The 1,019,361-nt window shown below is 44.2% G+C and overlaps 6 protein-coding genes, 2 non-coding genes and 2 pseudogenes across 23 annotated transcripts; 8 read left to right on the top strand and 2 right to left on the bottom strand.

Moving 5' to 3' along the window:
• Positions 1-46,787: 46,787 nt before the first annotated feature.
• Positions 46,788-601,241, top strand: AFF3 (ALF transcription elongation factor 3). Of its 4 annotated transcripts, XM_059658990.1 has the most exons (24): positions 46,788-46,904; positions 96,643-96,753; positions 189,947-190,021; positions 192,342-192,462; positions 193,423-193,735; positions 193,862-194,247; positions 347,867-347,914; positions 420,652-420,732; positions 427,836-427,872; positions 437,612-437,663; positions 479,782-479,833; positions 504,568-504,605; positions 540,308-540,494; positions 549,363-550,460; positions 556,448-556,572; positions 560,321-560,522; positions 563,066-563,187; positions 575,632-575,695; positions 578,666-578,802; positions 588,898-588,969; positions 591,324-591,417; positions 594,192-594,241; positions 594,488-594,711; positions 597,613-601,241. In XM_059658990.1, exons 2-24 carry the CDS (start codon positions 96,701-96,703, stop codon positions 597,732-597,734), a joined length of 3,753 nt encoding a protein of 1,250 aa, XP_059514973.1. In that variant the 5' UTR covers positions 46,788-46,904; positions 96,643-96,700; the 3' UTR covers positions 597,735-601,241. The 4 variants fall into 4 exon arrangements, with proteins under 4 accessions (XP_059514973.1, XP_059514969.1, XP_059514970.1 ...); XM_059658986.1 differs by having other exon boundaries at positions 193,423-194,247; XM_059658987.1 differs by lacking the exon at positions 46,788-46,904 and adding an exon at positions 96,415-96,505 and having other exon boundaries at positions 193,423-194,247.
• Positions 601,242-635,135: 33,894 nt separating this feature from the next.
• Positions 635,136-744,105, top strand: REV1 (REV1 DNA directed polymerase). Of its 11 annotated transcripts, XM_059658971.1 has the most exons (23): positions 635,137-635,342; positions 665,753-665,816; positions 667,270-667,396; positions 690,172-690,340; positions 699,488-699,640; positions 702,734-703,440; positions 706,003-706,110; positions 707,910-708,026; positions 712,499-712,607; positions 717,748-717,876; positions 720,946-721,100; positions 723,501-723,620; positions 732,184-732,404; positions 732,648-732,820; positions 738,282-738,384; positions 739,388-739,547; positions 739,750-739,952; positions 741,018-741,251; positions 741,869-741,986; positions 742,545-742,765; positions 742,863-743,001; positions 743,247-743,349; positions 743,706-744,105. In XM_059658971.1, exons 2-23 carry the CDS (start codon positions 665,763-665,765, stop codon positions 743,815-743,817), a joined length of 3,735 nt encoding a protein of 1,244 aa, XP_059514954.1. In that variant the 5' UTR covers positions 635,137-635,342; positions 665,753-665,762; the 3' UTR covers positions 743,818-744,105. The 11 variants fall into 11 exon arrangements, 10 of the variants coding, with proteins under 10 accessions (XP_059514956.1, XP_059514954.1, XP_059514959.1 ...); XM_059658972.1 differs by lacking the exon at positions 635,137-635,342 and having other exon boundaries at positions 665,756-665,856; XM_059658973.1 differs by lacking the exons at positions 665,753-665,816; positions 667,270-667,396 and having other exon boundaries at positions 635,136-635,342.
• Positions 650,232-654,061, top strand: LOC132213016 (lipoyl synthase, mitochondrial-like; annotated as a pseudogene).
• Positions 744,106-745,188: 1,083 nt separating the features above from the next.
• Positions 745,189-803,951, bottom strand: EIF5B (eukaryotic translation initiation factor 5B). Of its 2 annotated transcripts, none has more exons than XM_059658983.1 (24): positions 803,633-803,951; positions 794,589-794,714; positions 794,405-794,489; positions 793,037-793,721; positions 791,494-791,711; positions 790,726-790,876; positions 786,016-786,114; positions 782,067-782,156; positions 779,964-780,038; positions 775,937-776,211; positions 761,735-761,842; positions 761,442-761,552; positions 756,539-756,606; positions 755,558-755,699; positions 752,855-752,986; positions 752,267-752,449; positions 751,963-752,124; positions 750,546-750,677; positions 749,510-749,641; positions 749,342-749,418; positions 749,078-749,242; positions 747,405-747,543; positions 745,877-746,038; positions 745,189-745,631 (listed from the first exon to the last, which is right to left on the bottom strand). In XM_059658983.1, the coding sequence occupies exons 1-24, from the start codon at positions 803,665-803,667 to the stop codon at positions 745,524-745,526; spliced, it is 3,660 nt and encodes a 1,219-aa protein (XP_059514966.1). In that variant the 5' UTR covers positions 803,668-803,951; the 3' UTR covers positions 745,189-745,523. The 2 variants fall into 2 exon arrangements, with proteins under 2 accessions (XP_059514966.1, XP_059514965.1); XM_059658982.1 differs by having other exon boundaries at positions 775,937-776,214; positions 803,633-803,944.
• LOC132213860 (lysine-rich coiled-coil protein 1-like) lies at positions 788,139-790,585 on the bottom strand (annotated as a pseudogene).
• A 580-nt stretch (positions 803,952-804,531) lies between the features above and the next one.
• On the top strand, positions 804,532-825,870 carry TXNDC9 (thioredoxin domain containing 9). Of its 2 annotated transcripts, none has more exons than XM_059658985.1 (5): positions 804,532-804,912; positions 808,448-808,655; positions 812,345-812,463; positions 820,194-820,448; positions 825,272-825,870. In XM_059658985.1, the coding sequence occupies exons 2-5, from the start codon at positions 808,467-808,469 to the stop codon at positions 825,387-825,389; spliced, it is 681 nt and encodes a 226-aa protein (XP_059514968.1). In that variant the 5' UTR covers positions 804,532-804,912; positions 808,448-808,466; the 3' UTR covers positions 825,390-825,870. The 2 variants fall into 2 exon arrangements, with proteins under 2 accessions (XP_059514968.1, XP_059514967.1); XM_059658984.1 differs by having other exon boundaries at positions 804,538-804,912; positions 808,445-808,655.
• Positions 825,871-862,052: 36,182 nt separating this feature from the next.
• LYG1 (lysozyme g1) lies at positions 862,053-867,924 on the top strand. The gene is made up of 5 exons (XM_059660690.1): positions 862,053-862,191; positions 864,098-864,202; positions 865,135-865,328; positions 867,343-867,475; positions 867,663-867,924. The coding sequence occupies exons 1-5, from the start codon at positions 862,149-862,151 to the stop codon at positions 867,779-867,781; spliced, it is 594 nt and encodes a 197-aa protein (XP_059516673.1). The 5' UTR covers positions 862,053-862,148; the 3' UTR covers positions 867,782-867,924.
• Positions 867,925-876,521: 8,597 nt separating this feature from the next.
• On the top strand, positions 876,522-892,939 carry LYG2 (lysozyme g2). The gene is made up of 6 exons (XM_059660689.1): positions 876,522-876,568; positions 879,803-879,870; positions 888,686-888,826; positions 890,206-890,402; positions 891,396-891,534; positions 892,821-892,939. The coding sequence occupies exons 2-6, from the start codon at positions 879,828-879,830 to the stop codon at positions 892,937-892,939; spliced, it is 639 nt and encodes a 212-aa protein (XP_059516672.1). The 5' UTR covers positions 876,522-876,568; positions 879,803-879,827.
• Positions 892,940-938,215: 45,276 nt separating this feature from the next.
• Positions 938,216-938,418, top strand: LOC132214061 (small nucleolar RNA SNORA74). Its single transcript, XR_009448159.1, has one exon. It is a non-coding gene; the product is annotated as a small nucleolar RNA SNORA74 (small nucleolar RNA).
• Positions 938,419-941,191: 2,773 nt separating this feature from the next.
• Positions 941,192-941,295, top strand: LOC132214017 (U6 spliceosomal RNA). Its single transcript, XR_009448122.1, has one exon. It is a non-coding gene; the product is annotated as a U6 spliceosomal RNA (small nuclear RNA).
• The last annotated feature ends 78,066 nt before the right edge of the window (positions 941,296-1,019,361 follow it).

The following is a 1,019,361-nucleotide window of genomic DNA, read 5'->3' as shown; positions in this document are numbered from 1 at the left end:
GATGCCAGGTCCCTAATTTTAACCAAGTCCCACAACTCCAGCTGGCACTGCTCCGAGGGCACCCACCGTTTCCTCTGCTTGCCCCTCTGCCCCCAAGAGGTAATGGCTTCCCACTGTTCCAACAACAGCCCCTGCTGTTTCCTTAACTTGCCTGCAGCCCTGTGTCTGACCCTTCACCAAACTCTTTGCTTGAACCATCAGGCATGCATTCCTTTTCCTGCTGGGACCCAGACGCAGATTCTCTTCACGACTCAAGATAAATTAATCAACTGCCCATCAGTGACCCTCCACATTTTTCTCAGATGCCGCTGATTACCTCTGCCATAATCATTCTATTTTTATTGGTCTCCCCATTAGCCTATGGCAGCCATGGGCAAACTACGGCCTGCAGGCCGAATCCGGCCCATTTGAAATGAATAAAACTATTGAAAAAAAAGACCGTACCCTTTTATGTAATGATGTTTACTTTGAATTTATATTAGTTCACACAAACACTCCATCCATGCTTTTGTTCTGGCCCTCCGGTCCAGTTTAAGAACCCATTGTGGCCCTCAAGTCAAAAAGTTTGCCCACCCCTGGCCTATGGGCTCCCTGAGGGCTCCGACTGACCTAGTACACTATCTGTTAACTGATGCTGCTTGAATGAACACGTAATTGTAGGGCAAACAAATTGGGTCTAAATGCTCTTCTGAGACAAACAACATACACTTTACTTCTTACTTTCGTTAAGCACCCACTACATGCGGCCCTGTGCTAGGTGATCGCGACAAAAACCTTGAACAAGACAGACACACTCGCGAACCTGGAGGAATTCATAACCTAAGGGCGTGCTGAGGGAGCTGACAAGAAGCGGACTGGCACAGCAGTGTGTGTGTGACAAGTGCCGTGACTAGGGGCGGGAAGGGTGCTTGGTCAACTCCCAAGAAGAACCCAATCCACGTTGGGAGTGGGCAGTAAGGGCCATCAAGCCAGGGTTGGCAACCTCAAATGCCCACAGGGCGAAATGGGCCATATCATGAGTTAATCCATCCAGGTGAAAACTGAATGGGCTGGACAGAGCAAGCCTTGTCTAAAGTGGCTACTGTCTTCAGCTTGAGCAAATGGAGTCCTGTGGCCAGGCGGGGCAGATACCCCAACCAAAGTCAGAGTCTGGCAGGCTGACACATTTAGTGTAACTGAAGAACAGAATGTGAGAGAGACGTGGCCGAGAGGAGGCTGGGAAGGCAAACAGGGCCGGATGCTGAAGGGTCTCACAGGCCTGGTGTGGGGCAGCACTGATTGCCATGCCACCCGCCTTCCTTCGGTGCTCCTGGAAACTCTATGCTGTTCAGCTACTAGGCAGCATGTGACTGAGAGGAGGGAAAGCCCCTCCCAGACCAGGATCTGAGCCAATCACAGCAATCTCAGTCCTTTTCCAGAACGAAATACTTGCCAGTGAGACAGGGAGGAGAGAGGGTTGTACACAGGTTTTCTTGGTCATTGAAAGAGTCACATAGAAACAAACACACCCTTCCCCTTTTCATGGTATTTTCCCTGTGGCTATACCCTGGCTGCCACCTGGGGATCCAAAGTAAAACCAACCCTGGAAGACAAACCAGTGAGCTGGGAGGACAGAGCAGCCCAATGGGAGACCTACACCCAGGATGAGGTCACTGAGCCCATGCAGGCACCAGGCTGGGACTTGGTATTATGTGAGCTATTCTGATTGTTGGCCCCTGGGACTGCGGTGTCTCTCGTCATTACCGCGGGAAGTGCATGACTGCGTCACCACCTCAGGGGGTGGGAGCCTGATTCTGAGGGTACTGGGAAGCCACTGGAGGGCTTGGAGGACAGTAGTGTCGCGGGAAGATCTCAGTTTTGGCGGGATCACTCTGGCTGCAATCAAGATAAATGATTGGTGACCGGGAGGAAACTGTGTTCTCATTTTGCCCAGGAAACTCTAGGATCCTTGAGACGAGGAATCATGTTTCATCTGTCACAGTGCTTTTCGTATGGTGGACACTCAGTGTTCGCTCAGTGAATGAGGTCAACTGCTGCTCAGCCCCCAGCTGGGTCGCATAGAAAACACCTACAGGTTGTTGCTAAGAGTGGCCAGTGAACTTTACCATTGTTGTTGTAAGGCATGCATATTCCTGCAGTCACACCAGCTGCGTCAGTTACAGGGCAGACTGCAAACTGAACACGTAGAGCCCTTTGTCCCAAAACAAAGGGACCGGTGGTTAACAGCACTACACTTTAAAGGTTTATCCTTTCCCACATGCATCTCCTCTGCTCACGCATATGCTCCATTGGACTTCACTTATAAAACACAAGTTCTAAGAACTGTTAAGACTGGAAAGATGGTGAGACCGGAGCATTAAATCTCAAGCAGGGGACCCCTCTGAGCGTGGGTCTCTGAGAGGCACAGGCCTCAGCCCATGAAGCCAGTGTTGCCTGGAGCTGAGAGTCCAGGCTGTGGGGTACACAGTGTGATAAGGGGGGGCTAGTGCAGAGGGACACTCAGGGGAGGGTCTCTAGAGCTCTAACTACATTCCAGTTATGATTTTAGTGGCTTTATAATTAAAAGTCACTGCAAATGTATGTTTTTATGCACTCTATTTATATGTATTACTAGAAGCCCGTTGCACGAAGATTCCCGCAATAGGCCTGCCTTCCCCTGGCTGGCGGTACCAGTTTTCCTCTGGCACCGGGGACCCAGGCCTTTGGTCCGGCTGCAGCGGAGAAGCCAAGCCTGAGGCTGTTCCAGGAGCGGGATTAGAGACCTAGTTCTTGACCTCGCTGAAAATATAGGTTCTTGGTCAGGTAAAAAATGCAAAAGCTTAGGGAGAACGGTGACAGCAGAATCTGAGCAGCAGCATCTGATCTAAACTCTACCGGCAAGTCACTGTGCCCCGCTGGGCATCACCTGTAAAGGCGAGAGGTTTGAATTAAACCTCTGAGGCCCTTATTCCTTTTCTGCATCCATGGAAATAAACAAAATATAATAAAAGCGAGGCATCAAAGGATGTAGCAGAGACGGTGCACATGTGCCCCTCAAATGGTCCTGAACTGCATTTCCCAGTGTCCCCAGCGGATAAGTGGGGCCAGGTGACTGACGTGTTCAAGCCACCATGGTCACTCAGTATTCCCCGTGGGGCCTCAAAAAATGCTCCCCGAAACAAAAACCTTTGTGCGGTCAGAAATTAGGCTGTGCCCCCTCAGGGCTGGCCCCTGAAACCTCCCCCTCTCTGCGCATCCACGGCCCTCGGAGGCCAGGGTTGAAGACGGCTGTGCCAGGAACGGCCGTGTTTCGTTCCTGGAGGCCGTCTGGAGAGGCTGCTCAGCCCCCGTGACTGTGATGTGACAAGAACTGCATCGTCAGGGTTAAGCTGCTCAGATTTTGTTTATTTGAGTAATTAGCCTACCTCGAAAAACACAAAAAGCAAAGTATGAATTCAGTAACAATTCTTTAGACCTAAAAAGATCAGAGGAGAGATCACTGACATGGGCCTGAGGTGCAGACAAAAGAAAAGACAGGCCTTCCAGCCGGCCTCTGGATTCGGCATTTGGAGATGTGGATGGGGTTTGTTTCGAGAGCTGAGATGAGTGTTTGAGTAACCCACCTCCAGGTCCCCTGGGGCACACACATCCAAAGTTCTCCATCATCCGTAGCGTCACCAGAAAACATGCAGGCACTCTGCGGGGACCCGGTACCCTGGAAATCAGATGCGCAGCGCTGCAAGGAGCTGAGGCACGTACCGCGGGCGCATTACCTGTGCAGGGGCTGGGTTAGCGCCCACCTGAGAGCCATCTGCAATCAGAGGCCAGCAAGCCCGAGGATGGGCGGATGGAATGGCCATGGTGCCTCTGGAGAGTGTTGTGTTGCGTGGCTCCTCCCAGGAAGGAGGGGAGGGTGAATTCCTAGGCCCCCACCTCCAGGGGGACAGGCAGTTTCGGGCTGAGGAGCAGACACCATGCTCACCAGCCGCTGGGAAGACCCCCACCCCAAAGCTGGGTCACTGCATTCATCCCAGGGTGTGGGGTAGGGTGAGGGAGGGGAGACCAACTGGGAGGGAGGGAGGAGAGTTAGTCAAGAGGAGGGGACTTAACTTGGTAGAGGGAAGCTCCTTAAAAATTCTAAAGAATGCGCAAAACCTCCCTAAAAGGCTCAGGAGAAAATGTCCAACAGGTCAGCTATCCCTTCTTCGTGATCCCCTTACTTTAGGAAGAAGGGTCAACATTTGGGTGGAAAGCAAACAAGAGGCTGTTTTCTGAATCCATACAGCTTCTAGGAGGGATGGCCGCCATCTCAACCACACACTCCCAGCCCTGCTGGGACCCTGGGCCCAGAGACACGGGAGAAGGAAGGGCGCTTTTGCAGGTGAGCAATGACTGTGCAAGGAGTGGCCTTGGCCCAGAGTGGGAAGTGGGATGGGCCGCAGATTGGAGGCAGGCAGGGGGCGAGGACAGCAAACAGCCAGGCGCCCACCCCAGGGCCTTTGCACTTGCTAGTCCCGCTGCCTAGAAGAATCCTCCCCGCTGCCGACTGCTGGGCTGGCTGCCTCGCGTTTCTCGGCTGTCTTCTCTGACCACCACCAGCAGAATGACTCCCTCCGGATGCGCCATCTTCTTGCGTTGCTTTAATTTTCCTTGGTTACGTTATTTTCCGGGTCAGAGTTACATGGTATATCGATGTGCCGGTCATGGCCTCTGCTGTGTCCCCAGGGCCCTGGAGCATAACAGGAGCCACAGGCACTCGCTGAGCCATCTTGCTGGCTCGTGTGCGATTGGAGGGCTGTGTTGATTTGGAGCATCAGAGAATGGTCGTCACTGACTGACATTGTGCCCAGCCTCAGGGAACAGAGCCGGACGGTAGGGTGGCAACACTGCTGCCTGGTATTGGGGTTGAAAATGGTGCTGAGTTTGGACTGGCCTCAGGTACTAGCCAGTAAGTCAACCTTCCGGGTTCAGGGTGGGAGAAGCGTGGTCATGAATGTGTGTCAGGAAGAGACTTCTCCCGGCAAGCACTCAGGTCAGGGCAGAGGGGCTGTTGTGGGAGTTAGATGGACCTGGACCGAGGAGGCTGTGGGAGCAAACCAGGTCTGGGGGGTGAGGCCCTTTGCAGAGGCAGTGCTCAGAGGCCACTTGGGGAGGCGGGTTTGTTTGAGATCTTGCCCAGCTGAGGGAGGGATGGTTGAGACAGGAGGGACCCCAGCCATGGCCACCCTCCGGCCTCCGCAGCCTCCTTCAGGTCACCCAGTGCTATCCTCCACCTGCCGGTTCAGAGCAGAGCTGCAAAGAGTTCATGCGAGAGATGGAAGCAGGGACTAGATAAGCCCACAGGTTAATATGTCATTAGGCGATGTCCTTTAAACACGCCTTAAACCTGACCCGTGGCATGATTTCTCTTGGTCCATTAAGCAAAACTGGACAGAAAGGGAACGTCCCTCTCCTTTTCAGATTATAGAGTCTGCCAGACCAGGCCACCCAGGCGTCTTTCCCAGGATGTTTTAAATTGTAAATTAATTGTAAGCTCTTAGGCAATTGTCTGGGCGCCAGGTGCCCTGCCAGGGAGCAGCAGAGTGCTGGCTTCTCAGGACAGAGCCCCGCCCCCTCCCTCCATTTCTCTCTTTCCACAGTCAGTAAATGAGCATCACTGAGCACCTGGGAACGATACCGCCTGATTTCTGGGCTAGGACGCAGCACTGAAGGGCCCGTCTTTATTTCTCCCGCAATATGGATTCCTGTGTAATCATCTCCTCACTTCCCAGCCTCTCTACCAGCCAGACGCTGACAAACACAAGACAAACACCACGTGCAGAGAGGATGGTCTTGTATTTGTCCTGAGAAAGGCCCTCATTTCCTGCCAGGCTCATCTTTGTAACTGGGAAGCAGCTGATGGTCGTGAGTGAGACAAACAGATCAGAAGAGTGAACAGCAGGTTTTGGAAACACGGTTCTGCTTCTCACGGTAAAGCAATCATACGCAGGGACCTTAGTGCAGGCTTTAGTTTGCCCCCAGGAAGAACTGTGCTCTTACAGTTTTATGCTGGGTCAGGAGTGGAGTTCTAAATGATTTCATTGTGTCTCTCTTGAAGTAGTGCCACTTTATCTCTAGAGATAGAAAGAAAATAATACTTAGTTGCACACATATAGGTTTTTTGGTTTTTTTGGTTTTTGTTTGTTTGTTTTTTCCTGAAGAGCTGTTTGGATTCGAGAACCGATTTCTCAAGCAGAAGAGACGGGAAAACCTCAGGAAGTTATGCAGGGTTCCGATTTGGTGATCAACGCGGGACAACTGAGCTGAGACCAGAGTTCCTGGTTCTGGTACACAGGTTCTTTTTATGCAAATAGAATCGTACACAAACGATCCCAAATCCCAGGTTATTTGTTTCTCCATAGTTTATCGCTCAGTTAAGCAGGAATTGAGTTCGAAAGCATCCTAGTTATAGATTGCACATATCTTCGGTGCCACCCGCACGCCTCCTTTCTGCCCTACTGACTTCGTTGATCCCACTCGAGATGAGCAGCCATTAGGGTTTATTTCTGCAACTCTACACGCCTCAGCCCAGAAACTGCAGATCATTAGCGGGCGCCCACCGAGGCTTCGGGAACGAGCACACTCCACGCTTGTCACTTCTCTTTGACTGTTGCCTGGTCTGGTAAAATGGAACGAGCCAGCCGGTGGGCCTTTTCTCCCAGCCGGGACGTTGAAGTTACATAAAATGAGAGCATGTGCTGGGCTGAGCAGCAAGATCTCGCCAGAGACTGGCAGGCTTTGCGTCTCCCCAGTCACTCAAGGAAAAGATTCCAGCAGATGGCAGGCGGCCAAGTGACAAAGAAAGCGAAAGGCACAATGAGAGGACCTGCGAGGCTGCACCACGGCGACGCAGAGGCACCGAGGCAGAGGCGCCGACAGTGGGCCAATTACTACCAAGACGTCAAAGGTGCCCGCTGTGCAGCAGGCACTTAGTTTTCGAGGGCTTTGAGGACAGAAAGGCTAGCCCGGTGCGCATTGTCGAACGAGTGCAAGAGGTGTTTGAGCCATTTGGGCCTTACCGATCTGTCCTGACCCACCCTGCCCTGAGAGAGCCACAGGAGTTCCTGCGGGCCAGAGAGGCAGAGCCTGGAAGGCTTCCATGGGGAGCGGGGAGTGCTGGTCTACCCAGCTGTTCGACATTCCTGCACCTGCAGTGGGTTAGAGAGCCGCCCACTCCCCTCCGCTCCACAGCACAGCAGACCCATCCCAGGATGCCTGGGAAGAAAGCCACTGCGTAATGAAAAACAAATGAGGCCGTTACACCTAAATGACAGCTATGAATGGATGCCAGAGACCAAGTGTAGAAACTACCCTGGTGACGTTTTTGTTGCCAAAACAAAGTAAACTGGTGGAAGTCCATGGAGGCAAGTATTCCTTTTAAGTAGCAGACCTTTGAGGATGACCCACTGGTTTTCCTGGGCTGTTTCCAGGGTCAGCTCCTGGGCAAACCAGGGTGGTTGGTCACCCTTCTGTTAGTGAATATCAGAGAAGCTGGTTTGGGGCAGTCTGATACACATGATCAAGTTTTTCAGACATGATGACAAAAATCACACAGATTCACTCCCTTAGCTTTATCTACAGAAATAACTGTAAGCGACTTAGCAGGTAGACAGACCCCAGTGACTCTGTGTCAGGCTCCAACACCTACCAGCCTGTGAACTCTGGCAAGTTATCCTTCAATCTCTCTGTGCCTCAGTTTCTTTACCTGTAAAGTGGGGACAATAGCAAAGCACATGTCAGAGGGTTCTTCTTAGAATTAAATGAGCTAATACATATAAGAGGCTTGTAACAGCACTGGGCACACAGTGCTCAATAGGTCTTACCATCATCATTATTTCTCTTTTCTTAAGTCCCAAGTTACCGCCCAGGACAGCAAGGGTTAAAACACAGAACTACAGTAAGCCTTCGTGTCAGTACATAACTGTTGTAATCCCTAGGTCCCTAAACAGTGTCTCCTTTGAGACCTAAGAATGTGAATTTTTTCTTCTTGACTCTGCCCTGGCCCGGAACCTTCCCATATCCTCTGGCCGCGTCTGCTTCATTCTGCTCAGAGAAAGGCATCCGTCAGCTGCCTGCCAGCCCCTCTGCCCAAGCTCTCTCCTTAGCCTGGAGTTCAAACACATTTTGCCTGCTGCCTTCCATCTCTGCTCTAGGCTCTGACTGCCTCTCCTACACACATCCATAGTTATTCACACATACCTACAGCCACACACCTGCATGCAACACACATGTGCACATACCTCACACAAATACACACGCGTACACATATATACATGCACATAGAGGCACACATCACACACATACCTATGTATACATATACACACATACACATATACACATACATGCACAAAGATGCACACAATGACCATGGCCGGTTTTGCTCAGTGGATAGAGCGTTGGCCCATGGACTGAAGGGTCGGGGTTCGATGCCTGTTAAGGGCACGTACTTTGGTTGCAGGCTCAATCCCTGGCCCTGGTTGGTGCTTCTGTGGGAGGCAACTGATCGATGTGTCTCTCTTACATCAGTGCTTATCTCTCTGTTTCTCCCACTCCCTTCCACACTCTCTACAAATCAATGAAAAAATATCCTCATGTGAGGATTAACAGAAAACCCTGATGCAGCAATGTTGTGCACCACTATCCTAGTGAGCTGTGGGCTCCAGCTCATTCCCAGAGAGCAGGGAGGGATGTTCCTAACATTTCCACATGGGCTTACAGGTGGGTCTTTTCCTAATGAACGTTAGGCAGGAAAAAATATGCTTATAAAAGGAAATTACATGTGGATTTCTCCACTGTCATGTTACAAATATCAACTGTGGAAAAGACTCTATCAAATAGAAAACTTTGGTGTAATGCTGATCATTTAATTTCTTCAACAAAAATTACATTGTCTCTGAGACTTTACAGTCTATAAAATGCTTTCTGACAGCTCGTTTCTTCTCCTGAGGAACGTCTATGCAAGGCATGGCATTCGATGCTGTGAGGTTGTCTAGTCTTGGCGTCTGCTGGGGGGGGGGGCCAAGGTGGGGAGGGGGGCGAGAAGAGGCAGCTCAAATGTGAAATATTTGGAGCTGTGCAGAGGCCAAGAAATATTGACTAGGAGCGGGAGGAAGAAGCTGACCTGGCTCAGAAAGTGCAGTTGGTGGGCAAGCATCTTGTTGTTCTGATTTTGGAAATGAGTAGATCCAAGTGACCAATTGGGCAGCCAAGGAAAATATGAATTTGTTTCTGGGCTCTTTATTCCATTGATCTATGTGTCTGTATTTTGTGCCATTATTATTCTGTTTTGATGACTATAGTCTTATAGTTTGAAATCAGGGAGTGCAATACCTCCAATTTTGTTCTTCTTTCTCAACATTGCTTTGGCTATTTGGGGTCTTTTGGGGATCCATATATGTTTTATGCTTATTTTTCTAGATCTATAAAAATGCCATTGGTATTTTGATAGGGATTGCATTGAATTGGTAGATTGCTTTGGGGGATATGGGCATTTTAATGATATTAATTCTTCCAATTCATGAGCATGGTACCAGTAGTCTTCCATTTAATCATCTTTAATTTTTTTTCACCAATGTCCTTGGTTTTCAGAGTACAGGTCTTTAACCACCATGGCTAAATTTATTCATGGGTATTTTATTTTTTTTTATGCAATTATAAATGGGATTATTTTCTTAATTTCTCTTTCGATAGTTCATTATTTGTATATAGAAATGCAACTAATTTATGAGTATTAATTTTGATCCTGCAACCTTACTGAATTTATTAGTTCTAATAGTTTTTTGTGGAATATTTAGGGTTTTTTTTATTGGGTAATTATTTTCTAACTTTATTTTTATTGTTGACATTATTACAGATGTCCCCATTTCCCCCCTAGGGTTTTCTATATATAGCATCATGTCATCTGTAAATAGCAACAATTTTACTTTTTCCTTTTCAACTTGGATACATTTTTTTGTCTGATTGCTGTGGCTATGACTTGCAATACCAGCAGGCATCCTTTCTTGTTCCTGATCATAGAGAAAAAGCTTTCAGCTTTTCACTGCTGAATATGATGTTAGCTGTGGATTTATTATCTATGGTCTTTATTATGTTGAGGTATGTTCCTGACCCAGATATTTATTTTGGAAAAATCTCAATCCTCAGCCGTCTTGCCTGGGTTGGTCACCAGTGTTTTATTTGCCCAAGAGGCACTTCAGGGAATATCCTGGATTGCAAACATAATTTTTCTTGCCTCCAATCAATATCCCCTTTGGTTATCAGAACACCATCTAACACCTTCTGTGGTTATTAGAACCCCAGACAATATATTGGTCCCTTTCTTCCTACCTGGTTTAATGGTGGGAGGAGGCCGAAATGACCAGAAGGCTTTCCCATGCAGCAGAACCATGACTGTGGCCCCAGGTAAAGCATCCTTTTCTTAAATGCTATTAACTCTAAATTGTTGGCAACCAAGATTGTGGGGACAGAAAGTACAAATTACTTCAGTGTTATTTGATGTGTGAGTAAGAGAAGCCATGCCCACCTCCAATCTTTGGCTGCCAACATTCTGGAGAAGATGGTACCAGGTTACAGTAGCTGGTTTAAAGCTTGGTGTTGCTTCCTGAAAGACAACATGCCAACCTGTCAGGGCAGCTATAACTAAGTAATGGGACTTATGGGAGGGCCAGTGAATTCTGTGTCATGAGCTCATTGACCCAATTCCTTCGCTATAAAATGTATACTCTACCCATAGGAGATCTTGTGTGGGATACCGTGATGATAGATAAAATAGTCTTAAAGGCCATGAGTGGTGGTATTGTCAGAAGTGCTTCAGGTAAGAAAGGTAAATTTTATCTTAGGACTACAAACACTTATCCCTCATGATAGAAGTGGTTTAATGTAATCAATTTTCTACCAAGTGGATGAATGATCCACCAAGAGAATGGTGCCATATCAAGGCCTTAGCTCTGGGCCTGTAATCGGCAGGTTTGGCACTCAGCAATGAGAGTAGCCAGCTCCACCTTGGTAACGGGAAGCACCTGCTGTTGTTGCAGCTCTGCACAGCCTCCATCCCTGATGCTGTGGCCACTTTGTAAATGGGCCCCTTGAGCAAGGACCAAGAGGTCTGGGGAAAGAAGCTGAATTGCATCTCCAGATGGGTCTTGTCCACTCGATTATTGAGAGCCTCCTCTGCAATGGGTACTTACAGGGACCTGGATATCTTCCAAAGATTCATTAATTCTCCCTCAGAGCTTCTTGCCACTAATCTTTCAGTCTTGTGTTTTCCACAACCCTAACCAACCAGCCAAACCTATAGCCACTGCACTTAAATAAATGTAGACTTATTTTTCAGCCCATGTGTCTTTCCATAGGAAGTGGACAACCAGATGTACTGCCTGAAGGTTTGCCCACTTGGAGGATTCACTTCACCATTGTCTTTCAGTGCTACTCTAAGTGGGACTGTACTGCAGCACCCGTCTACTTCCCTCTTTCCCAGCCATCCCCATTGTAATGATCACAAGGAACTCCCATGTGCCCATAGGTTGAGGGAGAAGAGAGAAAGAAAAGGAACACGAGTAGATACCATAGAACTATCATCTATTGACTTGGACAGTGTATTAATGACCTTTCAGACCTACTCTGGTTCAATTTTATATTTATCATTTTGCATTTTACAATGGAATGCTTGTTATGTATGTCCTCTTTTATGAGTTGATAGATCAAATAACATATTTATGGTAGCCAGATAAGATTGCATAGTTACTTGGTATCTGTAATGGATTACAAAATGCCTGCAAAGTCTTTGTCACTCTCTCTCTCAACAAAAGGTAGTTTATTTAATTTCCTCTTGAAACTAGACTGATAAGCCAAGATAATGTGGTAGAGTGCCACTGTGCCACTGTGTGATAGGCCTGGACATTAAAAGGACTGGGAGCATTCATTTCTTCTCTTCCTTCCTCTCTGGAAGTCAACTATCAATCTGTCAAAAGCCCAAGTATCACAGAGAGGTTACATATAGGTACTCTGATCAACAGCCCCAAACTCTTTAGTCAACAGGCAACATCAATCACTAGCCATGTTGGACTTGGTGAGCAATCTTCAACTTTCCAGGTCAAATGAGTTCCCAGATGACATAGCCCAAGCTCATGTGGATTACAAAAAATAGCTCAGCTAAGTCCAGTCTACCCAAAGAATCATGAGAGATAATGAATGGTCGTTTTAAGCTACTAAACTAACTTATGTAGCAATAGATAACTGAGACAGTGTTCCATGGGGAGGTGTTTAGTCTCCAGCAGGACTCATCAGCATGCCAGGAGCTGCTTCTCAAGTAGAGATTTATCAGCAGATGAGAACATTGCTTTTCAAATTACCATATCATCAATGTAATGGATCAGCATGATTTCATGTGAGATAGCAAGAAGATCAAGTTCCCTCTGGACTATATTTCGGTGGGAAGTGGGAGACATGACATAGCCCTAAGGCAGGACAGGAATGTGCCTTTCCTGTATATGCAAATTGATTCAGACTATCTTTGCTGATGTTGAAAGGGAAAAAAGGATGTACTAGGACTGCAGCTACATATCAGATACCAGGAACCATGTTGATTTGCTTCTGATTATCCCACACCAGTGAGATCATCATTACCATCTGGTTGAGTCTGTGATCATTGTTATTCTCCAGGAGCTATTGGGATGTTTCAACAGGTTATTTAAATAGAGATATGGCTGGAGTCTGAACCCTTGCATATGTCAAGTCTTTGCTGGCAGCATTCATCTTTGCATTTAGGTTACTTTCTTAATGATGGGCTTGCAAGAAATTTCAGGGACTTCTGTTTGTCTCTTTCTATCATAATAGTCTTTGCTCCATAGATCAGGGAACCAGTGTAAAACTTTTGGTAGTTACTGGTATATCTAGTCCCATTCTAATCTGATAATGGGGAAATTAACCACAAATGGGTTCATAATCTCCCTAGACCTACTGTGAAACAAACTGGAGGAAGACTTCGTCTATTACTTACCTCAAAATGCCCTCTGCCCTCGTGGTTTTTTGTTTCTCTAGGAATTAGCACCAGTTCGGAGCCAATATCTAATAACTCCTGGAAAGTCGCGTTATCTCAGGGCACAGTCCTGAAACTGGCCTCAGAGGGACCACTGGAAGAATATTCACAGAAGGCTGTACCTCTGTGTACAATATTGTTAGATCCTTCTTCACAGGAACCCAGTCACCCCCTCAATTTAGAAGATTTTGATCTGTGAACTGGCTGATGTCTGAGAACTGCATAAGTGACCTTGAATTCCCTCCATGGCAACTTGTTTAGGTTTCCACCCACAGACCTAGATTTTTTTTCACCTATGTATGTCAAGCAGCACTCTAGAAAGCTTCCCATCTATTTTATTCCAAGGGACATTAGAGACTCACCTCTCATCTTATGCAGGTCAAAATATTGATAGCAATTCTATCTTTGTTGCTTTGTATTGTACAAAGGTATTGTACCTACCTTGTCTCTGAATTTTAAACACCACTACCTGGCTTATAAAACCTCAAGTCAGCATGGAGATCTGAAAACCCAATATACAGGGTGTCCCAAAAAATGTATACACACTTTAATAGCTGATACCTGTTAAGTGAAAATGAAATGTTTAATAAACACTGCCTTTATAATTATTCAAAGTGTTTATATACGTTTTGGGGGAGACCCTGTATTGCTACACCTACCAGTATCTTTGGCCTTCAGAGGACATCCACCTTAGAACTTTTAAAGAATTCTCACCAATGCACCTCTTATGGCCGCAAGGAAGGAAAGATCCATTCATGATTTTGATCCTCCCATGATATCTGAACAGGTTGCACTTAGTAAACTCATCACAACACTCCTATACCATTAATCTTCAGACACCTTTCTCTTCAGGTACTTTTGAATGCTACAGTGCTAATCTAAGTGTACATTTAGCACAGGCATTGCCTGGAAGCTTGTTAGGTTATCAGGTCCTAGCCCAGACCTAATTCTTCAAAATCTTGGGGTGAGACCCAGGAACCTGCATATTAATAAGCTCACCCAACTTTGCACAGCATTACCAGCAGAATTCAGCCTAATTGACCATAGGCCACCGCTTGAGTCAAGGCTTCAGCGAATCCTAACAATTGTGTCACTTTCAGGACTGCATTTGGATGGAACTCTCGTTAGGGTCAAGGCAATGAGGGGTGGTGGCAGTGGGTCTTGCGATAAAGTGGCCGAGCCGCAGTTATTGAAAGGCTGTGTGGAAGGTGTCTGGGGAAGGAACAAGGGTCTGCTTTCCACCAGCAAAGGATTCAGGGGGATTTGGTAGTTCAAAGCTCTCGGCTCCTTCATGTCTGCCCAAACGTCCCTAACCCATTTCTAAGGGTTCATCTCGTTCTTTACAGTGTCCTAGCACAGTGACATAAGAAATCTTAGCATAAGGGACCTGGTGGACTGGGCTTAATGGAAGCAGCAGTAATACAGTTGCTACTCCAAGACCTTAGCCTTGGTCCTCAGCTATGCCTGCCCTACAGCTACAGGAAATGAGGGACCCTTTTCAATGCTGCCAGAGAGATTTTCTGACTTTTGAATGTTCTGATTTTCTTTTCATTTTGTCTTTTCCATACACATGCTCCTTAGAGCTTCCTGAGGCAGTCATCTGAACCCAGGTCATTTATAATCACTATTATTGCCTGCACTGTACTTGATAGTGTCTCCCAAAAAGTCCTGTCCACCTGGAACCTGTGAATGTAAACTATTTTGGGAATAGAGTCTTTATAGATATAATCAGGTTAAGAAGGCAGGCATGCTAGATTGGAGTGGGCCTTAATCCAATGTGACTGGTGTCCTCATCGGAGGAGGGGACTCGGCACATGGACACACAGGGTAGAAGGCCATGTGAGGATGAAAACAGAGATTAGAGTGATGCACTATAAGCCAAGGAATGACAAGGGTTTCTGGAAACCACCAAAAGTTAGAAGAAGCAAGGAAGGCTCCTTCTTAGAGCCTTTGGAGGGAGCACGGCTTGCCAACACCTTGATTTGGGACTTCTAGCTTCCAGAACTCTAGAAGTCCAAATAAATTTCTGTCATTTTAGGCTGTCTATTTTATGACACTTTGTTATGACAACCCTAAGAAGCTAATACATTGCATGGGAACTGAGAAACAGAGCCTCCCATCTCCTAATACTTGACCCCCACCCCCACTTCAACCCATGCTGCCACTGGAAACCAGTCAGCTGGGCTGCCCCTTGGCCCCCTCCCTGGACTTGGTCCTAGTCAGTGACTGAAATCTGCTGTTATTGCCCCCCACCCATCTGACTTTTGTGCACATTGAAGTTTGAGAACCATTGGCTTAAACCATAAGGTGCTTGGGTAGGAGTCTCACTGGAATGAATTAGTTGGAATGGCAGTCAGAATGGAGTATGTTTTGGAAAGATCTCTTAAGAATCTCATCCATTTGGGTGATTTAGAAAAGATAATTAATTTTGGAATCTGAAGATCTAAAATCCCATCAATACCAGTATTGGGTGAGTAGCCACAGGTAGGTTATGTAATATCCCTATGCCTCACTTTCTTTGGGACCCACGCATGTTATTATACAACTTATTTCTTCCCTCTACCTCCCGGGTTCTTCCATGTACACGCATGGTGTAACCAAGGGTAGGGATGGGCTCAGATCATGCGGCCAAGGAGGGGCAGTTCTTTCCTTGGGAGGCTGGTGCGAAGTTATCCTCACCTCTTGCTGATTTGCAGACAAGGAGGCTAATGCAGGCCAAGGTGTCCTGGCCCTAGGATCATTCCTGGACTCACTTTCACCCTTCTGCCCTTTCATTTCTCTGTTTCACTTTCTGTTTCTCTCTCCCCATATCCATCTTTTTTCTCTTCTCCCTAGTCTTGTCTATCCACACACTTTTGACATTCTGACACTTCTCTCTGTTCTGATCATTTTAAACATTGTTTTGTCCTTCTCAGGGTCACAAGTCCCCTGATGCTATGCTCCCATTAAATACCCCACAGTTACTTTCTTCTGTTAAAGCCTCATTTCCCCCAAGAAATCAATAAGCCTAACTAGCTCATGAGGAAAGGAAAGTCAGTACATGCTACTTTTCAACGTAGATTTGAGACACAGCAGCATTACCCAGCAGTGGGAGCCATGTTTTCTGCTCTTGTATTTCCGCTCATGTCTAGACCCTGGGGTTTGACCTCCGATCCCCACTCTGCTGGAATTCTGGACCAGGTACAAGAACACCCCGTGCGGAGGAACCGCCTCCTTGTCTGTCCTGTGGGTCCCGATCTCAAGGCTTCCCAGGCCACCGAAGACAATGAGGTAACCTGGCTCCGTGGAAGCCTGGGATGAAAACGTCCTTGAGAAGCCTTCACGAAAACGCCATTACTGGAATGTGGATTGAAAAGGCCTGCTGGGGCGAGCTGCTAAGTCTTTACAAATGTTTAGGATGAAGCACAGATGAGAAAAACATGTTCAACGAGGCTTTTCGTTGGGGCTAACTTGCGTTCTCAAGCCTCTTCTACAGAGTCGTGTTATGATCAGGAAGAAATGTGTTATGATCGGGAAGACTGAGCGCAGGCCAGATGCAAGCCACCGTCCTGTGCGCTCTGCTGCTGTCCACCGCGTTCTCCCTGCCTCAGGGACACACACGCAGGACAAGGAAAGCCAATATTTTGAAAACCTTTACTTAACATCTTTACACGGACTATGGCTCTGAGCCACAGGCACACTTTTTAGATGAAGGCAGAAGCTAGGTGGGCTAAGGTTTTTACTAATTAGAAAGCTGAAGAGAAACTGGTATAAAATGGCAGTGAGAGGGAAGGAATTAAATTGTGGGAGAAAAGAAACGGCACTTTTAGAATTTTTTAGAATTTTTAAGTAAAATTATTTTTCAAGTATAATACACAGACAGAAAATTGTACAAATCATAAGTGTATAAGTCAATGAATTTGCACCAAATGATTCATGTGTAACCACCACCCAGATCAAGAAACAATATTGCTGGCCCCTCAGAAGCCTGGTTTGTGTCCTGTTTCATCACTACTGTTACCCCCAAAGGTAACCACTATCAAGACTTCTATCCTCATCAATTAGTTCTGCCTCAAATGATAAGTATGCACTTTTTTGTGTTCTCTCATGCAAAATGATGTTTGTGAAGTCCATGTGTGTTATTGTATGTAGTAGTAACATATTCATTGCTATTGCTCTGGAGCAGGGACTGGCAACCCGCAGCCCATCACAGCCTGTTCTTGTATAGCCCACCAGTGAAGACTGGCTTTTACATCTGTAAAGGGTTGTAAAAAATAAAAAAGAATATGCAACAGAGACAATATGTGGTCTAAAACATAAAATATTTACTCTCTAAATCTTGACAGAAGAAGTTTGCTAACCATACCTTGCAGTATTGTGTTGTATGAATATACCACAATTTCTTCATTTGGGCTGTTTTAACATTTTTGCTGTCATGAAGGGTGTGGTTATAAACATTCTTGCCCTTGCACTTTGGTGTACCTGTGTATACATTTCTGTTGGGGGTATACCCAGAGGTAGAATTATTGTGGTATAAGGTATGGAGTAATTCACTGTTAGTAGATACTGCCAAACAGGTATCCAAATTTACACACTCATGAGTGGTGCTTGAGAATTCTAATTGTTCCACATTCTTGTCACCACTTGGTATTATCTGTCTTTTTAATTTTAATCATTTTGGTGTATATATAGTGGTATCTCCTTGTAGCTTTGGTTTGGTTTCACCTGATGCCTCATGAAACATGCACTTTTTTATATCTTTATTGAACATTTGCATATTCCTTTATGACATTGCTGCTCACATGGTTTTTTCCATCATTTGTATTTTACTTATTGATTGTTAAGAGTATCAAATTTTGTTAGATAGGAATTGCAAATTCCTTGTTCTACTTGGTAGTATCTTAACTCCCTAATGGAATCCTTCGGTAAATAATAAGTCTTAATTTTAACATAGTCTAATTTTCCAGTTTTCCTTTGGGGTTAGTGCTTTTTGTATCATACATAAGAAATCCTTGCCTACCCTTGTCTCATAAAGCTATTCTCCAATATTTTCTTCTAGAAGTGTCAGTGTTTACCTGTCACATTTAGATCTATAGCTCATCTAGAAAAGGTTCTTTGCATGGTGTGAGGTAGATGTCAAGATTCATTTTTGTCTTGTATGGTGTCCAATTGGCCCAACACTGCTCTTAGAAAACAATGATTATTTCTCCAATACATTTCAGTGACACCTTTGTCATAAATCAGTTATAGTGTATGTGCAGCTCTGGTTCTGGATTCAGGGATGTGTTTCATAAGAATTTGTCTGTGGTTGAGGAAGATCTTCAGCTTTCTCCTTCAACATTGTATTGCCTCTTCTTGACTCCTTCCATTCCCACATAAATTCATCGACTCAAAGAGGATACAGGAGATTTTTATGGTGTAAAAATGAATATGATATATTCCTTCATTTATTTAGGTCTTCTTTAACTTGCCCATATGCTACCTTGTAATTTTCAATTCAGAGGAATTACATAACGTTTTTTACATTCATTTTTAGTTATATGATGTCTGCTGATGCTACTTTAAGGGATTGCTTCTTAAAATTTTATTTTGTGACTGTTCCTGATTATAGAAATATAACTTATTGTTATATGTTGACCCTGTATTCAGTGGTCTTGCTAAATTGATTGTTAATTTTAAGAATTTGCAGAGTCTTTTGGCTTATCTACAAAGTTTTATTTTTCCTTTTCCAATACTTGTAACTTTTTTCCTTACCTTGTTGTATTGACCATATTATATATTACAATATCAAATAGAAATAGTAATATTGAGTATCTTTGTTTCATTCCTCATCACAAGGGAAAGTTTTCACTATTTCACCATTAAACGTGTTTGTTATAGACTTTTTGTAAATACTATCATATTAAGGAACATCCCTTTTATTTCTAGTTTACTAACTTTCTAAAAATAAATAAATAGATGTTAAACTTGGTCAAATCTATTTTATAAATCTATTTAAATAATATGATTTTTCACATCTATTCTGATAATTAGTAAATTACATTGAATGATATTTCAAAATCATTACTGGCATAAACCCAATTTCTTTTTAAAAGTTTCAGGATACAATTTGCTTAGCTTGTTTTTTGGGGTTTTGCATCATAAGGGAGATCGGGTGGCAATTTTTCTGTTTTTTGTATTGTTTTATTTGAACTGACTTGGTATCAAGGATATGCTGGCCTCATGAAATAAGTTAGGAAATATTTTCTTTTCTATTTGTTTTCTAGAAGAAATTGGTGTTATTTCTTCCTTAAATTTTATAGATATTCATCAGTAAATCCATTTGGGCCTGAAGATTTCTTTGCAGGAAAACTTTTTATTTAAATTTAAAACATGTTTTTTGAAGAATAATTAAGAAACAAAAAGACTGCATGTACTTAATGTGAATAATTTTTAAAGTTTGGATATATGTGCACACCTGTGAAGCCATCACTAATCACCACAATCAAGATATTAGAAATATCTTCTACCATAATTGTGTATTTGTCTATTTCTCCTTGTAGTCTTTCAATATTTGCTTCATGTATCTTAAAGTTCTATTTTACAAACAAATGTTATAATTGTATGTCCTCTCCATGAATTGATCTTTTTATCATTATAAATGGCCTTTTGTTGTTGGTAATCTTTTGGTTCTGATATTAGACTTCGCCTGGTAATCAAAATTCAAGCTTTCTTTTGGTTAATTATAATATCTTTTTCCATTCTTTTATTTTTAAACCATTTGAGTCTTTATGTCTTAATTATATTTCTCATGGGTAGCATATACCTGGATCTTTTTTAAAAATCTCATTTGACCTGTATCTTTAAATTGAGGTGTTAGACCATTGAATGTGATTACTGATATGACTGGGTTTCACTCTATCATCTCACTATTTATTTTCTATTTGTCCATCTGTGTTTTGTTCCCTTTTCTTTTTTCCTGCCTTATTTTAGATTAATTGAGTGCATTTTATGCTTTAATTTTATCTTTTTCATTGTTTATTAGCTACAACTCTTTGTAGTTTTATTTTAATGGGTGCTTTAGGGCTTATAGTATACAACTTTTAATTATCATAATCTGCCTTCAAATAATATTATGTAGCATTTTACATACAGCTTAAGAGCCCTTCCACAGATTGTTTTCATTTCTTTCCTCCTGGCTTTTGTGTTGTTGTCATACATTTTTTTCTTCTACATGTTAAAGGCCCCATAATACATTGTTACTATTTTACTTTTATAGAAATTTCAATACTAAGAAACATCCGCTGTTCACTTATTGTTGCTTTTCCTGGTGCTCTTTATTCCTTTGTGTAGATCTAGATTTCCAACGAGTATAATTTTCCTTCTGCCTAAAGAATCTCCCCTAACATTTACTGTAGTGAAAATCTGATCATGATGAATTCTTTCAACATTTGTATGTCTGCACATATCTTCATTTTTGCTGAGTAAAGAATTCTACATTGCCCTAGCTCAGTGGTCGGCAAACTCATTAGTCAACAGAGCCAAATATCAACCGTACAACGATTGAAATTTCTTTTGAGAGCCAAATTTTTTAAACTTAAACTATATAGGTAGGTACATTGTTATTAACTTAATTAGGGTACTCCTAAGCTGGCCTTTGCTAAAAACGTCCTCAATCTGATTGAGGTACATTCGCTGAGGTCGACCCCTTCCAACTCTCCTATCCACACTCGTCTTGTATACTTGTTTCAGATAGACGAGTGTGGATGGGAGAGTTGGAAGGGGTCGACCTCAGCGAACATACCTCAAAACAATGTACCTCCCCCTCGCTGAGTATCCCGCGGCCCGCCTGCGCTGTGTCTCCGGTCGCCCGACCGACCAACTGACACCCCCCACTTCTTCTAAGGCCACTTCTTCAAAATAGACTCGCCCAGGCCGAAAACCGACTTCTGCGCATGGGCCACAAAGTTTCAGTCGCACTGTACATGCGCGGCCGCAGGTGGTATTTTGTGGAAGAGCCACACTCAAGGGGCCAAAGAGCCGCGTGTGGCTTGTGAGCCGCGGTTTGCCGACCACTGACCCAGCTGGTCTGGCTCAGTGGATAGAGTGTCGGTCTGCGGATTGAAGGTTCCCGGGTTCAATTCCGGTCAAGGCATATACCTTGGTTGCAGGCTCCATCCTAGCCCTGGTCAGTGCTCATGTGGGAGGCAACGAATTGACGTGTTCCTCTCACATTGATGTTTCTCTCTATCTCTACCTCTCCCTTCCACTGTCTCTAAAAACCAATGGAAAATATCCTCTGGTGAGGATTAACAAAAAAACAAAACAAAACAAAACAAAAAACAACCAGAAAAGAATCCTACATTGACAATTTTTTTCAGCACTTAAAAAACTTGTTCCAGTGTCTTTGAATTTTCATTGTTTCCTCTAAGAAATATATTGTCAGCTTCATCTCATTTCCTCTGTACATAAGTGTGTTTTTTTTAATCTGGAAGCTTTTGATTTTTTTTCTTTTCACTCGTTTTAAGCAATTTCATTGTGATATGGCAAATTTACAAATTGTCATTTGTTTAAGTTGCTGTTATTGCCTAGAGGTTGTTAGTATTTTGCCCAGAATTTACAATTTTTATTTGTTAAAGGGTTAATCTAATACAGGTTACTCCACCATCACTAGAAACCAAAACTCTTATCATTCACTTCAAAATATTTACTAGTTTCCATTCTGATTTCTTCTTTAACCCATAAGTTATTTAGAAATTTTAAAAATTTCCAAACTTTTAGCAATTTTTTACTTATCTTTTGTTACTATTTATGGCTTAATTTCACTGACAGATAACATGCTCTGAATGATTTCACTGCTTGCTTTCTGAACCACAGTATGTTCAATTTAGGTAATTATTCAATGTGCATCTCAAAAGAATAGAGAGTCGATCATTTTGGAGTGCAGTGTTCTATATAGAACAATCAGGTCAAATGTATTAATCAGTTATTCAAGTCCTTTTTGTCCTTACTGAATTTTTTGACAGCTTGTTCTTTTTGTTAATGAGAAATGCATGTTTAAATGTCCCAATAGGATTGTGACTTTATTTCTGCTTTTAGTTCTATCAAGTTTTGTTTTATATATTTTGTAACTATGTGCGTACAAATTTATAATCCTATATAATAAAAGAGAAACATACAAATTGACCATCCCTCCGCTATGCTCAAGCCACGCCCACCATCCAATCAGGAACAAGTATGCAAATTAACCCAACTAAAATAGAGGCGGCGACGGAGCTGGAGCGAGCAGGAGGCTTGGGTTTCCCCCAGCAATGGAGGAAGCCAAACTTCCCACCTGTCCTGGCTGGCCTTGGGCTCTGCTCAAGGCTACAAAGTTTCAATTATAGAAGCTAAATAAATCCCAGAAAATAAAGAAGAAGAATAAAAGGAGAGGCTGGGAGCTTGGGTCGACGGGGATGGGGGGGAGGTGGGGGGGGGATGGCCAGCCTGAAAATGGCCATCAGCTCCTCACCCAGGCTGGCTAGGCACCCCAGTGGGACTCCTCCACCCTGAAGGGGCTGTGGGCAGCCTGCAAACGGCCCTCAGCCCCTCACCCAGGCTGGCCACACCCCCATGGGGTGAGGGTCCCTGCTGGGGGGCTTGGCCAGCCTGAAAACAGCCCTCAGCCTCTCACCCAGGCTGTCCAGGCAACCCAGTGGGACCCCACCCTGATCCAAGACACCCTTCAGGGCAAACCAGCTGGCTCCCACCAGTGCACCAGGCCTCTATCCTATATAATAAAAGGGTAATATGCAAATTTACCCTAACAGCACAACAACTAGGAATGACTGGTCACTTTGACACACACTGACCACCAGGGGGCAGACGCTCAATGCAGGTGCTGCCTCCTGGTGGTCAGTGCGCTCCCACAGGGGGAGCTCTGCTTAGCCACAAGCCAGGCTTATGGCTGCCAGCATAGCGGTGGTGGTGGGAGCCTCTCCCGCCTCCTCAGCAGCACTAAGGATGTCCGACTACAGCTTAGGCCTGCTCCCCGCTAGCAAGTGGACATCCCCCGAGGGCTCCCGGGCTGCCGGAGGGATGTCTGACTGCCAGCTTAGGCCCGCTCCCCGGGCCTAAGCCAGCAGGTGGACATCCCCCGAGGGATCCCGGGCTGCCGGAGGGATGTCTGACTGCCAGCTTAGGCCCAGTCCCCGGGCCTAAGCCAGCAGGTGGACATCCCCCGAGGGATCCCAGACTGTGAGAGGGCACAGGCCGGCTGAAGGACCCTCCCAAGTGCACAAATTTTTGTGCACCAGGCCTCTAGTATTTGTATAATTCTTGACGCTTGACCGTTTTATTATTATGAAAGTCTCTCCTTATTTCTGGTGATGTTCCTTACCTTAAAGTCTGCCTTGCCAGTTGTCTAGTAGTTGATTGATTAATACAGCTATACCAGCTTTCTTCTACTTTGTATTTTCATGGTACATATTTGTTTATCCTTTAATTCTTAATCTTTTCATTTTATATTATATTTAAATGTGTATCTTGTTAACAGCATAAAGTTGGGGTTTATTTTTGTGAAATCTAGTTTATTATTAATGTCTTACCATTCTACCTGTTTTAGAGACCTTTTATTTATCCTTTCTTTACTTCTTTTATATAATTAAAGTATTATTCCTTTTTATTTTTATTTTTTAAAAATTCTTTATTTTTTAAAGTTTTACATAAGTCTCCTTTTCCTCCCATTGACCTCTCCCTGCCCGCTCCTGTCCCCCAGCACCCGCCCCCTATTGTCTGTGTCGATTGGTCATGTTCATATGCATGGATATAAGTCCTTTGGTTTACCTCTTACCCCTCCCCGCGCTGCCACCCTCTCCTGCCTTCCCTCTGAGGTTTGATGGTCTGTTCAATGCTTATATGTCTCTGGATCTATTTTTGTTCATCAGTTCGTGTTGTTCATTATATTCCACAAATGAGTGAGATCATGTGATATTTATCTTTCTCCGACTGGCTTATTTCACTTAGCATAATGCTCTCCAGGTCCATCCATGCTGTTGCAAATGCTAAGAGTTCTTTCTTTTTTACAGCAGCATAGTATTCCATTGTGTAGATGTACCACAGTTTTTTAATCCACTCATCTGCTGATGGGCACTTGGGTTGTTTTCAAATCTTAGCTATGGTGAATTGTGCTGCTATGAACATAGGGGTGCATATATCCTTTCTGATTGGTGTTTCTGATTTCTTGGGATATAGTCCTAAAAGTGGGATTACTGAATCAAATGGGAGTTCCATTTTTAACTTTTTGGAGAAACTCCATACTGTTTTCCACAGTGGCTGCACCAGTCTGTATTCCCACCAGCAGTGCATGAGGGTTCCTTTTTCTTCGCATCCTCGCCAGTACTTGTCGTTTGTTGATGATAGCCATTCTGACAGGTGTGAGATGGTACCTCATTGTCATTTTAACTTGCATCTCTGAGATGATTAGTGACTTTGAGCATGTTTCCATATGTCTCTTGGACTTCTATTTGTCCTCTTTCGAAAAGTGTCTATTTAGGTTCTTTGCCCATTTTTTTTCATTGGATTGTTTATCTTCCTTTTATTAAGTTGTATTAGTTCCCTATAAATTATGGAGATTAAACCCTTATCAGACGTAATATTGACAAATATGTTCTCCCATGCCGTGGTCTCTCTTGTTATTTTGTTGATGATTTCTTTTGCTGTGCAGAAGCTTTTTATTTTGATGTCGTCCCATTTGTTTATTTTCTCCTTAGTTTCCATTGTCCTAGGAGATGTATCGGTAAAGATATTGCTATAACATGCCTGGTATTTTGCTGCCTATGGATTCTTCTAAGATTTTTATAGTTTACCACCTTACATTTAACTCTTTTATCCATTTTGAGATTTTTTTTGTGTATGGTGTAATTTGGTGATCTAGTTTCTTTTCTTATTGCATGTATCTTCCACAATTTTATTATTTTCGTCTTGCTTTTAGTTAGTTATATATTCATGTACTACTCTTTAAATGACTATCCTAGAGACTACTATCTGTGCTTTTTACTTATGAAGGTTCAATATAAATCAGTTTTGTGGGTTTTGTTTTGTTTTTTACCACTTTTATGCTAGGACTTTTTCTTTACTAAGTTCCTGCTTTTTTGATATGGTTGGCATGAACTTTAACTGTACATACATTTTAAATCATGAGTTGTTCTCATTCTTTTATTCATATGTGTGTATCTCTTTTCATCTTCATGCCTTTCTATATATCAATCCGGGATTATATTCCTTCTGCTGGAAAATCCAAATTTAGTGTTCCTTGCATAGGGACTGCAGGAAATAATTTCTTTGTTTGTCCAAAAGTATTTTTTCTTTAGATTTTAAAGAGTATTTTCTGATTACAGCAGTTTCTTTGATTTGGGGTGGTTGTGATCTGGTTGCAGAACAGGAGGAGGAGGTGGCATGGAACTTTCAAGATGGTGACAGAGTAGGTGGATCTTGCACTCACCCCCTCACAGGACCAAACTGGAAATACAACTAAATTGGGAAACAATAACCCTAAATAATCACCTGAAGACTAGCCAAAGAGGAGTCTTAAAACTAAGGAATTGTAGAAGAAGCCATATTGAGATTGCACCTGCACAGCAGCTCACATCCTGTGATCAGGGTTGAGCCTTACCGTCAGCCAGCCTGAGGATCAATCCCATGCACAAATAGACCAACAGCCATCAAGACTCACTTAAAACAGGAGGGTCTACATAACCCACACAAGGGACATACCTAGAGCACCCAGCTCAGGTGATCAAGGAGACTGCATCACTGGGTCCCATAGGACATCTACTGCATAAGGCCACCACATAACGACAGAAAGTCAAAGCGTATCTATCTAATACATAGAAACAAACACAAAAATACAGCCATAATGGGGAGACAAAGAAACAGCTCCCCATGGAAGAACAAGAGGAATCTCCAGAAAAAGAGAGCTAAATAAAACGGAGGCTAACAATCTATCAGATGCAGAGTTCAAACTAATAGCTATTGGGATGCTCAGGGAACTTAATAAGAACTACAACAACATGAAAAAGGACAAAAAAGTACTAGTCAGAGATGAAGAATACCATATCTGACATCAAGAATCCATTGGGAGGAATAAAATGTAGGTAGGATGAAGCAGAGGATCAAATCAGCGATTTGGAAAACAACATAGAGAAAAACATCCAATCAGAACAGCAAAAAGAAAAAAAGAAATAAGAAGAATGAGGATAGTTTAAGGGAACTATGCAGCATAACAACATCCTCATCATAGGAGTACCAGAAAGAAAAGAGATCAAGGGATCAATAATCCATTTGAGGAAATAATGACTGAAAACTTCCCTAACATGGTGAAGTAAAAAGACACACAAGTCTAGGAAGTGCAGAGAGTAGCAAATAAGATGAATCAAAGGAGGCTCACAGTAAGACACATCATAATTAAAATGTGAAGGTTAAAAACAAAGAAAGAATCTTAAAGGAAGCAAGAAAAAAAGTATTAATTACCTACAAGTGAGCTCCCATAAGACTGTCAGCTGATCTCTCAACAGAAACATTTCAGGTTAGAAGTTATTGGCATGAAATATTAAAAGTGATGAAAAGGAGGACCTACAACCAAGACTACTTTGCCCAGCCAGGCTGTCATTTAGAATTGAAGGAGAAATAAAGAGCTTCCCAGACAAGGAAAAGCTAAAGGAGTTTGTTACCACCAAATCAGTATTCCAAGAAATGTTCAAGGGCCTGCTTTAAGAAGTAAAGGAAGAAGAAGAAAACAAAACAAAAGAAACAAAGTTAAAAAGAACAAAATGGCACCTCGTTGGTGTGGTTCAGTGGTTGAGTATTGACCCAAGAACCAAGATGTCAATGGTTTGATTCCCAGTCAGGGCACATACCTGGGTTTCAGAGTCTATCCACAGTGCGGGGCATGCAGGAGGCAGCCAATTGATAATGTATTTCTCTCATCGGTGTTTCTATCTCTCTATCCCTCTTCCTTTCTCTCTCTAAAAACTAATAAAAACATAGTTTTTAAAAAAGAATAAAATGGCCATACATACCTACCTATCAATAATCACTGTAAAGGTAAATGGTTTAAATGCTCTAGTCAAAAGACATAGGGTAGCTAAGTAGATAAGAAAGCAAGACCCATATATATGCTGTCTATAAGAGACCCACATCAGACTGAAAGATACACACAAACTAAAAGTAAAGGGATGGGGGAAAAGTGTTTCATGCAAATGGACATGAAAGAAAGCTGGGGTAGCAATAGTTATATCTGACAAAATAGACTTTAAATCAAAGCTATTGTTAAGAGATAAAGAAGGACAATACATAATGATAAAAGGAGCAATCCAACAAGAGGATATAACTCTGATAAACATTTATGCACCCAACACTGGAGCACCTAAATGTATAAAGCAAATTTTGATGGACATAAAGAGAGAGATTGACAGCAATACAGTCAGAGAGGATTTTAACATCCCATTGACATCAATGGATAGATCTTCCAGACAGAAAATCAACAAGGAAATGAGGGCCTTAAATGACATACTAGATTAGATGGACTTAATTGATATCATCCGAGTATTTCACCTTAAAGCAGCAGAATATGCATTCTTTTCAAGTGCATATGGAACATTTTCTAGGATAGACCACATGTTAGGACACAAAACAAGTCTCAATAAATTTAAGATTGAAATCATATCAAGCATCTTCTCTGACCATAATGAATGGTATAAAACTAGAAATCAACCAAAGGAAAAAAACTGAAAAACACACAGTCATGGTGGTTAATTAACATGTTACTAAATGAATGGTTTAACAATGAAATCAAGGAAGAACCCAAAAGTTATCTTAAGACAAGTGAAAATGAGAACACAACCCCAAATCTATGGGACACAGCAAAAACAGTGCTAAGAGGGAAATTTTAAGATTACAGGCCTACTTCAGAAAATAAGAAAAAACTCAAATAAAGCATCTAGCTTTACACTGAAAGGAACTGGAAAAAAACAACAACAAACAATGCCCAAAGTGAGTAGAAGGAAGGTAATAATAAAGATCAGAGCAGAAATAAACAAAATAGAGTACAAAAGATCAATGAAACCAAGAGCTGGTTCTTGGAAAAAATAAACAAGATTGATGAACCTTAACCAGACTTATCAAGAAAAAAAAACAGAGGACTCAAATAAATAAAATCAGAAATAAAAGAGGAGTAACAACTGACACCAAAGAATTGTAAGAAAATATGAATAACTATATGCCAACAAATTGGACAACCTGGGCAAAATGGACAAATTCCTAGAAGCACAAAATCTTCCAAAACTGAATCAGGAAGAATCAGAGAACCTGAATGGACTATTTACAATTAGTTAAATTGAAGCAGGAATAAAAAACAAACAAACAAACAAACCACACCTCCCAACAAGTAAAAGTCCTGGACCAGATGGTTTCACAGATGAATTTTACCACCAAACAGTCAAGAAGAACTAACATCTTTCCTCCTCAAACTATTTCAAAAAATTCAAGAGGAAGGAAAACTTAAACGCTTTTTAAAAATATATATATATTTTTATTGATTTCAGAGAGGAAGGGAGAAGATATAGATAGAAACATCAATGATGAGGGAGAATCATTGAATGGCTGCCCCCTGCACGCCCCCTACTGGGGATCTAGCCTGCAATCCAGGCGTGTGCCCTTGACTGGAATCAAACCTGGGATCCTTCAGTTGGCAGGCTGACACTATCCATTGAGCCAAACCAGCTAGGATGAACTTAAAAGCCTTTTTTTACGAGGCCAACATTATCTTAACTCCAAACCAGATAAAGACACTACAAGGAAAGAGAATTACAGGACAATATCCCTGATGAATATATCAACAAAATATTAGCAAAATGGATCCAGCAATACATTAAAAAGATTATACAACAGGATCAAGTGGGATTTATTCCAAGGATGCAGGACTGATACAATACCCACAAATCAATAAATGTGATACAACACATAAACAAAATAAAGGATAAAAACCACCTGATCGTATCATTAGATGCAGAAAAAGCATTTGATAAAACTCAGCACTGATTTGTGATACAATCTCTTAGCAAAGTGGTAATAGAGGGAACATACCTCAATGTAATAAAGGCCAAATATGACAAACTCATAGCCAACATCATACTGGAAGTCATAGCCACAGCAATCAGAAAAGAAGAAATAAAAGACATCCAAACTGGAAAGAAGGAAGTACAGCTATTATTATTCTCAGGTGACATGATATTGTACATAGAAAACCCTAAGTACTCCATCAGAAAGCTACTAAACCCAATAAATGAATTCAGCAAAGTATAGGATACAAAATTAATATTCAGAAATCATTGGCATTTCACTACACCACTAGTGAACTGTCAGAAAGAGACACTAAGAAAATAATCCCAATTAGTATTGAAAAAAAGGGGGAAAAGACTTGCACTCGGAAAACTTAGGACATTGAAAAAAGAAATTGAGGAAGATACAAATAAGTAGAAGCATATACCATGCTCATGGATTAGAAGAATTAACATCATTAAATGTCCATACTACCCTGAGTAATCTATCTATCTATCATCTTCAATGCAATTCCTATTAAAAGACCATAGAACAAATATTCCAAACATTCAAATGGATCAAGAAAAGACCCAGAATAGCCTCAGAAATCTTGAGAAAGACAAACAAAGTTGGAGGTATCACAGTACCTCATATCAAACTATACTACAAGGCTATTGTAAGCAAAACAGCTTGTATTGGCATGAGAACAGGCATATACTAGTAGATGAATAGAACAGAAAAAAGAGCCCAGAGGCAACCCGAGGCTCTATAGTCAAATAACATTTGACAAAGGAGGGAAGAGCATGCAATGGAGTAAAGACAGTCTCTTTAATAAATGGTGTTGGAAAAATTGGACAGGTACACACAAAAAATGAAACTAGACCACCAACTTACATTATCTTATCTAATAAAAGAGAAACATGCAAATTGACCATACCTCCCCTACACCCACAAGCCATGCCCACAAGCCACACCCACCAGCCAATCAGGAGCACAGTATGCAAATAAACCCAACCAAGATGGTGGCAGCCACGGAGCTGGAGCGAGCAGAAGGCTTGGGTTGCCCCTGGCGATGGAGGAAGCCAAGCTTCCCGCCTGCCCTGGCGGCTGTGGGCTCCGCTCAAGGCTACAAAGTTTCAATTATAGAAGATAAATAAATCCCAGATACCTGCTTCCAGCCACTGTGGCCTCCTCTCAAGGAGGGTCTGGGACCCTGGGTTGCCCGGGGCCATGGCCAGCTGGCAAACAGCCCTCAGCCCCTCACCCAGGCTGGCCACACCCTCATGGGGTGAGGGTCACCACTGGGGGCTTGGCCAGCCTGCAAACAGCCCACAGCCCCTCACCAAGGCTGTCCAGGCACCCCAGTGGGATCCCCCATCCTGAAGAGGGTGTGGCCAGCCTGAACATGGCCCTCAGCCCCTCACCTAGGCTGGCCAGACACCCCAGTGAAGACCCTCACCCTGAAGGGGGTGTGGACAGCCTGCATATAGCCATCAGCCCCTCACTCAGGCTGGCCAGGCACCCCAGTGGGGACCCCCACCCTGAAGGGGGTGTGGACAGCCTGCATATAGCCATCAGCCCCTCACCCAGGCTGGCCAGACACCCCAGTGGGGACCCTCACCCTGAAGGGGGTGTGGCCAGCTTGAAAACAGCCCTCAGCCCCTCACCCAGGCTGGCCACACACCCCCCCCCCAGCAGGGACCCTCACCCCATGGGGTCGTGGCTGGCCTGCAAACCACCACAGGCCCCTCACCCAGGCCGCCCCATGCCCCAAGGGAACCCCCACCCTGATCCGGGACACCCTTCAGGGCAAACCAGCTGGCCCCCATCCATGCACCAGGCCTGTATCTAAACTAATAAAAGGGTAATATGCTAATTAGACTGGGAGACCTTCCAGGAGACCTTCCGGATGTTGGTTCTTCTGGACAAAGCCATGGTGGCGGGGCCGAGGTAGAGGTGGTTAGAGGCCAAGAGGGGAGGGCAGTTGTGGGTGATCAGGCTGGTGAGGGTTGGGGCCGTTGGGGGTAAGCAGACCAGCAGGGGGGCCAGTTGGGGGCAAGCAGGCCATCAGTGGGGGTCAGTTGGAGGTGATCAGGACAGTGGGGGGGTAGTTTGGAGTGAGCAGGCCAGCAGGAGGGGTAGTTGGGGGTGATCAGGCTGGCCAGGGGGCATTTGGGGGCAAGCAGGCCAGCAGTGGGGGGCAGTTGGGGGCAAGCAGGCCGGCATTCAGAGTGGTTAGGGGCAATCAGGCAGGCAGGTGAGTGGTTAGGAGCCAGCAGTCCTGGATTGCTAGAGGGATGTCCAACTGCTGGTTTAGGCCCAATCCCTGTAAACCAGCAGTAGGACATTCTTTGAGGGGTCCCAGGTTGGAGAGGGTGCAGGCTGGGCTGAGGAATACCCCCTCCCCCTGCACAAATTTTGTGCACCAGGCCACTAGTATATAATAATAAACTCAAAATGATTAAAAGACTTAAAAGTAAGTTGCAAAACCATAAAAGTCCTAGAAGAAACCATAGGCAGTAAAATCTCAGACATGTCTCATAGCAATATTTTTGCCTATGTGTCTCCTAGGGCAAGAGTACTAAAGGAAAAAATAAATAAATGGGGCTATATTAAACTGAAAAGCTTCTGCAAAGCAAAAGAAACCATTGACAAAATGAAAAGGGAACCTACTATATAGGAGAACACATTTGCCAATGACACATCTGATCAGGGGTTAATTTTTTTAAAATAAGAACTTAAACAATTTAACACCAAGAAGACAAGCACTCCAATTAAAAAATGGGCAGCCCAGCCGACATGGCTCAGTGGTTGAGCATTGACCTTTGAACCAGGAGGTCATGGTTTGATTCCTGGTCAGGGCACAATTCCCAGAGTGGGGCATGCAGGAAGCAACTGATCAATGATTCTCTCTCATCACTGATGTGTTTTTTTTTCTCTCTCCTTCTCCTTTCCTCTCTGAAATAAATAAATATTTTAAAAAATAAATGGCAACGGACCTAAACAGACACTTGTCCATAAAGGACATTCAGATGGCCAATAGACATGAAAAAATGCTCAATGTCACTCTTCAGGAAGATGCAAATTAAAACCACAATGAGCCCTGGCTGGTATAGCTAAGTGGTTAGAGCTCAGTGGTCAGCCTGCAGATCAAAGAGTCATGGGTTTGGTTCCCGTCAAGGGTAAGTACCTGGGTTGCATGTTAGATCTCTCTCCCCGCTTCTCCCTCCCTCCCTTCCACTCTCTCTAAAAATCAATTGGAAAAATATCCTCAGGTGAGGATTAACAAAACAGACAAACAAGAATCCTGAGACACCAATTCGAAAGAATATATGCACCCCTATGTCCACAGCAGCGTTATTTACAATAGCCAAGATCTGAAAATAGATGAAAAAGGTGAGGGGATTAACCACAGAACATATATGCATAACCCATAGGCACAGACCACAGTGTGGTAATTGCCTGGGGGAGGGGGGAGGGGGGTAGGAGAGGTGGAGGAGGAGATAGGGGGGATAAATGGAGAGAGACTTGACTTGGGGTGATGAACACACAATATAGCGTACAGATGAAGTGTCCTAGAATTGTGCACCTGAAACCTGTATAGTTTTGTTAACCAGTGTCACCCAATCCTATCTAATAAAAGAGAAAAATGGTAATTGGCGTACGACGATACCCTTTTCATTGGCTAATCAGGGCTATATGCAAATTAACTGCCAACTAAGATTGACAGTTAACTGCCAACAAGATGGCGGTTAATTTGCATATGTAGGCACAATGCAGGGAGGCGAAAGGGAAAGCAGGAAGAAGCCCCCTGCCACTGACAGTGATCGGAAACCCAGGGGGGAGCTAAGAGCTGGGGGGCAGGGCAAAGGCGGCCCTGGGGCCGCCTTTGCCCTGCCCCCCAGCCATGATCGGAGAATCAGGTGCCTTTTCCCCCCTGGCCAGTGATAGCAGGAAGTAGGGGTGGAGCCAGCGATGGGAGCTGGGCACGGTCGAAGCTGGCAATCCCAGGAGCTAGGGGTCCCTTGCCTGGGCTTAAAGCGGAGCCCACGATCGCGGGGCTGCTGCAGCTGCGGGTCCCCGCTGCCCGAGCTGGACGCCTAGGCCAGAGGTGTTAGGCCTGGTCAAGGGGCCGATCCAGTGATTGGTGATCAGAGGGTGATGAGGGTCAACTCCTCTGGCCGAGGCATCAGGCCTGGGTGGGGGTGGAGCCGGGGATTGGGGGGATATGATGGTTCCCTTGCCCAGGCCTGAAGCCTGGGTCAGAGGCATCAGGCTTGGGCGGGGGGTGGAGCAAGCGATCAGAGGGAGATGGGGGTCCCCTGCCCAGGCATGATTCCTGGGCCAGAGGCCTCAGGCCTGGGCGGGGGCCAGAGCCAGTGATCAGGGGGAGATGGGGGTCCCCTGTCCAAGCCTGACACCTCTGGCGGAGGCGTCAGGCCTGGGCAAGGGGCCGATCCTGCGATTGGAGGGTGATGGGGGTCAACGCCTGAGGGCTCCCAGTATGTGAGAGGGGGCAGGCTGGACTGAGGGACACTCCCCTCCCCACACACACCCAGTGCACGAATTTCGTGCACCGGGCCCCTAGTGAATTTAATAAAACAAAACAAAACACTCACATTTTCTGAGTATAAATTTGGAAATTACTAGTTTGTTTTCTGGCTTTGGAAGTTTCTATTGAGAAATCAGGTATTAGCCTTATTGCCCATTGCCCATCTAGAAGTGCTGTGTCTTTTGGGGGGGGGGGGCTGCTTTTAGTGTTTTCTCTTTGTCTTTAAGTTTCTTCATTTTTGCTCTGATGTATATGGGTTTGTGGGCTTTGATTTCTTTTAGTTTATTTATACTGCTTGAGAGTCAGAAGGATCCCTGAATCTGACAATGTGTTTTATAAGTTTTGGGAAACTGTCAGACATTATCTCTTTAAATATTACTTCTCCCCCAATCTCTTCATCTTCTTCTGAAATTCCAGGTACACATATTTTGGACATTTTCATTATAATTCTTATGTTCTTAACATGTTTTTTTGTATTTTATCTCCTTGTCTTAATGTGTATATTTTTCTACTGACTGATCTTCAAATATACTTATCCTCTCCTCAGCTGTTTCAGTCTGCTGCTAAGCCTATGTATTCTTTTTAAACTTCAGTTATATTTTTAACTTTTAGAACTTCCCTTTAGTATATTAGAGCTTTATGTTGAAATTCTCCATTTTATCATCTACTTTCACAAAAATATTAATCAAATATGTGAATGTGTGTAACTGATTTGTCTTGATCACCTTTGTGTCTATTTTTATTGGCTCTTTTAATCTCTACCCTGTTTCATAAGTACTTGATATTTTTAATTAAATGTCAAACATTATGCATGAAAACTTGAATAGACTGAGGGTAATTTTTTCTTCCTTCAGAGAGGATTAATGTTGTCCTCTGCCAGGCAGTTCAAATGTAGGCAGTTTACCTTAAGCCATGGTTCATGCTAGAGCCTTTGTGAGATTGAGCCTACTTCTGATTCAGATCTGCATTTAGACTATCTTCCAGACTCACTGAGAGCTGGGGTGTTCAATACAGCTTGCGGGGGACTGGCTCTAATTTTTGTCTCCCTACATATACATGATCACAAAAAACCTCTGCTCTATTTTCCAGCTGTTTTTTTTCTGAGGTTTTGGGGCCTTTTGTATCGCACAAATTAAGAATCAACAAATGCTTCGAGGCTCACATTTTTGAAATTTTCCCTTTGCCTACTTGACCCTTGAAGTCTTAACTGCCTTGGCAACCCCCAGCTCCTATGTTGCCTCTTCATCCCTCTGATCATCTAAAGGTCTTCTATTCATCTGAACCTTGGTAGCTTTCTTCTGCCCAGTTCAACCTCACACTCTCTGTGTCAAAAACCAGCAAATGTCCTCAGAGGAAGAGTGGAATGAAATGGTTGAGTTCTCCTCAGTGAGCTTCCCTTTGGCCCCACAAGTCCTGGCCATTTGTCCCAGCTTCTCTCCAATGTCCTGTGATAAATCCTTTATGTTTACATTTCTATGTGTTTGGAGTTTTAGCTACAAATCATTCCATCATACCCTATAGAGAAATACTCTATAGGATTTTAATAAAAACAAGTTTGAATTGTGAGAACACAAATGCCAAAGATTACATGTTAATACTAGAGGCCCGGTGCACATATTTGTGTACTGGTGGGGTCCAGCTGGCCTGTCCCAACAGGGGCCATGGGGGATGGGCCAGCCCCCAGTGAGGGGCCAGGACAGTTTGCCAGCCAGCTCCACCCCCACTTGGGGGGGGGGGCGTTCGGGGGTGGGGCCAGTGGGGTGAGGGACCAGGGTGTTCTGCCGTTGGGTTGATTTGCTTATTACCCTTTTATTATATAGGATCATTTGACAATGGTTGCTCACACTTATTCTTGTGTTCATGAATGTTCTCATGATAATATCTTTTGTGGTGTTCACAGTGGTAATTAACTAATGGTGTGTTGGTATAACAGAGGTAAATTCTATGGAAACGTGAAGTTTGGAGATATTAAACTCCCCAGAAGTCCCCTTTTGCTTTTATCCACTGACACGGAGACTTTGCTCAGTGTCCATCGTCCCATGTGATGATGATAGAGTACAGAGCCACAGAGGTCTGTGGTTCTCTGGCTTGGGTGTTCTAGAAGCTTAGGCCTCTAGGACAACTTAGAGAATGTGAGGCCTCAGCAAAATTATTGACAGAGACAGAGTGGAGAGAGTAGAGCTTTCTCCACTCCAGGACAAGAAATTAATCCCCCTGAGTTGGTGGGATAGGAAAAGGAAGAGTGATAGAGGAAATTGCCATAGTGCCCCGGATGCCATTCGTGCCCTGCCTCTGTGCCCTGGCCAAAACCAACTGCCTTAGAATATGCCCATCTGACTTCTAACTGCCAATACTTGCACTTCTTTGACTGAGGGTTTCCTCTGGCCTCCAAATCCTCCTTTGCTTTCATCTGTGGCAGACGGGAAGTGCTGATGAGCTCTAGTGTCTCCAGCAAGTAGTTTTCCACCAATGACAGATAGCAGTTGGTATATAAACACTCCAGCCCACCAGCCCTTGGGTTGTGTGTTTTACACCGGTTCCCAGGTTATTTTCCCAGGAGTTAAGTTGCAGTTGGCCTTGGTGGCTTGCTAATGCCCCCTTTTGACCATTTTCTCTTCCCTGTCTCTCTCTTCAACTCCTCAGCTGGTGTTTTCTGCACCTCCCAAAGAAATGACTTGCACTATAATTTTGTCTCAGAGTCTACTTCTTTTTTAAAATTTATCTTTATTGTTGAAAGTATGGCAGATGTCCCCTTTCTTCTCTCCATTGACCCCCTTCCACCCCACACCTGCCTCCCCCTAGGCCTACTGCACTATTGTCTGTGTCCATGGGTTATGTATATATGCATATAAATTCTTTGGTTAATCTCTTCCTGCCCCCCTCCCCTTCTCTCTGAGATTAATGAACAAAATAAACTGATGAAAAAAATAGATTCAGAGACGTGGAAGCATGGAACTCAGAGTCTACTTCTAACCCAACTAAGACATGGCTTAGGCCTGTGCAGATGCCATGGACCTACTCCCAGGCAGCAACCAGAGGAGATAACAGGACCCCAGAGATGAAAGGCTCAGGGTGCGTGAAGGCTTGGGCCATGGACCATGGTCAGCCTGGCAGGATGTTTGTTGAAGTGTTGGATTAAAAAGAATCTTTTACACTAGTGAGTGGTCTGTTTCCAAGTTGGATGGGTAGTGAGAAACTATAGCTTGAAAACAAATGAATGACTCACCAGCTAAAAATACATGCTTTCCTTTGCAAGTGTAGCCTGGACTAAGCTTTGTATCAGGATGATGTATTCTGCTCCTTTTGCCCTTATTTGTTCTGTTTTTATTATCAGAATGTTCAAAAACAAGAAAATTATCCTGAATGTTTAGAAGCAAGTAGATTTCTAATAATTATCCTAGCTGACATCCATTTCAGATCTTCTGAAAGACTTGAAAAGGAAGTAACTTTGTTATTTTTAAGCTTCCTTAAGCCATTGAAAGTATAACACAAAATGAAATTATTTCCACCTTAATTCCTTTCTGAAAATTACATTTTGCTCATTAGACCTTATAAATCAGGTGAGATTATGAAAGTGGTGGTTAAGACTTGAAAGCTTAAACATGGCCTCCTGTGCACTGGTGGGGTCCAGCTTGCCTGCCCCAAATGCTAGAAAGCATCTCAGCAGTTGAAATGTCCATTATTGCCAGATGACTCATTCGGTTCACTCATGCTACATAAGTGACATCTTTTGGTGTGTGTATATGTGTGGTAGGCAGTTAGACAGACGTGAGCGGAGCAAGGACCATGGGCCAGGTACAGCAAGTCACCAGGGTGGAAAGCTCCAGGTACCTAGCCAAGGACAGTTGTATCGTGGGACCTCACTCACCCCAGGGTGACCTTCCTCCCCTGGCACATCACTGGTCTTGCAGTTGGGACGCCCTGACCTTGTCCTCCCCAGAGGAAACATCTGGGCCTCAGTTGTATTTCAGCTCCAGGTCCAGGAAAGCAGCAAAACCAGACAAGTGATGTGCCACCATTGACATCAGGACCAGCTGCATGGAATAATGACCCCCTGCCTTGGTGCCGGCCAGTCAATCAGTGGAGACCACAACCCTGAAGGGGCACCCCTGGAAAGCTGCTGAATATTTTACCGAGATCTTCCCTGGGACCTCCCCTAAAATCTTCACCCTTAAAACCCTTAGGACGGAGGGCCCAGTGCACTCTCCCTCCTGGGAGCACGCCCTGCAGTTCCCTCCCCTCCCCCTCCCACCTCCCCAGGGCAGTCACCTTTACCTTCCTCCTTTCTAAGCTCCAGGGGCCCTTCCTTTACCTCTATAACTTGTTTTCCAAGCCCATTTCTTCTACGAATTACTTCTTCTACCTCTGTCATTTTCCAAATAAATGTTCCCTTATAGTTGAGTCTTGGCTCTGAATTCTTTCCTAGCCAGAACTCCAGCACCGAGGTTGCTGAACCCAGGTCCGGTCTGACCCTATGGTCTGGCACCTGGTGCCGTTCCCACTGCCACCAACATGTACATATAAATATGTTCCCAACACACACACACACACACACACACACACACACACACACACACAATTTACCTTTTATTCCATGTCTTCTCTTTTCAAAGTCGAAGGGAAACTTTCACATTCCTTCAGAAGGGAAACTACAGGAGATCATACAAACCCAGCATCGTCATCCCAGTCACTCCAGTCATGATGTGATATAGCAAAGACAAGTTACAAAACCGGAAGAGCCATGATGAATTGCGCACTTATTTTTTGTTCTCATTCAAACATCCCTCTCCACTTACCACCAGAATCTACTGAGTCAGCACATCAACACGTTTTGGGTCAGTTTAACAGGTAGTTTTATTTGTCCCTCTAGATCCAATTTCTCCCTTCAACCCCGTGGCCCGAGAAGCTGAGCTCTACCCATGTAATCAGTGGGCTCCCTTGCTCTCTGGATTCTATTGGGATTTGGCCAATGGGTGTCACTGGCAGGAGACCAGGTGACAATAAAAGTGATGTCGGGATAATTATGCTCCCAGTTGTTACTGCAAATGGCCTGTGTCCTTTTACTTCTCACAGCTCCTTTGTGGCCTCTGCTCCCTTCAGCTAGGGCTGTGCTCTTTGGGCCACAGGTTGAGGGTTAGGGCTTGGAGGTGGCCAGTAATGGCTTCCCGCTGTTGCTCACCCAGCTATCCTTCAGCATCTTCACTGGCTTCCCATAGCCCTGCCCAACAACGTTTTTTAAGCTTTTTTTTTTTTTTTTAAAAATATATTTGTAATTGATTTTTTACAGAGAGGAAGGGAGAGGAATAGAGAGTTGGAAACATTGATCAGAGAGAAACATCAATCAGCTGCCTCCTGCACACCCCGTACTGGGGATGTGCCTGCAACCAAGGTACATGCCCTTGACCGGAATTGAACCTGGGACCCTGCAGTCCACAGGCTGACGCTCTATCCACTGAGCCAAACTGGTTAGTGCTAAGCTTTCTTTCTTTCTTTTTTAAATTAAGCCCTCCTCAGTTACACAGTCTGAGTGAGTAAGCCATCTGTTTCTTGCCAGGACCAAGGCTGGTGCAGTGTGGCCCTCCCCATGTGTCTGCCATAAACAGGACAAGACAATGCACTACAATAGATATGCAATGTAAGTCAACTGCAAAGTGAAACTAAACATTTTGCAAAAGATGGTGGGATTTCATGAGGCAAATGAAAGTGGTGATGGAGAACTGTCTGAAGCACATGTAAAATTATTATCTAATGCAATTTAGCAGAGCTTCTCCAGTTAAAAATTGAAAAGAAAACCAACATGGAGCCACTTCGAAAGGGAGTGATTTTAATGTCAAGAGAGTAAGAGAGGCATTAGGCAAATAGAGGAATCCTTTGCTTCTGTATTTTTTTTTTTAATAAAGAAGATACTTTATGTTGGTGTCATAAAGCTGTGTGACGTGAAGGACGTCTTCATGTGCTACCTACTCTGTTGCACCCAAAGCCACCCAGATAGGACTCAGTCTATTTCATGTTTTTCTTAAGAATAAGCACATTATAATCTACATCTAATAAATGTAAGATAAGCTTACTTTCATAATTTTTTCTTTTTAAAGATGAAGTCACAATCAAACTTCTCATTTGTCTATTGAGTATCTAACTTTGGTCCCCACTTGAGTGGGTTCGCTCTAAGTAGCTGTTTTTCGGGACCCATGTAATCTGTGCCCGGAGGACCTCTGAGCAGCCTCGTGGGCTGCAGAAAGCCACAGGGGACAGGGGGCTCCTTACAGGATCCCTGCGGCGTCGCTTTGGATTTGGGGCTGGCGCTGTACACGCAGCCTGCGGTTCAGAGTGCAGCCGCCTCCTCGCGGCCGTGGCCAGACCTTAGCCTTGGGAGCCCCTTCGCTGAGTCATGCCTTCGAAGCATTTAGCCCAGGTTCCTGGGACGTGACAAATAGTTAATGTCGGGTCCTCCCAGAATTGCTAAGCTTATTGTGCCATTAGTAGTTCTGTTTAATATGCTGCTCTGTTTAACATTGTATCAGTCTTGCTAAAATTAAAACAGTAAATTTTGCTTATGTTTTTGCCAGTTTAAAACTGACTACACTTAAAGAATAAAAGACCGGTGGAATGAACACAGGATATCTACCTTTCAAAGAAAGTAATACATAATGCATATAGAAAAATTAAAACAAGAAGTCACAAGAAATATAAAAAAGGAGAAGCCTTAAAAATAATAGAAGTCAAGTAATTACTTAAGTCAATTAGAGTAAAGGGGGGGATCCTTTTCTAAAGGGCAAATATCAGGTGAAACATAAACTCTAACTGAGCTACTAGGCTCCTAATAGATCAACAAAAATGGCAAAGAAATATTAAAATTAAAAGGATAACCCACTCGGCGTAGCTCAGAGGTTGAGCGTCAACCTATGAACCAGGAAGTCACGTTTCGATTCCCGTTCAGGGCACATGCCCAGGTTGTGGGTTCGATCCCCAGTGTGGGACTTGCAGGAGGCAGCCAATCAGTGATTCTCTCTCATCATTGATGTTTCTATCTCTTCTTCTCCCTTCCTCTTTGAAATCAATACAAATAAAATTTTAAAAATAATAAAAATAAATAAAAGGATAAATACTCTCAGGAAAATGTAAACATAACGGAGGCAGGGGTATGGTATTTATATTTATACAAAGTCAAATTCAATGTAAAATATAATTATAATGAGAAATGAGATTATAAATTGATATAAGTTATAATCAATGACAAAATTAAAACAGACAGGAACATTTATAGATAAAAATATAGAAAGAAAAAAATTTAAGGCAATCCAGTTCGTTTTTTCTTTCTCAAAAAGACATTATTAAATTTAACCTGTAGGACACCTAAGAATTTAATATTTATTTTAAAATATTGTTTCCAAAAATAATACTTCAAGGCCAGACAATAAAACTAATGAGACAGACATACACAAAATATCAGCTAACATTCTGAATTGAGAACCACGCACCTTGTTTTAAAGCTCAGGACTCTATTTAAAATTTACTTGGTAATAGAATGGAGTTAAAGCTACATGGCATCAGTTTACTGATTCCCCCCACACTGACATGCTTTACTAACATGTACGAGGTCTTATCACTATCCTGTTCCTGTGCTTTCAGCATCTCATTTGTATGCAAATTCTCTCCCAGGCAACTTATTCTCTGGTAAGTGCTCACCGTCGCACGGAGTGTCTGTCATTACGTCCCATCCCTGTCTGCCCTGTTTGCTTCTTATTATGTCATTGCAGGCATCCTGCTTCAGGCTCCAGTCTGGATTACACCGTGGCTCTGGCAGCAGTTTTTCTTATGGATGCTGAGCTGCTCTACCCCACACCCCCCTTTAATTTGTTACCTACTCACTTACCCACTTTCTAAACCAGCCGTGGGCAAACTACGGCCCGCGGGCCGGATCCGGCCCGTTTGAAATGAATAAAACTAAAAAAAAAAAAGACCGTACCCTTTTATGTAATGATGTTTACTTTGAATTTATATTAGTTCACACAAACACTCCATCCATGCTTTTGTTCCGGCCCTCCGGTCCAGTTTAAGAACCCATTGTGGCCCTCAAGTCAAAAAGTTTGCCCACCCCTGTCTAAACCAAGCATGTGAGACGTGTTCCTCTTCCTTCTGTGCATTTCCTTCGGTTATTTATCTTAACAGAGATAAGTTCTTCAACTAACTAGCTTAGCCCCTTCCCACTCCCTCCCTCCGTCTGATTTATGTGATCCTGAGATAGGAGCTAAAATGACTTTGTTCACGTGTGTATGTTTGGGTTGCTCAGTGAGGCTGGGAAATCTAATGAACATTTCATGTGGCATGGCCATGGCAGGAACAAATATTATGCATAGAGATTTACATCGAAATACAAACACGATGTGTATGCCTGCCTTTACACATATGTACAAGTGTCTGAGAATGAGTGTGTGTGTGTGGAGAGAGAGAGAGAGAGAGGTGCTCTGGAACAGCAATCCTGTGTTGAACTCCAGATCTATCATTAATTTGGGCCACCTTGTAAAGTCCTGTACTGCATTTTCCTCTTTGGAAACATAAGGATAGGAGTGGCATCTATCTCATAGGGCTCTGGTGAGGTTTGAATAAATTAATACATACAAAGTGCTCCTCAGTGCATGTAGGCATTCGGTAACTACCAGCTATTTCAGTCATCACATAGAATGAACTACAGATAGAGGTATCTATGTCACTCGGCTAAAATCATTCGCAGCACCTGCTGCGTGCTGGCGCCGGCTTAGGTGTGAGACGGAGAGTCCCCTCTCGGTGTGCACCATGGTCCTGCGCGGTGGGCCTCCTCCCTCGTTCCTATCCTCCGTACCAGCCCGCACTTCACAGAGTAGGCTGCCAGCACCCACTCGGCCTGGGAATCACGATGAAGGCCCCGGGCAGCAGTCCTTCCTCGCCCACGACCCCCTTAGCTGGTCTATTTGCCAACAGAGAACTGCTGGATCCCCAAAAGCATTTCTCTTGGCCACATGGAGAGACTCACTCACACGGCCCCATGGTGTCCAGGGAGGACAGCCAAGGTGGCACAGGCCCGGGTCCTGGCAGGCAGGACCAGCCTGGTTCCTGGCAGTATCCCACTCGGTAAGGGCTTTGCAGGGCACGACCTGCTGTGGCTATTGCCCTGTTCCTATGGGAGAATATGTATTGTGCTTCCCGTGTCATGGAGGAGGAAACCAACTCTGAGATATTACAACTTGCTGAAGGTCACACGGCATGACAAGGGCAATACATGACCAACGTTGGGCTCAAAATTGGTTTTACAGTGTAATAACATTTTCATTCATCTACTCACTCAACAAATCTTTATTGAGGGCCTACTATGTTCCAGGTCACGTGGAGACAGGCATGGAGGGGCTGGTACCCACTCTACTTCACCAGGAAGGTGCCAGGTGACTGAATGTAATTATGTGTGGCAGGTGCCACGGCGGAGGAAGTACATTGATTAAATACTTTGCCAGAGGCTGGGAATAAATTCAAATGAACACATCTGTGCCCAGCCCTGCCTTCGGGGACCTGTTGCTGCTCACATTCCACGTCTACCTTCTCATCTGCCCACTGTCCCCAGGGCAGGGCCTCTGTGTGGGGCACAGGGGGCGCTCACTGGCAGGAGCACTGGCAGGCGCCTCTGAGTGCCCGTCAGGCCGGGACAGCCAAGCGCTCATGCAAAAACACAGGGCCAGGCACACCCCAGTGTGTTCAGAGACCCGCCAGTGGTGGGTCAGGCGGGGCGAGCAGTGGGAGAGGAGTGGAGGAGGGGAGTGGAGGTCGCGTGGCTGGGACATTGGCAAGGTCCACACATAGACAGCTGGCAGGAAATGCATGTTTTGAGCCTCTGTTACAAACGTACACTAAAGAATTAGCTTTAAAAAAAATGAAGGCATTCTGCCTGCTTGGGAGTAGTTCACCTTTGTATGGGATTTATGAATGTTAGGGGAGTTCTCCAAATAGTAAGGCAAACAAACAAGATAACTATAGTACTACTTCCCACCTCTTACTACTTCTTGTATCCTGTGCATACAGGATGCTGTTTAATTTCTACCATCGCTCTGTGAAGTGGATATCATCTGGAAGAAGCTGACAGATCCCAGGGATCACAGCTGGTAGGTGACAGAGGCAGAATTCAAACCCAGGTCTTTCTGACATCAGAGCCTCTTAACCACCAGTTGTGCCATCCTGCATGGAGGCAACGGCTTCCGGGGCGGTCGGCATGTGGAATGAATGCTGCCTAAGAGAGGAGGGACAAGGAGGGGCTTTTAGCGTCCATGGGGATTTGCTAGACAGTCAATGGAAGTTCAGGCACCCCTGTGCTGGGCCAGCACAGCCAAGGGTTCGGTGAGCCTTGGGGGTGGGGGTGGGGGGGCAGCGGTGAAGGATGTAGAAAAGACAGAGAGAAAGAATAAGCTGGGGCTCAGTGGATCATCCTATGCCTGGCTGAGGCCACAGAGAGAAACCCAGCCAGCAAGCTGAACCTTTATTTTATAGCCAGAGGTAAACAAGGTAGTGGTCACCATAGTTACAATGTTCTTGTGAGTTTTACTTGTTTTGGCAGCACTTGCTGCATCTCCCTCAGCCCATTAGCTTCCCAGATAAGATCTAGGGAGCCTCATAAGATCAAGCCTAATTATGCTAAGAGGGCTGTGCCCTCTAAACTGGCACTTGTTTGTGGCTTTGCCAACGGGTCAGTCCGAGGCTTAGCCCCATAGCCGCGCCCTACACACCCCCGAGGAGGAAATAGCATGGGACGACAAGGCAGAGTGGCCTACAGTAGCCTGGCGTTCAGGAAATCACCAGCGGTGTGGTGTTGTTGGGTGCTGCGGAGGGAAGTGGTGAGCGTGACAGGAGATTGTGTCAGAGGGACAGAGCTCCAGCATCAGGCATACCATCTACCCGGCGATTGCAGTTTGGGATTTTGGACTAAGGGCCTGTGATGTGATCGCTTTTGCAGTCTCTTATAAAGAAAATTTAGAGGCATTTTGGAAAATGCTCTGGATGTTGTCACCTGAAAGATGAGTTTGGAGATCAAACATGTCCATATTTCCTGTTGTGCAACCCCCTCAGTAAAGAAGTCTTCACAACATATTCCAATAGGTGTGTGATTACTCACAAATGATCACAATGCAATTACATTCATACACTGCGTGCGTTAAGATAGACACAAAACAAAAACACTAAAAATATGATATAAAGTCCTGGCCCGTGTGGCTCAGTTAGTCGGGTGTTGTTCTGCGCACCGAGAGGTTGCTGGTTTGATTCCTGGTCAGGGCACATGCCTCGGTTGCGGGTTCAATCCCCAGTAGAGAGGGGTGCAGGAGGTAGCCAGTTGATGTTTTGCTCTCACATTGATGTTTCTCTCCCTCTCTCTTCTTCTCTCTCTCTAAAAAATCAATAAAAATATTTTTTTCCAAAAAGCTATCCTAAAAATAAATAAAATTAAAATATGGCCTAAAAATACCAGTAAATGTGAATCTTGGGACTAGATGGAGGTGGTGGTTGCACAATATTGTGAGTATATTTAATACCCCTGGATTATACATTTTAAATGATTAATGGTTAATTTTATGTTGGGTAAATATTATCGTCAGTAAAAATAAACAAGTCAGCATACGTATATGTCCCAGTCTCCTTCCCATACCTCGGTGCACTTTTTGCAGCCTTGGGTGCTCACGCCCCTTGGTGGACTAGGCAGTGACGGGGCCTGGTCTCGGGGCCTGGCTGTGGGAAGGGAGAGAGAAAGGCTTGGCACCTGGGGTACGAGGTAGAATCCGCAGGGCTCGGTTGAGAAGTGTGCTCGCCAGGGAAGAAGGCAGGACAGAGGAGAGAGAAAGGTTTTCCTCTTGCCTCGGACCTGAGGCGGCCACGCCTGGGGTAACTTCTCCGTGGGTGGCAGGGGACTGGGTGGGGTTGTTCCTAGGGTGTCGGATGCGAGTCAGCCTGAGGATACAGATGGTTGGCCCTGCTTGGATGAGGGTCACTGAGGGTCAAACCTGAAGAAGGCGTACCAGCCGAGAGCAAAGCGAGAGGTCAGAAGGACTCAAACTCAGAGGGAGGAACAGGAGCAAGTTAGAAAGAGGCAAGAAGGACCTCACAGGCCACCTGGAACGGCAGTGCAAGGGGAGGACAGCTGGGCTCCGTTTCGGCCTGTTAACCTTAGAGCCGGGGGACAGCCGGGGAGCAGCAGAGACGTGTAAAAATGTAGACGTGGGCTTGGGAAGCAGCTGCGCAGAGCAGAGAAGACCCCGGGGGAGCAGGAGCCACTGGACTGAGCAGGGAGCCCGGGGCCAAGACAGGACACAGACATTGCAGAGGAACAGAGGCCTGGCAGTGAGAGGGGTCACCTGACCACACCCAGGGGAGCGTGGATCCATGGGGCCGAAGGGGAAGTTCCCGAAGGAAAGGAGGGGTCACTGGTGTGAGACACTGCAGGGGGTCAGAGGAGACGGGCGCGGGAAAAGCGTCCACTGGTGAGCTCCCTGGTGACATCAGCAAAAGCAGTTCCAGGGGTGATGGGTTAGAGGGAGAGGATGCGGGGTCAGAAACCGGGCTGCTGAGAATGGACTAGTGAATGGAGATGAGGAGGCAGAAACCCCCCCCCCCCCCCAGTAGCACATCCTGGGTTCCTGGGGTTCCTCATTAGTGCTTTGTTTCCTCTCCTGGTGCATCTTTGTTCTAGAAAGTTCTAGAAGACGTGACCTTACAGAGGAGAATACGGCTTTGGTTCTGGTCTTTTGGATGTCTGGGCAGTTTAGGGAACCAGCAGGGTTTTGGACAAGTTCACTGTGCGTGTAAGTCAGCAAACCTGGCGATAAGGCTCTCTGGAAGGGGTTCCGTTAAGGAGTCTGCAGAGAGTGAGGGAGCGGCACAGCACAGAGAACAACCCGGGCTTCCCTGGGCTCCCCAGGCCACATTCTTCTGGTTTGTGTCAGGAGGTCCCCAGCGTGGGGCCCTGGCCCCTGCTTCTAGCCTCCTGGTAGACCTCGCCCTGCAGTGGGTGAGAGGAGGCCGGCTGGTGTCTGCTGGGGAAATGCCATTGGCTGGCTCAGTCACTCGCCTCCACACTTTCACATCCTCTACCAACACCTGCACCCTGGAGTCCTGACCACACACACTCTTCCTGTTTATGCAGAGAGTGCCATTCAGAAGGCTGCCAGGGAGCAGGGAGCACCACACTCAGCCTCAGAAGAAAGAAGTTGAATTACTTACTTGGCAGAGAAAGAAAACGAGCGTGTGAGCTGAGAGGTAAGATCGAGCCAGAGAGCACCGGGTCCTCTGGGCTGCCTGGGGTGGAAAAGAGGTCACCCTTACTGTGCACCCTTCAGGAGGGCTGTGGGGCAGCCTGGCCCAGGTCCTCAGGGCTGGGCCGCCAGGAGCACGCCAGTCTGCTTCCCAGAGATAATTCAGCCTCTGGTGAATGGCTGGGCAGACTCGGGAGGCAGACTTGGAATGTGATAAAAAAAAAAAAAATACCAGACTGCATGGGGTGTAGCATGGAATGAATATGCATGTGATGAATATGTAGATACGAACACGTTCACCCACATTTAGGATGGTAGCTGGGCCTGTGGGTCTTGGGAGGATATGTGTGTCTGACACTCATTTGGGCCACTAATTACACCTCATAAAGCACCCAGGACATGGCCAGAGACTAGACCCCAGTGCATGGTCCCCCGTAGGCCTGGGCACAGGGATGAGAGTATGTGGTTCACCTGAAGGCTACCACCACTCCTGCAGGAATAACTCAGGACATGTGACCTTCTTACCGTCAGGGCTACCAGCGCTATCTCCATCTTTCTTAGATGGCATGTATGCGTGCATGTGGGCACACACATATATGCACATAAGCACGACATGTAATACCAAATAGCAATAGTCACCACATTTGTGAAACCAGGGGACTAATGGTGTGATGAAGAATTTTTTCCTACCGTGATTCCTTGCTATTCAAGTCTTATGTATGTAAAGGCGAAAGCGTGTGCAAGCGTACGTCCCACAATCCCTTCCACTCCCAGGGTTGAAAGCCCTGAGATGAAATCTGCTCAGTTAGTCTGGGACCTGATCTGGCACCAAGAACAGCTAAAGGCCAGATGTTAACTAGCACCCACAACGACAAAGGGGAGTACGCTGACTTGTGAGTCTTGGGTGTACACACCAAACGATTAATATTTTTTTAAAAAAATCATGGTGTTTGCTTTTATCAAAAGCATTTGCCCTTGGTGCGAAGTTGAGGAAGGACGCCTTTCCTTAACCAGGGCCGTCAAGGTCTCCCAGCTCACTGGTGAAGTGAGATTATCACAGTGAAAGTAACAGAAACACTCGCCTCTTATCCTAAGACCACAAGGTTTTGGTTTTGTTCTGTCTACTGCTCCTCCCTTGCTCTGGATGTTGTCTGTACTCAGTGTTTAGTTGTGTCGGACACACTTTTATTTATTTTGCATCTTCAAAATGGGGGGAAAAAATGTTGCTCCTCTGCTTGACTTTTGTGTTCAAGTCCCAGCTGCCACACTCACCGGGGTTTCGGGCCAGGGTCTGCATTGGGGGCATGGTGCAGTAATGGTCTCTGCCTCTGAAGTAGGGGTTAAAGGCGCTATACGGAAGCGCTTCATCTGGGACATTGAAAGGCTCAGTAGGGTTAGGGGCTATTCTTTTTTTAAAATTTTTTAAATTGATTTCAGATAGGAAGGGAGAGGGAGATAGAAACATCAGTGATGAGAGAGCATCATTGATTTGCTGCCTCCTGCACGCCCCCTAGTGGGGATTGAGCCCCCAACCCAGCCATGTAACTTTGACAAGAATCGAACCCACAGCCCTTTAGTCCACAGGCCGATGCTTTATCCACTGAGCCAAACCAGCGAGGGTGTTAGGGGCAATTATTGCTATTATTGTTATCAGCACCTTTTGTGCAATTGAGCTGCCAGATCCGAAGAGAAATGGTGGGAGGCTGGGCGGTGGGGTTTGCCTCCTGCCTCCCGAGGCTGACAGAGGCAGAAACCCTTCCAAAAACCACTTTATCTTCCACGCTTCAGTTTCTTTTTCTGTGAAGTGGGTGTAATAACCCGTCCTATATTGTTCCCAGGGTTTTATGAGATTCCAGTGAGGCTACATGTGTAAAATACTATTATGTATCTTCAATTCATGTGAGAAGAAATGGTGAAAGTGACTTTTAACGGCAAGTTAAAAGTACAAATACTCTTGGTTCTTAATGACCCATCATTAAATATGATTTCACCTACTCTTTAAATGGCTGCTTACTCTCCGGTAATGGTATTCCATAATTTGTTTAACCTGTCTCATCTCTGGAAAATTCTTTTATTTCCATTTTTCAATATTCCAGGTCAAACGACAGTGACTGTTCTACAAACCCTTTAGTGCAGCCATTCTATCCATTCTTTTAATCTGCAAACCTGATAAGGGTATGGTGTCATCTCTTTTTTTTCATTTCTTTTTCATTTTCTTCTCTTTGATTATTAGTGAATTGACTCCAGTGTTTTATAACACAGCTTTGTAAAAGCTAGGAACATTATGCCTGTTCCGGAAACAGCCCAAGTTCACGTTCCCTTTAAAGTGAAGCAGCAACATTTTTCTCACGATTAAAATACAGGCAGGTATTTGCATACAAGTATAAACCTATTAAAGAGCACCTTGCACACACATTCCTCTGTATAGCTTTTATTGGTGCTAAAAACTGGGTTATAATGAATACAAGACAAGGAGCCTCCTGCAATAACTAATAAACATGACAATTTGATTTATTGCTGGTCCTCTGCTGGAGCCTGTTGACAGATTTTTTTTTTAATGGAAAAATTACCAGGGTTTAAATCTCCATCATATGGCACTTAGTTCAATTGACAATATGTTACCAATTAGATCTTGGTTAAACTAGCATCCGCCAACAGACCAGGGAGCATGTTAAATAGGATGACAATCAGATAACTAGTAAAATGCTTGGTGGCAGCTTTCTGAGGAACAAGGGGCAGTGCTGAGGTCATGGGGAGTGAAGAGAGAAAGGGCCAACAGAGCGTTTACTTTTCCCCACCCTGAAAAAAGAAATGGTCTCAAGTTCTCCTAAAAGCATACGAAGAGTTTGTGTATGAGTTGATGGTTATGTACGGTGATTGCTACCCTTTTTTACTCCTCCATGCTCTTGACACCTTTGATGATAAATCTGCGAACTGAAAGGCATTCTGTTCCCAAGTCCTGAGCTGATGCATGACTGTGAGCCTGTGCTTTAAGATTGCACTGGATATTGACCACTCTAACAAAAGTGGGGTGAACCTCTCTTACTTTTCCTCTTAGCATCTGGCTGTACCAGAGAGTACTCCTGTTGCAAGAGAGCAAACCCAAATTCAGTTGCGCTGAACCAAAAGGCAATCTTTTGGAACGATTTTGGGTGCTGAGCAAGCGAGGGGATCTGAATATCAGGCAGCCAGAACCAGTAAGAACACCATTACAAACCACAGTGATGGGAACATGGGCACAGTCTGGGCTGCCTCATGTGGCCACCGCTGTAAAGACATGATCTCAATGATCCCACTTTGGGCATCCCTCGTATAATATATAGAGTCCCAGAAGAAAGGAGAGAGATGAGCGCATCTAGGTCACGTTTCTGTCACCAGAGGATTGTCAGACCCATCCATTTAACTACAGGCCCTACCTCCCAAAGCTATGCACACAGGCATCCCCCCAAAAGAGATGGGAGTGGAAATAGGAAGGAGTGGCTGATTGGAAGGTGACAGCAAAAATGACCAATGCCTTCCCCGCGGTTACTGCACGGCAGTCTGGGGTGGTGGCTGGGTAGTGAGAAATGTGAGAAATCAGCCACTGGTTGATTAGGTGTACCCCAGGGGGAATCAGGGGATGGACACCACTGCTTCCTGCAGTCTCATCTGACCACTTGGCTTCTACAGCTGAAAGTGGAATGTGAGACCAAGGACTTCTCTTAAGAACCTTAGCAGTGATATGGGACTCCCTTCCAAATCCAAGTAATTGATGCTGTTTGCCAGCTCCTACTATGTCCAGCATTTTACAGTAGTTTTCTGAGTCCCCGCAACAGCCCACACTGTCAATGTCAGACATTCCTTTTACATATAGAGAACAGAGACTCAGGATGGTTAGTGACCTGGCCAAGTGCATACGTTAGATGTGGGTTCAAACCCAAGCTATCCAACCCCGTAGCCTTCCACGTGGACCTGCCTCAGGGGACCCAGAGTCCAGGCTGCACAGTGGCAGCCCACGTTGCATTGTTTGAGTGAAATCCCTTCCCTCCAGGATGCCAGTGTGTGTGTGTGTCTGTGTGTGTGTGTCTGTGTACATGTGTGAATGCATGTGTGTGCGCAGGCACACATAACCAGGAAGAATGCTAAGAGGAAAGATAGGGGCTCAGAGGAAAAATATCCCATATGTTCTAACTTTATTTGGGCTGTCCCTGTTTCTAAATACCGTAACAATATTTTTGAAGCAAAGATCAAAGGACATATGGTCTGACTCATGGGTTAACAAAGGGAAAAATATTTGAAATAGGAAATTTCTGGGACAATTTGAGCTGTGTGACTACAATCATTCCCAGAGCACCTGGAAACCATGGACTTCTCGGGGGAACACTTTGAAATACTGCCATATTCAATTCCATTCTCCACACTAGGATTTTATCAGCAGAAATTAGGACAGCCTTATACACAGACTATATGATTCCAAAGCTGTGCAAAGGTGTTGAAATCTGTTTGCATCACCTGTAAAACCATCAGAAATAACAAGATAATTCTTTATAGAAAAATAGATTTCTTATAGCAAAAAATAGCCAGTAAGAAAAAGGGGATATAATTCACAAAAGCCACTAAAATTTAAATACCTAGAATAGAATTTAAGAGAAAACACATGAGACCCATATATTTAAAAAATCTACTTGGAGATGTGAAACATAAATGGAAACACATACCATGTGGAGAGTAGATAAGCACACTCAATATTAACTTTTACAAAACCAATTCATATGCAAAAATATACATATATAATAAATTTTCCAATATATTCAGGGAGGAAGGGGGCTTGTTAAAAGTTTAATGCTGAATTCTGGTGAATTTTAGGTTAGATTAACCAGCATTTTTTTTGTAAAAAAGAAGAAAAGGTGACAGCAGTCCATGGAGCTTGCCTTGTCAAGTATGAAAGTTTCAGTTGTCATATAGTTCCAGATGGATAAGCAGATCAATGGGAGAGAAGAGAAAGTACTCATGCACACGCTCACACACACACACGCAAATTTACTATATGATCAAAGCACCTTTCTGAATCAGTAACATCAAGAATAAGGGCTGTAATGTCAAGAATGAAGACAGAAATATCAAGAATGGTCAGTCCTCATCTGACTGAGTTCTTCAGAAGATTTGACCCAGTTCTCCACTCTGTCCTCATTGGAACAGCTTACTTCTCTCCCTCCAGAACACTATCCCCTTATTTCTCTTCCTATCTCACTGGCTGTGCCTTCAGTCTCCTTCTCAGGTTCCTTCTCCACCTCTCCGACATCCCTGCATGGTAGAGTGCCCAGGGCTCAGTCCTCCTATTTCTCTGCTCTGTCCACATTTACTCCCCGGGTGATCTGGGCCAATACGGCCATGGAAACACCAGTGATGCTCAAACTTACATCTCCCAGTCCTGGCCTCTTTGCTGGCCAGGCACTCAACTGCCCAACAACACTTTGTGTCTTCACTTGAATGCGTGTTCCGCCTCATGACCTTGACCTGTCCAAAACAGAATTCCCGACTTCCCTACTCCAACCCTGCTCCTCCTGCAACTCTCTCACGTGTCAGGAAAGGTCCCCTTCGTGTTTCCAGAGTCAGGCCAGCACCTGAAGCCATCCTTTACTCCTTTCTCTGACATCCCACATCTGATCCATCGGCAAATCCCAGCCACATGACTTCTAAAATATATCCAGAATTGAATCTCTTCCCCCAACTTCTGCCTCTACTTCATGTCTCTTACCTGCTCTGCAAATTGGCCTCCTTTCCACACTCTCCCTTCTTCATTCGCATTCTGTTCCCAGCACAGGCCCAGATGAGTTCTTGTCAGACTGAAGTCAGATCATATGATTGCTCAGAACCCTCCAAGAGCCTCCGACCTCACTGTTTCAACTCTCTATTGCTACCTAACCAACTACCCCAGAGCGCGGTGGCTTCGGTCTTTCCATTTTACTCAAGAGGTCGTGGGTCAGGAGTCAGTGCAGTTTGGAATTGGCTGGGCTGGAGGACCCCTGACAAGATGGCTTCTTCACTCACGTGCCGGGTGCCTGCGGCTCCGTGGCTTCTCGCTCCTTCATGTGGCATCTTACCCTCCAGAGCTCTCGCTGTGACTTCGACTTCTCAAAAAGTGGCAGTCCCGTGGTATCTGTTCTCTCTGTCTTTCTCGCTCTCTTTTTAAAGCCTCACCCGAGGATATTTTTTTTCCATTGATTTTTAGAGAGAATGGAAGGGAGGAGGGAGAGAAAGAAACACCAATGTGAGAGAGACACATCAATTGTTTGCTTCCACATGCACCCCAACCGCGGGCGGAGACTGAACCTGCAACCCAGGTACATGCCTTTGACCAGGAATCGAACCCACAGCCTTCCAGTGTGCAGGCCAACACTCTAACCACTGAGCATACCAGCCAGGACGTATTTGCACTCTTTCCACTATGATTGTCTTCTAATAGGCAGGAAGGAGAAGCTGCCAGACTGGTTAAGGGCTAGTCCCAAAACTGGCAGAGTACCCACTCTGCCAAAGCTTATTGCCCAAAGCAGTCAGCAGGCCTGCGCACATTCAAATAGGCCAAGAGGTAGACTCTGTCTTCTGAGGGAGCACGGCGATACCACACTGCAAAGAGCACATGGGGTGTTACTATGGCCATCTTTGGGAAATGCCATCCACTCCACTCACCCAGGACCTATCAGGCCCTACCTGATCTGACTCCTGCCGCCCTCTGACTCCTCCTGGTGCTCTCTCCCCCAGTAGTAGAGGCTCGGGTACAGCCTCTCTGTCATTCTTGAAGCACACCGAGTGTAACCCCTCCCGGCTCAGCGCTGCTGCCCTCTGGCTGGATGCCCAGGCCAGGTGCAAGGTTGCCTCTCACTTCCTTCAGGCCTCCACCCAAATGTCCCCATTTCAGAGAGACCATCCCTGACCATCTTGCCTTTGGCACCACCTAATATATGACAAGTTTAGTTGTCATGATCTGCCTTTTCCCGTTTGAATGTAAGCTGCCTGCTGTGGTCCCAGGACCTACAAAAATGCCTGCTCATGTAGGTTCTAGATAAATACTTGTCGAATAAGTGAACGATGGGATGAGTAGCTTTGCAGTAAATGATATTGACATACTTTCTAACTATTGGGGTGGTGGGGAGGAGAATAAAATTAGATGTACCCTCAGTGCTTTAAACCAAAATAAGTTCTAGAAGGATTTTAGTGTAGTATAATAAAGTGTGACATTTACTCAAGAAAATTCAGGTGAAGATGAAATAATCTTGGGATCAGGAAGGTTTTTGTGAGACTGGTACTAAATAATTGAAGTATAAATGAAAATAAAGGCAGATTTGACTTCGTCAAAAACACCACATGAAAAATAAAAAGATGAACAGCATACTTAGAAAGATACTTCAATATATATGGGCCGGTAGCTATGACGTGCAATGACCACCAGCGGGCAGATGCTCAACACAGGAGCTGCCAAGCGACAGCAACTTTGCAGAGTGCCTTCTCACACCCGGGATCCCTTGGGCGTTGTTGGACTGCCAGTTTCAGCCAGATCCCTGCAGGCCAGGCCAAGGGACCCCACCTGCCAGAGTGACCCCGCTCACTCCACAAATGCCCTTTGAGCCCCAGCACTGCCCCAGGTGTGGCCGGCCAGGGAGGGACCATGGGAGGTTGGCTCCAGGGCGTGTCCAGCCCATCTCGCCCAGTCCCACCCCACCAGCCACCGTCTAATTAATTTCCTTTCAATGTGCATGAATTCATGCACCGGGCATCTAGTCCTTACTATATAAAGAGCTCTGTCAAATAAATTGAAAAGAAAAAAATACAAATGCTTCATAAGCATTTGGGAAGGAAAATTCCACCAGGTGTGTGGTGGTAGGCAAGCTACTCAGTTCTGTAATAGGGATACCGTGTGGATTCAATGATGGGATATATATACCTCTCTAAGAACAGTGTCTGGCATGTAGTGGATGCTTAATGACCATTGACTTTCAACATTGTTATTATCTTCTAATGCCATGCATGACACACAGATGGAACTTTTAGATGTTTAATCATCATTTCATTCGTTCATTCATTCATTCCCTGAGGTGCTCATGTTACCCGTCTTCAGAAGCATCACCTAGCTTCTCCTCCTATCTATATATATAAAAAGCCAACAACCAGAACGCCGTAACGACCCGAATGACCAGTCACTATGATGCCCACTGCGGCCAGTGAACCGGCCCGATCCGGGGGTGGGGCCGGCTGGCCAACCACCCACGGCCCCTCCACCCAACCAGCCCCACCCCTGATCGCCCCCCCCACCCCAATATGGGGCAGGGCGGGCCAGCCAACCTCCTGCAGCCCTTCCCCCAGTCAGCTCTTCTCCTGATTGCCGCCCCCCCTGCCTCCGATCAGGGGCAGGGCCAGCAGGCTGACCTCCCATGGTGCTTCACCCAGGCTTCTGGCCCCTGCTCGGCACCCCCCACCCCATTTGGGGGTGGGGCTGGCTGGCCAACCTCCCACGGCCCCTCCCCTGGCCACTGACCCTCAATTGGCCCCCCTCACCCCACTCAGGGGTAGGGCCGGCCGGCCCACTGCCCACAACCCCTCCCCACAGCTGGCCCCATCCTGATCGGGCTCAGATTAGGGTGGTCCAGCTGGCTAACCTCCCACCGTCTCCTCCTCCTGACAGGCCCGGCCCGATCTGCCCTGATTGGGCCTGGGCCAGCCAGACACGAATTCGTGCACTGGGCCTTTAGTTCATTTATAAATATAATAAAGGTGCTGCAGAAGCTCTTAATTCTTGAGAAGCATGTTTTAAAAGGTAGCTTCTCCCAGGAACACTCCATTTATATCCTATGAATAATACTAACTTGAAAAATCTTGCTCATCAAGGAGTTTCAGGGCTGAGAAAGCACCCAACCAGCACTTCCTCAGCTGCTGAAAATAATAGAGGGTGGCCCGGGGGCTGCATTTCCAGGGGCAGGAGCTGCCCTGCTCTTGAACAAATAGGGATGTTGGAATGCTGAGTCCATCTTTTTGTGTTTCAATAGCATACTTACAATCAGGGGTCCAGAGAAATGCTTGGGCCGAAAATGTTGCTGTGGAATTTCTGGCCATTCATTTTATGAGTTTACTAGGGGCCCAGTGCACGAAATTCGTGCACTGGGTGTGTGTGTGGGGGGGGGGGGAGTGTCCCTCAGCCCAGCCTGCCCCCTCTCACATACTGGGAGCCCTCAGGCGTTGACCCCCATCACCCTCCAATTGCAGGATCGGCCCCTTGCCCAGGCCTGACGCCTCCGCCAGAGGTGTCAGGCTTGGACAGGGGATCCCCATCTCCCCCCAATCACTGGCTCTGGCCCCTGCCCAGGCCTGAGGCCTCTGGCCCAGGAATCATGCCTGGGCAGGGGACCCCCATCTCCCTCTGATCGCTTGCTCCACCCCCCGCCCAAGCCTGACGCCTCTGACCCAGGCTTCAGGCCTGGGCAAGGGGACCATCATATCCCCCCAATCCCCGGCTCAGCCCCCCACCCAGGCCTGATGCCTCGGCCAGAGGAGTTGACCCTCATCACCCTCCGATCACCAATCACCGGATCGGCCCCTTGACCAGGCCTGAGGCCTCCGGCAGAGGTGTCAGGCCTGGGCAGGGGACCCCCAGCTCCCCGCGGTTGCAGGCTCCGCCCCTGCCCAGGCCTAACGCCTCTGGCTGAGGCATCCGGCTCGGGCAGCGGGGACCCGCAGCTGCAGCGGCCCCGCGATCGTGGGCTCCGCTTTAGGCCCAGGCAAGGGACCCCTAGCTCCAGGGACTGCCAGCTTCGACCGTGCCAAGCTCCCATCGCTGGCTCCACCCCTACTTCCTGCTATCACTGGCCAGGGCGGAAAAGGCACCTGATTCTCTGATCATGGCTGGGGGCCGCCTTTGCCCTGCCCCCCAGCTCTTAGCTCCCCCCTGGGTTTCCGATCACTGTCAGTGGCAGGGGGCTTCTTCCTGCTTTCCCTTTCGCCTCCCTGCATTGTGCCTACATATGCAAATTAACCGCCATCTTGTTGGCAGTTAACTGCCAATCTTAGTTGGCAGTTAATTTGCATATAGCCCTGATTAGCCAATGAAAAGGGTATCGTCATACGCCAATTACCATTTTTCTCTTTTATTAGTGTAGATTATTCAGTGTTTATTGTTGGCTGGCCTGAAATTTTCTTTTTGTAGTTTAAATCTTTGTTTAGAAATAAAGAGTGAGTGGTTGACCATCTCAGCTGGCAAATGCTCCTCTGTCGTTTCAATGAGACTTGAAGCTGCCTCTTGGTATCTTTCCTGTCTGGGCAGTGACTTGCACAGGGGCACACAGCCGAGTGCATGGGAAGCAACTAAAACCCAGCCCACACTCCACCACCAAGAGGAAGGACACCTCTTCTCTAATTCTCACAAAGGCACCACCGTCTCACCAAGCCCTGTGCCCACAGCAGGCGGGGGTCTTATGCATGTACACAGGCCAGGCCTGGGTGACGCAGTGTCTGCCGTGGCAGAACCTATGGTGAGGGGAGGCGGGAATGGGATGCTGGCAGGAGCCTGGCCTACACGGCAGTCTTGGCACATCGTTTTAGAAATAATGACACCTGCACACTGAATGTATCGATGAACTTCTCGAAACTTCTGGAAACTTCTTTGTGCCCCCTACCCAAGTTTGGAGGTTACTCTCTTAATCATGCTACATGCTCTTACTAATAGGGATGCTCAACACGGCTCCCTCAAGACGAGGATCTTGCCAGTGACAGCTGGCCATGACACCTCCTTCTTGTGGACAATGTACATCATTTGAGATAGAACAGCATGGAGGCAAGAGTGAGTGCTTTGAGGAGTGTCAGACCCGAACTCCTAGACCTGCGCCTCTGAATATAAAATAATATTAATGCTCATGCATCCAGCACTTCCTGTGAACAGGCATCAGGGCTATTGGACTGTGGGCAAATTACTTTTCTCTCCAAGTCTCCGTTTACTCCTCAGTTAATATAGGGGTAGTAATACATCTGGCTTGTTGCGTGGACTTTGTGAGGTTGCATGGAATGTATGCAGAGTGCCTGGATCATACTCAGCTTTCAGTCAAAAGCAGCTATTCTCTATTATTTAGACACTGGGCCTGCATCAACTTTAATATGTCAGTTACTTGAAGGATGAGCAAATTAGATATTTTGGGAAGAGGGTTGGTTGAGTCCTCAGATTGGTGGAGCATTTTGTGAACCATAGCAGTAATTTTCTAAATGGCTCTGAGTTACCTGGAAAAGAGTGTGCGTGTCAGACAGGTCCTGGCAGTCTCCTGGGGAGTCAATTGGCCATTGGATTGGCCCAACCATTACTTGCTCATAATGTGGACTGTATAGGTGTGTGTGTGTGTGTGAGTATACATACAGGGTGTCCCCCCGAAAATGTGTACACACAATGTCTGTAGGTTCTATTACATTTTAATAAACAATGCCTGTAGGTTCTATTACATTTTAATAAACAGTGCCTTTATCATTATTCAAAGTGTGTATACATTTTTTAGGGACACCCTGTATATTTAGTTATAGCGCATTGTGAGGAAAACTACTAGGCTGATGTTGTCTAAATAGCCAATCTTTGTCCCGACTAAGGTGTCAAATATATGATTTATAGTTTACGTTCAGCTGTTTTTTACATCAGGAAGCATCAATCCAGAGTAATTGGCAAGTGAGTACACATTCGAATGATAGGATGATACCCCTGCCGCACTTTCCTGTGATTCTGGAGGGGAAAATCATTAGGGATTCTTGTTTCAGAATCTCATCAAAATAGACCCTTTGGCTTAGTTAAGTGGCTGCTGCTGTTAAGTTTGTCGATGGTGACAACGTAGCCGAAATCAGGGAGCCTCTTTCCCATTAGCCGTGGCCCTGCATGCTGCCAGCTGCTGCCCTGGGAACGGCAGCCTACGCATGTCTGGCTGGACTTAGCGGACGAGCAGCGCGGCTCAGCAGAGGCGACAGATGGGCTGGACGTGCCTGACCATTGCCCTGACCCCCGACCCAGCTCCCTCTCTGTACTGCGGAAACGTGCCCATCGGAGGAATAAACAAATTAGCAATCTCAGCGTTGAGACCTTAGAGGTCATCTATTCCAGCCCTTCTCTCCTTCTCCAGCACATTTGTTACATAGTCACGGGTTCTGTTTAACCATCTCTAGCAACAGAAACCTCCCGGCCCCTGATATGGCCAGTCCTTTTGCAAAGCGTCCTAATTACCGGGGAGTGCTTCATTTCGAACCAAAATCAGCCTCTTTGTCATTTTGACCCTTGTTTCCCATTTTGCCTCTGGTGTCACAATGAATAAGAATATAAGATTGACTTAAGTAAACAGAGTATAATTCTCAGTACTCCTAGCATCTTCCAGGCCAAATAACAATAACCAACGTTTTTATTAATCTCCAGTGGTCTGGGGTTGGAAAAGGCAGACTCGGGATACTCATTGCTTGAACTCAGAAATTAACCTTTTTTGAGTGGGTCACTCTGGCCATCTTTAGCCAACCACAAGAAAACACCAGCAGTCTCCTGTGAGCGATCCCTGTGAGAGTGGGCGAGGGAGGGGAGGGAAGGGGGAGAGGGAGTGAGGGGAGAGAGAGAGAATGAGAACTAGGGGTGGCATTGTTCATACCTGTTACAAAGGAGCCCCCAGCTGAGAAGGGATGCTAGCAAGCCTGGGTCAGAGATCCACCTGCCCCATAGTTACCTGTGTGCTGACTAACGCCTTAGGTGCATGCCATCCTAAGGGTTCGAGGGTTCCCCATGACCCTGGGTAGCTCAGCTGGGAGCAGGAATCTCCTTGGAGCCGCATTTCTCAGGCTTTGCTGACTCAGGCGTCCAAGCAGTGCGTAGCCCGTAGCCGGGGTGGGGAGGAAAGGTGGGAGCTCCCAGGCCAGGCAAAGCAGGGCCTGAGCTCAGGGAGTTAGCAAGCAGGACCCTCCAGGAATCAAAGCTCCTAGTCTGGGCGGGTTCTGCCGCTGAGCAGCCCTGTGGCCCTGGACAAGCATCCTCAACCTTCCCGAGCCTGGTGTTCCTCACGTATCAAAGGGAAATAACCGCCCGCAACACCCCACCCATGTCACAGCAGTGACGTCAGAATGGGATGAGACGATGGAAGGCAGTGACATGAGCGCCCAGCTGAAGTGGCAGACAGAGGGAGTAGCACTGAGCATTCCCACTGACACAACACGCGCGGGGCAGCAGTGTTGGGTTTTCTAAAGAGCTGCTCCCAGCCACTACACGCCTGGGTGCATCACTTGCTTTTCCTCCGACTGGAGGGACTAACTGTGACTGCAGACTTACCTCCTAGAGACCCGGGGGTGACACACCGCTGGGCCACCTCCCAGGATTGCCAACTGTTCCTGCAACCTCACAGAGCAGCCTGACCGCTCACTGCAGCAAATTTATGTGCATCAGCACTGTTTTCACCTTAGACTTTAAACAACATTAATTAATAACCCCCTCCTTCCTCCGTGTGTCGACACAACTCCACCTTTTCATTCTGAAAGAACTTAAATAAATACAGAAATAAAATATTCAATAATTGGAACCAGAAATGAGAAAATATAATTGATTTGAGAGGCTTTTGCTACAAAAATTCCCCGGGGCCGCTGACTACATTTTATTAAAGAATATCACACACTTCTATTTCTGCATTTTCCTTACGTAATAATTTTGAGTTTCTCAGGGGGGAAAAGAGTATTATTGAAGGAAAAATAATTATGACAAGTGTTAAAGATTAGTGAGCCGGAGTCCCCTGGTGTGCAACCAGCATCCTGGGAGGCAGCCAAGTGCCTTGGAAAGCGGCACGAGCTCTCCGCGTTGAGTAAAGGACTGTGTCAATGCACTAACAAGGACCCGAGTGGATTGGAAGGGCTCATTCCACTTCCCAGAGCACCAGGCCTAGTCCCCGGGCAGCCTCTGTGCTCCGTGAGAACGGATCTGGGTTCATCCACATCTATTTCCCTCGGCTGGGAACAGGCGCCTCTTCAGGGTAGAGCCCGCATCTTTCCAATTACCATTGGCACCTGGCCCGCCCCTGCTCCTCAGAGCCCCGCAAACACTTCTCTGGCTCTTTGATTAGAGCAAGCTTTGCCACCGATCAATGCCTAACCTGCCCTGATAATGTCTTTCTGCATCCATGCCAATCAGCAGCACGACTTCCCGACAAGCGCCAATACGTTGGTGCTAAGGAAACCCAGCCACTTCCACCAACGTTCTCAGCACAACTCGTGCAACTTGTGCCGTAAGTGGACAGTGTGTGCCCTCTGTTGACCATATTCTACCCCGTTATCTGATCGGGAGTGTTTTCTTTTCCTGTGGTAGCTCAGAGTTATTGGAACTGAAAATCAAATCCAAAAGCCCAGCACATGCCCGATTTGCCAAGAGCAGAGCGATTTGGGGGCTCCGGCCCCAAGTGGCTGCACAAAGCAGGAGCGCCCAGCCGCACTGGCGGGAGGTTATGGGATGCAGACACCTACGGGCCTCACGTCGCATTTCTTGAGAAATTCATCAGCATCCTTAACGTGGCCCGCCAAGCCTCTCAGCCTTGTCTGGCCCTCTTTGCCCGGCTCTCACCGAGCCTCCTCCCACGCCCCTCTGCCCTGCCTTCTGGATCTCCTTCCTTCCTAATGTCCGCGCATGTGCTCCCTCTGCCCGGAACGCTCCTCCCTCCCCTGGCTGATTCCTCACTCAGGTTTCATCTCCCTTGTCATGGCCCCAAGGAAGTCACTGCTCTCGGAGGCGTGCTGCATTTTCCTGTGTACTGTCACAATGACAACTTTTTCATCAAAATGGTACCTTCATCCAGTAACTGTTCAATGTGGGCAAGAGAGAGCCTCTGGCCCCTCCTCTCTCACTCCCATTTCTCAGCCAGCTCTTCCTGCTCAGCATGTGTCAGCAGGTGTAGCAGGTGTGCCAGGCACCACTCCAGGCACCGGGGTACACTGTCCAACAAATGAGGCAGGCAGGGCCCCGTTCTAAAAGGCTTTTTCCCATTTTCAATTCTGCTCTTACATCCCTATAGGCAATATGCCTATAACTCTATTTTTTTAATTTATCAATAAAAGATATTATGTATAGTGTCCTTAGTAGCAAACTTGGGGACTTAGCTCAATACTACCACCCTCTCCTCCCAGAATCCTGGACATTCAAAAGTCTGACATCCATTATTATCTTTGATTGTCCTGTAATTTAAAGTATACTAAATATACATTTCTCATTTCATTAACTTTTGATAATATTCTATCTCTGGTTCTTCACCTTAAAAGATAAAAGTTATTGCCTTGGCCGGCATTTCTCAGTGGTTAAAGCATCAGCCTGAGCACTGAGGGGTCTCAGGTTCGATTCCTGGTCAAGGGCATGTATCTGGATTGCAGGTTCGATCCCTCCCTCCTCCCCCAACCAAGGGAAGCAACCAATGGATGTGTCTCTCTCACATAGATGTTTCTCTCTCTTCTCTCTCTTTTTCTCTCCCCCTGCCCCCTCCCTTCCACTCTCTCTAAAAATCAATGGAAAAAATATCCTCAGGTGAGGATTAACGACAACAACAAAAAGATAAAGTTACCGGTGCCCCTGCCCTGTTCTCCACCTTCCATGTCCCGCTTTGTCAGATAAACATTTACTTCACATTTGGTTCTGTAATTGCAACCAAGTCTCCGTGATTCATCCATAGACTGATCAAGTCATATGTTAGGAGTCTGTTCTTTTTACTACGTCTAACGTCATAAACTCTGGGACAATCAAGAAAGGATGTTACCAGCATCAGGATTCAATAGAATTTTTCTTTGCTTTTATCCTCCAATACTGCCACATTTCAGTTTGCTTTGTACATGAATTATAGTTTCATTATACATTATTTCACCTTACCACCAATCCCTGGAGTTTCCAATGGGTGCTGTTGTGTTTTCTTGCATTATTTCTGTGTTTAATTTTCTCCAAGACTATCTTCTTATTAAGCCCCCATTTTCCTGGAGACCCCCAACCCCTGATTTCTGCCCAGCGTTCTCCAGCTCCAATCTGTCCTGGCTGCCCTCGAAGCCTGATATGCAGTTGTCATGTTGTAGACGTTTCCCACTCCGTCAGGATTCTGGGTTGGAACCACACACTGCTAGACCCCACAAACTCCTTATTCGACTCTTTTATTCTTCTGGAGTACATCATCAAATGCCTTCAAAGGAAAGGATATGTGGGAGACAAACATTCTGAGAGCTTCCTGTCTGAAAAGATCATTATTCTGCCCTCCTACATGATTGATATCTGTATGGGATGAAAACCTCCGGAAGTTTCTTCCTTTCCTTGGTACTCTGTATTCAGATATTAATCTCTTAGCATTAATTGTGCTGGGCACTCAGGAAGCTCTTTTAATTCTGAAGAATTTTTGTCCTTTGATTTTGGACATTTTTTCTTTGAGTATTTTATTTATTTACAATTTTTGCATTTCCAACCCTGTATGTCAAACCTCCTAGACTGATCTTCTGTCTCATAGTTTTCCATTTCTTTATTTTTTCCCTACATTCTGAGAATGTTGAGAGAATATTTTTTTCTAATCCTTCTTTAATTATAATGTTTTTCAACCAGTCTTATTTTTTAAAAAAGATTTTTGAATTGATTTTTAGAGAGAGAGAAAGGGAGAGGGAGAGAGAGAAACATCAATGTGAGAGCGGAACATCAATTGGCTGCCTTTCGCGTGCCCCCTACGGGGGATCAAGCCCGAACCTGGGCCTGTGCCCTGACTGGGAATCGAATCAGCAACCCTTCAGTGCGGAGGATGATGCCCAACCGACTGAGCCACACTGGCCAGAGCTAGTCTTATTTTTCTTAACCTTCAAGCATTCATTCTCTTTTATTCTCTAATGGTTTCTTTTTCTTAGCATTTTGTTCTAATTTTTAGGATATAATATTTTTTTCCAAACCTCCCCTGGCATATTAATTAGAGTGCTTTTAATGTTGTCTTCTGTTCCCTAGTTGTGTTTCTCTCCCTCTCATCCCCGCCCTGGTCAGTTTTTGCTTCTTTTGGGTTTTCTTTTCAATGCTGCAGTTCTTCCTGTGTACCTGGTGATCCTTAGTTTGACATTTCTGGTTATGGCAGAAGGATTAGTGACTGTATGCATTTTATGTGTTTATTGTTTTTTTTCTTTAGTGATTAAGGTAGTACATATGTGACCTTATCCCCCTATTGTTAGTAGGTTATTTTCTCACTGGGTCTCTGTTCTTTAGAGCCGTGAGTGGGATGTAGGGGGCGTCTGCTAGGTAGCTTTGCTTTAGGGTAGAAATCCTGAAGATTTCTAAATGCTAAAGTGAGGAAGGCTTTATTCTAGTATTCCAATATGACTACTGCCATTTTACAAGGAGGAAACTAAAACTCACAGACTTGTTTATCATTAAACTAGGGGCCCAGTGCATGAATTCATGCATCTTGAAAGAAACTGTGGGCCGCGAGGCTGCGGTGGGCACAGGGGTGGGTCTCGGCCCATCATCCACACCCCTGCCCAGCCCCATGTCTGCGGACAGCCCTGCTCCCGCCACCACCATTCCCAAGCGCTGATGGCGGTGGCTCCACCAGCACCCACTGATGGCACAGAGCAATTGGGGCTGTCACCAGCAGTGGGTGCAAGCGGGGCTGTCATGGCAATGGGTGTGAGTGGCGGCTGCCAGCCTCAATCGCCCCTCAGGAGCAAGGGGGAGGTGGAGAAGTTCTGAGGGGTGATCGGGGCCAGCAGCTGCCACTCGCACCCGCTGATGGTGCTGAGCGATCTGGACCAGCACCGGGTGCCGGCAGCCGGTATGAGCACCGGGAGGGGCCGCAGTGTGCGGGAGCAAAGAATTTTCAGTAACCACAGGCTCGCCCTGATGACAGCGACTGGCGCCCCGCTTTGGTCTGGTGCCCCCGCACACCTGCTCCACCATACCGCAGTGACCGATGCCCACCATGTTCTGCATGCACCCCCTGGTGGTCAGCGCATGTCATAGCGACTGGTTGTTCAGTTTTTCTGCTGTTCGGACTATTTCAGTGATGGCAAACCTATGACACACGTGTCAGAGGTAACACGTGAACTCATTTTTTTTGGTTGATTTTTCTTTGTTAAATGGCATTTAAATATATAAAATAAATATCAAAAATATAAGTCCTTGTTTTACTATGGTTGCAAATATCAAAAAATTTCTATATGTGACACAGCACCAGAGTTAAGTTAGGGTTTTTCAAAATGCTGACACGCCGAGCTCAAAAGGTTCGCCATCACTGGTCTATTTGCATATTAGCCTTTTATTATATAGGATAGCTAGTAAGTCATGAAGCCAAAATTTGACCCACAATTTGCCTGATAAACACAGTCTCATTCCACAAAACCAAATAAACTGCAAAACAAATTGAAAAATAGGATTATGTGGAAAATTAACCCTCTTTTTACTTTTGGTAAATGTACAAGACACATAGTCCAAGCTTCCACCTGTCATGTCTTGAGCAGTAAACCAGGGAGGGAGGGTCTGTGTGCCTCGCCACCCATGTCACAGTCCCTCTTTTTATTTTTATTTTAAGCAATTAATCTATTTTCGCCAATAAAGAAAGTGAGATAATTAAATCTTACTCACACTAAGAAGGCATCTAAGCAGAATGAACAGTTTCAGAGAATAATTTTTCTCAAAATTGGGCAGGCCATGAGATGGTAGACTTTTTAAAAATTATTTTTAGATCTATTCATGCTGTCGCAAATGGTGATCTCACTAATATGTGGAATCTGAAAAGTAAAATAAACAAACAAACAAAATAGAAATAGGCTCATAGATACTGAGACAGACTGATGATGGTTGCCAGAGGGGAAGGCGTTTAGGAACCGGGTGAAAATAGAAGGGATTAAGGTCCACAGGTTGGTAACCACAAAATAGTCCTGGGATGTATAGTATAGGATAGGGAATAAATAAAAATAAAATAAAAAGTATTGTTAGTAGATGTCAAGAAAGCCAGATTATTTCAAATTCTAAGGTATTTGTCCTCATTCTAAGGTTTTTAACGTGGATTTTTAAAAAAAAGTAAAGTAGTGGCTATTTCACTTTTTAAAAATCCATGTTAAAAAAATGTTGACAACAAATAAAAATTTTCTTATTAGAAAATTACTTCCACAAATTCAAAAATAAGCATTTATTGATCACATAGCATATAACAAACACTATGAAATTAAACACTGGTTTCTGAAACCAACATTTTCCACGCCTTCCTGGAAAACAAGATTAGCTGTCTGTTGGGGGAAGGCCTGAAAAGTCTAAATTCAGGATTGATTCTGAAGAACTGTCACGTAGCCTTATTCAAATTCTTAAGAGCTTTGGTAGGAGAAGGTCACAAACAGGGGCAAAGGAGCTGGGCTCCCAGTGGTGGCCGGCTGGGAGTTATCTACCCCGTTGTCCCAGACAAGGTCTCTTTGTTTATTGGGCGTTAATGGTAAAGGCATAGGGTGGGTAGTCATGTAGATCACCAGAAAAAACAATGCATTCCGAAGTTAACAGATTTAGGCAGTTATCACACTCTATACATTCATTAACCTCTTTCCTGGGGCATGGCATTGATCTCTGGGTGGCATTCCGGCTTTCTGGGTAGTCAGCCAAACCTGAGGCTACAGAGAGTTAAACAGTCACAGAAGGTTAAACAGAGTCCAACATTTCCCAGATGCCTTTGCTGCTGGAGTCATATTGCATCTCCTAAGTGAGTTCCCTTACAACATCCCATGAAAAATGTATTCCAACATCAAATGAGTTTGATCAAATCTGAGTTAAATGAAGTTAGTTTTCCTTTGCTGCTGGTCTTCTCAGACCCGTTCACTGCTGATATGCATGGTGAATATCTAACAGGTTTACAACTGGGGAAATGCACATTTTGAGAAATACTCAATTTGGAAAAACTCACATTTTTGAGAGACGCTGAGTTAACAAAGAGCCATTTGCTCTCCTCTCCTCCCCGGAGACATGATCTCAACCACGCATGCTCGAGCCATGTGTCCCAGCCGTGTAGCATCTCATTCCAAAGTCATATTCAGTTTATACTACTTTGGGTTGGGAAACTTTAATTTTGCAACCACCCAGCCCACGTCCTTGAATAATGCTGTATTGTAATGCCTCGATTTCCTCATTTACAAAATGTTGACACAAAAATACAGGCTTTAGTAAGAAATGAAAAAAGGAAAATGACAGCCTACTTATTACATGTAGATGATAATAAAATATTTGAACTAAATGTTTGGAGCATTCTCTTATGATCATCTCAGCCTTTAGTAAGCAATATCCCACTGTGGTAAACAAGAACATTGAAAATATATAGAGACTAGAGCTGCAGGACAGTGACAAGTATACCAACAAAAAGGTTATAAAAGGCCCTGGCTGGGTTGGCTCAATGAATAGAGCGTCAGCCTGCGGACTGAAGGGCCCCAGGTTCAATTCCGGTCAAGGGCACCTATCTTGGCTGCAGGCTCGAGCCCCAGCCCTGGTCAGGGTGTGTGCAGGAGGCAACCAAATTGATGTACCTCTCTCATATCGATGTTTCTTTCTCTCTGACTCTCCCCCACCCTTCCGCTCTCTCTAAAAATCAATGGAAAAATATCCTTGGGTGAGGATTAGTAATAACGACAACAACCAAAAAATTATAGGGGTTGATGGAAAAAGGCAACTTAGGCAGTAATTTTGATCAAGATGCACCAGTCTCTTGAACACGAATTTCCAATTTGTTGCAAAATATCACGTGTGTGCTGCTAATTTGACTTGACACCTCCTCCTCCATCTGCCAGTGTTTAGTTTATGGCACCCGAGCCCATGCATCTGCCTGAGCGAGAACTTCCAAGTCACCCTCATCCCTCTGCATGTGCGTCCCTGTCCGACTTGAACTAATTCCTTCTCCATTGGTCAGAGTCATCCCTTAAGATCCAACTCCAAGCCTTGGCCAGCTCAGGCCCTTTCTAAATAAATTCCTTCACCCCACAAGCATTTGCTGAGCATTTAGACTGCCGGGCAGTACCCAGCATGGCTGGCAGCATACAGAGCAAGTATATGGGGTCCCCATCCATGTAGCGCCACTGTGGGAAGCCTCCACTATAGACGGTATGACCCGTTCCTCCTGTATCCTCACCATCCTTGAAGCAGTATTTTAGACCATTTCACTTTCAATCCTAAATCTTGACATTAACAGTCCCTGAATCCATTTCTTTCCATACTCACACTGGTCGGATGAGTTTAAAAGGCTGAAATGAAGCGAAAGACTCCCCAATTTTGTGATAATCTCCTGAGGCTACATTTTAATTGTCTAGAAAAGTGAATAGGAGATTTCTTTTCTCTCCTCAGATAAACAAGTGTGCCCGGAACCATTTGTGTAAATGTGGACAGTTTTCACAGGAAAGAAAAACAAAACCTTGTGTAAGTAGGCAAGGCAGCTGGACTACTAAGTAATTTACCAAATTTTATCCCCACGACGAGTTCATTTCACCCCCACAAAAGATCCCCACGTGAAATGGTTTCTGTGGAAGGCCTTGGGTTGGACTGTTAGAATCCTTAGTGGGGGTGAACTCTGTAACATGATTACGCACCAAGCGTGTCTAGTCAGAGATCACGGGGAAACACAGACTCCAGCTGGGCCTAGAAACGCAGGCGTGCAGGAGGGTTACCTTTACTGTTGACCATTTAGTACAGCTTCTCCAGGCAGCTTCTTCTCAAGACCTGCCCATGCCTCCTGCTATGGACTGTTTATTAAACAGCGTCACTTACATGACCAAGTGACAGCCCTTTCTTCCGGACTCCTCTCGCCTGTTCCGACAGGCTGTCTTGATATTTGCTAGCCTATTTGTTTTCATTAGGTCCTCAGGCTCTATTCTCATCAGGGAAGTTTTTAAAAAGAGCAAATCTGTAGGATAACCGCAGACCTATTAATTTGCTGGACATTCTTTCAAAACTTCACACCAGCTTCCTCCATGATAAGCGGAAAGTTCCAGCTTCTCAATCTAATATTCTACACGGAGCGCACACAGACCCTGGAAAGGGCTGACATGGCCCCTGGAGCGGGTGTGTGGCCTCCGGTTAAACACTTTGCCGCTATAAACCACAGCTCCCCCCTGTAAAACTGGGGTAATGATCGAGCCTACCTCGCTTGGTTGTTATGCGAAACCAATGGGAGCATGTGTGTGCATTGCTTGCCACATTGTAAACACTCAAGACTTGTTAGCAACTATTAAACCATAATTAACTATTGTTAAACCCTCTCATTGTTTGGAAAAGCCTCCCAAGAATAACATAGCATTGTTTGCTACTTTTATTGACTTTTCACCGGGTTTGGAGCTGGGGGTCAAGACTGGGTTAGGAATTAAGCAGCATGAGGTCAAGGAAGACTCCTAGTTATTGAGGTTTAAATGAGCCTGCTTTCAAGTGCCCAACAGGCAGCACCCGCAGGCACGGGCTCCTGAAGAGTGGGTAATGTCTAGACTGTGAAACAGGGCAAAGGGGTTTAGAGCAGGGCTGGGGCAGGGGGGCCCCTGAGGGTGCCCATAGAGGCTTTTCCCTAGGGCCTCACCTGTGGGTCAAGAGGGAGCTAATAAAAACGTTAAAAGAATTGGGGCAATTGTAGAAACGTAGGCACATACGGGAGTCTCACACACCTCTGTGTGGACAAGTGCTTTAAGGCCACATGTAGGCAAAGCCAGAATGTTTCTTAATTGGAGTTTGAAATTGACCCCAGAATGCCAGGGAAGTATTCCACCGGGTCCCCGAGTTCTACAGTGCGAACACGGCAAAGCTTTGGGTATGGAAACATTACAAAGCAAGCAGTGCCAGAACCCCAGAGTCATGACCTAAGACTGCCTGCTTGAAATAAAACACCAGAAAAAAAAATCTCACCATTACAATTATTTTAAATGTGAAATAGTACTTTTTGCAGATGTTATTAAATATTTAAGTAGTTTATAGTGAGTAAAAATAGTTAGGTTCTTACAGTATATGCCAACCCTCTGTTATATCTTTGCTATATTAGTCCATTTATTTGTCATCAATAAAAGCTATAATCATCACATTTTACCAGTGAGAGAAGTGGGAATCAGAAAGTTTAAGTTGCCAAAAAAAAATCACACTGCTAATGGAAGCAAAGCAAGGATTTAAACCAGATTTGCTGTCTCCAAACGCTGTGCTCTTAACCGATACACAGAATACTTTACAGCCATCCTATGGAGGTCACTGGAAGAGAAAATTACCCAAATCCAAATAAAACTTTTTTCCCCCCACAGCACACATGCATGTATTCAGTCCATCTACAGACCTTCTGAATAATTAGAATACAAAGGAGTTGGCGATTAAAAGTTGAGTGGAGAATTTTATAGCCAACCTCCAGAAGATGGAGACTAAAGGAAGAGAATTTAGCATTTAGGATCACTATTCCCTGGAGGCCTATCCTGATTTTGGAGGCAGTGGACGAGGGGCTAATGCAAGCTGTGGGCAGCCTTCTGGGGCGCAGGTGATAACAAGGGAGTTGTGGTCCACCTAGGAAAACAGAGCAGAGCGAATCCCCATCATTTGGATTGGAAGGCTGAAGCTGTGATCAGCTAGTTGTTAGTAAAGGAAAGGAGCAAAAGGGAGACCAGACATTACAGCATGTCATTTGGGCAGCTTCACCAGGAAGCTGCCACTTTCCACTCCCGGGGGAACCGCCGGTCCATTTCCCACAGGCCTCTGGGGGAAGGGGTCCCACCAAGGGGAGATGGGTGTGTGTGCAGTAAAGTCCGAGTGACATGGGGAAGGTGCCTGTCAGTCAAACCTGGGAACAGAGATCACTGACCAGGGAGGGCAGGGACACTGAAGCCCATGGAAATTCAGGGATACACAACCCCAAACAAAAGAGTTCGCTCTTTTGCCTCTCTTGGCTGTTGGTGCTCGTGGCTGTGGCTCTCTGGTTCTTCTCTTGTCCAGGAGTGTTTCCTCCATAGCCGTGCAGCCACGCAGACCCCACACATAATGGACTGTTGGGCTGCAACTGGGAACACAAACTAAGCTGGCTTGACGCTGGATTGGACTGTGCCCAAACGCAGAGCAGGAATTCTGGGCAGGGGCTGTAATTCTGGCCCTACTGAAGACACAGGTGGACATTCTCCTTGGCGGGACGAAGGGAAACGGGACTTTGGAAAGTCAGGGGTTTACTTCCACAGAAATACAGCTCTCCACAATATCTCATCCTCCCATGCAAGTCTCAGAAAATTCCTTTTCTTATGACATCGCAAGAAACCCACTTCTGCCGGGAAGGGGTGGGTAAATGGAGTGCTCCTCACCGATAACAACTGTACCCTAAATGAGTTGGGGCCTTGAAAGTAGACATGGATCCAAACTATACTGAAGTTTCTAGTTCAAAATCCTCTCAATTTTTTATACACAGACTAGAGGCCCAGTGCATGAAATTCAAGCACTGCGGGGGGGGGGGGGTGATATGTCTCTTAGCCCAGCCTGCACCCTCTCACAGGACCCCTTGTTCCTACCACGCGCCTGCCACGGAGGCAGGAGAGGCTCCCACCGCCACCACCGGACTCACCAGCCATGAACCCGGCTTCTGGCTGAGCGGGGGAGGGGAAGAGGAGGGAGAGGGACTGCTGCTCAACCAGAAGCCAGGCTCGCTGTGGGCCCTGCCCGACCACTGGTGTGTGTGGGGGGTGATCTGATCTGGGGCCAGGCCAGCTGGGGGAGGGGCCATGGAGGTTGAGGCACTGCAGTCATGCCCCATCCTGCCTCTGCAGAGGCTCTGGGACCATGCAGTCCCCTCTCCCGCTGCCTCTGCAGAAGGGGCAGCACCGGGACCAGGACCAGGCTGTACCGGGACCAGGACCAGGCTGTACCGTGGCCTCCCGCCACCTCTGTGGAAGGTGGGGGGGGGGGCACCAGGATCACCATGGCTGGCCTGGTAGTGTGGCTTGCTGTCCCCCCACCCCCACCCACTGGTCATTCTGGAAGGTTGTTCTGCCTCTGCCATCTGGTCTAATTAGCATATTAGCTCTTTATTATATAGGATAACCATGAGTTGCTATTGCTCCTAAGAATATTACTTCCCTGGAGAAAGATAACATCACTTTATCTTAATAGGCATCAAATTATTTCTGCAAATTATTTTGCAAATACCATGTCATCTATACTAATAAAAGGGTAATATGCAAATTAGCTTCCACTCCCATAGACACAAAAATGGTGGTGCCCATAGTCACAAAGATGGCAGCGCTGGCTGGAGCCATGGAGCTGGCTGGAGCGGGTGGGATGCTTGGCTCCCTTCCTTGCCCCAATGATGAAGGAAGCCAAGCCTCCCGCAAGCCCCGGCCGGCCGCCAAGGGCCGGCCTCTGGGCGGTGGCCATGGAGCCGGCCAGAGCGGGCGGAAGGCAGCTCCAGCCTGGAGCAAAGGTGGGAGGCAGCTCTGGCCAAGAGTGAAGGTGGGAGGTGGAGGCCATAGCAAAGGCCTGGGTCCCGAATGCCGGAGGGAAGCCAGTGCCGGCAGCCATGAGAAGGAAGGCCTATTGCACAAATCTTCATGCATTGGGCCTCTAGTAATATAATAAAAAAATAACTGAATATAGGATGTAACATAATATGAATGACATATTATCAGTAGAAATATACTCCTTTTTTTAAAATTAAATCTTTATTGTTCAGATTATTACATTTGTTCCTCTTTTTTCCCCTCATAACTCCCCTCCTCCCAGTCTCCCAGTTCCCACCCCACCCGCCACCCTCACTCCCCACCCACTGTCCTCATCCATAGGTGCACGATTTTTGTCCAGTCTCTTCCCGCATCTCCCATACCCCTTTATCCCCTTAGAATAGTCAGTCCATTCCCTTTCTATGCCCCTGATTCTATTATAATCACCAGTTCATTCTGTTCATCAGATTATTTATTCACTTGATTCTTAGATTCACTTGTTGATAGATGCGTATTTGTTGTTCATAATTTGTATCTTTACCTTTTTCTTCTTCTTCCTCTTCTTAAAGGACACCTTTCAGCATTTCATATAATACTGGTTTGGTGGTGATGAACTCCTTTAGCTTTTCCTTATCTGTGAAGCTCTTTATCTGACCTTCAATTCTGGATGATAGCTTTGCTGGATAAAGTAATCTTGGTTGTAGGTTCTTGGCATTCATCACTTTGAATATTTCTTGCCACTCCCTTCTGGCCTGTAAAGTTTCTGTTGAGAAATCAGCTGACAGTCATATGGGTATTCCCTTGTAGGTAACTGAGTTTCTTTCTCTTGCTGCTTTTAGGATTCTCTCTTTGTCTTTTGCTCTTGGCATTTTAATTATGATGTGTCTTGGTGTGGTCCCCTTTGGATTCCGTTTGTTTGGGGTTCTCTGCGCTTCCTGGACTTGTAAGTCTATTTCTTTCACCAGGTAGGGGAAGTTTTCTGTCAGTATTTCTTCAAATAGGTTTTCAATATCTTGCTCTCTCTCTTCTTCTGGCACCCCTATAAATCGGATGTTGGTGCGCTTGAAGCTGTCCCAGAGGGTCCTTACACAATCTTCATATTTTTGGATTCTTTTTTCATTTTGCTTTTCCGGTTGGGTGTTTTTTGCTTCTTCGCATTTCAAATCTTTGACTTGATTCTTCACTCCTCTGGTCTGCTGTTGGGTGTCTGTATAATATTCTTTATTTCAGTCAGTGTATGCTTAATTTCTAGTTGGTTCTTTATCACAACATCGAGGGTCTCATTAGATTTCTTGAGGATCTCACTATTTTTATCAACGGTCTCACCAGTCTTTTCGAGGGCCTTACTAAATTTATTGGCGGCTTCTAGACAGTTCTTGAGAGACCTTAAAAGTGTGGTTTTGAACTCTATATCCAGCATTTTGCTTTCCTCCATTTCTGTCATTTATGTCCTGTTTCTTCGTCTCTGCATTTTTTATGCTTTCTTGGTGCACTCCCTAGTGGTCTTTGTGCGCAGTCTTGTTGTAGTTAAGTCTTGATTGTTGTAGGTAACACTGGGGGGGATTTGACCTCCAGGCCAATTGGCTGTGAGAATCAGCTGTGTCTGCAGTGGGAGAACTTCTGTCTTGATCTCTAGGGAGGTGCTAATCTAGCCTTTGCCTGAGGCTATCCAGCAAATGCCTCTGTGCAAGGCTTGGGCAGGGCCGGTCCCAGGGGATCAACAGGGCGGGTGGAGCGAGCAGTTATGGCTGCTCTCAGTCCTGTCCCCAGAGGCTCTGCCTCTCCGTGTCCCAGCAACTGCAGCAAGTACCTCGGAGAGAAAGCTGCCCTCGAGTTCTGACCGATGCCAGAGAGTCCCACTTCTCCCATATGAGTCTGGATCCCCAGAGACTCTCCCGGAACTGGAGCTCAGAGCCTGAGACTCCCTCCTGATTGAAACAGACAACCGCACCCTCAGCCGCCAGCCCGCTCCGCACGCGCCTCCACACCTTTGTATTTTACTTTCGCACCGTGCCTCCTCTGAGTCTCGGTATGCTTTTCTCTTTCCTTCTAGTTGTAGAAATTCCCCTCAGCCAGCCTTCCTGTGGTTCTCAGTGATGTCCGTTCCGTCTTTTAGTTGTATTTTTGAAGTGGTTGTGGGAGGCAGCAATCTCCGGTGTTTACCTATACCGCCATCTTGGTTTCTCCTCGACAGTGATTCTTTTAAAATACCAGAAATATACTCCTGAGGGCTCCAGATAAAGGAGTCAGATATCAACTTAAAATAACTATGCTTACAAATTGAAGAAAGATACAATTGAGAATTTTAGCAAAAGATGAAAAACTACAAAATGGACTCAAATGAAAATTCTATCACCAAAAAGCATGATACCCCATATTAAGAACTTAGTGAATGGGTTTAACAGCAGATTACATTTAGCTCATTAAAGAATTAATTAATTGGAAGATGTACTAGAAGAAAATATACAGTTTAGAATGACAAAGGAATTAAAATTTAAAAGACAGTAAAAGATAGAGAAGATGGTAAAAAATTCTAACATGCAAAAATTGGAGTCTCAGAATGATGAAAGAATGAGTCAAAATTAACACTAAAGAGATAATGGCTAAAAGGTTGCCAAAACGAATGGAAGCTGTCAAACACAGATAAGAAGCCCTATGAACCTTAAGTAGGATAAAGACAAGTAAATCTACATCTAGGCACATATAGCAATCTGCCAAAAGCCAAAAACAAAAAAGAAAATCTTAACGCAATCAAAGGTAAAGAAGGATTTACCTTCATAGAAACAACAATATAATTGGCATCCAACTTTTTAACAGACATAATAGAAGCCAGAAGACAAGACATAATATCTTTTTTAAAAAAATTCTTTATTGTTTAAAGTATTACATATGTCTCCTTTTCCCCCATTGATCTCCCCCCACCTAGCACATGCCCTCACAGCCCTAGTGTCTGTGTCCATTGGTTATGCTTATATGCATGCATACAAGTCTTTTGGTTGATCTCTTACCCCGCCCACTTCCCCTGCCTTTCCTCTGAGGTTTGACAGTCTGTTCAATACTTCTCCATCCCTGGATCTATTTTTGTTCATCTGTTTATGTTGTTCATTATATTCCACAAATGAGTGAGATAATGTGATACTTATTTTCTCCAACTGCCTTATTTGCTTAGCATAATGCTCTCCATGTCCATCCATGCTGTTGTGAATGGTAAGAGTTCTTTCTTTTTTACAGCAGCATAGTATTCCATTGTGTAAATGTACTATGAACATAGGGTACATATGTCCTTTCTGATTGGTGTTTCTGGTGTCTTGGGATATATTACTAAAAGTGGTATCACTGGGTCAAATGAGAGTTCCATTTTTATTTTTTTTTGAGGAAACTCTATACTGTCTTCCACAGTGGCTGCACCAGTCTGCATTCCCATCAGCAGTGCATGAGGGCTCCTTTTTCTCCACATCCTTGCAAGCACTTGTCATTTGTGGGTTTGTTGATGATAGCCATTCTGACAGGTGTGAGATGGTACCTTGTTGTCATTTTGATTTGCATCTATTGGTGATTAGTGACTTTGATCATATTTTCATATGTCTCTTGGCCTTCTGAATGTCCACTTTCAAAGTGTCTATTTAAGTCCTTTGCCCATTTTTGATTGGATTATTTATCTTCCTTTTGTTGGCAAATATGTTCTCCCATGCAGTGGGCTTTTTTTTGTTTTGTTGATGGTTTCTTTTGCTGTGCAGAAGCCTTTTATTTTGATGTAGTCCCATTTGTCTATTTCCTCCTCTGTTTCCATTGCCCTAGGAGCTGTATCGGTAAAGCTGTATTGCTACGAGATATGTCTGATATTTTGCTGCCTGTGGATTCTTCTAAGATTTTTATGGTTTTCCCGTCTTACATTTAAGTCCTTTATCCATTTTGAGTTTATTTTTGTGCATAGTGTAAGTTGGTGGTCTAGTTTCATTTTTTTGAATGTATGTGTCCAATTTTTTCCAACACCATTTATTGAAGAGACCGTCTTGACTCCATTGTATGCTCTTGCCTCCTTCGTCAAATATTAATTTAGCATAATGGCTTGGGTCAATTTCTGGGTTCTCTGTTCTGTTCCATTGGTATCTATGTCTGTTATTGTGTCAGTACCAGACAGTTTTGAGAACAGTGGCTTTGTAATACAGCTTGATATCTGGTATCGTGATCCCTCCAACTTTGTTTTTCTTTCTCATGATTGCTGTGGCTATTTGGGATCCTTTTTTATTCCACATGAATTTTTGAAGAGTTTTTCTAGGTTTGTGAAATATGCCGTTAGTATTTTAATGGGGATTGCATTGAATCTATAGATTGCTTTGGGTGGTATGGACATTTTAATGATGTTGATTCTACTAATCCATGAACACGGTATATTCTTTCATTTGTTTATGTCTTCCTCTATCTCTTTTTTTAATGTCCTGTAGTTTTCTGAGTACAGGTCTTTTACCTCCTTAGTTAAGTTTATTCCTGGGTATCTTGATTTTTTTTTTTTGGTGCAGTGATAAATTGAATTTTTTTTTTTTTAACTAGCGCAGCCGTGGGCAAACTATGGCCCGCGGGCCGGATCCGGCCCGTTCGGCTGTTCTATCAGGCCCGCGGAGCCAAAAGAGCGGAAGGTTCTCTTGCTCTCCCCTCCGCTCCTTCACCAGCAGCAGTGTTAACATGGCAACGTCGGGAAACATGGCTGCAGCTCCTTCTTCTGAGTCCAGTTTAAGAACCCATTGTGTCAAAAAGTTTGCCCACCCCTGAGCTAGCGGTCCAGTGCACAGGATTCATGCACTGGTGGTGGGGCATGGCCTGTGTGGGATCAGCCCGCTGTGGTAGCACCACTCATTCAGGTCAGCCTAGTGGTGCTCCCACTGTTGGTGCGCACTGATCACCAGGGGGCAGCTTCTGCATTGAGCGTCTGCCCCTTAGTGGTTAGTGCGGGTCATAGCGACTGGTTGACTGGTTGTTCTGGCTGTTCTGCCATTCAGTTGCTGAGCTTTTATTATATAGGATTTCTCTTTCTGAGAGTTCATTATTGGTGTATAAAAAAGCCATAGATTTCTGGGCATTAATTTTGTATCCTGCTACATTTGAATTAGTTTATTAAATCTGGTAGTTTTTTGCTGGAGTCTTTAGGGTTTTCTATGTACAATATCATTTCATCTGTGAACAATGACAGTTTTACTTCTTCTTTTCAATTTGGATGCCTTTTATTTCTTCTTGTTGTTTGATCACTATGGCTAGCACTTCCAGTACTATTTCAAATAGGAGTGGTGAGATTGGGCATCCCTGTCTTGTTTCTGTTTGTAGGGGAAATGGTTTTAGCTTTTGCCCATTGAGTATGATGTTGACTGTAGGTTTGTCATATAAGGCTTTTATTATGTTGAGGTTTGATCCCTCTATTCTCACTTTGCTGAGAGTTTTTATCAGGAAAGGATGTTGGATTTTATCAAATGCTTTTTCTGTATCAATTGATATGATTATGTGGTTTTATCTCTCAATTTATTTATGTGATGTATCATGTTTATTGATTTGCAGATATTGTACCATCCTTATATCTCCAGAATAAATCCCACTTGGTCATGGTATATGATCTTTCTAATGTAATGCTGGATTCAATTTCCTAGAATTTTGTTGAGGATTTTAGCATCTATATTCATCAGAGATATTGGCCTGTAATTCTTTCTTTGTAGTGTCTTTACCTGGTTTTGGGATTAGGGTGATGCTGGCTTCATAGAAAGAGCTTGGAAATGTTCCTTCCTCTTGAATTTTTTGGAACTTGAGGAGGATAGGTTTTAATTCTTCTTTGAATGTTTGGCAAAACTTTCCTGTGAATCCATCTGGTCCAGGGCTTTTGTTTGCTGGGAGTGTTTTGATTACTGCTTCAATTTCTTTCATAGTTATCGGCCTATTGAGATTTTTCATTTTTCCTGATTGAGTTTTGGAAGGTGGTATTTTTCTAGGAATATGTCCATTTCTTCTATGTTGATCAGTTTGTTGGAGTAGAGTTGTTCATAGTATTTTTTTTTACAATCCTTTGAATTTCTGTGGGGTCTATTGTTATTTCATCACTTTCATTTCTGATTTTGTTTATTTGGATACTTTTTCTTTGCTTCTTGGTGAGCCGGGCTAGAGGTTCATCAATCTTGCTTATCCTTTCAAAAAACCAGCTCTTGGTTTTATTGATTTTTGTATTTTTTTTTTTGGGTCTCTATGTCATTTATTTATGCTCTGATCTTTATTATGACCTTCCTTCTGCTCACTCTGGACTTTTCATGTTGCTCTCTTTCTAATTCTTTAAATTGTAGAGTTAGATAATTTATTTCCAATTTTTCTTGTTTTTTGAGGTAGGCCTGTAAAGCTATGCACTTCTATCTCAGGACTGCTTTCACCAAGTCCCATAGATTTTGGATTGTTGTGTTTTCATTGTCATTTGTTTACAAGATGTTTTTTTATTTCTTCTTTGATCTCTTTGGTAACCCAATCATTGTGTACTAGCATGCTATTTAGCCTCCTAGTATTTGAATTTTTAAAATTGTTTTTATTGTAGTTTATTTCTAATATTATGCCTTTGTGATCTAAGAAGATGCTTGATATGATTTCAATCTTCTTGAATTTGAAGAGACTTTGCCTGTGTCCCAATATGTGATCTATCCTTGAAAATATCCCATATGCACTTGAGAAGAATGCATGTTGTGTAGCTTTGGGGTGAAATGTTCTGAAGATGTCAATTAAGTCCATCTGATCTAGAGAGCCATTAGGATTGCTGTTTCTTTGCTAATATTTTTTGTCTAGGGGATTTATCCAGTGATGTCAATGAGGTATTAAAGGCCCCTACTGTGATTGTATTGCTGTCAATCTCTTCCTTGATATCTTCCAGAGTACATATATGTTTACCAGAGTTATATCCTTTTGTTGTATCAATCGTTGTAGTATTATGAAGTGGCCTTCCTTATCTCTTGTTATGGACTTCACTTTGAGGTCTATTTTTTCAGATATAAATATTGCTACCCCAGCTTTTTTTTTTCATTTCCATTTGCCTGAAAAATGTTTTTCCATTCCTTCACTTTCAGTCTGTGTGAGTCCCTTGTTCTGAGGTGGGTCTCTTGTAGACAGTATATATATGGGTCATGTTTTCTTATCCATTCAGCCACTCTATGTATTTTGATTGGAGCATTTAATCCATTTATGTTTAAGGTTATTATAGATAGGTACTTTTTTGTATCAATTTTTATTCTTTATGGCTGTGTCTTTCTTTTCTATTTCTTCTTTTTTACAACAATCCCTTTAGCATTTCTTGCATTGCAGGCTTGGTAATGATAAACTCCCTTAGCCCTTTTTTGTCTGTGAAGCTCCTGGTTTCCCCTTTAATTTTGAATGATAGCCTTGCTAGATAGACTATTCTTGGATTTAGTCCCTTGCTTTGCATCACTTTGTATACTTCATTCCATTCCCTTCTGGCCTGATGTGTTTCTGTTGAGAAATCATTTGATAATCTAATGGGAGATCCTTTGTAGGTGACTGTCCTTCTCTCTCTTGCAGCCTTTAAGATTCTCTCTTTGTTGTTAACATTTGCCATTGTAATTACCTCGCATCTTGGTGTTGCTCTTTTTGGGTTCATCTTGTCTGGGACTCTCTGTGCTTGTGTGACTTTTTTCTTCCCCAAATCTGGGAAGTTTTCTGTCATTATTTCTTCAGATAGGTTTGCTAAACAATGATCTTCTTCTTGTCCTTCTGGCCCTCCTATTATGTGTATGTTACTTCCTTTCCTGTCCCAAAGCTCCCTTAGTCTCGCCTCCTGATTTCTATTTTTTTTCTACAATTGCTGTTCAGATTGGGTGTGTTTTTCTCCCCTGTCTTCTAACTTACTAATTTGTTCCTCCGCTTCTTCTAGTCTACTGTTGAAACCTTCCATTGTGTTTTTCATTGTAGCTATATAATTTTTGATTTCCACTTGATTCTTACATAAGTTGTTGATTTTCTCATCCATTGTTTATGAACTTTATGACCCTTACTCTGAATTCTTTATCTGACATATTGTATGCATCCGTTTTATTTAGTTCCTTTTCTGGTGACTCTTCCTTTTCTTTCCTTTGGGGGTTGTTTTTTGTCTCCCCATTTTTGCTCTCACCAAAGAGTCCAGATGCTGGGAGGTTCAGGGTCCATGGCCACAGCGGCAGGTTGGCAGGAGGGTTATGCACTCTGGAACTCTCAGAAGCCTGCAGCTTGGGAGGCTGGAGTCCTGGTGTCTGTGGGTCTGCAGCTGAGGTAGCAGGTTTTTGGCCAGAGTTGCTGTAGGGTCCGGGGTGGTGTCTGAGTCCAGTCTGGGTGGTCGTGAGGCTGGGCTCCTAGTCATAGCTTCTCTCCCCTTCAAGGTGGTGTGTTTTCTGTGCCAGCGCTGGCTGCCTGGGAGTGCTTGTAGTGTTAGCAGGGGCTTCCCATATAGGAAAGCCTGGTCTTCAAGCCCCTGAGACTCCTGCAGGATCTAACTGGCCCTCATTCACACACATACACACACACAACCACTTCCACACACTCTCCTTTTGCTCCCTCCCTCACTCACGTTCTCTTCCTCACTGCCATCCTGCAGGCTGCCATCTTGACTTCCCAAGATATAATATTTTAAGTAAATTTAAATTGTTAAGCGTTGGTCTGTCAACTTAGAACCTTAAGCCTAGCAAAAATACTGTTTAATAATAAAGGTAAAATATAAAGGTCAACCAAGATAGTGACATAGGGGACGACCCCCTCCTACCCTGGGAACATCAAATGCACAGTTATGCACAGATCGATGACCTCTAAAAAAAATCCTACACATCAGGCAAATGAGAAAATACCCAGACTGAAATGGACAAGAAAGTCTGAGACACCCTTTTGCCATAAACCACACCCCTGGCACAGTGCCAAACAATCAGGATTTTCCCTGAAGAGTGAAAGGTATGAACCCCCACCTTTAGGTTCTCTTTTAAGACTCACATCTGAGGGACAGGTGCTTAAAACGATCAGTTCAGAAAGCTAGTGTGCTTGCAACCACAAGACCCACAGGCTATAGCAAACAAAGAAGCAGTTATTAATGGTACTCATCATCGGCTTCCCCTCAGGGATATCCCTTTAGGGCTCAACACAGAAGGAGAAAAGAAAAATTACACATCTCACAGTCTTTCCCTGAAGGTGGTCCGTATGCATACTTTGAAAGCTGATGCCTGGGATCAGTCTTTGCATTTAGCACATATCTAGAGGCTGGCTACCCTGGAGACCAGGGAAACCAGCAGACATCTCCTCCCTGTCTCTGCTGTCTTCCTCTAGACTACTCCAAGTTGCCAGAATCCCCTTGGAAAGACCTTGCATATATCTCTTCCCCCCACTATTTTCAATACCACCGAGATTTCCTGGCTGTGATAGCCAATGGGCTTCCATTCACAAATCCCACAGGATGCTCCCCTGAGGATATATACCCAGGTGCAGCACAGAGGGAATAGCAAAACAACCTCCTCCCAGTTTCTCTCTGGAAGGAGTTTAACTACATACTAGTACTTCCCCAGCTCCTACTTGAGGAGCTGAATGTGATCCTCCCTTTTGGGATACTAACAGGTCTTGGCATACCCTCAACTACTGGGAGCCAGTAATAGCAAAGAAGGTAGCTTGGACAACCACAAAGGTTTGAGAGACAATCAGGTGCTCAGGCTGGGCTGATTGGCAGAGTTCATCTCCTGCATGAGTTAACACTGTGAAACGAGGAGAGGTGCTGCTTTATCTAATATACAGAAACCAACTCAAAGAGTCAAGGGGAATGAAGAAATAGATGAAAATGTTTCAAACAAAAGAACAAAGTAAATCTCAGAAACAGATGTTAATGAAATGGAGATAATTAATTTACCTGATAGAATTAAAAATGATAGTCATAAAGTCCTCACTAAGGTCAGGAGAGCAATGCATGAACAGATTGAGAATTTTAAAAAGAGATAGACATTTTGAAAAAAGCACCAAACAGAAATCATAAAGCTGAAGAATAAAATAACAGAATTGAAAAATTTAATAGTAGAGTTCAACACCAAACTAGATCAAGTGGAGGAAAAGATCAGTGAACATGAAGACAGGGCAGTGCAGTTCATCCAGTCAGAGGAGCAAAAGGTAATAAGAATGAAAAACAGTGAAGAGAGCTTAAGGGACTTATGGGAAACCATCAAGAGACCCAATATACACATTATAGGGTCCCATAAAGAGAAAAGAGAGAAAAGAAAGGATCAAAAAGATTATTTAAAAAAAGACTGAAAACTTTCCTAACTTAGGGAAGGAAACAGATGGGAAAAAACCAAACAGTACCACAAGATGAATTTAAAAAGACTTACATCAAGATACATTGTAATTAAATTTTCTAAAGTTAAAGACAAAAAGAGAGTCCTAAAAGCATCAGGAGAAAAGCAAATTGTTACATGCAATGGAACCCACATGAGATTATAAGCAGATTTTCTTTCAGCAGAAACTTTGCAGTCCAGATTTGAGTGGGATGATATAGTCAAAGTTCTGAAAGAAAAACATTGCCAATCAAGACAACTCTACCCAGCAAACTTGTCTTTCAGAATTGAAGGAGAGATATAAAACATTTGCCAGACAAACAAGTTCAAGAGTTCATCACCACTAGACCAACCTTACAAGAAATGTTCAAGGGAGTTCTTCAAGCAGAAAAAAGGGCACTAATTAGTAATAGGAAAGCATGGAAGTATAAAGCTCACTGGCAAAAGTAAATTTATAGTTAAATTAATAATGTTGTAATGGTGGTGGGTAAATTCACTTATAATTCTATTATAATGATTAAAATGTAAAACTATTAAAAATATATATAACCACAATAATTTAATGAACACAATGGAAAAAATGTTCATTGTAATAGTGCAACAAAATGTAGAATAGAGAGTGTGAAAAATGTAGAGCTTTGGTATGCATTTGAAGTTAAACTGCTACCTGCTTTCAAAAGACTGCCATCAATTGGTTTATGTACACCTCTTGGTAGTCACAAAGCAAAAACTTATAGTAGATACACAAAAGTAAAGGGAAAAGAATCAGAGCATACCCCTACAGAAAATCATCAAATCACAAAGATCAGCAAGAAAGGAATAAAGGAATTATAAAACAATAAAAACAATTAATAACATGACAACAGGAAGTCCAAATTTGTTAATAACTAGTTTTAATGTAAATGGATTAAATTCTTCAGTCAAAAGACATAGAGTGGCTGAATGGAGTTGAAAGTAAGAACCAAACTGTATACTGTCTATAAGATACTCACTTTTGGTTTAAGGACACACATAGACTGAAAGTAAAAGGGAAAAAAATATTCCATGCAAATGGAAACAAAGAAAGAGAGAAAATAAAAAGTGGTAGCTATACTAATATCAGAAAATATAGACTTTACGCCAAAAAGTAATGAAACAAAGAATGTCATTATATAATGATAAAGGGGTCAGTTAATTAAGAGTATATAATGTTAGTAAAGATTTATGTAATTCCCAGCATAGGAGCACCAAAATATCTGAAGCAAATATTAACAGTTCTGAAGGGAGAAATAGACAGTAATACCATAGTAGTAGAGGACTTCAATATCCCACTTTTAACAATGGATGAAATCATTCAGATAGAAAATTAATATGAGAATTTTTATCATGAAAGGATGCTGCATTTTGTCAAATGCTTTTTCTGTATCTAATCATTAGGAAAATGCTAATCAAAACCACAATGAGATATCACCTCACATCTGTTAGGGTAGCTATTATAAAAAAAGATAAGAGATGAGAACTGCTGGCAAAGATGTAAAGAAAAGGGAACCCTTGTATACTGCTGATGGGAATATAAACTGGTGCAGCCACTACGGAAAACAGTATAGAGGTTCCTTAAGAAATTAAAAATAGGACTAGCTAACATATGACCCAGCAATCCCATTCTGGGTATATATCCAAAGGAAACAAAATTGTTGCCTTGAAGAGATATCTGTATTCGCATATTCATTGCAGAATTATTTACAATAACCAAGATATGGAAACAACCTGTGTCCATCAATGAATTAACAAAATGTTGCATTTTTCAATGGAACATTATTCAAACTTAAATAAGAAGGGAATCCCGTCATTTGCAATAATATGGATGAAACTGGAAGGTGTTATACTAAGTGAATAAGCCAGACAAAGGAAGATAAATACTGCCTGATATTACTTATATGTGGGATCCCAAACTAAGCATAGAAATGGTATTCAAGTGGTTGTCGGTTGTCAGGGGCTGGGGTGGGAAATAGGAAGAGTTTGGTAGAAGGGTACAAATTTTCAGTTTTAAGATGGATAAGGTCTGAGGATCCAATGTATAACATGGTGACTATAGTTGATAACACTGTATTGAATAACTGAAGTTTGCTAAAAGAGTAGAGTGCTAGCGAGATTGCTTTAAAAAGAGAAAGAGGGAGAGGAGCCATAACTAAGCACTATAAAGGTATGAAAAAGGGGATAACACCCTAACTGGTTTGACTCAGTGGATAGAGCGTCGGCCTGCGGACTGAAGAGTCCCAGGTTGGATTCCGGTCAAGGGCATGTACCTTGGTTGCGGGCACATCCCCAGTGGGGGGTGTGCAGGAGGCAGCTGGTTGATGTTTCTTTCTCTCTCATCGATATTTCTAACTCTATATCCCTTTCCCTTCTTCTCTGTAAAAAATCAATAAAATATATATTAAAAAAATAAAAATAAAGCTTCCTTTAACAAAGGAGGGAGATAACTGGGGATCTTATAGATATTAGGTAGATATTAAGTAAATATCATAACTTATGGCGATCTATTTAAAGTTTTTCATGACTCAGATACCTTTCTAGAAGAGCACAACTTACCAAAATTGACAGAAAATATACTTAAAAGTATTAAAAATTAAATCTGTAATTTAAAAGTTTCCTTCAAAGAAAACTGTAGGCTCAGATGACTTTACTGGTGAATGCCCCTAAATAATTAAAGAAAGAAACCCTGCCAATGTTACATAAACAAACCCAGAGAATAAAAAGAAAAAGAGGCAAATCTTCCCATTTCATTTTGAAGGGCTTTCTGAACAAAAGCTAACAAGGTCACTTCAAAATGGGAACATTTATTTATTCACGACCATTGGTGCAGAAATCTCCCCCCTAATAAAAGCACATTGACTCTAGCAATAAATATATAACAAGTATCAAATCGCCACTGAGCTGTGTTTACTCCATGAATACAAGGCTGGTTTGACTTTTGAAAATTAATTGATGTAATTCCTACATGTACAGAAAAAATACGTCAAACAGTAGAATCATCCCAGAAAACGTTTTATAAAATTCAGCATCAATTCATGATTTCATTAAACAAAATAATACATAGCTTTGATGTTAATAAAATAGGACTAGATTGGAAATTGCTTAATCTGATAGAGAGTCTACAAAAACACTCATTTTGAAATCAGGAACAAGACAAGGATGTCTCCCCTTACTGAGTCGAATCAAAACTGTATTTAAAGTTCTAGTTGGTAGGTGAAAACCCTATCTAATAACAGACAAAGATGGCAATTGACCATACCTTCGCTACGCCTCCCATTGGCTAATCAGCGAGATATGCAAATTAGCCTCTAACAAAGATGGTGGCTAATTTGCATACTGCAGGCAGGGTGGGACCGTGCGAGCCACCATCCGGGCCCTGTGTGCAGCCCCGGCCCCAGCCAGGACCCCATGGTGATCAGTGAGCAGGAAAGGGCGGCCTGTAGGCAGCACCCAGCAAGGCTTGCTCCTGGGTCTCCGTGGTGATCCCAGAGCAGGAAAGGGCGGCCTGCAGGCAGCCCCCGTGTGCACCTGCTGCTGGGTCGCCACAGCAATCAGGAAAGCGTGGCCTGCAGGCAGCACCCCACCCTGGCCACAGCTCAAGGGAGACTACAACACACAGTGGAGGCCAGGAGCCTGAGAGATCAACAGAGAGGGGCGCCTGCTCCAAGCCACCACAGTGTGGCTGGGGACAGGCCCCCAGAAGACACACACACACACACACACACGCGCGCGCACACACAACGTCTACTCTGAGCCTCCAATGTGGCTGGGGGCAGACCCCCAGCGGGGACACACACACACACACAGGACGCCTGCTCTGAGCCTCTGCTGCCAGGCTGTGGCCGTCATTAGGACATCCACTGAGGGCTCCCGGACTGAGGGGCAGGCTGGGCTGAGGGAACCCCAGCCCCCAGTGCACGAATTTCGTGCACCGGCCTCTAGTAAGAAAATAAATAAATGTGTAAGGATTGCAGAGGGGGAACAAAACCAGCTACCCTTCACCTGGTGAATTATTGCATTATTGTGTGCATAGGAAGTAAAACTATTGACAAATTATTAGAATGAATAGGAAACCAACCTATTCATTCTAATAATTAGATAAAACATCTGACAAATGATATGCAAGACCTTTATGCAGAAGAATCTGAAACATTATTGGTAAAGGTAAAGGGAAATCTAAATAAACAGAGGGCTATAGGATATTCAGGTATCAGAAGAGTCAATATTATTGACATATTAGTTCTCCCCAAACTGATCTATATATTTAAAGCAATTCCTATTAAGCTACTTTCAGATCTTTTTGTATGTGCATGTGTGTGTTTGTGTGTGTTTGCATGTGTGTGTTTGTGTGTGTATAACTTGACAAGCTGATTCTAAAATGATAAAAAAAAAAAAAATAAAGGGCTGGAAATAGAAGATTATCTTGAACAAGAAAAAGGTGGGAGTAAAGCTAGCTCTATCAGCCATAACTTTGTTATCAAGTTTTGTTATAAAAGTGTGGGACTGACCAGAGATAGACAAATAGGCCAATGGAAATGACAGTCACCAAAGAAAAGGACTTGGACCAGGGCCAGAAGAGACACCTAGTCCTAGCTACGCCTGGGATGGCTTCCCCTGAGTCTGGGGCTCCTCAGTTCATTCCATACCCATTAAGTCAGTATTTTGGGGTGGGAAAGGCCATTGGAATTTCCCCCCAGTTAATTCTAATCTGTAGCTAGGTTTGAAAACCACTGCCCCCAACACACACACACACACATGCATACACATGAACACACATAAACATACCTCTAGCTCTCTAAACTTTGATGAGCAATGCAGCATTTTTTAAAATTTAAGAATCATTAGGAGGATGGAGAATGTGATCATATCATACTGCAAAAACATTCAAAATCCCATTTAGACAGTTCTTTTTTAAAAAAATATATTTTTATTTATTTCAGAGAGGAAGAGAGAGAGAGAGAGAGAGAGAGAGAGAGAGAAATCAATGATGAGAGAGAATCATCGATCAGTTGCCTCCTGCACGCTCCACACAGGGGATTGAGCCCACAACCCAGCCATGTGCCCTTGACGGGAATCGAACCTGGGACTCTTTAGTCCGCAGGCTGGCTCTCTATCAACTGAGCCAAACCAGCTAGGGCCCATTTAGATATTTCTGACTTTCCCCAAAATTCTTCTCCCTTAAGCTACTGCCTCTTCCCTTCATTCTATGGCCAAACTCTTCATTTCTTCCTATAATCCTGTTTTTATATATTTTTCTATTTTGCGGAATAATTCCCCCCTTCCCTCAGTTTCCCTAACCTACATCTCCATTATCACCTTGCTTAGCAAACAGAAGTTTATTGAGGACTCACTCTTATAGAAAAAGAAGAGAAAGATTGAAAGTGCTATTTATAGTAATTTAAAATCCCCCCCGGCACATACAGCTGTGCATGGCTTGAATTGTTTTCCTCTGTGTGTGTTTTCAATACAATCAGGAAAAACAGAACATTTTCATTTTGGAACAAACTCAATTGCAGTGGGGGTTGCATGGTGCCGGCCATAAGCGTGCCGCACTGTGCAATGGACGTGCTGCTCAACCAGTCCTTAGACCCCAGGCTCCCAGGAGTTAATGTTTCACCGCACTCACCTCAGCAGGCCCAGCTTCATGGACGTGTGGCCTGTGTGGTCACCCAGGGCCCCACTTCGAAGGGTCCCGTGCTTGGTCTAATGCTCTGCCATCATCATTTTGAAATTCTTGATAATTGATGCACAAGGGGCTACACATTTTCATGTTGCTGTGGGCCATTCAAACGATAGTGGCCAGCCCTGCGCCTAGGGAGGTGGGGTTACGGTCTTGCTGGATTGTACAACCGAAAAAGAAAAACCTCGGAGCCTAGTGTTCTGTGAAGTACTTTCTCTGGTTTCTCAGAAACCATTTCCTCTTTCTGACTCTCAGTTGTGCCCCTGGGCTTGGCAGCTGGGTGTTCACTTGCTGCTCTACTAAATCTCTGGTGCTCATTTCCTGCTCACTTTGGATGTTTCACAACAGCCAACGGGGTTCTTCACACCTGGCCCAGCCTCTCGCCCTGGCCTTGGCTCCTTTTCCCTTACCCCGCATCCTGCTTCCGGTCCCACCCTGAACCCTGGCTGACTTCTGCCACCTCCCACCCGCCCTAACACAGCGCTTTGACCACAGAGAACCTTCTCTGTCACTGGAACACAACATGCTTCTCGCCTCTCCTTATTTCTTAACCCACTGATTGGCAAGTGCTAGGTGCTCAAGAATGTTTGTTCAGTAAATAAAATATCTGAAATGATCTCTGTGATTCTTGAGATTATTCTCTTGGGGTCTGACCCTAAGATTTTGTATTTGGTAGGTACCCCCAAGGACATCATCCCTGATTTGAGGTCGTGCTTTTCAAAGCAGGATGAGAGGGATGACAGCATGAGTATCTGGGCTGACAGTCACCCTAGAGGATGAATTTTTCTTTATGTTGTAATAAAGCTCATATTGTTATCTAGAGAAAGACAGAAAGTAATGCTAAACTCATAGAAATGTAACTGTATGGGCCAATTAGATGGAGTTATAATAAGCATCACAGGAGAGTGGGAGCTTTGGAAGAACACTGGGAACCACCCCTCAAAAGGGCCAGGGGTGAGGGTTGACCCTTAGACCAGAGCTCTAATCAGGCCTCCATCCCGTCCTCACGCTCCTCCTTTTCCCATGACCTGGGCTCCTATTTTCCGCCTCCCTCTGTGCAACTCCTTCCTTGAGAACCAGCAGGGAGGTGTCTTCTTTGGAGGGTTTCCCTGCCTCCCCGTCTTGTGGTGTGCCTGTCCCTGCTTGTGGCCAGCTCCAACTTCTTTGTGAAGCTCCCTTCCTCCAAGAAACCAGCTCCTCGTTGGCAGAAGGCAGGGTTTCTCTCATTCCCTTGTCCGTGGACTCCTTTGGAGACTGTCTCCTCTTCTCTATGTGGTATTCTCAACGGCAGAAGGAATTCCCTTTGTTGAAAGTAATGAGGAAAGTACTTGAGGCTATGAATCTCAATATATGGAGGACCAGAAGGTAGCACTACTGGAATGCTTGCTATAAGCTGGCGATATGTGAGGAAATTATAGGGAGATCAACTTGGGGTTCATAAATATAAGAAAAAACGTTGTTCCAGTCAGAGTGAGCTCCTTGAGAATGGAACAGGAAGCTTCTGGAGAGAGTGAGCTGCCTGTCATTAGACATGTTCATGTGTAGGCTGCACAAACCAGGGCTGGTAGTGAGGGTTAGTTAGAGAGAGTCTCTATGGCTTTTCTTGACTTTCAAGCTTCTCTGATTTCATTATAGGGTTCTAACCCTGTAAGGCAGTTTATATTTCAAAATACTGTACTTAATTAGTTGTTTTTCTAAACTCCCTCTGAAGCAAATCAGCTCCATACAGTGGTAATTAGTTTATTGGTAGAAACAATGACAGGGTCTGAAACATGCATAGTTAGGAAAGGCAGACTATTATTATTCCTGCCCTCTTTTCCAGAACACAGATCTTCTAGTATCCTGTGAGGATGTAACAGGAACTTAATCAGGTTAATAGCTACTATGAAAATAAATAAACAATTATTAATATGGAGTACTTAAAAATGCTGGGGCCACATTAATCAGTCTTCAATCAAACATGGGTTTCTTAATTGAAGCGAACCCAGAAGGCAAGATTTTGTTCCGAAAAAGCAAACACGGGCTTTTCCAAATCACAGCGGCTCCTCTTGCAGTGCTGCCTCTGCAGGGGCACAAGGCTGGGACAGCTGGTAGACCTGACTGCAGGGCACACTGGGGGACCATGATTCTCCATCAGTAATCAAAACAGGACTAGCATGGTTCAGCCAAATAAGGTCTTGTTTTGTCCTCAACAGTCCAGAGAAAATTGGTGGTTCAAAGATGGAACAATTGTGTGAAGAAAGCTTTAGCTTTAGATCTGCCAACTTGTCTGTGGTTTTTGGCCTCGAGATCCAAGATGGGTGCTCTATCTCAGACCTCCAGTGGCCTTCTGGACAAAAACAAGGGAGTGACCCAGAGGAAGGGATGGTGCCTATTCCAGAAAGGCAAAACTTTCCAGGAAATTCTTACATGTTCAGTTCTTGCTGAATTAAAGTTATATAATAGAAATTGGGAAATACAATTTCAGCTGGGCCTATTACTTCCCCAAACCAAACTTGGGTTTTGTTAGTAGAGAGGGTGGGTGAATATTGAGTAGGCAACCAGGTGTGACTGCCATCACTTGTTTGTCTCAGCTCCTGATATGGTAGATTCTGCTTCTGTTTCTTCGTTATCTGGCTGGAGGACCTCCACTATGGATCTTTGAGCTGTAGGAGATGCCTCTACCTGAAAGGCCTGGTGAGGATCTTACACTGCTGCCCTTGCCCCGCCAATGTTTAACTCATCAAGATGTAATTATGAAATGCGTTGTCTTCAGGCTGAGTCATAGTTGGTCCACTTTGAACTTCAGGGTCCTCCAGGGGCTCCATGCTCAAATCTCTCTAGAGCCATAGAGAAAAGTCTGGCACGCACAGTCACTGGACTTTCCCCCCAGACCTAAGCTAAGTGTCCTTCTCTTGGACACTATAGTCTTGTTTGCTGCTAACTCTTAACAGAATAGCAATCACTTTGAGATTTGCTTAAGTGGAGGAGGAACTCCTAGCTTTAAACAAGAGAAGACGGATGGCTCTTCTGACTTACTCCAGGGATTTCTGTTCAGCAGCACTGAGGAGGAAGGAGCAACTGAAAACAGAACTCGACAGAGACAAAGAATGTGCAGCCCAGCTGTCTCATGTTGCAAAGGAGGACACTGGGATTGCGAGAATGAGTGCCTCACTCCGGGTGTGGTATGGCAGAGGTCTGGGGTCAAAATTAGAGGAAGAAAGATTAGGAGAGCGAGGTAGAGGGCTCTCTCTTGCCTTCTGTTTAGGTTTGTATAAGCACCCACAGGCATGGGAATGAGCCAATGCTACAGATAAGGAGGGCAGGAGGTGGTGTGGTATTCTGGCTGCGAGATCCAGTCCCCCATCTGCCATGCTTTGATTGGTGACACTTATCTGTTCCTTAGTTTACTCGCCTGTAAGATAAGAGCAATGGTTACATATCTCATATGGTTTCAGGAAGAATAAATGGAGTTGATAGTTAGAACAGTACCCAGTACATCATAACAAAGAAATGTTTGCTATAGTTATAATTGGTAATCTCCAAATTTAACAAGCTCAGAGTCCTTGAGTCTTCCACAATGTCCCGTACACATCTTGAAGAAGCATAAGGAGCCGGTGGGGGTATTAAGTTTTAAATCAGATGTTTGGTTCTTATTACCAGCACCAAGGGATCTTCTATCACAAATAATGGGATTATCCTGCAAGTAAGTCAGCATGACACGAAATATATGATCTGGGAAATGCTTTTCTGATCCACTTTCATGAATAGCCTATATCTTTGCAGCCTGAACTTGCCTCTTCAGTTCATGTGCCTGCTTTGTTTTATGTACTTTAAAAAAAATGTGGTGAGCTTCACACACTAGTCTTTTGTATCAGCTATATAAGAAGCAACTACCACCAAAGACATATATGCATGGAATCATACCAGATCAACTTGAAAGAAAAACCTCTTTAATTAGACAATACTTTAATCCTCTCAACAATGTTAGGGTAGTTGACCACATTTTGAAATTATTTTTGTCTTGTCTGCACTTGAGTGGCATGGAAAATTTCCCTCCACTTTCTTACCCTCTCCCAAGGGTCATCTTCTTCGCTCTTTTCTCTGCCCTGCCTGGCCTCTGACCCTGCCCAGCTCTGCCGTTTCCATGGACTTCTGAATCTAATTAATGCCTTTGTGGCTATATAAGTGAATTATATAGGCAGGAGGATGTTAGAAACTTGGAGGAAGGTGCACTCCTTGAGAAAACCTGGTTTTGTACAAACAAACGAAAAGAAATGCACATGGAGGGGGTAGAATGTCAGTAAAGTGTAAAACGCTAGTAACACGCTTTGCTCATCAAGTATCTGCTGCCTGATGAGTTGATGCAATCTTAGGAGCATCTCTTTTGACATCTGAGCAGTAATCAGCCATTATGGAAGCTGGCTGAGGGGAAAATAGTCCAAATAAACCACCACTGCGAATCGGCCTCAGCCATGTGACAGGAGTACTGGCCCCCAACCCCTCGCCCTCCCTTTTCAGGCCAGTTAACAACCATGTGTGGGGAGTAGGTGCTTGGATGATCTCTGAAATGACCCTGGCTTCCAGGGCCGCAGAATGTGCTCAAACTCTCCAGACTGTGGGCAGACAGGGGGGAGGGGCCCAGAGTGCCGAAGTTCTCCGCCAGAGGATACTGTCAGAGAACCCAAGGCAGAGATGGTCCCTATGCCCCATGTTTCCATGGAAACATAGGAGGAGTGATGACAGCCTGCACAGCCACACCATCTGCTTGGGACCTGGTGAATGATGGAAAAAAATGGAAGCAGAAAAGCACCTCAGTCCCAGGCTAGAACCACTTGGAGACAGCAGTGGAGAGACAAAGGCCTGAAGACGCTAGAACGCCTAGGTGGATGAAAACCCAAGCTGTCCAGGCTCCACAAATTAGCATGTAATTTGCAAGCAGAAAGCCTCCAGGGCTTATTCTGCAATCCATAGATACAGTGAGGAACACCCAAGAAGCCCCTGGAAGGGGAAAGGCTGCCTGTGGGTCTGCAGCCTGGCTGAGCAGGAGAGAAGGTGCAATGAGGAGCCCTGCAGGGGAGGAAGACAGGGAGCAGAGGCTCCCTCACCTTCCAGCAAGACCACCTGCACAGCTGGCTGCCAGCCAAGCATTCTTTTCTAGGGGAACAGAGATTATAAAAGGAAAATCTCCTCCTAGTGACAAAGGCGACCTCCAAGGGGTAGCCACGTCTTCAGGATCGGGGATGAGTTAATAAAGCCATGCATGCTCAGCCAAAGGGAGGTCTGAGTTGGATGCCACAGATTTGCTTCTGGGCCCACTTAGGAGGCTCCCACTCCAGGCTCGGGGGATGGAAGTGGAGCCCTTGCTAAGGGCACTGGGGCGCTCGCCCCAGACTGAGAAGGATTCATTCCCGAGGCCTTTTCTTCATAGATTTTGCCGAAACAAACCTGCCCTGCCAAGCCCAGCAGCTCCCCTCCTTGAGCTGCTTCCCCCACGGCTCTCAGGAACTGCGCGGTGCCGTGCAGTGTCTGTGGAAACGCGGATCTGTCTCAGGAGAAAGGTCCCTCAAGCCTCAAGGTCATTAGTGCGCACAGATGCTACATCAACTTCATAGGAAATATCAGCTTTTTTTTATTTTTAATTTTTAATTTAGGTAGTCCCTCACTCCTGGATGAAAAATGTTTCCCTTTCAGTTCTGGCATTCTAATTCCAGGAAGTCCAAGCCCCTTTTTGCTTTGTATTAGGGATTTAAAATTTGACAACTAAATTAAATGCTTGTTTTGGAATAGGTATAAGGGCTGAAGAATAGTGGGGCCACCTTAATAAACCAGATAAATAATAATAACAACAAAGATCTCCCTACTAAGGCTCTTATCAATTGTTCTACATTGTACTTTTAAATACTATTCATTTAGACGTATTTCCACGACGCCTTAGTAAAAATGATATCTACAACTATTACTAGGGTTTCTTCAAAAGGTGCTGTTCCCCACCTGGACGTTCTATCCCCTGGAAATAAAAGTATTAATGCTGGCTAGAGGTCCAGGCTAGAGGCCCCACGCAGAAAATAGGAGCTGTTTCGGATGAAAAAAATTTAAATACCCAGTGCAACTGCTTGAGGTTCAAGTACACTCCTGTATGAACAGGAAGCACCGTGCCTAAATTCAAATATAAATCTTCCTTTGGAGATGTGGCTTTAGGGGACAGGCCTGTCATGGTAAACGGACCCAGAGCTTTCTCTTTCCCTCTCTGGGGCCATCTACTCATCTCCAGCCTCCACAGCGGCGAAGGCAAATCTGTATCTTGAGCTTCAAGCCCTGGATGGGACTCCCAACAAACATGCTCTGTTTGTCCTTCAGCAGCCCTCCTCTGTATAAGCAGATGTGCTGGGAGGGGAGGGAGGGCCAGGGCTCTGCGAGGCTGGGAGGTCCGCTTTCGGGAAGCTTCCCCGCTGCAGCCCCCAGCACAGGGACAGGATGCATTCCTTGTCCAGACTGTGGAACTTGCAGTTCTTCCAAAGGGGCTGTTCCCTCCTCTCCTCCACCCTCCACCCGCACCTTTTGTTCCTGGGAATGCTGTCTGGATGGCTCCAGCGGCTCACTTTTGCCAGAGCAAACATTTCCAGCAAAGGCGTCTGCTAAGGAGATATTAGGGAGACAGATTTCATTTTTCCTCTCCAAATACACTGCGGACTGGGCTTCCGGAAGACAGCTCTTCTCACCTGTGCTTGTTCAGTCTCTTTGTTCTCTGGTAGCCTTGGTACTACCTTCGCCTAAGGAGGGAGGCTTTTAGGGACCCGCGTTGTAAGCTTGTAAAATAACAATTCCGTTTTCTGGAACTATGTGGACAGTCACTCTGCCTTAATTTACTGTTTTACATTTTGCACATTAGTTACGGATGCTAATAAAGGAAGGACTACTTTCGAGCCGGGGGAAGGAAAGGGCGAGCATTTTGTAATCCAACTCCAAATAGGAAGGAATTCTCATTGGTCTTTTCTTCCCCTGCATGTTCACCAGACAGGGTTTGTTAATCCTCACGCACAGGTCAGGGAGGTGAGAGGGTGACACTCAGGCTTGACCCTGGAGGGATCTTGTGCCTTCTACCCAAGGGTCTAGATTTCCAGGGTCCCCAGTCAGTGGTTCTTCTCACTGAGGAAGAACAAAGGGGAAGAGTACCAGAAAGGCCTCCCCCAGCAGGAGTGGGGGTTTGGTGCAAGCGGTGGGACCTCACTACACTGCTCGGTACCGCTCTCTCCAGGAAACCTCGCGAATCCCCAGCGAGGCTCCCAGAGCTGTGCCCAAGGGCGGGAGGGTGGGGGCTCAGGAGGGTTCCCGGTTTGGGAGAAACAGATTTGGACATGGGCTTCTCAGCATGTCTCTAAGAGTCGGGAGGGGGAAAATGTCCTTTAAAACCAGGAAGGATAATAAGGACTTGATTTTTAGGAGCCACAATGACACTCTATCATCTTCCAGCTGACAGTGCGCCACTCTCCAGACTGGAATCGGGGCAGGAAGTTTGCAGTCTGCACCCAGAGGCCAGCCCCCTTCCCTGTAAGAAATACAAAGAGGGGGGCTTGGTTTCCAGGGACTGGCCAGCTGAAGGATGGTGGGACCCCCACTGCAGGCCGAGCTGCAGGTCCGGACAGGAGAACTAGCCTCCCGGGTCCCCTTTATTTCCTTTAACTTACTGACTCCAGATATTTTAAACGGTTTGTTTACGGCGCTGCTGGAGGCGGCACAGTTAACTCTCACGGGCCTGGGGCGTCGGGAATTTCCCGGCCGCGACTCCAGGTCTGCAGTCCCCGCCGCCCGGGCGCCCGGCGGGGTCACCGTGATTCTGGGCCCGAAAGAGCGGGCCGGCCGGCCGGGCGGCGGGGGTGCACCGGCGGTCTCTTAGCATCCCCCGCCCGCTCCCTGCCCCAGGCGCCCCGGAGCGGCCGCGGGGCGGGGGCGCGGGGGCGCGGGGGCCGGCGCGGCCTGCGGGCGCCGCGGGACCCCGAGGGGCGGCGCGGGGAGCGCAGGGGCGCGCGCGGGCGCGGCTCGGGGCTCCGGGTGCGCGCCTCGGCCTCGCTCGCGCACACGCGCCTCCCAGAGGAGAAAGAGGCGGCGGCGCGGAGCGGCGGGGGCAGCGGGCCGGGCGCGGGGCGGGGAGGAGGAGGGGCGCGGCGGCGGCGCGGCGAGCTCGCCGCTCTCCTGAGTGAGCCGGCCGCGAGCCGGGAGCGGGTGAGTGTGGCCGCTGCCGCCGCCGGCCCCGCGTTAGGGGCGGGGGCGCGGGGAGCCCGACCGGGGTGGGGGGTGCGGGGGGCGGCGGCGGCCCGGGCGCAGCTGGGATGCACCTTGAGCGCCGCTTTTCGTTGCAGCGCGCGGGCGGCCGGAACCTCGGCGGCGGCGGCGGCGCTGACACCGACACCTCCCACCATGGACAGCTTCGACTTAGCCCTGCTCCAGGAATGGGACCTCGAGTCGCTGTGGTGAGTCCCATGCCGGCGGGCGGCCGGGGCGGCGGGAGCGACGGGGGCCGCGGCCCGACCTCACCTGGGCCGGGGGCTGCGCGTGGGGGTGGGGTGGTCCGGCGCCCGCTCCCTCCCGCCTCCCCGGGCGGCCGCGCGGCCGCTTGCCGGTCTCCGTGCCCCCTTTCCAGTCTCCTCGCCCGGTGCCGCCCGCCCCAGCCCCGGGGCCGGGGATCTGGGGAGCTAGGGGCAGAGCGCAGCCATGGAGAGAAAAGACAGAACCGCTTTCTAGAACGTGTCACTAGTGCCGGATCCACCCTGCGACCCCCGAGCCCCGCTCTCTCCCTCCCTCTCTCCCCCGAGTCCCCTCGCCCCTCTCGGGTGCACACCGCGACCCCCTGGAGTTGGGCTGTGGGAAGCGCCGGTGGAGGATGCTCCCGCCAGGGCGCGCGGCGCCGGCGCCGGTCCCGGCGGCTCCGTCCTCTCTGCCCCTCCCACCCACTCCCACCCGCGATGGCAGTGCGCGCAGGGCAGGGCGAGTGTGTCTCCGTGCGGGAATTCCAGAGGCCTCGGCCCAGGGGACCCATTTCCTCGAGGTTCACCATTCCCGGGGGCCCTCTCTGCACACCTCGCACAGCGGTCCTCTGCCCCCCTCCACCCACCCGCGCCGCGTGCAGCTCTCGCGCCAGGCGCGGGCGGCCTGGGAGCCTCCGGGTGCGGTGCTCGGCTCTCAGGTTGGGGAGCTGCTGTGGGTAAATCGCCGCTAGAAGCAGTTTAATTCCGGTTGCTGGTGTTTTAAAAACCTCATTGGCTGTTTCAACATCCTTCTTACCGGTAACCCCCCTCCCTCGCCGCGCTCCCCCCCACCCCATTCGCCTAAAATATTTCCAACCAGCCCTATTCAGGTGGTAAAATTACTGCCTGCATATTATTCCTGGAGGAACTTGTGTTCTGTTTAATATTTACGGGAATGAACATCTGCTGAAACAAGCATATTAACTGCACCCTATTCTGCCCTGATTATTGTAGAGCTGAGGGTTTGTTTTTTTTTGTTTTTTTCTTTTTGGTTTAATTCCGTAAAGAGCTCACACGTGTCTACAACTCCAAGTGGTGTGCACATGAATATGCAATGTACAGTTTTAAAGCTCAACTGCTTTATGATTTGTAGATCGTCGAGATGATATATGGATGGATGGATGTTTTCAGTGATTTAGGTTTCTAGTGACTTTTATCTTTCTGAAGCCAGGTGTCACGCACTTGACACAAAGCTAGCGTGTTGTGGAACAGTTTCTTATAAAATACATGAGGATGGACCCTAATGTAATAAAACTTTTATATATTACACTGTGGGATATTGGGAACTTCAAAGAGCCAGTGTAAAATGAATATGAAACATGTTATTACCCTATAAAAGTTGCTAATTACTGTGTGGTTGCTCCAGGGTTATTTCAGCCTTTCATTTACAGATACCTATTATTTTACAGGTTTACATTTAGGAATGTTGGTTTCTGGCACAAATTCAATAGGTTTCTAGAAAGAAACTGTGCTTTAAAAGTGACTTTTGCAGTTTTCCAGTCGTAGGGAGAGACATTGTTTTGGCATATTTTTAATGCAGCTTGTCTGCTTGCTGATTCCATTCGAAGCCCCCTCATGATTTTTACAAGTAATATTTTGTGGGCTTTTCCAGCACAGGGCCTCAGCCTACTTCCCTTTGCAGCCTTAGTGCCCCCTGAGCTCCCTGGAACACACTCACACAATAAATATCTGTTGAGTTGACTTGAAATTTACATTAGCTACAGTATACTCACTATTTTTAAAAGTGGAAAAAAAATCATTTTTTAAAGTCGCTATACATTCAACCAGATTTAACCAATGCATTAATTTCTCTATGGAAGTGTACAGACTGTACACTTATGAAAGTGCGTGACTGGGAGTCTTTCTAGTTTGCAGATGTAGAAATTACATTTTACAAAAGCTTATATGTTTCTGATAAAGATAAACTCCGTGAGTATGCATTTTAACAGAGACGTTTTCTGAGTCATGGATACATTTTTGGATGGTATTTTCTAACTAAATTTTATGGTTTACTTTTAAGCTTATAAGTTTTTACGTTTATGACTTACTTTTAAGGTTATATATAGATATCCAAAATAACTAACATTTGTGTGTTTTCTGCATGTCAGACATTTTCATATGCATCGTTTGCTTATTTGAATCATAACAATCCTAGAGGTGACAGGCTGTAGTAGTCCCATTTTATAGGCAAAGAAATGGAGGTCTGAACCGTTAAGTGACTTACTGAGACTGTAAAACAAATGGACGTTTAGTGAACACTTACCACTTACCAAATACTGTTCTAAGTATATTCCATGTTTTAACTCTGTTCTAAATACATTACATGTTTTTATGTCATTTAATCCTCACAACAAACAACCTTAGGAAGCAAGTACTATTATTATTCCCATTTTATAGTTTGGGAAAATGAGGGTGGGGATGATCAGGTAATTTGCCCAGCATCACCTATCTACAACTAGAGGACCTATAGTCAGATGAGGCATTAATTTCAAAGCTCATTTTTCTAATTTAAAATCCAGTGCATTTTCTATCATACAGCTGATGTCTCCCAGTTTATGAGGCTCAAAAATTAATTAAATTAATTACACAACAAAATTTTGATGGACTTGAAATTAAGGTTTTGTTAAAATATGAAAGAAAGAGAAGGTCAGAGCCCTAAATGATTTTGATCTAAAACTAAAAATTTGAAAACGAAATACCAAGGTTTAGGAAATTATGCTTATTGTATCTGAATTAACTTATTACGTATATTTTAAATATATATAAATTTAATATGAATGTATATAACGTAAATATATAAATTTAAAATAAAGAGCATTAGAAACTTCTTCCTTTAGTTCATCTTAGAAAAACACTTTTCTTTGGAGAGGTACAGGTTGGTGGAAAAGAGAATTGTATTTTAATCCTTAATTATTTTTTTTTTCTAATTGGTGGGCATCATTTTCCAATAAAACAAATTGCAGTTTGTTAGTTAGGTCTGTAGTTTTGAACCTTCAATAGCTTAGTCTAGTGGTCACAGAAAGTGTCCCCAGATGTCTGTATAGACGTTATGAAGAGAAAAGCTCTGTGCGTAGAATATGATCAATATAGACAATTAGTTGATAATTCATGAACCATCTCCTCTGGCTCCTTAGCCCCCCCCACCCCCCACCAGGAACACCTATCCTTATTTTTCAAGAGAGGTCTTTTGACCTCCAGATAGCCATTTCAACGTTTCATTTCAGCTATACCTTAAAGTTGAGAAGAAATTTCCACTTCTGATTTGAAGCCCGAGTGGACAATGTGGAACAGGTTGAAGACTCTCACTCTCACCAGCTCCACATCTGTGGAGGTACATCCCCTGAAGAGTCTGGGCTTAAGTCATTCGGTTGCTCGCAGGGGCAGATATCCACAGGAGCAGGGTCCCAGCCTCCCACACCTCCCTCCCTCCCTCCCTTCCTTCTCCCTGCTCTTCACCAGCTTCTCATCAGCTGGGCATGTAAGCCATTCCTCAGGGCCTTTAAAATAACGTCCATCCCTATAACAGGCTAACGGTTGCTTTTACTCATTTAACAAATATTTATTGATCATCTCTTTAAGTACAAGACCTTGTGCTGATTGCTGTAGGGGATACAAAGATGAATAAACCGTGGGTTGATATGTTACCGTCTAATAGGGGAATGAGAAGGGTGAAAAGGGAAGTTCTGAACATTTTTTATTCAGAAGACAGAAAGACCACACTTGGGACTGGGGTGGGTGGTGGAGGAGGGAAAGAGGAAAAATTGAGTTAAAAAAAAAAAAAAAAAGGCTTCCATGGAAAAGGTGGCCTTTGAACTAAGCCTTGGAAGATGAATGGAATTTTTACAGACGGTGGGGGTGGGGGTATTGACAGGACATGGAGGCATCTTGGGCAAAGAAAGAGCGTGAACAAAGGCTGTCATGATGTATCCGAAAGATCCGTTCATGAATCATGGTGGAATTACCTATACCAAGTATTTTAAAGATGCAGAACTTTGTCATCATGAGTTACGTTCAGTGAATGAGAAAAGTTTTCCAAAGTGACCTTGGTCAAAATTGGATTTAATCTTCCTTAAATATAAACACAGTTTAGTTATTGGGGAGAAAGTCTGTCGGAGTTTAATAGTAAATATTCAGATTCCTCTGTACTGCACTACCATCCCCAGTAGCTTCACATAGGCCGGAATCTATTTACTTTTGTTCAGATAGGCATTATATTTTATATTCTTTCAAATTTGAATCTTTGAAGTTGTAATTAATGGATATTTTATACTCATAAATTTGTTCAATTTAATAAGCATTCATGGAGTATTAGGCATAGGATAGGTACTGTAGAGCAATGGCTTGCAAATGTTTCAGACCATCACTCACAGTAACAAGTACATTTAACATTGCAACCCACTATATTCCGGAACATACAAGCACATAACTGAAATAAACTGTCACGGTTACACTTATTGGTACTATGTATGATGCACTGACAATTTCTGTTCTATTCTTTTTCTTTTTTTAAAATTTCCCATTCATGGATTTCAAACAAAAGAAAAGAAACCTCACTGTAGGGCAGTGGTTCTCAGCCTTCTGGCCCTTTAAATAGAGTTCCTCATGTTGTGACCCAACCATAACATTTTCGTTGCTACTTCATAACTGTAATGTTGCTACTGTTATGAATCGTAATGTAAATATCTGATATGCAGGATGGTCTTAGGCGACCCCTGTGAAAGGGTGGTTCGACCGCCAAAGGGGTCGCAACCCACAGGTTGAGAACCGCTGCTGTAGGGGATGCAAAAGAAAGGTTTTCTGGGAGCCTGTAGGAGAGTAGCCATACATATAAATATCTGCAAAAGCTGACTTTGCCCGTTTCAAGGACATGAGGCCACATCCCCTTGAGAGAGCGAGACCTTCATGGTTACCTGGCGTTTGACATGGATCCTGGAGGTGTAGAAGTTCAGGACGAGAAAATTAAAGGGAGCAAGGTCCTTCGGAGGGAAGACCATGACGAGGAATGAGGGCCAGTGAAGGTGGAGGTGAAGTTATTCCCAGAAGCGGGGTGGGGATGCACTGCGCTCCTGCAGGGAGCGGGCGTAGCAGAGCACTAACAACGTAGTCTTCAAATGATGCCTCCCCGTGGTGCGTACTGTCACACTTGGTTCTCTCAAGTCAACTGGCAGCTGACGGATGTGCCCAGGCCCTGGCTTCTTCCTGGCTTCCTTAGCCAGGCTTCCCTGGCGCTTCTAGTGTCAGAAAACTGCCCCAGACCCTGCTCTTGACCCTCAGGTGCCTCAACTCCTCCAGCCCCAGAGAAACAAATATTTTGAGGCCTGCCCCATTCCCTTTGTCAGCCCTTAGAGGTCAAAGCAGCTCACCAGGCCACAAGGAGCAGAAGTGGCGGTGTCCGCCTGGTGGTGGGACCATCCCCTTCTCCTGGGTGAGCTGAGTCCGGCCTTGGTTCCACAGCGAGTGGTCTAGAGCAGTGATTTTCAACCTTTTTCAACTCATAGCACACAAAATACTAAAATTCCGCGGCACACCAAAATACGTATTTTTTGCTGATCTGACAAAAAATAGGTAGAATTTTGATTCATTCACCTCAGACGGCTGTATTGTGTTGGGTGTTGTCATTCTTTTATTTGACCATCTAAGGCAGTGGTTCTCAACCTTCTGGCCCTTTAAATACAGTTCCTCATGTTGTGACCCAACCATAAAATTATTTTCGTTGCTACTTCATAACTGTAATGTTGCTACTGTTATGAATCGTCATGTAAATATCTGATATGCAGGATGGTCTTAGGCGACCCCTGTGAAAGGGTGGTTCGACTGCCAAAGGGGTCTCGACCCACAGGTTGAGAACCGCTGATCTAAGGGGAAAGAGGTCAGTGCCCCTGACTAAATAGTCAGGTATTGCGTGTTTTAAACACTCTTATGGCACACAAGTGAAAAATCACTGATCTAGACCCCTGCAGTGGGCGGCACTCTCATTGGCTAGAAGTGGTGGTGTGATTGATTGGCTGCGGTACTCTAATTGGCTGAGGAATCCCCCCCCCCCCCCCCCAGAGGCCCAGGGCGCAGGAAAGGATTTCAGTATGTGTGGCCTGAATACAGGAAGTGGGCAGAAGTTGTTCATTTGGGAAATACATAATACAAGAATAAACACTGTGTTTCATGGACTCACAACTGTAAACCTACTTTTGCCCATCCCTGTGTATATCCAAGAAGAGTGGCTTCCAGGCTTTGGGCCTGTGGGCTGCAGCCTTGAAGGGGCAGGTGGCCAGCATGGAGGAGGCAGGGATATGTGGATGGGAAGCAGTGAAGTGAGGGGGTCAAGGAGCTGAGTGCTGTATCCACCCAGCGCCAAAGGTGGTGTGGTTTGGAACAAGCCAGGTTCGTGTCTGTGTGTGTGTGTGTGTGTGTGTGTGTGTGTGTGTGTGTGGGGGGAGTGGCACGCAGGGCTGCCAGGATAACGGAGACTGCCTGTTGGATATACAGATGGGTTTTAACCAAATGCCTTTTGATGACGCTAAGGATGAGTCCTGCGTGGGGAGATGATGACTCTTTCCTGTGTTCCAGATTCTCTTGTGAAAATGTAGGAGGGTTATAAAATGCTAGGACTCTATTTTGGGAGAATGTCCCTCTGAACTAGAGAAGGTCGAATCAATGACACTTTAGGTTTAGCAACTTGAACCAAAGGCCCTTTGGCATAATCTTGATTATAGTAACGGTCAAATTAGGAAAAAAAATTAATCTCTTAAAATAGAATGCAAAATTTTGTGTGTGTGTAAATGGAGTTTGTAATCTAAAATTTGCCTGTTTAAATTCTCTTTATTTGTGAATAAAGCCTAAATGGCAAAATCAAAGCCATAAAAGGCAATTTTAATATCACTTAAGGCTAACATCATGTTTCCTTGTTTTATTTCAAAGTGAAATCCATACAACTTATATTCAGTGTTGCCTGTTCCCTTTTGTTTGGGAATTTAATTGAGGTTTCTGAATTCAACTGGCTCCAGCCTTGCTTTCTTTTTGGCCCTGGGCAGCTCATGATTTTTCTCATTTCCTATTCTCAGTCGTGGTTTAATCACTTTTAAAATGACAGCACTTATGCTGGCCTACCTCATAGGGTTGTGATGTTAAGTAATAAAAGCGTCAATTGCTTCGTGAAGGCCAAATGTAGTTCTGTTATGCCCTTTGCTTCACTAAAAAACACCTCTTTATCATAAACAAAGGAAGATACAGAAAGGCCACATTGGGTCCGGTCACCATGCGGTGGAGTTCTTTCTCTCCCTGGCAGTGGGACCCAGGAATGTTTTTAAGGAGAGATGGGTGGTTCTCCTTCATTGTATGTCATAGTCTAGCAGACAAATATGCCCTTGCTTATGGCTGTACTACTAACATATGTAGATATATTAACCATTACATAATCTTTGATGTTTCACTGAGAATGTATTGAATTACTACCCATTACATCAAATGACTTCATCCGGCACTGTGGGTCTCATTAAATTATGTCAGGCTAATCATAATTCAGTTTCAATAGAAACAAAATACAGTTCTACCAGGATAGGAGGATACCACACCACCCAAGATACTAAATGGGGTGAGCCTATGGAAACTTAACACCTGGGGGGGCCTCAGACTGATTGAAGGAGTTGGGTTGCTCAAGGGCACAAGGAAGATCAGTGGGTGTGACAGTACCTAAAAGGGAGGTGACACCTCGGTTTTAGAGGTCACAGTTGGCTGTCTCTAGGAGACTGTGGACCCCCTGCCAGGAACTTTTGGAAAGAGATTCCTGGGTAAGTGGACCAGCAGTAATGAGTTATCTCCGAGAGTCTTCCCGCTTTCAAAATTCTACAGAAGTCATTCATTGTGTGCACTTGTGTCTTTTCCCCTTTGTAATTTCTCCACGTACGCGTGGAGAAAGGCAGAGGGTACTCAAAACTTCTTCACGGAATTTCTGCCCAGCAGGTTCACTGTTGGCTGAGGTAAACACAATGTCTGTAATTTGGCAACCACACTAACATAGCAACTCAGTTTCGAGTTATGCGCTTACCTTGATGCTGAAAAATTGTTTTCCTTTTTATGGACAGGAAATTGGTTTTCAAAAATCCTCTAGAGTGCCATAATGTGAGTCTGTCTTACTTAAGTTTTTCTTGTCACACCTGTGCTGTTTACCTGAGTTATGAAGTGACAGAACAGATTTTCTGTCAATGTTCATTGAAATGTTAATTAGTTACCTGGCGGTTTAGCTAGAAAAGGGCTTTACTCTAGAACAGCGGTTCTCAACCTGTGGGTCGCGACCCCTTTGGGGGTCGAACGACCCTTTCACAGGGGTCGCCTAAGACCATCGGAAAACGCATATATAATCACATATTGTTTTTGTGATGAATCACTATGCTTTAATTATGTTCAATTTGTAACAATGAAAATACACCCTGCATATCAGATGTTTACATTACGATTCATAACAGTAGCAAAATTACAGTTATGAAGTAGCAACGAAAATAATTTTATGGTTGGGGGTCACCACAACATGAGGAGCTGTATTAAAGGGTCGCGGCATTAGGAAGGTTGAGAACCACTGCTCTAGTGGATCATCATCAGTTCTGGGTAAGAACCTGTTTTTGTTTTCAAATTTCAAAATATATTTGTTTTTCTATAAAGTATATTCTGAGGAAGAAGAGACCCAGGGTTTAGAAAACTGGTTTGAGTAAGTAGGTCAGTATACTCACTAGGCCAGTGTCTCCCAAACATGGCTGTGCATCCAGGTAGCGTAGGGATCTCGGTAACATACTGGCTCTGATTCTGCATTTCTGATCAGCTCCCAGGTAATACCTCTGGTCCACAGACCTAACTTTGAGTAGCAAGAACTAAAGGGATATAAATGCCTTTGCAAAGAAGATCTTTCAAAATACTTTATTTTTTCCTCTTTATTGTGGGGCGGCTTTGTATAATAACATTATCATTCCATAATGCCAGGAGGTTACATTTAGATGCAGCATTTATTTTTGGGAGTCTTTCTGATATTTCTGATGAGTGAGGGGGTGGTTAATTGTATCCTAGTGGGGATATAGCAGGAAATAAAAACCTAAATGAACCAAGTTTGTGATAAATAGGCCAATCACTTTTACAGCGTGGCAGTTCTTGTCAGTCCTTCAAAGGCTGCTTCCTTCTGCGTCAGGAGGGAATGCTGAGTAACGGATAGCCTTACAGACACTTCTCGATTTGTCAGGAGTCTCACCATAGCTCCTGTAGGTGCCCAGGACTCAGGCCAAATGTCTGCGTTCTCTCCCAGCCATTCTCTCTTTGGGAGGGACTGGAGGGTGGGGAAGGAGGGGGCGGTGGGGGACCTGACATTGGTGTATGTGTGGGGGCAGCTACTTGCAGAATTACTGCACTACCCTGTGGCCGTAGCAGCAAATTGCAACTTTCCCCCTGTCCTAGGGAAAATCACAACTCAGCGCCAAGTGGGACCAATGGCAAGGGTCAGGCACCTCAGATGGGACCTTCCATCCCCAGCCTGCCAGGCACCCTCTCCTCAGCCCTACCACAGTGCCTTAAGTCCACCAGATGGTCAGACTGAGCTGCAGTTTCGCGTTTAATTTTCAATCTTATTCCATTAGAAAAATATGTGCAGACAGGACTGATTATGTGAGCAAATATAGCACAATTGACTTTGAATGTGCTGTGAGATTGGCAGGAAGTTTATTTACTTTATCTTCTTAATGAGGGTTTGTATGTGTGCATGGGTGTGCGCACACACGCACATCACATCATACACACACTTCCATGCTCTGAGATGGGCAGAGAAGACCGTTGCTAATAAGAGAAAGCCAGACTTGGTTTAAACAACTGTGGCTCTTTCAGGTTTGAAGACAGCTGACTTTTCAGGAACACTGGTGACCGATTCAAAGCTTGCAGCCGTGGGGCACAGGTGACCCACAGAGGAAGTACCGGCAGTAGTTTTCAGCCCATTGTTTGGGGCAGTACTTCTCATTTGTGCTTCCGGTGGCCATAATATTGCCTTATACATCATAATCCAATATGTTATCTGCCGGGGTCCAACCCCAGCAGGTCCAGGGGTTCCCCAAAGGTGTGGACGGAGTCGGCGAAGAAGGAACGATACAGAGATAGCGTTCAGTTGATCATCATAGCCGGGTTCGCTTGTCAGGGTCTCCAGCCAGGTTCTGTACAGGTACTCCAGTCAGGTTCAGTCACCAGGCTCCGAGGCCAGTCCCTCTCCAGGATCCTCTGGCATGCTCTCTCCAGCGAAGTTCTTCTGTCTCTAGGATCCGTGTAGGTTCTGTCTTCTTGATTCTCTTCTAAGTTCAGAGTCTTTCTGTCTTGTTACAACTGTATTTATACCAGTTGATTCAATCCTATCAATCTCTATTACAAAGGTTAGGGCGTTTCTTATCTCCATTCCAGGGAGAAAAGATTATGTAGTTTAAGCATGATTGTTCGTAGTTAAAGGGATTAATTACCCGCCTGGCACTTAGTTGAGGGGTTTTATTCCCTCCCTAACTTCAGGGGAAAATCCCTACCTGGGGATTCAACCTTTCTCGGAGAGGTGACCTTGGTTAAAACACAGCCCCAAGAAGGTGAGCAAACATATTAAGAACCGTACGCCATATATGCCAGGTCCCTTGAAACAGCAAGGATGGACCGGCTCCCGGCAAATTCCCCCTTTTTTATTTTTTAAAAGCAAGCATTAAAAAGAAAAACCTGAAACGCTCTCTTGTATCCATTTTAAGAGTAGGATTGGCGCTTTCTGCTATTACCTGAGTCCTGATCTATCACCCCAGGGAGAGCTTGCCAATCCTGCACTTTCCCGGGGTGGAAAGGCTGCAGTGGGGTTAAGGATAAGGCTCCTTGGGCCTACCTTCTCCCATGCCTCTACATTTACCTTTCCGGCACCTTTCCTTCCTCAGAAAAGCATGGACGTATTTCTTGTATAAAATGTTCTGTCTGACTGGGAGTAACCTTAATTCCTCTGCTAACAAGCATATATGTTAAAAGATCAATACGGAGTCTTTTTTCTTTAGACTCAGTATGGCACATCTTCTTAATCTAAAGATCAATACAGAGTCTTCTTTCTTTGGACTCAGTATGGCACATCTTCTCAATCTAAGTTCTGTACTATCCACCTTCTTACCCTATTTATCCTCTATAGGGGGGTCTGTAGCACCCTGGTGGAGTCCTATCCGTCCCGAGTGTGGGGTTCTCAATGGGGCGGCTTACCTATGGGAATCCTGTTCCAGGGGTTCCCAAAGGTGTGGACGGAGTCGGCGAAGACTATCCACCCTCTTCCTACGGTGGAGTCTGATCCGTCCCGAGTGTGGAGGTTCTCAATGGGGCGGCTTACCTAAGGGAATCCTGTTCCAGGGGTTCCCAAAGGTGTGAACGGAGTCGGCGAAGACTATCCACCCTCTTCCTACGGTGGAGTCTGATCCGTCCCGAGTGTGGGGCGCTTACCTAGGGGTCCCTATTCGGGCGCCAGATGCCGGGGTCCGACCCCAGCAGGTCCAGGGGTTCCCCAAAGGTGTGGACGGAGTCGGCGAAGAAGGAACGATACAGAGATAGCGTTCAGTTGATCATCATAGCCGGGTTCGCTTGTCAGGGTCTCCAGCCAGGTTCTGTACAGGTACTCCAGTCAGGTTCAGTCACCAGGTTGTAGTCAGGCTGTCCTGCCAATCTCCACAGTCAGGTTCAGTCCAGGATCCCCTGCCATGCTCTCTCGCCAGGCTCCGCCTCCAGGCTCCGAGGCCAGTCCCTCTCCAGGATCCTCTGGCATGCTCTCTCCAGCGAAGTTCTTCTGTCTCTAGGATCCGTGTAGGTTCTGTCTTCTTGATTCTCTTCTAAGTTCAGAGTCTTTCTGTCTTGTTACAACTGTATTTATACCAGTTGATTCAATCCTATCAATCTCTATTACAAAGGTTAGGGCGTTTCTTATCTCCATTCCAGGGAGAAAAGATTATGTAGTTTAAGCATGATTGTTCGTAGTTAAAGGGATTAATTACCCGCCTGGCACTTAGTTGAGGGGTTTTATTCCCTCCCTAACTTCAGGGGAAAATCCCTACCTGGGGATTCAACCTTTCTCGGAGAGGTGACCTTGGTTAAAACACAGCCCCAAGAAGGTGAGCAAACATATTAAGAACCGTACGCCATATATGCCAGGTCCCTTGAAACAGCAAGGATGGACCGGCTCCCGGCAGTTATCTAATTATATTTAGCCATTTCTTATGCTATGCAATGTTATGTTCCACCGATGTAACTTTTCTTCAGATTGGGAGGAGAGAGGGAGACTATTCCCCTAAGAATGGAGAAAGGTTGGGCTCACAGTGAAGAAAATAATGTGCGGCTGTTGCTTTGGTTTGTACTAATGTCATCAGATTCATGCATTTTCCTCACATTGGAGAAAACATTTTATTGGATATCAGTGTATGGTACAAAGATGAGTAGCCAGGTGATTTGGACAACTCTTGGGGGTGGGGGGGTGGGTAGAGGACTCACTCAGGGCAGCAGTTTGCTCAGGTGGGTCCTCAGGAAAATAAATCCCTTTTTGTTCCTTATGAAACAACAACTGATGATGGTCAGGTAAATGCTGCACTTGGGTTACGTTGCTCAGGCTTTCGGCCCTGGCTGAGAAGACAGCAGCCAGCATGGCCCTGCCTGCTCCCTGCTCCCTGCTCCCTGCTCCCTGCTCCCTGCTCCCTGCTCCCTGCTCCTTTTCATGCCAACTGTATTCCGTGGCAGGGAGCCCGTTGGTTCCTTCCTCGGAGCTGCTGAGGTGGAGCTGAGGACTGTACCTCAGGCTGAGAGGCAGGCGTCTTTACTGACCGTGGACTCTGCACTTTACCGAAGTAGTTGTAGCCATGGTGGATTCACCTGTTGGCACGGATAGCTCTAGAGACCCTCTGAGCAAAATATATGAGCCGTCTGTCATAGACCACAGCATCAGCAGAAAAGGGAAGACCACACAACTCCAGAGAGCCACCATATGAAATAGCCTTCTCTGTTTGATGCAAAATCAAATGATTTACTACTTTACGGTGGTATACCAGTTGAACTCTAGCTGGGTAACTGTCTAGGACGGTGGTCGACAAACCTCGGCTCACAAGCCACACGCGGCTCTTTGGCCCCTTGAGTGTGGCTCTTCCACAAAATACCCCGTGCGGGCGCCCGTACAGTGCAATTGAAACTTCGTGGCCCAGGCTCAGAAGTCGGTTTTCAGCCTGGGCGAGTCTATTTTGAAGAAGTGACGTTAGAAGAAGTGGGGGGTGTCGGTCGGTCGGGCGACAGGAGACGCTGGGCAGGCGGGCTGCGGGATATGCAGCGCGGGGGAGGCGCCAAATATCAACAGGACTTAAATTATATAGGTAGGTTAATAACAACGTACCTACCTCTATAGTTTAAGTTTAAAAAATTAGGCTCTCAAAAGAAATTTCAATCGTCGTACTGTTGATGTTTGGCTCTGTTGACTAATGAGTTTGCTGACCACTGGTCTAGGAGGACGGCTTTAGCCTGGCCTTTGTCGTCAGGGCTCAGGTTAGGCCAGCTGTGGGCAAGCTACGGCCCGCGGGCCGGATCCTGCCTGTTTGAAATGAATAAAACTAAAAAAAAAAAGACCGTACCCTTTTATGTAATGATGTTTACTTTGAATTTATATTAGTTCACACGAACACTCCATCCATGCTTTTGTTCCGGCCCTCTGGTCCAGTTTAAGAACCCATTGTGGCCCTCGAGTCAAAAAGTTTGCCCACCCCTGGGTTAGGCCCTGACCATTAGGGTGACATAGGTGAAATTCACGCTGTGCCTGAGCACCACTGATCATCTGCTTGGGTGCTTGGGGCTCAGCCAGGTGTGTGCAGAGCCTGCTGAGTCTTTCGGCTGCTCAGCTGGTGCCACATGGACTCTCCTACTTGTTTCTTTCATTGAAGATAGGTCCTTCCCCAGAACATGGCATGGCCTCTTCTGAGAACTACACCTTTTAGGGCTGTCCTTTAGAGCAGCGGTTCTCAGCCCGTGGGTCGCGACCCCTTTGGCGGTCGAACAACCCTTTCACAGGGGTCGCCTAAGACCATCCTGCATATCAGATATTTACATTACGATTCATAACAGTAGCAACATTACAGTTATGAAGTAGCAACGGAAATAATTTTATGGTTGGGTCACAACATGAGGAACTGTATTTAAAGGGCCAGAAGGTTGAGAACCACTGCTTTAGAGTGTTTGTCTTTTAATAACATAGAGTTTAATCTTTTAGGATGTGCAGAATACCTGAGAAAAGTCTTCTATGGGGAAGCCAGTGAATTTTACCTACTACCTAGCCACCCTTCCTTCCCCCGTCCTTCAACTTGAATGAAACTTCAAGGCTAAGTTAATAAGTTCTGAGTATGAAAATTAAATATTTAGTCTAAAAAAAGAAAGTATAATACTTTAGGTTCTAATATTTAGGTAGATAATAAGTTACATAAATTAAATTCTATTCTTTTCCTTACTCTTACCCTTCAGTAGGACAAAAGCAGTATTTAAAATCCTAAAATATTATATCTAATAATGTAAAATAGTACTGATGCTTTAAGCTGCTCTTTGTAATTTCCTTCCTCTAGATTTATAAGTTTCTAAGCTGAGATGAACAACTATTTTTTAAAAAAAAATAAGTTTTCATTGATTTCAGAGAGAGGAAGGGAGAGGGAGAAAGGGATAGAAACATCAATGATGAGAGAGAATCATTGATTGGCTGTCTCCTGCATGTGCCCTGACTGGGAATCAAATTGTGACCTCCTGGTTGATCGGTCAATGCTCAACCACTGAGCCATGCCAGTCGGATGAGATAAACAACTATTAATTGAGCCAGACAGAGGTGAATAGACCACCTTTCTAGTTCTTGATGTATTTATACTTTAGCCTGTAACAGATTATTTCAGATACTCCCTGTAGAGTTTTTACATGCTCTAATAGGGAGTCCTAATGAGTACATAAAAGGGTACTCTACCCAGTATGGAGTTTTAGGGAAGAGTTCTTGGAGGAAGTAACTTCTATTTGAGTTTTAAAGGATGGATTAGAATAAGGCAGAGAGCAGGGTGGGTGTGGTAGGTGAAATAATGTCAGCAAAGGCAAACTGGTGAAAAAATAAGCATGTTGTGAACAATAGCAGTGACACGGGTAAGTGCAGGTCTGGAGCATTAGCGGTAGGAAGGGACAGAAAATGAGTTAGGGAGATGGAGGCCAGGGGCTAGGCCTTAGAGAGCCCTGCATGGCATTCCAAGGAGCTTGCACATTTCCTAGTAGGTGATGGCCTGCTATTGAGGGCTCTGAGCAGATGGACACAATGGTCGCATTTGCATTTTATTATTTCTAGAAGGCGTTTTATATGAATGAATCTGGTGACTGGGGGATCAGAAGGTCAGTCAGGGATTGATGGTGCTTAGCCCAGGCCAGTGAGGATGGAGAGGAGGGGAAGGGTTAGAGAAGTGTTTAGGGGATGACATTTGCAGAACTTGCTGATTGACAGGGTGGGGGGAATGAGAGGTGATAATGGGGCAAAGATGCTTTTAGACTATTCAACTTGTGGGATGAGGTAGGGAGTATAGGAGGAGGAGGAGGAGGAGGAGGAGGAGGAGGAGGAGGAGGAGGAGGAGGAACAAGCTGAGTGGGGAAAGAAAGTGTTTGGATTTCAATATGTTACCTTTGAAGTGCCTGTGGGCCATCCAGGTGAAATTGCCTGCAGAAAGTTTGCTGCATGAAAATGGCATTTAGGAAGGAGGTTAGGACAGAAAGAAAGATTTGGGAGTTATCATCATACAGCTGCTGGTGACAGCCGTGAAATTGGACACAATTATCTAGGAAGAGTGAGGCGAGAACGAGAAGGAGGCTGAGGACACTGGGAGGGCAGTGAGGGGAAAGGAGTTGGAAAAGAAATCGTCAGGGAGGTGGAGACCATGAGAGAGAGGAGTCCATGGTCAGCGGCTTTAGAGCTGTCACCTGAGATGGAATGGTCGAGGTGGCCTGTGGGGTCAGCAGTGTCGGCAGTGGGGGTGCAAGAATGAATGGGAAGTCGGGGCCTGGAGACTGAATGTTCTCACGCTGGAGGGGAAAGGTGGGCAGACTGATGGAGGAAGGTCTCAGAGAAGGAAGTGAGCGGGCCAGGCCCAGAATTAGAGCATGTGGGTGGTTGTATGTAGATAGGCTGGGTAGTGGACACTTTTAAAAATCATCTGTGAGAGCCCTGGCCCGTGTGGCTTTGTTGGTTGGGCATTCTCTCATGCATGGAAAGGTTGCTGGTTTGATTCCCGGTCGGGGCACATGCCCAGGTTGCGGGCTCAATACCCCATAGGGGGCATGCAGGAGGCAGCTGATCCATGTTTCACATCAATGTCTCTTCCCCCCCCCCCTTCTTCTTTCTCTAAAATTCAATAAAAATATATTTTAAAAAATCTGTGAGGAATAGAAGTTTCAGAGAATGGAACCACAGAGAAGAGGATAGCCTCAAATATTAGCCTCTGAAATGTCGATGATTAGTGTTTCATAGATTTTTCTGAATCAGTGACTAATGAATGGAAAAAATCTGTGTAAATCACTTTAGCATAAATTTATATCATACCATCCATAATTTAATTAGCATCTTTATAGAAGTAGTTTTGATTCAGAAGTAACTGGATGAGGCTACAGAGCCAGGAAAAGTTAGTGGACTTTTCTAACTGTGGACTATTTAAATGGACTTTTTAAAATCGTTTTCAGACACACAAGACTGACACGTGCCCTGTCATTTAACGGCAGTAACTCCTTAGAAGGGCACTTAGCCCATCTGGCAGTAAACCAGTCCTCAGACTCACACTGTCGCTGTGAGCTACTACCATGACCATCCTGAGCATGGTTCCCTGTATTAAAGTGATTTATAGCCCTGGCTCATGTGACTGAGTTGGTTGAGCCTTGACCCATGCACTCAGAGGTGGAAGGTTCCATTCCTGGTCAGGTCACATGCCTGGGTTGTGGGCTGGATCCATAGAATGGGTTGTGCAGGCAGTAGGGTTTCTTCTATGAAAGGAAGTGTAGTGAGCCCTTTCCCGGTACCATGTCTCATTTAATCTGCATAACCTGTGAGGTAGGTCCTGTTAGTCCATAGTCTTTAGAGAAGGAAACAAAGGTGCCAGGTAACTTGCCCAAAGACCCACAGCTAGTTTGTGCCCAGGCAGTCCGGCTCTGGAGTCCTTACATGTGGTGGGAAGTCTGTCTCCTTGACAGGTGTGTGTGTGTGTGTGTGTGTGTGTGTGGTCTACAACAGGTACAGTGAGGTATGTATGGAAAAATATCTTGACATCTTGAGATTTACTTTGGGCTTTTAAAATATATTTTATTGATTTTTAGAGAGAGAGGGAGGGAGAGGGATAGAGAGTTAGAAACATGGCTGAGAGAAAGACATCATCTATTGGTTGCCTCCTGCATGCCCCCTACCGGGGATGGAGCAGGCAACCTGGGCAAGTGCCCTGACTGAGAATTGAACCAATGACCTCTTGGTTCCTGAGTAGTTGTGGGTCAACAATCAACTACTGAACCACACTAGCTGAACTACTTTGGGCTTTTTAACTTAAAATGAATAAATATAGAGTGTTAAAATTATTCTGTACTTTGGACTAATGGAATTTGTATTAAACAGGCTTTACTGTGCAAGGATTGTCTGTAATTCATTATAATTTAGGTACTGCTTTTTGTCAGTATTTAAAATGTATATATCTCCTCTTAATTATTTGTATACTCATGAAAACACTAATTTGGCAAGTATTGTGAAGAAAATGGTAACAACCTTATTACAGCTGGTCAGATCTACCGTAACACCTAAGTATAACTTTATTAATAACAATAATAATGGTACAGCAATAAAGCTAGGACAACTAATTTCACCTCTGAGAGTAATCTGACATTGTGATTCTTTTTCATGTAGATTTTTTTGCGTTTTTTTTGTTTTGTTTTGTTTTTCTACATAAAAACCAACTGTTTCTTCTAGCTCTATGACTGATTCTGTAAAAGATGTTTCTTTGCCCACCTGGTGTGGCTCAATGGTTGAGCATCGATTTATGAACCAGGAGTTCATGGTTTGATTCCCAGTCAGGGCACAAGCCCAGGTTGTGGGCTTGATCCCCAGCGGGGGGTGTGCAGGAGGCAGCCGGTCAATGATTCTTCCTCATCAATGTTATTTCTATCTCTCTCTCCCTTTGTCTCTGAAATCAATAAAAATATATTTTTTAAAAAGTGTTTCTTTGATGACAATGGAAAGAGTAAATGGGCTTAATTTATGTCATGAGATATTTGGGTGAGGTAAATTTAACAGATTATTGGCTTAAGGAATTGTGACATATTGAAACCTGTGGCAAGAATAACTTTAAATGTCGTCTTTAAAAATTCTTGAGAATAAGGAATCTTAAGGTAGGTTAAAAAGACACCATTGGATAATGGGAAGGGAAAGGGGCTGGGGGACAGCATACAGTGGGTTTAAATTCTGACTGAGATTTACTAGGTGTTACCTTAAACAGGTAACTTAACAACTCTCTGAGCCTCAGTTTCCTCAGGTGTAAAATGGAGGTGTAATGCCTATGGCACTGATTTGATATGAAGGCTAGATGAGATAATATTCACAAATAGCTTGGCCCATAGTAGGGCCTCAGTATATGGTACTTTATTATTAATTCTCCTTTCCCTTTGCATGGCTTCCTTCATGTAATTATATTCAGTGGTTATGTCCATTATGTTGCTTAAGGCATACTCAGAGGTAAATGTGAGTCACTTTTCCAGTTTGTATCTTTTTAAAAAATTGATACTTTTTTTTTTTTTTTTAGGTCTGGTCTTGCGTTTATTTAATGACTATGGCAGATGGGTATGGAGGATAGTCTAATACTTTCTTCTGTTGTGCACAAGGATTCATTCTTAATGACTTCACAAACCTCCTCAGTACTGATATAATGAGCCCTATGCATTGTAGGTGCTAAGAACTATTAAAAATTATTACATGTATTTTAATGAAAATAGTACTTGCAAATTGGTGAAGCCATTATATATATTTTATTTTTGTGAATCCTCACCTGAGGATATTTTTTTGTTCATTGCTTTTCAAGAGAGAGCGAAAGGGAGGGAGGGAGGAAGTGAGAGAGAACAAGAGAAACAAAGAAAGAGAAATGTCACTGTGAGAGAGACAACCCAGGTACTGTGCCCTCGACTGGGGATCGAACCCAAGACACTTAAAAAGTGTCTGGCCAACACTCTACCCACTGGCCAGAACAGCATTATATTATTAAATTTTTCAGTTTAGGTGAACTTAAGAGCAATGACTTTCAATAGCTCAAATGACAACATTCTAGTAACTCTTTTCTGGCAATAACCAACTGAGGTCTCTACTATCTCAGATGAATGGCTGTACCTTGACCTCATATCTACGCTTTGATCCATGTTCATATGCTAACTCCTCCATTCCTGCACTTAAGAATGAACTCAGATTTTCCAGTTGGGTGACAGCCCACTGTGGTCCTGGTACAGTGAACCTAAGTCACGGATTCATTCTTTCTGTAGACTTCAGATTTGGGTGCTTTCTGTTGTTTTGATTCCCTTCTCTTATCACTGTGTTAGTTGCTGATGCAGGACACAGGATATCTTTACATCCAATCACTTGATTCTGGCACACCTGGAGATGAGTCATTACATACGTGTTTCATACTGAATTGTGAGGTCAACATCCCCGGACGGTTATTTATGACATCTGTCAGATACATTCAAGCCACAAGGGGGTTAATGCTAGGATTGCAGTTTGTGTGAGTCGGCTTTGCTCAGGCGCTGCTGTGTAGTAACCCCCAGATGTCAGAGGCTTACCGTTTCAAAGTGTGGTTCTTGTCCTTGTTACATGGTAGTTGAAGTCAGCTGTGCTCCGGTGTCTTTTTTGTTCGAGGGCCCAGGCTGACAGAGTGCGCCTTTTTGGAATATGCCGTCCTGTTGGTGGAGGGGGAAAAGGAGCCAGATGTCTTATGGCTCCCATTTCATTGGCCTCATAAGTCACAGGGCCAAGCATGACCAGGGTAAGGTAGGGAAGTAGCCTCCTTTCACAAAACAGTACTGCAAGCCACTGGTGGCCAGCAGGATGCTTATCCTCCCAAACGGAGGGCAGTGAAAGATAATGGTGTACTGTGTACTGTGCAGCTAATCAGTATTTTTAAACTAAAGAAAAATAGCAAGATTTACGAAATAGCCTGTAGAACTGTCTGGTAGGATGCCCTTTTATATTATAGAATAGTTCTGCCATCGGCCAGTGGCTTTCTTTCTACTGAATTTATCATCTGCTTTGAATTTTCATTGCAAAAATGGGGGACTGATGAGAAGTTTCCATGGTATAAGCTTACAACATTAGGGAAATAGTTTTTAAAAGTATGTGTTTATTTAATATTTCATCTCTAAACAATTATTACATCCTGATTCTTAAATTAATAACTTGACTTTGCTTGTCACTGACTAAAGAGCAAAATCTATACATATATTCAAAGGGAATCATGCAGCAAATTATCTGCTTTACAGAAAAATAGCTTCTATTAAAGTTTTCTTTAACTAAACCTTTACTTATAACTTGAGCCCAGTTTCAGTTTTTGAAAGACTTTAAACAACAAAAGAAGATGTGGGAACCTGTAGGTACATAGGGAATGATAACTGACCGTTGATGTGAATGAATGAATATGTTAGTTTAGTTTGAGGTCCTGAGATAGAGAGTGTGGAAGGAGTTTCCTGGAACTTAGCAGGATTTGAGCGATTAGGTTTACCCTTAGCCTGCTTTATGCCTATAGATTTTAGAGTAGCAGGGTCTGTATTCAAGTCTTCAGAAAAGTATTAAAATAATCCTTTTCTGAAACATAGAACAATATTCACTTTTGTGAATGTTTGGTTTGTATTACCTATAAAGAAGCACGTCCAATATTGTTGGAATCAAATACCACTTTTTTGTTAATTCTAAAGAAATTGATAAAGGAAACAGTCCACAACAATACTGTGAAGTGCTTAATGTTGTTTCAAATCTCTAGGAGACTGGACCAAAGTAAAAGTGAACTAAGTAAGTGAAAATGTAGTCATTACTCTAGTTTGTATGAGCATCACCGTGCAATATTTTGAACTGGTGGCAACTGCTATAAAGTTGCAATCACTCCGAAGAAAAAACCCTTAGAGGAAAATGAAAACTTGAGAAGACAGTGTTCTTTAGTGGGTCTAACAGAAGATCTTTTGTGGTGGCTTCAAACTCTTTTCTAATTTGCATCACTTAACCTCTGGGCTATATTAACAAAAGTATCTTTTCCTCCACATTTTCTAGAATTGTGTGTATACCAGGAAACATTTTTCTTAACCAAATGTCATAGATAGTTTTAAAAATGCTAAAGGAAATTCTGAATTTTATATTCTCTTTAGTCAGGTTGAGATTAATGACATTAAAAGAGCAACATTTTTAGTTGCTGGTAATTATTGAGTGATGGAAGCATGATCATTGATATTTTTTACATTTTATTTTGTATATTGATCTTGCACTCTGCAACCTTGCTGGGTGTACTTGTTAGTCTGAATAGTTGTGAGAGAGTGTGTGTATGCGTTGCCTAAGATTTTATATATACAAAATCATGTCATCTCTGCATAGAGATAGTTCTGCTTTCTCCTTTCCAATCTGGATATCTTTTCTTTTTCTTGCCCAATTGGCCTGTTAGAACCCCCAGAATAATGTTGAATAGCAGTGGTAAGGGTGGATGAATATCCTTTGCTAGTTCGTGGTCTTGGAGGATAGCTTTCAGTTATGTACTTTAATAATGATATCTGTGGGTTTTCATAGGTATTATCAGGTTGATGAAGTTCCTTTCTATTTCTAGTTCGTTGAGTTTTGGTTTTGGTTTTATCATGAAAAGAGTTTTTGATTTTGTCAAAGGCTTTTTCTGCATCTATTAAGATGGTCATATGGATTTTTTCCTTTATTCTATTGATATGGCTTGTTACATTGATTGATTTTTGTATGTTGAACCAACCTTGCATTCCTTGAATATCTTCACCTAGTCATGGTGTATAATCCATTAGTACACTGCTAGATTCATTTTGCTAGGACTTTGTTGAATGTCTTCTTTTGAAAACTGACTTTTTCTAAATTTTTTCCTTTGCTATTGGAAGCTCAGGAACGCTGGAGAGAAAACAGAGGCACGTGACTTTCCCAGGACTTCCCCATGGAAATACAGAAGCTTCATTTCACATATTCTGAATAACTGACCTTTAAGTGATAATCAAATTTCAAAATTCCCACATAATGTTATTTATTATGTGACATTCAGATTTTAGGTCTTGGACTGTGCAAGTTACTCAGGGTTTATTTATTTATTTTATTTTTTACTAGAGGCCTGGTGCACAAATTCATGCACAGGTGGGGTCCCTCGGCCTGGCCAGCGATTGGGGCTGATATGAGCTGTCTCATCCAGTCCTGACAAGAGCCATCGGGGCGGCTGGCCAGGGGGAGGGACTGCGGGAGGTTGGCTGTGGGAACGCACTGACCACCAGGGGGCAGCTCCTGCGTTGAGCGTCTGCCCCCTGGTGGTCAGCACGTCAGAGTGACTGGTCGACTGGTCATTCAGTCGATCGGTTGAAATGGTTGCTTAGGCTTTTATATATATAGATTAGCTTCCTAGTTAGTAAACATGATTATAAGAAGCAAGTAAAATATGGAATGTGAATATACTCATATTACATGATGGTAAGATATAATTGTTTATATTTATATCATCATGCTAACATAATTATTTAGCACAGTGGTCACAATTCAAATATATTCTGGGCCAAGAAGGAGTAACACAAGTGGATATGATGGGGCTTGTAGCCAGTTGGAAGATCCGCAACCTTGCTTCACTGCATTCAAAATCAAAGTAAAAAAAAAGCACCAATATAGTGAACAAAATAACCCCCAATCTCTTCTGCCCTGGCCATACATCACACAACTGCTTCCTCTGTGGGAGGTCTGACTCAAAGGCCAGCTAGAAAAGTCCCCTTTTAATAGAATGGCCCATTAATATATTTCCTGGACTTGAATTGTTACCTGGATTATCCCATTGACATTATAACAGGAAGAACCACTGTCTTGTTTTTCTCACCATTACTTTCTATTAGGGGTGTGAATTCTTATGACAGTTCAGCAACATGCTTTATAATTCTCACATACCAGCTATGTTATAGATAGCGCTTTCTGGGATTTCCTTAACAAATAAATAGAAAGTCAGAACTTGTATTTTCTTGGTACCCTGGTATTTGAAAGAGTGATTTCTGCAGTTTTCTATCTATAGTAAGTCAAGGGCTGATATCTTGAAACCTGTGTAGAAGGTTCTTTGGGAGCAAGAGCTAACCCAGCATCTGCACAAGATTTGCTAAGTAGCCCATCCTCAACAGTATCCATAAAACAGCTCTTGAAGCTGGACTCTTTCCTCTGTTTGGAGGAGAACCTTGGAGATCATCTCTCCAGCCCAGGTCCCTCATTTTACAGTAGAGAAAACCAACATCTACAACTAAACGTTAGTCTAGTGGTCCTCAAATCTAGTTGTTTTCCAGAATCACCGGGGAATCCACAGTCTCTGGGATTCTATTGAGGTACACAAGACCCACAGTCCTCGGTGATTCTGACATCGCCAGTGTACTTAATGGAGTTGGGAATGGAAACAGGCTAGGAGTGGTTTTGGAGTTCAGGGTGTAGGGAACTGAGTGAAAGGGCCTGATGGAGGGCTTGCATGTTGTAATAAAGGGTAATAGGATTTAGGTGGCTTGGGAACTTTGGGATAGGGGAGTGATTGGCCAGGGCGTGGAGCTTGGAGAAAGATGTTTTATATCAGATGACTCTCTTGGATAATTGCAGGAGGCTGTAGGGGGGAATTCATATACTTGTGTTAAAAAAGAGCTAAAGACCTCCTGCTCGTCACTTTGACTTTTTTTTTTTTTTTTGATGTGTGGGAAGATATTAAGAAAGTGTTAGGTTGCATCACAAGTAATTCTGCAATCCCAGATTTACTGTACTTGACTTACTGTACTTGTGTTTTTTTGTAGTTAATCATTAGTGTCATGGTTAGTATCTTCATTGCTTTCCCCAGATTGCTTTAAGACAGACACTGATCATTTTGTATACTCAGTTATTGTATCTCCTGGTAATAAAGTAGCTGATATGCAGTATGCTAATAACCATGTGTAAGAAGTGCACAGTGAGAACCAGAGAAAACATCCACATTTGTAAATTATTCTTTGTTGACGATAACTTTATTTTCTCTAGAAAGTGAGTTATCTGTATGATATTTTAAATACTAAGATTATGAAATTGGACAATACCTTCATGATAAATTAGCGTATTTTAATCAGTTATGTAAGACACAAAACAGCATTTCATTTTTTGTTAAATATCTCCGCTTTATGTATATTTTATAGTTATGTTCATTTTACTGGGTTTTTTGTACTGTAATCGTACTCCTGATGTGACTCAGTAGAAGGCAGGAATCACACAGTAGTGATTAAGAGCATGGGCTCTGAACCATGTGTTCTGAGTTCTAATCCCCCTCTATTGCTCCATCGTACTGCATAATTATTTTGTCAACTGTGAACCCTGGAAAAGTGTAATACCTATCACAAAGGATTGGTGTCAGATTAAGTGAGTTCACACATGTGTAAAGTGCTTTAAAGTTACCTAGCTAATGCCCTTCATTGTACTCATTGAGGAATGTTTTCTACGAACTTGCTCAAGATAGAAGTTAGAACCTGGACCGGAACCCAGACTCCTGGTTCCCAGGCTCGAGAGAAGGGGAGGAAGCCACTTCTCCTCGAAACACTTTCTCCAGTGTCCTGTCACTTGTTTTGGTTCTCTGTGTGTCCCTCTCCCTCTTTCTGTATCCTCACCCCATCTCATCAACCCCATTCTTCCTCTCTCAGCCTTGTAAAGCTGAGATTCTTAACCTGGAGGTCAGGAAAACCCATCACATCATATGTGCATTTCTTTGTTTTTTAAAAAATAAATATTTTATTGATTTTAGAGAGGGAGTGAGAAGGAGAGAGAGAGAAGAAACATTGATGACTTGCCTCTGGAACGCACCCCATCCGGGGATCGAACCTGCAACCTGGGCATATGCCCTGACAGGGAATCAAACTGGAGATCTTTCGGTGTACAGAGGACACTCAACCAACTGAGCCACACAGACCAGCACCTGTCCTTCCTTCCTCTCTCCTCCCCTCCCTCCCTCCTCCTTCTCCTCCCTCCCTTTCTTTTATTATTTTTGTTGGCCTTTTCTGAGAAGAGAGCCTACAGCTTTCCTCAGACTCCCGAAGGCATCGGCGACCCCAATGTGTGAGGGAGGAAGCGGCTCTGGCAGCAGCCGCTTCTGTTATGAGCAGAAGCTGAGGTTGCGCTCGGAGAGGGTAGAACTGTATTTCTGTGTTAGTGTTTCCAGCTGCAGAGGAGAATGGGCGCTGACAGGGATGCTTGGCAAAGCCGTTGTGCCAGGCGAAGTGATTTTATCATGAAGACACTGCTGAGTCTCTCCTTGACTGCCTTGAACAAGCAGGAGGCTTGGAGTTACACCCAGAGCACGAAGACAGGTGACTGTTTGGAAACTAAGCCAGTAAGAACTCAGAGCCTATAGGATGCTCTCTTATGGCGTGGTGGAGTCAGGCGGCTTAGATGTGCCTTAATTACAAAGGAGCTGATTGATAGACTTTCTCATAATTGTTAAAAGAAAAGTGCTGTTTGGTGTTTAAAATAAAATTAAGGAGACCAATATTGTGTATAAGGGCTTAGGGATTCAAATATATTATTGCAAGATCCACTTTATAAGAATGCATGTCACACTCTATGCCAAGAGGTTTTCAAGTATTAATTGTAGCTTGAGTTATCTTGAAGGTCATGACTCAATGATAAAATCATGACCAGATAGCTTCACATGTCATTTTTATAGCTGTAATGTGGCCCTAGGTGTTTTTCCTCCATTCTGCAATAATCAGATTATTCACACAACAGCTTGGACACAACTGGTGCACTATGTGTGGCAGTGGTGGGATCAGGGACTTTTTAGTACAGACCGGCTGGAGGACTGAAGTGATCCCTCCCTCCCCTGGCAGTTACGTGTAAGACGGTACAAGTTGGGGGCATTTAAGTAAGCATGGCCAGACCGGAGAGCTTTATCAGAGTAACATTCTTTTGCCAAGGATGTGTGATAAAGCCAGGCTGAGATTTTGGGAATTTGGACCCAGTCTATATTTAGCATCCAGAAACCATTGTGGGGCTGTCACTGGTTAGTCACAGTTCTTGCTAAAATTAGATAACTTAGGCATATAGGACAGTGCACAGTCTATTCTCAAGTTTGTTACTTTGCTCATTCATTCATTAGTTCATATTTCAATATGTCCCGATTTTTCCTGACGTTATGTTTACCTAGGAAGGATATGAATTTTTGATGAAAAAAATTTATCTTGGAAAATTAAAGTTAAGAAAACATATATGCTCATATACTTTGGCAAAGCCCTCTTTAAAAGCTTTTCAAGGAACTAGATGTTAAAAAATTACTAAGTCAAGGAAAGAAATGTCAATAGGAATTTCTTTCTTTAAAAAATGTAAAAATACACGTGCATGCAAGAGCTGTAACGTCCTAGTAGAGGCTGAGCTGGGCGACTCGGGCTGCACGATGCCCTCCGTGGCAGCCAATCCAATGGTTCCACTTGACAGACGGGGCAGGTGGGACAGTGAGGGGTTAAGCACATGCCCCGGTGTGGCCAGTGAATGCTGCAGTCAGGGCACAGCCTTGTTCTGATTGGCAGAGGGCTCTTCTTCCCTTTGTCTAAAGAAGAGGGCATGCCCTCCTGCTCTGAAGTAGAAATTGGCCCCAGAAGCTTCCAAAATGCAACGATTCTTAATCTTTACCTATAATTTGTCACTTGGCCCAAACAATACAAATCATTTCCTTCTAGGAGAACATCTGAGGCAAACTGGTTAGTGCTTGGTGCTGACTGTGCTTTTTTTTCCTTCCTGAGTCTTACCTCTTGTTTTTCTCCTGTTGTACAGACTTTACCTTCTCTTTCGTCATGTAGCTGTGATGGCAGGCTTTGCTTCTGCCTCGTGTCCTCAGGCTCCCGGAAAACAGTTTATAGGAGGGGCAACACATCTGCACAGGGATTTGGTTTTTAGTTTCAGCCAAGGCCCCAGATAGAAATCTAAAGTGAAAAAGAAAAACCTTCAAGGTGAACTATATTAATGTGCTAATTAGAAGTAATATAATCTTTGACAGAGCCAGAGAAAATTGCAATAAACAGCATGTAATACTATACACATGGCAATAATGGTTAAGAGCTGCTAATAACTAATAGCATGTTACCGACATTCTCTCTAGTCATCAACAGCAGGCAGGTGAGGCAACCAGGACGCATTTGGGTTTAAGCTCAAGTAGGACACTGGCCATAGTACCAGTCGCTGTGGCATTCTGGTTTTCAAGCCAAGCAGGTGTTCTCTCTGACTCTCTCTCTTGGAGGCTGTTGCTGCTCTCTTAAACTGTTTCTGCAGATCGTGGCTCTCATTCTTGGTCAGTTTGTTGCGTCTGAGTCTAGATAGATGACAGCGGGTGCGATACCCTACTTAACTGATAGCGACAAGAGTAACGGGGAAGTGCATGGTTAGTCAAGAACCAGGGGAAATAAGGCTGATGTTCTGTCTTCATGGCCAGGAGCTCACGGACCACCAACTGACCTCCTAACCTTTTCTTGCAGTGAGTCTGGTAGCACCCCATTCACCCAGCACTCAGCACAGCATGGACAGCCATCAGAGATCAGCTTGGGCCCAGAGAACAATGAGCCTCAAATCAGGGAGCAAACGCTGGTTCCGGAACTGGACCACCAGGAAAAGTTTAGATTATATCTGCAAGTGTTTATGAAGCTGGGGAACTCCGAGTTCTGTTGCAGGGCTAGAGGAAGGTACAGTTCATTTTGTAAACGTGTTTCGGAGGCTCTCGCTGTTCCTGAGAGCTGTTCAGCAGGGTCTGTGCATTCCAGTTGAACTCAGCGCGTACTGATTGCTCACCGTTGTAAAAGAAGGGGCAACAGGCAAGAATGAGAAGTATGTTCACACAGTGTCTGCCCTTAGGAGTTTGTAGCTCAGTTGAGAAACTTTGAATTCTGCTAGTTTGCTAGTTTTTGTTTGGCACTCTTTTGTAGATTAAGGATGCTCTTCTGAATATCAAGCTGACTTCCATTTGGCATATTATTTTGAATTTGATATTTTAATTCTTTCATTGGGAGATGTTTCCAAGTTCACTCACTTAAAGCATAGCCTTCAGCTGAATGAGCCTGTTCTCTGTCATCATTTTGTGCCACTGATTAAAAGCCAGACTTGATGCCGGGGCCAGAAACAGGGCCCTCTGAGATATTGCTTTGTGCTTCTGGGTCAAGACCAAGTCATATTTACATGCTCTTGTAGAGGGACTTCTCAGACTAATGAAGGATTGAACTAATGATCGTGAAGTCTCTTGCAGCTCTAAATATACGCATGTGCCACACAGCGATGTTTTGGCTAATGATGGGCTGCATAAACAATGGTAGTCCCCTAAGATTACAAGGGAGCTGAACATTCCTATTGCCAAGTGATGTCGTAGCCATCCTAATGTCATAGCTCAACACATGACTCACGAGTTTGTGGTGGTGCTGTGTAAACAAGCCTGCTGCCAGGCGTGTGAAAGTGTAGCTGATACAATTATGTACAGTACGTGATGCTTGATAACGACAATAAATAACTGTGTTACTGGTTTATGTCTTTATTATACCTTCCATCATTATTTTAGATTGTACCCTTGCTACTTATAAAAAAGAATTTGCTGTAAGTGTGCTCTGTTATGCTGGCGGCAGCCTCCTGCCTCTCACGTTCCCCCGTCTCTTGATCGCATCCTTTTCTCTTGTGCTTGTGCTTATCTTGTGTTGCTCTGTGCAGTACCTGCTGTATAAGCTTGTGGCCCAGGAGTAGTGGCCAGCCCATGCAGTCTAACGGTAGGCTGTACCACCTAGGTTTGTGTCAGCACATTTACGGTGTTTGCGCAGTGAGGAAGCTGCCTAACAGCTCATTTCTCAGCAGGGATCCCGGTCATTAAGGGACCTATGACTGTGAGTGCTTTTGGTTCAAAATAATACAAATAAAAAAGCCTTATAAAGCTCTGAGTTTGAGGTGGCCAAAACTGTGCTCTGTATTTTGGATAGTATTCATAGAACCTGTAACCTGATAAACCTGTTCTGTATGTTCTGCATTTGGGAGAAGCTGGATTCACCTGGCTTCCGGATATCTGTCTGCGGCAGCCCAGTGCTCCATCTTAGCCCATGGGCTGACATTGTGATGCGAACTGAATTTCTTTGAGCCACTCTGTGCTACTTCCTAGTTGAAACATGCAACCTATGTACAATCTGCCAAGGGAATCAACTTAGAAGAGGAAGGAAGAATATTTCTGAGGGACAGCATTGTTCACAGTATAGCAGGAGACAGGAAATTTAGAGAATTGGGTTAGAATGTCAGCAGAAGTCACCGATTGGCTGGGTGTCTCTGGGCATTCTTTGACCCTCTCTGAGTTCTTATTTTCCTCTTGGCTAAAATTAGAGGTTTGGCTTAAATGGGCTCTCGTGTAGTAAGAATTCTGCATGCTGGGTCTTTAAATAAAGGGCACTTCACCTGGTTAAGGCACTTCACCTGTTAATGGAACAGGTCATCGAGAGTTGGAATAATAAGAGTAGACTTTGGGGACTAGCAGGGTGTTTCCCCAAACTCCTTGATTGTAATTTGCTACTGGAGCAAATTACCACAAATTTTGTGGCTTAAAACCATACACGTTTACTACCTTCCGGTTCTGAAGCTTAGAAGTCTGAAATGGGTGTCACTGGGCCAAAATTAGGGTGTCGGCAGGAAAGTGTTCCTCCTGGGGGACCCCAGGGAGGATCTGTTTCCTGGCTTTCTCCCACTTCGGGAGGCTTTCCATGTGCCTTGACTCGTGGTCTCTTCCCCGTCTTCAAAGCCAGCAGTCACCGGGCTCTGACCTCTGCTTCTCGGACTCCGCTGCCTCCCTCTTTGTGATTAGTTCGGGCCCACGGGGATAATCCAGGATAATCCCCCAGCTCAAGATCCTTAACTTACTCACATCTGCAAAGCCTCTTCTGCCTTGTAAGGCGACATCGTCACAGGTTCCGGGGATCCGGAGGCGGATGTCTTTGGGGGCCATCATTCTCCCTACCACACATAGATAATGTTGATAGCATTGCACTGGCCCAGGAGACCATGCTCCTCGCTCTTGAAAGAAAGATTGCCAGCAGATTAAATCACTTTTAGCATTCACGGGGGAACCTTCGCTTGCACTGCTCCAGCCTCTTGTGCCTCAGCAGGGGGTTTATTAAAAGGAAAAAGGGGAGAAAATGGGAAAAGAACTACGCAGTTGGGAAGCAGTTTTACCAACTCCAATGGAGTCAACAGCAAGGCCTTCAGAGGGAGAGTGTGCGGCCTCGTACTCAGTTGTGCAGAGAGAAAGGCAGATGGGCTCCGAAGGCCAGGACTGCTGTGTTGTGAGACGGGGCTGTAGCTCCAGGCACTCAGCTGTGTGCCGCCTCGCACGCGACGTTGAGGTGGCAGGTCTTCACTCTCCAATGGGGTGTATTCTGAAAGCACTGGAAGCGATGGAGCTCTCCACGGGAAGGGAACGCCTGGCTCGGGTCTGAGCGTGACACTGACAGTGTTTATAGTTCTCACAGCAGAAGCATTCTTGGTGTCTCAGGGGTGACATTTTAATTATCGCTGCATGAGATAAGAAGTTATCTCTGTTTGTAGTTGGAGACATAATTGATAGAGGACAAGGCAGAGTTCAGGGGAACAAATTAGTGACGGGAGCCACATCTTTTTATGCCGTAAACTCCAGCAACGTTGTGTTTCTGCTCTGATTTGACAGAGGCTTGTGTTATCGCAGGAAATCCACCTGGTTTGCGAAGAAATTTACATTTCTCTAGTCTGTTTTAACTTTCAGCTCTGCCTTGATTACGAGCATGCTACCCTGCCTCCGAACCAGACTTCACGCTACCTGGCGAGTGGCCGGTGCTTCAGGATGAATCTGGCTGCGTGAGGGTGTCGCTGCGCGCAGCTGGCCGGGTGGTGTGGGGCCCGGGAGCTGGACCTCAAGGCCCTGTGACAGCCCACAAGGCACAGAAGGCTTACTGAGCAGGGACCCGCAGAGAAACAAGCGCCAGGAACAACTGCAGTGGTTCCTGTGCGTGTGCGCCATCGTTCGAAACCTCATCAGATAAATGCACGCCAGGAGTTTGGCCAGGACCTATTTTAAAAAAGTGGGAACCTGGAAATATTGATAAAATACCAGAATTCGAGGTTTTCCTTAATTATAGTGAAGTTTCCTTGGTTATTCCCCTAATTGACAGGTTGTTTTGTGTTTTTTTTGCCACTGCTGTTGCCATGTCTAGAATCAGGATTGTTCTGGCCTGACAGTTTCTAGGGGACACCAGTGCTTAGGGCCAGCGCTCTCTGGCTGTGCTCGGGGAAGGGTGCTCAGGGAGGAACTGAGGCAGGATGCTCAGAGCAAGAGAAGCTAGCAGCCTTGGCAGTCATCCGTTGCTCTTACTGCGTGTTGTTTCCCTTCAGAGCTCAGGCTCTCAAATAAAGAAGAGCCCTTTGCTAGAAGGGCATGACCATTGCCCCAGCCTTGGCCGTACTGCCTAAGGACTTGTTTACTGAATGAAGGCATTGCGCCTGGCATGTCCACGAGGTTTTAGCAGAGGTGGATTGGGGTACGGGCATTTGCCACGCTTTACTTGGGAGCCTTGGCATTTAACTTGGCTCATGGCCAGCTGCCTTGGGCCTTCTGTCCCCTAACTGGGTTTTCTCTACACTTATCACCACCTGGGGTCCTGGGGCGTTAGCTCAGGCTGTTGTGCGGAAGGAAGGCTGCTCCCTGGAGCGCAGAGCTCTCTGCTGAGTTTCCATTCCAGAGGGGCTGAATTTATAGCTCATTGCCGTATAATTAAATGCTCTATTTACTGGCAGGAATTAAGATCCTATAATGGTCCTTTGAACATTTAAATCAGAATACTTTTACCTACCCAAGCTTCCTGCTGCCTCTCCTTACCTTTCTATCTGCTAGCACTCCAAGGTGGACTTTAATTTGCCTCTAAGTGGCAGTGACCGTTTGCAAATTATTGCTGAGTTCTCCAGGGTCAGAGTTTGTGCTGTCAGGATAAACACGGTCAGCCAGCACTCCTGGGGCCTCTGCCTTTCGTTCTTCCCAGTCATCCGGTCTCAGGAAGGACCTGGGTATCTTCATGTGGGACACTGTTGAAGCACCTTACCTGTTTTGTACCCTCTGATTCAGAATTCAGAGACAACTTGTGCTTTAACTTTTTACCAGGTAAAATGAGGTACAACCAAAAATATATTATAAGCAAGTGGCTGGAATGAGTTAACCTTCTTTAAGAGACTAATCTATTAACAGACCATTCTTCAGGTCATCTTATCTCTTCATGTTGTGTTGATCAACTGTGAAAATACTGTTTAGCCAAAGTATAAATCTAAGTATCTGTAAGTGCAAGGCATGTTATCATATTCACACGGCTGTTTTCCTAGAGACTGCTGCTTGGGAGTTGAGAGGTTAGGATGGAAATGCAGGCTTGGACGGTGGGCCAGCTCCCTGGGGAGACCACAGGGAGTGACCAGAATGAAAGCAAATTGAGGAGCGCCTTTCACAGGTGGGGAAGGACCAGAGAGGCAGGAGAGCCAGGAGGCAGAAAAGTCCAGAAGCCCAGAAAGTGGGAACTTTTCCAGGGTGAGAGATCGACAGAGTAAAATACAAGAGTCGTCCAGCTCAGTTAGAGCTGGACATTTGCATTGGATGGGGAGCTATGCCGGGGGCTTTGACATCACCACACGAGGACACCAGTGCTCAGGGTGATCAAGCGCCTGGTCCATGATGGGGACTTGACGGTGGTCTTCCTGCTGGAATTTTCTACTGAATCTCCTTCATACCTGTGAGAAACTGGCTCCTCTGACCTGACTTGTTTGTAGTACCCATCATATCGGCCACATGTTCTCATTTTCCATCCTATATAATAAAAGCATAGTATGCAAATTGTCTCCTCAGCTGGGAGTTCGACCAGGGGGTGGGGCAGCGGCTGCTGGGAGAAGGGAGGGAGGCCCCAGCCAGCGATGGCAGCAGGCAGCCAGGGGAAGGGAGGGAGGCCCCAGCCAGCGAAGGCAGCAGGCGGTGGGAAGGGAGGGAGGCCCCGGCTGGCAGCCAGCAGCCACTAGGGCCCCTACCAGTGCTTGAGTTTTGTGCACTGGGCCTCTAGCAGTTTAAGAATGTCTCATTTCTCTAGTCTCTTTATTAGGTATATATCATGGATGGAATAAAATGCTGCTTTGTGCACAGGGAGCTGCTTGTTTACAATTTTAAACTGTGGTGTAACACGTTAAAATTTAAACGTAAAAAATAAACCTGATTGCCATGAAGGCGGTCATCTGAAGGCTCCTGACATCAACATGTGACTCGTAGCCAGCAATTATTTTTCTAATTTTTAACTTCTGACCATGATCTATGAACTTGAGAAACATTAGGGTCTTAATTATCCGGCTCTATGCTGCACTTTATTTGACCAGATAGCACAGTTTGTTGAGCTGCTGGATAAACAGAGGAAATGCATGGTATGTGTATTAGTTTTCTAGAGCTGTTGTAACCAAGTACCGCGGACTGGAGGGCGTTAACAGCACATTTGCCTCATATTTCTGGAGACAAGGACTCCAACCATGGTCAAGGTGTGGGCAGGGTTGGTTCCTTCGGAGGGCAGGGCCGCAAGAGCCCATCTGCTCATCCCTTGGCATCGTCCTGGTCTCTCCTGCATGTGCTCATTGCCTTCTCCCTGCGTACCTGCTGAGTTCAGATTTCCCTCTTCTTTTACAAGGACACAAACTATATGGGATTAGGGCCACCCTATTCCAGTGTGACCTCATCTGAATTAATTACATCTAGTACAATGACATTATTTCCCAATAAGGTCACATTGTGAAGTAGTGGGAGTTAGAGCTTCACTATATGAATTTTGGAGGCCATAGTTCAACCCATCACAGACTAGAGCAGTGGTCGGCAAACTCATTAGTCAACAGAGCCAAATATCAACAGTACAATGAATGAAATTTCTTTTGAGAGCCAAATTTTTTAAACTTAAACTATATAGGTAGGTACACTGTTACTAACTTAATTAGGGTACTCCTAAAGCTTAGGAAGAGCCACACTCAAGGGGCCAAAGAGCCGCATGTGGCTCGCGAGCCGCCGTTTGCCGACCAGGGGACTAGAGCATAGCATGATGCTCCAAGGCGGAGGTTTGGGAATCGCTCCTCAACACCCGGAAGGAAAGCGCTGGCCTTCATTTTGCAATTCATTGAAAAATGACATTTGAGTCATTTAAAATGAAATCTGTACATTAAGTAGCCAAGGACTCAGGTAAAGTAAGAGGGGCAGCAGGAGGAAGGTAAATGAAGATAAAATGGCAAGAATAAAGAACACAAATCGAGGAAACAGCCACGGTAGTTACTTTGGGAGCATGTTTCAAATGGAATTTCTGGGTGCAGAAAATCTGTGAGGTGTCCCAAACACTGCATTGTAACAAGACCAAACAGGTCAATATTTATGATGTGGTGGATTCTCAGCATTCATGGCGTCAATCCCACACTCAATAAACCAGAAAAACGAAGGGGCACCAGCAGTTGTCACACTTGGCACGTTCCTGGGGTTGCAGCCTTTGCCAGCAGGACAGGCCCCTCAACAGTGTGGCCAGCCAGCAGGCCGGCCCCAGCCCCCTGAGGATTCAGCGCTCCAGGGGCCTGCTCTCTAGGAGTCCACAGCGTGTTCCCTTAAAGACCAGGGGGTCAGTTAGAGCAGCGGTCGCCAACCAGTGGTCTGCGGACCACTGGTGGTCCGTGAGGTCCGAAAGGTTGGCGACCGCTGACTTAGAGGACAGCCTGAGCTACTTAATGTACAGATTTAATTTTAAGTGACTCAGTTTACATGAGGCCAAAATAACTCATCCTGTGGTTAAAATAGAGGTGATTTTCCCAGCCATCCCATCTCATTGGCTAGGAGTCTCCCGTTGTCAGTGATTCTTTCCTTGTTTATATTTAGTTGCAGACATCACAAGGCCTAAAAATACATGATGAATGGTGTTCAGTTGAGCAGGCTGGATTTACAGACTGTACTACCTGCCGACAACCACATCTGCTGTGCGGTGTGCGCCTTGAGTATGTACTCGCCGAGACTGGGAAATGGGGAGAATGGCTTCACGGGGAAAAGGCAGCTGACTCGCAGACAAAAAAAGGAAAGACCACGGTTCTGTTTCTTAACGAAAGTGACAGCCCATTTAGTTCATCGTCTGGTATTTACCTATGGTTCTGCTCAAAGCATTTTTAGGGGTGCTCCTTCCAGTTTCTTCCAAGAGCCATTTGTCCGGCTTTAGAATGGAGCCAAAGCTTGGTGCCTTTACCGTCAGACCAGGGGCCTCACAGAACCACACTTCCTCTCTCCAGATATGTTTTGGGGGTACAAAAAGTGTATGTATGTGTGCTTTATTATCGCAGTGTGACTGTTCTTACAAACCTAAGTCCACAGCTGTAGAATGTGGTGTATGGAGATATCTCATTCTCAGACAGCGCATATTCCATAAGCCATGCTTTGTACACTAGTCACATAAAAACTCAGAATTTGGAGCCTTGAACTCCTGTATCCTTTACATTTTCATTTAAAAATACCTCAGACTTTTCTCTTGACAGCCATTTTTGTTTTTAAAAAGGTTCTCTACTTTATATGATGACAGTTCCAGAATTAAAATAAAAGGTCTGGCACGCATTGTGTCTTTTTAGGAACAGGTCATATACTATTAGACCATTGTGAATAAGAAGGTGTTTACATTATCAAATTACAGGAGGTTTCAAGTCAGATGTTTTAATGCTGTAACTTCTAAAATGTAGAGCCTTTTTAAACAAGTATTTGAGCATTTACATTGGGCTGAAGGAGACCATAACTGTAATTTTATTCTTTTATGTGCTTTCATATGTTGTAAAATATTCATTCCCATTAGTAACGATATAACTGAAAACCAGAAACAATATGTTCCATTTTAAGAAGAGCCTCATTTATTAAAATTTAAAAAAATCAAACAAGTTAATTAGAGATAGCGTCTTACAATACAAAAACAACTTTAATAAAAACTGTCTTTAGAGAGATCTTTCAAGTGTTAAAGATGATTATTTCATTCAACAGATCTCGACTGCGCATCTCTTATGAGCCAGACACTGCATGTGATGAGAGTGGGCATGGAGAAGGGGAGGGAAGAGAGAACCTGGGGTGGGCATGGAGAAGGGGAGGGAGGAGAGAACCTGGAGTGGGCACGGAGAAGCGGAGGGAGGAGAGAACCTGGAGTGGGCATGGAGAAGGGGAGGGAGGAGAGGACCTGGGGTGGGCATGGAGAAGGGGAGGGAGGAGAGGACCTGGGGTGGGCATGGAGAAGGGGAGGGAGGAGAGGACCTGGGGTGGGCATGGAGAAGGGGAGGGAGGAGAGGACCTGGGGTGGGCATGGAGAAGGGGAGGGAGGAGAGGACCTGGGGTGGGCACGGAGAAGCGGAGGGAGGAGAGGACCTGGGGTGGGCATGGAGAAGGGGAGGGAGGAGAGGACCTGGGGTGGGCACGGAGAAGGGGAGGGAGGAGAGGACCTGGGGTGGGCATGGAGAAGGGGAGGGAGGAGAGGACCTGGGGTGGGCATGGAGAAGGGGAGGGAGGAGATAACCTGGAGTGGGCATGGAGAAGCGGAGGGAGGAGAGAACCTGGAGTGGGCATGGAGAAGGGGAGGGAGGAGAGGACCTGGGGTGGGCATGGAGAAGGGAGGGAGGAGATAACCTGGAGTGGGCATGGAGAAGCGGAGGGAGGAGAGAACCTGGAGTGGGCATGGAGAAGGGGAGGGAGGAGAGGACCTGGGGTGGGCATGGAGAAGGGGAGGGAGGAGATAACCTGGAGTGGGCATGGAGAAGCGGAGGGAGGAGAGAACCTGGAGTGGGCATGGAGAAGGGGAGGGAGGAGAGGACCTGGGGTGGGCACAGAGAAGGGGAGGGAGGAGAGGACCTGGGGTGGGCATGGAGAAGGGTAGGGAGGAGAGGACCTGGGGTGGGCATGGAGAAGGGGAGGGAGGAGAGGACCTGGGGTGGGCATGGAGAAGGGGAGGGAGGAGAGGACCTGGGGTGGGCATGGAGAAGGGGAGGGAGGAGAGGACCTGCGGTGGGCACGGAGAAGGGAGGGAGGAGATAACCTGGGGTGGGCACGGAGAAGGGAGGGAGGAGGACCTGGGGTGGGCATGGAGAAGGGGAGGGAGGAGAGGACCTGGGGTGGGCACGGAGAAAGTGAGGGATGAGGACCTGGGGTGGGCATGGAGAAGGGGAGGGAGGAGAGGACCTGGGGTGGGCATGGAGAAGGGGAGGGAGGAGGACCTGGGGTGGGCATGCAGAAGGGGAGGGAGGAGGACCTGGGGTGGGCATGCAGAAGGGGAGGGAGGAGAGGACCTGGGGTGGGCATGGAGAAGGGGAGGGAGGAGAGGACCTGGGGTGGGCATGGAGAAGGGGAGGGAGGAGAGGACCTGGGGTGGGCACGGAGAAAGTGAGGGATGAGGACCTGGGGTGGGCATGGAGAAGGGGAGGGAGGAGAGGACCTGGGGTGGGCATGGAGAAGGGGAGGGAGGAGGACCTGGGGTGGGCATGCAGAAGGGGAGGGAGGAGGACCTGGGGTGGGCATGCAGAAGGGGAGGGAGGAGAGGACCTGGGGTGGGCATGGAGAAGGGGAGGGAGGAGAGGACCTGGGGTGGGCATGGAGAAGGGGAGGGAGGAGAGGACCTGGGGTGGGCATGGAGAAGGGGAGGGAGGAGGACCTGGGGTGGGCATGGAGAAGGGGAGGGAGGAGAGGACCTGGGGTGGGCATGGAGAAGGGGAGGGAGGAGAGGACCTGGGGTGGGCATGGAGAAGGGGAGGGAGGAGAGAACCTGGAGTGGGCATGAAGAAGGGGAGGGAGGAGAGGACCTGGGGTGGGCATGGAGAAGGGGAGGGAGGAGAGAACCTGGAGTGGGCATGGAGAAGGGGAGGGAGGAGAGGACCTGGGGTGGGCATGGAGAAGGGGAGGGAGGAGAGAACCTGGAGTGGGCATGAAGAAGGGGAGGGAGGAGAGGACCTGGGGTGGGCATGGAGAAGGGGAGGGAGGAGACAACCTGGAGTGGGCACGGAGAAGGGGAGGGAGGAGGACCTGGGGTGGGCATGGAGAAGGGGAGGGAGGAGAGGACCTGGGGTGGGCACGGAGAAGGGGAGGGAGGAGAGAACCGTAGAAGCTGTGGCCAGTTACAGTCAGTCAGAATTGAAGCTATTGCATTTCTAAAATTACCGTGTGTGGAACAATGTGAAAGTAGAGCTGATTAGAACTCGCTTCCAGCTTTCCAGGAACACATCTGAGAATAATGACGAATGCTGTGTAACAGGCCAAGGAATTAGAGCGTGTGCATAAATGAGACGCAGTGAGCCTGTGTCAGCCATGAACAGGAGAGTTGACCCAGAGGCCTTCAATGATGCATGCTTTAAAAATGCTTGGGTTTCCGCGTACAACAATTACAGTAACAAGGACTGCACATCTGTTAGTCGGCTTGTTTCAGTCTCAAAAGGTGAAGTGTTTGGCAGTTCCTTCTTCTCACATATAGGTGAGCTGCCTGGAATTTAACCTTTAGATGTGCTTAAGCAACCACGCTTTACAATTTATTTACTTATTTTTTTGTATAAAACCACCCAAACAGAAACAGTCTGATAAATTGTAACTGGGAATACAGAAATCTGGAGGCCTTTTTTCACTTGATATACATTGCTCCAGTTGCCTTCTTTCTGCCTTTCTGTCGGGGGTTTTTTAACACTCACCCTAGTGTCTAGAAGCAAATTTCCAATTAAAGACTGGAAGCCATTTGTGGTGGTCTGCATGTCAGGACAGGGTATTCGTCTGCTCAGTGCATTGCAGGGTTTCAAATGAGTGAGTACGACTGCTTGCTATAGGGAAAGGGAGAAATGGGGTCTTTTATCTTTACCTGAATATGTGGGAATAAATTTGAGTTTTAAACTCATTATTTGTAGAGAATTTACATCTTCAGCTTCTAACTGTTGCAGAGCAACCAGACTTCACAGACTTTCTACTGTACTACATTCAACTTTTAAATGCACCTCGGTGTTAAGTTAATCATAAGGTAATATGCACACAGATAAGGCATTTTATTCAAATTATATTGCATCAGATTTTGTCGGTGTTGCCTGAAGGAGATAGGATGAGAAAACAGGAAATGGCCAGGTATGAAGTTGACATAAGCCAGACTGTCCCCTTTTTTTGTTTGTTTGTTAATCCTCACCCAAGGATATTTTTCCCATTGATTTTTAGAGAGATTAGAAAGGAGGGAGGGAGAAAAGGAGGGAAGGAGAGCGAGTACGCGAACGAGAGATGAGAAACACATCCATTGGTTGCCTCCCGAACCCGCAACCCAGGTATGCGCTCTTGTCGGGATAGAACCCAAGACCCTTCGGTGCTCAGGCTGATGCTCTAACCACTTAGCAACACCAGCCAGGGCCAGACTGTCCACATTTTTAACCAATGAAGGCTCTCAAGCTTGATCACGTAGTGCAGAGAACACATTTTTAAGGTGTGTTTACTCAAAATAGGCACCATACTAAGTATTTTACATATGTTATCAAATTGTCTCTATATGATTCATTAAGGTAAAAACTACTATTAACTCAATTTTTCAAACGAAGATGTAGGCACAGAAGAGCTTACCAGTGGTTCCAAATTGGTCTGCCAGAAAGTCATGTGGAAGCTTTGTAAAAATACAGATTCTTAGGCCAACTTCTGGAGAGTAGGATTTTACAGGGGTGGGCAAACTTTTTGACTCGAGAGCCACAATGGGTTCTTAAACTGGACCGGAGGGCCGGAACAAAAGCATGGATGGAGTGTTTGTGTGAACTAATGTAAATTCAAAGTAAACATCATTACATAAAAGGGTATGGTCTTTTTTTTCAATAGTTTTATTCATTTCAAACGGGCCGGATCCGGCCCAGGGGCCGTAGTTTGCCCACGGCTGATTTAGAAGCTGTAGAATATGGGTCTGGGTATCTTTATGATTAAGTAGTTCCCCCAGCTGATTCTAATAAACACCTGGGTTTGGAGGCCACACTTGGGAAGCCCACCTGAGTCAGTGATGAAGCCGTAGCAGTGCCACCACGGAGGCCTGAGCAGAGACATTGAAAACCGCCGTGGAGTCCTAGCATGTCAAAAAATCCTAGCTTTTGTTTGCCTCACACCTTTCCCAGCGCTGGCTCCCCCCCCCCCCCCCCACATCCTTGCCGGTGGGCATCTGAGCCTCTGCTGGAGGCCAGAGGGAGACGAGGCTCCGGTTCCCCAGGCATCCCTGGCCATGGCTGAGCAGTTCTGATTATTAGCAAGCTCTGCTCTACTCTGGGCTGTGTATTCCTGCCTGTCACTCCCTAGGCTTACCCTCCGGCACTGTTCAGAGTAAATCCAGCCCTTCTTTTGCACGACAGCCTTTGGGATATTCGGAGAACCAGCTTTTCCCTACAGCTGCTTTCCTACTCTAGGCTAATTGTGTCAGGTGCCAAGTTCGAATCCCCTCGGTAAAGAAATACCACTGCAGCCTACACAGACCACGTGGTGTCCACCACAGAACCTCCCAGCCCACCAGGAAGCGTGTGCCATGGCTGTTTCTCTCGTGTCCTGTCACTTTGTAGCCTCCTAGATTCCCAGTTAGTTTTCTCTTTCTTCCTTGTTACTTAGCCCTGTACCAGAATTAGGATGCTTGGTCATTATTTATGACACAAATCTAAAGTTGCTTGTTGAAAAAGATCACTCACATTCCAGGTCAAAGATGGGCCCCTGGGGCGTTGGGAGAGGAGTTGACGATGCTCGGGTCCCCTCACCGGCCCTGTGTCCGCAGCCCACGGGCCCTCCTTCCCAGGGAGGCCCGGGCTGTTCCCGACCAGCTCCTCCGCTGCGGCAAAGGCAAACATATTTTCCTCCTCTATTGAACCCTTTGTGTTTAGACTATTTCCCATCTTGTTTGAACTGTTTTTTTTTTTTTTTTTTTTTGGTTTTTTCCTGGAACAAACATTTATTGTAGGCAGTGTAAATAACAGCGGACACTCTGTTTATGTTGACTTTTCTATGACTCTTCCGGGCTGTTATTTAGTTAGCAGGGAGTTTGGAGACCTGAATCCATGTCTCTACCTTGTCACCAGTTTATAGCTGAGACAAGTCTTTTAATTTTTCTGGGCCAAAGCTTTTTTGTGGCATAGAGATAATGAGTACCTTTCCCTTCCTTGTGGAGTAAAGGATGCTAAAACATAGGCTACCTGGAGTCTTGAGAGGTCCAGAGAGAAATGGGTTCCATAAGACAATGTAAGGCTATTTTGAATATTTAATTACTGTTATTATTAATGCCACCATTGGCTTACCAGCGGAATTTAGTCTCTTTTTTCTGGCATGCTGTTTCGTTTTTAATTTTGCTGTTACTGTTAGTTTAGACAGGATGGAGTTATCAAAAATATTTACTAGAAAATTCTGACCTCCAGGGAGCAGACCGATCACCCAGAAACAACTCTCTTAATCTCAGATGCGTGTGGAGAGGGCTGTGTGCGTGGCACGCGTGCGCCCCTTGCATTCGTGCGCTGGTTCCATTTGTTCTCAGAAGGAAACAGATAAGAGGCGCTTTCCCCTGCAGATTTCCCTGGGCTGCAGATGGGACTGGAAGAAGTACACTCCTTACATCTCCTTGTAGAGGGGTGTGGGGGGGTGCGGCTCGGGGTTGCCTGTCTGGCCTTTTGAACCACACCTTTTGTCAGCAAGTGCAAGTATGGACAGAACTTCAAGTTGAATGGTTGAGAGAAAAGTCATGATGGGTTAGATGGTTTAGGTGAAGATACAAGTGGATGAATTGTAGTTGCCCAGGGTCATGAGTAGTATTTCCTTCAGGGCATACCACTGGAGGTGAAGATGTGCATAAAAATGACATCCCCTCCAGGTTCCATTTGTGGGAGCTCTCAGACCATTGGCAAGTTTTCTAAACATTTGCCTCTGTTCTCTGGTAAAATGTTGGGGGATTGGACAGGGTTTCCTACAGCTTTCCTTGCAGGGATGCTTGGGGGCTAGTTAACTAGAACACTAGCAAATGCTTTGAGCGTCAGAGGTCCTTCAGAAATGGTCAACGTTGTTTGGTTCTCATTTGGAGGCAGGAGAAAGATACCTCATTTCTTCAGAGTAATGCAAAGGAGATGGGAGAGAACTTTCCCCTTCTTGTGAGGGCACCAACTTGGTGAGCACTCACTACTTTGGGATTACCATGCAGTCATTATCCGTGAGGAGGTAAGTGGGACCTCCCTGGGCCTGCCAGAACCATAACTCCCCAGACCTTTACAGACACATCACACTTCAATCGGTATCTAATAGCTGTATGTCTACAATGTGCCAGTTAGAATACTTAATTGGCAATAAAAGAGGAGTTAATAAAACACATCTAAGAAATGGAAAATCAGATTACAAGTGGCATTTTGGCCCTTATTCAAGGGTCATGGAGCAGGAGAGGGTGCGGAAACTTTCCTCAGCTCACTTCCTGTACCTTTCCTTGCTGCCGGCTCATTCATTACTCAATATCTGTAGATATTTGGGTACCACCCCTCCCCCCCAAATAGCCTGCCCTCAGTTTGAGTCAGTACCATTTTATTGTGTAATGACATGGAAGTTTTAGAATTCAACTTGAAAAAAAACAACAAAAATAAAAGAGTTAGAGCTAAAATTTATTGATCGTTTGCTGGCTTACTTGTTAGATGAATTGAGTAGATTTTCTACTTTCTTCCCCTCAAAAGTCACTACCCTTCAAAATATCTGTAGGTAGGTTTAAAAAAATTAATTTTTAAACCACAATTGAACGGCTGTTCAGCAACATTGACTACAATGCGCTTCTGGGGAATTTCACCACTACCTGATTGCCGTCTTCATTTCTCGTTTGACTGGTGTGTATAATCACTGATTTGTAAGTGTGCGCTGTAACAGTGTCAGCTGTCTGCTGGCATGATTGGAGAACTTATGAAATGAAGTTAATTTTCTATTTTCTTTTCTTGGAAACTCCTTTACACTTAATGTTAAGCAGACAAGTGACTTAAAAGTCCAAGCCACTTGAAGATAATGCATTTAGAAATGGCTGATTGATGAGCTTACACTTATCTCATTTTGTTTAAAAAGATACTAGTGTATCTTTTGAGAATAGATTTTTTGACCTGAAGAAAAGTATTGCTCTAGGATAGGTGGATAAGATTCCAGAAAAAAAGAAAATTGAAAGGCTCTGACTGCATCTTTTTCTCTCTTCAATAATTCATTTTAATATTAATCCTGGAATTCATGTGTAAGTCATGGTTGTCTGTTGTGGAAAATATTATTTAGCTTAATAGTTTTAATTAAAATAAATGTTTGTGTCTTAAGCAAAACAGTTTATGTTTTAATAGGATAGCAGCAACTTTTTATGCATCTCTTTCTTTGCAAGATTTCCTTTTAGAGATAATAATCTTTCAGGCTGTTTCCCATAAAATATGCATATCATATTCGTGTTTCTGTTTAATGTGTGCAGGAGTAAGAAGCACTGAATTTGATTAACTTTATTAACCATAAATAATGAAGTGTACTCTTTTATGTTAACCCTTATTTTATTGTGTATCAGCCTTTAGACATTTGGCTATCTGGACAAGCAATCATTTAATCCTTTTAAAAATTATTTATTGCTTCTTTGACTAATTGCTTCTTATATGACTTAAAGCCTTTTGCAGTGGTATCATTTGTTAAAACACAGCCAGAAGCAGGCAGAGCAGTGTCATTTTTCAAAAATTTAGTGTCATTTTTATAGACAAATAACACTTGTAAATGATGGATAATAGCTAGCAGGATGCTGCATGGTATAAAAAGTGCATGAATTATATTTGCTGGGAGTTAGAAGGTTAACTTGTCTATAAACTAATTGAAGGGCTTTATGGTAAATGCAAAATTCTGTGTGCACATTATCGGCAAGACTTAAACCAGCTGAAGAAGGGCTTTTCCTTCCCTGGGGTATTATTCATCCTTTCATCCTCTTCCCTGGCTAGCTGCTGGGTAAGGAGAGCATCTAATCATAATGCATCGGTAGGATTTATAAAAGAGCGGAGTGGAGGTGCTTTCAGGAGTCCGCAGACTAGCACTTGCACTTTGGGAAGGCAAGGGGGTGGGTGTCGGCATGGAAATTACCTCTGCATTCTGATACGCGTGGGCACTTACACAGACCACGCTTTCCAGGCCCTGCGGTTCCTGGCCGTGGGAAAGGAAGAGGTGGGAGAAAGTCTTGGTTTCTTCAGCAGCGTCGGGTGGATTTCCTGTTATTTACCCTGATTAGTAGATCCATGGCTCCATGTCTCACCACCTCTGGAAAAACCTCCGGTTATTATCTCCTTAAATATTTCCTTTCCTCAGTCCTTTGTATTTTTTCTAGGACTGCAATTATACTTCTTTTGGACCTTCTCGCTGTATTCTCCCTACGGGTTAACATCTTCTCTGTTTTTCACCTCCTTGCCTCTCTGGTATTGCCTTTTAGGTGACTTCCTCAGTTCTTCTTTCCAGCTTCTTAATTTTCTTTTCAGCTGTGACTAATATAATCTTGCTAGTGGATTCTTCATTTTAATGACTGTGGTTTTTAAAAAAGTGTTTTATCTGGTTCTTCTTAAATTGGCCGGTCATTTTAAAAAATTGTGGCAAAGTACACAACACAAGATTGACCACTTACCCGCTGCTGCGTGTGCAGCCGGCCCCCAGAGCTCTTCACCGGGCAACACGAAAGCTGCTGGTTGTTGTTGACAGCCACTCATCGCTCGCTTACTTTTTAATTCCATCTTTTGCTTCTTTGACATCACAGGTATGTAGTTATTGTATAGTTTGTGTCTGGTAGCTGAAACAGTTGAAATCCATGGCGATCTCAATCTGTTGTTTGTTGTTTCCTCGGTGGCTCACACGTGGTGCTTTGTTTCACGTGTATTTGGGCAGTCTTGATCGCTAGCTCATATCTGACTGATCTGAATTTGTAGGAAAAGCCTTGGGACCTCAATCAAGGATGCTTTTCTAGGAGAGCATGGGCTTTGTTTTATGGGGTAATCATGGGGTGCTGCTGTCCCGACACCCCCATGTCGAAGCCCCAGGGTAGCCCAGGGGTTTTAGTTTATTCTCCCACCTGACCACAGACCTCAGCCCCCCCCCCCCCCACACACACAGACCACACTGAAAGCAGCACTTTCCCATTTAACTATGTTTAAGATAATGAAATTGACTAAATTGCATTATTCTACAACAATATATGCCAACAAGTATTCAATATACATCACATTATTTTGCCATAATACATATTCAGTGTAAAAATATTCAACAAGATGCAAAAGTATAAACATATAATTTAAACCAAATTTACGGTTTGATCAAAAAGAAAAGGAAGCAGCTCTGTCTCATGGGACCCTCCCTGTTTGGGGCCTATTGCCCAGGGTCCTTTTGTAGGTTTGCCTTTTCTTTTGTGCCCCTTGGTGATTTTTCGCGCTTTCTCTAAGCCCAGCAAAATAATAGTAATTGTTTTCTTATTCAGGATCTGCTTGTTCTATTGGTAGACCCCTCACCTGGAAGCCTAGGCTGGCTTTACAGCAGCTTCACGTGCTGGGCCCTCCAAGGGCAGCTCCCACGCGAGGGCGGCTTCTCCCTCAGCTGCCTCCAGGCCTTTACTTTACGGAGCTCTGCTCTCTCCAGCCCCTGCTGGGGGCACCTCACTCCCTGGCCAGCATTCCCACCGTAAAGTCTACATCTGGCTCCAGATTGAGTTACACCTCCTTACACCTCCCTGGCCAGCCCGTGGCCCCCTCAGTGTGTGGCGGCCGCCAGTCCAGGATGCCTCCCCAATTCCAAGGAAACCATCGGAAGGGCTGCGCTTTCCTACCTCGGAGCCTGTCTCACTAGACTGGAAGTGAGCATAGGCACCCCAGGTTTGATTACCCAAACCTGTTGGGGGTAATCAAAACACAGCTCTTTTCCTTGAAGAAATACACAGTTCCCTCCCCTCCTCCTTTTCCCCGCTTAGAGGAATGAAGGTTATAAGGAGTCACAAAATCGTTTATGACACATTACTTTTGAAAACCTCCTGTAAAAGCCTGGCAGCTCGTTTGGGATTGTCTACCTGTTGTGGATTTCGTGGCTCACTCAGAACTTCCAATTTAATGTCTGTCCACGCAAGCCGACAGCATGTGCCACCGCCTCTGTCCGCAGGACCGTTTTTCTCCTTCCTCCGACCTGCTGTTGGTTACATATCTTCTAGAAAAGAACAGATTTCCGACTTTGGAAACCGCTGACTCACTTTTTTATTACCTTGCAGAAAGCGTATGTTACCGGCTGTGCTTCTGAGACATAAGGATGAGGGGCAGGGAGCCCTCAGAACCACCACAGGGGCCCTGTGGACTGGGCCGGGCAGTCGTACACACTCATTGGCATGTTTTATTTTTTAAAATGTCATGCACATTAACTCCATTAAAAATCAGATTGTTTCTATAGCTGCCACACCCCCCGGAAGTGGAGCTCAACTCCCCATTGGTAGAGTGTGGGCTGCATGCACTGTGCCTTCCCTCCACAGGGCAGAGTGTGGCCAGGGGAGCAAGTTATGTGGGAGAAGCCTGGCGGACACTTTCTCAGCCAGCTGGTCAGGGTTAGCACCAACAGGGGTGAGTCACACGCAGGCTGCGCCTTTGGTGAGATGGATGAGAATGGCGCCGCACCTCTCTGGTCTTCTAACAACCTGTGATCTCAGTCTCATGAGAAAAAAAACCCCCACAAACAGCAGTAAAACCCAAACTGAGAGATATTCTGCAAAATACCTGACTAGTAGTCCTCAAAACTGTCAAGGTCATCAAAATAAAGAAAGTGAGAAACTGTCACAGATGAGAGGAAGCCAAGGAGCCATTACCACAAACTGTAGTGGGGTAGGATCTTGGAAAAGAAAAAGGACAAAAAAAGGTGTAAAATGGAAAGAGAGTGTGGCCTTTGGTTAACAGTAGTGTACTAGTGTTGGTTCCTTAGTCATGACGGGGGTACTTATTCACGTAAGATGTTAACAATAGGACAGATTGGGTGATGAGATATATAGGGATTCTCTGCACCATCTTTGCAACTTTTCTGTACACCTAGATCTATGGTAAAATAAAAAGGTTATTTTAATAAAAAATTAAAATAAAGGTAATTAAATAGAATAGATAGTTAAATAATTTTCTTAATAGTGCTGAGAAACATATATGACCTGTTATCTGTATTTCAAAATGCCTTTGACTGTCTTCCAGAAGTGGGAAGAGAGTCTGGTGGACAGGTAGGTAGCACAGTTCAGTAGGCAGCGTTTAGCACAGTGGTTAAGGACATAGCCTTGGAGCCAAACTGACTGGGCCTAAAGTTGCTCCTCGCTCTGTGACCTTAGGCAAGTGAACATTCCTGTGCGTCAGTGTTCCCGTCTGCAAAATTACTATCGCCTGTTGGGTGGTTGTGAGGACTCACGAGATAGAACACACACAAAGCACACGTGGCACCTACCACATCCCTGTGCTAGAACCAGGCTGTTCCCTTGATTTCCCCAACGTCTTTACTACCTGTACACATGACCGTAAGGGTCAAGTTGGTGGATAACACCATGCAAGGCAGATTAATAGAAAATGATCTGTTCACAGAGGCCAACATTGAAGTGAACAAGGACATAGAGTGTGTTTCCCACGTTGTTCAGTAATAACATTGCCACTTGTGTATCCTAGACCCTTAGGATGCTCTCTAAAGGTTAATGATTGGATCAGATTCATGCATTCAGGCATGCATGTTTTGTGTTTGTGGTTTTATAGAACGTCATTTATTCATGATCTTAAAGAAATTCATCATCTGGCCGGGATCCTGCCGCTTGTTCTGTGGATGCTGCTGTTTTGTGCCCGATGAGCGTTCATTGTCCTCTTTCAAAGGCACTGGCAAGGCGTCAGTGCCAGGTCCTGGGTCGTTGTCTTCCAGTCCCGACATCTGGCCTCTTGGCTGACTCCTCAGCCAGATGGGAGCATTGGTGTGGCCTCAGGATCAAAACTAGCCCTCCTTCTCCTCATCATCCTTTTTGAAACTTGCTTTGGATTAGAAACGAGGACGTGCAATTTTCTTTTTAAAATAAATAGGTGTTTGAGGTATAATTCACATACCATACAATTCATCCATAATAAAGTGTACAGGGTATCACAGACTATGCAACCTTCACCTCAGTCAGTTTTGAAACATCTTCATGGCCCTCCAAAGAAACCCTGTACCCTTTAGCTATCATCCCCCAATTCCCCAATACCCCCAACCCTGGCAAACCACAAATCTACTTCCTGTCTCTCTAGATTTTCCTGTGTCTGAACCTTTCCTATAAATGGAATCACATGTGGCCTTTGGTGTCTGCCTTATTTTTCTCAGCATAACATATGTGCTGTTGTAGCACATATCAGTACTCCATTCCTTTTTATTGCTGAGTAGTAAGTATTCCATTGAATATATAGACCAACTTTGGGCCACTTCATATTTTTTCACTTTCTCTCTGGACAGTATGTATCAAAATGGTACCTTCATTGAATTTGCTGGCTGTATGCTTCACTATAGTCACCTGCTTCAAGCGACTAGCCTTGTGTGTATGATGTCTCTTGTGTTAAAAAAAAACAACCTTGGATATCTGGCTTTCATCATCCAAAATTACTACTTAAAGGTCAGCTATTCACTTAATCAAAAGTGTACATTTCTCTAAAAATGTATACATTTCTCTAAAAATCTCACTATCTTGCTTTTTTATGGAGGCCTTTTACTTTTCAACTGTGTCTAGAAACATCTTGTATGTTTTCAAAAGACATAGCATGGTGTATCTGAAGGCGCATGCACTGTGGGTGCAGGCCTGGGCGGCTGCTGTGCCTGCCATTACCAGTTTGCAACTGGGGGACTAAGGCCTCTGAGGCTCAATTTCCAGCAGGATGGTTGAGTTGAATAGCGAGCCGAGATAACATTTATAATATGCCTCGTATATCATTTCTTGGCATATAGTAGTCACTGAATAAGTAATGGTTGCTATTTTGTAGTTGATATTGGAACTCCAGCTATCACTCACTTTTTCTGTGTGATCCTTTTTCTAATGCACTATTTGAATATGCCGCAGGTCAGCCTTATTCTCAGAAAGTTAATGCAGTTATTATTTTATAGCTAGTGTGATTTACTCTAGCTATTTGAGAGTTGAAATCTCCCAAGTTTCAGGGTGTGTTCCCAAGGGATCCATGGCGGATAGTAGTTTATCTTGTTCAGGAAGCATAGACGCCGAGGGATTCATGGAGTATGAGTTTGCATTCCTGCCAGAGCAGCTCACAGATTACGTAGGTTGTAAATGCAGGTGGCTTCTTTGTGAGAGGAGAAGCCCCTCTGAGTAGTCCAGCTTCCTAGTGAAGACAGATTTCTTCAACAACATGGGAGAGGCTTTACAAACGATGCAGAGGTGCAGTTGAGTTTAAACTAGTAGGAAGGGATTGGCGTGAAGAACGTGACCAACAGAAAAGGCAGGACAAACCGCACCAGGAGAATAGAGAGTGACAAATGTTGTGACGCTGGGGAGAGGGCTGGGGGAATGAATAACATGGACACTAATACTAGTAGGGGTATTAGGTTTCATTTATTGAGCATGTGCTATGTAATGTGTGTACTGTGCCAAGTGCTCTGATCATCTGCTTATTCATTTAAGAGGTACAAGGGTTCAAAAGGGCGGAGTCAAGCATCAAAAAGGTTAAATAACTTACTCTAAGGCAGTGGTTCTCAACCTCCCAAATGCCGCGACCCTTTAATACAGTTCCTCGTGTTGTGGTGACCCCCAACCATAAAATTATTTTCGTTGCTACTTCATAACTGTAATTTTGCTACTGTTATGAATCGTAAATATCTGATATGCAGGATGTATTTTCATTGTTACAAATTGAACATAATGAAAGCATAGTGATTAATCACAAAAACAATATGTGATTATGTATGTGTTTTCCAATGGTCTTAGGTGACCCCTGTGAAAGGGTCGTTCAACCCCCAAAGAGGTCGCGACCCACAGGTTGAGAACCGCTGCTCTAAGGTCACACAGCTAGTAAATGGCAGAGCCAGGAAATGAATCCAGTGTAGCTAGAGACTTAGCAGAGATGGTTTTCTTTTTCTCTCAAGTGTGTGACAGACCTGGAAACACATCCAGTCTAGGAAATGCTGTCTACCCCCATGTCCTCAGCTTTTCCAGCTGTTCAGACGATACTTTTCAGAGTGAAGAGGATGCTATGAGCGCTTACTTCAGGACAAAAGACATATACCAGACTCTTCCAGGCAAACCAAAACATATGGTCACCTGTATGTAGGATTTTAAAGCATTTATATATGAAGCCAAGAAAATAAAGAAGACCGAGCCTTCTTTAGAACAGATGGTGCAGTGTAAACAGAGGACGTGGAGAACACAGACCTGCTTGGCTCCTATTGTGATTGTATCCTATTTATCAGGAAATACGATCTTAAAATTGGAAAGGGTAGAATAAACATGCTTAGGAAAAATTAAAACTCAAGATAGAAGAGATAATGAGAGCCGCTGAAAGTGCATTTAGGTCTCCTGGGCACTGAGAGAGCTTGCCGATGGGACCGTGAACCACTTTAGATAATATTTGAGAACCAAGGAGACCAGGATGCCAGAAGATTGTAAATGATTTCAGTGAACATGTCCCAGTTCTCCAGGGGGAGAAGCATAGTTTAGAAGCTGCAGATGGGTGAGCTTAAGTCAGTTTCTGATGAAATTCCAGAAGCAATTTTAAACAGATGTTTGTGAACATATAAAAAGGCAGCAGTGGTTACTGGGAGGCAGAAAGGATTCTCCTAGAACAGGGTTGTTCCTGTTTGGCTGGGATCATCAATATGACACAGGAAAGGAATGTCAGCTAGAGAGTGAATATTGATTTCAACATGCCATTTGAGAGTCTCTCGTGAATGGCAAGATGCAGAAATGTGAGCTGGGTGATCATGCAGTTCCATGAGATTCTATTTGATGCAGCAACCATTTTAAAACTGGGTAATGAATGGATTAATTGACCAACTGTGGCCTATGAGCCAAACATGGCCCGCTACTTGTTTTTGTAAATAAAGTTTTATTGGAACAGTCAAGCCATTCCTTTACATATCCCCTATGGCTGCTTTTATGCTACAATGAAAAAACAGCAGTTGTGACAGAGACCATATGGCCCACACGACCTAAAATATTTGCCAGTTGGCTCTTTTACAGAAAATGTTTGCTGACCCCTGGTCTAGAGAGAAGACTGGTTTTTAGACTTGCTATGTATTAGAATCACCAGAGAAGTTCTTATTAATGTCCTAGCTTCCCTTTCCCCGCTTCTCACCAGCTGCATAACAATCTGTGAGGTTGAGTCTGACATTTTTTTTACAAAAGATTCGCAGGTGACTGTACTGGGCAGTCAGGGCTGGAGACCACTGGCCTGGAGGGAGGTGACATGGGAGAGCTGCAGGGCAGCGGGAGGACCCACCTCCTGTTTCCTCTTAGAGATGGTGATTTATTAGCCAGTCTCAGGATGGGACAGGTGAGAGGGAGAAACGGTCCCCTAGGTGACAGGATAAAAATCACCACATTTCTGCCCCCAAGGTAACAAAATAATGTTGGTTTTGGTAACAAAGGCAAAGTCCTGCACTTATGTACTAAAGGTCTTGGCTTAAGTGCTGGGTGGTGATTTATTTCATGGTTATTCATGTGCAAATGAGCAGACTCAAGATTAGCCAATATTATAACATAACCAGGAAAACTGGAATGAAACAAAACTAACAACAGTGCTCAAGGCAGGCTCAGGCTCCTACATTAACATGATGATGAGGAGACCCAAAGAGAAGTTGCACTCTCCTCTGCCAGGGTGAGATCACTTCAGTTGGTTTAAGCTCCTGACTGCTGAGAAGATGGGTGGTGGGGCTTTGGATTCTCACCCAAGGTGGGACCTACCAAGTCCCACCCTCATTAAAGCCAGATGAGCTGCATGGGAGACGGGGAGGTGTTCAAGCACAGATTAGATGACCATTTGGCAGCACATAGAATTGAAAATTATCTTTGGCGCTTGTATCATCAGGTTTTCTAGAGAAACAGAACTAATTTGGTCTGTGTGCATGGTATTTATATGAAGAGATTTATTGTAAGGAATTGGTGCATGTGATACTGAGGCCAGAAAGTCCCAAGATCTGCAGGGTCAGTCGGCAAATGAGAAGCAGAAGAGCCAGTGACGGAAGTGCTAGTGTGAGCCCTAAGGCCTGTGAGCAAGGACACCCGCTGGTGAAAGCACCAGTCTGAAGGCCTGTAGGCTCAAGACCAGGGAGAGTCCATGTTTCAGTGCAAGTCCGAGGGCAGTTGAATGTCTTAGTTCATGTCCCAGTTGGAAGGCAGCTGGGCAGAAAGGGGGAAGTCAGCCTTTCTGTGCTGTTCAGGCCTTCTTAGGGTTGATGAGCCCACCCACCCTGAGGAGGGCACTGCCCTTTATTCAGGCTACTGGTTCATGTTCACCCAATCCAGAAACACCCTCACAGACACGCAGAATAACGTTTGTCCAGATAGCTGGACACCCTGAGGCCTAGTCAGGGTGTTGACATAAAATTAACCATTACTGTGACCATCGAATCCAGCGTCCTCACTTTATAGATGAGAAAATAGTCCTGAATTGCCCAGTGTGCCCCGTTGGCCAAGGTAGCTCTGGGACTCGGGTCTCCTAAACCTACAGTCTTGCGCTCTTCCTGCCAGACTGTTCAGTAGGTGCAGAGGGTGTGCGAATGGCCTGTGGGAGTCTCTCCAGCTCCCGGGATTGGAGGGGCTCTGCTAATGAAAGGGATGAAGTGATGCCTAGAAATGAGAAGCCTTAACTAGGACCAAGAACTACAGCCACTGGGAAGTATAGCGTCAGGTTTTGAGGAGCCGATCCCTCAACCAAAACATAGCGGGGGTCAGTGTCCATCCAGCTGGCAGCCGTAGGCTCATGTACTTGGATTTTCTACACAAACACTCTTCATGCCTCTTCAAGGAGCACCAAATGCTAGTTAATCCTTTAAAGCTGGCAAGAGAAGGAGGGAGAGGGATCCTCAGACAGGATTCATGCTGGCATGTGTAGCCAGGTGAGTGAAGGTCACCATCAGACGTTCCGCAGGGGGAGTTCCCTGTGTTCCCAGCATATGGCCTCCTTTTGTTGAGTCGGAAGATGATTTGGTCAAAAAGATGCAAGACACTCAAAGGGAAGCTCTTCCTCAGGGAAACTGCTCCTGACAGACATCATAGCAGGCTAAGCACCTACCCTGTGTCAGAGGCTATTTTGGGTGCTTCACATCCCATACGTTTCCTAGTCCAAACGGCCAGTGACGTCCAGCATTATTATCCCCACTCCACAGATGAGAAAACGGAGTCCCAGATGCATTTTCCTCATGGTGGAAGCACATGATTTGAAAATGGTACAGTTTCTAACGTAGTGCCTGCAGAGTCAACTCTCAGTTACTGTCAAACAGCAGAATTTGAAATTCCACGGTGGCTAGCGCGCTGACACCCAACCACACTTCAGGTGTTGTATAAATAAAGTCAACAGGCTGACTTTTGAGTACAACATAATTTTTCAGCTGCTGCCAAGAGGAAGGTAATTGATGTGAAAGGTAATATCAATGCCGTTTTGATTACCTGGTGTTTTAGATTACCTCAGCATCTCTTCATTACACAGAAACTTAAAAGCCATGCAGAAGAGCCTCTCAGTGTAAATTTCCTCCTTTCCACTTCCCCTCTCGCCACATTTCCTCACACTCTACCAGAAGCCTGGCTCTTGGGGAAGTCAGGAATTAGTTGTTTAACTTTCTAATTATTACAAGTGTGTTACACAAATCACTGAGGAGAGGCGTGTGTGTTGCAGGTGCCCATGCAAGAGCTGCTGGAGGAAGTCACAGGTGCGCCATTCCCGCTTTCCCCTCCAGGAGACTTAATTTAGGGTAATAGTGAGTGGACTTTGAGCACTGAGGATGATTGTTTTGTCTCGATTGATAAATACATTATCATTAAGCTCTAAGCTGTGTAACTTGGGAAATAGACCCACCAAGTTGAATGACAATCTCTAAACCTAGCTCCTACATTTGGAGTAGGGTGGAGACCCGGTGAGTAGGCAGTCAGAGAATTTGGTGTTAACCTAGGGCTCTTATGGATCTACTAGAGGCCCGGTGCACGAAAATTTGTGCACTGGCAGGGGTGTCCCTCAGCCCAGCCTGCCCCCTCTCAAAGTCCAGGAGCCCTCAGGGGATGTCCTACTGACAGATTTGGTCTGCTCCCTGTGGGAAGCAGGCCTAAGCCGCAGTCTGGCCTCCCTCTGTGGGAGGTGACCAGGCTGATCCGGGGAAGGCACCACCCCCATCACCCCGCTGCTGCTGCCACTGTCGGCTGCAGCGGCTGTGAGGCCTGAGCCCCGGGCCTCGCAGCTGCCTGAGCCCACAGCTGCCTGAGCCCTGGGCCTTGCTGCTGCTGTGGCTTTGTCCAGATGGATGTCAGGAAGACACCTGCCCTAATTAGCATATTACCCTTTTATTAGTATAGATTCTAAGCAAGAATAGTCCTGGAAAGCAGCTCTGGGTATCCACCCCACAAACTGGGCAGGACAACCCCATTGCCCATCCCTAAACTCACTCTTGGAGGAGAGGGGTGGCAGGAGTTAGCTGATTTGGAGCAACTTCTGCCACTTTTCTTCATAACATTACAATTTAAGTTTTGTCAATTTCTTAAAACATAAATAGAAATCTCAATTTTATTCTGTTCCCTATCAAATTAGTTTTAATACTGAAACTTTAAAAAGAAACAGAGTGATATGACTGCTTAGTCCTAGATTAAGGCTCTTTGATAAAAGAAATTTAATTTATATGTGAACAATCAAACATACATGGCAATAGCACACACAAGAGGGAAGGAAAGGAAGACTCGGACAGGAACTCAAAAGTCTGTTCTCTCTGCTGCCCCACTCCAATCCCTTCTGTGATGGAACATCCCAGAGCCCTTTGAAAATCCATTTGTGTTTTTTGTTAAATGAATCTCAGGTCTTGAGAACTCACAGCCTGGAGAAGTATTGATTGTATTTAAGGGTCCATTACTTAGGAAAACCAAATAATGTAACTGATCTTGGTTCTAATTGATCGAATCTCTCCCACAGTGTTGGAAAGATTGTAATCTAATTACTTTGGTTCCTGGTTTCTAAGGGGAAGGTTACATTTTGCTGAAACTTATCCTGCTTCAGCAACCTCTCCTTCTTGAAACACAGATACAGCGTGTGTTGTACAAGCATAAACACAGAGGTGCACACACACAGACACACACACACACACACACACACACCAATCCAATTACTCCTGTACAGCTCCCTGGATTTTCATTTCCACTCTCTATAAATAGCAGATAAGAAAGATGAGCCATGTTAATTTTTTCCTTTAAACTTTCTACAGCGTGGTGAAGGGTGGTACATCAGGTTCACTATTGGCCTCTCTTGTTTCTCCCAATAAGTTTTGCCTCGTCCTCATTCTTCCCTTTTCTGGAGATAGAAGATACATTTTCAGTTTCAGACATGTAGTCATTAGACATTATATAATTTACTAAGTTATCATTCCAATAAATCTAGTACCCATCTGACACCATACATAGTTATTACAATATTATTGACTATATTCCCTATGCTGTACTTTACATCTTTGTAACTATTCTGTAACTACCAATTTGTACTTCTTAATCCCTTAACTTTTCTTCTCCCATCCTCCCATGCCCCCCTCCCATCTTAAAGGATACCCTTTAACATTACTTGTAATACTGATTTGGTGGTGATGATTTCTTTTAGCTTTTTCTTGCCGGGGAAGCTCTTTATCTGTCCTTTGATTCTAAAGAGTAGCTTTGCTGGATAGAGTAATCTTGGTCGTAGGTCCTTGCTTTTCATAACTTTGAGTATTTCTTGCCAATCCCTTCTGGCCTGCAAAGTTTCTGTTGAGAAATCAGCTGACAGTCTTATGGGAGCTCTGTGTAAATAACTGTTTTTCTTTTGCTGCTTTTGAGGTTCTCTCTTTGCTTTTAAGCTTTTGCATTTCAATTATGATGTGTCTTGGTGTGGGCCTCTTTGGATTCATCTCTTTTGGGACTCTCTGTGCTTCCTGTACATTTCCTTCACCAGATTAGGGAGCTATTCTGTCATTTTTTCACATGAGTTTTTAATTCCTTGCTCTCTCTCTCTCTTCTCCTTCTGGAACCCTTATGATGCGAATGTTGGTATACTTAAAGTTGGTACCCAGAGGCTCCTTAAACTATCTGCATATTTTTTTTTCTGTTCTGATTGGGTGTTTTCTGCTTCCTTACTCTCCAAATCTCTTATTCGTTCCTCTGCTTCATCTGTTCCACTGTTGATTCCCTGTAATGTATTTTTTCATTTCAGTTAGAAAGTCTTCATTTCTAAATGGTTCGTTTTTATATTTTCTAATTCTGTTTTTATGTTCCTATCTTTTTGTTGACATTGGCACTGAGATAATTGAACATTCTTATAACCAGTGTTTTGACCTCTGCTTCTCATAGGTTGCTTGTCTCCATTTTGTTTAGTTCTTTTCCCGGAGTTTTGTTCATTTGAGACATGTTTCTTTGTCTCCTCATTGTGCTGGTTTCTATGTATTAGGTGGAGCTTGATAGAGTGGCCTTATATATTGGTGTCCTGTAAGGTTCAGTGGCACAGCCTCTGCAGTCACCTAAGCTGGTGCTCCAGGTGCCGTGAGGGTTGTGTAAACCCTTCTGTTATAGTTGAGCTTTGATTGTTGTTGGCACATCAGTGGGAGGGATTTACCTTCATGCTAATTAGCTTTAGATCTGGCTGTGACCATGACCACAGTGGAGGATCAGCTGTGTAGGGGCCCAACCCAGTGAGTAGGGCTTACTTCAGCAGGGTCCTGGGGCCCACTCAGTCTGCCCCTTGAGTGTGTTGCTTGTGGATATGACTCTGGGGCCACCTGGGAGGTACTGACCAATGTCAACCACCACCTGTGCCCTGCCTAGGGCCACCTGGCTTGGGCTACAAAGCAATCTGCAGATGGCTTCTACTTAAGCTGGCTTGGAGGTGCCCAGGAGAGGCCAAGCTGTTAACCAGGGCTGGTTGCCTCTAGTGCCGAGCTGGGGCCACTTAGCCAGAAGTATGGGCCACACTGAGGCCAGATGCTACTTGTTTGAGAAATTTTAGGAAAGTCTGAAACATGAGCCAAGACAGCCTGTTAGTATGGAAAAGGCACTGGAAACAGCTTTGGTGGGCCTGCAAGTTGGATGGGGCAGGGTCTCAGGGAATCAACAGGGTGGAGCCAACAGTGTTAGCCACGTTGATGGAGACTCAGATGTGGTGCTCACCTGCCAGCTCTGTTCGGGGAGGGCTCAGAATAGGAACAGTGGCCTCTACCAGCAGTTCTGTCTGGGAGAAAGCTGTGCCTCCAGCTCTTGCCTTGATGCCAGGCAATTCAATTCTTGCTGTATGCCCAGGTTCCTTTGGAGTTGCTGTTGCAGTGCCGGAGCTCAGAGGCAGTGAGTCCCAGTACTTCCATGCATGGGCCCTTCAAGAGGAATGTAGGGGACTCCAGCAGTCCTCTGTCTTAGCCACAATCCCCTCTTGTTTTTACAGCCAGAAGTCATGGGGACTTCTCTTCCAGGCACCAGACCCCGGGCTGGGGGACCTGGTGTGGGGTTGGGATCCCTCACTCCTCAGAGGGGAACCTCCACAGCTGAGGTCTCTCTCCCGATTTGTATCTACCACACATGGGTGTGGGACCAGCTCATTCTGCATCTCCTACAAGTCTTGTTGTGGCTGCTTCTTTTTTCCTTAGTTGTAGGATTTCTTTTCAGCTAGATTTCAGGCGTTTCTGAGTGATGTTTGTTCTGTAGTTTAGTTGTAATTTTGATGTAGTTGTGGGAGGAGGTGAGTACCACGTTTTCCTATGCCACCATCTTGACCTCCATTCGCCGTCATGAGTTTTACCAGCAGCCCTCTCCACCTTCCTGAGAGGCATTGCATTGGCTCAGTTTGAAATTTCCAGCTCTTTCCAGCAACATCTGTTTACTTCCTTAGGTAGGCCTGGTCTAACCCGCAGGTTAAAATGCAGGGCTGGGGTGAGAGTGGGCAGATGCTAACTAAACAAAGTGCTTGTTATCTATCTTAACCGGCAGGATAACCATATTTAAAGAGGACTACCAGAATGTCCATGAGCAGAAATCAGAAATTGAATGAAAAGATAACGTTCCAGCATTCCTGAAAATGCGATTGTTACTAGAAAGCTCGGTGGCAGTCTCAGGAGGTAGCAGAGAGCCTGTTGTGCACTTCTTATGTCTGGTAGAGAGGATTGGAGGCAGGGACCCTGGAAGGCCGCGCTCCTTTGGTGACACAGTCCCCTCACTGGTCGTTAGTCCACAGTAATTAAAGTGCAGCAGGCCTGTCCTCACTCCCCAGAAGAGATTGTCAGCATCACCTGCTCTGTGGGGGTTAGTGAGTGTCCTCCAGCCCGTCTGTGTTTGTAGGAGCAGCAGGGGGGTTGCCTTGAGATGAGTGGGGAACACTCTGCCCTTTGGGTTCTTGGGGATTTCTCTTGGTTGGGCAAAATCCTACAAGTACCAAGGTTTACTTTACTTTGTTAAGAAAGTGTGTTTGTAGAAGTGCACTGTAATGAGACTTATCGTAAGTAGTATCTTAAAATTAAAGCACACTGTAGATTGATCTTTTCTAACCAAACCAAGTCCTGGACCTCTCAGCCAGGCTGGTGGGGTGCATGTGTCTGTATGAGGCATGCCTTGGCTGCTGTGTGGATGGATTCTTTCTGGGGTCTAAAAACAGAAGGTGACTAGAACGTGCTTCTCAGGTATGTTGTGAGTCAATGTGCTGCCATTTTAATGGCCGTGCCAAAACGCTGAAATTCAGAGCAGTGTAGTGACATTTCTTGGACGTCTGTGTGTAAGAAATGTAAAGAGTATGCCTGACTTGGCCTCCCTACCGCTCTGCCCACTGGACTGCTTATATTTTCCCAGCCTTTGATTTCTAGCTTGTAGAAAAGTTGAAATGGGTGTAATGAACTGGAAAAATATTCGTTACCCCATTCATCAGCCATTTTGCTACACTTGCTTCTTAGCTCTCACTCTGTTCTCTGAATGTTCAAAGGGATGTTGCAGATCATGACAACTCGTTCCTGACCATTTCCGGTGTCTCTCCTGAGAATTAGTCTTTTCTCTTGTGTTGCATGCTGGTGAGTCGGCTCCAACTCCGCGACCCCATGAGTGAGTGATGCCTCATGCCCTGTCTCAGCCTCTGTAGACTCAGCCCATGGCTTCTTCCATGAGTCAGTCCCTCCTTATTGGGTCTTCCTCTGCCTGCTGCTTTCTGTTTCCCCAGTATTACTGTTTTCTCTTTTCCCACAGAACCCTGTGTTCTCATGATGCCCCCAGAGTAGGACAGCTTTGGTTTCATCATTTCTGCCTCCAGCTGTCTTTTAATCTGTTATTAAAATACCAGGGAAATGTAACCTTGATATAGTAATATTATGCAGTATACAGTCCTGACTCAGATTTCCCCAACCGTCTCAATTTTTCTTGTATTTTTTTTTTTTTTTTAAATCCAGGATCCAATCAAGGGATCACATAGGGCATTTAGTTGTCAGGTGTATTTAGCCTCTTTTTAATCTAGAATAGTCCCTTAGCTTTTTCAAAGTCTTTTGTGACATTGACCATTCTGAAAAGTCCAGACTGGTTACTGTGGAATGTACCACAGTCTGTCCCTGGTCAGTGTTTGATAAGATTAAAGAATGCGATCTAGGGAGAGGCGCCTTCCCAAGGCCGCACCTCAGGGCGCACAGGTAGTCTGTCCTGGTGGTGGTGGTGGCATTGATTTGCTCATGCCATTGAGGTTGTGTAAACCAGGCTTTTCTACTCTAAGGATGATTTTCTCCTTTGGAGACCAGGTGAATGTCCCATTCTCCAGCAATCTTTCCTAGGAGTTTTGTGGTCTTTTCCTGAATCAGTTACAGGCACATCTCCTTTTATTATGCCTCTCTATTGTGCTTCACAGGTGTTGTGTGTCCTACAAACTGGAGGCAAGACCCTCCACCAGCAAAAAGATTATGACTTGCTTTTTTGCAACACTTGCTTTACCACGGGGGTTGGACACACACTCCCATATCTCCCAAGTGTGCCTGTATTGCATTGGTGATTACTGTGCTCCGAATTTTAGGGGGGAAAAAGTCAGTTGTACTTTGGGTGCCAGAGTCATGACTCCAGGAAGGAATGTTAGCATGTTCTTTTTATTAAAAAAAGGAATTTTCTTTTTAAAAATTTTAAATGGAATTTGTCAGTGTAAATATCAATAAGTAACAGGCTGTTAATTTTGAGTGCAGATTTAAATATTTTGAGTTTATATATCTGTAAATTTTGTACACCATATTTTTTTAACCCTTACCCGAGGATCTGTTTTTTAAATTGATTTTTTTAGAAGGAGAGGAAGGGGAGCTGAAGGGAGAGGGGGCGGGGCGGGGGGGGGAGAGAGAGAGAGAGAGAGAGAGAGAGAGAGAGAGAGAAGAGAAGAGAGATTGATTGACATTGATGTGAGAGAGAAACATCTATTGGTTGCCTCCCTTACACGCCCTGACCAGGGATCAAACCTGCCACCTAGATATGTGCCCTAACTAAGAATCAAACCTGCAACCTTTTGGTGCACAGGACGATGCGCCAGCCGACCGCGCCGCCCCGACCCGCCAGGGCTGTACACCGTATTTTAAATTTTGCATTAAGAGCTGCAGAATTTAACTCTTACTATTGGTAAGCTGAGAGACTATTCTAATTTTTGCAAAATTTGGGAGAAAAAAGTGGGTAAATGCTCTCATTTCATGAGTGAAAGATCTCCATATAGTCTCACTCTGTAGAAATATCATCAAGGACTTTATGAAACACTGCACGAACCTGTTGTATTTTTAAAGCAGTGCTTATTTGAGAAATTGCTTGTGATAAATGAGTTTCACTAATTAAATCATACACTTCCATAATACATTACATATACAACTAGGCTAGGAAATAAACATAATTAAAGTAAACATGCCCTTCTAATTAGTAATTGTTTCTGCCATTTTAAGCAAATTTTAGAGTCACAGAGAGCTGCTCCACTAGAAACCTAATAATGACGCTTGTGATAACAGGTGTAAATTAACTCAATGGAAAACATTTACACCGTAACATGCTAAATTAAAAATGACATTAACAAGACTCATTTTCAAATTCTCTGTAATTAACATTTGTTCAACATGGAGATGAATAAGTGCAGTACAATGGAGATGTCTTTATTTATAGCTTGTGACATTCGTCATGGCTTTGTGTTTGTTACATTGTAAACAACAGAGATGCATTTGTTCTTAAAATCATTCATGTTGATGTAGTCTGAGGCAGTTCTGACAAGGGGCGAAACGTGATACTTTTACTGCTGGTGTTGCTGTGGGTCACGTGCAGGGGTGCCACAGAACGGCTGCGGTCGGAGGCCACGACAGACTGAAATACGAGGGTGGTGGAGTGTGGAAATATGCAGGTACCGTGGTAATAATATCCAGGACATGATAAAACGTTAGGATTCTCGCGAGTGTCTCCCCTCAGTGCGTGCATGTGCTTCTGAGTGCTATGAATCGACATTTGTTTCTGCAAATAAATACTATCTTTAAAGGCTTTCCTTTATGGCACTCATTAATATAAGTGGGAAACCAGAGAGCAGAGGAAACAGCTTTGCAACTTAATTTGTCACAGAGGACATGCTGCTCTCTCCTTACGGAGAATGTCATCGCACGCTGACGGTGGGATGGAGAACGTCAGCGTGTGGTACCGCTAAACACTGGCTGGCAGCTCAGAGTTGACTTCTTTTTTTTAACTCAAGATTTTAATCACTGTAACCGAATTTAAAAGGAAATTGTCAAGGACATGTGGTGTGGATTTTTTTCTATTTTTCAGTTTTCAGTTTATTGTATTCAGGTTGTTCGGGGGTTTATCCTGGAGGTAGAGGATGAAAAGGCTTTACAGGGCAGGGTCTGAGCTGGGCCCTTTTTAATAAGCCTGACTCAGTGAAGGTCCTCAGTGATATTTGGAGAAATCTAAGACCCAGCATCCACCAGGTTCTGGAGCTTGCAGTTTTGTTGGGGAGACCAAATACAGCATTATTTGCTCTGCCCTGTGGGCTCTCCGAGCCCCTCCAGCTTGCAGATCCTGGGATTTCTCAGCCTCCAGAATTGCATGAGCCAATTCCTTATAACAAATCTCTGCGCGCGCATGCACACGCACACACACACACACACACACACACACACACACACACACACACACCCCTCTGCTGGTTTTGTTTCTCCTGAGAAACCTGACTCATACACCAACATAGCAGGATTGTAGAGGAGATTAGAAATAATATTTATATATTTGCATTCCCTAGAAAAGTAAATATTTATTGGTCCCTTAAAGGGAAGATTTAAGGCAGTTCTTAGCAGAATGCCTGACACATCCTGAGAACTGACTGGTGGTAGCTGTTCTTCCTGAGGGGTGTGCAGTGGCCTGGCTATGTTCTGTGCGTCTCAGAGGCAGAAGGCGAACATGGTAGAGTGAGACCGCTGACATCAGCTGCTTCCTGGGCCACCCCTGGTTGCTGGCTGTTCTGAGGTGGTCTCACATCAACTCTGGCACTTGATTAAAGAGAAGAGCCATTTCCTCCGCCTCCTCCCATTCCTGCCCCGCACCCCACCGCTCTCCCCCCATTGCCATGACTTGTTCCTTACCCCTCCCCCTTCTCCTTTCAGACCAGGCCCTGAGTTTTATGGGGGTGGCTGGTTAGGCCGGGGAGGTGCTCAGGAGCCCCTGGGCTGAGGCTCATCTTGTACTCCGCCCCCCCTCCCCCCCACCCGCCCGCCCATGGCTCTGATCAGCCTTCACTGCCTCATGTGGTGGTCTGACCTGTCAGACAGCGAGACAGCAGTGGGACAGAGAGGGTCGGGGCCTCTGAATGGGCAACACTGTTTCAGCTTCCCTCCTTGGCACACCTGCAGAGCAGTTTTGAAGGGATGTAAACATATCAGCTTCCCTTGAACTCAGTCTCAGAGATCAGCTGAACGAAATGCCATGTTAAACATCCGCCGGCCAGTGAAACCAGCACATAGCAGGCCAACCCACAGAGGGAAAATGAGATAGTGTGTGTTTCTGTTCATTGCTCAGGGAATCTTACTCTTTTAGCTGCTGACTTCCACATCGGGTCAGAAAAGTGAACCTGGGTTGGGTGTTGAGAATGAAAAATACCTTGAAGAAAGGCCTTGGGACCCCTTGCACTCTATAAGTCATGCAGACTGATGCGGAGGAGGAGGGGGAAGGGGTAGCTCTGAATGAATTCAGTATTTTCATCTGAAGGTTTTTCTCTTTGTACCTCTATCCCCAGTCCTGTGTCTTAGAGACAAATGAAGTCAGAAAGGGCTCTTTCACGCAACATGTGGAATTGTCTAGGACTGTGTAGATATCGTTACTGCAGGAAATGAATGTTTATGAGCTGTATTCCACGAGAGTCGATCTGCGAGGTGTGGAGAGAGGGCAGAAATGGAGGATGTATCCTCCAGGCACTCACTGTGTCCTTGATCAGGTGGCGAGGAAGGCGAGCCAGCCAGGCAGCCTGCAGCCAGGGCTCCCAGGGTTCCCCACTGGCCCCTGGCGGGCCGGAAGGAAGGTGGGGCCGTGAGATCTAATTACCAGAGCCTAGGTGCTCAGGGGCCGCCTGCCTGCTAGGAAAGCCCGGGGCACAGGGTCTCGGGAGGCCGACCCATGTTAAAGACACTGAAAACATAATTTTGGCAGCGAATTTAAACTCAGGTGAACTCCACGAGGGGCTGCAAATGCAGAAATGCAGTCTAGGCGTTCTTAAAAAATAAAAACAAAAAATCTCCACAACTGCAAAAATCTTTTAATTCAGTATTTCAAGCCCGTCATAGTGCAGGGTGTTCAGGAGTGTGTGAACATGAATGTGCGTGAGTAGGGCCTTTTACAAGCTCAGAATTAAGGCGAAAGATCATACAGATACAGTTGATAGTTTGATAGATGGCAATAGTGAACAGAACGGCTCTTTGTTGTATGTATTGGTTCAAAAGTGTTTTATTTTTTCATATTCTGCATCATGAAACTTCTTTTTCAATATGGCTGTTTTTTCCCCTTTCATCTGTGTTCAAATTTTCTAAAAATAAAAATCTCAGGTGCAGTGAAGGTCCTTTGCATCTTTTCCAACACCACATTCTCCCCATGTAATTGTATGGAATTTATTTTCATGGCCTCAGACCAAGTCCGTCCGATTCCTGTCCTCGTGTGCTGCAGAGCCTGTGTTTTGCACATGCCACCTTGCCCGGTGGTCACACGGTGTTGCTGTTAGCAGATGCTTGCTGAGGGCCCTGAGGACACGCATCGCACACGTGTCAGCCCAGCCCGTTTGGGACTGAGCCCCAGGTCTTTTCAAAGCCAAGTTCATATTTTTTAAAAAGAAGCATCTGGCCCTTTGGCAGCTCCACAGAAGTTATCTCAGTCGTTTGAGACTTTCTCCTGCATTTATCACATGGTTTAAATATTGAAAGGGTTCCTGGCATTTTAATGTCCTAGTTTCTGGGCATGAGGAATGTGAAAAAGCTGAAGTCTGTTTGCACTTGCTGAAGTCTCTTTGAATTTTGTAAGGCTGAAAATAATGTTTTCCCTACTTAAAAAACGTTCTTCTGACTTGCGTTATACCTGCATTCATGGATGGTTTTTCTACTTCCTACTTTTAATACCCACATTGCTGCTATTTATGCTGGAGAGAAACATCAAAGATTAGAGAAAAGTGGTTGTGAAAACTATTCACTGAGAAAACAAAAATAACATTTTATATTTTTCTTAGTTTGAGTAGTTCGAAATTCAGTGATATTTATTGAGCAACTGTGATGTTCCAGGGAGTAGGTACCATACCAGACCCCACATGTGTGAGTTAGCCTCGGCTGCTATAGTAAGCCTACCCTTGTCTGGAAGGCTTAATGGTAGCCATTTAATTCTCCAAGCTCTGGAGGCTCCAAGCCCAAGATCAGGGTGCCAACAAATTCGGTTTCCAGGGAGATCCCTGTTCTTGACTTGTAGAAGGCCTTCTGCCTGGGCATTCACATGGGGGGGGGAGGGGGAAAGAGAGAGAGAGAGAGAGAGAGAGAGAGAGAGAGAGAGAGAGAGAGAGAGAGAAAAGAAGTTGGGTCTCCTTTTTCTTATAATTCCGATACCATTTTCATCACCTCATCTAAACCTAAATACCTTTCAAAGGCCCCAAACACCATCGCACTGATGGTTCGGACTTCAACATAGTAATTTGGGGGAGAGACAGACATTCAGTCCACACACCATGTTAGAAAGTTCAAGTTTTTCGTTCTCAAACCTCAGAAGCCTTCCCAGCCCAGGCCACACACATTTCATGTGACACTTCTTTATTTTATTAAATAATTTATTCATGTTGGGTAATTTCTGCTAACCTTGATTACTTAATCATAATTTAATATGCAACCGCTAAGTATGTTTTTGTTTGTTTCTTGGCCGCTATTTGCCCGTTTGTTTCCCAGCCATTAGATAGCTCCAGGAGTGTGGATGGCCATGTCTGTCGCTTGCTCTGTCCATCTTCTAGCACAGCTTTCATTTATGTCACAAACACCTACTGGGTGCCAGGCACAGTTCTGGATGCAGTGAGAGGGAACTGCTTTCCTATGGGAGCTTATGGTTTAGTGGGCCAGATAATCAACAGACAACCCATTTCAGACTGAAATATATTTGTGCTATGGAGAAAGTAAAAGGGGTATCAGGAAGCATGATAAAGAGTGATCGCAGGTCGAGCACAGCACTCGTTAGGGTGGCCAGGGAAGCCCCACTGATGAGGAGACGTTTGACCTGAGATCTAAGAAGTGAGCCACACAGAGGTCTTGGGGAAAAGCTTTTCAAACAAAGGAAACAGCAGGGACAAAGGCCTTTCTCCTGCCTCATTCATGGGACAAAGAACAAAGAAAGAAGGCCAGTGTGCAGGGACAGAATGAGCGATGGCAGGCAGGCCGGGGGTGGAGAGTGGTGGGATGAGGTTGGGGTTGTATGCGATGGGCTCAGACAGTGGGCGTGGCTGGAACATTGGAGGCGATGGAGAGGAGTTTGGAGTTTAGTCCAAATGCAGAGGGAAGCGGTGAGTTGATTTAAAGCAAGAGAAAAATCAGATTTTATTAGTACTGCAGGGTTATTCAGTAAATGCCATGATGATAGTAGTATTGAAATCTGTGTGTAATTATACATAATAATCGCCTCTGTACTTGCTATGATGTGAACACTCCTATATGTTGAATTAAAAGACAAAAGAAATATTTTATACATAATGAAATGAATCATTTGTGTCTCTATTTCTAACAGTTTAATATTCATCATTTGGAGAAGATACATTTTTATCTATGTGTGAGCATAAATTGTTCATTGGAGTGGGGCATGCCAGTTTTAGCTAAGGTCTCCTCTTAATTTTGATTGTACGTCCCTTGGGGCTACATGTCAAAATATGACATATCGGCATAGGCCAACCTGGATTTAATGAATAGAAAGCCGTGGCATTTATATGATTTGGGGGAACATGGAGGCTTTTCTAATGCCAATTCCAAGGATAAGTGGCATGGAGGTTATTTGATTAATTGGACAAGCCTAAACTCTAGCTTCAGCTGCCTGCCTGTCATCTGAACACAGGATATTGAAGATTAGTTGACTTAGCATTCCAGAGTTAAAATCATGACACTTCTGATACTACTAACAGGACATTTTGCTTTGCATTACACTCTTTTACATAAGCATTGAAAGTGCCCGGCAGATACTAGTATAACCCTTCCTTATGAGTCAGGTATTTTCCAGGATGTATTTCAAAACCACTCTGCTCCCGAAGTTCAAGTGCGGTTGAAGCCACGCCTTTGCAGCGAGGCCCGTTTCATAGTTCTCTAGGAACCTACCTGCTCCTTTTGTGGAGCTGACAAATGCTCACGCTCAGCAGGCTATTGCTGAGCTGCTCAGCAGACATGCTGTTGGCAGAGCCATCAATCACGCAGGACTTTGATCCTCATGAGATGACGCTTTCGCACATGGCGTTAGCTCTGCCGAGGCCTGGGCCCTGTTTCAGAAGACCCAGAGACCTGGACTGACTTAACTCTCAAGGTGATGAAGGGGGAGGCTTTGACCCTGATGAGGATGTGACTGGGCTGACTGCGAGCCCCAGTGCCCCTGACCCACCAGGACAGGCCCCTGCGCTGGAAGAGCTGGTGTTGAGTCTATCCACTCCTCACCTCCAGGGAGTCAAAGAACTGAAGATTCTGAGATGTTCACAACTTTCACCACAACTAAGAGGACCCACCACTAAAACACTCCTAGCACATTCAAATTTAAATAGTGTGTTTTTAAATTCTGGAAGTGAGTTACTTTACAAGATTCTCAATAATAAAATTTCGTAGTAGTTGAGCCAAAATATTCAGAGACTCTGACAGAACCTGTCCTGTAGATTTTAAGGTTTTGTTATTTATACCAGCTTTTCGTTCATTATATAACTATATCCTCCTGTGTTTGTACTTGAATAATGTCTTACAGTGCAGGAGTAATCTCTTACTTTGTTCAAAAATACTGAACAAATGTCTTACAGTGCACTGAGAGGTCCTTGGTTCAATTCCCTGTCAAGGCATATGTTCAGGTTATGGGCTTGATCCCCAGTGGAGGGGCATGCAGGAGGCAGCCGATCAATGTTTGTCTCTCATCAGTGTTTCTGCCTTTCTCTCCCTCTCTCTTCCTCTCTGTCTAAAATCAATAAAAACATATAAAAATACAAAAGTATGTGTAGTATCAGCATTTTTATGCCCACCTTGCAAATGAAGATACTGATGATTTTCCTGAAGTAGATATCTGGCAAGTTAAAGAACTGGATCCCGTTCTAGACACACAGGCATCAAGCCTGTGCTTCTACCACCACCCCACACTGCCTTTCAGTTTGCAAGAAGAAATTGCTAAACGCCAAAGTCTATCAAGTTGTGTGGGGAAGCACGGGACTTGGTGGGAAAGTCTGTCAGGAGGATTCTTGGAAAGGTCGGGGGCTTCTAGGGGAACCTTGCCAAAGCTGACAGCCCCTGCCTTGATTTTTCCAAACAAGTCCAAGCCCTTAGGTGTTTTACTGGAATATCTATGTTTAGTCTTTAGACCTGACCTTGTAGAAGCATGTGCTTTCTCAAGGATGCTTACCTTGCTAATTGTATCTAGAGATTAATTTTAGTTCAAACTGTTTTACAATAAAAGCCTAGGGAGGCAGGCGAATGGGGCTGTTTGGTCCCTATAGCCAAGCAGCCCCTTAGCCCTCTCTTTCACAGAAACGTGTGTCAGAGTAATCCATTCATCTGCTGCTCAGGATCTGCAGGTCAGTCCCGGCAAAGTTGAAGTCTTTCCAGTTTAGGAGGGAGACATAGAATAGTAGGTATTAATCTAGAGTGCTTCAAGATTTCTTTTACACTGATTAGGAAGTTCAAGGTGATCAAGAAGGATGCAGTCCTCTTTAGGATGGGAGCTGTTTTTGTTGAGCTGGAAGTGTATCTGTTTTAGAATTCTTAGACTAGAATTTGGTAAGATTTAGTTGTTGCCATATTCTGTTGAATTGAGCACACACCGAAAGATGGCTGGGTTGGACGCATGGTAATAGAAGGAAAAGGTGGAGAAAGATTTAAAGCTTTTATTCTCATACATCTGTATTTCTCAGGTTTAATGAAAACTCTCTCACTATGTTTTACTTTATAAACCCTAATAAAAGGGAAAACATGATGAGGTTAAGAAACTTGCTGCAGTATGTGATAGACGACAGTTACAACACAGGTCTGTCTGCCTCCAGTCAGCACGTTCCCAGCCAATTCAGGTCCCGCCCTTTAGTCCCACCTCCTGTTCTCCTCCGAGTGTGCAGCCCAGTGGGTCACCCCCTCTCAGGGGGTCTGTCTCATCACTGTGCAGGCGACTTCTCAGCCAGTCCAAGTAAACAATACTTGCCCACGCCCCGAAACCATGTTTCTAACTCTGCTTTCACTTGTAGGGCCCGTGAGAAAACGCTTTCTAGAAGGGGCAGCCCATGAGTGTCCCGTGAGTAAGCAGGTGCTTCAGAGTCCCAGGTCTGCGTTGCTCTTGCCGGCACGTGCCACAGACCTGGCCGTGCTGACACCAGGTTTAGCCACCGCCTCAACATCCTGCCGTTAACGGGTTTGTGGTGGTCGTCTGATGTGAGCAGTAGGATGTGAACCTAGAGCACCAGCTCTTACTGCTAATGACTAGAAAAGGGGTCCTTTATAGTGTTCTCACTCTGCTCCTTACTCACCAGGGGGAGGTCCGCAGGGCCATTTGGAATTGTTGAAACTCAGTGGTGTATGTTGGCTGAATTCGTACGGGGATGGCCTTTCGGCTGCATTGGACTCTTTCTTGGAGCAAAGGAAGGCTGTCGTCCCTGGGCGGGGAGCTCTCCGTGTGAAGGACTGTGCCAGGGACTCAGGGGAAGTGGGATTCCAAGTCATTGGCAACATTTTCTTTCTTTAAGGAGATTACAGTCTAATGGAGGAGGCTGTAAGCAATAATTAACATAGTACTTCATAGCGTTGGACAAACAGGGTCTTAATACCTACAGGTTTAGAAAGGTCCAGCAGAGAAAATAAGGAGAGAAGAGTATGTATTTGGAGGGGTGGGTCAGCAGAGTGTGGTCAAGGAGGGGAAGCTTCCCGTGAAGGAGTGAGAGGGTCGTGAGACAGGGTGATGGCTGAGAGTCATGAGATAGATGAAATTCCAGTTGGAAAGCATGGCACGCACTATCATTGGGTTTTAAATGGTCAGTAGTGTTGAGGCGGATGTTTGCTGGTCTGAACTGTTCTCATAAATCTTTGTATTGGAGATTCGTAAGGAATAGAATGATTAAGATGAAAACTCCACCCCAATAAACTCAGTAAAAAAAGAAATCAAAGATGAAAATGCAATTTAACATTGACAGAAATAGAAAAGTTAAGATACAAATGCAATTTAGCAAACATTTATTCAGTGCCCCTTTGATCTAGGTTCTGGGGAGAACAAAGATGAGTGCTTGCCCCAGAAAGTGCAGTCTCGCGCGAGAGATGTGAGAACGAATCTAATGCATGTGGATCCAATGTCCCTGGAACACAGAGGAGGCAGCAGTCTGCTTCCTAGAGGAGAGGAGAGACCTTCCAGTAGAGCACACAGTCAGTGGGGCCTGGAGAAAAAAGACAAAAGAGGAATTTCAAGCTGAGTAAGAAGGTTAACAAAGGCATGTGCACCAAAGCGAGCACGATACACTTGGGAGCCATCCTGCATGTCTGGAATATTGGGTCCATGTAACCGGGATAGAGCCACCGAGGGAGGCGAGTATGTCATGGGAGGAGGGGGAATGGTTTCTGTGCCATGCTAAAGGTTCTGGACATCATCACATCTGGTAGAACATACTTGAAAAATTGTGAATTTGATTGCATAGCTGTTAGCTACTAGGAAGCCATTATAGGTTTGTGAGCAGAAAAGTGACATAAAGAAGGTGGTATTTCATTTACCTAATTAAAAATGTAAGCACTGTTGTAATAGTTTTTTCTCATTATAAAAGCAAACTAGGTAAATTTCAAAAAATTCCTAAGTAGAAAAGCTAAAAAGAAGAAAATAAACATGTTGCATAGTCCCATGACCCATAGAAATTAAGTCTTTTGAATGCTTTGTGACATTGCAGTCTTTTCTCCTCATGTGTGTGTCACGGGTGAAGTCATGGGAAGGTTTTGGATTGGATCCCAGCCTCTTTCCCCCACTGCAAGCTGCGTGATGTCCCTCACTTGCTCTCTCCACTGTTATAAAGTACTGGAGAAATAAAATCAAAGCTCTCTTTGTCCTATTAGTCCACAAAGTGGTGGAGATGGTTTCCTCTTTTCTTGGCCTTTCTGTGAAAACACTTTTGCTCTGTACAACCCTCCTCTTTTTGCTGTGTACACACTTGGACATTGTTTTGGGGCGTCATTGATCTCTCCAGATTGTTTTCAGTTTGAGGAAACGTTAAGCCAACTTGACTGATACTGGAAGGCTGGAATCCCGGGGAGAATGAGATAAGGGGCCAGGTGATCTGTTTGGCTGAAATCTGAGTAAGACCATACATTAGCGTGGTAGGAAAGCAGCAGGCATAGACACACGTGCTCAACCTAGGTGTCTGTGGGTCCTCGCCTGTGCCTTGTGTCCTCTGGAGGACTCCATTGGGGGTGGGGTGGTGTTCCTTCTGTCCTTCTGTCTTGGATTTCATTACAGAAGAATGATTCCTGTGTTGTCTTTCCTTTTCCTCCTTTTTTTCTCTTTTCTTTAATGACTTGAGTATTTTTGGGGTGAGAAAAAATAAAGCCAAGAGTTTTAGAATTTGAAACATAATTTGACTTTGAAAGTCTTCCTTTTGCCCCTGCCATTTCAGGGTCTACAGCAGCGGTTCTCAACCTGTGGGTCGCGACCCCTTTGGCGGTCGAACCACCCTTTCACAGGGGTCGCCTAAGACCATCCTGCATATCAGATATTTACATTACGATTCATAACAGTAGCAACATTACAGTTATGAAGTAGCAACGAAAATAATTTTATGGTTAGGTCACAACATGAGGAACTGTATTTAAAGGGCCAGAAGATTGAGAACCACTGTTCTACAGGAACCAAAATCAAACAATTAAAAACAACTCGAGGTTGATGTTGAAAGTACCATCATTGACTTTCCCACAGAAATGTACATATAAATGTGTGGTTTTATATTTTCCCTTCTCCCCATGTTTGGATCATACCCCATATAGTTTTGAATCTTGCCTTTTCACTAATATTGTGAGCATTTATCACTAAATACCATTACATTTTCCTTGAAAACAGTTTTATAACACTCAGTTACATAAATGCACCATAGTGAACATTCTTGTATAGAATTCATTGCACACATCACTGATAATTCCCTTAGCAGAAATTCTTAAAAATGGAATTCCTGATTGGAGGATGTAAGCTTTATATAGTTTTAGCTATGTTGCCAAATTTCTCTTCAGAAAGATTTGACCTGTTTTGCTACCAGCAGGAGCATATGAGACCTCCTGCTGCCTTGTACCGTTGTCAGTATTGGGGATTATATTTTTTAACCTTTGCCTATTTGGTAGAGAAAAATGGTATTTTTTTAAAAAATTAGTGATGATATGAGCTTTTTCTCCTTCATATTTGGTTATTTTTATTTCTCTCCATCCCCTCTTTTATTTTTATTTTTGTGATTTACTGCATGTCCTAACTCACTTTAAAAAAATTTAAGTAGAGTTGGTATACAATATGATATTGGTTATATTACTTTCAGGTGCACACTATAGTGATTTGATATTTTTATATCTTGCAATGTAATCACTCCAATTCTGTAATCATCTGTTACCATGCAAACTTATCATAATATTATTGACTATATTCTCCTTCACCAGTTTTACTCCCCGACTTCTCCTTTCTAGTAACCATCCTTATGGTCTCTGTTTCTATGAGTCTGTTTTTGTTTTGCTTGTTTATTTTTTTTAGTTCCACATATAAATGAAACCTGACATGGAGTTCTCTACCTGACTTCCTAACTCAACTTTATCTGATTTTTAAAAACTATTTACTTCTCAAAACTCTCTATATCCAGTAAGACTATTCTCCCTTTTCTTACATGTTTTATATATTTCCCCTAGTTTAATCTTTTAACTTTGTGGGTATTTTATGATATATAGAAGTGTATAATTTTCCCATGCTTAAATATATAATTTTTTTTTATCTTTTTCATTGCATTAATGATTAGGAGTGTCAGTCCCTTCCATGATCACATATTTACCTATGTTTTCTTCTTGTTTTGTTGTTGCTCCATTCTAAAACAATTATCTTTAATCTGTTGGCATTTATTTCGAATATGTTCTGTGGTATGATAAAACATTTCCCCCAAATACTTTGTTATTTATCTCATAACCCCAAAGTGGATTTGTAATGATATGAAGTTAGCTTTTTAAAAAGTTGGTAAGGTAACAATGGCCTCAGGCAATTCCAGGGTTATTAAATAGAAGGAATTTACCTGACAGGCAAATGGCAGGCACTTTAGACGTAGGGCATTGCAAGGATGCTGGTGCTGCCCCTGTGAATGGCGAATTCATGAAGGGAGATCGTTGTCAGGAAAGACTTGAAAACTTTTCTTTAGCACTTTATTTCTCCAGAGCCTGGCACACACTTTCAGTTTTGATTAGAACCATATCAGTGATCTTTCTCAGAGGATTGAATATCTTTGCATACCAGGAGGTGGATCAAGTGGTTCAAGGGACAGAGGAGAGATCTGGGCTTTGAGGGCCATGTTCCTTGAAGTACCCTTGTTACCAACCCCATTGCAATAACGCTTCTTTACTTAGAACTTACCTTTGTAGCGTACTTTATAGTTAACAGGTAACTATTTATGTAGATACAACCAGTGCCTGTTAGTCCACCTGGTTGTCACGACAACCCAGTGTAGAAGGCGTGGATGCATTATGATGTCCTTGTTTTTGAAGGTCTGGAAACTTACACCAAAAGACATTAGGTGTCCAAAGTCACAAGAATATGTTCTCTTTCATTGAACAAATACTCATCGAGGGCCCATCGTGTGCTGAGCAGTGTTAGGTACTGAGCATACGTAGATGAAAAGGAAGGTTCCTGCCTTCCGTTGCTTAAGTAAAGTAAACGGCAGAGCCAGATCTAAAACCCAGACCCTGTGACCAGCAGTGCTCTGCCCACTGCACCGTACTTTCTGCTATATGTACCCACAAGCCCCTCAACTGAAACTGGTAAAAAATGATGAGGTTGCTTCACTTTCAGGAGCTCGACCATCTTTAGTGCACTGAAGAGTCACCGTTCTCTGAGGCCCTCACATTTTATTCATAATTGGTGTGTATGCCTGGTGACTCCAGTTGAATAAATAGGGTTCATTCACACAAGGAGCAGGGGCTCTTTGCTCACTAACAATATTCCTGGGAAGGGAAAAGGTCGGCTCATTCAGTAGGTTACTTGAGCATAGCTTGATGCAGGTGAAGAGTGCGTGGGTGAAATATGCTCCCTACGCACCCTTGTCTCGACAGAATTGGTGTAAAGGAAGATTGCCTCTTGGCCTGAGCATTCCTAGAGCCTATTCTACTTGTGCACACATGTAACTCCACAGTGTCTGAAGACTAAAATTTGAAGGAACGGAGTTGGCCAAAGCCATAGTGAAGAAAGCCATGGATGGCAAACAGGCGTGTATGGCTTATGGTGGCGTGGCACAGTGCACTGCCTGGCGGGTAGCCTGGGGATGCTCAGCTCGGGGGACACAGTGATCACCAGGGGAATGGACATTGGGGCAAGAATGAATCTGATTCCTTTCTTTGGTTAGACTTCACTTTTTAGAGCCCAGGACTTGATTCTTGACAGTACCCATCCATAAAAATAAAAGGAAACTCATGACGCAATGAATGTGGATGACATGTAATACTTCATGCGTGGTGACCTTGAGTGACCTTGATGGAATGAGGGAACTTGGGCAATAATTAGATCAATGTGTTAGGTTCCTTTCTGCCGTGGTTTCCACAGTATACTTTTTTTATTGGCATTAGATCAAAATCCAGACATCTGTATTTCTTGGTGGTTATGTAAAGTGAAATTTAGGGTCACTTAGTCTCTGTTTTAAAGAGGAATGTTTTCTTCACTGATACTCTGATATAAATGCGCCAGCATTATCCTCCGCTAGAAAATTTAGTGTTTGTGGATGAGAAAACCTCACAGAACCTTTCTGTGGACTTTCATTGTAATGGGAAAAGCTGGTTATAATGATTTTTTCTGAATTCTGAAAAAAAAAAAGATTGGTGTATTTGAACACTGAAGATAGACAAAATCTGATCGACTTTGTGTCAGTTTAGTTTTAATTTCTACATTCTTTGCATATAAGTTTATATTTATATGTATGTTAATTATATTATACATGTATGTTAATTCTATTATGTGTATATTTTCTATGTGATGCCATGTTATATTTCCATTTCATCTTATGTTATTTTACAATGTACTTATTTATATGTTCCAATAAAATAACTGTTTCTAAATGTGTTTTCTGATTGACAAGTTGAACAAAGAAATTGATTTTCTTTGACATAAAACTAAGCATAGAGTCACACAAGAAAGCCTTTGGAAACCCAATAGAGCAATCCTTCTGTCAGCGCTAATATTTCAGTTTTTCAAGCTGCTTCATGACTAGAGTGATACCTAATCTTCCAGGGAGCTTTGGGGTATTGATTTGCCAGTCTAAAGTATCAGGTTACCGATTCACTTCTTATCAAGAATTAAATCAAAATAATTCTGTGCTCTGTACAATAGATATCATGAGAATTCTCCTGTATAATTTACATGCTGCAGTATAGCAAGGCTAAATGTTGAAGAATCATGACTTTAGATAAAGATTGATGTTATTACTACATAATTTTATTATATAGTAAATCTTAATTTGATTTACACAAAAAGCGGTTGCAGAGGTTCTTAAAAAGTTTAGGGGCACATTGTATTATAACGATTTGCATTTCTTTTTATTAATCCTGATGAATTCTTGGGCCATATGGCTTTTATTGTCCAATAAAAATCATGAATGGGAAGTACTGACTGGCTTACAAAATGTAGATCTTTTCGCAAATCAGAATTGATAATCATTCAAACTGATATTAGAAATAAAAATTCTGTATTGTTTCCACTTCTCAAAATTAAGATAGGAAGTTATACTTAGTTATTCTGTGTTTCATATAAAAGTCAAACAGTGTTTTTACATATTTTAAATTTATTTTCAGAATTTGCCATCTGGTAAATGTCTTGAGTTAATTTCAGAGAGCTGTAAGTAACTCAGATGTTTCATACAGAAGTAACGATTCATATATCCCATATTTGTGTGGATGAGTATTTATGCAATAAGCTTGTTGTAGCTCAGATATTTAAAATAAATCCAGAGTTAATCTTTAATCTTTTTCTTCTAAACCCTCCTCCTACTCCAAGGCCATGACATTTTTAGGGCCATATAATTACTTTTAAATAATGAAGGTTTGTTTCTTGCTCATGCTACATTTTCACAATGTGTCAATGGGCATGGGAGCTCTTTGGAACATGGATTCCACTCAGGGACCCAGGTGAAGGCAAAGTCCATCTTCAGGCCTCCACATTTGGCTAGCGAAGAAATATGGTTATGACATATTCAAAGACATGCATGCTTGTCCCCAGAGTAGCTCCCAACAATTGTGTGTAGAATTCTGTGCAGATTGGCAAGCTGATTCGAAAATTATATATGAAAAATAGAGTCAAGAATACCAACACAATAATGAAAAAGAGTAAGGTTGTAGGACTTACTGCACTAGATATGAGGATTTTGTTGTAAGCTGTAGTAATTAAGACAGGCAGTGTTGGCACAGGGATAGGAAAATAGACAAATGGAATTGAAAAGAGAGTCCAGGAACAGAACCACACTGGGGAAAATAATGGGAAAACCACACTTTTTAACTAATAGTCCAGGTCATTTGGCTTACCATGTGGGAAAAAAGTAAACTGATTTCTATGTTACATCAACATTAATTTCTGGGTTTCTTTTTCTTTTTTTCAACTGAAATTGGTTTCATACTTAGTGTGAAGTAGTGGTGAAGTTTAATTTATTGGGTTGTTCAGATCATTGATGGAAGGAACATGGATTATTGGTCAGGTTTAACAGAATGTTGCCAGAATCTCAGAAATATCTTTGGGCATCCTTTCACACATGTTCCTTTCTCTTTTCATCAGAGAGAATCATCCTGAATTCCAGCGCTCTGGTTTTGTGTTTTCTTGATTTTTGTACCTTATACAGATAGAATTATGTAGTATTCTTCTCAATATTGCTTCTTTCATTCAATATTTGTGAGATTTACTTACGTTGCTGCAGAACCTGTAGTTCTCAAGGAGTGTAGAGTGATGCTGCATGTCCCTAAAGGTGGAGGACCCAGTGAATTACTTATTTGGAGTTATTCTGCCTGGGAGAGTTATCTGGTCTCCCCCACTTATTTATTTAATAATTTCTGTATATCAGTATGGACTCATTTGTATTTCTTTTATACTTTGGGTTATAATCCAGTACTACTTTATTTATTTTGTTGCTCAAAGATCTCCATTTTTGGCCATTGGAAGTTTTTTCAGTTGGCTCCTGTCTCCCTTTGACATACTACACCCATCATTGTGGCAGTGCTGTATTTGTTGTATTGAGCTTTGGGCAGATTCCTAGGATGAAATTAGCAAGGTAAAAGGAACCTTTTTAAAGGTTCCCAGTATGAATTATAAAATGCAACATTCTTCTGAGGAACTTTGTTCTGATCTGTGCTCTTTCCAGACATATCACCCAACTCTTACCAGAATTGAATAATATTTTTCCAACTCATTAAAAAAATATTTTCCAGTTGGGTAGATTACAATGGTTTCACATTTATTTGGTTTGCATTTCTTTAATTATTAGCAGGGTTGTGCAGTTTTCACATATTTATTATTATTTCTTTGGTGAACTTATATGCCTGATAAAATATTGACATGGATAGGAAATAGCACATCAGAGTTACAGAATACCAACATTTTCATAGTATGAGGAGATGCACCGCCTTTAATGATTAAGAAAATATAATATGCTTAATAATAAGAAATTATTTTTAATTTTATTTATTGATTTGAGAGAGAGAAAATGTGAGGGAGAAAGAGAAAAGGGGGGGGAGAGCGAGAGAGACATCAATCTGTTGTTCCACTTACTTATGTGTTCATTGGTTGATTCTTGTATTGGCCCTGACCAGGGATTGAACCCGAAACCTTGTTGTGTCAGGATGACGCTCTAACCAACTGAGCTACCCGGCCAGGGCTGGTTTTGAATTTACTAAGAATAATTTCCTTGCTCTGTAATACTTACAAATACTTGTCAGAGAGAACTGCTTAAAATATAAATATTTGAAACAAGGAAAATATTATAATCTAAAGGACAATTTTTTAATAAAAATTTCAATTTTAGTTACTAACTTGAAAAGAAATAATATACATAATCAATAGTATTCTCAAACAGCAACCGAAGTTTGCCTAGATGAGAGAAGAGAGTTTCACCCAAAATCCCGAAAGCATTCTGATGAAATTAGAAGGTAGGAGAGATCTGGGTGAGGGGGTGGACAAGGCAGTGGGATGGACAGTTAATAAACTGTAGCCAGGAGAGTAGAGTTCAGAGTTTCTGGAGGGCCTTGGGGGTTCAGTCAACCCTTCCTGTGATAAATTGCTATCCTGCTATAAATGGAAATTCCCAGATGCCTCTGTTCCCAGGTTCATAGTCTTAAGGTTCTCAATCTCTTGGAAGAAGCAGACAAGCTGAGTTCCTCAAGAGAAGTTCCCGGACCTGGTATCAGATGGCCTGGTGTCTTCTGAGTTACCCTTGGGAATCATGGAGAGGATTCGCCTGAAACCAGGATTATACCACAGTGGATGCAATTGGATGCTGTCAGGGTGAATGTGGTGATTCTTTTCCTGCCTAAAGACAGTGGAATCACTGAGATATTGAGAAGGTCCTTGCTCAGTGGAGTTTGGTTGGATTACAGTCTAAGGTTAGGTTTGTGGAGAGATTACTTTGTCCTTGGAGAGTGGAACTGAGGAGATCGGAGGGGGGAGGGGGGAAGTGGAGGAAATGGGCCTGGCTTGGCAGGAGAGCCAGGGTCCTGGATCAGTGCAGCACGTAATCCTGTGCCGTGTTTACTAATCATTGCCTTTCGTTTTGCATGCTCATAGGTGGCTCAGAAGGAGAAGAACAATTTAAGACTTTACACTGTCAATATTTTAAAAATCAATGCTTTCTATTTAAAAAAAAGTGCTTGTAAAAACATCCAAGCAAGACCGATAAGATAAATTTCTTACAAACCCTGCCACTCCATCATGTACCTCAGGGACAACTATTTTAAACTTTCATGTATCTATAACAGCATGTTCAACCGCTATGCCGCAAGAAATTTTAAAGCATGCAATACCTGACTATTTAGTCAGGGCACTAACCTCCTTTCCCTTAGATTGTCAAATAAACAAATGACTGCAGCCAACACAACGGTAGCTGTCCGTGTGAATGAATCAAAATTATACCTATTTTTTTTGTAAGTTTGGCAAAAAATATGTATTATTTTTTGTTGTGCCACAGAATTTTAGCAAATCGTTTATGTGTGCAGGAGATGAAAAAGGTTGAAAATCGCTGATCTATAAACATACGTGCTTTTACATAAAAGAGATGACATCACCCATGCTCTTCCATAGCTCCCACTTTTCACCTAATCTCCATGTGTTGGATAGTCTCTGTGCCCATAGACATAGCTCCCCTCCAGCCCAGGCTACGTGGTCTTGCATGTAAACTACTGTAATTTGTTAACCAGTCTTCTAAGTATGATATTTAATTGGTTTTACATTCGTTTGTGTTTTGCAATTAAATAATAATACAGTACTAGCAAAATCCTAAAGATGAATGGCATTTTCTCATATAAGAAATGCATGGGTCAGAGTCAGTTTTTAAGGACGGCTCACTCAGGCCACCTGTCTGAGATGTGGTAAGGATTGGTATTTCTTCCTGCGTTGTGAGTAGATACCTTTAATTTAGGTTATTAATAATGTTTTGCCTTGGCAGAGCACTTTGACATTTTCAGACTTCCATGTTCACGACATTACTTGCCTTGATCAGTGTTTGGATTGGTTTTATAACCCTGCTTGAGATGAGGGCCTGAGGCAAGGAGTGGCTTCTAATTTCTCTGTGGCTGGACCTTCCCTGGGTCTCCCTATTCCTGGCCTACTGTTAGCATTTGTGAAGGTCCTTGGAAGTTGTAGGCCCAGTGCTCGGACCTATTCTTCTTGTCCAGTGGTAGGATTTGCTCTGTCTTCCCTCTTTCGTAGTTCCAAGTTGACCCTGAATCATTTGCCTCGTATTCAGGAAAGCTTCAAATTCAGTAATTATCTAGTAGTTCCCCACTGAGATATGACAGTATCTTCTATTAACTTTTAATTGCAAAAGGACAGTGTGACCACTTTCATTTCTCTTTGTGCAAATCATTAAAAAATCATTTGGTAAAATAATTTATCAGCTCCTTGAGACTGCTTCTCCCAGAATGTACCTGGAAGGCTTTATGTATCATCAGAGTGTGGGCTTTTCTGTCCTGAAAACACCAGACACATCTGCTCACAGTATTGTTTATTCCTACGGACTCTTTTGTGAAAAGAGGGTTGGTGTTTTATGCATCCATCCACCCATCTATTCATTCAACAAATGGTAACTGAGTACCTACTGTGAGAGCCAGGCATTGTTCTCAGCTAATTCTGAGAGTGTGGACTCTAAAGTCCAATGGAGGGGAAGACACCTATGGGCCCAGAAAGCTGGGAAATCAAGATAGAAGCACACACAATGGAATCCTCCTGCTAACTCAGCAGAAGGCTAATTGATAAGAACCTGCAGAAATCCAAGACAAGGAGAGAAGCGAGATGTCACCCATCTCTGCCTATGTAATGTGACACTAACTGCTCAACCCGACCAAATCTACATTATCTAAGTGTTCGTTCTGTGCACAGCATTTTGAGAAGAAAGAGCTTTCTTCATAGGCTTTTTTCACATTAATAAACTTATCTTAATGTCCCAGAGCTGCCTATCTGGCCTGTGACATCGGATTTACTCTGTTGTAAATGAGTGTACATGGGAAACATAAAAGAGTAAGGGGTAGGGGACGAGAGGAAAGGAGAAGGGGAGGAGGTGGCAAAGACATTTTTAGGTAACATGAGGCAAGTATGTTGTCAGAGTGAACTTAAGGAGTGTCGTCTTGATAACATTGCTTAAAGAATTGTGGTAATTGTCATCATGTGTCGGTAACCTTATACGATATAATATAACATTTCTAATGTTCTGGGGATCAATGTTTTTATGATAGATTCCATGTCTAATTAAAATTGGGACTTGTGAGTGATTCATCAGCAATGGGAACACCTGTTGGTGTTCTGACACTGTGTTACATAGAGATTTAGAATCAATCATCTTCAGTGTCAGTAGCGCAGGATGAATTATAGAACTATAGAGTTCAAATAATTCATAATTCTTAACATCTACCTCCAAGTCAAGCTTCATTGACTACAGAGTTATCATCAGGGGTAGTCAGAGAAATGTCCTCAAGAGTCTCTGTTGATGCAGGGGCCGTGCATATCTTTTTTATGTCTAACTGCCACTTTATATATAGTGTTTGTTTAATAATTTTTATTTAAATGTGCTATTTTACGAGACCGACGCCTTACCACTTGGCCACCGCGCCTGCTAAATGTACTATTTTAATAGTGATTTTTTTTATTACTCAGAAATTCCTTGAAATTTAAAATTCTGATTCTAGTAGTTGTTGTTTAGTCAAGTCATTTACATTTCCTAAGAGTCACTTTTGCATTGATAAAAGAGCCTTTGTCTGTAAAAGGAGCATAAGAATATTTATGGCAGAGAGATTTTATTTCTTTTTTTAAATTTTCACCAGAGGATATGTTTTTATTGACTTTGAGAGAGATAGATAGATAGATAGAGAGAGAGAGAGTGAGAGAGGAACATTGATGTGAGAGAGAAACATTAATTGGTCGCTTCCCCTAAGGACCCCTACCAGGGACTGCACCTGCAACCTAGGTAGACCGGGAATCGAACGTGCAACTGAGCTGCCAAACTAGGGCTCATTTCATTTTTATATTTACATGTCCACTTATTAAAACTTCATGTTTTGCATAAATAAGGGCTGTATAACAGGTTTATTGAGAAGCATACTTAAGATAACAAATAAAATTTTCTTTAAAAACTCTCCAGCACCAGACAGTTACCCATTATTACTATTATCATGATTTTCATTGTCATTCTGAAAATCTTAACCATAAAAGACATAGTAAGATCCAGGATCAAATGGATTTTTTATTCTGTTTGCTCAGACTTTGGCAGTGTGTATTGGCTAATTTTGAAAAGGAAGGAGAAAACAATTAGACACGTAGTTAGCATGTATTATTTTTCAGTGCCCACTATGTGCCAGGCAGTATCTTAGGTGCTGGGAATATAGTTGTATAGAAAGTAGACCTAGGCCTCCTTCTTGTGGAACTAGGTGTTTAACAGAAGGTTCAGATAACTGGGATAAGAAATGTGATGATGGGAGAATGTAGGCTTCTGTGTGGTACATATGAAGGCCCCCCCTGTCAGGACCAGGTCTGTTGATTAAGTCAGGAACGTTTCTGACAGGGAAGCATCACAAGCTGAGACCTTCAGGCTCAGGACGGGTAGGCAGGTCGGAGAGAGGCCATGGCATGGACATCAGGCGGATGGCTGGCTGGCATTGGGGAGATAAGCAGGGGCTGGTTCCGCAGAGCCATGGTGCCAGCAGTGCCTTCTGCCCGGAGCCAGGGCGGAGCCAGGGCAGTGGCACAGCCAGGCCGCTGTTTTCGCACACGGCTTTGCTGAGAGGAGCGATGGCACGGGGGCAGGAACACCAGCCCGGAGGACCCCTGGGAGGCCCTGCAAGGGCCTGAGAGCCGGTGGCCTGGCCTGAGGAGGTAGCAGCGGAGGAGAGGGGGGAAGATTTGAGTGATTCTGACAGCACTGGGGGTTGATTGCCTATGAGGAGTAGAGTTATGGGCAGTGATGGAGTCAAGATGGTGCCCATGGTTCTGACCTCAGCAGGTAGGTGGGTAGTGGAGCCATCTGCCCACACAGGCTAAGGAAGGGGAGGCAGGGTCCGGGTCTGGGGGTGGTGATGAACTAAGTGTCAGTTTGCCGGGCTGTGTGTGTCTGTGGGAAACCTCCGTAGACAAGACCGAGTGGATAGATAGTGGGGTAGTTGGGTCTGGAGCTGACTGAGAAGAGAGATTTGGGTGGCATAAATCCCTCCATAAGGACGGCCCCGGAAGGCAAGGAAAGAATGATGTCACCCAGGAAGACTGTCACATGAGAAGAGACCAGGCATAGACATGAGGTCTTGCACAGAACCCCAAGTGACAACGACGTCTAAAGGAGCAGCCTAGGAGAGAAACGTAGGGCATGGGAGGCAGGAGACAAGCCCGGAGCATGCAGCCAGGAGCCTGGGGGAGGAAATCCTCTCAGACGGAAATGTCAGCCTTGTGAGAGGCTGGGCAGTGGGAGCATCCATCGATTGCCCAGCGAGGAAGTGTGGTGACCTTGCTCCGAACAGCAGGACCGGGAAAGCCTGGTTTAGGAAACCAGGAATAGAGAGAGACGGCAAGTGTAGATGCCGCGCAGAAATCTGTGACCGGGAGCCACAGTCAGAAAGACAGACTGTCAGGGGGGCGACTGTCATTCTCTCTCTCTCTTTTAAGATAGGAGGGCTTGGAAGGGTTTATTTGCTGATGAGGAGAAGCTAGGTGAGACCGAGATGGTGACTAAATAAGAGAAAGTGGCATCTGCAGGAGAGGGGGTCTGGGGAGAACAGAGGCAGGTGGGGAGGCGGCCTGGGAGGAGGGGTGGCCTCTAGTGGAGTGGGAACACAGGTGTGAAGGCCTGAGGTGGCATGCGGGAGGGAAAGGTCAGAGTAGGAGAAGTTGAGGGAGCATCTGCCCATTGGCTTCTGTTTCTCTGCCGCCGAGGAACTGAGCTCCTGGCCTCACGCCCCAGACACCCTGGTCCTGCCTCCTGGTGAGCGCAGAGGCTCCATCATCTTGGGGGGGTTCTGTGTGCTCTTTCAGAGAATGAGGACTTTTATTCTTATGTCCTTCCCTGCCCTCCTCACCCACCGAGATGTCCAGCTAAGCTGACCCACTGCCCTGTATTGAAACCTGTCATTCTCATCTTCAGATCAGGGTCTCTTCCTTCTCGGATAAAAGCATTTCTGTGATGGTCGTTTCCACTTTTGTGCTGCCTACATGGAAGACTTGAAAGCTTGGCCTGAGTAGACATCGGGAGGCATTTGAGGACATGCATATTCCTTTTAAAAAAACAATTTCATTATAGTTACATACAGTATTATATTAGTTTCAGGTGTACAGCAGAGTGGTTAGATATTCATATCTTATGATGAGATCATCCCAATAAGTCTAGTACCCATCTGACATCATACATAGTTATTGCAATATTATTTATTATATTCCCACTAATACTACCTTCCCATAAAGTTAGCTCTGTTTACATTCTAGCCTCTGGCTAGTTCTGTACCTCACAGGTAAGCTAGTTAGTAAACAGATGGCAGTAGCCCGGATGGGTTCTTACTCCTCTCAGAAATCCCATTACAGCCAGGTAGTGCATTTCTCCTGGGTGGTTCTGGGAAGAAAAGAAGTTGAGTTGGATGCAGGAAGAGCAGGAGCCATTCTTTTTTAAAGTTTATTTTTCAAAATATATTTTTATTGATTTCAGAGAGGAAGGGAGAGGAAGAGAGAGATAGAAACATCAATGATGAGAACCATTGATTGGTTGCTTCCTGCACGCCCCCTACTGAGGATTGAGCCCACAACCTGGGCCTCCTGGTTTATAGGCTGATGCTCAACCATTGAGCCACACCAGCTGGGCAGGAGCCATTCTTTAATGGCTAACATTCGGGGTCTTTCGGTGTCCAGGAGCCGGCCCCAACTGACTCAGCCTCCTTTGTGCCCTCTGACTTAAGGCACCACATGCAGGACTCTGGGCGTCCAGGGGGTCGCATGGAAGGGCATATGGTTAAAACAGAGGCTGCTATGAAAAATGGGACCCTTCCTGATATGGTTTTAAAATTCGTAGGAGCTGAAGTTTGGAAACCGATGCTGTAAAGTGAAAATGAAATTTAACTGAGCATTGGGTGGAGGAAAAGTAATGAATTGGCTCTCACATGAAAAGGCCTGTGATGGATGCCGCTCGGTGCCGAGGGGCGGTGCTCTCTGAAGCTGTGTGGTAGGGACTTTGAAGGCGGGGCTCACAGGGCCGAGTGGAGTGAGTGCTCTAGTCTGCCACGGAGGGGACGGTACATCAGGAGTTGCTCCATCCCAAGGAACTTTTATAGGGTAAAGGAAAAGGGTCCTGCTAAGAAACTCCAGTGCACTTCTGCTGTTTGTGCCATAGTATGCAAAGCCTGTTTGGAAGCTGCTTGTCATGTAGGCTGCGGCGTTCACTGACCTCGGAGCGCGGAGCAGTTCCATCGGAGCCTGACGCTGTTCTCATGGCACCCAGACTCCTGGTCCCTGAGGAGAAGTGGCTGACCCTCGGGTGTGCAAGGTGGTTGTTCACCTGGCCTCTCTCTCAAAACTCACCGGAGCATATTTATGAGAGAGATTTGGGAACAGCCATCATTTCCACTGAGTCAGAAAGGAAGTTGGGACTCAGTGCATGATCCGTAAAGCACTGACAAGTGTCCAGTACCGTATGGTAGCAGCGGCTCGTCCGTGCTAGCTCTCCTGTAAGATGTATTTACTATGGGTTCCATAGTCCTTAAGGAGCTCACAGGACAGAATTCAGGGACTGGGGCCTTAGTGAGCTGCTAGTGCTGACTCATTTGAATTGCTTATCCCAGTTATATGTTATAGGTTTTAGAAGAATCCTTGAAGTTAATTTCTATCCACCAAGGAGGCTTAGCAGATCTTAGAAGAATGAACTGAAATTGTCATGATCTGAAAATCACCACCCTCTGGCTGGTGTGCTAACAAAGGACGGGGTTCCCACGTGTCAAAGGCTGTCAGTAGGCAAGCTCCCTGCGGAGCCAGTGGAGCAGAGCCTCAGAATTAGTCTCTGGTGCCAGACTGCCTGACTTCAGACCCCCGGCGTGGCCGCCCCCTGGGCGTGGGCTTGGACAAGTTAGCTAACCACAGAGCCCCTTGCTTCTTTGCTGGTAGATGGGAATGAGGTGTCTTGGGGATTTGAAGACTAGTTAGTGAAATAACGCATGAAATAAAGTGCTTTGCACAGTGGTTGCATGTGGTTATAAAGGGGAGTTGTTGTAATTGGAAAAATTTAAATGGGCCTGGTAGGTCTGGGAAGATGGCATAGATCATCCAGAAAGGCTGTTTTCCTTCAGGATGTGTGTGGGCTAAAGTGACTTTGTGACTCCCTTTGTTTCCGAGTGTCACCGCGCTGTGGCGGGGGCGGGGGGGGGGGGATGATCGTGGCACAGCCACCTTCTGTCCCTTCCCGCTCTCAGACAGGGCGGCAGCCCCAAGGCGGAGCTGGACGGGCTCACAAACTGTATGAAGATCGAGTTGAGGTTGAGATAACCTTTGTGGTCAGAGGCAAACAGGTGAGGTCGGACTGACCTTTATGAGGAGTCCAATGTAGAGTACATGTTGGGGTCACAGAGTTGATGGTGAGCAGTCGCGTAGTGCTGTGGGGGGACGGAGTGGACAGACATGGAAGCTGGAATGACTTGACTCAAACGGAAAAGCCTCGTGTCAGCCAGCGGGGCAGAGTGATGCACGTCAGCATTTCAGTGTTGGTCAGTCACGGTGGCCCTGCCTGACTCCTCACAGGTCCTCAACCTGCTCCACGGCCCTCATCACCACTGCCCTCAGCACCCCACCCACCACCACAGCCACCCTCACCCTCACCCTCCTCACTGCCACCACCACCACCACAGCCACCCTCACCCTCACCCTCCTCACTGCCACCACCACCACCACAGTCACCCTCACCCTCACCCTCCTCACTGCCCTCAGCACCCCACCCACCACCACAGTCACCCTCACCCTCACCCTCCTCACTGCCACCACCACCACCACAGTCACCCTCACCCTCACCCTCCTCACTGCCCTCAGCACCCCACCCACCACCACAGTCACCCTCACCCTCACCCTCCTCACTGCCCTCAGCACCCCACCCACCACCACAGCCACCCTCACCCTCACCCTCCTCACTGCCCTCAGCACCCCACCCACCACCACAGCCACCCTCACCCTCACCCTCCTCACTGCCACCACCACCACCACAGCCACCCTCACCCTCACCCTCCTCACTGCCCTCAGCACCCCACCCACCACCACAGCCACCCTCACCCTCACCCTCCTCACTGCCACCACCACCACCACAGCCACCCTCACCCTCACCCTCCTCACTGCCACCACCACCACCACAGTCACCCTCACCCTCACCCTCCTCACTGCCACCACCACCACCACAGTCACCCTCACCCTCACCCTCCTCACTGCCACCACTACCACCACAGCCACCCTCACCCTCACCCTCCTCACTGCCCTCAGCACCCCACCCACCACCACAGTCACCCTCACCCTCACCCTCCTCACTGCCCTCAGCACCCCACCCACCACCACAGCCACCCTCACCCTCACCCTCCTCACTGCCCTCAGCACCCCACCCACCACCACAGTCACCCTCACCCTCACCCTCCTCACTGCTACCACCACCACTACCTATCACTACCCCACAGCCACCCTCACCCTCACCTTCCTCACTGCTCTCGTCACCATCATCAACCCCCCCGCCCCCCACCACCACAGTCATCCTCACCCTCACCTTCCTCACTGCCACCACCACCACCACCACCACCACCACCACCTTGGGAGGATCATCGCCTCTTTTCTGAGCTCTGATTCCAGCTCATCTCTCTGCCTGACTCGCTTCTCTTACCTACTCACTCCCTGGCCACCTTTCCGTCCACCAGCTCTGCCTGTAGACTGAGGAGAGGATTTGCAAGTAAGCTTCAAGAGCTTTGCTTTTCTCTGACTTAAGAAAGGATGACTGATCTGTTATCATTTGCTTTATAAATAACAAGAGATGTTAATTAGTTTGACTCATTCAATGTGAAGCAGTGGCTCTCCTTTCTCAGTGTCTGAGTCTCTGTAATTAACACCGTCTCTGCGGCTGCTGCTCTGAAGAGCAGAGTTTCTGGGAAGCCTCTCCCTTCTCCTCTCAGGCCCTTCTTCTCCCCGTTTGCCTGTGGCCGCCGGCCCACCGCAGGGACAGCTTCCCATGTTGTCTCGGGACCGTGACGGCTCCCTGGCTGAAAAAATGGTCTTCCCTGGGATCAAGCCGTTCGGGGCCAGGCCTGACGCAAACTGTAAAGGAAGTATTTTTCACTTGCTCGCCACCAAACCTGCTTTCAGAAAGGGATCAGATACACATGTAGGGCGAGGTGGCCAGGCCAGGCTAGGAGTGGAGCAGACCAGAGAAATGGAACTTCTGTTTAAAGAAACAGGATGGCATGGGGAGGGCAGGGCTCACCTCCGCTGAATACTCTCCACGGCCACTGGGAGTAATTTCCGTATCCGCATCCCAAGCCCTTCTTTTTCCTTCCCTCTCCCCACCTGCCCTTTTTTTGAGGCCCAGCTCAAAGGCCATCTCTCCCAGGAAGCAATCCTGACTCCCTGTGCCTGGCCACCTGGTGTCAACAGCCTCTGCTTAGCATGCACCCCGTCTCCCTGCTCCCCTCCCCCCACCCCTGGATGGTCAGCTTCTCAGCAGCAGCGAATACTGCTCACAGCCCTCCTTGTCTCCCTGGCATCTGGCACCATGGCATCAGGAAATGCTTTTGGATGAAAGTGAATTGTAGTTCTATTTGCTGTTTGAAGAGGGCAATGTTTTTAAACATGGAGAACATGCGAACTTCTTTCCAAAACAAGTGAGCGGTGGTTCATTCTCTTCTCCATGAGTTCCCTTGTTCCTGGATCCCAACCCTAGAGATATACCAGTAGGTAGGATAATTTTTTTAAAAGGAATAAAACACTTCGGTGATTCTTGTTAAGGGGTAGAGTTAGCTGTGTTTACCCTTGGCAGAAAGTCTCCTTCATGGCAAATGCCGTTTGCTTCAAGCAACAGTTCAGATTCAGACGGCGGCATATGGACCGCGCAGGAGGGACGACAGCCGTCTCTCCAGGCCAGCGGGGTCAGCTGGGTCAGTGCTGGGCTCAGCTGGAGGTGGGCCGCATGAGCCCAGAGCCTTTCCATCCAGCAGGGCAGCGCGGGCAAAGGTTGGAGCAGGCCTGGTGAATGGCTCGGATATGGTGAAAAAGGTGCTCCCATCTGCCTTGCGTTTGAATCTATAGTTCCTTCTCTATCTGTCCTCTAGTCCAGTCGTCTGTGTTGCATGTGTGCGCTGTGGAGAGAGACTGACTTTTGTCCTTTGTTTCGGGAGTATTAAAAATTACAACAGCCCAGGCTTTATTCCAGAATTCTCCTTTTAGTCCTTTCTGCATGAGGAAGAGCTTCTCTTTGCTTCGGGTGTCCTCTGTTGCTGCCATGGGGCTCATTAGCTCTGTTTGTGAACGTTGGGCTTGTCGACATCAGGGTGTAGCAAGTGTGGCCTCCCTTGGCTCATGGGCAGCTCCTCTTCCCTGGACAGACAGGAAGAAAGAACTGTAGATATTGTTGTTCCTTTTGCATAATATTATTTATTATTTATTTAATTTATCTTTATTATTGGAAGTATTACAGATGTGCTCTTTTATCCCCCATTGACCCCCTGCAACCTACTCCCACTTCACCCCTCGCCCCCAGGCCTTCACTGCACTATTGTGTGTCCATGGGTTATGCATATATGCATATAAGTTCTTAGGTTGATCTCCCCGCACCCCCTTCCCTCTGTGATTCATCAGTCTCTCCCATGTTTACACGTCTCTGGATCTATTTTATTCGTCAGGTTTTTTTGTGTGTGTTTTTTTTAGATTCTGCATATAAGTGAGATCATATGATTTTTTTTTCTCTGACTGGCTTATTTCACTTGGCATAATACTCTCCCTCCATGCTGTCTCAAAGGATATGAGATCCTTCTTTTTTCATAGCTGCATAGTATTCCATTGTGTAAATATACCAAGTATTTTTATCCACTCATCTGCTGATGGGCACTTGGGCTATTTCTAGGTCTTAACTATTGTAAATTGTGCTGCTATGAAGATAGGGGTGTGTACATTCTTTCTGATTGGTGTTTTGGGTTTCTTAGGATATATTCCTACAAGTGGGATCACTGGATCAAATGACAGTTCCACTTTTAATGTTTTGAGGAAACTCCATACTGTTCTCCACAGTGGCTGCACTAGTCTGCATTCCCACCAGCAGTGTACTAGGATTCCCTTTTCTCCACATCCTCGCCAGCACTTGTCATTTGATGATTTGTTGATGGTAGCCATTCTGGCAGGTGTGAGGTGGTACCTCATTGTGGTTTTGATTTGCATCTCGCTGATGATTAGTATTTTTGAGCATTTTTTCATATGTCTCTTGGTCTTCTGTATGTCCACTTGGGAGAAGTGTCTATTCAGGTTCGTTACCCTTTTTTAATTGGATTATTTGTCTTCCTTTTGTTAAGTTGTATGAGTTCTTTATGCATTTTGGAAAATAACCTCTTATCAGATGTATCACTGGCAAATAATGTCTTCTTTATGATATCATTTTAATGATCAAACTTTTTAAAAATATATATTTTATTGATTTTTTACAGAGAAGAAGGGTGAGGGATAGAGTTAGAAACATTGATGAGAGAGAAACATTGATCAGTTGCCTCCTGCACACTCCCTGCTGGGGATGTGCCCGCAACCAGGGTACATGCCCTTGACCGGAATCGAACTTGGGACCCTTCAGTCCGCAGGCCGATGCTCTATCCACTGAGCCAAACCGGTTAGGGCTAATGATCAAACTTTTATCCTAGTTTCTTGATCTTTAAAAAGTTAATCTAGCAATATCTACTGTCATTGTCTTTCTCCAAGGGACATTGTAAGGATAATTAGGGGACAGGTAAGTGAAGTGTTTTGAACTCAGTGGAAGGGAGAAGCCATCAGGCTCAAAGGTATTACCGTTATTTAGTTCCATACTGTTACCATACGGTCAAGACTACATTAATGTTGGAAATGACGATAAGATCACGTTTGAACATCTATTCCTACTTACCTGGCACAGTTGACTTTTGCCTGAGCCCTGCGGCATACTTCGATATGTAGATTAAAACAAATCAATTGAAATGACCAGGAAGTTCTTATTACATTTTTATTGTTCATTTTTTAATTCTAAAAATAAGTGTTCTTTTTAAAGGAGTTTATTAAAAAGCTTCGTTTTCTGGAATGTTATACATCTGCAATAAATAATAAATAACATTGTAGCAGTTGGCTGCCTCCACTTTCATGCAAAATGAATGAATACATTTGGTGACATACATTTGAAGAGTGTAGTTCTTCTAATTTTTATAGAAATCAGGAACAGCTTTACAGATGATGGAAATTTTACCATCTGCTAGTAACAAAGAAACACAGCTCGTAACATGAGGCTCTGCCTGAGTCTAGCGTGTATAGTGGCGTGCCAGGACTCAGAATTCTCCGTCGCTTCAGTCTGCAGTGAGGCTGGGCTGTCAGCCTGTCACGGGAAGGGTTCGCTAAGGGAAAGAAGCCCATCAGAGACAGACAAATGCTGTATGATCTCGCTTCTATGTGGAATCTAATGAACAAAATAAACTGCCGAACAACCACAAAAATAAAGCAAATGGCGTGGTCCTCACATTGCGTGAACCCAGAGGAGGGAAGAGGGCTGAGTGTTAATGGCAACAGATCAAAAGAAAGGCATCCTCTGGGACTACGGACGCCTGCACAGATGTCACCTGTAATCAGTGGGTCCGTGGACTTGCTGTCGAGAAGATACTGTCTTTATGAGTCAAAATGTTTAGTATTGGAAGAAGAGATCAGAGTGCGGATGCTGAGGGAGAGGTGGGGATGGCAAGTCCAGGCTTCCGTTTACAATGACATTTGCTGTAAGCAGGTGGCATTACAGCTGCCTAGGCTGACAGGGCACGTGGGGGTGTGGTTCTAGTGAAAGATAAGGGTGGGTGCTTGGGAAGAGCTGAATGCTCGGTGGAGACCACAGGGCTGCTTACCAAGGGAGGAGATGAGATACCACTGGAGGGGGAGGCGTTGAGGAAGAGTTGCCCCTCTTCTTGGGGGATGATTCTGGTCATTTGGTTTTCATCTGATGGTGTGGAGGGTACTGCAGGACACCACATTGGGGTGGTCCCATAAAAGATGGTCCGTGTAGCCCTGGCTGGGTGGCTCAGTTGGTTGGAGTGTCTTCCCATGCACCAAAAATATTGCAGGTTCAATCCCTGGTCAGGGTACATACAGGAAGACAGCCAATCGATGTTTCTCTTGTCGATATTTCTCTCCCTCTCTATCTCTTCCCTTCCCCCTCCGCTCCCCTCACCCCCCCCCAACACACACACACACTCTCACCTAAGAATCAGTAAAAACATGTCCTCGGGTGAGGATCTTTTAGAGATTAAGGAAAAAAAAAAGACGGCCAGTGCATTTCTGTTGGTATAGTATGTGCAGGTGGTCCTGAGGGTGTCCAGTCCTTTTTAGTATTAGAAGGCATAGGCTGGGGATACAGGCAGGACCCCATCAGAGGCTTTAGCTAGCAGTGATCTGCACCTTGGGGTGCTTTTGGTGACCCTCAAGCTTAAAGGGGTTGGGGAGTGAGGCAGATCTTGTTAAGGAGGAGCAGCGTCCTCTTCACCTCTCACTTCATTTTGGGAAGCAATCCTTTCCCCTGACCCTAGAGATGCAGTGAGTCTGGTATCTGCCTAATTGAGTTTGGCTTTTATCCTGATGTCTTCGTCTTGAGCATGTAAGCCAGGTTGCTAACAGGTGGGGTTAATCAATTTGTTTTCATTGCTACACTCCCTCCCTTTTCTTATAACGCCTCCTTTTTGGGCTCCCTTTGCACCCTGATGTCCTTGTGCCCTCTGCTTGGCCCTCGGGGGCAAAAAGCAGACCAGCTCACGCACGCTAAGGTACAAGGGCTGGTCAGGTTTAAATGTTTTCCCTTCTGTGGTGTCTGCGTTTCTTACAGGGGTGAAGACATCTTAAACCAGAGGAGTGACTCTCTAGTCGTGGAATTTCAGTCGTCAACCAGCCGATGCAGGAGGTATTATTTTGGGCATGGGGGCCTTCTCGGGAGCCCCAAATCATCCTAAATGACCACCTGCCTGCTCCATGTCACCTATGGTCATATCATACATCACACCAGTCTTACATGTTTGGTGGGCTTGACCTGGCTGAGGACAGCAAGCATGTTTGTGGGGGTCTGTGTGCATGGAGGTCAGCACAATAGGGGCCTCCCAGGTGTCTGTAGGCACTGGCCAGGGAGGAAGGTGATGCATGCCATGCAAGCTTTTTGTTTCTTACTGCAATTGCTGGTTTTGGTCCAAAAGGTAGTGAGTTCAGAGTGAAACTGAAATTCTCTTGGCTAAAGCCCACATTGTGTCCATCCATAGCATGAGTCATGTGTCCTTAGAGAAATCTCCATTTGAAATCGTGGAATGTTCATGAAAGCCGGGGTTTCACGTTGTGCCTATCCATGGCAGGGCATGACCGTGCTAGCCTCTCCTTTGAACGGGAAGCCTGGTTCTGTGAGAGTGTCATCGTCATCCCGTGCCTCCCTATGCCATTCAGTGCCACCAGGGCCACCCCAGAGAGTGCGTGGTGATGGATGTAGGCGCTGTGGGGCCCTCAGTTGGTCAGACTGTAGTCTCTCTTTGTATGAAGGTCACTGGTTGGACTCCCAAATCTAATAACTTCGGGTAAATTATTAAGGATGAATTTAAATGTGAATGGGCTACATGTTCTGTGTGCGTGTGCTGTTTTTTTTTGTAACGTCCCTCACTCTTAACATGTAAATGCAGGGCTCTAGGTGCTCTCACAGCCTTGCCCGGAGCATTTCTAGCATCACCATGGAGACAGCGAATTTAAAGTATATTCTGGCCACATGGGCAGAGCTAGGAGGATAGGCAGTATATATTTTATGATTATTTTATTTGTGCCCTCCACAGCTACATAACACAAATAGTCTCTCTTTTACTCAAGTTAACAGTTTAACTAAAGAATTGGTTATCCTTACTGTTTTCATAAGCTTCTTTGGACCCACAGATCCTTTCATTATTAATAGTTATTGACGGTATTTGCTGGCTATACATTGGACTGTGGCACTGAAAGCCATTGCGAAGCCCTCTTTATAGACCGTCTTCATGTTTAAACATGTACCCCACACCGTGAAACACCCCTGCTCTATAATGAAGATGGGCGTGGGGGTAGGGGGAGAGACGAAGCCTGTGTATTTTGTCATCACATTATTGATTAGGGGAGACTCACAGTCAGTAGGTAGTTGTCCTGCTCCAGCTTGAGCATCTGCCCGCACTGGACCAAGTGGGAGCTCTAAGCAAAACGATGGCAAGGTCACTTAAGCGAAATGCTTCTGCTAGGAAACGAAGACCGTGCTCATTTTGAGGGACACACAGGTTCTTTACAACCCATAGTGTGAGCTCTGTGCCCACGCTAGGCCGGATTTCTTTATCTGGTGAGCTGAAAAAAAACAAGCGTGTTGCCTCCTTTCACTACTCGGGTCCCTTCCTCATTATTAGTTACATTAGGCCCTTTCTTTTCTCCCCAATAGGGGGAAGGAACACTATTTCTTTTTCAGTCCTCCCAGTTAGCTGGTGTCTGGTCATTTCATAATTGCATTTTAGGAGAAGAGATATTAATTTTCTTCAACAAAAGGCCGGGTTCCTTGATGACACGCCATAATTCAATTTCCACTCTCTCCCTTCACTGCCCGTATCCCTTCCTCCTGGCACATTTTTCATAGTTAGGAGGAGTGATAGTGTCAAATATATCAAAAGGAAGAATTGATTCAGTCCTAGTTTGACGACTTGACTGATTAACAGAGATCAGAAGAAGGCTCGTAACTGTGAAAGCCACTGCAGCATGGAGTTTAACAGCTCTTTAGGGAGCCAGTTAATGAAAGAATCACTACAGAAACACAGCCATGCAAAAGAAAAAAAAAGAAAGGAAAATACAGGAGCATGCCCACATAACACGCGGGGACCATGTCATAGGAGGAAATGTGCTCGAGATTCCTATTTACACATTGCAGTAATTACCGTCTGCCTTGAGATTACTCTCAGCCTTCTCCTGTCAGCGTTGCTTAGACAGTTCCCCTCTCACAGGGCATGCAGAGAGGTCTGGCGCTGGCTGGGACTTGTCCTCAGGACTTTTCTCCTTCCGAAGACTGTAATTATCCGACACCTGAGCCCGCACTCCTTGGTTAGACTAGCTTTAACCGGATCCATGTTCTTGTCATCATCACCATTTGTCTGTGAACCAGTCTTCTGCACTTGGGTGAATGTCATGCTGGACGTTAGCCTTTAATGTTTGTGTGTGGTTACTCTCTTTTCTTTCTCCTGATGCAGTGTCTATGAACCAGATAGAAATGTGTTACGGAGGAAAGAACGAGAAAGGAGAAATCAGGAGACTCAACAGGACGATGGCACATTTAATTCCAGTTATTCCCTCTTCAGTGAACCCTACAAGGTAGATGGTTTTCCATTGTTTATCTCCACCCCCCGCACACTGGCACCTCTACCCCCGGGATGACAGTCTTGACCAGAAGGGTCACCTAATCAAATTCCAATTAGTTTTCTGCCTGTTCACCCGAGGGAAGGCAACCTTGACACTAAGAATGGGGGTCTCCCCCACAAATCTTGGTGTCAATATTGAGATCTGCTTGCTATAATTTTTATCGATAACATATATGTCATCTCTGCATTGATTTTCAAAGTCAGTGCTATTTGTTATATTCCCTAAGGTGTTAGGAAACAAACACCATTAAAAGAGGTTGGGTTACATATCTGTCACACGTGGATCATGCTGGTCCCAGGGTTACTTGATAGGGCTAATAAGAAAGAAACTGTTGGACTGGTTTTCCTTTATACCAAAGGCCAGAAATATAACCACTCTTCCGAAATGGAATGTCATCCCAGTGTCTCAGGCCGCATGGAGCTTGTGTAGTTTAGGCTCGTAGCTTCTTGCATATTTAGCCTATGTTCATTTAAACTTCATTCTAACTTCTTTCGCCTGCCACTCTGGGTTTCTGACAAGAATAATTATATAGTTAGAAACTGGAAAGAGACCAGTTTGAGCCAAATCTGAATTTGTAAGAAAAGCTTCCAGGGGGACTACAAAAAGGAAGAAGTCCCCTCCTGGAGAGCCTCAGTCGGACCACGGTGTGGAGGTGCAGGAGTGCAGTTTGCACGTCCTCAGCGGCTGCACAGGCCGCAGGACAGGCGCCTTTTTGTGCAGCCCCGGCCCCGGCCAGCTCTCTGGGCCTGGTGTGCAGCGAGTGCCGGCGGACTTCTTCGGAGATGGCGGTTTAGATTTCACCTCCCGCTCGCGTTCTGCATGTGGCAGCTCTGTGGTCGGTAACGGCACCTCGCCGTTGTTTGCCGTGTTCCCATGGTCTCTAACATCAGGGTGTGCTTTCTCTTTCTCCAGACTAACAAGGGGGATGAGCTCTCCAACCGGATCCAGAATACGTTAGGCAATTACGATGAAATGAAGGACTTTTTAACTGATAGATCTAATCAGAGTCATCTCGTTGGCGTTCCCAAACCTGGGGTTCCTCAGGCTGCTGTGAACAAGATCGAGGAACATTTTGTCGCAGATTCAAGAGCCCAGGCCCAGGCCTCCTCTGTATGCAGCACAGCATCTTCCACACCAGCGGCTGTGCCCGGGCAGCAGAGTAAGAGGGGCACCGTGGGCTGGCAGAAGGCTGGGCACCCACCTCCAGACGGCCCACAGAGAGCAAGTAAGCGCGGACACAGGTTGATCGATCTGACCAGATCTGCTCCTCCAAAGAACCCCAATCAAAAGACTAACCACTGTGTGTCCAGCCCCTCACCCTCACCCCCCTCTCCTTCTTCTTCCAACTCAGCACAACAGAGCTCTCTCAGGACCTTGCTTGGAGATGGCGCCGGCAGGCAGCAGCCACGGGCCAAACAGGTGTGCAATGTAGAGGTGGGTCTTCAGACCCAGGAAAGACCACCCACTATGGCAGCCAAGCACAGCGGCAGTGGACACTGTGTTCAGAACTTTCCTCCATCCCTGGCTTCCAAACCCAGCCTGGTCCAGCAGAAACCAACCGCATATGTGCGGCCGATGGATGGCCAAGATCAGGCTCCCGATGAGTCTCCGAAACTGAAGTCGTCCACAGAAACCAGCGTGCACTGCACGTCATACAGGGGCGTCCCGGCCGCCAAGCCAGAGTCCACCAGAGCCAAGGCCAAGCTTTCCAAGTTCAGCATCCCCAAGCCATCGGAGGTGAGTCTTTTCTCATGACTACTACGGGCATCTGCGTGGTTCTGTGTGTCCACCTGACCACTGATAATTCCTTTCCCAGGTTTCTTTATTTCAGTGTGTGACTGCCTTCACGTGGTAGGATTTGTAGCGGTCAGTAAGGGAGGATGTACGCATAAGTAACACTTTCTTACAATCAACTGATTACAGGCAGACTTTTTAAGTTCCAACAAATGTAGTTGTATGTGTGTCTCTGTTAGTTCAGGAAGGAATATCTCCTTGAATGCAGTTCAGGGGATAGCTTATAAACAAGCCAGTATTATGGAGATATTAAATACTAAAAGTGAAAGTACTTCAAAAACTATAATTTTTCATAGGTAAAGAAGTGAATTTTTATGTAAAATCGTTCAGATATTTAATATTTTGGTCAGTTTTGGAATGTTCCAGGACAAACTTTAGAAGGTAAACTTCTGAATGATTTTGAAAGTAATTGTTAAATGATTCAATGCTGATTATGGTAAATATTCAGATGTCCCATCTTTATTATAATATTTAAGACCCAGGTTCATTGGTGTTAATTAATAAAGTAAGGACTCTCTGTGTCCTGTAAAATTATCTTAGGCTACATGAAGAGAGCGAAATATCTTAGTTCAGATTCTCCTGGTTTGCATTGTGACTTTATTTAAATGTGTAGATGTATAGAACACTAGAATTTAAAACAAGCAAATCACATAGTCGCTGAGGTAGCAAAGAGGCCATGACTAGTAAGTTGGACAGAAATCTGGGTGGAAAAGGAAGTTTTGTTGTAGAGAAGCATATCTCATACTATATTTCTAGTTGATGACAGTTGTCAAGAGCACAGGAATAAGAAATATGACTGCACATGTTTTATTTTACTGTGATTAAGGTGTAATAATTGAAATAAATGTGAGTTCTGGAATGTTGTACTTAGAAACTGTTCAAGATTTTATTTTCTTTTTGACATATTCTTTTTTAAAGATGAGTAACACTGTGGCCAGACTAATCTTTGTGTCTTAATTTGATCTCATAACCAAATGAAGCAGATGATTTAACCTATCTCCTTGAATGCCCTACAATGCTGAGCTTAACCATTTCTGAGCTATCATCTCAGAAAGTGCCATGCACCAATTGGGAGGCCAATATATTACCTAATTAGACAAGACTTTTTTCTTTTACTTTGAGATGTTTACACAGGTTCTAATGAGGAAATTATACCAGGAGCCAGTAACATCTTTTGATAATTCATTTTATGATGGACCCCAGAAAATGTTCATTAGAAATTAATAGAAACAAAAATGTAACTTCTGCAAGCATTTATGGTTTTTTTCTTCGTTTTTGCATTTATGTTTTTAAAAGTTTGTAGGAAACACACATAGATCTCACCTTACAAAATTAAATTCAGTAAGCTTTTTGATTTTTGTTATTACTATCAAATGACCCTGTAATGGCAACAAAAAGCATGGTGTATCCTTGAACAGAGGTGACTGCAACCATCAGGAATTCCTTTATAATTTCAATCCCAATTGATTCTTTGTTAAAATTATTTTTATGTACCAAAGAAACTTCAGATTTATTCTGTAATAATTTATTTATTTTGGAACCCATTTGAGTTGACAAAGCTCTGGTTATAAGCCAGCGTTTGATCGCCAGTTCAGCCTTATGCAAGTAATTATTTAGTTTGCCTTAGGTTTTTGGGTATGTCATTAATAACGTGGACACTTTCAGGATGCCAGATTGAGAATGGCATACTGGACTGGTGCTCAGTAATCAGAGCAGGGGGGAAAGACCTGAGACAGAGTCAGCCCGACAGAAATTAGCGCTTTTATGCAGGAAGTGTTTCACTTCCCCCATGTATAATGTCATATGCAGTCAGCTTGCTTCTTCCTAACATTCTATGCTAAACGCTTCAAAGAGGGCAATCATGCATTGATAGAGAAGACGTAAGAAAAAGTGTTGTTGATAGGACAAAGTTGTAATCGGTGGATTTTTTGGTGGCAGTGGTGGGGGGGGGGGCGTGCAGTCTTTATTTTAGTAGAAAGCATTGCATGTTATGGAAAATGTGGTAATTTGAATCTTGTAATACTGCTATGTTTAATCAGCCCACTATCATACTACAAAATGGCTCTTTCCAGTTAGTAGCAGGGTGGTAGTTGTAAGTTACATTTCCCAACCTTTAAACTCAAAGGTGTTTTTTTTGTTTGTTTCTTTTTACATTACTCTAAGAAATTAAGAAATACCTTTTGGCAGGTATATCATTCATTATTTTTAGGGAATTCCATATAATCCACAATCTTAACATAGAAACTGAATAATTTTATCAAACCAATCAGATTTTACTTGTGATGGAATACTTGCTTTTATTTTTTGTAGAGAATAAAATAACTTAAAAAATAAAATATCCTCTATAAATAGTTGACTGATCTCCAGTGAAGCAGAGAATGTGTTTTTAGGAAAATTGACAGAAGAAATGATCTGAATGGAACTTGTATCTTGACTATACTTTTTCAGGATGTTAGCTGTTGAGCAAGACTTAGGGCAGTGTGAAGAATTTGGGGGCTAAAAGGAAGTGTTAGGTAAAAATGACAAAGACAGGGAAGGTGCAGGTATAGCTGTATGGTGTTGTATAGGCACATTCCTCCTGAGAAGAATCAGGTCAAGGACTAGGTATAATTGATGTGAAAAATATTTTTTAAAAAGCTAAGATGTGGTCTCTGCCTCCAAGAAATTTACAGCAATTGAATAAATTAGGTGCTAGCACTTAGCTTTTCCTTTGTAATTTCTGTCACTTAAAGTCCAAACCAGGGGTCCTCAAACTACGGCCCGCGGGCCACATGCAAATACAAATATTGTATTTGTTCCCGTTTTGTTTTTTTATTTCAAAATAAGATATGTGCAGTGTGCATAGGAATTTGTTCATAGTTTTTTTTTTTTTTAAACTATAGTCCGGCCCTCCAACGGTCTGAGGGACAGTGAACTGGCCCCCTGTTTAAAAAGTTTGAGGACCCCTGGTCCAAACTATATTTAACAGTGAACTGGCCCCCTGTTTAAAAAGTTTGAGGACCCCTGGTCCAAACTATATTTAAAATTGTCTGTCTTGCCCTAGGAAAATTCACTCACCTTCATAGTCCTTGTAGTAGAAAAACATTCTGTTATTTTTAACAATAGAGAATTGGTGACTCTATTTTCCCGATTTTACACTTGTAAATGCTTCATTCGTCCCTCACAACATCTGTACTCTGTCTGCTGCCATGGTGAGTTATTTCTTATAATTCTTTAGTCCTCAGTAAGAGGTAATTAGTGTAGAAAAATTTAGTGCAATTTGATGTGGAAGTTACAGACCTCAAGGGAATTCCTTAACTGACACACCTGCCTCCGGGCTGGTTTTTCCCAGCTCAGTTTTGTGTTTAATGAAAAACATGTTTTTGTTGTTATAGCCGCGTCTTTTACTCTTGATGCCACCCCTCATTAGGTGAGCCTTCCCTGGAGTATCACTTGGAAGGGTGACTACTGTTAGGTGAGAGTCAGAGAACCTCACGAATGACTGGAACATGCATGCTAGAATGTTCTAGGGTAGGGCACACGACATCTTACTTCCAATTAAAGTGAATGACTTTTTGTTTCACACACAAACACAAAATTAATGTTTTGCCCTTAACACGTAATTCAGGATTCAGATGATGGGGGACCGTTTATCTGGAGGGCCAGGCACAGGTTTTGTGGGACCTAAAGATGACACTGTCTTGGTGGTGGGGGTTCTCTTTAGGAAAAACAGAATAAAAAATACGTTTCTCCTGGAATTGTTACAAGAACATACATTAGCACATTCCTAGGGCCCTCCTGGGCCTTGGAGAAACCTCTGCCCTGAAGCTGATGTGTCACCAGCTTTTCAGTGTATCTGTCTTTGGCTCATGGAATAATAATAAATTATTATTTAACTGATAACTTCAGATGTGAAAAGAGTGCTTTATATTCGCTTCAAACTTTGTGGAATTTAAAAATAATGTCTAATGCCAGGTGAGATAGACAACACTGAAAAAGTCTAGTCTGCAGTGCTATTGAGACATCAGGTGGTCGCACAGGCTCTGAAACTGTTGGGCGAGATCAGTGCAGCAGGGGTGCTCCAAAACACACCGGTCAGGCCGTTCGCTGTTCATTTAATAGGTAGACGTGGGCCGAAACTGCTCTTGCAGAGGCTCCGGTGGCTGAAAATGGAAGCACTTGAAAAGGCAGGGAAGGAAGGAAACCAGGAGAGAAACACCTAAAGGTGAAAGTCAGTGAATCGGCTGTGTATTAGGAGTTTTAGAATTCACCCATAAGAACAGAGGAACCATTTTTGGTTGATCAGAATTTATTTGTTAACATAAGTAATAAATAGCTTAAAACGTATCGGTTAATCATCGCATTTTCACGATGGTCATTTTAAAATCACCATTTATACCACGAATAAGGGCAGAAAGATAAAGTACCATGATTCTACAAAATAGCTTCCTAGAAAAGCAATTAAGTGATTTTTTTTTTTTTAAGTTCACAGAAGATAAATGGTGTGGGCTTCCTATTTCCTGTCACTCTTGGCTACCTTTGTATGAAAATGGATTCTTCCACATTAAAGTCGGCAGCAGCCTGTCGGAGGAAAAAGGCATCTGCAGAGCAATGTGTGCGTTCCATATTCGTGCCGGTCTAAAGTTCTTCATCCCATTTGAGCTGCCTGGTGTTTTCACACCAGCCGGGGTGTGCTATTGCTCACGATGAAATGAGGGTGAGGGCCAGCCTGGAGACTCGGTTTCCCTGTCGGTTATGGACTCGTCCTCCCCACACCCCTGGTCGCCGTTCCCCTTCACTCACTGAGACAGAAGCCACGTCCTGCGGGACCGTGTGGCTTAGCAACAGCACCGATAGTTATGCTCTGCGCGCCTCCTGTCCCGTAATGCACGTCCTCCCTTCTCTTCCCGAGAGGACACTCCCTTCTCTTCCCGAGAGGACAACTTGTACCGTGTAGACTGAGAAGAGTGAAGACTCAACACTTTGATCTCAGGTGTAGAATGAAAGCATCTGTTTTCTGAATTGTAGAAGGGTCATTTTGAAGGTCATCGTGAAGGCTGGCAAGTGGAAATGTTGCCATATTTTTTGGTACTTCTATGTTTAGCCAGTGGGGCCCTAAAAGATAAAGCACTTAATCACTTAAAAATTTGAAAAATGCATATTAAAATGTGTCCTGTTCCATCCCCTTTCTCGGGCTTCTTTAGGGTGGCGTCCTAGCTGTAAGGTAGGAGATGGCTGCCCGTGCTGGAGGCTTTGAGGAGAGAACCGGCCCCCAGGGGAGGCTGTGAGCAAGCCCCACTCCATTTTTCCTGTGTATTTTCTCAGTTCTCATAAAGCTTTCTCTCTCAGAAAGCATCTGGACAGATTACAGCTGTTTTCCCTTAAACTGCAACCTTGTGTGTGGACTCCAGCCCTGGGGCTAATCAAGAGCCTGAGATCTCTGTGTTTGGAGCCACTTGCAAAGATGACGTTTGATTCAGCATCACTCCCACCCTGGACAGCCCAGTGAGAAAAGCCTCTTATTTTTTTTTTTTTTGTAGTTTGTCCTTTCTTGGTTGGAAATGGTGTGCGAGCACAGTGGGAGGACCGCTGCTATGCAGACCAGCCAGGACTAGGCTCACATCCTGGCTCTACCTATCACGTGGGTGGGAGCAAGTTGTTCAACAGCCAGGCCTCAGTTTTCTCAGGTGTGAAGGGGAGAAATTGATAATACGTGCTTGGCAGCGTTATTGGAGGGAGGAGTAGATGAGGCAAAGTGTGTAACTTGCTTCTAAGCACACTGATAATGTAGTAAGCATTTGGGAAATATTGGCTATGTTATTCTTACTAGTAACACCTCTGAAACAGCAACAGCAAACAAAATATGGAGATGGGGTATTGTTGGAAGTGGTTTTGTGTGCACGTGAGAGACAGAGAGGGGGTGGCCAGGGAAAGAAAAATGGAATTCCGAAAGCTCTTTTGTGTTTGTTAGACATAACTGAAGCCTTTGAAGACACAGGCGGTCCTGGATTCCTTAGCAAAGCCTGAGTGTCCTGCGGCTCCCTCACTGAATGCCTGGCCCCCTGCGACTTTATGACGAGGCTGAGATAGAATCGTCTCTGTGTAGCTGGCTTTTCTGAGCTATCCTCTCTATGGAACATGTCACACTTGAGCTGTATCTCCAGTTAAATGAAATACAGAATCAACAGGATGTGGGCTGAGGAAAAATGCTAAACATTTCAGATAGTAGGTACTTAGAATGACTCGCTGAGATAGAGCTCTGCGAAGCCACGGAGTATCGATAGCATGTGTAGCGGGGCTGAGCAGGGCCTTTCTGGGACATGAACGCGGACTCCCGCTGCCGCTCAGGACCGTCTCTCTGCGCAAATGGCCGCTTTTCCGGCAGAAGGAGGAGTGCGTCTGCTGCAGCTGGATTGTCTTGAGTTTGACTCTCGGTCCAGTTGCTCCCCGGGTGACCGGTGTCTCATTGGCTTTATGCGTGACGAGGAGTCCTGGTCGCACCTGGATCGGCTTGCTGCGCTGCTGTCAGGAAGTACCACACGCTGGTTGGTTTAGAGCAGCCGTGGGCAAACTACGGCCCACGGGCTGGATCCGGCCTGTTTGAAATGAATAAAACTAAAAAAAAAAAAAAAAAAAAAAGACCGCACCCTTTTATGTCATGATGTTTACTTTGAATTTATATTAGTTCACACAGACACTCCATCCATGCTTTTGTTCCGGCCCTCCGGTCCAGTTTAAGAAGCCACTGTGGCCCTCGAGTCAAAATGTTTGCCCACCCCGGGTTTAGAGCCACAGAAATGAATTGTCTGGCAGTTCTGGAGGCTGGAAGTCTGAAGTCAAGGTGTCGGCAGGCGTGGTTTCCCCTGAGGGCTGTGAGGGAGAGTCGGCTCCAGGCCTCTGTCCTAGGCCCGGAGAGCTGTCTTCTCCCTGTCTGTGCCTTGTCCTCCTGTTGTGTGTCTGTCCAAATTTCCCCTTTCGGGAAGGTGTTCTGTTAGATTGCATTAGGACCCGCCCTAATGACCTCATTTTAACGCGATTACCTTTGTAAACACTCTGTTTCCACGGCACAATTCAATGCGGCAGTACCCATCGGTGGCATTCTTATGACTACTTAATAACTTAATACGTTACACTGCTAAGACAGTGACTGACGCACAGTAAGCACTCAGTGAAATCCACAGTAATACCAACTCGTAATTGTTAGTATAATTATGTTAGTTAGCTCTGTTTGCTTCACTTTTACCTTCTATTGGGCTCAACTCTAGAGGCTTTGAGAGCTCGGAATCCAGAAATTGAGGTGAGGTGGATGAATTTCACTAAAATCTGAGTGTCTTAGAGGCAAGGATTTCCCTTTTGTTTTTGCTGCTTAGCTTACTGAAGCCTCCCTACCTGTGCCTGGCACAGAGTTGCTGCTCAGTACATATTCGTTGAGTTGCTCCATTAATTTAAGGATACGAGTGAAAGAACACACTCCCCTCCAGTCACTGACCCCGCTCCTTGGGGCCTCGGTAACTCCTGCCACACCTCTCTGGGAAGAGAGGAGCCTACCCTTCTCACCTGCAACTTACAGCGGCTGTCACAGAGAAACGGAACCACACTTACCGATGTGTGTAAACCCAGCCCCTGTGGGGTAAGCTGTGCTGCTCTGTGCCGAGCTCAGAAACACTGGCTACCGCGGGCAGCGGCCCTGCCGGCGATGCCGTGTGCTCTGCCTCGTTTTCCTGGTTCTCTGTTCTGTGTTCATGAGCAGCCGCCCTGGCTCGGGGGCAGCGTGTCCAGTGCTGCGTGTCTGTGCTGCCGCAGACGCTGTGTTCTCTGGCCACATGGCATGTGCTGTAGCCAAAGGGAGGTGGTGGGAACAGGGCGCTGCGGGAGGTGAACAGGAATGGGAGGGCTGGGCCCCGGCCTTCATAACTTTGTGCCCCGTGAATTACATTGCGATGGGCTTAAAAGAGCCTGGAGCACGTGGAGTTCTTAGGGCCTCCCCTCGATTCCAGCGGGTCCTGACTCCCAGAACGTCCCTGGGGCCTTTTTCTCGGCATGTCGTTATGGGCCTCATTGATCCCGTTTCTGTCGCGGTGTCTGTTTCACTCACTCATGGTAATGCATTGTTTCATAATTGATGCGAACATAACCCACATCTTTATCCAGAGCTCTGTTTACCTGTTGTCCTTCAGAAATATCGCTGGTTACATAGCCTTGGGGTCCACAAAGCCCTTGGCCTGACTTTAATACACAGTAAATGGTTGACCCCTTATCTCTGTGACAGAAAGGTGAACAGTGGAAAATAGATAAATGGATGCATTCAGCTATTTTTGCAAGCCCTGAAAACAAATAAAGGCCAGCCACTTCTCCCATCCCCACCTCCAACCCCCACCCCCGTTCTAAAATGCCTTGAAAGGTCTCATGGGGAGCATCAGTGCGGGATGCTTGGCTCTCTGTGGCATCTCTATCAGGTCTCTTCCTGTCTGTGTTCATCCACAGCGAGGAGGGAACCTAGACCCTCCTGGAGCACCTTCCCCTCTCAGGGTGGCTCTCACCCTTCCTCATGTCGACATGCAAGTCAACATTTCCATAACTTATATTTCTTAGCTTTAGTTGTACCCACTGGGATTTCAAAGTGTCTGAGAGTCCCTCACACACCCCAATTACAGTACATTTAAGCATGTGTTTTCAGAGTAGCCTTCCTTGCTTCATCACAGTCTATTTAAGTCGCTCCTTTACCATTTGATTTTTATCCTTTTTATAATCTGTGATAAGTATTCTGGAAAAAGTAAAAAGCAGGGCAGACTAAAGGGGGCTGGGCCAGTTGCAATATTGAAAAGGGAGGTTAGCATAATTCTCATTAGACAGTAAGATTTGAGCAAGAATAAAATGAGGCTAGGATATGAGGGAGTTAGCTGGGGCATCTGGCAAAAGGAAATGCCAGGTAGAGTGGAGGGAATGTTAGAGCAGAGGCCTAAACTCACCCTGGCGCAGCAGCAAGGTGTGTGCTGGCACGGGGGGCATGAGGAGGGGCACGGAGAGGCACCCACACCCTGAATGAACTTACATGTAAATTTTGTGCAGATATGATCTATTCCAAGGAAAAATTGTTAGACATCTAATTTATAATTCCAAAATGAACAAAAAGTTTTCTTGTATAATCTTTCGTGAATTTTGTTCATGTTCTTTACCCATTTATCTGTTGAAGTGTTTATATGTTTTCTTGCTGAGTTATGAGCTCTTAATTAAATATGAAGCAAATTGACCTTTCTTAACTATATTACAAGCAATTTTCCGTTTGTTAACTACCCTTTGTTTATAATAGAGAAATTAAATTTTGTATCTCTTTTGATCTCTTCCTTTGTAATTATGGTTACAAATATATATATATATATATATATATATATATATATATATATATATATATATATATATATATGTGTGTGTGTGTGTGTGTGTTTCCTATATAATAAAAGGCTAACATGCAAATCGACCCAACAACGGAACCACCGGTCACTGTGACGTGCACTGGCCACCGGGGGCAGATGCTCAATGCAGGAGCTGCCCCCTAGTGGTCAGCGTGCTTCCAAAGGTGGAGTGCTGCTTAGACAGAAGCCCTGAGCCAGGTTCACGGCTGGCGAGCATAGCGGCAGTGGCGGGAACCTTTCTGCTTCCGTGGCAGTGCTAAGGATGTCTGACTGTCAGCTTAGGTCCACTCACTGCCTAAGCCGTCTGTCAGATATCCCCTGAGGGCTCCTGGGCTGTGAGAGGGTGCAGGGGGGGCTGAGGGGCACCCCCTTCCCCCTGCCCCGAGTGCATGAATTTCATGCACTGGGCCTCTAATATATATGTTAAGTCTAACATATGAAACCATAAAGAATTAGATGAAAAGTTTTCTATCTGGAATTTATTTTGATATGTTGTCTTTACTTACTTGCTTATTTTTTCAAATAGTTGAATCTCAGCACAAATGATTAATTAGCCCATCTTTTCTTTCTAATTTTAGTAAGAAAGAAGATAAATACTTCTTCATGGAATTGTGGTGTAGCTATAGGTAGGGATCCTATCATTCAATTTCTTGTGAAACTAGAAATCTTAAATTGAAATGCTCCATCTTTTCTTCAAGGTCAAGTTCGGCACCTCTACAGTTGGCTCCAGCCATCGAAGAGCTTCTTTTCTCCTGCATTCCTATTGTGTAATGTTGGTTACATTATAATATGCCTTCTTTACTTTTCTTGGTGTGTGTCTGAGCTCACAAATGGATTGTAAGCACTTTGAGGACAGAGTCCCCTTTCTGTTCACGTTTACACCGTCTTCTAGAATAGGGTCCTATTAGGTCTGTACGGAATTCTTTTCCCCCTGAGGTCTACACACTGAATTTCTTCACCTGAAAAATAGAAAGACAAACCTACATCAGTGACAAAAATAAACAATAAGCCCTAGAATGAAGGACAGGCATAGCATATAATCTGACCTGGGCTGCTCTCCGTCTACTTCCGGACGTCCTGCCGCTTCCCAGGCATGCCATTTTCTTCCTTACTTTTCTCCCTTTGCTTGTGCCAGAGTTGCTTCCTTTTCTAGTTTGCCTGCCAGATTCTTCTTCCAAGGCTAGTTCCTCTTTTAATGAAAATAATAATGCTTGGAAGGTAGAAAGTCACCACTAGAGTTGCTCATTGTTAATATAGTGGCATACTTACTTTCCATCTTTATCCTTCATATTTTTCCATTTACTCATTGTTTCCCTGTTAACAGGTTACATGCTCACTTAAATAATTTAAATAATGAAGAAAAATAAAATTTAAAAATCAATTCAAATCCCACCATCCAGGGGGAAAAATAATCACAAATAACATTCTCTTTCTTTTTTCATCTCTTTCTCTTTCTTTATGTTTCTTTGGTTTCATCGGATTTGGAGCCTCACATGAGCTTTGATATATATTCTTCCAAAATGCCCATCATGTTACTTTTTATAGATGGTTTGCTCTTTCTGCTTGAATGCCTAAAGAATGATTTCTTTAAATTTTGCAGTTTAACAAAATACGTCTCAGTGTTGAGCATTTCCTAAGAAATTTCCTATTTGCTCTGTCTATCTTTCAGGCTCAGTTCATTCTTCTAGTACAGAGGAATTTTTGCGTTGTATTTGCACATGTTGTTTGCACATACTGTTTTCGATTTGCCTCTGAAAGGACTTGCCCTTACGTTGGGTCATCTTTTTCTGTTGTGTTGTTTAGTTCCTTTCTAATTGCTTTGATCTATATTTTTTTCACCTAGACTCACTGCAATTTTCCTAAGCCTTTCCTATATATCAGTGATTCTGTTTTTGGTGTCTATTCTGTTTCTTATTATCTGTAAATGTTTTTTTCATTATTTCAATCCCATGATCATACAGTTTTGTTTAAAAATTTGTACCCCCAATGATTACTTAAGTCATTCTCTTCTAAGAATTTACATTTTAATTCTCATTTCTATTTAATTAATTACAAGATTAATTTATTGTCATAATTGAGGGTTTTGTTTTTCATGAAGAAGTTAAAAATCAGACTTTACTCACACTATTAAATTTTTCCTTTTAATGGGCATTTTCCAGTACAAAACACCCAGAAAAAGAAGCATCACTATTAGCTCTTATTAGAGCATGGTGTTGCCTCATATGATGGATTCCAAAAAGTGGCTTAAAAACAAGGCAGAGGTTTATTTTTCTTTCCTTAAAATCTGAGGTGGCGGACTGTTTTTTTCATTGACATCCTATCATGGATCTGGGCTCCTCACACACACACACACACACACACACACACACACACACACACACACACAGTTGGCTCTGCCACTTATAGGAGTGTTATGCGTATCCACATGATCCAGGATGGTCCATGTTCCGTTCTAGTCTGCAGGAGAAGGGAAGGGCATATCTTGCCCTTTAAAGGTTCAATCTGGAAGGAAAACAAACCACATCCTCTCCTATCCTATTGGCCAGAAGAAGTCACCTGACTATCTTAGCTTCAGAGAAGGCTAAGATATGTGTCCATCCGTTATGTTGGGTCACTATGTGTCCAGATAAATTTTTTTATTATGATGAAAGAAGACATGAGTAGATATTGAGGCAAACCCAGCAGCTATAGCACCTATTACTTTGTATCATTGGGTATATGATTAAGGGTTTATGTCATGATTTTTGTGAGCCCTTCAAAGGAAGGAATTATCTTCCCCATCCTTATTCTCTCAGTACCTGAGTTCAACATATAGTGCTAATACTTTTTTTTGTTGAATTGTGGTTTTGAATAAAAATGACACAATGTGTGTAATTTTCTGAATTTCTGAAAGAATGGGGTGTATAAATTCATAAAGTGTTTTAGGACATTCTAGACATTTTTGACAAAAGGGAAAAGGCTCCCCTATTATATTACTCTAGTTTGAGAATTGTTCCTGAAATCAATGATAGCTACAAAGGATATGAATTTAGTGGAAATAAGTATAGTGCCTATAGCCATTATCACAGACGCTTCTTACTCAGTATGAAAATGTCTTAGGATAATAAGTGGATTCCTATCTAAATTCATGAGTTCTCTTATGACATTTGGGTGAAGCCCGAAATGGATTAATCATTTTCTGATAAAATTTCTTAAGCTGTGATTTCTCCAGTGACCACATTTAATTAGATATTTAAAAACTGCTTATCTTTATACCAACAGGTTTTATGACTGCATTTTTTCCCCTGAGCTGTATTTCACAGATTAAATTGCTAGCAGAAGTAAATAAATAAATAATTTAGTAAACCATAATGTCCTTATATTAGAAATTAAAAGCATGCCCACTTTTTAAATGAAAAATAAATATTTGAGCTTAAATTTAAAGGAGAGAGGTGGGTAAGACAGTATAAATATACACACATTCCAGTGAAAATAAATTCATTTTGTTCTTCCAAGTACTGTTCTCCCCCCCCCCACCCCAAGAAATTGCCTATACTTTTTTTTAGTGGAAACAGTTCAGTTTAATTTGCAAAGGCTGAAACATTTTGTGCTAAGCTTCTGAAGGTTTTAATTAAGACTTTGGGTTTCCTTTTTTTTAAAAAAAATTCTATACATTTCAGTAAGATTCTTCAACTCCCGTGTAATAACATCTGACTCAGCCCGCTCACCCCCAAGTGTTGGAACGCAGAGGAGAGACTTGCTGGCCTTGTAATGTTGAACTGTAGGGATTAATTTAATCTGTTCTTTTAACAAGTGGAAACCACAGAGATTGATCTGGAAACCCCAGATGACCTTTTGTGCAGACCAGAGCAAGAGCATTTCTGAGTTGCCTAAAGTACTAAAATCCAATATGGAAGGAAGATCAACAATTGTCAGATTGCCTAAAGGCGTAAAGTTTGTAAAGGGTTTAATTTTTCTCAGTTCTGTTCTATTTCCCTAGAGCACAGGAAGTTTTTAGAAGAGGTTCTTTTACCCTCCATAAGTTTCCTTAGTTCCATCAAATTGGAAGTGAAATGATTTTTACCTTCCTCTCTTAATCCCTTCTCCAAACATTTTATTGTGGAAAAATATATAGCATAAAATTGACCATCTTAACCATTTTTAAGTGCATAGCTCAGTAGTGTTAACGTATATTCACATTGTTGTGCAACAGTATTTCATAATTCTTGAGGGTTTTATTCCCTCCTAACTGAAGAGAATTGGAAATCCTGTTACATCTAATGCCGCTTTTTAAGTATTTTATACTAAAGTGTGTAAGAACTTCATACTGGTCTATTGAAGAAGCATTATGTGCAAGTAAGTGGCAGCTACTGGAATCTTTCTTGAGCTCAGTAATAACTGTGCTTCTCTGTCTTCCTTCCCCTGGTGTCTCTGGCATGAGGGAGACACTCAGGTTAGACACTGGGCACTACCTGTGACTGGCTCTGGTGGGTGATAAGATCACTGTTGGTGTAGGATATTGCTTTTCCTGACCACCCTTCCAAGAAATCAGGCTAATTGCATGATGTTCCAGTGAAACTCATTTCAGCTACATCAAGGGGTGGGGAGGGGGGAAGCAAATATTGTTAACACTCTTATATCAGAGCAATGAAAATTAAAAACAGAACATGTTAAGCAGTGAAATACTTTTCTAATATCTGTTAATGATCTTATTCAAGTGAATTATATTATTTTATTTGCATTTTCAAATGCCTTAGAAACAAGTAAAATGAAAGAGCATCATATTTTTTTTGAATAAATATTTTATTGATTTTTTACAGACAGGAAGGGAGAGGGATAGAGAGTTAGCAACATTGATGAGAGAAACATCGATCAGCTGCTTCCTGCACACTCCCTTATTGGGGATGTGCCCGCAACCAAGATACATGCCCTTGACCGGAATCGAACCTGGGACCTTTGAGTCCGCAGGCCGATGCTCTATCCACTGAGCCAAACCAGTCAGGGCAAGAGCATCATATTTTGAACTGATTTTCAACCTTCTAGTTTCATGTGATAAAAAATAATATAATATTGATTAAAATTCACAAATGGACTTCTCAGGCATCCTTTCAAACCACCGTCCCTGATTCTTTCTTTCCTTTTTAGTCTTTACATCATTATTGGGCTTGTGGCAAGCAAGACTGACTAGCGGTAAGACTGTCAATTCTCTTAATTGCTCTAGTCTTCAGGTGTATTTAGTCAGACCCTATTCTTTCCAAACATATTTTGATGAGTTGATGTACCAATGATCAAAGTAAAAATATAGAACATTGTCAGGCTCAGAACTACATTCTGTTTTGGATAATGTAAGAGAGAACCTTTTACAATAAACATTACAATAAAACCTTCACATTACAATGAAGTTACAATGAAAACACCTTAAGATTATAATATACAAGTGTCGTGTGTCCATGCAGCTGAGTAATTAATGTTATGCCTTATACGTTGAGGTGTTGGGATTCCGGATTCTGTGCTCTTTGGCTCTACACGTTTTCCTGGGGCCCTACTTTATCCATCTCAATGACTTCATATATTATTCTCTCTGATTACAATATGTGCCTGTAGTCCTGACCTTCTCCGAACCTGTAAAGCCACATTCTGTCTGTTTTCTTGATGTGCCCACCTGGATGTTTTAGCAGATCCCCCGCACTGAAAGCGAGCAGACTGATCTTGCTGATTTTCTGTAGAGCAGGCTTCTCCTCTGAAACTCTGTGTGTTGGCTAAAGGAGGGCTTTGCACTGGGGCTCGAAGCTAGAACCTTGGAGTCGTTCTCATTCTCTGTGCTCCCAACATTCCACCTCTGCTCTACCATTAATTCCTTTTAATCTTGTCTAAGAAAGTCGCTTAGTGGGATCCCTCTTCCCCATGTTTCGTCACCTCTTGGCTTCTTGCCATTAATTTCTTCCCAGTTTAGTTCAACAACCACATCACTGCCAGACATGCACAGCTAAAAACCTATTTTTTTTTTGAAAAGGAAGAACTAAATCTTGTCATTTTACATTCTTGCTCCAGCATTTCCCTCGTCCCTGGCTTTGCTAGAGCAGCTTTCAGTATTCCCCATGTGTAATCTGCAGGCCAGCAGTTTTGAGGATGTCAGTAGCTCTGTAAAGTGGTGTTCAAGTTAAACTGATTTTTACCAGATGTATGTTATGAAGAACCTAAAGGAGACTGCAGGATGTAATGTTTTCCAAACTTACTTGATCACAAAACTTTTTTTGCAAAGCAACTCATGGAATCAGTATTCTGAGAAACATATGCGAGAAAATACTAACCTAGAAGCTGACAAATCCAGATCCTTGGACCCAGCATACAGAACACTTCACAAATACACTGGCCTTTCTAGCTTTAACGTCGTGACACTGAGCCAGGCACTCGACACTTCAGCCTCCCGGAACTAGACTGCTGTCCCCCCAACGTGCTATGGACTTCCATGGCTCCATGCCCTACAGTCAGTTCCTCCAAACCAGAAAGCTTCTGTAGTTGTCTACTACCTCTGCAAGGAATCATCTGTGAGTGGAATCATCTCTGTGAAACATCTACTCCTCATGGAATGAGCCACTTTCTGTGTCCCTTCACAACACTTCTTGTCTCCTTATTTATTATCTGTCCGTCCACCCACCCACCCACCCACCCACCCCTCCCTCCCTCCCTCAATCCCTCAGGTGTGTTTCCATTGGCGCACAGCTGTCTCCCTGACTAGCCTGTGGGCCCCGCGGCAGGCCCGCGCCTTGTCTTGTTGACCTTCATGTCCTAGGCTCTGAGTACAGTGCTGAACATGCAGGTGCTTCACAAATTACTGCAGAATTAAATTGTAAAAGCTTTAAAAATCACTTATCAATTCTTTTCGCAAAGGACTCAATAGTGTTTTATAAGCATGCATTATCTTAGGCTAGAGCCTGAGGAAGTGATATACTTTATATCTTACACCCTGTCAGAATTCTGGCTGGACATGAAGTTCTTAAATACCAGACAATATATTTTTAAAAGATACCGATAGTACAAGAGTAAGCTCGTGGATGAAACCTTCGTTTGGAGCGGCAGATGGTCAGTAGAAAAGTGTCCATACTCTGAGTGAATAGGAATTTGAAATCATAACATTTCCTTGAATTCTGGCCACAAAAGAGTTGTTTAAAACAAATAAATGCCCATTGTCTGGTATAAGCAAAAGTCCCAGTAACATTGCTTATTCCAGCTCACATCAAGAGTAAATGACAACCGAGTGAGCCCTGCGCTGGCCTGGGTTCCCAGCTTGATGTCAGAAAGACATTAACGGAAGCGTCTGTGGATGGGTCTAAAGTAACATGCACCTCACACACCAGCCCTGCGTGTGCCCGTCTGTGAGTGGAAGCAGTGCATGTGAAAGCAAAACCGAACGTTAAGCAATTTCAGTTCACTCCAGCAGGCAGCAGTCTGTGGAGTGTTGCATTGTGGTAGGTATGCGTTCTCCAGGGCTTTCACTTATAAATGTGGACACCACATAGATTACAGCAACGACTATGGATAAAGTTTTCTACGTCCCTTTATTTAGGTTTAGCGGTTCAACATTAATTACTGCGTAGGATCAGGCTATCAGAAGAGAATTCAGCCTTTGCAACCACGTTGAAATAGGTGAACAGACATAAAGAGAGAGGTCAGAGAAACCCTCCTTTTAGGGAAAAGGAAGTCTCTTTATGCCTCTGACCCCGGCTCATGCATTGATGGTCGCCATTTGAGAAGTGCAGCTGCGAAGCCACTTAGGGTAAAGCGTGCGTGATTATGTTTGCAATGCTCAGCCTTTTTGTTTCCCAGAGAAACTAACCGGGAGGAAAGCGTGTGGAAAACACCACCCTGTCATCATTAGTAAGTTCACTTCTCCAGGTCCTCTGCTGGCTAATGCTTATTTACTGTGTAATTTCAGCTTCTGAAATGGTGACTCTAAATGAAAGCTCCCCCACTAGTTAACCTGCCAGTCCAGCATTCTCGAATTCCCGTGGGATATTTTGGTGGTGGTAGTGTTTTCAATCTAATTTTAGTATTCAGACTCTTAGACACTAGTAGGTCAACTTGAGTAGGCACTGCCTTGCATTTTTTTTACCTTTACAGAACCTATTTACATCTGTGGGTTTTCACGAGGATTATTTTTCCTTAGGTAAAACAGTGTAGTAATATCATTTTTAAAATGCACTTAGTAATTACTGAAAATTACATGCTTAGAACTGCTTCTTTGCTTTATAGTTGTGATAATGAACTACGCAATGAAAATTTATTTAACATTCACACCTTTTGGGAGGAGAGTTAATTTAATGTATTAGACAAGAGACTATCTTAGAACATTGTGCTGTTAATTTAAACTTAAACGTTGGGCCAACTTAGTCACTGAAAAAAATGCTAATGTTGGACATTGAAAACCATGAAGTTCTGTGCATGTCTTGTTTATTTTTTTTTAACTTATTTTACATTTTAAACTTTTTGTGGAAGTACAATTTATATAGAGAAAAGTAATCCTTGAAGAGTTTTTACAAAGTGAACACATCTCTGTAACCATCACCCAGATTAAGAAGTGGGGTATCACTAGACCCCAAGAAACACTATTCTGTCCCCTCCCAGCAACACCCCACCCACCCAGTAGTGACCACAAGCCTGACTTCTAAAAGCAAAATTACCTTTGCCAGTTTTTGTACTTTTTATTACTGGCTTCTCATTCAACATTGCATTCATGGGATTCATCAATGTTGAGTGAATTGTCAGTTGCACTTTCTCAGTGCAATGGACTGGCATTCCATTAATTTGTCCTTATTCGTTTTTATTATAATTTTACCATTTCATTAATTTTATTTCTCTGATTTAACTGCACACCAATTTGCCTTTTAAAAGGTCAGATGGTATTCTTTTTACTGCATGTGCATGCAATCTTTTTAAAACATAGATGAATGAGGCAGCAATAAATTTAGCAAATTTTATGAGTAAAAGAAACTGGTAGCACATTTTCATTATTTGAAAAGAGGTCATGTCCATGGCAGTCCATTGCAATTCTGAATACGTAAAAAGAAAGCGAATCTGGTAAAAGGCCAAAATAAATTTAGTTGCAAGATGATGACAGAAATACAGTTGTACTTAAGGTTTGGACGTTGCCTTATACTTTACCATTGATTGGATGACATTTTTAAGAGAATCTTTTAGAGCAAAAAAAAGGTAAATTTGGTTTGGTTACCCAGCACAGAATTTCCACCATGTAAATGCCTCACATCTGTGTATTTGTTTTGCTGCAGACATAACCAGCAAGAGTTTAGCGATGAAATCTGTTCTTAATTATGAGAGCAGCTGTTGGAGTGGTAGCCATTTTTCTCCCCCTCCTGATGTGAGGTTGCCTGGTTTACTTATTTTTGCCAGCATTTTTCAGGGTTATGAGTGCAAGAAAAGGGCCCCTTTGTGAGAGGTTGCAGTTGGTTTTCTGTCTGAGAGCCAGTGCAAACGGACTGAATCTGCACAGCAGGGTGGTTTTATCTGTCCTCCTGCACTGCAAGCTGCCCTGCCCCTGCTCGGCACCGGAGACCTACAAAACCATCCGACAAATGAGGGGGCTGTGAAGTGTTCTGGCAAGACTCTCAGACAGCAAGCGGCTCATGTGAATTAACTAGGTCTTTCTGATGGGGGCCAGAGCTGGACGTTCTGGAGCTGGGACAGAGGATATTAACATACTGTTTTGTTCTCAGTGTTGTAGATTTACTAAAACACCTCTTTCCATTTCTGTTCAGTTATTTTCACATCCATGCGCTCTAGCGTATTATTACTATGTAGGTTACCAACGCAAAAACAAAAACACACGTAGATGCTCAGCCCAGACCTTCACAAGAGGGCTCTATTTTAATTTCTGTGGATATTTCATAGCATCCTAAAATAAGGACTTTGGGTGGAATTGATCTGGAAGCTGGGTGAAGATCTTTCATCATTTAAATTTTTGACTCGAGACGGAATTAAAAAACTTCATAGATTTCTTTCAAATCAGAAATCAGTGAATTGTTTACTTGGAGATGATTGACACCCATATATCAATCTTAGATGCTTTGCGCATTAGTTTGAGCTCTGTGTCATTTCAGCTCTAACCACAGTCACCTGAACACTTGAAGCTTGACATCTTATTATTTATTTATTTATTTATAAAAGAATGTTTTATTGATTTTTAGAGAGAGAGGAAGGGAGAAGAGAAAGACATCAAATTGAAAGCATAACATTGATCGGCTGCCTCCTGCACGCCCCTGCTGGGGATGGAGCCTGCAACCCAGGCATGTGCCTTGACTGGGAATTGAACCAGCAACCTTCGGGGGTACTGGAGGACACCCAACCAACTGAGCCACACCATCCAGGGTGAAGCTTGACATTTTAAATGTTAAAGGCATCTTAAAAATAAAAGGCAAACCCAAAGTGCATAAAGCTTAGTCTTCACCAACTGGGAGGAGAAAACACTTTTACAGTATTTTGTTTTATGTTACATATTTTTCTTTCTCATGTTGGAAAAGCGGGGTTTTATAAGCGCTGTGAAGTGGATTTCTTCCCAAATTAGTGAAATTAAAACTAATTGTCCTGCTCTGCTGGCACTTTTTGGAGCCACGTGGTACTATTGCAAAACCTTTGCAGGGCTCCCGACTCCAGCCTTCCGAAGACGCCTGCCTGGCAGCACTTCCCTTTCTGATTTTAATTAAACGCAGACCAACCAGAACAGCTATATGAGTAATTCAGCCCTTTAAAGCCTCTTTTACACAACAAATTCAGGGAAAAGTGAGTTTTTCTCACTGGAATTGTCCAGATAATTTTATGTTTGGGCTTTCTGGCCCTTCCGAAGTCAACAGATTTAAGAGGCACTGGTCCTACCGCTTGCTCTTCAGCCTTCCCCCTCACAGGGTAAGCCACCCCAGGCCCTTGTCGAGTCGGCCTGGTTAGCAGAGATTTTGTCAAGTATTTGAAGCTGTTTCAGGATATATGTATTGAAAATATTATCAGTAGTAATAAAGAAGACATTTAAAAATAATTCACAAGTATTCGTTTTGGATGAGGGGAAAAAGAGAGACGATCATTATCCTTCATATGAATTATTGAGCAGCGTAAATATTCAAAGCAGATGTAGGGCATGGGCCACCGAAGAGTGGGCTGTATTCAGTCCTGCTCTTCTGCCGCTGGGATAGATGGCGACGGAAGGAAGACTGGATCAGCCTCTCTCTTGTGCCAGGCTCTTCTCACTAAGCAGGACTTCGGTTTTATCTAATATATATTTAACCTCTTATGGTTGAGCCCTGATCAGCCCAGACCCATGAGTAATGGTTTACCGGCTGAGACTTTTATCTTTATTAATGATCTGTGGATGATGCTATGGATGCCTGGTTTCATACTTGAAGTGTGAATTAAACTTGTACATTGTGACAAAGATTGTCCTATCTCTCAGGGAGAGTACCTGTGTGTGGCAATTACCTGAGCCAGGAATTTTTTCGGTTTTGTCCACTATTGAACTCTCCCCTGTCTTTAATTAGGAAGTGTTTTGTTTTTCTGTCCTTTCTGATTTCTGTATTATTTCTGATCCCAGCTCTCTTCTTGATTGCCTGGTTTTCAGTTTCATTTTGAGTTAAATGCTCCATGTTTCCTGCAAATTTCTGGTAAATTTAATATCCTGGGTCCACAGCGTGGAGGGAGTTGGACCACCAGACGCAGAGTCATTAGGAATATTTCCAGGAGCAGCATGCCAGCATGAGACCGGAACTTCAGGGAACTCGGGCCGGGTGCATTTTTCTGTTCTGTTTAGGCTACTCTGGTTTGGTCACCTTAGAACTTCAAACTGAATTCTGGGGGATCGTTTGGTCCCAGACTACCTCTGCTTGCTTGTGTGTGGCTCCTCTGGCTTGCAGAAGAGCCTAGTGTAATATCTATGGGGCCTTGCGGGGCCCTGACACCATTAACAGCAAAAAGCGATGGAAATGACTGGCATCTTTTTGTCTCTGGTACCTGTCAGTCAGAGGCTCTTTTTCAAAAGGTCCTAGTGGTTTTATATTTTAGGTGGTTAACAGTCAATGGACAAGTTCAGCGCATAAAATACATCTATCTATTGTAAATGGAGTAATTTCCAATGACAGCTTGAAGTTCATATGAGAAATGACACAGATATAAGTTCATGTTCATTTGCATTTTTAAAACATGATCCAAGACTTAAAGGCAAGTGATAAACTGGGGGAAAATTTGCAGTCTGTTAATATCCTAAACACAAAGGACTCTTTAAATATCAAATAGGGGGAAAAGGCACAATGCTCTAAAAGAAAAATGGGTAAAGGTCCCGAGTAAACAGTTCACAAAAGAAGATATCCAGCTATTTGACAAAAGAAAGGAAAAAATGGAAATAATAGACATGCAAATGAAAATATCAGTGTCATAGTATGTTACCTACCAAATATTTAAAAAACTGTGAAGATTGAAGAGTGGACAGTCTTATAGTATCCTTATAGAAGTTAAAATTGTTAACTTTCTGAAGAGCAATTTGGGATATGGGTGGAGAAATTTAAAACATTATTTACAGAAATGTGTCTCACGGTTGTACTTAACGTATCAAGGAATTGGAAAAAAAAATCCCTTTGCCCTATATGACATTAAACTATGATTTTGAAGAGGAACTTACTATCATGAAAAAATGTTCATGATATGTTGTTACCTGAAAAATATGTAAAACAGTATATAAAGGATAATCTCAATTTTATTAATCAGTCTATTACAAGACATTGTTTTGATTGGTGGCATTATGGATCATTAAAAGTTTTTTACTCTTTTCCAATATGTGCTTACAATAAACATGAATTGTATAGTCAGAAACAACTCATGTAATTGAAAAATAACTCTATGACTAAGTTGTTTTAAGTTGACTGCAAAAGAACGTGATGCCTATAAATATTTTGGTTAAAAAACATACAGTGGCTGAAAGACATATTTTTATATAGAGTTGATCTGGATAAGGGAAAATTGATACAGTTAATAGCCACCCAGGGAGTATTAAACAAGAGGAAAATACCTGGCCCCGTGCCTTAAAAGGTCAACAAACCTGGCATTAATGGAATCAGGGAAAGAGAGGCAATTGCCACAAATCAAAACCTTTCAGAGAGTGTGGCTGTCTATTCTTTTGAAATCTAAAAATTGCCACATGCTGGGAAAGAGAAATCATTGCCTTTCTTTGTGTCCTTCTTGCACATTGTCTCTGAGGATGTGCCCTGTCTCTAGCTGCCACCTCATGCACATTCGTGCCAGGGTGTCATTCTGTCCGCCGTGAGAGGAAAGAAAAGATCGACATGGTGTCTGTTCGGACTTAGCTTGTGTCTTCGTCCTGGCACAAGGGCCAGGTAGGCCGGACAGCCCTCCAGGCTGCAGTGAGGTTGGGGAACGGCCAGGAAAGGCAAACAGCACAATATTTATTTGCGTAAGGAGCATTACTGCCATGGGTATGAAACTCCCACTCTCTTATTAACTTCAGTGAAGCAATAGATGAGGTTGAATAGTGGTCTATAGCAAAAAGGGGGCTGTACCCAAGGCTCTATTGTCATGAGTTTTTACATTTAAAAGTTCGGCCAGAAACTTATATTTAATTAAGGGTACGTGATTATGGTAAGAAGTGTGGCTGAAAACCACAGGGAGTGAGCAGTGCAGACAGCGATACTCAGAGCAGTGTTTGCTTTTCTCCATTGCTTGTACTTTATGGAATTCAAGTTCTTGTGACTCTTGAATTCACAGAGTGGCTTTGCAATGGGAAAGAAAATGTTTGATATATAGGTAGTCGAATTAGGGAATTATTTATTTATTTTTTGGTAAAGGTAAAGAATAAAGAAACCTTAGCAAAGTGGATACCCCTTCCCGCCTCAAAAAGGAGCAGGCCTCCAGCGAAGAGGTGACGGTAGTGGCTGGTGGTGGCTGGTGGAGAGATGGTGGCCGCCCCTGTGAGAGAGATGACGCTGGACGTCTGGGCTAGTGTCCGCACTTCTGATATACCAGCTGTACCCTTAGATTGATAGGCCAGGAAGGACCACTGGGGGAAAAACTCATTTTTCTGACTTCAGGAAGGACCACGTCCAAAACAACTCAGACATTAAAAATCTGTCCTGTTTTTAAAAGCTCCAAAAATGGTCTCTCAGTCTCTCGGTTTAATGTCATGAACACTTCAATGTCAGGACATTTAGCTTAATAGCAAACTCTGATTCCTCATACTTTAGTTCAAAGCCCATTTCCTTTGGCTATCTTCCTCTCTTGGAGTTCTGTTCATGTGTTTGAAAACCAATATTAAATTGGCTTTCAGCTTTCTCTTCTCCAAGGTGGAATAATTTCAGTTCCAGTCACTTGAATTTAGAGGACAAAGCTTGCTGGGAAAATTTAAATCAAGTAAATATAAGCCTTTTAATATTTTTAGTAAGAGAGAGAGAGAGAGAGAGAGAGAGAGAGAGAGAGAGAGAGAGAGGAAGAGAAGAGAAGAGAAGAGAAGAGAAGAGAAGAGAAGAGAAGAGAAGAGAAGAGAAGAGAAGAGAAGAGAGAAAAGAATTGGTTCTCAGCTGACAGTGTCCCATCTGAAGTTCAGGTTACCTGGAATGAAGGAAAGTTTTATGTTAAATTTTCTTCACTGTGGAATTAATCAACTGCTGTCCATTCCGCCTCTAGTGAGAGCCAGAGTTTACTTTTCTTACAGGCAATTAGGGATTTTCTTTGTGAATTTGAAAGTGTTTTTGTGAATTGAAGGGATTTAGGAGCTATTGAGAGAAACAAGATTGTGGAGTAAGGATTTCTTACTTGGCCAGAGCCTCAGCTCTCTCTGGAACAGATGTTATTAATCTTTGGGAGAGTCATAGACCCATTTGAAAATCTGATAAGAGCTAAAAACCCTTTCCTAAAAAAATACGTATATGTACATACAGGAACTATTCCATACAACTCCATTTAGTCCCTGGACCGCAAATGCTAAACCCCAAACCTAAAATAAGCTGCATTTTTATCAGAGGTGGAAATGAGTCATTTTGCATCTAACTCTTAATTTATCACCAGAAAGAAAAAAGTGAATTTTTCTTTTTATGCGAAGGTAAAGTAAAACAGATTCCTATTGAGGTATAATTCTGTGTGACATAATTGGATATTTAATTTGATTTGAGTGGAAACTGCGTTTTCATTTCTGAAGTATTCCCACCAGAAATCCATCATGTCTGATAGAGTTTAATTTTGTACGAGTGCCGGTGTTAACCTCCTCCTTACAATGCAGTGGCTGCAGAGAAACCGGGACAGGCCCCAGGATGATGGGTTCTTCTCCTGTCCCTGCTGCTGCTGGTCGCATGGACCTGGGCACATCTGTCACCTTCTTGGGCCTTTTCTGCAAAATGCTGTTATCAGGCTCTGTTTCTTACAGTGGTTCTCAACCTTCTGGCCCTTTAAATACAGTTCCTCATGTTGTGACCCAACCATAAAATTATTTTCGTTGGTACTTCATAACTGTAATGTTGCTACTGTTATGAATCGTAATGTAAATCTCTGATATGCAGGACGGTCTTAGGCGACCCCTGTGAAAGGGTCATTCGACCGCCAAAGGGGTTACGACCCACAGGTTGAGAACCGCTGGTTTCTTAGCTTTGTTTTTCCGTTTTTTTAATTTTCCATCTCCATGGCTGCGCTCTTCCAGAATTTAGTGAAATGTTCCTCCGCACAACACTTTTATAATCTAGAAGGGCAGCTTGGCAAAAAATGAGTGGCGGAAAGGATGTAGTGAGATGTTGGTACAAAGGGTTGTGACCACAGTTGCTCACCAAAGCACGTGTCACTCATCCTATCTTAGCCAACTGGGTTCCAAACATTGTGCAATAAAAGGGAAATTCAAATGCCTCCTCTCTCCCAGCCCGCGTGCACACTTTAAAGATACAGGATGCATGAGAATCCAGATTTCCTAAACAATTTTCTTCATTTCAGTCCCACTGTATTAGCAAAATGCCATAGTAAATGACTTCCCTTACAGATATTGTTATATATATATTTCCATGATCAATGTTGGCATCCATAGATTTGAAATCAGACTTTTCTGCTCATTCTTAGTATTTCATAAACAGTTATATCTTATCCAGATAAAATTGTTCAGTACAGATAGTTGGGTAATTTAGATAGGTTGTTGAGTTTTGTTTGCTTTGTGTGATAGTTAAAAATACCCAATTCTACCCAAATTCATGGAGGTTAAAATGAGAGACCAATGACTCAGTGGGTCTGAGTGGATTCTAGCTTAAAATCAGACATGTATTGATTTCTCTTTATCTTAATGGCTGTCAAGAGAAAAGGCCTAAAGAGCATGGTGAAACGTAAAATCAAGTTTGCCTTAGAATAAGAGTAGATGAATGTGATTGCCAGGTTAAGAATAAGAATACCTTACGATTCAGCAGGTCTCTTGGGTGGGCTCACAAAGTCCTGGGCGTTTTTAGTTCCAAATCAAGTGATAGATCTTAACATTTACTTAGTGGTTGAAGCTATGTACTTCAGGAAGTATCTTGTTAATGGCCACTTCCTGGAATTGCACCTGATGGCATGTTTCCTTCCTGTCAGCACTCCACCTGCTCTGATGCTGTTTCCTGCTCTGCCCTTGGCTAACCTGTGTCACAATTAGAAAGACAATGTGTCTGTAGTCACCACTGGTACCAAAGGGCGGATTGGGGGCAAGGGGTTCAAGCACATCTCATTAACTAGCCTTTCATTTCCTCCGTGTGATGACAAATGTCAGCTTTTGCATTTATTTTATACTCAGCTGCTGCACTAAATCTCCACACATGGAAGAGACCTTCACTGTTGCAGGAGCCGCAGTGAAAAAATCACAGCCCTTCTTCATTGGTCAGAGGGACGGAGGGTGGTCAGATCGCGTGGAGGCAGGTTTAGCTAAGCGCTGGAGGGCCCTGGTGGCAGGAGAGAAGGTTCTGTTGGGATCACAGCAACGCTTACGCATGCCTCTCACAGTGTGCCTTTCATCACTGCAATTAGCTTCTTGTCTGCGAGTGTTTGGATACAGAATCTGCGGTTGTCACGCAGTCAGTGTCAAAATCGCTCAACACTGTGCTCACTTTTGTGCTTGAGTACACTTATTGATGAGCACACAGGTGTTAAATTAGATTGGGTTCCAGCCATTGTGCGAAGTCGCCAGGCACCAACTAATCCTCCTCTCGACAAGGTTTATGAAGTCTAGGTTATAGGAAAATGAGGAATAATTAGGTAATCCTAATCAAATAGGAATTATAAAGATTCACTTAATTAAAAAAAATTTCTGTCACATTTTACCCAAGGGAGAAAATAAAACAATTTTTGACAGAAAATAGACATTTCGGTAAGACATACATTTTACATAACAGTGCCTTTGACTTTCATTTACCTCTATTGTATTAACATAATGTGTACATATTCAACATCTAAACTCCCTTACTCCCCAGCACAGAACATCACAGGTGAAAATTGTTCTTCAGGAGCTATGTGTAGATGCAAATTAGGAAGACAGCCTCAGAAATTCATGAGCATTTCTGCTCCATGGGGCGTCTCGGGTGCTCTGGCTCCTGGCTCAGGGCAGGGCTCTTATTACTGAAATGGCTCATTAACGCCTGCATTTCAGAGGGGGAATCCTCTGTAGGCACCCCTGCCCCAGAGCAGGCCGCAGCAAAGGGGTCCGCTTACAAGCAGGCAAACTAATTAAAATAATAGCTGCAGAGAGAGAATGGAAATTGAAGACCTGTACCTGTAGCAATAATTTTCCATTAAAGGTCTCATTTAAAAAACAACAACAAAAACTCGAGGACACTACCTAGAAAGGGGAAAACATTGAGAATTAGAATTAGGCAATTAGGCAGTGCAGTTTTGTATCCCCAAGTCAAAATGTTCAGACTTGTTTCAGTGGACCTGAATGTGTGATTATAATTTGATGTAGCACACATTTTGGGGTATCGAACTTAGGAGAACTTTGGGTCTATTTTAAGTGATTTCCCCCTCTTGCATAAAATGGAATAAAATATAACCAACCACCTATCTTAGGTGTCTGTCTGTATCTATGGGTAAGACATTCAGGAAGTCTTCTGACTCAGTGTAGGTGGTGGGGCATGGAGCCAGGAGAACAGCTTGCTTATCTGCTCCCATTTTCCACATCCCTTAAAACAACAGCAACAGAATAGAAGTCCTGAGGAGCTGTGCTTTCCTCTTCCCACCAAATCTTAGCAAAGAAGTGTTTTTCTAGTGAGTGTGTGGGCTGCTTTTCAGCTGTATTTGTGCTATAATAAGGAAACAGAGGACCGGAGTTAGTGACAGGTAACTAACAAATGCTAAGAGCAGCTTTATCTGTAGTGAACACTCAGCACAGAGCAGCTAAGGGTCAGGTGAACCCAGGAGCTTGGAAGTTATATAAAGGATATCAGGGGGAAAAATGATCATGTGTTGTTTTAGATTCCCTTCTGATCAGATCAGTGTCAAAAAGTGTCTATTTCACTAAATAAAATCACCAGGGGAGAAGAGCTTGCAGGTTTATATATACTTAACCACTTTAGGTGTGGAGGCATTGCTTTGTCACTCTCCATCCCTTCTAGCTTGTTATAAATTCTTCATAGCACTGTCACCATCTGCAATCATTACCTGATTCATTTTCTGGTTTATTGCCTGCCTCCTCCACACATTAAGGGCTGTGTCTTGTTCGCTGCTATATCCTCGGTACCTACAGCAGGCCGAGCATGCAATAAAGAGCCAGTAACCTGAGTGAGTGAAAATAGCCTTCGGAATGAAAAGCAAGGTACTGTGGATCCATTATGTGGACAGTCCACGAAACTCTGTGCCTGTGGCCTCACTGTTTGCCTTTACCGGACACCTCTATTCCCACAGGTCCTAAAATGACAGGAAAGGACATTGCCCGAGCCTTAGACCTTCATCAAGAGTTAACCAGCGATGACAGCTCTGGAGTCAATAATTTTCTGGACTTGCTCCTGTCCAGATCCTCTTGTGAACAGGTCTTGTGGCCTCCCGGTGTCTCCTGAGCTGGGCACACTCCTTGTGGCATCTGCATGAGACCCTCATCGACCCTTCTCCAGGGTTTGGGATATATTCTGGGTGACACCCAATATCATAGTCCCCTGCTCTCAGTGCCTGATGGACTTGTTAGAGCCACTGGCCTCTGGCCAATGGTCAGCTGGCCCTGAGCCCAGAGATTTCTGTGCTGCAGGGGAGGACACGGCTTGATGTGGATCGAATTTGAGTTGTTTCACTTGTTAATGGATTTAGGCTTGTTCTGTCTTTACAATGAAACAGACATGTCAGATTCTTTTGGTTTCCTTCTCATGATTTAGACAGTGTAAATCAAATATTTTTTTAACCATAAAGTTTTGTTAGCTAGGCCTTAAGATATGTTTCCAGATCAATCATACGGAGCAGAAACCTCCAACTAGTACATTGACTTTTGTTGCTCATTTTTTTGGTTTGGCTGTGAGCCTGACTCCCCAATGCAGGGCTAGATGATGACTTATCATTATTTAAACCGAAATGGACTTTAAATTATATTTGTATGATCATATTACCCTGCTTAGAATTTTCAGTACAAGACGGATCAAATACCACATGCTCATTCAATAGTGGGCTACACAGCGTGGATTACACAAAGTAAATTTAAGACTTTTTTTTTTAAAATACATATATAGTTTTCCAAAGACCTTTCAGCCTTGAGGGGAGAAGTGACATTTCCATTTAGGAGTAGTAGTTTTGGTTTGGGGTTTGGGTTTGTTGGAGATAGTTTTGACTGGAGAGAAAAGATTGGATTTGGAAGGGATTGAAAGCCAGCCATAGAGTTTGGATCTTTTCCTAGTCAACCTGGGAACCATAATCAGTTTAGGAACTAAGGAGAGATTGTTGTGGAGGCTGTCTTGGGAAGAGTGTCCTGGGGTAGCAGAATGGGGTGAGGAGGGAGACCTGGGAAATGTCTGGATGAGGGAGCAAGCACTGGAGATGGCCGGCACTGCAGGAGTGGAGAAGAATGAGGACAGAAGGAAGGGACCTGGGAGACATTGGGAAGGAGAGCTCCAGCCCCTGGAGCTGCACCTGTGGGCACAAAGGGAGAGACAATTAGAGAAGCCATGGGTCCTGTGACTGAAAAGAAAGGGCTTCTTAGAGAGATAGAGGTGGTGGGCGAACTGCTATGATGATACTTTAGGGATTTACAGCACCTATAGATGTAAAAACCATTTGGTCATCACAACACCCCTCTGGACCAGGCGGGAAGTGTCTTTGATTCTTCTTTATTATTATTATTGATTTCAGAGAGAGGAAGGGAGAGGGAGAGAAAGATAGAAACATCCATGATGAGAGAGAATCATTGATCAGCTGCCTCCTGCATGCCCCTCCCCCCCAACTGGGGATTGAGCCCACAACCCAGGCATGTGCCCTGACCAGGAATCGAACCGTGACCTCCTGGTTCATGGTCGACGCTTAACCACTGAGCCACACCGGCTGGTCAAGGATATTTGATTCTTATGTTATAGATGTAGATGCTCAGAAATCTCAGACACATGACTAATAAAAGTGGAACAGCTGGCTTAGAGCGTAAATTGCCTGGGACCTGGTCTAGAAGGTGGTAACTTCTCATCGGGTATATTGAATTTGAGTTGATGTAAGGAAAACCAAGTGGAATGATGAGGAAGCATTTGAAACAGAAGGCTGAGGTGCTTGAAGCTGAAGTCCTCGATATGGTAATTACGCCAACGAAGCAGTAACTGAGGATCTTTGGGGAGGAGATTTGGAGAGAGAAGAGTAGAAGGCGGAGAGCCCTGCCGTGGAGCTCCTGTGCCATTGGGGCAGCAGAAGACGCCAACAGAGAGCAGCTGCAGGAGGAAGCGAAGGATGCATAGTGTCTTGGAAGTGAAGAGGGGAGGGTCAGCAGTGTCAGATGCCTTGCAGGGTTGGGTAGAAGGCTCATTTCTGTGACCCTTGTCGACTTGGTGAGCCTAGTAAAAACAGACAGATTGTTCGGTAACAACCCAAGGCAGGTGGTGAAGGACTGCCAAGTGAGTAAGTGGGTGGTGATGAAATAGAGATTTTGATGCTAAACCAGGTTTAGTACTGAAGAATGATGGGGAGGGCAGGTGGGAGATATATTTATAAATATGTATTTTATAGAGAGAGATAAGGAGAGAGGGAGGAGGGGGGAGGGAGATGGGTTCCTGCTGTGGGAGGGCGTGGCTGTTTGAAAGGGCCAGGCAGGAAGGGTTGGCCAGAGAGAGGAGGGCTGTGCTCTCAGGCCAGGTGCACGTGCTCTGGGCCCTGGCTTGCTCTGGGGAAGAGAGGGCACTTCTTGTGAGAAGGTGACTGCATTTAGTGTCAGCTGTAGAGCAAATGCCCCCAAGAAAAACCATCCAGCCCATTGTTTCATGTCCCTGCCTTTTGCTGTAAATTTTTCCTTTTTCACCTTCCATCAGAAAATGTCTTTACCTCTCACAGAGGAGACGCGCCGTTTGTATGCTATTAGGTGTCATTAGGTTTCATCTCAGTCCCACACGCAGTACAGCAGCTGAGCCCGAGGGAGATAACCTGTAGGTGTTTGCGCTTTTTTAGGAAGGAAACGTATAAATGTGCGGTGCTATTGCGGTAACTGTGTGAAACTTCAAAGGTCCTAATTATAAAAGATGATAGTAAATAGATAATCAGGCTTAGAAATACTAAAATTAGTTGATTTTGTAGGACTTTATTAATTTTTAATTGTGGATCTGGATGATCTGAAGGAAAAGTCAGGGATTTTCATGTTAATAACTTGCAGTTAATGAAGCACAACCTGTCTCCATAGACAGGGGGTTTAAGCCGCCTGTATATGCAGGTGGAGCTGTACACACATGGCTCTCTCAACCACCTAGTACATTTTGTTCAAGGTGGTGAGGCCACCAGTCACTGCAGAGAAAGAGAATGCCAGGGTTCTCTCTGAGGGATGAGAGGGAGGGGACACGGTGACACACCTGAGCAGCGCGGTCATCTCCTCACCTTCGTGCCCTGGCCAAGGAGAGCAGGGACCACCGAACGCCGCCCCTGCCCTCCTTCCTCCTGTGGGACTTGGGAAGTCAGCGGGGTGCAGCGGGGAGGCAGTGTGGGCCGGGTGACTCCGGGCCTGTGCTCTTTCTCCTGCCACCTCCCTTTTGCTTCATTTTCAGCTCGGCTCGGCTCTGACCTAGGTCTGGTTCTCTTCTGTTGCAGTGGCCCATTGCTGAGTGCTGGCACCTCCTTGAGAGGATGTGGCTTTGTCTGCCTGAGGAGTGGGAGCAAAGGGAGAGAGAGGGGAAGGCTCACAGAAAGGGCGGTGGGAAAATTGGGCAAATTGTAGCCAGAGTGGCCGAGGCTTCCGGAGGTATTTGATGGCAACCAGACCTCCTCTAGGTCACTTGTTTTCTTGCTCTCACTTCCTGTTTGCCCATTACTTGTAGATGTCGAGGGCATTCCTGCTCCTGGGGCCTCCACAGTTCTGCATGCTGATTTATCCCAGGGAGTGGGAGCCGTCTCAGCTCCAAGTTGTACCAAACCAGAAATGTCAACTAAATTATCTTGAATGAAATCATTTTCTTTTTTAATCATAGAGTCAACCAAAGGGGGAAAGAAGATTTGCGTTAATTGCAGGCACTTGGAACACCCAGCCTGGGGTTAAACATCCTTTCATCTCCCATGATTGTGACAGACAGAGTAGGCATTCCTGACTCTGTGAATGCTTATGGTTTGGGGATAATTAAATTGGGTTAGGGAAGCAACATGAAGGAAATGTATGGTTGAAAGAAAAATAGCATCTCCATCATGTAAGAGCAAGAGGAGGCTTTAAAAACGGATGGAAATGAAGTGGATTGTTGCCGAGTTTGGCACACGTGAGACGCAGAAGCAGAGAGCCCGAGGGGACAGTGGTGCAAGCGAAGGTGCTGCAGAGCTTAAGGAGAAATGGTTCCTTCTTAACGGGGGTCCAGAAAGGCGCCTCCCAGCTGAGTGGCCTTGAGAGGAGGGTGAGGGTGGGGACATTTGAGGTTAAGGGAATACAAAGGGAAACCACAGATGGGAATGTGTAGGCACTTACTATTGTGTTCAGGAAACACAGATGATCGACTGTGTTTTGGGCTTTGTTCCTTAGAAAATGGTGAGCTCCTGAGGCAGATTGAATGTGCCACGCTATTTTTAAGGAGTAGAATCCTGCGGCTGTGGGAGGGATAGATCATGTGATCTAAGGCAGAAGTCGAGGGGACCAGTTAGGGAACTGGCAGTGGTCTAGGCACACACTGGTGAGGCTTGAATGAAGCTCCGTGTGGGTGGAATGCCGAGAAATAACACAGGGAGGTCCTGCTTGCCAATTTCCGTGGTGCAGATGCTCCCAGCCATGCTGCGTTCAGCTCCTAGGCGGTGCCACTGAGTGTGGAGCTGAGAAAAGACACCAGTGCCCAAGCTGTTGGGAGCCAGCTCCTACTGTGTCCAGTAGGTTGTGGAGGAAGGTGCTTGGTGCAGTTTGGATGGATTGACTTGAATGCATCAGTGGAACGTCCAGTCGAAAGAGTGTAGCAGGCATTGGCGCTTATCGATAGCTGGCACTCAGGAGCCAGACGAGCTAGGGAGATGGAAGTCAGCAGCGTTACAGGGGGCGGGCGAGGAGAGGGACAGTGACTGGAGAGGGAAGGAGGGAGGGCGATTGAATTTACAAAGTGGGCTTAGAATGGAACCTTGGGGAATACCCATGTATAAGAGGTGAGCTGTGGAAAATAAAACTGAGTGAAGGACTGGGGAAGAGAAAGAATGGAAAGGTGGGGTGAGAATGGGGAGAAGGCAGGATGGCCGGATCTACAGGAGCAGAGTTCAAGCGGCAGAGTGACGTAATCAGCATAGGACGTTTTGATTCTCAATTTGTGAACATAACATTTTAATCAGAATTGGCCCAGCATAGATTAATTTTCATGGAGCTCCCGGGGGAACATCATTAAGCCTATTTAATTCCTTCCCGTAATCAATTTTCCATGGAGTGCAGTTAATCTGTTTCCAATTTTTCCCACTTTCATATTTATCTTAATGAAGATATTTAAATCAGGATCAAGTATTCTCTTTATAAATATCATGATAAAGCTTGAGTTTATCAATAACTTTAAAATCTCTATTGAATGACTGATTATTTTGGTACTGATTATATCCTGTGCCGTTCATTTTCTTTTGAGACCATCATCTCTAGGTCCAGTTTCCCTGAGTTATTTTTAAATTTTTTACCATTAACACTAGAGACCTTTTAGGCAGCATTTCATCTGTATAGATTCTGTGGCCACTATAGCCATGTTAGTTCTACTTTGTCTTTAAATACTAACTATTCAGTTAAGCCCGTCTGAGTTAGTCACTTTTTCTTGACGGCTCACCTGAGCACAGGGCTTTAAGAGGAGCTGGGAATCCTGATGGCAGAAGATGAAGTGGTTTGGAAAGGTCTTTCATATCATAAACTCAGTAGAGTAAGTTAATAAAAGTCTTAAAGTCTGGTATTGGGAGATCACTTAATTTCCTGTATTATAATAATACTTTTTAAATCTTGAATTTCCTTAGTGCTTTAAAGTAAGCAGAAACACCAAATACTTTTATTCGCTAGTCAAAATAATAAAACAATCTCATGTATATTTCTGTTGGTCATGTGGCAGTTGTGTGAAAATGGCCGAAGAGTTTGAAAGCACCATGTTTAAACTGGTACTGCTGGCAGAAGACTGACTAGTACAGTGATGGCAAACCTATTGAGCTCGGCATGTCAGCATTTTGAAAAACCCTAACTTAACTCTGGTGCCGTGTCACATATAGAAATTTTTTGATATTTGCAACCATAGTAAAACAAAGACTTATATTTTTGATATCCATTTTATATATTTAAATGCCATTTAACAAAGAAAAATCAACCAAAAAAATGAGTTCGCGTGTCACCTCTGACACGCGTGTCATAGGTTCGCCATCACTGGACTAGTAGATTCAGGAAGACAGCACTGGACCCCGAGATAAGCAGGGAGTAACCAGTGCCAGGAGAGTCAGCCCAGCCTCTAAGAGTCCACTTGTAGTTGGCGCCATTTCAGTGAGGAATTTGCCACAGCACGCAGGGTGGACCTGGGGCTCAGAAAGCTGGTTTTGCCACCAAACTCCTCAGACTAGACTCACATAATCTAAACTAACAAGCCTGATATGTGAAATTAGAATGTCCATTTATTAGTTTAAGCAGGAAACGAACTACAAGTTTGGTAAAGAATATAGGATTGAGATCTGGTTGGCTTAGAGCAGGGGTGGGGAGCGTCCAGCCCACAGGCCATAGAAGGCCTGTGAAATCATTTGGTCTGGCCCGGCCGAGCCAGTAGGGGTGAGTTAATTAAATGTTTGACCAAATATAGCAGGATAATTTTGTATGGCTCGTGAATGATGTTATAAATATCCAAATGGCCCTTGATAGAAAAAAGGTTGCACACCCCTGGCTCAGAGGATAAAAAGCAGAAGGCAGGCATGTATGCACCAACAGCTTTCAGCTAGTTGTCATGAGCTCCAGGTTTACTGTGGATTGCTGAATATTTTGTCTTATCTGCTATATGCCCCAGGAGAGAGAACAGGACTGGAATATTTAAGGTCCAATAAGTGCAATTCTGTGCTTCCACCTCAGTGGTGTGAGTCCTTACTAACAGGGCATTAGGAATAGATTTGTCTAAGACTTCCTGCTTCTTCCCTGGATAGACCTGGGATGGATGTCTTTCTCCCCCTGCCCCCCCTTCTGAGCCACATGGCCTTTCTTTAGGTAGGTAGTTTCATTGAGATTACATGTTTTCTTCTAGGTCTAGCTTTCACTGAAAATTTATTTTTATATTTTTGTGTCATTAAAGTTGAAATCTCAGGGAGCAGTCTAACATTGCTCAATTTGGGGGAGTCTACACCCTAAGAACCAACAACCATGACATGCTCAGTCTTCCGTAATATAAGATCCTAAAGATCAATGATTGAGTTCGGTTACATTTAGCACCCACAGGTGTTTTAATTATACTTTTTATTTAGAGATCATTGTAATCTACACATGCAGTTGTAAGAAATAATACAAAGAGATCTCGTGTACCCTCTACCCATTCCCCTCCAGTGGTAACGTCCTGCAGCACCAAGGTACAATATGACCACCAGGATACTGACACTGGCACAGTCAGGATGCAGAGAGTTCTATCACCAAGACCCCTCCGGCTGTCCTGGCATCCCCAAAATAAATTACACTTGTTCATGGTGCATAATTCTTTTTAAATGTTGCTAGATTTAATGTGCTAATATTTTATTAAATATTTTTGCATCTAATATTTGAGGCCTTTTCTCTTTTCTAATGCAGGCATTCAGTACTATAAATTTACCTCTCAGCACTGTTTCTTTTGCTTTTTCTTTCTTTGCTGCACGCCACATATTTTGATATGCTGTTTGTTATATTTTTCCCATTCTGTGGATTTTTAATTTCTTTTGCGATATCTTTTTTGAACCATGGGGTGTTAAGAAATGTGTTAATTTCCAAGGGTTTGTAGATTGTCCTATTGTTTTTATGTTATTTATTTCCAATATGATTCCAGTATGGTCTATGTATGACTTCAGTGCTTTCAAATCTGAAGTTTGTTTTATGGTACAGGATATGCTTAATCTTGATGAATGAAATGTTCCATGGGCACTTGAAAAAAATGTGTATTCTGCTGTTACTGAGTGGAGTTTTCTACACATGTCAGTTAGATCTTGGTAAATGTGATGTTCAGTTCTTCTATATCTTCCTTGATTTTCTGTCTAGTAATTTTAACTATTGCTGAATGTGGGGTGTTTAAGTCCCAAGTGATAATTATGGATTCATCTGTTCCTTATTTTAGCTCTATCAGTTTTTGTTTCATGCATTTAGAGGATTTAATGGTTGTTTAGTGCCTATAATTTTAGAATTGTTATGCCTTCTCAGTGGATTGGTTGTTTTATAATTATGTAATATCCCCATTATCTCTAGTATTTTTTTTTTATCTTGAGTCTGATATTAATATAGCCACTTTTACCCTTTTCCCTTTCTTGATGTTTCCCATCCTTTTATTTCAGTCTACCTATGGTATTGTATATGAAGTGAGATCATTGTGGACAGCATACTGTTGGATCATGGTATTTTATCTACTTTGACAATCTCTGACTTTTGATTGGTTTATATGGACAATTTACATTTAAGGTAATTATTGACATGCTTAGATCTCTTTCATTTTATTTGCCCTCTGATTTATTGTCACTGTTTCTCATTCTTCTGTTTCTCTCTTCTTACTTTTCTGGTGATTATGTGAGCATTTTAAATTATTCTGCGCTGTTTTATTTATAGTTTTTAAAAAAATACATTTTATTGATTTTTTACAGAGAGGAAGGTAGAGGGATAGAGAGTTAGAAACATCGATGAGAGAGAAACATCGATCAGCTGCCTCCTGCACACCCCCAACTGGGGATGTGCCTGCAACCAAGGTACATGCCCTTGACCAGAATCGAACCTGGGAGCCTCCAGTCCGCAGGCCGACGCTCTATCCACTGAGCCAAACTGGCCAGGGCTTATTTATAGTTTTTAAAAAGTATAACTCTGTATAGTTTTCTTAGTGCTGATTCTAGGCATTACACTACACATATGAACATATCTCTGGTATTAATTAATGTTTTGCCATTTTAAAGCAGAATGTAGAAACATTGCTGCCATTTGGGCATTTTCACCCTTCCCTCTCTTTAAGTCTAATGGCTTTGGGTGGTCCCTCTATGTACATTGTGCACCACATCAGAGGGTGTAATAATTTTTGCTTCAACCAGCCGTTTTACCTGCTCTGATTTTCCTTTCTTCGGAAGCTCCAAGGTTTTCTCTGTTGCTTTTGTCCCTGTTTACAGGCCTTCCGTTGGCCACGCTGGTATGTTTGTCAGCACAGGTCCTCTTTGTTTTCCCTCCCCTGAGGATGTTTTTGTTTCTCCCTTCGTTTTTGAATGATATTGTCACCAGACAGAGAATCATGGTTGGGCAGTTCTTTCCTCTCAGTATTTGAAAAATGATGTGCCATTTCCTTGTGGCCATCATGGTTTCAGATGAGAAATATAATTTTATATGAATTGTCATTCCCTTATAAACTATATATTTTTTTTTTCCCTCTGACCACTTTCAAGTTGTTCTGTGCCTTTAATTTTCAAAAGTTTCATTATGTTGTGTCATGATGTGTTTTTTATTTTAATTTTATCTTATTTGGCATTCATTCATTTTCTTGAATCTGTAACTTTATGTCTTTCACCACATTTAAGAAGTTTTCAGCTACTATTATTTTTTAATGCTCTTTCATCCATGCTCTTCTCTCACCTCTGGCCCTCTGATGATAAAATTTATTGGATTTCTGTTTATTGTTTCAGAGGGCTCTGAGGCTGTTTATTTTTCTTTTTTCAGTCTATTTTCTCTCTACTGTTCAGATTGGGTAAATTCTATTGATAAGTCTTCAATTTCATTGATTCTACCCTCTATCATCCATACTTTATTATTTAGGCTCTTCAGTGAGTTTATATTCATTAAAATACTTTTTATTATACAATTTCAATTTGTTGATTTTTATAACTTCTAATTTTTCCTGAGCTTTTCTGTTTTTTATTGGTTTCAAGAGATTTTATTGATTGTTTATAAGATTGTTGAAGCATTTTCATGGAAAGTGCTTTAAAGTCCTTTTTAGATGATTCTAATGTCTGATCACCTCAAGGTTGGCATCAGTTGACTGTCTTTTTTTCATTCAACTTGTGACTTTCCAGGTTCTTAGTATGACGGATGATTTCAAAATTTTATCGTGGACATCATGGCTATTATGTGGAGTCTCTCTTTTTTAGGTTTAGCACATAGGCTCCTTTTGTATGCGATAGTTGCAATGATGTTTACTATTCAGAGCCATTATAATGCTGTTTGGTCTGCTTGGCTTACCTTGTGTCCTGGTGCTGCTTGAGGAGAAGGAAGGAGTTTCTGCAGGCTGGGTCCCTGATGCCCCCAGGGCAGGGCAGGGAGCGCCTGGCCCATGGGAAGGACACAGATGAAGGGCGTCTGTGGCAGGATCCCCCTTGCATGTGTGTCTGGGTGGGGGAGGGCAGTCTCAGGCCTGCGATGGTAGAAGAACATCTCTCCTGGCCCAGTTTCGTCAGTGGGGCCTCTGGCTTCCCCCTCTTACCCGTTCTGCCTTACCCAGTGTTGTCTTACTCAGAAGGAAGGAGCCTGCCTGGGCTGCCTTCCGTTCCTATGAGCTGTGGGTTGGGAAGTGCCAGGACTGGGTCACCTTCTTCTATTGGATGGGGCAGTCCTCAGAAGCCTGTCACTCTGGGAGCCCCTGGACCCAGGTCCCTAGCCAATTTACCTTTGCCACCTCTCAGGCATCTCCTTCGTTTGCTACGTGTGTTATTTCCAGGGTTCATTGTTGTGGTTAGAGGGAGGAGCAGGGAGAAATGAGTCTACACCACCGTGTCTAGACCTGACTTCCGGTCAGTCCACACATACTTGAGACCCAGTGTGAGTAGTCTGTGGAAAATGCAGACACATGATCTACAGAATCTGTGTGGATTAAGTGGAATGGCCAGTTGGGAACAAAGAGCTATAGAAACAGCAAAAGTGAAACCGCAGATGTCTCCAGGCGAAACGTGATTAATTGCCAAGTGACTGACATGGGCAAGAAACACTGGGGACCCAGAGGAAGGAAAGATCAATGCGTTCCCTGGCCTGACCTGAGCAATTAATCACCACAGTTTTTCAATGGTTGCGACGCCCATAGGACATAATCTCCAGATGAAAGAGGCTTCTAGCTGGTAATCTGGAACAGACAGCTAGAAAGCAACTTCTGAAAACAGGTCACCTTCCCCCGAGTCAGCTCCCTCTGCTTTGCTGTATCCTGGGGCGGTGGGAAGCAGGGTGGTGGGATATCAGGGGAGACAGGTGATGGGCAAAACTTGGGGATAATGGCGTTCAGAAGGACTAAAACTCCGAAGCAGGGACTCCTGTGCTGAAACGTGGCTGGCTGGGTCTGTGTGATCTCTGGTTCTGAGAAAACAGGTAGCAAGCCCAAGCGTGGAGGGGCGTGTGACGGGGACAGCTGGGAGCTCAGTGCTGTGTGGAAGTGGGTCACAGGCTTGGCCGCTCCATCGTGACACTCGGAAGGAAACAGGGCAACGTCATGGTCACGGGAAAGGTGGGCCAAATCCCGAAGCAGCTGTCAGGCTCCCTCTTGGACATGGGCTGCTGCAGACGCCCACCCGCCGCAGCCCCTGCACCTGTCCCTTCCGCAGCCACCTCGAGCACCTGCCCCTCCGCGGAGGGTGCCTGTACGGGGTGGCAGGTGGTGTGTGGTGCACAGGAGGACAGATGCAGGGGAGGCGGAGGTGAAAAATAACGCAACATAGATGGCAAGGTTGATGTTTTAATTAGAGGTTTGTCATAGGCGCGGCACTTGATAGAAGGGACTATGTTTCATGGTTATCGTGAGGGTAATAGCATTTAGTGTGCTGCTGATGAAATGGGACATCCCGGCAGGATGTCTCTGAGTTAGTCCATATGGTGCTAGTGATTTTTTTGTGTTGTTTTTTTTTTAGTAAACATAAAAAAGAATTGTAAATAGTGATATTAAATGAATCATCAAAAAGACTACTTTCCTTTTAATAGTTAAGAAAGTGTGAAGTTATAATGACAGGTAATTTCTAGTTGTGTCTAAAAATCATAGTAGGGAAACCTGCATTGTTATTATCATTACAGTTATTGTTATTATTGAAATAGTTAAAAATTTAAAGATGAATAACCAATGGACATAAGACACTGGGGGATAGGGGAGGCCAGGGGATTGTCAAGGGCGGGGGGAAAAAAGGGACACATATGTAATACCCTTTGTAAGACTGTAAGCAATAAAATAAAAAAAAATAATAAAATAAAATAATAAAAAAAATTAAAAAAAATTAAAAAAAGATGAGCCCTGGAAGAGGGATTGCTTAGATGTTAACAACTCCAGTGCCCATCAAAGAGAGGAGATTTACTCTTTTTCACTGTGCCACTCCATTAAAATCATGGATAATCTGAGCAAACAAACACGCAACAAAACATATTATTTTATTACTTTTTAATCCTCACCCAAGGTTAAGTTTATTGATCTTTAGAGAGAGAAGAAGGGGGAGAGACATCAATGTGAGAGAGAAACATAGATTCGTTGCCTGCTGTACATGCCCCGCCCGGGATAGAACCCACAACCTTTTTGTTGTATGGGGCGACACCCCAGCCAACTGAGCCACCCACCCGGGGCACACATAATTTATTTTGGCTTATTTTGCATAAGTTAAAAATCTATTTATTCAACAACCAAATTTTCCCCCCCCACAAATTATGTGCCAGGTACTCTTCTAGGCTCCGGGAATGGAACAGTGAACAACAACCATTCAACCCCTGCCCTTGTCTGTCTGTCTGGACACTGTTGAAAGACCTATGGCTTACGCTTGGGGTTGGGTGTGCTGGGGTACAGTAGGGAGAAGCCTTCCATTGCCACGTGTCGAGAAGGGCACATACTGAAATTAGGGCACATATTGTAAGCATGCCTTGAACAAGAGTTTGCAAACTGATAGAAAGGAATAATATATGACTGTTCTTAGGAAGAAGAATGCTCATAATCTTATGTATTTATGCTAAACATTACTTTTAAATATAAATTAATTTTTTTGTTCAATTAAAAAAAAACACACCTTTTTTGAGTCTTCACAGGGTGCTGGAACCAAGGGTTGTGAGGGAGAATTCTGCGCTTCATTTCCCCAGCATAGAATGAGGGCATTATAGTCCTGTGATACAAATTCTCCCCCCAACACTAAAATGAGAGGGTTATAGGACTGTGATAAAATACTCTTTAAGTGCAAACGTGCCTTGGAAATATGCATTTGACATACCAGTCTTGCATTACTTTCCTCATCATACCATATTTATCAGGCAAACTAGAATTGTTTCTCCAACCTCAGGTATTTTATTCCCACTTCCAACTCTTTGTTCAAACCATTCCTATCCTTTTACTCTCTCCCCCAAAGTATCTCTGGCTTTCAAGACGTTATCCATCCCCAAGCACGTCCTGCGGTGAAATGGGGGCTTTGTTCCCCCTCGCCCCGCTGTGCTGCTGTTCTGCCTGCGTTAGATCGCACACTCCCCAAGGACAGGCCTGTCTACCAACCCCGAGTGTCCCTCCAGGGACGTCCATGGGAAGCTGTTCAGTAAATATTTATTGAAATGTATTTTATAACGAACCTTCGGATGTTTTGGGGATCACTTTCCCATTCCAGCAGTTTTTCCAGGGTTATACGTCTGCAGTTCCCCTAAGATTCAATGTGTCCAAAGCCTTTGTCTTCCTGTTTGCTCATGTTTGGACATTGTCTCCTCTTGCAATGTGTCCAGACTGAAAGCAGTGTCCTTAGGAGGGGGCGCGTACAGCACAACCACCCATTTCCTCGTTCTGGGAGGCAAAACTTCCACCAGGCTGAGAGTCGTCTTGTTTTAATTATCGCGGGAAAGTCAGGTCCGCAAGAATTCTCTGGGCACCGTGAGCCTGAGGCAGCCGCCAGGCCTCGTGGCTATGCCTGCTCCATCGTCCTGCTAACCTACCTCGGAGAGACTTCCTGCCGCCCTTGCTTTAGACGCTGGGGATACTCAAGACGCAACTCTGCTTCCACACACAGCTCCGACTTTCCCCTGAGCAAGATGGATGTGCTGACTTTCTCATCCACGGAGCTTGAGAGCTGGCTCCCTTTGTGCCTGCTACATGCCACTGTCTCCGAAAGGGCTTTCCCACCTGCACGGGCCCCTTCACCCCTCACACCGCTCTGGGCACAGCACTGCCTTCTGCACACCCTACGGAGGCCGCAGCCAGGAGGCTGGTGTTTGTGTGACTCCGTGCGGTGTGTTTCCACTCTGTGAAGAACTCCACCAGCTCACCGCTGTTTCCTCCTCTCTCTCTCCTTTCACATCCCACACACTCGCGAATGAATTTTCTGATTTGACAGGCTGTGGAGGTAAATGTAAGGGAAGTGTCACGCTGGGTTATTGTCTTTTGATTTTAGTCTGTTTCTGCCTGTCGTCCTGAAGTGTTGAGCGTTACTCCCCTTCCTGTAAAGGAGTGATGAAGTTTTAAAGATAACTCTGGAATGCCCTACCAAACTCTCTAGGGGTCAACATTTTAATTATAAGTAAAGGTACCTCACCTTTAATTAAGGTGGGTATCTACTTAATGGTTCAGGGACATTCCCCCCCACCCCCCCCACACACATACATACACATACATACACACACACAAACACAGCCTGTGTATATGGGGAGGGGGTGTGCATTACTTTAGAGCCAGTGGTCAGCAAACTCATTAGTCAACAGAGCCAAATATCAGCAGTGCAACGATTGAAATTTCTTTGGAGAGCCAAATTTTTTAAACTTAAACTATATAGGTAGGTACATTGTTATTAACTTAATTAGGGTGCTCCTAAGGCTTAGGAAGAGCCACACTCAAGGGGCCAAAGAGCCGCATGTGGCTCGAGAGCCGCAGTTTGCCGACCACGGCTTAGACCCCTTTTCAGGTCACAGGCAGCAGATGCGGATTGTCTGCACCGCACGGCCCTGGCGTGGGGCCTTGCATTTGCTGAACAGCGCGCGCAGCTGCGTCTGCTGATCGCTTCATAAATTGGAGCTTTCATAGGTAGGTGCTTATATTATTTTGCTTTATGCTTAACCTACTTTTACATTGCGATTCTTATGGCATGGAGCTCACATTTCCCCCTCAGTCAAAGACAACAGCGGTGAATTATCAGATGATATTGAGTTCCTTCTTTCCTATTCCATCTCCTGTTCCTCTCTCGGAAACTCCTTGCCAAAACTGCCTCGCACCACACTCCAGCAACAATATTGTTTATTGTTTAGTGACGTTGGGATGTTCTGTCATGAATAGAGATGGATGATGAGCAGAGTGCCTCTGAAATCTCTTTATTGGGATAATTTTGAATGGTCAAAATTAGACATATTTAAGGAATGTTGCCAAATCATTTGTTTCATTGAATATAAAAGCCAGGCATTGCAGGTGAAGAATAACTCATTTTGTGTGTATGTGTGTGTGTGTGGGGGGGGTTTTTTGGAGAGAGTGAGTTATTTTTAGAGAGAGAGTGAGTTACATCAATGTGAGAGAAACATCAATCAGTTACCTCTTCTACACACTCTGGGGATTGAACCCATAACTTAGGCACGTGCCCTGACTGGGAAATAGAACCCACAACCTTTGTGGTGTACAGGCCAGTGCTCAACCAACTGAGCCGCCCGGCCAGGCGGAGGGATCACTCTTGTGTTCCCTTAAAATCAGGTTCCCTAACCGTAACTTGCATATAAAAATGAGATATCAGTCAACTTAAAGAGAGTGATGCTGCCGTGACAAACAACCCTGATTTATTGGCTTCCAGGAGCGTGGTTTACAGACGTGGCTGCCACGGTGCCATTTCACTTCTGCTTCAGGAAACAGCCACTCGGAGACTCAGGCTGACGTCTCACATCAGGACAGGAGCCCTGTGCTTGCAGCGGTGTCGCCCCTTGTCCCCAGCTCTCGCTCTGAGCAGTTCTCTCAGCAGGCGCACATCATTCAATTCTTCCTTTATTTAATGTCCTTGTCATGCTGTTTTCACTTGTGCTGAGAGCGTCTTTGGACTAACAACATCTTTTTGGATGAAGAGCATCTTTTATAGACAGAGAAAGTATAAGAGGAGGAAAGATGAAATACAATTGGATTTCTGAAAGCTGTTCTGCACACTGAGACACATGCATGCAGCATTCTCACATTTACTGCTTTGACTTTTGCCTATCACTGCACCTAAACACACCTACTTTGACTAAAACCACTTCCTAGTGGGTAAAAATGTATCAGTGTAAAAACTGAAGTCCCAGCCTCCTCCCCCAACCCCACAGCAATGGAGGGAAGTTATGTTTATGGCTGCCTACACGTAGAGCATTCTCCGAACTCGCTGGATGTGCTGTAAAAGGGCCAAAAGGGGAGATTTTTATACCCACTTAAAAACGTAATGCTTCCCTTCAGGACATTGAGTGGCTTTATGAAAGGGTGTCCTGCTTCCTGAAGTAGGGAAACAAACTGGTGTAAGCAGTTTGGCATAACTATTAGTGAAAATATGTTCTGCCAGTCTTTCTGCAGAATATTACTCTTGCATTAAAATAAAATGTTTTTCTTCCTATTAAACTGTGCTTGGCCTTGGCTATGAGAGCATTAGACATTTCTAATGGGAGGAGAGCCTGTCCCGTGGGCACCAGGAGCACGCAGCAGGCCCAGCTGTGCTGAAATCCGTTCCTGTCTGTTTCTCTCAGACACCTTTGAGTTTATGGCACTTCGTGGTCTCCATGAAGATGTTAAACAATCACAGGGATTTTTTGGGAAGCGATTCTCAGTCAAAATGTCTTGAGTTCATAGTAGTAAAGCGTTACAGAAGAAACTTAACAGTTTTCTATAAATTTAATTGCTGCCTTGAAGTAATTAGGTCTAGAGGACAGAATACTGTATATATTTTATTATCCATCCATTTCTTTTTTAATAGGAGTGCTGTGCTTTGTACAGGTCGATTATTTTTGATAGTTTCTGTAATTAATGTTTAATTATATTTTATTATCCTCATTTTACTACATCACCTTGGTGATAACCAAGGCGTTTCTAAACACTGCACTTCCAAGGTATGTTTCATATGTGCACCCCATTACCTTCCTAACATTTCCACAGAGTGTCAGGAAATATATATATATATATATATATATATATGTATATATATATATATATATATATATATATATATATATATATATACACACATACATACCATTGTGTATTAGAAAATATCTGAAATCTGTCTTCTCTATTTTAAGGCAGAATAGCCTTAAAATGTGACTGAAGATAGGAAAAAACCTAAGCATCCTATACAATTATCAGAATGGCAAATTGTTAATTAAGTAATTTTTTAGTACCACAGCATTTTAATTTCCCTGCATTTGTATAATGCTAAGTGGACATGGAAATACATCACGGACACTCTGTCCATAGGACTTAATCTGTGAGGGTTTGGGTCTGTTTGTGTGCAGTACCGGGATGAATGTGTATCGCTCCGTCACACTTTGCCCGGCATTCATGAAAAGTCCCCTGAAACAGCACCCAAGGCAGATTAAGCCATGGCCGTGGCCAAGCACTCCGGCCCACAGGACGGACTTGATTCTCGAGAAACAGTTGTTACGTCTCCCCAGTGCCCCACTCAGGAGCGTGGGTGAGGGCTGGGTCGTGCTTCTGTGACCGTCATCGCAGCAAGAGGGGTCCTGGCAGGAGGCAGCCGCTCCTCTCTGGGGCCACCCACACCATTCTGCCTCTCTGTACCGTGATTGCACCCTGCTGTGCTGGTTCTGAATTGTTGCCATCTATCCGTTGGTCTCTCATTTTCACATAATTGTCCTGCCTATTTTTAACAACTGGCATTTCCCCTCCTGTTCTCTATAAAACAGAGCCCCAGAAAGGATATTACAGTATAATTTCCTCAGTTCATTGGTTAGCCACTTCGGTGCAGGATGAAATAATAAATTTTGATGAATTTGAGAAGTTACAGCTTTTACTGATGCTCAGCCTTCAAAGGACTGTCGTTGGATATAGAAGGATTTAAAATTAACCAGAGTGACTTTTGTTTAAAAGGCACGTTCTCGTCTAGGTATTTGCAATTTGAATTTATGGTCATTTTCATAAAGAAAAGAAGGGAAATGCACATTTGTGAGTATCTGTTTGAATCTGTTTTAGATGCTTTCTCAAATGTGTATGATATATATTCATCCAAGAACCTTGCGCGTTAGGAAGTCTTGTCTCCATTTTTTACAGCGGAGGACAGAAGCCTAAAGACATCAGATACTTAATCTAGACTTCAGCGGTTCTCAACCTGTGGGTCGCGACCCCTTTGGGGGTCAAACAACCCTTTCACAGGGGTCGCCTAAGACCATCGGAAAACACATACATAATTACATATTGTTTTTGTGATTAATCACTATGCTTTAATTATGTTCAATTTGTAACAATGAAATTGGGGGTCACCACAACATGAGGAACTGTATTCAAGGGTCGCAGCATTAGGAAGGTTGAGAACCACCACTGGTCTAGAGCCATATAGCTGCCAAGAGGCGCAAGCGGCTTTGGGTGTCTGTCCCTGCTTCCCCACCCCCAGATCACACAGCCGTGAATGTGACGGGCCATCGAAGCCCCTGCCATGCAGACCCCTATCCGATTTCAGGGCCCAGGAGATGGGTGTGATCCCTGGGTCCCACGGCTCTGGTACGGAGCCTGATGTGAGCACTACATGGTGCTTGAGGTCCTCAGTAAGGACGAACACTCAGTGCTTGCCGGTACCAGGCCCTGTTTGAAGCACGTTGCCGTGTATCATCTCAGTCCTCGGACTGACGCGACTCTATGGAGTGCAGCGCTGTTATCACCCCCATCTTACAGGTAAGGAAGCTAACACACCAAGAGTTAAAGAACTCACCAGAGGTTGCATCGTCAGTTAGAGAACCAGGCCCCCAGCTGCACATCCTGACATGAGGGCTGTGGGCCTGCACCTGTCGGTCCTTTGATAAGGAGGAGCACAGAGGCTCTGGTAACGGGAAATGTGTCACGTCAGAGGGCTTCTGCACACGCACCCCTTTTCAATCCCACATAGCAGAGTTAGGTGAGTTTTTTATCCTAAGGAGCTATTTTCCTAGCAAAGCTTAGAAACAATCGTAGGCAGGACTGGGAAATCATGGAAGGAAGAAGAGCGAGATGTTGGAGGGCAGGTCGAGGCGAGCATTTTCGTGGTGGGGGCATGGGATGGAGGGAACCAAGCAAGGGTTTACCGGGTGCTTGGAAAGCCAAGGACTGCTCTGAGGTGGAGCGAGAGAAACGGAGCTCAGCTGGCCCCTCTTGTTCTCTAAAGGAGGCAACCTGCCCCTCACTCAGCCTCCACATCCTTCGCAGGGAAGCCAGGCACTGCCAGGGCTGTAGAGAAAATCAAGTTGTTGTATTTACTAATGAACTGACCCTTTATAAAATTAACCTCTACTCAAACCTTCCTCTTTACCTAACCAGGCGTCTGTCTGTCTGTCCCTCACTACGACGCTGTACATTTCTGACACTAACTTGCAAATACACTGCAATTTAGAAATGTGACATGCAGTTTTTACCCAAATGAGGGATTTCATGATAGCAATGAAAATGATGTTGGAGAACTCAGTTCATAGGCAGGGCCATTGGCGCATGAACAACCAGGATGATAACGCGGTAGGTATTTTTTTGTGAAAGAGAAATCCTTGTAAGAATCACAGACACTCTCAGTCATCTTCGTAAAAGCAATCCTCTTTATGGATCAAAAAACCCACCAAGATGTTCATTCTCAAGGGTCGGAGAATTTATTTTGAAGAATAATTGTGGCTTGATTCATTCTTCGCTTAAGACTGAGTGCATGGTTGCAATTAGGACATAAAAGTGTTGTTATAAAAATAAATAAGTTTTATTTTTTAGCTTTTGGGTGAAATAGGAAGCTTATTTTACTATTTAGTGTAGGACTTCAGCCTCTGTTTTCAGTGGCTTCATTTTATCCTGCCCCCTTTTGGCACCAAATCAGATAAGGGACGTCTGTGTCCTCGGGCACATGTTTTTGGATGTGGGCATATGTATTCTCATTATTACCTAATTTCTAAAGCATTAATTTTCTATCTAAACATTAGATTTTATTTTCTGCCCAGACAGAGAGTATGTCAAAAACTTGTTAAGACTTTGACATAGGACAAGAAACATAAATAATACAGTTTTAAGTTAACAGATTTATATGTGAGTCTGATTTTCCTGTTGTAAATACATATAATAGATGCTTAAGAAATGCTTGCTAAGTGGATGGATATATTCTCCATCTGTGAATTATACAGTTAATATACTCTTCTAATCCTAAGAGTATAAAATAAAACGATTAATGGGTATGGCAGTTCATTGAAAACACACCAAAAAAAACACTAAATATTTATTTGGCCATATTATTTTCATCATTAATGGTAATGAATTACTATGATCATTCAAAGAACCAACATTTAATTATCTCCCATGCCCCAGGCACTGTGTACAGAATACAGTGACTTTTATCTCTCTTTTACCCAACAGAATATTCAGATCCAACACATATTTTCATTCTTTCTCTTCTGGAATCCTTGTTACATGTTCACCCCCACACCTCCTCTCCTTTAGCTTGTTTCCCCCTTATTTTTTGACAGGTTCAAAAATACAAACGAAAAACCTAGAAACCCAACCACAAATGCTGAAGTACTTGGCTACCGAAGGAGCAGAGAGATAACCCAAGTAGCCTTTGGTTGGTGATGCTGCATTCAGTGTCACTGCGGATTGACCATGTGCATTTGTCCAAACTGAATTGTTACGGTTGCACATGTAATTGAGATTCAGCTTATAAAGTTATTTTGTTAGAAATGCTTTGTTGTCTGTTTCTTATAATGCCAATTGCTCTTAGAAATTTGATTTTTAACATTTCTTGGTAATGGCTAGGAAAAATACAAGAAACTGTGTTTAAAAGTACTTGGGAAGAGTGAATGGAAAGATAGTTTATTCCATTATCTGATGTTTGAAACATTATTTTAAAATTATAGAAGACATACAGAGATGTCTATGCGTGTTTTAGAACATTCATACACTAAATGAAGTACACATGCTTCCCCAAAAGTTTACCTTTCTCTCTCATCTTTAAGGGAACTAAAAGAAAACAAATATTTTTTAAGAAAATGGAAACAGTTAAATAAATACAAATGTAGATCCATGAATGTTAGCAGCAATATGATCTCCTAAATGGATGGGTTAAGTACTTTTATATGCATCATTTCATTTAATTCTCGACAGGCCTGTTAGGCCGGTACTATTGTTTTTCCACTTTACAGATGAGGAACGTGCAGCCAGAATAGTTTGCTCAAGGTCACCTTGCAAGTGGCAGAGCCAGGATTGAAATCCAGAGTTGTTCTGACCCCCAGGCCTGGACTGGCTCCCAGCGTGCTGCTGTAGCCTGTTCTCCCAAGTGAAATGAAACTATGCAAGAGACCAAACCTATTTCCTGAAACTGGATCAAATAGGACTTACTTGAAAATATTGTTGGTCACTTTAACAACGGCCCTCTGCTTTCATCTTTCCAAGTAGAACTTTATTTGGAGGAATTAAACTTAGAATAAGTACATCCAGAGGTTTTCCACCCATTTCTTTAGCAGTGTGCACGCTGCTCTAGTTGGAGAGTTGGATGTTGTCATGAGCTCATGGCCGGGAAGACCAGGTTTTGGTTGCTGTGCGCGCGCGTTTGTCTGCGTGTTTTGACACCGTGGTTTTCTCAGGTGTTTTCCCGCATGGACTGCAGGTTTGGGGTGAGAGGAGGCGGCAGGTGTCGGTAGCTCTGCGTGGACTTCCTGGGGCAGTGCCGTTAGGACTTTGTTCTTTCTCAGCATCAGGCAGGGAGGTCCATTGGGGATAGCAGAAGAAGCTCATTTGGGGAAAAGGGATAATGTGTCCTTCAACGGGGCCCTCGTCCACCATTCATGTTCATCCACCTTCCTCTTTTGAGTTTTTCTGTTTCAACTGAAATATGATTGACATATTCTTTAAAATATAGTTTTATTGATTACAGAGAGGAAGGGAGAGGGAAAGAGAGATAGAAACATCAATGATGAAAGAGAATCACTGATCGGCTGCCTCCTGCATGCCACTTACTGGGATCGAGCCTGCAACCCAGACATGTGCTCTTGGCCAGAGTCGAACCAGGGACCTTTCAGTACACAGGCTGACGTTCTATCCACTGAGCCAAACAAGCTAGGGCTGATTGACATATTTTAATAAGGACCATTTTATTTAGAATGCAGTGCAAAGCCCTCTGGGTGATACAGAAATGAAAAGACGTGGTCACTGCCTTAAAGGTTTGTGATTAGTTTGCATGTTACTTATACATAATTGGGGAATTAAAAGTGCTTGAGATACAGGTTTTCCCCACTATCCGAAAGTAGGACATTCCTATGAAACCTTTCGTAAACCCAAGTAGCATAAATTAAAGAAACAATTACTATGAATTTACATGGGACAGATTTTGAGCCTTCCCAGACCCCCCAAAATAACCTACCAAGCCATACAAAATACTCTTAATTAGGTCCAGTTTTAGGCTAAGTGTAATAGCTTTACAAGCTTTCTTAGGCATTTCTGTGATCTTAGGACACAGCTTGCTACTGATGCACAAAATAAGTGAAGATAAAGCCCAGGTGCTCAGGGCTGGATGCCAAGAGGCATGGGGTGGCTCCTGGGTAAAGAGCTCGGTGGGGCCACCCTCGCTGCTGAGGTGCCTCTGCCTCTAATGGATGCTGCAAAGCAAATGATGTCGTTATTTTCACTTTTTTTTTAAGTAAAAGTGAAAGTCCTCTTCAGAGTCCTTTCACTTAGTGAAAACACGAGCTGATGTAGATCTTTTGTAAAGTGAAGTGGCATAATGCAAGCTGTGGAAAGTGGGGTACACCTGAACTTCAGTCTCCTCGGCAGGTCACCTGTGTTGCACCCACACACCAACCTCAGCACTGTTATTTCCTTCAGTCCAGGGTGGGGAACGTCTTGCCTGAGGGCCATATGAGACCCATGAAATCATTTGGTCTGGGGTTATAGGAGGCAGCTAATCAGTGATTCTCATCATTGATGTCTCTCTCTCTCTCCCTCTCCTTCCCTCTCTCTGAAATAAAACACACACACCCATATATGAAAAAACACACACAACTGTTCCCAACTCTTCCTTGTTCACTGCCTCATGACCTGTGGTGGGGACCAGGAGGTGCCTGGGTGGCAGGCGGACTTCCTAGTGAGGAAGGGTGATGGGAACGGAGAAGAGGTCTGTATCTGCCGTGAGTCTTCAAGGAAAGCATAAAAGCTACTCCTTTTCCATTAGATGCATGGTTTTCCTGTTCAAAGAGCTGGTTTTTTGCTGTTCGTTTTGTTTGAACTAGACACATAGACACTTACTTGTATTTTCTGTGATTATATATTAATTTGATCTGAGAGGGTCTGAACAGGCGGGATTAGGACTATTGTTTGGGAGAATTTCTGTTCCAAACGAATGCTTACTAATAGTACTCCAGTTCTTGGAAGCCACACTTGTCTCCTGAGGACCAGCTAATGGCCATTCTTCGATGGCTGGTTTCCCCGGGCTTGCTCACCCTCTGCACCACCCTTATTGCTCTGCATTGGGAGCTGTGCTGCGTGTTCACCTCCGAGGATGAGGTCCCCTGGTGATCCTGTCTCACCTTTGTCACTCCAGCGTTAACGGAGTACCAGGTGTGGTAGGTGTCTGATAACTATGGAATGCTTAAATGGTGAATCACATTCATGAATTTTTATTAGAGATTCACGTGAACTCCTCATGACTGCCATTTTCTCTAGGTCTGTTTTTAAAAATCCATCAGATAACCTCTTAAAGTCTATTTCTTAATTGAATGTAAAATAATACGTCATTTTGTTTTTTATTATTACACTTTAGCGTGGAACACAGTGTTCTTTGTGGCCACGGCCCTTGACCTACGTCCCTCCCACTAGAGAGTGGCTCCTTGAGGCCGTGTTGCTCACTGCCTCGTCTCATCCTGTGTACCTCCAGGGCCAAGCATGGGTTCACAGCGTATAACGGCTGAAAAATTTAAACAGCAAAAAGTAGTCGAGCATGTCGACCCTTAGAATATAAACTTCTTGACCCGCAAGGAAAGAAGGGCTGGCTCTTGCTCTCTGTGTTCAGTGCTGGTGACCCGGCGGCGGGGGGTGTGGGGGGGTTGTGGCCGTTGGGTGAAGATGGGGGGCTCTGGCCAACCTCTGCATTTCTGAGGAAGCAAGCATTCAGGTTCCCCACCGGCAGTCTCTCACATCTGCCTCGCCTTATGTTGAGTTTTTGTCTAATCAATCCCACTTTACTTATTAGGGCATTTCTAAATATAGAGGTTATTACTGATCGGGAATTAGGTAATACAGCTAAGTAGCTTTAATTTACATTGGGAAATAGTCACACCAAGACAACATGGAGAGAATATTGCCAACTCCAATGCAATGGTATCAACTCCAATCCCAGTTCCGGCCATTAGAACAATGAGGCTATATAAGTAGGCTTATTGTAAACACAGAGAGGTCATGGAAGACAGAAGTAGGTTAGGTTGAAAGCCCACCTTCCGTCTAATCTGACATCCAGACAAAAATTGCAGGTAGAGACTTCAGTGGGAAAAGGACGTGTTTTTCTCAGAACGACTGGGACCCCTGAACACTAACGGAGAGAAACATACAAGAGGGAAATCACCAGAAACCCCACAAACTGTCATTATTAGATGGGAGACTGTGCCAGTCAGCAGAGGGGTAATAGAAACCCGATGAGGAATTATTATTCCGCATTCAACTTCTTTTTCAGCCAAGTAGAACTCATTAGGAGCATGTCACCAGGTAATTTGACAATTATTTGAGCGCAGTAAGTCTGTGAAGGGAGAGAAAGGATGGATCTGTATTAAAATAAATGAAAACACTTCCACTTGATAAAAACTCCAGAGGAAAAAAAAGCTCTTTTGGGTTTGAGCAGAGAACAGTGTAGCATTTTCTTTAGTGATTAAAGAATCATTTTCTGTGTAATGTCATCATCATTCATTGAAAATTAGATATATCGCCACTAAAGTCAGTGGACTAGTGTGTTTCCTGATGTTTAAATAATGGTAACTAAAACAACAGACTGAGGATGCCATTGTCTTCTTGGCAGTGTTGAAGGTGCTGGGCCTGCAGACACTGACCCGCTGCTCACTGACAGGGTCTGGAGGAAGGAGGACAGTTGCATCAGGTTCCCTCACCGGGTGCTCCCGGCAGGCTGGAGGTCCCAGGGGTCATTTCTCTTTTGCACTGGCTTGGCCTGTGGCTGGTTAAGATGCAGTTGACCTTTTGAACTGAGGCACCTGGCGAACTTCGAATAGGGACCATGTTTTAGTGAGCTTTTGGTATGGGAACTGGCTGCATCTTAGTCATGACAACTGCTTTAAAAAAAAAAATTGATTTCATGGAGGAAGAGTAAGGGATCGAGAGATAGAAACATCAATGATGAGAGAGAGTCATTGATTGGCTGCCTCCTGCAAGCCCCCTACTGGGGATTGAGCCTGAAAACCTGGCATGTGCCCTGACGGGGATTGGAACCATGATCTCCTGGCACATAGGTCAGTGGTCAACCACTGAGCAGCACCGGCCGGGCAACAACTACTTACTAAGTGGAAGTGCTACTGAAAAGTATTTTTCTTCAATACAGAAGAAGGAGGTGTTTCCTCTGTTGTTGTTTTTTTCTCTAAGTGTCATGTGGTTGTGATGCAGGGAAGGAAAATCTGTTGAGAGTGAGGCACAGGGTGGTGTCACTGAGCCAGGTGTGAGGTGGGATGGGTGGAGAGAGGATTTCCTTGCTGTGCTCCTTCTCTGGTGGGAACCCCGTGCTCTAAAGAGGAGAGGACTTGGCTGCAGCCACGGCCAACTGGAAGCACTTTCCTGACTTACCCCTTCCCCTCAGTTAGAACCAAGTGCTCCTTTCTGAGTCAGCACCATCCTCCAACAGGCTCAGCTTATTCCTGCCCCAGGACCTTTGCCCTTGCTATGCCTTTAGCCAGGAATGTTTCTTTCCTAGCTCTCCACAAAGCTGTTTTCTCTCTTAATTCAGGATCTCAATTTAAATATTACCTTCATAGGAGACTTTTTCTGGCCACATATCTAAAGTAGCTCCCAGCAGTAACTCGCTCTCACATCACCTTTATTTTCTGAAATTGTCTTGTACACTAATTTTCTTCTTCCTTATCTTTGTTTTCCTCCCTTCAACTTGCTCTTCCCCATGCCATCTAGAATATAATCTCATCATCATATTCCTAGATCAGTGGGCCACAATGATATTTAAACACGCAATACCTGACTATTTAGTCAGGGGCACTGACCTCTTTCCCCTTAGATTGTCAAATTAAAAAATGACAACCACCAGTACAACAATAGCCTCTCGTATGAATTAATCAAAATCATACCAATTTTTTTTGTCAGATCAGCGAAACATATAATATATTTTTTGGTGTGCTGCAGAATTTTAGTAATTAGTTTATGTGTGCATGAGATGAAAAAGGTTGCCATTAACAGATAATGAAAGAAATAGATTGCACTTTCTGTACTTCAAGCGTTTCATTATTCTAGCAGAAGTAGTCAGAATATCAAATGTTTCAGGAAGCTTAGTTATAACAAACTAGAGGCCCAGTGCACGAAATTTGTGTACTTGGTGGTGGGAGGAGGGTTCCTCCGCTGGCCTGCTCCCTCTTACAGTCTGGGAGCCCTTGGGGGAGCAGGCCTAAGCTGTCAGTTGGACATCCTTAGCTCTGCTGTGGAGCTTGCCAGCCATGAGCCTGGCTTCTGGCTGGGCGGCGCTCCCCCTGTGGGAGCACACTGACCACCAGGGGGCAGCTCCTGTGTTGAGTGTCTGCCCCCTGGTGATCAGTGCGAATCATAGCGACTGGTTGTTCCACTGCTCAGTCGATTTGCATATTAGCCTTTTATTATATAGGATAGCTGTATTTATCTCTGTCTGGAGTGAAGAGATATTAAAGCAAATTGTTAGTTTCTAATTTAATATATTCTAGCCTTTCTAAAGCTGCATATAGTCCTTGAATGTTTCATCCTGGGTAATAAGTTCTAATTTTTTGCAAATACTTAAATGTTTCTTAGATACAGTGTCAGTCGCAATTGAAAGGGGCTGTTCTGTAGGAAAGGAGCTTAGTGTTCTTTAGCAAAGTGAGGAAAGGGGTAAGGAGATCCTTTTTTCTCCGCTAAAAGAACTTAGCCGTACGCTTCTGTGATTAGGTGGGTTAAATCTAAAAAATCTTTGCCTAATGGTGTCATCAGGAAGTTTAAATGTTACTTAAGTTTATCTTAATAAACATTCGTATTCATTTTCTAATAGAAAGGAAACACCCAGGTACGTTCTCCCACTATATCAGGCAGCCATGATCAAACAGATGGCGCTTGCCGAAGAAGTTAATGAAGATGGAATCTTCGTAATACTGATTTCTCCCTTTTCTTGTCTTTCTGGACCATAAAATAATAACATTTGTGTTAGGGTCTTCCAGAGAAACAAAACCAATGGTGTGTGTGTGTGTGTGTGTGTGTGTGTGTGTGTCCACCCTCTCAAAAACATTCATTTAGTACACCATGTGCCACTAGACTTATGATCTATCAAGAAAGTGTATCACTCTTCTGAAATTTATTCTATTAAAAACCCTTCGATTTACTGAAATTATATGTCCTTTGTCCCTGCATCTCCCCGTTATGCTCCTGCGAAATGATATCTTCGTGAATGACCTTTCCTTTCTCTTCTAGCCTTTCCGATTAGGACATCATTGGTTCCTATTCCTGTCCACCATGAAATGCATTGTACTTTTCTTCTGTGTTCTTCCTGAATGTAAACTATCATTTAGAATGTGATCTTTTGGAGGTTTTGGACCCACTGAATAGTCATGAGTGTCCTAGGATTCTGCCTGAGTCTCTGAGGGCCTCACTTGCCGAGGCTAAATCAACACTGATCATGGACAGGCCCCCGATAATCCAGCCCTGGCATTGGTCTGGACTGAGGGCAGCAGACACGTGCCAGTAATTATCCGAGGACAAAACCTTTCCTTGATGACGGCCATTAGTACTTTAAAGAGTGTTTGCCTTTTTAACAAGTGTGTTTACACTTCGGAAGTCCAGTAATTTCTCCCAGTGAGCCAGTACCTGCAAACAAAGTGAATGCCCTTAATTCCTTTTCCTTCCTGGGGACTTCTGAGTTTGAAGTCGGTCTCTGTGCCTTTAGTATTGTGTAACTTCTCCTTGATATTCTAAAACATCAGAACATGAAGTTACAGCCTGTAAACTGTGTACACACACGGCCCAAATGGCATTTCCTCCCGCCTGTGTAGGAATGTGTGTGGATTTGACAGATAACAGGAATGCCTTTATTCTCAGCGGCTTCCATGTCCCTGCAGTCCGGGTGGTCTGATTAGGGTAAAACCCATCATCACAGCAGGCCAGGTGCTGACACTCAGAATATGCAGCTGTCGGGAACGATCCTCCGATTTCCTGGAAACTCATGCCCGCACAGCACCCCAGGCCATAGCTGCTGCTGGTGCCCAGGTGAGGGATTAGCCAAGTGTCGTGTGGCTAGCTCTTGTGAATCCTTCCTACCAGCAGCTCAGATCATCTAGTTAATACCCAGCTAATACCCAAATCTGTTTGCCCAAAGGCTGTAGTCTTGGAAGGATAGAAAGGAAGAAGCAGAGCAGGAGGGAAAAAATAAATATAAAGACAAGAGTGTTGACGTTATATTTATGTTTCCTTCCAAGCATTTTGGAAATCCTCTCTCAGTGAATATCTCTCTATCTACCCATCACCTGTCTTCCAATATCAGCCGATCAGTTTGAGTGTTTTTGCTCTTCTGATTCTGGAGTGAAAACATGGAGGTATTTTCTTGTTTGTGTTTGCGTTCATATTCTTTCTTCCCGCTTCCTCCCATCGCTTCCTTTTGCTTTTAGTGAATGCTTCCTCTTGCAGCCCCTATGATGGAGGATAGGGAGCTGGGTTACTTACCAAGAAGACTGCTTATTTGAAGCTGCATTGTTGCAAGCAGATGTTCTTAATTCCTACCTCCATGTGTTGAGTACTCTGTGGTCAACACCCGAAAATGCAATGGAAAAGTTGAAGTGTATTTAGATTTTGAGTGCATTCAAAATAGAGAAATGGTGATAAGAGTTGTGGACAGACTCTAGGCCTTATGAGGTGGGGCCATTTGTAGGGTTTAGGAAAAACCCGTGGTGGGACTAAGGCCTCGGGAATTCTCAGCTGTCATTTGTAGCGTAAGATTGCCCCACTCATTCCTGGGGGAGGGCTGCCATCTCTGGGAATGCTGGAGTTTCTCAGTCCCTTGCCTTCTGATTTGCACCCTCTACTGTAGTGAGACCATGACTTCACAGTGAGGTTCATGGCACTTTATTATCCTCACTACTTTATTATCTTAAAGAAATTCTTTAAAGAAAATACCAGCCTCCTTCTCCTCCATTTGCATTATCAACTGCTCAATAAATATTTGTACAGTGAATGAATGAATGAATGAGAATAACGGCCACCGATAACCTGTCTGGCTAAGTATAGTTGAGAAGGCATTCTTCAGAAAGTGACTCAGCCATCGTCCAATATGCAGAAGTCCAGAATAACAAATGGGCTGTATTTGATGCTGCAGACGCAGCTCCTTGGTGGTGGCTGTCCCCATCAGCACCATGTTGAGAGGGACTCTGAGGTTCTTCATGATTCAGGAGGAAAGAATGTCACTCATGCTGGAGGCGACAGAGTCATATGCTGTCCCTGTGCTAATGCACACATTAGGTGACCTCCTCTTTTCAGACATAAAGCTGTCGGGGTGTTCGGAGGTGTGCAAACATCCTCCTTTCTTCCTCTCCTGAATTCAGAACCGATTGAGAAATAAGACATAAGTGACAGTCCAATGTAGGTTGAATTCTCAATTGATAAAGGGCAACAGAGAGGGTGGCCTTTGCTGTGTTTCTTCTCTTCAGAATTAAACGTGCCAGTCACTGTGGTCTTGGTCCTGAGGGGCATGTCCTGCCTGGCTCCGCTTCCTGCCTGGCAGGGGATCAGAGCAAAGTGTACTCTCTTCATAGAAAGATCCAGAAGGACCAGGTCACCAGGTGCGTTGAACCTTCTCCCTTAGGCAGTAACAGCATATGGCTCCCGCCCAAGGAGAGAGTAGTGAGTGGGGTGGAGTGGGGCCGGAAGTGCTCCTTCCCAGCTGGCCCTTCTCAGGAATGGAGGGCAAGCTTCTCCCCTCCGGGTCAAATGAGAAGAGGGAACACTAACCCACCAATCAGTTATCTGCAAGCATCTATTCTAATGCAAGCATCCAGGAAGTCCACCTGGTCTGCCTTCTTGCTCTGTCTGGGTCCCGCAGCCCTCCCTGCTGGGTGAAGCCCCAGGCATCTCTTGGCCCATCCCACAGGTAGAGGTTTTGCAGGACATTTCTCCACTGTTCTTACTTTCTACTCCCTCACAGGTGATTTGCTCTGATTATCTTTACCGCCCATGAGGCACTTCAGGGCCACACCTTTGAGGCCCTGTAGGCTTAAGGGACTTGCCTCTGGATTTCTGTATCTGTTGGGCCACAGAGGAGGACTCTCACAAAACTTTCTGACATCCAGAACTTTATGGAAACTCACATAACATGCTCACCTTCTAGACCTGAAAATGCCCTGTCGGTAGGTCAGCATAAATGTCAAACCATGGAACAAAAAGACACCACACACTTGACCTAGACATCACCCTCTCCATCATTGTCCCCGTCCCACCCCCCGGGGCTATGCTGAGAGGGGCATCAGGCATCCAGCCCACGCCCAGCTTCTGAGGAGAGACTCTGGGCATAGCTTTTGTCCCTCACTCGATGTGCTGTCTGTATATAAGGCCTCTTTCAATTCCTGTGTGTGGTTCTAAACCAGTCCCCAGGGATGACGGGCAGGCGGCCCAGAGGTGTGCTGCCCTGAGCCTGGGGTGCATGGTGGGCGCTGTGCAGAGGGAGTCGCAGGGCCCGAGGAAGGTCATGGTGCTCAGCTGGCGCGACAGCCTGGTCCCTCTTGGGACAGTCCTGTTCTTAAATACCTCCGGCCACCTTCAGTTCTCTTTTCCACCAGTTATCAAGTCTCGTGTTTAAGACCGTTTCAAATGCTTAACATAAATACCACCGCCTCCAGCTTAAGCTCCTTGCCTCCTTGATGGGTCTTCCAAGGAACTTGTTCCAAGTCATCCCTAAGCCTTTAATCTTCAGATGTTGGGTTTGTCTGAAAGAGATCTCAGGTGAAATAAGTCACCCGTGATACAGGACTCGGAATTCGGTTCCCTCTCTCCATTCCATTAGGCTCCTTCTTGGAAATGGAAATAGACATCTCTTTTAATTATGAATTTATACACTTATTATCTGACAAGCAAATCTAGTTTGCCTTTCCATGAAATTGATTGCAGTGTAGCTTTTAGGAGCATATTTAGCATCAGTAAAAACGCACATTGTTGAGACTGCATTGTGATCAGGAACAGAACAAGAAGATCTTTGTTGCACGGCGGAGAAGTTAACTGGGAAACAGGATTAACCGAGAAGGCCTCAGGGTCACATGGAAACTGTTTACCTTGCTGCCTCTCTGTGCTGCCTTTTAAACTCTTGAAAATGCATTCACTGTTTCTGAGAGTATGGGACTGACATCGAAGAGCATTTTGTACATTCCAGACACGGATGAATTTGAGAGGCAGTCCTCACTCCCCAGTTCGTCCAGCTTAGCTGGACAGGCAGATACATAACAGTGCAGTGGAGTTTGTAAGGTGACTTAAGTGTTTCAGGTATAGCGCTGACCCCAGCAAGGAGAGTCAGCAGCATCTGACCAGCCCCGGGCACCGTTGGCTGGTGGTCCTGTGGTGGATGTAGTGTGGGAAAGGCCATGAACACTGGGACACCTATGGAGAAGAACATTCTCTTGGCGGTAGCTGCTACCCACAATAGCTGGGGAATGCTCTGTCTCCAAATCTTGTTTTCTTTAATCGTCGTAAAATCTGAAATGAGGAGACATGTCTTCCGAAATGCTCTTTTTCAGAGGGGAAGATGAGTGAGCCACATCACCTGTACACTAATAGTAGTGCTGAATTAGGGAAGATAAATGCATCTAACCTTGATAGTTACGCAGACTGCACTATTTAACATCTTGGACTTCAGCCTCCCATGGACTGAAGAGGGTACATAGAAAATCTCACAATGCACGTTATTTATACTTGTAGTGTGTTTGTATAGAAGTGTCATGGTGATCTCTAAACAGTGCCCCATAAATAACTCCTTTCAAGTACTCAGTGAAACGAAAAAAGAAGACTCCACCAGTGACCTTCCAATACCTCACCGAGCCCTCACAGCTGGGCTCCTTCTGGGTTCATATCCAGGTCCAGTCCATTCTTGGCCATGTAGTATCTTTTTTTCTCCTTAAAAAAAGAACTGAATAATTTGGCTTTCCTTGGTGGCCGGGCAATGATTGCTCCACAAGGCAGAGTGTGTAGTTTTACATCCTAGCGAGTGGCATGAGCCCAATAACTGTTCAGTGAATAATGACTCTTAGGCCCTGAGTCATCATACCTGGGGCATAAGCCAACCCGAAGTAATGAGAAAGGGAGGACACCATTATACTTATTTCATCATTTTGTTACAAAACAAACGCGTCCTGGGGTCGTCATAATCCACGCTTATTCAGTGTCTTAAAACAATGAGTCACATGTGAGATTGTGATGCTGACAAAACAGAGTCGTTCTGTGACTTTAAACCCTCTTCTATAGGAACGTTATTCCAAATCTTAAGCTAGTGGTTGTTGGAACTCCAGCCTATAAAGCTGGTCAAGTTACTGAATCACACCGGGATGTACTGTGAGTGCCGTTATAAACACATGCTTTAAGAAAATGCACACCTGCCCTGGCCAGTGTGGTTCCGCTGATTGAGCATTATCACGTGCACCAAAAGGCCACTGGTTTGATTCCTGGTCAGGGCACATGCCCAGGTTGTGAGCTCAGTGCCTATGGGAGACAACCGATTGATGTTTCTCTCTCCCCCCCTCTCTCTTCCTCTCTCTCTCTCAAAATAAATAAAACATTTTTTAGAAAAATGAACATGTGTCCATTCTCACTTAAGTCTCATAGAAATGGAACATGTCCTTGAGAACCATACATTAGAGAAGACAGGTAGTTGAGCTTATATTTTGAGACTAACTTCCTGGATCCTGGTAGTTAACTTAGCACATTAATGGCTGATGCTTTGAAGAAATATAAAAGCCCTTAGGGTAGCCCCCCCCCCCCGCCCTTGGATCTGCAGGTATAGGCATTAATCAACACAGACTCAGATTTGAACCCCAGGCACAAATCGCTTGTTTCAGAAAGAAGCCTAGTTTGCCCCAGAGTACAGAAATGTAGTAGTTATGTGAAAAAGAGAGAAAAAAAAGAAGGAGGGAGGGAAGGAGGGGAGGGGAAGAGGAGGGAAGGGAGGGACTGGAGCCTACTCAGCTACCAAAGAATCTCCTTCTGAAAACAAGTTCCTGGCACATTCACATGACCACATGGTGGCTGGGTTGGGGCTCAGTCTGGACTCGAGACGGAGAAGACCAGCCTACAGGGGCCACGTTGAAGACACTGTGAACTTTGAACCCACATTTTAATGAGCTCAGCAGGACCCTTCCTGAGGACCAGCTGTTGGCTCAGTTCCGCTTGCATGAGAGTTGTCTCAGTCTTCAGGTATGACCCATCCTTTCATTGTTGCCTGGTGAGCAGGCCAGGGCTTTGGATAAACTGAACTCGCCCTGTAGCCCTCACCTGTGCGTGGATCACTCTCTTAGCCAGAGTCTGAGTTTCTTGAAGATTAAGGTGCAGGTTTGTGGCAATCTCTGTATAATCCGGGAAATGGTTTATTTTAATATCCTGGGATTTTCCTTTTTCCCGAATTTGAAACATATAATGTATTCAGGTGTTCATTTACAAAAACAGAAATTCTAAATGTGTGATAGTACATTCACTCCTGGTTCTCCTTCACTGGACATGTCAAATGCATGTAACATGGTCCTCACGCCCACATGTTCCGAATGCTAGGCGTTCGTTGGCATCCCAGCCTTTCTCATTGTTTTGGAATGCCGGTTTCAAGCTACTTTGGTTGTAAAATGTTATACTGAAACGTTTTATTTTAAAAACTTGAATTGCTTTTTGCTTTACTGCACCATGAACTTGAATCTACATCACGGGAGGGCCATGCAGCGTGATGTCCGACATGCTTTGCTTTCAGAGGGCATTTTTCCGTGAGATGTGCTTGAGTGATGTGGGCTTTTCAGATGGTTAATAGGAAAAGGCCTGGGGAACAAAGAAACTAAATTCATTAAAGAAAATAACTGAGGCCAACATAAAATGACTCGGAAGAAAGTGGGCAGGCGGCTTCATGATGAAAGGAAGGAATGTGTCCTTTCTTCTTGAACTGAGTTGATCTAGATAGAGACTTCCCTTCCTGTTATATAATTGATTGTGAGTTTTCTCACGGTTACTTCCGCTTACCCATGCCATTTCTTACAGAATGGCCTGAAATGAATTAAACTGGTCTAGAACGGTTTTTGTACTTCTTTGTACAGCATTTAATTCGACTCATGAAAGTTGGGTTCCCGCGGTGCTATGGGACGTGCGCGTGGCACGCTGCGATGCAGGGTGTCTGTGACCAGCGCTCTCAGTCCGCGGCGGTGCAACTCCAGGAGAGGAGCTCAGAGCTCCCTGTGGACGGATCCACTCCCTCCTCAGCCGGGAGGATGCCATTCTTTGTTTAAGTGAATTGAGGTTGGGGCCACCGCAAGCCACAGCAGTGGTATTACTTTACCCCGCAAGTCGCCAAGGTCTGCCTGAGCAGCTGTACCTTGCTTTCTGGCTTCTTTCTGTGTTTCCTACTGAAGAATGAGTAGGACTGGCCTTGTTTACCCCGTGATATGATAAAAAGAGTCATCTAACTTAGTTTATGCAGATTCAGTTACTGAGCTTTTGAAGGAAGATTCTCTTATCAGGAGTAGCTTTCAAGCTCCCCCTGAAACTACTGGCAAACAAAGTCCAGCTTGCTGTCCTCATCTCCATAAAACTAGGTGAGCACTTTCCTCCCAGATGACCTATAAATATCAGCCGCCACTTGACAAAGAGCTTTAGGAAACTTGTATTCAAGGGGAGGTTGCTGGCTTTATACCATGCGTATTAAAAATACATAATGCTATTTAGCTACCATTTTGAGGTTTTCATGAACTTATTTAGCTCTAAACTGTAATTTCCTTTTCCGTATTAGTACATCTACAGTAGCTTCACGGACTCTGAAGCTTGGACTCGCCCCCACGGGCCCGGGGGCTTCTCAGCGAATGCTTCTGGCTCTGATCAGGACGCTGAGATTTTAAGGTTTGGACCGCTGCTGTGGCTCTGCGGCCAAGTTGCTTCCGACTCATTTGGAAGCCTTTGGAAGATTGTCTAATTGTTCATCTCCTAGCTTTTGACTTCGAAGGAAGATTTGGCTTGCATAGCTGGGGGCATGTTGAGCCTTCGGGAGATGAAAGGAGGCGGGGGCCACTCCCTTAGGAGTTTCCGTGCCACCGTGTCCATGTCCACAGCAGCCGTGGGAGCCGCGGGAGACCTCAGGGGCCGGCGGGAGACTCAGAGGAGGTGGGCCAGGATTGAGTCCAGCTCAGTGGCCAGCTACAATCTTTTTGTTTAGGTTCTATTGAGATGTACATTTGTGGGAAAAATCCTGTCTGTGTTTGACCTTAGAAATTGTATTTTAGTGTTTAAAATTTTTTCTACAAGCAGAGGAAGGAAGCCAGGTTTCTGGAAGGAGGTCTTTGGAAGCATTATGTGTGTATGGTGTTTTAGAAGCACGATGTAGGATGATAAACATGTAGATCATTCCTAATTCTCCTGCAGCCTTACAGGGTCTAGGTGTCCAGTGGGCTGTCAGAGTTGATGTAGGAGATGAAAATTGCACTTAATCAAACTGCCCTTGAGAGGCCCTACATTTCTCATTAAAAACAGCTGATGCCATTTCTAACCTATTCTGTCCCCTATGGGTATGTATAATAATGTGTGAGATAGGTGGTGTGTGTGGGTTTAGGGGCTTTGTTGTATGAAAAGTATGTCTGTTTAAACAGTAGAGCACAGCTCAGGGTGGGGTGATGGGAAGCATGAGGGAGTTGTGTCCTGACCTGCTCTCGCTCTGCACAGCCACACTTACTGCGAGAACGGCAGGTGCAAGTGCCGTTGGGGAACTGACTAGAGAGAGGCGTGGAGATGACGGCATTTAGCCTTCGCACTTACCGTAGTTGACTGAAAGATACACTTAATAACTGAACCTTTCACTGCATGCAAATCATACCGCAACTTTAAAAAATGGTAAAATAGTTCCTAAGAATTAACAACCATTATAAATTATCAAGTTAACATGTTTTTTTCTTTTATGCCTAGACTCTTGCTTACTTATGGGGCTGAAATAAACCTTTCCACAGTTCCAGTCCTTTGGCCACTTCTCAGGAATGGTGGTGAATATTTTCTTTTTTAAAAAATTTATCTTTATTGTTAAAGGTAAATTAAAGCAGGAGCTCTGTTTTAATTATAGGCACACCTCGTTTTATTACACGTTGCTTTATTGTGCTTCACAGATGTTGCATTTTACAAATTGAAGGCAAGACCCTCCACCAGCAAAAAGATTATAACTCACTTTATTGCGGGACTTGTTTTATTGCGGCGGGGTCTAGAACCAAACCTCTCCATCTACCTAAGGTCTGCCTGCACGTTTGCGATTTTGCGCCCATGTGTTCGCACTTGGCCTTTCTTGTTCTCATCAGCTCACTCTGTCTCTTTCCAGGCATGTATTGGGGATTTTCGCATTGTACTTACTGGTTTATGTTTGACCCTGACCCCATGGCAGGGAGCCCCATGAGGAGCAGGGCCAAATTATTTATTTGTGTATCCTCTGCCCCTGACACAGTTGAATTGAGTAGAGCTCAATCACTGTTGACTAAATGGGCTCAATCACTTTCCTATAAGCAGCCAAGAAGCAGGATTTTCTCGGGTCATCTTCCTGAGAATGACAGTGCGCTTACAGGTTTCCTGTTTAGACGAAAAGGTCAGGAATTCAGCTGTTATTTAGTGATCACAGCTGCATGCAAGGTGCTGTGCTGAACATTGGGCAGAATTCACATAGGACTCGAGAGAATCTTCGCCTGCCTTAGATAGAAACTGTGGATCAGAGCAGGACAAATAAGAGCTATAGCAGAGATGCAAATTGTGACATGAGTAGAAAGGTCGATTCTTCAGGGGCTCTAAGAGAGCAACTCAAAGGAGGTGACATACAGGTAGAACCTTGAAGGGTTTATAAGATTTGTGTTAGCCAAAGTGGGAGGAAATGCATTGTGTGTGTGTGTGTGTGTGTGTGTGTGTGTGTGTGTTTTCTTCAACTCAGAATTTAATCCTCTGAGCTAAGGGGAAAGAAATTGCCTCAATTCTAGGCCCTCGTAGGGCACAAACATTTGTTAAGTGATACTGGGAGGAAGGACAGGGCAGCGCCATTCAAGGGGAGATGTTACAACAAACTCAAGATCTGATGCCCTTCTTGTGCAGTTCGTATCTGGCAGGCTGACTCATGGGCAAGCTCACTCCTTGCAGACCTGTACTAGGCCATGTGCTCTGACTCTCACCCACTATGGAGTCAGAAAGCAGAGATGGTTCTTCCTTTCCTTTCTGAGTAGCTGTTATTGATTTCATTTTGCACCTTAGTTTAATTGTAACTGTAAGAATTACAACATCAAAAGTAAATTCTATGGTGTGACTGAATAGAGGCAATAAACATGTTCCGTATGTTCAGTACATGCATACTGGGGTAGATCATAGCATGTTCTTTTTCCTTTTTTAAAAGCTGTATTGATGCCAGAAACCAAGGATGCAAAATTTTTCTATTTGGGGAATATTTTTTCCCAAAGCAAAATTGAGTTTTTATTGCAGAAGAACTATGGAACAAAGTCATTTAAAATATCTGTTTCAAATGACTTACACAGTCAGCACAATAGATATGTTCATATGCCGTTGAACAACTATTGCCAGTTTTTGAACAACTGCTATATCTTTCGAATGAATTCATTGGACCTTACTTTCTACCCAGCTAGAATTCAGAAGATCCTACTCATCTTTAATGGTTCCTTTTGCAAAAATACAAATTAGCTTCTAAGTTTATAGAACTTGTAATTGTGGCTCTTGAGAATACTTGGGTGGAATGTAAAATAAAGCATTTGCTTATTCTTAAGGCCCAAAGCGTATTTCTTTCCATCTATTCTGTATGCTTTTCAGCATTGAGAGCTCCTATCTGGAAATTGACAATCTGTGCTCTGGTGAGCATCACAAATGTGGTTCAGAGCAAAGTCCTCATCAACGCTTTGTGCATATTACCCAGTAACTCCCTAAGGAGCCATTTAATTTTGAGCAACTTGACATTTGGTTTGAAGAGATGGCAGCTGTGAGAACATCCTGGAGAATCGAGGTTAAACAGGACCCCAGCTCTGTCATCCTCAGACTTCCCCCATGTCATAGTACCTAGAATGAAGCAGGGTTACTGCCATGCTTCCTGTGGGGTGAGGAAAAGTGTTTGCTTAAAACACTGCATTTGTCATGGCTGCTTAAAATATTTGCAAAGGTGAGAGGCTAGTGGAAACCTCTGTTTTTTTTAAAAGCCTGTAAATTGTCCATGCTCTGGATGCGTTTGTTGGAAATGGCTGGTGCATGCATGAATGTAGCATACACAGTTGAGAAGTATTTCAGGGACACCTGAATGAGCAGTAGCCTGTTGTAGGCAAGAGCTCCAAAAAGGTGGATAAGAACATACTCACCATGGAGCAGATTGCAGAATCTCAGAGGGAAGGCAGGGGTGGGTGGGTGGGAAGAGATTAACCAAAGACCTCGTATGCATGTATGCAGAACCCATGGACCCAGATAATAGGGTGGTGACGGCCTGGGGCAGGGGATGGTTGCGGACTAGAAGGGGTCAATGGGGAGAAAAGGGGAACATATGTAATACTTTCAACAATAAAGATAAATATTTTTAAAAAGAAAATATTCACCACCATTCCTTGAGAAGTGGCCAAAGGACTGGAACTGTGGAAAGGTTTATTTCAGCCCCATAAGTAGGCAAGAGTCTAGGCATAAAAGAAAAATAATGTTAATTTGATCATTTATAATGGTTGTTAATTCTTAGGAACTGTTTTACCATTTTTTAAAGTTGCGGTATGATTTGCATGCAGTGAAAGGTTCAGTTATTAAGTGTATCTTTTAGTCAATTATGGTAAGTGTGAAGGCTAAATGCTGTCATCTCCACGCCTCTCTCTAGTTGGTGCCCCAGCCACCAGAAGCAAATCCTGATCTCATTTCTGTCACCATCATGACTCTACCTAGTCTAGAATTTTATAGAAATGGGATGATACCTATGTTCTTTCTATTTATGGATTTTTAAATTCAGCGTCATATTTTTGAGATTCATCTATGTTGGTCTGAATCAGTAGTTTCTTTTTTTTCTTTTTCATTGCTGAGTGGCAATCCTCTGTCTGAACGTGTCACTGTAGGTTGATCCTTCATGGAAATCTGGGCTATTTCTAATTGTGGGTTATCCTTTATAATAAAAGGGTAATATGCAAATCAACCGAATGGCAGAACAACCAGTCGCTATGACAGGCACTGACCAACAGGGGGCAGGCGCTCAATGCAGGAGCTGCCCCTGGTGGTCAGTGCGTTCCCGTAGGGGGAGCCTCACTTAGCCAGAAGCCGGGCTCACCGCTGGCCAGTGCAGCGAAGGTGGTGGGAGCCTCTCCCACCAGCACTAAGGATCTCCCATTGATGGCTTAGGCCCACTCCCTGTGGGGACATCCCCTGAGGGCTTCTGGACTGTGAGAGGGCACAGGCTGGGCTGAGGGCCCCCTCCGCCCCCCGAGTGCATGCATCTCGTGCACGAGGCCTCTAGTTAAGAATAAAACAGCAGTAGAGGGCTTTTTTTCAGACATGGTTTGAATTGGTGGATCGTAGAGTGGATGTGTGTTTAACTTTTTAAGAAACTGCCCAAAAGATTTCCAAAGTGATTTATCATCTTATACTTGATCAGCAATATTGATCAGCAGTATTGACGAGTTTTGTTTACCCCACATCTTCTTCAACATTTGGTACTCTTCGTCTTTTTCATATATTCATTCATTTCACTTACTTGTGGGTGAGTGTGGGTATCTCATTGTGGTTTTAATTTGCATTTCCTGAATGGAAATGAGGTTGAACACTTTTTCATGTGCTTCTTGACTGTTTGCTTATCTTCATTTGTGAAGTGTCTCTTCAGGCCTTTTGCCCATCTTTTACGGTGTTGTTGTTGTTTATTGGGTATTAGAGTGTTTTTATACACTACATGCAATTTGTATTTTAGAAATGGGCTTTTCAAATATTTTCTCCCATTCTTTGGCTTACCTGTTTATTCTCTAGGTGGTGCTTTTTGATGAACAGACATTTTAAATTGTGATATGATCCAAGTTATTTTTCCTCTTATGTTTATTCCTTTCTGTACTCTCTCTAAGATATCTTTGCCTACTTCAGCATCATGAATCTATTATTCTGTACTTTGTTCTAATAGATTTTAAAAACCTTTTTATTTTGAAATGTACATTTACAGAAGAGCTTCAAAGGTAGCACATTGAGTTCCTATAATCCCCTTCTTCCAGCTTCCCCTGACATGACCTTGGTCCAATGATCAAAAATAAGACATTTACATCCATACAGTGTATTCAGTAAACTAGAGACTCTGTTCAGATTCTGCCAGTTTTCCCTTTAAAGCCTTTGTTTTCCAGGATCTAATCCAGGATTCCACATTGCCCTTAGTTGTCATCAGTCATTAGTTTTCTCCAAAGGCGATAGTTCCTCAGTCTTTCCTTATCTTTTATGACCTTGATACTTTTGACGACGACTACAGGAATTTTGTAGAATAACCCTCAGTTTGGGTTTATCTGAAAATTTTTTCCTGATTAGACTGACGTTATGGATTATTGGGAAGAATGAATACTTAGAGAAATGATGTATTCTCATTGTTTCTAGTAGCTTTTTGTCTATGATTATCTCAGTTTTATTTGTGTGCATTTTCTGTTTTAAAAAGCTTGCTGGAATTTTGAGTGGGATTGTATTGAATCTTTATTTAGATCAATTTGGGTAGATTGACATCTTAACAGTATTGAGTTTTCAGTTTATGCATTCATACTATATCTCTCTATTTATTTGGGTCTTCTGTAATTTCCAGCAATGTATGAGAGATTTTAGTTTAAAGATTGTGTGTGTCTTTTATTACATTTCTCACCAAGTATTTGATATTTTCATAAATAGTATTTTTAGCAGTTGTTATTGCTGATGTATTGACGTTGTGTCCTGGGACATTGCTAAATTGATTTAGTAGTTTTCTTTTAGATTTATTCGGACTTTTTCGATACAAAATGTGTGAGCCTTGAATACGAAGAGTTTTACATCTTCCTTTCCAATCTGTATTCTTTTATTTCTCTCGCTTATCTGATTGCACTGGCTAGGACTTCCAGTAAAATGTTAAATAGTGGTGCTAAGAGCAGACATTTTTGTCTTCTTTTCAACCTTTGGTAGAAGCACTTAATATTTTACTATTAAGTGTTTTTGACTGTAGATTTTTTTTTATGCCTATTACGGGCTGAAGAAATTCTCTTCTATTCCTAGTTTACTGAAAGTGTTTCACATAAATGGATGTGTCAGATGCTTCCTCTACATCTACTAAAATTATATGAATTTCTCCCTTAATCTGTTTATATAGTGAACTACATTAATTGACTTCCAACCTTTAATTTTTGGAATAAACACTGCTTGATTGTGGTGTATTTATATAGTGCTAGGTGATTTGATAATGTTTTGTTTAATTTTTTTTAATATTGATGTTCATGAAGAATTTTGGTCCATAATTCTCTCTTCTTTGGTTTTGGTACCAGATTATAATGACTTTATAGGATGAGTTGGGAAATATTCTCTTCATTATTTTCTAAAAGGTTGTGTATGACTGGTTTTTCTCTTTTGTCAATTTTTAGAAGAATTTAACAGTGGAGACACTTAGTCCTAGAGTTTTCTTTTGGGAAATAGTTTAATTACAAATTCAATTTCTTAAACAGACATAGAGTTATTTAGATTTTTTATTTCTTTTTGTGTCAGTTTTAATACGTTGTATCTTTAAAGGAATTTGTTTCATCCAAGTTGTCAAATTTATTAGCATAAAGTTGTTTACAATATCCCTTTATTATGCTTTTAATTTTCGTACAATCTGTAGTCATAGTCACTGTTTTATTCTTAGTGTTGATAATTTCCATTTTCTTTCTCAGTCTTTATTAAAAATCTTGACTAGTATTTCTAGATGGTTATCAATTTTAGCAATCTTTAAAAAGAACCTACTTCTGGCTTTGTTGATTTGTTTTGTTTGTCAGTTTTCTATTTCATTAATTTCCTCTTATTTTTTATTATTTTTGTCTTCTACTTACTTTGCATTTAATTTGTGGAACTATATTACTTTTAACCTTTGCTGTAAAGGAATTGTTAGTCAGTAAGGAAAAAAGATTAATCAGTATGAAAATGTTAAAATAAGGGGAAAATGTTTATAAGCAATATCATAGGCACTTTGAACTAATATCAGTTTTCTAAATATAAGCAAAGTTCACCTATTAGACCCAAAATAATCCGAACAGTGTGGTTGCTCTGGTTTTGGTGGCAGCTGCCCAGAGGATTGGACTATTTCATAGAAGGAACCATCCCATATTACAAATCCTTTCTAGTCTTGGCAAAGTAATGCCTCCTACAAAATAGATACAAGAAGGCATACAACGGATCTTCTTCCCAGAATTAAATTCATTTGAAACATGAAAATTACACATTAGTTTTAATTGATGTGTTCAGCCATGGACATTGATGTGAGAAATATGATAATTATCCTTAATTATACATTAATAGTTTTATGCTCATGGATCATCCATAAAAGAATTTGGTGCCCCAAATGTTTTTTACCCACGTCCTTTATGAGGACAGTACAGTGGAGGGAAATGACTCTATGCTACTATGGGGAATTAATGATTATTGTCGATATTCATAAAAGCCATACAGTAACTGACATGTACCATAAAACAATAACAATAATGATTATTGGAGGATTAATATACCTCCTACTTTTCAAAGTGAAATAGGCAGGCATTTTAATGCCCAGATGAAAACCACCTTTACTGTGAGGCCAGTGGGAGGTGATAGTGGTTTTGTACAAAAGTGGTTTGGATGGCCAACAGGGGTAAGATATCCAGGTTTTAGTCTTCATACTCAACTTTTTCTACAGAATTTAGTATTTTTGTTCCTGCTGTTCTTTTTCATAATAATATCTGAAAACAAGATAAAAACATGTAAAGTTTGCCATTGGCACTGATTCAGTTAGGTTTGGTTTCAAGGAAGACTTATCCTTCATCCTGCACTTACATAAATACCTCGGTCGTAAGGTAACCTTCAGCTTAGCACTTCCTCTGGCAGTTATTTGATGCGGATTGGTGGTATGTCTGTCCATCTCACCTCGTAAGTATTTGTTGCCAGGATGAAAAAATGAATGAATGAAAGCAACATCTCAGTTGTTAATTAAATTTTGGAATGATTAACATTACAGACACTGACACCAGAACAGATGCTGTTCTGACAGTGGCACCGTCTTTGTGGAAGGCAGGAGGGGCCATTGTGTGCAGAGACTTGGTCAGTAATTTTGACCTCTGGAATCTCCAAGGAACTAGGAACTGGGAAATGAAGATGTTCAGTAGGTGTTCGGTAGTATTTTTAAAGAACGTAAGTGTGATGTATAAGTCACCTAATTTACAATTATTTTAAATAATCCAAAATATTCCCAGGATATTTCAGACTTTGATTGATTGCCTTTTCCTCATTGTCTCCAAAGAAAGATGATGGTGTTTTGCAAACTTCTTTATGACTTCTGAGTAATCATGCTCATGATCAAAAGATACACAGCCATGTAAAGGGCAAGCCAAGAAAACAAACAAACTGTGTTTTGTTTTGCAACTGCAACGAGGAAATATTTTTTAAATAATAGCAGAGAATTGCTTGGTTGAAAGAACAGTAAATTATTTATTCCCTTTGGAAAACTACACTGAGAGAGAAAAGCTGTTTTCCCTCCTTTTTGGATTAGAATTGATTGCACACTGGCATAATACTATTCAGTTCTATAAGGATTTGTTAGGATTTTTTCTCTTCGTAGGGTTTTTATTTCTGTAATATTTTCATGTAATGGCCAAGTAGTAAGTACCCCACAGAAATTTTTTCAGGCTTTTTGTGAAGCAGATAATGTAGTTTCCTTGTCAAATAGCAAACTACTTTCATCATTTACTTTTCTTACTAGCTGGTGTTGTATCTCCTGTGGAAATGTATGTTATTTGGTGCAGAATTTTGGCTACTGTTAACGAAATAGACACCCATTGCTGTCACGGATCATTAGAAAATTGCTGATACTCTCAGGTCATTTTTAGTATCAGGAAATCTTGACCACCTACTTAGTAACCTACCATATCATCACCAACTGATGGTGTCGCTATGCGATGGAGAACACAGGAAGAATACTACGAGGCCCTGCCCTGAAGAGCTTAGAGTCCAGCGGAAAGAAAGGCCAGCACACGGCAAACAGGGGCCAGACTCAAACAAGGGAGGACAGAGCTGGGCGCCCCTTGTTACAGGCCTTTAGAGCAGGAGAGCCATTGTATTTGGAGTTTCTTCCTTTTGCCTCCCCCAGGTCTGCTCTCACCTCTTCTTCTTCCTGCTTAGTGCCAGGAAAGCCCACCTTTAAGAGCCCATTAGGCTCTCCTGGCCTCTGGCTTCTTGTTGAGCTCAGCCAGTGAGGAGATCAGGACGGAGGAGCCTGAGGTCCCATCGCCTCCCCTCCCTGCTTGCCCTCTGTTAGCAGCCTCTGGGCTCTGGTCCTTCCGGCCAAGGGCGTTCAGACCCTCTCTGTTTCTAACCTCAGGCAGGGTGCTGCACTAGCCTGCAGTGGGGCAGGCAAGCAGTCCCTCTGTTAAACTCTTAAGCCAGGTCCTACCTTACCCGGTCTGCCAGGCCCCTAACTATCCAGTGGCTCCAATAGTTAGGGCCAGTTTTACAAAGGGAAGCTCATGTCAGTCCTACAGGTTGGGGAATTGAGAACCGGGAAACAGCATAAACAAGAGCAGACACACAAAAGTGCATCCCCTTTTAGTGATTCTGGCAGTTCTCCCCTTACCAAGGCGGCCTAGGAATCCTGGCCTAAGTGTCAGGCCTTTACCTGTGTAGGTCTCTTTGCCTGTGGCCTCTCAAAGGTGCGATTCCCACACAATTTCTTCAAGATGAAAATGTGAGGTGATCACCATTGATGACATTGGGAGGTTGCTGCTCCGGTAGTGGCAGCTCATAATTGTGTGCAGGAGTGTGGCCTGGAGCAGCGGTCGCCAACCTTTCGGACCTCACGGACCACCAGTGGCCCGTGGACCCCGGTTGGCGACCGCTGGCCTGGAGTGTTTACTGAGGACGTGAGTGGAGAATGTGATTTCCAAGCACCAAGTGTCCCTGCCACCTTCAAGTCTGTGCGACCTTCAGGCTCTTGGAAAACCTTGCTGTGGGCTTGTTCCAAAAGCATGGACTCTTTCAGGCTTCTCTCCGTCTCTGCAAATCTCTCTCCCTTCCTTCCTTCCTCTTGTTTTAAGTTCATTTTATCAGCAGACATGAGATGCCTCCGGAGTGCCAAGTCCTGTTTAGCTCCCTGGAATATGTAGCAGGGGTCAGGGATATAGAGCCCCTTACCTCCCAGGGCTTATGTTCTAATGAAGAGGATGTAATATGCATAACTGTGTGAACAATTGGTAGGATTTCAGAGAGTAAGTGCTGTGATAAAAACAAAATAAGGCGAGGGGTGATGGACTGCATGGGGGGCGGGGGCTAAAGAAAACTTCTGAAGAGGTCATGTTTCAGCAGAGAAGTGACTGCCACTGCTTCAGACAAGGGAACCACATGCTAAGCAGAGTTTTCTTTCTTTTTTTAAAAAAATAAATTATTTTATTTTTTTAAATATGTTTTTTATTGACTTTTAGAGAGAGTGGAATAGGTAGATGGAAGCATCAATGAGAGATAAACATCATCCATCGGCTGCCTCCTGCATGCCCCCTACTGGGGATCGAGCAGGAATTGAACTGGTGACCCCTTGGTTCATGGGTTGAAAGCTCAACCATTGAGCCACACTAGCCGGGTGCAGATAGGTTTTCTTTTAAATTGAACTCTAGTTTAGGGCAATTCAACTTTGAAATGCTGAATATTATTTGTGTTTTTTTTTTTGTTATATCACAGGCCAAATTAACATCTTAAGATGAACTTATGAAAAGGTCTTTTTTAATTTGAAAAAACACTGACACCCAGTGCAAAATGAAAATGTGTGGCCCCCTGTCAAAAATTAATAAGAATTTCCCTAAATAATTATAGTAATATTTCACATATGTATTTTAAATGACTTAAATATCACTTTAAGTGATATTGGACTATCCATGACATTGTGTAACTTGTCTTTTGTCAGTTAACATATTTTTACCATGTATTCCTATTGATACATATATCTCTGTATTTTTCATGTTAATTGCAGTTAGAAGCTAATATGTAATATTTTAATTAATCTATTTTACTATTGGGTGGATATTTTTAAATCTTTCCATATCTTTATAATGTTAACTATTTATTTTTAAATAATTTCATATTAAAAGTTGCAAGAAAAATAAAAATTCCCTTACACCTTTCACTCAGATTTGCCAAATGTTAACACTACCACAATGTTTTATTCTTATCTTTTTCATATTTTCTTCTCTTTGCTTTGTTTTCTGTATATGTTTACAGTGTAAAATATGTTAGCATATATGCATAAAATTTTTCTCTGAACCACTTGAGAGTAAGTTGCAGGCATGATGCTCACTTTTTCCTAAATACTTGAGTGTGTATTTCCCACAAAGCAAGAACATCCTCTTACACAACTGCAGGAGAGTAATCAGAATTAGGCAATGATCGTCACTTCAGGGCTACTTATAGGCCTTATTTTATTTCTCAAATTGTCTTCGTGATGTCTCCTTTTCTTTGCCCCGCCCAGGATTCTCTTCAGGACCCGTGAGTTGTCATGTCTCTTTAGGCTCCTGTAAATGCTTCAGTTCCTCCGGCTCTATTTTTTTTCTTTTGTTTTTCATGATCTGGACATTTTTGAAGACCAGAGGCCAGTATTTTATAGACTGTTTCTCAATGTAGGTTTGTTTCAAGCTTTGCATTTTTGACAGGAAAGCCACAGGAGAGGTGCTCATCCTTCTGAGAGCTCATGCCCAGAGGCCCATGATGAGATTTGTCCCAGGACTGATGTTGTGAATGTCATCACTTGGTTAAAGTGGTACCTGCCAGGTTCCTCCCCTGAGGTTAGTGTAAGGACTATCAGCAAGTGTCTTCGAGACCAGGTCAGCATTCTTTGATGTGTCCTGCCTGGTCCATTCTTATCGTGGTGCTGGCCAAATGGTGCTTTTCTAACTGCCACGACTGGTGCGTTTACTAATTGTCACTCCTCTGTAAGGAGGGGCCTTCCTTCCCCCTTATTCACTTAATCAGTGTGCACTCGTGGATTTCTGTTTCATCCAGTGGGTTATAATCGATTATTCACGTTATTTTAACACTCACGTTACCCTGGAATTGGTCTGCAGGAGTCCTTTCAAACTAGGTTCTTTCCACTTGACATTTTTCTATCATTCTTCATTATTCCCTTTTCTGGTGCACCAAGATGTTCTAGAATCATTTTGTAGTTCCCCAGCCCCAGACCTGGAATCTGGAATCAACCATTTCTCCACAACCAGAAATGGTATTTAGAAACCAAGATTTGGGTACTATGTGTGCTCACTGATACTTGGCTATCCTTGTTTTTAGGCCCTTTCATTAGATAGAGCTACTATATATTATTTCTCATAATAAAGGGGTAATATGCTAATTAGACTGAATGTCCTTCCGGACAGAGTCACAGTGGGTGGGGGCTGTGGCAGAGGTGGCAGAGGCCTGTGGCAGCGGCAGTGGTGGTGGTGGTGGGCAGAGGCCGCGGCAGAGGTCCCTGATGGTGGTGGCAGCGGGCGGGGGCCAGGGCCAAGGCCCTTGCATGAATTTTGTGCATCCGGCCTCTAGTATATAATATATACATATATCTATGTATACATATACATGTATATGTTTATATAGATATATACATATATATACACACATACATATATACACATATCTGTATCTACTTGAGTATCTACCTTGAGTATCTATCACCCATACACCTGTTTATCTACCTTTGTATCAACAGAAATCAGGGTTTATACTGATACCTCCAATTCCAGTTCCGTTCCACAGGGTTCATTCTAGTCTTCTCCCTTTCTGTATTTGTAACTCCCTTTTCTGATAGTGAGAAGCCCTGTTCCCATTATCCACAATATTTTTTATTATTATTTGAGTTTTTGAATGCACAAACAATAGGTCCAAAGTTTCTAACACTACCACTGTGAAAAACAAACATACTATCAAGAATCCAAATAATAAGGTGAAGAGAGTAGCCAAAGAACATATACACATAGCCCATGGACAGACAACAGAGTGGTGAAGGCCAGAGAAGGGGTGACGGGGGCTGGGTGGAGGTAGGCAAAGGTGGGGGGAAATGGGGGACATCTGCAATGGTGTCAACAATAAAAAAAGAGTTCACTGTCTGTTTAAAATGCTTAGATACGGTTCTTCCTACATTAGGGACAATAGTAGGTATAACTGAATAAGACATTGTCCTTGTTATTGAATTACTTCAACTCTTTCATTCTTCTCCTCTATGGATGAAAGGAGTGAGCTGGCATTGGTTTTGCCCAAGTGCTTTCAGAACCTAGGAAGGGCTTGGAGGGTTCAGGCTCAAATGGGGTGTGGGGTCAGCAGGGACAAGGGGCTGGGAGTGCAGGTGGGGCTGTCCTTTCTCCTCCCTGTTTTGGTACCACTTAGTATCTGTCTCCACAAAGAGGACAGCACCTCATGCATCTTTGTGCTCTCCCTGTAGGAGAGTGTGGGTACCCCCTTGCTGTGTGGCAATCCACTTTAGTAGTTTAAAACTTAGCAGCTTAAAATAACTAAAAGAATTTGTTTTGCTCGTGGATATGCAATTTTGGCAGAACACAATCAACCCCTAATACAGAAACTGCAAGCTAAGAATTTGTTTCCCTGTGTTATCATTTGGGGTTGTATGGCCCTGTGAGATTTTGACCCTCATTAAATTTGTGGTTTCCTGATCACAGATGTAGCCCCATGTTTCTTTCCATACACTAGTGATTCCTGATCTTGAGGGATCATATGGTGGGAAATACAACTACATTTATTCAGGTTAAAATATGACCTTTCGAAAGCTCGGTATGATTGGAAGATAGCCTAATGGAGAAAAATTTTTGCAATCAGTGTGCAGAGAAGTAATATATTGGGTTTTAATGGGGACATACAGCATAGTTATAACTATGAGGACAAGTTGTAACAAGTTATGTGGTATATGGAAGCACATATGCTCCAAGTGTGACTTTTGGCTAATAATTTTTACTAATGTAAATTACCAAGTGGCATTTATAGACTGTGTTTGTCATCAAGCATAAATGTAGAATGCTGACCATCAGTTTTCTGGACAAATATTTCTCCACGGGTCACAGTGGATTTTGCCCCAAGCCTCTAATAATGCTGGGTTCTTAGGCTGATATATAGCGTGGCCTTCCTTGTACTAGTATAGGCTGATCACTTGGAAATACCAGGATTCATCATCCCCAGTAATGAGAATGTGGCCTTGCTCTCCTTTGGGCTAAAGAGCAATCTCTTCTTCCCGTATCTCTGAATTATTTCCACGTCCCAAGGAACACTGTGTCTGAGGCTATGGGTGGATTCTGTTCCTTTCTTCCATTTGAGCACTTTCCTCTGCCAGCTGTGGTTTTGTGCTTATAAATTCTGCCCCTCTCAATAAGACAGTCCTGATGAATCATTAGAGCCGCTAACCTGTACCAGAGCCTTTAAAATGGTGAAATGATTTTCACATACCTGGTGGTTGTTGGAATTTCACATCACAGCTGTAGCAGCACGGGGTTCTTCACCACCGAGCACAGGTGTGCCCCAGATGCCCGTCTTCCCTTCCAGCCCCTGGGCTGCCAGGACTCAGTTCACCCCCTTCAGTTCCCACTCAGCATCCTTTCAGGTGGATGGCGGCAGCTGCTGGGCACAGCAGGGTATTCTTTCAAAGGAACAGTTTGCGATAAAACGTAACACATACATTTGTAATGTTTTTGTATGCAGTTCAAGTGTTGATCTGTAAAATTCTGTATGAATCCTGGGGCACAGAAAACCCTTGATGACTGTTCGGCCTTCCTACTTGGGGTTTTGCCATATCAGAGGTCAGTACTTGCCAGAGCAGCCAGCCCCACCTCCTGTGTGAGTGAACATCAAACGGGCAAATTTCAAATGGGCACACATGTCCAACAAAACCAGGCTTGATCTATTGAGGCTGCTAGTCTGTAATTTGCAGTTTCTACTGAGTTTTTGTGAGGAATCCTTTTCATATACATAATACTTTTGTACTAAGTCTTGGAACATTCTCAGTCTTATAAAAACGGACATACAGAAATCATAGGTCAAACCGTGATTAAAAGAGATTGGGATGTGATAGCCACACACAGAACCACAGGCCCTTGATGCCACACTTCTCGCAATCCAGCATCAAAGACAGAGCCTCCGCCAGCTGGCAGAGTAAACGGACTAATGCGCTCCACCCCAGGGAGCGCCTCCCGCAGCAGCTCCGACGCAGACGCCGTGCTGGGTTATTACTCTGTGCGCACAAATCAAAAGCACTGTTATGCCTTCCTTAGCATTTATGTAAAGGCGTTCTCTTAAGATTCTTCAGTTAAACACCAATTGTCAGAGTAGCCTTGATAAGGAGCAAGGAATTGTAGAGCCCTTAATTCAGTATTTGGAGAAATATGTGATGTTAGCCATACCGCAAAGCCAGTCAGAGCCTGAAATAATTAGATTTAACTTGGTCTGCCTAACTACAAGGTCTCTTCAGCAAAGGTTGTAAGGGAACTTACCCAAATTCATACAATTATTGCAGAGTAAGTAAACATAGCCTGTAAATGGACTCTGAGCTTTCTAGCAGCTAAAGTGAAAAGAGAAATTTGGGGGGCTTCAGTAGTCGCGTAGTCCTTAAATATAAACTTAGTCACCTGGGAGATGCAGACACTTGCCTTATATTGCGGTCCAAGAGATATTACTCCTATGTACCCTCCTAGACAGTGATACGGAAGACAAGATGTTTAAAACATTCTTGCAGTAACTGGAAACGTTCATCCAGATGTTTTTGTTGTTTCTCTTTGTGCGTATAGTGATCAAAATGCTCAGATGTGGTGCTTGGTGGGGACGAATGCATTGCTATTTTACCTCTCCCCTATCGAGGCCTTTCTTTAATGCTTTAATACAGTATCCAAATGCTACGACCATAAACGGTATTTTAAATTATTAATCAAGCCTAATTTTTTAATATATGCTTGGGAATGAAAACAAATGAACAATAAAAACGTTTGCTGACAATCCTTAGTGAGTAAGCAGTGGGAGGATAGTTTCGAGCCTTGCCTGAACAGAAGTACACCTGTTCCCAAATCAAGCACTCGCGGTGCTTTTTTCCTCCGTGGCCGTTTCAGCACAGTTGGCGTTTAGTGAGTAGTCTCTGCGGTGGAGCAGACATTGTATTTATGCTTCTTCAGACAGATCTGCACATTGTTACTTCAAAGATCATCTCAGAGTGAACATGTTGCTGCTGTACGTGAAAGGCAATTTGTGAACATCTTTTGATCAGAGACAGGAGCGAAGGGTTGGAAATTACGTTCAGTGGCTTATAGGTGACCAGTTGTTGGCTTTAGACCAATAGACGGGAGGAGATAAAATAGCCAACACGGATTGAAAAGTATTATGGGAAATGGGAGTCATAGGCAGGTATAAGCCACCTGAATAGAAACAAGCATCAGGTAGTTTTGTTGGAGACATAAGGTAAGCTGTAAGCAGCCTGTAGGTATAAGGTCTCAGGATGGAGAGTAAAGAATCAAGGTTCCCGCCGCTAGGAGAATGCCAGGGTGGACGGTGGTGGTGTAAGGATGGGTATAGTGAACCCAAGACTGAACGTGTTGGTATATACCTGCTTCATATTAAGAGCAGCGTTCCTCGGCACTTCAGAATCTCTTATGAGCAGACTGAATCCCATATTAAGTGATTTAGGATGAGGGGGAAAATGACATCAGAGCTCCACAGGTGAGCCAGTGAAGTGATTGCAAGCGAGGAGCTGATTCACAGGGAAGCATGAGGGAGCATTGGTTATTTAACACGGAGAGAAGAGCCGGCTTTTCCAAACCAACACCTGATGAATGATACTTTGGTAATACTGGAAATCCTTCACTTTAATCTTGCACTTGCAGTGACTGAGTTTTGCATGAACTTGTTAATTATGCAAAATAGTAAAACTTACACAGTGCAACAGAATTGGGCTAGAGTTAGGAAGCTTATGCAGATTTTACATTTTAACATCGTTTTTATCAAGGACAGCATGAGTATATGAGTGACTTTAACTATACGAGGAGGGCAGTTTGTTTTCTGCCTGCATTAAGGATAAAGGGAGTCCTAAATCACTAAAGGAGAAATAGTTGTACGGAATTTTAGAATGCAGTTGATTGCCATGAAGGGGTTGGGGGAGGTAGCCTGGCATGTAGTATATGTACAGGCTTGCTGTACATTAATAGGCCACAGTGCCTGACACAGTATTGGCTCATGATAGCTCCTTAATCACCAGTTCGCTTTTTAGGTGGTGCATCAGTCAGGGTTTCAAGAGAGAACCAGAAACAGTAGAAGATATGTGGATATCTATCTATCTATCTATCTATCTATCTATCTATATATATATATATATATATATAAGGCTAATATGCTAAGTGCCCTTCCCTCCATCCGGGTAATGACGTCACGTAGCAACACCCACTTCCTCTCCCTAGCAACGACTAGCCTCCTTGCAATTTCCTCAGCCCAGGTACATGACTTGCTTTATAGCCAGGTGGAAACACTTTACACTGTAACCAAATGTCTGTGAAACGTTTTCCCGTGCCTCATCTCATTTGGTCCTCACAGAAGTCCTGGAGTATAGGAGACTCAGTGGAATCCTATTTTCTTTTCATTAGCTGGAAAACGGAGATTTAGAAAGTTTAGAAACTTGACCCGACTGAAAAGAAGTAAGAAATGGTGGACCTTGAAAATGACTTCAGGTTTTCTCACTGCGCAGAATATAGTCAACCACTGCTGCCGTTAAATATTTTACCCTTTGTTCTCCCTGTGTGATCTACAATAATAATCTGCTTCGTGTTGATATTTACTGCTGTGTTGCTGACAATTACCTTAAAGAGAAGTTGGGGTGCTTCCATAGACTGGAAAAAGTTTAGCTAAATTAGAAAGCAGGTCTAATTAAGCAAGTTTGTTATATATATATATATATATATATATATATATATATATATATATATATATATATATATATGGCTAAATTGACTCACACATGTGCAATACATATAAATCTCTTGCACCAATCGCATGTGTGTGTTTCCATCTGTCATTGTCGATAGTGAATTCGGTTGACACTTCTATTATAGAGAAAGGGCGAATAGCGATATTAAAATATTTATTCTAATTAATTTCCTTTCAGTGTGCACGAATTCATGCACTGGGCCACTAGTATATAAATAAAAGGGAGGAAGGTAGGTAGATAGATGGATGGATGGATGGATGACAGGTTGATTGTATTAAGTTGGCCTATATGGTCATGAGGAATTGACAGGCAAATGCAGAATGCATGGGGCAGGCCATCAGGATGAGCAGGCTGGAAGTTCGGGCAGGAACTGATGTTTAGTTCGCCAGTGGAATTGGTGGAGTTGCTTCTTCAGGGAAACCTCAGTTCCGCAGTTAAGGCCTCTCAACGGATTGGATTAGGCCCACATCGATTAGCCGGGATAACCTCCTTTATGTGAAGTCACTGACTGTGGATGCTCACCACATCTGTGAAATAGCTGCACAGCAACACCTGGGTGCGGGTTCGATTAAGTGACTTTATCCTAGCCAAGTTGACATGCACAGCTGGCCATTCCAGGTGGGTAGGGGTAGGACTATGTTTGGAGGTGACAAATCAGTTCTAACACAACCACTTGGTAGCAGGGGAGCCTGGGTCTGAAGCCCAGTGCTCCGACGAGTCCTGGCTCTGCCTGCCCAGCACAGTGGGTAACCCCTTTGCTTCTATTTCCTCGAATACAAAATGGGTCATATGCCAAATTTCTGGCTTTCTTAGGATGATCAAGTGAATATCTGGCATGAAAAAAATACCGCTGGCGGTAGCAGTTGTGGTTTGGTGGGTTTTAAGGTTTACCGTGTGATTGAGAGTTGTGTCTTCACGTGGTTTGGGATGACATCCAGAAATGTAAGAAAGCCTGATTAGCTGGACACGGTAGCAGGAAGGGAGCTGGAGGACTGTATGTTGGTGTTGGGACTTTAAAAAGTTTCTTTCTTCGGTCTCCAGCCACACATCAGTCAGGCCTCGTTTTAATAGTCTTTTATTGTACAGAGCAAAGATTATCAGCTTATTTATCAAACACAGGGCATAAAAAACCATAAGTGAGCATGATTCTCTGAGGGCAGGCAAGGGCATGACACATACTATCGGTGTGAATTCCAAGTGGAGTCATTAGGATTGATGCTGCTGGTATGAGTACCAACTGAATCTGTAATGAGGGGATTCTTAGAATTCTGTGCCACTTAGGATGTGAGGAAGTGAAGCACTTAGTTTTCCAGTTGGTTTATTGCAGCCCTTAACAAGCGTGACTGTAGTAAGTAAACAGTTAAATTAAACTCATGAATATCTGTTATAGTTTTTTAAACATAAAATTGAAACAAACACCTTTTTGTACCAATGCACTGAAATGCGTGAAGCGAGGATAAATAAATACAGGAGATAAAAAGAGGCAACTAACCAGGGTGATTCCTCCTTGGTATCTATAGTAATAAAAGCGTAATATGCTAATTAGACTGGACAGCCGAACGACCTTCTGGACGAAGCTGGGGCTGCGAGGGCCGAGCCCCTTGCATCAGGCCTCTAGTTTTATAATAATCAGCATCCAAGATGATAAGAGAAGAAACTGTAACTGATGATAGAATCTTAATTTCTGAGAGAAAGGGAGGGAGTGTGGGAGGGCAGGCAAGAAGCATTTGGACTGAAAATGGGAGGCACGTCAGCAGATGACCATCCTTGCCCTCAGATGGGAAAGGTCACTAAGACCAAGAGGGCTATTACGTAAGTTCCATCAGAAGTTTTTCCCCAAACTAGCAGAGTTAGGCTGGCAGGAACTTGAACACGCGTCTTCAGAGCCACTCCTTGAAGACCTGGGTGCCACTCTGGAGAAAGAGCACAGAGCCGCCTGGATGGCTCGCCACGGTCAGATGTCCCACCCAGCACAGTTCCATCCTTGAATGCTTGCCATAGGGTAGCGTGGGAGAGAGTGGGAGGAGGAAATGAGTAGAGTGACAGCCCAGAGGAGGGAGGAGGAGCCCAGGAGGTACTGAGGTATGGAGGGGTGGGAGGAAGCCCCACGGTGACCACAGCAGAGGGGAGAATGGAGGAAAGGGAAGGCAGAATGGTGGGCCACCAGGCATCTGGTGCAGCTGGCGGGCATGGCCACAGGGGGATGCAGGCACCAGATGTGTGGGAAGGGCTGTAACTCCAGACCAACGGTTCTCAACCTGTGGGTCGCGACCCCTTTGGCGGTCAAAGGACCCTATCACAGGGGTCGCCTAAGACCATCCTGCATATCAGATATTTACATTACAATTCATAACAGTAGCAACATTATAGTTATGAAATAGCAAAGAAAATAATTTTATGGTTGGGTCACAACATGAGGAACTGTATTTAAAGGGCCAGAAGGTTGAGAACCACTAGACCCTAAAAGGCTTCTGAGGAAGAGAACCAAGTAGATGATGTTAGTGGCCCAGAGAGTCCTAGGAGAGACAGTTGTAGAACTGGCCATAGTCCTTTGGGACCTTCTTTTTCTCTCCAAGGAAAGAGGGCACCTGAGGACTCTAGGGAGAGAGGCAAAGGCAACGCTGATCATTGAAGACACAAAACAAAGCAATGAAATGTTGCCACCGATATTGTTTGCACTGAAAATGTATTATCAGTTAAAAAGAAGCCCTCTTTCAATTAAAAACTCTACAAGGCCGCTGAATCAGAGCATTCAAGTACATGCGTACCTTGGAGATACTGCAGGTTTAGTACCGGACCCCCGCAATAAAATGTCACAATAAAGTGAGTTGTAATTATTTTGCGGGTGGAGGGTCTTGCCTTTGATTTGTAAAAACTCAGTATCTGTGACGCACAGTAAAAGTTGGTATGCCTGTGTTCGGATTCCAGAGCCTAATCTGGGTGTTTGCGTCACAGATCCTGAGAGGAAGGGTGTAACATAAAATTCATTCAAAATCAAGTGAAAAGGGCCCCAAGCCAGAGTGTATTTTTGGATAGGACTTATTTCCTGCATTTTAAATTTAACCGAGTGGAATTCATTTGTGACCACTGTCTGTTCAACCTTTAGAAATGAAGGGATTGCCATTTAATGAGAGGTGTGCATTTCACTGTGCAGCCAGAACACAGTGTCCTTGCTTAATGATTCTCCAGTGCTGCTCTGAGCACAGAGGACACACACATTCACCCCAGAACCAATAGACCTGCGTTGATACATGCAGATCCAGGCTTGGGGCAGCCAAGCTTCTGTTCCCAATAGAGCGTCAGATGGCAGAAGTGACATAACCAGTGTCCAGTGTCATATTGATGAGCCCATGAAGGTAGAACAAGTGAGAGGGAAAAGTGGGAATTTTCAGGTAAAGATAGAATTTATAAAGAAGATGCATAAAGTGATTGACTAAAACTTAGCCAATACAAACAACAAATGAGAACTTTTTGAAGTCTTTCTTCGTTTACAGAAGTGGGAATATCTTAAAATGATGTCAGCTAGAGGAAGATCAATCTAATAAAGAAAGAATTGCCCATGACGTATAGTTAGGGGGAAGATTTGTAATTGGTGACATCAGCAAGTGGTCAGCAATTGTGAAGTAAGGCATGATTCACGATAAAGCCTAAGGGGTGTTTATTCAGTGACATGAAGATACCCCAGACCTTGGGGATAAGCCTGATGTAAGGAAAGCGCTTCAAGTAAAACTCAAGGGAAAATCTTTGCAAAGAATGTTAGAATGGGTGATCAATCGCTTTAAAATCTAGTTTAAAAATTCTCATCAAATTTATATATGATTTTATTTGCATGACTTAAACCTGACAGTTATCTATTTAGTAGAAGTTTGTAAAGAGGTAATTATCATTTATAGTCCAATTTCCTGAGCTGTAATTTAAAAGAGACAACTTGGCATATAAAACGACGACTACTGTTTAAAACTTTTGAGCAGTTCCTGCAATTTTCATAATTTCCCTATATGCAAGATATTTATTTCACTGTTTTAATTCACTTACTAGTTTTTCATTCACTTAGCAAATATTTATAGAGTGTTTACTGTTGTCAAGCACTGTTCCAAATGCTGGGGATAAAGCAGAAAAGAGTCTATACTGTGTATCATTGGTTTCAAGATGAATATTTTCTCACATTTTAACATCTCTGAATTGGAATGTGACTTAGGGTCTATTATGTGTCATAATTTTGTTGACAGAAGTTTTTCTTCCTAAATTGCACACAACATCATGGTACAGCTCACAACTGACAACATCTTAAAATTGTTGGAATAGAGTATAATGAAACAATTATAGTTACACACGCATACACACCTAAGCAACTATTTCATGTTTATTGATTGGGAAAATAGAGATTATTCTCCTGAGAAACTCATTTCTGTACTTCTAGGAAAAAATGGCCCCAATACAGAATGCTGTGTCTGTTCTTGAGAGTTGTAAATTGAGAGTAAAAATTTTTTAATTAGCAAGAGAAGATGGAATACAGAAGAATGTAAATGCTAAACTTCCCTGTGTCTCTGCCCTCATTATGCATGAGAGGTTTAAGTGACAGCTTAATCATTTCAGCCCCTGTGTTATGTAGGAACTTGGCAATGTGCATGTATGTATCTTATGTTACTGTTTGTTCTCTGTGCTTTATTCTGTGACTAAAATCAATTTAATTACTTTATAATATTGCTATAAGTAAATCCAATTATGAAAGTCTGAATCATTCAAGAAAGTTAAATTAGGAGGTGATTCTTTCCTTTGAACATGGAGAATTTGCTCAAATGAGACATTGAAAATCAACTTTGAATCACAAATTCAGTTTGCATGCAGTATCAAAAGCATGCTGTCATGAAAATGAGGTAAACCTGCATTGATTAGGTACACCTGCATGATGAGGTACACCTGCATATGAGGTACACCTGCATATGAGGTACACCTGCATGATGAGGTACACCTGCATATGAGGTACACCTGCATGATGAGGTACGCCTGCATGATGAGGTACGCCTGCATTGATTAGGTACACCTGCATGGTGAGGTACACCTGCATATGAGGTACACCTGCATGATGAGGTACACCTGCATGATGAGGTACACCTGCATGATGAGGTACGCCTGCATGATGAGGTACGCCTGCATTGATTAGGTACGCCTGCATGGTGAGGTACACCTGCATGATGAGGTACACCTGCATGGTGAGGTACACCTGCATGGTGAGGTACACCTGCATGATGAGGTACACCTGCATGATGAGGTACACCTGCATGGTGAGGTACACCTGCATATGAGGTACACCTGCATGATGAGGTACACCTGCATATGAGGTACACCTGCATGGTGAGGTACACCTGCATATGAGGTACACCTGCATGGTGAGGTACACCTGCATGATGAGGTACGCCTGCATTGATTAGGTACACCTGCATGGTGAGGTACACCTGCATGATGAGGTACACCTGCATGATGAGGTACACCTGCATGATGAGGTACACCTGCATGATTAGGTACACCTGCATGGTGAGGTACACCTGCATTGATTAGGTACACCTGCATGATGAGGTACACCTGCATATGAGGTACACCTGCATATGAGGTACACCTGCATATGAGGTACACCTGCATTGTTGAGTTGAATAAACAATTGAATTCAGCTGAATATACTGAAAAACACATAGTATACTGTACATTTATCTTTATTTAAACATTATCCAGAAGTCACCCACTGGGAATTAGAATTTATCACTCATTGATTTTAAACAAATGCTCAATTTTTCTGATCATAAAAAAGAAATATTTCCTCCATTGTATATTTATAAGCCAGTACTAATTGTAGCATGTGGCTCCCAGATTTTAAGACTTTATATGGCTATAAATTATTTATACTGTTTATTAAAGTTTATAATTTTTAGTGCATGAGCTTACAGTTTCAGCAGTCATGAGCAAACATACTTCCTAATAGATCTGAAATCTGTATTTCATGAGCAGTGTTAGTGACCACACATGGAGTTCTGTAGGCGCACGCAGAAGGGATCTCACTTTCAGATTTGAGGAGCAAATTACATCCAAGCAGAGACTTAAATGATGCACAGGGGCAGAGGGATAAACATTTGCAAAACCTAGACGTGTAGGAGAGAACTGGAAGAGACTGGGACTGGGAAGTGTGCAGGGAATTAAGAAATACATCTATGCCAGACCCTGAAATGCCTTCTTAGCTGCGACAAGCATTTGGCCTTTCCTTCTAAGGGCACAGCCATTAAAGTGTCTCACGCGGCGGGGGGGCTGGGTGTGTGATGTGATGAGACTGGTGTTTTGGAAAGACCACTGTGGCTGCAGTGAGTTCAGCTGCCTGTGGGGAGGTGAAGGGACTGCAGCAACTAGAGAAGAAGGAAGGGCGGTGGGAGCTAGACTAGCTTCTGCAGGAGCAGAGTGTGCAGAGTAGAGCTCCTCAGGGAAACGGGGTGGTGTGCAGGTTGAAAGGAGCCCTGGAGCCATGGAGGCTGATTCCCACAATGTCAGCGTGGGTAGCTGGAGGGACGGTGGGTGGTGCCATTCTCAGAAATAGTGATCACGGGAAGAAAAGCCGGGTGGGGGCAGGGCGTCAAGATAATGAGTTCACTCCTGCTGGCCGTGGAGAAAGGCAGGGAGGGCCAGGGCTTAGAGCCCCCAGGGTTTAGCAGAACCTGTTGGAACCTGGGAGAGGCCTAGTGGAGTCACTCAGATTGCCCGTAGCCCAAGCACCCAAATGAAGCCCCAGGCTGCCTGGTTATGTTCAGCTTTTTCCAGCTGTGCTCTGTAACCCACATGTAGGTGACATCCTGGCAGGGAATGGAAGCCTCAAATAATCTGCACTGGAAAGGCAGGGTACCTCAGGAGTTTGGGCAGGAAACTGAAAAGCATTCCCATCAAACAAAACCTCGCTTCTCTCTATAGTGCCATATATCAGGGGGACTTTCTGCAATAAATTCTTAGCTGGAGGACACGCATGCACACACGTGGGTATGCACATTCTGTTTCCTCAAATGACAAGAAGGGCCATTGCCGTTAGAGTGGGGCGTGCAGTTCTGGACTGCTGTGCCTAATCCTGTACCCACAGCTCTGCAGGAGGAGGAAAGTGACTAGCATTGTGCCCTCCACGGATGCTTTCTAGGGTCCTGCCATCAGGGGAATGTGCCAGACCTATTTCTGAGGCCGCCCAAGCCTGCCAGACAGCTTTTCATCATGGGCATTTCCCCCTGTGACTGTACCCATGGTTACCGCTCCATTCCTGCCCAGGGTAGTGTTAGCAGCTGTTGGAACCACATTGCCAACATCCTGTGACCCTCAGAGAATCCCAGGCCTGGTCTGGCCACCCAGACACTCTCAGTCAGTAAATCCCATTGTATCCGGTGCCCACTGTGTCCTTTTGGGCATTGCACCAGCTCCCGGGAGATGTACTCCTTTCAGTGGCCTCACCAAATGCTGAGCAGGCTTTCCTCCAACAGGACCCTGGAAAGTGCCCCTGGGGTGTGTGTGTGGGGGGGGGGGGCGGGGATGGAGGGTAGAGAGGGGTGGTATTTGAAGGCAGCAGTGGTCCCTGTGAAGAAACAAGGAAAAACCAGGAGCTTCTGAATGGGCCCTGGTAGTTAATGAGGAGAGAACCAGGGCCGGGCTTGAATGGAAGAGCTGCATACTAGGGACATGTTTTGTTTGAGAGCCCTTTCCGAGGTCTCCTAAACTTGACTTACAATCTTTAGCAGTCCTTGCGTCCTGAACACTGTGCGACTCCCTGGGGAGTCATTTAACTGGTCATTCCTGGGCCGGAAGTACAGCACCAACTTGCGTCCTTGCAGCGTTAGTGCTGTCTTCACACAACTGCACACAACTGCAGGCAAACCTTCTTGCCAGTATCATTTCTCCTGCTAAGTTACAGCCTCCGCACAGGGCCCACTCTTCCTGCACTTGAATGAAGATTCTTCTGGACTCGTAATTCCTATGACGGCCGCGATGCTGTGTGTTCTCATGGCCTCACGTCGAAATCTTTATGGGATCATTGTGGTGCCGGTAAGTGGTTATTAGTACCACGTCACTTAACAATAAAGCCCTAAGAAGCCACTTCAGAGCGTGGCCCATTATGACTCTTTAAAGTCTAAATAGCTGGGCTATTTCCAAACATACTTTGGGAATGCGTGATGAGGTACAAATAGCCAAAGACATTTGTCTACCTTAGGGACTCCAGCATTTCTTTCTGATTAAACAGAACACAAAACAAAACTCTGTTTCTCTTGCATTTCTATTTCACAGGGGCTTGATTTGTGACCCCTATTTTTCTTGGCCATTGGGGCTTAAAATTTTATTTGGGCCCACATGGCTTACGTAGAAAGGGTGAAAAAGATGTTCGTGTGTGGGTAGCTCCCATAAAAACTGCTCAAACGTTAGGTCAATTGCGCGTCGTTCCGATAGCAGACTTGTCGGTTCTTTTTCCCTCAAATCCTTATGTCAGCAATATTTCTTTCATGATAACATTTATTTATCAAAGTTTATGCTACTTTGACTTTTTATAAAATGCCAGTGAAGATAAATGGATCGATTGACCCCAAGAGCAGTTTATTTATCCCTTTAGTCACACTTCAGTGGCAAAATCAATACCCCTGTGAAATATCTTGATATTACAGCGGTTCCAGTAAACAGTGACATTCCTGAGATATGTGCAAGGGGAACTAAAATTTATTATCAACTTAGATTTTTTAGTACCTGTATTGATTTTCCTAGAGAAGCTTGTGAATTTTTATTTATCTGTGGCTGAGCAAGTGACCTTTGTTTCACAAAACTGCAGCGTAAACTTGCCAAGATTAGGGGAGTTGGGAGGACTGGCGTATATTGGTGAATGTGCGGTGAAAACAGAAAAGTAAATAAGAAGGTTTTTGGTTTTGTCCAGAAGTGGGCTTTTTTTTTCTTTCTTTCTCAAATATTTAGCATTCTTTAGTGTTGCCAAATCCAAATCCACACATTTGAAATGCACAGTACTTATTAAAGACATCCTGGGCCTAGACACCTGAGAAGCGTTTTAGGGTAACTGGCATTAGCACTGGGCTTGGTTTAGAAAATGAGGTTAGCGTAAGCAGAAGCAGGAGAGAAGAGGACAGAGTTCAGGAAGGAGGCTGGTGTGGAGGGAGGAGAAAGGGAGACGAGGGGGAGGTGTGCCCCATTGGGAGCAGGGGCAGTCATAGGAGATAAGGTTGGTCAACATGAGGATACCAGTCAGCAGGGCCTTGAGGCAGTGGGAGCTGTTTTAGTATTTAAGCTGAAATGGAAATGTCTTACTGAAAAATTGGTCTGGTGGCAGGAGGTGTGCGGAGTGGGCAGCTGGAAGAGGCTGCGTAAGGCAGTGGAGCTGGGTCCGGCGCTGGGTGCAGCCATGAGAGCTAGAAGCAACACGTGGTCGGAGTGTTGGTACGAGCAACTACAGGACTAAGAACGATGCGGGGAGAAAAGGAGCTGGTGAAAGAGAAGGCACGCCTAAGATGTGGTTGCTTATGGAAGGGCTCTTCCTGACCACGACCTTGTTCTGAGATTTGAGATGTGGGGGTCATGGTCAGTATAAGGGTTAGGGCTTTGGGATCCCATGCTGATGTGAGAATGCTGGCTGGGAGCTGCCTGGCCCTCTGTGTGCCTTGGCGTCCTCATACAAGTTGTGTCCCTTAGGGCTGGAGTGACAGTTGAATTCAGTAACAGCACTGGGCATCACTTTGGGCGTGGGGTAGGTGCTCAATGCAGGTGAGTAGCTGTTATTTTGAGGATTACATAGAGGAAAATGTTAAGACTTAAGAAGGCCAAAACAAAAAGCAAAAGCCATGCGAGCTCAGATTTCTCTCACTCTGCAAGCATATTTCTGAATTAGTGGGGTGGGGGGAGGAGGGGGGGTCCACTTCTGTCTGTGTTCTGTCTATAAGGCTGTGGGGTGCTCAGTGGACATTGCAGAAAGGGTTGGAAGTAGGAAATTTTTAAGGCTTATTGACCCAGCTTATCAGATAAACTCTCTGGTATGTTTCCAAGGTTAATCATTTGTTTCTTTCTTATCAATTCACAATTTATGTTATTTATTAAACTGGCAGTTCATAATTCTGTCTGTGGGCCAGGGCTCTTAAATGTGTAATATTCACTTGTAGTGCCTATGTCATGTATGCCCAACTAAACACTTCAATTCAGTATTTACTGCACTTGCCAACTGTATCTTCATCACAATTCTGGACAAATAAAAAGGTATAAAATGTATATTTTGCTCCTAAAGGGTATCTCATTAGAAAGAAAGACTATAAAATTATGATATAAAAAAGTAAATAAGCCCTAACTGGTTTGGCTCAGTGGATAGAGTGTCAGCCTGCAGACTGAAGGGTCCCGGGTTCAATCTGGTCAAGGGCATATGCTGGGGTTGTGGGCTTAATCCCCAGTAGGGGGCATACAGGAGGCAGCCAGTCAATAATTCTCATCCTTGATGTTTATATATCTTTCTCCCTCTCCCTTCCTCTCTGTCACATCTTTGTCACATCAATTTGCATATTCCCTCCTTATTGGCTGTTGGCGCCACCATCTTTATCGTGAAGTGATGGTCAATTTGCATATTACTCTTTTATCAGATAGGATGTCTTTCATTTAATTTGGCAAATAAAGTAACCATTATTTGAATAAATCTTCACAATACTATTGAAGACATAAAATAATAATAAAATAAAAGTAAATCTCTTCTTTAGAATGTATTAGGTGTGTTTGCAAAAACAGTTCATTTACATCTAGGGTAAATAACTGTTAAAAAAGACTATATTTTTGACAGGGAATAGAATGACCACAGGAAACACCTTACTAGCCCTTTAAAGTCCTTTGATTTGCCGGGAGCCGGTCCATCCCTGCTGTTTCAAGGGACCTGGCATATATGGCATACGGTTCTTAATATGTTTGCTCACCTTCTTGGCGCTGTGTTTTAACCAAGGTCACCTCTCCGAGAAAGGTTGAATCCCCAGGTAGGGATTTTCCCCTGAAGTTAGGGAGGGGATGAACTCCTTAACTAAGTGCCAGGCGGGTAGTTAATCAATTTAACTACAAACAATCATGCTTAAGCTACATAATCTTTACTCCCTGGAATGGAGATAAGAAACGCCCTAACCTTTGTAATAGAAATTGACAGGATTAGAATCAACTGGTATAAATACAGATGCAACAAGACAACAAAAGACAGAACTGAGAACACAGGGCTTGGAAGACAGGACCAAGAGAGACAGAGCCTAGGCACAGAACCTACACAGAACTTTCTCTAGAGACAGAAGAACTTCGCTGGCGAGAGCATGCCGGAGGATCCTGGACAGGGACTGGCCTCGGAGCTTGGAGGCAAAGCCTGGCGAGAGAGCATGGCAGGGGATCCTGGACTGAACCTGACTGCGGAGATTGGCAGGAGAGCCTGACTAGAACCTGGTGACTGAACCTGACTGGAGAACCTGGACAGAACCTCTCTGGAGAACCAGCAGAACCTCTCTGGAGATCCAGACCAGAACTTGGCTGGAGATCCGGGCTAGAGATCCTGGCTAGGCTGCTGATCAACTGAACGCTGTCTCCGTGTCATTCCTTCTTCGCCGACTCCGTCCTCACCTTTGGGGACCCCTGGACCCGCTGGGGTTGGACCCCGGCATTGATTGAACTCTGCTCACTTCAGATGGGAGCTTCTGACAGGTTCTTGAGTAGAGCTTTATGCAAAAAAGCGTCAGGTACTGATGGGGAAGTACTTCTGGAACCAGATATGCCTGCAGATGCAGCAGGAGTGAGTGGCATGGCGGGTAGGGGCTGCAGCATGGAAGCAGGTCAGCTGGACGTCTCTGTATTTCTGGAGTTTGGGGAGAATAGGAGAGTATTTTAGGTGGTATTGGTGGGAAGTTCCTTGACACTGAGTGTTGGGGTCATCCCATAGTACACAGTTCCATACAAATTTAAAATCGCATATAAATGCTGTATTCCTTATACTAGTACACCTCACTTAGTCCTCCCTGGTTGTTTATTCAGAAACATAAAGTGAACAGAATATTCTTGAGTTTTCTGTGGCCAGGTGATTCCTCAATAGAAATTTAGTTTTTTAAAAAATGGAGGGACAACAACAAAAAGAACGGGAATAGACTTACAGGTACAAAGAACAAACTGACAGTTGCCAGGGGAGAGGTGAGTTGGGGGACGGGGTGAAAAAGGACAAGGGATTAAGAAGTACACATTGCCAGTTACAAAACAGTCACAGGGAATGTGGTCAGTAATACTGTGATAGCTGTGTTGGTGTCTGATGGGCACTAGAATTATCGGAGTGACCACATCGTAAGTTATGTAAATGGCTAACCACTGTGCACACCTGAAACTAATCTAACATTGTAAGTCAACTGTAATTGAAAAAAGAAAGTGGAGCAGGAGAGAGAGAGCCCGAGGGGAGGGCCAAGTGGGAGAGAAGACAGAAAGGAGGCTTTGATATTGTAGAAGCAGCTACTAGGGGTGCACAAGTACGGTTTCTTACTTGACGCAGTTCACCTTAAATCACTGCCACCAAGTCCCAGATGTGCTGTTCTTTCTGTTTCACTGGCCTGTGTAGAATGTACAGCCTAGGCCTTTATTGCAGTCGGCACCATGGCCAGGAGGTTCTGCAGACAGGGTCAAAGGTCAGGCTTTACCAAGGGTGAGGGTTTCTCTGCAGTGAGCTCGGTGGCCTCTCAAAACCTGACTTCAAAACCTCGGTGAATAGGTGCAGTTACATAATGTGTAAGTGAAGGCTCTGACCCTCCTTCCACACAACCTCTTCTCTTTAGAGAATTTCATCATGTCATCTTATTAAAATCAAAGGCATGTTTCTACACTGTGTTATTGAAATACAGATCAACTTCAAACATTTAAATTTTTAAAATCAGTTTTCATATTATTATCCTTCTGATGTAGAGGGAAATGCCTGGTGGTGCGGTTGTCAGCTGGTGCAGTGGGGCAAGACCTGTGAGCAGTCCAAAGTGTGAGCCCTTCGGGCTGGCAGGTCCACTTCTGAGAGCGTTTCCAGCAGAAATGCCCACACACGTGCCCAAAGAATTTGTAATAGTAACAAACTGCCAGCAGTCCGCATGCCTTCCCACAGGGAAGAAGTGAAATTGTGGCATACAAACATTGTGGATTGTATGTCAGTTACATGAACATCGAGAAATATTAAATAAAAAGGAGTTGCAAAACCAACATATAGGATGATCCCACTTTTATCTTTAAATAATGACACAAAAACTATTAGTAATTGATTATTTTTGAAGAGAGATATAGACTGGTGCAGAAATAAAGGGGGATTTAAAATTTTTAAATCTATGTCCTTTTGCATTGTGTGACGTTTTTAAAAGCAATGCTTTTGTGATTAAGCTTTTATAAAGTATTTTCTGACATTCATGAGAAAAAATGTCAAACAACTGAAATGCTTACAAGTACCAATGCTTCCTAAGTCCTTCCTTCCTACCTACTTGACTTCCTTCTTGAATAAATAATTTTTCAAATTTAAATAATATAAAAAAATTTTACAGTCACATTGTACTCCCCTTGTCCCATCTATCCTGTTTTGCTGCACTCTGTCCTCCCAACACTCAGCGTACACAGATCCCTGTATTTACTGTTGTCTTGTGAATCCTTCTAGAGTTTTCTTTAAGTCGATAAAATCACATAGGAACAAATATTTTTCTTCCTCCTTTTTTTTTTTTTTTTTTTTTTTTTTTTTTTTTTTTACAAAAGGGAGCCATATCTGTGTGTATTATTCTCTTCTTTGTTTTTCTTTTCTTCCACCCACAATTTACCTTGGCTGTCACTCTCTAGAAGCTATCTCATTGTCTTATGCAGCTGTATAATATTTCATTGTATGAGTGAGCCACAACTTTTCTAAGCACTTTATATGAAACTTCTCATTTAATCCTGTTATTAGCCTGATTTTCTAGATGAGGAGCCTTTATAGGTCAGAGAGACAGAGCCTTAAAAAAATGAGAAAGTGACAAAACAGGATTCCTAGTTTTGAGTCCCTTAAATACTGAAAGATAAAAATCTCAAGTCCAAAGCTGAGGCTAATGATACAGATATTTAGTGACTTCTTTCTTCCTAGTCCCTCTGTCTAAAGTAATAAAATCAAATAGAGTTAATATCTTTAAACTATCTGGGTTAGTCTTTATGGGTTGCCATGACAAAATATCATAAACTAGGTGGCTTAAACAGCAGGAATTTAGATTCTGTAGTTTCTAGAGGCTGGAAGACAGAGATCGGGGTGCATGCAAAGTTGGGATTTAGAGAGGGCCCTCCTCCTGGCTTGCAGACAGACACCTTCATGCTGTGTCCTCACATGGTGGAGAGGGGGCAGTCAGGCTCCCTGATATCCCCCTTTTTTAAAGCAAGTTGAGTTTGTTTGTTTGTGTGTGTGATTTTTATTGATTTCAGAGAGAGGAAGGGAGAGGGAGAGAGAGATAGAAGAAACATCAGCGATGAGAGAGAATCATTAATCGGCTGCCTCCTGCACACCCACTACTGGGAATTGAGCCTGCAACAGAAGCATGTGCCCTGAGCAGGAATTGAACAATGACCTCCTGGTTCATGCATCGACCCTCAACCACTGAGCCACACCAGCTGGGCTATGGTATTTCTTCTTTTAAGGGCACTGATCCTGTGATGAGGGCCCCACCCTTAAGACCTCATCTAACCCTCATTATGTTCCAAACACTCTACCTTCAAATCCTGTCACACTGGGGGACAGGGCTTCCACACGTAAACTTATGAGGGCACACAGACATTCAGTCCATACTACCGTCTATGTAGATTGCTTAACTTCCAACATTTATTAAATACCTGCTTTGTGTAGCACACTATGAAGTGCTTCAGGGAGGTTGCTCCTGCCCTGGGAGGTTTTGAGAAGGTGTGAACATTATCATCCTGAGCAAAAAGCTTGACTGTCCAGGGGCCAGGCAGGCCCAGCCAAAGGATACAAAGATGGTTTATTTGGATTTTTAGAAATATTCGTTTGTGGGAAAAAGCCTATCATGTCTATCTAGGTGGTAAGACCAGCATTTTTCTTTTTTTCGTCTTTCTTTTCTTCCTTCTTTTCTTTTTTCTTTCCTTTCCTTTCCTTTCCTTTCCTTTCCTTTCCTTTCCTTTCCTTTCCTTTCCTTTCCTTTTCCCTTCCTTCCTTCTTTTCTTCCTTCCTTCCTTCCTTCCTTCTTTCCTTCTTTCTTCCTTTTTCTTGCTTTGAATTTTTTAAATTTTTATATTACAGTTGACATACATATTATATTAGTTTCAGGTATACAGCATAGTAGTTAGACATTTATGTCACTTATGAAATGATCACTCCATAAGTGCCAATACCCATGTGACACCATACACAGTTATCACAATATTATTGATTATACTTCCTGTGCTCTGCTTTATATGCCCATGACTGTTTTTATAACTTGCAATTAGTACTTCTTAATCCCTTCACGTTTTTACGCAGCCTCTCAACCCTCCTCCAGTCTGGCAACCATCATTATGTCTCTGTATCTATGAGTTTGTTTCTGTTTTGTTTGTCCATTTATTTTGTTGTGGTTTTTTTTGATTCCACATTTAAATAAAATTATGCTATGTGTCTTTCTCTGTCTGACTTATTTCACTTAGCATAATACCCTCTCGGTCCATCATGTTGTCACAAATGGTAATGTCTCATTCTTTTTTATGGCTGAGTAATATTTCTTTGCATATATGTACTACAGCCGCTGGTAATGAACACTCAGATTGCTTCCGTATCTTAGCTGTTGGAAATGATGCTGAAATGCACATAGAGGTGCATATGTCTTTCCACATTAGTGTTTTAGATTTCCTTGGATAGATACCTAGAAGTGGAATTGCTGGATCATACAGTAGTCATATTTTGAATTTTTTTTGGAAACCACCATCCTGTTTTTCATAATGGCTTCACCAATTTGCATTCTGACCAACAGTATACAATGGTTCCCCTTTCTCTACATCAGCGATTCTCAACCTGTGGGTCGCGACCCCTTTGGCAGTTGAACGACCCTTTCATAGGGGTCGCCTAAGACCATCCTGCATATCAGATATTTACATTACGATTCATAACAGTAGCAACATTACAGTTATGAAGTAGCAATGAAAATAATTTTATGGTTGGGTCACAACATGAGGAACTGTATTTATTTATTTTTTATTTTATTTTTTTAATATATTTTATTGATTTTTACAGAGAAGAAGGGAGAGGGATAGAGAATTATAAACATCGATGAGAGAGAAACATCGATCAGCTGCCTCCTGCACACTTCCTACTGGGGATGTGCCTGCAATCAAGGTACATGCCCTTGACCGGAATCGAACCTGGGACCCTTGAGTCCGCAGGCCAACGCTCTATCCACTGAGCCAAACTAGTTAGGGCAGGAACTGTATTTAAAGGGCCAGAAGGTTGAGAACCACTGCTCTACATCCTTGCCAACACGTGTTTTGTCGATATATTGATGATAGCTATTCTGACAAGTGTGAGGTGATATCTCATTGTGATTTTAAGTTGCAATTTCCTGGTAATTAGTGATGTTGAGCATCTTTTCATACGTCTATTGGACATCTGTCTGTCCTCTTTGCAGAATTGTCTGTTCAGGTCCTGTGCCCACTCTTAAATCAGATTGTTTGGTATGTTTGTTTTGTGTGTGTTAAGTTATAGGAGTTTCTTTCATATTTTGGATATAAACCCCTCATTGGAGGTATCATTGATGAATATCTTCTCCCATTCACTAGGTTGTCTTTTCACTTGGTTGATGCTTTCCTTCACTGTACAAAACTTTTTAGTTTGATGTAGTCTCATTTATTTATTTTTTCTTTTGTTTCCTTTGTCTGAGGAGGCATATCAGGAAAAGGGAACCAAGAGCAATGTCAGAGAGTTTACCACCTATGTTTTCTTCTAGGAGTTTTATGGTTTTGGATCTTATATTTAAGTATTTAATTTGAGTTTATTCTTGTATATAGTGTAAGAAAGTGATTCAATATATATATATATATGTATATATATGTATATATATGCTTCTGTTCAGTTTTCCCATCACCATTTATTGAAGAGACTGGCTTTACACTGTATATTCTTGCCTCCTTTGTCATATATTAATTGGTCATATAGGTGTGAGTTTATTTCTGGGTTCTCTGTTCTGTTCCATTGATTGATGTATCTGTTTTTATACTAGTACCATGCTGTTTTTATTACTCGCACCTTGTAGCATAGTTTGATGTCAGGTAGTATGATACCTCTAACTGTGTTCTTCTTTCTCATGATTGATTTGGCTATTCAGGGTCTTATATAAACTTTAGGAGTATTTGTTCTATGAAAAATGTCATTGATATTTTAATAGGGATTGCATTGAATCTGTAGATTGATTGGGGTAGTATGGACATTTTAGCAATGTTAATTCTTCCAATCCATGAGCACAGTATATGCTTCCCTTTTTTGTTGTTGCTAATCCTTACCCAAAGATATTTCCCATTGATTTTTAGAGAGTGGAAGGAAGGGGAAGAGGCAGAGAAAGAGAGAGAGAAACATTGCTGTAAAAGATACACATAGATTGGTTGCCTCCTGCACGCACCCTGACCAGGGCTGGGGATTGAGCCAACAACCGAGGTATGTGCCTTGACCAGAATTGAACCCAGGACCCTTCAGTCCGCAGGCCGATGCTCTAATCACTGAGCCAAATCGGCTAGGGCTATGCTTCCATTTTTTTTTTTGTCTTCAATTTTTTTCTTCAGTGTCTTGTAGTTCTCTGAGCACAGGTCTTTTACCTCCTTGATTAAATTTACTCCTAGGTATTTTTTAATGCAATTGTAAATGGGATTGTTTTCTTAATTTTTCCTGATTCATTATTGGTGTATAAAAATGCAACCGATTTCTGAATACTAATTTTACATTCTGCTGCTTTTAAGTTTTTAATTTCTTATTCTCCTGAGTATTTAAAATTAAGCTGGATATCATAATCTATACAGTTGAGTGACATTTTTTCCATAGCTGTACATTTAATTTGCTGATTCTTGTAGGTGGTGTGACATTGTCCTGAAACTCAGAAGAATATGAGTTCATTTTGGAGGCACCTAGTTAGTGCCAGCCCTGACCAGGGAGTTGTAATGTATAGTCATTTGAAATCTAGGAACCGGTGCAAATACAAAACCTGCAGGTTCCAAGCGTCTCTGGGTTTAAACTTTTTTTTTTTTCCAGTGACTTTTCCAGGTACAATCGTTATTGTTGGTGAATTTACTTTATGAAAATTAAAAACAGATTCTAAAAGTTAAGAACAACATCAAGATTTACTGAGAGTTTACGGTGTGCCAAGTATTACTGTAAACATTTAAATTTAATTACAGCAGCAGCAACCCTGTGTGGTAGGAGCCTTTATCCTCATTTTGCATATGAGGAAGCTGAGGTTAAGTAAATTATCCAAAAGTCTCCGTTGCTAAGATTCAGATCTGGCTGTCTGGCTCTGGAGCCTGGTCTCCATGGCTGCCCTGTAGGCCCTCTGTTTAAATTAAGCCTGTAAATACTATTATCATCAGCGTATTAATGTGTGCCGTTCCATTCTGACAATCAAGCCCTTTTGCAGAGCTGTGTGGGTTTTCATAATAAAATTAAAGACTTTAAAGATCAGGGATGCTGTGGTCTGATATCATTCAAGTCCTAAAATGCATAGCTAAGGAAAATCAGGGCCCGCCCAGGATTGAGACCGGCCCAGGCAGTCACAGGGCGGTGGCACTCAAAGGAGAACTCGGCTCTTCGGACTCCCAGACCTCACTGGTGCTCTTGACAGACATTCCAGAAACTCCATTTGGAATTTCTGTGTATTTGAATATTCTCACCTCCTTTGTAATAGTGGATGTTATATGCTACAGTGTTGAAGGTATAACATGCGTAGTAAGCAGTGAGCAGAGCCCGTAAGCCACTCTCTGCAGCAGGCCCTTCCTGCAGGGACCTCTGAAACGCCTTCCAGGCCCGGGGTGGTGGGGCAGGAATATGAGTGGAAAGCGCTCACTTGTGGAGCGGGCTGACTCAGGCCGAGCTCTTCTCAGACCTCCAGGCCATCAGGCCTGCTTCCTTTGGTGGCTCTGATTGAACATATGAAAAGATGCCCATATCCCACATTGAGCACAGCATCTCATTGTTTTATTTTAATGCTATATAACTTTTGAAAGGGCTTTTGTAATTTTGCTTTTGAAATTATTTGACTGTAACTAATTCATTTAATTTACAGTTGATTTTTCTGCGATCATCAGGTAAACTCAGGAATTCTTGGGAAGTGAAAAAAAAAAAAGTCTAAGCAACACATTATTGTCTAGTGTAATTGAGTTTTGTGAAGTATAATGGATTTTTAAGTGAATATTAAGTGGAACAATAAAAATTACTTCATATGATTTTTGCACATTTAATTATAAGCTTGTATTACTTTTGACATTATAGCTTTCTCTTTTTGTTTTGGAGCTGATATATTTTCCTTCTTCAGGTCTCATGTATTTGTTTAGGACCTTAAAAAGCTGGTAGACTTTAAACCCAGTGCCTAAGAGATAGGATGATCCTGAGCCCAGATACAAACCCTGACTCGCCCGCCTGCTAGCTATGTGACATGGGAAAAGCACCTTCAAACTCTGAACTCGGTGTCTTCATCTTTAACATGGGGGGGATCTCATGTGTACTGCCTTGGTGCTGAGTGAGACAGCCACCTGCACCTGTCTTCCATCCGTTACAGGGACACGGTGGGAGGTTCAGTAGCCTGCCGGGCCCACACCTGAAATAGGGTCAAGGAAGTCTCTCTTCCAGTCTCAGCATCCCCAAAGCCGCCCACTGCTGCTCCCTCCTGTATTAATCATGTGTTTTTATTGTGTGTTTTTGGTGCTTTGATATCTCTGGGCCAACTGACCCTGGGGGGACTGCCCCTCCCAAAGCCAGCTGATTCCTAGAGATAGTACATGACTCCCAGCTGGGAGTGCACCTTTCAGATGCAAGCCAACTAACCCAGATCCTCCTTCCCCAGCCACCTCTTTTATCTGCCCACCATCTCCCTGCCCCACTCACTCCAGGACCTGGTACTAGGGAACTATGGACATCGCCTGACCTAGAGCTCTAAAATCATTCAAACTAGCCAAGCCTGAATCTGCTTACCCGTCCGGGCTTGCTCCTTCCCTAGAAACTACAATAAAGGCTCTTGGTCACTTCCCCCCAATCCCTCTGCCTCCTGACTGACCCTGGTGCGCCCCCAGGTGGCCCCACCGTGCGGTGTGCTCCTTTCTCTCGGGATCTGTGACTGACCATCTGTTTCTTGGCAGTCTCCCAATCTTCTGCCTCGTATCCCCATACCTGAATAACGGTAAAACCTACATGTAAAAGACACAGGCCCAAGGCAGGCCCCAGTGAGCCAGGGAACTAACTCTCAGCCCCCTGGCTCCCATGATAGAGGTGGGGACGATCAGTGCCAGGCCTTGATCCTGCACCTGGTGGGCCAGGGGCACACGGAGGTCACGGCTACCCAGACAGAGTAGGAACACCAAAGCCTGTCTCAGAGGCCCCTGCTGTTTGAAGGCCGGGGAGGGGCTGCTGGTGAGCGTGTGTGAGAACACAGAGGCTGTGAGAAAGCATGGAGTCAGAGGCGGCGTGCCTCCTCCCGCCCGGGCCTCCGCCTGCTCTGGCCCGTGACCCGGTTTGCCTGGTCAGGCTCCTGGTGCCCTAGGCAGGCCGTGCTCCCTTTGTGTCTCAGTTAAAAACCAGGCGCCGGCACATGTACTTTAATCAAGTGTGAAAAGCCGGTGATTTCTTCTGACTTCCTCTCCATTCCTTGTTGCATTTCTGATGAATTTTCCATTGAAAATTAATACCAGAAACAAATGATGAGAAGCAAAACACGTAAACGTGTAAAGCTAGTTCTGAAAACCCTGAACCTATGCCTAATGACAAGACTGTCAGTCCCCTAAATCGTGTGAACAGCAGAAGGCACTCCTTCACCGCTGTGCCCTTCCCCTGGCCTCTTTCCAGGGCGCCTGCAGTTTTCCAGGGTGTCCACGGAACACCGTGGGCTGAGTGGGTCCCCCCGCTGCTCTCACCAGGCCCACTCTGGCGATGGCACAGTGTATGGGGGGCAGGGGAGGCTGCTGGTCTTGAGACCAACGGAAAAGCCCAGCCCATTCGGAACTCGCCCCTGGACAAGCAGAAGGACACTGGTGTTTTCCAGCGGATGAGGCAGGGCAGCTTTCCTATTAAATTAAGCTTAAATCTCAGGCTCCTGGGTTGCATGGTCCTCTTACAAGGCCCATACCTAGTTTTTCCATTTTTAAAAGCCGGCTCGATAGCCTTTCAGACCCACACAACCTGTGTCTGCCCCTAGGAAGGGGTTATGTGGTTATGTATGTGTTAAGATGACACGTGTCAACATGGTTAAGAAACAACTGCACCGGTATTACTGCTGATAAACGATTTCAAATATATTATTCATAGTATCTTAAAGGACTCGAAACCTCTTGCTCTTCTTTACAAGATTCAGATCCGTTAGGGCTGTGAGAAAGAGAATTGATACACAAGTGCTTTTCGTTCTCAGCTATATCTGTCCTGGGCTTTAAATCTAAAAATGATTTTTTAAAGCCTTCAAGCACACAGTTGGATCATTACTTCTGTGACAGTCAAATTAATTCTTCCATCCTCCACTGAAACCAATGGAGACTGAAGGCCCTGTTTTCTTACTTTAATGATATAAACCTCATTGAAAATGAAGATTCTGGGGGATAAGGAAAGGTGCCCTGACTGCTATTGATTAACCGTCCCGTTGGCTTCTTGGTTGGGCCCTCATTGGCCTCGGCAGCAGAGGGAGGCCCCAAAATAACAGTGCTGGCATTTCCTTGCGAAGATGCAGTGTGTTGACAAAGACCCTGCATGCTTTAAGGTACAGTGTTGATGCACATGCCTTAGTCTTTTCAGAAGTAGTGATTGATTACAGTGCATCAAGGAGAAGTCTTCAAGTTAGGTTGGTTAAATGTCCTTCCTTCTGAAATACTTAAGTATAAAAGTCATTGTCAATGGTGACTGTTAAACAGCAAACTGCAAAGTAGGAAGAAATAAGGGAAAGATAATGAACTTACCTAGAGGTACTAGGGTAGTTATAGCATTAATTTAAATAAAAATTTCTAGTCTCATAGCTGTGAAATTCTGGATGTAGTTTTCAATATGATACAGAAAAGGAAATGTATTTTTAAAAATTCTTTATTGCTTAAAATGTTACATATAGTGTTACATATGTTTCCTTTTTCCCCATTGACCTCTCCCTGGCCACTCCCACCCCCCAGCACATGCCCTCACCACCCCCCCAACCCCCCAGTGTCCGTGTCCATTGGTTATGCTTATATGCATGCACATAAGTCCTTCGGTTGATCTCTTACTCTGCCCCACCCCCGACTTCCCTCTGAAGTTTGATGGTCTGTTTGATGCTTCTCTGTCTCTGGAACAAAAATAGATCCAGAAATGCCATTTTTTAACGGCAAGTTCAAATATGGTACGTATGTTAAAGCTTCTATTTAATTAACAGTTTCTATTCACTTGAAATTACATATAATGTCATCGATGCCTGTGCTTTATAGGGGAGATTCCTTTCACGTAGGCCAATACTTCCATCATTTCCTCTTATCATTTGTTCTTAAGTTACAGTGAAGTTTCACTATATTTCATTTTTAGAGTTATGCTTTCCCATCCATGTTTTATTGGGAATATACATTTTCATCCCTTGTTTTGGAATTATATCTAAAGCAGCGGTTGCCAACCAGTGGTCCACGGGCCACTGGTGGTCCGCGAGGTCCAAAAGGTTGGTGACCGCTAATCTAAAGTATTCACATTAGGTTCATTACCAAAACATGAGAAGCAAAGTTTTGACTGTACATGACAGTGTTTGTCAAGTTACTGATCTAGTACTGGCTGAACTTGGTTACCAGTATCAGCGCAGGCCGTGGCTCTTGGAGTCATATGTGCTCACGGATGTTTAGTGCGGCTCAGTAACCTGTCTGCCTGGAGTTGATGCCTGTCTCCTCCCCTTCCATCTGTGAATGGAGAGAAGGAATACCCATCTCATAGGGATGTGATGAAGGATTAAATCAGATGAAATATAGAAAGAGTTTAACATAGTGCCTTTTACAATAAGTATTCAATGCTTGATAACTGTTAAAATAGCTTAATAATTATCAGTACACTAATAAAAATATATGTGTACTGAATGATAATTGTGTTCCAGGTACTGTATTATGAATTGGAATGGAGAAACACACACACACACACACACACACACACACACAGAATAACTCCTACCATTGAAGAGCTTATATTTTCTAGTAAAAGTACATATATGTAGGTAATAATTATAGCAGGTTGTGATAATCACATTACTGTTAATACACACTGTGGTGCTCTGTGAGCAGGATAATGCATTGCTTTAAAAAACAGCTTCATAAAACCGAGCAGATGCTGAATGAACAAGCACGGTGCTGACACCGGGGCCCTGAACACCAACTGTAAAGAGGACTCGCAGTCCAGGAAGCACCCGTCGTCCTTCTTACAGATGGTCTTAGGAACAAGGGTGGGTTTTCGCCTCTAATTTTGTGTTTCTAAAAGTGAATTGTCAGGAAACTGTATTTTAACCTCTTCTGGATTCAGAGACAGGCTCTCTGACTTGGGGCTGAGTCTTGCTCATTGCTCTTTCCCTTAGACCTCTGACATTCCGGAGACTGAGGCCAAATGTAGCATGATGGGGAGGCACAGGTGCGTGGATCAGCTCAGCCGGCCTCCATCCGCACACCTGTAGCGCTGAGATGCCCTGCCCACCAGAGCAGGGAGGCGCTGCCACCTGTGAGGGCAAACACGGAGTTCCACCATTTCTGTTTCAAACACTGACTGGTCATACAGCCTTAGGTGCATGAGCTAGCTCAGCCACCCGCAAAGGGAAGTGGGAGAATTTCACTGATGTGATTTTTAAAGTGAGGCGTCACTGGAAATTTAGTTAAGAGAAATTTGCTACTTCCTATAGCATTGGGTATAAAAGTGGAAATGAATCGATGTTTTAAAATAATTTATTTTTCATTTATAGTTTACATACGCAGTCTTGGCGTAGCTTCTCCTATGTATTCTTAGAGCTCTTCTGTTCAGCTAGACTTTGGTGTTTCTTCATGATGGCCAATCACAGTTCAGCTGTAATTTTGATGTGGTTGAGGGAGGTGCGAGCACAGTGTTCACTCCGCCATCTTGACGGGCAGTCTCTGGAAGTCAGTAGATTTTAAAGATGGTTTTTCTAAGTTGAAGTCTTTTTAAAAATAGAATCTTTAAGAAAATATCCCAGATTAATACAGTGAAACCTTTTCATGAGTACTGTCATTCTTTCGCCATTCAGGAAGTCTACAAATCTGATGTTACCCTGGGATGTCTTCTGCAGCAGTCACTTTGATGACATGCAGGGTGGCGCAAAAGTAGGTTTACAGTGGTTCCTGTAGAAAACAATACAGTAATTAATAATAATACAAGAATAAACTCTGTGCTTCCCATACTCACAACTGTAAACCTACCTGTATATGTCTGCCTTATTGTCATTAATTTTTTTTCCAATTTGGCTAATAAGATTTCTTCCATGGAGCATGGTATACAGAACCGTTTTAAAAGACTTTAATCCAATGGACTTGAAGTTAAAATAGTCCAAAAGCAATTAAAGATTTTCCTGATAGCAAACTTGCATCCTTTCCTTTTTTCTAGTCGGGGGAAGGACACAGGGGACTCCCCCCAGACCCAACATCAAGGGAATGTGTCCATCCTGCTTAATTAAGGCGGCTTCTCTGACCATGTATGTCCCTCCTGTGTTCTTGGCAAAAAATGTTGGTGTCATGACTCCAGTGTATTAGCTTTAATTTAGCCATGGGCATCGTGGGGCATGCATGTGTTCGTGTAGCTGAGACCGATCTGAGGAAAAGGTTCCCCCGCAAGAGCTGCCGAGGGGTAAGACGAGTGTGCTCCCAGTTTGGGATGTGTGGGTGGAAAGGAGTGGTAAGATGTCACTAGTGTGAGGCTGAGCTCCCTCTCAGTGTCTTGTTACCTTTTCGAAGTAGCAAGAGGTAGCAAATCCGAAAGGCCCCACATCATTGAACAAAAAGTGACCAAAGACTGGCTCTCCGGCAGAGGGTGCAGAAGAGGTATGTTTAGGGGAGATTTTTACATGTATTTTCAAAACCTAAGAAATAACTGCACTTCTGGTTAAGGCCTTGTTCCCCCTTCTTCAGATCAATCACTAGGAGTAAACTGGATCGATAAACTTGTACTGCCTACATGTCCACTCTTCCGGTGTCTACTGGAACTTCTCTGGACAGTTGGAGACGAAATAGAACTAGTCAGTAACAGGTTCTGATAATGTCTCTGGGCAGGGTCGGAGGAGAAGCCCGTCACCTGATCGATTCCAAAGCTGGTCCTGTAGGTTACATCTGCTCAAAAAGTGAGGTCTTCCCGCCAAATGAGCTTGTTCAAATGGCCCAAGCAAGTGATTGCATTTCTCGCCCAGATTCACTACAGAAAAATTGGTGATCACTGCAAAGGACCCCAAAGGGCTCCGCATCTTTACTCTCCTCTAAAACTTACAAGGGGCCAAGGATGGAATTTTTAGGGTTTAAAAGGCCTCTGCACCTTCACTCCTGAGACCAGCAGCTACTGACCACAAACACCCGCTTAGAGGTCTGGAGTATCTCTGTGAGATTCATGTTTCCTCCAGTTAAAGGTAGAAGCAGGAAAAGAGTTTTTAAAAGATGATTTATTTTATTTAGTCTTTACCATGGGTAGGCTACATGCCTGGCAATATCGGACATACTTCCTACTCAGAGATGTTGGTAACACTTAAGCAGGTGGGACATTAAATAGCTCAGAAAGATAGGAAGGAATGAGTATCAAGCAAGAGAGGTGTAGACATAGGGTTTGGGGAGGAAGATGTGAGAAAGACTTCATAGATGAAGTAGGGTTTGAGCAGACCTTCAGAGGAAGAATTTGAATGGGGGGAGGAGGAAGGAGGAGCTCCCAGCAGGAAGGGACACTGTTCAGAAGGAAATGCCCAAATGAGCCACACAGGAAGGCTTGGTGTGGGGCTGCACTGGGCTCTGTGGACTGTAGATTTATCCTCTAGGACAGTGGTTCTCAACCTTCCTAATGCCGCGACCCTTTAATACAGTTCCTCATGTTGTGGTGACTCCCAATTTCGTTGTTACAAATTGAGCATAATTAAAGCATAGTGATTAATCACAAAAACAATATGTAATTATATATGTGTTTTCCGATGGTCTTAGGCAACCCCTATGAAAGGGTCGCGACCCACAGGTTGAGAACCGCTGCTCTAGATGATGGGGAGCCACTAGTGGTGGGTAAACATGAGAACTAAATGGTGAGAGCTCTATTTTAAGATTAACCTACAAGTACAGGATAGAGTTCTTTAGCGGTGGGTAGCAGACTAACTTTATAGGAGTGATTTCTGGCTGAAGAAAACCAAAAATGCAGGAATACACATGGATTGTTCCAGTGAATACCCTTGAAGCACTGGGGTTGGAGAGAGTAGGAGAAGAAATACAGTGAACCCAACAATCCCTAACCCAGAATAGGTCTCCTCTAGGACTTGGCTTATGTGCTCTTCACAGTGAAAGTTGGGGATAGTCTAGTCATATTCTGCTTTAAGTAAACATCCAACTTTGAAAAATCTGGAATAATAAGCAAATAAAGGAATGGTTTTCTGCTTATGAAGGCATTACAGTAGAATTATTTCATAGACCAAGCTCTCCTAATGTGTTTAAAACATTATGTCTGTAATATCATACACATCTGGTGAAATGAGGCAGCATTTATCCTGACTATACACAGACTTCATCCCTTCATTTGGCCTGTTAAATAAATAAACATTATTAATCTTTGGTGGTGACACTGAAATAATCAACTGAGTTTGGTTAATTGGATAAACAAGGCCCCTGCAATCCTATATAATAAAAGGGTAATATGCAAATAGACTGAATGGCAGAACAACCAACCAAACCAATCAAAGTGTAATATGCTAATGATATACTAAAGCTGCTCCACCGCTCGCTATGACATGCCCTGATCACCAGGGGGCAGACAGTCAACTGGTCAACCAGCCGCTGTGACGTGCACTGACCACCAGGGGTCAGATACTCTGACCATTAGGTTAGCTTGCTGCTGAGGTCCGGCCAATCAGGACTGACCGAGATGGGCCAGACATGCCCTGGAGCCCCCCTGCAGTCCCTCCCCAGCCCGATTGTGCACCAGTGGAGTCCCTCGGCCTGGCCTGTGCCCTCTCACAATCTGGGACCCCTTGGGGGATTTTGGAGAGCCAGTTTCAGCCCGGTCCCTACAGGCCACTGCCCTTGGGAGGGTGCCAGACCAAGGGCTCGAGAGTGCTGCTGCGGCAGTGCAAGCCACTCCCAATTGGGACTGATTGGGCGTGAGCTCGCAGCAGGCCCAGTAGGGCCGGGATGATCGGGAGCGGCAGGTAGGAGTTGCAGGTGGTGTTGGACTGTGGGTTTTGGCCTGATCCCTGCAGGCCACCCAGAGGGACCCCACCGTACAGGAATTCATGCAACAGGCCTCTAGTAGAGAATAAAATCCCAACTCTGGCCAGTGTTGCCCAGTTGTTAGAGCATCGGCCTGCACACCAGTTCCCGCTCAAGGACCTATATCTGGGTTGCAGGTTTGATCCCCAGCCCCATTCAGTGTGCATGAGGGAGACGTGTGTGTCTCCCTCACATCAATGTTTCTCTCTCTTTCTCCCCATATTTCCCTTCTACTCTTTCAAAAAAAAAAAAAAAATCAGCCCTAACTGGTTTGGCTCTGTGCTTAGAGTGTCGGCCTGCGGACTGAAGGGTCCCGGGTTCGATTCCGGTCAAGGGCATGTACCTTGGTTGCGGGCACATCTCTAGTAGGGGGTGTGCAGGAGACAGCTGATTGATGTTTCTCTCTCATTGATGTTTCTAACTCTATCTCTCTCCCTTCCTCTCTGTAAAAAATCAATAAAATACATTTTTTTTAAAAATCAGTGGAAACATATCCTCAGGAGAAGATTAACAACAAAAACAAAAAAGAAGAAAATCCCGACCACTTTTTTAATCCTCACCTGAGGATATGTTTTCATTGATTTTTGAGAGAGAGAGAAAGTGGGGTGAGAAAGGAACATTGATGTGAGAGAGAAGCAACAATTGATTACCTTCCACATGTGCCCTGACTGGGCATTGAACCCGTAACCCTTTGAAGTACAGGGTTGTGCGTTCAATGAGCCACCCATCCTGGGCCCCGACCATTTTCAGTGTGGCAAAATTTTATTAACTATAATGCGTCCTTCTTCCGAAATTGTTAATAATTCCATCTAGCTTTTTTTTCCCACATATACCTAAAACTAAATTTTAGTCTCTTTCTAGATGTCTTTTGATTTTCGATCTAGGATGTTTCAGTTGAGAAGGGAAAAGAAGTCACTTAGGGGTGAAAATGGGGAAATGATATCAGGAAGAGCATGTTTTGTGCCTTCTCTCCATGAAATCCTGGTTTGCCCACAGAAAATAGACCTTTGTGAGATGCAGTTCTCTTCCCAAGGAAACTGAAGGGTCACGCCAAAGAGTAATGATCTTGGGCTGTTAATTCAGAAGGGGATTTATTTTTGAAGGCAGTGATGTGTTCTGAGCCAGAGGATCCCGAGTTCAGCTGGGGGACTAATGAAGCATGTGTTTTACTTTGTGGAGCTCCTAGCGGTGCTGTCAGCCATTTAACATGAGGCCCATTTACAGGAATTTTAAGATCTGGCCAGAAGTGTGCATTCAAACTGTGAGATCCTTCCTCATTGGGAGTTTTCTCAGGAAACATTCAGGGAGTCGCTTATTTCCTTTATACTTGAAAGGTTTTATGTGTGAGAATTTATATTATTGGTGTGAATTTATATTATTAACGTACTGCCAAGGTTAAAAAGCATGCTCACCACAGTAGGGCACTTTCCAGTTCCTGTATTGTATGTTGTGTTTACCGCCTGCGGGTGGAAAATAAAACAGTTTATTACTCCAGATGAGGCTTAAATTCCACTTTAATATATGTCTCTCGGTGTACAGTGCTTTTTCAGAGTTAATATCTGTATAGAATAATACCTTGTGTTGCTTTGTCAGGATTAACATTGACTTTATCACTCAAACTGCTTTCCTTCCCTGTTCCTTGTCCCCAGTACTTCTCAAGGCCAATGGATACATAGCATTAGCTTCTCTCTTACTAATTAGTGCTGTTCTTAGATCATAACCCAATCAACGTGCCCATCAGAATGTGCGTTATTAGGAAACGGAGAGGCAGAAATGAAACAGCCCCAGCTTGGGCTGAGACCGCAGTTTCTTTATGTGGCCAGCTGTCATGTTGACAGTCCTGAGCCTTGTATTGAATCAGCTCGATCATGCTGAAAAGAAAATTCTCCATCAAATTACCTGGAACAGTATGTTCAGTGGAATATGTAGGCTTAACGTGAGCTACCATTAGTCATGATGCGCTCTTTCATTAGCCAAACCTTCAAAGAGAGATGCCGCTCGCTGAGAGGTGGGCCGTCGCTGGGCACTGTGACAGGGCAGGGGTGCTTCCCACAATCAGCCATCCCAATGATTCAGACAGGGTTTGGGGGTTGACCTCAAGCCGGACCAGCAGTTGATCCATCGCCACTAAGAACCCAGGCTTTCTTGTAATGCTGTTCGCCGGCTTGCTTCTTTCCCAGCTGGATGGTTTCAGCTCTCCCTCTGGGTTACTTCCCCAACATTTTGACCCCATAAAATATAATGTCTCTAGAATACCTAGACTGGTTAATGATAATTTATTCTGCAGATTGGGGCTGGAGGAACCCCCTTGGGCAGATTAATGGCTGTTCCCTGGACAGGAGGTAAACCTCAATAGGGCAATTATTTGTATCTTCATTTTATATACATTCACTCACACACAGAGCTAAGAGCTGGGGAAGACACATGGGTAAGCTGAGCTCTCGCATGCACAGGGACAGCCAGAGAATGCAAAGAATGATTTATATGTTGCAATAAGAGAGGATGGGGTGGGGGTGGGAGAAAGAGAGACAGAGAGAGGCAAATGAGAACCAATCAGGCCAAAATGAGACATGATTTGTTGCTATTTTCCTTTCTCTGTATTTTTCCTGGATCCCTCCCTAGCTGCTGCTCAGTCCCTCCTGTTGTGTGTGCTCATGCATAAATTCAGGTCAAGTACAAAACCCTGATTTCTCTATTCACCCCAGGAATGGGTAATGTTCTTATCAATACATAACAAGAAATCACAACTCATTTGTCTCATGACCTTAATCTTTTATCATTAATGGCTGAAATGGTGTTTGCCCAGCCATTACAGCATTGGGCTCAGTAAACTAAAGCTGTTTGAAATTTTCACTAATCCTTTCTCATTGAGGGCCTCCCTTAGACCAAATCACTTCTGAATAAAACAAGAAAGCAAATGCATGCCCAGGATCCTAAGATTTTCCAGATCAAACATAATTTACAGGGCACAGCATTTTAAAATGAGATTCTGTTTCTTTGAAATTGCAGATCCCAAAGTATTGAAGAGTGAATGAACGGTTTACTGAAAATGTGAATTGCATGAACTTGCCCCATAAAGTGTTCGAGTATCGAGGGCCCTTTTTTCCCCCCAGTGCAAAAATGAAGCCCTGTCTAAGAATAAAAGTAGAAAAATGGTTTCACACCTCGCACAAAGATGCTTCTCGAACGAATCCGTCTTTGCTGTTTAATTTACATTTTGAGGGCTCATTAGGATGATGAATGGCACGCCTGGAGAATGAGGCACACTTCCTGAACAAAGGACGGTGTCTGTAGCCTAATAACATTTTATGCCCGCACTTACATTTGTCAGAAGTGGATGCTATTTATCCCTATGATTATTTAAAAATCATTTTTATTGTCCTTTGTGCTGTGTCCTCTTCTGGGAATTTTAATTCAGAGTTTGACACCTACTTATTAACTTCGGTGAAGTATGGAGTACAAAGGCGGATGCTCTATAAAGAATTCTCAACAGCCATGTTGATGTTGCCTGCAGCTGCACACAGGAGCTCACTTCGGACTTGTCTCCATCAGAAAGGGAAGGCCCCTGGGAGAGCACGCAGCCAACCTGGGCTTCCTCGCGAGGCCGGTGCTCTCTCCCTCTGAACCAAGCAGGACTTAGGAGTCGACAGAAGGGGATGTTTCCTAATTATGCTCCTGCCCTTGCATTCCCCTTGCCTCCTCCAACTGCTCCTCCCAAACAACACTCTGTCATCTGTCACCGCTGCTGTCCTTCCTCTCCTCTCTGATCATCGCCCAGCCTACACCTCCGACTCCCACACCCTCACTATTATTCCACATTGCTGCTTCCTGAGCCATCTGTTTGCCTGCCTGTGTTTTTTCACAGCTCCTCAGTGGGCTAATGTGGGGTTTTTTTTCCAGGGTGGGTAGCACCCTTTGAAATTGAGTAGGAGTCCTGTATATATGATGAGATCCACAGGGATTCTCCCTGTGGCACAGCCGTGAAAACCAGCCTACGCTGCCAGGGCAGCAGCCACAGGACCACATGGTCTCCTTTCAGGCCTCATTTCTACCCGCCACCTCCCAGTGCCAGCTAGTTTTGCTCATGACTCATCCTAGAGGTTTTTATAAAGGGCAAGTGTCTGGTCCTTCCCCAGAGGAAAAACAGCCCTGGTGCTGTGAGTCAGAGCCTCAGAGGGCGCCCTGTCCCTGGAGGCCTCAGCAGACCCGCGGAGCTCTCCCAGGGCTCCTGTCGACTGCATCTGAGGCACACGTTTCATCAGACTTTCACTCCTCCACCCTAGACTCACGCCTGCTTGCTTCAGGTGATCTTACTTTTCTTTTTAGCAAGCTGGAGATGAAACAGCCAGCAACATAAATTCAAAGGTGAATTTTTGGAAAGTAAAATTCTGATACTAATTTTAAATCTCTATTATCAAATGATGGTACTTTGCTGATGGTCCTTCAGATCGATATTCTACGGGGAACTCAACTTTGAATGATTGGTTTGGCTTCATTAGCAATTAAATGAACATATAACCATCTTGCCACTTTCATTGTTATTTTAAGTGCTATTAAAAAGGGAAACTATTTCTATTGGGTCCTTAACTGCTTTAATATTTTAATTGAAGTTACAATGGTAATTGATGGTAGCTCATACTTGTTAAAAGAGTAGCTACTTTATCTGTTTCCATGGACATTAATAAAATCAAAGAGGACGTGAAAACTCCAGAAGAGGTGAAGACATTAACCTCAGGGTTTCCCTACTTAGGGCAAGAACATATGTGGCCCTGAGACACATTGGCAAGACCCAATGCCGTGTGAACCTGGCCATGTCTGAAATGTTGACCAACTTCTTTTGCAGAATATAAGCGATGATAAAGACCAGTTGTTTTAGCCCAGTTGACTGAGTAAATTGTCCAGAATTCCAAATTACCTTCACAGAGAACCTCTGACTGTTCTCCTCCTGTGAAGTAATAGAGAAATTTTATGAGGGTAGCTTGCTGTATCTCAAGGAAATGGAAGAAAAACTGATGTACACTCTGTAGTTTTTATGCAATGCTTCATTAATATTTTTAATATTGTTATATGGACATTTATGGAGCTACTAGAAGTTGATGAGCACGACTAGAAGATATAAAAATAGTCCCTGCTCACAGTCTGAATGTAAATAAGCTTGGGGATGGATAGTATAAACAGAATTCAGCTAAAGGGAATGACTTCAAGAAAGGAATTCCATGAATCTGCAGAACTCATTATGGACTGCGTGGGGAAGTCACTGATTTTTTTTTAAAGCATAAATAATAGGTATCTTTAGTTAAAGAACACAGTCTGGAAAACAGCTTTGGAACTGCACACTCTGCGTTTCCACCACAGTGACCCGCCCTGCAGGTTGCCCAGCCCCAGCCCCGTGTTACTGCCTCACTGCTTCTGTCCAGCAGACTCCTGGGCTCCCCTGAGTGCAGACGTCCCCTCACAAAGAAAGCCTGGCGTCTCGAAGGGACCTAGTTTCATGGCCTGGAGTTGTCTAGTTTTCTTTACCTCTGCCCACGTTTCATTCAGACATTTGAAAGATTTTCCAAACACTTAAAGAATCAAGTTGTGTAAAAGAGGATTACAGCTTAAATCCAGATGAAGTGTATTGACCAGGATGCTATTAAATCGGAGTGAAGAGACAACGCTTGCTGGCAGACTCGGGGAATCACCCACCCACCTACTCTTTACTTGAAAGGCTTCTAAACCAAGAGTTCAGGGATAGCTTCTTAAGTAATTAGTTAGGATATCTTGCATGTTCTTAAATTTATACTTATCATGGATTATTTTTAGATTGTATCTGTTTTCATGGAAGTGTAGCCCCAGAGAGCCTGAGAATTGGAAGAAGTATAAGTCAGTGCCTACTGACAGAACAGAATTGTTTGCCTTTGTTTTTTATTAAAATCTACTTACTGTAAAATAACATATTAAAGAAAGAAGCCATGATATGTGGAAGGCTATGAGTGTTCAAAAAGCCATAATTAATGAGTAAAAACACGTAGTGTATCCAAATAAATAGGTGATTATAGCATGGAATTTTCCTGACTCTGAAGTACCTAAAAACAAAAATTGAGAGTAAGACTAATTACACAGGAAAGAATGTCCCATGGCAGAAACTATTGCTCCCAAAAGTTGTAATTTAGCCACTTAGAATTCAACCAAAATAATTTTGTTCCAGGATCAAATTGCCCAGCTTTGATTTTTTCTTCTCAACTCAAACAAAGTTCACTGTTGACCTGGAGAATATTGCCATAGAGGTTATGCAAACTTCCTCTTCCTGTTTTCTCCTACATCTATACTAATAACAGGATAATATGCTAATTAGACTGGGAGACCTTCCAGGAGTCCTTCCAGACATTCTTCTGGACAAAGCCATGATGGCATGGCTGAGATGGAGGAGGTAAGAGGCCAAGAGAGGAGGGCAGTTGTGGGTGATCAGGCTGATGAGGCATGGGGCCGTTGGGGGTAAGCAGACCAGTAGTGGGGCCATTTGGGGGTGAGCAGGCCATCAGTGGAGGTCAGTTGGAGGTGTTCAGGACAGCTGGGGTGGGGCAATTTGGAGTGAGAAGGCCAGCAGGAGGGCAGTTGGGGGCAAGCAGGCCAGTGGGGAGGGGAGGTGGGGGCAAGCAGGCCAGCAGGGGGGAAAGTTGGGGGCGAGCAGGCCGGCAGGGGGGGGAAGTTGGGGCCAAGAAGGCTGGAAGTCAGAGTGGTTAGGGGCAATCAGGCAGGCAGGAAGGCAGTAAAGTGAGTGGTTAGGAGCCAGCAGTCCCAGATTGTGAGAGGGAGGTCCGGCTGCCGGTTTAGGCCCAATCCCTGTAAACCGGCAGTAGTACATCCTTCGAGGGGTCCCAGATTGGAGAGGGTGCAGGCTGGGCTGAGGGACACCACCCCCATGCACGAATTTCGTGCAGCGGGCCACTAGTATTACTATAAAATTGCATCTCTTTGGATGTTTCTTTTAACTATTAGATATTTTTGCAACATTTAATGCTAACTGACCAAGGTAAGCTGACTTATAGTATCATGTATGTGTAATTGGGAAATGCTACACACAACACTGTTCTACAAATAGTGTTGAGGGTTCTGATATATAATAGTGTGATTTGATTTGATCCATTCATTCAGCACCCAATTTGTGCCTCCTATATGTCTTTCTTACCACTTTATCTCTAGCACCTAGAATACTGTCTGACACACAGAGGGACCCAGTGAATATTTGTTGAATAAAGAGTTCAGTCTTTTTTGAATTACATTGTTTGGAAGAAAATAAATGTCTACTATCCTATATAATAAAAGAGAAACATGTAAATTGACCATCCCTCCGCTACGCTCACCAGCCAATCAGGAGTGAGTATGCAAATTAACCCAGCAAAGATAGCAGGTTAATTTGCATACACAGGCGCAGAGTGGGAGAGCAAGTGGAGAGTGGAGCGGCTTGGGAAAATTGGCTCTCCAAGCCACCAGACAGAGAGCAGAGAGGGAGAGCTGGCAGCTTGGAGGACTTGGCAGAGTGGGAGGCCATGGGAGGGAGACAGAGCAGAAAGGGAAAACCAAGATTGCGGGAGCACCAGGAATTCTGGGAATAGTAGTTTTGGTGGCAGCCCCAGAACCGGAAGCGGGAGTCCAGAGCGCGGGGAGCACCAGGAATGCTGGGAATCGTACTTCTGGTGGCAGGCGGATCTCCTAGACACAAGGCAGCAGTTCTCAACCTGTGGGTTGCGACCCCTTTCGCGGTCAAACAACCCTTTCACAGGGGTTGCCTAAGACCATCCTGCATATCAGATATTTACATTACGATTCATAACAGTAGCAACATTACAGTTATGAAGTAGCAACGAAAATAATTTTATGGTTGGGTCACAGCATGAGGAACTGTATTTAAAGGGCCAGAAGGTTGAGAACCACTGCACTAGAGCAAAGTGAGCCTGGAGCAAGTTCCTGTTGCGGTGGGGGATGGAGGGAAAGCAAAGATGAGAGACAGAAGTAAAATCAGAGTGTCTAGGAAAAATTAAAGGGAAGATATCCTAAAACTTCCAGGAAATCTCCACCCATGAAGCAAAGAAAAAAAAAATGCCTCTGTAATTCTGTGAGCAACAAACCAAACTGGGTTGGGGTCTCAGACAATTCGCTCATATGATTGCAACGACAGACAGAAACTCCTGGATTGGAGAGGGCTCCCCTGAGGGCTCCCAGATTGGAGAGGGTGCAGGTCGGGCTGAGGGACCCCCACACCCCCCAGTGCACGAATGTCATGCACCGGGCCTCTAGTTTAGAGGATAACGTCCAGTCACTGTTCAGCAATGTTTATGCTAGTGGCAAGCAGAAGTTATAGTTTTCTTCTAAACAAAGTAGGATATTGCGTTTATAAAATAGTTTAATATTTCACTTAATATTTTTGTAACATTGCAAAAGTAATGCTGACTTCATGTGTTCTGTGTGGCTACAGAGTAATGATCTTTAATAAAGTGCCAATGATCACGTCAACATCCTTATCTGGGTGCCAACAGTTGTAATGGCTCTGCCACCCATGGGCTCTCAGTCTCTCTTTCTCCACGTTCCTAGCGAGCTCCCTTTCTGATGTCTCACAGTGGCAGTACCAACCTGCTGGTACCCTCCATGGCCCCCACCCATCATGGCAGGTGATGGACATTTCTACCTGATGTCCCAAATTCATACCCCAAATAGTTCATTATCTTCCCCCCACCCAATATACCAATGACACCTCCTCCTGCACACCCCATCTCAATGGTATCACTGCTTTATCCTCACCACTCCAGTTCCTCTTCCCGCCTTTTGCCTTTATAAATTACAAATTGGATTTAAAGCACTTTTCTTGCTTAAAGTCTTCCAATAAATGCTTACTAAAACCAAGGTTGTTGTGGATCATTCAGATAGCAGAAAAGTTAGAAAAGAAGTATTCCAGGCTAAGGGAACAGCATGGGCAAGGGCCTTAGGATAGGAAATATCTTTATACTTTGGGGACACTAAAGGAAAACCAGTGCACCCAGATCTTAGTGAGCCAAGCGGGGAGTATTTTGGAATGATGGTGAAGGGGGTGGGATGAACGAGACCACACAGGATCGATTAGGCTATGTTCAGGATTTTGGTTTTTATCAATGTCTATCACAGATGGTTTTAAGCATGGAATTGGCATGATGTGACTCCTCTTTTATAAAGAAGACTCTGGCTGCTATATGAAGAATAGAACTGGGCAAGGAGAGAAGCAAGGAAACAGGTTAAAAGATGAGAGGTGATGATACCTTAGGGCAGGTGGTGAATTGGAGGTACCTCAGAGTACGTGAATGTGATTATCTTTTGAATCACATGAATTGACCTGACTTTTTGATGAAGTGGATGTATAGGAAGACAGCAGGTGGGTTTCATGGGTGCACATTCCTGAGGTGAGAAGGATGGAAGCAATTTAGGAGAAGATTATGTTCAATTTTAGAAATTTTGATATTTCTGTTAGATATTCAAGTAGATGTGCTAGCCAGGCAGCTGGAAAATGAGCCTGGAATTTAACAAAAGATCCAGGCTGGAGATACACATTTGGGGTTTAACATACAGATGCTATCGAAAGGCACAGGAGAGCATGGCATGGTCTCAGGAATAGTGTGGCATGAGCAGTGAAGAACTGAGTCTTTTGTAACCACCAGGAATAGTAAATGATTTAGGGCGGAGCTGGCCAAGGAGAGTGAGAGTCAGAGAGCAACCAGAAGTCACCAAAGTCACGGGAGCAGTGAAGGGGGGGCCGCTCTGTCTCGCTGCTTAGAACAGCAAGAAAGATGAAGATTGAAGAAAGCCTGTTTGATTTGGCAGCGGGGACATCCTGTGTGCCTCCACCATGAGCATCTTCTGTGGAATGATGGGGTGGACACCAGACTGGGGTTATCCAAAGCATAACTGTCAGAGTGGGTGCCTGGCAGACTCTCCAGCCAAACTGCATGTGAGCTTCTCTGTGGAATTTGTGTGGTCACTAGCCTTCCACAGTATAGTCCTTTTAGAGTCAGAAACTCTGTGATTTATTCACTCATTAACATATTATCACTCAGTCAAAACAAATATATATTGAGTACTACACATGGCCAGGGTCCCTGATGGTGAAGACTGATGCCTACTGCCAAGTCTTCAACTCAGCTGACAAGTGTTCAGTCAGTGCCTGCAGCACTCCATGCCCTGCCCAAGGGAACTGAGCATTGGTCTTTCTTTTGAAGCATCAGGCAGACAAACCTTATAACATCAGTGACCAAAAATACCAGGTCTCTACCCTCAATGGGGAATAATTTTCTTGGAGGAAGATACGTAACTATAGTAAATAAAGCAATTTCAGATACTGGTGATTTTACTTAAAAACAGACAAACCTCGAATGGATAGAGAGAGAGTGACTTGGGGTGGGAGTGAGGGAGCCCTTGTAAATAGGGTGGTCAGACAAGGCCTCTGAGGAGGTGATTCCTGCTTTAAGACCTGCCTGTAGGAGGAGCAGCCCTGGGAAGAGCAGAGTGGGGCGTGCTCCAGGCCGGGAGACCCCAGGGCACGGCCGCAGGCGGAGCAGGTCTGTCCTGTGGAGGCCGAGAGGAGCGCTGGTTGCGGTGCTCTGAGCCAGGCAGGAAGCTGGCTCTGGACGCGGCCCAACAGGTCAGCATGGAACACATGGCCAGTGAGCAGCATCATTCATAAGTGTCTTAACAAAAGCAAAAAGTGCGTTGTCTAAAACATTCATACAAGTTTATATTTTGCTCCACTATACATCTGTGTCGGCCTTAATTTTTCAAAAAGTCATATTAGTGTCATCAGGAAAAAATAACCTCCAAAATCAGTTGCCTGTCTTGTGGGTTAGAGGGACAGATGTGTGTGCCCTGAACCTGGCGTTTTTGGAAACGACACTGACCTGCAGAGCTGACATGGAACATCAGGTTCAGGGTGCAAGCAGTTTCTCCTCTCACCTGGTGTCACCTCCCTTTGAGGACCCAGGTACACACAGAGGCGTGGATGTGAATGTCAGCTCTTTCTCCAGGGCCGTGCGTGATTTCCAGGCAACTCCTCAGAAGAGAGGCGCAGAGCCATCTGCAGGAGTGGGGAGGTCGTATTCTCAGGCCACAGAGGGGGAATTCAGCAATTAGAGCTTTTTAAAGGGAGGCGTTTGAAGGAGTCTCTGACCACTTTTAATGACGTCAGGGAAATAACCAAGAATTTTCAATGGAAATGACGGACAGATGTTCTCCTTTTCGTTAAACACTGAGATGGTTATTTTATCACACCCAAATGAACCAAGGGTCTCGAGTGATCCCTGATCTCCTTTCAGCTGATTTTTTATGGCACTCACTATAGGCCAGCTTTGTTCTTCTGTCTTTACATGCTTTATTCCATTGAGTCCTCACGATACCCTATGGGATATGTCCTACGAGTTTTCCCCATTTTACTGATAGGAAAATTGAGGCCTGGAGAGGTGAAGGAATCTGTCGAAAGCAGTTGGCAAAGTGTACTTCTCTGAAGGCTCCAAGACCCTTACAGTGGGTACCTCAGATCAAAGCTGTCTTCACAATAATACAAAAATGGTATTTGTCTTTTCTCACTGTGTTGACATTACACTAGGTATAGAAACAATGGAAGGTAAGACTGCAGGCAGGCACCGTAGCATGAATGGCAGCAGTGCCCCTAACTGCCATGCACACACAGTTTAAAAGGAATTCCAGTTCCACTTAAGAATGTCCCTGATAAGGAAGCAAAAATTATTCATGTTGTTAGATCTCATTAGCTGAGTCCATGCCTTTCTAATGCTGTGTCTGAGGCCCGTCTACCGCTGACCCGAGAATGGCATAAGAGTAAAATGGAATAGGAGTTTACTTTAAAGAATGGCTGAGAGACACACTGATCCTCAAACTTGGGTGTTTGGCAGACATGCTCTCAAAAGTGAATGAAGTAAATTGTCACTTCAAGGAAAACATCTGACAGTGTTTGTTGCTACTGATAAGACTTGAGCTGTCAAGCAAAAATCGGAATTTTAGCGAATCCCACATCTGCCACTAGGAGTCTGACAGTGACTCTAACTTGAGCTTAAAGACTTTTGATGACACCAGTGGTGATATAAACAAATATGATTTTTGATGTTCCATAATGAAATGTGTTAACTAATATGGAAGATACATATAAGTCAGTTGAACCAATATTTGCCAGTGACCAATGCATAGCATTACATAATTATGCTTCTGTGAGAGATGCGTGTGCAAAGTGCGGGGGAGACCAGTGGATTTTAATGTCATGGGGTTTGAAAAGTTCACTGCTGTGATTTCAGAGTTCACATTTACTTACTTTTATTTTTAATTTCTCAGTAATATTTACAATACTACCTTCAGTTGTTGCTTGAGAATCAGCTTTGAAGAAACATCTGTAAAATAAGCCATTTTTAAGAGCATTTCTTATCATTAAGACAAACATTAACTGTATTCAGCTTATCCAGGTTTTTAATCTGTTTCATGATGGGTCATAGGACATCACTGAGGTGAGAAATAGAACAAAACATAGTGCTGTGAAATCAACATTTAATAATATTATTAATAGCTTATATTTATTGAGATTGTGTGCCTAGTATGTGCCAAGCTCTTGGCTGTGCATCTAACACTCACAAGCTCCCTGTGAAGCAGTTGATCTTATATTCCTCACTGTGTAGGTCAGGGGTCCTCGAATGACGGCCCGTGGGCCACATGCAGATACAAATATTGTATTTGTTCCCGTTTTGTCTTTTTACTTCAAAATAAGATATGTGCAGTGTGCATAGGAATTTGTTCATAGTTTTTTTTAAACTATAGTCCGGCCCTCCAACGGTCTGAGGGACAGTGAACTGGCCCCTGTTTAAACAGTTTGAGGACCCCTGGTGTAGGTGAAGAAACTATAAGGGTTAGTCGCTATTACGTGACAGAGTCAGCATGCAGACTCAGGCTATTTACTCCCAGAATCCCACGTTTTTAATTCTACTTTATGGAATTTAAATCAGTGTGAGGGACAAAGTGGTTTCTTTGTATAATTTATTATTTTTCAAATACTAGTTGCTAATTCTTTTTTTTTTTTTCCTGTAAAAGCTTTATGGTTTCGTTCATCCCACAGCTTGGGAGGGAAGGCTCCAGGGTGGGTAAAGAGCTCCCTCAAAGGCCCAGGAGGCTCCTGGTCACTGAGGTTGTTGCCTGGCCCAGCCTGTGAAGGATGGTCAGGTGACCACCCAGAAGTTCTCCAGGAAGTCACTGGGCTGCCATCTGTGTGGCCAGATCCCCAGGGCTGGCACAGGTGCTTCACAGCACCAGGATGCCCCTGGTGCCCCCCCCCCCACTCATCTTGGCCAGCTTCCTGCACCATGGGAGAGGGCAGGCGTGTCCTCCCGCTACCTCCCACCAGCTATGGAGAGTGGAGTCTAGATCCAGAGGAAGCAGGTGTAGGAGGCTGATGCAGGCAGCCAGGCAGCCGCTGTGGTTTCCCCTGGGGAGAAGTGATGCTGTTGGATCTGGAGTTCCTGTCTGGTCGGTGATAGGCTGCCACCCACAGCAGTGGTGTTTGCTGCTCCCAGAGGCAGAGGGCGGCAGGGAAGATGGCCCAGAGGCCCGCACATCTCCCTGAACATAAAGATGCCTACTCCTGCTGCGTTTGCAGGACCTGTATGAAGTGAGCTACAGAAGAACAGAATTTCCACTAGTGAAGAGTAGAAGAGTGTATCCACTAGTGACAACATTTTTAAGAACATATGCCCGGCCCCTAACCCCCATCACCCTGTAAAAGTGGCCCTCTGGTCAAGGTTCTGTCACTGGGCTTTGACGTCACTGCTGTCTGGCACATCACTGCGCTCCGGGGCGCTGTTGGGGTGACCCGGGGCAGGCTGTGTTACCGATGTCCTTTGAAACGGCACACAGTGGTGACTGCTACGCTGGAGATAAACGAACGCAGTTGAATACTTCTTGTTCAGCATTTCTTATTAATCAAGTTTGTGTCCGTCCCAACCCTTCCTCGGGACAGCTGTCATCATTTCCAAAGTTAGATTGGTGACCTTTGGAACTGTGGAAGTCTATGCAGTAAGTACTCTCTCTCAGTCATATTGCATTCCCTCCCCCACCCACCCCACCCTCTGACCCTACACCTGACCCAGGGGCAGAGTGGCTGCTGGGTACATTTATGGAATGAGTACCTTCTTTTATGGAAGACCCTTGCTGAGATGTAAGAAGCACTATAATTTTATCACGTCATTACAAACCAATTCTGTTGGCTCTTTTCTGGGAAAATCATTCATCTCATCTATTCCAAATCCTGAGCATATGTTAAAGTTATAGGCGACAGCCCTCTTTGTACAGGATACCGGAGGCCCCACTGTGCGTGGGGTCAGTTTGGTGAGCGCCTGAGCGGCCGGGGTCAGGCGGGTGTGGCAGGGGCCACCTAGAAGTCCAGAAGTAGGAACTTGTATTAAAAATAGGACTGTTGGATCTTGGCGTAGCTCCCTTTCTTCATACAAGGAGAACACACTGTCCACCCAGAGAACGGTAACTTCATCCTCTTTGCCTCTTTGATAGTGTTCAGGGGGTCACAGATGAAACTGATTAAAATGCTCAAGAAGCCAGGGGTCATCCAAGACAGACTCATGTTCTCAGTACTCGTCCCCCGCTCCTCATTATCTTGCTGTTTCTGTACAAAACTCCCAACCCCTTTTCTAGAACTTTCATAGCAAGATAAAAGCCCCTCCCCCAAGTCCCTCCCCCTTCAGGACACATCTCCCCTCAGGGCACCACCTGTCAGCCGCCCTGCTGTCTCCCCTTCTGGCTGACATTGAATTTCAGTTGGTTGCAGCTAATGTTGAATATATTTCAGATGCTGTGCCCTCTCTGTGAACTATGAAGACAAGATTAGCAGACACAATTAGCTGCTTTAGGATTAAAAGAAAACAACAAAAGAACTGGATTTTAATTATTGCCCTATTGGTTATTACTGCTTGGAACATTGGCTTCTGTAATCATCTATTTCTGAAACAGAAAGAGAGTGGAAAATGGGTAGAAATTAGAATACAGGGTTTTTTTCTTCATAAGGAAAGGAGCCCAGCACACTTTCCGGAGCTGTGAAAGTGTTCTCATGATCTCGCAGGTCCCATCTGTGCATGTTTTCAGCTACATACTTCAAGTACACGAGCTGCAGTCAAAGGACCTGAGACAGAAAAAAAAGAAAGGAAGGGAGAGAAACGTGGGTGTTAATGAGAGGGCCCCAGCTTGACAGCTGGGGGAAAGCTAATCTCTCTTCAGTGCCCACCCGTCCCAGGGGCACAATTAGCATGCTCTCACTTCCTGCAGAAAGTCTGGCATTCTAAGGAGTCACCCAGAGTCCACGATGCCCCCGGGGACGCATGCTGAGGTGGGAGGTCACTCAGCTCTGACCCAGCACTGTCCCATGGAAGCCACAGTGAAATTGGTGGAAGAGATGGTGAGCCCCTCCTCTCTGTTTTCACTACTCGGGTGGGGAGGATGTGGATGGAATGAACAAGACATCATTGAAGAACATTCTGACCATGAGCTGTATGACATCTGCAATTCCTGATTACCTCGGGACGTCATCAAATGCCCTTCCCGAGAGGCTTTTAGAGAGAGGGGGCTGCCAGCCATCATTTTGGAAATGCGGGCCCTGGGGACGCATTGTGATGGATCTCCTGACTGCTACAGGGTTCTTCCAGTCCTGTGATCCTAGTGGGTTATTCTTGGTCACCGCTGTGGCAACTAGTTCTTCACAAGGCTGACTTAGCACACACCTCTGCCATAAGACAGCCCGAAACTCCCCAGTTTCTCCTGGTTTCCTCCTGTTACCAGTTTTATTTCAATTTCCGACTGGTGTTGAGCATGTTTGTGAAAGACCGTAACTGTCATAATTCTTCCTAAAAGGGGATTTGGAGAAGCAAACACTCTCTGTGATTTTAAGGAAGTCATGTTGCCAACTTTCATTTTTTTCACCTTTTGGGCTTCTGTTTCCATTATTTGGCTTTGTTAAAGTGTCACTGGGAGAAGAACCGCTATCACTTCCATTGAGTGTTTTTAAACCTTTACTACATTTTGGGGACTCTCAGCATCTGAGCATCCTGATAGGACACCCCACCCTGCAGTGAGGCTGAGCCCACCTGTCAAGGCTGAAAATGCTAGATACTTGATCTCCCAGCTTCCCTTAAAGCCAAGACTTGGGCCCATGATCCAGGCTCTGCCAGTTCAACTCATCCCTCCAGTTATTAAATTAGAGACTAATGCTGTGAGGGTACAGGAATGCATGAAACCCATCCCAGTGAGAATAGGAGCAATGGTGTCATGTATGTTTCCTAGATAGTGTTCTTATAGCACCATTGGCAGTCAATGCAGAGGTGTTCTGGCCATGCACACTGGGGACCTTCTCTAAGATCTAGCTTTGCAGGTTTCCTGGAGACTCTCTGAGAAATCCTATCTTCTTTAACAAATGCCATTTCTATTTAAAATAATCAGTGTTGGTTTTTGTTGCTTTCTACTGGAAACCATATTGAGACAGCCTCTTTCTTAGAATGTAGAAGACTGACAAAGAGATGCATGGTGGAACTCATCAGAGAATCATAAACTACTCTGAGGTTGGGAGCTTCAAATTCATAGATTACCATTTCCAACCAGTCTAAGACTAAAATGTAGCTTCCAACTTTTTTGTCTCAGTGTCTTCAGAGACTATGGGCTCACTATCTCCATAAGGCAGTCAGTTTTTTCTAGAAACCTCTGAGTATTGGGACAATTTCCCTTACCTTATAATTCTGCCTAGCACAATGCCTGACATAGTAGGAGCTCCACAAATAGTATTTGTTGAATGAATGATTGAACTGTAATGTCCAACTGTGGCTCTAATTTTTCCCATAATAGCCTCATAGAATAATGCCTATCTCTTGTCTGCATAGCCCTTCAAAAATGTTAAGGCTTTTTGATATCCTTGTGTTCTCATATCCCCTGAGTGAGCATTTTCAGTGACTTGATGCAGCCTCTTCTTTGGACATGTTCTGAAGGGATGCACCCAGAACCCAGCACATTTGATCCATGAATAGGATTGTCCTCTTCTTTTTCCTACATAATTAATCGAATTAATTTATTGGTCAATGTTGCTTCATTGTTGACTCCCAGAAGTAACTCCTAAGTCTTATACACATGAAGCTCCTAAGCTACAAGTCATAGGTTCTTTGAGTTGTATCTTTGGGCCTAAATATAATTCTCATGGATCTCTAATAAATTCTATGTTGTTGGTATGGCTGATCCATCTTAATGAGATCTTTCTAAATCGAATTCTGTCATCAAACATATGAACTATGCAAGGCTAAAATAATCAGTTTGACAGCCAGAACCTTCAGTGCTCATATAAATACTTCTTTGGTTTACTCTATTTCCATAGTCCATTGCTCATGGGCCATAGTTGCCTGCTTTTTGTCCTTGAATCTTTCAGAGTTTGTTCCAAGAAGCTCTCCCCTTTCCACTGGTTATGATTGTCTCCTGATGTTTCCCCCAGCACATGAGGACTGGGCTACAGCTATTGAAGGTATGCTGTTGTGCCCTGAGAGCATTTTATCCACTCATACAGCTTCTGTTCACTTCCGTTCAGCATTTCATGCAGCTATTGCTTAACTGTCTGGTTCTATCCAACCTCCACATATCCTCAGCAGTGTGGGCTCAGCAAATCGATTCTGTTTAAGAATCTGTTTTCTTTCTATTTAATGCTTAAGAAGGTACTTAGGGGATGCTAATTAAAATGCCTAAGAAGCATTATGTGTCATCTCTGTCACCTCTAAGTCTCCAGCTGCAGAGAATGCACGACTCTTTGCCCTTTTGTTTGATTTGGAGTTTCAGGGGGCCTTAATGGTGTTGAACTCTATCACCCTCCCAAAGACCATATCAGCTCTTACTTAATATTTCATGTTCAATGAACACATTTGGTTGTGCAAGAGGATTCCGACAAGGCTTCCAGCTCTCTTTCTGTGATGAAGCTCTTTGGTTGCTTACAGGATTGCCTGACTTGGCTCACATGTTAACTTCAGACTTCTCATTGCTAATGATAGGGACCTTCACAGCAGAGTGGTCATCGGATCTGGAAGGTGGGCTTTATTCAGAGCCGTCACGAGCAGGCCGCCTTTGAATAGTGGGTTATATGGCTGGTTGAATGGCTGGTCATAACTTTTTGTAGCCTATTAACTTAAGAGACTCTCCCGAAGGGCAGATACATAGTTATACCAGTCTAGAGATCTGTGTTTGTGCTTTTAAAAATAACTGCATAGGCTGGCCAGCATGGCTCAGTGGTTGAGCATCAACCTATGAACCAGGAAGTCACAGTTCGATTTCCAATCAGGGCACATGCCTGGGTCATGGGCTTGATCCCCAGCGTGGGGCATGCAGGAAGCAGCCAATCAGTGATTTTCTCTCATCATTGATGTTTCTATCTCTCTCTCTCTCTCTCCCTTCCTCTCTGAAATCAATAAAAATATATTTTTAAAAATGCATTTTTAAAAAAAGAGATTGAACAAAATGGAAGCCATTATGGAACTCTGCTTTACTTAAGGCCCAGTTAGGAGGCAGTATTGGTTCAGACATGTTTGCCACTCCTGGCCTCATCATCATGCAAAAGACTAGGTGGACTTTTAAAGGCATTTGGACTTTTATTAGCAGACAAACGTATCCAGACCCCAGAATCCAAGTCCAGCAGTGATATCAGACATCCTTTATCATATCCTCTGTTTTTTGTCTGTGTTATGCAGCCATCATCAAGTTCCTTACATCAGAAAGCTACATAGACCAAGGCCATGGTGGGTGAGATTAGGAAGTAGATAATCTAGTCAGACATTTCCAGTTGTAGTGAACTGTCCGTCAGGACCACAGCAACAACCAGCCTTTTTGGCTTCCCTCTGGGAGGTGATTCTATGGAATTGAAGAAGCAAATACATAGTTTATATCTACTTCACTTTCCTGTAACTCTGATGGCTTAGAAGGGCCTCATAATATCTCTTTCTTGTTCTTCCTTGTCATCTCCAACATGGAGAGTTTGCTCTACCATTATGGAAGAAATAACATCTTTGTGGCATGTGGACTTCAAATGAAAACTGATCATGAACCTGTCATGTTCTTTCAGCTGAGGCTTCCATCCTAATCTGCCTCAGAGCTGCTCAGTTAAGGTGCTGCCAGCTGACTCACACACGCTTGCCACACTCGTCCCAGTAACTTCTGGATATAGCCTTGATGAAAAGGGTCTGTTGTGTGGATAAGTTTGGTCTCCATTAAATAATATTATTGCATCTTCAGATCAAAGCATAACATATATATGAAATAATTGATTTTTCAGTGTTCCCTGTAACATTAAATATAAAAAAACAACAACGTAATTCAGTAGAGGAATCCAAATATTTTTCAGTATCTCTAAGTCATTCTTATATCTATTTAAGATATTTTATTTGGTGATTAAAGGATTAGGGTTGAGGTTATGTGAACTCTTTTCTGAATTTCTTTTAAAAGAGGAGACAAAATAAATAGAAGAGTCCGACTTTGATGTTTGTATAGTTTAAATCAGTCATCATCTGACTTCATGGCCCATGAGAAAGTAGTGTATTTAAACTGGAATAGTTATCTTCCCAGCACCACAGTCTGACTTTTACTCTGAGATGGTTACCCTTTTAACACAAGATAAATTTTTACCTTTTGTGGGATCTGGAATAGGCAATGCAGAGCTCCTTGGTGAGTGACAAATACAGCTACCTTTTACAAAGCTTACTTCTTCTCAACTTCTGTTATTAACTGCAAAAATCAATGCCCATAGGAAGTGAACAGTGGAGTGTTTATTGAGCAAGGTGGATGGATTAGTTTTGAATTTCTGTGGTTCCATTTCCTTTGTAGGAAAAACATCTATTGAGATATTTTATTGAGTGTTTCCATTTAAAACTACATTTATTTTAATAAAAAACCTTTGTAATATTAGTTTACCAAAACAGCATCGTTAGATGATTGGAAGTGGTTGGAATGCAGAGTAGTGAAGAGTGCTATCGTAACTGTTTAAAAAAAGAAGGACCGAAGGAAGAAACCTTTGATATCTGGCACTAGATTTTAACTTAGAAAACTGAATAAGTTTAATTGCAGCCTCATTCAGTGTCATTTGTGATGTCTTCGCATCTTAACACATCATGTAGGTTTCAGAGACCCCTTTTATGTTTGTAAAACAGTGCTTGTTTTTACTGAGCTCTTACACAGGGTAAAGAGCATAAGGAATGAGGTGAGACTGTGGGAATTCCCTGCTGAATAATTCAGCCAGTGTCGGGACCACACAGTGGGCATTGGGACAGACAAATGATGCTGGGTGTTATCTGTAAACATGACTGGAGAAGCTGGAAAATTGGGTGAGGGTGTCTTGGGGAGGAAACCTTCCAAAACTAAGCACTGTCGAAAAAATTGACCATTGCGGGGAGCAGGACATCTTTCAAAATCTGTGACAGTGCCGCAGTTGAGGGAAACGGAGAGCCTAAAAACATGTGGCAGATAGAGAGTGTTAAGAAAATAGGTCATAAAAAAATTTATGGGCAACTTACAGAGTTTCCTAGAAATACTAATAAACAAATAGGTAGTAAAACCATAAAGAAAAGCAAGGGAATAACAAGCACACCATTTGGATAGTGAAGGCAAGGTGATGACATAAGTAAGAAGCCCAGTGGATCCAAAAATTTATTGTTACAAATCTGCCTCTTAAGCTATTTGGGAACACATTATGGATACTCTTTTGTATGTCTCCTATATTTTGAAATGAAACATTTAAGAAAACACAAAGGGGTTGTGGTTAAATACAAAGGAACCTAACTAAAGATTTATAACAATGCCAAGAACACACTCAAGGATTTCAAAATAATAATCACAACAACTTACACATCTTAACTTCTGATGAAGCAAGTACTGTGCAAGCACTGTTAAATGTAACCAGTGTGTAATGCACTGGCTGGTGTGGTATGCTATTGTCATCCCAATTTATACAGTGGGGGAAACTGAGGCAGAGTAAAAGCAGGGCCCCAGTGCAGGCACTTTGGCTTCAAAGCCCATGCTCTTTATATACCATCCTCATGGTAATAAAGAGACTAAATAAAATTTTGCATTCATTCTTACATAGAATAGAAGCCACAGAAGAAACAGAGTTACTGGCAATTTTTGAACTATTGACTAAAACCTGTCATGTAACTGGCAAACTGCTAAAAACCTGACCAACTACCAATTCTACTTCTTTCCATAAGAAACTGAATGAGTTAAGACTTGTAAGTCAGTTCCATGTGAGACCAGCCAGTGAATTCCATTAAAGAGGAAGATCATTGAGTGTAAAATGTAAGGGCAATTCTTTGGAGGGGAGGAATTATGACTTCTATGGAGCAAATATGTAACTCCAAGTGCCACATTTTTTTTAAGAGAAGATATAAAATATAAATTTGTTAATAGAGAAAAGCCATTGAAATAATTTACTGAAATTATCCAAAGGTTTTTAAATAGTATGTACCAAGGTTACTAAAACAAAATTTGAACTTTGATGTAATTAAAAGTGGAGGTAAGAAAAAAGTCATGGCTTAAAGTAGTCGATAATGAACATAAAGAAAATAAAAATAAAGAATAAACAGATATATTTCTGGATAAAGATATAGAATCATTTAAATCCTCTAGGACTAGGATTGGCTTCAGATCTGGTTAGTTCACATTTATACTGTTCGAGTGTTTCACACACTTGGCTGTAACATAAGAATTTCCTAGGGAGCTTGTTAAAAAATGTAAATTCCTGGATGGTGCCCGGAGACTCTGACTCAGTAGACCAGGAGCTGGCCCAGTAATTGCTAATTTTAACAAGAGGTCTGGGTGCCTGGGCTGCAGGTGGTTCCTGGCCACTCCAAAAACACTCCATCCCCAAACAATGGGATTCCAGAAGACAGGGTGGCACAGTGACGTGTTTGCAAATAACTCCAACTCTGATGCAGAACAGTGTACCAAAGTGGTCAGGACAAATCACAGGAAAACCCTCAGCAACTAAGTGGACAGGAAAGGGAGACATTAGTGTTAATGCAAACAAGTGTAAGATAAGGCCATTGGTGGAAAGCAATGTGGACGCAATTTAGCACTGTACTTAGGGCATAGGAAAGCAGAGTTACTTCATTTGGGGGATTATTCCAAATGTATTTTAACCCGGACATATTCCTAGTGGCTAAAACCCCCACATTAATGTGGGCATCATTATCGAGGAACATCCCACCCCAAACTCAGTGGCTGAGAACAACAGTCATTTATTCTTGCTCTGTAGCCAGGCCTGCCAGCTCCATATTGAAGGTTGGGTTCAGATCTGTTCTAAGAGTTAATCCTCCTTCAACCACATGTCCTTTTCATGGAGATAGCAGGAGTTTAGAAGGGCAATCCGTGCTGAACAAGTGCTTTTTAAGCCTTGGCTTGTATCATGTCTACTATGTACCATTGGCCTAAGCAAGTAATTTGACCCACCAAGATGGAGGCGGGGGGCGGTTGCAGGGAGGGGAGAGAATATTCCACTCACAGTGGGAGGGAATATTTTTTGAACAATAATTCAGAGTAATACAATAGAGATATTTTCCTTTAGTTTATGTCAGGGGAAAAAGCTATTAATGAAATCCCCATGAGTACAAGGTCAAGTTGAGGAGGTAGACTTACCCAAATAAAGATAGGCTGGGAGAAAGGTGACAGTGGAGACATAGGCAAGGTACTTTGGGAGAACATAAAAGATAACGATTCATGATTTGGAGGGCCATCTGGGAAGGTTGAATTAAGTAGGCTTCATAAGGTACATGGGCTCTTTCACCATCATGAAGAGAAAGTAAGTCTGACCCCAAGCTTGGGATTTATGTGGACATGTGCTCCAGGGTTATATTTCTATATCTTCATGCCTATTGCAAATAAAATCCACAGCATATATTCCCCTTAGTTTATTTTTCTAATGAGCTATTGACAGAGTGACTTGGCAAAACTTCTAAATTCTTGGAACTGAAGCAAACAATGAAATAAAAAGCTCTGTAGTTCGGGATCTATGCATGCAATCATTACATAAAACATTTTCTAAATGTTAAAGAAAAAAGCTAAATAATACAGAATCATTTGATAATCAGCCTATTTATTTTAGGATTAAAAGTTATTCAGTGCTATAAACAAACTGCAACAATTTATCACAATCAGTGCAAATAAGTGGGGTTCAGTATTCTGTTCTGATTCATTCCATTGTGCCTGTAAATGAGTGGTTCAATTACAGGAACAGTTTGCTAATGAGCTCCCAAACAAGGATACCAATTATGATTAGTCATTTATTTAGAGTGAAAGATGATCAGTTCTACAGATTTTTCCCTTTGAGAAAATAAATATTCATTTAGACAGTCTTCTTGAAACCTATATGTATGTCTCTCTCCAAATAATTTAGTAATCAGTAGAAATAAAAACTGGAATGCTATTTGTCTTTGTGGTTCTTGCTAGGAAAAGACTGAAGATTTTTTTTTTAATCCTCACTGGAGGATATTTTCCCATTGATTTTTAGAGAGAGTGGAAGAGAGAGGGACAGACAGAGAGAAACATCCATGTGAGAGAAACATATCGATTGGTTGCCTCCTGCATGCGCCCCGACCAGACCCCAGGTCGGGGAGGAGCCTGCAAGCAAGTTGCAGAATGGAACCCGGGACCCTTCAGTCCGCAGGCCGATGCTCTATCCACTGAGCCAAACCGGCTAGGGGCAAGACTGAGGATTTTAATGAGAGATACTCTATAAAAGAAGGACTTATTAATTCCCAACAGAATTTCAATGCCAGAGGAATGGAGGGGGTTTAATAGTTCTCTCCTACATCCCCCATGCCAGCACACCGGTTGAGTCATCATTTGAGACTAGTTGACAAAAGATATTTTTTAAATGTATTGTTTGAAACTTAAACCATAACTTCTCAAAGAACAATGCTTTGAATAATGGTTTAGTTTCAGAATAGTCCATAAGAATCAACTTATCTCAGACTATAATCAAGCTAATAATATATTTCAACTGTATCAGTCCTTTTAAAACGTATTCTCATTCTGTTCATTTTTGAGGCATCATATCTATATAATAAAAGCCTTAAGCAACCCTTACAGCGGAATGACCAGAACAGCCGGTCACTGTGATGCACACTGACCACCAGGGGGGAGATGCTCAACACAAGAGCTGCCCCCTGCTGATCAGTGCGCTCCCAAAGTGGGAGGTCTGCTCAGCCAGAAGCCGGGTTCATGGCTGGTGAGAACAGCAGCAGTGGTGGGAGCCTCTCCTGCCTCCATGGCAGCGCTAAGGAGCAGCAGCCCTAGAGGTAAGGCGCAGCGAGCAGGCGGACATACCCCGAGGGGTCCTGGACTGCAGGAGGGTGCAGGCTGGGCTGAGGGACTCCCCCCCCCCCCCCCAGTGCACGAATCTTGTGCACTGGGCCTCTAATATATATAATAAGTCACCAATTTTAAATAGACAATTCAACAAATTTTGATCATTTTAACATCTATGTAACCTCATTATTGGCATCTCTTGTCTTTTCCCATGTGAGTTGAGATTTTCCTGGTTCTCTATGCTCAGTAACTTTGGATTGCATTTGGACATTTTGAATATCACCCAAGAAGTCTCTGGTTCTTGTTTAAGTCTTACGGAGAATGTTGATACTTTTGTTTTAGCAGGCACTCAGCCTAGTGGAATTCAGGCTTTCAGTTCTGATGTGCCTTCTGTGGGTTTTAGTTTCAATGTCAATTTTATTTTCAGCTCATTTGCATGCCATTCAGAATAGTTCTGGTTGCATGCCATTCAGTGTCTTGTCTGCGACCAGCCTATCCCAGAGTTCAGATCTATGGTTTGCTGTTTAGAGTTATATCTAAGCACGTTTAGCTCAGTGGTGAGCCCAGGAAATTATAAAAAACTATAAAGTTGCTGTCGCTCGGCAGCTCCTGCATTGAGCATTTGCCCCCTGGTGGTCAGTGTGCGTCATACCTACTGGTTGGCCGATCTGCCAGTCAGCTGATCAGCTGTTCACTTAGCCTTTTGTATATATATAGATAGTACATTCACTACAACTAATGAACCAACATAAACACATTATTATGAACTAAAGTCAATATTTTATTCAGATTTACTTGGTTGTTACCTACTGTCCTTTTCTATTCTAGGATCCCATCTAGGATGCCACACATTGAGTTGTCATATCTCCCTAATCTTCTCTATAATGTGACGGTTTCTCAGACTTTTTTTTTATGACCTCGACAGTGTTGTGGAATACCGGCCCAGCATTTGAAGAAAACCCTTCAATTTGGTTTTGTCTGATCTTTTTCTCATGATTTAGACTGAGTTCTGGGTTTGTGGGAGGAAGACCACAGAGGTCAAGTGCTAGTTGCATCACATCATATCAATGGTACAAGCTGTCGCCGAACCAGTTTGGCTCAGTGGATAGAGTGTCGGCCTGCGGACTGAAGGGTCCCAGGTTCAATTCCGGTCAAGGGCATGTACCTTGGTTGTGGGCGCATCCCCGGTGGGGGGCGTGCAGAAGGCAGCTGATGGATCTTTCTCTCTCATCAATGTTTCTAACTCTCTATCCCTCTCCCTGTCTGTGGAAAACCAATAAAATTTTTTTTTTTAAAGGGTACAAGCTGTCAGCAAGACTTATCACCGTTGGTGTTGACCTTGATCATTTAGTTGGAGTAGTGTTTGCCAGGCTTCTTCCCTGTAAAGTTAGACTCTTTTCCTTTTCATGCTGTAGTTTTCGGAAAGAAGTCACCATGTGCAGCCGGCATTTAAGGGGGGCACGGCTGTGCTTCATTTCCTTGAGGGAAGATTAGCTACAATTCGTTTAATTCTTGTCCACAGGGGATTTATCTATTTTTCTCCCATTTACTTGCTCAGTCATTTGTTTATATCAGTATGGAATCATGCATATTTATTTTATACTTTGAGTTATAATCCAATATGACTTAATTGTGTTGTTTCAGCTTTGCCATTAGGAACTCTTTCAGTTGGTCCCTGAGTCCCTTTCACAATACCTCATCACTGTGTTTTTGCACATGTTATATTGAGCTGTTTGTCCCCTTCTTACTGATTTGTAAGAGTTCTTTATTCTGGCTCTAGTCAGTTAGCTCAGTGGATAGAGCGTCAGCCTGTGAACTGAAAGGTCCCAGGTTCGATTCTGGTCAAGGGTACATACCTGGGTTGTGGGCTCGATCCCCAATAGGGGGCGTGCAGGAGGCAGCTGATAAGATCAATGATTCCTTCTCATCATTGATGTTTCTGTCTCTCTCTCCCTCTCCCTTCTTCACTGAAATATATATATATATATACATACATACACATACAGTGGGTCCTTGACTTACGAGTTTAATTCGTTCCGTGACGGAGCTCATAACTCAAATTACTCGTATATCAAATCTTAAAGTGAACGAGTGAGACACGTGATGCTGGGCTGATGTTGTGGCGTTCACTGTGACGTTTGCTGCGCCAACTAGCGGTGGGGTATCTGAAGCTGGCTCGTAACCCGAATTTTAGCTTGCAACTCAAAGCAAAAAATCGGCCGAGAGACGGCTGGTATCTCGAAAAACTCGTTAGTCGGAACACTTGTAAGTCAAGGCCCCACTGTATGTGTGTGTGTGTGTGTGTGTATGTATTTTTTTTAAGAGTTCTTTATTCTGGTTGCAAGTCTTTCTTCAAATACATGTTTGCAAATATTTTCTCCTAGAGACCGTGGATTACCTCCTCCCCCTCCTCCTCCTGCACCACCTCTTCCTCCTCCTCTTTCTTCTTTTGGATAACAACTTTATTGAGATAAACATACACTATACAATTCACTCATTAAAAATGTACAATTCAATCATTTTTCATATATTCATAGTTATACCACCATCACAACAGCCACTTTTTGAACATTTCTTTTTCTTTTCTAAGATTTCCACTCACTTTATTGTTAAATTAAATTTTGGGGGGTGGCATTGGCTAATAAGCTTATATTGGTTTCAATTGTACATTTCTGAGATGCATGATCTGTATGTTGCACTGTGTGTTCACCACCCAAAGTACCTCTGTGCAGAATTTAAGGCACTTCTCCAAGAGTCCCTTCTTGATGAGATAAGGGAGGTCTCTACCCTTAACACATATTGCTTATTCTTAATCTTAAAAAGCCAACTTAGGTTTGTGCACACAAACATCTGAACACTGATGTGTTGCAGGTAACACTAGCCGAGAGCACAGACTTGGCCCACAAAGTTGGGCCCGGACTATGGCCTTGCCACTTGCTAGCTGTGTGACCTTGAGGAAGTTCCTCTTTTGCAAAATGTGGATAATAACGTTACCTACTTTGTAAAGCTGTGACGACCGAATGGTACAATGAATGCACAGCACTTAGCACGGTGCCTAGAAAAGTATGATTGTCAATGAAGCCAGCTGTTATTACTGAGAATGTGAGGTCACTAGACCTAAAGCAAGATGTGTTCAAGAAGTTATATATAGTCACCCACGTGCCTCTTCTTCTGGAACACTTGACTTTAATTTTCCCCACTGTATTATCTCCTCCTTCAGAAAGGGTGAAATGAATATTATGAATCTAGCTAAAATTCAAGGAGCTGTAAATACCAAGGAAATCAACAGAAAAAAGGTACTCAAATGAGGAAAAGAAACATGTTTTAAAAAACCATTGGGATGAAGTAGAAAATGCAAGCAGGGCGAATTTTTTTTTAAACCTGCTGTAGGGCCATATGGTTGATGAATGTGTTGATGCTGGTTTTAAGATTCTTGAGTATTTTAAACTTGACATGTTATTTTTTTAATGACTTCAAACATCATTTCTTTCAGAGCCTTTTCCCAATGTTGCCGTAATACTGGACAGATGGCTCAGCAGCATTTGCATTTGCATTTTGCAATACTGCCATGTTATTTGCAAAATTTCTTATAAAAAAACCTGTGGTTCTTTCCCTACCTTTTCAGTATGGCTGCTTATGGAACTGTAAATAGTTTTTTCCCAGAGTCGTGAGGATGTGATGGAAATTGGGACCACATATTGCTGCAGCTTTTCAATTTTATGTTGTTATATTTTGGGGTTTTGCACCGGCTGTTTTTAATCACTGTCTCATCTTAAACAGGCCCCTTTCATCCAAGGGACAGTAAGCTCCATTGTACCTTTGCGTTGTGAGTAAAGTGAGGTGATATTCGTGCGGAAGGCAGTCTTGATGACGGTTCCACCCCCTTCAGGTCGCCGTGTTGGATGGACTTTCCGGTATCCACTCGTCACCCTCTGAAACTGGCCTGTGTATTTGTTTTCCGGCTCCGCCATAAAGTGTAATGAGCTGAGCTGGGCCCTATCTGTCTTGCTTCCCACCTGCCCCCAGGACTGGCACAGTGTCCGTGCCCAGTGACCAGCTGTGAGCGAAGGAATGAGCACGTGAAGTGACTGATAAGTGGCCTTCTAGGTACGGGGGTTCTTTCCCAAGCAGAATCTGAGCTCCCTGAACATGATTGCTTTCTCTCATCTTCTAGTTCATTCCGCTCAGCTGTGTTTTCAAGAGGTTTTCTGAGGAGCGTTTTCTTGTTTTTTTAAGTGTGTTTTTTTTTTAAGAAAAGACTGCATGCTTATAAATAGACAGTCCCTTCAGAGGTTTTCTTCCCTTTGGGGGCACAGTGGGTTAGTGCCAACAGAAAGGCATTTTCTTGCTTGACAGATGGAAGAGACACAGGAAGCAGGAGAGGTTGTATTGATCAGAGCGGACTCGGTCTTTCCCTTAAAAGGCATGGGGTGAAAAAGAAGCCCACCAGTACTCTATTAAGATTATTTGGTTTTCTCTTTTTAAATGAGGGCCGGTAGGATGCCTGCTTGGCTTGGAATTGGCACACAGTGGCCACGCTGTGATGACTGGTTCCTGGCGCACATTGATCTGGCTTTGTCCTGGGTCGTTGCTGGTCCCAGACTGTGACCTACATTAAATGTCTCCGTGACTCCAAGCTGGAAACCAGTCTAAGATTCTCTCACTCTTAGCCTTGCACATAGAACAAATAGAGGAAAATTTAATATTGAAGTTTCTACTCTGCGATATTAGAAAAGGACCTTTTGCTCTAATTATTGCGAAGTGTTGGCAGGTTATTTGTTGGCAGAGTAACGGCTTCTGTCTGGCAGCTCAGAGGTACAGCCAGAGGTGAAGAAACACGTTTACCGCCACAATCATGCGCCTAGAAAGCATTGAGGCTTCCCAGCGCGGGTCTTTATAGATGCTCCTGTTTCTGTGAAAGGGGCAGGAGCTGCATCTCTCCTGAATGAACACTTTGATTTTTCTAAAGCCAGAATTACAAGAGGATCAGAAATGGGGGGTCTTTGTCCTATGGGTTTGTTTCCCACCTCTGAGCCCAGATTCGCACTGGCAAGCCCATGCGCAGCCTGGCTGTGCTCAGGAATGGAGTGCCGCAGGAGGCAAGCTCCAGCCCAAATGCAGAATGACAACCATTTTTAATTTCCTGGCCTTCACAACACACACAGTATTTCTGTAAAACATTTATGCAGGTAGGATTTGAGGAATCAGGGAGACCACGTGAAAGTTAACAGCTGGAGTTAAGTCATTGTCAGCATGGTAGGATTCATTCAATCCAGGGAAAGTATGGAATTTCATGGACGCCTGGCTTGCCCGCGCCCTCACCTCCTCACCTTGGGAAATCACCTGCCTCAGCAGGAAGCTTCAGCTGTGATGTAGTATTTTCTAGGACAGGGCCCTGCATTGTGAGGTTAAATGTATAATAAAGGCTACCTCCCTGCAGCATTTTCCTCAGTGATGAGTTTAACCCTTTGTTTGCTGCAACCTGTATCCCTGTAACCTTCCTCTCTGTGAAAATGAATATCAATTATTATTATAAACAGTTCTTCTCATTATATTGCCATGGATGGCATATTTTATAGCTTGCTAATTAGAAGCACACAGAACTGAAGTGCTTGAAGTTAAATAATGTAAACAGGTTGTAATAGATTTTCATATTGGATTCTTTTATTGCTTAATTATTCATTAAAATTTCTCAAATCTCTACTCAATTAGTCTATTTAATTTACTGGATACTGTAATAGGTCTTATTCCATACCTGTAGATTGGTACTTTTAGAATATTCTTTTTATTCTTTTTAGGGTGTGTGTTTTTTTCATAAATAACTCATATAGACTATACTAAACCAGAAGATACAGAAATTTACCATTCAACATTTTATTAGTCAAAAATTGGTTGGAAAGGACCAGAATTATAGATTGAAAGCGAGAAAGAGTTTCACACTTAGACGTGAGGTAATAACTAACTTCTACTCAAATAGTCATTTCCCTTCTGGTTGGACATTTCATCAGTATACCCATTCTCTCTGTGGATGGTTTTAATTCTGAAAAGAGCTTTCAGGAAGCTAATATGATCCCTGTACTTTCCCCCGTTAGTCTACACGCCCATGTCTGGAAGGAATGACCCAGGATAAGCTTAAACCCTTTTCTGCATCAAGGCCCTTTAATGTGTGAAGACACCTCGTTGGGCCTTTCTACCTCTTCACCTGCCCTGGACACGCTATCTCGCTCTCTTCAGCTGCTCCTCCAATGGCAGACCCTCCTTTAATCGTGCCATCTTTTTCTAGAATCAAGGAGCTTTAATTCAGCCACAAAGGTAAACATTAAACACATCATTGTCACTAAGAATGATGAAATTCTCATCGTGGAAGGAAAAAACATTATAGCTTTATAGGTAGGGAAAGAGGTAGGAGAGGGAGCTAACCTAGCCCAGGTCTTATCTCTGAGATAACTTGCTCATCAGATGAAGAGATGACTAACAATACCCCATCGCAATTCCCAGACCCCTGGTCTGCTTTTCTTCCTAACATTTAATTTCCATTGTACTGTAATCTGTTTATTATTTTACTGTCTCCTTTCATTTGAATCGAAATTCCACGAGGGCAGGACTTGTTGCATGTTATATTCAGTTATGAATCCCTAGTATGGAACATGCTGGACACATAGTAAGCACGCTATAAGTACTAACTTACTGAGGTGTGGCTAGTCCATTAGCTCCATCTACCTGTATTAACAACCAAAACATGTTTCCCTCTCACCCACTGGGAGGTCTTACAAGATCTTCACAGAGGCCTTGCAGAAAATGCAGATGCGTTACATTTTACACCAGGGGAACGGTAGAGATAACATCCCTGATCTTTGTGAACTCACGCTGACTTCTAATAATCACTGCTTCTTTTCTAAGTACTAAAGTACTCTCTATGTAATTCTAAAATAAAATAATTGTTCATATGTAGTGATCAGCTGTCATATGGAAGGCACCCCACCAAATGCCTTGTATGCACTTATGTGTTCCCTTATTTAGTCCTCCCATTCCTGGGTGCTAGTATTATTCCTACTTTACAAGTGAGAAGGATGAGGTCTAGAGGAGTTAGGTGACTTCCCTGGGGGACATGTGTGACAAAGGGCAGGGCTGTATTTGTGGAAGCCCAAGCTTCTCTGCTGTGACTGTGGGGCCCTAAGGAGCAAACTCAAGTGTGGAGTTTGGGGACCCTCCCTTAGGAGGAGCTAGCGCGTTTGTTTTTTTGAGGGGCTGTGGTTTCTCCAAGGTGGTGGGCCTGTGGCCACAGCAGCAAGTCCCTTCAGTGCCGTGAGTGCACTTTTCCTGGGGCGGCCATGTGAAGTGGTTAAAGCTCTCTCTTAGTATTGCCACCTAACTGGGGTGTGAACGCCTTCTTAATTTGTTCTACTCTTTATAACCCGGAAGGTGGTTCTGAGTGTGAAAGCAGAAGTACACTGGAAGTTGAATCATGCTCTTTTCTGTCATCATACTACACCATCTACCTAAGCAGTGGCCAGCCTTTTATTCTTCCATTTTATACCAGCTTACAGGTTTTTCGGGTCCACTCTCTGGTTGCATGTCTCACTAATGAATGTGTATCATTTATTCCATCACGATTGCTAAGGTTCTGGGTGTCCATGTTCTTTAGCCTTTGGGAAGGAGCCTCTAAAACTCACCACCTTCCCCAGTGCTGGAAATTGAGTCCATAATCAAACATTGCCTCTTAGTCCATTGGCATCAGGTCGGAGAGGAAGGTTGATAGATGACTGAGTGATTCTTTTCTTGCTTTTTCTATAGGCCTTTAAGCCGTAGTGTTAGATAGAAAATAGCCTTGGCTAATTTTTATTCATACTTTCTGATTTAACTTGACTGCTCTTGTTGGTATTTATCACAAAATGACCATTTTTCATTAAATTATTCCAACGTAATCTTGGGTGTGTCTTCATTAGATTTCCAGGCTTCTTTTTTTTTTTTTTTTTTTTTTTTTAATAAACTCAGTTAAGGTTGACTGTATTCAGAAGAGAGATTCCTGGTGCAGAAAATAGCCTGATGATCAGTTCCATCCTGTAATATCTACCGAGAAAAGCTGGAGAAGACAAAGGTTGTGAAACCAGAAAGTGGCCCAAACAAATGGCTTTCTCTCCAGCTGTTCCCTGTAGGTGGAGGACCCCCCCACCCGGTGTTACATATCGTTGAAAAGGGAATGCCTGCGTCCTGTCCAAATGAGGTCTCGCCATAATAACCTCAGCATAGTTCAGACGTTGCATTTATTTCGTACCAAACTTTTGTAAAACCTTTGTTTCTCTCCCTCTGGATTGCAATCCAAGGGATGAATGACAGTAGTGAGGGTATGAAGATAAGAGCGAGTGTGTTCCCCTGGGATCCAGAAGCTTTGGATTGGGATGGAAGACAGTCTGCCCTCTTTCTGGTAGGGGCCTAGGAGCAGGCGCGTCTCTTCTCTGCCTGAATTGCCCCCAAGGACCACAATAAAGGATGACTTTACCTGGTGATGTTTTACATAGCAGTTCTTCTAGGGGCCTCTGAGGCCTGCCTTGATAGAGGAAAGGGCGCATGTGTGGACCAATATCCAGGTTCAGCCCCAGGTACCCCAGCACCCCAAGTTCCACAAGCCACTGAGCTCACTGGGCCTTACACTGGGGGACAGTTTGAAGGAACTGAGCATTTTATAGGAGTAGCCATTGCCATGGTGACAGCTCTTCTCCAACAGCCTGCAAATATGTCCCAAGAGTCATAGTGAGTCAAGAATGAGAATGTTCTAAATATACACGAAGTTTTTAAAAAGTGAAAAAGAAGAAAATATTTAAGTGTGGCATTGTAGATAGATTTATTTAAAAATATGAAATGTGGAATACTTAGAAATTTTCATCAGCCAGTAAAAATACGTACCAGTTTCTCACTCCTGTTTTCCATGTTCCCCACTCCCACCTCTCAGGTAAGCCTTCTCCCCTGCTCCCCAGCTGATTGCAGTTGTCTTTCTTTACCCAGCATTAACTTACAGCCCATTTCCTCAGAGAGCATTCATAAAACAGTCCATGTCAGGCACACCCAGAATGAATGCTATTTTGGAGGTCAGACAGACCTGAGAGCTCTCTGGAAAGGTGATATGATGATGAAGAAAAAAGAGTCATAATAACATCACATTTTAAGGGTTATTTGTGAATCTGTCCTTTATTTCTTCTGGCAAAATGCTGAAGTAAAATTAATAGCACATGCCAACTAGAATATTGTCAAATGCATAGCACCACTTTTGGCATTTATAATAGTGATTTCAGTTCCTGGCTGAAGAGAATTGATTACCTGTCTTCCGTTGGGACACAAATTAGAGCAGTCCTTAGTATCTGTAATTGGCTAATTTCTTCAGCCACACTGGGCTGGACTCTCCATCACACAAGCCTTTGTGTTCAGAATTTCATGATTATAAAAGAAAACTGTGTTGCCACCTCTAAATGATAATCAAATGTGTTTTTCCTGAAAATTTTCCTCCATCATTTAAGAAAACAAAAGAACTGTATTATAACAAGCCTTCTGCTACCTAAAACATATTATTTTTTAGACTAGAGGCCTGGTACATGAAAATTTTGCACTGGGTGGAGGGGTATCGTCCCTCAGCCCAGCCTGCACCCTCTCGCAGTCTGGGAGCCCTCAGGGGATGTCCGACTGCCGGCTTAGGCCCTCTCCCCATGGACATCCTTAGTGCTGCCACGGAGGTGGGAGAGGCTCCCACCACCACTGCTGCACTCACCAGCTGTGAGCCTGGCTTCTGGCTGAGCAGCGCTCCCCCTGTGGGAGTACACTGACCACCAGGGGGCAGCTCCTGCATTGAGCGTCTGTCCCCCGGTGGTCAGTGCCCATCATAGCGACCAGTCATTCTGCCATTCAGTCAGTTTGCATTTTAACCTTCTATTATTACACTAGAGGCCCGGTGCACAAAAATTTGTGCACTCAGGGTGGGGGGGAAGGGGAGGTCCCTCAGCCCGGCCTGTGCCCTCTCGCAGTCTGGGACCCCTCTGGAGATAACGACCTGCGGCTTAGGCCTGCTCCTGGGTGGTAGAGGGCAGGCCCAATCCCTAGGTGCCACCCCTGGTCGGGCTTAGAGCAAGGCCAATTGGGGAGTTGGGGCGCCGGCCCGTCATGTACAGAGCAGGGCGGATCGGGAGGTTGCGATGCCACCCTCAGTCACGTTCAGGGTAGGGCCGATTGGGGAGTTGGGGCACCGCCCCCTGTCATGCACAGAGCAGGGCAGATCGGGAGGTTGCGATGCCACCGCCTGTCACGCACAGAGCAGGGCCAATCAGGGGGTTGGGGCGCTGCCCCCTGTCACGCACAGAGCAGGGCCCATCAGGGCAGTTGGGGCTCCGTACCCTGTCACACACAGAGCAGGGTCAATCGGGGTTGAGGAGCTCACCCCTGTCACTCACAGAGTAGGGCCGATAGGGGAGTTGGGGCACCGCCCCCTGTCACACACAGAGCAGGGCGGATCAAGGGGTTGGGGCACCGCCACTGTCACACTCAGGGGAGGGCCGATGGAGAGGTTATGGCTCTACCCTGTCACATATAGAGCAGGGCCTGTAGGGGGGAGGGGGGGTTGGGATGCCGCACCCTGTCACACACAGAGCAGGGCCGATCAGGGGGTTGGGGCGCCACACCCTGTCACACACAGAGCCTCAGGGCGATCAGGGGGTTGGGGAGCTCCCCCCTATCAGGCACAGAGCAGGGCTGATCAGGGGGTTGGGGCACCTTCCCCTGTCACCTGGTGCATGGGTGGGGGCCGGCTGGTTTGCCCTGAAGGGTGTTCTGGATCAGGGTGGGGGTCCCGCTTGGGTGCCTGGCCAGTCTGGGTGAGGGGCTGAGAGCTGTTTTCAGGCTGGTGGGTGACTAAAGCCCCCAACCACTCCTTTTTTCTTTTCTTTTTTATTCTGGGCCAGCTTTAGCTCTGAGGCTTGGCTCCAGCTCTGAGGCCTTCGCTGCTGAAAGCAGGTATCTGGTTTGTTTGGGTTCTATAATCAAAACACTGTTTCAACTCCAGCTCTGAGATCCTGGCTGGCTGAAAGCAGGTTTCTGGAGTTTGTTTAGTTTCTGTATTTGTAACAATGTTTCGAACTGCAAGCCCAGAGGCCGACAGCAGTAGGCGGGGAACGTTGGCTTCCTCCGTCACTGAAGCAAGCAAGCCTCATGTTAGTTTCAAGTTGCCTGGCTGCCGGCCGCCATCTTGGCTGGCAGTTAATTTGCATATCTCCCTGATTAGCCAATGGGAAGGGTAGCGGAGGCACGGCTAATTACCATATTTCTCTTTTATTAGATAGGATAAACTGGGCGCAGGATGGGATTCAGGAAAATGTTAAAAAGGAATGGACTGTTTTAGAAATCTCACCAGAGTCTGCCTGTCACGTGAGGATGTGGTAACATCAGCATCGTCACTCCTGCCTGAACCTGCATGGTCTTCCTCCTGCTGAAAGCAATGGCCGCACCGTTTTAGTTGACAGAACACAGATCTCTCGAAGTACTCTTGTCAGTGTCAGAGTGCAAGTGGGAAGCATGTGTTCATTATCCCTGTTCTGTGGTTTCTTCCCAGCGTTGACAGGACAGTGTGGAAGACGTCCCCAGTACACAGTACTCGGGCTCTTTATTAAGTGGGAAAGCACTCGATGCCAATTAGTGATCAGGATGTAAGACCACTGTCTCTGTTCTGATGTCTTTATGTCATCAATGACTTTTGACAAGGTCATCGCACTGACAGACCACTTAACTTTCCAGAAACCAGTACACTTTTAACCACAGCCTCTGATTGAGGTCACTAATTTTCATTATGAAAATAATCACATAATTGAAAGACCTTGTCCAATGGCTAAGAATCTGATAGAAAATTGATCATTAACTCTTTAGCACTATTGCCTGTTGCTAGAAGGCTCATACTTGTTCTCTGATTTACAGACACCAACGTGCTAATAGTTTCTGTACTCATCAGAATAAGCTTAACTTATTAAAGTAAATAAATGTTGATGTTCTGAGAATTTGTCTTTAGGATAACTCTAGTGATAATTTATTTTGTTTGTGGGTAGAGCAGACCTCCCTTGTAATGTGGATGACCAGCCCTATTACTTTTTAAATAGTCTTTTTTTTTCTGTTAGTATATGACCACTGACTTACTTATCCATTCAACAAACACCATAGAGAGCTTACTATGAGGTAACAAGTACTCTGCCAGGAGCTGGTCATAAACACATAAATGAGAGCTGTATCAATCATAAAATCCACTAATACAAGTAAATGTACTCATCAACATTTTTCTGATTTTGTTCTTTGAGTTCAGCATAGTGTTTGGTAATACAAAAAAAGTCATATTTAAAAAGTTAACGTGAAGGGGAGCGTGGAGAAACTACTTGAGGGGCCAGAGGTTTTGTTTGGAGTGACAGAAACGTTTTGGGACAAGAGAGAAGTGATTGTGATTCCCAACACTGAATGCATAAATGCCACTGAGTTGTATGCACACTTTTAAATGGTTGAATTTCTGTTACATGGTTTTCACCTCATTTTATTTTAAGTTAATGCAGTTTTGAGATATTATTATATGTTAGAGTTGGGAAGGTTGGGAAGTATTTGAGAAGTCTAACTTGGTCCCTTTCAGGGATGGATTTATTTATATATTTGTTTGTTTATTTATTTATTTATTGTATTCTTTAGTAGAATTTTGTAGATTTCTCGTAAAGGTTTTCAACATTTCTTGTTAAGGTTATTCCTCATTCGTTTTTCTTGATATTACAGGTGGGATTTTTTTTCATATTTTTAAATTGTTTATTGCTGCTACACAAAAGAGCTATTGAGCTTTGAGTATTTGGTTTCCACATTTTAAACTCCTTTTTAAATAAGAGTAACAGTGGAGTCTTTTGGATTTTTCCAGGTATGTGATCAAAAATTTGTAAGCTGAGATGATCACAGTTTTACATATTCCCTCTATGATGCACTACCTTCAAAGGGCATCAATATTAAACCATTTTTCTATTCCCAGGACAAAATCCACTAAATTTCTAGTAATTTTTATAATGTTTTATTGAATTATATTTATAATATTCTAAAAAAAGGAGACATATGTACTACTATTAGTAATACTTTAAACAATAAAAAATATTCTGTTGAGGATTTTATATTTAACTTCATAAGGGATAATTATTTATTTTCTTTACATGAGGTTTTTATACTAATTTGTAAGTGACAGAGCTTTCTAGTACTTTCTACTCTGAAAGAGAAAGAATATGGGAATTAGTTATTCCTTAAAAGTTTGAAATACTTCACTCTAAAACTGTCCTGCTGAACACCTTATTAGGAGATAAGTTTCCATTAATTTAGTCTGCATTCTCAAGTTTGTAGGTCTAATATCATTTTTCTTTATTTCTTATGTCAGATGTTTTTCAAAAAGTTGCCAACTTCATAAAAACTTTTACTTACTAGTATTATATTCTATTTTAATATTAATATTAAGATTCTCTTATAATTATCTTTTCCATATATTTTATTATCCCCTTATATCAAATTATGTTTATTTGGGCTTACTTTTTATTGAACAGATTTTTAAGTCCCTTTCTATTATTTTGGGTAGTGTATTCTATTTTGGTTTTTAAGAAATTGTATTTTGGTTTTATAAATGCTACTGATTTTTTGTCTTGTAAATATTTCTTTGGTTTTCTCTATTTATTTTATTCCTTTTGTATGTTTCTTTTCATTTAAAATTTTAAATATATTACTTAGTACATAAATTTCCTTTTAAAAATAATTAAAGCTTTTAGTATATGAATTTGCCTCAAAGAATATCTTTGGGGGCATCCCATTGTTTTGTTTTGCAGCATTTTAATTTTATTTTTCTGTAAATATAAAGAATTATTGATAAGTGTGTGGTCTCCATTTTATTCCAAGAATTCTAGGAGATTTTATGCCTTCACAATGTTTAATTCATCACTTATTATTTTGATAACTTGTGGTTAAGGAATCTGGGCTATAAAACAGCTACTTTTGGGAATTTTTTTGAAGCTGTTTTGTAGCTGTGTGCACGACCACTTCAGTAAGCACCATTCAGTAACTATCTCAGGCGTGCTTGAAAAGTCGGGGTTTCCTCTTAGCATTCCAAGTTCATTTTATCTGTTAATTTAGCCTTATTTAATTTTATTTTTTGAATTATCTCCCTATGTAGCTTTTGGAGGAGTGTCCTTTGTCTATTTGGAAAATAGGGGTGGATTAATATATATTTAATATCCATAATATTTCTGTTTCCCCTCCTTTTCCATAGCATTCCTATTAATGCCCTATTTTTACTCTTTCTGTATTGTGCTCTCTAATTCTTTTTTTCTATGACCTGTCTTTTAGTTAATATTGTCTGCTGTCCTTTTTTGGCATTTTTATTTTATGCCTTTATACATCTTTTACGATTTTGTTTGCTTATTTTTTCTCTCATTGTATAAATGTCTAGAGATATGGTGACAGTAGGATCATGGAGGAAGAGATGGATGTGAATGGCGGGTAAAGCAAGATTCAGGAGATAAGGAGGAGAGTGATGAGGGATGAAGCCGGGCCTGTGGCTTGGGTGATAGGGAACAGAATGTAGGCCTTGGAAGGGGAGGTGTTAGGTTGGTGTAAGACAGGCGGAATTTGGAAGAGAACTGGCTGACTGCCTTCTCGTCCACCGGTAACCCTAGCTTCAGGTGAGGCTGGGGGCATAGTCATCGATTGGACGGCCTTCATACAGAGTTACGATGATCCCCGAATTTGAGTTCAGACCCTCACCCACTGTTTTGGGGGCATTGATGGCACACTTGATTTCTTTGTACCTGAGGTGTTCTGTAAATCCAGAATAGTAAGACTTATTTTAAAATACTTCTGGTGAAGTATTTAAGAGTGTGCACGTGATAAAATAATTTCTAAATGCTTAAGGGCCTTTTGAGAGCTTGCAGACACAGGCACTGTGACTTTAAAGTAGTATTATTTTAGAACAAAAGTTCTGCGTTAAATGTGTCCGATGAAGAGTTAAGCTATTTTTTTAAAATAGGCTTCATCGCCTCTGCAGTGAAATGCCATTTCCCACTGATTTGATCAAGTATTTTCTCCTTAAGCCTTGCTTGCTTCTTCCAGGGCTCTGTGCTTGGCATGGGAATGAGGGACTTCTGCTCTCACTGATAGAAAGCTCCTGGCTGTTTCTTGAGCTATACAGTAAGTCCCCACTTAGTGGTCAGTAGGTTGTGTGACTTTAAGAGGAGCTGATGTATAGTGGAATTTCACCGTAGACTAATTGATGTAAACAAGAGCTAAGTTTCTATGGCATCTCATCGATTGTGTAACAAGTTGACGGGTGAAACAACATTATTAGAGGACCTGCTGTACTTAGCTCCTTGCATTTCCCTGGCACGGTGTGTGGAGTGCACTCTTAAGTGGTAGGATTTGGGGAAAGCAGTTCTGTGAAAAAGGGACGTGACAAACAAGGCTGTGGAGGAGAATCAGCTGGGGTTGCTCGCTTTTAATTGAAGTTTACTTGGAGATTCAATGAGGTGAGACTGTTATGACAGATTTCAAAATGTAATGATAGCGAAATGGAGTGGGTTCATCAAAATCGGAGTAAATAAGAACAACAGCTCAGCAACTCAGCAGGAAGCAACAGCTTCAAACCCTCAAAAACTCCAGAGTAATTAAAATTTGCATTGTGCAGCCCTCCTTCTCAGTGGGTACCTTTCCAAGGAAAGCAGTAACTTCACTGTGAAAAAAAACAAACTCAGATTTAGAGATGTAAATTACATGCATGCCTGAATCTTGTTTATAAACACTGGAAGTTTTTAAATGTAATTATAATCAGAGTACACAACTGCAACTGAAACCAGGTTTGAGAAAGAGCTCAAGTAGGTGAAAGGCCCTCAGGTCTCCCCTCACCCCTATGCCCTGCCAACACAGCCCTCCCCACCAACCCCCTTTTGTGTATTTGGGAGAGAAGAGGCGGAATTCTGTCCTCCAGTTTCAGAGCACACAAGTCCTGTCTCTCATTTGTTAATGTCAGAGAAGGGATAGTAGTTTTAACCGTTTCTCTCCACTTCCTCTCCTGTCACTTCCTGCTTTGGCCTATGCATGTGATGTCAGAAGTTAGTGAGGAAGAGACAGAGTGACCAAGTGTTGGGGAATTTGCAGCGTGGAAAGGAAGGGGGAAATGTACCCCAACACTGTCCGGGTCCTTTTAGTTTCATACTTTAAACATGACAGTGACCTCAAGTTGAGGCAGTTCTAAGGTTGAACTGGCGTTGAAGAAATGTGTGTGGATTCTACCTTGCCTGCCCCTTGCTACCAGAATGATTTTAAACAAAGTCCTCCACTTCTCTGGGCCACAGTTTCTCCATCTGCTAAAGTCACTGAGTGGCCTAAAATGAGTTCTAGGTTTCCTTTTAATTGAAACTTTCTTTCATACCATGCCTCATGCATTCACTCCATTCCAGACAGGGTCCTAGAGATCCAAACCCAATGTACTACCCGTCTTAGGTTCCCCCTGTTGTAACACCAGGTGTCCCAGGAGTCAGAAATGCTTCAGAGAAGGCCCACGAGTTTCCCCTGCTGAGGACTTTCCACACTGGAATGTAAGACCAGGATGTCCTGAGACTGTTCTTAGAAGTCCTTGGGTCTGGTCTCACTTCCTCAACTCTGCAAGGGGCCCTTTTAGTACAGAAGACCTGTTGTCATTCTAGAGACCATCAGAGCTCACGGTTGGAGCTCACTGAGATGACGCAATGTATTAATCCTACATACCCTATCTCTGGGGCATCTATACTGCATTTCCCTCCCTTTTCAGAGTAGGGTCATGGAAACTTATAGGACTATAGGGAGAGCTACTTGTAAGAGCAATCTGTCATGTATATAAATCTACTTTCAGAAGAAGCTTAGCTTTAAGCGATCAAACCCAGAGTTTAATTTGATGAGTCTTTTCTGTGTATTGGGTGTCTGGGTGAGTCCACCAGGAGAACATGAAATCAAGTTTTCCTTGATTAATTGTTTTAGGGTGGAGAATAGTACAGTGAGAATTTAGCATTTGCTCTACCCGTATGTTACATGGTAGGAAAGGGTTGAGACTTGGAAGTAGAGTAAGAGAAATGGTTATGGGTTTGAAGAAACATTTTTTAATTGAGACCTTCATTCCCACCACTAAATTCCAAATGTCGTTTCAAAGGGCCATCAAGCTTTGTCTGAGTGAGAATTTACCAGCAGCATTTGTGATGGTTTCCTCGGGCTGCCTTGGAAAGGAAGCAGGTTTGGGGCAGGTTCCAAAAAGAGCTCTCTGAGCCAATGTGATCAGAGTGTCAGAATAGTGACATTTCCAGAGAAGTCCTGGAATAAGTCTTGGGGGTGGAGTGGGGACTCATTAGAAGTATGTCACCAAACTGTAACCTTTAGAAGAACAGAAGAAAGGGTGAATGTAGGAGAGGGTAATGAAGTATTATTGCTAATTCTGTCATGATATTTAACATAGTTTTTCTTGATTTATAAGGATAGACATGTAGTGTTCATGCACCATTAGCAACAATGGCTGTGCCTTACACATTTTGTTATTGATCTTTTAATAAGGAGACTAAAATGGAATAATCTATACAAAGATAATGTTTCTGTTTTAACTAAAACTTATCAAATGTCCATAAGGAAATAAATTTTACCTAAAGTTCTCAAACTATTGGGTTAAGTATAAAAACTAAAACTATAAAACTCTTCAAAGAAAATGGGTAAACCTGTATAACCTTGGATTTAGCCAGTTTCTTAAATATGACACCAAAAATAAAACAATGAAGAAAAAAACAGATAAATTGGACTTCCATCAAAGTTAAAAATTTTGTACATGGATGAACACTATCAAGAAAGTACAGCCACAGAATGGAAGAAAATATATACAAATCATATATCTGATAAAGGGTCTAATATCCAGAATATATCAAGAACTCTTAAAACAAGTAAAAGACAACCCAATTAAAAAATTGAAAAGGACATTTTTCCAAAGAAGATGCAAATGGCCAACATGTACATGAAGAGATGCTCAACATCATTAACACATTGTTTGCGTGTAGTTTTTATCGCGCGCTAACAGGTGGCGCGGGTCATTTTTGCTAATTTTTTGCACAAATGGCAACGTTCAGTAAAATTACGATAACTTTAGTTTACATATTTATACGTTACCCGCATTCTACCACTAGTCTATGAAAAACATATTAATATGTGTCCCACGCTGTACTACACTGGTAGAACGTATAAATACGTAAAGTGTATAAATACGTTTCCCGCATACAATGTGTTAATCATTAGGAAAAGCAGATTGAAACCTCAACGTGATACCATTTCATACCCACTAGGTTAGCTACTACCAAGAACAAAACTGGAAAATAGCAAGTGTTGATGAGGACATGGAGAAATCAGAACCTGCTGGTGGGAATGTGAAATGGGACAGCCCCTGGGGAAGGCGGTTTGACAGTTCCTCAAAAAGCTAAGTATAGGACTGCCATATGGCCCACCAAGTCAACTGCTAGTTACACACCCAAACAAAAACTGTACACAAAAGTTCAGAGAAGTGCTATCACAATAGCCAAAGTGGAAACAACAGTGTCCATCAGCTGGTGAATGGATGAACAAAATGTGGTCTATCCATACAGTGGAGTACGATTCGGCCACAAAAAGGAGTGACGTACTGATACGTGGCACAACATGGATGAGCCTTGAAAGCATAATCCTAAGAAACAATGGCTCGTCCACATATTTTATGATTGCATTTATATGAAATGCCCAGAATTTATAAATTCATAGTGACAGGAAGTAAATTAGTGGTTGCCTGAGACTGGGGAGAGGAAGGAATGGGGAGTTCCTGGTTACTGGGCATGGGTCTCCATTCAGGGTGAGGAGAGCTTAGGATGTCATGCTGAGTTGTGGTCAGTATCATTGAATTAAAAGGCAAGAGAACTCTCTCCCTGACACCACAGTACCACTTCTACCTGCTGTGTCTGCTGCTGCTTTCATGTCCCCACACAGCCACCTCCTGCATTCCAGGCTGTGTCACCAGTAGTCACCGCACAGCATCTCTGGAGCTTAAAATGCTCCACAGAGTCAGCTGTGACCGGCAGCTGCCATTCCCAGAGCCCTTAACATCTCCATGACACAGGGCAGCGCGGGTCCTGGAGCAAGCGGCTCTGGAATATGACACCCAGAATGCCGTGTGAATGTCGAGAGGATGTCTCCTTTGGTCTTTTGGGTTTCGGCCCATCAAACTAGTAACTCAAGGCTTTGAGGGCAGCGGAACTGCCACACTTTTACTTCGGCCGCAGCAACCTTGTATTTGGCGGGGCCACTGTATGTATTTGGAGGTGAACTGGATCCGCTGGGCAGTAGATGCCATGTTTCTACATCTGGATGAGCCCAAGGCAAAGAGAGCTCAGCCCTGCAGGTTGTGTACTCTTACTCTGAGGAGCCTGCCGTTCCGTGTCCTTGTGGCTAAGGGACCAGCCTGACCTCCCCGCGTGTGCCGTGTTCCCGGCGGAGCTGTCCAGCACAGTGCACAGTGGGGGAGGGAGAGCAGTCATAGCTATGATGGGAGCTGTCCCGCTAAGGAAAGGAGCTTATGGGTAGGTCCCCGTTTAGGCATTTCCCTGAGTCCAAACTCTATTAAATGTAGGAGCTAACGTGTCATCTTTTCTTTGTAACCATAAATCTAGTCTATCAGGCTAATTAATTTGTGTGTTTTTTTCCTTTGCTTCCAGGAGAGTCGATCTGGAGAAACCAACAGCTGTGTGGAAGAAATAATCCGGGTAAGGATCTTCCTTTACGAATCTTACCAGCTGGCTGGACAGTCTCCAGATAGAAAGCAGTCATGTGGCTGCGTCGTCAGAGGGAGCTGGTCGTTTCGTGTCCGGCACTTTACCTTTTCTGCGGGGAATCACGCAAGTTGCCTAAATGCCTCTTGATGAAACCGCACTTCTTTTCGAGATCTGGGAGCTGCTCCTCAGTTGGGTGCCTTTGCCGGGGCTGAGGGGGCACTGTACTCACAGGACTAGCTGGGAGGCAGGAGAACAGAGTTAAGGTGGCATACGTGGCTGTGCTCACCTTTGGAGGCCTTTTTGTTAGGAGGCGTTTAGAAGCAGCTGTCATGGTCTGTACGTTAAGTCGGGCGGGGTTGCCTTGTTGTTTTCCCCCTAAATTTAACTGGAATCGGAAGCACTCTGATGAAGCGGCATCTCGGATTCTGGAAATGCACTTCGGTATTGCTTTGCATGTTACTGCTTTGCGTGTTACTCTCGTAAACCTGTCCTTTTCGTCATGGTCATACGGAGTGGATGCCCTCCAGGAGCCATTTCCTACCCAGAGGCACTTGGGCTGGGCTGTTGTCCCATATTAGTGTTTTCCTGCGTGTCCAAACTTATAGTCAGTGTCCTCTTCATCCATTTTTCTCTTCACTCATATTTTTAGGGGTGTAACCTAATAATTTACAGTTCTCAGCAAGCTGACACTGCATTCGGCAGAACACCAAGATAACTTAGATCAGATGGTGTGGAAGTTCTTTCCTTATAAAGGAAGAAAAAAACACTTCATTTTAATATGTTTCTAAATTTTGGACACCCTACACACTTTTTCTTGAATTTCTAGTGAATTACAGTAACGTGATTATTTGGTTAAAACTTTACATTAACCATCAGATTGTTTTCTGGGACAGGATATTTTTTTTTCTTCCTGGAAAGCATTATGTCATAAGTAAATCTTGGAACTCAAGTTGACCAAAATAATGAATTAAAGTTCGATTTGTTGAATTAATACTGACTTCTGTTTTTCTGGTAGAGATTTATATAGAAAACATTTTCAAAGCGGGTAGCTTCTTTTCTGGCATTTAAGGATATGTTAAAAGAAATACAGATTTTATTTTATATCTATGTTTTCTCTGTCCTGGAGTTTTGTTTCAGATTAAAGAACAGATAGTGTAAAATGCTGATATACTTTTCCTGTTTTTCTCTTTCAACGTACTTTCCTCTTTGAGTCCAAATATTCAATGTTTAGGCCATCTTCCTTTGGTTGGTTATGGTGTTTGCATCTACGGAATAACAATAGCAGAACACACCGGGCCCCTCTTGGGTGCTGCTCTTTAAAACACTACCCCCCTACCCTTTCCTATCTTCTCTGAGGATATAGAAGAAACCTGTCATGTGACCCTTCTTCTCCATACTCCAAGCAGAGCTCGAAGTTTGAGTAGGAGCTTGAGTAATTCACAGACCAAAAGGATATAGTGTAGCTCTGGCCGGCTTGGCTCAGTGGATAGAGCGTCAGCCTGCGGACTGAAGGGTCCCAGGTTCGATTCCAGCCCAGGGCACATGCCTGGGTTGCGGGCTCAGTCCCCAGTAGGGGGTGTGCAGGAGGCAGCCGATCAATGATTCTCTCTCATCATTGATGTTTCTCTCTCTCTTTCCTTCTCCCTTCCTCTCTTAAATCAATAAAGAAATATATTTTTAAAAAAGGATATAGTGTAAGTAATGTAAAGTGTACCTAGAATAAACTGAATGCTGCAGCCAAGAGTTTAAAGCCTTAGTTTTTTTCCTTAAGAGAACTGAGGAGAGCCTCAGTCTGCCTTACCCCACTGCTGCGTTCCCAGGACACTGACCCCTAGTGCATCTACCACTGCCACAGCCCACCTCGAATCGGGTGTGGATAAAAGGGAAGGCCTGGACCAACCAGATCATTGATTCATATGCATATGCAAGGTTTAGGGTAGTGGAGGCGGTGCCTTCATTAGCAGACAGCGAGCTCTCTGTAAGCTCCCCTCTTCCTAGAGCCCATGTGGAGTGATCCAGGATGAGAGGAGCTGCAGAGTCGGAGGAAACAGGGCTGCACAGGGCGACTGCCTCTCTCCTTACCTGTCAGCCTGAGGTATTGGTCTTTGGTGTTTAGGTAGTCGTTGGTATTTAGGCAGCTCCTCGAAGACCCTGTCAGTGTTCTCATTTTGCCTGGACTGTTTTCTGGCTGTCCCTTGCCCCACGCACACCATTCACTCTCCAGGATCACCTTCCCCTCTTACCGTAAGCATGTCCTCTCCTGCAAACAAGCACGGGCTCTCTCAGCTGCAGCCTACTGTATGTGTATCTGTATTTGATGGGCATCAGTATTGCCCCTACACTGTGGCCCCCGTGTCTGGAATTTAGAATTCACGATTTTGTTGTGTGGATACATTAATGAGTGAGTGAGTGAAAGAACCCTCCAAAAGAGAAGGGTGAGTATCATTTTGGCAGCTCACAAACATTCTGTTGGCCGTAAATCATGGAAACGGTGCCCTGGCCCTTTCAATGCTGGGTTCCCATGGCTGGTCTTTGTGGAGCCCGGTTGTCCTGGTGAGTTTCTCTCTCCTTGTGGTCCAAGGTCACCAAAGTTACTTGTTACTCACGGCCATCACGTTTAAGTGAAGGTTCCCTTTTGTTGTGGAGTAAGAGCAGGGGCATCAACAAATGCCTTAAAATGATGGAAACTGGGATATTCATTTAACATGTGTGAGCGTGCCCTTTTCACATGGGAGGTCCTGGGGGAACAACGGTGGGCCAAACAGACATGCCCCCTCTTCCACTCTACAGAAAATAGAGCTAAGTTTTCATTTTACAAGTAAATGTAGAATGTCAATTGTGATAAACACTTACGGTTTTATGACAGCCTCCTTATCATAGGGCACGTGACCTAGTTTTGGGTCAAGAACAGCTTCCCCGAGGAAGCACCATTTGAACTGATAGTTGGAGGATGAATAGGAAATCAGCCTCAGGGATGCAATGGTGAGGGTTCCAAGCAGAGGACATGCAAGGGCTTGGCTTGCAGAGACGCAGAAAGGCCAGGGAAGGCCAGAGTGGCTGGAGTGCAAGCGGACAAAGTTCAGTCGGAGAAGCCAGATGTGCTGTGTATCAGTATTGCTCCTACACTGTGGCCCCGGTGTCTGGAATTTAGGATTCCTTCTCGGCCATGTTCAAGTTCCCATAAGCACAGGGAGCCAGTGAAGGATTCAGACGGGAGCAGTGTGGTCACATTGGCAATGTAGATGCACCACTAGCTGCTTCGGAGAATGGATTGAGGGCAGAAGGGATGAAGAAAAGGAGTGGAGGGTATTGCCAATGTCCAGAGGGGAGATGCTTTGTGGGACACTCACAGACAAGGGAGCAGTGAGGGAGATGCTGGCTTTGAGGCAGAGAGGAAGTCATAAATTGTTTTTAGTCATGTTGAGTTTAAAGTACCTTTTGAGACATTTCAGTAACATGGAGAGCGTAAATGAACATACATGGGTCTGGAGCTCAGAACAGAGGTCTGAGCTGTAGACCAACATTTTTGGATTAATTAGCATGTTGGCAATAAAACCACAGAGATGGGTGAATTTGCCTGGGGAGACACTAGAGGCTGAAGAGCAATGAGAGTCTAAATTCCAACATTTAAAGGTCAGGAGAAGGAAGGTCCAGTGGCCAGGGGAGACGAGGGGGAGTGGTTGGAGACACCGGGGGAAAACTGTGACAGTGAAAAGTCCTACAACCCATGGAGAGAGCGTGTCAAGCTCAGTGGTGCTCAGACTTTCCAAGGGGACAAGAGAGACAAGGATCGAAAACCACCCGATGGATTGGGCAAACGACAGAAAAGTCACTGGTGACTCACCTGGAGTGCTGGTTCTGTGGGGAGGCTGGCTGAATCCAGTCTGGAGAGATGGAGTCAGTGAGTTCTCTGAACAGTGAAAAGTCATAGAAAGGCCACAGTTCGTGAGGAAAGGCCATAGCTTCCATTCGGATCCCTTTTCGTTTGCAGTAAATGTGACATACTGTGACAACTACCAGACGATGGAGAGCTAGCATTTATGATGAGTGAGACACTAACTTCCTTGCATGTGCTAACTCATTGAAGCATCACAGCTGCCCACAGGGAGGCACTGTTAACATCCCCACTTCACAGATGAAGAAACTGAGGCGAGAAGTTAAATACAACTTGCCCAAGGTCACAGAGTGAGTAAGTGGGAGAGTTGGGATTTTAACAAGCATCATCTGGCTTCAGTACCCTCTCTCTGTCTTAACAATTATGGTGTTTTACTAAATTAAGAAGCAACACCCCCCGCCCCCCCCCCATCCACCCACCCACACAACTCACTGGTTCATTAATGAAACCACTTGTGTATTTTACTGTGAATGGGAGGTTTTCCATTTTTACATGTTTATGAATCAGAAGTGCCAGATCACACGTTTGTGCACTTGAACTCATAGAGGTTTTGTGGACAGTGTTACAAACTTTATTTTTTTAAATCCTCACCCAAAGGTATGTTTTGCTTTGTTTGTTTGTTTGTTTAGGAGAGAGAGGAAGGGGGAGAAGGAAAGAGAGAAACATCCATGTGAGAAACATCGATCTGTTGCCTCTCGTACACACCCCAACCGAGAACCAAACCAGCAACCTTTTTGGTGTGTGAGACAACGCTCCAACCAGCTGAACCACCCAGCCGGGGCTCCAACTTCATTTTTAAACTTCTTTCTCTCTCCCCTGTCTTATTTTTGCAGAGGTGACTGTTTTCAAGTCATTTAAATATTACATTATGTTCTAAAAGGTAATTATTTTTTTATTTTTACTCAGAGAATTTTAATCCTAGGACTTAATAAATCTGTGTACTATTGAAAAATTCACTTAACCAAGGGAGACCTTATAACTGACTTCTGTGAAGATGGGCAATAAGGGCTGGAAGCCCTCGTGACTGACATCTGTTTATAACAGACAGCTTCCTAAGTTGCACAGTATTTCACCATAAAGGCTCCGGTGCTGTAGTACTTAGGTGCTTTTCATAGCATTACCCATTAGCGTAGAATGACGTTAACATTTGTTCAGCAAATAAAATCCATTTACAACTTAATGGGGCTGTGCAGGGCTGGAACCTGGGATGCACACATTTCACGCAGACAGGCTTAGCTGGCACTGGCTGAGGGGCAGCCTGCATCACAGAGCAAGCCTCTCAGCGGGAGACCCGAGTTGAGATTCTGGCTTGGACTTAAGGGATGAACTCAGAGTCGATTTCAGTGCAGCATCTGGGCAGATGACCTTCTTGGCTTTCATCTGAAGACGCTCATTCAGTGCCCGTGTCCTGTGAGACATTCATAGTGAGTACCTACCTAGAGTGGCAGTTCCGTTTATCGGAAGCAGGTCACTGGTGGTGGCTTAAATTCTGGAGACCCAGGGCAGTGTTCTGACGCAGTAATTGAACAGACTGCCGACAAGTAAAGGGAACTCCTTCTCCCTGGTTTTCTGGAAACGAAGGCACCTCCTGGGAGACCGTGCGTGAGGAGAGAGCTGAGAGTGGTGTCACACGAAATGTACCTCACTGAGCCCCCTCCCCCACCATGTATTCAGACGCTGGGTGGTGGGCTGAGAGGAACCTTGGCTTGAATGTCCACATGCTCCTTAACCCAGTGAACATGTTGGCCACCCGAGAGAAGCCAGAGAAGGAAGAGGCGGCTTGTTTGAGTGACTGTTTGGGCCATTTGCAGAGCTGGACCCAGGTCGGACTCCCCTGCTTCAGACCAGACCAGCTCTTCCTTATAACTTACTTCATTTGTCTCAAACAGTAAAGACTTTACCAGTGACTAAAAGAAGCCCACAAATGGCAAAGTCAATGCCATTTTGTAGCTATAACTTTAAGGGAGCCCCGTTGGCATATCCCATTACTCGTTGTAGTGAAATCAAATCAAAGTCAACGGGAAGTAGGTTAGAGAAATTCACTGAGAAAAACCTACTCTCCTTGCCCAAGAGAAATTAGCTTCACTTGGCAGGGTTTTATTTTGAATTTTTCTTTAAAAATTTTTTTTTTATCATTTTTAGAGAGAGAGCAAGGAAGAGAGAGAGAGAAGCATTGATGCATTGTTCCACTTACCGAGGCATTCATTGGTTGATTCTTGTATGTGCCCCGACCAGGGATTGAACCTACAACCTTGGCGTATCCCTCTACCAACTGAGCTAACCAGCCAGGCCGCTTTTTGCATTTTCAATAGATGTTATTATATTTGTCCTTTGGGCTGAAACCAAAAACTCTACTTAAATGGCTCCACCCCTGCTAAGGGCGCCCAGTGTCTGTGAGGGTGTCCCACGGCCTGCTCCTACTGGCTACACTCTGCAGGTGGTCAGTTTCCGTGGAGCTGGGGCAGGAGACCACTCTACAGGATCTGTTCTGAGCCCAGACATTTTGGGGGGATGGCCAATAGAACCCTGGAAGTGCTGAAGTCCTCATTATGAAGGACTGCCTCTTGCCTTGCTACATTCCCCTCTCTCCTTCTAATCTGCACCATGAGAAGTCACAGAGGCATTTACAGGACCTTGGGGATAGAGACCAAGGGAATGTTAGCAGCCAAAGTAGCTGGAAGTCTGTGGAATATATTTTCTGCCCTAAAGGGCAGGTTCTGGTATCGTAGTCAGTGTCTTTGCATGGGTGTCTGTCAGTATGTTACTGGAGGAAAGGAAGAGGCACGCAAATCGTGTTAACCAGGACCAGCTGCCACCGGCTACGATGGAAGCCAGTGGAGCTGACGCCTCCCACTGACCCAGGCTGGCAGTCAGGAGAGGGCCAAGGGGGCATGTTGCACAGAGCGCATGACGGGCCGGGTTTCTGGTAACGTCCTTTTTTAAATTTTATCTTTACTGTCGAAAGTATTACATATGTCCCCTTCCCCCCCTCCCATTGACTTCTAACCTACCCCCCACCCCCAGGCCTTCACCACCCTATAGACTGTGTCCATGGGTTATTCTTCAATGTCTTGGACCCTTAATCTGAGTTTCTCTTAAGTGCTGTTCTGAAAATGACTTGTGCATTATTATATGTGGGGTCTTTTAATAAAGAGTATTTGGGGATACTAATTAAGAAACATAAAATATTAAAATAATAGCTGAAGTGATATTAATACTAAAATACAAAGGCAAATATAGTTCCACGTGTTGCAGAAGTATTTTGGAGTGTGTGTTTGTGTGAGAACGTTTTTAGCATGCAGGGCCCTGTGACCTGCTTCACCTCACCCTGCACCTTTTGGTTCTCTCGCTGACCTGGAAACGGTCAGGCAGCTGGTCCTCGCACACAGGTCCTAGGATACAGGTCACCGAGGCCTCAGTGCCATCACTGCCCCGTCAGCTTCCCTCAGGTCACTGCGTCCTCCTCCCAGTTTCCGCCTGTGGGTGGCACAGCCACGCGCGAGGCATTGCCCTCTGAGCCCGGGCCCTCTGTGGGCAGCTCCTCTGGTCTCTCTTAGCAGGGCACCGTCGTGCTTGGGCCCTTGTTCTGTCCCCGAGTCTCACCACCTGAATTCCTCCAGGATTTCTGGGATGGAGCCGTGAAACCTCCTCTACCAGCCAGCGCTGGGGGCTGGATTCTGGACCCCTGAGGTCAGCCAGGCAGAGTGCCCCCTCATTTATGCTGAATCACGGTGGCTGGACTAGCCCATCTCCCTCCAGTGTGGCTTCTGCTCTCGGGAGCTCCCTGTTGACTTGGCTCACCTGGCACCACTGCCTGCAGGTGTTTTACCTCGGTCACCCCACCTCCAGCCACTGTTTACCTTCCAAGCCCCACTAAGACGTCCGTTCCTCCAGGGATCCTTCCTGGCTCCCCGAGTCTGACTTTAATGCTCCGATTCCCTATTTCCCAGGAACCCCCTTCTCTTATTCTTGTTGAGTCGCCAAGGTCTTTCTTACCCCATTAGGCCCGTCTCCAGGGGCTGGCACAATGACTGGCGCATAGTAGATGTCTAATAAATACCACCTAAGTGGGTGAAAACCAATAACTTTGACCGTTTGCTCAGTGTCTGCCCCTGCTCCCCACCTGTCTTCCTCCCAGTCCTGCAACAAAAAGGTTGAGGTGTTCATTTAAAACATCAGATCTCCACGGGCTGCCCTGCGAGGCTGCGTGTTACCCGGGGTGTGAGAACACAGCAGTAGCACAGATGCGCAGTCTGTGCCCTGCTCACGGCGGTGGGGAGCAAGGGAGCCTGGCCCTCTGCTTGCGGTTCCCGCAGCAACGCCAGCGCCTCCGCACCCACCACTTGTACTCCCATGATCTTCCATGAGCCTGAGTTTTCCATTTTGAGAGATAATGAGTGCGATGTACAAGTTGAAGAATCAGGATAATAACTTCGCAGGGATAATTTGGCTAATTACTTTGTTGCTGCTCCTAGAATCAAGGGCTGGAAGTCAAAGCTATTTCCAAGCTATTGCCACTGTTAATATGTTCTGTGTAAAGCAATTCTTGGAACAAGAACACATTAAAACACATCCATCCAAAGTGATCAACCCAAGACATTCATTTTAAAATTGTGTTTATTATCATTAAACCACACACAGTCTTTTCTGTTATTTTTTTGGAATTGAGGGTTGTGAAATTATACCAGTTTTCTGCAGATGACTATTGTACACTCACAGGAAAGCTTAAAACAATTTCTAAGATATAAAATGATGGGTAACCGGGCGTCGCCATTCTTGGACCTCCCAGATCAACTACCTCCTGAGCGTGAGGTGTTTCCCTCGTGCCTCGCTCCAGTCCTGGCCCGCGTGGGCCTCACTGCCCTGGCACAGTGCTGCCTGGCACGGCGGGCGCTGCGGAGCCTCCCGCCCAGCACCGCTTCCCCACGCCTCCAGGGTCCGATCGAAATCAGGAGCGGTGCATCTGCTGTCTCCAGACACTAACCTCGAATTGTCATATGGTAACACTAGGTGACTTACTTATTGTAGTTTCCCTTCTTCCGCTGCTTGTCCACCCCCGGGGCCGGGGAGAGGGGGAGGAAGGAGGGGAGCCTATTGTGCAAAAGGATGTCTTTCTCTCTCTGAATTTCCTAGAAAGTTATAGAAGTTGTAATCTATGGACAATTGACTGTTATTACAACTTTTTCATTACAATGTTTTTATTTTAGTGCCTAATTTTTAAAATTGTAACTCTAAATTAGAGGCCTGTGATTCTGTGGAATTAAACATAATAAGGTTTTTATATTCTTCTCTTTTTTTTAAGTATTTCTCTGTGAGCATTGATTGGGCTTCTGAACCTGATTTTAAAATCCTGAGATCAGCATGCTTATTATCGATTTATTGTACATTAATTTAAATCCTCAGCTACTGCTAAATACCTTCTAATAGTCTCACATGTAGAGGTATTTCTCTATATAAAGTACATTTTTAAAAAATCATTCCAGAATTTCATATTAATTAATGGGATATTGTCAAAATAGTTGCATCTGCATATTTACTTTATGAGCCATTTTAGCTCTCCCTTCTCTGGCAATAACGGTGACCTAACAGCATGTTGGTTCAGCTTTTTAAAAATATGTTTGAATTCAGTTAACAGAGCATATCTGTGGTGGGAGTGGTGGAGAATAGGCCCTTTAACCTAGAACCTTAAGAATTAACTAAACAAGTTAGTAACAGCTTCTAAAAAATGAGCAGCCCCCCAAAGCCCGCCTGGGCTGCCTCACAGGACACCAAATCACATTGTAAGGCCCTGCTGAGCCAAAGACTCGCTTCAAACCCGAACGCCTTTCCCAGGCTCCACCGCAGAGAACCCGGGGAAGGGGAAGCGGGAGAGAAACCAGCCACGTGCAGTAAGGATGATCCTGCACAGGCACGTGGAATAAAATAGAGCCACAGGCCCTCTCCAGGCAGCAGGGCAGAAACCTCTCCTCTGCTCTGCCGCATAAGCACTTCTCTTCCTGACTTTTTAACTTTCCTTGTTTCTTTCCCTGATCGTCTCTCACTACCCCTCCACACACACCCCTCCACACACACCCCACCCCAGACTCTGGAAAAGGCAGGAAATGGACCTGAGCTCCTTGGGAGGTTCCCCAGTTATTTTATGAAGCGAGGAGCCCACTGTGATGCGAATAAAAACCCAAGCGCAGATTCCTAACATGTTTCCAGCCGTGTGGAGCGGGGGAGGAGGGCCGTGGTAACTGGAGTCATCCACAGATCAGCAGCAGCCCTTGGATGGTTGAAATGATTAATCACTCCGGCACAAAAGAACACAAAAGGAGATTTGTTAAGAGGGCCAGCTCCAGGGGGCACATGCTTGTCTGCTTAATGATGTATTTTTAAAGTGTGGCCACATCAAAAGCCAAGCGCATGCAAAAGGAGGGGAAATGAAAAGGCCGTGAGCACCATCTTTGGTGAATTAGAACAAATGTTTAGGAAATCAGATCAGCGATAATTTTGGTTTGAGCTTTTTAAAAACGTGTTCCTTCGCCCTACTCTACCCAGGCCCCAGTGTCTTAGCGGCACGGGAACACTTCGAGTCCCTCGCAGAATGGGTGCTGGACCTGTCAGCACTAAAAATCATCCAGAGCTGATGAATCAATAGTGCATGTTAGCCTCCCTTTCTTGGAAGTTAAAGGATGGGGACTGGAGCAGACCCCATGACTTCACGCAACAGAAACAACAGTGACGGCATTGCTTAACCTGTGGTGGTGGCTTACTGTGCCCTTAACATCCCGTATCTCTTTCAGTCCTCACCGTGACCCCTGTGATGTCATTTTCATCTTATGGAAGAGGAACTTCACATGTGGGCAGGTTCACAGACAGCACTGACGAGACTTGGTTAGGGTTTAAACTCGGGTCTCACAGACAACAGAGCCCGTTTATAAACACAGTACAGTGTGATTTTTTTAAAATCTGAATATTTTTTAAATGGAAGACTAAGCAAATTCTTCCTGTGGGGCTGTATGAGGACCGTAGTGTTTGTACGGCCTGTTTCTCACAGGCCCGAGGAAGCTAAGTGATCCGCCGGATGCTGCCTGCATTGCTTCTGGGATGAGAAGCTGCCCCGGGTCGCCTGAGGCTCCAGGCCGCAGTCTAGCGCGAGGGGTGCACACGCAGCGAGCACAGAAATACCTCTGAGAGCCCCTTACACGTTGCTCTCCACTGTGCACTCACGCTGTCCTGGTTACTGAGTTCTGCATCTTGAAAACTGGGCTCCTTTTCGTCAGCCTGTTTCCTGCTGCCCCCTGAGGAGCTCTGTTACTCACCCCTCCTAGGACTCCCCTGCCCTTATTGGCCCCAGGAAGGGCCACAGTAGTCCACACTGCCCTTATCCCAGGAGAGGGGCTGGAAGGATGGAGAATCCAGAGACACCAAGAGTTGGTTCCCAGGGGCGAAGCCGTAGCACCTCTCCCTGTAAGGACAGGAGTTTTCCCTCCTGCTCAACCACAGCTCTTCCACAGACTGGCTGGGGGGCGCGGAGCCAACAGAGATCTCAATATAGTGGACATTTTGCAAAAACAAAAAGAAAAGCTGTCGTTTTCCCTCATTATCTGATACGGTTGTAACATCTTTTGCTGGATAAATTTGTGAACACGCACGTCTTGGTGAGTCAGCGTGCCTCCTCACTCTCTCTAATAAAGTGTTTTCGTTCGACAAGTAGGGTTCTGGAAGCAAACAAGTTTGTAAGTGCGGGATTGGAAAAAGCATTTTAATTTGGAACTGGCTACTATTAGCAGCTATATATTGTTAGGATAATCAAGTGTTTTCAAATTCCTTAGAGATGAGGTCTACTTAAAGAAATCTTAGTCTGTAAACTCTAATTGTAGGATGTTTGTAAGATTATCTTTATCACTAAGAAACAATTCCTTTGCTAAAGGATTCTTGGCTATGTATAGGAAAAGATTAACCTAGGATTAATAGCAAACTTCCCTAAAGATTCTAGGTACTTGCTTTACAATTTCTTAAAAACTTAGCATTAATAGAAAAACAAAAGTGATAGAAATCACTTTGAGTTTGATTGAAAGGCAGTAATAAAATATAAAGACAAAGCTTCCTTGGAATAAAAATGAAAGCCAATAGGACTTCATAAATCATTTTACAAAAATACAGGATTTTTTTTTATACAACTGTTCCTTAGGTAGGTGCACTAAGGTGCTGCAAAGGGAATAAAAGCAGACTACACCCCCTGGTGGAACATATGTTTGCTAGGCAGTACATAGCTTTTCATCACTGTAAGTACAGTTAAAGTGCTTATTTAAATCTCTGTGCCGTCTTAGCTGATTGTAAAACCATGTTCATTTATGTCAGCTTATGCCTATACATTGCTTTTATAAGTATATGGTTATACTAAGTATGCCTAATTATGAATCAGATTACCCAGGCAAAGTAATTTTTATAATATATGTCTTAGTCTACTGTGTTTCTCAAGACTCCTTTAGAGAGCTCAGAAAGGATTAAAACTCAGGCATAACTTCTAACTTACAGCAGTATTTTCACATCGAAATACACTTGGTAGATTGCTTGGACCAGCCCTCTTGCTTATTGGCACATTACATGAAACCCTCCTACTTCAATATAAATTCTTTCTACATAAAGACTTAGCAACTGAGGAGAGCAATGTAAAACTCAGAAGTCTACTGGGAGTTGAAAGGACAGTGAATGGAAATAGTGGAAGTCTGTAAAGAGGTAATTCACAACACCGCAGCCTTCACACGGGCCCTTAAAAGAAGACACAGGAAGGGACGTGGGATGACATATGAAAGGTTGTGTGTTTCTTTTCAATATTGTATTTTTCATTTATACACATATTTAATTTCAGTTAGAATGAGAAGACCTTCATTTCTGTATGGTTTGGCAGCACCCAGCAATAATCTCAGTAAGTAAATGATTTATTGGAAATTTAACTTCATGAGAAAACTGACTCATTCCATATTTAAAGACATCATACAGCCTGGCTGGTGAGGCTCAGCGGTTGAGCTTCAACCTAGGAACCAAGAGGTCACCAGTTCATTTCCTGACCTGGGCACATGTGTGGGTTTCGGGCTCAACCCCCAGTAGGCCTGTGCAGGAGGCAGCCAGTCGATGATGTTCCTTTCTCATCTATGTTTCTGTTTTTCTACCCTCTCCCTTCCTCTCTTTCTCAAAATCAATAAAGACACATTTCATTAAAAAAAAGACATAATATATGCTTTCAAGTATGGGACATAATACTTGTTAAATTGTATTCAATGCCTTGAGCTATTTTTTAAGTGATTTCTAGGGTCCATCAATGAGTAAAAGCTTACATTGCACATATGCTAAATTCATGTCTTCATGGTAATGCAAAGGCATCTAAACTTATAAACTTTATTTTTGCCTCAGGTAGGAATCTACTTGAGTGAACTAGGAGTTCATAATGATACCTATGATTACTTGAAAATGAAGAATAATCAGTAGTAAGTTTTCTAAATTATTTCTTCTCTGCCGGGGCACCCATCGTGTGCCTCACGGGCTGGTTGTGTAGCTCAAAGGAGACTGAGGCTGGCACACAACTTGGTAACATGCTGATAAAAACAGTCCCTCAGCTCAGAGCTACAGAAGGCGGAGCCAGAGGAGCATGGCTTCCTCTTCTCCATCAGCACAAAAGCTGGAGAAACAGAAAATTAACTACTGCTGTTAAACCCACGAAAGAACTGAAGTTCAGAGCAACCAATTAACTTGCAAGGTGAAGAGAGACGGCACCTTCAGAAAGGCAAGACCTGAGCACTTTCTTATATGGGAGGCCACGCAGAGCACATGGACCTGTGAGTTGCTAAAGGCAAATGTTGGGCTCCCAGGAAGGAGGGCGCCACCAACACAGGGCGGTTTGCAGATCTTTCAGGTTCTTCCTGCACCAGGTGCTCATGGGGAGACCGGGGCAGGCAGCGGAGCCTCTCCTGGTGTTGGCTGGGAGATGAACAGCAGCCTCTGCCAAACCTCCCAGACCCACTCCCGTCTCTCCCTCTGACTTGACATCTTCCTCTGCGGGCAGAAGGGCACGGAACTGCAGCCTGGGGGCCTGCTGACCCCTGTAGCTCGGGGAGAGGAATGGCACCCACCACCAAAACTCCACTCTGTCTCCTCTCTGTCATTTCTAAGAAACAGAAGCTTTCGTCTTCACGGAGAAGGGCAGTTCAAGCGCGTCTTGAGGTCCCTGGGGGAAACCCATCATCCCTGGGGAGGAGAACAAGAGAAAACTGAAAGTTCTGCCCCTGGGAAAGGGCAGGAGTGCCTGCTGCCTAACATTCCATGAGGCCTGGAGGAAGGCCACTCCACCAACACTCATGGTCACAGTGCCAGCTAAAACCAGGCGTAAGCCGAACGCTAGCGACCCTCTTCCCAACTCTCCAGCCACCGCACGAACGAGCCCTGAGTAGAAATAGCAGCGGGATACAACCGGGGGAGCTGTGCGAAGAGAAGACTCACTCAGAGCCAAGCAGAGAGCAGACTTTATGTCCAGCCCAACTCCTGACCTAGGTTAACAAACCTCCACTCTGAAGACCTAACAGGAAGAAGTTGTTCTCCTCTCCAGCATGGAGCATAGTTCCCTCAGAATCTACTGTTGCATACAACACGTCTGGCTTTCAACAAAGACTTAGGAGACATGTTTTAAAAATTAAGGGGAAACACACAGTCTGAAGGGACAGAGCAATTATTAGAACCAGAATCAGATGCAACCCAACTGTTAGAACTATCAGACAGGGAACTTAAATGGCTACGATTAGTATGTTAATGGCTCTTCAGGAAAAGACAGAGAGCATGCAAAATCATGTAGGTAACTTCTCTAGGGACATACAAACTACAAAGAGAGGCACATGAAAACCTTTGAGAAAAGGAAAGCAGAGAGGCCAAGAACGCCTGTAATGGGTTTACCAGTAGACTGGGCACAGCTGAGGAAAGAACCCATGAATAAAATAAATAAGTCAGTAGAAGTTACTCAAACTGAAAACAAAGAGATAAAAATGTGAGGGGAGAAAAAAATGAACAGAGCATCCCAAGACCTGTAGGACAATTATAAGTGGTCAGACATTCATGTAATTGGAATCCCCTGAGGAGAAAAGAAAAACAGGGCAGAGGAAATCATGGCCAAGAATTTTCCAAAACTAAACAGCCTAAGTGCCCATCAGCAGATAAGTGAATAAAAAAAAAAAACACTATGGTACATTTACACAATGGAATACTATGCAGCAATAAAAAAGAGAGGACTTTTACCATTTGCAACAGCATGGATGGACCTGGGGAGTATTATGCTGAGCAAAATAGCCTGTCAGAGAAAGATAAGTATCAGATGATCTCACGTATATGTGGAATCTAATGAACCAACTAAACTAATGATCAAAAATAGACCCCAAGTCGTAGAACAGTGAACAGACTGTTGAACCTCAGAGGGAAGGCAGGGGAGGGGGTTGGGAAGAATTCAACCAATGAACTGTTATGCATATATGCATAACCTGTGGACACAAACAATGGGGTGGTGAGGGCCTGGGGGGGATGGGAGCAGGCTGAAAGAGGTTAATGGGTGGGGGGGGGGGAGGACCTACCTATGTAATACTTTCAACAATAAAGATTTTTTTAAAGAAAATAAATAATAAAATTAATAATAATAAATTTTCCAAAACTTGTGACAGACACCAAACCACATATTCCAGAAGCTCAGGCTCTGGGATGCCCAACATGATAAATACAAACACACATACACAAGCGCACACACACACACACTCCACAGTCTATACCAGTGATGGTGAATCTATGACACACGTGTCAGAGGTGACACGTAAACTCATTTTTTTGGTTGATTTTTCTTTGTTAAATGGCATTTTAATATATAAAATAAATATCAAAAATATAAATCTTTGTTTTACTATGGTTGCAAATATCAAAAAATTTCTATATGTGACACGGTACCAGAGTTAAGTTAGGGTTTTTCAAAACGCTGACACGCTGAGCTCAGAAGGTTCGCCATCACTGGTCTATACTATTCTAACTGCTGAAAACCAAAGACAGAAGATCTTGAAGTTAGCCAGAAAAAGAAAAGACACATTACCAACAGTGGACCATGGATGGGGATTTCAGCAGACTTCTCATTAGTAACCAAGCAAGCAGTAGACAAGTCACATCTATAAAGTGCTGAAAGGAAAAACTGTCAGCTCAGATTTGTTTCAGCAAAAAACATTATCCACAAGTTAAAGAGAAATAGAGCTTTACACGAACAAAAACGGAGAGAACTTATTACCTGCAGACCCACTTCACAAAGAATGCTAAAGGAAGTTCTTGAGGCAGACGGAATATGATGTAGTCAGAAACTCAGCTCTACACATGCAGAAATAAAAAGTGTCAGACGTGAAATAAACAAAGAGTGAAAGAGCCACGACAGCATAGTAGATGCGGGAGCCGGGAGCCAGGCCTTATGCTGAGTTCTTGTATTTACTCCTGAAAATGCAGCCATTACACATTACTGAGTGGAAATGGAGTTTCCATTTGGAAAGATGAAAAACTGGTGTGGATGTGTGGTGGTGATGGTTGCAAAACAATGTGAAGTACCTATGCCACTGAAGCACACAGTTAAACATGCTTAATTAACATGGTGAGTTTTATGGTTTTATGTGTCTTTTACCACAATAAGAAAAGGCCGCTGCTACGTCTGAGGAGCACTCAGGAGGATATAAAGCAGCCCTCCTTTTGCTCCAGTTGTCTCCTGAGACCCCGTCTTGGTGGCTCCTTCTCCCCTTGGCCCTGAAAGGAGTCTCAACAGTTCCCGTGACTTTTCTAGACATTCTGAGCCACAAGAATGCCTCATTTCAATAATTAAAATGCCCAGGCACAGGCCATCGTCAAATCTCTGCACTTCATTTAAAGACGCTCTTCCCCCGTTGTGGGCTTCCTTCAGGCGGGATCCCCGGAGGACGGAGGAGGGGCATGGTGGCTCCGTCTGTTTCACTGGTCTGCATGTTTCTTTTTCTCCGCTGGGTTTCCTGGCTCCTCCAGGGCTAGAGCGAGGGCCACAAAGGAGTGGCGAGGGGCCAAAGAGTTGTCCTTGGCCAGCCCTGCGAGCAGGCGTCAGCTCTCTCACAGGTTAGTGGGTCTCTTTCTCTCCTGGGATGCTTTAATGGTCCCAGAAAGATCCCCCTCCCCCCCCCCCCCCGTGGACATCACCTGTAGCTCCTCTGACGAGGGCGGCGCCTCTCTTTCCGTCTTCCCAGTACCCACTCCTCTCTCCCTGTCTTGCCCAACCGTTGGCATCTTTGGTCTCTCTGCAGGAGGAAGTGCAGTCCACCTATGCCATTCAGTCAGCCACTTCCCTGTTGATGTTTTCAGGCTTACATGAGGCATCCCCCAAGCTCCCAGAGAAAATAAAAGTCCTCGGGGGCGTGTGTGTGTGCACGTGTGTTTATTAACCTTTGGCTTAGGCTGGAGGTGAGAAGGAACTGTCTCCCTTCCCCTCACACACTTCAAATGGGGGAGGGAAAATGTCAAAGTATTTCAGCAACTTTCTCCAAAGACCTTCTCTTTCTGGGGCTCAGACGAGTATTGAGCAGACAGTCATAAACACTTCCCTGTGTTGCAAGCTTTGCCTTGCCTTGGTGCAAGTCCTTTTGATTATTTGGTATCAATTGGTTCATTCAAAATAAAAAAGAACAAAACAAGCCAGCCCTGGCTGGTGTTGCTCAGTGGTTAGAGTGTGGGCCTGCACTGAGGAATCGCTGGTTCGATTCCCGGTCAAGGGCATATACTTGGATTGCAGGTTCACTCCCCGCCCTCAGTTGGGCTGTGTCAGGAGGCAACCAATCGATGTGTCTCTCACATCAATGTCTCTCTCTCTCTCTCTCTCTCTCTCTCTCTCTCTCTCTCTCTCTCTCTCCCTCCCCCCCCCCTCGCTTCTGCCCTCCCTTCTACTCTCTCTCTGAAAAGCAATGGAAAAAATATCCTGGGGTGAGGATTAACAAAAAACCAAACCAGACCAAGTCCCATTGGCATACCCTGTTCAGCAGACTCAACTTCAGCACAACCAGGAGATGCATGCTGAGCTGGAAGCTACGCTCAGTGAAAGGTTTACCATTTTGTTCTGTTACTGTAGCATGTCCATCCAGGTTATAAGTAAAGTGCGAATGATGAGAAGTGTGGGGGTGCTCTTCCCTAGCCCCCTCACACCTCAGAGACAAGGCATGACCAGGTAGAAAAGCATGTCTGTTCTCCTTTTCATTTCCTCAGTCTCAGCCTGTCCTGTTTTCTCTGCCTTGTTTCACCTTTGCGATGGATGTGGTCGCAGACAAGGTGCACGGACCTCCCTGAAATCGTGAGCCTCCATCTGCCTGAGGGTCGTGATGCGTGGGCCCTACTAAATGGTCCAGGTCGGGCTCGGTTTTCTGACGTCACAGAATCCGCCGGAGGACCAGCAGCGTCCTTATTGAGAGCTGGTTCTCTTTTAACTTAGGAAACCTTTCTCACCCGGCCTTTCCTGGAACCACTGAAAGAGCTGTTCTTAAAAAGATCATTTAAGCTTTTGAATAAAACTAGTACAACGGTCAACATTCCCAAATAGTAACTTTGTTTAAGATGAGAGCTTCACAGGGTGATTGAGCTGTGGTTGGAACTGGTGTGTGCTCGTCATTAGCCAGGTCTCAGGCGAGCCGCTCACAGCCTCCCCTCCCCGACTCCTCTCCAACCCCTGCCAACTGCGGCCGTCACCATGCTCCCATCTGCACCCCCTCCGCGCGAGACTTGTGTAGAGCGTGTTACCACATCTCATGAAGTGTTAAAGGAGGGGCACACAGGCTTTTAAAAATATGTCAGTATTTCCTGATTATCTTTTTTTATGAGGTCAGACCCTTCCTTTTGACACTTAATGAATAAAATGCCCATGTTGCAAGAAATGAGATAATGAATTGTAAAAAGACATAATCAGCAATGACTAAGTAATTAAGGAAATTGAAATGCCGAGTCATTTGGGACTACATTAATAATAACACAATTTGTTCCATATGCTAAAGAATTCTGTTTTTAGAAAATCAGTTGTCACACATGTTTCATGGCAAAAAAAAGAAAAAAAAATTAATGTTGACTAATAGGAACTGTAATTAGATGTTCTGCTTTTAAACAGCTGAATAAAAGATGAAATCATATAGAAAGTATATTTAGATACAAGTCGGAAAGTAAACTGATTATTATTCATATGCTGTTAATAGGCACTGTAATTTATGCATCCAGTGAGAATTGTGTTAGGCAATTAAGAAAGGGAGTCACACTTGACTTTCCTGTATGCGTTCACATTTATAGTATGTATTGTACTGCATTGTTCCAGTGGCTATCTTCTATCTCAGCCTTCAGCGTAGCCCTGGGAGTCAGGTCGTGAGTGATGCACAGAGACAGAGACGTGGTGCCTCTGGGGCTCGGAAGGTCCCCTCCGGAGGAGGCTGGGCAGGGTACTGCCGCCACAGGTCCCGCGTGCCTTTGTGGGGTGTTACCTGCAAGGGGTGGGGACTTCTCAGCTTCTCTCCTCCAGAGGTTCCTGGGAGGAAAACAGTGATACAGTGGGGCCTTGACTTAGAGTTTAATCCGTTCCGAGATCGAGCTCGTTAAGGAGCTCGTTAACTCAAATTACTCTGTCAACTCAATGCAAAAAATCGGTGGAGAGACAGCTGGTATCTCAAAAAACTCGTTAGTCGGGACACTCGTAAGTCAAGGCCCCACTGTATCTGACTTCCGGAGGCCACTGTGGGAAGCCGCTAAAAGGAGAGGATGGGCAGTAGTGACTGAACTCAGTCACTGGGACGGGCCCTAGCTGTCGAACCCAGTCGTCAGCAGTGGCCACGTCTCACTAATTGTCGGCACACCTCTTTGGGTGGGACACAGCTACCATCCGCTGCTTTTTAAAGGTAAGGCGTCAGAACAGATGTGTGAGACCATGGCTTGAATGAACAAGTTTCTGATCTTGGATTCGCTATGAAAATGATGTAGCTTTTTGGAGAACAAAATAGCTAGTGTGAACAGGAGTGCAGGATTCTAACACTCTGCTGACCTCTGTGGTTACGTGTGCATGTGCACCGTGCCAACGTGCACACAGGATAAAGCCGTCCTGTAACTGTACTCATTTATTCATAGGAGGAACTGAATGTGGAGCAGGCAGCTCCCCTTCACTGTGGGTGTGAGGTGCGTGGTGCTCTGCCCCGGGGGCTCAAGACCCTGCCTGTGCCCCGTTCTCCCTGTCCTCTCGCTCTGCGATGTGTCACAGGGAAGGTGCTGAGTTCGTGGGGTGAGAGTCCCCTCAGCTCCATGAGACGCCTACTTTGTGTTCTTTGTTAGGTTTCTGAACAGCCTCACACCTGCCCTTTCTTCCACAGAGAAGAAACCAGATCTCTTACCGATTCTCTGGGCTTTGTATGGTGACATGACACACGCAGTACGGTTTTGTGCAGAGAGCGCTGGACCAGAACTCTGAATACAGGGGTTTGAACCTGCTACTTCTGTGGCCTTAAGAAAATCCCTCTGTGCCTCAGTTTGCTCATCCATAAATCCAAGATAATAACACGTCTTACCTGTCTTATAAAGTAGTTTTGAAGGTCAATAAGAAATATACAGTTGACCCCTGAACAATTTGGGAGTCAGGTGCACCAAACCCCCCCCCACACACACACCATCCACGCAGTTAAAAATCCATTTATAACTTTTGACTCCTACAAAACTTAACTACTACTGGCCTGCCATTGACAGGATGCCTTACTGATAACATAAACAGTTGTTTAACATGCATTTTAACATGTTAAACATGTTAAAACATGCATTTTGCATGTTAAATGCATTATACACTGTATTCTTATAAGCGAGTAAGCCAGAGAAAAGAAAATGACATTAAGAAATTCATAAAGAAAACTAAGATGGCGGCATAGATAAACACCGGGAAATTGCTGACTCCCAAAACAATTGAAAATTACATCAAAAACACAAAACGGACATCATCCAGAACTTCAGGAAGGCTGGCTGAGTATAAATTCTACAACTAGAAGGAAAGAAAAGCACACTGAGAGCCAGAGGAGCTGTGGAGGTGGAGTGCAGAGGTACGGGGGCCCACGCGCAAGGAAAGGGTCTGGCACCTGAGGACGCAGCTGTCTTTTTGAATTCCGAGGGAGACACAAGCTCCCGACGGCTCTGAAATCCGGTTCCGGGAAGTCTCTGGGGACCCAGAACTCATACGGGGAGAAACTGGTCTGTCTGGTAGCAGGCAATCTTGAGGGCGGCTTTCCCTCAGAGGTGCTTGCAGCCATTGCCAGGACACTGGGACTCTCGACTCCTTAGGGCAGGGCTGAGGCTCCGCCATAGCTGCTTGTTCCGCCCCCCTTTTTTTTTTTTTAAATATATTTTATTGATTTTTTACAGAGAGGAAGGGAGAGAGATAGAGAGTTAGAAACATCGATGAGAGAAACATCGATCAGCTGCCTCCTGCACATCTCCTACTGGGGATATGCCCGCAACCCAGGTACATGCCCTTGACCGGAATCGAACCTGGGACCTTTCAGTCCGCAGGTCGACGCTCTATCCACTGAGCCAAACTGGTTTCGGCATTGTTCCGCCCTTTGATTCCTTGAGACCCCGCCCCGCCCAGGCTGCAGCAGAGGCTTTTGCATATGAATGCCCCGGCCATTTGCAACCTGTAATTACCTAACTGCAGCAGGGCCAGATAGACCCAGAGCTTCCAAGAGAAGGCCCAAGGCCCCACAGTGGCTTGCATTGCTACACAGCTGAGCCTCATCAGGGCACTTCCAAACTCCAAAAAAAGGAAGGGGAATCTGCAGTTCTCTTTGTAGTTCCTGCCGTGTAACCTCAGGCAGAGGCTAAATTAGCACCTCCTTAGATCCAAGAGCCACTGTACCCAGTGGTCAGAGGGGGACCATCCAGATCACAACTCCTCAGATCCATAAGGGACACACTCAGGGTGCAGTCTCAGTGAGCACCAAAGCCCCACTGAAGCAAGTCTTGCCCCAGAAGGGTGTCTCCAGCACAGAAGTTCTCCCACTGCAGACCCAGCTGATTCTCACTGCCAATTGTCCTGGAGGTCAATTCCTCCCAGTGATCCTACAACAATCAAGGCATAGCTACAACAAGACTGTGCACAAAGCCCACAAGGGGGTGCACCAAGAGTGTCCACCTCAGGTAACTGGGGAGGCTGAGCCACTGGGCCCTAAAGGACACCTAGCACACAAAGCCACTCTATCAACACAGGGAAGCAGCCAAAATGCGGAGACAAAGAAACAGGTCACAAATGGCAGAAACGGAGGAAAGCAAACAACTGGATATAGAGTTCAAAACCACGTTTATAAGGTTTTTCAAGAATTTTATGGAAACCGCCGATAAATTTAATGAGTCCCTCAATAAGTATAGTGAGACCATGGAGGACATGAAAAAGGACCAACTAGAAATTAAGCATACACTGACTGAAATAAAGAATAATTTACAGAGATCCAACAGCAGACAAGAGGATCCCAAGAATCAAGTCAAAGATTTGAAATACAAAGAAACAAAAAATACCCAACTGAAAAGGAAAAAAGAAAAAAGATTCCAAAAATATGAAGATAGTGTAAGGAGCCTCTGGGACAACTTCAAGCGTACCAACATCAGAATTATAGGGGTACCAGAAGAAGAGAGAGGGCAAGATATTGAAAACCTATTTGAAGAAATAATGACAGAAAACTTCCCCTACCTGGTGAAAGAAATAGACTTACAAGTCCAGGAAGCACAGAGAACCCCAAACAAAAGGAATCCAAAGAGGACCACACCAAGACACATCATCATTAAAATGCCAAGAGCAAAAGACAGAGAATCTTAAAAGCAGCAAGAGAAAGACAGTCAGTTACCTACAAGGGAGTACCCATACAACTGTCAGCTGATTTCTCAACAGAAACCATGCAGGCCAGAAGAGAGTGGCAAGAAATATTCAAAGTGATGAATAGCAAGAACCTGCAACCAAGATTACTTTATCCAGCAAAGCTATCATTCAGAATAGAAGGACAGATAAAGAGCTTCACGGATAAGAAAAAGCTAAAGGAGTTCATCACCACCAAACCAGCATTATATGACATGCTGAAAGGGATTCTTTAAGAAGAGGAAGACGAAAAAGGAACTCTTACCATTTGCCACAGCATGGATGGAACTGGAGAGCAGATAAATACCACATGATCTCACTCATTTGTGGAATATAATGAACAACATAAACTGATGAACAAGGACTGATCCAGAGACGGAGAGGCATTGATTGGACTGTCGGGCTTTGGAGGGAGGGTAGGGGAGGGTGGGGGTAAGGGGGAAAGATCAACCAAAGGAATTACATGCAGGCCTATAGGCCTAACCAATGGACACGGACAACGGGGGGGGGGTGAGGGCATGAGCGGGTGGGGGGTAGAGGGTAACGTGGGGACAAGGACACATATGTAATATCTTAATCAATAAAAAATATATTAATAAAAACAACAACAACAACAAAAAAGAAATTCATAAAGGCCCTAAATGGTTTGGCTCAGTGGATAGAGCATTGGACTGTGGACGGGAAGATCCCAGGTTCGATTCCGATTAAGACAGTGGTTCTCAACCTTCTGGCCCTTTAAATACAGTTCCTCATGTTGTGACCCAACCATAACATTATTTTCGTTGCTACTTCATAACTGTAATGTTGCTACTGTTATGAATCATAATGTAAATATCTGATATGCAGGATGGTCTTAGGCGACCCCTGTGAAAGGGTCGTTCGACCGCCAAAGGGGTCGCGACCCACAGGTTGAGAACCGCTGGGTTAAGGGCACATGCTCAGGCTGTGGGCTCCATTCCCACTGCAGGAGGCAGCCAATAATGATACTCTCTCATCATTGATGTTTCTGTCTCTCTCCCTCTCCCTTCCTCTCTGAAATCAATAAAAATATATTTTTTTTAAAAAAAAAGAAATTCATAAGGAAGAAAATACATTTACAGTGTTTATTGAAAAAAAACTGCATCTAAGCTGACCTGCATAGTTCAAATCTGTGTTGTTCAAGGTCAAAGTGTATTTCAGAGTGCTTTGCAAACTATAAATCACGCTATAAATGTCAGGGTTGTTTTTATTGTAGTTAATATTTTATGTATTTATCACCTTCCTTAGACCACAAGTCCTCAAGGCAGTAGTAGACGTCTTACAGGTCCCTGGCTGCACCCATGTAAATCATAACCCATCGTTGCTCTCAGTGGACAAGTAATTCCTCAAATGCAGACCCGCACTGCGGGAGGTGGAATGAAGTGCTCCTACTCCCCCCAAAAGATGCTCGCATCCTCAGCCCCAGACATGTGAAGATGCCAGGTTACAAGGCAGGGAAGTCAGGTTATAAATGGGGTTCAGGTTACTCATCAGATGACCTTGAGATGGGGCGATTGTCCAGATGATCTGGTTTGGTCCAGTGTAATCACCGTCTTCATCAGTGGGAGAGCGAGAACCAGAGGCTGGGAGTATGAGGAGGCTTTGAGGACGGAGGAAGGGGCCGTGGGGAATGGGGCCTCCAGGAGCCGGCAGGGTCCAGGAGCGGATTCTCTGCTAGAGCTTCCAGAACAGAGCACAGCCCTGCCGCACCATGGCGTTCGCCCGTCTAGACTGTAAGATCTTGAGTTTGTGTTATTTTAAGCCACTAAGTTTGATGTGATTTGTTATCGTAGCAACAGAACCCAAGATACAAACATGTTGGCTGAAGTAAGTAGACAAGATTTTTTAGAAACTAAGTTTAAAATACCCCAAAGCCAGGACTGCATGTGGCCACACTCACCTGGAAAGTTTCAGGGCCTCATGCCTCTACTCGTTTCTGGTTTGCCCCGGTTTCTGGACTAATCCTCCACTTTGCCTTCGCCTCATTTCCTGGCTTACATAAGCAGTAAGTCTATTGCTCTGTCCCCTGTGGGTATGCCATCAATATCTGTTGACTCCCTGACAGTGTAAGTGTTGTCATCATTTCCTCGATGAGGAAACAGGTGAGGTGAGAGAGGCTGGGTAAGACAGGGACGTCTGGAGTTGCATAGCAACCAGAAGGATGCTCAGCTGCCATGAGGAGTCTTCAACTATAAGCACCTGCTCTTCCCATTAAATAACACATTCCACTTCAGATTAGCATCCAGCGATGACAGATCTGTCTTTTTGCCCATCTCAGGCTATTTCATAGATAGCAGTATTGATTCAAGCCCCAAAGGGTCCTGAGTCAAAATCACTGGTCAGTCATCTGTTAGGGAAACCTGGAAATTAACGAGTGCGTGAAGTTGGCCTTATACATGTTACAGAGCAGAGCACGCGCGGTGTTCCAGCACAGGTGTTAAAAGATAGCACTGTGGATAAGATAGATCCCTGCCCCCCCAAAAAAATTTTTGTAAAACTAACTATCCTTTGACCCACAGGTTGTCCATCTTTATTACTGGAAGTCTCCTGAATAAAATGCTCTATTCAGCAGAGACTAGTTTTCAAAATACAACACGTGTCCCTAAACTAAGGAGTTAATGATCTCACATAACAGTGAATAAGAAACTTGCAAAATTGTCAGCGTGCAAGTTGAAGTGAGCATCAGTGTAGTGCACTGTGATGTGGGCTCATTGGGGAAGTTGTTGGGTTTTTTGTTTATTTGTTTGTTTCTTTCTTTCTTTTGAGGGGCTAGGTTTTCTCCTTAGATCCTTGGATAGGAGAACATCCCCCCCCAGCCGGAAATCAGTAATAGCCAACTGAGGCAAAGGTGGGTGGTGGCATTGAAGACAGACCCCGTTTTGAATCCAGCTTTCCCACTTGCCAGACGAGTGGTTCTGGGTAAATCACGTAATCTCATTGAGCCCACTAATGGACTCAGTGCCCTAGGAGGGTGGTGTGAGAGGATACCTGTAAAGCCCAAGCTGAGTGGACCTGCTCCCCTTCCCACCTGCCAGAGCCACTAGGTTGGGAGTGAGCTGCCCTCACTGAGAGCTTCCCCACGTGGCCAGCAGGGGCGCAGCAGCTCAACGGCTTCCCCTTCTCTGCCGCCCTCCATGGAAGTGGCTCCTACATTCCCATATCCAAGGACGAACCTCGGAACCTCAAAGGCTTTCTGCCTTCCAGAAGCGTCTTTTATATTCCAAAGAAAACTGGAAACACTAATAATGCACTTTAACTTCCTTGTCTACTTTCCCTTTAAAAAACACTGGTACGTAAGACCACCTCTTGTCCTCTCACCTTGTGTATGTGAATTCCCGTGTCCTGATTCATTCGCTTTGTAGCTGTTGAATTCTCCTGCCCAGGGGATGAACCTGTGAGCCTAAAATGGAAACAGAAAAAACGCCTCCCGCTGCTTCACTGACTAGTCATTAAGTAAATTCAGTGTTTCAATGCACTAGCAAAAACACATGATTGTTTAACAGAGTGTATTATGGAAAATGGTAGTGTTAATAGTCTCCGTGGAGTTCTCGTTGGGGGAAAGTACGTGGCAGCATTGCGAAGGCAGGGAGCTGGTTTTGTACGTGAAAATAAGTTCCTGATACAGTGCATCATTTTTATATCTTGTTGCTAGGCAACATATACGAATGTAGTTATTGCAAATGTGTCTACTTTCTTGTTTTTTTTTTTAAAAAAAGCCACTTCTTAATTCTGCGAAATTAGCCCTGTTATTGATTCTGTGGTCTTTCCTGAGTGTATTGATTGAGGCTCAGCCATTAGCCTGGGCAGGAGGGAGGAGGAGGAGACTGGCTGGCGTTTGTCAGGCGAACACACACTCAGTACTAATCATTCGTTCTCTTGCTCATCATGCTTTGTTTCCACACAGAGACAGGTAGAATTCCGGTACCCTGGGATGTGATATTCAGAGAACTAGCGTAAGATGCAGACAGAATCTGCTGATGAATTAAATGCAAGATTACACGTGTTTTCTAGAATAAGCTTCCTGTCACCGTGGTCCTGAAACCCCAGAACATTTCTGTTTTCTTTTTCCTGAAGTGTGACTCCTTGGTTTCTGCCTCTGTTCACTTTTCCTTGTTGCTGCCTTTGCACTGTGTCAGCAGCTGTATCCACAGAAGTCAGGGTGGGATTCAGAGGAGGCAGGAAGTGTGAGGAAACGCGATTTCTAAATTCTCAAATTCCCATGGAGTGGAGCTCTTCGGGCCTCTCTTTTACCCCCTCTTCCCAGGTTCCCAAGTCCACCACGCACGAGCAGCTGTTTTTATTGTCTCCTCTCTGCCCTGTTGCTGAAGGAGGGGTTTCTGCCCTGGATTAGTGGAGATGGCCACACATGCAACACCTGACCTAGACAGACATGATCCACACCTGTTCATTGCTCACATATATTCCCAGCCTTGGAGGTGGGGGGCCATGCCAGGCCCCAGGGGCTGCACTCTGGACAGTGAACCAACAGAGCTGAGAGGCAGGCTGTATAGGAACAAGAAGGTCTGGTGCCCTCTGGCCCCCACAGGGCTGAGATTGGCCTGTTCGAGTAACTGCTGGCTGGCAGGGGAATACACCCCCTGTGGGAATAAGCGGGAACTACGCCTGGTCCCCTTCATGAGGAGGGCTGTTTGGCTAGGAGACCCCATCTCCCGGGGCAGAGCGGGTGGGGGCCCTGTGGTGAGGCCACGGGAGGCCTGGTTTCACCAGATGTCCAGCAGCACGTAGGAGTGAATCGTAATTGCAGGCGGCCTTGCACCACAGCAGCAGGTGATTAGGTTGGTTCTTCTGACCTCAGGGGGGGGGGGGGGGGAGAAACAGAACCAAGGAGCAGAATTTGCAGTTTGTGGCTTTTATCAGGAAGACCTTTCTACCAGCTGAGATGTCAGAGGGGCTTTGGGGGCGTGACAGTTCCCCATCTTAGGAAGAACAGAAACGGGGGGTGTTGGTACAGATGCCTGCATTCGTTTTTGTGGCTCGGCCAACATCCTTCCAAGACCTGGGGTTCTGTGATCTTACAGGACTTTTCAACCTTTATACGAAGCCATTTTCTCTCTCATCCCATCTCTCTCCCATTCTACCCAGGACTCCATTTCTCATGTCTGAGATGGCCGACGTGTCTGCCCTGTTTCTGATACTCAAACTCCATGCCGACAGGGACTGTGTCCTGCTCTCTGTTGCATTGTCCGTGCCCGGCACCGCGTGGCACATATACTAGGCAGCAGCTCAATGAGTGTTGACGGGGGAGTAATTAACGAGCGAATGTACAGGAACCTATTGCAGACGAATGAGCAAGATGGCCCGTGCTGGGGCAGTCTGCAGAACGAGGCTGCTCCTGAAACCAGGCTGGCGGTTCTGGCAGACGCAGACCTCACTTCTCATGGCCAGTGTAATGCATAATACAGAGGTCAGCCTGCAGTTTCCTACTCTCATCACTTTTTCTACCATCCCTGGGAGCCGTATTCTTTTACTTTGTGCATGTGCTTCCTTCTTCTTCCCAAGAATAAGTCATCATTTGAGAAGGATCTTTATGAATACTTGCAGGTTAAACTTAAGTTTCGGAAGATGTGCTGGTTACATATGTTGTCAAGAGACATGGACTCCACTCCCATGAGAAGGGCAGGCGACGTTCCTTCAGTGCGTGTGTGTGTGTGTGTGTGTGTGTGTGTGTGTGTGTAGGACTCCTGTTTCCCGCACTGAGTAGCTGCCCTCCCCAAACGCACATTCTGAAGCAGCAGCAGACAGATCCACAGTTAGGAGGTGCTGGGGAGAAGTGTTGTATTAAGTATGAACAAAGCATGGGCCTGTACAGAAACTAATCAACTGTTGTGCTGGTTTGGATCAGGAAAATCAATACTTGATTGCTGGTTTAGAGTGAGTATTATTTCCTCAGGCACCAAATTATGACATTAGGATTTTTGAAGTTTTCAAAAGCTATTACTGCTCATCTTCTCTCCAGGTCTTATTTATTGGCTTATGTGTCTGTCTGAACGACATAGGCCAGAGAACACATCTGCTTCCTGTTTCTATCCCCGGCATCTGGCATAGTGGACTTGTCATGATTCCACTGATAAAATACACATCACTTTTAAAAACTTGTATTCTTTAAGTTGAAATTAAATGAAATCAGGTAGGTTTTCTTATTATGAAACTGATATTTAATCAACATTTAAAGTAACACTATACCTTTGAGACCAAGTATAGACTTTCGGGGGTTCAGAATCAGATACACTGTTTCCTGGATTCACCAAAACACCAGCTGGGTAATGACTTTCATGCTAATAATCAGTCAGCGACATTAAGGAAACTTCTGCTGCATCTGTGGGGGGAGGTCAGGAATGCAGGCAGCCTCAGGGACACTTCATGAGCGCTGCCTTTCTGTCACCCTCCTGTATCCAGGATAGGTAATATTTTAATAAAATAAAAAAATCATTGAAATGTTTGAAAGCACTCAAGACATCAAGTGAAATAATTGGTTACTGGTTACACATTGTTTTCAGTTGAAGTAATTTTTAGAAGGCCCAAATCATGAATTTCAGTACTTCCTCCTCGTACATGCATTATTCATTTAAAAAAATAATTTCCATAAATTTTTAAACTTAGTAATTATATGTCTTAATTATGTAATTATACATTCTAATTATGCAGTTAAATTATATTACAGTAATTATGTAATTATAGATTTGATACATAATACACATGTAAAAACCTGTGGAAGCATATATTTAACAAAGGAAATTTTGAGGGAGATACTTATGGGAAGAGCCACAAGAGCATTGACTCACAGAGAGGAAAGGAAGTTGGCTAATGAATGACTTGAAATGAAGCAGGAACTCCCCGTAAGTAGTCTTGCTGCAGCGTCTGTGTTCACCTTTTCTCCTTCTGTGGTCAGAGGTGAATGCATGAAGTGAAGAGCTGCGACGGGGGCGTAAGATGAGAGCTCCTGTCACTAGACATCAAGACGGGGACTTAGTTGGTGAAACTTCTTTAACAGAGGAGGCTCCTCCATCTGGTTTCCCGAAGGAAAGAAGGATGGGTCTTGCCTGTGGCAGGAACTTGCTGCTCCTACTACACGAGTCTCCTGCGGAGGCAGCGACTGCCTTACTTAGCGGCCCACCTTTCCAAGTGGCAGTGCCAGTGGTTCGCTCCTGTGACTGTGAGTAGCTAATCAATAAAGAAAAAAAAAGAAAAAATATATATAAATAAAATCTTACAAAAAATAAATAAAATAATGCTTTAAAACATAAACAAAAAAGGCCTGTGACGGTGAAGACCAGGTTACGGACACATGAGAAAACACCTCACAGCACACTGGGATGAAGGCTAGAGAGGGAAGTTCACCTCTAAAATTACAAGAAGTTGACATACTTTGAAATTTCTGAGAATTTCCTCAAAATTATTGAGCTGGTGTTAATAAAAGATACACTGCTAGAAACTTACAGAAAGGATTACATGTATAAAATCTGAACTGGGTAGAATTGGGAGGAAAGGGGAAGTAGCATTGCATTTCTCCATTGAGGAATAGTTGACATACAGTAAACTGCACATAATTAGAAAGACAGCTCGATGGGTTTCCTCATGGGTATATACCTGTGAAAACAGCCTCATAATCAAGGTGAACATACCCATCACTCCCAGGATGTGTCTCAGAACCCCTTGTCATTCCTCCCTCCTACCCTTCTCCACATGCTGCCCCATCCTAGGCCACCAGTGATCTGCTTCCTGTCATTATAGCTGAGTTTGAAGGTTTTTTTAGAGTTTTATATAAATGGACTCATGTAGTATGTCCTCTTTCTTGTTTGGATTCTTCCACTCTGCATAATTGAGGTTCATCCATGTTTTTGCTTGTATGACTAATTTATTCCTTTTCATTATTGAGCAGTATGACATGGTATGGATATACCAAAATTTGTTTATCCATTCGTTTTCAAAGGACATTTGCTTTTCCATTTTTTGGCTCCTACAAAGAAATAAGTTCTAAACATTTGTGCACATGTTTGTTACATATAAAAAGTCCATGTGGAATTATGTTCTCTTTTCTCTGAAGTACACACCCAGTGGTAGATGTTTGGAGCAAATGATAGAAGTGGAATGTTTAACTTTTCAAAAATAACCTATCAAAGTATTCTCTACGTGCTTATTCCCACCAGCGGTACATGAGAGTTTCAGTTCCTCTAGATTCTTGCTAACACTTGGTCATTTTAATTCTAAACATTTTAATGGGAATAGTATCATGTGGTTTTAGTTTGTGTTGCCTTAATGACTAATTATGTTGAGCATATTTTCATGTATTTAATTTCTATCCATATATCTCTTCTTTGGTGGAGTATATAAAACTTTGGACCTTTTGGAGGTTTGGAATTTAGTGATTTTGGTTTTCTTTTTAAATTACTTATACATATTTGATATATGAGTCTTTCATATACTTTGTAGATATGTGCTTTGCAAATATTTTTGTCAGTATGGGGCTTGTCTTTACATTCCTTGGTAGCTTTCAAAGATGATAGTTTTTTAAAACTTAATTTCAATGAAGTCCAGTTTATCATTTGTTTTCTGTATGGATTATATGTTTGTTGGTGTCATGGCTACAAGATCTTTTCCTAATCCAAAGTCACAAAGATTTTTTTCCCTATTTTTTATTTACTTTTTTAAAATATTTTTATTGATTTCAGAGAGGAAGAGCGAGGGAGAGAGAAATAGAAACATCGACGATGAGAGAGAATCATTGGTCGGCTGCCTCCTGCAGGCCCCTACTGGGGATCAAGCCGACATCCAGGCATGTGCCCTTGACCGCAATTGAACCCAGGACCCTGCAGTCCGCAGGATGACGGTCTGTTTACTGAGACAAACTGGCTAGGGCTTCTCCAATTTTTTAAAGTTTTACATTTGCATTTAAGATTCACTTTAAAGTATGGATGAAAGTTCAGTTTTCACACATAGATATCTAATTGTTCCAGCAATAACTGTTAAAAATATTTTGCTTTCTCAATTCAATTATCTTTGCATTTTTATTGAAAATAAGTTGTCCATATTTATATGGTCTATTTCTTGGTTCTCTATTTTGTTCCTGTCTATCAATTTTAACATCAATATTACACTCACTTGGTCACTGTAGCTCTATAATGTTTTCTATGAAGTGGTGTTAGTTCTCCAATTCTGTTCTTGTTTTTCAGAGTTGTTTTGGTTATTTTAACACCTTTGTGTTTCCATGTGAATTTTAGAATCAGGTTGTCAATTTTTACAAAATAAAATTTCCATTGGCTTTTTATTAGGATTGTATTGAATGAACCTACAGATAAATTTGAAGAGAATTGAAATCTTAACAATTTTGATTCTTCCAAACCATGAACACAGTGTGTGTGTGTATATCAACACTAATAAAAGAGAAAAATGGTAATTGGCGTACGACGATACCCTTTTCATTGGCTAATCAGGGCTATATGCAAATTAACTGCCAAGATTGGCAGTTAACTGTCAACAAGATGGCGGTTAATTTGCATATGTAGGCACAATGCAGGGAGGTGAAAGGGAAAGCAGGAAGAAGCCCCCTGCCACTGACAGTGATCGAAAACCCAGGGGGGAGCTAAGAGCTGGGGGGCAGGGCAAAGGCGGCCCTGGGGCCGCCTTTGCCCTGCCCCCCAGCCAGGGCCGCCTTTGCCCTGCCCCCCAGCCATGATCGGAGAATCAGGTGCCTTTGCCGCCCTGGCCAGTGATAGCAGGAAGTAGGGGTGGAGCCAGCGATGGGAGCTGGGCACGGTCGAAGCTGGCAGTCCCAGGAGCTAGGGGCCCCTTGCCTGGGCCTAAAGCGGAGCCCATGATCGCGGGGCTGCTGCAGCTGCGGGTCCCTGCTGGCCGGGCCGGACGCCTCAGCCAGAAGCGTCCTGCAGGGGCAGGGGCGAGCCCGCGCGATCGCGGCGCCCCCCGCTGCCACTGAAGGTCCCCGCTGCCCGGGCCGGACGCCTAGGCCAGAGGCGTCAGGCCTGGGCAAGGGGCCAATCCTGCGATTGGAGGGTGATGGGGGTCAACGCCTGAGGGCTCCCAGTATGTGAGAGGGGGCAGGCTCGGCTGAGGGACACTCCCCGCCCCCCCCCCCACACCCAGTGCATGAATTTCGTGCACCGGGCCCCTAGTATATATATATATATATATATATATATGTGTGTGTGTGTGTGTGTGTGTGTGTGTGTGTGTGTGTGTGTGTGTGTGTGTATATATATATATATATATATATATATATATATATATCCATTTTATCTAAATTTCCTTTAATTTCTCCTTGCAATGTTTTGAAGTTTTTAGTGTATAGGACTTGAACATCTTTTGTCAGATTTATCCCTAAGTCATATTTTTATACTATTGTATATGGGCTATGTTGTATATATTGTGTTCTAATTTTAATTTCTATGTATTAGTTGCTAGCATATAGGCATACAATTGATCTTTGTTTATTGATCTTCTGTCCTCCAACATTGTGGCACTACCATTAATTTTAGTAGCTTTTTTATAGATTTCACTGATTTTTCTACATAGACCATCAAGACTGCATTCTGGCTGATTTTCTTCCTAGTTATTCTGTCATTCACTAAGGGAGGATTAGTAAAACCCGGTTATAATTATGGGTTTGTCTATTTCTCCTTGTTGTTATATCAGAGTTTGCCTCATACCTTTTGAAACTCTGTTATTAGGTGCATAAGCATTTAGTTTGTAATATCATATTAATGGATTGGCTCCTTGAACATTAGACCAATTTTAAACTGTAAGGTTTTGTAATAGTGTGATTGTAGACACAATGTGTTCATATATGCCAGTTGCAATGGGCACTACAGTAAGATATTAAATATAGTTCACTGAGAAAATTGCAGATACTTTTCCAACTTTAAAACTCACCAAAATTTGGCAGATTTGCCTAAATCATAAGCTGTGGAGAATAAAATACGGAACATGAGATCTCTATACTGAGGTTTTTACATTTTAAAATTCTGAATTTCTAAACAGGTTATAACTGGTAGAGAGTCGAAGAAGAAGTAGTAAGATGATTTGGTATTCAGAGGGTTTAGGGTTTCTTTAGCTTTGAATGTTGGAATTAAGAGACTATAGATATTGAACAATCTTCTAAATCGTCTCCATCACTCATCCTTTATCCCATTGTTCACAAATATTGCTTTTGGATTAATTTTTCTTAAACATATTTCTTGATTTTTGAACTCACTCCCTCATCAACCTAGTTAATAAGAGGAGACATTATGCAAACAAATGAATACAGTTCTATGAGGTGCCTGCCAAATGAGGTACAAATAATTATATAGATGTAGAGGAACATACTAGTAGTATTTCAGCCACCTGAAGGGAAGAAGAATTTACTTAGACAATAGGGAGGTGCCACAAGCAAAAGAAAGAGCACTATAGAAATATTAAAGCTTAAGGAATGAGAGGAAATTGAGGTGGGGATAATGTAATGAGAGCCTAGAAGCTAAGCCTAGATGATTGACAATGGTAGAGGTCCCAGTTTTCTGCGATTATCCTGCTCTATGCTGTTAGCACCGTCCCCCTTCTGATTAGCGTTTTAGTACTTCAAAAATATCCCAACAGAGACAATAAATTATAGAGTCAGCTTTGAAATATTTTAAGCTAGAGTGACATCATCAGGTTTGTATTTTTGAATGATTACTCTGGTTCCTCTGATGAAGTAATTAATGGCTTAGGATTTGTCCTTCTGCCACAAACAGATAGAAAACTGCACAGAATAAGTGAAATAACTGTTGTTAGACATTTGAAAACAGTCAATGCAGAATTGTGATCCTATAAGAAGGAAAATAAACGAGGTGACAACTGCAGTTCCTTGGATTTACACTCAGAGGTGCCTCCAGACTGCAGTGCAGCGAGGCAGCTTCCGGCAGGACCTAGAAGTCGCCCTGGGACGAGGGGCAGGAGAATTGGGCTCAGAGGAGCCTAGAGAGCTGGGATTTGCGAGGCAGAATACGAAAATGGAGGCATTCCGAGAAAGTTCTAGAAATCTGCACAGGGAGTCCCTTGAGTCTTCTCTGAGTACCAGTCCTTGCATACGTAATGTGAAACTCCACAGGCCATGCAAATAAAAATTTCCAAGGAGCTATAAACGGAACAATTCCCAGAGCTCATGTAGGGCAGAGGTGCATTTGAATCCTCACAGCTATGGTGGAGAAATTTCATTTAAAAGAGCAGAACATTAAGTAGAGAACACCAGAAGAGCCATGCCTTAGTAAGAAGTCTGAAATGTCCCCAGAGTAAAGGCTCCTTTGGACCCACCCTAACACACTTTAAATTTAAGCCTTATACAGATAAATAAGATCCACGGGTAGCAAATTTTATTTATCTTTGAAGAAAGAAAAAAGTTGAAACAATTACCAATGCACACCTGTTAGAATGGCTGTTATCAAGAAGATAAGAAATAACAAGTGTTGGGCCCTAGCCGGTTTGGCTCAGGGGATAGAGCGTCGGCCTGTGGACTGAAGGGTCCCGGTTTCGATTCCAGCCAAGGGCACATACCCGGGTTGCGGGTTCGATCCCCATAGGGCTCGATTCTCCACAGATGTTTCTGTCTCTCTCTCATTCTCCCTTCCTCTCTGAAATCAATAAAGAAATATATTTTAAAAAAAGAAATAATAAGTGTTGCAAGAATGTGGCGAAAAGGGAACACTCCACCGTTGGAATAAATGTATATTGGTGCAGTTATTATGAAAAGCAGTTTGGACATTTCTCAAATAATTAAAAATACAACTACCATATGATCCATTAATATATACTTCTAGATATTTATATGAAGAAAAAAAACCTCTAATTTAAAAAAATGTATGCACCCTCATGTTTACTGTAGCATTATTTACAATAGCCAAGATTTATAAACAATCTAAATGTCCATCTATGGTTGAACAGATAAAGAATATGTGGTATATATATAGTGTGTGTGTGTCTGTAAATATATATATATATATATATATATATATATATATATATATATATTGCAATATATGTATATATTGACTAATATTCAGCCTTAAAAAAAGAATAAAAATCTTGACCTTTGTGACAATAGGGATGGACCTTGAGGGTATTATGCTAAGTGAAATAAGTCAGATAGAGAAAGACAAGTACCTTACGAACTCATTTATATATAGTCTAAAAAAGCCGAGGAGAGATGGGAGTGAGCAAAATGGACTGCAGGGAGTAAGAAGATACAAACTTTGATTATAAATTTTGGTTATAAAATAATTAAGTCATGAGGATATAATGAATAGAATGGTGACTATAATTAATAATATTATATTGCATATTTGAAAGTTGCTAAGAAAATAAATCTTAAAAGTTCTCATCACACAAAAAAATTGTAACGATATATGGTGACTAGACTTCTTGTGGTGATTATTTTGCAATATATACAAATATTAAAGCATTATGTTTTACACCTAAAAGTAATAAGGTGTTGTATTTCAATTATCTATACTAATAAAAGGGTACTATGCTAATTAGACTGGACGCATTCCGGACGACTATCCAGACGTATTCCAGACGACCATCTGGACGTCCTCCCGGACAAAGCCGCAGGCAAGCCACGGATGGCGACTGCCGCTGCCCAGGGCCAACCCATGGCTCAGGCAAGCCAGGGATGGCAGCTGCCCAGCCACTCAGGGCCAGCCCGAGGCTCAGGCAATCCGCCAATGGCAGCTGCCCAGTTACCCAAGGCTCAGTTAGGGGGCGATGAGTCTGGCAGGGGAGCAGTTAGGGGGTGATCAGGCCGGCAGGGGAGCCGTTAGGGGCATCAGACTGGCAGGCAGAGGCAGTTAGCGATCAGGCAGGCAGGTAGGCTTTCCAAAATGATTGAGGGGAAGAAACAGCACCTCAAGTGATATCTAGGTGTTTATCATAATGTGCACTTGGCATCCCAGAAGGAGAGGAGAAAAAGAGGCAGAAAGAAATAATGTTGATGAAATACTGGCCAATAGTCTTCCATATTTAATGAAAACTACAAACCTACAGATCCAGGTAGTTCAACAAATTCAAAGTTGGGTAAACACAAAGAACATTACATCAGAGCAGATGATACTTAAAAAGCTAAAACTGAGTAAGAAAGAAAAATTTTAAATAGCTAGGCTAGGGGAAAATAAAAAGAACCCTATACATAGGGGAACAAACAAAAACATGGCAACCACCTTATTGTGAGAAACAATACAAACAGCAACACAGTGGATTGGAATCTTTAAAATGTTGAAAGAAAAAAAAAATCTGTCAATGTAGAAATCAATATTCCGTGAAAATATCTTTCATAAATGAAAGCCAAAAGGAATTTTTCATATAAATAAAAGGTGGGAGAATTCATTGCAAAGTGGACTAAAGAAATATTAAAGAAAGTTCTTCAGGCTTAAGAAAAACAATGTCAGATGGAAACTTGGAGCTACTTATGAGAATAAAGAGTTCCAGGAATGGTAAATATATTAGTGAATATAAATATTTTTCTAATTTAATTTGATTTTAAAGATAACTGGAATCTAAAACAAAATGATAACAATTTATTGAAATGTTTATAATATATGTAAAAGTAGAATGAATGACAAACAATAGTACAAAGGACTGGAGGGAGAAAATAAAGATCACTGTTGTAAAGCTCTTACATTAGAAGCAGACTTACATATTCCTATATGGCAGATATGATAATAATGCATATTTTAAACGGGAGAGCAGCTACTTAAAAATTAAATAGAGATATAGCAAACTAGCCAAAAATATGGAAAATTCCAAGAAAGATTTAATTCATACAAAAAAAAAAGTCAGGGAAAAGAGAAAAAACAACAACAACAATAGAAGAATAGACAATGCACATAAAAAACAACTATCAAATGATAGATTTAAACCAAAGCCTAATGTAATATACACTTAACATTAAATTAATGTCACTTCATAATTACATTAAATGCAATAGCCTAAACACTGATTAAGAGACCAAGATTGTTAGAATAAAGATAATAAAAGCAGTAATCAACTATACTAGTTTGTTGTCTACATGCTTTAAATATAGAGATAGGCAAGGTAAAAGGATGGAAAATACATGTAGATATTAATCTAAAGAATGATAAAGGGCTACATTTATATCAGCCAAAGTAGAATACAGGATAAATACAATATTGCCAGGGATATAGTGGTATGTTTTAATGTGATAAAAATTGTATAGCAAGTCATCAAAAGCGTATAACAACCTCATATGTGCATATATTTAATAAAACAGCTTTGCATTACATGAAGCAAAAACTGGTAGAATTGCCAGGAAAAACTGACAGATTCACAATTTCCATTGGAAATTTCAACCTTCAATATTATTATTTGATAGAACAAGTAGACAGAAAATTAGTAGTATCATGGAAGACCTTAAAATATTAACAACCAACCTGACCTAATTGACACTGTGCCTAGTAGTACTAAACCCAATAATTTATTAGTTAACCTTTTAGAAAGAATACTATTCCCAGCAGTTCTGCACCCAGTATTCTTTATCAATCCACATGGGGCATTTGGTAAAACAGACCATATAGTAATCTATAAAACAAATCTCAATAAATTTAGAAGCATTGAAAAATATAGTTTGTTCTCCATCTAAGACAAAACTAATTTAGAAATCAAAAACAAAAAAATATCTGGAAAATTCCCCAAAGTTAAAATATTTAAGCAGCACATTTCTAGATTAAAGAAAAAAATCACAAGAGAAATTAGAATGTATATTAAATCTAATGAAGATGTATCAGATAAAAATCTGTGGGATTCAGCTAGAGCAACATTAGAGGAAATTGTATAGCTTTCATAGTTTGTATTAGAAAAGAAGGTTGAAAAGCAAGTATGTAAGTTTTCACCTTAAGAATTTAGAGTATAAAGAGCAAGTTAAGCCCTTAGGGGAGTAGAAGGAATTAATAAACATAAGAGAAGAATTTATTTAAAGAAAACATGAACAAAGAGAAGAGAAAAATTTATGAAATCTAAAGCTGACACATTGAAAATATCCATAAAATTAATAATCTTCTAAGTGAGCTAATAAGAAAAAAGAGCAAACACAAATTATCACTATCCTCAATGAAAGAGGGGACATTACCACAGATCTTACAGATATTAAAAATAATAAGGGGCTATTATGAGCCATCTTATGCTAATAGAGTCAATAATTCAGATACAAATTACCAAATCAGACACCAGGAAAAATAGATATCTGCATAGTTCTGCCTGTGTTAAAGAAATTGAATTTGTAATTCCCCAAAGAAAACTCCAGGCTTTTCTCATAAATTTTACCAAGAGTTAAGGAAGAAAGAATACTAATCATTTACAGAATTTTTCAGAAAATTAAAAAGTAGGAAATACTTCCCAAATACTTATTTGAAGATAGCATTGGCTTGACAAGAGAACCAGATTAAGAAAACTATAGACTAGCACTTTTCATTTTCATAGACTCAAAAGCTTTCATGAAATTATAGCAATTCAAATCCAGACATATATGAAAAAGGTCATACCATGACCAAGTAAGTTATCCCAAGAATGTAGGAAAAGTTTAACATACAAAATTAATCAATTTAATGTTTCATATTAACTTATAAAGGAGAAAACCATACTATTTCAATTGAGGCATTGGACAAAATTGAATATATAAATTAACTCAGCAAACTAGGAACATAAGAGAACTTCAGCTTGTTAAAAGGCAACCTCAAAAAGCCTATAGTAACAATATAATTAGTGAAATGCTTTCCTCTTAAGTTAATCAATAAGCCAAGGATATATACTCTTTTGCCAATTTTTATACACGAGTAATGACCGATATAAAAATTAAGTAAGATAGTCCATTCAAACAGCATCAAAATTGTGTATAAAGTACTGATAAATTTAGCAAACTGCATGCAAGAATTTTACTCTGAAAACTATAGAAAATTATTAAGGGAAATGAAAGCCTAAATAAATGGAGAGCTAAAGTGTGGTTCTTAGGGAAGCAGACACTGACACAGACTGAAATGCCGGTGTAATGAAATCTATAAAAGACCCATATATACCGTCAGTCCCCATTGTTTACAGTAGTTATGTTCTATAAAGTGCCATGAAGACTGAATTCACAAATACCAACCTGAAGGAAAATAGTGTTAGGTTCCTCCAAGCCTGTTTGGTCACAACGATTTCATCAACCCATCTATACACAAGGTTGTTTTATGTGTCTTTCTGTTGAAAGACACCTTATTTAATATGTATTGCTGGTTCATTAACATTGAACTGATGGCCAACACCAACTCAGGCCTGAGTGAAACTTACCGAACCCACGGGATTTCTCCGTAAGGTGCATTACGGCTTTCTTGCACTTAGGAGCAGTAGAAGCACTCCAGCACTGCACTTGAGGACCTTGTAAACAGGGAAATCACCAACAAACCCCACAGAAATGCAAAAAAAAAAAAAAAAAATGGCGTTGAATATACCAGAGAACGATGCTTGTTTATAGTATGAGAGCTGAGAAGAGGCACAGTGTCACCTGTTGGGCCTCAGCTGGGAGCATGCACATTGAGCAATTTAGATTGTTACCTTTCGGGCCACGTCCGTGAATGACCACTATGATACTGTGATTTATAATAAATATATATTTGGTCTTCCTCCCTCTTTCATGTACAAAAGCTCCTAAAACCCTTGGAATTTCCTAAGTGATAGAGAGAGAAAGGTTTCTTTTGTTACTAATAGATAGCAAAGCTCTTTCAACCACACCTGAGTTTCTGTTGATGAAGTGAGCTTTGGAAATCCCCTGAATAACTTAAGGATGGAGGCCAGCTGCCAGGAGAAACAGCCATGAAAGTGGAGAGGGCTGGAATTTTCAGCCCTACCTCCTGACCTCCAGGGAGCAGAGAGGGGGTTAAAGGTTGAATTCATCTCCAATGGCCAAGGATGTAACCAGTCATGCCTAGGTATGAAGGCTTCAGAAAAATCCAGAAGGCTGGTGCTCCCGGTTGGTGAACAGGAACTCATTCATGGGCCGAGAGAGTGGTACACCCCAAACTCCATGGGGACAGAAGCTCCCGTGTTCAAGGTCTTCTGGACCTCACCCTATGTACCTCCTCATCTGACTATTCATTCCTACCCATTCATTTGTGGCTGCCCATTCATGGACATTTATATTGAATAAATGCTTGGGAGCACAATTGCTGGGTTATATGTTGATCAGGGTTTCTCAGCCTTGGCACTATTGATATTTGGGGCCAGATATTCTTGTTTGTGGGAGACTGACCTGTGCGTTGTTGGATGGCTAGCAACACCCCTAGCCTCTACCCACTAGATGCCAGTAGCACCCCCTCAGTTGTGATTGCCAACAATTTCTCCAGATATCACCCCTGGTTGAGAACCACTGTAGAATTCGTTAGCCACTTAGTGGAGATTGATAATAATATTGTAAAAGCAAACAGTGCTCAATAAAGGAAATACTTTATTTTCACATGCGTGAATGTGTCTTACGAGTTTCTTTACCAGAGAGAAGCAAATCTTAGCTCTTTCATTCATTCATGGAAGGTTCTATTTAGTGCATTTCATTCAAAAACCCCAAAGCATTAGGCCCATTGTGTCTAGATGTCGGAAAGCATATGATAGTTTTATTAATAAAGTTTTAGCTGTTTTGTTTGGGTGCTACTGTTGGATACTATAGTTACCATATTTACCTGGTTGTTAGTCATGTTTCAGGAAGTTCTTACAGAACTTCATTTGCGAAATAGGCTTTTCAAACCGTTCAGGACTCTAATGTCGCTGTCACACTCCTTCTCTTATCTGTGCTGCTGTTTACTCATTTTTGGAAAAGAAGCATGAGCTTGCAGTATTTTCTAAAGCAGGTTGCTAAATGCTTGAGTCGTCATTTTTTGGAAGAATTTATCGCAGGCGAGAGCGATTCACATAGGAAAGTATGTATTTTCTGATGAGCAATCACTATTTTTGCAGAAGCTGCCACCGGGAATCTAATTTTAGGTGTCGCCAGCGTCCATGCATGTGTAATTTTGACTGGATCTACATTCCTCTCATTGTTGAAATTCATTGAGTGCTTCTGTAATTTGCTTTAAAAATGCAAAGAAGATCATTTTGTAGCTATATTTTAATTTGCAGAGCTTGTGCTTCTGCCACTGATGTTTATTTCTCCTGACAAGACTTTAAAAGTGTGGGAGGACTCTGCACTGTGACTCCCCGGGAAGGCCGCCCGGGTCCTTGGGCAGCCCTCCTGCGTGACCCGTTCTCAGTGCCGACCCTCCGCATTTCCAGGATGGAAGTCTGTGCTGTGCCGCACCCAGACGCCTCCCGCTGCCTGTGAACCCACCGGTGCCCAGGGGAGCCTGACGAAGAGCCTGGGAAGGGCAGCCGTGGTGTCGCTCTGGTCACATTTTCACGATCCCTGGGTCTCTAGAAAAGACAGTACCAGTGGCCCGGGTCCTGAACAATTATGAGAAGTCAGACCAACTCAGGGAGGCACTTTGCAGAGGAGAGAGCAGACTCAGAGGTGGGCCAGCCCTGGATCCCAGAGCTGGTGTGTAACTGAGCAAGCGCAGGCCTCTGAGTAAAACCCAGGATTTTCTTTTCTGCTCTGCCTGCCAAAACTGGTATCTGTCCAAACATGAAACCCAGCCTAATGGACTTTAATCAGAAATGCTTAGCCTTTCAGACCAGTAGCCCCCAATCAGAGCTCTCCAGACATAGGTCACGGGCACATTTTGAGAATTAGTTGGTTAAGTGATGTGTTTCCAAAACAGAAACAGATGACCTCGGGGCACAGAGTGAGGGGCAGGCAGGCGCTGGTGCGGGGCAGCAGGTGGCCTCAAAGCCCCAGGACCCAGCGCCGACCCAGGAGGCTTTCCTGGAAAGGCAGCACCCGCTCCGCGTTGCCCGGTGCAGGTGCGGCGCCGGGACTGAGGCTGAGACGTGGGCTTGCAGAGAAGGCAGCCTCCAGAGAAACCCGGGTCATGATTTTTGCTGTTTTCTACCCTCTGTGCCTCCGCCTGGCACTCACTGGCCTCTGATTTAAGGGATGGCATTTGCAGGCAGTTTGCTAATTACGACTGCACGAGGCACTTCTGGCTTAACGGTCCGAGTGAGTGGGTGGGAGCCAGCACACCGCCGTGGCCTCCCGTTGCCATCTGTGATTTAGAGCAAAATCTTTGCGAGAAGTCTAACTGCCTGAATTACTGCTCTTTTATATGTTTTTAAATGAGAATGTAAAGGCCAAGGGCATTTTTTTCCATTTAGTACTATTAAATCCATCGTTAAATCTCTCACTGAACACTGGCTGATTTTAATGATGCCCTCAAGTCTGGTCCTGGTGCTTGACTGTGTTAATATTGTTGTATAGATAGATAGATAGATACAATAAATAAAGCTTAGCTAAGATGCTACAAGGAGCATGGCTGTGTGTATCAATAAAAATAGTCGTGCTAATGAGACCGAGTGTCAGGAGCAGATGGTGTGGTGGGGATCCCGCCACCCGAGCCAGAGGTGCAGGACAGGCCCCGTGGCACAGAGTCTGTCCCAGGCAGGCCCAGTGCTGTCAGTGTGCTGAGGTGAAAGGATAAACTTGAAGTGATCTTTATATTTTTATTGTCTTACTGTATAGCACTGCGGCATCAAACCACAGTGCTTTCCAGTGTCAGCTCTGTTGACTGGCCCTTACGCCCCTGACTTCTGAGCAGAATCCAGGATGCTTACCTGCCTGATAACTTATTCTGCAGGACACCCACGCCTTTATCGTCCCGGACCAGGAAACAGGATGTGGGAAACCCTGCTTTGTAAACATTTGTCATTTTGAAGGCAAAACATTATTTTTATCTGAATAGCCAACATTCTGTCCTTCCCTTTCTGACCACTTTAATCTTTAGTCCTAAATTCAATAGCCACAACTAATACTTGGGACATTCAAGGAGCTGGTGTGTTGATCGTGGCTCTAGTGCTGTCTCGTTGGAGCCACCACTGGCCCAGGAGTCAGGTGCTATGATCAGTCCGTTTCCAAGGAGGGAGCTGAACTGAGAGCTAAGACCCTTTCCAGAGGGCATGGAGCAGAGCGACAGACCCACACCCTCTGTGCCTCCTGCCGCCCTGCAGACCCACCAGGCGTGAGCTGGGGCACAAGTCCCCACAGGAGGCCCCGCGCAGGAATGTGTGAGATGGACGGCGGGGAATATGTAGGAATCGCAGCAGGTGCACTCAAGTCCTTAACTAACTAACGCCAGGAATGAAAGTTTATGCTGACTCCAACTCCAAGGATTTCCTGAGTGACGGAAATGGAGAAAGTTTTCTGGAGTCCTGCAGGCTTCCACAAATTCTGTGGGAGGAGGGGCCGCACTGACATCTTCCCTCTACAGCGTTTTTTAGGAATTTCTAAGTACCTTCTAGAAACCTGGAGTGACATAAAATGTCTCCTTGTATTGCCCACACAGCGCTCCTGGTAAGATTCCGTTGTAAAGGGAGAAGAGGAATGAGAGAGGAACATTTTATTCTTTCTAGGCCAGTCTCCTCATCGGTAGTAGCTGTCGTGGCTGTAACCTTTACAGGTAATCGTTGGAGACGCGGAGATAATTTTGGGACTAGCACCGTCAGGTAGGTGGAACCCACCTTGGTGCTATTATTTTAGATTTAGAAATGGCCACTTAATGTCAGCGTGGCACGAAGGTCGTGAAGTATAACTTCATTCCTTATAGACTCCATTGTTGTAATTCCCTGCTCTCCACGTACCCTCTTTCTGTTATGGAGGTCTGCATAGATTTAGAACTTGGATTGGCTTAGCCAGATTTTTAATAGAAACAGACAAACCAGTTCAGGCTGATACAGAAACTCTAACCCGTTCTACTGCTTCTTGTCACCTTGGTGCCCTCTGGCCGCCAGGACACGAGCAGGGCTATGATGAGGACAAAGAGACTAAAATCTCTGAGGCCCCTGCTTCACCTCTGTGCATAAACACCACACCAGGTGCAAACAGGGCCAGAAACTGCAGCCAGATTCCCTCAATGGATATTTCAGAGCTAAAGTTAAGGGATGAAGAAACATACAAAAGAATCAAGAAGAGATTTGCAAAGAGGAAAACGAATACAACCTCCTTACCAGGTCATTATGAATTTTTAAACTCTAGTCACTCAGGATGTGCTCATGACAGAAATAGTCTCTAAAGGTAATTGAAAGGGTATGGACTAAACTTTAAGGCAGTACAATTGCATTTGTATATTCTTCCTTTGGAACCTGAAATTAAAAATGGCTGAAAGCATTGAGTTCACGTTATTCAATAAAAGAAAGTGGCTCCAGTGTTTAATGCCATATGGCGCTTGTTCCCCACATGCTGACAGGGAGCATTTTAAATCTGCTGGAAGACTGTTTATCCTGTACGAAGCTTTTATACGGCTTCAGTATCACACTAATGTGTGACGTGTACTAATACTTTCCTGGTATGTGCAGTTTTGTTTGCCAGCCCAATGGCCTTTGCGCAGGTCTGTTTGTAGGGATGTAAGTCCCAGGCCTGTGTCTGTCACCTCTGTGGGTTGCACCATGGGCCTTTTGTGGGCCCCCTTGCATCCTATCAGATCTGGAGCCTGCAGAGGTTTGACAGGGTCTGACTGCACTGAGACATGCACTCTGAGAACCCACAGAGTGCCCCTGGACCACCCACGAGGGTGCTGGGGTCAGCAGGCTGTTTGCTGGCAGGGACTTGTTCAAGATGACAGTCCTGAGAACTTGGGGCTTCATGGGCCTGTTCTGATCTACAGATACTGCCGCCAGGTTCTCTGGCCTAGACCAGACTCCCTTGCTGATCATTCGGGCCAGAGCAGCTGGTTAGGTACATCCCTGCTTCTCGGGAGGCATGCATGAAGTCACCTGAGTGCTTTCTTTGAGTGTTACTAGGGAAGGCCGAAGGCCTCAGTGCACCTCAAAAGTAAACTTTCGATCAGACTTTTGCAACCTGCAAGAGTATATGCAGTTAATGACTGCAGTTGACGACATGCAGTCTGTGCTTTGCACGCCGCAGGTGCTCAAACGAGAAAGTTGATTCACTGCTCTAGCCAAACACAGAACTTGGACCCCTTTGCCTGTCCACCAGAGCCCGTCTTCTACAACCACAGCAAGAAGAGTTTAGAAGATAAACTGCTTTTATATCTTCACGGTGGTCTCTTGACCATTCTTTCTTCTTCTAGATGTTTCTACAAATGACAGCCTCCACGTCACAAACTGTGCCTGGATTCTAGAAAGACAGTCGGGCTAAAGGCTTTACGACAGGCAGTTGAACAAGGAGGCTGTTTGGTTGGGAAAAGAACACATGTGTCAGTGACCAAGCTTGACTTAGTGCCTAGGACAGTGGAAGCTTGCAGTGGGTCCTCATTGTTATTTAACCCTCGCTGTCTGGTGGTGTCTTCCGTCAGTACACATCAAGCGCCCTCCTGGCAGACCTGAGTCAGACGCCCCAAAATAGGATGTTTCCCTCACACTTCAGGGCCTCAGTGGCTCCTGGACAAAACCGCAGGGGTTACATGTATCCCCCCTTTTGCACAGTCTACCCAGAGTCCCTGGCACCGGCGACACGCAAAGCCCCTCAGAGTGCACAGACCCCAGGAAGCACGGGGTCTGCGACCGCTTTTCAGAACTTCTAACGATGGAGGAATTCCAGTCCCTCAAGTGTAGAGGAGGGTATGAAGGAATATTGGGGCGAGGGGTTGGCAGTGCGTGGCAGTCATCAAACTTTGAGATAGAGCAAAGCCTTATTGCCATTTTGAAGTTGGAAAAATAGTCAGGTTTGCTCATTTAAATCTCTACACGTTGTCCGTCTTTCTTTTGTGAGGGATGTATTTTATCCAACACTGTTCTTTGCAAAAGAGATACCAAGAGACCAGGAGGCCACCTGGGCTCAAGTTACAACCAATGACATTGTACCATCCAGGCTCTCCCAAACTCTAGGACCTTATCTAAACAACTTAAGCCAGTGGTTCTCACCCTTGGCTGCACATTAGAATCACCTGGGAATCTTTTTAAAATCCTGATTTCCAGGCCTCATCCTCCGGAAATCCTGTTTCTTTGTTACTCATGTTGTGGCCCCACCCCATAACAAAGAAACAGAATTTCCAGAGGATGAGGCTCGGAAATCAGGATTTTAAAAAGATTCCCAGGTGATTCTAATGTGCAGCCAAGGTTGAGAACCACTGGCTTAAGCAAACAGATCCTCTACGCATTCACAGACTAAAAAATCATTTGTGTCTTTTTTGGTGCTGGACATCAAATTGTCATTAGTCTAAAATATTTTCAGTCTTGTTGGGGGGCTTTGGAACACTCATTTCTGTGGAGAGCGGCTACAGTGTTTGGACAGGTTCAAGCCTTGGACTAATGAGAGGGCACAGTCCTCTCAGGGCCACGTGCAAGCCCCAACTCCCAGCACAATTATAGCCAACAGCTATAGTTGTAAGCTTGAACCTATGGTCCAAACACGTGGCCCCACGTGCCGGAGTGATGTGGGCTTGATAGAGTTCAGGTGCATGTAATTGAGTAGGATCGAAACCCATGAGAATGTTGTTAAACATCTTGACCACGCCCTTACTTTGCCTCGTGGAATCTGGCTATAAAATAAAGACACGGCTTGTCCATCAGAGAGGACAGCATTCCACCAGACCCAGCTTTCTTCTCTTGTCTGTCTTTTCTCAATCCTTCACCGCCCCCTCTCAGGATCACCCTTGGCTATGCTGGCGCGTAGGTACCCAATGTGGGGCTAAGCATGCCATGGCCGTGCTGGCTCGCCACACATTTTACCTTCAGAAGTCTTATCTCAGAATTCACCACGAGTAGGGTGCGTGTGCGCATGTGCGCGGCTAGGACTATGTGTCCACAGACTGAACTAACAGTTTGAATGACCAAGTATCAGGTGAGGCCTGAGACTACATGTTACATTAAAACCAAAGGTCAGAAGGAATTGAACAAGTGCTTCTCAAGCCAGATCTCTTAAGAACCAGTGGTGCAGGTCAAGATTTTACAAGTCTCAGGAGAGTTACCCTGGAACACCTTAGGACCCTGTAGGCCCCTCGTCCTGCAGCGACAACAAAGGTCACAGGTCAGGCATTCTGTGCTCTGAGCATTCAGTGGGGACATTGTACCATATTACAAAATCCTAGTGCTGGCCTTTTCTTTGTTGGTTTCTGTTCCTTCCTTTGTCTCTCTCATGCTCGCAGAATTAGTGCCTTTAAAAGAAATCACATCATAAACCTGGAATCCTGTTTCTGTATTTTATAATGTTCCCTTGCATTCACAGATGTTTGAGTTACAAAGCTTTTGGTAATGTCTACATTAAGCCTTTTAAGTGCACTGTTTACAATTATTACAATGTGAGGGTTCTAAATTCAAAAGGCTGTCTTCCTGCCCACGTGGAAATGGAAACGCAAACGTTGGCCAGAATAATTTAAAGAAGCAAAAGGGGGAAAAAAACTTTCTTTTTAGTCTTCGGAAGCAATAGTTTTTGGTGTGTGCACGTTTGTTTATATGGACTGAAATCCCCCAGATAATAAAGTTCAATGTGAGCTTAAATGCCACATACGCTAGCAGTATTCCTCTCAGCATTACTTTCACGTCACGTCAAAGAAAACACATTGCAGCCCTGGCCAGCGGTGCTCAGTGGTTAGAGATGGGCCCTTGCACCAAAGGTTCTCAGGATGAGTTCTTGTCAGGGGCACACACCTTAGTTGTGGGCTCGATCGATCCCCAAGTCTGGTCGGGGTGCAAGGGAGGCAACCAATCAACGTTTCTCTCTCACATTGATGTTTCTCTCTCTCTTTCTCTTCCTCCCCCCCCCTTCCATCCACTCTCTCTGCAAAATCAATGGAAAAATATCCCCGGGTGAGAACCACCAAAAATAAAAAGAAAACACATTGTGTTCCCAATTTACAGAAAACAGCATTATAAAATGTTTTATATACATTTGGACTTTATTATATTGAAATCCCTATTTATGTTTTGCTATGGTTATGATTAACCTAGTAACAAATGCAGATGCCCTTTTGAGATGATATTTCTTAACCCTACTTCTTTGTTTCTTTCTTCTTCCCTTTTACTCACTCATTCATTGAACAGGTGTGTTCAGCACCTCTATCATATGCCAGCACGGAATGCCAGGCCTCAAAACAGGAATCAGCAGATGTTTTTCATAAAGAGCCAAGTGGTAAATATTTTAGGCTTTGTGGGTCGTGCAGTATCTTGCAGCTCTGCAGTCATGCCTTTGTAGGCACAAAAGCAGCCATAGACAACCATAGTGAATGAATGGGGATAGTCATGTCCAGTAAAACTGTGTTTACAAGAGTAAGTGACAGGCCACTTTGGTCTGGAGGCCATTGTTTACTGGCCCCTGCTCTGCGATAGAGCAGTAAACTAAACAGAGAAAGTTCTCTGTTCTCATGAAGTTTACATATTAGTGGCAGGAGACAAGAAATAAATATGTAACTGTCAGGATGGAGGCTATCCATGTTATGTTGGCACTCAGGACACGCCTCACATGTGAGTTTCCTTAATAAACTCTTGGCAATACTCCCGAAGTTGATCTACAGATTCAGTACAATCCTTATCAAAATTCCAGTTGCCTGTTTTGCAGAAATGGACTGGCTGATCTTAAAATTCATATAGGAATGTAAAAGACCTCCAAAGCAAAAACACACACCACAAAAATGTCTTCAAAAGAAGAGCAACGTTGAAGGACTCACATTTCCTGATTTCAAGTGTATGACAAAGCAACCATAACCAAGACTGTGGTACTGGCATAATAATAACATATAGATCAATGGACTAGAATTTAGAGTCCCAAAGTAAGCCCATGATTTTATGGCCAGCTGATCTTGAACAAGGATGCCAAGTCCACTCAATGGGGAAAGAATAATCTTTTCAACAAATGTGCTGGGACAACTGGGTAGCCACAGGTGAAAGAATGAAGTCAGACCCTTACCTCATATCATATACAAAAATTAACTCAAAATGGATTAAAGATCTAAATTTTAGAGGCAAAAACTATAAAAATCTTAGAAGAAAACATAGGTATAAATCTTTGTAATCTTAGAGTAGTCAGTTGGTTCTTAAAGATGACATGAAAAGTTCAAACAACCAAAGAAAAAATAGCTAAGTTAGACCTCATCAAAATTTAAAACTTTTGTACTTCAAAGGACACTATTAAGAAAGTGAAAATAGTCCTAGCTGGTTTTGCTCAGTGGATAGAGCATTGCCTGCAGACTGAAGGGTCGCTGATTCAATTCTGGTCAAGGGCACATGCCTGGGTTGCAGGCTCAATTCCCAGTAGGGGGCAGCTGATCAATGATTCTATCTCATCATTGATGCTTCTATCTCGCTCTCCCTCTCCTTTCCTCTCTAAAATCAATAAAAATATATTTTTTAAAAGAAGTGTAAAGATAATCAGAGACTGGAAGAAAATATTTCTAAATCACACATCTGATAAGGATCTCTTACCCAGAATATATATATAAAGAACTCTTACAACTCAACTAAAACATGGACAAAGGATTTGAATAGATATTTGTCCAAGTATACAAATATATACAAATGCCCAAGAAGCACATGAAAAGATGCTTGTCATTCATTAGTCATTGGGAAGATAGAGATCAACACCCACACCACTAGGATGGCTAAAATTAAAAAGTATTGGCAATGATGTGTGGAAATTGGAACCCACATACATTGCCAAGGAATGTAAAGTTGCAGGAGCTGTGGAAAACAGTTGGCAGTTTCTCAAAAAGTTAAACCATATGACCCAGCAGTTCCATTTTGAGGTATATACCTAAGGATACTAAAAACATCTCCATGTAAAAACTTGTAGGTGACTGTTCGTAGTGGCATTATCCATAATGACCAAAAAGTTGAAACAGCACAAATGCTTATCAACCGATATATTAATAAACAAATTGTGATACCATGAAGTATTATTTGGCCATAAATAGTAATGAAGTACTTACGTATGCTACCACAAGGATGAACCTTGAAAGCATTTTGCTAAGCAAAAGAAGCCAGACACACAGGCCATATATTGTATGCTTCCATTTACATGAAATGTCCAGAATAGGCAAATCCACTGAAACAGATGGTACATAGTGGTTGCGAAGGGATCGGGGGAGAGTAGAACCGAAAGGTACAAGGTTTTTTGGGGGGACGATGGCCATGGTCCAGATTAGATATGGATGATGGTTGCCCAACGTTGTAAATAACTAAAACCCACTATCTTGTGTATTTTAAAATGGTTAAATTTGTTAATTTTATATTATGTAAAATTTTGTCTCAAAGTTTTAAAGTTATTTTATAGTTCCTACTAAAAACACAATAGGAATTTGGGGCTCTGAGGTGCCAAAATAAATACAACTGTAGAATGCGCTTTATTGGGAAGAGACCAAGTTCTCCGGAATGGGCCTCTCCTAAACACAGACACATACGCGCAAGTCCCAAGTGTCTTCCTTTCCTACTGTTTTCTTTCTTTTAATTGTGTAGGTAGACAGTTCAGACAGAAAATAACAGAAAGAGCTTTACATAGAAAATGTGCTGTTTCTAAGTGCCTATTGTCTACATTTTAAGTCCTGAAGTCATGCATGAGCTGGTTTTTCTACAGCAATTAGAACTGAAAGCGACTTAAGGTTCTTAGCAGCATTGCTGGACACCTGAAGTTAGCCACCGTAGGGTCTCTAACTCATCCTCCTGTTTCATGAATATGAACCAACGAGAAGTTTTTAAATCCAAGATCATCCCTAAGGCGGGGCTATGCTTTTTTAAATGTCATTTTTCCTGATTATTAAATACTAGAGCCGTGGTTGGCAAACTGTGGCTCGCGAGCCACATGTGGCTCTTTGGCCCCTTGAGTGTGGCTCTTCCTAAGCCTTAGGAGTACCCTAATTAAGTTAATAACAATGTACCTACCTACATAGTTTAAGTTTTAAAAATTTGGCTCTCAAAAGAAATTTCAATCATTGTACTGTTGATATTTGGCTCGGTTGACTAATGAGTTTGCCGACCACTGTACTAGAGGCTCAATGCATGAAATTCATTCAAGAGTAGGCCTTCCTTCCTCTGGCTAATGGCACCGGCTTCCCTCTGGGACCTGGGATCTGGGCTTCCCTCACAGAGGGAGGCCCTGCCCACCTGCCACAGCCCGCCTCTGCGAGGGCAATCATGGGGCAATGGCCTGGCCCCCAACCAATCGCATTGCACCTGCCTTGGCTGGCCTGGCACCAGTGGGTGTTATAGCGTGGTCCCGGATGGTTGTCTGGATGGTTGTTCCACTGTTCGGCCTTTCAGTTGATTTGCATATTATGCTTTTATTATATAGGATGTGTTCAATTTAGAGGTGATGCTGAATTTAATATGTTTTAGTCATTTCCTTATCGTTAAATCCTAAAAACTACAAGTCCACAAAATTCTGATTTCAGAAAGGTACGCTTATACTGGAAAGTTTGAGGAGGAACTGCTTAGGTGGACATGGTTTTTCTAAGCTCTTTCTTTCTGTATTTGTGTGTGCGTGTGTGGGGGGGGGGCGGGAGAGGTGGCACACTCAGAGAACCTCGCAGACACTTGATAGATGGACACATATACACAGACAGACACATAGACCCAGACCCGTAGACAGGTGGGCGTCCATGAGGATCACACTGACATTCACATAGCAGGGAAGATGGCGTCCCAGCCGGTGTTGCTGAGAGCTGGGGAAGCAGGTGGAGAATGTGTCCTGAGCACTTCCCTTGCTTTCTACGTCTGCTGTTCATCCCCACTGTTTCCTTCTCTCCCATCCCGTCACTGCCTGGCCGAGACACCACTGCTCCATCCCTCACTGGGATCAATGGTACGTTCCCTATTCATTGAACAATATTTGTTGACTTTACTCAATGCTGGGTACCGTGCAAGGTGCGGGGAATAACCACGGGCCTGTAGGAGGTGAGAGCTGAGGGGGAGGAGGGGAGAGATCAGCCCACGGGGAAGGGGAGATGTGCGACAAGCAGAGGGAGCGCCCTCCGCAGCCTGACCCCGTGAGGCAGGTGCAGGGATCACTTTGGTTCTCAGACCTGGAACAAGCCAACTGAAACCTGTCTTTAATACACGCTCAGACCTGCAGGGCCAGGCCATATGGGAGTGCGGGCTGCCCATTTGAACTGGCAGGAACCCGCACCCGCCTGGGTAATGCTGTACGAGCTGCCCCTGTGCTCCAGGCCAGGCCCTTGGGCCTCTGACTGCAGGGCAGCCCATCTGTGCAGCCGAGGGGGTGGAAGTGGCCTCCTGGTCCGCTGCCTGAAGGCAGGGCTGCAGGGAGGTGGCCAGGCAGAGACCAGCTCCCGGGCATTTTCGTGGCTGCAGAAAGGCCGGAGGTGTTGCGCTAGCAATCCTGCCTGAGCTAATTTAGTGGTTAGAAATGAGGAACCTTGTACTTAAATCCGGTAGAGAAGTTTACACGGCAAGGCTGTGGGGATGTCTAACCCAACCATGGCGGAGCCAAGGCCACATCCAGGGCAGTGTCTTCCCTCTGTGGGGAGCAGCTGGGAGTCCCCTCCCTGGGCCCACCCGGCAGGGTCAGTCTGCAGATGCCTGTGACCTGGGGACCACTGCCCTGAACCGCCAGCCGTGGGGCACACCGGCCACTGTCTGGTGTCAGCCGGTGTAAGACCTGCCGAGAGAAGACCAGGTGTCGGCTTCTTACGTGAGAGAGAACTGGGGACTCCTGGGGCCCTTGGGCAGGACATCCGGGGAAGGAAGCAGGTGAACCAGGGCCTGCACAGGGTGAGCCCGGGGCCCCACGGCAGGAGGCTCTCCGTGAATGGCAGTTTAAAAACAGACGCACCGCAGCTACCACTTACTCAGAAGCCAGAGTGTTTATTCGGAAAATCGTAGGCCCCTTGCTCTGGGCTGAGTGTGACTGGATGCTCAGGACACCCCTTCGTGCCAATAGTCTGCGTCTAAAGTCACTAGTTCTCTAAGCACTAGCTCTGCTTAGTCGCACTAGTAGAAAGTAGGTTTTCCCTGAAAGTCACATTCTCCATGTCTCCAAGAATAAGTGACAAAATAGGGCTGTGTCGCCTCCGGAACGTTCACTGTGGAACTTGGAGGCCTCCCTTCCCCACTGCTCTGCCGCTGCGCCCAGGGCTTGGTCTGTGGCAGGAGGCATCTGCCCAGGGCAGGGGACGCCGTTTCAGCAGCCAGCCTCCCTGGGGGAGACCCGCACAGGCCCATTCCCACGGGGGGTGGCACAGAGATGGCGGCTCGGAGGCACCACCCCTCCGCCCCCTGGCTGGGTGGCCCTGGACAACTTGAAGCTCTCAGACCCTCAGTTTCCTCATCGTTAAAACGGGGCAGGAGTGCTTCCCTCACACTTGCTCTGAGGATTACAGGAGGACATGCGGAGGACGTGAGCGTTCAGCCCACGGTGCCTTTGAAATATCTTAGACGTTCTTGCTCTGAACAGCGGCAGCCCCAGGGGCTGAAGCAGCCAGTCTCACACCTGCACTGTGGTTTTAGATGGGAAACTTCCAGTTCAGGTGACTCGGTGATGGCGCTGGCCACTCCATGGTACCAGTTACTCTTCCTACCTCAATTCAGATGTCTTTCCCCTTCCTCGGAGCCCAGCACTTTCTCTGTGTGAAAGTCCTTCTTCGTCAGGGGAGAGCGGGCGCTCTGCAGGCAGGGCTGCGCTGCTCCTTTTCAGGCTCTTTTATGCCTTTAAAATACTTGATCATTGATTCTAATGTCCCCGAACCTGTAGCTGCTTTGATCTACAATACATGACGCTGCCCTAAGTGGCATGCCACGTGGGGCTGCTCGCTCACCGGCCTGCGTCCGTCGGGCTCCAGATGCCACACGTGAGCCTGCTGAGGGGGGAGGCCTGCGGTTTCTACGTCTTATGTGCGGCCAGAAGCCGGGCAAAGGCAGAGCTAAGCCCCTCAGTGCCGTTGAAGAAATCAGGCGGGTTGGTCTGCCTGTTTAACTCAAGTGCAGACGACCAGGCCCACTCCTGTCTGCAGTAAAGAAAAGATGAACCCTAGAGGTCGAAGGGGAGCTCGCCCCACCCTGGCCTTGCCTGGGCAGGGCTGGGGTCCACAAGTTGGGGGGAGGCCTGGTTGTGCCCTCATAGTCACCTGTCTGAGCCTAGGCCATGGTGCTCTCAAAGCTGCCCTCGAAGAAACCTATTCTGAGGTCGGATGTTGGCCCCACACTCTGTTCTCTAAAAGCAGTTCCTCACTCTGATGCTGAAACATCTGATTTTTCTGGAGCCCTCCACCTCCGCATTCCTAGCCTGTTGTAATTATATTCTCAACTTTTTACAAAGCTTTTCTTCCCAGAAGGCTGCCTTTCCCTCCACTGTCCCCTCTCCAAACTGTCTGGCACACCACTGCCAAGTTACTCTGCCTAAAGCAGCACCTGGCACAGGTGACCCTCCACGTCCAAGCCCTCGCTGACCTCCAGCTGCCGCCCCACACCCTCCGTGGTGCAGTCTGGCACTCAAAGCCCTTGCCCTGTAGACCCCGCTCCTCACCCTCCTCAGCTCTCCACTCCAGCTGACTTCCATTCGTCCCTTCAAATGCCGTGCCAGCCTGTTCCTGGAATTATCCAAGTCTCACTTTGCTTACTGGCTTGCACTCTTTCTGCCTCCTCCAGGCAGCCCCACCCCCCCCCCCCCCCACACACACACACACACTCCCATGGAGCCCTGAGCACGCTATCTCACAGTGAGCACACCCCTCCCTCAGCTCAGAGCATCACTGCCCGTTACTGTCTTTGGAGTTTGCCACACATGCTGAGGGACTGTATTGCTTCTGCACGTGTCTCTGTGGACTCCTCCCCCCAGCAGCACTGTCAGCCCCTCCAGCAGAGTCCGTGGCTCCTGTTTTCCATGCCCCTCCGCAAGCTCACCCAGTGCCCTGCGCCACGGCCGTGACACAGTGGTCTACCTTCTGCCTTTGGCAGAGCTGCTATCAGAGCTGAGCCCTCTTAGATGTTGGCTGAAGTCCACCATGAGCCCGGACAAAGCTATTTGTTGTGCAGACAGGAATAATAAAAGATGATTTGAGCAGTGTGTCGCGGTTGTGCCAGCAGCCCTTCATCTGCGAGCCTGGAGCCCTGCGGGAACGGTGGCAGGAGCAGGCTTCCTCACAGCAGTTCCCCTCCCTGTAACTAGGAGGCTGGCCTGTGGGAAACCTCGTGGCACAGATGCGGGATTCAAGGAGGACAGGTGATATGTTTCGATTTTTATCATCACCTCTGAAGCATAATGGAGAAAGAGATTTCAGACCATAAAGTGTATTCCACTGCAAATGAGATATTAGTGTTAAAAATTCGTCAGTGTTGCTAAATATTTACCCAATACAGGGTTTCTACCTTCTGCCAACCTGAAGCAGTTTCTTGGCAGATATGGTGTGTGGAACTATGAAAGTCTTTCGGCGTTACTCCTCTAACCACGTAAATACAGCCATCGGCTGCACTAGGTGAGCAGACTGGCCTCTGTTCTTTCTTTGTTAACCTTTGTTTTCGTTTCTTGAAATTTGCCCAAAATAACCCTGATTCTGCTGCTGGTCTTTGTTAGAAGCCAAAAAGACACAATTATAAGGAACTCCAGGCACATGGAGTGTGTTCCTTTTCGTCCCAGCGTCAGGTGAAACCCCTCTGCGAACTGTAATTTAAAAGTTCCCCGCACATCCCTCCCTCCTGAGAGGTGTCGTGCGCACCGTGTGTCTCTGGCCGCTGCATTGCCTTACTGGTCTACCTCGGAGCTTTGTGTTTATAAAGCATCAGATTTCTTTGAACCAAACTAGTGTTCTACCACAACTGTAAGTAGGTTAGGTCAGTGGGTGTCGAATTAGTTCCTACTGTGTGCTTAGTTGCTAGGTTCATTTTTAAAAGAAACAGTCACGTGTGGGGTGTTTTTAATGCGTTCAATGGGATCACTCATTGTCCTGCAGAAAGCCATCTTGAGAATAAGTACTCGTTCTAACGGTGTCACGGCCCACGCACTGCTATAGGACTGCTCTCTTCCTGAGAGCCAGGAGCAGTGAGGGACCAGCCTCCTCCTTCAGGTTTTGTTCCAAAACAGCTCCTTAGCGTCATCAGCCACTTTATCAGGTCTGCCTGAGTGACTTTTCAGCCTCTCTGAATTCATGTCCACTGTGAGCTTCCCCACCGCACACATCCCCTGGGAATTCAAAGGACTTCGATGTAGAGCAATTCCAAAGAAGAACTGCGGAGACATTTGAGCTATCATGGCGCTGTGGGGATAAAAGACTCGCTGCCTGGCAGAGACAAAGAATTGTATGAGTGTGTGTTACGCGTGGTAGCTGGACAGTCAGCCTCGTTCCCTGTCATACCTCACATGTGAAGTCACCACTCAGGGATCTTTGACGAGCCCGGCCATGGGCACTGCGCCACGCTGGACACGGGCTGGAGCCGTGAACAGAGGGAGAGCCCGTCTCGGTGGCTGACGAGTGCTGTGAACAGTTCGTGCTCTAGATGCTCAGAGAAAGGGGAGGTTCAGAAAAGGCGCCATACGCACATGTTTCCTGAACAATATGCGTCTGAATGAAGAAGTGGTGGAAGGGTTGGACAGGGAAGTGACGCAGAGGGGCTGACACCTGAGAAAGGCCTGTCAGTGGGATGCTCAGAGCCCCTTCCTGTGAGCGGCGGGGGGACCCAGCCACCTGAGTGAGGGGTCCTGGGAGGAGCACTGTGGAAGGTCAAGTGAGCAGGGCCTGAGACGAGGCTGAGAACCGGACCTAGTCTAATGTGTGATCTGGGGGCCTCTCAGATCAGCGGACTCTTAGGTGGGCAGGTGGCATAATAGGAAAGGTGTTCAGGGAAGGTTAATCTGGCATCAGGACCAATGGCCTTTCTCCTGGCTGCAGAGGCCCCAACTTCCTTGTGCTCAAGTCCATTTAACGAACGATGGTTCTAGAATTATACATCGGAGACTGGGACATGAACTTTCCTAAATTGGGAGGCAATTCGAGAATGAAAGCACGGTGGTTTAGTGCTGAAGTTACAATGATACTTGGCTTAAACACAGCTTTTGAATCTGGTCAAAATAAAGTATTTATAAAAATCGCCACCGTGTCTTCCTGAGGAGAAACAACGAAAGGGAAGAGGCAGATACAGAGGATGTAAAACTTTAAGACCTTGGCTGGATGTGGAGACCACGTTTCCGGAGTAAATACTTTCCGTTTCTGTTGCTCAGAAGGGCTGGACAGGGCCAGCCATCTCTGCAGACTTTGCAAGAAGCCTGCGCAGGCCCTTGGGGGAGAGCCCTCTACCGACTGCTTCTTTCGGTAAACTCCTGGCTATGGCATTTCTTCTCCGCTGCTCACAGAGAGGCGAGGCCCCAGAGTCCGGCCGTGCACCCTGTTCAAGGACAGAGCCAGGGTCCTGACTCCTGTGGTGCTTGCTCACCTGCCCCTCGTGGCCTGCCAGCTCGCCGAGTCTGGTCTCTGCAGTTTTCTTCCTCTTCTCGCTCCTCTTCTTTTGTCCTAGTTCTTGTTTCCAGAGTGGGAGGGGGGTGGGAAAGAGCGGGACCAGCGCTGAGGCCGACACAGGGCCATGCAGCAGCGGCCGGGAGAGGGTGAGTATGCCGTGCGCACTCAAGAAAGCCTGGCCGCGCTGCTTGTTCTCCATTAAGTAGCTTATCTAAGAAATACTTCCAAGTGCAGTGTCTTATTTCGCTCTCACCCAATCGTGTTCTTATCACTGTTTCACCAACTGAAGGGCACAGAGCCCGTTCCGCGTTCTGTCTGAGCCGCAGAGTAGCTTGTGGCCTTGGCCAGGTGACCTCTACAGGCCACGCGCTCTCGCTGGAGAAATCCCATTGCTCTCCAAGTAGCCTTCACCCCAGACCCCACGGTCTTCCCGCTGGGACCCGGGCCAGCCATGGTGTCTCCGCGTTCCCAGGGGGCGCCCTTGCTCTGCTTCTCTGCACAATGTCCTTCTCTCCGTCTCTGGGGCTCTGAAACGCTGGGAGAAGCATAAAGTCCTGGAATATAAATATTCTATAAGCAAGGGGACGTTTACAATTACTACTAGGAACTTTGCGTCTCTAGCAATTGGTTGGCGCATCCCACGTGTGCCAGCCTCCTTTCTTCTCAGAACCCCTCTTATCGTGACATCCGGGCCTCGGTATCTTCACTGGCTGGATGTCGGGTCTGAATTGCTGTGTTTCAGAGGCTTCCGTCACCTGGGCGCTCATTACTTACTCCAGCTCCGTCTCTGTCTGGGCCAGCACGCTCACGGCCCACCCACCACCGTCCTCCACGCCCGGGCAGGGCCACACCTCCTGGGTCAGACCCTTCATCACAAACCTGCTGCTCCCGCGCTGTGGCCCTTCCCCAGCCAGCGGTAGTTTGCCACCTTCGCACCACTGTTCTTCTCCTGACCTGCAGGGCATCAGGAGCCTATACCTCTCTCCTCTTTACAACTTTATCGAGGCAGAGTGTACGTATCAAAAACTAACCCATTTCAAGTGTGCAACTCAGTGACCTGGTAAATTTACAGAGTTGTGCATCACCCCAATATAGTTTTTAGAAGATTTCATCACCCCATAAGATTCCTCAAACTCATTGTATAGAAAATAACCACAACACACACACACACACACACACACACGCACACACACTTACTCAAACATCTAATGGTTCAACTGGAATATTACTGATATAATCTTATATTGCTAAGAGCCTATTTAGGCTTTATTACAACAAATATTTTTAGCAGTCACATTTCAAAATTTGGAAACGTTTGCTGCTGTACAATAACATTTCCTGCCACGTACTTTGACCATTATATTGAATACTTTCCAAAAACATTTTATTGCTCACCTTTTCTTCTCAAGAGCTGCTTTTCCTTCCAAGTTTTCTTTTCCATTTTTACTTTAGGAATTCTTTCCGTAAAGATGTGATATGGAAAATATATTTACACAAATAGCCGCAGAGCTGTAGATCGCAGCGTAGGGAGTAGAGCCAGTAATATCGAGACGAACAGGTGTGGGGCCCGGGGTGCACTTGAAGCAGCAGGAGGACCGCTCTGTAAGCACATGATTTTCTAACCACTTTGCTGTACAGTTGAAACTAATACAGAATAATATTGGCCGTATTTGAAAATAAAACAGAAACCTAGCAGGTAAGACAGAGTTAATTTTCTAAATACGCAAAACACTTTAAACAATAACATGAAAAATATATATTCCGATATCAAAGTGGGCAAAGATATAAGTAGGTATTTAGGAATAGGAAAGGAGTATGTCTAATACATATGCTATACTAAAAATTAGAGATGCAATTAAAGCAACAGTTCAGCATTTTTTTTTCTATAAAATTAACAGTGAGGTAAAAAATGACTGTATAGTAAGGTGTAATGGACAAATAAAATTGCAATGTATTTAAAGTGTGCATGTGATCATTTCTATATACGTCATACATTGTGAAAAGAGCCCCACCCACCATTGCCTCAGTTAACACATCATCACTTCACATATTTACCTTTTTATTTTTATTTTTTGGTGACAGCACTTAAGTTCTACTCTCTTGATAAATTTCTGTTGTATAGTATTTACAATGCATTATTATCACCATATATTAGATCATCAGACTTTATTGACATAACTGGAAGGTATACCCTTTTACAAACCTCTTTCTACTTCCCACACCTTCCAGCTCCAGGCAACCACCTTTCTGCTGTTTCTCCACATACAGTGATGCCATATGGTATTTGTCTTTCTCCGTCTGGCATATTTTACGTAGCATTGTGTCTTCAAGGTCCATCCATGTTATTGCAGATAGCAGGATCTTCTTTTTTAAGGCTGAATTTTATAATTTATAATAGAGATAGCTCACATTTTCTTTGTCCAGGTATCTGTCGGTGGACACTTAGGTTGTTTTCACACCCTGGATGTTGTAATTAATGCTGCGGTGAATGCAGGTATCTCTTTGAGATAATGATGTAGTTCCTTTTGGATGTATACCCGAAAGTGGGATTACTGTATCATACAGAGTTTCTTCTTTAAATTTCTTGAGGAACCTCCATACTGTTTTTAGTAGTTCCTTACCATCAGCAGTGTACAAGGGTTCCCTTTTCTCCACATCTTTGCCAGCATTTGTCATCTCTTGTGTGTGTTTTTTTTATATGGTAGCCACCTTAACAGGTGTGAGGTGCTATCTCATTGTGGTTTTTGTTTGCATTTCCCTAATGATGATTTTTCATATACCTGTTGGCCATCTATATGTCCTCTTTGGAAAAATGTCTATTTAGGCCCTGGCCCATTTTTAATTGGGTTATTTGGGGTTGGGGTTTTTTTTATTATTGCACTAGAGGCCCGGTGCATGAGGTCCCTCAGCCCGGCCTGCACCCTCCCGCAGAGAGGGAGCCCTCGGGGGATGTCTGACTGCTGCAGAGGCGAGAGAGGCTCCTGTGGGAGCACACTGACCACCAGGAGGCAGCTCCTGCATTGAGCGTCTGCCCCCTGGTGGTCAGTGCACATCAAAGCGACCAGTCGTTCCGCAGTTCAGTCGATTTGCATATTAGCCTTTTATTATATAGGATTTGTGAGTTATTTGTATATTTTGGATATTCTCACTTTACCAGATATGTGGTTGGCAAATCTCCTACCCCATAGGTTGCCTTGTCATTTTTTTATTGTTGTTTTGTTTTGTTATTTTTTGCTTTTTAGTTTAACATCCCACTTGCTTATTTTTGCTGCCTTTGTTTTGTCAAATCCAAAATATCACTACCAAGGCCACTGTCAAGGAACTTATTCCCTATGTTTTCTTCTAGGAGTTTTATAATATCAGATCTTACACATTTAAGTCTTTTTTTTTAACCTTTATTGTTGAAAGTATTACATATGTCCCCTATTTCCCCCCATTGACCCTTTCTAGCCCACCCCAACCCCCCACCCCAAGCCTTCACCACCCTATTGTCCATGACCATGGGTTATGCATATATGCATGTAAGTTCTTTGGTTCATCTCTTCCCACCCACCTACCCACCCCCACCTTCCCTCTAAGATTTGGCAGTCTATTCCATGCTTCTACATGTCTGGATCTATTTTGTTCATCAGTTTATTTTGTTTATTAGATTTCACATATGAGTAAGATCATGTGATACTTGTCTTTCTCTGACTGGCTTATTTCGGCTAGCATAATGTTCTCCAAGTCCCTCCATGCTGTCTCAAAGGGTAAGAGATCTTTTTTACTGCTGCATAGTATTCCTGGTGTAAATGTACCACAGATCTTTATCCACTCATCTGTTGATGGGCACTGGGCTGTTTCCAGATCTTAGCTATTGTAAATCATGTTGCTGTGAACATAGGAGTGCATATATCCTTTCTGATTGTTGTTTCAGTCAGTCTTCTTAGGCTATATTCCTGGAAGTGGGATCACTGGGTCAAATAGCAGTTCTATATTTAATTTTATGAGGAAACTCCATACTATTTTCCATAATGGCTGCACCAGTCTGCATTCCCACCAGCAGTGTACTAGGGTTCCCTTTTCTTCACATCCTAGCCAGCACTTGTCACTTATTGATTTGTTGATGATAGCCATTCTGACACGTGTGAGGTGATACCTCATTGTCGTTTTAATTTGCATCTCTCTGACGATCAGTGATTTTGAGCATTTTTTCTTATGTCTCTTGGCCATCTGTATGTTCACTTTGGAGAAGTGTCTATTCAAGTCCTTTGCCCTTTTTTTTTTTATCCTCACCTGAGTACATTTTTCCATTGATTTTCAGAGAGAGTGGAAGCGAGAGGGAAAGACAGAGAGAAATATCAATGTGAGAGAAACACAACAATTGGTTGCCTCCTGCACAAGCCCCGACCAGAGCCCGGGCCGGGGAGGAACCTGCCACCAAGATATGTGCCCTTGACTGGAATTGAACCTGGGACCCTTTGATCTGTGGGCCAATGCTCTATTCACTGAGCCAAACCAGCTAGGGCCCTTTGCCCATTGTTTAATTGGATTGTTTGTCTTCATTTTGGCAAGTGGTATGAGTTCCTTATATATGTTGGATATTAACCTTTTATCAGATGTATCGCTGCCAAATATGTTCTTCCATGCAGTGGGCTCCCTTTTCATTTTGTTGATGGTTTCTTTTGCTGTGCAGGAGCTTTTGTTTTGATGTAGCCCCATTTGCTTATTTTCTCCTGTAGCTTTACCATATTGGCGCTGACTGTGCTTCTTGTCTCCATAAGCCACACGGAATATGTTTTCCACAAGGCAGCTCCTCAGATGTCTGATACCGCAGCCATGCCCCTCTCAGGCTTCCTTTTTGCTAAAACACTAATTAGATTCATCAGATCAGTGTAGCAACCATGAAGAATATGGTACCTCAACCAGCACCCAGTAAGGCCAGGATGGGTGTTGGTGACTGGGGCAGCTTCATCACACACACACACCCCAAAAAGAAAAGGACACACAGCAACCATGAGGACTATGAACCTGTTGCCTTTACATTTCTTTGTCCATTGTGATTGCTTATATCCCCCACTGTTTCTCACGCTTCCTCCGAGCGGGACCATGGCTGCTGCATTCTGTGCTGTATCCACCTGGCACATAGTGGCTGCTCAGATATGTGTTCGCTTGAATGCCTGTCTGGATGCACTAGCAGAAATTGTGCTGATTGGCTTTACTAAGTCATAAGCTGTTCAGGGTGATTGCAGACCCCTTCTCAAGACCGGGAACCATGTCTGTGTTTTGGGCGAGGATCAAAGAATGTAGACATCTGCCTGAAATTTGTGGATTATCCATTTGCCCTTGTGTATGCAGACGCGTCCTTCTCACATTCTCCCCATGGAGACTTCGGCAAGATCGTCTTTGCTTCCTAATTTCCTGGAGTTCTTTTCTCCCTTTTCCAATTTAAAGACACACTTAGCAGCAGAGCTCAGGATCTTATCTGCAGACAGCATTAATGTTGTGTCTTCCTCTTTTATCTTTATTTCTTTGTTCTTACAGAACATCTTTTCCCAAAGGTTAATAATCTCTTTATCAAGCTCTCCTAACTCCGTCTTTTTAAATGCCTTTTCTTCTAATAAAAATAGTTGTCATTTTATTTTTATTTTGGTCCTAATTTTCCTTTTCTTGCAGGCCTATGAACTTTGGGGGGAAAAACACATTTATCTTTTGCTTCTACTTTTTAAGGATATTTTAACCTCATAGTTAAAAAAACATTGTTCCTTCTCCAAAGCTAACCAGCTTGCCTGCAGCCTCTGGGTCTGGCTGTCCAGACCTGGAGTCCTTCGGGAGATAGTCCCATCTCCTATACGTCATTCTGTCCTTCGTGAAAGTTCATCCTTGAGACTAGGAGCCATTCCTGCTGGACAAGGGCAAGGCGTTCAGTGATTTATAAATCACCTCGCACACCTCTTGTCCATCCTGGCCTGCCTTCCTCTGGGCCTGCCCAGGTGCTAAGTCCTATCACCATAGCATAGCTCTCCTCCTCCACATGCACATGTCCCCTTGGCCTCCTTCAGGTCACCTGAGAAGAGCTCACTCGCAGGCCAGCGAACTCACTAAACTGCCCTAACTGTTGCCCCGGGGTAGTCTATATGCTTAAAGGCAAAGCTTCTAAGCCCTTTTGAACCCCAGTGACCCGCTTACCAGTCAGCATCCCACTTAAGATGTGCCTCCAACGCTGAGATGGCCCCGCCACCCCCTGCGCCCTGGAGTTTCAGAGGCAGAGGGAGTTAGGGAAGCAAGTTACTGCCTAATAAGCACTCTTGCATGGTGCCTTCTATTGGACTATGAATAATTAACTAGTTAAATATTAAATAATTAACTGAGTGAAGTGGATTAAAAAACAAACTCGTAAATGTCTTTTCCTGTGTTCATGCGTCCCCTCCCTCCCAAGGCCCATGCCAGACGCTGCCAGCACTAATTACAAAGGTAGTCAGTCCGAGAGCAGTGATGACGCTCCATGAGCGCCTGCCTTGTGCCAGACGGATGCTGGGTCCCTGCATCGTTATCACCAATCCTGCCAGAGAGGGCTATTGACTCCAGGTTTCAGATGTGGACGCCAGCAATCAGAAAAGTGCAGTGGCCCAGGGCCATTCTGCAGGTCCGTGGCAGGGTCACCGTTGGACGAGGTTTCTCAGGCGCCAGCTCCAGGCCTGGTCTGTGCTACCACTCTGCTTCTCTGTCACTGAGACGTGGGTTTTGTCAGACGCACTTTTCCACATTATCTTCTGTGGGAAAGAGTTGGGGTTGTGGGGGGTGAGGATAAACATGGCCAAGAACGTAATTCTCTCCCTCCTCCCCTTCTGGCCTCCACAGCCTTCCTGTCTGCCCCAAATAAACCGTCTTCACCCTGCGGTGCCTATGAAAGAGAAGGCTGATCATTATGAACCAGAGCTCCCTCTAGAACGCGTTGTAATCTGCATGTCTGTTCGGAGGGCCAGTTTCTGGGGATTGTGCTCCCACTAAAAGGTGTCATGGAGATCACAAACAGGTGACAGTGGCACCATTAATAACATGACCTTTCTCATGAACTGGTCAGAAATTTAGCCTGCTTCCTATAAACCTAGACTTAACATGGTTTATCTCAGAAACGATCTGGCCCAGCCCAAGATTCAGAACTTGAGAGATCCTCTTCCTACCCCTCAGATGCCTTATTCTTTCTTTAAACCTCTTTTAAAATGAGACCCCTTCATGCTCCTCCCCAGGAGCCACACGGTTTGCAGGAAACTAGCGGTGTCCGCGTGTTGCCGGGGGAACCAGGGCTGGCGTGCCACCGGGGGAGCAGGAAGCGTCCAGTTCCTGCAGCTGTACGCTCAGTACCAACCTCCTCCTTTAAGTCCTGAGAGCCCCATGTAGACTTGACTATTTCTAGCATTTTGACACAATGTTCTGTTCTAGAAACAATACGCAAAGTAAAGAAGGGGAATTACAGTGTGTTTGAAACACAGAAATAAAATGAACCTGAAAGCCAGGTGATTCTAAAAATTAATAGGAGGGATGTATGGTTCTTATTGTTACAAAAGGTCCCCAGTGAATAGATGAGTCAGGGAATGCAGTGAACACAGAGCGGCAAGAGCTGAGACAAGTCCCGCCATCTTCCTGCCCAAAAGACACTGGGAAACAGCAACACTGTCTCTAGAACAAGACGTCTTCAGTGGAGTCTTTTAGGAGGGGCAGTGGAACCAACTTCAGCCAATGCTCTTACCCCTTTCCAAGGAGAGTGCAGAGTTCACGGGGGGCTGGAGTCAGCGAGGGGAGAGGCGACTCCAGTGCCAGAACTGATTCCCTTCCAGTGAATAACACTTCACTCCTCCTCCCCGCCCTTTCCTGCCTCAAGCCCGCGGGGGGCCATACTATCTATGCACACGCACACGCGCTTCTCGTCTTTCTCGGTCTGTGAAAGCCGACTTGAAAGCTGCTTCGTCAATTGATTCCATTAATCTTTACCTCTGAGGTGCCCCTTCCATTATATCCACTGGGGATCAACCTCATTGAGAGCAGGGGAGGGCGAGAAGTTTAAAAAGCTCCCGCTAGCGGTGAATTAGATTAGTTGGTGTTCCCATCTGAGATTCTCCATCCAGGGGTGTCCACGAGACCAGAAAATACTATTGAGCTGCTGGGATCTCCTTCTCGGGTCAATTTTGGTTCAGATTGTACATATTCCTGGGCTTTGCGTTTAAAGAAATGAGATTCTGCTGTGATTTTTGGTAATGGTGTTGTTACAGGTTTTTATTGGTTACTTGCTTATTTGTAATTTTAGCAGCCTAAATTATGCTATGAAAAATAGATTTTTTAAAAATCTTAGTAAGGAAGGCGATTTTTTCAACAGCTACTGTTTTTCCAAAATCTTTTGATAAATAATGTTTCCATCAAAATAATGGTCCCAAATACACTCTATTATAGACTATTACTTTTCAAACCATGGAACCTTCTCCCATAGTAACAGAATGAGATAATCTTGGACTTCTGTTGATTTAGGCACGGACATAGAGGTTTTGACTGTGATCCTATTCTGAGCCCAGATCTGCCCAGCCTTGACATGTGGCCTTGTTCCGGTGAAGGGCCAGGATGGGTTGACGATTTGAACGGGCGATCTCATCCCAATAGTGTTTCTCCCACTTCATCTGCTCCAGGGCTGGGCTTGGCCTCCCAGGAGCAGGCCCGCGGCGCTCTCCCCGTCACCAGACCCGCGGTCCTGTGCGCGGCGGCATTTAAGGGACAGGCCGTGTAATAAAACGCCCATGTTCTGTCATTGGCAGCACTTGTCTGATCAGAGTGTCATAACACGGATAACGGGCATGAGAGCTGAAATGCTGAGTGGTTCTCCGATACGGAAACTCAAAGCAAAAAGCGCCACTGCCACACAGGAAAATGGACTGGCACTTTATGTTTCCTTCCAGGCGACAGAATTAAGCCATGTTTTATTTAGAAAAAAAGTAAGTTTCTGAGACAGAATCCTGGGGTTAACTGGGCTCTTTTGCCAGGCCTGGGCCGCCTCTCTGGCAGACCCTGCGTGCACACTGAAGCATTGCTGCAAGAGCAAGAAGCAGCTTCATCTCCTTGACCCTGGCACCAGTCTTGTGTGTTTGGTGGAACGAGTGTAATGCCCTGTTGCCATCATTTTATAAGCAAAACAGAGAACCTAGAGAGATCCAATGAGTTCCTGTTCTTGAACCCATTGTGCTAAGCCTTCGGGAGCTACAGGAGATCCCTGCCCTCAAAGAGGTTATAATCCTGCGGGCGTTAAAGAGTGTATGATGTGACAGTGGAGACAGGCAGAAAGACAACTCACAGCGCAGGTAGCATGTAGATATTAAATACGTGGCACAAACCCTGTATAAAGGAGGGTGAAGTGTGTAACCCTGGCTGAGGATAGCACTGGTCACTGAGCTTCCTGAAGAGGTAAGTCAAGTTAGAAATACCAGGAAAAGAAGTGACAGATGTCGGGACAGGAAACCTAGGGCAGGACAGGAGGAATGGATGTTAACCCCGAGGCTCGGGGAGGACTGTGCAGGAGAGAAACAGGAGTGACACTGCACCCGAGGGGAACGGGCAGTGACGCTGCACCCGGAGGGGCACGGGCAGTGACGCTGCACCAGAAGGGGCACGGGCAGTGACGCTGCACCAGGAGGGGAACGGGCAGTGACACTCTGTGTTCCTTGATGACTCCCTTTAACAGAGCACCTTCCATGTTGGAGCAGGGTCACTGGGAGCTTCTGAGCAAGTGCATCGTAGGAATGATTTTTGAGAGAAAAGACTTCCATGGCCTTGGCTGGGTTTGGCAGCTATTGCTGAGCGAGGTGGCCGTGACTGGGACCCGTGGCCGAGATCTGTGGCCGTGGCTGATATCGGAGGCTGGGGTCGGTGGCTGTGGCTGAGATCCATGGCTATGGGGAAGCATAGATAGGAAAAGAGACCAGGGAAAGTGTTTTTCCATTTACTGTTTTTAGTAGGAAAATTAAAATATTTTTACATTTTTTCTTGTTTAACCTGTCTGCAAGCTAAATGTACTTTGCAGATCTTCTTAACTGTACACGTTGAACTCTAAGATTATATTTCAGGCTAACATTTAAATTTTGTTTCTCCTCTTTTTAAATAACAAAGAGCTACACTGCTTAGTGAACGGGTGTCCTAAGTGTCAACCATCTGTCCTAAGACAGGCTGATGCGGGAGACATCACGTAAGTGGGCAGCTGCGCGGAGGGAGAGGGCGTTGTGCAAGAGAAGCACTCTACTTCCCTGAAGCTATGGGTGTTGGGGACTCGCGGTTTGTGTTGCTATGCAGCAGGCATGAGCATGGAAGCCTCGTGCGTGCCCCACGGTGTTCTGGAAATCGGAAGACGGAGAAAAGCTGGACAGTTAATGCAATGCAGCGCTCTCTACTCTTATCATTTAACCATCTGTTCTTACATTTAGGAGAACAGGGAATGTGTTGGCTGTAAAGAGACTTGGCATTTTGCGTCTGTCTGAGAAATAGGAAGACGCCCTGAAATCTGTCCCTTGGGTAACAAGACATCTGCTGAGGGCTGGGGCTGGGACTGGGAGGCTGTGTGCACACAGATATGTTGGTTCTGAATCCCATCCATCGGCTCCAAACCGAGGACCTCTCCGTGCTCGGGAATGGGGCTGGCCTCATTCCTACGGGACAAGAAAATGAAAAGGAAGGAAGACAGACGGGCAGTAATAGAGGAGTTTGTGAGGTCAGAAGGACTTTGGCACACTTGGCTTTAAACATGCTAGTTCTCGTCCTGTCTTACCTGTGGTCCAGGATGTGACTGTGACGGAAGGGCACCTAGTGGAGGAAGTAGGAGTGAAGCAGTAAGGAAGGGATGGTTGAGGCTGGGAGGTCCAGAGCATGGCAGGGTGTGGAACGGCGCATGGGATTGGTGGCCTTGCAATGAAATAGCATTCTTACCCTGTGTAGTGAGGCAAACTAAGGGGAGTTTCAGCAGTTATGAAATTTCCCCTTTGCTTACAGATTAAGTCACTACCAGAAAATGATACAAACTAAACACCTTCTCCTCAAATCCTATCTCACTGACTGCTATTATTACGTCAGAATTCCATTCCCTTGAGAAAACTTAGGGACATTTTCTCCAATGGAAAATACATATCATACTTAAGAATCAACTCTTTAAATAATTTTATGTTTTAGCAATATGTAGTTTGAATTAACAATTGCTAGCTTAATTATAGACTACATTTGCATAATACCCTCATTCTTCAGTAAAAACACTTTTCCATATAGTCTTCTATCCCCAGATTCTCAACATCTAAAGCCCAGAGAGAAATTTGATTTCTTATTTTAGAGACAAGAATTCTGAAACTAAGCTTGATATTAATCAGTGCTGTCTTTTATTGAATGATTAAACATAAGAGAACCATGCTATGCTCTTTATATATATTATCTCATTTAAACCATGAGCTAGTTAGCAACTCTATTTTCTCTGGCTCTAAGATACCACAAATTGAGATCAGACTGATTCGAAAGTCTATGCTTTGAAATCACTACAAGTTACTGACAATGTGACTTACTCAAGCTCAGTGAGCTAGTAAGTGACAGAAGAGGACATAGAAATAGTCTATTTGCCCTTAATTTTTTCCATACAACCCTAATGGAGAATTTTAATATAGTGGATATTCAGTCTTAAAAAGTCATTGCACATTCATTAAAAACAAGTATTTAATTAGTTCATATAAATAAGTATGTATTGGGAATTCTAATAGATTTAAGTGTTTCAAGCAACCCTATTGTCTTTATTATTCCTTCATATATGATATGCTGGTTCCCATCTCATGCTCTAATTAGGTGGAAACGACATGGTATTTAATAACTAAGTAATAACTACGTTTTTAAAGGTTATGTTTAATAAGCATGAATATTCTTGAAAGAAATTATTAGGATTCCTTCTTGGGGTTGTGTTTAGTAAAACTGAATACTCTTGAGAGAGATTATTAGGATTCCCGAGAATTGTTTTATTCTGCATTGGGGGAAGGGCATTAGAAGAAAGCAGAATGGTTGCGCGCGGTAGAGGTGTATGCTTACAAAACTAAACACAGGAAAGGAACCTAAGAGTTACAACCAGAGGGGGAAGTAGCGCTTTGGAGGAGCATGAGAAGGGGACTGTCATATCACATTGGGTTAGAAGGGGAATCAGCTAAGGCCTGTGACATAAATGATGTTTCAGAGGAGCCCTAAAGGAGAGATAGAAATCCAAAAGGCATGTGGGGTAGGGCAGTCACACACACAGGGGGCAATGGAAGTCATAGCAGAGACTGTCGTTTTCTTACCTGTCGTGTGTGTGTAGATTAATAAAAGGCACCAGGCTGACACCTGCGACCTTATCGCAGAAGGTCTTGAATACCATTGTCCTTGGGGCAGATGCGGGAGAGTGAGAAGTGAACACTGGACTGGGCGGAAGGAGACGTGCGTGAACACTTCAGCGGTGGCGTTCGTGAACTGAGTGAACTTGGGCAAATCACTTAATCTTTTTGCGCCTTCCCTTCCTCACCTCCAGTGTGGATGTAATGATGATTACTAAAGGCTGGGTGTGAATGGGAAGGCTCGTGTGGAGGTGTTCTGAAACTGTAAGCACCGCAGGAGGCGTCGAGGCCATCGCAGTCGTCATCGTTGTACATGTGGTGGTAGATGAATGTCTTGTAGAAGTGGTGCTTTCCGTTGCCATCTGCACTTCAGGAAAAATAGATTGACAGACATGTGGAGGATGGCTTCATCACAAGTGAAGAAAGAGAACCAATCAGGAGGCTCCTAAAGTCATTCAGGTTAAAAGTAACAAAGGTGCGATTAGGGTGGCAGTTCGGGTAACCAGAAAGAAAGGCAGATACATTGCAGAGATACTGTCTAATTTTCTATTCATTGAAAAATGGACTGAGGACCCACTCTGTTCCTGGACACAGTCTTCACAAGAGACAACAGGGATAGAGACACAGAGTAGGGTGTGAGAGGTGAGAGGCAAGAAAGGGTCACTGCATCTTCCTATGCTTTCGGTTGACGAAACCTTGGTGCCAGCAAATGGAGAAGGGACACCTCAGAGGAGCCTAGCCCACCTACGGTACATGTGTCGCGTGGGCGGGAGATGACGGAGGGTCAGTGATCCTCCCAAGGAGGTGTGCGTGCACTCCCTCCCCCTCTGCTCCCTGGGTGGGTCTACACCACCTGACGTGCTGGGGGAGGAGACATACCCGGGGAAAAGAAGGCACAAGACCATCCTGAAGAAACTCTCACTCCAAACTCCTGACAGAACCACCCCCAACCAAGGGAACTGAGAACACGTCTTCGCCTAAAGCAGTGGTTCTCAACCTTCTGGCCGTTTAAACACAGTTCCTCATGTTGTGACCCAACCATAAAATTATTTTCATTGCTACCTCATAACTGTAATGTTGCTACTGCTATGAATCGTAATGTAAATATCTGTTATGCAGGATGGTCTTAGGCGACCCCTGTGAAAGGGTCGTTCGACCGCCAAAGGGGTCGCGACCCACAGGTTGAGAACCGCTGGCCTACAGAGCTTTGCTCACGTCTCTTAAACTGGACCGCCTACTCCTCTGCTTGCTTGGGTTTGGAAGTGGATGTAACTCAAGCAATCGGGTTCAGGGTCTCTGTCAACTCTAAGTCAGTTTCCTGGTCATCAGAAATCGATTCAGTTTAATCCAGTCACTGAGTGAACGCAGGTATCTTCCAGGAGACGGGCTGGCGAGGAATGCTGGGCGTGACCAGGGGACCCTGCCCCTCTCAGCTTCGTGAAAGTGCATGTCAGGAAGCATGTGGCAGACCACTGCCTGTGACCCAAAGCTGTCTTCTTAATGCTGTTATAAACATCACCACACGCTCTCTCTTGGTTTCATATGTGTGATTGTGTCTTCACGTCTCCATGAATGACATTTTTATGAAGAGGAAGGTGATGTGGGGGGTGGGGGGGATGCTTACTGGAAACTCATACTGATGTGAGTTTTAATAAAATAAACAACAACTGCAGTGCTGATTCCTAAAGCTGGAAGTGCGGTATGCAGTCCTGCAGAAACACCCTGTGAATTTTGTGGGATCAAGTCCCAGAGAAACAGCCCCCTGGGTGTGGGATTTTCCATAGAACTTTTACCACCGTGTTGTCCCTTTACTCAGGAGCTTAATTGAAGTGAAAATAGGACAACCTTGTAGCTCTACTTAAAGTATAAAGGGGACATGAGGCTAGCCACGGAACCACGAATTTGGTAAAATTGTGGGGAGAAATCGTAGAAGTGGGCTTCACTGTGTTGTTCTTTTAAATCCCTCTCATTCCCTTTCATCTCTTGCTCATTTCTTACCCCTCGGTGCTTTAGCGAGGCGGGCTTTGTGGCTGCTTCAGGTGCTCCCGACTTGAGCTGCGCTCTGTGTTAATGCTGTTTTGTTTTCTTCCCTTTAGGAGATGACCTGGCTTCCACCACTTTCTGCTATTCAGCCGCCTGGCAAGGTGGAACCCAGCAAATTTTCATTCCCAAATAAGGTGAGGTCTGGTGTCACTCAGGAGCAGCCTGCTGTCTCCACGCAGAATTTCCCAGGGACAGTGGGACCTCCCTTTATTGTCTTTTCCTTTGAAAATATTCCTGCCAGAGGCATATGGATCTGATTTTCAACATTTTTCAAACATACATTTATTCATCAAAGGGGAAAATGAAGATTGCAATTTTACACCTACACTTCCATACTTAATGCAAAATGTGATGCATATTATGTGTCATTTATTGAGAACATTTGTGAAGTTGCTTCTTACAATAGTGTTATACATTCAGTGTGATTGCTTATTTTTTCCTAAAAATTGCTTATTTTTTCCTAAATTAATAATGAATCTTAAAATCAATGTCTTAGAATTGAAGGCAGGTAGTATTTAATTCCTCTTAGATATCTTTTATAAAGCATAAAATATTATCTAGGAATTTAAAAGAGAAGATTTCCATATTTTCTAAAGACAAGTACACAAAAAGAATAACCACAAAATATATTTAAGTTATACATGAGTCTAATATGTTTTATTTGAATACAACATATAACTTCATACTCATTATAAAGGTGAAATTATGCAAATAGAAGGAGCAAAATATGAAAGTTTCCAGTACCCTCATCCAGATTTTATTTCCCTTACCCAAGGGACTACATTCAAATGAGAATTTGATGTGTAACGTCCCAGTCATTCTCTCTGTGCATTACATATACATGTATGTGCATATGCAGTTTTTAAAAATCATAAATGGTATTGTGCTAAAAGCATTTTTTCTAAGGGTTGAAATTTTTCCAGATACCCACAATACATAAATATCTTTGCTAAGTAGTCATATCAACTTCCTCTAGTGAATTATTGAAATAATTATTTATTATAATCATCACAATGATAAATTCCATTCTAAGAGTTTTTTCCTTTTCTTAACAACATGTATTTGGAGAGCTTTCCAAGTGAATCTATATTTTCTTCATTCTCCTAAACAGCAGCAAAGTATTTCCTAGTATGAATTTGCTGTAATTTATTGACTCAAACTCCTTTTGATCGACATTCAGGTTGTTTACGGTTGGTTATTATCACAAACGCTGTTTGAACAAACAGTGTTTGGCAGGTGCCTCTTTGAATGTCCCGAGTACTGATGCCGGAGCAGGAACGTGGTGCTGGAGGCATCCAAAGCCGTAATTCCTCTCGACTGCATTTCCAGAGAACTTTGTTGTGCATCTTTGCCAGCGTTTAATATTATTTGACTTTTTATCCTTGTTTCAGGGTGAAAATTTGCTGTCTCATTGTTTTCATTTGCATTTCTCCAATTTCTTCTGAGTTTAACAATGGGCTGTTTTTCCTTTGCAACTTACCCATTCATAGTCATTGCCCATTCATATCGCATTTTAAAAAATGATTTGTTAGGAACTCCTTATTGCTTATTCATGTGTCTATTATATATGATACAACTAGTTTCTTGTAACTTGATTTATGTACCTTTTATACGAGCAAAGTGTTTAATTTTTGTCAGATTTTTAAAAAAGCTTCCCTGCACCAATATTCTAACAATGTTCTCTATTTTATTCTAAGTCTTTTATAGTTTTGGTTTTAGGTTTAAAAAAAACATTGTGTCTGGTTTAACATAGAATTCTAGTTGTGTTCTTTAAATGGCTAGTAAATTATTATAACACTATTAATAAAATTAGCTCATATTCCTCCCCCCCCCCCGCTATTTTGAAATACCGTGTTTATCAGCAATTTAATTTCTCATAAATACATAGATTTGTTTCAGGAGTATCTATTCGTTTTTTTTCGGTGTATTTACTTCTTTCCCAATAACTCATTGTTTAAATCAAATGCTGACAAGCTTTTTCTGTCAGGGCTCAGGACATAAATAGTTTAGGCTTTGCAGACAATATATAAGTGAATGACTGTAGCTATGTTCAAATAAAATTTTATTTATAGAAACAGGTGACAGCATCTATAATAATAAAAGTGAAATATGCTAATTAGACCGGACATCTTTCCGGAAGACCTTCCAGACAAAGATGGGGCTGCGAGGGAAGCCTGGGTCCTGGTTGCCTGCCAGCGGCCGGGGGGAAGCCCGGGTCCTGAGTGCCAGAGGAAAGCCGGTGCCAGCAGTCGGGGGAAGGAAGGCCTACTCTTACACAAATTTCATGCATCAGGCCTTTAGTAATATACTAGTATAAAGAACTCATAATTCAACAATAAAAGAATAGCTCATTTTAAGAATGGGCAAAGGATTTACATAGACATTTCTCCAAAGATCTACAAGTGGCTAATAAGTATATGAAAAGATACTATCACTATTAGTAATCAAAATCACAGTGAGAAAATGAGTCATACCTACTTAAATAGCTAAACCAAAGACAGTAACCAGTGTGAGCAAGGGTGTAGAAAAATTGGAAACCTGCTCTCAGTTGCTGGTGGGATCATCAAATGTTACAGCCTCTTTGGAAAACATTTAGGCAGTTTCTCCAGCACTGCATTATCCTATGAACCAGCAATTCCACTCCTAGATATACACCCAAAGAATGAAAACACATCCATACAAAACTTATCCATGCACATTCGTAGCATCATTAATCATAGTAGCCAATAAGTGGAAACAACACAAATGTTGTTGATAGATACACACAAGTAACATATGGAATGCTTTTCAGGCATAAAAAGGAATGAAATGGTGATACCTAATACAATGTGGATGAACCTTAAAACATGTTATGCTAAGTGAAAGTCTCAAACAACCACATACTATGGTATATGATTTCATATATTTGAAATGTCCAGAGTAGGCAAATATAGCAAGACAGAGAATTAGGTTAGTGGTTTCTTGAAGCTCAGAGGTGGGGAGGTAGGGTTTAATGTTGGCTAAAGGGTAAAGGATATTTTTTTAATTGATGATAATATTCTAAATTTATTATGGTCATAAACTCTGAATACGCTAAAAAGCATTCAGTTGTTTAAGATAAAATAAATCAAAGGCTGGGCTATACTTGGCCTGTGGGCTATATTTGGCTGACTCCAAGTAAATTATTAATGATTTTTGGCCTATTTATACATACATGTGGTCAGGCCAGTATCCTTTTTTGTTATCCAAAAGTCCTGCCTATTGTACATTTTTCTCTTCCAGATCAATTTAAGATTCATCTTGATGATCTGTTGTTCCTTAAAAAATATCCTCTTGTAATTTTGTTTGATTTCTAACTTAATTTAAGAAAGTATATCCATTTGACAATATCATCTTCCTGTCCAAGAATTTGGAATATCTCTTCACTTTTCATATCTTCTTGCATGTTCTTTGGTAAACATTTTGTTCTTGTAGGTCTTTCACATTGATTCTGTGGTTTATTCTCAGATATTTAACGGTATTTTGTATTTAAATGAGCTTTTTAAAAAAGTTTTCATGTTTTAATTAGTCCTCAGTGGTGTGAAGGAAATTTACTGGATTTTACATATCTACTTACTGAATTCCTTCCGGCTCTGGTAGATTTTTGGTGAGCTTATAGTTTCCTAGTAGGGGACACTAGAATGCATAGCAGGGGGGAGGTGAATGCTGATGGTGACTAGAAGTGGATGACTTTTCAATAGAGAGCTTAAGAAAGACCTTTCTAAGGAGGTGGCATTTGAGCAACTCCCTGAAGCAGGTGAGGGAGCAGGTCGTGCAGAGGAGTGGCAGAGAGGTCCACAGAAATGGAAGAGAAGGGGAAAGGCAGGAGCCTACCTGGGTCTTGGAGGCACCGCAGGGCCAGCGGGGCCAGGGCAGAGCCAATGGGCACGGAACAGCCAATGACAGAGAGGTAACAACAGAGTGGGGCTGCCAGGACACGGGAGTATCCGATTGGGCCTACTTGGGTAATGCAGAATAATCTCCCACCCCACACTCATCATTAATCCCGGTTGCAAAGCCCCTTTTGCCATGAGAAGTAACATGTTCACAGGGTCGGGGAATGAGGATACAGACATCTTTGGGGGGCCCTTGTTCTGCCTACTGCAAGACTGTCATTAATTTTGACACGTACTGTACCTCTTCCAACCTGTATCTCAACTAATTAGTGTTCTGTCAGCTGGAGGCTTGCATTTCCTTAATTAGATAGATTATTAACATTTGAGATTATCACTATATTGCCAGCATGAAGGAGCTAGAATGATTCATAGAATTTGAGGGGCAAAGTCTCCTAAATGAGTAACAAATAATTAAATTAAGCCTAATCTTGTTAAGATTAAAGGGGCGACTTGACCTCACCAGGAAAGTTGATTTAACTGTGCATCTGAGTTGGCAGCGCCACTGAATTAATTAGCTAAATACTTCCGAGAATTTCCCCGATTTGTCCGGGTATGGAAGGACATAACGTATAGTAAGGTCAGTTGTGACCAAATGTGGGTATTTCTTCTATTCTCTGAACACTTCATCTGGAGTCACTGTTTCCTGGACAAATGCTACCAGGCATGTCTGCCTCTTTCTTCAGATCTCAAGAGTAATTGAATTGGGTAAAGGAAAGAATACGTGACTTCTTTAAATTGGCTGCCATTATCGGGTATTTCAACAAAGGTGGGGGAGAAGAATTTGCTTTACCCTTTTCCCTTCATTTCTGTAGCAGTCTCAAAAGTTGTGAAATGCAAATAAAGAACTGAAAATTGTAGGATTTCCCCATCCTCAGAAGGCATACGGGCACACCTAATGGCATTTCACAAACATGTCACAGAGCAATGGGTGCTGAGTCCGGGGATCAGCCCTGGCCTGAAACTGTCCTGGCTGACAGACTTGTGAAGCATTGTGCGGCGGAACGCCGGCATCCTGACAGAAATGCCCGTGCGCTGGCCTCCTCTGGGTGCCCAGAAGGAGAACGGAAGCCGGGGGTGAGGAAAGTGGCAAGTTCCATTTTATTAAGTAGCACTTAGTATTTAAACAAAGAAGAGTAATGCTAGGATGCCTCAAAAACTACCACAAAATGTTTGGACTAAAAACTCCATGGTTAGCATTACCTCAAATCAAATATTGAAATTCATTGTAAATTACATTATTTTAACTATTTGAGGCTTTATAGAGTAGTATTCAGAAGAACGTGATTAGTGGGGGTGGAAGGCGATGAAACCAAGTCAGATGGTTCTTTTCCTCTAGGAATTAGCTCACTGTGTATGGGGGGAGGGCATCAGAGAATAAGAGAAGATAGTTTTGCATTTCTTGCCTTCTGTAGTTCTAACAGTGGGCTCGTAGACAGACAAGGAGAGGTGTGAGTGGCCCAGTCATCAGGTGGTTCCAAAACACAGTTTTGAAGTAATGCTCGCTCGCACAGTAGGAGTATTGTCCTCCGTCAGCAACACGGCTTACGGATGACTGGACTTAGTGATGTAAGGTGCGTGGTTTTTCACATTGTAAGTTCCCTACAAATCAGGCTGTGTTTTACAGCTGGTGGCATCTGACAGTTAGTCGGCAGCCGTTTTCTTTGCTGGCGGTCCCTGAGATCGCGCGGCCTCCGGCACTTCCGATGGCACCTTACACTTGGTGGGACATAGTGGTTGCTGTGGCGCTCCGTGGAATGACTCCCTCAGACACTGGGAGCTTGGTGATTTCTGTCCTCAGCAAAAGGATTTGTACCAACTTGACTTCTCAGCTAAATAGAGCTCATATAAAGAAGCTTTAGGATTCCCACGTACCAGACAAGCGTTTAGGTTTTGGGAATTCAGGATTTAAAGATGGAGAAGGAGAAATGCCCATCGGGAACTATTCTTCTTAGAAGCCAAGAAGTGGGTGTCACTTTTGTGCATGTGACTGCCAGGTGACACACTTGAATCGCACTAGCGAACCAAAAGCAGCAGCTTAACCTCCAAAATGACCCGATTCGGGATTATGGACAACTTTTGTATACTTTCCTCTAAATTTTCTTTAATGAGTAGGTATTACTCTTCTTTGTTTAAGCTACTTAATAAAATGGAACAGTCCTTGAGTCAAGAAGATGATAATAGTAGCAGCCCTTTAATGCTATTTATCATTAAATTGCGTACTTTAAATATGTACAGCTTGTGTTAAATTGTTTATGCCTCAATAAAGCTGCTCTGTTGTTGTTGTTTCTAAAAACAAGTCATAGTTGAAAAGAGAGAAGAAACTCAACATCATTAGTCATTAGGAAAATATAAATCTGAACCACATGAGAAACCATTGCACATCCCCTAGGATGGCTATCATAAATTTTATAAAAATTAAAACCAGAAAATAACAAGTGCTGGTGAGGATGTGGAGAAATTGGAACCTCCAGACATTGCTAGTAGGAATGCAAAATGACTCAGCCACTGTGGAAACAGTTTGGCAGTGCCGCTTAACAGAATCGCCACATGAACCTGCAGTTCTCCTCTTAGGTGTATCCCCAAAAGGATTGAAAGCAGGGACTCAAACAAGTACACATGCATGTGTGTTTATGGCAGCACTACTCACAACAGCCAGAAGGTGGAAACAGTCCAAATGTGCATTAACAGATGAATGGGCCTGTTAATAAAAACTGTTGTGTATACACACAATGGCACATGATTCAGCCACAAAAAGGAATGAATTACTGATACAAGCTACCACGGGGATGAATCTCCACAACGGGCAACGTGAAAGAAGCCAGGCACCAAAGGTCACATGATGCATGATTCCAGGGCTACGAAATATCCAGAACAGATAAAGTCATGGAGCTGGGATGCTGACTGGGAGTTGCCAGGGGCTGAGGAGAGGGGCGATTGGGGGTTGCCAGGGCTGAGGAGGGGGGCGATTGGGGGGACACTGCTTAATGCTGTGGAGTTTTATTTTGAAACGATGGAAATATTTTGCAACTAAAGAGAGTTGGTGGCTGTACAACATTGTGAATGTACTAAATGCCACTGAATTATTCACTTTAAAGGGCTAATTTTGTGTTATGTGAACTTCACTCAATAAACAAAACAAAAAGTCTACAATACAAAAGAGAAGTGATTGTGAACTATTGTACCAGAACTTTTTAACGAGCACATTTATGCAAATGTTTTTCATTACAGTAGCTGGTAGAAATTGACCAGGAACATATCTCACATTCAACTTAGATTTTAAAAGTCAAAATGAGAAAGTTAATTGATATTTCTTGTTCTTTTAGGACTCTCAGCTGGTTTCCTCTGGACACAATAATCCAAGTAAGAAAGGCTTCTCTCTACAGCGTTATGAGTGTGTATGTGGTGGTGGTGGTGGTGGTGGTGGTGGAGGAGGGGCTGCTGAGGGGGTGAGTAGGGGAGATGTATGCGATAAACAGTAATTGTGAACGAATTTCACTATAAACAAAATCAAACGGGGAAAAAGAGAGCCATTTGTTCAAGTGTGTTTCAAATGCATGAGGTTCATGTGTGCTTGAGCGCCCCTCTGTCTTTTTTCAAGGGGAGGAGGCCAGAACATAAATTGGTGGTTATCAAAACAATCGAGGTTGAAGGAACATTATTCTTTGTTATAGCTGGTTTCTGGTATATGTGGAGGGGAAACATTTTTTAAAAACACTAATTAGTTATCTTAATTGAAAGAAAAAGAATGGGCAAAGAGAACCAATCAGAAGACCTCAAGATGAACGGTCTTAGAATCCATGAGGAAACCATGCCCTCTCTCAGAGACAGACAGACGGAAGTGTCTAGGAAGGAATTCCTTATTGAATCCAATGTCACGGCTTCGTTGTCAAAGAGAGGATGTTATCATCCCATGAAGTAGTGTTTTCATTCTCTTCTCTGGCACTACTAATTGTTGTTAATGTTTTCTTGAGCATTAAAAATGCACACGCCATCTCATTCGTGTCATGAACAGCATCCACAAAGACTGGGCTTTGTTCCATCGATGACCAGCCAGTCAGCGAGAGTACCCCTTGGCAATTACAAAGCCATGTTTGAACATGAAAATCACTCTGAGCAAGCAGATGTGTCTTTGGAGCTGAGGCTCACTCACTGAGCATCTGTGAGGGCAGAAGGGCTGTGCAGAAAAGACAGGCGGAGAGATGTGTTAGGACGCCCAGACTTCCCATGCACAGCAGGAGAAAGGTCAGGGTAGGGCGACGGTGGCATAATGATGCATAGGCAGTATCACTCAGTCATCTCACCCGCGGCTGGAATTTGCTGTGAGCACATACCAGCAAAGAGGAGAAATGCCAAGGGACTTGAACCCTAAAGAACATGCTAAATTCAGTAGTAAGAAAAGGAATCAGAAGATATGCACAGATAAGTCCATGAGCTGTGCAGGCGTCAGCACCATGTTTCAAAGACCAGAGTATACGGAAAAGTGCTGTTACTTTCCTCAGCATGTCTTTCCATTTGAATTTAAACAGTTCAGGGCAGAGGGAGGAGACAGTAGGTGAATAAAAGTACCTTCTCTCAGCTTGGAGTTTTTGACATAAAGAACAAAGGAAGGAAGGATTGAGTCTCTTCCATGTGCCCGCACCTGGACGCACGCTACTTCACTTAATCCTAACAGTGCCTGGATGAGGTAGGCCTGATGGTCCCCATTTTGCACATGATGAAATGAGATTCTGAAGTTAATAACCAACCTTGTTTTTAGTGAAAAAAAAATGACCACGAGGGTTTGAATGCAGGGATGTCTGCCCCAAAGACAACAGACTTTCCCTAACCTTGACCCCAGAAAGGTGGCTTCTGATGGTTCAGTGTGAAGTTGAATTCTTGTCCATAACTGTATACCGTGGGTTTTGTGTGCATCCGGCATGTTGTTACAGCATGCCCTGGCAGTGACCAGCTAAAGCTGTGTTTGGCTTATGAAAAAGCAGACCCTCGTCTATGGAATGTGAGGTGGCACCTGCCGCGTGTGGTATGAAACCCTCTGGCATTCCATCGCCCCGGGAAATCTCTGATTGGCTTTTCCTTTTCTGGGGGTAGGGAGGTTATTTTTTGTGTTTTTAAAGTAAATTGTCTCCTAAAGCCAAGCACATCTATATACAGATAATATCACTGTTTAAAAATCTGAGCATTCACCTGGATTCCAGCACATTAAAGCTTTAGGAGAGCTGGTCTCACCAGCGCGCCTCTGCTGCTTCTTGTATTTGGTTTGGAATCCTTACAGTTTGGGGAATGGTGACTTTCGTAAATATGTAGAAAATAAAAAGCACTCTGAGCTTTAGAGAAACCAAACACGAAATGTGTGTGTGTGGATTGATGAGCTAACCGTCACCACTTCAGGTCAATGCTGCTTTTTCTTTTTGAAGTTGGAGATGTTGTATGATATAGATACTAAGAGAAAAGAGTATGTTAATTGAACAGAAAATTATTTTTAAGCCAGATCTTTTAAAGGATCCTTTAGTCAGTTTGCTAAATTACTGGTTAATTTAATTTAATTTTAGAAAATAAAAGCTTATTAAGCATTGAGAAACTTAAATATTAAAAGAGGTGACCTATGTCTACATTTTATTAAAGTTTGGAGGTGCCCTGTTCAAGGGGCAGACTGAGCATGAGCGCTCCCCCTCCCTCCAGAATCTCTGTTTAAATAACCAGAACTTTGTCGCCATGGACATACATCTGTAATAGCGCTGAGGACAGAAAGGGGTGCATCAACAAACCAGAAATTCAGGTGAGTTTCTGGAAAACAGAGAGTAGACAGGACCCTCCTATTAAGTAATCCTGGGCAAGGAAGGTCATAATGAAACAAACAGGAACCAGCTCTAGTGGTGGTGGGAATGTCCTTGGGGCTCCAAGACAGACCCCAGATTTCTGCTCAGTCTCACAGGGAACAGGCCTGGCGCTCAGAGCGTGGTAGGGACCTGGGCCGTTCCTCCACCTATAGCCCCTCCACCCCCATCCTAGCTGGTTCCCATACAGAACTTTCCATCTGGATTCCCCCAAAAAACAAACAAACAAAACAAAACAACAAAATACCAAATAACACGGTAACGTTTGCTAAGAAAAGAACAGGTGGCCAGATGCCCTAGTTGGGAGCTGATACCTAAGAGAAGCAGTATAGATTCTGAGGTAATACCAGACTTTAAAAAAAGACATATGTGAGTGGGGGAAGAAGAGTTAACTTTTTTCAAGATGGAAATAAACAAAAATGCCGCACACCCGGAGTAAAGGGCTTCTCCCTTGGTGTGGAGCGTGATGAGAGGATCAGGGCTCCCAGCTTGTCCTGAGGTCTCTCTTCTCCCAACTCTGGATAAAGTCTGCAGTTAACATACCCTCCCACTTACAAAGAACTCAGAGTAGCATTTCCTACCAGGGAGGTGTGTGTTAGGGAAATGGATCAATGTACTACTACAGGAAACCCACATCAGTTACCTTTGTTAACCAGCCTGCTATCTCTCAAAACATGAATGTGTCACCAATAAGTACCAAAGAGGACTGACGCCAGTGGAAATCCTCTTAATTCAAGAAACAGAAGGAGAGAACAGAGTGGTATGAAAAAGAAGCAGTTACAGAACAAATGAGCACTTGAGAATGAAAAATATGTTTCACAAAAATTAATAGAAATGATTGGTAATAGTGGAGTCTATAATTTGTAATATAAAGTTGAAAACATTTGTTTTTGAACAGAAAGCAAACGACAGATGGAAAATTTGAAAGGAAGTTAAGATACATGGAAGATTAATTGGGGTGGAAAGGTCAAAATCCAGCTAATAGGAATACCAGAAAGAGAAAACAAAATGGAGAATAAGTAATAATAGAACCATAATTCCAAGAGAGATGAGTTACTCCATATCACAAACACTATATACAGTGAAGCAAGAGACCATGAACAAGAGTAAGGAGAATAGCAGACGCAGAGAATTAGACAGACCCGTAAGGACTTCAGACATCAGGATTACCCAACTCAAATATAAAATAAGAGTGCTTGCTTCAGTTTCTAGAATGAGACATTTGAGAATGTGGTTAAGAGCAAGAAGATTTGAAGAAGTACTAATGAGACCTCTAGAAATGAAAAAATAATAACAAATGAAAATTTCCTCATTCAGGTTGAACAGCAGATTAGATACAGCTAAAAACATTAATGTATTGGGAAATTGAATTTAAGTAATTATCTAGAATGCAGCCTAGAGAAAATGGAAAATATGAAATGGAAATTAAGAAACGTATGGGATATTCCCTGGCTAGTGTGACTCAGTTGGTTGAGTGTTATCCCATACACCACACTGGAAGGTCATTGGCTCGATTCCTGGTAAGGGCACGTGCCCAGTTTGTGGGTTCGATCCCTGGTTGGGATGCATATCGATGAATGTTCCTCTCTCTCTCTGTCTCCCTTCCTCTCTCTCTAAAAAATAAATAAATAAATAAAAGTATATTTAGAAAAAGGAAACGGATAAAGAAAAAAAGTCTAGCATATATTTAAGTAGGATTTCAGAAAGAGATGAGGGAACAGAGGAAATATTAAAGAAGATAATGGCTGAAAAAAAATTAGAATTGAATACACTAACCCACAAATTCTAGAAACCCAATGCATATTAAGCAGTAAAAATGAAAGGCCACACTAAACACATTATAGTTCATCTGCAAACCACATAGATAAGGAAACAATTCTTAAACTGCCCTTTAATATTTCAAAGAAGCAACAATTAAACTTCTAGTTGACTTCTTTCTCAACAGCTATAGGAAATAGTGCAATTATAACTTCATTTTTGTGTATCTGGAAATTGACAAGGTGATTCTCAAATTTCTTTGATAAAACAAAGGCCCAAAAATAGCTCAGACACTCCTAAAGAACAACAAGGTTGGAGCCTTGCCTTGCCCATATTAAAAATATATAAATGTTTTTAGCTAAGTAATACAGACAGTAATAGACAAATTGAGCAATGAAAGGTAATATGAGACCTAGAAACAGGCCCACAAATATATAAAAATTAGATTTATGACAGAGCTGATAATGTAGATCAATGGAGAAAGAATGAGCTTCTTAATAGATAGTACCAGAATAATTGGTTATCTACGAGAAAAATGAAATTACCTTATGTCATATAAAAAACTTCTCCTGGTATTTGTAGAAGATCTAAATGTGAACAGTTTAGTTATACACTTTCCAAAGACAAAATAGAACATATTTTGGTGTACTTCTTAAATACAAACACAACAAAAGTATAAAATATAGGAAAATATTGATATATTCAAGTAAATTAAAATTGAGAACTTATAATCATGCACAGATACCCGAAAAAGAGTAAAAGACTCACACTGGGAAAAGTTACTAGAGGGTGTGTGTGAGAGAGACAGAGAGACAGTAACAGAAGACTTGTATCAAGACAATGAAGTGCTTCTATGAGCTAAAAAATTACAAAAAAAATTTTTTAATAATTTTTTTATTGTCTAAAGTTTTACATATGTCTCCTTTCCCCCCAATTGACCCCCCCCCAAGCCGTTCCCACCCCGGGCAAGCCCCCACCGCCCCAGTGTCTGTGTCCATTGGTTATGCTAATATGCATGCATACAAGTCCTTTGGTTGCTCTCTAACTCCCCCTCCCCTACCATTTGTCTCTAGATCCATCTATTCTTGTTCATCCAATTATGTTGATCATTATATCCCACATATGAGTGAGACCATGTGATATTTATCTTACTCCGACTAACTTATTTCGCTTAGCATAATGCTCTCCAGTTCCATCCATGTTGTTGCAAATGGTAAAAGTTCCTTCTTTTTTATAGCGGCATAGTATTCCATTGTGTAGATGTATAACAGTTTTTTTTAATCCATTCATCTGCTGATGGGCACTTAGGCGGTTTTTTTTTTGAGAAATGAGAAGGAATGTCACAGAAGAGCAAGCACAAAATATCTCTTCCACATTGGTACTCAGAGAAATGCAAACACTACACTGAAATTTCACTTTATATTATTAAATGAGAAAAACCATTCTTTAATGTTTGACTGTAAGTTAACTTGGAACCAGTTCAGCATTCCCTGGTAAGGTTGGACATGTGAAAGCCCTGTGGCCCACACTCCCGATGTGCATGAGAAAGGGTGTTCATGAACATGTGTAACTGTGTCATTCATATGGAAAAACCTAAATGTCCACCAGTAGAATGAATGGAAAAACCCTGGTAGGTTTTTTTATAGGATACACAGCAGTGAACAAACCACAGCTCCGTGCACCATGGTGGCTGGGTCTAAACATCATGGTCGTGAGTGACAGAAGGAAGTCTCGGAGGAAGGCATACAGTATGATTCCATTCATGGAAATTTCAAAATCAGGAAAACTGAAGAATATTTTATTTACTAATAAACACATGGGTGGTAAAGACTATCAAGAAGGGAAGAGAATGACTAGCAGGAAATTCCGCTGGGAGGGGCAGGAACTTAGAGACTCTGGGGTTATTTCTTGGCAGTGTCTTCCTCACAGTTAACTCATTTTAATTTTTAAAAAACTGTATGTATGCACTTTATGGACGTTAAACGCACGTTCTGTTGAACATTTTCTAAGGAAAAGGGGAGACTTGAGACCAATTAAGCTGTGGCATGATGGAATTAAGAATGAGACTCCCTGGAGCCTCAGGGCAGGGAGTGCTGGCCTTCACTCAGGCTCAGTGGCTTTCCCTTCTCAACGGCCCAGTCCCCTTTCTTCACTGACTAATGTTTATATTGTTGCAGTATTTAAACTTCTGTTATGGGTTTATAATTTTTCTAATTGGCCTATAGGAAAGTCTAAAAGTTAAGTTATTAAGTTAAGATGAACGAGGATGCCTCATTAATAATCACTGAACAGAATATAAATATTTTAAATCTCGGCTATGCAGATGGAAAGGATAGCTGTGCAGTTGTAAGTGATGGAGGGCGGGAAGGCAGGTGAGAATGGGTGGGGGAATTTCCTCATTGTGCATAGTTTCAGAGGAAAGATACTGTCAGAAGTTGATTAATCAAGAAATGGATGATTAAATGTATTGAAAGTTATAAATACTCACTGGAGGCAGTAAAAGTAATGATAGGACTAATAAAATTGTAAGGAGAGGGGAGGTGGTAGTATATTAAGTACCTTATCTCGCATCCTTCATATCAGAGATCTTTAGGTGCCCTCTAACGTTGACACATCTAGAAATACGTGTGTTACTCAGAGTGAGGGCTGAAGGGCTCACAGAATAAAACCGGAAGCAAGCAAAGGTGCCAGCTTTTCTCTGCTGGTCCATTGTTTTACCATCCACGTGGATTACTTGTATTATAAAGAAGAGTTGTAGAATAGCAAACCTTACCTGTGCAGCAGAATCCAGCCTAGCGCAACCTATATTTGTCCCAGTTCAGACATCCTGAGTCCCTCTCTGGGCAGGGTGTTGGAGAGTGTGAGCCTCCAGCCGTGCACTCGCTTACGCGTCTGAAGGGCACCAATTCGGTATTTTTCCTTTTGTGACTTATTGGAGTCGTCAGATTGTTTAGTATTGGAACTGTACATTCATCTCTCCCCTGTAGTGCGGGGTTCTGTGCTCATGACAAGCATCAGACTTAAGACAGACGCTGAGCGTGCAGTGTGTCAGGGACTGTGCGAGGCACGGAGACCCTGCGAAGCATCAGGTTGAAAGTACACATATGTATCTACATGATTTACTTGTGTGTACATGTGTCTGTGTGTGTGAGTCCTTGCTGTGGCTCATTTTTCCCCTCTGCCTCTCTGTAATTGTATTTCCATGTGTACCCTGCACCCGGGCCAACCTCTCCTGTCCATTTCCTTAATGATCCATGCCGGTTCCCTCCCAGAGGAACCCGCGGGGTATCCATCATGAAAAGTTGACATAGCCAGGATGACCCCAGTCCTCCTTGGTAGCTGCACAGAAACATCTAGCTTTCGTGCATAATTTTCCCTTGGGTCATGAGAAAGAAATGATGGCTCTTAATGACGTAGGCACTTAAACATTTCAAGGGAACTTCAGATACTGCATCACCTACAATTGCAAGATGTTGGGAGAATCTTATTTCATTCTCTTTGAAAGACAAAACTAATTTGGTCCCTTTCTCCCTCCTGCACCTACTCTTCCCCAGAAGGTGCTATGCGCACTCCCTCCCAGGCTGTTCCTAAATGTCTCCTTTGGCCTGGGGTGTCCTAGCTGCTGGCCAGAACCTCCTCTCTTGTCCCTGTCGCCACAGCAGAAGTGCTGCTCGGGGCAGCTTTGTCCCTGCGCTGGTCCAGCCCGACTCCCAGCCCCCGGCCCCACGTGCAGAGGCCTGTGTCCTCTCCACCTGCGGGCTCTTTGGCAGAATTGTTGGCCAGGGAAAAACATTTACTCAAACATCCAGTGTCTTCATTGACAGTCCCGGTTTCCTGTTTTCTTGACATAAGTTGTTTGGAAATGTTGACTGTTTCCTGCTGCTGCCTGGCTATTTCACACTCTGTTGTGATTGTATTCGGTGTGGCTGCGGGCAGTGCGAGGCTGGGGAAAGCAACAGCTTCCTCCAGATTAAAGGGAGGGGGATCAGTCTGGTGACTGGAACCTCTGCCGTAGCTTTCTCTCACATAGCACGGGTATAACTATGCAGGGTTCTGGCAGGAATTGCCGCCTCTGCGTGGAAGAATGACTCTGGAAAGGACTGAGGAGGTTGTTCTCCAGCTCTCAAGCCCGTGATGAGGCCTCTCGTGTCTGAGGCACCACAGGCGTGGCCTGGAGGACGAACGCGACAGTACAAGCTCTAGAGCCACTTCATTGGTTTGCTGCCTCTACTTGCGCTTCTGCGTGGTTTCCTATGCACGGGGCGTTAATCAGCGTTTGTTACCCAGGCGGTGAAGTCCATGGTTGGCTTTCTGATGAAGTGGCTGTCCCTCGTAGCTGTCCCCACGTCCAGTTACCTCTGTTATATCTAAGGCAGATGTGTGAACCACATCTACCGGTCTTCTTTCTCTCACAACTTTAATTTCCTAAAAGAAAATAGAAGAAATGGTCAAGTTTGCTTTGGGGTTCCGTTTGGACAGTATCTTCAGAATGTGATCATCATGCAGTATAGGGAGACCGTGCTGACAAAAGGGGCCTGCACATGCGTAGGCCTGGGCCCCGCAGAGCACACCGGGGGCGCTGTGAGACCTCCAGGCCAGACTCAGATGGCAAAGCAAAGCAACTGCCACCATCAGGCCCATTGCCCACAGCCCACAGCCTGGCCTGGGGTTTATTAAACTGTTAGCACGGCACAGCCATGGTCACACAGCCGACCCACACTGGCAGTCACGACCCTTGCTCCTTCATCTCCCAAAAGAGAGCACCTTACAGCACCAGGACGCGTAATTCAAACGCCCAGTGTCCGAGGATCTAAGAATTACAGTGTCTTTGCAAGAGGAATTTGCCCTTTAAAACTACGAAAAGTGAACTGGTTCCAAGCCCCCGTAATTAAATCCTTGATGACCACCGTGAAACATTTCTCTACCTAACCTGTCAGATGGGAAGGATTTCTGGTTTACATCTTATTCTGCACTAACTGGGGAGGGAGGGGGCAAAACCTAAGCCAGGGCTCTTGGTAGGGGTATTTCTTGGGGACCTTGTAACCTAGGGTACAACCTCAGTAAAATTCTCTCCTCCGAGTTCTGACGCAGCCAGACCTGGTTCGGCTTATGTTAGCAAAAGGGATCGAAGTTCAGCACGCCTTGCATGTGGAATGCGAATGGGGTTTATTTCCTTAAATGTTCTGTAAAGTGAAGTGGAAGGAAACAGGTTCCAGCTGTCAGATATTCATCTCCTGGTGAGGTTTCCAGTCTGAGTCTCTGGTTGTTTACAAATAGCTCCTTAGTACCTGCTCACAGATCCGTGCCTGGGCAGTGGTATTTCAGAGAAGAAATTATTTTGCAAATCCGGTTCTCAGACATAAAAAGGTGTTTTAAAACCCTCCTGCTGCACATTTTGAAAAATTGTTAATAGGAAATAGGAATATTCAAATGTATTTAATCTCTCTTACATATTTAAGACTGTGATACTCACATGTTGGGGTTTTTTTTTCTGTTTCCTTTTTAAGAGAAAGGTGATGCTGAGCCTGAGAGTCCAGACAATGGCACCTCGAATACATCGTAAGTCTCTTTCCTCTTTCTGTTCGTGATGGCGGTTCTTTAATGTGCCTGTAATACGAAACAGTGCAAGTGTCACGTAGCAGTAATAATAATAATGGGAGGAGGGCCAGTTCTCCTTCTCCTGATGATGTCTTTTTAAATGCTCTGAGTGCACACGCATTTGGAGGTCTTTCTTGTGCTTTAACACAGAAAGAATAATATCGGAGACACAAGTGCTCTTCTTCGGAAAGTCCAGGTGTAATGAGATGGGAGGGCACACACTGGAGGCAGAGGAGCGGGCAGCCTTTTAGAATGTGTTTGCGACTTTCATCGTCACTGTTGTACATGAGGTAGACTTGGCTCACCTGTGGGAGGCATTGTCCCGCACACCTGGGAGGGACCGATGTCATTCAAAGCGCCTGCCATCTGCATCCTCCCCTCGGAACTTTGTGAAAAATACAGATATCTCAGGAATCTCACGAGTTTGCTGACGTTTTTGAAATAACAAAAGCATTTTTTAAAAGAGAAGAAAAGGCCCTTAGAAAGCACACGTTCCTTGCTTTGCATGTTGCTGTTTTCCTCTCGGTGCTCAAGGAATCCAAAAGTGTTAATGATTCAGTTGATACCAAATTTATACGCCAAAGTTTAAATGAAATAATTCAGGAGCTGACAAATTATTTTAGGAATCACATTTGCTCTTTGAAAATCTTTAACCCTGAAGGGCAACGCGGTTTCCTTATTCCTATATGGTTTGTGAGTTCATCTTTATGTGGGTCAGCACTCTGACTACTAAGCATTTAAAATGCTACTCAATAGAAATCACAGTTTGTGATATAATATTATTGAGTGTCTTAGTTTGTCTAAGATCTGTTTCTCAGTCTAGAAAAATCCTTCTGCTTCCCTTACGCACAGGATGGCTACATATTTCATAAAGTATGTGATTATATGTTGTGTTCCTGAAGATGTTACACTAAAAGTTCTAAACAGTTCCATTGCTATGATTTCTGATGATATATAGTACATTGATTAGTTTTAAATGGTTAAAATATCACTAGCTTTAAAATTTTTATGCTGCAAAATATAATGGGAAAAGGGTTTTAATGCCATCTGGAGGCATTCTAGAGAACTGAAAAGGGTAGAATTATTTAAAAATTTGGTTCTTTTAAATAACATTTAAGACTGGATGCGAATTTATACAACTAGAATGTAAGCTATTTGGGAGTAAGTTGTATTTTTATAAATAATTTTATAAAAGTGGTAATTATTGCAGAGACAATAACTTTTTAAATTTCTCATTTAAAAAACATCACTTACAAAACAAAATATATTGGAAAACTGCTAACATCCTGCATTTAATTGTACAAATTTTAAATCTCATTCAATAGACACCAATTTTGTTAATGCAGTTTGATGTACCATGAAAGTTCTTCTTTCCTTATGCATTCCTAAAAAAATTCTGTTCTCTAAGGGAATTGGTTTCCACACCTCAGTTCCTTGGGAAATGTGTTGTCTGAGTTGTTCTGTTAAATTCTGTTATCGCTGGCGATCTGAGGACGGGGAACGCTGGGAGCATCACCCCACACTCCTCTCTCCTCAAGCACAGCAGTTGCTTAGCCATCGGCCTCACCCGCCTCTTGAACTATAATAGCAGAACTAAGCTGAGGTTGCAAGGATCTCTGGTAAAAGTGGAGGATTCTGAACCTGGGCCCCTGGAGGAGCTCGCCACCCAGAGTTCTGTAGGAATTAGGCCAGAGGAGCAGTGTGTATGATCGTAGAGCCAGGACTTGGCACGTTACAGTCCCTGTCAGTACCTTGTCTGGGCTTTATTTAGGTGGGCAGGGACAATATCCTTACTTTGTCTAGAAAAAGCATGTCAAACTCGCAGCCTGTGGGCCGCATGTGGCCCACAACGAATATTTTTGCAGCCCAGCCAATATAATGGTATGTAAGAAACATTTTAGTAAAAATTTCATAACTTAATGTTAATAATATCCTGTTATACATAATTATTAATAACGAACTACAAGTTCGCTAATGACTAATTACTATAATTGTGTTGCATTCATTTCCCTTACGTACCTTACACACAGGCGCACCATTTCTCTCCACTAATATTAGCAGGGAATATTTTAGCAGCTGATGACCATGTCATTAGTCTTGGACTAACTTGTTTGGTGTGCACAACAGGAAATATTTCACTTTCGGAGAACAAAAAAATAGGTTTATTTGTGTTACAATTATTAATTTGTTCAGTTAATCGGTGTCTGGTAAGTTAATGTTCAAGAAAAAATATTAATTTTTATTAAAATGTTCTATTATTTTATGTTAACAATTACTCATTTATTTCAGCCCTTTGTATTCAGCATGTCTCTATCGAATTAAACCTACATTTCTTTGAAAATTGAGGCTTTAGTTTTTTTATGGCCCACATAAGCTTAAACCTTGTTTATTTGGCCCATGTTAGCCTTTGAGTTTGACATGCTTGGTCTAGAACAGTGGTTCTCAACCTTCTGGCCCTTTAAATACAGTTCCTCATGTTGTGACCCAACCATAAAATTATTTTTGTTGCTACTTCATAACTGTCATGTTGCTACTGTCAAGGGCGGGGGGGGGGGGGAAGGACACATATGTAATACCCTTTGTAATACTTTAAGCAATAAAAAAAAACATGAATTGTAATGTAAACATCTGATATACAGGATGGTCTTAGGCGACCCCTGTGAAAGGGTCGTTCAACCGCCAAAGAGGTCGCAACCCGCAGGTTGAGAACCGCTGGTCTAGAAGGATCAGAAAAGACATTCAACTTAAGTAAAAAATAATAGGTTACAAATTTTTGGATGTTTTGGATTTTGCCCATTAGCTCTAAGGAGTCAGTGGATCTTAGGAGACAAAGTAAAGCCATGAGTCAGAATCAAGTAGAAAAACTGGGGTCCGACTATTCGTTAAGTGGTTAGTGTGTTAGTTGCTGGGGCTGCTGAGGCACAAAGTACAACTGACTGGGTGCCGCAAGCAACAGAACGTATAACCCCATGGTTCCGGGGGCTGGACGCCCACGATTGGTTTTCTCTGGGAGGGAAGGACGTGCCCAGGCCTGCTGACTTGTCCTGCAGGTGGACTCTCCTCCCTGTGTCTCTTCTTCTTACCTTCCCGCTTGTGTCCCTTTCCCCTTTTTGTGACAATGCCCGGTATCTTGGATTAGGGCCCGCCCTACAGGCTTTGTTTAATCCGATTACCCCCTATAAAGCCCCTGTCTCCCAGTAGTCGCATTCTGAGAGGTTAGGACTTCAGCATGTGAATTGGGGGAGGGGGGAATTCAACTGATAACGTGAAGGGTCACAGTAATCAGAATGATTCCAGCGTCAGGTTGGCAGTAGCAGGTGTGCAGATGCCAGGAGATAGAACAAGGGGAGAGAATCTCAGTAAAACAGACCAGAAATGATGAGGTCATGGGAGCTGAGGGATGAAGCAGAGCAAAGAAAACTGCAGATAACACACACACGGGGCACTAGGAAAGACATCATTTTCACACCCGTGATCTGGTGAGAGAGACGTGGCTTTAGTAATGCCTGTATAACCCTCTGTCTGTGCAACTCCCTGACCCTGGGAGTCACTTAAAACCATCATGTGGATTTAAATTCAAGTGTAAAGTTGGGAGCCTCCAGACAGAGAGCTAATTTCCTAAAAAGGAATCTTTCCTCACTGGAGATGAAATCAGCAGAAAATGCATCATGTTAAGTTTTAGGCAGTCATTGCCTGATAGGACAAGTAGCTGGGTAACACCCAAAGATCCCTTCAGGAGCTATTATTCAATAATACTATGAGTATTCAGAAAGATGAAATGTGTAGTATATTCTTAACACACACAAAACACCAAAAGTTAGAATCTCTGTCACGTACCAATAATGTTAATGATGGGAGACCTTATATTGGATTAATACTCCTGCAGAGAATTAACTATTAAAAAAATCCTGGACAAAATATTTTTTAAACTGTTAGAAAGCAGAAACTGTTGGTAATTTGATCCTTGAAAGAAGAACATTGGACGGGTGAGATCTACGTTTATACAGCTTCTCCCCTAAGAGTACTCCCCAATCCACATAGGACAGTGGTTCTCAACCTTCTGGCCCTTTAAATACAGTTCCTCATGTTGTGACCCAACCATAAAATTATTTTCGTTGCTACTTCATAACTGTAATGTTGCTACTGTTATGAATCGTAATGTAAATATCTGATATGCAGGATGGTCTTAGGCGACCCCTGTGAAAGGGTCGTTCGACCGCCAAAGGGGTCGCGACCCACAGGTTGAGAACCGCTGATATAGGACAACAAGAACTCAAGGAGAAAGCCACAGTCGTATTGGCAGGTAGTGTCGGAGGATGGAGCTCAGGGCTGCCAGAGTGACAACACAACGTCAGGAGAATGAGAAGGCTGACAGAACATGTCTGCCAAGGACACGTCTGATAAAGGACTGACATCCAAAGCAAAGAATTCTTAAAACTCAGCAGTAAGAAAACAACCCAAAAGTGGGCCAAAGAAGGTACCCGACATTTCACCGAGGAAGAAATACAGATGGTGAATGAATAATCACATGAAAAGTTGCTCCACATCATATGTTATCAGAGAAATGCCAATTCAAACAGTGATGTGCCACTATTACAATCGCCAAAACACAGACAGCACCAAATGCTGGCGAGGATGTGGAGCAACAGGAACTCTCAAACATTGCTGGTGGGAACTCAGAATGTTAAGGCCACTTTGGAAAACAGTTTGATGGTGTCTTACAAAACTAAATATACTCTCGCCATATAATCCAGCCATTATGCTCCTTGGTACATACTCTTTGGGTAAAGCTGCTGAAAACTTACATACACACACAAAATTTGCCTCCCTTTAAAAAAATAAGAAATAAAAAACATTTACAGAAAGGATAAATATTTATGTGGCAGCTTTTCTTCCCTATAATGATAATAATTAACATGTTTTGAGCCATTACATTGTCCACATACTAGTCTTAACACTGGACATGTTTTATTGTTACCAAAAAAAATAATAATACCTTATTTTATAGGCAAAATAGGCTAATTAAGGTTGCTGCTCTATATACCTTCAAGTGGCAAAGTCAAGATTCGAACCCAAAATCCAAACCCTGCAAGTCAAGCTCTTAACCATTGTCCCATTCTGCTGGCATCTCAGAGTTCTTAGGTAGTTTCTCTGGAGATGGTAATCATTCCAGGAAAATCACTCCAGGTAAGGCCTGCAGAGGAAGGGTAGACGGAGATCCTGCTAGAAAGTCATCTGTACCAGAAAAGCTCTAGAGATAATTAGCAAAGGGAGATTTCCAAAATACTATGAAGGCCACAGTTTGGCAGGGTCCCCATGCTCGCTCAATCCAGATTTTCCTGCCGACAACAAATTCACTCTGAAGTCAGAGGTCTTCAGCACAGGCTAGTGGGAAAGTCCTGAGGAGGCTCCTTCTACATTTGTAGAGGACCCTCAGTGGAACCAAGTAACTGTAACCTTAAAGAGTAAATGAAGATTTGAAATGACCTTCATAAAGAAATGGGATTAAACAGAAAGTATTCAACTCCTAGGAAGAAAAATAAGCAAAATGAGGCAGAAGGGAAATGGTTCATCAGAGGTACACCTTGTACAAGTAAAAGACTTGGAAGTTATTATAAGCTCAAACTGAATCAGTGACCCATGAATTGTTTTTTCTCCAAAGTTAATACATTAGTTGGAATTAATCTATAGAAAGTGCCCATTATCTAGTAGGCACTCAGTAAATAGTTATTTTTACTATCATAACCAGATTCATGATTTATAAAAGATAGGAAACAATCCTGCCATGGCAGTTGGTAGTGACCAGAGCTTATGAGAATTTTAATCTCTTACTTAAAAAAAAAAAAGTGGAAAACATAGAAAGGGTTAAGGGTGATAAGAACAAAAGTGTATATAGGTCCTCTAGTGAAGAAGAAAGGCTGAGTGTCAGTCCACTCCAAAGATGTCAACTTAAATGGGCACTTCTCCAGGCCTCCTGACAATGGGCCCAGGCCAGGAGCGCCTGGTATTACCTCTCCCAGGGAAGAAGACGTGGCCTGGAGGCGGCTAAAGAATCCACCTCCACCGCTGACTCCTGTTTTAAAATATCTGGGAAGACTTGGGTATTGTCGAACGGTGAACAGACTGGGCCGAGATCGTGCCCAGAGCCCCTTTCCAGGTGTGTAATGTGCAACTCCGTGAGTCCTTCATAAAGATGAAAGGTGAAATGTGTTCATATCAATGAAAAGTAGTTGTCTTCATTTCCTCTATCCGGTCTCTTCTTATTAGAGTATTAATCCCATCCATGAGGGTTCCTCCCTCATTACCTAGTCACCTCGCAAAGGGTCACCTCCTAATACTATCACATGGGGGTTTCGAGTTTCAATTTATGAATTTTGGAGGAAGATAACAGTATTCATAGTTTATAATAGTGTTCATTAAAAACATGCCCATCGTGGAGCTATCTTAGAAAATGTTAAGTAAGAAGGAGAATATACAGAGGAACAATTATGTGCTAAACATATAAAGAAATGTACTATTTATGCATGTGCATTTAATAATCAGGTTACACAAACTGATCCGGAAGTTGAGAGATCTCCGTTGATTTGAGAACTGTTACCAAAACAAGTTCTTTTTTTCAGAGAAACTGGAAACCCTCCTGATACTTATTTTGGCCATAACAGCCCGTGTTTAAAATGATGAACTGCGGCTGTTCCTTTATTTATGAGGGCTCCATCCCCAGAGGCTTCCCTCCCATATCTGTTTAAGTGATTTGCCAGGATCCTGTCTGCTACGGAAGTGAGAAGCCTAGTGTACAGCCTTTGCCTAGAAAACATCAGCCAGGTCCTGTGTCTGCAATCTCAGACACCAAGAATAAAAAGTGACGTTGCGTTAGATGAGCAAACTCGACTAAAGGCCTTGGGAAGGAAGGAAGCCCTGCGCCCAGCATTCAGGTGCCATACGTGCAGGTGTGGCTGGGCAGAGCTGGGAGGAGGTTTTTGTCAGTCTCACCTGAGAGGGGAATTAGACACCGTGATATTGCTTTACTCTCAGATCCAAACACTAAGCGAGCCCAAGAATGTGTAGAAATTGTGCCATCACAGAACAAGGCTGCACATCTTATCTCCCAAGTTCTTACATCAGGCTGGAAGGCCCATGGTCTCTGGGGAAGTCTGCCCCCTGGCCCCTCTCTGTTCCCAGAGAGTCACTCCTTGTCTTTGCTCTGTGCATGCGGCTCCATCACACCAAACCTCCCCTCAGGATGTTTCTAGATCAGGGTTTCTCAAACTTTTTGTTTTGTAACTTAATGTTTTGAAATTTAATTGTGATAAATACACATAACATGTACCATCTTAACCATTTTAAGTATACAGTAGCCCCCTATCCCAAACCCAGCCTCTGTTGCCTAAGACTGCAGACGGTACCGAACCCTCTATGTTCCACGGCTTGCCTATGCACACATAACTTTCCACTTATAGTAAGCACTTTACGGCTTCTCTATGGCATATCCAGATTGTCAGCTTCACCACTCTTGCATTTGGGGGCCATTATTAAGTAAAGTAGGGTGCGACACCATGACAGATGATCTGATCACCCAGACGGCTCCTAAGTGACAAACCGGTGGGGAGCGTCTACACCCACAGCGCAGAGACACTGGACAGGGATGGTTCACGTCCTGGGCAGGATGGGCAGGATGGGCAGGATGGTGCAAGGTTTCCCCATGCTGCTCAGAACAGCACACAATTGGAATTTTCTATTTAATACACTTGGACCCCGGTTGACCACTGGTAACTGAAACGCCGGAAAGCAAAACTGCGGGTAGGGGGGCCACGGGACAGTTTCAGCCCAGGAACACAACTTGCTTTATAGCCAGGTGCAAACATTTCACACTTTAATCAAATGTCTGTGAAGTGTCTTCCCATGCCTCATCTCATTTGATCCTCACAGAAGTCCTGGAGTAGGTAGATAGGAGACTCGGGGGAATCCTATTTTCTTTTCATTAGCTGGAAAACAGATTTAGAAAGTTTAGAAACTTGACCCAACTGAAGAGAAGTAAGAAATGGTGGACCTTGAAAATGACTTCAGGTTTTCTCACTGCGTACAATATAGTCAAACACTGCTGCAGTCAAATAGCTTACCCTTTGTTCTCCCTGTGTGATCTACAATAATAATCTGCTTCATGTTGATATTTACTGCTGTGTTGTTGACAATTACCTGAAAGAGAATTTGGGGTGCTTCCATAGGCTGGAAAAAGTTAAGCTAACTCAGAATGCAGGTCTAATTTAGCAAGTTTATTCTATATATACTAGGGGCCCGGTGCACAAAATTTGTGCCCAGGGGTTGGGGGGGGGTCCCTCAGCCCAGCCTGCACCCTCTCCAATCTGGGACCCCTCGAGGTATGTCCGACTGCCCATTTAGGCTGGTTGCCCCCATCTGCCCTCCCCTGCAGGCCTGGTCCCCCCAACTGCCTTTTTCTGTCGGCCCAGTCACCCCCAACTGCCCTCTCCTACTGGCCATCTTGTGGCGGTCATCGTGTGTCCACATGGGGACGGCCATATTGTGTGTTGGAGTGATGACAATTTGCATATTACCTCTTTATTATATAGGATAAAAGGCTAAGTTGACTCGCACATGTACGATACATATAAAGTTCTCGCTGGTGCCAATCGCACACGTGTGTTTCAATCTGTCATTGTCAATCGTGACTTTGGTTGACATTTCTATTATAAAGAAAGGGCGAATAGCGATATTAAAATATTTCTTCTAATTAATGTCCTTTCAATGTGCATGAATTTATGCACCAGGCCACTAGTTCTTATATAATATGTTTAAACATAGGTCAAACCACACAAACTGTCCGCCCATGTTCACAAAATACAATAGGTACTGACTAACTGACAAGAGAGTTTGTGCCCAAAGCGGGGAGGAAAAGGCAGTGACAGTGCTGAGCGCTGCCCTGCACTAGCCCTGGCTGCATCACTATGGAAATGACCTCTTCAGTTCACCCAATGGCCTAGTTCTTTCCCCATTTTACAGATGAGGAAACCAAGGCTGAAAGGATATAAGAATTTGGTCCAAAGACCTGTATCCAGTGACTCTGTTTTCACTCAGATCTGCCAGCTGCAGGACATGACTGGCTTAGGTGGCACCCTGCAGTCCTCCCCTCAGAACCCACACGCATCCCCCCAGGACTGACAATTCAGGAAAGTTTAGGAACCCATCAGAGCTCAAGAAGCTGGTACCTGGGGGTGTATATCCTAAGAGGAAGTAAAGTCGTTCAGTGACCCCTCATTAGATCACATAGCAACTGCCTCGTTCACGTATGATTAAGGCAGACGGAGTCTCGACAGGGGAGTTTGCACCTTTGCAGTGACTTCCAGTGCGCAGAGATGTTAATGAGCACATGGGACCAGTCTGTACTCTGTAGCTTTGGCAGATGGCAGCGTTTTTCTGGGGAGCCACTGTGGCTGTGGGAAAGTGTGGGAAATCAACAAATGTTACCATATTTATTGATTGCAGTGGGTAATCAATAAATATTGCCTGATATTAACAGACTGAGTATACATACTTGCTTCATATGTTTGTTTTCATATAGCTTCTTCATGACATTGTGTTGAAGCCGGGCCCAGCATTTAGAACATAACACTTAATTCAACACGGAATTATTAGCATGAATAAATGAATGAGTGCACAGTAACACAGGATGGTTGGAGTACAGTTGTGCATTTTATGTATCTTTTTCCAGAAATGCCATTAGCTAGAATTGTCCTTTCTCATCTGCAGATTTCAGTGAAGATGTAAACTTCCAAACTGCAGAGTTCATGAGTGCAGACTGAGTTCTGTCCCTTCCCTGCGCTGTCCCCAGATCAGCTTCCCTTTGGCCCCACGCCCTAATGCTCATCCGCCCCTGGCAGCCGCACTGAGAAGATGCTCCCATGTACTCAGTGCCTGTTCTGTGCCAGGCGCTCTAGTGAACACGGTGTCTTATTTAATTCTCGTGACAATCCAATGAGGTGTATTATTACATTATTACGTCTCATCTTACTGAATGGAAAGTCGAGATCTCAGAGAAATGTGCTGGCTCGTGGAGGTCGCACAGTTGGCAGAGCCGAGATTCCGACCAGGTTGGCTGCAGAGCCGCTTGGTGACGCCCGTTAGGTCTGTGGTCCAGTGCAGAGGGCACAGGAAGTGGGAGAGATGTTGAGGAAGAAATCCTGTTTCTCCACAAAGGGCCGGTATGGCCCGAAAGCCCTGGGTACCTGACTCCCTCCACATTTCTCAGAGATTCCGTCCCAAAGAGCCTGGAAGGCAGCTTGGAGAAGGAGGTGGGAGGATGCCTGGTGACAGGTGATGGTAAAGGGGAGGTTTCTGCACAGTGATGGAGGTCATGGCAATAGCAGGGAATGGAGTCTGGAGTTCATCTGGCAGAAATGAAAGGATGGCTGCACAGCCCTGGCCCACCTGCTCACCTCTGAGCGCCTCCTGCTGTTGGCCCAGGATATTTCGGCGAACAGTGGTCACATGATCCCACCAAAGCATGTCAAGTACTTAAGCCTCTGCCCACACACTTCTACCACAAAGTTCCACCTCCACTTTCAGCTTCTTAAATGGCTGACATGTTCAAAGACACAGGGCATGAAGGGATAGTGGGCGCTGACCAAACTTCCACACCCATGCACACACTCACGTTTCTACATTTAAAAGGCATTCCTGTTTAACAATAGATGGAAAGCCTTTCTTTAGAACAGTACCAGTGCCGATATAAATGATTAGGAGATAGCAAATGCTGAGCACTCACTGTGTGCCCGGCTGTGCACGAAATGCTTTGTGAACACAGGGTACCTGTATAAGATGCGGTAGCAGCTGCGCAGGAACCACAGGGGTAAACGACAAACCCTGCATGGAGGAGTCCGGTCTTTGAATCCGCATAGCCACTCGAAAAGTAGGCAGCATGGGAACCTCCCTTTTTACAGATAAAGAAACCGGGGCTCACAGGTAGAGTGGCCGAGCCAGCGTCGCCCAGAGGGGTCTGACTTGAACGCACTTTCTGCAGTGCCGCCTGGCACTCAGACTCCTGAACAGGGGCCCTGTGGGTCCAGCTCTGCTGGTCGCCAAGGCTGGTTCCGAACACAAACAAAGGAAGGTCAGAGTGCCCGATGGCAGCAAGCCCAGCGCCAGGGCGCTCTTGCACTTGAAAGCCTGTTTCACACGAAAGCTAGAGGATTGGATTAATCAGTGGCCTTTTGGGGATGGGGAGAAAGTGTTCTTGCTTTGCTTTTGGAGTTTTGGAGGGCAGAGCGAGTAATCAGCAGGTGAGACAAGAAAAACACCCGTTGTTGGGTGGTGTGTCAGCCACACGGCTTCACTTCTTGAAGCAGTATGCTGCCAACTTCAATAACCCCAGAAGTTGTAGACTCTGAAAACAAAAAGATTTTTAATGGATCAATACATAAAATACTGTTATTCACGATTTTGGAAAAAAATGTACTTTGCATTTGAACCCAAGAAAAAAATCTTTTTCTCATGAGCCAATTGTAAAAATAGACAGTCTCTGATTTTGCGTTTCACTTTCCTTTTGACAGTTTGGGCTAGGTCATGTGACCTTCATCCTCCCCCCCTCCCTCCAAAAAAAAAAATGTACTGAGCATTTACGTGTGTTAGGCAATCTTCTCGGCATTTACTTATCTCGTTCTCACTGCTCTCTGGGTGGTTATCCCCATTTACAGATAAGGGAAATGATGCACAGAGAGGGTAAGTGATTTGCCCAGAGTCACTCAGCTCGTGTGACAACTGGGAATTGAGCTCAGTTTGACTCCTGAGCCTGTGCTTTTTAATCACAGGTCCATACAGCCTTGATTTCAACTGTTAGACCTCAAAATCTTTTCAAAATGCTGAATATTACATGCCTCTGAATAAGAGAACAGCATTTCCGAATTATGTGTCACTCCTGAGTATACATGGACAATGGAAAATACACTTGAATGCATAATTAACATAATTAAGATTTTTCTTAACTTTCAGAATGTCCAAGAGGTCATCATTTTAGTACAGCTCAAAGTACATTTGAATTCTATTTTTTTAAATAACTACTGTTACTAATCATGCTAAATCACCTCAGAGTGAGAACTGTGGAGAGAAAACTCAGTGCCTTTGAAAATACGAAATTCGATGTTCAGATTTTAAAGAAAAACAATGAATTAAAATGAGTATTTGTATGGTTTTTGTTGCTGGCCTAAGATCCCATGTTGCCTGGGCAATGATGTTGCATGTTCTGGACTCAGGTGACGCTTGGTGAGACCTGAAACCCTGCTGAACTTCTTCAGTATCAGAGTGTGGTATGCTCTGTGGAGCTGTTAGCGAAGCTCGATGGGTCAAAAATAAACGAAAGGAATGCCAGGGGAAGGTTGTGCCTGGACAAAAAGCATTCAGAAGGATGGAAACTTCTCTTCTTCCAGGAGTTGTAAATGGATGTCTTTGTTGTTTTTTTGTCCCTTCTGTTTAACTTTCAAACTAGGATTGCCAGATAAAATACAAAACACCCAATTAAATTTGAATTTCAGATTAAGAAGGAATAATTTTTTAGTGTAGTTCTGCCCATGTAATATCTGGGAATAATTATTTAGTATAAGTATGTCTTATGCAATATTTGGGAAATACTTACACTAAATAACATTAGTGGGGTTTTTTTAACCTGAAATTTAAATTTAACCGGGCATTCTATACTTTTTATCTGCTAATTCTAGCAACCCTACCAAACACCACACATAAAGCTTAGGTCCAGCTAACTTAAATCCATAATTTATTGAAGAATAGAAGACAGACAAGGTAAAGAAGTGAGGAAGGGAGAAAAAAGAGAAGGGAAAAGAGAAAAAAATAATACAAGGAGAGAGAGAGAGAGAGAGAGAGAGAGAGAGAGAGAGAGAGAGAATGAATTCTGGCAATCTGCCAAGTAAAACAACTAACATTTTGCAAGAAAGAAATCCTAAAACTGAGGTCATGGGGTGGAAAAAGTTTGTTTCCCAGACTCCAGCCTGAACATCAGCCAGAAGGAGAAAGGCATCCTATTCACATCTGAAGAGCAAAGCTCACCCAGGAATGGAAAGATTTGGAATTTAAAGGCTCTCAGCTCCCAGCCTTGTCAGAATACCACCATTCTTTATTAATTGCAAGGAGGATTTAGGGTTTTCAATAAGATGCTTCAGTAATTCGATACCAAAGAAGCTTCCTAACTTCAGTTTACCTTACTAAGATGCGCTTGAAACGTTCTGGGTAACCTTTTGCCTGTTTGCTTTGCACTGAAACGCAAAAACCTATCAGATACCTGATATGGAGAAGAACTTTACCTCTTTAAAAATCACACAGTTCTGCTGGGAAACGTGAAGATGGCTGCTTCTTTTTTTATTTTTTTTATTAGAAAGTATTAAATGATAGCTTCAAAACAGATTGTTTTTCTTTAATCTCTAACCAGACAAATTACTCTAAGGAAGCAACTCTTGCCTTCATCTGGACACGTCACAGATGTGACACTTCTGTAGGAGATGGCTTTTTAACTGTGGATGGGAGAAAATAACCTTTGGAAATTTTAGGATGTTATTACAAGCGAGTTTACTAGTTTTTGACTTCCTGAGCCACCGCTGGAGCCAGCCTTCACCGGGGTAAGAGTACCTCCACATTACTGTTACATCTTTCAATTATAGGATTTGTACGTGTTGGGGAATATGGCCTTTGAACTTGTACTGTCTGTTGAGTATGCAAATGGGATGCCCTATAAAACGGGAGAGAAGCTGACAGTTTCCATCTCAGGTGATCCTTGGGGCTGTGGGAGCAGAATTGCTTCGTCCCATCATTTGAAATATAAGAAAATTTTGTATTTTTTTTAATTGAGAGGCATTTAAAGGGTTGGGCTTACATCTCAGCTGAGAGCCAACAATTAGGTGCTAGGCTCTCAGTTCTGTAGTTTTGTATTATTGTTGATAGTTTTTAAAAATTTTTGATTTAACAGTGCAAGGACTTTTCTGATCAAACTAATTATGAATCTGCCTGAAAATATTTTTTTCATATTTGTGAAATATGAACCATCATTGCATTTTCTATCATCTTTCCTCCATCCTGCACCTTATTGTTGTTGTGGTTGTTTTATAAAGTACATTGGAGGTTAGTTCAGAGAAAGAACAGTGTTATTCTGTATGCTTCCCTTAAAGAGGATTCAAAAAGTTCTAAAGCCAGTCTCTCCCCAAAGAGCCGGCGATGGCACCCGCCCAGGCCTGGCTGCCGGTGGACCTGCACTGGGAGCCGCCGGGAACCACACTGTCAGCCTGTGATAGCAGGTTAGAAGCAGGTGCGGTCTTGATAGGAGAACTCTCCACAGGAAATTGTCAGGTGGCATAAATAACAGAGAACCAATCGGTTTAGTGAATTTAAGTATCCCATCCAACTAATTTATTTTTAATCCAATCTCCTCACCATGGTTCTTAGCCGGGTGCACATCGGATCGCCTGGGGAACTTTCTAAAATATTAACCCGGTGTTCTGCAGAGTCGCGGTCAGTCGGGGCTGCCCCTGCGATTCTAACATACGGCCTTGGTTGAGAACCATAGTCAGGAGGTCCCAGAACCAGCCAACCATCGGAATCACCGAAGAGGCCTTAAAACGCAGCTTCCTGGGCCCTGCCACAGGAATTCTGAATCACCGTGGCTGGGTTAGGGCCTAGGAATCTGTATTTTAGGGAAATTTCCAATTACTTTTGTTGATTAGTCAGAATTGGAAACCTCCTTTGCCCTAACTGAACCACATTCATTTCAGTAAAAAGGGGTGCAGGTTATTTCAAAGGAAAATAATCTAGTCAGGTGTGCAGGGGCCATGGAGCATTCTCCATTTCCGTCGTTTTCACCTTAAACTGTCTCCTAGTCCATCCCAGCTGTCTACTAGGGTTTCTGACATCAGTACTCGGAGGTCACCGTGACCTATCTGCCACCGGGCCAAACCGATGAATGGCCCTTTCCCAGTCCTTAACTTCCTGATGTCTTTGCAGCCCATGACCTGTTGATCATGCCTTCTTTGAACCATTGATTCCTTGCCTGTCTCCCTACTGCATCCTCTTGGTTTTCTTACCGGGCTTCAGTCTTTGGACCCTTTCTTTTTCTCTACAACCTTCTCATGGCGATCTCATCCATTCCTATTTCTCCGACCAGATGCCTCCCAGATGGAGATCTCGAATTCATGATTTCCTTGAGCTCCTAAGGAGTCTTTCCAGCCATTCACTGAAACCTCAAACCCTACATGTTCAGAATCTCAAATTCCTCTCCATCTTCCCACAAACCCTTCCCGCCCCTGCTCTTTCTCTTATGTAACCTACTTTTGCTAATGATGCTACCCAGACTCAAAATGATGGATTCTCTTCCCTTCCTTGGCCTCCAGATTCAATCACTTGCTGTATCCTATCAGGTTCTATTTCCATGGCTTCTCCTATATTCAGCTTCTCCAAAGTCCCCAGGGCCACGCCTTTAGGCCTCTGTTGCTTCATTCCCTGTCCTCTGTAGGAGCCTGACTGCCCTGCCACCAGTTTCTTCATCCAGTGATGCTGTCAGATTAATTCATTCAAAGTACAGTCTGCTCATGCCACTTCTCTACTTTAACATGTGTGATAACTTTGTACTACCAAAAATGAAGTTCAAATTCCAAGTCTGGACCTAAGACTCTTTTGTGATCTGCCCCACTTATTTTTCTAACTTCCTCTCCCACTACCTTCCCCCACCCCCCCCACCCCCCACCCCCCCACACACACACCCGAAGCACCATTCAAGCTGGTAAGCTTGCTATTCCACGATGATGCCCGGGATTTTCTTCCTTATGCCTTTGTTCATGCCATTCTCTCTGCTCAGAATGCTTTCTCCTACTTCTCCTATGGGTTTCTCTTGACTCTCATATGAGATCCTCCCCTATTGTACCCACTTCTCCTACGAGAATGATACTCAGGTTTCAAGGTCTAGCTTAGTGTCTACATCTACCATTATACCAGATATTTTGGGTGTCTGATTTTGCCCCTAATATACTTTCTTGGAATATATTAGTAATAAATATGGCAGGCATAGAAAATCACTAAAAAAGTGGAAAATCACCTTAGTTATTTCCTGAACATTTTGAAATGTGTGTCAGCCACACAATACATCCCATGATCCAGAACTCTGTACTTTAATCCACTAAGCAGATGATCCAGGGGCTAGGAAAGCAAATAAAGGGCAAGAAACATAATTAGTTGCTTGTTGATTTTAATTTCCAGAATTCAGAGATAGTATAGGATCTACATTCTGAAAGTGGAGTGGCTCTCTGTGGTGGAATCCATTCCTTCCAATGCCCAGACTTCATCTTACCTAATTACAGCCACAGAAAAGATACTGTATACTGATGCTGAGCTTCTGCCTTGGGTCTCTGTCTTACATGTGAAGTCTGAGACATAGTGGATGGTTATAATCTTATGTTTCTTTAAGACACACCATGGCCGTAATAGAGAGTATGCTACATTGGACACCTGCGCACCTGATGTCTATACCAGGAAGGCATCACTAAATGCAGGAAGGGCTGAGACCTCAAGGTGACCCCAGAAGTTCAGGGGCCACAGTCTTGCATATTTCAGATCTGAATTTCCAAAACTCTTTTCTTGCCCCAGGTTGAAGATAGTTTTCACAGCAGAGAGGACAAAGGGACTTAAGTGGAGGGGAAGTTTCTGCACTTCACTCAAAGTGGTTACCAATAGGCTGTGATAAGTGATCTATGTGTATGGCAATACTTAGAACAACGCCTAAGGAAACTAAACAGAGCAATGCACTAAAAAGACAAATACAGCCTGGCCCACCAGTTGAGCTTCAACCCAGGAACCAAGAGGTCACCAGTTTGATTCCCTGCCAGGACACATGCCCAGGTTTCGGGCTCCATTCCCACCCAGTAGGGGAAAGGGGAATCGTGCAGGAGGCAGCCAATCGATGTTTCTATCTCTTTATCCTCCCTCTCTCTCTAAAAATCAATAAAAACATATTTTTTTAAAAATACATCAAAGCGAAATTCAAAAATGTTTAATCCACATGAAGGCAATAAAAAATAAATGAGAAAAAGGGGTTAAAAAATAGCAACGAATAATATGGCAGACTTAAACCCTATCAATAGTTATATTCAACATAAGTGGTCTAAATACACCAATTAAAAGAGAGAGGTTGGTAGAGAAAATTTAATTGTTAAATTTTTATTTTCTCTATTTTATATTTTTGATCACCATTTATAAACTCCCTATGCCCTCTTCCACCTCTCTCCCAACCCAAATCAGCACAAGACAATTTTTATAATTGTCTATAAAATCTCACTTCAAACATAATGACATAAGTCAGTTAAAAGTAAAAGTACTGAAAAGGTACAGGATGCAAAAATAATTTAAAAATCAGGAGTCAATATAATATATTAATATTAAAAAGTAGACCAGAGTAAGAAGAAAATTACTAGGGACAAAGAGGGAAATTGCATAATGATAAAAGGATCAATCCACCAAGAAAGTATACTAATCTGACACGTGTATGTAGAAAAAACAGTACTTCAAAGTACATAAAGCAAAACTGGCAGAGCTGAAAAGATAAATAGACACATTCACAACTCTGGTTAGGGACATCAGAACCCACCCTCAGCAATTAATAGACTACTAGAGGGGAAATCAAGGATATGGAGGACTGAGCAATACCATGAAAGAACGGGACCTAATTGGCATTAACAGAACACTTTGCCCAGCAGCAGTAGAATCCGCATTCTTTTCATGCACCCATGGAATGTTCATCAAGGTAAGCCTTATCCTGGGTCATAAAACAATCCTTAACAAATTTAAAAGAATTGAAATTGTATAAAGTATATTCTTTGACCATAACAGAATCATAGAAAGAAAACAGGAAAATCTCTAAACTTAGAAATTAAACAGCACACTTCTAAATAACCCATGGGTCAAGGAGGAAATTTACAATATACATAGAAATGAATGAAAATGAAAATAAACATATCAAAATGTGTGGGGTAAAGCAGTGTTGGGATGAAAATTTACAGCACCGAATACTTACATTACAATGGAAAGAGATCTCAGATCAGTTATCTCAGCACTGCCTCAAGAAACCAGGAAAAAGAAAAGCAAAATAAACCCAGCAAGCAGGAAAAAGCATGAAATAATAAAGATAGAAGTAGAAATTAATGAAATTTAAAACAATCGAGGAAATGAACAGTAACTGGTTTTTTAAGAAATTCATAAGATTCTAGCAAAATTGAAGATAACCAGAGAGAAAGCAATATCAGGAATGAAACGGAATATTGCTATGGACCCTGCAGATGTCAAAAGCCTAATGTAATCCTATGAACAATTCTACACACATAAATTTGACAGCTTGTCTGAAATGGACCAGTTCCCTGAAAACTACAATTATCAAAACTCATTCAAGTTGGAATTGTTAACCTGAATAGCCCTATATCTATTGCTGGGTCTGAGCCCAACAGGACCGAGACGCTAGGGATGGGACCCCTTGGGCGCGGGGCACTGGAAGAAGACATGAGCGGCCACAGGAAGAGGAGAGAGACTTTATTGCAAACACAGCAGCCACTGCACACATTGCTAACAAAGCAGTCAAAGCAGCCCCACAAAGCAGCCGGTCATCGGTGCACCTGCGCTGTGCATACAGTAAAACTGCTGTGTCATTGCCATTGCACATGCGGATGATACATGGGCCTTTAACAACATCCAGGTACTCTGGTCAGGGTCCCCCAACTATTTAAAAATGTACTTCATAATTTCAAAGTTCCCTCCAAAAAAAGAAATCTCCAGGTACAGGTGGTTTCACTGGAGAATTTTATCATAGATATATACTTTTATTTTTAGTGAACAATTTCTTTAATTTTCACCCAAGGATATGTGTGTGTTTTTATTGATTTTAAGAGAGAGAGAAGCATCAATGTGAGAGAAAAACATCGATCAGTTGCCTCCCGTATGCTCCCAAACTGGGGATCTAACCAAGAACCTAGGTATGTGCTCTGACCAGGAATCTCACCCACAACCTTTTGTTGTAGAAGATGATGCTCCAACAACTGAGCTACCTGGCCAGGGCCATCATATATTTAAAGAAAGTTTAACATTAATTTTATATAATCTCTTCCAGAAAAAGTAGGGGAGGGGCTTGGCAGACATGACACTTCCCAAATCATATGAGGACAGTATTACCTTGGTACCTAAGACATACTAATACAAAGACAGGAAGGAGGAAAGTTAATTGAGGCTAATAGCTCCTACTACTTTAGACATTAAAATTTTTTCCAGATAATGTATTACAGAGTTGTTACACCTGAGCCCTATATAATTTTATTAACCAATGTCACCCCAATAAATTCAGTAAAAATATTTTTAAAAACAAAAATATTTACAAAATAAAAAAATACACTTTTTCAATTATATTCTAGCAAGTTGAATCTAACCATACAGAGAGGGGCAAATGTAGGTTTATAGTTGTGAGTACACAAGTACAGAGTTTATTCTTTTATTAAATACTAGAGGCCCGGTGCACAACATTGGGCACTGGAGGGGGGAAGAGGGGTCCTTCAGCCTGGCCTGTGCCTTCTCACAGTCGGGGACCCCTCAGGGGATGTCCGCCTGTGGTTCTTAGCACTGCTGCAGAGGCGGAAGAGGCTCCCGCCACCACCGCTGCGGTCACCAGCTGCAAGCCTAGCCTCTGGCTAAGCAGCGCTCCCCCTGTGGGATCACACTGACCACCAGGGGGCAGCTCCTGCGTTGAGTGTCTGCCCCTAGTGGCCAGTGCATATCATAGCAATTGGTCATTCTGCGGTTTGGTCAATTTGCATATTAACCTTTTAATATATAGGATTAATAATTGTATTATTTTCCATTTGAACAACTGTAAACCTACTTTTGCCCTACCTGTATATAAAAAGAACACTATACATGAGTAAGTGGGATTTATTCCAGGTATGCAAGGCTGGTTCAATATTTAAAAGTCAACCAATGTAATCTACATAAACAGGCTAAAGAAGAAAGACATTTGAGCATATCAACTGATGCAGTGAAAACATTTAACCAATTTCCACACCAATTCATTGCAGAAGCTCTCAGTGCACTAGAAATAGAGGGGACCTTCCTCAGCCTCATAAAGAACATCTACAGAGTACTTACAGCTAACAGCTGACATCATACTTAATAGTGGAAGAGGGGATGCTTTCCCTCAAAGATGGAGAGCAAGGTAAGGGTGTTCACTGTCACCCCTCCTACTCAATGTAGTGCTGGAAGTCCTAGCCGCTGCAATATGGCAAGAGGAGGAAATGGAAGGTGTACATATTGGGAAAGAACTAAAACTGTTTCTATTTGGAGACAGCATGCTTGTCTATATAGAAAATCCCAAAGAACCTACAAAATAGAATAAATGAGGACTGTAGTATTACAGGATACAAGATCAACACACAAAAATCAATTGTATTTCTATATATTGACAAGTAGACACCAAAATTTTTTTAAATACCACTTCAATTGCTTCAAAGAAAATTAAATACTTAGTTGTGAATGTGACACAATGTGTACAGTGTCTGTGATGAAGATTACAAAATACTGATGCCTAAACTGTTCTCACGTGGTGCTGGGGTCCAGCCCCAGCGGGTCCAGGGGTCCCCAAAGGTGTGGACGGAGTCGGCGAAGAAGGAAGGACACGGAGACAGCGTTCAGTTGATCAGCAGCCTAGCCAGGATCTCTAGCCAGGATCTCCAGCCAAGTTCTGGTCTGGATCTCCAGAGAGGTTCTGCTTAGGATCTCCAGCCAGGTTCTGTGTCCATGTTCCCTCGCTAGGTTCTCCAGCCAGGTTCTGTCCAGGTTCTCCAGCCAGGTTCAGTCACCAGGTTCTAGTCAGGTTCTCTTGCCAATTTCTGTAGTCAGGTTCAGTCCAGGATCTTTTGCCATGTTCTCTTCCAGCGAAGTTCTTCTGTCTCTAGGTTCTGTGTAGGTTCTGTCATCTCAGTTCTGTCTTGTTACATCTGTATTTATACCAGTTGATTCCAATCCTATCAATCTCTATTCCAAAGATTAGGGCGTTTCTTATCTCCATTCCAGGGAGTAAGGATTATGTAGCTTAAGCATGATTGTTTGTAGTTAAATTGATTAACTACCCGCCTGGAACTTAGTTAAGGAGTTTCATACCCTCCCTAACTTCAGGGAAAAATCCCTACCTGGGGAAACAACCTTTCTCGGAGAGGTGACCTTGGTTAAAACACAGTGCTAAGGGGAGCAAACATATTAAGAACAGTATGCTATATACGCCAGGTCCCTTGAAACATATGCTGTGCAGATGTTTCTATCCTGCAGCGACTGTGTCAAGCAGCAAGGATGGACCGGCTTCTGGCAACGTGGTGCCTACTAATGTGTGGAGCGGTGTGGTGCCGTCTCTCCTTGCAGAGAGTACTAGCTCTGGTCAGTGATGAGCCTTGGAAATTGCTGGGTAAATATGTAAGAGGTCAAGTCCTTAAATGGATAAAAATTATTGGCAGCACCTATACTGATATAAAAGTTTTCCACTGTCTCAATATCTAAAGCCCAGGAATGCCAGACCCCTAAAGTGAGTCAGAGTGTTTGGATTCTGTTGCATGAATGTAGTCAGCCAGGATTAACACCCTTAGGGTTGAGATTGAGGTGGAATTTCCAAATGCTGCAAATATTATGTGACAGCCACCCAGCCCCGATGCTGGGTAGTTCAAGACATGAGTCACAAGTGGGCTCTTGAAGAGATGCCCAGTTTGGCTCCAGCACTCCTTCCTTAGTGGTGTTGGAAAACACATGGGGCCTGGGGGCAGGGCATGAGCTTTAGAAAACACAACTAAGCTGCTGAAACAGAAGTCCAAAGGCAAGGACAAGAGATGCCTAGCTAGAGGCTGTGGCATAGCTTACATGAGGGTTTTTAGCTGGGAAGACATTCAGAGATGGTCTGGTTCTTGGACCTCGGGGTGAGGTCCAGGAATAACAGCACTCGGCCGTTGCCCAATCCCGCGGATGATGCACACTTGGAATTCTATTTTGAACAGACAGGGATATACAGAGACGTTCTAGAGAAGAAAAAGCAGATGCAGATATCACAGAGCATCATAGACGAGCCATTGTGATGCAGGCAGTAGATAGCTGGGAAGCGTGCAAATTCACAAGGTTAGGGGTTTGTTCACTGCCTTATTTATGTTCATAAAACAATGTTCTCAAAGCACTTTCTATTCTGTTAGATCATGTTTTCTTCAGCAACCTGTGAAGAAGGCAGAGTTGGTTTTATTATCCCATTATAAAGAAATCACAAAGAAGTTTGTGGTTAACTGTGCCACGCTCAGCACGGCCATGGGTGAACCTGAGGCGGGGCAGTGAAGGATTAGAAAAGACAGACAAGAGAATAAAGCTGGGGCTAGGTGGGATGCTGCCCTCTCTGATGGAGAGACAGCCCACAGCCTGCAAGCCAAGTCTTTATTTTATAGCCAGTTCCACGAGGCAAAGTAAGAGCATGGTCAAGATGTTTACAATGTTCTCACGGGTTTCCAGTCTACTCAGTTACATGCACCTGATCAAGCTTTGTTTACTTGCTGCACCTCCCACAGCCCATATCATTCAGCCACGTGGGACCACAGGTTCCAACCATAAGGTCAAGCTTACAACCACAGCCTTTGGCTATAACTGCGCTGGGAGGGCTTTGCCCTCCAAGCTAGGACTTGCACGTGGCTTTGCCACGAGAGGACCATGCCCTCTCATTAGTCTGAGGCTTGAACCTGTCCAAACATTGTAGCCTCTCTCTCTAATTAACATCAGAACCAGGAGGAGAATTCAGATCCTTGGACCTACTGATTCTCAGCTCTGAACCCTTGGCAGAGCTGGCACACCCTGAAAGGAGTTTTCATGACCTGGGTCTTCAGTAGGACTTATTTTTCTCTTGTCCTGATCCCAGAGACCTTGCTGCAAGAGCAGGATGTCTTGCTCATTTAAAATAAGATTAGCCTTTCCAATGGTAGTACGCACAGAAACCTAACTCATCGTCTTACTAATGCTCTTCCTACTACATTTGTTCTATAGAGCTGGACCTTACATATTTTTTCTGTCTCTGAAAAAACTTGGGGCCCTTCACAGTTGGTCTTTGGATTGGAAAGTCTTTTTCAAGGTATGATATCCACAACCTGAAAAAGACACATGCATCTACCACTCCTCACACTTAAAGCAGGGATGGGCAGAAAGCCATCTCATTCCACCTCAGTGCCACCCAGCTGAGGGTAGCAGGACACCTCATGGCATTGAGAATTCTCAAATCTGCAGAAACCTCATCCGAACTCACGTGAAACACCCCCTCACCAGCTTTCTCCTACTTCTCATCTCTTCTTATGAAGAGCCAGCTGACCTTTTTTTCCTTGGGGTGGGAAGAAGAGTTGGGTTAAGAGTCCTGATGTCTTCACAGCATGAATGTGTTGCAAGGGCTTCACCCTCTCAGGTGAAATAGATGGCAGAGGATGAGCGCGAAGGGAACAGCAGGGCTGGCCAGCTCCTCCTTCATAGCCCTCAAGAGTTCCACCAGTGCCTAGGAGCCACACACTGCTCTGAGATGGGTAGAACTCTCCTTGGTCAAGATCTGGGCTTTCAGAAATCACATGTCTCGAGGAGAAAGAGGAAAAAGCAACAGAGTGTAATAATAAGTATAAATTGATTCTCTTCCTTGAGTGGGTGCTGACCTATCTGTATAGTTGCTAATGCACACCTCGGATTAGACCTTTTGCATTAAATTTAATGCAGAATTTAAATAATAGAAGCATAGGATTATCTGGCTTGAAATTTCATACTATGCAGCTAAGATGCCATGGCTTTAGCTTCCTGTGTTATAAACCACCTGTCTTGATGCTGTGACGTGGGGATGTCGGCGTGAGATGGGAGAGAATGAAGCTATGTCAATGGAACGTTTTACCATTCTTCCAAGCAGCCAAGATTTTATGTCAAATTGGTTTCTCAGGCAATTTATTTTGTCTGCACCCCTCACCAAAAAAAAATAATCAATTTTGTTGGAATGGGTTTGGACAGCTTACTGTTGTGTGAGGGGTCAGGCTGAGAAGGTCCTCTGTGGGGAGCTGGTGGCAAATGTTTCGCACGTGCCCTGTTGGAGTGGTGTGGGGGCCCCCACACATGTAAGCTTGCCACATGTTCTGGAGAGTTCTTTGGCTATGGAAAAGGACTGGTTAATCTTTCTTTTTAGAGATGCTTTATTTCAGTCTCTTACCAGTTCCCTTACTATATTGTATGGCATCAAGTGCAATAAGTGCCCACAAATTCTCAGAATTACACATTACAATTGAAATCCCATTTCTTACCAGTGAAAGGGGATGCATTGCTGTGCTGTTCATTGGAGAAATCTTATTGTATTGCTGGAACTAAACATGTCCACTTACAGTGGGGAAAAAGTGAGGCAGAAACAGACCTCCTCCATCCTGTGTAGCTGTGGGCATGCAAGGAACATCAGAGTTTTCATAGGAAAATACATTTCCCAGATTTATTTGTTGTGGCTTAAGGGCATACTTCTAGCCTATCTCAAGAGATCTGACTAAAAAGAATGTTTTTGCTCATAGATATAAGTACCTAGAACCCAGTCCTCTGGTTAGAAAACTAAATGAATTAAGCGAGCCAAACTTCACACAAGTGAAAATACTGAGGGAACTGGGGACCGCCGTGGAGACCCACCCAGTGAAGAGCTAAGGGTGGGCTGAGCCACCAGGCACAGGTGACCCGAGATGGGCTGGACGTGTGGAAGACCCTGGATTTCAAACACTTCATGCAGAAAAGAAAGTGTCACTAGTCATTCTTACTGATCCCATGTTGAAATGATAATGTTTGGGGTAGATTGGCTTAAGTAAATGCATTATTAAAGTGAATTTCACCATTTTTAAACTTTTTTAACGTAGCTACTGGACATTTTTAAATTACATAGGGGGCTCACATTATATTTCTATTAGGCAACACTGTTCTACATAATTGACCAGCATGTGGGGTGGGAAAAGCAATGCACTCTTTCAGAGTGATTTTTAGGCATCCCTGTTCTTAAAAGCCCGCAGGTCTCTCCCTGCTTCCTCTGGTGGCTTCAGCACAGCCAGTGCTGCCAGCCCCTCTCCGCCGCTGCCAGCCCCTTTCCGCTGCTGCCCAACTCACCTCCTCAGCCTCTCCCTCCTTCCAGGGTGGCCTCGCGCTCCCAAACCCCTCCTTCTGTTGGGCTGAGCAGCCCCTCAGTCTGACCTCTCCACTGACTTCCCTCAAGGTGCTCAGCAGAACACAGGAGTCTTTAGTTAACAAGACTCATTCTCCTTGGAGGGCTTTCCTATAAAATATTGACCCACAGTCTCTCTCCCTCAGTTCAGAAATGTTAAATGCTCCGAACGCCTGCAGTCCTTAAAACCCCGTTTGGAAGACCTGACTCAAAGCCAGGTGTAGCTTTGACCACACTTCCTGCGACTGCTCAGTAGACACCCAGGCCTGCCCAGGGCGTTGTGGAATGTGCAGGGTGGGCATCCGTTGGCCTTTCTAAATTACAGAAGAACTTCTGAATCCTGAAGCAAACACACCCAGACTGGGCGGTTTCATGGAAGGATTGTGGACCTGAAGCAATTTTTCCCTCTTAAAATCCGGCCTCCCTCACTCAGGCCTCCATCTGGGCTGCCTTAAAGATCGCCTTTCTGAAGGGCAGGTCTAATCGGGGCCGTCCTCCTTTGGGTCCCTTGAAGGATTCACAGCCTGTGGGACCAGGTTCCAGCTTCTTAACAGGTGTCCAGGCTCCGTATCAATAGGTGTTTATCACCTGCCAAGGGCCCAGCCCTCTGACAAGGACTGATGGCCCTCAAAAGACACTTGAAATATGGTCTCCGGCCTCAGAGAGGGGAGATGAAGTACCAGGAACCACAGCAAACAATAGAAGGACTGAGGGCAAAGTGAATGAAACTGGCTACCAGTGCAAACAGAATGAGAGAAGCAAGACAGCAGAGCAGCATGGGGTCCTGTCCCAGGTGTGCTGAGGGGCAGGCGGGGCAGGTAGGGCTGGACAGGTGACAGGATGGGGTGGGGGAAGAGAAGGAAGGAAAGGGGCGTGTAGCTTCCTGCTTCCTCACCTGGACATCTGTCTTCTCCAGGTAGTTAACGAGGGTTGTTGCCTGCCTTTCCAGTGGGCCCAGGGACACCCAAAGGATGCAGCCTGCTAGAATAAAAGGTCTCCCCAGTGTTTTGTCATTTGAACTGATTCTTTAGAAACATGACCAGATGATGAAGTTCATTGTTCTCATCCTTCTGTCAATTAGGGAAGCTGCTTGGAGCCTGCTGAGCCCAAATATAGTCTGCCGGCTCTTCCTCCTCCCCCTCGCCTCTGGACTGCATGTCAAGTTGCCAGGAACTGGTGGTGATTTGGTGGCCCTTCCATTCAGTTCCCATCTAGAGCAGTCCTCCTGGATACCAGGCTCTGAGCCAACACCCTCATAATCCTCACATTTGTTCTGTGCTTTAAAATTTGCAGAACACTTTTGTCTACATTATCTATTCAATTCCCCAAGAATCCTTTAAAGTTGAGGGGGTGAGTGTTACTCAGTTTCCACTCAGAAGTGGAGGCCTAACAAGGCTAATTCACTCAGGCCATGGAGCGGGAAGTGACAGAAGTCTCAGAGCAGCTGCTAAGCCAGCACTTTTCCAGTGCAGGTGTCAGCGACTTCCTGTATCTCCCTGCACCTTGAGCTTTATTTTAAGTAGACATGTTGGACATTTGAAGGTCGTTGAGGAGGGATGGATGCGTGCCCACTCCTGGCCCAGAAATATAACTTCTTACTAGTTGCCAAAGTGGCCAAAACATTCAGACACTTCCAGGATAGATCTTATGAGTGAGACCGGTTAATAATGAGGATTTTTTTCAATTCATGGAGTTACACATATGTTGGTATGTATGCAATTTGATATGTATGCTATTTTTGTTGTATTGACAACAACTTCAAAACTTCATGTCAAATTTTCTGAAGGTGTTAACATCATAGATATTTTTACGTTTAAAAATGTCGAATTTTGTGCCCCAAAAAAAGAGCATTTGCGGGAAGTTTTAATTCATTATTTTGAAAAAAAAGTTATCGTATACTTTGGGAAGCTTATGGTGAACATGCTTCATCTCAAGATACTTGTGAACACTGGTTTAAACTCTTTAAAAGTGATGGTTTCGATGTGAAAGACAACGTCCAGGTCAACCGAAAAAGTTTGAAGACCAACAATTATAAGCATTAGTGGATGAAGATGGTGTCAAACTCAAAAAAAACTTGCAGAAGGATTAAATGTTGCCCAGGAAACAATTTCTGATTGTTTACAAGCAATGGGAAACATTGTAAAGGAGGGAAAATGGGTGCCACATCAACTGAACAAAAGACAAATGGGAAACCGAAAAGTCATCAGTAAAATGTTGCTTCAGTGGCACAAAAGAAATTCTTTTCTGCATCAGATTGTGACTGGCGATGAAAAGTGGATTTATTTTGAGAATCCCAAACACACAAAATCATGGGTTGATCCAGGTCAACCATCAACATCGGCTGCAAGGCCAAATAGCTTCGGAAAGAAGACAATGCTCTGCGTTTGGTGGGATCAGGAAGGTGTGGTGTATTATGAGCTTCTAAAACCAGGTGAAACCGTTAATACTGATCACTACTGACAACAAATAATCAATTTGAACCACACTTTGGTCGTGAAACGACCAGAATGTGCCAGAAGACATGGCAAAGTAATTTTGCTTCATGATGATGCACCATCACAGACTTCAAAACCAGTTAAAGACACGTTAAAAGATCTTGCCTGGGAAGTATTAACCCACCTGCCGAATTCACCAGACCTTGCTCCTGCAGATTCCCACTTGTTCTGATCAATGGCACACGCACTTTCTGAGCAGCACTTCAAAACGTATGAAGAAGTGGAGAATTGGGTCTCTGAATGGTTTGCCTCAAAACAAGAAAAATTCTATTGGGACGGTATCCACAAGTTACCTGAAAGATGGGGGAATGTGTAGCTAGCGATGGACATTACTTTGAATAAAGCACTTTTGATGTTTCTCTTGAAATTATCGTGTTTTCTTTGATTACAAAATCCGCCATTATTAACCGGGACACCTAGTAAATGCTACTCCAAACCCGCCCTGTGAAATGGCTGGATGGAGCAGAGGCAGCAGCAAATACCTCAGGAGCATCTGCAGCAGAAATGTCCAGGTGCTGCATCGGTGAGAAGAGCTGCCCTTTGGGGATGTATGAGAGGGAGGGGCGAGGCTTTAGAAAACAAATGCCAAGGGTGTCACCAAATGACAACTTTGATAACGTTTTATTCCTGGGAGTATGAAGGCCTTTGTCCACATATTGTGTTTCAAAAGAACAGCCCCAACAGTTTCCTTTGCTCCTTTAGAGAGAAGGAAATGGACAGCGACTGTTGCCATAGGTCACCAAGCAAGTGAAGAAGGCTGGGCACTAGAGCCGGGCCATCACTCACGCACACCCGGAGCACCCCGCTCCCCTGGGCTGCCAGTGTGCCCACCTGCTCGCGTTAGCGGCGCCCATCCTGATCCCTGCTGCATGGTTAGTGGGGCAGGGACAGCCAAACGGGTCTTCCTTCATCTGAACGTGACCCTGAGTCCAAACGCTTTGAAAGTCTGAAGCAGCCATCCCCAGTTTCTTGGCTAGAGCGTTCTGAAAAGCATTGAGGAGTGAGGAATAAGTATTTACACAGTGAAAAGGCTGGGCTTCAGATGAGATACCTCAGCATTGGAAATAATGGTGCAGTGGGAAATGAAACAGGGGCTTTTCTTATTTGCCAAGTTAGAGTATAAATAAGGTACCAGACTCACTGGCTGTCATGGTCATTCTTAAAAAAAAAAAAAATGAGTTTATTTTCCAGTGATAAGAGAAAGGTAGAATTACTTGTTATCACAGGACAAAAGGGCCATGCAGTAGTGTCTCCTGTTACCCAGCAAGCAGCCATGAACCAGAGGGACATGTCCCAGGATCCAGGAGGCAATGCCATTTCTGTAATCCTCACCAACTCTTTCATTTTCTTTGGCTGAAATCACCTTGATTTCTAAAAAGGTATACATTTTTCCTTTAATAAATGATGACAACAGATAAGTCCTAGTGCTATGTAAAATATGCCCATATGAAATTAGATGTGAGCACATCCAGCTTTTACAGTATCTGCCACTAGAAAGAACGTTGGTTTCCAAGAATCTGGCTTGTCCTGCCGGCCGGCGCCCTTGCTGATGGCAAGGTGGCCACTCACAGTGCTGCTGCCTGGTGGGAGGGGTAAGTGGCAGGGAGGCCCCTGCCTTCCCACAGGCTTTCCTGTGAAGAAAGGGTTGGGGTGTGCCAACAACAGCAGAAGTTTATAAACCACTCGCCTCGATTGTCACCAGAGCCTCATTGCTTCTAAAATCCCCACAAGCTCATTGTGGTCTGAGTCCTTTCCCCGGCTCCCAGAGAAGGGTTCCTTTGGGGAAGGCAGCTGAGTGAAAGCAGAGAAATAACCGTCTTTGCGGTGGAGCCAACGGCACAACAGCTTCGGCAACACCGGGTGCTACATTTTTGGCTGAGTTTTTGGACCGTATTTTTCATGAAAATAATGTGGACACAGGTATATGGAAGGATCTTATGTGGAGCTCCCGGTGACAAATGAGATTCTAAGTTTCCCCCTTCACCCCTGACTCTGCTGGGCAGATGCGCCAGCTGGGCATGGCCTGGCCTGGACCTGCCTGGTAATCTGAGAGCCTGAGGTCTTTCTGGAGCAGGAGTGCATGGCAGGATGGGAAGTGAGGAAATTCCGGTTAAGATTCATTTGATGAAGAAGAAGAAGGACAGGGAGGGAGCCTCTGACACAGCTAGGCCTCCTCTGGGCCTCGGCTCCCCGAAGGGGTTGGTTTTCTAAGCTCCAAACAACATCATTGTGCACTCGGGAGAGTCCCTCAGCTCGGCCTGTACCCTCTCACAGTCTGGGACCCCTCGGGGGATGACCACCTGCTGGCTTAGGCCCGCTCCCCGGGGAATTGGGCCTAAGCTGGCAGTCAGACATCCCTCTGGCAGCCCGGCAGCCCTCGGGGGATGTCCACTTGCCAGCAGGGAGCAGGCCTAAGCTGCAGTCGGACATCCTTAGAGCTGCTGAGGAGGCAGGAGAGGCTCCCACCACCACCGCTGTACTGGCAGCCATCAGCCTGGCTTGTGGCTGAGCAGAGCTCCCCCTGTGGGAGCACACTGACCACCAGGGGGCAGCTCCTGCATTGAGCATCTGCCCCCATTGGTCAGTGTGTGTCATAGTGACCAGTGATTCCCAGTCGCTCTGCTGTTAGGGTCAATTTGCATATTACCCTTTTATTATATAGGAGGATAGAGGCCTGGGTGCATGGGTGGGGGCTGGCTGGTTTGCCCTGAAGGTGTCCCAGATCAGGGTGGGGGTCCCGCTGGGGTGCCTGGCCAGCCTGGGTGAGGGGCTGAGGGCCGTTTGCAGGCTGGCCACAGCCCCTTCAGGGTGGGGGTCCCCGCTGGGGTGCCTGGCCAGCCTGGGTGAGGAGCTGATGGCTGTTTTCAGGCTGGCCAAGCCCCCCAGAAGGGACCCTTACCCCATGAGGGTATGGCCAGCCTGGGTGAGGGGCTGATGGCTGTTTGCAGGCTGGCCACAGCCCCCAGCCACCCAAGCTCCCAGTGGAGGCTGGCTAGAAGCAGGTATTTGGGATTTATTTAGCTTCAATAATTGAAACTTTGTTGCCTTTTGCAGAGGCCACAGCTGGCCAGGGCAGGCGGGAAGCTTGGCTTCCTCCATCGCCGGGGCAACCAAGCCTCCTGCTTGCTCCAGCTCTGTGGCTGCCAGTCGCCATCTTGGTTGGATTAATTTGCATATAGTCACTTTGATTGGCTGGTGGGCATGGCTTGGGTGTAGCGAAGGTACGGTCAATTAGCATCTTTGTCTTTTATTAGTGTAGATACCATTAGCCAAAATATATTTTCAAAAGTCAAATTTTTACTGAGAAAAATCTGGATAAAAAGTATCTACAATATCCAGGCTCCTGTAGGAACTCCTGGAGCAGCGTGTGCCGGTCAGTGTTCCCATTCACATTTCAGCAGCCACTCCACCCTGGGGGCCCCAGGTCCCCTGGGGTCTGTCTGCGCCCTTCCCGTGTTGGCCTGACTCTAGACTGGACAAATGTGCCTGACTGCTTTTTGTTTTTGAAGTTAATAGACAATGAACTTTCAAGTGTGTTATTAAAAAGTTATTTTTTAAATAAGTTTTTATATAACTTATTTGAGCTCATTATTTCTCAGTTAATTGAAGGTATATTTTAAGTCTATTCCATTCCATTTGGAGTCATGGATCAAGTTTTTTTCTGTGAAATTATAGGTCTTGGCTCCTATTTTGAGGAGTGTGTGCTTATGTTTTTTCAATTAAATAAATACCTATGTCCCCCAGGCCCTGGGACACAGAGAAGAATGAGACCAGACACTTCTCATGAGTCAGTAGATAAAACAGACTTGAAGGCAAGCAGTTATAACACAGGGTGGCAAGTGCACTAATGGACCCGTACAGAAGAGGGAAATTAATGAAGGTCACTGAGCATCAAGGAGGTGTGCCCTTTGGGTGGCATTTGAAGGGTGAGTCATAGGTGAGCAGAAAGGGGGGCACTCAGGCAGGAGGAGAGGCCAGGCCAAGATGCAGAGAAGAGGAACTGTGTGTAGTTTTGTATTGTTCCAGGAAGGAGTTCAAGGGCCAGGCCAGGGGAGCAGCTGCAGTGAACTGAGGTCCGGCTATGGAGAGCCCGTGCGCCTTAGGAAGCAGCAGAGACTGGATTTAGGTTGTAGGTGGACAGCAGCAAGATGCGGAACAGAACAGAGGAAGGATTGCAGGGTGGGATGTGCTGTTATACTGAGAACCGGAGGCATGGACTAAAGCGGTATGATAAGGGATGGAGGGGGCGGGCAGTGTTCCAAAAGAGAGCTCAAGAAATAGGGCAGACACATCTGAGAGTTTTATTGTCTGTACGGAGGACCGAGAGGAAGTCAAAAGCCGTGTGCAGTTGACCAGCTGAGTGGCAGTGCCACAGACCTGGATATAGAATTCAGCAGTGAATGTTGGATTTTAGGGAGGTAATGGGTTCTGGTTTTGGACAAATCAAGGTGGAGGCACATCCAAGTAGAGATTAATTTATTTGCTCGACAAACAGTTATTGTGTGTTATTTTGTGCTCGGCATTTTACTAGATACTGAAGATGCCCAGTGAGATCAACTGTGAGGGCTCCATGGTGCAGAGATCCCCAAGGTGCGGTTGACCCTGTGGAGATGGCACTTAGAGGACAAGGTCATAGATCATCTTTGGGAGAAGGTAGAGAGAAGGTGCTGAAGAGAAAGGAACTGAGGGCCAGGGCCTGGGGTGACATTGACTAGTTCGAGTGGCTGGAAGGCGTAAATGCTTGAAGGAAAGGGAGGTCAAAGGTAAAGAGAACTTGGAGAGTTAGAGGAGCTGTGCAGGGAGCATTCCAAGAAAGGAGTGTCACATACTAATGTCACATAAATCAGAGCGATCAAAGAAGACAAAGAAACAAATGTTCCTATTTGATTTGGCAATCGAGTGTCCCTGAGAGAATTCCTTAACTTACCAGTAAGGATGGGTTTGTGCCTTATCTTTGGCGCTGGGGAAACTCACCCCTCCCCTGGAAGCAATCTCATTCAAATGGCGGGGGCGGGGGGGGGGGGGGCAGGGGAGCAGATGTGTTGATAGGCAGTCCTAGCACAATGCACTAGGCCTGTGCAGTTAGAGAAGAGAGGATTCTGTCCTGTGGATTGGAGGTGGCTTTAAGGAGAAGATGATCGTCCACTTGGCATTACTGCTGGTTCTCAACCCTGGCTGAAGGTAGATTCATCTGGGAAGCATGTCAAAAAGACTGATGCCTGTTCCAGTCCGAGGCCAGTAAAATCAGAATCTCGGGGGTTGAAGCCATGAGTCCGTGTTTGAGCACCCCAGGAAATGCTAGCCCCATCACTGAGGAACACCACCCCCCCCCCGCCCCCTCCAATGCGGCTCAACAGTTTGCATCTGCTTTCACCTTTATTGTCTTGTTTGAGACTTGACTGTCATCCTGTTTTGTTCACGGACAAACTGTAACTCAGAATGAAGCTTTATGCAAGGTCCAGAGCTACTCAAGGCCTGGACCTGTGGAGACGCTCTCTCTAGTTCTGTGTTAGGCAGTGGTTCCCACACCCAAACCTATGGCATCGGAGTATGGGGTGGGGTGGGAGCCAGGCAGCAACACCTTTGAAAGATCCCCAGTGATTGCAGTGCCCAGTCAGGTTCTGAGACCACTGTGTCCTATGGTGCTCAGGCAACATGTGAGGCCCGTGTAGCTTACATGCATTTGCTAATTAGGAGGCTAAGCTTGGTTCTCTTTTCCAGTCCTAACAGCTTATCTGTTCAAATAAGTCTCTTAATTAGGAACTGTCTTAGCAATTAACTTGTCAATAACAATAGCCAAAAAAATCAAAAACATGTATTGTGAACAAACGACAAATCTGAGCCTGCTGTACAAGTGGCCCTTCTTGGGTCAATGCTTTCTCACTCTCAGTGCTATCAGTTAAGTCCCGGCCCATGGCTCAGTTGAAGCGTCACCTCATACACCCAAAAAGTTGTGGGTTCGATTCCTGATCAGGGTGCATACCTAGGTTGCAGGTTCAATCTCTGGTTGGGTCTCTCTCACATCAATGTTTCTTTATCTCTCTCTCTGTCTTCCCCACCCTCTACCCTCCCCCACTTCCTCTTTCTCTAAAAAAAATCAATAAAAACATATCCTCAGGTGAGGATTTAAAAAAAGTTATCAATTAAATATGCAAGTCATTTGTTAGCAAACAGAATAGGCAACCAGCTTACTGATTAACTGACAAGCAGTTCATATCCGACATCACACACTTGAGCCAAATCCGAAAGCATCTCAGTTCCCTTCCGCTTAGGGACAGAGTCCCCAGCAGAGAGGGTGAGGGGAAGAAACGCCCGCTGTTGGATCTGTGCCCTTGACAGAGTCCTGCCACCTCTCACTGGTATCTGCTCGGAAAAGGGCCCTGTTTTGCACACACTGTACTTGCCTTTGCGACACTTTCCCAACCTCATCCTCTAATACCGAGAACAGCAAGTTCAGCAAGTAATTTTCTAGAAGTCCTTGTAAGGAACAAGGACAGGGATTATAAAACCATCGTTGAGGAGAAAGTGTTCCCTATCAAAGCACTCTTGCTAGAGCCTCGGTTGTTTGTTGATAGAAATCATCGAGTACCCACGGCCCAGTTTCCCTGAAATTCTTTCAGGAGGAAGCAATTTCCAGGTCTAATATGTACGGAGAATGCTACTTTATACCGTGGTCCACATTGCCCTAAATCAGCGGTTCTCAACCTGTGGGTCGCGACCCCTTTGGGGGTCGAATAACCCTTTCACAGGGGTCGCCTAAGACCATCGGAAAACACATATATAATTACACATTGGTTTTGTGATTAATCACTATGCTTTAATCATGTTCAATCTGTAACAATGAAATTGGAGGAACTGTATTAAAGGGTCGCGGCATTAGGAAGGTTGAGAACCACTTCCCTAAATGGAAAAGACGGAGCATTTTCCTGTTTTTATAATCACTAGAACTGTGTGTGGCGTTTTACATCTTTCTGGGTGGAAGGAGTCCTGGGATGTTCAAGGGGTGTGGGCCCAGCGTTCCATGTCCCCCAGACCGAGAGTTCCCTCAGGGCAGCCTGGCACCTGCTACAACTGCAATTCCAAGTGAGAGGAACAACCAGCCGAGTTTTAAAATTACACAACTAAAACCCAGAACACCTGGGACATTTCAAACAACTTCAGGGAGAGGTGTCTGTACTACATCCAGGAGAAGTGGGGGCCGGCAACCCGGGGGAACGGGTGGACAGACCTCCCCTGCCGCGGTCAGCCTTGCCCAGGTGCAGCATTTGCGAGGCCGCCCCCTCTTCCTGGGCCGGGACTCAGAGCATCCCCTTCCTGTGGTCACTGCAGCTGTGTGACCAGCTCCCTCCTCATCCTCCAGCAGTCTTCCCAGGCTCCCACCCATCCCTAAAGGCACAGACCCATGGGATTCAGGCTGCAGAGTCACTTTATCCAAGCTTCATTTCAGAGAGGTGGGAATGATGTCTAGAGAGATGGAACAGTCTTCCCAAGTTCGCAGAGCTAGCTAGGGACAGAACTCAGACTCACACGTAGGCTACGGCTGCCATTTCAGGACTCATCCCCCCTCCCCACACTCAGTACCACTGACTGTGTCCTTCTATTAGTGTTGAGCTTCGTTTCCCTCTGATTTCCCTTTGTCCTGTGTTAATATACCAGATGTGGGTCTAGTATATTGGGAAAGCCGTTGCTCACTTGAGATTTGTTTTTTAATATATTTTTATTGATTTCAGAGAGGGGGGGGGAGAGAGATAGAAACATTAATAATGAGAGAGAATCATTGGTTGGCTGCCTCCTGCATGCTCCCTACTGGGGATCGAGCCCACAACCCAGGCATATGCCCTTGACCGGATTCAAACCCACAACCCTTCAGTCTGCAGGCCGGCGCTCTATCCACTGAGCCACACCAGCTAGGGCTCACTTGAGATTTTGAAGGCACGCGTTCATCCCATGTCTCACCAGGGTTTGGCAGGTTTCCTAAGGGAGTTGCTTTTCCCGAGGTTTTTAGATGGTAGGAAATGAGATTCTGTCCCCAGGTAGGTGGGCCTGTGGAGAAGGTGGCAGGTGGACTCCGTCGCTTATACGTCCGCGAAAAGGACCATTGGGACTTACTGTCCTGAAGAAAAAATAAGATCATAAGCAGGAGAGATACCGTGCACCTTTGCCCGGGATCGACCTGGCAGAACCAGGCCTTTTGTGTTGTCATTGACAACCAGAGCACACCCTGGAAAGAGAAGTCCAGGAAGGCAGTGTGTGTGAGCGAACGCCCGTCTATCTCCCTTGGAATCACCGTGGCTTCAAAAGATGTAGCACCCTCTAACCGGTTTGGCTCAGTCGATAGAGCGTCAGCCTGCGGACTCAAGGGTCCCAGGTTCAATTCCGGTCAAGGGCATGTACCTTGGTTGCGGGCACATCCCCAGTAGGGAGTGCGCAGGAGGCAGCTGATTGATGTTTCTCTCTCATCGATGTTTCTGACTCTCTGTCCCTCTCCCTTCCTCTCTGTGAAGAATCAATAATATATATATATATATATATATATATATATATATATATATATATATATATATTAAAAAAAGATGTAGCACTGACACCCAGATGGGAAAACACCAGAGTAGGGAACTCTTAGGTCACCGAGACCACCCCTTTGTCTTGTTCTGATTCTCCATTTGATACCAGACTCAGTTACTTCATGTGCCTCGGACCCACTGCATCCCAGTGTGAGCCGACCCTAGACTTCCTGGTTCCCAGTTCACTGGAGTGGCACGAGCTAAATTCTCCTAAACAGATGCAGAGAGGAGGTGGCCACCAGTGATGAAAATAAGCCAGGGAGGTGGCAGCACTGACCCGGACCTCAGAATAAAATGAGTTTTACAACTTTCCCTCCCGTGTTCCAAGCAGTAGAGATGATGGCTCGGGGAATGCCTTCAGAGGGGTGTACTTGCATAACGCATAGGCTATCATGCATTGCTAATTGCTAGAGGAGATATTTGCATATATGAATATGCTTAATGGGGAGTCATAAACATTTGTCTTTGGTTTTAAATCTCAAATAGGGGGAGACAGTAGTAGCACCAGCTATAGAAACAAATCTGAAAATCAAACAGCCCAATTAAACTCAGATTTTTAAAAAGCCATTAAGATATACCTAAATGAAATTAACTTTAAAGGACTAGAGGCATCATCTGTTAAGAGCCCTAAATGACAAGTAATTCCAGGGAAATCCTGTTAATTAAAAACCACTGCTCTGTGAAATGACCGCCGTTACATGTGCAGGTGAAGTGCCCCTGCGCAGCACCTGTAAGATACAGATGAGCCTGAGACGCAGTTGGCCATCTGTTAAGGGCAGGCGGCTACTTCTGCTTCCTGAGAGTGCTGGGCCTGAAAACATAAGCACCAGCTACAACGTACATTTATTTGCCTGTGGGTCCATTAAGAGTAGTGCACACGTGGAAGTTACCATAATCAGATATGAAGTTGCTGGGTTGCCTTGAACCCACCTTCCTGAGCCGAAGGGAAGATCTCTGCAGGTGAAGCGATCGGCTCTGTTAGAATCACGTGCATCTGCGCGTCACGGTTATCCGCTCTGAGAAGCGGCTGGGGAGGCAGTGCTGGTTTGAGCGCAGTGTGTGAGGGGAACCGGCCCTGGCAGTCGGGCGCTTCCTTGGAGAGCGGTCCCACCCAGTGAACACGCGTGTGACTTAAGTCAACGGTTGGAGTTTGGACTCCAATGCTGCCACCGGTGGTGAGACCCAGTTTCCACTCGCCTCCTAACAGAGAGCCCCCCCACCCCCGAGGGGTGCCTGGCAGAGCAGGCCCCGTCGCATCCTTTCTTCCACGCAGTCTGGTCCATACAAGAAAGCAAGACCATTCAGCCCACGGCTCAAAACATGCTGATCCTCCGCACCAGGTGCAGACTCGCAGGGCGGCCTCAACAGACACCGACTTGTGCTCTGACAGCAGTTGGGCAGCTCCCGGGTGCTCAGGGCCAAATCCAGGGTCTCTGCCCTGCTGGCTGCACCTCTGCTGTCTGGCATTCACTTGCAAAGTGTGACCTTATTGTCTTTTATTTCAGTGTCCCTGTTGTCATCAGGCTGTGGGTCCTGCTAGGGACTCCTGGCCCCGAGGCCGACCACGGGCTCCCAGGTCATGTCTCCTTGTGCACTCAGACTGACGGACATGCTGTCTGTCTTCTGTAGACGTAGAGTCACCTCAGATCAATCAACCACAGCAGCAGTTGCAACCCCTCCACAGCTTCCAGAGAACATATTTTCTTTGCAAAATGGCCTGAAGCAGAGCAAATGGTTTAGTTTGAAGGCTTTGTTGCAGAAACATCTTTGCCTCCTAAATTGTTTACCCATCAAGTTCCTTAAATGCTCCGCAGCTTTAGTCACCCCCAGAGGTAAAGGAATGTTAATGACTGAGCATCTATAGATGCTCCTCCTGCACCGGGTTCTGTGCTGAGCGCTTCCCAGGGATCCTGCACTGACTTCTCTGGAAAAGCCTTGAGGCAGGTGTCCAGTCACTCGGCTGGTTGAGTCGCAGAGCTGGACTCACTCAGCCTGGGCAGTCGCTCTGACCTCCGGGCCTGCTGCCCAGCATGCCCACCTCAGAGGACTTGCTGTGGGGATTGACTGAGGGGGTCTAGACAGTGCTCAGCAGGCCCGGCCAGAATCATTCAAACTTGAGAGCTGCTTCCCTTTATCAGGAGCTCAGACACCAAGAAGGCTCTGGGATGTGAGGGGCGGAGCTCTGGGTGGTTGGCAGCATTGGCCGGGGGGTGCTCCAGTGAGGGGTGGAGTGATGTGGCGGGGTGCCAGGAGGGGTCCCCGCACACCCCTGCACTATGTGCAGGTGACCCATCCTAAGCTGTCCTCAGCCTTCTGAGCATCAGAATTGCCTTTTTTCGAAAACGTCATTAGAGGTCCCCACCCCTACCCCATGGCCTAACCGACACTTAGTTTGCACTTTCTTTTACTCTTGGTTTAAAACTTTCGTTTGTGTGGTTCTTGTCTATTGCACCTAGCCCAGTCTTTCCTTTTGCAAATGGACAGACAATAGCCATGTTGTCTCCTGGGCGGGGCAGGGGTGGGGCAGGGCTGCAGGAGCCATGGACCCGTTTCAGCGGAGGCACAGGCCGGGGCTCTTTGCCACACCACCCGACAGAGCTTAGGGTGCCGCGGCTGTCACAGCTCTCTTCTCTGGCCATGGTTTCTTGTTCTGCTGTAACCTCAAATAGACTTCGCACCCCCCCCCCCGGGGCCACTCTGATATTTCCAGCATTAAAAGTGGGCACTCGATGAACGTTACGCCAGAATGAAGTGCGTGAAGGGAACAAGCACTGTGCCCTGGAAGTTGAGTCACAGGGCCCTGCTGTGACCCTCAGAGCCCAGCAGAAGGCTGGTCAGGCTCTAGGATGGGCTGAGTCCCAGCGGCTCCGGGGTGTCTGCTGGGGCTCAGGCTCCAGGCGGCAGGGACTGGGTCTGCGTCTCCGGTTGAGAACAGCAGCCAGAATTGCCCTGAGTTGTGTCTGTTTCACTCAGTGTTTCCGTTGCCCTTTCCTCAGATTCAAGATATTCTGACGTTCCATTGGATTCTGACTTCTCTTGAAGTCTCTCTTGAATGCAGAGTATTCTTACATTTGATCCTCAGGTTTTAGATATGAGCCAGGAGATATTTTGTAATAACGAGCGAGAGCTTCGGTGGGAGGATGATCACTGCCCCCAAAGCTAGCTGGGTCTCCTGCTTTTCCTCGGTGGGTCTCACTGCAGACCCGACCCCGAGGCCAGCGGTGCCCCTGCCTGGGACCAGGGGTGTGAGAGGCTCGTCCACACATTTAGCACATGCTTAAAACAGACAAAACTGAGCTGTTCTCTGTACCTTAGAAGAGACCCTGACGCACCGTTTTCACGGCTGTGGTTACTGTCAGCAGCGCCTGCTTCATGTGGTGGCCGAGTCACTCGGCTGGTGTGCAGCCCAGCTAAGATCCCTTGCTTTGAAGGGTCTTGGGGTTTCCTGCTCCGGTTGACAGTGGCCTCAAATCCGTGCACACGATTGCCTGGATAAAGATGAAACTTCTCAGTCACCCCTGACAGGACTTCCATGTAACGACAAGGGGGTTGTTAGCAACGGTTGTGTGTGTTCTCCCCTCCCTTCCCCTACCCCCTGACAGGACCACCCACACGTAGAACACCCAGTGCTCAAAGGGCAGTCTGTGAGATTAAACCAAATTGCAGTTGGCAGTTTGCCCCAGAAGAGGGAGGAAGGGCTAGAGGCAAGAAACTGGCTGCTTCTCTGGTATTTTTCATCAGAAAGGCATGTGTACCTTTTGGTAGGAAAATAGTCTTGGGGAAGGTGCCCTTAGCCCAGCCAGCAAGCTGGCACTGTACTCTGTCGTCACTGTGCTAGTCACCAGGGACTCAAGGACAAAGAGAACATCATCCCCTCCTTAGCGTCTTCCCAAACAATCCTATATAATAAAGATGTAATATGCAAATGGTCATTATACCGTAAAGCGTAACAACCGACCTCCTAAGGACCAGATCACAGATCAGCAGGAGGGTGGGGCAGCGAGCTACACGCGGGCAGTGGAGAGCTACAGGAGGGGGCGGGGCAGCAAGCTATGAGGGTGGGGCAGGGGGTGGGGCGGAGGGAGCTATAGGAGGTCGGAGCAGCCAGCAGAGAGCTACTGGAGGGCGGCAGCAAGCTACTGGCGCACGGATTCGTGCGCAGGGCTACTAGTGCTCTAATAAATCTCTACCATGTCTCCTCTTGGAAGCCGGGGGTACGGTACGAGTTCCTGAGGTCAAGGGAAATGAATGGCATGCCAGACGGACATTAAGAGCAGTTGGGGGCACAGTCTTTGCTCTACAGTCTTTGCTGCTGTTTTGTTTGTTTGCTTGAGGTTTAAATAATGAGCGAATGAGACTTCTCACTACTGGCAGGCAGCATAGCCACAGCCTGTGAGGATGTGGACGTGGCATCCCAGCGGCTGTGGCTTCAATGGTACGCCACAGTTGCTTAGCAACTCCTCAGTGGTGATCTCAAGGACAATACAAGAGTTTTCCTACTTTTCAAAAGAGGGGCAGATTTATTTCCTAGACTTATGGAATCCAGAGCAGATTGGACCTTAGAGATTGCCAGGAATCACCTCGTTTTATAAACAGGGGAGTTGTGACCTGCCCTAAGCATGAAGCGTTGGGCCAGAACTCTGCCCATGACCCATCCTGGCAGGTCTTTCTCCCAGGTTCACCCCAAAAGTCACCGAGATGACTTATTAAAGTATTCAGAGAAATATATTGATGATGGGCTTTTAAAGGGATCGAGGCACACTCTAAGGGACCGTCTTTGGAAGGGGCCTGAGGAGGAGAGTGAGGCCTTTGGAGTGCAGGGGCCCAGGGCCTTCAGACCCACCCCTGGTGCCCCAGCCTGCGTGCATTTCTGCTGTGGAGCACACTCCTAAGTGAGATTTCTTTTGAAATGACTTAATCCGAAAACTAATATTCTGTAAAGAAACAATTCAGTGGTGCTGATAAGAATAGCATTTTATCATCATCAGAAATCACAGGGCTTGAAGTGTTTTTTGTCTTTTGTTTTACCCTTAACTTTTATGGACCCCAGAGTGTGCTGTCATACAGATCTGCGGGCGCGGGGAGTGGCCTTCGGAGTCTTTCCGGAAGGTCCCCTCTGATTCTCCTCGTCCGGCAGGGTCTGCGAAGGTGTGTCCAGGTCTCTGCGGGTGGGAGCCCGAGCGGCGTGGCTCACCCTCTAGCACAGTGGTTCTCAACCTTCTGGCCCTTTAAGACAGTTCCTCATGTTGTGACCCCCAGCCATAAAATTATTTTCGTTGCTACTTCATAACTGTAGTTTTGCTACTGTTATGAATTGTAATGTAAATATCTGATATGCAGGATGGTCTTAGGCAACCCCTGTGAAAGGGCCGTTCGACCGCCAAAGGGGTCGCGACCCACAGGTTGAGAACTGCTGCTCTAGCGTGTTGTTTTCTAGCCTCCGCAGCGTTCCCCTTGGCCCTCTGGTCCTGTTCCCGTGAGTGGCGGTGGACACGGAGCACAGCCGCTGCCACGCGGAAAACCTTCGCAGGAAACGCAGCTCACGTTCTGGAAGCACCCCACCTCACGCTGTGACTGCTGTGAGGGGTAATTTTCATGACGTGGCCGTGTGTTGCTTCTCGGTGCATCCCAGGAAAAGGGCTTCAAACGAACACTTTTCCAAATCAGTACATCAAACGGGCTTATGACTGAAACGTTGCTCGAATTCATATATTTTGTTGAGAATTATTTGAATTTGCTAAGCATCGGTACCTCTCTGTTCCCTCTTCCAGAATGCTAGAAGATGACCTCAAGCTGAGCAGTGATGAAGAGGAGGGTGAACAGGTAAGCTCCCCTCGGGCTCTGTGCTGTTTGGGCGTGGCACCGTGACGCCGACCTGGCAGACCGTCCCGGACATTAGCTGAGTCGTACAAATGCTGAAACATGGGTGTCCTTTGCTAATGACAATGTTTGGTGCCGTTGGGAAAGTCTGTTAAAATATCTTGACCTTAATTTCCCTTAAAACAGTACTTTTGTGCTTTTTATGGCATTGAAACCAACAGCAGCTATTTATAAGGAAGCTAGCTTCAGAGGGGAAGCCTCTTTTTCTGGAAAGCTGACTGGCCTGCTGGCGATCAGGCGTGATCCTAACCTCATCGGCATGCAACAGGCAAGCTGTCCACATTAAATATTGAGGAGTCCTATGCAGATGTTATTAACATTGAGAAGACGCGAGCGTAGAGGTGAGCTACAATGATGAATAAGAAAGCTTCATGCTCAGAATAGCCGTTTGTCTTAAATGATAAATGTGCTCGAAATGTTCTCCTTTGGTGTAGATTTATCAGCTCCAGACATTAGTCAGGGCTTTGTAAATACTCTTCTGATCAGTCAGTTAAAGTGAAAAAATACCCACTCAACATTCATCACTTTCACCTCTGCGCTCCAGGCAATGCCTGCGTTTTTAGGCACGTTTGGAAACACTAAAGACAGATTTCCCTACACGGTTTCCTTTTTCTTGTTACCTGTGCCGCATTTTGTCAGTGTGGATAAATGTGGGAGGTCTAAGAACCACTCGGAGAGGTTTTTCTAAGTCATTTTTACGTGCACTACAAGCCACGTGAGCCGTTCGGTCGCTCTTGGGGGCGGGAATTTTACATAAAGGTACCGCAGTCCAGGCGCAGGCGCTGTCTAGACCTGCGGATGGGAATAGTGCACAGAGAGTGGGCAGAGGTGAGAGGAAAGTGAAAGGAAACTCCCAGGAAGAGCGTCTGAGCAGTGTGGCTAGGAGAGCAGCGAGTGAGAGGTGGTGAGGCACCAAAGAAGCAACTTGGCCTGAGATTAAACTTGGTGCATCTTGAAACTGGATTGGCAAGCGGAGGGAACCCCAAGTGAGGGAGGTTAACTGAACCCGGAGGACCACTCGGGGTTCTGGGAGACTGCTCACTGGTCCCAGGTGGAGACACCAGGGCAGTCAGCTGCCCATAACACAGCCACTGTGCTAGACCTAGAGAACAGTTCTTGTCTTGGTCCTCGTCTGGGTGACCATAAGCAAATGATTTCACCTGTGTGTGTTTTCCCAGGGAGAAGTTCCCATAGGTGTGTTGGGGATAAGTCACATCAGACGTAGAGATGGTGTAAACTTCATATTGGCAAAGGGATTTACTGGCTATTTCATTCCACAAGCCTTTTTTAATTAGGAAAGAATTTCCTGAGTTATTTCCAGGAAATATTTCCACTGCAAACTCAATTCTAAAAAACTAGTTATCAAAGATGTTCTCTAAGGCAGCAAGAACTTTGAGTTGACTCGTCTTGCTTTATTAGTGCCTTCTTTTCCATTTGTAGACACTGATATTATTATATTGTGATTATAGTGTCAGATCCTTTATTCTTGCATTTAGTCCCTATGTGTGGGCACCTTCCCACCTTTTGCAATGAAAGCAGCTGACAGAATGAATGACTTTTATACAGTAATCTCCTCTTTTTAATTAAGGCTTCACACCGTGGTTGTGTGTGGTAGCTTCAGGGATTGCTCTAACACTAATTATATTATCTGACTGTAGCCTATAATGATACCCTGGCCTAATTACAAAATCGTCATTTCCATGCTTCTCAAAAACTCTAATGATATGGTGAGTTTTTTTCTCTCCAAGACCAAAATACGGTTGTGCCGGAATGAGTGGATGGAGCCTGGGCACACGTGCGCGCGTTCTGCGTCGCTCTGGCATTGGGAGATGATTAGACAATTAACACAATTGACTTTCAGACATACTCAGAGTTTGTCCCTTAACTCAAATATTTCAAAAATATGTTGTACATTTCCCGGTCTTGGTAAACATAGTATACGAAAATGCTTCATCTTTTCTTCCATGATGCCTGGTTGTCCTGTGAATATTGGTCAACAGCCTGGACATCACAATAAAGCGACATCTACAGAAGCATCAAGCTGTAGTGCCTGCTGGCCCTTCCGGGAGGGGCCTCAGGCTCTAGTGCCTGTGAGTGCTCCTGTCTAGTGTTCCCTTTGTCCTCACTGCCTCGGTGCCCTCAAGGACAAGTAGACAGGCAGTGTGGTGGGTAAGCACGGGCTCAGCATCCCTGCTCCCTGGGTTCCAACCCTTGCCCTCCGACTCAGTAATTCTGCAGCCTTGGCCCACTGCCTGAACTGCTCTTTGCTCCAGTCACACTATTTGTGAAATTGGAATTAACTTGAGGTCCCCGAAGCCCGCCACTCCCTCAGAACTGTGCTTCCCTGCTGTCTTCATGTCACCAGATCCAATAGGCTTTTTATTGTTTTCTAGTTAACTTGTAATTGAGTGAAGCACACATGGAGAAAAGGACATCTAACCTAAGAGTACAACTTGATGACTATTCATAAACCACACATCACATCTAAACTACCCATGTACAGGTCTCTTGGAGAGCAGTTGGGCCATAGAGTGTGTGCACGTTCAACTCCAGTAGGTTGTCCCAAACCATTTTCCAAAGCAGTTGCACCGCTGACACTCCCACTGGCAATGGAAGAGAATTCCAGTGGCTCCACATCCTCACATCTGTCTGTTATGTTCATGAGGGATATTGTTCTTTTTTTTTTTCTTTTTTTCTTTTTTTTTTTTTATTGCTTAAAGTATTACAAAGGGTATTACATATGTATCCATTTTATCCCCCCACCCTAGACAGTCCCCTAGCCTCCCCTATCACCCAGTGTCTTATGTCCATTGGTTATGCTTATATGCATGCATACATGTCCTTTAGTTGATCTCTTACCCCCCTACCTCCTGCCCCCCAACCCTCCCCGGCCTTCCCGCTGCAGTTTGACAATCTGTTTGAGGCAGCTCTGCCTCTGTATCTATTATTGTTCAAAAGTTTAGAATGGTCTCTATTGTCCATGAATGAGTGAGATCATGTGGTATTTTTCCTTTATTGACTGGCTTATTTCACTTAGCATAATGCTCTCCAGTTCCATCCATGACGTTGCAAATGGTAAGAGTTCCTTCCTTTTTACAGCAGCATAGTATTCCATCGTGTAGATGTACCACAGTTTTCTAATCCATTCATCTACTGATGGGCACTTAGGCTGTTTCCAGATCTTAGCTATGGTGAATTGTGCTGCTATGAACATAGGGGTGCATATATCCTTTCTGATTGGTGTTTCTGGTTTCTTGGGATATATTCCTAGAAGTGGGATCACAGGGTCAAATGGGAGTTCCATTTTCAGTTTTTTAAGGAAACTCCATACTGTCTTCTATAGTGGCTGCACCAGTCTGCATTCCCACCAGCAGTGCACAAGTGTTCCTTTTTCTCCACATCCTCTCCAGCACTTGTCGTTTGTTGATTTGTTGATGATAGCCAGTCTGACCGGTGTGAGATGGTACCTCATTGCTGTTTTGATTTGCATCTCTCGGATGATTAGTGACTTTGAGCATGTTTTCATATGTCTCTTGGCTTTCTGAATGTCCTCTTTTGAAAGGTGTCTATTTAGGTCCTTTGCCCATTTTTTGATTGGATTGTTTATCTTCCTTTTGTTAAGTTGTATGAGTTCCCTATAAATTTTGGAGATTAGGCCCTTATCAGATATGTCATTGGCAAATATGTTTTCCCACACAGTGGGTTTTCTCATTGTTTTGTTGATGGTTTCTTTTGCTGTGCAGAAGCTTTTTATTTTGATGTAGTCCCATTTGTTCATTTTTTCTTTAGTTTCAAGTGCCCTAGGAGCTGTATCAGTGAAGAAATTGCTTCGGCATATGTCTGAGATTTTCTTGCCTTTGGATTCTTCTAGAATTTTTATGGTATCCTGTCGTACATTTAAGTCCTTTATCCATTTTGAGTTTATTTTTGTGTATGGTGTAAGTTGGTGGTCTAGCTACCTAGGAATAAACCTAACTGAAGAGGTAAAAGACCTCTACTCAGAAAACTACAGGACGTTGAAAAAAGACATAGAGGAAGACATAAACAGATGGAAGAACATACCGTGTTCATGGATTGGTAGAATCAACATCATTACAATGTCCATACTACCCAAAGCAATCTATAAATTCAACGCACTTCCCATTAAAATACCAACAGCATACTTCAGAGATCTAGAACGAACTTTCCAAAAATTCATCTGGAATAAAAAAAGACCCCGAATAGCTGCAGCAATCCTGAAAAAGAACAAAGTAGGTGGGATCTCAATACCAGATATCAAGTTGTATTACAAAGCCACTGTTCTCAAAACTGCCTGGTACTGGCACAAGAATAGGCATATAGATCAATGGAATAGAATAGAGAGCCCAGAAATCGGCCCGAACCAATATGCTCAATTAATATTTGACAAAGGAGGCAAGAACATACAATGGAGCCAAGATAGTCTCTTCAATAAATGGTGTTGGGAAAATTGGACAGATATATGCAAGGATATTGTTCTTAAGGCTTCTTTCTTTGTATCGTCTTTGTCAAGTCTTGGCAGAAGGCCAACAATGGCTTGTAAAATGAACTGACATGTGTCCCCAGCTCTTCCCCATTTTTGAAGAGATTGTATAAAATTGATGTTAATTCCTCTTTAAAAGTTTGTCAGAATTCTTCAGTGAAACTTTGTGGGCCTGGAGATTTTAAAAACTTATGAATTCTATTTTCTTTCTAGTTAAAGGGTTATTCAGATTTTTTCACATTGGGTAGGTTATGTGCTCTCCAGATAATCACTTCATCGTTTCATTAAGTTGTCATGTGTGTACAATTGTATCCCTTTATTGTCCTGTTGATATCTGAGCTATCGTGATACCACGTTTTATTCTTGATACTGACCTTTATTTTTGTCTTTGTCAGTCTTGTTGGATGTCTCTCAATTTTATTGATCTTTTCAAACGTTTGTTTCATTGATGCTCTCTATCAGTTTTTTCTGTTTTCAATCTCATCGATTTCTTACCTGTATTATTGTTCTACTGCTTGCTTTGGGTTCATTTTGCTCTTTTTTTTCTAGTTCCCTGAGAAAGCTGAGATTATTGATTTGAGATTTGTCCTCTTTCCTAATATAAGCATTTAGTGCTGTATATGCACTCTTATCACTGCTGTGGGAACCCTAATCAGAGTACGCCGATGGTCAAGGCCAGTTTGCCTTGTGCATGTGCAAAGGCAATGACACAGCAGTTTTACTGTACACAATGCACAGGTGTACCCTTCTATGACCCAAATATTGATGTCCCTTTTTGGCAAGAAGCCTCTTTTGTCTAAGTCAGTATAAAGATACTAGAGGCCCAGTGCGCAAAAATTTGTCCATTCTGGAGTCCCTCAGCCTGGCCTGTGCCCTCTCACAGTCCAGGACCCCTCAGGGGATGTCCACCTGACGGCTTAGGCCCGCTCTCCAGGGGATCGGGCCTCAGCTGGCAGTCAGACATCCCTCTGGCAACCTGGGAGCCCTCAGGGAATGTCCAACTGTGGCCTTAGCCTCAGACCTAAGCCGCAGTCAGACATCCTTAGCACTGTTGAGGAGGTGGGAGAGACTCCCGCCACCGCCGCTGCACTCACAGCCATCAGCCCAGCTTGTGGCTGAGCAGAGCTCCCCCTGTGGGAGCACACTGACCACCAGGGGGTAGCTCCTGCATTGAGCATCTGTCCCCTGGTGGTCAGTGCGCATCATAGTGACCAGTCACTCCCATTTGTTCTGCTATTAGGGTCAATTTGCATATTACCCTCTTATTATATAGGATATTGTTGACCAGCCAGTATGTAGCTGCTTTGTAGGGCTGCTTTAAAGAACTGTTTTATCAGATGGCTCCTTATTAGCAATGGCAACTTGGTCTGCAAGAAAGTCTCTCCTGTATGCCTAGGACTGCTCACATCTTCTTCCAGTGCCTACTGACTGTGGGGGTACTTTTGTGGCATCCAGCTAGGGCACAGCTCCTAGCAGAGGAGGAGCTGTGAAGGAGCTGTGCCCTAGCTGGATGCCACAATGTTGAGATGTAGTTTCATTGTCATTCAGTTCAGTGAGACTTCCTCTTGGGCGCGGGGATTATTTAGAACCATATTGTTTCATTTCCCAAGTGTTTAGAGATTTCCTGTCATCTTACTTGTACTGATTTCTAGTTTGGTTCCATTGTGGTCAAAGAACACATGCTGTGTCATTTCAGTTCTTGTGAATTTATGGAGTAATTTTTATGCCCAAGATCTGGTCTGTGTTGGTATCTGTTTCGTGGGCACCTGAAAGAATACCTAATCTGCTGATGTTAGGTGGAGTGTTCTGTAAATATCCATTATATCCTGCTGTTGATGTTGCTGAGTTATTCTATATCCTTGCTGACTTTCTGTCTAGTCACTGTTGATTGTTGGAAGAGGAGTGTTGAAATCTCCGATGTTAATTGTGGATTTGTCCGTTTCTCTTTTCCATTATATCAGCTTTTGCTTCACATATTTTGAACCTCTGTTATTTGGTGCATAACATTTTGTGTTCCTGTGTCTTCTTGGTTAATTGCCCCTTTTATTGTTGGAATGTCCCCTCTTTCTTGGGTAATTTTCTTTGTTCTGAGGTCTACTTTATCAATGCCACCACTGCTGCCTTCTTTTGATTAATGTCTGTGTAATGGAACTAATTCCATTCTTCTACTTTCAACCTACTTATGTCATTATATTTGAAATGAGTTTCTTATAGACAGCATATCGTTGTCATATTTTAATCCCCTTTGCCAACGCCTATCATTTAATTGATGTATTTAGATCATTGCATTTGATGTAATTATTAATACATTAGTGCTGAAGTCTGCCACTTTATTTTTATTTTCTGTTCGTTCTTTTTCTTTTCTTTTCTTTTCTTTTTTCTGTGTTCCTCTTCCTGGCTTCCTATAGGTTTCTTGAACATTTTGGGAACTCCATTTTTATTTATCTATAATATTTTTTATTTTTATTGTATCTCTCTGTTTAGCTTTTTAAGTACTTGTTCTAGGTATTACATTATATATACATAACTTTTAGCAGTTCACTGGTGGTGGCATTCTACAAGTTTAATCTCCTAGTATCCTATAGTTATCTCTGTCACAGAATTGATGCTAAGTGGATAATATGGGACTTGGTTCTCTCTTCCTGACTTCTTGAGTGAACATCCAGAATGATTCTGCACCTTACTCACCTTTATTTCCCTAGTGAATTCATGGCTGACCGGAAGTCTCCTCTTCCTATCACCAGAGCCACACAACCACCCTAATCTTCAGTTTCTCTCCCTTTCTTCTATTACTGAAAACACTGCCTTCCTCTTTTCCAAAACCCATCCATTTCCTCTACCCCACCTCCCCACCAGAACCACTCACTGGGTGAACAGTGACCACCACAGATCAAGTGTACTTGGTCCTTTCAGCCTCTCCTCTTACCAGAAGATGTACAGCATTCGGCCTTGAAAACTATCGATCACACACTTTTCTTGAGGTGTCTCATACCAAACTCCTGCTTGTTCCAGCCCCTCTGGCTGTTTCTTCTTTGTTGACTGCTCTTCCTCTACCCAACCTCAAATGTTGGAGCCTTTTAGCATTTATTCCTGATTTCTCCACTTCCTTCCCCCAATCTCTCTCTTCCTCCCCCTCCCCCCCTCTCTGACTGAGTGGTCTCATGATTCCCATGATCTTCAATGCTTATATGCTTACAGTTTCTAAAGTTATACCCTCAGCTCAGCGCTCTCTTCTGAACTGAAGACCCTCTTGCCTCTCCCACTTGGATGTCTCACATGCATTTCATATTCAATATGTGCCAAACTGGAGTTCTGGTCTTGCCACCCGGTACCCACCCGCACCCAAATGTGAATGTCCTTCTTGTGAATGTTTCCCTTTCTGAACACGGCACTGCCAGATGTGTGCCTTGGACTCCTCCTTGACGACTCCTGTTCCCCACGTAAATGCTAGTTTTAGCTCTAAGTCCTAGAAGTTCAGCCTCCAAAACTAAATACGAGTCCATTTGTCTCTTTCCATCCTGGCTAGTATAAACCCATCTAGCGTATGTCTATCCCTTCCCCTCTATAATACGACTTTCTCATACTGATTTTTTAAAAATGTAAATCAGATCAAGTTATTTCTTGGTCTAGAACAGCGGTTCACAACCTGTGGGTCGCGACCCCTTTGGCGGTCGAACGACCCTTTCACAGGGGTCGCCTAAGACCATCCTGCCTATCAGATATTTACATTACGATTCATAACAGTAGCAACATTACAGTTATGAAGGAGCAACGAAAATAATTTTATGGTTGGGTCACAACATGAGGAACTGTATTTAAAGGGCCAGAAGGTTGAGAACCACTGGTCTGGAATCTCAGCTAACCATTCCACTTGGGACAAAATCCGGAGCCAACACGGCTCTACACAGCGTGGCGCCCCCACTCGTCCCCATCACTTCGCATTGAGCTCATCCGTGGCACTTCAGCCACGGGGGCCTTCTTTCAGCTCCAGCCCCCCACCCCCCACCCCCCCACCCCCGAGCAAGCCAAGCGCAGCTTCTTCGGGGGCCCCCAGCGGCCGGCTCCCTCATTCTTTCCCTGACCAGCACCTACTCGTCTGGGAAGTACAGCAGAGCTTTCACGTCCTCAAGAAGCGCCCCCGTCCCCTAAATTGGACCATGGTTAGCTCTTCTCACAATAACCTTAACCTTTCAAGCCTCATGACAGTTGTAGTTACGTGTTATTTTTACTTTTTAAACTATCTTTCTCTACCGACGAGGCAGGGACTGTGTCTGGCACAGCAGAGGCGCTAAATTGAGTGAGTGACCAATGAGGAGATGAATAGACAGTAGTTGCTGCTGTCCATTATCCAGTATCAAAGATTGCTTTTCTCTACCTTTATTTCTTTACCCAATACCGATTTTTCAAATTAGATCTATCCAAAGATCAAAGGTGCTGGCAGAGAAGACCACACGTAAGACCCAAGATCCTAAGTGGACTGTAGAGTAACACACCAGTACGCTACCTATTTAGGAGGAAAGCGTCCTTCCAGGTTCCTTGGAAATGTCTGTAGCCACTTAGTAAACAGCTTAACGCCAAGCCATGTTGCAGTTACATGTTTTCAGACGTTTTCTTAGACAGAAGCCTCCAAAGCCAGGAGGTGGGTGTCTGCACAGCCTTCCTTTGCGAGGAGAGCAGAACTTTGTGACCTTAGAGCTGGGATTGTGACAGGGTCTACCCAGAGAGCTTGGAGTTATCATTGAAATGGAAGCATGTTCTCATGTTTGCTCCTATAAATTTTATACTTGATGAGGTTCGAACTGGGAATAGGATAAACTATGAGAACCAGTTTTCTGGTTTGTCGGGTACGTGAAGGACATGTGATACTTGTAGCAATTTGTTTGATCGCCTTTCCTGTAACTCTTGGTTTTTGAACAATTCCAAAGAGCAGTGTTTCCCTGGAGGGATGTGAATAAGTTAGAAGGTTGAAGACAAAATTATTCCTGAAGCTACAAAGTACCAAAGGAGTTTTTAAATGCATTTGGAAGGGAGATGAGAGTAGTATTGCATGTGTTGAAAAGGACAGCTCTTCCGGTCATGTCAGGCCAGGCTCGGGAGGAGGGACACAGCAAATGTCTAGATGAGCTTACAGCAAAGGCATGAGGAAAGGGACAAGGACTGAGGCTCTCGCAAGGAGCAGCCAAGCTGGTGGCAGGTGAGGGCAGTGTCTCCGAGATGACAAATGTGTAAGCGTGGAGAAAGGAAGGGAGCAGGGTCCAAATCGAATGGCTACATATGTGCCTACAGCTCTTCCAGTGATTACATTATCCATGCATATTAGGCCGTCTTTTCATTTTAATTATAGAACTGCATATTTCTCTGCAAATGAGCACGGGTTATCCACTTACAACTGACAATTTTAATTTTGCAGGCCATGATCATTGGGTAAAGTCTGTAGAGGGAAAGTCTCCCACTGGCATAATTTACTCCTCACCGTGAAGAAAAGTTACCTTTTAATCCCCAATCAATATTTGGAGAGCACAATTAATGTAATAGATATCTAGGTAGTTAACATCAATCTTCAAGTTAAAGAGCCAGTTCCTGTCTTACTTGAATGCGTGGAGTACTAATCATGTCTCTCAGAAGGAATCTCGGTGTGAACGGAAAGCCCGGCTGCACCGGCGCTGCCAGGATGGCTGGCTCAGCCGCACGTCTTGCTCTCTGATACCTTGGGTTTCTCGTGGGGAGACACGGGAACATCCCTGTGTCAGGTCTCCGCTCTGTGCCACGGAGCCCGCTGGATAACGAACAGCAGTGGGGGGTGTGGTAGTGAGAGCAGATTGCCCGTTGCAGTGAGTGCTATTCATTTTTTCCCTTGTTTCTTTCTAATATGACTATTGCGTAACAGAAAGCAGGGCTTTTAAAAAGGAACCTCTGGCCGTGCCCGTCAATCAGCGACCAAATGCATCGGCTGCACGACACCCAGACGTGGACCACAGCACAGGAGGGTCAGCAGCCCTGGGTGCATTTTTCTTCCCGGGATCAGCTTGGTTGATGCTAGAGCTCTTGGCCTGTGAAAATTTATTACCCACAGAGTCCATCTGCATTCAGGCGGCCAAGTCTGAATAAATAGAGTCGTTGTGCTTGTCTGGGCTTTGCGGCCAGAGTTCATCCAGTCGGCTTGACATTCACATCCCAGGAGATTCATAAAAGCCAACACCCTGGTATGTGCTCTTGAATCCTGCCAAAACTGTGCAGAATTATATAAACAGGAGTGGAGGCAGTAATCAGGACCAGGTTTGAGGGGCAAGGCTCCAAAATCAAGTTTCTCCCTGCATTAGAAATGAACTGTATGGTAGATGTTATTTGGAGTCAAAACAAGAGCTACAAAATTTTTACATAAAAGTCATTGAATGCCTACTAAGCGCCAAATTGTACAAGACGCTGGCTTGTTGGTCTTGATGAATTCCTCATTGGTAATGTTCATTATAGTAATTTGTCCTCAAAAATTGGAAGTAAATTTTAAATATCAGGAAATGCCAGGCCCTTGCTTCAATGCATATACACACCCCATATCTAGTATTACATGTATATTAAACCTAATAGCAAAATAGAAAAAAAGGTAGTTTACTTTTGTGTTCATGTTTAGTCTTGCACAGTTTAACCGTACTGACAAATTGGTCCCTTTTTAATGTGGGAGCAGAGCAATCGCTCTAATTGAAAACGACTGCCTGTCAGATCTTCGTCATCTGCACATGAAGGAATCACTCTTGGAACCTTCAGTCACAACCACTGAAACCCAAGTGTTCAGCAGAAGGCTTATGTTTATATTTTTAAGTTCTCAAACTTAGTTAAGTAATTATATTTTATCAGTAAAATTTTACTGCCACCATAGGCAACTGCAAAATTCTCTTAAGATGGCCATTTTTATTATATCATGCCATTTTTTTCTAAACATTTTGTGAAAAACACTAGCGTAGGTGGAGGTACATAAAAATGTAATTGCCTTTTTTTTTCTTGTTAATGAACTATAATCTCCAAAATTGAATGGTCAGCGAGCTTCAGTGTCACTGAGCACAGATGTAAAAAAGGCCCACACCCTGTTTCCCAAAATGTCTTCTCAGACGCCCGCTGGGGACCTGACTGAGATTTATGTAGACGTGGTTGTGTCCAACCAGCTTGGACCTTAGGACGTGCCTGATTTCAGTCTGAGGACCCTGACTAGAAATCAGGAAAATGAAAAAAAAATTATGTAAAAATCATATGTTAAATTTAGGCAAACATATAGTTAACACAAAAATGAGAATTATTGCTTTGTCAAGTTGAAGAATTCATGAAAGGAGAAACATTTTTTAAGTTAAGCATTTTGTTAATGGTGCACATCAATGCCACCCAAGTAGGCCCTCCAATGGGAGCGCAGAACCTGCTGTGCGTGTTGCTGACAGGCGGCTCTTCTCACTCAGCGCCAACAGGGCCGCTGTGGGGAGAGGGGTGGGCTCCTCCCTCCAGGGGACACTCCTATTTAATGCACAGGCATAGTCCTTTGTCCTGTGACTTGAATGGTGTCTTCCTTCAATAGCTTTTTCAGAAGTGCAGCCATTCAAGAGTGGGTGCTCCTGCAAGTGCATGCTATCACTCCTGCCCAGGCGTGGGGATTCCCTAAATCACTCAGGTTTTTGGTCCAGCTCTACACTTGGAAAGTTTTGTTTACATTTTTGTTTTTCCAAGTCTTCATGGGGCTGGTTATCTCATAAGCACAGCTTTTCTCAGGAGACGCTCTTGGCCTGTTATTGCTACATGGAGCATAATCATTTGTGGTAATTCAGCGCCCCAGGCACTTCCCAGTGCCATGCTGACCAGATCTGCAGCCAACAGGTTGTGCTGAGTGAAACAAGGCCATCTTCCAGAAGTGGCCAGACAGTCCCCCGAATGCCAGGCCACAGCCATGGTCCTCCGCAGACTGCGCAAGTGTCGGGGTGCAGGTGGCCGGAATCTCTCTCTGGGAGGTCTGGTCTAGCAACAGGTCTCTGGGCACCTCTCCTCTCAACTGGGACTTTATTCATAAAAGTCCAAGGCCATTCAGGAAGGGCATGAGATTACAACATATTATACATGAACACACTTTCATGCACTAGTATAAACCATAGCAATGGTCACTTGAGAGGTTAAAAGTCTAACACCAATAGCAATAATAACACAATGAGAATAGGTTCAGCTTTCTCTTCTGTTACATAATTGATTGGCAAAGTGCAATTTTGAGAATGTTTCCTAACCATTTATTTTGAATTCTGTCAGTTTCTACCCTCAACTATTGTTATTTTTGTCTGAGTAAAAGAGATGTTTAAGTGAAACATAAAGACAGACTTAATTTTGGTTCTTCAAATGCAGGTTGTATGTTTAACAAAACTATCAAAACATTGATGTTCCCTCCATCTTGCCTTTATACGAAAACAAAACAACATTTGCATCCCACAACTTGGGCCCCAGTTGCATTCCTAAGAGTAACCACCGACCAAGGTCAGCGGAAGGTCAGTGGGACTCCACCAGGCACCCTATTGAGGCATCATAAGAACTTGGTTGAAAGCTCCAAAAGGCATTTGGCAGACCCAACAAAATGGGAAGCGACTAAACCCCGTGCCCCGCTGTGCCCAAGATGAGCATCATTAATGGGCCGTTGCCATCTGGCTGTGCCCAGGCCTGGCCTGCTCTGCAAGTGCCCTGGAAGGTGGGTTCCAGCAGCACGTGCTGCCCCAAGCCCTGAGGAGCAGCCACAAAGCCAGGGTGGAACCTGCAGGACTGGGGCCGCATCACGCTTCACCCCAACTTCACCTCTGCTCCCAGGAACAGGATTTCAGACCCACATGCTGTCCATAGAGCAGCTCCAAGCAACCAGCCACCACCAGATCCACGGGTTATTCTAGTGAGTTTGCTTTCACTTTGAAATTGTAGGTGCCAGACAAGCACCTGTGCGCAATCACACACACACACTCACACACACACACATGCACTCACACACACTCACACACACGCGCACTCACACATATACAAACACACGCTCACACACACACATGCACACTCACACACACGCGCACTCACACACATATGCGCACATGAGTACACACACTCACCCTGTCAGTGCTCTGCCCAAGTCCAGGGCTTTCTGCCCCTCTCACAGTTCTGAGAATCACGCACCAAGCCCGGGTCTCCTGCCACCACCCACCCGCGCCTGAGAGTCCACAGTGGTCCTTGCACCTGCCCAGCCCTGGCCCAGCAGCTCTTCCCTTATATATGTAGTCCTGCCGTGGTGAGGTCAGAGGTAGAAAGAATTCTTCCCCGGGAGCTGCTGGCAAGCTCTCAGATAAGCAATGTGATTCCACCTGCGAACTTCCTGAGACGATATCAGTCTCAGAGTCCTGACACCCTCCCGTCCCTCCGCAAAGCCCTGTCCAGGAGATGCCGCCTGCACTTCCTCTTTAGCATCCCCTGAGAAAGCTCGCCCGGCGTCTGTTGGCGTCCTCAGCACCCACTGGCTCTCTTTAAGCTGAAACTCGCAGAATTCAAGATTCGCCCAGTCCCCTTCCCTTCACCCTCTGTGCTGATACTGCAGTGGGGCCGAGGGAGGGCTGGGGCTGGCCTTGCTGCTCTGTGACCAGGAGCCAGCCAGCCTTAATGTGCCGGGACAGAAGTACTACGGAGATTAGTGGAAAATATTCCGTATTGATATAAGTATATATTACAGAGGCAGATCTGGGTGTAAAACTATTAAAATAGACATTTTTACATCCTCCTCCTTCCCTTTCTCTTCCCCTCAAAAGTGTTCTTTCTTTGCATTACTGACACTTTTTTAAATGCTCATTTCAGTAATAGGAGAGGTGTATAGGGAGAATGCAAGACCATTAATTTTATAAGAAAAGGCAAGGAGCTAATTATAGAAAATAGAACTCAAAGGTGGAGGAGGAGGAGAGAATGGTGGGCTGAGCTTTGGAAGAGAGGGTGAGGAGGAGGGAAGGAGGCAGAGAGAGAAGGCACTGCCACCCGGTGGGTGTTAGAAAAGACAGCTGAGTGAGAAGATTCTGAGGGGCTTCTCCCCCTGGAACTTCTCTTGTCAAGAATCTTTGATTTCGCCCTAGCCGGGTGCTTAGTGGTTAGAGCATCGGCCCCCAGACTGAAGGCTCTAGGGTTCGATTCCAGTCAAGAGCACGTACCTCAGTTGCAGGCTCCATCCCCGGTCAGGGTGTGTGCCGGAGCCAACCAATCGATGTGTCTCGGTCTCTCCCCCTCCCTCCCACTCTCTCTAAAAATCAATGGGAAAAATATCCTCAGGTGAGGATTAACAAAACAGAAAAAAATCTTTGATTTTACCTTATTTTCAAGGCTTTCGTGGCGTTTTTGTGATAGTCGTGATTGGATTTGTTTTACATGTAAGGTAGGGACAGAGTCAACCAAACAGCTAATGGTCACTGTGGGCCCAGTGGTGAAACGAGGCAGTTTTCTGTTTGCCTTAGTTGTTGTTTGTTGTTGGCCTCCTATATGTACTAATTTTTTTCTGAAATGAACACATACCACTTGGACAAGTGAAAAAATATATAATAATTGGGGGCTGGGAATTTAAACGTATCCCTGTGATTATGTCTCCCACACACACCACAAAGGTGAGGTGTGAAATCTGAAAGGCTTTGGCTAGATGTGACGTTTTGCAACTTGAGAACATCGGTAACAAGAGAACCGAGCTCATAATGAGTGGGGCTGAGTTTTGAGAACATATTACTTAGGAGGACAAAGTGTTTCTGTTTCAAACAGAAGGTTAGAGGCTGGTAATAACACCTGCCCAGCAGGGACCCTGAACAGTCCCCTATGTGCAGCCTTAATAGAGGCTTTTACTGGGAAACACTGGTGAAAATGAATTTCTTACACGGAAAGGAGTTTCATGGAGGTTGCTATTTTGGTTTTTAACAAAATCATAGTTCAGCAAAGATCTCTCAGATCCTTCTACCTAAAGGGTAACTGATCATTGAAGGACAATGCCGGTTTAGTAAAAGCAAAATGCTCCTTCTTCATTCCTTTAAACAGACAAACAAAAAGCAAAGGAATGCTTGCTTGCAATTGCATTGACAGAGCTTGAATAAACTTTAGAATCTGTGTTCAAGACCAACGCCCAGTTGCCAATCTTGAGTTCTCACCCTCTGACAGGACAGGTGTTATGGAACAAGGTGGAACTGACTGAATGAATGGGAGAGGCTAACCCAGCTGTGGGCAAACTACGGCCCGCGGGCCGGATCCGGCCCATTTGAAATGAATAAAACTATTGAAATAAAAGGCCATACCCTTTTATGTAATGATGTTTACTTTGAATTTATATTAGTTCACACAAACACTCCATCCATGCTTTTGTTCCAGCCCTCCGGTCCAGTTTAAGAACCCATTGTGGCCCTCGAGTCAAAAAGTTTGCCCACCCCTGGACTAACCCATCACCCCCAGGGGCCCGGGAGGCCTCACTAAGGCGTGCTCACCTGGAGGCAGGACATGATATTGTCAAGCATTTGTGTGCCCTGTGCTGTTGGCTAGACCTTGTGCCAAGGTTGTTCAATAATGAAACTGGCACCCACTTCTGGCCTCAAGGAGCTGGCATCTGGCCTCCCTAAGACTGGCCCTTTATGGGGTGGGTGTCCACTCCCCAGGTAGAAGCAGTGGGAAAGCAATGCCACAGCTCATGAAGTGCAAATGGCTCCCATGCCCTGGCCTCCTCACTGGGCTACATTCATAGCCTCCCACATGGCCTGGGTCTTCCTCCAATCATCTTCCACTTCACACTGACCTCTCACCCCCACTCCACCCCCCAAAGACCTCCGGACCTCTCACCCTGCACCCCCCACCACCACCCCCTGAAGACTTCCTGCCCCGGCGCACTGGGACCCTCTGACTCATCGTGGCACACTCATGACAGTCAGTGTGGCCCACCATGAAGGATGCCTGATACCTTCCAGCCCTCACCCTCAGTGGGTCCTCACCCTCAGCGGGGCCCTCGCCCTCAGTGGACCCTCACCCCTGGGAGGATCCAGTGCCTGTAGATGAGGAGCAGCCCCATTGCATGTGCTCACATTGTCATCACCTTTCCCTTCTCTCTCCTAACTCCTAGCAGCTGCCCTGAGTTTTATTTGTGACGGCACAGACCGAAAGGCCTGGCAGCGGAGGTCACAGGTGGTTCAGTGTCGCTCTAGCGAGTCAAGGTCCTGGAAATGCTCTCAACCCCTCTCAGGAGATCAGAATCGCCCAATTAGCAACGGACTATCACTGACAGCCTGGCTTCAAACATGGCCCCACGCCAGGCGGTTGGTAACAGGGCACCGATTGTGAGGTGATGTCATCCAGGCACACTTCACCTGGCATTGTGGACCCTAACCAGCATTCCCATGGGGTGTAACAGGTGCTTAGTAAGTGTGTGCTTTTACCTCTATTGGATTTCTGGTAGACATAAACTAACCTAAGCAAGCCAGTGTTAAAAAACAAAACTAGGCAACCTTTCTCTAAAGCCAAAAGTGGACCCACGTTTTAAAGAAAGTGAAATAGAGAAAGAATATATAGCGCAGAAAGAAATGTATTTTAACAAATCTCTCAGATCAGAGCCATGGCAAATAGTAATTGGTCATCTGCAGAAGTTACCTCCTCGCATCCTACCTGCTGATCCACCGGTAGCTGATTCACCTCCTCGCATCCTACCTGCTGATCCACCGGTAGTGGATTCACCTCCTCACATCCTACCTGCTGATCCTCAGGTAGCTAATCCACCTCCACGCATCTTACCTGCTGATCCGCCGGTAGCTGATTCACCTCCTCGCATCCTACCTGCTGATCCTCAGGTAGCTAATCCACCTCCTCACATCCTACCTGCTGATCCTCAGGTAGCTAATCCACCTCCTCACATCCTACCTGCTGATCCTCAGGTAGCTGATTCACCTCCTCGCATCCTACCTGCTGATCCACCAGTAGCTGATTCACCTCCTCGCATCTTACCTGCTGATCCACCAGTAGCTGATTCACCTCCTCGCATCCTACCTGTTGATCCACCAGTAGCTGATTCACCTCCTCGCATCTTACCTGCTGATCCACCGGTAGCTGATTCACCTCCTCGCATCCTACCTGTTGATCCACCGGTAGCTGATTCACCTCCTCGCATCTTACCTGCTGATCCACCGGTAGCTGATTCACCTCCTCGCATCCTACCTGCTGATCCACCGGTAGCGGATTCACCTCCTCGCATCCTACCTGCTGATCCACCGGTAGCGGATTCACCTCCTCGCATCCTACCTGCTGATCCACCGGTAGCGGATTCACCTCCTCGCATCCTACCTGCTGATCCACCGGTAGCGGATTCACCTCCTCGCATCCTACCTGCTGATCCACCGGTAGCGGATTCACCTCCTCACATCCTACCTGCTGATCCACCGGTAGCGGATTCACAATGAGTGTTGTCACAAAGAAGCTCTTTCTGGGTGAGGATGAGCTAGGATCTCTGCCTTCAATGTCTTCCAGGAACTTGAGGAGCCAAGACTAAAATTCTCATGAAGCAGGTGGAGAACTTTTTAAGAGAAGAAAGAAGCCTGTGCTCATCCAGGTTCCAGACGAGGAGTTGAGAGAGAAAGGTGCCCGGGAGCTCGGGTGTTCGGGGACACTGACAGGCAGAATCTCAGTAGAGGGAGGAGCAGCCGGGAAGAGCCAGAAAATGGCAGATGCGTTGGTTTGACTTCAGAGACACCGAGAAGCGAAGCGATCTGTCCCTGTTGACCCCCTTCGGAGCTGTTTGCTTTTTGACAAGCTCCTCGGCCCCTGAAGTTCTGCCTCCGCACCTGATCGAATTGTATTTGCATCGAGCCTTCTTGATCCAGCAGCCCCATGGCCAGTGTGCTGAGAAAAGCACTTTCTCTCCTGTTGTCCCCAGCTCCGTTTGGGGGCGGGATATCCCCTTTCACTCTCAAAAAATGTTCTTATTTGGATGGTGTATGTTGTTATCCCCAAATCGACCTGACCCCCCATAGGGAACAGAATAAGACCCAAGTCTCCTGAACAGAATGCTTCCTGGGCAGCATCTGTAGGCATCTGGGAATGCGAAGTGCTTACTGTTACAGAGGAAAAACCAGAGAGCAGGACTCTTCTTTTGTCTTGCCAGTATTCTGAACGGGTTGGAGGACACCAAATGGAAGGGCACAACACTCAATGACGTGCCCAGCTGGTGGTGGTCAGGGCGCATGCCCGGGTTGCAGGATCATCCCCAGTGTGGGGCATGCAGCTCAATCCCCAGTGTGTGGTGTGCAGGAGGCAGCCGATCAGTGATTCTCTCTCTTCATTGATGTTTCTATCTCTCTTTCCCTCTCCCTTCTTCTCTGAAATCAATAAAAATATATATATTTTTTAAAAAGAACCAACGAGGACTCCAATGAAAACCAACAGCATGAAAGTTCAGTAAATGAAACAGAATGTGTTAACCGATGTGGAAGGAAACTAAACAGTGAAATACATTAATGAATACAAACCTCAACTTCCAAGGAACGGCGAGAGAGAATGTAAAGCCTTACTGGACAGAATTCCCACGGAGACACGTGATGGGACCTAAACTTCATGGCGTGCTTCATGACAGCTGAACACAAATGACCAAAAACGAGCTGGGATGGCATTTATTCGAGCAGTTGAAGGTGGATACAGCCTTCCAACAGGTGGACCAATTTGAGTCAGATCACAGCCACAGAGATGCCACCCTCACTGTCAGGATAACGCGCCTGTGCTGGGAACAGCGCAGATGGGCTGCGTGCGTGTGGAATGGACAGGCTGTTCTAGCCAGCTGACCCGAGCCTACTTCTCTTCAAATGAGAGCAAACTGTAGCTCCCGCGCATTAGCCCTGTATCTCCTTTTTATGACTGTAATTTGTCAACAACGTGCAAATGTTTTGCACTTCATTGGCATTTGACAGCTGCGATCTATGTGTCCAGACATCTATTTAGCATCTCCACCTGAACATCCTGAAAACAACTTGAACTCCACATATCCAAATTAAGCTTTGCCCTTACCCCTGCCCCTGCACCCACCTTGCCTGTCCCAGTCAGTGGCCCTCCATCTATACCAGGGGCTCAAGCTGGAACCTGGGGTTCATTCCTGCCACCAACCTTGGCCTGTCACATCCAATCGATCGTCAATTTCCTCAGTTCTGCATCCAAAATGTAACACAAACTCTCTTCACCTTCATTGCTACCATGCACTTCTCTTGCTTAGATTAATGCAACAACCTTAAACATTGAACCTTCCTGCCCAAATCCATTTACCAAACAGAAGCCAAGGTGAAATTTGAAAAAAAAAAAAAAAAGTAAATCATACTGCCTCGCTCCCTACTTTATTTTTTTTAATTATAGATCCATCATCCCTGGCTGGTGTTGCTCAGTGGTTAGAGTCGCCCTGTGCATCAAAGGGTCATGGGTTTGATTCCTGGTCAAGGGCATGTACCTGGGTTGCAGGTTCAATCCCCAGGCCTGGTCCAAGCACATGCAGAAGGCAACCAATCAGTGTGTTCCTCTCTTCCCCCCCTTCCTTCCACTCTCTCTAAAATCAATGGATCAAATATCCTTGCGTGAGGATTAACCAAAAACTTTTATTGAATCATCAGAAGATGCAGAGAATGTACGAACAGGCCCCGTACATCCCTTACCCAACTTCCCCTAATGTGAACCACTCTGCGGTTTCTTAGGTGGAGAGCGCACCCCAAATCCTTAACTTGACCTCCAAAGCCCTTGGGATCTGCCAGTGTCCCCACCACCCTCTGAGTTCCCTCACAGTGGCCTTCTTGTAGTTCTTTAACTGAGTGAGGACCTAGGCCTGCGTGGAGCTCATTCTTCCACACCCCCTCTCACTTCTCTGCTCCAGTAACTCCTGTTTATCCTTTAGGCATCAGCTTAGTTACCCCTGACTTAGTGGGCCTTCCCCACCCACTCATTCTAAGGGAGGTCCCCCGCACCCACTCCTCTTCGGCCAGAGCCCCTGCAATCTAGAACGTTTGTGCAATCAAGAATGTGTAACTTTTATGTCTGACACCTCTAGGCCCTACATACCGTATGGCGAGAGCTTTCTCTGTTTGATTGTCACCCACGCCCAGCCTGTTACCTGCACACCACAGGTACTTCAGGTTGAACCATGGAGCTGTCCGGTTCGTTCTGTTTCCATCAGGAAGGAACAAAACTGCATCTTCCTGGCACCCTCTGAATCCCAGCCTCTTCCCTCGCTCCCCTCCGCACTCCAGCGTCCATGAGCCTGCCCTGCGCTCAACCCGGTTACAATAAGGGCACCTCATTTCTCCTTTGATTTTCCTTCAGTAACAGACTGGGACTAGTAACTTATTTCTCATACATTGAAACCTGGATTTCTACTGCTTCTGTCCCACGCTCCAAGCTTTCTATAATAGACAGGAAAAAAAAAGCCATCTCTTGAAAAGAACTGGAAAATGATTATTTCTGGCAGAAAACTTGTCTCAGAGCTTATGCTTCAGAGTCACTCGTGAATGCGTAAGGCACTTGGGAAAGATCAGCATAGCGTTCCCTTCACCCTCTCCACTATTTTGCTGAGAACTGGATGAGGAAAGTTACTAGCCGAGGTGATGATTCAGGAAGGGAGAAATGTGGGTGCTGTAACACACAACGCTTGAAAGAAGGAAATTCATCTAGTTTACGCTGCGTCTTCCTTCAGCCTTCAATTATGAGTCACCTACGCAGTTTTTTTTCTGCGATTTAGTTCCAATGTTTATTTTATTATTTTCAACAGTAAAAAAAATAAATAAATAAATAGTGTCCAAAAGCCAAAGTTTATTTAAAAGAAGAGCAGTAAAAAAATAAAATAAAATAAAATTGGCGGTCTTTGCTTTGGTATAAGACATACCATTTTAACTTAATGCCATAAAGCTGTGTTAAAGTTATTGTTTAAAACTTTAACATATTCTCATCTGCTTTCTTGATGGATGATGAGCCGTCTCCATAACATTTTTAATGTTGTAAAATAACTGCAAATTAAATAGCGCCATCAAATTCAGGCATGAAAAATTGTGGTGCAGGTGGCCGATGGTGCTCCGTGCCACAGTGTGAAGTGTGTGGACACGTTGGTCATGCGGACAGATGGGAGAGTGAGGATCACAGAAAGTCATTGTCCGGCGCTGGTGGGATGCCATGGCTCAGCCCAAGAGGGCCTTCTGGTGCCAGCGTCAGGCCCATCTGCTGGAGGAAGGCGGCCCTGCCCCGCGCCTCCGCTCAGTCCCATCCGAGCACCTGGCCAGCAGCCACCTGCGCGGCGTCCTCAGCAGGGACCGCCACCTGGAGGCACCACAGCAGAGTGGCTTGTTTTGTGCTTGTTTTTGCTTTTGTTTTTAAAAGAATTTTCTCATACGTTGCACATCAACGGGCACCGTTTCCTTATCACAAAAGTCAGCGGGAAGTATTTGGAGGCAGGAGAGAACAAAGCCAGCAGACTGCTAAAACATTGGCAGCCCTGGCCAGGGGACACGCAGGTGCCATGTTAGAGGTGTCTGTTGACCTTCCAGCCACATCGCGCCTTAAGGTTTCTGTTATTCCTGGAAAAGTCCGTCTGCCGTGCCTTCTGCGGAGATGCGTTGAGGCTGAGCTAGTCACGCATGCCACCTTTTCTTGGGGGAGTTCAAAATACGTGTTTGTATATTTAGCCAAGCAGAGTCAGGAGTAGGGAGTTGGGTTCTTTTCAAGTATAGCTGCCAAAAACGAAAGCATCTTGCTGAGCGACGGGGCCCTGGGGACGGTGGGGGCTGCCCTGCACCTGCCGGGCGCTCCCTTGTGGTGGTGCCTGGGCTGCCCCCCCCCCCAAGAGCACAGAGAAGGCGGGAGGGATATGGGGGAGGGGAGGAGGAGGGGCTCCTGGTCTCCAAGGCCTCCGGAGGCTTTTCACCTCTTTCCCTGACTCGTTCTGCTCCCTAAGGTGTCCTCAGCAAGAGGGCGCTCTGTGGAAATTCTTTCCCCTCATGACACTAGAATGCCCTGGCATTTGGCCCTTAATTCACAGGAATCCAGAGAAAAAAGAGGGGCAGTAACCCCATAAACTGTTCACTGGAGCCTGGACATGGCTGGCCAGCTCCCTCACCATCCCACTTAGGGTAGAAAGAGCAGTTTCGAAGCTGAGCCTTGAGGCCCTCACAGAAACGAACAGTGAACCTCTCCCAGGATGAGGACTTTCAGTGCCCAGGTCAACAGAGCCTATGTTTTCCTCAGTCCGTGTGGTTATGTCCCTGTGGGAATTACCCAAGTTCCTGTTGTTGATTTAGTCTCAGTTCCTGTGTCGTTTCTTTCCGGCCTTTGCTGCAGTGTTTCTCCACAGAACCCCTGTCCTTCTGAGGGGGCCGCTTCATTGTACAAGGGACCCATCGGGCCTTTGAGAGGCTATCGCATCCCTGGCCCCAGGCATCAGTGGCCAGTACTGACCCCCCCTTGCTGTTAAGACACAGAAACACCCCCACTCAACTCCAGTAGCCTTGCTGTTTGGGCAAGAGGTGCCCCCGCTGAGAACCGCTGCTAGAGGCCTGGCCGCGGAGGCCCTGGCTCCGCCTTGCAGTCTGGAGCGACCAATGCCTCTTTCCCTGAACATATCCCTCCTTGTCTTTGCAGCTTTGCTCAGATAGTAGTGAGAAGGCTTCCCGAATTTATTCATCCGTTTGACATTTCCTCATCAGATGTGCACTGAGCACCTGCCAGCCGTCCCAGGCCCTGACCGAGGAGCCCGTGGCCCACCGGCCATGAGTTACCAGCACCCACATCCCCCCCTATTCATCTTCCACTTGCATGTTAATGCCCAAGTGTCTTCAAGTCCTCCCCGGACCTCTGCTCAGACTTCCTGCCTAGGGACTGGGCTTCTCTAACACGGTGACTGTGCATCCTGCCTTTGCTCCGATCCCTCCTGGAGCCTCCGGCAGTGGTCTCCATGTGCTGGGAATCCGGCCGGTGCTGGGCTGACCGAGTGATCCAAGAGGTGTTTGTGTGTCACCAAGGGTGGATTCAGTTCTGTGACAGGGATCGGGTTTCTGCCAGGTCGTGTTTTTCTCATCTGAAGATTCTGTCTGTCTGTCTGCTATCCACATGGAATGAGGAATGGCATGGGAAACACTCCGGCGCCCTCGGTAAACAGTAAACGTGCCCTGTGTCCTGTACGTGGTGAACGGCCATGTGCACTTCCTATTTCTTGTGCACCCGAGTAAGCCTTGGTCTCACAGGCCGTGCTGTGATCCCTCCCAATAATGACTTCGGAGACGTAGAATGAGTGTGCCCCCTGCCTTCGGAGCTCAGCCACACGGGGCACGTGGACAAGCTAGGCTAAGCAGACAAAAGGCAGTGAGTACAAAATGGGGGAAATCTGATGGAGAAATGGAGGTCTTTAGCTTCGTTTTTCTTTTTTTGTTTTGTTTTTTTTGTTTTATAGAACATTTCAAACACATAAACAGTCCAGAATAATATGATAATCCCCGGTGTGCTCATCACCTGGTTTCAGCAGTTACCAACCCAAGGACATTGTTTTATTTACATGTCCACCCACCCTCCCTTCCCTCCAAGTATATTGTTTCAAGGCAAATCCCAGATCCTGTAACGGTATCCATAAATATTTCAATATGAACCTCTAAAGATTCTTTTAAAATTGCCACAAAATCATTGCCTAAAAACAAATCCATATCTCATAATATCATATTTCCGTCAGTGTTCCAGGTTACAATTGTGGTGACTTTTTCAATAAATCAGAAAACTGGGTCAAAAGGTGTACCTTCATTGGGAGAGATGCTATAAAGGAACCAAAACAGATTTTTTCTCTTTCTTACAGGAAAGTAGAATAAAGCAACAGGGAATACAAATGAATAGCTGGGGAGGGTGTGGGCGGGGACGGTCTCCTGAGACCTGTCCAACCTCACCAGCCTGGCACTTCCTGCCGCCCCACGCTCGCCCCCTGGTGGCAGGTGGGCACTGCAGGGGCTTCAGTTGACTCTACAGGAGCGTTTACCGCAGAACATGACAGAGCTCTTACTGTGTTGCCTGTAGTTTACGAGTAATATTTGGCCACATGGCAAAAATGTGTGTGACACGGGTTTTTTTAAGTGCTGATTAACCACGTAATTTAGAAGTCAGAATATTAAATAAACATCTCTGCCCTTTCTTCCACCAGGCAGCCCAGGGAACCGCGCTCCACGCTCTGTCTGACAGGTACGTTTTGTCATTTTTATGAACTATAAATTGCTTTATGAAACATCGAGCCTTATTTATTGTAGCATATAATTCATAATCGGATTTTGTCCCTCAAGTGTCTGGGAGCTGGGGTGTTAAACGTTTTGCATGCTTGGATTTGTCATGCCCATGTGGGTTTATTACTGCAAAAATCGCCTTGTTGTATTTCACAGGAAGTGTGGAGAGTCCCTTGTTGTTAGTGAAACAAGAGACAAGGAACTGGAGGGAAAGGCCTCAGCGCGCAGTAAATTCTGAACTTTGGAATTGGCTGCGATCTGAGCTCATTTTTCAGCAATAAGTACTTCATTTATTTTGAGATGTTTTCGTCAGACTTTTTCCATATCATTTCCCCGGGAGCTGCCTGGCTTTCAATGAGATTCTCTCCTGAAATACTTTATGCGTGTCACCCACTTCATGGTCCTGAGTGCCTGGCTCTTCGCGCTGCGCTTTGGTTGGTTTTCTGACTTGTATTATGAATGAGATCTACCAGCCTAATCAACTGTCACTCAAACTGTGTCTCACATCCGGCTTTACTGTATCAAAATAGTTGAATAGAATCTATAGTTACTTTTGAGAGCAGGTCAGGCCCTTTTTGGTTGTTGGTTTTTTTATTTTTTCACTTGATAAGGTTCTGCGTGTGCGTGTGTGTGCGTGCACATGTGTGTGTGTGTGCATGCGCGTGTGCGCACAAAGTGTGTGTTTTAAAGCCCTAACAGGTTTGGCTCACTGGATAGAGCGTCAGCCTGGGGAATGAAGGGTCCCAGGTTCGATTCCAGTCAAGGGCATGTACCTTGGTTTTGTGCACATCCCCAGTAGGGAGTGTGCAGGAGGCAGCTGATCGATGCTTCTCTCTCATCGATGTTTCTAACTCTCTATCCCTCTCCCTTCCTGTCTGTAAAAAATCAATAAAATATATATTTTAAAAAAAAAATTTTCAGGAGGTAAAGATGTTTCTCTGCACATCTGAGGTTCTTACTGCATCAGAACAGCTGGCTGGTGGGCACCTCGGTGTTACCTAGTGGACTGTCACCACCTCCCTTCCTTACCTGTTCTTCTTGTGTGGAATGAGCAATAATTGACTATGTAACCAAGATCAGTTCAGCTTCTACCAGGGAAAGCCCGTCACTTGGGCACGTTGTCTGCGCACCCGGGTGAAAAGTGTTTCCTCCGGTGGCGGGCTGAGCCCGAGTATGTTTATTGCTGTTGAAAAGCCTGCCCCAGCTCGCGTGCTCCAAGGTGGCTGCCGCATCTCCTCAGCAGCTCCTTCCGGGACTCTCCCAGGAGCTGGGACTCTAGTGCTTCTGAGTCTGTGGGTAGAAGGAGGAGAGGCTCTGGATAGAAACACTTAAAATCTGAGCCATTCATTCCCTTTGGCTTCTTAGGTGATTTCTTCAACAAAATGCCCTGAAAAGCAAGAGAAAGTCCTTGGTTCACAATATTGCTCCATTGCCAATGATTGCCAGGTTTCTTTTGGGGGCATTGAATGTAAGATTAGATCGTGGTGATGGTTTCACCACCTTGTAACTATGCTACCAATCATGGGATTGGATCCTTTAAATGGGTAAGCTTTATGGTGATAAATTATCTATAACTAGAGGCCCGGCGTACGGAATTCATACATGGGTACAGTCCCTAGGCCTGGCCTGCAATCAGGGCCATCTTCCCTGGCGGCCTGCAGCCAGCCCCGCCCCCCGCCACCACCCACCCCCAGTTCCCCATTCGCCACCAGGCGATTGGAGCCTGCTGACCACGGGAAGAGACTGAGAGGTGGTCAGGGCGCTTCATAATGACTGGTCCAGAGGTAGTTCCGCCGTTAGGATCAATTTGCATATTGCCCTTTTATTATATAGGATAGAGGCCTGGTGCGTGGGTGGGGGCTGGCTGGCCTGCCCTGATGGGGGCTCCCGATTGGGGTGGGGGTCCCCGCTGGGGGGCCGGAGCCGGCGAGGGCGAGGGGCCATGGCGGTTTGCAGACCGGCCTGGGCGAAGGGCTGGTAGTTCTGGTCTCCGGTCATTCTGGTCGTTCTGCCGTCTCAGTCACTGGGCTTTTATTATATGGGATAATAAAAGCATAATATGCTAATTAGACTGGATGACTTCCCGGACGAGGCTGGGCCTGCGAGGGAAGCCTGGGTCCCAGGTGCCAGAGGGAAGTCGGTGCCGGCAGCCGGGGGAAGGAAGGCCTACTCTTGCACAAATTTCATGCATCGGGCCTCTAATATTTCAATAAATGTCATTATGACCTCCGGTAGAAGGAATCAAACCTATTTTAGGAAAGCATGGGCTCCCTTCGAAGACCTGGTTGCAAGATACAATCAGAAATTAGGACTTCTTCCCAGAAGACACGTGGCCCTGTCCTGGGTAGAAAGGTACATGGGTGATGAGCAGCGCTATTCCCTTTGACTTTGTTCTGAGATTCCCTCCAGCCCTCCTGGTCGGGCCCCGTAGTTCATCAGCTAGTAAGTTAGCACCTGGGCCCCTGTTGATTGCATGACGAAGTGCAAAATCACGTGGAAAGAAAACCATCCACTCCCTAAAGACAGAGGTTCCCGTTGTCACTACTCTTCTTACAAATCTCTCTATCTTCCCGTGGAGTAGAGCATCTCCCCCTTAAATATAATAGTTTTTCTGTTCAAACTTGGGGGAACTTGGCTCATCTCAAAGTAATGCGTTTCTCCACCTGCTGGCCTAGCAGCGGGTTGTCTGCAGCTACCTGCGCTGTGCTGCTCCTGTCCTGTGTCCCCTGGCTCGGGCCACACGTGTAATTTCCGTAAGTGAGAACCATCTGTAACCATTTGGAGATGCCATCGGAAACCCTCCTTCCAAATAAGGACTTAGAACACCTACTGAATTCACTGGACTCACATTTTCTAGGGTCTTAAATTAGAGACGCAGAGACAGAAGTCATTTTCTACCACCTTACCTAATCTGGAGGAAACCAGTAATTTCTAGGAAATAGTCGGCATGACTCCTGGTGACAGCCTAACAGTCTGCCTGTCAGAGGAACCCCTCGGGTGGGGATGGAACTGAGTCAAGCTTCGTCCCAGGCTCTGACCTTCCCAAGGTGGACATCTAACCCAGTCTCGCTTCCATGTGGCCCCACAACCGCCTGGAGTGCCCAGGCCCAGGGACGTTTGGTACAGGGCTTGGCGCTATTTTGTTTCAAGATGTGCAACTTGATGATGAAGTGGGTTTGGTCGGCAGGGTTTGGGGATGTGGGTTTACAGTGCAGGAAGCCTGCTTCCAAGGCGTTGAGGCGGGACCTGGTAGGCCAGTGACAGTGCAAAGGGATGACATTTCTCCGTCCTTGGTAAGGACGGTTGAAGGCTCATCCCTGTGAGGTGTCAGAGGGGAGAGACTATCCAAGCATCTTTTGAAGGCCAGTCTTGCCTGTCTTTTCACTTCTCCGGTCTCCTGTTTTAAGTACGCATTCTGGGAGAACTCCGGTGTCTGGTAGCGCATATTGTATGCTTTAAAGTGTGTGAGTCCATGGTAACCAAAGCACAACCCTGATAAATTAAAACTATGAAATGTTTCATTACCTAAATTTAAAAATTATCTGCAGTCAACCCCAAAGAAAACCTTTGGCCTTGCTTTGTTTGGCCTGAGCAATGAGCTTCATTTGCAGTTCAGCCTGAACAACCAGTGTGTCCGCAAATGATCACGGAATCACAGTCACAATGCAAATCTGACTTCCCCCAACTTACGCCTGCCACCCCCCGACGGGAAGGGCCATGTGTAGGTGGGGTGGCCTGTTTTTCCTTCTTTTCTAGCATCAACTGTAGAGTGTTTCATCTGTTACACGCCACTGGGTGTCCGCTATACCAAAGGCACGGTGGTGCCTCAAATAATGAAAAACATCAGGAGGCCAGGGCAGGAAGAGGGGGCAAAAGCCTCAGTGTGGTAGACAAGCCAATTACAAGGAAACCTCAGCTTGCAAAACGACACAGTGCTTTCCACCTACTCCTGGTAGTGTGTGCCTCTCGGGCGTCTTTTGTTCTTATGGATTTTGTGTCAGTGGGTAGGGAGGGACAAGGAGAACCAAGATAAATGGGCCGGAGGCTTGCTTGTCCAGGTGAGCCCGGGGTGGACGCACTGCGCGGGAAAGCGTGCTCCGCGGGAATGTGGAAACATGCAAAGTGCCGGAGGGGAAGGAAGGGTGTGTACGCAGCACACGAAGTCCTCTCGCTGTGATTCACTTCCCCCTCGAAGCAGTAAATAGTAGATAACTGTGATGAAAAAAAGGGTCCTGTGATTTATCAAGCCGAGCAGCTGTGCATTTGCAGGAGGCGGAGGTCCATCTTGAAGCCTGGGCAGGAGCGGGAGGCACGCGAGGACTCGGTGTCAATCACCCGGCGCCTCCGTGGTCCCGGGGGCAGGCCTGGAGTCCGCAGCGGTGCTTTATGGCCGCTGATCAGGAATTCATATTTGCTGCGAAACCTCAAGCATCATTTGCAGTAACTTGGGCTTTATAAAAACGGAGCCTAATTTCATCTGAATAAATCATGTTCAGCTACTGATATGAGGAGCTGGGAAAAATGGTGCTCAACTTAAAAAAAAGAAAAAAAAGGAATGAACAAGAAAGCCAACGTGAAAACAGTTGTTGAAGCGCTGGCAGTTGGAGGGCACGCGCGGCCCTGGTGAAATCGTGCATGTAATCATCCTCTGAAATGTCAGCCTGCCACGGCAGAGATGCCTGCGTGTTTATAGCCTTGGAGGCGCGTCACCAGACTGTGCCCTGTCAGCCCATCTGGCAGTATTTCAGCTCCAGGATCCATTTATATTGAAATCCAAACAACTACCATTGATTTATTCATTTATGCCACAAGTATTTATTGAGCGCATCCCGGGAACCCAGCGGGCGCCGTGCGGCGCAGGGCTGCGGGGGCGACCAGGAGCGGCCACGCACCCCTCGGGGCCTCGTCGTCCAGAGGGCTGCTGGCTCCCGCATGTGCTGCTCTCAGTTTAGCTTCCTCGAGTCAGTCTCGCCCGTCGAATGTCCTCTTCCCATTAGGGAGAAGATGATGAAATTAACTAAGTGAGGAATCGCATCAAGTGAAGAGGTTTTACCTCCCTGTAAGTCTGTCTGCATCTAAAAGCAGGACTGGACGTGTCCCCGAAGCAGGCCAGGGAGGACTTTTAAGAATTTCTACATTTTGAACCTGGACGATGCCCAGGAGGCACACTGGAGGGACGGTGTCAACCCTGAGACCCACAGTCTCTGGTCTCCAGTGCCAGGGACTCTGTAGTGACGTTCTTCTGGGATGCCGGGTAAATAAAAGCTTCCTGCAGCGCTCACAGCCCTGTCACATTGACAGCCACCCTGTGAGGTAGGAAGGACTCACTTGACCGGCAAGAAGACTGACCTCAGAAGGTGACAGGATTCAGCCAAGGCCACAGGCAGCGAGCGACGGAGCTGGGACAGGCCTCCAGGCCCCTGTCCGTCTTCACTCAGCAACAAGCAGGCCGGGGTGGGGTTGGAGGCAGGCGACTGAGGCCACGCATATTCTGACAAAGACTTGACTCGGTGTGCACTAAAACTGTCTTCGTTTCCACTAATAATTATAATCATCGTAACATTTCATTCATAACTAAGGTGATCTTTTTATCCCTAGCACCTCGCACAGTGCCTGGCAATTAGGAAACACAATAAGTTATTTGATGAATGGAAGAGAACAATGAAACATGAATGAAGGTTTGGTGGTTAAAAATGGTGACTTTGGACTTAAATAGGAAACGCTTTCCTGAACCTGGCTGTTCCCATGGCAGCAGACCACCTCAGGAGGCAGAGTCCGGGGCCAGGGCTCATCCCTGGGGATCCAAGCAGGCCCTGCCTATAGATGCCATAGAATTGAGACGCACTGTTCACTGCCACACGCACCTGTCAGAAGGGCTGTCATCAGTAAATCCACAGACAGCAAGTGCTGTGAGGATGTGGAGGAAAGGGGGCCTCGTGCACTGCTGGTGCAGCCACTGTGGAAAGCCGTATGGAGTTACCTCAAAAAATTAAAAATGGAGCTGCCTTCTGACCCAGCAATCCCGCTTCTGGGAATTTATCCAAAGAAACCCAAAACACTAATTGAAAGAATATGTACAGCCCTATGTTCACTGCAGCATTAATTACAATAGCCAAGATTTGGAAGCAACCCAAGCTCCCATCAGTAGATGAGTGGATAGAAAAAGCTGTGGTAGAGCTACACAATGGAATATCTCTCAGCTGTAAAAAAGAAGGAAATCTTACCTTTTGCAACAGCATGGATGGACCTGGAGAACATTATGCTAAGTGAAATGAGCCAGTCAGAGAAAGACAAGTACCATAGGATTTCACTCATGTGTGGAATCTAATTAACAAAATGAACTAATAAGCAAAGTAAAGACACACACATAGATAGAGAGTAGGCTGACAGCGGCCGGGGGGGTGGGTGGCTGGGAGGCGGGTAAAAGGATTGAGAAAAAAAGAAAGAAAAAAGAGAAAAAAGCTCATGGACATGGACAACAATGTGGTGATTTCCAGGAGTGGGGTGGGGGGGGGGAGTACCGAAGGAATGAGGTGATAAATGGTGATGGACGGAGATTTGACTTGGGGTGATGGACACACGATACAGTGTACAGATGATGTATTGTATAATTGTGCACCTGAAACCTGTGTAATTTGTTAACCAGTGTCACCCCAATAAATTCAATTTAAAAAAATTAGTCCAAAAGTAGGTAAGAAAGTCTTTTTTAAAAATGTCAAAGGATTGAACGTCTTTTTTTAAAAAGTCAAAGGATTGAAATTAGAGTGGATTAAATTAGAAATTATAATAGAAGAGAACACATGATGCCATCGAGAACTCTCTGCACCAAGAGGGAGTGAAGGCCATGACCTCCGGTCCCTCCCCCTCCTCATGCTTCACCCTGTCCAAGGACTTAAAATGCCCACCATTTTTCATTAAATATATGTTTATTGATTTCAGAGAGGAAGGGAGAAGGAGCAAGAGGTAGAAACATCAGTGATGAGAGAGAATCATTGACTGGCTGCTTCTGCACGCCCCTCATTGGGGATCTAGCCCACAACCCGGGCACATGCCTGGACTGGGAATCGAACAGTGACCTCCTGGTTCATAGTTCAACACTCAGCCACTGAGCCGCGCAAACTGGGCAAACTGCCTCCATCTAATTACCACCAATTATTTGTAACTAGAGGGCCCGGTGCACAGATTCGTGCACTGGTGGGGTCACTCAGCTTGGCCTGCGGGGATCAGGGCAAAACCAGCTCTCCGACATCCCCTGAGGAGTCCCAGATTGCGAGAGGGTGGTTCTCCGGTGACGCACCCTGTAATTGGACTCCCTCCTATCTGGGTCTGGGGTGTGAGTGAAGCAGATTTGGGGCTGACAGTGCCCCAGCAGCAACCTAACCCACCACCAATTCCGCAAGGAAACGGGCTCCCACCTCTACTGGTCCCAGCATCTGCCCCCTGGTGGTCATTGCAAATCATAGCTACCAGGTGAGCAGTCAGATGGTCGCTTAGGCTTTTATATATATAGATTCTTTCTGTCCTCTGCGACATTCATTTGATAAATTCCCAGAAGCGGGATTGCTGGGTCAGAAGGCAGCTCCATTTTTAATTTTTTGAGGTAACTCCATACGGCTTTCCACAGTGGCTGCACCAGCAGTGCACGAGGCCCCCTTTCCTCCACATCCTCACAGCACTTGCTGTCTGTGGATTTACTGATGACAGCCCTTCTGACAGGTGCGTGTGGCAGTGAACAGTGCGTCTCAATTCTATGGCATCTATAGGCAGGTTCAGTTCTGAGCTCTTCCACTTGGCGAGGCATTGTGCTGGTCTCCACAGAAGACACACACATTCCTTACGATGGAGCCCACTCTGCAGGAGCTGACGGTGGCCGAGGACACGTAGACGTCCGCATCACCACTGTGTATTAAACGTGGACATGTGCACACAGCCCTAGGTCTACTACAGCAGCCGTGTGTGGGCGCTACGCTGAGCATTTCACGCACATGACTCCCTTTAATCCTCACACCACCCTCTCAGCTAGGAAGGAGAGATTAGCATGAGGAACTGAGAGATGACATTTTCAATGAAGTTTCATTTCATTTACCAAATACTCTCCCTGAAATCCCAGAGAGTCTGGTTTCCAGGGATACATAACTTAGCCAAAGCCTCCAAACTGGTCTGTCTGACTCTGTCAGTTCTCTTAGCTGTTTCAGTAACACCACACACACATACACACACACACACACACACACACACACACACACACACGTAAATTAATAGGAAGAGTGTCACCAGGGGGTACAGGGGTAACACTGAAGTATTCAGAGCACAGAGGAAGGGGAGGGGCCTTTGAGGTGGCATGTGAAGGACAAGTGGCATCAGGACAGGCCACCCAGGATGGAGAAGGGGAGGGGCCAGCCTTCTCTGCAGAAAGAATGGCCTGAGCAAGACCAGGCTGAGGCATGAGCAGGGAGCAGCAGCCCCCACCCGAGGTGGGGGCCCTGTAGGTTCTCGGCAGCCGCCAGGCAAGGTGCTGGGGTGGGGGTGCCTATCGCTCCACAGCACTTCCTCAAGCCTGCGGTCCAGCCTCATCTTCCACAGAAACTGTGAATAACCAACGTACCCCACTCCCTCAGCTGCTCTTCCGACAGCACAGCATGTACCCGCTGACACGGGCCTGCTTCTGCCCTCTGCTTCCTTATGCATTTATGTCTGATCTCAACAACCAGTAAGGGCAGGATCCACACCTTGAAGGGCAGGGCGCCCTGCCTACAAAGCGGCTGCTCAGTAATGACTTACCCAGAGCCTTTCCAACAAGAAAGACCAAGAATGCCAGTCATCTCTGATTTCCTGGGAAGGAGGGGGAATGCCAACTGCAGCCTGGACGTCAAGGAGCAAGCAAGGGGGTCTGAATCCTTACACTTGGGTTGGAACTTGCTTTGGGCCAAGGAGTCACCCTCTTAGTCTGGACTTTCTTAGTTGTATAAATAGGAGGATAAGAGTGTCCCCTTGTTAGGTTTCTGGGCAGATTAAATGAGGTGGTGAGTAGAAGGGCTCTGTCAATCTAGCAATCACTCTGTTGCCCACTAGGCAAAGTCTCTCCCCAACGTACCATGAGACTCTCTTCCAGTCCGACCAAGAGGCTTAAAAACCAAAGTATTAGTGTGGATTTCAGATGTGGAAACATGAATAACTAATTGTATGGGGCATGTTTTTTGTTTGTTAGTTTTGTGTCATTAAATTTTTTTTAATCCTCACCCGAGGATATTTTTCCATAGATTTTTAGAGAGAGTGGAAGAAAGTCAGAGAGAAACATTGTTGTGAGAGAAACACAGTGATTGGTTGCCTCCTGCACAAGCCCGAACCAGGGCCCGGGCCAGGAAGGAGCCTGCAACCAAGGTACTTGCCCATGACCAGAATCAAACCCAGGACCATTCAGTCTTCATGCCGATATTCTATCCACTGAGCCAAACCAGCTAGGACTGTATGGGGCATGTTTTTACCCCAACATTATAAGAAAACTAGTGGCCCGGTGCACAAAATTCATGCACATTGAAAGGGAATTAATTAGAGGAAATATTTTAATATTGCTATTTGCCCTTTCTCTATAATAGAAGTGTCAGAGATTAAAGAAAATTAGTAAAATGTATATGAAAATCTTCCTCCTGTCAGAGTCTGGGGCACACTGCGGGACCCAGAGTCAAGTCCCTGCCCACCCGTGTGCGCCTTGAAATCATGCGAGACCCAGACCCGGCCGGCCCCACCCCCATTGGGCGAGATCCAGACCCGGCTGGACCCACCCCCATCAAGCCCCACCGGGTAGGGGATGCAGCCTCAGGGCCCCCGGGGCAGGGGGCGTGGCCTGAGGTCCCCCGGCCCAGCACCACACAGCCTCAGGTCCCTGCTGATCCCATAATGGCTCGTTATGGGAACCCCGCCTCCACTATAGGCGCAGCCATCTTATATTACAGGAACCCTGCCTCTGCTGTGGGTGCAGCCATCTTGTGACGGCATGATGGAATGAGGGTCAATTTGCATATTACCTCTTTATTGTATAGGACTAGAGGCCCGGTGCACAAAAATTTGTGCACTCGGGGAGGGGGCGTCCCTCAGCCCGGCCTGTGCCCTCTCGCAGTCTGGGACCCCTCGGGAGATAACGACCTGCTGGCTTAGGCCTGCTCCCGGGTGGCAGAGGGCAAGCCTAATCCCTAGGTGCAGCCCCTGGTCGGGCTCAGAGCAGGGCCAATTGGGGAGTTGGGGCACCGCCCCCTGTCATGCACAGAGCAAGGCGGATTGGGAGGTTGCGATGCCACCCTCAGTCACGCTCAGGGTAGGGCCGATTGGGGGTTGGGGCACCGCCCCCTGTCACACTCAAGGCAGGGTTGATGGGGAGGTTGCGGCGCCACCCCCTGTCACGCACAGAGCAGGGCCAATCGGGGTTGGGGCGCTGCCCCCTGTCACGCACAGAGCAGGGCCCATCAGGGGGGTTGGGGCTCTGTACCCTGTCACGCACAGAGCCGCAGGGCGATCAGGGGTTTGGGGAGCTCCCCCGTATCAGGCACAGAGAAGGGCCGATCAGGAGGTTGGGGCGCCTTCCCCCTGTCACAAATAGAGCAGGGCCGATAGGGAGGTTGTGGCCCCACCCCCTGTCACACACAGAGCCTCAGGGCGATCAGGGGGTTTGGGTGCTGCCCCCTGTCACGCTGATCCCGGTGCCAGGAGGCCTCTCGGCTCCGCTGATCCCGGTGCTGGGAGGCATATTACCCTTTTACTATATAGGATAGAGGCCTGGTGCACGTGTGGGGGCCGGCTGGTTTGCCCTGAAGGGTGTCCTGGATCAGGGTGGGGGTCCCCACTGGGATGCCTGGCCAGCCTGGGTGAGGGGCTGAGGGCTGTTTGCAGCTGGTCACACACCCTTCAGGGTGGGGGTCCCCACTGGGGTGCCTGGCCAGCCTAGGTGAGGGGATGATGGCTGTTTGCAGCTGGTCACACACCCTTCAGGGTGGGGGTCCCCACTGGGGTGCCTGGCCAGTCTGGGTGAGGGGCTAAGGGCTGTTTTCAGGCTGGCGGGTGACGGAAGCTCCCAACCGCTCCTTTTTTTCTTTTCTTTTTTTATTCTGGGCCAGCTTTAGCTCTGAGGCTCCAGCTTTTAGGCCTCCGCTCCTGAAAGCAGGTATCTGGTTTGTTTCTGTTCTATAATCGAAACTCTGTATCAACTCCAGCTCTGAGATCCCGGCTCGCTGAAAGCTGGTTTCTGGGGTTTTGTTTAGCTTCTATATTTGTTACAATGTTTCTTAAACTGCAGGCTCAGAGACCGGCAAGGCAGGCAGGGAACGTTGGAGTCCTTCATCACTGAAGCAAGCAAGCCTCATGTTAGTTTCAAGCTGCCTGGCTGCCAGCCCCCATCTTGGCTGGCAGTTAATTTGCATATCTTGCTGATTAGCCAATGGGAAGGGTAGCAGTTGTACACCAATTACCATGTTTCTCTTTTATTAGATAGGATAATATCAACATATTCCAAGAACTATCCCTCACGATTGCTCATTCCGCCCCTACTTTGGGGCAGGTTCTCACCCAGCCTGTTCTCCCCTGAGCTACTGGTGGTCTCGGGATCCTCGGGAGGCTCACACTCGCCTGCAGCTGATCACCAAAGAACTGTTTGCATCTTATTATTTCAAAGCAAATAATCACATTTCAAAAGCCAACACGATCTCTCAGATCACATGGGGATTTCAGGTAGAGATCTGTTTGGGGACTATGATTAGAGAGTAAACACTGAATGGCCGCATGTCCTCTAAGGCTGACAGGCCCGGCCATGCTCACCAAGGTGGCCCCCTTGCCTAGCAGCCCTCCCGAGAGGCTGTAAGTGTTCCTGCCCCACCTTGAGTGGCTGTTAGCTTAACAGGCCACATTACCATCTGAAATGCAGGCTATCAGGTCTGAAAATCAGCTTTTAAAACCCCCTGCACTAATTTCCACACTACAGCTGAATAGCTCCTGAGAAGCCATTGAGTTCTATCAGGTAAATAACACACATTTTAAAAGCTCCCAAACTTGTATTTTACAAATAGAACAGGACAACCTGGAAGAAACTGTTCAGCCTTTTTGAGTAAATGAGTTGTATGAAGCCACTGATTGCCCTTTGGGATGGTTTAATGGGTTTGGGGAAGCCCAGTGATGATGGGAACCTGATGCCTGGGTATAAGGAGCAGCAGGAGGGCCTGGAGGAGGGGGGACGGGGTGGGGGGGAGTAGGTTTAACCTTGTGATCAGAGCCCACAGCTGCTTCAGGAACAGCTGGGCGACTCAGTGTGGCCTTAAGAGGGTTTGAACTCTTTAAAAAAAGATAGTGTGAATGACTGCACAACAGTGTGAATGTTCTTAATGCCACTTGAAAATGGTTAAAATGGTGCATTTATATGATATATACAGGGTGTCCCCAAAAAAATGTATACATACTTTGAATAATTATTTTTTCCAATGGGATAAATCTGAAAAGAAACATCTGTTGAGCTATCAGCTGTTATTATGTATACATTTTTTGGGACACCCTGTCTATATGAAACCACAATCAAAAGTTTAAAAAAACACTGCCCTAACTGGTTTGGCTCAGTGGATGGAGCATCAGCCTGCGGACTCAAGGGTCCCCGGTTCGATTCCAGTCAAGGGCATGTACCTTGGTTGCAGGCACATCCCCAGAAGGGGGTGTGCAGGAAGCCGCTGATCGATGTTTCTAACTCTCTATCCCTCTCCCTTCCTCTCTGTAAAAAATCAATAAAATATATTTTTTTTTAAAAAAAAGTTTAAAAAAACACAATGTACGTCTCTGCACATCCTAATATTCTAGACACCCCCTCCCCGGTGGTCCCCTTTCTCATGTCTAGACTGGGAAGCGGTGTTCTCGCGGATTTGAGGTGCTGGAGTTCTGGCCTGGAGATTCCTTCCTCCCTTCTCTGCTGGTGGGGAAGCCCTCTTGCAGGTGACCCTGATCCCCTGTGGTGGGGAGCCCACCCTCCCTGCCCGCTCCTGTAGCCAGCATCTGTGAGCTAATCGTCCACACTGCCTGAGTTAACCGGCTGCGGGAAAGGGCAGAGGGACCCAGCTGCGGGAAAAGCCGGGAGAGCGGCTTCACAAACACTATCTCTGAGGCCTGGCAAACACTTCACAGTGGACAGAGCAAGTGCTACCACCTCAACTTAGCAGGTGAGAAAAGGATGCAGAACAGCCAGCCAGTGCTCGCTGAGAGGAGGCTGGACAGGCACATGATGGAGCCTGTCCTCCAGGGGAAGGCGGGGGGGAGGAGAGGCCAGGTGTGTCAGAGGGGAGGAGGAGAAGGGGAGAGATGGCTCCAGCAGGAGGAACAGGATGTGGGCAGGCATGGAGAACTGACACATCTGAGCAAAATGTGGCCTCACTTTGAAACGTTGGGGAGGAGCTAATATTGCCCCAGCCAGCTGGAAGGGAACAGGGAACCTCTGGAAATGTCCGTCCTAGGAGACACCGCCGGCCTGGCTCTCATCAGGCCTCTACAGCAGCTCTGTGCCCCGTGGGCCTTTAAAACGTGAGCCCTTCCCACACATTGCTCCTTGGGGCCCGTCATCAGTTCCCGGCCTTGGTCTAGTGAAGAGGAGCTCCAGGTCGCGGGAGCCACACAGACTCCCTGGGTGTCGGAAGGCCAGTAGCAGTAGGGGCTCATGCCCCTTCCAGCCCTGCTCTGTCACAGACGCCTTCTGCGGCACCGGGCACAGACCTGTCAGTTCTCCCATGCCTGCCCACATCCTGTTCCTCCTGCTGGAGGTGCTGTGTCCACCGTGAAGCGTTTGGCAGGCCTCAGAGATAGTGTTTGTGAAACCGCTCTCCCATCACGGCCTCAGTACTTCCATCTGCAAGGCTTAGCCAGGAGCTGCCTCCTAAACGCTCCTGCATGTCAGCCGATGGAGACCGTGTTCTCTGGAAGGTCAGCTCATCCCCAGGGGAGCCCCAGGCGGGCCAGGCCTCTCCCTTTCCTTGGAGGTGTGGCCCCTTCGCTGTATCTCAGCTTGTGAACCGCCCTGTGGACTCCCCCGCCCTGTAATCCTCCCACCACTCATCTCCATCAGCTGATCAAGTTCCTGAGGGAAGTGAGAGGTGCCATAAATGTCATCTCTTTATTTCTCTGATGGGTCTCCCGTGACTATCTTAGGCTTCTTTCTGTTTCCCAGCCCCGTTGCTATGACTTTCCTTGGTATTTAGCATTTCAGTGCCTTAACCTTCCCCTTTTCCAGCTTCCCACAACGCATCCGGTCACACCTCCCGTGTTGTTTCTATCTCCGAGCTTTCTGGTGAAGGTCATCTGTTGGACATTTTAATGCTAAAACCCTGGCAGGGACGGCGCTCCTAAATGAACTCTGGATCTCCCATGATGGTCGCATTTCTGAGGGGTTGGGTCCCTTGCCCTCCCCGCATGAGCAGTCCCCAAGGAGGAGTCTAGAGTGAAATATGCCACGTGCAGTCAACCTCATCTATCTCTCCACCCTCCCTACCTTCCACACAATAGGAAGGTGCAAACAATAGGGTCTGAAGGAGAACTGCTTAGGATTTTTATGTAACAAGGAACAGGAGCTGGGAAATGTTCTCCAGGCTTGCAGATCCCACTCTCCTTCTATTCGCTGCAGCACAATTGCCAGGCCAGCTCTGCCGAATGGAACACCTTTCAATGTTCTGTTGCCCAGATGCACCGGACGCTACTGAGGTGGGTGGAGCGCGGCTACTGCGGATGCGCTAAGACCCTTAGGTGTTGGCTTTCTCTCCACCTTCCCTGGGAGCAGTTCAGACTTTTCTTTGCATAGAAATTCTCACCTCTTCATATGGCCACGTTCCGGCTCGGAATTAGCTGGTGGGCCTTGCAGTCCTGGAGACAGAAACAACTTTCGTTTCACTGGGTAAGTGGTTGGTAGGCTCACTGTTCATCCCTCTCAACTGACTGAAAAGCTTTTAAAGGCAATCTTTTAACCCTGAGTTTTGTAACTTTGAAGTAGACTCAGATGACAGTTTATCTCCCCGTTCCTTGTATCTCCTGACTGTTCTTCCATCATAATGTCTCCTGTATGACATTGCTCTTAAAATGTAGCTTTGGCAGCGTGAAAGATGACTTCCCGGGCTCCCAAACTTCCCGATCTGTGACCAATTATAATTAATCCTCTCACTTGTCATTCCAACCGGGATCCTGTGAAATAACCCAGGAGACAGTGCAAAATGGCGAGCAGGAAGTCACCTGCACGTTATTTAGTAGAGGGGCTGTTGCCAGGGTCAACAGGGTCATTCACCTCCCTAGTAACCATCCACCACCCCCCAGGGTATTTCCCCTGTATGTGGCACCTACAGCGTTTACATTGGATGGATAAGAAAGATCACTAAACCTAAGGTTGCCAGGTTTAGCAAATAAAACTACAGAAACAACAAATAAGTCTCCATATAACTATGTCCACAATTTTACATGTTATTCATTGTTTATGTGAAACTGAGATTTCACTGGATAGATAACCTGTACTTTATGTGGCAACCCTACCCAAGCCATATTTTGATTAAAAAACCATTAGGCAAAAAATGCCCAGGCGGGTGTAGCTCAGTGGTTGAGGGGCAACCCATCCACCAGGAGGTCATGGTTTGATTCCTGGTCAGGGTACATGCCTGGGTTGTGGTCTCGATCCCCAGTAGGGGGCAGGCAGGAGGCAATCCATTGATGAGTCTCATCATTGTTGTTTCTATCCTTCTCTTCCTTCCTCTCTCTGAAATCAATAAAAACATATTTTTTAAGAAAAAAAATATTCTATAAGAGTATTTGATCGTTGTTGGAAAGTCCATAAGAAAATGTCGGGATCTTGAAGGGCCATCTGTATAGACACTGAGGGTGCGGCTTAAATCAAATTCTGTCTCACTCTTGAGGAGGCTTCCTTGAAAACTAGGTTTCCCTTTTCAGTGGAACAAGCATCTCTTTCCAGTAGAAAATCCTGCCTGATGGTTCCTCTTGCACTAGAGTGTATCATACTGGCTGTCAGTGTGGGAGCTATTGGGAAATCCAGGTGGGGGAGGTACCATTCCCAGGCTGGGGGGCATCTGGGGGAGGTACCATTCGCAGGCTGGGGGCATCTGGGGGAGGTACCATTCCCAGGCTGGGGGCATCTGGGGGAGGTACCATTCCCAGGCTGGGGGGCATCTGGGGGAGGTACCATTCCCAGGATGGGGGCATCTGGGGGAGGCACCATTCCCAGGCTGGGGGCATCTGGGGGAGGTACCATTCCCAGGCTGGGGGCATCTGCCTGGACTGGCTCCCTGCCCCTCCCACCGTGCATACCCTCATGGAAAGCATCAGGCTCCCACTTTCTGTGCAGCATGACCTGCTGCCCCAACCCTGCTGACCTTCAGGTGCCATTTCTAATTTCTATTTCGCTGAGTTATTGGTGCCAAGTGCTGTCTGTTTTGATAAAGTGCAAGCTTTTTCTTGCTGCCACTGAAGAGAACTCCTAACCTCCTTCCCATGTCTGTGATGAGGCTGGGGGCGGGGGGTGTTCTCCGTTGCCTTCTAAGAACAGCAGGCGGTGGAACTGGAGCGCGGCCCCCCAGCCGCTGGCCACCGGCTTCGAGGCCCTCGTTAGCAAGACTGCGTGTGGGTGACACTTTCTTTCAAGCTCTGTTCCTTAGGCATCAGGACTCCCTTGGTTAGCACATCACATTAATTATTCAGTGCCTCACGTTTTTCCAACAGTAATTAATGAGATAAGTTACACAATGGCAACAGTGTAAATATTATAATAGAAAAGCAATTACTAAAGTGGCAATTTTAATTCAAAATTATTTTAATTACATGGGACTCCCACTTATTTGAAATCTTGTCTCCACAGAGCCTCCTTTGAGCTTCCCCCTGGTTACCTGGAGATGGTCGGGGAACTTTGCCTCCACCTTTACATTACAGTCACTCGGTGTGTACGCAGAGAGGTCGCTGGCTCGGTTACAGGCAGGAGCTGCCCCCCGCACCCCCCCCCCCAAAGGCGAGGCTCTCAGGAGCTGGGAGCCTGTGGTGGTCGTTCTGATTAGAGAAGGATGAGGTCGGAGAACCCTGCAGCTCCGGCAGGACCAACGGCCCGGGCCAGTGGCCTGGGCTGTCTCAGGAGCCCGCGCAGACTGTCTGTACTCGGTTTAACGCTCTGGGGCGCCCTGGTAATGTGTGTTTAAGAATGAATGTCGTGGTGGTTTCCCTCTCCAGGTTCAGCTCATTCTCAGCTTGTGTCTGGGAGTGTCGCTTTCCCTCACGAGCTGGGGTCTCCCCGAGTGTTGTCCTGGGCGCCCAGCTTCTGCAGAGCGAGCTGGGGGAGACCCCACCACCGGCCTGGGCCGCCTCTACCCGCAGGGCCCGCACCAGAGCGGAGCTGGGCAATGCTCCCCCACTCAGAATAGTTGCCCCGTTTTAAATCACGTGCATTTGCTTGGAGAACTTCCTCTTCGCATGGCGCGCAGAATCAGTCAGTCCCACTCTATCTGTCCGCTCTTTGCATCATCACCCCCGGCTCCGAAGGATCGCAGTTCCACCGCCTGGTCTGAGGCTGTTCTGACTTTACCCTCAGCGCCCGCCCCCGGATCTCTGGCTCTTGGCCGCCTGCTTCTGCCATGATTCCCCCACTGGGCCTGGGCCTGCCCCTCCTCTGTTCTCCCAGCTAAACCCTGACACTGAGAAAACTCGGGCCCTCGGTATTCCCGGTCTCTCGGCTCTTAGAACTAAGACTCGTGCCCCAGAACTTACCACTTGCCAGGCACTGTCTCCTTTGAACAGTTCTAGGCCCTCTGACGTCCGGGACAGGGATGAACCCTGCTTCCTGCGTCAGCACAGTGCAGGCAGGGAGTGAGTGTGAAGCCACAGGCCAGGCGGGCAGCCTTCTCCATGCCTAAGGCAGAAAAGCCCCCACCAACCTCAGCCAGAAATGGACAGTGCTCTGGAAGCGACTGGTTGCAGGCCATTCCTGTGGCTTGGCCTGGAAGTCACTTTGCCCACAGCCAGAGAAGAAACCTCCAGCCCCGATGAATTTGGCGTCAGCTCCACTGTAACATGGGACACCTTCCTTTTGGGGGATGGCCTGCTGCAGAGTCCAAGGCAGTGGGGTGCTGCCTGCCCCCCCCACCACCCCCAAGGCTGCACCCCACCCTCTGCTGCATGTGCATCTTTGCACCTCCCCACCTCATTGCCAAGTCGCACCTCAGGTACTTTGTGTCTCAGCTGGAGAAGGTGAAGAAACCTTCAGGGAAATCGTCTACTGTGGGCAGGTGTTAAAAAAAAAAAAACAAAAAAAAAAACACAACCCTTCGGGCGAAGAACTTCGGCATCTGGCTGCGCTGAGACCCACAAGGTGCACCGTCACCCCCAGGGCTACTGAGGCATGGGTGTGATCCCGGTCATGAAGCAGGAGATCATGGCCAGCAAGTGCCACCACCAAAGCCAAGCAGTTCCAGACTCCAAGGTCAAGTTCCTGCTGCCCTGCCCCCCCCCCCCCGGGGCCTTGTCACCCGCACACACCAGGCTGTACTGCCAAGAGGCTCAACACCTTCTCCGAGCTGCTGGGCCCCCTGCCCGCTGGCCTGCCCACGTCAGCTCCTCGGGAAAACCGGGTGCTCGGGAGAAAACACACACAGGACAGCACGTTAGTCAACGAACTACCATCCATGCCTCCGGCTCCAACATTCTCCGGGTTCTTCTTGACCTACCCACCACTCACCATGCTGAATGGGGGCGAGGAGTAGGATTAACATAGAGATTCACTTAGCTTCGAGTTAGAAATTCTGATATTAGGCGTTTCTAGGGAAAAGTAACTAAAAGCAGGTCTCTCCTCAGAGAGCACAGGTTAGCATTAGGAGCCCAGGACTAGGCCCCGGCCTCTCCCCTCCACGAGCCAGGTTTTTCTTTTTCATTAACTGTAGACTCAGCGAAGAATGGTAGAAGGGAGAGGGAGCTTAGGCGTCATCCACCTGAAGCCCAGCTCTTGATAGGTGAGAGGTAGAGACCCACAGGCACGGTGTTTGCACTGCTCTCTCCTTGAATCTTAGCTGGTGACCTATCAAGCCAGCCTTGCTGGTCCTCTAGCCGGTAGCCGGCTGGCTGGGCTCCTTGCATTTGCCCAGGATCTCATGATGGAGCAAGCTTTCCGCAAGAGGAAGACACCAGTGCTTGCCTGTCTGACAGCCACCTCCTCTCCGTACAAAGAGAGGCTGTTCCATGCACCCCACCCTCAGCGGCAGGTTCTTCAGGGAGATGGGTAGGTGTCCAGTCCTAAGGGGTGAGCGCTGAATTCCCAAGCCCGTCTCAGTGGCCTCCTGAGCCTTGCTGTGGGACTGGCTTAGTCATGGAGAGGTGATGGAATCCAAGCCGGGGAGGCACCAGGCGTGGTCTCTGTAAAAAGGGAAGCCCTAGAGCAGCCGTGGGCAAACTACGGCCCGCGGGCCGGATCCGGCCCGTTTGAAATGAATAAAACTAAAAAAAAAAAAGACCATACCCTTTTATGTAATGATGTTTACTTTGAATTTATATTAGTTCACACAAACACTCCATCCATGCTTTTGTTCCGGTCCTCCGGTCCAGTTTAAGAACCCATTGTGGCCCTCGAGTCAAAAAGTTTGCCCACCCCTACCCTAGAGGAATATCCCTTCCTCTGGACATCGTCACCTGTGGGATGAGCGTGGCCGCCCTCTTGGAGCTGTGAGGAGAGTGAGCCTGGAGCCGAGCCCGGGTGGCAGTGAGAAAGGAGGGCGGGGAGTGATGAGGCCACCGGAGCCGCTGATTGTCAGCCAGTCCTGGAAAGGCCCTCCGAGGGGCTCCTGATCAGGAGGTGCGCACGTCCTCGCTATGGTTTTGCTTATTTCAGTTGTAGTGCCTGCTCTGTTGGAGCAGCCCATCAGCTGTGCTCTATTACAGGGCCTTTGAGGGAGCCGTGGAAACAGCCCTTCCCGCAAACACCTCGAGAAGTTTTTACACATCTGCCCTGAGCGTTCCTGTCCCGGGAACAAACCAACCAATTACAGCAGCCAACAAGTCACAGCTGGAGCCGATGCCGCCACAAGTCTGCCCCTCAGATGCCGTAATTTGGTTTCCACAAAAACCCTTGAGCTCATCATCCTAAAGTCTTGTATTCCTTGGTGAGATGCAGATTGAACACCACAGGCAGCTGGCATTCAGAGGCTTTACTTTATTTTTTAAACATGGGAGAGAAGTGGAACTGGTCTATTCAGACAGAGATTGGGCTAGGAGGAGAGTTTCAGGAGCCAACACGATGGTGGCCGACGGCGATCCATGCTGCCTCTCTCTGGGCCCCTCACCTCCCCTGGGAGGGTCCTTGGACCTGCTCAGTGTCATAGCTGTCTGGGGCCCTGCACTAAAGCTGGGTGTATGGAAATGAAAGGGTTTCTGTGAAGTAGTGTTGGGAAGCTCACGTGCAGTGTGGTCTAAAGCCTACATACCATTCTGCCTCGTGGCAGAATGATCTAAAAGTGCCTGACTGAGGCCAGAAAGGCTGGTCATGGACCCTACCTGCTGGGGAAGTTCGACTCCTCAGAGAACACAGGTTAGCATTAGGAGCCCGAGACTTGGCTCCAGCCTCTCGTCTCCACTCACCAGCTGTGCAACCTTGAGCTTTTTTGTTTTGCCTTCTGGAAAGTGGACATAATGATAGCTGGCTTTCCTATTTCATAGATTTATTGTGAGGCTCAGAGAAGGGATTTCAAAAGAAAATGCTTTCAAAAACGTAAAGAATATATAAATTCAAGCATATATACTATTAAAAGTAGTCAAGTAAGGACAAGTGACACAAGGCAAAATAGATTAGGGCCGCATCAAAATTAAAAACAGTTTTGCGGCAGACGATGCTATCAAGAAAGTGAAAAGACAATGCACGGACAGGGAGAAAACATTTGAAAATTATATATCTGGTGAGGGACTTCTGTCCAAAATTTATAAAGAACTACTACAATTCAATAATAAAAAAAAAATTTAAAGGGCGAAGGATGTGACTAGACATTCTCCAAAGAAGGTATACAAATGGCCAATGAGCACATGAAGAGAGATGTTCGACATTGTTAGGCATCAGAGAGATGCCCCTCAGACCTGCGATGAGCTCCCACCTCACACCCGTTTCTATGGATGAAGAGAAAGAGAGACAATGACAGGTGTTGACAAGCATGTGGAGAAACTGCGCCTCGTACACACCTGGTGGGTGGGAATGCCAAATGGTGCAGCTGCTCTGGAAAAACTGGCAGTTCCTCCAGTGATTAAACATAGCGCTACGGCAGGACCCTCAAGTCCACTCCCAGGTATATACTCAAGAGAAGTGAAAATCTATGTCCACACAAGAATTTTTACACAAATGCTCATAGCTTTATTCATAATAACGGAAAGTGGAAACAATGCAGTGTTCATTAACTGATGAATGGATAAGCAAAAGGTGTTTTATCTATACAGTGGAATATCACTCAGCCACTAGATTGTGCTGATATATGGTACAACATGGACACTACTTGAAAACATTATGCCAAATGAAAGAAGCCACACACAAAAGACACCTACTATATGTTTTCGTTTATATAACACTAGAGGCCTGATGCACGAAATTTGTGCACAGGGTGGGTGGGGGGCTGGTCCCTCAGCCCGGCCTGCACTCTCTCCAATCTGGGACCCGTTGGGGGATGTCCGACTGCCAGTTTAGGCCCGATCCCACAGGCAGTCAGACATCCCTCTCACAATCCAGGACTGCTCGCTCATAACCTCTCACCCGCCTGCCTGCCTGATTTCCTCTAACCGCTTCTGCTTGCCAACCTGATCACCCCCTAACCGCTCCCCTTTCATCTGACCGCTTACCCAACTGCCCTCCCCTGCTGGCCTGTGTGAGAACATTCTTCACCCATCCCCAACTACCCTCCCCTGCCAGCCTGGTCGCCCCCAACTGCCCTCCCCTGCAGGCCTGTTCACCCCCAACTGCCCTCCCCTGCAGGCCTGTTCACCCCCAACTGCCCTCCCCTGCCAGCCATCTTGTGGTGACCATCTTGTGATGACATGAGGGCAGCCATCTTGTGGTGACATCGCGTGAGGGCATTGCTCCACCACGGCTTTTATTATATACTAGTGACCCTTCTTGCGAAATCATGTGAGACCCAGGACTTCTCCCCCCCACCCCCGCGCCATGGGACCCCCTCAAGTCCTGGAGTCCTACCCCACATGGTCAGCGCATCGCAGGTTGGCCCCAAGTCCTGGAGTGCCGCCCCGATGCCCCGCCTCTGGGCCATGTGCAGTGGCCGCTGGGCCCCACCCCTGCAGGGCCACAGAAACCCCGGCAGAAGTTGCGTGAAGTGGCCACCAGGACCCCGTGGGGCCGCAGGAACCCTGGCGGAAGCCACGCGGAGTGGCCGCTGGCCCTGCCCCTGCTGTGTGCACCGCCATCTTGTGATGGCATTATGGTGTAAGGGTCAATTTGCATATTGCCTCTTTATTGTATAGGATAAAATGTCTGTATAGGCAAATTTAAAGCAATAGAAAGATTAATGGTTACTTACGACTGGAGCAAGTGGAACATGGGTAGGAGAGATGATGAATGACTACTAACAGGTGTAGGGTTTCTTTAAAGAGGGACCAAAATATTTTAAAATTAGATTGTATGATGGTTGCACAGCCCTGTGAGTGTACTCACACACATTGAATTACACTCTTCAGACAGGTGGAATGTGTGCTGTGTAAGTTACATCACAGGGAAGCTGATACTTTTTTAAAGCAGTGAGGAGCTCCCATAAAGTATTATTGCCACATGGATTATAGCATTCCCATGAGAGCCGGTGGGGGGCGGGGGGTACACTGTGTGAAGCCTCCTGGAACTGGAAATATAGATAAGTAAATTAAGAACCAGATACGCGAGGACACAGTGTCAAGATCTCTAATTGGCTATTCCTTTAAGATACTCAAAAGGTACAAGAGATGCTCTTTATAGCCGAACCTCTTTCTCCCAGGACTGTCACACTGAACCATGGAACTCAGCAGGGGGCAGTAGGTCTCACATGTCCCCACATGATTTCATCTCTAGAAGCACAGCATGGAAAGGCGCCTGCCGTGGTCTCACCTGGCTGTGTGGTGCAGAGGTGGCCTGGCCAGGCCGAGGCAGAGCTTTCAGAGAGCATTCCACATGGGCTCAAGCCCAGCGGCCTTCAGGGCGCTCACGCAGCATGACTCCCGCTTACGCCCTGTCCGTCACACTAACCAGAGGGGCAGATGTCCTCCGCTTCCGGAGATGTTTACATTCCCCCGCCAAGAACACTGCCATCTGCCGAAGGGACCAGAGGGCTCCACCCCATTCAGAGCCTTCAGTCCAGAGATGTTCTCTGATGGGCCCGTGTTTAGAAATACATGAAGAAAACATTATTTTAGAAGCAGACAAAAACTATCAGCAGGCCCAGAAGTACTTGGGAACCAATGTATATTTGTATGCTACTGTTTTCCCCCTTTATCTATGAAATGCTTTGCTCCCTGGTTGAGTCACATGTGGTTCTTCATTCAACTACAGTAACACTTTGCTCCAAATGGGACCCAGAGCCTAAGCCATAGCTTTTCTTGTCTTAGTCCATTCAGAAGAGAACATTCTTCACTCCGGCCTAAAAAGGAAACCTGATAAATCCAAAGGATTAATATTCCTCATCGGGTGTCATTAGTCAGGTGTGAATGCTGTAAACTCGGCAATCTTGAGCTCAGGAATGTTGTGGTGCTGTTCCAGCAGGCGCCCCAAGGCATGGCACCAGTCTAAGCCAGGGGGCAGAGCATCAGGCAGCTGGTTAAGAATTCTTGGCTGTTGTCATCTATGACACGTGATTTCATAAAGGATGGAAACCCAGGAAATGACAAGAGCACCATGAGGTGACATCTGTGCTCTCTGGTGTCTGAAATTGGTGGTCAAGCCTTGTGTCTGAAAGCTTTTCATGGAATTAGAATTCGGGCATTAGTTCCTCATTCCCTGTAAAACTATAGAAATGGCCCAATTGGCTCCTCAGGAGGCTCTCTGGATTCTTCTGTTTGTAACAGAAAGAATTCCATATGCTCCAATGGCATCAACAGTAAGACATAGTTTATGTCTAAGTTTATAGGCCTTCCATGTTACTGAATTTCTCTCCTGCTAAATGTGGCAGGTTCTGCTGCCTTTTATCGTTCCCTAAGGCCACGGGGAGGTTTGGGAGACCTTTGGTGTATGCACGGTGCTGTGTAAGTCTTACTTATGGCCTTGACCCCTTCCCCAGGCCATGTCCTATTCCCAGCTCCTCCGAGTTCACAGTAACAGAGCTGTGCGGCCTGCCCCTTCCTTCTCACCTTTACCCGGTTGTCTTACCTGAGCCCTAGGAGTTCCCCTTCAGGCTGCAGCCACCATCCCACGGGAAGTCTACCATCTGCTAGGCTGCATCCCCCATGTTTCTTTTTTGGACCTAAATACTTTCCTTTCTTAAATGTCCTCTTGTATTGAACAGCAGTCTTCTAAATAACTATTTGATCAAAGGAGAAGTTAAAACTATTACAACAATCTATTTAGAAAGTCAAGAAAATGAAAACACAGCATAATGAGGATGATCACCTGCAATTATAGGTGTACTCAACGGCAAAACGATGGTCCAGATGCTTCCATTATTAAAGAATAAAAATCGCTGAAATAAGCCTTCAACTCAAGAAGTTAGTAAAAGTACTGTAAAATAAACATGGAAAATGCAGAAGACAGCACAGCCAGAAAATGCAGGAATTATAATATATATTAAGAGCTGTTTCTTTGAGAATAAAGTAGAAAAACTTTTGACAGATATAATAAAGAAAAAGGGAAGAGAAAGCAAAGTTTAGAGCAAGTGATATACATTTTGTATTTATCGAGAATATTATATAAATTTTGCAAAATAAATAAATTTGAAAATATAAATAGATTTGTTTGGAACATTAAATTGACAAAAGAAAGAATAGATACTAACTACAGAATAAATTGTAAAAGATACCAAAGTATTGCCATTCTAAAAGGCTCTAGGGCTAGATGGTTTTACTGATAGTAAGTTCTGAATTTTCAAGGAACAGATAATCCTCATTGTATTTAAACTTTTCTAGAACATTGTGAACAGGTAAAACATTCTCCAATTTATTTTTAAAGCTAAAACCACCATGATGTAAAACCTTCCAAAAATTGCCCCCAGAGTACAAAATAGGGAAACATAAATATATGTCAAGTTCACCAGTAAATACAGATCCTCCCAAAATCCTAAATAAACACCAGCAAGCTCATTTCAGTTCTATATTGGCGGAATCAACTTTCACAATCAAATATACTTGGAAGAGATAGTGTAGGTTCTATTGGAGAAAAAGTGAAAAAATTGGAAAATATAGGCAAGTTCAAAACTATTTAATCCTCATAATTCTACCATCCAAAAGTAGCCACAGTTAACCTTTAAGTATATATCCTTCTGGTAGTTTATCCCTCTGTTTACATGTTTTGTAATTATGATTATGCTGCTTTGTAGCCCACAGCCATCAGGGGGATACCGCACACATACATCCTGTCGGTTCCTTCTCCACTTGTGTTCTCTGAACTGTGTTTGACAGTCAAAGGTCCTCAACTTAGGTGGCAAAGGCGGCCCACAGAGCAGGTGCCCCATGCCCCTGCACAGATCCCCACGTGCCCCTCGAGGGTGTCACACCTCAGTCCTTTCATGCTTGGGCCTCACATAACTAGTCAAGAAGATTTAGACAATCTGTGTGCTTAAGAATCCCATGTAAGAGCCAGATTACAGACACAAAGGACCCTTTGATTCGTAAATAAAATCCAGTCAGCAAAACCCTATCCTCCCCACGGAAAAAGCAGAATCAACACCTAGGTGTTCCTGGTCTGCATACTGAAAAGCCCATTTCCTCAGCAGTGCACTGTGAGGACTTTCATGGTAGGAAGTATCCTGCAACTATGTTTATAGTGACTACACACTACTGAAAAGTATTCCCTCGTAAAGGTATGTCATTAACTTCTTTAACGAATCCCCTGTCGTTGGGCATTTGGGATTGTTTACAAATCCTTTCCTATTGCAACTAATATGAGCATATATCCTTGTAAATAAGTGTTTTAAACATCCCTAATTATTTTCATACTAGAGGCTCAGTGCACAAATTCATGCACGGGTGGGGTCCCTCGGCCGGCTGGCAATCGAGGCCTATCAGGGGGGCTGGCCAGCCAGAGGGAGGGACCCTGGGAGGTTGGCCGGCTGGCCCCCCCAAACGGGGCCTATGGGGCGGGCAGGGAAGAGGGGCCACGGGAGGTTGGCTGTAGGAGCACACTGACCACTAGGGGGCAGCTCCTGCATTGAGCATCTCTCCCCTGGTGGTCAGTGCCCATCATAGCGACTGGTCGACCAGTCGTTCTGGTCATTCAGTCATAACAGTCACTTAGGCTTTTATGTAGAGAGATGGTAAAGTAGAATCTCAGCTTAGTCCCTTATTTGTCTCTCATTCTCCTCACCCATAAAGTAACAGAATAATACTTACCCGTGAGAGGGCAACAAAGGCATAAAGTAATAAAATGATCCTGAGGGGGTGGGGGCTGGAGGGAGGTATTGTCCATTGTCCTGAGTCACTATTTTGTGTTGGAATATGACTGTTTCCTTCCCTATGGGCACTGGGTGCTCTATTCTGACTTATTTATAGAGCTTTTCTTGGATTTTTCTAGATTCATGAAAAATGTGCAGTTTTTGCATTGTCAACAAGTAGTGCTTTAACTTTCTTTGTAGCTCTCACAGCCGATTTCATCTACGTTTTATGATTCTGTAGTGTGTGTGATGGTCACACTTTTTCCCTTGGAGGAGCCCAGAGCAGCTGACTGTTGCAGTGTCTGTGTGTGGCCGAGTGTCTGTCAGCTCCCTCCTCCCAAGCACACGCAGCACACATACGTGCTGTCGCTCTGATGTACCTGGCACAAGTGGATTCTTAACAAATGTCACCCCGATACCACCCCTGACCCCCATGCCATTTCCTCTGAACGTAACTTTTCCAGTACTCACCTTTTCACCCTTAACATTTTTATAGGCTCGTTTCATGAGCCATTTTTCTCACAAGGCTACCTATATGCATTGTTAGTGGCATGTTCTTTCTGGCTTTGAACACATACTTATAAAATCTGAGCTTCATCTCCACAAGGAGTGGTTCTTACGTAAGTGAATGAATGCCTACATTGACTCTACGCTAAAATGGGTAAGCGCTGTAGCAGAGACCTGCATGGCTGTTTCATTGATCAGCCTTTGAGACAATTAACCAGACCTGGAGGTTGGAAGTATTGAGAGAAAAGGTTCCTCCCACTGATATGTGTCAAGATACTGGTGTGCTTTTCCCTGTCCCTCCTGCTAAGCATAGGAAGATCCCTAGACGTCACATTTAAAACAAACATAAGACAAAGGTTAAGAGCAGGCAGATCAGCGCGGACCTCAGGGTCCTCAGGAAAGACACGGCGGCGAGTTCCCTGGGTGCTCTTTTGTCTCAGATGGCTCAGAGGGAATGCTGGAGAAGCCAGCAACTTGGAAATGCCAGTAGGCACAGCTTTTTTTAAATACTCGGGAAGCCAGTTCTGTCTAGTCAAAGGACCAGGAAATGGGTATCCTAGCAAGAAGGAAACATTTAGACAGCAATTGCTCTATTCCAGCCAAACACCCTGGAAAGGAAAAGAAGTGACCCCACTCTCCTCCTCCTCAGCAAAGGCCAAGTGGGAAGCCTGACTTCCTTCCACTGAAATTTTAAATTTCAATGAATGAGCTCAACGGTAGGATGAAGAGAACAGGGGAGAGGTTCTGTGAACCTGAGATGGAACAAGAGAAATCACCAACCTGAACAATAGAGAAGAACTAAAGAGAAAAAGAGAAGAAAAGAGAAAGGACAGAGCCTCTTATATAGACCTATATGCCTGTAACAAAAGATCTGCTTGTGTCATCAGAGAACCAGCATGGGAGGAGAAAAAGTGTGAGGCTGAAAAACTATTCAAAATGCAGTTAAAGTAATAATGTAAGTTTCCAAGTTTTGCAGAAGATATAGAAACCTACACATCTGTTTGGGAAAGCTGAGCAAATCCCTAACAGAGCCAAGATATATCTGAAACTAAAATACAAACTTCTGAAAATAAAAGACAAAAGAAAAATATCTTGAAAGCAGGAATAAACACCACCTTACCTGTAGCAGTAAACAATGAAAACAATTCTAATTGCACTGCTTCAGAAACCATACAAGCCAGAAGGAAGTAGCTAAGTAATTTTTCAAGTATTGCAAGAATAATTTTCAATCTAAAATCCTATCTCCATTGAAAATTTCCTTCAGGAATGAAGGACAAATGAAGACATTCTGAGATTTAAAAACAAACAAACAAAAAAAAAACCTAAAAGCATTTGTCACCAGGAGACCTACCCAAAAAGAATGGCAAAAGAAAGTTCTTGACACAGAAAGGACATGTTAAAAGAAGGAACCTTGATGAAACAAAATGATATCAAGAAGGAAAGAAGAAAAACAGAAAGAGTAAAAATAGGGTAAATATAATAAATTTCCCTTCCCTTCTTGTGTTTTCTAATTGTGTTCGATAGTCAAAAGATAATTTGAAAAATGGTTTGATGTGGTTCTCTATGTAGATAGAAAAAAATACTCAAGACTATTAAGGAGGCAAGTTTTCTACCCTTCACCTAAACTGGTCAATGATAATACCAGTAGTAGGTTGAAAGTAAAAGGATGGAAAATATATACCATTAAAACATTAATCAAAAGAAAGGCAAAAATGGCTATATTACTATCAGATAAAGCAGACTTCAGAGCACAGAAAAGTACCAGGGATATAGTGGGACATTACATACGGGTAAGAGTCAAGTCAGCAAAAAGATATAGTATTCTTAAATGTGTAACTACCAAACAATAGAGCCCAAAACTAATAAAACAGTTTCTCAGTTTCTTTAAAACCTACACATACAATTATCATGCAACCCAGCAATTACACTCCTTGGCATTTGTCCCAGAGAAGTGAACATATACATTCACACAAAAACCTATACACAGATAGCAGACTCATTTGTAATAGCTAAAAACTGGAAACACCCAAAATGTTCCTGATTGAATGGTTAAACATCCATACCATGGAATCAATAAAACATAGCAAACTATTGATATACTCAATACCTGGAAGGGATTTCAGCATTATGCTGACCAAAAAAAAAAAAAGCCCATCTCAAAAGGAGATATATATTTATATACATATCCTATCTAATAAAAGAGAAACATGGTAATTGGCGTACGACCGATACCCTTTTCATTGGCTAATCAGCAAGTTATGCAAATTAACTGTCAGCCAATATGGCGGCCGGCAGCCAGGCAGCTTGAAACTAACATGAGGCTTGGTTGCCTCAGTGACAGAGAATCGTTGGTTTCCAACGTTCCCCGCCTGCCGCTGCCTCTGAGCTGGCAGTTTAAGAAACTCTGTAACAAATACGCCCAACTTCAGCCAGCAGAATCGCAACATTGTAAGCAAAGGCCAGAAACCTACTTTCAGCCGGAGGCCTAAGAGCTGGAGCCAAGCCTCAAGCTAAAGCTGGCCCAGAATTAAAAAAAAAAAAAAGGAAAAAAGGAGCGTTTGGGAGTTCAGTCACCCCCAGCCTGAAAACAGCCCTCAGCCCCTCACCCAGACTGGCCAGGCACCCCAGTGGGGACCCCCACCCTGATCCAGGACACCCTTCAGGGCAAACCAGCCGGCCCCACCCATGCACCAGGCCTCTACCCTATATAGTAAAAGGGTAATATGCCTCCCAGCACCGGGATCAGCGGAGCCGAGAGGCCTCCCGGCACTGGAATCAGCATGACAGGGGGCAGCACCCAAACCCCCTGATCGCCCTGCGGCTCTGTGTGTGACAGGGGGCGGGGCCACAACCTCCCTATCCACCCTGCTCTGTGCCTGATAGGGGGGAGCTCCCCCCCGCCACGGGCCCTGCTCTGTGTGTGACGGGGTAGAGCCATAACCTCCCCATCAGCCCTGCCCTGAGTGTGAGAGTGGCGGCGCCCCAACCCCCTGATCCGCCCTGCTCTGTGGGTGATAGAGGGCAGCACCCCAACCCCCTGATGGGCCCTGCTCTGTGCGTGACAGGGTACAGAGCCCCAACCCCCTGATGGGCCCTGCTCTGTGTGTGACAGGGGGTTGCTCCACAACCTCCCCATCGACCCTGCCTTGAGTGTGACAGGGGGCAGCGCCCCAACTCCCCAATCAGCCCTGCTCTGAGCCCGACCAGGGGCTGCACCTAGGGATTGGGCCTGCCCTCTGCCACCCGGGAGCAGGCCTAAGCCAGCAGGTCGTTATCTCCCGAGGGGTCCCAGACTGCGAGAGGGCACAGGCCAGGCTGAGGGACCCCCCCTCCCCCCCCAAGTGCACAAATTTTTGTGCACCGGGCCTCTAGTATATATATAATGATATTTAAATTATATCTCAATAAATCTCATTTAAAAATAATGCACACTATCTGATACCTTTTATTTAACATCCTTAAAATGAAAAAAAATTTAGAAATGGAAAACAGATTCGTTGCCAGGGGTGGGGGTTGGGTGGGGCTGAGAGGTGGGTATGACTCTGGAGGAGTAGCATGAGGAACTCCTGTATGATGGGACAGTTCTATGTTTTAATTGTGGGGGTAGCTACGTGAGTCTACACGTGATGAAATGTCATAGAACTATACGCACACTGTTCCATTGTCAGTTTTCTGCTGTTGACATTGTTCTGTAATTCTATGAGATGAGGCCATGAGAGACACTGAGTGAGGGGTACATGAGACATCCCTACTATTTTTGCAACTTCTGGTGAATCAGTCATTACTTCAAAATCTTAAAAACTTCGAAGTAAGTGGACTGTGAGAGCCATTGTATCTGTTTAGCCTCTTGTTGGCCCTGCTCACCTAAATCCTGAGAGAGTAAAACTCCTAGCCGTGGTCTTTTCTGTTCATTCTTTTACGAGGAACCGTCTGAGGCCTTCAGAATGTGTGATAACAGGACATGGGCCAGGGTCTCCGACTGGCGCTCGCAGGCCTCCACTGACCACAGATCTGTCTCATTGCTGACATACAATGGAACTTTTCATTGTCAGAACTTTTCAAATTGGGTGCTAGCATTTTAAAATCGGGAGATCTGAAATAAACCTTGGGATTTGGGGCTTCCTCTGGAAAATCAAAGGATTTGGTAACACCGGGCTCCCATGTCCACCTGGCAGAGCGAGGCTGGCCTGGGGAGCTGTCTGGGCTCCAGGTCGACACCTTGCCCACGAGGGAGCCACGGGTCTGCTGTCATTTAGCATCACAGGTTACACATTTGTTTTCCTTACATTTGTACACTTAGTCACTTATGCTACTCGCCTCGCCTCTGTAGGTTTTCTATTTGTAACCAATAATATAGATGGTAGCTTTCTAAAGATTCCAGTTTTATGAAATCCTATGCAGCCCCAGAGCAACAGAGAAAATACATATATGCCAACATCTCCTGGGCTACTTCGTAGTATAACAAAATACATTGTATCGGGAATCAGTTTTACACACTGTGTCAGGAGTCGTTATTTTTTTAAGTCAATCAACATTAGTTGAGAATCTATTTGTGTCAGACCCTCTGCCAGCGTTTGGGATACAAGGATAATAGCAGAGAAATGCGCGGTGTGCTGGGGGGCTCGGGCGAGGAACAGCCGCCATGCCTGGGGATTGGGAAACCTGTGCAGAACAGGGGGCCTTGCAGCTCGGCCCTGAGAGGGCCTGCAGGGCAAGCGGAGGGGAGAAAGGGCTTCCTGCGAGACGGCGCGGCAAAGCGCAGCCAGAAACCGACACACACTGTCAAAGTGATAGAAGTGATCGCAGCTGGGGTTTCGGATGGACCCGTGGTTGAGGCCAGACCACGAAGAGCTTCAAAAGCCATGTGTTAGCAGAGCTGTTCCTGGCGATAATGCAGAACAAACAAAAATACATTAGTCCACGGTCCTGTCAGTGTTGTCTTTGGGAAGATAACTCCAGCAGTCCGAACCCCCTTGCGCCAGCTTTTACCATTTTCACGTCTCATCATTGGTTATAGTTTTAGATCAAGTAATAGCAGTACTAGTAAAGGTGCTTTCTATAAGGATCCTGTTGCCAGTTTGGAAATCATGCATTTGTTGAGTTCACACTGAGTGCTGAGTGAAAAGGGGCACCGCCCTTCTGTGTCGTATCATTCGGCCAGGGCCCTGGGTGCCCACAGTGCCGGCCGGCCGGCAGGGAGCCTGCCCCCGGCGCTTGTTGGTTGAAAGCGTGTGGACCCCTGTGGGTACTTATCCAGGCCCCACACTACCCTTGGCAGGCAGGACACCCTGGACTGCGAGAACGGGATTTGTCGCTTGGGTTCCGGATCTTTTCTGTTACTGTCTGTGTTCAGACTTGGCCCAAGCCGACTTCTGCAGGGATGTGTCACTGCAGCCAAAGGAAGGGGCACAGAAAGCCGGTCATTATAATAAAGCCAGGACTCTCCAGGGGGCATTGGGTCCTGACCACGAACAAAACCAGCAAGACGTTCCACGAAATTAAATACAAAAATTAAATAACCACCCGAGAGAGACCTGCGCTAAATCATAGCATATGAAATTTGGAGTACATTTAAAGAAATAGTCACTGAAAGGAAAAAGTGTTAAAATTAGGAGAGCACAGAGGTGCTGACATCCCCTTAAATATTCTTTTATTGGAAAAGAGAGATTGTAACCTTTTTGAAAGGTTAAATGCTTTTTAAAAAAACTCATTAAACCAATGATGGATTTTTTTTCTATTGAATTTTTGACTCAGTGATCACATGTGAACGCCTACTGTGTCCCAGGTACGGTGCCAAGCTGGGCAACAGAGATTTATTCCATGACCTCATCAATGTTTTCATGTCTGCAGACTCAGCCGCACCATGTTCCTGGTATGGCAGAGGGCCCAAGACCGTGTCATCATGTCAACTATTCTACGCTATTGTTTCAGGAAAAAGTTAAATTTTTAAATTAATTTTTTAGGTACAAAAGCATGAGACCTATTGTCACACTAAAACATTAACTATATGCAGCCCCGTCTTCCTTCGGGAAGTCTTTCCAATACGTCTTCTCCCATCTTCTTCGTTCCGTGTCTCCAAAGAGCCCTTTTATCAGCCCTCGTCTGCAGTGGGGACCGCATCCCTGCTTCTGGTCTTTACTCCCTCTGCAGCGGCGCCGTGTGCTGAGGCGGGAGTGGGGCCGCTGCGGTCAGCCCGGCCAGCTGTCCCCAGGTGGATGTGGGCAGTTCCTTGGTCCCAGATCAGGGCACAGAGCTCTCCAGGCTCCCACCCTTAACCTTTCCTCCTGGCGACACACTCTCTGCTCGGACCCTGAACCACAAATATATCCTATCCTGACCCGCGGCCGCGTGAGCCTCAGCCCATGGAGCAAAGCATGAAGAGAAACCTAAAATTCTTGGCTCTCCCCACTGTTTTAAAAACAAACAATCGTTATGCCAGTAAGACTGTCCTTGTCAGGGAATTCCCAGTCTGAGGAAGGAAAACGTGAACGCGTGAGGCTGACTGCCTTCCTGAGGGACCAGAGGCTCTGTCTCCTTGGGCTGCGGTCTCATCCTGCAGGGCAGCCTCGCAGAGGGGGCGGCATGGGCACGCTCCGTGGACAGTTCCCAGAAATTAAGGAGTCGCGTTGTGGTGCAAGCCCCCGGGACTCCACACACCAGCCTGCATCACATGCTCTTTGTTGTTGGAACTGGAGCAGGTAGGACGTACTCATCCGGGATCCAAGCCTTTGGCCGTCACATAAAACCACCCAACGTGCTCCTCATTCATCTCGGTTTCCCAGTCTGCAGAAAAGGGCATCCATCCAGAGTGGGGCGGGGGACTGACTATCTCTTTCTCTGCCATGTGTGGCTTCGCTTTGGGGCTTTTTGGATTTGGTTTGGCTTTATTAGTGGGGGGTGTCGGTGTGTGCTTTGGAGTTTCCCCACCCCGGTGTTTTGGGGGCCCCCTGACTAACGATTATGAACGTGGATCTCAGGTGTTCGTGTTGGGTCAGAGACTGATAATCTCCTTTGTAATGACTTTATTGATAGGAGCCATCTCAGCTCCGCCAGCAGGAAAGATGGGTTTTCGTTCATAGGGAAGAAAGCCATTTTACAGCCTTTGATCACTCACCTCCCTTCTAAAGAGCCAGGGCTTCTCGCTCAGCACCAGACGCAAGCGAGAGGCTGCACAAGAAATCCCTGCCGCCTGGTGTTGAAGGATTTGTCAGCCGTGGGTGTGGGCCGTGACACTGTGGGAGAAAGAAAAACCTCTAGGCAAGGTTATGTTCCGGCACGCTCGTTCCCTGGCCTGCAGCTCACAAATTGCTTTTATTTTCAGGTCTATCCTGCAAGACGGTGTTTGTCTTGTCATGCTTCTGGAAGCGGGTTCCAATGAGTAATAACCCCTTCACCCCGCCCCCCCACGCCCCACACTAAGGATTTATGCGATTCCGTCCCTGGCAGAGCATTTGTCAGAGGTGCAGGGGCCGGTGAAAATGGTCCCTCACCTTGTCCAGGCTGAACTGCACTGAGACCCTAGCAGCCCTTGCCAAGCCCTGGCACCCAGCCTGCGCTCACCGTCCGTGGTCACAGTGGGAAGGGGCAAGCAAGTATTGGTTGCCGTCACATGAGAACGTGGTCACTGCCTTTCTGGGTTTAGCTTTCAACCTCAAAAGAACAGATTTAGATGTGTTTTAATTAATACAGACTTTGAAAATGTTGAATATTATGGGAGTACCAAAAACTTTATTCTTGCCTCAAACACTTTTTGGGTGGCTGTGTGTTACTTGAATTTTTGTGGTGAATTCATTACCATTAGAAAATGTCCATTTTTCCTATTCTGTCTGAATATATAATTTGCATACATAACTTGCTGGGGAATTTCAGCATGAAATGTGAACATGAAGTATGCTTTGAAATGTTATTGCTCTAAGGCAGCCGCTCTCCTGGGGTCTGGAATATATAAAACCATGTAAGTGATGGATCTCCAGTCCTTCAGTGAAGGGCTCAGAGGAAAATGACTGTTTACTCAGCAAGCCAGGTCCTGGGAACACGACAGCGCTCGAGTCTGAGGGCGGGAAGAGGTGGGGCGCAGGGTTATGTAACCGCCGGGCCGCGGTCTACGGAACCTTCCAGAAGGCCAGGGAAGGACAGAGCAGAATACTTCCCTTCCTCACAGCCCACGTCCTAAAATAAAGCAAACAGACATTTTCAATTTCACAAAATATTCCAAGCATTTTGGATTTCCTTGCCTCTTTGTAGATGGTTGTGTTTGGGGGTGCCCTGGAAAAGGCGTTCTCAGGAACAGCAGCAGGACAGAAAGCCGTGCAGAGCCACACCGGCTTCCCCTCCGAGTGGCCATACAAATAACATGCCCGACGACCCCAGGGCACCAGCCCTCACTCCCAATTTTATCGACATGTATGTAACCGCTTAACGGGCAGGATGTGTGACCTTGGCGATTGCTCTTCGAGCGCCAAGTGATGGTGGACAAATGTGCCGCCTGTGCCTTCTCGCTCCTTTGGTGGAGTGACAGCTGCGCGGTGGTGCTGCGTGTTGGCTCACTTGACTTTCCTTCCCTTTCCCCCCGGCCGTGGGCTGGCAGCGCCGGGGTCCAGCAGGCCAGCTGCAGAGCCTCGGTGCCCTCCAGCAAGGGCAGCAGCAGCGGCAGCAGCAGCAGCGGCAGCAGTTCGTCCAGCGACTCGGAGAGCAGCTCGGGATCCGACTCCGAGAGCGAGAGCAGCTCCAGCGAGAGCGAGGGCAGCAAGCCCGCCCACTACTCCAGCCCCGAGGTAAGACCTGCACGGCCCAAGCCCTGGGCCTCAGTCAGTCCTGGACCCGGGTCCTCACAGCCCCCCACCTTCGTGCTGCGACAGCCACAACCCCTAAGGCCACCGCCCCTTGGCAGCCTGTCAGGTTGGTTTGGGCTCATCATTTTCCCTGCTCTGCCCCCTCCTCGCAGTTCTCGTAAGTACAGAGCTTCCTTGGAAGCACAGAAGTTGCATCTTTCATCTCCAAAAATCTCTATCTTGATGGCCAGAAATTCCCAAATATGCTGGAAATATCGCTGGCTGGAGTGGATCAGGTCTCCCTAAGGGTCAGCAGGGCAGTAAGCAGCCAGGGCCGGTTACTGAATGGGAAGCGAGGCCACCTGTGACTCAGGGAAAGGAGTTTTTATGGATTAGACATGGTAAGACCTTACCTTTTTGCAGTTTGTCACAGATTAGAAGAACACGAGCTGTAAGTATTAATAAGACTTTCTTTGTGAAAATATTTTTAAAAATTAGCATCAACCTACAAATAATAATGAAACCTTTTCTAGCTATACTGACTATCTATGTGGGAGATTTAGATGCCTCATATAAAAACATTATAAGGTGCCAATAAAAACATTGCTATTTCGACTTTAAAGGGGAAAGGGAGATATTAAACAGTCTTTCAGGGCATGGAGGTTCTTGGGAAGGGTTGAGGGCAAATTTCTCAAGTCCATGGCTCTGTACGGAAGACTTTCATTTCTAAAGAAGGAGTGAAATAGTTTCCTCTTGCGTGTATAAACGTTTGATGTCACCTGGGATGGTAGGATTTCATTTTTCACCTAACAACCCACTGTACCACTTCGGGGCCCACATTTCTAAATGGGCTCTGGGATGCAACCAACGCCACTTATGTAAACCGGGGCGGTGAGAGGGAGCCCTCGGGCACTCTGTGCCCAGCCCTGTGCCTGAGGACACTGGAGAGCAGCTGTGGCCTTACCTGCAGTCCGAGACTGGCTCTTCAATTCCCTCAGGGTCTCCCCCTCCAGCAGCACTGAGAAACCCGGGGAATACACTCCCCACACTCCTCATTTCTTCCAGTAACTTCCTGCTCTGCTCCAAGCACTTGTCATGCACCCTGAAATAAACCCTCTCTCCTGCACTTCCCTCCCCTCTCTATGAGGCTTACCTCCTCCCCCCTGCTCAGCCTCCATATAAAGGAAGGCTCTTAGCAACATCCTATATAATAAAGAGGTAATATGCAAATTGACCATCACACCCTCGCCCAAAATGGCCACCCCCACATGGTCACAAGATGGCCACCACAAGATGGCTGGCAGGGGAGGGCAGTTGGGGGCAATCGGGCCGGCAGTGGAGGGTAGTTGGGGGAAATCGGGCCAGCAGGGGAGCAGTTAGGCATTGATCAGGCTGGCAGGGGCGTGGTTAGGGGGCGATCAGACTGGCAGGCAGAAGCAATTAGGGGCAATCAGGCAGGCGAGTGGTTGGGAGTTAGCAGTCCCGGATTGTGAGAGGGATGTCTGACTGCTGGTTTAAACCAGCAGTTGGACATCACCTGATGGGTCCCAGATTGGAGAGGGTGCAAGCTGGGCTGAGGGACATGCCCACCCCCTCCAGTGCACGAATTTTGTGCACCGGGCTTCTAGTTAATCTATAAAAGCCACAGGTTGATATAATGCTGACTTTTCCCCAAAACTAAATTATTATTCCTTCTTTATAATTTTATTCATTCACTCATTCCGTATTTATTCAACTAATACTTATCAAGCATGTGCCCCAGGCCTGGTGCTTGGCTCTGGGATACAGCAATTATCTGGCATGTCCCTGCCTTATCAGAGCTAGGCTGATAATGGCAATAATATGAAACAAAAAAAATACAGGAGTTCAATAAAGTAAAGGAGTTTAGACAGGCTTCTTCAAAGCCAAAGTTATGCTATAATTTGTTGAGAAACTCCAGAAGAGTATTAGCTATAAGAAATAACTGGGTTCCAGGACAGTACAGGAGCCAAGGGGGCAGTGGAGTGGGTAAAAAGCATTAGTGTCTGTGATGACCCCTGTCCAGGCTCTTCTCTGTGACTTTGTAGCTTAAGCCCATGAGCAGTTGAGTCTCATTCTCATGAGTGAGGCCAAAGCCCAGCCTAGGAGAAGTGCAGTTCTCAGGCACTTTTAAAAAAAAAATTTTGCTGTTTAAAGTTTTACCTCTTTCTCCTTTTTCCCCAATTGACCCCCCCTCGCCGCCACTCGCACCCCTGAGGGCAAGTCCCCACCGCTCCAGTGTCTGTGTCCATTGGTTATGCTAATATGCATGCATACAAGTCCTCTGGTTGCTCTCTAACCCCCTCCCCTGCCATTTGTCTCTGGATCTATTTTTGTTCATCAGTTTTTGTTGTTCATTATATCCCACATATGAGTGAGATCATGTGATATTTATCTTTCTCTGACTGACTTATTTCGCTTAGCATAATGCTCTCCAGTTCCATCCATGTTGTTGCAAATGGTAAAAGTTCCTTCTTTTTTACAGCAGCATTGTATTCCATCGTGTAGATGTGCCACAGTTTTTTAATCCATTCACCTGCTGGTGGGCACTTAGACTGTTTCAAAATCTTAGCTATGGCAAATTGTGCTTCTATGAACATAGAGGTGCATAGAGGTGCATATATCCTTTCTGATTGGTGTTTCTAGTCCTAGTAGTGGGATTACTGAGTCAAATGGGAGTTCCGTTTTTAATTTTTTGAGGAAACTTCATACTGTTCTCCACAGTGGCTGCACCCATCTGCATTGCCACCAGCAGTGTAAGAGGGTTCCTTTTTATCCACATCCTCACCAGCATTTGTCATTAGTTGATTTGTTGATGATAGCCATTCTGACAGGTAGGAGGTGGTATCTCATCGTTGTTTTGATTTGCATCTCTTGGATGATTAGTGACTTTGAGCATGTTTTCATATGTCTCTCAGCCTTATGTATGTCCTCTTTCAAAAAGTGTCTATTTAGGTCCTTTTCCCATTTTTTGATCGGATTATCTTCCTTTTAAGTTGTGAGTTCTTTGTACATTTTGGAGATTAAACCCTTATCTGAAATAGCATTAGCAAACATGTTCTCCCATGCAGTGGGTTTTCTTGTTGTTTTGTTGATGATTTCTTCTGCTGTGCAGAAGCTTTTTATTTTGATGTAGTCCAGTTTGTTTATTTTCTCCTTAGTCTCCATTGCCCTTGGAGCTGTATCACTGAAGATATTGCTATGACATATGTCTGCTATTTTGCTACCTATGGAATCGTCTAAGGTTTTTATGGTTTCCCGTCTTACATTTAAGTCCTTTAGCCATTTTGAGTTTGTTTTTGTGTATGGTATAAGTTGGTGATCTAGTTTCATTTTTTTTGCATGTATCTGACCAAATTTCCCAGCACCACTTATTGAAGAGACTGTCTTGACTCCATTGTATGCTCTTGCCTCCTTTGTCACATATTAATTGAGCATAGTGACCTGGGTCGATTTCTGGTTTCTCTGTTCTGTTCCGTTGGTCTATATGTCTGTTCTTGTGCCAGTACCATGTAGCTTTGAGAACCGTGGCTTGATAATATAGCTTGATATCTGGTATTGTGATCCCTCCAACTTCGTTCTTTCTCAGGATTGCTGTGGCTATTTGGGGTCTTTTGTATTCCCGATAAATTTTTGGAGAGTTTGTTCTAGATCTTTGAAGTATGCCGTTGGTATTTAAATGGGGATTGCATTGAATCTGTAGATTGCTTTGAGTAGTATGGACATTTTAATGATGTTGATTCTACCAGTCCATGAGCACGGTATGTTCTTCCATTTGTTTATGTCTTCCTCTATCTCTTTTTTCAATGTCCTGTAGTTTTCCAAGTAAGTTCTTAGGCACTCTAAGCAAGTTCTTTCTGAATGTCCCTGAGATGATCACAGGCTTAAACTCCTTGGTGAGGAAAGGAAGCTCTTGTCGTTTCTCCCAGCAGCTCTCAGAGGCCCTGGCTCTGGAGAGCAGGCCTGGAGCCAAGCTGCCTGGGGCCATACACAGCTTTCAGCACCTTGCTTCTGGGTGCAGAGAGGCCGTGGAAGTGGCAAGAGCGGGTTAGTCACCGTAACAGCTTGGCATGTGGGGAGGAGAGGAGGCCCTCATGACGATCCAAGGACCCGCATTCTCCCCTCAGTGGCCAGCACCGGAACCCAGGGGGCTCAGCTGATTTCCCTCTGCACTGCCCTCCACGACCGGGCTTGTAGAGACATTGCATTGAACAGACTCACCATCATATACGCCTTGTCCGCACGCTGGCACAGAGCGGCCACTGCAAACACTAGCCCACCCTTCAGTGACCTCCCTGTGGCCTGATGTTCGCTGAGTGTTCTCAGTCTAATTTGTGTCACTTGGGTTTCTGGCATGATGCACCCTTTCATGTCAGAGCTTTCCACGGGACAGTGACTCCCCCTCAGTGAGCAGAGTGTACCCCGACAGAGAGCTCCCAGACCCTGCCACATGGGTACGTGGAAGGCCAGGATTGTCGGTGTAACCATCACTTACCCCAGGGCTCCACCCAGCCCATGGTATTGCTCATGGAAACTGTTTTCCATTGCACATTCCCCAGACTTATCTGACATGGAAACCTTTCCGTGGACTCCATGAACTAAAAGCACCTGTGGGAAATGCTGCCCGGGGTTGTTCTTGAAAATCAACAGAAATGTGATGCAAGGTATTCGTTGATTCAACTAGCTTCCCCTTAGTGAGGTGTCTGTGGGATGCACAGCAGGGGGTGCTAGGAAGGAGTCCGATGGAGCAGGGACTGCAGTGCTCGGTGGAGGCTTAGGTATGAGTGGGAGAGAAGGTTCACCAGGGAGGAGAATCAACCAGGGAGGAGAATCGTGGCTGAAAATAGAAAGCAGTGAGCAAGCAAAGAAAACATGGGCAGAAGCCCTGGGGCGGCTCAGGAAGGCGGCCATCCCGGCTGCATGCCAGTGCACGAGTCCCACTTCACCGCCACGAAGTCTTCACGGCTAAGCTTCCGGGGCCACAACTGCCCGGCCCCCGGAATGGCCGCTCCGAGGACTGAGAGTAGGTGTTGAGGGGCAGCCAGGGAGCGTTGTTCTCAGGAGCAGCCACAGCAGCCTGCCTCCCTAACTGGTGCAGACGCTGCAAGGGACACGCCGAAACCGAGACCTGGCTCCTGCCTAACGGGAGGGCTGGGCTTTGTTGAAGGCACAGGTACACATGAAACGAACATGAGCATCAAAAGGCCGTGCAGTGGAGGTTAGCAGGAGGCACTAGCATTCAGGGGTCCTCAAACTACGGCCCGCGGGCCACATGCAAATACAAATATTGTATTTGTTCCCGTTTTGGTTTTTTACTTCAAAATAAGATATGTGCAGTGTGCATAGGAATCTGTTCATAGTTTTTTTTTTAAACTATAGTCCGGCCCTCCAACGGTCTGAGGGACAGTGAACTGGCCCCCTGTTTAAAAAGTTTGAGGACCCCTGGTTTGGAGAGTGAGTGGTGTTCTCCAAAATCAGACCTGACTCTCTCATTTTAGGTTGAAGACCCACATTTCTCCAGGGAATGAGGTCCCTCTTTCTTGAAGCTATGCGGGGGAATGGGAGATTAGGCGAGGCAGCCGGGGAGAGACCCTGGTCTTTAAACCTAAACCGATATGTGTTTAGTCTCAGGGTGCCTGGTAGCTGTGCAGCTTTGACATGTCACTTAACCTCTCTGATTCGCATCCATAAATTAGCGGCGATATTTCTTATCGTGTGAAGCGGGAGGCACACTGTAGATGTTCCAGCAATGAAGGATGACTGGAAAGTGATGGATGTCCTGAACACCAGCCCCAGAAATTTGGATTCCCTTTGAGAGGCAGGAGGAAGCGTGATTTAGTGGTGTAGATGGTACTTCAGACCAATTTCTTCAGCTGTGACGTGGGGGAAAAAATGACCCCAAAGCACATGAGGCAGCAGGCACATATTAAATGTACTAACTCCCCCTTCACTGTGAGTGCCCAGCAGGAAGTGCTGGGAGGTGTGAGCTGTGGGAGGCTCAGGATGGTGGGGGCGGGGAAGGAGTGTTAACATGGGGTGGGGCCAGCGTGAGGGGCATGCTCTGCCACAGTGTTGGCCCCCCCTCCCCATATGTGTCCCTTTTCTTCAAGAGGCCCCTCTGCCCGCATCCCTATTTCCTGCGCCCCATTTGTCTAAGGCCGTGGCCGGCAACCTGCGGCTCACGAGCCACATGCGGCTCTTTAACCCCTTGAGTGTGGCTCTTCCTAAGCCTTAGGAGTACCCTTATTAAGTTAATAACAATGTACCTACCTATATAGTTTAAATTTAAAAAATTTGGCTCTCAAAAGAAATTTCAATCGTACTGTTGATACAGTGGGGCCTTGACTTACGAGTGTCCTGACTAACGAGGTTTTTGAGATACCAGCTGTCTCTCTGCCAATTTTTTGCATTGAGTTGACAGAGTAATTTGAGTTAACGAGCTCCGTCTCCACTGTATTTGGCTCTATTGACTAATGAGTTTGCCAACCACTGGTCTAGGGAAGCTGAGGCACACAAGTCACTGAAACAGTGAGAGCAATGGGGGTGGGAAGAGACAGTAACAGGAGCCGTAAATTGTTTGCCACCAAATTAGCTCTCAGCCACACTCAGCTGGTCTCAGGGAAGGTGACAGCTTCCCCTGTGGAGCAGCTGCCTGTGCTGCCCGCTCCCCGAGGGGCGCTCTGCATGGCAGTGAGTGTGCACGGGGTGTGCTCCTGCGTTCTGTGGGCTCCTCTCCGAGAAGCCGAGTAAAGCGAGGTCGGAATTGCCGTGTTACCACACGAGGCCGCCAAAAAGATATTTGTGTTCTTTTGTGTCTTGCTTTTGGTGCATGAAAACAAACAAAGCAAAGACCTGACACACCACCCCCGCCCCCAATCAGGGCCACGAGGGTTCCTCCTCCCACACCTGTGTCCCAGGGGGAAGCCTCGCCACCCAACAGCCCAGGGCAAAGGCCTCGGACGCTCACGCTGGGCCCCCTGGACACAGGGACCGGCGGCAGGATGTCCTCGGTGCCTGATGCCCATGCTCTGTGTCCCTCACCTTGGCCCCAGGCCCCCTGGCCCCTCAGAAGCTCCCAGCTTCCCGAGTTACGGCCCCAGACTCCCCCAGACGCAGCCAGGCCCCTCCTTCCCTTCACTCTCCTCAAGGGTTTGTGCCCCGAGTTCTTCCTCATGTGGAGCCCACTATTGAAAAACAAATCTTGATACATGAAGTTATTGTGTTAAAGAAAATGTGTTCTCCCACGAGAGAGGCTGACTTGCTCTGGACTTTAACCAGTCGTGTTCGAAAGGCAACGCCAAGCAATGTCTTCTTTCTTCTAGGCTGGTCTCTGGTCTCCCCTGAAACAGCAGATGCCACGATCAGAGGCTGGGAGGCTGTAGGGAAGGAAAAAGACGTCACCTAACTCAGATATTTTCTCCTTCTCACGTATGGTCACAAACTGCAAACACTTGGTTGGAGTTCTACACTTACCAATATACCTCCTTTCTAGTAATCATAGATGATGGATCAATGGACTTCATTAGAAATCAACCGATTAAGCAGGTCCTCGGTTCTTCACCTTTTTGTGGGAAAGAGAACTAAGGCCTTCCCCTAGGCCAGTGGTTCTCAACCTTGGCTGCACATTAGAATCACCTAGAGGAATCTTTTTAAAATCCTGATTTCTGGGCCTCACCCTCTGGAAATTCTGTCTCTTTGTTATGTTATAGCAGGCAACATTAGTAACAAAGAAACAGAATTTCCGGAGGATGAGGCCCAGAAATCAGGATTTTAAAAAGATTCCTCTAGGTGATTCTAATGTGCAGCCAAGGTTGAGAACCACTGCCCTCTAGGCAAAGGCGTCTCTGAAGCATTTCACATTCTGTGCCAGGCTTTCACTGACTCCGGAACCGGTCTACGGAGCAGAGTTTAAAACCTGGAATACCCATGATTTGCTCTAAACCAGGGGTCCTCAAACTATGGCCCGCGGGCCACATGCAAATACAAATATTGTATTTGTTCCCGTTTTGTTTTTTTACTTCAAAATAAGATATGTGCAGTGTGCATAGGAATTTGTTCATAGGTTTTTTTTAAACTATAGTCCGGCCCTCCAGCGGTCTGAGGGACAGTGAACTGGCCCCCTGTTTAAAAAGTTTGAGGACCCCTGCTCTAAACTAATCGCTTGCAGGAAAGACTTCCCATGGTCACTTTCATGTCTGAAACATTTCTGGCAAAGTGGGTGGGAGCAGGTTAGGGATGGATTAACCAAGTCCCGCCGCCAGAGCTCACGGGACACCGGCGGCCGCTCAATGGGAGTTCTGCACCCCTAGCCAGGCCGTCTGCCCCAAGCTGCTGCCTCTGCTGGTAACTGCCCTGCTTGCCTTCACCGCATGAACGCTATGTCCCTTCTTTGGGACTATAGGCTCCACGTAGCCCCCTCATACTAATGTCCCCCAAAATTGTAAGTCTTACAGAAACGGAGCGCTTTAACACTTGGCCTCCAGACCGCTCCCCAGTTAACTTTCACAGAATCTCATGTGTGTGTGTGTGTGTAATTATAAAAGATACACATTGTGTAACAGGCAGAGGTGTTGGAAATGGCTTCTAATGAAGCACCGTGCTATCCCTAAATTTTTTCTAATTGGCTTCAAAGTACTGCCCTGACATTTCAGCAACCTGGGACAGGAAAGGGACGCCACCCTGCATCCAGGTGCCGACTGAGAGCTGCCCCCGCGGCTGTGCCCCTGCTCCTCCCCACCCCCCCCAGCCCCCTACTGCTTTCTGCTCATACACCTAGAGGAGTAAGTGAAGATGAAACAGCCGGGCGCCTTTGAGTAGGTCTGTAATAAAGGATGTTTTGTTTGTTGCTTTTAGGCTGAGCCTGCGTCCTCTAACAAGTGGCAGCTGGATAAATGGCTAAACAAAGTTAATCCCCACAAGCCGCCTATTCTGATCCAGAATGAAAGCCACGGCCTGGAGAGCAGTCAGTACTATGCCCCCGGGAAGGACCCCGCGCAGGACTGCGGGAAACTCGCCGACGGGTGCCAGGCCGGCCTGAGGGAGAAGGACGTCAAGAGCGCCTGCAAGGAAGAGCAGAGGCCAAGGACAGCCAACAAGGCCCCGGGGACGAAGGGGGTGAAGCAGAAGTCCCCGCCTGCGGCTGTGGCCGTGGCCGTGACCGCAGCCGCCCCGCCGCCGCCGCTCCCCGGTGCGCCCCTGGAGAGCGCGCCCGCTCCCACGCGGAGGTCTGCGGGCAAGAAGCCCCCCAGGCGCACCGAGAGGACCTCTGCCGGCGAGAGCGCTAACTGCCAGCGGCCGGAGGAGCCCGCAGACGCGCTGGGGGCGAGCGCCGCGATCCCTCCCATCCCTCCAGAGCCCACCAAAGCCAGGCCCTGTGCCAACAGCAGGACGAGCCACCGCAAGGAGCTGCGCGCCTCGGTCACCTGCGAGAAGCGCCGCACGCGGGGCCTGAGCAGGATCGTCCCCAAGTCCAAGGAGTTCATCGAGACAGAGTCCTCATCTTCGTCCTCCTCCTCGGACTCCGACCTGGAGTCGGAGCAGGAGGAGTACCCTCTGGCCAAAGCGCCGGCCGTGGCCGCCGCCTCTGCAAGTGACCAGAGGCTCAAGGAGGCCACCGGCGGCAGCAGCGGCGGCGGCGGGCCCCGCGCACCCGTGGGCTCCATCAACGCCAGGACCACCAGCGACATCGCCAAGGAGCTGGAGGAGCAGTTCTACACGCTGGTCCCCTTCGGCCGCAACGAACTCCTCTCCCCCCTGAAGGACAGTGACGAGGTCAGGTCTCTCTGGGTCAAAATTGACCTGACCCTCCTGTCCCGGATCCCAGAACACTTGCCCCAGGAGGCCGCGGCCCTCAGCACGCCCGCAGCCAAGGACGCTGAGAGCGCACCTCCAAGCCACCCATCCGACACACCCGTAGAAAAGGCTTTGCCCAAATCCAAGAGGAAACGCAAGGTAGGCATGGGGCTGCGGGACTTGGGAAGGAGGGCTGCCCCTTAACTTGTGGGTGAGGTGACAGCACAAGCAGCTGCTGGTCTGGATTGGGAGGCAGCAGCAGTTCTGTGTGTCTTCACTCAGCAGACATTCACATGGCACTTGACACATGCCCGATGCTGTCGTACATGGTTGACATAGTCACTCAGTTAAACCCTTACAGCCACCCAATGCAGGGGTACCATTATAATTCCCATTTTACAGGTCTGGTAACAGCCCTGTCCGCTGCCTGTTGAAGTAGGCATACAGGAAGTCTTGATCAAGTGTGTGCGAGGCCAGCTGGGCCTGTAGAAAGGTAACCACTGGTTGGTGAACCCCATTCTTTGCTGGGAGGGGTGCAGTGACATCAACCGTGGGGTCACTCGCTGACTGAGGAGCCAGCAAAATGTAAGGCTGTGACTGGGTGAAGCCTGAAGACAAGTGCACGAAGCCAGGCGGTGGGAGGACGGCCCTGTGGGAGGAGCACCAGCCTCATCGTGTTGATCAGGAGCTTGGTGGTGGAGAGGGGCTGGGACAGGGCCCTGAGGAGGAGGGATTTGAGTACAGTCATGTGCCCTTTAATGACTGGGATTTGCTCTGAGAAGTACATGGTTGGTGATTTTGTGTTTGAGCAAACCTCACCGAGTGCAATTACACGAACCTAGATGGTCTAACCTCTTACTCACCTAGGCTGTGTGGGACAGGCTGTGTGGGACAGGCTGTATGGGACAGGCTGTATGGGATAGGCTGTTTGGGATAAGCTGTATGGGATAGCCTATTGCTCTTGGGCTACCAGCCTGCAGAGCATGTTACTGTAGAAAACAACATGACATTAAATCAAGCACAAGAGAAAAGAGGCAGGTAAACAGGAGACGTATGAGGCTGTTGCTAACATAAGACGACATACTATTGTACAGAAAAAAATTTTAATAAGTATCAAGAATACACAAATAATGGTAAAAAGTATAGCAAATACATAGATCAGTAACATAGTTGTGTGTTATCATTATCAAGTATTACGGACTGTGCATAGTTGTATGTGCTGTACTGTCATACAACGGGCAGTGCAGCTGCTTGGTTTGCACCGCCTCACCGCCAACACGTGAGTGATGCATGGCGCTGTGATGTTAGGGCGGCCACAGAATCACAAAGCAATAGGAATGTTTCAGCTCCATTATGATTTTTTTTTTAATTTAATATGTTTTTACTGATTTGAGAGAGAGAGGAAGATAGAAACATTGATCTGCTGCCTCCTGCACGCCTCTGCTGGGAATCGAACCCACAACCAGGCATGTGCCCTGACCAGGAATCAAACCAGCAACCTCTTGGTGCATGGGATGACACTCAATCCACTGAGCACACCGGCCGGCCTCCATTATAGTCTTATGGGACCACTGTCCTATAGGCAGTCCATCATTGACTAAAATGTCATTATGTGGCACGTGACTGCGATCAGAGGGTCAGGGTTGAAGCGGCACCGAAAGGGGAACGGGTAGACCAGGGAAGCGCAGGCGCGAGAAAGGCAGTGCAAGGACGGGAGGCTGGAAATACATCTGGAAGCTGACCCAGATGCTCAGCAGTTTTCGAAGACTTTTCAGCATGGAAATAACCCAGTCAGAAATTAAAGCCAATTTTGAGGATTATTGTCCCCTCCTGTTACTGTGTCTTCAAAAGTAACTTGGACCACAGTGAAAAAAACAATGGGTGACAAACCAAAGATTGCAGTAATCATGGATGGTTCCAAAGTTCAGACAAAGTCCTCCTTAACAATAGCTGACTCATATGCTTATCCTCCTGAGGGACGCAGCACTTTGTGTATATTAAACCATTGAGTCCTTATAACTTTATGAGGCAAATGTCATTGTCATGCCCATTTTCCAGATGAGGAAACTGAGGCTCAGGAGCTTAAAGCAACTTGCCCGGGATCCCTAGGTGATAAGGGCAGAGCAGGAGTGAGCCTAGGCTGTCTGGCTCAGGTCTCCCAATAGAAGGCAGTTTTAGGTTTGTGCAGTACTTTCCCTGCTCAGAAGGGCTTGGGCTTGGAGTTTAATGCCGGTGGTTGTCATCTTCATATTCTTAATTTTCTCTTTGAATTTGTGCTCTGTAAGTGAAGTGTGATAGAACAGTAGAGCATGCGAGGTCCAGAGAAGACCTGTCCTGTTCTGAGTATTCCCGGAAAGGAGACTGCAATTCCCTAAGGGTTGCCAGATTCCTTGGGTTGTGGGGACCAAGGAAAGGGGCAATGCTCCCTTGGACTTTCTCCCCTCAACAAGTGGGCTCACCACTGGCAGGCAGTGGAAATCCTTTGCTGGTGGGGTGTGTGCATGCGCCCAGTCGCCAGATAGGATCCTGGGCACTAGAGAGTCTACACTCCCCCTTCCCAAGTATGCCAACGCCTTAAGGACCACAGTCGCAAGTAAACACCACCATGGCAGATCAAGAGGGAGACATTGAGAGACAGGAAATGTTTTCTACTTTAGTACTTTCTACATTGCTCTTCCTGCTTTAAAAAAATTGCAGTGTAATTGATATAACTTGCATTAGTTTCTAGTATACAGTGTGATGTTTCTATATTTGTGTATATTGTAAAATGCTCACCACAATAAGTCCAATTAACATCCATCATCATACATAATTACAAATTTCATTTCTCCTGATGAGAACTTTCAAGTTCTACTCTCCTGTCTACTTTCAAATATGCAATAGTCTCCATGCTGTATATTACATCCCGGGACTTTTTTATTATGGAAATTTGTACCTTTTGATCCCCTTCATGTATTCTTCCACTTTCCCCCCAAAACCCTCAGACCTCTCAACAACCACCAGTCTGTTCTCTAGGTACATAAGCTTGGGGATTTATTTAGGGGTTTTTTGTTGTTTTATGGAGTTCACATATAAGTGAGATTATATAGTATTTATGTTTTTTCTGTCTGACTTACTTCACTAATAACACCCTCAACGTTCATCCATTTTGGCAAGATTTTATTTTTTATGGCTGAATAATATTCCATTGTTTGTATCGTGTGTATATGTGTGTGAATATATATTATATAGATATTAGAGGCCTGGTGCACAAAATTCATGGGGGGGGGGGGCATCCCTCAGCCCAGCCTGCAAAGATGCAAGCGTTCCGTGCCCGGCCTGGCCAGAGGCCCTCTGCAGCCGGGCGTGGAATGCTTGCCTCATCATTGGGGCAAGTGTTTTCTCCCTCCACCCTGGCCACTCTGTGCCCGCTGCCCGTGGCTGGGGTGGAACACTGCAGCAATGAAGCAAGCATTCCTCCAGGCTGCTCACGCTGCCCGCTCTCAACAGCCACGCTTCTCTCCCACCACCCCCCAAGCCTGGGGGACTCCGGCGGGGCTGAGAGGACTGGGCACCGCCATCATGTGGCTATGAGCGCCGCCATCTTTGTGACAGAGTGGCGGTTAATTTGCATATTACCCTTTTATTAGATAGGATAATTTTTTTATCCATTTATTCATTGATGAATTTGTAGGTTGTTCCTATATCTTGGCTGTTGTAAATAATGCTGCAGTGAGCATGTATAAGGAATATACATATCTTTTTAAATTAGTGTTTTCTTTTTCTTCAAATGAATACCCAGAAATGGAATAGCTGGATTACATGGTAGTTCTATTTTTAATTTTTTGAGGAACCTCCATACTGTTTTCCATAGTAGCTACACCAATTTCCATTCCCACCAGCAGTGTAGGAGGGTCCCCTTTTCTCCATGTTCTCGCCAACGCTGGTTTCTTGTCTTTTTGATCACAGCCATTCTAACAGGTGTGAGGTGATATCTCACTGTGGTCTGATTTGCATTTCCCTGGTCATTAGTGATGTTGAGCACCTTGTCATGTACCTGTTGGCCATCTGTATGTCTTCTCTGGAGAAATGTCTATTCAGGTCTCTACCCATTTTTTAAACAGATTGTTTTCGGTTTTTCACTTTTGAGTTGTGACTTCTTTATATATTTGGGTTATTGGCTCCTTATCAGATATATGGTTTGCAAATATTTTCTCCCATTCAGTAGGTTACCTTTTCATTGTGTTGATGGTTTTCTTGTCTTTGCAGAAGCTTTGTAGTTTGATGTAGTCCCACTTGTTTATTTTTTGCTTTTGTTGTCAAAAAAAAATCATCTTCAAGACAAGGAACTTTTCTTGCTTTTTTAACAAGGAGCCCAACATTTTCATTTTGTGCTGAACCAGCAAATTACGTAGTCCTCACTGCCTCCTGGGTGACCTTAATCTGGTGACCTTGCCTTCTCTTTATTTCACTTCATTTGTAAAATGGTGACACCTTTGCAAGGGCACTGTCAAGTTCAAACAATATAATTCAGTAATATGGGTTAACCCACTTTTTCCCTCACCCTCTTTCTTCCTGTTTTCCTCCAGATATCCTGCCCTCCTCATTACTTTTGGATTGATCTATCTATCAGGCCTCAGGTGATCAATTGACTGACCAATCAATTAACCACCTGAGGATTGATGGATACATGGATAGAATAATGAAAAGAGAGAGGGCTTGGGTAAGAGAGACACAAAGATATATAACAGTGGTTCTCAACCTTGGCTGCACATTAGAATCACCTGGGAATCTTTTTAAAATCCTGATTTCTGGGCCTCATCCTCCAGAAATTCTGTTTCTTTGTTATGGGGTGAGGCCACAACATTAGTAACAAAGAAACAGAATTTCCGGAGGATGAGGCCCAGAAATCAGGATTTTTAAAAAGATTCCCAGGTGATTCTAATGTGCAGCCAAGGTTGAGAACCACTGATCTATAAGAAACATACAGAGAGAGAAATTGATAAACATAGATTGGAAATACAGATACATGTATAGGCATATATAGATATAGAGAAGGAGATGTGCAGAAAGACATACATAAACATGTATAAGTATATATAAATTCCATAATGTTCTGTATTTAAATAATTTTATTATTTATGACCCTTTTAAATTTTGACTTATGAAACTTCATTTATGCCAAGCCTTGACACCAAGCTCAAAAAATCTAATGACTGGTTATTAAACACAGACACAGAGAAGTGAAAGATCATTTGTTAGTGCTCTTTACTCAGCATCTGGGTGTTAAGACCCCAATACTGGGCGCAGGAAATGGGACCCTGTAGACCAGGCTGTCAAAGGTGCAGAGTCTAGCTCTGCTGGAGCCCAGAGCCAAGGACTGGGGATCCTCCGCTGTCTCAGTGGAGCCCTTGGGGTCCTTATGAGAGAGGCTGCGGCAATCCCAGCGGGAGAGAAAGTGTCTTTTGGACAGCACTGCCGAGGGTCCTGCACTTGCCATCCCTGTGTTCCCCCTGCCGCACCCGAGCTGGAGCGCATTTGCATGGCACCCTAATACACGTCTAATGTTACACACAACCAAGGAAACATACTTGAATCCAAGGACTATTTCACAAAAAGGTGCTTCAAAGGTTCTCGATATCCTGGGAGAGCCATTGTGAACTGGGAGTAAGGCACCAAGAGGTAAGTAACACCTTTGCTTGAAATTCGTAAAAGCTGTGAATTTCAGAAGAAAGGGTCGAGCTTGTCACTGCCCTCCTGGCACTGAGAACGGGTTGCTGTGCCCTGTTCGGATGCTGAGAAATTCCAGGAGGAGGGGTGCCGAGGCTGCGGACAGGGCAGGTCTCTGGAGGCTAAGTCAGGTCTATTGAGGGCAGAGCCGTTTTCGTCATTCACAGTGTTTTGTCCTGCACTTTTATCGGGATGCCGGGCTTTCTCTCTCACTGAACTGCCAATAGTAAAACTGACCCGTTTCATCTTTATTTGATGAGGCGCTGACTGGGAACCCAGGCCAGAGCCAGGGCGCTGGACCACATTGCTGCTCAGATGCCTTCCAGTGAGGCAAGTGAGCTGGTTTCCAAGGCCTTGCTCTGAGCAAGATGGTGATGGGAGCTCATTACGATCCTTTAAAAGCCGCAGCTGATTGGTTTCTGCTTATTTGCACGCAGTGTGACAACGAAGACGACTACCGGGAGGTCAAGAAGGCCCAGGGAGAGAAAGAGAGCTCTTCCCGACAGGCCGCCTCTGCCAGTAACACTGTGTCTGCGAATCCTTGCAACATGAACGTCAGCAGGTGTGTGTTCCCTCGGGGGCGGAGGTGAGCTGGTGGGGCCTCTGGGGCTGAAGTCATGTGCCACCTGGGAAAGTCCGGTTTTTCAGTGACTGCTCTGGTCTGGGTGTCCGGGCCTGCTCTCCTCGGGTTAGCCTAAGGCTCCTCATCACACTGAGATGTGCACCTCAGGTCACCGCTCGGGGTGTGTAAGTGCTTCTCTAACAAAAGACCAGTTACTACTTCCACAGTTCTGCACGCTTCCCTCTGAAAGCTTAATAACTGGATTCTTAAATCATGATTTTAATAGCTAAGCTTAGGACACTACGCTTATTACACGAATGGAGAAATATAAACTTTGAGCTGAATCTCCATACGACGCACCTAACGCTCTTAGATGTAGACTAAAATCATGGTGTGGGACAGAATCTGCGTCTCCAAGGTTAAACGGCCGCCTAGTGACGCCTCCACAGGCGGTCCAGATGGACCCACGTTGCACTGAGTCCCTGTGTGACAAATGCCTTTCTCGCAAGGCAAGCTCCCAGGTATTCATCACAAGCAAGTAGCCCCTCATCAGTCATAGACGCTCTTGCCATTTCGAAATAGCACAGCTCGGAACCCACTTTTCCTCTGCAAAGACTCTCCTCACTCTCCCTGGCTGCGAACATAGCATTTGTGAGGGGAGATGAATGCTGCAGCACAACACATAAAACTGTAAGCAGAAAGGTTAGGAGGAGATGGAGAGCGGCACTAACACGCCAAGAACGAGGCGCGTGAGCAGGCCCGCTGCCGTATTAGAGCCACCTTGGGAGGGGCCAGGGCTTGTGAAGGTCTGAGCAGGAGGGAGAGCTGCACACAAGCTGGCGTTGTCCACAAATTCTGTGCCGAGTGGACAGTATCCCAAAATAACTGGGAAAAAGTTAATGGGGACAATGTGGTTCCAAATCGTCTTTCAAATGTGCATATAGTTATACTAGAGGCACAGTGCACGACATTCGTGCACGGAGGGGCTGTCCCTCAGTCCAGCCTGCACCCTCTCCAATCTGGAACCCCCTCGGGGGATGTCCAACTGCTAGTTTAGGCCCAATCCCTGTGCAGACATCCCTCTCGCAATCCAGGACCACTGGCTCCTAACCACTCACCTGCCTGCCTGTCTTGCCCCCAACTGCCCTCCCCTACCAACCTGATCTCACCCCCAACTGCCCTCCCCTACCAACCTGATCTCACCCCCAACTGCCCTCCCTGCCAACCTGATCTCACCCCTAACTGCCTCTGCCTCAGTCCCCACCACCATGGCTTTGTCTGGAAGGAATTCGGACGTTTGGAAGATGGCCGGTTGACCCGGTCTAATTAGCATATTCCCCTTTTATTAGTATAGATATGTGATTCTTTGTCCATTAGCATTAGTAATTTCTTTTAAAATTATATATATACATATATATAATTTGTTTTATATATATATAATTTGTTTTTTATATATATATTTGTTTTATTGATTTCAGTGAGGAAGGGAGAGGGAGAGAGAGATAGAAACATCAATGATGAGAGAGAGTCCTTGATCAGCTGCCTCCTGCATGCCCCCTACTGGGGATCAAGTCTGCAACCTGGACATGTGCCCTGAACAGGAGCTGAACCGCGACCTCCTGGTTCATAGGTTGACTGACACTCAACCACTAAGCCACCCTGACCAGGATAAGTAACCTTTCTAGCACATGTGTAACTACCATGATTGTAGTGATGATTATAAACAGTATTCATTATGCTCAATTTCAGTGAGAGGTTGTTGAGAGTGAGGGTGTCGCTTCCATCCTACATGGAGCCCAGGACTCATAAGCTCTTGCAGTAGAGCCTTTGCCTGGCAGAGCCTGCCCCTGCCGGGGCTGACCGGCAGATCCTGAACGACGGATGAATGATTACTCTGACACATATTTCTGTGAAAGAGAAGCTAAGGGGCTAGTTGGCATAAGGCATCAAAAAAGCCTTGATTGCCTGCCTCCTTAGGTTTTTATTGTAGCAACAGCTTGAACTAAAATTAACCTCTAGATACAATCAGCAGTGTAAGCATCCTTAAAGAAAGTATATGCTTCTACAAGGTTCATGTCTAAAGACCAAACATAGAGATTCTAGCAAAACACCCTGAGGATCGGACTTGTTTGGAAAAGTCACAGTAGGGGCTGCCGCCTTCGGCAGGGTCCCCCCAGAGGCCCCCGACCTTTCGGAGAATCCTCCTTACAGACTTTCCAACCAAGTCCCATGCTTCTCCACATGCCCTGTCTGGTGGTTTCATGTTAAGTGATGACACAGTGTATAGCAATGTGCCTTGAGTACTTTCTAGGAAAGGCGGTCTGGGTACCCCCGGGTTGGTGCTGACTGCTGTCAGTTATACCCATGTGATAAGACAACCCCATATGTAAAGTGGTCACCCATCCCAAAAAGGAGATCCAAAGAAAGTTTCTTTGGTCAGTTTGACTATATAAACTTATAATGATAAAGAAGAAATATTCCTATGTCAATGATAGTACAATGTAATGATCCAATTTTCCATGAACATTTAAAATCACATATATGTACAATGATAGAGTTAGATATGGGACTTTTTTTACTCACATGTCAAGAAACAGCTTTATTCAGACTGTTCACATCCATCTTTACCGTCAGCACCTCCATCATCACTAGCCCAGTGACTGTGATTGGCCCACGGCAGTTTTTCAGACGTGCCTTCCCACTGCTAAGCTGTTAGTCGTCCAGTGCTTTTTGAACCAGAAATCGATCACCACAGATTCTATCCCTAAACATGTCTATTTGCATAATCTCGAGAGCCTTGGCTTTGTCATCTGAGGCCTGTGTTTGCTATTTCTACATGGTCACCACCAACTAAGGAAATCTCTTTTGAAGTGACTTTAATGATTTGTTTGCATGGATAGCCAACACATACAATCATAACTGGGAATAATGACTACATTTTGTTAAATGAATTTACCTTGTCTTTTTTTAACTGACTCTATCAGGGGACTTCTACAAGTATCCCAAATTAGCAGTGGTTGAGTTTCTTTCAAGCTCATGTGTCTTTTCCCAACTTTCAAATTAAGTAATGGAGAGAGTCCTAACAATAACTCAAGGATAATGACTAACTTCTCTGATGGTTAATTGTGTGTGTCTGTGGGGGGGGAGCAGGGAGGGAGTTCCAGACTGTAGTTTTGAAGGTAAAATCAGGAGCTAGAATTCAAAAATGTCACTTCTGATGAGTTTTTTGTTCTGTGTTCATTCTGATCAATGCCTGGTTATCTGGGAAACCTAACAATTGAAAGTTGCTTCGTGCTTTGCAAGTCATTCTGTAATTCTGTTATTCTCCATAAAATAATTAGTATAAGCTCAGCTGTTAGCAAAAGTCCTTTTAGAAGTAGGAACAAATATGTCATTTGATTGACTCCTCATTGCTTGCTGCTGACACTTAATAGGAAAACAGGAAGAAGTTGGTTGTGCATTTTGAGATCCATGGGTGAAAAACTTAGAAAATGAAAGTCTTATTATTCTTAGTTATTTAACTCCAGAGTTACTCTTCATCCTGTAGGACAAGTAAAGAAACAATGAGTGAAATTTGCTTATTGTTTGTTATGGTCCTAATGCCATAAAATTGTTTCCGGGTATAATAATTCCCCATAAACGTCTTGCTGCCAGCAGGCTTTAAATAGGAGGCTTGGGTCATATATAAGACATTTACTTCTCCCTGTGCTGGCTTGTGACATTCCATTACTGTGATTTTCTTTTGCAGCTTGGCAATACCCATCAATAAAAATGAAAAGCTGCTCCGGTCGCCCATCTCGCCCCTCTCCGACGCCTCTAAACACAAATACTCCAGCGAGGACTTGACGTCTTCCAGCAGGTCCAGCGGCAGTGGCTTGTTCCCTTCCACCACCTCCAACAAAAAGCTCAAGGCAGAGAGCCAGCTGCCGGCTCATGCTGCAGACCTCACGGTACGTTGCTGCTCTTCCTGTCCCCATTGAATGTGAAATGGAGCTGAACACACCCCGACACGCCACCTGTCTTAGCCCAGCATGGTCTGGACACACGCTTGAGGTTCCAGAAAGGATGCCTAAGGCTGTTCTGGGAAGATTTGGCGCAGGGACAACTGCAGGAGGAGAAACTGAGGAGCCCTCTGCTCAGCAAGCCTGTGGGGTTTCATTCCCCATTCCGAAAAGAACAGCCCAGAGTAATACAATCACGAGACAAAGGAAATTGGGAGTTTGGGACCAACCCACCCTTTCATTTGAAAAGATTCCTTGTCCCAGGACACAGCTAAGCCTGGAATGGAAACCCCAGGCCAAAATGTTGGGGTTCCCCCTCCAACCTGGGTGACCAGTGTAGCAGCCACAGTGTGGGAACCCCACCACCCCTCTTTAGGCGACCTCCTGGGGTGATTCCAGTGCCCTACACTCCCCTGGGGAGGGCAGGGGGTTGGGGTGCACCATCCATCTAGCTTCATAATTAGTGGACACGTGGCCTTGGGTCATTTGCTTCATCTCTCTGAGCCTGTTTCATTTGCAAAACAGCATCATAAGATTTAAATGAGATGATGTTATCTAAAGAACCCAACACCTGTGGACACCTGTGCAACTAACACTACAAGCTAGTTCCTCTGTACTGCCCCCCAGCTGGGCGCTGGACCACGCATCCGCTGGGCTACATTATTTCATCCACATCTCCCACTGCATTCTCTCCGTCACTGTGCCTGTCAAAACCAGTGGGGCTTTGTGAGGCTGGGGGAGGGGAGATATGAGAATATGACTCTGACAAGGAGATGGGGAGGCAGTACGCAATGCTTTATCCCATAATGAGATCAAAGGGTTCGTAGAAGGTCTTACAAGAGCCTAAATCTCGTTGTATCGGGAAATTAACCCTCTAAAGCACCCTCATTTGGGAACAATTATATTTAATTCTAAACTATAAGAATCTGAGAAAACCATATTAGGAAAACCTGAAATAAAAAACTACCAATTCAAATTTAAAAACAAACAAAACTTCTCTTTGCCTCTAGGTCCTTATATCACAAGCAAAAAATTGTATGGTGTGCAGAAACTTGAAAAAAAACAAAACATAGAGACTTTATTTAGTCATTCTTTCCCTGAGTAGATGGTTATTGAGCAAGTGCTCACTGAGTGCTGGGCACTGTGCCCAGCGGCAGAGAGGCAGGGACAGTCTAGCAGATTCGGTCTGAGCCTGCGTGAAACCTCCCGTCCAGCTGGGGAGAGCGACCTAGACAAGGGCCACGCATCCGCGGTTCCCACCGCGCCTGCAAGAAGGAAATGCACGGGGGCTCTTACAGCGAGGAGGCTGATCCCCACATAAAATCGGTCCACACTGAAAGGAGCGTTGGCATACATTCTATCATTTTTATTTTTCATTCTACTATTTTTAAATATTTTTTTTATTGATTTCAGAGAGGAAGGGAGAGAGAAACATCAATAAGAGAATCATTGATTGGCTGCCTCCTGCACGCCCTCTACTGGGGATCGAGCCCACAACCCAGGTCTGTGCCCTGACCAGGAATCAAACCATGACCTCCTGGTTCATAAGTTGATGCTCAACCACTGAGCCACACTGGCTGGGCTACCTTCTATTTTAATTACTTCAGAGGAATTGATTTGAATTTCATAACCAAAGGCAATTGCCTTCTGATCCAAGTGTATGCACACAATGGGTGCTCTATAAATATTTGTGTCCCCAAGAGTTATAATTTTTTTTAATTTTTCCACAAATCAATAGTGTTCCTTTTAAAAACATATTTTAAATAATTTCTAGAAATTCCCTATGGCTTTTTCTAATCTTACAGACAGCAAATAAGAAGCAGTCTGTTTGTAATCTGAACACCTCTTTTGCGAGGGATTGTGGGTTACAGCTCAGTGGTCAGTAGCACCTGGGGCTTGTTAGAGATGCCCGCTCTCAAGCTCCGCCCCTGACCCACGGACCTGGAGGCTCCGGAGGGGGGGCCGCTGTCTGTGTGCTGCTATGCACAGAATGAGCTCATGCAGAGTCAACTTGGAGAACCACAGGTCTCGCCAATGGAGGAGAGCAGGGCGAGTGCTAGCCCTGGGCCTTGGTCACAGCACTGGGAGACGGGCTGTCACTTGACCTCACCGAACCGCAGGGCCCAGGTCTGTGAGAGGCCACGCCAAGCCTTCTCCGATGATACTGTTGTGAGATGACACTGCACAGCATACAGGGCGGGCAGAGTGGGTTTACAGTTGTGGGTGTGCGAAACACGGGGTTTATTCTTGTATTATTACAGTCATTACCTACATGGCTTTTTTTAATATGAACAACTGCAGACCTACTTTTGCCCCACCCTGTATCTGAAAGCCCCTTTTGAGAACTGGGATGCACATATTTCTTTTTCTTTATTTAAACAAAAGCACCACCGATTCTAAGAGAGTCCGGGACACAAGATATTCTGTGCGATGGGTTGCTCTCTCAGCCACGTGGCCAGTTTCTCAGAACCGGCGTGTTGTTTGTTGTTTAGAAAGCAGCTCACCACAGCTCGGAAAGCGTTCTCCACAAGCCACGGCCACAGACGGAGCCGTGGTCCCCGGGCTCCAGCGGCCACCGGGACTGCAAGAGGCAGAAACTCGTCTTCGACGACATGTAAGTGTGGACTCTGTGGCTACGGTGAGGGCCAGCGGGAAAGGGCAGTCCCACAGGGGAGGGGATGTGCATCTGGGATGCAGTGGCCATTCCTGCCGCGACCTGTCAGGTAAGCGTCCTCTCAAAGGGACGTGCAGCTGAACTTGAGTGGCCCCCGGGGCCTGGGGGGACTTCGGAACAGCCAGAACCACCGCGCACGCGCAGGGGGCTGCAGCCAGGATGTCCGAAAGGAAGGCGAATGGCATCAGCGAGCCTTTTGCACTCGCGACTGTTGGCGGTTGTATGCTACCAGAGAGAAGCGTTTTTGTTTTGATAAAACAGGCAAAGAATAACAGTGATTCACTCCCGGAAGCTCTTTCCTCTGAAATGCTGTATTCTTGCCCGAGTCGGTTTGGCTCAGTGGATAAAGCGTCAGCCCGCGGACTGAAGGGTCCTGGGTTTGAATCTGGTCAAGGGCATGTACCTCGGTTGCAGGCCCAATCCCCGGCCCTGGTCGGGGGGCATGCGGGAGGCAACCAGTCGATGTGTCTCTCTCACATCTATGTTTCTCGCTCTGTGTCTCTCCCCCCTTCCCTTCCCCTCTCTCTAAAAGTCAATGAAAAAAATATCCTCAGGTGAGGATTAAAAAGAAAATGAAATCTATATTCTTTATACCAGTATAAACAGTTCTTATACAGGAAAAATATCCTGTCATCATCACTCCATCCTGCACTAAAACCCAAGTACTACTTCCTTTCCCAGCAGCTATTTAAAAGGAGGAGAAACGAGAGAAGGAGATGAATAAAGATAACATCCTGGAATGCTCCTGAGACGCTGAAAGTGACAAATAAGAAGTTATGAAAATTACTGAGGCTCTTAGGGAAGAAAATATGTGTCAAGGACAAGCCTGGAAAGCAGAAGAGATGGTTTCAAGAGTTTGGCTTGACGCCTGTTTGCAACCTCAGCTGTGCACCAGGCACCGGTCCATCTCTGTGTGAGGCACCACATTAAATGGGGCTGCAGCCGCCTGTGATAATGAGAGATCCGCCCTCAGGCCAGATGGCCTACAATCCGGCCCAGGGACAGACACTAGACCACTAACCCCACTGGAGTCAGAAAATTAAAGGGTGCGAAATGTCCCCAAGTCCCAGCGTCCTTATCATAGAAGTGATAGTCCTCACACCTGTCCTCCAAGGACCCCAGAATTTGGGGATAGAAAGCCAAATCCTCATTCTTTGTTAGTTTCATTTACTGAACATGTTCCAAGATCATTGGATGTATGAAAGGCTAAGGTGGTCCAGGACGCCCTGCCAGAGTGGCTCCATTAGTTGAGCATCATCCTGTGCATGGAAAGGTTGTTGCAGGTTCAATTCTCAGTCAGGGCACATACCTGGGTTGTGGATTTGATCCCTGGATGGCACATAGGAAAGATAACCAATTGATGTTGCTCACATCAGTGTTTCTCTCTTCCTCTCTCTCTCTCTTTCTCTCTCTCTCTCTCTCTCTCTCTCTCTCTCTCTCTCTCTCTCAGATGAGAGTTTTAAAGACAACAACAACAGGGTGGCCCAGGAGGACGTGTCTGTTTCTCCTCTTCCCTCAGCTGCTATAGCTGCACTCAGCTCCAAGCACGCTCTCCTCCTGGCTCTCACAACCTCCTCATCTTCTCCACGGCCCTAAGCAGCAAGGGAGGTCATCTTTGTTAAACAAAAGAATTTCACAGCCCAAAGATTTTCTTTTTTAAAAAATTTTATTGAATTTATTGGCGTGACATTGGTTAGTGAAATCTTTGAGGTTTCAAGTGTACATTTCTATAATAGATCATCTGTATAGTGCACTGTGTGTTCACCACCCAAAGTCGAGTCACCACATATTTGACTTTCTTTACCCTGTTCTACCTCCCCCCAATGCCCTTCCCCACTGTAACCACCATACTGTTGTCTGTATCTGTGAGTTTTTGTTTGTTTGTTGCTTTCAGTTTTATATCCCAGGCATGAGTGAAATCATATGGTTATTGACTTTTTTCTGTCTGATTTTGCTTAGCATGATATCCTCAAGATGCATCCATTTTGTTGCAAATGACAGTATTTTATCTTCTTATGGCTGAGTTGTGTTCCACTGTATGTATGTACCACCTCTTCTTTATCCAATCATCTATCAAAGGCCACTTTGGTTGTTTTCATGTTTTGGCCACCATGAATAATGCTGCAATGAATATAGGAGTAAATATATATTTATGAATAAATGTTTTCAAATCTTCCAGGTAGATACCCAGAAGAGGGGTGGCTGAGTCATATGGTAACTCTATTCTTAATCTTTTAGGGAACTTCTCCATTGTTTGTCATAGTGGATGTACCATCTGCATTCCCACCAGCAGTGAATGAGGGTTCCTTTTCCTCCACAACCTCTCCAACACTTGTTATTATTTGTCTTGACAATAACCATTCTAACAGGTGTGAGGTGGTATCTCATTGTGGTTTTGACTTATATTTCCCTAATAGCTATGAAGTTGAGCATGTTTTCATACACCTGTGGCCCCCTGTATGTCCTTGGGAGAAGTGTCTGTTCAGGTGCTCTGCCCATTTTTTAATTGGATTGTTTATTTTTGTTGTTGTTGAATTATATGAGTTCTTTATATATTTTGGATGTTAACCGCTTATCAGAGGTGTTGTTTGCCTTTTTGTCCTGACTATGGTTTCTCTTGCTTTTTAATTTGATGTAGTCCCTTTCATTTATTTTTGCCTTTAATTCTCTTGCATTTGGATCAAATTCATAAAATTTTCACTAAGACCAAGGTCCATAAGTTTAGTACTTATGTTTTCTTCTATGTAACTTATTGTTTCAGGTCTTATATTTTGGTCTTTGATCCATCTTGAGTTCATTTTTGCACATGGTGACAAATGGCAACCTAGTTTATTCTTTTGCATGTGGCTTTCCAATTTTCCCAGTATCACTTATTAAAGAGGCTTTCTTCTCTCTATTAGAAATTTTTGACTCTTTTATCAGAAATTATTTGCCTATGTATATGGGGGTTTATTTCTGGGTTCTCAACTCTGCTCCATTAGTCTGTGTGTTTGTTTTTCTGCCAATACCATGCTGTTTTGATTATTGCTGCTTTGTTTTATAATTTGAAGTCAGGGGCTGTGACATCTCTGGCTTTGTTCCTTGTTCTCAGTATTGCTTTGGCTATTCGGGGTCTTTTGTGGTTTCATACAAATCTAATGACTTCTTGTTCTATTTCTTTAAAAAATGACATTGGGATTTTGATGTTGATTGCATTAAAAAGGCACAGAGTAGTGGATTGAATCAAAAACAAAACCCAACCATGTGCCACCTTACGGAGACACATCTCAGCTGCAAGGACAAGTAAGACTCAAAAGTGAAAGGGTGGGAAATGATTCTCCAAGCAAACGACACCAGAGAAAAGTGGTGTAGCCATACTTTCATCTGACAAAAGAGGTCACAAAATAAAGAAAGTAACAAGATGCAAAGATAGACGTTTTATGATAGAGGGGACAATCTACCAAAGCTTTTCTGAAAGAAAGGGGTTATTGAGCCAAATGCTGCCAGAAAAAGAACCAGGTCCTGGGGTGTGCGGTCCGACCCACCAGGAGCAGGGCTGTGGGGGAGTAGGCCCGACCTTCTGCACCCATGTTTTGGGGAAGAAAGATGTAAGTTGTTTTGAAAGAATTTACATTGGTTACAGAGCAGGACCCGGACACGGTGAAGCAGAGACAGTTCTAGGCTAAGGCTGGGTGCACAGTGCATTAAGGTGAACTATTTACTAATTTTGATGACCTACGGGCAGCAGTCCTGAAAGCTCGTGCACGTACAGGATGCGGTGGCATCTTTGTTCCCTATAGAAGTTGATGCAAAGCTCCAACAGCCATTCAGGAATGTGAGCAGACTATTGTTAGTTGGCCCACAGCTACTAACTGCTTACGTCACTCTGACCTCTCACTCTCCACTGCTGTAATTTAATTTGAGACATCGCAGTATTTTTCTCATATCATTAATCCCCTAGGTCAGTGGTCGGCAAACTGCGGCTCGCGAGCCACATGCGGCTCTTTGGCCCCTTGTGTGTGGCTCTTCCACAAAATACCGACTTCTGCGCATGGGCCACAAAGTCTCAATCGCAAAATACCAACTTCTGCGCATGGGCCACGAAGTCTCAATCGCATTGTACATGCACGCCTGCACGTGGTATTTTGTGGAAGAGCCACACTCAAGGGGCCAAAGAGCTGCGTGTGGCTCGCGAGCCGCAGTTTGCCGACCACTGACCTAGGTGGTGGACATGTAATGTGAATACAATCAGTTGGTCATATATAATTAGGGTTCCGTGGTATAAATTGTTCGCATGAGCTTTAACCATTTGTAAAAACGGAAGATTAGAATTGTGTTTAATTACCACATGGAAACTTGCATTTGGAATTCATAATCTAACAACAGGATCAAACACTGATATGCCCAAATCATCAAACATTTCCAGCGAGTAATGTTAAGGGCCTGGTATTCTCTCTCTCTCTCTCTCTCTCTCTCTCTCTCTCTCTCTCTCTCTCACACACACACACACACACACACACACACACACACACACACGGGAAATGGAAATGTAAGGAATTTTCTAATGTTTGGACCAGAAAGCTAAGTCAGACACAGCAACAACAAAGTAATTGTACTTTGATCTGCAGTTTCTTGAACTACTTATACAAGAAAATGTTTCTCAGTTTATTGGGGCTGCAACTAATATAATTTTGTCACCATGTATATCAACCACGAGGCGCTGCCATGGGTCTTCCTATTAGCAATATGTCTAATTTTCCTGGCTGACAGCCACAATAAAACTGTTCCTCTCTTTATGGAGATAGATATAACAGAATAAAAAAGCCCTCTTCCACATCCATCACAGGCAGAGGGAGATGTCGTGTTCCAGTCGCCCTGTGTCCCAATTGATTTGAAACCCATAGCAGCGAAATAAACATGCACCTCAACACGCCACCCCACCACTGAACTAAGAACGTCCTGGGCAGATTTGTCAAGCTGGGAAAGTAGAAATAAGCATTGTGTCTCCCTGGGAGCAATAAGAGATTGTCTCTGAAGGGATCCCTGGGCGAGAAAGTCACCTAAGATTGTGTAAAAGGTCTCCCAGGTCCCATTGGCGTGTGCTGAGGGCTTGCCAAGGGCCAGGTACAGTGGCAGGAAGCAGCTAGGACACATGACTATATAACTGCCTCTCAGTAATGAACTCAGGGGAGCGGAGGCACATGGTGGCCTCCCCAGAAAGGTTTCTGGGACCACAAACGTGAGCGTCCTGCTCCTTCTCCGCTCTCCTGCGCCAGGCAGCTCCCCCACCGGCAGCCTCCCCGACAGATGCGACCTGACTCCTGTGTCGTCATTCCTGGCTTCTCCCTCGGGGTGTCAACAAGCAGTGGAATGACCAGAGAAAGGCCACCAGTGGAAGAAAAGAGCAAGAGAGTAGCCCTGACATCACGTCGAGTGGATGGAAACCCAATTACAACGCTCCAAAAAGTAACAGATGCTGGGCTGTCATTTAATTCCTAAAGCCGCATCGTGTAGCTTTTTAAAAAAGTAAACTCATCCTTTGTATTATAAATACTCATTAATGGTTGGATAAACATGCAGTTCAGACAGCAGCTGAATCCACTGGGGGCCCAGTGACAAGTGTGGGATGAACCCCGCTGAGTAAGCGTGACGTCCCCAGGGGCAGTGCCTGCTTCTTCCTTTTTGCCTGAGTGTCAGGGATCCACATGCAGGTGCATTTGAATCCTCGGGCTCCCAGGCCCCTTTCTCTGTTCCCAGCTAAACAAGCACCCGTGTGTGTCTCAGGATGCAGAAGGAACTGAACTGAATGACATGATTTTGAAAATGTGATCCAGGTCAGCTTGTTCTGCGAAAACTGCAGGCGCGGGTTGGCAGAGTGCGACTGCACCTCCTGGGCTGACATCACTACTTGACAGCCACGGTCTTGAGGTGACACTGGTGTGATTACCAAGCTTTTGTTTTAAAAAAAAAAATCATAAGAATTTATGTCAGTGAGTGACAGCATTGCATTCAACTCAGCTAGAAGCTGATCTCACAGTGCAGAGCCAGGAGCTGTCAATCGCGTGGTGTCCTAATTAGTGACGGGAGTTCTTGGCTGGGGAGGGAGCACAACTGTGTCCCAGGCCTCAGCACAGACGTCCTGGGCAGAGCTCAGTGGTGAAATGCTCGGCTGGAGAACGCGGCCTCGTTCCCACGGGCCATATTGCTGCGTTGGCAGCCAGGGACCCCGAGTGCCAGGCGCCTGCTGCTCCCAGAAGGATGGGCTGTCTCTTGCCCACATTTCACTAGGAAGTCAGTCACGATCATCACCTTCAGCCAGACACCCCATCTGTCCCGTGGCACCAATAACAGGAGCCCGGCTCCTCCAGCCTCCGACGTTGAGAACAGACGCCCTCGGCCACCGGGCACTGGAGGCCATGGCGTGTGAAATGTGCCCGGTGGGGAAGGAAGGGGACTTGGCATTCGTAATGTCTTTCTGCCTGGCAGTCTCAGGGCTAAAGGGATTTAAATCTTACAGAGGATGGGAAGATTCCTGTATGTAAAAGGTCGGATCTCACGCAGCATGATTTAGTCAGAGGACACCAACTGACATCCTTGAGTAGGCGATGACATCACAGGGCACCCCCATGGAGGGCTTGCTGTGACCTTGCTCTTCTCCTGAGGGGCTCCCCGTCCCTTCAAAGCTGGACCCCACCTTTTTGATCAGTATACCTTTATGTTCTTCATATGGGATTTTTTTCCACCACGGAATTCCTGCCTCTCAACCAGGTCCTTATTTTGTTCTAACCAAAAAAAGAGAGAGAGAAGGGGACGTAGGCTTGGGGGTGGGTGGCAACAAACAATTCAGATTTCCCTGTTTGAAATCTTACCTCTCTGATCATTTTAAGGGTTTTGTTGATGAGAGAGAGAAACAGAGAGAGAGAAACATCGGTTTGTTGTTCCACTTATTGATGCATTCATTGGTTGATTCTTGTACGTGCCCTGATGGGAGATCGAACCCAAAACCTTGACGTGGTGGGACAACGCTCTAAACAACTGAGCTACCTGGCCAGGGAGTAAAGGGTTTTGTAATATTATTTATTTTAAACTACAGGCCCGGTGCACGAATTCATGCACCAGTGGGGTCCCTGAGCCTGGCCTATGGGATTGGGCTGAAACCGGCTCTCCAACATCCCCCGAGGGATCCTGGAGGGCAAGAGGGCACAGGCCAGGCAGAGGGACCCCACCAGTGCATGATCAGGGCCAGGGAGGGACTGCGGGAGGGCTCCAGGGCATGTCCATTCCGTCTCACTCAGTCCCAATCGACCGAACCCCAGCAGCAAGCCAACCTACTGGTGGGAGTGTCTTCCCCCTGGTGGTCAGTGCGCATCATAGCGAGCAGTTGAGCAGCCTTAGGATATCATAGGCTTTGATTGGTTAAATGGACAATTGGACACTTAACATATTAGGCTTTTATTATATAAGATGTCACACCCAGAGAACAACAAAAATCGAATTGATGAGTTTCCATTTCACTAGAAAGTTGCTTTTGATGGAATAACAAACCCTGCCCCACTCCGCCCGCATCCTGGAAAGCGCGTGCTGTTTTCTGTGTTTGGCCGTGGCCGAGGGAAGCAGTCATCTGCACAGCCAAGGCCTGAAGGAGGCACAATGACTGGTCGCTGGTGCTTCTGAGAAGCCGGGGCCCAGGGACTCGGGTCCCAGCCAGCGCCGGGGTTAGAGAACACAAGTTGCAGGCGAACCCATGCTTCCTAGATGCAGGCCACCTGCAAAGCCAGCTCCAGCCCCGGAGGGGCGGGCTCCACAAGGCTCAGCAGCAGCGTCACTCAGCGCATCGAAACCATTCCTGGACTGCCCTGTTTCAGCTACAGCGCACACTCAGTGTTAGTTTCAGGCGTACAGCACAGCAGTTAGACATTTATGTGATTGACAAAATGACCCCCCAATAATTCAAGTACCCACCTGGCATCATACATAGTTATTGCAATATTATTGATTATATTCCCCATACTGTGCGTTATATCCTGTGGCTATTCTGTAACTACCCATTTGTACTTCTGATCCCTTCACCTTTTTCACCCCCCCCCCCTCTCCTGTCTGGCAACTTCCTCCACATTCTTCTTTGTGAAGACAGTACCCCAACGCTCAGGACACTGGGGCGCGTCTGGGGTTTATCAAATTGCAGCTGACGGGATGTCAGGTGATGAATTCACTTGGCATGCAGTTACCTATTTGTCTGGTTTGGATTTCAACTTCCCCAAGAAAATTACTCCGATTTCTGCTGTGCCAAGGCACCTGTTTATTCACACAGCCGTGCGCTCCTGCCTGCCAGGTTTCACAGAACAGGCTGGCGCTGCTGGGGCTCCTTCCCAGAGGCAGGAATGACAGGAAGCAGTCTGCCAGCCTCTCCCTGGGAGCCCATTCAACTCTGTCTCCTCCACGAAGGAGAACAAAAGGACAAGGTTGCTGTAATCCTCGAGGGCCAGAGAAATATTAGGGCAGCTCAGACCAGTCGCTGCTTAGAAGGCAGGCGCGTGCTGGTAGGTGGGAGGGCGAGGAGAGGAAAAGAAAAAGAACGCAGCATTCTTGCGGATCAAGTGCTCAGATTATTTTTGCTGCTGAGACCTCTTATGACAAAGATACATGCAGCTAAGCGTTGCCTTTTTAGGTCACTCAAGGCCCATTCCTGAAGATCAGCCCAAGCTACACAATTACATGGATGATGTTTAATTGAATTTTTTTTAGGCTTGCTCCTGTATCCTCATGAAATACCATCACTGACAAACAATGTGAAGAATGTTATTATCTAAACAAAAAACAAAATCTTCAGGTTTTCCGTGTAAAAAAAAAAAATAGATTAGATGATAAATCTGTCTGAACACTGAGATAATTAGGTTTCATTTTAGTACCTTTACCATATCATGTTCTGTAACCGCCACAATAGTAACAACAATTTCATTTTCCTACTGACTTGAGCATTGCAGGTGGAGCGATGCCTGGTGACAGCACGCATCCTCCGCTGGACAATTTCAGCGACATCCCATTGGTCCCTTTGCCTCTATAATGATCTGGTCTAGGAGCCTGGCACCAGAAATCACCTAAGAGGAGAAAAATGGGCCAATCTTCAGGCCGTCTTCAGTGAATCAGTGTAATGAGCCCTCCACTGCATGCAAAGATGAGAATTCTAATGTGTTCATAAGTGGCCTCTGGATGGTGCGTTTCCAGCATCTCAGGTTACTGGTGTTGCTGCAGGGATACAGTCAGAACATCAGATGTGTTACTTATCCACGTCCACTATTATGAGGGTTTGTGACTCAGCCTTCATATCAGGTTTAAAAATACATTCATATGCTGCGGATAAAAACAGCATTGATGGAGGACCCCATCATAGGAATTAGGAGGCACTGCCATCCATAAGGGTAATGTAGAAGGCTTGTAAAAACTGAGATGTCTTAGCTTATTATCAAGAGAATCCTTTCATGAAAACGAAATGCATTTGAAATGATGATCTGTTAGCAACAGGACCTACCAAATGGGAAGAAAAAAAATGACCAAACTCATATACTGGAGTGTAGAGCAGATAATGATGTAGAGAATTTCAGGTTGCCATGGAGACGTTCTCTGGCTCATTGGCTATGTTGCTGCCATCAGAAGCCACCACTCTCTTCTAAGCTCAAAATGAATTCAGTGCTATTCAAGGGGAATTCATTTTCCTTCTCCCATGTGCCTAAAACTGCAGGGTGGGAAAGATCAAAGAGGCCACAGCGTCGTCCCTGCTGAAATGTACCAGCTGCCGAGTTGTGTGAATGCAATGACTGTAGCCCAGGGTAGCTCAGAAGATAACTGAATGCCCAGAAGTGTAGTGTGAACAAGAGGTAGTGCCTCAGATTAGAAAAGAAAGACGTGAGAATGGACCAAAGTAACCAAGAAGGCCTCGTGGCAGTAAAATCTGAAGGATGGGTGATATTTGGCTCGTAGTAGGACTCAGTGAAGGAGCAGAGAGGGGAATATTCCAGACAGGAGAAAAAGTGGGAGCAGAGCTGCTAAGACAGGGACGACATGGTAAGAAGACAGTGAGGAGGCGACCCCTGTGGTTGGAGGCCTTGGTGAGTGAGTGACAGCTGGGTGAGATTACTGGAGGTCTGAGCTGAGATGTCCTGGGCACTGCAGAATGGCTGTAGGTCTGTGACAGGCTGGTGAGGTAAGGAAAGCCATATTGTACAAATATTGATCAGGACTGAAGTCCAGGATAGGCTGGAGGGGAGTGAAACTGTAACCCGAGGGAGGTGCCGGGAGCCTAGATTTCTGTGGTGGATGTTTCCTTGAGAAAAGAAAGGGGAATTTATTTACAAGAAAGCATCCATGGCATTTCATAACAGGGGAGAAATTGATGGAAATACTTGGACTCCTCTTCTGAACAAATGGGCTCTGGGACCACATCTGAAGCTCAGGAGTCTGACCTGGGTTTGGGCTAGCAGAGGAGTTTGGTCTTCGTCTTCGCCACATGAAACAAAGGGAAAACCAAACAAGAAAGCAGAGGATTTTTTTGGTCAGTGAAACTGCTCTGTAGGATACTAGAATGGTGGATAAATGTCATTAAACGTTTGTCAAAACCCATGGAATATACAACATCCAAAGTGAACAGCAGAGTGCTCTAAGGGCTTTGGGTGATAAGGATGCAGGTTCATTGATTGTAACGAATGTGCCACTCTTGGGGGGGATGCTGATAGTGAAGGGATGCTGACAGTGGGGGTGCGAGGCAGGAGATGCATGGGAACCCTTTGTGCTTTCTCCTTCCTGTCAACCTAAACTCGCTCTAAAAAAATAAAGTCAGTTCATTAAAAACCAACAACAAAAATCTGTAAGTCACCAGAATTGGAATCAAAGACTTAACAGACAACCAACATGTGTTCAGAGGTCAATATGGGGACAAAGAACTTTGGAAAACAACCATGTAAAGGCCATTCAAACGGAAGAAGTATGGACACCTAGGAAGGGAACTGGAGAAACCAGGGTCCGTAGGACCAGGGCCTTCAATGAAGGAACCTGCAGGCCAGTGGAGACCCGCCAAGATGAATGGGAGTTTGCAGGCCTGAGTGACAGGAGGAATGGCAAAGGGAAGATGAGCCAAAACGGAAGTTTTGTTAATGCATCAAGGAAACCCTGCAACTGTGTTCCTCCTTTCTTTGTTGAAGTTGAATATTTCTAGCGTGGTACCACAGTCCTGACAATATTTTATGCTTCAATGATTTGTGACCTATGACCAGTTTGTTTCTTTGACTGATTAGTTGATTAAAACCATTAAAATGAGCATAATCGTTTTGGATTGCAGTGGTATCGGCAATATGATATTCATGGTTTTTCTAAGCATTCTGACCTTTTCAGATAAAAGGTCACCTAATATTTGACCACCTAATATTGCAGTGAGAAAAGAGACCCATTAGAATCTGAAAAAGACAGTTCAGAATAAGCATGTAACAATAGGTTAAACAGTCCATGGTTCATATCACTACCTACGTCTTGTCGCTTTCGGGGAGTCCTGGCTTATATTGGGTATCCCTGAGTAAGTCAAGTTTATTGACTACATAAAGACCTATAATACCACAAAAAAAGTTTAGGCTGATATCACCTAAAGTATGCAGATGTGTAAAAACTATCAGACTAAGCATTTAAAGGTGCAGTGTGATGAGTACCTCAGTGTAACTTGAAGTTACACGCACACTCGGATCATCTCCCAGCAGAAGCAGTGCTGGCCGGGGTGTTGCTTTAATAATGCACGGCTACTGCTCATATTGACCAGCCAGCTAATCAGGGCCGTAGAGATCCAGGCCACGACTGCGTTGTTACAAGGTAGACATCGTTTCACAGTTAATGTCCTTATGCCTGGAATGGAATCATTCAGCATTACCTCTTTTCCTTTCCCACTACCAAGCTTTAAAATAATGACATATGGGTACATATAACTCTGCCTTGTATACCTGTAAATGACACAGATTTTCATAAGGATACATATATATCCTCACCCATGCAATTATTATGAGGTATATTTTGCAATCTTTACATTAAAAAGCCATCGTTTGGTGTAAATATCACAAAGTAAGTTTTTTACTTGTTTTCTTAACCCTGCAATAAAAAATCTGACTCAAATCAGGCCCTGGGGAGCCATGTTAAAATCACTGCAAATGTAGATGATCGGCATAGACTGTGTTTTGAATTGCTAACTTAAGCGAAATATAATCGTGGTACTTTACATACGGGCAGTGATTTGGAAATGTGAAAAGTACCTGCTTCCCTCTTAAGCAGAGTTTTGAAATTGTGATTTAAGTTTGAGCAAAAGGAAGGAATATTTTCAGGAGACCTTACTCTTCCACAGTAGTGACACTTGGCATCATCCTCTCCTTGTAGGCCGCGCAGTGCAGATTATTTTATGCAAGAAGCTAAGCGGATGAAGCATAAGGCAGATGCAATGGTAAGTTCCTTTTCTCTCCAGATACGTTTTTCCAAATGATGTTTGTACTGCACCTTCATCACTGGGGCAGTGTAGCTGGGGTAATTATAAAATCTATTACAAGGATGGCCGAGTCCGTTAAATGGAGAAATGTTTATATAATCAAGCACTCATCACCCAGTAAAGTATGACTTCAACCAATAATGCCTGACAGGGAGAAAGCCCTGGAGAAATGAATATTTTATTTTAGTCCTAAGTTTTGAATAGTAACGAGAGGTAATGGAGACAGTGGGTAGCATTTTTTTTTCTTTAAAAATAAAATCTAAGTTTGCACTTTTCTGTCATATTAGCCTGGCCAGCCCTTGGCGTGGTCCCAAGATCTAATCCCTTTTCAAAAAGACTTGTGTTCTTCATGGGTATCTGCCAAAATGAATACTTCTCTGAAACTGTACAGCAGAAACTGTTATAACACACATAAGCCTCTAGAGCAGTGATGGTGAACCCTTTGAGCTCGGCGTGTCAGCATTTTGAAAAACCCTAACTTAACTCTGGTGCCGTGTCACATATAGAAATGTTTTGATATTTACAACCATAGTAAAAGATTTATATTTTTTATATTTATTTTATATATTTAAATGTCACTTAACAAAGAAAAATCAACCAAAAAAATGAGTTCACGCGTTCAGAGGTGACACGCGTATCATAGGTTCACCATCACTGCTCTAGAGCAACAGTTCTCAACCTGTGGGTCGCAACCATCGGAAAACACATATAGCATATCACATATTCACATTATGATTCATAACAGTAGCAAAATTACAGTTATGAAGTAGCAACAAAAATAATTTTATGGTTGGGGGTCACCACAACGTGAGGAACTGTATTAAAGGGTCATGGCGTTAGGAAGGTTGAGAACCACTGCTCTAGAGTCACCATGACTTGATGTTTATAAAAAAAAATGTTTCTTACTTAGACAATCACCTGTTTTGGAAAGCTTGAAGCTGTTTAGACATTAGATTTTTTTAAAAAAAACATATGTGTGTGTTTTTTCTAAAAGCCATCGTATGGTTATTGCATCTTGAGGCTCGTCCAAAGGGACTCTTTCCTCAGGGAATGCCAGCTCCACTCCCCACCAGCATGTATAACTGAGGCTGGGGAGCTGGAGATGGAGAAGGCATTTCAAATTACCTTTAACGTATTGTTCCAGTGTTGAAGATGCCCAAGCCATAACAGCACTCCGCTCCCAATGCTACCGATGTTGCCCCTCAATATTTACTTGTCTGAGGATCACTGCCTAGGTTCATCAGTGCAAGGGACATAACCAGAGTGTCAGAAAGTAGAGAAGGTGCAGTTCTTGCCCTCACACTCCCACAGGCTGATGAAGGGTTATGGTCACCTGAGGAGCTGAGGCCAGGTCACTGTTGGAGAAGAGCAGTGATCTTTAAAGCAGAATGAAAAGTTCTGCCTGAATCGCCAGGGTTACTAGGATTCTTCACTCAGTGTCACCTTGTCCAACCCGACACAGCTTCAGCCAGCAGGCCTGTGTTCCCACCGGCCTCTAAGCAGACCTTTCTCATGCCAGCCAGCAGGCCTGTGCACTTGTAGAACCTCACACTCAACACGCTCACAGCTCGCACATACTTACTCTCACTCTCGCCACACTCACTCTCAGCATGCTCCCCAAATCCTTTCCTTCCCACTGTCATTTTCTGGTCTCCTCCCCAAGGCCTCCCGCCTCTGAAGCCCCACCACCTGCTCCCTTCCTACCATCTCATGTGCGTTGGACTCCTTGCTCTGCGTTTCAAGTCACTCGCAGGCTGCCTTGCACTGTGAACCGTCCTGTGGGTGCACATTTTTTCTCTCTAATTGTATTATATGTTCTTGGGAGAAACTTGTGTGTATCGAGTACACATAGGATAGAATTGGGTGCTTCAGGAAATCCTTACTGAATGAAATGGCTTCTTTAATCTGAAAGCGTTGCCAAGAAATATTACTGGATAGCCTATTAGGGTTATAAGCTGTTTAAAAATTCGATTTGCTAATGAAGGAGTATTTTGCTCTACATTCTGTTTTCTAAGGCATCATTATCAATGAGAATTTTTTTTAGAGGCAAGACTTATATTAGTAATTAGAGTATTTGTGTAATTCTGTTTTGATTCACGAATGAATACTGGAGAGATTATGCGATTCAAACTTAAAATATGTAATTATCTACAGAGAGCAGCAAAGTATGGAACCAGGAACTTGTTGTGTAAATTTGTATTTAATAGAACCTAAGAATATAAAGCTCATTCTTGCTATTGTAGGGAAAGATTAACATCAATTTAGACAACCTCATGTAATCCAAAAAATGTTCTTTATTAAATATCAACTCTGTATCCCCTTTTAGCTAAGCTGAAATATTGCCTTGAGTTTTATCTCCTCTCCTCACTCATCCCTGACTGGGGTCCTGACTATGAAAGACATAACTACACACACACACACACACACACACACACACACACACACACAATAGGAGGAAGGCATGGAAAAGGAAATGTCAGATAATGTAAAATACAAAACTACAGGTTTATGCTGTAAATCATCAAAGTTGAAGTATACAAAAAAAAGAGTATGAAAATTCTTATATGGAATCATACCCACCAGCTTCGCTGTGTATTTAGCAGAGCGTGGAGGGACAAGGAATGAAGCTGCCACGCCCCTGGAGGTTGAAAGAGGAGCAACCATGAAGCTCTGAGCAGTTCTAATTGGCAGTTGTTACATAGATTTGGTACAATTCTGTCTGTAACCATTCACTCATTTACCCTAAAATAGCGGCAATTTATGAAGGTAACTAGAGGAGGAAGTGCCCCATTTCTTTTTCCTCTCAGTTCCATTCACAGGATTTTAGAACTCAAAAGCTGGATTTCTCAAATGAAGTGTCTAGACTGTGTGACAATAATGTTTAAAATCTGTACTTGGGGAAAACACTGTGTTAACTCTGTTGAACAGGTGGAAAAGTTTGGAAAGGCTTTGAACTATGCCGAAGCAGCCTTGTCATTCATTGAGTGTGGAAATGCAATGGAACAGGGCCCAATGGAATCCAAATCTCCATACACAATGTATTCAGAAACAGTGGAACTCATCAGGTAAGTACTGTGTTTTCTCACTGGGCAGGTGGGGTCGGGGAGTGAGGAATGTGTGTAAGCACTCTGAATACAGAGAAAAGATGTCAACCTGTAGTACCAGCTACTAAGAACCTTTGTTCATCTCCGAAAGTAAGGATGTAAGATTTTGCATGACACTTTCAGCATCCCCTGCTTCCTTTGCCCTCATGATGATGAGGCAGGGCAGCTCCTATAACCCCTTATTGCTGTAGGAAGGAAGCTAAGTCTGGGTGAGATATGAATGCCCACTTCACCCAGCTAGGAAGTAGCAAATTTTTAACTCACTTCACTTCTATGCTGCTTTTTAAAAAATCTGCTTCATGTTGGTGTAATCTCAATTCTAACTCCATCAATAATGATTCAGAAGTATTTAATGAAAGGAAAGCAGATTCAGGGGATTTTAGGGAAGGAAATGTATCCTATGATTTAATATCTCAGAGGTCCTGGCGTTGTCCTAGTGTAAGACTTAGATGTGTGCATCATTCCCCAACCTGGGTTAAGGCATGGCATGTGAGCAGAACAGAGTTTCTGATGGGGGCACCTGAAGGGGTGGGTGGGAGACATTTCTTTTCCATGATAGAGACCTGGAAAGGCACATCCTTATCATCTCATTAATGAACCAATAAGGGCATTTCAGCCGTTAACCCTACTGAGAACCTTTGTCATATGATTTATGTTTTTAGCGAGTTCAACTTCTTTGGATAATGTCTAATACTCATTATATAAAATAATTCTTCCCAAAACTAACAGAAATAAAAATCTCACTGAATGGGCTCAGTAGTACAGTTGTGATGACAGAGGACAGAGTCAATGAACAGAAAATAGCATTTACCCAATCTAAGTAACAGAGAGAAAATAGACTGGAAAAAATGCATAGAGCCTCAAACACAATGACAGAAGATCCACATATGTATCATTGGAGTCCCAGAAGGAAAGGAAGACAGCAAGACTGAAGAGTATTTGAAGAAGTAATAGCTGAAACTTGCCAATTTTGGCAAAAGATATAAAAATACAGGCTCAAGAAGCTGAGAAAAACCCAAGTAGGATAAACCCCAAGAAATGCATATGAAGACACATCATAACTACATTTCTGAAAACTAAAAGCAAAGAAAAGGAAATCTTGAAGGCAACCAGAGAGAAATGACATGTTACTGTAGGGGAACACCGATTCAAATGACAGCTGACTTCGCATCTGAAACCGTGGGAGCCAAAAGAGAGTGGCACGACATTTTTTAAGTGCTGAAAGGGAAAAAAACTATCAAACAGTGAATTCTAGATTCAATGGAACTATTTTTCAGGAATGAAGAGGAAATAAATATATTATCTGACTAAGAAAAACCCAACATTGCAGATTAGCTAGAGGAAGTCCCTCAAACAGAAAGAAAATGGCAAATAAAAAGGAATCTTGGAGCATCGTGAAAGAACAAAGAACAGCTGAAGAAGATATGTGCAATAAACTATCTCATGAGTTTTATAAATCATACGTGTTGACTGAAACAAAAAGTATACCACTATCTGATACTCGAGACAATGTTATTTAAAAGTGGAGAAAGTAAAGGGACATAAATAGAAGTAAGGCTTCCACACTTCGCCGAAAGTGGAGAATGTTGATATCAGTAAATTGTGATGTCTTATGTGTATATTGTAAAATCCACAGCAGCCACTGTGAAAACTATGCAAAGAGATACACATGAAAACACTACAAATCTGCATGTTGTAGAGATGATATAGTAATAGTATCATTTCTTGAGCAATTTACAACAAGCTAGTTCATTATGTCAAGAGCTTTCCAAATACTATCTCAGTTAATTCTTACAACAGTCCTATGTCATTAGCAGTATTAGTTTACTAGATACATAAGGACATGGAGGCTTAAAGATACTAGTTTATCTACACTCTCACAACTAATAATTGTCTGCTGGGATTTGGACCCAGGACTCCCTGACCATTCCACATACTACTTCAGCTCTCTCAAAGAATCTGCAAGTAACTTGTTATGTTTTTGGAGAGATGGCCAGAGTCCCAAGAAATAAATGTGATTAACTATTTCGGTTTATAAAAGCCACTAATTACACACTGGGACACTTACACTACTGTCAAAGTAAATATTGTCACAATGAAAAGGAGGTAAGTCCCGGCATTTATCTGAGCATAGGAATGAACATTTTTTTCTGGAGATTGGCCCAGAATAATTGAACTTTGCCTCCATCTTGTCAGCCACTCAGCTGTAAATCAAAATTTGTAAAAATGGATGAGTCACCATATATGTGGAATGCTTGAACTGGTGTCACTCTTAACCATCTGTAGCATTTGAATTTGTATCATCAAAGAGCAGAAAGTAGCTAGATGGTTATAAAAATCATTTTGTCCTAGGCATCACAGTAATATAATGCTACAGGAAAACAAGGCAGCATCGGGTAGCTTTTCAGAAAGAATTATCTGCAAGCACTATGAAAATCTAAGTATTAGGCAGAGAGGACTTCCATCATAGAAGATATTCTATTGTTAATAAGAAAGTTATTTTTAAAAAATTTCTTTGGGTGAGACCCAAGATGGCAACGGATAAGTGGAATCTACACTTACCCCTCCCAGGACCAAACTGGAGTTACATCTAAATTATAGAACAATCATCCTGAATAACCAACTGGAGACAAGCTGAAGAGGAGTCTTATAACCAAGATTTACAGCATCCACATCGAGACTGGCAGGAAGAGTGGAGACGAAAAGGGCTGGCCCGTTCCCATGGGTGGCATCTGAGATCCCAGAGGGATATCTCAGCTGCAGAGGTTCCTTCTGAGGAGCGTGGGGTCTCAATCCCACACCAGGCTCCCCCGACCAGAGCATCCGAGCTGGGAACGGGCACTCTCATAACGCTGGGCTATAAAAATCAGGGATTCTGTCCACCAGGGAGAGACAGAAGGCTGCTAGAGACACAGGTGCCCTCTTAGAGGGCCAGCACACGAAATCCTGTTCACAGCAACCTACCCTGGGCTCCAGCAGAGTGGACTTGAGTAGTGTGAGGAGAGACTGGGCTTTGTGGCTCTGGGGAGAGAGCTAAAGGGACAGCTGTCATGATCCCTGTGCTGAGTCCCTCTCCCACACCCTAGACGCCATCTTTCTTTTGGCAGAGCACTCCCCTCCTTATGACATGAACCTGGGTAAATGCAATAGCCCCACCCTCCGGAATCCCTGTCTCCCATCCGGTGGAGCTCACACCCTGCTGAGGAGCCAGATGCCTTGACAAGAGTAGAGATATCCAGGCAGACTCAGGGTGTTGGTGACTGAGTTGTGTGGCCCTGGAGTGGGGCCACTCCTCCCTCCTTCCCCCAAGCCTGACCAGCACTTCCTCACATGGGAGATCCACTAGTCCCACCTTCCCATCTCTCAGAAGCCCTACCCTGCCCAGCTCCTGGCAGAATCTGGGACATACTGAGTTGTGTGGCTCTAGGGCAGGGTCCATTTTTCTTTCTTATGCCTGACCAGTGCAGAGCCCTCCCTTCCCATGGCCAAACCATGGTCAGTTTGGGCCTGATAAACCCTGCTGGCCTCACCCTGAAAATTTTCTAAGACCCTGCTTCACCACAAAGGTCTGTAGTTACCCAGCGGGTGGCACCTAGACTTGGTATACCCTAGGACTTTTGCTGAGTGGCCTCAGACCCAGCACTGGCTCTATGATTGAATGTGTTATCCATCTAGTGAACACCATTCATACCTGGTGACTCACTGAGAAGCTACCTATTAAACTCAAGTACAATCAGAGGCTCTTTCAGTGACTGAGCCTGACAGGCTGCCAGCAGGTGGAGGCAAGCAATGGTGGATATCAGGGTGCCTTGGGCCTTTTGCTGACTGAACACTGGACTCGGTGCTGGTGCAAGCCAGCCTTGGTGTACAGTTTGGTCCTTTGCACACATACCCAGGTACAGCAGAGGCATCAGGAAACTGTGGATCCCCATGTAGCTCCAAACAAGTTTCCCAGGATCAGTCATAGGCAGTGCCTGATATTGACCTGCACCAGTCCCTCCCAAGAGGCCCCAGAACCAACACACCCAACTTCAGACAACATCAGAGCAGGATCCAGATAGCTTTACAAGTGGCATAGCCTAAGTGAGATCTCTGCAGGCACCAGACTCTGCTGAAGCAAATTCTACTTAGTGTGGTCACCACCTGCACAGCAGCTAGTACACTGAGCCTTACAGTCAAACCCACACAAAACGGGCCAATAGCAAACTCATGACTTCATTACAACAGGAGGGCTCACATAACCCACACAAAGGACATTCCTGGAACACCCAGCTCAGTTGATTAAGGAGACTGTGCTACTGGATCCCACAGGACACCTACTGCATAAGGCCAGGATACCAAGATCAGGAGACATAAGAGATATACCTAATACGTAGAAAAAAATACAAATAGGCAGCCAAAATGGGGAGAAAAGGGCCCTAAATGAAAGAACAGGAGAAATCTCTAGGGAAAAGGAAGAGATAAATGAAATGGAGGTAAGTAATTTATAAGATACAGAGTTTTTAAAAATGTTTATAGAGATGCTCAAGGAACTTAGTAAGAAGTACAACAAGGTGAAAAGGGACAGAGAAATCATTAAAAAAAATCCAGTCAGAAATGAATATAATATCTGAAATGAAGAATACACTAGAAGGAATAAATAGTAGGTTGGATGAAGCAGAGGATCGAATCAGTGACTTAGAAGACAAGGTAGCAAAAAGCATCCAATCAGAGCAGCAAAAGGAAAAGAGAATTTTTTAAAATGTAGATAGTTTAAGAGACCTTTGGGACAACATGAAGCATAACAACATCTGCATCATAGGGGTACCAGAGCAAAGAATTGAGAACATGGTTGAAGAAATAATGACTGAAAACTTCCCTAACTAAGTGAAGGCAAAAGACAGACTATTCCAGGAAGCACAAAGAATCCCAAACAAGACAAATCCAAAGAGGCCCATACCAGAACACATCATAATTAAAATGGCAAAGGTTAGTCCTGGCTGGGTGACTCAGTTAGTTGGAACATCATCTAATGTCCCTAAAGGTTACTGGTTTTTATTCCTGGTCAAGGCACATACCTAGGTTGCAGGTTTGATCCCTAATCAGGGTGTGTGCTGGAGGCAACTAATCAATGTTCCTCTTTCTTTCTACACTTCCTCTTTCTCTAAAATTAATAAAAATATATCCTTCAGTGAGGATTTTAAAAATAATAATAAATAAAATAAAATGGCTTTGGTTAAACACAAAGAGAGAATCTTAAAAACAACAAGAGAAAGATAGTTACCCATAAAGGAGCTCCCAAAAGACTGAAAGCTGATTTCTCAACAGCATTTCAGGCCAGAAGGGATTGGCATGAAATATTCAAAGTAATGAAAAACAAGGACCTACAACCAAGGCGACTTTACCCGGCAAGGCTTTCATTTATAATTGAAGGAGAAATAAAGAGCTTCCCAGACAAGAAAAGCTAAAAGTGTTCATCACCACCAAACCAGTATTACAAGGAATGTTAAAGGGCCAAAAAAAAAAAAAACGACGGAGGAGAAAGAGGAACATGGGTATCCTATATAATAAAAGCCCAATATGCTAAGTGTCTGGTTGACTGGTCAGTCATTCAACCAATCAAAGCGTAATATGCTAATGATATGATAAGGCCACTCAACCACTTGCTATGACAGGCACTGACCACCAGGGGGCAGACACTCCAACCAATAGATTAGCTTGCTGCCGGGGTCTAACCAATTGGGACTGGGCAAGATGGGCCAGATTCACCCCAGAGCCCTCCCACAGTCCCTCCCTGGCTGGCCACCTTCTGTGGGGTCCCTCTGCCTGGCCTGCACCCTCTCGCAATCCAGGACCCCTCGGGGGATGTCAGAGAGCCAATTTCGGCCCGATCCTGCAGGCCAGGCCAAGGGACCCCACTGGTGCACAAATTCGTGCACTGGGCCTCTAGTAAAGGAGAAAATAGCAAGAAATACATACGTATCAATAATCACTTTAAATGTAAATGACTTAAATGCTCCAATCAGAAGATATGGGGTAGCTTAACAGATAAGAAAACAAGACCCATATATATGCTGTGTACAAGAGGCCCATCTCCAAGAGACCCCTTTAAAAGTAAAGGAATGGAAAAAGATATTTCGTGCAAATGAAAGTGAAAAAAATCTGGGGTAGCAATACTTATAGCTGACAAAATAGACTTAAAAACAAAGGTTATATTAAGAGACAGAGAAAAACACTACATACTGGTAAAGGGATCATTATCCAACAACAGGATATAACCCTTTTAAACACCCAACATAGGAGCACCTAATTATATAAAGCAAATCTTGATGAACATAAGGCAAGAAAAGGACAGTAATACAGTCATAGTACAGGATTTTAACATCCCATTAACATCAATGTTTTCCAGACAGAAAATCTAAAAGGAAACAGTGGCCTTAAATGACACACTAGACCAGATGGATTTAATTGGTACCTTCAGAGCATTTCACCCCAATGCAGCAGAGTATACATTCTTTTCAAGTGCACATGGAACATTTTCTAGTATAGACCACATGTTAGGACACAAAACAGGTGTCAATAAATTTAAGAAGATTGAAATCATAGCAAGCATCTTCTCTGACGATAATGGTATGAAACTAGAAATCAATCACAAGAAAAAAGCTGAAAAACACACAAAGATATGGAGGCTAAATAACATATTAGTAAACAATGAATGGGTTAACAATGAGATCAAGGGAGAAATCAAAAGATATCTTGAAACAAATGACAATGAGAACACAACAACCCCAAACCTATGTGACACAGTGAAAGCAGTCCTAAGAGGGAAATTTATAGCATTATAGGCCTTCCTCAAGAAATAAGAAAAGCTCAAATAAATTACCTAACCCCACAACTAAAAGAATTATCATGTGAACAACAAGAAAAGCTCAGAGTAAGTGGAAGGAAGGAAATAATGAAGATCAGAGTGGAAATAAATGGTATAGAGACTTAAAAAATATACAAAGATCCATGAAACCAAGAGCTGGTTCTTTGAAAAGATAAACAAAATTTATAGACTCATCAAGAAAAAAGAGAGAGGACCCAAATAAATAAAATCAGAAATGAAAGAGGATAAGTAACAACTGACACCACAGGAATCAAAGAATTGTAAGAAAATGTTACAAACAGGTATATGACAAGAAATTTAACAATCTAAATGAAATGGATAAATTTCTAGCAACATACAGTCTTCTAAAACTGAATCAGGAAAAATAAAAAAAATCTGAATAGACCAATTACAACTAATGAAATGGAAACAGTAATCAAAAAGCTCCCAACAAACAAAAGTCCTGAACAGAATGGCTTCACAGTTGAATTTTACTAAACATTCAAAGAAGAATTAACACCTATCCTCAAACTACCCCAAATATTTCAAGAGGAGGAAAGACTCCCAAGCTCATTTTCTGAGTCCAGCATTTTCCTAATTTCCAAAAAAAAAAAAAAAAGGAGAAGGAGAAAGAGGAACACGGGTATCCTATATAAGGAAACTATAAAGAAAGAAAATTATAAGCTAATATTTGTGATGAACATAGATGCTAAAATCCTGAACAAAATATTAGCAAACCAGACCCAGCAATGCATTAAGAAGATCATACGTCATGATCAAATGGTATTTCTTCTGGGGATGCAAGGTTGGTACAATATGCACAAACCAATAAACGTGATACACCACATAAACAAAATGAAGGATAAAAATCACATAATCATATGAATAGATACAGAAAAAGCATTGAACAACATCCAGCAATGATTTATGATAAAAACTCTCATTAAAGAGGAAATAGAGTGAATATAACTCAACATAATAAAGGCCATATATAATAAATCTATAGCCAACATCATACTCAATGGACTGAAACTAAAAGCATTTCCCTTAAGATCTGGAACAAGACAGGGATGTCTGCTTTCACCTCTGTTATTCAACATAGTACTGGAAATCCTAGCCACAGCAGTCAGACAATAAGAAGAATTAAAAGGCATCCAAATTGGAAAAGAAAATGTAAAATTGTCATTATTTGCAAATGACATGATACTGTGTACTAGTATAGAGAACTCTAAAGATAACACCAAAAAAACAACTAGAACTGGTAAATGAATTCAGTAAAGTAGCAGGATACAAAATAAATGCCTAGAAATCTGTTGCATTTTTATACACCAATAATTAACAGAGAGGGAAACTAAGAAAACAATCCCATTTACAATTGCATCAAAACAATACCTAGGAATAAATTTAACCAAGGATGTAAAAGACCTGTGCTCAGAAAATTATAAGAAGATACAAATAAGCTGAAATGTACACCATGTTCATAGATAGGAAAAATTAACATCATTAAAATGTCCATACTACCTAATGCAATCTACAGAGTCAGTGCAATTTTTATCAAGATACCAATGGTATATTTCATATAACTAGAACAAATATTCCAATAATTTATATGGAATCACAAAAGACCTGAATAGCAATCTTGAGAAAGAACAAAGTTTGAGAAAGCACGCTATCTGATATCAAACTATAGTATAAGGCCATAGTAATCAAATTTGCATGGTACTGGCATAAGAACAAACATAAATCATAGGAAAAGAGTAGAGCCCAGAAGTAAACCCACATTTTTATGGTCAATTAATATTTGACAAAAGAAGAAAGAACATACAATGGGATAAAGATAGTCTATTCAATAAATGGTGTTGGGAAAATTGAATAGATACATGCAAAAAAAATGAAACTTGGCCACCTTCTTACACCATACACAAAAATAAATGCAAAATGGAGTAAAGACTTAAATGTAAGACTTGAAACCATAAAAGTCCTAGAAGAAAATATAGGCAGTAAAATGTTAGACGTTTCTCATAGCAACATTTTTTCTGACATATCTCCTCATGCAAGAGAAACAAAAGATTAAGTAAACAAATGGGACTACTTCAAACTAAGAAGTTTTAGTGCAGCAAAAGGAACCCTCAACAAAATGAAAAGACAACCTACCGAATGGGAGAACATATTCATCAATGATACATCTGAGAAGGAACTAATTTCCAAAATTTATAAAGAACTCGGACAACTCAACACTAATACAACAACCAGTCCTATTAAACAATGGCCAAAGGATCGGAATAGACACTTCTCCAAAAAGGACATACAGATGGCCAAAGGACATAAGAAAAGATGCTCAACGTCACTCATCATCAGAGAGATGCAAATTAAAACCACAATGAGATGTCACCTTCTGTCAGAAAGACTATCACCAATAAATCAACAAACAAGTATTGTGGAAGATGTGGAGAAAAGTGAACCCTTGTTCACTGTTGGTGAGAATGCAGATTGGTGCAGCCACTATGGAAAGCAGTATGGAGTTTTCTCCAAAAAAAAATTACAACTGGAACTGCCTTGTGACCCAGCAATTCCACTTCTGGGAATATATTCGAAGAAACCTGAAACACTAATTCGAAAGAATATGTGCCCCTATATTCAATGCATTGCTATTTACAATAGTCAAGATTTGGAAGCAGCCCAAGTGCCCATCAGTGGATAAGTGGATAAAAAAAAAAAAAAAAAAAAAAAGCTATGGTATATTTACACAAGGGGACACTACTTGGCCATAAAAAAAGGAAGGAAATCTTACCTTTTGTGACAACATGGATGGACCTGGAGAGTATTACACTAAGTGAAATAAGTGAGTCAGAGAAAGACAAATACCATATGATCTCGCTTATATGTGTAATCTAATGAACAAAGTATATAAACTAAATAGAAACAGATTCATAGAGAACAGGGGGTTGCAGGGCTGGGTGAAAAAGGTGGATTAAGCAAAAAAGAAACCCATAGACACAGAAAACAGTATGGTGATTACATAGAGAAAGGTGGGGTTCAATGGTGATAGGAGACTTGACTTGGGTTGGTGAACACACAGTGCAATATATAGATGATGTATTAGAGAATTGCATACCTGAAACTTATATAATTTTATTAAACAATGTCTCCGCAATAAATTTAATAAAAACTTTAAAAAATTTCTTTGGTTTTGTTTTCTTTTCCTCTAGGTATGCTATGAGACTAAAGACCCACTCAGGCCCCAATGCCACACCAGAGGATAAACAGCTGGCTGCGTTATGGTGAGTGCATCATATCGGCTTAAAACAGCCTGCCCAGCCTGGATGTCGTCATTGGTCATTGGTAAACCAGGTGCTGGAGCATAATGTTTTTCTAGTGCCTCTGACATGCAAAACCAAATGCAAGTCCACTGGTGGCCAGGGAGAGCCCGCCCACTGCTTTGCCAGCCAGGAGGTGCCTACTCAAGTATTGAAAATCAACAGGTCCATTAGGCAAGGATAGCTTCGTGTGTGTGTGTGTGTGTGTGTGTGTGTGTGTGTGTGTGTGTGTGTGTATGTGTTTTAAAACCAGGTAGGTTTGTGTTTTAATGATTTGAATGTGAATTGTGCCAAATGTAATTTCTCTTGTGTTGAACATTTTAGTTGCAATCAAAATAATTCATCTATCTCTTTACACATGGGATTAGTCTGAGCGAATGAAGATGACGCATTCAAGTCCTCAACGCATTAAACTGAGGAGCGGCTCATTACACTTTGATAATAACAGCTTTCCTTGTAAAATGTTAACCAACATTAATAGGTTTTTATTTCTATAACGGTTACACTAATAATGAATATGTGATTATAATAGTAATTTCCCTGTGACATCTTCTCAGTACACCTCCTCCCACGCCCACGAATCACAAGACACCTCTCTATTTGTTCCTTCGGTGACAGGGATCCAAAATGTTGGCCCCCAAAGGCTTACTTCCCTGATCTGCAGTGGACAATTGAGCCTCAAAAATAAATAAATAAATAAATAAATAAATAAATAAATAAATAAATAGCAGCAACATACACAAAAAAAGAGGGCCTCACATAGTTAAGCATCATCACATCATCTGGAGTTTGACCTGCTAAGAAGAGGCCGTTATATTGTATTGGGTATGTTGGTAATCTCCCAGGTCAACACCACACCCGAGTTAGCCAATAATTATGAGTGGAAAGCACCAAGCAAAAGAGCAAAAAAAGCACCAAGCAAAAAAAGCATTTCTCTAGAATCAGGGACATAGAAAGGGAATGGACTATTCTTGGGGGGGAAAGGGGTGAGGGGGATGCGGGAAGAGACTGGACAAAAGTCGCGTACCTATGGATGAGGACAGTGGGTGGGGAGTGAGGGCGGAGGGTGGGGTGGGAACTTGGAGGAGGGGAGTTATGGGGGGGAAAAAAGAGGAACAAATGTAATAATCTGAACAATAAAGATTTAATTTTTAAAAAAAGCATTTCTCGGAAATGCTTTCTGCACTCTTCAAACTTTAAATTTCATATTAGGGTTAATAAATTAATGATGATTAATAATTGGCATTATAGAAGGTTACTAATATGTAAATAATAAAATATATAAAATAAAATGTTAACTATTCTCAGCATAGAGTTTTTACTATTTATAAAAACACATAATCTGTTCCTTTATTTGAACTAATTGCAATTGAGTAAAATAGTTTAAAGGTAAAGGAATAAAAGCAGGTGGATGGTTATTCTTTCAGCAACACCGCTGGTGCGGGAAGTCCAGGGTGTCAGAGGGAAATCAGAGTGAGGTCACTCTGCCCCAAAACTCCCCTTAAGCAGTGAAAGCTATGAGCTGCAGCTTCCTCACTCCTCCGTGGAGAGACACTGTCCTCTAGTGGTGGCAGAAGAAATGGCCAGCCCCGTACCCCAACAAAGCAATAAAGCTATTATTAAATGATCTGATGCAGTGGTTCTCAACCTTCTGGCCCTTTAAATACAGTTCCTCATGTTGTGACCCCCAACCATAAAATTATTTTCATTTCTACTTCATAGCTGTAATTTTGCTACTGTTATGAATCGTAATGTAAATATCTGATATGCAGGGTGGTCTTAGGCGACCCCTGTGAAAGGGGTCGTGACCCACAGGTTGAGAACCGATGATCTGTTGGCAAATAAACTTATGGAGTAACCCCTTGAAATTGTGAAGTATACCTTCTGAACAAAAGGGAGATCAGACACTTACAGACATGTATATATGTATACTGTATATATAATGAGGATATAAATATTGAGTACTTGGAACAAGAAGATTTTTTGAGCCCTCGCCAGTTTGGCTCAGTGGATAGAATGTTGGCCTGCAGACCAAAGTGTCCTGGGTTCAATTCCAGTCAAGGGCACTTACCTTGGTTCCAGGCTCCTCCCCTGCCCGAGCCCTGGTCAGGGCTCACGCAGGAGGCGACCAATCGATGTGTTTCTCTCACATCGATGTTTCTCTGTCTTTCCCTCGCTCTTCCACTCTCCCTAAAAATCAATGGAAAAATATCCTCAGGTGCAGATTAACAAAAAACAAAAAAAAAAGATTTTTGAAAAGTCTTGTTTGCACAGGACACTCTCGTGCCTGCAGGGCTCATCTCTCTTCTTCCCTGCAGTTACCGATGCCTGGCTCTCCTGTACTGGCGGATGTTTCGACTCAAAAGAGATCACGCTGTCAAGTATTCAAAAGCACTTATCGACTATTTCAAGGTACTGTCTGGCTATCGGGGGACATGGTTCCCGTATTTAGTTATCTCCCTACCAGGGGCGTTTTGAGGACAGGATCCATTGCTTTGGGGAGAATACAGGAGCCTTCTGACCCATTTGTGACATGTTCGTGGTGCACAGGGCTGAGCATGGCCTTGAGAGCCCCCTGCCTGGAGCCCGGGCATTCCGATGGCCTCCAGGGAAAGGAGATTGAGTTCCCACTTCCGTGTCGTAGGAAATGCATCTTGGTATTTCACACAGATTCCTCATGTGCACCTCGAGCTTCTTCCTTTTGGAAGTAACTACTTAGAACATCTTAGCTAATTCCAGTAGCTACTTTAATTATTGATGAGGGTGTTATTTAAAATGGTAAGAAATGGCTTGTTGGAACTCAGAGGCACTAGCAATATGTAAACACAAAGATAGAACTTTTATCTATCTCAGCAAATGAAATCATTTTCACTGGGAAAATAAAACAAAAACACTTTTGTGATGTAGACTTGAAGTAATAATTAATTTGAGATTTGGGGCCTCTTTACTGTCTATCTGTCTATAGGAACAAGAAATTACACCACCTCTACCTCCACCAACCCATGCACCACCATCATTTTAGACCCTTTATCCCCAGCCCCACTTAGAGATTATCTCTGGTGACCAGGCTGAGTTGGGGTCTGCGGGCTGTATGCAGCGTGCCACCCCCTTCCTGGTCGTGCCTGAGGAGTAACCAGGTGCTAAGCCAAGAAGGGAACAGTCTTGTCTAACATTAAGCCTTTCCCTTTATTTTGGGCACCTAAGGTCAAGATAAGTCATTTTAAAAATGTTAGAATCTAAGAACTAATACTAACGAGAATTATTACAGTCAAGAAAAATGCTTCACTGAGAAGGAATCTGAACTCTGCAGGCCACAGCGGTTACCCCAGAACTTGAAGGAATACAAGAAGTTCTTAGTGTCCGTATACAGTCCTGAGTGTGTGCGCAATGCAGAGAGGACACACTTAAAAGCAGAGTTTCCCCTCCAGGAGTTCCCGGTAGTCACCCTTAATCAAAGGCTTTTTAAATGCTCCTTAAAGTCCCACGATCATGGACCTTCAGGTAACACTGACAAATTGTCCGCAATGACTGCTTTATCGGTACAGAGCTGTCTGAACAGAGGACTTTGTTCCCTGTGTTTTAACAGTCACGGGGCCTGGTGGTCAAGGAAGAGGCCTGATGGCAAGTGACAGTTGCCACACACAAAGCCACTTCTACCATCTTGATAGCACCCCCACTGGAGTCTAAGACTCAGTCTCCACTTCGTGAAGTTCTTTCTAACCAAAAGCAATGCTTTGTGTCTAGGGAACCAGGCCAAGGCTGTTTTCTTGTCTCAGGAAGGAAAACTCACGTCAGTATTGTAGAGACTTCTTAACCCTCTCCCAGACCAGGGACAGAGGGAAGCTCACACCAGTATACAGAGACCTCTTCCCTCTAACAGGCCAGGGACGGAGGGAAGCTCACACCAGCGTATAGAGACCTCTGACAGGCCAGGGACAGAGGGAAGCTCACACCAGTATACAGAGACCTCTTCCCTCTGACAGGCCAGGGACGGAGGGAAGCTCACACCAGCGTATAGAGACCTCTGACAGGCCAGGGACAGAGGGAAGCTCACACCAGTATACAGAGACCTCTTCCCTCTGACAGGCCAGGGACGGAGGGAAGCTCACACCAGCGTATAGAGACCTCTGACAGGCCAGGGACAGAGGGAAGCTCACACCAGCGTATAGAGACCTCTGACAGGCCAGGGACAGAGGGAAGCTCACACCAGTATACAGAGACCTCTTCCCTCTGACAGGCCAGGGACGGAGGGAAGCTCTCACCAGCGTATAGAGACCTCTGACAGGCCAGGGACAGAGGGAAGCTCACACCAGTATACAGAGACCTCTTCCCTCTGACAGGCCAGGGACGGAGGGAAGCTCTCACCAGCGTATAGAGACCTCTGACAGGCCAGGGACGGAGGGAAGCTCTCACCAGCGTATAGAGACTTCTTCCCTCTAACCGGCCATAGACGGAGGTCCCAGAAGTCATCGTTGGCTCTCAGAGGGTCTGTCTGTAGGTTCAGGAACTTACCTCACCAAAGGCAGAACTTCTTGTAAATGCCCAATGCAGACAACTGGCTTGGGAAACATATCCTCCCTAGTCAGGATATTCAGGAAATCAGAATTTTTGAACACCCTACCTGTCAAGGAAATATATTTAAATCTGTCCTTTTAGAAATCTTCAAGAGGAACTTTCTTTAAGAGAAATACTTTTAAGTCTCATAAGTTAAAATAATACAAGTTGATGTCTCATATTTCCAGGCATTAAATGTATGCCAACGGTTCCTGCAGATATGCCCTACATTTCAATATGAGGTGTTCTCATGGGGGACAGGAGGTCTGGTCTTTTTTCTTTTTCAGAAAAATTAAGCTAGTTTCAGGTGAAAAAATTAAACTGGCTCAGGATTCAGCAGACCCTCTGGATTATGATTTAATTTGATACATTGCATTTGGTGCATGAAATCCCAGGCTACTGGATAAGCTCTTGGCTTTAGCCGATTGTGGAACCCAGCAGGCCGGGCAGGTGTCCCCAGAGAGAGAGCCAGTAGCCTAGGATTTGCGACTTCCCAGATTCATTTCTGGGAATCTGCATTTTCTCTGCAATGTCAGCCATTACTAATCTCAGCCATCACCTGAGAGCATGTTATTGTCAGCTCTGTAAACCTACGCAAATGGTTCACTGTCCATGTTTCTATTTTCCTGCAGAATTCATCTAAAGCTGCCCAAGCCCCATCTCCATGGGGAGCCGGTGGAAAGTAAGTTCATTTTTCCTTTATTTCTTTTTTTTTCTTTTTTTCTCATTCAGCATTTTATTTTTTTTTAATTTCTTTATTGATTAAGTTATTACATATGTGAGTAAGTTCATTTTTCCAAAGTAAAGGCGATAAACGAGGCACTGCCTGGTGCTGGGCAGTGTGCCACTTTGCTTACGGTGCCCTGGGACTGGCCCGCCTCACCGGGAACCAGCCTCTCCACCTTGGTTTTCTTGCTCTCCCGTCCAGGAGCACTGGAACCCCATCCCCCATGTCCCCCAACCCCTCCCCCACCAGCTCCGTGGGATCTCAGGGGAGCCTCTCCAATACCAGCGCCCTGTCCCCTTCGACCATCATCAGCATCCCACAGCGCATCCATCAGATGGCAGCCAATCACGTCAGCATCACCAACAGCATTCTCCACAGCTACGACTACTGGGAGATGGCAGACAACCTGGCCAAGGAAAACCGAGGTGTGTGCCTTTGGGGGGTGTGTGCGTGCCTGACCACAGCTCAGGGAGACAACCTGACCTTGGGTGTCACCACACAAGTTGTCATCATTTACCGAAGAAGAAATCCTAGAAGCTGTCACCTACTGCGTGAAACTTCCCGACCTCTCCCCTCACTCAGGCCTTAACCCACCTTTATCTTCACTGTGGAAGATTCCACATCCTATATAATAAAAGGCTAATGTGCAAATTGTCCCCTCGACCTGGAGTTTGACGGGTGGGGGGGGGAGCCAGCCAACCACCCGCAGCCCCTCCCCCCGGCTGGCCCTGCCCCTGATCAGGGTCAGCCCTGATCAGGACAGGCCAGCAGGACCCCACCTGTGCACAAATTCATGCACCGGGCCTCTAGTAGAGATGATAAAGACACAAGTAATGTGCAAAGATACAGATCTGTAGATACAGACATAGATGTGCACACACATGTTCTTCTCCCTGCTGACAGTGAGCTCCTTGAAGACAGACTCTGTTTCATCCGACTTTGTATTCCTAAGACCTGCACCGAGCCCAGGACACGGCTGAGGTCTGAAACATTGAATGAATGAATTAATGAGTGTGAATGTTACTGGCTTTTTAAGTGATAGCTGCTTACAACTGAAAAAAAAGTGTTTACATGAAGCAATAAGTTCCATTTCTTTTTAAATTTTTTTTTTTTTTTACTGATTAAACACAGAGTGCATGTTTATTGTGGCTAAATTTATAAAGTACAGAAAACTGTTGTAGAGAAAAAAAGATTTTTATATCATCAGTAATCGTACCACCAAGAAATAATTACTGTTAACATTCTACTGAAGTCTCTTCTAGTCTCCTCCAAATATGTGTGATTTTTACCAAAATAAGGTCATAGTATATCTACAGTGTTATGTCCTGTTTTGTTTTGTTGTTGTTGTTTAATAGTATATCAGGAATTTTCTCATGTTACTAACTAGTTCAAAAACACCCTTTATGTTGGTTCTATACTAGTGTCAGAACAGTGGTTATACAATCATAAAGTATGATTTCTTAGGCCATCCCCCTGTTGTTGGACATTTAGGTTATTTCCAATTTTTTCCACTATTACAAATAAGGTTATGATAGTTTTGCATAAGTCCTTTTCCATATTTTTTATTATTTTCATAGGAAGGAGTTACAGAAGTAGAATTTGGGGGTCAACAGGTATACATTCTTTTAAGATCTATAGTGTTATACTAGAGGCCCGGTGCATGAATTCGTGCATGGGTGGAGTCAGGCCACCCGCCCCAATGGGGGCTGATCAGGGATGGGCAGGCAGGAGGGAGGGGCCGAGGGAGGATGGGGGGCCGATCAGGGCCCTGATCGGGCTGGCTGGCTGCCACAGTATGCTTCATAGTGACCGGTCATTCCAGTCACTTGGCTTTTATATGTATAGATATCTTGGTATATATATTGTTAATTTTTCTCCCAAATGATTATACCAACTTACTACTTGGGTGATAGTGCAAATCCGAGGTCACTTTCCAGTCATTGAATGCACATTTGGTGCCATGACAGCGTAAAGCCTCTGAGGACAAGACCAGGCTGTCCACGGTGTGACGAGGAAGTTACAGCATGGATAGGCAGTGGGGCCTGAGCTCATGAAACGGATGAGAAAGCCAGGTAGCACATGACGTGCAGCCCAGAGGTGCTGACCCTGAAAATCCACTGGGAAGCCGGCATGGAACAGGATTTTAAAAAGCAAATAGTAGTTGAGTAGCTGAGATGGAGTGGGGAGGGTGTCCCAAGTAGACAAAACAGAAGGACAAATGTATAAAAATGTATGCGGCCAGTATGGGACATGCTGAGCAGGCCTAAGCTCTTGCACTGGCAGCGGCCTACTCGACGGCTCCTCCGTGAGGGCCCAGGGGCACATGTCTAACGGGAAGTCAGTATTGTTTTTCTGACCAGCTCCCCTCACGGTTCTGCTCCGGCCCCTGCGTGGCTACCTTCCCAGCCACCTGGACCTGGCATCTCCCTCACCCCTCCCCGGCCTCCCAGCAGGCCCTCGTTCCGCATGTGTGCATATGAGCACCTCTGAAAACGTCTCCGAGGCACTTCTTTTGAAGGAGTGTTGCTCCGTGATCCAGTTACGACGACGGCATAGCAGCCCTGTGGAGGTACTTGTCCCTCCCGGCTGTGGACTCTTGGCACACTCCCTATCTACCCTGCTGCACCTAGCACAGGGCCTTGGCACAGAGGACATGTTTAATGAAAGGACCAGCCCAGAGAAAGTCCAAGGACTGGGAGCTGTTTCACAGCTGCCTCCGATTTGCTGCCTGGAGCCTGGAGCCTCCTCCATGGGACTCGTGTCAGTGCAGCACCCGCCTCAGCTGGATCGAGGGGGGGGCGACAGAGACACAGCCCACGTCCAGAGCGGGAAGTATTGCTGCTCCAGGAGAGTGTCCTGGGGAAGTCAGGTTTTTTGCTGTTTGGCAAGTCAAGGAGGGGTGGGGGGCCATCCGGCCCGCGGGCCCTATAAGGCCGGCAAAATCATCTGGTCCGGCCCTGCCAAGGCATTAGGGGTGAGTTTATTAAACGCAGCAGGCTGATTTTTAAGTTGATAACTTTGTGTGGCCAGAGAATGATGGTATCAGTATCCAAATGGCCCTGGGCAGAAACAAGGTTCCCCACCCCTGGGCTAAGTAAACGTTACTCATTTGAATTAAAAATTGCCCATAGAGTGACTATTTGGATGAAAGCCTGAGTTCTGTACCTTTGTGTTTCATTCTGTTCAGTGGGATGCTGAAGTCGCATGATGGAACAGAGAAACTTGCCTACCTAGGGCCACGAGTGGAGTTTCTTCTTAAGTCACTTGGGTCCCAGGGTAGCACACGTAGCGTGCGTGACGCTCTAACCACTCTGTCTGTCCCCTAGAGTTCTTCAACGACCTGGATCTGCTCATGGGGCCGGTCACCCTGCACAGCAGCATGGAGCACCTGGTCCAGTACTCCCAGCAGGGCCTGCACTGGCTGCGGAACAGCGCCCACCTGCCGTAGGGACCGCGCCCTGCGGCCGCACTGTGCTCCCACCTCCGTGGACAGCTCAATGTTTCTGGACACTGTGCTACTGACATTCCCAGCCACAGCATTTATCAAACCCAGTGAATATTTTCTCAGCCTCGAACAATGGTCTTTTCCCAGGGCATGTGTGCCTGTATGTGTGGGTGTAGAAGCAGCAGCCTGTGTGTGTAAGAAGCACAGCTCTTAAAACCTATTTTCTTTGTCTAGTTTCCATAATCCCAGGCTAGACAAAGTGGTCAGAGGTTTCTGATTAGAGGAAATACACTTACACACATACACACACACACACACACACACACACACACACTTTCTACTTCAAAGCTAAACCATGACTTTTTAGAACATTCAACCAAAATCTCGCGGTGAGTTCACAGGTGCAGCACACGCAGCACACCAACAGCCTGACTGCCAGTCAAGACGACCTAGTCCTTACGTTGTTGGTGACTTCCAGTGTTGATATACTATCCCCACTTACCCTCTGGTCGTACGTGTTCATGGGTAATTGAATAATGAACGTCAGTCACGTTTTGCTGGATGTTTACTAGGTTGCATGTTACCAAATGCCCTGCCTTTCATGTACTACTCGCCCCCTCCATCCAACTTTATCATCAGCTAAATGCGTGGTGAGCAAGTGGATCAACTGCCCTGCCCCCATCGTGGTCTGAACCTGGCGCAGATGTTCGGTGAGAACTCAGTGCTTTTGGAAGCGAGCCAGCCAGCGCTCAGGCAGCCACGGCTGCGTTTGGGAGCCCCGTTAGGAACTGGAACCTCCTGCACCTGCAACAAGCCCGCCCTGCGCAGGTGTTTCTCCTTCCTGCCCCTGTGGCACCTGGCTGGGGAGCCTTGCGGCCCTTGTCAGTCTTTTAAATGTGGCGATTTTTTAAGCCTTTTCTTTCCACGATAGCTTTCTTACAAACGTCTTGGCCAAATCAGGACACTACCCCAATTGCCCCTTCGCCGGGAGTCTGTGTGTGTTGCTTATCGGACTGAGAGCCCCGAGCTCCTGACGATGTCTGATGCTCTCAGGCCTCCTGCAGAATGTGCCACGTTAATGCATTTTGAACGGGGGCACGTGTGGGGCTCTGGTTAGCTGCCTGCTTACCGCGCAGGGTGCGTTCTTCCTGCCTCGGTCGCGGTGCTGTTTGGGGTAGCAGCCCCAGAACGTCTCGCTCACGCCCTCTGTGTCTGGTATGTTTACGTCTCGCCCTTAACTCTTTTTTTTTATTATTAAGTTTACATTTTAATTTTTTGACACCTGTTTACAGTTTTTGTCTGAAACTTGTTTATTTTATAGTCCCCTGTCATGTCCTAGATTTAGTCTTCTTATTAAATATATTGGGATATAAAATTATTGCTTAAAAAGAAAAACTTCTGGGAGAAAAAAGGATGTACTTTGCCATATTTTAAAAACAAAAACAATGTCCCTGAGGCCTCTCACTTGACCATATTGCACCAGGCTGTTCTGAGAAAGACGGTGGTGCGGTTTACGGAGCGCCCCCACCCTTTCTCCAGGGGGCGGTGGCGCCCAGCATTTATAACAGATACTCGTGTGCTCTCGCCAACGGTCAGTTGGTCCAGTTTCGATGTTGACATTGTCAGCCTGATGGATAGTGGAAGTAAGATTGCTGTAATTCCCTAGCTCTCGGCACTCTTTCACAACTGTACAAGTGATTGATCTGTGCGCATGGTGACCCGAAATTAACTTAGAAAGAGCAAGTGAAGGGCTTATGAAATTGGCATTTGACTTTGGCCTTCAAGCATCTGCACTGCTCAGAGAGTTTGTTTTACTTTTATCCAGCCGAGGGGTTTGTCACACCCTCTCGCTAGTCCTTGTGGGTGGAGTTCATGATCCCATTCATGTTGGGAATTTCAGTCTAACTTAAGAAATTGTGAACTGGTGGGGGGGGGGGGTGTTTGTTTGTTTGTTTGGAGGACTGAGGCTTAGTTCTGCTTGCTCTTGCTGAATTCCGCTGAAATGTTCAAACTCTCACATAAGGGGTGACCCTCAGGTGCGTCCCCAGGTGCTCTGCTGGCCTCGTCCGTCTTAAAGCTGCAGGCCTGTGTGGTATCTACGTGGTGTGCTACCCGTGAAGCCCCATCTACACACACAGGTGGCCTCTGGCATTTTACCAGTGTTTTGAAGACCATGTTTCCCAACAAAACCTGTCGTTGTGGGGGTGGCCTTCCGTTTCATCGTGGAGCATGATGGGGCAGTGTGTGTGAGCTTGGAAGAGATGATTATGGTAAGGAGCCAGCTTCTTATTGTTGCGTGTGAAAGTCATTCATAACTGTTCCTTTTATTTAGTTTTGTTCAAAGTAGAAATATATTTCTTGCATTTTCTGATTATAAGAGCAATACATGCTTCAATGTAAAAATTCAGACAACACGGAAACGTAGAAAGTAGTAGTAAGTCCCACCCCAACCTCCCCCCACCCCCAAGCAACCACTGTTCACAGCTTCATGTCTGTCCTTCTAGTGACTCTCCTGTTTCAACATGTACTGTCCATTATTATGTCTTTCTTTTTGGAGACATATTTCCTTAGCCGTTCAGCACAAGTCAACTGACCTATCCTTCCGTGACCTGAACGGATGCCACCCTTTATCACAATGTAATCAAATGCATTCCTGATCAACATGTGGGATTTGTGACTGCTCTACACAGATCAGACTTATGTGCAGAGTTGTGCCTGGAAAGAGAGGTTTGGTTAAAACAGATATTTCTGGAAACTTTCCAATTACAAATGGAAACTCGGACCCACGATCTAATGAGGAATGTACTGGAAAAATAATCTGAAAAGCTGACAAATTGTGTACTAGATTGAACGCATAGAACGCAATGCAATGAGACTCCCTGCACTAAAACTTACCCAGTGTGTGCAACACTGATGCGTGTATTATATAACAGTGATGTGTACATTTCTGAAATCCCATGCATACGATACACAGTTTGTATAAATGCATACATTTAAAAATATATATGTACAATACAGCTACCATGAGACTGTAGTACGCCTGAAGGGTATGACTAGTGCCTAACATTGAGTGTAAGTCACTGCGTGTTCGCATCACCTTGGAAGTACGGTAATTGTTATAAAATTAATCAGTGCAACCAATATTATTTATGAATCACATCTTTGAAACTGTGCAGTAGTATATACATATATATTTTTAAACAACATTTTTCACAGTTTTCCAGAGTTACTGTTGAAATCTGTATCACCAAAAAAAAAAAAAAAAAAGCAAGATTTTTTTAATGATGTAGACACTCTTCAGACCCAGTAATCTGTGTGTGATTTCCTGTTTGTAGATACCCAAGAGACTTTAGCAGTCACCAGCCTTAATGCATGTACAGGATATTATTGTGACTTAATTTATCTGCAGTTTTTAATCCATGTGAAATTGGAATTTATAAAATGACTTGGATTAAATATGTCTGCCTTTCTAAGGTTGCAAATGTTACATTAAATGATTTATGTTGTAAATGAGAGAAATTGAGTTGTACGTAAAAAACATCTACCAGTTTCTGTGACTATTTTTACAAGAAAACTTTAGACTCAGAATATGTTCAAGTAAGTTTTCTGGTCCCCAGATCATAATCTCTTTAGAAGTGACCTTGTTTTGTGAGTTTGTTTTTTGTTTTTGTTTGTTTGTTTTTTTCAGAGAGGAAGGGAGAGAGAAACATCAGTGAGGAGAGAGAATTATTGATTGGCTGCCTCCTGCACACCCCCTACTGGGCATCGAGCCTATAACCCAGCCATGTGCCTCTGACTGGAATCGAACCTGGGACCCTTCAGTCTGCAGGCCAACGCTCTATGCACTGAGCCAAATCAGCTAGGGCTCCCGAGGTTTTTTTAACAGCTAACACAGGTTATCAATACTCAGTCTAATATTTTTCATGAGGAAAAAAAGGTATGCTTTTCTTCATTACACCTGCACATTGCTACTTGTCTTTCCCAGCCCACACACAAGCCTGCACACACACGGGGGAGAACACACCCACGTGTTTCAGGAAACGCTGATTAGAAATTGACTTTGATGACCGCATGGACACCTCCAGCCAGCGCCCAAGACGCTGTCCTACCCAGCATCCCTTCATGACCAAGTCCATTCCCTGCCTTGTGTTCCAGGATTTTCCAGCTCAAACCAGCATGGTGAAATAATGTCCGCAATATCTGGTTGAGTAGAATAAAAGACCTTTGAATTAGCAAAGATGAAAATATTAGACCCGTGTCCTGCCATGGTCTGTCCCCCTGTGCAGGAGGCTTTTTTGTTCACCTGGTTTTCACTCTTCTCTCCCTCCTTTTTCAACCCCCTCTTCCCCAAACCAAACTAAACAAAGAGGCAGAAGCAGTAACACACACACACACCCGGATGACTTCACCTCACCCAGCCCACATTCTTAGATTCCTGCACGCCTTGTCCTGAAGCAGAGCCCTCACTCGGTCACCATGGAGACCGCCTCACTCCCACGCCAGCCAGGACGGGCACTGGGCTGTGCTCGCTCCAGGACCACCAACTTGCTACTCCCTCACACCCCACAGTCTTTCTAGAACTATCTTTCTCGTATGCGGTTTTGCCCGCTGCTCACCTAAAGCCTGTCCCTATGAAAATCCTATTTTTTAAAGTGACACCTTTTTATGAAACCTGAATCAACTGAAGTCTTGACTCTTTTCTCTAATGAAAGGGAAAAAGAAAAAACAACCACAGGACCTGCATTTCCAACTATTGGGAACCAGAGTTTTTTCTCGTTCTCAGTCTTTCAATATTACAACTTCCTGCCAAGCAGCACAAGGAATGTTCAGATGTGAGATTTGTGTTTTTTCTGTCCAAACTGAACTACCCTGCATTTGTCACCAGAGGGGCCCATTTGTTTCTTGGCATGAGGAAAACCATAAACCTGTTCTCCAACTAATTACACCGGACCACGGTTTGGGTTTGCATTATTTAATTGGCACTCTGAGGCAGCAGGGGTAAATGTTGGGTCGGTTGCAAGGGGTTTAAATCCACAGCTCTTACAGTAATGGGAGCCAGGGGAGTAAATCCCCATGTGTTTCTTTGAAAATCCTCTTACAGCCTGTTTTAAACACACTGATCTCAGGGATGAATTCAAGGTACTAATTACAAGTCAACACAAGAATTAGCATTTGTCTTTAAGCATCAAGAAGCAAGGATGAGCCAGGCCGGTGTAGCTCTGTGGTTGAGCATGGACCTGTGAACTAGAGGTCACAGTTCGATTCCCGGTCAGCAGGTTGTGGGCTCGATCCCCAATGTGGGGTGTGCAGGAGGTGGCCGATCAATGATTCATCATTAATCTCACTCTCACTCTCACTCTCTCTCCCCCCTCCTCCTCCCCCTTCACCTCTGAAATCAAGATATATATACATATATATATATATATATATATATATATATATATACATATATATGTATATATATATATATATGTATGTATGTATGTAGAAGCAACAATGAGGGCCAGAAGCTGAATCAAGGACTCTCATGAGCTAACCTAGGAAAAGCTCATCAGAGAATATGTCTAGCCTATCATGATGTAAGAGAAAAAAAATTACTGTTTAGGGTTTTCACACAGTGCTGTTTGGTTACAAAAATAATTACAATATTTTAGGTACCATATTGTTTTCCACCCTTGTTTAGTTTTCATTAGACAAAACTGATTTTCCCCCAAAAATGTATCATCTCTATTTCTGATTCCCAAATGAGCAAAGAGGAAGGACCTAGCCCCAGGAGTGTGCATCGCCTGACTGACAGCGTCCTGCCGCAGCAGCCGAAGCTAGGTGGCTTTGTAGAGAATGTGGAGACTGAGGTTGAGTCTCCTTCGTTTCCGTCACCCTCAAGGATGGCCACGTCGTCCAGATGTCCACAAGTCTAGGGAGAGACCTCGCACGAGTGATGGGCACTTGGCAGCATCACCCGCTGTTTCTGCGGCCTGTCTGGTGAAATGCCAGTATTAACACTTGGAGTCAATTGCAAACTGATTAGTAACCCCCTGCGGTTCCCAAGGCTGCCAACTCAACCCAAAATGTCCTCTGTGAGCTGGGTTGATTTTTGTGTGTCTTTGGGGTTTTTATTCCTTTTAAATTCTATTAGATTTAATATCTTGACTTTTTAAAGAATAGTTATTAGTCCTGGCCGGTGTGGCTCGGTTGGTTGGGCGCCATCCTGTACAGGAAAAGGTTGCCCGTTCAATTCCCAGTCAGGGCATGTGTCCGGGTTGGGGGCTCAATCCCCAGTAGGGGGTGTGCAGGGGTGGGGCATGCAGAAGGCAGCCAATCAATGTTTTGTTTTCCTAATGGTGTTTCTCTCTCTCTCTTCCTCTCTCTCTAAAAATCAAATTTTAAAATCCTTTAAAATAAAAAATAAAATAGAAGAACAGTTCTTAGAGGCCGTGGGGCTTTAAGGAGACAGATTCAACATTAGAACTTGTGGACGTTGGGGACGAGAAGTCAGAACAACAACTGGGCTGCCAAACACTGCCCTCCTCTGCCTGTTGCACCTGACCTTTGAAGGAAACTCCTTTCCACTCCTCCCTTTCCTCTCTGTGAGGAGTAACTCAGACTTGAGAGAGAGAGAGAGAGAGAGAGAGAGAGAGAGAGAGAGAGAGAGAGAGAGGATCGCATTGTCACTCTCAGCAGGAGTCAAGCATCTGTCAGGACAGTGGCAGCAGGAACGCACTGCATCTGCAGGCACCAGTGTGCAGAGGTGTGTGATGGGAGCTTCGTCTCATCTCAGTCCTGACTCGGTTCTGGAGGCCTGAGGGGGTGACAGCAGGTAGTCACAGGCCCCTCATGGGACAAGAGGGTGACAGGGAGCTCCTCAGCCTTTGTTGTCACCACCTTGAGTCTATCCTGCCTGTAGGCAGAGATCTACTGAACCAGTGGGGGTCTGTCCTGGCCAGGAGCAGCAGAGCCGCCAAGAACGAGTGGTGCGATCTCACGTCCCCTTTCCCATCCGGGCCTGGCCTTCAGAAAGCGGGGCCGCCTGACGGAAACGGAAGAAGGACCATGGGGTCCAGGCTTCCAGCGTGTGCATCTGCCATGACAAAACAATGTGCCTATTGAACAGCGGGCCCCTATCTCAGCCAGCAGCCTCGCCTCCTGCGCTCATTGTTTTGCTCTGGACGCTGGGCGGCTGAGTTCTCCTTGTGTGGGTCTTGTGCCTCTGATGGTGGTGGTGGGTGGTGGCAGTGATTGTTGTTGTTAGTGGTGGTGGTGTTTGGGGCCGGGGAATGGAGGACAGCTGCTCTGGGGAGTGGTCCCTGAGAAAGAAGAATTGTCATGAGGGATATGGGTACGTCATGGGCTTCAGGAAAGAGGAAACCTCTCTGGGGAAAATGGATGGATCTTTCTCTAGTGGATTAGGTGGTTGCCTCAACATGATCTCTTAATTATAGGTTAAACCTTAGCCTGTCCGAAGAGAGAGAAAAATCAACATAATAACTTAGTGATTTTTGTGATGCCCAATTAGAAACTAAACATTCTAGCCCCCAACATTGGGACAAAGACTGGAAATTTGACCAGTGATCTCAGTGTTTCATACCACTGAGGTCAAGGCCCTGAAAGGTGGATTGAAGTGCTTAGCTTGTATCTAATATTTATATTACTTAGACGCAGAGCTTCCCATGTCCCTAAATCAGTGCTTTGAGGTTAACCAACATAGCCAGGAAGTACTCTCAAAAGGAACCCTGCCTTCCATACTCACTGGCGATCCCTTTCCTATCCTTTCTCAGTTCAAAAGAACAGCGGCTGAAGGTCCTGAGAGATCCGGCCCAATTTAAGCCCCAGTAGATTCTAACCCCCTTTCCACAGAAGCACAATGCCTTAACCAGTGTGAATTCCCGCATTACGGTAAAAAGTTCCAGAGCAGCAACGCAAGGTGTATTAGCACAAGGAGGCCTAGAGATGCTTTGGTTCAGTGGAATCCAGGTTAACGTCGTTCCATGTCGTCACAGCAAGAATTTAAACCCCAGTTTTTTGTCGGTTTGGTTCAGTGGATAGAACATCGGCCTGCGGACTGACGGGTCCCGGGTTCGATTCCAGTCAAGGGTCAAGGGCACATGCCCGGGTTGTGGACTTGGTCCCCAGTAAGGAGCGTGCAGGAGGCAGCCAATCAATGATTCCTTCTCATTGATGTTTCTATCTCCCTCTCCCTTCCTCTCTGAAATCAATAAGAATAAATAAAATAAATAAAACCCTAATTTTCTCATGCTGTCACCTCGGATGTTTAGCCACGGAACGGGCAGTTCTGAGTCAGTATTCCAGTATCAAACGCCCCGGGGATCACAGCAAACACCATTTCAAATTCTGCGTCTCCATCTTGGGTAAGTCGCCAGCAACTGAGGAACCGGCTCATCTCCCTCAAGACTTTTCCGATGATCAGATTTTAGCAGCCACCAAGTCACAAGGCCTTCATCTTCCTCACTCTTACAGGAATTGGTCTCAGGATGGTTCCCAGCAGTGAAGGTTTTAAATGGGCCAATTCTGTACAGTAATTTATGCTCCAAAAAAAAAAAAAAGATACATATTGTAGCACTGTTGAAAATGCTGATTAATAAGGCCCAATATCATTTTCATGTTTGTCTAGCAATTCAACATTAAAAGAGCTTAAGTTCATTTTTGCCACATCATAGTTACTTGGGGCTTTTGGTTAGAGCACTTGGATATGGTTATGGAGAAAGTTCCAGAATCTGTGTGGATAGTCACCATTTTAACCCAAGTAGTCGCAATGGTCTGCTAAGCACCCACATTACAGACCGCTACCACTGAGGAACCCACGTGCTCTCACCTGTGCACTCCAGCATGTGGGGAAATCTTCACCCCAGAAATTAACAAACACCAGTGGCTTCAGTGGGGGTCATTCCTCCAGCTTTTCTTCTCAAAATTGGAGAACACTTTTTCCAAGGAAATTCCAGCAGACCCCGCTCGGTACCGGGTTCTCTTGTGCCTGCAGAGGCTGTGTCTCCCAGGACACCCCTGAGCTGCCTGCGTGGGGAGCTTGGAGGGCTTCGCTGTGGTGGTGCCCAGACCTGCATAAGAACGGCACATGTCAAATCCCTTTTTTCTGCCTCCCTCTCATATAAGAAGAAAAGTTGCTCCCTCACAGCTGTGTTTACCATATTGCAGATAAACACAACTCCACATTTAAATCATGACTAATTCAACAGGGAGTTATTTTGGAAAGATGTGAGGAAGGAGTGGAGTACATCTAGGGGTCTTATATTTTGTCTGAGTTGACTTGTATGAAGATGATGGAATCGACCATTTATTTTGCTGTTTGGAGAGCCTGCCGCATCTATAAGTCCCGCGAAACAGGCAGTGCAGTCTGTGGGCTGGGAAACACTGTAACAGAATGAGCCTGAAGGATTCATACAAATAAGCACTTTTACATCTACCAGGTGTACTGGTTGGTTAATAATGCAGATTTTGTAATCAAAGAAAACACGATAATTTCAAGAGAAACATCAAAAGTGCTTTATTCAAAGTAATGTCCATCCCCCATCTTTCAGGTAATTTGTGACTACCTTCCCAACAGAACTTTTCTTGTTTTGAGGCGAACCATTCAGAGACCCAATTTTCCACCTCTTCGTATGTTTTGAAGTGCTGCTCAGAAAGTGCATGTGCCACCGATCGGAACAAGTGGGAATCTGCAGGAGCAAGGTCTGGTGAATATGGCGGGTGGGTTAATACTTCCCAGGCAAGATCTTTTAACGTGCCTTTAACTGGTTTGGAAGTGTGTGATGGTGCATCATCACGAAGCAAAATTACTTTGCCGTGTCTTCTGGCACATTCTGGTCGTTTCATGATCAGAGCGTGGTTCAAATTGATTATTTGTTGTCGGTAGCGATCAGTATTAACAGTTTCACCTGGTTTTAGAAACTCATAATACACCACACCTTCCTGATCCCACCAAACACAGAGCATTGTCTTCTTTCTGAAGCGATTTGGCCTTGCAGTCAATGTTGATGGTTGACCTGGATCAACTCATGATTTTGTGCATTTGGGATTCTCAAAATAAATCCACTTTTCATCGCCAGTCACAATCTGATACAGAAAAGAATTTCTTTTGTGCCATTGAAGCAACATTTTACTGATGACTTTTCGGTTTCCATTTGTCTTTCATTCAGTTGATGTGGCACCCATTTTCCTTCCTTTAAAATCTTTCCCATTGCTTGTAAACAATCAGAAATTGTTTGCTGAGCAGTGTTTAATCTTTTTGCTTTTGAGTTTGACATGCATCTTCATTCAATAATGCTTGTAATTGTTGGTCTTCAAACTTTTTCGGTTTACCTGGACATTCTTTGTCTTTCACATCGAAATCATCACTTTTAAAGTGTTTGGACCAGCATTCACAAGTATCTTGAGATGGAGCGTGTTCACCATAAGCTTCCCGAAGTATATGATAACTTTCAGCAGTACTTTTCTTCAAAACAAAGTAATGAATTAAAACTTCCTGCAAATGCCCTTTTTTTGGCACGAAATTCGACATTTTTAAGTGTAAAAATATGTTAACACCTTCAGAAAATTTGACATATGAAGTTTTGAAGCTTGTTGTCAATACAACAAAATAGTATACATATCAAATTGCATATATATCAACATATGTGTAACTCCACCTATTGAAAAAAATCAGCATTATTAACCGGTACAGCTGGTAAAGGTAAATAGTAGTGCTTTTTAGTGTCTTAATAAACCTTGAAATCAACATCACTCTGTCTCAAAAACATGCTACTGTCTCTTCCTAGGACTTCAGAGCAAAACGTCCTTTCTTATGTGTTAGAAATATAATCAACTAGTTTAAATATAAACAAACTATCTTTTCCTCTATGAAAGTATGTAAAAAAAAGGAGCACCAGCCTAAGTGAGTTTGGAATGCAGGTTCCTATGGTAGAGCCTGGAATATCCTTGCTAAGAGAGTTTTTTCGTTTTGTGTTTTTTACGTGTCAAACCTTGTTTACTACAAAGCAATGCACCAAGCAAAGCAAAGCAATGGAAGCTGTGACGCCGTATGTGGTTTGAACACTAGTATTGAAAACACTGGATATGAAGACTGATTTAAGCCATTTTTTTAGTTCATTACATTTTTCCCCTTTTCTTCTTTAAAATTCACTTTCAAATAATACAAGAATACATTCTTGTTTTAAAAAGGCATGCAATTCGGATAGACAAAAGTTCCCTTTGGTTCTCATCCCATTTCACCCAACGGGAGCCACAGGAGTCAGTTGGGTGTATCTGCCTATATTCACTTTATCTGTGTATTTACAGAAATAGGATCATACTGTGCATGCTGTTCTGTGTCCTGAAACTTACCATTTAATAGTAAGTCTTGGGCACCCTTTATTATCCTATATAATAAAAGCCTAATATGCTAGGTGTCCAGTCGTCCAGTCATCCGTTCAACCAATCAAAGTATAATATGCTAATGATATGCTAAGGCCACTCAACCGCTCGCTATGACGTGCACTGACCGCCAGGGGGCAGACATCTGACCGGTAGGTTAGCTTGCTGCTGGGGTCTGGCCAATCAGGACTGAGCGAGATGGACTGAACATGCCCTGGAGCCCTCCCGCGGTCTCTCCCTGGCTGGCCAACCTCCTGCATCCCTCCCTGAACCCAATCGTGCACCGGTGGGGTCCCTTGGCTTGGCCTGCACCCTCTCACAATCTGGGACGCCGCGGGGAATGTCAGAGAGCCAGTTTCAGCCCGATCCCACAGGCATAAAAGGCTAATATGCAAATCGACTGAACGGCGGAACACCGGTCGCTATGACGTGCACTGACCACCGGGGGGCAGACACTCAACACAAGAGCTGCCCCCTGGTGATCAGTGCACTTCCACAGGGGAAGTGCCATTCAACCAGAAGCGGGCTCACCGCTGGCGAGCACAACGGTGGTGGCAGGAGCCTCTCCCACTTCCACAACAGTGCTAAGGAGGTCTGCCTGCTTAGTCCCGGTCCCCAGGGGGAGCGGGCCTAAGCCATCAGTCAGACATTCCCCGAGGGCTCCAAGACTGTGAGAGGGCACAGGCCGGGCTGAGGGACCCCCCCTCACCACCACCACCAGTGCACAAATTTTGTGCACCAGGCCTCTGGTCAGTACATAAGATCCACCCCATTGTTTGACCCTCTGCACATTATTTCCATAGTGTGGGCTACTGTGGTTTATTTGACATCCCCTATTGATGGATGTTTAGGTTGACTCATTATATATTTTTAATTCAGATATATTTCACAAACAAAATTTCACCCTTTAAAAAAAATATTTTTATTGATTTTTAGAGAGAGGGGAAGGGAGAGGGAGAGACAGAGAGAGAAACATCAATGTGAGGGTTAAACATTGACCAGCTATCTCCTGCATGCCCCCTATGGGGATCGAGCCCAAAACTCAGGCATGTGCCCTGGCCAGGAATGGAACTGGCAACCAACTGAGCCACACCACCCAGGGTAAATTTCACCCTTTTAAAGTGTTCATTGGTTTTTAGTATAGTCACAAGATTGTGACAATCACCACTACCTAATTATAGAACATTTTTATTACTCCAAAAAGAAGCTTATTACTTATTTTCTTTTTAAAAAAATATATTTTATAAAATTTATTGATTTTTTACAGAGAGGAAGGGAGAGGGACAGAGATTCAGAAATATCAATGAGAGAGAAACATCGATCAGCTGCCTCCTGCACACCTCCTACTGGGGATGTGCCCACAACCAAGGTACACGCCCTTGACCAGAATTGAACCTGGGACCTTTCAGTCCGCAAGCCGATGCTCTATCCACTGAGCCAAACCAGTTAGGGCTTCTTACTTATTTTCAATCACTCCCCATTACCCTTTCCTCCAGCCCCTGCCAACCACTAATCCACTTTCTATCTCTATGGCTATTCTGGATATTTCGTATCATCAGAATCATACAGCAGATGGTCTTTTGTGTTCGCCTTCTTTTACTTCGTATAATGTCTTCAAGGTTCATCCGTGTTGTAACATGTGTCAGCACTTCATTCTTTTTCATGCCTTGATACTATTCCATTGTGTGGACATGCCACATTTTATTTATTTGTCAGTTTATGGATATTGGGTGTTTTCACTTCCTGGGTGTTATGAATAATGCTGCTACTAACATTCATAGCACAAGTTTTTGTGTGAACATATGTTCCTACTCTTAGGTATATGCCTAGGTGTAGAATTGCTGGGTCACAAGGGAACTCTATGTTTAACTTTTTGAGGCATCACCAAACGGTTCTGCACAGGAGCAGCACCATTACACAGTCACACCAGCAACATCTGAGCATTCCCGTTTCTCCACATCCTCACCAACACTTGTTATTGTCCATCCTTTTTTTTAACAGCCATTCTACTGAGTGTGAGTAGTATGCATTGTGGTTTTGATTTGCATTTCCCTCGTGACTAATAATGTTGAGCATCCTTTCAGGTACTTATTTGCCATTTTAAAATTTTCCTTGGAAAAATGTCTGTTCAAATCCTTTATCCATTTTAAAATCAGATTATTTGTCTTTTGCCTCTTGAGTTGTAAGAGTCCTTTGTGTGTTCTGGATACTAGCATCTTATCAGAGATATGATCTGTAAATATTTCCTCCCATTTGGTGGTCATTTTTTCACTTTCTTGATAGTGTCCTTTATTGAACAAAAGACTAATTTTGATGAGATCCAACTAATTTATTTTAATTTTGTCATTTATAAGAAGGTTTTGCCTAACCCACAGTCATCAGGATTTACACCTGATTTTTTTTCAAATGGTTTTAAGGCAGGGGTCCTCAAACTACGGCCCGCAGGCCACATGCAAATACAAATATTGTATTTGTTCCTGTTTTGTTATTTTACTTCAAAATAAGATATGTGCAGTGTGCATAGGAATTTGTTCATAGTTATTTTTTAAACTGTAGTCCGGCCCTCCAACGGTCTGAGGGACAGTGAACTGGCCCCCTGTTTAAAAAGTTTGAGGACCCCTGTTTTAAGGTTTTAGTTCTAAAATTTAGATGTATGATCCACTTTAAGATGATTTTTGTGGCCCTGGCTGGTGTGGCTCAGTTGAGTGAGTGTCGTTCCATGCACCAAAAGATTGCTGTTCAATTCCTGGTCAGGGCACACGCTCGTTTCAGGTTTGATCCCCAGTGGGGGGCATGGCGTGGGGGGGGAGGGTCCCCAGTGTGGGTCATAGAGGAGGCAGCTGATTGATGTTCCATTATCACATCAATGTTTCTCTTTCTCTTTCCCTGCCCCTTCCTGACTCTCTAAAAATCAATAAAAATATTTTTTAAATAATAAGATGATTTCAATGTATAATGTGAAGAAGGGAACTCACAGCACACTGACAACTCTTAGAGAAAGGGAGGTCTATTTAACATTCGGTTAAACTAGAATTAAGACCTGGGCCTCATGTGGCCATGGGGTTTGCCACCCTTCTCAGCTCCCCGCAAGGGGGCCACCCCTCATTTTCTATTTTGTCCCATGTCACATCGCTATGGCTACTTTCCATGTGTTAGGTAGCCTGTATCTTTTTTCATCCCAGGACCATTTATTTTCCTATGTTGTTTTGCTTTAGATTTGTCTCTCACATGTAGTTGTAATCAACATGTAGTTGGACTGTGGATTTTACCCACTATGAGTATCTCCATGTTTTTAATAGGTGACTTTTATAGGGCCACATTCATTGTGATTACTGATATGTTTGGGTTTTCCTGCCATCTTCCATGTGTCTATTTGCCACACTTTCTCTTCTCTTTTCTGTTTCATTGATTTAATCAACTTTTATTTATTCTACTTTTTCCTCTGATGAGTTTCTTTTAGTGGTTGCCCTTAGATTTTAATACACAAACATAAATACATGTTTTTCTGTCAATGCTTAGAATTAATATTAGTATCTATGTCCCCCAACAACAACAACAAGAAAAAAAAATAAACCTTAGCAAACTAGGTTACCTCACCTTAGTCTCTCATATAGATACCATTTGGAAACTTTTAGTTCCAGACTGGACTCTTTAAAAATAATCAACATTTCAACAAATGGGCCCTAGCTGGTTTGGCTCAGTGCAGAGTGTCGGCCTGCAGACCGAAGGGTCCTGGGGTTGATTCTGGTCATGGGCACATACCATGGTTTCATGTTCCTCCCTGGCTCCAGGCCCTGGTCAGGGTGTGTGCAGGAGGCAACCAATTGATGTGTTCCTCTCACATCAATATTGCTCTCTGTCTTTCCCTCTGTCTTTCACTCTCACTAAAAATCAATGGAAAAATATCCTTGGGTAAGGATTTTAAAATAATAAAAATAAATTATTTTTTAATGGTACCAGGACAACTAGATACCCATGTGCAAAAGAATGAATTTGGACCCCTATCTCACACCATATACAAAAGTTAGCTCAAAATGGATCAAAGATCTATATGTAAGAGCTCCAACTATAAAACTTTTAGAAGAAAATGTAGCTATAAATCTCTGTGACCTTGAATCAAGGACTGGCTTCTTAGATGTGACACCTAAAGCACAACCAAAGGGAAAAAAGATAAGTTGAACATCACTACATTAACAGCTTTCATATTTCAAAGGACGTCATTTAGAAAGTAAAAGACAACCCAGAGAAAATATTTGCAAGTCATATATCTGATATGGGTCTAGCGTCCGGAATATATAAATAACTCTTACAACACACACAACTGCAAAAAAGGCAAATGACCCAACTTTAAAACTGGCAAATAATTTAAATAGAGATTTCTCCTGAGAATATATAAAAATTATCAATAAGCTCTTGAAATGATCAACATTATTAGTCATTAGGGAAATGCATATCCAAGCCACAATGAGCTCCTACTTCCCTTTCAGTAGAATGGCTATAATAAAAAAGGCAGACAATAACAAACATTGATGAAGATGAGGAAAAATTGGAACCTTCCTATATTGCTGTTGGAAACATAAAATGTAGACACTATGGAAAACAGTTTGGCAATTTTTCAAAAGTTAAACATAGTGCTATCATATGACCCAACAATTCCATATATATCCAAGATAGTTGAAAGCATATTCACACAGAATTTTGCACATAAATGTTCATAGTAACGTTATTCATAACCAAAAAGGGGAAACAAGAGTTTATAAACTGATGTTGATAAAATAGGTATAACCATATGATGGAATAATAAGATGCTACAACATAGATGAACCTTGAAAACATTATGCTAAATGAAAGAAGCCTAATGCAAAAGGCCACCTGTCGCATGATTCCATTTGTATGAACTGTTTAGGCAAATCCACAGAGATGGAAAGTGGTTGCCAGGGGCTGGGAGGAGGGGAGGATGGGGAGCGACTGCTGAGGGGCTCAAGGTTTCTTTTTGGGGTGATGAAAATATTCTGGAATTGGTGATGAAGGTCACACAGCACGTGAATATACTAAAACCCACTGGAGTGTACATTCTAAAGGGATGAATTTTGTGGTGTGTGAATTATATCTCAATTTTAAAAGTAGTCGATATTTATTTAATTAGACTTAACCATAAGGCTTCCCAGCTTTTTTGTTGTTGCTGCTCCGTACACTCCCTGAGTTAATTCTTCCTTCAGGTCCGATCTGAGATGTAACATTTTGGAATCCTTGCAAGTCTGAAAATATCTGTCTTTGGACACTCACTCTTGTGCCATCGTCTCACTTGGAGAGGAGTGCCGATTCCCAAGGACTGGCCTCAGAGTTTGGAAGACATCACTCAGTTCTCCTTGTCTCCAGTGTTCTCTGTGTGGTGACAGAGCCCTCCGTTCCCTACCCCGACTCCCAGAGCACGGCTGCTCCCTGCGCCGCTGCTGTCGGGAATTTCACTAGAACATTGCTGGATAAATCTCTTGTTCTCTCCTTTTATCCTTGATTCTGCTCAGCTGTCCTCACCCTGGGACATTGCTCTCCAGTCCTGGCCCAGGACACTCTCCTTCATGGTCTGGGTCCTTCTGAAGATCTGTTAGAGGAGTGGTGGGAACGTTTGGGTTTATTTTCCAATGCTCTTGACCATGTTTTATACTGTCTCCTTGTTCGTTTTTGCTATTCTGAGAGAATTCCTTGGCTCAGCCTTTCCACTTGTTCTTTTATCAGTTTCAATGCTTCTGCCCATTTACTGAGAATTTTATTTCAATCATCAGATTTTTCATTTTCAAGACCTTGAAGACCTTCCTTTTTATGGGTGCAATATCACTTTATTTCTCTCTGAGGATTCTAATTATACATGGGCCAAATTCTGTTTGCTCTATTAACTCTGCTTCTTTGGATGTAAACTTTTCCATTTCTTGGGGTTGGTACCTCTCTTTTACGGCTGTTTTCAAATGTCAACTAGGGATTATTGACTGTGCACTCAGCTTTTCATTTGAGTTTTCAGCCTTTCCCACAATGTTCTTTCAGTTTACTGCACCTTGTCTCGGATGTAGCGAGCACCCCATTCCTCCTGGCGTGACATCTTATCACACTGCTTCTCCCCAATTAGCAGGAGGAGACTGCGGGGAGGTAGGGGGTGCCAGGAAGGTTAGAGAGGAGGGGAGGGGCCCAGCGCAGGAGGAAGGCCACACGCAAATCCAACCACTGTTCCTGCCTTTGCACCTAAACAAGTCTTTTACTGGAGGTCATTGCCTTTAAAACGGGACCTTCATCCCAGAGACCGTTGACTTTGTGTGAATACTCCTGGCCTGTCCTCCCCGAGGAGGCAGCACGGGGATCTAAGAGGGGGCTCCCCAGTGGGTGAGACTATAACTGTGATTGAGTGGAACGCCACTTCAGGGTTCGTCGTTTCATGTAAATGAAGTTGCTGGTGCGTGCGGGGAGGTGCCTGTGTATTCCTAAGGGGCGTGTAGAGTTCATTAGCTATCGCTCTGGACGTGCTCTGCAGACAAAAACTCTCCAGAAATGCCACGTTTTGTTTTTAGGTACCTTTGATTTGTAACTCAGCTTGAACGGGCTGTTTTGTTCTATTCTGCTTTGTTTTGGTATGAACATGATAGCTTCAAGCACTGCGTTCAGCGATGGCCACTACACATGCCAAAGAACACAGACAAGGGGCAAACACAGGGTTTCCAGCGGTTCTGAGATATTCGCTCCAAGGGGGTGGGAGGCACTAGGAACTGCAGCTGAAGAATCTAGTGTCCGGGCGGGGGGGTTGGGGGGGGCGGCGGGGGGACGGACGGACGGGTGCCAGGAGTCACACTGCCTGTGACCTTGAACGAGCGCATGCACTTCTGTGGGCCACGTTCTCCACATCTGGAAGCCGGCCAGTTGGACCATCCGATCCCTCTGCTCCTTTCCCATGTTGGCCTTTCATGTGACACACCCATGCACACACGCCTGACATTTAAGAGACCTGTTTGTCCCCACACCTGACTCCTCGGGAAGGAGGAGGGAGGGAAGGGGGAGACAGGAAGAAAGAGAGATTCATAGTTAGATAAAGTCTGTAAATCCCATTTCTTTTCATTCATGTGGATTTATTAAGACTGGAGAGAGGCGGCCACAGGCAATGCTAAGATGAATGTCAGAGGTCAGAAAAACTGCTGCCCTCTCCCCAGGCACCCCTCCGAGTGGGTTTTCTAGCCTGAGAGTCTGACACGGGCAGGGTCTGTCTTCACCCATCAATCCTTTCCCGCGGGACGGACACTTCATGTCTATTTTTCTATGAGAGATTCATTCTGAAAATGTACAGGTTTGGTCCGAGAATTTCCAAGTAGTTACTAGAGGTTGAAAATTCTGTATCTAAGGTCAAAATTGGGAAGTACCAGAGGCAACAGCTGTAGCCCAGCGCGTGCAGAAAGGGGAGGTGCAGGAGGGCTCTGAACCCGGGGGACTCGCAGGACCGAGCTCAAGGCACAGGCTTTCGCATGAGGGATGCCGCCCGGGTTCCCCCCACACCCTGCAGGGTCCCAGGGATGGTCCTGACCTCCGGGCCGTGGAGAACCGGGCAGGTGGCCTGCAGAGTGAGCTGAGCGCGGATCCGTGTTGAATAATGAATTTGTAGAGAATCCCTATCTTCCACATTCTTGTTGTCTAGGAAAAGCGTGCGTTTTTTCCCTTACCGAGGTTCGTTGATTTATGGGCCCCACACAAAGAAATGAGACTTTCGAACAGGCTGTGTGTGTTTGCTCCAGACATTAAAACGGGAGAATTTCCAAGAAGCGAACAAAGATACAAATAATCGGGTATTTGGTATATTCATGGTCAAAGGGAACTCAGGTCAGTATCTATTAGGTCAAAAGCCATCTTCTCATCCGGACCTTGCAAACCAAGCAGCCAGCCTGGAGGTGTCCTGTGCCTATAGGGTGGGGAGTGGCACCCTTGACTCCCACCCACTGGATACCAGTAGCACCCCTCTCCAAGCTGGAACAATGAAAACTGTCTCCAGACACTGCCAAGGGTCTCCTGAGGGACAAAACTCCCCACAGTGAGGACCACTGCTCTAGGAGAAAGTCCAGCCGCACTGACATGCATGACCCCAGCCACCTGGCCTTCGGCTCTCTGATCTCAGCCCACTCACTTCCCCACAGGGGACTCCCACCATGCCAAGCCACGTGAGAGTTCTGAACTGAGCACCCTCTATGCCTCCAGAGCTTTGCACACCTTCTTCCCACTTCCTAGACCACCTTTCTCCAACTTCTCTCAGCCAATTCCTTATTAGCTTTCAGAACACACAGGCCTCATCCAGCCCCACCCACCCCCAAATTCAACCTTCCTTTACTTCTCTCCCCACCCCCCAATCTGGTGAGGGGCCCACATTTGGACTCCCGAGCACCTTGCTCGGGGCTCCACACCCCGCCCCTTCCTGCACTACCTGGTAATCACCTGGGTGCAAACTTTACTGGCATCAGCTTGTGAGCTAGAGTGGAGGCCAGGGTGGGACTCCTCTCTATCTCTTTGTCTGCAGTGCCCAGCACAATGTCTGGCACATAGTGGATGCTGAGTATAAATGAGTGCGAGAGGAGGGAGGGAGGAAGGGATGAAGGGAAGCAGGGAAAGGGAGAGAAGGAAGTAGAGAAAGGAGGAGAAAGGCTGTTAGAGATTTTTCTAAGGTTATATGAGTAGTAAATGTTGCTTTTATATTCATTTTTATCTCTAGAAGTCCATTAACTTAGCCGTAAAAATACATGCTGGCCCCTCATACCATATATTTCAATAAAGTGAGGCCCATAGTACTTACATCAGTTACTGGGCTTTTTTTTTTTTTTTTTTTTAAACCCAGGCATTAAACCCACATTATCCTTTCTCTGGTGACTACTGCTTATTCCAGATGGTCTCTGTTCAACCACTGACTTTTCTCAAGTGTGTTTTATTGCCTCCTACACTCCTTGCCGTGATTGTCTGGTGGCTGCCTCTGAGCATGAGGTGAGGGGACCCATCAGTGCCCAGCCATGACCAAGGAGGACCTTCAAACGTGCCCTGCCCCCAGACTCCCTCTTTGCTCATAGACTATCCCGTTCACTCACTCTGTTCTGATTTGCATTAGCCATCTGCTGGCTCCATCAATTACGTGATCAAAATCACTTTGAATGTTGCAACAGAGTTCCTCTTCGTCTGTCCTGCCCACCAGATCCTGAAGGAGGAACTGCCCAGGAGGCTCCTAGATGAGGCTGAACTGATGCATTTCTGAGCAGAAAAGCCATGCTTTGTCCCCTGGCTCCCTGAAGCTGGGGGTCATTTTCCTATTGCAAGCACCGTGGTACAAAGCAATCTGAAACCAAGTCAGGCGATCACAAAACTGAATTCACCTGTGGAATATAAACTACTTCCAGAAACCAAATCAGCCCAGCTGGCTGAATTAATTGCCCTCACCAGGATCTATCAAGTGCAACAGAATAAAAGAGCAAATATTTATACCGATAATGGATATGTTTTTGGAGTGGTCCATGACTTTGGAATGCTCCAGAAACAAAGAGGTTTTCTAACATAGACAGGATCCCCTATAAGAACTGGGTGACAAATTAAAGAACTTTTAACGCTTTGCTTTTACGTAAGGAAATAGCTACAATAAAAGTGGAAGGTCATTCAAAATGCAAAGCCCTTGAATGTCATGGAAATGCCTTAGCTGACCACTATTCTAAAAAGGCAACATTAACCAAGATAATTGCTCCTGTAATCACACAGAAAAGAAAGGCCTCAGAGGAATCCAAAGAGGCTGTTATTAACGATCAGAGACAAGCCCCTGATTCATAAAAAAGAAAATGGCAAGAAGTAGGATAATCATTGCACATGGATAATATTTGATTGGCACTCTCAGGATGGTCACCTGGTAGTGTGAAAAAAACTGAAGATGGAGTTAGCAAAATGCTTCATTGGATTACACACAATAACAGAAATCAATCGGCAGCATTAGCAGGGTAGTTTTAGAGGTGTGTGAGGGTGATTCCAAAATACATCCTACCAGCCAGTGATAACATCCTGCAAAGCGGTGAAGAGCAGATGCGGGCAGGAACCAAAGCTTGAGGGCCCTTTGAACACGCCATGTGGACTTTCTAGAAATGCCTCCTGTACTGGCTTATGCATATATTTTCGTTATTCTCAGAGCAGCTTGAATGTTCTTGCCAAAGATCTACTGCTCTAACTATGGCAAAAAAAAAAAAAAAAAAAAAAAAAAAAAAAGTAAAGAAAGAAAGAAAAAGGAAATGGAAAACTGAAAAAAGAAAATGTCTTGCTTTTGTTTCTACACGTTGGGGAATTCCCACTGCTCTAGTGAGAGGGACATTCATTTACTGGTCCTGTTATTAAAGAACTCTGTAAAGTTTTGTCTTTTAATCTGAAACTACTCATCTGCAATGCTCAAAAAAAGAGAAAAAGAACTAGTAAAATTATAAAACAAAATTAGCAAAGCTCTCAGAAACCCTTAACTCCCATAGCTGAAGTATTGCCATAGCTCTTGTGCCTCCTAAAAAGATATCTTCAACTTCTAACCCCCAATACCTGTGAATGTGACCTTATTTGAAAAAAAGGTGGGTCTTTGCAGATACAATTAAATAAAGATGTGGTCTTGGAGCTGTTTGATCTACTGTACAAGGTGAGCAAAAGTAGGTTTATAGTTGTGAGTACATGAAACAGTGTTTATTTTTGTATCATTATTAATTTTTGGATTATTTGCTATATGAATAATTATAAATCTACGTTTGCCCCACACCATATGTTCTCAATTTTGTTGCAAGTTACTGAAGGGAACATTATTATTAAAGGCATCTGTAATTACAATTTGGGGGGGGGGGAGCATTGGCCCTTGGTTTCATATTTTTCAGATCAAAAGACTTATCTGCCCTGGCCAGGTAGCTCAGTTGTATACAGCATCGTCACAATAGGCAAAGGCTGTGGGCTCAATAGATAAGGTTCAGCTGATAGGATTGTAATGATCTCAGCAGAAACATTTCAAAGTCCAATTTTTGCAAGATTGGATATTGGGATTAGTGATGTGAAGGAAATTCAAGAGTCAGAAGGAATCTGTTAAAGGGAATTTTTATTCTAAAGAATTTAAAGGAATAGTCATTAAGTTTTTATCACAGGGGCAGTTAAGGAGTTACAGATCCGGTAATCCATTGGATTCAGAGTAGCAGCGATGATCTGGAAGAAACATATAAGAGAGTTTTGCTTTTCCTTAAGGCTTAAGGGGTAGAAGGGACCATAAGGGACTAGAAATAAAAGGATGAGGATAAGAGGGATTATATTAGTGTTTTGTTTTGGCAGATGTTAAAGTGGAATAATAGTCAACTTCGTGCAGTAGAGTGAAGGGAAATCAGCAAATTGTTGAGGAATCTGAAAATTCATCTTGTCCCATCCTCCTGATTGGGAGCTGTCCACGCTGAAGTCACTTATTTGTCCCATCATCTTCGGTAGACACTGACCATCCCTGAAGATGGCACCTTATGGAGGATTGCCAGGGGCTGCCTGTGTAAGATCTCAGATGAAGTAGATGTTCAGTTGTCAGACCGAAGTGACATATATATCTTTTTAAATTAAAAAATTATTGATTTGAGAGAGAGAGGAAAGAGAGAGAGAGAAACATCGATTTGTTGCTCCACTTATTTATGCATTCATTGGTTGATTCCTATCCTGATCATGTGTTCTCTTCATAAATAACTTCAGCCTCCTTTGCAGGAACTATTAAATTTCACTCAAGGAATTTGTCCATCATGCGGGACTCATGCCCATGGCAATGAATGATGCTTACACTTCTAATTCAATCTGCATTCCACTAGGATACTACTTCTATGGACATCAGGCTTCCTCTCTACCACACACTCACTGACCCTGTGTATTTGGAGCAACTGGTAGAGACATCCAGATATTTAAAGCACAATCCTTTCATTGGATCCTATTTCCTTAAGAAGGATACCCAAAGCCTCCAAAGCAGCACAGATTATTTGGGAGAACGTCCAGGGGGATTCCCACAGTGGGAATAATACAATTAGAAAAATGGGTTGAAACTTGTGTCTGACTTGAGCAGAAATCATGAATGATTCTACTCTGGAAACCTGAAGAGTTAATCTAGACTCATTAGCCTGAGTTGTCATGAACAATCATATTATCCTTTAATTTCCTCTTAGCCAGCCAACGGGGAGTTGATACCATAGCAAATACTCTCCGTTGGACCTATATGAATACTCCAGGGTAAACAGAATGATCTATGACTAGGCTGAAAGGAAAAGCCATCTGGCTCTGTTAAACACACACAGGTGGATTATGGGAGACACTTTTATTGCCTGGCTTTCATAATCTATGCCTTTGGCTTCAAGCCCTCTTAGAGCAACTAAGAGGCATTTTGCTTCTGATAATTGCCTGTGTGGCAGTTGGCTGATGTATCCTGTCCATCATGCTCCTGCAAAGTCATTGTCACAGAGTTTCAACAACTCTCATACAACAGAAGAAGGAAAGATTAACCCTAGATCAACCACAGTCTGCATTCAAAGATACCTTTCTGCTCTGGCTCAACAAAATCTTGGCAATAGTGAAAATCTAGATAACATAATTAATGTCCTGTGGCTTGACTTCATCTGCTCGTGGCCAAAAGGGAAGAAAGAGAACAAAAAAAGCAGTCCCTGACATGGAGAAGCTGGCCTGGCCCTCACTGCTAGGTATACGAGTCTCTTATTAGATGTAAACAATTCTCAGACAAGGCCACTCTGAGACCGTGATAAAATGAAATAAAGCAAGCCTACTTCATAATTTTGACTGAGCATGAAACAAAAAAAAAGTCACTCTGCCACTCAAAAGTACCAACTACTCCCTTCCTCAGCCAAATGAGTGACTGCTACTTCTTTACCCATTACAGCTTTATCCTCCTTCTGGTCTCGTCTCCTCGTAGATAAGATTTATGGACCTGCAATCATAGAATCACCCCTGCTTTCTGACAACATCCAATCCAGTGACCCCCACTTCCTTACACCTTATTCCAAATCACCCAAGCAAACCCACTCATATAAACAGGTCCTTTCTCGCCCCTGACTGAGTCACTCCCCATGGCGTGTGCTCTCCACGGTGAGTAATAAACCCAACTGGTTCAACTACAGGGGTGGCCCTGGTGGTCTTTGGCTGGAGGGCACTGATAAAGTCACCCCAGGGAGAGTCATAGCAGATACGATGTTTTAGGAAGAGTCGTCTGAAAGCAACATGTGGGATGGGCCACAGAAAGGGACAGTGTAATTATTTCGGAAGCAGTTGTGTTTGTGGAGGAGTGAAGAGATGAAGAATTGTGCTAAGACTGTGTCATGGGAATAAGCATGAAAGAAAAAGGGACATTTGGAAGAATTGGTAGAGATTGAGTAATTATCGTTAATTTATTCAGGCAACCAATGCATGCCAGGTGGTGGGACACAATGCTGAACAAGACAACCAGGTCCCCTTCTCGGGGAGCTCGTATCCCAGTTGGAAGGAGGAGGGTGGGGACCATTTGGACATGTGATAGGCGAGGAGACAGATAATAGAAACGGGGATGCGATGGTAGGTGAACAGAAGGTGTGGCGGCGGCAACTCTGGACAGGTTGTTCACCGGATGTCATTCTGCAGTGGTGAGCTATGAGCCGAGGCCAGAAGGAGAGCGGAAGCTGGCCAAACAGGCCTCAGGCAGAGGGAACCTAGAAAGGCAAAGCCCCAGAGGTGAAGTCAAGGAAAGGCACAGAGTTTGGTGGCAGAGTGGTGGGTGAAGGGGAGAGCGCAGCAGCATGGCATTGATGAGGAGCAGGGCCAGTCACAGGGTCTTGGATGCCAAGATAAGAATGTTGCTAAGGAGGGGAACCCAATTGCAGAGGTGCTGCTCACCTCAGAAGCCCCTTTCCTGGTCCTCGCCTCGCTATTTCCTTCTTTCCTGCTGCACTTCCCGTTTCCCTCTGGGACCTGGGCTTCCTGAACAGTGGTGCCCTAGTCCCAGGCCGTTGATGGGCCACCTTCCTACCGCTTCCTGGCTCCGAAACAGGGAACTTCCTAGCCTCCGACTCAGCATTTAAATTTAATTTCCCATGCTGGAATTTTCGAAGAATTCTTACTAAAAATTAGGATGTGCTGATTGGCAACTGTCAGCTTTATTTCATAGTTATTGCAGTAACTTCTAGAACTGCCCAAAGTTTGGTGAAATAACTTGTGTCTTAAAAATGAAACCTGATTGTGCTTTTAAAAATTCCTGTTACTGTCCCAGACTTTCTGTTGTTGTTGTTTTTTTATTTAATCAAAAGTAGATCCATCCATTCAATATTATTTTGTATTAGTTTCAGGTGTGCAGCATAATGGTTCAACAACCTTAGACTTTACAAGTATTCCCCTGATATTTCCAGTACCCACCTGGCACCGCACATAGTTATTACAATATTATTGACTCTATTCCCTCTGTGTACCTTACGGCCCCAGGACTATTCTGTAGCTACCAGTTTGTACTCTCAATCCCTTCACCTCTTTCACCCAGGCCCCCAACCCCCTGCCTTCTGGCAACCATCAGTCTGTTCTCTGCGTCTATGAGTCTGTTTCTGTGTGTGTGTGTGTTTTGTTCATTTATACTCTTTAGATTCCACATAATTGAAATTATATCCCATACTTTCATGCTGGCTTTTTTCCCATATTAGATTTTCCATTTTCCTAAACCATTGTATATTCTGATTAGTCCATTCAGTTTTTGTTTGTTGTTTTCCCTTCAAGATAACTGTGCTTCTTCCTACTTTGAAAACTTTCTTCACATTGGTTGGGGTTTTTTCATAATTTTTTCAAATTTTCTCTATACCTCTGTTTATTTGCCAAACGCCTTTGAAACAATAATATCTAAGCTCGGTGCTTTGCTTAGCCGAGATGCATTCTGCCTGTTAATAATCTTCCTACTGTCCCCGCCCTTTCACTCAGCCTCCTGAATGTCAGCTGTTGTTCCTAGATAGAAGGCTCTTCATTTTGGCAATTCTCCACTCTCTCCCTCTGTGAGTAATGAAATTGTCTTTTCAAAGCCTAGACTTTCTTTATCCCTTTTGTTCTCTGAGCCCTCTTTTTCCCCATGTGGAAATATTTGATGTCTTGTGTATGTGGTTTAAAAGCCTATGATTATGAATGCTGCTTGCAATATTGAGCCTCCTGATTTTTTTAATCTTTTCCTGATTAAACTCATATAATGATTAATTCTGCTTGTCTTTTATAATCCCCTTATCTTTATTCTGGCTTTTTCATATATTAAAAAAAAAAGATCAGAAACAAAAGCCTTTTCTATTGTTCTCCTATCTTTAATTAATTATATTTTTAACCATTTTAGCTTTTTAAGTGAATTGTATTATTTTGAATATTTCAGTACGGTATGAGACAACCATGATTCCAATTCATTTTATTTAGTTTTGAAACCTTTAAAATTAAGGTTTTTTATAAAATTTTAGAACTAGGGAAAGCATTGTTTACTACAACCCTTTTCTTTTACAGACCATTGCTTTGGGGTCCAGAGAAGTTGAACTATTTGTCCAAAATTAAGCAGCTCTTTAGTGCCAGAATCCAAACCAGAAACCTGGTGCCTGACTCTCTGTCCAGTGCTATTCCCACAACAGAACTGAGCCTCCGTTTAGCAGCGGTTCTCAACCTGTGGGTCGCGACCCCTTTGGGAGTCGAACGACCTTTTCACAGGGGTCGCGTAAGACCATCGGAAAACACATATATAATTACATATTGTTTTTGTGATTAATCACTACGCTTTAATTATGTTCAGTTTGTAACAATGAAATTGGGAGTCACCACAACATGAGGAACTGTATTAAAGGGTTGCGGCATTAGGAAGGTTGAGAACCACTGGTTTAAAGTGTGTTTATGTTTGAATACCACCAGCATCAGAGATCATTTTCATATTCATCTCTTTTGCCTTCAGTGTTTGTATTTAGAACGCCCACAAAAGGGAACTCATCCAATAAAATGCAGAAAGAGACTCCACCCGCCCAGGTGCACGCAGGCCCAGGGCCTTGCTGATAGAGTGGGAAGTGAGTGTCCCCGGTCTTTGTTTGTGGTTCTCCTGCCGACTTGGTGTATCGACTTGGTCTGCCACTACGGGAGTATTTTGCCCTTGGGCTTTCCTAAGGTGTTGGAACCTCTTATAGACAAACCCTTTGAAAGACCTCCTCCAGAGGAGGTAGTCTGAAAACAAGATATGTAGCATTGTTAGGAAATTGAATTTGGGGACGTGCACTTACTTTTAATCCAGAAATGTGATTCTCGTATCTCCTATATTAGTTAGGAGTACATTTCTAAACCTCTCCCACTACACCCCACATTCAGGGCAATTTAGAATGCTCCTTGGTTTGCTTCCTGTCTGGTGAAGGGGAAAGGGAAGTGCTGATCAATTGGGCCTATGTCCTTTTGCAGCTTTCTCCATCTGGTGAGGCATGGCTGGTCCCTGAGACCAAGTTCTACCAAAGCCCCACAAATGGTCCAAGGTCATGGGAATTGCTAACCCGCACCCAGCAAAGTTGAGTTGGAGCTGTTAGTCCCAAGCCAACGCTTTGGTTCCTTTTGATGGCAGAGGAAGAGAGAGACTGCTTTAACTCTGTACGGAAAGTTCAGTCAACCTTCCAGATCAGTGAAACAGAGCTTTGATCTTAGTAAGAACTTCTTACTAAGTTACCGGTTGCAAGTTACTGAGACCAACTTGAGTGAGCTGTAGCACAGGTCATGGAGCTCAGGGCAGAGACGGGGCTGACAAGGCCTGGAGCCGGGGCCTGGAAAATGCCTGAGACGGACCCAGGACCAGTTCTCTCAGGAATCCGCCGCAAGAATCTGCGAGATAGGCTCCCTGGTCCCCAGACTATAAATTCACTCAGAGTTCTCGAGGTTGCATGCCACAAGGAGATGCATACTTTCCCGGCTGAAGCCTACGAGAAATAGAGATGATTGTGACTCTCTACTGCATCTTCAGAGTAAATGTTCTGACTTTTTTTTTTTTTTTAAATATATGAAAAAGCCCAAATAAAGATAAAGGGCATACACTCAAATTCAAACGCACACACTTATACAAACCTCACATTGTCTAAGCCAGTGACTTTCAACTAGTGTGCCACAAGAAATTTAAAATATGCAATATCTGACTATTTAGTCAAGGGCACTGACCTCTTTTCCCTTAGATCAGTGGTCGGCAAACTGCGGCCCCTTGAGTATGGCTCTTCCACAAAATACCACGTGCCGGCGCCCATATACAGTATGATTGAAATTTCGTGGCCACACTCAAGGGGCCAAAGAGCCGCATGTGGCTCGCGAGCCGTGGTTTGCCTACCACGGCCTTAGATTGTCAAATAAAAAAAGTTACAACAGCCAACACAATAATAGCCCTCCATTGTGAATCAATCAAAATTATACATATTTTTTGTCAGATCAGCAAAAAATATACTTTTTTGGTATGCCACAGAATTTTATAATTAGCTTATGTGCCATGAGATGAAAAGGTTGAAAATCGCTGGTTTAAGCAAATGCCTCACGAAGTTTTAAAGTATAGCATACTTTTTTCCAGGCTGATGCCCAGTGGTAGTGAAACAATAAAACACATTGTTTCATGTCAGAGAAAAATAGAGAGGAGAAAGGCAGAAAGAAAATCTGTCACTCAGATTACTTATTTTTTATGTTTTAATCCTCACCCAAGGATATGTCCATTGATTTTTTAGAGAGAGGGAGGGAGGGAGAGGATAAATATCCATGTGAGAGAGAAACATCGATCAGTGGCACCTTGACTAAGAATTAAATCTGCAACCTTTTGGTGTGCAGGACATTGCTCCAGTCAACTGAGCCACCCAGTCAGAATGTCCCTCAGATTACTGGTCCATCTCATTCAGAAAACACGGGCTCTGAAACATCTGACGTAAGCATGATGAAGGACCAACAGACCTGACCAAACTAGAGAAAAAAAATAATTTGTTAATTTTTAAAAATCAAACCTGGAGATTTGCTATTAAACTTTGGATTGAGCACGTTATTTCCTCTGTCCGCTTTCAAATCTCACAGAAATGGCCGTAAAAGGATTTTAAAAAAAATAGGAAGGACTTACACAAGAATGGGAAGGAGAGGAAGTTTGGAAGGTGGAGATTAGAAGGGTGTGTGGCACCTGACCTGGCTGAGCAGAAGCTGAAAGCTAAGTGTCTCCAGTGGCCACAGAGGAGCAATCTGAGAAGCCTCAGGCAAAATAGCTGCTGAGACTCTTCTGCTGGCTCCCCATCGTCTTGACAACATCCTCCAATCGGAGTGCTGCAAAGTTCAGTCACTAGACATCTCTCTCTACAGTCTTTCCCTGAGTGATCCAAATCACCATGAACTAACAATTCCAAAATGCATACCCCCTAACCTAGACACCTCCCCATATCTAACTGTCTGTTCAGCATCTTCATTTTCATATCTCATAGACATCTCAAACTTAACGTGACTAAAGCAGAATTCCTGACTCCCCTCTAAAACTGCTCTTCCTCTGGTCATCCTGACATGACAGCCACGGGGATTCTCCTAAAAATTAAATCAGATTCTACATCACTCCTCTGCTCAAAACCTTTTGATGGTCCCATCACACTCAGCATCCAGGTCCAGGGCCTAATGTAATTGACTTTTTGCCACGCTCCGACTTTTATCTCCAACCATTCCCCTCTTGGTCACTCTAACCCGGCTTCATTATCCTTAAAGACTGAGACATATTCCCACCTCAGGGCCTTTGCCCTTGCTGTGCCCTGAGCCTGGAATGCCCTCCTCTCATGTGCCCACATGGCTTCTTCCCCTGGTTCCTCTGGCCTGAAAGACTGCTTACCAGAGAGGGCGCCCCGACCATCCCTATAAATATACACCCTCCTTCCTGTTTTGCCTTTCTCCATGGCACTTACCACTACCTGGTGTTTTGCTGACATACTTTTTACTTGCTTATGGAACACCTTTACCTTAAGCTCCATAAGCACAGGACTGCTCCCAGGTTGCTGACTTCTCTGTGTCTCCACACCCAGAACAGACCTGCTAAGCAGGCTGTGCACCCAAATGATGCCCGTTCTCTGACCCCAGAGTGAGAGTAGAAGTTTGTCCCTGGAGAGGCTGATCTACAGAAGCTCAGCATGCAAAGACGCATGGCCAGCTGAAGGTGAGGATGGATGCCCAGAAGAAAATGGGATGGAATGAAAGTGTAAGCACCAGAGGCTGAGATGCCCAGATTCCTGCCCCAGCCCCTGTTCCTGCTGCACAGAGCCAGCAACGAGGCTTCGTCTCCCGCCGCAGGACTGGAGGGTCTTTCTTTAGAAAAAATGAACCGCCCTTCCTAAAAAACCAATGGTTACTGATATTCAGGGGTTCCCAACATAGAGGGCAGCTGATGCTCTCATTGTCTGGTAATGACACCCATCACTCAACAGGCCTTTTCATGCCACACCATGCTGTCAGGGCCTCATGCTTAAATATGAGCCGATAGATCAAAGTTATCAATATCTGAGAAAGGTATCTGTTGTGGACTGAATTGTGTCACACCCTCAAATTCACATGTTGAAGCCTTAAACCCCATGTGACTATATTTGGAGATAGGACATTTAAGGAGGTAATTAAGGTTAAACGGTCATAAGGGTGGATGGAACCCTCATCCAATAGAACTGGTGTCTCTGTAAGAAGAGGAAGAGACGCCAGGAATGTGTATGCACAGAGGGAAGGCTGAGGACACAAGGAGAAGGCTACTGTCTGCAAACCAAGGAGAGAGGCCTCACCAGAAACCAACCCAGCTGGCACCTTGATTTTAGACTTTCAGCCTCCAGAACTGTGAGAAAATAAATTTCCGGCATTTAAGTTGCTCATCTGTGGCATTTTGTTATGGCAGTCCTAGCAGACTACCACAGTGTATAATGTGAAAATAAGAACCAACATCTCCCTCTGCCCCCGCCCCCCCCAAAAAAAACAACAGTGAAGAGAAGAAATAGAGACATGAGAAACAGAGAAAAAATTTTGAAATAATTAATGTCAGTAATATACATAGAAAGAGAAGAGAAGATCTTGGCAATGGAACCAGAATGGTATTTTTAAACAAATCAGGGACCTTCCCAGTACAAAAAAGGAGCTGTGTGAAATGTAAAACATGATAGTAGGAAGTTTTACAGTTAATTGAAAATTTAGAAGATAAAATTGAGGAAGTCTCCCAAAAGATAGAACAAATGGATAGAAAATTGGAAAGAAAATTTATTTCAGCTTTATTGTATAATTGACTAATAAAATAAAATACAATATGATGATTTAAAATTGTGTACTTTGAGAAAGGATTACCACAATCAAGTTAATAAACACATCCATCACATCACAGAGTTTCCATTGTGTGTGGTGAGAATAAGGTCTACTCTCCCAGTTCTGCGTTCATCAGGAATGTTAGCCTATAATTTTCTTTTCTTATAGTGACTTGCTGACTTATAAAATGAATTTGTCTTAAATTTTTTGGAAGAGTTTGAGAAGGATTAGTGTTCTTCTTTAAATGTTTTTCTAGAATTCATCAGTAAAGCCATCAAGTGCTGTGGTCTTTTCTTTGTTGGCAAGTTTTTGATTACTTCTTGTCTTTTCATATTTTCTATTTCTTCATGAGTAAGTCTTGGTAGGTTGAAGGTTTCTATGAACTTATTCATTTCTTTTAAGTTATCCAATTTGTTGGTGTATAATTGTTCATAGTAGTCTCTGATGATACCTTACATTCCTGTGGTAGCAGTTGTAATTAATATCTCCTCTTTCATTTCTGATTTTATGTATTTGAGTCTTCTTGCTTTCTTAGTCTAGCTAAAGGTTTGTCAATGTTTTTTATCTCTTTTTTATTTTAAAATAATTTAATTAAACATATTGTGTGACAATGGTTAATAAGATTATATAGGTTTCAAGTGTACATTCCTTGTTTATTTAAAAAAAAACCCAACTCTTCATTTTGTTCTATTTTTTTAATATATTTTAATGATTTTTTACAGAGAGCAATGGAGAGTGATAGTTAGAAACATCGATTAGCTGCTTCCTGCACACTCCCTACTGGGTATGTGCCCACAACCAAGGTACATGCCCTTGATCAGAATCGAACCTGGGACCCTTGAGTCCGCAGGCCAATGCTCTATCCACTGAGCCAAACCAGTTAGGGCCATTTTGTTCTATTTCTTACAACCTCTATTTCATTTGTTCTATCCTGACCTTTGTTAGTTCCTACCTTCTGCTAACTTTGAGCTTATTTTGTCTTCTTTTCTATTTTTTTTTGGGGGGGGTGGTGGTGGTGTAGGAGAGCATATTTAAAGAAATAAATTATTAAAGAAATAGTACAAGAAAACCTTTCAAAATAGATGAATACAAGTACTTCTAGACTAAAAGGGTCAGTGAGGTACCCAACATAATGAATAGAAAAAGCACCACACTACAGTATATAATTGTGAAATTCCAGAACACCAGGAGTATAAAGAAGACCTAGAGACAGAAGCAAATGATATCACAGGATTGATCCTCACATGGAAAAATTAGCAAGCAAGAACAGCATAATAATAATAATAATGACAATAATAATAATAATAATAATAATAATGGTTGTCTTACTATATTTTTAAAAAAACCTTTGAACAATTGACAGATGTGTGTTAAAGGACATAGGTACCAACTTAAAGAGACTACGACTGGCCAAATCTGGAACAATTTGTGCATCAAAAAGAATGAATATAATCAATGGAAAGATTGCAATAAATAAAATTTATGAGTTCATTAGAATTTTCAAGAAAAAACTTACCACCATTGGAGGTAATTTTTAGACAACACTTTTCTATGAAAATTAGTATCTATTGGGAAAAAATTAAGCATTTGCTCTGCTTTTTAAGGAGAAATGATAGTTTATTCCCAGTTTATAAGAGATAGTTCTTCTTTGAAGAAAAATGCCTGCTAATAATAATGTGGAGAGAATGATGGAATTTGCAAACTAGTGAAATAATTTATTCAGTCCAGGATCATCAGTGGATGCTGAAACCACTGGGTAAAAAGTTTGCTGAAGAGAATATTCACTTGGTGAAAAGTACCACTGCAGCTTGCATGGGGAAATGCAGTTAGTTTTACAATGCAGAGATCTGGCTGTCACCACCTCGCCAGGTGACTTACCTTAGTATCACCGTGGGACCTCCTGGGCCTCCTCTTTTAATGGAATATGAAGTAGATAGCAATAAGCATGACATATTCTTGCCAGCGCGGAATGGGAAATGAGGGTGGCAGTATCCAATGTGGTCCCATGGCTTGAAAAGTTTTACATTGCTCAATGGACACATAGGTCCCATAGTAATGATGGTTATTAAAAATAAAATTGACATATTATTTTTGCTTTCACTTTATTTGTATTACTTTTTTTTTAATGCCTATTAAGTTGTTAGGTCACAAGTACTTATTAGGTTATTTGGCCCTACTTACTTGACAAACAAAACTATTAAGTATTACTTATGGCCTAGGGATACTGTGGAAAAAATGACAGATCTAAGGATGCTGTGAACAGAGAAGGTTTGGGAACCTCTGTCCTAGGACCATCTCTCTATTGGAGTTGAGCATATTGAATACCATTTATCCTCCTGGCCTAGAGTAATCAAAATTGTGTTCTGATTCACTGACCCGTTCTCCAACACTACTCCTGTCTTAACTCTCGATAATTTCAGTATGTACCTAGATTCTCTCATGCTGGCCTCTCATATCCTTGAACTTGTCTCTGATCTTGGCCTCTATCCCAACTCAACCACTAATTTCCTCTGCAACCTTGTAATTACCACACCCTTTAGTGCCTGACTCCAAAAATCCTTTGACTCCTCCCCGCTCCCCACCCACTCACAGGTACCATCTTTTCACTGACACCCACCCACCCGCCTACCCTTGGCAAATCTTTTCCTCCTTTTCAGTTTAAGTTCCATGATCAATCCACATAATCCCTTCCTTGTATATGTCCTCAGCTGCCTTGCTCTTTACTCTTTCATTATGTTCGAACCCCTACCCTGGTCACATTTAACCCCCTGCCTCCTCTGGACCTGCACCTGGGCACCTGGACTGTTAGAAGACTCCGACTGCCTCTCCAACCTATTTCCATGCGGCAGCCAGAGCGACTTCCACACTTGTCACTTTACCCTTTAAAGCCCTTCAATGGCTTATTGCCTTTAGCTAAAACACACTCATACAGTTTATGGGGTCCTCCTCCCTCCTCTGCCTTTGCACATGGTGCTCCTTCTGTGGAGAGTGGCACTCCCTTGCCAGGTTGACTCGTCTGTCAGTCCTTACTGAGATGTCATCTTTCTATGTGCGCCACAGAACACCTCCAGGGGGCAGCCCTGAACCTGTGCCTCCTCCCTCACCACACTAGAAACTTACCCAGGGCAGGAAATGCATTTTGTTCACCGTTGACTCGACAGTGACTGACATTCAGAATGCACATTGTAACCACTTGTTGAATTGTCCTAAGTTTGGGGAACTATGGTGTTTAAATATAGATATATATACACCTGCCCATGGTCTTTTTTTTTTTTTTTACTATGTAATAACAGATAATATGTCTAGAAGAATTAAGTCTTGGTAAACCAATTCTGCTTCCAACCAATTCTAAATTTCTGTGGGCTTGTGCTTACTCTGCCTTATTTCATCGTTCAGCATAATATGCTGAAGGCCTTATACTAATCAGCACGAACGCCCTTTCCTGTCAGTCAGTCACAGGAGTCACTGTGCACATAGCGCCCAAGGAACTCGAGTACAAGCCTCTGTTCTTTAATGGTTTCATGCTGTTTTGGGTATTTAAGAGGCTAGAGGTAGATGTTTCCTAGAAAACTTACTGTCAATACAGAGGTTGAAGGATAGCAGAGTCATATCCTTACCAAGGGCAGTCCCTACAAGGCTTATCCGCCTGAGTTTCATAGGCCCCTAGAGATGTTAGTAATGATAGAAATTCCAAAAATGGACGTTAAGGAAGTTCAGAAAAGAGGAATAAGGTGGAGTGCCCCAAAGCACTCCCTAAAATGTGGGGGGTCCAAAGTGGTCATCTCAGTGGCCCTACCTAAAGGTCAGGCCAGCTCGGCCCCTTAGATAGGAAAGATAAATGGAATAAATGGAAGTCGACAAATGAATGCACGTAACTGGATAAAATGGAAATAAAAGCCTCCTCAGACATTATGTAATATATTGTGTGTATATATAAATATGATCGTGTACTAGAATATTCTAGAATGGGCAAAAATGAAGAAAACTTTGGCTAAATTGTGCCAAGAATTCTAGTTTGTATACATTTTATTTATCTCTTCATCACTCCTTTTATCCTATTTTATCTAGAGAACAATTCGAATTGGAGGCCGCCTGCTAGATTGCACTCAAGTGCAGTTAATATCATCTTATTTTCTAGAAAGGTGTTGCCAAGGTCAGTTAACTTAATATTGTATTTCTTCCTTGAGAAAATACATAAAAATAATACCTTTGACTGGAATAGGGGAGCGGGGAAGAAAACTGACATTGAAATACAGTGGTACATTTCCTGTAGAGTTCACAAGTTATTTTTCAATTTGAAAAGCGAGTTTTGCCATTCCTTGTTAATGGAAATACTGCCATTTAGAGACCCGTTAAAAACCATAACTAAAAAGGTTTTGCCACTGTTTTTCTGTGGCGTTTTAGCAGATGACACCCTGATGGTGCAGTCCGCAGCTGGTTCTGCTTGTGGAAAGCACTCCAATCTGTACTACATTATGACGTCTCAGAAAAGCACACAACCTGCATTTGCTGGGTTAGAGACAAGAACACCGAAATTGAAGCGCATTTTTAAAAGCCTATAAGGTAGTAAACACAAAAGGCTCGGAAAAAAGAAACGTCATTTGAGTATTCTCCGAATTACTAGTAAACTAACGCCAGCTCCGCAAGATCAGCTTTCAAGAGTGCCGGTTTCCCCCCCCCCAAAGTACTTGGAAACTCGTCAGGTGTTTCAGGGAAAGGAAATGAGAAAACGTGTTGAGCCTTTGCATGGGGTTTCACTTCACGTTTGTGCATTACAATAAAGATTATTATAGAAACGTGGGATCTCCAGGAAAACCGACATTGCCAAGAGGGGGGGAATGGGCCTTATGAGTCTAGCTAGAAGGCCCTCGAATTAAAATTGTATTTAATCATACATAATATGTAATTTTTCTTTTTACATCAGTAGAAAATTGCTTTCGCGTGTAACGCCAGTGCTGCGAGATGGGATTCCAGCCGCAGGTTTACAAAGATCCAGGCGCAGCGCAGGGCGGGACCTGGGGGGACGGGGAAAGGCGCCGTGCCGCCTGGAATTGACAGCCAATCAGGGCGCCGTGTTCATTCCCACCCACCAATGCGGGCCCCGTTGCTCCGACGCCGGGAAGTGTCAGTGCTTGTGTCCCTTCTCCGCTAGATGTCACTGTCCGTCAGTCGCTCGTGGAGGGGACCCGGTGTTCCACGGATGCACACACAGCGCAGGGTTCTAAGCATGGTCAGTCCTTGCACTTGTGTCCTCTCGGACAGTAGCGTCCGGAGCGGACGGGGGCGGCGGAGACTCGCTGAAGAAGAACCGCGCCCAGTCCAAAGCAGCCATCCCAGCTGGGGGCGTGGAGGTCATGGGGTGCGGGGCAGGCTCCGCGAAGCGAAAGGCCGGTCCGCGCTACGTTTTCCCCGCCCCCGCCAGGGAGACGGTCACGTGTGGCGGCGGCGCTCTCCCCGCGGCGTGAGAGGGGGCGGGGCCAGGGAGGGTCGCCCAGCTTCCAGGCTCAGCTCCCGGCGTTCGGGGTCGCCCCAGGCCGGGCGGCAGCGGGCGCGTGCGCCGCGCGGGAATGAGTGCGGGTGAGGCGGGTGAGGCGGGGCAGCCTCGCCGGCAGCGCGCACAAGCCGGCCGCCGCCCGCAGGGGGCGGGGCGGGGGCGGAGCCAGGATCCGGCCTGAGGGGGCGGGGCGGGGCTGCGGCGCGCGCCCGCCGAGGGGGAGGGGCGGGGTCTGCCGCGGAGCGCGCGGGGCCGCCCTCCGAGAGCGTGGGGCGAGCGTGGACCGCGGCGCGGCGCTTCGGTGTGACTCCTTCCCGGCCCTCCTCCCGGCCCCGGCAAGCGCACTGTGCGGCGGCGGGGGGCGCCGGTGCCCGCGAGGCCGGAGGAGGCGGCGGCGCCGGGCATGGTGGTGTGGGGCAACGTGGAAGGTGAGCGACCCCGGCCGGCGGCGGGATGGGGGGAAGGGCGGGACCGGACACGCGCAGCCCGGAGGTACCGCAGCCCCGTCCGGAGGCGGCCGAGCGCGGGCGGCTGAGGCGGGGCGGGCAGGCGCGCTGGCCGGGCACCGCGGCTGTCCCCGCGCGGCCTGGCGGCCCGGGGCGCTTGTAGCGCGGCGGCCGCCGGGTTATGTAACGGTGACCTCCCTCCCCGCCTCCGCCATGGCGCGGCGGCCGGCCCCTCACTGGGCGGCCCGCGGAGGCGGCACGCGACGACAGGCGCCGCGGCCCTGCCTTCCGCGCCCCCGGCCCCGAGCCGCGGACGCCTCCCGGCCCCGCTCCGGCCGCGCCGCAAACTCCCTCTCCTGCGCCGGCGCCTCGCCGGCCATTCAGCGCCGCGCCATTCATTCGTGCGCGCGTTTGCTCGCTGGTTCGCGGAGCGGTGCGGGGTGCCCGCGGGGGCCGAGCGGGTCTTCGTCGCTGCCGGTCGTCCCCTCCATCAAACATCCCCGCAGTGGGTCCCAGCATCGGGTCGGAATATCTGAAGACAGCTTTTGTGCACTTGTTTTTCCTCCTCCTCTGTTGCCTTAAGACGTAGGGCACCTCCTACCTGTCCAGACAAGTGCCCCTTTCACACTCGCACTCCCTGTCAAAACAAGTCAGTCCCTGTGTGCATGGAGAGGGGCCTTTCCTTCCGCAGTAAACTGCTCTCGCTACCTAACCCAGCTTGTAAAGAAATACCTTAATACATCACTCCTTGATTGCCTCCCCCTTATTAAAAAAAACTACAGGTGGTGTAAGTCTGCTTTCTGTCTTCCAGGCTTCTCAGGTCACGTCCAGGGTGGAAATGGTTATCTTTAGGTAAAAATAATGTGGATGGACCAGCACCCACCATGAAGGGCTGGTACCTAACTGTGAAGGACTTTCTGTGATCGTTTTAATTCTGGTGTCCGCCTGGTCTCTCTGCTTCTGCACCTCGGTCCTGGGGTTTCCCCTTGGGGTAGGGTAGGACAAGACATTGCTTCTCCCTGGGGCCCGCACGGCAACCCGGTCTGGGTGCCTCCACCTGCTTCCTGAACTCGCCCTCTCCGCCTTCCCAGGTCGCCTGGCCTTACGGTGCAAATACCTTCGCATGTCCCTCCCTCTGCTTCCTGTGTTGGGCTCTTCAAGCTCACCCAAAGTGTCCACACCCCCCCCCCCCCCCAATCCTCCGTCTTTAATGATCTCCATTCAATTTGCAGTGTATTTATTTGTCACTTTTTTAAAAATATATTTTATTGGTTTTTTACAGAGAGGAAGGGAGAGGGATAGAGAGTTAGAAACATCGATGAGAGAGAAACATCGATCAGCTGCCTCCTGCACAACCCATACTGGGAATGTGCCCACAACCAAGGTACATGCCCTTGACTGGAATCGAACCTGGGACCCTTCAGTCTGCAGGCCGACGCTCTATCCACTGAGCCAAACAGGTTAGGGCTATTTGTCACTTTTAATATCTTTTCATCCACATTCTGTTTTTCTCTGACTGCCTTTTTTGTTTGTTTGTTTTTAAACCTCGCCTGAGGATATTTTTTCCATTGACTTTTAGAGAGAGTGGAAGGGAGGGATGGGGAAATAGAGAGAGAAAGAGACACAAGGATAGCCTGCCTCCCAAAAGCCCTGACCAAGGCCTGGGATAAACCTGCAACGCAGGTACATGCCCTTGACCAGGAACCAAAACCCAAGACTAACCCTTCGGTGCGTGTGCTGATGCTCTACCACTGGGCAGCACTGGCCAGGCTCTCCCAATGTCTTGCAGTCTCAAGGGCAGAGTCTGTCTTTTGTCATAGAACTTTTCACCTATTTTATGATAAATACGTATTTAAATTTTCTTTATCCTAAACAGGTGGGACTCATTCTTTTGGAGTTAATTTCTATGAAGTTTCAAGTAGAAAGTAATTTTTCAAGATAGTGTGTTTGAATATGTAAGGCCACTCCATTTTCCCACTTCCAGCTTCAAAACTCAGATTCTACATAAGAGAAGAAACCCTGTCCTCACCTGGGACAGCCTCGTCATTAATAATAAGTCAGGAAGGGTCCTGGCTGGTGTGGCTGGTTTGGGTGGAGTGTCCCCTTGTGCACTGAAAGTCTGGGTTCGATTCCTTGTCAGGACACATACCCAAAGTTGCTTGTTTAATTCCGTTGGAGTGCATTCGGGAGGCAACTGATCGATGTTTTCTCAAATCGATGTTTCTTTCTTTACCCCCCTCCCCCTAAAATCAATAAAATCATATCGTTGGGTGACTATTTAAAAAAAGTTAGTAAGTTTAGAAGGCTACATATCTTATATCTGATAGTCCTTCCTTTGATAGCTGCTATAGTAGAAAGACAAAGACTTTGGACTTACATGTAGATTTAAATTCTGATTCTGTCCATTAGCTGTGTGACCTTGGACAATTTAAGTTACTAATATCTGATATTTTTTTCTCATTTGTTGAATGAAGACCTCACTCCCACCTTGGGTAGCTCAGGATTAAATGAGTTAAATCTAAGGCATCTAGTGAATCCCTGGTACACAGTGAAGCTCAGTAAATACAGATTCCTTTGGAAAATGTCTCTATTATAATTCATAATCTAGAGTGAATCAGGATGTGCTGGAGACAAAGCATTAGAAGAAAAGTGTAATTAGAAGAGGTGATAGGTACCTCTTGTCTCCAGATAGATAAATGAATCCTAAACTAAAGAGCAGTAAAGCTCTTTCTGCTTCTCAAGATTACATGAGTTCATGTGGCATATTATATATCAGTATATTAAACGGCATTTACAAATGAAGGCAATAACAATCTTTTTTTCTCCTAGAATAGCACTATCTGAAGCATTAACCTGGCTATTAAAAGATTATCTCTGATTTTCAAAATTATGTAAGGAATGGGGAGTGAAAGGAGGAATATATATTTTTTAATTATGTGATTTTTTAAAATTGATTTTAGAAGGGAGAGGGAGAAAGAGAAACATTGATCGCTTGCCTCCTGTACACACCTGACCAGGATTGGAATCTACAACCTGGGCATGTGCTCTGACTGGGAATTGAATTGGTTACCCTTTGGCGCACAGGATGATGCTCAACCAACTGAGCCACATCAGCCAGGGTGAGGGAGGAGAAATATTTAAAAATGTCTTTTTTAGAGACAGTTAGGTTTCATGTTCTCCTTTTAATATCTCATCTGTGTATAAACAGTTTCTCTTCCTTTTACTGTCACAACAGTGCCTGCCTTCCCTGCTGTCCTGCTTTGCTCCCTGTCTTACTGATCCCCACATAACAGTGATTTTTTTTAAAGACATAAATCAGTTTTCTTTATCATGCTTAAAATCCTCCCCATGTTTCCTATAACCCTTAGAATTGAATACAAACTCCTTACCACAGCCTATCAGGGCATTACATGTTTGATAGCTGCTAATTCTAACCTTACCTCTTAGCAGGTGACTGTTCACCTTGCCTCAGTCCCTAGGTCAGCCGTGGGCAAACTACAGCCCGCGGGCCGGATCCGGCCCGTTTGAAATGAATAAAACTAAAAAAAAAAAAGGACCGTACCCTTTTATGTAATGATGTTTACTTTGAATTTATATTAGTTCACACAAACACTCCACCCATGCTTTTGTTCCAGCCCTCCGGTCCAGTTTAAGAACCCATTGTGGCCCTCGAGTCAAAAAGTTTGCCCACCCCTGCCCTAGGTCCTTTTGCCATTTCTCGAACAAACCAAACTGTTCGTATCATAGGGTGATTTACTTGCTGTTCAGTTAGCTGGGCACCCCTTTTCCTGGTGGTTGTCTTGCCTTTACATCTTCTGTTCGCTGGTCAGATGTCCTGGGAGGACTGTCTGAGGTGATTTCTAAAGTAGAAGCCAGCCCCTCCCTCTGTCTCTTCCAATTCTTTCATTTTGCCTTATTTTTCTCCACAGCATTTATTACTAGGCAAATATACAATAGTCATTTATTTATCAATTTCCCCCATTTGTTCCAAGGCCCTCCCTCCCTCCCCCACTAGAGAGCAGAGACCTTGTCTGACTTGTTCATGGCTCTATTCCAGTGCTTAGAACTGTGCCTGGCACATAGTAGGTTCTCAATAAAACTTGTTAAATGAATGAGTGGTATAAGTTGATTTAAACATTGGTGCTGGGGTCAGAATCCTGGCTCCTACCATTTACTGATTGTGTGGCCTTGGGCAAATTAATTCCTTGGTGATTCAGTTTGCTCATCTGTAAGATGCGAGCAATCATTTCCAACTCATAGGATTATTGTGAGTAATTGAGTTAATATATGTAAAGTACTTAGCACAGGGTTGTTTTATAGTTTTTAAAAACAATGTTTGAAATTACCTTGGAGTATTCAGTTAAGATTTTGTGTTTTTGCATGAGATAGAGGTATAATCAATTGAATTTTGTATTTTGCTGATTTATAGAACTCTTTCTTTTTAAATACATATATTTTGGGGATGTCTAGAACGGATTAAAAAATAAATTGCTGAGCATGGTGACCAGTATTTGGTCTTAATGTTTAAGTCAGTCAGCCTTTTTGTTCTTAGATATGGGGAAGATGCTTAGAGTGATTATCTCCACAGCTGCCCACCAGAGTGGCTTTTATGTATTTCTCTTTGAAGTTCCACTGGAGATAGGATTGTGGTGATGAAATGACTTGCTGGAGGCTGAAGACAGGAAAATTCTTGAAGGTCCAGTTGAAGTATAAGTCTTTTTTTTTAAAAAAAAAATATATTTTATTAATTTTTTACAGAGAGGAAGGGAGAGGGAGGGATAGAGAGCTAGAAACATCCATGAGAGAGAAACATCGATCAGCTGCCTCCTGCACACTCCCCACTGGGGATGTGCCCGCAACCAAGGTACATGCCCTTGACCCGAATCGAACCTGGGACCCTTGAATCCGCAGGCCGACGCTCTATCCACTGAGCCAAACTGGTTAGGGCGAAGTATAAGTCTTGTAGTATTTGGGAAAGGAGATATTTTTATCATCTTCGATATGTTCAATTTCTGTCTTTCATTATAGTCTCCCCCTCCCCCCAAATTGTATTTGGTTCTTTTTTTTTTTTCTCATATATTTTTATTGATTTTTTTACAGAGATGAAGGGAGAGAGATAGAGAGTTAGAAACATCGATGAGAGAGAAACATCGATCAGCTGCCTCCTGCACACCTCCCACTGGGGATGTGCCCGGAACCCAGGTACATGCCCTTGACCGGAATTGAACCTGGGACCCTTCAGTCCATAGGCCGACGCTCTATCCACCGAGCCAAACCGGTTTCGGCAAGTATTTGGTTCTTAATTGGGGCTTATAGTAATCCAGTTGTACTTTGTATTTTTTTCCTTTCTCTTCTTTTTTTCATAGTGTATTTTGTACTCTAGCATTTATAGAAATAGGAAAGAATTGATGGGGACAAGCAACTTAGTAACAATAGATACTTTGAGCTAGTGAAAATTGAATTATTCTTAGAAATTAAGATTCTGCCTGTGGTAATTGCACTTGCATATCACCAGTTATTTTTACTGAGTTCACTTGTCTTTAATAAAATGCCTCTTTGTAGGGATATTATGTTTTATTATGCTTTATTTATAAGTTTGAACTTCAACCAGTAGGATCCTAATCTTTGGGCTTTAAACTTTAAAAACAGCAACTAAATACTGCTGGTCTGTGTGACATTTGTTCCAAAATTTCATAGTAATTACTAAATTATTATGTATGTATTGTGTGTCAGGCTCTTTACTAAAGTTCATTGTCTCATTTAATATTCATAATCACCATATAAAGTGGGCATAGTTATAGATGATGTTACTTGTCCAGGCCACACGGGTAAGAAAGGAGCCAGGATTTCAGTCTACTTCCACCTGATTCCATGAACCCAAGTTTATAACCACTTTCCTATGATACACATAAAAACAAAGTTTCTATTTGGACACTTTGCCAGTATTTTTTATCACATCATTTGTGTTCTTCCTCTTAACTACTGGCAGTTTCATTATTGTTTGTGTCTAAGGTTTTTTTTTTTTTTAATATAATTTTTTAATTTAACTACTGCTATACTTAGATGCCTATCTTATATAATAAAAGTGTAATGTGCAAATTGAACGGTGGAACAACCACTCGGTGGGGGGGCGGAGCCAACTAAGGCTTGTGCCAGCGGGCAGAAGGAGGGGATGGTGATTGGGGGCGGTGTTGGTGATTGGGGGCGGTGGCGGGGGCGGTGGCGGGGCCAGTGGCGAGCAGCTGCAGCTGCGGAAGGGCGATGGGGGCGCGGGGAGGCGGGGCGCAGGGCCTCAGCCGTCAGACAGACCCTGAGGGCTCCTGGACTGCGAGAGGGAGCAGGCCAAGAGGGAGCAGGCCGGGCTGAGGGACCTCTCCCTGCCCCCTCCCCCCCAGTGCACACATTTTCGTGCACCAGTCCTCTAGTATATTCTATAAGTGTAAAACATTTTAATAGGCTGAGGATATGCAAAATCATTTCTTTTTCCTAATTATTAAAGTCATTAAAAATGAGTCAAGCCCTGACTGGTTTGGTTCAGTGGATAGGGCGTCAGCCTGCGGACTGAAGGGTCCCGGGTTTGATTCCGGTCAGGAGCGCATGCCTGGGTTGCGGGCTCAATCCCCAGTGGGGGATGTGCGAGAGGCAGCCGATCAATAATTCTCTTTCATCTATGTTTTTTTCTCTTCCTCTCCCTTCCTCTCTGAAAATCAATAAAAAATATATTTTAAAAAGTGAGTCAAAAGCATCATGTGTCATTAGGTCAGCTTTGTAAATAGTTTGAAAAGGTTTTGTATATAATGATATAATGCTCCAGATTTAAGAAAACATGAATATCTTTAAATTTACTTAAGGCTGAAATAAATTTCAGGTAGTAAGTAAATACTTAACAGAAATTAATGATGCTGATGTGTAGCAAATTTTTGTTATTTCTGTTTTTAGTGAGGAGGAACATGTGATAGAATGTTTTGCACCATGGTAAGCCTTAATGATCTTTGACATATATATGCAAGACTTGAAATTTGAAGAATATTGAAGATATGAGTTTTTGACCTCTCAACACTTTAGATTCAGAATGCTGGTGTTAGATTGAACCTTACAGATTCTGTAGACCAAGCATGTGAAACTCGTGGCCAGTGGGCCACATGCCTCTCTCATTGAAGAGAGGCATGCGACCCCCCCCCCCCCCCAAGTTTGACATGTTTTCTGTAGACCATACCCTTATATTTTCCTGGAGGAAAATGAGACCCATAGACTCATTTGACTAATAAAGAGGAGAAATAGGACTAGAACAGCCGTGGGCAAACTATGGCCCGCGGCGCGGTCCGCCCATTTGAAATGAATAAAACTATTGAAAAAGACCGTACCCTTTTATGTAATGATGTTTACTTTGAATTTATATTAGTTCACACAAACACTCCATGCTTTTGTTCCGGCCCTCCGGTCCAGTTTAAGAACCCATTGTGGCCCTCAAGACAAAAAGTTTGCCCACCCCTGGACTAGAACCTAGGGGGCTTTTGTTTTTGTTTTCTCTAAGACCATTTTTTCTGCTACAATAACAAGTTGCCCCCTTTGTCACCCAGGGAAAGGCCAAGGTATACTTAGTATCTTATTTTCAAGAGGGTAGAGAACTTTGAGAGTTTTTTTTAAAAAAACCTGCTTTGCCCTAGCTGGTTTGGCTCAGTGGAAAGAGCTTCGGCCTGTGGACTGAAGGGTCCCGGGTTCGATTCCAGTCCAGGGCACTTGCAGGCTCCATCTCCAGTAGCGGGTGTGCAGGAGGCAGCCAATCAGTGATTCTCATCATTGATGTTTCTATCTCTCCCTCTCCCTTCCTCTCTGAAATCAATAATAAAAAAAAATAAAATAAAATCACTGGCTTTAAAGTAACAGGAAAGTTCTTGTGCTCTGTAATGCAATTAGAAATTATGCTTTCTCCTTATGCACGTAGGATAGTTTGAGAAATCTTTGAAAGACCAATCTGGTCTCTTGGCTTTATGCTTGAATTAAAAGTCTAGTTAAGGATGGGCAAAAAGTTGGTTGTGATACAAATACTTTTTATTTGAAGCCATATCTTGAGTAACCAAAATGTTGCGTATTAGCTTCAATCATTCCTGATCAAAACTGAGGCTAAAATTACATTTTTTGGAGGTATAGTCAGAAAATAGCTGAACCCTACATTTTCTAAGCTCCCATTTCTACACTTGAGAATGGACTTAATATACTTTTATCATTTAGGCATAAGTCTGAATTATGTAATTAAAATTATGATTTTTAAAAAAATCCTCACCTGAGGGTATGTTTTTCTGTTTGTTTGTTTTTAAACAAATTTTATTGATTTTTATTTTTATTTTTTTAAGAGAGAGAGAAACATTGACCACTTGGTTGCCTTCTGTATGCACTGAACCTGCAATCTAGGTATGTTCCCTGACTGGGAATCGAACCTTCAGTCTTTGGGTGTACTGGATGACACTCCCAACCAACTGAGCCACCCGGCCAGGGCTGATTTCTTGTTCTTTTAAATGCTTTTCACCAAATTCTGAATTTTATCTTGTAATAAGCTCTATTGCTTGGTGACTATTGGCAATATTGAGAGCCTAACTGAAAAAGCCCTTTACTTTTTGGAATGCTTTGTGTTTTAAAAAGTACTTTCTTTTGACTTTTTCTCATTTGATTCTTCTAAGAGTCCTGAGAAGAGAGGTAAGGCAGTATTTCCTGTTTTATAGCTGTAATGCAGTTCTGGCACCAACTACCCAGAGTTAGGGCCGACATCACCGGTTAAGGGCACAGCCCACAAACTCCACTTCAGATACCAAGTATTACAGGGCAACCAGGCCACCTGTACTTCTGATCAACTGGCTACAAATTTGGAAGTTCCCACCACCTGCTCAGGTTTCATAATTTGCTAAAATGACTCTCAGAACTCAGGAAGGTGCTGTACTTGCAGTTATGGTGTTATTGTAAAGGATACAAATCAGGACCTGCCAAATCAAGAGATACATAGAGAAAAGCCTGGGAGAGTCCCATAGATGAAGTTTCTGTGTCCTCAGAAAGTCATTTTCCCACCACATCCATACAGGATTACAAGCCAGGAAGCTCATCCAAGCCTTACTGTATGGTTTTTAGTACATATGCATGATTGAATCATTGGTCACAGAGTTTAATTCAGCCACTAGTCCCTCTCCTCTTCTGGGATGTCAGGCTTTCTGTGGCTCAGAGCCCCAACCTTCATCACATGGTTGGCCGTTCTAGCATGGCCCACCCCATCCTGAAACTAAGTGTGCACTGGGAGTCACCTGTTAATATAAAATACTAGAGGCCTAGTGCATGAATTCGTGCACAGGTGGGGTCTGGCCATCCCGGCCCCAGTTGGCAGATCGGAGCTGGGCCAGCTGGGAGGAGAGGCCGTGGGCAATTGGCTGGCGGGCCCCACCCCCAATTGGGGTGTGAGGGCGATCAGAGGTGGCCAGGAGGAGGGGCCACTGGAGGTTGGCCACTGGCCTACCCCTGGATCAGGCTGGTTCGCTGGCAGCAGTGGGCGTCATAGTGACTGGTCGTTCTGGTCGTTACAGCATTCCAGTTGCTGGATTTTTATATATATAGAAGTGGTCCCAGGGACCCACTATGGTTAACAGAAACACTAACCAGTTGTGAAATTCCAAGAGTTTAGAGTCTCCCATCCGGGAACCAGGGACAAAGGCCTGCCAAGTTATTATATAACAGTAACCCAAGTGAGAACAGTCATTTGGCCAATTTGTGACAATTGAAACTGGAACACATCTCTGTAGTACTAGCCTGGTGATATCCATTATACTAAAAATTGGAACAGATTACCTTTGAATATGGAAAGATTGACTCCTGTTGACATTTTCTTTTCAATTGATGCAAGAGTATTTAAAACTGGGCTGATGATGTTTGTTTAAGCCAAATATTTTATTTATATAAATTGTGTTGTAGGTTGGGTTATGAATACAGACTTTTAAAAATATATTTTTTTATTAATTTCAGGGAAAGGAGAGACAGAGAGAGAAACATCAATGATGAGAGAGAATCATTGATCGGCTGCTTCTTGCACACCCCCACTGGGGATTGAGCCCTCAACCTGGGCATGCGCCCTTGACTGGAATCGAAGCCAGGATCCTTCAGTCCTGAGGCCGATGCCTTATCCATGCATGAGCTCAACCAGCTAGGGCAGACTTTTTGTTATTTTAAAAAGCTCAATAATTTTGGCTGTGAAAACTTTAATTTTTAGAATTTCTTTTTGAATTTGTAATTTTAGACTTAGGTTATTACTGTTAAGTGAAAAGAACCTATGAAGTGAGATTTTTGTTGGAGAGGTGGAGGTATTGATAATGTATTTGTTAGAATTGTAAAATGTTTTAGTAACTTATTTGTCGAATTAATTGCCCTTTTAAATGTTCAGACTTGAGTGGAAGTTGCTAGCTGTTCAATTTTATAATGTTGCAGGTGCAGATTAATGTTCTTTTGCATATTGTTTATGTCCAACAGAAAATTTCTAATTGTTACTGAAAGATTGTATTACATTCTCTTGGAACTCAATGTTTCTCAGAAATAAACTGCATTAGTTTTAAGGTATAAAGTGCACAAAAAACTGTTACATTGAGTAAGACTACTAGTTCTAGTGTCTTTTGAACAATGTAGCATTTCCTTAGAATGTCATATCATCTTAAAAGGTAGGGGGTTTTGTTGTTTTTCATGTATAATAGGGGCTACTTGGCAGGAAGCCAGGGAGAAGAGGCCAGAAAGTAAAGGAGTGGTAGTTTCTTAAACATTCTACTCCCTTTATGTTCACTTGCAATTACATTTAATATTAGGATTTATGAGAAGAGATTTGTTCAAGATGGAATTTAGCAGAGCTAGAAAAGAGTGAATGTGACCATATTTTTGCATTGCAGTTCTGCAGAGGGATTGGTTTTTAGTTAAGTGTTGTGTGTGCCAACTTACCTTGTGAGATCTTAGGCATGTGTGGGTACAATACACAAGGTGAGAACTTCAAGAGCCAGAACCTCTGTCTCTGCAACCAGCCCAATCCCCACCATTTACAGGCACAAATTTACACTTCCTTTCCTAACTTATACCCAGTAAGGTTCAAACTTCTTGGTAAGATCAGGACCTTCTATTACCTCAACCTACCTTATTAGTTCATTTGTCACTACCTCTGGCCATGTGTCCTGAATAGCAGCCAATACCCTGATGTTGCTTAAACGTAATCTTTTTTCTTTTGATTTTAATCATGAATTTTGCTTCTTCCTGAAATCCCCTTCTACCTATTTTAATCCTACTTATTATTCACAGCCTAGATGCACCTTTTCAGAGAGGCCTCCTTGGATCTCCCCCAAGAGGAGGTTCATTGCTGTTTTGTAGTTGTATGCAAGTCTTTTTTTATCTAATAGTTAACTTTGAATTGTGGTTTATACTTTTTACTCACCTGAAAATTGCAAATTATGGTAAATGTTCTGTAAATATGGAGTAAATTTTTAGATTATACCTGGAATTGTGGGGGGGGGGGGGGAGGAGAAGGAATTAAAGTCAGGATAGGAGAGATCTTGTCATCTGTAACCTAATAAAAACCTTCAATTGCATTGAAGGTGAATTGTATTTGGTTTTCTTAGTTCCTTCCCCTTAGTGCACATTCTGGCAGCATCCTATTTATATACTCTGTCTCATTACCTGTGAACTTCTTTATTTGTCTCTGTTCTCACTGACCACTCTAGATACACTTTAGGCAAAATCAGTGATTCTCAAAGTATATGCCTCAGACTAGCAGCATTAGCATTTCCTAGGAACGTTTTTTTTTTTTTTTTTTTTTTTTAAGAAATGCAGATTACCGGCCCCACTCCTGACCTACTGCCTGAGAAGCTTTGGGGTTGGGGCCCAGCAGTCTGCATCTTGACAGGCCCTCCACGTGATTCTGATGCTTGCTCAATGTGAGACCACTGCTGAGGACACAGTCCCCTCTTTGATATCAACTCCTTTATTCTCCAGCTAAATTCTGTCCCTAATACGAAGCTTCTACAGCAGCCTTGGGAATCCTTGATTTACTGCAATCATTGGGCTTTCTGTGAAGATAAAACATTCCTCCTTAGTGACGATCACTGGCTTTTACTCTGGCCTTCCACTCTCTAAAAAATCAATGGAAAAATATTCTCAGTTGAAGATTAACAACAATAACAAAGAATATGGCACAAATTTGTGTATATATTACTCTGCTCATGGCCAGGCTTGATTTTAAAGGAGTCTAGAAGTGTAGTCTCTAGTTGGCTCCCTTGCTTCCTACTAAGGGAGGGTGGAAAAGGTGTTTCTTTACTAAAAGAAAGGGAGAATGAGTAATGAATACTATATTGGAGGACAGTTGTCATTCTGCCACCTAGTAGTTTGGGAATTCCAAGACGGTTCTTGCTTCTGATACCAACTGCAAATTTGGATGTCCCCCAAACTGCCCTCAAGTTCAGTGATTAACTAGGACTCAGAACTCCTGAAAGTTGTTAAACTTACAGTTACGATTTATCACATTAAAAGAGTAAAGAGTAAAAATGGGACGGAGAAACCAAGATGACGGCATAGGTAAACGCCTGAAATTGCTGCCTCGCACAACCACTTCAAAACTACAAATAAAAGACAAAACGGACATCATCCAGAAACACAGGAAGGCTGGCTGAGTGGAAATTCTACAACTAGAAGGAAAGAGAAAAGCACGCTGAGACTCAGAGGAGGTGCGGAAGTAAAGTGCAGAGGTACGGAGGCGCTCGGAAAAGGCTGGCAACTGAGGATGTGGTTGTCTTTTTTAATTAGGAGGGAGACACAAGCTCCCAATGGCCCTGACTCCATTCCGGGCAAGTCTCTGGGGACCCAGACTCATACTGGGAGAAACTGGACTGTCTGGTGGCGGGCAGAACTCGAGGGCGGCTTTCTCTCAGAGGTGCTTGCAGCGATTATTGTGGGACACTGAGACCCGGGACCTCTTAGGGAAGGACTGAGGATCAGCCATAGCTCTTTGCTCTGCCCTGTTGATTCCCTGAGACCCCGCCCCACCCCACCCAAGCTGTGTGCAGAGGCTTTTGCATATGAATGGGCTGGCCCTTTGCAATCTAAAATTACCTAACAAACTGCTGTTGGGTCAGAGAGACCCAGAACATCCAAAAGAAGGCCCAAGGCCCCACAGCAGCTTGCACTGCTTCACAGCTGGGCCTCATCTGGGTACCTCCAAACCCCAAACAAAGAAGAGGAATCTGCAGATCTCTCTGTACTCCTGCTGGGTAGCCTCAAGCAGAGGCTAATAGAACCTCCTTAGAGATCCAAGTGCCAGTGTACCCAGTGGTCAGAGTGGGACCATCCAGATTACAACTCCTCAGATCCATAAGGGACACACTCAGGGGGCAGACTCAGTGAGCACCAAAGCCCCACTGAAGCAAGTCTTGCCCCAGAAGGGAGAACTTGCACAGAAGTTCTCCCACCGTAGACAAAGCTGATTCTCACAGAAAATTGGCCTGGAGGTCAATTCCTCCCAGTGATACCAACAACAATCAAGGCTTAACTACAACAAGACTGTTCACACAGTCCACAAAGGGGTGCACCAAGATTGTCCACCTTAGGTAATTGGGGAGGCTGAACCACTGAGCCCTATAGGACACCTAGCACAAAAAGCCACTCTATCAACACAGGGAAGCAGCCAAAATGCGGAGGCAAAGAAACAGGTCACAAATGACAGAAATGGAGGAAAGCAAACTAATGGATATAGAGTTCAAAACCACGGTTATAAGGTTTTTCAAGAATTTTCTAGAAACCGCCGATAAATTTAGTAAGACCCTCAATAAGTCTAGTGAGACCCTCGAGGATATGAAAAAGGACCAACTAGAAATTAAGCATACACTGACTGAAATAAAGAGTATTATACAGAGATCCAACAGCAGACAAGAGGATCCCAAGAATCAAGTCAAAGATTTGAAATACGAAAAAGTAAAAAACACCCAACCAGAAAAGCAAAAAGAAAAAAGAATCCAAAAACATGAAGATAGTGTAAGGAGCCTCTGGGACAACTTCAAGCGAACCAACATCCAAATTATGGGGGTGCCAGAAGAAGAGAGAGCAAGATATTGAAAACCCATTTGAAGAAATAATGACAGAAAACTTCCCCTACCTGGTGAAATAAATAGACTTACAAGTCCGGGAAGTGCAGAGAACCCCAAACAAAAGGAATCCAAAGAGGACCACACCAAGACACATCATAATTAAAATGCCAAGGGCAAAAGACAAAGAGAGAATCTTAAAAGCAGCAAGAGAAAAACAGTTACCTACAAGGGAGTACCCATAAGACTGTCAGCTGATTTCTCAACAGAAACTTTGCAGGCCAGAAGGAAGTGGCAAGAAATATTCAAAGTGATGAATAGCAAGAACCCACAACCAAGATTACTTTATCCAGCAAAGCTATCATTCAGAATTGAAGGTCAGATAAAGAGCTTCACAGATAAGAAAAAGCTAAAGGAGTTCATCACCACCAAACCAGTATTATATGAAATGCTGAAAGGTATTCTTTAAGAAGTGGAGGAAGAAAAAGGTAAAGATAAAAATTATGAACAACAAATACATATCTATCAACAAGTGAATCTAAAAATCAAGTGAATAAAAAATCTGATGAACAGAATAAACTCGTGAATAGAATAGAATCAGAGGCATAGAATCGGAGTGGAATGACAGTTCTTGGGGGAAAGGGGTGTGGGGGGTGCGGAAAGAGACTGGACAAAACTCTTATATCTGTGGATGAGGACAGTGGGGGAGGGGTAAGGGCAGACAGGTGGGAATTGGGTGGAGGGGAGCTATGGGGGGTAAAAAGAGGAACAACTAATAATCTGAACAATAAAGATTTAATTTAAAAAATAATTAAAAAGGAAGAAGTAAAAAAAAAAATGGCCGAGGGAAAGGGTACATGAGAGCACAGGGGAATTCATGTGTGGCACTTGGGTTGTCCTCTCCCACTGAATTCTGTCTGGTATAGAGCTAACTTCTGGCAATGACGAGTGACAAGATACACCAAGTATTGCCAACCAGGCTTAGTGTCCAGAGTTTTTATTAGAGTTTGTGTTAGGGTCACCGAAGGAGGAACACACGAGGCCAAAAGGGGTGAAGCATTATAAATTTATTAGGTCATCTGAATACCAGATGGGCTGAGTCCCCAAATGGTACTAGCACCCAAAGACGGGGAGTCAGAAGTTTTTAAAGGACTCTAGGCCGGCTTTTTATGGGTAGAGAATTCTCTGTGCAGGTCCGGATTCTAGGAAACTCCGGAGGGGAGAGATGATGGTCTTAGCAAGTGGTGTGTGGTCTAAGCAAGTGGAATGTCCATTGTGAAGTGGCCTAAAGGTCCATTCCCAGGGGAGGGGATATCGATTTGATTATTTGATCAGACCTTACAGTTTGGTCATATAGATATGGTTGACTGCTCATGTGGTTGACCTTTAGTCTCCATTCCCTCAGAACAAGCATGTCAAACACTCAGCAGGCCACGTGCCTCATTTATTTGGCCCGTGTTAGCCTTTGAGTTTGACATGCTTGCCTCAGAAGGTTGATTGTGATGACCAGAAGCCTCCACCATGAATCAGACTATGTGAGTGGCTCCTAGTTCAGTTCCTTGGTAGACAAAGACATTTATTAGGCAGGACATTCCAAGGGCTTAAGAGTTTACCTCCCAGGAATGAAGGAAAAAGACTAGACCTCTATAGTAAAGATTAATATTTTACTATACAGCCACATTGATTAGGCACATCTTATTTTTTGGAAGTATAGACAGAGTTGCATAGTAAGTAAGCTTTTCATGTTAAAAGCCTTTTCATAAATGGATAGAAGAATCATAAACATTTAAAAAATTGCAAGACTAGAATTTCTGTTACAATTCTAGCCCTAAAAGAACTAAGATCTGACTGCTTGTAATTTGCATTGTTAATTTCTCCCTTGAAAATTTGGAGACATTGTTTCATAAAAGCTAAGTGTGATTTTGTACCACAAACCAGTAGTGCAGCTTTATCAAACATTTTGCCCTAGGAGGCAGCTGTGTACAAAATAACTAGTACTTGGCCTACCTGCTCCACAGATGTAAAGATAAATAGTTGTAAAGACCCCTTGAAAAAATAAAAGCACTGTGGAAATGTAAGATATTACTATTGGTGTGTTTAAGTTTAAAGAATTTAAATTTAAATGTTAAAAGTTAAGGAATACTAGAAGGAAATACAAAGTGTCAGTCAACAGATGCATTTTTTTAAATGATTGTGGGAATATGGGTAATTCTCCCTTTTTCCATTTTATGTATTATCTCAGTTTTCTACAATAACATGTGGTGCTTTTATAACTAGAGCAGAGAAAACTTTGAAAATACCTAGCCAAACTGAGTACTGGCTGCATGGAAAAGCAGTGCATAAACACAAATCAGTAATTGGCTTTTCCTGGTAAGTAGATCCCAGGACCCTGCTGGAAGATGGAAGAGGGAGATGTCTCTACGATGCGGGGTAGTGGTCCGCACCGTGAGACCCCAGGTATTTGGAAAATATTTATGCAGCCCAGTCAGAGCAGTAAGTTCCTTGTCAGATAAAGAAAAGGAATTTTTACAAAATGGACCAGACCTTCAAGATTTTATGTCTGGTTATCTTGCAGACAAGAGCACCTGGGATGAATATAAAGGAAACTTAAAGCGCCAGAAAGGAGAAAGGTTAAGACTACCTCCATGGCTAAAGACAGAGATTCCCATGGGGAAAAATTACAGTAAGCTGAAAAATACTTTGCGGAATTTAAATCTCCATACAGTGTGTGAGGAAGCTTGATGTCCCAATATTGGAGAGTGTTGTGGGAGGTGGAGAATATGCTACTGCTACAGCCACAATCACGTGGATGGGTGACACATGTTCAAGAGGTTGCAGATTTTGTTCCGTTAAGACTGCAAGAAAGTCACCTCCACTGGATGCCAATGAGCCCTACAATACTGCAAAGGCAGTAGCAGAGTGGGGTCTGGATTATGTTGTCCTGACATCTGTGGATCGAGATGATTTGCCTGATGGAGGAGCTGAACACTTTGCAAAGACTGTATCATACTTAAAGGAAAGGAATCCAAAAATTCTTGTGGAATGTCTCACTCCTGATTTCTGAGGAGATCTTAAAGCAATAGAAAAATTCGCTCTGTCAGGATATGCACATAATATAGAAACAGTTCCAGAATTACAGAGGAAAGTTCGTGATCCCAGGGCCAATTTCGACCAATCTCTGCGGGTCCTGAAGCATGCCAAGGAGGTTCAGCCTGATGTCATTTCTAAAACATCTATTATGTTGGGTTTAGGCGAGGATGACGAGCAAGTATATGCAACAATGAAAGCACTTCGTGAGGCAGATGTGGACTGTTTGACTTTAGGACAGTATATGCAGCCAACAAAGCGCCACCTCAAGGTTGAATAATACATTACTCCTGAAAAGTTCAAATATAGGGAAAAAGTAGGAAATGACCTTGGATTTCATTATATGGCAAGTGGCCCTCTGGTGCGTTCTTCATATAAAGCAGGTGAATTTTTCCTGAAAAATTTAGTGGCTAAAAGAAAAACAAAAGCCCTGTAACACTTAACAAGACGTTCAAGATCACAGGAATTTTTAGAACTGGATTCCATTTGCTAACAGAGGTGGTGGCAGAATGCCTATGCTTCACTAGATGAACCCTAATTTTTGTTTTAAGAAAAATGTCAATAAGCTGTGCATATTTAATTAGAGCAAATTATTTGCCTTTTAACATATCTTTTTTGTCCCAATAGACAGTTGCTTGCTGTGATGTAATCATAAAACATCCTTGTAAGAGCTTACTGTTTTACAGTATAATTTAAAAACACATTGAAAACTTCTAGCAAACCTTAAGCCTCTCTTACTTGTGCATCATTGACGAATTGCATTTCTGATAAATAACATACTGTGATGAAACAGGAAATATAGCTGGAGACTGATCAGATTATGTGTAATTAGATTTGTTCTTCACATAACAGTATAACATCATTGGGATGCTTTAGAAAGGCTTAAGAGCTTGCATGTTGACTTTTACATTGGTGTGACCACTTTAGTTCGGCAAAATTGTTTTGCATCGATTACTTGTTTAGGGCCTCTGTGAAACCAAGACCACGATGTTGTCCGAGACAGGGAAATGTGATCTAAGGGTAGTTTGCTATCACCATGCACTGTCCCTTTTATTCCTCACATTGCTCTGAGGAGGCGGTTGTATGCATAATAGCAGTGATCTGAGTAAGGAATTTATTTCCTAAGTACTAGGAACTTTTGACTGAATCTTGTCTTTCTTCTACATCTCACAAAGGAAGTCTTTAGGTGGCTATATTGTAAAATATGTAATGTGGATAGCCAGTTCTGTTTTCAGTTTTAAAATGTGTGAACTAGTATTTTTAATAAAAATAATGCATAACTTTGTAAAAAACAAAAACAACAAATCAGTAATTGTGACGATAGCAGTGAATGTCTCAAGGAAAGGTTTATGTATCCAAGTCTGGAATTTGTTGAGAGAGCACTATGTCTAGCCACTCTTATTTGGTAGATTAAAGTTTTTGAATGCTATGTTTAATTGATATTGATCAAGATGGTACCTAATATAGTACAGGAATTGTTTTATTGAAGCAGAAAAAAATTGGTAATAGGAAAATGTGTCAATATACGGAAGGGGGAAAAACCAGTTTAAAATGAAAATTTTTTTAAAAAAATATATTTTATTGATTTTTTAGAGAGGAAGGGAGAGAGATAGAGAGTTAGAAACATCGATGAGAGAGAAACATCGATCAGCTGCCTCCTGCACATCCCCTACTGGGGATGTGCCCGCAACCCAGGTACATGCCCTTGACCGGAATCGAACCTGGGACCTTTCAGTCCGCAGGCCGACGCTCTATCCACTGAGCCAAACCGGTTCCGGCTAAAATGAAAAATTTTAAGGATTTATCAGGTTAGGAATAATATCTGGTCTAAATATCTTGCCTTTTTATTTTTATATGTTTTTGAAAAGTACTTTAAATATATCAAATACAGTTATTTAGGATAATAAATACACAGCTATGATTCTTAGGATGTAAATTTTCATCTTGGTTTAGAATCCCTACTGTTATAGAAAAACTGGACAAGAACCAAGCAGCGCTCTGAGAGTTTGGAGTTACACTTTATTCACTGCGGTGGGCTTAGGGAAATGAATCCAAATTCTAAGCAAAGCTACAAGCAAAACTTCCCTTTTTATGGAAGAGCCAGCCCTTTGTGCGCTTGCTGGCAGCGGCCTTGAAAACTACACAGTTCTATCCAATTAAAAAATGCACCTGGCATGGCATTGGGTGTATCTAGTCTCTGGCCTACAAGGTCAGACAGCTAAGTTTATCTCCCCCACTATTCAAGCAGGCTAGAAAGCCAAGTTATTTTTTCAGAATAAGAGGCCGTCCAAAGAATAGCAGAGAATTCCAAACAGTAGTTTTACAGAATAGGGGTTTTCCTTTACAAGTGAGTATATGCTAAAGACTAGAGCCAGTAGTTGTGCTTCTTGGACATTGTTACAAGGACTCAGTATTCTTCATCTAGGTGTTTTTGTTTTAAATAGATTGGCGAGGGTCTCTTCAAAGTAAAATCCTGACTATAGTGTGTGGGATGGGGCTGGAAGAAGGTTCTACTTCCTTGGGATACAAAATTCAAGAATCTGTCTTGTGCCCTTATAACTTCAGCAGTCTGAGAACCATGATGGTGTCTGTGGTTGAATCAAAACAGCTGTATTTTTGTATCTAAATGTTATATAAAAAGCTATTTATCTGGTGGTAAAGCCTTTTTCACATAAGACCAAATAAGAGCACATTTGAACAGGTATTGACAGACCTTGTTAGTGACTATGTGCCAGTACTTCATTTACTTAGTTACTTATAAGGACAATAGTTGGTCCTGGTAAATTAATTCTGCAAACCCGTTCCCACTGCCTTCTCCTAAAAGATTTTAAAAAATGTTATACAGATTTCTTAGGGAAGTAGTCTCTTTCCCAGCTTTGTACTACCAACTGAACTCCCAGTCACCCCTTCCCTGTAGCTTGCTAGTTGGTCTCTGTGAACCCAGATGCCTGTGGAGTGTTTCCAGTGTCAAAAGTCTTTTTTTTTTTAATCATCTTTGCTTCTTTTTAAAAATGTTTTGTTTTTTAAATTGTAGTAAAATACATATAAACATAAAATATACCATTTTAACCATTTTTAAGCATATAGTTCAGTAATGTTAAGTATATTCATCTTGTGCAACTAACCTCCAGAGCTTTTTCATCTTGCAAAACTGAAACTTTAACCCATTAAACAACTCCCTATTTCCCCCTTTCCAAGCCCCTGGCAACCACCATTCTACTTTCTGTCTTTATGAATTTGACTACTCTAGATAACTCATATAAGTAAAATCACACAATATTTATCTTTTTATAGCTGGCTTATTTTCACCTAGCATAATGTCCTCAAGGTTCATCCTTGTAGGATGTATCCGAATCTTCGTCCTTTTTAAGGCTGAAAATACACCATTGTCATGTATATACCACATTTTGCTTACCCATTCATCAGTCACTGGACACTTTGAATGCTTCTACCTTTTGGCTGTTGTGAATAATGCTTTTATTAACATGGGTGTACAAATACCATTTCTAGACCCTATTTTCAATTATTTTGGGTATATACCCAGAAGTGGAATTTCTGGGTGATATGGTAATTCTATATTTATTTTTTTAAGGAATTGTCATACTGATTTCCATAGTAGCTACACCATTTTGCATTCCCACTGACAGTGGGTTGCCTGCCAAGGCTCCCATCTCATCCCTCAGGGTGTTGTCCTGGGAGATGTCTATTAGCTGGTACTGGATGCACTTCCCATCCAGGGTGCGGGTTACCTCACTCTGCTGGGATTTGATTTCGAGTGACCCAGTGACCAACATGCTGTAGACACGCAGGCCAGTCATGCTGCTGGTGGATGGACTGGCAGATGAGCAGCAGTAGCTGCACCTACTCAACAACTATTTAAGTTGAGGATAAACCCTTACATGCACATATAACTAGCATAATGAGACTGAAGAAAAGCCACTCAAAATCAATTTCATTATTTAATAGTTAGTATACTTTATAGAGTTACAAATATGTAGCCAACAAATTAACACTGATGAATATGTATTTGGACATTTTCTGAATATGTAGTGGGAATTTTGCTGGTGTGTTACGAACTGTTTGGAAACTTATAATGTTGATAATTCTTTAGAAAATGGATGAAATACTACTTTGGCATGAAAATGATTGCTCCTGGTGATTAACATCATTCTGTGGGGAGGTAATATCCACCAACAATCAGTAAAAAAGTCAAAATGATATTCTTTTGTAGTGGGTTTTGATTAGCCTTTTTTACCTATCTACTAGAGGCCCAGTGCACGAAATTTCACACACGGGTAAAGGCCCTAGGCCTGGCCAGTGGTCAGGGCCGATCGAGCCTTCGGGCTGCTGGCCGGGGCCCTTCCTTTGTTCCACGCTGCCCCCGGTGGTCAGTGCATGTCATAGTGAGCGATCAACCTCCTGGTCTCTAAGTCGAACTCCCAAGAGGACACGTTGCATATTAGGCTTTTATACGTGTATATATAGAAGATCTATCCTCACCTGAGGACATTTTTTTCCATTGGTTTTTTTGGAGAGTAGAAGGGGAGGTAGGAGAGCATGAGAAGAGAGAGAAAGAGAGATTGAGACAGACAGAAACATTGATGTGAGAGAGACACATCAGTTGGTTGCACCCTGACAGGGGCTGGGGCATTGAGTTTGTAACCGAGGTATGCGCCCTTGACCAGGAATCAAACCCATGACCCTTCGGTCCACTGGCTGACGCTCTAACCAATGAGCATCTGGCCAGGGCTTGACTAGCCTTTTATATTTATTTTTTAATTTATTGTCTAAAGTAGCGGTTCTCAACCTGTGGGTCGCGACCCCTTTGGCGGCGGGGGGGGGGGGGGGGGGTCGAACAACCCTTTCACAGGGGTCGCCTAAGACCATCCTGCATATAAGATATTTACATTACAATTCATAACATTAGCAAAATTACAGTTATGAACTAGCAACGAAAATAGTTTTATGGTTGGGGGTCACAGCATGAGGAACTGTTTTAAAGAGCCAGAAGGTTGAGAACCACGGCTTTAACTGGTTTTGAGGTGTGTGATGGTGCATCATCATGAAGCAAAATTACTTTGCCGTGTCTTCTGGCACATTCTGGTCGTTTCATGATCAGAGCGTGGTTCAAATTGATTATTTGTTGTCAGTAGCGATCAGTATTAACAGTTTCACCTGGTTTTAGAAACTCATAATACACCACACCTTCCTGATCCCACCAAACACAGAGCATTGTCTTCTTTCTGAAGCGATTTGGCCTTGCAGTCAATGTTGATGGTTGACCTGGATCAACTCATGATTTTGTGCATTTGAGATTCTCAAAATAAATCCACTTTTCATCGCCAGTCACAATCTGATGCAGAAAAGAATTTCTTTTGTGCCATTGAAGCAACATTTTACTGATGACTTTTCGGTTTCCATTTGTCTTTCATTCAGTTGATGTGGCACCCATTTTCCTTCCTTTAAAATCTTTCCCATTGCTTGTAAACAATCAGAAATTGTTTGCTGAGCAGTGTTTAATCTTTTTGCTTTTGAGTTTGACATGCATCTTCATTCAATAATGCTTGTAATTGTTGGTCTTCAAACTTTTTCGGTTTACCTGGACATTCTTTGTCTTTCACATCGAAATCATCAGTTTTAAAGTGTTTAAACCAGCATTCACAAGTATCTTGAGATGGAGCATATTCACCATAAGCTTCCCGAAGTATTCAGCAGCACTTTTCTTCAAAATAAAGTAATGAATTAACACGTTGTTTGTGGGTAGTTTTTATCGCGCGCTAACAGGTGGCACGGGCCATTTTTGCTAATTTTTTGTGCATATGGCAACGTTCAGTAAAATCACGATAACTTTAGTTTATGTATTTATATATTACCCGCATTCTACCGCTAGTCTATGAAAAACATATTAATATGTGTCCCGTGCTCTACTACACTGGTAGAACGTATAAATACGTAAAACGTATAAATACGTTTCCTGCATACAATGTGTTAAAACTTCCCTCAAATGCTCTTTTTTTGGCACGAAATTTGACATTTTTAAGTGTAAAAATATCTATGATGTTAACACCTTCAGAAAATTTGACATACGAAGTTTTGAAGCTTGTTGTCAATACAACAAAATAGCATACATGTCAAATCGCATATATATCAACATATGTGTAACTCCACCTATTGAAAAAATCCGCATTATTAACTGGTACACCTAGTAGGTTGGAACCCAGTCTGCAGGAATTTCATCTGAAAACTAGTAGGCACTTTTTACTTAACAAGCCTACCTTGGGAATTGGATGGCTTGTCCATGAAGGACATTCTCTTAGTGAGTGGGGTTAGTCAAGAGGACACATTATACTAGTAGTTGAGAAGGTTGTGGGTAACTGAGAGGATGAGAACAGTTTTATTTCTGTGGACTGTTTCTCCCAAGCTGTGATAGCCTGACTTCTTGCCCTCCTCCATGCTAGGGAGAGCAGTATTTGAAGAAGCAAATGAGTCATCTAGAGTGGGGAACTTTTCCCCTGGATATGGCGTCAGGGCACTAACAAAGCCCCTTTTTCAAAGTTTCTTACTGGTTAGCAGAAACATAAGCCTTACTCATGGCATACCAGTTTCCAAGATCAGGGTTTTACATTAGCTACTTCCTGATTTCATGCTTCCAAGGAAGCACCGTAGTCTTTAGAACCCTTTAAATCAGCGGTCGCCAAGCTTTTGGACCTCACGGACCACCAGTTGGCGACCACTACTTTAAATGATTTATACTTAATTCTACCTGTTTTGTGGTTCTGGTTAGCACCAAAAGTGTGTGTCATTTGCTAATCTTGTCTGTGCTACTTTTTGAGGAAGGAGTGTCTATCATATTGCTGACTATTAAACAGCACAGGATTCTATTGTGAATTTTTGGAAAGCTGTTTTAAAATAAGAGAAATAAAGAGTAGGTAAGATTAAATATGCAAGGTGGAGTTTTGAATATTGATATATTGAGGTACACTATACTTGTGACATATCGCTATTACTACCATGCTTTATATATAAATTTATTTTCTTTATTCAACAAGAATTTATTGACTTCCTATCATATACAAGATTAAAAGCAATTTTTTATTTTTATCTTTTATTGGTTTCAGAGAGAAAGGGAGAGGGAGAGATAGAAACATCAGTGATAGGAGAGAATCATTGATCGGCTGTCTCCTGCATGCCCCATACTGGGGATTGTGCCTGAAAACTAGGCATGTGCCCTGACCAGGAATTGAACCATGACCTCCTGGTTCATAGGTTGACGCTTAACCTCTGAGCCATGCTAGCCGGGCAAGGCAGTTTTACATGTTTAGCATATTTTTCATACTTTCATTCTGTGGTATCTTGAGTATCAGAAAGCAGATGAGTGTGGGTCTAACCGAAATGAGGGAAGTATAAACAGTCTTTGATGCCATGTACATATCAACAGAAGTGTGATAAGCCTACTTACTGTTTACATCCTGTCACCTGAGTCTCCCTTTTATTTGGCCATGCAGTTCAGGTTGTCAGATAGCTTTGCTGCTTGCCAGCATGGTCTGTCACTGCTCTTGACCAGGATTATGGATCTGGGTCATGTAGTTCACTTGATGCTCCAGGGTTTGCTGTTTTTTTCCCCCCATTATTCCTGCCTAAAATCTTTCTTTTAAGTTTATTTGTAGAGCTAGTGTTTCCTTGATTGGTGCACATTTCTTTTTAGAACTCATACAGAGTGCCTATTTTTTCATTTGTCTCAGTAGTGCCTACTATAGTATCATGCTTTCACAGAGTATTATGCCGTTAGTAGTCTAGTGTGGGTTCTCCTGTACGTGGTCTCTAAGTTATTTCTTAGATGACATAATTAACTGTGATATGTAATGTAATCTACAGCTATATACTGAATTGCTTAGCATTGACTGTCTGATAAAAGAAAGTTATACAATTGATGTCATCCAGCAGTGACAGGGCTGATAAGTTGCCACTCCTAGTGTTCATTAAAGGCCAGATTTAGTTATGATTTTACCCCTAATTTATTGTCATGGGCCATTTTAGCCTAAACATAGATTATTTAAATGAATTTGATAGAACAAGTTGCCTTATCTGTCACCTTCTGGAATAAGTAAAAGGGATCTGTATAATAAGTAAACAAATGTAGAGCAACATTGTTAAATAATAAAATCCTTGAAATACATTGCTAACAAATAATGGATATAGTTTTGTTTTTTTTTTATATTTAGTTTCTGAAAATAGTTTTTCAGTGTGTCTTGTATAGTGCACCAAAGAGAACTGTGAAAGGATTTCAATCTAAAATGGAACAGGAGGATTTGAAATGGAGAATCTCATGCATGTGTGAACTTCAGAACCAAGAAACTGATTTCCTATAAATGCCTGATTTACAGAAGACCAAAACCAATGAATATCTGCCAGAACTCCCTCCCCATTCTCCAGCCAGTGAACTTATTGTGTAGACTTTAGCTGAAGTTCCCCCTTTTTGCACTCCTTGCCAATAAATACAGCTCCCTTCACCCCTCAAGGCTCTCCTGTACCTTGTTACAGCATGCAATTCTTCTGCTATCCTATATAATAAAGAGCTAATATGCAAATGTTCATCGTGCCCTCACACTGGGGCTAGGGGACCTGAGGCCCTGCCCCCCGCCTGGCGCCAGGCTGGGGGACCAGAGGCTGCGCCCCCCACCCAGCGGGGCTTGACGGGGGTGGGGCCGGCTGGGTCTGGGTCTCGCACAATTTCGAGGTGCACACAGTTGGGCAGGGACTTGACTCTGGGTCCTGTGGCACGCCGCAAACTCTGACAGGAGGGAGGTTGTCATATATATATATTTACTACTTTTCATCTCTCACACTTGTATTATAGAGAAAGGGCAAATAGCAATATTAAAATATTTCCTCTAATTAATTCCCTTTTAATGTGCATGAATTTCGTGCACCAGGCCACTAGTTTCCAAATAAACTCAGTTTATGGTAATTTGAGCTTTCCTTAGTTTACCTGTTTTTTAAGTTAACAGAACTCCAGTAGTCAACTGTTCTAACCTCTTATAGTAAGAGACCCAGGTGATAGTAATTGTGACCCAAGAAATTAAGATTTCCCAGAGATCAGTGAAACCAGTTAGTGACAGAGCCTTGACTAGAAACAGTTCCTCTTTTTCATAATCTTTGGATTCACTTAAGCTATATATTAATGCTACAAACAACTGATTGCCAGTATTGTATTTTTATCCAGTCATTGTTTAACATTGATTTATCCAGATATTTACTGTTTGCCTTTTCTTTTTCTGTAAGAGAATTTACCTTTCACCTGAGGGATATCCTTTTGGGTTTCCTTCAGTGCAAGTTTGCTAATGCCATTAGCTTCTGTTTTATTTGCCTGAAATGCCTTTATTCTATTCTTAACTGATTTTTTTCTGGGTATAGAATTCTAAGTTAATGATTTTTTCTCCCCAGAACTGTTGTCTTCTAACTCTTTTAGTTTCTATTGGAAAGATGGCTTCCTGTTTAATTTGTTCTTTTGTGTATTTTGAATGGAATCACTCTGTTCTCCCTACTCATGTCACCTTTCAATGTATATATTTTTGTCTTTAGTTTTCCATACTTCTATTATATATCTAAATACAGATTTCTGGTTTTTCCCCCTGGATTTCTCGTATTTGTGGCTTGATATCTTTAATCAGTTTTAGAATGATTTAGCCATAATTTCTTCAAATATAACTTGTTTTTCTTATTTTTTTTCCCTCCCAAATTTACTTAAGTTAGACCTTCTTATATATCCTTTATCTTTTTCCCTCCCATGTTTTCTATCATTTTGTGTCTGTTACTCCTTTATCTGGATCTTTTCTTGTTACTTATTTTCAACTGTTCTTTATTTGCTTTTATTTATAAATTTGCCCATCTACTTCTGGTATGTTTCAATTCTAGAGTTAGCATTTAATTACTACCTTGTATACTTCCCAGTTTTTTACCCATATTCTGATACTTTGTTAAATTCAGTATCTGAAGTATCTGTGGATCTGTTTATTTTGTTGTTGCTGTTGGCTCTCACTCATGTGATCTTGTGTGCCTGGTTGGTTTTGTTTGTGTGCCAGACATTATATTTGCAAGATTGTACAAGTATGTGGAGTTTAGGATGTTCTCCACTGAGGATTTACATTTGCTTCACCGGCACTAACAATCCAAAATCACCTTAATTTGCTTTCAGAGACAAATAATCTGTGGCAGGATACATGTTCTGCAAAGTATGGTCTGCCTACTTTCAGCTTACTCTTATTCTTTGGGTCTTCATCCCAAGTGTGCAGATTTATATCCTTGGAAGACCTTTGAACTGCAACTTCTGTTCGCTTAATACTGTGATTTTTGTTTTCAAAAACATTGTCCATCTTCTCAGCCACTTTTCTAGAGTTGCCAAATGCCCTCAGCGAGAAAAGCTGTCCCAGTTTGTGTGGGGAAAGGTAGCATGAGATGGCAGGAGTCCTCTCTGTCATCTTCTAAATCTTGGCCCAGTAATTCAGTATTTGCTGGACGTTGTATGCCTTGAGGCAATTTTTTAAAATCAATGTTTTGTGTAGCTTTCCTCTTCTTCAGCAGGAAGTTTGGTCCATATTGTTTAGTTTACTATTTGTTATGGAATTTTCTCAAGTTGAATTTGAATGTATAAAATGAAATATGCTTCTTGTTTCCTTTTCCCTTTTTTGGGGTCTTTCTTATTCTTTGAATCCTGGACCACTAGGAGTTTGCTGTACATGGGTCAAATTAGTGGAAATGATGAAATTACAATTTTAATTCCTTTATTCTCATTTCTTTTACTTGTCGAAGCTTTAAACATTTGTCTGGGATAGTTATATTACTCTGGAATGGGTAAAGAACCTTTAAAATGTGTTTGTTGTTTTTTTATTACAGCGTTGTTTCGTACTTGTCTATCCTCATTAACCCATCAGTAAGGATTTTCATATTGGCTTTTCTCAGTGGATACACAATACCTCTTAAATAAGAGGCTCTTAAATGATTGGGCAAATGAATTAAACTAAAAATATATTGTATTTTTAAAATTTGCCTCATTTATCAGATTGTTGCATTTACCTTTTGTGGGTATGCATCCTTAATCTAATAGCCAGAACTCCCAAACTCTCTTTACTTGTTAGAGCAGATATATGGATTCAGGTTATATGAAGTCAAGGACTGTGTGTTAACAAATTTCCCAAGACTCCTTTAAGATAAGGGGAAAAATCTTGAGGGACTGGACAAAGTAAGCCTCGCGAAAACAAATATTCAGCAAAGCAAATATGGCAGTTCTGAGACTCATGATGAACCTTGGGTAGCCATGCCCCTGCCTTTATCAAACTTGAAAAAACAAAATTCTTCTCCCTCAGCACCAGCAGCCCCTAATCAGGGTTAATCACTTTGCACTTTGTTGCTCTGTTGGACTTAACTCTTTGAGCATATCTCCACACATCTTTTAGGCACCCTTCAAAGGTAGACAGTAAAAATTTATAATTAACATAAATGTCAGAAAGGAGAAACTACATCCCACAATATACCAAGAATAGAAATATTTGAAAGAAAATATATGCTGTCATGTTCTAAGATGTTACTCAATAACAAAACCTTAAAAACCATATCAAAGCTGATTTGACTTGGATAATGTATAAGGCTTCTCCAGTAACATAGGGGAACCATTTGATATTAACCTACATATAGTTACTAGAAGAAAAAAATGCCTAAATGGAAATCATGTTAATTTTATGAAGGATAATGCAGTCATGTCTCAAGATGTAGCCATTTAGGGTTAGCCTTATGTTTTGATGTAGAAGTCATTTTATTATTTTTTAAATATTTTAAAAATGTTTTTTATTGAATTTTAGAGGTTGAGGAAGGAAGAGGGAGAGAGAGATAGAAACATCGATAAGAGAGAAACATCGATAAGAGAGGAACATCAATTGACTGCCTCCTACATGCCCTCTTCTGGGGATCCAGCCTGCAACCCAGGCATGTGCCCTGACTGGGAATTGAACCAGTGACCTCTTGGTGCATGGGTTGATGCTCAACCACTGAGCCACAACAGCCAGGCTTAGGAGTCATTTTATACCTTGCTAGCCACTGAGCTATCATTTGGTCATTTTGGTAATTTTATAGTACAGATGGTCAAGTGTTGGCTTAAGGAAAATGCCAGATTTCCTAGTTTATCAGTGTAATCTTTCTGCGTCAAATCCCTAGATCAGCACTTTTCAACCTTTTCATCTCATGGCACACATAAACTAATTACCAAAATTCTATGGCATACCAAACAATGCATATTTTGCCAGTGTAACTATAAAAATAGGTATAACTTTGATTCATTCACACCAGACAGCTATTGTGTTGGCCGTTGTCGTTTTTTAATTTGACAATCTAAGGGAAAAGAGGTGAGTGCCCCTGACTAAATAGTCAGGTATTGCATGTTTTAAAAATTCTTGTGGCCTGACTGGAGTGGCTCAGTTGTGGCCTCATCTTGAGAGAAGTAATAACTGAAGCGTTGTCCTGTGCACTGAAAGGTTGCCAGTTTGTTCCTGGTCAGGGCATGTGTGGAAGGCAAACCATTGAGGTTTCTTTCTCTTATCAATGCTTCCCTTTCTCTGTCTCTATCCCCCTCCCTCCCTTTCTTCCTTCCTCTCTAAGCATGTCCTCCGGTGATGATTAAAAAAATTTCTTTTGTGTGTGGCACACTTGAAAATCACTGCTTTAGTAGATGTGTTATTTTACTTGATTTTTTTAAAGGGCTTTTTGCGTAATAGATGAATTACACTGTGAGTGCACTCTCAAGTGCCCAGTATACAATAGCAAAGACAGAGTTTAAGAGCCATACTATAGGTCATTTCATAAAGGAATGTGTTTTCTTAGGTTCTGTTAACACTGATTAATCCTTAACAAGTAATCACGACCATGTTAGTCAGATTTGGTGATGTTTTACATAAGTAGGTGTTGGGATTGTTGCTCAGGAATGTCTAAAAGATTTTCCTGTTTAAATTTAAAGTACTTGTAATTAAAACCTGATACTCACCTGTAGGAGGGTGTTTTTAGGAACAAATGTCACTTGTGAAAATTTGGAAAAACTTTCTTCACTTGGTATTATACTTTCAACTTTTATAAATTAAACATTTGTATTTTAATTTTTTATTTTTCTTGATACTAAAGTAAAATATCAATTAGTATATTATGTTATAAGATTGATTTTATTTTTTCTCCCTAATACAGAAACTCCACCATGAGACGAGGTGGATGGAGGAGGCGAGCTGAAAATGATGGCTGGGGAAAATGGGTGTGTTTTAAAAGAATAAAAATTATATTGAACTGTCTAGGTATTTTTCATTCTTTTTATAGCTTATAATGTGATTTAAGCCATTTTCTAAATTATAAATCACTTTAGATATCAACTCTGAGTTTTCACAATGTGTAGAAAGCTCAACTTGAACCTCTAAACTTGCAGGAATTTTATCCTGAGAAAATAAATATTATAGCGCACACAATTTATTGTGTGATAATTTTATTGCAGCATTGCTAATAATACTGAGAAACAGGAAAACAGCTATCCAAGAATAGGGAATTGGTTAAATAAATTATTTTTATACAGTGAAACACTGCAGCCATTATTTAGCTTTATATTTCTTAAACTGGCAGATGGTCTTGACTTAAAAGGGTGTTGTGTTATGAAGGAATATTGATATATATGATTCTGTTTTTGTAAAGCTGCTATGCTTTGAGGCATAGATATAAACTTTGAAAATAATATCCTAAAATGTTACCAATGAATGGGATCATAGCTAATTTAAAGTTTCTTCTTTATATTTAAAGTACTTTATGTGTCTGCAACAAGCAGAATCCGAAGTAACCGCTTGAGCTAAAGCTGACCCGTATTTAAAGTACTTTAAATTTAATATTTGAATAATCAAAAACAATGAAGTCATTTCCATTTTGAAAAAAATGTGTACTACTTCTGCACACCTACTGCTTTCTTTTAAAGACCTAATTGATACTCTTAATTGATCTAGGTAAATCAATAAAAACTTAATTGATAATTTAAATCAATTAAGCTTAATTATTTAAATATTTGGGGGAAATGTAGCTGAATTCAGGCATGCTTTTCAGATTTGTAAATGTCTGTAGGAAAAATGATAATGTTTTTATATTCTTTTTTTAGGTTCCTGTTATCTAATGAAAATTTGTCATAGATTAGATCCAGAATTTAGCCACCGAATTCTTTATTGTATTCTTATCTACATGTATAGAGGACTATACTGTTTTTTCAAGCTGCTTCATTTTACATGAAGTTTTTTAAGCTTTCTATATACAGAAGATAGCGGAAGCCCATTTAAAATACACACTTATTGACCACAAGTTAAATTTTAATTGATTTAAACTTTGATGTAACTTTTGCTTGATTTTGTAGATAAGAACAATATTTTGTGGCATTAAATTTATTATTTCTGACATTTTACATATTCTTATTTTTGTTTGATATTTTGAAATAACTTACTATAAAAATGTTAAAGAATTATTAAAAATTGAGTCAAAAGAGGGAAAAGTCTCTTTTGACCTGCCTGTTTTATTGCCTTGCCTCTGGTTCATGTTTAGCATTACACCTTTGTCATCATTATACTTTGGCCATTGGCACAGAATAAAGTCTTTTTAAATAGAAGTTTCTTTAAGAAAAGGGGTAAAGGGGGTAAAAGTATAACTTTTGTGATTAGTGTTTACCTTTTCTTTAATTCTAGGGTGGATATATGGCTGCCAAGGTCCAGAAATTGGAGGAACAGTTTCGATCAGATGCTGAAATGCAGAAGGATGGAACTTCATCTACAATTTTTAGTGGAGTTGCCATCTATGTTAATGGATATACAGGTTGAGTACTTTTTACTTTTTAGGTACTCTTTTGGCATGCATTATTATTAGGATTGAGAGTGACTTTTTAAAAATTATCTATAATAATAAAAGGGTAATATGCTAATTAGACCGGAGGAAGCCGGTGCCCGCAGCCAGGGGAAAGAAAGCCTACTCTTGCACAAATTTTCATGCATGGGGCCTCTAGTCTTGTATATAAAAATGATAAAAGTAAAATCCTTTGGTTAGGTACTCCGTCACTTTTACTGCTATTCCACCTATACCTGCCATTGTCTCTTTTTAAAAAATAAATATGTTTTTATTGATTTCAGAGAGAGGGAGAGAGAGAGATAGAAATATCAATGATGAGAGAGAATCATCAATCAGCTGCCTCTTGCACAGTCCCCACTGGGATCAAGCCTACAACCTGGACATGTGCCCTGACTGGTAATGGAACCATGACCTCCTGGTTCATGGGTCAGCGCTCAACCACTGAACAGTACTGACTGGGGCTGCCATTGTCTTTTATTTTAATTTTTATTAAAGTACTTAGGGTTTTGTGTGTGTATGTGTGTTTTAATATATCTTTATTGATTTCAGACAGGAAGGGAGAGGAAGAGAGAGATAGAAACATCAATGATGAGAGGGAATCATTGATTGGCTGCCTCCTGCATGTGCCCTTGGCAGGAATCAAACCCCAGGCTGACGCTCTATCCACTGAGCCAAACCAGCTAGGGCTAAAGCACGTAGTTTTTAAAAAGTCAAATGAGCCCGGCTGGTGTGGCCTCAGTTAGGTTGAGTTTCGTCCAATGCACCAAGTGTTCTCCAGTTGGATTACTGGTCAAGGCACATGCCCCCGCTCCATCCCGTGTAAGGAGCGTACAGGAGGCAGCCAATCATCGATGTTTCTATCTCTCCCTTCCTCTCTCTAAAGCAGTGGTTCTCAACCTTCTGGCCCTTTAAAACAGTTCCTCATGTTGTGACCCCCCAACCATAAAATTATTTTCATTGCTACTTCATAACTGTAATTTTGCTACTGTTATGAATCGTAATGTAAATATCTGATATGCAGGATGGTCTTAGGCGACCCCTGTGAAAGGGTCATTCGACCACCAAAGGGGTCGCGACCCACAGGTTGAGAACTGCTGCTCTAAAGTCAATAAAAACATATTTTTTAAAAAGTCAAATGAGGTTTAAAATTAAAAACAGTAGTGGTCTTGATTAAACAGCTAATTGGAAGCTCATCACATGCGTGTGGTACTTGTGAACTGTGAACTTCAATATAGGAGGATCTTGTAAGGTCACTTCACTGGTAAATCTCCCACTGTAATTACCTATAGATTTGGGGGCTGGTGGAGGAGGAGGGTGGTATATATGTAAGATTTCCCAGACTCTTGCTTAGAGAAGTGTAATAATCCAACTGTCAGCATATTGGTAGCCAAGAGGGAAGCAATGTGCCATAACTCTGAGAAAGTAGAGTTTTATTTAATCTTCCTATTATTTTTTTCATTTCCTACATCACTTCTCCCCTCCTGCTATGCTTATTGTCATTGAGTCTGGTACCTGGAAGGGACTGGATAGTCTTCTTTGTGAGTCTAGGGCAGCCGTGGGCAAACTACGGCCCGCAGGCCGGATCCGGCCCGTTTGAAATGAATAAAACTAAAGAAAAAAAAAAAGACTGTACCCTTTCATGTAATGATGTTTACTTTGAATTTATATTAGTTCACACAAACACTCCATCCATGCTTTTGTTCCGGCCCTCCGGTCCAGTTTAAGAACCCATTGTGGCCCTCGAGGCAAAAAGTTTGCCCACCCCTGGTCTAGGGGGACGTGGGGGGAGATGTGGAATTCTAATCACTCTGTTACACAGAATTTCTACTGTGAACTCCTTGTTTTACTACCTGTCCACAGGTCTACTTTGAGAGGTGCCTTGTACCCCTATTGCATGCATTTCTCTTGGTTTCACTGGCACTAAGCAACCTCTTCTGGATTTCCATACAGCCAACTTAGATTTTAGCTTTCTCTCATCTGCAAGAACAGTTACCACTTGTCTACTGGCTGTCAGATGTTCCTGCTAAAGTTTCTCTTCATTCTCTTTAGGATTTCTTTCCTATTAAGATAATTTAAGTGTATTTTGACATGAATGGCTGCAAATATTTGTGTCAACTTCTTATACTTTTTCCTCTCCACTTCTCAACTGGCTGATACCTGCTTATCTTTAATACTCTTTATATATAACTTCCCTTTGGTTGTCTGATTGTCTTCTTACTGGCCTGGCTTACTTCTCATGCTCCTATGTGGCACCTTGTATTTGTCTGCACCTTAGCATTTTTAAGATCTTACTATAGACAAGAACAGGAGATACATTTTCATTACTACTGTATTTTTGGTACCTCTACAGTGACTGGGTGTAACCTCTCAGGAAATATTTGTTGAATTTTACAGTTATGTTTTAAATTAACTGATACATTTGTCTGATTGAATTTTATCAGGCATCCTTGACAATAAATTCTTAAAATGATTTGCTGGTGCAGCTTTGGAAAAATTCACATGCAACTTTTCTACTTGGGTATTCTGGAACATTGAAGCTCCACAGGCCTTCCTGAGATGTATTATAAAAGATTCAAAATGTTAACAAAAAGAAATAAACAATGTTTGTTACATTAGCCAGTTATGGGAATCCTCAATTTGCAATGGCACCTTAGTCACGTTAGAGGAAGAAAAAGAGACAGAGGGAAAAATAAGTATTAGGAATCACTACCATGGTTGAAAGTCTGGAATTCTAACCACTTTTGTCACTGATTTTTGTGTGACCATAAGACATTTTCTCTTTGAACCTATTTATTTTGGACCCATTATCACTATCCCTTTTTCTTTAGGGTAGAGATAATATTAATTTTTACTCTTGTTATTGTTACATTATAATTCTACAAGTGAAGATCCATTATGCAGAATTTCATAGGACATGCAAATTGTGGTGATAGAATTCTTTTAGAAAAATAATGTTTTAGTGAAAACTTTGCAGCTTTATAGATAAAACAGAATCAACACCCATGTAATGAATTAGCAAGTGAAGAATAATGCTTTAGATGCAGGAAGACTAGTAGGGAATGCTGTTTTATTGTTAATTCTTAATCATGATTCCTGCAAACTTTAATATTCCAAGTTTTCTTGATTCTTTTAAAGCTTCCAATTCTGCCATCTGAACTTCTCTTTGATAACTCTTATTTCTCCCAACCCAGTTAGCACTGAACTTGAGCTGAGAGAGAAGATCCTCTGCCTTTTGGATACTCTGCCTCTTCAATCCATTCTCTCTTCTTTTTGTCCCCTTTCCCCCCAAAAAAGCATCTTCTCCTTGTTAAGGTCAACTTCTTTGTCTTCCATCCTCTTTTTTTTTTTATAATTAAAAATTATTTTGCGCCCTGCCAGTGTGGGTCAGTGGTTGAGCATTGACCTATGAACCAGGTGGTCATGGTTCAGATTCCGGTCAGGGCACATGCTTGAATTGTGGGCTTTGCAGTAAAACTTGAAATCTGGTATTGGGATTCCTCCAACTTTGTTTTTCTTGGGCTCCATTTCTATACATTTTCATTTCAAGAATGTTATGTAAATAAATCTTTTGGGATTGGCTTTTTTTACAGAGCATAATACTCTGAAGAGTTATCCAAGTCATTATTGTATCAGTAGGTTTTTCTTTTTTTCTTTTAAAATAAATCTTTATTCAGATTATTACAGTTGTTCCTCTTTTCCCCCCCATAGCTCCCTTCCACCCAGTTCCCACCCCACCCTCTGCCCTTACTGCTCTCACTGTCCTCATCCATAGGTGTATGATTTTTGTCCAGTCTCTTCCTGCACCCCCCACACCCCTTTCCCCCCAAGGATTGTCGGTCCACTCCCTTTCTGTGCCCCTGATTCTATTATATTCACCAGTTTACTATGTTCATCAGATTTTTTATTCACTTGATTTTTAGATTCACTTGTTGATAGATATGTATTTGTTGTTCATAATTTTTATCTTTACCTTTTTCTTCTTCTTCCACTTCTTAAAGAATACCTTTCAGCATTTCATATAATACTGGTTTGGTGATGATGAACTCCTTTAGCTTTTTCTTATCTGTGAAGCTCTTTATCTGACCTTCAATTCTGAATGATAGCTTTGCTGGATAAAGTAATCTTGGTTGTAGGTTCTTGCTATTCATCACTTTGAATGTTTCTTGCCACTCCCTTCTGGCCTGCAAAGTTTCTGTTGAGAAATCAGCTGACAGTCTTATGGGTACTCCCTTGTAGGTAACTGTCTTTCTCTTGCTGCTTTTAAGATTCTCTCTTTGTCTTTTGCTCTTAGCATTTTAATTATGATGTGTCTTGGTGTGGTCCTCTTTGGATTCCTTTTCTTTGGGGTTCTCTGCGCTTCCTGGACTTGTAAGTCTATTTCTTTCACCAGGTAGGGGAAGTTTTCTGTCATTTCTTCAAATAGGTTTTCAATATCTTGCTCTCTCTCTTCTTCTGGCACCCCTATAATTCGGATGTTGGTTCGCTTGAAGTTGTCCCAGAGGCTCCTTACATTATCTTCATATTTTTGGATTCTTTTCTTTCTGCTTTTCTGGTTGAGTATTTTTTGCTTCTTCGTATTAAAATCTTTGACTTGATTCATGGGATCCTCTAGTCTGCTGTTGGATCTCTGTATATTATTCTTAATTTCAATCAGTGTATGCTTAATTTCTAGTTGGTCTTTTTTCATATCCTCCAGGGTCTCACTAAATTTATCGGCGGTTTCTAGAAAATTCTTGAAAAACCTTATAACCGTGGTTTTGAACTCTATATCCATTAGTTTGCTTTCCTTCATTTCTGTCATTTGTGACCTGTTTCTTTGCCTCCGCATTTTGGCTGCTTCCCTGTGTTGATAGAGTGGCTTTTTGTGCTAGGTGTCCTATAGGGCCCAGTGGCTCAGCCTCCCCAATTACCTTAGGTCGACGCTCTTGGTGTACCCCTTTGTGGGCTTTGTGCATAGTCTTGTTGTAGTTAAGCCTTGATTGTTGTTGGTATCCCTGGGAGGAATTGACCTCCAGGCCAATTTTCTGTGAGAATCAGCTTTGTCTACGGTGGGAGAACTTTTGTGCAAGTTCTCCCTTCTGGGGCAAGACTTGCTTCAGTGGGGCTTTGGTGCTCACTGAGTCTGCCCCCTGAGTGTGTCCCTTATGGATCTGAGGAGTTGTAATCTGGATGGTCCCACTCTGACCACTGGGTACACTGGCACTTGGATCTCTAAGGAGGTTCTATTAGCCTCTGCTTGAGGCTACCCAGCAGGAGTAGAGAGAGATCTGCAGATTCCTCTTCTTTGTTTGGGGTTTGGAGGTGCCCAGATGAGGCCCAGCTGTGAAGCAGTGCAAGCTGCTGTGGGGCCTTGGGCCTTCTTTTGGATGTTCTGGGTCTTTCTGACCTAGCTGCAGTTTGTTAGGTAATTTTAGGTTGCAAAGGGCCAGGTCATTCATATGCAAAAGCCTCTGCGCACAGCTTGGGTGGGGCGGGGTCTCAGGGAATCAAGAGGGCGGAGCAAAGAGCTATGGCTGATCCTCAGTCCTGCCCTAAGAGGTCCTGGTTCTCAGTGTCCCACAGTAGTCACTGCAAGCACCTCTGAGAAAGCCGCCCTCGAGTTCCGAGTTCTGCCCGCTGCCAGACAGTCCAGTTTCTCCCTGTATGAGTCTGGGTCCCCAGAGACTCGCCCGGAACTGGAGTTCAGAGCCGTTAGGAGTTTGTGTCTCCCTCCGATTGAAAAAGACACCCACCTCCTCAGTTGCCAGCCCTTTCTGCATGCGCCTCCATACCTCTGCACTTTACTTCCGCACCTCCTCTGCGTCTCAGTGTGCTTTTCTTTACTTCTAGTTGTAGAATTTCCACTCAGCCAGCCTTCCTGTGTTTCTGGATGATGTCCGTTTTGTCTTTTGTATTTTTGAAGTTGTTGTGCGAGGCAGCAATTTCAGATGTTTTTAACTATGCTGCCATCTTGGTTTCCAGGTTTTTCTTTTTTATTGCTGAATTGTCTTATATCCTTTGGGTATTCCACAATTTCTTAATCATTCACCTGTTTAAGAACATCTGGGTTATATCCTGGTTTTGGCTGTGAACACTTGTGTACTTAAGAGTGCAATTGCTGGGTCATGGTGGTTGCATGTTCACTTTTTTTTTTAAGAAATTGACAAACTTTTTTTTTTTAATTAAATCTTTATTGTTCAGATTATTACATTTGTTCCTCTTTTTCCCCCCCATAACTCCCCTCCTCCCAGTTCCTGCCCCACCCTCCACCCTCACTCCCCACCCACTGTCCTCATCCATAGGTGCACGATTTTTGTCCAGTCTCTTCCTGCATCCCCCTCACTCCTTTTCCCCCCAAGAATAGTCAGTCCACTCCCTTTCTATGCCCCTGATTCTATTATGATCACCAGATTATTTATTCACTTGATTCTTAGATTCACTTGTTGATAGATGCATATTTGTTGTTCATAATTTGTATCTTTACCTTTTTCTTCTTCTTCCTCTTCTTAAAGGATACCTTTCAGCATTTCATATAATACTGGTTTGGTGGTGATGAACTCCTTTAGCTTTTCCTTATCTGTGAAGCTCTTTATCTGACCTTCAATTCTGAATGATAGCTTTGCTGGATAAAGTAATCTTGGTTGTAGGTTCTTGGTATTCATCACTTTGAATATTTCTTGCCACTCCCTCCTGGCCTGCAAAGTTTCTGTTGAGAAATCAGCAGACAGTCGTATGGGTATTCCCTTGTAGGTAACTGGGTTTCTTTCTCTTGCTGCTTTTAAGATTCCCTCTTTGTCTTTTGCTCTTGGCATTTTAATTATGATGTGTCTTGGTGTGGTCCTCTTTGGATTCCTTTTGTTTGGGGTTCTCTGCACTTCCTGGACCAGTAAGTCTATTTCTCTCACCAGGTGGGGGAAGTTTTCTGTCATTATTTCTTCAAATAGGTTTTCAATATCTTGCTCTCTCTCATCTTCTGGCACCCCTATAATTCAGATGTTGGTACGCTTGAAGCTGTCCCAGAGGCTCCTTATATTATCTTTGTATTTTCGGATTCTTTTTTCATTTTGCTTTTCCGGTTGGGTGTTTTTTGCTTCTTCGCATTTCAAATCTTTGACTTGATTCTTGCGCTCCTCTGGTCTGCTGTTGGGTGTCTGTATAATATTCTTTATTTCAATCAGTGTATGCTTAATTTCTAGTTGGTTCTTTATCACAACATCGAGGGTCTCATTAGATTTCTTGAGGATCTCACTACATTTATCGGCGGTCTCACCAGTCTTTTCGAGGGCCTTACTAAGTTTATCGGCAGCTTCTAGACAGTTCTTGAGAGACCTTAAAAGTGTGGTTTTGAGCTCTATATCTTCCATTTCTGACATTTGCGTCCTGTTTCTTTGTCTCCGCATTTTTTTATCTTTTCTTGGTGCACCCCCTAGTGGTCTTTGTGGGCAGTCTTGTTGTAGTTAAGCCTTGATTGTCGGCAATACCAGGGGTGATTTGACCTCCAGGCTAACTGGCTGTAAGAGTCAGCCGTGTCTGCAATGGGAGAGCTTCTGTGCTGGATCTCTAGGGCAGTGCTAATCTAGCCTTTGCCTGAAGCTATCTGGCAAATGGCTCTGCGCAGGGCTTGGGCGGGGCGGGTCCCTGGGGATCTACAAGGCGGGCGGAACAAGCAGTTATGGCTGCTCTCAGTCCCCTCCGCAGAGGCTCTGCCTCTCAGAGTTCCAGCATCCGCTGCAAACCTCGGAGAGAAAGCTGCCTTCGAGTTCCGACCGAAGCCACACAGTCCCGCTTCTCCTGTTTGAGTCTGGGTCCCTAAAGACTCGCCCGGATCTGGAGCTCAGAGTCTGAAACTCCCTCCCGATTGAAAACAACAACTGCGCCCTCCGCCGCCAGCCGGCTCCGCGCGCGCACTCCACACCTGAGTATTTCACTTCAGCACTGTGCCTCCTCTGAGTCTGGGTAGGATATTCTCTTTCCTCCTAGTTGTAGAATTTCCCCTCAGCCAGCCTTCCTGTGGTTCTGGATGATGTCCGTTCTGTCCTTTAGTTATATCTCTGAAGTGGTTGTTCGAGGCAGCAATCTCCGGCGTTAACCTATGCCGCCATCTTGGTTTCTCCCGACAAACTTTCTTAAGTGGCTATACTATTTTATATTCCCATTAGCAATTTGAGTGATCCAGTTTCTGTGCATCCACAGTGTTTGTGTATTGTATTTCAAACATTGTAGTGGTCATTTCTCATTGTGGTTTTCTTTTGTATAACAACTTGAGGCCTACTGGGGTGGAGGGTCCCTCAGCCCGGCCTGCACCCTCCCACAGTCTGGGACTCTCTCAGCCCAGGTCTCCTCGCTCCTTACTGCCTGCCTGCAGCAGAGGCGGAAGAAGCTCCTGCCACCGCGCTGCACTCGCCAGCTGTAAGCCCAGCTTCTGGCTGAGCAGCGCTCTCCCTGTGGGAGTGCACTGACCACTAGGGGGCAGCTCCTGCATTGAGTGTCTGCTCCCTGGTGGTCAGTGCGTATCATAGTGACAGCATTCCGCAGGTCCTTCTGCCATTCGGTTGAATTGCATATTAGGGTTTTATTATATAGGATAGGATTGCTATGCATCCTCAATACAGCTAAGTAGTAGTATCTCATTGCAGTTTTAATTTGTATTTGCCTGCTGGCTAGTGTTGTTTATTTGCCATCTTTATATCCTCTTCAGTAAAATGTCTATACATGTCTTTTGCCTATTTTCTTATTGGATTGTTTGTTTCTTTACTTTTGAGCTTTATAAGTTCTTTATGTAGTTTAGGTACTACTTCTTTGTCAGATATGTGGTTCTCAAATATTTTCTTCCAGTCTGTAGTTTGTCTTTCAGCCTCTTCATGTGGTCTTTTGCAGAACAAAGTTTTTCATTGATTAGGTCCGGTTTGTCAATCTTTCCTTATATTAGAGTGTGCTTTCAGGTTAGAAGTCTACTTAGCACTAGATTAAAAAAAAATTTTTTTTTTCTAAAAATTTGATAGTTTTATGTTTTACATTTAAGTTTATGATCCATTTTTTTTTTTTTTTTTAAGCCTTGCCGAAACAAGGCCACCAAAAATTTTGGTTGCCTCCCAAAAAAAAAAATTGGGAGAGAGAGAGATATGATCCATTTTGAGTTAACTTTTTGTGTGCATGGCCTATGGATATCCAGTTGCTATAGCACCATTTGTTGAAAAAACTGTGCTTCTTCCATTGAATTACTTTTTCACTTTTGTCAGAAATCAGTGGGGCATATTTGGGTGGGTCTCTTGCTAGGTTCTCTGTTTTATTCCATTGACGTATGTCTGTCTATCTCTTCACCAATATCATGTGGTCTTGACTCATCGTATCTACATAGTAAGCCTAAATATCAGGTAGAGTGATTATTTCCATTTTATTCTTTGTCAAGATTATATTAGCTATTCTAGAGCCTGTGCCTTCCCATATAAATTTTTGAATAAGCTTGTCTTTGTCTATAGAATAAATACCTAGCTGGGATTTTGATAGGAATTACTTTTACCTATAGATCAATTTAGGGAGAATTGACATCTTTATAATGTTGAGTTTTTCAGTCTATGGATCTTCCGTCTCATTTTACTCTACTGTAGTTGATTGAACAAATACATTTTGTATGCTGCTTATGTGTTAGGAACTGTGTTTGAACCAAGATGGTGGTTCATGGAAAATGTGGATTTTGTGATGAATAAGTAATCTCTGGGAGTTAGACATGAAGAGAGGAAATGGGTGGGTGGCAATACAGAAGAGTGGTAATTGCCTTCAAGAGTTAGAATGGCCCTAACCGGATTGGCTCAGTGGATAGAGCGTCAGCCTGCAGACTGAGAGGTCCAGATTCGATTCTGGTCAGGGGCATGTACCTTGGTTGCAGGCACATCCCCAGTAGGAGATGTGCAGGAGGCAGCTGATCGATGTTTCTCTCTCATCGATGTTTCTAACTCTCTATCCCTCTCCCTTCCTCTTTGTAAAAAAATCAATAATATATATATATATATATATTTTAAAAAAGAGTTAGAATGCATCCTTTAAAGAGGAATTGACTTTTTTACTTGGGTCTTGGATAAATAAGTGTTTTCTAATGAAAATGGCTAAAGACATTCTTGTCCTAATTCTAACCTACATTTTCACCTTTACATTCTTTAATTTTGATCAACATGCTGGTTGATCTCTTCCTCCCCACTCTCCCCTGACTTTCCTCTGAGGTTCAACAGTCTGTTCATGCTTCTGTGACTCTGGGTCTATTTTTGATCATCAGTTTATTTGGTTCATTAGATTCTACATATGAGTGAGATCATGTGATACTTATCTTTCTCTGACGGGCTTATTTTGCTCAGCATAATGCTCTCCAGGTCCATCCATGCTGTTATAAATGGTAAGAGTTCTTTCTTATTGCTGCATAGTCCATTGTGTAAATGTACCATAGATTTTTTATCTACTCATCTACTGATGGGCACTTATGCTGTTCCAAGTCTTAGCTATTGTAAATTGTGCTGCTATGAACATAGGGGTGCATATATTCTTTCTGATGAGTGTTTCAGGTTTCTTAGGATTTATTCCTAGAAGTGGGATCAGTGGGTCAAATGGGAGTTCCATTTTTAATTTTTTGAGGAAACTTCATACTGTTCCACAGTGGCTGTACCAGTCTGCATTCCCACCAGCAGTGCATGAGGGTTCCCTTTTCTCTACAACCACGCCAATACTTGTTTTTTGTTGATTTGTTGATGATAGCCATTTTGACAGGTGTGAAATTATATCTCGTTTTAATTTACATTTCTTGGATGATTAGTGACTTTGAGCATTTTTTCATATGTTTCTTTGCTTTCTGTATTCCACTTTGAGAAGTGTCTGTTTAGGTCCTTTGCCCATTTTTTAATTGGATTATTTGTTTAATTTTGTTAGGTTGTATGAGTTCCCTATATATTTTGGAGATTTAACCCCTTGTCAGATGTTTCATTGCCAAATATGTTCTCCGATGTAGTGGACTCTCGTTATTTTGATGATGGTTTCTTTTGCTGTGCAGAAGCTTTTTATTTTCATGTAATTCCATTTGTTTATTTTCTCCTTCATTTTCATTGTCATAGGAAATGTATCCATAAACATATCACTATGAAGGATGTCTGAGATTTTTGCTGCCTATAGTTTCTTCTACGTCTTTTATGGTTTCACGACTTACATTTAAGTCTTTTATCCATTTTGAGTTTATTCTTCTGTATGGTGTAAGTTGGTGGTCTAGTTTCATATTTTTGTATGTATCTACCCAATTTTCCCAACACCATTTATTGAAGAAACTGTCTGTGCTCCAATGTATGCTTTTGCCTCCTCTGTCAAATATTAATTGAGCATAAAGGCTTAGGTCGATTTCTAGGTTCTTTGTTCTGTTCCATTGATCTGTATGCCTATTCTTGTGCTAATACCAGGCTTTTTTTGATACCTGGTATTGTGATTCCTCCAACTTTGTTCTTCTTTCTCAAGATTGCTGCAGCTATTCGGGGTCTTTTTTGGTCCCATATAAAGTTTTGGAGTCTTCTAGGTCTGTGAGATAAGCCTTTTGTATTTTAATAGGGATTGCATTGAATCTAGATTGCTTTGGATAATCGGGACATTTTAATGTTGTTGATTTTACTAATCCATGAACAGGGTATATTCTTCCATTTGTTTATATATATTCCTATTTTTTTTAATGTACTGTGTGAATATTTCTCTCTTTTCCGTGTCCAGCGCAGCTAGAGAGTGGTCCAGTTCCTGAGTAGGGGCTTCTGGGGATTGAGAAAACGAAAGAGACAGACACAGAGATGGAAGGAAAAAGCTGGGGCTTGATGAGACCACTGTCCTCTGATGGAGAGACAGGGACCCAGAGCCAATACAGCGTGTTTATTTATACAGCAAAAACCAGGAAGTTTTACTAAAGGTCAAGACAAAGGAGATTATGCATATTCTTGGGTGGGCCTGAGTCATATTCTTTCCTGGTGGTTGGCTGGATTTAAATAGCAAAACCCACCCCCTGGCACCTGGGCTGAAGGTCAGGCTGACAACAGTCCTGCCTCTGGCCAAGAGGGGTTCCAGGATGGCACTGGATTCAGCTGACAGTATTTAAAGAAATGCTCCTGTGCCTTCCCAGGCGCTCTCTACAGCACTGTGGTTTTCAAAGTACAAGTCTTTTACCTCCTTGGTTAAGTTTAATCCTAAGTATCTTAAATTTTTGTTGTTGTTACAATGGTAAATGGGATTTTTTTTTAGTTTCTCTTTGTGAGAGTTCACTATTAGTATATAAAAGTGCTATGGATTTTTGGGCGTTAATTTTGTATCCTACATTTCCAAATTTACTTATTAATTCTAGTAGTTTTTTGAGGGAGTCTTTAGGGTTTCCTGTGTATAGTATACTATCATGCCATCTGCAAATAATGAGAGTTTTACTTCTTCCTTTCTAATTGGATGCCTTTTATTTCTTCTTATCTGCTCCCTATGGCCAAGACTTCCAGACCTATGTTGAACAAGAGTGAAAGAGGGCATCCCTGTCTTGTTAGTATTCTTAGGGGAAATGGTTTTAGTTTTTGCCCATTGAGTATGATGTTGGCTGTAGGATTTTCATATATGACCTTTCTTATGTTGAGGTATATTTCCCCTCTAGTCCCACTTTGCTGAGAGTTTTTATCAAAAAAGGGTGTTGGATTTTGTCGAATGCTTTTTGTACACTGATTAATATGATCGTGTGATTTTTGTCTTGCATCTGTTTATGTGCTGTTTCACATTTATTGATTTGAGGATATTGTATTAACCTTGCATCCCCTGAATAAATCTCACTTGGTAATGATGTATGATCTTATTAATGTATTGCTGGATCTGACTTGCTAAAATTTTGTTGAGGATCTTAGCATCTATGTTCATCAGGTATATTGGCCTGTAATTCTCTTTCTTTGCCATGTCTTTATCTGTTTTTGGAATTAGGGTAGTGCTAGCCTCATAGAAAGAGTTTGGAAGTGTTACTGCCTCTTGAATTTTTTGGAATGGTTTGAGGAGTAGAGCTGTTAGTTCTTCTTTGAGAATTTGGTAAAACTCCCCTGTAAATCCCTCTGGACCAGGGCTTTTGTTTGCTTGGAGTTTTAAACTACTGCTTCAATTTCATCAGTAGTTATCAGCCTATTCAGATTTTTTTATTCTTTCTAATTCATTTTTGGGAGATTTTATTTTCTAGGAATAAGTTCGTTTCGTTTAGGTTGTTTATTTTGTTGGAATAGAGTTGTTCGAAGTATTTTCTTTTTATAATCCTTTTTATTTCTAGGATTGGGGTCCGTTGTTAACTTCACCTCTTTCATTTCTGGTTTTGTTTATTTGGGTCCTCCCTCTTTGCTTCTTGGTGAGCCTGGCTAGAGGTTCATCAATCTTGTTTATCTTTTCAAAGAATCAGTTCTTGGTTATATTGATCATTTGTATTATTCTTTTTGGTCTCTATGTCATTTGTTTCTGCTCTGACCTTTATTATTTCCTTCCACTTCCTCTAGGTTTTTCTTTGTACTCTCTTTATAATATTTTTTAAGTTGTAGGGTTAATTACCAATGTTTCTTTTTTTTAATTTTTATTTTTTATTTTTTTAAAATGTTTTATTGATTTTTTACAGAGAGAAAGGGAGAGGGATAGAGAGTTAGAAACATCGATCAGCTGCTTCCTGCACACTCCCTACTGGGGATGTGCCCACAACCAAGGTACATGCCCTTGACCGGAATCGAACCTGTGACCCTTGAGTCCACAGGCCGACGCTCTATCCACTGAGACAAACTGGTTAGGGCTACCAATGTTTCTTGTTTGTTGTTTTTGAAGTAGGCCTGTAGTGCTATGAACTTCCCTCTCAGGACTGCTTTCACCGTGTCCCATAGATTTTGGATTGTTGTGTTTTCATTGTCATTTGTTTCCAGGATGTTTTTTATTTCTTCTTTGATCTCTTTGGTAACTCAATCATTGTTGTTTGTTTTGTTTTGTATTTTGTTTTTAATACATTTTTATTGATTTTAGAGAGGAAGGGAGAGGGATAGAGAGAGATAGAATCAGTGATGAGAAAGAATCATTGATCGGCTGCCTCCTGTACGCCCCCTAATGGGGATCAAGCCTGGAACCCAGGCATGTACCCTTGGCCAGAATAGAACCTGGGGCCCTTCAGTCCGCAGGCCAATGCTCTATCCACTGAGCCAAACTGGCTAGGGTCCAATCATTGTTTAATAGCATGCTATTTAGCTTCCAAGTGTTTGATTGTTTTTCATTGATTCATTCCATTGTGGTCTGAGAAGATGCTTCATGTCATTTCAGTTTCTTGAATTTGAAGAGACTTAGCTTGTGTTATAACATGTAGTCTGTCTTTGATGTGAAAGCGGTCTTCATGTGGCTCTTTGGTGTGATGCAATGGCCTTTGCTGTGCTACAATTTCACTTGCAGAGCTTTAGGCCTAAAGTGTGGCCCTGTGTTTGATATGTGCCTTTTACTTTTACTATGCTTAATTATCTCTTACTTACTGTAGTTTGTTTCAGGTAATCCTGAAATTTTATGGAATCCAGAATCTCAAAGAATGTTCTATGAAATTCACAGTAGGAGTATTGTGGAATATAATCTTAAACTGGATTGAGAAGATACTTAGTATCTTTTTAATAGTTGCAAATGTTAATAGTTCTAATGTGTGTGAATCAGGATTTTGTCAGTACTATGCTGAAATGCAAAATGGCAATGAGTATATGTTACTAATTGAACTGTCATAATAAACTTTATTTGCTTGGTATTTTGGGGGACTTATTGTAAGAGTTCATTTGAAATAAGGATCCTGCTCTTTAAAAACATTGAAAATCCTTGGTTTAAATGTCTCTCTCCATCTGTCTTCTTCATTAAGGCAGAGCAGTTTCTTAATTTGTTTCCTTTGGTGTTTTGTACATGACTGAACATTAGTAAATGCTTATTAGCCAGCATGACTTGGCTTGAGCTCTATAGAGGATTAATCCTGGTGTAATTTTACTGTGCTTCTCTAATGAAGTTGGTCAGGGTCTGGCATATATTTAATCATAAATGGAATCAAATACTTGAGGTGCATAGTGTGACCTACATGAAGTGGAGCAAAACTGTCTCTACTTTCCATACTTGTGCGTCATTTGAGGTAGCTGCTTTGAGGGAAGAGAGGAAGTAGAGCCCTAGCTGGTTTGGTTCTGTGTATAGAGTGTCAGCCTGCGGACTGAAGGGTCTCTGGGTTTGATTCCGGTCAAAGGCACATGCCTGGGTTGCGGGCTTGATCCCCAGTAGGGGGCATGCAAGAGGCAGCCAATCAGTGATTCTTTCTCATCTCTGATGTTTCTATCTCTCTCACCCCCTCCCTTCCTCTCTGAAATCAATAAAAATATATTAAAAAGAAAAGAAAAGAGGAGTCATTGTGGAAAACAGTATGGCGTTTTCTCAAAAAGTTAAAAATGGAACTGCCATTTGACCCAATAATACCACTTCTAGGAATATATCCCAAGAAAACAGAAACACCAATCAGGGTATATGCACCCCTATGTTCATAGCAGCACAATTTACAATAGCTACGATTTGGAAACAGCCTAAATGCCCATCAGCAGATGATTGGATTAGAAAACTGTGGTACATGTACACAATGGAATACTGCACTGCTATAAAAAAGAAGGAATTCTTTCTTACCATTTGCAGCAGCATGGATGGAACTGGAAAGCATTATGTTACATGAAATAAGCCAGGCAGTAAAAGAAAAATACCACATGAACTCATTTATGGAGAATAAAGAACATTATAAACTGATGAACAAAAAGATACAGAGACAGAGTAGCATCGAACAGACTGTCAAAGTACAGCGGGAAGGCCGGGGAGGGTTGGGGCGGGGGTAAGAGATCAACGGAAGGACTTGTATGCATGCATATAAGCATAAGCAATGGACACAAGACCCTGGGGAGGTGGGGTGAGGGCATGTGCTGTGGGGTAGGGGAGGCCGGGGGAAGGTCAATGGGGGAAAAAAAAAGGAGACATATGTACCACTATTTGTAATACTTTAAACAATAAAATAAAACTTAAAAAAAAAAAAAAGAGCAGGTAAAGCTAAATATAATCCTATTTAATAAAGACAGAATATGCAAATTGACCATCACACCCTCACAAATATGGCGGCGCCCATAGCCACAAGATGGCAGCGCCCAGTCCCCTCAACCCTGCTGGAGTCCCCCAGTCTTTTCAGCCTGCCCTGTGGGGTTGGGGGGGAGGCGGCTGAAGTCCCCCAAACCCTTCAGCCAAACTGATTACTATGGCAAGTGGACCGAGAAGGTTTTCAGCAAGTGTGAGAAGCAAGCCTTGGCGGGATCGAGGGAGAGCCGGCAGGCTCAGGGCTGCTGCTGCCCAGGGAGGCCTCGGAGTTCAGTTCTGAAACCGCAGGGACCTGATCCAAGCGCGGGCTGGGGAGGAAGTGCCGCTGCTGCCAACCCCACACCAGGTCCCTGGTTAAGGAAGCAGGTCCAAGTTGCAGCCATGGGGCCTGGCGGGGCTTTCTCACCCCGGACCATCATGGCTGAACTCTGCCGGGGGTGTCGAGCATGTACAGAAGGAAGGGTGGGCATCAGGAGAAGGACTTGTAGGTGAGATTATGGACTGAAAAAAAAATTATTTAAAGTGGAGAGCAGCCCTGAAGTTCCTACCATCTTCCTGCTCTGGAATAAGAGATAATAATACTAGTAATCTGTATATATAAAAGCTTAAGTGACCGTTACCACTGAATGACCAGAATGACCGGTCGACCAGTCACTATGACATGCACTGATCACCAGGGGGCAGACGCTCAATGCAGAACTGCCCTCTGGTGGTCAGTGTGCTCCCACAGCCAAACTCCTGCAGCCCCTACCCTACCCCCCACCCCTCCAACCGGCCAACGTCTTGGGGTCCATCCCCCTGGCTGGCCGCCCCCCTGATAGGCCTCAATCGCTGCAAATTCGTGCACCGGGCCTCTAGTTAATCTATCCTATCTAATAAAGAGGTAATAGGAAAATTGATCATCACTCCAACACACAAGATGGCTGCCCCCTGTGGTCAAAATGGCTGCCCCCATGTGGACACAAGATGGCCGTCAGGGGAGGGCAGTTGTGGGCAATCAGGCCAGAAGGGGAGGGCAGTTGGGAGGGACCAGGCGAGCAGGGGAGGGCAGTTAGGGGAAATTGGACTGGCAGGGGAGCAGTTAGACGTCGATGAGGCTGGCAGGGGAGCGGTTAGGGGCTGATCAGGCTGGCAGGCATGTGAGCGGTTGGGAGCCAGCAGTCCTGGATTGTGAGAGGGATGTCCAACTGCTCATCCCTAAATGGGCAGTTAGCCATCCCTCAAGGGGTCCCAGATTGGAGAGGGTGCAGGCTGGGCTGAGGGACACATCCCCACTCCGCCCCAGTTCACGAATTTCATGCACCGGGCCTTTAGTGTATATATATATAAAGAGCCAGGGTCCATCACACCCAAAACGACCGAAGGCTTGGCCTAATGCCCAGGCTGCACCCACAGCAGGCTCTGGTGGGTGGGGACTTGTGGCAGCCGGGCGGGGGCCGGGGGAGGCGGGGCCGGCACTCACACTCACAACCAAATACACACAGACACACAGTGCTCACCAGCTCACAGCCTTTTCTCCCTTTCTTTCCCTCCCTCCCAGTTTGCTCTCCGAGCCTCTCTGAGAATGAGGCCCTTAGACAGGCAGAGGGTGGAGCTGGCCCACTGGCCCCATCCCCTCCCAGCAGGAAAAGAGGAAGAGGGAGGCAGGGAGGCCTGGAGGACTGTTGAGAAAAACAAAGGCAGAGACTGGGAGATACTGGGATGGAGAGATGGAAACAAAATAGCAATATTAAAATATTTCCTCTAATTCCTTTTTAATGTCCATGGATTTCGTGCATCGGGCCACTAGTAATAATAATAATAATAATAATAATACTGGTGATAGCTGACATGCTGTTCTTACTATGTGTATGGCCTTTTTTTAGCAATTTATAATTTTTGGCTCTTTTAGATCCCACAACAGCTGTTTCTATCCCCAGTTTACATATGAGGAAACCGGGGCCTAGGAAGTTAAGTAACTTGCCTGAGGTCCATAGCTAGGATTTTAATTCAGTCAGTCTCACTTTGGAGTCTGCTGTCTGGCCTAATTTTTAACCCTTTGAGTGCCAACCAATATCCTAGGAACTATTCTAAAATTGCCAAGGCATTTTTGCTGATTTTACAGCAGTTTAGGAAAATTATGAATCACAAGTAAATGAAGTTACATATTCCAAAAACTTAAGGAAACCTTTACTACATTTGTTTTCATCTTTGACATACATTGTTTGCTGATTGTATTATAAAATACTAGTAGAAAAAAAAATTTGAACAAAATATATAATGTTAAAATAGAGGGACACCCTTCTACAATATCTTCCACAAAATCGTCATCTTCACAGCAAGAATTGACATATTTAGCAATATCATCATCACTAATAAAAGCAGACTTAGAACTGGACGCCATTTCAAAGCTTTAGGGCTACAAAATCTGAGTAAACTTCATAAAATCGTAGTTCCTGTAAAAAATTAGGCAGATAAATGCCTGTGGTCAATTTTAGAACTACAAACATTTGGCATCATAAGTAATCTGTACTTAGGTGCCATTTGTCAATAAAGAGTGAACTACTAGCATCTAATAGTGACACTGCAGGAGGAGCCTGATAGCGTTCCCGGCACTTTTGGTGGAAAGACAGGAGGAGCGCGATCGCACTCCCTGGCACTCTAGGGGTTAAGAGACTGAGTAAATATTTCAGGGGAGAGTCTGTGAAACATTGTGGATCTCAGTGAATTCAATAGATACTTACTGAGCACCTGCTTTGTGCCAGATACATGGAAGTAAGACAGACAAGGTTCCTGTCCTCAAGGAGCATATGTTCTGGGGTGAAATCTGACAATAAGTAAATGAATAGACAAGGTAATTTTAAATTATCAGTACTATGAAGAAAAGTAACTGGTGTAGTAGATTAAGGGATAGGGTCCCTTGAGTATGTCACACAACTTTAAAAAAAAAATTTTTTTATTTCAGGGAGGAAAGGAGAGGGAAAGAGATAGAAACATTAATGATGAGAGAAAATCATTGATCCAGCTACCTTCTGCACATCGAGCCCGCAACCTGGGCATGTGCCCTGACTGGGAATTGAACTGTGACTTTGTGGTTCAGAGGTCAACTCTCAATCACTGAGCCACACCGGCCTGGCCGTCACACAACTTTTAGTGTCATATAGATTTCATACTGTTCAATACTATCTCATAAACATTTTTCTCTAATTAACACACATCTGCTGAATTAAAGAAGGGTGTTAAATTTATTATGCAAATGTTTAGAGCTATTATTTATATTCTTTTGAACTTATAATTTGGGAGTATGTTTGGTTGCTGAAGAAATAGAGTCAAAGAGAAATACTATTTTAAAAGTTTGAAAAAACAATGATAATGAGGTTGGCCATCAGCTGCATATCAGGCTGTTTGGGTTGATGGAGTGGTTCCTGGCTGCTGTCCATTGTGCGCTATGCGTAGTTCCAGTTTTCTTTGCAAGTTCGAGCCACCATTTGTCAGCATATGTATTGTCTTCTTCCACCATATTTTTTTAGAGTTTAGGGCGAGAGTCTCAAGGCATATACATTACTTGAAAGGAGTTCTGATGTCTTCATACTTTATAATAATAGCAGTTTTTATATTGAGTATTTCCTATGTGCCAGACTTAATTCATCATTATGGCCTTCCTTGTTTATTTTTAAAGAAAAGGGAGAAAGCTTAAAGGAGTCTGGTACTTGTCCAGAGTCACACAGTAAAGCATGTTAAAGCCAAGAGTAAGCCCAGGTCACATAGTTTATGTGCACTTACCTTTAATAGATTGGTTTCATGGTTCACTCACACTGAAGAATATTTGAGAGTCTTCAAAATTGAACTTTAATGAGCCCCCTTAACTTCATCCCATAAAAGAACAATGAAAAAAACAAGGACAATGAACTCTCCAGGTTTTCCAGTTCCAAATTAATGTAGTAATTAGATTTCAAAGAGCAACTAGTAGAGGGAAGAGTGTGTTTCAAGCATGTGTATGCAAACACAATGTGTTCTGGCAGCCCCCTGCTGTTTCTGTCATTTAATACAGTTGGTTTAGAAAAAGTATAGATTAATTTGTAAGAAGATTTTTTTACATTTCTGTGCTCTTTATTGGATTTGGTGTCTGTCCATATAATTGCATTGTATCTATCCTTGAATTTGGTATTAATAAAGTGAGCCAAATTCTTTGATCTTAGGGAAAAAAACTAAGTAAACTATAAATTTCTGACTGACTAGCTACTTAATTTTCACCATTTTTCATTAAATCATTGTGATGCTCTAGCTTGGTTTTTGTGATCCCAACCCCTGAAAATCTTCGATTATGAATTTTGAACTAATTTTATTTAAACATTGTTCTCATTTATTTTTCTAGTGCATTGTCCAATTTGGTAGCCTTTAGCCACATGTTTTAAACACTTGAAATAGCCCTAACCGGTTTGGCTTAATGGCTAGAGCATCGGCCTGCGGACCAAAGGGTCCCAGGTTCAATTTGGTCAAGGGCATGTACTTTGGTTGCGGGCACATCCCCAGTAGGGAGTGTGCAGGAGGCAGCTGATCGATGTTTCTCTCTCATCATTGTTTCTAACTCTCTATCCCTCTCCCTTCCTCTCTGTATAAAAAAACAATACTTGAAATGAGGTTAGTCTAAATTGAGATGTGCTGTAAATAGAAAATGTACACTTGATTCTGGAGGCTCAGTATGAAAAAAATATGAAATATCCCAATTTTTTATATTGATTACACAGTGAAGTGATAATGTTTTGGAACTATTGGGTTAAATTGAGTATTATTAAAATGATTTCATGATTTTACTGAGGGTACTAATATATATAGTTATTTATTTATTTATTTTAGAAATCTTAATATATGTGGCTTGCACTTATCAGGCAATGTCAGTATGTGTGGTCAGTAACATCAAATGAATTCTACACAGTAGAATTTTCCATGAATTAAACCTGGCATATCTGTATTTGCTTTTTTAGTTTTTAAATTTTTCTCAAGTCTAAAACTCATTTAATTAGATAGTTATAATAAAAGTCTTCATCTAACCCTGGTGGGTTTGGCTCAGTGGATAGAGTGTTCTCCTGTGGACCGAAGGGTCCCGAGTTCGATTCCGGTCAAGGGCACATGCCTGGGTTGTGGGCTCGTTCCCCGGTCGGGGGGTGTGCAGGAGGCAACTGATCGATGATTCTCTCTCATCATTTGATGTTTCTTTCTTTTTTTTTTTTTTTAATATATTTTATTGATTTTTTTTACAGAGAGGAAGGGAGAGGAATAGAGAGTTAGAAACATCGATGAGAGAGAGACATCAATCAGTTGCCTCCTGCACACTCCCTACTGGGGATGTGCCCACAACCAAGGTACATGCCCTTGACCAGAATAAAACCTGGGACCCTTGAGTCCGCAGGCCGACGCTCTATCCACTGAGCCAAACCGGTTAGGCTGATGTTTCTATCTCTCTCTCCCTCTCCTTTCCTCTCTGAAATATATATATATATATACACACACACACACACACACACACACACACACATACACACACACACATGTACATATATATACACACACACACACACATATTTAAAAAAAAAAGAAAGGTGTTCATCTAAATACTTGGACCTATATTGTTTGGGCTTATGGAAAATCTGTTGCTTGAACAACAAAGTAGATACATAAGCCTCCTGTGACTCCCCCCCACACCCCACCCCCCGCCCCGCACTCCCCTACACACCACCCCCCGGGGGACAGCTGTTGCTAGGGGAGGTGTGATTTAGAGCTTTCATTAGGATAATAGGTGAAAGAAATAGAAAAGCTATTGAAAATAATTAGTTTAATTGCTAGTATTGAATGCCCACTATAACAGACTGTAATGAGTCAGACATTTTTTTAATGGGAAAATATAAACTACATTGATTTTTGTTCTAAGATATTTTTAATAGTTGTATTGAGAATAAAATATTTTGAAACAGTTGAAAAATATGCACTGTTTCTCGGTCTGCAGTGTTTAATTTATCTTCTGTATAGGTGGACTTCTGACTATTGTATTATAGTAAGTCATCACTGAATGTAATCAATAGGTTCTGTTGACTTTCAGTGAAATGACATATAACCAGTTTTACAATGTGCTGATTGATATAAACGAAATTTCAGTTCCTATGGCATCTCATTAATGCAATAACAAAATATTGCTATTCGAGGACCTGCTATGTTCTGAAAGAGCTGTAAGATTAATTGGAATCTCTGTAAACTGATTCATAAATTACTTTATAGTTGTCAGTTTTTAAAAAAACAAAAGATACCAATATCAAGGTCATACAGCTAAATGTGATCAAAAGTTTAAAAATATTTGCTCTGTTATTATTATTTGATTCATTACGTGAGGTTCCTATTTGCTCTTCTAGGCACCTCTTAGCAGTAGATGTTTTTGTGTTGATTGACCGTCTCTAGCAACCAGGGGAAGAGGATGTGCTAAGGCAAAATAGCTTTATCACCTTCTGATTTACCTCCCAACTTTGTTTACTGGTAACACAGCCAAGGAGAAAGTGAACCAGTCATATACTCTCTGAATGGCTTGTTCTAGGGATTATTCAGCTAGGACTCTACTTTCTTATATATAAACCTCATAATATATTTTAATATTAACTCTACAGATCCTTCTGCTGAGGAATTGAGAAAGCTAATGATGTTGCATGGAGGACAGTACCATGTGTATTATTCCAGGTCCAAAACAACACACATTATTGCCACAAATCTTCCTACTGCCAAAATAAAAGAATTGAAGGGGGAAAAAGTAATTCGGCCAGAATGGATTGTGGAAAGGTAAGTGTAATTTTTAATAAGGTTTAAAAATTGGAATACATTTTATTTCTATTATAGACATTTACATTGCCCCTTAAGTGTGAAAAGTAATTAATGTCTTAAAGAACACTACTCTACTCTAACTCAGCCGTGGGCAAACTACGGCCCGCGGGCCGGATCTGGCCCATTTGAAATGAATAAAACTAAAAAAAAAAAAGATCGTACCCTTTTATGTAATGATGTTTACTTTGAATTTATATTAGTTCACACAAACACTCCATCCATGCTTTTGTTCTGGCCCTCCCGTCCAGTTTAAGAACCTATTGTGGCCCTCGAGTCAAAAAGTTTGCCCACCCCTGCTCTAACTTCACATTGATAATTCAGGTGGCCTAGGATTTGACATCCTATTAAAAGTACTACATTCATGTTCTTGGAACCTCAGCTACCAGGAATTAGGGGCAATCAGCCGGTAAGCAGCAGGAGGTGGTGGTAGGAGAAGGTTGACTAAGCAAGTTATTCACTGGCAAATATTTATGCACCTATTATGGGCTAGGGAATGTTCCCCATTTGTTTGGAATTGGTGTGCTGTAAATCAGTGATGGCTATTCATATTAACTTCTTAAGTTTAAATATGTCATTTGGAACTTTGGTAATGAGCCATGCTTAGGTGATTTATATTTTAAAACTATAATATTATATATGAGTGATTGCTAGATTTATGAAAGTTGAAAGTTAAAGGATTAAAATAATAACTTTATGTATGAATAGATTATAATCTATCTATAATAATGAAAGCGTAATAATGCTAATTAGACTGGACAGCTGAACGACCTTCTGGACGACATTCTGGATGAAGCCGGGGCTGCGAGGGCCGAGGCAAGCCACCTCGGCTGCGAGGGCTGAGGCACGAATTTCGTGCATTGGACTTCTAGTCCATATTATAAAGGCCTGTGGCCATAACGACCGGTGCAATTTCGCATGCTGGGCCTTTAGTCTATATATATAAAAGCCTAAGTGACTGTTACGACTGAATCACTGGTCAACCAGTTGCTATGATGCATACTGACCACCAGGGGGCAGACGCTCAACGAAGGAGCTTCCCCCCGTGGTCAGTGTGCTCCCACAGCCAACCTTCCACAGCCAGCCAACCTCCCCCCTTCCCTCAACCCTGTCTGAAAACCTGCGGTCCCTCCCCCAGTCTCTTCCCCCGTTCAGCATGCCCCATCCAGCAGGCCCCGGTCAGCCTGGCCCCGATTGGGACTGGACGAGATGACCCTTTTAGGCCCTGATCTCTGGCCAGGCCTAGGGACCCCACCCGTGCATGAATTTCATGCACCGGGCCTCTAGTTATTATATAAAAGAATGGTCAGATTAAATTATGGAGTTCAGTCAATTCCAAGCTTTTGAAAAAATCCTAAGCTTCACTAGTTTTGACACTTTCCATAAATTTATTCAGCAGATTGAGTTGTGCTCAATTCCTTTGTGTAGCAGATGTAGCAGCACTGATTCAGTGGGAGGCATCATAGCATAGTTGGAAAGCCTGTGCCTGGGCTCTGGAGACACACCTGGGTTCACATCAGAATGCAGGAATTGGCATGCCTGTCATCTTGTGTGACTTGGGGAAGAATTCTGCAGTCATTCTGAACTTGAGTTTCTCACTGTAAAAGAAGGCTGATACTTGCCTGCTATGGTTATGTGAGAACTAGAAATAATTTATGTAAACTAGCACAGTGCCTGGCACATTGTAAAGGCATAATATATAAGGAGAAACTGTTTTGTTTCATTTTTAATTCTAAAAACATTAGCAAGTATCTATATTATAAAAAGCCTGTGGTTGTAACACTGTAACGACCAAACAATCGGTCACCATGAAGTGCGTGGAGCATCTCTCGGTCCCTCCCCTGCGGTTCACAGGCTCCGATCACAGCAAGGCTGGCAGGCGGGTGGGTGGGCATAGCGAGGCGCGTGTGGGTGGGCAGGGCTGCACAATTTTGCGTGCTGGGCTTCTAGTTAATAAAGTCCAAAAAGTTAAAAGAGCATCTAAAAAAAAAGTGCATTTAGCCAGGCTGGCATAATCAGTGGTTGAGAATTGACCTATGAACCAGGAAGTCATCATGGAATACCCAGTCGGGGCAAATGCCCAGGTTGTGGGCTCAATTCCCAGTGTGGGGCATGCAGGAGGCAGCCGATCAATGATTCTTCCTTGTCATTGATATTTCTCTCTCCCACTGCCTTCCTCTCTGAAATCAATAAAATGTGTGTGTGTGTGTGTGTGTCTGTGTATTTTAAAGTGTATTTAGCTTCCAGAAAGCCAGGTGTACTAGTATTTTATAGATAAAGCATTTTTTAAACCTTTGAGGATTGCTGAAGGCCCATTCCTAGAACATCTCACTGGTTCTTTGTGCTGTGTTCTCATGATTTAGTCACTATCCGTTCATTATATAAGGTTAATGAACATGGCCTTTAGCTGTGTGTTTTAAAAAGGAATTATGAAGTTTTCAGTATAAGAAGTTAGGATCAGGTGTGTGTTGTTGCATACAGACATTCCAGTCCTATCCTTGTGCTAGGCTAGAATTTTGATCTAGGAATATTTAGTTTGGCTTTGGAAGGTATGGGGTAACTCCATGGACAGTAAGAGAGTGGAGGTGAAAAGGGTTCTTATCAGGTAGGAGTTGATTTGCTGAGAAAATGGTGGGGTTCATGACAGCTGTTTTCTTTATGCCTGCTCTTTCTTGCCTTGAATGCAACTAGAGGTAATAAAATAGAAAAAGTAACTGTGGCCGTTGTAAGTTTTAAAATTCACTTTTATGGATAGCATTTTAGTTTGAAGTCAAGCCTAATCATCTGCTTTTAAATGATTAAAGTGACTTTGGATAACATGATTATGTGGCCTGTTTACTTCATTTTGTTTTGTTTTTGGTAATCCTCACCCTGGCATATTTTTTCCATTGATTTTTAGAGAGAGTGGAATGTGTGGTGAGAAACAGAGAGAAACATCAATGTGTGAGAGAGAGAGAAACACATCAACTGGTTGCCTACTAAGCTTGCCCTGATTGGGCCAGGAATCGAGCCCACAACCGAGGTATGTGCCCTTGACCAGAATCAAATCCTTGCCCCCTCCATCCTCAGGCCAAAGCTCTAACCATTGAGCAACTGGCTAGGGTGTGTTTGCTTCATTTTATATATGAGAAGGCAGGGCTAATAAGGTTAACTACTTTGCCTGAGAACAGCAGGATTCAGTCCAGATTTTCTGACTCCTATTTGGGTCTGCTGTTTGCCATTTAATTAAGCTTGTTATAGGTGAACTAGAGGCCCGGTGCACAAAAATTTGTGCACTCGGAGGGAAGGGGGGGGGGCCCTCAGCCTGGCCTGTGTCCTCTCGCAGTCTGGGACCCCTCAGGAGATAACGACCTGCTGGCTTAGGCCTGCTCCCGGGTGGCAGAGGGCAGGCCCAATCCCTAGGTGCAGCCCCTGGTTGGGCTCAGAGCAGGGCCAATTGGGGAGTTGGGGCGCCGCCCCCTGTCATGCACAGAGCAGGGCGGATCGGGAGGTTGCGATGCCACCCCTAGTCATGCTCAGGGTAGGGCCGATTGGGGGGTTGGGGCACCGCCCGCCCCCTGTCACACTCAAGGCAGGGTCGATGGGGAGTTTGCGGCGCCATCCCATCACACACAGAGCAGGGCTAATCCGGGGGTTGAGGAGCTCCCCCCTGTCACGCAGAGAGTAGGGCTGATCAGGGGGTTGGGGCGCCGCCCTCTATCACCCACAGAGCAGGGCCGATCAGGGGGTTGGGATGCCAGCCCTCTCACACTCAGGGCAGGGCCGATGGGGAGGTTATGGCTCTACCCCATCACACACAGAGCAGGGCCCGTGGGGGGGGAGGGGGGCGGGGGGGGCGCCGCACCCTGTCACACACAGAGCAGGGCTGATCAGGGGGTCGGGGCGCCGCACCCTGTCACACACAGAGCCGCAAGGTGATCAGCGGTTGGGGAGCTCCCCCGTATCAGGCACAGAGCAGGGTTGATCAGGAGGTTGGGACGCCTTCCCCTGTCACGAACAGAGCTACAGGGCAATCAGGGGGTTTGGGCACTGCCCCCTGTCACGCTGATCCCGGTGCCGGGAGGCCTCTCGGCTCCGCTGATCCCGGTGCTGGGAGGCATATTACCCTTTTACTATATAGGATAGAGGCCTGGTGCATGGGTGGGGCTGACTGGTTTGCCCTGAAGGGTATTCTGGATTAGGGTGGGGGTCCCCACTGGGGTGCCTGGCCAGCCTGGGTGAGGGGATGATGGCTGTTTGCAGCTGGTCACACACCCGTCAGGGTTGGGGTCCCTACTGGGGTGCCTGGCCAGCCTGGGTGAGGGGCTGAGGGCTGTTTGCAGCTGGTCACACACCCTTCAGGGTGGGGGTCCCCACTGGGGTGCCTGGCCAGTCTGGGTGAGGGGCTGAGGGCTGTTTTCAGGCTGGCGGGTGACTGAAGCTCCCAACCGCTCCTTTTTTTCTTTTTCTTTTTTAAATTCTGGGCCAGCTTTAGCTCTGAGGCTCCAACTTTTAGGCCTCCGCTGCTGAAAGTAGGTAATCGAAACAATGTATAACTCCAGCTCTGACTCCAGCTCTGAGATCCCAGCTCGCTGAAAGCTGGTTTATGTTTCAAACTGCAGGCTCAGAGGCCGGCAAGGCAGGCGGGGAACGTTGGAATCCTCCGTCACTGAAGCAAGCAAGCCTCATGTTAGTTTCAAGCTGCTTGGCTGCCTGCCGCCATCTTGGCTGACAGTTAATTTGCATATCTTGCTGATTAGCCAATGGGAAGGGTAGCGGTCGTACGCCAATTACCATGTTTCTCTTTTATTAGATTAGATTGGCCCATGTGGAAATGGATCAGTCTTGGCACATGTCTTAATATGTAAAATAAATGTCAGTATCTATTGTATCATAGGATGGAATTCTTTCGCTTAAAGCACACTACTGTTTCCTTTTACACTCTAATCCCAATCTTGTTGATCTCTTTCCCTCCTCAGTGTTGGTGTATTTATTTTATTTATTGACTTTAGAGGGAGGGACGGGGGAGAGAGGGAGGGAGGGAAGGAAATACCGTTTTGCTGTTCCACTTATTTATGCACTAATTGGTTGTTTCTTATATCTTGTATGTGCTCTGACCGGGAATCGAACCCTCAACTTGGGTGTATCGGATGACACACTAATTAACTGAACTACCCAGCCAGGGCTACTCCTTGGTGGTGTTTTAATGATATTTTATTATACTTAAAATTTTAAACATTGTATTAGCTATTTAATGGCTGCTACATGATATTCTCTTCTATAATTAACTTTCTTGTTTTTAGTTTGGGCAGTTTAAATAGCAGCTACCACTTCTAAGTGTATGGGGTGACTACTGGGCTTTGATTAGAATTCCCTGGTTTCTGTGTCTGTATCATGAAACCTGAGTCAGTGTACATACACATGATTACAGAGCCAGGACTGCTAAAGGGCTGGAAAGTCCCTTAATGAGACGTCTGTGTGCATGAGTGTAAGATGTGAGATTATTTTACAGAAGCCTCTGCCTTGAAAATCCTACACTTGTTTACATATAGTATAAGTCAGTGATTTTCAAAATTTTGCCTGTTCCTTTTCTTCAGTTTATATTGAGATTTGAAGTTTGGAATAGTTCATGAAAAGCTGCTGTGATCCACCCCGCTCCTCACTAAGCAGTGAGTCCCATGGAACACAGTTTAAAAGCATTGTCCTAAGTCATTGCAGGTCAATGTAGTTTTTGTTGTTGTTTATTGTATCTTGAGTCTTTTTAGCATGGAAACCTGCCTCCCTCCGGTGGTTAGGTTCTCATGGCTCTGTTGTGAGTGGAGAGTGTCATCTCCTCATCTCCGTTGTTGTAGTTCATACCCCTTCTAGTGGGAGTGACTGATGCTCAGTAGAATTTGTCCTTTATTTTTAAGCTCCCAAATTCTGATATGTTAGCACATCTATCATATACTCAGAGGCTCCAAAGATCTCATACTTCATATGGGCTAAAACTTTGTTTCTAATTATATTCAGTGTAAATATCAGAGTGCTTATTTAAACTCAAATAAAACTTGATTGCAACATTATCTTTCATGATATTTTCATTTTCCTTGTGGTTTTGTGTCTTGCTTCAATTTATTCTTTATAGAAAATGTGCATGACTCTAGTTTCTGGTGTAGATTTGGCTTTTTAAAAAATTTAATATTGGTGTCATTTACATTTTTCTCTCACAGCACTACAGAATTCTTCTAATATTTTTATTTGGCTAACTAACCAACACACACATTTCAGACTACACCCCACTGACTTGTTGTAGGTAACATTTTATTAGAAAATGTATTCTCAGTCCTTAGGAGCTAAAAAATGATTAGCTCCCCCCCACCCCCCAAAAAAAGAATGAATAGCCTAACTTTCAGTATCTGTGTAAGGGCAAGAAATCTTATACATATTTTTATACCTGTTTATTTCCTTTTCTTAGCTCATAGTGTCTTAGTGAATAGTTGGGAAGTTTAGTGGGTGTGGGGCAAAGGGAATTTTAATTTTGGTGCATAAAGATGATTTTTGTTTAATGGCGGAATGGGCAAATACAGCTCAGTTTTTCCTTAGCACATCATTAGATCCTTTCTTGCTTTAAATCCACTTTGAATAAGGAAGAAGACAGAAGCCTGAATCCATGGGTGGGTGTGTAGACCAGTCTTAGATACTGTTTCTGTAATACAGGGTAGCAGAGACATTGACTGGAACCATAAACACATTAGATGTGCAGAATTGTTTCATATAAAGAAAGTGCTGATACTATAAGCTAGAAGAAAAAGTTCAGAATAGCAATTATGTAGTGATAATTTTGTTGTATATTAATTTTTTGCAAAATTTTCCCAAATCTGGTTATAACTGTCAATGTAAAGTCATTGTCAGTTGATAGAAATAGGAAATGATTTTGAGAACTATTAGATACAAAGTTCCGTTTTAGAGATAACTTCAGTGGGGCTGGGCTATAGGACAAAGCAAGAATTAAGACTCCTCAAATTAAAAAAAAAAAAATTAAGACTCCTCAAAGAAGCCTGGCTGATGTGGCTCAGTAGTTGAGCGCCCACTCTCTACTTATCCCTTAGTTACAGCTATATGTAAGGAAAAGCTGGAGGCTAAGGTTAGGGTTCTACTTCACGTTTTAAGTACCTCTACATCTGGCATGGGGGAAGCAGGTGAAATACATAATATTATAAGAAGAGCGATCCATAGGCAGTTGAAACCAACTGTTAAAGGAAGCAAAAAGTTTGATAAAGAATAGTAAATTAAGGGGGGTGGGGGCAGACTGGAGGGGGGTTAATGGAGAAAAAAAGCGGGACGTATGTAATACTTTTAACAATAAAGATTTATAAAATAAAATAAAAACAATAATATAAACAGCTTATAAAGAAAGAATAGTAATTTAATACATGACCTAATTTTAGGATTTTGATTCTGATATTTGGATGAAATCTTTAAACTCGATAAAAGTAAATTAAAAAATAAAACAGAAGTAACTTAGCCTGATAATAAGTATTTAGGTAAATGAAAATTGAAATGTCTCTGGTATGTTCTTTCCCATCATAATGTAGTCCTTATAGCATTTGGATACAGTAGGTGCTTTAGGTAGAATTACTAGATACATATTGATATAATTACATAAAGGACATATAGACTAACATTTTGTAGTTCATTTTTAGCATATATCATCACCTTTTCCTATGTTCTGAGTTGACTCAGTATTTTAAATTATTTTTTTGTTAGCTAATTCAGTCATTTCTTACATGTTTTGTAGTAGTATCCTTTGAGAAAATTAGATGTCAAGCTCTTGGATTTATGACATAATAAAGTATATTTAGTCTGTTACTTATTATTTTTTTTCTAAATAATTAAAATATGACTTTCTTAGTATTCATTTTAGGTTTAAAGCCAGAAATGTTTCTAGAAACATTTTCTGATACTTAAAGACCTGTTGTAAAATTTGGATGTTAGCATAAGTATAGTATATTTATTGGTTGGCTATTTTAAATTGAAAATATTTTAAATGGTATAGTAACCATATATAATTTAATTTATTTTAATAATTTATTAATTTATTAAAAATCAGATTTTAAGATGGCAATCAAATTAGTTTTAGTTACGCAGAACAAAAGAATAGTTGTTTGGGAGTGTCAGTTAATGTGCTAGTACTACCCAGTATTATAATAATACTAGTGTTACTCTGGTTTTTACTGGTTATGTTTAGTAGGTAATGAACATTTGGAAGAGGATATTACAAATAGCTTCTGCCCTCATAGAGTTCATATCCTCAAATGGCCTTGTCTCAGTCACTCTTCCATTAAAATAGTATAAATTCTTTATTACTATTAAAGTTGAGGTCCTTCATTTTGATTTTGTCCCTTTTTTTTATCCTCACCCACAGAGAATATTTTTTCCATTGATTTTTTTTTTTTTTTTTTTTTTTTTTTTTTTTTAGAGAGAGTGGAAGGGAGAGGTTTGGGGAAGGGGAGGTAGGAAGGGGATGTCAGTGTGAGAGAGACACATGGATGGGCTGCCTCCTGCACATGCGCACCTGGAGGCAGGGAGCAAACCTGCAACTCAGGTAAGTGCCCTTAACCGGAAATCGTACCGGGAGATCCTTGGTGCATAGGCTGACACTCTAACCACTGAGCCATGCCGGCCAGGGCTCTTTTAGAATTTTTCACATTTAATAGACCTAACATGAATTGTGGAAATTGGGAATCCTCATCTAATTTACTTATTCTGGGAAAACTTACTATGTGAGATGGGATTTGAGAAAGTATTGATGATTGTACAATTATTTGAGGGGAAATTGTAGTCAATGTTAAAGTCAAGATAAAAATATTAGCTAATCCAACTCTTGCTTTTCTCATCTTACTCTGTAGTTGTTGTTTTGCCTCATAGGATTGTTGGCTACTGATTTTTAAAATCTCAGATGTGTCTTTTCATGGATGGAATGTCATTCTTCAAAGTATATTAGAATCACAAACACAGAGGGAGAGGACTAATAGGAAAGATGGCTTGCTAGTGAAATACTCCCATCATTAAGAACGTTGCTTTTTCATGGAAACCTCATTTCCCCCAACTATTGAACTCATACGTTGCTATTACTTTTTGTTGCAGCATCAAAGCTGGACGACTCCTGTCCTACATTCCCTATCAGCTGTACAGCAAGCAGTCCACTGTGCAGAAAAGTCTCAACTTCAATCCTGTATGCAAACCTGAGGACCCGGTGCCTGGTCCAAGCAATGGAGCCAAACAGCTTAACAACAGGGTGTAAGTTTGTCTAGGGTGGTAACGCTGCAAAGCTTGCTTTTAGCACTGGGTATGGTTCCTGCTCTGCTGAAGATAGAAATAGCTGTATAACCTGGCCATTCACCTATGCTACACAGGCAGAAATAGGTGTGTGGGTGTCTTACCAAGAAATTGTTTTTATCATGAAAGTTTCATAAATAAAATATAAACAGGAAAGGTTTTTCAGTTGTTTTAAATTCCCATGTTAAACTAATGGATCTTAAATTATTAGAAGTAAAATTTTCTGTAGATTTTTCTGAATGTAATTATTTCCTTACAAGAAATTTGATAAGAATGTTGCTTTCTCAAAAACTGAATTAGCTATGCCAGTTATACTTTTGTTATGTGTCATGCATAGAAAGCCAATTAATAAAAATGTTAATATTTCCAGGTTATTTTTGAAAAATTCCAAATTCATAACAGTTCTAAATATGTAAATATTTAATATTAATAAAAATTTAGTTGGTGACCATAAATGTTATAGAGTTCAAGGTGAATCTAGAGTTTATCCCATGTGACTGATTTTTACACATATATTGGTTTAAGCTTTAATTGCAATAATCCTGGGTAAGTTGATTTTAAATTAATTGGTGTGTTACCTTAACTTGTATATCAGGTGGTTCATTATTACCATCAGCCTTCTCCTTATTTATTAAGTTGCTTGCTTTGGGAATTGGATATATCTTTTCTCAACAAGACCAGGAATCTAACCTGGGAGTATCCAATATCACTGCCTTCTGTAGTTTTTGTTGTTATTTAACATGTATTCATTTATAAGCATATTCAGATGATTTCATGTTACCTAAAACTTTTAATTTTTTTAGTACTATGAAGGTGTACAAGTAATACCAGAAAACATTTGAATACATAACTTCATATTTTTTTTCTCACACTAATAAAAGTAGAAAAATAGACACAGTAGTTCCCCCTTATTCACAGGGGATTATGTTCCAAGACTCCCAGTAGATGACTAAAACCATGGATAGTACAAATACCATATATACAGTGTTTTTTCCTGTGCATACACACGTATGATAAAAGTTTAATTTATAAATTAGGCACAGTAAGAGATTGACAATAATAACTAAAAGTAAAATAGAACAGTTATAATAATAAACTGTAGTAAAAGTTAAATGAATAAAGTCTCTCTAAAATACCTTATTGTACTATACGCACCCTGCTTATGATATGAGATGATAAAATGCCTCAGTAATGAGGCTACTCAGGAAGGTGCACAATTTAAAACTTACGAATTGTTTCTTTCTGGAATTGTATATCTGATATTTTCAGACCACAGCTGATTGCGGGTAACTGAAACTGTGGAAAGTGAAACTGCAGATAAGGGGGCCTATATGTGTTTTTTGAAATTCTTGGTGTCAATGTTAGGAAAAATTTACTTATTAGATTTTACTTCTTAATACTTTTACACTATTGCCTACTAAATATATCTTTACTGATTATATATTTCCTGTATAGCTACTTTGTAAATATCCACTTGTCTAGACTGAAAAACAAAAAGAATGTGTATTTGCAAGGTGTTTTCTGCTAATATATGCATTTTTGTTGCTTGTGTTGCTAGTAAAATATGAAGGATCTTATTTGTGACACAGAAAAATAGATGTTAAGACTTTTCTAACTTCACTTTTGTTACTTACTATAATCTTTGTTTTTCGGTATGTTCAATACATTTTACAAATTTCTTTTGTGTGACATTTTGCTCCATAGCTTTCTCTTTATCTCAAAGGCAGACTTTCTCTGACATGTAACAAAATTAGACTTTTTTTCCTTCTTCTTTTAATTGTTTTCAGTTGGTTTTCTTTTCCCCTTGCCACTGGCATAATCATTTGTAAGGTTGGATGTACTCAGAGTTGGCTGTCCTATTCCATGAGATGATCAGCCTGAGCCTGAACCAACCCAGAAATGGGTGGTAATGTTCTGATGAATGCGGTTTTTCTGTGTATTCAGACTGTCATTGCTAATATACCATGTTGATATTAGGATGAGGGACTTTAGATTAAACCTGGTAATACTGTGGTAATCTCACCTATGACTATGGCTCCCTTATCTGAAATCTGAAATGTAATTAGATTAACACTTTGGTTGTTTCTAAGAATGAATTATTGCTCCATAATTCAGGTTTTTGGGTTTTTTTACTTAGGTGATTCTTGAATGCAAATGAATTTTGTCTTTATTATAGAGCATTACCAAGCAAACATTAGAGGAGCCAGGATGTAAATTTAGCATGACATTTGTCATTGGTCCTGCATTTATAAACTTGTTATCAGGAGACTTGGTCCAGATTACCTTGGACCACCTTGGTATCTAAATTTGCTTTTTTATAAATGAAATGCCATTTTCCTCATTACAAGGGCAAGTGTCCTCATTTTTCTAGGTATAAGTCTGACTGAGCTAGCCATGCACATTGACCTGGTTCTTTCTTTTTTATCCATTTGTACAAAAGTTGGCCCCATTAATGGATTAATGAATATGGTCTGTCAGGCTTGTCCTCAGTGGAACTAATACTGTCCTCAGTGTTGTAGCATATTGGATTTAATTTGCTGAAAAAATGCCTTACATAAAACTGGAATTAAAAGGAGGAATTAAGAACTCAAACTTTCTTACCTATTTTATGGGAGTTTGTTCATATTGCAATAATTTAGGGAATATTTATTGACTGCCTAGTACATGCCAGACACTGTTACAAACTGGGTATTTAGAGCTTACAAATTCCATTTAATTTTTGGTAGGAAGCGTAGTTGAAAATAGTTTTTTGGATTTTTCTTAACCTGATAAGAATCCATTGTATGTCTTCTTTGGTGTTGTCTAAAGCTTAATAAAAACTAAAAGGCTGTGAATGTTCTAGAGTTTTCCTAGTTTTCTTGCTACTTTGGTTTAGCAAAAATTATCCTTTGTTGGAAGAAAAAGAATATAAAACTTGTGGCTTAATTTTTCAGTTTTTGGAGTGGGGGTTGGGGGTATCAAAGTGTGTATCACCAAGACAATATTTAAATGAAAAATTATTTTAGCTTGAAAGTAAGACATTATTAATTTAAGAACACTTTTTCCCTGCTTTAGAAATCACGTAATTAAGGAGCTTGAGACAGAAAAAGAAATCAAAGCCAATGGAATGAACAGTTGGAATGAAGAAGATGCAAGTAGTGATTTTAGTTTTGCGGAGCTGGAGCAGATCTTTCCAGAAAGGAAACAAAACGGGATTCCGCCTCACAGAGACAGCCCTGCCATTTTCAATGGCCACACTCATAGCTCTAATGGTGCCTTAAAGATACAGGATTGCTGGGTGCCTGTAGGCAACAGTGTTGCCAGCAGGCTTTCTCCAGACTCTACCCAGAGGGAGGAGAAGGCTGAGAATAGCAGCACCGACTTCAGAGACTGCAGTGTGCAGCTGTCGCAACAAAGCACCAGGAACACAGATGCCATGCGGAATCCACACAGAACTAATTCCTTCTCATTATCATCTTTGCACACTAACACTAAAATAAATGGTGCTCACTACTCCACTGTTCAGGGGCCTTCAAGCACAAAAAGCACTTCAGGACCTACTCTTAGCAAGACAGCACCTTCAGTGCCATCCCGACCCTCAGACTGCAGTTTTATTTCAGACTTCTATTCTCGTTCAAGACTGCATCACATATCAACGTGGAAGTGTGAATTGACTGAGTTTGTCAATACCCTACAAAGACAAAGTAATGGTATCTTCCCAGGAAGGGAAAAGTTAAAAAAAATGAAAACAGGCAGGTCTGCCCTTGTTGTAACTGACACAGGTAGATACTAAAATTGTTTTCTTAATCAACAGCTTTTCTTGATCATTTTGTTCTTAAGCTATCATTGGTATGCTGATCAATACTAAGCTTAAAAGTCTTTGGCAACAGCAAGTTATATAGTTTACAGAAAGAATAATATTATAGAAAACTTATTTATTGGAATAATTTTTACAAAATTAGGTTTTAGTGTAGCTGATATTTTCTAGCTAATTTCAACAGTAACAAGGTTTTCAACATTCATTCATCATGTAGACATTACCAGTTGTTTAAGTTTTGAACTATGTAAAAGATAACGTATTATATTGAGTGCTTAAAGTCCTGTAAGAATGAATTGGTTTGGTAAGAGTAACTGTTAATTTCTAAAAGCTTGCATCATAATGATTTTTAAATAATTAAATAACTTTGACATAGTTGTTATAATTGCAGTGGTAAACTTTTAGAAGGATTAAGTATTTTCACATATAAGTAGATCGGTTAATTGTAATTTTTTTACTTACCAAAATAACAAAACCAAAAATAATAAGCTATATTTCTGTACCAGTTATTATAAATTAGTATCTGGTTTGAGGTTTTAGTTGCTTTTTACAGATTATACATCCCCTCCCGCGCCCCCCCCCCCCAAGGGGAAGGGATCTCTGAGAACATCTACTATTACCCTTTAAGTTATAGCTGTGGAAACTGAGGTACAGAGAGAAGCTCATGGTTCTGCCCTAGGAAGTGAGGGAACTCTCTTTTTTTAATGTGTTTTGCTGGTTGATATATTCTTAAATGCTTTTTGTTATTTCTGAAATATTTCAGAATAATGTTACAGGTATTGGCCTTGTAACCTAAAGGTCATTTAATTTTGAAAGCTTCAAAGAATTCATATGCATTAGTTACATGAATGGGAATAAAATGGGAAATTTTGTATGAAAGTACTCAATAGGTATTTGATATATGCATTCTGTACTACTTGAATATTTAAAACCATTATTTTGGGTTGTTTACATTGTTTATATAATACTTTAATGCAGCAGAATTAATATTGTTAAGATTTATAAGTCAATTTTGAAGGTAATATAGAAGGTAGTAAGGAGTTGTGTGGCTTTGGAGTTAGATGACATACTCTGACGCAACCCTAACTCTTACTCTCATGAAGCAAGACCATGGGCACATCAGTTCCCCTCTCTGAGTCTCAGTTTCCTCCCAGCAGTGGAATGCTATTCCATCATGCTCACCTGGTGGGGTTGGGAACTTAAGGAAGATACCATGAACAAAGGCTCAGTGCCTTGCATATAGAACAGTGGTTCTCAACCTTCTGGCCCTTTAAATACAGTTCCTCATGTTGTGACCCAACCACAAAATTATTTTCATTGCTACTTCATAACTGTAATGTTGCTACTGTTATGAATCATAATGTAAATATCTGATATGCTGATGGATTTAGGCGACCCCTGTGAAAGGGTCATTTGACCGCCAAAGGGGTCGCTACCCACAGGTTGAGAACCAGTGATACAGAACTAGGTAAATGCGTTGCAGTCAGAATTTAGTAAATGGAGTGGCCTGAACCTTTTGGGCAGTAGATGTAAGTTTTTGGAAGCCTGTTGTGAAGAGAAACCTTCATTATTAGTATTCTTTAATCCACCAGAGGAAAACTCCTTTACGAGGCCAGAACTTTATATAATCTCAGGGGTCATATTTCCAAGGCTGTCCACCCTGCAGGGCTAGGGGAAAGGGTAGGGTGAGACTGATATGGAGGAAAGCTCTGGTTGTGGCTGGATTAGAGTTAAACTAACCCGATGGCCTCCCTGTTGCTCAGGATGATTAGAAGCCAGAGACCTTAGGAGAGAACACTCATATAAGCGTTAGAGCTGACTTTTGATAGTGTTTTAATGCATGAAGAGAATTTATACATAGATTTTTGCTTCTTAAGTTATTTTTTTAGGTGTGTCTGTTTAGAACAACTTTATCGTGGCTTGAGGGCTCTGAATCAGACTGCATGGGATTGAATGCCAGCTCAGTCTCTTACTGGCTGTGTGACTTAATAAGCAAGTTATTATCTGTAAAATAAGGATAATAAGATTGCCTGTCTCATAGTGTTGAAATTCTCACATGTAAACCTCCTGCAACAGTGGTTGACACCTACCAAGCACTCATTAATAGCAGCAGTTTTTATTTTATCAAAGAATATTTGTAGACTACATTTGAAGTTACTGAGCTCTATGTAACTAAGTATATAAAAACACCTTTATACATTTTATAAAATAGCACACAGAAATGTTAAGCATTAGACAAACTGTTAATTTGAGACTTTATTAGAATATACGCTAGGAAGAAAACATGGTATTTTCACAATTGATTTTAATTATTGGGAAGCTCAGTCTGTATCTGAACTACTTTTAGAGCTAAAGAAACTGAGATTTTCCTTTTCTTGAGGTGATAGAAATAATCTATAATAGATTCTATATTTTTTAAGACTCCTACTTGTAAGCACTTAAAAATAAAATTTGTAAAATTAACTAGACCTGTTACTTTTATATTAAAAATTAGTTCGGGTTTTGAACATTCTCTTTTTCCTTCTAGGAAATATGTCAGTATTGAGTTCACCCAGACATCAGAGCTGTATAATGCATGTTGATATGGATTGCTTCTTTGTATCAGTGGGTATACGAAATAGGCCAGATCTCAAAGGTCTGTATTCTTTTTTATGTTTTCAGAAACTTAATATGTTATTATAAATAAATATATATTCTAAGGATCACAAAATATCTATTTTTAAATATATTTTTATTGATTTCAGAGAGGAAGGGAGAGGGAGAGAAAAATAGAAATATCAACCATGAGAGAGAATCATTGATTGGCTGCTTCCTGCACGCCCCCACCGGGGATCAAGCTTGCAGCCGGGGCACGTGCTCTGACCGGGAATGGAACCATGACCTCCTGGTTTATAGGTCGATGCTCAACCACTGAGCCATGCTGGGCCATAAAATATTTTTTAAGAAGTATTTCTAATTTTCCTTGGCAGAATCAATTCCTGCTTCTAAATTTTCTGGACTCTTATCATGAGAAATACGTTTTTCTGCCTATAGAAATCAGGTCTTTAGGGAAGAACTCTTAAACTGAAGGCTCTGTCGTCTTAGACCAGGGGCGGGCAAACTTTTTGACTCAAGGACCACAATGGGTTCTTAAACTGGACCGGAGGGCCGGAACAAAGCATGGATGGAGTGTTTGTGTGAACTAATATAAATTCAAAGTAAACATCATGACATAAAAGGGTATGGTCTTTTTTTTTTTTTAGTTTTATTCATTTCAAACGGGCCGGCCCGTGGGCCGTAGTTTGCCCACGGCTGTCTTAGACTAATGTAGGCAGGGACCTGCATTGGGCATTTTCCATATTTTCATTTTTATTTACTATTACTTTGTTAGTAAATGGGAATTTTTATGGTAGCATATGTCTTTAATGCTTCCTCTTGAATAAATAACTATTCTGTACATAGTGAACATTCCAGTTTTTTAATTGTAATTTTGTGTTACTGAATATCACTAAAATATGTTGTCATTTTGCAGTCTTTGTTTTAATTGAATTTCAAATATTTGTTAGCTTAACCAGTACTTTAAAATATACTTATTCTGGATTTTTCAGTGGTTCCTTCTGTGTCTGAGAGATGTAACATTTTCTTCGGAGAGTCAGTTCTTCCCTTATGGACAGCACAGAGCTACTGGGATTAATACCAGAGCTTTATTTTTGTCACAAGTAGTTGCTGCTTCACCTCTAAAAGGAGTATTTAAATGTTAAAAAATTGATTTAGCCCATTAGTGACTTCTTTATTATTTATTAATTTTTGTTCTTAGAACAAATGCGTCCAGTAAAATATGTGTGAAGTAATTATGCTGTAGTTTTAGAAGTTACAGTTATCTCATAACTTAACACACACATGCAGAAGTGATACTGAAACATTTTTATAAAAAACCAAAATAGGACTATATACTGAACATTTGATTAAATAGTAGGTGAGGTTGTGATTCCTCTGCATATATGTTGTGTCTCTTGCTGTAAAATTAGGTTTGTTTAGGTATTGCTCTGTTTTTCTGATATTGGAAATATTAAAAATCTAGATTAGTTAGTTCCTTCTCTCCTTAGCCCCTCCAGTCTGAACCTAGGATCTGAGTTGCCTGTTTTCCAACTGTAAAAAACCAAACAAAAACCATGGAAAGCTAGGTGATAATGTTGTTTTAAAGTTGAATAAATGCATCCAAATTGTCAGTAGTTTACTTTTTTGGGGTGTGCTGAGAAACTTAAATGATTTGTACATGGTGATTGATAATATTCAAAGATAATAATAGCTCCTTTATGGATTAATGCCTAAATAGAGCTAAAGAAAAAATGTCATGTTTTTTAAATCTTTGGAAAATTTTTCCTTTACATATTGTTAGTGTTCTTAACTTCCCTGTACTTAGATTTTAAAATAATTTTATTCTTTTCCTCCCAGGGAAACCCGTGGCTGTTACAAGTAACAGAGGCACAGGAAGGGCACCTCTGCGTCCTGGAGCTAACCCCCAGTTGGAGTGGCAGTATTACCAGAATAAAATCCTGAAAGGCAAAGCAGGTACAAATCATGAGCTCTCTCTGACGGCGTAGTGCTCCTGTTGAAGATTTCTGGCTTTTGCTGTTGGTATTGTCGTTACAGCAACAAAAGCAGTTGAATTAATTAACCTTTTCATTCAAGTGCTCTAAGGTGTCAGTGATACCTTAAAGCAAAATTGAAATGTAATAATATCTACGACTGATTTATAGTTTTGCTTGGTTGAATTGGATGATGATATTTTCCTGGGACAGAGAGTGAAAAATGTTTTAAAAGTTGTGATTAGTTTGCTTTGTATAAATTTAGATTGGGGATAAAAATCATGGGCATTATTTTGTGGAAGCTTCTAGACTCGCAAGTTAATTGCTAGTTGTTTGATCACTGATTACAGTAAAGACGCTAAAGTTTATGCTGCTGAAGACTTGTATGAGGCAGTGGAGTAATATAGAGTAGGACTTCAGTTTACTGGACTAAGAAGATAAATATCAGCAATCATTCCTCATATCTTTGTTGAACCTATTTCATATTAGAAACATTTTCTTATCTCTCTGGCTTTTAAGTTTTGGCTATAAATAAAATAAAAATCAAATTTATCAAAATACTATTAAGATTTTCTTGTGGGTTTTTTTTCTCCTGAGTATATTCCCTGAGAAGTATTTGCTTAGAAATTAAATTCTTTAACATTAATCAGTTTCTTCGTGGATGTTTGCAAAGCCAAAAAATGTTTTAGTTTGTCAAAAAAATTTTTTGTTTGTCAGAAAAATGCTAATGAGAAAATAGTCAGAAATTAGCTGTACAGTGGAATGGAAAGTGTGCAGTTAAATTTCATCCCAATTATTTCAGGTCCCTAAATTTTCAGTTATGAAACCTTAAGTTTGTTTTAGCAATGATCTCAATGAAATTAAGGCCATAGGAAAGCTAGTTGACATCACAAAGGCCTTTTTTTTTGGATTAATCTTTTTTGTTGGTTGTGATTATCTGTTTACATGGTACAGGTATAAAAGAAAACAATTGTAGATACATACTAGTACATCTTTATGCTTCACGTGTGTCTGTACTTTCCAGATTACCTAAAGCTTTTCTCGGTCTTTAAATCTTTTAAGAGATTTTTAAGGTTCTAATATTTTGAGTGTCATGAATAGATATTGAGGTAGTGAATATTTTGAGCTTATTGAGATTTAGTTGTATTGCGGTATTTGACAATATGGGCAGTTTCATAAGTATTGGTCGTATGGTTTTGTGGTTTTCTTTCTGTATTTTCTGTGTGGTATTAGAAACCAAGTAGCTTAAGGAAATGCACAACACTTGTCACATATTGGACATTAGTAAAAACTTACTGAATGAACGTTAAAAGAAGGAGAAAATATTATGTGCATACTAGTCAGTAACATCTCTCAGGTACTCAGTGCTCAGTTTCTGGGTAAAAATGTGTTTGCCACACACATTCTTATTTCCACAGTTTGCATCTGGAATTTTGACCTTGTCAAGCAAGCTTTTCTTAGGAGTAGCTGAGAGCCAGTCCTCTTACTCTTTCCTTTCATTCACAAATGATCTGACCATAAACAGTTTGTTAACAAAACTTACTGTTACTGGTCTTCATCAGTTTGGCCACTGGATTTTCATGACATTGTAATGACCTTTTCTAATTCACATCCCTCCACCTCTTGTGTGGATGGTAAACTGGAAGGTAAATATTAGGAGAAATATTGAAATTTCACTTGCCTTTGAAAACTGTCAAAAAGATTTTTTGTCACTAGAAGAGATGAATATGATACTTTGTACTTTATATTCTTTCCCTTAACTTCATGTCATTCACTTTTGTGTTCTAAGCCTTTTGACCCATTAAGAGCTTACGAAAATATTTGTCACATATAAAATGGATAGTTTGCCCTTTATTATGAAGTTTGGTTGCAACTAAGTTTGCACATAGAACTTGTTACTTAGTACTTGTTTTATCAATGCCCTTGTTCCTCTTTCCTTTTTATTTCCTATCTTTCTCTGGGTCCTTATTAGATATGATACCAAATTGTAAAATTTTGAGGATAAAGTTAGGAATTACAATCTTTGGCTTCTGCACACTAACCTTAAAAATAAATTCATTTCTAATGTTTTGACTTGTATGTCTAGGCAGAGTATTAGACCAAGTAGCATCTTTAGCCCTTTGTAAAAGCTTTATTTTCTTATTGGTCATATTCAGAAACTCTTGTCTAACAGTGTAAGCAGGACTCTCCATCGTGGCTTCCTTTGGTTAGCTGCCTCCTGAGCGATGCTCAGTGATGCCACTTCTCATTGATGACCCTCATTATCTGGAATCCCTTTATACTCGAGATATCATGGTTGGGCCTTTTTATCCCTCCCGGGATTCCATGATGCAGTGTTTCCTGTCCTTTCAACAACTTCAGTGTTCATTCTAAAGAACAACAGTTTTAAAATTCGTACTAGCCATAGATTTATTCTCAGCGATTTCTTTTTCACAGACTTGGGTCCTGGCCTCTGATTTCTCCAACCGTTCCTCCACATTCTCCATGTGCCCGTCTAGTTTGTCAAGTTTTGATGAGCAGTTCTCTACTTTGCCCTCCAGTGAGGACAGTGTGTCCCTGCATTTCCCCGAATCTCCCTTGAAGCAACTCACTCCGCTGGTGGAGGGATCCACGCACTCTGCTGCACTGTGGAAAAGGTCAGCCAGCCCAGCCAGGGGGAGCCCCAGGCGCTGCCTCTCAGGCAGGGCCTTGGGAGCGCAGGGACCTCAGATACTGTTCTCACCTCAAGCATGGTTTCTGTAATTCTTAAGACGGGTATCTTAGACTATTTAGCCTTTCAAATATAAGTCATCTAACTCCCCAACTTTTAATGCATAACTCATGGTTATACATTTGAAAAGCAGCTGGTTGTGGCTGTTCAAGCTTCAACTTTTTGTTATTGTTGTTTAGTTGTAGCCTCTTGAACTGTGATACAATCCTGAAATTCTCAAGGATTTTCAGCTTAGGGTAATGGACTATTAAAGCTGCTATGTAGTCTTCTAAGACGCTTCAGAAGTAGTCTGTTTTGCATTCTGTCCTTAATTTGTCATACTTTAACACATATTAGTCACAATATATCAGAAATCATAGCTCTAATTATATACTCTGCTGTTTTTATTTTTTATGTAAGTGGGATATGGCCTCATTAAGATGCCAGTCCTTGGAGTTTGGTTTGCATTTATGCTTTGCGTGTATGGGTGCCGAATCCAGAAATGCTTATATGGGTTGCATAGTTTGTAAAAAGATGTTGACTGTTGGAGTCAAACCAGGAACAGTTGTTTTAGCCCAGAAAGCCAGACACCTAGCCATGTTTTTCTGGTAGTGCTTTAACTTGGCTGATTTTTTTTTATGGAAATTATGTCTCTGAAAAAAGTCGAAGAGAAATGCTGAGTTTTGAGTTGCGTTGCTACAATATACTCAGAATAGGTTTGTCTAGAATTAGCTGAAGTGGTGTATATTGGTCTGGTTTTACTAACTAATGGTATTTTTGTTCATAATAGAACTATAGCTGAGACTGTTTTTAGAATTATGTTTTTAAAGCCTATTCTTCTTGGAGCCTATACCATTATCCAAGACTGTAACTAAAGCTGTGTTTTCATCTGTTTCTCAGTTATGAGGGAGGCCAAAGGTGGTCCAAAGGAAGTGAAGTGCCTGTAGTTCGCAGACTCTTATACTTGTGTGTGAAGCAGGCAGTTTGGTTTGGATAGGAAGAGATACTGGTGAGCTGTACTATTTAGGCTAGAGTTGCCTTCCATGAAGCAGTTGGTATTCTGACCACACTTAATGTTTAATTGAACCTGCATTGTTAAATCAAAAGTAGAATTTTCTGGAAGGGGGGATAATGTGAAGCTCTTTTACCTGACATATGTTCAAAAGAAAAGTCTTAAATTTAGGGTGAAATTTTTTTATGGTATATGACCTACTAAATTATTGTTTGATCAAATGACTTGTAGGAATTTGATCTTTGTTGAACATGTTAATTAGTTTTAAGTATTGCAGTTCTTTTAGGAAACAGCAAGGAACATTTAGAGAGGTTTATATTTTCCCTTAACTGTTTCCCATGAGAGAGCGCTACTTAATCCTCTGAGGCTATAGGAGGGGTTCATCATCCTGATCACCTTTCATCCTTGTCCATCCAAGAAACTGGGTTCAGGGGATAGTTCATATTTAGCTTTTGATAATTTTTTACAAAGTATTATTAAAACAGAATACTTTCCATTTATTCCAAGTTTTTATCTGTCTGCTAGTAGAAAACTTAATGTAAAAAAACCATTTTAGAATTACAAATTTCCTTTTATTAAATAAGATAAATACCAATGGGCATAAACTATATTTGGAGTTTGCTCAACTTATATATACATTTATTTTTTATTTATAAATTTATTTGCATAAGAAAGGAATGAAAAATACTTTTGAATGGAAGTTAAGGAAAACCAGTTTTTAACATATAATCATTAAATTTTATTATTTTTAAAGCAGATATACCAGATTCATCACTGTGGGAGAATCAAGATTCTGCGCATACTAATGGAATTGATTCTGTTTTGTCGAAGGCTGAAATTGCATCTTGCAGTTATGAAGCCAGGTATGTGAAAATTAGCTGTGTTGTAATATTTAGGAATGGTTTAATTGTTCTTAATTATTTTCATATAATCTTTGGAAGTGGATTCAGACATGCTAGTCAGGCCTGTGATTTAAAAATATACAGACATGTATGGAAAGAAATGTTTCTAGCCTTAATTCTTTCCATTTCTTCCCCCCTCCCCCCCACCTTACAAATGTAGATTTCTTTTTGTTGTTGTTGTTGATCCTCACCGTAGGACAGGGGTCCTCAAACTAAGGCCCTGCAGGCCACATGCAAATACAAATATTATATTTGTTCCCGTTTTGTTTTTTTTACTTCAAAATAAGATACGTGCAGTGTGCATAGCAATTTGTTCATAGTGTTTTTTTTTTGAACTATAGTCCGGCCCTCCAACAGTCTGAGGGACAGTGAACTGGCCCCCCTGTTTAAAAAGTTTGAGGACCCCTCCCTAGGATATATTTTTCCCATTGATTTTTTTTTTTTTTTTTTTTAGAGAGAGAGAGTGGAAGGAAAGGGGAGACACAGAGAAACATCAATTGGTTGCTTCCCTTACATGCCCCAACCAGGCATGTACCTCGGTTGCAGGCCGGGGATTGAGCCGACAACTGAGGTACATGCCCTTGACTGGAATCGAACCTGTGACCATTCAGTCCACGGGCCAACGCTCTAACTGAGGAAAACCAGCTAGGGCTGTAGAAAACTTTTGATAAATAGTTTCTTGAGGAACCCGTAAGTTCTACAGTGGAAATCAAAAGAAATTGGACACTAATTTTTTAAACCATTGTCTTCTGAAGCATGGAATTAAAGAATTAGGTACTTTTGAATGGGAGAGGCTGTAGTGTTCATCTACTCTAATCATTCCTTTAACAGCTAAGAAAAATCCTTTATGATATTAACCCGTAATACTCAGTTTCTTTTAAAAATTACGTTAAAACTTGATTGCCTATTAAGTTAAAAGTAAATAATTCCATACTGGCCTACCCAAAAATCTCACTTATAATTGCAGTGTTGTCTACTTGTTAGCACCAGCTTTGTGGATCTTTATCTTATAGTAAGCTTATACCTTAATTACTGTTGGCTGTCTCAATATAAGAAGAAACAGACATATTATATATGTTTCTCATACTTAAAAAAAATCAGTCATTTAAAAATCTATTATAATAGTTGTGAAAGTAGAAGGAGTAACAATGAATTAATTAAAAAGAGCAGTCCTTTTTTTTTCTTACAACTAAACACGGACATTTTTACCTTTATAACAGCAGGCATTTACACATTGTTGGCAAGTGTTAAAGTATTTAATTTAAAATTTATAAAAACAGTCTTACATCAATTATATTTTTCAGTATTTTATTTATTTTCTTGAGAGAGAAGTAGGTAGCATCTTGTGGCTTTGTCATTCATACTTTTTAAAAAATTGAGATATAATTTCAGGTATACATAATGATTCGATATATGTAACATATTTCAGTCTCAGTTAAAAGTTGGGGTTATTTAAGCAAGTCTAATTTGAACAAAAATTTTCAACTCAACGTCATCTAACCAAAATAGTTTATTTAAAATTTTCCAATTGTTTTATAAGAGGATATTTAAGGAAAAAGCATCATCTGTGTATAATTATAAAATATTTTAAAGTATTTTCCACTTGTGACATGTCAAACTTTTACTCCTAAACTAACTTTGCCTTTGATGACAAAATTGTTTTAATTTATTTCATTGTTTGTTGATAATGTAACTGAGTTAAAACTTACTTTAGTAAAAAAAATAATTGTCAACTACCGATGCCTTTTGGACTAGTCTGTTTGTTAGCAGAGGCAAGTTAGAGCTGATCTCATGTTGTGCCCAATAGGCTGGTGTTTTTCTCCCTGACTGAGTTATTGAACAGTGACTTGTGCTTCTGATGGCTGACAGTTGTGTCCCATATCTGGAGGGTGTGATGAAGCCCAGATACTCTCTCAGACTTTGGGTTTTGCTGGTTGATGAAGTGAAAGCTCCACCTTTCTGTGCTCCTCTTTAGGATCTCTCTTCTCTCTCTGTGTCCCCAAGCTGAATGCTGGATTGGCTGCTGAGGCTGCCTCCAAAGTAGAAGTGTTCCAGCTCCTGGTGGGTCTGGATCTCCAGAGCCACACTTGTGTCTAGATTCCAGGCTTCTGTTGGGGTTTGGATGGTGCACCTGTATCACAGATGGTGGTTGTCAAGCTGAGTTATTACAGAACAATTGGGCTCATGGTGTATGAGGGCCAAATGGTATGTAGCAAGCCATTTAAGTGCCACTTAAATGGCAAATGTTTATTTTAAGGAGGTGCAGAAATGATGAACATGAATTTGAGTTTAAGTTGGGGAAAAAATCACAATAGTGGAGTTTTGGTCTTTTAATTATAATTTTCCATTTTCTAGATGGCTCATTGCTAATGAAGGTCTCCAGAAAACAATTTTTGGATACCCTTTTGTTGTAGCTATCGAATAGTTATATTTTCTTTAAGTGGGAAGATTTTTAAAATAATATATTCACAATTATATCAGAGATATTTCTAGGTTGGGAGTGGAGACTGGACTTGTGGGGATGGTTAGCCCAGCTTTGTGCATTGACGAGTTTTCAGTAGACAGATTAATAATGGAGGTAGCAAAGGATGGAATGTGAACACCAGCTGGTGGAAGTTACAGAAAGGAGGCTGTGTGAATGTAGGTCAGAATATGCATTATTGTTAGTAGTTTTACCCATACTTACTGAAAGAACACACTTTGTCTATAAGTGAGAAGGTAGATATGTAGATGAATAGATGATATACAGGTATCCTAGAATCATAGATTTTTAAGATCAGATAATTTTTAAACCTGCTTTTATGGGCTTTTGTAAGGACCCTTTGCTCTTCTCAGCGACATAGATGTCTTTTGTATACTAAATCGACCATGGAAATGACTTAGTGGTTAATTTTTTTATATTGTCTATCCAACATCAAAAATAATTGTCTGAGTGTAGCATGTGACCAGAAAGAGCATGATCTCTGCTGCGTGAACTGGGAACAGCTGTTTCTGCCACACACACTCAGGAAGCATTGGTGTGTACCCTGCATGGGACTTCAGCGGGAGGAATAAGAAAGAAGTCATTGTAGTGGAGAGTAACTTTAGACTGTTTCGTAATTGTCTACTCAGTTATTCTACGTGAAACAAATCTCATTTCTCAACTATCTACTCAAGGTATTTTGCTTCCCTTGGTTATGGAAACCTCTTGGCTTTCCTTTTTTGTTTGTAGCGTCCTTACAGTGTCCAGTGGCTCCTAAACACTTGTCTCAGGATGTGCATTTGCACGAGTACATGAGGAGCTGTATTCTATTTTTCTAAGTGTTATGCCCTGAACATTTTGTATAAGTGAAAATTTTGTAAAGGAAATTATTGTAAATCTAAAAATATGATATTTATAGGAATTATGTAACACATTTCTTTAAAAATGAATAATTACTTTTGTAAGTTTAGCTTTTACATGCTGAACCTATATACCTAGCATTGGAAATATTTTACACTATTGGGTAAAATATTTACATTTCTAAATATTATGGCAAAAGTAGGTTTACAGGTGTTCATATGGAAAATATTACAATAAGTGATAATAATACGAGAATAAACTTGTTTCATGTACTCCCAACTGGACACCTACTTTTTGTTTTTAATATATTTTTATTGATTTCAGAGAGGAGGGGAGAGGGAGATAGAAATATCAACGATGAGAGAGAATCATTGATCAGCTGCCTCCTGCACGCCCCCTCACCGGGAATGGAGCCCACAGGCGGAGCTGTACACCTACTTTTGCCCCACCCCTGTATATATACTGCCCTACCGTACTAATGAAGACCCATTGATTATATCCATTCTTGGGGGGATGAAGGCAGGCATCCTCATGATCTTCCTGAGGCTAGTTTCATTCATGTTTCTTATCTACCACCTTCCAAAATGCCTGAGACATAAAATTTTGTGAAATGAATAAAATAATTTGTTTTACCTTCTGTTTTGTCTCTCATCACTTCCTTTATGGTCATTTTTTCTTTCTGTTAGATCTTTCTCATTTATTAGGGGCTTTGCAGTTAGATAATTATAACTGTTTTTGTATATATGAGAAATGCATGTGATTTTGCATTTTTTTCTAAGTTGGAGGATTCTTTTTTTTTCTTGGCTTTCACTGTTGGTCTCAGATGGGAGGATGCCAGAGGCCTCTCAGTAATTAAAGACTATGTTTCTTAAAACAGGGCACACGCCATACTAAATAAGCACTTAGTAAATATTTATTGAATGTATGTATAGAATAACCACTTGATGTATTTCCATAGGAGTATATAATCTGGTGAAAACATTGCTCATTATTTTGCTTGTGTTTTTACCTTTTTTTCTTGATTCATTATAGAGTAGTAAAATGGAATTTTACTAATTATGTAGAAGTCCACAGTTATACTTTTGTGCTGAATGCTCCAGATATCAAAGGTAGTGTGGGGCATTGAGGCACACAACAAGATGTAAAATTTACCATTTTCAATTAGATCCCTCAAAGTGCTAGAACCCTGGCTCCTGCCCAGACTGATGTCCTGCCATACACAGTGCTGTTGGCATCTCAGCCACTGTGGAGGCACCTGCGGAGCTTGGAATTGGTCAGTGGGAACCGGGTGGTAGTGGGATGGGTACATTTTGTCTGCTTGTCACGTAGCGCTGCTTTGTATAGTCTTTTGTTTATATTTTGTCTTTGGGGGATGAGTCCTGGCCAAATGGTTCCTGTGTCAGGAAGAAAGCCTCTCTTGGATTCCTGCTCCCTGTGGTTGAGATATCTCCAGCACATGAAGCTGGCATCTGCAAAAGGGCCAAAGGTGTGAGTCTTAGGAGAAATCTCCCATTGCAGGCAGGAGGCAAACATTGTGATAACATATTTTGGCACATCTCCATGTGTCATTCACACTAATCAGACAATTGTGGAATTCTCCTCTGGGGGGAAGACAAACCTGTAAGCTTTTTTATGTTTATTTTTATCCCTAATGAGAATGGAGTTAAATGAAAATTAGTGTATTATTGGCTTGGGATATGGTATCACGTATTTGATACTTTATTTTGCATTTAATATTTTTTAGTATAACTTCCATTATGTCTTTTTTGTTTTCTCTAGACAAGTTGGTATTAAGAATGGAATGTTTTTTGGGTACGCTAAACAACTTTGTCCTAATCTTCAAGCTGTTCCATATGATTTTCATGCATATAAGGAAGTTGCACGCACGATGTATGAGACATTGGCAAGGTATAGTATGTGATACCGTCACTGTGTGTCTGTCCTGCTTCTTCTGTCTGATATTAAAGAGTCCTGTTGCTTTCAGATGATCAGAGTTGCGCTTTTTTTTTCTTAATATACTTTTATTGATTTCAGAGATGAAGGGAGACTCCAGGAGAAAGAGATAGAAACATCAATCATGAGAGAGAATCATTGATTGGCTGCCTCCTGCACTCCCCCTACTGGGAATGGATCCCGCAACCAGGGCATGTGCCCTGACTGGGAATGGAACCTTGACCTCCTGGTTCATAGGTCATTGCTCACCCACTGAACCACGCTGCAGGGCTGTTTGTTGCTTTTGATAGACTTTTTTTCTCTCAGGAACCCTTTCCTCAGCATTCCAGTATGGCAGCCTGTCCTCCTTTCTTTGGGCAGATCCAGTAATTGGTAGTTCCGTCTTTTTGTGCTGCTGAACTTGGTCAGAATCTGATTTTATATGTATACTAGAGGTCGGCCCTCGCAGCCCCGGCTTCGTCTGGAAAGATGTCCAATCTAATTAGCATATTACGCTTTTATTAGTATAGATAACTTGTAGTCAATGGTTCTAGTTTTCTTTCCATGCAACCAGACAAATGAAGGAAAGGAATTTTTAACCCCTTGAGTGCCGGGGAGTGCGATTGCGCTCCTCCTGTCTTTCGCCAAAAGTGCCCAGAGAGCTATCAAAGCTTCGAAATGGCGCCCAGTTCTAAGTCTGCTTTTATTAGTGATTATATTGCTAAATATGTCAATGTAGTAAAAGTTTCCTTAAGTTTTGGAATATGTAACTTCATTTACTTGCGATTCATAGTTTTTTTCCTAAACTGCTGTAAAATCAGCAAAAATGCCTTGGCAATTTTAGCATAGTTCCCAGGATATTGGTTGGCACTCAAAGGGTTAAACCTGGTTATTCCCTTTTAATACATTGGAATTATGGTTTTGTTTAAAATTAGAATTGATGGTGAACAAGTAGAGACTCTCTAAAGCCCTTTGTCTTCTAAAATTAGTAGATATGCCATAGTTAGTTTCTGTAAAAGTTAGTTTTAGTAATAGTTTCAAGGTGCTTGATTAGTTGGCTTGAGAAAAGGAGATTACTTTTTAAAATGTTTACAGTGTAGGTATATTTAATATCAATTAAGAACTCAAGCCGAAACCGGTTTGGCTCAGTGGATAGAGCGTCGGCCTGCGGACCAAGGGGTCCCAGGTTCGATTCCGGTCAAGGGCATGTACCTGGGTTGCGGGCACATCCCCAGTGGCAGATGTGCAGGAGGCAGCTGATCGATGATTCTCTCCCATCGATGTTTCTGACTCTCTATCTCTCTCCCTTTCTCTCTGTAAAAAATCAATAAAATATATTTAAAAAAAAAAAAAAAAAAGAACTCAAAATTTAAAATAAGTATATGCCAGACCATGTGTGCTCTAGAGCAGAAATCAGCACATTTTGTCTGTAATGATTGTATAGGTCTCTGTCCCAGCCACTCACCTCCTGTTTAGTGTGAAAGCAGCCCCAGATGTTATCTTATTCCACTACATTTTATTATCAAAACAGGCATCTGGACAGTGGGCCAGGGTGTGCTGACCCCTTGAGCTGTGTGGGTGTTCTAGGAGATAGACATTTGGCCTCTGTTCGCCTCTTCCTTGACTTTTGTATGCATTATTTTGAATTCCTATTTATTGAGTATCTATTTATATGGACAGCTGTTGATGCTGCTGGTCCTTCAGAGAAGAATACGGTCCAATCTCTTACTTTGTGGGAGCTTACTTAGCAGGAGCGAAAATATAAAGGGGCAGATGAAGTTGTCTGGCATCCGTATGTATGCCTGAGTGCTGACTGATGAGCCCCAGGTGTAATCACAGCTGTCCTTAAAACCCAAATGCAGGAACATTGGCATTGCCTAGTGAAAGGTGTGCTTTTTAAATCCTGTTCTGAAGCTGTCAGTGCTAGTGTCCGAATGAGGGCTGGGAGTGGCTGACTCAGCTAAGTAGTGGTCCTCATGTGCTCTGGGTCCCAGAGCCAACTGCCAGCCATGCATGTATTAGTCCTGATAGAATTTTAGTCTGTTGAGACATTTTCAGTGGCTTGTGGCTATTATTTCGGGAGGAAAAATCCGTGATATTCTCCTACCGCCCTTTGGAAATCTTGCCTTAGCTTCCTAGTTACCATGCCTCAGGGCAGCTTTCACTCTGAACAGGTTCTTCAAGTCAAGCATGCCCTTCTGCTCTTACAGATGCCACCTTTTATTTAGGCATAAACAAAACGTTCATTCATTCTTGAATGGATACAGACACTTAGTCTGACGTGTTGTGTTGCCTACAGTAGGGTGTAGGTGAAGGAAGAGGCCTATGCCTCCTAGTGTACCTTACCAAGTGGGCTCCTGAAGATACATTTTGGTCCTAAGGCCTCTGCTTGCCTCCCACTCGTGGTCCATGTATTTAATTAGCATTGGAGCACATGGCAGTGCTCCTCTCACTTTTATCTTCTCTAGATAGTTAAAACAAGCTTTTTGTGTGTGGATACTTCATAACCAAAACCAAAAACTTAAAGTAGCTGTCATGCTGGGAATGTAGACGGTGTCCTTTTAGATGGGCATGTCGGGTGATTGGCCATTGTATGTTGTGTCTTGGGCCTGCTACTGTGAATGGTATGGAATTGTGGCATTTTTGTTTAGGGCAGCATTGATTACTTATTTGACAGATACATGATTTTTCTATTCTTTGGGAATTCTGGTAAACCATGTCTGAAAATTTTTTAGATTAAATGTTGACAGTTCTAACACACCTGCTACTTTTCAACTATTCAGAGGTTTATAAAGGTGTTCTGAGTATAGAGAAACTGGAATGATAATTCCTGCTGTTTTTTGGTAGATGATATGGAAAGAGAAAACACTAATTAATTAACTTTGCACTTGGGCCAGTTTAATGAAAATGCTAGTATATTTTTTATCATCTTAAGTCTTGTAGGGAAGTGTTGGAGGGGGTACCATGGAAAGACTGTATTTTCCACGTTTGTGGTGACGGATGCAGTTGTGGCTGTGCCTCATTGCCTGTGCTTTGTGTTGACAGCTATACGCACAGCATCGAGGCAGTCAGCTGTGATGAAGCGCTGGTGGACATCACGGAAATCCTTGCGGAGACCAAGCTCACTCCTGATGAATTTGCAAGCGCTGTCCGCATGGAAATCAAAGACCAGACTCACTGTGCTGCCTCTGTTGGGATTGGTTAGGATCTAGCTTCTCTCCTGTTGTTCACTTTACTCAAAGTATAACTTTGGATCACTTAATTTTTAGGAGTGAATTTTGGGTTTTGTTTTTATTACCTTCCTGCATAGGCCTCTTCCAAAACAATTCTTATCATTGCTCACGATTGTTCAGTACATGAGATAAAAGTGTGGGAAGTGCAAGTCAGTGGTTGATAATATCTTTGGAATAACCAAGTTGGAGTATTTCTCACCTGCTCTTCAGGAGTATCTCTCACCTGCTCTTCAGAAATGGGAGAATTGAAGTCCGTATGTGTGAACAGTGTACTTTTTGTCAAGTGTGGACAGACGCCATGTTTGCAGCAGGGTGGTGAGGGTGCGGAGTTCAGTGTGAAGTTCCAGGCCTGTTGTAATCAGTTACTTTCTGAACTCCAGCCTCCTGGACTGTGCGGCCATCCTGTCTCCACTCACAGTTCCAGGAATCGCCTCATGACGGTGCCCTCAGCGACGATCTCGTCTCTCACCCATTGCCTGGTTGATCTTAGGTCTTGCCCTTGGTTTCCTCGTTAACTCCCACCATTTATCCTTTGTGGACTTGTCTGCTGTGCCCTCTGGAGCCCTCTCTCTCCATGCCTAACCTTCCCTGAGCCACCCCTCCATTCAGAACCTCCTCAGCACCTCTCTTCTTGCCCTTCTCTCAGGTGGATCCAGTTTGTCCCTGCCATGCTCTGTGCCACAGGCTTGAGAGGGAGGGACAGCTTCCTCTTGGCTTCACTGTCACTTTCAGTCGTGACTTCTCCATTCTCATTCAAATACCCTTCTTCCTCTGAAGTTCCTGTCTCATTTGTACCGGTGGCCTTTTAATTTATGCAGATAAAAGAGACAGTCCTAGTGAAGGAAGATTTTTATGGCTTCATTTCCCGAGAGGACCAGGGGGCATGCCATACCATGCAGGACCGTGGGGGGATGAGGGGGAGCACCAGAGCTCGGTGGGGAGGAGGAAGCAGGAGTGAGAGGAATCCTAGTCCTGAGTCTTTACTGGGGTTTCTTTAGGAAAGGCTGGCCGGGCAGAGCAAGAGTAAACAGCTCAGGATTGGCTACTCTGGGTACTTCCAGTGGCCTTAGGGCTATAAGGGTGGTCTCTGGTTGCCTGTACCTGGCTCCGGGATGAGGGAGAGCAGGAGCATACTGGCTTTGTGTGTGAGTTGGATAAGGAAATGGTTGGGGTGGCTGGCTGGCCTGTGGAAGGCATGTTCGCTAGGAAGTGTTTACTCTTTAGAAATTAGCTAGCCTCAGGAGGGCAGTCTCTCACTGCCCAGCAAGATTTTTAATGTGTCAAAACAGCATAAGATACAGAAAGTGAAACAATGTTCATACATTCATTGCATCCCTCTATTAATAGCTGGCCTGCCTGGTGTTTGGCCCGCAGGTCCTGCTCATCTTTCACTTCGGGCTCACCTTGTGCAAGTCCGATCAGGCACAAGCTTTGGTGTGCTTTTTATTGGACGTATTTTTAACGTACAAGTATGACGATGTGAAAAATTCTTTCAAAAAAAAACAAAAAATTCTTTCAAATTCAAGCACATAATTAAAACAGAATTCCCACGTGATATTTCCTCTCCTCAGCCCCCTTTTCTTCTTTAGAACTCACCATATTTATCATTTTGGTGTGACTTTTCTAGGACATTTTCTCTTCCTGAATATCTATTTACCCTGGGAAACACATGGATTTTATAGACGTCTACCCTAAAATTCAGACATGTGCTTTCTATAAGCCTCCCATCATTTTTGGAGGTGTCATTTTTCACATACAAGTTCACCTGACATGTTGTTTCTCAGGTCCCTGGCACCTTCGCAGGAGCCTTTCCTTTGCTCTGCTTTAGGTTCGTGTTCACAGCCACACGCGGGGCCTCACTGCCAGGGTCCATCTTGTTTCTAAGTCTCTCATGTCCTCAGTTTCTACTATATGTGTCCTGATTGTAGAGTGAGACTTCTGGTTCTTTGGCTTTCTTTTTCCCAAGTCCAATAGAGTTCATTTGGCCTGATTGCCCTGCCTAGCCTGGATCTGCTGGTTGGTAAAGTGAAGTAATTTCTGATCATTGCTCTCAACTTCCTATAAATCACCGTTGTTTGGACTGCTTTCTCTATTCCTTTACCTGGGTAGGAGATGTTGAAATGATACTTACTCTGGAACAAAGAGGAACATGGTTACCTCTGTTCAGTAACTGGTTATAATCTCTAGTAAACAAAATTTTGCTGGTTTTATGCTGTATTTGAAATGATCAAAATTGTAAATAATTTACTTTCATTATTTATAGAAATTTGCTCAGTAACCTGTCTGGAGATGTCTTTGTTAATAAATTTTAAAAATAATTGTGACTATTTCTTGAATAACTTTTGTTTTTGTTTTTTTGCTTTATAGGTTCTAATATTCTCCTGGCTAGAATGGCAACTAGAAAAGCAAAGCCAGACGGCCAGTACCACTTAAAGCCGGAAGAAGTCGATGATTTCATCAGAGGTCAGCTAGTTACTAATCTACCAGGTGAATAAAAACCTTTTCTTTTTAACATTAACTTATTATAAACAGTTATTAGTGCTAAAAGTTTTATAATGTATCTCTTTTCCAAAACATGAATTAAGTATTTATTTATTTTTGAGTGCCATGAGAAAAATTTAGAATTTCACAGTGACTATCTCAATTGATTTATTAGGATCTTAATGTTACATTTAGCTTTGCTTTTAATGTGTTTTATTTTTAAGTATTTCTCAAGTAGAAAGATAAGGAATTCTAAGAAAACATTTAAAGCAAATATGGTGAAGTTGGTCCTTTAAATAAATCATAACTAAAATAGTGTACTTCTAGGTGAAAGATAAAATTTTGAGACTCAAGTCACCTACTTATAAAATTATCCTGCTGAATAATGACAGTTTTCTGATTTTAGTGAGCAAATAGTTTTAATTAAAAGGATAAAGTGTATGAGCCGTTAACTCAAAGATTGAAGTAACACTTGCATCTCCATCTTTCTTGCCAAGGGCAGCATATTTACTTTTACCTGTTTGTGTAGGACTGTATGTAAAATCTTTGCATGGAGAATCGTCAAATAGGGTTCATTGCAACTGAAAAGTGGTTGCCTTTTAAAGGGCCTTGGATAGATGTGGTTTTTTTTTGGGGGGGGGGGGGGGATAGGACAGTTTCTTTCATAATTATTAAATATTTAGACTTGCTTTCTATGGTAGATGCCTCTTTCTAAGGAATTTCTCTAAACCATGCATCAGTCCTTGATTCTGTCATATAATCTCACCTCTTTGCTATAAAGCAGGTTGTCTGAGCTTCACCAAGCTCCTGTGGGTCTGTGGTGGGAAAGTTCAAAGTAGCATATTTTGATGAAAGTTTTTTTAATTCATTTGGTTATTAAAAATGGATTTAGTGAGCCCAGCCTGTGTGACTCAGTGGCTGAGCATTGACCAATGAACCAGGAAGGAGTCACAGTTCGATTCCCTGTCAGGGCACATGCAGTCAGGCAGCATGCCTGGGTTGCAAGCTCGATCCCCAGTCGGGGAGGGGGCGGGGTGCAAGAGGCAGTCAGTCAATGATTCTCTCTCATCATTGATGTTTCTATCTCTCTCTCCCTCTATGTAATGAACACTAGTTGATGATTCTCCACGGAAAGATTTTCCATAAGGAAGTTGATCACACAGTCCTACACAAAACGTGAAAGTAAACATGCTGGCCCTTTGGCAAGAATGATGGAGATGCAAGTTTTACTTCTATGAGTTAATGGTTCATACACTTTATCCTTTTAATTAAAACTATTTGCTCACTAAAATCAGAAAACTATCACTAGTCCAGCAGGATAATTTTATAAGTAGGTGACTTGAGTCTCAAAATTTTATCCCTTCCTCTCTGAAATTAATAAAAAGTAAAACTGGGGAGAGACAACCAAGATGGCGGCATAGGTAAACACTTGAACTTGCTGCCATGCACAACCACATTAAAACTACAACTAAAAGACAAAACGAATATCACCCAGAACCATGAGAAGGCTGGCTGAGTGGAAATTCTACAACTAGAAGGAAAGAGAAAAGCACATTGAGTCCGGTAGGAGGTGCAGAGGTGTGGAAGTGTAGAGGTACGGAGGCGTGCAGGAAAGGGGCTGGCAGCTGGGTACGCTGTTGTCTTTTTCAATCGGGAGGGAGAAACAAGCTCCCGACTGCTCTGAACTCCAGTTCCGGGCGAGACTTTGGGGACCCAGACTCATACGGAGAGAAACTGGACTGTCTGGCATCGGGCTGGAACATGAGGGCAGCTTTCTCGCAGAGGTGCTTGCACGGTGCTGCGGGACACAGAGACCCTGGGACTCTGCCGCAGAGCAGACTGGCAGCCGTTGTGGTTTGCTCCACTCGGTGATTCCCTGAGACCCCGACCCACCCAATTTACAACCCCACCCAAGCTGTGTGCAGAGGCTTTTGCATATGAATGGCCTGGCCTTTCTCTGCCTAAAAACCTGTCAAACTATAGTTGGGTCAGAGAACCCCAGAGCTTCCAAAAGAAGGCCTAAGGCTCCTCAGCAGTCTGCATTACTTCACAGCTGTGCCTTCTCTGGGCACCTCCAAACAGATCTCTCTGAAACTCCTGCTGGGTGGCCTCAGGCAGTGGCTGACTTTGCACTTCCTTGGAGATCCACGAGCCAGTCTACCCAGTGGTCAGAGTGAGACCATCTAGATTACAACTCCTCAGACCCATAAGAGACACACTCAGGGAGCAGACTCAGTGAGCGCCAAAGTCCCACTGAAGCAAGTCCTGCCCCATAGACGTGTCTCTAGCACAGAAGTTCTCCCATTGTAGACACAACGGGTCCTCACAGCCAATTGACCTGGAGGTCATTCCTCCCAGTGATACCAACAGCAATCAAGGCTTAACTACAACAAGACTGCACACAACCCACAAAGGGGTGCACCAAGAGTGTCCACCTCAGGTAATTACGGAGGCTGGGCCCTGTAGGACACCTAGCACACAAAGCCACTCTATCAACACAGGGAAGCAGCCAAAATGCGGAGTCAAAGAAACAGGTCACAAATGACAGAAATGGAGGAAAGCAAATTACTGGATATAGAGTTCAAAACCACGGTTATAAGGTTACTTAAGATTCTCCTAGAAACCTCTGAGAAATATAGTGAGACCCTCAAGGATATGAAAAAGAACCAATTAAAAATTAAGTATACACTGACTGAAATAAAGAATAATATAAAGAGATCCAGCAGCAGACTAGAGGATCACAAGAATCAAGTCAAAGATTTGAAATACGAAGAAGCATAAAACACCCAACTGGAAAAGCAAAAGAAAAAAAGAATACAAAAATATGAAGATAGTGCAAGGAGCCTCTGGGACAACTTCAAGCGAACCAACATCTGAATTATGGAGGTGCCAGAAGAAGAGAGAGAGCAAGATACTGAAAACGTATTTGAAGAAATAATGACAGAAAACTTCCCTTACCTGGTGAAAGAAATAGACTTACAAGTCCAGGAAGCGCAGAGAACTCCAAACAAAAGGAATCCAAAGAGGACCACACCAAGACATAATTAAAATGCCAAGAGCAAAAGACAGAGAGAGAATCTTAAAAGCAGCAAGAGAAAGAAACTCAGTTACCTACAAGGGAATACCCATACGGCTGTCAGCTGATTTCTCAACAGAAACTTTGCAGGCCAGAAGGGAATGGCAAGAAATATTCAAAGTGATGAATACCAAGAACCTACAACCAAGATTACTTTATCCAGCAAAGCTATCATTCAGAATTGAAGGTCAGATAAAGAGCTTCACAAATAAGAAAAAGCTAAAGGAGTTCATCACCACCAAACCAGTATTATATGAAATGCTGAAAGGTATTCTTTAAGAAGAGGAGGAAGAAGAAAAAGGTAAAGATAAAAATTATGAACAACAAATACATATCAACAAGTGAATCTAAAAATCAAGTGAATAAAAAATCTGGTGAATAGAATAGAGTCAGGGTCATAGAAAGGGAGTGGACTGACACTTCTCGGGGGGAAGGGAGTGTGGAGAGTGTGGGAAAAGACAACAAAAATCGTACACCTATGGACGAGGACAGTGTGGGGGGCAAGGACAGAGAGTGGGGTGGGAACCAGGTGGAGGAGAGCTATGGGGGGGAAAAGAGGAACAACTAATAATCTGAACAATAAAGATTTAATTTTTTAAAAAAAAAAAGTAAAAATGGATTTGATGATATTTGTAGATGTGTATTGCTTAAATCTAATAAAGGTATATCTGAACTAAGAAATTTCTGTTAGAGGCCACAACGTATTAAATGACCCAAATGCCATTTTATGATGGGTTAATTTTAAAGCTTCCTGATCCCATATTAAACAACTTACAAGGTTGTATTTAATGTCAGAAATGTGGAATATGACATTTTGATGTTTCATTTGATGTTAAATTTGAATAATCATGTAAAATCTAGCTGGTGAATTACAGGCAGGTCCGTGAATGATGTCATGTGGTTCAGTGGCATTTTGTTTATGATGTTGAGAAGAAAAGAAATCGATTCCCAGGGGAGTTGGCACGGTCTCCCTTCCCCATTCTCTGTGGGTTTTCTCCAGGTCCCTCCTGCACCTTAAAGATGTCATGTGAGGGGAATCAGGTGTCTCAATTGTCCCTGGTCTGAATGAGAGTAGGGTGGCCTTGCAATGCAAGAGCATCCTGTCCAGGGGGGTCCCACCTGGTGCTCTGAGCTGCTGGCTGGGCTCTGGCCACCACTGGACTTGAACCAGTGGGTTGGAAAATAATGACCTTGCTTGTTTTTATTACTCTTTCTTAAATGTATGTAGAGCTCACATTTATTTCAATACTTAATAATTTTGAGGAGACACATTTCGGCCCATAACGCCATTGTGAAATGAATCATTTTTGTAGGGTTTATTTAGTTGTTTGCTGTTGGTGTTTTTACAGAGAATCCTAGTTCCTTGACCCAGCAATCGTACCTTTCACCTTCATTGGCTTCCTGGCCGGAGGGACATTTCTTTATTTCTTGAAGGGCAAGCGTGAGGTTCTTGGGCACAGCCTCGAATTTCCTCGTGGAGGTCTCAACAACAGAGGCTGCAAGGCTGGCTGCCTCTGCCAAGCGCCTTCTCGTGCGCATCGTCTCCTTCAGAAACGGCTTGTATCCTCCCAGAATTGTGGGGCTCATGTGTTTAAACTGTTGACTTTTATAAAATCTCCAAATTCTGTAGTTAGAACATTTCAGGTATGCGAAATGCCAGCCTTCTGTTCCCTGTCCTGCAGATGGCTCTGTGACCCACAGTCCCCAGGTGTGCTCTATAGAGTACAAGCTGCTACTTTAAAAAAGGGTTCATGCAGCGTGGGGACCTTCGCAGGGAAGGGCCCACACAGTCAAGATTCTGAGAATTCTTATAATAAAAACACCTGTTTATGTTTGTTAAAAACTGGTAATCTCCCAAAAATATTTGAAGATGGATATGTAATACCTATTGACATCTTGCGGAACATGCTTTGAGGAAATTATGCTCTCTGACCAATAACCAGAAGAAATTCAGTGTTTACAAACCTCACTCCTTGTTTTCCACAAGCTTTCTTTGGCCCTAAATTTTTAGCACATAGTGCTGTTACTCGCAGAATAATACACAGTTATGGTAGCTACATGAGAAGGAAAAACACACTAGTTACGTTTACTTTAGGGAACTCCACAGATTAATGATTATATGTTAGGCTCAGAAATACATTACTCGGTGAGATCTGTTTATCTATGGAAAGACAGGACTGTCCCCAAGAACTATGTAAATGCAATAGGTGTTTCTGCGTGTCCTTCAGATCTTTGCAAGACTTTTTCTCTTGTGCATGTGCCAATTTAAGGGCCCTCTCTACCTGTTCAGCTGACTCTGGGCTGTGCACTTAGTTCCCACCTCTGTTCTCAGAGAAATGCATGAACATGTAGCTGTGCAGAAAGGTCCATGCTGTCCTGATACGGTCGCCAAAGGGAACTAGCGACACGGGTTAAAGTGAAGTGAAACTGAAAGTCAGCTCCTCGGGTGAACTAGCCACATGGGCAAGTGCCTCTTGGGTTGAACAGCGCACGTACAGAACGTGCGCAGTATCACAGACACTTCTCTCCGACAGCGCTCACTTAGGTGGTGAAACTTTATTCTTGAGACTACTCTCGTGTGGCCCTGTTGGGCTGTCACTGTTTGATGGCAAGGAGGAGACGTTGGTGGCCATTTCTAATCTAAAGTAATGGTTCCCATTCAAGGCAAGTACCAAGGCCTGGTCCTAGTGGCTTGACCAGGAGCTCCCACATCTGATTTTCTTCTCTCCTGAGACTCCGAGACTTGGTTCTAAGTTAGCATATTGTTCTTCACTTTTTCCTTTCTAGGTGGCTGTCTTCAGTGTGAGTCTTAAGACTTTGTTACTTTCTCCTTAGCCACACCTCCTTTTATTATAAACACTTATATGATACAGCCAGTTAAACTAGCCACCCCCTCGGGTTTTGGTGCTGATTCCAAGCTTAAATTTTCCGCCCCACTGCAGGTGATAGGGGTTAGAGGTCGACCCACCCCCATGCCTCCCTCCCACACTGGACTTCAGGCCACTCTCCTTGCAGTAGGTGAGCATGCAATAGAGAGGATCTTTTTTGCTTTCCTACAGGACAGTTCTGTTAGATTCAGCTGATTGTGGCTAATTTGATAGTTTAATATAATAGCCTTTCTTTTGTACCTATTAGTGAATAATAATTCTGTTTGGTATACTCAAGATACTCTCAAAAACTATAGGTTTCCTATTCCTCCCCTCCCCGACACACAGCACACACACTTTAATATCACCTCTTACTGACTTTGCAAGTCACGGAGAACAGATTGGCTCCCAGATCTGTAAGGGAAAGAGCATGGTTACGTTTTGAGAGTGGAGAGCAGGGCAGGGATGAGAAGGAAAAAACTGAGACAAAAAGCCTTCTCTGAGCCTGAATAGGAAAGTGTCTGTCTGACGGGTCTCTGTCTTTGGCCAATCTCGTATATGAGAATACTCAAGCGTTTCACCTGGAACTTCACCTTTTCTGAACTGTTCCCCTGGAAGATTTGTTGTAATTGTTAACTCAGACTCTGGTATTCTTACTTTTTCTCTATTCTGACGTGAACTTCAAAATGGGAGGCAGCACCCTCGACATCTTTTAGCTTCTGTTAGGGAATCAGTTCTGGTTGAATCTCGTCTAGCCCCCTTCCATGGCCATAGGTCTCTTGTGAGGGTGACGGCCTCCTAACCTGTGTCATGCACTACTGCTTCAGAGGCTCTCCTGGCACAAGGTGGACTAGGTTGGGTGTTCCTTCCACGGAAGCCACTCCAAGGGGCCGCAGTGACAGTGACGAGCAAATGTCACATTGCACTCTGGGGTCTCTGATAAGATCCTGCAGAAGACCAGGAATGCAGTCTCCTCATTGATGAAAAAATACTCATTTGGTGGTTTGGAGGCCATTTTAATAAGACTTTTAGTTCCCTTTGGTTACTCTCAAATATCTTTCTTAAATATGTATTCCTTTGTTAAACTTTCAGGAAAATTGAAAGCAACAGATCCCATCAGCTTCCTGTGGGTGAAGGTCCCCCTTGCATTTTGGACAGGGTGACATAGGGACTAGTGCATGCTGGCCATCTGTAGAAAGGTAGTACCTTTCCTGGGAGGTAATCTTTGTTTATAAAAGAAACCTGTCTCTCTCTCCCCCCCATCCCCTTTCTGCCTCTCGGTTTCTTAGGGACCTTCATCCCTAGGTCACTGATACTCCTTGTCCAGGTTTGGGCCTGTGTTGTAAGTTCTTGTTCTACTGCCCATTTAAAGAAATTATGGTTGGAACTGTATCATAAACTTTCTTTGTTAATCCTGACCTGATGATATTTTTCCATTGATTTTTAGAGAGAGTGGAAGGGAGAGAGACATTGGTAAGAGAGAGACACATCGATTGGTTGCCTACGCACATGCCTCAACCAGGGCCAGGGATTGAGCCTGCAGCTGAGGTACATGCCCTTGACTGGAATCAAACCTGGAACCCTTCAATCTGCAGGCCGACGTTCTTTCCACTGAACCAGACAGGCTAGGGCTATAACTTTTGCCATCACCAAAATCATAATAGAATCCTAACATTCATGAGTTTCCTCATATGTCTGTAAATCCTACTATAGCTAAATTAGTTGATTCTGTGAATAAGGTAGAAATTTTGAATATTACTCAGTAATAAGTAAAACTAGTATTCTTTTGAGACCTTACCTCTACATATTTGAGAAATTCTGGCTCACCTATATGTGTGTCCCAAATTGAGAACAAGATTCTAGAAATGACTTTACTAGCATGATTTACACAGAAAAATTCTTTAACCTATGAGATGCTTTGATTATGTCACCTAAAAATAAACTGATGAACAAAACAGGTCCAGAGGTATGGCTGCATGAATAAGAATAACAGATCTCAGTGGGAGAAGTGGGAAGAATGGAAGAACGTATGTACATAACCTATGGACACAGACAGTAGTATGGAGAAGGCCTTGGGTGGACCAGGGGGTGGGAGGAGTGGGGCAAAAAGGGAGAAAATGGGAGACATCTGTAATGCTGTCAACAATTTTACAAAAAGGAGCCCTAGCCAGCGTTGCTAAGTGGTTAGAGTTTTGGCCCGCAGACTGAAGGGTCGCAGGTTCGATTCCGGTCAAGAGCACATACCTGGGTTGTGGGATCAATCTCCAACCCCAGTCGAGGCACTAGGGAGGCAACCAATCGATGTGTCCCTCTCACATTGATGTTTCTCTCCCTGTCTCTTCACCCTCCCTTTTACTCTCTCTAAAAAAATCGATGGGAAACATATCCTCGGGTAAGGATTAACAAAACAAAACCAAAAAAAGAAAAGATTGATGATAAACAATGTCAATAAACAAAGGATCAATTCTTTTAAAAAATTTTAAGGGAGATTATTTTAAATTAATATATTTAAATTGTTAAATTAATGTAATAATTAAAAATTAATTTCAATATGAAATTTTCATTCAAATTCATTGTTTTTCTTAGTTTATGTGTATAACTAAACTCAATACGGGCTCTTTCCTAGGAGTGGGGCGGTCCATGGAGGCCAAACTGGCATCTTTGGGAATTAAGACTTGTGGAGACCTGCAGTACATGACCATGGCAAGACTCCAGAGGGAATTTGGTCCCAAGACAGGGCAGATGCTGTACAGGTTCTGCCGAGGTTTGGATGACAGACCAGTTCGAACCGAAAAGGAAAGAAAATCGATTTCAGCTGAGATCAACTATGGAATAAGGTTTACCCAGGTACTGATCACTTCGTGGATTTACCTTAGGCTGTCCTTTATGTTTTCACATTGTCTTATCTTGTAACTAGACCAGACTTGGTGCTTGACATTAAGCCTTCAAATATTTGCTATCCCTAGAGCTTGTAGAATCTTTTTTAAACAAATGCTTAGCAAAATAGTCAATAATGTGTGTGTATAATGTTGGAATTGTTAGGTCTATAGGAAAATAATGTGGGAGTTTTCTGTGTATGCCTTTCCATAGCCCAAAGAAGCAGAAGCTTTCCTTCTGAGTCTTTCAGAGGAAATTCAAAGACGGCTTGAAGCTGCTGGCATGAAGGGTAAACGCCTGACTCTCAAAATAATGGTACGGAAGCCGGGGGCCCCTGTAGAAACTGCAAAATTTGGAGGCCATGGAATTTGTGATCACATCGCCAGGTAAGCTTATCTTAAAAAGGATATTGGGTGTTAATATTTCAGTGCAGGTTATTATCTATACTAATAAAAGGGTAATATGCTAATTAGACCGGATAGACCCGGCAGCACCACCCAGGGTCCCGGGTGCCTGTGGCTGGCCTGGACGAAGCCAGCCTGGGTCCTGGGTGCCGACGGCCAGCCAGAGGGAGGGAAGCCCAGGTCCTGGTTGCCTGTGGCCGACCAGAGGATTAAAAACTGGGTCCCGGGTGTGGGGGCTGAGGCAGAGGCGGTTAGGGGCAATCAGGCAGGCAGGCAGGCAGGCAGGCAGGCAAGCGATTAGGAGCCAGCAGTCACGGATTGAGAGAGAGAGATGTCTGGCAGTCAGACATCCCCCAAGGGTTCTGGATTATGAGAGGGTGCAGGTTGGGCTGAGGGACCCAACCCACCCCGCCCATGCATGGATTTCGTGCACCAGGCCTCTAGTATTTAATAAAAACCAAGGAAAAGTATGAATAGAGATCTGTAAACTCCGATGGTATGTGATACTCTGTAGAGGCAGGCTCAGCCTGGGGCCATCTTTGAATTAAGTTGCTTTGCCTCAGGGTCAGCCTGTCCACATGTTTCTGACCTTTGGTGGCCTAGCTTTGGGGTCAGGCTGTTGACTTTAGTGCAGGGACAGAAAGGACAGGAAAGGCCTAACACCTGTACCCACCGATGGTTGTGGACTTGGGGAGAGGGGCCTGTTGGGAAATTTCAATATAGTCATTCAATAAATGAGTTGAATGAGACGTTTCCTCATTGAGAGAGATCTCATTTCTGTTCATGAAAAGATTAATCCTTGTAGTCTCTGAAAACTGGTAGAACGCATTTTAAAATGGTTTCTTTTTTTTTAATGCGGGAGCCACAAATATAAAACTTCAATTAAGAGCTGAGACTAGTATGAAAATATTTAGTTTTTTGCACATCACTTTATGCCACTCTGCACACTGTTTTATATCTGCTAGGCAACCACAGCTTTAAGACTTTGGTTCCTGAAAGCCACATATATGTAAAGAAAGAGTTCATGCCAAACATGATTACAGTCACATTTTTTATAGAGATGCTGCTGAGGGGAACAAGAGGATGCTGTCAGCCACAGAAAACTTTCAGCTTTATCATGAAGGCCTTTGTTTACCAGGAAAACGGGTTACAAATTGCCCATTGAACAACGTAATTTATAAAATACATTTTTATGCAATCAATAATTTTGAACTCTGTTTACCTATTTTAATGAACCTTTAATTACCTATTTCAAATGGTAGTTTGTTATTCTATATAATAAAAGGGTAATATGCAAATAGACCAAATGGCAGAACAACTGAACAACCAATCAAAGTGTAATACGCTTATATGCTAAGGCTGCTCAACTGCTTGTTATGACGTGCACTGACCACCAGGGGGCAGATGCTCTGACCGATAGGTTAGCTTAATGCTGGGGTCCGGCTGATTGGGACTGAGATGGGCCAGACATGCCCTGGAGCCCTCCTGTGGTCCCTCCCTAGCCTGATCATGCACTGGTGGGGTCCCTCAGCCTGGCCTGCACCCTCCTGCTATCTGAACCCCTTGGAAGATGTCGGAGCGTCAGTTTCAACCTGATCCTGCATGCCACTCCCCTTGGGAGGGTGCCAGATGCAGACTGATTGGGTGCGAGCCTGTGGCAGGCACAGTGGGGCCGGGATGAGCGGGAGCAGCAGGTAGGAGCTGCAGGTGGTGTTGGACTGCAGGTTTCAGCTTGATCTCTGCAGGCCACCCAGAGGGACCCCACCCATGCACGATTTCATGCACCTGGCCTCTGGTTATTTCTATAATAAGTTGGTTATTAGGACTCTACTCTGGATATAATTTTTTTTTAACATAGTTTTATAGGAAAATCAGATCCAGTTTATAATAATACATTTTCTGGGAATGTAACCTGGAGCTTTATTTTTTCAAGATACATGGAAAGGAACATCCAAAACTGAAATAATTCTTTGGAAGGGGAAGTGGTAGCAATTTGTTTCCTCTTGGCATGTCCGCACTTTTAAATGTCATATCGTTACTTAGCATTGTATGTTGTGGTATATTCAGCAGTGCTTAGGGGCTCCCTCTGTCTAATCTTATTAAGAAAATCAGCCTGCCGATCATTCTCTTTGGAAAAACCCAGATTCTCCAGAAATCTAATTACAACATTTAAAAAACTGAAATTGATATTTTATTCCCCCTGACTCAGGATAATTATTTGGCTTTTTTATAAGCACGTGTCTATTTGCTGCTGTTGGTATTTGTTTCTTTTTTTTGTCCTGAACTTTTTTTTTTTTAATATATTTTATTGATTTTTTACAGATAGGACGGGAGAGGGATAGAGAGTTAGAAACATCGATGAGAGAGAAACATCGATCAGCTGCCTCCTGCACACTCCCTACTGGGTATGTGCCCGCAACCAAGGTACATGCCCTTGACTGGAATCAAACCTGGGACCTTGAGTCCGTAGGCCGATGCTCATCCATCCACTGAGCCAAACCGGTTAGGGCTGTCCTGAACTTTTAAGAAAAAATGTTTTATGAAAATCTTAAACATATAATACAAAAGTAGAAAGAAGAGTACAATGAACCCACATGGGCGCATCACCTGACTTCAACAATTGCTGTGAGCTCCCCCTGCGGCATCCTCCCCTCCTCCCAATTATTTTGCAGCACATCCCAACTGCTATAGCCTTTCTGCCACAATATGTCCATGTTTACTAGTACCTCTAACAAGATAAGAACTCTCCGCTTAGTAAACACAGCAATATAATATACATTTTGCTGTGCTCTTAACATATTAACTTGCATGACACATGATGATGCACAAGAAGCACATAATTGATTGAAACAGTGTCATTTTATAAGTGTCACCAAGATACAGATGAGCTGTAAGCCAGCCACTGACACCTAACATTGTGGTGGTATCCTGACTGCATAAGAAATGCTGTAGTGGGGGATTATGAAATACTATAATGCTGACTCTCTGTTTCCTCTAATTCGGGGTTGACAAATTGCTTCCTGTGGGCCTAGTCAGCCTGTGCTTGTTTGTACAGGATCGGTGTGAGGGAAGAATGACTTGTCATAATGGCTTGTGAGAAATGAAGGCTGCGAAGGGCCCACCAGGCACCAGTGTTTCCTGTCTGGCCCTTTACAGAGAAGTTTGTGGATTCCCGTTGTAGTCTGACTGAAGTGCTGTTCAGTTGAGTGAATTAAGAACTGGTCTCCACGTTCCATGATTCTGTAATTTCTTGTACTTGGCCTTCACCACAGTCTTGTGGCTTCCAGACTCTGACACTAGATGAAACTAATAGAAACGACAGATTTTAATGACCTGTCAGAGCTACATGGAGACTGAGCTCTGGCTTGATTTTCGCTTAGGAAAGTTTTTCCTACAACGCTTTTCCTTTTGGGGAAAGACTCTTTCCCCTTTGGAGTTCTTTTGTGTATGTGGGTTAGTCTGAAGTTTGTACATCTGTATTTTATCAAAGGAATACGTCTGATTGAAAGGTGCCTCCTGCAGTGCTTCCCGTGCTGTGCCCTCCAGCTCCGCTGTTCTTTCTGCTCCTCAGAGGTTTCTCCTGGTGTTTACCTCCGTGCTTTAGGGACACACTTGAACTATTTCTAGCTTCTTTCAGTTTTGTAAGATGTTGACTGACTTTCTACTGTAGATGAGGATTTATTCTCTTCTCGCTTCCATTGTCAATGACTATTTTCCCTGTACGCTTCTTTCTTTGCCCCATAAAGTCATCGGTTTTTTGATCAGTCACGGTCTAGAGTTTAATTGTTACAGCCACGTGCATACTGTGCAGTGATCCACACATTTCCTCTCCTGGTGAACAGGGTTTTCTCGATTTACTGAGTATCTTGTTGGCTTTTTTTGTGAATTGACCAGAGGTTGTTCCCAAACCCCTTCCAGTGTGTCTCAGTACATCAGCAATCTGTTGGTTTGACCTTTTTTTCTGGGAGACCTGTCTCTTGGGGTCCCCCAGCCTGCTACTCCTGGCTGACTGGTTCATCTCAAGACCCCCGGCCAAGCCTGCACTGTGTGCATCCCTGTTTCCTCCTCCTCCATCTCACTGAGGAAGAGTGCGTGGCAGGATGCCTTTTTGAACCTGTATGGCGTTTTGCTGGCTTAAAGGCTATAAACATAACTTAGAGTTAGAAGTCACTTTTCCAGTTTGTCAGGATTCCTACTGAGAATTCCAGCCCTTCCCTTCCGAGGAGCTCTCTGGACCTCTGTCTCAGGCTCTGGAGTTTTATTGTCTGCTCTGTCTCCTTGTGCCAGGGAGTTGGTCAGCATTACATTTTTTGTTTCCAGTAACATTTTAAATTTCCGAGTGTTTTGTTTTGTTCTTTGGACATGTAAATATTCCTAGTGTTTCACATTGCAGCATTGTCTCTGATCTCTTAAATACTCATCCAGTCCCAGGGTGAGTGTTTCTCCACGTTCCTTTATTCCTGTCCTGGCTGCTGTTACAGGAGGTTTTCTCCCGGTATCTGTGGGGCAGTGCTTGGCTGTCTCCCACCTGGGAACTGCGACGATGCTGTTTGGTCCCCTGGACTCAGTGGGTCGCCTAGAGCTGTGGGCTTCACAACAGCCGAGTGTTTGGAGGGGCTTGCTGTGAGGTTGCCACAGCCATTGGTAGTGTCTGTGATCTTTTCTGTTAGCTTACAGGTTCACCAGAATGGAGTCCTCCAGCTCGCCTCTGGTTCCTCCATAGCAAGGGGGTGTGGTCTGGATGGGGAAGGGGATCTTTTGAGGGAGGTGCCTCCTCCCTTAGCTGTGAGTGGCAGGCTCCTCCTAGGTGGTGAAGGGAGGGGGGCCCTCTCATGTGCATTCTCATGTACATGCCACCATGTCCCCTTTGTCATGGCTGTCCACACGTTTCTGTGTACAGAGCTGAGGGAAAGTAGGATTGTAATGAGCTTATATCCACTTGTTGAGATTATTCAATGGCCTTACCTCAGACTAACAAAACTAGAGTCAGGAACCAAAATACAAGGATTCTCCTTTGCCTTCTTAACATTAACCATTCCGCTGCAACTTTCTTGGAACCTAAAACTTGTCTTGGTATCTAAAAGGCATTGTACTTAACATCCATGCTTTGGTTGCAACACAATATGCTTATATTTGTTTATGTATTAACTAGAGTACTTTTTTTTTTTAAGTTCCAACTTACTTTTAGTTGGCCAGTTCTTTATTAGTTTTTTTCTTAAAATCCCGATATCCTATATGAATTTTCTTTTCCCTTTGCTGCCAATGTAATTAATTCATTTGGCTTCCTTGAGGGAAAACTCCCTCATTGGTTCATACTTACGTGAACTTTTTGTGGCTTCCTTACACCTTCCTTGTAACTCTGTAAGCAGTGCCCTGGAGCAGAGATACCCGTGGGTGCAGGGAGCAGCTCCGGCCCTGTAAAAAGTTACTTCTTTCCTTACAGGACCGTGACTCTCGACCAGGCAACAGACAGTGCAAAAGTAATTGGAAAGGCCACACTGAACATGTTCCACACATTGAAGCTAAACATATCGGACATGAGAGGGGTGAGTACACGGCATTTAAAAGGCTTTCTGTAGCATGGTTTTCACTGGAGGCCTGATCTGAACATGGCCATGGCGGGTGTGGGGTTTGTTTGCAGGTTTCAGCTCCCTTGATAGAAACCGAAAACCTCAACTCTCACCTGACCCGATCTCCTTTTTCAGAGAAAATCAAATTTGTTCTGAAATCTGTTTTCTGCCTGGAATAATTTGATATCTTCAGTTTTTATAGCACTTTCTTTAATTAACCAAGGACTCATTTTACATGCATTATCTTCCTATTCTTGTTTCTCTAGAAATAGATGGGACTGGGAGGAGTGTGAATCTGCAGTTCTTGTATTTATCGGGTGCTTTTTAATCAGAAACGTATGTCTGATGAGGGTGACTAGAAGAGGGCATCAGAAATGTGAAACCCTAGTTTCCTTAAAGATGAACCTTGGCTGGTCCCGGTGTGCGCGCACACGTGCGTACAGGGTAGTTACTGGCTGGTGTGGGCGTTGTGGAAGGACTGGGGTGCTGCTGCAGCAGACGTGACTCAACTTCTCCCGGCTCTGCTGTGCTGATTCTGTGCTGGTGCAGGGTGCTTGTTTGTACAGATGCCTGAAGGGTACCCGCTGCCCATCCACTCCCAAACCCATTTTTTTAATATTTTTTATTTTATATGAAGTTTGCAGGTAGACTATCTGCTTTACAAAATTTTTTGGAATCTTATTTTAAAAACTTGGCTGTCAAGAACTTTGAGGTACAGCAGCTCCCTCTTTGGCTGTTCTGTGTGAAGAGTGCTGTATATGGGTAGAAGTGGATACGGAAGGTGGAGGGACTGTCTGCTCACCAGGTAGTATAGAAGCCATTTCTGTAAAAATCATGTAGAAGGCTGATTAAATACTTTAACATTATATTCTAGTAACAGGAGCAGAAGATGTAAAAAGAGAATTGGCTGAAAATTTTGCTCAGTTGACTTCATGTTTCACTTCAGTTTTCCTAAAAACATACTTTCTTCTGATTCTAGGTTGGGATTCAAGTGAACCAGTTGGTTCCTGCTCATCCGAGACTTCACGCCTGTCCCAGGCATGTGCCAGCTCAGCCAGATCCCGGTGGCTCCCACTCTGTCCTGGACCTCCTCCAAGTTCAGAAAGCAAAGACTTCCTCAGAAGAAGAGCACCAGGAAGGTGGGTGGTGGGTTGGTTCTGCCTGGGGCCGCTGTGTCCTTAGGAGAGCCGTTCATTGTAAATGCTGTCTGGCGGGGCTGTGTGTGGCCCTTCAGACACAGGCTGGCATCGGGATGAGCATATTGAAGTCTGTGGAGCAGAATGCCCCCCATGTGCCCAGATGAGCTGAAGAGGCTAGTGTATGTATTTTCTGTACTTTCAGTATTCCTGGCTGCCATGGATCTGGAAATCTCATCTGCCTCTAGAACTTGCACGTTCCTGCCATCTCTCTCTACACATCCGGCATCTGCTGTCAGCCCTGTTACGAGCAAAGCCGAGCCTTCGGGGAAATGGAATGGTCTACATTCTCCCATCAGCTTAAAATCAAAGCTGAACCTGAGTATAGAGGTCCCATCACCTTCCCAGGTATATTTCTATAATTAAGTATGATAAAAATGCAAAAGTAGTTTTACAGTAGGAACGACGTGTTTAATTTCCTTGCCAGTGTAGTCGAGAGAGAGAGAAAAGGTGACTCCTTAGGGCCACTATATACCTGAATTCCAAATGCCACATGATCAGTGTAAGTGAAAGATTGGTGCTTCTGCAGATCTGCAGCCCTTGCAAGTTGTAAAATGTTGGATGAGAGCCAGTTCCTTAACTGCCTTTGTGACAGTGTCCACCACAGGCACTTCCTGAGTGGAGCCAGCACTGGCGATCACTAGAAGCCTGTGACAGAGGTGCACAGTTCACTGGGAGGGGTGACTCTCCTGACCTCGCTGCTCACTGAGCTGGTGTGCGCTGTTGGTGTGGCGTGCTGCTGCAGGCCCGATGGGAAAGTTGATTTCTCTGCAGCACTAGGTGGCAGAGGCTGAGAACATTTGCCGCTGGCTGTAAGCTAGGGAAAGGGCAGGTATGGGCCTGAGTTTTCAGAAAGTTGCTCCCAGCAAGGTCAGATCGGCCTGCCCAGCTCATGAGCTTCGTGCTTCCTAAGGGATGTATGCGGTGGGTGGAGGGAGGAAGGACCTGGCCAAGGGAACAGGGGTGCTAGTATGTGGGCTGGAGCAGTTAGCTTTTTTCTAGCTGTCTGCTCTCGGCCTAAAATTATTTGTGCTTGGGGGCATATAGTTTCCTGTCTGAAAGGCCAACTTCTGGCCTTAGAAATTTGACATATTTGCCTTAGGCAGTGGCCCGTGCCCAAGGGTGGGGTCAGATTTGAGCTTAACAGGCTCTTCCTGTGTGGACTGACCTGATCCTGTGGGATCGGCCAGTTGTGTAGTCTCATCTCCAGTGTGTACATAGGTCACCTTTAGAACCACACATTTCTACTCACCCTTTGGAGGCAGGAGCTTGGGGGGGCTTTCCTGGCCTGGTTTCTGCACCTCACCTTATCTTCATTATCCAAGATGTTAAAGTTGAGGTGGAAGTGAAGTATGATCTCTCCAAACACATCATCTCTGAACGTGGTGCAACCTTGCACCCTGTATTTTACAGCTCGATCAGTCTGTTTTAGAAGCACTCCCGCCTGATCTCCGGGAACAAGTAGAGCAAGTTTGTGCTGTTCAGCACGGGGAGCAGCATGGTGACAAAAAGAACGAACCAGTAAACGGCTGTAATACAGGAATTATGCCACAGCCAGTGGGGACAGTTTTATTACAAATACCAGAACCTCAAGCATCTAACAATGACATGGGAATCAACCTAATAGCCCTTCCAGCATTCTCACAGGTAAGTTAAATATAGGGTCTTCTGCCAGTTTAAATGGCCCCACCCCCCTGCTCCAGCTCAGGGCATGTCTTATTTCCTTTGCACCTCAAACTCTCATTAGTCTACACCACATCCATGGTTGGGCGCAGGGAAAGGGGATTGGCTCGTCTCATCATCTGTAGGACAGACGGACAGCAGCCTCTCTTGAAGCAACTGAGGGCTGAGAAGAGGGAGGCTATGGCACATGAATGTTCATAGCTTCTACCCAGAACGTCCTGTTCCCGTTTCACCAGCCAGAGACTACTGATGGGCTGTACTTGAGAAACAGGGTGGAGAACTTAACTCGGGACAGTGACACAGTCCAAGTCTGATGTCTCAGAAAACATTACATACGAGCTGAGCCTGTGCTTGCTCTGGTGACTGTTTTTTTTAAAGTTCACTTCATACTCAGAATTGTATTCCTTAGTCTCATCCTAAAACCCCATGAGGATTTAATGAGCCTTAATATGGAGGACCTGTTCTGAATTCATATAGGTCAGAAAAGTATGATTTGAAAATAATCGATTTTGTGAAAAGTGTAAGCCAGGTGCCGTGTGGAATCAACCTGTTTGACTTTGACCCTCTTTTCCTTCCACGAGGTGGACCCTGAGGTGTTTGCTGCCCTTCCCGCTGAGCTTCAGAAGGAGCTGAAAGCGGCTTATGGGCAGAGGCAGAGGCCGGGGGAGAGCGTGCACCCGCAGGCGGCCAGCGCCGCAGGTGAGCCTGGGGAGGGGCCTCCAGCAAAGAGCGAACCATTGTGTGTCATGGCCAGAGTCCCAGCTCTTAGTCATGTTGAGAGGAACAGAACAAGTAGACAGTATAGTGATATAGTCCTAGTTAGATTGGTGTCTGTAACTTCTTGACTTATAAACACCATTCTTGACTTTTTTTAAGCCTTTAAAAAAACAATGATGCCTAAATAGGTATTTCCAGAAATCTTTTTGCATAATTGCCAAGGCCATTGTCCTTTGAAATGGACACATAAAAGGGTGTAGGTTAAAAACAGACTAGTGCTGATGAGCCGCTTATTTGTTTCACCTATTTGTTTCACCGGCTGAGTTTTCATCGCATCCTGTGAACAGTTATCAGTAAGCAGTGGTCCCACGGAGACGAGGAAGCGCCTGCACCTCCCTGCCCTCGTCATTAATGCCTCCCAGTCTCAGCTGGAGGCCTTGTTGGGGGTTCGCGCGGCGCAAGGGTTGGATTTTGAGGCGGGGAGGGAATCCTTATTACTATCCAGATACCTTGTTTGAGGATCTTATGTTCATCTTTTAGTGCCAAAGAATCCGTTACTTCAGCTGAAACCAGCCTCAGTGAAAGAAAAGAAACGAAACAAGAAGAAAAATCCCATGAGTTCCCCCAAAAAGGTTCAGAGCCCTTTGAAAAACAAGCTGCTTAACAGTCCCGTAAAAGCTGCGCCAGGGGCCAGCGGGAGTCCCCAGAAGTTAATCGAAGGGTTTCTGAAACACGAAGGTCCTACCCCTGGGAAACCGCTGGTCAGCTTTATGCTTCTTAAACTTTGACCTTTTACTGAATCGTAATGCACTTGATGTTGTGTAAATACAGCACTTTTATCATTTGTTTTCTTAACAGGGAGAACTCTCTGCTTCTACTTCAGGTGTGCAGCCTTCCCCATCTGGCTGTGTCAGACCCCCAGCACCCAACCTTGCCGGAGCCGTCGAGTTCAGTGACGTGAAGACACTGCTCAAGGAGTGGATCACCACCATTTCAGGTCGGCTTGGATGGGCAGAGCCGAAAACTGATGTGTAATGCATGGTCCTGTGGTTTCAGAACATGACAGGCTCAACTATGTCGATGGTGCTCATTTTTCTAAATCGGATAGCCTTCAATCAGCCAAGCACCTACACTGGTTGGGGAAGTTCCCTCATAGCCCATTCGACTGCGTTGTTGTAAAAACGCAGTTTCCTGTCCTACGAACGGGTGGGCTGGTTCTCATTTGAGGTCTTTCCCCTCTAGATCCAATGGAAGAAGACATTCTGCAAGTTGTGAAATACTGCACTGACCTGATAGAGGAGAAAGACTTGGAGAAACTGGACCTCGTTATAAAATACATGAAAAGGTAACTAGTACTGCCATCGAAGGTGAAATGGCATGTCACGGGCTAGTGGAGGGAGGGCAAGGCTCGAAGTTTTATAGTTTCTTGCAGTCGGTCGCCTTACCTTTGCTCTCCAGGGTTAATGAAAAAAAGGTGCCTATTATTTAGAATCGCAAAGAAAGGAATGCTGTAATATTGGCTGGGTAATAAAGGCAAAATGAGATTGTTCCCCTTGGGATTTAATAATAGTTTAAAACCAAGGGAAGTCCTTTGGAATGTTCGAGAGTTTGCCAAAATCAATTGATTCTTATTTTAAGATGTTAAACTGATTCTGAAGGAATCATGAGTCTTTCCTGATGTTCCTCTTTCCCCACCTGTAGGTTGACGCAGCAGTCGGTGGAATCAGTTTGGAATATGGCATTTGACTTTATTCTTGACAATGTTCAGGTGGTTTTACAACAGACTTACGGGAGCACATTGAAAGTTACATAGTGTGAGCAGGGAGCGCGGTGCTCGCTCTCGCTGCTGTGCCATAAGTGCTTGTGAGGTATCTACAAAGTGCATGGTAGTAATGCTCTGAGTTTTCATAATTTCAAATTTCTTTTTGAGCAAGTGTTTTGTACATTTCTTTTCAAAAAGTGCCAAATTTGTCAGTATTGCATGTAAATAAATGTGTTCTTTTACTGTAGTATAGATTCTATTTACAAAATGTTTGTTTATAAAGTTTTATGGATTTTTACAGTGAAGTGTTTACAGTTGTTTAATAAAGAACTGTATGTATATTTTGTACAGGTTCCTTTTTGTGAATCCTTTAGGAACCAGACTCGGAACCGTGTGTTACACCCCGGGAACCACCTGCAGCCCAGACTGGTGCTGGGCTCTGTAACTCCGAGAGGGCCAGGCCGGGCCCGCTGCGTCCGACAGCCACCCCTCCCCCACGCAGGACACAGCTAACAGCCTGTTAACATCTTTACTTCTTCCAGTGGAGGAGTTTACATGTGAATTAGAACACACAACTGAAGGTTAAGTTTCTCCTGGGAATTACGCCCCACCGGTGTGAGAGGTGTTTTTCTCGCCTCTATTGGCCCTTGAGGAACTTCAATAAGGACGAGTGGCACAGATTTCAAATGTACATGAAGTATTTTTATGCTATGTTATGCCGTAACACTTTAAAAATATAGTTTACTTGGGAACATTTTCTTCAAACACCTACACTGACTTCATCCGACACTTATAAATAGGTAGTCAGACCCTTGAGATCTGTTACAGGAATTAATCTTTACCCACACTTTGCAGGAAAACCATAAAACTAGCTATAATCAGATTACTGGTATAAATGAGTCATTATGATGTCTCCATGACAATTTAGAAGCACTGAGCCCATATAGTTATCAGTTCTGTTTTCTAATCAGAAAATGTATGCATGATAGACTTTCTAGGACAAAATAGACCAAGATTATTATATAAAAACTAATGTTAACATGTGCTGGTACACAAGGTTGGAGACAGTTCATAAAATAGTTCTTACCTTTAAAAGAAAAGAGCTGAAGACTCATGGGAGAGAAGCTACGCTAACATGAAGGCCTAGCAGAGCTTTCTAGTGAATGTTCTCTTTATTGGAGTTCAGAATTGTGCTGATTACAGTGGACTCATGACTAGACAAGCAGTCAATAGCAGCCAGCTACACTCTACACCATGGTTTCACACAAAGCAGATAAAGAAATACCAGAATACCTAATTTTCTATTTTAAAAAATCCAAAGAGCAGATGGGTGGGGAAAAAAATGACTGTGGGAAGGAGATGCATAAATAAAATAGTATTTCTTACATCAAAAGTCCCAAGAATCACAAAATCTGCAGAAGCTTGGTTAATCAAACACTGCAGTACTGATTTAATCAGTATAAAATCCAAAGAGCTTTAGATCTGTAATAAAAATCCAAATTTGAGGAAGGGCAAACTTTAAAACAGCAGCAGGTAGGGTGGGGAAGGAGCGGGCATGTGGACAGGCACCTTGGAGCTGTGGGACAGGTATTGACCACTGTCAAACCAGTGTAAGTTTCTTGGTTTCTCATGGAAAACATTTTATACATCTATTTTTTTCCTTCCATACTTAAGTGCATCAGTGTCCAGATACGTCCATTCCACTTTTTATCCTGTTTTTCTTGCATTTACTCTAATTCTTGCCCCATGTGGAAAAATTAGATGATTTCAAATACTTTCTTCAGCTCCACAATAAGCTGCCAGTCACTCTTCTGCATCTCGTCTCTGAACCAGTCTTTCAGGGCATCGATGGACTGCCGGCTGATCTGCAAAGGACGAGGCACAGGCGGCATAAGAACAGAACGTAACCCCCAAGCGCCCAGAGAAGCGGGCGGCCAGCCGCCCCCAGATGCTGGCCACTCTGGACACCGAGGCGGCGCCACTGGGCGAGGGCTGCAGGGGGACCGGGGAGGCCGGCAGCCCGCGCTGTGAAAAGCTTTCTAGACGGCCGCTCGACCCATCAAGCCCACCCACGACCTGTCCCTTCAGGTGCCCTCTGGCAGGGACTTACCTTACTGACGAGAATGTCTGTAGCTTCAAAATGTCTCCCGTACATTTTGGGGGATTCACCAGGAATAGGTTCTATTTTCACACAGACTTCTTGTCCTTTTTTTGCAACATCCACTTGTTTGTGGTTTATTTCAATACTTGTTACTATTCCAATGTCCACAAACTGTCAAATAAGAACAGAGGGCAATGTCAGCAGAGGAATCCTGCCCGCTGCAGGCACCCGAGAGCTGAGCCTGAGGAAAACCAGTTGCTGAGCACGAGGGCCAGTGTCAAAGCCTCGGCTGCTGACCATGGCCACCATCTCCGCAGTGGAATGTTCTCGTTGAGAAACGGGTGACAGCACCGTCCCCCCTGCCCTTCCCGAGGTGGCCACAGCTTGGAAAGCGCTGTATGCTGTTTCCTATTTCTGTCCCACCCTTCACAGGACAGGTGCCCAAGGCATGAGCATGGAGTGGCTGCTATGAGCAAGGGGTGAGGAGCTGGGGATGAAGTCAGGGAGGCTTTGCAGGTCCACGTAAAGACTTGGTATTTCGTTCTGAGGATGAATTATGAGCAGCCTAGTCTCATTTTTAGGGGTGGGGGGGCATCCTCTGCTTGGGAAGAGAGAAAGGTTGGCCAATCATACAGGAGACAATAACTGCAAATAAACGTCCTCACTCATCCCAGAAATGGGAACTACAGGAATGGTCTGGGGCAGCGTCCTGCACCAGGAGGAGGAAGAGATGCTTACGCTCCAGGGGCATGTGGCTCCCACAGACCAGACTGGGTAACATGGCCATCGAAAGTATCAGTGATGGATTACAACAGCAGAATTTACAAAACCAAACAATGAACACAGGATAAGTGGGGAGAAGTGCTAAAAAGCAAAACAGATGGATACTTAATAAAAAGGTCAGGGGGGTGAGGGCTCTTTACAGAGGGAGGTGGGTGATAGAATCACAATTTTGCAACCATTTATGTAATGCTTGCTTCTGGGATAAAGGCTGAGGAATAGGAGATCATAGGGACTCAAAGTACCCCACAGACCACCTGGTAATTAATTACAAAGGGGAAAGGTGTGTCTCTAATGGAGAGGCTGAGCTGGCAACACAGCTCCCCCAGCAATCAGGTCACCGACAACAAGCACCTGGACATGCAGGACCCTTTCCTTAGTCACGAAACCAGACAAATCCAAGTGGAGAAATGCCCTGGGAAGCAATGGTCTGGCCTCTTCAGGAAGGACGGGCTGCTCCCGATGAAGACTGAAACACCCAACAGCCAAAGGCAGTGCACACGAAAGGATCCGGGACCAAGCCAGCAGGTGGGCAATTAGTGAAATGGGAAAGGGCTGTAAATTGCAGTCTTCCTAACTGATGCACTGGTGCTAGTAACCAAGATTGACTAAGGAATGCTGACATTCAGCAACACTGCAGTCTAAATTACACAAGGCGACAAGCTCTGCTTGGTATAAGTCTTTTGTCACCATTTCTGGACTCCCATTTACTGCTTAAGAGATAGCACATTGTTCTTAAAGTACAGCTGGCACTTACATTTTTGCTGGGGACACACATGGGGGTCCCTTGTTTCACCTGACCTGCTTCCACCGTCACGCCCATCACGATGGGGTCTCGGGAATTGAAAATATACTGAGGGAGGATTTTCATCTTGCAGGGAAATACTGCTATGTGCCTGAAAGAAAAAACACAAGGATTTTAAAGTACAGTCACGTAAACTAAAAAGCAAGCACAGGTGAACACAAGGCTGCTTTCCCAGACCCCTGCAGGCAGCAGGGACACCGCTACCCCGGGGTGTGCTCAGTCCACAGGCGCCACCTGTGGTTCCTTCCTCTCCTCACCCTCCCCTGCCCATCGGGTCTCGGAGAAACTGCCCCAAGGAGCATCTGGTGCCCAGACTGAAAGGCCTGAGCTACAGGCGGCACTCGGGTCTTAGAACCTCGGTGGGAGCTACTCTCAGGGTGGCGCGTGGCCCACGTGAAGGCTGTTCTGGGGCCCCCCAGGCATCAAACCACATCCTCTTCTCTGGCATGCTCCCAGATCAGACGATCCAAAAGCATTTCCCTGCTCATGAAGCAAAGCTTCAAGTGCTTTCACAGCGTCTTATGTCTTAAGCCTTCTCACGTCAGGTTTCACGATCTACAGTGAACACGTCTCAGTCTAAACCAGGGGTGGGCAAACTTTTAGACTCGAGGGCCACAGTGGGTTCTTAAACTGGACCGGAGGGCCGGAACAAAAGCATGGATGGAGTGTTTGTGTGAACTAATACAAAATCAAAGTAAACATCATGACATAAAAGGGTACGGTCTTTTTTTTTTTTTTCAGTTTTATTCTTTTCAAACGGGCCGGATCCGGCCCGCAGGCCGTAGTTTGCCCATGGCTGGTCTAAATCCTTACAGTCTGAGCTTTGAGAATATGCCCGATTGAGTCATCACTCCGAGGGCGACTCTGTTCTGAGCCTTTGTGGTGTCTGGCTTGGACTATGGGAGCCTCCTGATGGGCCCTCATCCCTGACTCCAAAATCCATCCTATGCACAGGGTCCCACGTGCTCTGGGGTCCTGCCGACTCCTCTGAACTCATCCCTCCAAGGGTTTCTGTGTGGGCCACTGCCCAGTGTTGTCCTCACTCGTGTCTGGGTGGCTGGATCGTAGCCTGGATCTCAGAGGGGAGCTGCCTCCCAGCTCTCCTCATCTGGGCCCGCCCCTGCTCTGTTTTGCTTTTTAGCACTTCTCCCCACTTCTCGTGTGTTCATTGCTTGTCTCTCCCCTGAGCTCCCAGAGGAAGGGAGTGTCAGGGGCACTGCTGACTCTAGCTCCTGCGAGTACCTCTGACACTGAGTTCCTGGTCAGGTCGGCTGCAGGCCCAAGCTTTGCTCCCTGGAATGCCTCCCTCATTTCAGTTCCTAGGTTCCCCATTCCCGGCAATCCCAGAGGAGGAAGACAGTCCCCAAATGGAGCAGCTACCCCCATGAAAGAGACTTCCATTTGCCAAACTGAAAATGGAAACCAAAACGTAAGCCAGGAAGGCTCCTGAGGATTTGTCCCCACACGGTTGGGAGGGGGTGGGGACGGGGCCACGGGTTACAGCACTGCAGGTACAGCCTCCAGCAAACACCATGCTTCTGCTGTCCACACACCTTCCTGCTGTTAGGCAATTCTCCAATAGTCAACTTCATCAAAGACCCAAGTAGGGAAAATCATCAACTTACTTAAATTCCTCTTGTTTCTGTTTCTTGTAGTCTTGTCTATACTTTGTAAAGGCATCAAATAAATGATAAATAATTTCTGCACTAAAAATTCTAACTCCTAAACTATCAGCCATTTCTTGTGCATCCCGTTCGATTCTCACATCAAAGGCCAAAATGACTGCGTACCTGGAAGTCAGAACAGGAGAGACAATGAGAACTGCGCACACCCCAAGGAGGTGCACAGAAATCACGGGCGAAGCCTCCGGCAGGAGGGCGGGTACTCACTGGGGGTCATGCTCCAACATCACCGAGGCCTTCATGACGTCTTTCTTGTGGACGGGGCCGATGTTGATTCCTGCATACTGGAGACAGGGTGTCCGCACGTTACCTGACCACACGGCAGAAGCAGCCCACCACCATCCCTAGGGACTGCAGCCGCGTTTGGTGACTTACCGGCACTTCTGACGTCCTCAGGAACTCCAGTAGAGCTTCCAAAGAGCCCAGTGTCGACGCCTGCACATAGACTCCTTTTTCTTCTAATTTGATGGCATTTAGTGTCTGCTTTAGCTCATGGATCAATTCATCCTGAAGGAGAAATTGGAATTTACATGGCTGTACATACAACTCCACCAGCAGCAGCCTAGAGTATTCTTCTGAAAACACAAAACCAAGGCCTACAGGAGCAGGCACTGCAGAACCTGAGCAGGAGTGGAGGGCTCTGGGGCCACACTGGAGCTGTGTCCCACCTCGCTTCGCCGAGTGGGGTTTACTAACACTGAAATATGCTTAACCTCTGCGCAACTTGGCAAATAAGGCAGAGCGGTGAGAGGAACGAAATAGTCCAACGGCTCAGCTCAACTGTCTCAATTTTGAAATTACCCGAATCTCGCAGCCCTGTCCTCCGTCACTGCTCCTCTGAAGGTGAGGCGATTCTAAGTAAAACAATCATGTTGATGCCAAGAAGATGCAGGTGTCCATGCCAACCTGGGACTGGTCGACAAGGCATGCCCTCCCTCTTCTCCCTGCCCTGGGCCTGGTACAGCCTGAAGAGTGATTGCTGGGCCCAGCTCACCAGACCAGCCGTGGGCTGAGAACAGTGGTATAACCTGTGGCTCACAATTCGTGTTTGTGAAGCTGCCGGGCTCATGCGGCATCTGCTCCTACAAACAGGCACGGCGCTTTGAGTGACTCCCAGGACCTAGTTCTGCCCACATACTCGGGCACCTAAATTCAAACAACTTCTGGACTTATTTTTTATTTAAGTGAAATGTGTATTTTAGAATTGTAGGGCACATAAGTATTACTTATGCCAATTCATATGATTATACAAACTGAAGTAATGGGGGGGGGGGGGTTTAAACTGGAGTAATTTTTTAAAAAGTGTCAACTGTTCGCTAAGAGGCCACGACCTAAGGCTTCCCTCGCCATTCCTAGCGCGAACCCCTCGGCCCCACGACAGGTCAGGTGGCTCCAGAGGAAAACCACTTACTTTAAGCACCGGAATCTCATCCTCCTTGTGCGCCACCAGCAGGGGTAAGCCAGCCAGCGTCTTCTCCAGGTCTTTGCCGAGAATCTTCACGCCCTGAGCTGCTTCCACCTCTTTGTGCTTCTCATACTGGTTCTGCAGAGACCAAAGCACGTTACCACAACCATCGGGAAAGTGCTCAGCACCAGGAGATGACGGAAGAGACAGTATTTCCATGATCTTGGGGTAAAGATTTCTTAAACTAGACACAAAAAGCAATACACAAAAGCTTGATAAAATCGACAGTAAAATTAAGTAGTTCTGTTTCTCAAGCTGCCAGAAAAAGAGTAAAAAAAAGTTACGGAATAGGAAAAAATGATGCACTAGCTACCTACCAATCAGCCTGATACCCTGACTACTAAACAACTCAGAAATGTGCTAAGGAGAAACAATGCCAGGGCACAATAGGCATTTCACCAAGAAATTCAAATGGCTATAAACAAAACAATGGCCACGATGTTTTAATCAGGCAAGTACGACCTGGAATAGCAAAGAGCTACACAGCCACCAGAATGGGAAGAACAGAAAGAATCAGCATCGAGAGCTGAAAGATGTGAGTAATGGACACAGGTGGGAGGCAACATCACACTCACTGTGGACACTGGCCTCCCCTACTGAAGGTGGAGCTAAGCCTAAGCAATGAGTCCGCCCTTCACTCCTATACACACCCTGGAGAAACCTGTGCAACCACCCAGGAGACAATACGCCATGTTCACGAGTGTTGGCAGTGAAATGTACAACTGGAGCCAGCCTGCGCTCTCCGCTACCAGAACAAACTGACCGCAATGTACTTGTGCAATGGCCCACCACACACAGCTAAGGGGAACCACAGTGCAGCAACACCCGTAAATCTTTATTTTTTGACTGAAAGCAGCAGGATACAAAGGGATGCATAGAAAGTCCACACTTTTTAAGAGCGCATCCTCAGGTATGGAGGCTGTAAGTTAGAGAGCAAGGGTACTCATTACGATCATGACAATGGAAGCAAGGTCCCCTCTGGGGCAAAGGGAGCTGAGTCCGGGAGAGGCACACAGAAGGCTTCCAGGTGTCAGCAGCGCTCTTGTCCTTGATCTGGTTGTCTGCGTCCTAAAAACTTATTCAACTTTTCTATGGTCTGTGTACGTTTCTGTATGAATGTCTTATTTAACAATAAAAGTGGTGATGAAAAATTACTTAGCAGTGTGCTTTAGTTTTTATCAAGAGCTTAGTTGGCGAAGATTCTGGTCCCTCCTATATGAAGACCTCTAACATAAAGTGGGGAAGGGGTGTGTGTGTGTGCGTGTGCGTAGTGAGCCAAGCAGCACTCAAAATGAGGAAGAGACCTCAGCAGTCTCCCAACACGAAAAGTCCCCACAGGTCACTGCTGATCACCACGGCTTACCTTCACTCTTAACTCCTTCATAGGTGGAGGCAACAGGAGGCCTCGGATCTGAGTTACGATGGGCCCTTCCACTCCGGGAACAATAATTGTATCTCCTTCCTTCAAACGTCCGTTGATCAATATCACATCTATAGTGGTGCCCATTCCTGGAAGAGCCTTAACCTAAGAGACATGGTTGCAAAGAAATGTAAGCTACAACACGCCATGCCGATTAAATCTAACAGCAGTAAATATCCCCACCCAGGAACCTACTATTAAAAATAAAAACAAAACAAAAAAATGATCACCTGCCAGGCAACCTTACCTCCATCACCTGAGCCCGCAGCTCTTCACAGTGGGCTAGCCTCTTGCTCAGCATGGTCTGCGTCAACTCGACGAGAAGGTAGATGAGGCTTCCCATTCCATCGCCAGTATGTGCAGAGGTAGGTACCAAGGACACAAAAGTGCGGGGATCTTTATTCTCATAAAACAAAGCCGCATTCAAACCCTAAAGACATAAAGCGCAAAATCACCCACAAGGCCAAGCTGTGGAGGGCCATCCAGAACAGGAACGCTTAACCCAACTAGAAGCTGAGTGAGCAAATGGCTAATCCTGAAACTCGTCAGAAACGCTCAAGGAAAGGTCATGCATATCCTGAGGCATTCATTATGTTTCAGAAAAAGTTTCTTCCCAAGTTAACTCAGTTTTTAAAATTTAAACATTAAAACTACCTAGAGATCTTTGAAATACGCACTTTCTGATTTACAAAGGAAAAGGTCTAAGGGGGAAGAATAAAAGTCATCAAGTGCCAGGAATAGGGGAACAGAACCAGTATTAGTGACAGACAAGGCCATGAAAGAAAACGCTGCTCCATGATGCAGCCTCTTCATAATGAGTGGACAGCTTTCTTACCTGCTGTGCAAACTCCACTATAATAGCCTTTGCTCGCTCCTCAAATTCATCCTTTGTGTTCTTTTTCTGCTTCTTTAAAGTGGCCGCCACATCGGACTCGGGGCTTTTTTTCCAATCATACAGCCTATCAATCTGGAAGAGTTTTTCACAGAAAACACTTAAAAAGGTTAATAAATGCTCCAGAAAATTCCTCGTGTTCATTATATTTACCCGTATTTTTGTGAATTACTCATTATTTTATTGCACCCAAAGCCCCTGACAACCTGCATCCCCTCCTAAATTAGAAACCGCTGAGTCCTGAGAGGTGGCCATTTGTTTGCAAAAGATGAGATCCCAGAATGACCCAGCACCACCACCACATTGTTAGAATTCCAAAATGGCTTTGTATCAACAGCAGACAGGAACAAGGATCAATTACAGCAAATACCATCATCAGGAAAATTATATACCAAAAAAATTGAAAATAAAAAATAATTATTCCCAATCTCAGAGAATAGCCCATTTTAATTATTCTATTGCTCAAATTGGCCAAACCGGCTAGGGTAACACTATTTATATAGAATACAAAAAACACAAATTATAAGAGAATTTCTCATAAATTAGATTTTGTCAAGCCCTGGCCAAGTGGCTCAGTTGGCTGGAGCATGGTACAGTACACCAAAAGGTGAAGGTTCAATCGCCAGTCAGGGCACATACAAAGATTGCAGGTGTGATCCCCGGGAGCATGTAGGAGGCAACCGATGGATGTTTTTCTCTCTCTCCCTTCCTCTCTCTAAAATATAAAAAAATTAAAAATAGATTCTGTCAAAATCAGAAATCTTTACTCAAAACACATGGTAAAGAAAATGAAAAAAACAAACAAGAAAACGCCAAGTCCTGACTACAAGAGTTACCTGCAGTACCCATAACTGACCAAGGAATTATAGCAACAATATGTAAGAAACTCTTAAAATTCAATACAACCCCTGACTGGTGTTGTTCAATGGTTAGAGTGACAGCGCTGGAACACTGAAGGGCACCCACAACACCAATATGTCCCCTTCAGTGTTCCAGCGCTGTCACTCTAACCATGGAAGACAAGCAGTCAATGTGTCTCTCTTTTTCTCTCCCCCTCCCTCCACCTTCTCTCCCACCCTTCCTCCCTCCTTCTCTGAAAATCAATGGAAAAACTATCTTCTGGTGAAGATTAATAACAGCAAAAAAATTTCAACACTAAAACAACACTGATAAAAAATGAGCAAAGGATCTTAAATAGATACTTCACAAAGAGAGAGGTGGCAAATAAGTCCAGGAAAAGATGCTTGATGCCATCAGTCATCATGGAAATACAGATTAGCACTCCACACTTACTAGGATGGCTACAAGTCAGCAACAGCGTGCAGGAACTGGAGCTCTTAAGCACTGTGGGCTAAAATGTAAAACAACTGGTACGTCCCTTTGGGAAAAATGTGTCATTTTCTCACAAAGCTGAACATACATATACCATATGACCCAGCAATTCTTGTGTACAAATGTTCGCAGCTGCTTCATTAATAAGTAACCTAAAATAGAACTAATCTAAATGTCCTTCAACGGGGAAATAAAATGTGGTACTATTCAGATAATAAAATGTTACTCAGAAATAAAAAGGAACAACCTATGAGATATGCAACTACATGGATAATCCTATTATAATATGAATAATGAAAAATGCCAGACTGGAAAGATTACACAGTGTATATTTCCTTTAACATGAATTTCTCAAACAGGTAGACTAGTCTATAGAGGCAGATCAGTCTCTGCTTGGAGTTGGAGATGGGGGCAGGCTAACTGTAGAAGAACATGAGGGAATGTTCTGGGAATACAAAAATGGTCTATATTGTGAATGGTGGTGGTTATGTGTGTGTGTGTGTGTGTGTGTGTGTGTAAATTTGTCATTCATTTTGAACTTACCATGAGTAGATTATATGAAAGTTATCTATCTATAAAAGGGTAATATGCTAATTAGACCAGATAGACCGATGTCTTCCAGATGTCCTTCCTGACAAAGCCAGGGGCATGGCCAGCCTCCAAACCCCCAGTGGCCCCTCGCCCAGGCGGCCCTGCCCCCCAGGGGGAACCCCTGCCACCCCGATCCAGGACAGCCTTCAGGGCAGGCCAGCCAGCCCCGACCCGTACACCAGGCCTCTATCCTATACAATAAAAGGGTAATATGCAAATTACCCTAACAGCAGAGTGACCAGAATGACCGCTGGGCCAGTCACTATGAGGCGCACTGACCGCCTCTCAGTCTCTTCCCCTGGCCGTCAGGCACTGATCACCCAATGGCGAACAGGGAACCAGGAGTGGATGGCGGCAGGGGGCGGGGCCGGCGAAGATGTTCCTGATTGCAGGCCAGGCCTAGGAACCGTCCCGCATACGAATTTCATGCGCCCGGCCTCTAGTACTAAAATTAAAGAAGCATTCTTTAATTATATATTTGTTGATTTCAGAGAGGAAGGGAGAGGGAGAGAGATAGAAACATCAATGATGAGAGAGAATCATTGATCGGCTGCTTCCTGCACGCCCCCCACTGGGAATTGAGCCCGTAACCCAGGCATGTGCCCTTGACCAGATTCAAACCTGGGACATTTCAGTCCACAGTCCGATGCTCTATCCACTGAGCCAAACCAGCTAAGGCAGAAGCATATTTTCACAATTTAATTTTTCAGAAGCAGAGCTTACCTTATTGAGTGCAACAATGAAGGGACATTTTTTAGATTTCAGAAGGTTAATAGATTCAATTGTCTGGGGCTCCAAACCATGCATGATATCAACAACTAAAATAGCAATATCACAAAGAGAGCTGCCTCTGTTTCTCAGATTACTGTTGAAAGGAAAGAAAAAGATACATAAGTAGAAATCTTGAAATAAAATTTTACTTAAAGAAACTTAAAATTTTAATTTTTTTGTAAAACCTAAATAAAAGAACAAAATGAAGTACATGCATTAAATTCAAGTGCCATTCATTAGCCCTTCACTTTCCAAACACATATCTGACACCAGCTGGAATGAGTTAGTTGCCAAAGTAAATCCAATATTTCTGCCAATTTTACTGACGAAGGTTTTTTCTGCTGAGGAATATGGCCAAGAGGCCACGAGGTAAAATTCCACCTGCAAGGGGTCTCACAGGAGACAGACCAGGAATGTAATAGGGTCTGTTCTTCCAAGTAGAAAAGGCTTCTCTCTATAAAAAACTAGTATGTAGCCCTGGCCCAGTTGCTCCGCAGTTAGAGAATCGGCCCTTGGACCAAAGGGTCTCTGTTTCAATTCTAGGCCAAGGGCATGTACCTCGGTTGCAGGTTCCCCAGCCCCATTAGGGGTGAATGTGGGAGGTAATCAATCGACGTGTGTGTGTCTCTCTCTGCCCCTCTCCTTCCTCCCTTTTATTGTCTCTAGAAATCAATGGGAAAACTGTCTTTGGGTAAGGATTAAAATAAAAAATTAAAACTAAAAAACAACAAAAAACAAGCATCCAAATAAAATTAGTGAGGCACAGAAGAGGACTGGTAGTTATCAGAGATAAGGAGCTAGAGAACTGCAGTAGAAACCACAAATCTCAAAGTATACCCAACGATTCAGAAGGCTCAGACTTCACTGACTGGACCTTCAGACTCACGGTTTCCAGCAGTTTGCTTGTGGACAAAAGAATCCCCGTGCTCTCACCTGAAAGACTCATGGCCAGGGGTGTCAATAATCAGCATTCCTGGGATCCGTAGGTTCTCTCGGTCAAACTAGAAAGATGGGGAAGAGGGAGAGCTTAGGGAAGCCAAAATAGCACCGGCGTATTTACAAACAATTAGCTCACCATGAACACTCGAAACTATCACCACTTCCTTTTCTAAATGAACTATTTTGAAAACAGTGAGTCGACCAGCAAAGCATAATAGTTAATATTTTCAATAGTATCAAAAGGGGTTTTGCAGAAAAAATGGAAACAAGTAAATATTCCCACCCTGGCCGGTGTCTTAGTGGTTAGAGAGAGCATCATCCGATACACGAAAAGGTGGCAGGTTGCAGGTTTGATTCCCGTTCAGGGCATGTGTGGGAGGCAACTGATAGATATTTCTCAAATAAATGTTTTTTTCTCTCTCTCTCTCCCCCTTCCCCCGTCTCTAAAAGATCAATGGAAAAAAATATCCTCAGGTGAGGATTAACAAACAAAAACAAAAAAAAGGGAAGAAGACATTCCCTTTGTTAATATTCCCTGAACAGAGTATTAGCAATAAATGACAGAGTGATCATCTGAGAGTGACTATAAAAAAGCTGACACGTAAGAAGAGGTTCTCGAAGTCTAGAAAATTTCTCTGGTCCAATTTTAAAGCAATTCTAAACTCTGAAAATTATCCCAAGTATGTGTTGAAGAAAATGTACCACATCGACCTAAAATAGTAAAGAATAAATGAAGGGAAGCAGTACAACAGGCTTGAGAGGGACATTCTCTTAAGCCAGTGGTTCTCAACCATCCTAATGCCACGACCCTTTAACACAGTTCCTCATGTTGTGGTGACCCGCAATTTCATTGTTACAAATTGAACATAATTAAAGCATAGTGACTAATCACAAAAACAATATGTACTTATATATGTGTTTTCCAATGGTCTTAGGCGACCCCTGTGAAAGGGTCGTTCGACTGCCAAAGGGGTCGCGACCCACAGGTTGAGAACCGCTGTTTAAGCTTAAGAGTAGCACTGACCAATAAATCTCTCTCACACACAAAACAGTTTTTACTTTATCTATACTTGTTGACAATCTTCAAATGATTTTTTTCAAAATCTTACATCCTGACCCAGTTTAAAAGAATGATTCAAATGTAAAACATTTCAAATTTGCATCCTGGTGATCCTGAATCAACATTCACTGAGCACCATAATCATTTCCACTTCAGCATCTGGAATGCAAACATTTATAACTGTCATATGAACATTATCCGGAGAACTTTAATACAGGCCTAGTAAAAGTCAGGCTCTTCAACTATGTCCCAATATAACACCAGATTTCAAGTCCTGGCACCTGGTGGAATAAGCTATTAACCCTTTGCGGTCTTATGTCTGCTCTCAGCCACCACAGCAAGGAACCGTACGAATCTTAACTCCATTCATGTATCAGTTCATAATTTCTCTGAAAGCTTTTAAGTGTCTAAGTGACCTTGTCACGAACCAAAACATTGCCCCGACAAATCGGAGATATCGAAACTCAATATAAACAAACGCGGTCGTTCCACACTCGCCATGCAAAACACCGTGGCGAGTCAGTCGCCTTTTGAGAGTGAAGAAATCGACAAGCTTCGGAGATACTTTGCAGAATTTCAAATAAAGCTTTACAAATTACGTTTAACTGTAATTAGGCATTCTCGCTTGTTAAGATATTTCAAAATAATACTCCAAAATGGCAAAAAGAAAGTTACCGAAAGAAGTGTACTGCGAATCTGAAAGTAACGATGAAGAGTTTTATTTTGGCACCTTGAATACTGACTCTGACGTAGAAAGTGATAACGTTTGTAGTGATTCTACTAGTAGTGACGTAGTTCCAAAAAAGAATTAATAAATCTTGTTTATCCTTCATAATCTTGCATGTTATGTATCACTGCTCTTTCAATGGAAATTAATTCCGACCAGTACGACACCCATGTCCAAATTCAATACGACTGCAAAGGGTTAAATGTATTTTGAAAAGCGGTGGAATAAATTCCCCAATGACAGAAATATCAGGTAAAATATCACAAAAGTAAATTACAAATTTGAAAAACTATAATTCAAGAAAACTGTCCTAAATTACGGATTTTCAAGCACACACTGAAGAAAGACACCACAACTGGAAACTGACCCAGAAGCAACACCAAAATGAAGAAGACGAAAGTCAGCTCATGATCAGCTCTGAAGGGCAGTGCGTGTGGGAGGAGAAACTGGATTAACTAAGACGCTAAGGAAAGAAAGTGTGAGCCAGGCATTTGCATGAAGCCAACAGGCAGCCACAGAGTGACTCTTCAATAGTCCAACAACGCAAAGAACATTACTGCCATTATTCCTTCCTCAGGAATCTACCAGAAAGCAAGCTTCATAAAACACAAGCACACAGAACCAACACTGCAGAGACAGACTACGCACTAAATGAAGACCAATTCAGGGACAAAGGGAGATGACACTGATAAGTAATAATATGTTCTGTGTGTGTCTGTTACTTATTGCTTCTCAGTTCTAAATTTACCAGTTTGACCTGCTCTGTGACAATGGAACTGGGAAATTATTTGCAAGGTGCAGTTGCAGGTCCGGACAGAGTTATCTAATCTAATAATAGACAAACATGGTAACTGACCATACCTCCGCTATGCTTCCCATTGGCTAATCAGCAGGATATGCAAATTAACCCAACCAAGATGGTGGCCGGCAGCCACGCAGCTGAAGCAAGCAGGAGGCTTACTTGCTCCAGTGATGGAGGAAGCCAGGCTTCCTCCCTGTGAAGGCTGGGCTCTGAGATCCACTCTAAGCAACAAAGCTGCAATTATAGAAGCTAAACAAACCCCAGATACCTGCTTTCAGCAGGCCGTGGCCACAAAGCTGGAGTGGCAACAAAGTTTCAATTATAGAAGGTAAATAAATCCCAGAATGAATAAAAAAAAGAAAAAAAGGAGAGGCTGGGAGCTTGTCGCCGGCTTGGCCAGCCTGAAAACAGCCATCAGCCCCTCATCCAGACTGGCCAGGCACCCCAGTGGGGAACCCCACCCTAAAGAGGGTGCGGGCAGCCTGAAAATAGCCATCAGCCCCTCACCCAGGCTGGCCAGGCAGCCTAGTGGGGACCCCCACCCTGATCCAGGACACCCTTCAGGGCAAACCAGCCGGCCCCCACCTGTGCACCAGGCCTCTATCCTATATAGTAAACGGGTAATATGCAAACTGACCCTAACAGCAGAAAGACTGGGAATGACTGGTCACTATGACACACACTGACCACCAGGGGGCAGACGCTCAATGAAGGAGCTGCCCTCTGATGGTCAGTGAGCTCCCACATGGAGGAGCTCTGCTAGCCACAAGCCAGGCTGATGGCTGCCAGTACAGCGGTGGTGGTGGTGGGAGCCTCTCCTGTCTCCTCAGCAGCACTAAGGATGTCCGACTGCAGCTTAGGCCTGCTCCCCGCTGGCAAGTGGAGATCCCCTGAGGACTGCTGGGCTGCCAGAGGGATGTCTGATTGCCAGCTTAGGCCCAATCCCCCCGAGGAGCAGGCCTAAGCCAGCAGGTGGTCATCCCCCGAGGGGTCCCAGACTGCGAGAGGGCACAGGCCGGACTGAGGGGCCCCCTCCCCCACTGCCCTGAGTGCACAAATATTTGTGCACTGGGCCTCTAGTTCATATATAAGAAAAGCCTGGAACATCATGGTACACCAGAGCCTGGATGCAATAAAAGACCAATAAGACCACCAGAATTGTATCAAAAAGGCTCAGGAGCCAACCACAGGGCAAAGATGGAACTATCTCAGCACAATATAACTGAAATGGATTAAAACACAGTAAATATGTTTAAATCCAAGAGTTTATAATACAAAACCAAGCCAAAGTGGTCACTATTTTGAAAGCTGATAAAGTATAAGATGCTTATTTTTGTCTTTCCTATACCTAGTAACAAAGCAGTAGATTAAACAGAGTTTCTCTACAGAAGTAATCCATAGGGGTGGGTTGAAGGGATTGGAATATCAACATTCTGTGACCACTAACATAATAAAAGCTAGAGGTTACTTTAGAAGTTACACCAGGGGGAAAGAAGACTGACCAGAAAAGGGCAGAGTGCTTCTGAGGGAACTGGCAAGACTCTGTTTCCTAACATCGGTGATGCAAAGGGTGTCTGCATTAATCATGATTCATTAAGCTTTACATTAATCTTATGTGATCTTTATTGTGTTATAATTAGCATAAATAGATAAAATATCTCCATAACAGAGAAAATAAGGAAGGTAAAATACATATATGTAATTAATCTGATATATAATTTGATGGGGGAGGGAATTCAAAATTTTTTTGTTGTTGTTAATCCTTATCCAAGGATGTTTTTCCCATTGATTTTTAGAGAGAGAGTGAAAGGGAGGGAGGGAGAGAGGAGGAGAAACTTCAATGTGAGAGAGAGACACATTGAATAGTTGTCTACTGCACGAGCCCCAACCAGGGCCGGGTATCGAACCTGCAACCCAGGTACATGCCCTTGACCAGGAATCGAATCCAAGACCCTTCAATGTACAGCCAACACTCTAACCACTGAGAGACACACTGGTCAGGGCAGAACTCAATTTTGAAACATGGAGCTAGGTGGTAAAAGTGTTAAAACATGGAGGGGAAGGCTATACTAACTTCAGAATAGTGATGATGATCTGGAGAAAGAGGAAAGGAAATGAAATATGATGAGTCCTACAATATCTAATGTTTTACTGCTTAAGAAAGATCTGAAGTAAAATAGGACAAAATGGCATAGTAATTATGAATGGTGAGCATATAGGTCTGTTATACTATTCTGTTCTTTTTCCTATGCTTGAAATAGCTTACATCTTTTTAGAGAGTAAAACATATGAGATACAGTATACTTACATTTTTAATCATCTTAGTCTGTTCATTAATAGCTTCAAGGGGAACATTGGTGGCGCCAATTTGCTGGGTGATACCACCTGCTTCACCATCCTGTACATGCGTGTGACGGAGCTGGGGCAAGACAGCAGATTCAGGTTTGTATTTCAAAATGCAAAAGTAAGCAAACACAAAAAGGAAGTAGTAACGTATTTATTGTAAAGAGAACTGCATATATGTGCCATGGTTTACATTAACTTTTCATAAGTCATCATTCGTTTTAAAAGTTGTATCAATGCATAACAGCACTTTCTTACCTTATCTAGAATTTTTGTCTTCCCTGTGTCCACATGTCCAAGTACACAAATAACAGGGGCTCGTAGTTTTTCCGTATTTACATTTTTACTATGTTCAAGTCGCCGTTTCTAGGAAGAAAAAAAAAAAAATCTCAGAAATAACATTTCAAACCCTATCATTATTTTCCTTTTAATGATTTTGCCTTGGCAAGAGAATGCCACAACCTCATTCAAGTCCTTTCTTGATTTACACATTGTTTGCGGGTACTTTTTTATCGCGCGCTAACAGGTGGCGCAGGCCATTTTTGCTAATTTTTGCGCAAATGGCAACATTCAGTAAAATTACGATAACTTTAGTTTACGTATTTATACGTTACCCGCATTCTACGCTAGTCTATAAAAAACGTATTAATACGTGTCCCGTGCTCTACTACACTGGTAGAACGTATAAAAACGTAAAATGTATAAATACGTTTCCCGCATCCAATGTGTTTAAGTACATGTAACTGCATTTTACAAGATAAGCTTTACAATCTAATTTCCATCACAGTACCTCTGAATAAAAATAAACCTGGTTACAGTAGCTTTCAGAGTAGCACTGTTAATATGAATAAGGGCGATGCGAGGTGTTGGCTCAAATTTCCAGACACTTTTGCACATGACTAACTTAATGGAATAGAATGAACAGAAAAGAAATTGCTCTTTCTGCCCTGGCCGGCGTGGCTCAGTGGACAGAGTGCCAGCCTGTAGACTGAAGGATCACAGGTTTGATTCAGGTCAAAGGCATATTGCAGGCTCGATCCCCAGTAGAGGGCGTGCAGGAGGCAGCTGATTAATGATTCTCTCATCATTGATGTTTCTATCTCTCTCTCTCCCTTCCTCTCTGAAACCAATAAAAATATACTAAAAAAAAAAAAAATTGATCTTTCTGTCACATTTATACACTACAACCTTTAACTTATGTGGGGTTATATAAAAAGAGGTATGCTCTTACATCCTAAATATTTCTTTAGAGCTTCAGAGTTGTAAAACAATTTATTTCAAAACCTGTCCAATGTACAAACATTATGAAACCTACCAATTAGAAGAAAGTTTACTTAAGCCTTAGCCCAAGACATCCAATGGCATTTCCCACCTTCCTAATGTATGACTGGGCATGAGAAAGTCTGTCCTTGAACCACAATGCATTCTCTGAAGCATTTAATTACCTAAACACTTCACTTCTGAGAACCAAGCAAAAACCCATGCCAGTGGTTCTTTCCAATGATAACCTTTCACGCACAACAAAGCTGCCATTCACATGAGGTAATAAGACTTTCATCTAGACTCTGAAGTATCACTCACAACACTATTTCCATCTAAAAACCATTTCTGTAGGAACTCTTTACTTTCATTTCTACCACTAGACACTGGATCTTTCTGTAGAAAGTGGGAAAAAAGTTTTAAAATGTCAAAGTGACATGCGAGTATTTACTAGCAAAGAGCAGTAAAGGAGCTTCACAGTACATCCTGCTGGAATGCGAACACTGTGACCTCAGGATTCAGATGGAGAAAATGCCTCCGCTCCTATACTTGGTGAAGTGTTAACATTTTCTGGAAAGTAATATAGTATCGATTTTAACCTGAAAACTCTACCTCTCAATATCTGTCCTGAAGCAATGACAGGACAAGTACACAGAGATGCAGGCGTCCAATAGTGATTGTCCACTGCAGTATTATTTATAAGTGAAAATTAGTAACCACTTAATTTCTTTGAGGGATCTGTAAAGTGTGTTCCCACCCCCAGGCTGATGATACCTATCTGGTTGCATAGATTCCTGTTGTAGAGACCCCTATCCACAATGGAACTACTTACTCAGAGTGTGAGGTGAATTTGAGACAAGGATAGTATGTAGCAAGGTTTGAGAACCATGAAGTTTGTCATGAACTGAAATGTATCTCTCCCAAATTCATACACTTAAGCCCTACCACCCAAATTTGACTATTTGGAGAGAGGGCCTTAAAGGATGCAATTAAGGTTAAATGAGATCATAAGGGTGGGGCTGTAATCTGATAGGTCTTGTATCCTTGCAAGAGGAGGAGAAATAAAAAATCAATCTCTGAGTACACTCAGGGGAAAGGCCACAAGAATGCAGTGAGAAGGCAGCTGTCTGCAAGCCAGAAAGAGCCCTCATCAGAAAACAAACCTGCTGACACTTTAATCTTGAACTTTAAGCCTCAAGAACTGTCAGAAAATAAACCTCTGTTGTTTAAATCAGCAGTTGCCAACCAGTGGTCCATGAGGTTTGAAAGGTTGGCAACCGCTGATTTAAATCACCCAGTCTGTGGTATTTTGTTATAGCAGACCAAGCAGATCAATACCAAGTTAACACAGAATCCTTCTATAATATTAAATACAATATGTGGTTTTAAAGGCAGGATTTCTTGAATGATAGAATGAGGAGCTCGGCAAATCCTCTCCCCCCCCCAAAAAAAGATAAAAGTGGATAAAATAGTTAAAGCAACCACTTAAGGACTCTAGAAATTGGTCAAAGGCAAATAAATTGAGAAACATTTAATTCAAGAAAATCTACTGACCATCAGTAAGAGCAACGGAAGCCTGTGCAGTTTTATTCCGGAGCTGCACCCGCACTGTGCCATGGAGTAGAAGTGGTATGAGAGAGAGGGACAGGGAATTCAATTCCATGCCTCACAGCAGGGGTGGGGAACCTTTTCTCTGCCAAGGCCCACTTGGATGTTTATAACATCATTCACGGGCCATACAAAATTATTAACTTGAAAGTTAGCCTGCTGTATTTGGTTAAACATTTAATTAGCTCACCCCTAATGCCTTGGCAGGGCGAGAGCAAATGATTTCGCAGGCCTTATACAGTCCATGGGCTGGACGCTCCCCATCCCTGCCTTCAATCATTGTCAAAACAGAGAGATCTCAGTGGCAAACAAAGAGATAAAACTAAAATCATAACTAGACTAAGGTCTCTATACTGGGGGAGCAAGAGATGACCTGGAAGATCAGTCACAAATTTAAGAGGGAGGTCCGTGGAAGAAGGCAACAAAAGTAGGCAATGGTAAGATCTACTTATTGCTGGTGGTCCAGGGTCTGTGCTCCTGGGAAAGGCAGACAGCAGAGACCAGAGAGGTCTTAGAGAGTTACTAGTTCCTGACTCAACACCAAGCCTTGCAAATGCATGAAGTAAAATCCAGAGTGAACTAATAAACTAACCAATCATATGGCTGACAACTAAAATAAGCTAACCTACATGCAAGGCTAAGGCAAACTGGTCAAAGGCAAATAAATTGAGGCACACAAATTGCAAGGCTAAGAAAACCAGGCTTAAAAATAAAAACAAAAATTTTAAAATGAACCAAAAACTGAGAAGAAAGCGAAAGACTTTACAGAATTAATCCACATGATTCACTAAAAGCAAATAAACAGAAATACCCAAAATCACCACATTTGTAGGGAGTGAACAGAATTCAGATTTGCTATAATATATTCTCTGAAATGTCCACTTGTTAACAAAAATTTATAAGACATACAAAGAAACAGGAAAATGTGGTGTGTGTGTGTGTGTGTGTGTGTGTGTGTGTGTGTGTGTGTGAGATGTTGACCACAGAGGAAAAAAGTGGTCAACAGAATCTGGGCCTGAGAGACCCAAATTTTGGATTTGGCAGAAAAAGACTTGAAAGCAGCTATTATGAATACGTTCAAAAGACTAAAGAGAATCCGTGTAAAGACAATGAATGGATCTCAAAAGAAGGTACTAAGAAATATAAGTTATAGAAAAACACATGAAAATTCAGGAATTTAAAACTTCAATAGCAAATTTAAAATCTCACTGGAGTGTCTCAACAGAAGATATAAACTAATGGGGGGCAATCAGAGAACTTGAACGATGGTTAAGAAGAAGAGTGTGTGGGGGACAGACAACCTCAACAGACCTATGGCACACCCTCAAACAAACAAATGTGCACATAAAATGAGTCCCAGGCAGAGAGGAGACAGAGAAATAGAGAAAAAAGATTTAAATAATGACCAAAACCTACCAAATTTTGATGAAAAACATTAATCTACACATCTAAGAAGCTCAATAACCTCCAAGTAGGATAATTACAAAGATACCCACACCAAGACACATCTAATTAAATTGTTAAAAGCCAAGTCAAAAAGAAAATCCTAACAGCAAGAGAAAAACCACTCACTATTTATTGGTCAAGCTCAAATAAGATTAATAGCTTAATCTTCGTCAGAAGGAACACAGGCCAGTAGGCAATGAGATGACATATCAAAGAGCTAAAAAGAAAAACAAAACAAGTTGTCAAGCAAAAATTCTGCATGCAGCAATATTGTCCTTTAAAAAAATGAAGGCGAAATAAATAAATCCCAAATTTAAAAAGAGTGAGAAAACTCACTGCTGGAAGATCAGCGTGTGAGAAATAGAAATACCACAGAAGTTCATTAGGCTGAAATGAAGCCATACCAGATGATAACTCAAAGCCAAAGCCATATAAGAAAAAAGGAGCAATGGCAACTATCATTATACTAGTATAGTAAATGTAAAAAACAGTAAAAATGTATCTATTCCTGTCTTCTTCCTTAATTGATTTAAAAGACAACTTCACAAAGTAATAATTATAAAGTTGTATGGTTGAGCTTATAATATACAGAGTGGGGCAAAAGTAGGTTTACAGTTGCATGTAAACAGTTTATTCTTATATTATTAGTCATTATTTATTTATTATTTTCCATATGAACAATTCTAAACCTACTTTTGTCCCACCCTGTATAAAGATGTAATAAATATTACAAAGAGCACAAAGGCAAAGTGAAGGAGGGGCTATAGCTACACTGTAGAAAAAAATGACAGGCAGAAACAATCCATATGAAGAAATGAGGAATACCAGATATGTTAATATTTAGGTTAATATTAAGATGCTTTAAATGTATTTTTCTCCTTTCTTCTCTTAATTCCTTTAAAAGATAAATGGTCAAATAAGATATTAACACCCCTGTTTTACTAGGTTTAGAACATTTATAAACATACTAGAGACCTAGTGCACAAATTCGTGCACAGGTGGGTCCCTTGGCCTGGCTGGTGATCAAGGACTACCAGGGGGCCGGCAGGCTGGGGGGAGGGACCCCTGGCCGGCCAGGGGGAGGGGCCACGAGAGGTTGGCTGTGGGAGCGCACTGACCACCAGGGGGCAGCTCCTGCATCTGGCCCCTGATGGTCAGTGCGTGTCATAGTGACTGGCTGTCGGTCTTTCTAGTCGTTCAGTAGTAATGGTTGCTTAGGCTTTTATATATATAGATGTAACAATAACAGTGCAAAGAAAAGTGGAAAGAATGGATCTATATTAGAACAAAATCTATATATTTTACTAGAATTAAACTACTAATAATCTGAAGTAGATAAGACACATACTATAATGCCTAACGCAACCATTAAGAAAATAACTTCATGGCCTAACTGGTTTGGCTCAGTGGATAGAGCATCGGCCTGCAGACTGGAAGGTCCCAGGTTCGATTCCGGTCAAGGGCATGTACCTTGGTTGCGGGCACATCCCCAATAGGAGGTGTGCAGGAGGCAGCTGATCAATGTTTCTTTTCCATCAATGTTTCTGACTCTCTATCCCTCTCCTTTCCTCTCTGTAAACAATCAATAAAATATATTAGAAAAAGAAAATAACTGGCCAGTGTGGCTCAGTGGATTGGGCATGGACCCCTATACCAGGTAGCTGCTGGTTCTATTTCCAGTCAAGGGCACATGCCATGGTTGCGAGATCGATCCCCACTAGGGCAATGTTGCACCCTCACATCAATGTTTCTCTCTCCCTCTGTCTTCCTCTCTCTAAAAATCAATATACTATTCTTTAAAAAAAGAAAAAGAAAATAACTTTTAAAAAAGATACCAAAACCATTCAGTGTATTAAAAAAAAATAGTAAAAATGGAGAAAATCCAACTATATTCAAAACTTTAAATATGAATCAATTAAATACTCTTAAAGGCAGATTGTGTGAATAAATAAAACAGCAATATTCACCTACACACTGTCATCAAGAGACACTATAGATTCAAAGCCACAAATAGGTAGAAAGTGGAGACTGAAAAAGACCATGCAAATGGTAACTATAAAACAGCTGGATCAGCTATATGAGTACCAGACCAAAAACAAAACAAAACAAAAACGTTATTAAGATATGCAATTCAACAATAAATTTAGGATCTTCAATAACCCACTTTCAAAAACGGAAAGAAAAACTACACATAAAAAAAAACACTGCACATAAAATGAGCAAGTATACAGAAAATTTGAACACCCATCACCTACCAAATTGACCTAACTAAACACCAGACCCGCTAACAGCAGAATCCACGTTCTTCCTTAATGCGTAAGAAACATTTTCCAGAAGAGACCATATGCTAAGGGATAAGTCATCCTTAATTATTTTTACATAACAGACACTATACAAAGTGTGTTCTCCAACCACAATAATCAAAATTTAGCATTAACAACAGAAGGAAAATAACGAAATCTACAAACAATTATAAATTACGACAATGTATTTCTAAATAACACCTGGGTCAAGAAGGAAATAGTAAAGGGAGTTAGAAAATATTTCGAACAGAATAAAACAAAAGTGCAACATACCAAAATTTATGGGATGCAGCTAAAGCAGTAGGTAGAGGGAAATTTGTATTTTTAAATGTCTATATCAGTGATGGTGAACCTATGACACACGTGTCAGAGGTGACATGCGAACTCATTTTTTTGGTTGATTTTTCTTTGTTAAATGGCATTTAAATATATAAAATAAATACCAAAAATGTAAGTCTTTGTTTTACTAGGGTTGCAAATATCAAAAAATTTCTGTATGTGACACGGCAAGAGAGTTAAGTTAGGGTTTTTCAAAATGCTGACACACCGAGCTCAAAAGGTTCACCATCACTGGTCTATATAGTATTAGGAAAGAAGAAAAGTCTTAAATTAATAATTTCAGGAAAAACCAAGATGGTGGCATAAGTAAACACTGGAAATTGCTGCCTTGCACAGCCACTTCAAAAATACAACTAAAAGACAAAACGGACATTATCCAGAACCACAGGAAGGCTGGCTGAGTGGAAATTCTACAACTAGAAGAAAGAGAAAAGCACACTGAGACTCAGGAGGTGCGGAAGTAAAGTACAGAGGTATGGAGGTGCATGCGGAAAGGGCTGGCAACAGAGGATGCCGGTGTCTTTTGCAATCGGGAGGGAGACACAAGCTCCCAAAGGCCCTGACTCCAGTTCCGGGCGAGTATCTGGGGACCCAGACTCATACAGAGAGAAACTGGATTGTCTGGCATCGGTGGGAACTCTAGGGCAGCTTTCTCTCAGAGGTGCTTGCAGTGATTACCGGGACACTGAGACACGGGGCCTCTTAGGGTAGGACTGAGGATCAGCCATAGCTGTTTGCTCCGCCCTGTTGATTCCCTGAGACCCCGCCCCACCCCACACAAGCTGTGCACAGAGGCATTTGCATATGAATGGGCTTGCCCTTTGAGATCTAAAATTACCTAACAAACTGCAGCTGGGTCAGAAAGACCCAGAACATCCAAAAGAAGGCCCAAGGCCCCACAGCAGCTTGCACTGCTTCACAGCTGGGCCTCATCTAGGCACCTCCAAACCCCAAAAAAAGAAGAGGAATCTGCAGATCTCTCTGTACTCCTGCTGGGTAGCCTCAAGCAGAGGCTAATAGAACCTCCTTAGAGATCCAAGTGCCAGTGTACCCAGTGGTCAGAGTGGGACCATCCAGATTACAACTCCTCAGATCCATAAGGGACACACTCAGGGGGCAGACTCAGTGAGCACCAAAGCCCCAATGAAGCAAGTCGTGCCCCAGAAGGGTGTCTTCAGCACAGAAGTTCTTCCACTGCAGACACAGCTGATTCTCACAGCCAATTGGCCTGGAGGTCAATTCCTCCCAGTGTTACCTAAACAATCAATCCTTAACTACAACAAGACTATGCACACAGCACACAAGGGGGTGCACCAAGAGTGTCCACCTCAGGTAACCGGGGAGGCTGAGCCACTTGGCCCTATAGGACACCTAGCACACAAAGCCACTCTATCAACACAGGGAAGCATAAAAAATGTGGAGACAAAGAAACAGATCACAAATGACAGAAATGGAGGAAAGCAAACTACTGGATATAGAGTTCAAAACCACACTTATAATGTTTTTCAAGAATTTTCTAGAAACTGCCGATAAATTTAGTGAGACCCTCGAGGATATGAAAAAGGACCAACTAGAAATTAAGCATACACTGACTGAAATAATATTATACAGAGATCCAACAGCAGACAAGAGGATCCCAAGACTCAAGGCAAAGATTTGAAATACGAAAAAGTAAAAAACACCCAACCAGAAAAGCAAAAAGAAAAGAATCCAAAAATATGAAGATAGTGTAAGGAGCCTCTGGGACAACTTCAAGCGAACCAACATCTGAATTATAGGGGTGTCAGAAGAAGAGAGCAAGATACTGAAAACCTATTTGAAGAAAGAATGACAGAAAACTTCCCCTACCTGGTGAAAGAAATAGACTTACAAGTCCGGGAAGTGCAGAGAACCCCAAAGAAAAGGAATCCAAAGAGGACCACACCAAGACACATCATAATTAAAATGCCAAGGGCAAAAGACAAAGAGAAAATCTTAAAAGCAGCAAGAGAAAGACAGTCAGTTACCTACAAGGGAGTACCCATATGACTGTCAGCTGATTTCTCAACAGAAACTTTGCAGGCCAGAAGGGAATGGCAAGAAATATTCAAAGTGATGAATACCAAGAACCTACAACCAAGATTACTTTATCCAGCAAAGCTATCATTCAGAATTGAAGGTCAGATAAAGAGCTTCACAGATAAGAAAAAGCTAAAGGAGTTCATCACCACCAAACCAGTATTATATGAAGTGCTGAAAGGTATTCTTTTTTTTTTTTTTTTTAATATATTTTATTGATTTTTTACAGAGAGGAAGGGAGAGAGATAGAGAGTTAGAAACATCGATGAGAGAGGAACATCGATCAGCTGCCTCCTGCACATCTCCTACTGGGAATGTGCCCGCAACCCAGGTACATGCCCTTGACCGGAATCGAACCTGAGACCTTTCAGTCCGCAAGCCGATGCTCTATCCACCGAGCCAAACCGGTTTCGGCGAAAGGTATTCTTTAAGAAGAGGAAGAAAAAAAAGGTAAAGATAAAAATTATGAACAACAAATACATATCAACAAGTGAATCTAAAAATCGAATGAATAAAAAATCTGATGAACAGAGTGAACTGGTGATTATAATAGAATCAGGTGCATCGAAAGGGAGTGGACTGACAATTCTCGGGGGGGTGGGGGCAAAGGGAGTGGGGGATGTGGGAAGAGACTGGACAAAAATTGTACATCTATGGATGAGGACAGTGGGGGGGTAAGGGAGGAGTGTGGGGTGGGAACTGGGTGGAGGGGAGCTATAGGGGGGAAAAGAGGAACAACTGTAATAATCTGAACAATAATGATTTATTTAAAAAAAAAATAATTTCAGTTGTCATCCTAAGAAATTAGCAAATGGGGAAACTAAGCCCAAACAAAAGGAAGACAATAATAAATAAAAAAGTCAATTGAAAAAAAAAAAATAGAGAAGAATTAATGAAACCAAAAACTGGGTCTTAAAAGATCAAAAAGATGGAAAATCTTTAGCTAGACTATGAAGACAAAAATAACCAAAATCAGAATCAACAGACACCACTACCGACTTTACAGAAACTTAAAGGATTGAGGATACTATGAACAACTTTATGTTCACACTTAAGTGAAACACAATAATTATCAGAAAGACAAAAATTACTGAGTATAACAAGTTGAAAAAGGAAATGCTAAATAAACTGAATTAGTAATTATAAAATCTTCTCATAAAAAGAGCTTTTTTAGTAAATTCAACCAAATATTTAAAACTGTAAATAATATGATCCCTCACAAACTCTTACAGAAAACAAAGGAACCCTAGGAGGCTAATATTAAATTGACACCAAAGCCAGACAAACAACTACATGACAAGAAAACTATTAACAAATATCACTCATGGGTATCACAAAATCCTCAACAAAATATTACAAGCCAAATCCAATAATACATAAAGAGGATTGATTATATACCAAAATCAAGTGGAATTTGTTCCAGGAATGCAAGGTTGGTTTTACATTTGAATGCCAATTGATGTACTACATCATACATTAATACTGGAAAGGAAAAACACCATCTCAATAGACAAACAAAAGGCATCCATCACCCATTCATGACAGAAAACTCCAACAAACTAGGAAAAGAAAAAAATTTCCTCAAACTGATCAAAGATATCGACCTAACATCACAGTTCACATCATAGTTAATGTTTAAGATCTGAATGCTTTTCTCCCAAAGACTGGGAACAAGGCAAGTATTCTATTCAATAATACACTGTTCTAGCCAATGAAATCAGGCAAGAAAAAGAAATAAGCAACAATGAGATTGAAAGTGAAGAATTAAAATCGTCCTTTGATAGGCAACATGACACCAATTAAAAAGAAAATTTAAGAATCCTTGAAAAATTAATAGAATAAAAAAGATTTAAGTACAGTTGCAGGATACAAGGTTAATCAACAAAAATCAATTGTGTTTAATTACATTAGCAATGAAAAGTTTAAAAAATATGACCCTACTCACAACAGCAGCAAAAACAATAAAATAGTAACAAATTTAACAAAATGACAAATTTTATACTCTGAAAACTAAATAAAACTGCTAAATTTCAAAACCCACTTTCACACTGGTTTCTGTTTTTCTCTCTCCTCTCTCTCCCTCTCCCTCTCTCTCTTCTTTCCTTTCTAAAACTTAATAAATAAAAAGATTATTTAACAACCAATGGGTAAAAAAGTGAAAAGAGAAAAATAACTCTTGCAATCCTAATATATAAACACCCAGGGTCCATAAGGACTGAAGGCTCTACCAACCAGAAGTCAGTCCTGCAGTCAGTGCTGTGGGTGTGGTGACCCAGCACTGACTGCCAAAGGGGCTGCGGATCAGGCCTGGAGAGAGGCCTGAAAAGACAGGCAGGGTCTGATGCGCAGTCTCCATGGCAGCTGTTGATCAGCCGTTGCCTCTCTCTTTCTCTCTGGGCCTCCACGGGTGCTGCTGATCAGCCTCACCTCTCTGATGAGGCCAGGAAACGCTGACTGGCATAGAAACTGACCAATCAGAACCAAATCTGGGTGAAGTGTGAGGAGCCAATGGCTGCATAGGAGGTGGAGCTTTTGACACTGCCTGGCATAGAAACCGACCAATCAGAACCTAATCTGGTTGAACTGCGAAGGCAGAACCTAAGGTGCGGGCTGATGAAGGGTTTTAAAGGCAACAGCTGTTTGGTGTAAGGTATGAGAAAGCGGTTCAATTTTTTAATGCCTGGTTTGGCAGTATAGTGCATATGGCTAGCTATCAGTCTAGACATAGGGATTATGTATTTTTGTCTGCCAAGAGCACCTCCTTCTGCTGAAAAAGGCTTTTCCCCCCCATTTAAGTAATCCTATCCTATATAATATATCTATACTAATAAAAGGGTGATCTGCTAATTAGAATGAGTCGACTGGCCATCTTCCAGACTTCCCATTTCCTTCCGGACAAAGCCATGGTGGTGGGGGCTGAGGCAGAGAGGGCAGTTGGGGGCGAAATTAGGCCGGCAGGGGAGGGCAGTTTGGGGCGATTAGGCAGGCAGGCAGCAGCAGTTAAAGGCAATCAGGCAGGCAGGCAGAGAGGTTAGGGGCGATCAGGCAGAGGCAGTTAGGGGAGATCAGGCAGGCAAGCAGGTGAGCAGTTAGGAGCCAGCTGTCCCAGATTGGAGAGGCTGAGGGAAACCACCCCATGCATGAATTTTGTGCACCAGGCCACTAGTTCAATAATAAAAAGTCAAATTACAAAATTTAAAAATTTGAATTGATGTTTCACCATGAGGGCATAGTTATGGCAATAGCACATGAAGAAATGCTCAAGATCATGGAAGTGTAATTTAAAACCACAATAAGACAAACTATTTCACATCCACTAGAATGGCTAAAATTGAAAAGACAAACAATAAAAACTACTAGCGAGAATGTAGAGCAACTAGAACCCTCAAATGGGATAATCTATAATTGTGCAACCATTATGGAAAATATTTTGGCAGTTAAATGCAAATCTACCATATGATTTAGCAATTTCACTTGTAGGAATAAATCCAAAAGAAATAAAAACACATTTTCATGTAAAGAACTCATAACAAAATACTTATAACAATACTATACCATTCTCAATAGCCAGTGGAAACAACTCAAATGTCCATTAACTGGTGAATGGACAATAATATAATATGACATATTTATACAAAACACTACTTGGTAATTAAAGAGAACAAAGTACTGATATAACTACCACATAAAAGAACAGAGTAAGAGAAACAGCCAGGCACAAAAGACCACATATTATAGAAGTGAATTTTTATGAAATTTCCAGAAAAGTTATCTATAGAGACAAAGCAGATTAGTAGCTGTCTGTGGCTAAGAATGGGAAATGACTAAATTGGCTCAAGGAATCTTTTGATGGTAATGAAAATACTCCAAAGTTAAGGTGTGTTGGTTGCACAACTGTAAATTTACAAAATATCATTGAATTGTACACTTAAAACAGGTTAATGTGATGGTATGTAAAGCATATCTCAACAAAGCTGCTTAAAAATGTGTTAAGCTAAAAGGTCTACAGCATATTGTTATGTGGAAAAAAAAAAAAATCTTCCCAAAACGTATTATATAACTTACTTTCAATTAAACATTTAAAAAACTTGAAGTGCATAAACAAGAATATGAACAAGTCTGGGGAGTGAGATAATGGGGAAACTTGTACTTTCTGCTTTATAGCCATTTTGTTTGCTTGTTTTTAAATTTTCAAACACAGAATAAACTCTCACACATGGGTGCAAAGCAAGGGAGGTGGTTTGAGTAGGTGCCGTAGAAAGAAGCAGTCACAACCAGCCGTCAGGAGGGGAATGCTACTGGCATCTGGTGGGTAGAGGACAGGGATGCTACACAACATCCCAAAATATAGAGGACAATCCCCACAACAAAGAATTACATGCCCAGCTGGCCAGCATAGCTCAATGGTTGAGGGTCGACCTATGAACCAGTAGGTCAGAGTTTGATTTCCAGCCAGGGCATATGTCCAGGTTGAGGGCTGCATCCCTAGTAGGGGGTGTGTAGGAGGCTGCTGATCAAAAGATTCTCTCTCAACACTGATGTTTCTATCTTTCTCTCCCTCTCTGAAATCAATAAAAATATATTTAAAAAAAACAAAAACTATGAGAGGAGAAGTGAGCTGGTTGTTCTATATTTAAAAAAAGTAAAAAAATAAAATATATATATAAGATAATATATATATATATATATATATAAATTACCTGGCCCCAAAATGTCAATAGCACCAGGGTTAAGAAAGCCCAATTTACAATATAGTCCTTCTTAGTCCTTTGAAATTCAGAAAATGTATACCTATCAAGACTTCACAGAAGAAAATAGTAAACACCGATATAAAGGTATTAAAAATTTTTTAATTAAAATTATTCATGAAAAGATAACGCTAAGATGGTTTTTAGCCTTAGCCTCTTCAAGCAAATTAAAATAGTTTTAGTGTGCTGATTATGCCAAACTGACATAATTTAAGAAAACTATCTCTTGAAATCTGCTGCATTAAGTAGGAAAAATAGAGTAGGTCTCCTAGGTATGTGCACTTAATAAAGAGAAGCCTCATTAACCCACCAGATTCAAACTTATGTGATCAGATGCCTCACATTGACTAACTTAAATATGCAATGCACACTTAACTGATGTTTCTAAGTAAAGGCCACATGCTCAGAATACCTTTGCATACCTAGAAACCATCATTCGAAGAGCACATTAAAATTCTGAGAACACAAGAAAAGCATGAAGCAGTCACTGTTCTGACTTGGGTAAGGGACTGGGGTCCTTGGTTGGAACACTGTCAGATCTATTGTCTTGATTTACAAGAAACTGGACAAAATACTATTCTGTGACTATATTTTTTAAAGTGCTGTTAAATAAAAGCCTCTGTTGTAGAATACAGTTCTAAGGACCACAGAGGAGGACTGTGGAGGAAAGGAGCAAAGAAAAAGGGAACAATAAATACCTCAATCCTCCGTTTTGCTTTGTCATAAGCTCTTTCTTCTTTAGTTCGATCATCGTCAGAGTCATATTCGGATTCTGAGCTCAATTCTTTACTTGGCTTTTTAACTAATGTTTTCACCGAATCTTTCTCATCTGACACCTTTTCTTCCTCTTCACCTTCACTGCCTTCACTTTCTTCTTCTTCCTCTTCACTCTCTTCTTCTTCTTCTTCTTCCTCGTCCTCCTCTTCCTCCTCTTCCTCGGGGTTTTCTTTTACTTCTATATGCACTGTGTTTCCTTCTTTCAGAAAAACAAGAGATTTTATAATAAACAAAAATTAAAAATGAGATTCCCATCAATATAAGAGACCTTAAAGACAAATAAGGCAGCAATATTATATCTTTAATTCCAAATAAGTCTTTGCCCATATGCTACAATGAAGACTGCCATTTAACAGTGAACATGTAAGGTATTAATTCATGCATAATCAAATAAAAAAAGAAAGACATTACTAAGCCAGGACACAAGAGGACAGAAACCTGGGATGTTGAATACAATACTTGGTATTGCCCTCCCCTGGGGTTTATGTGCGGAATTCTGGAGGAGGCAGCTCAAAGGCTGCGCAGTGCTTTCTAGCCCCTCAGTGAATAGGAGCATTGGGAATGCAGGCTTAGCAAGGATTCAGGGAGGGCATGGTAGATGAACACTAGATAACACCCTTACTGTGAGGGAAAACCTGAAAAACTGTACCCTAGCAGTAAGGATGAATAGGAAGTAAACAGAACCTCCCCCTCATTCTTAGCAGAACACTTCTAGGTTCTCTGAATTCTACATTTGGAATAATTAACTAGTGTTTATTATTCCTAGTTCATTCCTGGTGAATGTACAAAGAAATTCTTTTTGGAGGGTGGAAAAAAAAAATCCTTGACCACAAATTATTTCTATACTTTTACAAATATAATATCTATATATATTATAAAAACACATAAAAATAACAAACCACACGAGAAAACAATTCACATGAGGAAAGCCAGCATACCCAGAGGGCTTCCACTGAAGTCATAAAACCAAAATTAAAAAATGACTATGCTTCTAACATTCAGGGAGCAAAAGATAAGATTAAATTAAAAAAAAAAATTATTACCATAAGACAGATCAGAAGAAATAACCTAACCCTGGTGGAGTAGCTCACTTGGTTAGAGCATCATCCTGATATGACAAAGTTGTGGGTTCAATCCCCAGTCAAGAACACATACAAAGAATCAACTAATGAATGCATCAATAAGTGGAACAACAAATCAGTATTTCTCTTTCTCTTTTCCTCCCTATCTAAAAATCAATAAAAATTTTAAAATTTTTTTTAAAATGAGCAAACAACTAGAATAAACCATGGAGACTTAATAAGATGGAAAATACAGTAAAGTGAATAAAATAAAATGCAAGAATACAGTAACAAGGTCTATCTAGTCATAACTAGATTACCTGAGGGGAAATAATGGCTCATTACATTGCAAAACTGATAAAAAACATAAAACCATACATTTATAAAGCTCTACAGGCAGAATAAATGAGAAAAAATCAACCCAAGTTATATCATAATTAAACTGCTAAACACCAAAGACACATGAAAAATTTATTTGTTGAATCCTCAACAGAAATAATGAAAGACAAGACAAAGGAGTAATATTTTCAAAGGGTTAAATAAATAAAAGTTTAGCAAAGGCCCTAACCGGTTTAGCTCAGTGGATAGAGCATTGGCCTGCGGCTCAAGGGTCCCAGGTTCGATTCCGGTCAAGGGCATTTACCTTGGCTGCGGGCATATCCCCAGTAGGGGGCGTGCAGGAGGCAGCTGATTGATGTTTCTCGCTCATGGATGTTTCTAAGTCTCTATCCCTCTCCCTTCCTCTCTGTAAAAAATCAATAAAATATATTTAAAAAAAAAAAAGTTTAGCAAAGAACTCCTCACTCAGTAAATATATCCTTTAAGAATGAAGTTAAGAAAAATATTTTTAGAAAAGCAAAACTGGAATGTCTCACTAATAGATTCCTACTAAAGGAAATTCTAAAAGGAGTTCTTCTGGCAGGAAGAAATAACCCCAAATGGAAGGTCAGAGATGTAGGAAGAAATTAAGCCCAACAAAAAGCTAAGAATTTAGGTAAATTTAAATAAATATTGACTATAAAAAAATATGGTATTATGGGGTTTAAAATAGAGAATTAAAACAAATGAGAATAATGACATATAAATTGAGAACTGAGTAAATGTTATTCATGTATTCAGTGGTCTTTACATTGTCTGGGAAGATGGTAACATTACACAATGATAGTTCAAAGGTCCATGTTAAAAGTCTCTAGGTTAACACTAAAAGTAAATGAAAAAGTACACAACTTCCAAGCTCATGGAAGGAGGAAAAAATGTTAATAAAAAGAATCCAACAATCCAAAATACAGTAAGAAAAGAGAGAAAAAACAAAAAGACAAAACAAATAACAAGGATTTAGTGAGATAAGTATAAAACCAATATATTTCATTAATTACAACAAATGTTAGGTATAAGAATGGGCTAAGTGCACTAGGTAAAAAATAAAGACTGACAAACTGGATATAAAAATCTCAACTACAGGCTCTTTAAGGATACAGAAAGAATAATAAATACAGGAAAAGAGCACGTAAATCAAAGCGTGTGGAACTGCATTAATTAAAATCAGATAAAGTACATGTTAAAGGCTAAAGGTATCACTAAAAATGAATAAAAGTAAAGTATAAAGTAAATATAATATAAACAAATAATATATCAGTAAGAGTCGATTCATCAGAAAGATGTAAGACTGTATTCACCTAATAATGTAACACCAAAATAGAGAAAGTAAAAGTTGGCAAAACTCAGGGAAAAATAGACAATCTGCAATCATGGTGGGAGATTTTAACACATCACTTAGTAAAAGAAAAAGCACACCAGAAAAAACTCAGAACATAAAAGACTTAATCAAAACCATCAGCAAACTTAACTAAACACAGTGAACAAGTCAACCAAGCACACCCAATCACATATGAAACATCTACAATAATCAACTATTTGCTGGGTTGTAAATTCTCAACCCACTGCAAAGGACAGAATTATGTATGTTTTCTGATCATAATAACTTAACAAGAAGATAATTAGAAAGTCCTTACTAATGTAAATTAAGAAATGTACCTCTAAATAAATCATAGGGCCCTAACCGGTTTGGCTCAGCGGGTAGAGCGTCGGCCTGCGGACTCAAGGGTCCCAGGTTTGATTCCTGTCAAGGGCATGTACCTTGGTAGTGGGCACATCCCCAGTAGGGGGGCATGCAAGAGGCAGCTGATCGATGTTTGTCTCTCATCAATGTTTCTAACTCTCTATCCCTCTCCCCTCCTCTCTGTAAAAAAATCAATAAAATATAATTTAAAAAAATAAATCATAGGTAAAATTAACATATATCTAAATGTAAATTTTAAAAAATCAACATATCAGAACCTGTAGAATTTTGCTAAAGCCATGCTTAAAGAAAAATTTATAATTTTAAAAATATGTATTTGGGGTGAAAGACTGAAAAAACAAAGAGACAAATATCCAACTCAAAAAGGAAAAAACCCAGCAAATTAAACCTAAAGAAAGTTGATTTTAGTAATAAAGGATAGAAAGTAATTACAAAAAGACACTTTTTATTCAGAGTGATTAGGAAATATACTATTATTTCTATTGTCTTTGTATTATATTTTAAGTTAAAGAGGCTTTTTGTAGGCTAGCTTTAATAACTTAACCCCATTTATAACATTATCACTCTGAAAAACTGTATTCTAAATCCCAGGCAACTATCTTACAAATGACCTTCTGAAAAACCACCTATTCATGAAATGGGATCCACATGAGGATTTAGGAACCATAGCAATGCAGAGAGCAAAACTGCTCTCAGTCCTCAGGAATGCTCATATAGCAGTCATTATCAGGAGACTAACTATTCCTTTAAATATAAACACCTCTAATAACCACTGGATTTATCAACAAGTGCTTACGAGCTATTCACCTTTTTCTCTCTCCTCATCACTGACCATAGCTTCCCAGTCATCCAATCCAGCTTCCTCAGTTTCTTCCTCCTCTTCTGTAAATAAAACTTTTCATTAAAGACATAGAAAAAAGTGGAAAATTACGCTGACCTAAAAAGAAATGTTTTAATTATGCAAAAAAAAATACACACAATTTCATTATCTTTGGAACAAATTTTCAATATAGCTATCATGTTATAATTTATTATTACGAAATGATTCACAATTCCCTAGTATTTTGAATACAGGTTGGGGCAAAAGCAGTTTTACAGTTGTTTGTATGGAAAATGCAATAATTACTAAATAATAATCCTATATAATAAAAGCCTAATATGCAAATTGTCCCCTCGACCTGAAGTTCAATCCAGAGTTTAACTGCTGACAAGTGCTGACCACCAGCAGGCAGCACGGAACATGGCAGGTGTCAGCAACGTGGCACTGGCAGTGGAGGTGCTACCAGCCCGGATGAGAGCAGGACCGGGGTGGAATGATGGAGCAGGTGAGTGGGCAGCGACAGATCAAGGCAGGTGTGAGCGGGGCCCAATCGCCTCACCAATCACCCTGCAGATGGCAACCAGCAGCGGGGCTGCCCGGCTCCCAGATGCTGAGGGAGCCTGGCAGGGGTCCAATGATTCAGGCAGAGAGTTGGGGGCACAGGAGACCGGGGTCTCAGGTGCTGCCCAGGGCCCAGAGGTCAGCTGGGACCTGCCCTTCCACACCAGACGCTGAGGCTTTGATCGTCTGCCAGGCCTAGGGACCACACCCATGCATGAATTTCATGCACCAGGCCTCTAGTACAAGAATAAACTCTGTTTCATGTACTCATAACTGTAAACCTACTCTTGCCCCAACCAGTACACTAGGGCACATGATCACACTCTATTCTTGAAGACAAATGAAATTTCACATATATCTTCTTTTTGATTTTTCAACTAAACTTTATACACATAAGAATTTATTTTTCTTTAGCCTCTAGATACATACAAATACTACATAAATCACATAATTGGATGTACAAAGCTACATCTCTACTCATGTTGAAAATCAGAAGAGATGTGCTTACAACGCAAAAATAGTCAGAAAGGTATTATTTTGAATATTAAGAACTTAATACTGCCTTTAACAACAATGACACTTTTACTGAAATCCAATTAGGCATAACTATTCTCAAAAGATGAGGGCACATGTAGTATTTGCTTCTCTGGAAAAATCATCATTTGCCAGCAAGTTTGGATAAGTCATCTTAAGGAGGAGGAAACAACAGTCAGGAACATGTGCCCAAAGAGGCCTCCTTCCAGTTTAGCAATTCTTTTTACTGCTACAGATGTCACCTACAATCCTGGACTGCTATAAGCATGTCAAATGGAATTTCTCTAGTTTCATTACGCTAAGCTAAGATGTGCCCAAACAAATGATATTTTTTTTACACTGTGAACCGGGGGGGATGTAGAGAGGGACTATCAGTAATATTTTTCCCCAGGGTAGGTCAGTCTTGACATCCTCAAGTGTTTCTACTCCCATTCCTGTCTTTGAACACTTGTGAGTCTCTTGATTTTACCAAACATACATTATGTTAGCCTGTGGCTTCCTATCAATATCTAGTCTCATGAATTAGAATAATATTTATCTTAAAAAAAAAAAAAAAGCCAGAGACTTTCTCCAACCTAAAAACACAAACACTGAATAAACTGAATTGATTTACTAAATAAGAGGCTGACCGCTAAGAATGTTTTAAAAATAGTAACTTTTATGACTCTTAAAAGTCCTAATTAAAAATGCTTCCAATTTTTCTTCAGGAAGATTAAATAACTTCAGGTCTTCTTGGTACCACCTAAGATTTCTGACCCATCAATAGAAAGTAAAAAACCTCTATCCTCTCTACAAAAATTTTATTCTACAAATAAAAAATTGATTCAAGGCTCACTTCTACACTTTTGCAATGTGGAAATAAAAAGAAATGATTTAGAAAGGACTATAAAAAAAAGGCCACCCTGCCAGATATTTGGTTTCTCCAAACTAATAACTAAGACAGTTAGGACACATCAATGCTACTTAATAAGAATGTATTAGTCAATGCTACTGGCCTGGTTCAACAGGAGGTGGTGACTCTTCTTTTTCTGGTACACCTTGTTCCACAACTTCTACAGCAGCACTTAATTCTATTGGCTCAGACACTGAGTGAAGGGCAGAAACCAAATTAATATTTTTCAGTATATAATTTTTGTGAGGATACTCTGTTAAGTATTGAATAAAAATCATTAGTATATACTTAATTCTTTATCAAGTTCAAAAAATGTTTAAGTATGTCATATATTTTACAGAAAATAGTTTTTCTTTCTGCTCAAAGAATAGAATGTAAAAATACAGAAGATTGAGAAAAAAAGAAAATGATAGTTGTACTTTTCAGTTAAGAAGAGTTATTCACGGGGCAGGTCAGGATTGCAGCATAGGTAAACGCGGTACTCAACCTCCTCCCACAACCACATCAGAATTACAACTAAACTACAGAACAGCCTTCAGAACTGCCTAAAAAGCTAGCCAAATGGAAGTCCTACCACTAGAGAATTAAAGAAGCCACATTGAGCAGAGGTGTGGAACAGGCTGGTCTAACACCCACTGGTGGCATTTGGGCTGTGTAGGTCCCCCATGAGGAGCCAGGGGTCCTAGCCCACATCAGACCCCTCAGCCCAGGGTTCCAGTGCTGAGAAGAGGTCTCCGTAACTTCAGGCTGAAAAAACCAGCAGGGATTGTGGCTGAGTGAACAAAGAATGATAGAGTCTCAGGCAGTTCCTCTTAGAAGGGCCAGCGCACTCATTCAGACCCACTTCCTCTGAGCTCCAGCTCTGGGGCAGCAGCTTGAAAGGAACCAGGGACATAGGGCAAAGACCTAAATTATCTGACATCAGGGCAAGAACTGGGGGGGCAGATTTCTCTCAAACAAAAGTGCTGGCAGAGATCACTATTCCTTTGATGACCCCTTCCCCCCACAGAGTCAACAATCAGGCACCATATCTGAGACTCCATCAGTCTGGCTCACACTGTTTGCCCACCATGGTGATTCCCTGATATCTGGCCCTACCCAATTTGCAGGCCCACCCAAGCTATTTCCAGTGGCTTTTCTATATGAAATGGCCAGTTGTGGCTCAGGCTTCAGACTTTCCTAAAATCTCTCAAACAAGCAGCAGCTGGCCTTAGTATACCCTATACCTCTTGGTAAATAGCCCAGGCCTGGCACTAGCAGCAGCCTGCCTTGATTCACAGCTTGGCCTCTCCTGGGCACCTCCAAGCCCAAAACAGGTAGCAGCAATCTACAGATCGTTCTGTAGCTCACGACTGGGGGTAGTGGGGGTGTGTGGAGGTTGGCCAAGCAGGGAACAGGCAATAGCTGACTTTGAACCTCCCAGGAGGTCCCAGAGCCAGTGCACTCAGTGGTCAGATTAAGACCAAACCAGATTACAACCCTACCACATCCATGAGCGACACATTCAAGGGATGCATTTGGTGAGCACCAAAGCCACAATGAAACAAGTCCTGCTCCATAGGGGGTGTCTCCTGCACACTAGCTCTTCAGCTGTAGTCACAGCTGGTCCTCACAGCTGATTAGCCTAGAGGTCAATCCCTTCCAGTGATGCCAACAGCAAGCAAGGCTTAACTACAACAGAACAGTGCAAAGAGCCCACACAGGGATGCACCTAGAGTGCTGAGCTCAGGTGACTGGGGAGGCTGAGCCACTGGGCAATATAGGACACCTACTACACAAGGAGACTCTACCAATTTCAGGAGACAAAGCAGCTCTACCTAATACGTAGAAACAAATGCAGGGAAGAAGCCAAAATGTGGAGACAAAGAAACACGTTGCAAACAAAAGAAGAGAATATCTACAGAAAAAGAACTAAATGAAATGGAAGCAAGCTAACTACCAGATATAGAATTCAAAACAATAGTTATAAGGATGCTCAAGGAACCTAGTGAGAACTTCAAGGAACTTAGTGAGAGCATTGGCAACATAAAAAAGGACCATTCAGAAATGAAGAATACACTAGCTGAAATGAAGAATAATTTACAGGGAGTCAACAATAGAGTAGAGGACGTTGAGAATCAAGTCAGCAATTTGGAATATGAGGAAGCAAAAAAAAAAAAAAAAAAACAAAAAAAAAAACGCAATCAGAAGAGCAGAAAGAAAAAATAATCCAATATGAAAATAGTGTAAAGAGCCTCTGGGACAACTTCAAGCATACCAACATTCACATCATGGGGGTACCCGAAGGAGAAGAGAGGGAGCAAAAAATTGAAAACCTATTAAAAAAAAAAATGACAAAACTTCCCTAGCCCTAACTGGTTTGGCTCAGTGGATAGAGTGTTAGCCTGTGGACTCAAGGGTCCCAGGTTCGATTCTGGTCAAGGACATGTACCTTAATTGCGGGCACATCCCCAGTGGGGAATGTGCAGGAGGCAGCTGATCGATGTTTCTCTCTCATCAATGTTTCTAACTCTCTATGCCTCTCCCTTCCTCTCTGTAAAAAATCAATAAAATTTATTTAAAAACAAAACAAAACAAAAACAAAAACTTCCCTTATCTGGTGAAATAGACACACAAATCCAGGAAGCACAAAGAATTCCAAATAAGATGAACCCAGAGAGACCCACACCAAGGCACATCATAATTAAAATGCCAAAGCTTAAAGACCAAGAGAGAATCTTAAAAGAAGCAAGAGATCCATAGCCGGTTTGGCTCAGTGGATGGAGCGTCATCAGCCTGTGGACTGAGGGGTCCCGGGTTCGATTCCGGTCAGGGGCATGTACCTGGGTTGCAGGCGCATCCCCAGTGGGAGATGTGCAGGAGGCCGCTGATCGATGTTTCTATCTCTCTATCTCTCTCCCTTCCTCTCTGTGAAGGGTCAATAAAATATATTAAAAAAAAAAAAGAAGAAGAAGCAAGAGAAAAGCAGTTAGTTACCTATGAGGGAGCACCCACAGGACTGTCAGCTGATTTTTAAAAAAATATATATTCTATTGATTTTTTACAGAGAGGAAGGGAGAGGGATAAAGAGTTAGAAACACCGATGAGAGAGAAACATAGATCAGCTGCCTCCTGCACACTCCCCACTGTGGGGGTTGTGTCCACAACCAAGGTACATGCCCTTGACCGGAATCGAACCTGGGACCCTTCAGTCTGCAGGCCGATGCTCTATCCACAGAGCCAAACCAGTTAGGGCTGTCAGCTGATTTCTCAAGAAACTTTGCAGTCCAGAAGGGAGTAGCAAGAAATAGTCAAAGTGACAATAGCAAGGATCTACAAACAAGATTACTCTACCTAGCAAAGCTATCATTTACAATTGAAGGTCGGATAAAGAGCTTCACAGACAAGAAAAAAACTAAAGGAGTTCATCATCACCAAACCAGCATTATATGAAATGTTAAAGGGTCTTCTTAAAGAAGAAAAAGGAAAAAAAAGATAAAAAATATGAATAAAATGGCAATAAATACATATCTATCAACAATTTAATGTAAAAATCAAAATAAACAATCAAGAAATCTAATGAACAAAATATACTGATGAATAAAATAGAATCAGAGGCATAGAAACATGGACAGACTAAGAATCTCAGAGGGAAGGGGGGGGGGGAGGAAAGAGATTAACCAAAGAACTTACATGCATGTATGCATTACCTATGGACATAGACAATAGGGTGGTGAAGGCCTGGGATGGGGCAGGAACCAGTGGAGAGGGACAAAGGGGAGAAAGAAGGTGGGGACATCTGTAATACTCTCTCAACAATAAAGATTAAAAAATAAAATTAAATTAAAAAATAGTTACTTATAGGGTAGGATCCAGATTTTTAAAACACAAGTACTTTTTCATCACCCTATTATTTCAACCAGTTGAGAATAAGAAAAATCAGAAATGTGTGAAAAAAATCAGTTTTAATATGCCATTCTGGCTTGTTGATTTCTTTTTTAAAGCCATTCTGTTTTAAAGTGTGGGAAAAAGCAAAAAAAATGTTTCTAAATCAGATTATTTTGTATACAAACCTTCTTTATTTTCTAGCTGCTGTGTAGTTTTTTTCTTCTTTTTATCTTCATAAATTGGCCTTTTCTTTGGCAAAGAGTCTTTTGATGGCACTTCAACACCTGAGGGATAATGGAAAATTTCAGGTTTATACTAACCTGTATGTCACCTTAAGAGATAGTACTTAAACACATAACATTCTATTCACCTCAAAGATACATACCTTAAAATATAAAAAATAACATTCATGGAAAAACCTTTTTTATATAAGGCATTCTAAATTTTACCCATACAATAAAATTCCATTATGTTGGTGTACGGTTCTAAGACTTTTGACAAATGCCTAAAATTATGCAACCACCATCACAATGATGATGCAAAAAAATTCCATCACTCTGTGGATATTATGTAGTCAAACTCTGCTCACATCCTTAGCCCCCGGCAGCACTGACCTGTTCTACATCCTCAAAGATTTGCATTTTCCAAATGTCACAAAAATGAACCTTACAGTCTGGCTGCTGTCATCTTAAGGGATGAGTCATCCTCTTTGTTGTATGTACCAGTATTTCATTTCTTTTTACTGCTGAGTAGCATTCCATTGTATTGATGGAACACAGTTCCTTTCTTTATTCAGTAGACAATTGAAGGACATTTGAGTTATTTCTAGTTTTTGACATTTATAAATAAAGCTGATATGAGTATTTGTATGTAGAGGTTTTTCTGTGAACATTTCTCTGGGGTAAAGATTTTGGAGTGGAAATTATGGCACATTAGGTAAATATGTATTTAATTTTCTAAGCAACTGACCACTGTTTTCCAAAGTGTCTTAACAAGTTTGCATTCCCAGCAGTAATGTATGAGAGTATCAACTGTTCAATATCCTCACCAGCGTTTGGTTAAAACAGATGTTTTGATTCTTTTTAATTTATGTATTCTAATAAATGTGTAATGATATCTCATTGTAGTCTTAATTTGAGACCATGTTCACATAGCTTTTATTATAGTTAATATTGTTATATTTTTCATTTTAGTTCTTGTTAATCTCTTACTGTGTCTAATTTATAAATTAAACTTTATCAGAGGTATGTATATGTAGGAGAAAACATAAGTATGCTTTGTTACTCCATGGTTTTAGGCATCCACTGAGGATCTTGGAATGTATCCTCCACATTTGAAGGGAGACTACAGAACATACAGGACTATCCAGGTTATGTACTTCTTTATGAGTTTTGATAGTTTATATCTAGTAAGGAATGGCCCTATTTTATCTGAGCTTTTGAATTTATGAGTCTAGAATTGCTCGTTCTATTCCCTCATCATCATTTTAATACTTATAGGATCTGTAATGATGATGCCTCTCCCGACCCTTTCACTCCTGATATCAATAATTTGTCTTAGCTTTTTCTTACTCAGTCTAGAACAGCCGTGGGCAAACTACGGCCCGCGGGCCGGATCAGGCCCGTTTGAAATGAATAAAACTAAAAAAAAAAAAAAAAAGACCGTACCCTTTTATATAATGATGTTTACTTTGAATTTATATTAGTTCACACAAACACTCCATCCATGCTTTTGTTCCGGCCCTCCGGTCCAGTTTAAAAACCCATTGTAGCCCTCGAGTCAAAAAGTTTGCCCACCCTGGTCTAGAAGTTTATCAATTTTATTCATTTTTTTTTTTTCAAGAACTGGTTTTTGGCTTCATTCTTTTTTTTTTTTAGAAACTAGAACTTCATTATAAGTACTTATTATAAATGGATTTTGTATACTCTTTGAAACTTTTAAAGCCATATGTAACCTAAGATTATTTTAATGTTTTTCATTATTCAATCTATAAAGTACAAAGAACTTATATATTTATATATATCTCAGAGGAAAAAAATGTAAATTGAAAAAACTAATAAATATAAAAATACCCCACCCCAAACTAAAACACACCCAATTAAGAAATAGATTCTACAAAGCCTATTAATCCTCCAATTAAAAATAAATGACTTCCCAAGGGAAAAATATTTCCATAATCATAGTTTGATGAATAAAAGCAAAGCTTCTCTCATTAAGGAAAATTACATTAGATGTAAGAAAAATGTAATGATGTTTCTAGAAAATCCATGTTGGATTTATCAAGCATACTAAATAAGGATTTGAAGGAGAGAAAGGGAGAGAGAGAATGAGAGAAACATCAATTTGTTGTTTCACTTATTTGTGCATTCATTGGTTGCTTCTTGTATGTGCCCTGATCAGGGATTGAACCTGAGAGCTTGGCTTATTGGGACCACACTCCAACCAACTGAGCTATCCGGCCAAGGCCTAAATACTTTTTATTCACTTGGCCTTTGTTAGAAGTGACAGTACCTATTTCCATGAGAAAAGTGCTATGAACATGAACATCATAAAACCAAGCTCCCCAATTATTTTTCAGTTTAACCTCAGGAGAATCAACTCAAGAGCTTCAAAGTCCAAGGACAGACTTGTCCCAAAGCATTTCCTCTTCTGTCCTTTTCTGTGCCTTGTTCCTTTTTCTCTTTTCTACACTTACAATCCTTTCTAAAGGCTACATCTTGTCTTTTTCTCTCCCTTTGATTCTTAAGCTTTTCTGTGCTGATCCTGACTGTTTCTACCTCTGTGTTGCTTTTCTGGAAGCTCTTGTGTTTGTCTAAATCTGTTTCCTCACAACGTATTTTCCTCTTATGTTTGGGCTGCTGCTCCTCCGATTTTTCTCTGCCTCCTTCTGGGTGCCATTTTCTCTTCTCCTGTATCTGTTCATGGCCGGCTTTATGGGCACTGGTACTGGTTTCTGAGAGGTGCCTGTAAACTCTATATTCTACACTGTATGAGCTATAATTATATTCTTGATGACTAAGGTTCAGGGGTGCTGGTTTTCCTGAGAAATAGTCCCTGGTGAATTGACAGTATCTCATGCTGTCATGAGCTGGTAGTATGAGGTAACTGGTTTTCCACTGTTTGTAAAACACTGCATGACCTTGGGTGGGTCTGGATGGTTTCAGTTGGGAGTCTTTGATCAAATATTCTGTACCTGGGTCTGAAATCAACCTCTTCTTTGTCCCTACAGGTTTCCAAGTAGTCCTCTCTCATCTGTCTGAAACAAGTCTTTGGTTCTAAGCCTCTGGCTTTCTGCACTTTGATATAACCTTCAAGTTCATCTTGAAAGGAGTCAGATGTCTTCTCTGAATGCTTCTTTAGGTTGACAACAAGGGATTTTCCTTATCAGACTGAGAACTTGGTGGAGAAATCTGATCATATTCACCCATTAATTGCCTTCAGTTTTCTAGCATAAACTTTCCCCAAAGAGTGAGACAACAACTGGGGAGCTTCTTGTGAGGCAGGGGCGGGCGTCTATGACTACTGTCCCCCTCTCTGCCAACGCCACTGGTCTGGAGATAAGCCGAGGTGGAGGTGGCGGAGAGGCAGGGACAACCACTGCTGCCACCACTGCCTCCGCTACGGAGCAGGCGGGGTAGAATGAGGAGGCCTAATTGATTCTTTCTATTTTTTTTCTATTACATTACTTTGCTCTTCTTATTTTTGGTTGGTAGGATGGGAAACGTAAGACTATTGATGTGCAATCTTTCTTCTTTTACGAAAAGAAGCATTTTAATGCTATAAATTTCCCTCTACGCACATTTTCAAAATTTTGTTGTGCTTTATCTTTTTTTTAAGTTACTTTCTAATTCTCATGGACTTCTTGAACTCATGGATTAATAAGAAGTAGGTTGTTTAATTTTCAAATATTTCTGGATTTTTCTCAATATATTTCTATTATTCTTTTCTAGTGTAATTGTTGTGTGCGTGCGTGTGTTTGGTTAATCCTTACCTGAGATATTTTTTCTACTGATTTTTAGAGGGGGAAGGGAGGAAGCCAGAAAGTGGGGGGAGGGCGGAGAGAGACATCACTATGAGAGACACACATCGATTGGCTGACACCTGCACTCACCCCAACCAGGGCATGAATCAAACCTGCAACCCAGATTATGTTCCCTTGGATCAGGATTCAAACCCATGAACCTTCAGTATGTGGACCAATGCTCTAACCACTGTGTTCACCAGCCAGACAGTTCAATTATGTTTTATTTTTTATTCTGTTTGCTTTAATTCTTTCAAATGTCTTAAAGCTTGTTTTATGGCTCTGGATCCTGATTTTTTTTTTTTTCTTAATCAACTATAAAAGGCATTTGGAGACAAATGGGGAAAAATTTTAAATGGACAGAAAATCAGATGCTATCAAGGAATTAACTTTGTTAGAAGATGTACTCTATTCATGTTAAAAAGTAAAATGTCCTTACTTGTTAGAGATACATACTAAAGTAAAATATAAGTAAAATAATATGGTATCTGAAATTTACTTTAAAATACTACAAGGGGAAAAAGTGGGTGGAGGAAAAAACAAAAATGATATATATTGATAATTGTTTAAACTGAGTGATGGGTAAAATGGGGACTCATTTAACTACATTCTCTATTTTCATTTATTTTGGGGAACAAAAAAATGTTTTTATACATACACTACCATTTACACATAAAATTTTAGCATAGTATGTAAGTCATCTCCCTACATAAGGAAATTATATCACCTAACATTATTAGACTTTTTCACAGCATTTTCATAGGAATTGTTCTAGTACAATTCAATTTTCATTTTGACCATTATAAAGATACAACTACTTGAGAGAAGCATCTTCTAATCTAGACTCTTCCCATTAATTAAAAATACTACTTACCCTGAGCTTGTAGAAGTTTAAGGGTAGCTTCAGCTCTGGCTCTGGCTTCTCTCTGAGATTTTGTTAAAAGTTTCCCTTCTTTTTTCAAGCGTTCTTTTCTTTCTTTTTCTTTTTGCTTTTTCCTTTCTCTTTTTTCTTGTTCTAATCTTTCCTATAAAAGAATATATATCAGACAAAACTTGTACTAGCTTAATCAATTATAAAATTTAAATGTAAAAAACCCAAGCTTCAAACAAAGCTTTTGCGATACATGCAAAGTATTATGTTAGGAGATTCCAAATGAAAGTATTTTAAATGTTATACATCATTTTTTTTTGTTAATCCTCAACCAAGAATATTTTTTCCACTGATTTTTAGAGAAAGTGGAAGGGATGGGGACAGACAGAGAGAAACAGCGATGTGAGAGAGAAACATAGATTGGTGGCCTCCTGCATGTTCCCAACCAAGGCCAGGGAACGAGCCTGCCAGCATGCGTCCTTGACCAGGAATCGAGCCAGTGATCCTTCAGTGTTTGGGCCGACACTCTACCACTGAGCCACACCAGCCAGGGCGCACATAATGATTATTCATGAGAATATACTATGTCTTGGCAATGATACATAAGCAACACCTGTTTGTACCTCAGGAAATAAAGGTAGAATTTTCTGTACCTCTTGATCTTATTATTTAAATCCAGACAGACAACAGATTAGAGGTTAGAGATATTTCATAGAGAAGAGATCTTAAGTTAAACACAATGTCAATGTCAGCAACTTTATGAAAACGTACCTCTTCTTTCCGCTTGGCTTCCAACTCCTCAAGCCGTTTGATGCGTTCTTCCTCTTCTCGCTTCTGTCTCTCTTCTTCTTCTTTCAGCTTAGCCAGAGCTTCCTGCATAGCTTTAACTGTGGCTTTGCTAGGTCCTTTTTTCTTCTCCTTCTCTTTGTCTTCCTTTTCTACTTTCTTTTTCTTCTTATCTTTTTTCTTTTTGTCTGCTTCATTATCATCTATCAAAAAAGAATAGATAAACTGTTGTTTTTTTAAAGTTTCCTAAGGCAATGATGAGCAAACCCCAGAATTCTAGGACCATAATGGGCTGAAGCTGATGCTAGCAGCAGGCTAAAGCCTATAGGCATCAAGGCATCCAGAAGAGCACAGGAGAACCTGAGCACCTAGATCAGCTTAGAATCCCCAAGTTAGCTTCCTTAGAAGCCTGCAACGCTGGTGTTGCTCTAAGTTGTCCTGCAAGATGCCAGAAGACAGCAGGATCTTGTCAGCAGGGACAAGATATAATGTATCTAATGTAGCTCTTAATCCCCAGTGTCTGAATTCCTGCCTTAATTCTTAGCTAGTGTTACTTCTATAAAATGGGAATAATATGAATGATGCCAATCTTAAGATATTAGAAGGGTAAAACACAAAAATATAGGTAATTATATTCTAAGAACTCTATAGTATAATGCTTAGAAAGCTAAAGATTATAAAGCTACTTTCATGGTATTTCTCTTCAAATATGTCCAGATAATATTTCAAGTGGTTAAAAAAGTTATGTCAATTTTCCCCTTAAAAGTTTTACTACTCTAAAGAAAAGCTATGTGAATCATTTGATCTGTTTTTATTCTGATTACGAATGGGAAATTTAACTATAAAGCTATTTTTTGTAATTAGTTATGGTACTAAAAAGTGTCTATTGCTTAAAAGATGTTAACTAATTTCAGCATGTTTCACTTTTCTATTTCACAGGCTGAATTGGGTTTTTAAAAACAGCTAAGAGCCCTGGCCTGGGTAGCTCAGTTGGTTGAGCATCGTCCCATGCACCAAAAGGTGACCAGTTCAATTCCCGGTTTGGGTTGTGGGCTCTATCCTCAGTAAGGGGCATGCAGGAGGTAGCCAATCAATGTTTCTCCCTCTCTCAGTTTAATGTTTCCTCTCTCTTTCCCTCTCTTAAAGTTAATAAAAACTTTGATAAAGAAATATAAAAACAGGAAAGAATTCAGTTATCACCTGACACCAAGTTATCGTCAGAGAAGAATAAATTTTCATTAGGCAACTTCTACTCTTTATCAACAAAAAATTGGTTATCACAGTGAAATTCTATAAAAATCCTAGTCTGTGTACAAACCACTTGAAAGACATTTTGTATTACATATAAATCTTTAACAATAAACATCAATTCAAAAAGTACACAGATGTAGTTTTTTAAAGATTTTCTTACAATTAAGCATCTTTATAACCAAGGACAAATAAGAAAATGACTTTGGGGCATAATAATCAAACCTTAGATTAAATATGAACTCAAGCCTTTTGCCCTTTCTGCAATAATTTTACCAACCTTCAGCGGCTATGGGCACCTCTCCCTTCTCATCAGAGGCAGGGGCTGTTCCAGTATCAAGAGTCACCTTGGATTTTACACTTTCCTCTTCAGATTTCTTTTGAGGTTCTTTTTGTTTACTCTGATCCTTTTTTCCAGTTTCTAACTCTTCTTTTTCTTTCAGCTTCCGCAGTTTTGCCTTTTCTTCATCTCGCTTTTTTCTCTCGCGCTCTTTCTTTTCTGCCTTCTTTTGGGCCACTGTCTTAATTTTGAAGGAGTCTTCATCTTCATTCCCACTCTCTACAGTAGGACCTGGCTTATTTTTTTGATTTTTTTTCTGTCCTTTTCTAGACTGCAAAAATTCATCTGAATCATCACCACTTTCCCCTGAAGAATTTACTCTGGAACGCTCTTTAATTCTCTTACTGTTATCCTCATCCTCTTCTGACCCATCCCACTTCTTATTTGATTTTTGAGTTTTCCCTTTAGCTTTTTTAGAAAGTTTTTTTAAATCATCATCATCATCATCATCATCATCACTCCCAGAGTACATTTCCACTTTTGGTTTTGCTGTCTTTTTTGATTTTGAATCCTTATCTTCCAATTCATCACTATCATTCTCATCAAAATTTTGTTTTTTGCCTTTCTGTCCTTTCTTTTTTTTATCTTGTTTTGAGAAGGATTCTTCTTCATTATTTTCTGTTGGCTAGAAAATTTCCATTGTTAGAAATATTAACAGAGTTATATTTTGTTTTATTTATTTTTTTAAATTAAATCTTTATTGTTCATATATTTTGTTTTAAAATAAATAATTGAAACTCCTCAGTCACATACTTCATTAAAAACACATCAAAAAATTCTCAAAATATTTTCAAAAGTCTTTTTTTATAAGGATATAAACCTCAACTAAGTAACAAAAACTAGCCTAGGCGTCAGGCACATCTCACACTCACAGTGAATGTCAGAATCCAGGTGCTCTAAAGCCAGTACTAATCACAATCCACATTTACTAGCTTCTTCAAATGGCACACAAAGTTTAAGGGGGGGTATTGAAATAAGATAAAATACCTATCACTTTCCCACTGTTCTGAGGCCTCTCCAAATTCAAATGATGAAAAAGAAACAATATTTAAGAAATTGAAGGTAGAGATAGGAAATGTTCTATCTCCAAATATATCAATTTTATAAACAGGCAACATATCCCAAAATACCTTTAGATTCCAAGTAAAGCATCTTTCTATCTGTAAAAGGTTTTAAAAGACATTATTTCTTTCCTAAAATTTGCTTTTCCCCTGTTGGCATCAGAATTTATAGAAAATGTTATCTGTTTGCAAAAGCAGCTCCCTAAAAACAGGCACTAGGAAGCAAGGCTGGCTAACAACCATTCACCTTTGTTGCCGCAGTTTCTCTGTCAGCTTTGATGCCTTGAGCCTCCCAAGACAATTCTTCCAGTTCTTTCAGGATATCATCTTCACTAGAAAAGATGAAAATATATTTAAGGCAAGGAATCAGCTTAATAAGTGAATCTTGTATCAAAGCTGGTAAAAAGGAAATATATTTGAAATATACTTACTCAAAGTCTTGCCTTTTTTTTTCTTTTTTCTTCTTCCCCTTGGACTTTTGAGGCTCCTGCTCCTTAGCAGCACCAGCTCCTTCTATTTCTGCAGCCAAGGCATCAAGATCAATGTCATCCTTGGCACTTAAATGAAAACAAAGAAGATCTAAATGTTACTCGAGAACAAAATAATCTAGCACATTCACCTACAGAGGAACGTTTTAGAAAAATGTTTTTATTGATTTTAGAGAAAGAAGGGAGAGAGAGAGAGATACATCGATGACAGAGAAAGATTTATCAGCTGCCTCCTGCCGGCAGCCACAGAGGGGGGCCCAGGCCACCTAGCTGGCAGCACTGAGGTGGGTGGGCGGGGCCTCCCTCTGCGGGGTGATCGAGTTTGGGGGCCCGTGATCACCCAACAGAGGGAGGCCCAGGTCACCAGCCAGCGATGCTGTAGCGGTGTGTGAGCAGGCCAGCAATCACCCTGCAGAGGGAGGCCTAGGTCAGCCAAGCTATCGCACCCCACGCCTGTCACCCGCAGAGGAGGCGACCAGTGGCGGGGCCAGGGGGGAAGGGGCAGCACCACACAGATGGCAAGCAGTGGCAGTGGCGGCAGGGCTAGGCCCTGATCGCCAGCCAGGCCTAGGGACCTTACCCAAGGAGTCCCAGATTACGAGAGCACACAGGCCAGGCTGAACCCACACCACTACCACCCGCCCCCCCACCCCCACCCCTGTGCATGAATTTTGAGCACTGGGCCTCTAGTAAATAAGACAAAAAATACATGGTTATTGTAATAAATGAAGAAATAGTGTTTAACCAAAATCCAACACCCTTTCTTGGTAAAAAGAGTCAACCAACTAGGAATAGAAAGCAAACTTTCCTCAACCTCAAAAAGGGTCTCTAGGGAAAGCACAGCTAACATTATACTTAATGGGGGAAAACAAAGTTTCCCCTAAGATCAGAAACAAGACAAAAATGTCCACTCTCCCCATTTCTATTCAACATTGTACTGCAAGATTTAGCCAGAACTTCAGGCAAAACAAAGAAAAAGCATTTAGAGTAGAAAAGGAGGAAACCATTTGAACCTGCCTAAGACCTGACCATAAAATCCTAAGGATAAAAAGATTATTACAGCTAATAAGTGAATTCATTAAGATTGCAGGATAGATCACTGTACAAAAATCAACTGTATTTAAACTATGCACTAGCAATGAACAATCTGAAAATGAAATTAAGAAAAGAATTCCATTTACAATAGCATAAAAAAGAAATGCTCAGGAATAATTTTTGAAAAGAGTTGCAAATCTACTCTGAAAACTACAAAATATTATTGAAAAACACCAAAGACCTAAATAAGTGGAAAGACATTCCATGTTTACAGATCAGAAGGCAAAATATTGGCAATACTCCCAAAATTGATCTATAGCAGCAATTTTCAAACAATGTGCTGCAAGAATTTTTGAAACATGCAGTATCTGACTATTTAGTCAGGGCACTGACCTCTTTTCCCTAAGATTGTCAAATGAAAAAATGATAACAGCCAACACAATAGCTGTCCATTGTAAATGAATCAAAATTACATCTTTTTTTTGTCAGATCAGCAAAAAACATATTTTTGGAGTGCTATAGAATTTTAGTAATTAGTTTATGTAGGCCATGAGATGAAAAAAAAGTTCAAAATCGCTGATCTACAGGTGAAATGCGATCCTAATCCAAATTCTACCTACTCCCACCTCCCCTTTTTTGCAGGAATTTAGAAGCTGATCCTAATATCTCTATGGAAATGCAAGAAACCCAGACTAGCCAACACAGTCTCAAAAAGAACAAGGTTAGAGAAATCACGCTTCCCAATTTCAAAACAATACAAAGCTATAGTAATCAAGACAGAGAAGTACTGCTTTAAGGATAGACATATAGATCAATGGGACAGAATTGAGAATCTATAAACAAACACCTACACACATGGTGAACTGATTTCAACAAAGAATTAAAGTCTTTTTAACAAATGGTGTCAGGACAACTGGATATCTACATGCAAAGAATAAAGTTGGACCCCCCATGTTACATGATATACAAAAGTTAACTTAAAATGGCTCATAGTTTAACACTATAAAACTACTAGAAGAAAACCTAATAAATCTTCACGACCTTGGATCTAGTGATGGTTTCTTAGATCTGACACCAAAAACATAAACAACCAAAGAAAACATAGATGAATCAGACTTCATCAAAACTAGAACCTTTTTGCTACAAAGGATATCACCAAGAAAGTGGAACAATAACCTCCAATGGGAGAAAAGAAAGGCAACTCACAGAATGATAGAAAATATTTGCAAATCATACCTGGATAAAGGGTTGGTATGTAGAATATATAAAGAATTCTTATTCCTAAATAATTTTAAAATGGGCAAAGGCTTTGAATAGACAGTTCTCCAAACAAGATATGCATATATCCAATAAGCACAACATTTAACCATGGAATGACAAACCAAAATCATAGTATGATACCACTTCACTCATGGGAATGGCTACTACACAGTAATCAAAAAGTCAGTTGATAAGTGTTAATGAGGATGTAGAGAAATTATAACTGTAATACATTGTTGGTTGAAATATAACATGGTATTTCTTAGATCTTTATTCCTTTTCCTTCCTCCCACACTTTCAAAATAGTTACAGCATGGTTTTGGTTCTACATTAAGTGTTTCATTATGTAAATGTAGTTACTGCTGGGGCAAATAGTACACTGTGATTATTTCAGTACTGTTTAATACAGGTTTCAAAATACCTTTTCCACTAAACGTTCTCGACAATACATATTTGTTACAAGGCATAAAATAGAAAGGAAGGTAAAAAAGCAGTCATTTGTGTGTCACTAATTAAAACATTTGAATGCTGCTGTATCTTTTTCTCCATGCTCTCCCCCTTTACTATTCACATAGTAGGACAAACTAATAATCTAATCACAACATAGTCCTCATCCTTTATACAGCTACTCCTAATAAGAGTACAATAAATTGGTGACACACAAGACAACCAACCATCCTGGAAAAGTCTTCCTATTTACCAGAAAAAAAGAAAGAAAAAGTATTACATTAACAGCAATGAAAACTGTAAGATACCTAGAAATAAGCAAAGAAAGAAATATTCTAAAGACTCAAGTGAAGAAAATTATAAAATATATATAAAGCCCTAATATGCAAATAGACCAAATGGTGGAACACCGAACTGGTCACTATGACATGTGATGACTACCAGGGGGCCTGTGCAGAACATGGTGGACGTCAGGCACAGCGGGATGGTAGAGCAGGTGAGCGGGGGCGCCAGACCAAAGTGGGGCGCCAGTCGCTTTCATTGGGGGGAGCCTCTGGCGGTTACTGAAAATTCTTTGCTCCCACGCACCATGGTCCCACCTGGCACTTGCACCCACTGCCAGCACCTGGTGCCAGCCCCGATCGCCCCTCAGGGCTTCTCCACCTCCCCCTGCTTCTGAGAGGCGATTGGGGCAGCAGCCGCCACTCACATCCAGTGATGGCACCGAACAATCAGGGCCAGCGCCAGCAGACAGGAGACCAAGAGCTGTGGTGGGAGGAGCCGGGCCAGGACATGGAGGATCAGCCAAGACCCACTCCTGTGCCCACTGCAGCCTCGTGGCCCACAGTTCCTTTCAAGGTGCACGAATTCGTGCACTGGGCCCCTGGTAATAAAATATTACTTCAACCACGTCCAGCATGGCCAGTGGTGAACCTGAGGAGGGGCAGTGAAGGATTAAAGAAAACAGACAAGAGAATACAGTTGGGGCCAGGTGGATCACTGCGTCTAGATGAGGAAACAGTGACACAACCTGTAAGCCCAAGCTTTATTTTATAGTCAGATCACACAAAGCAAAACAAGGGCAAGATGTTTACAATGTTCTGGCGAGTTTCAAATCTGCTTCTTTCCTGTTGTTGCCATTCTTTGAACTCTATCAAACTTTGATTAAGCAGCACTTGCTGCACCTCCTGCAGCCCACATCTCTTAGCTACCTAGGACTGCAGGGTTAGGCTATAAGGTCAAGCTTACAACCAATAGCCTTTTGGCTATAATTGTGCTGGGAGGGTTTTGCCCTCCAAGTTGGGACTTGTATGTGGCTTTGCCACAAGTCAGTCTGAGGCTTGATCCTGTCCGAACGCTGTAGCTGCTCTCCACAATTACTGACATACAATTACATTAACCAAATACAGAAGCATGTCATATTATTATTTGTTGATCACTGTATATGGCACTTTAATAGACACTCAATACATTTCTTGAATGGGATGATTCAATAACATAAAGGTGTCAAATGTACCAAATAATCAACTCCCAATTAAAATCAACCATCACAGCCCTAACCGGTTTGGCTCAGTGGATAGAGCGTCAGCCTGCGGACTGAAGGGTCCCAGGTTCGATTCCAGCCAAGGGCATGTACCTTGGTTGTGGGCATATCCTCAGTAGAGAGTGTGCAGGAGGCAGCTGAATTGATGTTTCTCTCTCATCAATGTTTCTAACTCTCTATTCCTCTCCCTTTCTCTCTGTAAAAAAATCAATAAAATATATTTTTTTAAAAATAAAAATAAAAGTAACTACATGAGCCGTGGCCAGGCTCCGTTGGTTGGTTGGAGCGTAGTCCTATACACCAAAAAGTTTCAGGTTCAATTCCCCAACCAGGGCACATACCTAGATTGCAGGTTCAATCACTGGTCAGGACATGTACAGCAGGCAACCAATCGATTTTCCTCTTTCACATCGATGTTTCTCCCTCTCCCCTCCCCCTTTGCTCTTTCTCTAAAAATCAATAAAAACATATCATAAGGTGAGGACTAAAAATAAAAGGGGTGGCATCAGCTCCAGATCTCAATAGAGATCACAGAATAAGACAACAAGAAAAGTTCATCTGCCTTCTTATTCATTTATGGAAAACTAGAAATTCTTTCCCTCCTGCAACACACCAATTTCCTAAAATATCAGTGTCGGAACAAGCTAAGAGAACTCTCTGATTAAGCATCTTTTTTTCTGATCTAAAGTATGCAGATAGATACCCCAGAATTCTACTGACTCATGAAACTCTAGTTCCTGAATGACATCTCCACCTCCACAATATATGACTGTGTGATAGGTAAAACAGTATCTTCCTTCCCTCTATATTCTTTGGGGAGGTGTGTGTGTGTGTTGGGGGGGAGGGGGGGAAAGATATGTGGTATTAATCCCACTAGTTATAATGAGATACCACATTCCTTATAACTTGAAAAATGTAACTGCCAGATTTGGGGGATCCAACAAAAGGAGGGATACCAGAATGAAGAATTGAATGTTAATTGTGAAAAAGCAGATAATCCAGGTCCTTTTCTCTGCACACATTAGTAAGAAACATTCATCATATTGTGTAAATGAAAACAGTAGGACATGTCTTGAGAATGCAAGTTTCCATAAGATAAGGTCCCATTATGTAAACTGATGACGGGGAAGGTTATAGGAAGAAATGAAAATATTAGCCTTATATTCTGTATAAACTGTAGATGTTAAATACTATCCCTTGTCTCATCAAGAGTTTTCCCAAATGAAAAAAAGTCAGGATCACTTGCTGAATACCCTATATCAAAGCCTCATTCTCAGAATTACGCAAGCTGGAACAAAATTCTAGAACTTAGTCTTTAAAAAAAGTTTAGTCATTGGTATAACAAATTAGATACTCAAATGAAATAAAATCTAATTTTAAATGAACACTGAGTGGCTAAAAAGTTAAAACAGGGATTAAATATAACACTATAAGAATTGAAACAGTCAAGTAATTTATGCTGTTTCCAAGAACTGAAAAGTAGCTCAGTGCCTTATCTTGATAACTAATAAACAGCTGCTCATTTCTCACCCAATTCTACTTGGCCAGAAACATGCTCTACTTAGGAGAGCTTGGTTAGGGAAGAGGTGGGATGAATGTAAAATCTTTAAAAGTGGAGATCTTTATACAAGAAAGTAAAACCAGGTAATATGTAAATATACTAACCATCAACTAAGCAAATCAATCTTTTTGCTGGAGGATCTTGACTTTAATTTGAAAAAAAAGAAAGAAAGAAAGGAAAACGCAATAGCATATGCGATGCAAAATAAAACTAGGTATGCCTGTACTATTTAAATATACAAAAGGTCAAAGTAAACTAACCAAGTAGTGAAACTTCCCTCTCCCACTCCAAAATATCTAATGTGGAACACCAAAGTAAAAAGGCATGGCAATTCTGGTCAAGGGGGACCCTCTGCAAAACCCTAGGAATTTTTACCTACAATTTGAACAGCATCAAGAAAAGGAATCCATGAAGGAAAAATAAGATGAGAAAACCTTTTCAATTACATTGCCACCACTTTCCTTTCAAGGTGAGCCAAAAAATAAAGACTACAGATTAGTCTGAGCTGGGATAAAAACAAAACAAAACAAAAATACTTGCACTAACCAGTTTGGTTCAGTGGATAGAGCATCGGCCTGCGGACTGAAGGGTCCCAGGTTTGATTCTGGTCAAGAGCATGTACCTTGGTTGCAGGCACATCCCCAGTGGGGGGTGTGCAGGAGGCAGCTGATCGATGTTTCTCACTCACTGATGTTTCTAACTCTCTATTCCTCTCACTTCCTCTCTGTAAAAAATCAATAAAAAATATTTTAAAAAAAAATACTCCCCAAACAACAGGAGCATTCCTTCTACACTTCCAAACCAATCTTTTAACAACAGGCTCCAGTGTTTGCAATTGAAACTTTACATCATCCGTGAAAATCTTTATGAATCAATGAGACACAATTTCCTCCAAAAATACAGACAATAAAATTCTCCCCTCTGAATATTTTTTCTATTGTGAGTCTGGAAGATAAAAACTGTAAGTAAAATAACAACATATACATGTACTTTTAAACCTAAATAACAGACTTCCGTAATCGTGAACCAAACCAATTGTTCAAAAAAATCTTTTTAATTAAGAGAATCAGTGAAATTAGAAAGTTGGCTGCACACTTGACAATATTTAAGAAATATTCGTTAGGCTTGACGGTGGCATTGCAGTTGTGTTTTGTTCTGTTTCTACAGGTTTCTCCCCTCAAGTATTATCTTTTAAATACACCTGAAGAATTTACTCATGAACGGATTCTGAGGTTTGCTCTAAAATATCCAACAAGGGCCCTAGCCGGGTTTGGCTCAAAGAATAGATCGTGGATCTGTGGACTGAAAGGTCCCAGGTTCGATTGGGGTCAAGGGCACATGCCGGTCTGGATCCCCTGTGGGGGGCGTGCAGGAGGCAGCCATCGAGGATTCTCTTATCACTGATGTTTCTCACTCTCCCTCTCCCTTCCTCCCTCAAATCAAAATATATTTTAATTATTTATATTTACATATACACACACATATATGTATATATGTGTGTATGTGTGTATATATGTATATATATGTGTGTATATATATGTATATGTGTGTGTGTGTGTATATATATATAGATAGGTATAGATATATATATATATATATATATATATATATATATATATATATATATCCAAAAAGGCAGGCCTGGCAGTCTGGCTCAGTGGTTGAGAGTTCACCAATGAACCAGGTCGCAATTTGCTTCCAGGTCAGGGCACATGACCTGGTTGCGGGATCGATCCCCAGCATGGGGTGTGCAAGAGGCAGCCAACCGATGATTTTCTCGATGTTTCTACCTCTCTCTCCCTTCCTCTCTGAAATAAGAATATATTTTAAAAAATAAAATATCCAACAGGTGGATGAAACAGGATTGACGATGTGATAACAATGGGTGAAGCTGGGTAATTGGTACTCGAAGCTTTTTATACTTACCTATTTTGTGTTCACAGTTCAAAGAAAAAAGTATCCCACGCATCAAAACATCCTGTCAAAGGCAGGGAAATTTTGTCCCACTAAATCACCCAGAATTCTGCTCTTTTTTTTTTGGTACTTATCCTGTTTGATTAATAATTAAGTCCTATTTTTCAAACCAATTAACTTCCTCCAGTGGACCTGTAAGTGAAAAGCAAGCCTCACCCTGGTATCTTTTAATTCCACTCATCAACTAGCTGAGTACTAGGTGAGGAAACGATCTAGAATTCCTACTACTTATAATTAGTGATCTTATTTTAACTTCAACACCATACGTCCGTTTTGAGTCCGAATGATGAACTATCACGGGTTGTTTTTCTTTTAAGTTACCTTACTCCCCTCCCGCCTCCCCCCGTATTTGAACTGTTTGGTGAGTGGTATAGAAAGGCGGAAAGTAACAAATGCTGTTCCCTCCCAGGAAGCAAACTCTTCCGACGAGAAAAGACTCAACCGAACGTGACACAGAAAAGTGACCGAAATCTCGGGGTGCTCCCTCCCTCCCCCCAAAGCCTTTTAAGTGGTGAGAAAGGAGCGACCCTGGTTGGTCGGTTTCCTCTCCGCCTCCTTTCTTGGGGGAGGTGCTAGAGAGCAAAGAAACCATCGAAAGACTGGCCGGAAGAAGGAAAGCGAAAAGCATGGAGTCCGGACCACCAGCCCTGAAATAATCGAGAACTGTACCCACCAAATGAGATGAACTCAAGGGGGAGGTGAGTGCCAAGCGCCCCCAACGCACCTGAGGCTCCCAAGTGGGAACACCGGCTACGGGCACAGCTGCTTCGAGCTCCCTTCGCCCCCCAGTGCTCGCAGGTACAAAGGCGCACAGAACTCCTCCTGAGCCTCGCCTCGAGCGACGCCCCCAAAACGCCGACCACCCGGACCACGCCGGGAGCCCCGAAACCACTGCCCCGCTTCTCAGGCCAGAGGCCCCTCTTTTCCTGGCCGGGCGAGGGGCAGAAGTGGGACTGAGTCTGGCTCGGAGAGCCCGCCAGCCGCCGAGGCCCTCCGCGCCTGCCCGGAACCGGGGTCTCGGGCCCGCGGCGCCCACTCAGGGCCCGGGCCCTGTGCCCTGCGAGGCCGGCCTCGAGCCTCAACCCTGGTCCACCCCGAGCTGGCGGGACCCGCACGACCCCCTGAGCCGCGCCGGCCGCTGCCGAGCGGACCCAGACACTGACTTACCTGTCTTCGCTCTTGTTTTTCTGCTTCTTCCCCATCGCCTGACAGCGGCGCTCGCGGCCCCAAGCCCGCTCTTCGCTCTCTCACAGACCCACTGTCCCCCGGCCGACTTCGGGCTCCGCTCAGCTCCGTCCGCCCCGCGCTGCCGCCTCTCGCACCCGGCTCCGCACGGACCCGCGCACTGGGACAGGGCACATATGGTGAGGGCTCGCAGTGCGCAAGCGCATCTTCCCGCCGCCTCGGCGTGCGGACGCAGGGCGTGGCTCAACGAGAGCTGCCCTTCGGGTAGAGCGTCTCCACTGCGCCCGCCCGCCAGGCCGGAGCGGAGCGCCCCCTTCCCGCAAGCGTCCGCCGCGCATCGACGCCCGCGCGATTTCCAGGTTCTAGAACCCAAAGGCTGACAATGAGGCTGAAAATTCCCCAAGTCGGCCCCTCCCTGCGAGGGTCGCAGACTTGGAGAACTGGAGCCTGGTCAGAAGCCGAACTTAATTGAGCTGGGCTTCCGTTCCACCTTTCAACCTTGACACCTGTACACCTTTGTAGTCTCAGCTGTTGGAAAATCAGTAAAGAACCACAATGAAGCAAAGATAAGCGCTCTGGTTGTTCCCAAGGGAAATAAATCCAGGACAAAATTGAGCTTCTCAGTGACTCCATGAGTTAGGAAGTACGTACAATCACTATAAAAATAAAGGACACACCCATTAAGTTCCCCAAATAGGTCGTTTACTAAAACAAGTTCTAAAAATTTGTGTTAGGGAAGTCACGAGGGAATCTAGGAAGGTGGTGAAAATGTGCTATAACTGGATCTGGTCGGTGACTTTACGAGTGTTAACTACATACAAGCTAATCATGCTGTATGTTACAATTCAACTTTTAATGTTCCATAGACAGGATGGAAACGAAGTTGGAGTGTCACTCCTGAGCAAGTGTGTGGCTGATTTCTGACGTAACATGTATCCTGAGGTCCAGAGCCTACAGACAACTCCAGCTGAGCACTAAAAAACTACCACTCCCAGCATACTTTGCTCCCGCGCCCTCTGGGCTATTTAAACCCCGGGCCGGAAACGGGGCCACACGTCAGCTCCAGCCTCTCGCCCGCCTTCCTCCCCCGTCACTTCCTCCGGCGTCGCAGGCTGTAAAGCGTAAGCGCGCCTCAGCCAATCTAGAGGCGGAAGTGACGGCTGGTTCGCAGCCATTAGCAGCTGCTGCGAAGCTGAAGCCAGGGTGGACTGTGCTTCTGGAGCCGCTGGCCCGTCCCTTCTCAGGGATCACCGAGAGCTCAGGTGAGGCAGGGGTGGTGTGGGAAGAACGGCCGCCGCGGCCCAGTGCTCACGGAGACGCCGCCGCTCAGCATTCTTCCAGGCGGGGGAGGGGCGCGGCCCCGGTGCCGGTGTCAGTGCTGTTGTGACCGTTTGGAGCCTGCGCCTCGGGAGGCGTTGCAGGCGAGGGCCAGCTGAACTCCGCCCCCGTCTGTTCCCAGGTGGCTCGGGGAGTGGCAGGATACCCTGGGGACGATTCCTTGGGCAGGTCCTGTTCTCGGTTGAGGAGGAGGCCTCTGGGTTGGTTGGGAGGGCGCACGTAGGCGCATCCAGGAAGTGGTAAGGTAATTGGAGAACCAGTCCTTTCCCACCGTCCCAGTGGAGCTGAAAAATGGAAGAATCCGCGGCTTGTGGCTTAAAGGATAGAGAGTTATCAGGATTGCGAAACCTGGCCTTACCCCTTCCAATGCGGTGAACACCATCACCTGCCCCTCCCTCTCCCGCTCCCCCGCAGCTCTCGTGAATCACTTCCGGTCCAAATTATCGCAGCATTGAATTCTGAATTCATCCTGAAAGGGGGAAGGGCACTTAAGAATAGAGCCACAGTTGTTTAATAATTGCTCACCTTACTAACTATAGATAGGAGGTTTTCTTACAGACTCCGGGGAACTATAGGATGTGTTGCAAAAAGACAACAACAGGGCTGTGAAAAAATCACATTTTAAAAACAGACCAAGGACAGGACACTCTTTGATTTGGTTGCGGTACCCGGACCCTGACCCCCTCCGGGAGTTGGCTTCGGGACGGCTGACCATTCTCCAGTCCCGGGAATGGGCTGAACTACTTGTAGCATCACAAGAGGACTAGCCGCCTTAGGCGGTTGGCTCAGTGGATAGAACGTTGGTCTGTGGATTGAAAGGTCCCGGGTTCGATTCCAGTCCAGGGCACATACCTTGGTTGCAGATTCCCCGCCCCTGGTCGGGGTTCGTGCAGGAGGCAACCAATCCATGTGTCTCGCATCGATGTTTCTGTCTCTTCCTCTCCCTTCCACTCTCCCCCCAAAAAAATCAATGGAAAAATATCCTCTGGTGAGGATTGACTATAAATAAATAAATAAATAAATAAAGCTTTAAAAAACAAAGAAGATTAGCGCCTTGTTATCAGACTTTGAGCTCCTGAAGGCCGGACTGCAGACCACACCCTCCCTTGCCCTGTTACACTTGCAGCTCGCAGCTACACGCTGTTTTCTTTTTCCTGACCCTAATAAAATCAGCCCACTGGTGACGGGGGTCAGAGCAGAATTTCCAGGTGACCGGCTGCTCTCCCCAAACTGCCAGCATTATTGGAATAAACGCTCATTGATGATTCAACCCTGTCTCTGCTTAATTTGGCTCAAGTAGTGACAGGCAGCCTCTGACCCATTGTGTCGGGTATCAATTCTATATGCCCCTGGTAAGAACTTGCTTGGTTCTGACAAGCAAGTCAGGCTTTAGTATTCAGTTTTCTGCCTCACCTAGCCCCTGGAAAGTTGCAGTCTCACTGACATTTTTCTTGGAAGGTAGGGAGTGTAAAATTCTTATATATATATTATTGATTTTTTACAGAGAGGAAGGGAAAGGGATAGTTAGAAACATCGATGAGAGAGAAACATCGATCTGCTGCCTCCCGCACACTCCCTACTGGGGTGGTGCCCACAGCCAAGGTACATGCCCTTGACTGGAATCGAACTTGGGACCCTTCAGTCCGCAGGCCGACACTCTATCCACTGAGCCAAACCAGTTTCGGCATAAAATTCTTTTACTACATATAAAATACAGCTCCTTTAAAATTTTATAGCACTTGAAGAACTAACAGTTTGTTCATTCAAAGTTAATTTTTTTTCCATTGATTTTTAGCGAGAGTGGAAGAGAGAGGGAGAGAGAGAGAAACATTAACGTGAGAGAGGCACACGCCCCTGACCAGGGCCCAGGCCGGGGAGGAGCCGTCAGTCCGCAGGCTGGTGCTCTATCCATTGAGCCACACCAGGGCCCAAGTTAAATATTTTTTGAGCACCTACTGTGCCCCTGACATTGCTAGCTGTAGAGATACAAAGATGAAGTGAAATGTGCATTTCAACTGCTTTTTCTTTGGAGAAAAAGGAATCAAAAGTGAGGTTTTCAGGAAGACTATCTTCATTTCCACAGAAGCTGGTGGATGAGATCACAGTTTATTCAGATTTTTTTGTTAATCCTCACCTGAAGATATTTTTTCCAGTGAATTTTTGAGAGAGCAGAAGGGAGGGAAGAGGGAGGAAAGAGAAAGAGAAACATCGATTGGTTGCCTCCTGAACGGGGATCGAACCTACTACCCTGTAGTGCCCTTTACCAGGAATCACACCCAAGACCCTTCAGTGCACAGGCTGAAGATCTAACTACTTAGAAACACTGGCCAGGGCTCCTTCAGATTTTTAAAAGTACTTCGTTAGTATTTGCAGATGCATGTAAGTAGTTGAGATGCAACAGCCTCCTGCTTTGATAGGCAAAATATATAAATTATATTTCTGTAGTAATCCAGGTGTACACATAAAAATCGCCATCTGATTGTTGCTGGTGGAAAATAATACATTTCTTTTGAAAGAATTTTTTATCTTTTTTTTTTTTTTAGAAAGACAGAATCATTGATTTATTGTTCCACTTACTTAAGCGTTCGTTGATTACTTCTTGTATGTGCCCTGATCAGGAGTTTGAACCTGCAACCTTGTCATATGGGGATGATACTCTAACCATTTGAGCTGTTGGGCCAGGGCAGGACTACATTTCTTTAAAACCAATGTAATTGAGATCTTCCTTTGTAATCTGAATTAGAATATGTTTACAAACTCCAATCTTACGAAGAAGAGTGACAGAAAAGTCAAAAATAGACTATTACATTGTTTTACATCAAAGCTAAGAACACTGAGTGTCAATAAGTCAATATCAATCTTGTGGCCTCATAGATTTTGTTAGGTAATGGGAGAAAAGGCATGGAAACCAAAGCTTAGGGAGCACCAGGCATCATTCTTTACATGAATTGTAATTGCCTTTCTTAGGAGTTAAGGAAAAGAAAATCATTTAGGCAGAGACCATGAAAATGTGTCTTTTGCTCAACTCTGCTCTGTGTTGAAGCAAAGTTTGGTATCTGTGTATATGTACAACCTTACAACAGTTTAGTCATTTCTATTTTGCTTCTCTTTCTTTGGTAAAGAATAATGATTGTCAATATATATCACTAGCTATAGCTCCAACTACTGTAACTCCTAACTACTCATTTTTCTCTGGTCTGTGGTTATGTTCTTAAAGACTTACCTTTGCTTTCATATAATAAAACAAAAACTAACTCAGGAGCACCTAAACTTTGCTCTAAATCGTTTTTGAGTGCTGTGACTATAATCTATTGAAAAGCCTAACATGAAGTGCTTGATTGTCAGAGAACACTTTGTGAACTATAAATTATGCACTTGCTGGAATTTTTTTAAAATAAGAAAGAAAACTTTACTTATTTGCATCTTTTTTTCTAACCTTGTAAACCTTCTCCCCAGCAGCAAGGCTGAACTGTAAAGAATGGAAGCTCATACATCTGTCGACATGTTTTCAAAAGTCCTGGAAAATCAGTTGCTTCAGACCACCAAACTAGTAGAAGAGCGTTTGGATGCTGAAATTCAGAAAATGGATCAGATGGACGAGGATGAACTAGAACTCCTCAAAGAAAAGAGACTTAAGGCACTAAAGAAAACTCAACAGCAGAAACAAGTAACCCCCCTGCTCTGCTTTCTGAAATTGCTTTAACAGTGTGCGCCTCACAAACATACACATGTGCCAGTAGTTACAGTACAGGTCCTCATTGTTAAGGTGTTTTCTTTTTCCTTTATCTTTTTTTTTTTTTACCTCAAATTACCTATCACAATTAAAAATTTGGCTGGATAAAAATTAGTTTTAAAGACACATTCAAAATTAGCCTGCTCAGTGTGATAGTCTACAGTCAAGTAAAAGAAATACGTGCCCAGGATCATTTTCTGAGCTCGGATATATGTGGTTGAAGTGGACTAGGAAGAGACTTCAGCAGCAGGAGGCAGTGGTTCCCTTTCAGGTGGTGAAGCCAGCCTGTCATAAGTTAGCTGTGAGTTAAACACACTACTCATTGCTAATGCTCAACTAGAAAAAAGTTGGCATACTAGGGTAGAACTCTGTATCTACCTGATTTGCAGTGAGGAACATATTCGATATCTTAAAAGATGTCCAGCAGTTTTAAAAACAATAGGCTGAGTATTTATAATTAAAAACCAATTAAAGCAGGCAGCCTTTAGACTTTTTTTTATTAACATACAAATCAATTTAAAATGAATTTGTTATGGAGTAACTCAGAGGGTCTTATTTTAGAGCTTTTACTGCATTTAAATAAGCAATAGTTTTTTATTTTATTTTAGGAAGGAAGGGAGGGAGAAAGATAGAAACATCAGTGATGAGAAAGAATCACTGATCAGCTGTATCCTGCAAGCCCCCTACTGGGGATCGAGCCCACAACCCAGGCGTGTGCCCTGACCAGGAATTGAATGGTGACCTCCTGGTTCATAGGTCAACACTCAACCACTGAGCCATGCTGGCTGGGCTTTACTGCATTTTAATAGATCCCTTTTTATTTATTTTTATTTTTTTAACATGTTTTCTGAGGAAATAGGCAAGAAGCCTTAATGGTTTTTATAGCCATTCTTTTTGAAAGAGTAGTGCAGATTGTATAGTAATTTTGATTTTTCTGATCCACAAAGGTATTGGGGAAACCAGTGTACACAGTGACATAAGTACTTAATAGACCTGTGTTAATCAATATTCCTCAGTCAGCCAAGCACCCCCCTACTGTGGCAGCTAGAGGCATAGGACGTAGGTAGAGAGCAGAAGGACAAGGTAAGAAATAGGGTGAGCCCACCAAAAATTTTGTTCATTATTTTCTATTTTAATAAAAATACTGTTTTAAGTGCACAGGTCATTGACAAGTTGCCGGGAACCAATTCCAGCATGTCATAATTTTAAGAGTTTCATCAAAAGGTTGATTAAACTTGGGGACTCAACAGGGTTGAGTCACACTTGTAGTCCCCTGTTGGGAATGGCTAAAGGCATTTCCCCAAACCTGAATAGGAAACTGATTGTGGCTGCCAGACAGTTAAAGGGCATCTTAATCTACATGTTATTGCCTCCTACTGGCCAAACACCTGAACAGCCATAGGCTAATTCCCCCATTCTGATGATGCTTCTGTACCCTTTGAAACCTTACCCTTTGAAGTGTATTATCTCCACCTTGCCTTAGGACAAATTGTGTTAACACATTTCTTACTGCTCAGGAGTTTTCTCTTCACGCCATCTGTTAAGGACCGCTCACGAGTGTTCTCGTTTTTTTTCACGCCCATGGAAAAAGGAGTGAATCTAGATACTTACGTAAATTTTGTTTGGTCCCTCTTCATAGAGGAAAATGTTTTACGCAGTACCATACATTAAAAAAGTACTAGGAACTTTAATTGTTTAATTGTTTTTGTAAATAAAAATGTTATAATTATTGAAAAACAACACCTAAAGTGCATTATGATGATTTAAATAACGTGCAGTTTGCCCAAAAACGTGCGGTCCCTGGTGTATGTTTTAGAGATTTCTATGTGGTACGCAATGTGTTAATAAAAGCAAGGGTCCTAGACAAGGAGGGAGTCTTCAGTTCCTTTAGCTGAAGGTCCTCTAACCCCCAATGCCTTTCAAAATTATATCTCGACTCCAGACTCTTTATTAATCTCTGGATTCCTATGTCATCTACCCACAGCCTTTTCCAGATTCCTGAAGCATTCTTGATGCTGGGACAAGAACCCCGGCAGCAAGTAAAGAAAGGAATCATGAAATGTCACATATCATTTTAAGGAATTGTATTTGAGAGGTTAAACTGTTTATAGGAGCTTTACCAAAGAAATGTCACATAAGGAAAAGGTATCTGGGCCTCCTGCAAGTGTCAGCTCAATGGAAGCCATTGTGAAATGGATACTGCACCTGGGCTGCTTTAGCTTAAGTGCAGCGGAGGAAAGGAGATGGTGTTCCTGCCTCTTTCTAGTTTGACCTTCTGGAGGCTGCATTCAGACCTCTGCCACGTTTTAAAAGAGCATGGAGGAATTAAACTGTTCAGAGGACAACCAGAAGCGGGAGTCTAGATACCGTTCCGTGTGAGAAACAGTCGAGAGGAAATGGAGATTCAGTGTAGAGAAGGGAGGACATGGGTGAGATGTGATATGTGAAGGGCCAACATGTAAAGAAAAGATTAGCACTTTTCTCTCTAATCGTAGGTTCAAGCTGGGATCCACAGACCGAAGTTAGAGATAAGGTACTTCAGTGTGAGAAGACCTTTCTAAAGATTAGCACTAGTACACATACAGATGCTTTCTAAGCACATGTGTCAGGCACTGTTTTACTCATCTTCGTGTCGATTGCCTTATTTTCACAACTACTCTGAGGTAAATGCTCCATGATCTCCCTGTTACACATGAGGAAATTGGGGCTCAGACATGATATTAGAATTCATAGCCTGATAAGCAGTAGAGCCGTTATTCAGGCGCAGGCCTTCTGCCTGCGAGCCCTGTTCCCCTTTATTAAAACTAACTGCCTGACGAGGAAACAGGCTGCCCGTTGTGGGGAGAAGCTTCTTGTCACAGGAAAGGTCAGAGGCTGGAAGGTGTGCCAGGCGTGCTGGTGAGGGTTGGCATCTTGGTTTGGGAAGTTGGATTACATGACTTAGGAGATCTCTGTTGTTTCTGGACACCGAGTAGACCACTCTTTCTTCTAGGATACTGCCCATTGGCCACCAGTATAGAAAGGTTCCTGCCTCTCCCTGCTGGTCGTCGAGGGAAAGCAGGGCCCCTGAGCATCAGAGCTGCAGTAACCCTCCCCCCCTCTTTTTTCCCCTGTCCCCAAAGGCTGGCTTTATCTCATGAGCATTATCTATGAAAGCTTTTTAGTAATTTGAATCAAATGCTTCTGATTTTAATAGTTTGAGTGCAGAGAAATTAAATGGATTGCACATGCTAAGTCTCATGAGTCTAAAATTTTATTTTCAAAGTTCTAATAAAACATATATTCTAAGTTACCAAGGCAGGTAATTGTCATAAATATGAGCCGTGCTGTGGAGATAGTACGCACACTACTTTTGCATTGACAATAGAAACATAGGAAAGTAAGTCACTGAAAGGAATTCCTTTCTCTACAGGATAAAATCACAAAGTACAGGGTGGGGCAAAAATAGTTTATAGTTCCTATGTAAAATAATACACTAATTAAATAATACAAGAATAAACTGTTTCACACATTCACAAGTGTAAACTATCGCCTCACCTGTATTGTGCTGATTTGCACACACCCTATAAGCTGGTACTAAAAGATATTTCAAATGTGTAATATTTCCTTTTTCTTCAAATCAGGAATGGCTTTCAAAAGGACATGGGGAATACAGAGAAATCCCTAGTGAGAGAGACTTTTTTCAAGAAGTCAAGGAGAGTAAAAATGTGGTTTGCCATTTCTACAGAGACTCTACATTCAGGTAACATTGTTTCCTTCACTGACTTTTTTAAACATGGAGAGATGTTTGAATAGAAATACTGTATACTGACAGAGAAATTAAGAACAATAAAAGGAACTACTTTCTAAGTTGTTTCTTTGTACTAGAAGTCTGTACATTGAAGTTAAGCAATTGTTATTTTAAAGATTAACTTAAAAACCAGTTACATATACAAGTATAAGTGAACATTATTAAAAGTCAAGAATATTTCTATATTAATGGCTGTTTTCTGAATTATATATTTACTAACTTTAAAAACATCTTAGAGCCCTAGCCGGTTTGGCTCAGTGGATGGAGCGTCAGCCTGCGGACTGAAAGGTCCCAAGTTCGATTCCGGTCAAGGGCATGTGCCGGTGGGGGGCGTGCAGGAGGCAGCCAGTCAATGATTCTTTCTCATTGATGTTTCTATCTCTCTCCTTCTCCCTTCCTCTCTGAAATCAATAAAAATGTATTTAAAAAAATAAAAATAAAAACACCTTAGAAGTGTATACTTAAATTTTTTATCAGTGCAACAAGAATTTTTCTACTTTTTTTCTTTTTATTGAATTTATTGGAGTGACACTGGTTAACAAAATTATATAGGTTTCAGGTGCACAATTCTACAACATGTAGTCTGTACACTGTATTGTGTTTACCATCCCAAATCAAGTCTCCATCCAGCACCAGTTATCCCTCCTTTACCCTCCTCTACCTCCTTCCACCTCCCTCCACCCATTCCTCCTACCCACTGACCCTCTACCCCCCTCCTACCCCCAGCAGTCACTACACTGTTTTCCTGTCCATGAGTTTTTTTCTCTCTTTTTTTTCTTTTTGGCTCAATAACCTCCACCCTACCCCCTCGACTCCCCCTACTCGCACCTGTCAGCCTACTCTCTGTGAGTCTGTCACTATTTTGCTTGTTAGTTCATTAGATTCCACAAATTAGTAAAATCATATGGTATTTGCCTTTCTCTGACTTGCTTATTTCACTTAGCATAATGCTCTCCAGGTACATCCATTTTGTTGCAAAAGGTAAGATTTCCTTTTTATGGCCTAGTAGTATTCCACTGTATAAAGGTATCTACAGCCGTAACCAGTTTGGCTCAGTGGATAGAGGGCCGGCCTGCGGACTGAAAGTCCCAGGTTTGATTCCGGTAAAGGACATGTACGTTGGTTGTGGGCACATCCTCAGTAGGAGGTGTGCAGGAGGCAGCTGATCGATGTTTCTCTCTCATCGATGTTTCTAACTCTCTATCCCTCTCCCTTACTCTCTGTAAAAAATCAATAAAATATATATTATAAAAAATAAAGGTATCTACAGCTTTTTTTTTTTTTTTATGTTTTATGTTTTATTCAGGCCTGTGGACTGAAAGGTCCCAGGTTCGATTCCGGCCAGGAGCATGTACCTTGGTTGCGGGCACATCCCCAGTAGGAGGTGTGCAAGAGGCAGCTGATCGATGTTTCTCTCTCATTGATGTTTCTAACTCTCTATCCCCTCTCCCTCCCTCTCTGTAAAAAATCAATAAAACATAAAAAAAAAAGCTGTAGATACCTTTATTTTTTTTTTAATATATATTTTATTGATTTTTTACAGAGAGGAAGGGAGAGGGAGAGTTAGAAACATCCATGAGAGAGAAACATCGATCAGCTGCCTCCTGCACACCTCCTACCTGCACACCTGCGGGGGATGTGCCCGCAACCAAGGTACATGCCTCTGGCCGGAATCGAACCTGGGACCTTTCAGTCCGCAGGCCGGCGCTCTATCCACTGAGCCAAACCAGTTAGGGCTCTATAGCTTTTTTATCCACTCATCTATTGATGGACACTTGGGCTGCTTCTATGTTTTGGCTATTGTAAATAATGCTGCACTGTGAGCATAGGGGTGCACATATTCTTTTGAATTGGTATTTTGGGTTCTTTCAGATAAATTCCCAGAAATGGAATCATAGGTCATAAGGCACTTCCTTTTTTTTTTTTTTTTTGAGGAAACTCCATGCTGCTTTCCACAGTGGCTGCACCAATCTGCATTCTAACCAACAGTGCACGAACAAGGTTCCCTTTTCTCCACATCCTCCCCAGCATTTGTTGTTTGTTGATTTATTGTTGATAGCCATTCTGACAGGTGTGAGGTGACATCTCACTGTGGTTTTAGTTTACATTTCTCTGATGATGACTTGTGACATTGAGCATCTTTTCATATGTCTGTTGGCCATCTATATGTCTTCTTTGGAGAAGTGTCCATTTAAGTCCTTTGCTCATTTTTAAATTGGATTGTTTGGGGGGTTTTTGGTGTTGAATTTTATAAATTCTTTATAAATTTTGGATATTAACCCCTTATCAGATATATCTTTGGCAAATATGTTCTCCCATTCATTGGGTTGTCTTCATTTTGTTGATGGTCCCCTTTCCTGTGCAAAAATGTTTTGGTTTGGTTTTGATTCAAACATTTAATATTTAATCCATTTTGAGCTTATTCTTGTGTATGATGTAAGAAGGTGGTCTAGTTTCATTTTTTTGTACATATCTGGCCAGTATTCCCAACACCATTTATTGAATAAATTACCTTTACCTTATTGTATGTTTTTGCTTCCTTTGTCAAATATTAATTGACTATAAAGGCATGGATTTATTCCTGGGCTCTCTATTCTGTTCCATTGATCAATATGTCTTTTTATGCCAGTACCATGCTGTTTTGATTACTGTAGCCTTGTAGTATAGTTTGATATCAGGTGGTGTGATTCCTCCAACTTCGTTCTTCTTTCCCAAGATCACTGTTGCTATTTGGAGCCTTTTTTTGGGTTCATGTAAATTTTTGGAATATTTGTTCTATTTCTGTGAATAGCCATTGGTATCTTGATTGGAATTGGTGTTGAATCTATATTGCTTTGGTGTTGAATCTATGAACATTTTAATTATGTTAATTCTTCCTATCCATGTTGAACATGGCATATGTTTCCACTTACTGTATCTTCAGTTTCTTCAGTGTCTTACAATTTTCCAAATATATGTCTTTTACATCCTTCATTAAATGTAATCAAGTCCTAGTAGTTTTTTGGTGAAATCTTTAGGGTTTTTTATATACAGTATCATGTCACTTGCAAATAATGACAGTTTTACTTTTGCCTTTCCATTTGAATGCCTTTTATTTTTTTATTTATTTTTTTTAAATATATTTTATTGATTTCTTACAGAGAGGAAGGGAGAGAGATAGAGAGTTAGAAACATCGATGAGAGAGAAACATCGATCAGCTGCCTCCTGCACATCTCCCACTGGGGATGTGCCTGCAACCCAGGTACATGCCCTTGACCGGAATCGAACCTGGGACCTTTCAGTCTACAGGCCGATGCTCTATCCACTGAGCCAAACCGGTTTCGGCTGAATGCCTTTTATTTATTCTTCTTATCTGATTGCTGTGGCTAGGACTTCCAGTACTATTTTGAGTAAGAGTGGTGAAAGCAGATAACCCTGTCTTGTTCCTGATCTTAAAGGGAATGCTTTTAGTTTTTGCCCATTGAGTATGATATTGGCTGTGGGTTTTTCATATATGGCCTTCATTATGTTGAAGTATGTTCCCTCTCTATTTTGCTGAGTTGTTTTGTTTTGTTTTTATCATAAATGGGTGCTCGATTTTATCAAATGCTTTTCCTGCACCTTTTGAAATGATCATGTGGTTTTATCCTTCATTTTGTTTATATGGTATATCACATTAATTGGTTTGTGTATATTGTACCAATCTTGCATCCTGGAATAAATCTCACTTGATGATAGTGTATAATCTTTTACACTGTATTGCTGGATCCAGTTTGCTTTAATTAAAAATTTTAGCATTTATGTTCATGAGGGATATTAGCTTATAATTTTCTTTCTTTGTAGTGTCTTTATCTGGTTTTGTAAAATGAACTTGGAAGTCTCCCCTCCTCTTGAATTTTTTTTGGAATAGTTTGAGAAAGATAGGTGTTAGTTCTTCAAATGTTTGGTAAAATTCATCTGTGAAGCCAGCTGGTCTAGGACTCTTGTTTGTTGGATATTTTGTTGTTGTTGTTTTCTTTTTGTTAATCCTCACTCCAGGATAATTTTTTTTCATTGACTTTTAGAGAGAGTGGTAGGGAGAGGGAGAGAGAAACACCAATGTGAGAGACACACATCAATTGGTTGCCTCCTGCACGTGCCCCAATCAGGGGCCGGGGATCGAGCCTGCAGCCACGGAGATCGAGCCTGCATGCCCTTCACCAAAATCAAACCTAAGATCCTTCAGTCTGTGGGCCGATGCTCTAAGCCCTGAGTCAGACTGGCTAGGACTGTTGGGTGTTTTTTGATTGCTTCTTCAGTTTTACTAGTTGTAATCTGTTTATTCAGATGCTCTTGACTCTTCCTGATTCAGTTGTGGAAGACTTTATGTTTCTAGGAATTTATCCATTTTGTCCAGATTGCCTAATTTGTTGACATATAGTTGTTCATAATATTTTCTTACAATTCTTTGTATTTCTTTGGTGTACATTGTTACTTTTCCTTTTTCATTTCTGATTTTATTTATTTGGTACCTCTCTTTTTCTGGATGAGTCTGATTAAAGGTTTGTCAATCTTGTTAATCTTTTCAAAGAACCAGCCCTTAGTTTTATTGACCTTTTTATTATTTTTTTAGACTCTATTTCAGTTATTTCCCCTCCAGTCTTTATTATTATCCTTCATGCTACTCAATTTGGGCTTTCTTTTTTTTCTTCTTTTTCTAGTTCCTTAAGTGTAAAGTTAGATTATTTATGTGAGATTTTCCTTGTTTCTTGAGATTGACCTGTCTTAGGTTCACCACCCAACAAGTTGGCTGTTAATTAACGTCTTTCATGGATTGATTGCTTGAGACTTACTGACTAAAAATATAAAAATAAAGAAAATATTGAAATGGTGAAATATCTTCTAAGGCAGGTGTGGGGAACATCTGGCCCTCAGGCCATGTAAGGCCTGAGAAATCATTTGGTCTGGCCCTGCCAAGGCATTTAGGGGTGAGTTAATTAAGTGTTTGACCAAAATAGCAGGCTAATTTTTAAGTTGGTATTTTGTGTGCCCCGTGAGTGATGTTATAAATATCCAAATGGCCCTTGGCAGATAAAGGGTTCCCCACCCCTGCACTAAGGGGAAATGGGGGAAGGTAAAGGGTATCAAGGAAGCCCTCTGCCATTGTGGTACGCTGTCATCTCCCATGGGCATTCATCTTCCTAAGTTGCCAACCTCTGGTGTTGATGACAAGTGACATATTGATATCATATCAGTCTGTAAGATGATGTGATGTGCTCGCTTGTTTATGAGATGTTTTCACCACTAGCTTGTTTTATGAAGGCGTAGAGTTTGCCTGTAGGTGGACCACTGTGTTTTGGATTCCTAGCCCTATAGCAGCCATGGCTGACACATAGTAGGTGCTTAGTCAATATATTTGATGGATACATACACAGTGCAGCACCAGGAGTACTAATCTTAAAACTGAAAAATCAAAATTTAAATCATTAGGTATGTATATATTTCTAAGTTCCTAGCACATAATAGGCTGTACACTTTCACGTGTAAAATCCCAGAACACTCACAGTGACCCTTTGAGGTAAGTAGGTACATGCTTCATGTGCGGCTCACCTAATGTCATGCAGTTACTAAATGATAATAGGTTTTAAGCCTAATGCTATTTTAACTACACTATGACTGCAGCTTCTGTATTTTTAAAAAATGGATTAATTGACAAATGATGCAAAGTCTTATTTAAAATAGGTTCCAGTCCTGGCCAGTGTGGCTCAATTGGTTGAGCATTGTCCCATACAAGAGGTCACCAGTTTGACTCCCAGTCAGGGCACATACCAGGTTGCAGGCTCGATCCCCATCAGGGTGCATGCAGAAAGCAACCAATTGATGTTTCTCTCTTACTTCCTCTCCCTTCTCTCTCCCTAAAGTCCATAAAAATGAAATTGTTTAAAAAATTCCAGCTCTTCCAGGGATGGTGTCTTCAAGCCTTCAAATGGTCCAGTGTTTTGACATACCGGCTGGGCTCTAACAATACAGCCTCTAACAGAACATAGGCTGTCCCAAACCCCTGGTGATAGAACTGTTCCCCTTTATACCAAGAAGCTTGGGAAAGCACCAAAGTCTGCATGTGGCCTGTGGCTAGGCCTGCTTCGTGGAGTTTGCACTGTGAGACCTAAAATTCTAGGGAGGTTGTCGAACAGCTTGTGGCGGATCCATGTGTGCTAAGTGTGTCTGTGACAGGATCAGACATGCTTTCCTTATTGAGGAACAGGAAATTGTTGTAACGTGTTGAGGGAACAAGCACAGAGTCAAAAAGCTAAATAAGAAAAATGAAGCTTTTTTGAGTAATAAAAATAATTGAAAGGCAACAAATAAAATGTTCCTTATTACTCAAATAAAGCCATGGAGTTGATTTATATACAAATGTTCAGGAACATATTTCTCACATAATGGTTTATTTATCCTTTATTTTGAGCTTCATTCAAAAACCATTTAATAATTACTTCTCACCCTAGTCCATTTGGCGCAGTGGATAGAGCATTGGCCTGTGGCCTGAAGGGTCCCGAGTTCGATTCCAGTCAAGGGCACATGCAAGGGTTGCAGGCTCATCCCCAGTAGGGGGTGTGCAGGAGGCAGCCGATCAATGATTCTCTCTCATCATTGACGTTTCTCTCTCTCTTTCCCTCTCCCTTCCTCTCTCAGATCAATAAAAAGATGTTTAAAAACAACAACAATAATAATAATAATAATAATTAGTTCTCTCCTACCATTTTCACTAAAATTTCATTGCTGCACTTCAGGGTGATATATGAAAAGATACATTCAGAGGAAAAGTAATGAGACATTAAATTTATCAGAATTTCCCTAGGCCCAAACCTAATTCAGGAAAAGCTACAACTATGGAGTACCCCAAAAGCCTGGTAAAAACAACTCTGAAGCATCTAGTGTCTTAGGCATCCAAAGCAGTGGTTCTCATCTGTATTGGGCATGAGCATCACCTGCATGTTTCCAGCCACACTCCCAGGGAATTTTGATTCATCTGTATATTTTAAAGTTCGATGTAATGAATACCAGTGGTGAAGAGCTACTGCTCAAAAAGATTATTACAATAGTCTGTTTCAGAAACACTAGAAGATTGACCAGTTTAAATACATCCTACTATAAAGAAAATGTCACTTCCATTTTTCTCTTTAGAAGATGGCTTAATGAAAGTTACTTCTGGTATTTTCATTTTCTAAAACCATAATGACATATTTACAGCTAGAAGTGTTACTTCTCAGTGGCACTTGCACATATTGCACCATATGCACATTTCTAATTCTGAGAAGTCTCTCTGAGTTCCATCAAGTTTAGATTTGTCACCCTTCAAGCTTCCTGTATAAGATACCAGGAATCATGCATAAAAGAAATTACAATCTTTTGTTTTTATCACGAACATGACAACTTTGTGAAGCACTTAACAATATTAGGCATATATTGAATGTTTTTTATAAATATCATTAAAGCAAATCTGACTTCTTAGAATACTACATTGTTTTTCTGCCTCTCATAATCAGGCAGCTACCTCTGAAATGGAAGTGAGATCACCTGACACAAGCACCAGTTGGCTACCAAAGTATGAGACTCAAACAGATAAACATAAAATCAGGTGTACCTTACTTAATGGCATTTATCTTTAAGAAGAACTCTGTTGTTTGGGGTTTTGATTTTTTATATTTATTATTTACAGGTGTAAAATACTAGACAAACATTTAGCAATATTGTCCAAGAAACATCTGGAGACCAAATTTTTGAAGCTGAATGTGGAAAAAGCACCTTTCCTTTGTGAGAGACTGAAGATCAAAGTCATCCCCACACTAGCACTGGTGAAAGATGGGAAAACGCAAGATTACGTCGCTGGATTTACTGACCTAGGAAATACGGATGACTTCACCACGGAAACTTTAGAGTGGCGGCTTGGTTGCTCTGATATTATCAATTACAGGTAACTTTTAACAAAAAGACTTATTTTAATACACATTTTCAGTGATATTTTTAGAGAAGATTGTTTTATGTTAATGTTTATTTTATGGAACTAAGATCTTTTGGCTGACATGTAGAGAAACTTTCACAAAGGAAGAGCATATTTCTTAAAGTGTACATTATTAGCATGACCTCACAGCAAAAATCAGTCGTGGATAAAAGTGAGTCTTGGAATACACCTAGCTATAAAAGTTCTCAACCTAACAGATCCTATTGCATCTAATTCTGTATAACCTGGAAACCCAAAATGACACCCAGAATGAACTCTTCCCTGATTTAAACCAGATTACTCAAATTGATAGTGACTTACTTTCAAACATTAGATTTTAATGTATATTCCTGTCTCATTTGCAGAATCAGAGAAAATATACAGAATCTCATTTCCATGCTTAGCTTAAATTACTTACAATAGGGAACAGTCTCAATTTGAAAACCATCTAAAATCCAACTTCCTTGTTTCATTCATCTCTTTGTCCATTTCTCCAGACAGATAATTTATCTAATTCCACAAATTATAGCATATCATTTTGCCCTTTGTGCTTGTTCTTTTTTTGTTAATCTTCACCAGAGGATATTTTTCCCATTGCTTTTCAGAGAGAAAGTGGAAGGGAGGGAGGGAGGGAGGGAGAGAAGGAGAGAAGGAGTGAAAGGGGGTAGGGGTGGGGGGACATCGATGTGATAGAGACACGTCGACTGGTTGCCTTCCACATGCGTCTCAACCAGAGGCAGAGAGCAAACCCACAACCCAGGTACGTGCCCTTGACCAGGAATCAAACCTGTAACCCTTCAGTGCACAGGCCAGTGCTCTAACCATTGAGCACACCAGCCAGGGCTCCATTGATTTTTAGAAGGGAGGGAGAGAGGCGGGTAGGGGAAATAGGGAGGGAGAAAGAGACACATCAGTTGGTTGCCTCCCACACGTGCCCCCAACCAGGACCAGAATCAAACCTGCAACCCATGCCCCTATGGTATGTGGGCTGATGCTCTAACAACTGAGCCACACCAACCAGAGCCTCTATGCCTGTTCTGTTTTTGTTGTTGTTATTCTTTTATTATTATTATTTAATATATTTTTATTAATTTCAGAGAGAGGAAGGGAGAGGGAGAGAGAGATAGAAACATCAGTGATGAGAGAGAATCGTCGATCAACTAACTGCCTTCTGCACTCCCCCTACTGGGGATCAAGCTTGCAACCCAGGCATGTGCCCTGACTGGGAATCGAACCATGACCTCCTGGTTCATAGGTTGATGCTCAACCACTGAGCCAAACTGATCAGGCCCTTTGTGCCTGTTCTTGATTTGCAAGAATAGTTGGTAAAACTGCAGTTGTCATTCATTCCGCAGTCATTGTGCCTTTCAATAAATAGTCCTCTCTAGCCTTTTCACTTCTCTACCCCTTTTCCTCTGAATCTTTCCTACACATGTCTAAATGATTCCTACATCGTAGAAGTTGATTTGGGAGTTTTAGGTTTTATTTTCTTAATAGTAAACAAAATATTAATGTTAAATAAAATCACTTATTTTGAAATGATTTCAAACTTTAAACAGTTTGGAAATAATACAAATGATGCTCATATACCCTTCACTCATGTTCCCTATTTTAAACACTTTATATTTGCTTTATCTTAATATTTTTTTCCAGAACCATTTGAGTGGAAATTGTAGATGTATTGTACCTTTACATACTTTTGTGTATATTTTCTAGGAACAATGACATTCTCTTATGTAATCACAGTACAATTATTAAAACAGGAAATTGAGGTGATTTATAGACCTTACTCAAATTCCAGTAATGCCCTACATATCAAAAAATGCACTGCTTGGAATTCACGTGTTTTTAGTTTTCGCTAACATGTAACAACCTTTTGCCCTTCGTTTGCTTTTCAGTTCTGTGATATTTTGGAAGAGTCCAAGCTAGTTATTTTACAGAGCATCCGCCCACGGGGTTTGTCTATGTTTCAAGTTTAGATTCAGATTATGCGTTTTTTCACAGGTATATCACAGAAGGGATGTATTCTTCCTCTTAGTGCACCGTATCAGGAGGCATATGATGGTTTGTCTCATTTCTGGTGAGGATAACTGAGCACTGGTTAACCAGTTGTCTACCAGGCCAAATAGTGATTTAAGGAAGAACTTTTCCATATCTCACATTAAGTTTTACTTGTTTACTTATATTAGAATGGGCTGTAAATTATTTTATTCAATGGGTTATATTCTGTTGCTATTATTATTTACTTTGAAGTTCAAATTGCCCCAGGTTTGACCAGTGAGAGCCCCTTTCATACAGGCTTCTATATCCTTTGGTCATGTCCCCATAGTGTTTGAGCACTTGCTTTCTGATACAAATAAGATGTTTTAGGGGTACTCATGTTCTACTCTCCCTAGAATTGGCTCTTACTCCAAGGAGCCATGGTTCCTTTCAGTGGCAAGTGATATTTCAAAACCAAGGTCTAGCCTTGGCCCAGTGGCTCAGTTGGTTGGGGCATTGTCCCAAAGTTGCAGGGTCAATTCTTGCTCAGAGTACATACCTAGATTGTGGGTTCAATCTCAGGTCAGGGCACGTATGGGAGGCAACCAGTTGATGTGTCTCTCTCACATTGATGTCTCTCTCTCTTCCTCTCTCTCTCTCTCCCCCCCTTCCTCTCTCTAAAACCAATAAAAACATATCCTTGGATGAGAATTATGCTAAGCGAAATAAGTCATTCGAAGAAAGATAAGAATCACATGATCTCACTCATTTGTGGAACATAATAAACAACATAAACCAATGAACAAAAATAGATCCAGAGACATAGAAGCATCAAACAGAATGTCAAACCTCAGGGGAAAGGCAGGGGAGTGGGGGGGTAAGAGATCAACCAAAGGACTTTTATGCATGCATATGAGCATGACCAATGGACACAGACAATAGGGGGTAGGGGCTTGTGCTAGGGAGTGGGAGCAGGCGGGGCAAGGTCAGTGGGAGAAAAAAGAGATGTAAAAGTTTCAACAATAAAGAATTTTAAACAAGATCTAGGTGCTAGGTAACTCCCAGATACTTTTGAAAAAAGAAATTGTCGTATTTCATTTCTGAAGCATCATTCTCAAACATCATTGAAAAAGAGTTTCACACCAATTCTGGTTAATGGTTAATAATAATAAATTCCATGAGTTTTGATGATGTATGTAGAAATCTAAACATTAAAGGTTGTTAAACAGTATCGAACCTGTCATAACAGGCTATCAAAATACAGCACCATTTTTTGTGTCCTTTTCACTCTGAAAAGGTTCAGCATATCCAAAACAGATGAGAAAAAACATTTGGTTTTCTTCTTTGTTTTTCAGTCAGAAATTCTGTTGGCATCCTGTGAAATGTTAATCAGCAGTTAATGATACAAGAGAAAAATAAAACATTGATCTAAAACATTTAGTAGTACAAAGTAAGGTTTATCACTATTAACCATCGGTATGAACAAATAGGTACTCTTCCTTGACACCAGCATTTTATTTTATTTTTTATTTTTTATTTATATATATATATATATATATAATTTCAGAGAGGAAGGAAGAGGGAGAGATAGAAACATCAATGATGAGAGAGTATCATTGATTGGCTGCCTCCTGCACTCCCTCTACTGGGGATTGAGCCCACAACCCGAGCATGTGCCCTTGACTGGAATCAAACTTGGGACCCTCCAGTGTGCAGTCCAATGCTCTATCCACTGAGCCAAACCAGCTAGGGCCAAAAGACACTCTTAACAGTCAAGGGTTTTAGTAGCTGTGGGCTAGAAACCTGGGACAAAGAGCAAATACGTATTTCCCCTCAAACCACACAACTCTAATGTTGAAAAGTGACCTTCAATATGTATATGTCTTTGTATCATATACTAGGGGCCCAGTGCATGAATTCATGCACCTTGAAAGGAACTGTGGGTGGCGAGGCTGCAGCGGGCACAGGGGCGGGTCTCGGCCCATCCTCTGCACCCCGCCTGGCCCCTTCTGCTACAGCCCCCAGTCCCGTCTGCCGGCAGCCACGCTCCCACCGCTGCTGCTCCCATGTGCTGATGTGCTGACAGCGCCGGCCCTGCTTGCACCTGCTGACAGCATGAAGCAATTGGGGCAGGCACCAGCAGCAGGTGTGAGCGGGGCTGGTGCCGTCAGCTGGTGCAAATGGTGGCTGCTGCCCCGAACGCCCCTCAGGAGCTGGGGGAGGTAGCGAAACCCTCAGGGGCGATTGGGGCCAGCAGCCGCCGGCAGCGGGCACAGGCAGGGCCAGCGCTGGCAGCAGGTGCGAGTGCAGGATGGGACCACAGCGCATGGGAGCAAAGAATTTTCAGTAACCACCAGAGGCTTGCCCGATGACAGCAACCAGTGCCCCACCTTGGTCTGGCACTCCCCCTCACCTACTCCACCATCCAGTCGCAGCCAATGCCCACCATATTCCGTACTCTGCCATCTGCTACCCACACCCACCATGTTCCGCGCACGCCCCCTGATGGTCAGCGCACATCATAGCGACCGGTTGTTCGGTTGTTCTGCCGTTCGGTCTATTTGCATATTAGGGTTTTATATATATATAGATGGTGTGTGCTTTTTAAAAAAACCTTCCATTGTTACGAATAGCAAATATGGAAAACCGCATACCACTATACAGGTCAGAAGAGAAATCCTTGCTCACCACGCTATGACACCAGCATTTTAAAGAAAAATTTACTCTATTTCATATGTTACAATGAGAGAAAAAAAAAGATTTTTCTGTACTAAATCATAAAGAATAAGTGCTTTTCATATTTGCTTTATTTTCAGTGGAAATTTAATGGAGCCACCATTTCAGAGCCAAAAGAAAATTGGAACAAACTTCACAAAGCTGGAAAAGAAAACCATCCGAGGAAAGAAATATGATTCGGACTCTGATGATGATTAGGGAGCAGTTACAGTTCTTTGTAAAGTGTCTTTTTATTTCTGCTTACTTTAGAATTAGATGTGTTTTCTAAATTCTGTTGGTTTTGATACATTGGTCATCTAATGGTCGTATTCTAGTTTTATACAGTTGCATCACATTGAAAGACATCTTTAATATTTTCTCTGTGGGCTCATGTTTAAATTGAGGAAAACTGCTGAGTTCTTAAATTATCTGGGTAGGATCTGGATTCTCTATTTTTGCAATTGATTTTATCACAATATGATTTTTACGTCTTTATACCATTCACAGTTGTGTTTTTTTTAATTCACTGGATTGGAAACAAATTCAAGGAACTATTTCAAGGACTAATTCTCATGCATTATTTACTTTATACAACAGGTCAAGTAACAGTTATTGGTGTAACAGACTGCACTTGTAAATGAATGATAAACACTTCACGTCTGGAATATGTTTGCATAACTATTAAAGAGCTGCTTATTTATTCTGTGTGCTGCATGTAGATGTTGAATCAGCTGATGGCAGAGGAGAACTTTTTCAGGTTGTGAGCATATTGCCTTATTTAAAGGGTCCTGGTTGCTTGTATTTTAAGATATGCATTTAAAAAATCAGGAAGCACTTTGGAATGGCAACATGAGGAGATCTACAGACTCATTGAAACAACCATAACTTATATTTTTAAAAATTAAAGTCTCTGAAATGGTCATAAGAGTATAAAGCAAACAAAAATATTCAAGAAATTCTTACTCTTGGTAAAGAAAGGTAAGTCTCTGCTGTTTGCGCCATGACCCCACCCCTTCCTTCCCCTGGCTCCCAATCTCAGCCTGCAGTTCCTCCCTAAGAGGAGCAGACTGCTCCCTTTCTCTTCTACCCAGTGTCCCCACTTGGAGCACAGATCAACCCTGGGAATGGCAGGCCAAGCGGACTGTTTCCTAATCACTGTTGCCCCAGCTCACTCATAAACCCATTGAGATTCACCATTGGCTTTCTCTTAAGCTGGGACAGTAGTGATTAGGATAGAGGTTCCATGCACGGACAGGCAAACAGACATCAGGGGCTACCACTAACTGCTCTACTTGTAACACCACAGGTACGACCCCTAGAAAATCGGGCGGCTCTCCCACCCACAGCTACGGGCGGAAGGAAGCACAGAGGCTTTACCCAGTAGGAGAAGCAAACTATCAAGACAGCTTTCATGGGGTGCGTTCCCTAAAGGGACTGACTGTTTAAAGCAGAGTTAAAGAGGAGTTTAAGGATTCTATAGGCAGAGGAGATTTGGAGTGGGAGTCCCATGATAACAAGCAAAAGGTGAGAGCTTTTAACAGAATTAACGTGGCAGCCAAAAGTAGCCCTAAGGTTGGAACAGGCCTCAAAGACCACAAGTGCCTGAATTTAATTGGATCAAACTGTGCAGGGCTTGTCAGAAATAATAGAATGGTCTGCTAGAATTAGTGGGTGTTAGTAGTGTGTGATAACAGTAGAAGCTGGCCAAGGAAAACCCTTACAAGGAGATCAGGGAAATGAACAATAGAGAGCCCTGCTGACACCCATTGGGGTTGGAGGGGAGTCAGCGACAGCACATGCCCATCAGAAGCCTCACTTTGCAGGGTAAGTGGACTTCACTGAAATAAGTCCAAGTATGGCTCTAACAAATACGCAAACAAGCCCTGGAGGGGAGGATGAGCGCCCAGAGCTGCTATATTTAAGTGTCCAGCTCCCAACAGAAAGTACAAGGTGTGCAAAGAAACAGTAAACGGACCGGACGGGGAGCAAATAGCAAAAAGGAGCTCCCTTTGAGTAGGCCCAGGTGTTGGAAACGTACAAAAGCTTCACACAGCTGTTATAAATATATATTTTTAAGACTAGAACCATGTGAGAGGTCTAGAAAGATAATATTCCATCAGAGAATATTAATAAAGAGAAATTATTTTAAAATAACCATATCAAACTTTCTGGACTTGGAAAGTACAATAACTAATGAAAAATTCATTACATGCCCTGACCGGTTTGGCTCCGTGTATAGAGCGTCGGCCTGCGGACTGAGGGGTCCCAGGTTCGATTCCGGTCGGGGTATGTGCCTTGGTTGTGGGCACATCCCCAGTGGGGGGTGTGCAGGAGGCAGCTGATCGATGTTTCTCTCCCATTGATGTTTCTAACTCTTTATCCCTCTCCCTCTCCCTTCCTCTCTGAAAAATCAATAAAATATATTTTAAAAAAAAATTCATTACAGATACTTGCCATATTTGAGCAGTAGAATCAGGAAAGGTGCAGATTAATCAATGCAAGTACTGCCATCCAAAGAACAGGAGGGGGGAAATGAAGAAAAACAGCTTCAGAGAAGTACAAAACATCAACATATGTGTAATGGGAGTACCAGAAGGAAAGTGAGCAGAAAAGTTATTAGAAGAAATAATGCCTAAAAATCCCAAAGTTGATCAAAACATGAAACCAAGAAGATCAATGAATTCCTAAAGTAGAATGAGCCACACCCAGACATGTCAGGATAAAAATGATACTAAGAGACAGAAAAATCTTGAAAACAGAAAGTCACGCGTGTGTATACTGGTAAGAAAACCCTACTAAGATTGAAGATTGATTTACAGACATAGTGGAGGCCTGAGGCGATGAAATGACATGCGCAATGCTGAAAGGAAAGAACTCAACCGAGACTCTTACATGTAGCAAAATTATCAGAAATGAAGGCAAAATGAGGACATTCTCAGATATTAAGAATTCATTTTTACGAAACCTACCTTATAAGAATGCTAAAGGAGGTTTTTCAAGTTGAAAGGAAGTGAGACCCTGCAGTACAGTAATAGTTCCCCCTTATTTCTGGGGGATATGTTCCAGGACCCCCAATGGACACCTGAATCCTCAGATGGCACCAAATGGTTTGTTACTGTATGTATGTATGTATGTGTATATGTACATATGTTTTCTGTTCATATTTTCCACCCACAAATTCAATGTCCTTTCCAACTTAACTAAGCCCTTACCACTTGATGTGAGCATAATCTTTGTAGTTAGAAGTATAACAGCAAAACTAGCATTTCTTTTTCATTCACAAGTTCGTGGATAGAAGATTTGTTCTTACTGTAGATCTTAGGACCTCGGCATATAAATTATTTTTCCTTATTAAGTCAAGAACTTTTTCCTTTTCACTTAAAGGAAGCACTGACTACTCTACTCCTCTTTGGCACATCCGAATTGCCAGCTTCTCTGCTCTGTGCTTTGGGGCAATTATTAAGTCAAGAGTTACTTGAACATAAGCACTGCGACGCCGTGACAGTCCACCTGGTAACTGCGAGGGCTACTCAGTGACTAACAGGTGGGGAGCATCTACAGTGTTCAGACGCTGGAACAAATTTAACAAAGGAAATGGAGTACTTATACACTGAAAACTGCACACATCTCTGAAGTCAAAAAGACCAAAAAGATCCAAGTACATCTCATTTCATGACTTGAAAGATATAATTATTAAGATGGCAATACTACCTAAAACAATCTACAGCCTCAATACAATCCCTATCAAAATTCCAGTGGCCTTTTTTTGTAAAAACAGAAAAGCCGATCCTCAAATGTATATGGAATTACAACTCAACAACAAATAGACAACCCAATTTGAAAATGGGCAAAGGTCTGGGGGAAGACTGAATGTGTAGGAACTTCTTAATGGGTACAGGGTTTCCTTTTTTGGGTGTTGAAAATGTTTTGGAGCTAAATAGAGGTGCTGGTTATACAATATTTTAAATATATATGTACCCAATGTCACCGAGTTGTACACTTTAAAATGGTTAACTTTATGTTATGTGAATTTCACCTCAATTAAAAAAAAACACACCTATGTTCAAATTGTGGAAGTTAGGGTTACAGATAGTATGTGATCATTACATGTTCTGACAATATAGATACAACACACTTTTTAAAATTAAGAGAGAATAGAGAGCATATAAAATAAACTCACTAATTGCCTTATAGGTGGGCATTAGCTCAAAGTTAGAAGCTCAGGGAAGGGAAGAGATGACAAAAGAATATTTCAACTTTGTTGTTCAAAGTAGGTTTTGTATAAGGATAATCATGAAAACAAAGAACATTTTTAAGAGAATATTTGTTACATTTCATTAATTGTTTGTGGCACTGAACACAATGGGTCTGAGGCCGCCTGTCACTTCTAGAGCCAAATTAAGCAGAGACGGGGTTGAGTCATATATGAGCGTTTATTCCAATAATGCCGGCAGTTTGGGGAGAGCAGTGGGCTGGTTGTATTTGGATGAGGAAAAAGATAACTACATGCAGCTTCGAGCAGCAAGTGTCACAGGGCAAGGGAGGGTCTGGTCTGCAGTCCAGCCTTCAAGGTCTGATAACAAGGTGGCTAATCTGTGATGCTACAAGCAGCTCAGCTGGGACTGGAGAAGGGTCAGCGTTCCTGAGGCTAACTCCCAGAGTGGGTCAGGGTCCGGGCACAGCAACCAAATTAAAGCATGTCCTGTCCTTTGTCCTCAAAACGTACTTTTCTGAGTAATGGACCATGGAGGCACCTTGTCTTTCTACAGACTTGTTTCATCCTCCAGCCGCCCGGGGTTTGTAGGAAAACCTCTCATCTATAGTTAGTAGGTGAATAATCATTAAACACCTGTGGCTTTGTTCCTATTACATGCCCTCCTCCCTATCATTTGTAGATTTTTATATTTGGAGTACATTCTGGATTTTTATTTGAGAATGTTGCCAGATCTGTAAATCCCTTAGAATGATACAATTTTTTAACTTCAGTTATTTTCATTCTCTTCGCAGCCACGAATTACGCCTATTCTGAATTTTCTGTACCTGGACTCCACACCTATCATTTTCTCTCTAATCCTTTTTAACGGTTTGCTTTTGCTTGCTATGCTCCACTTTCCCTATTTTGTCTTCCACAGCTCTTACCAACTTTTCAGAATATCTATCTCATTTACTCTGATCCCAAAATGTCTTTTGTGGCCGATTGAAGACGGCCACAGTGCCTTAGATGACCCTCCTGGGGGAGGCAGAGGGCTGTGCCTCCTCGCCAGAGCCGGGCTGGGCTGAACTGCTCGGGCACTGCCAGCGTCAGGGCCTGGCCTGCAGACACCACAGCGCCCACTCTCTCACTTTCAAACACCGGTTTTTAGAACCAGCCACCGAGTTGTGCAGACTCTAGAGCCCGCAGGTCCCAGCAGCCTGAGGAGAGGAGCCAGCAGCCCTGGCAGACAAGCCTGGCTGAGTGCCCAGCCACTGGCTGGCTGCAGCTCACCCGCCACGTGAGCGAGGAGGCCACAGGGAGATGGATCCTCCCTCCCGTTCGCGTGCACTGCCCCAGCTGATGCCTCGGAAGAGAAAAGCCATCTCTGTGGAGCCCGACCAAAGCGGCAGGCTCCCGAACGTGTACTGTGGCTTTTAGCCTCTAAGATTTGGAATGGTTTGTTAGGGAGGTGCAACGCCCCCTTCCTTTTTGTAGACTTCACTGTGTCGGCCCATCTCGGACAGACATCTCATCTTTTTTTTTTTTTTCAACCAGAATTTATTTTCTGAGCTGTTCTCTGTTTTGACCACATGAGGGATAACTTGTAATCAAATTTAGATAACTTACAAAGGATGTAGATTATGTAATGGTAAGATTATTCAACATTTTTTTTTGTTTTTCAGAGTGTTTTTTTTCTGGTGAGAGATCCTTATCTGCCATTTGCATTTCCTGTTTCTTTTCCTCTTAGTGTCTATTTTGGAACTATGTGTTGAATCCTTTTTGAGGAACACTTACGTCTAAATGAGATCCGTTCCTCCTGACACTGTTCCTGGAGGCATTTTGGAAGAGGCCAGCGCTGGGTTCCAGGCTGGCAGGAGGTCCCTGGTGACGCAGGATTGTGTATGTGATGACATTTAAGCTTTTACTTCTCCCAACCAAAAGGCCAGCATCCCTGCTGCTCACAGTGCAGGCTGTGGCTCTAGACGGCGTCCAGCCATGGGGCTTGACAGTGTGTCATTTAACCCTGCAACTTTGTTTGTTTGTTTGTCTTGTTAATCCTCACCCAAGGATATTTTTTTCCATTTTCAGAGAGAGTGGAAGGGAGGGAGGGAGGAAGAGAGAGAAACATCGATATGACAGACTTCTGTGCACGGGACAATGCCACCAACAGAGCACACCAGCCAGGACCTTAGACCTTCATTTTATACTATTTTAAAAAATTCACGTTGCCCTAGCCCAAGGGTAGGCAAACTTTTTGACTCGAGGGCCACAATGGGTTCTTAAACTGGACCAGAGGGCCGGAACAAAAGCATGGATGGAGTGTTTGTGTGAACTAATATAAATTCAAAGTAAACATCATTACATAAAAGGGTACGGTCTTTTTTTTTTTTTAGTTTTATTCATTTCAAACGGGCTGGATCCGGCCCGCGGGCTGTAATTTGCCCGGCTGGCCTAGCCTGTTTGGCTCAGTGGATAGAGCGTTGGCCTTTGGACCTAAGGGTCCGGGGTTTGATTTTGGTCAAGGGCACATTCCTCAGTTGCAGGCTCCTCCTCAGTGTTTCTCTCACATCGATGTTTCTTTCTGTCTTTCCCTCTCTTTTCCACTCTCTCTAAAATCAATGGAAAAATATCCTCGGGAGAGGATTAAAAAAAAAATGGATGGCCCTGGCTGGGCAGCTTGGTTAGAGTGTCGTCCTGATATGCCAAGGTTGTGGGTTCAATCCCCAGTCAGGGCACATACAAGAATCAACCAATGAATGCATGAATAACAAATTGATGTCTCTCCCAAATCCATAAATAAAAACATTTTTTTAAAAAAGGATGTTAAATTTTCTTTAAAATTTTGGAATCATCTGTATTTCTCTGGCCCATTCATAGTGTAACATTCTGTGTGTGCTTTGCACGAAGGAAGCCAAAGTGAAACCAGTTGGTTTTGTCCTGAGTTCAGACTGAAAGAACAAGAAGAGTAATCACACGAGGTTGATTGGCTAGAACACGCAGCTGAGGGACAAGTGGGATTTTCTTAAAAACCTTCCACTTCCACATGCCTCGCCCTTTCCTACGGGATTGCCCTAAATGGCGACCAGGCCGCATACTAAGGCCGAGTGTGCCAGGCCTTCCAGGGGCAGTGGAGTACTTAGTAATTAGTGCAGCCCAGTAACAGACCTGAATTCTCTTTTATTTTCCTTTCATGAATTTATTTTATTTTATTTGTATTGTTGACACAATTACAGATGTTCCCCATTTACGCCCACTGTGCCCACCTCCACTCCGTGCCGCCACCCCCTGCCAGCCATCACCACACTGTCGTCTGTGTCCATGGGCTATGCCTTGGCTACTATGTTCACCTGCATTCATCAAGTCCCCGCCCCCTTCCTTCTGACATTTGTCAGTCTGTTCCATGTATCCAGGCCTCTGTTTCTGTTTTGTTTGTTCATCAGATTATTTTGTTCATGAGATTCCACATATGAGGGAGATCATGTGGTATTTGTCTTTCCCTGACTAGTTGATTTCACCTAGCATAATACTCTCCAGGTCCATCCGTGCTGTCACAAGAGGTAAGAGTTCCTTCTTTATAGTGTGTAGTACTCCATTGTGTGAATGTAGCACAGCTTCTTATTTTTTAATTCTGGGTTGACAAATCTTTTTTTAAATGTTTTAAAATTGATTTTAGAGAGAAAAGAAGGGAGGGAGATAGAGAGGTAGAAATATCGATGAGAAAGAATCATTAATCAACTGCCTCCTGCACACCCCACACTGGGGATCAGCCGGTAACCCCAGCATGTGCCCTTGGGAATCGAACCAGTGACCTCTTGGTGACTGAGCTACACTGGCCAGGCTGTACCACAGCTTTTTTTAATTTTAATTTAATTTTTTATATGAATCCAATTCAAAGCCCCTGGTTTGTTCTCTCTCTCTCCTCCTCCCTCCCTTCCTTTCTTCTTTTCTTTCTTTCTTTCTTTTGTTGTTGTTGTTGTTAATCCTCACCTGAGGATATTTTCCCCATTGATTTTTTCTAGAGAGAATGGAAGGGAGGGGGAGAGACTGAGAAAGAAACATCGATGTGAGAAAGACAAATGGACTGGTTGACCAGGGCTGGGGATCGAGCCTGCAACCGAAGTACATGCCCTTGACCAGAACTGAACCCACAACCCTTCAGTCCACAGGCCAATGCTCCAACCACTGGGAAAAACTGGCCAGGGCTACTACAGCTTTTCTTTCTTCTTCCTTTTTTTTAAAAAAAATATATTTTTATTTATTTCAAAGAGGAAGAGAGAGGGAGAAAGAGATAGAAACATCAAAGATGAGAGAGAATCATTGGTTGGCTGCCTCCTGCACGCCCCCCACTGGGCTTGAGCCCGCATCCCAGGCAGGTGCCCTTGACCAGAATCGAGCCTGGGACCCTTCAGTCCACAGTCTGACGCTCTACCCACTGAGCCAAACTGGGTAGGGCTACCACAGCTTTTTTTATCCATTCATCTTCTGATGGGCACTTGGGCTGTTTCCAGATTTGGCTATTATAAATAACACTGCTATGAACATACGGGTGCATATATTCTTTCTGATTGGTGTTTCAGGATTCTTAGGACATAATCCCAGAAGTGGGATTATTGGTTCAAAAGACAGTTCCATTTTTAATTTTTTTGAGGAAACTCCATACTGTTCTCCACAGTGGCTGCACCAGTCTGCATTCCCACCAGCAGTGCATGAGAGTTCCCTTCTCTCCACATCCTCACCAACATGTTGTGCGTTGATTTATTGATGGTAATCATTCTGGCAGCTGTGATTTTAATTTGCGTCTCTCTGATGATTAGTGACATTGAGCATCTTCATACGTTTCTGGGCCATCTGTATGTCCTCTTTGGAGAAGTGTCTATTCAGCCCAGCTGGTGTGGCTCAGTGGTTGAGTGTGGACCCGTGAACCAGGAGGTCACAGTTTGGTTCCTGGTCAGGGCACATTCTAGTGGGGGGTGTGCAAGAGGCAGCCAATCAATGATTGTCTCTTATTACTGATGTTTCTACCTTTCTATCTCTGTCCCTTAAAAATATAAAAATAAAAAAAAGAAGACATTCAGGTCCTTTGCTCATTTTTTAATTGGGCTGTTCATCCTCCTGGTGTTGAGTTTATAAATTCTTTATAGATTTTGGAAATTAACCCCATATCAGATGTATCATTGGCAAATAAGTTCTCCCATACAGTGGGTTCCCTTTTCATTTTGTTGATGGTTTCCTTTGCTGTGCAGAAGCCTTTTGGTTTGATGTAGTACTGTTTATTTTTCCCTTTGTTTCCCTTGCCTTAGGAGATATATCAGCAAAAATATTGCTACATGAGATGTCTGAGATTTTACTGCCTATGTTTCCTTCTAGGATTTGTATGGTTTCACTATTTACATTTAAGTCTTTTATCCATTTTTAGTTTATTCTTGTGTATGGTATCAGTCGGTGAGACTTGACTTCTCAACACAAATTATTATTTCAGACTTTTACTTGAGCTCAGTTGAAAAACAATTAATTTAATGCTATAGGGAGTCCTTTTTCACTTTGAAGTTCTGTTTTCCCTTTACAGCTGTAATTCGAAACCTCCACATGGAGGGGTGTGCCACATCTGCCAGTGTTTTGCTACCCAAGACGGTGATTCTTCATCCCAAATGCGCTATTTTCCAAAGTGTGTTCCACTGGCGACCACACGCATCAGAATCTTGGACCGTCCTTAGGGCAGTGTTCTCGGTGGCGGAAAGACTGAAGGCCTCACCTCAGGTCTCCTGAACTAGCCTGCAGGGATTAGCGAGGGCCTCGGCTGCTTCAACAGAGTCCCCAGGCGTTTCCTCACGCTGGGGAGTTTGAGGACCATCGCCTAGGAGGCTGTATCCGCCTGGAAACACCCTCCCCCATCTCTGGACCTCTGTCTGCCGAGAGTCACTGCTCGGAGCAGGAGCTTGCCTCCCTTTCGGCAGCACTTGGTCCTCCAGGATCACCCCCATGTTCGCCTTGCCCCAGTCCCGCTGGTGCCCAGGGAGTGACGCCTTTTACGTTGGTGTATAAGTTGATTTGAAGCTGAAATGTGACTTTCTGAAGAATAATCGGTACCTGATGCCTAAGGCGTAAACTTGAGATTTTTAATTAATTCCTACGAACAGAATCCCCTGCTTTCCTGAAAGAAAGCCATAATAATGTTAATTCATTACATAATGTAGCTAATCACTTGCTTATTGATGAATGAAAAACAAATTGAACTTTAAAAATACAAGTAGCTTAGTTACTAAAATTACCTTTGATAAAGGGCTTACAGCGACTCACCCAGAGGAAGTACTCGTTCAGAGGCGAACCCAGTCAGCAGCATGAGAGCAGGGATGCTCCTTGCATGTGCCCCCATCAACCGGCATCTCCCGCGACTGCTGGGGTCCAACCCCAGCAGGTCCAGGGGTTCCCAAAGGTGTGGACGGAGTCGGCGAAGAAGGAAGGACACGGAGACAGCGTTCAGTTGATCAGCAGCCTAGCCAGGATCTCCAGCCAAGTTCTGGTCTGGATCTCCAGAGAGGTTCTGCTGTTTATTGTCTTGTTACATCTGTATTTATACCAGTTGATTTTAATCCTGTCAATTTCTATTACAAAGGTTAGGGCGTTTCTTATCTCCATTCCAGGGAGTAAAGATTATGTAGCTTAAGCATGATTGTTTGTAGTGATTAACTACCCGCCTGGCACTTAGTTAAGGAGTTTCATCCCCTCCCTGACTTCAGGGAAAAATTCCTACCTGGGGAAACAACCTTTCTCGGAGAGGTGACCTTGGTTAAAACACACAGTACTAAGGGGAGCAAACATATTAAGAACAGTATGCTATATACGCCAGGTCCCTTGAAACATATGCTGTGAAGATGTTTCTTTCCTGCAGCGACTGTGTCAAGCAGCAAGGATGGACCGGCTTCCGGCACGCGACCCCACACCAGGGCACGGACGGAGGCACACGCCTGTACATGGGAAGGCGGCTGCATTAGGACACACGGAGAGGGCAAAGGGAACAGCTAAGGGTGCCAGTGGCCCGGCCAGCCGTGGTGGCTGAGCCCACAGTCCCTGCGAAACGGCAACCCTGGCCCGCACCCCCAATTCGTCCCCTTACCCCGGAAAAATTTTTTAAAGGCAGCATCGAGCCCTAGCTGGTTTGGCTCAGTGGGTAAAGCGTTGGCCCGCAGACTGAAGGGTCCCAGGCTCGATTCTGGTCAAGGGCAGGTTGCAGACTCAATCCCCAGCCCCAGTCCCAGCGCCTGCGGAAGTCAACCAATTGATGTCTCTCTCACATCGCTGTTTCTCCCTCCCTTCCTCTCTCTCTAAAAATCCATGGAAAAATATTCTTGGGTGAGGATGAACAACCACCAAAAAAATAAAAATATAAATAATAATAAATAAAATAAAAGGTAGCATTGAAGTAGGTGCCCACGACTCTGGCCCCCATTGGCTGTGGCTGTACCCGCACCCCCGGAGGTCCCCGGAGCAGCAGGGGTGACACTGCCCCACGCCTGTGGCCACAAGGAACCAAGCAGTGACAGGGCAGCGCCCGGCCCAAGTCCCAGGTCCCCTGGGCCCCATGGCACCCGCGACCCCAGCCCCCTCACCCAAGGCGGTGGCACCTTTTAATTCAACAACCGGAGAGAAAGCCAAGAGCCTGCGACCCGGGCTCTGCACCCACCCTCCCCCCTCCGCCCCAGCCCCGTCTCCGGACACCCTGCTGACACGGACAGCGATGCCCACAACCACAGCGACACCGGCCGCAGCCAGGTACCGGCGACTCTGGGGGCACAAGTGGAGGCATGGAGGGCACCAGCGGCACCTCTGCAGAGGCCAGAGGCAGAGGTGACGACAAGCCAAAGCCTTGTGCTGTAGCGCCACCTGCTGGAAGAGACAAAAGGCATCTGGCTACTCATTCCAACTGTCCATCACAGTAAACGAAGCTCAGCTAAGAAAAGTGTTCCCTTCTCCAAAGGCCAGGGCAGAGGAGCAGCTCATCAAGCACAGTGAAAGCCGCGCTGGCACAGCGTCACAGAAGGAAAACAGTTCTCCAGAAACCACACCTCAAGTCGCGGAAGACTGTGATCTAACTGACAGAGAATTAAAATGCGGAGTCAGGAAAACCTCAGTGAGCTACGAGAAAGCTACAGAAAGGCAGTTCAGTGACCTCAGGAATAAAGCTGACGAACAGAAGGAGTATTTTACTAAAGACATTAAAACTCTGAAAAAGGCCGTGGCCGGTTTGGCTCAGTGGATAGAGCGTCGGCCTGCGGACCGAAGGGTCCCAGGTTCAATTCTGGTCAAGGGCATGTACCTTGCTTGCGGGCACATCCCTGGTGGGGGGTGTGCAGGAGGCAGCTGATCGATGTTTCTAACTCTCTATCCCTCTCTCTTCCTTTCTGTAAAAAAAAAAAAAAAAAAAAAAAAAAAAAATCAATAAAACATATTTATAAAAAAAATAAAACTCTGAAAAGGGCCCTGGCTGGTGGTGAGAGCCTTGGCCCACAGACCAAAGGGTCTCTGGGTCATTCCCCATCAAGGGCACATACCCGTGTTTTGGGTTAGCTCCTGCCCCCCAGTGGAGGGCTGTGGGAGGCAACCAGTTGATGTGTTTCTCTCACATAGATGTTTCTCTCTCTCTCACTCCCTCTCTTTCCTTCCCACTCTCTCTGAAAAACCAGTGGAAAAAATATCCTCAGGTGAGGATTAACAAACAACCGCCCCCCCCCCCCCCCCCGCAACCAAAAAAAAAAAAACCCCTATAAAAATGACCCAAGAAAATTCTAAATCTGAACTCAAGTGAGGTGAAGAACACATTAGAAAGCATTGGAAATGTCACTTTTGCAAAAGACATGATTTTATACGCAGAAAACCATAAAGACCCACCAATAAAACACACATTAGAAATAATAAACAAACACAGTAAAGTTGTAGGGTACAAAAATCAATATACCAAAAAAGGTTGCATTATCTACACTAACAATGAACTATCAGAAAAAGAAACGAAGAAAATTTCATTTACAATCACAACAAAAAGAGTAAAATACCTAGAAATAATTTGAACCAAACAGGTAAAAGACTTGTTTAATAAAAATGGTAAGATATTATTGAAAGAAATTGAATAAATTGAAAGATATCCATGCCCATAAATAAGAAACTTAACATTGTTACAATGTCCACATACCTAAAGCAATCTACAGATGTAATGCAATCCTTATCAAAATATTGTTAGGGTTTTGGTCATACTGAAAGAATTCACAACTGAGAGAAGAGAAGAGATACAAAGTTTATTTTACTTCCCCCCCACCCCCAAGGGAAAGGGCAGTGCATTGCTAATCAATACAAGGGCAAGAAACAAAAAGCAGCTCCCCTTTTAAAGCCTTAGCTACTGTTTCTAGGTAACAAGGAAGGGAGGGGGATTTGGGGGGTGAAATTGAGCAGACGTCAGGGGGTTGTCTTTGAAACGTTTGTTTGCTTTTTTAGGAGTCAGCCCAGGCAGATGTCCTAGGGAGGTGTCTTGTCAGTATTTTCCCCAAACCTTTGAAACATGCTTAGTTTAGAGCAAAAGTTATGAACTTCAGAAGAGGCTTGTTTAAAGAGGAGCGGGGAGGGAACTTTCTACTAATAATCCCTGAGTTGTAAAAACAGCAGAGAGGAGGTGTATGCAAGAATGTAGCCTTGAGAGTAACTTGTCTTGCAGTTTGAACAGAGGGGCTGTTTGAATCAGAGGAGCTAACAATCTTGGGGTTTAATTACCAGGCGCTTCTCATAAATTGTGGAAGGCTATAGCAAAGAAAAAAAAAAGGCCTTTTTTTTTGTTTGTTTGTTTGTCCTCAGAAATACCAATGGAATTTTTCACAGAACTAGAACAAAACAAAACATAAAATTTGTGTCAAACCACAAAAGGTCTCAAATTATCAAAGCAATACTGAGAAAAAAGAACAAAGGCAGACATATCACACTCCACAACTTTAAACTAAATTGCAAAGCTATTGTAACAAAAAGTGTATGGTATTGGCAGAAAAATAGACACATAGACCAATGGAAAAGAATAGAGAGCCCAGAAATAAACTGATACATATGTATATGGAAAACTAATTTATGAAAAAGGAGTCAAGAACATAAAATGGAGAAAGGACAGTATGTTCAATAAATGATGTTGAGCCCGGCCAGCATGGCTCAGTGGTTGAACATCGACCTATGAACCAGGAGGTCACAGTTCAATTCCCAATTGGGGCAAATGCCCAGGTTGTAGGCTCCATCCCAGGTGTGGGGTGTGCAGGAACAGCCGGTCAATGATTGTCTCTCATCATTGACGGTTTTTTTTTTTCTCTCTCTCTCTCCCTCTTTTCCTTCCTTTCTCAAATCAATTAAACGATGCATTTTAAAAGAATGATTTTGGGAAAACCAGACAGCCACATGCAGCTGGACCACTATCTTATACCTACACAAATATTAACTCAAAATGGATTAAACACTTTAATATAAGACCTGAAACCATAAATATATATAGAAGAAAACACAGGTGCAATGTCTTCTTTTTGTTTTGTTTCCTTTATTTATTTATTTTTGAATGTAGACAGTTGAAAACTAAGAGAGGAAATTTAGAAAAGAGAGATTTGATTAGCAACTTCAAATGCTGCAAAGAAGTTAAATGAGACTACGAAGAGGAGAGATGAAGGTCACTGGCAATCCTCGAGAGCAGATCCATTGCAGTCAGCACAAAACCGTATTGGCATTGCCCAACATGGAAAACCATGGTCTGATGCTGGACTTTGATTAACTTATGAACTTATTTATATGAAGTTTTTCAAGGGTCCAAAAGTAAATCACGCTTATTTAATGACTCATCATCATTGAAAAAATATCCTATATAATAAAGATGTAATATGCAAATGGTCGTTATGCCGTGAAGCGTAATGACCGACCATGTAACGACTGGATCACAGATCAGCAGGAGGGTGGGGCAGCGAGCTACAAGTGGGCAGTGGAGAGCTACAGGAGGGGGCAGGGCAGCAAGCTATGAGGGGGGACCGGGGGTAGAGGGAGCTACAGGACGGCTGGGCAGTGGGTGGAGAGAGCTACTGGAGTGCAGCAGTGAGCTACTGGTAAGCTACTGGTGCGCGGATTTGTGTGCAGGGCTACTAGTATATACTATAAAAGGATACCCTGCCAGTGTTGCTCAGAGGTTGCGCATCGACCTATGAACCAAGAGGTCACAGTTCAATTTCAGGTCAGGGCACATGCCCGGCTTGAGGGCTCAATCCCCAGTCAGGGGAGTGTAGGGGGCAACTAATCAATGGTTATAATTTATTTATTTAAATATAAATAAATAGATTATATTTTAAAAGGATTACACCAGAAAACCGATATTGTGTTCTTGTAACCACTGATTATTAGGGAATTTTAGGAATGAACTGAGAGGAGACAAGGGAAAAAGTAAGGGATAGAAAGAACTTTTAAAAACATTTGGAAGGGCCCTAGCCTATTCGGCTCAGTGGATAGAGCGTTGGTCTGCGGACTGAAGCATTCCAGTTTCAATTCTAGCCAAGGGCACATGCTCAGGTTGCAGGCTCAATCCCCAGTAAGGGGTGTGCAGGAGGCAGCCAAACAATGATTCTCTCTCGTCGTTGATGTTTCTATCTCTCTCTCCCTCCCCCTTCATCTCTGAAATCAATAAAAATATATTAAAAAAAACAACCTTTAGAAGGGACAGGAGAAGCCACTCCCTAGGTTGGCAGTGGCAGGCTGGAGCTGCTCTTGCTGATGGGCTCTGAGGCACCTGCAAAGGTCAGGATGACCTCTAACTGAACATGGACTTTCCCACTGAATATGCTCATAACAGATGACCTACACACATTTCATCGGGCTAACAATGCTCTCAATGGTTGGTCTGAGAAAAGATGGTTTTGAATACAGACATTTGATGGTAACGTTGTTCATGATTGAATTTGTATGACCCAGTTACTATATTCTAAATGTCTAGAGGAAAGTGAGGGTGTGGAAAAAGACTTGATAGGCAGTTTTTACTTTTATAGTTTTAATTATATTGTTAATTATTTTTATGATTTGAAAAGTTATAAGGTAAACAAAAGTCAATCGTTATAGAAATATGAAACATGACAAATAAAAATGTCCTTTAATCTCACTTTTCAGTGATAACTTCTTTTAATATTTTCAAGATCTCATACTTCCCCCCACCAACTTTTGATTTCTAAGCATACATTAACATTTGTTTTTATAAAAATGGGGTAATTTGGTACATTCTATCCTGCAACTTGCTTCCTCCCTGCCTCCAAACAATTAGCCATATGACTTGAACATTTTCTCATACCCCAAGGAACTAGAAAAACAAACAAACAAAAACTAAGCCCAAAGTTAGTAAAAGGAAGATAATAAAGATCAGAGGGGAAACAAATGAAATAGAGGCCCAGAAAATATTAAAGAAGGTCAACAAAACTAAGAGCTGTTTTCTTAAATAAATTTGGCAAACCTTTAGCTAGACTAAGAAAAAAAAAAGAAAAGAAAAACAAAATTAGAAATTAAAGAGGAGACATTACAAATAATTCTAAGAGACCGTTCTGAACACATATGCCAACAAATTGGGTAACCTAGAGGAAATGGATTAATTCCTAGGTTCCTACAACTACCAAGAAGAAGTAGAAAATCTAAACAGACCAATAATGAATAAGGAGATTGAGTCAGTAATCAAAACCCTTCCAACACAGAAAAGCCTAGGATCAGATGGCTTTACTAGTGAATTCTGCCAATTGTTTAAAGAAGAATTAATGCCAATCCTCAAACTCTTCCAGAAAATTAGAGAACAGAACACTTCTAGACTCATTTTATGAGACTAACATTACCCTGACACCAAAGCCAGGTAAGAACACTATGAAAAAAAAAAAAAAAATACCCACACAAAAAAAACAAACCCCACAAAACTATAGACTAATATCCCTGATAAGTATAGATGCACAAATCCAACAAAATATTAAGAAATCAAATTCTGCAACACATTAAAAGGATTATACATCAAGACCAAGTTGGATTTCCCCCTGCAATTCGAGGATGGTTTAACAAATGCAAATCAATCACCATATTATTACAATGAAAGTTAAAAATCATAATCATCTCAATAAATGCAGCAAACACATTTGGCAAAATATAATATCCTTTTAAGATAAAAACTCTCAGCAAATTGTGTATAGAAGGAACGTACCTCAACATAATAAAGGCCCACAGTGACTATGGGACTCAGTGGTGAAAAATGAGAAGCTTTTCCTATATCAGGAACAGGACACAAGTTCCTACTCTCACCATTTTTGTTCAACACTAGAGGCCCGGTGCACAAAACTCCCTCTCACAGTCCGGGAGCCCTGCAGTCAATTGCCCCAAAGAGGTAGGCCTTGCCCACCCAGCCAGGGCTCCACAGTGGATCAGCCCTGCAGAGGAGGCCCAGGCTACCTGCTATAGTACCGCCAACCAGGTGGCCTGCGCCTCCCACTTTGGGGCGATGGTGGAACCCTTCGATTGATCGCCCCGCTGGCCGGTGGCTTGGGCCTCCCTCTGTGGGGGATCATGGGGCAATGGCTGGGCCCCCGACCAATCGCATCGCACCCGCCTTGGCTGGCCTGGTGCCAGTGGGTGTCATAGCGTGGTCGTCCGGATGGTTGTTCTGCTGTTCAGCCATTCGGTCAATTTGCATATTATGCTTTTATTATTATAGATAGTCCTGGAAACCCTAGCTAGAGCAATTAGGCAAGACAAAATAATAAAAGGTATCCATTTGGGAAGTAATAAATGTAATTGTCATTATTGATAGATGATATAATCTATTATACAGAAAGTTCTAAAGAGGCAAAAAGCTGTGGAAACTATACAATTACTTCTGTAAAATTGCTGAATATAAAAATATCAACATACAGAGTCAGTTATGTTCTATACACTAACAATTAAATATCTGAAAAATAAATAAAATCCCATTTGCAATAGCATAAAAAACAATAATAGTTAAGAGTAAATTTAACCAAGAAAGTAAAACATTTATACAATGAAGATCACAAGACTTTGGTAAAAAAAACCAAAGAAGACAGAAATAAATGTAAAGATATCCTGTGTTCATGGATTAGAAGAAGTAATATTGTTAAAATGTCTTTACTACCCAAAGCCATCCATAAATTTAATGCCATTTCTATCAAAATTCCAATGGCATATTTCACAGAAAGAGAAAAGACAATAACAAAAGTTGTATGGAACTACAAAAGACCCTGAATAGCCAAAGCAATTCTGAGAAAGAACAACTAAGCCAGAGGCATCACACTTCCTTATTTCAAACTATACTACCAAGCTTTAGTAATTAAATCAGTATGCTACTGGCATAAAAATAGACACATGACCTGGCTGGTGTTGCTCAGTGGTTGAGCATCAACCTATGAACCAGGGGGTCATGATTCAATTCCCAGTCAGGGCACATGACTGAGTTGTGGGCTCAGTCCTTAATGGGGGGCATGTAGGAGGCAGTTGATCAAGGACTCTCTCTCTCATCATTGATGTTTCTATCTCTCTCTCTCCCTCTCCCTTCCTCTCTGAAATCAATAAAAATATATATTAAAAATAGACATATAATCTAGACTCAGAGAGAGCCCAGAAATAAACCCACACATAGACAGTTACCTAATATTTGACAAGAGACCAAAAATATTTAATGGGGAAAGGATAGTTTCACCAACAACTGTGGGAAAACTGGAAAACCACATGCAGAAAAATAAAATTGGACCCTTATCTTACATCACTCACCAAATTAAACTAAAAATGGATTAAGGGCCTAAACGGATTAAGGGCCTAAACATAAGATGTGATACAGTAAAACTTCTAGAAAAAAACATAAGAAAGAAGCTCCTTGATACTGATCTTTGCAATGATTTTTTTTTAATATGACACCAAAAGTATAAGCAACAAAAGAAAAAAATTAGGTGGAACCACATCAAATTAAAAAGCTTCTGCACAGCAAAATAAATAATAAATGGAGAGGCATCTTATGAAATGGGAAAAAATACTTGCAAACCGTATATTTGATAAGAGGTTAATGTCCACAATTATAAAGAACTCATACAACTCAACAACAACAGCAACACAACCCAAACAAGTTGATTTCAAAAAAACGGGCAAAGGAACTGAATAGACATTTTTCCAAATAAGCCATACAGATGGCTAACGGGCACAAAAGGAGCTCAATATCATTAATCGTCAGGGAAATGCAAATGGAAGCCACAGTGAGACATCCCTTTGCCCCCGTTAGAATGGCTCTCCTTAAGAAGAGAAGAGATGATAGTGCTGTCAAGGATGTGGAGAAAAGAGAAAACTCCTGCACCGTTGGTGGACATGTAAATTGGTGCAGGCACTATGGAAAGTTTCCTGGAAACCAACCAAACAAACTACGATAAGATCCAGTAATGCCACTTCTGGGTATACGAGTGTATCCAAAGGAAATAAAACAGGATATCATTGTGTAAATGTACCACAGCTTTTTTATCCACTCATCTACTCCACCAACAAATACCATACGATCCCGCTAGTATGTGGAATGTGATGAACAAAATAAACTGACAAACAAAATAGAAACAGAAGCATAGATACGTGGAAAAGACTGACAGCTGTCAGAGGGGTGCGGGGAGGGGGGACTGGATGAAAGAAGGTAAAGAGTTTGGCCAAAAAACATATATACAAAGGAGAAAACAGTGTGGTGTTGGCCAGAAGGAAGCGGGGCAGGGTCTGTTGGCAGTGGACAATGGGGGGGGGGGGGGCGGGGATGGGGACATCTGTAATAGTGTCAACAATAAAAATAAAGTAAAAAAAGGAAAGGTTATGAAAAAGGTATCTGCGCTCCCCTGTTATTCCAGCATCGCTCACAATAGCCAAGACGTGGAAGCAGCCTAAGAGTGTGTCCACAGATGAATGGATAAAGAAGATATACATGTACACACACACACACACACACACACACACACACACACAATGGAACTTTATTCAGTCACAAGAAAGAAGGAAGTCCTGCCATTTCAACAAGATGGCTGGACCTCCAGGGCATTATGCTCAGTGAGATAAGTCAGACAAAGGCTAATGCTGTATGCTGTCCTTATTGGTGGACTCTAAAAAATCTGAACTTCTAGAGACAGAGGCTAGACTGGTGGTTAGCAAGGGCTGGGGGCTGGGGAATCGGGGCAACGTTGTTGAAGGGCACGAACCTGCCATGAGAAAGAAGATTAACAAGTTCTGGAGATCTAAGGCACAGCAGAGTGACCATAGACAGCACACTGTATTACTTCAAAAATTACTAAAAAACTAGATACTGCCCTAGCCGGATTGGCTCAGTGGATAGAGCCTAGGCCTGCAGACTGAGGGGTACCGGGTTCAATTCCGGTCAGGGGCACATGCTCGGGTTGCGGGCTTGATCCCCAGTGCGGGGCGTGCAGGAGGCAGCTGATCAATGATTCTCTCTCATCATTGATGTTTCTATCTCTCTTTCCCTTCCTTTCTGAGATCAATAAAAATATACTAAAAACAAACAAACAACCAAAAACCTGGGTCTTGATTGTTCTCACCACAAAAGAGAAATAGTAATGTGATAGAGGTTTTAGCTAACACTGAGGTGATAATCAAATTGCAATATATGAATGTATCAAGTCAACATGTACACCTTACACTTACACAATGTTACATGCCAATTATACCTCAATTTAAACAACTTAGAAATACAGGCATACCTTGGAGATATGCTGGCTTGGTCCTAGCCCACTGCAATAAAGCAAGCCATAATCTGTTTGCTGGCGGTGGGTCGTGACTTCAGTTGTGAAAAACACATCCGTGGAGCATGATAAAGTGACATGCAATGAAAAGAGGTATGCCTGTAAAAAGTAACAAGAGCTGCAAACAGGGACAAGCCCCTTCCTCTCAGGCAAAGCCATGCTCCTAAAAAGATCTGAGACAAGGTTTTGGCAAATGATGGCCGAGAGCCAACAGAAACTCGGCAGCACTGGTTCTTAACCTTGGTCGCGTTAAGTTCCTGTTGCTGCTGTAAAAATGACCACAAGCTTGGTGGCCCCAAACAACCCAAGGGTTATTACCTTACAGGTCTGTAGGTGAGAGCCTGACACGGGCTCACTGGGCTACAGTCAATGGATCAGAAGGCTGCTGTTCTCCTGGAGGCTCTTAGAGGACCCATTTCCTTGCCTTTTCTGGCTTCTAGCGGCTGCCCCATTCCTTGACTCCTGGCCCCTTCCTCCATCTTCAAAAGCATCCATGGCAGGTGGAGGCACAGTGTGTCACCCTGATGTGGCTCTTTTGCCTCCCTTGTGATTTCATGGGGCCCACCTGGATGACCCAGGCTATTTTAAGGTCAGTTGATTAGCAACCTTAATTCCACCTTCTGACCAATCCCTTCTGCTCTGTAACATACAGGGTGTCCCCCCAAATGTATTCACACTTATACACTAGAGGCCTGATGCACAAAATTCGTGCATGGATAGGGTCCCTAGGCCTGGCCAGCTATCAGGGCCAATCTGTGGGCGACCAGCGGGCAAGTGGGGGGGGGGGCTGCTGGCACCCGCCTTGGCCAGCCTGGCACCACCCACTCACCGGCCCTGCCCCCTGCCACCACCGGTCGCCTCCCTCTGCAGGGCGACCAGTGGGGCAATCAGGGGCCCCCACTGGCACCCGCCTTGGCTGGCCTGTGGGCTGGGGGTAGCTCCTGCGTTGAGCGTCTGGCCCCTGGTGGTCAGCGCTCATCATAGCGATGGGTCATTCCTCCGGTCATTCTGCCGTTTGGTCGATTTGCATATTAGGCTTTTATTATATAGTGTTATTAACTCAAATGGGTTAAATCTGAAAAGATAGAAACATCAGTTGAGCTGTTAAAGTATGTATACATTTTTGGGGACACCCTGGACATGCAGAAAGCAGGTCACCGTTTCCAGGATTAAGACGGGGACTTCTTTGCAAGGCTGTTATTCTGCCTACCACACCTGGGGAGCTTCAAAAAGTACTGATGCCCAGGCCCTGCCCCCAGACATTCTCCAGGACCTCATTCATGGCTTACTGCCATCTTCATTTAACACGTGGGCACCCAGGGTTCCCCAGATCTCCGTCCGTGAGAACAGAAGGGGGATGGGTGTCTACACAAACACCACCCGTGGGGACTGTGCTGCGTGGTCATGGATCACCTCTAGGGGGCACATGCGTGTGGGGGCTAGGCAAGGAGACTGGTGAGCTGGACCTCACACACACTGACAGTGCCGGGCAGGGCCATGGCTGTCACCGGACACCATCCAAGCCTTGTGCATGGGCCCTGGCAATAGAATTGTAAGTAAGAAAATTAGCCGTCAATTTCCTTTTGGGAAATTATCTCAATGTGAAAAAATCTTCTCTCAACAGCGAGGGGATGGAGGACTTGGCTGCCGGGAAGATGGGGACACACTCTTCTCCCTACTCTCCCCAAGTACAGCAAGCACCTTGGACCTCATGTATTTAAAAAAACATAAGAAACTTAAAGGGAGCGAGAGCGAGGCCGCCTGCTCGGGGCCTGGAGAATGATGCCACGGGGAGTTTCCTGGCTTTGGGGTTTGGGGTTTGGCTTCACATATGCCAGGCTCGAAGCTGAAGAAGCCAGCAACCTGGAGACACTTACAGGCCCGGGCAACACCCGCAGCAAAAGCCGGCTCTGTCGAACCGACGGATCAGGAAGGGGCAGACGAGCAAGACAGACAACCTACAGACAATTACTGCTTGACTCCAGCCAAACCCCTTAGAAAAAACTGGGCCTCGCCCGCACCAGCAGAGAGAGGCTAGCCTAGGCTGGGTGGGGAGCCTGGACTTCCACCCGGGCCAGGCTGTAGCAGGTGCCCCAGTGCCTCCCCACGGGTGGTGTCAGGGAGGGGCCTGGGACGTGCATCCCAATGGGGCTAATGCGCGTCCTGCCCTCGCACGGTGTCACTAGGGACTTCACCACCCCCTGGCAGGAATGAGCACCCTCTTTCCGATAAAGGTGATTCAGAGCAGGTCTAGTGGAGGACCAGGACTTTAACCACCACCCCGCTGTCATGAGGCCATCCCTACCTCAGTGTCAGGGGGGCAGCCGCCGGGCACTCTTCCCTGTCCAGGCAGAGAGATGTCCGAGGAGGCCTGCTTGGGAACCAGTCCTCCCTCCGCCCCCTGCAATACAGCAGAAGTCTGCAGCCCCTCCCCACGGGTGTCTGTGGGGAGCCTAGACTTTCATCCCCACCCGCCGTCACCACGTGGCCTTGCCCCTCCCCCTGTAGCAGCTGTGCCAGAGGAAGCCGGCCAAGGCAAAGGTCTCATAACATAATGCCATAACGTAATGCCGCAAGCGCCCAGCTTTCACCCGAAAACCACTCATCACACCAAGGACCGGTGAGGCCTCCAAATGAATGAAAAGAGACACCAATAGATGCTAATATCCAGAGGACAAAGGTGGTAGATTCAACTGACAAAGGTTTCTAAATTACAAGCACACTTGAAACAAATGAAAAAATAGAGTCTCAGCAAATAAATAGAAAGTCTCAGCGAAAATATATAAAGCACTAAATAGGAATTTTAGAACGGAACAATATAACTACACACTCATTTCCATGCGTCTAGTGGATCCCATAATACATTTTTACTTTGGGGATATGCAGCAATTGGCGCATCTTGGCCCGAGTGAAAGTTCATTGAGAGCCAGTGGGTGGGAAACCCCAGCCAGCCTCGAGCAGGCTCCTTTTGACAGAGATTAGGCAGTTATTTCTCAAGGCAGTATCTCCAAGCAGAGGACTTCCCTGGACCTGGCTTGGGTGTCTCCATGGCCTGGGGTCCTCTCCCACTCCCACCCCCTCCATCTGGTTCGGGTAATAGCCCCCCCGGAGCTCCAGGCTCATCCACAAGGCTTGACAGGGCCTCCGCTCTTCTCCATTCCCCAAGCTTGGGACGCTGCTCCCTTCCCTGACCCCAGGCAATGGCAACTTCCTCAGCCTCCTTAGGGGCACATCATACTCCTGGGATCCCAGCCACCCCCTGGGACATCACCTCTACACAACCACGTGCACCATTGTTCTCCATACAATAAATAACCTTTTGTGGCCTTGATTGATGCTGGTTCCCATGTCATGGTGCTCCCCAGAAATCCCACTACGTGTGAGAAAGAAACCCTATCAGCCCTGAGGAGTTACAGGACATAAAATTGAAGGCAAAAAGTCTACCTGAGTGGACCATGGACCCCCTTGCTGATTTGGTCACCTAGATAAGTCGTTTCATTCCTGAGGATCATCAGCTTCCTCATCTGTAAAGTATGGGGAATGATTACGCTCTCCCTCTATGTCACAGGGGTGTGACAACAGCACAGGTGAAAATACTTTGTGCCCTGGGAAGTGATCCACAACTGTGAGGTAGGGCTGGGCGATCCCCTGGGCAGATCCTCACACTTGGGATATTTCACTCAAACTGTGTGAGTCACAGCATCTGAGAGTTTTATTAGTTCCCGGAGAAGACAATTGTATTGGTCTCACGCTTCCATGCTTGTGGACAATAAAGGACTTTACTTAGAGTTTCCTCATCAGCATGTTACTGGCTGGCTGACGGGTTTGATGGAGTTTTATGGTCTGTATGTGAAAGGTTTGGTGTTGGCTCTGGAGCAGCCAGCAAGGGAGTCCCTCAGCCCAACAGAAATTAGAAAAATGTCAGCAAATACCCTTTCACTCCCCAGAAGTGAGCTTCTTGAGGGCAGGGGCTATGTCTTATTCAACCTTTTATTCTTAGCACAGCCCAGTGGCTGGCACATTGTGGGTACAAGTAAAACTTAATGGATGGAGAGGAATATTTTGGAAGGAATAAGGTTGTTATTAGCTAGCCTAGGCATTTATTATTTGGCGTTTGTATTGTATTTTTTTGTTACAGGTGTCAATATTTTATTTCACACTTATTGGAGAAAGGGAATCATATGAAAATAATTGGAAAATACACAAAAGCACCTATATCAGGTTCATAATTCAAATGCCCAATCATTCTTTTTCTTTATGTAAATTAGAAGAAATTAGAAACACATGAAAGAACCACCTTCATTCACAGATGATCTCCCCAAAACTTTCAGGCAAAATTAATGTCAGGATCATGTAATTTAAGCTTCATGAAAATTGAACAGTCTTTCTCTTGTATATTTTATTAGGCATCAGAGGAAAGCCAATAGAAGCCAACAGAAGACTGTATGTTGGTACTAAATCATTGCTCTTAAGACACAAAAGTGTTTCACAATTTAGGGATGTGCCAAGCCAACAATAAAAGTAGGAATGCAAAATAGAGGATGTTTTCTCAGGAAAAAACCAACATGGTAGAGCCTCTCAATGAACTGGGCTTTGACAACTAAGACAAGTTAACTTCCTTTGAACCCAGAGTTTCTTGTAACAGTGATCCATCTACTTCTCTTCTTCCATCAACCCCTCACAGGAAAAGCAGCACCACTGTGAATTGTCTTTGGAGCAACCAGCAGTATATAGAGACCTGGCGCCATTTTTGTAGCCTTCCTTCTTTGACCTCAGTGGAAACTGGGAGATGTGGCCTTTCGCAATGAGAATGCGTGACTCCATGTAGACTGCTCATTTCTGAGGACGGCATCACTCAATGTGAAAAAAAATCCATAAATCATGTGTCCAAAGTACTAGTATAAAAAGAAATTGCATAGATTTCATTGTTCTAGGAGTTTCAACTAGTCCAGTGGTTCTCAACCTTCTGGCCCTTTAAATACAGTTCCTCATGTTGTGACCCCCAATCACAAAATTATTTTCGTTGCTACTTCATAACTGTAATGTTGCTACTGTTATTAATCATAATGTAAATATCTGATATGCAGGATGGTCTTAGGCGACCCTGTGAAAGGGTTGTTCGACCGTCAAAGGGGTCGCGACCACCAGGTTGAGAACCGCTGATACTAGTCTGTGGTGAAGAGCGGTGATAAGGTTTATGTGACTGTAGGGACCCTTCAAATGCAAGAGGTTCTATAGGGGCACAGCAGGTGAGGTCCGTTTCTTCCTTTGCTCCCAGGAAAACACTAATAAGATCTTTCCAGGATACGGAAACAGGAAAGCCCTCTTGATCCTGCCCACCAAATGCGGGGAGTCACACCCAGGATCCACTGGGCACACACTGCGACACTGCACCCAAAGTCTGAGCTAGGACCAGTCTCAGGGAGGGCCAGACGAGCTGCCAAGGTGCTTCCCAGGAAACGTTAACAGCATCTGCCCTATCCAGTCACCCTCACACATTGCCACCAGGAGCACTCCTGGCCTCCGACGTGTGCAATAGCACAGAACTCGGAAGACTGGCACAGCTGATGCTCCTGTGAGCAGTCAGCAACACTTCTCCAGGGGCTACTGCGTACCCGTGGCACACCCTGGAACTGAGACAATGAAAAACACACTCCCCACATTTCCAAACACTCCTACTTCAAAAAAACCAAGCCCATTCCAGTGAGTCAAGTAGGAAAAAGTTCGTTTTGTTTTATATTTTCTTATGTTGTTTCACCAAAAGAAAAACTAAATATAGTCATGAGCCGCATAACAACATTTTGGTCAACAGTGGACCTGGATATGATGGTGGTCCCATCTATAATAATAAAAGTGTAATATCCTAATTAGACCGGACACCCAAGAACCTTCTGGAAGTCATTCTGGATGTCCTTCAGATGAAGCTGCAGTGAGGGCCAAGGCAGAGGTGGTTAGGGGCAATCAGGCAGGCAGGCAAGTGGTTAGGGGTGATCAGGCAGGCAGGCAAAGTGGTTAGGGGTGATCAGGCAGGCAGAGTGATTAGGGGCAATCAGGCAGGCAGGCAAAGTGGTTAGGGGTGATCAGGCAGGCAGGCAGGCAGAGTGATTAGGGGCAATCAGGCAGGCAGGCAAAGTGGTTAGGGGTGATCAGGCAGGCAGGCAAAGTGGTTAGGGGTGATCAGGCAGGCAGGCAAAGTGGTTAGGGGTGATCAGGCAGGCAGGCAAAGTGGTTAGGGGTGATCAGGCAGACAGGCAAAGTGGTTAGGAGTGATCAGGCAGGCAGGCAGGCAGAGTGATTAGGGGCAATCAGGCAGGCAGGCAAAGTGGTTAGGGGTGATCAGGCAGGCAGGCAGAGTGATTAGGGGCAATCAGGCAGGCAGGTGAGTGGTTAGGGGTGATCAGGCAGGCAGGCAGGGGAGCAGTTAGGAGCTCCAGGGGTCCCGGATTGCAAGAGGGTGCAGGCCGGGCTGAGAGACACCCACCCCTGCATGCACGAATTTTGTGCACCAAGCCTCTAGTAAGATTATAATGGAGCTGAAAAATCCCTCTTGCCTAGTGATGTCATAGCACAAGGCATTACTCAGGTGTTTGTGGTGATGCTGGTATAAACAAACCTACTGCGATGCTAGTCCTAGGAAAGGATAGCACATATAATTATGTACAGTACATAATATTTGATAATAAACAACTGTGCCAGTTTATGTATTAACTGTAATATTACTTTTATCATTATTTTAGAGTTTATTTCCTACTTATAAAAAATGTCTTCTGTAAGACAGTATGCCATGCTGCACTAGCGGCAGCCTCATACACCTCATGTCTACCCCTCTCTTGATCGCATCATTTTCTCCTGTGCTTGGTTTAATCATGTGTTGTTTTGTACAGTAACAGGCTGTGCAGATGTGTGGCTCAGGAGCAATAGGCTATCCCATACAGCCGAGGCCAGTGGTCGGCAAACTCATTAGGCAACAGAGCCAAATACCAACAGTACGACGATTGAAATTTCTTTTGAGAGCCAAATTTTTTAAACTTAAACTATATAGGTAGGTACATTGTTATTAACTTAAACAGGGTACTCCTAAGGCTTAGGAAGAGCCACACTCAAGGGGCCAAAAAGCCGCATGTGGCTCGCGAGCTGCAGTTTGCCGACCACAGGCCTAGGTGATCAGTAGTCTAGACCAGTGGTTGGCAAACTGCGGCTGGGCAAACCGCGGTTAGCGAGCCACATACGGCTCTTTGGCCCCTTGAGTGTGGCTCTTCCACAAAATACTGACTTCTGCGCATGGGCCACAAAGTTTCAATCGCACTGTATGTGTGCACCCGCACGTGGTATTTTGTGGAAGAGCCACACTCAAGGGGCCAAAGAGCCACATGTGGCTCGCGAGCCGCAGTTTGCTGACCACGGGTCTAGGCCATGTAGGTGTGTGTAAGTGTACTCTACGATGTTCGTACAACGAAATTGCCTAATGATGCATTTCTCATCATATAGCACATCAAGGGGCACTTGACTATATGCAAGAATTCAGTGGTTTCCACAATAAAATACAGCATGTCAGTGGTGTCCAAAGCACTCGGGGTTGGCTCTTCCTTAGTTCCCTTTTCCTGATTTCTTTCCTTTTGCCTGCCTCTCGGCATTTGTGGCCCAAACTGCCCGTGGCCTAGTAACATGGTCAAAAATGATTGTGGAATAATGGCATCTTGGCCCCTCTCCACCTGGGAAGAGGGTGGTGCTGACGGCATTCCTTTCTGGGCGGCCAGTGTCCTTGTTAGCAGGACGTGTTTAATTGGCACCTTGAAAAGCTCCACATGTGCTTTGTGGAAGAGTCTGGGGTGAGTAATATGGAGGCTATTAGATGAAAAAAAGCTTTGCAAATATAAATTTATATCAGTCCTTCCTCCCTCTCCCTTCCACCCCCTCCCTTTTCTTTAGTGTGGGACTAGGTCCATATGTTTGTCACTGGATTAGAATGAGTTGGTAGAGCTGACTGGAGTTGGAAGGAGGAAGGCCAAAAAAATAGTAGACATACCACTGAGTCTTTTATTTTATTTTTTTAAAAAATATATTTTATTGATTTTTTACAGAGAGGAAGGGAGAGGGATAGAGAGTTAGAAACATCCATGAGAGAGAAACATCGATCAGCTGCCTCCTGCACACTCCCTACTGGGTATGTGCCCACAACCAAGGTACATGCCCTTGACCAGAATTGAACCTGGGACCCTTGAGTCTGCAGCCCAACGCTCTATCCACTGAGCCAAACTGGTTAGGGCACCACTGAGCCTTTTAGAAGCATTATTTTATTTAATCCTTAAAACCTCCCTGTAAGGTAAGAGCATGATCCCCACCTTAACAGCCAAGGAAACAGGCTCAAAGAAATCAACTTGCCCAAGTCACCCAGAACCTGAGATTTCAAAGTCCACGCTCTCAGTTTCTCTGCCTCCCTTCCCCATCGGAAGCCAACCAACCCTTCACATGAACTCAGGACACCACTCCCAGTCATCGTCGAGACTTCGCTCCATTTCTTATTCCCTTGATGCATTTTCAAGCTCGTCCTCTGCCAAATCCCCCCCGTTTGTGTTCAGAGATGTTTCCGTAGTTTCCCTTGTAAAAATAAATAATAAACGCTCCTCCCTTTGCCTCTACGGCCATGCACCAATAAACGACAGGGATACGCTCTGAGGAATGCGTCATTGGGTGATTTTGTCATTGCTGTACAAACCTCATAGAGAGCACTCGCACAACCTAAATGGCCTGGCCTACTACACACCTGGACTACGTGAGATGGCCCGCTGTAAGGGCAATAAGCCTGTACAGCAGGCACTGTACAAAACAGCATGAGATTAAATCAAGCACAAGCGAAAATGATGAGATCAAGAAATGCAGCAAACATGAGATCTATGAGGCTGCTGCCACCAAACACGGCGAAATGTTTTACAGCAAACTTTTTTATAAGTAGAAAGAATACACTCTAAGATAACAACAGAAAGTGTAGTGAATACATAGGCCAGCAATAGTCACTCATTACCAGTATCAAGTATTGTGGACTGAACATAATTGCACATGCTGTACTTTTATGTGACTAGCAGCGCGGCAGGTTTGTTTGCACCGCATCACCCCAAACACGTGAGCAATGCATTGTGCTATGCTGTTGGGACGGCTACGATGTCACTAGGTTATAGGAATTTTTCAGCTCCATTCTAATCTTATGGGATTATAGTGTATCACAGGCACCTGAAATCTAACTCATTCCATTAAAATATAAGCTTTACAAGGTAGGGACCATGGGTGTCCTGTTCAGTACTGTATTATCCATCCCCAGCATCATACCTGACACAGAATATGCCCTCTATGACATTTTTGAATGAATGAATGAATGAATGAATGAGTGTTGGAAGCTCCAACAGCCCTTCCCCAGACCTTGCCCTCAATGCATCTCTTCTATCTGGTTTCTCTGAGTTGTGTCCTTTTATAGTAAACCAGTAACCTCGTAAGTGCAATGTTTCTCTGAATTCTGTGAGTTACTCTAGCAAATCAATCAAACTCACAGAGGGCGTCTTCAGAATCTCAGATCTACAGCTAGTTGGTCAGAAGCACGAGTGCCAATCCGCTCTTGGGACTGTCATCTGAAGGAGGGGCCAGTCCTGTGGCATCTGACGCTACCTCCAGGCAGATAGTGTCAGAATTGCTCGGTGCGACCACACTGGACTTGGTGTCAGAACTGTAGGGGCATTGGCCGCTCGCGTGGCTCTGGGGCCCGGCAGGGAATAGCGGGAGCTGCTCCTGTTTAGTCTCACTGACTTTCCAACACCTCCCTCAGCTCCCCTGCTGGACCTTCACCAGGTCTTTGGAATGAAGGTTGTCCTATGGGGTCTGACTGAAAAGCCAGAGGGCCTTGCTGGGCATTGTTTCTGTGGAGCTGTTGCCAGGCCATGTGCTGGCAGCCCACCAGGGAGAACCTTCCAGGACGCTGGCATGGGCCTCGGTGCAGGGTTTAGATCAACCCTGGTGACCTGGTACATTTGCAGATGGGACTGGGGCACCCCCAGGCTTCTTCCCACGGCAATACTTTCTAGTTGTCATGGGTGTGTGCTAGGCCTAGTGGAAAAAATGAGGAGAAAGTGTTCCATTTTTTGGTGGGGATAAGGATTGTAATGGGGTACACCATTTCTCTACTTTGTATCCCACCTCTGCCAACAATAGAGGAGACCAGCATTCTCACACCCAGGCCCAAATGTCACGTTCCGGCTCCCTGGGTCTCCAGGTGGGCATCTGCTCACAGTGGCCTCTGTGGCCTCAGTGGCTCAGCCACCGGCAGAGAATGCGCTGTCCAGTCAGTGACCTCCTGAAAGTCATGTTTCCTTTAATTAATTATTAATTGATTGATTCCACAAACGCTTATCGAATACCTCTTAGGTGCCAGTCAGGGGAAACGGGGAAAGAAGACTCGGTCCTTGTTCTCAAGTTGTTTTCAGACTGGAAAGGGAAAAAAAAGACAAAAGCAAGTGTCATTGGTGCTGAGATAGAATTATCTAGAGGGCAACATGGAACATGAGGAGGCCAACCCTACCCTGGACCCAGCGCTGGGAAACACAGCCGAATCCCACTGGGCGAGGCTGTAGAAATTCTTCGTGCATTGACTGATTCAACACATGTTTCCTGAATACCCACATCATGCCAGACTCTGGGGACTCGGTCATACATGCACAGGCAAGTTCACCGCTCAGCCTTACATTCCATTCCAGCGGTGCCTGGGTGGGGCCGGGGAGACCTTATAAAGAAGTTAGCCATTCACCTCACGGGTTATTGCGTACCTAGTATGTGTCAGGCAGGGTGCTAGGTGCTGGGGCTATAAAGACGATGAGACACAGTCCCTGTCCCTAAGGGCACTTCCGCCCCAGGGAAGAGCCTGTGGGAGGCGGAGAGCAAGAGGAGGGGCTGTGTTTGGGGACCATCCAGCCGTTCAGTAGAGTTGGGCTCACAAGGTGTGGTGATAAAGGGGCTCCCTCTTAGGGATGAAACTCATCCCTGGGACATCGGGGGTAGGGTCCTTCCTGGAAACTTCATATAAACCCTCCCGAAGTATTTATTGAGGCCGACAGTTAAGAGCAAGCTGTGGGTACTGGGTTACATAAAAGAGCGTCATCCAGCCTCAGGTGTGGCTCCACTTGCCTGAAATACAGACCAAGAGTAAGAGTTTCTGACACTCCAATTGCATCTCCCTCCCTCACTCCCTCTCCCACTCCCTTCCTCCCCTCCCTTCCTCCCTCCTTCCCTCCTTTCCCCTTTCCCTCCCTTTCTTCTTACCTAACTCCATTCCCAGAAACTGTTGGTCCTGAAAGTAACAAAGTGAACCTACAATTAGGATCTGCCCTTTGAGGTGTGGTAAGAAACTAATTGGTTAATGTTTGCAAAAACGCCAGGGCATTCTTGAATAGAAGACCTTATATAAGTTCAAAGTGTTTGTAATTACTATGACCATTACTATAATTTGTTAGGCTTAGCCATAAACCTTTTCATAATAGGCTGAAGTCAACACTTAAAAGAGGAAGCAGGACAGAGACTACATATAAAGCGCTGGGGGCCGGCCTGCCTCTGAGGACCAGAGCGAGTGAAGACAGGTGAGTGTGAAGCAGTCCGCAATTTGTGCTCAGGCTTATCTAGGACGGAAAGTCCAGTCTATGTTGATCGATCGATATGATTGTGTCTTTGCTGCCGAGGAAACAAGAAAAGTAGGCGTCAGATAAAACTAAAGGAACTTGCATGGAAAACCCAAGTTTTAAAAGATTATGTACAATAGCTTAATTTTTTCCTGTCCATTACAATACTTATAAAAATTTAGATTTGTTTTAATGTCAGTTTTAATGTCAGTATGTGCGTTCAGATTTGTGAGCATCTGCAAAACAAAGGCTGGGGGAACAGAAATGTGTGTGCATTTAGCACAGCTGTGCAGGCCTCATGGGTGTCTCTTTTGTTAATTCAAAGCCCAAGGACGAGGCGTTTGTATTTTGCCAGTGGGTCATCTCCCCTCCACCCTCAGGCTCACCCCTGCCAAGGTGCATTCACCCATAAAGCTGGAGTGACGGTTCTGTAACAGTCCTGTTTTTTTTCTGGAAGCTGTGAAGGAACAAAGGTCGGCCGACATGTCTGACAGCTTAAGCTTGACAGGGTAAGAGGAAGGACAGGCTCCAGGAGCTTTGGATGGAACAGAGAGGCCTGGCCTCTTGGACTTGACCTCTGTTCCCAAGGGGATGTTCCTGGGACAGTCCTGGCACCCGGAGAGAAGCCTTCCCGGAGCGCCCAGCCTGGCAGTCGCCGATGGGGGGAAGCGGCACAGGGGCCTCTCGGGGGAGGCACCCTTCCAGGCTGGCTCCACTCGGGGAGGCTTTGTCTACAGGGTGTGAAGAGAAGCCATGGAACCTCTGAGCTCTTCTGGGCCCACAATCCAAATTCAGTAAATCGTATTTTCACAGACCACGTGAACATGCAACTCTGCAAAAAGTGTGTTTAAAAGCCTCTATTTTACTTTAAAATGCTAGATTTTTCTCAAGGATATGTGATCCTAGTGGCAGAGACGTGTTATATTTGTGACTGTCATTAATATTTTTAATGAAGATTTAAAAAATGTTTTAAAATATGTTTTTATTAGTTTTAGAGAGAGAAGGAGGGGAGAGAGAGAGAGAGAGAGAGAGAGAGAGAGAGAGAGAGAGAGAGAGAGAGACATTAGTGTGAAAGAGAAACATCGATTAGTTACCTTCCACCGCTGGAATGAACCTGCAACCTGGGGATGTGCCCTGACTGGGAATCAAACGGGTGACCTTTCGGTACATGGGACGACGCTCAAACAACGCTCAAACAACTGAGCCCCGCCAGCATGACTGTCACTAATGTGAGGCCTGTTGGGGCCTAGCTGTCTGTGAGGCAATGGGCCGGGGTGTTGTGTGTGTGGGGAGCGAGCGGAAGGGCGAGACAGCGGAGGGTATGGGACTGGAATGTGATTGATGGAAAGGCCTGTCAGCACACAGCGAGCAAGCAACAAGACGAGGTGGCCACAAACCCGGGTGGCAGTGCAACGCGGAGTGGGAGACCATGCCCGAGGCGGACGGGCACAGCAGTTCTCAGCTCTCCAGGACCAAGTGGGGCCACAGTGGGGCACAGGCACTTCCATCTCCCGGCACCACAGGGTGTCACCACAATGCACACTGCAGGCTGCTGAGGACCCCCTGGACCAGGTGGCTGTGGATCCGGGTTTAGGGCGAAGATCTCAGAGAGAATTCATGGAACAAGATGAGGGGCTCATGGTGGGGGGAACTAAAGACCAAAGAGCTTTATTCCTACTTTTCCCAAAACAACTATTTAAGGGAGGAAGAACTAGCTCGTTGTGCCTGACACACCTAAATGATGCCGTGGGAGTTGCAGAGGACACGGTGGAGAGAGCAGTGACCTTGAACTGTCCCCGAGGGAGGCTCAGGGTGTCAGTCTCCAGGGTGCCCAGCAGGCCTGCTGCTCCAGCCTGTTGACACTGGCATGCTGTTTGTCACTGGTTTGCTCTCCAGAAGGGAGGGGATGGGTGTCACGTGGACCATGTGCTGGGTGGGTGTCATGAGCCCTGCCCGGTCTTGGCCAGGCATCTTCATAGTGGTTTCCAGTGCTGGGAGCCACAGGGGTATTGACAGATTAGTCATAGGTAACACCCCCCGCGCCCCGCCCCCTGCGACAGCCCAGCAATGCCTGGCAATCCCTTCTAAACCCAGTACTTTCCCGCTCCTGTGGAGCTGGGCCATGGAGCTGCTGGTATCAGCATGCGGTGTTCATGCCCATTGTTGCATCTTGCTCTTTCCTGATGTAATCGGAGAAACGACAGAAAGGAACTCTGTGTTTTTAAGTAATTGTGTATTTACCTAGACCCGTGTTCGGCAAACCGCGGCTCGAGAGCCACATGCGGCTCTTTGGCCCCTTGAGTGTGGGTCTTCCACAAAATACCATGTGCGGGCACGCACGTACAGTGCGATTGAAACTTCGTGGCCCATGCGCAGAAGTCGGTATTTTGTGGAAGAGCCACACTCCAGGGGCCAAAGAGCCGCATGTGGCTCGCGAGCCGCGGTTTGCTGACCACTGACCTAGACTTTTCATTCAAGTGTTTCTCAACAGACATTTCCTTAGGCTTGGAGAACGAGGGACTTTCTTCCCATTTTTCCACTTGGGTTTCCAAGAGGAAGTGCTGTTATTTTTTGTTTCGTTTGTTTTTCCCCCTAGAAAAGCAGCAAAATGCCCTGAGTGTAGCATCTGGATGCGAGCAGTGCTTTTTTCTCAGGGTTCTTTCCATAAAGCCAGGGGGGAGTCTCTGTAAAGATGAACTTTCTCTGAGCTTTTCCTCGTGGAAGTGGCTCTTTCTCCAGGACTGAGTGTCCTCTCTCGGTCAGAGCTGGGGGCTCAGTGGTGCTGAATAAATGACTCCCGTTGGGTGATTGAACAGAGAGTTCCTGCAGACCCAGCCAAAACTCCAGTCCCTGTATTCTCTTGGGGTTGGGACTCAGCATGACATTCCCTGCTCAACTCCAGGGAATCAGGCAGAGCATCTCAACGCTGCAGGGGAGAGGACCGAGTGGCGCGTCTGAGGGCCACACAACCCCTCCGTGTAAGAGCCCTTCACTCAGATGTCGTCCTTACTACTCCTTCATCTTTTTGGTTTTTAATTTAAAAAAATTTCCCATTATAGTTGACATCCAATGTGATAACACTTTCGGGTGGACAGTATAGTGGTTGGACTTACGAAGTGATCCCCCCACCAAAGAGTCTAGCACCCACCGCACAGTCTCTCCTTTGTCTTGAGACGTAATCTCTCTGGGTGTTTGCAAGGAACCACCCATAAGAACAACCTTGACACAAAAGACGAGAAAAGCATGATGAAAGTGACGAATGCCGCGTTTAAATGCACACTCCGACCTGTAATGATAGTAATGATTCCAAATGACAGGTAGCCAGGCTCAGCGCCCTAGGGAGGCGATGGGAACGCCTGCGGTGGGAGGAGCTGTGGGGGGCGGAGGAAGTGGGGGCAGGTGGCTGCTCCACCAGCACTCCCCGGGGTCAACGGCAAACTAGGAAACTGGGCTGCGTGGCGTTGGTGTATTCGTTTGGCAGCTGGTGGGGGAACCAGGCTCTTTGGACATGTGAACGGTGATTGGAGGAATGTTGGGATGAAAGAGAAAGTGCATGAGAGCAAGTGGGAGGCCAGTCCTCAATGGTGACCAGTGTCAGGCCTCCCCTGAAGTGAGCACTTCGGGGTCCACTCCCGGACCCCTGCCCAGGACCTGCCTTCACGGGGACTCAGCTTGTGGTGGAAGTAGCCTGTCTTTCCTACTCCCCGCCCCCCCGCCCCCCCGCCCCCGGCCGAGTTTGCTCCTGTCCAGGAGTTTTACAAAGTGGGAATGGCACCGTGGCTCAAGGGGGTCTGAGCCCCCAGGCTGGGCTTAGAGCGGTGGGCAATGCCTTACAGTGCCTTCCAACAACCGAAGCAAAGAATACGTTCTGAGACACCGAGGGGAGAGTGGCCTTTCCTCTCACCTGAAGGAGGAACCCAGTGAAGAGAAACACGGACACAAGTTCTCTCCTTTCGCATTATCTTTTGATAATAACGAGACTCCTGGGACCGGGCACACGCGTCGGAAACGTGCCGATCGGGGCCGGGAGTCAGGGCACCGTGACCCGGCTGAGGCCAAGGCACCCTGGTCCCTGTGGGCCGAGCAGGCGTCTCGTCCTTTTAAGCCAATGGAGAGGAGGCGTGGAGAGGCATCCCGCTTTTGCTTTTTTTCGTTATGATTCAAGCCATTGATTTTCTTAGCTCCTGGGGAAACTTGTTCTCCTTTCCCCACACCTTTCCCTAGGAACATTGCAGGCTGTTATGGCGCCAATTGATATTTTCACATCTTGGAGCTAATTTGTATTTTGAAATCACTGTAGGGCCCGTGGCGTCGGATCATCAGTATGTCTGTGCTGTGGCTGCTCCTGGGGCTCCTTGCCCTCACCGGTGAGTGTGTTTCATTTTCCCAAATGACCTTGGAGATGGAAGGATTCGCACAGGGTCCTAGTGGTACTCGGATACGGGAAACTGCAGTGGAAATGTTGTTTTTCCTAAGCTGTCCGCCAGCTCCCGGAGGAGTAACAGGCCGAGGAGCAGCCGCTCTCGGGCCCACAGGGGACAGGAGGAGGGCTTCTCCCGAAGGCGGGGGCGGTCGCACGGCGTTGCCATTGGTAACTGCTCATCGTTTCTCTACAGAAACCCTTCCACCAAAGTACTTGTTGAATTAATTAATCGAGCATATATTTCCATGGGAGGGTTGAGGCGGCTTACAACGATAAGACAAATGTAACTCAGAAAACTAGCACTGAGGGGGTCCAGGGGATGTGACTAAGCTAACCATCGAGGCGGACATAGTTGCAATGCTTGCATTTCAGATTTGGTCCTGTTTCCTTGTAGCTGGGCAAAAAAGGGAAAGTACATGCTTTTAGAGAAATAAAGGGAGGAAACATAGTTCCTCAAGAAAAGCAATTTCTTTTCCTGGCTCTAAATTCTACAGATTTCTCAGATGGGGTCAGTCTTACATTCATTCACTTATTTGTTGACCTATTTATTCAACACATATTTTTAAATTCCTATAAGGAATTTTGGGAATGCAGTATAAGGAACTTGGAGGGACATGTGATGTGGTTAGGGAGCGTCTAGGAAGCAGGGAGCAATGAATGACACAACTAGATACTATGAAGGGTATTTGTCACCAATTACAAAAGTAGGGTGTCCTTATTAAAACATAAAAATGGGCACGTTGACTCATTTAGTTTTGAGTATACTCACGAAAGACCATGTCATTTCATTTTCTCATTTCTCTTAGATTATTCATCAAATATTTTAAGAGTAGAAGTATGTACTCCAAAATACTAGTATTCTCAGATTCAACCCTATAAAGGTCTTAGAAGAGAACCTTAAACTACATTTAGTAAACATGCAGAACACATATGATCATAAGCAATAGACCTGCACTCATTAAGATTTAACGATATAAACTACTTTCATGAAAGAATAAAACACATCAAAAAGAGTAATCTAATAAGAAGTCCTTACAGGCTTATAACAGTGGGGTGATGATCTCAAGGGGCAATTTCTTGCCACCTGTAGGTATCTTATACCTGGCGCGTGTGCCCTCCTTCCGATGTGCGTGGTGAATTCTCGGGAACGCCCTTCTCCTTAGTGGTCTTTGTGTAAAATTTCTCCTCCCCTTCAGTGCCAGGAATGAGTGGTAGTTAAAGAAAGCGAGAATAAAGGGCAAAGAGAGAGAGAGAAAAGTGGAAGGAGGGAGGCCTCAAACCTCACCACATACCCTCCCCGTCTGCGGTCGGTCGTAAGCACCCACGCAGCTGTGCGCCAAGAGCAGGGAAGCCAGCTCCAAGTTACACTTACCAGCAGTCCCTTTGCTTGGGGTCTGGGCTGAAAGCCCAGGGAGGCCCAGGCTTTATACGTGTTTCTCCAGAGCAGACATAGTATCTCACAGACCAACAAGTTAGGCGTATGTGAGGGAGAAGTGCTGAGAGTTCACATCCGATGAAGATAAGACCTAGCTTACAGGATGCACAATCTCTGATTTGACCCCAAGACACCCACTCAACAGCTTTGGACAACCCCAGAGCTTTGCAAGGAGACATGCACCAGCAGTTCCTCTGCAGGATCTGAGGTGAGGATTTAGTACCCAGGAGGTTCTGTGATGATTTCTTAGTCACTGTACTGTAAATTGCAGGAGGGTTTCCATTGCGGAGTGAACTTCTCGTTGTCACAGATTTCAGTACAGCTCTGTTTATTCATGTCGCTGCATTCATGGGCAGAAGGACGACCAGAACTGCTCTAGTTCAATGTCTTAGGTTGACATTTTCTCAATTTGTAGACTCATCTGAAAGTGGCAACTGGGGATGCTACGGAAACATCCGAACCCTCGACACGCCCGGGGCATCTTGTGGGATTGGAAGACGCCGAGGCCTGAACTACTGTGGTAGCTAGAACCTCATTGTCCACCTCGCCCCCCTCCTCCTCTTCCTTCCTCTCAGAAAGTGATTCCTTCAGGCAAGGGTGGCTCCAACAGGACTCTGCCCCTGCCCTGGTGCCCCACACCGATGCCCCCAGGCATTCCCCACAGGTTTCGATCCTCTCAACATACCCTGTTGGTCCCCACTGTTTCCCACAGTCCCACCCTACGGAGTGGTGGAAAGAGCACTGGACACGGAGTCCAAAGATGTTGTTGAGTGCTGGCTCTGAAGTCCCTTAGCTCCCCTGAGCCTCTGCTGAAATGGGGATAATAGTACCTACATTACAGTGTTGTTTCGGACTCCGGTCCGTCATGTGCCCGAGGGTGCTTTTGAAACCACAGAAGTGCTGAGAAGGTTAGGTGGGCTGCCTGGGGAAGTGGGCTTGGTTTTCACTTTTGCCCAGCACTCTTGGTATTTCCTAAAGGGTTAAGCCCACATGATTGCTGGGAGTCACTGTAGGGTGGAAAGGTGGGCTAGAGTGAGCACACCTGTCAGGAAAGCTCTCCAAGGACTGCTGGAAGGGTATGGGAGAATTCCTCCCTCACATCGTGTGCTTGTCGTAGCTGATGGGCGTGCATTTAATCGGGCAAGTCTGTTTGGATGCTTAGGATGGGGCCAGTGGGGCCTGTGCCCATGAGATTCTCTGGGAGGAGGCGAGCTGCCCCAGCTGAGGCGCTGGTGGCCACAAAGGACACTGCCTCAGGGGATGCCAACTCAGGCTCAAAGGAGACTCTTCATCTCAGTGCCAGGAATGGCCACCAGGGGTCTCAGACCCGAACATGGCTTCTCAGTCCTCAGCTGCTGCCCTGAGACTTGGCGTGTATTTTCTCTCTCCCTTTGAGCTCCGGTTTGGGCATAAGTCACACCCAGCCACACCTTCCTTCTGTGTTTGCTGTAGGAGTCCGTGCTTCTGAGAGGCTGGCTGAGATCGATATGCCGTACCTCCTGAGATATCAACCCATGATGCGCACCGTTGGCCAAAAGTACTGTGTGGATCCTGCAGTGATCGCTGGTGTCGTGTCCAGGGGGTATCCTGGCGGCAACCTTCTGGTCCAGGGGGGCAATGTGGATGATGGAGTCAGGGTGGTGCAGGTAACTCTCCAGGTGGCCACTGTGCTGCATGGCACAGCTCCAAAGGGGCACCTTGGGATTTGTTGTGCAGATGGTACTCCTGGGGCAGCCCCGCAGGCTCTCTGCCTGAGAGGGACGAGCAGCACCATTTCTGCTTCATTTTGAGCCACGATTCCTTTTCCAAGTAAGTTAGGCCGTGTCCAGGGTGTCATCATTGTTACCCTATTCTGGGTTTCTGGTGAGGCTCTGCAAGAGAAATACCATAGATCGAATCCTTGCTCTGATATTTTGTAATCACATGACCTTGGGTAAAGCATTTAATCTCCCTGGGCTGCAGTTTCCTTGCCTAGAAAATGCTACCCTCAGCATCATTATGAAGATTCAATGAAATAATGTGAAAAAGTAGATTCTCAGCAAATTCAAATTCCTTTATCCCTGTCTTTTCCACATAGTTCTTAGTTCTGAAGGTCACATGCTTTTTCTTTTATTTTTTCTTTTATTTTTTTAAATTGTTTTATTGCTTAAATTATTACAAAGAGTATTACATATGTGTCCTCCCCCCCCCTCGCCCTTGACAATCCCCTGGCCTCCCCTACCCCCCAGTGTCTTATGTCCATTGGTTATGCTTATATGCATGCATACAAGTCCTTCGGTTGATCTCTTACCCCCTTCCCTTCTGCCCCCCAACCCTTCCTGGCCTTCCCGCTGCAGTTTGACAATCAGTTTGAGGCAGCTCTGCCTCTGTATCTATTATTGTTCAAAAGTTTATAATGGTCTCTATTATCCATGAATGAGTGAGATCATGTGGTACTTTTCCTTCATTGACTGGCTTATTTCACTTAGCATAATGCTCTCCAGTTCCATCCATGCCATTGCAAATGGTAAGAGTTCCTTCTTTTACAGCAGCATAGTATTCCATCGTGTAGATGTAGGTCACATGCTTTTTAAAACAACTTTTTACTTATTGATTTTTTTTTAGAGAGAGAGAGAGAACAGGAGAGAGCGAGAAACATTGATTTGTTGTTCTACTTATTTATGCAGTCATTGGTTGATTCTTGTATGTGCTCTGACAGGGAATCAAACCCACAACCTTGACGTATCAGTATAACACTCTAACCAACTGAGTGACCCGGCCAGGGCCTCAAGTTTTATTTTTGCAGGAATCTGCCTCATAGACTTCAGGGCGCTGGTCATAATTAACCTGCTGTGGAATTAGCTGTGCGGGGAGAATGGGTGATGGCAGGGGAGATGATGGGACCACAGTCTTTTCTATTACATGTCACATTGTGATAGTTGTTGAGAAACCTGTCAGTAGTGCAGTCATTGCTTAAACTTTTAGGAAAAAGTATTCCTCAATGAACTTTAAATTGGCTTCCCATTAGTACTTTGTATGACACCATACAATTTAAAAGTATCCAATAATCTGATGAATTTGGGCCTATGAGAAAGTGAGTTTATGAGAAGGTTGTCATTGCTGTAAAGTCACAGGGCAGCCGGAAAACGCAGCTTGGGACCAAGGACAGCCTGGGTGGTTGAGGGCCACATCGTCCCAGCCGCCCTGCTCTGCCTCCTTTGTAAAACCTTGTTCTTGGGAAAAGAGATGAAGAAAGAATTTCCCTGAGTCAGATACTTCTAAATACAGTGAAACATATATGGAATGGTAACCAGGGGCGTGGGACAAAAGTTAGTGGTACCTTTAGACCTTCGGATTGTCTGGAAGGATAATTACAAGTCCCGATAGGAAACCCTTTCTGAGCTGTTGGAGGGTTTGTGGTTGCGGCGTTGAAGGCTTCAGGCGGGAACCACCCCTCCCTGTCAGCCTTGGCTTCCAGCCTGCCTCTCGCCTGGCTGCTCCTTCCTTCCTTTGTCCAAATCTTGTCGCTTTACTGCTTGTCCCCAGGGAGACGGGAAGTGGCCTTGTTCTTCCGCAGGAGGAGGAGAGAAAGGGAAGGGACATGAGAAAGCACTGACAGTAGGAAGCCACATCACCCGCCTCCCCGCTCACCTGGCTTCTCCTCTGCCCGCCCCCCTCTAGGACACTGGCCACTATGCCCCCACTACCTGGATCAGCGAGTCGCAGCTGTCCCAGATGACTGAGGTCCTGACTGTTAGAATCAAAGAAATCCAGAGGAGGTTCCCGACCTGGAGCCCCGACCAGTGCCTGAGAGGTAGGGGGAACCCCGGGTCTGCGCTTTACGGCAGGGAACAATAGGGACCAATGTAATACAGGTGCCAGATTCCCCCGGACCTCACTGCTTCCTGGTGAGCACGAGGAAAGGGAACCTAAGTTGACTGATGAGCACCCTGAAGCATTGAGGGCTGTGGGGTCAGCATTAACCTGTCTCGCCCTTGCAGGGGGGCTCTGTGCCTACGTCGGAGGGCCCAGCTATGTCAGAAGCAGCCAGGACCTGGGCTGTGACTTCTGCAATGATGTCCTTGCACGAGCCAAATACTTCAAGAGACACGGCTTCTAACACTTCAGATCAACCCCAAGGTCATTTTCATGCAGGAGGCCTCATCTGTTCCACAGATAAAATGAGCCAATGCGCTTATAACTGAGAATCTGAGTTTGACCTGAAGGTTGTCAAAATAACATGACATACATTAAAGGAAGAGCGATTCTCTGCATCTTGCGGTCTGATGTGTGTATGTGTAAGTTAAGGGTTGTGTCTCTTTAAAGGTATTTCCATGGAGGTGAGCTGGAATTCTTGGATTTCCATGAAATGAATCCTACACCTCATTGACTAGCATGGCCGGATTTAGCAAATGAAAACACAGACAGCTGCCCTGGCTGGTGGCTCAGTTGGTTGGAGCGTCATTGCGTGCACCAAAATGTTGTGGGTTCGATTCCCAATCAGGGCACATACCTAAGTTGTCAGTTCAGTCCCCGGTCAGGGCGTGTACAGGAGGCAACTGATCAACGATTCTCTCTCTAAAACTCAATAAAAAGACCACACAGATAGCTCAGTTACATTTGAATTCGAGATAAATAATTACCATGTTTTTAAAAATTCTCATGGAAGGATATGTTTTCTCGTAATTGATGTCAGAAAAAGCGGGATGGAGAGAGAGAAAGAGAGAGAGAGAGAGAGAGAGAGAGAGAGAGCGAGAAACATCAATCGGTTGCCTCTGGTATGATCAAATCTGCAATCTTTTGATGTACAGGACTTTGTCCAACCAACTGAGTGAGGGCAATAATGACCAGTTCTTTAAGGCATAAGTCCTATGCAATATTTGGAACACATTTGGGCATATGATATTTTACCTGGCAACTCTGTCATTGATTTCTGATAAAAATAATCGTTTCAAATTTAATTGAAAAATTTGATGAGGTAAAGGGTCTGCTGGGTACAGTAGTTTCAGGAGAGGCACTTGGTAACTTTGCAGCATTAGTTTAACCCTACGTCAGTCTCTCTGCCATCTAAGTTCACCTCCTTTCCTTTCCTGGACCACAGAACCTTCAACCCCCAACTTCCCCCAACTCAGCGGACCGATTCCCTTGCTTGGGGCACTCACAGTGGTTCACAGCTGAAGCTGCCTGAGGGACACTGACCATGTCTCTGTTGGTAAATTACTTAATTCTGGGGGGCGTATTCTATAAAAGTAATTAATGTCCCATTCGATCAACTGTACGGTATCACTGCAGAGTGTCCTTCTGGAACAATTATCCTTTTAAGCAGAATTTTTTTGAAGCAACCAGTCTGTGTTCAGCACTATATCAGAGTCTCTGCCCTCAGGAACGGCTGAGTCATAAAGTTTAGTTGGGGACAACAGCCAACTACACGTGTGCACAGGGTACAGACTCAGGGTGTGTACCAGGAGACAGTGTGAGGAGGTCACCTTGTGTCAGACGCCCAGGGAACCTGATTATGACCACTGGTGCCCTTGACCTTCTCCAGGGCCACTTCCTTCTTGGTCTCCCCACCCTCTGCCTTCCAAGACCCTGTCAAGGCTGAATCCAGCGGCAGGGTTCCCACTGAGGAGAAATGACCGAGAAGACCTCATGAGCACGTTTCCTTGGCACAAGGGAAAGAGACTGAGCACTGGTTAGGAGCCCCCGGTGGGAACACTTGGGTGAATAAAGTCCTGAAATCACACCCCTGGTGCAGGCTCACGCAGCTCCCACTGGGAACACGTCCACCAGTAAGTGGGGGTCACTTGTGTCCGTGGTGACGGTCATCCTGAGAAAACACTCAGTCCAGGAAGGCCAACAGGGAGTGCTGTGACATCACAGTGGCAGCTCTGACGGAGGCACGAGTGAGTTAGGGGATTAATTCAACAGCTATTAACCAATCCTTGCCAAGCACCTCCTACCTACCAGCCAGGGCATGAGGAACCACAAAGGCACCTCCTTGCTCACAGCGGGATCCGGATATAGTAACACGTGGGCACAATAAGCTAATTTGAGAGGAGAGAAATGAAAATTGCCTGGGTACTGCGGCCTGAGTTCCCAGAGGAGGTTGATTTGGTGCTGAGTTGTCACACCAGTGCAGATGCACGATTCCATGGAACAGACAAAAGAGCTCCCAACCAAAGCTGTAAAGACACTTGCTGAGTCCCAGAGCTGGTGAAGGACCGAACTGAGTCCAAATCCAGTGCCACATGCACATAATTTGATGATGATGAGTGTGTGTGAGTGCACACGCATGTGTGTGGTGGGGGGTTGGGGTGACCAACAGTGCTGGTTTGCCTGGAGTTGATGGGTTTTCTGGAACATGGGGCTTTCAAGGCTAAAATCAGGAAAGTTAAAGGGAAACTTTCTGAACGAGTCCAGGTGAGTTGGCCACCTAAGCTGGGCATCATCCCTTCCAAGAGGTATTTGAAAACCTGCGAGGACAGTTTTCTTCTCTCCCCTCTTCCTCCCGCCTCACTCTCTTTCTTTTGTTGCCACAATGCTGGGGGTGAGTTGGACATCACTGATATTTTGTGGTGGGGCAAAGGATGCTAAACATTGTGCAGTTTGCACTGGGAAGGATGGCCCCACCGAGTGAAGCACAGATGCCTGAAGGGATACACTATATATACATTTTAATGTGCTAATTGATGTAATATACATTTTATAAACCTCCTCCTGAGTTAGCCTTTGTCTGCTTTACAACCCAGAAATGTGTTTTCCCCCAAAGATCAGGCAGCCATCCCTTAGAAATATAAACCTCTAGGAAGAAAGTGCCCATGTCCCTGTTGCTGTGGCATCTGCTTCTCATAGAAATAATAATTTCTTTGTTAATCCTCACTGGAGGGTATGCTTTCTATTAATTTGCCTCAGAGCTAAAGCTGGCCCAGAATGGAAGGGAGAGGGAGAGACAGAGAGAAACATTGATGTGAGAGAGACACATCGATTGGTTGCCTCCTACACGTGCCCTGACCGGGGCCGGGATGGAGCCTGCGACCCAGGTACATGCCCTTGACTGGAATCGAACCCAGGTCCCTTCAGTCTGAGGGCCAATACTCTATCCATTGAGCTCTATCTGGCTGGGGCTTTTCCTTAAATTTTAAAAATTAAGTTAATTTAAATGTATTTAGTCTCTGCTAATAGTTCTGTTTTTGATGAAACCTACTCTATATTTTTCTTTTGAAGTGCTTCTGCTCTTTCTTTCTCTCTCTATTTCTCTTTCTTTCTTTCTTTCTTTCTTTCTTTCTTTCTTTCTTTCTTTCTTTCTTTCTTTCTTTCTTTCTTTCTTTTCTTTCTTTCCTTCTTCTTTCCTAGAGTCCTGGTGCAGGAATTCATGCACAGGTGGAGTCCCTCAGGGTGGCCTTCAGGGATCTTGAAACCCACAGTCCAATGATGCCTGCTGCTCCTGCTTATCCTGGCCTTGCTGTGCCTGCTGTGGGCTTCCACCACTGCAATGGTGCTCACCAGCGTGAGCCCTGCGTCTGGTGCCCATCCCAAGGGGGGTGGCTGGGATGCGATGGGCCCTCCGGGCAGGTGGTGGGACACCCGTGCCAGCAGGGGATCTGGATCCATCCCACTGATGTTTGTGCAGGTTATAGGGAGCCTCCTGGTGCCTGGTGGCTGCTTTTATATCATTTCTTCCTTGTGGAGTGTCTAAAGAGGGGAAGCGGCAGCAGTGCTGAGGCCGACTTCCAGGAGGCCAGCAGTGCTGTCAAGATCCTGCTGGCAGTGCCGGTCCATTGGTGCCTGGCCTGTTCTCCGGAGATTGGACCTGCAGGACCACTGAGGGAGTGAGTGGCTGCTGCCAGGCTGGTGGGCTGGGCTTCAGGGATGGGTCAGTCAGCTGAGCGGCACTCCCATTGCGGGAGCACACTCATCACCAGGGAGCAGCTCCCGTGTTGAGCATCTGCCCCCTGGGGGTCAGTGCACATCATAGTGACCTGTCAACTTGTTGTTCAGTTGCTTAGGCTTTTATATATATACTAGGGTCCTGGTGCACGAAATTCGTGCACTGGGTGTGTGTGGGGAGGGGAGTGTCCCTCCGCCCAGCCTGCCCCCTCTCACATACTGGGAGCCCTCAGGCGTTGACCCCCATCACCCTCCAATCGCAGGATCGGCCCCTTGCCCAGGCCTGATGCCTCGGCCAGAGGCGTAGACCCCCATCACCCTCCAATCGCCTGATTGGCCCCTTGCCCAGGCCTGACGCCTCCGCCAGAGGTGTCAGGCTTGGACAGGGGACCCCCATCTCCCCCTGATCACTGGCTCTGGCCCCCGCCCAGGCCTGAGGCCTCCGGCCCAGGAATCATGCCTGGGCAGGGGACCCCCATCTCCCTCTGATCGCTTGCTCCACCCTCCGCCCAAGCCTGACGCCTCTGACCCAGGCTTCAGGCCTGGGCAAGGGGACCATCATATCCCCCTAATCCCCGGCTCCGACCCCGCCCAGGCCTGATGCCTCGGCCAGAGGAGTTGACCCTCATCACCCTCCGATCACCAATCACCGGATCGGCCCCTTCACCAGGCCTGAGGCCTCCAGCAGAGGTGTCAGGCCTGGGCAGGGGACCCCCAGCTCCGCGGGATTGCAGGCTCCGCCCCTGCCCAGGCCTAACGCCTCTGGCCTAGGCATCCGGCCCGGGCAGCGGGGACCCGCAGCTGCAGCGGCCCCGCGATCATGGGCTCCGCTTTAGGCCCAGGCAAGGGACCCCTAGCTCCTGGGACTGCCAGCTTCGACCGTGCCCAGCTCCCATCGCTGGCTCCACCCCTACTTCCTGCTATCACTGGCCAGGGCGGCAAAGGCGCCTGATTCTCCAATCATGGCTGGGGGGCAGGGCAAAGGCGGCCCCAGGGCCGCCTTTGCCCTGCCCCCCAGCTCTTAGCTCCCCCCTGGGTTTCCGATCACTGTCAGTGGCAGGGGGCTTCTTCCTGCTTTCCCTTTCGCCTCCCTGCATTGTGCCTACATATGCAAATTAACCGCCATCTTGTTGGCAGTTAACTGCCAATCATAGTTGGCAGTTAACTGCCAATCATAGTTGGCAGTTAATTTGCATATAGCCCTGATTAGCCAATGAAAAGGGTATCGTCGTACGCCAATTACCATTTTTCTCTTTTATTAGATAGGACTAGAGGCCCGGTGCACAAAAATTTGTGCACTTGGGGGAGAAGAGGTCCCTCAGCCTGGCCTGTGCCCTCTCGCAGTCTGGGACCCCTCGGGAGATAACGACCTGCTGGCTTAGGCCTGCTCCCGGGTGGCAGAGGGCAGGCCCAATCCCTAGGTGCAGCCCCTGGTCGGGCTCAGAGCAGGGCCGATTGGGGAGTTGGGGTGCCTTCCCCTGTCACGAACAGAGCAGGGTGGATAGGGAGGTTGTGGCCCCGCCCCCTGTCACACACAGAGCCGCAGGGCGATCAGGGGGTTTGGGCACTGCCCCCTGTCCTGCTGATCCCGGTGCCGGGAGGCCTCGCGTCTCCGCTGATCCCGGTGCTGGGAGGCATATTACCCTTTTACTATATAGGTTAGAGGCCTGGTGCACGGGTGGGGGCTGGCTGGTTTGCCCTGAAGGGTGTCCTGGATCAGGGTGGGGGTCCCCACTGGGGTGCCTGGCCAGCCTGGGTGAGGGGCTGATGGCTGTTTGCAGCTGGTCACACCCCCTTCAGGGTGGGGGTCCCCACTGGGGTTCCTGGCCAGTCTGGGTGAGGGGCTGAGGGCTGTTTTCAGGCTGGCGGGTGACTGAAGCTCCCAACCGCTCCTTTTTTTCTTTTTTTAAATTTATTCTGGGCCAGCTTTAGCTCTGAGGCTTGGCTCCAGCTCTGAGGCCTCGGCTGCTGAAAGCAGGTATCTGGTTTGTTTGGGTTCTATAATCGAAACACTGTTTCAACTCCAGCTCTGAGATCCTGGCTGGCTGAAAGCAGGTTTCTGGGGTTTTGTTTAGCTTCTATATTTGTAACAATGTTTCAAACTGCAAGCTCAGAGGCTGGCAGCGGCAGGCGGGGAAGGTTGGAGTCTTCCGTCACTGAAGCAAGCAAGTCTCATGTTCGCTTCAAGCTGCCTGGCTTCCAGCCGCCATCTTGGCTGGCAGTTAATTTGCATATCGCCCTGATTAGCCAATGGGAAGGGTAGCAGAGGTACAGCTAATTACCATGTTTCTCTTTTATTAGTTAGGATACCACAATTGTTATCACATTCCTCTGCTGATGAGTGTTTGGAGTGTTTTCAATATCAGGCATTATGAATAAATTGAGTTACTATAAACATTCTTGTGCAAGTCTTTTGGGAAATACTTTTTTTCCCCATTTCTCTTGGATAAATACCCAGGAATAGAATTTTTAGGTCACAGGATAGCTGCATGTTTACTTTGATAAGAAACTGCTAAACAGTTCTCCAAAGCAATGATACCATTTCACAGTGCAACCAGGAACATGTGAAAGTTCCATTTGCTTCATATTCTCACCAACATCTGATATAGCCAGGCTTTGATTTTAGCCTTCTTAGAGAGTGTGATGTGCTATGCTGTTGTGGTTTTAATTTGTATTTCCCTTATGTCTAATTATGCTCAGCACCTTTTCATGAGCTTTCCAGCCATTTGTATACCTTCTTTTTCTGACATGTTGGTTAAATATTTGACACTGGAAGACCAGTGTCGTCACTGTATGAGGAGTCATCAGCAGGCTCTGGCATTCGCCCACCAGATAATAGACTAAACCCAAGATGAGACAAGCACTCAGCAGTTCAAGCCAGGCATTGGAATATCTTGAGGTGAAATAAACTTTCTAGTGAAATTTTGTGGAAGGGCTTCCACCCCGCTTTTTTTTTTTAATATTTTTATTGATTTCAGAGAGGAAGGGAGAGGGAGAGAGAGAGAGAGAGAGAGAGAGAGAGAGAGAGAGAGAGAGAGAGAGAGATGATGAGACAGAATCATGGATCAGCTGCCTCCTGCACGCCCCTTACTGGGGACCAAGCCGGCAACCCTGGCATGTGCCCTTGACCGGAATAAAACCTGGGACCTTTCAGTTCTCAGGCTGACACTCTATCCACCGAGCCAAACCAGCTAGGGCAAGGGCTCCCCTTTTGCCTCCCCTTAGCCATTGTTACCAAAGTGCCTGGCCATGTATTCTTCAGCAGCTCCCTAACTCTCTGGGTTTCTAAGTGGTGAGGAGATGCTTGGGCTGCGTGTGGCTAATTCTGTTGTTGCCCCTTTTCTCACCCCACCAGGCAGGCTGCAGAGTCCCAGCAACAGCCCTTCTCGTCCTGCCACACTCCTTCCGCCTGGAGTGAGCCTTCACTTGTTACTTCCTGTCCTATCAGTCAACTCTTCACTGTTTTTCCTGGAGCCCCATGGATAAGTAAACAAGCAGATAAATCAGCAAGACTCTAAGCCATCAGGTCCCGAGTGCAACCCCATTATAGTAATAACTGGCATCTGTATGAGGCTTTGCAGTTTATAATACACCTTTACACATATAATTTATCTTTATCGTCAAAACAAAGTCACGGGCATCATAATCATGTCCGTCTTACAGATGAGGCAAACCAAGGCTCAGAGAGATTAAATGAACTGTCTGTCACTGAGATGTTCGGTGACAGGCAGCGCAGCACAATAATGACTCCCCTAGACTGTGTGACCACGCTCAGCCCAAACTATGAGAACAGAAACCAGAGCCTGGATCTGAGAGTCTCCTGACAATTATGATGTAAAAGGAATCTTGACTTGCAATTTATTATATTTTCTGCCATTTACATTATGTGGGGAAATTCTGAGGCTACCCTTGACACATGCCAAGTTAAACATTTTTTATTGGCAATGCTCATATCTTCCATGACTCACCCAGCCTGTAACTATGTCTGAGACGAACAAGCAAGGAAACAACACCTCTTTCTTTTAAAAAAAATAGTTTTACTGGTTTCAGAGAGGAAGGGAGAGGGAGAGAGATAGAAACATCAATGATGAGAGAATTATTGATTGGCTGCCTCCTCGGGATCATGTCCGCAGCCTGGGCATGTGCCCTGACTGGGAATCAAACCATGACCTCCTGGTTCATAGGTCGAGGCTAAACCACTAAGCCACACCGGCCAGGCAAACAACACCTCTTTCTTATTGTTGTTGACAGTATTAAAATGATTGATAACCAAAGTCTCCAACTTAAATGCCAGGTCTTCTACTATTTGCCACCTGCAAGAGAGGGAAATCATAGGGAAATTTACAGGATGACTTGCACAGCATTTGTGATTTTGATGAGAAGTAAAATGCAATCCGAGTTTCCATGAAAAAAACAGTAAAAATTGTAATGCAGACTCAATCTGTACTCAAGCCCCTCTGTTCTACTTCCCATATTTATTCCCTCGTCGGGCCCAGGACACGCTTGACTCCTCAGTAGATTGTTGGAGCCAGAGGAGACCTTAGAGGTGGTCTGCTCTCTCCAGCTTTTTAATTCTACGGATGGAGAAGTGAGGCCCAGCCTGCTGACCTGCCCAGGGTCCCTCAGCTGGGCGGTGGCAGAGCTGAGACTGCACGCTGGGTCTCCAGACTTCCAGGCCAGGTTCTTCCTGCCACACCTGTTTTGGTGAGACTGACCCAGACATGTTGTGTTTGTGGAAGCTGCATACATCTTGGCTGAAGTTCTCTGGCTGAGGCTCTTTAGTTGTCAGGGATGATGGGGTCCTCACCACGAAGGCCAGGGATCACAAAAGGATTATGACTCACCAGAGGCTACCAGACAATTGCTATATTAAAAAGACTTAGAGGCAGACAGCTGATTGGAGGGGGCAGGAGGCACAGAGGACTGGTCATAGAATTTCATGTGGATAGCAAGCATATCTCTGGCATGTGGACTGTATTTTTATTTGGGGAACTTGGGGGACTGATGGAGATTATAGCAGGTGACAAGGTCCCCTCAAGACCCTCCTGGTAACATCAATAAGCTCACATGCATAGTCACTCTTGGCATTCCTGGGGGGAGACAGAATCATTCAGTAAATGCCTTATAGATGTAAACAAATTTCTGAGATGCTGATGTGATAGTGCCCACACTTAGCCATCCACTGGGTCAGTAGATTGTAGGTGAGAGTTAGGCTTTAGAGTGCAACACACCAGGGTTCAGACGCAGGCTGTTACCACTGTCCCACCAGGCCGACTGTACCTGGTGAGCTACTGTAGCATGTGAGCTACCATTATTATTGGTGGAAAAGATATAAAGGGACAAAAAGCCACTGTGGGCCCAGTTGGCTCACATTCATTTGTGTTTAAAAATCACAACAGCTCCTACAAATCCTGGAATGACTGGGAAGTCTGTGTGACTGAAATTATTCAGACAGCAGTCAATGCTTTGTGTGACAATGGATGGATTTGAACCTGTTGCAATAATTACTCTGCAGTCATTGGTCCAAACTGCTGGTATATTGGATATAGTGAAGGGGCATGGATTGGGGGATCTTACGGACCTGGGTTCAAGTCCGGATTGGCCATGTCCTGATAGTGCCATCTTTGGCAAGTTACTGAACTTCTCTGAGTCTCCGTTTCCTCGTCTCTGAAATAAGGGATAATGGCTACCTCACAGGCTTGTTGGAGGATGAAATAATATAATGTCCATAGGAATGTGTGTATTCTCACAATTTGGGCAAAGCTTAATTATCTACATCAGTTTGAAAACAATTATTCAATTATTTAAGTGGCAGAGGGCCTGGACAGTAAGACTTTTATACCAAAAGAACGTTCAGCCATAACCAGTTTGGCTCAGTGGATAGAGCGTCGGCCTGTGGACTGAAAGGTCCCAGGTTCGATTCTGGTCAAGGGCATGTACCTTGGTTGTGGGCACATCCCCAGTAGGGGGTGTGCAGGAGGCAGCTGATCGATGTTTCTCTCTCATTGATCTTTCTTTCTTTCTTTCTTTCTTTCTTTCTTTCTTTCTTTCTTTCTTTCTTTCTTTCTTTCTTTCTTTCTTTCTTATTTTTTTTTTATTGCTTAAAGTATTACAAAGAGTATTACATATGTCTCCTCCCCCCCCCCCCTTGTCTCATCGATATTTCTAACTCTCTATCCCTCTCCCTTCCTCTCTGGAAAAAAATCAATAAAATATATTTAAAAAAAAAAAAAAGAAGAACGTTCAGATAACCCCACTGCCCGAGAACAGCAGAGGAATACAGTATCTTCACACTCAATACTTTCAATGTACTTTTATTACTTTTATTCTCTAGGGGCACCTAGGGACAGCTCAGCCCCTGCCTAGTATTTTCCTAATTAATTCTTCCTCCACTTTTTCTTCTCCCTTTCTCATTGTCCTGGGAGCCCCATACACGTGGCCCAATTCACCCTGGACTGGGGTGGGCCATGGGCACAGCATCAATATGATGTTGCCATTGTCACTGGTGAAAGCGCATGTGTTCCTGAGCGCTACCTTGGAGCAGCTGGACTCGTGCAAAACCCTTTATTAAAGGGCCATCTGTTCTACAGAGAGAAAGGCAGGAGGGCAGGAGGAAATGCAGAGAGGCAGTTCCGAGAGCCGCTTCGTGAGGGTATGTTCTCCTCGGAGAGGTGGTTGACTCTTTGCCAGGGAGCCCGGAAAGCTGTTTGACTCAGGGTCTTCATTTCCCCCGCTCAGTCTCCTGCACAGTCTCCCTCAGACCTCTCTTCCCTTGGTGGATGTGTGGGAGGACCGTGTCGTCTCAGAAATGTCTCAGCTTGTGGAAGGACCCAGGTCCCTCTCCTTCCTCCCCGATGGGAAATGTGCTCTGCCTATTTCAAGAACGTTCCGTGCATTTCCTGTCCCTGGGCTGCACAGTGTGCTTCGGCTCCTTCTTTGGACATAGCGCGAAGAAAGACACTCCACCCTCGAAGAAATTTTCATCCCTGGCCAAATACTGTTTCCCCACTTCCTCAGAGTTTGGGAATGAGGCTACTTCCTGACTTTGTATTGATCTCCCAAGAGCTAGCCACTCTTGGATCTCTTTGTTGGAGGTAAAATTGGGGCAAGGGGCCAAGTTCACATATGGAGATTATGTGATATATTGGTGTGGGGATCGTATGATGATGGAATGAAGAGCAGGAGGCTGAGCATTTCCAGTAAAAACCAATCCAGGAATGAGAGTTGCTAGCACTTCCTGTTTAATTATCTTTTTTAGGCTAATTATCTGTTTCTTGTTCTCAAATTTAGACGTTGCTAGCTTAGCACAATTTTAGGTACCCAGAAACAATCCACCAAATATATGTTTCCAGTACAACCTGGGGGTTCTTTAGATTATTTAAGTAATAGTGGTTAATAAAAGCTTTGAAATCCTTTTATTAAAAGGGTCACCTAAGTCCAAAGGACTATTATAATCAGGTTTAATGAGGTCAGTGGTTTAAAGAGAGGGCTTTAAACCATATATAAAGCACCTCCAGTGATCAGTGGTACGGAATGAAGGTAGGAAGAGGCAGGTGAGTCTACATGCTGGTGTTGAGAAGTTCCTCACGGTGGTAGAGCCACACTGAAGTCCACTCAGATTGGCGCCAGTTGCTCAGTGATCTGATGAATGGATTCTGGAATTGTTAAGCCTATGTTACAGGACAAAAGCCACCGCTTTGTAAAAGATTGACGTGCAGGTTGCTGTTGAATACAGAAGACGGCAAACAGAGAGGGGAGATTTTCTCTGCTGACCCAAGATGGCTGGCACTAAACCAGGTCAGTGCCAGCCTTCTCGAGTCAGCTGCCTTTTGAATAAAACTAAGAGTAGAGTCGATAGAGAAAGAAATGGAGCACAGCAAACCTGCGTCATAATCTCTAATTCTTCTCTCAGTGGTTTCTCTTGTTTTCTAAGTAGATACCAGAACGGGGACAAAATTACGGTGTGACTAAGCCTGGAGATGAGATGGGAGTGTGTGTGTGGGTCACATGTAATTAAGATGTTCACAGACTCATGTCAATGTGAAATGGAAGTAAGTTGAGTTGGGAGTTGATGCTTAGGAAAAAGAGTGATCCACTGAACCATAACACGGAGTCTATGAGAATGACGTCTTGGAACTGGAAAAAGGGTATTGAATTAGCAATGACTCTGAACTTTTAAAAAAATCAAAGAAGTTCTATTTGAGGAACTTTCAAGTTTTAAAATTAACCAGGTTTTTCTTTCAAATCATAACAGGTGCTGTAGGGTAAGATTCGCCACCATGTTATCCTCTGTCCTGTTCGGGGGACTCGTTGCCCTCATTGGTGAGTAAGTCATCAGTGACACTTAGCACTGTTTGTAGGATGTCCAGGGCGGTCGTGAACCTGAGGGCAGTACCCTCATGCAGTGGAGGAGTGGGCTCTCCTCTGACAGCCTGGCCATTAATCAGCTGCTTATTGTTTCAATGACAAGTGTATCCTGCTTGCCAAGCAGGTGACGGTGAGATCAATGGGAATTTATCGGACAGCACTTTTGGAGGCAAGGCACCTGAAGAGAAAATGGTCGAGGCGCTAAATACGAAATAAGAATTAAACGAGCCTTTATAGAAACAATTCACCTGGGAGGAGGAGTTTAAGAGGCAGAGTTCACATCTAGTCAGGATATTGAAACTACCAGTAGAAAGGCTTTTTGTTTTTTTTTTCAGGTGGGGGTCGTGATAGGTGAAGAATGCTTGGTGTTTAAATAGAAGAGCTCACTGGATGGGAAGAAAGACGTTAGTAAGGTCACAGAGGCAGAAATGCAGGAAAAGTACTTGGGATGCAGTTAGCAGGTCAGTGTAACCAGAATAGAGAGGAGATTTCTGTGGGGAAGGCTGGAACCGTAGGCTGGTGAGATGGTAAGGGACCTTGAAGAAGAACAGATTGAAACTTCAGCCTGAAAAAAATGAAAAGCTGTTGTAAACAATGTTCAAGCTGCCTTTAATTAATCAAGTAAACTGAGAAGAAAGTGTTTCTAAAGTGTTTAATTCTAAATCGAAAAACGTTCGTGTTTAATTCTAAATCTGGAAAAAATGATGCTACTGAGAAGCGACAATGTCCAGTTATGGTTAAAGGGAGGGGAACATAGTTTTACATTTTTACTCCTTTAATTGACAGGTGGGAGCAGAGTTATAGAGCCCAGTAGACTAATTATGAGCTACCACACCAGCTGTGTTTAACTGACAGGTGACTCCAGTATAATTAAGGAGGGCCTAAAGGGTTTCAATGCTGCATAGGTAGTGTAAGGACAATGTCATACGTATTTCAATCACCTTAAAGCAATGGTTCCCAAACTTCCCTATGCAGAAGAGTCTGCTGGGAATGCTGGCTAAAGTGCAGGTTCTTTGTCCTTATACCTAGATTCTGGCTCAATAGATGTACTATGAGGAGCCTGAGATAGGCTCCCCCCCCCCCCCCGCAAACATAACAAGGAACACTTTATTGCTGTCATCACGGGAAACTCCAAGGGCTTTAGGAGCTCTGTTGATGAAGAGAAAATGTATATTTCTTTTAAATCACAATAATCACAAGACTTTTACGATTTCTTCCTGAATCACTCAGTACTAAGATGACTTAAAACTAATACGAGTGAGTTTATTTTCATGGTCCTTGACACCTGCTGGACTCTGGAGCAGGCGCTGTCGGCAGGACTGCGTGGTGGTGCCTTGTATCTGCCTCCTGAAGTCCTGTTCACCATCTCCAGAGGCTCAGCTTCTGGAGAAGCTGAAGGGTATGTTCCCAGGAAGAGAGAGAGAGGTGTGGAGTCCAGGCTGAGTGAGGGAGGTGTGGAGTCCCAGGCTGAGTGAGAGAGGTGTGGAGTCCGGGCTGGTGACATCAAATCTTGGTCCATCTTGTTCTGGCTTCAGAGAAATAACACAATTGCTAATGAGTTTGGTGCCATTGTGTGCAGTTTCTGTCTCTTGACCTCTCTCATGTCAGAGCTCTTATTCCTGGTCTTGTTTTTACTCTAAAGGCACATTGGGTTCTCATTTTCTCTGGACATGGAATCTAGATCTTTGATTTTTAAGCCAAATTTGGATTCTTGACTCTGGAACCCCAATCTCCGTAGCAAGTTACTCTCTGGAATCAATCCCAGGAAAAGGGTCGTTGGCAAATGCCATGGTGAAGATGTGTAATCAGGAGGAAGTGTAACTGGTATGACACTTTTTAATGTCTCCACCGGGTGATCTTAGTCTTGGCTTGCTTCTAAGTCCTCTTCGGGTTTTTATATTTTCTGGACTCAGTGCCTACATCTTCTGTCTTCAAATCTGGATTCTAGACTTCTCAGCGTTGATTTCTAAAACATAGTTTGGTTTGGTAGCATGACCTGGGTAAGGTTTTTGGCTGAAAGCTTTGATGAGGTTTTTCAATTGATCTTCTGTGAATTGGATGCAACTTCACCTACAATTAATTGCTATGGTCTGGTTTGGAGACTTGTCTTGGGCCATGTTGGAAGCGAGTCTTGAAATCTCAACCTTCAACCAGACCAAGATATGCATTTAAAAAAATGTATCTTTATTGTTGAAAGTAGTACAGCTGTCCCCTCTTTTTCCTCATTGACCCCTCCACCCTCTATGCCTTCACCACACAATTGTCTGTATTCATGGGTTATACATATATGCATGTAAATTTTTTGGTTCATCTCTCTCCACCCATCCATCCCTGCCTTCCCTTTGAGATTCATCAGTCTGTTCTATGTTTCTATGTGTTTGAACTTATTTTGTTCATCAGTTTATTTTGTTTATTAGATTGCACATGAATGAGATTGTGTGATACTTGTCTTTCTCTGACTGGCTTAACATAATACTCTCTAGGTACCTCCATGCTGTCTCAAAAGGTAAGAGATCTTTCTTTTTTATAGCTGTGTAGTATTCCATGGTGTAAATGTACCACAGCTTTTTTTATCCACTCATCAACTGATGGGCATTTGGGCTGTTTCCAGATCTTGGCTATTGTAAGTTGCATAGCTATGAACATAGGGGTGCATACATTCTTTCTGATTGGTGTTTCAGATTTCTTGAGATATATTCCTAGAAGTGGGATTACTGGATCAAATGGCAGTTTCATATTTCATTATTTGAGAAAACTCCATACTGTTTTCCATAGTGGCTGCACCAATCTGCATTCCCACCAGCAGTGTACTAGGGTTCACTTTTTTCCACATCCTTGCCAGCACTTATCATTTGTTGATGCTAACCAATTTGACAGGTGTGAGGTGATACCTCATTGTCATTTTAATTTGCATTTCTCTGATAATTAGTGACTTTGAGCATTTTTTCATACATCCCTTGACCATCTGTATGTTCACTTTAGAGAAGTGTCTATTTAGGGCCTTTGCCCATTTTTTAATTGAATTGTTTGTCTTCTTTTTGTTAAGTTGTATGACTTCCTTATATATTTTGGATATTTGCCCCTTACCAGATGTATCATTGACAAATATGTTCTCCCATACAGTGGGCTGCTTTGTCATTTTGTTGATGGTTTCTTTAGTTGTGCAGAAGGTTTTTATTTTGATGTAGTCCATTTGTTTATTTTCTCCTTTGTTTTTCTTGCCCTAGGACAGTGGTTGGCAAACTCATTAGTCAACAGAGCCAAATATCAACAGTACAACAATTGAAATTTCTTTTGAGAGCCAAATTTTTTAAACTTAAACTATATAGGTAGGTACATTGTTATTAACTTAATTAGGGTACTCCTAAGGCTTAGGAAGAGCCACACTCAAGGGGCCAAAGAGCCGCATGTGGCTCACGAGCCGCAGTTTGCCGACCACGGCCCTAGGAGATGTATCCACAAACGTATTGCTATAAGAGATGTCTGAGATTTTGCTGCTTATGGTTTCTTCTAAGATTTTTATGATTTCACGACTTACATTTAAGCCTTTTATCCATTTTCAGTTTATTCTTGTGTAAGTTGATGGTCTAGTTTAATTTTTTTGCATGTATCTGTCCAATTTTCTCAACACTATTTACTGAAGAGACTGTCTTGACTTCATTGCGTGCCCTTACCTCTTTTGTCAAATATTAATTGAGCATAATGGTTTGGGTCAATTTTTGGGTTCTCTGTTTTGTTTCATTGATCTATATGCCTGCTCCTGTGCCAGTTCCAGGCTGTTTTGATTACAGTGGCTTTGTAGTGTAAATTGATATCTGGTATTGTGATCCTTCCAACTTTGTTCTTCTTTCTCAAGATTGCTGTGGCGACTTGAGGTCTTTTTCTGTTCCATATCCATTTTTGGAGTATTTGTTCTAAATCTGTGAAATATGCCACTGGTATTTTAATAGGGATTGCATTGAATCTATAGGTTGCTTTAGGTAATATAGACATTGTAATGATGTTATTTCTACCAATCCATGAACATGGTATATACACTTGTTTATATCTTCTATCTCTTTTTTCAACATCCTGTAGTTTTCTGATTATAGGTGTTTTAGCTCCTTGGTTAAGGTTATTCCTAAGTATCTTACTTTTTTTGTTGCAATGGTAAATGGGATTGTTTGTTTAGTTTCTCTTTCTAAGGCTTCATTATTGGCATATAAAAATTTGATCCCTGGATGGTTTTGCTCAGTGGATAGAGCATTAGCCCATGGACTGAAGGGTCCCAGGTTCATTTCCGGTCAGGGGTACATGCCTCGGTTGCAGGCTCGATTCCTGGTCCTGGCTGGGGTGTGTGAGGGAGGCAGCCAATTGACGTGTCTCTCTCACATCGATGTTTCTCTCTCTGTCTCTCCCCTTTCCTTCCACTCTCTCCAAAAAGTCAATGGGAAAATATTCTTGAGTGAGGATTAACAACAACTACAAAAATGTTATCAATTTCTGGGTGTTGATTTTGTATCCTGCTATATTGCCAAATTCACTTATGAAATCTAGTAGGTTTTTTTGGTGGAGTTTTTAGAGTTTTCAATGTACAATATCTGTCATCTGCAAATAATGAGAGTTTTACTTCCTCCTTTTCAATTTGGATGCCTTTTTATGTTTCCTTCTTCTCTGATCACTGTGGCTATGTTGAATACTATGTTGTATAAGTGGTGAAAGTAGACATCCCTGCCTTGTTCCTGTTTTTAGGGAAAATGGCTTTAGTTTTTGCCCATTGAGTATGATATGGGCTGTAGGTTTGTCATATATGGTCTTTATTATATTGAGGTATGATCCCTCTATTCCCACTTTGTTGAAGTTTTTATCAAAGATAAGTGCTAGATTTTGTCAAATGCGTTTTCTGCATCTATTGATATGATCATGTGATTTTTTTTCTTTCAATTTGTTTACGTGATATATCACATTTATTGATTTGTGAGTATTGTACCAGCCTTGCATCCCTGAAAGAAATCCCACTTGGTCCCAGTGTATGATCTTTTTATTGTATTGCTGGATCCAATTTGCTAATATTTTGTTGCGGATTTTAGCATCTATGTTCATCAGGGATATTAGTCTGTAATTCTCTTTATTTGCAGTGTCTTTATCTGGTTTTGGAATTAGGGTAATGCTGGCCTCATAAAAAGAGCTTGGAAGTGTTCCTTCCTCTTGGATTTTTTTTTTGAATAGTTTGAGGAGGATATGTATTAGTTCTTCTTTGAATATTTGGTGAAACTCCCCTGTGAAACTGTCCAGACCAGGGCTTTTGTTTGCTGGGAGATTTTTGATTACTGCTTCAATTTCCTCAGTTGTTATTGACCTAGTCAGGTTTTCTGATTCTTCCTGATTCAGTTTTGGAAGATTGCATTTTTCTAGGAATTTATCGATTTCATCCACATAGTCCATCTTGTTGGCATTTAGTTATTCATATTGTTTTCTTATAATTCTTTGTAATTTTGTGGTGTCAGTTGTTAATTCATGGTTTTCATTTCTGATTTTATTTATTTGGGTTCTCTCTCTTTGTTTCTTGATGAGTCTGGCTAAAGGTTCATCATTATGTTTATCTTTTTAAAGAACCAGCTCTTGGTTTCATTGATCTTTTATATTGTTTTTTCAGTCTCTGTCATTTATTTCTGCTCTGATCTTTATTATTTCCTTTTTTCTGCTTACTCAGGGACTTTCTTATTGTTCTTGTTCTAATTCTTTAAGTTGTAGGGTTAGCTAGTTGATTCAAAATTTTTCTATAGGTAGACCTGTAGTGCTATGCACTTCCCTCTCATGACTGCTTTCACTGTGTTTCATAGATTTTGGGTTGTTGTGTATTTGTTTTCATTTGTTTCCAGGAAGTTTTTTTTTTTTATTTCTTTCTTTATCTTATCCATAACCTATTCATTATTTAATAACATGCTATTTAGCCTCCATGTGTTTGAATGTTTTTTGAGTGTTTTTACTGTAGTTGATTTCTAATTTCATGCCATTGTGATTCAAGAAGATGATTGATCTGATTTCAATCTTGAACTTGTAGAGACTTGTTTTGTGTACTAACATGTGGTCTATCTTTGAGAATGACTCATGTGCACTTGAGAAGATTGTATATTCTGCAGCTTTGGGGTGAAGTGTTCTGTAAATGTTAATTAAATTCATCTGATTTAGTGTGTCATTGAATCAGTTTCCTTGTTGGTTATGTCTGGAAGATATATCTAGTGACATCAGTGGGTTGGTAAAGTCCCCTACTATGACTGTATTGCTGTCAATCTCTCCCTTAAAGTCCTCCAGAAGTTTTTTTTATATACTTAGGTGCTCCTATATTGGGTGCAAACATGTTTACCAGGATTATATTCTGTAGTGACTTTTGTTGTCTCTTGTGATGGCCTTCATTTTGAAGTCTGTTTTGTCAGATATGAGTTTGCTATTCCAGCTTTTTTTTTTGTTTGTTTCCATTTGCATGGAAAAAATTTTCCCATCCCTTCACTCTCATCCCGTGTGAGTCTTTTGTTCTGAGGTGGGTCTCTTGTAGACAGCATATAGTTGAGTCATATTTTCTTATCCATTCAGCCACCCTATGTCTTTTGATTAGAGCATTTAATCCATTTACATTTAAGGTTATTATTAATAGGTACTTATTTATTGCCACTTTTGTTCTTTATGCCTATATTTCTCTCTCTCTCTCTCTCTCTCTCTCTCTCTCAATATATATATATATCTTATTATTATTATTACATTAGCCCTTTAACATTTCTTTTTTTTTATAATATAATTTTATTGATTTTTTACAGAGAGGAAGGGAGAGAGATAGAGAGTTAGAAACATCGATGAGAGAGAAACATCGATCAGCTGCCTCCTGCACATCTCCCACTGGGGATGTGCCCGCAACCCTGGCACATGCCCTTGACCGGAATCGAACCCGGGACCCTTCAGTCCGCAGGCCGATGCTCCATCCACTGAGTCAAACCGGTTTCGGCCCTTTAACATTTCTTACAGTGCTGGTTTGGTGGTGATAAACTTCAGTCTGCACTCCCAGCCCCCACACCTCAATTGCACATGTGATGGGTGTCATAGGAATTCATCCATTTAGTCACTCACATATATTTCCCATACACACTGTAGGCACAGGGTGCTACCCTGAGGGCAGGGTGGAGAGCCGAGATGATGGTTCCTGCTCTCTGTATCCCAGTGGAACCCATGCTGCTCAGAGAGGCATATTGGCTTTGCCAGTTCTGCTGCTTTCATGAGCGGGATAGGCTTTCTCAGTGTCCCCAGTTTACTCGCTAGCTCACTGTCAGACTGTGGGTCCATCTATGATTCCTTTCTTGCCTGTGTGTAGATGTGAGAGAGCAGACTGTGACTGTATTTTTCTTTTGATGAGTTTTTCTTTTTAAAAAATTAAGGAGTTTTAAAAACTTACTTTAGAGTTGCTTTGTTTTCCTTTTAAAATAAATATCGGTAAGGATGAGCTCCATTGTTTGTGTGCCAAATTCTAAGAGTCTCTCTATACTGTCAAGTTTACCAGAACTAGGCCGATGGCCTATGGTGAATGGATAAAATCCCCCTCTCTATTGAAAACACATTTATAACACCAAGTGAAACAACACAGTTTTTTTTACATCAAACATTTTAAGAAATATAATTTCCAGAACAAATATTTGTAGCCTTAAGGTACAACTCAATAATCCTAGGAACTATTAGAATAAACTTTTCAACTTACAGAAAAACTCTTTTTCTCCTTTAGTAAATAGATTTGAACAGTCTCAGGATGTAAAGTATAGCACAGGGAATATAGTAAAGAATCTTGTAATAACTATGTATGATGTCAGAAGGGTACTAGATTTATCAGATGATCATGTGGTACGTTATATAAACGTCTAACCACTATGTTGTACACCTGAAACTAATATAATATAGTATATCAACTGCAATTAAAAAATAAATTTTTTAAAAAAATATATATTTTATTGATTTTTTACAGAGAGGAAGGGAGAGGGATAGAGAGTTAGAAACATCCATGAGAGAGAAACATCGATCAGCTGCCTCCTGCACAGCCCCTACTGGGGATGTGCCCACAACCAAGGTACATGCCCTTGACCAGAATCGAACCTGGGACCCTTCAGTCCGCAGGCCGACGCTCTATCCACTGAGCCAAACCGGTAAGGCCAATAAAAATGTTTTAAAAAATAAACAAAACTTAAAACTAACCAACTAAATAGAGTTGGATGGAAACTCACTTCATATGACAAAAAAAAGTAAAAATAGATTTAAGTTACATTTTTATGGTAAGTTAAATTTTATTTCCAATTAGATCTAGATAGAAATTCAACTGCTCAGCAACATGATATAAAAATAAATATTTTAAGTTAATGGTATCCTTTTTTCTTCTTTCACTAAACAAAGGCTATTGTTAATCCCAGTGCTTACATCCACAGAAGTATTTGTGTCAGAAGTACCTTAAAATTTCTCTCAAAGTTCCAGCTTAAAATACAGTAGCAATTCTGTCTGACCTAGATTGCACTAAATGGTTTTGCGATCTTGCACAATGTTTAGAATTGTGATGTATTATACTTTTATAGGTTGGAGTAGAGTGGGAAGGGGGAATCTTCTGTTTTGTCTGATGAGCTATTCTAGGGTCCTGAGGAGGTCCTTGGGGAGAACTAAGTCTATAGCTTTTCCTTAGGTTTAATAATGTTCATTATAGCAACTCAAGCAATATTTTCTCACAGGATTTGTGTGAATTATCATCCCCCTCCCCCCTCTCCAGGCACTTCCAGGGGCTCTTATCCTTTTAGTCACTCAGCCAGCCCTTACCTGCACCCCCACCTGTACCGCGGCTGCTATGGCGACATCATGACCATGGAGACTCCTGGGACTGCCTGTGATATAACCAGGTTGATTAACTGCGGTAAGTGAAAAGCAAAGCAAACATTTGGCTTGTCCCTTTTCATCATTTCCAGATTCTTTCTTAGAAAAATAGCTTCATTTTGAAAAAGTATAATCATCATTATAGTATTAATGTCGAAATTAAAAATGAGAAGAAAAAAAAATTCTGACCAACCTAACATACTACTTATTTGCCCCCCCCCCTCATTATTTCCAAACTTGTCCAGATGTTTGTTTCTACATATTGAAATGATTGCCTAAATAAGATATTAAATTCTGGCTTTGCCTTTTTGTTTGCTGTCGTGTTGCTGCCTGTTAGAGCAGGAACATGGTAAGCAAGTCTCTTGTTCTTCGTATGTCTTCACTTTTGTAACTCTTGCAAAAGCCTTCTTCCTGTTATCTCAGTGCCAGAGCGTCAGAGCTGGAAGCAACTAGGTCAGCGAATCCTGCCTTCCCAATTTACAGACCAGAAACCGAGGCTCCGCAAAGGGGAGACTTCCGCAGGGCCTGGAGCTGAGTAGTGGCCGACCAGACTCAAACTTAGGTTGGCTAACTTCTAGACTAAGGATCTCCCCAATGCAGCAGTGTGGCAGGAAACAGAAAAACGAGGGGGAAAAACAGACATGGTATCTGTCTGAGGTGGTGGACCTTTCTGTGTTTATAGAATCAAAGGTTAAAACATGTCCCAGTGCCCTGGCCGGTAGCTAAGTGGTTAGAGCACTGGCCTGCATCTCAAAAAGTGGTGGCTCAGCTCTCAGTCAAGGGCATGTACCTGGGTGCAGGTTAGAACCCCACCACGGTCAGGGTGTGCAGGAGGCAACCAGTCAATGTGTCTTTCTCACACCGATATTCTTCTCTTCTCTTCTCTTCTCTTCTCTTCTCTTCTCTTCTCTTCTCTTCTCTTCTCTTCTCTTCTCTTCTCTTCTCTTCTCTTCTCTTCTCTTCTCTTCCCTTCCCTTCCCTTCCCTTCCCTTCCCTTCCCTTCCCTTCCCTTCCCTTCCCTTCCCTTCCCTTCCCTTCTCTTCTCTTCTCTTCTCTTCTTCTTCTTCTTCTTCTTCTTCTTCTTCTTCTTCTTCTTCTTCTTCTTCTTCTTCTTCTTCTTCTTCTTCTTCTTCTTCTTCTTCTCTCTCTCTCTCTCTCTCTCTCTCTCTCTCTCTCTCTCTCTCTCTCTCTTCTTTCTTTCCCCACTTCCTTCCTTCCCTCCCACTCTCTCTAAAAATCAATGGGAAAAATATCCTCCAGTGAGGATTAACAAAACAAAACAAAAAACCACAAAAAACCCCCACCATGTCTTAGAATGACTACCCCAAGCTGTGAGGTGCAGTCATGAGCTATGGCTAACTTATCTGAAAAGGATTCTCTTCTGGATTAGAGGAAACAATTTATTTTCCATCCACTTAGGGATTCGTGGTTCTGAAATGTTTGCTGAAATGGATCTGAGGGCCTTAAAGCCGTACCAGACTCTGATCAAAGAAGTTGGGCGGAGGCATTGCGTGGACCCCGCCCTCATTGCAGCCATCATCTCCAGAGAAAGCCACGGCGGAGCTGTCCTGCAGGACGGCTGGGACCACAGGGGCCTGAAATTTGGCCTGATGCAGGTACTTAGCTGGCAACTTTCGATTAGCCCCACTTCATCCCTCCCTGCAGAAGCTCAACCCACACTGCAAGCTGCTTGCAGTATTTCGAGGCTTCAAGACACCCTGGCACTTTAGCACAATTTGTACTGTGATTCTTGTAATGCAGCTTTGGTATTTTATTTGAGATTTATCAGTTCTTGGATAACTATAAGAAAGTATTCTATCAGTTTCATAACTACAATGTGCAATAAATAATATACAATGTACTTACATTGAGAAAATCTTATAAAAGGCATTTATACTGGGGTTCATGAAGTTGTCAATTTCACCCATGTGGATCAAAACACTATTATTAATCCCCATGTAACTCAACTTGTTCCTTCTTTATTTTTTTAAAATATATTTTTATTGATTTCAGATAGGGAGGGAGAGGGAAAGATAGAAACATCAATGATGAGAGAGAATCATTGATCGGCTGCCTCCTGCACACCCCCTACTGGGGATCGAGCCAGCAACCTGGGCATGTGCTCTTGACCGGAATGAACCTGGGACCCTTCAGTCTGCAGGCTGATGCTCTACCCACTGAGCCAAACCGGCTAGGGCCCAACTTGTTCTTTAGACAAATTGGAAGAAGAAGATCCAAATGACCTGGATATCTGTTTCCAGGTTCAACTTTATATGGTCTGTAGAAACCCAGACTTTTAGCCTCCCAGTTAGAAACAAATTTGTATTTTGACTGAAAACATGTAGACGTTGGGAGCTAATGGTTTGAAACAACTTTTCCATTTGTTTATGTACGCATGTGTGCTGTGAGAGTGCCAACTAAAACCGGGCCACACCCACTCCTCCCAAATCTTACTTTGTTTCTCTGACTCGTTTCTGTGAAGAAAGCACTGCAGTGGGGGGAAAGGGCAGGGAAGGCCAGTGAACTTGAGCATAAAAGGGAGAACTCAGGAACAGCAGAAAAACGCGTTTCTTCATTCAGATGCTGCCACTGCTATTTGAATTTTCTAGCTTGATAAAAAAATGTATTACCCTGTTGGCACCTGGGACAGCAAAGAGCACCTTCTGCAGGCTGTTGGGATTCTGACGGACAGAATTAAGGCAATCCAGAGAAAATTCCCCATGTGGAGTGTGGACCAACACCTCAAAGGTAGGCCAGATCGTGGTGGTTTGTTTAAAAGAGCTGAGTGAGACCCCTGCAGACCAGATGTACGGTGGCCTCCCGGGGAGCGTGCCCACGGGGTCAGCGTGGCCTGGGAGGAGCTGTGGAAAGTGCTCTCGGAGCCCCTGCGTTACTGAGCGGTCTTCCTTCCCCGCTTTCCTTTCCCTCCTGCCACATGTTGGGGTTCTGATTATACCTCTCGCTGGTTATCGAGCCATGGAGGGATGCCTTGCAAGTGAATGCAGTAGTTTGAAAGAATATGCTTGCCTTGCTCTGGTAGGCTTCTTTCCTGATGCAAGAATTAATCAATTTCTGAATTGTTTGAACAAAATTTTACTCTGTGAGCTTTCCCAGCGACACCAGGGCTTCAGGTACTATGAGATGTCCAAGTGGAGATCCGTGCCTGGCTGATCACAGACCATGAGCCAGACGGAATTAAGTCACTAGCTCCCACTGGAAATTTGCTCTTTTTTCTACATTTCCTGTCTCTGTGAAAGGCACTATCATATGTCCAGTCATCTCTAGTGTTTTCTGAGGCTCTCTGGTTCCTTCCCTCTTCACCTCCAACCATACCAATTCTTATTAAGTCTATCTCCTATAAGCCCATGGTCTGTATCTACCAGTACTTCTCGTCTTCAACACGTGGTGGCCTAATTTAGAATAAACAGTTTCTATTTTCTATTTCAAGATCCGTGAAGGCAGGGGTCAGAGGCTTTTTTCTCTGGACATAAGAGTGGAGCACACTTAAGTTAAACACATAAATAACTATTAAAGATTCTAGGTTTAATACACATATGCACAGACATGCTTATTATACACATAACCCTTCCAAGAAATGATTAACTCTGGGTAGCATTGTGCACTCTGTTCTCAGTGTGGCACAAATCCTGGCACATAGTAGGTGCTTAAAAATGTTTATTGAATGAATAAGTGAGTGAATAAATGAGTGGATTATTAAATGACTGAGAGAATATAATGAGCATTCTCAGACTGAAGATTTGCTGGGAATCTAGTTTTGTAGGCCTGAACTACATAAGAATTTTTAAGCAAGAAAAATAAAAGTATTTTAAAAAGAGAGAGAAGGAAAGCTACTTGGGTTTTTCCCACTGGTTTTTGAGGTAGCACGTCCTTTTAGGAGGGGAGGGAGGGAGAAGGAGGGTCTGGGACTGCCTACTTTGGAAGATTTGCCCGGAGGGCTGACATCCTGGGAATGGTCATATCTTATTCTTGCGGAAAGTTAATATTTCAATCTGAACCTCTGTGTTTCATTTCAGGTGGTATCTTGGCCTTTAAGTCAGGAGTCGAAGCCATTGCCACCCCCTTGGACATAGAGGCTGACTTGGTCAATGACATTCTCGCCCGAGCTCAGTTCTATAGGAGACACGGCTTCTAGGCAAAGCGCTGCACGTGGGCCAGGTTGGCAGGTGCTCAGCTGGCCCCCTTCGCAGGGTTTGGTATGATGTGTTGTGCCAACACTGGCAGAGGAATGGTTGCAACTATGACAGAAAATTCACTTCCCAACTTTTAAAATGCAAATAAGCATTAAAAAATAAAACCTGCCCAGTTCTCAATACGGTTCCTATGAAATGTGCCTAGCCAGATTCATAATTATTTTGTAGTAAAAGTGAACATCTCGGTAAGTGATGTCTGTCTATTTCAGTGAGGCCTCATTTGAGCCCATCATGTCAATGCCCACCGACTCTCTGCCTTACCAGAACTGCTAACAGAAGAGAGTCTGACCCGAGCCTTTGTCCTGTTCCTAGTATCTGCCCAAGCCACTAGGGCTTTGCTTGTGAGAAATGCCTGAATCAGCAGCCAGTCAACCTGTGGGACGATGGAGAAGCTCGGGATGGAATTCTAGCTCCTGGTACCTGAGAGCTGCAGGGAGGAAGCTTGAAGGATGTACACAGTATCCCTCAGGCCCACACCCACCTCCAGGGGCTTCTTCCTCTTGTTTGCTGCAGATCTAGGGACTGTCTTCTTTTCTCCCATTTTCAGTAGTTTCTGCCACACACTCTTCTTTTTCTTTCTTTTTTTTAAGAAAATGTATTTTTATTGATTTCAGAGAGGAAGGCAGAGGGAGAGAGAGACAGAAACATGATGAGAGAATCATGGATCAGCTGCCTCCTGCACACCCACTACTGGGGATTGAGTCTGCAACCTTGGCACATGCCCTTGACCAGAATCGAACCTGGGATCCTTCAGTCTGCAGGCCGATGCTCTATCCACTGAGCCAAACCAGCCAGGGCTACACACTCTTTTAAGGGGTTGGCTCCCCATAAAATATGGCTGAAGATAAACAGTAGGGCCCAAATTAGTTATGGTTATAAGATTGCCAGCAAAAGTAACCAATTTTGGAATTTACTGGAAGGCTATCAGAAGACTTATAGGACCAATGAGAAGGTCATGGACGTGAAGAGAAACCAGGAAACTCTGGGGTCTGTAGCAGGATCTGGTTGGCCATAGTTTATAGCATTCCTCTGCATGAATTAGCACTCTCACTGCATCAGTGAACGCCAAAGACTTTTCCTCCTATCCCTTCGTCATTCTGCTTCCCATTCATAGTCCAGGAGAGAGGCCCTGATGGACGTATCTTGAGTCCTATACACACCAACCCCTTGGCTACTTTGCTCTTTGGTCTTGCCCACACTACCCACAACGGAGAAGAGACAATCCTCTAGAAAGAAACCAGGCGAGTTTGTGGCTTTTTTTTCTTCTTACCATACTCAGAAGGAGACATAAATAATACATGTTGGCGTGTAATGCTACCAGAGTCCCCACTGATGTGTGCCCTGCTGGCCCTTTTAGCTCTCTTTGGAGATGTTTGATAAATGCTCCTCTTTACTTCTCATTCTGAGAAGGATTCAAAATTATGCCACATACCACTGAGCCCCCCTTAGAGAAAGCTACGTAAACCCTTCTCTGCCCAATAACCTCTCAATCAGCCTGAAGATTTGGCCCAGGAAGAACTGGGACCCCTGTGTCTCACTGGGCAGAGCCAGTGATCAGCTGGTGAGATGGACTGAGGACCATACTGAATCAATTGTTAAATACTTTTGTTATCATCCCTGCATGTGGGCAATAAAGTGCATCCAGGTGAGATAATTTCCAAGTAATTTGAAAAATAAAAAATACGGTACACTGACTTGTACTCTGAATCCATTTCCCCAGTTTTCTCTTTATGATTGGGATGCCAAGACATGTCCATATTTATGGTGGCTTCGTTTAGTTCCCCCAGAAGCAGACCCTGAGATAAGGTCTCAATTATAGATAGTTTATTTAAGAGGTACAGGGAGTGCTGGTATAAAGTGGCTCGGTGATACAGGGAAAGGAAGACAGAAAAAAATGGTGTGTCATTAAGCCAGCTACCACAGAACTGGAGCTCAATCTTGCAAGCAAGCATCAAGGAATGGTGCAAAACATACACTTCAGAATTATTCTGTTCAAGGGACAAGGAGCTGGGGAATTTATACATCAACTTCTAAAAGCCATCGATTGCAAGGGAGAGAGTGTTAGTTCTTTGCTCCTCTCATCTGCCATGCAAGTAGGCAGCATACTCCTCGCAGTTCCAAGGAAAAGACGCTGCAGGCACAGAGGTGTGGATACTGGCCTTTGGAAATCAACCAAGAATCCTGAAATGTCTAGAAATATGGGAAGGGCACTGACAGGTCTACTTCACAGGTGTCAGATAGATCTGGAGGTTGGGACTATCCCTCCAACATTGCTTGCTTTCCTCCATGACCTAATGACATAGTAAGAATAGTCTGGAAATAGTACATAAGCCTCACTATGCCTCATGATTTCCATGCTAAGAGTCTCCATAATCTACATATATAAAAACCTATTATGCAAATTGTCCCCTTGGGAGTTCAACCGGGAGTCCAGGAGATCAATCGCTCACTATGATGTACATTGACCACCAGGGGGTGGCTTGGCATGAAGGAAGGCCCCGGCTGGCAGCCAGCAGCCGGAGAAGGGAGGCCCTAGCCAGCAGCTGGAAGGCCCCAATCAGCACTGATCGCCGGCCAGACCTAGGGATCCTACCCATGCACAAATTTCATGCACCGAGCCTCTAGTTAGATATAATTGAACTGTCCCATTTGATTCCCTGAGAAAAAAATTAAGATGTTAGATTCAACTGTGGCCCCATTAAATATTTTTAAAGTATTCCTCATTTTTTTTTTTTTTAGAGAAGAACTCCCTAGAATTCTTAAATCTTTATTGTTCAGATTATTACATTTGTTCCTCTTTTTTCCCCCCCATAACTCCCCTCTTCCCAGTTCCCGCCCCACCCTCTGCCCTCACTCCCCACCCACTGTCCTCATCCATAGGTGCACGATTTTTGTCCAGTCTCTTCCCGAATCTCCCACACCCTTTTCCCCCCCAAGAATAGTCAGTCCATTCCCTTTCTATGTCCCTGATTCTATTATAATCACCAGTTCATTCTGTTCATCAGATTATTTATTCACTTGATTCTTAGATTCACTTGTTGATAGATGCATGTTTGTTGTTCATAATTTGTATCTTTACCTTTTTCTTCCTCTTCCTCTTCTTAAAGGATACCTTTCAGCATTTCATATAATCCTGGTTTGGTGGTGATGAACTCCTTTAGCTTTTCCTTATCTGTGAAGCTCTTTATCTGACCTTCAGTTCTGAATGATAGCTTTGCTGGATAAAGTAATCTTGGTTGTAGGTTCTTGGTATTCATCACTTTGAATATTTCTTGCCACTCCCTTCTGGCCTGCAAAGTTTCTGTTGAGAAATCAGCTGACAATCGTATGGGTATTCCCTTGTAGGTAACTGGGTTTCTTTCTCTTGCTGCTTTTAAGATTCTCTCTTTGTCTTTTGCTCTTGGCATTTTAATTATGATGTGTCTTGGTGTGGTCCTCTTTGGATTCCTTTTGTTTGGGGTTCTCCGCGCTTCTTGGACCTGTAAGTCCATTTCTTTCACCAGGTGGGGGAAGTTTTCTGTCATTATTTCTTCAAATAGGTTTTCAATATCTTGGTCTCTCTCATCTTCTGGCACCCCTATAATTCTGATGTTGGTACGCTTGAAGCTGTCCCAGAGGCTCCTTACACTATCCTCGCATTTTTGGATTCTTTTTTCATTTTGCTTTTCCCGTTGGGTGTTTTTTGCTTCCTCGCATTTCAAATCATTGACTTGATTCTTGCGCTCCTCTGGTCTGCTGTCGGGAGTCTGTATAATATTCGTTATTTCAGTCCGTGTATGCTTAATTTCTAGTTGGTTCCCCAATATAAGATCGAGGGTCTTATTAGTTTTCGTGTAGATCTCATTAAGTTTATCGGCAGCTTCTAAAAGGTTCTTGAGAGACCTTAAAAGTGTGGTTCTGAACTCTATATCTTCCTTTGACAATTTTGTCCTGTTTCTTTGTCTCTGCATTTTGTTATGCTTCCTTGGTGCACCCCCTAGTGGTCTTTGTTCGCAGTCTTATAGTTAAATCTTGATTGTTGTAGCTAATTCCAGGGAGGGTTTGACCTCCAGGCCAAGTGGCTATGAGAATCAGCTGTGTCAGCAGTGAGAGAACTTCTGTCCTCTAGGGAGGTGCTAATCTAGCCTTTGCCTGAGGCTATCCGGCAAATGCCGCTGTGCAGGGCTTGGGCGGGGTGGGTCGCACAGGATCAACAGGGTGGGCTGGAGAGAGCAGTTATGGCAGCTCTCAGTCCTGTCCCCAGGGGCTCTGCCTCTCTGAGTCCCAGCACCCACTGCAAAGCTCGGAGAGAAAGCTGCACTCGCTCTGACCGAAGCCAGACAGTCCCGCTTCTCCCGTTTGAGTCTGGGTCCCTAAAGACTCGCCCGGATCTGGAGCTCAGAGTCTGCGACTCCCTCCCTATTGAAAACGCCAACCGCGCCCTCCGCCGCCAGCCCGCTCCGAGCACTCCGCACCTCAGAATTTGACTTCAGCACTGCGCCTCCTCTGAGTGTCCGTGTGCGTTTCTCTTTCCTCGTAGTTGTAGGACTTCCACTCAGCCAGCGTTCTTGTGGTTCTGGGTCATGTCCCTTCCGTTTTTTGGTTTCACTTTTGAAGTAGTTGTTCAAAGCAGCAAACTCCGGCGTTAACCTATGCCGCCATCTTGGTTCTCCCCTTCCTCAATTTTCTTTATATACTTTTGCCTGTGTCCACTTTAGGGAAAATGAATTGCTTTAGGTTTACATTCTACTTTGTAAAATATCACTTACTTTAATTGGCTAAAACTAATCTTTCACTGGAGGACAAAGAAAGGTTGTTATATCAATAGTTTTTTAAAGCAAAAAAAAAAAAACAAAAAAAAAAACAACTAAAACTGTTTTCCTGGCTGGACTTATTCATGATTACACTCTCATTCTTTCTCGTTCTTGGCCATCAATGCCTCACAGCACTCTAGGCACCAATGGTGAGAACATTATTAGAGTTCACAGATGTGGATGTTGACACTTTCTTCCCTTACATCCCCTGAATAATGCCAAGAGAACATAACTGAAAATGGGCTCCATAGTAAGGCCTGCCTCAGGGGTGTTGTGAAGGCCAAAGGAGAGAGTGTGTGAGAAACCACTCAGCAATCATTGGTGTCACGGTGGCAGCACCACCAGAGTGAGAAGCCTTGGCAGCCAAGGGCTAATGGGTACACACGGTTCTTGGGAGATGGACCTGGGAAAGATAAAAGATAGAGTGATTGACAGCAATAGTCCCTCTTGCCAGCCCAACTGGGGTTTAGCCTGTGATGCAGGCCTTAGTTTCCCTACCTACTGAGTACAAAAGAAAGTGGAATTATCAGTCACTTCCTTTTAGCTCCCACTTTAATGTTTATTTGTATTGAATTTAAAATCCCCTCGTTTATTGTGAAACAACGCACATACAGAAGAGTGCATGTAATAACAAACCTGTCTAGCAAAATAAGCTGCCAGCAGTGTCAACGAAGACTGGCCACAGAACAGAAGAGATTTGCAACAAAAATCAGTCTTTTATTGTAGTCCAGTGGTCGGCACACTCATTCGTCAACAGAGCCAAATATCAACAGTACTTCTTCAAAGTAGACTCGCCCAGGCCGAAAACCGACTTCTGGGCATGGGCCACGAAGTTTCAGTCGCACTGTACGTGAGCCCGCATGTGGTATTCTGTGGAAGAGCCACACACAGGGGCCAAAAAGCCGCATGTGGCTCGCGAGCCGCCGTTTGCCGACCGCGGCTGTAGTCCAATGCATCCATCTATTTCTTTATATTTTTGACCCAAAGGGATATTTTAATTGGTTTTTATAAAGTTTCATTAATATTTTACACCAAGTCTCATGAAGAAAAAGCCACTGAACATTCATGGGAAACTAAGGGGTTTTGCTAAATTATGTGTTCATTGTGCTGCTTAATTTTTCCTTTGCTTTCCCTTCAATTTTTAAATTGTGCTAAAATACACATAACATAAAATTTACCATTGCAACCATTTTAAGCGTGCAGTTCAGTGGTATTAAAAACAGTCACAATGTTGTACAACTATCATCACCATTTATCTTCATAACTCTTCTAATCTTGTAAAATCTCTGCCTATTAAACAATAACCCCCATTGCCTACTCCCCTCAGCTCCTAGCAGTTCACAGTAATTTTTTAAAAAATATCTATTTATTAAATAAAACACTATTTTGTGACTTTGTAATAATACAAATAGTCTATTTTATCATTTAAAATGAAAAAGTAAATAGTGATTTTTGAAAGTAAGAGTTGACATATGAATGAGGCTCTATAGATTCTGGTGCCCACACGCAGTAGACCCTGGAAATATGAATTCCCTCCTTTATTTTTTATCCTTACCCAAAGATATGAATATGTTTATTGATTTGAGAGAGAGAGAGAGAAACTGATGTGAGAGACATCAATCAGTTGCCTCCTATACAAGTCCCAACTGGGACTGAATCCACAACCTGGAAATGTACCCTGACTGGGGATTGAAACTGCAACCTTTTTGGTGTACAGGACATTGCTCCAACCAATTGAGTCACCTGGCCAGGACAATTTATGTTTACCTAATGTCAAATGATTTGAGCATCTTTTCATGTGCTATTTGCCCATCCACTTATAATTTACTAGTGGCCCGGTGCATGGATTTGTGCACATTGAAAGGAAATTAGAAGAACTATTTCAATATTGCTATTCGCCCTTTCTCTATAATAGAAGTGTCAACCAAATTCATGATCGACAATGGCAGATCGAAACACACGTGTGTGACTGGCACCAGCGAGAGCTTTACATGTATCATGCATGCATGAGTCAACTTAGCCTTTTATAGATATAGAATAAACTTGCTTAATTAGACCTGCTTTCTAATTTAGCTCAACTTTTTCCAGCCCAGTGAAGCGCCCCAACTTTTCTTTCAGGTAATTGCCAGCAACACAGCAGTAAATATCACTACAAAGCAGATTATTATTGTAGATCATGCAGGGAGAACAAAGGATACAATATTTAACTGCAGCAGTGCTTGACTGTATTCTGTGCAGTGAGAAAAACCTGAAGTCATTTTCACGGTCCACCATTTCTTACTTCTTTTCAGTCAGGTCAAGTTTCTAAACTTTCTAAATCTCTGTTTTCTGGCTAATGAAAAAAAAAAAAAAAAAAAAAAGGATTCTACTGAGTCTCCTATCTACCTACTCCAGGACTTCTGTGAGGATCAAATGAGATGAAGCAGGTGAAAACACTTCACAGACATTTGGTTAAACTGTAAAATGTTTCCACCTGGCTATAAAGCAAGTCATGTTCCTGGGCTGAAGAAACTGCAAGGAGGCTAGTCGCTAGGGAGAGGAAGCCGGGCTATGTGACATCATTACCTGACATCCATAGCCACCATTTCCAGGCTGGGCTGGGCTGTGGGCTGCATTTTGTGCCATGGCAGTGTTGGCTGTGATTTGGTGGGCTGTCGCTCTGGGGTGGTGGTGGGAATTGTGTCCCACTTGGGTGAAGCTGAGTGTTGCTTTGTCAGAGCCAGGTCTGTGCCACCATTTGTTTTTTGTTTTGTTTTGTTTTGTTTTTAAATAAAATCTTTATTGTTCAGATTATTACATTTGTTCCTCTTTTTTCCCCCCATAACTCCCCTCCTCCCAGTTCCCGCCCCACCCTCCACCCTCACTCCCCACCCACTTCCTCATCCATAGGTGCACGATTTTTGTCCAGTCTCTTCCCACATCTCCCACACCCCTTTCCCCGCCCCCAAGAATAGTCAGTCCATTCCCTTTCTATGTCCCTGATTCTATTATGATCACCAGATTATTTGTTCACTTGATTCTTAGATTCACTTGTTGATAGATGCATGTTTGTTGTTCATAATTTGTATCTTTACCTTTTTCTTCTTCTTCCTCTTCTTAAAGGATACCTTTCAGCATTTCATATAATACTGGTTTGGTGGTGATGAACTCCTTTAGCTTTTCCTTATCTGTGAAGCTCTTTATCTGACCTTCAATTCTGAATGATAGCTTTGCTGGATAAAGTAATCTTGGTTGTAGGTTCTTGGTATTCATCACTTTGAATATTTCTTGCCATTCCCTTCTGGCCTGCAAAGTTTCTGTTGAGAAATCAGCTGACAGTCGTATGGGTATTCCCTTGTAGGTAACTGAGTTTCTTTCTCTTGCTGCTTTTAGGATTTTCTCTTTGTCTTTTGCTCTTGGCATTTTAATTATGATGTGTCTTGGTGTGGTCCTCTTTGGATTCCTTTTGTTTGGGGTTCTCTGCACTTCCTGGACCAGGAAGTCTATTTCTCTCACCAGGTGGGGGAAGTTTTCTGTCATTATTTCTTCAAATAGGTTTTCAATATCTTGCTCTCTCTCATGTTCTGGCACCCCTATAATTCTGATGTTGGTATGCTTGAAGCTGTCCCAGAGGCTCCTTACACTATCTTTGTATTTTCGGATTCTTTTTTCATTTTGCTTTTCCAGTTGGGTGTTTTTTGCTTCTTCGCATTTCAAATCCTTGACTTGATTCTTGCGCTCCTCTGGTCTGCTGTTGGGAGTCTGTATAGTATTCTTTATTTCAGTCAGTGTATGCTTAATTTCTAGTTGGTTCTTTATCATAACATCGAGGGTCTCATTAGATTTCTTGAGGATCTCATTAAGTTTATCAGCAGCTTCTAGACAGTTCTTGAGAGACCTTAAAAGTGTGGTTCTGGCCGAAACTGGTTTGGCTCAGTGGATGGAGCATCGGCCTGCGGACTGAGGGGTCCCAGGTTCGATTCTGGTCAAGGGCATGTACCTAGGTTGCGGGCACATCCCCAGTAGGAGATGTGCAGGAGGCAGCTGATTGATGTTTCTCTCTCATCGATGTTTCTAACTCTCTATCTCTCTCCCTTCCTCTCTGTAAAAACTCAATAAAATACATATAAAAAAATTAAAAAAAAAGTGTGGTTCTGAACTCTATATCTTCCATTGACAATTTTGTCCTGTTTCTTTGTCTCCACATTTTTTTTTAATGCTTTCTTGGTGCACCCCCTAGTGGTCTTTGTGTGCAGTCCTCCTGTAGTTAAGCCTTGATTGTTGTAGTTAATACTGGGGGGATTTGACCTCCAGGCCAACTGGCTGTGAGAGTCAGCTGTGTCTGCAGTGGGAAAACTTCTGTCCTCTGGGGAGGTGCTAATCTAGCCTTTGCCTGAGGCTATCTGGAAAATGGCTCTGTGCAGGGCTTGGGCGGGGCGGGTCATAGGGGATCAAACAGGGCGGGCGGAGCGAGCAGTTATGGCTGCTCTCAGTTCCGTCCCTAGGGGCTCTGCCTCACAGAGTCCCAGCAACCGCTGCAAACCTCAGAGAGAAAGCTGCCTTCGAGTTCTGAATGAAGCCAGACAGTCCTGCTTCTCCCGTTTGAGTCTGGGTCCCTAGAGACTCGCCCGGATCTGGAGCTCAGAGTCTGAAACTCCCTCCCGATGGAAAACAACAACCATGCCCTCCGCCGCCAGCCTGCGCCTCCTCTGAGTCTGGATATGATATTCTCTTTCCTCCTAGTTGTAGAATTTCCACTCAGCCAGCCTTCCTGTGGTTCTGGATGATTTTCGTTCCGTCTTTTAGGTGTACCCTTGAATTGGTTGTTTGAGGCAGCAATCTCCGGCGTTAACCTATGCCGCCATCTTGGTTTTCCTGTGCTGCCATTTGTAAACGGCCAGTGCAGGTCACAGCAGCTTCTGTGTTGAACATCTGCGTCCTGGTGGTCAGTGTACATCATAGTGACCGGTCGGATGGGAGGAAGGACACTTAGCATATTATCCTTATATATATATATAGATGGTGAAGAGTTTTTTCAGGTCTTTTCCTCACTTCAAAAATTGGGTTGATTTTTTTCTTATTATTGAATTTCGAAATTTTTAATATGTTCTGCATACAATAATATTTTTTGCAAATAATTGAATGGAGTCTGTGACTTAATGTTTTTATGTTAATAATGGTGATTTTTGAAGATCAAATGATTTGAATTTTGTTGACATACTTTGGCTAATTCAACATCACAGACATTTCTATCCTGTTTTTCTCCTAAAGTGTTATCGTTTAACTCTGAAATGTAGGTCTCTGACCGATTTTGAGTTATTGTTTGTGGAGGGTATGTAGAAACAAAGTTAATTCCTCGGGGGGCACATACGGTTTCCAGTGTTCCAGCACCACTGCTGGAACCTCTCACTGCTTGCCTTTGAGCTTCTCTGGCCCCTTTATCTAAAACCCACTGACCAGAAGTGTGAAGGTTTATTTTTAGAGTTTCTATTCTGTTCCATTGATCTATATATGGCTATCTTCATGCCAGTTCCACAGTCTCAATTACCTCAGCTTTATTGGAAAACTCAAAGTCAGGTAGTGTAAGTTCTCCAATTGGTTCTATGATTTCAGGTTATTGCCCTCAGAAAATGAGGTAGAAAGTATTGTTTCCGCCTCTGTTTTTTTTTTTTTTTGAAAGAGTTTATGTGCAATTGATAATCTTTTTTTTCTAAAATATTGGGTAGAAAGGATCAGTGTAGCCTTCAGGACCTGAGATTTCCTTCTGGAATTTGTTTAAAGAAAATTGTAAGCTGAACCTAAAAGGTATGGAAATTCAGAGGACTTAGAAATATTTTTTAAGTAGAACCTGAAATCATTGACTGAAAATGCCATCACATGAGACTATCATCATAAGCCAATATCCTTTGTAAGCAAAGAAAAAAAAATTATTTTAAGGTATCAGCCAATAAAATCCAGCAATGTGTACACAGAATTCTGCATAAAACTAGGTAAGATTTATTCCAGGAATAGCAGGTTCTTTCCACATAGAAAATTGATTATAATAAACATTTTTAGACCATATCTCTTCTGGCATAACAGACTGTGGCCTGCTTCTGTGCCACTGGGACCTGGTTCTCTACAATCAGCGTGGGCACTCTGTCACTGGGATGCCTGGATTTCTAGAGGAGCCCTAGCCAGGGCCAGCACGAGTGGACTCATCTCCCCAATCCATTCCCCCCAGGCCCCTCCGAGAGCACCTGGAGACTTCAGGTTATGCCACTGGCCCAGGCCGGGACCAGGCACTGCGCACTGCAGGAGGAGCCAGCCCTCGCTCTTGCTCTCAGCTCCTCTGAAGATGCCCTGCATGTGACGAATCAGGCTCAGAGTCTCACTTGCTGTGGAGGCAGTCACAGGCCCGTTATTTTAAACCATTTCATTCCTATTGCAGGGAGTAGGCAGAGGGGTAGTCACTGCTTGTGGAGACCAAGGAGCAGGGGCTCTGGCTGGAGCCTGCCACCTGCAATCCAGACGCTGCCCTTGCCTGGCTAAGGGGCTGCGGTTTGTGTGCATCTCCCACGGCCACAGGTTTGGTCTAGTTACAGGCAGCAGGCAAGTGGCTAGAGAGCAGAGGCCCAGGGACACGGGGTGACTGAGTGACCGGATACATGTGGCTGTGGAGAGCCTTCCCTGCTCACCTAAGCCAAGGGACCTGGCCAAGTGTCATGCCTACCTCCAGGGGTGTCTGTGATGGTTAATTTTCTTTGTCATCTTGGCTAGGCCAAGGCGCCCAGATTTGTGGTCATATATTATTTAACGTGGATGTTTCCGTGAGGGTGTTTTGGGTGAGATTAATGTTTAAGTCTGGATTCTGAAGAAGCAGATTGCCCTCTCCAATGTGGATGGGCTTCATCCAATCAGCTGAAGGCCCAAATAGAACAAAAACATTTCCCCCGAGCAAGAGGGCATTGTGCTGGCAGACCACTTTGAACTTGAACTGCAACTGGCTCTTCCCTGGATGTCCAGCCTCATAACCCACCCTGCAGCTTCTGGACTTGCCAGCCTCCATAATCACATGAGCCAGTTTCTTGAAACAGACAAACACACGGTACTGCATTTCCAGGGAGAGCTTGCTGTGCCTTTGCTTGGTGGGAGAAGTCCCAGGTCCTGATGGGATGGGCCTCTGTGATTCTTACAAGTGAAGAATCTCTGCTACATCCCAGGCTGTGACTTTCCAAGACAGGCAGCCTAGCAGGCCCCACAAGCTATATTAAAAAAAGAAAAGAAAAAAAAGAAAGCAACCCAGTGATCCCACTTCTAGGAATATATCCCAAGAAACCAGAAACACCAATCAGAAAGGATATATGCATCCCTATGTTCATAGCAGCACAACTTACCATAAGGAAGATCTGGAAACAGCTTAAGTGCCCATCAGCAGATGAATGGATCAGAAAACTGTGGTACATCTACACGATGGAATACTATGCTGCTGTAAAAGAAGGAACTCTTACCATTTGCAACGGTATGGATGGAACTGGAGAGCATTATGCTAAGTGAAATAAGCCAGTCAATGAAGGAAAAATACCACATGATCTCACTCATTCATGGATAATAAAGACCATTATAATCTTTTGAACAATAATAGATACAGAGGCAGAGCTGCCTCAAACAGACTGTCAAACTACAGTAGGAAGGCCGGGGAGGGTGGGAGGGCAGGAGGGGGGTGGGTAAGAGATCAACCAAAGGACTTGTATGCATGCATATAAGCATAACCAATGGACATAAGACACTGGGGGGTAGGGGAGGCCAGGGGATTGTCATGGGCAGGGGGAAAAAAAAAGGAGACGTATGTAATACTTTTTGTAATACTTTAAGCAATAAAAAAAATTAAAAAAATATATACAAATGACAAAGAAAAAAAATGAATGACCTGAGGAGACTTCTAGGTGCTAAAGAACTTCCCTGTACACCAGGGTACAGCCCACCTACTCTGGCACTGTGGGCTCCTCAGGTTAAGGGCTCACTCCCAGCTCCTGCAAATCTCTGCCCACGCACAGAGAACTTCATTCTCATTCAGGGAGTACCAGTAGGAAGGAGATCTAGACATACAACCGTAGAAAAACCCATGAGACTCACTACAATAATCAACCTAGTCCCTCATTCTGAAATAAAAATGGAAAACCCAAGCCCCACCAGATATAATAAAGAAAACCAGCAACATGGAAGATAAAATTTAAGACTTACCAACATTAAATAAATAAATAATCTGAGCCCAGAGGAAACAAAGACAACTTAGAGAACAGAGGAACCTTAAAAAGAAATCTCCTAATCATGAGAGTAGTGAGGAGGTCATCTGAAAACAGGAGCATGAGGCTGTGAAAAAAGAACAATTAAACAAAAGAAACAACACACACTTGTAAATAACCAATGTGTCTGCTGAAACCAAACATCCCATAGAAAGTTAAAAGAAAAAGTCAAAAGAAACTCCCAGGCAGAAACAAAAAGACAAAGGAAAACCAGAACGGGAGATGAGACCAACAGGACAGTCCCGGAGGCTCAGTTCCTGACTCAAAGGGGTTTCAGGGAGAAGCAGAGGCGCAGAATAAAAAACGTAACCGCAGTCACTTAGTAAATGAAAACCTCCCAGAGCTCATGAGAGGCACGAGTTTTCAAACTGAAAAGACGCACTAAATGCAGAGCAAGGTAAAAACGACAAAGACATCTTGATAAAATTTCAAAACACCCAGGCTGAGGAGCAAAGCCTCAACAGGCCAGTTAGAAAGGAATGGCCATCACTTAGCATCACGGGGTGCAAGGAAGTCTGGCAATGTCTTCGAAGGTTTCAGTAGAAAATATTTTTACTCTATCTCCCTCCAGCCAATTATTAATCAAACATAAGGGCTAAAGAACCTTTTCAGACATGCAAGTCTAAATGTGAAACTTTAAAATGACTGTGAAGGGGATATTTTTATACACAGGGAAGACTATTTTATGGAGACTTGGGTTTAAAACTAATTAGTTTAGTAGAATATAAACTCTAAAAACATAGTTTTCCCTGGGGCTTAAAATTCAGCCTATAAATCTTATTCTATTTTGAATTCTAGCAAAGCAAATACAATCATCTTCACTTTCTGTCATTATTGTTTAATTTAACTTGAACTAAATTCCTTAAACTAAAATCACTCTGAGGAATAAATGTAGTTAATTAAGTTCCCTTAGATATTTTAAAGTTCATATAAATTTAATTTTGCTTTTAGGCACTTTGAATGCCTGAATTAAGTAAAAGTTCTTCAAATGATTATCATTTACACTAGTAGAATGAACCTCATATTCTTTGGAATGTTATAAACTCTTTAAATACCCCAAACACACAGATGATCTTTGTTTATTGTTGACACTATTGCAGATGTCCCCCAATGTTCTCCCCTTTGTCCCCCTCCACTCAGCCTCCGTGCCCCCACAGATTATCTTAATAATGTCCTAAACTTAATTCAAATGTATTAGTATTCTAGTTTGATTTAGCTCATCATGACTATATGACTTTAAATTCTATTTAATTTTAAACTCTCCCAGGGTATTCAAAAAAAAAAAAAAAAAGCCAAAACCAAACCAAACCATGTATCCACCAAGAGAACACTTTTCCCACCTTAAGAAAGCTGGAATTGTTAATAGAAATTTCTGACCAGGTCACAGACCTGTGGCTACACAGGCCAAGGATCTCCCACAATCCTGCCTCAGCCACCATGTTCACCCAGCAGTTTCTTTAGTTGCTGTCACAACAGTAAGCCCACCACCTTCAGGTTTAGGGTGGTTTCTCTTAGATCCAAGTGAGGCCATGATGTAATGCCTTCACTGGGTTCAAATGGGCCAAAGCCCGCACCTCCATGGCAACTTCAGCAATGCTCCCTCTCTTGCTTCACTGAACCCTGCGTTTCTCAGCAAACTTAAGGTATTTTTATTGCCCCTTCACTCTAATGTCTCAGAGCAAAGTAATGTTAGAGAAGTTAATGAACCACTGTGAACCTCAATTTTCTCCCAGTGTATTGTGAGAATTAATCAGGAATAGTTTTCAGACCACACTACTTGGTACATGCCGAGTACAAAATAAATTAAGTTGCCTATTTTTAACATTTGTAACTCTCAATTTTATCTTATCATTTCAGTATTTAGACCTGGTAGATATAAATTCAAGAAATATTTTAGATACATTTTGGAAAATCTCATTCATTGTTGCCTCAATATTATTTCTCATTATTAGTGTTTTTTTTTATTAAAGAAATTGTGCCTATAAAAAAAGGAAAGCAAAGCAAACAGTTTCAATGCTGTGAACATAGCTCACTGCAATGCAAGTACTTCTTGGGCAGCTTAAAACATTGACTATGCTTTACTTTGGTGAATATCTCACCTTTTACTGGCTTGTAGAGCTCCTTTCAGTAGACACTCAGAAAGCACACTATCAACCTACAATAAATAGGCTTTGAAATAGCACATTCAAAATACCATGTAACCGTAGGAAATAAAATCTTTTCCTCAATATTTTAGATGAGCACATACCATAAAATGGAAGGAATTTTACAGTGAACACTCTTTAGATTCCACCATTAACATTTTACTGAACTTATATATGTGGTCCATCTAATCATCAGTCCATCTTATTTTTTTATGTATTTCAAAATCAACTGCAATCATCAATAAAATCCCCCTGAAATAATGCATGACAGGTATCGCTAACTAGAGTTCAATATTTGGTGTGAACTTTACATACAATGCAATGCACAAATCTTAAAGATACATTCGTATACACCTGTGTAACCCAAACCCCATCAATGTATAGAACATTGCCTTTACCCCAGAACGTGCCCAGGAAGTTTGTACTCTTGTGTGTAAGTCTTTCACACAGCATGCTTTTTGAGATACTCCCATATTGTTTGTGGTGTGCATTATTAGATGAGTCCTTCTTATTGCTTGGTGGGCATTGTATGAATAGACCACACATTTGTTTATCCACATTCTTTTATCTTATACCTTGGCTTAGTATTTTCCAAACACTACGTGTAACTTTGCCAATGTACCCACAAAAGAGCCACCTACATTTGCTGGGTTCTTTCCTTTTTTGGGGCGGGGGGCTGTTCTTTTCTATAGATGATGCAAAGATAAAGTGGATGAAGAAAGAGAAATAAAAGCTCACTATCTACTTCTTTACCCTTGCTATTCTGCGTCTGTCTGTTGTTGACAACGTGCACACACCTGGGGACAGTGGCTGTCACAGGCCTGACTGAGCTGGGCGTTTGTCCCCTGGACACCACGTGGGAAGTGTGTTTGGGGCTTTGCTTTAGGTGCCCTCTGTAGGGACAGGGAGAATGAGCTCACACCATCCAAGAGCCCTTCCCAGATGGTCATGGTGTCAAAGGCTCCTGAGCCAATTGTCCCCAGGCAGGACAATCTTTGTTAATAGTTTGTTCTGTTTCATTTTCATTTTAATAACAACTTTGGTAGTTTATGTCTCAAGCTTTCCCTGGTTCTCCCAATGTGGTACTATATTATCACTAGATACAGAACCATATTCAGCACCTATCCAAAGCTCAGTGAAGTCAATGCCTCATCATGTTTTATTTTTATTTCTATCAGAAGAGTGTTTTGTGTTTGTTGTACCACTACAATTTCAATAGAGTCACTTTAGAAATAGTTAGTCATCAAATCTTTGGTACCTTTAAAATGAAAGTCCAAAACTGGCTAACACGAGCATTCAGTAAATCTCTTTTCTGCCAAAAATGATAAAATAACTTTATTTAGTGGAAACACTTGGTATTAGATAAAATGAAAAATAAAAAGTAAAATTAGCAAAATGAAATAAGAATTTCAGAAAATAAATTAACCCATCAATTACTATCTACTCTTTATTTTTTAACAGTAATATACATTTGGTATTTAAAATTATGAAAATATCAAAAAGTATGAAGAGAAACATAATAGTCATCGACATGCTACCATTACTATCCTAGCATATTTCCTTCTAATATATATATATATGTATATATATATATCTACACTAATAAAAGAGAAACATGGTAATTGGCATACGACTGCTACCCTTCCCATTGGCTAATCAGCGAGATATGCAAATTAACTGCCAGCCAAGATGGCGACCGGCAGCCAGGCAGCTTAAACTGAACATGAGGGTTGCTTGCTTCAGTGAAGGCGGACTCCAACGTTCCCCGCCTGCCACTGCAGGCCTCTGAGCGGGCAGTTTGAAACATAGTAACATATAGAAGCTAAAAAAAACTCCAGAAACCTGCTTTCAGCGAGCCGGGATCTCAGAGCTGGAGTTGATACAGAGTTTCGATTGTAGAACACAAACAAGTCTGGGCCAGAGGGTTTCTGCTTTCCCAGCAGCAGAGGCCGCAGAGCTGGAGCCACAGATAAAGCTGGCCCAGAATAAAAAAAAAAGAAAAAAAGAAAAAAAGGAGCGGTTGGGAGCTTCAGTCACCCGACAGCCTGAAAACAGCCCTCAGCCCCTCACCCAGGCTGGCCAGGCACCCCAGTGGGGACCCCCACCCTGAAGGGTGTGTGACCAGCTGCAAACAGCCATCATCCCCTCACCCAGGATGGCCAGGCACCCCAGTGGGGACCCCCACCCTGATCCAGGACACCCTTCAGGGCAAACCAGCTGGCCCCATGCACTAGGCCTCTATTCTATATAGTAAAAGGGTAATATGCCTCCCAGCACCGGGATCAGCGGAGCCACGAGGCCTCCTGGCACTGGGATCAGCGTGACGGGGGCAGCGCCCAAACCCCCTGATCACCCTGCAGCTCTGTGTGTGACAGGGTGCGGTGCCCCAACGCCCTCCCCCCACACGGGCCCTGCTCTGTGTGTGATGGGGTAGAGCCATAACCTCCCCATCAGCCCTGCCCTGAGTGTGACAGTGGCGGCGCCCCAAATCCCTGATTGGCCCTGCTCTGTGGGTGATAGAGGGCGGTGCCCCAACCCGCTGATCCGCCCTGCTCTGTGTGTGACAGGGGATGGTGCCACAACTCCCCTATCAGCCCTACTGTGACACAACTCCCCTATCGGCCCTACTGTGAGTGACAGGTGGGAGCTCCTCAACCCCCTGATGGGCCCTGCTCTGTGTGTGACAGGGGGGAGCTCCCCCACCCCCTGATGGGCCCTGCTCTGTGCATGACAGGGTACGGAGCCCCAACCCCCCTGATGGGCCCTGCTCTGTGCGTGACGCCACAACCTCCCCATCGACCCTGCCTTGAGTGTGACAGGAGGCGGTGCCCCAACCCCCCAATCGGCCCTACCCTGAGTGTGACTGAGGGTGGCATCGCAACCTCCCAATCCACCCTGCTCTGTGCATGACAGGGGGCGGCGCCCCAACTCCTCAATCGGCCCTGCTCTGCGCCTGACCAGGGGCTGCACCTAGGGATTGGGCCTACCCTCTGCCACCCGGGAGCAGGCCTAAGCCAGCAGGTCGTTATCTCCCGAGGGGTCCCAGACTGCGAGAGGGCACAGGCCAGGCTGAGGGAACCCCCTTCCCCCCGAGTGCACAAATTTTTGTGCACTGGGCCTCTAGTATATATATATATATATATATATATATATATATATATATATATATATATATATATATATATATGTGTGTGTGTGTGTGTGTGTGTATATGTATATGTATATATATATACATATATATATACTGTAAAATACTGCATATTCAAATTTATGTTATTTTTCTAAGCTGACATTTTATCACAGTTTTCCTAACACATTAAAATCCCTTTAACAAAACTTAATCACAGTATTATAGCCCATCCAAATTATGTATCCCTACTCCACTACTGACCACTATGTCATATCTAATCTTTCCTAATGAGTACTATTGTGATGAACACTTTTATACATTAACATCTGGCAAAACTTTTTTTAAAAAATATATTTTATTGATTTTTTACAGAGAGGAAGGGAGAGAGATAGAGAGTTAGAAACATCGATGAGAGAGAAACATCGATCAGCTGCCTCCTGCACACCCCCCACTGGGGATGTGCCCGCAACCCAGGTACATGCCCTTGACCGGAATCGAACCTGGGACCCTTCAGTCCGCAGGCCAACGCTCTATCCACTGAGCCAAACCGGTTTTGGCTGGCAAAACTTTTTGATTCTTACGTGGTGAATTCCTGGAAATGTAATCACCCCACAGGGTGACGTCACCGGTGACGCCATCAGCACGCTTGCCTCACAGCCCATGAGCATGAATAACTGCTACATCCTGTCAAACTGTGTTCAGAAAGGCTGTCCCTACCCGGGAGCAGTGCTATCAGGTGTCTTTCCTTTGCAATTACTTGATGCTCTTTGAAGCTAACTTTTCTCATGTACATTAGTTACTTGCGTTTCTCCTTTGGTTCAAGTCTTTGCTCAGACATATTCTTCTCTGACTGGTTTTATTTCGCCTGAGTTCACGGGAAGCAATAGCGGCCTCCATGGAGGAAGGGTGGGGGGTGCGGCTGGAGGGGGAGAGTGGTGCTGGACCAGATGTGGTTGGCAATGGCTCCTGTTAAAGGTTAGATCAGAGGTGAGGGGGTTCAGGGAGGTGTTAGGCTTGGAGACTGAAATGTTAGGGTGAGGGCGCGCAGTCAAAGGTCAGCATTTTGGAGGTTGGGCCCCTGGGATCTGGTGGGGAGGATGAGGGTCAGACCGGGTTTGGTGGGGGATGCGGGAGGGGAGCGGTGTATCTGGGAAGGCCGTTGGGTCTGGGCGGCTCCCCGGATTCAGGGCCCCGCACTGTCCAGGCGACAGCCAGAGGGGCCTGCAGGTTCAGCTCCTGCGGGGAGTCCCGGGAAAGGGGAGCCTGCATCTCCTCCCTCCGCGCTGGGTACCTGGGTTGTCAGGGAAACAGCCTCCAAGGCCCCACTGGGTGACGTCACCGGTGATGCCATTAGCGAGTGGCCGCATCAAGCTCTGGATGCTCTGGGGAGACCTTAGGGAAGCAGGTCCGCTGTCCCTGAACCCCGCCTCCGCCCCCATGCGCGCCCCCATACCCGCAGGCCCGCAGGCCCGAGCCCTCAGGGCACATGGTCATCTGTAACCCGAACGGAACCGATAGGCCAGGGTGGGGCTCCCCACACCGCAGTGTTGCCACCTGACTGCAGGGCTTGGTGTTATGCCACTACTTTCTGATGCCTGTTTTGCTAAACCAACCTGATACCATGTAAGCACCTTAAACTCTGAAGTTAACCGCAAGGACAGCTCTCCTCTACGCCCTACGCCCCCCAGGACCCCCAGTTCTGTTGCATATACTCCTTGCAAAGGGCAGTTTCTAGTTCTTGGCCACGTGGGGTGTTGCTGACTTTTCATTCTAGGTTTGCACGTGGCCATCCTGAATTCTGTGAGGATGGGGACTCTGTTCTACAGCAAGCCTGTGAGCGAGTAATCACCCCCATTTTACATCTACTCTCAGACTGCAGTGACATTTCCCCAAGTGGGACTGGATCCTATAAACCAATCCCCAAGCTCCACTACACTGAATAAGAGTGAGAATCCCAGCTCACCTTTCACATGAGGAGCTGCTGGGCTCCTTCAATACCACACACCATGCTTCCTCATACCACACACCATGCTTCCTCATACCACACACCATGCTTCCTCATACCACACACCATGCTTCCTCATACCACACACCATGCTTCTTCAGTACCACACATCATGCTTCCTCACACCACACACCATGCTTCCTCATACCACACACCATGCTTCCTCATACCACACACCATGCTTCTTCACACCACACACCATGCTTCTTTAGTACCACACATCATGCTTCCTCATACCACACACCATGCTTCCTCATACCACACACCATGCTTCCTCATACCACACACCATGCTTCCTTATACCACACACCATGCTTCTTCAGTACCACACATCATGCTTCCTCATACCACACACCATGCTTCTTCATACCACATACCATGCTTCTTCATACCACATACCATGCTTCCTCATACCACACACCATGCTTCCTCATACCACGTACCATTCTTCTTCATACCACATACCATGCTTCTTCATACCACACACCATGCTTCCTCATACCACACACCATGATTCTTCATACCACACACCATGATTCTTCATACCACACAACATGCTTCCTCATACCACACACCATGCTTCTTCATACCACACACCATGCTTCTTCATACCACACACCATGCTTCCTCATACCACACATCATGCTTCCTCATACCACACACCATGCTTCTTCATACCACACACCATGCTTCTTCATACCACACATCATGCTTCCTCATACTACACACCATGCTTCTTCATACCACACACCATGCTTCTTCACACCACACTCCATGCTTCTTCATACCACACAACATGCTTCTTCATACCACACACCATGCTTCCTCATACCACACACCATGCTTCCTCATACCACACACCATGCTTCCTCAGTACCACACATCATGCTTCCTCATACCACACACCATGCTTCTTCACACCACAAAACATGATTCCTCATACCACACACCATGATTCTTCATACCACACATCATGCTTCCTCATACCACACACCATGCTTCTTCATACCACACACCATGCTTCCTCATACCACACACCATGCTTCCTCATACCACACACCATGCTTCTTCAGTACCACACATCATGCTTCCTCATACAACACACCATGCTTCCTCATACCACACACCATGCTTCTTCAGTACCACACATCATGCTTCCTCATACCACACACCATGCTTCTTCATATCACACACCATGCTTCTTCAGTACCACACACCATGCTTCCTCATACCACACACCATGCTTCTTCATATCACACACCATGCTTCTTCATACCACACACCATGATTCTTCATACGACACACCATGCTTCCTCATACCACACAACATGCTTCCTCATACCACACAACATGCTTCCTCATACCACACACCATGCTTCCTCATACCACACAACATGCTTCTTCATACCACACAACATGCTTCTTCATACCACACACCATGCTTCTTCATACCACACACCATGCTTCCTCATACCACACACCATGCTTCTTCAGTACCACACATCATGCTTCCTCATACCACACACCATGCTTCTTCATATCACACACCATGCTTCTTCATACCACACACCATGATTCTTCATACCACACAACATGCTTCCTCATACCACACAACATGCTTCCTCATACCACACCCCATGCTTCCTCAGACCACACAACATGCTTCCTCAGACCACACAACATGCTTCTTCATACCACACACCATGCTTCTTCATACCACACAACATGCTTCTTCATACCACACACCATGATTCTTCATACCACACATCATGCTTCTTCATACCACATACCATGCTTCTTCATACAACACACCATGATTCTTCATACCACACACCATGATTCTTCATACCACACACCATGCTTCTTCATACCACACACCAAGATTCTTCATACCACACACCATGCTTCCTCATACCACACACCATGCTTCTTCATACCACACACCATGCTTCTTCATACCACACATCATGCTTCCTCATACCACACACCATGCTTCTTCATACCACATACCATGCTTCTTCATACCACATACCATGCTTCCTCATACCACACACCATGCTTCCTCATACCACGTACCATTCTTCTTCATACCACATACCATGCTTCTTCATACCACACACCATGCTTTCTCATACTACACACCATGCTTCTTCATACCACACAACATGCTTCTTCATACCACACACCATGATTCTTCATACCACACATCATGCTTTCTCATACCACACAACATGCTTCTTCATACCACATACCATGCTTCTTCATACCACATACCATGCTTCTTCATACCACACACCATGCTTATTCATACCACACACCATGATTCTTCATACCACACACCATGCTTCCTCATACCACACACCATGCTTCTTCATACCATACACCCTGATTCTTCATACCACACACCATGCTTCCTCATACCACACAACATGCTTCCTCACACCACACAACATGCTTCTTCATACCACACACCATGCTTATTCAGAACCACACCCAGTGCTTCTTCAGTACTACACACAATGATTCCACTGGCCCAGTGGCCATGGTGTTTGTGTACTTTTTTTCTTCAAGTATAATTTAAAGTGACAACAAGGGCCCACCTCAGTTTGCACATTGAACACATCCCCATGTCACTCACCCACATTAGGATTCAGAACATGACCAGCACCCCAGCAGTCTCTCCTCCTACGCCCTACCCCGTCCACCCTGCCCCCCCGCCCCCTGCTGCCAACACCAAAAGTAAACATGACCCCAATTGCTCACAAAACCTGGCTTTGCCTTTTGAACTATGCGATGGGATGATGCAGTGTCTTGGCAGCATGTCGGGCTTTTCCCTCAACATGTTCGTGAGATGCACCTGTATCGCTGTGTGTAGTTGTAGTTTCTGATGGACTCAGACTCATTCCTTGTGCTGTTGCAGGACAGTGGGTAGTTTCCAGGTTAGGGCTACTACAACCTAGTGCTACTATTTACATATGTACATAGTGGGAACACATGTGCTCAATGCTGGCCACACGGCATTTTATATGTTCAGGTTTAGTAGATACTGCCTGTTTTCCCACACTTGTCCTGATTTATTCTCAACCAGCAGGGTATGGGTTTTTGTTCATGTCCTGGTCAACAGTTGGTACCATCTGCTTTTTGTAGCTCATGCCATTCTTTTTAATTAATTTCTCCATTACGGCTCATGATACTTTAAAGTTTGCCTGAATAGCAGGGCCTAAGTATTTCCATTGAAAATGTTTGTCATCAATGAGAAAGTGGTGAATGCTATATTTTAAAATGGATTACTAACTCACTGCTTCTAAGTGATCTTGTAAGAGGCAAGCAAAAATAACAACCACACTAATGACAATCCATTTATGAAATTTTGTTGGGGAGCACAAGAGACTTGGTGGGAAAGGTCAGGGAATAATTAGGGGCACTGCCTTCGACACTGTCCTTATTCTCCCCAAAGTTGGAATTCTGATAGATGAACAGGGCAGGCAGCCTTCCACATACTTCCCTTTTCTCAGAATGTCCTCCTCACAACTTTCCAACCAAGTCTCTTGTGCTCCCCAACAAAATCCTTATTCATTTTAAATATGTCTATAAATAGATTAGGGGGGAAAATCCCATATCTGATTTAAAGGGATGTCCACATTTTAAATGGAAAAGTTACAAAGTCATGAACATAATTTAGAGCTCTATTTTGGGAAAAAGGAATAGATCCCCTGCATATGTGTATAAGTATGAGCAATGAGAAGGATGCAAAAAAATATATTACTCTTGTTCACCTCAGGTAGAAATATGACTTTGGTTTTATATATTTTTGCTCCATAATCAGAGTTACAAGCATTTATTCCTGTGAGACCTACATCAGCAGCAGCATCAAAGTGTCAGGGGGTAGTTGAGACATGTATTTGGCCGAGTGAACAGTGTGTCATTTCCAGGGTACATGACTGGCATCATAACCAATCTCCCAACCTCTTCATCACCAATTTTAGCTACCATGGAAAAGTCACATCTCCATGTGAGAGAGCATTTTTTAGGGAACAAACACACCCATTGAAGTAGGGCCAGGGGTTGATGGTAGAGGAGAAATGGTGAAAGAGGCAATGTCAAAGGGCATCGTCCACCACAGAGCAGGGGCCACAGGGCCACAGCGTGCAGAAGCAGGAAGCAGACAACGAGGGAATGATTAGGAGTGGCAGGGCCCTGGCAGGGGGCGCAGTTGGTTGGAACGTCATCCTGTACACTGAAAGGTTGAGGATTTAAAAAATAAATATTTTTATTGATTTCAGAGAGTAAGGGAGAGGGAGAGATAGATAGAAACATCAGTGATGAGAGAGAATCATTGATTGGCTGCCTCCTGCACACCCCCTACTGGGGATCGAGCCTGCAACACAGGTATGTGCCCTTGACCAGAATTGAATCTGGGACCTTCCAGTTCATAGGCCGACGCTCTATCCACTGAGCCAAACTGGCTAGGGCAAGGTTGAGGATTTGATTCACGGTCAGGGCACAAACCTAGGTTGTGGGTTCGATTCCCAGTCGGGGCATGTACAGGAGGCAACACTCCTCAGAGTACATGCCCCTAAATGTCACTATCCTAGAAAATGCAGTGACTACGATAAATGTGGAGTGACAGTATGTCTGACCCAAAGGAACAAGGTTTTGGGTTTGCAGCCAGTCGATCCATGGCTACTCCAGTCACTAAAGATTTGTCCTTAGGAAAAAAACACATATTTGATTGGGTGGTCAAATATGGTGTCAACGCTAGTTCCTCAACAACTAGTCCCTCAAAACGAAAACAAAAACAAAAAAGTGCCAAGAACTTTACCTCTTGATTTTGTTTTTGAAGGACACGTTTACTTAAATATCTACATGGAGTATGTAAAGTGTTAAAGCTGAAAACACCCACATACTTACTCACCATACAGGGCGGGAAATAGAATGCGGTCCTTCTGACGCCTTGGATGGCCCCCTCCCATCACAGCCCCCTCTTCTCACCAGTGCAAGTGACTGTTTTAAATATTATGTCTATCATAACTTACATTTCCCTTAGCCTTTTGTCTCAGATGTGTGCGTTGATAAACAATAATGTGCCATGAAATTATGAATGTAGTCCAACTCTATCTCAATGAGGTAATGTGGTGGGTCCCTCTCTGCACCTTGCATTTTTGCTCAGCTTTCTTTTGACATTCATCTGCAGTGCGCATGGCTGTAGCTGACTTATTGTCACTGAAATAAGTTCTTTGCAGAACACCATTTGTTCTCCTGTGCAGGAGCATTTGGGTTATGTGAAGCTTTTTGCTGTTGCGAAGATCTGCGCTGTGAACATTCCTGTCCGTGAAATCTTTGGCACCTGGGCAGGGGCTGCTTCGGATGTAACAGGAGGAAAGCGGCTTCACAAGTATTGCTCTACTTTAGGCATCAGCACAGGGGCCGTGCTGCATTGCTCAGTATCCTGGCCAATCTTGGCAGGAGTGAAACTGGGCGTCCTTTTGGTCTTAGTGTCCATTTCCTGGTCACTAGTCACGTTGAGCCACTGATGGGTCCTGTCCTGGGAGGTGCTGGTGGCTATGTCCTCCCCATTTCTCTAGTGGGTTTCTGCTTCTCTCCTGATGGACTTTAGTTCTTTCTTTCTAAATGCTGAGCTCTAGCCTCCTCTAACTCTGTGCACCAGGAAGCTTCCCTTTCTCTCCTCACCATGTCCTTTCAACAGAGATATCCATTTTAATTTGGTGAGATTTATCAGTTGTTTTGGGTTTTGTTTAAATAATTCTTACATTATTGTGGGAACACTATGCTACCTCCTCTTCCAGTTTAAACTTTTTGCATTTAATCCTTGGGACATGGCACTGATTTTCATAATCGCTGTGATTCGGTCTGATGTCCCCCCCCCCCCCCGAGTCTCTGCAGTGGCACCGTCACTCCTTCTTGATTCACACGTGTCTGCTCCAGCATTCTGCAATGCCTCCTTTATTTTTCAAGTTTCTAGATGTGAGTTTGTTTCTGGTGCCTATAATGGTGCCACTGCCTATTGGTGCCTATTTTTCTCTGAGTCCACACCCTTTTCCTTACCACTTTAGTAAATCCTGGTATTTAGCAAGTTCTCCATGTTGTTCTCAGAGTCTCTTGGTCTGAGAACAGATAGGGCTTATTTTGCTACTTCATTATAACTTCTAGACATAACCTGTCAAGTTCCATGAAGAAGCCCGTGTGTCATAGATTTCAACCTTGACATTCCTGATACGACGATTCTAGTGTGAAGCCATCAAAGTGAGCACCAAGAGTACTAAGCCTCATTGGCCTCACGGCCTCCTGATCCCATGTGTTCTCTGTGACCTGTCAACCTCTAGTATCGCCAGGTCCCTAAGCATTCTCTACTGGCAGCCCGAAGGATCTTTTGAAAATGTCAATATGATCATGTCTCTTCTGAAAACTAACAGTGGTCTCCTATGGCCTTTAGAAATGAGTCCCAAATCCTTAGCGTGTCCATCCAGGCCCTCCATGATCCGACCTTAGCTTCTTTTGCAGTCTTGTCTCTCTCTCACCCGTTTTCTGTGGTCACACTTTGAGATCCTCATTGGCATCACACTCTGCCAGCCCAGCTTAGAGCTGTGCCATGCCCTGTATCCCGACGTCTCCCTCTGGAGTCATTGGAAGACTGGTGTTCTTTCAGGCATTTCCCATCTTTCCTCTGTCCTCCTCTCTGCTCCCACACCTACACATTTTTTTTTGCAATACCATAAAATGATACAACCTTGTCCACCCTCAGGAGTTTTAAGGGTCTCCTTCAGTGTGGAAGCTGAGGATGGTAAGCAACAGAATACTGATGAAATGTGGCTTGAACAACAGGGATTTTTCTCACAAAAGAATGAATCCACAGGCAGCTGGATCCAGGATTGAATTCAGCTGCTCAGTGAGGTCAGGGTCAGCTCCTTTCTTTCCACTCTTCCCTCGTGGCCACATGATGGCTGCCAGCAACCAGAAGGCGGCAACAGCTCCCAGCACCAATGAGAGGGAAACAGTCCTCTCTTCACTATTGTGCTTTTCATCATGGAGGAAAACTGTCTCAGAAATCAGCTATGAGACGCTCTTGCATGAACTCTTGGCCAGAACTGTCCCAGCTGCAAGGGACATGGGGCAGTTTAGTGTCAAACTGCTCCTGAAGGAGGTGCCCCACCCAGGAGGAGGAGGAGGAGGTCAGGGGAAGGGCAGTTGGGAAGTGTCTGATGGTGAGCTTCCTGTTTCTGCTGCGAACACTAATGGCCCTGTCCATGTCTTCTGTGTGGACTTGTGGAGGAAAGGTGTCCTGAGATTCAGGGATGACTGTTTCACAACGGTTTCTTAGTGTCTTAAACTACTCATCCAATATGGTCAATTATTAGCCACATACAAGGTTTTAAAAATATGTTTTTATTGATTTCAGAGAGAGGAAGGGAGAGGGAAAGAGGGAGAGAGAGAATCACGGGTTGGCTGCCTCCTGCTCAGCTCCTATGGGGTATCAACCTGCAACCCAGGCCTGTGCCCTGACCAGGAATCAAACTGTAACCTCCTGATTCATGAGTCCACACTCAAATCACTGAGCCACACCAGCCCTGCAGCCACATATAACTTTATAAAATTAAATTTATATTGATTAAAATGAAGTAAAACGTAAAATTCACCTAGACATTTGGGTTTCCCTTTTTGGATACCTGAGGAGTGCTGTCTTGGTATATAGACAGGCTGGTTTCCATTCACAGCAAATAGAAATGAAAGGAATGTGTCTCCCCTCAGAGCAAGAGTGTTCACATGAGAATGAGCACCTTTAGGAGATTCAGCCACATCTTTGCATGGGTCTCTCTTAAATAAGCATGCCTCCTTCTGAAATACTCATCTACAGGTGGCATTCTTTATCTTTTTTCTTAAAAAGTTTTGACAATGGTTTTAATTTTAATTATAGATTACTAGAGGCCCGGTGCACAAAAATTTGTGCACTCAGGGGTGGGGGTCCATTGGCCCAGCCTGTGCCCTCTCGCAGTATGGGACCCCTTGGGGAATGACCACTTGCTGGCTTAGGCCTGCTCCCTGGGGGATTGGGCCTAAGATGGCAACCAGACATCCTTCTGGCAGCCTGGCAGCCCTTGGGGGATGTCCACTTGCCAGCGGGGAGCAGGCCCAAGCTGCAGTCAGACATCCTTAGTGCTGCTTAGGAGGCAGGAGAGGCTCCCACCACCACCGCTGTAATGGCAGCCATCAGCCTGGCTTGTGGCTGAGCATAGCTCCCCCATGTGGGAACGCACTGACTACCAGGGGGCAGCTCCTGCATTGAGCATCTGCCTCCTGGTGGTCAGTGTGTGTCATAGTGACCAGTCATTCCCAGTCTTTCTGCTGTTAGGGTCAGTTTGCATATTACCCTTTTACTATATAGGATAGAGGCCTGGTGCATGGGTGGGGGCTGGCTGGTTTGCCGTGAAGGGTGTCCTGGATCAGGGTGGGGGTCCCCACTGGGGTGCCTGGCCGGCCTGGATGAGGGGCTGAGGGCCATTTTCAGGCTGGCCAGCGACTGAAGCTCCCAGCCTCTCCTTTTTCTCTTTTTTTTATTCTGGGATTTATTAACCTTCTATAATTGAAACATTGTTGCTATCACTGGAGCTCCCAGCTCTGAGGCCACGGCCGGCTGAAAGCAGGTATCTGGGGTTTGTTTAGCTTCTATAATTGAAACATTGTTGCTTCTGGAGCTCAGAGCCGGGCCGCGGTAGGCGGGGAACCTTGGCTTCCTCCATCACTGGAGCAAGCAAGCCTCCTGCTCACTTCAACTGTGTGGCTGCCGGCCGCCATCTTTGTTGCAGTTTATTTGCATATTTCACTGATTAGCCAATGGGAAGCATAGCGGAGGTATGGTTAATTACCCTTTTTGTCTTTTATTAGATAGGATTCCAGTGGTATCAGTGAACTATGGCCCTTCTGGTAGAACCAGGGGTGTGTACCTTGTTTCCGTACCATCCTGTGCCAGTGGGACCATTGGCTAAGATGAGTTTGACTGTAAGTTAAATACTGGGCTCATTGAGGAAGGAAAATGATTAAGGAAGTGTTTAGTGGAGGGAGTTGTTTTGAATTAGTCCTGTTGCAATGAAAGCAATGCTCTTTCTATCCCTAGTGATTTTGAATGTTAACAGCTACTCTAGTGGTTGTTGCTGCTCAAATAGCAAATCAAGCTACACACTGAGTGAAGTGGAATGTAGCTAAGTACTTTTTACTTGTAATGAAACCATTTCAAGATGTGAAACAGTGCTTGGAAATTGAACCGAGACCCTACAGTCCATGGGCTGGCGCTTTAACCACTGAGCCAAGCTAGGTAGGACTTGCCACTTGCTTTTGTATGGCCTGTGAGGTAATAAGTCTTTACATTTTTAAATGATTAAAAACAATTTTTTTTTTAAAGAATGACATTAAAAAAAACCTCTATAGAATCCAAAGGACAGTGTCCACAAGTAAAGGGTCATTGGAGCACAGCCTTCCCGTTTATTGACAGAGGGTCTAGGACCGCCTCCTGCCCAGCGGCTGCGTAGAGTAACTGCACAGAGACTGCATGGCTCAGGCCCTCCATGTTGGCTGTTCTGCCCGCTCCCTGCACAGATGGAGAGAACAGCCTCCCAGGTCTGGGTGGGCTGCCAGCACAGTCACTTTCTGGCTAGTGGTTATGTTCCCCATCCAAGCCAGCTCTGCAGCCAGGTGGTGCCAGCCCCACCCCATCCCTCTCTGTGACTTTGCTGTCCAGGTCTCCCCTCTGGTCCAGGTCCATCTGAGGGGAGAGAGGAAAGAGCACTCCCAGGCCTCACACAGCGTAGGGGGAGCCCAGTCAGGCTCCTCCAGGAAGTCCTCCAGGGTGACCATCCTCTGCTCTCGGGGACCCAGGGCCGCCCCAGGCCTGGGGCTGGGCCACACCCCTCTACTGGATGCTTCCTGGTGGAGAGGCCCATCCTGGGTGGCAGGAACTCCTGGAGGCTGAGGGTAGTGTGGCCTGGGGTGCTGGCATCGCGGGGCGGGGCAAAGTGCTGTGTCCCTGCTGGGCATCAGGTCCTCACTGCTCTTGGGTTTGTGGTGGAGCCGGCCTGGTCGGAGGAACCTGGTGTCAGGGTGAGGGGACACAGAGGGACACACATCAGTCTCTCACTCTCGCTCACCTACCTCCAGTGGGCTCTGTGCTGCCTCCGGCTCACGGAACACAGGGAGCCCTGCTGGGGAGCCCAGAGCACACTTCTCTCAGGCTGGCACTGGGGATGTCAAGGACATGCTGGGATTCTCTAGAACAGTGTTTCTCAACCTTCTGGCCCTTTAAATTCAGTTACTCATGTTGTGACCCAACCATAAAATTATTTTTTTTGCTACTTCATAACTATAATGTTGCTACTGTTTTGAATCGTAATGTAAATATCTGATAGGCAGGATGGTCTTAGGCGACCCCCGTGAAAGGGTCATTCGACCGCCAAAGAGGTCGCGACCCATAGATTGAGAACCGCTGCTCTTGAAATTCACAGTGGGGTTTTAAAACAAAATAACGTAGGAGGGAAGTGCAGAGCTTTGGCTAAAGCTGAAATTAGCAACAGCTGTGAGGCACCACACTCCTTAGCCCTTGGGACAGTGACAGACCATTTTCTGCACCATTAACAAACTTAAACGCTGTAAAGGAATCACACTCACCCGTGTCCTCTGACCACGATGGACCGGAACTCCCGGCCCTGTCCCCATCCAGAAGCTGCAGGAACCCACACTTGGAGGATGGGTGGCTCGCCCAGGTGCCCAGAGCCGGTCAGTGAGGAGAAGGGATCTGAACCCAAATCCGTGAAAACTCCCAGGCCTGAGCCTGAAACTGCATGATGTGCCCTATGGAGGCAAACCCATCATGCTGTGAAGAACTTGCTAATTGTCTTCTTTAAATAATACAAACAACACAAAGCTCAGAGCCCAGATCCAAGGGCACTGGAAAGTGCCCAGAAGGAAAGCCAACTTACCCTTCAGGCCCCGAGGTGAGCTGTCACTGGACTCATGCCTATGGCTCTCCAAGCTGCCTGGTCGATACCCTGAGAGGAAAGGACAACCCTTAACCGAAAGGGCCGATGACCCAGTCTAGCCCAGACTAAGCTCTCCAGTCTGACAACAAGGACATAACAGAGCGATTCTGTCACAGCTCAGGGGAGCACCCTCAGGAGGACAGACCCGGATTCTGGAGACGCCCCAGGAGGGGTCCCGCCTCCCCTGAGTGCCTGGCCCCGTGCACAGTGGGCATGGGCTGTGCGGGATGATTGCCTATGTTTCTGTGTCTGTGAGGTCTGGGGCTGGGCTCAAACAAAGGAAATTTCATGCAGAACTCCGGTACAGACCAAACAGGGCGGCTCTGGGAAAGCGAAGGGTTGGAGGGGTGTGGAGCCCACCCTTACTACACATGGAGCTTTCTAGAACACATGGAAACACCCTGCCTAGACCAGGACAGTGGCACCTGGTGAGGGCGGGAGGCAGCACAGGGCAGAGTGTGTGCGCCACGTGTGCACAATGTAGCCTGTGCCCGCTCCAGGGCCCGCTTCCCCTCGGTGGTCCGAGGGGCGGGTGCTGGGGTCTCAGGAGGAAAGAACGTGCTGGTTTTCCATGGCTGTTTGCTGTCCTTCAGCTCCTTCTCTTTTTTGTCTCAAATTGACATCTGCCCCGAAGGGAAAAGAATCGGACCTCCCCTGTGACAAGTGTGGGGCAGCTGCCCTCCTGTCTGCGGTGTGTGCCCGCCTGAGCATGCCTAGGGCAGCCCTCCCTGCCTCCCTAGGATCACAGGGGGAGCACCTGCTGCAGGGAGGGTGAGGGGATGATGGCTCTTTGCAGCTGGTCACACACCCTTCAGGGTGGGGGTCTCCACTGGGGTGCCTGGCCAGTCTGGGTGAGGGGCTGAGGGCTGTTTTCAGGCTGTGACTGAAGCTCCCAACCGCTCCTTTTATTCTTTTTTTATTTTTTTTATTCTGGGCCAGCTTTAGCCTGGCTCCAGCTCTGAGGCTTCCGCTTCTGAAAGCAGGTATCTGGTTTGTTTCAGTTCTACAATCGAAACTCTGTATCAACTCCAGCTCTGAGATCCCAGCTCCCTGAAAGCTGGTTTCTGGGTTTTTTTTTTTAGCTTCTATTTGTTACTATGTTTCTTAAACTGCAGGCTGAGAGGCCAGCAAGGCAGGCGGGGAATGTTGCAGTCCTCCGTCACTGAAGCAAGCAAGCCTCATGTTCAGTTTAAGCTTCCTGGCTGCCGGCCGCCATCTTGGCTGACAGTTAATTTGCATATCGCCCCTGATTAGCCAATGGGAAGGGTAGCGGTCGTATGCCAATTACCATGTTTCTCTTTTATTAGATAAGGATTATGTTTTTTCTTTTTCTTTTAATCCTCACCTGATAGTTTTATTGATTTAAGAGTGAGAGAAAGAGAAAGAAAGTCAGAGGGAGAGAGAGAAACATCTATGTGAGAGAGAAACATTGAATGCTGCCTTCTGTATGTACCATGACTGGGGATTGAACCAGCAACCTAGGTATGTGCCCTGACTGGGAACCAAACCTGAAACTTTTGGTGTATGGGACGATGCTCCAACCAACTGAGCTACCCAGCCCTAGTGTTTCCTTATTTCTTAAAAAATGAAAATATAAAGAAAGAGGGCAAGATATGATCGCTGTTTATTGTACACGGTTTATTCTACATCTATTAAATGTTTTCTGTACCATAAATATAACTTTTCATAAAAAAGGAAGGCAACATGTCTATGGAAGTATTTATTTTTATTTGTTGACAAGAGAAATGTGAATGGTGTAAATGCAGACCAAATCTGCACATACCACCAAAAAATAAAAATAAAAAATTGATGTTAATCATTGGGTTCTGATGACTTATCAGAGAATCACTTATTTTTTAAGGGCCCTTAGAATACACTTGGCTTAATTTACATCAGCTGGGACTCAGGGCAAGGTCAGAGCCATGCCCTGAGGGCGGGACCAGTCAAAAGATTGGATGTCACTCAGTCTGACTCTCCTGCCCAGTGTTAAGGGGATGGATCTCATGATGTCTCAGGCCCACCCAGATGTGATGTAACTTCCTGTAATTGGAGTATATAATAAACAGCTTTCAGAGCTGGCTCTCTCTGTGCCTTTCCCTCCAGAGGGCAGACTCTGTCTGTCTGTCCCTGGAATCAGAGGTCAGACACCACACCCAGCCCAAGCTTTTAATCTATTTTATGTCTGTCTTTCATTATTCTTTAAACCCGAAAGAGCCTCCTAACTTGCTCGAACCGGTTCAAGTCTCCCCACCCTGCGGGATGTGGAGAAGAGACCACAGCCCCAGCGGGCCCACCATAGTCATTTATGACTAACTTATCCTAAAAGAAAAATAAATAACAGCCAATAGCTTTTATTGAAACACAATAGATGTATTAGTTCTTCTAATGCAACAGGGAACTGTTCCAAGGCCAATGTGAGACATTGAAACCAAACAAAAACTGAGCTTCCTTATAAAAACTTGATTGTTCCCAATAATTACAGATCACAAGATAGTTGCTGCTCATTACTTACATATAGCTCAATAAATTCCAATAACTAGCTATGGGATTAGCTTTCCAATGCTTGATAATTTACCTAATTTGTTGCAGGGGATTTGAGGTTTGGCCATTCTGCCTTGTTTCACAAAGTACATTGGACCTCATTTTATTGCCCTTTCACCATTTCTTCTGCTAAGCTTAGAATGAGCCCTAAAGATTAAAGTAGACAGAACCTAGAGACAGAACCTAGTGAGAGAACATGGCAAAAGATCCTGGACAGAACCCGGCTACAGGAATTGGCTGGAGATCCTAGACAGAACTTGGCTGGAGATGCTGACTATAGAACCTGGTTGAAGAACCTAGCAAGAGAACATGGCTAGAGAACCTGGACAGAACCTGGAGACTGAACCTGGCTGGAGAACCTAGCAAGAGAACATGGCTAGAGAACCTGGACACTGAACCTGGCTGGAGAACCTAGCGAGAGAACATGGCAAGAGAACCTAGCTACAGAACCTGGCTATGATGATCACCTGAACGCTGCCTATGTGTCATTCCTTCTTCGCCAACTCCGTCCACACCTTTGGGGACCCCTGGACCTGCTGGGGTTGGACCCCAGCATTAAATCTGATCTTTCGAAGTTCCAAAAAAAAAAAAAAAGACTGAAGTAGCATCCTGGATATTTGGTTAACATTCCCCAAAGGGGTGTGCTTTAGGGATAAATCTCCAATACAATATGTTTCAAGGCAATTTCGAGGATGCAATAACTTCCAGGAACTCTTCACATTTCGCCATTCTTGGAAAAAGATATCCTTGATGCCTAAAAGTGATCATTTCCCAATTGTACTAATTCTAGGAATAACCATACAAAGCCTTATCTGCACATAGTAATATGGTTGGACTTGGGAGATAACAAGGTCCCTCTGTTTAAAATCCTCCCTGTGTCCCAATCAAAAGAGTGAGTCTATTCTTAGTGTTTTTCTAAATATTTTCTGTCCCCTGCAATTCATTTGCCTTGTGTGCTGACTGTCTTTTAGCCATGCCAGTCTTAAAACTTCCAGATAATTTATATAATCTACCAGGTGACATTTATGGTTTATGAACATTCTGACGTTACAAGAAAAAATACTTGCTCATACTTGCTAATACACCTTAGTTCCCAAAATTTCAGAAGCAATATTCTAAAAGGCCACAAGATGGGGGCATTCCTGCATACAAGCAAATTCTCAAAGCAGTGCACTGAGCTCCCAAGTTTCAAGTTCTGCTTTGTTGTTTGTCTGTTTTTCTAAAATTTCTTTATTGATTAAGTTATTGCATATGTGTCCTTATCCCCACATTACCCTCCGCACCCTCCCCACTCATGCCCTCACCCGCCTGTTGTCTATGTCCAGTGGTTAGGCCTATATGCATGCAAATAAGTCCTTTGGTTGATCTCCCCCTCTTACCTCCACCCTCCCCTACCTTCCCTTTAGGGTTTGATGGTCTGATAGATGTTTCTCTGTCTCTGGATCTGTTTTTGTTCATCAGTTTATGTTGTTCATTCTATGTACCACAGTCCCTGGAGGTCTAGTGGTTAGGATTCGGCGCTCTCAAGTTCTGCTTTGACCAATAAGGGAGTCATTACCCACATGTGGCTAATTTAAAATGAAGTAAAAGGTGAAATCACGCTCCTAAGTTGCACTAACCACCTCTCAAAAGCTCAATAGCCATATGCGGCTACTGGCTACTCTACTGCAAAGTGCAAAATAAAACATTTCTATTCTCAAAGGATTTTCTAGTGATTTTAAAATTAGTTTTCTTTAATTCAAAAAACAGAAAAAGTTTTAGAAAGTGCTGATTCTTTTTATTATTCATAACACTGAACAAGTGGGAAAAACTTAAATGACCAGTGATAGAATTTTGGTTATCTGAATTGTGATTTAGACATATGCTGGAATATTACAAAGCCATTAAGATAGGACTCTCTTAGAATATGCGGGAAGGTTTATGGTATAATTTTAAGAACAAGGGGAAGCAAAAAGTATGTGTACATATATTTTTATAAATATATGTGCATACACATTTGAATATATAATTCCAAATTTGGCAACTTTATACTGTGCATACATATACATACCTATATAAAAACAAAAAAACCACAAAGAAACAAAGGGAAAAGATCATACTATTATCTAACTGTGGGATGTGAAATTACGGAGAACTTTTTATGTTCTTCTTTCAACATGCCTTTATTTTTTTATCTTTTTCCAGTATTGGAGAAAAAAAAAAATCAACGAAGGAAGAAACTATAAAAAGAATGTGGAATTTTTTGAACTTTTGCAAAAGCCAAAATAAGTTTCAGAAGATTCAGTAATTCATTTTAAAAAAACAACAACTAAAGATTTTTTTCTAAAGAATTTTTTTAAAATAAGTTTTATTGATTTTCTACAGAGAGGAAGGGAGAGGGATAGAGAGTTAGAAACATCCATGAGAGAGAAACATCAACCAGCCGCCTCCTGCACGCCCCCCACTGGGGATGTGCCCACAACCAAGGTACATGCCCTTGACCGGAATCGAACCTGGGACCCTTGAGTCTGCAGGCTGATGCTCTATCCACTGAGCCAAACTGGTACTGGCTAAAGATTTTTTTGATTTATATAAAGTTTTGTATAACCCCTGAAGCCATCTGCATAATTCTTGTCAACAAGACAGGTGTCATGGCAAGTGTCATTCGTAGGATGCTCCCATGTCTACAGAGCAGCTGAGTGGTGTCTGGATTCTCTCTGTAGCTGCACCTGTCTAAACATTGAGCCCAGTGTGACATTCATTCATTTATTCGGAAGCAGATCTGTAAACATTTTCTATGCTTCAATTGTTCTGAATGAGAGTCTCTTCTGTGTCCCTATTGCTGTCCTTAACCGTAAAAATTCTTTTCCCACTGGTCCTTTTGGAAATTGGTTGAAATTCATGAAGACACCAGCATGTGTCTTAGGAACGGAAGGTCAGACTTTCCATCAGGGAGGACAAGGAAACCCTGGACACAGGAGGCAGCTTGCTCTGGGGGAGCCGACTTGGCTGGATTTGGAACCCCACCAATTCTGGCCTCCTGTCTTCAGTTCTCTGACTTCAGTTCTCTGCTTTATAAAATGGGAGGCACATGGGGACCATTGTGGGATTAGAACAATACATGTAAGGTGCCTGAATTATGGAAGACAACTAGGTTTTTTTTTCGTTCTTATTCAGATGTTTATTTAACAAAAACTTATCCATTTTTCCCTTTTATCAACCATTTTGAGCACTGTGAGATTTTACACTGTCTGTCCAGGTGTCAGGCTGTGTTTAACATTTGTGTAGCTGGAGGTGACAAAGGCTCCAAATACCTCTGAGGTCTCTGCTTTTGTTTTTCCTGCTGCCTTCAGATTACCCTAAGAATTCCTTCTCAGAAAGAGTTTGCTTCATGCAGTGCCATTAGTTGGCATGCATTCATAGTTCAGAGGGCTAGAGAGTGTCACACCCAGGGGCAATGGTAAGATTTCTTTGAGGAGGTGGGGAAGGCATAGTTTTCTTTACTAAAATGAGAGGAGAGACTGTGAAAGGTGAGATGGGGAAAAAAAAATCACAGATGACTCCTCAGGCAGATCAAATTTGAAAAGAGTACCTAGAAGGAACAGAATTTAGAAATTAATTTTCTCAAATACTTTGTAAACACTTACATACTCTTGAAAAGTCTTCATGTGCCCTGTTTTCCAGTGTTCTCAAATTTTCCATCAGGGAAGGTCTGTATGGATAGGAAGGAGAAGCAAAGCCTTCTGAGCTCTGGTAACTGTGGGAACAAATGAAGATATTGAGGGCAGGGAACTGCAGATGCCTCCTGTCCCCTCCTCTGCAGCCAGGACTCTCAGAGGGGAGAGGGGGACACACAGACACTGGGGTTAGAATTGGAGGGCTGAGGACTGCTCCCCTGGGATTATCGGGGCAGCCTGGGAGCCCCCAGCAGGGATGCTGCATGTCCTCGCTCTCTGGGTGAGAACTCCAGAGGGAAACTTGGAGTAGGACCCCACACATGGACCCAGACTAGCTACTCCCTGGGCGACAATAGGCGATACAAAGACTCTGCCCCTGTTGCCAGAAAAACAAAATAGCTCCACCTCCCATCCCATATAACACCAATGGGAAAGGCACTATGTTCATTTAAAGACAGGATTCAGTTCATGAGGCTGATCTCAGATATTAAATTGAGCTAAATATTTTCTTTTGCTCTTGTCCCCTCTATCCCCTGGTGGGGGACTCAAGAGAAAATCCATTTAGAAATAAATAAATAAGCTATATTTTTTCTGCACATTGAACATACTGAATATATTTGCAACTTTGGTCCGTACTTATCTTTATTCATACAAAACTGTAACTCTATCTGACATTTCTTCTTAAAGGTTTTTCTTCCTCGGTACAATGTGCAAAGGAAATTTCTTATTATAAAAATCATGCTGTGGTTTCACCTGTTGTGTTTCTGTAAAGTAAGCTGACCTTCTTTCACTAGATACTGAGCAGGGGTCTTGTGAAAATAGCATAAAGGCTCTTGTGAGGGGAGAACCCTTCCTAGTATCTAGTGATAAAAGTAATTCAGAATTTGTATATATTTCTTAAAAAGAAACCTTCAAAAGTCATTGCTGAATTCCCACTCAGCACTGGGGACCCTTTGGTCCTAGCACAGGCCTAGGCACCTTCTGAGAGGGAGAGCCAGTACTGAAAAGGTCAGTTCTAGAAATGTCTGTAAAACATACATTTGGCAAATGAATGAACAAAGAAGCAAAGAAACACTCATAGAGAAGATGTTCCACTTTGCTGACTTAAAGTTCGCTTTCCAAAGGAGGTTTGAAGCTTCCTACTGTTTTTTCAGCTCCTTTGGATTTTTAAAAGGCAGGGCCTTTGCAGTCTAATGGGAGAAAGACAAGAAAGTGCTGGGCATTCAGAATCATGGGCAGTGGGAATATTGGGGAACCTCAGACCAGTCACTTCATCTCCCTGAACCAGCTTCAATCTGCAAAATAACTAATGTGTGTTTTTTAAAAAAATGTTTTTATTTATTAAATCCATTGGGGTGACATTGGTCAACAAAAACATATAGGTTTCAGGTGTGGGTTCTATGTTACAGGATCTGTATATTGCACCTTGTGACCAACGCAGGAAGCAACACCAGGCTGGTGAACAGGAGATGAGGTGTAAGGGCGCATCATGGGTCAACTGGCCACCAGAGGCCAAAGGACTGGCCTGTGAAGGACCAGGAACAGGAGCAACATCCTGGCGTGAACCTGGTCTGCAGTCAGAACCCTCTCCTCCCCGAGGCAGGACATAAAGCAGCTACTGCATTTCTGAACAAGAAATTGAGACGCGGGTTTTGACCAAAAAATTAAGATATTTTAAAAATTCATGAATCTATGTGGGATGTCCTAAAGAGGATGAAGATATCATATGTATGTACATGTTAATGAATCAGGTTTATTACAAATAAAAAATATATGAAATCCGAAAAGAGCTCTTTGCTCAGGAAATCATTCAGCAAGTGTGTGCTGTCTACCTGGGTCTTGGGGGCTTGGCCTTCACAGGTCACCTTTCAGGGGCTGAGAGGGCCTGAGAGACAGACAGGCGAACAAGAACCAAGGCCACACTTTATTTCAGAAGATAGGAAGAGCCATGAAGAAAATATGACTAGGGAGCCACAGGGACACAAAAGATTTCTATTGGTGCCCTGACCTATGGCCTTAAACGCAGTGGTTCACAGGACAAAGTGTGGGATCCCAGGTGCTGTGGGTCAGAAACCTGAGGTGGTTCATTGGGTTGCCCTCCTCCCAGGAGGCTTCAGGGACCTGCACATGGGGAGGTGCAGAATCCATTCCTTATGGCACAGTTCCCTTCTGTGTCCCTGCCAAAGCCACTCCCAGCTTCCTAGGGCTCCCCAAAATCTTGGCCTTTGATCCCTTCCTCCAGCCTCAAAGACAGCAACTCAAGTGGAATCCCTCCCTGGCTTCTCTGACCCACCCTCCCACCCAGTTTTCACTTTGAAGAACACCTAGTTACTGAGGGCCAGGACCCAGGAGAGCCACACCTCCTGTGGTTTCTGTAGAGGGCCTTTGGTATGTTGGGGTCAATAAATGTTTATTCACTGATTGTTAACAACAACACCACCAGAAAACTTGAGAGGTTGGCCCACATGGCTGGCCTGGCATGGTGGCTAGGTTACCTCTATGACCTGTCTTACCATTCTGACCTCGGTTAGTATTGTGACCTACTGCCAGGTGATATACCATAGGGCTGGCTACATGGGGGCTTCAGAGCAGAGTGACTCCCTAGCAGGCTCAGGAAAGGGCTCCCCAAAATGTTTAAACTGAGACATGGCTGTTGAGACAGATGGCGCCATGGAGACCTGGGGAAGCCACCCCAAAAGGAGAGGCAGTGCCCCAGGGCAAGGACAGCCAGGCTGGATGGGAACAGCAGAGAGCGGGGGGTCGGGGGGGGGGACATAGAGGGCCCTAGTGTGGGTTGAAATTGCTGTCACAGCAGGAAGGCTTTTAGGCACGAGAATAGGGGGATCTGATTTATATTTTTTAAAGATCACTCGGTGATTTGACATTTGAAATGATATTTGACATGTATCCTGAGAGCCCGGGAGGATTTGGGCAGATGAAGACGGTGAGATGTGCTTCATGTGCAGACAGTGGACACGGCCTGGAGGCAGGACAGATGAACACTGGGGACCAGAGCACATGCCTCGCAGAGCCTGTGAGTGATGGGAACAGGCAGGGAAACAGAAGACCCTGCATGGATGGGGCAGGGCAGGGGAAAGGGGTCCTTCCATGGAGGGGGCAGGGTAGGAGAGGCAGTGAAACCTCCATGGAGAGGGCAGGGCAGGGAGGAGAGAGGACCCTCCATGGAGGGGAAAGGAAGGAAGGAGAAGGGACCCTCCATGGAGGGGAGAGGGCATGGAGGAAAGGGGACCCTCCATGTAGGGGACAGGTAGGGAGGAGAGGAGACCCTCAATGGAGGGGAGAGGGCAGGGAGGAGAGGGGACCCTCCATGGAGGGGACAGGAAGGGGGGAGAGAGAACCCTCCATTGAGGGGAAAGGAAGGGAGGAGAGGGGACCCTCCATGGAGGGGAGAGGGTAGGGAGAAGAAGGGACCTTCCATGGAGGATGCAGGGCAGTGGGGACAGGGAATCCTCCATGGAGGGACAGGCAGGGAGGAGAGTGGACCCTCCATGGAGGGGACAGGGCCATGGGGAAAGGGAACCCTCCATTGAGGGGACAGGCAGGGAGAAGGGGGACCCTCCATGGACGGGACAGGCAGGGAGGAGAGGGGACCCTCCATGGAGGTGTCAGGCAGGGAGGAGTGGGGATCCTCCATGGAGGGAAAAGGGCAGGGATGAAATGGGACCCTCCATGGAGGGTGCAGGGCAGTGGGGAACCTTCCATGGAAGGGACAGGTAGAGAGGAGAGTGGACCCTCCATGGAGGGGTGAGGGCAGGGAGGAGATGGGACCCTCCATGGAGGCGGCAAGGGTAGGGAGAAGAAGGGACCTTCCATGGAGGGTACAGGGCAGTGGGGACAGGGAACCTTCCATGGAGGGGACAGGCATGGGTGTGAGGGGAAACTCCATGGAGGTGATGGGCCAGGAGAAGAGGGGACCCTCCTTTCCGGGACACATAGGCAGTAGAGGGGTCCCTCCATGGAGGGAACAGGCAAGGAGGAGCGGGGACCCTCAATAGAGGGGATGGGTCAGGGAGGAGAAGGATACCTCCATGGAGGGGAAGGGCAGGGAGGAGAGGGGACCCTCCATGATGGAGAAGGGCAGGGAGGAGTTGGGACCCTCCATGCAGGGGGGACTGTTAGGGTGATGGGAACTCTCCATGGAGGGGACAGACAGGGAGGAGAGAGGACCCTCCATGGAGGGGACAAGACAGGGAGGAGATGGGAACCTCCATGGAGGGGACGGGTCACGGAGGAGAAGGTACTCTCCATGCAGGGGGACAGTAGGGTTATGGGAACCCTCCATGGAGGGGACAGGTAGGGAGGAGTAGGGACCCTCCACGGAGGGCATGGGTCAGGGAGGAGAAGGATCCCTCCATGGAGGGTACAGGGCAGGGAGGAGAGGGCAGAGACGGGGAAAGGGAAACCTACAGTGATGGGCCAGACAGGGAGGAGAGGGGACCCCTCCATGGAGGGGACAGGGCAGGGAGGAGAGGGGACATTCCATGGAGGGGACATGCCATGGAGGAGAAGGGACCCTCAATAAAGGGGACAGATCAGGGAGGAGAAGGATCCTTCCAGGGAGAGGAAGGGCAGGGAGGAGATGGGAACCTCCATGGAGGAGATGGGTCAAGGAGGAGAAGGTACCCTCCATGGAGCGGGGAGCGTAGGGGACAGGGAAGGGAGAATAGGGGACCCTCCATGGAGGGGGCAGGGCTATGGGGAAGGGATACAGGGAACCCTCTAAGGATGGGCTGGGCAGGGAGGAGAGGGGACACTGCATGAAGAAGGGAGGGCAGGGGAAGTGGGGGCCCTTCATGCAGGAGACAGGGCAGTGGAGCAGGGGACCCACCATGGAGGGAAGAGGACAGAGAGTGAAGAGACCCTCCATGGAGGTTATAGCTAAAGAGGAGATGGGACCCTCCGTGGAGGTAACAGGGCAGGGAGGAGAAAGGCCCCTCCAAGGAAGGGAAGGATAGTGGGCATGGGTGCTCTATATGGAGGGGGAAGGGCAGGGGGTTTGGGGAACAGGGAACTCTCCATTGATGGGGCAGGGCAGTGGGGACTGGCAACATGGGACCCTCCAAGGATTGGCTTGTCAGAGAGGAGAGGGGACTCTCCATGGAGGAGGGAGGGCAGGGAAAGTGGGGACCTTCATGGAGTGGACTGGGTAGAGAGGAGAGGGGACTCTCCTTGGAGAGGACAAGGCATGGAGGAGAAGGCACCCTCCATGGAGAGGGAAGAGCAGAGGAAAAGGGAACCCTCCGTGGATGGGACAGGGCAGGGGGGAGAGGGCATACTCCTTGGAGTGGACTGGGCACGGAGGAGAGGGGACACACCAGGGAGGGGGCAGGGCAGTGGTGACAGGGAAACCTCCATGGAGGCTACAGAACAGGTGGGGCAGGGAACCCTCCATGGAGGGGGCAGGGCTCGAGGCGGGGGGGCTGGCCAGGGAACCCAACAGGGATGGGTCAGACAGGGAGTAGAGGGGACCCTCCTTGGAGGCGGCAGAGCAGAGGAACAGGAAACCCTCCATGGATGGGACAGGGCAGGGGGGAGAGGGCATACTCCATGGAGGGGACAGGGCAGGGAGGAGAGGGGACTCTTCATAGAGGGTAGAGGGCAGGAGACAGGGAAACCTTCATGGAGGGGGCAGGGCAGGGGGACAGGGAAACCTTCAGAAAGGAGTTAGAGCTGGGGGACAGGAACTGCACTTGCAGGGATGGAATAGTGGGTACAGCAAACCCTCCATGCAGTGGGGAGGACAGGAAGGAAGGGAACCCCAATTATAGGGGGCAGGGCGGGGAGGAGAGGGGAGACCAGGAACCCTCTATTGGGAGGGGGCAGGGCAGTTGGACAGGTAATCCCCATGCAGAGGGTAGGGCAGGAGGAAAGGGAACCTCACTATGAGAGAGCAGGGCACATAGGAGACAGAACTATCCACTGAGGGAGCTGGGCAGGGGGACAGGGATCCCAACTTTACGGGGAGAGGCAGGGAGGAGAAGGTACCCTCCATGGATGGGGCATGGCAGGGGTGTAGAGAACCCCACTTTGAGGGGGAGGGTCAGGGAGGAAGATTTCCTTCGTGGAGGGGGCACGGCAGGGGGACAGAGAACCTCACTTTGAGGGGGCAAGCAGTGGAGAAAGGGAGCCCCGGTTTGAGGGAGAAGGGCATGGAGGAGACAGAATCCTTCATGGAGGGACAGGGCATGCATGAGAGGGAACAGGGAACCCTCCATGGAGAGGAGAGGCTGGGGGGATAGGGAAGCCTACTTTGAGACAGCAAGGATTTTAGCACAGGTCCTGAAATAGATGGCAGGGCAGGGGGGAGAGGGCATCATCCAGGGAGGTAGCAGGGCAGGGAGGACAAAGGACCCCACATAGTCTGAGCAAGATAGGGGGGTTAGGGCACCATCCATGGAGGGGCCAGGGAAGGGGGGACATGAGAGTAGAGATAGGTAACAGGAGAAACAGACCCCTCCATGGAGAGTTCCCTGTTCCCCATGGTGGAGCCCTTGCCCCCAGCCCTGCCCCTTGGCAGCATTCCCTCTCATACCTGTCCATCGGCCCCTCCCCTGGTCCCCTGACCCTGCTGCCCTGCCTTCCCATGGAGGGGCTGCTGTCTCTCCTGCTCTGACCACTCTGTGGTTGGTCCCCTTATCCCTCTGCCCTTTCCCTCCATGCAGGGTCTTCTGTTTCCCTGCCCTGACCCCTCACTCACAGGCATCTGAAGGGCATATGCTCTGGTCTGTCCAGTGTTCATCTCTCCTGCCTCCAGGCCGAATGTCCACTCTCTGTACCTGAAGCATATTCTCACCTTCTTCATCTGTCTAAATCCTACCCGTGCTCTCAAGACACATCTCAAATATCATTTCAAATGTCAAATCACAAGCAGGGAAAGGGGGGTGGAGGGTGGGGGCTGGGAAGTTGGGGGTGGAGGATGGGAGGTGTGGGGTGTGGGGTGCGTGATGGGGGGCGGTGGGGGGTAGGGTTGGGGGTAAGAGTGGGAGGTGGGGGTGAGGGGTAGTGTTGGGGAATGAGAGCTGGCGGGAGGGGAGTTGGGGGTGGCAGATGGGGGCTGTGCATTGGGGATGTGGTGAGGCAGATGGGGGCTGGGTGTGTGGGGTGTGGGGTGGCAGGTGGGGTGGCGTGTGGGGAGTAGGGGGTAAGGTTGGTGGTGACAGGTAGGGGAGGGAGAAGAGGGCATAGGGGGGATAAATGGTGATAGAAGGAGACTAGACCTGAAGCCAGTGAGCACACAATGCGATATACAAATGATGCATTATAGAATTGCACACCTGACCTATGCAATTTTATTAATGAATGTCACCCAAATAAGGTTGATTAAAAATAAATAAAAGGTGGGTCTTTTGAGGTTGATTAGGTTATGAGGGTGGAGCCCTCGTGAATAGGATTAATACCCTTTTCAAAGATATCCCATGCTAGACTTATCAGGAGATGCTTTTATATGTTATATAAATGTCTAACCACTATTTTGTACACTTGAAACTAATATTGAATGTCATCCCTAATTGAAAAAAATTAAAGAAGTAATTTTTAATAAAAATGAAAATGCAAATCAGAGTGATCTTTAAAAAATATAAATCAGATTATTACACTCTGTGCCTAAAAGCCTTAAGTGCTCCAGCAGGGGTCAGCTCTCCAGAAAGAATCATGCCTGTGAGGGTGTTACACTGCTGGGAGAGGAATGCCCTGTCTTCTTCCTCCAGTAGCTCCCTTCACTGCTCTGGTGATGTGTGGCACTGGTGCAGGGCAGAACTGTGCTTCCTTGAGAGTGAGCTAAGCATCACTTTGGCTGCTTAGTTATAGTGTGGGAGCAGACACACAGAAAATAAATTTAAGCCTTAAAAGTTCTCACAGCATTTCAACCCTCCAAACGGACCTCTATCCTCCCTTCCCTACACTCCAGCCAGCCTGGCTCACCCAGCCTTGAGGAAAGAAGGCAGGGACAGTGATGCCCGGGAAGCCAGTGAGCATGCATCTGGTCGGAAGTCTGGAGAGAGCTCCAGTTCTCTTAGGACAGAAATGGAGGGATGAATCTGCTGAAATCAGCCACCCATGAGGGGATTCTACTTTTCACTACGTGATGGCTGGATTGCACCTGCATGATCCCACCATGCTCTCGCTCCCCTGTGGGGATCCATGAGTCATCTACAACAGGAAGCAGCTCTCTGGCCTTTGAGAATCCACAGACCTTCTGCAAAGCCCTTAAGCTCACACAGCTGATCTCAGACTACAGATTCCAGACACCTTCAATCCTGGGAAGCAGCCTCTTTTGACTTTTTCATTCTCCTCCTACAAACAATGCCAGGTCTGCGTCTTCTGTACACTGCTCAAGGATGTGTGAGGACCCAGCGGGTGGCAGCTGGACCTGATATCCCCTGGGACATTTGCTGAGTGGCCTCAGACCCAACACTGACACTGAGCTTGAACCTGCATCCATCTGGTGAGCACCACTCACCTCTACCTGGGGACTCCCTGAGAACCTCCCTCATGCAACTTGAGTGCTTCCAGAGACTCTTTCATTAACTGAGACAAACAGGCACCCGGCAGATGGAGGCAGACAGGGAGGCAGAACATGGTGTGCTCTGGGGCTTTTGCTGACCTGCCCCCAGGCTCAATGCTAGTCAAAGCCAGCTTTAGTGCCCTGCTTGGACCTTCCTGTGCTCACTGGGCCTCAGCAGAGGCTGTCACAAATTGTGAATTGCTTTGTAGATGCAAAGAGATTGCCCTGGGAGAGTCACATCAAGCATCTGACATTGTTCAGCACCAGAGTCCCTCCCAGGAAGCCCCAGGAACAACAAGCTGATAGCCAGCTTCAGAGCACATCAGAGAAGGATACAATTAGCCTCAGAAGCGGCAGATCCAAAGAGAGATCTAGGCAGGCACCAGAACCCGCTGAGATGAATTGCGCTCCATGTGGTCAACACCTGTCAGCAGCTCATACACTACACTGTAGGCAGGGTACACTGTGGTCACAGCCAACTAGCCTGAGCATCGAATCACTACATGAATGGGCCAACAGCCATCAAGAATCAACTGCCACAGGAAGGTTCACATAACACACACGGGACATCCCTGGAGCACTCAACTCAGATGATCAAGAAGAAATTGCCACTGGGTTCCACAGGACTCCTACTACACGAAGCCACACTACCAAGACCTGGATTTTAATACAAAGAAAGAAACACACAGAGGCAGCCAAAATGCAAAGAAACATGCCCCAAATTTAAGAACAGGGGACACATCCAGAAAAAATGCTAAACAAAGTGAGGCAAGCAATATTTCAGATAGTTAATTGAAGTTAGGTGAAGAATGGATGAAATCATTGGGAACTTGAAAACTGATAGTAGGCATGAAAAAGAACATTTAAGCCATATAAAAGATCCAGTCAGAAATAAGGAGTAAAATCTTTGAAATGAAGAATACACTAGAGAAAATAAGTAATTTGATTAAGGAGAGAATCAAATTAGTGATTTGGAAGACAAGGTCACAGAAGACAAAAGCAGCAAAAAGAAAAAAGAACTTTTAAAAATGAGGAATGTTTAGGGGACTTTTGGGACAACATGAAACATTAACAACAACCACATTATAGGAGTACAAGGACAAAAGAAAGGTTAAGGGACTACACCATATTAAAAGAAATAATGACCGAACACTTCCCTAACCTGGTGAAGGAAGAGACACACGTCCAGGAAGCACAGAGTCCCAAACAAGATGAACCCAAAAAGGCTTGACACCAGGACACATCATCATGACAATGACAAAGATTAAAGACAGGACATCTTAAAAGCAACAAAAGAAAGACGGTCAGTTACCTACAAGGGAGCTCCCATGAGACTGTCAGCTTATTTCTCTACAAAAACATACCAGGCCAGTAGGGATTGGCACAAAATATTCAAAATAATGACAAGCTAGGACCTTCAACCAAGACTACTTTACCCAGTAAGGCTGTCATTTAAAATTGATGGAGAAATCAAGAGCTTCCCAGACAAGAAACAGCAAAAGAAGTGTGTTACCACCAAACCATTAGTATAAGAACTATCAAGAAGGAATAAAAGGGAAACAGAGTTAAAAGAATAAAACATATCTACAAATAATCACTTTAAATGTAAGTGGCTTGACTGCTGCAATTAAAAGACATGGTAGCTGAATCGATAAGAAATCAAGAACCATATATATGCAGTCAACAAGAGACCTATCTCAGAATGAAAGATATACAGACAAAAAGCAAGGGGATGGCAAAAGGCATTTCATGCAAATACAAATGAAAAATAAACCGGGGAGGTAAACCTAGAGCTGACAAAATAGACTTTAAAACAAAGGCTATATTGAGCGATAAGAATGGACACCACAGAATGATAAAGAGAGCAATCCAACAAGAGGATATAACCCTTGCAAACATGTATTTCTTCAACATAAGAGCAAGTAAATGTGTAAATCAAATCCTGATGTACATAAATGGAGAGTTCAACAATAATACAGACGTAGTAGGGGATTTGAACAATCCCACTGGCATCAATGGCTGGATCTTCCGCACAGAAAATCAAGAAGCAAAGAGTGGTCTGGTGCTGGACTCTGCAGCAGCAGCAGCAGCAGCAGCAGCAGCAGCACATATAGTAAAGCTGGAATGATGCAGAGGAGATTAGGGTGGCCCCTGCGCAAGGGTGACACTCAAATCAGTGAAGCGTTCCCTTCCCCCTAGCGTGTGACATGCTCCCCTGGCTCCCCTAGGCTCCCCTGGCTCCCCTGGGCTGGGGCCCCTGCGGGTGGGGGTGGAGGGAGATGGGTGGGGGCTGGGGGGGGAGGGAGACGGGCGGGGGCTGGGGGGGGAGGGAGAAGGCGGGGGGGAGACTTGGGCCCTGACCTCCTCCTGGGCTGGGGTCCCTGAGGGTGGGGGTGGAGGGAGACGGGCAGGGGCTGGGGGGGGAGGGAGATGGGCGGGGGCTGGGGGGGGAGGGAGAAGGTGGGGGGGAAGACTTGTGCACTGCCTCACCCTTGCACAGGGCGGCCTCACACCTAGTCTTTAAAAAAAAAAAAAAGAGTGGACTGAAATAACACAATAGATCAAATGGATTTAATTGGTATCTTCAGAGCATTTTCACCCTGAAGCAGTAGAATATACATTCTTTTTAAGTGGACGTGCAACATTATCTAGATAGACCACATGTTAGGGCACAAAAACAGTCTCAGTAAATTTAAGAAGATTGAAATCATATCAAGAATCTTTTCTGATCATAACTGTATAAAACTAGAAGTCAATTAGAAAAAACTGACCTACAAGTGATCTATTACTGAATTGTACACACCTAAAACCACCCATGCCCCAATAAATTTATTAACAGAGATAAAAGCAATGAAAAGCAAAAATGAATAAATAAATAAAAATTTGGGGATACATGGTGGTGAGAATTGCATGTCAATATACTTGATGTATACTTAAATGTGGTTAAAACTCTAAATCTTATATTTATTTGACCACAATAAAAATTAGTAATTATAGGATTAAAAAGAAAAAAGAAAAAGAAAAAACTATAAAACACAGAAAGTCTTGGAGGCTAATTAACATGTTACTAAACAATGAATAGATAACAATGAGATCAAGGAAATAATGAAATAATACCTTGAAACACATGGAAATGAGAACACAACAATCCTAACGCTATGGAGCACAGGATAAGCAGTCCTAAGAGGAAAATTCCTAACATTACAGGCCTACCTCAAGAAACAAGAAAAATCTGAAATACATCATCTAACTTGACACTTAGAGGAACTAGTGCAAAAGAAAAACAAAGACACCATAAAGTGAGAAGAATAAAGAAAATAATAAAGATCAGAGCAGAAATAAACAAAGCAGTAAAAAACAAACATGAGATCAATGAAGCTAAGGCCATTGTGTGTCAGTGGTTAGAGATGTGGTCCACGGAACAAAGGATCATGCGTTCGATTCCCAGTCAAAGGCATGTACCTGGGTTGCAGGTTCACCCCTGCCACCTGTTGAGGTGTACATGTGTGTGAGACAACCATTTGATGTGTGTGTTTCACACTGATGTCTCTCTCTCTCTCTCTCGCTCTCTCTCTCTCTCTCTCTCTCTCTCTCTTTCCCCTCTCTTTCTCCCTTCTTACCTCCCTCCCTCCCTCCCTCCCACATCTCTAAAAAAAAATTCATTGGACAATATATACTAGGTGAGAATTAAAAGAAAAAATAACTTCTCAACAAACGCAGGTGCTGGACTGGATGGCTTCACAGTGCATTTCATCAAACAGTCAGAGAAGAACTAGCACCTGTTCTCCTCAAACTCACCCGAAACACTCAAGACAGGGGAAGCCTCCCAAGCTCATTTTATGCGTCCAGCATTCTCCTAATCCCAAACCAGAATAAGACTTTATAAAGAAAAAAAATTATAGGCTAATATCCCTGATGAATGTAGATGCTAAAATCCTCAACAAAATATTGGCAAACTGGATCCAGTAATACATTTAAAAGATTACACATCAGGATGAAGTGGGATTTATTCCAGGGATGCAAGCTTGGTACAGTATCTACACATAAAAAACATGATACATCATAAACAAAATAAAGAATCAAATTCACATGATTACAACAATAGACGCAGAAAGCATTCACGAAAACACAACACCTATTCATTATAACAACTCTCAGTGAAATGTGAATAAAGGGAATTCACCTGAACATAATAAAGATCATGAAGAAAGAAGAAAGAGAGAAAGAAAGAAAAAAAGAAAGAAAGAAAGAAAGAAAGAAAGAAAGAAAGAAAGAAAGAAAGAAAGAAAGAAGTGGAAGAAAGAAGAAAGTGAAAGAAAGGAAGGAAGACAGGAAGAAGTTGAAGAAGATACAAATTAATAAAAGCACATATGGTGTTCAAAGATAGGAAGAATTAACAACGTTCAAATGTCCAATGACGTAATTCAGAGAGCTACAACAAATATCACAAAAATTTATATGGAAGTACAAAAAAAAACACAAAAAACACCAAAAAACCCAACACACACACACACACACACACACACACACACACACACACACAACAAAACAAACAAAATAAAACCAAACCAATAGAGTAATCTTGAGAAAGAAGAACAAAGTGGGAGGAATCATGCTACCTGATAACAAACTATACTACGAGGCCATAGTAATAAATATAGTATGGTACTGGCATAAAACAGACATAAAGATCTGTGGAACAGAACAAAAAGTCCAGAAATAAACCCATACATTTATGGTCAATTAATATTTGACAAAGGACACAAGAATATACAATGTGGTAAAGATAGTCCACTCAAAAAATGCTATTGGGAAAATTGGGCACATAAGTGGAAAAATAAATGAATGCAGACTACCTTCTTACACCATATTGAAGAATAAACGCAGAATGGATTAAAAACTTGAAAGTGACATTTGAAACCGTAAAACTTCTAGATGAAAATAAAGGTAATAAATTTTCATAGAAATATTTTTTATTCTGATATATCTATTTGGGCAACAGAAGCAAAAGAAAAACTAAACAAATGGGACTACATCAATCTAAAAAGTTGTTGCACAGCAAAGGAAACCACCAAGAAAATGAAAAGACAACCCAGTGACGGGGAGAACATATTTGCCAATGATACATCTGATAAGGGTTTAATATCCAAAATTTATGAAGAACTTAAAAAGCTCAACATCATAACAAAATTAAACAATCCAATTTAAAAATGAGCAAAGAACCTAAACAGACACCTCTCCAGCGAGGACCTGCAGATGATTATTACACAAAAAGATGCTGAGCATCACTAGTCATTACAGAAATGGAAATTAAAGTCACAGTGAGGTATCCCCTCACATCTGTCAGAATGGCTATCATCAATAAATCAATAAACATCAAGTGCTGGTGAATATGTGGAGAAAAGAGAACTCTCGTGTACTCTTGGTGGGAATGCAGATTGGTGCAACCACTGTGGTAAGCAGTATGAAGTTACCTCAAAAATTAAAAATAGAACTGCTTTATGGCCTAACATTTCCACTTCTGAGAATATCTCTGCAGAAACCTGAAACACTGATCGGAAAGGATATATGCAATGCTATGTTCACTGCAGCATTACTTACAATAGCGAAGATTTCACAGCAGCCCAAGTGCCCAGCAGCAGATAAGTGGAGAAAAGGCTGTGGTACATTAACACAACGGAATACGACTCACCCACACACACAAAAAGGAAATGAAGGAAATCTTACCTTTTACAACAGCATGGATGGAGCCGGTGAGTATTATGCTAAGTGAAGTGAAGTAAGCCAGTCAGACAAATACAAGTTCCTTATGGTTTCACTTATATGTGGGATCTAATGAACAAAATAAACTACAATCAAAATAGAAACAGACTCATAGGTGCAGAAAACTGACTGAATACTGTCAGAGGGGAGGAGGTTGGGGGACTAGGGGGAAAAGGTGAAGGGATTAAGCAAAGAAAAGACTTACAGACACAGACAGCAGTTTGGTGATTATCACAGAGAGAGGGGTGTGTGTAGAAGAGGGCTTAGAAAGGATAAATTGTGATGGAAGGAGACCTGACCTGGGGTAAGAGGGGAGGGAGGTGAGATACATAATTCAACATACAGGTGATGTATTACAGAACTGTATACCTGAAAGCTACATGATTTCATTACCAATCTCAGCCCAATATATTCAATTTAGAAAAATAGGCCATTGTGGCACATGCTACAACCTGGATGGACCCTGAAGACATGATGCTCAATGAAATAAGCCAGTCACAAAAGGACAAATAGTGTGTGATCCCACTCACATGAGGTCCCTAGAGCCATCAGAGTCATAGAGGTAAGATGGAGGGTACCAGTAATGGGGGAGTGGATGCAGAGTTGTTGTTTAGTGGGGACCGAGCTTCAGTTGGAGAAGATGAGAACAGTGATTGAGCCGATGGTGGTAACGGCAGCACAACAATATGATTGTTAAGTTGAGTTAAGGACCACTTAACAGCACTGGACTGTGCTCTGAAAAATAGTTAAAATGGTAAATTTCATTGTGTATATATTACTGTGATAATAATATACCAAAAAAAAAAAAAAATAGAAGGCTCTGTCCTGGGTGTGGGAGAATCCGGTAGAGCTGTTTTCTATCGGCCCTACATGGCAGTTGGGTCACTGTCAATATCCTGGCTGTGAGATTTTTATAAGATATTATTGAGAGAAACCAGGTCAGATTCCATGGGCTACCTCTGCGTTCTCTCTTATAAATAATGGAATCTACAATTATATTTTTAAAAGGTTAAAAACTAAAAGGGGTGACAACCAGATTTGGTTGTCTTGCCCCAGGGAATCTGGTCCAGCAGGTCCACTTGGGGTCAGGGCTGAGTATAAGGAATTGCCCACAGGAACTGGTGGTCAGTGGGATTGAGGGCCACCATCCAGACCAGTGACCTACACAGCTAAGTTCTCATCCCATCATGAAGCTTCCACAGCTTTTAATACAGCTGCTGTGTCTCAGCCACCTCTAATGCGATCACTCGGGGGAACAGCTCCTTCACTGTGCCACCTGGTTTCTTAAGGGAGCTTCAAACCTTTTAACCATCTCACAAAACACAACACAGGTAGTGCAATCCTCCCACAGTGACCCTCTGCTTCATTAAACCACATCCACCAAGTGACAAGGATGGGCCTTTTGTGCCATTCCAGAAACGCTGGGCCAGGGTCTCGTCGACAGAGCAGATTCACTTCTCCGTGCCTTGGTTGGGACCTGGGTACAGGGCCCAGGAGTGACGCAACCCAAGGACAAGGATGAAGGAAGGCAGCATTGTCCTTGGAAGCAGGTGCCTTTTAATCATCTACAGATCTCAACTGTAGAAAAGATACCTATGCCCTGTTAAAGGTCAGGAAAGATAAATAGTTTTTCTCTTTGTACTCGACAGAGTGGTGCTCAAAATGAACTAAAAATAATACCCTGTCTTCATATGCTCTCTCCTTCCTTAGATGGCTCCAATTTTCCTGTCAACTTGAATGCGAGATGGAAGAAGTAATGCTGGTGGATGAAATCAACACATCCCTATTTTAAGGGGTGAAACGTAGATGAGAGACGGAGTGTCACTCATTAAAGGTTTGGTACTTACTCTGTGGTCAAGTAGGGAGTTTGTAATTGTCCATCCAAACCTGTACCATTAGGGTAACAATGTAGGGCTGTCATGAAGGCCTTTTCAGTGTCTGTACCCCATAAAATCTTGCACTTTTTGGTCCATGATGTGGGCCAGGGAGCCACCAAAGCTCATCCTCTGCACGCAGTGACTCAGGGCTCCAGGGCTCCCCTGGCTTGTGGATTTAGCTGGCAATGAGCACAGCTCAATGGTGTAGAGGTCGGACAGACGAGTGGTGTCAGGATGGCCTGGGAGCAGCCACTCATGGCTATCCTTGCCTCTGGCCAGAGCTGATTCACATGGTGAGAGAGGCTCAGAAATGCAGAACAGCACAAACTCCTTGCTACTTGGCACACAGGGCAGCACACTCACCCTCTTGTTCCTTTACCTGTGCAGCCAGCCAACTCAGTCACCTTCAGGAAGAACATCCAGAAAGAATAATAAAATGAAAGTACCTCATGCCAATCCACATAGCACTTCCAAGTACTAAGAGTAAAAACTCACTGTCCATGCATTTCTACAGAAAGGCTACTTGCTGTCCAGACCCATATTCTTGCTCTTTTTTCTTCTTCTCAAAAGAAGAAAACACATCATTCTGGAGCCATCGAGATGGAGCAGATTAATGGCCAGCTGTCCACCCAGTGATGTCAACCATGGTCTCAGAGAGAATAGTATCTGCGGACTCCAGAGAGAGCAGCAGTGGGCTGAGTGGGGAGAGAATTGAGAACTTGACCAGTGACCAGCACGGTGGTGAGCTGATTTGTCTTGAAGGCAGTGAGTCTTAGCACTGCTCTGTGCGCAGGACGGGAATGACTCAGAGAGGACTGGACCGGGGGCCTGTTGGAGCCAGAGTGGCGGCTGCCCTGGACCCTTCCCCCTTCTCTCCTGGCCGGGCCCTGGACTCCAAAGTATTGTGGTGACTCCTGATTATTTTTCTTCTTTTTCTCTTGCCAGTTTTCCTTGAAAACCATCCTGTTATATGAAGCTTCCACACAGCTCATGGGTGGAGAGGAGTGTAAGGTTCTGAGAGAACCAGAGCTTCTAGCAGAAGGACCAGTAAGGTGGCTGAAATCCAGGGAGAGAGGAGCTGTGGGTGAGCTGGACCCGCACAGAGCACACCCTGGAGGCCAGCATAGGCTCTGCGCATGCTGATGCTGAGGTCACCCCCAGAGCTGCTGAGACACAAGTGACTCTGAACTTCATATGCTCCACAACCTTACACAGGGGGCTCTCACCTCTGACACTCCATGGTGGGAAGATAGACTGTGGAGCCCCGTCCAGCAGGGGCAGCACATCCATCACCAGCCTCATGTGAAGTCTGGAAGGAGAAAGGATCTGCACGTGAACAGGCACAGGGGTCAAGTGCAACGGGCCAGGGCAGTAGAGCCCCAGCCTGCAGACCCACCACACCCTGCACTTTAGTTCCAAGTACAAGCTCTTTTTTGCAATGGTAACAATTGTAGATTTGACTTTGAAGAAAAAATAACCCAAATTACATTAGAGATTTCAATTTTGGTTTGTCACATCTTCAGTACATGTTAGCTGAACCCATTGTGGTAGTCATTTCACAATGTAGGTGAATCAAACCATCCTTTTGTCTGCCTTAAACTTATACAGTGGTGTATATTGATTATTTCTCAATAAAGCTGGGAAAAATAAACAGTGCCTTAATAAACAGGAAAAAAGTGGTTATAGATGCAGTGGAATGAAAACACCATAACTAAGAGAACACAAATCAGGATACACACATTAGAAATAGTATCATCTTGCCCTGGAGGCGTGCTCACTGGTTGAGCCTTGATCTATGAACCAGGAGGTCATACATGGAGTCCCTGTCAGAGTGCATGGGTCTCCATCCTTAGTAGGGGGCATGTAGGATGCAGGTGATGAATGATTCGTTCTCATCATTCATATTACTACCTCTCTCTCTCCCTCTCCTTTCCTCTCTGAAGTCAATACAACATATATTAATATAAATGAATTAATAGTATCACCTCAAAAAGGTATCTAGATATATAAATGTACGAAAGACAAAAGGAAATACTTTGAAATGTTGACAGTGGTTAACCTTGGATAGTGGAAAGAAGTGATTTCCTTTACTTTATACTATTCTTTTTAAAATTCTAATGATCCTATATTATTTTGATAATGAAAAAAATCTTCTAAAAAACATTTAAGTAACTTTTTTTGGTGTAAAATGCAGTTTGCATCCATGTTCAGTGACCATCCACTTATCTTTGAGAAGCTTAAAAAGTGCTTTGGGTTGTGAAATATCCTTTAAAATGCATTCTTTCACTCCAACAGCTCCTGAATGAGAACACTGGGCTTTGGAGATGCTGGGTCTGCTTGGAAAAAATAATGAGCAGGGGTTGGAGGCGCGGTAGGGGATGGGGCGGGTCAGCAACCCTGAAGAGAGGCTCTTAGGCAGTATGCTTCAGGGTCCACAGCTCAGGCTGTAGTTGAAGAATTCCTCATTGGAAGGCTGATATCTACAGTAAAGTTTCAGATTTGATAAACTTAGGACATGAGCCACAGTAACTTTTTTTAAAACGGTTTTTGCCGTTCTTATTGCAAAATCTATATATATAAAAGGCTAATGTGCTAAGGATTCCACCACCTGACCACTCGCTATGAAGAGCACTGACCAGCAGGGGCAGACGTTCAATACTGGAGCTGCTGTGACCTGAACTGGCCATTTACAGAGGAAGGGCACTGCGCACCCAGAGTCCACAAGCAACACTCCGCTTTTCCCAAGTGGGACACAGGCCCCGCCACGAACGCATGGCACAAAGCCCACAGGCCAGCCCAGCACAGAAATGGTGGCTGTGGACACCAGGTAATGATGTCACATAGTAATGCCAGGCTTCCTCTCCCTAGCGACTAGCCTCCTTGGAGTTTCTTCACCCATTTGCTTTATAGCCAGGTGCAAACATTTTACACTTTAACCAAATGTCTTTGAAGTGTTTTCATGTGCCTCATCTCATTTGATCCTCACTGAAGTCCCGGAATAGGTAGAGAGGAGACTTGGTAGAATCCTGTTTTTATTTCATTAGCCAGAAAATGGAGGTTTATAATGTTTTAAAAATTGACCCAACTGAAAAGAAGCAAGAAATGGTAGTACCTGAACATGACTTCAGGTTTTCTCACTGCACGGAATATAGTCAAACAGGGCTATAGTTAAATATTTCTCCCTTTGTTATCTCTGCATGATCCACAATAATAATCTACTTTCATATTGGTATTTATGCTGTTTTGCTGGCAATATCCTGAAAAAGAAATTGGGGCACTTCACTAGGCTGGAAAAAGTTTACCTAATCAGAAAGCAGATCTCCGAAGTCACAGCTCTATGGTTCTAACCTCAACTGGGTCTATAGAGGCTGACAGGAAAAATAGAATGAGCACTTGCCCTGGGTTCTCATTTGATCTCTGCTATTAATAGCTTGTGGTCTTGGGGATTTCACTTACCCTTTCTGGGTCTCCTAGCTGCATCTATAGGATGAGGGTAAAATTAGACCTCTTAAATAAGGTTTCTACAAACGCTTCAAAAAATAATTGTAGGTTCAGATTTCTACAATGTTCCTAAATAGCTCAGCAATAATAAACTTTTCCTTGTTTTAAACTTTGTGGTACAAAACTTCACAAAAATGTAAACACAGTTTTATAATACTACTCATTTCAAAAATATACAACCTCTATAAAACTTATCCTATAACATTTTGGTAGATACTATTAAACATTTCTTAGTAAATGTACTATAACCCAAATTCGTAAATTTAGCATTATCTTTTTAAAACATCAATTGCATATTCTTTGTATTGGTGTGAAAAGGCTCAGAAAATACAGATGTGTTGAGCACTATATGTCACTTGTATTAAAATTCAACAAGTAACTTTCCAGGTATGGAAAACTTCAGCTGAAGCCAATTTTTGGGGTGTAAAAATCAACTCTTGTAAACATCAAATTAAAATGGGGCTGTATTTTCTGCCTTAAAAGTTAAAAAACATAAGAGTTGTTATTTAACTCACTCAAATGGTTTGTGAAGCTGAAATACTTCCATGTAAGGTCTGCCCCATCCTGACATTAGTTTAGTGCAAGGACTGAGAGCCACATGTCACCTATTCTCTCCAGTGAGGAAGGGAGCTGTGTGTGAATCATTCCTGCCACTAAGCCCCTCGGACAGCCAGCCGCTAGGCAGCAAGGATGCCAGCCTCAGCTCACAGGTGGGAGAAGTGCTGCCATCTCTCTCAGAACACTTCCAATTTCCGCCCGAGAAGGACAGGCCCTACCAGCCAAGACCAAGTCAGGCCACTGCTGGGCTCTAAGTAAAGACTGACGATTGTCTCTACCTCTTATTTCTTCTGAGACCAAACCAACCAACCTCCCATGCAACCAACCAACCTCCCACCCAACCAACCAACCACCCACAACCAACCACAATTTAATCATCATCCTTGCACTGAAGCCACTGCTGAATAAACACCAAGTTGTATATGGGCTCACGTGGTGACTACCCTCCAAGACACATATTCCCAGGCCTGGAATAAGCTCTGCCCCTGCCCATTTTTTTCCCCTCAGCTCGACTCTCCACCCTCCCCCGCTCACTCCCCCCCCCCCACACACCCTATTTGACCAGGTCATTAACTTTCTAGGGACTACAGATCTGTCTTGTCTCCTGGCTTGAGACACAAGCCCCAGAGAAGCAGGACACCTCACTGCCTGGCTTAATAGACAGGGGGCCCTGCTGGGGTCTGGCTGGAACTCTGTCCCCAGCTGCCACCTGTCAGCTCAGCAGCCACAACTCCTCCAGGTTCAGGGAGCACATGTAACCTGCCCCACAATGACAGGAGACCAGACCACACTGGGGCTATTGGTCTCTCACTGGGGCTCTTGGTCCCAGGTTGCAACTTGATGGAACCTCTCCACTCTCCTTCTTTCTCCCAGGAGCCAGGGGCTGGCCAAGTCCCACCCTTCGGGAAAGTGACTCCTTGGCTGCCCCCACAGAGCAAGGCCCAGGGGAACCCCAATCCTCCAAGCGTTTTAAATACCTGACAAGCCCAAGTTCACCCTTGGAATGAGCCCTTCCCGCCCACAACAGCCACTACCCCGTGGGACACTCCAAGTCCCAGCACCTGGGACAGCCATGGGCAAACTATGGCCCGTGGGCAGGATTTGGCCAGTGTGAAATAATAAAACTAAAAAAAAAAAAAAAAAGACCGCACCATTTCATGTAATGATGTTTACTTTGAATTTATATTAGTTCACACAAACACTCCATCCATGCTTTTCTTCCGGCCCGCCAAGAACCCATTGTGGCCCTCAAATGAAAAAGTTTGCCCACCCCTGTTCTAGAGACAACTGCCTTTCCAGCTCACTTGAGTGGAGAAGGTCAGGAGGCCAGGATGTCTCTCTGTTGCTTCCCATTCTTCCAAAGCTCTGGGCAGAAGAACGCCCAGGGCAAGAGATGTTTCTGTTGCTGGGGAAACAGGTGCAAGCACCACCACCAATACCCCTCGCCCTCTGGCACGAGGCACACACAGGTAACCAAGGGCAGGCCCTTTCAGCTCACACTTGGGCGCCAACTGGGGGTCACACCTGGGGAGCCCACACCTCTTGCCCCTCATCCCGGCTGTGTGCATGTGTGTGTGTGTGTGTGTGTGTGTGTGTGTGTGTGTGTGTGTCCGGGATGGTGAGGGGAAGAAAGCGGGGGATGAGGGATGCTCATCCTGGGCTCAGGAGCAGGTTGGTAAGTGTCAGAGGTCTGGAGGGTGTTGGAGGGTGTGTCATGTTCACTGCCCAGGTCATGGCTCACAGGAAGGGAAGCTGAGTGCTGGGGTCGGAGCTCTGCTACCCACTTGTTAAATCACAGGGGTGCTCAAGGGGTCATCAACTTCACTCCCTGCCTGGAGGTCTTTGCAGATGCCCCTGTCTGCCTGATCTGGGGAGCAGAATGGGTGGTGGGCATCTTCCCCACTGGTAATGCCCGGGGCCCCTGATGCCTCCTGGCCCAGTAGCAGGCTGTGTCTATGCAGAGCTCCAACAAGGGCAGCATTGAGGAGCTGGCTGACAGGTTCACTTAGGCCCTCAATGGGTACAAAGTACAAGTGCGTCAGGACAGGAAAACCGTCCAGTGCCAAACTGAGATGAGAGCTGGCCCACACCCAGGACCCTGAGGTGACTGGGGTGGGACCAGAAGTCAGACTCAAATCTGGGGCCTCAAAGTTCTCACAAGCCCACTCCCAAAGTGATCTGTACCTTCAATCCTCCCGACCAGCTCCCTGGTAGGGGAGAAAAGCAGTCTCTCTTCCTGTGCTTCTTGGGATCAGAGAAAAGGCATCTGTTGCTGTCTTTGCCTCATGCTCCTTTCAACTGATGAACTCCCTGCCCCAAGTATCCTGTGGACCAGCCCCAGCCCGACTGTCCTTGTAGGCCTTCTCCAAGCCTTACAGATCATCCCACTTGATAGTGCTGTGTATTTAAAAAAGAAAAAAAAAGAGGGGGGAAGAAGGGGTAGGGGGGTTAGGGGCATAGGAAGGGATTAAGTTCTTGAATACTTTTCTCTGCAACCTATCACCTCACAGAGGACGACAAACCATTGCAGCGTGGCCAGCTCAGGAGCTGTGGCCTGACCCAACTCCATATCATCCTAACAAGGACAGAGTTTTCCTCAGTGATTCAGGCTTTCACTGTGGCTCCACCTTGACACAAATCAATTGTTGCTAGCTCATCAGGGCTGCCAGGAACATCCTCACTGTTTCCTCACAGACTAGGTCTGCCATGACACAGGACCACAGATTGGGTGGAAGGTTCCTGATGCCTCCTGGCTCAGTACCCACTCTGTCTTTGCAGAGCTCCAAGGAGGACATCATTGAGGTGCTGGCCCATGGACCCGACTACACCACCTACGGGGTCAGGGTGCAGGTGCACCAGGCTGACGACACAGACCAGTGCCTGTCTGAGGTGAGAGCTGGCCTCGAGGGTCTCTACACCTACAACCTCAACACAACCTGGCAGTGCCCAGAACCCACACTCAAATCTGGGGACTCCCCGGGCACCCTCCCAGGACTCTCCCTAGTGTCCCACAGCCCCAAGACAAAAAAATGCGGACCCCCACGCCCCCCTCCAGCAACATGGGACGGTAGAGAGACGCTCCTCACATATTTGTAGCAATATCAGAGAGAGAAATGTCCTGTGACTTCACAGTGGACCATGAGCACTTGGGCATTTTGCTGTTTGTGTTGCTTAAACTACACTTGCCACGTATCCTCTGGAGCACTCAGCTCCACTGTCCTTGCAGACGTGGTCCAGTCGGGGAGGTCGTTTGCCCAGCGATGTGGCCTTTCAGTGCTGATGGACATGGGCCTAATGCAGTTCAGCTGCCATGTCAGCAGTGCTGCCCGGAACACTGATGTGTGTCGGAACGGACTGTGTTAGGTTGCTTGCTTGCGCTGCCATAACATAGGGCCACACTGGGTGGTGTTAACAGCAGACATTCATTTCCTCACCATTCAGGAGGCTAGAAGTGAGAGATGGTGCTGTCAGCGGGGCTGGTATCTCCTGAGGGGGTCGCTCCTCAGCTTGTAGATGGCTGTCTTCTCTCTGTGTGTCACATGGACTCCCCTCTGCACTGCCACGTGTCCTCCCCTCCTCTTCTAAGGACTCTGGTCAGATTCGATGAAGACCCACACCACTGAATTCACGTCACCTGAATGACTTGCTTGAAGACTAAAACTCAAATGCAGACACATAATCAAGTTCGAGGGGTTGCAAAGTCATGGGATTAGGGGTACACAATTCAGACCACAGGACATGTAATGTCCCCAGCTGGAGATGGATGCCCACTGCTGGGGGAAGGATGAGCATGTGTAAAATTTGAATGGCTGCAGGCAGATTCCAAACCCAAAGGGCTGTGGCAGGGACATTGCCAACAGCAGTTTCTGATGATGGCTGCTGCCTTGCTCCCAGCCTGGCCCGGGAAATCTCACTCATTGAAAGTTTCACCTGGCCGACATCAAGGTGTCCAACTCAAACACAGTGTTCTGTCCCTGGAAATTGCCTCATGGGGACACTGAGGCACCTGTCACTTTACACCTACCACATGGATTACCTCCTCGACAAGTCCTCGGGTCAGATTCCTGCCCCGTGATCGCCTTTCTCCCATCTGCAGTCTCCAGGCATTTGCCACCTTGCGGAATCTGCCATCTCCATAATGAGGGTCTTAAAATGCCTTTTAATGTAAAAGGATAAAACATAACTTGCTCTTTTGAAGTCAAAGGCTTTCACAGGCCATATCTACCGTGTACACTGTTCCCATGCTGGGGAGGGACAACGTTCCCACACCCTTTCCACCCATGTCAGTAGCAGGGAAGTCCCCGGTACCTGAGAAGGAATGTCATGCAGGACAGTACCCAGTTCTGACCTGCATGCCCTTGAGCAGGCATCTGATATTTCCTAAGCCTCTGTGTTCTCATCTCTATAACAAGGACCTTTCTTTGGGACTCACAGGGCCCGGGCTCTTCATATACACTATCACGAAAAGGAGGTTGGTTGATCCTCAGCTAAAGGGAAGGGGGCGGGGGCGGGGGGTAAGATGCCGAGAAGGTGGCAATTGTATGAACATGTACGGAACTTCAGTGGCACTTTGAAGACCTAGAACCTTGTCCTGCCAGGACACTCCTGTCCCTCCTCTTGCACTCGTCCAAGTGGGGCTGGGACCTCCCAACTGAGCTCCAAATCTCCATCCTTGTGGGATTCACGGTCATGCCGCTGACATGGATATCCTTCCTTCTCCCACCCAGTGTGCAGCTGAGGGAACTGGTAACCTGCATGAGTCCTGCAGGATGCAGGCCCTCCAGGAAGGCACCTCGGAGAAGGTGGCCAAGGCCATGGTACCAGCTTTCCCGGGGGGAATCATCCCCCACGTCTCCACGCTGGCCTGCTACAGAGCCCAAGGGTTCCTGGACGAGCTTCTAACTAGGTGAGCACACACTTGTGATTCTGCCCACTGCTAGCTGTGAGGCATGAAAACGTCACCACATCTTCCCGAGTCTCAGGATGCTCCTCTGAAAAGTGGGCTGCTGGGGGGGGGAACTTCATAGCACTGCTGTGGGGACAAGCCATGGCAGGTCTCACCTGCTCCCTGGCTCTGCAGACAGGGTAGGTGGATGTGCGGCGGTCGTTGGTGGCAATTCTTTCACTCTGTCCCATGGAAAGAACTCTGACACACCCATCAGCGGCCTGTGGCATCGGAGGTTGGAAAAGCACATGCAAAGCAACCTGTTAAGCAGTGTGAGGTTTCACCTAGCCGGCCCTGGTCCTTGGTGGACCACACTGGGGATTTCTGGGGAGAGCAGGGGCCCAGGCCCACTCAGATGTATGGCATGCTTCTGGTTGGAGTTTCTTTACTCAAAAATGTGCACGCACTTTTGGAGACACTTAGCCTGACTCCAGGAATGAAACAGACACAATCCCTGGGCCTCAGTTCTGGGCAATGGGTCCAGCAGTCACGCTGTCCATCATTCGCAGGTCGTGTCCACCATCCATCAGGGCTGATGCGATCAGAGTGATTTTTCCATCTGGAGGCACACCTGCTTACAATGCCCGGGCTGACACACCGCAGGACCAAGTCATAAAGTGAGTGGTCTCCGGGTCCAGAGGGAGGGCCCCCAGAGTCAGCATTGTGGGGACTGTGGTGGGTGGAGGGTGGAGAGTGCCTGGCAGAACCCTAATCTTATACATCATCTGATTCCCAAGAAAGGCCTGGGCTCTGGAGTCTTCTATTCCAGGAGGATAGGAGTCAAAGATGACAGTGGGTGGGGTCCCGGGCCTTGTAGACCCAGAGGGGACGCTGTGCTGAGTTGTCCCTCACAGTCCCCTCCCACCCCCCACAGACCCACCCCGCTCTGCCTGCCCCCTCCATATCCATCTCCCCTGACCGCGGTGGCCAGGCTCAGAACAGGACTGTGGTGAGCAGGCTGCTCACAAGTCTGTCTCAGTCCTCAGCCCAGATGCCCAGGGCCTGGAGGGTGGGGGTGGGCAGTGCACTGGACCTTCAGGAGAGCTGCCAGTGGGAAGAAGAGTCTGACACAGACTCTGTGTTGAACCTGCTGGATCCCACAACTGCTACAACCAGGACAGCCACACAGGGGCCGGGGGTGGCATGGGGCTGTCCCCTGGGTGGGCAAGGGGGGCCTGCACAGAGGCTCAGATCTAAACAAGTGTGCCATGGGAGGTCAGAGTGGAAGGAAACACCAGGACTCAGACTCTGCTGCCCTCCTGCCTCTCCCCAGGGCCTTTGCTGCGATGGTGGGGACCTGGCTGGACCACGTCCAGGGTTTGGGGCAGCCCCTTCCTTTCGCCTGCTTCGAGGTAGAGCAGGCCTTGGTGCCCGTCAACTCCCCCGCCTCACACCTGGTGGGCCACGCCCAAAATCTATGGTTGGCGCTGCAGCACCTTGAGCCCACCGAGGATACTCAACAAGGTGAGGCAGAATGATCATCTGGGCAGATCATCGGGGGAGGGCAGGCTCATGGGCTGGAGTTCCCTTAAAGGCGGTGGCATCTTTCCTGTCTGCAATAAGTCACAGGAAAGCCAGGAGTGTGAGTCAATCTGTCTCTTTCTCCTGCTCCAGTTCCACGCTCAGAGCTCCAGAGTTCTCCGGAGGCAGAGGAAGGGTCTGCTCAGGGGCCAGAGCCTGGTCCAACCAGAGGCCCTGCCCTGGCCAGGCCTGGCCCGAGGCAGTACCTGAAGCCATTATGGAGCCAGCTACTGGCTGCGCTGGAAGCCTTCTCTCGTGCTGTCAGAAGAGTTCTAGGCGATTATCTTAAATAATTCAGAGGAATACATCCCAACTGTACATTTATAATAGTAAATAAGGATAATTTCTAAAAGTACCCACCTATTTATGTAGACTATGTCCCATTAAGTTAAATACTCCTTTTGATTAAATAAGGATGTTTATTAAAAACACGTGTAGACTATGTCTTCTCATGTACATATACATAATTCCATACACACACACACACACACACACACACACACACACGTACACATATATGCTGGCATGGAAGGTGCTCACTGTATAATACAGTTTTAAAATAAGTTTTGAAACATTTAATTTCTTCTGATATCTACGTATACACTGATAAAATGGGGAAATAAAATCTGGAAATATATACACCAAAATGTGCACACTAGTGAACTGTCAGAAGTGAAACTACTAGAAGTGACAGTTTCTTCTCATTTTGCTTTATGTATAGGTTCTGGTTGACACAAGGATCATACCTCCAATATATAGATAGACAGTGGAGAGAGGAAGGGAGAGGCAGAGAACATAGATGAGAGGTGCACCAGCCGCCTCCTACCCACTCCCGCCAAGGAATTGACCGAAAAACCCTGCCACGTGCCCTCCCTGGGAACTGATCCGGAAACCTTTCAGTGCAAGGGGAGATGCCCATCCAATGAGCCCCATCAGCCGGGGCTAGACTCAGTATATATTTTAAAAAATACACTTTGATTGATTTCATGGAGGGAGAAAGGGCGAGACAGAAACCTAAACCATGAGAGAGAAGCATTGATCGGTTTCCTCCTTCATGACCCCTATTGGTGATCCAGTCTGCATCCCGGGCCTGTGCCCTGACCCGGAATCAAACCAACTGTGCACTCTCCTGCCTGCTTCACAGGCGGAAGCTCGACCACCGTGCAACACTGGCCAGACTCAATCATATCTTTCTAAACTTTCCCAAGAGCCATTTTGTCTCTTGAAATGGTCCCATGAAAGGAAAAATTACTTAATGGGGGGCATTCTACTTCCCTCGCTGTTTAGCTGGATTTGCCTTTTGGCCAGAAACAGCCAGTAGACTAGCTCTCGACCATACTTAAAATCACTAGGGATAGCAAGAGCATTGCTTGGTTGCAACAGGAGTAACTCAAAACAACTCCCCCCACTAAACACTTCCTGAATCATTTCCCTTCCTCCATGAGCCCAGAATTTAACTCACCAGTCAAACTCAGCTTAGGGAGAGGCAATGGTTCCACTGGAACAGGGCGGTACTGAAACAAGGTACGCAGCCCTGGTTCTACCGGAGGGGCCATAGTTCACTGACACCACCACTGGAACAATCTATAATTGAAACGAAAACCACCATGTCAGAAAATTCTAAGCAGAAAGGACAAAGGAATGCCATTGGTGAGTATTTCAAAAGGAGGCACGCTGTGCAAGAGGGATCCGTTCAGTGCTGTGGCCCAATCATCCAAAGCTCATCGTTCTCATGTGAGCAGCACTCTTGCTCTGAGGGGAGACACATTTCCTTTCTTTCATTTCATATTTGCTTTCAAGGCAAACCAGCTAGCTGGTCAATACACCAAGCCAATAGCCCTCAGGTATCCAACAAGAGAAACCCAAATGCCTCAGTGAATTTTAAGTTTTACTAAATTAGAATTTAAAAAATTTTCATTTTAAACTGATATGTGGCTGCCCAGCTGGGATGGCTCAGTGCTTGAGCGTGGACCCCAGAACCAAGAGATCCCCGTTTCATTCCCAGTCAGGGCCCGTACCGGGGTTGCGCGCTAGGGGCTATGGGACCATTGATGCTCACTCATCATTGATATTTTCTCTCCCCTTCCCAGCCTCCTCACCGCCCCCACCACCATCCCCCGCTCTCTCTGTTCCCTTTCCCTTCCTCCCTCTGAGATCAGTAGAAACATATATGTTTAACCAGTTCTATGTGGATAATATGGACCCTATGAGACAGGGTACTTCAAAACACTAGGCAACCGTTGTGAAACAGTCATCCCTGTATCTCGGGACACCTTTCCTCCACAAGTCCACACAGAAGAAATGTACGGGGCCCTTAGTGATCACAGTAGAAACAGCAAGCTCACTATCCCACATGTCCCCACTGCCCTTCCCCTCACCACCTCCTCCTGGGCTGAGGCACCTCCTTCAGGAGCAGTTTGACACTAAACTGCTCCATGTCCCTTGCAATTCGGACCGTTCTGCCCAAGGGTTCACGAAAGACTCTCATAGTTGATTTCTGAAACACAAAGTTCCTCCCTGATATAAAGCACAATAGCGAGGAGAGGATTTTTTTCCTCTCGTTGATGCTGGGAGCTTACCCTGACATCACTGAACAGCTGAATTCAATATTGGATCCACCTACCTGTGGACTTGTTCTTTTGTGAGAAAGACAAGGCCCTACTGTTAGCTTCATCACTATTCTGCTGCTTATAATTCTCAGCTTCCACACTGAATGAGATCGTTAAAACCCCTGAGGGTGGACAGGGTTGTAGCATTTCATGGTATTGCAAAAAAAAAATCAACAAAAATGAAAACAAAAACAAAAAACGATGGGAGCAGAGAGCAGGACAGGGGAAAGATGGGAGATGCCGGAAAGAACACCAGCCTTCCACCGACTCTAGAGGGAGACGTCTGGACACAGGGCATGGCACAGCTCTAAGCTGGGCTGGCAGAGTGTGATGCCAATGAGGATCTCAAAGTGTGACCACAGAAAAGGGGTGAGGGAGAGACAAGACTGCAAAAGAAGCTAAGGTCCGACCATGGAGGGCCTGGACGGACACGCTAAGGATTTGGGACTCATTTCTAAAGGCCATAGGAGAGCACTGTCAGTCTTCAGAAGAGACATGATCATATACTGACATTTTCAAAAGATCCTTCGGGCTGCCGGTAGAGAATGCTTAGGGACCTGGTGATACTAGAGGTTGATAGGTCACAGAGAATGCATGGGATCAGGAGGCCCTGAAGTCAATGTGGCTTAGTACTCTTGCTGCTCACCTTGATGGCTTCACACTAGAATCGTCGTATCAGGAATGTCAAGGTGGAAATCGATCCCACTCATGGGACTTGACAGCTTATGTCTACAAGTTACAATAAAGTAGCACGATATGCCGTATCTTTTCTCAGACCAAGACACTCTCAGAACAAAGTGAAGAACATACCAAAACCAAGATTTGCTAAAGTGGTAAGGAAAAGGGTGTGGACTCAGCTTTCAGACAGAATAACAGGTCAGTGGCACAGACAGAGAAAGGAAGAGAGAGGCTGAGAGGAAGGAAGGGACCTCAAGAACTAGAGTACCAGAGAAGTGACAGGACCTGACACCCCATCACCTGGGCTGTACTCTATGTTGTTTAGAAGCGAATTTATGACATAGAGTCCAAACAAAACCGAAATACAAGCAAATGTCACCATACTGTTCACAAAACTTTTAATGAAACAGATGCTTACCTTGATGAAGTGTGCATACTTCTTCAGTTGTTCTGAAAAGCATTGTGTAATCCTTGCAGTAATGATCTAAGTAAAACTCCAATTTTAAATCCCTACAACAACAAGAACATATAAAATACAAATAACTAGGAAGGTATTACAATATTCACCCCCAACAGTTAGCATTCATCAGTAGAACTTTCCCATTTAAAAACATACTCATGAGAAAAAAGGTAATCAAATCCAGAGCCCCTTTATTCTATTTCTGGACTTTCCTGTGCCCAGTATTGTAAGTGCAACCTCAACTACTTTTGCTAGACAAATTTTATGTAGGTGAAACTACTGTAAAAACACTGTGATCTCGGTTCTCTTCCATTACCTATTAGTTGTTGATTTTCAACAAACCATCTCTAGAGCCTCAATATTTTCTTCCAGAAAATGGGGAAATACCAGTTAATTCACTGTGAAGTTTTAAAACTAAATAAAATATGTGAAAAATACCAGAGCCCATTATTAGGGTTGGAAATCATTTCATTATAAAACAGTTTTCATCATAGTAATGATTTGTCTTAAGAGAAATAAAAAAATTAAAATGCCATGTATCAGAATGCAACTTCTTTATCTCAAGGAAGATCACAAAAATTAGAAAATGTTCTGTAATATTAACTCAGACGTTGATATTTTAATTCCATTCAATTTTATTATCAAGGGTCACAATACCCAAGTGTGTGACCTTTAGAATTCGGTGTTTAAACAGAGTGCTGGCAAGGCTGTGAAAGTGCAGTGTTAGCACCATTTAAATGTAGATCCACTAGGAACCTGAAAGACACAGAAGGCGACAGCACAAGTGCAGCAGAGAGCCCACAGCTAACCAAGCGTCATGGTCTTGGAAACACACTCTGACAGGTTTTCTCATCACTAATGGGGATCATGATTCCCTGGCCTTGTTGACAATTTATGTAGCTAAACTGCAATTCTCTGAACTGTAAGCACTACTAGAATGTAGGTATTGTTACAGCATAGCAGGTATTGTTATAGACCTTCCACCACAGTGCAGGCAGTCAGCCTGTCAACATGAAATGCTCTTTGGGTCACCCCCAGTGTTTACCATGTTTCCTGACTTCCTGCTGATCTTGGGACGAAGATGACTCACAAGCCCTTACATAGACAGTATCTTCAAACAAGTCTGTGTTTTGCAAAAAATGCTCTGGGTTCTTAAGGCCAATTTCTAAGTCACCTGAGCACTCCTGGAAGTTTTCACTCTACACACAGTATTTACCTTGCCAGCTGAACAAGGGGGGTCAACAAGTGAATGAATTCCTTCTCCCATCAGAGTATTCCATTTAGGCTCCTCAGAGACCCAGTGAAGTAGGAAAAAGATTGCAGGTATGTGAGAGAAGTGTAGAAGAATCCAGACTGAGATTCTGTGACAAGTCCTCATCCTTCATCTGAGAAACTTTCCAAAGGATTCAGACAAAGATCTGTTCAAAAGGTGAGACTCAACCTTCTGGTGGTGGTCTGACTTCAGTAAATACTCCCAATCCCGAGAAGAAGAAACAGATGTTGATTTTTTAAATCATGCCTCCTTGTAATTAGGGGGGTGGGAGTGATCAAGGAGGGGTCGATGGGGGGAAAAGGAGACATATGTAATACTTTAAACCAGTGTTAAACTCAAACTTCCTAATGCTGCGACCCTTTAATATAGTTCCTTATGTTATGTTGACCCCCAATTTCACTGTTACAAATTAAACATAATTAAAGCATAGTGACTAATCACAAAAACAATATGTAATTATATATGTGTTTTCCCATGGTATTAGGCGACCCCTGTGAAAGGATCATTCGACCACTAAAGGGCTCATGATCTACAGGTTGAGAACTGCTGCTTTAAACAATAAGAAAAATTCATTTAAAGCAATTCAAGGGAGCAAATGGAGTGAGCAGCTGAAACTAATAAAACCCACCCCGAATTGGCGAAATTTCTCAGCTGGTGAGACTGTTTGCAGCCGGGAAGGGCAGAACTCGCCTGGAAAGGTAAAAAAAAAAAACACAGGGATTTGGGCAGGAAAGTTTGCCAGACCTCTGAGCCCAGAGGGTCGGAGGGAGATAGTGTGGAAGACAGCCGCGTCCCTTGGGACAGGCACAGCCCCTGACTGGGGAAAGGAGATCCGCGGGATTCCTGGCGCAGCCGGGGGATTTGAGAGCTGGGTTCTGTGATCACGGAGGACTGAGCCTAAAGGGGGCAGCCTGAAGAGCTGACCAGACCATGCCGTGCCGGTAAGAAAAGAGCTTACAGAAACCAAGCCTTCCCCGTTTCCGACGCCAGCGTTTGTTTGTTTGTTTTCACTGAATCCTGTTCATAAGATATTTCGGATACAGACACTCACCTGTGCTGAAGAGAGGGAGAGGGTGCGGAGGAGTGGAATCTGGGGAGAGACTGAGGAGAGAAGGGGAGCCGGGAGAGGTGGCAGCGAATTGAGTGCTGGGATACCCCTGAGCCCAGGACTGGGGCAGCCATTCTCTCTGAAGAGTGAGACTCCTCCCCCCAGCCCCAATTCAAGGAGCACAGCCACACCCAGATTCCACCCTGAATGAGAATAAGGATTAAAATAATCTGATCAGTCCCTGGGAGTTAACAGCGTCTGACCTATAGAGGGATTTTCAATCCCAGCAACAACACAGAGCGGATAACTATTAAGGAACCAGCTCTGGATAGTTGACCTATCCAAATCAGTTTTAAATGCGATAGAGAAGCCTTATAGCCTCAGAGGCCAACCCCAGAACACTGCCACCCAGAGGCTGAGCCACAAACTGAGTCTTTGCTAAACACAAAATAAGGCAGTCTGGGAAACAAATACGGCCTGCTTTAAAATAAGGACTGTGGTTTACAACACAGAGGAACAGTGTATCGCAGGGAAACTCAACACACTCCTGAATACCTGGCAGGACTAAAGGCGAGCCAGACTGAAGAACAGAAGAACCGAAGGACTTTCACTACTGCAAATTTTTTTTTTCTTTTTTCACCTTTTAACTAAGAAACCATTTTTTTCTTTTTTTTCTTCTTTTTCCATCACCTGATTTTACCCTTTTAATTACTACCTTCTTATTTTTAACCAGTATTATTACTGCTACTATTTTACCATTTTTTAAAGTGCCATTTTATTTTTTCTTTATTTTATTTTGGGATTAGTGTCCTCCATTCTATTTTCATCGTTATATTATCAGTTGTTTCTAGTTTGCATCCATCTCCAGGGAGCTGTTGCTGGAATTTGTTGGGATTAGTGGCGGTTCTATAGGAGTATTCTCCTCATATAAAAAGTCTCTTCCCCTCTTCCACTTCATTCTCTCTTTTCGCTTTTTTTTTTCTTTTCTTTTCTCACTTTTATTTTCCCCCCTCCTTTTTCCCAATTTCATTTTTGAACTCCTTTTTTTGGTCCCTACTTTTCTTTTCTTTTTTCTCTTTTATCTTTTTCTCTTCCTTCTTCCTTATCCCCTAATTCTCTTAATTCGGGTGGTCACCTTTATTTGGGGTTATTAATATCGTGAATATATTTGTGTTTAGTGCCTGGTACGTGGTGCCTTGTTGTGTTGTATTTTGTGCCTTTAAATCAACGCAGCAGATCCAAGCAACAGCAGCCTCCTGAGCACCACACAATCTTCTGAGGAACAGCAGCTGTACGTGAAGCCTCCCCCCACCATCCAGAAGAGCCACCACAGCTGTAAACAGCACCCACCAGAGGAGCTGCTGCCAACTGAGGAGCAGCTGCTACCGCAACCGCCCGAAGAGCAACCACAGACCAAGGAGTCACTGCCACCCAGGGAGCAGCCACTGAACGACTCAACGTCTAGATATGTCAGTGAGATCAAACATGGGTAGACAAAGAAACCCCCAAAGGAAAGAGAAGGACTCTCCTGAAAAGCAGCTAAGTAATACAGAGGCATGCAACATGACAGAAAAAGAATTCAGAATAAGGGTCCTTGAGTGCATAAACTGGATGGCGGAAAAAATCAACAACTTCTACAAGAAGCAAGAAGAAACAGATGAAAAAGTCAACTACCTATGCAAGAAGCAAGAAGAAACAGATGAAAAAATCAATAACATATGGAAGAAGCTAGAAGAAACAGATGAAAAAATCAACAACTTAAGTAAGACCCAAGAAGAACTGAAGAGTGACATAGCTGCAATAAAAAACACCATTGAAAGTATCAACAGTAGACTAGGAGAAGCGGAGGACCGACTTAGTGAATTAGAAGACAAGGAAGCAAAGCACACCCAAAATGTTTTGCAATTGGAGAAAAAAATTAAAAGACAGGAGGTGAGCCTAAGGGAGCTTTGGGACAACATGAAACGATACGACATACGAATAATAGGAGTACCAGAACCACAGAAAGATGAACAAGGATTAGAAAACCTATTTGAAGAAATAATATCAGAAAACTTCCCTGAGCTGGGGAAGAAAAAAGTCACACAAGCCCATAGAGTCCCAAACAAGGTGAACCCGAAGAGACCCACACCAAGACACATCATAATTACCATGGCAAATGTTCAGGACAAAGAGAGAATCTTACAGGCTGCAAGAGGGAGAGACAGAAAGTCACATACAAGGGATCCCCCATTAGATTGTCAAATGATTTCTCAACAGAAACACATCAGGCCAAAAAGAATGGACAGAAATTTACAAAGTGATGCAAAGCAAAGGACTGAATCCAAGAATACTCTATCCAGCAAGGCTATCATTCAAACTTGAAGGGGAAATAAGAAGCTTCACAGACAAAATAAGGCTAAGGGAGTTTCTCACCACCAAGCCAGCAATGCAAGGAATGCTAAAGGGACTGGTATAAAAAGAAGAACTAAAAAGCTCAGAAAGAAAACAGCCACCCAAAAAAAGAAATGGCCACAAACAAGTACCTTTCAATAATAAATTTAAATGTAAACGGACTAAATGCTCCAACCAAAAGACATCAAGTGGCTGAATGGATAAAAAAACATGACCCATACATCTGCTGTCTACAAGAAACCCACCTCATTAGAAGAGACTCACACAGACTGAAAGTGAAAGGATGGAAAAATATCTTTCAGGCAAATGGAAAGGAAAAGAAAGCTGGGATAGCAATACTTATATCGGAAAAAAGAGACCTCAAAGTGAAGGCCATAACAAGAGATAAGGAAGGCCACTTCATAATACTAAAGGGATCAATACAACAAGAAGATATTACCCTGCTAAACATATATGCACCCAATGCAGGAGCACCCAAATTCATAAAAAAACTCCTGGAAGATATCAAAGGAGAGATCAACAACAATACAATCATAGTAGGGGACTTTAATACACCACTGACAGCACTGGATAAGTCCTCTAGACAAACAATCAGCAAAGATACAGCAATCCGAAATGACTCACTAGATCAGATGGACTTAATAGACATCTTCAGAACACTTCACCCCAAAGCCTGGGAATATACATTCTACTCATGTGCTCATAAGACATATTCAAAAATAGACCATATATTGGGTCCCAAGCAAAGTATCCCCAAATTCAAGAAGATTGAAATCATAAAAAGCATCTTCGCAGACCACGAAGGCATAATATTAGAAATAAACTACAATAAAAACAACCCAAAATACTCAAACACCTGGAAGCTGAATAGCATGCTATTAAATATTGATTGGGTTACCAATGAGATCAAAGAAGAAATTAAAAACATCCTGGAAACTAATGACAATGAAAACACAACAATCCAAAACCTATGGGACACAATGAAAGCAGTCCTGAGAGGGAACTTTATAGCTCTACAGGCCTATCTCAAAAAACAAGAAAAAATGGTAGTAAGTCATCTAACTCTACAACTCAAAGAATTAGAAAGAGAGCAACAAGAAAACCCCAGAGTGAGCAGAAGGAAGGAGATAATAAAGATTAGAGCAGAAATAAATGACATAGAGACCAAAAAATCAATACAGAAAATCAATGAAACCAAGAGCTGGTTCTTTGAAAGGATCAACAAGATTGACAAACCTCTAGCCAGACTCACCAAGAAGCAAAGAGAGAGGACCCAAATAAACAAAATCAGAAACGATAGAGGCGAAATAACAACAGACCCCACAGAAATTCAAATGATTGTTTAAAAATACTATGGACAGCTCTACTCCAACAAACTAGACAACCTGGAGGAAATGGACAAATTCCCAGAAAAATACAACATTCCAAAACTCAATCAGGAGAATCTAAAAATCTCAATAGGCCAATAACTATGGAAGAAATTGAAGCAGTCATCAAAAACCTTCCATCAAACAAAAGCCCAGGACCAGACGGCTTCACAGGGGAGTTTTACCAAACATTCAAGGAAGAACTAAAACCTATCCTCCTCAGACTACTACAGAAAAATCAAGAGGAAGGAACACTTCCAAGCTCATTCTATGAAGCCAGCATCACCCTAATACCAAAACCAGGTAAAGACAACACGATGAAAGAGAATTACAGGCCAATATCCCTCATGAACATAGATGCCAAAATCTTAGCGCATCGGATCCAGCAGTACATCAGAAAGATCATACACCAGGACCAAGTAGGATTTATCCCAGGAAAGCAAGGATGGTACAATATCCTCAAATTAATAAACACATAAAGAAATTGAAAGAAAAAAAACCACATGGTCATATCAATTGATGCAGAAAAAACATTTGACAAAATTCAACACCCATTTTTGATAAAAACTCTCAGTAAAGGCGGGAGTAGAAGGATCATACCTCAACATAATAAAAGCCATATATGACAGGCCCACAGCCAACATCATACTCAATGGACAAAAACTAACACCATTTCCCCTAAGAACAGGAACAAGACAGGGATGCCCCCTCTCTCCACTCCTGCTCAACATAGTACTGGAAGTGTTAGCCATTGTAATTAGGCAAGAAGAAATAAAAGGCATCAAAATTGGTAAAGAGGAAGTAAAACTGTCCTTATTTGCAGACGACATGATATTATACATACAAAACCCTAGAGACTCCATCAAAAAGCTACTAGACTTAATACACGAATTTGGCAATGTAGCAGGATACAAATTTAAACCCAAGAAATCTGAGGCATTTCTATACACCAATAGTGAACTTTCAGAAAGAGAGATTATAAAAACAATCCCGTTTACAATCGCACCAAAAAAATTAAGCTACCTAGGAATAAACTTAACTAAAGAGGTAAAAGACCTCTACTCAGAAAACTACAGGACGTTGAAAAAAGATATAGAGGAAGCCATAAACAGATGGAAGAACATACCGTGTTCATGGATTGGTAGAATCAACATCATTAAAATGTCCATACTACCCAAAGCAATCTATAAATTCAACGCACTTCCCATTAAAATACCAACGGCATACTTCATAGATCTAGATCGAACTCTCCAAAAATTCACCTGGAACAAAGAAAGACCCTGAATAGCTGCAGCAATCCTGAAAAAGAACAAGTAGGTGGGATCTCAATACCAGACATCAAGATGTATTACAAAGCCACTGTTCTCAAAACTGCCTGGTACTGGCACAAGAATAGGCATATAGATCAATGGAATAGAATAGAGAGCCCAGAAATTGGCCCGTACCAATATGCTCAATTAATATTTGACAAAGGAGGCAAGAACATACAATGGAGCCAAGATAGTCTCTTCAATAAATGGTGTTTGGAAAATTGGACAGATATATGCAAGAAAATGAAACTAGACCACCAACTTACACCATACACAAAAATAAACTCAAAATGGATAAAGGACTTAAATGTGCGACAGGAAACCATAAAAATTCTAGAAGAATCCAAAGGCCACAAAATCTCAGACATATGCCGAAGCAATTTCTCCTATGATACAGCTATTAAGGCGCTTGAAACTAAAGAGAAAATGAACAAATGTGACTACATCAAAATAAAAAGCTTCTGCACAGAAAAAGAAACCATCAACAAAACAATGAGAAAACCCACTGTGTGGGAAAACATATTTGCCAATGTCATATCTGATAAGGGCCTAATCTCCAAAATTTATAGGGAACTCATACAACTTAACAAAAGGAAGATAAACAATCCAATCAAAAAATGGGCAAAGGACCTAAATAGACACCTTTCAAAAGAGGACATTCAGAAAGCCAAGAGACATATGAAAACATGCTCAAGGTCACTAATCATCCGAGAGATGCAAATCAAAACAACAATGAGGTACCATCTCACACCTGTCAGACTGGCTATCATCAACAAATCAACAAACGACAAGTGCTGGAGACGATGTGGAGAAAAAGGAACACTTGTGCACTGCTGGTGGGAATGCAGACTGGTGCAGCCACTATGGAAGACAGTATGGAGTTTCCTCAAAACACTGAAAATGGAACTCCCATTTTACCCTGTGATCCTACTTCTAGGAATATATCCCAAGAAACCAGAAACACCAATCAGAAAGGATATATGCACCGCTCTGTTCATAGCAGCACAATTCACCATAGCTAAGATCTGGAAACAGCCTAAGTGCCCATCAGTAGATGAATGGATTAGAAAACTGTGGTACATCTACAGGATGGAATACTATGCTGCTGTAAAAAGGAAGGAACTCTTACCATTTGCAACGGCATGGATGGAACTGGAGAGCATTATGCTAAGTGAAATAAGCCAGTCAATGAAGGAAAAATACCACATGATCTCACTCATTCATGGATAATAGAGACCATTATAAACTTTTGAACAATAATAGATACAGAGGCAGAGCTGCCTCAAACAGATTGTCAAACTGCAGCGTGAAGGCCGGGGAGGGTTGGGGGACAGGAGGTAGGGGGGTAAGAGATCAACCAAAGGACTTGTATGCATGCATATAAGCATAATCAATGGACATAAGACACTGGGGGATAGGGGAGGCTAGGGGACTGTCTAGGGCGGGGGGCAAAAAATGGACACATATGTAATACCCTTTGTATTAATTTAAGCAATAAAAAAAGAATCAGATATTATGAATGAGAGAGGAAACTTTAAGAACCTCCAGTCCAGAGTCCTCATTTTAACCTGTTATCTTCTCTGAGTCCATGTATAATGCCCTTTTATTAAAAATACTGCTAAATACTACAAAATAAAAATCATGTCCTACACTGTGGGCTCCTTGAAGTCAAGGGCAGTATATAAAAAAAATAAAAAATAAAGCAATTCAAGGTCCATTTTCACATTAAGTTGATCTAAGAATATGAAAAAAAAAATCACAATGCTGGCCCAGCAGGTGTGGATCAGTGGTTGAGCATCAATCCATGAACCAAGAGGTCATGGTTCAATTCCTGACCAGGGCACATGCCCAGGTTTCTGGTTTTATTCCCAGGAGGGAGTGTGCAGGAGGCAGCCAACTGATGATTCTCTCTCATCAAGGATATTTCTATCTCTCTCCCTCCCCCTTCCTGTCCCTAAAATCAATTAAAACATTTTAAAAATTAAGTAATCACAATGCTGGAAAATGAAAGGAATATCAAAACACCTAAATGACTTTAGTGATCTTCTAAATCCTCTGTTGTCATTTCCAGTCTCCAAAGCACTTTCTCCACGAGATTTGAGGCTCTTTGTTGTCATTTCCACAGTCTCCACAGCACCTTCTCCAGAAAGAGATGTGGGACTCTTCCTTTAATGAATAATATAAAAATGCTTAGACAAAACCACAATTATTCATTTTGTTTTGAACAACAAAAAAAGAGGTATACATTTGGAATCAAAAAGTTCAATAAAATTCCAAAAAGAAACTTATTGTAGGCTTTTTCAGACTTACCCTGTGATATGATAAATGCCTAAAATTAAAACAAAATGCTTATATAAGAATTGCATCTAAATAATAGCCTATTAACAAATAATATCTAAATAAGAATTGTGGTGAGGTAGAAGGGGACAATAAAAAAGGGGGGACATCTATAATACTTTCGAAAGGAAAGATTTTAAAAATAAATAAATAATTATGACATATAGCTATATACTATGTTCTCACCAGCTCAACACATGCACCATGGGAACTAAAAAAGGTAAAATAAAATTAAACAAATTAATGATAAATATTATAAGAAAAGATAAACTATGTGTGTAAATAAATTTTAAGAAAAGAGTAGACAAAAATTTAAAAATCTACTAGATAAAAGCCTTGCCACAAAAGTGACCTCAAACCGTGGCTCAACCTGTATTGACCTTATGTCCTTTATAAAACCAAAGATTACCAGAAGAGCTATTCATAACCTACAGTTTTCTTAATGATCTTATCATTCTTAGACAGTCAGAAAAAAATCTTTAGAAAAACTAAACTTTCCCTTTCATCTTGCAAAACATAAACTAGGAAATGCCATTCAACTTTCACTAGCATGCCTAACAATCACTTGAAATTATTTAATGGTATTTTATGGGTTTTTTAATTGTGCTTAAATATACATAATGTAAAATTTACCATTTTAACCATTTTGTGGTGTACAAATTCAGTACCACTAAATACATTCATTCATAAAGTTGTGTAACCTCAATGCTATGCATTTTCAGAACTTTTCCATTATCCCAAACAGAAACTGCCAATTCAACAACTCCCCCTTTCTCCCTCCCTCAGCTTCTATTATATTTTCTGTCCTTATGAATTTACCTAATCAAAGAAAAGTACCCCATGAAGGTGGAATTATACAGTATTTATGTTATGTTGGGTATAACATCCTCAAGGTTCATCCATGTTGTAGCACATCTCAGAATTTCCTTCATTTTAAAGGCTAAATATTTCACTGTAGGCATATACCACATATTGTATATCCAGTCATCTCTCCATACACACTGGGGTTGTTTCCAATTTCAACTATTGTGAATAATGCTGCTATGAACACTGGTGTTCGACTGAGTCCCTGCTTTCAAATCTTTTCATTTCAACATTTTTTATTAAGCTATTACATATGTCCTTATCCCCCCATTGCCCCCCACCCCACTCCCGTTCATGACCTCACTCCCCTGGGTCTGTGTCCATTGGTTATGCTTATATGCATGTATACAAGTCCTTTGGTTGACCTCTATCCCTTACCCCCACCCTCCCCTATGTTCCCTCTGAGGGTTGAGCATCTGATCGATGGTTCTGTCTTTTGTGTATATATATACTCAAAAGGGGAATTGTTGGATCATATGGTAATTCTAGGTTTAACTCCCCCCCCGCTAATTTATCTTGAAATTTATTGTTGAAATTATTATAGATGTCCCTTTCTATCCCCCACTGATCCCCTCCACGTGCCTAGGTTTAATATTTTGAGAAACAGCAAATTGTTTCCCGTAGTGGCATTTTTTTTTACTTTTCCACCAGTAATCACAGGGTTCCAGTTTCAACATACTCACTTATTTTTTTCATTGTTTAATATTTCAGTCATCTCAGTAGGTATGACATGGTATCTCACTGTGGTTTTGATTTGCATTTGCCTAATGATTAAACATGCTGAGCACTGTTTCATGTGCTCATTGGCCATTTAGAGAAATGTCCGTTCAAGCCCTCTGTCCAGTTTTAAATTGAATTGTCTGATCTGTGGTTGTTGAATTTAGGAAAAACCGGCATTAGAGCTGCACTCCCACCTGAAATGTCCCAAATCTATGCTGTACCTATTATTGACTCAGCTTCCTTTTATGAAATCCCATCCTCCTAGTCTCTAAAAGCAGATAGTATTTTATTTTTATTTTTTAAATCTATATTGTTGAAAGTATTACATAGGTCCTCCTTTCCCAGCATTAATCTCTTCCGGACCACTCCCATCCCCACCCCAATAGTATTTTCATACTCTCCCTTACTCCTGATGTCTCAGGACTTGCACATTCCCTCAGCTCTGTCTCTCATCTCTGTCTTCTCTCTTCAGAGCCAATCTTTTCCCCCTGAACTATCATAGAACAGTATCCTTGACAACATTCTCTCTACTCTCCAGCCAATCCTACACATCCTATACATTGCCACCAAAGTCATATCTTCTCAAAATACAGAACTGAAGATGTACTTTCCATTTTAACATCCTTGACAGGCTCCTTCTGTATACAGTTTAAATTTCAAGTTCTCAGGTACAAACAAGGCCCTTCAGTTTGGATCCACTCAGCACCTGCAAGCATCTCTCCACACCCAAACCCTGTGTACATCCATTCTGAACTTAGAAAACATCATGTTTTTCCATAAATCGTTTGGCTGATTCGCTCTGCCTAGAATGCCCTTCTTTTCCCAACTTCCAGTTCAATCAGCAACTTCTTTGAGAAATCCTTCCTTCAGAGCCAGTCCCATGACTCTCACCACACTGTGGACACACAGGTATTATATGGCATTTTAATTTATCTGCATACAGCATTGTAGTTATCTGTTTATTTGTTCAACTAAATCTGAGTCACATACACCTGGTATTGATTCCTAACCAAAATATAAAATATCTTCCCCCATATAGTAAGAAGATTAAAGAACAATATGTTTTCCAGACCAAAAGACTGAAATTAAAAATCTTATCATTCTATTTACAAGCCATCTTAAGATAACGGAGACAAAAGAGACAATTCATCTAATTGCACATCCATGGAATCTAGTAAACATGCAATCATCCTTTGGAGAACTTAAGATGGAAACATAGAAGCAAAGAATTAGTTTGAGCCCAGCCTGCATGGCTCTGTGGTTAAGCATCGACCAATGAACCAGGAGGTCACAGTTTGATTCCAGGTCAGGGCATATGTTTGAGTTGCAGCCTCGATCCCCAGGAGGCAGCCAATCAATGATTCTCTCTCATCATTGATGTTTCTATCTCTCTCTCCCTCTCCCTTCCTCTCTGAAATATAAAAATACATATTTTAAAAAAAACAAACACTTGTTGGATATTGTCATGCCACTTTCACAACTACACTAACCATATGGTTACATGGGGTGGGGGTGGGGGGTGGAAATATCATCAAAATGGTCACTGGTGTCCTAGCTGGTTTGGCTCAGTGGATAGAGCCTGAGCTTGTAGACTGAAGGGTCCCAGGTTCGATTCCAGTCCAGGGCACATGCCCGGGTTGCGGGCTCAATCCCCAGTAGGGGGCGTGCAGGAGGCAGCCGAACAATGATTCTCTCTCATCATTGATGTTTCTATCTTTCTATCCCTCTCCCTTCCTCTCTGAAATCAATAAAAATATATTTTAAAAAAATTGGTCACTGGCTTCAACACTCCTGGACAGAAATACTTTTACACATGCCCTCAAGTTTAGGAATAATTCAGTTTATCGATCCCAGTATATTGTCAGAAGGGTACAATGTTCATCAGGAAACAGTTAATGGGGGAACACACAAAAAAGCAATATCCAGGTACCAAGATTGCAGTGCTTACCACTAAGGAATTTAACATTAGTCAAAAAGTCTTGAAATCTCTTGTCAATAGCCCAACAATTAATTCAACTGCTATAAATATATTCTCCCCCGCCCCAAAACTTTTTATTCTGAAAATATTCAGTAAGAAAAGTTGAAATAATACAGTGAACACCTGTTTCATCTAAATCTAACAGTTGTTAAGGCCTAGCCAGTTTGGCTCAGTGGATAGAGCATCGGCCTGCGGACTGGTCCTGGGTTTGATTCCAGTCAAGGGTACATACCCAGGTTGCGGGCTCAATCCCCAGTAGTGGGCATGCAGGAGGCAGCCGATCAATGCTTCTCTTCTTACCATTGATGTTACTGATGTCTCTCTCTCTCTCTCTCTCCCTCTCCCTTCCTCACTAAAAGCAATAAAAAATGTTTTAAAAATAAACAAATAAATCTAACAGTGGTTACCATTCTGCCAAATCTGCTTATGTGCATGTGAGGGATTTGAGTGGGGGGTGCTGACTACCTGAAAATCCCCCACATCATGACTTCCTCATGCATTTCCCCATAATAAATATTCTCTCCTATACACCACAAAACCATCATCTTGCCTAAGAAAAAATTTTTCTAACATCACCTAATATTCAGTCCATTTGCGACTTTTTCAAATTTTCCCCAAAATGTTTTTCTAAGACAATTTTCTAGAACCAGGACTCAATCAAACTTCATTCAAAATGGTGCAAAAAACATTGCATTTGGTGATGTCCTTTAGTTTCTTTTAACCTAGAATAGGCCCCACCTTTTTTCCCCCTCCATAATTTTTTTTTTTTTGCTTTTAACTACTGTTCTTTTTTTTCTTTTTTTATTAATTAAATCATTATGTTCAGATTATTACATTTGTTCCTCTTTTTACCCCCCATAACTCCCCTCCACCCAGTTCCCACCCCACCCTCCTCCCTCACTCCCCATCCACTGTCCTCATCCATACGTGCACGATTTTTGTCCAGTCTCTTCCTGCATTCCCCTCACCCCTTTGCCCCCCAAGAATAGCTAGTCCACTCCCTTTCAATGCCCCCTGATTCTATTACAATCACCAGTTCATACTGTTCATCAGATTGTTTACTTGATTTTCAGATTCACTTGTTGATAGATGTGTATTTGGTGTTCATAATTTGTATCTTTACCTTTTTCTTCTTCTTCCTCTTCTTAAAGGATACCTTTCAGCATTTCATATAATATTGGTTTGGTGGTGAACTCCTTTAGCTTTTCCTTATCTGTGAAGCTCTTTATCTGACCTTCAATTCTGAATGATAGCTTTGCTGCATAAAGTAATGATGGTTGTAGGTTCTTGGCATTCATCACTTTGAATATTTCTTGCCACTCCCTTCTGGCCTGCAAAGTTTCTGTTGAGAAATCAGCTGACAGTCATATGGGTACTCCCTTGTAGGTAACTGACTTTCTTTCTCTTGACGCTTTCAAGATTCTCTCTTTGTCTTTTGCTCTTGGCATTTTAATTATGATGTGTCTTGGTGTGGTCCTCTTTGGATTCCTTTTGTTTGGGATTCTCTGCGCTTCCTGGACTGGTAAGTCTATTTCTTTCACCAGGTAGAGGAAGTTTTCTGTCATTATTTATTCAAATAGGTTTTCAATATCTTGCTCTCTCTCTTCTTCTGGCACCCCTATAATTAAGATGTTGGTATGCTTGAAGCTGTTCTAGAGGCTCCTTACAATATCTTCGTATTTTTGGATTCTTTTTTCATTTTGCTTTTCTGGTTGGGTGTTTATTGCTTCTTCGTATTTCAAATCATTGACTTGATTATTGCAATCCTCTAGTATGCTGTTGGGAGTCTGTATACTATTCTTTATTTCACTCAGTGTATGCTTAATTTCTAGTTGGCCCTTTATCACAACCTCGAGGGTCTCATTATATTTCTTGTAGATCTCATTAAGTTTATTGGCAGTTTCTGGAAAATTCCTGAAAAACCTTAAAAGTGTGGTTTTGAACTCTATATCCAGTAGTTTGCTTTCCTCCATTTCTGTCATTTGTGTCCTTTTTCTTTGTCTCTGCATTTTTTATGCTTCCCTGTGTTGATAAAGTGGTTTTCTGTGCTGAGTGTCCACTAGGGCCCACTGGTTCAGCCTCCTCAATTACCTGAGGAGGACACTCTTGGTGCACCCCCTTGTGGTCTTTGTGCACAGTCTTGTAGTTAAGCCTTGATTGTTGTAGTTATCACTGGGAGGAATTGACCTCCAGGCCAATTGGCTGTGAGAATCAGCTGTGTCTGCAGAGGGAGAACTTCTGTGCTGGACACACCCCTCTTGGGCAAGACTTGCTTCAATGGGGCTTTGATGCTCACTGAGTCTGCCCCCTGAGTGTGTCCTTTATGGTTCCATGGAGCTGCAAACTAGATGGTCCCACTCTGACCTCTGGGTTTCCTGGCTCCTGGATCTCTAGGGAGGTGCTAATCTAGCCTTTGCCTGAGGCTATCCAGCAAAAGCCTCCCTGCAGGACTTGGGCAGGGTGGGTCCGACAGGATCAACAGGGCGGAGCTAGCAGTTATGGCTACTCTCAGTCCAGCCCTCAGAGGCTCTGCTTCTCAATGTCCCGGTAATCACTGCAAGCCCCTCAGAGAGAAAGCTACCCTCTAGTTCTGACCTATGCCAGACAGTCCCACTTCTCCTGTATGAGTCTGGGTCCCTAGAGACTCGCCTGGAACTGGAGCTCAGAGCCTGAGACTCCCTCCTGATTGAAAACGACAACCGCACCCTCAGCTGCTAGTCCGCTCTGCATGCACCTCCGCACCATAGTATTTTACTGCCATACTGCGTCTCCTCTGAGTCTCGGTATGCTTTTCTCTTTCCTTCTCCCTTCTAGTTGTAGAATTTCCACTCAGCCAACCTTCCTGTGGTTCTGGATGATGTCTGTTCCGTCTTTTAGTTGTATTTTTGAAGTGGTTGTTCGAGGCAGCAAATTCCAGTATTTACCTATGCCGCCATCTTGGTTTCTCTCCATGACTAACTCTTTAAGGAGACCAGAATGTAGACTATCCCATATTCTGGATTTGTCTAATTGTATCTCATAGTGTTTTTTTCTTTAAGTCTTTATGATAGAAAATTTCAAATATATACAAAGTAAACAGAGTAACACAATAAATCTCCAACAGCCAGCTTCAATCATTCTCAATTTCTGGTGGTTCTTGTTTCATCTATACCTCCACCCATTCCTCATCTCATTTTACAAACTGATCCTCTAGCCCCCATACTTCCTATAACTGGAAGTTAGGTCTCCTTTCATGTCAAATATTTTGGGGAAGAAAACTGAGTAGATGACATCATGTCTCCATGCCCCATTACAGCTGTAGGTATAAAAGAGTCCTCTGTCCCCTATCAGTGATGGTAAACCCACCAGGTTGTGGAGGTGGAGAACAACATGCAGCTTCAAAGTAGAGATGCATTTGTTTCTTCACTTTGGGTGACACCTTGGTGCCATGCTAACACCTTTCATGCAATGGCATTACTATCCCATTTACAATCCTTGTCTGAATCAGAGGTTACACTGGAGTAAGAGTTTACACAGAATAGCGATTTTCAAATTCTACCATTCCTTCTATAATTATTAGCTGGTATTCTTATTTAAATAAGGGTTTTCCTTTATTAACTGGAGATGAACTGCAAGGCTTCCTAAAAAGGCAGGGCAAATGCTTAATTCTGTCCCTTTAATTACTAATTTCTATTTGTTTCTATTCTTTTTTTATAATCAGTTACAAATATATGTAGTTTACATATAAATAAATATACTTATAAATTGATATATAAATTTATTAAATATAAATACATATATAAATGTATTTTCATTGACTTCGGAAAGGAAGAGATAGATAGAAACATCAATGATGGGAAACGCTGATTGGCTGCCTCCTGCATGCCCCCTACTGGGGATCAAGCCAGCAACCCAACCATGTGCAATTACAGCAAATTAGATTTTTTTTTCCTTTCCCTTACTCTCTATTTTTACTATGAACCTGATTTTTATTTATTCAACACTTTGCAACCAAATATAATCATGTGCTAATATATTCTTATACCCTTAAATTTAAGTCTTATAAAATTTTTTGGCAATAACTAATTGAATTACTCAAGTGTTTAAACATTACCATGAAATTGACAAAGAACAGTGCAAAAAAATGATGATACAGAAAATAAATGAAATGTTTATTTCCCTACCATTATCTTCAATACATGTTAAAACATATATCTAGCTACTGGGATCATTATATATTTTTTTATTATTTCTGTTACATTTTAGGATAAAAGCTTTGTTTTTTAAAAAAATTACTCAATAATCAATCAAATACTAAAATTCAAATCAACTCACCTGTTGAACAGGACTATCAACTGTAAAGGCCTTGTAAAGAGCCAATGCCTGGCTTTTACTTCCTTTGCTCCAGATCACCATATTTCCAGCCACACAGAGTTCCTCGTCATAATCCTCATCATTCTCCAATTTCACTTCCGCCTCTCCTTAACTGCCAGCTTTCCTTAAAAATTTACATACGTAAGACATGTTTAAGCGGTTTTTATTTCTTTTGCAACATTATGGAGCAAGATTTATTAATTAAAATTGAACAGCAATCCAGATACAAGTCTCCTGCTCTGTCTGTGGAGTAAGACTCAGTCCAAGCCCAACTCTTAGGTTTGGTGCCACTGATTAACAGAGGAGGGGGTGTGGGTGTATGTATCATACTGTATCTTACAGGATTTCAAAAATGGGAATTTACCTCAAGAATTCTCTATATTAAGTATCTTATTATTACATTACCATTGTATGCTGCCAAAAACATAAATAAAAATTAGACCTTATCTATATATCCAAAAATTAAACCAACATTCTTGGGAGACTAAAGACATATTAAGCATATGGGGGGTGAAGCAGAGGGGGCAGTGAAGTGCACATGGGACACTGGGGGAGCTTACCCACCATGCAGACTTCCCTGCTTCACAACTGCATATACATTCACCTTCCTGCCCTTGTGCCAACCATCAAAATGAACAGGACAGAGAAAGGTTTGGATTCCTAACTACAGACCTCCGCTCCTGGAAATTTTGGTATCCCAAAAGGGATACAGAAATGGAATTAAGATGAGAAAGACTGACTGTTTAACATGAACTTACTTCTCATTCCCCTATTTGAAAACTAGTACTGTATCTACTTATGTGGCATTTCTTTTCTCCTCTAAAAACGTGTAAGTTTTTGGCAGCAGGGACCATTGCTAACTCTACTATCTAACCATCAAATAACATGAAATCTGGTCCCACATACTAAGTGAGAAAAAGAGATTTAAATGGACCATAATCATAGTGACTCTCATTATAAATGCTGAGTTATATGTCTAAACAGCCATGACACTATAATACAATTAAGGTCATTATTTTTAGCTTGATAAAAATTACCAAATCTTAACCTATACCCTAGAAGTAGCATCATACTCATTTCTCAGTTGCTTCTGGGTAGCCTTAAATTACAAGTAGATCGAATCTCTCTACATTTCAAAAGCAAACTGACAATCTTGATAAAACCTTCTGTTTTTCGTGGATTGTAACCTCCTGCAGGGATCCCACCAAGCCAGCAGCACCATTAGACGACCACAACTCAGAGGCTGGCTGCAGCTGCCGAAGCTGAAGTTTCAAAGCATTAGGGTGGTGTCTGCAGTGGTCTCGACCAAAAGGAACAATTTCCTGCAAATCCCCGGCTGCAATCAGTGTTGCCCTTTCTTCAGAGAAGTTCAACATGGCTTTCAGATATCAATATTATTTCTGTATGAATTCAAACACATTCTGTCCAGCTGTTGGAATCAAAATGAGAAGACAATTATCAGAAGTTTTCAGAAGAGCCATTAATCCTTAGATGAGTGTCATACAATCCTATCATATTGTAGGTATGCCAGTAATCATAACATAAAGGGCATTCCAGATCTGATTCTTTCAGGTAATTAGTTACCATTTCATAGTTACCTTACACTATCAGTACATAATTAACATTACAGCTACATGTTAGTTGCTGACAAAATCAACTGTAGGAAATCACTGGGCTGAGAGATAAGCACTTATGTCTGACAATATTGATCCTACATTTCCTACTACTACTCACTAATTTCTCCACATTTCACATTTAAGGATTTAGACAAGTTTTACTTTATAGTAAATGGCTCTCAACATTTAAGGGCATTTCTGTTCAAATGCTGGAACAACATTTAAAAAGCACACCTAACAGATCACTGGCATATTGAAATGAAACAAACAAAAACAACATATCATTTCTAATTCATCAAAAGTTGAACCACTTGGTGCTTTAAGAAACTATTAAATGTCATCATTAATTTTGAGCCTCAATCCACCTAAACATATAATTGCAAGCAATTCCAATTTCTGGTGCAAACCCAAAAGCCCAAGGCATGAACAAAATTACTGGCAATGGAACAGTCATGCTTGTTTGCAAACTTAACAGTTCTAGCTTTGAAAGAACATAATCTACTACAGTTCAGCTTATTACTACAAAGAAGTGGATGAGCTGTGGGTGGAAAGAGCCCTCACCCCTTACTTCCAGAACATTTCTACGAACAGTAACTGACAGCCAGTCAAATGTGGCCACTGTATAAGGTGGATGACAGTTCTGTCTCAGACAACTCTTATATGAAAAACGGTTTTGTGGCATAGCGGTTATGCTGCAATCCTCAAATTCAGGAATCAAAACAAACATTCATGTCAGCACTACACGACCTTTAAAAACCATGTTTGAAATGGCTTTCACATCACAAACAGTTTAATTTGACTTTGTTTCTCCTCTGAGGTCTTCTTGGCACCAGCAGCTTTCTTGGCTGAAATATCTGAGCCTGTGGTTCCCATGCAGCTCCTCTAGGGTTGCAGTTATGTTTTCTGTGAATTAAGTGTTATTCCTGAGATAACGGTTATGTCACATTCATGACACTTTTTCCTCCTTCTGATAAGTCAGTTTTGGGAACACTTAAACTTGGGCCATGACTGAGATAGTGCCTGTGGGAGCCTAATCAGAGTACGCCGGATGTTCAAGGCCAATCTGAGCAGAAGAATCCTAATCAGGATGTTCAAGGCCAATCTAAGCAAGGACACAGAGATTGTACTGTACACACTGGGCAGGGGTACCTTACTATAACCCAAATACTGATGTCACTATTGGCCAGGAAGCCTTTGTGTCCAAGTTAGTATAAACGTGTTACTAACCAGCCGGTGGGTGGCTGCTTGGTATGGCTCCTGTTTGCTACTGTATTAGCAAGGGCTGCTTGGCGCAGCCACTGTGTGAAGCTACTTTGAAGCACCGTTTTGTCTGATGGCTCCTTGTTAGCAATGGCTACATGGCCTGCAAAAGAGACTCTCCTGCCCTAACCGGTTTGGCTCAATGGATAGAGAACAGCCTGCGGACTGAAGGGTCCCAGTCCAGGGGCGTGTACCTTGGTTGCAAGCACATCCCCAGTAGGGGGTGTGCAGGAGGCAGCTGATCGATGTTTCTCTCTCATGATGTTTCTAACTATCCCTCTCCCTTCCTCTACGTAAAAAAATGAAAATATTTTTTTAAAAAGACTCTCCTATATGCCTCTGTCTTCTCATGTCCTCTTTGTCTACTACCCGGCGTCCACGGGGGGTACAGCCCCTGGCAGAGAAGGACTGTGCACCCCACAGTGCCTTATAAAACTTACACCAAACACCCATAAAATCCAGCCGGCCTTCCTATGTTCTAGTCAAGGGTCAACCAACTTATTAACTCTGAGAGGAAGCCACAGAATCGGTAATTAAAGAATCACCTGCACAGAACAATGACCACTTTGTGCTGATTCGTATTGTTATGCCCAGATTTCAAGATCCCCAAAAAACCACGCCAGGGAGCCAGTCCGATGCAAAAGCGGAGGGTCTCCTATACAAGCTCGCTTGGTCCCCCCCTTGCCTCCATTACTGGGTGCAAGAGAGAGCCCGGAATCCCAAGAGAACAAAGAATTTATAGGGCTTGGGGTCAGGGGGTGGGCACTGATTTGGCCGATTCTGGTTGGTTGAGTGAGGGGGGGGGGGGCTAGTGAAGCAAGGGCAGGGTGCAGCTAGTGTCTGGTTACACAAAGACAGGGGGGGTGGCCAGCATACTTTTGGCCTTGGGCTAGTTTCCCCCGCTTTCCCATTGGTCGAGATAAGGGCAGGCCGAGTAACTCATACACCCTGCGGCTTTTTCCTGGAAGAGGGGTTAAGGACACAGCCATCAGTCCTGCTCTGTCCTTTCAGTATATTTAGTTCTTTGCAGCCCCAGCTGTGTGCCCGCTTCCCAGGGCCCTATAACAGCACAGCATTGAACTGATGCGCTGGCAGGGAGACCGCGGCCTCGCTTCCTGGGAACACGGACCTGCGGACCTGCCAAGAGCACGCGAGGCGGCTGGCGGGGACCCGAAGGCACAGGAGGCACCTGCGCCGGGTCTGGGCGGAAGGGCCGCGTCCAGGACCTCAGGGTCTGCGAGACCCGCGGGCTGAGATGGGCCTCAGCAGCGCCGGCCGCTGGGCGGGCCCGCCCTGAGCTGAGGCCGCAGGGACACCGCGCTCAGCTGGGAAGGAGGCCGGGGGGGGGGGGGGGGGGGGTGGGGAGGGGGGGGCGGCGCGGGGAGGGGCAGCGGGGAGCCCAGGCCACGCCGCCCAGGGCGGTCGGGTGCGGGGTCAGGGACACGCGGCGACCAGCAGCGCCGCCGGCCGGGCCTCGCCTGCGTCACTCGGGACGCGTGAGGCGCGGGAGCCCGGCTGCGCCCCCGGGGCCACAGCAGAGTCGGTCACGGGGACTCCGCCGCCGCTGCAGCGTTTCCTCCCCCTCCGCCCCCCGCTCCCGAGAACCGGTGAGCGGCAGCCTAGGACCAAGGGCGTTAGCTCCCGATCCAAAACCAAAGGATGGGACCCAGCTGAATTTCCCGTCCTGCTTCGCGCGGGGCCCGGGGGCGGGGCCTTGAAGCACCGGGTCTCGCGGGAGGCGCCGCAGTCCGCGGTTCTGCTCAGCTCGCCTTGGGGAGGATGCTGGGTCCGCCCACCGGTACCGCCTCCATCCCTGGCGCTGCGTGGAGCCCGGAAGCAGGACCCGGTCAGCTGGAGTCTGAGCTGTGACCGGACCCTCCCGGCCTCTCCATCTGCGCCGGGTCCTGTCACTATGAGCCTGAGCTGCCTCCACCGGGAGCTGCCGCACTTCCAGGCCAGTTCTGCTCGCTCCCCCGTGGTACTGGGGCGGTGAGGGGCGCGCTGATTTCCTCTCTGCCTGTGCTCCTTCACCCTGTAGGGCCAGACCCTGTGAAAAGTGCAGGAAAGACACAGAGGTCCTCACAGAAACATGGCGTGCAATTTCTGAGCTTCACAGACACACCCCCAGGTGACCCCTAGACCTGGATGAAGCACCCCAGCTTTACCCCGGCCTTCGCTCTCCTTGGACTTAGCTGTACAATCTCACACTGATGGAAACTAGAAAACTTTCCTGAGCTCTGCTCTCCCACTGCATAGGATGTCTAGGTTAAAAATGTCAATGGAGCCCTAGCCTGCTTGGCTCAGTGTATACAGAGTCAGCCTGTGGACTGAGGGTTCCCAGGTTCGACCCAGGCCAAGGGCATATGCCTGGGTTGCAGGCTCCATCCCCAGTAGGGGGTGTGCAGAAGGCAGGTGATCTATGATTCTCTCACATCATTGATGTTTCTATCTCTCCTCCCTTCCTCTCTGAAATCAATAAAGAAATATATATTTTTAAAAAATATCAATGGAGCTCTGACCCAGTTGTTCAATTGGTTGAGTGTCCTCTTGTAACCAAAAAAGGTTGAGCGTTTGATTTCCAATCAGGGCACATACCTAGGTTGCAGTTTGATCCCGGGTGAGGGGCATGCAGGAGGCAATTGATTGAAGTTTCTCTCTCACATAGATGTCTCTCTCTTTCTCTCTCTAAATAAATAAATAAATAAATAAATAAATAAATAAATAAATAAATAAATAAATATATCCTCAGGTGAAAACTGTGTGTGTGTGTGTGTGTATATATATATATATTTTTTTTCAATAGACAACTTATGGCCTAAGAAATCAAGTTCAAATTCTTTATCCAGAAATATAAAATTGGCTGAAACCTATGTCTGCACTAAGATCATCTCCTGAGCATCCCCAAACACACCTTGCACTTTGTGGTCTTGGGATCTGGGTACATCCTCATTTCTTTATTTGGAATGCCAGCCCTCAGGGTTTAGCTCAAATGCCTCTTCTCAGAAGACTTCAATACAAGAAGGAATGTGCTGAGAGGACTGAATACTTGTCCCCCCCGGCCCCCGCCCCAAAATTCCCATGTGGAAACCATATGCTGTATGTGATGGTGTGTGGAGGAGGTGCTTAGGTCATGAGAGTGGAGCATTCCTGACTGGCATTCGTGCCCCTTCCACAAAGTGAGGACCCAGTGAAGGGAAGGTTGGCAATGAGCCAGAAAGCAGGCCCTCAGCAGACACTGAAACTACCAGCACCGTGATCTTGGACTTCCCAGCCTGCAGAACCATGAGAAATAAATTGTTGCTTATAAGCCATGCGGTTTATGGTATTTTTGTCATAGCAGCCCAAACACTAAGACAGAGTCACTCTTAGAATTTAGAGTGGCCTGCCGTTCTCTACGGTCATTTCCCTAAAAGCAAACTATCCCCGTATTTCCCTGGCCTGAGGATACAGGGGGCAAAGTTTGATCTGTAGGAATAAGGCAGGAAGGAGCCAGTGAAGTCTCATTTCTTCTCTCTCGGGTGCAAGGAGATTGTCCTGTGTGACTGAGTGGGCACACCTGCCACACAGGTTCTCACCCACTGCCCGCAAAGGGCACGGGAACTTCCCTGCGGTGGCCCGCAGGGCCCTGGGCTGAGCTGCATGAACCTGGGCCTGCACCTGTGCACAGGGCAGAGGGTGGAAGTCCCTGAAGGGCCTGGTCAGGGACGGCTAGTTTGGGTGCTAGAGTGGGAGCTGGAGGAAATGCAAACCCGGCACCCACAGCTGCAGGACTCCTGACCCCAAGAATCACAGATGCAGCCCCAGCTCTCAGGAGAACACGCCTCCTCCCTGGTGGTTCCATGGGCGGTGACGCTGGGCTTCCAGCCGAGGCCTTTGGGGAAAAGCCCAGTTAATGCTTCCTGTCCTGGGACCCTGCTCCACTTGCTGACCGTCAGGGCCTTGGGTCAGGGAATGGTCAGGCTGTGGGACAGAGACACACCCAGTCAGATCACTCAATGACAATTCAGCGGCCACTTCTCTCAAGTTTCTAAATCCAAAGGCTCCTCGTGCCCACACCCTCCTCACACACACACTGTCACTCAACCCCAAATGGTGGCTTTTGGTAGGACACCCTGGCATCCACCCCACTGATTCTGATCCCATCCAGCCCCATCCAGGAAAACATCTGAAGACAGCAGGAGAGCACATGTCCACCGTGGGGCAAGGACACATTGACGGGTTCCTCACACAGACTGCAGCGCCCATTCAGCTGGAGTTGCTGGCCCTTTGCTCTGTGGGCTCTGCAGCAGCAAGTGGCCCACGGGTCAAGAAGCTCCCTGTGGCCTCTCGGAGCTGAGGACGCCTGCAGCCGCAGCCACAGGAGATCCACCCCGCAGTCCTACACCTGCAGGAAACCGAATTCTGCCCACAACTGGGGTGAGATTGGAAGCATCTCCTTTCCTCCTGGACACTCAGGGGAGACCACAGTCTCAGCCAAAACCCTGGTCTTGTGAGCCCCAAATCAGAGGGACCGCTTAACCAGGGGTGGGCAAACTTTTTGTCTTGAGGGCCACAATGGGTTCTTAAACTGGACCGGAGGGCCGGAACAAAAGCATGGATGGAGTGTTTGTGTGAACTAATATAAATTCAAAGTAAACATCATTACATAAAAGGGTACGGTCTTTTTTTTTTTTTTTTTTTAGTTTTATTCATTTCAAACGGGCCAGATCCGCCCTGCAGGCCGTAGTTTGCCCACGGCTGGCTTATGCCATGCCCTGCTCCTGACTGCAGAAGCTGTCAGATAGCCAGGAATGTGTACTAGGTTAGTGATAACAGCAAGGAATATACGCCATGTCCTTTATCAAATCATGTTCTCCGTCCTCAGTTGACTTGTATAGAAGAACCTTCCTATTGGAGAGGGTGCTCATTCATAACACAATTTCCTGAAAGTGAAAGTTACATGTTGCCTGATGGGAGACAGTCCTCTGGGGCTCCCCCATGGTTCTGCTTGTCTTGCACAGAGCACTGTCTGCCCTTGTTCCTTGGTGTGTAGGGAACAGTTTTGGAAGAGCATGTCAGCCTCTGGAACAAAGGGCAGGCTTGCTTTCAGCCCTAGGAGATGCAGATGAGGTCAGCCTTTGAGATGTGGCTGGTCAAGGAGAATGGGCCCTGTCCATGGTGCTGATGTACACTTTGGTCAGGACACTGAAAGCAGACAAGCTCTGAAGGGGTTGGTGGGTTTTGCTTAGCTTATCCTGGTAGACATCTAACTCATGATTCAAGAAAAGTGGTGTTCTTTCATCTGAACTGGGAGTAAAATAGTTGTATCTCGGCATGGATTTCTTGGGTTTATCCTAGTTGGGGTTTGTGTAGCTTATTAAATCTGTAGCTTATGTCTTTTGCCAGATTTTGGGATTTTTCAGCCATTATTTTCTCTATTACATCTGGCTCCAAACTCTCCTCGGGACCTTAGAATAAATAAAATGCAGTCTCCCCTTAAACACAAGATAATAGTCAGAACGAGTTTGTACTCCAAGAGTCCAGGTTGGTAATACATATTACTTTAGGGAGAGTTTAAATAAATTCATGTGTATTAGGTGTTGAGGGAGAAGGGAACTTTCGTATGTGGAAAACCACTGGGATGCCCGTGAGATACTGCTATCTGCCTAGCAGTAGGGCCTTGGAGGGCAGTGGATTGAATTTGACCTAAGGTGACATGTTCGGGGTAATTTCTAATTACTTTTAAAGCTTAGTTTTAGAAGTGCGATTCTAAAATACATTTGTTGAAAATAAAAATTGATTATTCCTTTGAAAGATGCCAATTTTGACCATAAATTTTCGTTGTGTTTCATTGTTTTATGTATATTGTGGGGCTAAGTTCTAGAGTGGCATTTTAAAAGAAATAAGTTGCAGGAAGAATATAATGTACTAGAGGCCCAGTGCACGAAAATCGTGCATGGGGGGTGGTCCCTCAGCTCAGCCTGCACCCTCTTGCAGTCCAGGAGCCCTTGGGAGAAGTCAGCAGTTGGACATCCTTAGCGCTGCCACGGAGGCAAAGAGGCTCCCACCACCACCACTGTGCTCACCAGCTGTGAGGCTGGTTTCTGGGTGAGCGGTGCTCCCCCTGTGGGAGCACACTGACCACCAGGGGGAAGTTCCTGCCCCCAAGTGGTCAGTGTGCATCATAGTGTCCAGTCGTTCCACCGTTTGGTCAATTTGCATATTAGACTTTTATTATGTAGGATGGGCCTTGAGATCTTGAAGAAGATGGAAGCATGTATCTGAGTTGTTGCTTTGTCTGTCTGAGGGGCAGGTGAGGGACTACGTGTGAAATGCTCTGACAAGGTCACATGTCCTAAAAGGTCATTGGTACCCGAAATTTCATTGACTTTTCTGATGAATCCAGTTCAGTTCAGATGTATCTCACCTAATGTAATTTATTACTAGTGCAAAGATCTGAGTCTGGGTTCATTTTATTAGTTCCTTTTCTGTTTTATAAATAAGTCCTGTAAAATTTGTTTTTGTTAATCATTTTTAAAGTGATATATGTACTTGATTTTTTTTTGGCATTGCCTAAATGTCCTTGCATTTTTTAAAAAAATTATTAGTGAAGGTATTACAAATGTGTCCTCATCCCCCCCATTAACCCCCAACCTCCGCCCCCGACTCCCCGCCCCACTCCCCGCACACTCATGCTCCCATCCCCCTGTTGTCCATGTCCATTGGTTTGGCTTCTATGCGTGTACACAAGTCCTTTGATTGATCTCTTCCCATTACCCCCTCCCTCCCCAACTTTCCTTCTGGGGATTGATAGCCTGATTGCTGTTTCTCAGTCTTTGGATTGGTCCCTTTTCATCAGTCTATGTTGTTCTTTATAATCCACAAATGAGTGAGATCATGTGGTATTTTTCCTTCATTGACTGGCTTATTTCACTTAGCATAATGCTGTCCAGTTCCATCCATGCCGTTGGAAATGGTAAGAGTTCCTTCTTTTTTACAGCAGCATAGTATTCCATCGTGTAGATGTACCACTGTTTTCTAATCCATTCATCTACTGATGGGCACTTAGGCTGTTTCCAGATCTTAGCTATGGTGAATTGTGCTGCTATGAACAGAGGGGTGCATATATCCTTTCTGATTGGTGTTTCTGGTTTCTAGGGATATCTTCCTAGAAGAGGGATCACAGGGTCAAATGGGAGTTCCATTTTTAGGTTTTATTTTGTTTTTGTTTTTTATTTCTTACAATATTACAAAGGGTATTACATATGTGTCCCTTTTTCCCCCCTGCCCATGACAATCCCCTGGCCTCCCCTACTCCCCAGTGTCTTATGTCCATTGGTTATGCTTATATGCATGCATACAAGTCCTTCGGTTGATCTCTTACCCCACTCCCTCCTGCCACCCAACCCTCCCCGGCCTTCCCGTTGCAGTTGACAATCTGTTTGAGGCTGCTCTGCCTCTGTATCTATTATTGTTCAAAAGATTATAATGGTCTCTATTATCCATGAATGAGTGAGATCATGTGGTACTTTTCCTTCATCGACTGGCTTATTTCACTTAGCATAATGCTCTCCAGTTCCATCCATGCCGTTGCAAATGGTAAGAGTTCCTTCTTTTTTACAGCAGCATAGTATTCCATCCTGTAGATGTACCACAGTTTTCTAATCCAGTCATCTACTGATGGGCACTTAGGCTGTTTCCAGATCTTAGCTATGGTGAATTGTGATGCTATGAACGGAGGGGTACATATATCCTTTCTGATTGGTGTTTCTGGTTTCTTGGGATATATTCCTAGAAGTGGGATCACAGGGTCAAATGGAAGTTCCATTTTTAGTTTTTTGAGGAAATTCCATACTGTCTTCCATAGTGGCTGCACAAGTCTGCATTCCCACTAGCAGTGCACAAGTGTTCCTTTTTCTCCACATCCTCTCCAGCACTTGTCGTTTGTTGAATTGTTGATGATAGCCAGTCTGACAGGTGTGAGATGTTACCTCATTGTTGTTTTGAATTGCATCTCTCGGATGATTAGTGACTTTGAGCATGTTTTCATGTCTCTTGGCTTTCTGAATGTCCTCTTTTGAAAGGAGTCTATTTAGATCATTTGCCCATTTTTTGATTGGATTGTTTATCTTCCTTTTGTTAAGTTGTATGAGTTCCCTATAAATTTTGGAGATTAGGCCCTTATCAGATATGACATTGGCAAATATGTTTGCCCACGCAGTGGGTTTTCTTGTTGTTTTGTTGATGGTTTCTTTTGCTGTGCAGAAGCTTTTTATTTTGATGTAGTCCCATTTGTTCATTTCTCTTTAGTTTCAAGTGTCCTAGGAGCTGTATCAGTGAAGAAATTGCTTCGGCATATGTCTGAGATTTTGTTGCCTTTGGATTCTTCTAGAATTTTTATGGTTTCCTGTCGTACATTTAAGTCCTTTATCCATTTTGAGTTTATTTTTGTGTATGGTGTAAGTTGGTGGTCTAGTTTCATTTTCTTGCATATATCTATCCAATTTTCCCAACACCATTTATTGAAGAGACTATCTTGACTCCATTGTATGTTTTTGCCTCCTTTGTCAAATATTAATTGAGCATATTGGTACGGACCAATTTCTGGGCTCTCTGTTCTATTCCATTGATCTATATGTCTGTTCTTGTGCCAGTACCAGGCAGTTTTGAGAACATTGGCTTTTTTAATACATCTTGATATCTGGTATTGAGATCCCACCTACTTTGTTCTTTCTCAGGATTGTTGCTGCTATTCGGGGTCTTTTTTTTATTCCAGATGAATTTTTGGAGAGTTCGTTCTAGGTCTGTGAAGTATGTCGTTGTTATTTTAATGGGAAGTGCGTTGAATTTATATATTGCTTTGGGTAGTATGGACATTTTAATGATGTTGATTCTACCAATCCATGAACACGGTATGTTCTTCCATCTGTTTATGTCTTCCTCTATCTCTTTTTTCAACGTCCTGTAGTTTTCTGAGTAGAGGTCTTTTACCTCTTCAGTTAAGTTTATTCCTAGGTAGCTTAATTTTTTTGGTGCGATGGTAAATGGGATTTTTTTTTAGTTTCTCTTTCTGAAAGTTCACTGTTGGTGTATAGAAATGCCTCAGATATCTTGGGGTTAATTTTGTATCCTGCTACATTGCCAAATTCGTGTATTAAGTCTAGTCGTTTTTTGATGGAGTCTCTAGTGTTTTGTATGTATAATATCATGTCGTCTGCAAATAAGGACAGTTTTACTTCCTCTTTTCCAGTTTCGATGCCTTTTATTTCTACTTCTTGTCTAATTGCAATGGCTAATACTTCCAGTACTATGTTGAACAGGAGTGGTGAGAGTGGGCATCCCTGTCTTGTTCCTGTCCATAGGGGAAATGGTGTTAGTTTTTGTCCATTGAGTATGATGTTGGCTGTGGGCCTGTCATATATGGCTTTTATTATGTTGAGGTATGATCCTTCTACTCCCATCTTGCTGAGAGTTTTTATCAAAAATGGGTGTTGGATTTTGTCAAATGCTTTTTCTGCATCAATTGATATGCCATATGGGTTTTTTTCTTTCAATTTGTTTATGTGATGTATCACGTTTATTGATTTGCGGATATTGTACCATCCTTGCGTCCCTGGGATAAATCCTACTTGGTCATGGTGTATGATCTTTCTGATGTACTGCTGGATCCGATGTGCTAAGATTGGGTTGAGGATTTTGGCATCTATGTTCATGAGGTATATTGGCCTGTAATTCTCTTTCATTGTGTTGTCTTTACCTGGTTTTGGTATTAGGGTGATGCTGGCTTCATAGAATGAGCTTGGAAGTGTTCCTTCCTCTTAAATTTTTTGTAGTAGTCTGAGGAGGATAGGTTTTAGTTCTTCCTTGAATGTTTGGTAAAACTCCCCTGTGAAGCCGTCTGGTCCTGGGCTTTTGTTTGATGGAAGCTTTTTGATGACTGCTGCAATTTCTTCCATAGTATAGGCCTATTGAGATTTTTAGATTCTTCCTGATTGAGTTTTGGAATGTTGTATTTTTCTAGGAATTTGTCCATTTCCTCCAGGTTGTCTAGTTTGTTGGAGTAGAGCTGCCCATAGTATTTTTTAACAATCATTTGTATTTCTTGTGGGGTCTGTTGTTATTTCGCCTCTATCGTTTCTGATTTTGTTTATTTGGGTCCTCTCTCTTTGCTTCTTGGTGAGTCTTGCTAGCAGTTTGTCAATCTTGTTTATCCTTTCAAAGAACCAGCTCTTGGTTTCATTGATTTTCTGTATTGATTTTTTGGTCTCTATGTCATTTATTTCTGCTCTAATCTTTATTATCTCCTTCCTTCTGCTCACTCTGGGGTTTTCTTGTTGCTCTCTTTCTAATTCTTTGAGTTGTAGAGTTAGATGGTTTACTACCATTTTTTCTTGTTTATTGAGATAGGCCTGTAGAGCTATAAACTTCCCTCTCAGGACTGCTTTCATTGTGTCCCATAGGTTTTGGATTGTTGTGTTTTCATTGTCATTAGTTTCCAGGATGTTTTTAATTTCTTCTTTGATATCATTGGTTACTGGACTGAGAAGGCGAGAGGGTGGCTCACAGGCAGGTCCCAGTGCTGTGGCGGGTTGCTCTGGGCAGCAGCCAGCAGTCCACGTGGCCCTGTGCCAACCCTGCACACTCAGACCGGGTCTTACAGGGTATGTCCCGTGGCCGTGAGTGTCCTACCAGGTGTCCTACCAGTTGATGCGCTGGTTTTAAAAGGACTGACTCTTTCAGCATAAACGCCTCAGCTGGATGACAAGAAGGGTCCCTGAGAGGAGCGCGCTGCCACGATGGTCAGGTGTGTGCGAGGACGCTGGGTCTGTTTCACTCTTGCAGGTCTGAGCTCCCTCTCTGGAGGCCGCGCTGAGGAAGTTCGATGACGTCTATAGAAAGGGAAGCCAGGCACAGAGGGTGGCAGCTGGCTCACCATCCTCGCACTGTTGTATGACTTCCACCTGGTACAGTCTCTCCGCATCTCCTACATGTTGGAAAAACTGACTGGAACTTTCACAGAGAAAGATAAGGAACTGATCCTGTTCAGGCTGAGAAATGGGGATTTTCATTGAGAAAACACGATGCTATGTCCCTGGCAATGATCAGAGAGACCAGGGCAAAGCCAGCGGGGCAGGCAGCACGTTCCGGGACCAGACCAGGGACGGTGGGTCCCTCGAGCTGCCTCCTAAGTGCCTAAGTGCGCAGATGCTGAGCAGCAGGTGAAATAAGTGGGGAAATGCTGTGGGCCATGCCCTAGCCCATCTGTTATCGTCTGCTCCGGGGATGAAGATGTTTTTATCGTGAGTGTGTGAGCAAACCTTATTCCTTTACTAAAAGTCGGGTATTTTGTGAGTTAAGAATCGATTTAATTCACACTCAACTGTTCAACAAATGTTCACTGAGGAAGGCCGTGTGGCTCGGGGCTCAGGTGTCAGCGACCTGGACTTCTGGCTCAGCAGTGCACAGCAATGTAACCTGAGTCTTCCAAGCCTCAGTTTCCCCTTGTAGAACACAGGGCTGAGCAGAGCTCCTGCCTCTTTTCCTTTTGTGCAGATCAGAGATAGGGGAGGGCAGGGGAGCCCCGAGGGATGTGTGAGGAGTAGGGAGAGGGTGCGTGTGGGGCCCACAGGGGAGCAGGGCAGAGGGCGTTCCAAGGACTTGGGCGTTGATCCTGGAGGCACCTGGAGGGTTCTGAGTGGGAAAATGGCCTGGGAAGGGTTCGTGCTAACGGTCACCGTGGCTACAACGTAGAAGACGGAGGTGGTCAGGCAGGAAGACCCCCTTCAGGGGTCAGAGACGGTGGTGGGAGGATTAGCTCTGTGGTAGTGGATGTGGGTGTGGGAGAGGGTGTGGGAGTTGGAACTGACCAGGCGGCGAATGGGTGGGAGGGAAGGTTGGGTCAGCCCATGTTCTCAGCTGAGCCTTTAGTGGACAGCAGTGCATGCAGGAGACACAGGCTCAAAAGGGAGGACGCGACCATCCTGAAACCCGAAATGCTCACTGGGATGTGCTGTGGTCTGAGCCCTCTGATGACGCACAGCCCTTAACATACACAGTGGACACTGTGAATGGGTGGGTGTGATGATGTGAGAATGCTCTCACTGAAAAGTGAATACTTGGGGAAATCTCAGACAGGCTTGTCTGGGAGGTTTCTGAATTGTGCTTGCAACTTTTCTCTCAGTGTGACATTCTTTCCACTTGAAAAGTTAAAGAGTGTACACGCAAGGGGTGGAGAAGGACTGGCCAATGTTGTGGAGAGGAGGGGTGGCTCAGAGCCCAGGGCCAGGAGGGAGGAGTGCAGGGAGGGGGGAGAACCAGTGGGAGGACGAGGGTGGAGGGGAGCAGGAGAGGGAAGGGGAGCTCTGTGGGTAGTGGTCCAGGCCCCGGTGGAGGTCTGGCGGGGGTCTGGTGCCGGGGGAGGTTAAAAGGCTGCAGAGGCTGGAGTGGGGATGGTCTGCCTGCGACCATCGGGTTTATCAGCAGTGGTGGCCACGTGCAGAGTTGGTTTGTTTCTTCCCAAGTTGAAGTGATGGCCATTTGAAATGGATGGCTCTCTCTTTCTTTTCTTTATGTTTTTAAGGTTCGCTGTGTGCTGGACACGATGTTGGTTCTGAAGAACATTGACATGCGGAGGATTCCGGGCTGTGAGCCTGAGCCTGTGGAGAAACTGAGGAAATTGCTAAGAGGGGAAGTGAGTTCCCTGTGAACGTGGACCCACCGTGGAAGGGTGGGAGTTAGTTGGAGCCGTGAGTCGAGTGCCCGGCCTGGTCAGCAAGAGTTGCGAGGGATCAAATGGCAGCTGTGTTTCTGCGGTGAGACCCTGTGAGGGGCCCGTGTGCAGTGAGTCCCTGTGAGATCAGCATCCCCCACACTTAGCCAGTGGTGCTGGACTCGGCTGTGCAGCAGAATCACCATAGACCTTCTGATCACTTTGGAAGAGGGCCCACCAGGACCGGAGGCGTTAGCCCAGCAGGAGAGGGGCTTGTCTATGTAACCTCCCCAGGTATTTTTACTTGGGGCCACAGCAGAGACCCACCGCCCTCTCCAGTCAGGGCATCCTCTACCCTTACTTCTTTGTTAATTTTTTTGAGGAGAATTCTTATTTTACATATACTTTTATTGACTTCACAGAAAACTGGAGACGGAGCGTGAAAGAGAAACGCCAATGATGAGAACCATTGATTGGCTCTCTCCTGGACACCCCGCACTGGGGATGGAGGCCACAACTGGGACATGGGCCCCGACCTGGAAGCCAACCATAACTGCCTGGTTCTGGTTCATAGGTTGACACTCAACCACTGAACCAGGCCGACAAGGCTCGGGTGCCGGTAAACCTGCTTGTATAAAGAAAAGAATGGTATTGCTGGTTTAGTTAGCTTCAAGGTATTCTTTGAAACTATTGGAGAAGTTGCTAAGAATTGATAACTGAAAATTTGAGAATGACTTTCTTCGACCTAATGGAACCCACTTTTTCTTAAATCCTATGGCAAGGATGTGCTTATTGATTTGAGAGAGAGAATCATTGATGCGAGAGAAAAGCATCAATTGGTTGCCTCTCATACACACTCCCACTGGAGACTGAATGCCCAACCTAGGTATTTGCCCTGACCGGGAATTGAACCCACAGCCTTTCCGTGTAGAGAATGATGCTCCAGCAAACTGATCCACACCGGCCATGTCGTGGACCAATTTATAGAAAAGAAAACATTCTGTGACTCCTAACCTTTGTGCATATCCGTGGTCCAAAATACAGCTCAGTCCATGGGAGTTCATGGAACACCTTGATGACTTTGAGTTGATTGAATGAGATGCAATGTGCACAATGTGCTCTTCACTGTGCCAGGCTTGTGCTCACTCTTTTGTGGTTTCACTCGGCCTCATCCTGTTTTCTATCTCATTCTTATGTATTTTCCTTAAAAATAGCGCTAGGTTCATAAATTTTGCATCGTTTCTCTAAAATGTTGGCCCTGAAAACTGGGAGCAGAGAGTTTGAAATTTTATCATCCAGTTTATATCCCTTTGGCATAAGCTCATCAATTCAACTGTTCTTGAAATCTTGATTTGCATAATGATAAATAGTTTTCATTATCTCAAGATTCCTTAAAGTATATGTTATTTGCTGTGTTCTCACTTCAGGTCACTGCATCTATAATTTTGTTTCCAGGTTACATCACATTTCAATGGACATTAATTGAAATCTCATCATGCTGCCGACAAATGAAGGCGGTTAGATTTATGGAATAGCTTCTGTACGAGGAATTGATTGAGATAGTTATGAAAAAGTAACCACTTTAGGTGGGATTTTTTTCAGTTTTGTTCTTTTGTTCGGGGCAGGACTAGACTGTTGGGGACTCGCTATGATTACAAGGAATATTGATGGTGCTCTGTTAACCATGATTATTCTGTTCTAATGAGGGAAATCACGTTCTGATCTGGTGGAGAGTTGTCCGCCCTGGGACATGGGAGCTAACAAGGGAATGCAGGCCACCCTCCTTTCTGAGAAAGGCCTAGATCAGCAACCTCATTGCCTGTAATCTGGTCCCGGAGCCACCCGGCCTCTTCCAACCCCCAGCCCGAGTTGCCTGTAACCTGTAACCACTATACTTTCCTACTTTCCCAGGCCAGAAATGTCTGCTTTCCCATGGGATCTTTGTCCTTCAACCCAAGATAAGCAGCTGGCTTATCGGGGGTGGGGGACAGGGGGTAGAGCAGACGTTTGTGGGTGACCTGCTGCTCTCTCCTTCTGCTGCATTCATGGAATAAATGATCTCAGCCCTGTCTCTGCTTCATTGGCTCAAGGAGTGACCAGCAGCCCGGACCCATTGCTTGTCCAGATTCACTTTCAGTAATTTTATAACAGTCATTGGAGCTGGATCATGAATCGAAATGCTAATCAGTACTCTCCCCCTCACACCCAATCTAAGTCCAAAGATTTCATCTACTTTAAACAATTTAAATTTATCTTAAATTAAGAATGAGATTTTAATTAACCCAAGTAAAACATTACTAGTTTAGAAATAATTGATTGGCAGCCTAAATGTTTAAATTCTGTTCCGAGAGTGCCTGTATATTTGTTCTCTAAATGTCTTTCTTGCATGTGCTAATTTAGAACTCCTTGCACAGAAAGCTATATACAAAGTCCTTTTGTTAAAATATTTTCCAGTCTGGCCGGCATGGCTCAGTGATTGAGTGTATCACTATGACCAGGAGGTCACCATTAGATACCCAGTCAGGGCATATGCCCTGGTTGGGGGCTTGATCCCCATTATGGGGCGTGCAGGAGGCAATTGATCAATGCTTCTCTCTCATCATTGATGTTTCTTTCTCTCTATCTCTCCTTTCCCCTCGGAACTCAATAAAGATATATTTTTAAAAAAATATATAAAGTATAGCCCTAGCCAGTTTGGCTCACTGGATAGAGGGCTGACCTGGGGATTGAAGGGACCCAGGTTTGATTCTGGTCAAGAGCATGTACCTTGGTTGTGGGCACATCCCCAGTGGGAAGTGTGCAGGAGGCAGCTGATCGATGCTTCTCTCTCATCAATGATTCTAACTCTCTATCCCTCTCCCTTCCTCTCTGTAAAAAATCAATAAAATATATATTTTTAAAAATATATATGTATATAAAATATTTTTCAAATATATAGCTTTACTTTGTTCATTTTTCTTATAAACTACACATTAGTGAGTGGTCTGTCAAATTGTTTTTTAGGCAATTGACTGGTGGACTTGAGGGGTCTTATGTATGAACTATTGACAGTCGATGGGGAGAATTTCCGAGCTGGGCTCTGTAGGTAAGACTTCACAAAATAAAATGATTGTGTTGTTCCCTGAAAGGAACAAATCAAATTTCTGTAATGTGGCAGATGGGAAGAAAATAATTTTTTGAAACATAGACAGACATATCAGAATGAAGTGGTTAATTTCCATTTATAATGGTATAGGATCTATAAACATAACCTTTATGTTTCTTTATATTTTATGTGCCAGATAGATCTTAATCTTCATGGGGAGAGTGTCCTAATTTTTGTGTATTCCTAAAGCAGTTAGCATGGGGCATGAGCCTCTGGCAGAGCCGTTTAGAATGCTGGGCCTAGAGCAGTTTGGTTGGGGGGCCAAGGAGACAGTGGAATGTTAGGTGTGGAGTCGGTGGGCGTGGAGTCGGTGGGCGTGGAGTTGGAGGGTGCTGAGTCGGTGGGTGCGGAGTTGGTGGTGCGGAGTTGGTGGTGCGGAGTCGGTGTGAATTGTCTGTGTGTGAAGAGTCGGTGTGAAGAGTTGGAGTAAGAAGAGTCGGTGGTCGTAGAGTCGGTGAGTGCAGAGCCTCTTCCTGTGTGAGAAGGGACTGTCCCTGCCTCCTTCTCAGGGCTCTTGTGAGGAGTGAATGTGCAAAGACAGAGGGCACCTGGCGCAGGGCCGGGGATGGGCAGAGAGACAGTGCCCGGGTGACTCCCAAGTCTGTGAGCAAACCCTTCCCGCTGCCAGGCTTTGATCAGAACCGTGTCCACTGGCGGCAGGTCCACGGCTTCCCTTCTACCAAGAACCTTGGGTTCTGGCTGGTGCGGGAAAGTGAACACAAATGGAAAAGCAGGAGCTACCGCCCACTCCCAGTTGTTAGAACCGTGTGTGGGGCCAGCTTTGGGAAACTGCCACCGAGAGCAAGGGACACGTCGGGTGCATGCGTGTTCCCAAACTGTGAAGGCGCTCGGGGGAGACTCAGCCCAGTGGTTCTGGGAGGGCTCCTGGGTGGGAGCAGAGATGAGGGGAAAGAGCTGACCGGCTCCCGGTGTGTGCTGGGCCCTGGGACCGGAATAGGCCCCGCGGACTCCTCCCCTGAGGGGGCCTGCGAGGGACCAGCCATGGCGTCCCACACCCAGCATGTGCCTGACACCCAAGGGCCCATAGTACCGTTTGCTGTGCCTTAGCCCTCGTTTCCGGGAAACTGCCCAGGGCTGTTGGTTTTCCAAGAGGTTGTGTGTGACCTGTTCACATAGGAACTGGGTGTTGAACAAAAACTCACCAGAACAGCCATTTATTTCCAGCTCCCCGATCAGCGGACTGACCGTGGAATTGAGAGGCCGAGGCTCAGCCCTCACACCCGGGATAGATCTTAGCCCCACCCCTTCCTTGTTAGGGAAACGGGCTCAGGGAAGTCCCGCACCTGTCAGCAGGTGCGCTCGTCCAACCAGACGAGGCTGTACATGTCAGACACTCTCGCATCCTGTGTACAACAGATGGGGGCCACTTTAGGTTTATGTGGTGCCCTTCTCTGATTTTCTGCTACTGGGCGGGGGCTGCTGCCGACACAGTGACCTGCTACCAGCGAAGAGTCATATGCTAAGCTCAGTGGCTTAAGTGGGCAGCAGTGAAGGCCCTCAAAAGAGGCAGGGCCTGCCCTGCCGGGCCAATGCCCAGGTCGTGGGCTCCATGCCCAGGGGTGGCTTTGGGTAGCAGACGATCAATGATTCTCTCTCATCATTGATGTGTCTATCTCTCCTTCTCCTTTCCTCTCTGAGATCAATAAAAGTATATTTAAAAGAAATTATATATATATATATATATATATATATATATATATATATATATATACACACACACACACACACTAGCGGCCCAGTACACAAATTCGTGCCCCATAGGGGTCCCTTGGCCTGGCCTGCGGGAATTTGCCTGAAACTGGCTCTCTGACAGCCCCTGAGGAGTCCCGGATTGCGAGAGGGCATAGGCGAGGCAGTGGGACTCCATTGGTGTATGATGAGGGCGGGGAGGGACACAGGAGGTTGGCTAGTGGGGAGGGAACCTGGGAGGGCCCCAGGGCATGTCAGGGCTGTCTAGTTCAGCCCCAATCAGCCAGACCCCAGCAGCAAGCCAACCTGCCAGTTGCAGCGTCTGACCCCAGTGGTCGTCAGTGCACGTCATGGCAAGCTGGTGAGTGGCCTTAGCATATCATTCGTGTATTATGCTTTCATTGGTTGAATGGATGACCGGACACTTAGCATATTAGGTTTTTATTCTATAGGATGTTAAAAAAAAACAAAAACAAAAAACAAACGGATAGGGCTTGACTGCCGTGTTGCTTTCTCTAAGGATGGATGTAGGTGGGTGACTGGTAATAAGGGTCTCTGCTGGCAACTAGGATGTGGGCCGAGCTGTGATTTGGGAGTCCCTACGGCCTTTCCAAGACATGGTACACCAGCAAAGGGGCCTGAGAGCCGCCCGTCCTCCTGTCACCTGCGTCACAGCCCTGTGCTGTGCGTCACTTTGCTCAGACACCACAGAGGCCTCATGGGTCTTCATCACCTACCACTGGGTCAGCATGTTTTTAGTGGCTGTAGGTCTCCCAGCAGGACCCTGTGTTGGAGTCCCTTCTGTGCAGCTGTGCTCTAGGAAGTGAGCAGGTGCATGGAGGCCCTTCATCCTGGGGAATGAGGGTAGCTGTACTGGGGCGGGGCGGGGCAGGCCAGCGGGTTCCATGGTGCGCATCCTCACCCCACCCCTCTTCCTGCATTAGGATCGTGAACACATCCCCCAGCAGTTCCTTGAGGAGCTGCTGGGGGACATCATGGCCCTCGAGGCTGAACAGGTCCAGAGGAAGAACCAGCCCGCCCACCAGAGCTGGGAGCCGGAGCTGCTGATAGAAGGTAGGCAGCAGCCCCTGGCGCCGGGGAGCCAGCCTGGCTGTGTCTTCTCCCTCACCCAGGGAGCTGAGCCCTTGGCTATGAATCTCCTGGGAAAGCCCACCCTCAGCCCAAGTCAGTAGGGTGTGATTCAGGGGCCATTTGGGACCGTTTCATCGCCATTCTCCCCAAGGGGAACATGAGGGGCCTGGCAGCCTCGAAGTCAGGACATGAACTACAAGTAAGTGTTGACAGATTTCTCAGCGCCCGTGTGGACAGTCCCGGGAGCTTCCAGATGAGAGCACGCTGACCCCAGAGGCTGTCTTAGATCTGTCCTTGGGGGATTGAAAGCTCTGGATGGCAGGAGCTTCCCCAGTGCTCACTCACCTGCATTATAACAGAGGCCTGGGCTGATTTCCTCCGTTCATGTCCACCTCGGGCAGATGGGTGCAGTCTGCTCTCTGTCTCCCTGGGCAGGGGATGCTCAGTGAACTCTCCTCCCGAAGGACCTCACCCACGGGTGGCAAGTCCTCAACACACGCGCCCCAGATCCGCTACCCCCTGCAGACATACTGGTCAATTGCCGTGCCTCCCACTCCCCAGCTGAGCCACCCAGACCCCCCCACTCTGGCGGCTGGCCCGGACCATGCCAGGTCTTTGCCGTCTCTGTAAGTGTAGGAAATCCTTGACTGGACAGTCAGGTTAGAACTCGGTAAAAAGTGGTTCCAGCAGTTCCACCGTCTTGAACTTCTGCTTTGGCCTCTCCACGGTCACCTGCCTTCTTCTTAAGCTCTGGATGGCTCCCCTACCGGCCCCCAGCTGAGCCAGCACAGGGGCCACAACCAACAGCGACAGCACCTTGTGAACGACACCCAGCTGACCATCCCCGGCCCTCACACCTAGGCCTCGGGGTGGGGGGGTGGTCGCCTGGGGGGATGGTCCTCTCGGGGCCAGAGTCAGAGAGGGGAAGTGGAGGCCCTGGAAGATGGGCTCTGACTGCACTTTGCTCTTCAGCCTGCACGCGGATCACCGATTTGGAGGAGAATACCCATGCCCTCCAGGGCACAGTCAAGACACTGCAGGAGGAGAACCAGCAGCTCCGGAAAGAGGTAACAGCGGGCCGTGTCCGGAATAGACGGGCAAGCCGGTGGCCAGGTGTCCTGTGGGGTGACAGGTTTGGGGCTTGCTCTCAAGCCAAGTTCACTCTGTGACCTGACTGTGGCACGGGCTGGGTCTTTGGCTCTGCAGCTGGAAGAGTTGGGGACCCAACTCACCCAGGACGAGGCCAACAGCCAAAAGGAAGAGCTGGAGGGAGAACTCCAGTCTAACATCGCCAACACCGTGAGGCCCTCCAGGGCCACGCAGGTAGGCCCTCCAGAGCGCATGTCCCCCTGGCGCCCCCGCCTGCCCGAGGGAGCCTCCGGGATCACAGCCGTGTCCTGGTCATTGATCAGTGATTCCTGGGTGACCAGTTCCCTCGCTCAGCTGCAGCTCATACCAGCCATTCTCAGCCGCTGCCGGCCGCGGGGGCAGGTGTTGCCTCCCAGGGACACTGGCCATCATGGTGGTGGTTGACAGGACTGAGGGGAGGAGGAGGGCGGTGCTGCTGGCTGTGCCCAGTGGATGGTTGTTCCGTAAATATCAGGGTCAGTTGGCTGCTAGTGTTGTTCAGATATTCTGTATCCTGACTGATGTTCTATGTAATTTTTCTTTTTCTTTTATTTTTAAAATATTTTTATTGATTAAGTTATTATTTTTTAATGTGATTAATCACTATGCTTTTATTATGTTCAATTTGTAACAATGAAATTCGGGGTCACCACAACATGAGGCACTGTATTAAAGGGTCACAGCATTAGGAAGGTTGAGAACCACTGGTCTAAGGTTTATTTCGACCTCAATTGCTGGCCCCTACCTAGCCTGGCCCTGTTCCGGGCTTGGGCAGGAGGCAACCAACTGATGTGTTTCTCTCACATCGATTCTTTCTTTCTTTCCCTCTCTCCCCCACCCTCTCTAAACATCAAATATCCTCTCGGGTGGTAAACGTGGTCGGGGGTGAATGTTCTTGAGCATCTCCAGGAAGGCCTGCGGGGATGCTGCCTCCACATTCTGGAAGGTGTTCTGGACTCTGCCAAACAGGATGAAGGATTTCTCCTCCAGATCATGAACCCCAAGTGGTTCTCATCGAACAGGATGACGACTCCAGGGTAGCGCCAGTTTGAGGGACATACGGGAACAGTTTCCACGCCATAGAAACACATCCTGCAGGTCCGGGGGTAGTTCTGGTCCCTTGGGCTCATGCCCACAGGCAGAACAAACGGGACAGGCTGCTCCTCTGCAGCTGCAGCCTCGGACTCCCCGATGCTGGGCTGGGCAGGGCTCTGCCAGCCATGGCCCTCGCTTTCCTCGGTCCCTTCTTCTTCTTGCTGCTGCTGCTGCTCCCTGAGCACCTGCTCCTCCATCTCCCGGACCACGCTGGAGAGCTCGTGGAAGTCGCGGAAGATCTCGCCATCTCGCAGCTCGATGCGGCGCGTGAGGTGGATCTCTAATATGCGGAATGTGATTCCCGTGATGTGCGTGAGCCTGGCACACTTCCCGTGGAAGCTGAGCATGAAAATCATGAGGCCCAAGCGATCGCATTTGCCTTAGAAGAGGCCTGGCCTGATGAGGTCGTCCTGATGGCTGGGCGGGAGGTAGAGGCGGAGGTAGGTCTGGCAGTGATGCCGCACTGTGACATTCCATATCAGCGCCATCCGGAATTCCTCCCTAAGCCGCATTGGTGAATCCCTTGGGTGGTCTCTCTTCTTGCACTGGCTGGTGAGCCTATCCTTCCGAATCTGCAGGTGGCGGCGGGGGGGCCTATGGTGGCGGCCTTCCATGCACTCCACCTTGGCTGATTTCCGCTCCTTCAGGCAGATTCGGAACGCGGGCTTGAATTGCATTGGGCCGTCCACATGGGTGTTAAGACAAGGCCTGTACGTCCAACCAGTAATGCCTAAGCCGTCCACCGCTACATACAGCAGTGTTTTATAGAGCTCAATATCTCGCCCCCACAAACCCAAAATGTGTCTGTATGGCTGGAACAGCTTGGCATAGACTTCTTGGTAAGAGGTACCTACCGCCCCCAGATTCTGCAAAGTTTCACAAACGCCAACCTCCTCCCGGCAGCGCCTTCTCCAGATGTTGTCGATGTGCAGGATGCGGCGGAATTTGGTGCAGACCTGGGCCAGGCTGGCCAGGTCGGTGACGGGGAGCGAGGCGAAGATAACCACCAGCATCTCCACCCGCAGGTCCTGCAGCTAGCAGTGCGGAGGCGGCCTGGGGCTCGCGATTCTTCCACTCCCCATCCAGCACCCCGCTGCGGCGTCCGCCTCAAGGTGCTTTTCTGCCGGGGCCAGCTTGCCCTTGGCCACTGCCTTCTCAGCGTGGCGCTCGCGCTTCTGAGGACACCGCTTGCCCTCGGCCTTTGCTGTCTCAGCCGGGCCCTGGCGCTCCTGAGGACACCCACATCCCCGCGAAGAGCCCAAGCCACAGAGGCAAGCACACTCCTCCATGCCTCCTTGCTTACCAGCCACCACAGTCGATTAAGTTATTACATATGTGTCCATATCCCCACATTACCCACTATTGGTGGGGGGAGGGAACTCATGCTCTCAGCCTCGTGTTGTCCGTGTCCATTGGTTAGGCCTATAAGCTTGCATAGAAGTCCTTTGGTTGATCTCTATGTACTTTAAAAAAAATAGGCTTTTACATGTGGTCACAGAGGGCAGCCAAGGAGCTGATCCAGAGAGCGGGCATCCTGTGCCCCTAAAGGTCCCGACTGTGGAGAGGGCACAGGGCTCTTGTAGCACCATGTGGGACCGGCCAGCGCAGTTCCTTCAGTGCTGGGAGAACCGCACTCAGCACGGCTGGTGCTGCCTGCCCCGAGGGTCCCTGCTCTTTTGGGGTGTGCACTTGCCCTGCTCTTGGCCCCTCACTGCGTGTGGGGGTGGTGCAGGGATACGGGGTCTGTTGCTCCCCGGGGCCTGCACCCAGTGAGGCATCCTCACCTTTTCCCTCTGGGCAGGAGGAACCTTCCAGTCTGGGCCCCCAGAACCAACAGGGGGCCGAGGAGAAGGAGCTGGCGGAGCCGGGGGAGCAGGAGAAGCAGCTGCCCGAAGTCCAGGAGGCCCTGAAGCAGGAGCAGGAGGCCAAGGCCCTTGCCGCCACCGCCGGAGAGAATGAGAGGCTGCGGCAAGAGAATGAAAGGTAACCGCCCCGCCCCTGCAGCGGCATCTGCCCCCTTTCATTCACACCAACTCCCTCAGCTCCCGCTGAGCTCAGCTCAGGTGAGTCCCCTGGTCATGGTGCCCTTTCACCCGCCCTGTCACGGTCACAGCTGATGGTCAGGAGGGAAGGGCCTCCAGCTGGTGGCTGGGATGGAGCATCGTCCAGGTGTGGGGGACCGCCCCTCCCACATGGATGATGGTGATGACTGTGTTGGGCACGGGCATCTTCATCCTCTCTCACCAGCCATTCCAGAAGGACATATGCTTGCTCCACGTCATTCCCGCGTTCCCTGTTGGCGAACTCACCTCCTCGCTGAGATGCACTTGTTACCCCCCCATTGGTCCCCATGGCCTGTCAGGGGCCTGTCCATCGGGCGAGATCCTGGAATCGCCTGATGTGCACATTTGCAGCTGCGGTTGAACAAGGCCTCTGACTCCTGCCTGTTTCAGCTCTCACACTGCACACGAGCGTCCCTTCTGTGGTCCATGGAGTGCCATGGAGTCCTCTTCTCTTGCTTTTTGGTGGCGATTTCGCTGTTTGGAACGGCCCCCAGATGGAGTGCTGCAGTGCTGTCTAGTGTCCCAAGTGCACGCTGTGCTGGGCCTCAGGGAAAATATCCGAGTGGCACATGAGGGTTGTTCAGGCCCGAGGTCTGGTGCTGTTGGCTGTCCCAGTGAGCATATGGCACAAAGCGTCCTTATGTCTTGATTGGTTGACAGAAATGTGGTCAGAGACTCACAGGAACTGGAGGGGACAGTTGCAGTCTACACTGCTCAGTGCTCGTGGGGGCTCCATAGGACAGTATACCGCGAATCCTGAGAATTGACTGCGTTTTTATCCTTCTTTTCAAACAGATGAGGAAAGAGGCTCAGAGAGATTCAATAACTTGTTCAGGCCAGTCCTGCGTGTAGTGGCCCAGTCAGGACTCAAATCCAGGTCTTGTCTCAGCCCAGTGGCCTGACCACGTGAAGCCTTCCTTCGCACAGCCTTGTTTTAATATGTTTGGAGCTAAAAGTCAGGTGCCTGCGGGGCCAGGCAGGTCCAGGAGGTGGGGAGAGAGTGTCCGCGGCAGGGCAGGCCCTCCTGGAGAATACACACCCTCTGAAGGCGGTCAGCTGCGGGGCGGACCCGGGCTGCCAGGCCATCCTTTTGTTTCTACTTTTTTATTCTTCTTATTATTTAATCCTCATCCCAGGATACTTTTTCCATTGCCCTTCTGAGAGAGAGGGACGGAGGGACGGAGGGAGGGAGGGAGGGAGGGAGGGAGGGAGGGAGGGAGAGGGTGAAACAGCGATGGGAGAGACACATCTATTGGATGCCTACAGCACACACCCCTCTATGCCAGGGAGCAATCCCACAGCCCAGGGACATGCCACTGGGAATTCAACCCGTGACCGTTCCGGACACAGGCTGATGCTATCACTGCTCAGCTGCCCCTGCCAGGGCCTTTGCTTGATGCTTTCTCCCCACCCTCCCAGAATCTCGGTAGCTGAATGTTGATGTGAAACGGAACATTTTTAGAAATATTGAATAACTAATTAATTTAAATTAAATCACGGAGACTGTGTGGGCCTCACAGGGCCCATCTGTGTTCACATGGAGTCCATGAGCCTCTGGTCATTGAGGTTTCAGGTAGAACCCTTACCCCTGGAAAGCCAGTCGGGTAATTATGCCAATGAAAATGATGATGATGATGTCAGTGGCTTTACATAATGCTCCAGAATCTCTTATTTGTGTCAGGAGTTGGGATCAGAAAGGGACTTGGAATTGGGGAGAAGAGCTGGGCAAAGGCAGAGTTTCAGAGCAAAGATGTTCTGATTCCATGTTTTTCAAAAGTGTTTCAGTCGAAGAACCCTTTTTCCCAGGAGGCAGACGTGCAAAGCCTTCCACGGGAAGGATTTTTCACAGGCTGCTCTGTTGAATTGTGTCCGAGCCTGCCTGTCCTGTGTCCCAGCCCAGAGTGTGGCAGCTGGGGTGGCCGCATAGAACCCCAACGGACACAGTTTAAGAACCTCTGAATGTGCTCAGCCCTCATTTCCCAGGGGACAACCTGAGGCCCAGAGAGGACGGGGGTGTGATTGAGGTGTCCATGGGACAGAGGCTGGGAGTGCTCCTGACCCTGGGCCGTGTGGCTCTCCACCCGCAGGCTCACTTCCTGGACTGAGCTGCTTCAGGTGGAGCAGGAGGAGCTACGCACCCACATCCAGGAGCTGCAGGCCTCCCTGGAGGAGGTGCAGCGGAAGAGGCGGATCTTGCAGGCCGAGTACCGAGACCTGAAGGCAGAGCAACTGCCCAAGGAAATCTTGCTCACTAAGCTGAGCATGCAGTGTGAGGTGAGGCCGGGGGCTGGTGGCCCTCAGGACACCGGGCCTGAGCCCGGGGCTGACAGCCTGGGGCTCAGCCAGGTCCCAGTGGGTCCTCATTGGCACCTGTGCCCAAAGACTAGGTGGGAATGTCACCCAGAGGCCGAGAGGAAGCCAGAGGCATTTAACGGGGACAAGCACCTTGGCTGGTGGGGATGTGTTAGAAAAGACCTCTCAACAACCTTTGCTTTTGTATTTTTTAAATCTATTTTTCTTGATTTGAGAGAACAAGGGAGACGGAGAGAGAGATAGAAACATCTCTGAGGACAAAGAATCGTGGTTCCGCTGCCTCCTGCACCACCCCTGCGGGGTTCCAGCCCACAACTTGGGCATGTGTCCTTGACCGGATTCGAACCTGGGACCTTTAGTTTGCAGTCCGATGCTCTCTCCACTGTGCTAAACTGGTTAGGGCCTGACCTTTCCTTTTCGCAGGGCCGGGGGGCGTGCATGGAAGCAGCTAAGTGCTGTTTTCATTCTGTCCTCGCGGCTGAGCTCTTTGCTCTGTGCTCCCCGTGTCATCTCACTGAATTCTCACAATGCTTTTGTGAGCTGGCGCCCATCCTCATCCTCTGAGGTTGGGTCTGAACTCAGTTTGTTTGAAGCCAAAGCTTGGGCTTTCCCGCCACTCCAGCCCAATGATGTTCTGGGTGGAGAGTTGAGCAACCTCAGCCCCGAGTTCCTATCCAGCCCGGCATTTATTTTTCTGATGTCAGAGAGAGGAAGGGAGAGGGGGAGAGGGATGGGAACTTCAATGATGAGAGAGAACCTCTGATGGGCTGCCTCCTGCACGCCCCCTACTGGGGATCAACCCCTCATCCTGGGCATGTTCCTTGACCAGGCATCTCTTTTGTGAACTCCTGGTGCATGGGGGGCCGCTCCACCACCTGAGCCACACCCTTTGGGCTGCTTCCTAATGAGATACTTTACATTCTTTTGAAAAATGGCTGTCAAGTCCTCAGAGCCTCTTGTACATTTTGCACTGATGGCGCCTCTGTGCTCAGACTGGCTGTGTTTTCAGTGCTCAGTGGCCACATGTGGGCAGGGCTGCGCGACTGGCCGGTGCACTCGGCCATCCCCATGTCATTGGCTGTGTTGGTCCTTGCGACTGGTGAAGCTCATGCCGCAATGGCCATGTTCATGCACGTGGCCCTTTTCTCCTTTTGGGAGCAGCTTCCCAGCAGTGGAGTCACAGGGGCTCGTGGTGTTGAGGACATTGTTGATCTGTGTTTCAGTCGCTCACCCGTGCGAAGAAGGACTGGCAAGAGGATAAATGTCGCCTGAGGAGGGAGATAGACACCTTGCAAGAGCTGAACCAGAGCATCCTGGACGCATGTGACCAGCACTGCACTGAGAACGTGTAAGGGGGAGGGGTGACCGACACCTGTCCTCACAGGGCTGCGGGCTTCCAGCTCCACACCCAGGCCTCCACATTCTGGGCAGAGAGCCCGCGGGCCAACTGGTGTCCCCAGGGCAAGGGAACAGACCATCTTCCCAGTGCACCCTGCTCTCCTTTCCCCGGAATGGCTCTAGAATTCTGCAAGGAGCGGTGGTTGGATTTTGCTGGCTTCAACGACATGGCCCACTGCCTCCCGCTTCTTAATCTGCTTTTGGAATTAAGCTCAGTTTAAAAATGATGACACAGGTACAGAGAGGTACCTAGGGAAGCCATCCAGTCGCGGGTTGAGCCAGTTCTCTGTCTGATTTCCGCTTGAGGGGCTGGAGAGAGGGATGTGGGTGCGCCGCGGTTGTCCTCCCTCTGCTGACACGACACGGACCTGGCTGTGGCGGAGGCCCTGCGAGGTGCACAGAACCAGTGACCTGGTTGCCACGCACCCACAGGGGTGATGACATGTGAGCAGAGCTGTGTGCCCAGCAGAAAGATGTTGAGGAGCTCCAAGGTGGCGGAGAAGGAAGCGTGGTGTGGGAGTTGGGGTTCTGCAGCTGACCCGGATGGGGACAGGGCTAGCCGGCGGGGGGGGGGAGATGGGGGGACGTGAAGGTGGAGCACGGGGGGTCGGGGTGCAGGGAAGGTGCAGGCAGTGGCAGGAGGGAAGGCTGGAGCAGGGGGCACTCAGATGGGGAAGGCCTCCATGCCTTGCTAAGGAGTCAGATTCCCTGGGAGTGAGTGTTTATGGGAGGCTGGTCTAAGGGCCGAGGGAGCTGCCAGAGAGGAGGCAGGAGGAAGAGGCTTGGTGCTGGAAACCTTGGGGTTGGAAGTCAAGTGACCCGAGATGCATCTGGTGGGCCCAGGGTGGTCTTCACCCCTCGGTGCTGAGCTGCAGGCCTGTCCTTCCTTGTGATGGGGAGTGGCTGGCCACGAGGGACAGAGGGACATGGTCACAGTGGCCACAGGGGCACTGACCCAGCCCCCCGGGGTCACGGTGCTGCTTCACTTTTCTCCCGGATTCTTCTGCTCATCTACAGCTGGCTCGCCACCTACCCAGGATGGTTTACAGGGAAAGCCACACTGTAGGTTGGGGTGGAAATGACCGTGGCCTGAGTTGGCTCTCTACAGCACAGCGGGTCCCAATGACCAGCAGAGGTTGGGTAGGTGCCAACTAGAAGCATGGGGGCCTGGTACCCAGGGGGATGATCTGATGATGGTTTTGCATTAAACAGTGTGTGCAGGAGGCCAGGGAGTGGGCAGGCTTCCTGAGCTGTTCCGAGTGGAGTCTTCCCAGCCCGGGGCGGGTTGGGGGCCTGTCTTGTGTGAATTTGTGCGCCTAGTGGTGGAGGTCGGTCAGAGCCAGATGGGAAAACGCTCTAGCATAAGGCCCAGCAGCACGGCTGAGGGAAGAGAGGAACACAGACTAGAAGAACAGATGCCGAGCCAAGGCCTCTGGGAGCAGGTCAGGGTCGGTGGTCCTGGGCCCAGCGGTTTGCGAGTCATGGCTTTTCACAGCTGCTCACTTCACGGTGAACTCTCAGAAAAGCCCGTGTCTTAGGTGGGACCTCGGCAGCCTCAGGGCCAAAGGAGCCTGAGCTGCTGCCTTGATCCGGGGGACTCATGTTCAAGCAAGGAAACCAGGGTCTCTGCCGTCAAGGCCCACGGGTTTGCCATCCTGAGTTGCACATGGTTCGGGGCTTGCTCTCCTGAGATGAGGTCCAGCCTGCTCCTTGGTGCTGCAGCAGGTCTCCTCACGTGTTAGGGTTCCCGGACCCACGCCACAAGCTCCCCTCCCCATCTTCCCCACTCGGCGAGCTTGACGGTCATGAGCACCGTGATGCCCGAGTCCCAGGAAAATGCCGGCCCTTCTGGGCCAGGTCCCAGCCGGGGCCGATGAGTCCATTTACACGTTTTATATAAAACCAGACTGTTCTTCTTTGTCCTCTGTTTCCAGTGACACCCGGCAGACTATGCCTACAGGAGAGGCGGAAGAGGACAGAATTGGGGAACCTCAGGAGGCTCAGTGTCCTGCTCCTAGGAAGTGAGTTGATTTCAGCAGCAGGAACTTCAACTCAGAACAGGAAGCTGCTCTTTCACGAGTGGGGAAAGCCATGTGGAGCAGTGACCAGTGTGTGGGGCCCGCACCTTCCCCTCTATGGCAGGTCCCCTGTGCACACCTCCCTCCCAGCTCTGAAAGAATTTAGAGTTTCTTTCCGGCCTTCCTCGGGGTTATCCTCTGAGGGATGGCAAATGCCAGCTGCCATGTCCTGTTGAAGGGGCAGAGAGTCTGGATTAGAGCCACTGAAGCAGGACTATCAGGCTGTGTCTCCAGGTTTCAGGACCTAGAAAGCCATGTTTCTGTTTTGGGAAGGAAGCGTGGGCAGGACACCTGGGCCAGCACCCATGGTCTTCAGTCACAGGAACCTCTTGGTCTTCCCTCCATTCCTCTGGAGTCTCTGGACCCCAGGGTGGTTCTCCAACACGTTCCCTTCTGCAGAGCAGCAGTCCCGGTGGTGGGCGGCTCGGTCCCCGAGGCTGCGGGCTTCCGTCCAGCAGGCCTTCCCCTGCATCCGGGCCTGAGCCCCAGGAGCTGGGCCTTCAGATTGTCCTGCCCCAGCCCAACCTTGAGGCCAAATCACCATGAATCCTGCAAGGGCTCTCTGTTGACATCACAAAACCACATAATTTCCCACCCTCCTCCTGTCCCTTGTGTTGGCGGGGACATTGAGGCCTCGATGAGGAAAGTACTGGAGTTGAGTCAGCACAGTATCGCTCTGTGGCAGAGCCGGAATTAGAACCAGCTGCGGTTCTTCTTGTGACATTAGAATGCCTCCATTTCCGCCAGTTAGCTGCACTGTATTACCCTTTAAGTTCACTGTTTTCATTGATTCATTTTTATTTTACTATATATATATATATATATATATATATATATATATATATATATATATATATATATATGTATATTTTAACTGAATTCAGAGAAAAAGGCTGAGGGTGAGAGAGAGAAACATCAGTGATGAAAGAGAATCATTAATTGGCTGCTTCCTGCACACCCCCCACCGGGAATTAAGTCTGTAACCTGGGTATGTGCCCTTGACCAGAATGGAGCCCAGAACCCTTCAGTCCAGAGAGTGATGCTCTACCCACTGAGCCCAACCGGCTAGGGCTATTTTAATTTTGCTTAATCCTCACCTGAGGATTTTTCATTGATTTTTGGAGAGAGTAGAGCGGAACAAATGGTTGGGGTGAAGAGAGAGAGACATCAATGAGAGAGACATCAATATGAGAGACACATTGATTGGTTGCCATCCAGCACACGCCCCCAGTGGGTCCAGGGATAAAACTGCAACCCAGGTACAAGCCCTTGACCCAGAATCAAACCCTTGACCCTTCAGTGCTTGGGCCACTGCTCTAACCCCTGGGGCACACCAGCCAGTGTCCACTCTTTTTCATCCACATGGCCCACTGGGACCACCCTGTTCTCCCCTCACCCAGACTCCTCAGTGCCCGGAAGGGGCTAAGTCTGCCCGGCTGTCTCACCTATTGGGAGCTCCAGCGGGAAATGAGGAGGCCCTGACTCTCCCTGACATGGCCCTGGGATGCACAATTGCCAGCACACCTAGATGAGCACAGCACCTCTCCCGGTGCCTCCCGGTGACGCAGAGTGGAGGCTGCATGTGAGGTTCTCTTTCCCGAGAGGCTAGTGCGGGTTTCTGCCACAGAGAACGCTTCTCCCGTCCCTGGGTCTGTGCGAATGAACTGCAAATGGTGCTCCACGCCCTGAGGCCACATGCGATGATCCTGGTGCTGGCGATGCAGACTCGTGGGGAACCTGGTGCTGAACCCCAAGTGAAGGGCCGCTTCCCCGGCTGGAGGGGCAGTGGGGGTTGGCAGTGTCCTAACCCTCTACTCCTAATAGGAAAAAGCGCTGGAGTCGAGCCAGAGCCTTCCTCAAATTGTTCCAACGCCAGAGAGATGGCTCACGAAGACAAGACAAGTCACCAGCAGACAGCCCTCCTGGGCCCCTGGAGGCTACCCCATCGTGCTCATACTGGGAGGAGAAGGGAGACGCCCGCAGTGTGCCCCCACCAAAAGGTAGGAGGGGCTGGCCTGGCTGCAGGAGGGCAGTGAAGGGGAGGATCTCAGGCCTTCCTCGAGGTCAGGGCAGAACCGAGGAGATGCGAGCTGGGTGCACACACGTGTGCTTGGAGCCTGAAGGGGGCTCCGCACGCCCCCGTCTGCCCCCTCAGGTGTGTGAACACCCAAGAATAACATGTAAGCCCACGTCACTGTGGTGGCAGTTTCATCCAGATCCATTTAGTTCCTTCAGCATGAGGAGCCTCCCCATCACATACACTGTTGTGGGTCCTCGGATATCCAGAGCGGATCTCCAGACAGTTACCGCGGAGACACGCTCAGGAGAGGATGTGTTTGGGGCTCCTGGTCTCTGCCAGGCCTCGGATTAGCCATTTCTGTCGGGAGAGCCCCCATGTAACCCGTCGAGGACATCTGCCAGGCCTTCAGGCAGGCTCGGGCTCTGCTCTTGCTGTGGCTCTGAAAAGCAGGTGTGGTTCTCTTCTCCCACCTGACCTTGCCCTGAGTCCTCCCACCAGGGGACGCTGGACCTGCTCATTGAGGGCTGTGATGGGAGTGAGCCATTGGGTCCACAGTGGATTTGCAGCTGCATGTGCTGCCTGTGTTTCCTGGGATCTAAGAGGCTGTCAGCTGTCAGCTGCCCGATTTTGTGCTCATAGAAAGAAAGTGATCAGGTGGTGGCAGTGAGGGTTTTGTCAGAATCACCACCAGCCGAAAGTGACTGGGAGGGATGCTCCAAGCTGCATCCTGATTTCAGAGATGGAAGGTTGGCGGGGGGGGGGGGGGGGTTCTCTTAGAACCAATTAAACAAAGCCATCGACTGAAAGGTGGTTTAGTTTTCACATTCACTTTGAAATATCATTTTATTGATTATTTGCCTATAAACCTGCCAAACATTCCCCCTGAGGAAGTTAACAATTTGATGAAGGACACTAGGACTTTCTGAAGACCGGGCCAGGCCCGAGACTCGTGGGCTCCCAGGGGCTGGGGTGACAGGCCCTGACAGGACCCGGGGCCGTGACAAGGCGCCCTGTGAGTGTGATGGGTGCACCACCCGTTCCTGGTGGCAGTCACCACTGCAAGTCCTGCTGTGTCACTCGAGATGCAGAAATGAAGTGTGCGCACGAGGACACACTGTCTGGGGGCTGCTGCTTGCGTTCCCGGTCTCACAGGAGGTGAAGTCAGGGAAACACTCACGTGCAGGTAAATGATCATGAAGCTTACTGCCTTGTTAGCATTTGTTTTCTCCAGAGGGTTCTGTGGCCTCGGGTTTTCATACTGGCTCCTCACACTTTTGGACATGTATCACGTCCACTGGTGTGATTGGCTAAGTTGATGAATGAGCTATAATCAGCCCAATTGAGTTAGCAAAACCTTCTGAGAAAAAACTGCTTGACGGATCCCCGCTGTGGTTTGGATCCCTGAGTGAGCAGGTCAGGGGCTGCAGTTAGTAACGACAGCCATGCGAGGGGGCTTTCTGGGCTCAGCAGCCTTTCGGTAGTTGACCCACTTTGTCCGTCTCCTTGAGTTCTAGCTGCCGTGGGAGGTCGGCTCCATTCCTGTCCCCTGTTCAGTGCTGGGAGGTGAGCTCAGGAATGCTTGACCAGGGTCAGCACTGGCCCAGAGAATCAGTGTTGGAGCTGGGACCCGAACCCGCGTCTGACAGGTTCCGGGGCCCAATCCCTTAACAGCTGTGAGCACTGCCTGCCCTTCAAGCTGCTTTGGTCCCTGAAGATGCTCAACCAACTTGGGGCCCCAGCACTGAGGAGTGGGTCCCTTCCCTGTGGTGTGAGCTGTGTCAGCAGGTGGCGCTGTGGGGGAAGAAATAGCAGAGGTGCAGCTGTGCACTGGAATCCTCCATCAGAACTGGAGAAATCCCTTCTGTTCATGGATTGATGTGTTGAGGAAGTCACTAGACCAATTGTCTGCTCTCATAAGACTAGAACTTAAAGGCTGTGAGGGCTAAACCAAGAGGAGAGGATGCAGCGCGATCTACAGTGGAATAACGCTTGAGTTTGAGGATGTTTTGGTATCAGATAGAGGTAGGTATTTTCATTATGTGCAAAGTCATCCTGCCATAAGAGGCTGTGAGAGGTACCAGAATTCTTAGTGAGCCTGCCCGTTTGTCTCAGTGGTTAGAGCATCGAAGGACCGAAGGGGCGCAACTTAGATTTCCAGTCAAGCGCACATACCTCGGTTGCAGGGTTGATCCTGGCCGCGGTTGGGGTTTGTGAGAGAGGCAACCAGTGGATGTATCTCTCTCCCATCGATGTTTCCCTCTCTTGCTCTCTCCCTCCCTTCACCTACGTCCTCCCATCCACTCTCTCTCTAAAGACCAATGGGAAAAAATCCTCCCGTGAGGACTTTTTAAAAAGAAGTATTATGACTGAGGAGTCCAGGTGGACTGTTTCACTGCATGCAGCAGGCCAGAAACATGCCACTAAGTGTTTGGAGAGGAGCAGGATTTAGTTGTGTGTGAGACAGGATGTCAGGGAGCCTGTCATTAAAATGGATGAGTAAGCGCAGCTGGTGTGGCTCAGTTGGGTGAGCATCGTCCCATGAACCAGGAGATCACCTTCTGATTCCCGGTCAGGGCACACTAGTATGGGCGTGCAGAAGACAGCCGATCCATCTTTCTCGTCATTGATGTTTCTATCTCCCTCTCCCTCCCCCTCTCTGAAAATCAATAAAAACACATTGGACAAAGAAGCGGATGAGTAAGGAGAGCTGCCCCCTACATCAATAAACACCCTTGCTTAATAATGTAACCCATGGAAATGGAAAAGCAGTCTAAGACATCGACTCCTTGAGCAGTACAGAATGCTCCTCTCGTGCTACATGGAGCCCTGGCTCCAGCTGCCACGCCAACACTTGACTGGAGTCTGAGCAGAAAGGGTTCACCGGGCCCTGATGCTGGTTGTGCTGGGGGGAATGTTGCTGTCTCTCCCGGGCTGGACTGGATTCTGACTTCCCAAGTACATTTGGCAAATGTAGCGTCATTTGTCCATTATTCAGTTCATTGACTTGCTGTTTTCTGTGTTTTTATCCTTCCTCCCTTGGTTATCCGGGATGACAATTTAGCGACAGAACAACGAAAGAGTGCCTTTTGGAGCAGAAAGAAGCATGTTGAGGTCAAAGACAAGCCTCCAGTGGCCAGCTCTGCTTGGTCTAACGCCATGAAATGCTGCATTTAATGCACCCACCCTCTCCTCCCTAACTTGCCTCTCCCTTTTTTCCGACCACGAAGATTTATAATCCTTTCCCTTTATCCCTGACTTGATCATATACCCTTTATTTCTTTTTTTTTTGTAACTAAATTTTATTTTTATTGGTTTGAATATCTGTAGTTTATTTAAAAATGGGTAAAATTGGTAAAGTTTTGGATCCACACAATTTTTCTCATTTTTTAAACCAAAGAATATAACTTTTATAACACACTACTTATTCTTTTTTTTTTATTGCTTAAAGTATTACACAGGGTATTACATATGTGTCCATTTTTTCCCCCCGCCCTAGACAGTCCCCTAGCCTCCCCTACCCCCCAGTGTCTTATGTCCATTGGTTATGCTTATATGCATGCATACAAGTCCTTTGGTTGATCTCTTACCCCCCTACCTCCTGCCCCCAAACCCTCCCCGGCCTTCACGCTGCAGTTTGACAATCTGTTTGAGGCAGCTCTGCCTCTGTACCTATTATTGTTCAAGAGTTTATAATGGTCTCTATTATCCATGAATGAGTGAGATCATGTGGTATTTTTCCTTCATTGACTGGCTTATTTCACTTAGCATAATGCTCTCCAGTTCCATCCATGCTGTTGCAAATGGTAAGAGTTCCTTCCTTTTTACAGCAGCATAGTATTCCATCGTGTTGATGTACCACAGTTTTCTAATCCATTCATCTACTGATGGGCACTTAGGCTGTTTCCAGATCTTAGCTATGGTGAATTGTGCTGCTATGAAGATAGGGGTGCATATATCCTTTCTGATTGGTGTTTCTGGTTTCTTGGGATATATTCCTAGAAGTGGGATCACAGGGTCAAATGGGAGTTCCATTTTCAGTTTTTTGAGGAAACTCCATAGTGTCTTCCATAGTGGCTGCACCAGTCTGCATTCCCAGCAGCAGTGCACGAGTGTTCCTTTTTCTCCACATCCTCTCCAGCACTTGTCGTTTGTTGATTTGTTGATGATAGCCAGTCTGACAGGTGTGAGATGGTACCTCATTGTTGTTTTGATTTGCATCTCTCCGATGATTAGTGACTTTGAGCATGTTTTCATATGTCTCTTGGCTTTCTGAATGTCCTCTTTTGAAAGGTGTCTCTATTTAGGTCATTTGCCCATTTTTTGATTGGATTGTTTATCTTCCTTTTGTTAAGTTGTATGAGTTCCCTATAAATTTTGGAGATTAGGCCCTTATCAGATATGACATTGGCAAATATGTTTGCCCACGCAGTGGGTTTTCTCCTTGTTTTGTTGATGGTTTCTTTTGCTGTGTAGAGGCTTTTTATTTTGATGTAGTCCCATTTGTTCATTTTCTCTTTAGTTTCAAGTGCCCTAGGAGCTGTATCAGTGAAGACATTGCTTCGGCATATGTCTGAGATTTTGTTGCCTTTGGATTCTTCTAGAATTTTTATGGTTTCCTGTCGCACATTTAAGTCCTTTATCCATTTTGAGTTTATTTTTGTGTATGGTGTAAGTCGGTGGTCTAGTTTCATTTTCTTGCATATATCTGTCCAATTTTCCCAACACCATTTATTGAAGAGACTATCTTGGCTGCATTGTATGTTCTTGCCTCCTTTGTCAAATATTAATTGAGCATATTGGTTCGGACCAATTTCTGGGCTCTCTATTCTATTCCATTGATCTATATGCCTATTCTTGTGCCAGTACCAGGCAGTTTTGCGAACAGTGGCTTTGTAATACATCTTGATATCTGGTATTGAGATCCCACCTACTTTGTTCTTTTTCAGGATTGCTGCAGCTATTCAGGGTCTTTTTTTATTCCAGATGAATTTTTGGAGAGTTCATTCTAGATCTATGAAGTATGCCGTTGGTATTTTAATGGGAAGTGCGTTGAATTTACAGATTGCTTTGGGTAGCATGGACATTTTAATGATGTTGATTCTACCAATCCATGAACACGGTATGTTCTTCCATCTGTTTATGTCTTCCCCTATATCTTTTTCAACGTCCTGTAGTTTTCTGAGTAGAGGTCTTTTACCTCTTCAGTTAAGTTTATTCCTAGGTAGCTTTATTTTTTTGGTTCGATGGTAAACGGCATTGTTTTTATAATCTCTCTTTCTGAAAGTTCACTACTGGTGTATAGAAATGCCTCAGATTTCTTGGGGTTAATTTTGTATCCTGCTACATTGCCAAATTCATGTATTAAGTCTAGTAGCTTTTTGATGGAGTCTCTAGGGTTTTGTATGTATAATATCATGTCGTCTGCAAATAAGGACAGTTTTACTTCCTCTATTCCAATTTGGATGCCTTTTATTTCTTCTTCTTGCCTAATTGCAATGGCTAATATTTCTTTATTATTGTACTAGAGGCCCTCAGTACACTCAGGGGGGAGGGGAAGGGTCCCTCTCCCTGGCCTGTGCCCTCTCGAAGTCTGGGACCCCTCAGGAGATAACGACCTGCTGGCTTAGGACTGCTCCCGGGTGGAAGAGGGCAGGCCTAATCCCTAGGTGCAGCCCCTGGTCGGGCTCAGGGTATGGCTGTTTGGCGGATTGGGGCACTGCCCCCTGTCACACTCAAGGCAGGGTCGATGGGGAGGTTGCGGCGTCACCCCCTGTCACGCACAGAGCATGGCCAATCAGGGGGTTGGGGCACTGCCCCCTGTCACGCACAGTGCAGGGCCAATCAGGGGGTTGGGGAGCTCCCCCCGTCATGCAAAGAGTAGGGTCGATAGGGGAGTTGGGGTACTGCCCCCTGTCACGCACAGAGCAGGGCCCATCAAGGGTGTTGGTGCTCTGTACCCTGTCATGCACAGAGCAGGGCCCATCAGGGGGTTGAGGAGCTCCCCCCTGTCACTCACAGAGTAGGGCCGATAGGGGAGTTGGGGCACTGCCCCCTGTCACACACAGAGCAGGACCGATCAGGGGGTTGGGGCACTGCCCCCTGTCACGCTGATCCCGGTGCCGGGAGGCCTCGTGGCTCCACTGATCCCGGTGCTGGGAGGCATAGTACCCTTTTACTATATAGGATAGAGGCCTGGTGCATGGGTGGGGGCTGGGTGGTTTGCCGTGAAGGGTGTCCCGGATCAGGGTGGGGGTCCCCACTGGGGTGCCTGGCCAGCCTGGGTGAGGGGATGATGGCTCTTTGCAGCTGGTCACACACCCTTCAGGGTGGGGGTCTCCACTGGGGTGCCTGGCCAGTCTGGGTGAGGGGCTGAGGGCTGTTTTCAGGCTGTGACTGAAGCTCCCAACTGCTCCTTTTATTCTTTTTTTATTTTTTTTTTATTCTGGGCCAGCTTTAGCCTGGCTCCAGCTCTGAGGCTTCCACTTCTGAAAGCAGGTATCTGGTTTCAGTTCTACAATCGAAACTCTGTATCAACTCCAGCTCTGAGATCCCAGCTCCCTGAAAGCTGGTTTCTGGGTGTTTTCTTTTAGCTTCTATTTGTTACTATGTTTCTTAAACTGCAGGCTGAGAGGCCAGCAAGGCAGGCGGGGAATGTTGCAGTCCTCCGTCACTGAAGCAAGCAAGCCTCATGTTCAGTTTAAGCTTCCTGGTTGCCGGCCACCATCTTGGCTGACAGTTAATTTGCATATCGCCCCTGATTAGCCAATGGGAAGGGTAGCGGTCATACGCCAATTACCATTTTTCTCTTTTATTAGATAAGGATTATGTTTTTTCTTTTTCTTATAATCCTCACCTGATAGTTTTATTGATTTAAGAGTGAGAGAAAGAGAAAGAGAGTCAGAGGGAGAGAGAGAAACATCTATGTGAGAGAGAAACATTGAATGCTGCCTTCTGTATGTACCATGACTGGGGATTGAACCAGCAACCTAGGTATGTGCCCTGACTGGGAATCAAACCTGAAACTTTTGGTGTATGGGACGATGCTCCAACCAACTGAGCTACCCAGCCCTAGTGTTTCCTTATTTCTTAAAAAATGAAAA

The sequence above is a fragment of the Myotis daubentonii genome, chromosome 12 (genome assembly GCF_963259705.1).
Source record: "Myotis daubentonii chromosome 12, mMyoDau2.1, whole genome shotgun sequence".
Lineage (NCBI taxonomy): Eukaryota > Metazoa > Chordata > Mammalia > Chiroptera > Vespertilionidae > Myotis > Myotis daubentonii.
Note: the sequence above shows the minus strand (reverse complement) of the source record. Positions and strands in the feature narration are given on the sequence as shown.

What these genes read in the sequence shown, in the direction of transcription:
- REV1 (XM_059658971.1), top strand. Translation starts at nt 665,763, where the DNA reads ATGAGACGAGGTGGATGGAGGAGGCGAGCTGAAAATGATGGCTGGGGA. An exon ending in CTATGTTAATGGATATACAG is followed by an intron (nt 667,397 to 690,171) that starts GTTGAGTACTTT and finishes TTAACTCTACAG; the next exon opens with ATCCTTCTGCTGAGGAATTG. An exon ending in GTTATAAAATACATGAAAAG is followed by an intron (nt 743,350 to 743,705) that starts GTAACTAGTACT and finishes CCCCACCTGTAG; the next exon opens with GTTGACGCAGCAGTCGGTGG.
- LYG2 (XM_059660689.1), top strand. Translation starts at nt 879,828, where the DNA reads ATGTTATCCTCTGTCCTGTTCGGGGGACTCGTTGCCCTCATTG. An exon ending in GGGACTCGTTGCCCTCATTG is followed by an intron (nt 879,871 to 888,685) that starts GTGAGTAAGTCA and finishes CCCCCTCTCCAG; the next exon opens with GCACTTCCAGGGGCTCTTAT. An exon ending in TGTGGACCAACACCTCAAAG is followed by an intron (nt 891,535 to 892,820) that starts GTAGGCCAGATC and finishes GTTTCATTTCAG; the next exon opens with GTGGTATCTTGGCCTTTAAG.
- AFF3 (XM_059658986.1), top strand. Translation starts at nt 96,701, where the DNA reads ATGGACAGCTTCGACTTAGCCCTGCTCCAGGAATGGGACCTCGAGTCG. An exon ending in AATTTTCATTCCCAAATAAG is followed by an intron (nt 420,733 to 427,835) that starts GTGAGGTCTGGT and finishes TTGTTCTTTTAG; the next exon opens with GACTCTCAGCTGGTTTCCTC. An exon ending in CTCTGGACACAATAATCCAA is followed by an intron (nt 427,873 to 437,611) that starts GTAAGAAAGGCT and finishes TTCCTTTTTAAG; the next exon opens with AGAAAGGTGATGCTGAGCCT.
- LYG1 (XM_059660690.1), top strand. Translation starts at nt 862,149, where the DNA reads ATGTCTGTGCTGTGGCTGCTCCTGGGGCTCCTTGCCCTCACCG. An exon ending in GGGGCTCCTTGCCCTCACCG is followed by an intron (nt 862,192 to 864,097) that starts GTGAGTGTGTTT and finishes CTCAATTTGTAG; the next exon opens with ACTCATCTGAAAGTGGCAAC. An exon ending in CCGAGGCCTGAACTACTGTG is followed by an intron (nt 864,203 to 865,134) that starts GTAGCTAGAACC and finishes TGTTTGCTGTAG; the next exon opens with GAGTCCGTGCTTCTGAGAGG.
- TXNDC9 (XM_059658985.1), top strand. Translation starts at nt 808,467, where the DNA reads ATGGAAGCTCATACATCTGTCGACATGTTTTCAAAAGTCCTGGAAAAT. An exon ending in TACAGAGACTCTACATTCAG is followed by an intron (nt 812,464 to 820,193) that starts GTAACATTGTTT and finishes TATTATTTACAG; the next exon opens with GTGTAAAATACTAGACAAAC. An exon ending in TCTGATATTATCAATTACAG is followed by an intron (nt 820,449 to 825,271) that starts GTAACTTTTAAC and finishes CTTTATTTTCAG; the next exon opens with TGGAAATTTAATGGAGCCAC.
- EIF5B (XM_059658982.1), bottom strand. Translation starts at nt 803,667, where the DNA reads ATGGGGAAGAAGCAGAAAAACAAGAGCGAAGACAG. An exon ending in AGACAAAAATTCTAGATAAG is followed by an intron (nt 761,553 to 761,734) that starts GTAAGAAAGTGC and finishes GTCTTGCCCCAG; the next exon opens with CTCCGTCACACGCATGTACA. An exon ending in ATGTTGGAGCATGACCCCCA is followed by an intron (nt 749,243 to 749,341) that starts GTGAGTACCCGC and finishes TCTGACTTCCAG; the next exon opens with GTACGCAGTCATTTTGGCCT.